General features: G+C 38.8%; 73 protein-coding genes, 15 long non-coding RNA genes and 3 other non-coding genes across 240 annotated transcripts; 43 read left to right on the forward strand and 48 right to left on the reverse strand.

Moving 5' to 3' along the window:
• Positions 1–55257: 55257 nt before the first annotated feature.
• Positions 55258–59895, reverse strand: LOC125385400. Its single transcript, XR_007224602.1, has 4 exons — positions 59581–59895; positions 58079–58294; positions 57152–58024; positions 55258–57023 (listed from the first exon to the last, which is right to left on the reverse strand). It is a non-coding gene; the product is annotated as an uncharacterized LOC125385400 (long non-coding RNA).
• Positions 59896–99611: 39716 nt separating this feature from the next.
• Positions 99612–100969, reverse strand: LOC125385365. Its single transcript, XR_007224519.1, has 2 exons — positions 100475–100969; positions 99612–100366 (listed from the first exon to the last, which is right to left on the reverse strand). It is a non-coding gene; the product is annotated as an uncharacterized LOC125385365 (long non-coding RNA).
• Positions 100970–114298: 13329 nt separating this feature from the next.
• Positions 114299–248918, forward strand: LOC100645409 (discoidin domain-containing receptor 2). Of its 4 annotated transcripts, XM_003396602.4 has the most exons (11): positions 114300–114871; positions 154300–154350; positions 193993–194058; positions 207683–207814; positions 218837–218942; positions 225455–225686; positions 234167–234622; positions 239116–239323; positions 239821–240372; positions 240728–240825; positions 242001–248918. In XM_003396602.4, exons 4-11 carry the CDS (start codon positions 207739–207741, stop codon positions 242166–242168), a joined length of 1896 nt encoding a protein of 631 aa, XP_003396650.1. In that variant the 5' UTR covers positions 114300–114871; positions 154300–154350; positions 193993–194058; positions 207683–207738; the 3' UTR covers positions 242169–248918. The 4 variants fall into 4 exon arrangements, with proteins under 4 accessions (XP_048263818.1, XP_012165703.1, XP_003396650.1 ...); XM_048407861.1 differs by lacking the exon at positions 193993–194058 and having other exon boundaries at positions 114299–114871; XM_012310313.3 differs by lacking the exons at positions 154300–154350; positions 193993–194058 and having other exon boundaries at positions 114299–114871.
• On the reverse strand, positions 184310–188828 carry LOC125385515. Its single transcript, XR_007224904.1, has 3 exons — positions 188220–188828; positions 186127–186731; positions 184310–186033 (listed from the first exon to the last, which is right to left on the reverse strand). It is a non-coding gene; the product is annotated as an uncharacterized LOC125385515 (long non-coding RNA).
• Positions 248919–365484: 116566 nt separating the features above from the next.
• Positions 365485–525326, forward strand: LOC100645523 (discoidin domain-containing receptor 2). Of its 3 annotated transcripts, none has more exons than XM_048407694.1 (16): positions 365485–365832; positions 434929–435107; positions 440939–441044; positions 457464–457695; positions 472653–472800; positions 473606–473913; positions 485535–485742; positions 495276–495615; positions 498382–498572; positions 498874–499034; positions 502860–502982; positions 505696–505805; positions 509977–510177; positions 511310–511402; positions 518154–518295; positions 518825–525326. In XM_048407694.1, the coding sequence occupies exons 2-16, from the start codon at positions 435008–435010 to the stop codon at positions 519173–519175; spliced, it is 2814 nt and encodes a 937-aa protein (XP_048263651.1). In that variant the 5' UTR covers positions 365485–365832; positions 434929–435007; the 3' UTR covers positions 519176–525326. The 3 variants fall into 3 exon arrangements, with proteins under 3 accessions (XP_048263651.1, XP_003396651.1, XP_048263650.1); XM_003396603.4 differs by having other exon boundaries at positions 365486–365832; positions 498853–499034; XM_048407693.1 differs by lacking the exon at positions 365485–365832 and adding an exon at positions 383366–383474 and having other exon boundaries at positions 498853–499034.
• Positions 525327–525881: 555 nt separating this feature from the next.
• On the forward strand, positions 525882–530810 carry LOC100646108 (polyadenylate-binding protein 2-B). Of its 5 annotated transcripts, none has more exons than XM_048407700.1 (7): positions 526032–526202; positions 529626–529762; positions 529857–529971; positions 530086–530153; positions 530243–530484; positions 530568–530660; positions 530739–530810. In XM_048407700.1, exons 1-7 carry the CDS (start codon positions 526175–526177, stop codon positions 530770–530772), a joined length of 717 nt encoding a protein of 238 aa, XP_048263657.1. In that variant the 5' UTR covers positions 526032–526174; the 3' UTR covers positions 530773–530810. The 5 variants fall into 5 exon arrangements, with proteins under 5 accessions (XP_048263656.1, XP_048263657.1, XP_020719247.1 ...); XM_020863588.2 differs by lacking the exon at positions 526032–526202 and adding an exon at positions 528892–529042; XM_020863589.2 differs by lacking the exon at positions 526032–526202 and adding an exon at positions 528902–529050.
• LOC100645632 (magnesium-dependent phosphatase 1) lies at positions 527325–528625 on the reverse strand. 2 transcript variants are annotated; one of them, XM_048407701.1, is made up of 5 exons: positions 528410–528625; positions 528262–528316; positions 527967–528188; positions 527777–527889; positions 527325–527532 (listed from the first exon to the last, which is right to left on the reverse strand). In XM_048407701.1, exons 1-5 carry the CDS (start codon positions 528453–528455, stop codon positions 527525–527527), a joined length of 444 nt encoding a protein of 147 aa, XP_048263658.1. In that variant the 5' UTR covers positions 528456–528625; the 3' UTR covers positions 527325–527524. The 2 variants fall into 2 exon arrangements, with proteins under 2 accessions (XP_048263658.1, XP_012165704.2); XM_012310314.3 differs by having other exon boundaries at positions 527325–527889.
• Positions 530811–533458: 2648 nt separating the features above from the next.
• On the reverse strand, positions 533459–539246 carry LOC100645990 (protein zyg-11 homolog B). 4 transcript variants are annotated; one of them, XM_048407697.1, is made up of 10 exons: positions 539110–539246; positions 538087–538334; positions 537711–537882; positions 537425–537619; positions 536945–537339; positions 536722–536867; positions 536023–536411; positions 535424–535793; positions 534919–535258; positions 533459–534813 (listed from the first exon to the last, which is right to left on the reverse strand). In XM_048407697.1, the coding sequence occupies exons 2-10, from the start codon at positions 538217–538219 to the stop codon at positions 534662–534664; spliced, it is 2292 nt and encodes a 763-aa protein (XP_048263654.1). In that variant the 5' UTR covers positions 538220–538334; positions 539110–539246; the 3' UTR covers positions 533459–534661. The 4 variants fall into 4 exon arrangements, with proteins under 4 accessions (XP_048263654.1, XP_048263653.1, XP_020719245.1 ...); XM_048407696.1 differs by lacking the exon at positions 539110–539246 and adding an exon at positions 538790–538923; XM_020863586.2 differs by lacking the exon at positions 539110–539246 and adding an exon at positions 538611–538751 and having other exon boundaries at positions 533459–534807.
• On the forward strand, positions 539188–542002 carry LOC100646415 (PP2C-like domain-containing protein CG9801). 2 transcript variants are annotated; one of them, XM_048407698.1, is made up of 7 exons: positions 539188–539329; positions 539695–540001; positions 540093–540319; positions 540389–540589; positions 540697–540994; positions 541083–541572; positions 541720–542002. In XM_048407698.1, the coding sequence occupies exons 2-7, from the start codon at positions 539835–539837 to the stop codon at positions 541933–541935; spliced, it is 1599 nt and encodes a 532-aa protein (XP_048263655.1). In that variant the 5' UTR covers positions 539188–539329; positions 539695–539834; the 3' UTR covers positions 541936–542002. The 2 variants fall into 2 exon arrangements, with proteins under 2 accessions (XP_048263655.1, XP_012165708.1); XM_012310318.3 differs by having other exon boundaries at positions 539265–539380.
• Positions 542003–542508: 506 nt separating this feature from the next.
• LOC100645875 (mucin-17) lies at positions 542509–554475 on the forward strand. Of its 3 annotated transcripts, none has more exons than XM_003396606.4 (16): positions 542509–542763; positions 543341–543989; positions 544143–544323; positions 544409–544489; positions 544577–546142; positions 546212–546463; positions 546554–546655; positions 546866–546970; positions 547308–547452; positions 547551–550057; positions 550125–550535; positions 550652–550855; positions 550932–551467; positions 551536–551779; positions 551843–551945; positions 552027–554475. In XM_003396606.4, exons 3-16 carry the CDS (start codon positions 544219–544221, stop codon positions 552764–552766), a joined length of 7101 nt encoding a protein of 2366 aa, XP_003396654.2. In that variant the 5' UTR covers positions 542509–542763; positions 543341–543989; positions 544143–544218; the 3' UTR covers positions 552767–554475. The 3 variants fall into 3 exon arrangements, with proteins under 3 accessions (XP_003396654.2, XP_020719196.2, XP_012165713.2); XM_020863537.2 differs by having other exon boundaries at positions 544433–544489; XM_012310323.3 differs by lacking the exon at positions 546866–546970.
• A 703-nt stretch (positions 554476–555178) lies between these two features.
• LOC100646659 (2-(3-amino-3-carboxypropyl)histidine synthase subunit 2) lies at positions 555179–557646 on the forward strand. Of its 4 annotated transcripts, none has more exons than XM_048407083.1 (6): positions 555179–555197; positions 555544–555650; positions 555904–556237; positions 556311–556792; positions 556866–557160; positions 557240–557646. In XM_048407083.1, exons 2-6 carry the CDS (start codon positions 555546–555548, stop codon positions 557407–557409), a joined length of 1386 nt encoding a protein of 461 aa, XP_048263040.1. In that variant the 5' UTR covers positions 555179–555197; positions 555544–555545; the 3' UTR covers positions 557410–557646. The 4 variants fall into 4 exon arrangements, with proteins under 4 accessions (XP_048263040.1, XP_012165715.2, XP_012165714.2 ...); XM_012310325.3 differs by lacking the exon at positions 555179–555197 and adding an exon at positions 555286–555421; XM_012310324.3 differs by lacking the exon at positions 555179–555197 and adding an exon at positions 555371–555461.
• Positions 557443–557984, reverse strand: LOC125385378. Its single transcript, XR_007224553.1, has 2 exons — positions 557843–557984; positions 557443–557737 (listed from the first exon to the last, which is right to left on the reverse strand). It is a non-coding gene; the product is annotated as an uncharacterized LOC125385378 (long non-coding RNA).
• A 184-nt stretch (positions 557985–558168) lies between these two features.
• LOC100648675 (sodium/hydrogen exchanger 8) lies at positions 558169–561444 on the forward strand. The gene is made up of 5 exons (XM_048407076.1): positions 558169–559637; positions 559733–559902; positions 559978–560349; positions 560417–560748; positions 561198–561444. The coding sequence occupies exons 1-5, from the start codon at positions 558350–558352 to the stop codon at positions 561220–561222; spliced, it is 2187 nt and encodes a 728-aa protein (XP_048263033.1). The 5' UTR covers positions 558169–558349; the 3' UTR covers positions 561223–561444.
• Positions 561445–562544: 1100 nt separating this feature from the next.
• Positions 562545–570305, reverse strand: LOC100646783 (SRSF protein kinase 3). Of its 2 annotated transcripts, none has more exons than XM_003396613.4 (6): positions 569617–570305; positions 569082–569295; positions 568686–569001; positions 567950–568528; positions 567583–567877; positions 562545–567502 (listed from the first exon to the last, which is right to left on the reverse strand). In XM_003396613.4, exons 1-6 carry the CDS (start codon positions 569835–569837, stop codon positions 567211–567213), a joined length of 1917 nt encoding a protein of 638 aa, XP_003396661.2. In that variant the 5' UTR covers positions 569838–570305; the 3' UTR covers positions 562545–567210. The 2 variants fall into 2 exon arrangements, with proteins under 2 accessions (XP_003396661.2, XP_048263034.1); XM_048407077.1 differs by having other exon boundaries at positions 569082–569277; positions 569617–570304.
• A 407-nt stretch (positions 570306–570712) lies between these two features.
• LOC100646908 (ataxin-3) lies at positions 570713–572678 on the forward strand. Of its 3 annotated transcripts, none has more exons than XM_048407085.1 (6): positions 570713–570897; positions 570962–571136; positions 571311–571447; positions 571649–571803; positions 571869–571988; positions 572113–572678. In XM_048407085.1, the coding sequence occupies exons 2-6, from the start codon at positions 571065–571067 to the stop codon at positions 572532–572534; spliced, it is 906 nt and encodes a 301-aa protein (XP_048263042.1). In that variant the 5' UTR covers positions 570713–570897; positions 570962–571064; the 3' UTR covers positions 572535–572678. The 3 variants fall into 3 exon arrangements, with proteins under 3 accessions (XP_048263042.1, XP_003396662.1, XP_048263043.1); XM_003396614.4 differs by having other exon boundaries at positions 570972–571136; XM_048407086.1 differs by lacking the exon at positions 570713–570897 and having other exon boundaries at positions 570995–571136; positions 571290–571447.
• A 321-nt stretch (positions 572679–572999) lies between these two features.
• Positions 573000–579802, forward strand: LOC100647098 (cold shock domain-containing protein E1). The gene is made up of 11 exons (XM_003396616.4): positions 573000–573149; positions 574291–575576; positions 575662–575841; positions 575935–576125; positions 576217–576427; positions 576510–576739; positions 576808–577069; positions 577145–577381; positions 577455–577660; positions 577750–578334; positions 578424–579802. The coding sequence occupies exons 2-11, from the start codon at positions 575181–575183 to the stop codon at positions 578590–578592; spliced, it is 2667 nt and encodes an 888-aa protein (XP_003396664.3). The 5' UTR covers positions 573000–573149; positions 574291–575180; the 3' UTR covers positions 578593–579802.
• A 142-nt stretch (positions 579803–579944) lies between these two features.
• On the reverse strand, positions 579945–582733 carry LOC100647218 (platelet endothelial aggregation receptor 1). Its single transcript, XM_003396617.4, has 4 exons — positions 582130–582733; positions 580658–580795; positions 580379–580510; positions 579945–580134 (listed from the first exon to the last, which is right to left on the reverse strand). Exons 1-4 carry the CDS (start codon positions 582176–582178, stop codon positions 580070–580072), a joined length of 384 nt encoding a protein of 127 aa, XP_003396665.1. The 5' UTR covers positions 582179–582733; the 3' UTR covers positions 579945–580069.
• A 586-nt stretch (positions 582734–583319) lies between these two features.
• On the reverse strand, positions 583320–585828 carry LOC100647337 (suppressor APC domain-containing protein 2). 2 transcript variants are annotated; one of them, XM_003396618.4, is made up of 5 exons: positions 584570–585828; positions 584208–584354; positions 583923–584135; positions 583714–583856; positions 583320–583634 (listed from the first exon to the last, which is right to left on the reverse strand). In XM_003396618.4, the coding sequence occupies exons 1-5, from the start codon at positions 585416–585418 to the stop codon at positions 583628–583630; spliced, it is 1359 nt and encodes a 452-aa protein (XP_003396666.1). In that variant the 5' UTR covers positions 585419–585828; the 3' UTR covers positions 583320–583627. The 2 variants fall into 2 exon arrangements, with proteins under 2 accessions (XP_003396666.1, XP_012165721.1); XM_012310331.3 differs by having other exon boundaries at positions 583709–583856.
• Positions 585829–586194: 366 nt separating this feature from the next.
• On the reverse strand, positions 586195–595546 carry LOC100647460 (tryptophan 5-hydroxylase 1). 2 transcript variants are annotated; one of them, XM_048407078.1, is made up of 16 exons: positions 594917–595546; positions 593931–594178; positions 593668–593854; positions 591385–591680; positions 590300–591180; positions 589922–590026; positions 589367–589580; positions 588992–589095; positions 588827–588894; positions 588685–588735; positions 587991–588089; positions 587867–587913; positions 587644–587779; positions 587322–587448; positions 586881–587110; positions 586195–586742 (listed from the first exon to the last, which is right to left on the reverse strand). In XM_048407078.1, the coding sequence occupies exons 5-16, from the start codon at positions 590396–590398 to the stop codon at positions 586400–586402; spliced, it is 1623 nt and encodes a 540-aa protein (XP_048263035.1). In that variant the 5' UTR covers positions 590399–591180; positions 591385–591680; positions 593668–593854; positions 593931–594178; positions 594917–595546; the 3' UTR covers positions 586195–586399. The 2 variants fall into 2 exon arrangements, with proteins under 2 accessions (XP_048263035.1, XP_020719198.1); XM_020863539.2 differs by lacking the exons at positions 593668–593854; positions 593931–594178; positions 594917–595546 and having other exon boundaries at positions 590300–590416; positions 590486–591180; positions 591385–592422.
• Positions 595547–595669: 123 nt separating this feature from the next.
• LOC100647809 (JNK-interacting protein 1) lies at positions 595670–607116 on the forward strand. Of its 5 annotated transcripts, none has more exons than XM_020863936.2 (8): positions 595670–595888; positions 598173–598397; positions 599462–599703; positions 600357–600632; positions 600822–600974; positions 601185–601465; positions 601563–601741; positions 602182–607116. In XM_020863936.2, exons 1-8 carry the CDS (start codon positions 595806–595808, stop codon positions 602252–602254), a joined length of 1512 nt encoding a protein of 503 aa, XP_020719595.1. In that variant the 5' UTR covers positions 595670–595805; the 3' UTR covers positions 602255–607116. The 5 variants fall into 5 exon arrangements, with proteins under 5 accessions (XP_020719595.1, XP_012165723.1, XP_012165722.1 ...); XM_012310333.3 differs by having other exon boundaries at positions 599483–599703; XM_012310332.3 differs by having other exon boundaries at positions 598173–598385.
• On the reverse strand, positions 597420–599462 carry LOC110119450. The gene is made up of 2 exons (XR_007224554.1): positions 599013–599462; positions 597420–598424 (listed from the first exon to the last, which is right to left on the reverse strand). It is a non-coding gene; the product is annotated as an uncharacterized LOC110119450 (long non-coding RNA).
• LOC100647695 (circadian locomoter output cycles protein kaput) lies at positions 605243–698488 on the reverse strand. Of its 4 annotated transcripts, none has more exons than XM_048407075.1 (14): positions 698232–698488; positions 677498–677589; positions 620634–620800; positions 620429–620502; positions 620247–620345; positions 614361–614709; positions 612729–612989; positions 612465–612615; positions 612263–612374; positions 610759–612139; positions 610433–610483; positions 610303–610346; positions 610076–610228; positions 605243–609985 (listed from the first exon to the last, which is right to left on the reverse strand). In XM_048407075.1, exons 2-14 carry the CDS (start codon positions 677572–677574, stop codon positions 609899–609901), a joined length of 3006 nt encoding a protein of 1001 aa, XP_048263032.1. In that variant the 5' UTR covers positions 677575–677589; positions 698232–698488; the 3' UTR covers positions 605243–609898. The 4 variants fall into 4 exon arrangements, 3 of the variants coding, with proteins under 3 accessions (XP_048263032.1, XP_020719594.2, XP_003396669.2); XM_020863935.2 differs by lacking the exon at positions 698232–698488 and adding an exon at positions 639547–639630; XM_003396621.4 differs by lacking the exons at positions 677498–677589; positions 698232–698488 and adding an exon at positions 674871–676845.
• On the forward strand, positions 637314–652123 carry LOC125385379. Its single transcript, XR_007224555.1, has 2 exons — positions 637314–637403; positions 651395–652123. It is a non-coding gene; the product is annotated as an uncharacterized LOC125385379 (long non-coding RNA).
• Positions 698489–699589: 1101 nt separating the features above from the next.
• LOC100648053 (piggyBac transposable element-derived protein 4) lies at positions 699590–703119 on the forward strand. Its single transcript, XM_003396624.4, has 2 exons — positions 699590–699746; positions 699867–703119. The coding sequence occupies exon 2, from the start codon at positions 699923–699925 to the stop codon at positions 701627–701629; it is 1707 nt and encodes a 568-aa protein (XP_003396672.2). The 5' UTR covers positions 699590–699746; positions 699867–699922; the 3' UTR covers positions 701630–703119.
• On the reverse strand, positions 702400–718560 carry LOC100647931 (rab11 family-interacting protein 4A). 9 transcript variants are annotated; one of them, XM_012310347.3, is made up of 11 exons: positions 718422–718560; positions 715080–715189; positions 714631–715002; positions 712932–713006; positions 711017–711055; positions 710016–710133; positions 703887–704051; positions 703419–703788; positions 703176–703321; positions 703015–703065; positions 702400–702915 (listed from the first exon to the last, which is right to left on the reverse strand). In XM_012310347.3, the coding sequence occupies exons 3-11, from the start codon at positions 714867–714869 to the stop codon at positions 702793–702795; spliced, it is 1326 nt and encodes a 441-aa protein (XP_012165737.2). In that variant the 5' UTR covers positions 714870–715002; positions 715080–715189; positions 718422–718560; the 3' UTR covers positions 702400–702792. The 9 variants fall into 9 exon arrangements, with proteins under 9 accessions (XP_012165737.2, XP_012165736.2, XP_003396671.2 ...); XM_012310346.3 differs by lacking the exon at positions 718422–718560 and adding an exon at positions 718239–718378; XM_003396623.4 differs by lacking the exon at positions 718422–718560 and adding an exon at positions 715647–716383.
• Positions 707547–709234, reverse strand: LOC110119449. The gene is made up of 2 exons (XR_007224552.1): positions 707939–709234; positions 707547–707829 (listed from the first exon to the last, which is right to left on the reverse strand). It is a non-coding gene; the product is annotated as an uncharacterized LOC110119449 (long non-coding RNA).
• LOC100648279 (EKC/KEOPS complex subunit TP53RK) lies at positions 718556–722317 on the forward strand. Of its 2 annotated transcripts, XM_003396626.4 has the most exons (5): positions 718556–718694; positions 718949–718995; positions 721356–721554; positions 721632–721895; positions 721963–722317. In XM_003396626.4, exons 2-5 carry the CDS (start codon positions 718990–718992, stop codon positions 722208–722210), a joined length of 717 nt encoding a protein of 238 aa, XP_003396674.1. In that variant the 5' UTR covers positions 718556–718694; positions 718949–718989; the 3' UTR covers positions 722211–722317. The 2 variants fall into 2 exon arrangements, with proteins under 2 accessions (XP_003396674.1, XP_012165728.1); XM_012310338.3 differs by lacking the exons at positions 718556–718694; positions 718949–718995 and adding an exon at positions 720001–720129.
• A 357-nt stretch (positions 722318–722674) lies between these two features.
• On the reverse strand, positions 722675–723943 carry LOC100648164 (respirasome Complex Assembly Factor 1). Its single transcript, XM_003396625.4, has 4 exons — positions 723681–723943; positions 723495–723598; positions 723283–723412; positions 722675–723206 (listed from the first exon to the last, which is right to left on the reverse strand). The coding sequence occupies exons 1-4, from the start codon at positions 723777–723779 to the stop codon at positions 723165–723167; spliced, it is 375 nt and encodes a 124-aa protein (XP_003396673.1). The 5' UTR covers positions 723780–723943; the 3' UTR covers positions 722675–723164.
• Positions 723944–724365: 422 nt separating this feature from the next.
• On the reverse strand, positions 724366–734466 carry LOC100648513 (F-actin-uncapping protein LRRC16A). Of its 4 annotated transcripts, XM_012310350.3 has the most exons (24): positions 734275–734466; positions 733930–734027; positions 733782–733832; positions 733507–733700; positions 733235–733412; positions 732924–733162; positions 732754–732848; positions 732575–732613; positions 732122–732309; positions 731940–732017; positions 731528–731861; positions 731054–731450; positions 730667–730985; positions 730490–730603; positions 730211–730416; positions 730018–730105; positions 729680–729904; positions 729513–729533; positions 729215–729356; positions 728891–729140; positions 728029–728813; positions 727663–727902; positions 727417–727481; positions 724366–727140 (listed from the first exon to the last, which is right to left on the reverse strand). In XM_012310350.3, exons 1-24 carry the CDS (start codon positions 734309–734311, stop codon positions 727027–727029), a joined length of 4497 nt encoding a protein of 1498 aa, XP_012165740.1. In that variant the 5' UTR covers positions 734312–734466; the 3' UTR covers positions 724366–727026. The 4 variants fall into 4 exon arrangements, with proteins under 4 accessions (XP_012165740.1, XP_012165741.1, XP_003396677.1 ...); XM_012310351.3 differs by lacking the exon at positions 732575–732613; XM_003396629.4 differs by lacking the exon at positions 729513–729533.
• Positions 734467–734489: 23 nt separating this feature from the next.
• LOC100648826 (enoyl-CoA delta isomerase 1, mitochondrial) lies at positions 734490–736005 on the forward strand. Of its 2 annotated transcripts, none has more exons than XM_003396631.3 (6): positions 734490–734721; positions 734854–734977; positions 735041–735312; positions 735392–735570; positions 735656–735777; positions 735845–736005. In XM_003396631.3, the coding sequence occupies exons 2-6, from the start codon at positions 734878–734880 to the stop codon at positions 736003–736005; spliced, it is 834 nt and encodes a 277-aa protein (XP_003396679.1). In that variant the 5' UTR covers positions 734490–734721; positions 734854–734877. The 2 variants fall into 2 exon arrangements, with proteins under 2 accessions (XP_003396679.1, XP_012165739.1); XM_012310349.3 differs by having other exon boundaries at positions 735849–735988.
• On the reverse strand, positions 735845–738784 carry LOC100648712 (dynein regulatory complex subunit 3). Of its 2 annotated transcripts, none has more exons than XM_012310353.3 (9): positions 738341–738784; positions 737982–738265; positions 737741–737913; positions 737501–737658; positions 737218–737410; positions 736929–737136; positions 736608–736856; positions 736460–736536; positions 735845–736380 (listed from the first exon to the last, which is right to left on the reverse strand). In XM_012310353.3, exons 1-9 carry the CDS (start codon positions 738534–738536, stop codon positions 736239–736241), a joined length of 1680 nt encoding a protein of 559 aa, XP_012165743.2. In that variant the 5' UTR covers positions 738537–738784; the 3' UTR covers positions 735845–736238. The 2 variants fall into 2 exon arrangements, with proteins under 2 accessions (XP_012165743.2, XP_012165744.2); XM_012310354.3 differs by having other exon boundaries at positions 736243–736380; positions 736468–736536; positions 738341–738780.
• Positions 738785–739200: 416 nt separating this feature from the next.
• LOC100649062 (TOM1-like protein 2) lies at positions 739201–744106 on the forward strand. 4 transcript variants are annotated; one of them, XM_003396633.4, is made up of 9 exons: positions 739201–739850; positions 740099–740268; positions 740586–740867; positions 740963–741232; positions 741410–741707; positions 741780–741900; positions 741977–742106; positions 742548–742598; positions 742739–744106. In XM_003396633.4, the coding sequence occupies exons 1-9, from the start codon at positions 739793–739795 to the stop codon at positions 742934–742936; spliced, it is 1578 nt and encodes a 525-aa protein (XP_003396681.1). In that variant the 5' UTR covers positions 739201–739792; the 3' UTR covers positions 742937–744106. The 4 variants fall into 4 exon arrangements, 3 of the variants coding, with proteins under 3 accessions (XP_003396681.1, XP_012165748.1, XP_020719398.1); XM_012310358.3 differs by having other exon boundaries at positions 741977–742007; XR_007224835.1 differs by having other exon boundaries at positions 739202–739850; positions 742376–742598; positions 742739–742865.
• Positions 744107–744685: 579 nt separating this feature from the next.
• Positions 744686–747289, forward strand: LOC105665927 (MAPK regulated corepressor interacting protein 2). The gene is made up of 6 exons (XM_012310364.3): positions 744686–745049; positions 745129–745213; positions 745490–745608; positions 745746–745814; positions 745978–746031; positions 746106–747289. The coding sequence occupies exons 1-6, from the start codon at positions 744998–745000 to the stop codon at positions 746174–746176; spliced, it is 450 nt and encodes a 149-aa protein (XP_012165754.1). The 5' UTR covers positions 744686–744997; the 3' UTR covers positions 746177–747289.
• A 121-nt stretch (positions 747290–747410) lies between these two features.
• Positions 747411–753122, forward strand: LOC100649379 (triokinase/FMN cyclase). The gene is made up of 18 exons (XM_048407752.1): positions 747411–747608; positions 747733–747925; positions 747991–748153; positions 748227–748505; positions 748573–748761; positions 748843–749084; positions 749169–749210; positions 749275–749478; positions 749544–749666; positions 749742–749999; positions 750092–750162; positions 750988–751143; positions 751269–751374; positions 751519–751793; positions 751867–751979; positions 752061–752390; positions 752470–752704; positions 752784–753122. Exons 2-18 carry the CDS (start codon positions 747749–747751, stop codon positions 752923–752925), a joined length of 3105 nt encoding a protein of 1034 aa, XP_048263709.1. The 5' UTR covers positions 747411–747608; positions 747733–747748; the 3' UTR covers positions 752926–753122.
• LOC125385493 lies at positions 749952–750820 on the reverse strand. Its single transcript, XR_007224838.1, has 2 exons — positions 750568–750820; positions 749952–750504 (listed from the first exon to the last, which is right to left on the reverse strand). It is a non-coding gene; the product is annotated as an uncharacterized LOC125385493 (long non-coding RNA).
• A 237-nt stretch (positions 753123–753359) lies between the features above and the next one.
• LOC100649501 (DNA polymerase delta subunit 2) lies at positions 753360–758482 on the forward strand. 4 transcript variants are annotated; one of them, XR_007224836.1, is made up of 7 exons: positions 753533–753795; positions 753870–754174; positions 754350–754566; positions 754627–754861; positions 754948–755240; positions 757732–757888; positions 758228–758482. XR_007224836.1 is itself a non-coding variant. In XM_020863578.2 (6 exons), the coding sequence occupies exons 1-6, from the start codon at positions 753627–753629 to the stop codon at positions 755440–755442; spliced, it is 1338 nt and encodes a 445-aa protein (XP_020719237.1). In that variant the 5' UTR covers positions 753360–753626; the 3' UTR covers positions 755443–755545. The 4 variants fall into 4 exon arrangements, 3 of the variants coding, with proteins under 3 accessions (XP_020719237.1, XP_048263707.1, XP_020719238.1); XM_020863578.2 differs by lacking the exons at positions 757732–757888; positions 758228–758482 and adding an exon at positions 755324–755545 and having other exon boundaries at positions 753360–753795; XM_048407750.1 differs by lacking the exon at positions 758228–758482 and having other exon boundaries at positions 757732–757978.
• On the reverse strand, positions 756012–757489 carry LOC105665926 (protein dimmed). The gene is made up of 3 exons (XM_012310359.3): positions 757129–757489; positions 756639–756877; positions 756012–756565 (listed from the first exon to the last, which is right to left on the reverse strand). Exons 2-3 carry the CDS (start codon positions 756861–756863, stop codon positions 756332–756334), a joined length of 459 nt encoding a protein of 152 aa, XP_012165749.1. The 5' UTR covers positions 756864–756877; positions 757129–757489; the 3' UTR covers positions 756012–756331.
• Positions 758127–760040, reverse strand: LOC100648784 (2-(3-amino-3-carboxypropyl)histidine synthase subunit 1). The gene is made up of 5 exons (XM_048407751.1): positions 759975–760040; positions 759422–759766; positions 758960–759267; positions 758470–758853; positions 758127–758387 (listed from the first exon to the last, which is right to left on the reverse strand). Exons 1-5 carry the CDS (start codon positions 760009–760011, stop codon positions 758157–758159), a joined length of 1305 nt encoding a protein of 434 aa, XP_048263708.1. The 5' UTR covers positions 760012–760040; the 3' UTR covers positions 758127–758156.
• Positions 760041–760348: 308 nt separating this feature from the next.
• TRNAQ-UUG lies at positions 760349–760420 on the reverse strand. Its single transcript has one exon. It is a non-coding gene; the product is annotated as a tRNA-Gln (tRNA).
• Positions 760421–761287: 867 nt separating this feature from the next.
• On the forward strand, positions 761288–770143 carry LOC100649624 (rho-associated protein kinase 2). Its single transcript, XM_048407874.1, has 10 exons — positions 761288–762007; positions 762081–762223; positions 762324–762347; positions 762832–766325; positions 766721–767255; positions 767335–767589; positions 767670–767678; positions 767792–767918; positions 768033–768104; positions 768225–770143. The coding sequence occupies exons 1-10, from the start codon at positions 761914–761916 to the stop codon at positions 768752–768754; spliced, it is 5283 nt and encodes a 1760-aa protein (XP_048263831.1). The 5' UTR covers positions 761288–761913; the 3' UTR covers positions 768755–770143.
• On the reverse strand, positions 769758–772575 carry LOC100649732 (WD repeat-containing protein 13). Of its 2 annotated transcripts, XM_012310366.3 has the most exons (5): positions 772343–772575; positions 772035–772216; positions 771280–771956; positions 770781–771073; positions 769758–770680 (listed from the first exon to the last, which is right to left on the reverse strand). In XM_012310366.3, the coding sequence occupies exons 2-5, from the start codon at positions 772105–772107 to the stop codon at positions 770434–770436; spliced, it is 1290 nt and encodes a 429-aa protein (XP_012165756.1). In that variant the 5' UTR covers positions 772108–772216; positions 772343–772575; the 3' UTR covers positions 769758–770433. The 2 variants fall into 2 exon arrangements, with proteins under 2 accessions (XP_012165756.1, XP_003396687.1); XM_003396639.4 differs by having other exon boundaries at positions 772035–772575.
• Positions 772576–773803: 1228 nt separating this feature from the next.
• Positions 773804–784327, reverse strand: LOC100649929 (protein lingerer). 7 transcript variants are annotated; one of them, XM_020863971.2, is made up of 15 exons: positions 784203–784327; positions 782128–782326; positions 781647–781995; positions 781310–781573; positions 781034–781227; positions 780718–780957; positions 780312–780632; positions 779794–780231; positions 779505–779729; positions 779230–779437; positions 778952–779151; positions 777745–777954; positions 777484–777606; positions 777116–777391; positions 773804–777036 (listed from the first exon to the last, which is right to left on the reverse strand). In XM_020863971.2, exons 2-15 carry the CDS (start codon positions 782257–782259, stop codon positions 776788–776790), a joined length of 3429 nt encoding a protein of 1142 aa, XP_020719630.1. In that variant the 5' UTR covers positions 782260–782326; positions 784203–784327; the 3' UTR covers positions 773804–776787. The 7 variants fall into 7 exon arrangements, with proteins under 7 accessions (XP_020719630.1, XP_012165760.1, XP_012165759.1 ...); XM_012310370.3 differs by having other exon boundaries at positions 781034–781200; positions 781647–782010; XM_012310369.3 differs by having other exon boundaries at positions 777116–777388; positions 781647–782010.
• Positions 784328–784875: 548 nt separating this feature from the next.
• Positions 784876–786890, forward strand: LOC100650039 (PCI domain-containing protein 2). The gene is made up of 5 exons (XM_003396641.4): positions 784876–785339; positions 785422–785463; positions 785547–785668; positions 785746–786227; positions 786310–786890. Exons 1-5 carry the CDS (start codon positions 785319–785321, stop codon positions 786822–786824), a joined length of 1182 nt encoding a protein of 393 aa, XP_003396689.1. The 5' UTR covers positions 784876–785318; the 3' UTR covers positions 786825–786890.
• A 725-nt stretch (positions 786891–787615) lies between these two features.
• LOC100650404 (transmembrane protein 208) lies at positions 787616–789306 on the forward strand. The gene is made up of 5 exons (XM_003396643.4): positions 787616–787918; positions 788112–788264; positions 788353–788489; positions 788592–788676; positions 788842–789306. The coding sequence occupies exons 1-5, from the start codon at positions 787913–787915 to the stop codon at positions 788974–788976; spliced, it is 516 nt and encodes a 171-aa protein (XP_003396691.1). The 5' UTR covers positions 787616–787912; the 3' UTR covers positions 788977–789306.
• Positions 788513–792547, reverse strand: LOC100650283 (protein abrupt). Of its 8 annotated transcripts, none has more exons than XM_048407237.1 (5): positions 792217–792310; positions 791738–791764; positions 791059–791259; positions 790377–790968; positions 788513–790241 (listed from the first exon to the last, which is right to left on the reverse strand). In XM_048407237.1, the coding sequence occupies exons 3-5, from the start codon at positions 791251–791253 to the stop codon at positions 789973–789975; spliced, it is 1056 nt and encodes a 351-aa protein (XP_048263194.1). In that variant the 5' UTR covers positions 791254–791259; positions 791738–791764; positions 792217–792310; the 3' UTR covers positions 788513–789972. The 8 variants fall into 8 exon arrangements, with proteins under 8 accessions (XP_048263194.1, XP_020719242.2, XP_048263197.1 ...); XM_020863583.2 differs by lacking the exon at positions 792217–792310 and adding an exon at positions 791868–792210; XM_048407240.1 differs by lacking the exons at positions 791738–791764; positions 792217–792310 and adding an exon at positions 792527–792547.
• On the forward strand, positions 792493–793558 carry LOC100650526. Its single transcript, XR_001098866.3, has 3 exons — positions 792493–792688; positions 793122–793361; positions 793448–793558. It is a non-coding gene; the product is annotated as a transmembrane protein 258 (long non-coding RNA).
• Positions 793528–796302, reverse strand: LOC100650157 (tumor susceptibility gene 101 protein). 4 transcript variants are annotated; one of them, XM_048407229.1, is made up of 9 exons: positions 796122–796302; positions 795884–795959; positions 795698–795782; positions 795506–795571; positions 795267–795430; positions 795065–795185; positions 794768–794997; positions 794342–794697; positions 793528–794270 (listed from the first exon to the last, which is right to left on the reverse strand). In XM_048407229.1, the coding sequence occupies exons 2-9, from the start codon at positions 795935–795937 to the stop codon at positions 794084–794086; spliced, it is 1263 nt and encodes a 420-aa protein (XP_048263186.1). In that variant the 5' UTR covers positions 795938–795959; positions 796122–796302; the 3' UTR covers positions 793528–794083. The 4 variants fall into 4 exon arrangements, with proteins under 4 accessions (XP_048263186.1, XP_048263188.1, XP_048263187.1 ...); XM_048407231.1 differs by having other exon boundaries at positions 796103–796269; XM_048407230.1 differs by having other exon boundaries at positions 796079–796269.
• Positions 796303–796756: 454 nt separating this feature from the next.
• LOC100650644 (probable splicing factor, arginine/serine-rich 7) lies at positions 796757–798867 on the reverse strand. Its single transcript, XM_020863584.2, has 2 exons — positions 798254–798867; positions 796757–798160 (listed from the first exon to the last, which is right to left on the reverse strand). Exons 1-2 carry the CDS (start codon positions 798573–798575, stop codon positions 797019–797021), a joined length of 1464 nt encoding a protein of 487 aa, XP_020719243.1. The 5' UTR covers positions 798576–798867; the 3' UTR covers positions 796757–797018.
• Positions 798868–799485: 618 nt separating this feature from the next.
• Positions 799486–805031, reverse strand: LOC100650768 (lactosylceramide 4-alpha-galactosyltransferase). 5 transcript variants are annotated; one of them, XM_003396646.4, is made up of 5 exons: positions 804416–805031; positions 803989–804280; positions 802445–802835; positions 801383–801593; positions 799486–800981 (listed from the first exon to the last, which is right to left on the reverse strand). In XM_003396646.4, the coding sequence occupies exons 2-5, from the start codon at positions 804167–804169 to the stop codon at positions 800712–800714; spliced, it is 1053 nt and encodes a 350-aa protein (XP_003396694.1). In that variant the 5' UTR covers positions 804170–804280; positions 804416–805031; the 3' UTR covers positions 799486–800711. The 5 variants fall into 5 exon arrangements, with proteins under 5 accessions (XP_003396694.1, XP_048263199.1, XP_048263200.1 ...); XM_048407242.1 differs by lacking the exon at positions 804416–805031 and adding an exon at positions 803373–803695 and having other exon boundaries at positions 803989–804127; XM_048407243.1 differs by lacking the exon at positions 804416–805031 and adding an exon at positions 803373–803491 and having other exon boundaries at positions 803564–804127.
• Positions 805032–807033: 2002 nt separating this feature from the next.
• LOC100651006 (cytohesin-1) lies at positions 807034–866063 on the forward strand. Of its 9 annotated transcripts, none has more exons than XM_048407222.1 (7): positions 807034–807193; positions 810315–810388; positions 857098–857703; positions 859780–859891; positions 861543–861773; positions 862522–862591; positions 862936–866063. In XM_048407222.1, exons 1-7 carry the CDS (start codon positions 807115–807117, stop codon positions 863021–863023), a joined length of 1260 nt encoding a protein of 419 aa, XP_048263179.1. In that variant the 5' UTR covers positions 807034–807114; the 3' UTR covers positions 863024–866063. The 9 variants fall into 9 exon arrangements, with proteins under 9 accessions (XP_048263179.1, XP_020719308.1, XP_048263183.1 ...); XM_020863649.2 differs by having other exon boundaries at positions 861546–861773; XM_048407226.1 differs by lacking the exon at positions 807034–807193 and adding an exon at positions 809396–809568.
• A 658-nt stretch (positions 866064–866721) lies between these two features.
• On the forward strand, positions 866722–867894 carry LOC100650866 (39S ribosomal protein L12, mitochondrial). Its single transcript, XM_003402517.4, has 4 exons — positions 866722–866883; positions 867134–867368; positions 867454–867582; positions 867662–867894. Exons 1-4 carry the CDS (start codon positions 866813–866815, stop codon positions 867776–867778), a joined length of 552 nt encoding a protein of 183 aa, XP_003402565.1. The 5' UTR covers positions 866722–866812; the 3' UTR covers positions 867779–867894.
• Positions 867895–868363: 469 nt separating this feature from the next.
• On the forward strand, positions 868364–873473 carry LOC100650748 (pyridoxal-dependent decarboxylase domain-containing protein 1). Of its 4 annotated transcripts, none has more exons than XM_012318865.3 (11): positions 868364–868692; positions 868814–868999; positions 869527–869946; positions 870018–870299; positions 870382–870453; positions 870531–870767; positions 870842–871186; positions 871284–871557; positions 871660–871917; positions 872000–872217; positions 872977–873473. In XM_012318865.3, exons 1-11 carry the CDS (start codon positions 868627–868629, stop codon positions 873085–873087), a joined length of 2469 nt encoding a protein of 822 aa, XP_012174255.1. In that variant the 5' UTR covers positions 868364–868626; the 3' UTR covers positions 873088–873473. The 4 variants fall into 4 exon arrangements, 3 of the variants coding, with proteins under 3 accessions (XP_012174255.1, XP_012174254.1, XP_012174253.1); XM_012318864.3 differs by having other exon boundaries at positions 870391–870453; positions 871272–871557; XM_012318863.3 differs by having other exon boundaries at positions 868365–868692; positions 871272–871557.
• Positions 873474–879518: 6045 nt separating this feature from the next.
• LOC100650885 (protein tweety) lies at positions 879519–919505 on the reverse strand. Of its 7 annotated transcripts, none has more exons than XM_012310382.3 (10): positions 918864–919505; positions 896779–896864; positions 893779–893987; positions 884394–884666; positions 882758–883092; positions 881963–882394; positions 881595–881696; positions 881281–881523; positions 879899–880092; positions 879519–879818 (listed from the first exon to the last, which is right to left on the reverse strand). In XM_012310382.3, exons 3-9 carry the CDS (start codon positions 893914–893916, stop codon positions 879921–879923), a joined length of 1695 nt encoding a protein of 564 aa, XP_012165772.1. In that variant the 5' UTR covers positions 893917–893987; positions 896779–896864; positions 918864–919505; the 3' UTR covers positions 879519–879818; positions 879899–879920. The 7 variants fall into 7 exon arrangements, with proteins under 7 accessions (XP_012165772.1, XP_012165773.1, XP_048263175.1 ...); XM_012310383.3 differs by lacking the exon at positions 918864–919505 and adding an exon at positions 918196–918301; XM_048407218.1 differs by lacking the exon at positions 896779–896864 and having other exon boundaries at positions 881431–881523; positions 918864–919504.
• On the forward strand, positions 899025–900048 carry LOC125385399. Its single transcript, XR_007224601.1, has 3 exons — positions 899025–899268; positions 899338–899460; positions 899545–900048. It is a non-coding gene; the product is annotated as an uncharacterized LOC125385399 (long non-coding RNA).
• Positions 916172–919902, forward strand: LOC105665928. The gene is made up of 4 exons (XR_007224600.1): positions 916172–916574; positions 916672–917783; positions 917881–918071; positions 918223–919902. It is a non-coding gene; the product is annotated as an uncharacterized LOC105665928 (long non-coding RNA).
• A 425-nt stretch (positions 919903–920327) lies between these two features.
• Positions 920328–935625, reverse strand: LOC100651203 (ubiquitin carboxyl-terminal hydrolase 31). Its single transcript, XM_003396650.4, has 4 exons — positions 934573–935625; positions 924675–925048; positions 923177–924587; positions 920328–923086 (listed from the first exon to the last, which is right to left on the reverse strand). Exons 1-4 carry the CDS (start codon positions 935455–935457, stop codon positions 922970–922972), a joined length of 2787 nt encoding a protein of 928 aa, XP_003396698.1. The 5' UTR covers positions 935458–935625; the 3' UTR covers positions 920328–922969.
• Positions 935626–935745: 120 nt separating this feature from the next.
• LOC125385398 lies at positions 935746–938394 on the forward strand. 2 transcript variants are annotated; one of them, XR_007224599.1, is made up of 3 exons: positions 935746–937533; positions 937613–937788; positions 937863–938394. It is a non-coding gene; the product is annotated as an uncharacterized LOC125385398 (long non-coding RNA). The 2 variants fall into 2 exon arrangements; XR_007224598.1 differs by having other exon boundaries at positions 937885–938394.
• Positions 938395–938495: 101 nt separating this feature from the next.
• LOC100648898 (major royal jelly protein 1) lies at positions 938496–941781 on the reverse strand. 2 transcript variants are annotated; one of them, XM_020863790.2, is made up of 4 exons: positions 941658–941772; positions 940661–941184; positions 939781–940195; positions 938496–939706 (listed from the first exon to the last, which is right to left on the reverse strand). In XM_020863790.2, exons 2-4 carry the CDS (start codon positions 941147–941149, stop codon positions 939480–939482), a joined length of 1131 nt encoding a protein of 376 aa, XP_020719449.1. In that variant the 5' UTR covers positions 941150–941184; positions 941658–941772; the 3' UTR covers positions 938496–939479. The 2 variants fall into 2 exon arrangements, with proteins under 2 accessions (XP_020719449.1, XP_003396516.3); XM_003396468.3 differs by having other exon boundaries at positions 940661–941781.
• Positions 941782–942279: 498 nt separating this feature from the next.
• LOC100649020 (protein yellow) lies at positions 942280–943985 on the forward strand. The gene is made up of 3 exons (XM_003396469.3): positions 942280–942562; positions 942692–942947; positions 943305–943985. Exons 1-3 carry the CDS (start codon positions 942321–942323, stop codon positions 943926–943928), a joined length of 1122 nt encoding a protein of 373 aa, XP_003396517.1. The 5' UTR covers positions 942280–942320; the 3' UTR covers positions 943929–943985.
• Positions 943986–950303: 6318 nt separating this feature from the next.
• Positions 950304–956383, forward strand: LOC100651567 (protein yellow). 2 transcript variants are annotated; one of them, XM_012310390.3, is made up of 6 exons: positions 950304–950492; positions 952343–952856; positions 952993–953095; positions 953176–953264; positions 954005–954297; positions 954694–956383. In XM_012310390.3, the coding sequence occupies exons 2-6, from the start codon at positions 952359–952361 to the stop codon at positions 954956–954958; spliced, it is 1248 nt and encodes a 415-aa protein (XP_012165780.1). In that variant the 5' UTR covers positions 950304–950492; positions 952343–952358; the 3' UTR covers positions 954959–956383. The 2 variants fall into 2 exon arrangements, with proteins under 2 accessions (XP_012165780.1, XP_003396701.1); XM_003396653.4 differs by having other exon boundaries at positions 950305–950492; positions 952358–952856.
• Positions 956384–956834: 451 nt separating this feature from the next.
• On the forward strand, positions 956835–961320 carry LOC100651683 (protein yellow). The gene is made up of 6 exons (XM_020864008.2): positions 956835–957655; positions 958304–958505; positions 958625–958803; positions 959253–959719; positions 960002–960245; positions 960520–961320. The coding sequence occupies exons 2-6, from the start codon at positions 958307–958309 to the stop codon at positions 960703–960705; spliced, it is 1275 nt and encodes a 424-aa protein (XP_020719667.2). The 5' UTR covers positions 956835–957655; positions 958304–958306; the 3' UTR covers positions 960706–961320.
• A 1040-nt stretch (positions 961321–962360) lies between these two features.
• Positions 962361–964713, forward strand: LOC125385397 (major royal jelly protein 2-like). The gene is made up of 6 exons (XM_048407233.1): positions 962361–962740; positions 962817–962980; positions 963183–963398; positions 963501–963772; positions 964137–964269; positions 964378–964713. Exons 1-6 carry the CDS (start codon positions 962506–962508, stop codon positions 964591–964593), a joined length of 1236 nt encoding a protein of 411 aa, XP_048263190.1. The 5' UTR covers positions 962361–962505; the 3' UTR covers positions 964594–964713.
• A 145-nt stretch (positions 964714–964858) lies between these two features.
• Positions 964859–976384, forward strand: LOC100651923 (protein yellow). 4 transcript variants are annotated; one of them, XM_020863576.2, is made up of 7 exons: positions 964859–965404; positions 966050–966509; positions 968023–968246; positions 972562–972704; positions 972963–973286; positions 973357–973606; positions 974075–976384. In XM_020863576.2, exons 3-7 carry the CDS (start codon positions 968030–968032, stop codon positions 975013–975015), a joined length of 1875 nt encoding a protein of 624 aa, XP_020719235.1. In that variant the 5' UTR covers positions 964859–965404; positions 966050–966509; positions 968023–968029; the 3' UTR covers positions 975016–976384. The 4 variants fall into 4 exon arrangements, with proteins under 4 accessions (XP_020719235.1, XP_012165782.1, XP_048263172.1 ...); XM_012310392.3 differs by lacking the exon at positions 966050–966509; XM_048407215.1 differs by lacking the exons at positions 964859–965404; positions 966050–966509; positions 968023–968246 and adding an exon at positions 970517–970645.
• Positions 976385–988899: 12515 nt separating this feature from the next.
• LOC100649137 lies at positions 988900–998287 on the forward strand. The gene is made up of 8 exons (XM_012310803.3): positions 988900–989161; positions 989854–989977; positions 990054–990302; positions 990435–991102; positions 991567–992482; positions 992591–992954; positions 993112–994787; positions 994929–998287. The coding sequence occupies exons 1-8, from the start codon at positions 989087–989089 to the stop codon at positions 998285–998287; spliced, it is 7431 nt and encodes a 2476-aa protein (XP_012166193.2). The 5' UTR covers positions 988900–989086.
• Positions 998288–999641: 1354 nt separating this feature from the next.
• Positions 999642–1009127, forward strand: LOC100652162. The gene is made up of 5 exons (XM_003396658.4): positions 999642–999833; positions 1007064–1007136; positions 1007257–1007418; positions 1007561–1007714; positions 1007964–1009127. Exons 2-5 carry the CDS (start codon positions 1007065–1007067, stop codon positions 1008077–1008079), a joined length of 504 nt encoding a protein of 167 aa, XP_003396706.1. The 5' UTR covers positions 999642–999833; position 1007064; the 3' UTR covers positions 1008080–1009127.
• Positions 1008654–1013845, reverse strand: LOC100652041. 4 transcript variants are annotated; one of them, XM_048407108.1, is made up of 8 exons: positions 1013276–1013845; positions 1011484–1013153; positions 1011307–1011396; positions 1010699–1011231; positions 1010190–1010513; positions 1009810–1010105; positions 1009596–1009725; positions 1008654–1009513 (listed from the first exon to the last, which is right to left on the reverse strand). In XM_048407108.1, exons 4-8 carry the CDS (start codon positions 1010793–1010795, stop codon positions 1009266–1009268), a joined length of 1095 nt encoding a protein of 364 aa, XP_048263065.1. In that variant the 5' UTR covers positions 1010796–1011231; positions 1011307–1011396; positions 1011484–1013153; positions 1013276–1013845; the 3' UTR covers positions 1008654–1009265. The 4 variants fall into 4 exon arrangements, with proteins under 4 accessions (XP_048263065.1, XP_048263064.1, XP_020719465.2 ...); XM_048407107.1 differs by having other exon boundaries at positions 1011307–1013153; XM_020863806.2 differs by having other exon boundaries at positions 1010190–1010339; positions 1010415–1010513; positions 1010699–1013153.
• Positions 1013846–1013986: 141 nt separating this feature from the next.
• On the forward strand, positions 1013987–1016086 carry LOC100642454 (L-xylulose reductase). Its single transcript, XM_003396661.4, has 4 exons — positions 1013987–1014142; positions 1014762–1015191; positions 1015516–1015664; positions 1015734–1016086. Exons 1-4 carry the CDS (start codon positions 1014091–1014093, stop codon positions 1015835–1015837), a joined length of 735 nt encoding a protein of 244 aa, XP_003396709.1. The 5' UTR covers positions 1013987–1014090; the 3' UTR covers positions 1015838–1016086.
• Positions 1016087–1016144: 58 nt separating this feature from the next.
• Positions 1016145–1040304, reverse strand: LOC100642332 (casein kinase I). Of its 11 annotated transcripts, none has more exons than XM_012310395.3 (9): positions 1039355–1040303; positions 1039029–1039139; positions 1037411–1037559; positions 1036245–1036441; positions 1035955–1036157; positions 1035602–1035863; positions 1035039–1035190; positions 1029112–1029199; positions 1016145–1018030 (listed from the first exon to the last, which is right to left on the reverse strand). In XM_012310395.3, the coding sequence occupies exons 1-9, from the start codon at positions 1039428–1039430 to the stop codon at positions 1018006–1018008; spliced, it is 1263 nt and encodes a 420-aa protein (XP_012165785.1). In that variant the 5' UTR covers positions 1039431–1040303; the 3' UTR covers positions 1016145–1018005. The 11 variants fall into 11 exon arrangements, with proteins under 11 accessions (XP_012165785.1, XP_012165784.1, XP_012165783.1 ...); XM_012310394.3 differs by having other exon boundaries at positions 1016145–1024578; XM_012310393.3 differs by having other exon boundaries at positions 1016145–1024582.
• LOC110119424 lies at positions 1032242–1035032 on the reverse strand. The gene has a single exon (XM_020863796.2). It carries the CDS (start codon positions 1034980–1034982, stop codon positions 1033573–1033575), a length of 1410 nt encoding a protein of 469 aa, XP_020719455.2. The 5' UTR covers positions 1034983–1035032; the 3' UTR covers positions 1032242–1033572.
• A 502-nt stretch (positions 1040305–1040806) lies between the features above and the next one.
• Positions 1040807–1061673, reverse strand: LOC100642637 (lethal(2) giant larvae protein homolog 1). 4 transcript variants are annotated; one of them, XM_048407087.1, is made up of 16 exons: positions 1061525–1061673; positions 1054358–1054455; positions 1052151–1052241; positions 1048990–1049231; positions 1048422–1048560; positions 1047578–1047765; positions 1047208–1047493; positions 1046366–1047122; positions 1046117–1046273; positions 1045895–1046040; positions 1045308–1045818; positions 1044948–1045225; positions 1044519–1044654; positions 1044077–1044276; positions 1043665–1043747; positions 1040807–1042958 (listed from the first exon to the last, which is right to left on the reverse strand). In XM_048407087.1, exons 1-16 carry the CDS (start codon positions 1061606–1061608, stop codon positions 1042857–1042859), a joined length of 3498 nt encoding a protein of 1165 aa, XP_048263044.1. In that variant the 5' UTR covers positions 1061609–1061673; the 3' UTR covers positions 1040807–1042856. The 4 variants fall into 4 exon arrangements, with proteins under 4 accessions (XP_048263044.1, XP_012165791.2, XP_012165788.2 ...); XM_012310401.3 differs by having other exon boundaries at positions 1044077–1044294; XM_012310398.3 differs by having other exon boundaries at positions 1044077–1044294; positions 1047578–1047792.
• A 780-nt stretch (positions 1061674–1062453) lies between these two features.
• LOC100643286 (glutaminyl-peptide cyclotransferase) lies at positions 1062454–1064554 on the reverse strand. 3 transcript variants are annotated; one of them, XM_012310409.3, is made up of 6 exons: positions 1064374–1064554; positions 1064069–1064212; positions 1063554–1063823; positions 1063323–1063484; positions 1063038–1063263; positions 1062454–1062965 (listed from the first exon to the last, which is right to left on the reverse strand). In XM_012310409.3, exons 1-6 carry the CDS (start codon positions 1064467–1064469, stop codon positions 1062814–1062816), a joined length of 1050 nt encoding a protein of 349 aa, XP_012165799.2. In that variant the 5' UTR covers positions 1064470–1064554; the 3' UTR covers positions 1062454–1062813. The 3 variants fall into 3 exon arrangements, with proteins under 3 accessions (XP_012165799.2, XP_012165800.1, XP_012165801.1); XM_012310410.3 differs by having other exon boundaries at positions 1064069–1064235; positions 1064374–1064514; XM_012310411.3 differs by having other exon boundaries at positions 1064069–1064229; positions 1064374–1064510.
• A 135-nt stretch (positions 1064555–1064689) lies between these two features.
• On the forward strand, positions 1064690–1087493 carry LOC100643892. Of its 3 annotated transcripts, XR_007224561.1 has the most exons (4): positions 1064690–1064906; positions 1076631–1076791; positions 1086779–1086818; positions 1087147–1087493. It is a non-coding gene; the product is annotated as an uncharacterized LOC100643892 (transcript). The 3 variants fall into 3 exon arrangements; XR_007224560.1 differs by lacking the exon at positions 1086779–1086818; XR_007224559.1 differs by lacking the exon at positions 1076631–1076791.
• On the reverse strand, positions 1064932–1088360 carry LOC100643407. Of its 3 annotated transcripts, none has more exons than XM_003396668.4 (7): positions 1088226–1088360; positions 1075868–1075991; positions 1070873–1070983; positions 1070643–1070780; positions 1070326–1070423; positions 1069219–1069384; positions 1064932–1066631 (listed from the first exon to the last, which is right to left on the reverse strand). In XM_003396668.4, the coding sequence occupies exons 1-7, from the start codon at positions 1088349–1088351 to the stop codon at positions 1066528–1066530; spliced, it is 867 nt and encodes a 288-aa protein (XP_003396716.1). In that variant the 5' UTR covers positions 1088352–1088360; the 3' UTR covers positions 1064932–1066527. The 3 variants fall into 3 exon arrangements, with proteins under 3 accessions (XP_003396716.1, XP_012165796.1, XP_048263068.1); XM_012310406.3 differs by lacking the exon at positions 1069219–1069384 and adding an exon at positions 1069453–1069618; XM_048407111.1 differs by lacking the exon at positions 1069219–1069384.
• Positions 1071499–1072211, reverse strand: LOC125385382. Its single transcript, XR_007224562.1, has 2 exons — positions 1072066–1072211; positions 1071499–1071955 (listed from the first exon to the last, which is right to left on the reverse strand). It is a non-coding gene; the product is annotated as an uncharacterized LOC125385382 (long non-coding RNA).
• Positions 1088361–1089890: 1530 nt separating the features above from the next.
• Positions 1089891–1091751, reverse strand: LOC100643529 (nudC domain-containing protein 3). Of its 2 annotated transcripts, none has more exons than XM_003396669.4 (4): positions 1091314–1091751; positions 1090648–1091233; positions 1090172–1090360; positions 1089891–1090087 (listed from the first exon to the last, which is right to left on the reverse strand). In XM_003396669.4, exons 1-4 carry the CDS (start codon positions 1091409–1091411, stop codon positions 1089995–1089997), a joined length of 966 nt encoding a protein of 321 aa, XP_003396717.1. In that variant the 5' UTR covers positions 1091412–1091751; the 3' UTR covers positions 1089891–1089994. The 2 variants fall into 2 exon arrangements, with proteins under 2 accessions (XP_003396717.1, XP_048263067.1); XM_048407110.1 differs by having other exon boundaries at positions 1090648–1091228; positions 1091314–1091719.
• Positions 1091752–1091758: 7 nt separating this feature from the next.
• Positions 1091759–1093898, forward strand: LOC125384608 (protein C10). 4 transcript variants are annotated; one of them, XM_048407112.1, is made up of 3 exons: positions 1091759–1092074; positions 1092152–1092328; positions 1092422–1093898. In XM_048407112.1, the coding sequence occupies exons 1-3, from the start codon at positions 1092035–1092037 to the stop codon at positions 1092553–1092555; spliced, it is 351 nt and encodes a 116-aa protein (XP_048263069.1). In that variant the 5' UTR covers positions 1091759–1092034; the 3' UTR covers positions 1092556–1093898. The 4 variants fall into 4 exon arrangements, with proteins under 4 accessions (XP_048263069.1, XP_048263070.1, XP_020719436.1 ...); XM_048407113.1 differs by having other exon boundaries at positions 1091763–1092074; positions 1092152–1092319; XM_020863777.2 differs by having other exon boundaries at positions 1091773–1092074; positions 1092176–1092328.
• Positions 1092380–1102281, reverse strand: LOC100642929 (epsin-2). 15 transcript variants are annotated; one of them, XM_048407102.1, is made up of 17 exons: positions 1102159–1102281; positions 1101915–1102039; positions 1100788–1100839; positions 1099578–1099694; positions 1098331–1098423; positions 1097996–1098254; positions 1097707–1097906; positions 1097553–1097607; positions 1097290–1097452; positions 1097073–1097202; positions 1096953–1096985; positions 1096755–1096842; positions 1096536–1096669; positions 1096392–1096404; positions 1096110–1096280; positions 1095857–1096033; positions 1092380–1095249 (listed from the first exon to the last, which is right to left on the reverse strand). In XM_048407102.1, exons 4-17 carry the CDS (start codon positions 1099599–1099601, stop codon positions 1095119–1095121), a joined length of 1671 nt encoding a protein of 556 aa, XP_048263059.1. In that variant the 5' UTR covers positions 1099602–1099694; positions 1100788–1100839; positions 1101915–1102039; positions 1102159–1102281; the 3' UTR covers positions 1092380–1095118. The 15 variants fall into 15 exon arrangements, with proteins under 15 accessions (XP_048263059.1, XP_048263047.1, XP_048263049.1 ...); XM_048407090.1 differs by adding an exon at positions 1101584–1101678 and having other exon boundaries at positions 1096110–1096404; positions 1102159–1102280; XM_048407092.1 differs by adding an exon at positions 1101584–1101683 and having other exon boundaries at positions 1096110–1096404; positions 1102159–1102280.
• Positions 1102282–1102405: 124 nt separating this feature from the next.
• Positions 1102406–1108366, forward strand: LOC100643044 (probable serine/threonine-protein kinase roco9). 3 transcript variants are annotated; one of them, XR_002307873.2, is made up of 7 exons: positions 1102406–1102949; positions 1103102–1103897; positions 1103972–1104055; positions 1104125–1104324; positions 1104395–1104820; positions 1107954–1108162; positions 1108248–1108366. XR_002307873.2 is itself a non-coding variant. In XM_012310415.3 (6 exons), exons 1-6 carry the CDS (start codon positions 1102715–1102717, stop codon positions 1105843–1105845), a joined length of 1944 nt encoding a protein of 647 aa, XP_012165805.1. In that variant the 5' UTR covers positions 1102406–1102714; the 3' UTR covers positions 1105846–1106920. The 3 variants fall into 3 exon arrangements, 2 of the variants coding, with proteins under 2 accessions (XP_012165805.1, XP_003396713.1); XM_012310415.3 differs by lacking the exons at positions 1107954–1108162; positions 1108248–1108366 and adding an exon at positions 1105643–1106920; XM_003396665.4 differs by lacking the exons at positions 1107954–1108162; positions 1108248–1108366 and adding an exon at positions 1105646–1106920 and having other exon boundaries at positions 1102408–1102949.
• On the reverse strand, positions 1106673–1110341 carry LOC100643163 (SET and MYND domain-containing protein 4). Of its 4 annotated transcripts, none has more exons than XR_002307874.2 (7): positions 1109701–1110341; positions 1109349–1109551; positions 1108618–1109275; positions 1108275–1108561; positions 1107839–1108122; positions 1106962–1107666; positions 1106673–1106888 (listed from the first exon to the last, which is right to left on the reverse strand). XR_002307874.2 is itself a non-coding variant. In XM_012310414.3 (7 exons), exons 2-7 carry the CDS (start codon positions 1109533–1109535, stop codon positions 1106881–1106883), a joined length of 1902 nt encoding a protein of 633 aa, XP_012165804.1. In that variant the 5' UTR covers positions 1109536–1109551; positions 1109701–1110341; the 3' UTR covers positions 1106673–1106880. The 4 variants fall into 4 exon arrangements, 3 of the variants coding, with proteins under 3 accessions (XP_012165804.1, XP_048263045.1, XP_012165803.1); XM_012310414.3 differs by having other exon boundaries at positions 1107189–1107666; XM_048407088.1 differs by having other exon boundaries at positions 1106673–1107666; positions 1109720–1110341.
• Positions 1110342–1110493: 152 nt separating this feature from the next.
• LOC100643766 (prefoldin subunit 4) lies at positions 1110494–1111496 on the reverse strand. Its single transcript, XM_003396671.4, has 4 exons — positions 1111316–1111496; positions 1111151–1111255; positions 1110940–1111056; positions 1110494–1110830 (listed from the first exon to the last, which is right to left on the reverse strand). Exons 1-4 carry the CDS (start codon positions 1111352–1111354, stop codon positions 1110678–1110680), a joined length of 414 nt encoding a protein of 137 aa, XP_003396719.1. The 5' UTR covers positions 1111355–1111496; the 3' UTR covers positions 1110494–1110677.
• Positions 1111497–1111863: 367 nt separating this feature from the next.
• TRNAQ-CUG lies at positions 1111864–1111935 on the reverse strand. Its single transcript has one exon. It is a non-coding gene; the product is annotated as a tRNA-Gln (tRNA).
• A 305-nt stretch (positions 1111936–1112240) lies between these two features.
• LOC100643651 (THUMP domain-containing protein 1 homolog) lies at positions 1112241–1114176 on the reverse strand. Of its 4 annotated transcripts, none has more exons than XM_012310419.3 (5): positions 1114031–1114176; positions 1113289–1113551; positions 1113056–1113217; positions 1112752–1112996; positions 1112241–1112675 (listed from the first exon to the last, which is right to left on the reverse strand). In XM_012310419.3, exons 2-5 carry the CDS (start codon positions 1113487–1113489, stop codon positions 1112321–1112323), a joined length of 963 nt encoding a protein of 320 aa, XP_012165809.1. In that variant the 5' UTR covers positions 1113490–1113551; positions 1114031–1114176; the 3' UTR covers positions 1112241–1112320. The 4 variants fall into 4 exon arrangements, with proteins under 4 accessions (XP_012165809.1, XP_012165807.1, XP_003396718.1 ...); XM_012310417.3 differs by having other exon boundaries at positions 1114018–1114170; XM_003396670.4 differs by having other exon boundaries at positions 1113917–1114170.
• A 1653-nt stretch (positions 1114177–1115829) lies between these two features.
• LOC110119414 lies at positions 1115830–1118223 on the reverse strand. The gene is made up of 2 exons (XR_007224565.1): positions 1117887–1118223; positions 1115830–1117163 (listed from the first exon to the last, which is right to left on the reverse strand). It is a non-coding gene; the product is annotated as an uncharacterized LOC110119414 (long non-coding RNA).
• Positions 1117157–1119949, forward strand: LOC100644019. 2 transcript variants are annotated; one of them, XM_012310420.3, is made up of 4 exons: positions 1117157–1117343; positions 1117623–1117849; positions 1118867–1119236; positions 1119439–1119949. In XM_012310420.3, exons 3-4 carry the CDS (start codon positions 1119004–1119006, stop codon positions 1119695–1119697), a joined length of 492 nt encoding a protein of 163 aa, XP_012165810.1. In that variant the 5' UTR covers positions 1117157–1117343; positions 1117623–1117849; positions 1118867–1119003; the 3' UTR covers positions 1119698–1119949. The 2 variants fall into 2 exon arrangements, with proteins under 2 accessions (XP_012165810.1, XP_012165811.1); XM_012310421.3 differs by having other exon boundaries at positions 1117623–1117754.
• A 131-nt stretch (positions 1119950–1120080) lies between these two features.
• On the forward strand, positions 1120081–1121321 carry LOC105665929. The gene is made up of 5 exons (XM_048407118.1): positions 1120081–1120294; positions 1120353–1120449; positions 1120526–1120610; positions 1120676–1120828; positions 1120909–1121321. Exons 1-5 carry the CDS (start codon positions 1120081–1120083, stop codon positions 1121110–1121112), a joined length of 753 nt encoding a protein of 250 aa, XP_048263075.1. The 3' UTR covers positions 1121113–1121321.
• A 4-nt stretch (positions 1121322–1121325) lies between these two features.
• On the forward strand, positions 1121326–1124090 carry LOC100644257. The gene is made up of 6 exons (XM_003396675.4): positions 1121326–1121459; positions 1121534–1122770; positions 1122840–1123026; positions 1123106–1123503; positions 1123580–1123791; positions 1123851–1124090. The coding sequence occupies exons 2-6, from the start codon at positions 1121644–1121646 to the stop codon at positions 1123865–1123867; spliced, it is 1941 nt and encodes a 646-aa protein (XP_003396723.2). The 5' UTR covers positions 1121326–1121459; positions 1121534–1121643; the 3' UTR covers positions 1123868–1124090.
• A 125-nt stretch (positions 1124091–1124215) lies between these two features.
• On the reverse strand, positions 1124216–1125112 carry LOC125385383. The gene is made up of 2 exons (XM_048407115.1): positions 1124708–1125112; positions 1124216–1124625 (listed from the first exon to the last, which is right to left on the reverse strand). The coding sequence occupies exons 1-2, from the start codon at positions 1125073–1125075 to the stop codon at positions 1124367–1124369; spliced, it is 627 nt and encodes a 208-aa protein (XP_048263072.1). The 5' UTR covers positions 1125076–1125112; the 3' UTR covers positions 1124216–1124366.
• A 145-nt stretch (positions 1125113–1125257) lies between these two features.
• LOC100649378 lies at positions 1125258–1126727 on the reverse strand. Of its 2 annotated transcripts, none has more exons than XM_048407117.1 (2): positions 1125726–1126727; positions 1125258–1125561 (listed from the first exon to the last, which is right to left on the reverse strand). In XM_048407117.1, exons 1-2 carry the CDS (start codon positions 1126230–1126232, stop codon positions 1125373–1125375), a joined length of 696 nt encoding a protein of 231 aa, XP_048263074.1. In that variant the 5' UTR covers positions 1126233–1126727; the 3' UTR covers positions 1125258–1125372. The 2 variants fall into 2 exon arrangements, with proteins under 2 accessions (XP_048263074.1, XP_048263073.1); XM_048407116.1 differs by lacking the exon at positions 1125258–1125561 and having other exon boundaries at positions 1125592–1126215; positions 1126344–1126634.
• A 137-nt stretch (positions 1126728–1126864) lies between these two features.
• Positions 1126865–1129960, reverse strand: LOC100644134 (peroxisomal membrane protein PMP34). Of its 3 annotated transcripts, none has more exons than XM_012310429.3 (9): positions 1129764–1129960; positions 1128906–1129079; positions 1128763–1128823; positions 1128203–1128269; positions 1127969–1128117; positions 1127805–1127912; positions 1127336–1127583; positions 1127192–1127259; positions 1126865–1127127 (listed from the first exon to the last, which is right to left on the reverse strand). In XM_012310429.3, the coding sequence occupies exons 2-9, from the start codon at positions 1128975–1128977 to the stop codon at positions 1126983–1126985; spliced, it is 918 nt and encodes a 305-aa protein (XP_012165819.2). In that variant the 5' UTR covers positions 1128978–1129079; positions 1129764–1129960; the 3' UTR covers positions 1126865–1126982. The 3 variants fall into 3 exon arrangements, with proteins under 3 accessions (XP_012165819.2, XP_012165818.2, XP_012165820.2); XM_012310428.2 differs by lacking the exon at positions 1129764–1129960 and adding an exon at positions 1129527–1129659; XM_012310430.3 differs by lacking the exon at positions 1129764–1129960 and adding an exon at positions 1129384–1129499.
• On the forward strand, positions 1129161–1150559 carry LOC110119405. Of its 3 annotated transcripts, XR_007224563.1 has the most exons (4): positions 1129161–1129407; positions 1129535–1129723; positions 1148714–1149100; positions 1149676–1150559. It is a non-coding gene; the product is annotated as an uncharacterized LOC110119405 (long non-coding RNA). The 3 variants fall into 3 exon arrangements; XR_007224564.1 differs by lacking the exons at positions 1148714–1149100; positions 1149676–1150559 and adding an exon at positions 1142798–1142881; XR_002307845.2 differs by lacking the exons at positions 1148714–1149100; positions 1149676–1150559 and having other exon boundaries at positions 1129535–1129768.
• On the reverse strand, positions 1133482–1148928 carry LOC100649500 (dexamethasone-induced Ras-related protein 1). Its single transcript, XM_012310433.3, has 5 exons — positions 1148795–1148928; positions 1146294–1146451; positions 1136145–1136334; positions 1135534–1135744; positions 1133482–1135009 (listed from the first exon to the last, which is right to left on the reverse strand). The coding sequence occupies exons 1-5, from the start codon at positions 1148836–1148838 to the stop codon at positions 1134797–1134799; spliced, it is 816 nt and encodes a 271-aa protein (XP_012165823.1). The 5' UTR covers positions 1148839–1148928; the 3' UTR covers positions 1133482–1134796.
• Positions 1150560–1153433: the final 2874 nt, after the last annotated feature.

Genomic DNA, 1153433 nt, shown 5'->3' on the forward strand with positions numbered 1-1153433 from the left:
AGACTTGTCGCTATCGATGTCTCGGAGGTCGTTCAGACTTACAGATCCATAATAATCTTCGCGATGATATCGAAATCATGTACATTCGCAAAACCTATGGCTCTATATGAATATTTACTTGAACTCAAGGGGACGAAAATGGTACTGCAGTCAACCTACAGAAATTCTCTTTATGACATAGTTAATCACTTCGTCGCCATATTTTTTATCGGTCAAAGAACTCGCTGGAATTTTAACCGCCTTTCCTCTGTAGATCTTTCTAATTTTTAGATACTCCGCGTCTATATTCATGAATATCCATAGAGAATTTCCATTTAATTGAATATCGCGAAAAAGAGATACTTTGCATTACTTTTCTGACTTTATATCGGTTGGTATAGCAGAATAAAGGTAATATACGATCAATCGAATGGGAGAGGTCTGTTTCGCGAGCGTCGCGGTTAAAGGGCCGCTGTTCCTGAAATATTTATGCGTTTGCTGGCGAAAGCGTAAATATTGTATGGTTTTCGATATCGTAGGGTTGTGGTGGGATATACGTCTTGGTAACAGGGGGAAATCGAGTACGTAGGCGTTAGGCATCTCCCTTCCGTCGAATCAATTTTTCTTATTTATCACCAGCAATTGTTTTTCGATATCGTTCCCCATGGAAAACACCATGACTTCGTCCCGTTTCGTTTATGTCAAGCTATTTTACGCGTGACCTCGATCATAAATATTAAACAATGAATATAAATACCCGCGTTTCGCGAGGGTAAAACGCGAATTTAATGCCCATAAAAAATGTCCTCCTATAAGCAGCACATACATTACACGTTTAACGATATTTATAACAACGCGAACTTGCAAATAGACGCGTACGCGAAATATCGAAAACAAAGTTGCAATGTCATTATCGTAGATCGGGAACTTCATTTCTTTGCTACCTTCTCTTTTTTATGGTATAAATCCTTCAAAAGGTTCGTTTAATCTTCATCGCTACGAGTACTGGCACATCGCATACTTTCCCATAAGGCTTTCGTAAATCCCTCCTGAAGGGAAAAGATGGATCTCCCATTAAGCAAAACGCCGAACAAATAAGGATTTTCCCTTGAAACGTGGTACCCTTAGGCTTTATCGAAGACTAGACGAGATTTGAGGAGGCGAGGCGGAACACTCCGATGATGTAGCTTATTTTATTCGCATGGGAATGTTACTTATGTAAGAATATATAGTCGCAATCGGTGATCGCGCTCCTATGTTTTGCTTTCGTACGGATAATCAGCTTCGAAGATATGCATACAAAATAACATACATAGATATGTACTGTACATACATGATAATAATAGTATCTAATAGTCTGAACATTTTTGTCTATAATTTTACAGTTATTTTTATGATTATTCTTGCTTGCAAAATAAATGTTCAAAGTAGAAAGACGGGCGGCTTGTTAATATTCGTTGTTCATTAAAATTTACTTCGCCCAGTCCGTCGAGTTTCTCGTGAAAATGATGAAAGCAACTCGAACGATTTTGAAAAAGATAGCCGTCGTTTAAAAAGGAGCGACATTTTGTTAATTGCGGTTCTTCGTTAGAATAAATTATTCTCCGCTCTTTCTGCGCATCACCCTTCGTGCCAGCCGCACTTTCCTTTTGTTCCGCGTTCCAGAGATCCCCTTTGACAAAGATAACGAGGCTGCTCGAAAGGCATTCGAAAGCTAAATGCAGAAACGCCATATTTCAGGGCAGCGCGGCGGTTGCACTACCCTTCTTCTTATAGGGTGGTGACCTCTTTCAAAACTGAACTCTGTCTGCCACCCCTTTTCGCGTATGCTCTGTCCGCTTCTTCGACCAAAGCCTGGAAGATCGAGCCTCGTAGAGCTTCGTCAAGCCTTCGCTTCCACAAAAGGACAAAATTTAGTGTACACAATTTTAGCATGTATATTTATGCATAAGCTGCGCCCGATGCTGCGAGGATCTTAAGGAACGGGCTGATGTCACGATGTACAAGTCGCGGACGAGCTACAGATTTGATCAAATGCGGTTAAGTCACGAGACGGCGGAAACCGTAAAACGTAAAACGAATTTACCCACGTTTCTTTCGTTTTTTAATACTTGTCAACCGAATGAAGCGATATTTCGTCTTAAATTCAATCTCGTACCTACAATCTTTCGTTAAATCGTTGTAACATAAACGGGCTAAGCGTTCCCATGTCGCCATCCCGTCGGATTAACATTTTTACCGCTCGACTTTATATATTGTAAGGCTTTCACCGCTCCTCTTTTATTAATAATGATGGAAGGTCTTTATTAAAATTATAAGGCGGAGTACTGGAGTACGCATCACTTTAACTACGAATAATCGTTTTACGCGTTAAACTTACCACCCGCTACATAAAATGTTAAGCGCTCTCTTCCACCATTTCAATTTATCTCTTTCTTTCGTCACCCGGTCGTCATCCTGCTAACAAGTTGGTTGCGAAGTCGCGTCTAACTTGATTAATGGAATACTCGCCTCGTACTTACGTAATAACTGAAGCTTCCCCGTCCTTTAACCATATGCTCCACCCGCCACTTCTCATGTCAGTGGTAATCGTGTCGAAAGTTTTCAGAGGCAAATTAGGCGACGCCTTAATGACAGCGTACCGGGTATCGACTCGTACTAGACGGGCACCTGCAACGCGATCATGGTCCCGTGTGCAAATTGTTCGCCGATAAGATGCATTTAATCCGCTCTTCGCATCTGGCAAAATGGAATCTCGATAATACTTCCGTAATATCGGAAAGGGCGTCATTAAGGACTGCGCAAACTTTAGGTAGCCGCGAACTTCGTCGTCTACTAAATCAGGTCGCAGCTACTTAAGAGATTGGTCCTTTTGCTGCGAAATCCGCGAAATATTTAAAGCTCGAGAAATATAGGGACTAGTTAGCGACCTTGAGTCCCGAGCTTTGCCGGAGCTTTCGGGCGCAGATGCCGTGGAGTAATCGAAGCAGCTCCCGCGGCAGTCGACCACCGATTTTCCACCCCCACCCCGTTATAGCCCCGGTATTTCTCGTTAAATTTAAATTCAGATAAATTAAAGGAGGCGGCGCCTCGTGGAAAAATAAGATTGGAGCCACGACGTAGGCGGGTATATCGAAGCTCTTCTCCTTCGTGTCTGCTTCTTCTATTTTCCCCCCTTGTTCCCTCCGTTTGCCTTTCCAACCCCCTTTTTCTTCCCGTCGACGTTCGCCGTCGAGACGAGAACCGGCAAAACGGGCGAGCTCAAGAGGGTGGGAGTTCAGATACAAGGGGGTATTTTTAACAGAGTTGGGGCAAGGATTTGCATAGACAATAAGGAAGGCGCGATATATTGCTGGAACTTTTAACGCGCAACCCTCCCTTCTGAGTCTGGCCCGCGGTATGAATAAGTCGTAAATAATTTTCCATTCGACTTTCTCTCTCGTCGCGGTGCAGCACGCGAGAAGGTTCCTTGCCAAAAAGAACACTCGACAAAGGCGAGAACCGTTTTCTCTGGTTCGAGTTTTAGGTTGGTCTTACATAGGCTGGAGGGGCAAGACCGGCTTCCAAAGACATTTCACTTTTCATTAAGAGATATGGCGGGTATTAGTGTCTGAACTGTGATAAAGTACCACATGAAGAACGAGCAACCTTTTTCAAAGTGTTTATCAGTTTCGAGGTGCTATGGTTTAAAATGTGTATGCGTTTGTGAAACGTCTATATTATCGGGTATTTGTTTTTCCCCTTTTTGTCTTGAAATTAAAAAACAATGGAATTTGAGCCGGCAATTTCCGCGGCCTTTATTCCGATGAAATTCATATTATATGAAACGTTTTGTCAAAAACATGTAAAACCTTTCAGTATTCTCTTCCAATTAATATATGAATGTAAATAATGGGAAACGATATCAATATCAAAATATAACAAACAAAAGAGAAAATAACAATAGTTTGCTTGCTTTACAAAGCACATGCTCCCTCTACTGGTGAACGTAGAAATCAGACTCGAATCTGTATCTCGACCAACCAGTCGGCTCGAGAAACGTGAAGGAATAGCGAGACCAACGGAGGGTTGTTTCGCGCTATCCCCTCGTAGTTGAACGCTTTTTACCAGGGTGGCGCCACGATCCACGAGCTTCCAACCCCAATTTGTTCGTCGATAACCCCCTTCAGTAGCTAAGAATACAAAGGATCGGAGACGTCCTTAAGACTGCCGGTATACGTGTTTCAAATCGAAGCTACCTCGAGATAGAGAACAAGCAACAAACGCGTAAGCTGGTCGATTGAATTTACCGGAGTCATAGAGAACCAGAGCGAAACAAAGCGAGACGAATCCCACGAGATTTACAACTCCGCTTTTTCATTATCATTCTGATGCATATTTAAATCTCTCTCGGTGCATGCAGATCGAGAGTAAAAATAGGTTACTCAGCCGGTCTTTTACGATTCCACTGCCAGCGGGTAAGTCGGTACGTGTAATTAATGGAAACTTTTCGTGTACCAACCCATTCGATACGGTTCACTCGTTGAAAATAACTGGGTACCACACGGTTGAATTAGAGTATCGCTAATAATGTCTTATTCTTGCGGTTCGGTTACTTTCTACCGACAGTTATCATCGGTCACGTTTCGTTCCATTCACTGGAGACCATTTGAAATTGCCTTAGTGTCGTAATTGCTGCAAATATCCAATTAAGTGTACGTGTTTTCATTACATATAGATAAACATATGAAATATTACAGTAATAAGAAATCTTGTATTTACTTTGCATTAAGCACATATTTTTAACGTGGATCTTTATTTTTAATTCTTATTTTAATATAGTCAAGCTACAATTTTTTAACGATATTCCTACTAAACTGCTAACATCTAGATTGGTGAATATCCTGAATTTATAAGAATCTAAAAGTAAATTGCAAAAGGTATTATAATATATGTTCAATGAACCATTTTAAATCGACAGCGTAGAGCGTGGTCGTAGCAAGGAATATCAGATAGGTTATCGAGAACCGGAGCAATATTCCCGCAAATACGCTCAAAGGAGCTATCGATCTCGGTGGGTCTTGACACTGGCACATCGGCAAATTTGCCAAGAGACGAAGAGGACAAGTCGCGAGAACACCGTCATTACTCAAATTCTCATTAGCAACGCTAGAACCGAGCCAGCCAGCGAGTTTACTAATTAACGCAGTCGGGGTGGTCCCTTAATATTAGAAGGAGGATCTCGGGAGAGCAAAGACGCGACAGTAGGATATATTGCTGTCGGTTTTCATTAGCGACACGTATAAATGCCCGATCGACACGCTCGATCGATGCTTCTTGCGATTCCATGTTCTCTTTACGATCAAATATCATCAAATTTATCCATAATCCGTGATATATCGTGGCTAATAAATAATTGCTAATAAATATTTGTTTTCCTAGAATAAATCTCGAATAAATCTTCGCGATTCGAAGAATGATTGTGAAACGGAATGATTTCAGGATAGAACAAATCAGCCGCTATACGAACAAGAATATAAACTTTAGAGATCCGCCCCTTCGTGAATACGTCTCATTACCCTTTCATAAGATGTCAAGGTGGCACATTTCAGTAACGTGCAGTGAAAGTTCCATTCTGCGTGTCGTAATATCATGACAACGCGAGATACGTTCGTTTTTACGAATCATTTCAGCCTTACAATAAGACGAGCAGCCTGAATGAAAATGGTTTTCTTCCGTTTTTCAAAATATCCATATCGTATGTTATAAAATGACGCCCTTTTTAAATTATATTGACTGCGGACAAGTTACTCGCTAGGAACTTTTAACGTAGAAAGATTCGTTAAATTTGAAGAGCCCTGACAAAAATGTTCATGACAAACATTAATTAATAGTTAAGCCACTGTTGCAAGAAGCGTAAGTGAACTTGCTTTCGGTTCGCTTCAAGGAAAAATGGAATTAATCTCACGCCCTTTGACTATGGGGGTACACAACCTCAAAGAAGCGTAGCATGCCACGGGGGTGTATCTCTCTTTTCCTGTCAACTCTACAATGTCGGAGGCATGTATACTATGCCGTAAAGATCGCGCCACCCAAAGGATCCTCAAGAATAGAGTATTGCTTTCCAGATATCCTATACTCGTAAAATAGCCTTAATGTACCCCGTTCGCGACCGGTGTTATCGATCCTTACTCTTCGGGGCCTATGTGAACACATGTATACGCGCGCACACGCATGAGTAACGGTACACCAGCGCAGGGTAACCCGAGAGACTGCACGTCGTATATACCATACAGTGGAATTGTATCAGCACCTCTTATGAAAGTCTACCTTTTCATCGTACCTCACAGGGGAGACTCGGCGTTACCGTAAACAGCCTTGAGAAGTCCTTCGAAAGGTTGCAGATGCTCCTGCGACTAGCTATATTTGAATTAGTTGAGAGGTTAAAATATTACAGTGGCGCAGTATATGTCTTCCAAAGGAGAATATAGAGTTGGAACTCGGAGGATTCAAGGGCAACAGCTATTGCGAGAAATATCAAAACGAATGTCGACAGATCATTGACAAATTGCCTTAGGAATCGATAAGAAATCAAACGTTTTCGAGAAGTGAATTCCTGTAAAATTGTAGATTATATAAACTACATAAATTCTTATGTAATTCCTATATGAATCTTTCATGTTTCATGGTTTAAAATATCGGCTCGCTGCGATATTAAACATTCGCTAGTGTACGATAAATAAAATGAAGTTGTTCGAGAAATAGCTCAGAAAATGCTTCAGGATGTCATACCCAGATAAAGTGGCAAAAAAGGAATCAAGTATCCAGATCGTGAACGTACGTAATTAATTTACGTTCTTCTCGCAGGATAGAACATAATTTTCGAGTGACATGCTAAATGCGCCAGCTATTATAAATGTATCTTCCTCGGTAAGGTACGAGGTTCTAGACATTTGAATAGCGTCATGAACACCCCCGTGGGACTACGTGTGGTGTTTTTCACGACGTGATGTAGCGCTTGACTGAAAAATTCCCAGCCCGGTTCACTATTTTTTCCATTCATCGCGCTCTATTTTTCTCTCTCGTTGTTTCGGCGTTGTTCCTTCTTCGCTGCGAGGCGAATGATTAACGATCCGCGACAGGGAAAAGAAGCAGACGAATAAAAGTGCACGTCCCCCTGTGGAATTTCGCTGTTTCGCGTGCGTCTGACATGTTTCCACCGTGTTTGCCAGACTATTAATGCCCGCCGCGAAATAATAACGACATAAATCATCCGTCTTGGCCGGAGGTGTGGTCGAAGATCAATTTATCGTCGCGCAATAGAATCGATAAACGATATCCAGTCTTTCGATCTGTGACAATCGACGGTGAAAAGCTTCTTCCCTGTAATGGAAATTCCTTGTAGAATTCCATGATAAATCTATTCATCGTCTGTATCGCAAATGTCATTCCCTTTGTTTCTTTTTTAAAATACTAGAAACTGATTCTACCCAAAGGCAGGTCTACCAAATATTCTGCCTTCCTTACTGCGGACAGATTTATTTTGCATTTTTTTGCGGTTCGCGCAAAAACGTGTTTACGTTTATCGTTGTCAGCGACGCACCCAGCACGCTTTACGAGATGTATATCGCAGTTGTAAAGCGTAAGCTACAAATATGCAGGTAAACGCATGACGCGTTTTACACCGAAAAAAATTGTTGTTTGAGTACGCTGTGATTTCCATAAAGGCGAGTAATTTCAATAAAAGTCTGTTCCGAAAAGATTACGTTTCTCTTTAGGATAATCAGGATGCTACAATATTCCTATATATGTCAGAATGTTACGAGCTCACTGAACTTTGACCAAAATTTCCTGACCAGTTCTCGTACCTCCAGATTAGTATTTCTCAAGTCGATGCATTTAACCAAAGATAATCCATTAATCATCCGAAACCACCGGATGAGCTTCATCGTTGAAACATATTCACGGTTGACGAGCCGAACACCGCTATCAAGATTTCTCCTCTATCGTCGAATTAAAGGATCGTTTAGCCGGCTAATTAAGCCACACTTCGATTTAATCGTAAACCAGCCGTAGCTTGATCCGATAATAAATAAAGCAGAAATAAACGTCAGCGACGATTTCATGAATCACTTCGCACGAGGACATTATTATCATTGAACGATGCTGAAATTAATGAGAGTTTGCCAGGGATGAACAATTTAGCCACGATTTTACGCTGCATATCATATTTTATATGTTGTCGTTAAATATTCATCGTGGCCACTGGATGGCGAACGATGTCTGCAGGCAGTCTAGTGGCGAAGGATCGAAACGGTTGGTCCGCTTGAAAATCATTAGGCTAGGGCCATTGATAACGGCAGCCCGTTAGCAATGGCGTTGCGGAAGGAAGATAGCAGCCGCGACTCTTTAGCGCCAGAGGACAGAACGGAAAACGGGGAGAAAAGCACCCTTCGGTCCTCGCACCTCCCCTTTTTTCAAGATAAAACGTACAACCCGCATCAAAGTATCCAGTCCTTTTTACGACGCGTTCTTTTTTAAGCGTTTCAAATGCCACGCTACCACCGCATCGCATAGTCGCGAATCGAGAAAAGCTCGCTCTTTTTTCAGATCCTTTCTCGCGTTACTCTGTTCACCCTCTCGCCCTCTGTCTTACTCTGTGTCGAAATCTCCAGCTCGCTTTCCTACGAGTCTCTTTCCGCTTAGCTATCCTTCTTCATCCTCTCTTCATCCCTCTTGCTCAATCTGCTTCTCTCTCTCTCTCTCTCTCTCTCTTTCTCTCTTTACTTTGCCAGGCTGATCTCAACAGTTTTAATGGCACGAACGAAATGACGCATTGCAGAATTTAAGCCTGCTTTCTCTCCCTCTGTGAACCTCCGTGCTCTTAACGAGTAATTACTACGTTCGTTGTATGTAAGCGGGAAGAAAACGCTAAATGGACTCGCTGCGTGTGCCTTTGAAAGGGATTTATTGTTAGCCGTAAATACTACGTCTAGCTCGCAGCACGAGAACGTATACGCACGCGTGTGTCGCGCCCTGTGTTCTACAATAGATCGGTTTTTAAAGGTCCGAAAAATCTGACCATTGCAGCCTGTTTCTCGCTTATTCACACGATAATGAATACAGACAAACGGATTATGGAATTCTACACATTCTAACGAATAACAAGATATTTTTATTTCCTATTATTCGAAGTAAAGCTGCGAAACCGGCTCAGTTTGTAAAATTTTTGCACGCAATTAAAGCCCCATTTCCAATCAGTCGATCGATCGATATTCTCGACGTAATAACACGCAATTCGCAAACAGGTGTTGTTCGATACAGCGGGACCATGTGACGCAACGTTGCTCGAACGATCAAAAAATCAGTCGACCGGAATGCTAACGGACCGCGACGAAATTGTGGCATCGAATGCGATATTGGAAGGAGTTGGTCGATACAATAGGTACATTTAGTGGAATTGTTACGGGCGCGGGAGGGAGAGGCAGGTAAATAGGAAGGAAGAGACAGCAGATGAGAGGACAGAGAGAGAGAGAGGGCAGAGCGAGAGTGGAATACGAGGATTGTGCTAGTCCACCGGAGGGTGCTGGCAACCAATAGGGGTTGCATAATTCATAGCCTTGGCTACACCCGTACCGGAATTGCGCTCCGTTCGTTGTGTGTTTGCGTAGTGTCAGAACAATATCGCCATGCGAAAGTTCCGCGGTGCCGAGAATGCGATTTACGTCTAAATTGCCAAGGTTACAGCGTGGTTACCGCAGCTTACGCGCACGCTTTTACCCTCGTACATGGGCGCGCACTGCCACGAGCGAATTCAAACTAGTAATGTATGCGTTCACGTAACACCTAGACGTAACGCCAGTGAAACAAAATCGGTGGATCTATGAATTTATGGAAGTAAAGCGGCGGGTACCTTGATATCCGTGGATCTCGTAAGGCGGTGAATATCCGTTCGATGAAACGATCGCCTCGTTTCACCCTCGTGGGGAAGTTGCGGAGAAGAGCAAAGAGAGAAATCGTGTGCGCGCAAGCTGTTGCTTAAAATCGCGCTAAAAGAGAAGGAAGTTACAAAATAGAAGGTAGCGCGATTAAAATACCGAGGGATATTTTTTAAAATAGACCGTGGTCGCGCAACGTCTGCGGCAGCATTAGCGGAAAACTTTCGTCCCCCTTTATGCCGCATTTTCCCGGATAAATCCATTCCGTGGTCAGGTTTCGCTTTCATCTGTATGTCGAGAGGATAATGGCTGTATTCCCAAACGGCCGTGGCGGCGAGAGGTTCGCTAAGAGAGCGAGAAAGGGAGGCAAAGCCTGTCTCGCAGACAGAACGATGCAGGGATGAAAGAGCATGGGCTGGTCGGTCTAAATCTTTTACACCAGATGCGAAGATGATCAAAGGATACCTTCGTCCACGTACACTTGTAACGCCCAACGAGTGGCGAACCTCTGAATGTGATAAATGTTGACCCGTGGCCAAGAAACGATACCTCTCCTCTCTCTAAGATCTTGTTCCCTTTCACGACAAGGAATATTCACTATTCGTCCGTGTCCGTTAGTAGAGAAGGGAAAGAAAAAGACGTTCTACTTGTTTGAGAAAGTATACATTCCAGGAAGTACCGTGCAACGTTGTTAATATCCATCTATTTCGGTAGCTACGGTTCTCTATGGGGAAAGATACGGGCCGGGCTTTGACTTTCTCTTTCGTACCTTATGAAAACACACGGTCGATGCCTGTGGGAACGAGCGATTTCGTGTTGGCTCAGGGAATTCGGGCGCGTTCCTGTAAATTTTCGCACCTGCAACTCCGACGCCCTGTGCATCCTTTCTACCGAATTTTCAATGTACGTTTCGCGATATCTCTCTCGTAGTCCGCAAATCTCCCCAACGTTCCGACAGAAATTTTTATCCAGCTCGTACGAGGAGCGTCCCTTTCATACCTCTTATCTTGTCGGCATGGAAATACGTATTTTCTGTTTGGCCCGGCTCCTTTTTGCTCCTCTTTGCATAATACGACGACGTACGTGCGATTTCGTTCCTTCTTTTTTTGCTTCTTATTACTACGCGATGTTTCCTCTCAGAAAGAGGAAAGGAGACATCCAATAAGAATAAATCGTCAAAAGCAAGACCAGATGGTGGTTGACAGGGACGCGACGAAAACGAGATGGGATGGATAATCCCATGGGCCTTGACTCGTGTTAGAACCTACCCCAGTCGTATTTGTTTTTGGTTAACAAGTCCGTACGACGCGTATCCGGTCCGAAACCCTACTGACATATTGCCTGTTTGCCGATTATTTCCGCGCCGTCGTTCCGATCGATCTCGCTTGTTCGCTTCTTCCAGCACGAATTAGCCAGTTCAACTCCCGGATCGATAACGATATCGAGTAGAATTTGACGAACAATAGGATCGTATTTAATACATCGCTTTTATCGTTGACGCGAAACGAAATACGAAGCACGAATATTTCTCCATTGCGCTTCATCGAATGACGCGTCACATATGATACTTACTTCGAGAAAAATAACAGACTACTAAAAGACATCAAATGTTCCAAGTTCAACGATTCGAGTTATACAAACTCTTCCATTTCCACTAACAATTTGAACTTCTCTTCATTTATCGTTTCTTTCTCGAAGGATAGAGGACCATCTCAAAGTTAACGATCCGTTTACCGATCTACAATCGGGATTTTCGAATACGCAAACATCCACCTCTTAAATAGTCGTTGGTGATTTAACGAGACTTCTGGCTGTAACTACGTAGCTACCGAAAGGAACTTCTCGGAAGTCGGTCCGCTGCTAGCAGCCCCCCGCTCCATCTTGCTTGGTACCCTTCGACCTTCTCCCTTTTGTTTTCGAGCCCAGCCGCGAAAGCAATAAAACCTTATTATACCCGGTTGGAATTTCAATGGCGCGGCGCGCTGCGCACTGCAAGGTGGACGTGGAAACGCGAGCCAGAAGGGGGTTGCGAGGAAAGTGATCGATGGGGACATACGTCAAGCTGGCGGGACGGACAGCGCGTCGGGGCAGAGACAAGATGAGAAGGACGAGAAGGATGAGAATGGCAGAAGGAGAGGGAAGAGAGGGAGAAAAGGTGTGGGCGACTGGTGGATAGGACGAGAAGGGATGGCCGGGCTGCCAGGTGGCGAGACAACACCTAACGTGAATACAAATTACTCTCCTTGCGCTTCGGTTGCCAGCGCCACGGCGCTTCATCCCACGGCCTGACACTGCCAATCACGTCGGCCTTTCTGGATTAACGTCGACGACGAAGCGTCGTCAGAGTACGTAATTCGCGATGGATTATTGCGGGGACTCAATCTCGTTGTGACTCCCTTCTCCGCCCCCGCTTTCACCCTTCGATCGACTCGATATGAAAACGCGTTATCTCTAACGGAAAACGCGGTTAGTTTGAGTAATGTTAATCTTGTTCTACCGTGGAATATTTATTTTTGCTTATAGGGGATTGAGATTGGTAGAATTCTACGTATCGTTAAATTGCGCGAACCGTCTTTCCCTCGGAAACATTTTTCCAGTGTGAACCTATTATTTACTTGAATTAAAATATCCCGTCAAGTTCTTACGCTTCTTTCTCTTAGTCAAACCACTTTGCTTTCAAGTCGCTTAACTAATCTGAGCGATATTTAAGCGTAATAATCGCTGTTTTAGAATTTTACAAACAAAGTTATTCGAGCAAGAATCGTATGATGCAGGAATATAGTTATCAGCGAGAACAGAATTCTTTCTAGAAGAATACAAACAGCGATTAAATACATTATATTTACAATGTTGCATATAAACGCTTCAGAAGCGTGCACGTTTTAGGCGTTGCCACCACTATTTCTCCCAAATGCCGTGTCACACCTAAACCCAACGTAAGCCCGAGTCATCGATCACCGTTTGATTCAAACAAAATCCACCGCTCGGTCGACCCACCGTGCTCGACATTAGCTCGACAAGATTACCAACCGCGTAACATCGTGTACCAGCATTGTGTTCGTCACGTTTTTCCACAAACGAAGCAAAGTAGATACGTGCTACCGGTGTAGGGGCATCGGACCCCGATTACGTGACCCGGCGAATAGAAATACTTATAGTCGGGATCAGGGTGACCCTATAAATCTGGCATCTCCCCGATCCGACAAATCCGGCGTTAATACGTCAAGAGGCTCGTGCCTGGTTCGTTAGCCGGTGTCGCTTATGCATACGTGACGCTCGCCGAACGTAATAGTCGATCGGTGAACGCGCGTTCCATTGTTCGAGTGACTCCTGGCGTCGATCGGCCTCCGAACCACGGCCAATAATACGAATCCAAGCGCGCATCGAATGGCCCGGCACACGAAGATCCGACCATTGTGACGATTTGTTTAGTGCGACATTAGAAATTTGTTTCCGCCGCGACAGCTGCAAGGGCAACGGGTATTGTGCGACGCGGCACTCGACAATGGAAACGCCTGGCATTCCCCGTGGTGTCCAATGAGAGCAGAACGAAGAGGGAAAATTTGTGGCTACGCTCTGAAGGAAGAAAAGGAGCTGGGACGGAGGATAAATGCACCGATCCGCCCACCAACAACCCCCGTTCGCGTGCGCGCTCCTCGTTTTCAACGTAGAGAACCATCGTGCACCACCTTCGAACGATTAACGTTTAAAAATTCAACCCCGCTGAAACCTCTCTCTTTTTTTTCACGTGATCGTCCAAGCTTTACCGCTTTCTCGAAAACACGTAGTTTAGTGTATATACGTAGATATGTATAAGTTCCTGCATTAACACGAGGAACAGATTAGCTTTCTTATCAACAAGGGAACAGCGACGTGATGGAAGATCCTCCCGCGAGATCTCCTCAAAAGCGTTGAGTTAGACTAGGCGGCCGATCGATACTGGTTATAGATGAGAATGACGCTTTAAGGACGGAGGAAATGATTTACAAGGGGGACGCGATCCAGATCAGATTTTTATACTCCCTTCCTGTGCGCCGTTCGCTGTGACTTATCGCACGAAATAGTCGCAAGGGCCGAGAGTCACGTAACGGTCGAACGACAAAATGGAACGATGTACGATCCGCGAGTTGAGACTTCGACCGGTCGCTTTTACGCTCTTTTTCCCTCCACAGGCCGTTACACGTTCCTTTAAATCGATCGATATTCCTTCGCTAACCTCTGACGTCGCCTCGTCTTCTACATTGTCGCACTCCGTACGTGTCCCTCCTCTCCCTCACCGTCCTTCCACGGTCTTTCAAAAGGGCCCCTCTGTCCTCGTGGACTAGACGCTTTTCCAATTTTCCGTGGCGGCCACACGAACGGGCTGAAACAATTTAGGTAACGTCGAGTCTGATCGAATAATATGGAGACTTCAGACTCCGATATGGAGAGTGCAGTCTCCTTTTACGATCGCGTTCCAAATAGGTTCACTCGAACGAGCATTGCGCCGCGAGACGATGGATTTTTCTCTCGGAAGTATGCCTCTCAAATACCCCTTTCCTTTTTTCCTTCTCTCTAGTTGTCCCTGGAGAATAGCGACGAGAGTCTTCCATTTCGTCGACTATTCTTACGTACCGAAATAAGGATACTATCTTTCATCGATCCCTGTTGTTAACAAACTGCCGGTGTCAAACTGGAAATCTCGTTGAAAATCAGTTTAGAAGTTTCGATAGAGAACATCGAGACCAGAATGTAGCGCCGATCGAGAATCTAGAACGTCCCAGGTACCGGTGTCCAGATGATTTGTGACAAACTGTATCGCTATAACGATCCCCAAGTGTCTGTCAGCTTTATGTACGACTGATACTCGTTGAACATTTATTACATCTGACAATTAAGAGTTAAGAATCGTTTGAAAAAGCCAACTCGGAAGAGAAAGCGCCATCGTTGGAACGTTCGATAGCTCGAAGCTTTGGTATAGTACCGTTTGTCAAGGAGAGAAATCTTGATATCGACAAAGTGACGCGTAGCCACGCAAAACGCAACTTTTGTCGCAGCAATATCACGACACAGATATTAATTGATATATGTAAATCACGACAATATCGATGAGCGTAGCACGCAGAAGAAACGCGTTCGCAACTTTGGCGGACGCGAATTCATCTCGATTAGAACCGTATTCTTTATCGATGGGAGCACGCTCGAGAAGCTATCATTATTTAAAAGCGATGCCATAAAATATATAGATAAAAGCATGGGCTGACGCGTTGTATCTGTACGCGCCATCGAGATGTACTCCTGGACGTTAGGTATGCAATCCCTCCCTGGTGAAGGTGCGTTTCGCTTCGTACTTTTAACGATGCCTTCTGTAATCAACCGACAGATATTTTCCTCCGTAAACACGATAAACCGTGGGGCAATATAAATCAGTGAGATCGATTAAACAGCGCGTCCGATCTTTCTATATATGGGATCGACTTATAAATTCAAATCGAATTCGAAAGCAGACGTAATTGGTCGCTGTTCATTGGGCTCGGTTGAAAGAACTCTTATGACAAATGTACGATCGAATGGTCGACTGAATCACGGACAGCACTACAAAATCGATTAATATGTATCCTTTATACATATATTCGAGATTGTTTCTTCTTTTTCTTAAGCAGAATATTTAATAACGTGGGACATTAAGTGGTTATTAAACGATCGTATGAATAATAACGAAGCAGAATCTGTTTTTCGTAAGAGCCTACGCGTATATCATGGGAACTTTCGAAAAACGAACGGTCGTATTTCTGGACCGACGTATCTTCTTTCCAAACGCGTTCTCAGAGAAAGCAACGTCACCCTGTGGGAGGCGCGCGACTTTTATTCCGTATTTCCTACATGGTTCAACCCTCTCTGGTGCAACACGATATTCGGAATCTGCCGTTCATCTGGCCGCACACGTGACACGTATACTCGTTACATACGCGTTTGAACGATGTGTTCCTGTAATCTTACGCTAGAAACGTCGACGAGGTGTAGGTCTAGCCGACGCATCGGTATTTTTTTTTCTACGGCTGCCGCATCGGGAAAAGGGGTCCTTCGAAAGGGGCGCCACATTTTTTCACGCTCACGACCTTTTGACAGGCCCTGAAAAAATTATTCGGAGGGGGTCGTGTAATTGTTGCGCTTAAATTAATGACAGACGTCGCCGAGAATAAACCTCGACCAATATGAAATTAATTCTGTCCGTTGTTCGTTTATCATTCGTTCCCCTTTCTTCCACGAAGGACAAAGAAAAGGATAACAACGCGAATACTTGTGACAACGGTTCGTGACGATAAAGCACGATTAGCAATGCCAGTTGATCGAGCAAAGGGCGAACATGAACTAACGATCGCGACACGATACGACACGAACACGTCGGAATCGTCGATGGGAGTTTAGGCCAATGAAATTATATGAACCGTCACCGAGGTGTGTATGTCTGACGGGCTGGCGCAACGTTACATTAGCTAGAGGCGTGTCATGATGAGACAATGAATTCAAGATCACGTCTCGTGCCGGTGGCGGGAGGCGCGAACTTAAACCGAGTTACGAAATTAAGTAATTTATATTTATGTATTCACCGAGTGTAACAAGATAGGCGCGCATTGCCGCGTCAACTAGCTCGCTCGCTCACACGAGCGCGACGAAACGCCGTGCCACGTCGCGTTGTCGCTTCGGTACATACACGAAAACAAGCGGCCAACTAGCACTCCGGCACTCGGCCCTTTTCTGTTTTACACCGGCCCGCAATTTGAGAGCGCTAGGGTCCCTTTAATCAAAGAACTCGCGGACCATGGAAACATCGTTTTGATGCTGTGTCAATTATCTCAATCCTTTAAACCGAGACGCGTATATTTTTCCTCTCCCCTCTCACGCCCATTTCTGTCCTTGTTTACGATTACTTTTTATATTTCGCTCTTAATATAGGCGAATTTTTCGAGTTGTTTCAAAGAGAATCCGGTAGTAAGAGAAATTTATATTTTATTCATTTCACGGGATTATCGTTATATCGTGGAATCGATATTGAAATTTCACGGTTCGTGGGATTTTATTCGCTTATTGGTCGATTTTCATTAATACGTTTCCTGCTTTTTCGAGAATGCCTCCTTTCGTTGATTCAATTTCGCTTTTGTGGCCCACATCCGATTCGTCTCGTTTGATCTCATCGAGTCAGGCCCACATCCGTGTTACCGATTTAACTCGGTTCGTAAGTAAACAAAGCTAATTAAATTGACTTCTAAATTCACCGGGATATTCCGCGATTCATCCGACTTAATTGATTTCATCGAAACCAAAGCTGTACCTCGAATTTTCCAGTAAAATTACTTCCTTTTCGCATTGAAAAGCAAAGACGAAAAATAATAACGATTTATTATAAAACCACGAAGAATTAATCTTTCAGCCGTGACAGTCTTCGTCCAAGATCCTACGCGAAAGGCTTGTTAATCATTTAGTTCGGTACATTTAATAAGCGAGCTCTCCACTGTCTAACCTGCGAACCCCATTTGTCTTCTGGTCCGCGAGACGATGAACAATTAGGACAGAGCCACAAAGCACCCGTCCCTTTGCTTTCCCGTTTGCTTTTTTTTCCTTTCTTCGGCGAAGCGTAAGCGTGGCGAGCGTGGTCCCACGGGTAACCTATCGCGGGGAGCCAAAGTGAGAAATTCGCCGTCGTTCGTCACGCGGTGACATCCCCATCCGTGTGGTACCACCGGTAGAGATCTGCTCGACTCTGTTCCTCCACTGGGAGAAAATGTGGAACTACCCTTGTCATCTCTTTCTCTTTTCCCGACTGCCGAAACGTAGCTATTGCCTTTTGGTTGCCGCGTCGAAATTGCGTGTCAGCCACGAAAAGCCACGTGATAATTGCTCCTGCAAAGAGCAAAAACAAAAGGGGAGGCGTGAAACGTGCGTTCAGTGAGAAGGGACCGACTGGTGGATCGTTTTCTCAATAGGTGGTTTCGTTCTCCGTGGTGTTGCCTCGACGATGCGTCGTTCCCATTGATCGTTTAATTCGCCACAAAATTGACGACGAAGTTGACGAAGTGCATCGTATTTGGATAAAATCGATGCAAGCTTCAGCTTGGAAGCTCGACCGAGCGGTGGCGCCAGAGGCCAGAATTCCACGGAAACGGTCCCACCGGGTAATTCGTTCGTCAACGTTCACGGGACAAATCTGACGCAACGTCCATTGTATTAACAACGTTTAGGAATAATAGATCGATGCCAGTTTGTCCGTTCTCTCGGCTTGTCTCCAGCTGGACTGACACCTGTCCTATTGTCTCGCTTGACCGTGCTGATGAAGTCGTCGCTCTTAATCGTCGCTCCGACCATATGCTGTCACGTGAGCTACTCATTACTCGTATTCCAAAAAGAAGGAACGAGTGGCTCCAACATTTTAAACCCGAATTTCTCTCGCCAATATACGTAGCTTCCAAGATTAAATCTAAATAATCCAAGCCGAATCACAGGCGTTACGAATCACCTGTACAAACGAAGCTACACCAATTTCTCAACCAAACGAGCAGACAAGCAGCCAAATTACCAAATTTCATTATTCATGGCCCCAGATTCGAACTACCTGACCGGATACTTTGCATCGGCCCGAATCCCACGCGAGGAGCAAAAGAAACACCAATTCCCCCCGAAAAGATATCTGACCGCGAATCAACGAGAACTGCTCGCTTAGAAGGATCGACCTTCTCTCTCTCTCTTTTCTCTCTCCTCCTTCTTACTCTTGATCCAAGGCTCGAGGCGAAGCGAGAGTTCGCCAGTTAGGATTATTTACGCAACGACGACACTCGACGAAGGATGGGCCAGGCGTACGTAGAAACGCGGCACACGCATTCATGGCATATGCAAAACATGGGCGGAACTGGACACATACTCGTCCGACAATCTGCACTGTCATCAGCATGCGACGAAACGCGACGTGGCTCGCCGTGACGCATTATAGAGGCGTCGTTGCGCGTCCATCGTACACAGTGTAACTGGCGTCCGTGTACGTAACGTATATAGGCGGGCGTTTAAGCGGACGTGTTTAACGAGTGCGATCTCGCGAGCTTATTTCCCGAACGGAATCGTAATTGACGGTTGTGGGGCATAATTTACGCCCCGTGGCCTCGTTTACAAAGGAAGAACGAAGGAGGAGGAGAATGAGAGTTGGATTTCGTGCGAACTGGCCGCGAAAAGGGGCAAAAAACAATGGGGAACGGCTGATCGGCTAAACTGCTTCTCGTGTACTGTCCGGCAGCGTGTCGTATAGATTCGAACGTGTCAATTGTAGCTAAGGTAACGAGGACGTCGTACAAGAAAGACGTCGCACGACCAGATAAGCGACCGAACTCGCTTCGCTCGGCCATTAAACTAAATTCTCGTTTCGACGGCTCGTTAGTCGAACACATGGAAACGTCCTCGAAAAACCTGCCCAACCGAGTCTCTGTTTTCACCGATATTCGTGAACGTTGTCTCCTCGCGTTAGATCGATTCGATCGTTCTTTGTGCTTGACGAGTCGCGATTATCGACGGACCTGCGCTCGTCCCGTTTTTCTCCTCGTTGCTTCCTCGAACGTTTCGTTCTTTTCTGCTCCATCGACGCAAGAAAAGTGAAATTATTTCCTACTTTTCCAATGCTCGTCGTTCTCAGTAACGCGGACGAGATTCTCGGTGAAATACAAGGTATTACTTATTGGGATAAAGAAAGTTATAGTGGTCGAAGGAATTTTTAAGTGGCGGATCGCGAGTCGACAAACAAAATGCCATTTATCTGAATTCCGTCTAAATCCTGGGTTCGAACGGTCCCGCAGCACGATAACCAACGAGGACTATCTGGGCTCGTAGTTTCCAATTCGAACGTCCATCAGACCGACCGCGTTGTTCGCCGATTCGAGGCCCCGTTCTCGTAGCTCGTTAACGGCGGACCAACCAAGAGAAAGGAGAAGGAACTCGAAGATGGCATGAGCCGATACAGAGTGAGCTATGCCCATCGCGAGCCTCCTTCCAGAGGATCTAGAGCTTCTCCTCTCCATTTATCAATGGAACAACGTGCAGGAAGACTGGGAAAGAATTGGAGAACGAACAGGAAGAAGAGTAGGCGGAGAAAGAAGAAGAAGAAGAAGAAGAAGAAGGGACAGGCCAGTGCAAACTCATTCGATCCTGGAATAGCGTCTCGTTATTTATCCACCAGCCTAGAAATAGAATCTAGACAGTCTATAAAGTCGCGTAGCTGGTCGGTAATTGGGAAGAAACGAAGCTCGAACAAGGGAAATTGAGAATGAAATCTGTCTTCGATCCGCAACGACGCGACGTTCGTGACGGCAACGCAATTGCAATTTTCGACTCGTTCTGTTTTTCCTTTGTATGCTATACTTTACTTTCTGGCGTCACTGGTAAAAATAAGAAAATCAATAGGTAGTGGACTAGAATCGCGGTAACTGCTGAAGCTTTCAGTGCTCTGACCTATTTTACATTCTTACGTATCTCGCTCGAGATCCTCGGCTTTTAAAATATTCAAACACCGTAATAAATATGTAATCTGTTTTGAAAGTTTGCAAAACGTAGAATTCTGCTGGTAAATCGCAAGCATCAAGCTGTGAATTGAAATGTTTGGTAGTTTTTGATGGACCGTATTTTAGTCTGGTTTGGTTAGGAAAGGTAACAAGATACCGAGCAAAGATTCGAAATATCGGAACGAGCAGCAGTAGGAACTTGCGCCAGCCTACTTTCCACTTATTTGCTGGACCCTGGCGAATTAATCTTCCAGGAAACTGCGTCCGCCTTTTCGAGAACGAGCAAGCTAGCGCGAGACCCCTTTTCTCCGATACTTTCCCGACAAATCACGGGGAAAAATCTAGCAGAGTTTGCCGTCGAGTTCGCTCCTAACTCGAAAGACGCTAGTTCGACGAAACTTCCTAACCGAGGAGGTGTTTCAGAACGAATTCACGCTGTTTCGGTATTTCGTGGCTGTAATCCATGAATGCCTCGGTATCACTAAGAAATTCGCTAAAAATGCGATGCATTACGTACGCTTCGTTTGAATATCTGGATATTTTCGTTTCAAACTTTCGGGTTTTCGAACCTTTCAAATTCAGAAATGAAGAAATTAATTTTTCAATATTAAAATGTTTTAACGACAGAAAACAATGCCGGAAATTTTATTCGCGCTATTATACCGGCTCAGCAAAGTTTCACAAGCTCGGCCTTACGTAACTCACTGTGAATTTTAACGGAATTCTTTCCCCGTTTGTTTCACATAAACACAGACACGTTTTCTTATTTTAACCGTGCGTAAACCTTCCAACGTAACTTAATGCTAACTAGAGTTACGGTCTAATATTTACAAGGAATTTCCAACGGTTGAAACTTCTTTCTCGAAGGAACATTATTAAAGCAAACTTTCGCAATTCGGTAAAGATTCAAGGAAAAATATTTTTCGAGGTAGGCTAGCGACGCGACAACCTAAGGGAAACTCATCGCCATGCGAAAGGCAAATCGTGGCGCGTGACAGCTCTTCGAAGGGTAACAGTGTCGATTTTTTTCTTCGTAGCCACGCACGGAGTGGGTAAGGGGGTTGAAAGAGCCCCTTGGCGAATTAACTTGCTGCGATGAGTTCCGGTCGTGACTGCACGAGCGGCCGAGCTCCCTTTTTTTCCGCTCGAAGGTATTTCAATGATAACGCGCGCGACCTTTTCCCCTGTCACACAGCCAAGTGAATCTTCGATGCTCGACGCTCGTGAAACTGAAGCGCATTACGGGCCCGTGAGTCTCGATGCACGTAATTTTCGTTCCACGAACCGCGCTCTTCCTTTGAGATGTCACGCATTGTTCGGCCAAGTGCCGCTTACGAGGGCACGAATCGAGAAAGAAGCGAACCGAAATGAACAATTATCGATCGACAGCCCACGCGTGCTTCGCGGAAAAAAGTCATCGGGCATGAGGAGGAAGCTCGTTCGTTGAGCTGTAATAAAATTAGCGGGCGAACACGCACTGCCATGTCTCCAGATACTTTTAACGTATCCTTGAGACAAAATACATGCGAGATCCACGAACCGGGCACGAGCGAGCTTCAAGGGCGAGGAACGTTCGTTTAAACGCAACTGTGGAAACGTTGAATCAGCTATTCGTGAATTACCTTCCTTCCAATTCCGGCGCTACTTCGTGAACTACGACGCCTGAGGCAGGCGTGTTATATCGCCATCGCTAACGTTTCCATGGCCGTTGCTAAAATACCAGAGCACGGCTACACGGAAGCCTCCTGCTAATCTGCCAAAGCACGCTGAGTGGATCCTGGAAATCATATTAGCATGCAAATGTGTATGGATCTTCTAATTTTCACGAGCGAGGATTCGTCTAACACCGAATCCAGCTGATCCGAATTTGCCTTCGGAAAATCTTGGTCTTGCTTCGTTGCACGTTCGAAGGTACCTTTGAATGCGAGATGTAAATTAGAATGTACATTTGAACTCGAAGGTTAGGTAGATCGATAAACCCTATAAGGGAGTTTGAGATAATATCGTTAAACACTTCGATGTATTACACTCTAATAATAATCAATCTAATTATTTACTTCGCTATACAGAACCTTTCTGAAAGTCTCTGCTTCTAAAATATCCTCGGATCGAACTTACCCATGATATTCTATATATTATTCAGCATGTTCTACCTGAGATAAAAAAGGAGTGGAGCCTTCATCTATCTTTATTCGGTAATCACCGATACCCTTGCACTTCCCACTCTGACAACGTCGTTCCCGCTCCACTCCTCTCACCCCCTCACGGGGGTCACTCTTCTTTATCTCGGCATTCGAGCCACCCACCTCCGTGGTAATTGTTAATTTACTTCGGGCAAAGAAGTGCGTCAATGTCAGGATCGAGCGAAGGACAGAGAGGGAAAGGACGAGGAGAGACATTACTCAAATACTCATTAGCACGGTCGAAATAAACGCGCGGTCCTGGTCGCTAATTAACGCACGAGACAGCTCCGGCGTACAACTCGTCTCTCGCAGTCCCGCAGATGGGTTAGGGCGGGTTCTCAAGATATTGTGCCGCGCGTCCCTCTTCTTTCTCCCTTTCATCCTTCGCTCTGTTCTCTTTTATTTCACGGCCGCCTCGTTTCAGTGTGCGTCTACGTACCTGGCATTACCTGTTTTAATTAGCTACGAGACTAATGCGAGATCAACGTGGCCAATCCGGAATCCCAAGATGTCGCGGCCACCTCGCCGCCACGAGGACAGAGACCAGAACTACCGAGGAGACAGAGATCGCCCGAATAAAAGGCAAGCCAAGTGTCTACGTGGATATCATGAAAATTCTAATAGGTTCATTTTTCAACTGGCACGGCCGTTTAAACCGGTTAATGAGAACAAACGCGTGTCGTTATGCGTTTTCTACTTCACTCTTCTTCTTCCCTTCTTATGTGGTGAAAAATTTTACCAGGGTTTAAGAGCTTGCAAGTTAGAAATTCTTCGTAATTTCGTACCAGCGTTGCTGAAATATTTTCTTCTATTTGTACTAGTACATTTTTATTCCCCAATCTTTCCCTTTCCATTGCACAAATTTTCGCTATTCTTTTCATTTCTAAATTACCTTAGAACTAAACTTAGATTTGCTGTAATTTTTACATCTATCTTGAAACGTTGATAGGGATAGTTTTCGAATAAAATAACGCATATCTATAAACGTAACAGCGTAATCTGCGAAGCTAAACATGTAATAATAAAACATGTACCATAAAAACAATTGAAATTTTAAACGTATTAACGAAAATCGTGGAAATTTTATTTCCGTTCTTTTTATACCTCGTAACTAGGACCGACAGAGCGGGAAGAAAGAGTATCCAAATATTTAGACCTTCTTGCCGTACGAACGTATAAACTTTCTTCCGAATCATGTTGGGATCCACGGATCGGTCACGTTGAAAAAATGTTATGAAAGGAGGGTTTGTAAGAGCCGGCGGGCTTCCCGTGGCGCGCCGAAAGAAATCGTTAATTAAATCGTAGCCGGGGTCGCTTCTTCTCCAACACGAACGACGAATAACCGCTTATAAGCAAACCGTGGAAACGGTTTGCCGAAATTTATGGCGGCGAAGTTTCTTAACAAGGCTGTAACTGGTGCGCCGCTTAAGGTGGATTTCAATTGATAATCCGGCGCGCGAGTGGCGGCGCGGCGCTAGGCCGGGCGCAAGACCGTCAGCCATCGCGGATGAAAGATCGTCGTAATTTCTTAGAGACAGGGCTACTTACTCATTCGCAGCGGTTCCAAAGAAATTCAAAAGGAGTCGTCGAAAGACGACGAAGGACGAGTAGAGAAACGACGGCCATAGCGAGATCAAGAGGGATCGTGAATTCGCGACGAACGAATGGAGGGTTCCCTATGAAATTTAAATGTACGTCGAGGAGCATTTCGCGGTGGACAAGAGGAAGAAGGTTGGCCGTTCGACCAACCGGAAAGCCAGAGGCGGAAGGGACAGAGAGGCAGCGACGCCGGCCAAATGGAAGAATCGTACGGGCCACGTAAAACGAGGAATAGAACGAAGGAAGGACCGGTTAAAAGAAAGAGAAACGAGAGAAGAAAGGTACCGCGGCGGTGGCGTTCGACGACACAAGCCCTCTCATTAGCGGATCTGCATGTCTCAGTCCTCAATTATCTCGTCCCCACGGCAGCCGTCACTCTGTTTTCCCTTCGAAATTCCAGCTGGACGCCTAATACAATATAACAGAGTTCATTTCGTGCCAATTTGCATGTACCGCCGGCTAATTCCGCGAAATTGAATTTGTCGTCGCGCCTTCCTCCAGCGCGTGCTTCGTCTCACTAGCCGCCTCGTAAACCGGCCGGACAACAGTCTCTCTTTCTCTCCGCCTATCCAATGATCGTTCCATAAATTCGTTCTTCCGTTTTACACCTTTGTTTCCCTTTGTGACCTGCGGCAAAGGGGGGGGGGGTGAGATTTGTTTCACACTTGATAGGGACTCGGAGAGGGAATTTATTCCCTTGCGATTGTAACTTGTATACATGCAATTAAAATATAAAATATCCTGGACCTCTGCGAATGTCCACGTCTATGTCGTTAAACACCTTGGTGGGTATTTACGAGCAGTTGGACGGCAAAGTTTTGCTGATCATTCATCGGCGACGAAACTGAAACTTCATGTTGGAATTCCCAAAAAATCCGGATCCGAACGGGACGAACTTCGGAGCGGATTAACCAGGAGTCAAAAGTCGAGTATAATAGAGCGCGGTATTGTAGACGCGTTTAACTGTACGAGCCGACGATACGACGACCTATATTCGTATTTGTATACGAATGTTTGCGGTAAACGCCAACGCCGTGGCGCGAAAACGATCGATAAATCAATTCGAAGCGAGTCCGCAAGCGCGCAGGCCGAGCAATGCCACGTCGGGAAATCGTTCGTACTGCGGCCAACACGGCAATTTCTTTTTTTCTCTTCTCTCTTTCCCCGCCTCTAATAAAAAGAAACAGCGGGCCGCCTACGGTCGAAGAAGATACACGCGAGCTCGAGGGACGCGTATAAATTATAATCGATTAACGCTACACGTGTCTTAGCGTGCGACGCTTGTAAACGTTCCGCGGTACGATCGTGATACATTCGTCTCGAACCATGGAATCTTTTTTAAATACATTTCCATATTTTTACGGTTGGACGAGCTTGTAAATAAAGACCTCGCTATCGCCTGTCACAGACAACGAAGAAGAAGAAGAAAGAGAAGAAGAAGAAGAAGCAGAAGAAGCAGAAGAAGAAGAGGAAGAAGGGGAAGAAGAAGTGTAACTCAACGGGAATGCTAATGCGTCGGTGCTAGAATTTCGAGTCCAATCGCGAACAATTACGTTCCGTAGTGAATGAGCGAAAAACTTTTTTAAAAGAAGCAACAACCATCGTCGACGTTCTTATCGCGTCTCGATACGATAGGCGATAGCAAGACGGTAAGATGTAACGGAGTTTCGAATAAGAGGCAAGTTTTGTCCGTTCTGTTCGCATTCTTGGTGGCGCGCTACTTTTGCCGGCTGTTCGAAATCGTAGCGGCGCGGCGGGCCGACGCGACGTTCGATACGACGCGCGTGGAACCAACGCTAACGATGTTAAAACGCGCGGGGACGAAGGCACGGGCCGTGATTTCTTCGTTGCCATTTCCCGGGAGAAATTTAATTTGCTTAATCGGCGCGAGGGGCAGAGCAGCAACGGTGGACGGCGGAGAAACGCCAGTAGAAAGTTTGAACAGAGTTGTACTCTCGAAAGCAGAGAGAATTCATTGGCGTAATATCGGGCCTGGCTGCTCCATCTTGCGCCAGTTGTTGATCAACCAGACCGGTATTACGTGATATCGAGCGAAGGCGGAGAATAAGTAAAGAGAGAGAGAGAGAAAAAAAGAGGGAACCAGGCGCATGGAAGCCACGGAATATTCTTCTATCTTCTTCGACGCTTCCCTCGCCATTCTTTCTTCCTTACCCTCTTTCTCTTTTCTTTCTTCTTCGCCATATTTCCGCGGCATATTTTTTTAATGCTCTTTTAAATTATACTTCCATCCCTTGTATCCTCGTTGTTTTCTTTTTTAACGATGTTTGTCACGTGTCTTTTCTTCGTCGCGTTGATTCCGATCTCAGACAATCCAAGTCGCGTGAATGGCATCGAGGTGCCGTTAAAACTCATTATAAAATTAAACGCGACGACCGCGTGAAAGCTGTCTGCGATTAACAAACGACCATGCCGCCGAGACAGTGAGCTTTCCCGCTGTGGAAGATGTTGAATGTCGCTGGTACGAATGTCGACACGAATGAATCCGTGTCGAGGTTCACCAGCTAGATGGTACATAGGTCGCGTATCTGGAAAACGATCGTTTTAACGATCACCGGGGTGATGGAAGAATTGAACGACGTTGTTCGATCTGTCGTTCTGGGAGACGTCGATCTAGACGCGATCTATTTAAACAGCTCGACAGAGAAGTTGCGGGAAATTCATATGCATCGTTACAAAGAAATGTGTATAGTAAGCTGCACTGGTAATTAATGCGTTCGTTAAATTACATATTTTTGAAAGTAATCTTCAAAATTATTAAATATTACGGATTTATTGCGCATATAGTACAAGATATACTATGCAAAAGAAAAATAAAATACTATAAAATACTAAAATGCTACGAAATAGAAATGGAACTGGAAATAAAATAAATATGAAACATAGGAAGCAGATATGAAGCGTCTATTAAGTCGAGGATTCGAGAAGCGAGGAAGAAAAGCAAGACTAACAGCTTACAAGTTTCCACGCACCTCGGAACGATCGCCGACGAAGACAGAAGAGAAGACTCGGCAAAGTTTCACGCGGCGTTTTAACCAACGGGTGGCATTGTTCGTAAGGGTTAGTTGGAAAGAGCAGCTAGCGCTAGTTACGCCCATGGTCGTCGAGCTGACGCGCGAAATGCTTTTCTCGAGCGTCGGTCGGGACGACGGGGGTGTGAATGGTCTAAGAAAGCGTCGGCGGAATACAATAATTACTTCACCTCAGATTTACGAGGACCGGGAAATTGAAATTTTCGTGCCACGCCGGGCACGAAGGCACCGTGCCGCGCTCGCACGCAGTACAGAACATTTTCAATTATGGCATTATAATTTGTTGCCTCTGCCGCGGCGAATGCGCGGCTGCTGCCGGTAGAGATTATATTAATTTAATTTCGTCTTCTTTGACCGTGTCGGCCGACCCCGCGGCGTCTCTCCTCTTTCGCCTCTCTCCACCTCTTTCTGCCCTGTCGGTTCTCCATCGCCTGGCTAGGTCCGACCTACAGAAAACGTGCGGCTGTTGCGCGCGAGCGCCTCTCCACCTATGCAAATACCTACGGGAAATTTATGCCTCGACTCGTGGACGGACGCTTTGATATATTTTTCAATTTTTCTGGGTGTGCGCGCGCGCGCATCCGTTCGCCCGCTAGCACACGCCACTCCATTTTGCGGTGACTTTAAAAGGGAATTTATATTTATGCCGGTGGATTTCACGAAGATTCCATACTCCGGTTCTCCGGAGTGGAAGTTCGGCCAAAGCCGAAGAAATTAAGCCGCGTAATTGGATAGTTACTGACTGAAAGCTACCAGACGGGGGGAACCAATCCGACCGGTCCTCGTTGGATCGTGTGTAATCAACACGGTTCTCGTTAATGCGACGCGTTCATAATCGAATCGAAAAATTCGAGAGACGGGCGGCTGTTTATAACGAGCCCTTCCGTGACGCGAATCCGACGCGCGTGCAACACAAAAGCTGCGAACGAGGAACTCGTCGGACGAAGGGGTCTGCTCCGAAACCACACCCTCCGATTCCACGCGTGAAAGAAAAACGAAAGGAAGCGCGTTCTCGTGCACGTTCGCGACGCACGAGTCGCTCGCGCAGAAACGATTGATCGTTACGCGGTCAGTTTCGTGCGAGGCTTCGCAGTTGACCGTTGAAAAAATAAAGTGCGAAAGTAATTATAGCCGAGCGGGCGGTTCGGGTTGCTAGAATAAAAGACAAAAAAGCACGAGAAGAATAGATGGAAGAAGAAGAGAGAGTAAGAGGATGGTTCTAGTTTCTCTTCTCCTTTTTTCATCCTCTTTCTTTTTTAAACGAGGAGAGAGTTAGAACAGTCAGGCAAAGTCGGATGTGGTAGCGTAGGAGGTGGTTCGGTCGGCGTTAGGGTTGCGTACGGAAGGTGGATACAGACTGGCAAAGGGTGGCTGAGCGAAGGGCCAGAGGGATGGGACCAAAGAGCGGGGGTGGAGTGAGCGGCTAGTGTCAACACTCGCTCACTTTGTGAAGCCGGCAACTCGCTCGAAAGCGGGTAGCGCGCGATATTAACGTTTTCTCCCCTAGCACCGAAAATCCAACCCCTGGCATTCGCCACCGCCCCGACCTCCGCAAGGCCGTGGCCACGAACGGCCACTTAAATAAACAGCGTGCGCGTTTTATTTGATATTTTACACATGACTCGGCCGAAAATGAAATAACTCCGCGCGATACGTTTATCGAACGTCGCCGTAGCACACGGTGCCGTTGGTGCACACGCATATCGCGGTGCGTGGAACACGCGGGGAATGCGGGGACTCATCTCAAACAGAGCGCTCCTCTCTTTGACGTCGGCTGACGATCCTTTCTTTTTACGTTTTTGCCCGGCGGGCGAGGCGCGGCAAAGTTATTTTAAAGCGAGACGGACGGGGTGGAGTCGTAGATCGACAGGGAACAGAATCGACGAGTAGTTACGTCACGAGCAAACGGAGCGGCCGCGATTCGTTCGTCAATGTATCGTGAGAGTAATGCTAATCAGACGACTTGTTTGCGGACTGGATGGCTCGTCCGCTGATCTTTTTGAGAATGCTATTGCCACGTTAACTTGTCATATCGATTAATAAGGTACTCGGTAAATCGTGACGCGATACAATTATCAGCTTCCACGCTGTAGTCAAGCAGACGTCGTAATCTACCTATTTCATGGTTGTCGGAATCCAAACATCGTGCTCGTATAACGAACATTGATAGATCTCGCGTTTTTCCTAGATACTCGCGTTGCAAGTCTGTGATTTGAGAAACTTTGATGGAAAGGTCGTTGAACTGTCGTTAACCGCGATCTTGATTATCCGTTATCTATCTATACATAGATATACAACATCAAACAGAAAGAGAGTTATCATTATATTCTTAGCCTATTCTTACCTACGATTGTTTCTATTATCGATCGAACGCAATGCATCCTCTTCTTTTCTATAAAGAACAAACTTCAAACATCACCGCAGAATGATAACGGTATTATAGAAATCTTCGTACCATTCGGTTTAACACTATCGAGCTTCCACTGGCGTATCAGAAATGTACGTACATGGATGCTGGATGTTCGAACACCTGTAAACCATCGGTCGAGCATCTTGCATTTGATTAAAAAAGAAGAAACGAGCTACAAAGAAGGTACACGCACTGTGCACGGCCGTTAGACGGTCAATTTCCGGCGCATTGATTGGCGGTAGCAAGGCGGGAAAACGCTATATCACCGTCTGGCATGACGCTGCAGCGTGGAGTGCAATTTACTGCAAACGCACGCGGCTTAAACCGATGATAAACGAGCTGGCTTGACCGAGGGAAAAGAAGCGAAAGCGGAATGACTTTTCGACGATTTCTACTCGCGTATCGCTTTAGATTACCGTTTCCGAGGCGAGATTGGAAAGGCCCGTTCTTTACGACCAACCAGACCGGAAACCTGACTATAATTAATCGTCTAAAATGTACATGAAATATGAATTGTAGCTGGCGTTTTCCGCTGCTTGACCAATTGCTTTGACAAAATGAAGCAATTGTACATAATATAAATTCGATTAACCGATCATTGTTTCGTTTAAGTAAAAGGAGATTCCTCATGTGGAGGAATTATTAAATGTGATAAACGACTAACAATTTATTAAACGCAATGATGAATAACTGCGAATTCGGGAATTATATAATTTTCGGACTGTTGTACAATTTTAATAACAAACGAAATAGACTCGAATAATGTAAATGACTCGCACAGTTCAACTATTCATCCAGAACTTTCCTGCGCCTTAGTCGCATTGCAGTCATAAATATTTCACATACACTACGTTCGTTCTTTCTTGTCATTCGCACTTTTTACGCGACACTGTGCATTCCACCTTAAGCGTACATTCTCCAAATTCCTCACTTCGTTCAGTTTCTTATCACTTTACACGAATCCCATTTTCGCATTTACTCGAAATTACGATGCTACAAAAAATAAATGGGAAAGAGCAAAGCACGAAGAGAACGCAATGAAATCTGCACGGAGTACTCGAGCCTCGTTCACACGCTGCTACGAACAGAGTCGGATGAACAATCGGTCGAACCACCAAACAAGCGACCACAGATAGGCCCCTTTCACACGGTCTACTGGCTCGATACGAAATCGTCAAGCAATACACGGCAGTCGCTGAGAGACAATCTCCCGTCGACCTAGTCGACCGTATAAAGGAAAACTATCGAAACGTGCCAGAAATGTCGGTATCGAAGTCACCATCGAAGAAGTTGGATTTATCGGATGGATCCGTCCCGTCGAAATTTCCTCCCATTTCTCTTCAGCGTTGGCGGTAAATAACGATTATTAAAACGGTCAGTTGAATCCTGACGGCGATTAAATCTCGAGTTAGCGATGCGTTCGTCAGTAGAATAAGTTGGTATCGAAATAGAATTGGAGAGGTCGGTCCTTGATTCTTTGGTTTTATTGCAGTTACACTATATGGTAATGTCGAGGTTGATACTATGGTTGAGTCATGGCACAGATCAAACTCGTGGTCGATTTCGTGATGCATGTCTGACTACGTTCGAAGTCGAATAATGTACGTATTGACAGCTCGATCTAGATAACTGGATATTAGAAACACGTATCGGAATCAATTACCTTATAAAATATCGTTATAAAATCATTTGATACGTTCTAACCGCTGACAAGATCCATTATTTTCTATCGTTTGTATACTTTTCCATCAGCCGTAGTAATTAAAGAATTTTTTCGTCGGTACTTCGAAATAAATTCGATAATTTATTATATCTAAATTCTACATTATTAATCTTAACAACGTACATAACGTACATAACTCGCCATAGTGGAAACTGCGCGAGAAATCTTTTCAGAGCCGTCTAATCGACAATGACCCATGCGGTTGATAATGAGATTATTAAATGAACACACAAACAGTTCTCGTTCATTTGACACCCGAGACTGTTGAAAATCGAAATCAATTTGAAGCCGGTGCACGCTAGTGCATCGTCGAGCGTTTGCACTGGTCCACGAACAGGATAAAAAAGGGGCCAACACGAAATTTATTTCCAGGCTGTCAAGACGATTCTGCATGCACTGTAGGTGCCAGTCCCGATCATTACGGACGTGGTCAGAGCAGCGCGGAGAAAAAATCGTTGGAACACCGCTGGAGAAGCGAATACGGGTCTAAGGGAACGGCAACGGGTCTGCCATCAGTTCTTCGTTCCTTTTCTTCTTTCACGTTCTTCGTAATCCCTACTTAGAACTGTGCGAACCGGGCGAGACGATGCACGTGTGCGTGCTCGATATTCGTCGCCCCACCCACGCATCTGTCACGAGCCCATGGGGATCTGCACGCGGGGCGATCTGTGGCCCCAAATGCAGAAAGAGAACCGTCGAATCTTGTTTATCCCTGCTACGCTCGGAATAATAGAAGCGTATATTTTAGCGGGCACGTTAATCGTCGGTTATTAATATTGCATCGATCCCCGAATCCGGGATTAGTCGCATATCGACTGAAATATTCTCTGTCACTCTCCTTGCCACGCGACTCGATAATTGATTGTCACGGATTCGTCATTTTGACCCTCGTTTTCGTTCAGTTTGACCCTCCTCTTCGTCGATGGTATTCAGGTCCTCCTGTTTGCCCATGTAATTCATGGAAATTCGCGGTTCTCTCTCTATCTCTTTAATTCATTCACAAAGAACAATTTTATGTGAAGGAATCAGAGTGTTGATTTTTCGGATTACACTGCTGTCGATGATAGAGTTTCGTTGCGTTTTAAAGGATTACTAGAATTATACAATTTTCTTAATGAACACGTCAAGCGGTAAGTGGCTTTAGCCGGGACAGGAAAATTTGCCACTCGAGAATACCTACAGGTAATATGTAATAGACGAGAACGTTGGAAACTTATGTATATCCAACGTCAATGTTGAACACAGGCAGGTTTTATTACCGTCTGGAGGGTATCTAGTACAACTGGTAATAACATGATCATTCGTCGAACCAGTACTAGAATCGGTACCAGTACTAGACACACGAAGTCATGCTAGAATTATCACTGAGTAATGATCATTGGATAGACAGGGAACAAGGTGCCCGTGAATCGATATTAATTCCCATTTCTATATTAAACAGCCACGCGAGTGACGGCCGGTAACCCATGATCGGGTAACGAGTATCGGTGCCCGTTGATCAGAGTCATTTATTAATTTTACGATTCGACGATTCAGCGGATTCCGAAAGCTCCGCGAACGGTAGGTACACGCGGCCAGCACGGGATCATTAATCACACGATTGATCGGTTCACGATCCATTTTTCGCACATGCTAATCGCGGTTTATTAATATTGCATCGATTACCGGATCGGCGTACGGCTTACGCGCAGGGAGAACCAGTCCGGCACTGTGTAATTGATGATCGTTCGAACCGTTCTCCGATTCCGTTCTTCCTATCCGTTATACATACGTGTATCTGCGGTAGGATTATGCGTATGAGTCTTTATCCTCGAATCAGTAACCGGGCATCATCGCGCACATGTTCGCTGCCTCTTATGACGAATAACGCGGCTACCCTGCTGCAGATTATCCAGGTCCCATTGTATATTTACGGGGGGTTAGGTGACATAGTGCTTGGATCAGCTGCGAGACAATCGAGCCACCGTAAATTCGGCCCCCATTATGGATAATTCTTCGGTTATTACACGCAGAATGAACGACCACGTTGTTTCTAGTAGCTTACTGGAGGTTTATTAGCTCATGGAGGACCAAGGTTAGGTTGATATAACGTTTTGTTTCAACGTGATCGAATTCTATTTGTTTTCGCGTGGTGGTTACGATAAGGGATTTGAAGAATTTTTTAAATATTTTCGCAACTATTTCTTCTTTTATTCGAACACCACGGTTTTATGAATTTTCGAAGACATTGTATTTATCGCAGTGTGTTTAATTATTTTTGGTCGAGTCGTTGAAATGTTTTTCGCGTTTCTAATTTTGGGAATATTCCTCTTTATAATATTTATTGTTCTGTTGTAGTCTTTGTACATTAGGAAAACAGTATACGATAATGTTAGTAAACGTTATTTCATTTAGAGTTTCTTGCATTAATGTTCGAAGTTTCCGTCGTCAAGTAAATGAAATTAAATTTCTTTCAAAAATCTACTTCGTGTTAAATTTACAAAATAAGAATATTCAACTTTTCCATTTATCATCAATGGAAGTTTTAAATCACATTCCCCGTTGATACGAATCCCACAGAGAACAGAAGCGAACGATTTTCCGAATATCCTTGCAAACAAAGCCGATTAATCACGCTTTTACGCGCTATACGTCACAAACGCTTGACAATGTCTAGTTTTCCGTACAAGCTATAGGCATATGCTCGCACGGAGAAAGACGAGCGTAAATTCGAGCGTAGTCGCGCCCCTTCGTGACTTAATGGATTGGAATGGGGCAAAGGCCGATCACGTAATTGCAAGTACGACTAGACGTCGAGGAAATGGGGGCCAAAGTGATATTTCGTACTTGGTTCGCAAAAGCCATGCCCATTTGTACATGAAGAATGGACCCCTGGTTTCGCGAGATTGTACTTTCCGAATTGGTAGCTCTCCGTTTCTTGCAACCCTGTCGACCGATCAGTTGAAAAGACAATACCGTTGGATCGAAGCCAGGAACCGTTTACGAATGTCGCTTTGAGCTTGCAATCGATCGCTATAGGTACATAGCGAACAGCAAGAGGTACAGATTAATGAGTATAAATTAAGAGATAATTAAAAAACGCGATACCACAAAATTAACATTCGATACAGGATTTAAATCAACGAATAAATTAAATACAAGGATTAAAAGTTGGGAACTTGTAGCGATCTAGCGTAAAGCCTAAAATTACAGATTCGATGTAAAAGCCAAAGGTCTCATAGGTTTCGATATTAACTGATCATTGAATCTCACAATGAAAATTTGTTAGGGACAGAGAACAGTTTATTCTAGAAATAAAAGCATCTGTTTATTTCGAAATCGTTGTTTCATGGCAGCGTCCATTGTTACGTTGATATTTATGAAAACCGATAATATCCAACTGGAACGAGGATGGCAAACCCACATCGATTCAATTTCCCCCATAAAGCTTGGATTTTAATTATGAAACAAATCAATTTGCTCCGCGATAAATTGTTATTAATCATTATCAACCAGTCAAAGTGGTCGTTACATCGGCTACTTTTCCACTTGCAGTCGCATGATTTATGAGCAAACCTGTTCGAAATCCACGCTCAGTGTGGTCCTTGTCGCGGAATACACTGAAGAAACGCTAAACTAAGGGGGAAAAAGGACCTAACCACAGTGGAGAGAACTATTCTCCATGGTACGTTCACGAAAGTAATCGCGCTCTTTGTGACCAAATACTGGCTACGTATGAGAAACCCTCCGGTTTTTGTTCGTCGAATACGAACAGGCGTGTCGGATTCTATGCAAGCTAATCGTCGCCATTAATTGAGCTGGATTTGTATTGTGTATTATCTGTCGGGAGGGCGGTTAGTTATGAAGGACGATCCATCATTCCTGTAGATACGCCTCCTTGCCCCGTAATCACGGATGCACGCGTGTTCGAAACGTCGAGCCGAAACACGGTCGAGTTTTAATGGCGTTCCCGCGCCAAAAACTTTCTTCTACTGGCGAATTAGAATCCCGTAATTTAACCGAAACTTTTACACCCTGACACGACAGCCTGCTGGAAACGTTGAGAAATACTTTCTTCGTCGTCTTGAACGCACCCTGATCGAGAAGTTCGGTCGTCGTCGCCGCCGTCGTCGTCGTCGTCGTTGCGAGAGAAGCAGGCGGAACGTTCGACGCACGATTAACCAGCTGATAGATTGCTTTGGTATCGGTCCCTTTAATAAATAGGCCATACTTACGCCCTCCATCTCAGCCTGATTTTTCTATCCGTCAATTATTTCGTTTCTGATCCTGCTTGCTCGAACGACAGTGAAGCGGAAATCGTTGATCTTGGATAGGTTTCGTTACGACATCCCTGGCTTCCTGCCAACACCGGATGACGGAAATTACAAAGTTCTAGGAAACAAATCTCTATTCGTTCGACACTTCCTATCCATCACGTATGTCTGTACTATCTTTACAGCTACTATTACTGGTTAATCCAGTGATATTAAAATCATCGGGACGGGAAATTGATACACGAATAATTTCGAGACCTGTGCCAGCCTCGGCCGACCTTATCGGAGAGATTCAAAGGGTGGCTGCAAGATTGCCAGCCGGACGAGACCGGTGTGCATGTTCCCCCGCGGAAATGAAGCTCTTCCTTTTTCGTAATAATCGAGCCCCGTCAGACCAAAATCGTCCGTTGAAAATTGAGGGTTATGTAATCGAACGCTCGACCAATGAACTACACGAATAATTCTCGTGAAGCCTGGTATCGTGAATGGAAACGGCTACTCGAACCCCTGCCGACAATAATTGAAACCGCATTCTCCGTGCCCATTAATGGCTCTCCTCTCGCCATCGTCCGTTTTTTCTTTCTCTTTCTCTTCCCCTATTCGTTCGACTTTCCCTCTCCCTCTCACTCTCCCTCTCTCATTCTCTCTTTCTCTCTCTTTCGCTGTCTCAGTCCAGTCAGTACTCAGCTGCGCTCCTCTTTTCCTCTTTTCCATTAGCTTGCTCGCCAGGCGAACCTATGATTTGGAAATTCACCGGAGACGATGCGAACAGGTAGGTGTGCAGTCGCGACCGGGAGATATATGGGTTACACGGAAGCGGGGGGCTTCATACAAATTGAATTTGTGCAATTACGGGAGTAATTACGTCGGGATTAGGGCCATTACCTGCCCACCGCACAGATACTCGGCCCTCGTCCCTTCACTTTGACTTCTTCCTTCTTTACTAATGAACGACTCCCTGAGACCTCTGCTCTCACTGAACAGCTCCGTTTGTTACATTGACGATAGAACAAAACCTTTGTTATGTGCATATTCGATTTCGATAATCGAATGATCGATCGAATTTGGCTTCTTGTTTGATTTAAATGATTTAAAATTTGACTAAATTTGAGTCTTGTTGATTTTTGTACGTATCGTTGAAAAACTTCTGCATTAGGTTGAATTACGCTCAATATTACTTTTTTTGAGTTTTTCTCTTGCTAGATTGATTATTAATTTAAACTTATATTCAGCTCTAAGCAGGCAAGGGTTTATTTTATCCTGAAACTTCATTTCCCTTTTCCTCTGGATTTTTATTTTCATTCGAAAAAGTTCTAGACATTCGGCCTAACAAATGATAGTATAATATAGCTATTGTATGATATAGACATTGTCAAGTGCCTCGCTATTATTTCATATTATTCCAGAGCCTCAAACAACAAAAGAATTAGACTTGACCACAAATGACGCAGTTTACTTGTTTAATCCGATAATATATATATCTCTGTCGAGAACTATGTAATACTTTGAAACGATACTCCAAAAGACCGGTTGTAAACCCTATAGAAGGCACTTTCCTGGATTTGTATGAAAGCAGAAACCGACCACTTCTTCTCCTTTATTCTCATCCTTAAATCCACAATCCAAATGGTACCGGTTGCTCGACAAAGGGGTTTGGCCATAAAAATCACGGCGTTCAATGTCAGAAAAACAGCACAGACACAAAGAAGGCAAGACGACAATCGTCGTCGACCCTCTGGCCGTGTATTCACCCCATGATCACGAGGCTCCGTGACAGCCTAATCGTAATCAACGTCCGTGTACGGCGAGCAGCGCTTTCGCAGCGGGAAGAGTAGTCGTCTGGAGTGGCGAACGACAAAAGAGAATGCTGGCAGTGGCTGTTCGCGGCCGGAATGAGGGGAATCGTTGGACGTAACGCGAGGCTGCTGCGTGTTCTATCTCGTTGAGGGAGATGCAAGGCGCAACCCCCAAGAGCTGGCAAACAGTTGTAAAGAATTCGTGCAACCAGAGCCGGCTAGGCTGGCTCTCGTGTACGCGGACGTCGCTATCTACCTCGAGCAGAGGCTCCGTTAACTACCATTTATCGCGAGCCACGCCGCTGCGTAATCAATTCCTCTGCTCGCGCCCGGAATTTCAAAACTTTTCAGGCTTCCCTCTTCTTCCACTTCCAACCGAGCCCCTCGTCGTTCTCCTCCTCGTTTCTCGACTAGGGGACACGACGAGGACGTAAGAGTAGAGAAGAGAGAGAGAGGGCCTGTTGCGAGGTTTCGCCGAGTGGCTTATATCAGATTAACCCCGCGGCACTCGTGCCGCTAATTTCCAATTAATTATCTCCGCGCTGACGCACCGTGAGAATGTGACGTGATTATCGTGATTTCCAAGTTTCTCGGTTCCTCCGTTCGGTTTTTTTGCCACCCGCTAGTTGACGGAGAACGATTTCCTGTTTCTTTTTTTACCCCCGTGCTCTCTATCTCTTTCCATCTCGTTCCTCTTTTGCCCTAACTTTCGTCCTCCGACGGTGACTCTCGTCGACGACCCTGATGCGAGACGATCCCCCGCTGGCACACCTTTAATACGTAATTAAAGTTTGAAGCGTTAACGTACCCACCAAGAATGCGGAGGATTCTAATTCCACCGTGAAGTATAATTACGCGAATCTACAATACGTTTGCTATATCGTTATGATCGAGATCGATAATAAACTTACGGAATCTTCGCTACTTTATTTCTTCTTCTTTGAACGTTCCATCAAAGCAAATCGTTTAACATTCTGTAATTCCCCAAAGAAAAAAATCTACCAGAAATCAGCATAATCACGGTATTGGTACTCGAACACTATCGATATAACGACCCAATCCAGCTCGACCGCGTTATAACTTTACGAACGTAATTTAGCGGCACAATAATCCTTAATAACCGCGGATGAATTTATCTCGACCAACGACGCTTGAAATAAGAAACACGACGGGGTCCGGATTCGCGGAAGCCTGAACGAAACGATTTTCTTTTTCCGTTCCTTGACGACTAGGCAGATGGAAGCAGGGAACGGCCAAAGAGAGAGAATGGTTGCGAGAAAAAAAGAAGAAGAATGGAAGGAGGGTTGCGGCCGTAAGACGTTTTTTCAACCCTCCACTTAAAAACTACCACCTCGCGGGGTCGCCGCTTAATGGACGCGAAAAATATTGCGGCTGCTCAGGGGATGGTAACTGGGGTAACTATACACACCGTCGATGATCGCAGCGGACCCACGGTGAGAAGCAACTCTCGTCCCCTCCTACGTGACGGCTCATTACGCTCTTTCCATTATTCAATTAATCGCGGCCATTTATTATCATCAGATGGAAGGCGTGAATCGAACGGGGACACGCATTGTCAAGCGTGATATTATGCTCGATAAAGGAGCCACTCCGGGCGAAGATGGTGTGGTGGTTTCTGTGCTCGAAAGGGGATGACAGGGGCGGTCTACCAATTGCGAGGTTCGCTGTCCTAAAAAGCATTAAATCGCTCGGGCGTAGCTTCGCCTTCGTGTTCTTTTAATTTCGTTGTGATAATTGACTCGCGCCTCGAGGATAGATTTTTCTTGCCAATTAATATAATGGTAGAAGTCTCATAGTGGTATATATTTGAAAAGGGAGTAACGATGGAGTGATGCAACAGGGGGATGAATTTGTCACTGGCTGCCTTCGGCGATATTCTTTGTGTTTACGTGTGCAATTTAACGTTGTAAGCTTCTATACCGCATAACATTGTAAGATTCTATAGGTTTGTTCTGAGAAATTCTATCAAGCTTTTTATAAATAAATTCAAAGAAAAACGTACAAAATAGCAAAAAGTTCTTCGTGTATATTCTGCGATATCACACGTTTCATCGGTATCATTAGGAGTAATATCAATGTTATTAGGTTGTAAAGGAAACGTAGGATACTCGAAAGAATATAAAGAGTCGCTTATGATGTATAAAACGAAAAAGATGACGAGAACGCGACTAGTAGGAACGTGGTAGAACATAACGCGTGACGCAAAGGACCAGAAGGGTTGAGCGATGACACGCGAGAGTAGAACAGCCGACGGCGATACTGCGAGAGCAGGAACGGAGGATCAGATTGATTAATAGGGGGTACATCTGTTACCGGGCGAGCGAGAGGGTGGATGGCAATAGTCCGGAGAAGGGTAGCTCGCAGTTAGCATTAATCACTGCAACACGCCGCGGCCTGACTGTCAGGTCCCGTATAATGCCCATTGGCGTGGAACCAGTCGGCCTTTCCACCTGGGACAGATCGAGGGGGTCCCGTTCGAGTACATTCGACCGTATAAACTTACCATATTACCGGCAATTCGGTTACGTGCTCGCGGAGATCCTATGGATTATGGTGCTGGCCAAGCGTAAATTAATTGGGATTGTGTAACTCTCGGGACACCCCAAAGTCGAGTCGTAGGATTATTGAGACGTCTACTCTGTATCCTCGAGGTTTGGTAGAAAATTGAAGATTTTCAATATAATCTCAACGTACCAATATCAGAAACGATCAACCGTGAAAAAAGTTTTAAACCATTTACGAATCGTTTACTTAGTAAAAACAAAAAAGGAGAAGTGATATATTATTTATACTTTTAAAAGAATTATTGTAAAACGACAAGTGTGAGATCCGATTGTAAGACATTATTTTACAAATTGAACTGCTGAATAAAACCTAACTATGGTAAAAATTTTTAGAATTGATGGGATTAGATTACTAAAATAGTAATAGCACTCAGACTGTCGCTAGATCGACGGTTTTCGAAAAATATGGACACCGGTGAAAAGCGTCGAAAGCTTTTCCACCTCGTGCTCTGTCGACGAACGATGAATGTGTACACCGACTTCGCGAAAATCCATCATCTGCCCCTAAGCAGAGTAGATTTGACAGATGCAGGGTTCGGTCTGTAAGCATGGGTTCGAAGTATCCAAGATTCCTGGCATATTGCCCCCTCGTGACTGTAATTAATGAAGGGGGTACCACAGGGTTCTTGCCAGAGGGTGTCGACACCAACTCATGGACCCCTGTCGGCTTAGAATTCTATTTATTATATTTATTTCTGTAACTCTCGGGCACAAGTGTACACTGAGTTGGCTATAAACCGCCTGCATTATGTATCGTGCAACGTGTATAAAATCGATTCGTGGAATGAAACTTTGCGTCGTACCATGTTTCCTTGCTTTCCAATTTTACTGTCCAGCTTTCGAAAAACGTTCAAAAACATTTCAATACTTGAATCGTAGCGTTAGTTAATTAAATAATGTTGTACGTATATTTATACGGAACCTTTACATGTAACAGCTTCGGAATAGTTTAACTCAGACAGAGACTGTGATAAATATGGGCAATCGAAATCTCACACAACTAAATTGATCAGTGATTACAATGTTACAGCCAAATTATATTATTCCCAATTATTAAGCCTCAAGGGGGAAACGGCACACTGCTTATCTATTTACCGAACTAACGAAATACACCAATCGTAAGATACATGTACAATACTATCTTAATGATACAGAACGCAACACATAAGGAAACACTCAGAATTCAAACCGACACACTCGCAATCGCATAACATATTAAAATTCAGGCATCATGCACGTATAACCGTAAATATAGACGTACACCTAAATTTACACGTGGATCTTAATCAAACATTAAGCAAAATCCAATCGATCATTGTGTATAATCCTGTAAAAATAAAATAGGTCATTTTCTCGATTGCTCGCTTCGAGTATTGATTTATTCAATGACTCGTGATGCATCCAAAGTAATGTCCTCTATATTATCGTCGCTTTTACCACTATATTTGTTACATCGAATATTTTTACACAATCGTATTTCGTTCTGAACATTTTATATTAATGGTAGGTAAATTTTTTTTAGAAACAAGCTTACAAGACCGTTCTTCGAGCTTTCACGTAACTCATTCTGTACGTCGTATATTCTATTGGAATTAATTAACGGGTACACCAGGTGCGATACCTATTGGTCTCTGTACACGCGCACATGGAACAAGTGGACGCGATGTAACCGCGTTCGTAGACCGCAACCACCGAAGAGGAACGATCTTTGAAGCGAGAGGAATGTAGAGCCGTACAAGACGCATGTATGGACAGACTTCGTGCAATTGACCCGGGACGAATTAGTATCCTCTTCATCCGAAGAGGAACGCGTGCTTCAGCATAACCACGAAAATACAGCATCGCCCGAAACGCCACGGAATTACGATGCAGCAGAAACGTTTTAACGTTAACATCGGCAATTAAACTTTTTAAGCGCTGCAACGAGTGGATGTTTCAACTTTTAGAGACAAGCAACAAAAGCAGCAGGTTGAAATCCTTTTTCAGGAGAACTGTTAAAACGTTCTGTAACAGATTTTTGTTACAGAGGATATTTCATTACTCGTTCGTAATAAACCCTATGTTACAGTCCTTTTTAATGCTGGAACAACATATACGGTCGTTTGGACGATTTTTCTTTTTCCTTTGTGGTTATTTTGATGCTGTTAACTTTGATGCTGTTTAACGTTTGATGACTTCCTGTACCTTTGATGAAATATCGTACGTAATCACTATGATCACGTGTTGAAGCTAATTTCCGTACAATGCAGTGTAACATGTGCAAAGGGAACATTTAAGATTTCTATATAATTGTTTAATCATTATTGTTTAAAATTATCAATCTTTATAGTTCGATTTTAAATTATCTCAAGTCTAGAAAATTGGCTATTCTTTATGTTTCTGTTGAGTATCCAATGATTTAATCGCCAGTCTTCAAAAAACAGTAATATCGATAGAAACAACACACAAAATATCGAATAAAATGATACGTGGATAGAATAACCATTAATAGAATTCCAGATCAAAACTTCCATTGCTCTAGTACGAAGGATTCCATGGTGGAAGTATTTTTGCACAAATTTTACACAAATACAGGAGCGAGTTTCAACAGCTCCTAGCAACAAATGTAGCAACGAGGATCCTTGTACAACAAAATCCTGTTAGGAGCGGCTAAGGCCGGTAACGAATATCCCTCACTAGAAACCTGATTCCAATTTCGACGCAACTTCCTATCAAACTAGCGTCGTAGATCACGCAACAATGCTCGGCCACGGACACTCGATTATACCGCGCCACAGAAATCGCGAGCATTCAGCTGCTTTAACGCGGAATTAATTAAGAGATACGTTATCCCGGGTATCATTCATCGAGCCTCCACGGCCCGGAGCTAGTGCCAGCCAACTCGATGAAGCGACTGCTTCCGAGAAGGAACCGGTACCGCCTCGAAACAAGGCTCCGATGCACGGTTGCGTAGGTGCTTTGTCGTGTGAAAGACGCGTGTTCGCTTCCAGTCGAGATCGCGGCACAATGTGAATCTCTGGCCACGGTATTCTAGTTACAGGAAAGCCGGTAATACGTCGAGCCTCCTCGACCGAGCTCTAACCACGCAGCGTTTACATTGGTTCCGGGGAAATTACCCTAATTAGCCGCGCCAAGTCGACCTACGAGAAACGACTTCTGCGTTAGGGCGTGTCTACACTTGTGTAGATGTATGTATGCACAAGAATGGAATACATAGAACGCAATTAACATTACCGTACGTTGAACGAGCTGGCACACTCGACTCTTTTGTCATATCGTGTTCCGATGTTTTCTTCGATGATAAGGTTAGTACAGATGTATCCACGTAATGTAGTAGAGTAGCGAGTAATTTACTAACTTACCGTATAGACACTAAAATTTAGTCGAGTAGTTTAGTGAAACTACCCACAAAAAATGGATGTTAATATATCAAATTTTAAAATTCCTCTTCTATAAAGAATAAGATATATGACTTATATATGACTGACCATATTTTTTATCATTACATCTATAGCAGCACATGAGTCAACGGAAGATTTGAATCGGGAGAGATTCATATTATCGTGCCTTGGAATGCCAACGTTGTTTTGGTTTACTGGGTTCAAAGGTAAACGAACTTCGGACAAAATATTGTCGCCGTTATTTGTAATCGTCAACCGGAGTTACATTTCAATTTTTTATAATAACACCCGTCGATACAAATAGACGAACGTGTTCTCTAGGACAGTCATTATAACGACACATATTGTCGAATAGTTAGTCGAATAGCGAGCGTATAGTTGAACAGTAGCATTGAGCCAGCGACGATTACGACTGGCATACATTATCTTTGTAACTGTACTTAAAGTGATTTTAATATAATTGACTATTACAATTTCATTACTCGTCTCTTTAACAAACCAACACGTTTAATAATCCACCTCACATCTTTCGATTCTGTACAGACCTCCTAACGATATAATTAAGAATGTATAATACAGATATTACGTTAAATTGGGATGGTTTAACCAGTCTTTTTATTCAACTATGGCAAGACAGATTTAAAGTCAGATAATGGAGAGTTAAAGTATAAAAATCCTACTTTAGGGAAGCATTACCTCGTTCCTGTTGAACCCTGAATTCAGTAGGAACAATAGGTACTATTCCTAAGGCTTCTCTTTGTTTTCTTTTTTCTTCCTCCTTTTTACGCTTTTATCTTCTGTTCCATTGACCTTTCTTCACTTTCTTCTTTTGTTAATTATCGTTCAACTAGCCAGAGATCAGAGTCACGCATCAATCACGTAAAATTATCGATTCAGAGGTGGAACAATATCAAGCGAAGTTCTCTCATTCGGAAAAAGTTTCTCGATTAAAATGCTCGTTCCTCCTGTAGAGTTTCGTACGTAACGCGAAACGAGGAACAGACACCGGTGGTAAACGGCATTTGTGGGCAACTCCGATATCGGTGTAAATTTTTAACGAATTTAACATAACTTTATATGTTAGTTGCCCTGACTGGACGGCTCCCACGAGGAGTAACTCGTGCATTCTTTCGTACGCGAGAAAGTTGCGGCGGAAAATCGTTATTCCCCGCTCGTAAACGGGATTCGTTGACGCGCTAATGGAATAAGAAAATACGCCCGCTACCAGGAATAATTAATTAACGCGATTAAAATTTTGCCTCGATGCCCCGTGGTTGTCGCCCGCTCACGTAGCAATAACGCAACTTTTTATTTCGCCCATTCCACCCGCCGAGTTTTCTCTACGGCTCAATTTCCCTTCAGAAGCATCGTCGCTAACGACCAAGTAAAAATAAGATATACTTCGCCCGAAGTAACGAACTTCGTTACAGTAATTACGTTTACACTTGAGAAGTTCCTGTCCAAAGCTGAGGTGCCACGGATTCGAAGTCAAATCAAAGCAAAAACGTTTCGAGATATTTTCGCGTCTCATGTTTCTTATGCAATCTGTAATTATTTTTACACGTTATGTTACGGATGACGGACCTATTACATCAGGATTCAATCGTCCGGTCGCAAACTTTTCTTTACGAACTCTTGCTCATGCAACGCTATCCAACGTTATCCAACAAATTACGTAAATAAGTTCGAAGTTCCAATATTTAAACTTGCAAGTAAATTCTGACGTAAAACTACGAAAAATTAATGAAAATTCGAAGCTGTTTTATCGTACTTTCGCCGGAAAGTAGGAAATTCTTAAAAGAAATATACCGGTTAGTCATACTAGGGTTAAAAACAGACCATTTGGTTCGGTATCCCGGGAACGATCTCTCGTCGGTTCGTCTCGTGGTATCGAGCTAACCGGAGACGAGGGTGCAACGTGTGTATCCGTTTCTGCGAATCGCGCGCGTCGTCCAGAAGGAGCTCTGCTGTTTTCTTTTTTCAAAACAACCAACAAAACGATGCGACGCGAGCAGAGTGGAGGAGAAGAGCGAACGCAGGCCAGCAGCATCGTTCGAACGCAAGTTTAGTCTACGGCGGCGCACGGCCACCATGTGTCCCCCATCGGAAAACATTCAGAAGAGGCACACTGACAACTTGTCAGCGCGGCGACCACGTTTGAGGGCCAACGAGACGTCAAGACGGTACACTGTAAACACAGGAAGCGATGACGACGTGGAAGCAGCCGTCCAGGAAGCAGTGACCTCTCATGATCGCTCATTCGCTCTTTTTCTCGTCGTTTATGCGCCATCCATGTGCCTCGTCGATCTTTGTGGACGTTCCACGTGAATATACATATACCGTGAAATCCATGATAATTCACATCTGTGCAGTTGTAGCAACCGTATGCGTATCTCGGAACACGTGACACGTTCCATGGTTTGTCGTTACGAATTTATTCGACGCGTTCCATTCCACTTACGGGGTGAAAAAAAAAGTCGAAGAAGAAAGAAAGATACGGATCGTTGGATGAGTTGAAGCTGGTCGTCGACGACATCGACATCGCCGGTCGCAGCCTAATTGTGGCTGACGTGGGTGCTGAAAGACGACATAGGAACGGACCGTGAGACTCGGCCGGTTGACACTCGATATCGTGTTTTGGATTCTAATGGCATTTACCGGCGTGTCAGATTGAACGTCGGCGAGCAACAGTTGGCGTAAGTTACGCGTGTGTTAACACGTTGTTGCTGAAAACACTATGCCCGTCCGGTGGTTTGTTTGTTCGTTCCCTGCCCGGTATATATTCCAGGGGGTCCCGTTCGATGTTTGCGCGCGCGTCGTTTTGCACCGTGGACCGTGGGGACGATTCTATTCCGATTATTTGTTTGCCAAATAGCTCGTTGGCTTGCGAAAAATTCCAACCGCGGCCATTTGGCTCGCGCGCAATCTCCAAACGGAAATTCTATAATCGCTCGTTTAACGCTTGCCGTACGTGCTCTCTACGTTCATTGAACGTTTTGCGTTCCACTGTGTCTCTCGTGGGTATCAGGATTCTTTTTTACAGTAATTTACGAAAATAATAATATTAGAGAATCGACCAATTACTATCGTTGTAGTTGATAGGTTTTCTTTTTACACTTTTATGATTTTATGTCGAACAAGATAATCGAAAAACTTGGATCAGAATTGAATTCTTAAGTTATTTTAACAATACGCACTCAGAATATCTTATTCGTTGCCTCTCTCTACAAAATATTATTTCACATTTTCCGCCAATTAGTTATTAAACACTGAATTTACCTTCTTCTCGAAAAACAACTGGACCCGACAGTACAGAATTTAAACCAGAGCACCTTGTGAATTCAAGTTTCATTAATTACATTTAACATTACAGTACATAACAACAGTACAGTAATGACTTGTAACCAGTAACTCGTAAGATTTCACTAATACTATGATAGTTCGATCGTGCAAGAGAGATCAGGTTAATCGACCTGTAACTACAAAACGCCAACGTAACTCGGGTAACTATACAGTCGGGATGAAACAATAGACAAATATCGTCCCTCGTACGTTTCGACTGCCAACGCCTTTGACTCGATAAAATATGAGAGAAAGTATCGCGAAAGGATGTTCTCGCGCGGATTTTCATTGGAAACGCGCTCGTGCGCAGATGGCAATCTGAGATATACGCCGTATAACCCGTTATGCCCGACGCGATGAAACTTCACTGTGCACGAGCCTCCGCTACAATCTGCTACCCATCGTCTATTAAATCTCTATTACACCCGCTGAAAATCTCCAACTGCAACATAACCGAGCTCTAGCATTTCGGTGTCAGGGGTCGCGCGATATTGCAACCTGACCTACGACCCCGCGCTTCCCACGCAGTTATACCTGAACACACATTCGCCGTGTCTGTCATCACGGTTTCGTTATCGAACGCTTTCTCACGACCGATCGTTGTGTTCCGCCAGCCTCTCTTTCGACTTCGTGCTTTTTGATATGCACCGTGCTGCGAAAACACTCGGTATCGAGACTGCCGGCTTTCGATAAGAAATCACCGGCTGCAATTGAACGGGTAAGGCGTTCGTGTCGGTCGAGATGAAGTTTGGATAAAACTCGTAGTGGGCTGGAATCGCTGTACGTGTCTATTCGGATGTAAAGTATAGGGGATAAAGTTGTCGATGACTCGGGTAGATTGATTGAATTAAAGGTTTCCCGATTCTAATCGTTAACTAGCAGCGATTCTGCCGATCGAGAGTGTACGATGCAGTCTGTTTTGCCATCTTCATTTCCTTCTTTATTTGCCGCATCGTAGAATATAAATATTAAGTTACAGAGAGGTTGAATTGTCGTAGATGCTTTGTCAATGTCATTAGGAATAATTACGAAAAAACACAGAAAATTCCCCTGTTGTTTAACTTGCCATTTCAATTATCGTGCAGAATAGGTCTAGTTATTTTTCGGAATTTCGTACAATCAACAGTGAAACGGATCGTAACGATACCGTTCACATCGCCGTGTAATAAAAACTTTTGAAAATCGTATTTCAACTTGGTATCTTTGCAACCGTGGTAAAATATCAAAAGTCACACAGCGGGTCGAAAAATATCGTTTACGCTATTCATCGATACATCGTTATCAAATAACACAAATAACGGAAAACGCGATATCATTTTACTGGAAATAATGGTTTCCTATCGTCGGTCGAGCGTGTGCCTACCATCGCAAAACCGCCTCGAATCGAAAGCATTTTCATGGTCAAAATTGCGACCTGGACAGAAGCGCGTCTTCTTGTCGGGAAATCAGATTGCTCGTAGAGCCATGGAAGGTTACGAATTTTCCACGGTACATCGATTCCTCCTGACAGCTTGTATCGCGTACTTCGTCGATGTGCTCATCGATACGGTATTTTTCGCGAAAGGAAACGTGGGCGGATAAGCCTGGAAGTGGCGCAACCGGGTGTGATAGAGGCAATCAGAGAAGCCATTATATCGCTGTCACTGACTGAAGAGGGTAAACTCGCAGCACGGCAATATTACTTATAAGCCTTTTACTTCTGATTCTTAATACGTTATTACGAGAACGGTTTCACGTAACGGTGAGTTGCGTTACGTATCGGACGCGACGCAACCATCGATCCAACAGGGAGAGGCTTTCATGTAAATCGGCTAGCTGCTCGCATTGAGCGAAATACCGCGGCTAAACCGGCGAATAAAATATTCGAAAACTATTAGCGGCGATCAACGATCGGCCGGGGCCTTTCAGCCCGCGGAAAAAATGTTTCCATTTGGACGGAACGAGTCACGGTCGGACGGGTTGGCTGGCCGTGTCTACGACGCACTGGCCCCGACCGATTTAAACATTCAACGAGGCTCGTAATCAATGAAACATGCCTGTAAATTTGTTACGGCCGTGTACGGCCGACGATCGATAAGCTTTATTCCATGGCTTCAAATTTTGAACGACTTTGAATTATAGAAGTGACTTTCCTGGGACGTGAAAAATCTATCGAACGAACCTACAAATATACACGTAGCTGGATTGAAAAGAACATTTTGAGTCGATGTTTTATTATTCTCTTCGTGTGACAGTTTCTTTCGAACGTGCCTCTGAATTAATCGAAGTAGATCCATGCTGATCGGATGGCCGAAGGTCTAAGCTTTGTCGGCTGAAGATCGATGTTTGAGCATTAATAGGTAACCGAGATCGAGCTTCGGCTCTCTGTATAATCGGAATGCCGCGGTCTAGAGGTCACAGTTCGCGGGGTCAGGTCGTCGCCAGGTGCAGCTGCAGGTAGACACAATCAGGGGGTGGGCTGTAAGGGCGCAAACGCGAGCGCCCCGTAGTCGAAACGGGAACTATCACAACTTAATATCGATCCGGTAATTCTCGCGGCGCTCTGTGCCTCTCTCCTCCGGAGTTCCCTCGGTTTTCGAGCTCGCTCGTTCCCTTGGCCGGTCTCTTTTCCGCCGAGGTATCTATACGTTTTCTCCGCCGCTCCCTCGCTGCCTCTCTTTCTCCAGCGACTTGCACGGTCCGTTTCTCTCTTCCTCCCTCTATCGCTCTCGAGGCACCCGTCTTTCCGGCAATGGCCGGTTCCTCACTTTCAAACTCCCGACAACCGTGGTGGAGTCAATCGCAATCAATATGGCATCCTACTTATCTCCATGCCAGTGCTTTTCGACTCTATCTGTTCCATTCAGCCGTTCTTGCGGACCATGTTCGATACCCTGCCACAAACACGTCCTCCGAATCGCGGCTAAATCTCGCCAGGAACGACGATGTTCTCCGCTTCCACTTGTCCTTCCTGACTCTCTATGGATCGACGATCATGGATCAAAGTTTCTCTTTTCTTCGTTTACCTTGTTGGAATTCGTTTGAAGGAAATTTTGATAGGATAAACGGACTCCTACAGTATATTTTTCAACGTGGTTGAAAACACGTTGCATAAAAAATTTTCTGCTTTCAAATTAGGGTTCGGTCGAACGGTTTAAATCACTGCATTATTCGAGTCTTTGATATGACAGTTTCAACGGTTGAATCTTTCCAAGGATACCGCTGAAACCACCGTCGCACCGGTTCGTTGCTCCGTTAAACTTGAGGAGTGCGAGCTTCCAGCGTGGAAAGGAAGCAGTTTCCAGGGCGACGTGAACTGCAAGTGCGCGACTCGAGAACTGGGTTGTCCGCGAACGACATCGTTCGTGGGGTCGTTCGAGCGAGAATACAACGAAACTTGGGCGAATTTTAGCCATGGCGCCGCATGAAAATACACAAGTCCGAGCGAAGATTTTGAGATAACATGGTTTTCTGTAGACGTAGTGGAGCATGGGTCGCTCGTAATTGTTTCGTGTCGCGGAAAATCTCGCGCGAACCAAAACCTGCGCCGTTTCGAAAGAAACTCTGCTCGTTACGTTCGAAATGGCGAACTTTCACCGCGCACCATATCGACGTTCCGTCGAACGATATATTAGCGAGTTTTCAAGCGACGCGTTTGGAGCAGAGCCAGCGGAAATCGGAGTCGTTCTCGCCGACACCGACGTCTGGTGGTTTTCGATCGAAATCTGGAGCGGCCTCGAGACTCGAAATACGTGATTAGCGGTCAGACCGGGCACGGAATTTTATCGATCACGCTCGAGATAGGCACACGCACGGCCTCATACCTGGTACTCGCCTTTAGGCGCTCTGTGTAAACGCGGGTTTCCGGTTGACGACCGATAAAGCGCGGCTGATTCGGATTGCGTAGCGCGCCGCCGCACGCGCGTACACGCACCGCCTGGAATGTTGATCGAACGCCGATAAATACCTGGCTACGGTGTACGCGGACACGAACGGTGGCCGGTGGACGGTGGCCGGTGCCTGGCCATTGGCGGCCTGAAATTTCCACCGGCCTGGCGAACTGTCCCGATCGATCGATGTCTCGTCGAATTTCGAGACATTCAATCGAGTAAAGGCATAATACGATATATTACCCAGTGATAAATCGCGGCCTTCGGCATGTAGAATTTCTCGTTGCGAAACCAGTGTGTTTGCAAAACAAGATACGATTTAATTCCGTGCGTGACTTGGAGGAAAGCGAGCGATTTTTGAAGACAGGATTTTAAATCGGATTTCAAATTATTTAAAGTCGAATGGGAGAATTATTACATCGGAGTATTTAGTCAGACAGGAAATTGTACTGAATGTGCGATACTTTTAAAAGGAAGAATGCTTTTGTTTGTCTAACGTAGATTTTACTTTAGCAAAAAATCATCAGATGGTCTAAAACACGAAGAAAGTATTGGACAATTTGCAAAGAGAAATACAAATCTGTCGTCTACTTGATATGAATGTGCTACTTGATAAATATAGTACCCAAACATAATACACGGAATGCATAACTTTGCAAGCTGTATTTTATAATATCTGCACAATTTTCGAGTTCTCAACATTATCGTACGTAGGAAAGCTTTTACACGATCAAAATATGTCGATAGAATGTTGAGAATCTTAAATATTGACAAAAATATTGATCGTCTGAGCGCTCCTTTATACGTCGAAGTGACTCAGAAATTTCACATCGCGTAATAGGTGTTACGTTACAAGTGCCAGTATTCGTCGAAGGAAAGCTCGATATACGGAAACGTAACACCGACTCACGTCTATCCAGCGTCCACGGACATGTTCTATCAATTACAACAAAATTCTCCGCAACACGCACCCTTATCGCTAGAGGATTCGCGAAGGCGATGGATCACGGAAGATCAAGATATCTCCGCAGATTAGCAGCGGGAAACGCGAAATAAATCAATTAGCCTGACACGTCTCGCCGCGACGTCTTTACTTGGTTTTGTTGAGTCTTCGAACGAATACACGTTCCTTTTTTCCCTTCCCTATCGTCGCTGGTCACCCCGCCTTAGTAATAAAAGCTACGACGAGATTTTCTTGTCAGTGAACGGCGTAAATAAACTTGCGAACAGCAATGTATATATACGTTGGGAGGAATGCTATTCTTTTTGTTTAGTCCGGTGAGCGTGCGCGAACGCCCGGAGATCGGCCGGACGTGTCGGGAGATAAAATGACGCGCGTCTGCATCGTCATCCGTGATAATGGCGGTGCAGACCGCGTTCGAGGAGGCGGGATGCCAGCCGCTCGTTTTCGCTGTCATTTCGTCGCGTTATTGTTTTGCCTACGCGGAGACGCGTCGAGACTTTGAAAAAAAAAGGGAGACACAGTTGGAGGAAGATAGTACCGGTACCGATCCTCTAATTCACGGCTTTGAGAGAACGGAATTCGCCGAGGTCGCACGCGATCGTTTAATAATTCAGCGGCTGCCTTTTCCCCTCCCTGGACTGCGAGCAGTTGGGAAAATGTGAAAATTTTGAGCACATTTTACCACATTTTACGACAGGTAATATTATTACCGTTATTGATGTTTGAATGACAGGACGAAGAAAGAAATTTCTCACGTTTTTCTAACGCTAAGTTAATTTGCACCTTGACGTTTCACCGACAGAATAGCGAGAAATCAATATATAATGAAAAGATAGTTGAATCTGTCAATATTTTCATTGAAAGTAGCGCAATGGAAGTTTCGTATGTTCGGGCATGCACTTGTTCCAATCATTTACACAGAAGGATAGCATTAGATTTTAATTATAACGTTTTTTAATTGCTAAAACATTCTAACATTAGATAGGGTAACGTTAAATTTTAATAGAAAAATCTGTTTTATTAAAATCCTCGAAAAGAATATACTTGTACCATATTTCCATTGGAACCTTCAAATAATAAAGGACATTTTACTTTTCTTGTTTATAAAAGACAGCTGAAGGTTTAAGACACTTGTATCTAATTCGAATTAGGATTATTTGCCCCTTCCCATTGTCGCTATTTATTCCCTACAAAAGTACCTCCGATACGAAATAAAAGCAGTTCTTGAAAATTTGCCGCCAGCCAAACGTTTATCATTGAGCCTCGGCGGGGTGCACGAGCCCGAACCTGTAAACGGGGCTAGGTATACGTTGAGAATAAAAAGAAGGGTAATTACGGAACGCATATCCAGCTGTGTCCCCGAAACTCAACCTGAACCCGGTTTTGTACGATTGGTAGGGGGTCGCCATACGCTCGCTAGTTGGCGAGTAAGTTGCCTTATGATTCCATTGAAACGTACATATATAAATAGCTTCTATGTGTACTATTTAAATCGAACGAATAAATTTTTTAATGAATTGAAAATCATGACATTATAGATAAAGTATAAACGCGGTACATGAGTCAACGGAAGATTTGAATCGGGAGAGACTCATATTATTGTGCCTTGGGATAACAACGTCATTTTGGTTTGCAAGGTTCAAAGGTAAACAAACTGCGGAGAAAATATTATCGCCGTTATTTGTAATCGTCAACCGGAGTTACATTTCAACTTTTTATAATAACACCGGACGATACAAATAGACAAACGTGCTCTGTAGGACAGTCATAGCGACACATATAGTCGAATAATTAGTCGAATAGCAAACGTATAGTTGAATAATAGCATTGAGCCAGCGACGATTACGACTAGCATACATTATCTTTGTACTTGTACTTAATATGATTTTAATGTACACTGACTATTACAATTTTATCGCTCATCTTTTTAATAAACCAACCAACACGTTTAATAAATCACCTCAGGATCAATCGACCATATCTGTCCGAGAAATTCTCTAGTCTTGTGGCACATCTATGTAAGTACATCGATAAAGTATGACTAACGTACTGCATTATTTTCGATTGAATTCCCGTTAAATAAACGTGCATGTAGCTCGTTGCAGCACCTCTATGACCGAGCGATACGCATACTGCGTACGAATGAACTCCGACCGGTTCATTTGGAAACACTCTCCACGCAACTGATCGCGCGAAATATGTTTCTTTCACATTGTTTTTACGATACGCTCATACATCCATACCATTCTTAGACCAAAGCATTTCGGAATATAAATAAGCTGTGGCCTCTGAGCGACCTGTTTCTCGCCTCCATGTGATCTGTTAGCAAATAGTTCGATCCTGCTACTATTTAACGACAAATAGTTGTTCCTGAAGAGAGGAACGGATCAGTTTCGGTAGATCTAATACACGGCTTCCTTCTTGTTGTCTTCGTTGCCTTCCATTATGTATTGGATATTTTTTGGGATATTTACTCTGTCCGACCCTCGTTTCTGAAGGCAAGCTGAGGACAGAGAATGACTACTTTGTAATCGGAAACCATTGTGAAACGATCTCGTGTAAATGAAGATTAGATCGTGTACATAGCGATAGTGTCGTTCCTCCGAATAGATACAGAAATAAGATCGTAAACGTACAACTTAATTTTTGATAAATAGAATAAATTGCGCAACGTTTTAAGCAGTTCAGTTTATCGAGTAGCGAAAGATAGATTGAATTTGAAATGATATCTTATTTTGATCGATTTATATCGCTGTCATTTATTATTTTATCATTTACTTATTAGAAGAAATAGTCACTTTTTCGTATTCCGAAGGATACAATGATGAAATGAATGTTTGTCTAGAACAAAGAAGAAAATTATCGTATATCAGGTCTGTAAGTATGAAACCGGAATTTGCCTATAGATGGCCCTAGCTGATAATGTAGTTATCACTAAACTGCGTCATTGATGCCAAAAGTCTTTGTTGACATCTCACAAACATTTTCGACTCAGAACAATACAAGTTTCATACAACAGCATAGTTTGTAATAGCGTTGAACATGTCGAATTTTGTGCCTGGAAACTACGATTTGCGGACAGCATTGATTTTCTGTTACCATTTGAAGAAAACTGCTGCAGAATCGCATCGAATGCTTGTCGAAGCTTACGGTGAGCATGCCCTTGGTAAATCACAGTGCTTTGTGTGGTTTAAAAAATTCAGAAGTGGCAATTTTGACGTGAGGAACGAAGAACGTGTTTGGTGGGATCAGAAGGGTGTGATCTATTATGAGCTGTTAAAACCTGGCGAAACCGTTAATACTGAGCGCTAATGCGATCAGAATATCAAAAAAGGCAACACAAAGTAATTTTGCTTCATGATAATGCACCATCACATACAGCAAAACCGGTCAAGGAAACGATCGAAGCGTTTAGTTGGGAAATACTTTCGCACGCGGCTTACTCACCAGACTTGGCTCCGTCCGATTACTATTTATATGCATCGATGGGACACTCACTTTCTGACTAGCACTTCACTTCTTACGAAAATGTACGAAAATGCCTCGATGACTGGTTTGCCTCAAAAGAGCGACAGTTTTTTTGGCGTGGCATCCACCAATTGCCAGACAGGTGGGAAAAATGTGTAGCTAGCGATGGGCAATACTTCGAATAAAATATTTTTAATCATTTTCATACGATAAACGTGTATTTTCTATACAAAAACTCCGGTTTCATATTTACATACCTAGTATATCTTTTCTACCACCTACTTTTCAAATTCTCTCTGTCCACCGTCCCACGTTACGATCACACAATATACAACATCATATCAAATGGTAAATTTCAGTCTTCTTTGCTATTATCATTTACACGAAAGCCTCCAGATCGTAAAATCCACGAGTCATCGACGCTTTCTATCGATTCTCGCATAAAAAATGCGATCTCTTGGAACGCATCGAAATGGTAATTAATATCGAAGCAGGCGCGTTAATATGCTTGCCGAAATCCTTGACATTCCCCCGAAGGAGGCGTGTAACGCGTTATGTAATAACAATGGGCGGCGTGGCCGCGCGAGTCGTGAGGATCGCAGACAGCGCTTATTATAATAGTACCGGAGGACGACGCCTTCGGCTACGATGGTTTTCGTGTTATTTGCAGATCGTGCACGCCCGTAACCGTGCAACGTGGATCAATTGCGATGCAGCTCTTGTAGGTAGAGAGCCACGAGGCAGTGCATAGCGAGCGGTACGACCGACGTTGGAGAGACCCATGGCTCTGGAATGGAGAACGGAGGGAAAGGGTTCCCGTATCGAACAGAGAGCGACGGTCAGAAGGAGCCAGGAAAGGGGAGGAGAGACGGGAGGATCCTGAATTGGCGAACAGATGCGCAGCACGATCGCGAAGCCCGATGTATTGCGTTTGCTAATCCCCAGCATGGCTGACAGTATAATACACCGCTTTGCAAACAGCAGCAACATCGGTGCTGCCGGTGGTGCTGCTGTTGCAGTTGCCTTCCAACCCCTTCGGCACCTCTCTCGAGCTAGGTAAGTATGCACGTATGTACCGGCGGCCGGATCCTACGTGAGAGTACGTGTCGCACTTGTGTCCGTGTATATAAGGTTCGGGGGACGTGTACTCATTCATAGGGGACACACGAACACGCGGTCAATGCATAGGGAGTTGGGCACATTGCGGTGGGAGCTGAACGAATCAGCCACCATTTAACCTTCCGATCCATGATCCTGCCACGTTGCTTACTCGCTCTATAGTCTTCGAAGCGGAGTATTTTGGTACCTGCTGTATTTAAATTGTTCGTGAATACAACCGGAGAATCGAGTTGTAGATCTGAGCGTTGTACCATGATCGGTTGACTTGGCCCGTGAGACGCGACCCCGTTCAAGGAAACCATCCCTCGATGGTATGGAGCGTCGACGATGGCTGGTTGGCTTTTTGTTAAATACGCTTGCTGGAACGACGAGCGCCCATTGAAAGGATTGGAATCGTTCGACGCTGAAACGCCGTGTCGAATGGAACGGCTCGATTAATTCTCACGAATGCCTCCTCTGCTCGAGCCATCCCCGAGGAACGAGGCACCGAAGAAAGGGAATAAAAACAATCGACCGTGAACTTGTTCGTGCCCGTGGAATCGTTCGTTCAGCCGTCTCATAGTATTCGTAATGGAAAGAGAAAGATGTCAGAACGAATAAGCTGGAATAAGAGAGAGAAAAAAAGCGAGTGGAGAAGTTTAAAAAAAGAGAAGAGAAGAAGAAATCGACGGTCAAACAACGTTTACAAAGACTCAGCGAAGCGTCTGGTATCCACCGCGGGGGTAATTTCATTTTCCTTTTCTTCTAGCTCGAGACGACGAATAGCTGGTGGAGAACCGTTGACAAAACGCATATACGCGTATTTCTAGGCCTTGTTGATCAGGTCCTCGAGTACTCGGTGAATCAAACTGAAACGGGCGACACTTGGAATCGCGTACGTACAAAAGCGCGAACAAAAGCGGTATTCAATGTAAGAATGGAGTTGAATGTGACCCCAGGTTTCCTGGATCCTCTCGATATGCGTATATGTACTTACATACTTAAGCTATTCCGTGGTTGCTGGGCCTGAATGGAGGACGAAGTCTTCCTGGGAACGAGATAATCTCGCTTATAGAACACCGAACTCTCGAGCGAGCGGGCCCCTCGAGCATCGAGCCGCTCCTCGTCCGCTGAAGCTGATAGCAAAAAGAGGGAAAAAAAGCGTGTTCTTCAAACGAAGAAAATCTCGGGTGAAAAGGTTCGTCCTCTTTGATCTCGTCAGGAAATGAATGCAAGGACTGTTGACCTTTTTGCGGCGGACACGGTGAAACGGGGTTAACGCATATTGCCAGCCAACGTTTCCGTCCCTCTTTCGCGCGACACGGCAACCTCTGCGATAGAGATTTTCCTTGAGATATCGATTCAGGCGCTTCCACGAGTTCTTCCTCTCTCTCTCTCTTACTTTTATTATCTTTATTATCGCTAATTTCGTCTTGAGGAATTTATTAAAAGGCAAAAATTGAAATATCTTGAAATATGTTTGCAGCGCTGCAACGTATTACTAATTATTCGGTGGAAAGTATTTTACGGAAAATGAAAATGTCAACCTTACGCTGTAAGAAATTGTTATGACGCCAAAAAGCGAGAGAAGTAGCGACGGCATTGCCGATGTTACTTCCACACGAGTAAATCGTCCGATTCGAGCAACTAGCGGGTAAAGCACGCGATTCTTCCCTTTCTTCAGCTTCTCAACCTCTGACGTGCATTGTCTCTGATTCAAAGACGACACGAAGATTGCCGGTTGATAGGTTATCTTCGGGTGGACTGGTTTCCGTTGGAAAAAAGCCTTCACAGACGGGGGACGTCGAAAGGCTTCGATTGTCTTAATTTTAAGAGAAAGATGCCAGCCGCACGATTTCATCGAGCGAACCTTGGGGGAGAAATTTCATTACTTCTGTCGGTCTTTTTGTCAACGAATACTTACAAGAAAGTGTCTCCCTTTCCTGTCGGCGTTGTTTCACTCGTTTATTCATTTCGCTCCTTCTAGAGATTTCATCGATACGTTCACATTGCTTTCAAAACGTTAAATCTCTTCCTCCGTGTATCGTAAAAAAGAAAAAAGCGATGGAGCATTCGCTTAAACTCTTTCGAGAACGATGGGATAGTTTTTGTACCATTTTCCTCTCGCGATTGTTGCACGCTGTAACACAAATTATACAAATTATAAATATCGCTATAGATATAAGAACTCCTACAGAAAAGAAATAAACTTGCCTTTTAATTGTTAAAAATGCAACATACAAAAATTAAAATACATAGGAGAGAACGAGCTGGTTTAATTACTTTCCATAGCGTAGTGTCGGAACGTTCCTCGGTTTTTGTACTTGAAAGAGTTAAGGAAGCAAAATAATTTCCCCGAATTAATTATCCCAGCGTCTGGATACTTTTAATAGCCGAAAAAATGGGGAGCGTTAAATTCGTCGAGTTAAAAAATGACTCGAAAGTTGCCAGTGGACGCGGGTTGAACGATCGTCAGACGCGAAGGGCAAGGAATTTCCTCGGTGCCAGGCGCTAAGTGACTGATAAAGCCCGGTGAAATCCAATTAGGAGCTTTTAATACTTATCGGGCCCGTCGCGTCGGCTCGATGCGAACCGGCGCAACGCGGCGCGTCGCTGACGATACTTTACGATTTCTCGAGGTGCAGGCCATGCTCGTAATTGCGCGCACTTACCGCGATTTATCAGTGACGAGGCGAACATTCGAGGGCAAACGGAGCGGTCTTTCGAGAAGCGGGCCTGTTCGACAAACAAACAAGCTGGTGTTGCGTTATTGCGTGCGGGATGTACGAAACACGCGTGCAGAATTCCGCGAATCGAACGGAGATACGGACCGATACAGAAAGCAAGGCATCGTTTGATAAACGAACGAGCAAGAACGATGAGATAATGACCGGCCGCGGAGCGATAGACCCTCGTTTCGAGTGAATCGTCCTGTTGTACGCCAGCCTATTCTCAGAAGAAATATTTTGCACGATATCTACGAGCTGCGGACACGTCACGAGTCCAGGAAACGCGCATGGTTTGAAGTTGAAGTTTAACGTGTCGGCAATGTGCCGTTATTGTACTGCGAAAATTGTACTGGAAACGAGAATGATTGAAACGTATAGAAGAATGTAGGAACATTTTGTAGAGAGCTCGATTTGATTATTTTTTGTAAAATCGTGTTGGAATGTGAAAGAGAATAGCTATTTGTTGTTCACCAGGAACAACGTGTAGTCATGTTCGACGACCTCGTTCAATTTCAGTTTTTACTAACAAATCGACTTATGATCGTTTATATCGGACTGGACTATGTATATGTATACGTATGTGGAATGCGTCGCAAATTGTACTAGATAGTCATTAATGTCGTTGCGTTAGGTTTCTTCGACGTGTTGTTTCTTTCCAGTCGACTTGATTAATAACAGGTGTGAAGTTGAGCCATACCTGAAACAAAGTCCTCGATGCCTCTTGCGAGGTCTACAATGGTACCGATGCGGCGTTGCGTGAACGGCCGATAAGCAAGTGAATGCCGACCATCGCGGGTAAATTTCTTTCGTCATCTGGCAAGAGCGTCCCCGAGTTCTCGTGGTATTTTTGCGGGCAATTTTCACTGCACCTGTTGTTCCCCTCGTTGTCTACGAGATTGCCATTTCTCCTGGCTGTAATTGGGTACTTCACGCAGCGATCTCGTAATGGGCTATTGTTCATTAGAATACGTCTCTCGTGGCTCGTGTACCACCAGCTCAAAGGAGACCTTAGCTCAATATCTGTGGACCAAATTATCATATACTCGATTTTGCGAAGGAAACGTGAAATTTAACGTAATAATAGGCTGCACGTCTCGGCAGTCTCGCTCCTATTTAAAGACCTCTGTTTATTTAAAGACACTAAACAATAACTAAAATTTGCAATCGTCTTGAGGCAAAGGTTGATTCGTTAGAAATTAAAGGACAATACCAACAGACACGGATGATTAAATAAAATATGTATCTCTCTCCGAAACAGCGTGAACAAACCGCGACTTCGAGGCACCTCTCTCACCCTTTGTACAAGCGAATTGAACCATGGAGAAAACAAGAAATTTCCCGAAGGACCACTGTAGTGTCGGTCTCGAACTCGCTCTGCAAATATACCCGGAACAGTCGTCCACTGAATCTTGCATGTTGATCCTACCGTCTAATCTAAATTTAAGACCTCGCGTTTTCTGCACCGTTTACGTTGTTAACATTGGATCAGAGTGTTTCCGTATCCCTCGTCGATTTCAAATAAAACGATATCGCGCAAAGAATTATTATCCCTTTTTCTAAAACAGTTAGAAACTAACTTATCCCCTTCGTCATTTTTTACTGTTTTACTTTCCTACTTTCTTTCAACAGATCGTCGATAAACGTATCGTTTGAATCTTCAACCCTCTACCAATAGAGCACGATCCCGTCAGAGAAATAGTCGCCCTCGGGGGCGACGACATTAATTAATTGGCTGCCGGAAAGCGTATCGCATCCGCGACACCGCGTTCGAAACAATAGCGGTATCGTTTTGCCAGCGTATGACAAGATGATCGATACCGTTTATCGAGTCGCGCGGCCTGTCCTCGACCCATCCCCTCCGATTTCGAGTGACTTCGCGTATGACCTTATCGAAAGTTTCGAGCCACCACGTGTGTGTACGTGGAACAAACGTCCGGGAACATAGCCGAAAAGCAGGCAACAGAGGCTCTCTGCCGTTCGAGCCAGGATATTACGGAAGCAGGTGTGTAGGTTGCTTAACAAACAAGCAGTGATTAATGGCGGCCTCTCGTTGGTCTTGGTAACACCGTGTCTTCCTGGCACGCATCATCTTCAAAGAACGTAGCACGATAGGGTGAAATTAACGGTGCGACCAGTCAGGAAAGGGAACGGCGGTCATGAACATGACATAACGAGACGAAAAGTACGCGACGTCTAAAGTACCTACCTGAAAACAGCGAGTACAGACGGATGAACGTTTCGTATCTCGCGTAGATCGTAGACCAGCAGCCCCTCTACCGACGATTACCGCCAACTCGCTCCAATGGAAGCAGACTGACGATGACGACCGATCTGGAATCTAGTTGACATCCCGGAAATTACGTTTCACCGTTGGCGCTGCGGTAATGGGGATGCTGAACGCGATAGGCTGTATTTCGGCAGCCGGCCATGTGGTATTTCGCAGGGATCGAGCGATCCAGACTAGAGGGAAGCTGGAGGGTGAGTTTCCAGCCAGGGAAGAATGACTACCTTGTTTTCGATAGCAGGCCGATCTATCATTCGGTCTGTCTGATATTTTTGTACTGTCATCTTGAAGGTCTTAAAAAAAGAGGGGACTAGAATGACATCGATGAGGAGAAACACGGGGAGGAGGAAACAGGTGTTGCTCGCGTTTTGCATGCAAAAAAAGTAGAATGATACTGAAATGACTTGGTTTTCACAGAATGATACAATTAAAATATATAAAATCATTGTAAAAAGCGAAATTATAAATCTCGTGGCAAAATGGAAAGTTTAGTTCGACCTGGAACCCTGTTGAATTTTAAATTCAAATTTTTCAATTCAATCTCGGCTGGTTCGATTGAACCAATTTCATCTATCCTAGACGAGATTAAATTTGATTCGACGAGCAATTTACTTTAACGAACAATCGAACGCGATGTAAATTTCATGACTATTGCATGGCCACGAATTGTCGTGCACCGTATTAAAATCTCGTCCGGCGGACGCCGATGTCATTTTCACCTCTGTCTGCCCCACCCGCCCGCCATTTTTTTCCATTAACGTAATTGTTTATTTTCGAAAATGAAGTTTCGATGACACTCGAGCGCGGCTACGGGCATCGTTAAAACTTTTGTAGACGAGCCATAGGAAAATTCTAATGAGGTGCAGCTTCGTCACGTTTCGCGTTCTGTAACGAGACGTTCGGCTCGCTCTGAATTACGCCGAGAGGGAACGGGTCATCCGGATCGATATACGGCCCGGTATAATGTATAGTGCATCAAAGGTAATAACAGTCGGCCCGATATTTGCCTTCGTATGCACGGTCGCGGCCCGATCGATCGATTATCTACTCTCGCTTTTAAACGGATATCGAACTTCATTATATTTGCCTGTTTAGCCAGTGCCGTTCAATTTCGCGGTTAGTTTTCCGTCCCGCAGGCGCACCGATCCTGATACCGGTTCTCATTATTACTACCAATTACTAATATGAATATAAAAAAATTTACATACAGTCAATCGATTAAAGCGAACGATTTAACCGTCTTGTTTTATAACAGATTATCAAGCGTGCAGAGAATATTCGTGGCAAATTTCCTTTTGATGAGAAATTAAAGGACGCCTTTTATCGTGTTGCTCGTCGACTTAAATATCGGAGCATTTATAAATATTAATAAATGATCGAATTTGTCAACAATTTTCACTGGAAACGGATTATAAAATTTTAGATTATCAGGTTATATTGAGAATATTCGTGCTGGATTTTATTATCGATATAGGCAGTGATAATAAAACAATATCCTTTCAGCGAAAAATTAAAAAAGCAATTTTATTACGTCGCTGGTCAATTTAAATGAACGAAACGTCCATAAACGCGTATAAACAATCGGATTTAGCAACATGTTACAGCAGTTTCGTCGAAAACAAGCCGCGCAACTTGACGTTTTATTCGCAACCCCGTGCCGCGTATAAATATGTAAATGCGCTCGGTAGCGCAATTGCACGAGCGTACGAGGGTCTATCGTTCCCGAAAGGCCACTTAAAAATCAATTCGGGCGTGAAGCGTTAAGCACTTTTGTCAGACGGTTACGTAGCCGTGAAACAACGATCGTCTCACAGAGAATCGTCTTCCTGCGTCTTTTCGGACGGAAAACGACGCCGGTGACAGAGGGAAGGAAACGCCTGCCGAAAGAGTCGGTTCACTCGGATCGCAAGTACACCAAGGGACGTACAGGAGCCGAGTCGAGGGTCGTCGATTCAAATTCACATTGATCGACCAAGCTCCCGTGTCCTCGTGCCATTAGCAGATTGTATCGCGCACTTTCTGCCCTTAATTAATTTCAAAGTTCCACTGACCTGACGACCGGTGCACCAATTACGAGAATGCGTCGTTACGCCGATTGCCGATGACACGATTTGTTGCCGACGTTGATTTCCAGACTAGAGACTTATGAATCTGTCTCGCGGCATCCTCCCACGTTCGCTACAATTCTCTCTCTTCTCGAATGGAAAATTGATGATTTTACCCGGGAAACGCAGACGCGCTTTGATCTTTCGATATTATTACGGCGGGTATAGGTACTAGTCGCGGTAGATTCATTCGATATAAAATTTCCTGTAAAAAGCATTGCGCTACGACGAATAACGGGATAAAATGAAAAACAAAAGGGTGAATGCGAAGTAAAGAGATTGGTAATCTGGTTGAGAGGAAAATATGAACGAGAAAGAATACGTGGTTCGTAAAGGTATTCGTATATCCTATAAAAGAGTTAGATTTATGGAAATATCTTATATACTTATATAATATAATATATTTATTTACTGACATATACAGTAACTATTTCATAATGTAATTCTTATTATTTTAGACAGCACACTCTTATTATTTTAAACCATAGATTGTATTAATATCTTTTGAACTCCGGTTTGTTTATAAAGTAACTTTTAATCGTTCTACTTGACGAATTAATTACATAGAATTCTATTTGAGTAAAAAGTAGTCTCGTTATTGTGTATGTATATTGTATGTGTATGTGTATATCTTGTATCGTGTATGTGTATTGCGAATGTATCTTTGTAAACGACTGTAGTCGGAACAAATTTAAGCTTGTAAAAATCAATCTCGTGTATCCAGAATTGTTCGTGGTGCCTATAAGCATGCACAATCTGGCGATTTTTCGAATCATCGCTTCTCACTGAACCAGCGTGAGGAATCGTTGATATCCAAACGGCGTGAAAAACAGCCTCGCGCAAACTCTCGACTTGCAGGCGGCTCTCGAGATCAGGGCAGCTAGAAAAATCCACGCTAGAAAATACCGCAAATCGATTACGGGCGTACGAGGAACAGCGATATCACATCCAGATCATAAATCACTGTCGCGCGGTGGGTAATCGAGCGCGGAACGTTCTCGCGGTGCCAGTCGAGACCAGTCGATATTAATTCCTCGATCGAATCGGTACGATGCTTAAAGCATGGAACGCCGGACGTGGCACGGAAAGAGGCTCGTGCATTTCCTTAGGCTTTCCATTTTCGTCGAGCCGCCTGGACCCTTCTATTTTACCAAAAAGAGCCCCATTTCCAACCAGCCGTGCCGATCGTGTCGTCATCCCCTCGCGAGGCAGCCTCCTTCTTTACCTTACTCTCAGAGGCAACCCCCGCCTCTACCCTTCCAGCGAATCGCTAAGTGCACCTCGTCTTCGGCGTCCCTACTTTTCCACTTCGATATTCCTTCTTCCCTTCAAAGCTAGTCCAGTGCGATGAAAAATTCTCGCCACAAGCAACACTTCTTCCTTCACGTTTCAGTCTTCTTTTTCCTATCTTACAAATCGTCTACCTCTTATGTGTTTCCTTCTCTCTTTCTTTTAGTTAGATATCGAAAGATGATCAAAAATGAAAGTTCAACAAGTATTTTCAACTTTCGATGGTAGTACCAGACGCGTTCCCACGTTCCATCGGGGAAGCGTATCCACCTCTTGCCCGCAGGATATTTATTCTTCCCTTCGTCCTGGTAAGTATTCTCTCCTCGACCGGATACGAGAACCTGTCTCATCCGGCCGGTAAATAAACTTCGTAAATAAGGTATCAAGGCAACGCGTGCGCGAGCCTTGGACTTTCCTCGAACCGGTCATTCTCAGCCAGCGTCCACGCTTCTTATATGCTATTTGGCGAAGGGACGCAGAAAAATTAAGTTCTTGGTGTGTCCGTGTTGATGATGGAGGAAGGGAGAAACGGTTTCTAACCGCATGTTGGTGAGCGTAGTTGGGACGATCTGTCTAAAGGTCTGCTCACACAGCTTCCTCCTCCTACTGTCATTACAGTAGTGTGTTCTCTGGATCTGACGATTGTTCATCAGTATGTATTTAGATTCCATACAATTGTTCCTTTAATATAATTTTATTAGCCCTCTATAACACTGCGTAATTTAAAAGCTACATACATATCCATGTATCTTTATGTATACGTACGTATGTATATATGTTTTATATTTTATTACTATCATATCATATTATACCGAATAATTTATCTACAGCAATTATTCTTTTAGAATTCTCAAATCGTAGCGAGAACCTGTAACCGATTACAATTTCTTTTCTCATAAGCAAGTAAAATTCCCGTTACAGAACATTAACACAATATCCGCTTCTTTTAAACGAGTTTAGATCCATTGCTAATAGCTTTGATCTTTTCGTGTCACAAGATAATCAGCAAACATAAATAACAAAAAGCTATCATTTCATGGGAACGGCTAAAGGAAAAATGAACGAAGTATGTGCAGCATTTCAGGGTTATAGAACTACAAACATCGATCTCGACACACGTCGAATTTACTCAGGGATAGAAAGATTTGTTGACGGGTCCGACGATAGATCGTGCCGTGTGCGAAACCCTTAAAGGATAGTCCTGTCCGCTTGGAAACGATCCAAGCTGAACAGGGTCGCTGTTGTGTGCCACTGGCATCGGGCAATGGGCCGTGCTAATCGTTCTACTGAGAGCCCCTTTGTCCCCTCCATCTCTACGATCCTCTTTCCCTCCGTAAACCTCCCCCTTTCATCACCCACCCTTTACGACACGTCTCGCCAAGGTCTCACAATGTTCCTCTGTCCCCGAAATTGCGTGAAATCATATCGAATCCACCCTGAACGTGCCATACTTTCCTAACTGCCGACAGACGTCTTCGCCGATGGTAACGCCCTTTCGGCATTCGTGAAAAGTTCCGTCGATTCTACTCCAAGTTTTCCAGGGACAATAGCATACTTTGCTTACTCACGTTCGTTAATCGGTCGCGCGTCTCGCATTCAACCGAATTTTCATTTTCGTCGTTCAATAGAGGGAGAAAAGTTGGTTTTAAGCTGTTCACTCGCTTCGTTTCTTCGTGATTTTCCCTGCTACGAGCTACTGTTTTCGGAGAGGAGCCGTTGGCAGTGCTTTATACTAAGATTTAAGAAAATTGCATGGGGCAGGAAAGCTGCAGTGAAGAATCGCTTAAAGTATCTTTAACATCTTTATTCCTATCGAAGGAGTTAAGAAAATTGTATTATAATTCTTTTAGAATTATGCACGAGCTGAGAATTCGCTACTCATGTTCGCTACGGATTGAATTTTTAACGACTTGCGTTCGGTAATAAACTTTACCTAAAACTGTACACCCTGTATTCTATTTATGAATTATACATATGCACATTGAATATTAAGATAGATATTTCATTTTCTATATTTTCTATATTTTTGTATATTTTGCATTTCACGCTTTAAGACATCCCATGAATACTCAGACAGAATTTCATTCACAATTCCTAGTCTCCATCTCACTTGCATAAAAGTGTATGCGTATCAGCTACAATCCGAGACAAACGAATGAGCGTGATCGCGCGAAATTTAAAAGGATTCTCCAATGCTCCAAAAAGGATAGGCGTTCGAGTTACTCTCGTTTTACCTGCCCGATCGAACCAATTCTGTCTTACTAATGACGGTCGACCCTGACGGGCATTCGAAAAAAGGGCGAACGTCCGACTCTCTGGCTTTCTTTCTGATCGTCGTGGAATTGCCGGGAATCGGCGAACCTCGTGCACCCTCGATAATGAATAAAAGGTGAGCCTATTTGTAGGAAAAGAGGGACTCGGCCTGGCAACGATAAAATCGCTACGGATAAATTGAATCGAGGCAGCCTCATCGATCCACGGCCGCCTTTGATCTTCGAAAGGTCAATCCTCGTGAAGTCTCTGGTTGAATAGGGGCTGGCTAACCTTGCGGTCGTGGCAACCGTTGCGATGACTCGGAGAAATCGATGCACCACTGTCGTCGTCGTCGTCGTCGTCGCGAACCCTTTCTCTTTGGAAAGGGGTCCAGTCTACTAAACTCGAACCCCTGTTCGAGAACTTGTCCCATCGTTGTCGTCGTCGTGTAATCACGTGGAAAACGCGGCTACGAAACCCGCTTGTCTACGGCAACAACACACAATCGTCACTGGAATCCACGGTCGGTCTGTTAATTCACGATGGCGATGTTCACGGACACAACGATTTACACGGCGCGACGTTCGCAATCTGGCAACTTAACGGTTTAACCGATCCAAGACCTTGTTCGTGAATCGAGACGATTGTTCGATCGATCGACCTGACTTCGTTTATGAATCGCATCAAATCAATCGAATATATCGCTGTGATTGAAAACTGACGAACACAAGGTATTCGGAGTAGCCCGTATCGTGCACAGAGAATTACATGAAGAGCCGTTTGGGTGGTCCAATTGGAATGGATTTCGCGCATATAATTGCTTAATGGCGCCAGCATGTTTAGGCATTATTACTCACGGCAAACGGAAGGGTGGCGCGTTGGGTATAATAGAGCAATGGTATTGTAACAGTTTAGGGCTCGAATTATTAGAGATTAAATTGTTAGTTTTACGAGTGTATTGTCCGCTTTACGAGAACATGTTGTCGGGCCATTGAAGGCATAAAGAGAGAATTGTGCGGAATGTACGTAATTATCATAATTACTTGTACGATAATATAATAAATTATTAAGTATCGTGTAAGTGTTAGAAGGAGCGAAAATTGAGATACTAATAACAATAGGAATTTGAAATAATTCGGAGTTAATTTCATATTTCCCATATTTTGCATAACATCTTCCTCGTCTCCCCCGCAATAATTACCTTTATCACGAAGGAGAACGGGACGCAAACGAAGGCAGACATCGTGCAATAAAATATGCAACTGCAATAACAGAGTTGGTTAGAGGTTGAGAGAACTGTCAGAAGCACAAAAGGCGTATAAGTTAATGGGTCATTAGGTAAGAGGTTCTTCCTTCCGGGGAACTCGAGCAAAAATGGTAATTAAGCGAGCATTCACGTATATCCAACAACCTTTGAATTAAACATAAGAAATTTAATTGGGTCAACACAATTGTGCCTTTCGTCTATCTGTCAAAGAGGCTAGAACGGGTAACAAATCTCGTCCCTTCTATATCATGCAAATTCCTGAACCAGCTCTGAGGTCACCCCCAATCACTCCGCGAAATTAGTTCTGGTGCTTCTTGAATGGAAAAACAATCATGGTGAAACAACGATAAATTTAGATATCGAGACAAAATATTCAATTTACAACGATAGCTCAGATACTAACGACGAAAAACAAAGCGATAGAAGAGATAATTGGACCTAAAATAGAAAGTAAGAGGAACGTTAATGTTTCTTGATTTACGACGTTCGATATCGAAAAGGAACTCGTTTCGCGGCGGCATTAACAATTCGCGGCAGCACTTTGGAAGATACTTTCGGGAAGGAACGCATTACTCCGCAGCCCGTGCTCGCTGATTAGTGTCGTTTTAGTTTTGAGTGCCAGCGACGACGACGTCGACGACGACGAGGAGGAGGACGATCCATCCCCTCGAACGACGCTATTGTGCCTGCCGGGGAAGACAGTGGTGGCTTTGATTACGACATTGTGCGGAGGAGAGTCCCAGACGCGTGACTTTGCCGGCTTAAGCTGCATTCACAACACCCGGTGCCGCGACGACAGCAAATCCTTCGACATGGCCAACATTGTCTCACGCGCTGCGTAATATAAATGACAATTTGTCGAGATTGCTCTAGCCTTTGTTCAGGCGTCGCTTTTAATTCCTTCGTATCGTCGTACCAGACGATTCACAAACGGCACAGGTTTATTAAAAATTCATTAAGAGGATGAGAGGAGAATACGTTTGGTATAGAATGGATAAACGTCTTGGGGATGTTAGCAAATTTTTGGAAAGTTTTTCTTCCATGAGTTTTGTAAACTTTTAGCTTGCATCGTTTAAAGTACATGCGAAATGAAGGTAAAATTAAAGAGATACCTGTAGTTTAGTTAAATCATATAATATTCTGTACTTACTTCACATCGTAAATTGTAGATAGCAAATAATGAAGGAATGTTTCGAAGTACGTATGATACCAATACTCAACGATAGTTAAAAGTTTTACATCAAGCGTCCTATCTTTATCACGTAAGAATTATCGTATTAACGCATTCTGAACTTAATTCTAAATTATGGAATTTATCTACCGTAACATCGTATAATGCTAAATACCGTTATTAAATTTTCGAAATAATAATAAAAACATAAAGTAACATACTTCTTTGCGATAGATCTATATTATACAGGTTATACCAAAATCACTGATTTCGGTTTCAGTAACCCGAAACGATAACACGTAGCACGTTAGATAACTCACATCGTATCGCGATAACAAATATTATCTCGAAGGTTAATAACGTTTTGGATGAAAATATGCCGAAATCGAGCGTCTAATTAAAATTTCAAGCCCAGACGTGGAAGCCACTTGCCACGTCAAACAGACGCACACCTGGAAGCATGGTAACGCGAAATCGCTGGTCTATTCAGAGAATATCGATCGCATTACGTCGGTCAGACGGCGTTACACCTGTCCACGTTGGCTGATATAGATCTCGAAATTCGCGTAGGAGAACCTCCTCGCGGTGTAGTGGATAGTGGAATTCAGAAAAAAGCGACAGCCTCTCTTTCACGCAATTACGTCGAGCAAAATTGCGAGAATCGGTCGGATCCGATCGGTTAAATCGATCAAAGGCCGCGGTCTCCGCGTGCGACCGACAGTCTGCCGATTGGAAATTTCGACAATTTGACGCGACCTATTCGATTTCCCCGAGTAGCGGCGTTCCCTCTCCCGAGGAACAAACGACAGAGACGTTCGCGATTCTATGCACAATAAAATTGCACAAAAGAACGGACAATTGTTCCATGCTCGTGCACACGAATCGCCGTTCGAAATGCACCGGTTTTCGGTTGTGTTTGTAAAGTGACCACCGATTGTGCTCTCGAATTTCACGCGGTGAACCGACCGATGTTATTCGGATATTCTTGGATATTCCTTCTACCAGGAGTCTTGACACTTTTATGGCCGAAATTATTATATTTAACGCGTGTTAACATCTAACGGTGAATCCAAAAGCTCACGCAATGTTGGACGCAGCAGTATTAATTATAACATTGTTAAGCGTGCTATTTTTCCTATTGTTCGTAATTTATCGTTATTGTATGGTCGTTTGTAATTTCAATCGTTTATTGGAAGAACGTTGGGAATAAGTTAGGGGAACTTGTTGCGTTAAGCCGAATTTTTATTTTGTATACATATTTATCGTGAGGAGACATTTCAGATAAATTGAATTTTTTCCGGATTTTCTGATGGGATTTACCGGGTTTAGCGGGATATAGGAAAATTAGGGAGTGTGAGAGAGGAGAAGAATGGCACGGAATAGAATTTATCATCAGAGCCAAATGCCACGCGAGGGTTGGACAACGACCACAGTAGCAATTGGGTGCAGTAATAAATTCTGTTCTATTCTGGTCTTCCATTTTCCTTCCCATTTTAGTTCTACAGTTGCAATTCAATTCTTATTTTTCTTTCCTATGAAATTTTAAAACATTGAATAATTTAGATTCCTTGAAAGATTGGATCTGCTCAGTGATATAGTACAACACGGGATTTAAGTTTGTAGATTTTACTGTTACTGAAAATACTCAAATGCTTTTGACAAAATTAATATTGTCTTTTATACATAATAGAGGTACATAGTAGAGATAGAAAAGATTTTCATCGTATTATTACACGTACGTATATACGTTTGTATGCCGTACATCTAACTATTACAGGTTGATAGTTTCAGCGGTAAACAGTAGCATAGGTACATTGGAAGCAAACAGGCGAAGTATCGCGTGTAAAACGGAAAGCGGCTGTTCACTCTGAAGAGGAAAGCGTGAAAGAAACGATAGGAATTATTTACTCAGGGAATTACTTTTCAGTCCGTGTACTCCTTTTTCAAATTTAATCTAGTTCGGTGCCGGTCAATTTTCAACAACCACGTCCGAGCAGAAGATCGTAAATCTACCGTGGACGAAAGCGAAAGAGCGAGAGGGTTGTATCTATGGTACTGCAACGCGAACCTAACCCCTTTCGCCAGGAGTATTTCCCATAGGATCGAAGGATGCCCTTTTTAATCCAAACGGACCTCGAAAAATTCCAATTCAACCGTTCCCGGCCAGTTTCCGAACCCGTCTGGAACCAATTTCCATCGGTCTGTTTCTCGTTCACCCTGCCTCCTCCCTTCCAACTCTCACTTTTTCTCCTGCTCTGCTTCTGTCGCGAGTTTATGAAACGCGGGATCCGTACCCCCCTAAAAAAAAATTTGCAGAAAAAAGATAAAAAACGTAGAACCGAGGATGGATGAGCACGGACGATAAAAAGCGATGCGCCACCTGTCCACGGAGGAAACCGGCTGGAACAGCGGAACGAACGACAGAGTTTCAAGGGTGGAAAGGGAGGCCAGAACGGTGGATCGTACTCCAGGGACCAGCGGAAGCGATCAACTTGGAGAAAATTACCTTCGATCGGTCGACCTTGAACTCGATCGTACCGGAAGAAAAAACACGGAGAAAAAGAAAACGGATGTCGTCGGGAGAGGAGAAGAGCGATAAGAAGGGAATAGATAAGGAAAGAAGAGGGAAAGAGCGGTTCATAGCGAACCTCGACGAACGAGTAGGAACGTTAGAGGATGAGGAGAATGAGGAGGATGAGGTCCAAACGAGAAGGAGGGAGAAATGTGAATGGATCGTTCCCGTGGGACGTTCGTGGTAGCCGTGTTCCATGGCGTGCCGCAGGACGTGTCCATGGTGTGTTTCGTGTCGTGCTGCGGTACACCGTGGTACGAGGGAGACTCGTGTGTGTTGTAGGTGTGGCTAGGTGAGCGTACATGCGTACACGTACGGTAGATACAGGACGCTGGATAGAACAGGCATAGAAATACTATAGCTGCCGAAACATCGTACCGCTGCCAGCATCCCCGAGGGACTCCCCCTGGTACAATTAGTGGCCTGGTCGCTGAGAGCCGACCAGCTCCTTAATTATATCTTTTAAAATATCGGACTTAAATTGAAAAGTCGCCTCTTTAATTATATTTCGGATACCGGGTATTATATACCTCGAAACACCCTCCGCGAGCAACCCCTTGTGCAACCTCTATCTCACTCTCTCTTTCTCATTTGCTCTCTGTTGTTCTCTCGCTCTCACTTTCCGGACCACGGCCCTGTACCGATATTGATTTACGGAACCCTCAATTATCCTAGCCGGCGAGGAATCTTAGCGACGATGCTCCTTGGACCGAGTCCCCTTTTGCTTCTAACCGCGCGTCCCGATCTCTCGTTTCTTTTCTTTTACGCGGAGGCTCGTGGATACAAAGCCGATCGTGAATCATAAGCTCCGGGCTTAACGAGCCGTGCCTTTAAACGACGAGCCGGTTCGATGATGAATTTAAGGATCCTCTTTAACTATGTTCCCCCTTCTCTAATAGCTCGTTGAAGAATTTGTGGAAGAGAACTCTCGTTGCTCGCAGGACATTGAAATTTTAGACAATCGCCCTTGTTTTCCGATCGAATCATAGCTGATTATCGATTTCGTTATTGTGGTTAAAATTTGCACGAATCTCTCCGAGGTACGACGCTCTTTTTTTAATGTACTCGCGGCAAGATTCACGGAGACATTTCACTAACGTTATTAACAGGGGACCGCTCTTCTCGCCCCTGGAATCGGCGCAGTTCATAAATAAAATATTAGGTAGCCAATTAGAAACTCAGACTTGGAAATTAATGAATCCAACGGCGAGACACGGGGCGTCAGGTCTTTCGCCTCATTATTAAAACACCGTGCGTACGGGATTTTCGAGAGGTCGAGAACGTCGTTCGGACTGGAATGGAATTCTCCTTGCGTGAAACGTCTAATTTTCTTACCATCGGTTCCCCTTCCGGACAAACTGTGCAAACGGAACCGGGATAATTCTCGCTGAGTTTCCGTACAATCGCACTCTATACAGTTAATCAACAGCTGCATTCGAATTGATGGAATTCAATGATGGTTGTTATATAGTATACAAGATAGTATGATAATTTAGATGGAAATTGACAGCAGCAAGAGTTTGTTTAGTATTTCTCAAGCTATAATTATCCTATAAAATTTTGATAAAAATCAATATTTTATAGAATTAATCGGTAGCACGAATATTCGCTTCCTACGTAAGAATCAAAATCAGTTATTCGAGTACAATTTACATCATTCTCATAAAATAACCATTAATAACAGGTAGGTATAATTTTAAGCTGTAACGGTTGTTTTCGAACCAATGTAATAACATATAATCTTCTTTTAAGTGGCGTATCTTACTCGTAATAACAACCTAATCCACGAATCAAAATTTTATTTCCAGATATTCATAGTCATTTATAAAGTTGGAGAAATTCTTAAAAACGAAGCCGATCTCTCCTAGAATTATCGTAATTCGATTTATGGTTTATCGACGTTTCGACATTAACCGAATCGCAGGCTCACGGTATTTTTTAATATCCGAATATTCGGGTGAAGCAAGTTGCTGGAAAGTTCGCTGCAGAAGTTGAAGAAGAAGCGTAACAAAATTCCGTCCTGTTAAAAGTCTGCCGAAAGTTCACGGTATAAAAAGCGGTGTTAAATACGGATACACGAAGGCGGGCTGAAAAACAGTAAGTGATTAATTGCGGCTTCTTATTTAACTCGATGAGAACTTCGTCGGGAATTTCTCGAAGTCCGCCTTTAAAAAGACGAAGCAGCGAGGAGAAGGAGGTGGAGGAGGCTGGCTGCTTCGTTATGCAAATAATAACAGCAACGCGGGACGCCTCTTTGATGCGTTTCATTTATCTTCGTTCGGCCAAGACTTCTCAACAAAAATTGACTCTCGAACGGTTCTTCCATTTTAATCAGCGTTATACAATCCGGAAAATAATCGACAGTTCTTGAAACTCCGTATTTCTCGTGCGCCAATGGACCAATGCATCGACCGTAATCTCATAGAATATTATATTGTACGCGAAGAACAGAAAGATGTTAACGAGTACCGCGTTACGATCTTTCACTGAAATTTAACGTTCGACGTTAATTGATATAGTGCGACGATTGATCACTACCGATTTCCGGAACAAATATACATTAATTTAGAGATTCGTTCGCAATGCTGATTATCAGATATAAACATTTTAATGCGAAATACATTGCGTCCGGGGGCAAGCTAAATGACCAGGGTAAACATTTTAACGCGGAATTAATTGCAATGCGAAACCATCGTTGCCAACAGGTACGCACCGTTTCCAACGTTGTACTCGATAGAATTCATTAAAACGAAGATCCATGTGTTGCTCGACGTTCCTCTACACGATATATAGCCTATCGTATAATCCTCCGATGGGCATAGTTTTCCACGAGAATCGCTCTACATGCGGCTCACAAAAGCGTCCGCTTTGTTGAACCAATACGGGGATGACGGTGCTGTCAAAGCTGCACGAATCGAAAATCCGATGTATCTACGTGGAAAGATTCAAAGGAAAAGGTCCTAGACATCTTCGAAGGTGATCCCCTTTGTGAAAAACCAATTGTAGCCGTTGATCGTCGAAGGAGATTGGTCCCTGTGTTGTAAGAGAGCGGAGAATCGAAACTCACGTCGGCGTTTTCCTCCGCGGACACAATATCGACACCGATCGATTATGTCTAATCTGACTAAAACTCCGCTCCCTGTATGTATATACCTGCCGCTAAACGACGTCGATGCCTCCGCCGAATTTCGTATCTCGATCGGACGATCGTTGCCGACGTAACACCTGCTACCTGCTACTTATACTGACCGGCTTTAAAATCGTCCCACGCGCCCCGTACTCTTGCGTCGCAAGGTCCATGGTCAAGATGGGCTCGTTCAGATAGCGTCCCGACAGTTATTCACTTTGTCGACGTTCGATCATGCGCTTCTTGTCGATGAAAGAGGATCGCCGTCCAGTCAAAGGCAGTCGGGGCCCTGTTTTTACGGCTAAACCGGGCTGTGATTATAACGAGCCAATTCTCCGGATTCCGGAGAGTCGTCATTGTATTCCATCGATCGATCGATATTTCTTTCCTGCCAGCCTTTGACGATTTCTTGCCCGAATCAGATACTTTCTACCCTTAATACCACGCTTCGTGGCCAAATCCCACGGTAAGAAGGGTCCGAATTTGGAAACGGGATACGTAATTTTGTTGCGAAAGATTTTTGTCGGAATTGCAATTTGCGATATGGAAAACAATCGGATCGATGTGTCTTGTTTCTGACGAAAGATGCACCGTGAACATTGTCGTGATTTCTTTCAGATTCTCGATCGTAGTTAACTCCTGTTTCTCGGTTTAGTTTGCTATTAAACTGCGCACATCTATCTATGCATATTTTTATCAACACGACATGGAAAATAGAACTTAGGGATTTGTTTCACTTAGCAAATATTGTAATAGGTACTAAATTTCGGATATTTTATATATTTTTGTATATAGCGTACATTCTGTGCATTTTTGCACCCTTAAATTTCGCATAAATTCATAAACGTTCGTAATCTATGTGATTATAGTGTATGTTATAACAGCAACGATATCTCTTACACATCAGAGTGGGACCACTTAATTACCTGTATTTTAAGTCTATAAACGAATCATGTGTCGAACTTGTGCGGTCTGTAATTAATAATACGCGAGTCGCATTTACGTCGGAATGCAAAGGGTTAATTTCTGCGATTTCTTATCAAATTCTAATTCTTCGGTAATTACACGTTTCCACGTAATCTCAACATCGATATACCCAACAGTACAAAGTTATCCACCTTTCCGGCCCAGTCTCATTTCTCTCAGTCATGCCCATCGACGTTCTTCAAAGAACATTCGTTTCTCGGCCGATAAAACTGTTTTTCTCAGGTTTAACGGCGAGCGGAGCGCGCGACGATTAACTTTGTATAATTGCCGGGAGCTGGAAGAAAAATACGCACGGTATGTTCGCAGACCACGAGACGTCAGAAAGACGGATGTCGTGACGAACCGAGCGGCGCATAAACATATTCTTCATGGTTCGCAACACGGCGAATATTTATAGAGAGAAAGGCATTGTTGCGTGCAACTCAGAGCGCCGATCGCACCTCCATCTTTTCCCTCCTTCGGTTTTTTATTCTGCTCGTTCTAGCGAGTTCCGTTCGAGTCTTTCGCTCGGTTTCACAGCAAAACAGCAAAGACACGACAAGCCGACTGCGTATCGCTATAATTACGCGGGCCTCGATAAGTGATCTAGGCTGTAAAAGACACTATACACGAGGGCCGATTATGCACGCCATCGATTCTGGTCACTTTGTAATTTTCATCCCGCGTTCTCCCACCGATGCCTGTTCATTACTTTCACCGGACGGCCGATTATGCTCCGTTATGATCTACTCCATTTTTTCTTCTATCCCTCAATTTCTTTCTCTTTCTTCACGTTCCTTTTTCCCCAATGCCTCGTTCCCTCGGTCGATCTATTCCCCTGGTTTACTTATCGGCGAAACGTTTCCTCGCGTGTGCGCAGATCTCGCGAGCCATCGCCGTCCAGCCAGATGCATTTTCACGCGCCCTCGCGTCCCCGATACGACGATCACCACGGTTAATTCCACCGATTATTAAACTATCGAGGTTGCAAAGCTCGAGTCTACCAACGTTACAGAATCAGCGGTTGTTCTTGGCGCAGTAATTGCAGAAACGTTTAGAAGTAACTGTTATTGCGGTCTGTACGTCACAACGTGTACCTCTACATGTGATGTATACAGGTGGCGAGCATTAATGGCGCTCTAAAAAAGCAACATTAAACGCGATATCTTGATCGTTAGTCGAGTAGCTATATTTTTTCAGACTGCTTCAGACGGAGGCGAATAATCATGATTCATCTTTTACGGTGGAAGGTTCTTGTAAGTTTCCTTCGTAGCCAAGTTTTATCGAGATAGGCCTGGCGAGGTGGTTATACAGGAACGCGCAGCAAAATGGCCTAACGAAAGTTGCAGCGGTTAGTTAAGCGGCGCCACAGCTGCACCGTCTTCTAAATATTTAATCCTCCCGATGCATCGAACCGCATGGTGCATCGCGCCTTAAACGACACGTTAAATAACGCGCAATAACGAGTGTTCTTCGAGCACTTATCGAGGTAACCTCCTGGGTTTGCCCGGCTCGCGCGCCACAATATCTCAATCGACGCAGTGATTAAATAATACAGCGGCCTCGAAACGTTTCGCATGGGTAAAAGCGTTCTCCCATCCGGCGCGTCATCGTCGAGTTATCGGCCAATTAAATATGCCACCGATGTGAGCTACGTTCACGAGAGCTACGACGAACGATAATTCCAGCATCCCGCGAAACCTCCTTATTAACGACGCGTAAACGATAAGCGAACGATAATAGCCGCCAAGAATCTATGTACGCGAGATTCCTTTTGCTTGCGCCGCGATAAACTACGCGTTATCTTCCGTCTTCGACAACGTCAATCCCCTTTAGCGACGGTTTTAACGTTCCCCGTCGAACGATCCGTGAAATTGCTTAATAAAATCAATTTACGCTGCTCCGTCGATTAGCATATCGTCGCGCGTACGGAACGAATGGAAATAATAAAAAGAAGAGCGGAAAAATCGAGACGAAAGAAGGGAAGAGAGAAGAAAGTAAAAAGGGGTGAACAATAATGAAAGCGCGATGGAGAGGAACGGCCGGACGGCAGAAAAGAGAAAAAAGAAAGAAGAATCGTGTAAACTGCGAGATGACAGAGTTTCGAGGTCCGAACGGTCCGAAATTTTCATGGAAAATCGTTTTTCCCGTGCAATCCATCGACCGTGCAGCCAATCAAATATTAATGCTCGCAGTTGTTACATAGCCGGGCAATTTCGAAACGAGCTCACCATCAAGCGCCGGTTATATGCCTCGGTCATAAATTCGTTCCGACTCGCGCCCTTCTCGCGCCTCTGCTTCGCAAAAACCCCACCTTTCGCTCAGAACCGTCCCGCTTTACCCGAACAGGGAATGGTCGTGAAAAGGGGTGGTGCCGGGTTCCGTTGGCCACCAGACGCACAGCGGCGGGTGGTCGCGAGCACCTTTCGCCCCCTGTACGCGGGACGTGTCGTAGCTGATATTCCGGGTATTGATAAAATAATGAGTGCATTATTAACTCGGTTTAGCCGCGGGGGGCGACGGTGTAATGTGTGCTGGCATGCGAACCGTCGTCTGTGCATGCTAGTCAGCCACGCGTACACGCGCGTTGAGAACGCGAAAGCGTTCCTTCGAGCACGCGTTCACCGGGTGTCCGTAATGTAGCCGCGTTTCTGGCGTTGCAGCGTTGCCCGATTACTGGCTTGAATGTTAATTTTCTGGGCGTCGAGCGGAAACCAGGCAGATAGAAAGGAAAACAGGATTGGCGAGAATTCGTGGTATTGATTAATTTGCGGTGGAGATTGTGATTTAAGTATTCCTCGAGATAGAGATTCTTCTAACATAAAGCAGTTTATGTCATTAATATACGTTGTATTAATTGTCGCTTAGTTTCATTAGGCTGTAGATGATTCACAAGATTTATACTGTTTCGTTTTCTAGCACTTTATCCTAACTTGTATTCTGTATTTTATAATATAATGATTGTTACTGATACCAGTATGGCCATGTATGGTTCTAGAATGGCTCAAGTTTAGTAAAAGAACATTAATTAAATTCGTTGCTCGTATAGATCGAAGTTTAATTAGAAAATCAGCAAAACTAGACAAATTTAGTATTTGGTGCGAAAAATGGAATGATCGAAGACAAAGAAAATGCGAAACACGTCCGGGGCAGTAATTCAATTTGAAAATTCTCCATACCTCGCTGAACCATAAAGTCGATGGAATACCTGATCTTCCAGCTCGATTGACCCTCTCGGCTCTCGCAACAGAGCGAAAGTAGACTGCACACCCTGAACACCCTGTACATGTGCACGCACGAACGCCGCCCCTTTCGCACATTTTTTTGGTGGATAGATAGGAAAGGCCTGAGAGACGAAGCGGATACCAGCAAGAGGGTGAAATCAGGTACGTGAGGATATGCGTGCACGCGTTATATTGATCTTATAACGGACGAGTGCGTGTTGGCTGGCAGGTAACGCACACGCATTAAGCACACAAGCGTCGATCGTACGAGGGAGTTCCCTTCTGCTTCGATGCGGCAACGTTTACCGACCTTCCCTTGGCTTTTGCACCCGTTCCACAGCGCGGCTACGATAGCTACTTCTAATTCGCGTTGATAAGCAAAAACTGCGCGTGATAATTCATTGATCAACTGATATCTAGCGTACACGCTCGTGTCCCTCGCCATATGCATGGAAATTTCACGCTGCCTCTTGCTTGATCGCTTCAAAGAACCATCCCCTTTCTCTGTGCGACGTCGTTGCTAGCCTACCTGTAACCACCAGTGTGCTTCGAATTTGCGGAAGGGAAGAGAGGGGTCAGCATTCGCCAAAATTATCTATTAAAATATAGGAACATCTGTGGTTATCATTAAGTGATTATCATATTATAATTACGTTGGAATCCTCGGTCGTAAATACCAGGATGTCTCTTGATTTGATACGAAGATAATTCATCCAGGTTATTAAATCATAAATTATTAAAAATAGGATCAATTAATCTTTACTATAAATACATGTGGCAAAAATTGTCAAAAGTTTCGCACGCAATACAGCAAAATAATGAATTATACTTAGTTTTCATTGGTCATCAAAGTTTACACAAACTCAAAAAAGCTTGTCTAGTACCTGCGTTTGATTCATGAAATCATATACATTATACGTTAAAACAAATAGCAGGAAATACAAAAGATAAGTTAATAATGTAAACGAAAAAAATATTAAATTTTAATACAGCAACATTCTCGATAAGATATTAATTCTTGAAGATTTTTGTACGGCTTCCTAAGTTTATCATTTTTCTAACATTTTCATGTTAATTAACGAGAGTAAGCTCTACTTAAAATTTAAACCTCTTAAACTTTCAGCGCTAATCCAACGAACGTTCGCACAAAAATCGACATTCCTCGTAATCACGGTTTTAATGCTCTGAAAATGATACACGCATCATCGACTTCGACAAATTAGCACTCACACCAGCAGATCCTAACATTAGTCCGCTTTTCGACGATTATCGATACGGGGGCGAATCCGCGCGTACAATTCTCGGGAAAATCACTTTCGAAATGGCGAGTTACTGCTTGGTCCCCATTCGATTCCAGAATATGGAGGAGGATTAACGACACGCATGGGGTCGCAGCGGTGTTGTTTAAAAACGTGCTACCCCGTATGCGAATCTTGCCACGTGCCCTAGGTGCAAGCAACGCGCGAAGGGATGGAAGTGGCACGAGTCACTCGTCCAAATGGGATGGTGGCCAGTCGCAGAGGAGGAACAGGGGTTGGTCGGGAAAGCTGGCTCGACGTAGACGCACCTGAGCCCCCTTCGTTTCCCGGAGCATGCTAATTCCCACAGACGGGGCTCTTTAAGCGGCGTCTGTGCGCCGCGAATGTTGCTCATTGTGCCAGCACGGAGCGGCGGGAAAAACGAAAACAAAGTGTATCCTGGTGGAAAGGAGACAGTGGCAGGGTGGGAGGAGAGAGAAAATCTTGGTCGTGCTACTGGCGAGCGCAGCTGCAAAGGACTGATACGGGGTTTTTTTTCGGGTTGCGCAGCAATGGGTTCGACGGCGCAGAAATGGCACACACCGTTTGTGGAAATGGGCGCATTATCGCCGGGGAATATTTAGAAATTTTCCCGGACGCTTCATCAGGACGAGAGTGCCCTGTTGCGTGTACACACATATTATATGTATACTGTTTTTATATATACATAAATGCATGGAAGCATTGTACGCCATGGAAAAGCGGCTGCAATCGTCGTAATTATCATTCGTACGGTGGCTCTCATATATGTTAACATATCGCTGATTGCAGCAGATCGCGGTATAGTATTTCGAACAAAAGGAAGAAGGGAAACAAATGATGGCGTATACGTACGCGAAACGAGCCGTGGCGTATCCTGATCGTCGCGAATCCACGCGAAGAAACCCAAAAGGGAATTTCCTGCAGTTCGAACGTCGGTGATAAACGTCGGTAAATATTTGCCCTCTGCTACAGTCCGCTCTACCTCTGACTCTGTATCAAGCTCGAAAAAGGATCTCGTGTATTCCTTAAAAAAGGACAAGCAAGAAGTCTAGATAGACAGAGAGACTTCTCGTTGCTCTCGGAAAGTTGAATGACGCATCTTAAAACCGAGCGACGCCACTAAAAAAAACACTACTTGTGTCGGTATACGATCTTTCGAGGGTGCATGAGAAAATATAAGCGGCGCGTTATCCTTGAGACTGGCAAAGAAGTCGTCTGGTACACTAGCAGACTCTTTGAACGAGAGGTATAACCGGGCAGGCGATCGGCTGTTGCGAAACATCGTTACTCATCCGCGGGGACGGACGTAGAAAACCGACAATTTCACGTTTTCAAAGGCCGGTCCCGATTCACTAAGCTGTACCGCGATCCGCCGCTGGCGAATGGCCGGTAACCGCGATAAAATTATCGCCCGGCGAACTTGGCTACGCGAAACGAGTGGAAGAGCTGCCACGAGAGAACGATAGGAAAGGGAGAAGTAGTAGTGGCGCGAGTAGAAGACGCGAGAGGGAAAAAGAGAGAAACGGTGAGACGAAAAGGTGAGGAGTAAGAGCGACAGAGAAGGAGGGATAGAGAAACGCTCGCGAGGCATCAAAGAGCTATAATTGGACGTCAGGTTGTAAGGGGATCTATATTTAGGACGATGCCTGCGAAACCGTATGGGAGGCCAAACGGCCACCTTCTCGCAGGGCCTACGAGCGCAAAGGGCAGACCTCTTAACGTCACGAGAGCCACGAATTATTGCGCCATTCCGGTCACTTAGGGTGCGACCGGCCCTTATTACCGGTACACCCACCACCCCCTTCGCTCTCGCGTCCTCTTTCGCTCGCCACTACCTCCAGGATCGATCAGGAAAACCTGTCGATTCTATCGTTTTCATCAGCGTTCCTACCTCCACGCTTTTTGCTTTGTCCGCTTGAATTATTCGCCGTGTTTCTATTTCCGACGACGAAATATTTGCTCTTTTTGAATAATTGAGCGTTATCCCTCGTTCGATAAATTCTGATTACTATTTTCATTTAGAGGTAAATCCTGAATCGGGGATTTTTTTTATCGGCGTATTATGAGTGATCCTCGAAGATAATCTTTCTTTTTTCTTTTCCTAATAACAGTACAAAGCTTAAGGGCAATTGGTGAAGAATTGATGATCACGAATATACATAGTAACCCTGTAGTAAGGTCTCTAAATTTGTCTTGGAACTTTAATCTCTAAATAGAATTTCGTATCGATCAGATAAGAGTCGGCAAATACCACTAACGAGACGTTTATATTAAGTTTCCAATGGGAACAAGGAAACGGTGATGAAGAACGAAAATCCACGACGCTTATTAAAAATACAGGAAATATTAATGTCGTAGACAGTCGATGGTTTCCCATTATAGGGGAAGCTGCAGGAGGGTGAATAAAATCAAATTTTCGTCTAAGAACGAACGGAACATGATTAATGTATGTCACGTAGGACCACGGATAGAGGAAAATGAGAGGACCCACACAGTTAAACTTGTTTTTCGGCTAGAACTTTCTCATAGCTGAATAATACGTTTATCCCGGAGTGAAAATGGCGAGTAAACTGCAGACTTTCTCATACATTCATTTTGGGAGCCTTTAGTAGACCAGAATGATACGGAGATACATCGTCTGAATGATTATTTATATATTTTTTTTTCAACCCCGTAGTCCTCCACACCGCGCGTAATTTTATTAAAGGGATCTTGTATTCAATTTAGAAAGGATTCCGAAAAGACATTTTTTTCCCCGACAGATATGGTTACCCTCTGCAGATGGAGAAGAAAGAGAAAGAACTTGTAAGCCCGTAAGCTCATCAAAATATTTACTGGGCTCGTTTCTTTTTCTTCGAAGCCGACCAACGATGTAGTATTTTAATGCGGATCGATGAGGTACGCAGATGTGCTTCCGAAGTTCCCGGGAACACAAGCATGCGACGATTCTTAAGCGTTCTTCGTGGAAATCGTTTGCAGGATGGGTATACAGGGTCATCTGGGACTTCGAGGAACAACCCAAGGAAAGCGTTTATTCCTTACGTTCCTTAAAACATACACATCAGTTTATTTGTAAAATATTCATCGTATACATCTTTGATATATTAAAGTTACTCACGTCCGTGTATTTTGTTGACTTTTCTTACTTGAAGTATACCGAATGATTCATTCGCAACATCGTAATTATTATTATCTACTATTAATATCGTTATTAAAATCTCATTCCTCCAAGAACATCGATTTTTATATTCATTTTCTTACTTTCTGAAATGATGTCTATCAAAGGCTAGTCTGTTTAACGTAACTACGTTCTATCGTTTATCGAAGAACGAAGAAAACCACGAGCAACAATCTCGATTTGTCGAGAAGGAACAAACCTCGTGCAATCGATCAAAGGATGAAAGAAAGCGAGGCTAGAGTGGATTGAAACTTTGGAAAAACTACGTGACCATTTAATTAGTGCAATCTATCGATTGGTCGTGTACACGAACAAAAGTGTCTACATATTCTCGAGCTAGCAGGAATATTGCTCTCCGATCAGCAATTTTCTGACCCGGGTACCTCGAGCACCTTCGACCCGACACCACCCCTCGAAGTGCTCGAGCGTTCATCGAGTGTTTCTGTACACCCTTGGGAAGTCGAAAGGGTAGTGCTCCACCGGCCGCTTGAGCAGCTTCGTCTCGATTTCCGTGGAGCAGTTAGTAACGCGATCTGTCGTCGATATATTTTCCTCTCCTCCCTTTCTTTCTTCTCTTTTCTTTCTCATTTTTTTTCTTTATTTCCCTTCTTTTTACCTCGGACCATTCCCGCGCTCTTTTTCCCGTTGCTTGTTGGCCAGCAGTATCGGGAGCGATTTAACCGACGATATTATTAGAACGCACGCCAGACATCGTTTACTGAATAATTAACAAAGCCAGGGAGCAGACCGAGCCACATCCTAATTGCAATATGAGACACGTCGCTCATTGTTGACGTGAGAATTTACAACGACGATTCCAGCTTTGAACACTCGCTTTTCGGATATATTTCCCATGAAGTTCCGCTAGTTTAATTGAGTGGATGTAATTGTACTGTTGTAGTTGTTAGGAGAGAGACGTGACATTAATATAATATCAAGATAAATAGGTAATATAATAGAAAGATTGTACTAGAAATATAAAGATACTCAGATATACAAAAAATTATGATAAGCGAATTGGGAAAAATAAAAGAGTTAAGATAAAGACAAATAAAAGAGTAACATAATATAAAATGAAAAACAAATTTAAAAAACACACATCTACACACATCACCTGTAAATTATTTCAGGATTGTAAAAATTAGGATTACAGATTACCTGAAGGATGATAAATGACTAGATCGTCTAAAAATTCATGAACCCACCAGAAATTTAAACAAGAATAAAAATAATAATGTTAATCTTATTATGAGCCATCTATAATCGGGTTTCACAGTCAGAATCCCATGATCCTATCACGTTTTGCAATTGAAAAACGGTAAGAACGTGATTGTCTACGGGGCGGTTGGAAAGTATGCTAAACGCTCGAATGGCGAACCAACCCCTTTGCGATCCCTTCTGGGGGATTAACGGAGTCACAGAGTGCGGGACGTAAACACACGTTCCTGTGGCGGGTCAGGATGTGGGTCCTGGCTACATCTGACAGAGGCTGAAGACGGCTCCATTCTGAAACGGGATTAACGCCGACACGAGGAATTCGAAAAAGCAACCCTTGACAGCTTAATGCCGATCAAAGCCTAAGCCGGCCATTTAACCGCGGAGATCGCTTTGGTCATACGCGCAGCTGATTTCCTTCAGCCGTCTTATTTACCCACGAAAAGTTTCTCTCACCCCCGTTGCTTTCCCTTTTTGCCTCGCGGTTAAATTCTTTGACTCGCTCGTCGGCCAATTTCCAAGTAGAGGTGAAAGGGGTTTGTTGCGGATTTTGTCGACGTTGAATGTTTTTCTTCGAAGTTTCGCGTGATTTTTGGTAATCCTTTTGCGTTAAAAAGACGTTTTTGAGTTGAAAAGAAGAAGTTGATTATTTTTCGTTGTGAACGAGGAATAGCTGCATTGTTCATTTTAATCCTACGGTATTGCGAGTTTTACTAAAAATTGTATTAGAAATTTTATTAAATACTATTTTTATTGAAATAAATAGCTATATATTCTTTATAACATTCCGTCTATCGTAATTTTTGCTTTTCCACAAGAATTTAAATCGTGTCCACGAAATTATCATTATGATAAAACGTTAAAAGCAGAATCTTCGATTTCGAAAGACGGAGATAAAATCGTTTATATCAGTGCATCATTTCCTTTTCAATACGCTTCATAAATACACGGAAAAATAATATCGCGTAGGAATAATGTCAGGCACAATGCCAGAAATGAATTTCAATTCAATCAACTTCCTTCCCGAGTAATTATTCAGACTATACTTTGAGAAAAAGAAAAAAAACCTATGATATTACAACTGGTCTCGTAATTAATTCGACGAATGTTCCTCAATTATTTTTAATCCGTTCCCGCTCGAGCTTTTTATCTGCCAAAAACCTTATTGTTCCGAACGAATGGCGTTGTTCTACAGGTATATAACGTGGAAGCATTTATTACCGGGTAAAAGAGCGTTGTAACGATAAATTCTCCACACGTAGCGTTGTTCATTGTTCGACGTGATCGAAGGTTCGGTACAGCATGTGAAGCCTCTTATCGAACACAAATACGCGGAATCGTGGCAAGATACGTTCGATGACCTTATTGTCGTCGCCTTTGTGTCCCAAGGTACATAAAATACGAACCAAGGGATTAGCTCGGACAAGATAAAAGTAGTCATCGTTGTCTCTTATCTGTTGGATTTTAAAACCCTCCCTTAATCGTGCATCGTCCTCGACTTTTTACGTCGGTTTCTCGAAACAGCGTTCCGTGTTTACAATGTCTAACCATTAGCGGCATTATCTACTTGTCGCGTCGCATCATCGTTCAAAATAGAACTCTCTTTGTTTCATGAGAAACCACAGAGCGTCTTCTAGTTATCTGATAATGCCATTTTACGTCCCATTAAGGCGCCCTATATTGATTTTTCGTCTAGACGAGCGGGCATTAACGTTAAATATGTACCTTAAATCATTTGTATTGCCATAAGAATCTTCAAGTCTTATTCTACTAATTTGAAATCTTATTCTTATCGTACGATATGTATATTTTGTGTCGATGAATTTAACGATGCCTTTTAAAATAGAGGAAACGATAATTTGCTCAAAAGATTAAGCTGGTATAACAGGATATTTCGAAACAAAAATAATCCTGTCGGTCTGGCCGAGCAGCGTTACCTGAAATTCTTACCCGTGTCTAGTCGCAGATGGTGACGTTATACCTTCGAAAACATCAGTGCTGGCAGGCATCAGCGTAGCCTAGCCGTTTCTCGTTGTAGTTCCCCCGGGATTTAACGAGGGATGGCCAGGATCTAAGCTATGCCCCCGAAGGAACGGCCGGGATATAGGAAATACAGGAGCGTCGATCTCCCGGCACAGAGCAAAGCTCGCGAGCTTACCCATCTAAGCTCCTCTCGGCGAGTAGCTCGGCCATCTTTTGCGCTCGAGAAGGCTTTCGGCAAATCTCGACCTGGCAACAATATTTCTCATATTCACGCGGAATCGAGGAAACCTGGAATACGCGGTTACCAATTTTTATCGAACGAAATTTCTATCGACGATTCGACGTATTATACATACGATGATATCCATTGAAAAATCACCATGGAAGGAACGATCTTGCGGTGTGTAATATTTTTATAGCGTGCCATTTTTATTCAATGAAACTTCCCATCGGCGAACAACTCACTCGTACATATATAATACTATACGTTCGTTTCTGTAAAAGTGGTGGAGGTTCGAGGAACCCGGTTGGAGCGTTGAGGAATTTCGTTTTCGACTCCGACGTTCGGCTTCTCGACGTTCGTTGAATCGATTGCGAAGCGGCTTCGAAAGGTCGACGAGTTCGCGGAATATCGATCTACGTCACGAATCCTTCTATTTTTTCCTCATTTCCGTTCACCAACGTTCGACCTCTCTTTCCCTCTTCGAATGCAGGTCAAAAGAGTTCCAGCTCCGTTCGTTGTCGGAATTTCGACTCGGCCCCGTGCACACGGAAGAAGGGAGACAGGATGGGCGATATCTTTCCGGGGTCGTGAGTCATGCAGCACACGTCGACGGCCCGTTCCCAATATATTTCAGGTATGCATGGCGCTTTCCACGATAAGATATTTCAATATTGACACCCTGTCAGTATTTACCGGGCGGCGCGAGAGATTAGGCGAGCAGTCGGTACATATTTGTACGAGTTTCACTTTGGGTGATTGTACTCGGCTCTCCTTCCACAACGATCGCCGGCGAAACGTCCAAAGAGAGGAGGGACGCACTTTGACGTCCACGTCTTACGATTTCGATAACGTTTTGGAAACGCGGCCACGCGAGCCGTGTTAAAGGTCTGTCCTCGTGCTCGATTGATACGATCAAACGATAAATATCCTAGCAACAACGAACGCTTGCTTTTGTTTCTACTTTGAAATTATCGAAATACACGTGGAATTCGCGTTCAATTGATCTACAACTGTTCTTGGAAGAGGTGTGCCGAGATTAATTGAAAATTTAAAATATTGGGAAGGTTTGTGGAGATAGAAGCATGGTTCAGACTCTCTTTTATCACGACAAAATCGTATGTATGGTTTCAGGAGTTAACTGATCTCCTTATTCATGGACTTTGAGCGGAATATTATGTACTTTCTAATTATAGTTGAGAAAATCCACGGAACTTATTTGAATTTGAAAATATAGATTACCATATAAAACGATAATAATTCCAAAAAAATAGATACCAGACTATTCTCTGTCTGGTCTATGGCGGAATGAAAAATGTTTGTAATAAAAATACGTTTACGATTTATGTATCCTTTTTAATAGAATACATGTATGTATTTTGCCATAGAGAGATATATTTTGCGGTATACAGATTAATTCATTTTTCATAATTTTGAAATTCTATTTTGTCACAACTTTTTAATCTTTTATCGCAACGGATTTCGCGGATTTGTTGGAGCTAACGTTTTCTTTGAAAACATTCCATGACTTTCTAGGATAATCGTGGAAACACACACTGCCGTATTTCCCTTAGTATGCTTTTTTAAATTACAAATGAATACATAATATTTTTACACCTATTCGCAGAATGTTCGTGCAATCCCATGGAGACGAGAAAACCACGGTTAATTACCACGATCTTTTCTTCGCGAACGGCAACAGCGAAACTGCAGATTCGTCGAGCATCGTGTTGTAACGTGGCAGTAGCAATTACGCGAGCAAACCACCAACGATGAAGTCAAAAAACGACTTACAAGGAAAGATCGCGAATGATCGCATAGATATGTATATATTTTTTAATCGCTGTAACTCAACGTTAAGAGCTGAAACTCAAAGTTCCTCCAAAGTTCAACTCCTTAAAAGCTAGCTCGGCGAACGGTTACAGATAGAAACAAATATTTTGAACAAAAACTGGATAGATTTTAACAGGTTTTAAAGAAAACGTCAGAATGGAAGAAGAAAGTTTTAAAAATGTTTAAAAATGTCACGTCGGACATGTTTATTTGAAAGAATACACTGCACGTTTAAAAAGTACAAAATATAAAAACCGACTGTGCATTTTCAGACGTCTCGTGCAATCAGTTTAGCGCCATTCGCGAAACCGCGTAATGCGGGATGATGGGCGCCATTAATGCAACGCAATTAGTGGCTACACGCCTGCTAGCTATCCTACCACACACCTCTGTTGGCCTCTGTTCTTCGTGAAATCGCGTTTTCTCTATGCGTTCGTAGCGTCGAGTCTGTTCGTAAAAAAAGAAGGCGAAGGAACGCTGCTCGAAAATCATTACCTCGTACACTTCGGTAAACGTAGAAGGGATTTATCGAGAATCAGAGGTATCAGCGACGATAATTTCATTTGAAGGTTTCAATCGAGAATTTCGATGCGTTCCGCGATAGTAGTAGTACACACGCAACGATGATCAAAGTTAATATCATTTCGTTAATCTGGCCAGTAGAGTCCAGCAATTTTCATTTGACCGTCTGTTTACGGGGAATCGAAGAACACCGTGGCGATTGATAAAACGTATCGGATAAAACGGATTATAAAATAACGCGGCACGACGCGTCCGTTCCTCGCCTCGCGCGGGGGACGGTAAAATCAAATTTTCGAAATTGACGCGCGATTACCATGCGTTAATTTCCGTCTCGCTCACGGCGGAATCGATCTCTGTGCGAACAGCCGTGGTCCCCGCGACCGACCCTCGCGATTGTGTTTTCTGAATTATCGTTAGCCGTAATTGTTTCACGACTGATTTATAGCGACACAGACACGGTTCCGTGCTTTTCTTCGTGGGATTGACAAATATTTTCCTATTCGTAATTGTGTTGGAAGAAGGACTAAATGGAAAGGATTATTTTATGATCTTAAGCATAAAACAAAACGGAATTAAAACACAATATGAATGTTAAACATGTGACATTACGTTACAATAAGAGAAATAAAAGTGCATTTTGTCGAAGAATTACTAGCGAACTCATCGTAGTAGGAATTATAATAGTATTAACTGATTACAAATTGACAATGGTAATAAATTCTTTCGCTTAATCCTAACCAAGTTCCGAAATAAAACAAACGAGATTTTAGAAGGAAATTTTACTAATCATAAGGTAGTTGTTACAAATGAAAATTACAACTCACAACTTATCAATTCGCTAATATTACTAGTTAATAAATTATCGTATAACATCGAAGGATATAGATATGTGATAGAAAAGATGGTTAAACAAAAACTCCGAAAAATCGTGTTTGATATATATTCTTGTAGTAACGAGTGGTAGTTGCGTATGGTTTTATTATACGCCATCAACTTTTTTTAATCATTCGAGATCATACTACACTTCATATACATATCCCATACATGTATGTGCTACGTACACTTCCAATATAGTACGTCGACAACTTCACCCAATCTTCCATCGCCTAATCATACATGTATGATGTCGGACGAGCATAATCTCAAACACCCAACACGATAATACGTTTTATCAAACGCGACGATAAAGGAAGTCATCATACGAACGATCGTCCGTCGACGCTTTCGAGCAGAAAGGACGAAGGAAATAGAGTAAAAAGCGCGAAGAAGAGAGACAGCCACATTGACCTGGGAAGTTTGCGTGTTCCCTCGCATTCTTCGACTTCGTACGACCGGACAAGGACACGTTTCAACGATCCTACGATGTACTGTATCCCCGTTGCAATATGTATGCCCGCATTATCTGTCCTAGACTACGCGAGTTACCGAAGTCAGCCGCCGGGGCTAAAGGTCATAGATCCGGACGGCGACTTTGATTATAGCTTCGGATTTCCGCGGAGAAAATTGAGAGGTACAATAAACCGTGCTCGTTCGTACTTTTCTGTTCCCGACGAGAGATCGTACGAGAGGGATCGCCAAGCGTGTGCAATATTCGTTACTGGCCTGCGCGCTCGTTGCGGAGGGAGATTCCTCGAACCGTTCGATAGAACGTTTATATGGAAGTATAGAATTGCCTCGTTATGAAATCAATTTTAGTTGGAAAAAATGTGTTCCTTCGTTAACTAGACTCGTCGAAGAAAATTGATATTTTTATGTATGTGGTATACGGAAGATGAAATTCTTACGTTTCTCTGGAGAAATTGAGAACAGTATAAGATAATTTTATATCCTGGCTACACGACAACGCGATGCGATACATTGCAAGAAACTTCTCATCCCAAGTATCACCGCAAAAAATAATATCTGGTAGGCAATGATCGCCAGATGTGCGAGACGATCATGGGCCAGTCGCGTTTCATTGTCGTAACGGGTTGTTCATAACTTGAGAACGAACAGGAGCAGCTGGATAGTTGGTATTTAGCATGAATATTAAACTTCAAAGCTCGACCTGGGTGTTCCGACTTAACCAAGATCTTCGTTTCATCCAACTCAGCTTTACTCGATCGTGCACTGGTGTAACGTTATTCCTTCGAACACCGTTCGTTCCACAATTCTACAATTCATCCGCACCTCATTTTCTCCTCTCGTGTTATACTTCTGCCGTTTCTTGAAGAAATTCGATTCGAATATCGGTTTACGATTTTATACAATGTTGCTCGATAATCGTATATCCGGCACTGATTCGCGAAATCATGACATTAATGGGGCCCAATAAATGGTCTACAAGAATGCGCACTTTCGGCGCACCCTCTACACCCCATCGTGTCCCAGGCCCGTCGCGTTATGCCTCAAAGTGGCTCTTTATTATCCTGCGATAAACGCTCCATAAAACGGGCAAAACGCGATAAAACTGTGTACGATTCACGTGCACGGTATAAATAGTCACGAAGGTTCTTTCACCGCGGAACGAAAATACGTTCGTACTCATGCAAACGTACCAATCTCTCGCGACGTTCCGCCGCGCTTAAATCAACAGTCTAGTCGCTCGTACGTTTCCTCGTGGACATTCTTTTTTTCCTTCTTCTTCTTCTTCTCCTTCTTCTTCTGCGTTCTCCACTCGAGTTAGATGCTCGCAAAGAAAGCCGTCGCGTATCGTTTTGGGTCCCCTTCGCGCCGCGAAACGACGGGTCGACTGGATCGGAAAGCAAACGAAACGCTGCGAAACTTTCCGACAGAGCCAGAAACGAGAACTTTGAAAGGCAGCGAGAAGTACAGTCGACTCGAGAAGAGCATCGATCAGCTTTACCGCTCCTCTCTCAGTCGTTTCGCTTCCTCGATCGAAGCAGCAAGCTTAAACGGTATACGAGAAACTTTAGATTCGTATGCGATTTTTGAGTCCTCCGACTGTGATTTACGCGGCGATCGAATTCTCTTCTTTTGATAATGTCGCATGTAAACGAAAGGTTAGGAAAATGGTAACTGATTTGTAGTTTTAATTATTCTTACGCTTTTTTTAATCCTTTATCTTAGAATAGATTACGGTTGTAATAGATGTTATTGTAACAAAAGTTTCGTTTCAGCTGTAACTTCGGTTGCAGTTTTACAGCTTGAAGACCTGAAAGTTATGAATGATATACTTATCTAAACTTCATAGCAGAACATTTTTCTAGGTCTCGTTATCGGAATATCCTGTGTGAGGAAAGTTTCAACGAAATTAAAAATTGAAATGAAAAAATGTGTTTCTCTGCAAGAAACAAGCGTTTCCATATCTCGACTCAAATGCGATGTTACAACAATGAATAGCTAACGATCATTTAAGTAGCTGCTAGAAGAACAGTAAAGCAAGGAGTTAATCACAAACATAAATCTTTCGTAAGAAACTACCATCCAAGAACTATAAAGCATACGCGACTTCGAAATCGATCACGCCACAAACTAACACTCGCACTCCGAGTTCGTTCACCGACGTTTATCTCAAACAAGAAAAGCGTCCGCGTAAAATCCAAAAATCTCCCTCGCGAGATAAGCGTATCAGGAAAAAGCGGCCTTTCCGACCGGACGTGGGTCCGAAGGAATACGACAATCCACCGAAACAGTTCTGACACTAATGTATGCGGTCGTCCCAAAACCAGACGTTCGTATTCTTATACTCGTCGCGCGATGTTTTCACGGTGGACGTAGCGCGTGTAGTCGAATGTACGCTCGAGTAGCGTGCAACATTAAAAGGACAGGGCTGGTGGCCTGTCGGAATGAATAAGAAGTCGAGAAAATTCCTGGCGGATTTTCCGTGGAAACGCGAGTCTCTCAGTCAGTCGGGTCAAGTAGCAGTTGCGTTGTCCGCAAAAACAGTTGCAACGGAGAGAAAAGAGGGCTAGCCTCGTGGCACCTGCAACACCTGCTTGTTAGCAGCAACTTTCCGCGAGCAAAGCCGGACTCTCCTCTTTGTGAGGTCTCTGCCTCCCACGTGGCGCCTCTGTGTGAGTGTATATGTGAATATATGGGTGAGCACGTTGGGTATATACGTGACCGTTGGGTGCATACGTATGCACGACATCAGGTGGGAACACGACATGCTGCCGCGTCGAGTCGATGCCGAGGCGGGCTGCATGTGCGCCACGAGAAACCTGTATTTAATCGAGCCGCGTTCTGGAAAGCGATAGTTTACGCGCGATACGTGTAGCGGAAGGCGTTCGGTATCACCAAGCTGGTTGGCCGTCGGTTTTTGCACGAATTTTTGAGGGAATAACGCAAGCCAGGGATTTCTAGTTGAATACGGAGATCCGATGAAATGAGAGGTTTTTTTTCTTGGTCGGTTAGAGTGGTAATAAGGGAGAATGGGCTGGGATAGAGGGGTAAATTTCCACCAGGAAATTCCGCCGCTACTCTTATATGCACTTTGTAGGGATGCGTAGTCTGTATTCTGATGCTTTAGTATCCGAGTTATATGAATAACTACTATTTTGAAATGTAATTGTAAATGTAATCCTTTCGCACAATGGAAGTCCTATTATCAGCGTAATCTTGTAATGCAAAAATGATAAATCATTTGACAATTGTGTTCGACGTAAATTTTGTTAATTTTTAAATTTTACAATGTAGCTAGAGGGAAGTCTATAACTTACCTCTCGTAATTTCCCAATTCGCTAGAATTGGCAAACCAATCCGTCAAGTAAATAGCGATCTACGTGCAAAAATTGCTTTAAGAAGAGTAGGAAAAAACACGTGGCAAATGAAAAGTATGACTACAAGAAAAAAACCTTAATCTTAAATTTCTTCGTACCAACCCCATTCGGTAGGAACTTGTGAATGAAGTATCCTCCTGAATAAAGCTCGCATTCAACCCGGGAATATTACGCAAGATAGTGGTTCGTGCAATAGAAACTGAACGGTCAGGGATATGCCTATAGGGTCGCCGTGTAGATTGACTCGGATAATCGAGCGACGGTGGCGTTGCATAAAGTAGAAAATCGCCGCCGTCGCCGCCGCCGCGGGCTAGTAGGCGCGTGAACAAAGAACGGAAGTGCGGGAATCGGTGTATGCACTTCCTCCGTATGCGTTGCTATACGCGAGTCCCAGGGTACAACACGCGGCGCGTGCGTCACTTATCGCGATTACGCGCGCGAGCGCACGTGTGTCGCGTGAAACACGAAACGGAAATCCCCGTACGATCTACGCGTACACGCTGCTACTCCCACACTACTAAACCACATGCGATACATTCGTACGAACGCTTCCATATATTTATATATATGCACGGCAGTGTTACTCATTTGTACGAACGTGTGTGTATTGGTAGGCGAGAACGCGCGAGCAACAACGAGGCATACGCGAGTAACACCGGCAACATAAAGTCTCCATTTAATATCTTTACGAGAGCCGGCGAAAATGATGAGGTTTCCTGTTTTTTAATAATGTACCCGCGTGCACCTGAGCCTCGTAATTCTCGCCTTCGCGCGGCTCTCTTTCCTTCTGGAAAAGCTGGTTGCCTCCCACTTTTTACCTCTTATCCCATCGTCCTTCCCTTACCAGTCACATTCGCCTCGTCTCTTTCACAGTTGCGGTGTCCGCGCCTTTTGCTCGTTCTTTTATTCCTCGACGATCGTTTCCTTTCGTCACTCGGCCCTCTCCGACGCCAGTCTTTTTCCGTACTTCCCTCAAAGCCGTTACTTACATACATGCATCCTCCTCTTCTCGCGCCTGCAGGTGTTATTGTATCATTCGTTCTTCTCCTCGTCCCACCTAACTCTTCACGCTTCCCTTTTGGTTTCAACGAGGCCGCGATTACCGTTCGTATTCCACCGACCGTTTCTTTCTCTCCCCTGCGAGTTCAACTTCTTCTTCCGCTGCGCTCGTAGATTTTCTTCCTCGTGCATCTCCTTTTGCGTTCCAACAGGCGTCCCTCACGCCTCTACCTCCTTCCATCTCCCTCGTTCTCCTCCTCTTCCTCTATCCATCCCTCCATCCACCTATCCGGACTGTGTCTTTTTTCAAAGTGAGCCACCTACCAAGGCAGTCGCATTTTCTGCCTGACTTTGCAAATCCTTCGGTAAGCAAGAATCGCGCGTCTGAATTCCCGAGGATCGTCTTCTTTATCCCCTCTCCGGCAACCTCGTTCTTCGTGCCGTTCCTTCCGTATCTATTTCCTGCCCCGTTCCACTCTCATAGTTTTCTTTTTGCCGCGGCCCTCTTTATCCATCGTCGACGTGTTTCTCTTTTCGACGTTGATCTCACTCCGCGAGCTTTTAAATCGCGACCTCCGAGTCGAGGGCCAACCAGTCGGCGGTTAGTTAGGGCTGATTTCCCCTTCGCGAGATTCCCCTATCGTTCGCTGGATCCTGAGGTAGAAAAACAATTTCGTGGTGAAAGGGAAATTGGCGTTTCCATTATTAACGCGAGAACCTTTTCGGTACTGAGATTTCATTCGTAAAAATTTTCTAGGGAAAGTCCAAATGAATGCTATTATCATAAATTATTCCTGTGCATATTAGTGCGTTTCTTAGCTTTCGTTTCCAATAAATTGTGGGATAGAATCGTACTATTGCCTCTTGGAACAATTATAATAATTATATACTCAATATCATCTTACAAAAACTTCATTCTCGAATTAATTTTGGCCATTTACAAAGATTTGAGAACGTCGACTTTTATGATATTTGTTGCATCCTTGATTTTTGACGAGACTTGGGAAACCTATCATCCACTTTTAACAGATTTTCATTTTTCAATCATTTCGTACCAAAGTATTCCACTTTAGCCGTCCAATAATACCGAAACCGAAAGCTCTGACAAAAATCGATTTCTTATATCCCTCTTGTGCGGTGTTCCAATAGAAAAAAAAGTCAGCTTTCCTCGTAGTTTAACCACGTATCTGTATTAATTTCGCAAAGTATCAAAGGAATTCCGTGAAACTCTGTTCGAGGTGGTGCGGGAGGAGCTTTGAAAATTCCACGACGATGGCCGGTGTAAAACGTCCGCTGGAACGCGGCTGGTTTCCTCTGATGTCCGATATTACAGGCGGTTTCGGCCGTGTATTCACCGCGTGATAGTAAAAGTGACAAAGGGATTCCCGGATAAATACAAATGAAGCGTTTTAACGCGACACTCTCGTAAGTGGTTGGTCGCCGGAAGTTGCTCGAATAAAAAGAGGAACGCCAGTGTTGCCGACGGATTCAACCGCGAATATACTTGTCGTGACTCGTGTCGTTATTCCGCGCCCTCAACGAGCCGGCGATGCTGAATTAAATGTGAAGTGTGTCCTAATGAAATTCGTCGTTTCGCACGCCTATTTCCGGCAGAAAATTAACGAGTACGGCCATTCGCGCGATTTGTCTCGTGTCGTTCGCTGGCCCTGGCAACTTGCGAATTTTCCGTGTTTTCTGAAAAGCTTTCATCGAATGCGTTTACGAGATCCTCTGGTGCTCGTTTACGAAACGAAATTATTCGAAACTTTGTTTAATTATCGAGGAAAACGAAATTATCGGGGATTGTGAGAATCGGTTTGAAGAAAAGGAAATGAAAAAATTCCCGGTCTGTATCAATTAATAGAGATTTAAAATCATTATTCATATTGACATACTGTATCAGAGAATGTTGAGAAAAAAGAACTGCAAAAGAATGAAAGAATTACTACGTATTATATAATTTTTACGATATTATTATTAAATAAAAATATACCAAAAGAATTTTGGTACATTGGGATCTCCCAACCTGGTAGAATTAAAATTCCAAATTTTGCTGCGTCGAAATTCTTTTCTACTAACCAAGTATAAACACAATATATTTCATCAAACGTAGTATCGTAGCACGAAAAAACACGAAAAAACAGAAACAAGAATGGGAAAAGTGCGACGCGTTTAGCAAACAAGAGGAAACGAAATTTTATGTCGCATTATCGCCGCAGATAATTCACCACACCCATTCAACACACACTCTAAACACACACGCCGAACACACCCGCTCGCTCGTCACTCGAACGTATGTAAACGTGTGTATGCTGTTACAGAAAACGTGAACACGGACGCCGGTGAATTTTTCAGGTAATTTTGCAAAAAAACACAGAAAATCAATATACGAACGATTCGATGTATATTGACAGTCGCCGATGATTAACAGTCAAACGAAACAAATTACTTTCTCAATTTATACCGTATGACGATAACACTTGTTCATACGATATGGTATCGGAATATTCCCATGAAATTTTTATCGGGCGATATATGAAATATAAAAAAAAGGGTAGAAAACCTTCTATACTGAATATCCAAATGCAATGCGCGCGTCTCTGAAAATTTAATTCGCCCAAAAAAGGATGTTATCGAATATATCCTCGAGCGACCAATTAATTTTAATTCTGCAAAAACACAAATTAAATTCTCGCTTGTATAGCGCATTCATGTGAAATTTCTTCTGCAAATGTACTTTGTGTAGGCGCGAACGCGATCGATCGTATGTAGCAGCGTTCGATTAATTAGATTCAACGATCCGGCATCTTCGACGGCATTAATGATTCTCAGAAACGCCTTTCTCCTTTCCAAAGACGGTGGCCAATATGAATGCGAGCACACACGTGCTGCCGAATTTTTTTTGCGCAAATCTGTCACGGACCGGATGAGATTTATCAACGCTGTTGCAAAGTTCGCGCATCACTGGCATCGTCGAAGAGGGGGAAGGCGCGAGGATAAGTGGGTTCCAGGGAGTTTTTTGGCAACGTGGGTATTTTAATTGGGCAAGCCTGTCGGAAGAGATTTCCCAAGGCGTGGTTTCGCCGCAAGCGTTCGTCGTGTGATTTACGGACGTGCGGTCATGGCGGGAAGACGCGTGGAAAAAACGTGTTGTCCGGAGCCACCCGGAAGTTAGATCGCCCTTAAATGGCGGGGCGTGGCCGGGAATTCCTGAACGGTACGCCGATACGGCAGACCGCGGTGACCGCGCGATAAAAATGGAGCAGCGGGACTATCTCAACCTTGCATGCAACGTAACGAAAAAAGTGGAGGAAGAGGAAGGCGGAGGGAAAAATGGAGGGAGAAACGTGGGGATTTTTTTTCAACTCCCGGCGGACACGTGCAGAATTTAAATCACCCGGCGCGCACGATTCGTTTTATTAGCGACGAGGTATCGCGCGGATTTTGCGCCGCGTTGCCCTCGTAATTTTGAAAGAAGTCACGCAAATTCGGCGTTGCTGTGCGGCCACGATAACGACTGCGCGCTCGTTCTCGGATTAGCCAGTCCTTGGAACGGCCTGAAACGAACATCTGTTAATTTTGAGATTTGTATTAAATCTTTGAAAATTTGAAATTTTATCTCGTTGTACATTGATTCTTTAGAATATTAATATCGATGCAGGACAAAGGAATTCGTAAACTCTCATCGCATTAAATATTCAAGATCAGTATCCTCTGAAAATTCCAGCATCACGAATCCCTATATTGCTTTGTATGCACGTGATTCTATGATTCAAACAAAAATTCCAATCACATAACAGCGTGGATCGTTTATACGAGCCACGGCGCAGGAACTCCGCCGATGAGAACTACCTTCATCCCCTAATCACGCTAATATCCGTTTCACGGGCATCCCGGAAAATCCATAAGCCGAAAAGTCGGCCGTCAACGTTCGACCGGATGATTCATTCGTTGAAATCGCTTCTCATAGCGATTAATGGTCCGGGACCACCGCAGCGAGCGATGGATTAAAAGCGGTCCAAACGTTGAAATTTTCACGGCCAATATTCGTTGTTACACACGTATATACACACGTATGGTCGTATGCAGACGCACGCACACCGGTGGAAACGAACAAGGAACAGGCATGCAGGACCGGCATGCAGGATCGTCCTTCTCGAAGCGAGCAAGCTTTCCGAGGGCGAGAGAGGTTCCACGCACAATAGCATTGTGCTGGCTCTGGTATAATGGCGACGGTATTATAAATGAAACGTCTGCAACTAATTTGGGACAAGGCGTAGCTATGGGATCTCTTTGGAGGACCGCCGACTGCCATTTACACCACGCATTACTCTATTCCTCGAGATTCTTGGTTTTAGTTGAGAAAATATAGCGACTATAAAAAGTATTGACACATAACTTATTTTTATATCGATTCAACATAAAATTAATATCATATCAGTAGCATATCATCCAAGTTATATAAAATTTCTAAACAAATATTTGATAATCAAGTGCCGATAAAATTGTACGAGGACAGAAGAAAAGTTTAATATCATTTATTTTTCTTATTCAATTGCGAGATTGCACATCACAGTAGTCGAAATAACGTTCTTTGACTACAGTCCCAACTGCTGCATTCGGCGAAAGACAATTACAAATGAACCACTTTGCCCGTAATCGTTTTCCTTTTTTGCTAAAAAGTTTTCACTCGCTAGAAACTCATTGTCCGTTAAAAAAATCCAAATCCAGCTATTTGTTCCTCGTTATCCTATTTCTTCTTCTGGTGCGAGCTCGTTTAACTCGGCTTATTTCTTTTTGGCCGGTGCGATTCCAAAAACGTTGGTAACCAGAAACTATCGTATGGTCACGGATGAAAAAGGAGCCAGCGGTACCGGTAAAATAACAGGCATGACAAACGTTCGTAGAATAGATTTCCCACCCTACCAGCCTATGTACCCGCCCCGGCTTACCAGACTGGACTTCCGCCACTCTCGCTGGATCGCCGGGAAATAGGGCCTGGCAGAGTACCAGAGACCAAAGTCCTGCGATATCAGCTTCTCGTTTCGCCTTCCTTTTTCTATTTTCTTTGAGGATGTCCCATGAAGAAGAGCCTCATCCCCTATTGTACCGATGATATCGTCGATATTCGTTCTTGGATTGAAAATCAGCTCGTTCGACGAGCGTTACGCGCTCGTTTCTTTATCGTTTCGAGGAGATGCTCGATCGTTTCGCTGTGCTCGAGAATATTTTAACCGTCAACCGACGGAGTTGCGAATATTCCGCGTATCTGGCTGTTTAACGATAAGAATATATACCATTTAGATAGCGTGACGTCTCGATCGCGTCTTATATTTCTTAGAGATTGTAATTGCGAACATTTAGAATATTTTCTATCGTACCTTCCGTTGGCGTTACGTATACTCTCCCTTGTAATTTCTCTGTATTTTTCACGCTCAAATATCATTATTTTGTACACTGCACGTTTATCAAGAGAAGAACATTTCTTCCTGATGAAAAGTTATCCGTTTTCGCCAATTCACGTCATCCATGCCATTGGATCAGATACTTTCACGTATATATGTAATTTTTTTCACGCACAAACGCGTCTCTATCCGTTTTCCTTGGGGCAATCGAGGGATCATCATCCGCGTAATCGAGTAAATCGCCAGAACGATGGAGAGACATGGAAGGAAGGAATTTCTTTTGAGAATTCCCTCCAGCCGTCAGGCCACGTGGCTGTCTAGCGATTCTAGAACCGACCGACCAATGGTTCACCTATTTTTCGTCGGACAAACATCGAACGCCCACCGACCGACCCAAGACCACGTTCACAGCATGTTTGCGCCGGTGGTTTTCATAGAAACCGGAAAGCCATTCGAGGCGATGAGCTATACTTGCCTTCCTGTCAACGACTAACGAGACCCGCCCTCTTCTTGCTTCTGTGTTCGCGCCGCTTTTCACCCTGCCAGGCGTCCCGCCGCGCTTTAGTCAAACACTACCGGACACTTGCGCCGGTCGTTCTTTCTGCCCAAGGAAAACTTGATTTACTGCTCAGGAAGTACTCACATTCCCATATTGTAACACACCTGCAGAATATTCGTGTGTCTATATGTACATGCATATAGATAGAGTCGGAGATAAAAATCAATGGCAAGTATTATACTTATCATAATAAGGTATGAACGAAAAAGGTATTAGGAATTAAGAATTAATGAAGTCCAGTCAAACTAGTACTAGTGTTACGTATTCAACTTTTATTTCTCGCGCATCCTTGTAGTACATAATACTAATTAACAAATAGTTAAAATTAATATTTCCATTTCTTTAGAAACGAGCCGTATTTAACAAAACTTCATTGATATCTCCTATTTCTACTACGTGTCCACTTACTTTTGTGCCCGACTGTGTATAGCTTCTCTGACGCTTATTATAAGGTACAGCCATTTTAAACCTGAGAATCTCTAACTATAGAAACGCCGAAAGTCAGCCCGCTGTTCAGCCTATTGTCGCGTAACCTCAAGTGGAGTGTCCCAGTGACAAGTTCATCGAAGAAGACTGAAATGAAATCAGGTCGTCGTCGAGTGGAAAACGTTTCACCGTTCAAAGGGAGGTCAGATCCCGCTCGTTGATTGTTTTTAATTAAAGACGCAAATATAATTGGACAACGAAGTAGGCTTTCTGTCTCAAAGGAAGAAAGGTCTAATCACGGGGGCGTAGACAATGGGCCGGAACAATGAAGCCACTCTTTTCAAGGCTCGTTATTAGCCCCGCGACCGTGTTTATGGCAGATTCGTTTCACCGTGAAAAAATCAGCCGCGACCCCGAATAGCTAGACGAGCCAGCAGCAGTCCGCCCCGGTAATTAACCATCGTCGGTTCGTTTCCACGGTCGAGTAGAGCAGCGCAGCATCCGGGGTTTTGCGCTTTCCTTCGAACTCGCGAGCGATATAATGGCGCGTCGTGGGCGGGCCGACAGGTACTTCTGGGAAATCGAAACGTGTCTGGCCGTTATTAATCTCGCATCGACCGACGTGAAATATGATTTCGGCGGAGCACCCCTCCTGCCACCCACCACTGGCAAACCTTCTTGCTATTCTTTCGCGGCGTCGGCAAATGTTTCTTGAAATGCGAGGAATAACATTTTTTCGATGGAATATGTAACAGGTTGTCTTACGAGGAACCGATGGAAAGTAATATCCGGCATTATTGCACTCTAGTGGCTCAGAAAAAGGGAAATACTGAGCCAGGTCGTTGGGTTTTAGTGCACCCAGAAGCGACTCCTTTTGGCTTTACTGACGAGACGGGAACGTTACCGACCACATGTATCTTGTTCCGCTACAAATATCTGAGAAATAGTTTATAAAAATTGTTGCAAATATCGACAAGCTTCTTCAGACTTCGCGCTGAATAATTCATGTGCAGGGATGCTCTTGAAAGCATCGTTTTTGCGGAAGAGAAATTGCGCAATTTTAAACATTTTTTCATATCACTAGTGGATATAATACAGTGACTAACGACAGTGTCTAAATATAGAAATATTTCGTGAATGTATTACGTGTGTTATACACATCTTTTTAGAAACACAACTCTTATTGGTGCTTCAATGGGATAATGGGCAAAATTTGAAAAACATTTTTTAACGTGTATAAAATATACAAGGCATTTACGCAAAAGGATTTAACTCGGCTTAAACGTATAATTACTAGTAAAATATAGAAGCTTATTAATATAATGGATAATTAATTGTTCGAATATTTCCGTACATCTCAGCATGTACGTAATGATGAATATGTTGTAACTTCTATAATATATATCGTTGGATTTATTTCAGACGTTATTATTATAATCCTGATAGTCGTATCTCTTTTGTACATTGCGGTACGTTGTTATCAAACCATACAATAAAGGGAAATAAATGTTAACCGTGTCTGCCTGCAAACCTAAATCCCGCAATGAACGGTTACGTAGCAAAAAGTATAACAAGCACCGGATACGTTTCAATACGAAACTTCAACCTCTCACTCCGCCTCTAATATCCACCTCTTCTCATCCAACGATACTTCACATGTATATATCACGTACACGTTTAAACGAAATTTTTCCACGCAGATTTCCATGTATCACTTTGCGAGGAACACGCGGCGAGCGTTCGGCCGTGCGTGATTCTCATTAATAACAGGATTACGCGGTTTTTAGAAGCTTCTGTTACTAGGTGAGACGCGCTGGTGCGAAACTGTCGGCCGTGCGCGAGTTAAGCTTCGCGACGGGGCATCGCGCGTGAATTATCACCGTGGACGTTGGTCCTTGCATCGCAGGATTTTCGAATCCCGCGCTCTTCGCCGACATTCGCCTCTCTTCTCTCCAACTTCGCTGTACAGGCATTTTTCTCCGAGTCTCCGTTGGGGGCACACCCGTTGCATTAAGTCCGACGTTGCATCGCATAAACAAAAGGGAAGAATCCAGGGACGTCGCCGTTCCCTGTTTTTGTGAACACGATGCGTCCTGAGTGCGTGTTCGACGCACAAATAAACGAACGTAAGCACGTAAGGAGCCACGTGCGTCTGTATGCGCGGGTGCGCGTACCAGGCGGAGTAAAACGACGGTGGAGCTTTCCCAAGTGGCATGCGGGATCCGTCAGGGGTATTCAAATATACAGAGTGGTATTATTTACGAGCGCTGGATACACGGGGTGCCTTGGATTCCTCTGTAAAAAACAACACGTGTCTCGCTACCCCTCGCCCGACGGCCTACGATGAAACCGTGGCTTCAGTCTCGATCTGCCCCTTGCGAGATTTGAATTTAGAAATGATATTGCGTAGCCCCGAGAAGCTGAATCGTTCGAGACAATTAGATATGGATTTCGAACGTATACTTTGTTGAATTGGTTCAGGATGCTGAATTCGTTCTTTCGGAGGCTTTAACTTGTGGCTTAACTTGGTACCGTTTAAGTCTGTTAAGGGATCAAGCGATGGTATAACACGTAGAAGGTGCGTAAACGTAATATTTTTGGTGAAAGATAAAAGTAACTAACATATTGTTTTTTTTTTTTTTTTTTAAGACAAATACATACTTTAGAATAATACATACTTTACTGAAGCTTCTTATATAGATGGCAAATAAAAAAGATATTATCGTGATTTAAAAAAGAGTGGTTTAGGATGGTGTTATACATATTTAAATACAGTGGCGAAACAGTGACGAAAGATATATTAAAAATTCTTTGAAGTGCTCTTTCATAACCGCAGTGTTGAAAATAAAATTCGATAATCAACTTTGGTCCTTGATAGGTTAAATTTGATCGTAATTGATATAAAATTTGTATCGAGTGTATTTTCATTATCGTGAAACTAGTGATGGATATAATTGGAAAAATCAAGTACGATTTGGAAATATCGAAAATTCGATGATATCTGTAGCGGAATATGAAAAAGAAAATATGGAAATATATCGGATGTAAAATAAAGGAAACTGTTCGAAATTCATCGTGTTTTATTTCTACAAAATAAACTAACGTTCATCGGCGTTTGTTCGCAGTCTAAATAAAGCTAGCCAGCCAGTAGCAACTGCAACGCGAAATACCGACGTCAGGTGATTTGTTTCGATCGCGATGCTGGCAAAGCCGGTGTTTTTTCACGTCATTCAAACAGCAAGCGCCCGTTCAACGAGCCGCAAGCTCGCCATTTAATTTCGTGACTGACATCAGTTTACCCGACCACTGGTAAAATCATCGTCGGCTGTCGAAGGGTCTAACTACCATGGCGCAACGTTTGCCGGTACTTCTGCCTGAAAACTCACATAAATATTCGACTATTTGTTTGGTCGCTGCTAAGGAGAGAACACAGCACACGTCCAGACGCCGGAACTCGTCCTGCTCCAACGAAGTTTACCGACCCGCCACGATTCTTCGAGGAAAGATGAATTAGGGTCATCCTTTAAGTATCGCGATGAACATAGAAACGTATATACCAAACGGTTCCCAGAAAAATTTCGGTTAAGGGGAAACATTTTTTACCATTTAGCATGGAGCCACATTCGAGACTATATTATAATTTATTTTCGTTGTTTTTTCATGCGATGTCTTCAATTAATATTAATGATTATTAACTTTTATTCAAGATTGATCTCTAAATAATAGACAATTTGTAGGAACTGATATTCCAAAGATCATCTTTCTTTATCTTGAAATTAATACCACCTTTTGACTCGCATAGATTAAGAAATTTAATATTCGAAGTAAGATTTTTCGTCTCTTAAATCTTTACAATCATTTTACTTAATAAACGAGTATCAAGCAATCTCATTTATACGGCACATTTTAATCAAACCCAAGAAAATATCGTCCTACTCAAACCATTCACCACGGTGTCACTCTTTCAATGTTGAATATCTCACGCCAGGGCCCAGCACGACGCTTGTAACGGTGCTAATCGAATCGACGTTAATTTCACGCAGCACGTAGAACGATCGTTCTCCACTCGAGCTCGTTCAATGCCAGGCAATAATTAAACGTGCACCATAAGTCACGAGATTAAACGACGAACCGTCATCCACTCTTCTACGTCGTCCTATTGGGTGGCACCCTAGCCGCCCCCAAAGGAGAAACTTAGGGTGTGTCCATATACCCTTCACCTTGGGTGAATCGAAACGAGGCGGCGAACGAGCGGTTTAAGTGTCGGCCGAATCTCCATCCGTTCCCCGTCAGCACGGAGAAATTTCAATAAGCCAATTCGGATAATGGATTGGCACGCACGTGCGTGTGCGCGCGTGTCCGTGCGCCTCTGTACGGCCGCGTCGAAAATGCAACGTATTGTCTGAATCCCTGATTCGTTTCATTCCAGGGGATGGTGTGAAAGAGAGAGAAAGAGGGAGGGAGAGGAAGGAAGAGAGAGAGAGAGAGAGAGAGAGATGGGTTTCAGTCCAGACCGACCGTTTCCCGCCGCGAAACTCCAAGTGGACCGCTGTTTCTGACGTGGGTGCAACCGAGGTTCGTAAATACTTCTCGACATTCGTTACGCGTCCTGTTTATTGGTTCCGGCAAATTGTTCCTGAACGCGGCTCGGAAATTCGAGATGCCCACGCGAAGAGTAGAAGCACCACGAAACAACGATACAAGGGAATGTGTAAGAGAAAGAGAGAGAGAAAGAGAGAGAGAGAGAGAGAGAGAGAGACGGGGTGAAAGGGTGGTAACGGTGTCGGAGTGTATCGATGCGGTGTGCCCACCGGTCGACTGCGATCGACGCGATGATGGGTTGTCGTGATTTCGGCCGGGGTTCACGAAAATTATGGCCAGCTGAATACGGGTTACGAAGCGGTTAGCAAGTGTATGCTTGAAACGAAGATAGAGGGAGAAGAAGAGAGGGAAATAGGGACGAGCAGAGGATACGTTATACAAATCAAGGTGAACCGGTGGCGTTAGAATACACCTGGAGGAGAGAGTACGAAGGTATTTCAGCCCGAGGGTGGCTGTTATTATTTGGCCATCGTGCACCAGGGTAACCTCGTTTCTTCAGCGATTCGTGTGAGTCACGATCAGCCGGAGGATCTCACGTAAATTATTAAACCGGCGTGGCTTTTATGTAGATTTACCGACGACCCAGGAGTGTTCGTTCTCAAGTTAGCTGAGAAAGAGTCGAAGTTAACATGGTTGGTGAGTGAAAATGGTAGAAATAAATCTTTAGTTGGACAGAGTGGGCATTATCGGACGTGTAGAAGTTCGTCTCGGTCATGAGGGAAAGAATATGCCTGGTATTACGTTGTACCGTGGTGGTTCAAGCAAGAAGCATTCGATATTGTTCGATGTGAACACGATAGTTAGCCTTCACTTGACATCGGATGCTTTAAACGCGTTTATACTCGAAATTTCATCGTCACGGTGTCCGCGTCCGGCTCGCAAATAATTCGTAGTTTGCATACAGAGTGGTCGTTCGTATTTTTTCGCGGGACCGAATGCTCGCGGCCGATGGGTGGGGGTTATTTATGTAAATGGCGAAAGTATTTAATGAATAATGTAAATAACGTTACCGCGCAGCTCGCGGCAGGGCCATGTTTTTCAAAATTCTTCGTACGTTCACGCTCGTTCGCGTCCGGCCCGAATTTTGTATAATTAAAACGCGACCCATCGATCTTCCGTATCTTTTGAATTTCATTGGTCGGTGAGCTCGATCGACGTGCAGGAAAACGTGCACGGACAAAGATGGAGATAAAATCGAAAAGGGGCAAACTTAAAGGGGCAAAGAGGGAAAGAGGAGACGTAATTTAAGCTGTTGAGCTCGCCTTGAGCCAACCTCCATTTGCATGCGAGATGAAACGAAACTCAGCAAGGGGACGCCGTGCAGAGCATTTAACAGGTAATGCCGAGATTTAACCGTAAACAGGCTCTTTGTCGCGTGGCGAATTGTCCGCTAGGAGCGACGCGTCGCGTTCGTTTCACGAGCCACGTGAAAACTTCATGAAAAATTCCTTCGAGTGGACTCTTCGGCGATCGAGACGCGTTCGTAAGGCGTGCAATTTATTCGAATCCCCGACCACGAAGCACCCACGCGGGAACGGATTTCCGTTTTCCAATAAAATCTCCGTCCGTATGCCGGCTTTATGCGAGTGCCGCGAGAATCAACCGACCTCCGTTCCCTTTTCCCTTCTCCGCCGATCATACCCCTCTGTGGCCGTGCAAACAGCCATCAAACTCCCGTGGAAAACATCGCAGAGGCGAGCGTAATGGCTTCCTATCGGCCACGCGCTCCAAGCTTGCGTACAACCGCGATAAATAGGCGAGTTTATTTTGCACCTGGTTAAGCCGATGCATCTCGCGGTCTCTCGCGCTCCCATGCTATTTTCTTAACGTGTTTGTCGTGTCGGTTTTAAATATACAAACAGGATCGATACACGCGGCGTACAGGTACGCAGATAAACGTCGCAGTGTATAACGTTAAATATAAGAGAAACTATGGTGTCCATTAATAGCCAGTCTCTCCTCGTAACGGTTTCTTTTTCATCGTGACGCTGTACACGATGTTGCAGAAGGTGTCTCTCGCGGAGATGAGAAACCATTGGCTGAATAGGAGCCGTGCATATTCCTACGGATTTCTTGGTCGCCGCGTTATTTACTACCGGTACGTGACCCGTAGCTATGGTACTCCAAAAGACGCTCCAAAGTGGCCGACAAAAAGGATCCGAACTTCTTACCACGAGGATTTAAAGACGTTGTAAAACACCGGGATAAGTTGTTGGGTCGGATGGAATATGGCTGGAAAGAGAAGCCAGACCTTCTGACCGAGTTTTTCCCCTTTCTTCTTGAAACCGAAGTCGAAAGAACTGGCCCCTTTGAAGGATTCACGAAGGACACTAGCGTTTCCAGTTGACACAGTGACCTGCTGTGGCTCGTTCTTTTTACTCGTTCGATTGTAAACGTCCTTCCACGGTAGCCCAGATTTACTACGACCATAAATTATCAGATGCAGCGCCGTAACGTCTTTAACGAGAAAACGTCTCAATAGGGATAGATTTTTTTCCAAATGGAACAAATCTAATCAGAGAGGCCAATTCTACCGATGAAAAACTCAGGAAGATTCTAATAACAAAAAAGAAGTTCGACCTTCTATACCTCTAAGGGAAAGTTTCTGGTAACAAACAACCATCGTTCATTTCCGATCCCATTGACACACTGACCCTGTCAACATTTGCACCGGGTATTGTCCCTGATGGCGATAACCGATGCCTCTTTGTTACGAAGATTTACAGCTGTTATAAAGAGTTAAAAACAGTTCCCGCGGCTAAGTTCAGCTGACAGAGGTTTATACATGTCACATATTCACAGACCATGCCATACCTGTTATATTGTCGCTAGAGAACAAACAAGAGTAGCGACGAAATGCGCGATCTCAACTCGTCGAAAACTTTCTCGCGGCCACCTTCTCCGATGAAACTTTTCACCAACGCCAGCCATTTCTTATTCTATGTCGCTCCAACAACACAGTGTATGGTGTATAGGTATCCGAGTGCTCGGCGAATGGACTTCGACGACGTTTCTTCTTTCATAAATAAGAATGAGCTTAGGCTCCTTCCGGGCCAGCGTATTTGTCGTTGCCTGGCGAAGCGACAAACGGAAACAGCGAACCAAGGAACATCGAAAACGAGAGTCTGGCTGCATAAGAATTGCCAAAGTCAACAACGTCGAGTTATTTAGATTTTAAATTCTTTTAACCCCTTATCGCAGAAATTTTTCACCGAATTGCTGATAACAACGAAAATGGCTGTGATATTTCTTTTATAAGATATGCAGGATATTTTCGAATCGATGCTGCTATCTGAAAGAGAGTAAATCTACATGAAAAAGTAAAACGAAAATGTAGAGTGATATCTTTTCGTATGAAAATCTTTTTCCGAGCAAATCAATGTTAAAAATTCATCCAGTATGCATACATTTATACATATATGATTTCACTCGTATATATGTACTCGATACAACTTCAATATTCGATTTAGTCGAAAAAAATATCACTCTATATTTTAGACTTATTTTCTTTTATGTAGATTCACCCGTTTTTTTAATTGTACCTTCAATTCGAAAAAATCTGTAGAGTCTAATATGAAGTTCCTCGCATAACTGATATCGTTATATTCGGAATATATGTTCACGAATTGATCAATCGACTTGCGTTTTTTGGGGGGGAGTAAAAGAATTAGTTTATTATTTTTTTATCTGAAGTTGTAATGAAAACTTAAGCGACATGTTGTATAAATTTATACACATTTACTTACATACATTCTGAAAATTTCATCGAAATAAGTTATTGTTTCGACCAGTTTTTCACATCTTCCGACCTAAAATCGAAAGATTTTTACGTCTTCCAATGCCTGATGTTTCTTTTCCCACCAATAGATCTCAATATAATTTTCAACCATATGTTTAACATAAATCTTCAAATTGTGTCGTTTAAATTTTCATCACATGCTTCAGATAAAAAAGTTCCAAAGAGAGAACTTTACTTTCTTTTTTCGTGGTTTTGATGAATTGCAATTTTTTTCCAAACTTTTGTTACACGTCATCTACTAAAACAATCTTCTAAATTTCTAAAAAAAAAAAAAAACACGGTTTGATTCAATGCTTAAAAAATTATCCTGTTTTAAAGGCTATTTGATCAATTATGTGAATAACTCCATGATAATTAGTATGAGTTAGGACGAATAGTTAAAATGAAAAAACTATCAAACGATAAGCGTATTGGCTTTACCCGTATACATTGCGGTCGTGCGCCGTTAAGTGGTTAATAGTCTCTTGTGAAGTAAGTGGATCATATCGCTCGTGAATCCCATCAAGCTTTTCCTGTAATGTAATTCCTTTGACGTGCAATATATTCACTGCTATATCAATATTTAAGATCTGCCTTCATAATATTTACAAAAGAATGAAAACTCCGAAGCAATATTTCTGACTTTCAATTACTAAACACTATTAAAAATTGAATCTACCGAATCTACGTTTCCACCGGATTCGTTAAACGAAAATTTCTAATTTCACTCTAACCACTCGACCGAAAGCACTATCCACAATTAAACAATGAATCTCGACAACTATTTTTCTACGCTTCTCTTCCTCTCTACCTCCGCAATCCAATATTCTGCTACTCTGAGCGTTCTCGGAGCACCGAATCCCATTCACCGAGCGTCCCGTTCCCATTCATCTCCCTAAATACTTAAAAACCCCTTCGGCTGCCATCTAATTTCCTCCCGTCATTACCCACGGTGCTCGCGAGTCTGCCGACATCAATTATCACGGTTGGTGCAAGGGCAAAGAAGGCTCGCGCAACAGCCTCGAACGAGCTGACACTGGCGCTTTCGTTTACACTCGGCCAGGTGAAACACGTCGCGAGAAGAAGAAGCGGCGAACGCTCGTCACGGTGATTTTTTGCCGTTAATGAAGCTGTCCCCGTCCCTGCACCCAGCCAGCGAAACGGCCGAGCATTAGCGGCTACAATGCCCTGGTTCTCGCCGGTGGAAGCTTGCTCCCACGGCGTGCGACAGCGCAATTACAATAAACCGGTGGCATCTAGCTACCAGCACACACAGCCATCGTCTGTCGACTCGATCTCGCTGCACCCCAAACCAAACCACCGCCTTCCGTTCTCTTCCTTTCTCCGCCGGAATCAACCGCGTCCTCGAATGTAAGCTTCGCGCTAGTCTCGCGGCGAGGTCGAGGCTTAAATTAAATCCGGCTAATGTAACCGTCGGGTATATTAGATCTCTTGTCTGCGGCCGCGTGTCCTTCCTCTTTCGCGTGCCGGGATTGGTTCTGAGAGAGGGTGTTCGAGGTAGAGACGGAGAAATTGAAGGACCGCAAAGGGAACCTCTGTGATCCTGTTCTTGGTCGTGGTGGCTTGGTAAAGGGTCTGGGTTAATTTGTATCGGTGATGTATATAGATACGAGCACTTGAGAATGATTCTTTTTATTCGGGATATAGGATTCGATGGTTGTGGAAAAGTCCCGTTTGACGCGATTAACGCGAGAAAAGGTATAGAAGAGGGCCGCCTTCCTCTTTCTAGTATCACGTTTTTTGGAGGAATTGTCTGGGATCAAACGCTACGTGGCTATTCCCTCGACTAATTTCTGCTTTGTAGCTTTGTTACGATCGCGCCTCACGGAACGCCTCGTCGCGTGTGTACGTTGAACGAGAACAGAATCGTCGTGAAAGGATAGCGATGAGAGCGAATTGAACGAAACAGGGATGACGGGGGATCAAAGGGAATCCAGGCGAAGGCGGCGACGTTGTCTCCCTGGCATCGGATGCCCCGTGATCGAATCGCTAATTAGCCTTCGCTCTCTCTCGGGCGACGAACTCTTTGAGCCGGAGTGGCTGCTTCTCGACCCCCACGCGGCAGGTAATACATTCGGATCGAGTAAATCCACTTTAAGGCTCGTCGCGCCACAGCAACCGGAACTTCGTGGAACGGAGTTGTCTGAAACGATTAATCGTGTTTATTTCGTGATCGACAGAGCGCGGGCGGTACGGACTCGTTGATCGGTTTCTAACTCCTCGAGCAGTGGCCGGCTTGATCTACCGTGAAATCTGCCAGATCGAGGGGGTCTGATTTCATCTGACGCAAAACTAGTTTTATCCTTCTAATTATTTCGATCATTTCGTGGTGTAATAAACCAGATTCGTTAGAATAGTTCAACGGACTTTCCTCGTTAAAACGTCTATCTACAATAGACTTTTTAATTAATTTTTATCTCACGGTAGGATATTCTTGCGCGATTGAACTAACGTTATTAGGCATATTTTACAAGTCACAAATTCCAAGTTATCAGTACTAAGATTTACAAATCTTTGACATAAAGTAACAACTGTTTATATTGCTCTCTATAAATTATAAATTATCAATCGAATAATATTATTGATTGGTAAATTATTCCACATTGAAATACCAAAAGTCCTTACGATTTCATACAAACTTACGAACCTATTGTTTCCATAATCATAAAACGGATACTAAACCTTCCGACGATGCCTTAAACACGATAAGGGACCATAAAGAATTTTCAGCGGTTGTACATAAACCGACTAGCTTATGAATTTCGCGGATACGTCGTAAGAAAATCGTTCCGAGGTGACGTTAATTATCGACTAGGCAACCGTCGCCTTAATAACGAGCACAACGAGAGACGTTCAGTGTGAAGATGATAAGTCATAAAGCCGCTTCGGCGTGCAGGCTGCTATCGATTCTTAATACTTGTCAGGTTGTTATACGCTGCTGCCGGTAGAAGGGATTCCACCATGTACTCTGGGGCGCCATAAACATTAATCCGAATCTGGATGGTTCGCGCTGCCCCCACTACGATCGAACGAGTCGAAGCTCGGAAGTGACAAGACACAATATCTCACAATTCTCGCGATTTTATGGGCCTTTAGGGTTGCGATAACGATATATCCTGGTGAACGATGACGCCTCGAGAATTGATCAGTTAGGGATTAAGAATCCCGCTTCGAACAAACTCGTTAATATCTCCTTGTTGTTTTTCGTTCCCCTATATTATTAATAAACTATATTCGCTTGTACAGGGTAGTTCTTACGCGTAAAAGATTTTTTCACAAACGATAGAGTACGCTTCGACATAGAAAAGAAGAAGGAGTGGGAACACAGGCGATTGAAAAACAATTGAGAAACTTTCTAGAAACAATCGTGTCAGGAGCTTTAATTGTAGTTTCATAATATTATAATACTTGCAAAGGAAACTTTTAAATGGAAGATTACAATGATTTGTAATAAACTTTGTTCTTCGTATAATAATTCGACTATTTAACTAAAAGAGATAAAACCTCTCTCTTAATATAAAAGAGATAAATCCGCACGTATATATTATGCCATAAATCCAGACTTTTTTTCTTAGAAAACTCTTCAATTGTAGCTTCGTGTTTCAGGAATAAAAATTGAATAAAACAGACTAATGACTAATCGCGACAAAAAATTACACTTCTCTTGCAACATGATGAATCTTTAATAGATCCACGAAACGAAGGTTAAGTACAGACAAGATGATAAGATCGTAATCGCGATAGGCGCGACCTATTCGAAATTCAATCGAGGAACGGCCCGTCGGCGGCGACACGACCGCCCAGAGCTCGGTTCGGCCCGTTTAATTTCAATGGGCTCGAAGTTAGCCGCAAATCGATCGATGGGCTCGTCGACCGGGATTCCAGCCGATCGTCGAAACGCGGAATGACCGGAGAGAGTCCCGGCGCGGCGTGGTAAAGCGTGCTGCGAAGGTATATACGCGACGTAAGTCCGGCCGCTTAATTAAGCGTGCGCGAGTGTACGCGCCGCTGCTACCCCTCTCCCTTCCAAACACCCACCCCCTCTAGGTTCGAGCGTGGGGTGGAAAAAAGATCAATAAAATCCCTAGTCTACGGGCGACCGCATTCATCGGCCACCCCATTTCTACAACATATTTTGCAACCTCACCCCCAAGCCGGCCTTGCCTCTGGCCCCCACCACGCTCACGCGCCACGGACCTCCCTCTTTAGCTGCCCCACGTGCTCGTTTCACCCCCACCGGATTGCCTTGGTGTTCGTCAAGGGGAGGTGGATGCCCGTACCCGTGAACGAGTTTGCGAGACCGCCACTAGGTGGCGATAGAACGCGAGCAAGAGAGACGCGGCGAGATTGAACGCGAGCAAACCGAACGTTCCTCTAGCCGGAGCGAGAAAGCCTCTGGTAACTGGGTCCCCTTACCCCTCCGGTTTGGTCGCCCCAGCCGCTTCACTCCTTCGAGCAACTGGAGGTTCTCGTCAGCCTGTCAGTTAGTGCCGTGGCGCCGTGACGGTACGGTTGTTGCTTGGTACGTTGTTTTCGTTTGGTCGTACGGCTCGCGAAACGTGTCTGCTATTCAATGGGGACCTTGCTCTGGACCCATCGTCGCGACGGACACTGTTACGAGCAGGGAGATAGTCAGTGATTCAGTTTGGTGACTGGAAATTGGTCGCGTGTGCTTATTTACGTCGGATTGTTTCGTTTTAGTTTTCTTCTTTAGTTCTTTGACTTTGGTTTTTAGCTTTTTTTGAGGAGATGTAGGATATATTTTACGTGACTAGTTCGATAGACCTTGTAACAGTGCGTTTTTGTAATTGCAACGTGTATTGCAAGGTGCGACGAGAGAAAGCAAGTGAGGTATTCTGTATTTGAAGCAGAAGAAAAGGCGGGAAGAGAAGACCTGGCTGTGATCGATGATTTCTTACGTGCTGTTTGGTGTGTGCGCGTTCTATGCCTGATCAACGTCCGTGCAATACGCGGTATTGTAGATAAGGTGAGCTATTTGTTATGTCCTACTTTAACGTTTGGTTCGCGACGCGCGCGGCTATCGGATTGACGTTACGCGGATACGCCACGTGAACGGAGCGCCGGATCGCGGATACGACGAGCCACAGTTTTCATTGTGCGATGTGACACGAGTATATGACCGGTAAAACGTTTTGATCTATAAAACGATTACGTTAAATTACCTGAAAATTTTATCCCCGTTTCACCCTTCCTATTACTGAAAGAAAAGGGAGAAAAAGAAGAAACGATATCGACGATATATCATATGAGACATTGACTTCTTTATTCTTCGATCTTCATAGGATAATTCGTGCCGTTCCTTCAAATCCTATAACACCAAAGCGTGTTCTTCCAATCGAAAGAATCTTCTTAACGCCAGTATACAAAAAGAGGAGAAGGCTCTCGAAAAAGAAAGGAAAGAGTATATAATCTCGATCATAGAGTGTATCATTGTTCGGCTGAGTTCCGCGTTCGCCAGGGCGAGCCACCCTTAATCCGACTTATTGTTAGAAAGCCGACGGCCGCCGGCTGAAATCTGATTTCGTTCTTCATTCAACGTCAGTCGAGCTTGCATGGCATCGCGTCTGGGCCCGAGTCGAGTGACGTTTTTCACGGTTTTCGGCCGAACGAGCCGGGATTAATCGATGTTATCCCGGCTCGAGTCCCCGAAGTTCTCCAATGAGGAAACTCTCGAGGGCAAGTTGAAAAGAGATAGAGGCTGTGAAAGATGATAGAGACGAGACGAAATAGGGTGGATTAGCGAGAAGAGACCCTCGAAGGGGTCGACTGGATCGGTTGGCACGCAAAAGGGAACGAGACAAATGAAATTTTCGTCGTGGCAAATTGTCCGAGAGCGACGCCGCAGAAATCAGCTCGACGATTAACACGGAGGGATCTCTTAAGACTTGCTAATTTCCTGCCCGGAGCTCGAGGGGGCAAAAAGGTAATATCGAAAAGGAGCGACCATCCATTAGCGAGCTGATCTATTTGCTGGTACCTCTGTAAATCTCCCGGATCGAGACGTGGCTTGCCTCTCGAACGATGCTTTCTTTCCATGGTTTCTCAGGATACTTCTCACGTCCCGGCCTCGGAGTTGGCAAAATGACGCAACAGGCAATGATAGACGAAAGAGAAAGGGTCACGAGCCAGAGAATTGGAGATGGTCCAAAGGAACCGAATTCGCGATCCGATTGAACGATCGCTCGTTGAGTATTCCTTCGACGAACGCGTGAATGTAGCGTAGAACGATCCGACAGAATGGATCTAATCGAATCGAATGTACCTCGTTTCTTCGCTGAAATTCGAATTTAAGGCATACAGAGAAATCTGGGAAAATCGCGGATGTGTCAGAAGATGAAATATGTAGTACCAGCGTCAGGTTATTGAAATTGATAGATTTCAGGATCTCATCTTTCGTGGCCGTCGCGAGAAGGAAGACACGAATCCAAAGATCGTAAAGATTTACGATGAGAAACCATGAATCGTTCGTTCTCGTGACAGGGCACGAGCGTCTGAGAGCCGGTCACATCCGATTTCAGTTGGATTTAAGCGTAGGAAAGTAGGTTTTGAATATTGATGAACTCGGTATGAATATATTCATAAGACTAACAGTTTATTTCTGCAGTCGAGTCGATTCGCTTTCCATTGATCAATCGACATTGATTCGTGGAACCCCTCTCTCCATTGGCAAATTCGAACCAATGTTTAATATTCCCAGGTACCTGCTGCAGGTGTCCCCATGCCACGATGAAATTCCTATAGCCAATCGATTGTTCCTCGTAAATTCTGCCATTATACTCTTCCGATTCGACAATATCTGATTTAACCTTTTGTCATTTTTGACATCATACGTGTTCAGTCCCTCCCTTCGTGTTATGATACCTTCATCGTGAAAGGATGATATTACAAGCTTCGTTCGTACGAAGAATTCTTGTTTAACAACCGACCAATCGAAAGACAAGCGAACAAAGATTTCGCGCGTCGAAATTTATCATACTTATGGAACTTCTGCTGAAAACTTCGATAAAATTTTTACAAGCGTATACTCGTTTCAGTTAAATCGTGTTTGAGTTGCAAGTTCCAAGCAAAAGCACGCGAGGAAAGTAAGGAGCGCAACCCTTCATCGAAGAGTAGCCAATGAATTTGCTTACAGTCGAATCGCCGAGATTCCAGACGGCTAGCGTGGGTGGCGTCGTCGAAATAATCGAAATGCTAATTATTCATTTGCATAATTAACGCGTACGCGATAAAGCGACCTGCGGCGCACCGTGAGTGGTCCCACATGCCATCGAAGATTAACGGTAGCCCTGGACCCCCCTGTTAATGTTCATTTTGAATATTAACTCCTTGGAAATGATCGTTGACTCGTAGCCGGCGAATTTACTGTGGCTCGATGAAATTCGCGTTCGACCGCGCGTATCCGACGCTCATGAATTTTCAACGATTTCGAAAGTTGCCCGACGTTTAACAATCGCGAATCGACTCGCAAAGCCACCGACATTTCGTCAACGTTGTTGAACAACGTTCGTTTATTTTTTAAATCGATCCGATGATTTAAAACGTGGAATATTTCTGAAACGTCTTTTTTCTCCTCTGACGTCGCGGCAGAAAGAGCGCGATTTAACTCTTTGTGCCAGCCACTCCTTTGTCTTCGGCTCCAATTAAGATTCTAGAAAGCTTCGCGTGGCAGAGGTCGTTTAAATTCCCATTTTTCCACCACCCTTTAAGGGCGTCGTAGATCCCCGGAATCGATTGAAGAGAACCGAGCCGTCACTTTCCTCGGAGAGCGTAAATTGACCCGGTCGTTTACGGTCAATTTCCGAAAAATCTCGCGTTCCTTCGCTACCGGCTAGAACCACCCTCGAGACGTCTGGACGCCATAACTTCTTTCGGCTACATTTCCTTCCTCGACGCTCGAAATGACAAGCGGGCCAACAATTGGCCGCGTAAATCTTCCGCGTCTTACAGGAAGGCTGGGGTGTATGTTTGCGAGTCCTCTGTGTGTTCGATTTCTTACAACGCTTGGCAGATATACGCGTGTCATCCGGTCGATTTATTCGGACTTTTAGTTGCTACTCGGTTCATTCGACGTTCGTAATAAGCACCCTGTACGTTTATTTTACGATGATTACATTTAGTTTTTCGTTAATTAGTTTCGTTTATGAATCGTTGAATTAATTGAATCTTTGATATTGATTTTTATGAACGATGTGCTGGTACATCAAGTACCACTACTGATCTTTATAAAGATCATTATGATTTTGTAACATTGTTGAGCACATAAAGTCACCTATTAGTAATTGTATTTAATATGACGATTAGAACCGATCAAAGATATTCGATCTCTGTTGAAACGCATATATCTTGAATTACACTCTATCGATCATGTGTTTGAGATTCCTTACACTGTTCGATATAACTCTTTCAAACAATAACAACAATTTGTACGATAGGAGACAATACATCCAAAGAAATAGATCTTAAATATTTGTTTAACATATTAAAAATTACAATCAGTATTTCTTTACATACTTCATACGTACTTTTGCGTACTTCCTATACAGTTTTGCACATTCGATTTCCTCATAGATGCATAAAAATCACAATTTAACGATAAGTAAAGACGCAATAAATTCATACATCAACTATGGTCTTCCCTGCTTCAGACTTTCTCTTCGTTCACTTTACCAGCGAAAGAAACAAACCCTTCCTCTCGACGACCTAACAGGGGCTAACAGCACGTACACTTTCGAAAAATTGTGCAACTTCTGACACAGGGGCGCGAAGTTGTCAAGGGACGAGAAGAGTAGCTTCTCGACGGGGTGTCGGTATCTCGCACGCATCACTAGCTACGCTAGGCGTAAATCGTTCACGGTCAATTTCCGAAAAAATCTACGGTCCAGTGACGCGTGGTCGAATCTCTCGGCTCCTTTCCCGGCCGCTTTTCGACGTTGAAACACGAAAACGAAGCAGCGGGCGGCCCGTGGCCACGATGATGGTCCCGCGTCAACGAGAATATATCAGGCAGATGCCGCACGGACGAATTCAAAGGCAGTTGGGGGTCTGTGCACCTGATTGCCGGACATCCATCTAGCCCCGACAGAAGGTGTGTAGAAACTCCACGGGAATTCGGCCCCTGTCCGCGCGTTCATTGCGCGACGGCAGCGCGCACACACGCTCCGCGGATTATAATGGCTTTCTAATTGCATCGTGCTGCGGCGGCAGTTGATTTGCCATGGAGCGAAGAGACGCGGAAAAGCGAGCGAAAACGTGGATGGAGAACGAGGATGGAGAGGATCGGACGCGATGCGTGTCAGCACCGAACGAAATTGAAAATTGATGGGAGAGATCAGCTCGGTGGTCCGTGGTCTTAAATTGCTCGTGCGTCCAACGAAGGTTTCGCGTGCTTGACGAGGATTTAGATACTTCGCTGTAATTTAGTAGTTAATAACTAATAGCGTAATATTATGATAAGGATCGACTTTAAGATGATCTTAGATTTTAAACTTTCACGACGATCAGGTGTATTCGACGTTCTTCGGATTTCAATGATGCTTTTATTTGTACGTTGCGCTTTGTCCCGACGTTTCGCAAACATTCTTCATCTTCAGAGCTTAGCTTTTCAGAGCACAGCTAAACCTGAAATCTATGATCCTGTGACAAAAGCACGATTTTAGATAATTATTGAAGAACAATGTACAGATGTAAGGATGGATATTAAAATCAAAGTGCAGAAAAATAGACACGGAAAAAGATGCTTTAATTATTTCGAGCAGTGTACATGAAAATTATTTGTATTGTAAAAAAGAAGCTGTCTCTATATTTTATTTTCGCTTCTTCTTTTATGTTTTGAAAAAGTAGCATTGAAAATGTAGTCTTTGAAAAATTGTTACGTACCTACACCTCTCATTGCAAAGAATACTTTGTTGCACAATTTCAATGAAGTTTAAGACGAAGAACCGCAGCTTTATTTATCAATGTACACAAAAATCAATCTCTAAGTGAAACGAGTGAGACGTCCGGTTTTTTATTCCCCTCGTTAGAGCTTTCTGAATGAGACTCGATTATGGCCCTCAGTGCGACATCAAGAGATCGCGAACGAGACCCGGGGGCATAACTCTCGCTTAATAAAGTAAGAATGCCAGGACCGAGGGGTTGACCGCAAATGCGGTTTACTCGTCGAATATCGCGGGGAAAAGGGTTGCCAGTCGCGAGCGTGACAATTAGCGGTGATTTCTGCTAGCCGATCGTTTGTCAAGGCCAGTATCCGGCGACCTACACGTTTGATCAGAGTCCTGGATGTACAGCAACGACTCCTTCTACAGCTATAAGCAATCGATTCTTTGATCCAGTTTAGTCGATCGTAAATCCGAATAGCTTAGCTTAGACCTAACAACTCCCAAAAGATGATGTGATAAGATAAGAACGGAGAAGAAGGAAGACAGTGTTCTATGGTGTATACTTGATCTGTCTAAAAAATAATGCGACCCTATTTATTAAAATATTCTTAGATTACATTCTGAAGAAAAAAATGATCGTTTTAAAAGAGTTAGGCGAATGAGAAGTTATTTATTATTTCCTGAATTTTCCAGGTTAGCAGTTTTCATTTTAAAAGGCTTGTTCTTCAGTAGTATAAGATTGAGGATCTCTCTTTGTCACGTACGAGGATAATTCCTTTGTAGCTAAAGGTTCGACAGTAGATCATTTTTATCGAAAAAAAAATATAAAATCAAGATGAAGTATTAATTAAATCGATTAAGAAATATAATATGTAAGCGAAATACGTAAATATAAAAAGATTCACAAACCAAGTATCGATATTAGATATAAAGTAATCCTATTACTTTCGAAACAAACCACGTACAAAGGTACACGAAGCAAAGAGAGTTCAAATAGTTCACCGTGCACCGTCATCTTCAATTTTAAATGATAGTACAGTTGATCCCTTTCTTCCTGACCTCCAGCAGCCTACCTTCCGTTGTTGCGTTCCTTGAAGAAAAGCGTGTTGCAAGAAGAAGGACCAACGGTGCGGGATAAAATATGCAAGATATAATGCTGCCTCCTGTGGGATACACCTGACGTTGGAAAGAGGGAGAGAGAGAGAGAGAGAGAGAGTGGAGTCGAGGTTGTACCGAATATATCCACCCATGGGGATAAGCGAACCGGCCAATAATTCATTCTAAATACTTGTATGCTAATAACGATGCCGCGTTGTAACGAAAATTTACTATTCCCAGGCGTTCTCCGAAGCCGCTCGTCCTCGCGCTGTCTCCGCCCGTTCCTTTCCCTTTCCCTTTCGTTCTTTTCTCCTCCTTGTCCCACGACGTTCGCCAACCCTGCACAAGCGTTACGAATATCCCCCACCGCCTCAGCTGGAATAACCAGCGTATTAGCTTTACATTATATCCGTCGGTGAAATTTATGCAACGAACCCCGGTAATCCCGCGGAACCATAAAGTCCGCTATCTAGATCGTTTATCCGCGACACCCTGCCACCCCATCTCCTTTCATCTTTCAATTCTCTCTCGGTTCGATTCCCTTCTATCGCGTTCTCTCCTTCTTCTTCTTCTTCTTCTTCTTCTTCTTCTTCTATCGTTTGTAAAAGCGAGAAATGAAAGAAGGGAAATTGAAATCCATCTCGACTCGAATGACCCGCGAGAAACGAACGACTGAGACGCGACGTCGAAGCAGCGAATATGTGGCAAGATGCATGAGACGGGAATGTATATCGCGTTCTATCAGCCAGAATTCGATTATTGGCGAAATAGACGGGGCCAAGAGTTAAGGCTGGATCTTGGCACGGTGCTTCGACGCTGACCCGAATCTCACTGAAGGTGAACCGACCAGGAAAATTGACCTTGATCGGTGATGAATGCAGAGGATATGGCTGTGCTTATTCCTGCGGAACATTTGGCTCGTGAATTTTAATGCGAATGAGTTTATTTAAGAGAGAATTGGTCAAAGGTTTTAGTTGTAAGTAGAAGAGGCAATGAATATTAAGAAATAGTAAAACTTTTTATAACTTTGATTTGCCCGTGTAGACGATAGTAAAAATTCTAATTTTTAATTTTATGCATCATGAAAATATCAAGGAACAATTTCGCCATTACGTTTCCCCACCAGAATCTCCCCCTCCAGCCTCGTTTCAACGATTTCATTGAACAAACTGGACGAACGGCTTTCACGAGCCATATATTTCCGACGGGAGTAAGAACAGGTGTTACAGGTGATTAAACGAAGAAGCAGAATGCCCCAGCTTTTTTCTTCCATTAAATTCTTTTCATTTGGCCGCTTTACATCCTTGAATCGCGTAAAAGTCAGGGTTACTTTACAGGCGTGGTTCGATGTTTCCTTTGTACCAACTTTACGACAGCACTAAATCATCTCCTTTCTTCTCTCTCTCCGCGTGCAGCCCTAGGTTTCGATAGGGTTATTACAAACTATTTCTGTTGCAAATTGCACTTTAATCGCGACGACCAATCGTGGACGAGAATCATCTGTCAGAAATGAAACGCTTCAGCGTTTCGAGCCCTTTTCCTTTGGCACGGAGAAGGTTCGTCGATGTCGGATATCCATTTTCCACGTTCGAGAGCATGATCGTGAGATGTTTGAGAAACGCATACGCGGACTGACGCGGCAGCATAACCGTAAATCACGCGGTACCGGGTAATTACTTGAGAACGTGCGCTTTCGTGTTTGCTAAACAGTCGGAGTCCGTCGCGCGACGGACTTGTCCCATAACGAGAAAAGTCCGGTCAATAAATTAATTAAACTGTCGTGACTCCAGAGCTGGAATAGCCAGGGAGGTTGGCCGGGGTAATGCGTTCGGTCCTGACCTCATTACCATTCGTGAAATCATAATCGTTTCGAAAATTGCGGAAAGCTTTTAGCCAAGCTGCCACTTCGAAGTTAGAGCCGCCACCCGTGCTCGAATGCGTTACGGGTTGCCCTGTAAAATTTCAAACGATCACGGAATAGCAATGTATCTGCCTGGCCGCGATTAAACCACCCCTGTTTTCAACGATCGAGGGTAGTTTCACCCATTCGTGGATTTTTATAATCCTTTCAGCAAGAACAGTCCTTTCAGGAATCCTTTTCTAAGTAAAAAGAGTAGAATTTGTTGAAATAATGTTTAATCTGTCAATCAGAAGCGTCTGTAATCGTGTAATTAAAAAATTAATGGAGATGAATCAATTTCAATTACGATGGTTTTGGTTCTTACGAATAAATAAATAATAAAGAAAAACGAAGAAATTATTATATCCAAGAAATTGGCTAGGGGGTTAAACGAAATCTTAGTCTTTAGCATATTAAAGTGGATCGATGTTCTTTACGAGAAGAAGTTCTTAAGAGACTTCCAGGTTCTTGCTATTACTGTATTAATTTCTATTATCGCGTTCTTGAAATGTCTATCGGAAATCATACGTTTTCTTCTCTACAAATATTATTTATTACGTGTTAATGATCTCATCGTGATATGCTAAGAATTAAGTAAGAATATTTTTACCAGATTTTGAATCTCATTTCTGAAACTGCAGCATAACCTTAATAATTTCCTCTGCAGAGTTTCAAGAATCACACTGCCCTGAAGCAACAGTCTGGAGCAATAATTATTCGTATTAACCGGGCGCGCGAATTTTTACGAGGCTGTATCTCGCTACCACCTATGCAAGCCATACGAAATAAAGTTATCTCTGTATCATACGATCCATATTCCCCGCTTTAAACGCAGAGGCCCGCCAGCGGCTCACCGAAGGGTTCCAAAACTCGAATGATATTTCTCCGTTAGCCAGAAGTAAAACTGCGAACATATTGCCCACTTTATCAACGAATATATTGGTAGGAGAACATTAAAATTTTTCCAAGGTGTCAACAGCTGGTTGGCTCGACCGACACTTTATGTAAATCGCGACGCATCAATTAGACGTTGTGAAAGGATGGGGGAGATCGGTCGCGGTTTCACCGAAAAATCGTGGATCGCCCGGAGGAACGACTGAATGGTGAAGAGGGGGAGAAATATAAAGAGAGAGAAAACGAAGACGAGGGCGAGCATACGCGTGGCTAACAAGGCTCTTCCTTTGCGTCTCACTTTGAATGCCCCGCTAACGAGTCAGGCTGGTAAATTATTTCGTAAAAGGGGGCGTTTTACGCGGCCCGCCGCGGCATCCGAGTTATAATTTCCGGTGTGGTGACTTTATAGGGCCGGTCGTCTTCACGCAGATACAGCCTCTAAACGTTATCCATAAGCTGCAATCAATTCCCTGGTACGATCGTGCGTGAGCTTAAGCGCAAACATCGATTTCTCGTGAGGATTCGAAGATATGCGTGGTTAAGGATCCGCACAGGGATCCGTTAGGGATCCCAAGGACGTCATTAATTGCCCGTCAAACTGGTGCTGGCGAGAGAAATAATTAGTTGAGCGAAATGCTACTGGTTCTTACTGATAAGGAACATCTGAGGATGTTTACAGATTTATGGGAAATCTCAGTCTGTAAAATTATATAGAATAGACAGTCACCCACAAGTTATTTCTGTATCCTGTAGAAAGGATATTTCTTTTTGTTGAAGTAACTACTTCAAGAAAAACTCTACATCTTTATTTATGTATATCCGTGACCTGGAGATTGCTATTACGCAGAAATATTCTAAATAAGGAGCGGTGCATATTATTGTATCCTTGAGTATACATTATGTTTTGGGTTGCAAGGTCTAGGAGCAAAGAAACTAATAAACAGATTTCTATTTATGTTCCCTGTAGCCTCTAGCCAAAGCTATAAGCTTAACTCTTTTGGTAATGTCCTTTTGCTATAAATATATGAACGTGCTCCCTATCATTCCATTGTCTAGTAACACTAAGAGAGTAAGGATCTGAATCAGTATAAACTTATACATTATACTTATAATTATACCTTTAATTATTTCAATGTACTTTTCTATTACAAATTTATCCCCTCGTTCTTCAATCAGTCAACCTCAACATTTGTAAATAAGATGCTAAAAGGATATGTGTTCTTTTTTGAAAAAAGTAGATTCGAACATTTGCTCGATTTTTTCCACCGATTACTAAAAAATCGGGTTCCTACGTATTTTGCATTCTAATGATATACTCGTCCTGTTAACTAGCAAAGCTTTGTTCTTTTAAAATTGAACGATCTCGCCTCTGCATAAATTAACAGGCATAGTAACTTCGTTAAGATTGTATAACATTCTCGTATTTTAAAGAAGTAACTTTTTTAACAAGAAATGGTAGATTCGAACTAAGTCATTTTCAAAGTCGGTTCTTTGGGAATTATGTTCTATTGGAGATTTTAAATAACTTGGCTTTTTAACGTCGAAATCTTTCGTTCTACGTTCCCTGCCTTGGCAGCAGCAGACTTTTGTTATTTTACTCAGGAACCGTAGAAGGAGGTAGAAAAACTCGGTAATCGGTATATACATCTAAAAACCTTGTGTATGCGTCCGAGATTCGTGGCAGAATCTCTCCTAACGAGATATCCTCCGAGGCACAGAGGCGCATACGTTCTTCTCCATTTTCACGTTCCCCAAGTGCCATAATTCGTCATTCTCGGGCAAGGGAAGGACAAAGGGACCAGGTCTAGCGTGAAATTAGCATGCAGGTCCGTCTGTTCGCACACCTATATACGTCGTCCTACTGTTGGATAAAATGAACGTTATCCGTATGAGGGAAGCTCTAAAAAAGGAGCGAGGAAAAAGCAGCGTGAAAAAGGAGAAGAAACGGTTGGAAAAAAAGTCGATGGGTCGCGTGGCCAACAGGCAGACGAATTTCCAAACGTCAGACCACGTAGAATCGGCCTCTGTCGTGAAGGAATTGTTACCCTTTAATGCATGCGGGCGTCCTTTGTGCCTTTTGAGGATTTCACTCTCGCCCCTGGACCCGCTCGCCTGGCCACACGATCCTCTCCCTCTTTCAGCTTTCTCTGCTTCTCTCGTCTTCTCCCTTTCGAGCACTGGCCACTGTGCGGCGGGGCTGCTCACCCCGCATACAAAAACCTGAAAGTAAAGGGACCCGGAGCCGGACATACAACGCGTGCCGTGGTGGGTCGAGAGGTGGTCGAGGGTGTGCGGTGGGAGGGAAGGGAGAAGGGCGAGTCGTGTGTGGTGTAGATGAAACGAAAAGGAAGGTATATATGACCAGAGGTAGGCCGTAACCCGTAGAGTGGGAACGAGGTGGCAACCACCACCTTGACGGACAACACGACACGGACACAAGAAGCCTCCCTTCATTTCGTATTCCATTTCACTCTCATATTCCCTTTTACCCTACTCCACGTTCATTGTCTACTTTTCCCGTGGCTGTACGTATACACTCACGGCCTACACGTCCTGCTTTCTCTCTTCGGCTCTTTTTCACCTACGCTACTGCCAATCGTGCGAGTTTGATCGACCTACCGTAAATACGTACAACCAACTCGTTTCTTGTATCGATTCGAGTATACGTTTCCAGCGTACGTGGTCGACGAGGCCTCCCTTCGAAGAAATCCGCCAACGTCGCACTCAAAAAGGATATCTACATCGTTTCGTATGAAACAATCGCGATCCTACTTCTAGTTTCTGGAGTCGTGGCCGTTGAATAGCCGCGAGCACGCGACTGTTCGCGATGCACGGAATCAATTTCGTCTCGGTTTCCGCAGAGAATGTGCGCCACAATCGCTCGTATACCGACGACGATCGCGACGGGGACGAAGGTGGAACAATGAAGGCTGTCATGGCGCTGCGCTTTAAGAATTCAAAACAAACGGTAGACGCAGCTACGGCTGAATTATCCGGACGCGCTTCGGCCCGTCTCTTCTCCGTGGAGGAGCGCTGTTGCTGCTACTGCTGCTGCTGCTGCTGCCTCGAACCAGATGAATCCACTCCCCAAACAAGCGTGAAGCACTGCCGGTTTCAGCAGGACAATGAATTATTCTGTTCGGGCGAACGTTTTCATTTCGTCTCTACTGTGCTCACCAGCGAGGGAGGCGGCCAGAAGAATCGTGAAAGGGAAAGAGGAATCGAGACACCGCCAGCTACCGTTCTTCCTCTCTCGCCCTCTTCGACCCCTTTGCACGCCGCAGAGAAATTCTCTCTCCGATGCACGAAGGTTGTCGCGGTGGAATCGTTGTATCATGAGGCAGTTTTATCTCGCTCCGCAGCGACCACAAAGCCCGGTGCTCGATCCCCCTCCAGACCGTATGTCCCACATTATGCGTCATATGGAGAGAAATTTCCGGCATGACACGGTCCGGATTATACGAATCGAGGGGCGGACTTACGCCAGCTCGTACGGTGACCAGTACGCTATTTGACTGGAATGATTTTTTGATCCGGGATCTGGAGGGTTTTGAATGTATTTATTTCACGAGGTTCTGCTATTCTACAATTCGGACAAATCGTAACGGGTTTGGGGGCATGTTGAAGATTTTAGGGGAGATATATGATATTTAGTGAAACGTCGGTCCTTTTATGCCAAAATTGCGAAATGTACTATTCAACATAGAATAATGTGTATGATAATCCTGGAGATCGTGAATTAAGCATAGAATAGAAACACTATTGTAATACCTTCGTTGTGCATTTCATATTCACAATCGTAATTTAAAAATATAACAGAAGACATTTAGATTTCTCTCTTAACGGGCAAGTAAAAATTTGTCCATTCATGGTTTTAACGTGGTAATTTTGTCTTCTTCGAAATAGGACGTGTTGAACAAGATATTGAATAGAATCTTCCGATAAGTCGACATTCTATCTAGTTGTATTTTAGGTTCACCCAAGCCTTAGATAAAGGATTCGTCAATTTTCAAACAGCGTCCAGCTTATCAACAACCCAAACAACCATCACTATGCGCGTAACCTTTGGTCATTCGATTTGGAATTTCATGAAATAGAGAACAATTACGTGGAATAGCGGTGAAGAACTTAGCAAAGGCTTAGGGGTCGTATTATTCACGAGCACCGCACGTATTCGCGAATTCCAAGTTCATTCCGCAAGAGTCGAGCAGCGAAGCGTGAGCTATTTCGGCGAACGCTCGCGTTAAATTTCACGGAAAAGCGACTCCGACGAGATGGAAAGTCGACGATAAAAATGCCAAAAAAGAAAAACAAAACAAAAAAGGTATATGTATATAAATATATATACAACAGTTACATTCGATAGAACAACGGGCGAAGGGTGTACATCGAAACGAGAACGCGGACCGCATTTGTTCCGGAAAATGAAGACGTATCTTTTCGATGTTTGCAAGCGCGGTCGCATAAAAGCTGGTTCCCTTTTGTGCGGCACAATTTTATCTCGCAGCGAGATCACGTGGGCTAGATCCCCTTTCCGCGTGTGTTCTTCCTGCATTCACGCCCCTCGTTGTTACACGTCATACGGTAGGAAATTTCCGGGGCGACGCAGCCGAGCGATTAAACGAAAAATCACGACGAACGGCCGATCCCGTGAACAGGAACAGCTACTCCTAGGCGAACTTTTCATCTCTTCCTTTGCTGCCAGCTGCAAAACCGAACCGGCATTCTCATTCATCGAGCCGAACTGGGGCTGCTTTCTCGGGGACTCCGTTGATCGACAGTCTGCTTACGGATTCAATTACGCCGGGTTATCGACTTTGTGACTACGATCCAGTCCAATTACCGCGTCGTTCTGCGAGCGAGCTGCGACAGCGATTAAAAAGGAACCTAACGAAAGCACGGTGGAGAATCGAGCAAGAGAAAGGGGGGGGGAGAGTGAAGCAGGGGAAAAAATAGAAGAGGTAGAAGAAGAAAAAGAAAAAGGAGTTTCCGCGTCCGGTGATTATATAGATCGACGTTTCGCTTACCAGCCAGATATCGTTCGATCGTCGATGGATAAGCGTATCCTTTGTGCGTTCGTTCCCTCCGTTTCGTTCGAACCTTCGTGCATTAACGTAAAAAAATTCGCTTTCATTTTATCGCAATCAAACATCTCGCAGTATGCTGAAACACGCGGCTGATGTTCCATCGATTCGTTTCGATCACGTGTTTACGCTATTAACCGACACGAACGTTCGTCGAAACCGCAGCTCGTTTCCCACTTGCACACGAGAGTCGAGACGAAGGGTATTGTGTCCCGCGGCCAATTAGCCGCCGCTAAGCTCGAGAGCATTAGTCGACAAAAGCGTGTTCTCGATTAACCGCGCGTTCGCTTCTTAATTTACCGTGGCGCGTGTTGTTGCTCGAGCAATTAGCACCGGTTAAAAATCGAGAAAGCGGTCGTTCACTAGCGTGAAACTCGGGATAACTTGGAAAGCACGTGCCTTCGCTTCCCCTCTACGTTTCCGAGAGGAGCTTCCTTCCCCTTGCCCTTGCGGCCACATTGTAAACGTTCGAGGCCTTTATTAATCCCGTTACACGGTTCGGCTGGCGAGCACCACGCGAACAGGTCAATCAGTAGTAATTGCTCTTCCGGTTCGGAGATTTCGCTGTGAGGCGCGCGACGCGAGATTTAATCCTTGACCCTTGCTCGGTTTGCCTTTCACGATCGGGTTGGCCACGGGATTATTAGCGCACGACCTTGATCATATGCTTCGTTGCCGTGACTTCATCGAGATTTCGTCGGGCGGTTTCGTTGGATCAGCCGGGACACGGCCGTCGATGTATCGAGTTAATGATAGGGGCGAAAATGTGTTGATACTTGGTTACAAGATGATTAGAAAATTAGTTGCTCGAGTGACTTTATCGATCTATCTGTTCGAAGGTGTAATAAAATGAGAAACATCAAAATTGTTTAGAACATAATTATCTCTTTATCGTCAATGTCCACTGCACTTCTCGTATCGAATATGAAAAATACGTTCATTTACAGGGAATAAATATTTATACTGTGTTATATACAACATTTAACCCACGTGTTACACTGGAGGTTAATCTGCGGAGTACTTTAAGAACCTATTATGAGAGTAAACTGAGTTTGAAAAATTTCAAAGTAGATTCCTCTTAGATCTTACAAAAGGTGAAGATCGAAAACTTTATGATATCTACGTAGTACTAGTGTTGTAGTAGGACAGATCGTAGTGAATGGGTGCTTAGGCTTACACGCTCCTTAAGATCGTATAAATACGGGAGGAACCTCTGTGTCTTGTCAAGCACTCTTACGACCTACCGCGTAGATGTCGGACCTAGATCCTTAGCACCCCATCGTGAAACTCGAAACAGATTCCTTTCTATTGCTATTCGTAAACTACTTCGTCTCCTATACTCGTCTTTGAAAGTTCAGGATAACCACTTAGGAACCAAATAGAATAATGAATCTAAACAAAAACCAGAAACCTACTATTCCAAACACATTTTACTATCAGAGATAAAAGCAGATCCATGCAAGACTTATTTATTTATTGCGAGACTTATTTCAATCAATGATAATAAATAAAGTCAATCTATTCAAATACCGATTTCTATCTTAATTGCAGAATTGTTTCTGATTCTGTACTTTAAGACAGCGGGTATGTAGAGACATCTAAATTTCCAAGTGTGTAATATCCGAATCTCCATTCGCTTGGTACCGATATGGAAGCATTTCACGGTCTATCGATCGCGTCTGACATCGATCGTAAGACGAGAAAAAGAGTGGATGGTGGATTAGAGGTAAGGGAAGGGTGAACCGGAAGCGGAGGAGCGTTAAGCCATCCGAGTGCCATGCCGGTCCGCTACCCCTGTTCAAATAATAAGTTCGAATGGAAGTTAGATTCCGGTGCAATTGCCCGGGGCAATTCCAGCACGAGTCGCAATATCCCAGCCCCCAACGTCCCTCCTCCTGGCTCCTGTTCTCGGTCCCAGGCGGTGAAGATGGAGGTAGAGGGCAGGAGGTAGAAAAAGGGGGAAGAGCACCCGGCAAAGAACTCGCAAGGCTTTCTATCGCGCTTCGCCTCTCGCCGAGCTTTCGGGGACTTTAATCGCTTTAACTGCTTTTTGCGCGTCGAGGGACTCTGACGGACGGGCTGGCCGAGTCGAACACACATACACACACACGTACACAGAAGAGATAGAAAAATAGACGAGACGAAAGTGGCAGCAAAGAAGAAGGGTATAGGGTGAAAGAGAAGGTTCGGTCCTCTCATTGTTGGATGCGCCAGCGGAGAAACGACTTTTCTGCGGATACAGAAACGACAATAAGATTGTCACACGTCTCCTCGTTTTTCCTCTTCCCTTTTCTTTCTTTTCACCTCCGGACGCTGCCCTCCCTGAATCCGCCTCACCCCGTTCTCTTTTTCGCCGGCACCGGTGGATCGTGCCACCGGGCGAGCGTGACTCGTTATTTCGCTTGGAGATCCCTCCAGAAAACCCCTTATGGAAGTTCTTTCCCTCGTCCAAACTCGGCTCCATTGTCGGATCATCGCGACCCCATTGAATCGAAACCCCTCATGGAGGAAGTCATCGTTCTCGTCTGTAGACGCGAGCCTCGCAACAACCCAACAGCTTCTTTTCCTACGCGGCTACTGGTATAAGTCGTTGAAAATCGTTGTCGACGTTGTGGCTACGGAGCCGTGGTTCTAACGAAAACGACTCGACTAAGAACCAGCGTGTACCACCGACACACGGCCTAGAGCGGAAAAAAGAGAGGCAGAGCAGGGAGCCGAGTTTAATCGATACCACGTTCTCGCTCGTGTAGCTGGAACACCGGGAGAATAGAAAGGGCGAAGTAATTAGAGGGAACAATCGCGTCAACGGAGAAGAAATAAGTAGAGACTCTTCTTCGTAGTAAATTTCACGTGGGAGTGGCGTAATGGAATGAAATCGCACGTCCCGCGATTCTAACTTTCTCGATAACAGAATAATCGTACATAGCCTGCGGCAAGAATTAGTGGATATTGTGGGCAAATAATCGAAGTAACTATCAATGAAGTTAAATCGAACTACGAACATTACTCGAAGCGTTATATACTTGAATTTTACTTATTGTGTATTGAACGTATTGAACGAAACCTCGTTGACACTTATTTCCACTATCTGTTCACTTATTTTTGTGCCCAACTGTGGATGCTAGAGTAGATGGACGTGCTCGTTTCGATCTAAAGAATTGAAAGTCTGGATAGGTGTGCCTGAAATGACAACGAACAGGCGCCATCCCTTAACGCTGTACGAAGAGAGAAGTTCGTGAAAAATTCAATACCATCCTCGTCACGGTGTCTCCGACTGTCACGCGCGCACGAAACGAAAGAGACTTATCCGGTGCACCTGCACGAGCTTGCGAGACGTTCGGAAGTTTATCCGAGTCGCCCCTCTCGGCCGAGAGATCAAACGGATATCTCTGATAATCCACTTAGTCGAGGCGGGGAGTCGCGAAAAAAAAAAGAAGAAAAGGAGGGACGAGGTGGAGGATAAAGAGAAGAGCACGATAATAGGACGTCCCATGGAGAGGAACACTCGAGGCCTGGCGCAAATCGCAGTCTCTTCGAATAAACCAACCGAGCGTGAGCTCGCATCGACCAACTGGAATCAAACTTCTCTCCCTAGCTCTCTCTTTTTCTTTTCGAGTGTATTTTTTTCTTACTGGCTATCGAAGAGGGGCCTTAAAGAGGGGGCCTAAAGTCAGTGTCTCTCGAGTCCACGGCAGGAAAACTAGATCACTGACAATGGAATAGACGCCCTTTTAAACGCGACCCTACTAAATTCTAGTTTCAGCTGCAGCGCATTATGAACGGGCTGTCAGGGATCATTCGACATGGATCAAATGGGGGATTTCTTTGGGCGCGTTTAAGAGGAGCCGGCTTATTAATTCGCAGCGTGCTCCCTTTGTCGTGCTACGGTTCGATAGATGGCTAGAGCGTGGCGGAGGCGAAGGCGCGGAGGCCGTGTTCGACGGCTTCTACGGAGCAATACCGATCCGCGTGACTCGGTTTATGCGAGATCAGCCGAATCATGAGATGAGATGGAGGCGGTTCGTGATCGAACGGATTTCGCGCAGATTCGATCCGCCGGATTCTCACAGGGAGAAAACGTGCACCGTCGTGCACCACGGGGCATCACGGTATCATAGTTCCTTAGCCTGAGAGTCGCGCTGTTGCCTCCATTGATCCGTGGAAATCAGCTTTCCCCGGTCAACGGATCTTCCTCATCGAAGTTCTGTTGGAAATAACACGTTCTCCATTGATTTCTCAAACAATACTCGATCAAGGGTGTTCGTTCGAGGATCAGAAGTTCGAGTCGATGATTCCCCGTCTCGGAATTTCAGGATCGTTACTTCCATGAACTACGCAGTCCGTGTCAGAGAGGAACGCAGCTAACGCGAGATACGAGGAAGATTATTGCCGTTAAAGCGTAACGAGGGCACCAGGAGGTACGCGATTAGCTCGGGGAGAGGCTCCCAGCTTAGAAATGCTCGTTCGACGGTTTCTCGAGGCTCCTAATGCTCCCTGAAGCGTATCTAACGTCGACTCTGGCCCGCAAAATCGACGAGTCCGTGGGGGATTTCGGAGCTTTGTACACGCGGCTTCCACCAGTCTAGTCCAACTGCATCTGCCCCGACAGAATGAATTTCCTCCTCTCTCCTTCGATTCTGTTCCCATCTCGCTTCCGTAACCCAGGTTGATCGTCCGTATATACGTAAAACGAGCTGGAGGCGTCCTAGTTACGTATGCCGCACGAAAGTCGCGATCGACTCTAGTGCAATTTGATCTTTGCTCGCGTAAGAGGGACGTGGCGAGCACAGTTTATGTCACGGAAGTCGATTAAAAGACGACGACGACCACCCTCGGTGTTCTGGACGACGTGTCACGTCGTCGTCAGATCGAAAGAATTCGAAACATTTTATTGGCGAGGACAGGGATATTCATGACTCGCGGTGAAGCATGCGTACTCGGTCTGATCCGAGCGAAACGTCGAACGAAGAGGCTCGTGGCAATAAAAATGGTTGGCCCGATTCCAGATGCTCGGAATTTCAACGTGGAACAGCATTCCACGATATATCGCGGCCGATTCCAGCGGCTACATTCTCGTGAAAGGTCCGCTCCCGCGATGCGCCACGCGATATTTCTAATAAACGTATTCCTCCATTTTCTTCCGTTCTTATTCGTCCGTTCGCGTCAGGGTGTTTTTCTCTTCTGGTACTTTCACTGTGCTGGTTACATTTCAGATATCTACAAGAGAGAAAGTTATACTTGAGGTTTATTTAATTGATCGTCATAATGATTTTAAACCATGCAGTACACCGATGATGAAGTATCTAGTAGAGTGCGAGGATGATTTTCAAATAAAGGAACTTTAATGGATACGATTCGTTGTACGATTGCGTTTGTAAGACGAATAAACTATCATTTTAATTACGTTACGTACATAACGATTACCAAAAAGGAGCCAAGGTTAAAAAGCATAATTTTATTAAATCCACAAGAGAGTAGTAAATAAATAAAACGAACGACACAAAATCCACGACTTACGAATTACTAATTACAAAATATTTTATCGTATAGAAGTTATTGTTTCTCACATATACAAATACCAATTTAAACTTTCTATCCTGTGCCTCTACATATTCATTTTCTGCATTAATTAAACTCTTGGTACAATAATATTCAATTACAGCTCTCTCAAGCTTATTTCATCAAACGTTATTCGTTACCCCAACGTCCAAACTTCGTAACTCGAATGAAAATCGTTGACGCAAACAGCGTCAATCTCTCGAAGTTTGTTGCGATTTGGCCTTTCCACGGCAGAGTCCACGAAGCGACACGACGGGGTGCCAGAAGGGGCGCGCGCTGTTGCGCGAAAATTAGCCGGACGATCAGTGTGTTCGGGATTGCGCCACGCAGCTGGCCTTTTAAGGGGCGAATCTGTATGTAAACGGGTTTCGATCGGTCGGTATCAGCAACTGGGGCCCGAGAATTAGAGTTGGAGAACCCGTTGACGGAAATTAATGTTATCAAGCCAGTGCAACAACGTGGGAAACACGAGACGATCTAAATTCGCGAGCGACACGTGTTACCGTCGTTGTTGGTGCTTATGAATTCCAAGCGACGAAATCTTGGATCTGTGAGGGGTTTGAACGATGCAGAGAGCGACGACCTACCGTTTCACGGTCGCACCGTGTGTCGATCCTGCCTAACAGTGGAAACCGCATCTCCTGTTCTCTTTGCAAATGGTTTAAATGTCTCGCATTTATACAATTTGATATTTCTGCGTTGAAGGCTATAAAAATTAAATGTCTTAAAGATTCTTATCCCCGCGTCGTTTCCACGACGGTCAAGCGTTTTAAATGCAAATTGACGTACACAAGAAGATTTCCCGGGAACTTGCTCCTTCGCGGTCCTCAATTTGAATCGTCTCGTGAGAATCGGATTCACAACGAACTGGGTCCGTGGAAAGTAATCTCACCCGGCGAACCGACCAATTGACTTCGCATTCGGCTCGAATAGAAAATTACAGGCAGCAAATTAGTTTGAAATCGCGTTAGCGGACGAAAGTGGAGGGGCAGGAGCGATATAACTGGGTGCATTTGTATGTAAACAAGCTTCGATCGGCCCGCGACGAGCAACGGGCACGGTCGTTATAATCGAATCGAAAACGCGAGGGCGGACGATGGCGAAATCATTGACGGAAATTAATGATATTAACTCGATACGTCTAGCGACCGACCGGATACGGGTCGACATAACTTTCTAGACCGCACGTTTTCACACCATCCCCGGTATATATTCTCTCGCGTCGAGACAAATGCGTCCTCACGGAAGCCAACCGACTCATTCCTCTGTCCCTTTTCCTCTTCTACCTTTGGTATCCCTTCTTCTCTCTCTCTCTCTCTCTCTCCCCCTCTCTCTCTTTTGCTGCCTGGTTTCCCGTATCGAAACGTAGAACCGACGCTACGCGACGCCAGGCACCAGCTGTCCCATTTAATAGAGCAATAAAGACGCGAATGGGACTTTGATTTATGCCTCTCCTATTATTAACAATCCCGACTCGAGGCGAGAGGGTATCGTCGATACCACCGCTGTCTTTGACTGGTCGCTCGTTCCAGTTGAATTTACCCTCGTCGATCACGGGGATTTCATCCCTCTTTGCGAATCTCTTGCGAACGATCAAAAGCTTAATAGCTCATCCCTTGATTCATAAACTGCTTCTTTACGAGCCACGCTGCGTCGAAGTTCGTGATATTCATCGATAACTCGTGAACTATATAATGCGTTCGAGTAAAAGCAAGTATGTTAGAAAGTCGAAAAGTACGTTGTTGAAACTCATGCTGGAAAATTTGAAAAAAATAATCCACACTGATGACAGCTTGTCGTCACGTGCCACGACATTCGTCACCGTCCATGCAACAGGAAAGCACCGTGAAAAAACGCCGGTTGAGGGTCGAAGACGTAGCGACGACGTCCTCGGTTAACGATCCACCTGCCGTGTAGCTCGAGCATAAGTCGGTCTAAATATAGTTCCTGCCACGTGGTCCCCGGCTACCGGAAACGACCGCGAGATATTGTGTGTTTAACGATAATTAATAACAAATACACAGAAAAAGGCAAACACTGTCGAGTTATCTGGAGATAACGATATTGCCTGCTGTTCTACGTAGCTTCTGGTCTTTCTCACGAGTTACGAGTCTACATTGTGCTTGTTTTAACGAAATTATAGCTCAGTTTCCTGCCCATATATTTTCCCAAGTGTAAGAAAAAAATAATACGTAAAAGTGCACTCCGTATACGCTACGCAAAGGTTTAAAATGTGAGACGAAACTTTGGAATCTTAAATCTTGAAGATTTAGAAAATCATGGAAGATTGAGATTTTGAATCACCGTGCGTTGTATGGAAGCTAAAAATTAAAAATCGATCGATCAGTTCAAAATCCTATTACCTTAGTAAATTTGTCTTAGGAAGCTATCGAAATAAAACAAGTTGCTATTGATGTGTATAAAATTACTCTCAAATTGATAACAAAATTGACAAAAGATACGGTACAGTTACCATTTAGAAATTTTTAACAAGTAGCGTATAATCCAACAGTTACCATTGAATTTTCTTACAAGCTGCCGATCTCTGGCACAAAAATTTAAATTTCAGTGTTTTCCTTGGAAAGATCAAGTTTACAGTCGCGGACTCATTCGACATTCTTGGCCGGTCTCGGCTCGTTTGCATGCTGGCGCCACTTCGATGATCTAGACATCGTGCAAGACCGTTTTCTTTCTCTTCGAGTCTGGTTCCGATGGCTCGGCTTGGTCAAGTGTACGCGCGATAGCGCCGATAAGCACCGCCCAAGGAATAAAGGGTCCCTTTTTTCGTGGATCTCTTCCACGGACGTGGAACAAGAGCGAAATCCCGCGGAGGATGGTAATACTCGAGGGAGACGGTTCTTCGAATAAGACCGTGGAATAGTGTGTGAGTGAAGCGTGGTTTTCGGGAATTTAGCGGTTAAATGATTAAGAGAGGACATTGACTTTATTCGTGAAAGTGAGGATGGAATGAAGGGGAGAGATAAATGAAAAGAGTAATAAATTTGAAAGGATCTTCGTATCGTCGGTTTGATGGAAGAGTGGTACATCTAACAAACCATCAATTCTATTTGTAAAAAATCCTATTAAAGTAAGAGTGTAATAGAACTATGATACTTACTTAAGAAGAATAATGTTTCAATTCAAAGTAGCGAGTTATAATGCATAAGATATTTTGATATTCCAAGAGAGAAGAAAGATTCCAAGATTATTAATTGATTCGAAGGAAAATTATTCCGTTGTTAAGTAATTAATAATTGAAATTTTGTATTTCAATCTTCCTATTTCAAAGTAATTTTCTGGAAACTTTACTTTTTTTAGTTGTAATACCGCTCCTCTAGGAAACCGATAATATGTAATTCGAGTAGAAGGCGTACCTGTTATTAAGGGTTCCAAGCTTCGATCGATTTTTTTCTGAATAACTCTGGTGAATAGACGCGATAAAAGAAAGTGATTATAATATTTATGAAGGAATCGCTTATTACGGATTTAATGATAACCTGGATACCGTATAATTTAAAACGATTTTAGAAAAGAGCTGAAAAGTGAATGAAAACACGTTTATGAAGCGTAGTCGTATCATTGACTCTATCTTATAACACAGAAAAATACGGAAAACGTTGTTATTTCGAAAGCAAGCAGTTTCAAAGCGTGTAGGCTCTCGTAATTTTCTTCGAAGTCACTTAGACGAGTTAACCTTATAAAAATCGTCCGAAAATAACGAATAGAAGTGCGTGTAACATTTACAGCGTTATCTCTATTGAAATCTCAATAATGATCTACCTACATTAACCACCGATTTCTCGTTAAAAGATCAACTTTCTCGGCTCAGGTTGGTTCGCTAAGCGGACGCCCACCTTTGCGCGAATTCTAAATCAAGAGCAGGAATAGGAAAAGGATACCACACTCGCGTAACCATCCAAACGTTTCTAATTAACTTGGAAATAATGCTCGTGTCGCGATTAGCGCTAGTTCGCGTCGATTAAAATTCCATCAAGAAAAACTAACGGCGGTCGCGACAATTTTATCTTAACCACCTGTTTCCTGAGAGCCGCAACCGGTCCACCTACGTCACGTCGCGTAAAACGTAAACTCCCCCCTCCTGTGTTAGGATCTGTCGGTTGTACCTTTCGTTATTTAAACGGAATTACCGCGACACCACCGTGACCGTCGCGTCACGTCGGTGCAGTGTGAAGAAAAATACGCTCGTAAATTCGCGTCACCGGACAGGAAACGATCGAGCAACGTGTTTTATTTCGATTCCGAAACGGAGGATCGTGTCACGGTGAACAACGGGGCAACGAATAGTTGGCCAGTGGCAGGACGAGCGGTTATTACGGCGTTTAAATTCGTAATAGCCCGTTAATTTCGAGGTTTCGTTTGCTCAGCTGCAATCGATTACAAAGAGGGTGGCTCCGAACGAGCCTCGTCGACCCTCGTCGCGCGCGCGGGTCAACTCGGCTACGAAGCGTTAATCGCCGCGTTTTTCCTCCCAGTTTAAACTACTGTTTTCCGATTCATCAATCTCGGACAAACCTCGTTGAAATGCATCGAAGTCGAAAGGGTTTCGACTGACAGGACGAGGGGCGGTTGGCCCGGAGAAAAACTGCCGCTATTTCTGTCTCCTCTTGTCTTTCTCTGTCTGTGCCTCTCGACGGCAAAAATTGTGTAAACTGTACTCAGGGGCAGAAGAAACGTCCCTTATTATTTACCCGCGCATTATGAGCTTTCGTGAAATACGAGCGCCTCGAGGGCGGGGGTGGAACTCTTCGTCCGATGGTCAACCGAACGACCGTTGCGCTCAGACGGATTTAATTAACGATACGAGTAATTAAAGTTCGGATCGGATACCAGGGGTTTTCGAGTGCGCGCGTATGTGCACGGTCGATCGAAAAAGCCAAAAAGATGTAAAAGAAAAAAAAATATGATGCAGTCGCCGCCGAGAAAGGGTCATTTTTAATTTAATCGAATAAAAAATCGGACGTAAACCGACCGCGTTGTACGACTATTTTTCTTGCAGCGTATACGAGCTCGCGTGGCCGGTATGCGTCCATTTTGAAATATTACTCGATTTCGTTTTGCTACACCCCACCGTCCAGTGATTCCAACTGATACAATACGAGCCAACGATGTATTGCATTAACAACCCTCGCTCATTCGCTACTATATAACTCTTTGTTTTAAATATACTTGTTCATTCGATGCAGTCACCAACGAAGCCTTTTGTTCTGTTCGATCGATTTCCTCTTTTTAAGCGTTTTATAAAGACCCGAGTTAAATGGAAGACTCTGAACGATGAATCATCAGACTTGAAAAACTGTCGCAGAGTGTTAGAGAGACGAAGGAAATAAATTCGTGCGCGGTATATAATCAGCTTATAATTAGTCTCTCTTCCGTTGCTACGATCCTCGCCTGGTTGACACATTCGAATCACGTAGCGGCCACGCTTCCTGACGAGAGAGAGAAAAAATCTGTGTTGGCTGCGTGTGTACGTGGAAGATTTTTCCGTGATCCAACGCAAACGCATGCACCGTGCAACGAGCCACGGGGCACGTGCCAGTCGTTATGACTTCCTCCGCAACCGAATTTAATTTACAACGACCGCCCTTGCCGCTCAATTTTCGTCCTCTCTGCACCCTCGCAGCCCCGCACCCAGTCGTTTTCTGTGTTGGCATCATTCTCGGGAATGGTCCGCGCGTTTCTGGCGTGCCGTCTATATTTCTCTGTCCAAAGAAACGCCGCCTCGTAAGGAACCTAATTTCATGTTTTCTCCTCGCTCGCGCCTCGCGCTCGCTCGTGGACGAGCATACGAATCGCTGAATTAGAGACAAAACTGTCTCCCGTCCTCTCTCCTTCCTCGGGTTATATGTACCCTTCGTTCCCTTTTCTCGTGGAAACGTGGTTCGTCCAGACCTGAGGAAATTTATGCGGATGCGTTGCTGCGCTGGGATTTAAATGGAGAAGAATCGATGGGGAAATTTAGCGACTGCAACGTTGGAACGCGGAGATTGTTGGTTTCATGGTATTCTTGAGACGAACGTGTCGTGATTTGATTTCTAATTGAGGATAAGAGAGTGGTTTTCAATGTAAGAATTTCTTTTTAATTTCAAAGATTCGGGGAAAAATCATACGACGCAACAACGTCCTCTATACGATGTTATGAGGTATCCCTAACGCAACGCTGTTGTCAGTTTTGGAAAGAAATTTGTATACGAGATATTTCATCTATGAATCCATAGATTCCTGCAGAAATTAATTCAGATATTTTATTCTTGGATTTGTAGAGACTACAGTAAAGTTCTTGATCTTTTACTTTACACGAAACGAAACATTTAGTATTATGGCATACTAAATATTAAATACGTGAAATATTTCGTCGAAAATGTCACACGGACGAAATTACGCGAATGCGAAGGGATAAAATTAATTTTCTTCTAGAGGAACACTTGCAAAATCCTAAAGTGGATCCTAGTAGACCCTAAAGTAAATCCCAAAGAAACCCGGCGAATTTCGAAAGTTCACGTAGCCAAGACGGGTGTGTGACGCGACGCGCGATGATATTTAAATGTGAACGACCGTCTCGAATCGCGCGTCGTCGAATCTCGCAGGACTCTTGCTCCGGGAACAGGCGCGCACGCCGACGACTTACGAGACCGTGTCCTTAACGGGCCGTCGATGATCGATTTCCGATAATCAGGAATCGAAGCTCGCCGAAACGAGGAAGGACGAATCGAGGGAAAAAGAACCGGCCACGGTCTGGTGGACGCCCGGTCCGGTGTATTTGGCGAAACTCGAGAATCCTCTGGTCGTACGCTGTTTCCTTCGTCTCTCTCGATGTCAGTCAAATCGAGCGGCGCGCGCATTAACGGTTATTAAAGTGGCCGACAGAATTGCCCAGAGGGGAAATTGAAAATACTCGAGAGGCTCGATAGGACGTTTCAATTAAAAAGGGGGAAACCCCCTATCGGCGGAGGATCCCGTCGAATTTATTACCGAAATTAAACGCGCGCGCAAACAGCCCGATGAACGTCAATCTTTCTCGGGGCAATTATTCTCGCGGTCTCGAGAACGGCCAGATACACAACGAGATGCACAGCGAGCTTGGTTGCGATAATACGTCGTGGAAAACATAGAAGGGCTTGGAAAAAACGTGTGTACGTACAACGAAAACAACGGAAGAAGATCGCGAGTCCAGCGATTGTACGTTTATCCCGGCGAAAGCGGAGAAGCACAAGCGAAGGCACACCTATCGCTTAGTCAACCGTGTCCTTAACGGCCTGCCTGGGATCGATTTCCGATAATCAGAAACCGAACACCATCAACGAGCTTGGTTGTAATCGGAGTGGGTGGAGGAAGAATATGAGAGAGGAACCTCGGGCCGTAGGAGCGCGAAGAGAAAGGGAAGCTTCACGGAAGCTTCGGAAGGATGAAGATAGGCAATGCACACTGCACAAGTGCACACGTATGTAGAGTGCAGACCACGGTCGAACAAAGTACCCTCGATCCTAGATCGGACTTGTTCTTCGTTTTTCCACCGCATCGGCTCCGAACGGTCGGTTTAATTAAAACTTTTCGCGTCATAATTGCGGGTCTGGTTGGTTGTTGGCGGGGCCAGAATCTCGCGAGTGACGTCTCGCGGCGGGCCGCCCGCTCCACGTCTCGACGCACGAAAATTTATCGTTAATTGCTTTTTATTTACGTCGACTCGGCTACACGTTTATCAGCCTAAAGCATACTAAAAGGTATCCAAGATTTTACGTCCCAGCCGTTCGACGGATTTTACGAGTGGCTGTTATTTACAGTCGGATTGATTCTCGCGGTACGCAGATGGTTCTCGAGACTGTTCGCGAGAGAATCTTAAAAACCACAGGGACACTGTCAGGGACACGTTTGCGTGTACCTGTACATGTACATGTAGAATGCTCTTTCTATCTCTTCCCACGAGAGAATATATTTTTGCGCACAGTCTCCGGTTGTAAATCTGCCCTGTTAGTTAGTCAAACGCATAATTCTGCGGCTGGGCCGCGTCCAACGAAAAAATATGTACACGCGAACCCGCGAAATCGCCGTTTCCTGCAATCGTAAATTTCATTAACGGCCAGATAAGCGTTTTATCGTTATCTGGTATCGGTCCGTGAAAAACAAAGGATGCTGTATAAAATAGTCGTTCGACTACCGAACTACATACTTGCGTAAACCCATCGGCGAACGACAGCGAGAACCGGTTAAAAACCGATGCGATGCGACTGGAAAAGGGGGAGAGCTCCGCGAATCGAAAAGCGCCGTGTTCACGGTTGTTCGGATCTGTTCGCGCGTGACGAGTTCTTTTCTCGGTCCATTGGCTTCGAAAGTTGAAAAACCTCGCGAATCGACGATTCAAGCGTTACCCTCGTCTCTGACTTATTAACTCGAGTAGTAAGGTAGTTGGGAAGTCAACCTATGAAAATATAGCCGTGACAGTTTTAATGAACCCAGTCGGACGCCGTGAACCGTCCATACCGATTTTCTACCTTCTTCGACAAAGTCTCCTTGAGAACCAGTTTCTTCGAAACTGCTCGTCCTTTCTTACAGGTACATACACCGCCGCACATCTTGATCGATTCGTACGTAACAGCAATACGTGAATCTCATTAAGCTGTATGATTAATGGAAAACGAAAGATCGTAACCAATAGTTGTTTGGTAAATTATGTTCTTCTGGAATTAACATTGTATATCATATACGAAATGTAAGTTGTTTATTTGCAATCTTATCGATGGTATATCAAAATAAAGGACACAATTAGCCGGAATTAGATGCATAATTCGTCCTTTTATTAATTTCGAAGAATCTATCGTATGTATAATTTGACATTCAAATAATCTAAGAATAATGAAATAATAAAATTGTTTCATAATAGTTGACACTTCCAAATACTAATTTTTCTATATTATATTAACTTCTAACTTTAGCAGACTTTATTGTACCGTAAGGATAAACCATCCTGAGGTTCTCTGTGTGTAATTTCGAAATAATATTCTGTCGAAAAGAGTCCGCTCACGTTTTTTTAGCAGTAATGTAGACATATAACACACTATATCAGAGGGATTACGGTCATAAATAAATAAAGAAGGTGTGTGTCATACGAGGAGGAAGATGACCCAAGTGTAAGAGAGTACTCCGTCCAATAGATCATCATTGCAGTCTAGAACGATGGCTCGTTACGTTCACCACTACGATACTATATATCGTCCAACCTTTATGAGACTTTTTGATTAACACGAGAAAACTCTTGAACGCCTCGTTTCCGAGCGTATAGCAATTCCGTAGACGTTACCCCGACAACGACAATAGCTATGGTGGTCCTGTCACGGTTTTTTCTTTCTTCGTCTCTTCGTTTTGCTTTCTTTTTTCTTCCGTCTGAGCTCGCCGGTGCACACGAATCCAGCGGGTTATTAGCCTCGTCTCTTCTATGATTAATGCCCGCTGGACTTTGGAAAATTGGCCGTGGCTCGACAAAAAAGTGGACGGATAAATGCGAGTCACGCGCGACGACGTGCGTACTGCCGTTGATGAAACCTCGTGGTAGGTGGTTTGACTCTTTCGTGACACGAACGAAAAACGGTAGAGGGAATAGCTACCGAAGAAGAGCGTGGCTACTTGGGTGGGGAAGGCTAAAGAGACCCGATCGGATGTGTGGCAGGAAGAGTTCGCGTGTAGCTCGTAAAATCGTGTCCCATAGGGTTCGTACATCCGGTCAGTTTGGTCGCACCTGAGCGTGGCGCGTCATCGAATATTAATTAAATTTAGTACTGGTTTCGCTTTCGTGGTAACAATGTCACCGTCGTTTTCGTTTATCCTATGTTTATTTCCTTTCTTCTTCTTCGTTTGTTCTATAGCTAAAGGGAACAACGAAAGATCGTAAAACAATAAAGAGTTCTAAGAAACTAAGTTACTAACTAGGCATCCTAATATCAGTTAGTTTCTATCAATTTCCCCTCCTGTCCTGGATTTTTTCTATAGTCAACCAGTTGCGTAGACTTCCACTTTCATTTCCTCCCACTACAAATTTCACTTGGTATCCAATTATATGTCTTGGATTTTGACTCCTCCTCTTTACTTTCTAATTTCTAACCAATCACCATGTAGCATATATGTTATACGTGATATTTCCTACGTTATATGGAAAATTATTCAGAGTCAATAGAAAAGTATTGAACTTATACTCAAAACAATGGCGAAATAAATCACAGTTAAAAAATATACAAAAATATGAAACAAAATATTTTTATATTTTGAAATATGGAATAGTCAATTTTACCTAACCATTTTAATCGACAAAGCAACCTTGTGCTATTAAATTGTACGAGGAGCATTTGAAGTTCCACGAAACTTTAACACACTGCACAAATCTCGCGTTATTATTTTTTGCAATTGTTCGTCTTAATTTGAAACTGCGTTCTAGTAATACATATACATATATTTTTATAAGCATATACATGACGCAATTTTTGGTACATCATGTATAAACTCTTGACTAATAAATTGACATTTGAAGTTTTCGTGATGGGCAAAATTAATTGAAGACGAATGAACGCGACAACGTATAAAAATAATTGGTCGATTAAACGCGTTAAACTTTTATCTAAAATATTGCATTCCACTACTAGGAACGGTCCTAAACGTACAAACCGCAATACTAGTTATTAAGGTTGGTACATCCTTCTACATTCTTTTTCATTTTGTCATTGTCCGCTGCCATTGTCTTCTTTTATCTTTCATCTTCGTGTCATTGGTATTAGTAATAGCCAAAGGCGACGCCCTTTCGAAGACATTTTTTTCGTTGTGCGCCCCTCTCCGTTCCTTGGATGTAAGGGGTTGCTCAAGGAATGCGTCGACACACGTTTCGGATGGATAACGTTCGCAGGAACAAGGAAAGAATTTTAGTGAACGACGATCCCTGTTCGGTACGCTTGAGAAATGGAGCCGGTGTTCGCCTAAAATAGGAGCTGCGGACGTGGCGACAGCAGAGGAAAAAATTGGACGAGTGACGGGTCCGCGATAGGTTGCCACAGGGCGATCTGTTAATTGCTTCGTCCGTTTTTCACGTATGGTGAACAGCGATCATCGTTATTTTTGTGGTTCATTTAATCTCGCGAAGGAACAAGAAATAGGCAGGATGAATCACGAGAAGAACTCGTTCATGAAAACTTATACGATTAATTCATCCTTGATTAACCCTCGAGTAAAAAGATTGTCATAAAAGCTTGTCGATATTCTCGTGGTCAGGTTAGGTTCAATAACGGTGTTCATTGAACTTCGTTCTTGTGTATGATTTCCTTCTTTCTTTTCTTTGTTCTTGCACTTTGCCTCTATGACTCGTACGAGTCCGGTCGATGTAACTAAACGATACATTCGCGTGTAAAGCACGTGATAGAGCCGTGATAGCTACTCCAGTTATTGGCTGGTATAAGGCAATGTTCGATGCTTAGGAACAGACTATATCGGAGAAAAAAATGGTACGATTGACAAAATCAGAGAAAACTATCGTTAAACTAAACGAATAGAGAAAACCGTATGATCCTAAGTATTAAAACACACTAGCGTATTTATTCATAAAGGTCCCGAAATGCATAATAAAGTACTCTAAACAATTAAGGATGTTACGTATCGATTACTGTACTTATCTCGCTTATCGCGTTTTCTTAAAAATCCATTTTTAGTATTCTTCTACCGAGCCCTTGAATTGCAATTATAATCTAAATATTTTAGAGTTATATTCATTAGACCATTTATACAGTAGTGTTAATAAACTAATGTTCAAAAAAGTAACTTTCTATTCCACCTAATTTCACTTACGGAATTATCACACATATAGCCAAAACTTTACAATTATTTCTGTTATGTTACTTTGGTATTAAGTACTTGCAACTTTCATTACTGCTCATCATATTACCATCATTATTAGCACTCTCGATCGTTCCGAGATTGACAAGCAGCTACTCATCTCGAAGTACGCAACGAGAGGCCGGTGACCCTTTTCGCTATTGATTTTTGGGATTTCGAACCGCGAAGGGCCACTACTCTGCTGCCGCGAGGGTAAATATTGGATCGTTGAGTCTGACGTTGATTGCGTGGAAGGGAACAAATGTAATTTTAATCGGTGCTCGAGAGGGGGAACGAGGGTCAGGCTCTGTCAACGTCGGGACCGAAAGTTAGAACAATCCTGTACGTTCTTTCTCTGCCTCTCTTTCTCTCTCTTCGTCCACGCGACACGCTCCACGGAAGTGGATGAAAATATCGATCCACCGACCGATCGATAGGTAACGGGGGGTGCTAAGGGGTGGCTGGTTTATCGAGCTCGTTGTATCGAGGTCAGTGGACACGTCGGTTGGCCGCAAGCCACGGAATATACAGATCGATTCTAGTAAAAATCGATGCGACCGGTTCTATTGTCGCCACCGCGCGAAACGCGCAAGTTTGTAATTATTTTCCCTCGATCTTTGATTCCATGTGAAACAATGTTCGTTTCTGGGTTTTCTCTAAAGTGTTTCTAGTAGGCGAATTCTATGGTTATGCGTTCATAAGACGCGGGTGCGTGGCTAGGTTTCTTTTTCGCGTTGGTACTTACGGATGTCTTTGAGTATCAAGAGCGAGGCTGTTCACCGCAGTTTCCGATTTCATTGTCGGCGTCGGTAAGCCTGTGTGCAATGTGTCGTGAAATATCTAGATGGACACCGGAAACCATTCCGATGAGCAATATACCGAATGGTCGCGATTTAAGGACAAATTGCTCGAGCAGGCTGGGAGAATTTGACCAGTTTATAAAATCAATTCGTATACTATATTAAAAACAAAGTATAAATACTCGACGTTACAGATCCGATATCTATGATGTCGATAAGTTCAGTAAATGTACCGCTTATTTGCCAAGTCGGTTGACTTTGTAAGATAAAAAGTAGGAGAAATTGATGGAATTATATAAGATAAGCGTAAATCGAAATACTTTGACATCAAAATTTGAAAAATCTGAGAACATGGAGCTAACCACTTTACCTTATGGACGCCTCAAATATCAACAAATTTACACATCTCGTATAATTTACGTTTCTCTGAATTGCTTTATCTAAATTTTCTGAAATTTCTGTTTCACGATGTCTTCGTCTCACGGTGTCTTTGTTCCAAACAAAGACGCAGAGAAACTTTGACAAATAAGGGAGCGTAGGAGACGACAAAAGACGAGTGAGCGTGCATCATATATCGGCTCGCAGGAATCGCGAGTCATCGAGTGGCCGACGATGGATACAATAACACAGTGATATCCGCAAAAAGATTTAACGATCGTCGTTGCTGGTCGACAGGCCGATGGGTGCAGTAACCTGCAGGGGCGTGACCGGGGCTTCTGGGCGCGACACGATATCGATTCTACTTAACGATAAGAGGACACGACGAAGCGTGTGTCATACAGAGGGAGAACAAATGCTAGCCCGACGATACTTTCGTTTGGAACGCAACGATGTCGCAATCCACGTGCGAACTTTACGACGCCGACGATTGATAGGAGCTCAAACGAGAATCGTATGTTCGCGTTAAAATGCGGCTTCCGAAATGGCACGTAAATATAGTCCATTTTTGTAGATGGTAATTGAGAGAATAAACTTCCCTTTCGTGGTATCTAGTCGTATAAGGGTAAACTTTACCATATCGAACACGTATAGTAGAACGTCAAGAGGTTCCCTATACGCAGAATGTTTCAGTTATTAGAATCAAAAAGGGAACGATTTTATGTGCAAAAAATAACGATAGGCACGTATAGAGGAAATTTTGTTTCCGTCTAATGCTTTCTTTTAGAAAAAATCTGCTTTGAAATTCCGTGAGTACACGCGTCTGGATAACGCCTACTTTAAATTAAGGTTTTTCCTGATTTGTTTTTTCATGTGGAATCATCCTCTTTTTCGATTGTATCGTGATAACTGGGGCAACGTGTACAGTGCACAGAATGGTATAGGAAACATTCGAGTAGATTGGATCTCAAAAGCGAGCGGTCCTTTTTATCGACACGCAAAGTGTTTGGCAGGTGTATATTTGTTATTATTGTTTCGAAGTCGTTCTCTCGTTGGAGAACACGAAGGGACAAAGGACCCTCGAAGCCCCTTCTAGCCCGGTTAAAATATTGTTTCACCTCCGTGAACACGACGACTCCGACGACGCCTTGGTTGTTTCCCGTTTTTTCAAATTGAATCGCGTCAGTCCATTCTCCCGACTGCACACATACGTAACACGTAGCTGCAGGAGAGAGAAACGGGATTGTGTAAAGAAGAACAGGAGAAGAAGGGAGAGAAAAGAAATGGAGAGAGGCAGGGCTTCGGTGAACAAACAGCTAGAATTCGATTTGTCGATTCGTACGTTCGAAAATCGAGCAGTCGTTCGGGCGATAAAACGGAGAACGGATGCCTTTCTCTCTTGAGGAGCTCCTCGAGCGAGATGTGGGCGGGGAGGAGGAGGAGAAAATGGCAGAAAACCCTGTAACTCACCTGACGTTGAAGATTAGTGGCGATCCCAGGGAAATCAATACTTTAAACTTTCGTGTCCGTATGCTAGGGTTTCTAGGGCCTCCGGAATACGTTCGTTCCATGCGAGTTGGCAAGATTCTCTCTCTGTAAGATGCGATCTCGAAATTCCTGTATAACATAGTAACAAGCATTAGATGGTTACAGGATCGGGTTTCAAGTTGGTTACAATGTTATTTATACGAGCGTCTAATTTTCAAGGCACACGGTACATTATCGCGCGATGAAGTCATCCCGAGTAGGTGACCCCTTAATTCTATTGAACGGTGAAACTTTTCGCGAACACGCGAAACAATAGAATCAACCATGTCCGGAGAAACTTATAGGTGATAATCAGCTAGGAATATAAAATTTAGTAATATAGAATTTATGTATTAGATTAAAGCTAACAATAAGTAGATAGTTCACTCGATTAGAATAATTGGCTAATCTTTCCGTTCTACAATTTACTTTCGTTTATAAACTCGCAATGCGGTTTCGCTTCGCTTACCAAAAACACGAATCCTACGAGTGGACAATTCATTCGATTGTATAGTATAAATAATATTCTATCAATTATATCTTCATCTACGAAATCAAAGATTGTGTGAAAATACACTTCAGTCTCAGCACATTCGCTTGAACAACCGAAACGGTAAATTTTCCAAATTCTCGCTCGATCTGCGAATAAAATCTTCAGAACCGACCAGCGCACATCTATTCCACGATATCATACGAAATCAACGAATTCGTATCTCCACCCACGTGCCACTGTCACGTGTGTAACACGTTCGAGCTACGTATTCCGATGCAACGTTTCACAGACGGCGGAGTCGTTCGACACGTAGAAAAATTGGCTGGTTCGTGTGAAACTAGACGGTGAAACGGCCACGGGTAGAGTTGAACGACGGGGTATGCGTTTTTCGGTACGTGCTCCGCGCGTCGTGCTCGATAATAAAGGGGGTGAGCGGGTGGATGAATAAGGAACAGCAAGAAAGGGTGAATAAGGAAAGTCGAGGAAGGGTGTGTAACGCGAAGGAAGAAAAGGGGCGCGACTCGTTTCGCGCGAAGTTTCAGCTATCACGCGGTGGAATTTATTCTCGTTTCTGGCTCGCTCACCGTGGCCCCCCTCAACCTGTGGCTCGGCTGGCCTGTTTACGATTTATATTTTCGTGTCGCGTGTCGATGACAAACGCCGGCAAAGTCTGCGTTATCCGACGAGAAACGAAAAGAGAATCGGCGTAAACGGACAATAGACAACGCCGTAATAAACAACGATTTGGCACGTGGTGAATTAATTTAGAAAACGTGTTCATTTTTCTGGGAAATTTAATTGCTGTAATTTTTTAACTGACGCTTTATGTACACATACGTAAGATAGCGTATGATTTTTTACACCTGTCAGAGAAAATCATAATTCACGAAATATCAGAAGCGAAAGCTACGCGTTTTTATACATTATTAAGCTTCGTTCACAGTGAGTGACATTTACTCATTGTTAGAGGCATTACTCGGTGACAAGTGGGCCGTATTCGACGTTTCAGATTTCGACGATAACATTCATACATTATATCCTATACAGAAATATTTTGCGATTTAATCTCAACTGTTTATTCAACGAAGCATACCTTGCAGGTTATATTCGATCTCTATCATTATTTTATAATACTATTACTTTTGTTCTCCGATATCATTTGCCTGGCAATAACAAATGGTATTATCCACCACGTGTTCAGATAAAAAAATATACCCATCCTACGATCATTAGCAAACTCAGGAACAAAAACACCCATTCTTCGCCTCATTATCCTTTCTTCAATTCTTCCTCGAACATAACCGCACGAAAAATCGCACGGAACACGCGCTACGTAAATTTCCGTGCCACTTTCTATCCGTATTTTGTATGTGTCTTGTCCAGTCGCGATTTTCGACATTCGGAACAAACGAGAAAAGAATCCTCGGTTAACGAGCGGTCGCGATAAATAGCGACCGGCCGCAAACCAACCGAAAATGAATCGCTGAGCAATCGGCTACGGGCCTTGCTGGAGGGAACGACAAAGGCGCGTTGCAGTCGCGTTGGCACAATGACCACGTGGCCATTAATAACGATCAAGCCGTGATCCGTGCCCGTCGCCGAAATCGTGACGCATTGTAACCGTTCGCCGTAGCTGCCGCGACAAGAGAAACGCTCGATCCGCGTTTGCAGAAACGGCTCGATCCTTCCTTTAACCCTTTCACGACGGATTTAACGCGTCTGTACGAGAAACGTGGACAGGAACAAGCGATCTCCCGAGGCTGTCGTAAAGCGAGGGATTCGAAATGGTGGGAAACGTTCGTTGGTTTTTGTTCGACGATTTATTCGCTGACAGCGGTCCGTATTTCCAGCCACGCGATCCTCCGCGTCTGCAGGAGATCGCGCGGAGAAATCTCTGTCACGTGGACCCGTAAATCTGTCCGAAATCGCTTGGTACGTCTTAGTTGAACTCTTATCGGTAGTTGAGATAGTTGAGATGAAAGCTTGTAAAATTGTAATTATTGACTGCATTGGTATACTTACGTTTTCACATTAAACGTTATGTATAGCAGAGCGGCAGATTTCCTGACGCGTGACTGTGAATGCTAATGGGTTAATATTACAAAGACCAACAGCGTTATTTGAACTAATCGTGCCGTTCTGATTGATTGATATTAATTAGCAAAATTATTTTCGTTAGCAAGTATAATTATAGAATTAGTTAAAAGAAGGCATTATCTGGATTTCTAGGAATAAATGGACTTGAAAGAAAGTGATGAAGTATTTCTTGTATTTTATTGAAAATAATAACAGATATGACAAGGGCATACTTAAGAGGAATATCGGAAAAGGAAACTAGTATTTCTAGTATCGAATAAAAACGGAAGGACAAATTTAAATTGGAAGTAGAGATTGTAAATTTCTGCCTACCTGCTTGTCAACGGTTGTCATTAAGGTGTATCTACGCGAGCGATAATCATAGAACGCAAAACTTTCGTGTTCGAAGGTTTGATCTAAGTGCAGACTATACTTCCAGTCGTAGACTCAAGGCAGTAACTTCTATTTGGTAGCTACTTTTTCATCGAGTTAGAGAGATTCGCGTTTTCCTTCGGTGGCTGGACTGCGTAATAAGTAGTCCGGGCGACATGGACGGCGCGGCAAACGAGAAACGCGAGTTTTATGCGAGTTGAGAGGCATTCAGAAAGCACCGTGTGTGTCTTGAATTATACGACTACACGTGGCTACGGTCGTATACGCGATGGCCGCGAGCACCTCGTTAAACCTTTCGCTGTTGCGCATAAATACGCTCGTTGCACGCTACTTGTTTTTCAGATCGGGTAAATACGTTGATTATATTGCCGGTGCCACGAATAACGTATCAATTTCCCTCTTGCCGGTACACGTACGCGTCCAAGGAATTCGTTCGTGCCTCGAATCCGACGTTTCGAGCACTGTCAATGGCCGATCTCTCAGCGCGCATTTTTTTTCGATCCGACTAACGAACGAAAATTACTACCGGTACACGAGCGATTAGTGTAGCGTAATCGCGTTTAACTGGCGTCCAGTACGCCTACTCGATTCGCATAAATTAACCGTTCTTTAACACCATAGTTCCGACTCGCAAGTGAAAATCAAAGACCTGAAAAGTATTTAAATCGACAGCAATTCGTCATGCGCGACTTGTAATCGTTTCGCTTGACGATCTATTAATTTCGCGAAAATTATCCTTAACGCGAATTCTGTGTTTCGAGTTACGGTTCAGGTAGCGCAATAACGTACGCAATAAACGACAGCGCATGTATTATACGACACGTACTCGTGCTAAATTGCTGAATTACTTCACTCATGCGACAAAACTATACTACTTAGTTACAACGTAGTTAGTGACACACCACTTGCTCTACTTCGAGAAGATGCGTTACACTTATCCACCATTGACCATTATGTCCGTCATTATATCGGCAGGGTCGTGAACCCTTTACGATATCGCAGCTAAGTAGTTCTTTGAAGCGACGTTGATAGGATCCTTTCATCGAAGGATATAATAAGATTTTAGTATCTCTGAAGCATCGAAGTTTACACGCCAGAATGTAGAATGGACGAATTGTCAAAGTCTAGAATCACGAACGAATGAAGGTATATCTCAGTTTAATTCTTTTGATTCGACGTGCCAATAGATAGATTGCCAAAGTATGGATATACATAGATTTTAATCATAATCACCGTCAATTCTATCAGTGACTATAATAATTTTTCGCGCATCTAATTCGCTACATCGATTCCACTTTATCTTCCCTACTTGTTGGTATTCTGAAATTGGATTTCTAAAATCCTTTCGATTTTTCTTATCACCGAGTAATTTACAATTTCTATTAAAAGAAGTAAAATACTCGTCCACAAGCACCCACTCTAACAATAATTGCCGCTTACATCAATCGGTATCACTACGTAATGCTTTAATTAAGAACCTCGCCACAAAACGTTACGCTTATACAAAGATACGGCCGTATCTCTTCAAAGTGTCCGACGTTGTAGTAGAGCCTGAAGCGGACAAGTAGAACCGGCTAATAGAATCGTATGTGAAAGGGAGGGAAGAAACGCGTGGGAGGAGGCGGGGTAAATCGGATTTCCCGCGAAATTCCATTTTTATCCGTCAGCCGTTTTCCCCGTTATTGCGGCGAAGGAGGTAGGCAGCAGCTTGGCCGGAGGTTCGGCTTCGAAGCTGTGGTGTAGGCGTTCCAACTGGCTCTCTTGGAACGCCTAAAGCGTCGGCAGCAACGCTAGAAGGACTATTATGCCCATCTGCCGGCATAACGAGGCGTAATTGAAATCTCTCGTATATACGAACGTACGGTCAGGCTTTCTCACGTTAGGGCCACAATTAGCTTTATTGTCGCGTCTGCTTGACGGGGACAACTCTCTAAGCGCGGCGCGACGGTATTGCTCGACGACCAACGACGTTCACGAAGACACAGGCGCCGCTCTTCCTGGTAGGAGGACAGCTGATTGCTCGGTGTCACGATGATTCTCTCTTCCCCCGCTGTGTCCTGTTGTTATCAGTCTCCAAGCTGACCCATCGCGAAATCCGATGCCAACGAGAATTGCGAGAAAACGAGACTCATAGGAGCGTGCGTTGGTGTAGCGTGCCACTTAGACCTCCCCTCTTCGCAATACGCGGAATTATTGAGACGCACCAACCTTACGATAGCGCGGCTTCCTTCCCTGCCTGTTTCCATTCGCAAGACGATCGGGCAATGTTTCGCCGTAATTGAATATTTTTCGAGGGTTGGTTAATACCGTAGGAGGCGCCAATGACGAAACAGGCGCTATCGTCAGGTAATATTAGCAGGATAGATTTAAACGTATTTTCTAAATGGAAGATTGTATCGAATCGAATGGAAGACAGAGGAGATTAAAACGAGTTTATGATTTTCTGTTACAGGTTTCAGGAAGTTGCAGTTTAGAATTTTTAAACTCTTCGCATTTAGTGAGGGTGAGATATTTTATAATTTCATTTATTTGAATTTATATTAATATTCATTTCTATAAATATTAATCTATGGATCAAATACTTCGTATGTTTGTTTTTCAATATTTAAGATTGACTGTTGTTTCGCGTAAGTGAAAGTTGAAATGGTTTTTGCCTGAAGATTCCGACTATTAGTAGATTGTTTAAGGAGAAATGGAAGTGAAACATAAATACAGTGTCTGGAGTTTAAGAAAGATCAAGGTGCTCATATTTGCTAATTTATGTCTCTATTGTGTTGATCAAAAATTCAAACAACTGTCTTTGATTTCTATCGCGTGTCATCTTTTCTTCTCAGAACCGAATGATGTATTTCGCCCTAGGTGGCCGACAAGTCTCTTCACGTTGCATCAGCGTCATCGACATCGCGAGATATCTCGTCCATAGATAAGAGAATTTACACTCTCCTTCCTTACGCAACAAAGACGTAAATTATAACGAAAGAATGAGATACTATCTAACAATTCGATCGATCCAGTACGAAATGCAAAACCCTTTCACTAAGGGGGTGAAACCAGTCCAGGAGCTTGTTAATTATTACCAGCAGCTATCGGACATCTGTTCCGAATCATAACTCTGGCGATAATTAAACGTGAAACTTTCAGATCGCCGTTGCGATCGTTTATGCTAAAAAATACTTTGATCTACGAGGGATAAGAAAAGTGGTTCGGTGTCGTGTAACGGTATTTTTCCGTGTTGCACGAGGGGGGCGAGTTGTCGTATTGTCGTATCGAGAAAGTGTCTCTCGTTAAGGCTTATCGAAAGGCGGCCACCACGCGAGAAAACGAGAATCACGCGTGTATATGCATTCGTACTTCCTAGGGACCAGTGATTGGTTATATCGATACGCATCGGCCGACACGTCCGCGTCAGGACGACAATAATCTCGTTAAGAGAGGAGTGCGTAGAGCTGGCCCTTACCCAGGGGAAATAAACGACACCGGAGCCCAGGATAATTTCGTCACCAAGGAACGTGGCTCGGGAGCCACGTTCGCCGAGTTCCTTCCTAACCTAACTTTCACGGGCACAGATGGACCTACGAGGAATCTAAAAAAGACCCGGTTCTCAGTTCTCGCTGGCTCGCGTCGTCCTCGAATCTCGTTATATGCTCGTAAATTTGATCCCACGATAATGTAGTCATCGACGACACGGAATGGTTGTTCGTTATGAAAAATGACTCGAATTCGAAGCTCGGAGGTCGAGTTAGTATTTCCAAGATCGGTAAACCGCTGGTTTTTACGTTGAATTAAATACGGCTGTTGGCTGCTCAGGCTTTTAGTAGTTGATTTATGCGGATGTTAACATAGTCATTAGCGTTCGTTGATGTCCGGTTGTAAGAAATGATTATGCATCAACTGGATTGGTTACTTCCTCGGGATACGGCCTGGAGAATGGTTATGTATTATAATTTATGAATACGAGACACGCGAAATTTTTGAATGTTTAACTCCCCGCGAGGAGCGGTAGGAGGATGTCTTAGTTTACATAAGTAACAAGATAGTAGTAGGCCCATCTATTAATCTTGTAATATATTTTAGTCGATGACTGTTTCGTACGTGGATGGAAGGAAATAAATTTGAATAACTACACGATTAGTTTTCAACGACAACTATTTTATCTACTTATTTGAAAAAACAGAACACCAACGTTATCTGATTTCGCAACAAAATAGCTCACCGTTACTATCGCCATCTATGCGGAGGATTACAAATTCTCCAAAACGTACGTCGTTCCAAACGTTCTTCGAAATAAGAATTTCATTGTGAACCTAACTCAATAAAGAGAAACTTGCGAAATTCGATCCGTGTAAATTCCACGGTCCCTGGAAACGATCTCCTTGCAGAGCGAGGCGTTTCCAGGTGAACGGGAGTTAGATCGTTGGTATCATTAGCCGTAGTCTTCGTGCAGCCTTCTTGCCGCGAATAACTGAACAGGGACATTAGGCACGTAGGTAGTTCGCGTGCTACCTAATGTAGGATCTTGATCTGGTACTAGAATAGATCGACGGGGAAGAATGTTCTTCCGAGAGAGGTGAGTCGCCCGCGGAATGTTAACCAGACGTCGTAACTTGCGTTTATCGGTTCTCGATGTTATTAGTTCCGCCCCGTGGTACTCGGAGAGCCATTCAGCAGAGGCGCTTGTTCCTCCGTTCGCTATATATCCACTCCTTTTAATTGTTTACCCGTGGTCCCAGTAAATTAAACTTCACCGAGCACGATCGATACCATACTCGCGCACAACTACCAAGGGCGAAGGTAAGAGGAGCCGAGGCTGACACAGGCCAAGTCGTCGCGTGCGACGAGATTTCAATCGCGTTCAAGATTCCTTTAAGTTCTTCCTTGAAATGGGAAAGTACATATCACGACCGAGATCGTACGAGCTATAACGGTACAGAAGATACGCTATTGTCGAGGTCGTCAGAATTCTATTACAGGGTCAGGATCGACATTGAAGTCTCTTCTCTTTCTGTTGGCACGGTTTACCCCAAAAATCGTCGATTCACAGCGCGAACTCAATCACGTTCGACTTTCTATAGATAGATACCTCTTCGAATTCGTGAAGCGTAACAGCCTTCGAACTGGGGAAGATTCCAGTTTCATTTGTTACGTCTGTCTGACGAGCCGACGAGCGTCAAGACGATCACAAGGAATTCTATCGAACATGTTGAACGCGTTCCAAAATCCGTATCGAGTCATCGTTCCGATTACGAGCAACGCTATACTCAAGATCCATCAACCAAAGTACCATTTAGCGAGTCTATGTAACGAACCATGGCAAACGTGAAAGCGTGCTTAAAACCCGTGTAAAAGCAGATCGAGTTAAATAGCTTTATCGAGGTGCGTTAAAACAAGCCTTCTCGGAGGATCGATCGGCTTGGCTCTGGTCGTTGCAGACCAATTACAGTCGAAAGTCATTACCGGCGGGGGGTTGAATTTTTCTGCCGATCCAGGGACCAGTATCTCTTCGACGTAATATCCGTCAGGGACGAGTTCCGTATTTCAGGACGGATCGTTGGAACCGCGTTCAACGTCCATCGCTTCGTAATTAATACCCTCGCGCCGTGGCACGTTGACGGCTCGTTTTAACGCTCTGTCGAGCTTCCCGTTAAAATATAGACGAGCCTTCGACTGTGTTTCGAAGCTGACTCTTCTCTCATTTTCTCCATCTCTGTCTATCTGTGCTGGTGTCCCTTTCTCTCAATGCCAGAGCCGCGGCTTCCGTTCGATTCTCTCGTTCCTCTCTCTGGTCGCCATTCCACCGTGTACTCTTTCGTTTTACGCTAGCCGGCTCATCGATCAATCCGGAATGATGCCGCGCGTTTATACACCTGCGCTACCTGGTCCACTTGATTGATGATATAAAGGTGTAAACGGTTCGTTGTCGATCGACCTCTCGAAATGCACATCGACGCGAGCCAATCTGCACGCCAGACGCGTACACTCGGCCGTTTCCTCTTCGACATGCGCGAACCAGCTTGGGGCTTGTTCGTGTCGCAAACAGATTGGACTGAGCTTTCTTTCGACACTGCTCTTGCCTTTGTACATGTATATAGACTGTGTCCCGATTAAATGTAGAAGAGTTATATAAGTCGAAGGAAGATGTCTCAAATGAAAGCCATGGAGTATCATTAGGAGTGTAGGGTATATCGTGTCGGAATTTAATTAATTTTTCAATGCTGTTAAACAGTTCTGAGAAGATTACGACTAAATTTTCAAATAACTTATACGTAGAATAACGAATTCATCTGGAAATTCATATATTTGGGAATATATGTAAAAAAGTAGAATCTTGTTAGAGAATTGTTTTACCTATCAGGTATTATATAATAGAAAGCACTTTACTTTGAATATTTTACATATTTTTTTCATATGATGTATATTCCGTGCAGTTTTGCACTTTCAAATTCCCCATAAATGCATAAAAGTCACAGCTAATTTATGTACATGTTTCGTGTACACGTCTACGCATACACAAGCTTTGTTGCATATTCGCATAACTGATATCGAAACATTGTCAAAGCGCTATTCATTTGCACACCCTCAATGCTGATATATTGCGAGCTAGTTAGAACGGACATCTTATATATACATACTAGTTTATATTCGCAGGACGCGTATACGCCATAGGGAACGAATGTCCGTAGTAACCGGTCGAAACGCTACTGACCCGTTTCCTATTCTAATTTCGAACGCCTATGCGCACCACTGAACGGCAATGGGTCGACATACGGAATCATTTTCGTCAGAAAATACAATAAAACGAGATATTTATTGTTCGTTCGTTCGACTGGTCTGCGTAGTCGTAACGAACGATTCGACGATGAAGTGATTTTTTTCCTCGCAAGTAATGTATCTACGATACGAACTCGACACTAGCATAAACTCCATGGTCTATTTAGAATCAGCGATCGCCACACGTCCTGGTTAAATAGCGATCAATTACCCAACCGACGTATAGTGTCCTATACTCGTAGAGCTGTCAGGGACACAATGTTCCTTGTAAGAAACACTTTCCTTCATGATCAGACAAATAAGCTGGTCAGGCCTTTCTCGTGGCACTTTTTCAGACGATGTTACAATGGAACGTCTACTTAGAATATACAAAACGGTACAGGAGATGTGTTACACTTTAATAATCCACAGCAATAGGACTGAAAAACTCACGGTTCTGTTCAGATTGCAAATCTCTACGACTGATTTATAAAAGCACTGTACCGATTATTACAACAGAAGTGCTCTAATGCCGGTAGTATTTGACTATTTTTACCTACAAAAAGGATTGATATAGTACACGTTATAAACGCACGACTTTCATTCAATTCCTTAAAACGTGAAAATCTCGCAATCATTTCAGTTAGACTTACATAAACGTAGTAGTTATATAAACTCGTAACATAGCCAGTCAGTCCATCGAATGATCGTCCAAATCTTGAGTTAACGATACCGAACAAGATTCATAGCTCATACAGCAACGAACTAGGCTGGTCACAGGTTGGTTAGACGTTCTCGAGGAATCTCGATTTCGCCGCTAACAGGATTCTTACTTTATCAGTAGGAGCCGTGGCTGATTAGTCTCGCAGAAGGAAGCGGGAGTAATTTCAAGTCCGGGTGGCGCAGCTGAACCCGGCAACCAGGATAGCTATGACAAGACGAGAGTTTACACGCTAGACGGGAGTAATTACATCCAAGTTTCGGGGGCTGGCCTCTCTCTCTTTAATTCGTCCCATCTACCTTATCCTGTCTTTCTCGTTCTCGTTGAATCGTTTCTCTCTCTCTCTTCCACCGTCATATATTCGTCCTTGTCTCTCTATCCGTTGCCGTTTCCGTGGTTCATCTCGGTCTCTTCGCGCTGTCTCTCGACTTGCCTGGATGCAACCGCTGCAGCTCTCCTCCGCGGCTACAGATAATGCCCGCGTGCGGTATCAAGACGGATGCCGAGAGGAACGAGATGCGGAGGATTAATCAGCCAAAGACGTTGCCCTCCGCGAATTTCGCGGCTGTCTCGATGGCTGTCGGGGACGAAAGGTGGCTCGTATCTAGCTGATGGATAGACACGGCTAACGAATCGGAATGGAAGATCGAAGTATCCGTGTGTAATGATTTTTTCTTTTTTGTTTGGAATTTTTACGCGAATCTAACCATCGCGATACTAACCATCGCTGTCAGGTGATCATTCGTGCAAAAGGATATTGATAGCATCCGTGAAAATAAGGAAGCGGTAGATGCTTAATATACGGCAGGAAATTAATCCTGATGGAGGTGCGAGCAATTTGTTTTATAGGGGATACATAATACGGATAGGGGATATGGTTTGATCCATTCATCTCGGCCGCCATCTTCGATGGATTTACGATTAGAAACAGGATAGAAATTACCTATAAAATCGGTTGGCACGAGCTTCGTGTGTTTGGAATAGATGTAATTTACTGGTTTTAAGGTCGATGATATTAGAATTGCAGATATATATACGGGTATTATATCTCTTATGGAAAATACAAACAAAAATTCAATCATAAGTGAATTTCTTTTATAAGCATATTTGTAATTATCCAAATAGATAAAGAAATAATTGGGTATAATGGCTTTGCGAAATAGCCTTGAAACGAATGTAATTTATTGATTTTAAGGTAGCTTGAAAGATACGCGGTTGTTATGTATATCTTTCAAGGCACACGAAAACAAATATCAAATCATAAGCGAATCTCTTCTGACAGCACATTTGAAATTATCCATATAAATAAATAAATAACTTGATGTAATGGTTATTGCAAGATAACCTTACTTTATCGATCGTGATCTCCATTCTAAGTCCTTCTGTTTGCCACCGTAAATCGACTATAGTTGACTCACGTACAAAGGGCAAAAAGGGATAACCTCATAGCAAGAACGAAGCGGGGGGTGTAATATAAATTCGCAGGAGGATTTTTCCCGCTACGATGCTTGATTTATGACTCGATTTAGCTGTTATAATAAGAAGGTACCAGGGAGCCAATAAGGAAACGTAAATCAATAGCCGTTTGATGGTTTAATGGATCGTTTCGGATCTGTGGCTGCCAGCATACGCTACGTTTCTCGCCGTAATTATAGTTGATCCATTTTCCGGCACTCCACTTTTCATTCTCGCTTGCCTCGTATTGTCGAACTTCTAAATGCCTTCTGGTAAAATCGTAACACGTACTTCGTCGTTCTTCAATTCATTTTATTTCTTCGGTCGATCGTCCATGGTGAATTAATCATAGTTCGACTTGGGGATAGACTCGTGACGAGTACGTTAACCGAGACCATATGTTATAATTTATGGAAGCTCGATACGTCTTGGAAAGCAGAGAGAAAACGCATTTCTCTCGTGGGACAGCCACCGTAAGGCGGAAGACGAGAGATTCGTAATAAATAATAAGTCACCGACAGAATGGTGGCGACTCTCGCGCGAGATGATGAATGAACGACGGGATGCATTCCAGCGCAATGATACCGCGGCCGCTATCATTAATCTTCCCGGTGTATTGTGTATCTGAACAACGTTTACCATCCTGCCGAGCATCGATTTCCCCTTTGATACACCTGTGTCACAACTCTCTATGATACGTAAACGCGACTCGAAGAGGAAGGGAATCCACTGGACAGGAATAAATAAGAAAAAGTATAGAGAAGAGAATAAAAGAAAAAGAAGAAAGGGAGAGAGAGAGAGGGAGGGAGAGACACAGCTCTAAACCATTTCTCTTTTACGCGGTACGATCCACACGCCGCAGACTGTGCTCGTCAACTAGATTGCGACACAATGTTCCATTCGCCGAGGCGATTCGTTCGGCAGCCACGAAATCCTTGGCCGCGTTGAAACCCGAATTCAGAGGCGAATAATTGCGCCGGAAGAATGCGGCTAACGAGGCGGCGTCCCGTTCCAACGGGAACGCAAACTTCATTTCCGTTCATTCCGCGTCTCTAAGTAATACTCTGTTTTTTATTATCCGTGGAAAATTGAGTTTCCCTTTTCTCCCGCTCCCTGTCTCGCTCGCCACGCGGACGAAAGTGGGGAATTGCGAGGAGAGAGAGTGCGGCTCGGGGGATGAAACGGTCGCACGGAATGATGGAGAAAGCGAAGAGGAAACGGGCAGAAGGGGTTGGAGGCTGAAGGTGGTCCAGCTAGATGGACTTTGTCTCCTTCGATTTTCTCTTTGCGCGCGAGCCTTAACACCTCCTTTCGAACTTTTCGTCAACGCAATTCTATCCCCGCACGAGGTAATGAGATTTCTTGGGGCGCGAACACAGCCACTCCGTAATAAGAATTGTTCGTCCAAGTGCCGCACAATAAAAGGGCTGGCTCCTCTCACCGGGCGCGCAGGAGAACCTGCTTTCAAGAAGAACGCCTCGCTACGAATTCTTGAGAAAGAGACAAAATAGTTGTCACGAGAAGCGAAAGAATGCATTCGAGCGCACCATGGTGGATATAGTCAGTGGTAGATGACAGGAGTAGGGACAGTGGGTCCACGCGATCGAGGAAGAATTGTCTTCTACATTACGTGCGGAATCATGAGGGGTGAAATGATTTATAAACAGGACAACTGGAAATGCCACGAATGGCCTCATGCAGGCTCGTCGCGATCCTCGTAACTTCCAATTAGTCTCCATGGTTCCGAGCATATTCGGCAACTTCCACAGACTAAATACATAGTGTGTTACTATAAGCACGCGTCACTCGCAAGTACTACTCTTGGCAAGTATAAAATTTAACTTTTTAATCGTTCGCAGGTAAAAGTTCACTTTTGTTTAAGAGCGATGACAGAAGTCGTAATTAATTAGCAAAAGTGTTAACTTATCGAACGATTTCATAACAAGAGACATTGAAAGATATCTCAGATTTTTCAAATATTTCTGATGTTTTAGAAGATTAGAATATGAATGAGGCTGCTTGTCTACGAACGATTAAATATTATAGTTCTAATATAGGGAGAAGTGTAAAATATCGCTATCAGACTAGTAGACTCCTATTTCCTCATTCCACATTCAAAATGTCCAACGTTTCCCAATCGCGTCGTGGAATATCCCATCAAGAAATATAATAACAAGTAAAATCGAAGGTACCAGATCGGTTTACCATGTAAAGAGATTTTACGAGTGGCAATTCGGCAACGGCGACAGGTTTCATAAAAAGAAACACAGGTGTTCAGGGCCGTGTGGCGAGGTGCAATCTGTGCCACCTGTCTTGCCGTGGCAGGGGAAGAGCAAAAGAATTCAGCGACGCGATTCGGCCGTGCACGAGAACCGAAAGCCACAAGGGGCCACAGAGAATACGGCCACGTCTCCGAGTCATTCTTCATTTCTGAGCCCCACCTTGTATTCTATCGTCGGCCCTCGGAGCAGCGGGAACGCGGCCGCCGTGCGCCGTTGCGATGTTCCTTCGCGAAGATGCCGTTCCAGACATCTGTTGCTCGCTCTCTTCTTCCCCGCAACAAGACATTTGCATAATTATAATCTCGCCTCGGCCGTCTCGAAAACTCCAGCTCACGGACGAGGGCTCAGGCTACCAGACTTCTTCTCTGCATCCGTTTCTGGACCTGTTGTTGTTAAAAGAGAAGAGAAAAAAAGAAGGGAGAGGAATGGAAAGTGGAGGAGGTGGAGAAGGAAGAGGAAAGAACGAGTTGCTTCCGTTAACTAGACGGGCCATGACCGTGTCTTATTGAGGCAAAAACAATCTTGGCGCCGGCGAAGGGCAAGTGACGGGTTGGTTAAGTTAGCTTTACAGGAATACGGAACACGTCCTTTGTATACGATCTTCTTTTTAAACAATTTTTGTTATTCTGGGAAACGTTTGACTTTGCGTAAGATCAGCTCGTTTTAACCGAGGTTTCTTTTGAGAAAGTAAAGATTTGTACAGTAATACCTGCAGCTGGGAGTGACTGGCCAATCCTCGTCATCTTGAATCTAACGTGATGGAATCCATTCAAGGAATCTGACCGGATTGATCTAACAATTGGTCTGTCCAGATAAGTTTCCCCAGATCAATTGACGAAGCTAAATTCCACTTAAACAATTTTCTTACAGACTTATCGAAGCAATTTTCACCTTAAAGGGATTCTTCTTTATCCCAAAATTGTTTACTCGCCGATCATCCGGTTGGAGGGAGAGGCCCACTCTATCTTCCACGTAATCAGTAAAGTGACCGTATGAGAAAACTCGAAGAAATCCATCCTTTGTGCAAGTGGGGAAAAAAGATCGCGGCCGACTCGAGGAGGGTGACGATGTTATAAATGGAGCATTTTGGACTCGTGAAAGGTGATGAAAGACCCACGGGGCTACCGAAGAAGCGTTCGACAATACGAGGATAGAGGCGTCCTCCGGGAGAATCCTCGAGGAGCGTCCGAGCTCGTGGGTTCGTATAGATAGGATTACCGAAGGACGTTGGCGAGCTGGTGCAAACGGAAGAAAGGAAGGAAATGAGTATGAACGGAGGTATTTTCGCGAGGATTTCGCCGCTGTCAGAACGCATCTTGGCTATCGTTACTCGCGCCGAAAAGAGCCAAAAAGGTGGGAAGTTTGACCCCTCGAGAAGCGTAGAGAAGAGGAAGGATAGGAATAAGTAAAAGAAAAAGGAGCGACAAAGAAGGAAAATAGCGCGGAAGAGAAGTAGTAGGATGAAAGGGAAACAGCTCGAACGGTGGATCTTAAGGGATTCCGGCGTCGATATAATTTTTCTTCCTCCTCGGCTTCGAGATCGTCTCATTTTCCGCGATTTCGTCGCGTCATATAGCGCCTCGACAATAGCAGTGATTTCTATCTATTGAATTCCATGTCTCGCTCTTGCCCTCGCTCGCGCGTTTCCCTTTACCGAGGAGAAGCAACGGCGTTCGCGGTTCTTCTCTCCTTACGTCTACCGGGTGTCAAATGATGCGTATAGAATAGAGTGGAAAGCCGGCTGGATCCATTATCGATCCTTCTTCGCTGCTGGAATTGTGGAATTCAAGCAGCGAGCGACTAACGGGCAGAGGGGCAGGTCGAGTCGAAGTGAAAAAGGTGGGAGCGAAGAAGGAGGAGAAGGCTGAAAGAGGAGGAGGAGGAGAAATAGGTGGAGAAGGAGTTGGGTGGAGGCGGTAAGAGGGTCGTCGGCGGGATGGTAGAGAAAGGTGAAATCCTGGAAGAGAGAGGAAGAGAGAGAGAGACCCTTCCAACCCTCGTGGAAGTTCTATAGGAGGAGACCAGCTCCCGTGTCGAGGCTTTGGATGCCGTGCCACCCGGTGATAAGCCCTTACCAGCCACGGAATTGCCTTGAAACATCGACCGGACTTTCTGATGACGCGGAATTGCTTCGAGCTTTCGTTCTTCGAATTATTCGATCGCGGGGGAGGATCGTTCCGCGATTCGAAGGGGATAGAGGGTGACCGACCGTCTCATTGGCTTCACGAGACTTTGGTAATCATCCGGACGCACGCATCGAACAAGGAGACATCTCGCGTGACGAACAATCTCTGTCTGTCTACGATCGGTCCCGAATTAAGAGAACAACGACGATCGCATTTCTATTAAAAGCTTCGACTCTGAAAGTCGAATTTCGTGTCTCGAAATTGTCAAATTATAGTTCAAGAAGAAAGAGAGGAGTGGGAAAGATTGAGTACGGTGGTCACGTTAAATACTTCCAGGACACGAGCTCCCCTTTGTTCGCGATTTTTCAACCAACGATCGCGCATTGTCTCGCGCAGGAAAGGTTTCTCGGAAGGCTCGACGAGCTTAAAGGTTACAATTCTGACGATCGTTCCCCTCGTCGTTATCCGTACGCCGATCAGAGCAATTTATTATAATCGTGCATGAGCTTCAACGTGTTACGTATACGTAGTGTGGTCGCAACAGTCGTTATGTTTTCTTCGTTCCTTTCCTCCTTCTTCTCGTCGTGTTTTTTTTTCCATCCCTGCGCAAGGGAGCTCTCGTTCTTTCTCGTTGGTTCGCGGCACGGGCCGCTATATATTTTCGTGGCAATCTGCAATGACCGTCGGCGTCATTTGCATTCGACGTTGCATGTTCCATCAGTTTACTCTAGGAAAACATGCAACCGAGGCGACCAAAGCATTTACATTCAAATTCCTTTCTTAGCTGAAACACATGCGACGTAAAATGCAAACGTTGCCAACAATTGATCCTCGTACGTCGTAACGGAAATAGGAAGGAACGTTTAAAGGAAGAAACAAAGTGAAATGGAGTAAATAGGAAGCGTGCCTCGGGAATTCCGAAATAATCGCGCCATACTCGAAATACGGAGAAGACCGTCGTTTCGACGTTCGTGTACCTCTAACCGACGTGTTCCGTTTTACATTCCATTCTCTCTTTGTGCACACACAATTATTCCGAGTGTTTCTAGTCGACGGAATGCACGAAGAATATTATCGTTCGCCAGCATCCGTTGATAAACGCGGCGAGGCAAACTGGAAGAGATTCTCTGCAGACTTACCCAGATATAATCAAAATTCTTCTCTTTCATACCAATTACCTTTTACTCATCGCTTGAGAGAAATAGAAGACTTATATCTCTATAACAGCAAAACTTATATTTCTATTATTCGGGATAACAATAAAAGAAAACCTTAATAATAATACTTTTTAACTCCAACAATCGTAATGATACCAAGAAACCAGAGCTACTTCCTTATTCTTTAAAGCTACCCTCCGCCATTATATCGCGTAACTTAGTTGGCCAACCGCGAACAGAGTCGCTGAAGAAGTTCGCAACGTCGATTCGTTGGTCGAAAAAGTGCAGAAGCTCCTTACAAATTTTAATTAAAAAAGGGGTGTGGCGTCCGAGGTACGAAGAAACGGATGATGGTCAAAAGGGCGGAAGGAATGGGCAGAGTAAACAGACACTAATTGGAGCTCGACCGCCGATGTTTACCGGATTACCTGCGATGCCGACATCACTCGCCAGATGGTTCCTCGCAGACGAAACCAGGGAGATGTTAGATTTCCCGGTAGACATAATAAAAATAGGGGGGGGGGGGATTCGGTTCGGGACGGGCTAACAAACGATTCGCATGGACCTTCGACCCTGATCGAACCTCGGCATCAGCATATATTGGATTATGTAGATACCAGAGGGAAGAGAAAGAAGCACCGCGCGGGGATAAGCTGTATACAGAACGGAAACCGAAAAGAATCGGTCGAGTTGAATGAAGTCGGACTACATGAAACGCTCGAAGCCAAATGCTCGGTCGAGCGGAGAAAGAACCAGCGGGGATAGTTAAATTTTATCGATTCGACGAAAAGCTTCCTTCCCTGTGATCCGTTCTGTACAGTCGATTACATTCGTCGTTCGTTTTCTAGTTCGGAATCGACTGGTCTTCGATTTCTTTTCTTCTCATCGACAGCCTGATTTGTCGTTCGTGCTCGATTCGTAGAATACCTGGTAAATTTTTGAGAGCGTGAGGAGAATAAAGTTCCTTTAGAACGTATCTATGTATCTGATTTCAGCTGATTCCAGGAGTTTGAAAATTGTATTTCGTTCAATTCTGGTTTTTATCATCTCTTTAGTAGCTTTACAGATATGTCGTATAATATCAAAATATTATGCGTAATTTATGTTTGATAATATTCAGTTTGAAAAATTGTAACTCGAGTTGAAACTAACTAACTAACGTGCAAACTAAACTTTCTCGCGACTACTCTCCATCTTTTATGAAGTTGGAACTATAATCTCTACCACGAGTATGAGTTGAAGTTCTAAGACAAAGAGTTAAATATGCAAGCATTATAGAACAGTGTACAATAGAAGTCACCATACACCGGGCAACGTCTCGTCTTCACTGGAAGTCACAAAAAGTTTTCCGTATACAAAACTACTATGTATTACTCTGTAGAAAGAAGTAAACCTCGATGTTTTTATAGTGCGTATAAAAAAGAAACTTTAAATTCCTTTGAAACATTTGAACTCTTTGAAAACCGAATTGCGGAGAAAGTAGAGTTTTACAACCCTGTTCGAATCAAGGCAACACTGCCCGAAGATACGTAGCTGTTGAATAAAAGAACCCTTTCGTAACTCCAAAAGCGAAAAACTTGTCGAATCCAAAAAATAACTCACGATTGAAGCGGCGCAGTGTGCAAAAACGAAATTTGCGAGGCTGTTTCTTATTGCCTCATAACGTGGTCCGTCAAAGCGTCCTGGACAGGGTGGGACACAAGTAAATAAGCGAGCCGCGTTCAAACGAAACAACGTTGTGTCCCGCTCGGATTCGGGCGGCTTGAAAATTGCTGGGAACGCAAATTGGCCCCGTTCAAGCATCAATATCGCCGGTCTTTAATTTCGACCCGTTCGAGCTCTCCTCCCGTTTACGCTCGTACTCGCACGCCAGTCCGGAAACTTTGTGCCCTGCAGCTACGACAACTTCAAAAAATATTTGCGTTCGACCAGTAGCGACTGATCTGTAAACTCTTACTTATTTTTCACGGCCGGTCGACGCGCTTCTCTATTTACATAGATCTTGAGGGATCTCTGGTGAATCCGCGTCAGCCGCGGATTAAATTTGGAACGTTATTTCACCCCTGCGCCGAAATCCAAAACGATTTTCGTGCGTTTGATTTGACGCAAAATTTGATCCTGTATGTTTTGTTTATTATTTGAGAGTTGGCTATAGTGAGAATCTTTTGAAACAGGCTGATTTCAATTCCTTTGAGGAAAATAGGATGTAGAATAAAAGGGATAGTAACTACAGGGCGTGAGATAGATATTTTACACGAAAATTTCTTTTTAGTAGAAAATTTTGTTCTTGTGAAACTGTTTCGTTTATATGAGAATCACATTTTTCTTTTGTTTAGCGATATAATATGTCGAATGAATAGACCGCGGATTTTCGTGCATATTTATATTCCACGTTGAATATTTCGTGTATTTTCTCATGTTGCATGCAGTCTACGTACTTTGACTGTGCACATAAAAGTACAAAAATTCGCAATCTACTAATGAACATCGAAACAAACTGAACGAACGCCCGTTGCGAAGGATCAAATTAAATCATCAAGGAATCGCGCGGGAATAGCAGGTACGTAATTTCAAAGAACTCACGAAACTCTCTCGCCTCTTATTCGACACGCAAGGTGCGTCAAAGAGCCGGCAGCTTTCATGTCCCTTCGAACAGACCATAAGGTTAAAAGTGTCAGAATTTCTCCATCAGCTCCGTTGGCGGTCGGTTTCAGGGCATTTTTGCGACTTCGTCACGCTCCAGCTGCGCCGGGTGTAAGATTTACCAGGCGCGATGAAGTTGCAGCGGGGGTTCGCGATTGTATTCCAGATTGGCGGGAACCTGTACCTCCCTTCATCTTACGAGTATATTTACGGCGTTTCGCGCGAGGAAAGTCTCGAATCGTTATCCCTCACGAGGTGGTTAAGTGTGAACGCAATTACCGGCGCAACCACCTACGGTGGTAACGGATAACACGTATTAAGAGGGGTGGAGATCGGGGACAGGAACGAGGAGGAGGAACGAAGAGAGAGAGAGGAGAGACATCGATGCGAAAGACCGACGCTAACGAGCATACCGAACAGTGTACCGCTGGGCAACGCTTGCAAAACAACTTCGATCTCCTCTACCTATCTCTCTTACACATTTTTATCGAACCGTTCGATGGTCTTCGTCGAGCAACACGCGTTACTCAGTTCGCGCCGTACGAACGCGTTCATCTTCGGTCATTGATCGCAATCTCTCGCTAACGAGCTTACCGCCGGGTGCGAAAATCTTACCTGGGGCACCACGACCTGCGGCTTCTCCTCCTTTGCACGAGTACGCTGGTACCTTTCAGTCTGGTCCGGTTCGGTCAGCGCAGCGTTCAGATTCCTTCGGCGCCTTGCCTGCGTGCTCGACGATAATCGAAGCAGCGGGATCGCCGCTTGCATGTAACGTGTACGAAGAGAGACCAGGTCGAGTGGGACGTGATCTTTATTTACACAATCGATCAACGAGCAAGACTGCATCCTTATTTATGATCGGTTACGTGATCACCTTCGGGGCCAGGACGCTGCAGGTGCAACCTCCGGGTAATCACAGAGCCTGTCCTCGTTGCACCGAATCTCCTTGACACTCTCCGATGGAAGAATGGAAGAACGATAAGGAATGAAAGATAGGGAGAAAGGAAAAGGAAGCGAAGAATGGCTTTCAGTGATAAGGCTAGAGATAAGAGGACTTGGTAGATAGCAGATCTTAGATATTGGGAAAGCGGAAGCTACTTAGGTAGAGGATGTATGAAGATGCATGAAAAGGATGATTAGGTGATTGTAGAAATGTCGTTTTAGTGCACGTTCCTCTAATGGCGAGAGTTCACGTGGAAGTAGAATTTCCCGTAAGCGATAGACACGTGCGACTGACTCGAATACAGCAGTTGGAAACTATTTAGAAGTATGTGTCTTCAATGTATCATAGTATATGATATAGAATGTTGCTTCGTTGTAATGAAAGCACAGTGATGGGAAATTTCTATGTACAAACGCGTTTTCCGGTAAAAAGTATATGTCTGACGCGTACAGAAATTTCCACTTAAGAACTGCTATGTATATCGAACCATCCAGGGGACAAAATAATCAAATGCATTAAAATCGATCTTTGATTTCCAAAAGGTAAATCGCTATTCACATATTGTGATACTAAATTAGGAAAATTGCCAGAAAATGAAATTGACTAATTTGGCTTCGAAATAGCTCATACATGTTAATTGAGAAGGATCGATTGCATAGAGATTACATTCAAATTTAATATAATTCTGGAACGGTAAGGTCGTTAGTTTGAGTACGATCGTATTCGGATTAATAGCATTTGGACGGATATAGGTATAATGTCATGGATTCCCATAGAGCGACGATATTAACGGAGAGCGTTAATGCTATCGATTTTCCATTCGACTCTAGTAGTAGTACATAAAAGAAAACGTCTTCGAATCGGAGTCAAACGAACTGACTCGGGGGGTCATTTCTAATCACGGAAATGGCAATGTCACTACGGCCGGACGACGACCCCCTTAGGATCGGTTTCGCCAGTGAATTACATTGCCCCGAAATCTTAAGGGGGATGCCCGCGACACAATGTCGTGCACGCCCACGCAGATGGCACACTCCGGGTGTAGTAGTTAATTTCCTCTGTCCAAACAGCGCTAATCCCGAGTGACATAAGCCAACTGACGGCTAGAGCCACGTATATACACCCTAAATAGAGGGGCACAGCGTTAGAGGGAGAAACGGACTTGGAGAATGGAACTCTGCTAAACGGAATAGACAGGATAGATTTCTGTCTTCTGCTTCGTTAACGGAGACACTGGATTGATTTTTCTTTTTATTACCGTGAGATTAATAGTTCCATCTTTCCTATGTCCTAGGGGTACGGAAAGTTTTATCGATTGTTTAAAGAGAGATCGGTATTACTCGTGTTTTATGGTAAATAAAAGTATGGTAATATCCGTAAAAAGCGCGAGGTATATTGAAGAAGTTACTTTCTTCGAATTGCATGTAGAACATGAACTAACACATTAAATCTCCTTCTTTTATATTTGCTGATAACACGAGGCTGATTTTCACAAAACCGATACGAATTTTTATTCAGATAGAAACAGAATTATGTGTAGGTTATTTATCCTCACTATACCATTTTAATTATAATAATTTACATAGAATATTTACGAACATATCGTAGATTAATAGTTGTCCGAAAACTAATATACCACACCAATACGTTAAAAGTTCATTGAACTACATGTACACTCATAACAAACACACTACAAAGAAACTAGCAAAATTGATTTCCTCCCTGATAGAGTACACACTCCACGTGTTCCCACTTTTCCGGCACGATGCAGAATTTTTATTTACCATTGGTTTATTTGCCAGGTCGTTGTATTCATACTCTGATCGCTACAGAACGGGCGGGGAATTCTGACTCAGGCTCTACCCTTTGTACCCCCCGCTGTAAATAGAAGTACGCGTCGTAAAAGGATTTATAGGATACCACGTGACACGCCGTCATCCCATTACGGATCATCGTAAGCCTATTTGTTTAGGATTGGAACGGTCACGGGCTTAGATCGTGGCCTAATTGTCTGGCTGGTGCAACCTGACGGTTCGATTGGCCGGATCCTCGTTCGCCAGGATCCACCCTAGTTTCTCTTCTTGTCTAGCTCCGGGTGACGCGTCACTTTTGTTAGCACCGTGAGAAGCAGATGCACCAAATGCTCGAAACGTTCCCGATTGATATTTACTTTACTAACAAAGCAAAAGTAGAGTCTTTTCCAAAGCGATGAAGATATCGTCTAAGTCAGAGAAAGATGGACAGTTGTCATGAATAAAGAGGAACCACCATTAAGAAACTCGTTCTGTATAGAACGCTATGAGGAAAAATATAAATGTGAGATATTAAGAGAATAAACTTGTAACGCGAATGTGAATTTTTATTTTGGTGTTCGATAAAAAATACATTGTATTAAACATTTTTTCGTATGGCTCTCTGTGCAGGACTCTACCTGCTTCCATTTCTACAATCTGTTTGTTCTAACGCTCCTGATATTTTTTAAAAGCCGAGTAGTGTATGCATGTAATCGATGAACGAAGATCAATTCCCATGTCCTTTTCTCGTTAGTATTCAATTGTTAGTAGTTAGCTAATCGATAGAAGATACCTCAAAATGTTATACGCGACATCTTCGTCATGTAACGCATGTATGTTAATTAATAGGCGCGAAAAACTATGTTTAATAAAATACATGAATTGTTCGAAACGAGACTGAGGCGATGTCGGTACAAGACAGCTTAATTCACGGTGGATTAATTAAGCAGCAGAGACAGCGAGCGAGGGAAGAGTGATCGTTCGAGTTAGAGGAACGAAGTAGATTCATGCTGCTACATTGGAATCTGTTATCGTTCTCTCGCTTGACAGCTGACGTCTTATTTAAAGAGTACAGCTTTCTTTTTCTTTTCGTAACACGGGAACTCAGTGATATATCGACTCCACAATTCGATATCATCTGTTTCGCTAAAGCAATCGACGATTTAAGCGGAGTCTTACACGGTGTTCCAGCAGCGAGATCCCTCTGGTCGAGTTTCGTGACCGAATCTTCTTCGTCGATGTTGGTTATCGCGCATCTCTCGAAACTAATTAATCGTGTGTCCAACCACCGATCATCTGAACGAACGTTATCCAGCGAACGATCGACGGGGGGTCACTGAACTGACGCATCGTAAGTTGACTTACTTAACAGGGATCAATCGGTCGTGATACGATCTCTATTGATGTTTTGTCTTCTACGCTCTGTGGTTGTGCTCGTCGATTAACCCCGTCGAGTCGAGGAGAAGACTCTGACAGATAGATTGAAGAAATGTGTACTTGGAACTATGTGAATTGAAGGGTGGAAATGCTAAACGATAACGGAGAAAAAATGGAAAATGATTTTTTAATGGACTAGGAGATAAATTCTATGTAGATTGATGCGAGGAAGTTGTGAGTGAAAGCGTAGGGAGGGTATACAATGCTAAAATAATTTATTTTAGCTTTTTAGATTTATTGTAAATGCTAACTAAATTTTTGTTGGACAAGATGAACGTATGATTTACAAGTTATCCTTTCGCTTGACATTGCATGCGTATAATATTGTATGCTAACAAACTATCAAGCTATTTATTATCTAAATGATATTCAGTAAAGTTGGTGTTAAATTTTAATGCATTAATCTTCTTTACAGAAGTCTCATAAAAAAATGAATTTCTATTATTAATAATTCATAAGACGAAAATTTTTCTCGAAGCTCCAAAATAGTCTGGTCCTGAAAGAGATAGAAATAAATTTAACTACCTGCTAACATTTTTCACTACTTACTCTTTCTCTAAAAATGTAAAAATTGCAAACGTTGAAAGTATACAGCGTCGAAGGAAATAAATTATCAGAAATGAAATTTGTTTCTATTTAAAATCTTCATCTTTTCACTTAAATCATTTTCTATTTCAGCTCCTCGATTGTTCGATTTGTAATTTTACGTTCATATCGAATTCAAATCTATCGTAGGCAGGAATATTGGAGTGCAATTAATCGGATCAAGTTAATTAAATATCGTCGGTGATCGAATTGCGTTTAATTTGGTTTTAGGAACAGAGGATATTCTAGGAATCGATCGCGATGATAATTTGCGTGGTGTGTTAGGGCAGAAGTTTATAGCAACATCTGCCAAAATTCGGGACAATGTGCGTTGTACGTGTTTTGGTTGTAATTACGCAGGCTCTCCGAGGTTTATCAGAGCCACGAAGCACCGCTGGTAATTGCACAAGTACGAACGAATAGAACCGCGAATGAATGTAAACTAGGAATGAACTACGAAGTGAACCAGACCAGTGCAAAACAAAGCAATTCCTTTTAACCTGTTAAAACCCACGTAACATGGCAACGTTTAAATTGCTTTTGTAATCAGAATCTACATTCCCGCTGTAGTTTTAGAACACCTTTTGTTTTTAATAAAACTTCAATATTTTGTGTAAATTATGTACTTCAAGTTACATATTATTTTTTAAATAAAATTATTGATATATTTGTACTTTATAAGCGTAAGAACACTTATAGTAGTGTCTTCCGAGTAGACACTACAATTTATTCTTCGCTAATAAGAAAAATCATTGACACTTTGACAAGAAAACGTCCGTCAAGAATTCGTCTGTCAAATATATCAAGTTTGTATTAATTGTAATATTTTATTAAATTTTTCTTTAGAAAATATCGAGTTAAACGATACCTTTCATTATATTTATCGTAGTTAATTAGATTTGTCTAGTTTCGAAGCATAATTGTCTCGGGACAATTTTGAGCGAAGAACGGTAAACGATAAAGTTATATAATTAAATTGCTCCACACGAACAAACTTTAACGCTTCAAACGAATCCTTGATTATTACGAGAAGAAATTAAAGAGATATACATACATGTATATATCCGTGAAAAGTCTGAAAAGCAAACTTTCCATAGGGTGTGCCTTTGCACATAGAACGGATAACGGACTCCCTCTATGAGATATCGAAGGGGCACGTCTGCAAGAGTGGAAAGTAAAATAAAAGTTTGCTTCATTAAGGACTAGTTACCATGAAGACATTCAATTGACGTACCATCTCCCTTGCTTTCGCGGAATTTCTCGTTTTACTACCAGCATCGTTCCAGATTGTAAACTCTTGAAAAGAGAAAGAGAGAGAAGAGTGGGAGGACAGGAGGAAAAAAGGAGATGTGCGAGAAGAAAAGTTTCGAGCTGCGAAAGTTTCAGCGACGCGAAAGATCGAAATTACGAGCTTGCCTCGGTCGAAAATCGAGGAATTCGCCGGCAGGTTACCAAGAGACGCTCCTTTATCCCAAACACTCGAGATATCTCTCTAATCGGTCATTAATGAAACTGGCGGATCCCCGCTGTAATTAATTCCTTAATCATAAAACTTTCTCTAGGGCTTCTGCCTCGTCGTTGGAGCGAAGTTTCACCGCGCTGTACCGCCACTCCTCGAGTGTCAACGCGTGCAGGCACTAGCGACGCGGCGTAAAAGGCGAACATTAGCCTGCTCGTGACACTGTTTTCGCGAACTTTGCTCCCTGTTTGCCTTCTTGCCTCGAGATTATGACGTTCCCTCTACCGGTTGCTAACTGCAGTCAAGAGCGAGTCAGAATTTCGTCGATCGTCAATGTCAAGAATAGTTTACGAGGGAGGCAAATTAAACGTTATTAAAGCAATAATTGGATCGTGGTGTAAAATTAATTACAGTTGGAAACAAATGAAAGAGATAGGTTAACATAACGCGTTTAGTACTGACAGTGATATACGTTCGACTATCTAAAGTTTCCACTTTGTCTCGGAGGGTCGCGTCTTTTTCGTCATTGTCGTTCTTAGATGCAAAACGCGCAACAAATCATCAACGACGCGAACATCGGTAAACGTAACAATCCTGTCTGCGTCGCCGATCTCTGGTGTAACAAACGGCTGCGTTGAACCGTCCGGATAGATTGCGAGAGTTACGTTACGATCAACGCGCGTTTACACAGTCGGCTGCCTCGTGGCCGGTCAGTAAAGGGAGTTACTAAATTTAAGCCGTCCCGTCGGTCGTTTCTCAAGTGTACACGCTTGTCTGCTGTTCGTGAGTCCTGCTCTGACGGACCAGATAATTGTCCGCTGTCGGATTAGAGAATATCGTTTCGAAGCCGCTAGCGGCGTCCTGGTTTCGCTTGCCAATTACGAACCTCCTTCTCCTCTTTTGCTCTTTCCTTCGACTTTCCTTACTTCGTTTCTTTCTTTTTCTTCTAGTTTTCAAAAGTATAGTTTCTCAGACTAGTTGCGAGACCATTTGCCTGAAACGATTAACGAAACGGTGGCAGAAAGTGGAAGGATCTTTCGGACCGGTTCTAAAATTACCTTGGAAAAATTCGCCGAAACGGATGAATCCTCCAGCTGGGCTTTGAGGGTAACGAGTTGAGAGTGTCGGTGATCTAAATTTACTGCCGGTCGTGTAAACGACACAGGAGCCCTTCTACATACCGTAACATTCACCAGCAGGCTGTTGCTACAAGTACCGTGAACGGACTGGAGGTTGGAGGTGACGGCAGCTTATCTATGCTCCGATTTCTCTGTGTACTACCATTCATGTTGGTCATCGTCTCGCACGCGTTACGTCCTCCCCAATGTTACAGAGAATACAATGTCCTGATGATTCACTGTTCACCACCTTCATTTTTCAACGCCTTTCTTCTCGCATGTTCACTGAAAAAATATTGCAATGCCTCTAAACTAAAGTATTAACACGAAGCATCGATCTAGATTTCAGATTCTTACACGTTCAAATATTTACTATAGTTTAGTTATTTATTATAGTTATATGGTGGAACTTTATTTATTGAAGCAAAATTTTAATTCACCCTCGAGTAACTAAACTCCCGTCAATTGAACCTACTTATCTGTGAGTGAATGTGATAGTGAAAAAAAAGTGGTGAACTATCGTATGAATTATTTAACCTCGATGAGTTTCAATAAATAGAGTTCTACACTATCGACGATGATTGACAAAGTAATTCGTAATAAATAAAATGTATTCCATACGTTGCTAACGTCAATTTTCGAATTGCTCTTTTTTCTAATTTCTTTATCGTTCGATTGAATGCTCGTCCATAGCCACTTTGACTCCTAACCAATTATACAGTGCAACTTATGTATTTTCCCACCTACCGTATCTTCTCATATTTCCTCCATTACTTTCTTCAATATTCTAACTTTCTTCTTACTTCTCTCTCACTTTCGTACCTACGCCTACCTTTCTTCCATGAATCGCGTAAGATCCAAGTACAATCCGAGAGATCTTCAGATAGGAACGCGACACCGCGTTCAAGCGAGAACGATGACGCATTATCGGCGTTTTGACTCGGTCCGTGAATTTCAGTCGGCTATTTCTTATCTCCTTTTCTCGACACCCACCTGTTCGCGAGTTGTCGGATCAGAGCACACACGGAGAGACGACCAGGCGGCGTTGGTGGAGAGAAAACGACGAGGAAACGAGCATGGCTACACGGGCACGGCCGTTATCTGGCTTTCAGCGGAGAATGGAAAGAAGTGGTTTCACGGTGATGTTAGTCCAGCACTGACGCGATGAAGGGATCTCTTCGGTGTATTGCACGCACCGAGTGATAACAGCTACGAGGGAATTGTACGGAATTACCGAGGCTCTCGGGTATCTGGAACGAGAAGTTGGTTTTATGAGCGCGGAAAACGGAGTACGTCTGATCCCTCCCGGTATCTGAGTACACCGGCGTGTTCCTGGAACAGCGAAACGCCTTTGAACCCAGAAACTTTCGTTTAGAGATAATCGCGAAGAACGCGAATGGAAGTCGAAGCTCCGAGTGGGTTTTAGTCCGTGTGACGTATGCAAGACGTAAAAGAGCGAGGTTTATCGCGAGAGAAGGGATATTGCGTTAAACATCGTATGCACTGTTTTGGTGATGTAGGAGAAACGTCGTCTTTGTGATGTCATCGTTAAGATTTCCTTTTGCGTAGATTTCTGTAGACAATTCTGACGATCATTTTAGCGATTAAGATGAAAGGTTACGTTCAAAATGTTATTCTGTTTTTACATCAAACAAAACAATGGTAAGAATGTTTTGTAATTACGTAATCAAACACTTACAAAAAGAAGCATATTGTATATATTCTCGGAAGTTTCTTGGGAAAGTGTCACGAATAAGAGGAACATATTCCTGTTGAATCCATCTGGTCCACAGTCGAATGAATGGAGGTCTGAAGACAAACGAGGATTATGCTGACTACGTTGCGTTATGTTGACCCAAATTAACAATCATTTTCACAATTCCAGTCGTGTACGATCTTCACATCTCTGCCTTACACTTCCCTTTACCAAAACTCTTAAATCTTCGATCGACAAGAAGAAGCCCAATATTACTCCAAAAACGTTTCCAATAGCCGGGAAATCGAGCAAAAACTTCACCCTGAAAAAGGATCGATTTCCCACTCCACCCGAAGCAACCAACTACCATGATTTCACGACAAAACGTCGCGTCAGAATGATTAACGAGGGGCGAGATTAGAGCGTCGTCGGGAAGAAGTAGACAAGCCTCGGGATTAGACGCTGAAGGCGCAAGAGTTCGATGCAGCATGGAGAAAGAGAAAGCGATAAAGAGAGATGGGAGAAGGAGAGAGAGAGAGTATGTATGTGAGTACTCAGCGAGTAGGTGCAGAAAGCACAAGGGATTCAGGCAGTTGGAGTGCGCTCTGTGCTCGCTGATGCGAGAGAGCGCGAATGAGATTGCACCGCCACCGTGGCTTGTACGCCACAGCCGCGCCGCCGCCGCCGCCGCCGCCAATTGTAGCAGCGGTGGAGCGAAGCAAACCCCCCTCAGTTCCAGGCCTCTTGTCTCATTCCCCGCATCGTCATCCACTCTTGCTTATTGTGTTTCCATTGTGCCTCCCTTTTCTCTGGCCGCGGCATTTTTATTGCCTCCTCCACCTACGTAGTGGGAGGTGTGCGTAACGCCGGGCCAAACAGCCGCGCAAATATCCATCAGGTCCTGCCTTGTAGTCGCACACATACGGAACGGTCACGAGGCTCTTCGTTTCCCTACTCGATCAAGCGTGCATGCAATCGCGCACATCGCTCTTTTTCCCTCGTTTCCAGCTTCTCTTTGACTCGATAATGAGAAGAGGGAGAGGAACGTCGTGTCGAAGGACTCGTGATTTCGATACGCTATCGAGGATTGTTTGAGAGTTTTGCGAATTGAAGTTGCAGGGAGAAAAATATTCGGTGGGTCGGCTTGCTCTGGTACGGGATTCGAATCCGGATCTCCCGCTTGCCGGGTGGGTGTTCTCCCAATTAAGCTATCCAGGTCGTCGGCGGATAATTCCTCCGAAACCCTCTCAAGTATCATTAGGCGACCACCTACAAAGTATCTTTGGGGGATGAGATCGAGGTCGTGTTATGCTGCATGCACACTGGAATTCGCGAGTGATTCCTGGACACACCGCAAATTGTTTTTCGATAAGAACAGATTCAATATAGACACTTTTGCGGGTAACGAACTGCGAATTCGTCAGCGAATGCTGTAGATTGTTCGCTTAGAAGATGATGGACAATCTGTTCGCAATTTCTTATGTTTTTCTGTTCTTTGGTGAACTATCCGTGAATATCAATGTGGACATGATATTACTTTTGTTCATAATTTATACATATGCAAGCTATAATGGCTAAAAACAGTATTTGCACACCATTGCATTTATCATAATATTTCCATACTAATTAATCAAATCTAAATATATTAAATTTCGTATCATTTGGTAGTATGTACTTTCGTATGTCCTCAAAAATTTGGTATTATGAGAATGAAACGTAGAATCTGATAAAAAAAGCTTCATTGGAAAATAAGGGTATGCGCAAGTTCTCTTCGTAACCGCTGCATTCACTAACAGTTTTAATCAATGTGAACGCGACATCACAACTCGAAGCTTAGGGAAACTTAAATTGCTATTGAGGAGAAGAGTGAACTTTCTGAAGATTCTACAAAAAGTGATATTAGGATTTTGAAGTACCGTTCAAGTCTAGTAGATGATTCGAGTCAATAAAAAAAGCCTTTGAAAGTATATAAATGGGAAACATGTAGTAGTAAGAAGGGAATGGCTCTCTCTAATACTTTCACTTTGTTGGACGTATTCCTTTCCCCTAAACCTAATACCCTGCAGCAAAGTGTTTCTCTGTTAACGCTGAAATTCATGCGTGATTGATTTTTATTATTCGACGAAGGAAGAAGTATACGCATTTTTCCCTGGAGCGATGGTAACATTCTGTTCCACAGGGAGGAAGGAAGAACGAGACGAGGAAGCAACGGATCGGATTATTCTCGTCTCGTGGGCTGGGAAACTAACGAAGGACTTTTAAGACGTCAGTTTCCAAGTCTGGTAGCCTGTCGGAGAAGAAGAGTCGAGTATCGGTTCGACGATTCTCCGGATCGAAACTCCCTGCTTTCTTTTACCTTCTTTCTTCGATAGGAAACGGCCTCGTGGATCGACCCTCTTCAGGGAGATTAGCCTTACTTAAACAACAGCGTCTCGCGTTGCTCCGATTCAGAGATTTTGCGAACAGCAAATATCCTTGACTTGAAATTAAGAAGCTTCTCTATTCTTCAACGAATCCTGACCCCAGGTAAACAATAAGACACTGTTTGAATTAAACGACAAAATATTCGATCGTAGTTTTGTTGGAATATGTCTATATATCATCAGAACCGTAGTGTAAACTTTCAACAACATAGACGATTTTTCTGATCTACGAAATCGACGAGGATGGCGTGGAAAGCGTTCGTGCAGAGCATTGTTTTACCGTTTCCATCTACTAAAATTTTTGTCTGCGTTCGCTTCATAAAAGCGAGTTAGCTTTAGGTGTTTTATAAACTGACCGCAAATTTTTGTACAATTTCACATCTCTGCGAACAGAACTAAAAACGTGGAATCTACATAGAAATTTGTTTCATTCATCGAAAATTATGAAGGCTACTACATTTTAAATTATTATAAATGCATAGAAATACGAAGATTATTTATAAATCATTTTTAGGATTACTAAAACTCCTTCTGAATTGCATGTTATGTTAGTTTCTGTTCATTAACTTCAATTGAGAAACAGGATTATTATTTTATAAACAATAAATATTCAGCAAATTGGAATTGAATTTCGAAGAGAAACGTTACGATTCCTCGCATGCAATCTATTTCACCCCTGACAATTTCGTGGACGATCTAACCGAACGATCTAATAAAAAAAAAAATGGGGTTTTGCCGTATTAGCACTTCAGCTTCCTTTATGCTATAGGTAGGGTGTAGGGTTTCGTGGATCCTGATACTATTGTTCATCGAAATCGCAGTAACGTATTGACACCTCGAGTCATCACCCTAGTGACGTTCGGTCCTGCTTGCCCAGTAATTCGAGACCCATCGTTCTCTACCCTCCATCGTGCTGCTGGAGCTCACGTTGCGTTCCGTTTCAAATGAACACGTGTCTGTACACGTCCAAATGCAACGGGAACGTGCGATCGAATATTGTTTCGCGTTCTCGTCGCGTTGCCCCATTCGTATTCTACGTTAACCCGGACTGGGTATGAAAAGAATTCGTTCCACGAGGAAGACATTCGAATGGGAGGGAGGGGAGGGGTAGAGCGAAATTTATTATATTATATTATATTATATTATATATCTTTTGTCATATTTATTAATTATTTTGTTAATGACAAGTATTATTTCGTTCGTATCTCTCGATGCTTAACGTCAAAAACATTTTAATATTTTTTTGTAACGTGTAATCGTAGGAATTTTCCGGTAACCAAATAAAAACATGTAGTACATTGTAGCAAAGAGAGAGAGAGCATCTCGGTTTGTTGGATTTACTCCGTTTTATGTAAATCTGATATCTTGCGATAAAAAGTGTTTCTATTTCAAGGCAGAAATATATAAAAATTGACTTATTTTGTAAGATAATCTGAAACGTTTGGTACACAACTTAAAAATATCTTAATATCTTCTGACATACGATAGTAAAAATGTGTCGATATATTTTATATATCGACGTAAATAAATATTTGGTTCATCGTAAATGCTACTGTAGAACGGTCTCAAATTCGACGATCTATCCCATGAAGAGCCAAAAAAAAGCGCCAGCTGGAACGTCTGACTCATACCTACCGAAGCGTGAACGAGGCTGAATCACAGATGGAAAGAAAGTTTGAATCGTAGCCACCTCACACTTCGTTTCTAACCAGCTTCCCGTGTAGATCAGCCTTTTAACCTCAATTAACGCCTCGACTTTGCACGAGCCGTATAATCACGGCACAATGGGGAACAGGCTTCACCTTTGTCTCGTTCGACAATTCGAACCTTCAGTTCGTTCGCGGGGGTGTTCTCGTTAACACATAGAGAAACGGTAGCAAACCAGAAACGGTGTCTCTCACGGAACCACCGAGACGTTTCTCTACGTATATCTTTCTCGCGTGTCTCGTTCGAGGGACATCAAAGGAAGAATAAAAAAGAAAAAGAAAAAAAAAGGAGACGCGAACGTGTTCGAGTCGCGAGGGTTGCGCCGTGAACACGAGTTTTCCTATTTACGCGGTGACGCGAGCCAAAAATGCAATCGTTGGTGCGGCGCCACGCGATGCAATTACTGGGGGAATTCCAGGCACGCGGAGTTTGATACCGACCAGCCCGCACGCCGCAGATACGCTGTGCCTTTGCACGAAAACAACCCCTCTGTCCCTCGGTGGACGGACGTCCCCCGGTGGAAGGAGGCGCGGCTGAAATTCCAGCCGGATACGAGCCCCCCAAAAAGCGTCTGTCTCCACGAAATGCTTCGATGTATACCTATCTGGCTCACCCTTTGCTCGGTTTTGTCGCTGGACACGGATCAATCGACCCACCGGACGATTCATAGAATCGTTTGTGGCAATACTCGCGTCGATGTTATCGATACACCTGTTCTTCGCCGAGACATGGGATACTGGCTGCTTCTAAGGTGATCTCCCTCGTGTGTGATCTTGTGGATGTTTCATAACATTCCCCTAATGGACAGTAAATGTAGAGATTGTTACGTTTCAGGATTCTTAATTGTAAATTACAATTAAGTAATGCTACCGAATTACTCGTTGGGAATGAATATACGTAAATGCCCAACATTTCTTAAATGATCAAAGAATTTTCTAACGTGGTTAATAAAGTACAAAAACAACCTCGCTCGAGTAGTCACTCGTTTATATAGAAATCTTTTCCTATCACTTTTTTTCCATCATTGAAGTGGATGCTAGTGCACCTTAAAGAACACGCATATTGTTTATCGAACTTTAACGATAAATCCAGCAGAAAATATAGAACGAATCATAGATTGTCAGTATATATATTCAATTTTATGAATCAACAGCTTCTCCGTATAGAATGTACACTTCTAAACACAATTGGGCGGCAATTTGAAATAAATTGCAGATATGGTTGATTTCTTGGAGTAAGTGAAAGTTTCGTTGTTTCTAGTCAATATGGTGCGTAAAGTAGCTGATTTGACGTCTGAAACGGATGCTTCCGGCGGGTCGCGGTGAATAATTCATGGACAGGTAGAGAGAATGGCGTTCGATAAATAAATCGACGGGCTCCATTGGCTGTCGCCCGCGTTATTGTTACGCTATCGATCAATCATCCGAGGGAATTATCGTCGAACGATCGGTTTCGATTGACGTTTCTGTTCTCGGGAGAAGCCTACGCCGAGCGATCGTTCTTCTCCTCCTTGACGATCGTTCGTGTCCGGCTGACAGATTCAACGGAACGAAGAGTAACTAGGAGCAAGGGGAAACGGCGTTTAATACGTTTCACGCGAATTCAGGAAATAACGGGACGTAATTGCGCACGGCCGTGCAGACTACTCTGGTACAAACTTCCAAGGGACGACGAACATAATAATGGCAAGTAAACGGTTTTCGAGTTCCATGGTAGCGTTTGCATTTAATGAAGACCTTGGGTAGAAGTAGGTATTCTCGGTTGGAGTGGCAACCGCGAAGAGCGGCGTAATATTTATTCCATGACAGCGGAAAAAAGGTCGATGTCGCCTACTCACATTTCCACTTCTTTCTATCCTTCCTTCCCCAGGAGAATATTTTTACCTCTTTCCCGTTTCTTTTTCTTCTCTTTTTTTAATGTTTTCCACGCTGGGACGAAGAAATAGCGCGAACAGACACAAAAATAATGTAACACGAACATACCACGGCTAGCGTAATCCAAATGGGAAGTTAAAAGGTGGTTGTTCGCGTTCTTTTGGCTATCTTGTCTCGTGGCAGGGGTTGCGGCCACGTTTGAAATCCTCTTACTCGCAAGGCAGCAGAAAAAGTCGAGTTACTGTTATGGAAAGGAAAGAAACAGCGAGTAGGGGAGATGAAGCGGAAAAGACGTGGCAGGGGAAAAGAAAGAAACCGTGGCGAAATGTGCGGATGACGTCGAGCGGAGAAAGAAGGAGCGTAATAAGAATACCAATCGCAATAAAGAAGGATTTGCATTTGATAAGCATCGTAAAAAAGCGCCGCGTAAGGTCATTACGTATACGCATCCGCGAACTGCAACAGCCTACGCCTCCCTGTTCCAACCTTTCGAAATACCTCGTTTGCCGTAGCTCATCCCGTACACGGCGATCCCGGGCTCGGATCGAGTCGCGGGGTTGCCTTTGAAAGATGACTTCGGGACGTCGGTATATCGCTGACTACACTCGTTCGATTATCCAGGGCGTGGAGCTATCGAAAAAGAAAAAGAAAAAGAGAGTGAAGGAGAAACGGAGACTTGTCGTAAAAATCCAATGCGATACGTTATCTTTTTAAGAAGCCTCTTGGAGATTGGAAACGAGAAAGTAGGCTGTATTGTATTTTTCTTTAATTCGTTGATTTACGATGAAGATTTTGTAAGGGCATCAAAGATCGTGGTATGTAAATAGCGGAACAATTAAGATTTTTAAATTGTTATTTGGTTTTCAATATTTTATTACGATATTTAAAACTAATCTACAACAAACTAAATACAGTGCCTGTTTGTATCGTTAGCTATATTTCATTGTAAAACGTTTAATCATTCCTGACGGATAAATCAAAGAAAAATTTGTATTAAGAGATCAGTATCAAAGTGATAAATGGCTGATCCATGTGATTCGTCTCTCAAAGGATTTTCAAGACAGCATGTTAGAACCTGTCTGTTATTACTTGCTCTTTAATATTCTAATAAATCATAAGTAATATAAAAATGACAGGGAGTTGATGGTTCTTTTCACAACTGAACCGAAAGAATCCCCAAAAAATTCCGTGAACCAGTTCGTCACAACAGCCCGCCAGAAGTATAAATCCATGGAACGGTTTCAACGGTAGCGTCCAAAGTCAACGATGCCGAATAAAAGCGTCACTTTTCGAAAGGATGGGAAGAGGACTAGGGAAAACAGAACGCTAAAATGATGAAGGATCGGTCGGTGAAGATGTCATGGCAGGCAACAATCCCGACGCAAAACTGGAAAACGGGCACAATGGAGTCGGAGGACGATTCATTCGTGCAACCATAGTCCAGACAGACAGCTGGACGCCCCGCAGGGATGAAACAGGAAGCCATTGTCGCCCTCGATCCTCGAAACGTGGCAGCAGCCGCATGGTTTTTTTTCTTTCGTTCTTTTTTTTATACCTTCCGTACACGGACAACACACGCGAACGAATCTACGTGTGGGTACGCGAATGCACGCGCGTATACGTGCGTGCGTGCGTTTCGCTGCACGTCGGTTCCACGTCGCGTGCAAATGTTGCCTTTTGAGCGATGCCTCCGCGCACCGAAAAGTAATTACTCCGCACGCGACCGCGCATAGAATCGTTGCTGATATATGGCCGCATGGCTAGCTGGAATAACATTGTCCCTGAATATATTCACGGAGTTCGCGAAACGGCCACTCCGTACGACGTTATTAAAACCGGACGCGAGATTATTACGCGGCGCGTTAACACTCCGAAACGTGCTTCACGGACCACTCTGTGACCAGTACCTCTGATTCTCATAATTAACTCGGGTCCTCGATGAACCTTCACGAGAACCTTGATCGAGGAATCACTCCACGTGTCTCTCTGAGACGTATACAGAAAGTAGTTCCCGTCTCGCCTGTGAAGTCAAAAGCTACGTTGAATAGAGTTCGTTTGAATGGATGATTACCTATGAATTCTATAGGTAGCTATAGAGACATCTAATTCTCACCTCGGCACGAAAATATCTAGAAGCTTCACGTATATCGTCATCCATAACTCTGGCCAAAGAACCTCGGGCTATGACCGAATGACCATAATGGTTCAGCTGCTGCTTAACGCAAGAAAGGGAACGAGATGATCCTCTCTGTGTAGCAGGACGGCGTGAATGCAAACACGTCCGACGTTAAGCGTTAATTAGCGGCCTAATGAACAGCCAGTCGAAATAAAAGAAGAGCCATTTCGAAAGAGGGACAGAGATACGCAGCTTGGGTGTCAGAACCGGAAACCGGTGCTCGAGAGTGTATTCTCGCCTTTCACGGCCGCCGCTCGGAAAGGTCGTTGCAAAGAAGGGGGACAGTTGTTTTACCGTGTGGACCGGTAACGTGTTCGGGACACTCCTTTTTGCTAATAGCATGCACGCGACCATCCGGACCACACGTGCGCAATAATGGGCAGCGCGTGGGTGTGTGTCCCAACCAGTCGGTCGACAGACCGACCGTGGCCAAAGGGTCTGTGCTATCCAACTTTCTGCCATCATTCCATCTGCTGCTTGTTACCCGCGGTTATTAATTAGCTAGTCCCGATGCATCGTTTTCGTTATGCGACGTCGCGTCACTGCAACACAGTATGTATACATTAGTGTCTGTTTAGTTACAACTCCAGACTTTGCCTTGCAGCCATCCGGAAGTGTGTATTCCACGACCTTTTTCTCAGGCTCGATCTTAGCTTGTCAATGCATCAGCAGTTAAAGCGAGAAGCTAGATCGAGTTCTTGTAAATTTCTCTATATCAGCAATGAAATTGATTTAAATTGATTATACAATTTTTCAAGAAACGAACGATTTATTTTCACGAGCTACTTTATCATATAAAAAAATTATATAAATACTTGTAAATTGCAGGGAGAAGTATCAGAAATATATTTATAACACTACTCTTTAAGCGGATAGTGGTGTGAAAGGGAGGAAAAGTCATAATTTAGTGAAAAATACATATGAGGCGTTCAGGAGTCAGATTGATCGACTTCATAAATTGAAAAGTAAAAAAAAAGAAAAATGAAGTAAAAAATAATAAAGTTAGAAACAGCGTTGCTAAATCAATCTTACAATTTTCTATTATTTATGCCATGTTTTTGCAATGATCGTACATGAACGACTTCTAAACTTCGACGAAGTCATAATATACGCGTTAAAGTCGAGGAAGGGTGGCCCAAGGCGAGGAAAAGGTGTTGAGACACGGAACACCGTACCACGAGGCGACGACAGCGCAATTAACTCTGAATCTCGGAGCGGAACGTTTCTCCACCGGGGGTATCGTAAACGATCGTCTCTCGCGCGTTCTTTCTGCCGTGTGCCGTCCTCTCGTCGCGAGATAAAACGCGTCGGGCCTTGCTCGAGGGTGGTTCGAGGGCGATTGTTATTAGCCCGACGGTGCCGCCTCAAAGGGACTCCGCTTCCCTCGTGATCGCCCTTTTTTGGAATCCGTTTGCAACGACACGGTGCGATTGTTGGGCGGTGTATAGCGAGACGCGACAGACGGTTCGCGTTTCACTCGAGCTCTCGTTGAACGCATCCGGGTGTATGTTCGTTTTCCAATTGCCTCTCCGTTTGCTCGGAAAGAATCGGGCAGTTTGTTAAATTCCATCGAAACATAGAATAGCTTCAACGAAAAATCCCCTACTTCTATTCTTGCTACTACTATTGTACTTTCGTGAGTAGTCTTTTACGTTCGGAAGATGTCATTTGAGATAGCAGAAGGGCAAGAGAAATTGCAAGATGTTATATGAGACATCGATAAGACAGATGAGAGCACGAAACATTTAGAATGTTCATTGCGAGAGCACAAATATTATCTGGGTTTTGAAAAAGTGAATCCCCCGATACTTTTGTATAATTGATACAGATTATTGGAATAAGTAACTGTTCTAAATTCACGAAAGAATATATGGTTTAGTTCACTTTTGCTCCCCTCGCATGATCTGATATACAAACATACAATTTTCAGTCAATGCTTGTTTATTTTTATGATTGCATCTATCAACAACACCGTGTCAGCCACCGCATTTCTTTCAAATGTCTTCTCCTAAGTAACGAATAATACATACCTCAACAACCATAAACTATTCCGTAGACCGTAGACGTCTCTATGTAACGTTATGCCAGAAGATACCGAAAAACTTTTCTCGCTGAGGCCTCGTTCTAGCGAGATACTGGCAACTTCCGGCAACGAACCTCCGGACAAACTTCCCGTGTCCAACTTTCCCCGGGAAGCAACTTCTTTGGCCACGATCGTAAACCGTGAAACCTGGAACCTGGCGTGTGAACACGGACTAAAATTACCGGTCGAAACGAGGCTGTGTGTGCAAGCTTTCGTGAAAGTTACACCGTTTAATTAAGGATCGATCGGTCGCGTCAAAGCGTGCTTGTTTTAGAGAATAATGGTCCCGCAAGAGGTACTCTGTTGTCGAGAGACGACGACTTTTCGTCTCCAGTTTGCACGGTTCGTCTCGTCGCGGGAGCCGGCAGCCAGCCCTCGATGTTCTCTGGTCTCGAATCTCCTGGCGATGCTCGAGGCAGGCTGCAGAGGCAGACTTGCCCGCAGAAATGTAAATACCGGTCGGCCAATCAGTCTGATTGGTCCCATTCGCTCGAATGCTCGTCATTCACCGGCGCATATAGCGAGCCGTAAGGCACGGTTGCCGTTATATGCTCCTGGATCGGGCCATTGTTCGTGCAGATATGTGTGCATTCAGTATGCGCGCACACACACCTGTACGTGTACCTTGATGTTACGTACGGTAACAGGTATGCGATAGGTATATAGCCATCGACCGAAACGCGTATCGCTTTTGATATTGCGGATCCGAAAATGTGACTAAGTTCGTTTGCAACTGGCGTAGTTTTCTTCTCCTCTCTGCGGTGGAAACGGTGGCAAAATTTAGTCGCTGGTAATTAAATCTGATATAGCGTGCACAATGACATTTGTGTTTTCTGAACTTCATTCGGCGTGTTTAGATATTATCGAACGAATAATAGATTAATTAAATTGATCGGGATTAATATAGACTTTGTTTAGAAATCGGTCCTACTTGAAAAGGGGAAAAAGATATTGGACCGTGCCAGATGGAAATATTAATTAAAATCTCGGTGGAGTTTTTTGTAGAAACCCATCGCGAATAGCGTGAAACTTGTTTCATTTCCAAATTGAATTTATTCCATGGAATCAATGGAACGTAGTATCTCTGTTGAATTACAGGGACGTAAAAATACATATGTACTACCACTTGATTCGACTTTCCTTTTATATTTTACATAAGTGGAGAATTTTCTACAGTATATGACAAGAAAGGAGCGCGTACAAGAGCATGTGTACATATGCTCGACTTCCTTTCACGATAAAGCAGGAGCGAGGTGTTGCGAGAGCTGGCAGAGAAATCGATTCATTTCGCAGTCGGCCGTTTTCTGCGCACTCAGGAAGTTCGCTAAGCCGGCCCCGTGTATGCGGCAACGTCCGTTCAATTTGTACAGTCGTTAGACGGTATGGACGAGGATCGTTCGGTCTACGTGGAAACGCGCCGACGCGACGCGACGATTCCTCGTGCTGATCCCCAGTGACGGGAATCGTTGCGTGTCGTTGGCTCATTGTTATGGCAATGAGCGTTCCCGCCGGTATCTTCCAATTTTAGATCGGCCCCTGCAAATTGTCTTCCTAATCGCAACGTGCGTTTTATTCGCCCGATTACCTGGAAACGTTATTTACCAAATCGTTCGTGTATCATCGCGATGAAACTTAGCCTCTAAGCCTTCCACTTAGACGAAACCCCTTTAACCCATTATCCCTTTCTAAAAACAAATAGAATCGAATTGAATTCGAGTTTGCTTCACAATTACGCGTGTCTTTCTACTATTTATCCTTCTGTTCTGTGTCTCTTTTTCCCCTCTGTCCTGTTTGTATATAAAAATCTTGAGTCACGAAAGACGCATCCCAGCGTTTGTTTCTCTTACTTATTCCTTCCTCTCTACATTTTCTTCCCTTCCTTTTGTGTACACAAAAATCCACGAGCCAAGGAAGAGCCAGTGGCGAAGGATCACTAGTCGCGACAGCGTCGCCCATTCTCGGAGATAACGCATTCTTTCGCGAGCTTGTTTACAAGAAAGTCCAAATCCGGTGGAAATTCAAGGAAGAGGAAGAAACAGAGAGGCCCACTCGAGAAGATGAAACGCCTTGTTCTCTTTTCCTAAGTACTCGGCCTCCTCTGTCGCAACCTTTTCTCGCTACGATCCACGTCACGTGTCCTTTTGCTTCTATCCTCGGATGGTACGGAGACGGAAGTGCGAGTACGCGCGAGAAAGGAAAGACCAACGCGCGTGCAACGAGTAAAAACCTCCTCTCCTGGTTTACTCGCTTTACGCTCCTAATCTGGTTTGACTTGTTTACCGGACTTCGATAAAGGAGCAACGCTATTCGCGAGTGGCCAAGAGTCGCGCGACTGTGTCTACCCGCCTCGAATCTCGAAATTTATTATCTCGGTAAGTATAACCGTGAAGGGAGAATCTGGGAAAAAGTCAGACCGCGAAAGTGGCAAAGCGAAGGATAGAAAAAGAGGAAATCACGACAGTCGTGATAACATTGGTAGCCACGGTTGATGGTTTATCGGAAAGTCTCGGCTCTAGCAGCCGGTGTTTTTACGACCGCACCATGGTATTGGTTATAAACTGGCTGGTTGTCCTAAAACTGTTTGTCCCGTGGTGTTATGGTCGCCGTTTCAAGGAAATTTCAGATGTCCTGAGAACCGTATATTCTCTGTCAGGTTATCGAACTTTTCGTAAGTTTCGATACCTTACGCGCTGTCGTTTCTTCAGGGGGTTGGAATTGCGAACTTGTCCCGCCAACGAAATTCCTCCAGTTACACGTAGACCGGTATTGCTTGCTGGTTACGCTTTTTATATCGTTTGTCATATTTTCCACGTACTATTCTACTCAGTATCTTTATACAACAAAGAGACGCGAAACAAAACTTCTATAAATTCCAAAGTTTAGTACAGAAATCCGACTTAGGTAGATACATATATTTACCATGGAAATGCTAGAACTTAGATCTTTGAAACTTGGCATTTTAAATTACGTTTTAGACGGTTGTGCGTTTTAAAAATGAAAAAAGGAGAAGAGTCGTTCTGTTTCGTAATCCCGTGGCCCGGCCGCCACGGAATAACGACCCACTCGTCACGTTCGCCAGACAACGAACTTTTCGTCACAGGACACCACGTAGCCCGTACGCGCGGTTACGCGGTGCACGATGACTACTACGACGACTACTACGACGACCACAACGACAATGGCAACGGGGAACAGATGCCGGCGGTTTTAGCATTGCCGCTGTGTGTCACAGGATTCGCTTTAACGAGGTTGCTCGAGGGGGTTCATTGAGACGCCGGCTGGTTTGGTAACCATGTGACTTATCCTCTCCCACCCCCGCCACCAGTGTCGCGTTCATTTTCTCCGTTCGTTTTATTATTCGCCTCTTACTCCCTTCTGTTCCTCCATTCTCTCGTCGCGTTCGCCGTTACCATCGTCTAACCTTTATTTTCTTCTTCCCCGAATTCTCGGCATTATTCAACGGGCGCACGTCTCTCATTGAGGATGCACGCACGTACCGACTACCTGCGACGACGACGACGACAACGAAGACGAGCACGGAGACGACGACGAGCGGCAGAAAACGACGTCCCCATAGTCGCTCGAAATCCGCGATAAAAACGTCTCGCCTTGTGCAGCCGGTTCTACGCAGAGCTGGGTGCTGGCTTCGACTCTCCCTCGAAACGGTTCGAATATCTGCATCGCAATGAGCTTCGCTCGATCCTTCCTTTTCTTTCTTCGTTCGCCCCTTTTTTTTTATTCCTTTCTAGTTTCTTCCCGGCCGACATTGCCATTTTACCGTTTTTTGCTCCTCCGCCAGTATCCGAACGATCTTGAGATATAAAAGATCGGTGGATCGACGTAAATTCGTTTCGTTTTAACGCGAGTTTAGCGAGTTTTCGCGTTCAAATTTTATTAACCCGCCGCGTTCCTCGACTCCCTGGCGGTGGGTGAAAATGAAATTTGTATCTTTTATTAGTGGGTTCGCGGCCTCGGAGCTCGTTAAACGTCACTGGCGTTATTATAAATTTTATAGACGCGGTTCGCGGGCCCGCACGCTTCGCGATATCCACTCGTCGACGTTGAATCCCGATTACACTAGCGGCGTCACTAATTGCACGTATCACATTATAAACTTTAATCACTTTAATTACTTATCGCATGTAATTAAGCATTTATTGCTGTTGCTCCTCGCGTCGGTCGTTCGATGATTTCGGCTCGCTGATGCGCTCGACCTCTTCCGCCCACCGTCCCCTGTTTCCTCTCCGCCGCCACTAGGGGACCCCCTAATGAAAGTTTGAATCGCAATTTTACCAAATTAAAGCCAGACTAATTGTCAACGTTATTTCGAGGCGCAGGCTATCGCTATTTTAATTATTCTTGGCACCGCGATACGTTCCGCGATCCAATCTAAACGTTCATTAGCCAATTCGAGCGGTGAACGTGGTCACCCCTTTTATTTATTTTTTATTTATCGAGCCCGTACCAGCTGACGTTCGAATGTAGGAAAAACCATGCTCCATTGTACTATAAAAATAAATCTGTTCGTAATTATAATTCTGTAAATCCATAATTCTCATCATCGATCGTGTCCCTAATTGTCACGTGGTAAAATCACTATTAAGTTTCGTATGAAAACTTTATACTACAACTTGATTATCAAAACGCTTTCGTGCAACGTATTGCACCAATATATTTCGATATAAACTTTTGAGCACGAAGAATCGTAAGGGTGTTAACGACAGGATGTCGCGTCGTAGGAATTTTTTTATTTCCGACATTAGGCATCGTTGGACGTTGTGAGTAGCAGGCTCGAGCACATCAACGCGAAACGCAACGACGGCCCAGAAATAAAGTCACGCACGAATTTGCCAGCCATTTTGAAGGCTTAACGATCGAGTCAGGCCAAACGGTCGCACGCGTCTCGCCATTCTTCACCACCCCGTGACCGTTTCTTACGGGGTGGCACGGTGTAACGAGCTCGAGCCCTCCGTGGTGCTTTTCTCATTAAAACGCCGGAGAACGTCTTATTATACGTCGTGTTATTGTCATTATTGTCGCGTGGAATGCTCGACGTCGCGACACCATGGTGTGAAATAGATATCGGTAATGGCGACGTTCTGTTAGTAAATCTCGTTCGTTACGCGACGTCGATCAATGTCGAAAATCGAGAAATGTCGGATAGGAATTTCACTGCCGCCGGGTAAAATAGATTACCGAAGATACAATTGCTATGTCTGATATTAGAGGAAATGTCATTCAATTTGAGTCAGGAATACTTTGCGATATTTCCTGTAAAATAATGTCCATAATTTACAGTCGGAAGTTTCAGTTTTGATAATTGTGAAAATTACATTACTTTAATAAATTGTAGATTGTATTTCCTATATCTATTTGAAGATGTTACATCGAGTAATCACAGAATACAACTTACAGTTATTGGAGGCGTCAATTTTAATAAGAGATATACAGAAGTAAAACTGAGCAACATCATTCTCTGAAATTTGTGAATTTTGGTACTAGAATATATAATAACTATTTAATTGTACGGAAATCGTATAATTAACAATCGATCGATTTGATTTCTGAGAGACTCAAGCGTGAAGTGCTTTCGGCCGTAGATTTTTCAATATTCGAATAATTAAATTACTCGGTAAATTAGCGATTATTTATCGTACGTGAAATCAGATCTACATTAAGCAATCAACAGCTAATTACGAAATTTGCCTTTTCTGTTACAGGTGAGCGCATCAATTTTGGCCATTAAGCCCTATAGAGAGTGAGACGTCAACGCGATCGCCGAAACGGTGAGTCCCGCGCTCGCGGCTTATTAAATCCTGTTAGCGTCAGTATCCGGCTTCATCCTAGGCGCTTTTCAACGCATTTTGCGAAATAATACGGAAATTCGACGAGGATCGCGAGAGAGAGGCCACGCAGACTGGGATCAAATGAAACGGCGCTTAACGCATTTAGCCGAGGAACAAAGGCTCGGTAATTTCGAAATGAAGCTCGGTCTCGTGTTTCTGCCTTCTCTTCTCTTCCCTATCATCCATTTTTCTCTTTCTTTTTTCTTTTTTTTTTACATCTCTCCACACTCGACGTATACAATTGCGTCGTGTTTGATCGCAGAAGGGAAAGACGCAGAAGAGTGAATCCTAGTAGAAAACTGCTCCAGTCTCGGCGCGTCCTACCTCTCTCCCGAGAAGGATCCCTCTTTTCCTACGAAGTAAACTGTTTTCTTAGGCACTCGGAGCTCTTCAAAAATTCCTAAATATTTACTCGAGCGAAGGACCCCCAGACGGACGACACTTAAACGGTATTCCACGGGCACGGTACACGAAGATGGGCTTAAGCTCGCTGAAGGACGGATTAGAGCCACTCGTGCGCATCTCCCTTTCTCTTCTACTCTTTTTCTTTCTTCCTTTCTTTCTTCCCACTGCTCCTTCCCTTCGATGGATGGATCGTTCTTTTTCTCCTTTATTTCTTTCCTCTTCTTTTTCTCGAACTTCCGCTTCTCTGACTCACTTGCACCGCGTATTTGCACTAAGGGAAAATGATCGTTCTTTGAATCGGCGGTCCACATCCCGACTTTCTCGATCCTATCCACGAGGAAACGATCGAACTCAACAAATCGTCCGTAAGAATCGGGCATTTTTCTACATGTACGGAACTATAGAACGAAAAATGGAACGGAGCTTTCGAGACCGACAATTACGGCGACAGAGGTCCGCCGGTAGTTCCTTCGACATATCGAATTACCAGCCCTTGTCCTCCTTCGCGAAACCCAAATCTTCTCGACCCTGTTCTCTTCGAGGTCAAAGTAATTGTTACAACGCGGCGTGCTTATCCACGATCACGAAAGTAAATACGTTCCATGCGCCATATTTCTCTGCAACATGAAATTACGCTCTAATTACCAGTTGGTCGGTTTTGTGAACGACGAATAAGTTGGAGGTCGTAATCATCGTGATGGAAGAATTCACGAAACGTTCGGACATGAAATCAGAGCGGTATAGAGTCACGCGATTTGATGAGAAAATATATTCTGAAACCTGTCATTTCCTTCTCGTATCTTCTACTTTATCGTTTGCTTATTCCTTGCTCGATAGAGACTGGGTCATTGCTGTCACGAATGTTCCATTATATAACAACGAAAAATTCGCTTAAAATGTAAGCTTGCTTATATAGTTCAAGATCGTATAATATAAGTGTAGCGGCACATGATTTAGAGGGAAAATCAAATCATGTTGTTGTTTTATCCCGGAGTATCAAGACTGTTAGAATACAAGTAATGTAAACTCCGGGCAAAACAATGCCGCCGCTACAGGCAACCGTCGGGTTAGGACAAATTCGAATTTTCCGACTCTCCCCCGACCAGTATAAATAAACAGACACGTTCGCGGATGAATAGAATATAGTACGGTATCGAACGAGTATACACAAAAATCATCAGTGCTATCTCTATCAGGGTGTCTCTCTCTATGCCTATTTAATTATTTGAAATATATATAACGAGCTGCGACAGCAATAATTTGCTCTCATCATTTCGCACTATCCTTAAGCGTTGAACCTCTACAGAAGATTTAATAGAATACAATCTAGAATTTAAAAAGTGAAAGATCCAATAGAATGTAGTCTAGAACTTCAAAAGATTTATCGAGATATATTCTATTATAATAGAGTACAGCCTAAAGTCGTAAAGGTAATTCAGAAAATAATAAACCCGCAGAAATATCTCTATATGTATCAAAAGCGGACTCAGCTTCCGCCGTCCGAGGGTTAAAACTCCGCTATCTTTACGCTATCCTCGGTATAAGGAAAAGAAAGATCCTCCGATAGTTAGACGACGGGAAGCTCGATATCGGGATCCGACTCCTCAGTTTCTGACGACTTTCTTTTTTCTCAGCCGGTTACAAGGCTCGCGTCGATGCAAAAGCATTCCCTTGTTCGAAGTTCCCGCGCCTCCATCCACCGTTTCCCTAACGTCGGATCCGCGATTTCCGTCTGAGAGCTTCGAAAACTTTCGGCGGCGGTCGGAATACCGGGTTGCATTAAACATGAATAAACGATTTATGAGGACGAAATGGCTGCAGGGGGGCTGCGCTCGAAGGAGGTGGTATCCGAATAAAAGCAGGTCGACTGGAATAGGCGTCGACTTTTTTTCCATCGTTCGTATACGTGCACGCGATCGCGATCCAGTCTCGCGTTGTTGCACGATAATTAATCGCCGCTGTGGAACACACGTACGAACCAGTTTGAAGTTATCTTCTTTGTCATCGCAACGGGTAATAATTCCTGGACAATAGATACGTGTTCGTCGATCGTCGATACGTTGGCCGCGATAACGCGTACAAGGACTTCAATTTTTCCAGCTTTACAGCTTCTTTTTTAACGTAAGCTGCATTTGTATTTATATACTGGCTAGTTGGTTTTGTTTCTGTATGTTGGTTTTTAAACCGAGTTTATTCAATTTTATCAACTTTAAAGAACGATAGAAGTTTTGTATAACAATTGCGATAGAAGTTAAATGGAGATTTGAAATAGGGAAACGCAAAGGGCGGAGAATCTTCAGCCACTGCTCATCGATCGCTTCTTTATACCTGACTGGAAAATCTAGTAATTTCTAGACTTGATTCAGCCAATGAGAGCGTGCAACGAGCAATGGAAGAGCAGGAATATTTGCTTAGCACTCACGATATCTCTCCAACTACGTACTCACGTACATATATCATTACCAGACTGCAAATGTCTACTTACTTATCAGAAGTGTAAATTACAAAGATTGGCAAGAATACGTACAAACATTTAAAGGATAAGATGCACTTTCTAATTATATCTCACTTTTCCATTAGTATCGGCAGGCACGAATTTATAATATTTATTGTACGAACTGTTCAGAAAAATAGTGCTTAATTAATATCAAACTCTTTGTAAGTCAACAGACCTTATAACGAAATCATTCAAATTAGAAACCGTTGGACAACAATTATTACATCTTATTCGTGTAATTATTTTATTTATCAGAGGTTCAAAGAACTCAAAGAAACATCGCGCAGTGCGTTCCTATAATATCGTTATTAAAATACGAAACTTTTCAGTTATCTGGTTATACGCCGTTTCTTCAATTATATCGAGCAGAGAAAGATCGCGGAGTTCCGCGGAAGTTCGTACGGATAATTCTCCCAATGTCGTTCCATCCCATCCTGAAACAGATACTCGAGCCGGTTAGCTATGTCTTCCAGAGCGGAACGTGAGTTTTCGAACAGAGATTACGTCGGGATGCATTATCGATGAGAAAACAGATAACGAGCGAATAATTCGTTTTCGCGATGTCTCTATCACGGATCGGGATCAGAGCTCCTGTGGCATCGTTTCACGAGTTCGGAAAGTTTGCTTTGCCACGCGGTTCGCCTCGAGCTAATTTGCGACCGTCAGCTGCGTATTTCTGCGACTATTCTGAGTTTCTTGTGGCGTTCACCCACTAGTCACGCGGAGTGTTGCTCGCGGAGTAGGCGGAGTATCTTTAAAAACGAGCACCGTGAAACAATATTTCCCTTTTCGCCTTGTGAGTGATTTTCGTTGCAAGATCATTTTTTACGGCCTTTGAAGCGACAAACTGTGTTGAAAAGTTGCGTCCCGGACCAAAGAAACTCGTCGTCATCGCCATCGTGTAGTGGTAGTGATCGTCGCGATGGAAGGTTGTCCTGAGTGTTTATTGCGCGGGGTGAAAGTTCGACGTTGGTCGGAAATGTCCGCGTCGTGCAATCTAATTATCGCGTTCGCGGGTGCCAGTAACGACTGGTCGTAAATCCGCGTGTTGTTCGAAATAAAAACAGGTCGTCGACAACAGGGCACGAAGAATCGAGTGGCTATCCGTGACACGTCTGTCAGCGTGTCTTACGAAACAAAATGCAAAAACCATTCTTGGAGGTGGTCAGTCGTTAATTCGTTTCGCGAAGAGACCTTTTATTACGCTGTAACTCTTGGTTGTCTAGAAAGATGCGCCGTACGTCTGACATGTTGTTTCTTCTTTTTTCTACGGTGGAAACACGCATGTCGTTGCCTCGATCCGAGGAATCGTCGTCAGGTAACGTTAATTGGTCAGCAGATTTAATTAGCCCGCAAAAAGAGCAATCTCGTTCTTCCTCCGTCTCGAGTCGTTGATTAACTGAACAGGGAGGAGCCTGTTAATCGATAATTAATTTGCGTCGAAGGCTAATGCTCCGCACCGTTCTCCCCCGGGGAGATAAGCAGTGAAATAAAACGAAGTTTTAGCCAGGTTGGAACGTCACTTGGACGTCGCCTTGTCAGCAATACGCGTTGTTCTCGATATCCATTCCCAATGGAGCGTCGAGCTTCATCCAATTGTCAGGGATCTCCATTTCGTCTGGACCGCTCGCTGCTCGACTGCGGATTTCTCGGCCAATCGAGTTCTCGTTAATGCTTCGGCCGACCAGTCACTGAAATCTGAATGGCAAGGTGGCAAAGGGAGTCCTGTTCTCGGGGATATCCATGGCTCATATTTTATGCGCGGGAAGTAATTAAAAGAACGGCAGAGATTGGTGATCCAGATAGATATTCAGTTGAAAAGAGTTTCACGAATTGATCATGCGATTCCAATTTACTTTTGCCCATTGGAGACTGAGAATACCGATATTCTATTCGCGACTACTTTCCCGACATTGAGGGTTTTACTTTGATAGAAGTAAACCGTGCCGCAATTTACTAAGTGTACACATAGTTAGAGACAGAGAGATAGACAGAGAGATAGAGAGGCTGGTGCTTCGAATTTCCGGCAAAGTACGCATCCTCGACAACAAGTCACTCGAGCTGGCTCAGCATCAATCACGTGCTCCAGCGTGCGCCATTCGAGAAAACGGCATAGGCAATCTACGTGAAAAGGCAGGAAAGCAAAGTGCACTCGAGAAATATCGACACGCATTCAACGTGGGTGGTTATCGTTCGCTACCTCGTGTTCAAACACCAAGACGAAACAAGTGAAAAGTAGAAATACGAAATCGTCGATGATAACAGAGACAAGAAAGAGACAAAAGAAAGTTGATGGGAGGACGAAACTATAGACGAGCCTTCCACTAACATAGCTAAGAAAGAACAACGAAGGTAGGGAAGAAAGGGAGGAGACCCCGAAGCGAAAGACAGAAGAAACAGAAGAAGACGGCGAAAGACGTGGATGGTGAGCGACGTTTCACTTGTTCCGAACATAAACTAGAACGGCAGACGTGTCGGTATGAAAATTTCAATCGGCTCTGCTAAAGTGTCGGCGTAGCGACTGTCAAGGAGACGACGTCGCCGAAGCTGCAGCAGGGTGGTGATGTAGAAATTCAGGTGGAAGATCCAGAGGGGGAAACGTGGAGGAGGTAAAGAAGGGTAAAGTGGCTCTGGGCCGCGTATAGGTGTGCCCACCTTTATCTCTCTTTTCCTCTCTCTCTCTCTCACTCGTTACCACTTCGAATAACGCGAACGTTCCATCGTCTCCCTTCGTGGTATTCTCCTCTTCTATCGTGCGAGGCCTTAGCCCCCGGCGAACTGCATAATTCATGGCCCTGCTACACCAACCGCCTCCCTAACGGACCCTCTTCTCGAGGGTCGACGTCAGCCAACCCTTCTCCTCCTAGGTACCGCCACCTTCTCCCTTCCTCGCGACCTCCTGCGCTCTTCCACCTGGCTTTCCAGGGTCAAACTTGGACGGTCGCGTTATTGTACGTCACACTGCGTGCGCGTCGACTCTCGAGGGGCAAGGTAAAGCTTGCACGCGTCCGGATACAAGGACACGTTAGTTAAACGAGAAAGGGGGAAAGGAGAGGGTACGGTATGCCCGGATAAAGTTGGCCCAAAGCGTTCTACGTGCATCGTAAGCATCGCGCCGGCGACGCGCAGAATGTAGGCGAATATTTCGGCTGAGTTATGAACGGCACCCCCCGTCGAGGTAGCGGCGACCTAACGAGAGGAACGCCACGGGCGCTTCGACCGCTCTCGATCCTCCTTGAATACCTTCCCTGACAGCGAACAAGATTCGAACGCCGGAGTAATGGATTTTTACGAGTCCAGACTGAACGTCTATACACGAACAGGGGAGGGACGCGTCTATGCGAGCCATTGTAACGCGATCGTGTCACTTTTTATTCGGCATTGTGCTCCTTTGGACTGTATTTTAAGCTGTCCGATGTGGTAGGCTGTGGGGTGACTGTTTAGAGGAGATGGATTCCGCGAGTAAGACCGAGTCGAACATGCTGATTTACGTTCAACGAGATACATGTTTCTTAAAGTGCCTTTGGCGAGGATATATTGCTAGACATTATCGAAACTTGTATGAATGCTTATGTACGTATACGCTGTTTGAAACAATTAAAGGGTCATTTTCTCTGTCATGTTGATTTTATTAAAACCAGTGCATGAAACTTGTAAAACTTCTTCGCTTCTCATTTCCCTTGGTTAGCGCAAGAGAACTGTTCGTGGTAGCGGCACTCTAAATGCTTGAGCAACGTACGACACGTAAGAGAACATATAAATCACGCAACATATTATTACAACATTTTACGTTATCATCGACTTGTCTGGCTTAATAAGATAATAATATCATAAACCACACTTTTCTGTCGAACCACTTTTACAATTAATATAATGTCCCTGCCCCTCGATGATTTTACATCGCAATACATCAGCTAGAAACTACTAAATCAACGAAAAAAGAGAAGAAAAGGCGGAAAAATCAAAGCAGGAAGACGTTCCACGCTAAACGAACCAACGATCGTTCGCCCCATAGAAACCAGCTTCAATCTGATTTAGATACCTGGAGAATGTCGTTAAATCCACAGCACAGTCTCGGCCTGTCGCCGTCGCCCGTGGCTATGTCGCGCTCAGGGTGCGAGTTGTTTCAGCTTTCGCGAGATCGTGTACGCGCCGATAGAAGACAAAGTGTTCACCCGGAGCTACGAAACCGCTGGAAATTAATACGAAACCGGCTGTAAAGCGTTCGCGGGGAGAAACGCGTGATGCGTAGAGCCAACGAAGACGAGTGGAACAAGATGCAGATATCCCGGAGGCTTGGGCCGTTTACTCTCGTCCTACCGGCAGGAGCGTACCGGTTTCTCGCGTTGAATAAATGGGAGATGCACTGCCATCTTGGGCTCCCATCGCTCGCGTTCGAAGATAAACATCAGCGCCAGCAGCGTCCGCGCGAACAGCACACGGTAGTCGAACAGAACCCTCGTAATTAGCCATGCTTCGAGCGCTCCTCTCTTTTTCGCGCGTTCCGCGACGCCGATGCGCCCGAGAATGTCCGATCACGACCATTTGCGAAGTGTCCAGCAACCGATCAAAGCGCTCTGCCGTGCCGCGCCGCATGCTCGCGGAAGAAATTTCTCCCTGATGGATGGCCGAACCCCTGGGTGAATCGCTTCTTTGAATTTCCGCTGATGAAGATTTTTACTAAGAGGAGGTATAAGAGGATTATTGTGAAGGGTATCAAAGCTCGATTCACATTCCATAGTTCGTGGTATTATTTTATGGTGCAAATTAGAAGCTGGTTGCGGGATACAAATGCTAAAATGCTTTGGTGCTGGTTTTTGATTGACAGAGTTCTGATTATTCGACATACTAGTCTAAAGTCTAAAAGTAGATTCGAACTGTGAAGTTAAACGGACCTAAGTAATACGCGAGGGACTACGAATAAATATTTTAATTTTGTTTTAACTTTTTATTTGTTTTAATTTTGTCATTACGAAGCAAATAGTATATTGATATTTCTTGTATTTCGGTCTAAATGTAATCCTTGCCGTCTCTCTTTGTACTATATTTATTAAATAATTTGTGACGTAGCGTTACACGTCCCAACACGTAGAAATCCCCTATATAAATTATTCACAGGATCACGTTAATCTTTTACCATAAAATGCGATGAGATTTACAGTCTAATTTCATTTAAAAGGATTCATTTTCATAGCACATAAAAAAAGGAGCAAATATACCAAGCCATTGGTTGTCAAAGCTACGACGTCTTTCAATTTCATTTTTTTATGATACTCGTGATTGATAGTATTAAGGATAACTTGGACCCCTGTTACATCGGTTTAACAACGGTTACGGCCGTTATCTCGAAAAAGGAAAATCGCCGGATGCCAGGAGACAGGAGGCTCGTGTAAATTTTATAGATCCTGCTCGAAGCAAACGGCATACGTCCGGGGACGCACGATGTTGCTTCTGATTTCGCAGAAAGGCCGGCTGTAAAACCTGTTTGTACGTCTCTTCGAGGCGACATCCTCCGACGTAGGTACACCGGGGAGAGAGCACGTTGCATTTCCGGCAAGATACTGTAAAGCGTAAGTGACTCGGTTGACCGCCGCCGGTACTCCGTGGAAATGCTATTTGCGTCCTAGGGAAATCCAGCCGACGTCCATTTCGCTTTATCTCGTGCTTTCTGTCTCGCTCCCCTTGCTTCAATTTGAATCTTGACGACGTCGTCAAAGTGGCCCTTCTCTTAAGAGGAGTATATTTGAAACCGTACAGAATTGTACAAATGAAATTAACAGATTCAATTCCTCTGTCTGATGTGTACAAACGAATTGCGATACTTGAATGGAATAATAAACAAGTTAGTATATAGAAAAATCGAATTGGGCAATCTTATAAGAAATCTTTTAAATTTTTTAACCGGACAAAACGAATTAACTCACCGATTCTCTTGGACATCGTGCCGTGTCGTTTCTATCAACATTAAGAATAAATTACATGGTATTTATATTTGCAGCGGCTGAAGCTTCGCAAGTAAAACCGCGATGCTTATCTTTGTACTTCTTTTAGCAATCTTCTTACGTTTCACTGAAAATATCGCCAGTCCGCTCCGACTCTCTACTTGATTGGATACTTTTACAAAATTTGACATTTTGAAACTCCTAATTCGTTTATAAACTTGTTGGATAACCACAAAATTTCACTCTCTACCTACAAGTTAGATATCAACAAAGTTCCAGTAAAATGAACGTAAATACATATACTAGGTAGAAAGTTTTTTAAAGAAAATTAGGAATACAAGTAAGAATTCTATTCAAAAAGCCTATATCGAATCGCTATAATCTAACACCAAACTTTCCTAATGCTTTGCCTACATATTACTTGTCTAAATGACACACCCCTCCTGCTACTCTATTCTCTACGACCGCGCTTCGCGTTAGAAGGGTGTAATGGAAGTTCGGATCGAGAAGCCTAGAATTAGTCGCAGGGATTTGCAGGAGTATGAGAAGAGAAAAGAAAAGAGGTTTCGCGGAGCATGCACACGTGTTTCCACCTTCCGCAGCGTTCTACTATTAAAGCGGTGGCGCGCGGACCCACCCGCGTCGCGATTTCTCTTTCTTTCTCTTTCCCTCGCCGGCGTCGACGTCGTCGTCACGAGAGGGTCTACGAAAATAAGTCGTGTCGCGCCCCGGCAATTACGCGAGGACGACTTCGTCGACTTTTAATTTGCTTGGCCACTCACTCCTATCCATTTCTCTCCCTCTTTCTCTTTCAACCGGCGAAATGCGCAGATTCGCGAGCGCAAAAGTTGGCTTTCCGCGAATTCGCGCGCAAATTTACGCGAGATGAAAACGACTGTGCCTTTGAACGGCACGCGCGACCACTTCCTTCCAGCGGCCTCGTAAATCCCCTAGGGGTGGAAAGCGTGCGTGTTTTTCCGCCACGGAAGCCGTTGCCGCGAGTTTTCTCGAGCGAACTCGAGGATCTCGTTTTCGCCAGCCGCCACTTAACGATCCGCCAGCCATTAGTCGCGCGAGAACCTGCCGCGGGAATAATGCGCTAATTCTAGCGTGCTTCTTCGAATAGGGGTGGAGCCACGTTCATTTGGCTCATTGGGTAGATAGGTATTAAAAGATGACGTTTTGGTTCCTTTGGAAGTTGGAGAATTATTGCAGGGATTTGAATATGTAAGAGCGCGCTGTTTCTTGAAATTTTTTGATTCGATCCACTGGTAAAGATATATATAATTTTTTTGAACAATGCTTTATATTCTACATTTATGCAACAAGTAATACTAAATGTATTATAGAATGTTTGACATAAAGAGTTTAGTTTATCGAAAGACAAAATATAACAAAATGGAAAATATCCGATGCTACTACGGATATACTATATAAAATATAATTTATTATTATAATACTAAGGAATATGATAATAAAATTATAGGATATTTAAAAACATGTAATGTATGTAGATAATTTTCAATAGATTAACCGTGATTAGATTAAAACGTTATTTGATCGCGTAATTAAATAATTGATCGCACTAGAATTCTCTATAAAGTTGATAGCAACGGTAATGGTTACTTTATCCTCGCTTTACCCAATCAAGGTTTTATTCCGTGGTTGAATTCCGCGACTCATTCTCTAACTATTGCAGTTAATGAGACATATCGGGGAAAATAAAAGTCTCGCGAACTTGTAGGGGTAGTTTTACTCCGCTACAATGAACATACGGTCCCCGGGTATCGAGGAAGTTTCATCGAAATCGGAATTATCGAATCGAAAAACGCCTCTATATTGTTGTATCTCTTTTTTTTCCTCGAGCAACGAGGGTAGAATGTCGAACGCGATCGCGGAGGATTTTCGTGGCTGTTGAGGAAATGATTAAAAAACTTACAACTACTAATGGGATGGCCGACGTTTTAGGATTTATCGATGGTAGCGAGTGCGTCATATTTTTCACCGAGGTGAAACTACTCGTGGGTGGAGGGAAACTAGTTTGGATACAAATTTTTCCCCGTGCTCCAGAGTTTCTCGACGAGCCCCGGTTAACGATCCAGAAACGTCGGTAGCGTGGGGAACTTGCACGGTCGTTTATATGCCTGTACGCGAGTTCTGCTACTTTTTTCATGGCCCCCCTTCCTCGGTCGCCTCCATTACGGGAGCGTGTCTTTTCAAGAAAATCGCGGCTGTTCTGCAAAACGACCGTGCAAACGGTCTCGAGCGGTAGGAACTCGCCTTCGTTTTAATTGCGCTCAAATTAGTGGAACCAGACTTACAGAAGCCCGTCTAGGTAAAATCTTATTACAGTCTCAGCGTGAAACGCGAGGATATTCAATAGATTTTCGAATAGAGGAGCGGTAAGACACGATTGTAGAGCATGTTTTTCTAAAGTCTCTAATCCTTTTCTTCGCTTGTAGAAAGTCTGGTACAGCAAGAAGGCGAATTCCGTACTTTTAATTTAGTTTCTGCGGAAAAACAGACTTCTGTGTTCGGTCGTGCTATAAATCAGGGACGCGACTAGCAGAAGAACGTCGAACACGTTAAAAGAAAGAGTCGGGTTTATGAACGATGGGTTATTTAAGAAGAAGGAAACGGCGAATAACGTGGAAATCGAGCGTCCAGAGTGAAGTACAAGGGCACTTTATGTAGCGACCCGCGGTAAAAGGGCGAAGGTGCTGCTTCAGCGGATGAGAGATGGCTGTGTGCGTATCCGTAGGAACAAACCGAGCCACTAAATCCACATGATTTCTCCGTTTCCAGGCCCCCGTATCGTCGTCTGAGAGATTTACAGAAGACGTTATGTCGACGCCAATGCTGGAAATAGCGCAAACCGTACCGTTTCAACTAGCGACTATAAACTCACCCCTTCCAGTGATTCCTCGCCCGTTTTCTAGATATAGATTTCACGATTGAAATTTATATTGTTGGAATCGGTGCTCGTAGGAATTCCCCAGGTCGCGTTATTTTCACCTAAAATTACTAGAGCAGGTTGAAAAGTTCCCCTCGAAATTGGAGAGTTTCTCTCTAATGACTCCACGGTCGTCTGGCGGTCGCGTCGGGTGGTAACACGAAAATCAGACAGACGGGATCGATATTGCGCTCGCGAGAGTAGAACAGAACGGTACGTTGAGCACGAAGCGTTCTAAATAGATCCCGCGGCCGTGACCAATGATTAATCGCGCGTCACGGTGAATTCAAGCAGTCGACGAACGGAACGAGTGCACGAGTCTACGACACGGTCTGTTGCACCGACTCGAGTAACTCGAGCTTCGATGCACCCTATGACCTTAATTACTGCGTCGACTAATCGATCCTCCGCATTGTGATCGTACTATCCCCGACACCGGTACCAACGTAACCGCTTCATGCTGAATGGTATCTTAATTGCCGGTCGGATAATCCGATTCAGCCACTTAATCGATTATGCGCCTCTATGGAGCTGTCGCAGCCGCATTCACCGAATCTTGATGGAATTTCCCCATTTACCGATTAAGTAGAATACCGTTCCCGGATGGCCAATGTACAAGTACACACACAAACACACGCATTACGTACATATACACGCATACATGAAAGAGAAGAGTTACGGATTGCCGAGACGATTTCTGGCAGACGATCGACCCTCCCGATCTCTCAACGACGACTTCATTAAAATCACTCGGCTTACCCTTTTTTCCACGGTCCTCTAACGATATCCAAAGAATTACCTGTGGAATTCTCGTCTCGCCCGAAGAGAAAGGTTCAAGATTATTCGCGATGGTAGCCGCGATATACACCGTGGAGAAGAAGGCAAGAAACGCGTCATCGAGCCGAGATTTTTTCCATGGGTCATTGAATAACGAGCTACGCACGAAAGGGGGTCCCTAAACTTGCCAGATAAGCATCGCAAAGTAGTTGGTAGCTAAAGGAACTGCCGTTAATTAGCCAAAAAGTGAAGGCTCGCCTATGCTCTCTCCGGTAGGATCCCCCCTTGCTTTTTTCTCCGGTACGCGCCACGACGGCACCACTGTGAATAAAGTACAGTCCTGCCTCTTCCACATCCTCCTCTCCTTGGCTCCCTCGCGTGGCTCACCCTCCTTTAGTCTCATCCGGTACACACGAGTTTCGCCCCCTCGTTCAAGACAAGAACAACCAGCCCAAAGGGCCCCACGGGCGTTCTCCGTACCTTCTCTCTCGCTCCTGTTATCTTTCATGCTGCACTAGCTCTTTTTCCCCTCTTCTTCTCCCTTCCCTCTTACTCACTCATTCTTCTTCTCCTTTCAACGTCCGAACTCCCGATCCTAATCTCGATAATGACGCGTAATGGCTGCTGGCGTGAATGTAGCTCTTTGTTCGTGGCTGCTGTACCGGTCGTATATCTGTCCGGTGCGAGAGCCGCGCCATTTCACCCCAGCGAAAAGCACGGGGAGCTCGAAACGGCCGTTTGCAGCCTGTTTTTCTACGTTTACCATGATCCTCGTTCCTCGTACCCCACCCGGATCGGTCGCCGGTTCCCGAGAAGTTACGTTTAATTGCTTTCTTCCAGTCTCAACCCGCTATCGTTAGCGTAGTCGTGATTTCGTCCTTCTTGCGGAGCAACCTTTGTAATTTTGCTTCTTTCTCTATAATTTTGTTGTTTTTCTTACAACAAGTATATACTACTTTCTCATTTACTTCTTGATGTTCGTTCTTGCAGATACGGTTATGAAAGTTCGATGACCAGTGGATAGCGGACCATCCATCGACGCCACTATGGACTACCTGCAGACGTGCCTCATCTTCTACCTATTGATCCTCTGTTTCTGTGGAGGACGAACTATAGACATATGTGAGTATATATGTGCACGTAAAGATGGTAGATCTCTGTGACGAAAGATCGAGTATGTCGCCGAAATCGATGATGCTTAATGATTCTGGCGTCGCTCATCTCACGCCTAGCTAGACGGTTCTCAATTAAACGTAATTGACGTTAAGACAGCGATTGGTAAAAAATAAACAGCGCGCCAGAGCTGTCGACGTTACCGAGAATCCTTTATTGATAATTAACCAGACGAATTAAGATCCTACAATAGCCTATTCCCGGAAAAAACGTACGAAACATCTTCATATTATCTTTATTTAATTTCAATAATTCTTAAAAGGTGAAATTAGTGCACGCTGTATATTATCTGTGGTTTTTCCTTTCTTTTTATTGCCTTACTCTCTGATATCAAAAAACTTACGCTCGTTACGAAACAAATAAGTTGATAAATAACAAAACAGAACCCTTTTTCGATAACCTTAATGTTACGTATGACAAATCCATATTATTGGTATTCGTACGGAAAGTATTTATACAATCATATAATTTGATACGTAGTTTCTACTTAGGTCTAATTGATTATTACGCAAATGACATAAACGCAATGGTGTGCAAATACTTTGTAACTACTCTGTTTAAGATTGATCCATTAAACAGCTTTCCAGCAGAATAACTAGCAGAAAAAGGATAAGTTACCAGCTACAAAATAGGTAACAATCAAGTAAAGTAGAACTACCCGACGTCCTTAACCAGCCAATTGATTCGAAACGAGCTCCGGGTAGCATAAGACGAGTACTCGAGCGAACCGTGTGCGGTTGTCTTCGACGGCGTATGTTACTCGTCCCGGTGGCAGAAAATCGATGCCACCTTCCCCGTTTCTCCGTGGTGCGAGGTAGAAATACGTGTTTACATCCGAGACCATAATTCTCTTTGGTGGTAACAGGCTCTGCCCGTTCGGGACGGCCGATAAAAACAGGCGCGACCGAGAAAACGGATCCCTCGCGACACCCTCCGGGGTTGTTCCGCTTCGACCCCCGTCGCCACGCATTTAAACCACCGTTTCTACTCGGCTTGCTTTCCATCCCATTGACTTCGGATACGAAGTCGACCCCGCGTCAGGTAAACAGGCCGAGGAAACTTGCAAAGTATCCAGCAAGGAGTTCCGGTCCGTGAAGAAAGGCTTTTACGTACTCGTTCGTGAAATCGGGCCCGCGCACCCCGACTACGAAACGTATCTCGCACCCCCGAGGCTGAAACTCCGCCGCCTGGCGAACGTACCAAGAGCGCGAAAGATGGATGGCCTTGGCGTTTCGGTCTGGTTACGCGTCTCTCGGCCTCTCCGCGATACACGTAACAGTTTTAGAAAGAAATAAATCTACGCCCGACGGAATGTTTAATGGAGTGGGCGGATGCGCGTTTTTGCCGAAACCACGGGGTGGGAAGGAGAAGGTGCGAGGCGTTCTTGCGAGCGAACATTGAAATTTATCGCGACGCTCTAACGTTGGGAATCGCCACGGGCAAACATCCACTGAGACGTTTTGAACGATGTGGCCATTACGGTGTATAAGAACCAATAACACGAGACGACGATTTCTACAGATTCTAGCGTTTGTTGGTGGATCGAGCGATAAGTAGAAATGGAGGATTCGCAGGTTCGAAGCAATGAAATCAGAGAGAATTATCCGAGAGAGAATTCCATCACGACTGAGGCCTAGAATCTTCGCCGCAACCCACCTCGTCTACTCTAGAATTCAATCACGCCTCTAAACTTGGGCGCAGCCGTATATACCAACGTGGCCGTTTCGATCTTCGCGAACGTGCAATAAAACGCGGGTAAAGACACGACGTTCCGCAGCGTCGTTCCATTTCCAGTGACAAGCTTGGCTCGTTTCTCCAAATTTAATAAGCGAGCGGATCGTAAGTCAGTCTCTGGCGACGCGAGCGGAAACGATAAGTAACGATCGACGAAAATATAAATAGCGTGTCGGGTCGACGAAAGCTGGTTTAGGAAGGGCACCAGGGGAAACCGTAACGACGAGGGAGCGGAGATACTCGGCCCTCCTGCGGTGAGTGAACTTGTACGTCGAACCGCGTTGGTAAATTCGCGGTTGTGTTAAGCGGGCCAGCCGACGGCGAAGAGGACGAGAGCCGAAGAGGTGGAAGGGCTGCGGGCCAGTTAAAGCGCGCATAAATTGCGATGTTAATGTTGCCTGCGATACATAAACATGTTGTACGTCGGTCGGATTGCGGTTTGCGCGCGATGCACGCGTAACGCCAGCTTGCACACAGGCGCGTGCACGCACTCGCGCGGAGGTGGGGAATCGTGCCGGTAGTCGCGTTTGGTTTCGCGTACTCGATTCACCGAGTGTACCTCGACTACCGGCCGCGTGTGCAAACCTGCGTGTGCAGAGGCTCCGTGGAGCCGAGCCACGCGACACGCCTGTGTCCGTCTTGCGTGCGCCACTGGACATGATTCGTGAAGCTGCCGCGAGAAAACGAGCAAACGACGATACGCGCCTTCCTCGGTTACCCGTGATTGCTGGCTACCACTGCAATTTTCTTTGCTCTTTCCTTCATGGGAATTGAGATGATGCGGGTGATTGTGGTTTTCATTGCAAACGATTGATTCAAACGAATACATTTACAGTAGTAAATAAGTACAATAAATAGCAAAGAAAATCATGTTGATCTTTCAAATCTATTTTTCCTTTTGTAGAAATTAAGCATCAGAGCAAACAAGTTTGCCCAAGCTTTTAATAGATATTTATGCAAGGAGGTGCCACCTGCGCATAATACCATTCTGCCGACCACACCTATTTAACGCGATCACAAAAACAAAGGTATTTGTTCGGAAGAAGTTAGAAAACGATGAAGGAAGTTGAAAGAGCTACGATAATTTACCACCACGGAGCGCCAACTTCGTCTTTATCACTTTTTTCCTACCTTTCTTACGGAAAGAGCTACGCCCCGTTCCATTCGCATGAATCATGTGCTTCATTCGTGGGAACGAGGCGCGAAGAAAGCGCTTTATTTTGAGAACTTACTTTTCAATGCACCATCTGACACTCACGTTTCTTATCTCCCTTCCGGCTTAATCATCTCAATACAAATCAACGATCGCTTTCAATCGCACTACTGTAACATCCGGTAATTCCTTACCTAGCACGAACATCGAATTCAATTGCCCCCTGATAACAATAACATCTATCCAAACGTACAGTTCACCGCATAAACGTCTAACGATCAAGCGTTCTCACGTGCATGTGTATACACACACACACGTAAAATGTGTTTGTACGTGTGTGTGTGTGTGTATGTGTATACGTCCCTACATATCGTCGACGACAGTAGGAGCAGTACACGAGCGTGTCCAGGGTGGGTGAATCGTTACGCGAAGCCCTCTTGCGTTATGGCATTGTCATCGGCCCGTTGCCTCCCTCGAATCCCCATGACCCCTCTGCCCTTCCAATTATCCACAGATCCATTAGTTACGCGCGCATCGTTGATGAAATTGTCGACGTATTAACATAACCGAGCGACAATTAAAGCGTTATGGCGGAGCCGGCATACCGTGCTGATTTTAGGCTGGCACATTGGAATTTTACCGGTGGACAGCATCTTAAGAATCTCTGGAATTCGGGCGTAATTTTTTAATTGAAATGAGTCAGTGGTGTTGGAGGTGGAGCGGATCGCGTCACGTGTGATCCTCGAGCGTTCAGAATTTCCGGCGAATTCAACACATTCCACGGCAAAAGGGTCGAGTCTCGAGATTCCAGCCACCTTCGATTCTCGCTGGCCCCGTTGGTCAGGAATTGTGAAACTAACTTCAACAGTGTGTTACACGTATATACGTTAACTTTGAACATGAATGGAATTTCGTGGGCGTGTGTCGGTCCATGTAGAACGGCAAACCTAGCCTTTACTTTTGTATATCGTTTTCTGTTTAAGAATGGAGGTAGAGGCAGAGGTTCTGTTGGAATTGCTTAGGTTTTTGTAAGCTGTTTTTCCGATAGTGTAGAGGGAGAGTTACATAACGAATTCCATTTGTGAGCAACGCTTTCGTAGTTAATATAGTCGTCTCTTCTTATTACATCGTCGCATAAACGAGCTACTCAGAAGCAAAATTAATCAACTCCACTTTCTCAAAATATCTTGCCTTTATCCATAATATAGGTGAAATTAATTATCCGTAATAGATGCACTTTATCACTTTACTTCCTGTGCAATATTATTAGCGTGATTTTTCCGAGTGTTAAATTTAAAGCAATACTAATTTTTGTGATTGAGTTTTCACCAAAGTACGGACAGCTTGTTAGATAAATAACAACCGATCGTGGAAAACGCCGAAAAAGACATCGTTATTTCCTTAAACAAAGTTTAATCTCACCCGGCAGCATCCTCCGTCATGGCGATCTTACGGACCCGCAGATTTCGAAACAGCGAGCCGAAGCTGCAGACAGACCGACACGTCCGTCACAACACGCCGCGGCAGTGATCGTTGCAATTTGTCACGGCTTTGTACGGGTCGCGGCGTCATTAACACCGCGCGCGTCTCTACTTTCGCGGAGTTTGTTTAAACGTCGAATCGCTGGCACGACAAAGGGGCCGTCGAGCTGCACGTGTGCGTCGTATGTCTCTCGAATATAAAATCCAGCCCGCGTAAACATTCCCAAGCGAACGTCCCGACATCTGTTCGCTCGGCCTGGTTCGCGCGACTCCGTCCTGCTTGATCACGTGCCAGAAGCGAGTCGTTCGCGCTCGTCTTTCTCTCACACGTCTACACGCGCGTCTAATGATCACGTTAAATCGTCCGGTGTCGGGCAATCGACTTAACCGACTCCTTCGTTGCCGTATTCAGAGAAACTCGGAAAGGACGAATCGAAGGAAGAAGGAAGAGAGAGAGAGAGAGAGAGAGAGAGAGAGTAGACAGGGTGAAGGGACGTCGACTGTCAAACGTCGACGTCGGGTGTAATAATCCCCGACTTTCGACCTCGAAGGGCGGCCGTCAATCCGACGTTGGATCTGTATTTTCATAAGTCTAGGCCGCGAGAGCAAACACTATATTCCCTGGGTCGAGTGCCGTCTCCGAAGGGTTGAAACCCTTCCTCTGTTCGGTCTACATCTCGCACGTGATTGCGGAGGAATCGAAGGAAGAGTCTTTTCTTAAAGGGTGCCGTCTAGGAATTCCGACTTTAAAGCGACGCTCTGTTGAACTTTAACGTATTTGGCATACGCGTATTTTCACAAGATTGTTGCCAGTAGTCATAACCTATAATACTTCGTATATTTCATAAATTGACAATGTTAATCTATGACTATTTTATGTTTTAGGTACGTTATTCCGCGATTCTATTCTTCGTGCATAATTCAATCCAATCGAATCCAATACTTTTTCAATCGCAGTTCGAGAATTGACTGACAAATCGTAGATCTTAATTAGGCTTAGGCGATCCAAAGTCGTCGTAACTCAACGTCTAGGTTACCATAATCTCGAATATGTTGAAGAGTAGAAAAATAGATAATAAAGTATACATGTTCGATAGAAAAAATTCTACTTTTTCTTTAACCCAATTACGCGAACCACTTTACAGGCGAGACTATATCCAAAATTAGTTAAACGCGAACGTCTTACGGAGACACGATAAACCAGCTCGACATATCACGGTGCTATAACGAAGAGAACGTTGGAGGTCAGAAACACGAGTCTCGGCCAGCGGCGACGTAGGTTCGCTTTTGATAAATCCAGGCCACGAAGGCGAGCGTAACACATGCTCGCCACGAGGCACGCACGCATAAAAGGGGTTGCAGCTCCCCTGAGAAGTAAGCGCTGCACGCAACTCGAGACGGTGATTTCAAGACAGCGGGGATGGGTCACGCCTGAGGGGTGGTTATAGCGAAGGGTCGGCTTGCGGAGAAGGGTGCAAAAAGACCGCGGACGTGGAAGGAGGGCATGGGATGGGTCATGAGGCAAAAGGGGGACGAAAGGGCCGTGTAAAAGTAGTACTTCCGTTTCTCCAGCCGCCCCGGCGCCACAACGACGAGCATGCGCCCTCGCGGACTCGAGCCGCGTTATCTTCCGGCTGCAACGACTGTTTGTTTTCTCTGAAAGAAACGAAAATGGTTTCGACGATATCGTGGAAAACCATGTTTTGGTGTTCGTGGCGTTCACGGAAAGAGTGCACTTAAGTAGGGTTCCCGAGGGGCGAGTCATCGTCTGACGTGGTCGTCACTCTTACAAACATTCATTCTAATTTCGCCTGGCCCTGACGAGAAAGACAGAGTTTCAAAGTAACTATGGGGAATAAGGAAAAGAATACCACAGGTGTCCACCTGCTAATTCCGTTAAGTAAATAAACCCAACTAGGCGTTGTCATAATACGGCAATTAAGGAGGGACGTACTATTACCGTACTACGGGATACGCCTTCTTCTGCTCGTCCTCCTTTCCATCATTCCTGGCGCTTTGTAATTTCGGGTTTTCTTGGTTTATACAAACTTTTTGGGCATTTAAATTTTTTGCATCATGAGTTGTTATCTCGGTGATTATCAGTATAGGATGGTAATTGGACGAGTAATTTTACGAGGAATACGCGATAGCATAAGGTGAATGCCTCTTCATTCCGGAATCCATTAACGGTTATTTGGTGAGGGATTTAGTTCAGCAGGTTTTCGGGATTTCGATTAGCCCAGGGAGCCGGTGCTTCCGGATATGAAAAATAGTAATCCGTAAGTGAGTCATGATTTATGCTGTAATATCGTGCCGTAATAAGGTGGGGCGCTTAATATGTTTTTCGCGAAATACCCGGAGAGTAATTAATTTACATTCACGCCCGGTGGAGGAGGGAGGCGCGCAGCAAAGGGAGAAACAAACGAGGTGTGGGATGGAGAAGGAGAATCAACAGCGGCGTGGCCACGACCACGACCCTCTCGTACATCGTCATTAATAATAATTGTAGAGTTAACAAAGGCGGGCCAAGGTGGAATTATTAAATCCGTCGAGATAGAAAATCTCCGTTGTTAGCCAGGCATTTCGCCGATCTCGCTTTTCCTTTTCGTTTCTTTCGCCGGCTAACGAAAACCTACCACCCCCCTCCCTTTGCTTCGTCTAATTCGCTTAATATCCTGCTCGCGGCCGTACCGGAGGCAACAAATCTTCGTGAAGCTCGCTGGATTCGTAACGATTCCGTATAATTCTTGTTTTCGTTTCTCCTTCGAGGTTCAAAGTGTCGCATAAATTATTTAAATCGTCGAAATCAACTTGCCCCGGGGACGATAATACCTCGCGCAGGGTGTCTGGTTTCTCAACGAACGGTTTCGTTCGACTTCTCCGGAAGCTGACGGGTTCCTGAAGAAGACGCTTACTGACGTGGATAGGCGAAAGAAGCGGTTATCAATTTGACAGTGACGCTGTTAAGAGAGGAAGAAGGAGGTCCAGATGGCGTAGAAAAGAGAGGAGTCGCGAGGAGGGGTTGCGAAGGCATTCAATTTCCCTCTTCTCGCGGATGGAGGGCGGCACACACCCTTCCGTTCGGAGCTGTCACTCCGCGAGAGTTATGGTCGCCGAATGAGTGGCTGGGGCGGGCCAAACGTCGCATAACTTACTTCTTCTTCTCTCGTTTCTCTGCTCTTTTCCAGGATGTCTATAAATACAGGGATCGAACCTGCCTACCGCTTTACCGTCCGTCACTGGTCCCTTCGTTGTTCCTGCGGGATCCTTTCGTCGATAGGACGAGAAAAGGGGAACCGATATCAGCGTGTAAACGATCGTAATCGCTTGAGAATGTCGATCGATTTGTTTTATTCCCATTTATTTAGGGGTTCAGGGATCTTTCTTCTTTGCAGTAGAAGCGAGGGTTGTTTTTCAATGAAATTTGTTATCTATACGATTGGTATTTGGTTTTCGGTGGAAACTTTGTTCTTTTTTTTTCCAATTTAAGTTGATTAAGCGTTTCAGAGTAATCCAATTTCCGTCGAGGGATAGGAGTAGGAGGCATGCTATCTATGGTTTCGGTTGAGTCACGAGATACAAGTGGTCTGTCCAATCTCTCACTTTATTTTTACTAACTACACTTGAATCACGAAGACTGGCGTGTTTGTTCGAATGTGTCCTGTAATCTGGCGTCTGTGTTTTCTTTTCTCCTGTCACTCCTTCATAACAAGGCTTTTCTCTAATCACTCTCTTAAATACCTCCCCCGTAGTTCCCCCTTTCCCTTCCTGTCGCTCGCGGTGTCTAAACAATCAATCTCTCGTTCCTCGGTTTCAACTTGTCTCGTGCTCCATTAAGCAAATGGCATTTCTAAGTTCTACATACTTTATTTCCTTCAACGAAAAGACCTTTTAAAATAATAATTACAACGAAGAGAGGAACAGCGACTTGCAATCAATACTATATCGTAAAAAAAATTCGCCACTGTCGATGTTTCCGTCAAAAAAAGGGAAGGAAAAAAATATAAAAAAGGTTCATAAATTCGTCAAAATACCGGTTCGGTTGGGTGTACGGTCCAGCGGCAAAGTAAGAACGATTACGCTGAAAGGATTTCGTTGTAAAATCGCGTAGCGCTGGCCGACGAGTTCCCGCCAGGGGGAAAGAAAGGAAAAAACCGGCGGCGAAGAAATTTCATATGGCAAAAACGGTGTTGTAAGCGCGCCGGTTCAACTCCCGGGAACAAGTGGCTCCATGTAGAGGAGTTAATTACCAGAAATAAGCAGCCGCCGAGTCGTAAAACTCGTACGAGACCGCGACCTACGCTCGGAACCGGGCGTATATCTCGTTAAAAATTTATTTACGTGGAAAGTTCGTCTAGCGAATTAAGACTTGCTGGTGCTCGCGAAAAACGCGTCGCGTCGCTGCGACCGGCGGACAGCTTGTCGCCGGATATAAGACAGAAAATGGAAATGACGAGTACGGATCAATATTTTGAGATAGAGAAGTTTGATTTTCGACTTTAGTCAGCTTTTTCAGAAACCACTCGCGAATAGAATAGTACCAGAGGAACAAAAAGAAAAAAAAAAGAGAAAAGAAAGAAAAAGGACGAGAGAGTTCTCGCTCCTAGGAATGAGAAACATTACATCGCTTAATTGCTGTTATTAAAATCATTGGAATTCATTTTGAAAGTGTTAAAGAATCAACCTTTTAACCAGGGAAGATTAGTCGCGTCTCTTGGACGTAATCCTAATTGAAACCCATCTTTTTAAGTTTCTTTCGATTTGTACGAAAATAACTAACTGAAATTGATTTGCCTTTATCAATGGTTAATTATGTGATCGTAAGAATTTCTGATTAAAAAAATCGCTCAATCAACAGAGGTTAAGGAACGTATAATATAAACTTCCATTAAAAGAAACTTCTTCATTATCCTACACGTTGGATTCACATTCCACACAAACATCTCTTCTCGTCCACTCGTTCAACGACAATTCCACGAAACACCTCGACGTTATAATTAACGGCACGACTCTTCCAAATAATTAAAGCCCTCGAATAGTCTCTGAAACTGTTTGTGTATCCAGGCGGTCGTGAATTTAAGATGTTGGAGGCAGCAAACGATCGTGATAGTAATTGACGCTCTCGTAGCTTGAGGAAACGGCTGTCGTTGGCCACCGTGTTCCGACGAATCCAATCCTCCTCCGCACACGGGTTTATCGAGCTCTCGCCACAAACGGTGGACGCGTCCGTTTCTCTGCCACGGTTTCCCACTAAACGCTCGTATATTATCCTCGTATTCCCGAGAAGTCCGATTTCACGCGTTCGAGTAAACAGATCCGCTTTGATGGTCTCTCCCCCCCGTTGAAGGAGGCGGAGAGAGGATGATGCTCGTTTTTATCCGCACGACGACGGCTCGATCCGGTCGCGTGTTCCCGCACCGTTGCGAAAACCAGTTCAGACGTGTAATTTCGGGTCGTCGAAAATGTTTCTCGCGCCTCCGGACTGGTGATTGAAAAGCGTTTCTTGGTATCGTGCCACGGTGTATCGCAATTATCGCTGGGCCGCAACATCGTCCGGAGAAAAATACGACGTGCCTCCCTGTTTCACCGCCTCGTAATCACGCGCCAGTTGGTTCGAGGCTGCGCACAGGCAACCTCATGCCTGTTTGAGACGTGTAATGAACGCTCGATGAACCGTACACGGTGTTCGCCCGAAAATAACGGCGCGAAACTCGCGGATATCATCTGACGATGGAACGTCCCGTCGAAAACATATGGTGGACTCTTGCCACGCTCTTTTCATATACATCTGAAGTTTATGGTTAAAGTACATACTTGTACTGTTATACTTCTAAGGGCGATTAGCGGTACTTGTACGGCGATTGTTGTGGTTCAAGTATGTCTAAGAGTGTTTAATCGCTTGCATTCAGGTTATAAGATACGTGTAAATACCTGAAAGGCATGCGCACGTGTAAATATGTTTTGTTCTTTTCTATTCTAAAACCGGGATTTTATTGTTTTAAATTGTTGAATTTTGTAATTGATTACCATTTTCCAATTTAATTTTCGACTTGAAAAGAGAAATTAATCAGTTCGATGTTACAGTATAATGACATGAACCATTCAGAAACTACATTGATCAACTGTGTAAATTAAGAAATATAGGAAAGCGATGATATTATGGATACTACTTTTAAAATTTACTATTATCCATTGATGAACGAATTTATAGAATCGAGTCATTTGTTTCTCAACAATCAATTATCAATGGTATAATGAAATTAAGAAATGAAAAAAGGTGGAGTCGATCAGTTTAGCTTTCAAGAGGCTTATTATATTAATAATAACTCGGTAATAAACAAATCAAACAAGATTAAATTTATAAAAAAGAAAAATGAATTTTAACGAACAGAGATGTATGGATAATAGTACAAAACAAACATGCTAATAATTTGACTAGAATGTTACTATACACGAGCACAAAGGAACGTGTTCAAATTAATATTATGATTGTTCCGAACAATTAAAGCGTTCGTGCAGTAATCACACCCTTCTTCAGGGCTAAAATACGCGTGGAACGAATACGGACGTGTATATAATCAAAGCAATTTCCTTTGTTTGCAGCACAATGCATCGCACCCCTAGGGATGGAATCTGGTGCGATTCCCGATGCAGACATCACAGCGAGTTCGAGTTTCGATAGCGGAAACGTCGGGCCACATCACGGACGGTGAGTGAATTACCGTGTATTACCGTCTCGTTTATAGAACGCATTATGCAGATGCGATGCAATACACATTCGGAAATATGATAAAATTAACCCCTTTGTGCGCTGCGCCTGTCCAACAGAGATGCAATTTCCCAAAATCAGTGCGCTTCGTTAGGCGATCTATTCGGGAATGAATTGTAGCGATCTACACGACGAAAGATTCTGTTATGTTCCATGAGAGAATTCGATACTACAATAGTATGCGCGATATTACACGAAATTTCATCAAGATTGAAAAACTTCCTTTAAAAAATTTATCTCGATATGTCATTTGCTGATCCTTCAGACAATGTTATTTTTCGCTATATAGCTGTATCTTCTCTAGTCGACGAATAAGATAAAACAAACAAGTCGCTGGGAGCCACGTTGATCAAATCCACGCTTTTAGAAAATTTTCAATTATCCAGTTTAACTTTCCAGGGTACAATATAACATCCCTTTACAGAAATAATTAGTCTATTACTAAATACATGGAGTTTACGAGTAAAATTACCGAGCAGTTAAATAGGAATAATGATCAGAAATCGTAAAACAAAATTAACCTTTAATCATCCTTTTGAAAGGATGCTACCTAAGTATGAAGAATCAGAGACTTTAATTATCCTAACCTAAACCCTTACACCCACCTAAACGAAATTTGTTTTTACACTCTAAATTTCATCTAAAATTATATGACCTACATTTCAGATTCCACTCTGAATCTTCCCAGTGAGTCATCTAATAACATTGTCTCCCGAAATCATGTCTGAAGTAGATCGAGTATAATTCACTATGAAATTTGTCAATAAGATAAATAATATAGATGCGTTTTTTTCCGGACGCAAAGGATTTATCAAGCGAGTTGATGGACAGCTTAAAACGCGATGCAGATTGATGCGCGAGCGCGATTGTGCGGCGGAGAGTTTGACGACAGAAAAAGAAAACTAGTCTCTGCTCGTGCGGCACGATAACATTTCTGACTGTGAATGCTTTCTACGGCTTAAACGGATGATCCTCTTCCTGTCCGTCATCCTGTCTACGACCGAGATAGCTCACGATCGGGACTCGACCCCGGTCACCGTATTAATCACCGACTACTAAACTGCACGTCTAATTCGGCCTTCAAGCCGCAATGAGGATTAATGACGCGGGATGTCCCGCATGCACAGCCATTTGTATCGAACGTTCCGAAGCTCTTAGGCATCGTTAACGTGGACTCCGCGTATTCCTTTGATTATACGTGCCAGCTAATTACCATTCCAAAGAGAGCATTCCACCGGGTTTGCCAGATATAGACAGAATGCCCGAATTACGATGCTGCGAGACAAGGACCACCAGCGATGTTAACAAACCGAGGCTTGCGAATCGTTTACCAAAGAAGAAATCCTCCTTTACGGGAATCTTAACGATCCACGACGTCATCTGAAATCGTTATCGAGTCGTTTCACCAAGTATAAATTTCCATTGAAAAATGTTGAGAATATAAAATTAATTAAAGGTAATATACGATAGTTGTCTTGGGTTTAGGAATGATTTTTTTGTGGAATTAAAAATTTATATTTTCCAGAAATATGAATTGTTAGAATTTCACGGAGAGTAAATTTGCATTAAAAGAACCGGAGAGTATACAATTAATTAAGGTTAATATACGACAGTTGTTTTAGACTTGGAAATAATTTTCTTATGGAAATAAAAATTTGTATTTTCTGAAAAAAATGAAAGTATTATAGCGAATAAAGGTTGACAGAAATTCATGAGCAGAATATCAAAATATTACAAGATTCTTTTGAAAGAGATGGAAAATAGGATTCTTAAGAAAAACGAAAAGAGGATGAGTTTGCTAGTTTTGTCCGTTTTACATGCATCCTATTCAAAGAAGAAATATTTTATTAACGCGAGTGACATTTACGAACTTCTTTGATAGCGATGGGTGGTCCTTGGCTTTTAAGCGTCACCGTGGGATTCAGAGAAACACGACGAGGAGGCGTGAACATGTTTATGGTCCGGGGAATTTCGTTGAAAAGCTGCATTAATGCCAGTACGATAATTGGAAGTTTAACGTGTAAGAAGGTATCTGCGACGTTTCCTTTTTTCTCTATTCTTTCCTTTTTTTTTTTTCTCGGCCATGATATAAAGCAAGGAAAGCCTTTTCGATGCAATACCGATATCGTCGCTTGTGCACACACTCTTTACCGGTAGAGACCGTCTAGACCTTCTTCAACGGCACTTCCATGGCTTCCTGATACTGCGGGCTTCCCGGTGAATACCCTATTTACCCCATACGACTCCCGTTTACCCTAAAATACGCGAATCTAACTCGTATTACGTGTACATGGCTTACCTTTTCGTGAAACGTACGTACATTTCGCTCTCGAATATTTCTGTCTACCCCATGGACTTCTACATTACCATACATTTTGTCGCAGGAACTCTTACAAATTCTAACCGATTTATCGGGGAATTATCGGATGAAATAATTGTCTAGTTTAAAAAAATATTTTACTTACACATATATTTATATACTTCGAATTGTATTATATATTTGATGATGACAATATAGAAGTAATTAGTTGACACTAATCTCTAGCTCTATTTCGTATATCTCCGAATCGTCTTAATTAAGTGGCTCTAACTAATTTCCTGATTATATGATTATATTATTTCTTAATTATGATCTCGAATATTTACGGACTCTTTACTTTTTAATTGCTCCAGAATCATTTAAAATCCCTTGTTCTTGGATATATTGTTTAAACATTTAATCTTTTCATTTTCTTTATTCGAGAAAAGGAATCCAAAGTGAAAAAGTCAAAGAAACATATTCACTTTCATTTCATCCACTTTCCGAGAGGACCGCAAACCTCACGTACGAAAAGGTAATCCAAAACCCTGGTCGCTCTCCGGGAGCAAACAACAAAAAGCTAGGAGCCTGGTAAACTTCGCAAGGAACGAAAAAGAAATCCGACGCGTGTAAATAAGAGAGCAAGCACAGCTCCCAACCTCCGAGTACCCGTCGTTTGTCTTCGCGTTCGTGCGCGGCTCGTTCGCGTGCCCGCTCGAGTACAACGTCGCTCCGGGTCCAGGGTCGGCACGTTCACGAAAGAACGTTTTCATCGAGGCGATCCAAGGTGGATCAGCGAGATCGCAGAGAGTGAAATAGCTACGGAAGCTGGCTTCTTCTTGTCGCCGGGAGCAACAAATCATCCCGAAGAATCCGGACGGATCGTAAGTTCTCTTTTTCGAAGAGGAGCTTCGAGAAGTGTCTCGCCGCTGGCTCGCGTTCGACAAACCATTCCTCTCGATAATCGACCCGTTCGTCTCAACGGTGTCGCGCTTTCGACGATTTCGCCGACGTAGCTCGAACCGTTCTCGTGGCTAAAGTCCGCGTAATCGTCCGGCTAGAGATTTATCACGGGAGCCGGGTGGCACGAGCGAAGCCGCGGAATGTCTTTGATGCCCTGAACTGTATCAAAGTGGCAGCCAAGGCAGTTCGAGCTCACTTAATGGGCTATGAGTTATGGTCTTTCGCTGTGCTGGATGTATCCTCTCCCTCTTTCGCGCCTACCCTCCGCGCCTTCCTATTTACCTTACTGATGCTTCTCTTTCCTTCCTTGCCCTTCTTCTTCGCTCTCTCGTTCATCCGTCTGTGTACTCCCTTTTATCCCCGGCTCGTTCTTTTCGACGACGCACCCACAGTTTCTTCGTTCTCCTCTACGAAAGAGGGGTTCGTTCACTCGTTCAGGGACAAGGCCGCTTTTACCAGGGCCCCGCGTCAAAGCGACGCTTAAAATTCTGACGCTGCAGAGAGGCTGCCATGACAGCCTCACCTCTTTATTGCGAATACTTTCGCCGACGTATATAACTCTGGACCCCTGGCGAATTCGTTCGGCTCGGCCTACTCTTCTGGTTCCTCGCGCTCTTCCCTCTGCTTCCGTTCGCGTTCCCAACCGTTCGAGACACCGGCGGCTTCTTTGCGCACTTTGGGGCGGTGCTGTTCGAAAGTAATCTTGGCCCGAGAAGGCCTGCCGGCGAGAAAGAGAGTGTTCTCGTTTTTTATTGTTGAAATTGAGTTTCAAAGTGACTAGCGAGGGAACGTGTTTGTTGCTCGCGTCAAAGGTGAAACACGGGAAGTTCGATTTTGGGGAAAGGTAAACGCAGTGAACGGTTGCGCTTGTAGGGTAAACTTAGCGTAACTACTTTCTCTGCAAACTGTGTGAGAAATGTAGGAAATTGAACAACTGTGTTTCTCTTTCGTTTAGCGCGTCTTTCCACGAGATGATTTTTAATTTGTTGGAGAGTTTTGCATTTTATAAGACTTACCAGAGAAACGAATATTTCCTCCAAGTTTTAATTCTTTTCTGAAAGCTCTAATTATGTCGTAATTATAATTCCAACCAAAAGATTAAAAAATCTCGTGAGAAGTTGCTTGGGTATTTTAAAATATGTATACGAACGAATCAACATCAGACGTCTAATTTTAGTAATGCATAAAATACACAAATTACATTAACGTACAAACACTTGCTGATATATTATGTTTCGTCCGATTCACAATAAGAGAAGATAAATCAATTATCAACGACTCTTAAAAAGATGAATTTCTCGTATCTATTTTAATTAATAATTACAAGTAATACAACGCGTGATACTTGAAAGGAAAATTTCCCAAATTCTTGCCCTTAACTTGATCGTAAATTTCGTTATTAATAAAAATACCAGTTGTAAGAGTATTAATCTCCTTGAACGCTTGATCGATTCATCAAAGACTAAAATTCCTTACAAAAGACATCTTTCATATTTTACGTCTCTGTTTAACTAGCACCTAAAAAGCGCTATACAGAACAAAACAACGATGAACAGTTAACAAAAACAACAACAATGGTCAAGTGAGATGTTTCTGAACGCCGACCGAATACAAATGTATACGGACTCGTGAATTCCTTTCGATTTTCTTGGCGATCGAATCGGTGCCAACATTCCTCTCTGCGCGCGTTTTTCACGACAATCACGGACTCTCTATACTAGTCTATAGAGAAGAAAGGGAGCTTTTTAATGCCGTAGACGAAAGGTATGTGCGAATACAATTATTAGCCGGCTCTCGAAGAGTGGCTTCCCCGTTCTCTGGCATACTCGCTCCAGCTCATCTTTAATTCATGCCATCCAGTGGCTCGACTCGATCGATAAATTATAATTTCACCCCGTATCGGCCCGGCAGAGGTGACGGTTATCCGTCAGCTACCGGCTGGATCACGTATTTATACGATTTCCTTTCCCGCGACGATGTAACATTTCCGATTATACCGTCATCCTCTCTTTACCCGCCGCCTTATCGGTAGATTCTTATCGGCACGTCAATTGCGACTTGCAACGTTCGCATACGATTGTGCGAATACTGCGACGAAAAGGCGTCGTGAATATGTACGATGTGTGTACGGGGGACTCGATTCACTGTAATTGCCGACTTTGCGAAATCCCGGAGGCTACCTGCAAACGTTGAACACTATTTGCGCGAAATGAGCGGATGTCTCGGGCGTCTGATAAATATTTTGTACATATTACGATCATTTACATAATATATTAATTTTATCTTATGGAAAGTTGGAAATTTATCGGTTCGCGTGGTTGTATTTTTAATAAGAATGTTCATGGATATAACCATCATCTGCGTACGTCACGCTTATTTCTTTTTTAATTTTAGAATTTATGGATCCTTGTGTGCCGTTTTTTAAAAAGAATATTTACGGATACCACGATCATCCGCATACGTTGCTCTGATTTTTTTGATACTTGAAAATTTATGAGATCGCGTTTGACGCGTAATAAGAATATTTAATATTTATGGATTATCACAATTATACGCTATCCTTATTTTTTACAACTTGAGAATTTATGGGCTCGTGGTTGTTATTTGTAAAAAAAGGTGTATCACATTTATGGATATCACAATTACTCGTACATGTTCTCTTCATTTTTCTAAAACTTGAAAACTACCAGTTCGTGGTGGTTGTTTAAACGAATGTATACTATACGTATCACGATCGCTTACATACTTTGTTGTTATCCTATAAAATATGGGCGTCTTTCGATTTCTGGTTGTCGTGAAAAAGGAGCATGGAAAGGTAAAACCAAGGGAAAGTAGCACGTCGAATAGTTCAAATATCAATTACGTTACTTAAACATTCCGACGTCGGTTCTCCGTGTACATAGCCCATATTCGTGGCATGAAAATTAAATTACACACCGAAATTCCCAAAGAGACCCAGAAAAAGTCTCCTGTTTTCCTACAATCTACATCGACCGCAGTTTCCCCGGAAATGTTTTAGCATTCTCGTTTCCCTGGATTAAAGAAAAAAGCTAAAAAAATTTACCTTGGAAGAACAGCGGAACAACGAGAACGCAATAGAAACAGGAAGAAGAGCTAAAAAAAAAAAAAAAAGAAAAAGAGAGAAGAAATAGGAGGCTGATAATCTCAGAGCAAATATTTACTCTTGCAGGTTAAGGCAAGAGAGCCACGGAGGTGCTTGGTGTCCAAAGCAGCAGATCACGACGGAACCACGCGAGTGGTTGGAAATCGATCTTCACACGGTCCACATGATCACTGCCACCGGCACTCAGGGACGCTTTGGCAACGGCCAAGGTGTCGAATACTCGGAGGCGTACATGCTGGAGTATTGGAGACCGAAGCTCGGCAAATGGGTTCGATACAGGGATGTTCGGGGCGAGGAGGTAAGTAATCGCGTCGTTTCAAAGGTGTCACGATAATTGACCGGCTTACAGGCGTCGAGAGGTGTCGATTGCGCTTTCTATTAGGCGAGTATCTAAGTAGCTTTCCCGTTACGTCGAAAGAAGTATCCAGGAAAGAGAAAACGAAAGTACGAAGCTTCGAACAGGAAAAGGAGAAAATTCTTCCTCTGGTCCCTTTTTAGAAGACAGTTATAAACTGTCGCGTGTTGTCGGAAGTCGGGAATCGTACAGTTCCTAGCCTTTCCGGCAAGCTGTTCGATTAAATGAACGAGTAGAGAATTGACGTTGAGTTGAGAGAAATTTACGATGGCACGTTTGTTGTCTGACAGGAAATAGAGAAATCTACTTAGGTCAATGAACAAAGATAAGTTCGTGGTTTCTGTGATTTTGTTCAAATCCGTGTAGTTCGATGAAGTTGATAGCGTACGGTGAAATGGACGAAAAAATTATATTCCAACTTCTATCCCGTCCGTTCAGAATTCGTGTGAATATCTTACATTTCAAGACACAGATATAACAGACTCGTAACGAAATAACTAGGAAATAAAAGCGATGAAAGATGCTCAATTTGTACTGAAAATTAGCCAGTATCCTAATACTTACGACAGATAATATATGTCTTGCTCACCGCGATTCGTAATTCTATTCTATTAGGATCTCAAATAATAAAAAAAAAGAACTCCTTCACGTCAAACATAGCGATGCTTCCTAACAACGCTCGAAGAGCAACGCGTAAGGAACAGAGAGTGAGAGGTCAGTTAACGATCAATACGTGTGTTTGGCATTCGCGGTCATGGGAGCCACGTACACGGCACACAAGAGGCGCATAATTCAATTCAATTAACCGGTCGCAACAATTTAGCGGCGGGGCGAGATCCACGCGAGAGGTCGCGCGTAAGCGGAATCGCGGTGGTTAAATTTAGTCGGCGCGCGAGTATACGCGTAAAACGAGCAGAACACTGTGGATTATTGGGAATGATTTGTGGCGGTTGTCCGCGGGTCCATGTGTAGACAGTGCGCTGGGTCCTGGTAACTAAACCGTGACGTTAACAAGACGTAAATCTCGGACGCAATATGCTCCGCCTTGAAAATGGTCCCGCGGTTCTGCTTCGATGGCAATTTACTAGAATAGATCGGTAACCGTGAACTCGGCGACTTTAATTAGCAACACTCGACAATAGAAGGCGGCGGTCGTTCATTTATTACCACCACGAGAAATATAGGTATGTCCTCTACCGCGTTACTCGTTCGAGAATCCTGTGAATTCTACGGGCGGAGAGAAGAGGAGAACCGGGTTGACGTCGATGAATGAACTGTCCTTCGCGCGTACCGGCCACGCGTCTGCCAGGAATTCCGACCGTTGACGTGGGTGTTATAAGTCTGCGCTGCATGCGAAACGTATATTATATTCGCCACATGCTTGGAATGTTTTCGAGCAACACAGGAAGATACGTCCCTTTAATATATGCGAGTGTAAACGTTCCTTTGGTTCTCGAAAAAATTTCTTTTTTATCAGTTGTTAAGGATAGAAATAGAAATATTTTTCTGTCGTTGATTTTTCAAAGGAATATATTAAAATTCGGGTTAGATTCAAAACAAGTATATCGTTTAGTCCAGTACGACGTTACGGGTATGGAATACCAAATGCGGAGGAATAAACTAAACGATCGCGTTTTAACTAGAAATTTTTATGACCACGGAATTACAAATAAATTTCAATTATTTGTAATGTAAATGTGGTACATTCAAGATTTCTGAATAGAGAAATTATTATGTCCAAAGGATTGACGATCTCAAAGATCAGGTAATAATTTTACGGTTACCAGGTTAAGAGTCCATCCACGTCCTTCGCAAGGAAAGAAACATTCTCAACATAGATCTCGATCGAAGAAAAAGTAGTCGAAGCGATTCATTGAAGTTGCGAAGTTAACCACCGGTAGCCTACTCCACGTTGGTACGGAATAAATACCAGCCAGCTAGAACTTAGTGACATTGTTTTCGGTTGCACCGTGCGATTTATCATTGTCGTTGAAAAAGGAGAAAAGGTGGAAAAGGAGGAAACGACTAGGTGGTTCCGCAAAGAACTTCCCTTGTTTCGTGATATTTGTTCTGAAGAGCGATGGGGGGACCAATATAAGTCATTTCGCCTTGTCGACGATAACATTATTTTCGAGCCGCGTATTTTTATTTTATTTCCTGACGAATAAGACACGGACGTTTATTCCGACTGGTCGTGATTCTTGAGACCAGCAAACGGACGAAAGGTGAAGAAGGGCGGAAGGGAGGGAGGATGAAAAGCCAGGAAAGGAAGAGAAAAAAAATTGAAAGATGAAAAAGAAGAAAGGAAAGAAGGAGGTGAACGTCCAGTCGACGAGGTGGATTTCCTTGGAAGTTAGTACGTAGAGAGGGTGCTTCGAGCTTATTTGTATAGGAGGGTGGATCAATAAAACGAGGGAAGGGAAAGTCGTCGCGTGCTTGCTCGCGGGTCAGACGATTTCGACTCACCTACATAGGCGTACATGGCTTGAATAGCCGAGGTCGATCGAACCTACCAAGCCGCGCATCGCACGAAGGTCGAACTCGACAAAATTTAACCACCCTTATTCAACCATCGCGACTCCATTTACATGCCGCGGCGAAATAACCTTCCAGGCATCGAGAATATTTTTCTTTTGGAAAAAGAACTTTCTGGCACGCACTTTCTTCTTGTTAACAGGGTGTTGGAAAAGGCAGTGAAAGTGTTCGTGGAAGAAAAACTGCCGTCCTCTTGTACCTGTCAAGTTTTTTCCTTCAAACTTTCTGCTCCCGGTCGCTGTATAATTACACATTTCTTTCAAATTCAACATTAAAATGATCTTGGTAATCTATAGTAACGCGATAGTCTATATCGTTCGTATTCGCACACTATCATAATGATCATCGGTTGTCGGTAGTATTAGGTTGTCCGAAAAGTGTCTCTCTTGTACAGGCATGTCTTTTACAACGAAGCATCTTTATACAAACATGAAACCTAATCTGTCGAACGTTGTGATCTTTATTCTGATACAACAAGATGTGTCATACGGAATTCGACAAAATAATATAAAATGGAAAATGTTGTGCATAAATTATTTCCTTATAAAATGAAAGAAACTTTTCGGACGACCTAATACATACCTCTGTGGAAGAGATGACTATGACTACAAGAAAAAATGGACTGCGATCGTAAGCTGGTTTGTTTTGAACATGCACGAAACATTATTCCATTGTGTGATAATATGAAATATACACTGTAATACAATAACTGTGGTATAACAGTAACGTAATAATTGTAAATGCATTTCTAAGATTTCTACGTATTCGCGAAAGTATTCAATTATCTTAATTAGATAAACAATTGGATTCCTAGAATATTCAATATTTGTAATATTTGTGTTATGACTTAATAATCAATACTTTGATACGTTTGAGCATCTAAAACTGTTCTTTCAAAGCAAAGAATTAAATAAGAACACAACTCAAGCGCTATTCTCTTTTTGTTACTTACTTAATGCCAACACTTGTCACAGCCACGGAATTTACGCTGTCGAATATTAGTTATAAATCACGATCGCTTCCACTCATTTCCACTGATTCTCGTTTTCGTTTAATCTGTGCCATAAACAGTTCAATTAAGCGAGGCCGGCATGCGACGACCGCGAGCCAGGAAACCGGTTGAAAAAAGTGAAAGGAAAGCGAGATTCTCGCGTATCGATGACGACGGTTCTTCGTGGAAGCGTGCTCACCGAGGAAAAAGTCGTTCGTTGAAGCCAGATTCGTTAGAGCGGTTCGGAAACAGGTACTGATTCGAAACGAAACAGCCCACCCAACGAAACTCCGAGAGCAACGCGCCCTCTCGTGGTTACGGGGAATAAATCTGCAGAAATTCGTGTCTCTTTCGTCCTGCTGCGAGGGGCCTGTTCTCCGCTTAATTACACAACGATACTCGGCTTATCCGACGAATAATCTCTCGTAACAGCTCAGCCAGGATCAAGCAACGTCGGTGGTACCGCCGTAGTGTGCGGTTGTCAACGACTCGACCACTTTACAATCCGAATGGAACGCGAGAAAAAAGGCGAAAAACCGGCGGGATGCGTCTAATATTTTTCAACGATCGCATTTGGCGGGACAGAGATAACCAACCGAGCATAAATTATTTCGTTGATCCCTCGCGCAAACTTCTTGCCGTCTAACCGAGCTAGTCGTTCCTGTGAAATATCGTTCGCTGGTATTTTCTGTCTCGAGTGAAATTTCGCTTGTCGATTTAGCGAGTGTCGTAGGTTATGACTGATAAATGAGAAGATCATAAATTTGAACGAGGAAAGACACAAGCGAGAGCTGTGAAAAATTGGAGACCAGGAACAACTTCTTTCCCGCTGAGTCACAAACTTTCGACTGTATATCTCAATGAGCTAAGAAGCATTATCTCGTTTAGGAATTAATAGGATTAAAGGCCTGAATATTCCAAGCGCTGCTACATTAGGAAATATTGATGCGGGCTTATAGATCTTCGTGAAAAGAACAAACAGGTTTCACGAACACATACACGAGTATTTTATCTTTCGTAATTAATATCGTACATCAGGAACGTTCTCGACGCAGCCATGTTTTCAAATTCATAAGAGATACCACTTCCTTTGAAGTACATAGATATGTTCGCAAATCTCCATTTCATTAGACGCGACTGCGGATGCTCTCGAGGATCCAGAAGGTCGTTGGACCTGTTTTGCGAGTACATGACGCATCAGGAAAATTCGTGAGGTTATACGTCGGACCACCCGTCGCGTATATCCGTCTAATTAAACCGTCAGACAGCTTATCCGTCACGATCTTTCTCGACGACACGGTGCCATCAACGATGCTTCTATTCGGTAGCGGGCCACCGTTGACGATTCGAGATTAAGAGGCGCGGAAACATTAACATAAAATGGGCGTTGGTAGCACGCCACGCCCTACCAGTCATCTTCGTACTACGCTCGGAATTTGTGTACGAAAAATCCCACCAAAACGCTTTTGGAACCAAAACGATGTTACTCTTTCTTACCTATTCCTTTTTCTCTTTCCGTTTGCTTCTTTTTTTTTCTTTTTTTTTCGTTTTTAGAGAAGTAAGATGGTTTAGGCGGCGCGGAAATGTCTTTGAGTGGTGTGGCGAAGCATTGCGCGCGTGGGCGCGCAGATAAATATCGAGATTACTTATTTTTCTTGGTTGGACGAGTCGGCGGCTCGTAAATGCCGTCGTATTTTCACCGTCGCGCCTTTCGTTCCCGCGGCGACGATCACACGCCTCAGCTTTTCTCGGAATAAACTGAAAATTTGTGGCACCCCTTTCGCGGATCGTCAGAGCCGATTAAAAGCGACCGCGAGAGGCCTTTGATTGCGTTCGATCTCGAGGTGATGGGGATTTATTGGCGTTATCGGATCGTTTGATGAGCAGCCTGTTCCTTTTAACTTTGATGTCTGGTATGTTTTTGCTGGTAACCGGATGGTGGAAATATTTTTGTTACTGGAACTGACGTTTGAGGGATTTATCGGTGTTGGAAGTGAGGCAGATGTCTTATCTATTGTTTCATGTTAACTGCTTTGTGTTGAATCATTCTGAAAGCTTCCGCTGTATTTTACTTTGAAGCAACGCACGCATGAACATATTGCAAGTATTTATACCTACAAATATCGTTAGACATATTATGTATAACATTATGTTCAGAGCAATTCGCAATTTTTTCATTTAAAACAGTGGCTATGTGATTTTTTGTTCAAACAGCAAACAATGAAGAAAACACAGTAATACAAGAATTGCATCATGTGTTTGTGATAATGTGTTTCACTTCATCCCTTATATTCTTCCAATTTATCAATAACAAACTTTCTCTTCTTCTTCTTCTTCATTCGACAATTTCCTCATGCAAAAACGATTTAGAAAATATCGATTTAGAGGATATTAAAAGTGTCTTTACATAGTCCCTTCTCCTAATAGATTCCGATAGTTATTTACTCGAAGTTAACACATTACTAGAAAATATGCGAAATACAAAAAATGTTCAATTTCAAAACGTTTAGGAAATTCACGACTTGAAATTTCGGAGGTTTCTATCATTCGTTAAATCACAATATCCTTATGTTTGTTAAAATTTAGCAAGCTAGAAGTTACACAAGAAGTGTGATGCTTCCGATAGGACGTTTGTCTACCTTATCTCGTATTTCCTGTAACGAGCGTGCTTTCCCAATTCGCAAGCGGATCTACGATCGTGGCGAAGGAAACACGATTAAAAGATGATCGTCGACCACGCGGACCGGCACGTTCTGCGGCGTGGCGGTCCGGTAATTGGGAGACCCGGTGGCTGACACCGTTTTATTCGCGCTCGTTATTCCCTCCGCGACTTTCTAGCTGATGTTTGGCGCATCGAAACGAAATACAATGAGCCGACACGCGTGAAATTCCGGTTGGCGTCGCGCCGCGGACCACGTTTCGTTTCGACTTCGTTACAGCGGCTTAATGAGCACGCCCGCGCTCGTTAAGGGGCTGAAATATGCGGCCGTAAACGGAACGCTTCTGAAAGAAATCTAATCCGAATAAAAAATATTCGTCGACGATCATTGAAATCTTAATAACGGAACGCTTCCGTTTCAGCTTGTTGAAATTGTACCTGGTAAATGTTAGAAACAGCACGGACATAACGCGTGGATTTATGTGAACTTAAAGCTTGCGCTTTATTAGTTGGTAATTGTTGAAAATGGTATTTTTAAAGGAAAGTTAACGTAGAATTACTTAAAGTTTCAGGGTGAGCTTCATTGTAATTCAGAAGATTATAGCGGTTGAGATAATTCTTGTTTAAAAAATGCTCGTCTCAATCACTACGATTATTATTGTAAATATCAAATCGCAGGAAGAATGTTTGACATTAGATTTGTAAATTTTCAAAGTTAAAATTGAAATTATTTTCGGAATTCAAGTATCTCTGCTATAAGCGCAAGTGACATTTTTAAGACAAGTTGAAGTGGGTTGTGAAACAATCGTGAAGACAATCAATTACGCAAATGAAAGGAATGAAACAAAATCGGAGAGTAGTAACTTTCTTCTTCTCTTCATTTAATATCGAAATACATTCGCCGAGTATTGAAAGCTTCGCGTTCGATCATTTCTCCAATGAATCTTAGAATCTCTTCGTTTCTATCAAGACCTAAATCTAAGTAAGCCTAAAACTGGCTGCAAAGTTTTTCACCATTTTAAGATTCAATAGCTAACAAAACGACGATATTTCAGAATCTCTTAAACCTGGAAATTCTTTTAGAAAGCGGCGAAATGCTTGAGGGAACGTCGGTAGAAATGTCGTGGGCGTTCCTGGGTGCCGCGATTTCTCGTTTCACGCGTTCTCAGACGGAACAACGCACGTTCTATTCTGTCGGCGGAGCGCGAGCTGGAAGGCCCAAGCGTTTGTATCGCAGTAGAGGATCGAGAATTTCTCGTGCAGCATCGTCGAGGGTCGTCCCTTCGAAACAAAGGACCTCTTATTTTCCACTTACGAGCTTGACAGCGGCACTCGACTCCACGAGTATGATATTCTCACGTATGCCCGGTTACGTGACCGTGGTTCATCGCGGTCGTGATCCCGACAGGTGTATACGCATACTATTTGAATCTTCATTATCGATACGATCGCCGATAGTTTATGGTATTTTAATGATACGGCCCCGAGAGCCGAATCCGTAATTCCACCAAGTATATCCATGGATTCCGTACGGTTCTACCCGCCGCACCGTATGAATTATTCAACAGATATCCCTCGAGCGACTTTATGTCAGGTGTTAATAATGATCTTCCTTTCTGATACGAATATATCCAAGTTTTCAGCCGCTAAATTTTCAGTCACGCGTAATTTAACCATGCCAGAATTTTGACGAGTGAATTGCGTTTCCTTTAATAATTATCGAGACTCGTGACAGAGATTGAGGCATAAATAGACTTGACATGTTCCTATTATATCTTTGAAATTAATACTTTTATGTTGTAATTTGTCTCCTTCAATGGTTTTATTAACATCCGCAGAATCTTACAATTTAATTATGATAAAGAAAGTTGCAAGTAGATAAGGATGAAAGAGTTGAATGTTCGCAAAGAGCAATACTGAATTATTGATACACGATCATAAAGGTACCGAGCGTGTAGATATCGAAATATTATCGAAACATTACGATCGGTAGAGTGGTCAAAATTATCATTTTTATACATTTTTGAGTATCTGAACGATTTTTGTTAAAGCATATATATAAACGCGTTATTATTCCTTCATAAACATTTCACGTTAATTTCTTTAGGACAATTTTTATACTTCGATCATCAGTTAGTTTTAACGTTAACAATCAATATTCCAATTCACCAAATAATAAGAGAAATAACACTTTCCAAACAGAACGTATCTAACCTATCGATGAATGGTTTGTCACAGGTGATCAAAGGGAACACAAACACCTACCTGGAGTCGAAGCACGAACTGGAGCCACCGATGTGGGCGAGTAAAGTTCGCTTCTGGCCGTACAGTTATCATCGTCGCACCGTTTGCATGCGGGTAGAGCTATACGGTTGCCCGTGGAACGATGGGATCGTGTCGTACTCGATGCCACAGGGCGACAAACGTGGCAACTGGGAGTTCTTCGACGCGACTTACGACGGTTACTGGGACGGCCAGCTTTTACGTGGCCTGGGACAGCTGACGGACGGCAAGATCGGGCCGGATAACTTCAAGATGAGTTATTACGATTTCGATAGAGGTCAGGGATGGGTCGGATGGAGAAACGACACCAGGTCCGGTCATCCTCTCGAGATCAAGTTCGAGTTTGACCACGTCAGGGAATTCTCCGCTGTGCACATATTCTGCAACAATCAGTTTACCAAGGATGTACAGGTAAACTTTATGAAACTTTGTAAAGTTAGTTTTAGATAATACTGAATAAGCTTTTTGTGGAGAACGATATGAATTCATTAGAGGGTAATGTTATGTAAATGTAATCTTTCGTTTGTAAGTTCTCTAGTGAAAGTTCATTATTGAATTTTATTTTTTAACGTTACAAATCTAAAAGGGATTAAGATTTATTCGGTATTTCTTTGATTATTATTTCTTTATTCGTTCTAATCTTATTTTCTTCTTTTCTCATTTTCTAAAATCTAATTTTATAAAGTTTTCTTCTTTTAAATCTTCTTTTAGAAACATAAATGTATGTTTTGTATCTCTAACTTACACGAATAGTGAACTCTCGCAAAATATCTAGTAAGTACTATAATCGTGTTTTAATCGTTATGCGAAGATGAACAGGAAAACTGAATTTTTCGGTAAATATGACACAGTCGATAAACATATGGATTTACTTAAAAGTCGAGTAAAAGCGTCCTGTACAAGGTGCACAATATCTGCCATAATTAATGGAACATTGTCAGTATTTCCTTTTCTTTTTTTTTTTCTTTATTTTCTTTGAATACTATATAATAAGATAGAATAAGGAAAGACGGAGTCTAATTTTAATTAAACGATTATCGACGAAGTTGAAAAGTTTGGGGTGGGTAACCAATGCAATGCAAGTTGATCCAGCCTCGTGATTTCGATAGTAGAGCAAAAGGAAGAGGCAGAAGGGAACCCGGGTAGGAGAAACCAGAGCCTTCCCCAACGTTTGCGGGTCGTGATCCCCACGAACGAACCCTCGGGCAAATTTTTGGCCCGGAGAACAGTCACGTATTTATGTTCCACAACTTGCAGAGCCGAAGTCACGCTCTTCGGCGTTTGTTAGCCTGTACCGGTAGCGCTTTCATCACGTAATATTCTCCATCTTCGTTATTTTATCGAGCAACGTACAATAAATTTGCCTGTACTTTTACCTTAAAAGATAAAACAAAGAAAATAGAGGAGAAAATGAAAAAAAATGAAGAAGCCGCTTTTCGATCCGTCTACTTTAAATTTTAATATTTTGATTCGTTCCCGTTATCGATACTCCCGTCCGACGATGGAATTTCCACCGTAATCCCTTTACCGGCGATCTCTTTGAACGCAAGTCCGGCCGCGTTATTTTCAAATTTCCTCTATGATCGTTCACCGAATATCCGCGAAAACGCGTGAAAAAAAGAGGAAGAGGACGGATAGATACGAGAGCACGACAGGGAGGAAATTGGAAGGGCCCGGGTCGGTGACTCGCCAACGCGCGACCAGACCTACGATACAGAAGGGTGAGAGAGAAAAAAAAATATAGCGATGAAAACTAGACGTCGAATAGGAGAGCAAAGAGACTGAGCTAGACGTGTTACGAATAAGAGAGAAAAAAGAGAAAATAGGGGAGACAAGAGATAAGAGGAGGAAAAACAGGACAGACAATCGCGGCGAAATACGCGCCAAGATCCAACGCCTGCCTTTAAATCGCGCCCTGGAGGAGTAACACGAAAGGGAAAGAAATGATGGCGTACGCCATGTAATCCAGTTTTCGCGTTGAAGTCAAGGTCGGACGTAGGATGGGTAACGAGGCGTAACAACGGTTGGCCCTTGGCTTCGGTTGAAGCGGATGAAAGGAGAGAAAGAGGAAACGAGCCGCGCGATTTTGCACAGGGTGGTAACAATGGGCGTTGGCCACAACCGAATTTCTGCTGGCGCTCGCTGGCGATAGTAACGGGCGATGGTGGTGTTGGTGCCGTTCCGACGCCGGCTGTGTTGCCCGTTTCTGGGAAAATTTTCCGGCCCCGCGTGCTTCCGGCCACGAATTTCTATATAATGGCCCCGTCCCGGTATCAAGATTTATTTCAATGGAGCCCCTCATTACCCTGGCTAAGGCCTTTGCTCCATAATCGAGCAACCAAGGGGCTCCAAAACAACAAACAACCAAGATAGAAGGGCCGAAGGTATTAGCGAGTGCGTCAGAGAAGGTTAAAGTGCTTTCTTCGTGTCGTCGTCCCTGTTTCTTTGTTTTCTTCGTAAAATAACGAGATACCTAAATTGATGGTTACTTTTGTTCTGTTCGGTGCTTATGTATTGTTCAAAGTAGAGAAGGTAAAGTTTCTAACGTGTATGATCAAACAGAGATGCGTCGTTAATAATAGTCGACATAAGTCTGCATAATTAACGTTATTCATATTCTGCAAGTAATCAAGAGGATGATAAGAACACGCGTTTAATCTCAAGATAAAATAAAAAACTAGTTTTAATATAGAATCGCTTGACAACACATTGGAACTTAAAATTGTCTTGTTACAAAAGACGGGTAATGTGACTTATTACGTTTTCTTACGTGTAGCCTTCGATTGTTATGCTAACATTTAATCGTTTTCCTTGATCAAACAATACGCTGAAGAATCTAAATCGGCCTAAGTACCCATCTAAACGCGAGAGGAAAGAAACTCTTCTGGAGGATCAACGGGAGATAAAGATATTAAAGAAAGCAAATCCCTCTGCTCTTCACTGGGTTCTTGGCGTGAAAATGACCGGCGCGATCCAACGAATGGCGAACGATAGAAAATGGAAACTTTCCGGGTCGACGTCGGTTAAGGCGTACTCGCCTCGACAAAATAGGCCTCGAAACACTCTCCTTGCTGGTATCAAGATTTATTTGAATGGAGCGCCTCATTACCCGGCTCGAAGCTCGATTGTGCACTCGCTACCGAGCAAGATGGAATGACTGAGAGGTGGCAGAGGCAAGGGCAGCAGAAACGTTGCAACGGCTCGAAAGGGGGAATCTTCTTCTTCGAGAAGGATGGTTCGTGGAAGACAGGAAGGGAACGTCGAGAACCAAGAGAAACGGTCTCTACTCTCTAGCGGCAGGAATGCTTGAAGGTGGATTCTGTTCTTTCTCTCTCGTACGCACAATGCTAGCGAGCAACGAGCCGGAGAGCAGATACGCCACGTATTCAAATACAATACCGACAGTCTGGCAAGTCGGCAGTCTATGGCTTGAGGTATGAGGGCGAGTAAGGGATGAGAGATGGTAGCAACCGCCCCTAAACGTCCCCTTCTATTAACAAGCGCCCGCTCGCGCGGATAGGACACGTCTTCTGAAAGACAGCACTTCAAAGCATCGCCAGTTTCGCGCTCCTTATCTCTCTCTCTCTCCCTTTCGTTCTTCCGTGTTCCTCGAATACTATATTCTCTCGTATATACGTCCGTGGTGGTTGAGCACGGTTTCGTGGCCGCCACGTTCGTCTTCTTCGGCTTCCTCATACTCCTACTATCGTCGAGGCCTCCGTCATCGTCGACGAGCTGCTCTAGCAAGGCAAGCTTCAACGGTGTGCGCTCCCTTGAAAATCCATACGCATCGTCGTTGCGTTCGGAGCTAAGAGAGTTAGATAATCTCAGCTTTGTAATCTCCATTTCCAAGCCTCTCACGCCGTTCTCCTGGTCTTCGCCCTGTTCTTCCTCTCTCTCTCTCTCTCTCTTTCTCTTTCTCTCTCTCACACTCTCTGTCTCTTCCCGTTCTCCACTCTTTCGCTGTTCGCTACCTGTTTCTCGCACGATCCCCGCCTGCCACGGGCTTCCTACTCATAGTTTCCGGCTGGCATTCTCTCCTCGTGTAACTATCTTACGCTTTCCCGTAGTGGAATTAGCATTCCACGCGTCTCCGTTCCGGCGGAGTACGCACAGCCACGGGTGGCTCGCAATTATCGAAGTCGTCGATGTCAACCGAGTGTTGCCTCTATAAAGTTGCTCGTTATGTCCGTAGTAAATAGCCCAGTGTGTATTTGCGCGAGCGGAATCGCGAGATATATTAATATCCAGCTTGCCGGAACGACGTACAGGCCAGCGTTCTCCAGAGCTTGCTCGGCTTAAGATGCTGATTTATATATATAATTAATGTTGAATATTAGCCACTACGTCATGTTTAGCGCGCACAATGAGAAGCTTCATTTTACTGCCTGCTACAACCTTTGCCGCGATTTTATATATGCGTATATTTTCCGGGTAACGTGGCTTATGAGGATATACCTGTTGTGCGAGCCTCGTTCAGATGCTTCCGGTGAAATATGAAATAAGTTCTCGTACATTTTATTACGGGATAGAAGATTCGTTTATTATTGTAGTTCTTATGGAAAGTACGTAGCCGTAAAGTACAATCATATTGCTCCTTTCTGAGATTAGTATAGCGTGTAGGTTACTAAATGGGGACTTTCATCTTTCCTTTTAGATCTTGTTGCTTAATTTAAAAATAGAAAACAATCTCTAGGAATTTGATATTAAGAAGAAAAGGTCTGTTTATCGGTTATTCGATTCTTATGGAAAGTATACACGTAATCGTAAAATATAATCATATTAAATGACGAGGAGTGGTCTCGTGTGTAGATTGTTAGATGGGAACTTTTATCGTTCCTTATATATCATATTGTATAATTAGAAATACGAAAAAACAGAAAGATGTTTCTCTGTCATGTCAGGTGTTCTCCGAGGCCAGTATAATGTTCAGCGTCGGCGGAAGATATTACACAGGTGACCCGATCGTGTACTCGTACATGGAAGACAGGATCTTCGAGCATTCGAGGAATATCTCGATCAAGCTGCATCATCGGATTGGCAAGTTCGTTAAACTGAAGTTCAGCTTCGCGTCACGGTGGATCATGATCAGCGAGATCACTTTCGACTCTGGTAATTACTATCTACAATAACGGTATCTCATAGTTGAAAATTACCATCACCATGAAAATTCTTCGACCGTTAGATCTACGAATTATGTTTGAAAAAAAATTTGTATAAGTTCAACAAATAAATTTTTACTACTTCAAATTGCCACATTATGCGCATAATTCGATAATATTAGCATTTAAATGGACAGCATTTAAGTTGTAAATTATACATTTTTTAAGAACTTTTTCTATCCAATTTTACGACTCTTTTGTCAAATAAGACAGGTGTATAGATAACAGGATAATCGATTGATTTGTAATTTGTAAAATTTACTTCTAAAACGTCATCTCCATTGTGTCGTTATTACGCAAGAAATTCTACTGACATTAATACTCCGAAAACTTCGCAGATAATATTAGTTTAATTCTGCAAGAATATTCTTTATTCAAACATTATTTTTTATTTGTCGCAAAATGGTATTTCATGTTCATGAAGGAAGCACCGTTGTCGCGTTACAGATATCGCTCACGGAAATTTCACTCCTGAATCGCCGCCCACGACGGAAGCTCCAAGACTTAGGGATCGAATCTCAGCCCGCGACAATCCTCTGCAAGCCGAAGTTCCAGTAGCGAAGCAGGAAGATCCGACCTACATGGCCGTGATTATCGGTGTTTTAACCGCGGTCATCCTCCTGCTTGCCGTTGTGATTTTCTTGATCATCATGCGACACCGGCAACGAAAGAACTTTGCCAGTCCTCTTGGTACCAAGAGCGCGATTCCATCGAGCAATCATCAACATCTGTCGCCAGAATCCGCGTACGGTACCACGGAGAAGGATCCGTCGTTGATGACGTACAGAGTCGAGGAACTCGACGATCGATACGCCGGAACCAAGCTAACGACGCTGCCTCGCGACTTGAACGATCGTCTACTAGGTGATGTCAGGTTGGACGAGTATCAGGAACCCTTCTACGAGAACAAGCACCGAGAACCGCCTCATGCCGCTTATTACGGTTATAGCACTGTTGTTATAGACAACAAGGACCTCCACGACAGCGTTGAGCAGTCTGGTAAGTGCAATCGATATCCCACAACCGCTTTGATACTTGTTCGGGTGATATTTGATATTTGTAATTATGTAACTCGAGATTTTAATAAGCATTTTGTTGCAAGAATTCAGGAAATAGTTTTGGTGAATTATCATAAAAATTCAGATTCAAGTTTGTAGATTAATTTTCCAAAAATTCCAATGTTTAAATTTCCAACCGTTCAAGTTTTTCTATTTCTAAATATTGCAATTTTGTCATTTTGAAACGATCGGCTTATTTAAATTTGAAAATTCTATTAGATTCAAATTTAAAAATTCCCGAATAGTAAAATATTAAAATCTTCGACTTTTTCAAAGTTTAATCGTTTTATTTACAGATGCCACCTACGACTATGCAGTACCAATGCCTGTGCCTAGTGTAAGCAGCGATCAGGACAGCGTGTTCTCCAAGTCTTCATCAAGGGGTAGCGCAAAAGTGAGTACTTAATGGAACCATTAAAGACTTCGAACTTATGAAAATACCACTAAACTAAGTGTCATTGATTTACCATCGACAATGACCATTTCTGATCATAGGCTTAAATCAGCACCTTAGCACCATTTCTTCCACGAACAATAGACCATTACATAGCACGAATAGAATATCAAAACCAACACATCAACAGCGCGAAATCATACCCTTTGAAATGCCGTTTGTTTCATCTCGATACCACCTTACATTGCTGAGATATCGTGGTTTAGAGAGAACCACAATTTTCTATTCCCGTCTCGCTTCTACGAGCGGGATCTCGTTCACACGTTTTTCTTGATCTATCCCAAGCTCGAACACGTTCACGTTGGTCAGTGACACACATGCAGTCAGCTTTTTTTTCTAGTGGTTCAACGTACGTATTTCCAGGAAAAGAAGTAGGTCAGGTCTATTCCAAGAATCTCGGTTGTCATTCATATTCCGGTGCATGTTATACCGTAAACTTTGAAATCTCATATCTCAGCAACTAATTGAGATATCTACTTGAAACAAAAAGCTTATGAAAGCGCCCACACTTCTCCGATTTTTCGATATGTTTGCTGTACAGACATCGTAATTCTTCTACATGTATTTTGTGTCTAAATTTGTGTCTCTTTATATATAATGAAAGAATACGTTTATTTGGAATTTTTAATCATTTCACACTGGGTAATTGTAAATTGTTTAATCAAGTGACTATTATTAAGAGAATACAATGATGTTTCAATGAATTCTAATTGATATTATATAACTACGTAATAGCGTTTATTTGCAGTACTTATATTTATACCCTAACACTTGTTATGTATTTGTTAAAATTCTTTTAGATATCGCTTGTGGAATATAAAATCGAAAATGTGTCTGTTGGAAACTTTTGTCCTATTCTCTATTGAATGTTTAAAGCACGTAAATACTATAATGTTTAGTTATACTTATTTGTTAGCTTGAAAGTTTACAAAAACTTAAATACTCTTTCATTATTGTTTACGTTACTATATTTTCGTATCTCAAAGATCAACATTGAAAGTACTATATCTCGATGTTTTATAAACAAAATTCTAAAAATTGCGATACAGGCAATACTATAGGCAAACAAAATCTTAAGCTACGTGTTTAATTCTCTTTACGTTCTGTTGCATTAGGCGTGCTTGCAGAGCTTTTTCCCTCCACCACCGCCCCCGATGAGCGCGCCGCCCCCACGAGGCTCTAGTAATCTGACGTACTCGAATCCTCCGAGCCCGGAACCAGTTTGCGAGCGCGAGCGCAGAGGAAGCAAGCGCCGCGAACACTCTTTGCACAGATACGCGTAAGGACTGTTTCATCCTGCGGAATGCACGCGGTACGCCGCTAGATTCAAGGTACGATAACATTTCGTACTTCACCTTGAGAGATCGACCGTTTAATCCAAGTCTTCAGCATCTATAGATCGGTTATCATCTATCGTTCCTATTTTTAATCTTCCACTTTACACGATTCTCTGTTCTATACGAATCTTACGTTGCAACGATATACTATCCAGTTTGTTTCGGTTTGATAAATTCGATCGTCGAGTTTAATTCCCTGAAAGAAAAAGAAATCTACAATGGATGCTGAAGGCCTAGCGAAAATTCGAGCGCTGTCGAAGCGTCGAAACGAAGCGGAAGAAGAGGACGAAGAAGAGGAAACGACAAGAGATCGAGTTCGAGCGCAACCGGGGCATGGAGAACATTTTTTGTTCGCGTCGGAATTCTCGAACGGTCCAATTAAAAAAAAAAAAGATTGGAACAGGCGAAAAGTCGTCTGTGATTCGACGCAGCCACTCAAACCGCGGTCTCGATCTCATCGAAATCTTTCTCCACGAGCACTGCCATTCGCGCACTTTCCGAGCGTACCGTAGAGTAGAGGCGCAATACCTCGAGTGCCGCGCTTAAGAGGACTTAACCTACTTGCAACCGGCAGGTAGGCGATACGCGTAACTGGAGTTGTAACTACAATTGGCATATCAGTTAAACGGCAGCAAGCTGCCGAGACTCTTCTCTGGAAATTCGTCTCGTCGAAACTAATCAAGAGGAAGCGCGATTCGTGAAATCGACGCGTCGAGCACGACCATCTGCGATCTCTATATTTTCTGTCAGTTTTACCGAGTAACAGGGTGTGTACACGACCACGAACCAAGAACGAACGTTGTAGCACGCGTCGTTCTTCGATCTTCACCGAGTTTTCATGAATTATTATAGTCGAGGATAACGAAGCTTCGATTTCACGGGTCGCTACGAGTCCGCGTTATCTGGAAACGCGTTCGCACGCCGCAGTTGCCGAACTTTCTTTCCGTTCAAAAGACTTTCGTTCCCCGCAGCGAAGCTTTGCGAAGCTAGGCCAGGATGGAACACGCGCGAAAAAGTTATCCTGTAACCCTCTTCTCCCTTAAATTCCAAACTCCGTGAGTGAGTTAGAGGGTTTAGAAGTTCCGGCTGAAAGAAGAGAGTAAAAAGAGCAAAGAGGGAGGAGGTAAAGAGAGTCGTATTTTTCGTTGATACAGCCTCGCGTGTTCGGAACGTTTTTCCGCGCGATGCTACATTTCTTCCGGGCCGATAAAATGCACGAGCGTTAGCAGCTTCGTTGAACCGTTGTTCCGCGAACGAAATTGTAATTCGCGTAGGTCGTGTTTTCGCCGCGGAAAAACGCGGCCGCGATAAGAGAACCGGCGCGATGCAACTGGACGCGACTTGGCGCGGCGATGCAACGCGACCGAGCGGATTTCCAGAAGGAATCGCGTGTTTAATGGTTTCGTCTGTTCGGCGCGCATGTGCAACCAGATCGAGCTCGCTATCGATCCGTGGCTAGGCAAACGATAAAACGAGAGAGTGAAAAAAGACAAAAAAAAAAAAAAAAAGGAAAAAGGTAAAGAAAGAAGCAATCGGAGGCGAAGAAAGAAGAAACAGAGAGGCGGTCTCTTTTCTTATTTTTGGTATTTTTGTTCTAGTAAAAATATTTATTCGGTTTTGGCGACTTCTGCTCACGACCGATAATTAATCGCCGTTAATTGTTGCTTTGGAATGCTATCCATGAACGATTCCTGCGTGATAGAACGAACGTCAAGTATTGTCGTGGTAAGAACAGAAGCGAAGCTAAAAAAGGATAAGGGGACGAGAACGTGCGGAGATCGACGCGATGATATCGAACGGAAAACGGTAGCGGTAGGGACGTGGAAGAACAGGCTTGGGGTGGACGGGGGAGGGGGGGGGTGAACAACAAAAGATTTGTGGGAAAAGGAGAACGTTAGCGAGCTTCGATCCCGCCTCACACAAGACTGACGTCAGATAAATAATCCAGTATCCCGACTATGCTGTAATACGTGTAAAGAGGCACGTGTACGCGCCTGCGTATGTGTTTCGCCGTATTATTTATTATCGCAGCATATAGCGCCCCGTAAACGAATCTTTAATTTATATACGTATTATACACACGTACGCGTATATGTGCGATATATACGAGGGAAGAGATAAAAAAAATTATATAAATATATATATATAAATAGATATATAAATACAACAAAGGTAATGCGTAATTATGGCGCGTCGGCGAATTTTAAGCGTATAATAACGATATATTATATATATATATATTATATATATATTGTATAAGCCCAACTTTATTTCTCTATCACTACCGACATCGCCTTCATGCAACGAGAAAATAAAAATCAAGGGATTAACCGGCGTAAGGAATCGACAATACAGGGATGAGACAACAATAATTAAATACATGTGTACGTAAAAGATGAAAAAAAAAAATACGCGAAGAAACGATGAGAGGAAATAATGGTAAATAGATAAACGTGATTTAACGCGAGCATGGAGAGAACCGACCACATTGTGATATATTAAGAAAACTAATACTAATAAAAGTTAGAAGAACGAGACGAAGGCAGCCGCGAGACGTGACTCTAGGCACGCTTGATAAATCTCGCGCGAACTTCCACGAGTAAGCTCTTCGTCGAATCTCTTCTCTTTTATTAAGTGAACGATTCTCGAAGCAACTATGTATAGAACGCTTACAAAATATATTTTCGATTTATACTTCGAGCCTTTTACTTCTATACTCTATCGAATGTAAAGGAGTTGCAATGTTTACGCAAAGAACGTTTAATAAAAGATTCAACGAAGAGTTTTCTTACCGAAGCCGCGTTCTCGTTCCTGGCCGAACGAAGGGATACACGCGTAGCATCTAACAACGATCGGAAACTTACCTATGTATATTTAGTGTTTAATCGTCGCCACCGTAGAATGTTAAAAGTAAACCGTAAGAGTGACAGCTTCGAGTGCTTCGAGTGTAAATATAACCGTTAGGGACCTCGTGACACACACACAACATACACACACACGCACACACACACGTATACTTTCTTACCTATACACACCTTTCAAGCGCCTTAAGTTGGGGGGCACTGAGCAAATAACTTGGTCGCAATAATAATCGTCGTTTTCTGTTCTTTCTTTCTACCGTTGTTACCTTTTAACTTTCATTTTATCGAAGATTTAAAAGCAAAAGAAAAACGAAGAAAATGAAACGAATCGCAAAAAGAAAAAGAATATCACGTACAAGCGTTATCGTTTTCGACGTTATCGTAATAATTCAGCGGCGGACTGACAAGAGCGAACGAGAATGAAAGAAAAGAAGAGAGAACGGTTGCTTCAAGGTCCTTTCTCATTTTGTATCCGGCATCGCGACGATCGAGAAGCTGTGAACACGAGTTCCGGTATCGCGCGTTCCACGATGTTGCTCCGCATCGCGTTCAGCTTTCAAACTTCCGTTGACAGCCTTACGCGAGCTCGGACAGAGAAAGGAAACGGAGATCCTTATTGCGCGCCGCAATTTTTCACCGAACTTCTGCAATAACCCCGGCACCGAGCATTAAGTACCTTGAACTTCCTGCACTTCCAGTACCTAGGCAGTCCGCTTCTGGCAATAATCGTCAATTTATCTTAAAGCGTGCACAGACGGTAAAAGGAGAATGACGTTCACGTGCAGACTATACGTTAAGGAAGAATTAAATCAATAACCGGTCAGGGGTTGGAGAGAATTCCGAAGGTTCTTAGAGATTCGTTAATAAAGAGTAAGAAAAAAAAAAGAGATAAAAGAGATGGAAAGGGTGTAAAGGAGTGGAAAAAAAATGGAAGGAGATCGTTAAAGATGGTGCACACTCCCTCTTCTTTGGGATACGAAGAGGAAGATAAAGATGACGAAGGACGGTACTTTCGTGCCTGCTCGCAGCGTACTTCTTAGGATACTTTATGGTTCCTTTGTGCAGCGGAGCTGCATGCTGCCGACATGTCAATGACAACGGTGCGCCGAGTGTGCACCGAGATCGTCGAGATATCGCACGCTCGTTCTAAATCGTCGCTGCAACTCTCTCTCCCAGTGGCTCACAGCCTTATTCGCGCGAGTTTTATTAAACTTTACACGCACACGTTTTATACTCTCTCGCGGCGGGGAAGGGCAAGATCCGTTTTATCTTCAACGGGATATATTCGCCGCGATTTTACATCTCAGGAAGCGATAGTTCTTCTCGAAATCGTAATAATCGCGAGATAACGTAAACGATGTGAGTTGCGAGGATTTTTCCTTCGTCGAGTCGTTTATCATTAAACTACCCGGCAGTTATTTAAATTTATACCCATTTTTTAAAGAAGACGCGAATCGAGAATGTATTTCTTTTCACCGTTATATCCACCGCCAACCTTTTTCTTAGAACGTCTGTATAGGCAGAACAATTTCCACGTTAAACCGGCTCGTAACGACAAAGACAGAACGATCTAGAAGCTGGGCAAGTAGAATACTCCCTAACAAAAAATCCCTATGAAAGAACTTCGATCGAGCATTGCCCTTTTCAACGCACCTTGTCGTTTGATATTAGCATCGACCAAGACTCCTCGCGACCTCCTCGTTCCATCTACTGCTCGTCGAGTCTACGAGACTTTTCGATACGCGTCCGATGCAACGATTACCATACCGTCGCGACTTCTGTTTCCTGTGGCGCGGCCTTTATGAGGCCATAGCCTTTTTTATTCCCGCTGTCTGAACGTCGATGCGACGATACGCGAAAACACGGTCCGGCGATATCGTTCGAGATACGACGCGATCGGTTCTGCATCGGTACCTACGATACGGAAAAGACACGAAGGCTATAGGGAGAGAGCTGCAGCGAGGCAACCGAAGAAAGTCCCGTGCATAAATCAGCCGTTACAACCCTTTTTCGGTGCGACATGAGAAATGCGGGAAGAAGCTCGCCGATAGTGACGGCCAACAGGAGAAAAACTGGCCCATCTTTTATTCCAAGACGTACAAGTGCATGCGCTCGCGAGCCTCGTAATAGGCGAGGATTAAAAAGAAAACGGGACGAGTCAAAGCGTTTGATCGGGCCTCGGGGCGATATTATGCGCGAGTCTGCATCACACACACGAAAGTGTTGTTAGATGCTCGACGAAAGTTGTTGGTCGTGGCAGAGAAGGCTCGGGGATCAACTAGAATTTATGCGTCGATGGTACTGGCACATTCAGTAGATGCAAACGTAGTAGTCAGACACGAGAGGCTGGGGCGGGCAACACCGAGGACTATTGTTTCTTGTTAATTCTTTGATAGCGTGATAAGCCGACGAATAATTCTAAACGTTTTATAAGATAATTATCTCTTCGTCCTTAAGTTTTTTTACATTTCGGATATAACAAAAGGTGTGTACATTCAGCTTTTTGCAGGAAGCAAATGTTAACAGTTGCGTTACGTATGACGATAATATAAAATGTAAAATGTTTTATACCGTATTTGCCGGGTTATTTTTTTCAACTTCTCTTAGGTCGCGTCGTTGAAGAATTAAAGTAGAATTTATAGAATTTATTAAGTAAATTACTGGGGTACTCGAATCTTGAGGCTAGGGATTTAAATTAAAATTCAATCGAATAAGTAATGACCAACTCGCAAGAGTTTAAGTGAAATTTGAAAGTTTGTGAGTTTCGTTCGCTTTGTCTTCGTTACTGTGAATTAGATGTTGTACGAGAGGAACGGTAATATTGTAAGTTATAGTTTAGAGAAATTTAGCATAATTCGAGAATACAGTATGTACTGAAATCAATGTAAGTTTGCAATAAAACAGCTGTGGCGTCGATCTCGGTGCATTTCTTGCTCAAATATATAACTCTATCGAAGTATCGTTTGAATAAGCGCCTGTTTATCGAAACAATCTCTAAATAAAATATCGTTAGAGCGACACTGTTGTTGCGTTCACCTCGACCACCTCGCGTATCGACATCGATCGTGCAAATATGAGGGATGTCGAATGCTTACGTGCAGCTACACGAGCACGCAACGAATAGAAGGGAACGCGACGAGCAGGTACGAGGATGGAAAACAACGACGATCGGTTTATATCATAGGTTTAACAGGACGACGGTTCAGGAAACATTCTCGCCACCCCGAAACTATTAAACGCGCCGCATTATCTCTCAATGTATATAGCAATTGTAATTTATACATAATATGTGTAAACGTATTATAAATAAGCCCGTCGAGACACGGGAAGCGACCATTTTGTATATAATTGTAACATATAGCGTGTAACTTGTAAGAGAATGAAGAACGAACGATGGAAAGCGTGAAAATTTACATATGAAGGATGTACGTACGCGTGATTGCGAGACATGGAATAATAATAATAATAATGATGAAAAGGTAAAAAAAATAAATAAATAAAAGATACCACTGTGAGTGTAATTATAATTGATCAATAGTAATAACGAGTACCGGATGCATATTTGATATTTGTGTGCCTGTATCCTTTTGTATGCTAACGAGATAGACGAAAATAAAACTATACATATTATATTGTACTAATTGCGACGTAGGAGGAAACAACTACGTGTAACGAGGTGTAACACGTGCACACACCAGAAACACACACGCGTATCGTACACCAAGAGATACACAAGAGAAGACACACACACTCTTCCAGTTGCATACACACAGAGGAAACACAGACCAGTCTATCTGTCCTGGATTGGACGAAATAAAACTTTTAGCGAAGCGAATTTGAGTCTATAAATGTCCGATGAACCCAACGACAATTCGTTTTATTCCTGATTTACGGATCCATCGTCCCTTCTCCTTGCGTTTAACGCGTTCCGCTATTTTCTCGTTAACTCGTTACGTTTGTAATTCGACAGCTTGGCGAGCCTGTTGACGTTGTAGATTGTGGAAGATCGAGGCGGGGAAAACGGGGTTTGTCAAAGGTACGCGTCCATCGGCTAAATATTTCATCTCCGCGTATATTTTAAGTTTGTTACTTATTGACGTAGTAAGAGCCACAGCGAGCGACGTCGAACGTATGAAACAAGATTGATATTCGATCAGTGTGTTCCGATGACATTTCTACGCTACGGTCACCGACGATAAATCCTCGCCGATAGAAATTAACCGGGCGAACGAGCGTCGACGTATATTTAGAGGGAGGAATCGCGCCAGAGAATTAATTATAGGAAACGAATGCGGGAAATCCGATCGAGTTATCGGGATCGATTTCATCGAAGGCACGAGAATATCAACGAGACGAATCGAGCAAGGGACGTGGCCGATGAAGCGTGGACTCATCGGAAGCTAATTACCAGGTAATGCTACGATAATCCAGCTACCAGCTGGCTGAATGCGGAACCGATCGTGCTTCGTAAATGCTGCTTAACCTTAATGAATGGATACGCGTTTGAAAGCGGTCCGGCCACTCTTTGATTATTGCCACGCGTATTCTCTCGCGTTCGATCGTTAATCGTCACTGAGCAGAAATGTCTGAAAGCACCGACTTACATCGAGGCCGTCTATTAACCGACGAAAAATTAGAACTACGTAGAAAATGACAGTAATAAAGGTGCAGTAATAATCGCGAGCAGTCGTCGGTATTTCATTCGCATGACTGTGGGCAAAAACTGCTCGCGTAAACGGTCCGCGTCCTTTGGCAGAGATTTTACAAGCGAAGACCGATGTAGCCGCGTACAACTCGCGTCATGACAGCCTTCCGCGAGGTAGCTGTCGTCCTTTCATCGTGCTAATTTGGCACCGTCAACGACGTCATTTGTCATTCTAATGGCCAGAACGACGAGGCTACGGTTTTTAATGACTGCGGGAGCCCGGTGACACGCCGTTTCCTCGCTCCCGCTTTTCCTCTCCCGGTCGCCTCCTCTTCTTTTCCTACGGAGCTCCTCTTTAATTCGCCCTCGACAAGCCGCTTCACGCTCTATCGTTTGTGCGTTCCCCTCCATTTCGTTCTCCATTTCCCGTTCTTTTTTCCCATTCCTTTCCTCCTCGCGCGGCCTTCTTCATTCAGGTATTTTCTTTCACGAAGAGAAACCCAACGCATAGATCTAGAGTCCGATACGCTCTTCTTCTCCTCGTTTCTTTCTTTTCCTTTAGCACGTTTACTGCTCTCTTTTTGCACCGAGGCTTCCTTTCAGCGTTTTCAGCATTTCTGAATCTAGCCAAGCCACCGAGGCGGTCTTAAATCCTAGACGCGAGTAAGATGCACACCGCCGTGTTTAAAATGTATTCTTCCGCGGTGAATGTATTCCCTTCCAAGTTACACCACTCTGCCCCTTTGCCTCGGTCGGCTGTTAATTAATTCTCGCGGTTATTAGTGCTCGTTACTTCCCTTAAGCAGCGGCAGCCGCGCAACGCTGGCCGCCGCTCCCCCTTTCTTCCAACCCTCGTTTCTTTTATTCTTCAACTCGTTATTCGAGACGGATATAAATTTCAGCGAATACGCACTCGGATAATTATGCTGTTTGCAAGCGGTCGCTACCGAAAATCGTACTAATTGCGGTTCACTGGCTAGTTTTTTCATCGACGGGAGACTCGTTCATCTCCTTTTTTTGTGAAGGGATAACGCGGAACGTTATTGAGACGCACGGTTGTGGGATATTATTGTTTTCCTAGATACAATTAAATTATCGACGCTTTCTGATAATGATAACTCGGATTAATATGTTTATATTCCAATCTTTAATGCTATTTTATTCTGATTTCACCTTTCACGTTTTTCTACGACTCGTGGCCAAACTACGCCGTTTATGTTTAAAGTTAATTTTAAGTTCTCTAGATATTATATGTTCTAAATATGCTCAAGAAAATTTCAAGATGCTCATCCACTATATTATAGAATTTTTCCTGAAATCAAATATTTAAGAATATTCAAGAATATTTCGGAAGAATTCAAATATAAAATTTCACTTGGACTCGATTATACAGCTTGCTTTTATTTATCTGCTTTATATCCGAACAGGAATATGTCAGAAACGCAATGGAAATGATTTTTCACGATACCATTCAGCGATAAAAGGTTTCCCTAATGGAATATGAAAGTAAAATTGACGTTATGTCAACGCCCACATAACCCAATGATATTCATTCGAAACACCCCTATATAGGATATTTCTTAGATGGCTTTCTGGAAGGTTTGAGGAACAGTCGGTGGCCACAATCGACTCCTTCACCTGAGGATGACGAAAAGGTAGGCGCGTTAATGCGTTTCCTGCGCAACCCTCTAACGGGTGCCATTATTGTTTCCCATCCATCACACGGTTCTGACGAACAAACGTGCGATGGCAAATATATCCCCGGGTCGAAAATGTTGCTGCATCACATCCGAAATTACGGTCGAATCGGAGGCATGGGATGACGAAGAATGCCTTTGTGCCACGCAGAGTTCCGCATTCTAAATGGTTGACATCACGTTCTTAATTTACTGCGAGATTAGACGTTGGTCCTTGGCACTTATTAGAAGGCAGAGGACGGATTCCGTGAATAAATATGCTCTCTTTTATAAATTTCAAGGGAACTACGATTAACCGTGAGAAAATATCTGAGTACGTATCGAAATTGAAAATAAGGTTGAGTGTCGCATGAGATTTAAATTTCTTTTTAAATTTGAAATATGCCATGCGATATTTTTTTCGAAATTATATATTATATTTCGGAATTGATATTTCGTTTCGTTATGGATATGTAAAGTAAGTAATGTTGTAGCAATATGCGTTCTTAAGGATATATAATGATGTTATCTGTGTTAGTTATAGCAGATAAATATACAGAGAGGAAAATTCACACAGGTTTAAATAGCTCATAGAACTATTAATTCCAGCTAAAATCAGATGACAGATGATAATGTTTCTGATAACCTGTTTCATCTAATTTTCAATTATTTAAAGATGTAGAGAACTTTCTTCCGGAGAATCGTCAAGCAATTCGGAGAAAATTTACATTTACAAACTTCTTGACCAAAAAAGAAAGAGACTTAAAATAATAAGATGAATAAGTTACAAAAGATAGTGTAATAAAACAATATACACGATATCGATTAGGTAGACTTTAATTAAAACATCTCTCAAAGAAACTTCTAAAGAATCCATAAAAAACACGAACAAACTTATACTCAACTTACCATAAAATTTCCAAAGATGTAATTTTACCACGCAAGTTCCAAATTAATTTCCGCATAATTCTCAAAGAAATAACAGCTTATTTCCTGGAAATTATCGACACGGTATTCGCGCGAGTGTCTGCAACACACAATAGGCGTAACTCAGCAGCGAAGGAGCGGAGAAGAGAGAAAGAGAGAGAGTGGCAGCCAATAGAAAACAGGAATCATGTCGTAAGCGTTGAACTATGACAACGTATCCACGAGATTTCTGGCACGATAAAGCGAGCTTTACCGTAACCCCAGGCTAACAGGTAACTACGTTAGCCGCAAGTAAATCTGAGCCTGCTGCTGCCCACGGTGGAACTTTACGAACCGGATGCTAAGCGAGAGGTTTAACAATCGTGTGCCCCTGGAATTCTGCGCGTATGGATGGACGAATACGTGGTAACCACGAAATCATGGCAGTCAACGCATCACCTACGAAGCGAATACAATTCCGGTCTCGAAAGTTCTCGAAAACCTGGAATTACGGGAATTCGGGAAACCTCTTTGGCGAATTTTAAACATAACTTCGCTCTGTGAAGTTTAAAGAAGGTTAAGAAAAATGGAGATAATTTTAATAAAAATCAGAAATAGACAGAAACGAAAATTTTAGTAAGTTAATTACGAGTAATTTAATGATGTGATATTTTTATGAAATTAGAAAAGTAATTAAGTAATTTTTATTATATTTAGGTCTACATTATGTGGGGTATATTTAGGTATTGAAGTATAAATTACACAATTAATATTTATATATCCTATTATATTAAGCAACAGTCTGATTAACAATTTAACAGGAGCTAAGTGGCTAAAAGAGACATAGTCCTCGCATGTAGTATACGTAGGATAAATATTTGAACGTATTGTACCTGTGAAATACCTTGCATGCCATACTGACGCAGAAAATATTCTCTAAAAGATTGGTTGCGATGTCCAAGTAATAAAGTTAAAACGCATGTATTTACTTATAACTTAGCACTATATCTAGAAATATTCCTTTTGAAGTTTCTGCTGTTTTTAATATAAGGCTATCTATTAACTACTATCAATATAAGAAATTTCCTAAATGAAATAATGGAATAACAAACGTGTTTTCTAATATTTAAATAATTATACATAATAAACCGACAATGCTCCTTTTATTTCTGGCATAACATTTACTTATTTACAATTTATTAATTAATTTAGCATGGTTTAGTTCAAAAATTAATATTGATATTCAAATACCTATATTCGTACTAGTTTGTAAATATCGACAACCCAAATGGATTGTTCTGGTTTACTCTTCATTACGTTAATTATAGGAAATAAAGGTAAACTAGTTTGACGAATTAGCACACACGATATATTTGGTACGTACAATGTGAATAATGAGAACCCGTTGGATTACAACGTGCGAGCTTTCAAGAGATTAATCTCCCTCTGAGCCGCCCGATCCCTTAATCTCCTTTTCATTAAGTGGGGTTTTAGTACTCGACATTAGAAACAAACTCTCTGTATGCCTTGTTACGAACGGGCCGGCTGTTCGCGAAATAACGAGTACACCGGTTCACCACTCACTTAAACGTTCATCAAACGTCTCGACCATATTTCGCTTGGAATATCACGGCGAACGTTGCTAGATAAAGCTGTCCAGTTCGTTTCAAAGTCTAACTCAAAGTTGTTTTAATCTCATTTGCATTATCACGCGCTACACGTGTTACGCTTCGTTCTACGAATTAAAAACCTGGAACAATCGATAAGCAGATTGGTGAAGCTTTGATGTTGGTTTATGGTATTCGTTTGGGTATGTGTAGATATGTAGGACGATGCCGATGTAGTCCCATTCAGATAAATATTATTACACGCTATTAAACGTCAATATCTACAGTGGTGAGTATACATTTTGTCTCCACGTCTCTATATATTATACCATTTAATTCTAAACAAATATTAGTATATTGTGAAACGTGAGATATTCGGAAAATTATAACGAACACATAGTGTTTTAAAACGGAAAAATAACATCTGAAATAAATTGAATGTTGAATCGTTAGAAGTATTTGTACAGCATATGTTTATATTTAATTGAACAGAATAATTTTCCTCTGAATGAAATCGTACTAGACACTGTTAACTATAGATGAGCCTATGAAACTGCACTTTCTATGGTAAATATTACCATATATTTGTAAGTGTATTAAACCACCGATATCCAGTAAAATACCATCATTTACATCTATTGATTATACATAAGCCAATAATACAGACATTATCGTCATCCCTTCGAAACCATTGCATTACGATTTCATATCCAATCAGCTAATAAAAACCACCTATTAGTACAAACAAAAAGTCAATACCGCTTATTATACTCCCATTCATTCGAAAATACCAACTATCCGTTCATTCATTCTCTCTCGGTTCTCGACCACGATGTTCAACTTCCTGGAGCAAAAGGTATCAAAAGGAGAAGCGCAAAGGAGGAAGCAGTCAGCAAACTCTCTCGGCCACCGGCGCGCTCCAATATTTCATGCAATTAGCACGCGCGCCGTCGCTGACACGTTTCGTGGAATAGCCGGACGAGAAGGGATCGAGAACGATTCGAAGGGGACGTACGACGTCCTCCTCTACTTTCGCTGTGGCGACGCCGTGTCGCGGAGTATCGGATGTCAAATGGCCGCGCTCGAAGACAAATATCCTGCGGAACGGGGTGAGATATAGCGCTCTGGTCCGTCGTTGTCCCTCTCAACGGGTCGTTAGAACTTCAAGCACGTTTCGCGCGGCATTATTTTTGCCCTTGCTTCCCGCCTCTAATTGCCAACAGGAAGTCACCAGTCAGCGAAATGCTCTTTTGCTATCGCGGTTACGGCCGAGAAGTGTCCTTTGAAAAGGAGCGAAATTGCTTGGCAAATTCACAGCAGCATTTTATAATTGGATCGACGCGACTCGACCGTGCCAGTCATCGGGAAAAGTTTATTTTTGGCGCGAAGATATACGCGTCTACTTTAGGACGAGCAGTCGATATCGCAGATATAAATGTCAGACCATGGAGAGATCGACGTGGAGGGACTGTTGGAATTCGGGCGAAACACGAGCATACATTATAGATGATAGAGTATATTTTGGTGAGAACATCTTGCTGTAAAGCGTATTCATAGCAATTGTATTGTAGGTGCTATTATAGATTTTGAACGTATAGTGTCTGAAATATTCGAGCTTAGAAGTATCTATAGATACGCTACCGACTCTTCCAATTTTATCTACGGCGAATTATTTGCTAGTTTTATTATTCATTCGAAATTAATGTTACAAATGTTCAATTATTCAAGTTCGATATCCTTACTTAGACGAGACTTTTCATCAAAAGCTTTTTAATAGTAGGATTCTAAACTTGGTTTTCATGAGACGCATTACAAATTTGTTGACTGGTAGCCTATAAACAGCACTGATATCATTGACGTCAGTATAAGTAACAGATGGTCTAATAGGAATTTTATAATTGGAGTAGAAGGATATAGAAGAATGATAAACTCGAGTAACGAAGCGATATTTAGAAAGTATATTAATAGATTTCGTTTCATTTTATTATTAGTATTGTTGAGGTTATTAGATGTATAAAGAGAGAAAACGCGTGGATAAAGTGTAAGGTAGAAAATATATATTTAATAGAGAAGTATAATAATAAGTAGGAATACAATTTGAACTGGTTCAGATCCGCACGCTAGCAGTGTTACCTTATAAGTGAAAAACCCCGAAGCCAACGTCGGCTGTCTATTGTTTATGGTCTGCCTTCATGCCAGTCTTTTGTCTATATGCTGTCGATGGTTTCAGCGCTTGAGAAAACTAAAAAGACCAGATGCAGAGTTTTCGTAGTGAAGTGGTGACCACTTCAACAAGTATGAATAATATCAATCATTAAATACCTTCGGATTAAAATATTCAGGTATTATCAAACCCAAAACAAAAATAAAATAAGATGCAATGATAATAACCTTTTACAGTAGACGTAACAAAGTATTAAGAAATACTCTTTTTAATAATTCGCATGACACTCGAGTTTAAGAAATCGGCAACCGTTTCTAACCAAGGAAAGTTCAACAACGCAACAAGAATATTTTGCAATTAGCATACCCTTTCAGCTTTCCTTAAACTTAGCGCGCTGTATTATTTTATTGCTTGCGAGCCGTTAGTCGGACACTCGAACATCGTGCGCGATCATCACAGGGCCTACCGCTACCTGATTGACGTAGATATTAGCCTTCCTCGTTCTTCGAAACATTCACTCACCAGTTACCTATACTTTTCATCTCCTCCATGTCGAAAAAATGCCAAGTCAGGGAATTCGAGTGTTCATCTCAACAACTCGTCTCACTTCAGCCATTCTTTTACCAGTCAGTCCGTAATAAAATTTCATTGAATGAACACGCAATTCTTCTACAAATCTACGCGCCTATCCTACTTTTTTCCAAACTGTTCTTACGCTACATAAAAAAATTCGACTGCATTAAATTGTACTTCGAGGCAGTTGAGTAAAAGTTCGCACGAACGATCTCTCGTACTACGCACACCCAATAACCCACTGTGAATACTCGAGCCACGCGATACCAGGTCAGATTCGAGAGAATTTCGAGGAAACGAAGGATCCTTTCGAACGACTACGCGTTCACGAGACGAGTGCCTATGCCGAAGGGGTTTGGCGTCGCTCCCCAAGTACCCTGTCGCTGACATCTAGAGCAACAGAGCAGAAGTGGCTTCGATGAAATTGATCCGATCGAGCGACCCTCTCGAGGCCACTTCGCGAATCGAGCGGCTTGCAGCCAAGTGCTCGAAAATGACGCGGCTACGCTGTCGAATTGGCCAGCCAAATTACCTTCTAGAACCGAGCAGGATCTTTTTAATCGACCTATCGAATGCTACGACTCGCGTGGGACTATCGTCCCTCTTGGAACAGGGGACCGTGAAGAGGTTGCTCGTTCAAATGAACAACCAAGTTTCGCATTGGCCTCGCGAACACGTTGCACGCCTGTATGCGCCGATTATCTAATTGATCAATTGTCTACCCGCCGCGATAATAAGCAGTCATTTGATTAAAGCCACTCGTCGACATCAAGCCTTTCCTTCTATTGCTCGGTTCCTGCTTCGGGTTCTTGCGCGAATTACGCGACCGCTTACCTCTTTGTAAATAGCGATCATTGGGTAGATGCTACGTGGGCCCTGATATTCCTGCTGCTTGAAGCTTCCGGGTTTGAGATACGTTTACTTGCAATAATATTGCAACGTTATACTCGGAGAGTTATCTTCCGGAAAATGGAAATTTTGTCTTGGTATATTAGGATCACGTAACGAAGCCTTTTAGTGGATTTTCCGTCGTGCAATTCCTGGATCAGTTTCGTGCACTTACCTTCTGATCCAATTTCTTTTCCTTTCGTTTTCTCGTATTTCTAATTTTTTCTCCTTTTGTATGTTGCTAGGTATTCCCTCTAGACTCGACAGAATATTTTATCGCATACACAATGGTCCAAGGAAATATTGAAACAGTTGTAGACACCTTTCACCGTTATGATAATATTGATCAAGTCCGAAATAAATTTGAAGAAATATGTAAATATGATAATATATTAATAACACATTTATATATTGTAACATATACATACATATATTTCATATAAGAAGGTATAAATTTTCCAGAGATTACAGAAGTACTTAAACAACCGACTGTCCACCATATTAATAAGCCTCGATATTCAGTGGGACCATTTTTAATACGTATAATACGTATATAAATATGTAACTTTTACGTGCGTATATAAATACATTTTCAGATTGGATCACTAACAATTCCAACGCAGATAGTATGAAACAAAAGAACAAAAGATCAAAAGTTAATGATCTCAATTCATACGTATTCGTCAAAAAAGTTTCCACGAGACGAATAAGAATTTGTCAAACGAAGAATAGAGACTCATTGAAGCATTGCCCCTTAAAATGAAAACGCTGGTCGAACACAGCGAGGAACGGTCTCGTGCTTGAAAAGCACTCCAGTCGTCGGCTGTCACGACAAACGATGCTTCCTAATCGAAACGGTGCATAAAACGGTCAATCATCGAGTCAGTTTAATTCGAGGGGGCCCGTGGCCATTTCGAAATGGCAAACACACGCTTGAAATTGAGATTTCATTGGCAGAAGCAGGGGAGAAAAGGCTTTTTCGATGCAGTATGGCCGAAAGAACCGAGATAAAGAATCGCCGTTTGATTATACGTTTAATTCTTGCCGGGTCTTTTGCGCTATAACCGCAAAACGACCAACCGCTGTGCGCCCAGCTGCGGGAACATCGAAACCGACCGGTCATACTCTCGGTGGCTAACTGGTAATCATGTCCCTACCAGTACCGGCGATAATGCCGGCCCTCGGCTCCGATTAAAAGTACTCGTCGATATTAAGTTTTTCCTGCTGCTTCTCTGCTGCCGTTTTACAAGCGCCGCACACGTTACACGTCTGCCATCGTGTCGTTCGAATGCTCATATCTCTGCCAGAGATTAACTCGAGAAGCGTTGAATGTCACGACGGTATGGTGTTGCAAGATGTTACACGCTCATGAATATCTTTTACGTACATGCGAGTATAATGACGTTCAATTAAATTCCAATAAATTCGCACGTCACATTGTTACTATTGTGGAACAGATAGCGATTTTATTCTAAAGATGTTCTGTAATCTATTCATTTATCTTCATTCTTATTCGAATACTGTTCTTTTCAAAATAATATTTTTCATTTACTTTTACTATCTTTGTTAACTAGATTTATCGAGCTGAAGATACGAATAATGGGAAATGACGAACTGGGTTATTTGAATTTTCATGAAACTCTGTTAGAAACTAAGAAAACATTAATTTACTTCCACGACAACTTCATCTTGTTACGTAAAATATTTTCATTCTGTATTCGAGATTGGTAGACACGGATATTGATCTAGGAGTTTATAAACCATTATGAAAGCAATTGATGTTTGTTAGTAATTTGGAAAAAGCATGGAAATGCAATATTGGAATATGTCAATATCGAGGTAGTATACTTACTAGATTGTTTACAATGGAAATAAGCAATGTTTGCGAGATTCCAACATTCCCAAGCGAAAGCGTTCCGTCTCGATCGATTTGTTCACGAACGATTCGTCAAAATGCCACCGTATGAATATGCAATAGTGGGATGCTCTCACGACCAGCATATAAAGGAACATTTGTGTAAAGCCGTAAATGTATACGGCACGGTGCCACAGGTTTCTCGTGAAATAGTTCCCAGCGAAAGTATTCTCGAAACATTTCGAAAATATTTTTAATTTCGCTCTAGAGAAAGAGAGTGAGAGGGTCTCTTTCTGTTGGTAATCGTGCGAAACGGATTGCTATCCTAAAATATTCGCTTAACCAAAAATAAAGAGAAACGTGGGCCGCGTTTTACGATTGTTTACCGCGAAAGGGATGCCTCTGTGGATCTTATGAATTCTTCAGATGCCAATGGGAACGGGAAGGGCAAAAGCAATCTACCGGCTGGAAGAAAAAAGGGAAGAGAAGAAAGGAGGTGAAGTTTATTCGAGTTTATGTCGGTTCGCCGATGTAAAATTCACCGTTGCTCCAGGTATCGAATTTAATTCCGTTTCGTTTAATTTAGTCAGTCGAGTCACGTACACGCGGGTACAAACTAACACAAATATACGAAGGTGCGAATCTCACGTGGAACAACCTATGTTTCGTGGTATCCTTAGTAGAATTATTGGCAGATATTTGACAAAAGTATACAAAATATCGAAAGTAAAATAATATTTAACAATTAAAACAGATCTTTGTTTAAATTCCATTTCTTTAATCAGTTTTAGAAAAATATGGATTTGCACAAACATCTATAGCCCAAAGATTACACATAATTCTATCCAAGTTTCCTGTGGATGTCAGAAAGGGAGCCTCTTGCGTCTAATAATTCTATCAACTGTACCGATGGGGTTGCCAATTCCCAAGCTTATCGCTTTAATCTACAATGAACACGCGAAAACCTTCGACTGCTTGAAAAATTAAAGTTTCACTTTGAAGGACACAAACCTTCAAACAACATTTCAAACCTTCACGCTACATCTCATGACATCATTTATACATGACTTTTTCAGCAGGATCGCTTCGACCAGTCGCAAGAGGAACTTCTCAAACGAAATCTTCTCGCCAAGTTTTCTTGGAAGCGAAGCCGGCGTGTTTGATATCCCCTGGACGTGGATTCGACGAAGTTGGTTTCGCGCTTAGTTCACGGGACGGATACATCGTGGTAGCCGCGGACACGTAGCGGGAAATCGCGTAGACTGCGCAGGAGGGGGCGAGCGCAGCATCCGGTTTGCGAGGGTGCATGCGTGCGTGCATCGTGCAGCGCGTCATGCATGCGTGCGTGGTTGAGCGCGCGTTTGCGGAGTACGCAAAACAATGCAGACGCTCACCGCCATATATTATTCATCGAACAAAGACCAAGCTGGAACACTGGGTAACGCGTCGGAGGAAATAAGTCGTCACCTCGAGCAAGCCGTTCAGCTGTCACCGCCGCGCCGGTCTATGTGACGCCGTTCGACTTGCGTCTCACCTTGCTTCGACTCATCCTGAGAAAATTTCTTACCTCTCAATGAACGCGGCATTCTGTGAATAACGTTGAAAAATGTGTTTACGGGTCAAAGCGGTTACTTTGGAAATTTTAGAAATGTTCTCCACTTTCTACTTCATGCAGTCAACCGATTTGACCAATAAGCAATTCGAATGTCGTTTGTTGATGTTTTCTGAAATTTTTAAACGAGGCGGTGATGGATTCGAGCTGGACGAATGATTGTTAAAACGTTTATTTACAGGGATGTTAAAAAATAAGAGTCTAATGAGAATGTTAAGCGAAGACAACGTTAATTGTATGTACATATATGAAATCTAAAGTCTATTTGTTCCTTTATTTAGTTAGTTTATATGTGCAAATAATTTAGATAATTCTTCGGCAGTGTAAATGAAGGAGCAATTAAAGAAACATAAGAAAAGTGTTACGTATTAAAATAATAGCCATGACGATAGTTTAGCGCCAGTGTAAGAAAGAATCATAATACGAAGCACGGAACTCTGTTTCCTCTTTCATAATAGGAAGTTTCGTATATCCTCCTCTCATTTGAATATAGTATTCGCACGTGCGAGCCGACAACGTACGTGCATTTGCAAACATTCCATTCATTTCTTTTCATCACATGTTACGTTACATTTTCCATTCACTGTAATTCAGCCACCTACATTATCATGAAAAAGTAAATTAAGCCTCGTTAAAGTACTACAGGAAACTCCAAAATTACATTCGAAGCTCAAGCGTATTTTTATCCCTCTTAATGAATACTATTACCAAGAGGCTTTAAACTCTTTCTTCTTAACACTTTGCATACATTGTACGACATATAATTCCTAGAGTGTATATACGTATACGAGAGCTACAAAAGGTTCTTTTTTTTCATACTCCATTTTATTTATTATACAATTTAAATTCTTAGGTGGAAAGCGTGAGAGAGATGGAAGTATCGAGGGAAGAAAAGAGAAAACTGTTGTATTTCGTCCACGCGCCTGCTACTCATCAACTAGGGCAACCTAGCAGGACCGTGGTCTAAACACAGGGATATTCGCAGTCCTGTTGAAAGTAGAAAGCGAATCCCAATCTAGTGGCAAACATAGACGGTAACCCTACATAATATTATATAAACAAATTAATTTATATTCCTACACCTTAATTGCGATCCTTGCACAGAGACAGATGAATTCAGGCTAGACTTATATCTTTGTTGGATCAGAACTAAAAGAAATGGACAAAGTATGCTTAAGGGGTAGGCAAGTTTCACGGGCCATCGAATTTTATGGGAAGAACGACGACGAATCGTGAAAATACGTAAATGCGGCGGACTTAGCGCCATCGAACGTGGCTCGAAGAAAGGGCGGAAGAGGAAAATGCTACAAACGAAACGATCTTTTCCGGACGATGATTCCAGTTCGCAAACAGAGGAACCAGGATTTATTAGTTTCTTGAGATTCATCGTCGAATTCGATCTCCTGGAAAACTTGTTGAGTCGAGCGTGTTCGAAAAGACTGGAAAGCGTACGGGAAGCGCAAGGTTGTGAAAGTTTCGCTGAATTTATAATTGTTGTTTACAAGGCGATGTAACTTCGACTTGCGGAAGTCGATGCTCAGGTCGAGCTGGTGTACGCTTCGTCGGCCGAATAGTGACGTGACGGTGGCACTCTCACAGGAGACGGTGCTTGAATTATGAATTCATGAATTGTAAAATCGACGCGAGCATTATCGATCCCGCGCACACCGCGCCGTGCCACGTCCCTCGCCGCGCTGACGTTTACTTACGCGCTCGTCTCCGTTTCATGCAAAGCAGAATTACCGGGCTATAAGTGATACCGGGTTCGGCTTCGATTTCAAGGTGTCGCACTATTTTCTCATAAAATCAAGCTTATGACGCGAATTATTTTCTTCTTCCTTTCCGGCGAAATCGATTACTTCGCTTTATACGTACGTTTTATCGGAAATTCAACCTGAATGCCCGGTTTAATAGAAAAGGATTGGGAAACTATTTCTGGTATGAATTTCAGATTCGAGTAATTGTATATTTTGTACGTACAGTGATGGAAAGTATACTATAATTTTAGCAAGCGATGGATAAATTATATTATATTGAAGACACGGGAACCTATCGAATACTTATCGAAATATTTGGTCTCTTAAAAATTCCTGCCGGCGCAGGCACAATTTTGTTATTAAACAAAATTATTGATACCCTGTTTCTGTCGGTTTATTTCCCAACCTCCATCAATTATTTTTCGAAAATGAAACACGAAATTTCCGCCAAATGCTGTTCTATTATTTATAAATTGAAATGAAACCAGCCTCAATTTCGTACAAACAATTACAGCGAATAATGCAGTAACGGTACACACGCACATACCAACTTATACCGCTTTAACGGTATCAAAATCATACGTGATAAACGTAGCTTCCATTCTCGTTATTTACGTTAATCAAAAACAGCGGCGTGTTCGTGAAACAACGATCGTCGTAACGTTTCCATAAATAAGCGGCATTACGAAACGAAACAACAATGGTTGACGAATTGCAGTCATTAAATACAGTTAATGAATACGCCACGAGCAAATCGGCCGTTTCCGGATTAATATTCATAGTAACGCAAAGAGAGCCGTTCCTGGCCGTAAATTAGAATTCCGTCGGAAAATTCATGAACTCGGCCCGCCGATGACGAATGATCGATACACGCTTCAGCCACGAAATTTCGAAAACTTAATTTATACGAGCAGCTGCGCCGCGGAGAAGGCGACCCAAGTATCGTTTTCGTCGCGTCGTCCTCTCTCCCTCTGCGCTCCTAATTCAATTTAAATGACAAATGATACATTACGGTATCCATCAGAACGATTGGTAATTGCTTATGGCTGATGCGGACTAATGGCGTCGAGGTAATATCGAGGCAAGGGTGGCTAGATAATTCGAACGACGCGACGAAAATGCTACATGACGTGTATAATGCGGTTAGCATTTATTTGAACCTCGAACGAGGGTTGTCACCCCCCTTCGCCGCTGCTACTTGGAGAAACATAAACAGGGAACCACCGGGGAACGCTGATGTTTCCGGGAGAAAAATATGTACAGAATCCTTGTTTGTCTTCCTACTCGTTTAGGGGAGAACTTGTCGTGTAAAACAATTCTGATAATTCGATTTGGTATTCTGGATCGAAGTGTGTGCCTTCTTGTTAACAAAGTTATTTGGTTTCCCGTAAAACAAATATGGAAACGTTTCTAATAGAAAATTGTATGCAACTTGATCGTAATCCTTTGTAATTGTTTTATCATCCGAAAGTATCGATTGGTCGGAAGTTATAGATAGATTAAATGTTTCTTAATCCTGTCACGTTCTTTCGGTCATTTTCCAACAAAGTATATTTTCTAACGTTAAAAGTTATCTTCGGGTTGGAAGAATACGAAGAAAGTCTTAAAACTGTACTTTTAGATTCTTTTTGTTTGATAAAATGAGAGTATGGTTGAAATATAAGAATTCGAAAGTCGTGCCAGTATTAATAGCCTTAAAAATAGTTGTAGGAAATAAGTTGGCTGGATACTTTGACAAGCTTTCGTAAATTTAATAGATAATACAGCAGACGTCACGAACCTTAAGTGACATCTCAAGTGATATTTTTCTACTACGTGCGAGACAGAAAAACTTTCTTCTCGGAATTCGCTGAATTTCTGTCCGTTCGTTCCCACCTTTCGGATAAAACTTCGTTTCATCGTGGCGTTTCGTAGACTCAATAATTCAGGACTAAAACGGGGATAGAAACGGAAGAAAAGAGATGTTACAAAATAGCTTCGTAACACCGATATTAATATGTAATAGGATTTTGTGCCTTGGTAGCAGCCTTCTCTAAACCGATTCTTCCAGTCTCTACTGTCTTAACCGTATCCATCCCAAAGTCAACTTTGCCTGTTATAACTATCGCGCCAGTGGACCAACTCCGTGGTAGCTCAGCTGCTTCGGGTTAATGAGATCAAATTTCAGTCACGAAGTTTGTTCGCAAGTAAGAAAGGCGACCGCGCAGCCGCAAACCTAAGACGCTTCTTAATAAATTCTTTTCCAATCGCGAGGCAACCATTGAAGTTGTCAACGACGCGTTGTTTGCGCACAGAGAAACACGACTTGCTACGGTTTCTACAAAGTGATAACACATAAATCTTTTTTCAAACGCGAAACAACCTTCGATTGCTGACAGCATCGTATTCACGGACCTAAAAACGCAATTTGTCGGCTATTTTATAAAACGTCCGTAATTTCATTCTCTGTAATTTTCCACTTTTAAATTTCCTATAAATACATAAAAATCCACGATCTACCGGTGGACCACTGTATTTGTGCCTCTAGAAGATACGATTCGTTGATATTTTGGAAAATCGAGCACACAACCGTGTACGAAAAATGGCTCCTTAAAATAAATTCTTCCTCTGTTACGAAGCAATTGTCGATCGAAAGCGATCGATGTGATTATTGACGACACCGTGGCCGTGTGCAAAGAAAACACGGAAACCGCGTGGAATTGTCCGAGTCCCGGTATTTCCATAATCCGATTGAAAAAAAATTCCATTTCCCGGACACCTTTAAGTAAATATTGAAATATTTTTTCCCGCGGGAACTGCGGGGGCTAGCGAGCGGCTCCCTCTGAAGGGGACTCGAGAGACCGACCAGAAAAGGGTCTTTCGTGGCTGGTGCCTCGTAAAAGGGACAACCGCACGAGCACCGGCGTCAGAAACGAGACAGGGCTGTAACTTTTCTACGAACAAACGGGACCGGGCACCCCCGCAGCGACACGGCGCATAATCTAATTTGTACTTCGACAACTAAGCGCCTCTAGACCCTCGCTGCTTCACCACCTTCTCTCTTTCTCGCTCTGAACGATGTCTTTCTTGGTCTCCTTTGACTTTGACCATCCGCCTGTCTTCCTCTCTCACTCTCTCTCGCTCGCTTTCACAAACTCACGAAAGTTTCTCTCTCTCTCTCTCTCTCTCTCTGTTTCTCGCTTTATATTCCATCTGCGTTTCTTGTCTCTTTCTCTGTGTGTTCTCCCTCATCGACTCGGTGCAGACACGTCCGTTCTCGGCGTCTCTGCGAGACTCAAACCGACGAGATCCTTCCGCGACTGACAAACGAACAAATTGGCTCTGGTTGACGAAACAAAGCGCCCCGTCGACTACCGCGACGAGGGACATGGAAATGATTGTTTTAAACCCTCCCACCACGGGGCCGGACCGCTATCATTCTCATTCATCTGTGTCGGTATGTTTTAACGACGTCGTTAGAATGCTAGAGTCTAAGCATTATGAAAAGAGTATAGCGGGCTGCGAGACGCGCGTGTAAACGAAAATTGATATACGCACCCGTGCTCTGTCAAACCTTCGGTGGAAGATGAGTTTTCAAAATTAACTTTGATGGGAACTCGATCGTTTTGGTAAACCTTTCGGTTCACTGTTTGATTAATCTACGCTATAATATTGTGGAAAATTTGTGATACGGGATATGGTTCAAATTTAAGGCCACGTATTACGAGTCAAAGTTAACGAACATTAATCAAACTTGTGGTTTACTTGTAAATTCAAAATATAGTTAACTGATGGTTCGAGAAATTGAAATGGTGAACAACGTAAATAGATTTAAAATGTACAGTTTCCCAATAGAAATAAGAAATGTCTGTTCTGTGTCTCGGTTAATTTCGCTACTTACGTCGTCTTTCAGTTTATGGACATTTTATAATAATTTACTGCAACACTTATAATTCTTTCTTCATGGTATTTCACATGGAATTTACATCCTTTCTTATATACTAAAAATATCATTTCTTTACCTTTCCCACAGTTACATCGCCTATCATTTCCATTTCTCCATTGCCTTTTCACACATAATCATAAATTAAATCGTAAGATAAAAAGTTAAACGATCGTTCGTTTATCTTTAGGAAAGAATTTTTATTTTCTCTCCTACATGTTCCGATAGGGATTAAAACGTCTAAAAATACATTGCGACCGAAGATCGTACAAGTTCGACTTAAGCCTAGAGAATCTGACACATGTACGTGTGCTAGGGAAACATCATAAAATTAGTCAGACGTAGACAGTCACAGATAGAACATTTTCAGCTACGTAAGAGTTTGATAGATCGAGTTGCGGTTCCTCAGATTCTTGTAATAACTACTATACAGTCTATTCAAATTCTATGCAAGATAGTTACATTGTCGGGGATACAATCGCATAGCTTAACATAGACAGATTCGCGGAACAGCAGATTGTTCTGCCTCGTGGGATCTAGTCAGACATCAAGAAACTCGGTTCGATCTTGTCAAACTCGATAATATTCATCCAAATTCGAGCACCAAGATGAAGTTTCCTAGTTCTGAGTGTATCTAACGACATTTTGTGGTGCGTAATTGAATTTTCCATTGAATCTGATATTTCGATTAGTAAGTTGCATGTTTATTGGATGGTAATGCGGATTAACAGAAACTAATTGTGTCTGTTAATCTATTTGAACATGATTAGTTGTGGTTGCGTTTACTGGGAATTACATACACCATGTTAGCTTTACTGGGCTAACAGTTTAGGCAAATTAATCATTTGGTTGGTCTATATTCAATTAAAATTATTACCATGTACATAATTCTGCGCAACGAGTAATTCTAAAATGGATTACTTCGATTCGGAATATTTCCTCCCTTACTGCATGTCGTGGATTATTTTCAATAAATTTTTCTACCACTGATCGCATCTAATAAAAAATCATATCTGAGACGCTATTATCAATTTCGCGTTATACTACATTTATATAGACTACAGCAAACGCTAATTTCATACTTTCAACAAACTCGGTGAAACGTACTTCCCAAAAAGCTCGTAAAAATATAAGAACATAGAATAACGAAGTTTCGAAAACTGATCTCACGATATCACCAATAATTCGTGCAGTATCGAATTACGCAAAAAACAACACCATCCAAACAATTGTATCAAAAATACGCTATACTAAAAGCAATAGTACAAATGGTTCAATAAAATCTCTATTTATGCCCCTTCTATTTCAGAGCACACTTTCACCATAGTCACACTAAACGGGCGTAAAATTTCATTCCGTTTCGTAAACGAGAGAAAAACGAATGGACGCGTTAAAAATCGTCTTGCGCGCCGTCTCCGCAATTTACGGGTCGTTTTTCGAGCCCGTCGACATAAAACGAGTCGGTGTCGAGCGAAAAAGTCGCAGCACGGCGTGTACACACGCAGGTGCAATAACGAATCTGGTCGATCGCGTGGCGATGCGTATGCAAAACCGATATTCTGGCCCCGTAGAGCCGCGTTATACGCGAATTTAACGGTTCAATTCGTACGGTGCCCCGTGGCCAGCCTGTAACGGCTTTTGATTAACGAGAATGCGAAAGTCGCTGCCGTACGACGGCAACAGCTGGATTAAGGGCTAATAACTACCTCCGACCGACGGAGCCGTTTGAATGATTTTATTTTACGGTCCCGCGGTTTATGGACCCCGGATTCGATCAGACGGCCCGTACTTTACGCCAGATGATATGCCATCGAGGAAGTTTCTTCCCAGGAAATAAACGATCCTTTCGACCCGTCAACCAATTCGATGTTCGATTTCTTGCGATCGTGGAACTTCGACGACGAGGTAAGTGCTGTTTGATCATGTTGGACAATGGCTCTTTAACTTCTCGCGAAATTAAGGAAGATTGTTAATTCATCGTTAAAGCGAGTTGTCCGGAAGTTTGGTTAAAGTCGATTAGTCGCTTGAGATTGCGTTACAAATGGGGACTTGGGGATTTTGATTATTTTTGAACGCAGACGAAATTTATGGACTCTACAGGGGGCATAAATATATTAACGTTTCGATACAACGCGATACATTCGTAACGTATTGCTTTAATCCGTAAAGGATTAAAAAAATTGCAATGTTATTATTTCTGGCTACTGTATTATATATTTTTTCAATCTTTTAATAATAATACAAATTTAATTCCATTTGTTTAGCTGTATTAAATTCTTCATCTAGAAAAGACGTGTCACGGTGAACTTTGACTCTTTTAAGAGTTAATCTATAAAAAGATAGTCAGAATAACAAACAAATGGACGTAGACAGAAAAATCGATGTCCGCATACGTCGATATTTATATACTTAACAAGTATTGCATGAAAATTATGCGAAAGAGAATTTGAAATAAAGCGGGACATAAAGCGAAATAGGACATTTGACAAAGGATACCGTAATTTCGGTCGGCTGTCATATTTTTATCGACTATCCGGCTGGCAGCGTGGGGAAACGTAAACGTTATTTTCCACGTGTCTAAGCAGTAACTTTATAAACGATACGCGAACACACGGCCGGTTGCGCGATGTGAGAGATTGACGTTTCCCCGATAGTCGCGAAATCAATCGCGCGCGCGTATTATTCTCCACGTTTGCGTTCTGCGGCGAACAGCCGATAAACTCACACGCATACACATAGAAAGAAGAAGAAGAGAGAGAGAGAGAGAAAGGAAGAGAGAGAGACAAACAGAATCGACGATGAAAAGGGAGAAGTCGGTGAAACGAAAACGAGAACCAGCCTCGACCGTATATGCTCAACGTATACGATACCGTGGAAACACGAACGAGGACGAACCGTAATTAACCGGCTTTCATTGGGTTTTCCCGATATCTTACCGTCAATTTCCGGCGTGCAATCCGGAAACCACAACGGCAGTTCGCCGATCGTGCCGCTGGATTGTCTCGTTCGTGAAACGAACCGACAAATTACAGCGATAAAGGGCCGCGCAAGCAAACCTTGATAATTAAGCGGTTCAATGGTAATCGGGCAACTTTACGAAATTGAATCGCGCAAAGTCAGATTAAAAGTAACGACGCGGGGCGAGTGTACTGGGATTTTCGATCGTTCGAAAAGATTTGGGAAAACAGGAGAGGAACGAAGATGGAAACGAAGGATTACCAGGGATGATTGTATCGCGAGTGTCAGCTAGACGCGAGATAACGAACGTAACGCGTCGAGAACGTAACGCTCGACGATGAAATGGGCTAACAATAAAAATCGTCGCTCTGATCTTTGTGCGACCGAAAATTTCACGGATGCCTCGAGTAGCACGTCGTCGGCGTCGAGTGGCCCGCCATTAAAAGTTTCACAACGCTGCATTTTATCGCGTCTCACCGACGAGATTTCGCTCGGTCAATTACCGCGACTCGACCGCCACCAGCTTGTGCCTCGTCCCTCCGCCAGGGACACGTCGCCCGTAATAAAGATATTTAAAAAATTATACATTTTAAAGCACTTTATGGCCGCTGCAACGTGCCTCCTACGAACGATACATGTATCGAGGTAGCTTTCATCCTCTTCTTCACCCTTTCGCCGAACAATCTCCTCCTCTTTCCTTTCTTGTGGCTGCGCCGTTTCCACGCTGTCCCCTTGTAGCTTTTTCTCCAGGCGACGCGGCGTGTGTAGCGAAAGCTGGGCCCCGGTCAGCATCCCCTCGTTTTATAACCCGACGAGTTTAATGCTCGCATCAAACTTTTAATTACCCAACTCATCTTACAAATTACTAACAGATGGGTCGACGTTTATGCGTGGCGGCCGGTTTCCTCTGGAAAAAATTCGTCGGCCTGCGAAAGCTACGGTCGAGCTGCGCGTTTCGATAGCTTACGATCGATCGACGTTATCGGAGTGACATCTGGTGGCGAAGATTTTATCGTACAAAGTGAAACCTCGTAATGATAGAAAAATTTTTAAAAAGAAAAACCCATGCAATTTGAACATATATCGTAATTTAACGCTTTGTTTATCTTTTCTCGCAGCTATTTATCGAAAATAAGATAAATAAAATATTGTGGGGAATTGGAAAGTAGAGAAAATAAACAGAATTGGAAAACACAGTTCATTATATTAAATGACAAATACATATTCAATATTCGGTATTTTTGAAACATTTCATTTCGAAACGTTCATAACGAAATCTATCTCTTTCGAGATTATTCTTAGTCTTTATATCATTGAAGTACTTTTACCTAGAGACGACATGGATCCGAATTTTCATAAATTTAGGAAGGAAGGATCGATGCTAAGAAGATTGCGAGTGGTATACGTCAGATGCATTAAATTCTAACCCCGTCGTTTCCATTAAGGGATCAAGCATTAAAAATGTATTTCGAATGGAGATGTTCGAGCGAGCGTGTAAAAACAGAAAAGATTGCCGCCGTGACGGCAGCATGGAACTGCCGTTCGTGGAAGTTTCATTTTCAGCCATGGACATTAAGCCGAATACAGCGCATACAAGAGTATATTGTGGAATGCAACTTTTATACACGGCCGGGCCGATTCTCCCGCGAACGTTCCTGAAAATGTAACAGGTTGGACCGGGCGAGAGAGGTGCCTTTTTCCCCGCGAATAAAACTACGATTGGCACGAAAACGGCGGTATGTATAAAGAAAAAATACGACTAAACTTGTAACGCACGCGTCAATAGGTGGACGTAGAAAATTCCTGTGAAAAATATTTCTCGGTCGTCACGTTCGAACCAACGTACTTCTATCATATGTTATTCGCTGTGCTTCGAACCTTGTGTACCCAAAAGGTAAAATATTTTTCTGATTCTTCAAGAAAATAGTTCGATGTGAAAGAAACTAAACTTTAATCTCTCAGAATAATTCTTCTCTATGTTGCCCTCCTTTTTCTTTTTTTTTTTTTTTTTTTTTTTTGTAATGTAGTTTCTAATAATTAATATCGCAGCTGTCTAAAAGCGATAACAAATATATCCACGCAGCTACATTGGACTTGACGAGTAATGTAATTATATTCGCAAGTGGCAATTTAAGTACACAGAGCTTTTGAATTAATTTTGTTCCTGGTAGTACGATCTGAATTTAATGTACAATTCTGTAGAGTCAGAAAGCATTTTTTAAACAATGTACATAAGTATCCACTTAACTTGGACGAGCTCTTACGCATCTTAAAATATAGCCATTTTGTTGGAAGGGTTAAAAACCTCGTTTCAAGTATGTTATATTTTATTGACGTGCTTAAAGACGCGAATAGTACCTTTGTTTTCAAAAGACAGACTTTCATGTTCGATAAATAATTCAATGAATAAATTTAGCTTATTTTCGTCATCTAGACTACATTATATAAATAATAGGATAATTAATTATGTAATATTTTAACAGTAAAATATCCAGGCTACTGACAAATAACCCACCTACATCACAATTTAACAACAAGTATAAACAATATAAAGTTTTAATAAGCCACTAACGAAGCTAATCTGAAGATTTTATAACTCGTAACAGGTCCAGTATCGTTTCCCACAGACAGCATCGAGTCGTCATTCGACCGTCTATCCCGGAAGGCCTCGAACGCAGACAGAGCTCTCCGGGAGATCCCCCACGGACGTTGCGGACTTGTCATAAATTAGAAACGCCGCGGGGAATTCCGATGCAGATAGAGCGTTCGGCCAATGAGGCTGAAACAAGGACGAGGCCGCGATCGCGTCCCAAGATTTATATCCAGCTGACATTTATACGATTCTGCTACGAATCTGCCATCGACTTACGCGTTTGCAACTGTAATTAATGCGTGTTGTCGTCGTTAACTCGGAGATGGCCGGATGATATTATTCAACTAAAAGTCCGATTCAACTTCGTTGCGATATTTTTCACAAATAATGCTACGTGATCTGACAATTTATTTTTATCAATATAATTATGTATGCTATAGGAAATATAAAATTGTCGAACGCTCGTCTGTATTGGACCGATATAAAATTTCCTGTTTATTCCAGTTCAAAAGTCGAGTGAATTTTAAGCAGCGATTTCAATAAATCGTGAATTCTCTAAATTTTGCTATTTCACATTCCAAAGTTCATAATCTTCCATTATGCAACATCTCACGACTGCTTTATAAATTTGTCTGTTTTTCAATCTCGTGACGCAATATTAAAAAACACAAATCTGTCGAATCCTATAGTATCATCAGTCATTAGAAATGGCAACGACATTACACAGCTGCATAGAACATTCGTCTCTTTCATTTATATCGGATTTATGTTTCTAACGATGCAGAGACGAACATGTAATAACATTGCGTCGTTAGAGATACAAGACCTACCACATTTCGCAATGTATAATCGCAACAAAATCGATATGAAACGCATCATTCGTTGACCTGAAACCTAATAAATACGATATTAAGATAGAAAATTACTTAAACGGGCTAATTTTCCATTTGCAGCCACGAGTATCGTCGTGTGTGTGTACGCGATACGCGATGAAAAGGCTTTAATTACACGGCCGTATTTAACGAGGCGAAACAGTGGGTGGGATTTCGGTGAACGTCGCGAGCCGGAAGAGAAACGCACACCCTCTTAACAGTCGGCTTCGTAACGCGTCCAGAGGAAAATTTGTTTTACACCAGCGCGGATTTTATGCGCTTCGACAGGCAGAAAATGACCGTGAACCGCGGCAACTGTGAGTTATTAGACAGTCCGCGCGATTAACGCTTAATGCCGACTTGCTGTTCCGAGCGCCGCTGAAAAATAAATTTTACAGCCGTGGAAAGGTGTATCGAGCTTAGCGTAATCAAGTTTAACGAAACGTTTAAATCTTGCGAGAAAATTTCGCGCTTGTTGTTGTGAAGTCGTAACGACAGTTTATGGGTTGCGCGTTAATTATCGTAGATAATTTGTTTGACTAAATTAAATTATCGTTATTTATTGTAGTTATTACAAACTGATTTAATGGCCGTGGTTATTATACTTCGAATAGAAAAATGGAAAACCTATCTGGAATTGAAGAACTCAATGAGAAGATAATACAATCGTATTTTTCTCAAAACTGAAATAAATACAGGAAACGATACATAGGATCTACACTTATTCAGAGAAAAATTGCTGCAAATGGTTTTTCGTGATAGCAATGCCTTAATACGTTCCCTGTCACCATTTACGTAAACTTCTTATCTTTTGAATAATTTTACACAATATGGTATGCTGTATCGTAACACGAAATTAATTGTAATCTGGCATTACTCATTTCTTCGTCATCTTCGTTATTTATTCATTTATTTATTCTATTAAGAATTAATATGTTATGCAGATGAGACGCACCGTAACAATCACGTTAATGTTTGAAAACATGAATTTTTCTACTAGATTTTAATTTCATACCCACAGATTCTTCAATGCAAAAATTTCGTTATACTCGCAGTGTCTCATTCACGAGCTATTCGAGTTATCCTGACTCATTCCGCGTTTCGTTATCGATATTCTATACGCGATAAAGGAATTTCACTGGACAACTTACTTGTGAGACTGTTAAACCAATGGATCGTCGCTCTATTCTTAGCATCGCTTTAGACTTCAGACGATCGACAAAAGCATCGTCTAGCTGTCTGACGCATGTGCATCTAATGCCGGTGCATTAGTTCGTTTCCATGGCACGTGCTGTGAACTCCAGTTTCGCGACGACTATCCCCGATGTCCCAGAGATATCTTTCCTCGGAATGGTTACCGATGACTCGTACGTGATGACACGCGATAACTTGCCGCACAATGGCTCGCAATTCAGGCGTTCCTGTCGTGCCGCACCGTACATCCTTTATCTTTGTCAGGTATAAAATGGAATTATGTCTATACGAATCGCTACCTTTTAGTTGCAATGCCCAATCGTTTACGAAATCAACATAATCGATAATTATTTTATGATATTTATATATTTTACTCGACGAGTCGAATCAATGCGGATTTCCTATTTAGTACACGCGACAAATGCGGAGAATTGCTCCAGATTACATATGTTATTCAGCTATCGATGTTCAGCAATGAATTTATTATAATAGAAAAATACTAATTGCTTAAAACATATTTTTTATATCATCGCTACATATATATATGAGGTGGATATTAAACGTGTTGGTTTGTTTAATAAACAGACGAGTGATAAAATTGTAATAGTCAATTATATTAAAATCACTTTAATTACAAATACCGAGATAGCGTATGTTAGTCGTACTCGTCGCTCGTTCAATGCTACTGTTCAACTATTCGACCGCTACTCGACTAACTATTCGACTATATGTGTCGCTACAATAACTCTCCTAGATAGCACGTTCGTCTATTTGTATCGACAGGTATAAACAGTATAGTATAAAAAGTATAGTATAGTATACAGTTATAGTATAGTATAAAAAGTATAGTATAGTATATATAAAACAGTATAGTATAGTATCGACAGTATAGTATAAAAAGTTCGAATATAACTCCGATTGACGATTACAAATAACGTCAATAATATTTTGTCTGCAGTTCGTTTACCTTTGGACCTAGCAAACCAAAACGACGTTGGTATTCTGAGACACAATAATATGAGTCTCTCCCGATTCAAATCTTCCATTGACTTATGTGTCGCTACATATATTATAATACTTGTCCTATCCCAATTAAATGATCGCATGCATTTGCTCATATCTATTAATTCCACCGATTGTACAGATTGCGGATGAATAATATTCAATATGTTTTATTGTCAAAAAAGATCGTGAAATCAAGAAGTTAATCAATTTTCTGACCAGCGTTCCATCTCCGCCCAACGCGATCCAAAAACTTCCAATCTCGTAACCTGTTGCTTAAGCACCGTCGGCGTACAACGTGATATGGTTGGTACTCGGTCACGGACGCATCGATTACGCGATGTTTTGCGTCCCCTAGAAATAATCTGTCTTTATCCGGTGGCTTCCATCAAGGCCTGAGTTCGCGGAAAATCCGCGCGAAACTTTCTCCGGAGGTTACGGTTACGAAAGAGGCGTGCGTGGCGAGTCTAAGACCTTCGCCTATCCTCCTCCCTTATTTAGAGCACGTTGGCCGCCGACGGAGGCCCGCGAGGCAAATTGCATCCTCAATTTTTAATAAAGCCCCGAAGGGGCCAGGAGGCTTTGTTGAATGTCGGTATAAAGTGAACTTCGACGTCGGACAAGTCAAGCAGCACCGTGGTGTACACCAACGAGAAGGAGGTGAGGGGGTGGTGGAACGGAAGGTTGGGACCAGAAAGAACGAAGAGGATGAGACGAAGACGAAGAGGACAAGGTGGGAAAAGGACAGGATGAATCCTTTCTTCGTTTCATTGTAAATGCCAGGCTCAGGACTTCGCCACTGTGCCCTTCGACCCTGCCCATGTCGGTCCACCTTTTCCTGAAATATTGATTGCAGACGGCGTGGTGTAACGATAGGCTCGTCTAGAATATTCCTGCGGGCCCATCCCCGCCCCCTTCACCCGTTTGCCACCCTCTCATTTATTCCACATTCCGTCCGTGTCTTTGTATACGCTACTTTCCCATTGCGGTTCACCTCTCCATCTCGCTCGTATCTTCCTCCTGTTCCTCTCGTTTGTACTCACCTCGGTCTTTCGGCCGACCGGACGAAAGGAAATTCTCCGCTCTCGAAAATTTAATCGCGAGAGAAGGGTAGACGGTTTCTTCGCGATGCGTGTAGTCTGGCTGAGTACCGTTTTTTCCTTTTTTCTCTGTGGTAAAACGTAGAAACGTCAAAGCAGATGGTATCAATTATGTTTCGTTTTATTTTACTTGCATTAATTCGCAAGTGTCCATGTTATTTGTCACGATACGAACAATTTTTTCTAATGTCTATCTTCGATATAAGAATTTGTAAAATTAGCTACCCATCTTTGCATAAAAATCTATACGAATCTTGTTAATCATATCACAAAGACAACTCACCGATCAAGCATTGAAAAATGTGATTCTTATCAAAGATACTCTTCCCATCATTATCACAAAGGTTGAAGATCGAGTTTGCCATGATAATTCATCACAGAAGTTCCAACGGAATAATCAACGCTTTAGAATACTAATTTATTCGCGGTGGCCAAGTGGTGAGGCGTAAAAGTTCTAAGCAATTAAACGATGTGTCGGTGTGCCCCGTTCCCACCACTAGCCACCGTTATTTCACGTTATAATTGCCGAGCCGTGAACGCTCGACAATGATCCTTAATGCCTCGAAGAAGTCGCGAGCTCATTAACAATTATCTCCGATTGATACTCTTCTAACGAGCTCTCTTACGATCACGTTGCTCGTTAACACCGCGTATTGCTGACACATTGAAACGCACACGACGCGGATTCGACCATATCGGGTATCATTTTGCCCTATCATTCATTACATATTCCGGTGTATTAATATCCGTCCCCCTCCCGCCGTGGAAGATGATATCTACGCTGCAAAGAGACAAAACGACCCGTCCAGCTCCTGGTCCACGATCGATCGATCTTGTTGACGAATGAGCAGGATACAGAGTCTGGAAACGGTGTCGTATGAATAAAACCGAACGTAGGAAACTATTGCACGGTGGTCTAGCTCAGCAACTATTGCCTGTTTCTTGGAAAAATATTTTCCTCCGGTTATACTCATATTTTACTATGTTCGATTTTACGAAGAATAATTATAGAGAAACAATCTTTACGATAATTTCTTTGCCCGATAGAATACAACCATATATAATAATATCGAGAAAGGATGTTAACTCTCAAACGTGATGCGATCCCAAATCGTTAATAAATATAGAGTAAGTAAAAAATTAATCGGCAAAGAGCTTGACTGAGATCTGAACTTGTATTATTTTTATAAAAATATATATATCATATGTGACAGCGATTTGAATTGCATCATATTAATTGAGGATTAAAATAGATCCTATAGAAGATGTTAATGTTTCGTTAAGAATCATAGAAACTACGCAAAAGGACACGGATCGAGTATATGCATATATTCGTCCAGCAATGCGAATTACATCAGATCACATCATCTATTTTAATTTTGTCTTTCATTTTTGTAAAAAGTTTTATTCAATCGTAACATATTTAAGAGAAATAAAGAAACATTAGTTGCATACTGCAATACTTTACACCGCATATTCTGTGCTATATTTACTATTACGATATTGTGTCGTCAATAAATAATAAAATCTGCAAGAAACGACGCGTATAATTAATCCGACTCCCCTTTTCCATTTCCAATTCCAATTCTTCCATCTATCGATCTTTCACTGAAAAAAACGCAGTTAATTTATCGACGTTCTGACACGACGAACTTCGACCTCCGTGGAACGTCGAAAGAAGTAAGAAGAAACCGCGATCGTTTCATCGATCGAAAGTTGAGAACAAGAAACCAGGCAGGAAACGGGACGTCGCGTCGTTTCGACCGCGAAACTCCACGGAGAAAGTCCACGGGACGAATGATAATTAGGTAGGAATATAAAACGGCGGAACCACGTAAAGCTTCGCCGTGGAGTTCCCGTCGTATGGGTACGCGCGTAGGGGTTGATTCTTGTTTACGGGTCGCGCATCATTGCGCGCGCGTACTCCTGCGAATAAATCTCCAATAAAACTGCCATTACGGCGAATGGTTATTCGCGAAGTTCGCCAGCCCGTGGCATTCGAAAGTACACGCAGGGACTCGCCCTTATTGTTTCGTCGCCGGCAGTAAAATATCTTCGAGTCGTACGTCGAAAACGTCCCGTGCTATCGGCTCGTTCCTTCTCCTCTCGTTTCTCTTCCGTTCGCACCGCTTCACGAAAGGAACGTAGCTCGTTTACTCCGGCAGCAACCGTCTAGCTTGTTGCTTATATATAAGGCCGAGTCGCCGGGAAAAGTTGCGTTCCAGACGTTCGAAGAATTCGGATGAGGTGTCCTCCAACGGAGAACGAGCGGATCGAGGGTGGTTGGATGTCGTGAAATTTATCTTGAATTCACAGGATCTTTTGTTGCTTGCTTGTAAAGCGGCCGTTTGTCTGCGTACTGTTCGTGCACGGCTGTTTACTTTCGAGTGAAATGATCTTGTGTACTGTGCTCACGGTGTATCGTCGAAAGGATACGGGCTATTGTAGAAAGAATAATAGCGAAAGAGCAAAGTAGCTTGTGCATCGTTGAAGTAAAAGAAAATTTCTACAGTTTCGGAATGGAATTAATAATTTAGCCGGTTAGGTCGTAGATGATTCGCAACAGTTTGAATTGAGTTACTTAATTTTGCAATAAGCTTCGTTCTATATTTTATACAAAGAACGCGAATAATTGTTACTATCTTGAATGATTTACTCATCTCTTGCAAATGAATAATTTATATAAAGTACTACGTCTTCTGTGTTACTATGTCTTAAAATGAAAATTAAATATTCCATGTTTAATAACATAATACAAATATACCTAAAACTATCGTAGAAACGAAAGACAATAATTGAACTTTAATATTCCACCGATCATCGAGCAAAAATTTCAAATCTACATCTGCTAAAGCTACACTCATAATGCTCTTGAATAATCAAACACGACACAAATCCACGGAAGCGTGAAGCACAAGTTACAATCTCCTTTTATTCTACCGTGAACAATCGCGTGGAGAGAAGAGATCGCTGGCTCGTGACTTGTCTGTCGTTTGATTTTCGCAAACCACGTGGGTGTTTTAAACCGGCGCGTAATCCGCGTGACTCGACCACGCTTCGATATTTCCAGGCGAGGTTATTTTCTTTCCTTAAGCAGCAGTCTCTCGTCCTAGTGCGTGGAAGGGACCAGTTACGTAAATATTATTCCTAGAAGCGGAGAAGTACGCCTTCGAGATACGGAGCTTTTCGGAAAATGTTTATTCCATTAACGTTCATTCCAACTGCATTTTCAACCCATTAGCGAGTTACTTTTATTCTCGAACGTTGCGCAGACTTAACGCAATCGCTGTTATTCTAACCAACTCCTGAACAGCTTCCTAACACGATACAGTGTGGGAGTGTTTCACGGGAGAACGAAGCGAGTGGTTGGATACACTGACCCATATGTCGCGTTACTCGAACGTGTACGTCCGATTAGAAGTTCGACGATTGAGTCTGTAAGGTCTTCGCACGATAAATATTGACTTTCGTAACGAGATTTGAACATAAACGAATGACTAATTCAACCGATGATCGAAGAGGGAAGGAAGTTACTGAACTTATATTACTATGCTCGAATGAATCTATACTTTGTAAAAGATAAACAAAAAAAGCTGAGAGGGAAACTGTAACGCCTGTTTCATTTCTTTTTTTTTTTTTTTATTTTTTGATTCAATGACATCGTTGGATCGTATATCAACCACAATTGATAATTTTAGAGCACTTAATTACAATTTGTGTTCTGAATTATACATGATGAAAGTTATTAACGATATTGTAAATAAGTTGTATGTCAAACCTAACTCATACTGTTCTGATGACCAACTATGCCGATTTTCATAGCTAAATTAACTCGCATCAAATTTATCGTATTGAAATTTTAACGTCCTAATGATATTACATATTTATTCGTAACCTATCTGTTTAATCTGACGGTCAATCGCGTTTAATACGCCTCGTGTATGAACGAGCGCAAATAAATTATTACGCGGCTTAATATTAAACTAACATTGAAACGAAAATATACCTTGCTGCTTCTACATATACACACGTATAATCACAGAAGTCTGACTAAGCTCCATTCACAGACGATATACAAGTTGCAGGATCAAAGGTTAATTCGAGCAATTTTGTACGTTTAAATAAATCCTGCATATTACGCGCATAATTCTGTTACTACAACGTTGTAAAGAAGGAAACGATTTGAAAGGACAGAGTTTAGAAAGGATACGTAAAACGTAGTATATCGTGGTTAATTAGGCGGTCAGACAGCGGACATCTGGCGGCGATAAAACCAGAGGGGGAAAAGAATTCAGCTCGCGTGTTCGATAAGACGTTGAAAAGGAGAAAAAGAATCCGCCAAGGGAATGTGCGTTAGGCACTCGTCGATCCGAGAAATACCCAACTCCATTCCAGCTCTGACTCGAAGTAAGTCGCGTGATACCAGCGCTGCGTTCTCCTTTACAAAGAAGAAAACGAAGGAGAAGAATGAAGAAGAAGAGAGGGAAAAGAAAGAGAAAATAAAAGAGGGGAGAAAGGTAGAAAGAAAGGAAAGTTCTCGTTCTCGAGCAGTTCGGGTCTTTGATTTTGCTTATCCGACACCAAGAGGAAGGTAATGGCGCACTTCGTTAAATTAATTGGCTCCTTACAGCACGACGGCACCAGGTTAGTGCCACTAAACTTCAGCTTCGATTACACGACGAAAACTCTTCCAGCGATCTCTTCCGTACGGTACATTACAACTGTGTTACCATCTCGATGCCTGTAAATTATAGACGCGGAACAATGTCGACCACCGATCTTCGTAATACGATTTCACGCGACCACTTTCCAAATGCCAATTATTTTCTTATTCTCCTCTTCTCTTTTTATTCCCATCTCTCGTCGAGAAACCATTACGTCGCGTATATCACAAATCGGACACGACGGTTCCGTGTATTGAGACGTACAAACCGTTCGCGAGCCCCATTTCACAACGATAAATGCCGCGACGGATTATGGAAATTTATAATGAAAGAGCGACTCGTAATAATAAGCCTCGTTAAGCGTATACCGCTTCCACGGACCGCTAATGTCCCATAATTCGACGACCACGTCCCGGCAAGAAGTCGTTCGGAAACGGAAAGTTTAAAGGGCCGGCTGGAGGGAGATGCGGAACGTATATTTTACTTAATCGGAGGCTCACGAATCCGAAGGGGGCTGTTTTTGTGCGTGGAACGAGGCGGAATGGGTACCGAAGGCGAGGCCATAGGGCTCGTTAAGAATTTCATTCTTAAAAATCGGCGGCCACTTAGCGGCAGGTGGGCTGCCGGCATCAAATCGGACGTGTTACGTTAACTGAATTTAAATTGTCGGTAAGGGGCCTACAGCACCCGTTGACCGTTTGCGCGCGCGCGCATACTCACCCTGGATTATCATAATTTATGCGCCCTTGCGCCTTCGAATGAGCTCGCACCGCTATTCCCAGAGCTCTTTATTATAAATCCAAATCGGCCGCATAATTCCCCGAGATATAAACATCTCGCGGGAGCCAGCCAAGGGGAAATTAGATTACGCGCGATGAAAGATACCGGCTTGCTTCAGGATTCATTCTGCATCATAAAAGAATTTATAATGGTCGACCTATGAAAATATTACGCGCCACCGTACAATGAACCAGTTTTTCTAGACCATCACCGGAAGCTAGTTAAGTGTGTTTGGGAAAGAAGATGGTGAAGTTATAGAAATTGGTCCCGTACGATTGTAGAACGGACTTGGAGTATTGTGTGCAGCATCCCATTTAATGATTCATTTTGATAAAGAAATGTTATTACGGCGTGCTTTGAAATTGAAGTATTTTGAAACGAAACGAATGACGGAAAGAATGATGGATAATGGAGAAATATATTTATCGCTACAGATAACTGCGTATTAAATTATACGTTCTCAAAATCTTACGAAAGGCCAATTTTCATTTGATGAATATTTCGTTTAGAATAAGTAAATGTCTGGCGAATTATAAACGAGAATGCAAGCACATAATTTTGATAGCTGAGCTCGTTTGTCTGAAATTTTGCAAGTAACAAATGGCAAGTTGTCTGTGTTGATAAATTCTTTTGAGCAACGGTAACAAGTCGGGTAATAAAACAGATAAAGTTCTGCAGATGAATTTCATAAATAATATTGGCGTAAAATTGTAAAATTATAAAAGTTATTTATCAATTCACCGATATTATTAATTAGTAAATTATCGTGTTTAAGAGCTTCAACGTAAAAACTGCTAGAGCCAGAGTGACCCAATATTTTCTGGAACATGCTGATGCTACTGTTAGCAAAAAATTTTCGACCCTATATTTAACGGTCTCTTAAATCGATGAAATACGTGCGGATTATACTAAAAGCAACCCAGGGTCCTATTTTCTCCACCCTGTTCAAACTCGGAAACTGGCCTCTTGATTTACAACCGTCGATTAACGGATCGCGCGTTCTAGCGTCCCATTACAGACGATTAAGACAATTCGATGCTCGCATTAGCGAATTCTCTAAACTGTGTTTTCGTGTCGAGCAAGCCATCGCACTTCGCTTCGCGACTAAAGGGACCTTTCTAATCGCGAAGGTACGTTAATATGCTTACGAAGCCGCAACAACGCTCGACTCGCCGGTGAAACAGTAATTTATCGGGTAAACAGCAACGCAAAACAAGATGGGCGAATACGGTGTTACCGTAAATACTAGTTCACTGAAACTTTGTTCAATAGCGGCGAATACCCGAATCCGTTGTCCCTTTCCCGTTCGAATGTCCTTTAGAACCGACGATCATGCAAGGAAAACGATGACCTAAATTGATAGAACAGCGTTAATCGCGTGCGGGCGAAAATTTAATTGCATCGAGTTAACAAGTTCGTTTGATTTAATCCTAAGACTAAACCTGGTGTGCTTGTTTAAGTAAAACTTTTGTTTTTAGATATGCTTTTTTTAATAAGATTGCATCTTATATTAGTGAGAAATATTCCTAATGTATCACGTCATATTTCAATTTTATATACCGGTGTATCAATGAATAAAATGATACATCTCTATATTTGCCTTTAATGTTTCAAAAAAGTACCCCCCAAAAAAGTAGGATATAATGAATACCCAAGCTGCGTGCAGCTAATGGGATCATGCAGTATTCGTTCTCGAAGAGGCGACCAGGGCTATGAGCGTCGAGAATGGATCGCTCCATTCGTGACGGGTAATTTTTTGAATAAACAGCCACCGCCGAAACGAGTCGCATTAATTTGTGACCATCGTGTTTACCTGTGTCCACGCATAACGAATGAGCTCGAGTGACGCGTGATTTTCTGGCAACCAGAGTGCGCGGTCGCGATAAAACTTTGCTTTTTCCTCTCTTTCTTCTCTCTCTCTCACCTGTATACTGTGGTCCCATCGAAATGTACCTTGTCATCGATTAAACTCGGCCAACAATGAAATACGGTTCCAGAAGAACCAATTACGGTCGCTTCGGTAGGAACGAGTGGTCTTTTATCAACGCGCGGTAGCCAGGGTTTCATCGTTCAACTTTTCAATTCACCGTCGTTCAAGGCGTTCCACAAACAAGCTCGTCATCGTCCCTTTAACGATTCATATTATCGTCGCGGAGGAGTGACCCCCGCCTACTTACACTTCGTTAAGCTTCTTTCGTGTCCCACCGTTGCACCGTCATCGTGATACAGGCCGCTTCGCATCTTGTACTCTGCCCTGCGAGTACAAGACTCTTTCCTGAGTTTCTGCGACTACCAGCTGTCGCTGGGAAAGTTCGATCGCATAGAGACCCTCTGAGACGATAAAGGGTCGGTTACTTAAAGTGTCACGAGTTCTCGTCCCGAGCTACCACGTTGGATAGAGAAAAATGATTGGAGGACGAGCCCATAGAATAGAGCAATGTCTCCTCTATGTGCAACGATGAAAGTACACTTTCTCGAGACTTTCGAATTCCTCCAGCATTCATATTTACCCTCCACGATGCTCTTCCTCGTTCTTTCACGTCAATCCTCTTTTCAGAGGTTGTTTTCATAGGATTAACGTTCCTCCAATGAAAGTATCCTCTTTTAAAGGATCAGTCACGAGTTTAGGAAAATCTATTCTGTCTGAAATGTTTGTCTTATTCCAACCGGCCTAAGGACCATCGTCCCAGTCCAGAAGACGCTGAGAATCCACCACAACGTATATAATTTTTGCTTCTCGTTGGCCATATGGCGCATCATGGGTGTCGACCGACTAATGAGGGTTAAGGTATCGCGACTGCGTTTTCGCCATGAATCTCCAAGCGGATCTTCGCACCTACATGGTCCCGTCGTTCCTTTGTGCTCCTTTTCCTTTGGCTCGCCACGGGCAGTCCACTCGTGACGTTCCACTTAAAATTGATTACCTTAATTTATGGAACGGTTAATCTAGGCGCGGCGGCCGCTGCGGGCGCTCGGTGATTTATCGTCGTCCTGCGCCCCGCTCGAATCGCCACTCTTCGATTGTTAATTTGTCCGACGCCCCGTTAACGTTCCACGAACCAGGTTAAATCGACTTTTGGAATCACCTTTCGATCCGAACTAACCGAGCTTCGTTGCTGAACCAGTCGTTTTACACGCATTATCAACATATTTGCCGTGCGTATGTTATCGTACCGCTTTTTTTGCAGATGCTTGATCGTGTATGAGTGTGTGTGCGTGCGTGTACGTACACGTTGGTTCGAAACACGGTTTCAGCTAGCGCAGAACACCGCTGAGATTCACAAGCTAGGTCACGGAAAGGAGAGTCAGAGGGGTTGAATTCGGCACGGCCGCCGCACCGGTTTAGGCGACTATGCCGGATATTCGTGTTGCTGCGCGCCGCCCCGACAACGATCTGCCGCTTGCTATCGTTTAATCTCTCCGTGCTTCGTTTTCTAGCCTCGTCTTTGCCGATTATGCGAACCAGAATGTTCTGTCGAAAATTTTACCTCTAACGGTCCTGTTCTTGCTGACTACACGCTGTAACGATGCTGATGGGACCTCTACAAAGGCTCCGCTTCGACTTCTGTATATTCTAGAAACATTTATCTGATAACGAAAGATAAACTTTGCCGAGAAGAATTTCTAAAAATACTATCCGAAACAGCTTATCGCTTCTTGTGAAAATATATCGAATAACGTTGATACATCTTCGAGGGATGGTTGTAGTAGCACCCACAGAATAAATAAACATTTTTTAATTCGTAAACGCAATGATGTGACTGGAGAGGGGACAATCAGTCGCTATGTATCGATCGAGCAATTATTCTCGTTACATTCGTCTCTGCATAAAGTCGCCATAACCAACTGTTCCGTAATCCGCGATTTAACATTTTCCATTCACTAACACACTTTTATCGTCGCAAAAGAGGATTGTAATAATATAAATAATATAAAAGTGCGACAATTTGGAATTCTTGCACTTTTATTTTCTCGACGTCGTCGCATAAATCCCAGTCACTCTTCTGGACGACCCCTCGTCATCCGTGAAACGAATCCTTGCAGCGAGAGAGGGGCCAAGCATGTGTATAAATCGCGACAAAGACCAACGTCCACGGCCCCCGTTAATTACTCTAATTACCCGCGAACAAAGGCCTGGCGTACACGAAACGCCTGTGGAAGGCGTGCACCGAGTCACGGAAGGACCCCACCGTCAGTGTCGGTGAAATTCGACGGTGGTCGAGGGCGGAGACGACCAAGCTTGGAACGGTTGTACGAGGCCGGACAACAAACTCCCTCTCGTCGTTATCACGTTTTCTCATTCTGTCTAGGAACCACCTTCCCCCGGGGCCATTTCTATTTGTCCTCCTGAGAGCCAAACCGTGTCGCAGCTTCCGACGGCACGCGTTCACCGACGTCGCTGAACACCGGTCACCGAAGGGTGAGCGCATTCCCATTGCCAAAAAGAAAATGCTAGAAAAAGAGGATTTTCTTGGTGACAACCGACCCTGACTCGTGCCAACCGACTGTTTTATGGTCATGGATACACTCAGAGTCAACGTAGGATAGATAGATAGAGTTCGTAGTGCATCTCTGACCAAACAAGCGAAGATTTGAACGCTTGTTTTGGAGATATCGGTTAATGGAACTTGCATGATAATGAGATCGCGATCCCGGTGAGACGCGGAGGATTTGAACTGATGGCGAGGGAGTTGCTCGAGATAATGTGATATCCATAAGAGATTTTCTTGTGGTACTGGATTATCATGGTTGATCTTAGGGTATTTTCTTTCGAAAAGGAAAATTGAAAGATTTGACTGCGAGTAGAAATAGTAGATAATACTGTTGTGAATTTGTATGTAACAGATGGATTTTATAGGTATTGTAGGTTCGAGCGGCAATTCCATCACGAAATTTTGAAGTTTTGGATTTTTGTAGATGTGAAGAGGACGCGTCAGCGGATCGATTTTCCATCGATTTAAAGTAGAAGAAAATATTGAAATCTTAGGTCGTTTCACTGTGGACAAGGTGGAACCGTTCTCAGCGTCGTTAAGTCGCACGACGTTTTCTGCCTCGTGTCAGTTGGCAATTTTACGGCTGGCAGAAGCTATCGGCTGTTTACGACATTACGTGATAGCGTTTCGAAGGCGTTATGCAGCTTGGTGCAGTTCAACGACTTCGTAAAATCACTGTTAACTCTGAAACGCGGTGCTAATGAGATACCTCGTGAACTTCTCTTTACAACAGATATATTCATCTTTACTTGAAAATCTTCCATCCCTTCTATCTTCTGTCATCTAAAGTTGTACGTAAAAATACGTATCTAAATAACTCGTGCTCGTAATAATTTAAATTATAATTCGGAATAATAGAAAAAATAAAAAAGTAAAAAGAGAAGCATGGAGAGATGCGAAATACGCGTGTTTATATCTTCGAACAGCTTGGCAGTTGTAAAGTTATGACGTTCTCTAATTAACCAAGGTCAACGAGAAATCAGTAGTCGTTAAACGACGATCATTAGGCGCACGTGTAAAATACAAATGAACAGCGAAGCCAGAGGGATCGAAGCGCGGCTAAACTTACCTCTTCATGCACGGTGTACGTAGAATCGCGTAGCCGTGCGACGATTCGCAATCGCGACACGGTCGCGATTACTACGTTGAATAATTCATCATTGCCGGTCTTGTCAAAGAATATATCGACGGGGCCACCTTCCCTTTTACACTTCCTCCATCGGTATTCGACTCCTCTCACTCCTTTTTTCTCTTCTTATTCTTGTTTTTCGACGATCGCGACGCACCTCCGATCCTTCCAGGAAAAGTGGGAAAATTGGTACGTTTTCACGGCTAAAAGCTTCAAAGTCGAAAAAGAAAGAGGAAAAGAGGAGATAATTAAAGAGAAAGTAGTCGACAGGGACGATCGGATCTGAACGAAAAGAACAAAGGTCGATGAGAAATCGGTGCGTTGTCGAAAGACATTTTTTTCATCGGCTTTTGTTTCCCGGCAAGCCACACGGCAGGTAGTCCCTTTTTTTCCCTTCTCAGCACGAGTCACGAGAAACGCCAGAGGTTCATAGGTACTTTATTCCACTTGTTCCCCTTCCATCGGTCGACCGGATGATCATCGGACTTCGCCTACCGGAATCCACGGCGTGCTCGTCTTCTTTTTAGCCTTTGAGGCGCCGCCGCGACAGAGGTTCCAGCATATTAATCACCCGGCGACCGCCGTTCCTACGCTCGCGCCATTACACGGGCAATTCTATTGTCAAGGTCAAGTTGGTCGAGATTTTTTCACGATATACCGGCAGCTCGTTAATTACTCGCGTTAAAGCGGAGGGACGGAGTTCCAACGAAGAGAACAGGGTGCTCTCTTTATAAAACGTTTTTAACCATCCCACGTTGAATTAACTTAAACGAAGTTCATTACACGGACGCGGAAAATTACATGATTGGAAATCGCTTTTATCTTGAGATTCGAATATTTAAAATATTGAAAACGCTGCAAATTAGCACGATTAATAATTACCAGAGCAAATAGCCAATTACTGGAAACGACTTTGCTAATTAAGTTGTAAGTACCCAGGGTTGTTAACCGAATTTCTTCAGCCAGCGACTTAGTTGCCAGCGTGAGCGGCGCATCGACTTAGTTGCCAACCTGAGCGGTGCACCGACTTAGTTGCCAGCCCAAAAAATCCCAAATTTTCATGAACTTTGCCAAATGGATGATATCTTTATGTATTTTATGTATATTTTAATGATTTCGCAACTAAAGAATACAGTTTAGTCGGTATTTACGAAAACCTCACTTACTTAGTTGCCAGCCTAAGCGCCGCATCGACTTAATTGCCAGCCTAAGCGGCGCACCGACTGAGTTGTCAGCCTGAGTGCCGCACCGACTTTTCTTACCAACCCAAATATCCTATATTTTCATGAACTTTGCCAAATGGATGATAAATGTTGCAGGTTATCGACTAAAGAGCAACTGGTCGGATCAAACCGATCGGTCGATATCGCATACCTCGAATGAATTAACGCTCAAGGCGGGGGAGGTTTAATGTGAAGTGTGATGTTAGGAACACGGCGGTGGTAAGATCTTGTTGAGAGTGAAGTATTTCACCCGTACAGTACGATGTCTGATGATGAACTGTCCTCCTACGTTGCTGATTCTCCCTACCAGCCGTTGGGTTTCTTCTGTCCCTCGCGCCCTTCCGGCTGATCCTTTCCCAGGGCTTTTTACTTAACCTTGGAGCTATTAGGTTTGCAGATCGGGGAGGACATGTAATTCGGAATTTCCTAAAGAAGGGAATGGGCCTGCCCGTGTCATAAACGGATGGCCGCTCAAAATTCAGAACATACCGCCCCCCTTGAACGGTCCCGCTCAAAAAATTGCTGGTAGTGGTGTATATTTATTCTGTAGGTTCTTGTTCCTCGTCGTCGATAGGTAATGGGCTATTTTATTGACCCCGCGTTTATATTCTCCGCTAGAATTCACTGACTAGGAAGTGTCGTTGAACAGTTCGGCCCAGAAAGTGTCGTTGAACTGCTTGGCCTGGGAAGTGTCATTGAACGCCTCGTCCCAGGAAGTTGAACGTCTGGTCCAGGAAAGATCATGGACCGTCACGGTCCTGGAAATGTCGTGGATCAGCTCGGCCCAGGAGGTATCGTTGAAAGGAACTCTGGTGGTGCAGATTCATCAAACACGACGCGGAGATTTGTAGTTTGGCTCTTGTCTTTGATTGAGCCGTGATGAGGCAGGTAGTAACTGTTGTCTGAAGAGTGGTCCGTTTTGGTCTTAGTCATGTATTTCGTTGGTGGATCCTCGTCGATTTCCCAAGCGTGAGCGAGGTCTATTTGTAGATCCGTCGTGGAAGTGTGAAAGATGTTTGTAGCTGATCGGGAGACTGGGTTCCCCCCGATGACCCGTCCGAACCACGTTTTCTTGGTTTACTTTTACGGAATCCGCAATCAGCGAATCAGCCGGACCAGCCGCGATGCCATCTGAGACTCTCACGATGAGTCATCGAGCACACTTGGGAGTATTACCACGCGCAACCTGGTGTACTCTCTGCGGAGTTCCAGAGAGCCAGGCGAGCAATAAATAGTCGCTGGTTTAACCGAGTCGCCGTTATCCAGACTAAACTCTGCGAGACATCGCCGTCGCACAAGGTCCTTCACAGCCTCGGGCTTGCAACTTCTCGAAAACGAAAACTCTAATGCAGTTCCGGGGAAAGTTGAATGCGGTGAAGTTTTCCGTGGAAAAAGGTCGCGCGTCTAGCAGCCCGGGGAACTGGAAGTTTCGCGGAGAAAGGCGAAACCGAACGCCTCCGAGGCAGTCGCATCGGACGTCGAACTATACGCGGCAATTAAGAAGCGGCTGTTTCGATTCCTCGCGGTTTTCAGTAGCGTCTTCATCTACTGGATTTTATTGCTCCTTTATCTGCAACGCGATATCAAAATAGGAGACATACAGTGCAGTAGCTTGCTACTGCAGATGAGACAAACTTTGAATGAAAATGTAGGAACAAATATTTAAAACAGAGAAGAATGATATCGTTGATTTGCTCGGAAAAACGATAGAATAAGAAGACCTAAATATTTTAGGAAATCGGTTTGAAGTAGAAAATGTTGAGATTGACTGATAGAAGAACGAGTGGATAAATTTGTAATAGAAAAATATATTGAAATAAGTATAGGTAGAAGTATAAATACAGGTATAGTGTATGCTGATCCAGATCCTCACCCTTTCAGTATTACAATACAATTGAAGAAGTACAATAGGGAACACGTTCATATATTTATAGCAAAGGACATTACCAAAAAATTAACCGTGGCGTGTAGCTCTAGCTGAAGGCTACAAGAAACAGCAATATAAATCTACTTATAGCTCTTTTGTTTCTAGACCTTGTAACCCAAAACAAAATTTATATTCAAGGATAACAATATGGACCTTTCCTTATTTTGAATTTTTTTCACTAAATTCTATTCTCTTCTTAACAGCGATCTCCAGGTCACGGATATAGAAAAGAAAAGGTATAGAGTTCTTCTTGAAGTAATTACTTCAACAGAAAATCATAAACATCTCAAACATTTGGCGATTAAAAATGTCCTTATCTCCTTCATAATGCAGATACCAATCTTTGGATTTCAATTTTTAATAAAACGTGATATTTTCTCCTCGTTAAGTGATGTCCTAGAAAACCGCTCTCTCTTAGAATCAATTTTCTCAAATATCTCAAGCGATGATTTTTAAAATATGATACCCTAAAATATGTATCGTATTTCCGCTGGACGCAGAGAAAAAGTGAAAAGCACAAGCAAAATTTAATAACGCTTCGGTGAGTTATTTCCCAACTCTCTGATATCCTTTTTCAATGATATACCGGTGCATTCTACGAGGATAATGTTCGATACGTCGAATGGAAGGTAGATGGTCGCGATACTCGTCGAAATTAACACCTTGTCCGATGAGAAGCCTTCAACAGGGCAGTCGATCATCGATGCTTATGAAACGCGATCGGAAGACGAGCATTGCCACTTCGTGCCTCGTAAACCTAAAATCGATGAGATCCATTTACCATATGATTATGGTACATGAGGCCATGAATATTGACGCGTTCTTTCATTATCAGCGAACCAGCGTGAGCCGCTGAAACCGGTAAGGAGAACACGAGTCTCTAAACTAACCACAAGCAACTCGCTTTATTCGCTCGGCACCGATTAAACATATGGAATCTGGGGCCTTGGTTGACTGAATGGGGGCGCGAAAATAAACAAAATTAGAGATAATAATGGAGACACCGGATAATGGTTATTAAAGTGCACCATTCTCGAAATAAACGAAAAATATGGCATCTTGAAAGGAGGACGATGTTGAGCGACGGCAGTGCTTATTTTCATCACACAATACCGATGCTTGGGCGTTTCATCGGTAGAAGATTTATGGTAACATATCGTCCAGATAGCCCTCTTCGTGTTTTCTAAAGAGTTACTATTGCGACGAATTGCGAGGTCATATATTATGTGCTGAATTGATTAATGAGTCAATTGCCCCTTTCATTGAGAACCTTTTTTCCTTCTTCTGCAATATCGTAATCTCGTTCCTATTAGTTTCTGAACATGATGGATACATTCCTTTTTCTTCGTATTATCTACAATCAGCTAATAATTGTGTACTCGACAGAAGTTCGCAAAAAATGCTGTACTTTAAATTTTGTATAAATTCTTCATAAGGTTTAAAGATCGCGTGCTTGAAATATCTTTCTTTTAGAAAATATAAAAGGCGCTTTATGATCTTGTTCCCCCTTAAATACATTCGAGACTAACGTCTCAAGATAATTTTCTACAAGCTATAAGTTTCTTGATACAATTCAGTGAGATCTATTGGCAGTGTCAGATCCATTCCATTATAAATAAAACTAAATATCTCACTCTAGAAATTATACTTTATGTATTTCTTTTTTTTTTCAAATTCTAGTATATTATAATTTATATTATCAAATCGTTACATTTGTTCCCAAAAGAGAAATCCTCTCAAGAGAAAACAATTCGAAAGAATTAAACAACGATTTCAATTCGCGACAACGCGTCACATCATTGGACCACTTTCCACCCTGTTCACTGGCAAATAGAAGAGGAGTGGATTCACAGTAGAATGCGAGTCAACAACGAGGGCGAGAAAAAAAAAAAGCGTAAACGGGGCAAAGGGGAGCGCATTTGCGGTATTATCGTAACACGCTCGTCCATGAATATTTATGAGTCCCCTTTCGTTCTATCATCGCGAAAATCAGCCGTGTCCGACGAAGCGTGCTGGCGTCGCGCGCTGCGCCGTCCTGCTAACCGCGCCGCGTATCGCTGCCTGTTTCTCGCCCTATCGGACCGCGATGATTAAACTCGAGTTGGCATTCCACGCCGTGGAAACGGTTATTAACGACACGTTGCACCTTCGACGCTCTCTGGCCCGCCGCGCGTCCGAGATCGAATCGATGGCCTCTTCCTCGATTCTCCACTCTCTTTTTCTCTGTCTTTCTCGCAGCGCGATCACCACGAGACGTTCTCCCGGCTATTTATCCTGACCGGATCCATTAGCCGAGATATACGGTATGCAGGTACGGTAACACGAGTAATTCTGTTGCGCGTAGTTGCGGCTGACGCGCCTCGATTTTTCGTTAGGGCGAGAGACGCGCGTCCGTTATCAGCGGCCGTTTATACGGACGGGCTGATGTATATTGCGTTTAATAGAGGCAAAATCCAGGATAAAGAAGCCACGATATATTTTATCTTAAATAGATCCCTATACCATTTATCGCGGGACGAGCTCGATAATTAATTCCAGCTGATAGATCCGTATGAATATTAATCGATAACGTTTGCCGACCCTAGCAAGAACGACGGGAAGGCTGCGTGCTTGTGTGAGAATACCGTGTAATATCTTGCTACGAACCTCTTGAACGTCCTTCGGTAACCGTGCCATTAACGTGTTTCGATAATCTACATTTTAAGATACGATATCGCAAATATAATGTAATTCGATATAAGGTTCGCCAGGTGAGTGGTAAAGTGTGTTAGATATAATGCAATGTTCTTGAGATATTCGTAAACAGATAGAACGTCATCGTTGCGACGCGTTATAGTATCATGCTCTTTCAGAAACGACCACGAATTCACGCGGAGATACAATCGAGATTAAATGGTTGGAGGCAGCGCGATTCGCCAATTAAAGCTCTCCTCTCCTCGTGTCGATAATCACGATGCCCGGTGAAACACGGTACGTAACATGGCACGTAACACGGTTGCTATCGTTGTATTCGACGCGACGTCTATCCATATGGCAGTGGGGTCGCCCCGGTGGAACTTGCGTTAAGTTTCAGAGCCGGTATATGGCCGATAATCGAACACGGTTGAGGGAAGGTGAGCGTCGTTCGATCGCTTCCCTTTCAATTCGCACCCTCGTCGCGCGGACCTCGAAAGGGGTCGATCCCAGTGCTTTCCGGAATTTGTAAGGAATTTCGTTCGAGGATCTAAACAATATCCCGCGGAGCATCGCGGCTGGAGACGTTATTGGGATTAGGGTGTAGGCGTAGCACGACCATGACGAAAGAGAGGAGACAGAGAGGAAGGAGCCCGAGTGGCATCTGTTGCGCCTCCGTGAGCAACATTTACATAATCGCCAGGCTCTACGCCTGAGACGGAACAGTGGCTGCTGCATACCGTTTCCCGCCACGCGGCATCTCTTTCCGCCGTGCTCCACGACCAGGCAAATCCATCGGCTGCCACTCACTTTGCCATTGTGAGCTAGACGGCCGAGTTGATGCGCAATTACTTAAAAATACACCCACTCGCGGCAGCCGGCTGAGCCTTGTTCCTTCCTCCGTCCCGACCACAGAATCGGCCGCTTTGAATGACAAACGTCTGCCGGCTGGCAGAAGCATTTCGTGGGACAGGGAATTACCATTACCAGGGATGTGCGTGTGTTTCTTATGCTGCCATGGTGTTTTCAAGAGAAACACCACGATCGTGTGAAAACGGGCTCGTGTAACTTTAGATGAAATATCGTTTTTACTTTGACGAAATTGACACATTGATCGATACAGCAAGATATTGTTTTTGGTTATGAAATTTATTGGATTGGTTATGCGTGACATTAATTAAATATTTCTGAGAGATGTTCGTGTCGATTATAGAAGATGCAGAAGATTAGAGAACTTTTTAATTTCATGCTATATTGTCACGATTCGATAAATTCTTATGGCATCAAAATTTCACCTATGTTGCAAATATAATGATTATCTTATACATATTTTGTTATTAGTTTATTTTAATATCGGTATACTTTTTAAAATATCAAGTAACAATATCATGTACTAACCGATATTAGATATACTCTGCCTGCTCTAGTACGACGAAATTGATTAAGAATCGGCAACTTTAAATCTGATCTATTTCTCTCAAATAAAAAAAATATATCTTTGCACATAGTCGTTTCTTAGATCTCAAGATAAGAAATTTTAAATGACTTCAGTTTATTGCAACATGGTACCCCATATGAAATTTCGGACTCGTAATATGATTCCTCATAAAATTTTACGCTCGGAAGATATCGATCGCTTCATTGTAACAAAAATTCCGTAACGAATGAGGGAAAATATTAAATAATGCCATGAAAAGGAACCCTTCTTAACGGCGATCTTATGCACAAATAAAGTCTTCGAGTTGGACGTTGCATTACAATTGGCCATAAGGCGGTTCATTTTAAGTTCACGGTGGATACCTAAGGGGGAATCGGTTATTGTCATAAATATAAGGGAGGCCGCTGTCAACGTGCCATTACTTAAAAGTCTCCTCCTGAGCGACGCAGGAGAATTGTCGTCTGAGCATTGATATCGATGCAGACGGGTATCAGACGAGGAAATCTCCGTCTTAACGTCGACGAAGAAAAATTGTGAAGCATCTCTTCATCGAGTGCCTCGGATGGCAAGCGACGCATCCAATGCCTTGGGAGAAATGTTTTCGAAAGGACCGACGACGTCCCGACGTCCCGACGTCCATTAATACGGGTCATTATACTTGCCGGTTACAACTGTCTTATTCCTTGGCTTTTCCAGAATAGAACCAGCCAAGTCGAAGAAGACCTTCGCCATGCTGCGATGCGTCTCGCATTTTTGTTTTATTATCAGCCGGGAATTTACGAGCATACGTCTGCATCTTGAAAGATAGACTTCTGAATTTGACCATGGAGCGAGGACCATTCTTGCTGGAAGATTTTCTTCCAATAGGACTTCCTACAATGAAACGTTCTTCCGTGTGTTCAGGACATATAGGTATATTTATTGGATTATCGATAAAATAGCGATGCATGATGAAATGGTATATATAGCAAGATGATATCGTTCGAATGTAGAAAATTAAAATATTAACATCCAAGAATTTACAGTCTTTTGAAATTCTTATTTGAGTGAACAACCGTAAATTTGCAAATTAATCAGATTCCTTGTATTGTTTTTTATATTATAGATGACTGTAAGTAACTAAGAGAACAGTAACATTCAATATATTTTTGCAGCTGTACATCGCGTTGTATCTCGCCAAGTGTCTTTCGGTCTTATTATTAATCTTGATAACCGCTTAAAAAAAAAGACAATCGATGGTCGATGGCAAACTATATCTTGCCACGTGTTAAATATAAAAATATATTCGAACGATATCCTCAAACTATATCAAACAATATTTTGCTAGACAACAGGACAGCAGCTTAAGTCGTTTGTTACATTTATTACCCAAACCACATTGATAAAAGTATAGTCGTATAGAAACGAGCGTACGACAACAAAACCTATCCAGAAGTTTCGTCGTTGTATATCAGGCGCAGAAATATCAGGGTTAGAGACAGGTTTGTTTAAAAATAAACGCGAGAATGATTCCAGTGTATCGAATACCGAAGGAAACGGAACGCGTTAATAGCATTGCTAATCGTAAATCCGATCAACCCTATAATAGAAACATATTTATGTAAGCGTGTCGTTACAGTATCACGCCCACTGCGAGCACAGAAACGCACGGTGGATAGCGATATGATTTGCATGGCGTAGAATGTCTACCCCCGACGCTTGCCAACTTGCTGGCGTCTCTTCTGTCGTATAGCAGCTACACGCTACACGCATTACCGAGACACGTGTGCCTAGAATCTTTAGGTTCCACCTACAGACCCCGATGGAGGTGTGTAACGTGCTACACTGCATACGTAACGAAAGCATTTCGCATTAATCGCATCCACTACACCTCCATCCCTTTCGTTCTCCATCCTGTCATTATCCTGGTTCGATATAAAACTTGACGAACTGTATATATACCACCGAACCTCTTTAAAATCGTAACAATGTACCGTAATTAGGAATCAAATATAACAAAGACAAGAATTAAATTGATCGGGGCGATTGTTAATTCGACATTTGAACGAAGCTCACGTTTCGTAAATTTAATCCTTTGTGGAGATATTGGCAGCTTTAAATAATTTCCAGCGAAAGGATGTTGGCACGTAATGGGTACGGTGCTAGAACGAAGCCTTTCGAATTTTATAAGAAGCTTTCGGTGATGCCGTGTAGGGGTACAGCTAACCGAGTACAAGGGATTTAATATTCAGAACTTTCATTCTTCAATATAGAAGCTATTCGGTTGGCATACTGTAACAGCACTTAACTTACTTAACTTAAACTTAAGCTTACACGAAGGAAATCACACGAACGTTCTCATTTACTTGCTAATAATATTAGTAGCGTTATCAGTAGTTTAATATATTACATGTCGTAGGTTCTAAATTTTTTCTTTCAAATTTTCATGATTTTGACAATCGCATAGGATAATCGGCTAACTTGTACAAAATTTACTCGTGGAACGTCGTTGTTTTATTGTTCATACACGTTATGAGGGAGAATTTATTAATGTTGACAACATATAATTTGTCACTTGTAAAATCAGTTAAGAAATATTGTTTAATCACTCGCGCTTTAATATTTTACATCGATTAGATGATCAAAGCTTACGTACCACACGTGCATTCACCATAACAAACGACACGATCGCGTTACCGACACCGAGTACGTCTCGCAACACGAGCCGTTGAAGCATTAAAAATCTCCAAGTCCTCGGAGAGTTCACTTCGAAGAAGTTTGCCCGCAGTATCGCATTCCCATCTGAGCATACAGGTTCCCGGTTGCTCGCGTTCGCAGATTAGGAGTTCCCTTATTAGGGTCGCTGGCGCTTTTGCGCGACGAAGTTTCAATGAGTCAGAGATTATGCTTGGCGTGCCGCGTCGACGAGATATTAACCACGCTCGAGCAAGATACGTCCGCAATAGCTGGCGTGCGCGCCCGGAGCACAATGCCTCGATTTAAGCGGAGACAACGAGCTGCCAGTTTTCCGTTGAATCGGAGTGCACGTCGTGGAAACGGTAACGAGCAGTCGAAGACACCGAAATTCCGCTTAACGGCTGCATTGTGTTTTCTGACGTGCTCAGCTTCGAATCGCTGCAACGGAAATTATTTCGAAACTCAGCGACCCACATTCCAAAAGCTCCTACAAACGTGTGTAAATATTTTTGTGGCGCAAAGAGAGAGCGTACGTTGTACATGTATATCGTAGGAATGCAGTGATCTAATGGGAATGTTTGTATCTAGGAACTGAGTCTTGAGTGTTAGAAATGAAAGAGAGGATCAAGTACCTGCTTTAAACTCGGATAAAAGGCGAGCGCATGATTGTTTAAGATTTTGGGTGGTCGTGATTGAAAATATTATAGGAACGTTTGTTTCGTTTATACGGATTAAAATAAAATTGTAAAATAAAGAACGAGGGAGCGCGTAGGTTTACGTGTTATTTGCAAAATGTTGAATGGAATGGAGAGTGAGCAGCCGTTTGTTCTGCCGTCTCGTTTTGTATTGTCAAGTGGTATAGCCACATTATTTTAATATATTCATTTGTATTTTTATTTTCATATAAATTTCCATCGTGTCGGAAGTAGTTAAACAATAAATAACGTATGACGTTCGAACAACAACATCAACTATGTAATAACAAATTTCGTTCATCGACAACTTCGTTTCTCACTCCCAGTACACGCCATCGTTCTGTTCGTAAAATATCGATCAGAATTATTGTCCACACAACGGCAGCACGAATTAGTAAGTTCGATCGATCTGATATCACTTACGACAATCACGCAAAACCCGCATCGCGCGATGCCTAGGGGAATTTCACTTTTCTTACCTCCGGCGATGGTATGCGTTATTCAGACACAGTTCGCGTAATCGCGATCGAAACTCGCACACGACCGACCGCAAACATCGTCTGCGGCCCGACGACCAGTTTAGGCGCTTCCGCACATATTTACCTACGCGCTGGTACATCGGTTGCGTGGCGATAGAGCCAACGTTCCTCCCACTGATTCGATATCTCGGTCGTTCTCCGTCGGACAGACTGGCGTGGAAAATGGCGTAGCCAAGCAAGCAGACTCGTAGGATACGCCTTCGACCGCGTAAGAAAGTTATTTACGCGGTAATGATCTTATTTGCCGAGTAGCTTCCGCACAATGGCGACGCATCCGCGGAACGAAGTCCTCGGAATCGAGGGAGGCTGCGAGGGTAACAGAGGCACGATACAATGCACCGGGAATAACGGCGACAGCGGGAGTAGAGGGAACAACAACAACAACAACAATGAGAAACGAGCTAGGCAGAGGTACACGGTGCTGGTTCTCGTGTGTAGCGGAGAGGAAATGCGATAAGAGGCGAGGATAGGGCCACGATACGCGGCTACGACCACCCGCGATCATTAGGCAAATGGAAATGCTATTAAACCGGGTGTTCGTCCGCTCGCGTCAAAGCCGCCGTTTCTGGGACGTCGTTAGGACACTTTATACACACTCCGAAACCCAAGCGGTCTAATTAAGATAAGAAAAAGGAAGTTACCACCGGGCGTAGCTAGTTCGATGAGGTACGACCTTTAACCACCCTTCGACCGGAATTACTTCTGTGAACCGTAATTGATCGACCACGTGACCTTCGTCCGACGACCGATTTATTCTGGTTGAATTGCATCGGTTAATCCGAGGTTAATCGCCATGGATCAGGCTTAATTCGATTGAGATTAAGTCGCCGCTGTTCACCAACGACGTCGACAGCCTGATTGATTGACAGGCCTGACGCTTCAGCTGTGATTTAATTTGGTTTTATTACACATGATGGTTGAATTGGTGTCCATTGAAAAATTCGCGTTGCCGGATGGGTTTCGAATTGAAATGTCGATTAATAAAAAAGAAACAGGCTCCATCTTGATGGAGATAGAACGTTGAAAGGGGTGGATCGGCTAAGTATTTGGTAAATTGTCTGTCAAATTTTGATGCAAATCAACGTTCTAAATCGTGCTCGTTTACGAAAATGTTTCAATTATTGTCATCAAATAAGTTTTAATTGTAATTAACCTAGGTTATAATTATATATATAATTCTAGACCTTTGAAATGGGAAATTTAATTGTTTATTGAAGCGGGCTCTTTTAACCGCTACAATAATGAACATATAACTGGCGATAAAAAATTTTATCTACCTACACTTATTTATGAAAATATTGTATCACGACAATTACAAGTGTAAAGCGAAGGATCCATTACACTACGCTAATTGTAAGTTTGACACGGTTTTGAAAACGAAATCCATCAACGCTGTGATTATCCAATAGACCAAATACAAAGAAATAATTTACTGTCTGGATGATATTCGCACAGAATCTGCCAAAAGAGACATCTGAAAGAGAAGATCGAACAACGAACGAGTTAACGCCATCGAAAGTGCATCGCCACAAGCTACAACATTCCGGCTTTTCACGCGTTAATGGCCGTTAGTTCGTCAGCGTGCCTAGCAATTCTACCGCAACAGATTCCCAAGCAACGAAGGATATTTAACTCCCGTTCGCCGACACCGAAACGGAATGAGTTTAGCTAACTACCTGTAAGCCGCTTACAAACTATTACATCGCGCAAAAGCGGTTAAAGGTATCCCGTTTCCCTTTTTGCCACCCTTCCAGCTGACAAGAACGGTCGGCGAAAATTTAAAAACCATTATCAAATGAATCCCTGCCGCGAATGGCTGAATTCAACTGGAAAGCTTGTACATAGCCGACAGTTTACCGTGAATCGTAAAAACGAATCGAACGTCATAAAGAACTGAAAGCAGTCAGCGTGTACAAACGATGTTTCGCGAGTGGAATATTCTATCGAGGATTTCGTGATTGGAATATTCGGCGTTTTTCTCGTTAAGTCTCGATTATATAAAAAACAAGTTCAACGTATTTATCGGAATGAGCAAACTCATTACACACTTCATTTTGCGGAACAGCGTAGATTCTAAAATTTTTAATTCGTTTCAAACTATCCTCTATCCACCCTCGCCCGCCATCTACTTACCATTCATAGAGGCGTACAGTACATACATAAACATTCGTGTTTAAAAGTGACGTATCAGACCAATTTGTAAGACTGAAACTAATTTATCAATTCATATTCTCTTCCCATCTCATCCACTGTCGCTTACCATTTATTTGCCATTCATGAATGCATACAGCACATACGTAGGAGAAGCACGGTGTTTAAAAGTGATGATGTTACAAACGTTATTTCCTAACATTTTCCTCAGAATTTATGTACTATGTTTGCGTGACGATCCTCTTATGACAAATGAATTTATACAAGTAAGTTACTTCAAGCAACTTGTTTCTTGAGCGTTGAATATCAATCATGCACATGAACAACGAAATTTATATAGTCGCAAGAAGCGAAGTTGATTCGCCGAGAGGCACGATTCAAGTCTAAATAGTTCGTATCTCTCGGCGTGTTCGTAATAAAAGGATTAATATTATCAAAGTCACACTACCACGCATCCTATGAAACAAATTATCCACCCTTGTACCATCGATCAACTTATAATTACTTTATTATATCATATACCTATACTCTTTACATTCTCGTTACATTAAGCGTACAAAGTGCTAATCTTTGACAGATAAGCCCGTAATACTCGTAGCCCTTGTACAGAACCGTAGCTCCCATCATCCAATCTCGCAACCGCATTATAATCGTATCACGATTGTAACCCTCTCTAAACAACTCTCTCGGTTACGGATAATCGCCACGGGTCGCTTAATAAGAATGCGCCCGTGCACACCAACACGCCGTGCGCGTATTAAATTACGGGCAGCGTCGGCGTCGGCTAGCGATCGTCGACGTCCGACCGACGACGCATCGCGGAATCGCTAATGGAATACTCTGGTCCGGCGTATTGTCGAATTTCGCCGTTCCGCCGGATAAAAGCTCGTTAATTCGCAACCCCCTTAACGGGCCACACTAATGATTCCGTTTTGGCTTGGTGGTCCGAGCTGTCACCGAGCCGTCACGCGCAGATGCAGCATGTCCAGCTTATTCCTCCCTTTCTCTTTCTCCGCCCGATTACCTCTCCGCGGCGCGTATACTCTCTGTGTGTTACAACGCGACAACAGGGACACGACGCGGTGGCCGCTATCGATTCGCAGCCGAAAATGATTGCGAGTGCGTGCACCGTATTATCGTGCTCGCGTTTAAATGCTATTAGAAACGACCGTTTCAGGGGTAACAAGCGTATTCGAGCTGGTTCCTTTCCGCGATCATTAGGGGTAGTTTTGATGGTAGATTGGTGTATTGTGATTTGGTAATGGTATTGAAACGGGAAGCACGGGGAAATCGTTTCTTAACCATTTGATGGTGTAATTAACTAACGAAGAATTCAGGATGAACGATTGACGGAATAATTATTTCTATCGCGAAAAGGTCTCTTGCATTTTTCCATACGAAATGATACGTTTTTTCTATTTTTTGTTGGATATGAATATTAATAATTGCTTTGTGATTTGGCATTTAAGATGTAAAAGTCGGTTTAATAGATGTACAGGGAATAAGTGAAGGTACTTATAAATATGAAATGAGCATGATTTTCTACGAATTTGTAAATATTAACATATGGAAAGTTGGTACAATATAATATAATAGTTTAAACTACCTTTAAAGAACCTATTTCTTGTATGTTAAGTATAGTAAGTATAGTTGTATCGATAGTCGTTTAAATTTCATTATCCGGAAGGTACTTTGTTCCCTTCCACTAATTAACCCTGTGGTCAATTAATTTTTACTATTTCGAGTAGATCTAAGGTTAAAAGAGCTTGGTCACGAAACACTCTCTAACGATCGCCATACATTTCTCCAAGTGCGTGGTAATCTCGCGTTACGTACATAGCTACGTATGTCGGTCAGTCTCTTATTGCCACTCGCGAAATCTACTTCCACTTTCCACGAAAATAACAACAATAACATTCCAGTGTCAAACGAACAGCAAACCAAGCGATCTTTCGCACGTTCCTAAAATTTCGCTTTCCTGCAAACGATCCCTCTGAAACACCCCAAAGTTCCTTCACACCGTATGCAATCAGCATTACCGCGGACAGGGTCAGTCTGCTCTGTGCTAGGCGGCGAGGCAAATTCTCCAGGGAAAATACACCGGAATACCAAAACGCATTTACCGTCATGACCATCTAAAACTCGAATATCGTGGAGCGTGCGTTCGAAATCAACCGCCGGAAACGCCTTGGAGCGGTCAGGTTCATTCCAGTTGTTCGCTAGCGAATCGCACCGGTGGTGAACGGTGAAACAACGCGAATAAATATTTGACCAATGTTACCAGGCGCTACGATACTACCACCTTTATCTACATACGTATATACAGGTCGTTACATTTTAATTTACAAATTACCTGCTGTATGAAAAAGATGTTCAGACAGAAATTAGCTTTCCTTTAGACGGGCGTAGATTCCCTGTAGATAAGATCGCAGTATCTGTAAATGGAATCGTAATATAATTTTTAATACGCTACTAAATCCGTCTTGATACTCTCTAGAAAAAAATTATCGATCTCGAAAAATCAGTAGTCGTTAGTCGGACAAATGAATTTTATCTTTTATCTTGTAAAATCTGTCGTATGAAAAGCAAGGAAAACGAATGGAAAAGTACATAGTGCCTTGCGTTTTTCCCCCGTTTGTTAAAGCATATAAGATACATAGATGTATATACATATATACATTTATATGTATCTGTAAACATATGCATCCCTGTTATCCGACTATTTCGAAGCGTCTTGGCGACAGGCCAAACGCCGATATTGCGGACCTCGACTAACGTCCTTCTGCACCCCGACTTCGCTTGACCATTGTCTAGCACAGAACTATAATGCAACGAGTAGGTTGGTCAGAGTCATTGGAAATTCTGGAAATAACAGTAGCCGGGGATCCAGGACTGTTGTCATCGTATTGGTTTCTCGGGGAATTAACGATAGGCCGTGGTTTATGACGCGAGTGCCAGAGACGGTCCCGCGGTGAATATCGATCCCTTTTCAACGGCAACTTCCACCAGCTAATTCGCTACTTCGACCGGTCAAAGGGCGAGGAACAAAGGAACTTAGTTCCGATAATCTGCGTTGCTCAGCTAGTGTTATTGCTATGGTATTGCGCAGGCTTGTTTCTCGATGGTTTAAGGGCGTGACTTTTGCTGGAAATTGCGTGAGTTTATTCTATAGCTGGGTAGATCGTATTGTTTCCAGACCACTATTATCGTTATCTTGCGCTGATTCGTGGAGAAATGGATTTCGTTTTTAAATGTATCAAGTTAAAACGTAAACATTTGAGAATAGTAAATGCAATTGTTATAACACAATAATTGTATAAACAGTTTCGGAAATAAGTTGAAACACCTATGGATCGTGGCTTATCTGTCTTATCGTTACGAATGAGATGGATCACCTCGACAAAAATTGTTCGTTGCGACAAATTAATTCATTACATCGACTTCAAAACCATCGTTACAAACATAATTTTTTAAGAATGAGATAAATATCTTGATCCAGAATAATTTTAATTCTTATCACGATTACTCTAAAAAGAAACGATTATTCTTACAAGAAATTAAAGCACCGATCTTCGTCGAAACTTTATAAAGATATACGCTCGACCGTTACAACAAACCAGCACTGATACTTTATATAAATAGCATAAACAATAGGAAAATCCGCCTTGAGAACAATTGGGCAACTGTATCTCGGTTGATCTGTTTCATTCATTTATCAAGGTATTGCTTGTACTATTGTTTCCATCTTTTAGATCCGGTTATCGGATACCGGTTAACTACCGCGAATAAGCTAATCGGTATGTACGGTATGTAGTTGCGAGCAGTTCAGTATTTTTATTGACACGCCTATCGCGGTTCTGTCCAAGAGAAAAATTGCACGATTCTGGTGTAGACAGAAATACAGTAGCGATATTGATGCCGAACTGTCAACGGGCAGCATTCGCGCGGCTAAACGAACTCTGATGCCCGTATCAAAATCCAATATCGATTGTTCTTAAATTTTTTAAAAGCCATCGATACCCGTTTGTCATGCTCCGACCGGGACGTTATCGGTGTGTTCGCCACGCGGCAATAACTTCGTCACTCATAGGGTTTGTAACTTAACGATTCCTCGAGTTCTCTCGACAAAGTTCCTTCCTCTTTTCCCCGTGCTAGAAATTCTCGAGAGTCAAGGAGCGGTCGAGTAAATAGGAATTCACGGACAATTAATCATCGCGGATGGGACAAGGCGAATTTCAGCGTGTCAAGCCTCGCAGAAGAGAGTGAGGGAAAGAGAGAGAAGGAGAGAGAGTAGCGAAACTGGTCGTTTAAACTCGTCCAAATTTCTATTACAGCCCTAGATGCCAGCGGGAGCACTTTGCTTATTACGTTGCTCGCAATATTTGAACAGCCGATCGGTCTTCCCTCGGTTTCTCGGAAGAAAACTCATTATCTTAGGCAATAATACAGCGACGTTTCCCGATGCCACTCTACCCCGAGCGAAAGTTAGCCCCGGAGGAACAATAATGCCTAGGGAAAACGTCTTCTTTCGGGGGTCGAACCGTTCGGTATCCGCGAACCGTATCGGCTGTCTTTCGCATTAAAAATATCAATCCATCAGAGAACGGTGGCGATGGAGGACTTGGTGACAAAACAGGAAGAAATACGGTTCCACAGGCTGTCAGCGACTCGAGAGGGTTGGTAGGGAAAAGCGGCTTCCGACGAACCAACACCGACAATCATATCGGTCTCCTTCTTCTTTTGACGAAGCAACTTCGCCTCGAGAATAATCCAATTTGCGTTCTACCTTGGCGAGGAACAAATGAAGAACCATGCTCGTCGCTATCGGTCGACGTGCTGCGACTTTGCGATTAATCGACCACGCTGATTTCTTTCCCTCTTGGTAGACGCGAAACGTCGATACTGTCGGACGACTATGGAAGAAGTTTTAAGAGAGGAGTGAAAAATTTTGAAATTTATTATTCACGAGATTTTAAAAGATTGGAGAACCTGTACTTCAAATTTTATTCAATATTATACGTTATTTATAAAATAAATAACATGTTGAACTTAGGAAGAAAATCCTGCAGGTTAAGTTTCTTAAGGTTGTCGGAATAGGACGAAATAGGATAGAATAGGATATGCGAGTGCAAATTTACGCAAGCACTAGCGCTTTGCAAACGTAAATTGAATTACAGCGGATTAGAGCGGAGTAGCCGTCGCGCGTATTGAAAATTTAACCGAGCGACGAATGCATGTAGCGATGTGTAAATCGATTCTGGAAAGCGAGCAAGAGGAAAATTGGTAGATCCTTACGGTCAATGGAGTCCGCTTCCTGAAACGAGAATGCCATACCTATCCTTCGAAATACGAGAACATATCGAGTGTGCAAATGTCTGCCCCGGCCGTCTGACCGTCGTTCAACGATCGGACTTTTCGTCTGCGAAAGTTCCAGGAAACTTTATTAAAGATTCATGCTCATCTAGCCGTGACAATTTATATTACGTTCCCAAGTTTCGATGTGCCGTCGACACAGCGCTAATCTCATTAGCTTTAATTAAATAAACGATGCCATTCCGTATTTTATTAAATACCCCGTATACGTGGACTGTCTTTCGAATATAACACGCTAGAGTTCACAAACAATTTATTTCCCTAAAACGAATAAAGTTCATACGCATAGCTGGCAAATTATTTTTATTTTCGCGCGTCGCCATACACGGTATCTTTCCAGTCTTACGATTTCATGTCCTGTATCATAGATAAAACATCGATATTGGCTTTATCGGCTATAAACAAACGAAAGACGAATCAAACCAACGGATGAAACAATTTCTCATTTTGTCCGGACGATGAAATCCTTCGTCGAATTCGTCAGCTTAGCCAATAATCGTCACGAAACGCGTGAACGCGAGTCGAGGTCGTAATAAAGGGATAGAATCGCGGGGAATTGCGTGGAGCAGAAAAAAGAGAAAAACGCCAGAGAAACAGTAAAAGACAGAGAAAAGAATAGTAGAAGAAAAAGAAGGTGGAGCAGGAAGAGAAGGTCGGAGGTAAAGGGAACATAAAGGGGGATGGTGGAACCCTAGTGTCCGCCTCGAACAGAACCCAGTAGCCATTGCGCAGTCCATAAAGTTCTCTCTTGCCATAGAATGGCGCTCTTTTCTCCCTCGAGCGTTAAGGTACACCCCATAGCGAGCATCAATAGGAATGCCATTTGGGACTACTCTAAGAAACTGCTAATAGAGCGTCGAGCTTCGACGAATGAGAAAAAGGCGGCCAAGTAGAGCGAAGAAGGAGCGACGAACTAAAGAGGGAGACGAATTTAGGAATTCGTCCGAAACGAATTACAAAACTGGTGTTGAGGGCTGATACAACCGATTGATTAGATTTCGCGCGTGCCTTTTGACTTTCATCAGGTACCAGATTCGGAACATTGGCAAAATTGTTCGCGTTTACTTAAGTGTCAATTTTATATCCTAAATTACGAACGTGAGCCAACTAAATTCACGATAGGTTTCTTTTAGCAACAGATCGATATTGTAATTGTTATAACGAATGGAATTATGAATAAGCGACCTTTGAAAATTACACGAATAAAAATACATTACAGCTTTTAAAAAAAATATTTCTCTTATATATACATCTATTGCTCGTAATTCGAACGACTTCGATAGTCGATACACGTTGCTTAAGCAATTTAGATTTAAGACACGTACAATTTCTAATCAAAACGTTACTCATTGTGCCAACGAAGGATCGTACGTGTTAATAATGGCGACGAACCGTTATGTACTTATAATAAAAGCGACGTAAAGCATAAAAGGTATATCGTTCCAATAATTACAAGTTAGATCGGTGGTCATGCAAAAGAATTTTAATTTATAATCCAGACAGGTTTACAAGCATAATCTAAAAGACTATTCATATGTACTTTTATGCGAGAGTGATATTCTTCTTCACGGAGTTGCAGAATATAAGGAATCCTTAGGAAAGGGAAGAAAAATTGCAAGCATAGGGGAAAAACACGCCGGAATAGCTTTCTTTCCTCGCGAATCCAGACGAAATCTTACTTTCATGCCCCTTTTTTCCCGTCACACCTATACAAAGCCCATTGCGTTCAGTCGCCACTAGCCGTTCTGTAGATCCTTTCAGTGTTCAACCATTAATGGGACTCGATCGACCCTCCGGTGGCATCGCTTTATTTCTTTGCTTGGACAAGACGCCCAAGAGTTATTTCGAGAGGGCAACGCAGAAAGAAAGTGCTGCCTTATTCAATGGCCCCTTGCTGTCATCAAAAGGACCTCGGTTTTGTGCCTTTTGTACCATATTTTTCTGCCACTATGAAATTTTCATATTTACGATAAAGGCGTTTATTTATCCTTTATCCTCGATCTTTCCTATGCGAAGTTCATATGGAGTTTTCCACACCACAATATAACTTTTATCGTATATCTCTCTCGAACGTATAAATTTATTCCTAGTATTTTCGTGATTAGTATTCCGATACTCTGCAAACAGTAATAAAGCGAAGCTTTCTTTTAAATCGACGCCGAAAATAATTTTTTACAGATTACCCTTATTTATGGACATTCTTTTTTTATATAAATTTATAAAGTATATTGTGTTCGTACATATCTACAACATAATATCTCAACGAAATGCACGGATAAGTATGGACCCTACATTTTAGGGGTTGAAATTCGCAAATGGTAATAACAGCATCCTGGCGCCATCTATGCGAAAAAACCGCAACTCGTTCAACCCCAAATATCAACCCTCGCGGAAAGTGAAACGGAGTTGTTTAAAATATATCATTTGCCTGAAATTTACCCTATTTCATCCTTCGAGTTTTAAACAGCTACTGCCATCTGCCATTACTTATTTACATAGCAGACGCTGTGGCAAATTATCGAGCGCGAATTTTAAATATTCGCGCCGTAACGAATATAATACACGCAACGAGTGGATAATCCCAAGCGAATATCCAGTTAATCCATTGATTAGAATACTTTTCCCTCGATCGGTATCCGATGATTGTTTTCGAAATTCGGTCGGCGTTCACACGATCAGAGCGGACCTCGAACGCGGGCTGGTTAAACGACGCTATTTGCATATTTGCTGCAACAGGCTTTTCGACTTCCTTTCGCTCGTTTCAGCGAAACGGAAGGGATCCAAGAAGTAGCGCGGTGCGTCGCTTTGTGAATAATAAAATCGCTTCCATCGTCGAACCACTCCGTATATCGCCGCGTACATGTACATATATTTCAAAGATGCATGCACGTACATGCCTATATAGACGCGTTACTTTGCATGTAGCTTAACTACGCGACTCATACGGAACAAAGAAAAGTAAGTCTCGGAGCGTCGAGCGAGGCTGGGGGCCTTTTGAAGTGGTCGTCCTCTCGCAGAATCGATCCGAACTTTCCGCGTTCCTTCTCCACGCGCGTCCCCTTCAATCTCGTGTTATATCCGAATTCCATCTATTCCACCTAACATACCATCTACCAACCTACCTACCGACGGTCCCGTCTCCTGTCACCGCGTCGCAGGGTGTGTCTTTTTAAGGCACATCGGCGCGTGTATAATTTAATTCGCCGCCGAACCACGAACCGGATGATAAACACGTTGCCGAACTGAAAGTTGGAGGAACACCAAAGGCCTCGGAGAATTCCTTTCCCGTGCGCGCGTTTAAATCTGCATGCTCGTAACTGTACATCTGCTTTCAAGAATATATCATCCCTGAATATAGGCAAATTTATAGATATAGCTTCATGGGGCAAAGGGAACTGACGCGTCTAAATCGAACGCGATGCGAATTACACGCAATACAATTGTTCGAAAGTTTTCACGGAGGGGGAGAGGATCGTCAAGCCCGTCAACTTCATTTTCCATGATTAAATCTCGAAATGGTGCGGCTCGCGATGTTTGAGCGGGCTGTACGTGTGCCACGCGTAACACACAGGTTACGAGATTGTGTTCGAAGGGCTGTACGCGAAGGCCACGTAAGGACGGCACCAAGTTGGGTCTGTTTCGGATCTCCTAAATACCAATTAGAGATGGAAACTTCCCCTTTCATGTTGATTCCCGCTTCTCTGAAGTTATCTCGAAGTTCGCATTGTTCTCTCCTCTCTTTGGGAACGCAGTGAGCCTCTCCAACTCTCTTAGCTTCTTGCGCCCCGTATCCCTCGCGCTCCTCCGGCTACCAATCCGGCCGTCAGCGCTCGCGTTAGGGTTGCGCAATAATTGTAAAGCAGAACTTGCCAACTACTTTCCAAATATTGTGTCAACCGTACATTATGCGCCGTCAAAACCACCGGGGGAAGCAGTGATGGGTTGATCGTACGCGGAATATTTGACTTGGATGCTTTTATGCGAATGAAAGAGACGTCCTTTTGTTTCGTAAAATTCGTATGCGGGAGTTCTTGGTGTGTTGATAATTACACACGTACGTACATACATATTTGGTTTAAAGTTAAAATCGAAATAAAATTTAGTGTTTTAATAGTTATAAATATGTAGAGAACTCGAACACGACACAGATAATGGTACGTATTTTACGTTGCTTGAAAATCTTGATCGAGTTACGACGAAGTAGATTGGAAGTTAAGTAGCGGGGAAGTAGAATATAAGAATCTTACATCAGGCGAGGTTATTCCTGTTTGATCCTTCGAATCAACAGGAATAAAGATTAGTACTAATCCTAATGATCTTTCCGTTCATTTATCTTCTCTCCTCCTCTTCTTTACTCCTTCCTTTGATCATTTCTTGGGCCCTTCTCATCCCACTTGCAATTTTTTACAACTCACGATTCCTCAGTCGCAAAACTAATCTACTCTCGTTTGTCGTTTTTCCGCTTCTTTCGGAAATAAAAAAAGAATATCTTGAACCAGCCTGATTTTTCTACGCGAGCGTAGCATAATAAATCTCTCGCCATATCGATGCACGAATCTCACACGAATTACATAAAAGTAACTCCCCAAGCAAATCAAGGCGTGAGAATCGCGCACCTCCCGATGCAAATGCATCGTATTCACGCGGGACGAGCCGAAAAAGAAAAAAAGAAAAATTGAAACACCGGAATAACGAACGAAAGGGGTGGCCGACAGACAGGGAGGGTTAGAGGGTGTTAAAACGCTGAGGTAAGGTGGTATGTCGACGCGAGAGAATTCCACAGCGTGAAACTATCGGAGGCGTTAAATTCGTTGAGTCCACCCCTGTACCCTCTCGCCTCTGCCGTACGAATTGAATTAAATCGTTTAACGGCCTTATGTTTCGATGGGGGAGGACCCTCCGGCCGACATTTGGGGAGGACCACAAACCCAGGGAGATAAATGTAATGAAGGTTGTACCTCGGACCAACGCTTAACCAGGACTCCATTAGTAGCGCTATCCGTCTCGAAAGGCTTCTGTTTCCCTCGTGCCCCTTCGGGTCCCGCGTGTATCCCTCGCGTGTCGTTTTTTTGTTTTTTTGCCTTCCGAGAATTTCAATTATTCGCTAAGAGAGCCGACGCGGGGAAAAAAGAAGAAGAAGAAGGATAGGGAGAACAGGCTAGAAACCGACGACGACTGGACTGCCAAGCTCAGGAGGCGACGACGTGCCTTGCCTGTCGCAAGGCAAATGATTTCAATTCCGTTCCATTAAGTTGACACGCTGGGTCGGGCTTCCTTTCGTCTGGTCTCTTTCTTCGCTTTTGTCTCTCTCCACGTCTCGTATCCTACCTTACTCGTCCCTTTTTCCACCCTTCTTTCCCCTTCGTCTTTCTCCTACTCGAGCAACTCCTCGTCCCTCTTCCCTGTCTTACCCTTCCGCGAAACTAAATCTTCTTCGAATCGGTCTTACGGAGGAGCACCGCAGAATATTTAAGTTGTCGACACAAGGGGCGTCTGATGTTTCAAGTATCTTCCCGGCGCGACCTGTGACGAGAATTTTGAATTCTCTTGGAAACACGCGCGATGAAATTCCTCCGCTTGCCAGAAGAACTTGAACGTATCTCTAAGTATGTACTGCGGTTCGCACAAGTTAGCGTAGGTTAGTATAGGAAGAACGGAAAAGGTACGCGATGAAAACAAAGGTTTTAGTAGCCCCGAGTATCACGGAAACGTAAACATTTCGATTTCATCTTGGGTAGATTCGCCTTTCGCGAGTTGCATGGGGAACTATAAGGATTAAGGGAGAAAGGGCGCCCAAGGTTGCTCGAGCGAACGAAAGCGAACGACTTTCGAACGATTCTCACCCTTCGTGAGTTAAATCGCCCCCGGCGGGTCCTCTAGATATTAAACTGTTCAACATCGACCGGATCGTTCGTTTCGATGCGTTTCCCGGCGACTTCTCCTAGATATTAAATTCGGTTTCTAAATGCTACCACCGGATACGCCCCCGGTAGAATGCTCCGTTTCTCCTCTTGCCTTTTGTTCAATTTCCAAGCTAATACGCTAGATACTTATCCTTCCTTATTATTCTGTACCGTTCCTCGAGTACTTATTATTCTTTCACCTATGTTTCTTAAACGTTTCGAAATTTTATCCAGTAGACAAGCTACTACGTCTAATTGCTAGTACGCAAGAATATTTTAAAAACGACTTTTCCCATTATTGAGATATGTATAATTTTATGTGCTAGACTAAATTAGTAGTGACACACGTACGTGAATATGAGTGTATGGAAATATGTGTGTGCACAGCGTCTCGAAAAACAGATGAATGTAACTGTTCTATTGGCAGTGTGGTATAGAAGACGGTAAGACAAAGAGAGTGCTGAGACGCGTGCAAATGTATATCGACGAAGATCCTGGAAATCGTTTATTAAATAAATCTAAAACTATTTTAATATGAATTCTAAGTATTCTTAGTATTCCTTTCTTTCTTGTATTCCTGTATTCCACAATTCTCAACGCCGATGGTTACCATTAACAATAGAAACGATAATGATTCTTAACATTTTTGCAAGAGTAACTATTTATCGAGTCGCGATAACAAAATGGTATTCTGAAAATAAATTTATCCAATAAGCAGTTGATAACATAACGTTATTTGTAACGAGACCTATGTTTGCTTAAACGTATATGAAACACGGTGTTTCTATGCAGCGCAAGGAACGCGCTGGCGATTTTGAATGGCACGGCTTCCGCCCTTTGACCTTGCTGTTGCACTTGTGCAACCTCGAACCGTGAGATCGGCAGCACATGGCGGCCCCGTCACCCTTGGGCTAAATTTACGCAGGAGCATTTCCCTCTTTCTTTTCTTATTCCTTGTGAACCCCCCGCGGCCACCGTCAAACCTCTCTTTCTCATTTCTCGTATTCAGCCGACCATTCTCCAGTCCGGTATGAGCTGGAAAGCCTCCCCCAGGAAAGCTCGTATATTTCATCCGGCCCGTAGTGCTTTCCTTTAATGGATGTGGTTAATAATATATCAATCATGTTTATGTTACATCGTTACGAGTACGTTACGTGCGTGGAGGAAATAGGAAGCTTTGCGGGCTGCAGCGTACGTACGGCTTGAAAATAATTAAAAGGCAAACAACGAGGATATTCGGGGCATGTGTTATTAATACGCGTGTAAATGCGTTGGAGAGCTGTGACGTGAAGCAAAAACATCTTGCGCTGCTTCGAATTTCTCAGATGTTAATCGCAATAAGAAGTTCCAAGAATCTGAATTTTCTATTTGAAAGCAGATAAATTACGTAAACGATGTCTGAATTATGGGAATTGCAAAAGAGATGTTGCGTACGACGATCAAAGGAATTCGAAGCGATAATTCTAACATTATTGTGGATGAGAGTAGAATATTTATTAACATTACGACGACCACTTTAGTTTTCAGCGTGACCTTCGCGTCAACGATTAAACGAGTGTATTTTTTATTACGTTTGTAAAAGAATTCAATAGCTTTGAATATTCATAAATAAGTAGATACACGTAAATCAATAGTTAACGCTAGTGCGGCACTTAGTGACACGTTGCTGGTCGTCATAATATCGCTACAGATAATTTGGTGTATAAATATCGCGTTACGCAAACTGGCTCTTAAAGATAAAAATTCTCATCTATATACATTTCAGAGGGACCTCCTACGATGAATATCTCGCATCTATCACAGGAAAAAATTCCGACGAAGTAGCTAAACTAATTAGCAGAATGTTAAAAAAAGCAAACACGCTGATATACAAATAATCTACGCGCATAATTCATGAATGAACGTTGAGAGACGCGTATGCTAAAGGACGGGTTTGAAGATGAACCTAAAACGAGAAAAACTTGGATTCATTATCATTTCAAATTCTCGCCGATCAAATTAGCCACATCCACTGGAATAATAAGGTTTGTTTTCTGCGTTCGCGATGGAATTATTCCAGGGACTAATTCATCTGTCCGATGAAGGACGAAGAAAGAAGTCACATTCCCTGGGAGACGTTTCTTGACGTTTTATCTGCTGAAATATTACGGAAGTATTTGTAGAAAAAGAAAACGTAAAAAGAACAGGAAGAACGTTAATTCAAGAGGAAAGAGCGATCAAATTCAATGTCGCTTAACACTAAAATTACAGACAGTTAAAATATCAAACTTGTATCAAAGGAATTAAAGTGCAAAGAATAAAACGAAATTTTACAATAAAATAAGAAACGTAAGCTTTTGTTGATACATTTTACGAAATACCGTTTGAATCTGTAAGAACGTTTACGAATTACGAATCGGTTACTTTTATCCCTCTAATAGTTGCAGCGTTAATTCAGACACTGAAACCTTAGTTCGAATATGTCATCGTCCGCTTGAGCAAGACGACACTTCAATATTCCTACATATCTTAAGAGACCAATTGAAAACAGTTATGGCAGTTGTACGGGATTTAATTGCGCGGCTGTTACAGAGATCGCATTTTCCTCGAAGCAACGTTACCCAGAAACTTTTATATCCGTACAATTGGATTAACGAAAGAAACTCGAACAACCGACGCGATCTCAAAAACCGTGCGGCATTTCGACCGTCAGTTTTTCGGCATAGTTTTGGAAAGCGATTAGTCAACATTGTTCCTGGCGCATAGTTGCTAGCCAGGCTGGCGCCGGGACGTAACGAGCTTTCGTGACAAAAAAGCTCTTGAAGCGTCGGATCGCGCCGAATGTCTCTTGTTCCGCTACCGTCATTCATCATCGCGACTACCGGCCACGCCATTAAACCATGCCAAACGATCGTCTGGTAGTTCGACAATGGAGGTCGTGGCTTCTGAACGAAAAAGGAAAAAAGAAGGTAGACACTGGTAGCGACGAGTGGATAGAACGGGCCGATAAAGATAAGCGGGATGACGACCGTCGTAATCATCGTCAATGTAAAACAAAACCAATCGACGATTCGTCTAGTGACGGTGGAAAGGAGATTCCCGATAAAGATGAATTTACGAGACAACGTCGAGAAATATGTGTCTAAAAACGGGTATAAATAAAGTAAGGATATATTAGGAGCGCGTGAAGAAAAATGGTGTCGATTAAAAGCTGTGATCCGCCACGCCGGTAAACAGAGGGTACGTGAACGTTTGGACGAAATTCGCGCGTCACGATAAGAAAAAATTGAGGGACGATGCGTGCCATCGAGAAGTCGAGCAACAGTGCAAAGGGCGATGGAATTAATTTGGAACGTCGTCGACCAACGTGCCCGTGTAAACACTAAGGGTCGATGATGCGCCCGAGGGCGATAGATAGACGATGGGTACCGACGACCTGTCGCTACGCCCCTGTTTCACTCTCCACGGATTACGAGTGTTTTCTTAAGGCAGTGGTCCTCTCCGGGTGGCAATTTGTATTCGAGATAAACCGTTATTGATGCCATCGATATTTCTCAGTCTTATAAAATAGATGCCACCGCCCCTGGAGACCCACTCCGGGTTCAACGGAAAGCTTCGACGCGGAAGAGGGGGCGAGGGAAGAACTGGGAAAGAAAAAGGAGCCACCTTTTCACGACCTACAAGGAACCCATATACGGGACAAGGGACAAGAATACAAGTGACTTGTGTAATAGCAACGCGAGCCAGGACAAATGACAATTTATGCTGAAAACTTTAAGGGCGCGAAATAATCCGACGGATCCTGTCGAGGTGCGACTCTTTCTAAGTTTTTCACACGTTTTCTCGCGGGACCATGATTCAAGAATGATACAGACACACCGTATTTGTTATCAACGCGTACGGCGGAATTTGGTGGCAGGGAACGATGAAAAATACGTCTCGAAAGTCTGCGAAGATAGTAGGACAGTGTCATACACTTTGGAGAATTACTCGGCGACGATGGCTGTTCGTGAGGAGGATCTGACCTGTTACTAAATTTCGAAGCTTAAAGGGTTCAAAGTTTATGTTAAATATTAACCCCTTGATACGGAGCTTCGTGAGATAGAAATTTCACGATCAGCGAAATTTCGTAATAGTAAATTTAAGATTGACAAGGAAATGGTTATAATAAATATATAAATTAAATAATAAATATAATTCTTTATACGGATAAGATGTAAAATGAACATCATACGTTCACGAAATACGCAGCTCGATATGAAATAAATTTTAAACAAAACTCCAGTCTCTGGATAATAAACTGGCTATAAAGCTTAGTATTTATTAATTGAAAAAAATAGGGGTTGTCTACCATTAGACATTTTTCAGTCACAAAAACCAGTGAAATACGACACCCTCGCACGCGAACCAGAAATTACAACACGAAAAAGGAATTATCTCCTTAACCAACAAAGAGGAAGGTCATTGATAATATACACGATGCTCCTCCCTATGGATTAACGCGATCCGCTTTTAACGGCGTCGTCGCCACCGATATAATTCTTATTTTTCCCTAACACTTTGTCAGCCGATGTCCCGGGGACAGAAGTCGTAAAGGTTGACTGCAATGGGAATGGGCTGAGCTGTAAATACCTCGACACCGTTGAACATCCCCCGGTAAGTCGTAATAAACCATAGTAAGGAGTCCGCAATGTGTTCACCATGAAAGGTAGCCGAATTCCCATCGGGGAACAATACGCGGAATGTCGTGCGTCGACCGTGTTATACGTGTGTGCGGTTTCGTTCCCGAAGGGCGAGGGTTTCCAGGCACACTCGAAGATTCCTCTTAGGTTACCGTGATACCTCCTTATTGGTCGGTATATCGGGAGAGGGCCGTGCCGTTTCGGGGCGGAACGACCTTAAGCGGGATCCACTCTCGGTTTTATATCGCACCCCCGAGCAAGGATATTGGATTACAGTGATTTTCAATTATGAGCACGAGGATCCCAGGGAAACACGAGCAAAATGCGGGCGCAAGCCAGCGATCGGTCGTCGAGGGTAAAAAACAGAAAAACGATCATGAACGCTTTAATCGAGGCTGCCCTCGAGTCGCAATCGCGCGACTCCCGAAGCGCGTGCATTTTTCCCGCGCGCCGCGGCCTTTATTAAAATTTTGCATCGACTCTCGAGCTTCGGCGAAATGAAATTTCGTTGCCTCGAACGAGATCAAGACTAACGAATTCTTTCTCCGTTCTAAGAGGAGGGCCGCTTCTTAGATTAGATTAGTGCGCTTTCGATGAATAATCCAAAACGCGATCGGAGGAACCGGAGGTAATACGGAGGTTGATAAATTCGTTCGCGCTCAGAAATTTCTAGCGCGCTGCTCCGTGTTCAATATCGGAGGAGTAAGCGATAAAGAGAACAGCCGGGAAGATAAGGTACGCTCTCTCGCGAAAAACTACCCGGATGAGGGTGAATTTCCCTGTTCCGCTGAATCCTCCGAGTTTATTGGTCCGTCGTAGGGTGGCAGCACCCTTCAATCTCGCTCTTCGTACGCTGCAGTGGTTTTCAGTCGGGGGATGTGCGTTTTAAGAACGGCTGACGTACGAACAATTAAAAATCAACGACTCATTTTATTAATTCCGATCTGCTCGACGTTTCTCTTTCGGAATTAATAACGTTTCCGTTAACGCGTTCACCAGTTTCGAAATGAGAAACGTCGCAGTCTCGTATTTAGTCGTTTCTTTGACGTATTATCAATGTCGCCCCTATAAATCCCATTTCCGATTCTCCTAATATGAATCTCTTCCTGACATTGACTAATATCGCGGATTAAACACGATGGAATTTACGCAACGACAGTTACAGCCGTATAACGAGGATATTTCGTTATTACACGGCATCGATCCCGCCATCAATCGAGCCGGCCAGCTCGTTCGCTTCGAAACTTCGCGTAACGTTAAGTAATATTGCCTGGCAAAATCGGGTCAACGATTTCAGGCGTTTCGCAATCGTTGCGGTACGCGTGACAGATTGAAAATGAAGGCAAAGGATCGATTAACGGTCGGATGATAAAAAAGAGAGAAAGAAAGAAAAAAGAAGGAGCCAGCAACCCCGTCTTGTCACACAAACGTCACACGAGACCGACGTGTTTTCGAGGGATGACAGCATCACCCTCGAAACGCAAGTATCGTACGAAGCGCTGTAAACATTCAATTTATCCGGTGTCTTCTTTCAATAGAATTTTAAGATCGAGTCTCACTTAGAAGCGAAATGCAACACTGACATCGTTCTATTTCGTGTAAGATGATCCGCTATTGTTATTCTTCAATTGCAGCGACCCCTTGCTGTTCCACGTGCGACGCGTCTCCATTTATCGATCTGCAAGGACGTAACACGTTTACGATCTCTGCTAGCGAATGCAGTTTAACGACGTTCTGCATGGGAAACGATCTGAAAATGATCAAGAAGTTTTCCTACAAAATGCCGATTAATTACCGTTGCCTGCATAATTTTTGTTACATAGAACTCGTATAGCAGTGACTGGACGCGATTGGATGATGTACATAATTCATTTACAGTCGGGGAAAAAAATAAATGGACAAATAGCGAAAATAGGTAGATGTCACCGTAATTCGTACGTACGTATGTTCGATATTCTCAATATGTTCAAACTAACGCGCATCTCTACTTTTCAACCGCAACAGCGAGGAATAAGCTGCTCTCGATAGCACAGCGCGATCGTAGATGTAACAATTATTTCAATTACAAGCTTGTAAGACCCATTGAAACACGCGTAGAATATTTCACGAACGTTACTCCAGACAGAACTTGTTCTCGTGTTCTTCTTGAACACAAAATATAGGTTTATCGATGTTGCTACATGGAATATCGTGTTACCTGAATGTTTCAACCGCGACTCGATAAATTACTTGGAACCACTCGTCGCGTACAAAGACTGGTACAACGCGTTCGCCGACACGGTGGCCGATCATTACTACGTAGGTTGATCATTATTACGGCCGGTATTAAAATAATGGCAATCATTATCGCTTTTAGCAGCCACGAGGTATCAAGATACCTTGACCATGGTCTTCTCTCCTTCGGTCTTGCCTGTCAAATTTGCGGCCGAGTAGAGCAGGTCCAAGGTAAGTGCAATTATGATAATCAAATCAACGTGGGCAAGATGGTCAGAGAAGCAGCGGCGGACATGGGAACGTAATGAGAGGTTACATCGCCTTGGGGCCGGAGTGCCAGTATTAGTTGAGGCTAACCTCAAGGTTCCGGACTAGAGAGGAGGAGAAACCAGCCGGCCAGACGAAGTGGAAACGTTCAGATTTCTTGATCCTTCTGTTTCCAAGATCAACGAACGAGACGGAAGACGTCGCCCTGCCTCGTTCTCGAACCTCAAGGAATCTAATTTAAAAAAGAATCCGAGGATTCGAACCGGAATCCCGAATCCACGTATCGCCTAGTGGGTTTCGCTTCTTTTTCGTCCTACTTTTCCATCTTCTTTCTATACACATCGTGATTCATCGGGGGACTGGTTCTTTGATCGATTGCCAAATTCAGGAAGACCCGTCGAAAATTGCGAAACGCGTTATCGAACGTCGGTGCACCTGGTCCCCTATTAAGCGACCGGTCGGTTCGACGGGTGGCGAGTTTTTGCCAGCAACAGCGCGTTCACTGGAATTCTATAAAATCGAAGCTTCGTTCCACGGACCTTGGCCTCGAGATCCACCTGTTCACGTATATACATATTTCAAAAGGATTCTCGAACGGTCGTTACATTGGTAACTAACCGTAACGCAGTTTGTATAGAGGAAATGGCGAATGATACGTGGTATTATTGGGCTGTTAATTCGCCATGTTGGCACGTTCGGATGGTCGCCGGTGGCCGTGCACCACTCGAGCCGTACGTGGCTCGTTGGCGCAATCAAGGGTCGGGAGGAAAGGGTAAGGAAGAAAGTACCGTGTTTCGAGTGGCAATATAATACAGCCGCGAAACAATGGAGCATCGTGTACGCTCGGCCACCAGGGCAATAAAACCACGAGCGCGGTGGCGTATAAGCCAAGAGGGCCGTAGGAACTTCCGTGGCGGATGAGGGATAGAAAATTAAATATTAATTTCGTTGGCTCGGCTGCCAGAGAAAAGCTCATCGCGCATGCCTCCGGCTTTCTGACCGGTCGAATCCCCCTTCTAGCCACCCGTTTTCTCCCAACTCCACCTTTTCACCCGTCGCCCCCGTCCCGTCGTCACCCTTCCGATTCGTAAAGGTAAAACTCATCCGGTGGCTCGGCCGGCAGATCCCGGCAGATTATTTTCGTCTGAATTCAGAATCAAATTAACCTCTGCCTTTGCATAAATTATTCCACCTTTCCTCTGGCTGGCCTCTTGCTTCGAAAAACGTCGCGTTATCCCCGCGTACGCGGTATCCACGCGATCAAGCGAAGAACAGCGCGTGCAGAGAAGGGATCGCGGAACGTGGATGGAAAATACGCAGAGTGAAAGATACATACGGCTGGTGTTTTTCGTACTACTCGCTGTTTAATCTCGTTCATCATGAAAATGGGTATTTCACGTCTGTACACCTGCGTTTTATCCCCTACTTCGAGTAACTTGTCCAGAAGGACGAGGAGGAAACTTTACAATGTACGAACCTTGCTAAAACAATGAAAAGAATAATCCTGATGAAGATATAAGTAACGGTAATTGGGATTAACAAAAACCATCAATGTCGGTGATGGCCTGGCGAAAGTAAAAATTGCAAGTTGTTAAAGCGACGCGTGGTAGTACTCAGCCTATATGAAAGTCAACACGTACCTCGTTCTGTGTCTGCCGTTTCACGCGACGCTGTTCGATCGCAACAACATCATGAGCGCAGAAACGTACGCTCGGATCACGTCCGAATGTTACGACATAAATTCGCCGTACACGTAGAATACGTCCGGGGGTTAGAGGAACGAAATACAAAAAAAAGCACGGCAGGTCAGCGAATGTTTCCTGTACGCAGTGTGTGACGCCAGGCAATGAGGGAACGTAGAGGGGGACGACTGTCGACGCCGGAAATGCAAAAGTTCGATTTATGCGCCAGCACATTGCCACATGTATACATGTATGCGTATATACGAACGTACACATATGCATTGCGTGTATATATACACGCGCAAAATATGCAGGTTTACGTATATAGTATATGTATGTATGTACATATAGGTCTACATATAGATCTGGCTTGCATATCAAGGGATGAAGCGTGAACGATGATGCATGGTCGTTCCGCATGCGTTCGAAAACACTCTGTCTCTTTTCCGTCCACGATTTTTTTTTCCTGACCAGACTTCTATCAATGTTTCATAGATCGCGTGATACGAAACGAAAAAGTGCGCCCGAATTCCGACGCCGATAGCGCGAACCCCCATGATCGTATACGTGCACCACCATAAACTGACGGGGGTCCGTCAGGGTGATGCATTGTGCACGGGGTATCTATCGGCGTCAATGTTGCACGCTACTCGCACATATCTAATATCCGGTCGCACGGCGATCCAGGATTTATAAGCTCAAGATATTTTATTGCATGCATTGCGTTCTTAAAAGCTCCAAGTGATTGTTCCGATGTAATTCTAACAAAACCGCTCGTGTGTTAGAAATTTTATCAATTTTATCTCAGGAGTTTACATTCGAGAGAAATTTGTATCTTAAGAAAGAGTTGTTTCTTAAATCACAATGCATTTGGTGTAACGAGTATTTGTTTATAAAGCTGCGAAGCATAACGACAGAATAAAAGCGAAATGTTTCAATTATTCGGTAATAATTACTGGTTAAATTAATTAATAAACAATTGAAATATAACTGACGACGTATTTGATTTTATACAATGTCCGAATGATTCATTGAATAGCTTTATACGAATGAAACGATTCATTTTGATTCAATAAAATCAACGGGAACAATATTCGTTCCAGATGAAAGCTTTTAGTATAATAAATATAATATACAATTTTGAATATTTGTAAGTAAGGACAAGAGACTAAAAAATTGGCTAGTTAATAATTCCGATTCATCGGTATTGCCCAAATTGAAATGCGCGCCGCAATCAAAATATAACAAGGGAAGAACGATGAATACATGCCGCGCAGAAAATAGAATGTTCAACCGGACAACGACCGCCGCTTGAAATTTTTCGTGAAAATGCTCGATGCGCAGTGATCTGTCTTAATAGTTTCACACTTCCACCGGCAACATTTGTTTTCACCGTCATGAAGTTACACGGTCCAAAGCATCGGTTTACACAAGCTGCGGCAACATACTCCACAAAAGCACTATATTCGTGCCAGTTTTAGTTCCAGCTATGCCGTATAAAGAAGGATACTGTTGCCGGATTGAAAATAAATTTCACTGAAGCTCTAACGAGTACAAATAGCTTCGATGCGACTTTAAGGAACATATATCGCCTTATAAAAAGACAGTGGCAGATCCATCGTCTTTTTAAAAGTCGCACGATATAAGAGTCGAAATGATAAACGACGTATATAAGTGGGAAAAAGGTAAAAAAGGAAAACGAGAATTTAGTGGGGAGCAATATAAATTTTATGCGGAATGCGATGAAAAATGTTACGAATATTGAAAAGATTTATTGCAGTTTCTAGATCCATCTACATCTGTATACGCTGAAAGTTCAGAGCGTTCGGGTGGTAAATAATGTAAATCTGAAAATTAATAGAAATTCGTTTCTTCATATTGCTAATCTGAATAACGACAAAATTAAAAATTAGCGGAAATATACATTTTGGTTCTATTCTAAAACTTTCCTTTCAGAAGTTACAACGCACACCATTTCAATTGCTCCATTGAAATCACAGAGAATTATAATGAGAGAAAGCATATTACAAAGACAAGTCTGATAAATATACAAAATTCTCATATAGCATTAAGGATGAAGAACGATAGATTAAGTAAATCCAGAACATCAAAGTCGTTGAGTTTGCTCGACGCTATACTACACTCGAGAAACTCGGCTGACACGAAATCGGGGTCATGAGATGCGACTTCAGTTACTCCTCATGAGATACGGTTGACACCATTTCAGTTTCAAGAGACTACAGCAAAGCCGGACAACATTGGAAAGACGCGATCCAAACCTCAACCAGAGCTATATTGGACTGAAGCGTGCCCGCGAGGTCCAGCGAGTTTCGAGTTAAAACAGGTGAGCCACGAGTTGGAGTGGACCAGAGCTGGTCGGAGCGGATTCGAATGTATTCGCGTGAATTAGAACGGGATCGAGCGGATTTGCGTGAGCTGGAGCGGTTTTGAGCGAGTCTCAGTGTTTCCACGCCAATTGTAGAGTAGGTTAGAAGATTTCCGTGAGTTTGAACATCGGTATATTGGTATTTGAGCGAGTTGGAGCGAATTTGTGCGAGTTCGACTAAAGAAAGTGGATAGAAGACGCTATAAATTTGCTCAGGAGTTTGTTAAATGAAATCTTCGACAAAAAATAAGTAAATTCTTCGTAAAATAATAATATATTATATATATAACAATAAGTAAATTATTGTTCGTAAGTTGAAATACGAGGTAAGATTTAGCAAGCCTAGAATTCCGACGAGTGAAATCAAAATACCGCATTGCATGTAAAATTTCATGACTGATAAGGTCGCTTATTATACGTGTCGGTTTATTAATGAGACGAGTAATAAAATTGTAATAGTTAGTGTATATTAAAATCACTTTAAGTACAAGTAAAGAAATAGTGTATGCCGGTGGAAATCGTCGCTCGCTCAATGTTACTGTTCAATTCTACGCTCGCTATTCGACTGTATGACTCGCTATAATGACTGTCCTAGAGAGCACGTTCGTCTATTTGTATCGACCGGTGTTGTTATAAAAAGTTGGAATGTAACTCTGGTTGACGATTACAAATAACGGCGACAATATTTTGTCCGGAGTTCGTTTACCTTTGAACCTAGGAAACCAAAACAACGTTGACACTCCAAGGTACAACAATATGAGTCTCTCTCGATTCGAATCTTCCGTTGACTGATGTGCCACTACAACTCTATTATATACGTTAATGCACAGTTCGTTAGTTTCTGAATTGGAATAAACACATATAATTTCCATAATTAACGTTCAGCTTGACAAAGTAACTCTATCTAATCGATGTATGCGCACTAATTCATTAGATCTCTAATCACGTGATAGATGTCATAGATCATAGTAACAAGTTTATAGCGTAATGCGTATTTTGTATGCAGTATCGTATCTGACCATGGGCAAGAGAATGCGTTGAAAATTAACAGAGTATTGTTACAAATTTTTGTAAAACGCGTAATTTCACGTAGAACGTTATTAAACGTCATATATGCTTTACGATATTACACCGCCCAAGAGAATACTTTTTAACGTTGGAATCGCATTCATTTCTCCGCTGCCGCGTTGTCGCGATAATTTTTCCAATGTACCCACTGATAATCACGAGCGTTTCATGAACTTTTATTCAGCAACATTTAAAATCTGCGATACTCGTTCCGAGGTATTTCGTTTATCGGGATATTTTGAAATACCGCGACGATACTTTTGTCGTTTATTAATAACGCTGATACCATTGAAACCGCCGCGTACAGTCTCCCTACATTTTTCTCCTTTTTTGCAACAGTTTTATGTATTTTCGATAATCCCTGTCAAAATCCGATCGAATATGGACAAGAAATTAATGGAATATTTCCGTTATCATCGGGCGCAGCTTCCGGCGTAGATGAGAGAAAGAAAGGTGTAGAAAATCCGGCGAAGAACGAAAAACGAGTTTATGAAACCCGCGGGAGCTACGCTAATTGACCGGTTTGCTGTTTTTGGCATGCGTTCTCCCGAAAATTCGTTCTCTTTTGAGCCGCGCTTTCGCATTAAATTAATATTACTTGTATGTAAAAAGCCTAGATGGTTTCGACGGTTGGATGGCAAAGAGGATCGAATTTTAATAAACGTATGGTTGTTGAATTTCACTGGTAAATGACGATACATTAACATAAATAAATATCCATCCCCAGCCTGCGCGTACTCTATTCGTTAATTAATTCATTCTTAGTATAATGTGGAATATCATTGACCAAATATCGCGGACAGTTTCCTGCACGTTGAAACGGCATCGATTTAATACCTCGTCCCTTTTCATCGTTAGACTTCTGCCGTATGAAAACGAAAGCAGTACACATTGGTCACGTAAATACGAGTTTAGTCGCTGGAAGATGTATCGCGTTTATACTTGAAATTTCCTGCTTCGTTTTGCTTTCTTCCTGTACGATCGCGATAATGGCCCTTGGCTTCCGCGCAGTCGCGTGCACCATTCGTCGAAAAGAAGCGAAAATAAAGGAGAGACGAGACGGCAGAAAGTGAAACTCGTAATTATGAAAACACGGCTCCGGTCAATACGAAAGAGCAATGCGTGAGATAACGCGTATACACAACCAGCGGCGGTAAGTTCGACCGTGGAATGATAAGGAATGCCTTTAGTCTCGCGTGTCCCGCTATTTCACGTCCCGTTCTGAATATTTATAAGGGCTGTCCGTCAACGGGTGGGGAGGCCCGGCCGCGTGCATTTTCATTTCAAAGTTGCGGACCTGTCGCGGCCAGATTGGAGCGAAGATATTATAAGTGAAATATTAAATTTCTGTCTCCCTTGGCTCTCTTTGCTGCTCACCTGTCGCGACTTCTGAACGAATGCTAACGTCTCTTTGGACTTCCGGAAAACAATTAACTTGTTTTTTTTCCCCTTCTAAATGCTCGCGGCAGTTTCGGACCTTCTCCAGAAATCGCTACAGAGAACGTATAATTTCTCGCTCGCTTGACACTACGTTGCCAAATATAACGAATACGTTAATAGCTTGGAGCAATACGAGGATCCAGATGAGATAGCCGATTCTACTGATCCTTTAGAATCTAGCTTTAGTTTGAAACTTCGTTTCGTTGTTAAAGGCAACATTAAAAGCATTGTTTTAAGCATATTATCAAATTATCGCGATGGAACGAATTAATTATCACGACGAATCGCTATTGCGAGTTATTATGAAAAGAATCATTATTCTCGTTATTCTTTGTAAGAATTCCGTGTATCGGTCGTTGAAAGTTTCTCCAAAAGAGCTTTGAATACGGACACAGTATTTATCTTCGTCGAACAATGGCGCACACATATAACAGTCTCCGATGATCGTTCGCGAACAGATAAATTGTTAAAAAAATAGCCAGCAAAGGGTTCGATCGAAACGAAACGAGTTCCTCCGCGGCGCTGTTCAATTTTCGCCTTTATTTTCTGTGAAAACAAAACGCGCTGCATTCGTCGCATTCGCCAAAGGTTATGAAAATATTCAGATACCTAGCCAGTCTCTGCTGTCTGGCTGTAACATTCTAGAGCACATGCGCGTACACCGCGAGTTGAGAAGCTTTAAAGCACTTGATTGTCGGGGAACAATATTTGGAAGGGTGGTTAGGGTTACTGCTACAAGATGTTCAATGGTAGACGCGTCCCTCTTGACTCGTATACACTCCCTCTGTGTTCCTTTTACCCTGTGACGCGTAAGGTGGTTCCCGACCGCTACCCTTTCTAACTTCCACTTGTCACGCCTTTCTTTCGTGCAGCCGAATCGGGAAATTTCATTAGAAGCCAATAAGCCGAATAAATATCTGTGTTGTTTCCCATCTACTATTTAACCTGGAAATACAGAGTAACACTTTCTCTATCGATCTCTTCTAACGATAACAGCCACTAGTCCGTGTAGAGAAAAACAACAGACTAGGAGGAAATTCTCATCCATTCGAGTAATGAATCTACAGATCGATAAAACCACGGTCTGTTTGATTTCTTCTACCTTTGTGTGCAGTTGCACATTTTTCCGGTGGCACTACCAACTAATCGAAACAATAAATATTTACGGTTTGAAGAGAAATTTCGCATGCCACCACTGTGCAGGCAACCGATCGCAAAGGTTTAAAGTAACAGTTTTCGTTTGCTGACCCTAGGTCAACACAGTTACGTAAAAAGAAAGTACAGCAAAGCGGTAATATACAATGTGTAATATCACAAAGTGTAATGCTACAACGAAAGGCTTGTACACCTACTTGTACACTATCATATCAGTGGATGTACCAACAAGCCAATCGACAGAAGACCAACAGGAGTACAAGATACTTTCCCTGCAAACCTGACAGACGAAATCAATTGCCTGGTTCCCGAAGCATTCGAGCAGGGTGGAGCTACATCGAAACCCACTCTGACGATGAGGGCGCGTGGCTACGATCTGAGGGTTCACTGATCCCTTGGTCATACCGAAGCATGAACAGACCTGTAGACTTTGAAGCGATGCTGAAACTCGAGATACGAGGCATCGCAGGAGATCTGTCTCTTGACAGAACGTTTAGAAAACGACGATCGACTGGATGATCATGGTACCTAGGGACGACCTCTTCCACGGAGATTAAATTCTGATGATGATTGGAATCTACGTTTTAGATTCGATACAAACAGATCGTTTGATGTTCTTATCCATACGTTAACTTCTAAGTACGTGATATAGGTCGTGTGTAAAGGATACTTCGGTGACCTCATCTCGTTGTCATTGACCGATATTCGTATATTTTAAAAATTACTGCCGACTGAAGAGTCGGACTTATCGCGAGCATTTAAATTCATAGATAGACTAGCAGATAGTGGTTGTTCGAACGTTCCAAATGAAAGAAAAAGAATTCTGCTGACGAAGAAAATCGCTTAGAATATCGTCTATTTTTGCTAGATTACGTGATCACAATTAAAGTTAGGAGTTTAGAATAACATAAATTCAAGTTAGGTTTGGGTTACATGGCTGGACAGGCTACGTAGTTAGAACCATAACGATTTATCAACGTACGAAGTAACAATGCTACTATATTTGTACAAACACGCGAACTTCCTCACAAGATAATCTTATATTTAGGAAGCTGGATGACAAGTCATTTGCCACAGTTCCTGGAACACGCATTTATGCGAACGTCCCGCTGTACTTTCGCCAAACTTTCTCAGCGTAGTCCGCTTCGCAAATGGTTGCTTTATTAACGTGTCATATCCTTTATTTACCAAGTTTCACCGTTTACCAACTTTAACGTTAAGACCACGAAACGAGCTTCCTCACTCTTTACGCACCCTGTAAAACCTCTTACGATGGACTTGTTGGAGACTCAAAGGGTGTACATCATTCGTCAACGTTATTCACGGTCACGATATACGCTCGTAACGCAGGAGGGGTGGAGCAACATCGTTTAAGCGTCGATGATTCGAAGGTCGCTCTCCCACAACGGAACGATTACGTTTCAGTCAATGGTCAGAGAAAACACATTTCGGCTGTACGAGGGTTTGGAGCGTGAATGGTTGCTTTCCTAGACGGTGGCCTCTTCTATGGCGATCGTAGACAGCAATAGAGGGTGCTCTACCCCATGACGCAGCATCACTTTCCACGTGAAACCGATGTAATCTCACGAGGGCGCGCGTGTGTCTCGTGAATGCCGACACGTTATTACGAATCCTGTTGAAATGTTCCCAAGTTGTTGGAATGAATCGTCGGTAATTCTGTATCGGTCTGAAAGGGACCCGTCGAGTCATTTTTTAAAAGAGGCGTTGTTCTCCGACGACGAATGCTCGTAGATCGTTTGTCAGTAAGAGAAAAGAAAAGACGACCTTAGTGGATATAGCGAATTTCAAAGAACAGCTGGAGAAAGCTGTCTCTGATGGGAAGGAGGCTTACGTTAGACGCTAGAAAGAAAGAAAGGTACATTCGAAAGTTATATTTTTAGTTCTAGAAGTTATATCGTTGGTTCTCGAGCACCGAGGAATTGATACGAACGATTACGAAATTCGAAGGTACTGAATCTATTTGACACATAATAAAATAAATAAAGAAATACATCAGAATATTTATTCCGAATCTTACAAACCGTTAGCGATGTATCACCGTGCGTATAATTAATTCTTCCGTGTTAACACGGGCGCTAACAGCATCACGCCAACGTTAATGTATTCTCTTCAATTGCGACGAGGCGAGTGGGTCGAATGTTATTTTTCAATTCACGCGGGATGAAATCCGACGCGTGGTGCGCGAAACAGGACCCACGAAAGGGGTGAAACCCCGTTGGAGAGAGGCCCCGATGATAGTTTCAGACGTTTTGAATAATTCAATGAGAGCAACTAATCGTGTTTATGCAAATGGCGAGCCGAAAGGGGACGAAAGAGCGAGTGCAGTGCTTGATTTCCCAAGGATGCGGGCCGAGCGAGATAAGACGAGAACTCGGTGGAGGGTTGAAACGACAAACGGGCATTGACGATGCTCGCCGGCTCGCTATCGGCTCCCCATCGAGCTCAAAAAGTTGGAAACGCATCGGTTTGCCGTGCAGGGATCGTGAGTCTGACAAGCGTGTTTCCACGCAGCTCGAACACGAGCATATGCAGCCCCTTCGCTATTTCATGGACAACAGATCCCGCCCCTTGATTAAGCCAAACATAACCTCCGAGGGATTATCTAAATTGCTTCGTGAAATGAATTAACGGTGCCCGTCGATGATCGCTCCTCTCCCTTTCTCTTTCGTTCTGGATATGCCAGGAGATTATAGAGCCGGTTGATCAACGATAACGGTAACTAAAGGGTAGTCGACGGCACGATGCGCTTTCTGCGATACGCTGCCGCATATAAATCGGGTATCGGTTATCGAGAATCGGGTATTGCACTTTGCCGATGTTATTCTTCCCGTATTTCGTACACAACGGCAAAAACGTGCTGGAGGAAATGGAAGGTGGAACGAGACGATTCGAAAAACATTTCATGTTCAGTATATGCTTTTATATAAAGCGCTCTGGGATTACCCGTGATGGATTGAAATAAACTTTTCAGCTGTTCGGCCGTTTTTATTTGTACCAACGTGAAAAAGCAAGATACCCGGAAAGCTAAAGCCCCGGAAAAATTCTTTATCAAATAGAACCACGGACGCGCTACGTTCCCATAGACTTTTCCCACCGAACGAAGAAGTATCAAACCGACCGATAACGTCACCGCCGCCTTCTTGCCAACGTCTCCTCCGCTTTACGCGGCCACGATATCTCCCGGGTAACGCAATTTTTCACGTTTATCGCATTCCTGTTGCGCGCGAGCCGATTCACGGCCCGTGACGCGGTACCGTGTTCCTGGCTAAAGAATAATACGAAAGAACGACCGGAATTAATTACCGGCGCACCGTCATGACGGACGTTTATACCTGCAGGTTCATAATCCGCAACGCGCGTTTGTCTTTTTGAGGAAAACGGTCTTAACGCTTCTGCGGGCGGCAGAGCGGCGTTTACAATCTGCAGCTGGGCTCGCGGCCACAAGAAAGCGCTGTAAGTGCATTGTCTTGTAAAAAGAGAAGCCGGTCTCGGGTTCAATTAACTTAATGCAAATTGCCTGTCGTATCCATGCCTGCACACGCGAGCACGTCGAAAAGAGAAAAGAAACGAACCAGTCAGAAAAAACGTGCGAATCGCCTCGAAGGTGTTCGCTCGGGTTAGGTGCCTCTTTTTTCTCTTCCTTTTACGACAACGTGATTGCAAACTGGTCGGTCGGTGTTACGTATGCGCTGAGTGAAAATCGAGGCTATGACAAGAACGTTCGAGAACCATAAAAGCAGAGTCTTCGTAAAAAGCGAGAGGGGTAGAACATTTCGGACTGAGAACTTGGTAAGCCTGGCGTTATTATCGTGTAAGAATTACTCGGAATTATTGCCGACAAGGGCAAGATAATAATGCAAGACACGATCGCGTCGTTAGCCTTCGCCATTAGTAGCAGGTCGGCTGGATAAAACTTGCAGAAGTTCTTCATCATCCGAGATACTTCGTGACAGATGCTGACCACCTAGACGCTGACAGGTGTCCCTGTCGTTAAACCATCGTTTGTCATGCGACAGTCTAATCATCGCCGCTAGACGTGCTTCGCGTTATTACATCTACGTAATACGTACTACCATCAGAATTCATTTCCAAATTTATCAGCATCGAAAGCAGTTCTATAAATTCTATGTAAAAGCTCGTAGCACAGAATACTTTGTATCGAATTCGTCCATATGGCTATACCTATACGCTTCTTCGTAGACATACCATTACCCTAATGTACAGAGCGTAGAATATTCAACTATAATGCTATCTAACTGATTGAAAAAATCCCTCAAAGGAAGAGACTCAAAGAAATCGGGGCTGCCTCTTTCACGTTGCGTTGTTGCGACAGCCGTCTCCCCTTCCAACTCGATTTCAGCGAAAGTCCCGTCAGACGATCTCCCCTTTTTCAAGCGAACGCCTCCGTGGATCTCTTGCGTAGCGTTAAAGATCGGCAGCGTATGTGCGAAAGCCAGGATGAATTATAGGGATGGAGGTTGTGTGCTCGACGCTCTACTGGTACTTCGCGCGTACGATGTCAAGCTTAAGCGGTGGCTACTGAACGCATTTACGGAATTACAGCAATCTGCCACCCGGTTACGATCTAAGGCTAGTCGCGAATAACGCGTCAGTAGTGGGACTGGAATCGTTTAATTCACTTGTTGTACGTTCCTTAGCTAGGTAACTCGATCAACGACTACACGCCCGCTCCGGATAAGCAACCGTATTTCACCCTTGATGTTAATTAACGAAAGATAATTACAAAGTGAAGTTTTCCAGCAACAAAGGAAATACCTTGAAAACACTTTTTGTCTGTGTGCGCTTAATTATGCAAAAATACGTATCCACGGCATTTTAGCTCGGTTCATCGTTCGACGAATGAATCGACCGATTCTCAGAAGGGTTGTTTTTCATGCTACGTGCCGTTCATTATAACATGGCTACTTAGTATTCTAGTAATATTGTTCCTTGTAATGTTTCAAAGAAATAAATCCCTTCCGCTTCGACGAGAAATGAGAACCTTTTTTGGAGAACTTTCGATCCCGCTGATAACAACCAGAATAACGAGGGTAATACGATGATTTGCCTGCAAATCCAGCAGCGCCCTCTTCCTCTTCCTAGGATCGCTTTTCATCTCGTAACGTGTAATCCGAAATGGCGTGTGCTACGCTCCCGTGTCCAATGCAATATCCCACGTGCATACGCCACGTACTCCATACAGGGAATTATAAATGGGCGAAACCCAGCTGCTGGATGGCACTCGTGCAAAGCCAAATCGAATGGAGACACGCGACACTTGCTCTCTTACCCCGTTTCCCGCTTTCTCTCCTGTTCTCCCTGTACGCTTCTTGCATTACCTTTTTTCGCACCGTGTTCCGGTTTACGCGTCAGCAAAACGGTAATCCCAAGATAACGATTTTAAGCAACCAGTCGGCTGTGTCGTAGAATGAAATTAACGATCGTTCGTTATGCCGTATGCTATCGACTTTAATTAATTTGATGATCGTAGTTTCGTCGGAAGAGAATCTAATATTAGTACGAAGTCGAAACTATGGTTAATAGTAGAACATTTTATATCTGTAATATCTTCTGTATTTCAATAGCAGGCGACTGCTGTTCGAAAGAAACTCGATATTCCAACGATAGTCGCATAACATTTTTGCTCGATTCGTCTTCTACTATTTTTCTCTCTTTCTCTTTTTCCTTTTTTTTTTTTTTAATTCCCAACGTGACCCAGTAGCTGGAAAAACACCCAGGGTAAGTGAATCGCGCAAACAAGGGAAAACCAATATCCTCGGCCAATTTTATACGATTCGATACCTTTCGAGGATGCCGCGCCGAATTCGTTCAATTTTTTTTTCCTCCTCCGCCGTTCATTTGCTTTTTCCATTCTTTTTCCTGTCTTTTTCGTTCTTTTTATTATTTTTTCACTAACCACTCTGGAAGTCTAAAATGGAATAAATCGATCTCGTGACCGGCACGCTAGAGTGTAGTAGCGGTTTGCTTTTACAAAGTATTTGAGGACAGTAATGCAAACTCACTGTCGAAAAGATTAACTCCGCCTCTTTAATGTTTTTATAGAGGTGATTAACTCCGCGAGCGAGCACGCCACCCTGATCTCCCAACGAGAGACCAACATCATCCCCCTTTGGTCGATGCAGAAGCGCACCGAACCGTGGCTCCGCACGCTCGCCACTCGACGCAATTGCAATTGTGCACGAGTGTCGAGTGCCATTTCGAAATTGTCCTTGCGTTCGCGCCCATTAATCCTATCGGCAATGCAGCACAGCTTAAACGATATTGCCTGATCGCCGCGTTAAAGAGTCACGGTTGATCCAGTTGCACGCTCTCGTGGCTCGGGATGGATTCGCATATCGTTAGACGGGGGGAGACCAGACGGGACTTTACACGCGACTACGCAGAGGAAAGAAAGTAATACGATCGATGATATTGCACGTAGTGCGGCCATACGTCGAGTGAAACTTATTCGCGCGACTGTCGACATTCGTTTTGTTCAATTTACGTACGCGGTGCGCATATTTTATTACGACGTTGTATATTTTGGTGCAAATGTCCGGAATTATTCATTGAGGTTCGTAATGGGTTTGTAAATTTCTCGTTTACAGTGGGAAAACACGGCTTTACAACGTGCATATGTAAATACGTTTTAAACGTTAATTCGCCGGTAGATATGTTTGGCGTGCGCATGTTCGTCGTTTTTCGATTAATTTTTCGGCGAGTTCTCCTCGAAATGCAAAACAATACAGAAAAGACACTCGAGGAACCATCGTGATTTACACTCACGGGATGATCATGAGTTTTCGTAATTTCGTTTGTTATGATCCATTTGCACAAGAGCTCTCGCTCTCGGCGGAAGCCCCTCATTACGGACCACGGACTTTCGAGTATTCGCCAGCTATTTTTAGCTGGGAACCGACCCTTAACCATCCACACTGTTTCACGGGGCCGTAATCACGACCTTAACCTCGCGAAAGTAACGGACGAATATTTCCGGGGTTTGCTGGTTAATATGCTAAACATTTCATGCCAGGGCCTACAATGGCGGCCGGGGAAACCGTTGCCTCTTTTCGTTCTAAAGTAATGGTAGGTATTATTGTCCCCGTGAGGATTTCATGCCCACTGTATTCCCGAAATTATCGTCGTAATTACGACGCATGTGTCGTAAAACAGGGACCAGGTGATACGAATTTGTCAGAGTAGCGGAGAAAACACCCTTCGGCTCGCCATTTTCTTTTGTATAAAAAATTCATTTTCGCCAGTCGGACGTTGTCCGATAGATGATTACCTCTGGTGGTGAAAAAGAGTAAAGTTTGTTAGATACTTTTCAGGCTTGTGTGTAACTTACTCCTCCCGTTCCTTTATGGGGCAAATGAAAAAACGCATAAATTATAGACCGACGTAAATCACCGTGGCGAAAGGATATTCCAGCCACCTAACGACAGTGAATTTATTCAAGTTCTCTCATTAGCAGCGATACTTTCATATTCCTTGAATTACACCGATCCACGTGAAAACGTCCTTTCTTCGGGCTGGCGTGGATAAATTATCGTCACCTCACGGCTCCTACGGCCGTGTCTGGATCCCGCGCGTTGGTGGGTATCTCGCGTGATTCTTCTCCGGACACGGCCTCGCCAGATCGGGTTTCGTAATCTCACGCGTGTACAGGACTTTTCATCGTACCTTTCTCCGCGCCATGATTAATGATGTTAACATCGTTTCATGGTTGGACAAGAACGTCGCACCGTTTTGGGATATCAGTCGCGCGATTCTTGCTACGTAAAGGGAACAGTTTGTGCGCGGCATCGTGGTGGAAGAGGAAAATGATTTATTTATAGCGGCGTAGCAATAGCGAACGTTCCGTTTTTAGGTTCATAGAGCGACTGAATGTGAAATTTCGAGTCTGTTTTTTTCCAAATTTGTCTTTTAAGTTTATTGCGTGTGTTTAGGACGAAATAAAAGGGGTGGAAAGCAAAAGAAGGAAACATGGGATGAAAAATGGTACGCGGTACGAACATTGTGTAAAAGGAACAATAGGGAAAAATGATTTTTCTCCCATTAAAGAGACAAAGTTGCCTGTGAGCTAGTAATACAACGCTCCGACCTGCGCACAATTCACGGTAATCCCATGAAATTATTCTGTTTACTAACCCGTTATTAATTCAACGTTATTCAGCGAATACAACGATGGCCGTATAATCGTTTCTGCTTCGCGGCTCTACTGAACTAAGTAATCAATCCACTTCACCATGAAACGTTTCCATTCGTGTCGTCAAACGGGCGTCGCTACCCCTCGAGGGTCTCGTCTGCGGCGCGACGGTGAAATTTGCGCGCATTTCACCGACAATTCTGCCGCGTTACAGCCGCTGCCCCGCCGAAAGAGCGTGAAAGTAGAGAAAGGGCGGAGAAAAAGAAACGAGCGGGTGGAAAAAAGGTGGCGCGAAAGAGAGGAAGAGAAAAAAAGAAGAAGAAGGAAAAAGAGAGGGAGAAAGAAACGGCGGGCGGAGGAGGAGTGGGAGAGAAAGAAAAGAAAGAACTTCAAACAGTCGCTGCATAATGCATCGGCTGGCTGGCGCAGTATCCAGCCGTTTCTTCCCGTACAACCCTTCGAAATAAAAAGCTTTTCCGCCTAAAGGCTAACTTTCGCCGGCAGGTACCTACCAACGCCACCCTCGATGTGCTGCTTACACGATGGAACCACTCGTTAAGTAACGATTCAATGGAGGCACGCGTATATCTTGAGGGTTCACACGAAGGGAGTGCACCAGTAGAAGGTTTCCGCGCATATTAGACTGATGCGCATAACAGTGTGGTCGCGCAAACGTGACTTCGATGCCTTTGAGCCCCGTTCTACACTGGCAACCGTATTTGCATCGTGTAATCATCGATAATTACGGCAGAATGACGGGGGCCGTTCTTGCGATATGCTCGTTTCGCTTCAACGTATCATTTTGTCATTATACTACGTACGCTTCCGCACGCCATTGCGCCCCTCGTCGTTCGGGATGTCACTAGGGACCCCAGTGATGTTTTGCCAACCGAGTCGTACAGGATAATTACCAATTTCAAATGTTTTAGCTTATTGTTATACGTCGATGGAAAATAGAATGTTTTTGTAACGAGCATCAATTTAATTCCATAAACCGGGTGACATTGCTCTTTCGAAATATGTACATTTGTGGATCAACCAAAAGAGACGCACAGCGCCTAGATATATTCTATCTCGAATCTATGTTCTCCACCTCTAGTTCGGTCCCTTTCAAACATTTCTCTTCGTTAACACTTACCATCCTGCAGCGCGTTCCATTTCCTCTCAAGCAAGAACACCACTGACCACCAACGAGCTTAACGAAACAAAAAGAGAAAAGGCAGAGGTAAAGACCATCGGGGAATCGAAATACCACGCGTGTATTATTGAACGATCGATATCATCCTGCCGCCAAACGGACGTATTTCATTTGAAACAATACGTGTCCCGCTGGCCGTGCATTATACATTCCACAGTATCTTGCCGCGTATAGGATTAATATTTCAAGGCACTCATGAAAGCTTCAAGGCGGAAAAATATCTCATGGCAATATCGGGAAATAAAGCCCAGTAGGGGTAAATCCGGAGGCAGTGGGACGATCTTTCGGTTCGATGCGCTCCTTCTTTGGCTCCCGAGGGTCAGTGTCTGCGAAAGAGGGTGGTCGAGGATGAGGTCGCGCATAATCTAATTTACCGGCACTCCGCTGCAGTGTTACCGGTTGGCGTCGATGTACGCCACCTCTGACAGCCGCCCTTCCATCCTCGAAGATTTCGTTGAACCGTTGCAGGGTCGCACGACCGACAACCCCCTCCCCCTTTCCCCTCGATGGTGCAACGGCAACGCATTAATAGGCGCGGTACACGCGCATAATACGGGCGTTCATGCGACGAAGCACGACGGTGGTACGTGCACGCTTGTCTGACCCTTCATAAAGCAACAACCCTAACCTTCTTCGGCCGGGTTCCAGCGAAGCCTGGAATCCTGCGACTCGGAGGGTGGCGCTACGATGCTGCGGAACGACCTTTGTACACGATTCTCGCATTACCACGCTGACCTTCCACGTTTTGCTTGGCTCGCTATTAGTTAACGAGCTATCGAAACATTCCGTGTTTGTCGTCTACGAACGCCCGGCTACTTCTTGCACGTGGACTGAACGATGTTTTATTAGGGAGAAAGGAAGCATTGTTGTATCTGCTTGTGTTTTGCTTTCTTATTGCTAGACTTGTTTTAGTTTCTCTTTCTGGGTTTGTTGCCTCTGTTTTTGTCGAATTCAGGATAACGATAGATTAACAGAGAAAGAAAATAATTAACTCCTCTTCCGTAACAAAGTTATTTAAGAAGTGTGCTTAACTCGTCTACTGAAATAAAAGGTAGACAGGAAAGAGAAAAGTTCAAGTAGAAATAAATAGAAATTCTATAACGTAGATTTGTGGAATCGACAGTTCTCTCACTTCGGAGAAGTCTTTCATAGAACGAAATTAATATAGTCTGACATCAAGACGAGAGAATGCAATAAAGGAGGCAAACTTCGTTGTTTAATGCCGTGAATGTTCGTAAATGGATATTTAACGAAAGCGAGTCGAGCCGCTAAACCAAACGTCAACTGTAAGAAAAAGTGATAAATGTGTTGTTATCGCGATATGCAAATATCGAATGATTTTAAATGTGTTGCTGTTCTCGTATCGTCCCTGTGCCATCGTTCGATAACTCCAGTAGCATAGAGCACGTAACAAAGTAATTTGAATAACTGCCCTAATAAACGTCTGACGTGGAGAAAAATGATATCAAACGTGCGAAAGACGACATCGGTAGACGATACGAGAGTAACGCGGACCATTTTCACCGGTAACCGTTGCAAGGCGACAGTTCGAAAGTGCATTTCCTCGGATATCGAGTTACTTCGCGCGAAAGAACTCCCGGAGAATTCTCGTGTCCATTAGCGCGAAATTTTTCTTATAAATATAAATAAGCGTAACGCAACGAGAAAGCGTCCCGGTGAGAAAATGAGATGCAACTTTCCCGTTGGGACCTAAGATAGCGTCGGCCCGTGAATGAATAAATTATCCAGATACGACACTGACGTTCGACGGCTGAAAACGTGCAAGAGCGGGCGCTAATTAAATTTGCGAACGCTGAACGTGCTTCTGCATTATCGGATGACTAATGGCGACCACGTCAGACCGCTCTCCTTGATTCTGACGGACTGAGTTCGTTCGACGCGTACCGCAACGACGATACGTCACGATATTTGCTTCGCTTGCCTCCGTACTATGCGCTGAAGAAAATTACGCTTATATCGGGGATAATTCTTTAGAGGAATTCTCGAAGATAATTCATCCTGTGAATTTTTCAAATTCTAAACAAGTAACTTGTTGTAACGGCACTGAAATCGAGTATCGACGTGAAAATTTCGCTTTAGGATTCGTAACATATCGTACAAAGTAATTGGGTAGTTGAAAGTTTTTAATTTAAGAAGTGCTGAACAAAGAGTATGAAATCGGTAGAGAAGATTCTATTTTCTAAAGATTCGCTGACCCGGCAAGATATGTGAGAATGTATTTTACCATATTATTATACGTGATAAAATAGCCACGCTTCTTTTCCCTCTACTCGATTCGTGGATTTATGCTTAATCAGATAATGTAATATCGCGTATGTTCGAAGTATAAAATTTATAATTCTCCCGTAATCGCGTCCGCATCGCTCGGTGTACGTGAAATACGGGAAAAAAAACTCAGCTTTATCCCCGAGAGTATTCTCGACACGATACACGGATTTACGCTTAATCGCGTAATTGAATAAAATTCGTGCCGGTGAATTCATAGTTCACTTGTAATCTCCGTGCGTGCATTCGCCGCAAGTCGAGCGCGATCGAGTTCGAGAGGGTCGAAAAACAGGGCGTATAAAAGCATTCCGAATCCTATGGGTCGACCACCATTGCGCCTCTCAACGTCTGAAAAATAGACCCGATATATATTTGCTCCCTCGGAGACGGCAGTAACCCTTCGATGGAAGCCGACGTTATGGCGAGTACCTTCGTTCTTGAGATGGGTCTACGCTGTGTCCTGAGGGATTACTAGACGCCCTCGTACCAACCGCTATTCGCGGATGTATTGAATATAAAAGTACCTAAGTAGGCACTGCCCCAAAATAACGTACTGCTCGTCGCTACATAGAAGAGGGATAGAGCGTTTCGGGTGTCTTCGACCCCTCCAGTTCGGTGTAAACGAATAATAACCACGAATTACTTCGCGACCCCTCGATGCTTTGCTCCAGCCAAGAAAATATGTACACCATTTAGATTCCGTCCATCGCGTCCATATGTATCGCCGCGAACAGATTTTCAGAGGGTGGAACACGAATACGAAAACACGATTGCCTTTTACCGTAATAGTTATTATTGGATTGGTTTCACAACAAAATAGAACGATCGAAGCTGGTAATAAATACACAGTCCTTTTTCTTCCTAGATGCTACCTTGTAAATCGAGATATATTTAAAAATGTATATTGCCATCGTCCTAAGTAGTCGTAAGGATCACGAGTCACGGAGCACGCCTCGGGAAACTAATGGACATTGGCCGAAGTTAACAAATCGCTATTAACCAGGAAAATCGAAATATAAAATCGGTCGGACGGTTCACAACTGGGGACTAGATATCACGCGCGAACTCGCGCAACAATACTCAACGCGATGCATTGTTTAGCTCGCGCTAACAATGCACACCCTGAGTTGGTTATCGTCGTTGATAAGTGGCATCCGTTACTCCGTGGGTTTATGGCAATTTGAAACATTAATTGCAGATTAAACAGAGGTCACAGGTATACAGTGCAGAGGTAATTATGCCGCGGTAATCTCCGGCTGACCAACCGCTCACTATGCCGGGGCCAATCCTAAACGTTGCATTGGTTTCGCCGTGCATCCATGCGTTGTGATGTGGACCGTTCGAGTGTGTACAGACGCGGGCCCGTTCCCGTGTACGAGCGTCGAACACACGCACGATTTGCCATACGTGATTGACAGTACACACGTGCCAACATGCCGGACATCGACGTTTGCGCCGATTGCCAACGTAAAATCGTAAACTGTCGTCGTCCGAGTCTGTTCGTGACAACATGAATCTTGACGCAGGATTTAGGAGCGTCGGGCCTGCTATACTGAATCGGGTACGTCCGTCAAAATCGATTCGATGCCACCCCTATTTGTCTATATTCGTTATTCAATTAACGTCATTTATACCGCTCAATGTGGAAGAATCAAACTACCGTGCGTCCCAATCGAGAATAGTTTCGATTTCCGTGATTCGGTTCGTTCGATGTCATTTGTGACAATCGGAAGTATGTTCTCGAAATTGCCTGCTGTTGAGTAACTTGAACTCAAATAATTTTACTTTAAGCCTATGTTCGTGAGAATCAAGTTGTGTATTTGATCTATAATCGCTTGAACTCGAGCAGCTTGAGCTTAGGTAGCAGACACGTAAAATGGCGTTAAAGGAAACAACAAAGATTGCGAATCGTTAAAAATGTTAAAAGACGATATTAAAAAAGGAAGGTTAATTTAGGTAAGGAAGCGTTAAGGAAGTATATAAAAGTTTGATGATTTGTTCGGCATAATCAAATGCTCGGCTAACAAAGTTCATAAAAAGTTGACTTGGTTTAAGACACCGACATTAACCGGTACAAAGTACGAGGTAACGCGTTACGCAGTAGTTATTATTACTTTTCAGTCAAGGAATATTTGAAAAAAAAACCTCGTTTACTTACAATTTTGCATAATATTTCGAGTCAAATAACAGATTCGTATCGACAAAGGAAGTCGAAGTTGTTTAAACTAAAGTAACTTGATTAACCTGAACGAGGCATACATTTCTCTATCACAAAGGAACGAGTTACAACGACTTATTTCTACTACAACGTCGTTTCGAGAATCGATTCTACTCACAATTTTCTATTTGCATCTACTTAAATGCAGTTTACAAACTACGACTATAGGTAGCAACGTCGTTAGATCGCATCCCTTGAAAATTGCGTTCGCATCGACGACAAGGTGTTTACCGTTCGCGATCTTGTTTTTCTCTCCTCCTATTCCTTTTTTCTCTCTTCCAGGTATCTGGAATACGGTGCAGCTGGCTGGAGTAAGATTACGGAAACGAGGTGTCTCAAACGACATCCCGTATTAACGAATTCCATTATGGGGACAGTTATGGCGTGGCGCTATCGTTACTGATGAGCTCGGGGAACGGCGGCACGTATTACGACCTCTCGGTGACTTCCACCTTTACCTTCATCCGCCTAAAAGCCTCGAAAAAACCGATTCAGTCGAAAGGTTGGCGCCTTTGAACATTCATAAACATCGGTGAAATTATCTTTCGAAAATACACTTTGATTAGATCTGAGATTAAAATCAGTTAGACAGAGGTCGACTAGGTTTAAAAACCTCCTGCGCACCCGTTTACTACGTGTCTCGCGACCTCGGCCAACTTCTCACGCTTCTTCGATGAATAAAATTATCCGTTTAATAAAGATCCTCCGTTGCATCGCATCGTAGTCGTCTCATCTTCGAGCATTCGCCCGTTGTATCGAGATCTCGCATACTCGTCATATCTGAAATCACAGCGAAGACACGGAGAACCGCGGAGAATCATTTCGAACAGAGAGAGTCTCTGGTGAAAACGCCCGCGCTGGTTCACGGTTCGTAAACGCAATAGAATCCGCAACGCATTCTCGATAAAGAGCGAAAGAACGCGAGCGAGATTAACCGAATAATGCGGCCCGAGTGGAGTGTTCTCTTTCGTGATTCCAGGGAACACAGCGAATCGCGAAAACGAGAGAGCAACTCACCATAGCGAAGAAGATAACATTTAGCCACGGTCCCAGAAATATTCTAATCCTCCCTTTTCCAACGTTACACGCCTCGCGCCGTGGCATGGCAGCTGACGTCCTTGCAAAACTTCTCCACCTCTTTGCTCTCTGCTTCCTCTCGTCCTTCTACCCAGTTTACTTTCTTCCACCCTGCTCGCTCTACCACCAGTTTTTCCTTCCACCCGCCGATCCCTCTTTTCATTCCCGCCTCTCGCCGTGTTTCTCTTTCGTTCACCCCCGTGCGATGCCAGCTGAGGCGTTATGCATCGAAGCACCGGGCAACTCTCTCGCCTTGCCGAGCAACAATGAAGGGATTTATTTTATAAACACGGGATATCTCCCCAGCGAGGTATTGTGCTGTCCGACGAGAGCAGAGAAAACGAGAGGAAACGGTCAGAGAGGGGGGAAAGTGGATGAATGGAGAGAAGTACGGTTCCCGTGACTCACGTGCCACTTCACGAACCGCTCGTCTTTCGTGAGCAACTCGACCGCGATGGAGCACTCTTTTAACCGTACCGGCAACTGATCCGTAGATAATCCCATTTCGGTAAAATCATCGTTCGACCAAAGGTTAAGAGATTACAAATTTTTCGGGACATGATCTTCATCTCTGAATGGGAGTAATTTTCGATAAATTTCATTCATCGAATAGCATTGTGAAAGTTGGTCGACCGCAAAGAACGGAGATATCGATCGAACAAAACGTGTATACACGATATTATAAGAAACATTCTAAGAATGTACGTACATGGTAAATCGAAATTGCACCGATAACAAACGCTCGATGGAGCGTTAAAAGACTCGCGCAAAGAAAATTATCGTCTTGTGTTTCCCGAATTTCATACGTTTCTGGTTGGTCCGGGGTCACCGTGCTTATCTTGCACGAGCAGCTTTGCCGCAATGGTGCGACCGAAACTCGAAAGCTTAATTCTGTCCATCGGTCCGAAGGTAATCTGATTTTGGCGAGACAGCAGCACGCACGACAAGCGACCAGGTCAGAGATTTTTCGGAGTAACGCCAGTCCGGGTCTTTGGGACCCGTCCTAGTTCCGCCTCGTGCCAAATGAAACATCGTGGACGAGAACGTGGTCACGAACGACCGCAAACGCGAAAAATCGGCCAACTTACACGACCTCGGTGGTCCATTGAACGACTCGTATATCGAAACGATTCCATAGTCGAGTCGAATGGTTCCGAAGTCGATCGGAAATCGGTTAAACGCAATTAACGTGATAAAAACCGATCTCCGATATCCTTCGTTTCCGTTCTCTCGTCCGACACTGGCTTTTTTTCATTGACGAACGCATTTCTGCGATTGTCTCAGAGGGACACGGCCGGATATCGAACGGCCGGTCTACTTTTAACCGCGAGAAAAGATTCTGCGGATGACACGGGAAGAGAAGGATTATTAAGTTGTCAGGGAAGTTGAACCACTCTCCGCGTGTCCACTTTCCGCGCTGTCCGACGATCTCATTGAAATCGTACGGATACTCGTAATCAAAAAGTATCCTGGACGTTCGGGATAAAAGCGGACGAAAGACGCGTTGTCAGGAAGACTTAATAAAGAAGCGACTTGGAAATGTAATTTAGTAGAGAATAGGAGGCGTTCCAAAGTTTTGATACGCTTTATAATACTCGTATACGTCACGATATGAGAGTAAGTTCGTTTCCTTCGGCAAAGAGAAAGTCTTGTCTTTAGAAATGAAGTTACGTATGAAATTTTCTCAAGTTTATTTAATATAATTATTCTTCGACATTTTTCACGTGTCTGTCCACAGTTCATTTTAATATTGATTATATATTTTTTTATTTCTATCATACTTGATCAGTATTTTACTTGTACCTAGAATTATTTATATCCATATATTCAGAATGAATTCAAACGTCACCGATCCTATAAACATTTCCTCGTACCTTCTTACTCGACGTTTTATCTAGCAAAAAATTTCTATAATTCTTTCCCTGTATATTGCTACGTTTCACTAACGTAGCTCGATATATCATGGGTCAAATGGTAACCGTAATTGTGCCATCGAAACGGTCCTCCGAGCCTACCGAGCAACAAGACTATTTGTCTCCCAAGAAGTCTCCTCGGCCTTTTCTGCCTCTGTATTTCGCCCCCCTCCCCATACGTTCCCTGATAAATATTTCAATTGCACCCAACCCCAAGGCACGATGAAATAATGGCAGCGTGGCCCGCGTTTTCCACGTCCTTCGGTTTTTGCCTTTCGTGGCTTCATATTTCATCGTTCGGTGACGTGACTCTCCGCACGGGCCAACGTACGTGTACGTACACACAACGGCACGAATCCGCTAGGAATCGAATACGAGGCGGGTTAAGATGAAAATCCGAAAGCAACGGAAGTCGAAATGGGCGAGGCAACGGAGCTCGGGTATCTCCCTCAAATCGTTAATAATAATTACGGATTACCGTGCCGGTCTAAAGCCACGTCTGGAGGATTCAAATGGCCGCAAATGTAAAGTTATGACGAGGATTTATAACGCGGGCCGGTGCGCGCTGCGATTCCGCGCTGTGTAAATTGTTCGCCCGCGAAAAGAAAGCCTGTAGTTAAACATCAGGCTGAAAATGATATCAGGCGCAACGTTTTATCCGAAGTTACGACTCTTGAGCGTTTAACCGGTCGGGTTTCTCGGAGAACGAGCGAGAAAAGAGAAGAGAACGAAGGAAGAAAGATCGAATCATGGTATAGTTATGCCATAGCGTGTCACGAGCGGCTGCATCCGTCATAAGGGGCGTAAGGGTAAGTGGACAGGAAATAGTAGTGGCTCGTTTATTCACCGCTGACGTTGCTCGGGATAATATTTTTTAATCCGACAATCAGCGAAACGAAACGAATCTTCCGGTGGTCCCCTTCAGATCGTTTCGCTTTAACGTCTACAATTTCCAGGGATGACATTTTCCGTGAGTGAGCAACGGATGCGAGTAGATGGAGTTACAGTTTTATGGGAGCGGGTTATGGCGGTAGTTACTGACCGACACGGTGGAAAACATTCGTTGTGGCGGACGTGCGCACCCTCGTTACGTGCTACAAGTTGTAAACGCCAAACCCGTAGAGCGATCGCGTACGGCCGATTAAAAGAAAAGAAAAAGAAAAGTGGTAATAAAGACCAAGGGCGGTCCTGCGCGTCACCCTGTGCCGTCTCGAGATCCCGCTCGAAAACCGCCCGCCGCCTCGTCGACCATCTATATCTGTAATTGTCCGCAGCGTCGTTTCGCCGAGTGGAACCAATTATTCCGCGGTGCACCAGTTGCAGTCGAAACTTCTGCCATCACGTGACGAAACTTTTCGCAGCGAAACTACCGTCGGAAAATTCCTGCCCGTGAATTCTCTGACTTTCTGCCCCTCTATTTTCTTGCCAGTTCCACGCTGGAGATTCTTTTCCAATTTTCTTTCATTGAAAACTATCGGTCTTCGGTGTCACGTATAAAGAAAACGGTGGAGAGAGAAGAGAACGAGAAGGGTACAGAAGGAAAGAGAGGGAAGATAAAAAAAGAAGGGGAAACGTTGCATTTAATCGAGATATAGAGAAAATTGGAAATGATTCGTTCGCGGGGCGACGTGGAACGCGAGATCGATTCGTACAGCCGGTGACGGACAGGAGGGTGCAGCTGATATAAAAACGTCAATTCAAATTCTTCGTCTCATGAAAAAAATATCGTAACCAGGACGAAGCTTTAATTTCAGTCCCTCATCGACGACGGACAAAGCTTGCCGAACGATTCGAATTTCTAACTACTTCTCTCAATTATCCGTGTGTGAAAATGTAGCCTTCGCGTCAGAGAAAACTCGACGCTCGCGGAAGACTCGACGAGGTACGGGCCGCGCACGTCAGTTAATTTAATTATTAAGGCTAGTCAGGTGTGAAGGATAGATGCTTTCGGGTTAGCTAATTGTGGTGTCGTAAATAATAGAGACGACCTACCGTGTTGCAATTCACCACCGCTGCTGGAAAAGGGTGGCGGAGTTGGTCGATGAAGACGAGGGGGCAGAGGGGCAGCGTTGAGTGCTCCCTGAATAAACAAATACCAAAGCGTACTCATTATTTACGACTGTACCGCGTTGCGGGGTCCGTTGCGGACGCCTGACGGACAGGCTCGGTCGGATATATATCCGGTTGCGGTATAAACGGGGGTGATTTCCGGTATCCTGGCCACCCTCAAACTCGTGGCGGTGCGCGATGAATAACGAAAATTTCTACGCTCGACGAGCTCCTCGTCACGAATTTTTCCGATATACGGTTTCATCGGCCGTAAAATTCGGTAGGAACTTGTTTTTCCGTTGGCGGCCCTGAGGCGCGTGTACGCCAACGATATTAAATCGGCGATGGATGGCGGGAAAGCGTCTGTAAAATCTGGGCCGTACATTTGCTTTAACAATTCAGTTAAAGAGGATTACTTTCTCGGTTTATTACGTCGAACCATTAAACAGAGAGACAGAAATCCGTCGTTGGTAGACAGAAACGTCGACGTGCACGCTAACATAGAGACGCCTCGAATATTTCCATTTTTTCCACCCTCGTTCGCGTCTCGTTTTTCCTCTTCTTTTAGAATTTTTTCGTTTTGGCCGGAATCGAAATTGTAAGGAAATATCAAAAATATCGAAAACACGTGCGCCATAGTCGGTTATATTGCCCAGAATCTCTCCGATATTTGATATTGATGCACGCTTTCAAAGTAGATGAAATCAAACATTTTTTAAACAAACAATATTGGCTTGTTTCGCACTGGTCATAAAATACATACGGAATATCATTTCATATGGAACGGGTACGGGCGAGATGTATTTTTATGAAATTGTTGAAAATTCGCGAACCATCCTGCTGTTTAAATATCTCTGTAGGATGTAAATTCAAGAGTATCTTACCGCTGATATCGGTAAAATTATATAACATCAACCCGAGAGGAACCCGCTATTATATTTTATTCGACGCGAAAAGAGGCGACCGTGCGTCGTCGAACCTATCTTTCTATAGCTTCAGAAACTCTGATCCATTTTTAATTCATTTTCTCCGTACCTCGCCTGGCTTTCGTTGTATAATGCAGGAAATATTTTCATGATTGATACCCGTCACAAAGGAAATTTACAACGTTTTATAAGTTACTTTTTGCTCGTCGCGACGAAATTATTCAATCGAGCTAACGAAATTAGTAAGTAACGTGCTGGCCGTTTTGAATCACGGCGAATTATTAGGGAAACTCGCGTGGTATCGATTGAAGTATCGCCCGTAGTACATATATGTCCAGAATTTGACAGGAAAATTATGAGATCGCGGTCAACGAGAATTGGTGGAGCAGCAGTGGCGATATAATATTCGGACTCGTCCTAGATTCGCGGTTGTTATCGCTCTCTGCGGGCAACTTCGCCAAATGATATTCCCTTTTTCCTATCATACACGTCGCAAAAAGCGACAAGGGGGTGAAAGGCAGCGAAAACGTGGGTAGGGCAAGAGAGAGGCACAGTCGCAATTGAATCGAATCGATTCGAAAATTTGATCGGCAGAAAACACGGAAAGTCCATTACCAATTTTCGGATCGCATTCCTATCGCGCGCACGCCGAATATAAATACATTTTCCTCCTGATATCTGTATCAATAGAACGCACCGATACGAATACACGGGGCTCGCCAATTTCAGCAATACCGTAGAACATGACGCCAAAGGCGAAAAATTCAACATCGCGTATCAGATTCTCTATTCCATGAACAATTTGCGTAACTCGATACGATTGCGAATTATTGAGGTATCGTAGCAACGCGAAACACACCCGTTATTAATGATGTTCGTAATTATGATGAGAATCGATAGAAGTAACTCAGGGACCATTGCATCGTGACGCCATTAATCACGCGCACTTAAGTTCGCAGATTAGAGTGCACGCGCGTGTAATATTCAGTCGATCGACGTACCCGTCGACCGATCCTCGATTGAACTGCTGTCAAGTCAATGTACGACCTCGGATTAAATCTGATTCGAAGCTACCGCAGCTGGCACTCGGTCGATCTCGAGATTCAGATCGAGACCAGACGAATCCCGTTGACCTATCACCCTGCGCATACTCCTCATCCAAGGATCATTGTCTTTGCTGACAATGGTCGACGAATCATGCGTGCTGTTATTTATAGGACAGCACATTAGAATTTAAACAAAGCTCGAGCAACGGACCAGTCATTCATCATCGTTCTTCTATTATACGTCACATAAACGTCCCGATACGACACAAATGTAATAAATGATATTGCTGCGGGGACGCGGTTCACTTTAATTGCCGCCTGAGAAACGATTCTGTACTAATGAATATGTATTACGTTCGTTCTGTATCAAAATATTCAACGACGAATCTTTTATAAAGCGATTATTGAAATAATGAAAATAATCAAACCCAAAAGTATATTTTTCTATGTAAAAAAGTTTATGATAATTTTGTAACCACGTTTCAACGCGCTTCTAAAATTTCTTTTCAAGGAAATTTCGTAAGAGCTCTAAATAACGTTCGAAGGATGTTGAAAGATCTGCGGTTCGTCAAAATAAATTGTGGATCCCGAAGTTGTATCGACGATGACGTTGTACAAACAGTCTCGCAATTCCGTGGCAAAGAAACGGCGAAGGGCGGGCACGTTTTTTAAACCGTGACGAGGACCAGCTGGAGGAACAAACTCATCGAAAGGAAACGAGTCGCGGATGTCGTCACGTTCCTTGCCGACGAGCTTCTTCCAAGAAAGCACGCCGGAAACCTACTCGTAACATCTCCTTTTTATTGCACCACAGACGTTAGAAAAATACTTTCCTATTTATAAAGTAACAATAGACGTTTCCACTTACACGCCCGTTTCAAACATATACAAATATGTATAAACGTTTTTGATCGAAAAAATGAAGGGAAGAAACCACGTCGTCTAGAATATATCGAACGTATGCATACATTTCATCAGGAAACCTTTCAGCAGCAACAAGAAACCGCGACCATCAAATATACACTCGTCATTCGTCTTTGATCATTTAAAATCGAATACGCAGGCGCTTCGGCAAAGACGAAGCGCGAAAACCACGACGTGCCGCCATCGACATAAAACCAAATAAGAGGAGCGGTACCACCTCTCGCGGTATCAAGATCCTGAATCCCCAAACGAGATTGACTGCGTCAAAACAGCTGAGTCTCCGTTACACAACGAGCTTCGAAGAAACAGATATCTGTATACATCCGCGGAACGGTACATTTCCCGCGGATGAAAGATAACTGAGGTGTCCTCTCCTACGAGCATAGATGTCAACCATCGGCCCGCCATGTGTAAACGTACTACATACGTAATAACACGCGTATCCTGCCTGACGATATTCAGGAAAATGTAATGGGTATCGAGCGTGAGGCAAAAGCGAGATTTGTTCTCGCCACGCGGCCATCGAGTACGCGGAGACACGTCGAGCCTTCTATCCTCCCCCTTTTTCTTTTTGAACACACGAGCCTCCAAACTCTCTATTCTCGTCCCCTTCCATTCTCTTTTTCTACTCTCTTTCTTCCCCATATTCGTGCGTATATATATATATATACATTCCCGCAGAGAATCGTTCCGTGGTGCATTGAAAAATAAATCTCGGTAAAAGTCCAGGGTCCCTGTCGATACACCGACATTATGCAATATCTTTCTGTGTTGCCGCCGCGACGAGCCTCTGCTCGAAGGGCTGGCAAGGGTGGGAAGTGGGGGATCGAAAGGAATGAGCGTAATATCCCAGATGGGCTGTACGTTTCGGATGCTTAGGTAAACCCGACGCGTTTGTGTGTAGCCTGCGTGAAGCCTCTTGTGTGCGTCGCGCACAAGGTATGTGTCTATTACGCGTGCATTCAGCCCGACGGGTAAGCTCTGTGGATACAAGCCGCTCACGAACCGACTACTTTATCTTTATACTTCGAATTTAATTCGCCATGGATCCACGTCCGTCGAACTGAAGCTGGAGTATGTTACGTTTCTTTGGCGGAGCCCGTTTCACGATCCTTTGTCTCCGTCTACGGTTTTGCATCGGATATTCAATATTTACTTTCATCGTATCGAACGCTGTCATTGAGTTTAGGAATACGGCGAACTGTTTTATAAATATTTATGGAGAAGCAAAGTAATAGGGAAAAATTACTATCGGAGAACGTGTTCGATCTTCTGAAGAATTTCGAACGACAGATGAAACAGTTATCGCTCGAGATGATATTATTAGCCAAAGTTTACGTATTAGCAATTACAAATTATCAGCGTTAATAAAATTCTCAAATATTCTACAGTTATAAAAATTATTTACGCATCAAAGGCAGGTGCTAGTAAAGATTCATATATCGCGTACCATTTATTAACGATATAAGAAAGATTATTTCTATTAGATGAATTTGGCACAGACGGAACGCGGTACGATTCGATTCCCTGTGCAATCCCACTTCATTCGGTTGCCGATCATTTTTTTCGATAAAATGAACGTTACCAATGACCTTCGATCGAAGGAAAAGTACCTCGGGAGTTGAGCCGCGGTCCCAAAACGTCGAAGTAAGCATAGCGTGATCCAAGCTGGAGGAGCATCCACGGAACGGCAGCTGGGTCATTTGTCGTTGACGACACCCACGGGAAATCACGTGATCGAGTCTCACTCTCTGTGTGATTGCCACTTCGTGGACGATCGATTTCCTCAGAACACCCACAATACTCCATATAATATGAGCCGAATGGCAACGTATAGTCTGTTCCAGCATCCGTAATCATCAACATTCCTACCCCTGAACTTCGTTTCGAATCGTGCATCACTTTCGCGCAAGCTGGCACTCGAAACGGGTAAAAAATTACCTTTGTGTAGAATCAGCGGATATATACGCGCCAAGTTACAAGCAACTGGCTGTTGTCCAGCGTCCTTTATGCGATCGTTTTATCGCGGCTCGCGAATAAATATTGCGAAGCAAATCTGTACAATATCGCGACACGACGGTCTCCTCTTCTATAGTCGCATCATCTATGCTATGTCATAATAAATCCCCATCTTTTCGCCGAAATATCGACGTTCGGGTAATCCCCGACGAGGTCGTAAGTCCTCGAATCGGCGTCAAAGGCCGTGGAAACGGACTCGGAAGAAGTCTCTAACGAAGTAATTCATCTTAGACGCTTCTTACCGAAAACTGTCAAGCTCGTTCTACGTCCGGTCTTAACGGATCGCGAGGATTTAGCTCTCGTAAGTAGCAAGAAGCCTCGAGAATTCGGCTTTTAGGTACACGGGCTAACCTGCACGGAAAGTACGCGGACCCTGAAACGCCGGACTTACTTTATCAAGAGTAGTAAACGAGAAAGTAACGACCGTCTGCGGAACATCGGGCGCAGGTTAGATACGGCATATAGCAATGGGGAACGAAGTTTGCCCTTCCGGATCAGGGCATTCTAGGAATATGTAGGTACGCACTGTGTGTGTTGATATAGAAGGGTCCGTATATAGCGCAATGAGAAGACGAAACTTTGTCCCTCTGAACCCGCTATTTCAGAAGGAGAAGCGTAATTCCGCGACTGATTGGAGTATCTGCAATTCTGTTTAGGAAGATCCATTCCAACGTCCAAGTTTCCTAATGTTTCGCTATGAATCTTCGATTTGTTACGCGATACGAATGGATCGGTCATCTTCGAAATTCCCGCGAACCATTTCCCAAACGACGATCCAAGCTTCTCCAACTTCTAGACTAGACTGAAAATTGAACGGCCCCACACTCTAAGCCGTGGTGCTACGAAACGGGCGAAAAGATAATTTATTATTCATTACCGGCGGAACAACGGGAAAGTACTTAGCGCGATGGTTATGAAAAAGTTTCCGTTCTTGCGGATTGCAACGAAAGAAAAGGATGTACTATCGAAACTCATAGTTCGCGACTCGTAATATTCTCGATATCGTTATTACTTATTCCATAGACAAGTAATAGGAAACTTGCTTCTTTCACCGTTATAAGGTATTCTAATCCTTTGCATTACTTTGACCCTATTTTCCTTGGCGGCTGCTAAAACAATCGTAACTTTTCCTGTTTCTTGCGCGCCTAGCCGCCTACGTATGCAACCGTGGGTCCCGATGAATATTTCATATTTACGTTATGTAGCTGACTGCGGACGACGGCATAAAGCGATGCGATTTTCAGAAGTTAAATTTAAAAATACAACGCCTACTCGAAGAGGAATAGTCCGCCGGTATCCGGGAACGGGTAGCGAAGGCCGCATAAAGTGTTTGCAAAAAGTCTGGAAATTATTTGAGAGCAAATTCTACTTACCGCTGTGAACCGCAGAAATGTTCGCGGTAAGTTAGAGAAACGGACGTCCCTTCAAAGCACTTTCCCGGGGCTCTCGTTTAATTAAATGATAAAATAATATAGCTGAGTTAAAAGTTCGCCATACCCGTGTCGTTATCCGACGCGATTCTCTCCCCCCCCCCCCTCTCTCTCTCTCTTACTACTATTCTGACGGATCTCTACGATTCTTTGGTTTCTATGGTAAACAGAACGCCGTATGGAAGAAACAGATTATAGGACCGCTGATACCCTGTATATTTCACGAGTGGCTCGGGCGCGATATTAGAACGGGAGTAAGATTAATTTGACATTCCTGCGGTACACGTCATCGAAAGTGGCAGAGGCAATAATGGATTACACGGTCATCGGATAAACACCCCTCGTTGTGGCATACACGACCCCGATCACGCGTAAGCGTTAAGCCGCAAGAATAAGACTTTATGATCGCACCGAATGAGAAAAACACCCACTGCGCGGCATGCGACGTGAGTCACTGTTGCGAATATACACAGTTGCATGAAGCTACGCGTTGGCGATACCAGGGGTGGTTGAAAGGTGACGGCGGGGTAGTCGAGGGTAGTAGCAGCCAGGCATTTCCCTTCGCGGAGCGATCATATCCGTCAATATCACCGAGTGTTCTTAAGCCCATATTACAGATCTCGCCGCACCTGCGTTTCTGCTCTTGCGCCGAAATCGCTTTGACGAAGAACAAGGAAGAGAAGGAGGCGACGAGATGATAGGCGACAAGGAGAAACGGGCGAGAGAATTCAATTTCTGGGGTGCATATTAAAGTCGCTCTCGAATTGTCCGGCACGTCGGAAGCCAAAGTCCATGGAAAGCGCGACATGGACCGAGTCCAGGATTTTCCTTTTATATGTTCATTTTTGCCCTGGCCTTTCTATCTCTCCCTTCCATCTCTTGATAACCGGAACGAGTGGGTCGGCTTTCGTCTTTCACTGTGCGCTTTAGTCGCGCATTACGCGGATCACGATGCTGGCTCATTTATGAAATCCTCGCCAAGTTACGCCAAGGAGCGCGTAAGTGGTTTTAATAAAATATATCTCTCACCGAAACGTTTCACGCCCAACGCGAGCGTTTAGTTCGATTCGGGGATCCGGTGAAGGACCGTAATCCCCGATTAGACGGGACCCTGCCTCTCGTCTAATTTCTCAATTCGTTACGATACCGATTCGAATTCTGCGTTTTCATTCTGTGACCATCAGTCATAAGGCGTTTACCTCTATCTATGCTGTCCGTTCCATCGATTTCGTTACACGAACACCGACCAATCGATATTATTTCTGGCTCGGTTTCAATCCACGCCTTAATTTAATTTGATGCCTTATCACGAGCTCTCGGCCGTCATTTATCACCCGGGCAGAATCTGAACCACACGCGAGTATTCGTGGCTCATGATTTTCGTCCATTAAAGTTCCTTAAATTTATCGGAATTATTTACGTGCAAACGAGAACATCGATTATTTTCTATTAAGACCGGAGAATTTATGAATTGGTATAGAAGAACGTTTTAGGGGACCCATGAAAAAGTAAGGGTACGCCAGGCCACCGAATCATTATGCAACATATATATTTTTGTCCAACCCTCCTTCAACAATTCAAAAACTTCTCTCGGTGTTCGTCCACGCGCGCAATACTAATTACCGTTTGTCGCACTGACTGCAAAGTCATTATTTATACCGGTCTGCAATATCAGCCGTAAATGTCTACCCCCTTTAGAGGGGTAGGGGACACTCATGCAGAAAGAAGCCGTGCACGTGCGGCTAATAAGCTTTTTTTTTATCGCTGACACGATCGCTTACGTTTGTACACTGCGTGCAAACGGATTTTATTTAATTACACGCAGCATTATATATTATTACACGCGTTGAAATGTCACACGCAGGCTAAAACAGAATTCGATTAATTTCAAGCGCGTCTCTTTGTTCGTGTAACTTCGCTTAATTGAAAGGCAAAATAAAAAAACATAAAACAAAAAACAAGAGACACGATGAAATAAAATACACGACTAAAAAAAAAAATGTTGTCGCGAATAAACAATTCCGAGGCGATTAAAATTCAAACGATAAGGGCTCGGTCTTATTTTGAATTGCCGCTTTTCTACGACGAATCTTAATTTCCCGCTGGTTTTAATCGAATTACCTAATTAGCACTCTTGTACTCGGCACCGTCTCGAAAGTTAACTGACAGACAGCCGCAGATTATATCGAATTATTTGGGATTATTGGATTAATACGGTCCTCCCTTCCCTGTAGAAAAGTTACGATTTCAGTTTATCGTTATACCAGGCTATTCGATGAGCCGAGATTCGAAACCGTGTTATATCAGAAGGCGAAATCGAGTGCCGGCAGGGGAACCACGAATTTCCTCCCAGTTTCTTCGGAATTCATAGAATTTCATAGAGGAAACGCGGCCACGTTCGAACGTTTTCGCGTGAGCCAACAATCGACTTCAATCAATAAACCTCATTCAACCAGGCGAACAAAAGTGCACTGACTGTAAAGTTAATTCCCGCCCTTTCTCCGCCCTTCGTTCGTACGTTCGTACAGTTCCGTTGTACAAACGGCACGTCAAACATCACCGCCGTACCGTTTTCCACGAACGTATGAAAATTACACCGATTCTCGTCCAATGAAATTAGTTCCAGCCGACTGCGCTAATTCCGCGCGATGAAAAGGTACTTTGAGAAAAATTGATTACCGGGTGCTAGGATTTAAATGCGATGGTTTTCCCTCCACTTCGTCTCGTATAAGTTAACCGTACCAGAACGATGTAACAAAAAGCTTCCACTATATCGTTTGTCACATTGTTTTCTGTTAACCATAGATTCGACGTACGAGAAAAGCTGGTAAGTAACTTAAACGTTCGTGCAGCCTGAACGTCGTCAATATTCAATGTGATTAAATATTATCAAGCAACATTCCATAAATACCGGTAGTATCGTGCGGTAACGATACGAAGGTGGATGAAGGAAAACGACTGAAAGAACGGCCAGTGCAGGCACGGTAAAAGAGAGATGGTGTATGATAGGTGGAAAAGGAAGCTATGTCTGATAGAGGGGATCGAAGGGGGACACCAGGGGTAGTTTCAGTCATATCGACCACGCCACTTTGCCCCGCTATGCCGGTGGAAACACCTGAGCCCACCAGCCACCACCTATTCACCCTCGCAACATTCCCTACCGTGAGTCGGCTACACCGACACCACGAATTCCTATACACACAAACCTGATCGCCGGTATAGCCTCTAAAATATACTAATTCTTCCTTTTTATATACCATTCGGGAACCAAATGGCTCCCAGAACCCTAAAGATTTCGCTCAGAACTGAGTTAATGCTGGAAGATTAACAGACAGCAATTAGAAGAAGCGGAGAGGGAAACGGACGATAAAGAGAAAGTATCGAACGAGGCAGATTTCGTAGGAATGGAAGGAAAAGATGGTTTAAAGATTTCCTATCTATATATATATATATATATATAGATAGATAGATCGACCGGCAAGAAGCATCAGCGTCGACGGCAACAGCGATAGCGATGGTTTCTACGGTTTTGCTCTGCCACAACCGTGAAAATACGGCGAGCAAAGTACGTTAATGAAAGAATTACAAGTTGCAAAAGTGAGGGACTTCAAAGGGGAAAGCCTCTTACCTACGGTTAGATATCGTGGCTGACGAAACAAAAAAAAAAAAAAAAGAAAAAAGTACTGGAAGGGGACGTTGCAGAAAGAAAAAGAAAGAGAGAGAGAAACCAGTCGGAGATGGTAGGAAGCTTTCGCGTACAGCTTTTAATCTACCTTGGTGGGTGACCGAGCTTGAAAACCTCCGGTCGAGCTTTTGAACTCGGTCGCGGGGCGATTTAAGAAGAGTCAGTCGCTACGAATGCGCGAAAAGTATTAAGTCCAACAAGGGTCACTAATTGAAGCAAATATCGCGACGATATTTACTCCCCTTGGAAACGATGCCTTAAAAGCTGAACTTGTTTTCACGATGGCAAATGAAATGGAAAGGGGATGGAGATATTTCACGAATCCTTTTCATAGACGGCGGGTCTATAGCTACTCTTGACCGGCGAACGAGTACAAAGGAAAATTTGTTTCCTTCGGATAGTTGTATATTTTCGGTATGCGGCCCTGCCACTCTCTCTCTTTCCATTTCTTCGTTTCCTTATTTTCTATCAAGTAGCTTGTATTTCGTGAGAACCGACGTCTGTCCAATCTCGCTCACTGTACGCGTCTCACCTGTCTGTAGAGAAAAATAATTTCTCGAGAGGGAACAGGGAGCCGGATAACAACGCAAGGTGAAGAGAGTCCGCGTGATAGCGCCTCCAGCTACTGGGTTCAGTCGTGCGAGTGGCCATGAAACAATGCCTCCTAAGCGATAGCTTGGCTGAACGAGGAACATGGAAACAAAGAAGGAATAAAAATGTTTTAATCCATCGCCCGTCCTACTCCCTCGTCATCCCCTCCACGATGACCTCCCGCCGCTTCCCATCTTTCCATTCCTTCGTTACCTCCATCCCTTGTCCCGTCGTTTTTCCCTAGCCGCGGTTTTCGAGATGGTTGCATTAAATCGTCGAGTACCTAAAGGGCACGCATTCAGCGTAATGCAACCATTCCATTCGAGTATACTCGTATATAAACGTCAGGAAGTACAATACGCGTACCGGCCCGCGAATACCTCAATAATTTTTTTAGAACGCCGCGAATCTTAAACTTCTTCCCCATTTCTTTTCCGCTCGTATCGGGCGAGATACGTGCACGGTATCCCCTCAATTTCACCGTTTCGTGTCTTATAGTCGTTCTTCTACTAAAACAACTCTCAAAGACGCAGGTATACGCGTTCGTCTCTTATGTACTTTGTTCGGTGTAGCTTATCGACGAAGATAAAAAAGAAAACGTAACAGACTGGGATTCGTAACGCCATCGAATGCACGGAAGAAAGCGAAACAGTGGCGCGTTTCCGCGGAAAAGACGCGGCAGATATTCGAATTCATTGCAACCCCCGATGTAGCTATACCCTGCGCGACGCGCACGGTCGCGTGTACCGCGTGCACGTCGAACGAGCTTATTTTTATACATTAAACCGAGATCCGGACGCAAAAGGGGGTGCCAGGAAAGCCCGCACGGCTGTCGGAGATGGTATCCTCATCCGGCAGAAAATCCCTTCGCTCGTAACTGAGGCTGGCTGGGCGCAGTAGTAACGCTAAGCTCGACGGGAGATGCCGCCTGCGGTCTCCATAAACAGCGCTTACGCCACACAGGAGGTAGGAAGGGGTGGGTGTAATGTTCCGACCCCTTGTTGTGTACGTCTCACCCTACTACACTTACTACATCGGGGAACACCTCGTCGTTTCGTGGCACCTTAGTCGGTGCCAGCTCGTGCCGTAGCAGGATACACGAGGCTTTAAGGATGCGCCAAGCGCGAAACAAGAGACGTCCCTTTTCGACGCCCGTGAACCGATGGATCGTTCCTTGCCTGTGTTACGCCGCCTCTCTCTCTCTCTCTCTCTCTCTCCCTCCCTCTTTCTCCCTCTCTCTCTCTCTTTCTCTCTCTCTCGAGCGTCACTCGTGATCCCAGTGGGAAAACCCTTCGAAATATTACCGAGTAAAGTCCGGACGAAGCCTCGTCGTCTATCTCGTCTCGCCGTTGTCTGTCTTGGCCTCGGTTTCCCTTCTGCAAACGTCTTTTTTCCCTCCTTTCTGTTCGGTTCGTCGGAGCACGAAAGAAGTGGCGAAGGGGCCGTGTAATTAATATACAGGACCGGATTTTAATTATCACCATTGATAAAACTATCGGGCCGCGCCGCACAGTTACGTTATTCAATTATGTGATCGGAGTAAGATCAACGGCTAGAGTTGAAATTTGATGGAAATTGCTGGACGAGGCGTTAAGAAAATTACTCTACATGAGAAACGCTGGCAGTTTTCCAAGCGCTAAGCTTTAACAGTTTAAATACGATGCAAATACACGATGGTGATTTCGTTCCACGCGTTATTTACGTTTCTGTGTAACGAAATTGACTGGAATCGGGCATCGATGGAACTCGATTATGGCATCGGTTTGCGGTCAATTCACTGGAATGTTATTAATTTATCGTCACCGCGGCAACAACCTCGGTAACCACGATTGAAAAGAACGGGTATAAAAGATTAACGGAATAGCCTTAACGTCGCGCACTATTGACATTCGGCTGATTGTAGTCCAGTAACAAGGTATGATCGTACATATACCGATGCATTATGCGGACGCTATAGTCATGCCAGGTACAGTAATTGTGGACTGTACTAATGTAGTAATGCGGATCTAAACCCCTTCATCGTCGAAACAGCTGCGGAACCATCCTTTCAGAAATAACCTGCCGATACTGGTTGAGCTGAATCTCAGTATGAAGACACATAACCGTGTAAAGTGAGCAATAATAGACAGGCTATATACGTAACCGACGCTGATACAACAATGCGACACATTCTCTCGTGCAGTACTCTTAGACGGAAGGGCTCTCTATATTTAATGCAAGCACGAATGTAGGTCGGGTTTCTGCTTCCAGACGTTAAACAATTCAGAAGCTAGCAGGAGTTTGGATCCTAAAGTAGTTCCGGTACTTAAGAGAATCTCCTCTCCTACGTGCAGCAAAGCAAAAGATCTGCTGGATCCAAAATTGTACTACGACCTAGTAAAACTGGCCATCAAAGGATTCGCGATTACACCGGTGAACGGAAGACGCGATAATTGAAGCTACCGTTTAAATATCCTCTCGTTAACGTTGGAATCAACGAGTCTGAAGGGAACCAGTGATTCATTAGAGCTTGCGAATTGGAAGGAATACAGAGGACAGAACGCGAACGTCGTGGACCCGTATTCAGAAGTCGGTCACTGGATTACGACAACTACGTATTACATGACCCGAGTCGATATACCTTGACGAACGTTTCTTTCGGGTCGTGCAATTCCACCGTACCGTTTATATCTGTCAAGTGGCCGTAATGAATTCTAGTTACGGCCGCTTGTTTCTCAATTTGTAGAAATGATTTACCCTCGTTCTGTAATCTAATTTAAGTTTAATCCGATAACCGTGGCTCTTTGATCGGCACTTTAACCTTTTTTATTCTCTTTCTTTAGTTTTTCTTTTTTGCTATTATTATCGTCTCTGCTTGATTCTACACGGGATTCGCGAAACAGTCCCAAACAGGATCGATCAGTTTTTCTTTACCCGTTCCTTTCGCCGTGGGGAATTCATTAAATAATACACGTCGACGTATCTCCGAATCCCTCGACTTACCGTGTCACGATTTCTCTGGGCTCGTAGCCCATGGATCCACCGCATAAGGAATTCGATCCTTTTCTGCGGTTCAGTGGCAGCCAGTCCAGCTAATTGGAATGTTTGGCCAGAATATCTGGAACAGCCCCTGCGGATTGACAGTATGTACAATCTTGTTCATCGGCCAACAGAAATGAATTATCCGTCGATACTAATCGAACAGAAGACTCTCCCCCCAAAAAAAGAAGTAACGATAAATTTCATTCGATAGTTTCTGCAAGAAAACTCGACCAAATTCTTATTTCAAAATACGATATTTGTTAGAATTCCGGATAGCGCAGATAACATCGATTCCTTTCAATCTTGGAAACTTCATTCGAGTGAGAAAACTTTTGTTCTACTCTCTACCGACTTCAGTAACTTCCTAAATCGATTTGAAAATTTTTCACGCAGGAACTTTGCCATGTAAATGCGACGACTATTCTTCGTATCCGTGCCGATCTTTAGAGCATATAGAAGGTCGGCTTTCCCTTTATATTATATTTACCTTTTCGGGACGCGCGATCGACGTAATGGAAATATTCGGCCTAAATATCTGGCGCAGGATTTCGGCTGGATAGACGAAATGTCGAGAAGTAAAACGCGGATACCTTGTGGCTGGCATCAGCGCAAGCAGGCGCGGCGCAGGGGTACAAACGTGAAAGAGGAGGCTAGGTTCTACGTAGAGTGGATCGATCCGGCTGCCAGGTCAACCCTCACCGCGGCTCACTCTGCCTGTAGCCGCCCGCCGCGAGGTATTTTGCGTTTATATCGCGACGTTATTACTTATGCCGCAGCGGCCACTGTAAATTGGTAGGAATCAGACAGATCTAGCTAACAGCTAGGCCCTTGATTCGCCCGAAAGAAAAAGACAACTGGAAACAGATATTCACTCGCCGACGCGATGGCCAGAATTTCGAACAGTAGCTACCTAAAGAGGAGGAATAGTGCGTTCGCGCATAATCGTCAGAGATGGTAGAATCTCTGTGGCATAGCAAATAGACCGGGATTGGTTACGATTAATTCATGCTACTTTCGACTCCGTCAGTATGAGCACACATCGATCCTACCTGGAATATTGGCTCCATGAAGAGAACGTCGCTTATGACGCTTCAATCGCAAAGCTCGGATGGAACCGATGGTTCGATGGATTTTGCTATTAAAGGATTCTCATACGGAATTAATAATCGAAAATGGCTATTAGACGCTAATGACATTTCGATAATTGTATGCAAAGATCGAAGCGAAGAATTAATATATGAAGATTTAATGCACGAACTCCGTATGAAAATATTCTGAGAGAAAGAGCGCGTTGTTAAGGGATCGTTAAATTCTGGATGACTACTCGTTCAATGGTAGCGAACAAACTGATTCTCCTTCCTCGACTTCCTCCTTCCCTCTCTCACCCTCCTCTCTCTCTCTCTCTCTCTCTCTGTGGATGACAATCCGTTTCAATGCGCGCGTTATTTTATTAATCCAATCCGATAAATAACTACCATTTAATGGACGCTTCGCCACTGCCGAGCACAATAATAATGAAAATGTTTGAAATTTTAAACTATTCCCTCGGTTAACAATATTATCTATTTGAAGTTCATTTCGACGTGAAATGTTTCAACCGTTACTTGTAGGTTTGATGAAAATAAAGAAAGCCACGAAAAACCGAGCGAAAAGGCGTGAAAAATGTATAATCGTAGCGATAAGTGTTCGATTAAATTTGATCGGATCTACGCTGAATTGGCGTAGTCCAAGGTTACAATGGCAATTCGTTGACCCAACGACTACAGTCTACAGTCAGCGGAATCAGCTCATGGAATATAAGTATCCGGCACAAAAATATCGGGAGCGCAGCAGTACGTGGGATATCTACATCGGTATCGGATTATTCGACGTTTTCATTAGCCATTGACATCTACTACGTAAAATATCGATTTGCAGTCTACAGATACGTTGCTTTCTCTGGCCGACGCGTTAATATTAATTTTCGAGCTTTTACATTCCCCTCGCCATTCGGTACACTCGTAACATAGATTAATTGAGAAAGCCTGTTACCGAGAAGCGAGACAGTGGTTATTAATGGCATAACAAAATATCGAACGCGTACAGGCCCACCTTTGAAACTCTACGATTTTAAAGCGCGATAAGTTTTGCCCAGGCGCAAAGGAACAATGCACCTTGATGATTAATGACTTCCGTTTTTCGAGAATTCAAATTTCTGCAAAGGGATTAATTTTTATTGTCCAATTTATCGTGGCAAGAAAAATTGATTCGATATACACGGAGAACGCGAGCTACGCTAAGATTTAAAACACTCTGCGGATCGTCAGATTCTTTGCATGTTTCGAAGTCGATGATATGATAGGAAAAAGGTCTTTATTCATTTCTCAAACTGGATATTAGCGGAGCTAATATTGTTTCATGAAAATGTAATTTAACGTTGCAACATCAAAATATCTGCATTTCCCAGATTACATCTCCAACGCCAACTGATAATATCTAAATATTTTTGCTGTCAGATTATGAATAATGTTATACATTATCTGAAATCTCGGAAACGGTATTTTTATACACAGTGATAATACCTTGATGCGTATCTTCCGCTGTTGTTAATGCATACGTATAAATCCTACTGAGTTGTAACTCTGGTATAAAAACTTTTAATGCACGTCGTTTCCATATTGTTCCATGATACGAGTTATTAAAAATTATTTTGCTAAAAGAAAAAAAAATGAAGAAAAAACATGGATAATCTTGTTTATACCAAAGATTGTAGCAAATTACGGCAACGAAATTTCATCTCCAAATTGTTATCGCTAACGAGTTAATAATTTACGAAATAATTTCCTCCGCAACGTTAAGTAAATCCACTGTACACAGGTTGCCAAGGTTATACACCGTTATCGCCTTTCTAATTAATAGCATACAATTTGAGCAGAAATATAAAAGCTCCCAGCTCCTTTCTGCGCACGAATAAGTCTGCCACTGCCGTAAAAAATGATTCTTGTTGTTCGCTACACCGAAAGCGTTTATTTCTGCGCGCCACTAAATCTAAGCTCCCGGAAGAAAGGAAGGAGTGTAATGACGGCGTAGTTCGTAGAAACAATTCCGGCTTTTCTTTTTCTACCAGCTGGATAAGCTGAACCCTCCAGCCACTTATCAGGAAGGAATTGCTCCGTGGAAATCTTATTCTACATTTCCGATTGCATCACCAGCAAAAAACGAAAGTCGATCCGTTACAGCTTATTCGCAACGCTGCTAAGACTCGTGAGACTATTCTCTGATAGATTACTAAACGATGCGAACATACGATCGAATAAAGTTGTCGTATAAAAAACACGCAACACAGTATTAAATCTAAACAATTGAATTATTAATTTACTATCTTCGCTCAATAATATTACGACACTTACGAGATATAATATACCGTATGTAGACTGTTGATTTGAAACGAGAAAGAGACAATAAGGAAACGCTTCTGGGAACGAGTTGGAGAAACTGTTAAAAACGACAGCTCGTCGAGTTAAATGGGATTAGAGGTTTATACATAGTGAGGTCAGCGTACGACTGAAGTGTTTCAACAAGGCATTGTGAATACACACTACACACCAACCGTACACATGTCGCACGCAAGATTGTTTGCGTTATACAAGTACGCCTTATACTCCGTTCAGATGCTCACGACACGTCTGCTGATTGATTCTCTGAAGTGATTTCGTACTATCGGCATGCATTATCATACAGAAGGCAATAGGGAGCAATATCTCGAATGGGTACGCTTGATTCATGGACATGCAATATTGTTCACAATCGCATTGCCGCGACGCTCGTCGACATATCGGAGGCGGACGTTCAATCAGAAGCGTGAACACCGCAGCTGAATACCGGAATTCGATTTTACCTCTTTTTAAATCATAAGAATTTTTATAAATCACATAAAAAAAAATTTTATTACACAGAATGTTTAAAGGCTTTTAAATTGGTATTAAAGAATGTTTATTAGATTCATATCTGTTTGAATGTAATTGAAGAAATTGCGTCTATGCAGAAAATTATTCCACTTATATGTAATTATCGAAGTTGGAAAAAATATATTTACACATGTAAATATACTCGCGTAAACAGTAATAAAGCTCCGTTCAAGTTTAAAATACTCAATGAACAAATAAATAAATATTATAACGAGTACATACTTCACTTCTACTTACATACTGTTGTATCTTTAAATTCTTCATAAATGCATAAACATTCACAATCTATTAATTATTGCAAAATTATACAAACGATATCGAAACCAAATATTTCCGTACAATACTTATATCATCATATATTATGACTAATATCATCGTTCAAACAAGAGATATGAATATGTATAATCAATATCCCTGTGTTCGACTACAAAAGAACTAGAGGAAGGGATAAAGATATGAAGAGAATTTAAAAGTAGAGATGTCTTGACAATGTATAGGTACGTATATTAGTCTGAATTCCTATATGAAGTGAGTTTTACTCATATCTGATATTTCTTCATTTTTAATATGTCAAAACATCCGTTACAGAAGCTGCCCTAAGGATACATTTTTGAAAGGAATCCTCTTATACGCTCCGTTCGTTCCTCTACAGAACCGCTGAATGTTCGCGTCGACGTTTGACATTCGTCGCGCCAGACGAACCGAATCAGACCTCGGGGTCTACCGTGAATCGTAAAACGCGTGCAAGAAGTCGTACGTGCGGCGTAGTCTCTCATATACGAAGTTACAGTCATGGAAACGGAGTAGTAGAGAAGCGATGCGGTAACTCAAATTCATTCGAAACGACGAAAACACAACAGGGGAAAAAGGAGGAACCGAAAAAACACGATGAAAAACTACGGTCAGTCGTAAACTTGTATAGTACAGCTCGATGTTGCAAAAGATAAAAATAGGAAGAAGAAAAATAGTCGATATGTATGTGTAGACGTTGCAGACACAGTATCCGAATTTTGAAATCCAATGAATTGTAGAATTTTATGGCAAAAAGCAGCAGAAATTATGATCAAATTGATAGATGTATAAAGTGATCCTCATGAAGCGACCAATACGGATATTTACAAAGTTTTAAGATATATGAGAAAAGTATACATGTACAAAATTGTTGTTTTGCAGAGATACGTCGCATGGCGTATAAAAACTATTTACTTTTTAAGGTTATGTGTATCGTAAAATCAAACCTTTCTTTCATCAATTTTTTAATTTATATATACACTGCGCACGTAGGTTATATTGTATATTGTTATTTTCGTAACATGTCCGTAACGCTGTACATTTTCAAACTTATTTAATTATGTTTAAATTATGATATATACATGTTCGAACAGTAATTCAGATACAATGCATATCATGTCTTTTAAAGAAATAAAAATTAATTTTCTATTGTCCTAACCTATCAAGATCGATGCAACTGTATAAAAGATCTGGCACAATATTGTAATCTGGTGTCTACGCTCTCCATCTATACCATATCGATCAATTTTCATATTCATATCGATATCTCTCTAATGGAGTCACTTTACAAGAATCACTATATATACAACCAATACATATGTAGCTTATATACATCAATTACAATAATCAAATATATCATTATATATTCTCGAATATCGTCGAAAACATCATTGAGCATGAAAAAGCAATATAAGCAATAAGCAAAGTCTTTATAAATATTGTTTGTACTCACAGAAATAAACTGTACCCCTGTCAACACTTTGACGTTTGATTAGTTCCTATCTCGAAGAGTTTGAAGGAAGGTATCACGACACTATTACAAAGGTTAAACAATTCGATTAGCACTTTACGATCGGATAAATTGAGTCACGTGAAATGAAAATGCGAAAGACGAACAACTTTACTGAACTTCGAAGATACTCCTTTCGTATTTACTAGTCGCGTGTGCGGGCCCACGGCAGACGGTATATACGGGTGCAAGTTTAGTTTACGGTGTCTCCACGGGTCACGGTGGCGCTGTACCGTCAGCGCGATCCTCAGTTCGTCACGGGGTCGCGAGGGGTACGCATTGCCTTCGTCGATTGGCCGTACCCACGTTCGTTCGTCATAACGCGCGAAAACTGTACTCGCACGCTTAACCTCTAACATTACGAAGGACGAAATTTCGTCGATCGTGAATCGTTCGCAGTTTTCTGTTAGTGATTTCTGTGCGGTGTCATGTCGCGAAGTTTCATGTTACGCGCGTGATACTTTATTTCCTTACAACGCAACGAAGGAGACAGTGCACCAAGGAAAGAGGAAGAGGAAATCAACGATTCAGCGTATCCTGCGACACGAAAACGCAAGGCACGCCGGCTATTTTTGCTGTCAAAAAACGTGAGTGTTATCTCTTACTTCCTATTTTCATTCACTTTCTTCGCTTTCGGTTCTTCGAAATTGTTTCGAACGTGCGCGTGGAACACGTCCCGTAAAGGAAGGATAGTTCCAATCGTTACTGACAGTTCGACAGACTTCGATTCTGACGCGTGGTTTAGAATTCTTGATCGCGCGCGAGGCGACGTGTTTCCTTTACCTTCCTGCCAATATTCTTAGACCGATAAAGTTGAACTTCCGTTTGAATAGCGCGCGTGAGTACATGTGTGTCGTTTCATGTATATTAGGACGTGTAACGTATTCGTATGCGGTGACATACTCGGCATAGATATACACGGTGCACTCTCTGTATACTCCATTTGACAATCGTATACGTTCTATGCATCTCGGTGCATTGTAAATCCTTTATCGTCAAAATTATTAGTATTTCATATATGAGATATATTTATACTGTGAATTTATAAGAAAGCACGAACCTTTCTAGTCCGAATGCATATTACGTATTAAAAATGTAAAATTTTTAAGAAAATGTGACGATTTAGAAGGCAGTAAGAACGAGAAATTTATAATCATAATTCAGGCGACAGCAGTGCAGTTCGCAATCACATAGGTTACAAAAATGGCGCTATTATTTGAAAAGTATATCTTTTTCGTATAACTGCTTATCGAACAATTCTTTTTAATGCAACGATGCAAATAGCATGTTGCATAAAATATTACCTAGACTGAATAACGTATATGAAAGCAGAATATTCTTTTTTATTTCATTTTTTAAATTACGTATTAATAAAAATGAAACGTGTTCTGTATGTTAAACACAACGAATTCGTTTTATAATAATGAGACGAAAAATCATTACGTAAGCTCTATGCGGTAATTTTCGAGTAATTCAGAATTATGACGAAACAGTAATTATTTAAATAGAGGAAATAGGGGAGGTTCAATTAGTACGGAAAATCCAACTCTGCTATTCTATTCAGGGGTATTTTCCCCGAAATAATTTTTCCTCTATTCGATGATAAAAAAAGTGTAGAGCATTCAAATTTTTTGAACCAGAAACTGAAGACAGGAGATGTAAAAATACTTTCTTCAAACATATTCCATAAATAAATGATACAAATTTCATTTTTCATTCATAAAACAAATCATTGATTTTGTAACTGTTTGGATAAAAATACAAAAATAAAAATATCGTAAAAATAATGCCAGAAAAGTGATGTAAAAACAAATCTATACATCGCTAACTATACACAGAAGCGCGGAGAAAACCATACAAACCAGAAAAAAACCAACACACGTTTCGCTTATTTAAGAAACTCCTAGCTTTCCCCGCTCGCTTACGCATACAATTCTAAACAAGAAGAATTACGAAGAAAAGTTCGAGTCTCCGTTTTCTCTTATCTTTCACCGTTTACCAACTGTTTCGTACACTTATCTCGCTGCGCGTCGCAACCAAGAGACAAGGTAACGTCCGTACACTATTCTCAACTCGCATCTATAGGTATAACGAGGACGTCCCCGTTCACGCATACAGCTAGCTGATATTAATCGTTTCGAAACGTAACTGTCATAAGGCCACGTGGAAACTGCACCACTGGTTGCTTCCTCGCGATAAGCGATTCTCTTTGCGTAATGCAGTAGCGTATACCATGCACGTCATTCTACTTATAAACTACTTCATGTCAACGACTCCTTCGAAGGTTCTTACGATCGCGATCCATTCACGTGTTGGTTTAGAACCTCTCTTGGTGTACTTTCTTCCTGCACTAGGTTAGACACGCATCAACTGGACGTGGCAATCTTCCTAAGATAATACCACGCGTGTTCCGTGGAACGACAGTTTTGCACAATCAACCAGTTACAAGCGTTTTGCACCGATAATAAAGCGACCACTGCATAAATAATTAATCGCGCGTAATCGGCGTATTTACGTCCATATTGCCGTCGGTCCGGCGAAAATTGCTTCTCTTTGTCGTGGAAACGTGAATTGCAAGCTGAATGATGCGTTTTCAAATCGCCCGGCGCGTATATTCTTGCCTCGGTTATTCGTATACGTGTGCATAGAAGAAACAATTTCGCAACGTAATGTTATTTCTTTCAGAGTAATTTCTTTCGCTTAATGCGTGGATTTAAAAAGGTTTTTCTTTACTGCCCGATCTGCGTGCTTTTCACTCGCTCGCGCTGTTTAAAGAAACTTTCGGTAGACATCGAAGGGTATAATTCTTCTTCGTCACCACAGCCACGTTTTCCAACAACAAAGAACAGAGCTGAAGTTAAATTATGCTTCCTCTGAATATAGATCGGCCTGAACAGAGCATATAAATGTAGTGTAGGAACATCAATCAACGGCCATATGAGCCATTATATTACTTCGGACTGATAACAAATAGCGTTTCTTCCGCGATAATTTCTCTTCCTGTTCGTTCTCGCGTCTTTGGTTCCTTCGCTTCCTTTTTTCGACCGTCTCTCATTTTCCTAGCATTCAAACGCTCATCTGCACAACAGTGGCCCGAACAGGTGCCTATTTTCTTACGCTCTCTCGTCCCGGGCACACGTACCGTTTATTTACTGTCTTTCTTGCCTCTTCTGTCCATTTCTCTCTTTCTTCCCCTCCCACTCTTTCTCGATGATCAGCCAAAACCATAGGAACACACGTATTACCCGTTGCTAGAGCAATGCTCGTGACTTGCTTGTTTATTGATTAACCATTAACGAAATTAATGGTAGCTCCAGGCTGCAACACAATGCCGCTATAAAGCTTATGAAGGTGAATTAGATACGGGACACTTGCGCGAGTTGCACTTATTCATGCATCATGTGAATAGTCGTTGTGACGCAACGATTGTTCATTTAACTCGTGATTTTCATCGATTAATTAAAACAAAGTAATATAGAGCCTGGGTTAATGATGCGTGTTATACACAGTTATTATAGATATAAATATACCGAAAAGCTATTTTTATATATAGGTATTATAATAATGATAATATCGTGTAAAAACAAGTAAATAAATTTTTTGTTACGATCTGATAAAAAGCTATTTTCATTAAAAAAATGTACCGTTATGCGGTGAATTTATTAATATCCAGTTGCTAATAAACATAAAAAGGAAGAAGCTACTTTTTAAGAGATGTATTTCAGGCCACATATTTCATATTTAATAAGAATCGAATCCTCCAAAAGAATGATAGGTAAAATTTTTGCTACAACCGGATGAATGAGACGATACCTTTAAATGGGTTGTAAAATGATTAAACTTCCCGAATTTCATTTGTAAATGAAGGGCATCGCGGATGTAGTGCCGTGTTCATTTTATAATGGCAAGAATGTCAAACAAGCAGGATGACAGTGCTCGGCCGAGAAGAAAGCTACACTTGACTATTTTATGTGCCGTACTCCTCTTCGCTCGGAGCCACGGAACCCTCTTGCATGCGCTAGTTCAGTTTCAAACTTTAATTAAAAAGGTGGAGTCGCAATAAGCTACCACCGGCCCCGCGTCCACCCTTCTCTTTTTCCCTTTTCACCCCCACCCTTTTTCCCTGCTTTCCTCTTTTCTCGTTCGTTGTCGCCGAAACTGCAGGGCCCCAGAGAAGTAGAGCTATTTTAATTTCATTTACCAGAAATAAACAGAACAATCAAATTAACGTAGGCGAGTGAATATGCACGTCCGGCTCCTGCCTTTGATGTATTCCCGAAGTGCGTATTTTCGGAGCAACCGCTATCCCCTTTCTTTCTCTTCCCTTCTCTCTCTCTTTCTTCTCCGATATTCTATTCGGGTCTCTTTCTCTCACGCGCGCACAGTTGCAACCGTTGCTTTCATCGGGGTATATTGTAACGCGTGAAAGGATAAAACCACAAGCAGGAATCCGTGAGCGACGATTTGGTATTCACTTTGTGCGTTTGTGAATTAATTAACGGATTTTACCGATGCAGAACGAAGAACGAACGCACGAAACGATCACCCAGGGGATAGAATTGCACAATGTTCACGCCGGTATAGAACTGTTACGAATTCGAATATCGACTTTCGTCTCGTTGCTTTTCGCCAGGAAACGCTCGGATTTTCCGAGTTTCCTAGCTTCGAATTCATAACCCGCGTCCATGGAGAACAATTGGAATCGATGTTTCCTAGCAGAACGATGATTTAAAACGTAGAGAAACAGGCGCGCTGCTAGATACGTGTTTTTTGCGACATATCTCTTTCTGTCTCTGTCTCTTTGTCTTTCTCTTTCTCTTTCTCTTCGTCTCTCTTTCTCGTTTCCTGCTCGTGAAGTGATGCACGAATCTCTATGACTCAATATATTCGAGGAACTACGCAGCTGGATTTACGGCCACGATAATAGTTAATAAGCTTTCATTAAGGATTCGGGGAAAATTGCTCGCATATCTCGTGAAATATTCGCGAACGTTCAATTACGTGCGTTCGCGATAATAAATTTTCAACGCACGGTTGCTGGGCGCACCGTTTGAATAGAACCCGTTACAAGGCAGAAATTAAATGAAAATTAGCAACCCGTTTTCAACGTTACCTAATTAAAAGCGTAATTATTTAGGAATTACCCGGGCCGTTCGCGGAACAAACAAACGCGCGAGCCGCATCAAAATTTCTCTGTCGATTCGGGAACGAGCCTCGTTGGCCTGTGCTTTCGCGTTTCAACGCTGCCTCGTTTTCGACACCACCACCACCGCTACCGGTTTCGATCGAACAATCACTCTTGGGCCTTTGGCCTTTCGACAACGGATCCTACGCTTTTCACGCAACGAAACACTCTATCCGGGGAGGAATATTTACCGAGACGTTTATTAGGGGCTGTTCCACCATCCCCGGCAGAGGAAGCAGAGACGAGCGTCTCTTTCCGCGTCGGAGCAATTATAAGGTCGTCCGATGTAACGAACGATGACACCGGGTCATACTCGGGCGCAATTTACTACGGCACTTTAACCAGGCCTCGTAACATGCAGCATCGTGGCACACCGAAACCTTAATTTCGCCCGAACAAAATATTTATCGAGGCCCCTAGGAGTAATTGCGTGCAAGACATCGTCACGTTGAAACAGCTCAGAGGCGCATAATGAATAATCGGTCTGTTCGCCGAGTGATCACGCGCGTGAGATTACAGTCACATTTTGTGCACGGTACTGTCAGCATCGCGTGCGATTAACACGTCGATTTCAGCCGCCAGGGGACTCGGCTTTCTCGTAAACATTTTTATAGGGATTTCACGATAAACGAGGCTATATCGGCCGCAGGCATCTCACTAGCCGCCTCAGTTATTATCGCCTGAGTAATTCTTACTTTACTCGTCCCTACCATTAATACATCAAACTTCTTCGTTTCGTTTCTCTCGTACCTGGCGAAATCATTGTCGTTCCATACGTGCAACGAAAAGAGTCCATTATCCAGAGTAGATTGCTCCAAATAATTAGAAGCGTGCTTGTTTAGTAAAGTGCTCGGTGTTTTAACTACTCCGACCTGTTACGGAGAAAAAATATTACTACTACCTACGTGGCGTTATTTATTCTTCCGTTTAGAGATCGCAGAAACAGCTCAAATCGTTTAGGTATCGTAACCATGTTACATAGGTACGTTTCGAACCTATACTTCGCCAAACTGGCATCGAGGTTGTTTAATTTAGGAACCTGTTCTCTCAGCACCTGTTCGACTACGAGACCGCTGGTCGTTGGACGCAGTAACAGTTGTTTAGGTCAGTCCCGTCTTCGTTAGACAGTTTGTATCTCGGCGTCTTTCCAAATAGTCTCGCGACCGTTTACCCATCACGCCTGTTACACTGCTATTTCGAGTTGTCGTTCAGCGCGAGAACGTAGAAGCGCGTCAGGCTTGTACCTCTCGGACGGTAAAGCGATCCGGTTCCACCAATAGAATCTGCGGACCACCTAAGATCCGTAATGGCAACGGTGTTACATAAAACCTGGTGCCGTCTGCGTGCTCGTTCAGGAATCTTATGCTTTTAGACCGCGAATCGATCTTTCACCGAGGCTGGCATGCAGCATCGATGAAACAGCCTGCGAGATGCTCTGCCATTGAATTTCTTTCCTCATCTAGCACACGCGTCATATCTTTCACGCCTGATATATTTCCTAAAGGGCGATACATCATTTGTCTTAGAAGGCGAAATACGCTCTCGCGCCGATACCATGTTCCAGCTCGCGCCACCCAGGGAATGCTTTATATTTATCGGGACTAATACCATTTCCATGCCATAAACTACTCACCGCGACCGCTTTTCCGTTACCAAGCTGCCTACGTTATCTCAGGCTGTACGAAAGTGGATATGCGTCAAGGTAACGAGAACGTTTACTGCGATGCGTGGCGCGCGTTATGTATGCGCCTGTATTAACCCATTATGAAAGCGTTCGTTTACCGCGCGTACCCCTATCGACATTACGTTACGAGGGCGGTGTTTAAAAGAGCCTCGTAGAATATTTTTAAAAATGTATCGTTGAATATGTATTCACTGGAGGGCATCGAATCCTCTCCGCTGAAGCACCATGTTCAACGAAATTGCTGTTTTCTAGTGGTTAAAGCGGCTTAGTTTATCCGCGCGATAAAACTGTTTTTTTTTTTTCTTTTCTCTATAGCGGAAATATTTTTGGACGGTATCTACAATTTTATTGTTATTATCTTGAGGCAACGGTGCGTCAAATTTCTGATACAATTATCAAATTATGGGATTGGGTATTATTGTATAATATTTAATCATAAGTAGTACCTTGTCTTATGTTCCTTTATACTTAGTTGTAAGTCTATCAAAGTGTTAAATCAAAGATCAACTTTCTCGATCGAAGATACATATCAGGACGTTAAGCTTAACGTCTTATCTCCGAGAAGCCTGTTGTCATCAATTGCAACCTTCCCGTTAACGACGTTGACGAAACGGTAAGCGAACTGTTTCGTAACGGTGGTTGTTCGTAACTAGGAACGCAAACATGCCAAGTTCGATCCGACAAGACTGAGAGAGCTAGCCACGTCGTTGGCGCGCGTACAACACACATCTCCCTGTGAGATAATGCATTATGAGAGTGCAGGTTCAGCGCGCACCGCACGGAAAGCCTTTCGGAAGGTGCAACTAGGTGCAAACTTCCGAAAGGCGATAACTCGTTCTAACCCAAATAGCCCAGTTGCAGTAGGGAGTAGGGACTGCGGGCCGATCGTGGCCCCGTTTGTCTACGTTTGTCCTCGTTTGTCGTGCGAACTGTGTGCGTTGTGTACGTGTTCTTTGCACCAGAGCACACTCAAGGGCAAACAGGAAGTCTACCGGTTTGCACCACTATCTGTCCGCGGTAGTGTGGCGCAAACATTTGTTCAGGACACGGGGCGAAACCGGGACGAGACGCGTACGGCAGCGATGCGATATCAGTAATAAGATAACGACTGTCTGGTGAACCGAGTCCGCCTTTCCTGCTGCTGCTGTTCCTGTTGCTGTCCTCTCGCCTTCTTCAACGTCGTATTTCTTGTAGCAAAGAAAGATCTCCGCCTCTTCGTCCGCCTATTTCACGCTGGAGAACGTCTAGCCTACGCGAACGCGCGTTCGCCGCAACCTCACGCGCCGATACACGCTCGTTTGTTCAAACTTCCTTACCGAGGGTCCTCGAGCAAAGTTGCCAGTTTAACTGTCCGCCGTTCTGTCTCTCTTCCTTTCCTTCACCATTTTGTATCGATCGAGTATCGAGCGAATTTTTGTCAAACCAGCATGGAACCACAAAATGCTTGCTCATGCTGAAATTGTCGGAAATCGACATCGCGAAATGCTAACGTCTCACAGAGTACATTCCGCTCCGTAATGTCGTCGCTGCGAAAACTTGAAAACGAAAATCATAACGGGGAACTATCGCGCGGCAAATATTGATCAATCGTGATAGAAACTCGACGGTTGATTGAATTAAAGTTGGTGTGTCGAAGCGTCGTTCATTCGACACGATTATTTCAGTCCTCTCCCGATATTGAATACCTGATCCCCGACGATTACTCCTGTCTTCTCTGCGAGAGCCGTCGCTGGAATTGAAATCTTTCAAATGCCTCGGGTACACCGGCGTTCTTACCGGTTCGTAATGGCGTCCGCTCCATACGAAAGTCCCTACATGGATATCTGGATGCACAAGAAGAATATTTCGTAGTATTCTTGGTCCGGTCGATCTCTCCGCGTTTGGGATCCCTCGGCCGCGGCGCTGTCGGACAAAAGAAGAAAAGAAACGCATGCGTGTATGTATGCGCACGGATACGAGAACACACTCTGCCAGATACGTATGATGAGCCTCTCGCAGTCACGCGTGATCCGTCTATATTAAGGGAAAAGAAGAGGAAAAAGAGAAGAAAAAAGAAAAGGAACGAAACAATGATCTCTTCCAGAATTTTTGTAACGGACCGCAGTTACGAACTTGCCTAACCCTCTGGGATCGGTGTCCGTATCCCTGCGCCAATGAGCCAAGCGCGCGCGTGTGTGCACGATTTTACATTTATACTGCTGCAACCCCCGAACAAGGAACAACGTATGCTACAGCAATGGGCGAAGATTGGCATTGGGTGTTTGCGAGGCCGGCGTCGCGGCCACCCAACCCCATTTCCGTACGGTGTGAGAGTCGAGCATGTGGCAATAAACAATTTGTTACGTGGAGGGTCGAGGCCAGGCGGCATACGCTCTCGCACGTTGTATCCATCTTCTTCTGGCGTACGCACGGTGTTGCTCCGCACAACGTCGACGTAACAATCAATAGCAACGCGTCACGTTTTCCGCAATACCTTCGGTCACGTCGATCGTTAACCTCTCGATTATCGTTGCGGTGAGCGCGGCAATCGACAACGATCCAACCCGTCGCGAATGTCGTTCATTATCTATGCGCTTTGTTCCATCGATAGCGATTCGCGATGTCTAGCGCCGATAGCACCGAGTAGATACGCCGATCATCTTTTATATCGACTTTCGTGTCGACATTTTTCAAATAGTATCTTACAAAAAGACGAATTTCTTTACTTCCAAAAATTGTTACCGGCAGAGAAGCTCGTTTAATAGGGTATTGTAAGTAGCCTTTTATAAGATAATGAGAATATAATGGAGCTCGTAATATCGTAAGTTAATTTTGTTCTATCGCATAGAGTTCCGACTTGTTAACCCTGTTACAGAGAATTCCTTTGGTGTATTCCATATATTCCTATCGTTCGTTACCACTAATGAGATTACGCCTGTCATGCGTCAATCCTGGAAAATATAAGCTCTCCCCACGGCACTTTCTTTTATTCCGCACCACCCGATCGAGTAGAAGAAATATATCGGCAACGTTTGTCCCCAAATCAATGCACAAACGAGCGCGTGAACGCACTGTGCGTTTTGCACAGAAACGCAAGAACATCGGCGAAAAATCTACTTGACTTTCGTTTGCGCGAAGACGAGGAAGCGCTGGAAAAGGGACGGAAATTCCTTCTTTTTTTCTCCTTGTTCGACTCCCCTCCTTCTCTCATGAACGCCAGCCGGCGGCGTTATACGAACGCAGACGATAAGGGAGAGGCGCAAAATAAAATGAGATCGCATTATGTGCACTCGTGAAAAGGAGCCGGAGGGGCCGAGGTCGCTCGCGCATGGATCATATAGCTGCCGATGCAGATTCGTACAAAAGTGTTTTGTATCACAGATACACGCACGCACACGACCGTGTCTCAGCATTTGCGTCTTCCTTTTTACGCGAAAACGCGATACACGCGGACTCTCTGCGTCTGTCGTCGTGACTGATTTCACAGAGAGTAGAGGAACCACCGAACGCGCGCCGACGCGTTTATAAGACGACGTTTTGTGAAATCGAGGATTTACTCGAGCAAAGATGGGTGCATCAGTCGAGCTCTCTTCATTAGAACGATATCCATTGACACGTAACATCGCGGCTCTTCTCTACGCACGATTCGTTCGTATTTTTTGCCCCTCGCTAACCCTCCTCTGTTTCTGTCGTTTTTTACCTTCCTCTCTTTCCCTGCGTTTTTCGTTTTGCAAAGTCACGCTCGGCGGGTGACGGTGTTCACCGTAGCAAAAATGTACGTGTTTACGATTCGCGCGAACGATCGCGCGATTCCCTTCCCTCGTCTTTTCATCCGTTAAACCTTTCCGTTTCCACGCGTTTGTATCGCGCTTCACGAAACTCCTGACTGACGTGGCTGTCGGGGCGTCGTGATGAAAACCGCGCGGTAACGGAACTCCATTAATCACGTGGCTTTCGTCGCCTAATGAAAGGGCAAAATATGGCAGGAGTCGAAAACGACGAGATAGAACGCCGCTGTGGCTACTGAAGTTGCCATTGCACTTCTAACGCGCGCGTGTGTCGCTGCCTCCTGTTAAACGATTTAAGTCGAGATTTTCAACGTCGTCGTGGAAAATACGCGGACGGTGTGATCACGTTCCGTGTTTCGATAGCTTGTTTTCGCTCGGGAAACGAAAAGGATATTACAGAAACGAGAAATACCGATCCGCTTAAAGAGAGATTGTACTTCGTGTCTTCTATCGTCGCTGTAAAGCTTTATATTTATTACATTTTTCTATCCGTTGCTTGTGTTTATTCGCCATGAAGACCCTTCTGTTCGTTTATCGCAGGTTCCTTTGGCCGGGGATTCTATTGTAAGCTTGAATTCGAATTTCTCTTGTTAAGCAGAAGACGCGAGCAAGAAATCGATAAAAGATCGCGTTGTCTCGAGACTCCCCGCGGCAACTTCTACCGATTTCTTGTCACACAGCATGTAACTTCTCAAAGCCGATAATGCGATAATGGTTGTAGAAAAATTACGTCAGCTCCGTATATACTTCTCTTCGTACCTACGTTTTACCGACGAAAATTTCAGCAGCATTTATTATTGTAACGGTATTTCTTCCTATAACTCGAGACTCTGCTGTAAAAAAAGAAAGTTACTCTCCCGGCTATGTAGCGTTAGACAAGAAAAGATACATCGTGTATATACGTATATATATATATATAGGAAGAGTGTTCTATTAAAAAACTTAGAGCGAACTATTCTAATAAAATGCAGCTTGCACATCGAACGAAATATATACGCGTATACCTGCACTCCCTTTGGCGGTTATACATTCAATCTAGGAGATTACAAGTTTCGAAACGAAGTTCACCAATGAAAAAAGTGAAACGAGAAAAATTGGATTACCCCGGCAGGCAACCGACGAGAAAGTATCTCTCCTCGTGAATCTCGAGACGAGGTGGTTGCGGTCAGGTTTCTAGCGTTGCTCGCAACGACAATGAAAGCGCAACGATAATAGCTTATTATTACATCGTATACCTGTCGGGGATACGCACAACCCGTTCACATTGTGAGCTCATTAATAACACTGTACGATTCAAGATAACGCCACGAAAACGGACACGTGGTTTACGAACGCGTTTAGCAAATGCCTTCTCCGTGTACCGTGGATCGTAGTCACGCATGAACGAGAAACACTTGTCGCTCGAAATCAGTTAATTCATCGGCTAACACGGGCAAAAGATCGAACCGTGCAACACGGGAAACCACGAGTTTCCGCTAAATTATCTCGTTTTCATTCGTAGTTAATATTACGCGGAATATTTTAATGGCGAATATCGGCAACGGTACTAAAAACCGATGATTATTCATATTCCATTCATACAGTGCCACGTGTCGATTTAAGCTCTTAAAAATCCAATTTGCTCGACGAATATCTCAGACCTACGGCATAAATGAATTAAAAATCACGGTCACGCGAGGATCGCGTATGAATTTCACCGAGCGAGACCGAAACTCGCAGAATTGCCCTTCGTATACATAAAACGCGCGTGTTGCTCGTGTGCATATGCACATTGCAGCTGATGACGCGTGACACGTGCGCGTCGTCGTTGGGAATCAATTAGCCCGACATGCACCGCTGCCCCTGGGATACGTGTAACACCTTCCCTGCCGAGCGAACGAACACTTTTCGACGTTCGACATCAGCCGATACACACCCATGCGTGACTATACAGAGTGATCCGCAAAAATTCGACTACATTTATTAGATTTAATTTATTATGTACGAAATTTAATTTTTGAAACTTCATACATAGAAAAGGTAAACATACATATCTATGCGTATAAAGAGGATGTTTGTGGAGTTCATGAAATCTTTCTCGAAATTCAATTATTAAATTTGCAAATGTTGTCGGTTAAATCGCTAGCGAATATAGACAAGTTTCTACGATATACCACATCTACCTACGAATTTCACATTATTGGCATCTTACTCTTTGGTGTTTGACAGTCAATATTGACACATCGTAAATCTAAGGTAGGAAATGCACAGCGAGTGGTCCAGATAGAATTACAACCCTTGGGTATAATTTCCGACCGAACTTCACGTAGCAAATCGAATCGTTTCGAACAATGCATCCACTCGGCAATTACAGATGATTAGATTTTGGATTTGTATATTTTGCAATCCGTCGGTGATTGAAGGTAAAAAATTGCTCCGATGGAAACTGTCTGGTAGATCCACTGAAACGTCGGTTGATAGCGATATGAAACGGACGCAAACCAAATTCGGAATGATGCACGTGAAAATCTTCACCGTTGATCCGCGCGTTTTTGATGGACGAAATAACTGAAGCCTGATGTCCAGCTACTATCTAGCACCGGGTTTACGCGCATCTGCACATGTAATCCCTGAAGGGTTTATAGGCCACCATCGTAGCATATATGTACATAAAGTTACATACCTCTAGAGCGATCAACTACGGTGGGTGTAGGGGAGTGCATGGAGGTTTCTGCAACACCCTCGCGCAGCTCGACTCGTTAATTAAAACTTGCCATGCTCGACTCAGTAAACACGACTACGCCAGGTCATGTCAAATTTTGCTGATCATTTTCGGCATGTAAACTGGAACAGGTTTCGATAACAACGTATCGTTCATATTTTCTCTATACATTATTCCTCTAATAAACGAACTTGTAAACGAGGTTTGGTACTTTAAAAAGTAGAAAATCGAAAATGATTGGAATGCCGAGGGATGGCGAACGTGCGTGTCGCCACAATAGGGGATAGATAGTGGATGTTCGATGATGAAATGGGAATGTACGGCGCTTAGCATACCGACATGATTTTTAGCCTATCATCTAGATTGCACTAGATTGCGGTCGCCCGTTATCCGTTTATGCACCGCAACGAAGTGATATGTGGCAGGAACAGGGGTCAATATTATCCAATACCAAAATCGATCCATAATTATTAAGCAAACACAATGGAAATGGGCTCCAAAGCATGCCTGGACAAATATGATTACATCGTTGATGTGAACATTCCGATCAATATAAACTGTGCGGTGGTATTCTCTATCCAATTACGCTTATGGGGTTTTGTCTGTAGGTCCGTGGAAATCAATCCTCGCTGACCGTGCATTGATGGTATCGCCTAATTAGTTTGATTATTCCGCGACTTCCTGGACTCGTCAACTGCGAACAAAGAGCGTGTTATGTGCTGTTTTCGGAAATGAATAGCTCGCTTTAAATACCCCTCGCGTATTAACAACTATGTTATATAATATACTTTTTGCGCAACATTTTCCACGTCCGTTCGCTCGCTCGTTCGTTCGGTTTTATTTATCAAAATGTATCGGGCAGCCATGAAAGAAAATTATCGAGCTGAAAAACATCCTCGCTGTAATTTCACGGTACGTATAGCAAAACGAGGGAAAGAGAAGAGAAATAAACGAATCCAAATAACATCGTGCCTCCGTGTGCAATCCAGAAATAATATGAAAGTCAAGTACCTAGATACGTCGGTAATTCCATTTGATTTTATTGCACTTCCGGCAGTTGGCGCGGTCAAAGAATGGGCAAGAATGTGTGCGTGTCAGCATACGCGATAATCGTGATGCGCGAACGTGTCTGCCGCGTGATGATGGAAGATTCGAACGCGCGATAGATGACGACATAGTCACGAGGCTGATTTGAAGCGTTTTCGGATGAATGTAGTGCCATTCATCGTATGCCTAATTAACACAACCTCGAGGTGTTCTGACCCCGGCATTGTGCGGGCCATGGGTGCGCGCGTAGCGTTCCTTTGCGAACCGCGAGCGGTGAGAATTTAATTAACCTGTTCTGCATTTGATAACCAGCAAAAACTTCCGGTTGGTGTCTTTTGTGAAGTGGTCGTAATTAATATTCCACGACAGAGGCAAAGAGCAGAAGAAGCCGGGGTGGTTGCAAGGAACAGGGTCGGGACGCGGAGCTGCGAGAGAATTTCAGTCGGCATCTCTCGCGAGCGAAGCACGCGACGCTGCCTCTTAAAGGCGGAGCCAGAAGAATTTTCGGATGACGAATTCGTTGCTTTCGCAGCATTCGCACCGAACCATAACGTTGTTCGGAAAGTGTTTAATCGGACGTGCAAATCCATCTATCCGGAACAGTTACGAGTATTTCGCTGCGTGCCGCTTTCACTTTCACTTTTGATTATTGGATTTGAAATAAGTTCGAGTCTAGAGTCTCTTTGACACGGAACGTCTGCAAATTTAAATGGTCTTGAAAAGATCCATTTAGTATGAAACAGAAACAGGCTCGTTCCAGCCGGATCTTTAAGAATTCACGATTAAAAATTAATCGAGAAGCGACGAAGTTATTGATTTAGGCAAAGTTAAATTTTCCTCCGTGTTTAAACTATTTTTATTCGACTATAAACTATTATAACTATTATATATAACTATTAAGGTTTCCACGCCAAATTTTATTTCATCTCATCGTTAGATCTTTCATAACTAAATTCCATTACAAAAGCTAAATAAAATCATAAACCAATTAAGCTGACAATTTCATTATTTTTTATTTGCTTTCAAAAGTACACGATATGTAGAAAAAGCACTACTTTCTCTGTTCCTCGATCTACGAATGTATACGTATCCATTGACGTAGTAAAGTATTTTTCGCTTGGCGTGTACATTCTCAATAACACCCCCGGATTGAATGGATGTAACGCAAAGTTCGAGCGAGCGGAAGAAAAGTAATCGCAGGTTGGTCGGTGTAGCCGTGAAATCCGAGACTCGAGAGCAACCCCGTCGAAAGTGAAATACGTACACAGTCACGTTACGTCTCGACGCCGAATCCCATTCATGTAGTAGACCCGTACGTGAAACGGTGTGTCTGCGTGACCGAAGTAAGAAAATGGAGAGGAAAAAGTGGCAGGGACAAGGGCGGGGAGAAATCGTATACGCGGGCAAAACACGGCAAAGCAATTTCTGTACAACCGCGTTTTCTCGTTCCCGCGAAAGGAATCTTTGCAGCGAGACGCGGGGGAATTTACATGCGTGTGTGCGTCACGTCTGTGAAAAAGGATGAACTCTCCATGAATCGGTTCGGAGCGCACGATTCCTGAGGGTTCTGCCTTATTGCGAATTATTCCACAGCCTCGTATAGCTTATCGACGCTCTCCGTGAAACTTGACGAGCTCGTGTACACCGACAGACCGCTATCGATTTCGCTGTCGTTAATGATAATTAAGGCCTGGCACGATGAGATTTCGCTAATGGAAGATAATATACCGTCCATGGTATCGTATTATTACTCGATTTTCCGTGTGAAAGATACTCGTTTAACCGAAAATTTTCCCACGTAACCATTGCAATCATTTACTTACACGTTAACGATTCCTCCTATCTCTCCTCTTTTTACACGTTTTTGAGACACGTTACGCTCATATTTAGAAGCCACATTGATCAACTGTATTTTCCATAAACTTTCATTTTCGTTAATCGAACGAACGATCCAAGTTCTACTTTTCGCCAAACAAATTAATCGTTTACATCGACAAAGTTACTTGTAATGGAGAAATGGCACAAATAATCGTAAACTTCAAAGCAAATTTTAATGAATAATATCTGTAACGACATTACCTTTCGACTCTTTTAATTCACGAAAGTAATCAGTATGTCTGCTAAGTACATCGCGATAGAGCTAGGAAATATAACAAATTGAATTATCGAAAGGAGAAATACTTGGAAAGAAGCAAACTGAAAATTCCTCATATAGAACACGAGAGGGTTTGAAGCGTACTTTATGAACGTTATATACCAGAGAGTGTACATAAACATTTTATCCACGGTTTACCGATGGCGAGGAATAGTACACGGCGAAAGAGACGAACTCATTATCGATTTCTCTGAATCGTCCTTCGTACATTTGCCATTTATCGTTGAGCGATTGGCGCCAACCGACTTTCCGCATCCGGTTATCGGTTTTATTAATTGCCTAGTAATCAAGAACTCTCCGAACGATTGTAATGTAATCAGCGAGTCGTCCGGGTATAATCGTTTGAAGAACGCGCGACTGCCTCGGTAACTCGCCCGCTTATCGATACTCTCTCATTAATGACCATCGATATAAATTAAGAACGAGAGTTAAGGTTAGCCGCGTTTTAATTCCGCACTTTTATCGTGGGTACCAATTTTCGTCTATTATTCGTTCGAAAAATTATTTACATTCAGAGCATACAAGAATGGTAAAGCGTATTGAGCACTAAATCGACGAGACTTAATGGAAGTTCGTGTAACAAAGTCAAAATAGAAGGTACAAAAGGAATAATACCGGTGGAACGAAAAATAGAGAGAAGGATGTGTTTGTTCGGTTTTATTTATACCAGACTGCTTTTATTTATCCCGCGACCGATATCCATCGTGAATCGATCAAACACTCGATGACGTACAACCGACAAGACAGAGAATACCGCGTATAGCGTGGAGCGACAAATATTCGAAAAAAAATAGCTAACAAACTTTCATCATTCTTTCGGTAACCGACGTAACGTGATGGATTGAGAAAGATCTTTCATTATAGATTTTCAATTTATTTTTCGATACAGATAGCGCGCTTCATTCATCTTGCGCGCTAAGTGATCGCGACACGTATCCATCGAGGCCCGATGTGCATTTAGATAACGCAATTTAATGAGTAATTTGTCGACTATGAATCTCTAACCGACGATTATAGCCAACTATTACGAATTATGTCAGATCGCGCGGCTATAAAACGAGAAATACGTGTACGTGTACGAGTAGAAAGAGAAAAATATAATACGCACGATCAGTGACGTTGCTCCGCGACGAGGCCTGCATGCATATGTATCTCTCACGCGTGCAACAGGAGAAGTTTCTCGGTAAGGCCAACGAACGACTCGCTACATATTTATTTCTCGTAGTCTCGTCATTTGAGTGGAAAGAAGATATCCGAGAATATCAGGGGTGGGGGAATCGCTGGAAAAAGTATTTTTCTGGCATCACTGACCCTGGACAATGGGAGAGGAATTTGTAACTAGAGTCGAGAAGAACGAGTCACCCTCGGCAGCGACTTCGTTTAGACAGACTCGGTCTTAAATGAGATTCAACGAGGCAGCCTTATCTCCGGCGTCGGTCTATTGCGAGATTGCTGATTGCTCCCTTCGTTCCTTTAATTTACGATGAATCGCGCGTTGCACTCGTAATAAGGCTGGACGCGATGTCTCGTGCTGAATGGTCGTAAGCTTACATTCGAGTAACGAGCTGGTGTCATAATCTCGCTGCGTGTGCTACCGTCACGCGAGTTACGATGGACCGTGCAACCTCCACCGACACGATTACACGCAGAGAGGAAGGCCTGGCATAAATAAGAAATGCCGGCGCGGCCAGTGAGTTATTATCATTTCTTAATTAACTTTAGAGGTTCCTATTAACTTCTTTCCGCCGACGGCTGTACTGTCGCGAAACATTTATTAACCGGCCGCCTGAATGGAGGTAGTAAAACACGCGTTTGATAGAATCCCCTTGTAGAATTTTACTCAGTCAATGAGATGTCCCCTCTTGAAGAAGATCGGGAAGTGGTAAGAGTTAATAGAGAAATCCTTGTATGTAAATAACCACAGCGATCTTAAGGGGATCGTGATTTTAAGATTCAGACAGTGAAGGGAAATAGGTACGTGGAAATGTCGATGATTTAAGCTCTTTGACTTTCGTCGAGTATAAGAATAGATAGTATAGAAAACAACCGTGAAACACGAACAAGTCGTGCGACGTAATGACAGTGGGTGTCGCTGGATGTCCATTTACATAACGAGATTATTTCATTTTCCCCACGAATGGAGCCGTAACCCCACATGTAAATCGGAGACACGTGAAAGGCGTACGATCACGGGTGTTTGAATGCGAGGATCTTTGATCGCGATTGTTAGACTCCCTTGTGCGACAATAGCGCGTACAAAGCGCGCATCATGATTGAAAAATTCAATGACCGGCATAATCCGTCATCTGCGCCAGTGCGTTGGAGATATAGCAGAAAGGTTACGCTAGTAGGTGCGTCACGGTAGAACGGACAATCGGTTTTTCTGGTAAACGACAAAAGAACTGCGCCACGTATTCTCTTGGAGGACGTTGCTCTAACTATGTTTCGTCGGGAAATTAAAAAATAGTACCGAATTACTTGCTTTTGTTCCTTTTGAAGTGACATTGTCTGTAACACAAGCGAACCGTACCGACATCAAAGCGTCGACCAGTTGAACAAGCGAACCACCCAGCGTTATTCGACTAATTTCTAACGTTGAGCCAGAACTCATCGCGACGATGGATCATTAATTCATAGCGTATTCAACAATAGGCTTCCGTTGTCCTGTTAACCGGTTTATTTGGTCGAGTGCGATGTCAAAAGTTATTCGAAAGTAGGCTAACTGGCCGGAGGGTCCGGCGGAGGGTCTGTAATCGCGTGTAAGCTCCCATTTTCATTCCCGTCCGTGCGGATTTTCTGTGAAGAGGGTGGACGCGCGCCTCTGAAAAGGATTTATATATCGTGATACAAGGGATACAAGGGGTACGACGAGTCATGGATAACAGAAAGCAGAACAGAACGAAGGCAGAGAGCAGACACAAGTGGAAGGAAGGGAGGAAGGGAATGAGCACAGAAAGAGAGAGAGAGAGAACGAAAACGAGAGAAAAGGAGAGATGGAAGCAGAACTATGGTAACATCAAATTCAAGTACCACCCTTTTGTTCAACTTGCTAAATTATTAATGGGTACCACGTAGTAAGAGCCACGCGAGCTACGTTCGTTCTATGTTCGTGCAGCTTCTGCATATCCAGCGACGTGAAAGGAGTCGGACATCGGGCGTGACATAAATATGTAACGTAACGCGTCGCTATGAAAAATGCACTGGAGATTATAAGCAAACGGATACCCAGCCAGGAGAACGGAAAATCCTGTTGCTCGGTGGATAACAATTTTCGATCCGCATCTTCGATATTACTTCGTTCAGTTTCGTTTTATTCTGCGTAACGACGTTTCCTGGTCGCTTAGAACTTCTCTCTTATCGTGGAGAAGAGAAAGAACCGATCGATCGGTTTTTTGGCCGAGATCGAAGCACGGATTCTTTGATCCTCGGTCAGACGGTTTGTCTACAACTCGAACTATCTAGGTCGATACATTCTTTCGCTCTAAACCTGGCGATAGTTCAAGACCATTCTTCTTCGCGAAGCTTGCCTCGTGACTTCAAATACCTCGCAGCCGAGATTCACCTTTTTTATTCAAAGAACGTATCTCTGAAGTATTTAAATTCTTAAACGACCAGGGATAAATCAAACGATAGGCCTCCCCTTGCAAGATTCGCGGCATATTTCACAGGCATAGAGTATATCCGATGCTAGAGTACTCGATTTTGGACCGGATGACTGGCTCGTGCGCGCACCTTCTTTTTTTTCCATTCCAGCTTTCCCGGGGGTAATCGCGTAACCCGATATATCGACGATATTTTCGGTGGATCTAATATTAATTCCGTCATAAATCAGAGCGGATGCCTCAGTGAAAGGGCTCGCTCAGATTTATTGGTTGGCAGGTAGGACGATATGACGAAATAACTCGATAAAGGTCTGGCACGAGACTGAAAGGGGAGGTTCTCCCTTTCTTTCTTTTTTCCTTCCGTCATTCGACGAGCTCGTGCTTTCCTTCTTCAATCGCTGTTGTTTCTCCCGATTCCTCTTCGTCACCGTTTCTACCTTACCCTTTTCTGTCGCAGCGAGTCGTGGTTGCATCGCGTTCGAAGCTCGGATCACGGGGATGAAGCGCAGCGTGCAACACAATGCACCACGGCAGATGTGCCCTACTCAATGGAACCGCGCATAGCCTGGTTTCCCTCTCCTCGAGTACTCGCACGTTCCCTCCCTCTTCAACGACTCTTCTCGACCCCCTTTTTCACTCTGGTTTGGTTCACCGATGCCCTGACACCGTCTCTTTTTCACGCTCGTTATGAAAATCCAACTTCCACCCTGTCTATCTTTTCTCTTCCTCCCTCTTTTTCGTTTTTCCTACAAGCTATCCATATTCTCTCACTGTGCGCGCACGCCTGCATGAATTAGCATACTCTCGATATCACTGGCTCGGACATAATCGCTGCGAGACGACAGCAATTTCGAATATGAGCGGCAAATCGGCGGTATTCGCTTGATTACGCTTCTTTTTCCCAGGATCGGTTCTCCGAGCTTCGAACGATACGCGCCTGGTCTCATTAACTCCGTTCAATTTGCTCAAACAGACGGAGAAACCGAACCGCTCGTGTAGTCACTTTCAATCGTGACCGAGTAATTTTTTACAGTTCGACCTTCGTAATTGCGCACTCGATTGTAACTAGTTAATTCGCGAATATGAAGTGGCTCGTTCCGCTGCTACGAATAAGTAATTAGCGAGAAAGTTTCTACTTTTCGTGTTACTATCCTTTCGTTGTTTTTAATTCTACACCCTGTTCTTCGGCTTATATTTTCCGTGCATGTATGTAACACCGATTAACAGATATTTTCTGCTATCCACACGTAAATTGCGATCTCTTAATTATCCGAAAATTAATTGTTTTACGGTATTATTGGAGTTTTGAGTTTACGTGTTTCAACAAAAAGATTTAGCGAGAGTAATCAACGAGGTCGAAGTAAAGGATATTTATTGGCTGAGCTAAGAATATTTTTGATGAATAAGGTATGTAATTTCTAAGGTAGAATATTTCTCTAAATTTTTATAATAAAAGACGATTGACAATTAAAGAAAATATTCATGATATGTCTTTTACAAAATCCATCTACATTTCCATGTAAAAACTCGAATCAGTAGCTAGAATAAACAAACTGTGAAATGGCAGGCGCGTATGTCACAGCCATGTGCACGAAATATTTAAATTCCTGGTAGAAGAAGCTTCTCTGCTTCCTAAATTTTCTATAACATATTCGCAGCGCTTTCGTGTTTACTTTCCTAACATTTCTGGCATCCAAGACAAACGACGAACGTCTACTCCGTAAACGAGTACGGACAACTGACAAACAACGACGATCGTGGAAACTCGGAGTCCCGTAAGAATGATCTTTTGTTTAGAAACGAAAGGTGAAATAAATTGAAGGCAACAGAGGGACGAGAGAGCACTGAAACGCGCCACTCCCGATATCAAATACGAGATCGTTGCACGTGTTCCCACTTGTCGTTTGTTCTTCTTTCGGACCCCGACACTTTTTCCCCCTTTAGAGACAGACGTACGAATTATTACCAGCAATACGAGCGTGCACGCCGCGAGAGTGGTTCCAGTTATAATGGACACGAGGATGGAGGATTCAAAGTGCACGGAGCACTCGTTCCTCGAGTGTTCGCCAGTGTACGATTTGTATCGATGCCACCAATCCACCCCTGGGGTCGTTTCGTGTGTTCAATTGGAAATACCGTCTGTCGTTTCGGTGCCGCAAATTAAGACGGGAATTTAAATGTGCGCTCGTCTGCATTTTTCTGTCTCTTTCTTTTTTCGCCTATGTTCCACTCGTTATATGCGTGCACTTGAAAAATCATAACCATTACGGTGACACACGGTGCATTGTGCATCAGCACACGAAAACTCGTACACGACTCGTAATCGAAATAATGAATTACATTTCTGTATTTTCGATACCCCGCGTCGAACGTGCCGAGTTTCCTCTCTTCGTCGTTGTAATTAATTAAATTTTAGCGCAAGAGTGGCGTTTCCATCGTTGACCGTTCGGAACGCGTCGATTACTTTTTCGAACAATTTTACAAGATCTACACAGTAACGATCGTAGCAGGTATGTACGGCTTCGAAAATCGTTACGTTGCTTGTCGCTAATATATTTCAAGCGATAATCGTTTGCGGTGGTAACGAGTCTCGAGCGTTCTCGAGACACTTGGCGACTCTGTGTGGAACACGAGCTCGTAGATCGTGGCAAGTTCGAAAGGGGTTTGCTTGTAAGATCGTAGATTTGCGTCTCGGTGAAAAGCAACGTTCGATGCTCGGGAATGTGTCCGGTGTAGTCAATGGCGACCTCCCCGAGGGAACGCGCGTGGTGCTTTCGGTGAAAGGCGGCCGGACAGCGGAATAACTCTTTTTCGCAATTACTCCGGGTACTTCTGGCGCGCGCAGAAATGCCCGCACGGCACGAAAGTACTCGCGTTCGTGTCGCACTTTATGTGTACGTTGGCTGCGTGCGCAGAAATTGAATCGCTCATGCGGAATGAAGCGTATTAAAGGTGATTCGATTTCTTCGTTTTATTCTCTTCGGATCAAACAGGTTTTCTGTCAAAGGAGGAGAGGGATGTTGTTGCCAGCCGGAGTAGAAGAAATCGTAATCAACGAGCCCCAGTAATTACGTGAGAATAGAATGCTAATAACGGGTAGATCCTTTTTACGCGGGAGATTAGTATGAAAATCGATTTCTAATATGTCAGAAGGAAATTGCTTAAACGAAGCACGAAATTTATTGGAATTCGTCGATTACGGTGCAACATCAATTGAGAATCAACTTGGAAAATTGAGCGACTGGGAATGTCAGCAAAAACAGTTACGGAGATTACGATTTCTCGGAATTGAATGATCTGCGAATCAATCTCTGAAGTTACGAGACCATAAAGCGAAATCGCCCGCCGACACAAGTATACGTACCTTTGCTATTTTGAAATTCATACTTGCAGCAAAGGTGGAAGGAACGATCTTCGCCAGGCGCCCGTTGCTCGCACGGTCGTTAAAATATGCATCGATCTCAAAAATTGCACGATTTCCAGGCATCATAACGGACCTAGACAGTCGTGCATTGTCCCGATCTATCTGACTGCTCGCGATATAAATGTTCTACGTGTTTGTAAATTCAATCGTGCGCCAGGTAATACCTTGGATGTGTGATACAGCCTGTCTCGACGATATTGTCTCACGCTCGATGTCGCGTTACTGTCTCGCATCTGCGGCCTTTTCGTGTCTGAACATCTGGGTCTTCCCGTTCGTCGAGACGCAATAGAGCTTCTCCATTTGATTCCGAGCTGTTACTTTATTAGACCGCAGCCTCGGACGGCGATGAACCGATATTTCCGTGATTCCCCGCATCAAGTACCTCGGTATTCTCCGGTTGCAATCCGCGAGAATAGACATCCGTTATTTGTGGTTGGAACGCGTACGCGCTCTCTGCCGTTATAACGTTCAAATTTGTCCGGAAACGTTTATACAGAGGTACAAATTGACGCGATAGGTGGCGTCGGTCACCACCCCCGGCATTAGTTTGCCTTTCACAGATATTTCACCGGGCAAATTGCGCGTAATTATCGGCAAGCAACTCTCCATCCCTACCACCTGGTTAGCCTGTAGCGAATTTCCTTTTTCGCTCGCACGCACGCAGGTTCCGAGGTTGTTTTCAAGCCCGATCGATTCCCAGTCGGTTTTTTACCTGGCGCTCATTGGACATCGATGAAAGGGAGCATATGACGGTTACGTCTGTGATCACCGATATATCGAATCCATAGTCGGCGGTTTTGGGGCAATATCGTTGCTGGTGCACCCTATTCTGTCTCGCTCTTTCCTGTCTCTTCTTTCGAAATGTACTCGTCTCTGTTCGCGAGTGTGCGCCTGTATCTTTTTTTTTTTTTTATTCATCCCGGTGTTTGCCCAAACTGGATATCCACGGTACTTTTCCACGCGTGGTCCTTTGTAACTCGCAATGACCGCTTTTTCGTCCTTTTGTGCCGGTAGTTTTCCATTGCCCGTATTTGCTTTCATTGTTTCTGCCGGACGCAGCCGCAGCTCCCCCGCATTTTCATGCTTTTGATCTGACAGCATACGTACTCCTCCGCTCACGTGAACGGACGATAAAAAACAAGCAACGAGAAAGGAAAGGCAGAGAACGGGTGGTGCCGCGAAAAACTAACTACACCCCACGGACACTCTTTCTCCCTCTTATCGACGACTTTTTACGCGTACCATCCGATTTCACCCCTGTTCCACCTTTACAGTGGCTTCGTCCCCATCCTTGTTCCGTCTCTCCCGCTCACCACGGCTACTACCGTTCACGGGCAATAATTTTCGCGGTGCTTACGAAACTTTTGAGAAATAAATTTCCACCTGGCTGAGCCACCGCTCGAATTTTATGTTACCACCGAGGGGGATTAATATAATTCTTTCGCTCAATTTAGGAACGAGGTTAAACAATGGAGCATAACGGTAACGAGCTCGGGCTGTTCATTACGAAGAAAGAGCTTTGAGAAATTAAACAGGTAATAAAGCAGATTTTTTGATAAGGCCGGAGCCGGCTATTTATTTCCCGTCGTAACTACGCTTTAAACGTATTGCAGCGTAATGCGCGAAAGAATCGCGTAATTATATGGAAGAATAGCTCGTTTACAAATATAGAAAGAGAAAGAGGGGAGCGAACCGGAGTCTAAGGCGAATTAAATATTCAGGAATCCTAGCGTGCCGGTTTTTCCGTCGTCGTCTCTGTGAACATGAAATTTCAGAGAAAGCGACAGCAGCCAGTCTGGCCACAGTATCCCCTCAAGTTCGTAGTGCGTACTCGTCGGTAGTGGTGTGACTGCACCCTCCGGCATCCCTTGGTGCACTTAACCGTAGAAGGGCTTGGAAGCACACAGGACACCATCCACTTATGTCGCGGTTTCCCCATTGGCATCATACTAAACTAAGTGAACGGGAGAATGAGTATCGTCATTAAGCAATTCCGCTTGTAAGCGTGTTGAAGGAGGAAAACGGACCCCGTGAATTCGACACGGAACGCATCCTCGATGTAGCGCGGCGCTCGTTAACCACTAACCATGCAATTACTTATTATCTCGAAAACGAGACGTCCTCGCTCTTCAGAAAATAGAACCGTTTCCTTTTCTTCCATTTCCTCACCACCACTAAAGCTTAAAAGATCCCGATGTCGCGCAACGTTTCTCACGCCTCCGTTCCACCGACGGCTAAAACTTGAATTTAAACTTTCTTTCACGCAAACGTTTGTTAAGAAATCTAACACGCTCGTACGCGTAACAAGGAGGGCCTGTACACGCTCGTTTATCATCCAGTTACAGAGGAAAGTACTACTTGACACGGGGGGCCAATTACGTTTAATATTACAGAGTTCACCGCGATGGCGCGGCGTGACGTGTTATTTCGATCGACCAACGAAGAAACCGATTGCAACGGTACACTGCTCTCCTCGTTTCCTTGTCGTGTTCTTCGTTGAATTTTCTCCATCTCAAAAAATTCAAACCGTACCACCGATAGGTTGTAACAACCAGCAAACTACCTTGCTACATTATAGAATCGCCATACCGATGTGCATTTTATCGATAATGCAATGCATTGTGTCAACAACACGAATTTACCTAATAAGTAACTGGTAGAAAACGTGAATCCGGATTCTAAAGCGAACTTCTTTGGAATAGTGAATAAAATATCGCGAGTGAACAAATTGTAAGTTCGTAATACACGATACACCCAACATTTTTTATCATATTTAATTTTTTAACATATTTTGTAATTATTCTAATTTCGTCGACGTGCGTTCTATTTCTATAATAATCGACAACTTCCAATTCGTCGAATTTAATCACCGAGTTTAGTCATCTGGTTTTCGTTCCTCTTTGACCAAGTTTTGGCGACTGATCGACGATGCGTAATAGCACCAACAGCTACTACAGCGTGTACAGTGGTGTGTAGTGAAACTCGCGTTCTCGTAGAACGTACCTACACATCTACTTCTATTCTTTTTTTTTTTTTTCTCAAGCATAGCCTTCGCTCAAAGCTACGAAATAATTCCACCGCGTAATTACAGCTCTTTGGACGCGAATCGTACGCGCCTTGATCTACGACGCAACCTGATTTCCGTAGCCTCGTACGAACGGACTGCCACGACGTGGCATACGAAGAGATTAATTAAAGGGGCAAAGAGATTAAATTCGACGCCGTTGAGAACGCGGAGGCGACGTGCAGCGGACGCGTCAGCGCAAAAATCAGCGTGCACCACGAAAGCTATGAGCATCTCGTGGTTCTCACGCTTGTCGGTGTTTATGAGCGACCCCTCCGCGGCCGGATCGTGCAAGCATTACATTTGAACAATGAGAACCATTCTATTGAAATGCAACAATGGTGCATTGTGAAACATCGTGCAGGATGAATATTCAAGAACCGGCCGCTCGAACCTGCATTAACGAACGCGTTTCCTTCAAAAGCGTTGACAATTTCATTTGTAATATCCTCTGAGCCCCTTCCATCCGCTAGTAATATCTCTCCGAGTTTCGTTTCATTGATCGATGAATCAGTTAATTAAGATCACGGTGATACGGCATCGAAATCTTCTTAAAAGGTTATAGGGTTAATTTCTTATCCTTTTTCGACGTACATCGTATCTCGTAGGAAGAAAAACAAGTTCAACGACCTATTGTAAAAACGCATGAATGCATATCGTTCTGTTGCAGTTCGCGACCATGGTTGGTATCAAAAGCGATACAACGTTGTCAAAACCATCTTTCGCACGTTGTTTTTAATCATCTTCTGGTTACCTATAGTTTAGATCACCGCATCTTAGAAAGTCGTTAAACTTGAACGATAAGAAAGACGATATAGAATAAGTTAGGCTGGGATAATAGGTGAACAAACTCAATGTTAAAGTTACTACAAGTTTGTTATTTCGAACCCTTGTTGATCCCTAAGTAATCCCTAAATGCAAGCAATTTGTTGTATCGATCAGCGTCCTAACAATCAGTTCCCGTACGGAATTGCTTAAACGTTATGAAATGAGTGGTGGCTTTGCAGAAGCGGTAAAGTGTTTCGTGCTGCGAAATTAGTATAGCTCATTCCGTTCTATATCCCGTTCGTTAAGCAATTTCTCGTATAACCGCGAGGTGCGCGCTTTGGATGAACGGATGTTCAATATCGACAGGCATTTCCGTGCAAATGGTACACGCGTGTTGTGTTCGGCTCAAAGGGAATTCGGCCTATTTACGAGAGGAAGAATTAACGGAGTCATGTTCACGGGGTCGCGCAGAACCATCCGAAATTATGTATATGAGTAAGAATTCTTGCTTAATTACCGATATTACCGCTTATCTCGATATTGAAATTTCAGGAAATTATGAAATTTTTCACGTTCCTCGAGCATCGGCTTGTTACATGTTGTCAAACGATACGGTCGACCGATGATGGAGGGGAACGTTAAATGAAAATTCATATTGATCCGGACATTCTTCCTTCTCGTGTGATCCTTTTTATATATATATATCTATATATATACACGCGCACGTGTTCGTTTCATGATTAAAAAGGGGGCGGCCGATTGTCGTTTCGATCGACGGCGCGACGCTTGCATCGCGAAATACACATTTTACGGCGGCGGCGTGCAATTTTAATCGCACGTAATTAGTTGTATTTCAGTTGGAAATTACGATGAAACCCTCAAACCGGTAATTAATATCTCGAATTAATCAAAAGATCGGCACTAGGTTACGATAATTAAACGCACAATAACGTTTTGCTTCTGCGATTAAACGTTCATTGGAAATGTTGTCGCGATAGTAGCTACGACACGTGGTAAATATTAATTCGAAAGCGTTAAAGCAAAGTCACGATTTTCTTTGATAAAATTTAAATGATAGGGGATTAAGAGCTGAAGTTGCACAGCACATAATCTCCAGCGATTTCGTGTCAAGAGTCATCGTGACTTATCAAACATCTTAACATTAACAAACATCTACACATGGTACCGTTTTCCTTCCCAGAAATTTATAAACCTGTGTAAAAAGTTGCATTTTACAAAATTCAACGCTTAACAAGGTTTACCGAAATAATCGTTCGATGCGATTGACTGTGACCGAGGAGGTTAGCACGTACGTGGAGGACGTTCGTTTGAATTATTGCCAATATTTCCTGGGACGTAATGCACACGATGGAGCCTACGGACAACGTTAATCCTGACTGACAATTTTCGTTCTACCTCTGCACTCGCGCTAGCGCGTTTCCATCTCGTTCGCACACGGCCTTCCCTTAAACTTCGTTTCAGTCGCCATTCGATCGACAAGTCGAAATTCATGGAGTATTTTTCTATCGGATAGTCGTATCGGTATACATCAATTTATAACAGTTTATAACAGTTTATCTATATCTCTGCTCTCGCGTTGATCCACACCGCCTATCGCAGTTTAGTCTAACTATTTCGGTATAGTTTTATATCGTATATAGTATAGTTTATTCGACGCCGAACTCACTTACGTATCTCTGTTAATCTCAACTCCGAAAAATATTTCAATCGATCGCTCAAACGTTAACAACACCTTTTAGATCGTACGCGTCGCGTAACACCTTTGCCAATTTTCCTTCCGTTTCTTCCGATCGACGATTCCTCTCAGCCCGATAAACTGCCAATTACACCGACAGCCATTCTCCTCGCGTTTCAAGGTGTAACGACAATCGACTCGTTACATCCTTTGCTCATTTCGTATCGACGGTACAAAGACGGTTTCACGGATAAAAAGGGACCGCTTCGAAGTCACGACTGGACATAATTTACAATTTAATTAGCCAGAGGGGAGACATCGAAAAATATTTCCAACGACGAATGAAGATATTCACTCGCAACGGCGTCTGAATGAGTCGGTTGTGCATGCGACTAACGAATGCCTCGTAACTTGTTAGACATTCATCCGGCGTCGTGACAGCCGCACGTTTCGTCTGTCGAAGAAGCAACAATCCGTTCGTTAAGCTTTTTCCCGGTATTACGGCAATCGAGTTGAGTCAGGACATTCGATACAGCCGGACGACTGGCCAACAGTCATACGCTGTGAATGCACAGATAAAGCAATGGAAGCGTCTTCCAGATTGCTCGTTGCTTCCAAGAAAAGGCAGCCGGCCCCCGCTATGATAGTTCCTGTCCATTCAATGAGAATTCCTATACGGACCCATAAAAGACCACGCGTGCCATGATGCGCGTGCTGGATTTATCGACGTTCCGCGAAACGATCGTAGAACGCGAAACGGTCGCAGAATTTGTTCGAGTCTCATCTGGATGCTGGTTTATTTTCGCTGGTAATTGCTGAGAAGGATCGTCGATGGCCTCGAAGGTTGATCGACGTAGAATATTCGGGGGTAGATTAGAATTCGATTAAGGTCGAGTTTGTTCGAGTTCGATTCAAATGAGTCTGCATCCCCGATGTTGGCTATTTGGAATATCAAATTGGAACGAGATCGTGGCCTGGCAGATGCTGTGGTCTTTTAGAAGCGAAGTCTGCTTTCGTAACTCCGCGGTCAATTTTCTTATCACTTGGAATTTGTGAATTTGCATTTGGCCAGTCTGTGAATTCGACGATTTTAATAACCTCGCTAAGAGTAAGCTTCAAGTCATAGGAAGTATAAATCACATCGTGGATTTTACCACGCGACGTAAATTTCCAAGATGTAAATGTTGCCGTTCGAAAATATGCGACCATAACTCAGGCTGTTCGCAGTTTGGTCAGCGGCCGGTAAAGCGTCGAGTGTTTCCGCGGGGCCAATTTTAATAAAACGTCTGAAGTGGCGCAACAAAAGCGTCCCTGCTAGCTTTCAACCACTTTCACACCGATGTATACTCGCTCGAGAATTCCGCGCCTCTTTTCAAGTTGCCTTTCTCGTTCCTTCGTCCAGACTTTCGATTCGATTCGCCACGGCTGTCTTACCCTTTGAACTTGTTGTTCTGTTTCCTTTGGGCTACTTGGTTAAAGCGATTACGGGACAGCTTCACAGTACGCTCGTTCACCGTTCTCCCTGCTTTTTAAGTGCTATCGAGGATTTAGTTTCTTCCGGTCGGTCATTCGCGCGCTCGAGGTACGAACACAATCTCATTGTACGTCGAGCATCATTAACGTGTCTAGACATCGTATTGTGATTTAAACGTAATTTCACTATTCATAAAAGCAAGAGATAAGACGCGATGAATGAAGAGCACACCGTGCACGCGACTCAATCTCTGCCCTCGTGCACTCTTCGTCCTCATCCGTCGAATCTTTGCCGTTCGATTCACCGGACTGGCTCGTCTCCTCTTTTTCCCCTCTCGTTCGTCCCTTGATTGCTTCTTCGCTGGCTGCGTCTCTATCTCCGGGAAAACGATCTGGACGTTCCAAGCAGAAGGAAGACTTCCGGGCTGTCGACGAGTAATTAGGAGGAGCAGTTGTGGAAGGAAACAATCGGTTCGAGTCAACGACGAAACTTCCTCGGTCGGGTAACTAATCGTGATTCGCGACACGAAAAACGACCAGTGTTCAACCGATCGTATTATCGTTTCGATCGATAGCTTCAGTTAAGTTAAAAGTAACGACAACGCCGGAATCACGTTATATACGCCTGTTTGCCGCATTGATATTAATTTAATTGATACAGCACCGCCGACAACGATGTTGTCTTGTTTGATTCGCTTCGACAAATATCCGCGCGGATGTAATTTCTCTTCCGTTTAGTACGCATCGGTATTTTAATTGAATGAAATGATAATTAAATCACCATACTTGCGAGAATATCGCGAAAAGAAGAATAATCTTATCTTGACAGTGGAAACGTTGAATTGATCCGACTCGTTGCCACGGTTTAACCACGTTATTTCGGGATTCTAGTCAGTCTCTCTCTCTCTCTCTCTCTCTCTCTCTAACTCCCTTTCTCCGGGTATTCTCGCAGTTCCCTTTGCCTGTCTACTGTTAACGAGGAGACTGACGCAGCAGGTAATTAGTAGGTGCACTTCTTGGAGGAAAGCAGACGTGTAATGCGAAACTCCGAAACAACAAAGCTCGGTTCTGTGTACCGTAGTTAGTCGTGCGTCCTATGCGTCGACGGATTTGAAAAATCCCATTGATTTAGAAACTCTCGGTCGGAGTATAACGAAATAACGAACGATCGGATAATCGTTTGAAACGTCGACGAGGTACGCGTAACCGCGTAATTGATGCCGCCTCGTCAGGGTAATTAAGCGGGAAACGTCAAGGGAATGGAAGTATAAAATGTGTAGCGATCGAAACGTTAATGGAACAATCAAAAGTGATAAACTAACAAATCGTATCGTTAACCGTTGCAGAGGTGGGAAAATCTAACGCGGGATCGCGAATTGCGCGTGGGGCGTTGTTATAATCTACGATCGAATAATAACGTTTGTCGGGCATAGCCGAAGTCTGCTACTCTTCGGTGGGTAAATTAGCCAGCAATGTGTCCGGTGTTGCTGGCAAACTGCTACGCAAAATTAATCCGACCGCGTACAAACAATGAGCGCAATATTAAATGCAAAATCGGCGACCGATGCGATTGAATTGCTCGTACGCGTCGCTAATACTCGGCGCCACCTCGTGAATTTCAATTTCGCAGCTCTCGGTTTCTTGTTGTGGCCAGAAACGTGTACCGTTTGCACGCGTCGAAAGATGGTGTATGGTTCTCAAATTGAATACCTGACACGAAGCCAAACGTTGTTCTTTGTTCGACTTCGTATTCGATCGACGATTATCGAGCTATGCAACGACGCGAAGATTCGCAAATTTACATTCAAAGGACACGTGGTACGATATCGATGACATCGAGTCGACCTCCTCCGGCGAACGTACGAGAACTCGACGAGAACAAGAGAAGCGAATCAGGTTGAAAAGTGCATTTGCACATAATCGTGATACTCGAAATATTTTTTTAAATGAACGCGTTTAATGACATATTATTAAACCGGGACCTGGGATATTCTGCCTCGTTCATCTTCTCGTCGCATGGCTCTCGTGGCGGTCGCTGGCGCTGTACCCTTTGGCGAAGCCGACTTTGCAGGCGCTTTTAATGCCAGGTCCGTGGCGCATTACTCACCGCAATGTAAAGTAGGCGAACATGTGTAGAAGTCGGCCTTAGCTCATGCCCTCTACCTGCCTCGCCAGTACACAGGTAAGTACCTGTGGGCAGCATCGAGTATATATCGCATATATCACGCGTTTAAGTACCCAAGCATAGCCCTTTCAACCTCGCAGCCTCACTCGTGAGCCCTTGAGCCGGGCCGAGTCTACCAAACGAAGACAAAGAACGCTTCCGAAGGAGACTCCCCGATCCTGCGGAGACCGTGACCGATGAAATATGCAACGTTGCCTCGTGCATTTCTGTCAAAATGTTTCTCTAAATCTTCGTGGATTCGTGATTCATGTTTCGTCGCTGCTGTAGGTTCCCGTGGAAGGAAACTGCGCCGCCAGTGCTTTATGCTTTCAAACTCGCCTTTACGTTTCCGTGAATATGTCTCTTTTCTTTCTTATTCTTAGAAAATTCTGGTCTTTGGGGGATATTTCCTGCGCGAATAGTTTCCACGTTTTTGTTGTTGTACGAAAGTAGGATGGTTCCTGTGAAAGATGGATCAAAAAATAATTTCGTCGTAACATTTCGGCCGAAATTAAAATTTATTCGGCGGGAAAGCAACACAAAATACAAATTCCCAAGTTCTATGAAACTCTGATTCGAAACTATTTTTCATTTGTTTGATAGATCTACGATTGAAAATTTACTATCGCGACAAATTGAAGTTGAATAGTTTTGAAATTATTCTATTAACCAGGGTAATATATTTTTAGTTAACGCACCAAATAACACAATGGTTTTTGATAAGTATCGTGTAATGGCACGTACATTCATGCGAAGGAAGTGGGATTTCACATTTCATTTTAAAGGAACAAGCAATCCTCGTGCTTTGTACGAGATCCTGGATATAGGCGTCCGGAAATTAAAACCCATATGTATCCCCTTGAATTTTTTACGGGGAAATAATTTCTGCCCGTGGTAAAAACGTGTTCGTGTAAATAAAAGACTGTCGTTCTAGGCAGAAAGAAATGCATGGAAATAAGGTTGACGATGTCGTTTAGAATTTCCTCGGTAGATACATTTCATTCGTAATCGAGCAACAAGAATATTATGAATTTCACTATTTCCAGAAACGTAATCTCAAAATTATTTGGTAATTTGTCTCCACTCACGAGCCCACGAACATTCTGCGAAACACTCGAAAATAATTCGCCCGTGGTTTCTAAAAAATTATTTATTCTAGACGGGAAAATAGCAACACGGATGGACAATGCAACTTTGTGATTCTGTATCCAACACGCTGTACGATTCATCAAATTTATGTATCTAACAACAGAACCATAATACTCTCGCTTATATTTCGTTATTAAAGATATAAATCTGTCGAATCGCTACGAAATCACACCAATATTGCGTCGTTCTACGTTATCAAACTTAAAGTCGTAACGAAAAGTTCCTTCCCTGAACGTCTCCTCTCCCCACTCACACACGCGCACACGCACACACACAGAGGAACGATTTCGCACCCCATTTTTCCATTCCATAACAGACAGCAACATAACGAGAGGCGCGTTTGGTTCGCAGAACGAAAACCGCGAAGGAACCGCGGCAGGGTTGGGTGTAGCAAGGGGTTCGCTTGCGAGTGAAAAAAAGGAAAAAAGAAGAGGAAGATATGAATAAATGAATCGGTGGCCCCCGTTATGGGTCTGGCTAAACCACGGGACAGCGAAAGCGGCAGGGATGTGAGAAAAAGACGAAGGGTGAGGCTAAGAGGAGTGCGGCAAGAGAGGGCAGAAACGGGCGAATAAAAGCTAGCGTCGAGCAGATGGCTGGTGCGGCCATTAGCTAATGGATCCCCTAACACCAGTACAGCGGCGAGTCATCCGCTAGGAAGTACAAACCGGTAGGTGGACGCGTCTATTGGTGACGGTGGTGCCGTATCCGTGCACCCTTTCACTCCGTGAACACGCAGCCAACGAAATCGTGCGGCGGCAATCGCGCTAAATCACAAACGGACCGACTGAGTAGCACGCTTTTCCGTCCGCAGCATCCTGCTCTGGCATGTTTCTCGGTTCGATCGACCGTGTACACGTTTCCACGTACATAGACACCCCGTACCTATACGCACAATCGCCGCAAGCCGCCACGAAAATTACCAGAATACAACGCCTACGATCCCGGATGATTTCCAATCACTTAACGCGTCATCCAAAACACAGGCACCTGAGCTCCTACGACGACATGGCTTCGTGTCGTAGTCCCCTTTTTACGATCCCGCTGCGAAACGACAGGAAGAACGATCGTCATTCGGATCACGCGTCGATCAAGTAAAACACGGCATCGTTTATCCGTCGACAACGAATGAGATGAAAACGACGCGTACGCGCGTAATTGCTGTTGTTACTGGAAATTAATCGAACCGACCATGTTTTGTCGTTAGCCGCTATTTCGTACCACGCGTAGGTATGTACTTTGCGATCCGTTTTGCTTTAACCCGGCACGCTGCGTGTTTTCGTAACGAGAACCGGTGATTTTTTGGCGTCGCGTATAAACCCGACGTAAATTGGATCAAGCGCCGGTCCGGGTAGGGTGAAACGGCTTGGTAAAGAAAGAATATATTAGTCGGCGCGATCCACTGGGTGTATCGTAAAGCGTGGATTTAAGTTTGCAGGTTAGTACGGAGCGCGGGAGAGATAAAAAAGTTTGTGCAAATGTTTGCACCATCCGATTTCCTTTCTAAACCACCGTTCTTGCGCTAAACTAGTTGTTCGCCCTTCCTCACGCGTAACTTTCCTAGAAACTATTACACCGTTGCTATCGAAACGATCCGGATTATATAACTCGTTTAATATTACCCACCGTATGATTATTAAATCCTGTAACGCGAGTTCTTAAATCGCAAATATATTATAACGGGGAATAATAATTAAAACACAAAAGCTCTATCTTTTTATTTTTTTCTTGTCATTTTGGTGCGTTGAATTTACCTCTAGATTTACGTCGACATTTTACGGTACGACCAGCCATTAAATAGTATTAATTACAACCAAAATCCACCGGAATCTCTCCGGATTAATTTTCTCGTTGCAAGAACAGGAAATAAAAAGAGCCACTTCGCGGCAGTGAAATTATTAATTCAGCGAGAATTACGACGTCGAACGTTTTAACAGCCGACGGGGGTGGCTGGCGGAAGGGCCGATACAAATTGTCGGACATTTTAAAGTCTCCCCTCCTGGCTCCCGTTGCCCGGCTATTTCTTTTTTTTTCGTTTTTTACTTTCTGCTCCTTCGTGGTAGACGCGTGTGCGCATTTTTCTGGACCGTGGAAAACGCGAGTACGACGACGAAGAGCGAAAGAGAGCGACAGAGAAATAAAATAAAAGGGTGAGCGAGTCGATTTCGGCGGACGAGAGGAACCCACCCCCAATTACCTAAAATACACCGGCGACGCAACGTTCCCCGATATCTATAATTAACACGGTGATCGCACGGTACGCCCAGCGACGCGTGAATTCGGTATCACTTTCCAATTTACGCCTGTTACGCCGGCGAAGAACGAAGGCAGTCGTTACCAGCGATGATACGGCCGTGTCACGGCTCGCCGCGCGCTCGCTAATTGAACATTCCGAATTAAAATCCGCGACAGTTGGCGATTCTCGTTATTATTAACCAAGGCTGGCGTGCAAGATCGGTTTTCCTCTTTCCATCTCTCTTCCTCTCTCTCTCTCTCTCTCTCTCTCTCTCTCTTCAATTCCAATTCTCTCCACAACTCTGTTTCTGTTTCTCGTTCGCCTCGCGTCCAGTACGAGCTCGGTTAATTTTCGTTATTAACAACTATCCCGTGACCTTCCGCGTTAATTATTTCGCAAGTCGCTTTGTGATCGCACTTACACGCCGGCACGGTTGATTAGACGTTCATCGGGTATTCCTTGTTATCGTAGTTTCATCGTGTTAAATGTATCTTGGGTAATTACGTCAGCTTTTCACCGGTGCCCGTTCTCCAACCGTATCTACTTAGCGACAAAGTGGTACTTTATGAGGCCCGAAGTTTCCGCGGCACACCGGTTCCAAAGTTTCTTTTTAAGGAAGTATTTGCAAGTATGTCTTTAGCAGGAAACTTTCTACTCGGCGGAATTGAATTTTACCTCTGTAGCGGCGGACAAGGCGGGAAAAGGCGGTTTCGGTCCTTGACGGCGAATTAAAATTCACCGAGCAACGTTTATTAGATAAATGCATTTATACAATTCGGATATCTCGCCGTGTACCATCTTCGGGCGTCGATAATTTCTGTTTCGATCTCTTTCTTTCTCGAGTTCGCCGTTACGCTTCTGCTTCTCCACAATAGAGGTAGGGTTTTAATCAGGCAGCGACGTAACTTGCAGAAATTTCATTCTACTTTGGTATTAATCACGTTACATGCTGTTCAACCGGCTCAACTTCTGCAACTTTGACTCGCGTTACTCGCAGCGTAGTTTAAAAATTCCAGGAACTTGAAAATCCTATACCATTAATTCCTAATAACTAACCTTTGCCTCACTTTCCTCTCTCCTCACTTCTCGTTCTTTCTTACTTTCTTACGTTCCTAATTTGCCACGAAACAAATTATTCTATCAAACTATACGAAATTGTATTTCTTAAGTAAATTCATTGCATCCTCTTTACGTAGGAGCAACGTTCGGCTACTCGTTCCATTGTGTGCTTTACCACTGTTCGATACTCGTGACAAATACGTACAACGAGCATTTCATTTAAAAATCAAATCGATCGACTTCATTTTCTGAAAACTTCCTAATTTCATTACCGGAATATATTAATTTTGTATTTGAATAAAATTAATTAGTTTATCTTCTGTATACGTGTATGGATCATATACGAGCCAGACAAAGATTAAAGATTTCTCCTAACGATCTTCTCGCAAATTTTAGTCATTCGAATGATTACCCACTGAGTTTCCGTCAAATCCCTCGTTCCTTTGATTGCAGATGAATTTTCCAGCCTCGGTGTATCCTATTCCGCACCGCAACAACCGACTTTTGTCAAGTACACGCTCCCTTGTAACCGTCTTAGCGAAGTTGCATCGTGGAGGAAACGCACCGTGGAATTTGCAGTTTTTGACACAGCGTAATTATAGCAAAGCGTCGTTGGCAAGTTGTAAACAACGTCGACGCAACGAAACGACATACGGATCCCCGTTAGCGGAAGTTAAGACGGAAGCACCGGCTGTTACGTCGCGTTACGAAAGGGATGAAAAGGTCGGATAAGGAGAAGGGGAGGTTAACGTTGCAGTATAGTCGCGCGTCTACGAGGCGTCTTAACGTTTTCAAGCACCACCGTTAAATATTCATCGCGTCGAAACGTAAAGCGCCGAATATCCTCGGGTTCCGAGCGGAATTCGAGCTCGCCGCCGTCGTCGAGCCTCCGTAATCCTCGACGTTTTGCGAATACCGGAATTAAAATCGTACCGCGATTCTGACTTACGAAAGCGTGCCGTGACGCGCCGCGGTTTTCATCTCCAGGAACCGAATTTCACTCTCTTTTCGCGGTTTCGAGCCGCGACCACAGGAAAAAGAGACCCGCGTAAACTCGTTGAAAAGTTTGCCCTTTCTCTGCTTTCTTTTCTCCCTTTTTTTCTTCTCTTTTTTCTTTCTGACGAAGACGGATTCTTTCATAGAGGTGGAGATGAATATGCTCGAAAGAGGCATCGCGAGCGTAGTGTTTAAAGCGAGATTGCGAAATTTTCCTTGAACGTGTGTACCGTACACGGAGTCGGTTAATTAAAAAAGCTAATTAGCTTTTTTATCACTTCCTTTTTAACGTAATACGTGGTTCTAATGCGTGGTCAAGGTTTATCGAAGTAATTTATATGGAGAACAAGTAGGTAAAAATGAAGATTGGAAGGGATCTATCGTTCTCCTACGGTTGTTACGTTGATCTTAAGACCGATTCGTTTACACGACCATTCCTCGTCGCTAATAGAACCACGAATAGCTAGAGAATATCGGAATTTATCGGACAAAGGGTGAGATTTGCTTTTAAAGTTTCAAATATACCGGCAGCGTACCGCATTGACGTAACCCTTGAATAAGTTAGCTCACAATTGCGCGCACCATCGGCTGCCTCCGTGCCATTGTTTGTATTCATCCAAGGTATGCACACTCCTTGTCAGCCTCTTTGAGAACTATTGTGCCAAAGGTTCTACGCAAACATACTCTGATCTCAAGGTACCGGCCTAATCTAACTCGATAACAAATGCCTATATGTACGAGAAGGACAAACGCCTCGAGCGAATAAGGGACGAAATTGCGAATTCCCTAAATGAATTACGCTCGATTCGCTACGTCTCCTCCTTCCTCTCCCGTTCCATAACTTTTCTAATCGACGACTCGCTCACTCGTACGAGCCAACTCTCTGATTTCTTTAAAAAATGTCTTTGATATCGATAGTAAGGTATCGATAGCAAACGAGCCTTGACGTCGAACTATGTACACATAAAGAGACGTAAAAAGATCTCGCATATCAAGTGCAAACGTACTCGATTGATATTCAAATACGTTTCTACCGTGCACGCTCTTTCGAGTTATAAAAACGATCTCACGTTATTTGTACCACGATTTTGAGGACACGGTGTACATGTAACGGGAAACCACGAAGCAAAGTTCAATTTCCATATGTGAATTCATAAAAGGATAAAATTGACAGAACATTTACTCGGAACAAGAAATAACCTGAATCAACGTAACGGTAAGAACACATCAATCGGGTGTTCTCATCGTCCCATCTGTGGACGCGTTTTCCAATAAGAAAGCAGGTCGGCGCGCACGGAGGGGTAAAGGCTTTTAAAGGTCGATCCCAAGCCACGTTTCAGAAATTCTCATTCCGGTGGCGTTTGTTTAGCTCGCACGAGGAAGCCCGTGATTGCTCAGGGTTCTTTCTATTGGGGCAAGAAGTCGCTACCGTTTTTTCTTACGGCTTTAACCCCGCCGCGTATACACACGCGCGTATTCTTCCTGCTCGCATTCAGCCGCGTTTGGAATAGCAAATAAGAATGGCGGCGCATCCTTCTTGCTCGGCATAACGCTCGTTTTAACGGAGAATGTCGAGAATGGCGGTCAGACAGCGAAACAGAAAGAAAAAAGGGGGACGCAAAGGCACGGAAACGAAAATAGGAAGCGGAAAACGGCGGGAAGAGGAGTTAGAGGATGCGGAGAGAAGAAGCAGAAAAGAAAGAATCAGAGAGACAGAAAGCACGAGTAGTAGTAGAAGCGAAGAAAGAGAAAGCGAAAGAGCTGAAAGAGAAAGATAGAAGCTGTTCAAGACAGCGGGACATTGTTCAAATTGCGGAGAGTGGAGACATCGATCACCGTGGTGCTGCCGCAGCTGAGCCCCCGGGGACAGACACAAGCGACCTAACCGTCCCTCTTCAACCTCTCCTACCTTCGCCCTCTGTTGCTGCCTCCGTATCCCGACTCCATCGTTTGCCGACGCGTCCTGCTGGAAACCGTATCACGCGGTGATCCATCCAGACAATCCCTTCTCTCTCTGCGTTCCGTGGCCGTGCCGCCTCCGCGCATCGTCTAGCTGCTGAATTTTTCAAGTGCACCGAACGCCCCGACGCGTTATTACGCTTTTTCCCTCGTCTCGTACAATTTCGTTAATGCGCGCGCCGCGACAGCCACCAAGCAGGAATAATACCGACAAGATAAAACCGCGAACCCGAAGAAGTCGCGATGGAGAGACCCGGGAAAGAGGATGAGAGGAAGATTGTTTTTTCTTCTTTTATCCGCGAAGGTTGGCGCGTGGAAGAAGCGTCGAGCAGGATCCGGGAAATAAGCCGCGTTTTCCCGAAGTTGGTGCTGCCAGCGCGACGTCGATACGTCCACTGCACGTGAAAGTAAGTCGATACCCGGCCGGAAAGATCGAGTGGGAAATGGAACTCGAGAAAGATTTACGACAGAGCCGGGAATCGTCGATCGCGACGGACTCGTGCTCGATGCGAGCAGCCGGTCGTTAAACTTCCTTTCCCGATCGGTTCGACCGAGTGATGCATAGCGCTTGGACAGCCTGAAATTATTTTCCGTCCGCCGCTAGGATAATTATATTCCGACCGCGAGATCTTACACGGTTCGTCTTACAAGCGCGTCCGAGACCGAGAGAAACGCAGGTCGAAATAAATTAATCGCTGAAAGCGAAGAGCCTATGTAAGCGAAATCGTGTTAACGTTGTAACTCAAGGTTTGCAATGACTTTATCTTGGATTTAGCGAGAATGTAACGGAATATATTTGAGTACGTTGCTTTTTGCGTCTACATCATCCGTGTCGCGTCTAGACAATTTTAATAGATGATAGGATAAACTAACGTTTTACTTGACTCGTTGCTTTTTCCAACGAGTCTCGCGTGCAAGGCGTACAAGACTATTACTTTGTATCATTAGTATTATTTATCGAATATTTTCTTTCTACCGCTCTATCCTCGGAATCGTGTTTTCCATTATCTCTAATAAATAGCAGGTACTTACGTTCGTGAATAAGTAAGTTAAGTTGTATTCGTTCCTTTTTAAATTTTATCTTCGAGAGGAACGTCTTAAGAAGGATACTAAAAATTCCAGCACACATCCTACAAGCGAGAACGATGTTCGAGAAACAGACCAGCCGTAAATCGAATCGATATCGATCGACAAACTTCTTTTCTCGCATTCGATTCCATTAGATATTCAGCGGTGGAAACAGGCTGTAGGTCAAATCCTGCTAACGTTGAAATTTTGATACGCAGACACCGATGGGATAAATTCTTGGATGACGTCCAACGACGCTTTTGCACCGCGGTCATTCTACATACATTCTCCAATTTATCGCAGATCCAGTTCGTTATTTATTTCTCGTGTCGGACGTAACGTCGATTCACTCTCGCAATTTTCCTCGGCGAACATCTCTGCCGTACAATGGTTCAAAGAAGCGTAGTCTTCGATAAGTACTTTTCCCTCGCAAAGTACTTTTCTCGAAAGATCTACAAACTCTTGGAGCAACTTACCTACTAACTTTACTTGAGAAAATCATGGAATTCCTAATTGAAATTATTGCCGGAAGAACGCGAACAATTTTCAAAGGAATCGAGAGCGATCGAGGATTCGCGCGGATTAGTCTTTAGTTCCGCGCAAATAGTTACCTCGAGCACGCAAACCGCGTTGTTCCGTGTATAAAAATACTCATGGCGATGATACGCGGCCGTCGACCTGAACAAACATGGAGAATTTCTTCCGGATGAATAGGAAGATTCGGTGTGCGTGCCGGTGCTCGAGTTATGCTCTTGTCTACGGTATTAATGGACGCTGTTAGGAAGGCGCAATTCAGCACACGCCTTGCCGCGTAGTAAAGCGGCTCCGTAAACTATAGCAACATCTTCGCAAGTATTAGTTCTCAAACCGCGGAGAATACTTCACCGGTTAGGATTGGTTGTTTCAACACCGAGCCGTTCGACATTCGGCTCTCATGACTTTAGAGAGTACTCGAGCCGTTACTCCTGCCGAGGTATACAAGCTACTCGAGCGCCCAAGTGCTTCTTGTCAGTCTCACTTTCTCAGCCAGGAAGCATATTTGGTAAGATGATACTCCGCCGGCTGACGGATAACAATGCGTCCTCTACCGGATTCTCTTGTTTAACTCATCAGCCGCGTCGCTGATCCTTTATAAACCACCGTCGAAATTTCAACGCTCGCCGAACCGTGAAGCTGATTTTCGCGCGCGGCTGTCGGTGCGCAACGAATTTCGTGCGTAACCGTTGGAGGCGACGCACCGCCTGCACGCCATCGCAGTTCGCGAGGAAAATTACAACCCCCGTCTCTCTGACTCTGGTTGCGCGCGTACCGCGTACAGCGAGCGAGTTATGCAAATGAGATAGGCTCGTGTTTTCTCCTTAGCCGAAGATAAGGGGAAAGAGAAAGGAAAAAAGGTCGGATGGTCGTTACGCGGCAAGCTTCGGCGATTTTATTTTACCTTAACGCATTCGCCGTTACGGCGAATCGATGACCGACGCTGTTAGCTTTAATTAAAACAGCTTACAGCGAATATGCTAATAGCGTCGTCTGCGCGTTGGCTAACGCGGTTCGCGTCTAATTTAATGTTATAATTCGTTTGCACGGTCTGTTTGTCTCGCGACATATGAATTCGCGATGGTTAAGGGGTCTAGTTGTGTGAGACTCGTTAGGTAACGCGTATACACGCTGCGTTCTATATCGGCTTCTTGATATACCGCCTGATGTAGGTACAGGTCGTTCGCGATTGTTCTTATGAAACACACGCCGCGTACTCGCGCAATATCCTCTTAGTACGATGTATTTCATGGTACGAAATCGCTCATTGTTTATATTTTATGTCACGTTGTATAGTTCACTAAGACCTGTTTTCAAACGTATTCGCTTCTTTACCGTTATGTAATAATTAGCCTGTAAGTTATCGAATGTAAAATTTCTTGGAGCTAAAGATCTAAAACTCTCTCGAGTCTTACCGAATGCTAAGACGATCAATATTTTTCGAACATCCAAGAAACTGCCAAACTGTCTAGTACAGACCTGTGTATTCTCAGACTCACAGAGTTTCTCAAATTATTGATAATGATTTTCATGATCATAATCATTCAATGAATTAATCTAACATAATTACTTTGCCAAGTAACATACATTTGTTTGTCAATATCTTTTTCTTTACAAAAGGTACTTTAATACTGAACGTATAACGCTGTCAGAGACAAGTGGTCTGTAATTAAGGATTAATTACAGACACTTTCCTTCCATCTGTGGTCTACGATCGATAACGTTCGTTCTGTATTTAAGACGTCAAAGGGTTTTAACGAAATTCCTTTATTGCCGTAAAAATCACGGCCGAAGACGGCACTTAAATCAGCCAGCCAAATTAAAGTCAATGTTACGCTCTGTTACAGCTAAATGATCCGATATAAGTCTAGATTCGACGTTCCTGGCTGGCTGGCGCCAGTGTAAACGCAGCCTTACCCCTCGGCAGCTGGTGTTTCATTCTCCCTTCGACGAAACTTTCGTCCCGGCATAATTCTGTCCCGAGGTTCGGTGTCCTCGCAAAAGTACCTACTGCTAATTAATCCTTTTAACAGCGCTTAAATTTAATTAATCTGAAAGTTATGTGGTCGATCCCCGACTCCGTTGCTCTCGGCTGTCGCTGACCTCCATCGCATTTTCTCGTTGCTGCTCGATTTCACACGCTGGAAAATTTACCGCCGGAGATCATATACGTTAACCAGTTAGCTGTTTTTGACGAGTATACTCGTCATGAAGAAACTGCAATATTTCGTGTTACGAAGAGCGTTGTCGTTAATAAAATTAAAAAGTAAAGTCATTTCGTTACAAGTTCATTCTACGCTATAACAGCTACACATACTCCGTGTTTCACGAGTATACTCGTCGTCGTTTACTTTTTGCCACACATTTTAGGTACACAGTTTTCAAAGAAGCCGCAACAGTTAACTGACTAAACGGTCTTTGGAAATACCATTTCACGGTTCCTTCGTTCCCTCGAAACGCCATGAATCTTCTTTTTCTTCGATTTTCTTGCCTCGTTTCGTTGGTGATTTCCACTCGTTTCGTCCTTCGTCGTTTTCTTGGTCGTTCGATCTTTGGATCTCCGACGACACGTTATCGCACTCAGCAAACTTGTCTTTCACCAGATTGCTAATTCCTCGGCCGACGTTTGCAAAATTGTACGAAGTCGCGCCTGATATCCCCAGCGAGAGGAGAGAAAGAATTCCTGCGCGCTCCCCTGAAACAATTACGCGACCGCCTTTCGCCCTTGTTTCTCCGTATTCCCGACTAGTCCGTTCTCCCCAAGTAATAAGGCAGAATTCCACTTTCTACTTCTGCTTTCCCCCTTTCTCTTACTTTTTTTTTTAATATACTCTCGAGAGAAAACCATGAGTTCTTCCAAGAGTTCTTCGGATAATCCGATTACAGCTTCGACTGTACAAATTAGAGAGGAATGAACGTCGAAGTATTGGAAATAATAAATCAAACAAATTCTTTGATCGTTTTGAATAAAAGGGAGCGCGATAACACGTTCGAGAAAGCGAGAGGCTAAGAGACGCGTCCGTCGGACTTGGCAATTTTCCAATGCAACGACGCAACAAAACGCTGCATCCCTCATTCACGGTGCCGAATAATGAAAAAACAACATTTACAGATCGCGGCCGATCAACCGCGATCTCGCCGCAAAGCTTATCCGGCTTTGCACGCTCGTCCGGTGTATGTAGATACCTCTTTGGCGCAGTCTATGATCTCACCGGAGGAAATTTACGATCTCCACACTTTGTAGGGGAGCAAGCACTGCGTACACGAGGCCCTCAGTCACCCCCTCGTGCATTATCGACGCTGGCCCGCGAAGTTTCGCCGTGAAGGGAACGCTGCACAAGCCGATAGGGGATAATCAATCTCGAAACACAGAACGTTCCCCCGGAGAGATTGTTGTAGGGCGGAGAAGTAAGAGGGTGAGAGAAAGCGAGAGAGGCAGGAGGCGGTGATGTTGGTGGTGGATACGGGCAGGCTTGGCTACGTGTGTTTGCATTTGCGTGCTAATTTGCCCTAACCTAATGAGAGACCGGCTTGCGCAAACTCTTACTCTCCTCCGGTTCACCCCCTTGTGCTACGCCGTGGATGAGCAAGAGCTGCCCACCGGGCATAAACGTGTTGAAAAATTGGATCGCGAAACTTCGCCACTCGCCACGGCTGTGTCGAGGTCCGGTGTGTTTGCCATGCGGCGATCTTTAATGAAACTAGCCGGAACGCTGGATTATTTGCCGAGCTAGCAGTGTAATTATGCCTGATTAGAGATGCGACCGTAATTGGCAAGAAAGAAGTTCGCTCGAGTAAGGGAGTTTTCCGGCATCTCGTATCGGGTTATTGTTACCGTAATTGCTAATTGATTTTTCAGACAAAATTTCTCGTTTTGAGATCAGTTGGTACGACGCTGACAAATATTAAGTTTCTTTAATCAGAAAAAAACGAGGATTACGGGAAAACGCGGTACGATATTGTTGAAGTGGATCTCACTTCTAAGAAAACTCCACATCTTTTCTAAAGTTTAGTTTTCTTAGTCCTGGAAGCCATTGAGTATTGTTTAGCACTAAGTCAATTTGAAGAGCCTCTCAGCCTCATAGCTTTCTAGGAACATGCCTAGCACAGATGATGCAACGGGGTACAGACTGGCCAGTTTTTCCATAATTGTATAAATACCCATACACCCATGGACTTCGAAGCTCTTTCGTAATGTAACGCTGCCAGCGTGTATACACATTGTACTTATACTTAAACTTGCTTAAATATATTTTTCTATTAGGTTGCCCGAAAGGTTTCTTTCGTTTTATGAGGAAATAATAGACGCACAACGTCCTTTGTTTTATATTATTTTTTCGAATTACGTACGATTCATTTTGTTCTGTTGAGATAACACCGCGACATTTCACAGCCTTGATTTCACGTTTGTATGAAAGTGCACTGTTGTAAAAACACGTTTGCGAAAGAAAGACACTTTCCCGACAACCTAATATTATACATTCATCCACATATTTCCTCTCTCTCTCTCTCTCTCTCTATCTCTATCTCTCTCTCTATTACGAGATAAAACCTTAACAAACATGGACTTGCAATGGGGAGTATAGTAGAAAGTATCGTATTTGGAATAAGAAATATAGCGTTGATGTACTTATGTATATAAATCTCTAAACCTAAAGGTCGTAGTACATTAGGTCCTTGAATTCGTCTTGACATCAGCTAGTTGTGGAATCAAAAATAGATAGTTCGTTTGTCAATCCTTTCGCTAGGGAAAAAGTCGATGTTCACAGCCCGAGTTTCAAATTTTCAACATGTTGCGTAATATGTCGATAAGCAGAGATAATCCAAGCGGCTTTTAGAATGCTCACGTACATGCGACGCTGAGACTGTGGAAAGCAACTAGTACGTCACATATGCGCGACGCGTACTAACGAAAGCTTTTATGTTTTATCGAAAAAAAAGTTCTTTGAAATTTTTAGTATTGCATTTTGCAGCCGATTGAAAACTTGAATAATACAAGTATCTTCGAACTATGCGTGAAACGAGTCACACAGATGTGGTTATACATCGTTTAGAATTGCATTTTCTTTCTTTCTTTCGCGAAAGATCTGATATTTTGACGTAAAATATCAGATGAAAATATCAGATCGCGCCAGTGAATCTCATTGTATTCCAACCGTAAAATTGGTTCATCTATCGCAAAGTTGATGTATTTCTCTGAAGAATTTTCAGTAAGAATAGCGTATTCATCTAGGAAATACATATTTACAAAGGATCGACATCTTCTTTTTCTTCTTCTTCTTCTCTATCTTCTTATTGAATAAAGGCATGCCCCAACATTCAAGTGGAAAAATATGCAAAATTCTGCTGCAGCAAAGCACCTTTGCAAGTAGCATCCGAGTGATTCGTGGAACTAACATTTCCACTACTTGCTTGTTCCAACAAGCGTCTTTCCATTAACTACCTCCTCAACCTTGGTGGTATCTTGTCTTTATTTAATAGACTCATTTGTATATTAACCTAATTAATATTTCAAACTGTTCCTGAAAGCATCAATTTCAGACATTACAGTAAGGAAAATAACTTTTGAAATTTGAACTATCAACTGTGAACAGTTATACAAATATAGCTTGAAAGCTATATAAATACATAAACTTTGCACCAAAGAATTCAGAACGAAAGATGTATAAAAGAATGTTGAATATCGTTCAAATTTCAAAAGATATACCCTTGCAAATTTCTAAAATTTCCACGAATATTTCTATCAATTACGAATCGAGATTACTTGGACCATTTTGCTGATTATACAGCTAGCGAATCTCATAACCTGTTCAGAATTTTCCCTTTGTACATTTCTAGTACCACTACATCGGCACTGGCAATATAAAAATTGCTTCTTCTAAATTTACAAATCTCTAAGTTTACAAAACTCGTAATATTTTCCTCGTCAACATACAACTCTCTGTCCCATATCTTCATAATGAAAGTACGCTAAAATCGCTGATCAATCGTACCATAAAAATTTACATTTTCACAGTCGATTAAGAAATTCGATGAAAATCTGCCGATGAAAATCCCCCGCTATCAATTTTACGTAACTCTTTCGAGCCACGAAAAGTCCCTCGTTCGTATCAATTCCATCCACGAACATCCAGCCACGATTCTCGCGGGGGACGTACTGTCTCGGAATAGAGGAGAGAGAAATGAAATCAAGGTGCACCTTACCTTGGACGTAATTGTATTCGCCCCAGCTTGGATCGATCCCCTGCAGGGCAAATGTTAGCGCAACAATTAAACCGGCGAAAGAAGAAAGGACAAAAGGTGGAGATGCTGGCAGGCCTTAGCTCGGTGAATGCGACTGCGCTGCTCCCATAGACGCGGCGCGTCATTATGCGGGAGGACGAATGAATCGCGACAAAAGGGGTGGAAGGGTTGGCGAAAGGAACGAAGGGATAGCGGGCGGGAAGGTGGTAGGAAACGGGCAAATGTTTTCGAGTAGTCCCACTTCCACGGACCCATTGTTATTTAACGCGGGCACATTGAGGATGAGCACGGGGAAGACTGAAAGACGAGGCAGAGGAACGGTAAGGAGAGAGGACAGCCCGAGAAAGGGAAAGCATTGTTGAAGTTCTGTAAAATACGATCCTCTTGGCTAGCACGTGTAAGAGTACTTGATATTCAGCATATTTCTAACGCGACGGTTATCAGTCGACCCTTTCCCTTTACCTACCGTAACTGCCTTTAGGACTATTCAATCCGTGCTAATTTCACGTTGCACGTTGCATTTAACCATGGAAATTTCAAATTAATCAAAAACTTTCCCTCAGAGATTATTGTAAATCTCTGTGTAATTCTGTTACATATACTCCTTTCTATCCATCGCTATCTACTGTTGTATTTACTTAATGCATAGCCTAATTTCAGAGAATATAAATCTCGTGAATATAGATAAATAAAAATAAATCTTTCGAATATGACGGATAAAAAGTTCGCAGGTTAAACAGCCAGATAGAGAACGATATTAAACGAGTTTATAGGATGGGAAACGATCGGAATGACGGTAAACGCTTGGTTTCCAAACGAAAACGTTTTGAGGATTTTTGGGAATTTAAAAACATTCATGACAAAAATCTCGCCAGCGATATCCCAGCGGAGAACAAAGAAGGAGGGAAGCAGATATAAATTTTTGTTTTCTCCGGGGAGAAAAATTCCGTGTACACAGTCGATATACTCCGGTCGGGACGAACCGTAATGTTTCATTGGTCGGCTTAGCGTGGGATTACCATTATGTTTCCCGGATTACACGTAGCATCGAAAATATCACGGCCAACGGAATATACTTTTTATTGGGGTAAAAGCGTCCAGCCGATTTTTGTTTTTAATACGCGCCCGTTTGCGACCAGGATGCCATGCAAGCGGGTGTAAAGGAGAGGGATGGGATGTATGATTTTTATTTAAATTTGCATAGAGGTACGGTAATACGTCGTCGAATTGGAAACTTGATGCACGTCGGGTAAATGAAAATTTGTTGATGCACACGCCGCATCTATATCAATAAACTACCATTTCATTGTGGAGGGCGGATCGAGCATGTCCGGAATGGAAATCCCAGGCGTCGTTCTCATCCGCGTGTGCTTGTAATTCGAACGCTCGTTTCATGCCTTCGTTTCGACTACGAGCCATCTGAATCAAAATTGATAGGGTTGACAAAAATCCAAGCAGACAGGATTCGAGTGAAAGGGAATGAGGGAAACAGAGGAAATAAGGAATGGAATCGCGACACGGTTTCTAAACGATGGACGTAAGTAGTAAGTCAAACGCGAACAGTTCCAAGAGATGGTTCGCTTACCATTTACTGCCTATAAAGTTTGAAAAATGGCATTTTCGCGATTCGAGCGTTACCTGGTATAGTAATAAAAAGAAGGAGAGGAAAAAGGAGAGAATGTTTATACGCTGTTTTACCTTGATACGCCTCTTTTATGACGGTATAAAAATATTATTAAAAAACGATGGAAAACAGCCGTACACAAGGAAGAAAAGTAGGGAAGGAAAAGACACGAGCAAGGAAAATCAATTAGGCGTGTAGCGTGGCATAAAAATACGGCTAATAAAAGAATTACTCTATAAAAATAGGTTTAAAATAGAAATTTATCGTGACGTTAAATAATTACTCGCAACGAGAGAACCCGTTCGATCTTTTCGTAGTTGCTGTCGTAAAATTTCTAGACGCTACGGTTTATACCTGACGTTAAAGTGGCACGCTGGAAAACGAAATTTCCAGAAAATTTAGCCGGCGAAGTAAAGAAAAGGAAGAAAATATATGATCATGTAATGGCACGCGTATGTGTTAGCTCGATACAATGTGCGTCGGATTACCTCAAGAATGCTCGTAGCTATTCAGCCATGCCCGGAGAAACCACTCGGCTAAGTATTCCCAACGATCCTGCCACCGATGTTCTCTACCTCCTTCTCTCTAGCTCGGACAGGTCTACTACGTGCCTCTGAATAACTCGCGGTCATTAGCAGGCGGTCCTTTTTACATAGAGTGCCCGGCATGTAACACCCTGACGAAATACCTCTCGCCCCCCTTTCAACCCCTCGACCCTCTTTCCGACGCTCCGCTACGATAATGAGTACTATTTCGGTAATGAGGTCGCACGCCATTGAAAATCGCGGAGAAGCACGCGATCTACACTCGCAGAAACACTGCGAGTCAGTGCTCGGGAGACCGTAAAACTTAATGAACGGAGAAATAACCGTTTCGAAAGAATCCCTGGGATCTATTCCCTCTCATACTTCCAGCCGCGCTACCTCTATCCTTTCTACTTTTCCACCCTTCTCGAGCCAGGCTAGGAGAATGGGAATGCCCGACTAAACGACCGGTCGACTTTTCACTCGCGGAGATTCGATCTATCCGGCCGAGACGCTATCAACGCCCGAGAATTCCTCCGCTCAAAAACGCGCTCGCCGCTGTAAATCGACTTTCTTGTACGTGCGCCCTTCCGTTTTCTTTCTCTCTATACGCCGTCTGTACGCGCTCGTCCTTTCTCCTTCCCTCTTCTTGCTCAAATCTCGCATTTTCTTCAACACCACCACCGTGGTGTAGCTCGAATTACTTTGCCAAATTTTTTATCGTATCTACTATAGCCACCGTCGATAGATAATGATGGTTGCGTGCCTGCTGCGATCGAACAATATTTCACTGTCTATTTAACGTTGTTTTACGTCACTCTTTCGAGGTTATTAACATCATTAAACGAATATTCTTTCTAATTTTGACTGTTATCGATGTGCTGTTCGTTCAGCGATAGTCCGACTCCTCGAATTTAACGAGTTTATAACTTTCACGTGTGTGACACACAACGATTTTCGTACAGTGACTCGTGTCAATTTAACGAGACAAACTTCGTTTGTTTAGTGGATGCATGCGATGAAGCGAAGGGAATTTAATGATAAATATATTATTTTGGTAACGAATAACGTAGTTTCTATGTAACCAGTTTAAACCGAAATATAATCTGTTTGAATACGGTGTTTGTTATTCGTACTGCAGGTAATGTGTTTGTGAAAGCTTGCCTGATTTACTGTGAAGGGCAGAATTGACAAATTTTATTTTATATCTCTAGGACAATGGACCGTGAAGGGAGTAGATCCGAAGCTGAAATAAATGTCAATGGCAAATAATAGACAGCCGTAAACTGTAAAATTACAAAGCAGCGAATCCGTGAGTTATAGTGAGACTAGAAAATGCAGTTTGAATAGGTTCAAATCGATTGAGTTCTTAGATTATTCTGCGAGGACGAACCAATCGACTTCGTTTCTTGTCAATTTCTCAATTTCATTATCTAATACGTGATTAATGTTCAACTCGCCTAAAGACAAACAGACGACACGAACAATCAAGGTAAATCTTAAAAAATAATATATCATCTTTGCTTTATCTTGATCTACGGAAAATTAATCAGCTACCTGTCTTATTCTATCCAAATAATGTTACTACCAAATTCTAGAAGTTCGCGAATACTCGTCGTTTTCGTTAAAAAATAAATGACTAAACGATTATTAGGTATCGGTCGTCATAAGAAAGTATTTCAGCGTTAGCAAAGATAAAAAAGAAAACGCAATGGTATCGCGCCCATTTCCGAGTATCTTAAAATTAAATTCCCAGGACGCGAGAGATCATTGTTGGTGCGAAGAGGAGGCGAGGATCGAAACTCGCGACTTTAACGATCCACTTCGTTTGCGTGATGTTTCGCCGCACCCTCCCTTTTCTTTCGACGCGGCATCGAAGCCGGTAACTCAATTCGCGTATAATGACGTGACAAGGTACAGTACGCGTAGAACAGGCTGCAATTCCCGCGAGAACTTGTCGTTCACCTTCCTTTGATTCCGTCGTAGTCGCCGGGGAATGGTATCGGTTCGCCTCGCTCTCTCGGTCAACTTTTCACCGAAAAAGATACGATCTAGCCGAGCGGAATGTTATCACCGGGCCGGAAATTTCTAGGACCGAGGTCGTCGTCGCTTGTACGAAGCTGATTTTCGATTTTGCGCTGTCCCACTTTCCGCTTCCTCTCCGTTTCTTTCGCCGATTTTCTTCTCGCCTCTTTTACGAGGTCGAACGCGCAACGTGAAACGTTCCAACGAAAATAATCAACGCGGAGCAAACCGATCTGCCTCTGTCTGCCTCTGTGACTTTCGTCGCGCGAGTCGCTTGTCCTCGTGCACGTGCCTCGCGACATACCGTACCGATAACGATTTCGAATCAATCGTCTGGCGAACACGTTCGCGAGGTATTCTCCCACGACCTACGTAATGGGCGACGAACTTTAGATGGTTACGGTGTAGCCGCGAATCTTGCGGAAATCTGCCGGATACTTGCGCGAAACTCCCGACAATCTATTTATCCCGCGCGTTTAAACTTGTTCTTACGTGCATCGTTTAACCTATCCTCGTCTGTTGCATGGTTGGCGAAGACAACGGTGGAATCGCGCGAACACCCGACGTGCTCCGGTTTTCAGGAAGCCCGCGGGGATTTCAGCTGCGATGTCAGAATTTATATTTATCTCCGTTCGACTGAAGGAGTGCGACTCGTGTTCGCGTTGTTCAAATAATTCTCGTTACAGCCGTGGATTTTGAAATACCGTAGACTGTAGGATCTTCGCAGTATATCGTGGATTTTCTATTTTAATTTCTATCTCTTATTTTATCGCTAATGATTTGTTTATGTTACTGCCCATTTATTCTTTGTAAAATGGCAAGGTAATGGAAGGACGAACGAGGATTAATCGAAATGGAAAACCCTCGTATCGGGAATAGAAACGTGAAATACGTGTCCATTCGAGTATACGATTGCCTGTTTCGTTTACAAACAATAAAACAAGACACAGTGGCCATACAGTGGTTTTACGTTGATCATAACGTGTCGAATTGATGCGAGGGCTAATTCGATGAAGCATCCCCCATCACCGTAAATCGTTGCACGCGATCGAAATGTTGCTACCCAAGCACCATTAGATACGAAGGAAATGTATCGGAACCGCGTGAAACCATACGTTCCGTTTCATTGTAAATTAGTCGAGCCATCTGAAACAAGGATTCCCGGTATCACGGACAACCGCTCCGCTTGTAATCTGTGGCGGCTGATTGGACCGGAAAGTCGGGTATGCGAGACACGACGTGTACCGGATACGTCGAAACAACACGCCGCTCATTGTGTCAGTGCCCGGCACGTTCTACAAGGGGCAACGAAGTAAAAATAAAGAAAGGGGCTGCGTGGACAGGAGCGGCGAAGGGAAGAGAACGAGGAAGATAGACCTGGTGAAGTGGCATAAGGAGCGGAAAAGAGAGTGAAAAAAAGAAAGAGGAGGAGGGGAAAATGAAAGAGAAAGCGAGAAAGGAGAAAGACGTAGGAGTGGCAGGGTGAAGAGGCAGATGTGATAAATGGTAATTGCGCAAAAGTACCGCGGAGGACACGAGTAACACCCGTTCCTCATTAGAGGCTTGTTAGGGAGCCGAGACACAGAGTGACGGAATGCGGAGAGAGAACCGGAGGGCACAGAAGTCGGAGTGTTCGCGGAGGCGCCTCGTCTTTTCTACCGTACACGCTTTATCCTCTCTTCTTCCGCGACGTCTGTTCTCGTTTTAGGTCAACTGGTGCGTTTGCAGCCCGCTCGTTTCTATCCGTCTTAATAACCAATCGCTTTGATCGCGTCGCGCTACTCCAACCGGCTCTCGCGCGTCTTCTTCGTTCGTTTCTCGCCGTTTCACTTAAGAATATTATTGTTTTGGTCCGCGTCCGGATTTATAGGGGGCGATTTTTCTCGCTGCTCGTTTTTCTTTTTTCTTTTTTTTTTCCTTTTTCTTTTTCTTTTTGTCCGCAGAGTTCGTTATTCCTCGTGGAACAGCTGCCGCTTGGAAATCACATTTAATCGCGTTGAATCGCGTTCTTTCACGAGTGGCTTCTCACAGCGAAGTTTCTCTCTGGTATTTGATTTAATAGGACGATATAAAAGGGGTGTTCCCTCGCTCGCTATCTCTTTTTACCCCTCAGCGGCGGACGACGCGGACGACGTTATTTTGAAAATGTGGAAGATTCCTTGGGCACAAACATGTCAGAGCGCGACGGGGACATGAAAGGCGTAATTTAAGAACCGCCGCGTCGCTTTGAATGGAAACTTAAATCACTTCGTTTCTCTTTCTATCCTTGATCCGTTTTCATCGGAGCTGACGTGCTTCGTTACGGGCTTCATAATTTGTCGCTTTTGTCCGTTGACGGATCATTAAACGGATGAGACATTCGATTAAATTGTATCTCCTTCGGCTGAATTCATTCCTGGCTTTTATATAACGTACAATACTATTTTGGTAACGCCGCATTCACGCTCTCGTCCCGGGCTAATTGACGAGCACGATGATTGATATGAAATTACTAACGAGTACACTGTTATTCACACACCATACGTAATACCTACGTCTTGACTATAGAGATCCCTATAAATTTAATTTCTGATACAGGATATGACAAGAGAAATAAGAAAGTCAAAACAGTTAGAAACGTGAGAACGAACGACGCGAATGACATAGAAAGTGACTTGAAGCTTTTCTCTCAAGTCTGTTTAAAATTCTCCAACGCTATTCCATTTCATCGACATGGCTACTTTAAATCCTCCGATGCGTTGCTTCCACCTTAAAAAATATAACTAACACGATTCTCGTCTGAAGTAATCGATAAAAATGGTTCTTATAATTTTCGATAAGGATCGTGTTAGTTACTAAGTATAGATCAGACTTAGCAAGAATCACTATGAACTAATTAGATCCGAGTAGAATCATTTCCGACTTGACAAGACCGAGTAAAAGTCATCTTAAACTCATACCTAGTAAAGGTCGATCCAGAGTCAGCAAGAATTAACATCCCTAGAAGCTCAAGGGCGTAGACAGGAACTACCCCCTTGCGTATCTCGTGTCCATAGAAGCCAGATTCTAGAGACTTAGCTAAAATCATCTTTAAGTCGCGAAATCTCGTAACTGCGTGGTTTTCAAGTGCCAAGGTCCAAAGATGACATCGTTCCGTGATGCTGTAGTGAGAAAGGGGGAAAATAAGGAAGCGAGAGTTTCGACGCTAGCGAACTCGTCAGTAAGGCTACTCATCGCTAAAAGGTTCCTGTCTCAGACGCTGAAATAGTACTACAAGTTAGGTCGGAGATTGTACGTAGAGAAGGATAGACGAATACTTGGAGGAAATGTATTTTCGGCGCGTATATATGTGGATAGATACGTATATATGTAGCAGCGAATGTAGCACAAAAATAGGAATATTTCAAGAATTTCTTTTTCGAAAACGACAGGATTATCGTAATTTCTCTGAAATTTAGCGAGATTGAGATGACCTATCGAGTCTGACACGTTTCGAACGATTTCTATGAAAAGTGCGACAGATCTGGGTGAAATTAGATTTGCCGAATCTGACGCAGCTTTTGTTGGATTTAACAAGTCTAATGTAACTTTCGTTGGTTCTGACAAATTTGAGCACATTTCTATCGGATTTCTAACGTGGCTGCAACGACTTCTAGCAGTCTCGGCGAATTTTCAGCGATTCCTATAAATTCTTACGAGCCAGGAGTGATATTTTTCCCAATGTTCCATTATATTGGCTATAGTAAGTCCTTACGGCTTTATATTTTGAGTTTCGCTAACGATTTCCGAACTTGGCCAAATATTTCAATTCGTTCGTTCGCGTGCTGCGAATTCGATTGAAAATGACATGCAATAAACGGCGTATCTGCTATACTTGAAACAAGAGTTAACACGCGTTATATCTATCATTGTTAACACTAGAACTACCACACCAATCAAATTGGCTGGTTTTACAATTCTATTTTATAATTCCTACTTCATGTTATATTTTTTCCTGCAATGATGTAATGACTTTCGCAACGATAACTAAAAGAATAATATAATGAATTTTATTTTGTTTTTTATGTAATCGAACTCAAAATAATTTTGTATGAAGGCTACTTATATCAATACCAGTCAAAATGACTTGTACTTGTCAAAGTATAAAAGGGTCCTGCAATCTGTTTATCGAACCCTAATTCACCAGTTTCCTCGTTTTGTACAACTTGCCACATGTTTTTAAAATTTTCACTGCGTATCATTCAATATGATGATATCAGTTATCAGGGAAATTCCGGATCGAACACTAGATCTCTAGATGCTAATATTAGAAATACCACACCAGTTAAAATGGCTGTTTCTACAATTTTATAAATGCGTCAACCCTCGTTTATACCAAAAATGTACTACATAACATGGAATTCCTTCTGTAAGAAAGTAATAAATCAATAAATATAAAAATATTCTATTATTACGTATTTTTTAAAGACCAGTCATTTTGACGCGCGTTTCCTGTTCTGTGCAGTCGTCCGTACCGGTCTCCTGCTTTGTACATTATCCAAAGAGATAAAAAAAAAGCAAGTCTCACGTCTCAACGAAACGGTATCACGTCTCGTTGATTTACACATGTATCGGCGTTACGAGAGGTTGTTATCTGAAAATTAAAATCAGAGCTCCATTTCGGTGGATAGCTCTGGTTTCCTAGACTGCAGGAAAATCCCGCGCTATTAAGGAAGTGAATCTGAAAGAAATTGTAGTAGACCGGATAAAGGAAAGGAGGGAGGAGGGCGCAGGAACCGAGGATGAGAGGGACAAAGCGGGAGGCAGGGTAAAAAGAGTTGGAGGGAAGGCAGTTTATGCATGTAAATCGTCCGTCCTGACTCGCTGTTTGTTGTTCTTTGCTTCGCCAGAGCGCGTCGGCGTTTTACGTGCGCCGCTGTATTTTATTGCGAAAGGTAACTATATATGTAGATACGTATATACAAACATACACACATACGCGCTCATATATATGTATATGTATATATGCATATGTATGTGTGTGTGTGTATATGTATACACGAATCAGGAAAACGTAGTTGCGCGCATACATATACATGCGCCAGGGGTTTCGCTTTTCCATCCGCTTTTGTATCCCTGAATTCCCTTCGGCGGATCGACTGGTGGTGCATGCACTTTTCGCAGATACGGTCGATTCATCGAAAACTCATGTATTTGCGTTATGCGTATTCCAATAAATAATGGATCTGATATACGATGACCGATATCTTTTCCATCGCCCACCTCCAACCTGTTCAATCGTCGCTAACATTCCATTTCAACGTGTGTTCCACTGCATTTCAATTGTCACTCTCCAAAGACGTTCATTGATCTATCGTTTCTAGATTTTTCTATCGGTTAGAAACGAGAGCAGTTAGGCGTTGAAAAATAGTTATTGGAAGTAAGTCGTTTGAGAATACGATAGAGACAGCCCTGGAAGTCTCTCGAGTCAGATTTAACACAAATTAACCTGGAAAGTCGCGAGTCGTTAAGAGGCCATCGCAATGCGACACTTACCCGAGCCACATGCACGAACTGCCGATCTGTTTGATTAACCGGAATTTTATCCCCGTTTTTATTTGCTGAATCAAACGAACGGTCCGTGTAACCTTGCCAATGTCGTCGGCTGACCTAAAAAATTGTACCAGTTTACCCAGGGGAGCGCGCGTTCTTTCTCGTCCCACGACCGATCATTATCGTTCGTGCTCATCTCGCGATGATAAATCACGCGAATGGCCAATAAATGTCAGCCAGCCGTACAGGTTAGACAAACAAACCGAGCACAGCCTGTGCGGTTTCCAAACGCGTCGGATAAATCTATCGCGCGATTGGTTAATTAACAGATAAACGTCTTACGCACTTGCGACAAATGATTGAACGCGGCGGAAATTACACGCGACGATGAAACGGCCAACTTCCAGATGTCACGTTCATGAATGTTCTTAATTTGAATCACGCGCTTCTTCGTTCAAAGGGTTTCCGAAGATCAAATTTTCAAACTATACACGACATAAGTCACACGAGCGTGTAAGGCGTTTAAGCTTCAGTTCAAGAATTTCTAGATTTTTCGCCATACGCGTGGAATCATTACGACCTATTCTAACGTTATTCTGATCGTTGATAAATGATGGGGGATTTAATCCAATGGCTGACTCTAATACTCAGGATGAAAAGGCGCGAATCAGTAGCAAAGATCAGAATGTGATTCAGCGGCCGAGGAGAATTACGTTTGGAAATGGCCCAACTTCGATTGCTCTCCTCTCAGCCCCTTTTTTTCACTGCGTCAGTCGGATGACTCAGCACCGGTTGTCGCCTTTCTCGTACGACGAACGTCTTGAAGAAGACTAACGACGCGTTTAGACGCCAGATTAGGAAATAAATGAACAAACACTGACGTCATTGTGGCACGCGGCTACGTCGAATAGTTATGCAAATATCTACATACATGTGGATCTAAACATTCCGGTGGTTCGCATATATGCTGGCTCACGGAATACGGTTACATATTCCCAACATTTTTACACGGTACGGAGTACGTAAAAAATAAAGAAGAAAGACGAGAAGAGCACAGTTTATCTCGAAGCAACACGAGATCGTCCGTTCAAACAAGATTTTAAACGCGCGTGAACAGCGTCTCGTCTTCTCCTCGATGAGCGTCTCGTTCGCTTTTGTTTTGTTCGGTCAGAAAAGAAACATCGACGGACAACGTCCAGCCGTGGTTTCGTTGGATCTGTGGCCGCTACAGACGAACACTCGACGGCGAATCCATGTTCCATCCCCGAGAATAATGGACATTAATGGCAGCCGCGGCTAAACAGTTCTCTCGAGTGTTTGCGCGAACCTTTTCGCCGTGCAGGTCGGTAATCCGAGGGTCAAATAAAATCATTTAGCAGCACAATAAGCAACATACTTTCAGCCACTTCGTCTTGTCGAGAAAAGTACTCGGTTTAAGTGCTGATTACAATCCGTCTACTCGAATGGCCACCAAACTGCCGGATCATCCGACACCATTGTTCCGCTCACCTGCGATGCCAAATACACTCAAAGGCGTTCTCGAGTATTTCAAGAGTGTTGCATTTGCGAAATGTGTTTCGTGGAATCCGCGCGGCAGTTTATAGTCGCACCGGTGCCGATACACGCGTGCCGAGTTTAACGTTAAAAACTATTTATAACGAGACGCGAAGCACGCTGCAGCAGTCAGTTTCTTAATTGACTTTCTACCGTCGCTTTACAGTCTGCTTTGAACTTTACGCTACCCTCGTAATCATTAACTTGAAATATTCGCCGTGATATTAAATTATTAATCATCGTCACCGGTTGCCATTTATTATTTTAGTTTGCACCGTGATGTGACATATTCGCGATGCCACGACAGGCTACGTAGAGGCAGAAATAACGGCTCACCCTTTAAGGGAGTATTCTACTGTGAAGCGCGTTTTTTAAGTTTTCGTTTTTCTTGTTAGAAGTTCCTTGTTTAAGGGAAATTGATCGAAATAGACGCTAATGTAAACCGTGACGATTCTGCTGAATCGAAATGAATTTGACTATATCGAAACGAGAAGACAAATAGCCAATAATGAAAAAATGGCGGCACTTTGAAACTTTGGCTCTTGACGTTTTTGTATCCAAGGAAAATACCTTTGATCGCAGGATACGATGTATTTTATTGCATGCAGCCATAAAACAGAATGTAGGAAATATATTCGAAGTATACGCCTGCGACATTAATCGCTTTCTCCATTCGTCGGCTTAATTTACGATACTACACCGTAGCGCAAATAAATTACAAGCTGATAGTTACATTTAAATTAGAATGGAAAGAATTAAGATTAGATGCAAAATTCTACAGAACGCAGGTACTGTGCAAAAATGTACAAAATATACGATACCATGCAACGGACGAAATAAATATTTCGTTAGATTCCAACTTTTTTTCTTTTTTTAATTATCTTAATAAAAATAAATATCCGTGATCTACCGATAATGCAATGGATATCAGAGTACCTATCATCGTTTTGTTAACAGCGCAAAGTAAACGAAAACAGCTGACACCGTATAAATTTGCGGTCGTGAAAAACGCTGCTGGTTTCTCGGTGAGCACCTAACCGGGGCACAAGTGTAGCTTCCTGCTCACCATACGGTGGAGTACACACTCACGACTTTGACTTGTATAAAGTCGTTGTTCTAATGCGGCGCCACTCGACGCTCTCCGTCGAGTGCTCCTAGAAAAGAGCTAGACGACGTTCGTCTTGAAGAAGAGGACCCTTTTATGGTTTTGCACCGACTAACCACGAAAACCAACCCCCGTAAGACGTTTTCACTGCAATTCCATCGCGGACCGTGGCGGCTTCAACTTCGTCGAGAGGAAATTGAATTACAATTAACACTGGCGGAGTGCTTTACAGCTATCGTTATTTTCGTTCGCCTGAAAACACCATTAACTCGAAACAATTTCCACGAACGAAGCAAAGAAAGGAGAAAAAAGCAGAAGGAAGGAAGACTTTTTGACTGATCGGCACCTTTAATGCATTTAACAATAGAACTACCGGCATTTGAGACGTAGCTATCTCTACCAAAGCCATTCAAAATGACTGGTCTTTAAAAAATACGTAATAGTAGAATATTTTTATATTTATTGATCTATTATTATCTTACAAAAGAAACTCCATGTTCTAACTCAATAACAATAACTACAATAACGAAGAATATTCAGTACCAAAATCCTTGGTAACAAGAATATTAAAATAAATTTCCATTGGTAAATATAAGAAGTGTAATATAATAATATAATGATAAGCGTAATAATCGTAATAGAATAAATAAAATACAAATATAACTTAAATTATTAGGTACAAAATTTATCATTCATCACAAGCGATTCAAAATCCTCTTTCTTTTTAAAAGGCATACTCCAAAAAATATTATTGCGGTATACTCGAAACGAAAAGATAAGGAAGTTTCACGTTTACCAGATATCGTTTCAATACTAAAATAAAATGTTGATCAGTTATACGAAAATGACCGATAGATTATGTTATTGTATCGTTTTACGATATCGTAGACTGCGACAGCATAACGCAAAGCATCCCAACGATTACGTATTATTGTAGAATGGTGTTTAAGTATGAAAAGTAGGCATCGTGAACGCGATACGTATATTCTAACGTGCATTTGTTCCTTCTTCCTCTGTTTCGCAATTTCTTTTACTCGTTTCAGGAAAACTACGCATCCCTTTGTCAGAACATAGGAATTTAATCACATTGACTTTGAACTATACATAGTCGTACACTCTTCGTTGTGACCGTAGTCTGAAACAAGCGTTTCTGCTACTGTACTTGTAATTCGATTGTTCGCAACGAACAACCGCTCGCAATTTGTTACGATACAATTAATTGCTGGAAACTCGATGCACGTTCACCTGCTCTCATTTCTCGTATTTCCACGATGCCACGACAAATTGATACGAAGAAACAAAAGCAGAAAAAATGGAATATACTGGGAAGGAAACAAGTGGCATACGATATGTACGTAATGGAACGTCAATGACAAACCGCGGGTCATTCTGTCGTCTACCGTTCGTGGTAGAACTTATGGCGGGCCAATGGAGGATATGCGTATCGGTAAGATGGCTGGAAATATTTCACGGTACATCTCTTTAGTCCGACGATCGGTAAAACTCTCCTTTCGTCAGCATTGTTACGGAAAATCAGTGTGCATTTTTCACGAGTCGGCGCACAATAGGAAGGGAACGTCGAAGCATCCGAAGCCGCCTCCCATTGTGATTTTTCCATCCGCGTTTTTCCTTTTGCGGAACTCCATCCATTTGTTCGCGGGATCGAAGTTTGCGGATGTTTCGCAGCCATTCGGACCGAATGCTACAGGTACCATTCTGATAAATGGAACGTCGACCGGCCTCTACATACAACGCTATAAATCTAAACGTCGCGATACACGGTTCTCGAATAAAGCCCACCATAATTCCAGGGTATCTTATCCACCGATGTCTGTCGATGCGAGACGATGAACAGTCGGTGGCATACTTTCTCCATTACGTTCACCACGTAACGTTGCATCTTAGACGAGCGGAAAATACGTGTTGAAATCGCCGGAAAACCATTTCCTTTCCTATCTATCCTGATCGTATTTACGACCGTCGCGGTTTGCAATTTTCATCTTGAGCCAAGGACAGAGAGCCTGTTTGGTGGGCAAATATTTGAAAGGAACACGAACGTGCATCGACCGAACCGACGAAATGCCAGGAAGAAAGTCCGTCAGGCGGACAGCTGTCTCTTTTCGGACACACGAATTTTCAGCCTTCGGAATGGATTGGAATCGTCGAAGCGTGCTGTCGAACAGGACGCGGGGATCACGCGAAGGATCGAACCGCAAACTTGCCCTGATCCGTCCATGTTTTTTGTTCGTTGTTAAATTCCCTCGTCGAAAGGCTGACATGGTAGCGATGAAATACCACCGGTAAAAACGTGAAAAATTGCCATCGATTGCTATGTGAACAATTCCAATATCGCCAGCGTCCTCCTTCGGCCGCCCTATCTTTCTCTTGAAATCGAAGAAAAAAAAGGAACAAATTGAAAAGGACGAACATGGGAGAATTATTTCAATTATCTTAACGAATCTTAGAAAGCTGCTGCATCTGTAGCTGTACGTAACATGCATATTTACGTAGATTCTAGATTCTAAAGAGTTGATTATCTGACGAAACGCGGCGATTTTTTCTCGTTGCATCGAGCGAAAGAGGAAGCATAAACGAGCCGCGTTTTTTCACGAGGTCGAAATCGACAACGAGAAATTCTGTACGGCCGTCGTGATTCCAGAAAACACACGGGCCGCGCCCACGCGTTACAAGCACGCCGGTTCGAAAACGAATCCCCCGCCTCGGGCGTTTTACAGATAATTAACTGACATTAACATTTCGTTCGGACATGGAGCTCAGCGTGCTCGTATTTCTCCCATTTCCGACATGTACGCATATTTCCATGGCGGATAAGCATCGCTTTTCCACCAGTTCCACACAGCCTTTTATTTTTTCTCCCTTTGTCTCCTTTGCCTTTCCCGTTCTGCACCATTTGGTCGGTTTCGATGGTACGCCGGATTACCAATGTGCCGCGTGTATCTTCTTTTTTTCTTCTTTTCCTTGCTTTTTTTCGCTTGCATCTGGCTGACGCGGGAACGTCGAGAGCGTATCGAGGCTCTTCTCGATCCGTAATTAAGGTCAACGCGGCGATCCACCGCGCCAGTAACGACTCCTTTTTCACCAGTCTTTTTACCGTGAAATCTATCCGCGATGCCATCCTCGTCGATGTTATCGCGACATCGATTACGTTTTAACGCCCCGTGCAATAAAATAGCCGCTGCGTGGGCGGTTGTACGTTTAATTGCGGACAATGGAAGGTTCGATAAGCGCGAGACCCGTATTTTATCACGTTTCTTTATGCATTCGATTTCACGAGAAAGGAAATCGATGCTGTTTTTTGCAAGAAAAAGAGACGAACCTTTTCGTATATGTGGATTTAATCCTTCGCATATATGCACGAGATACGAGTATCTCGAGCTGCAGCGTTGTTTGTGTAATACTTTGCATAAGATATCTTTAAGGCGTGTGGTTTTCATTACGACGTGAGATACGTAAATACATCGTCTTGGCGTAAAAGTCAGCTCGTGTGAAAGTGGCAATTAAATACCATGGTACTTAAATAAAACGTCGATTAGAGAATGTACTGTCGCGATAAATGCTATTTCTCTCGCTTTCGTTACTGCTACGAATAACCTAAAATTGAAACTGCAAAAGGGAAAATGTAAATTATCTAGTTTAGCAATGCAAATCCAGTGCATCCGAAGGATAGAAGTTAATCAAGAATTTGCAAAGAGTAAACATTAAAAGGTATACAAAATTTGCAATATCTCAATTGCGCTTTACGATAGGTGAGATACGTATTTCGAATATTAAAATATTGTAATCTTTATGAATCTAGAAACATTTAATTACACAGGAAATTACAAACATACCCTGTATATATAAAGTACCAAATATACATTTCCATTTATATGTACATATTTACATTCCGTATACAACCAGAATTAACGCCCATGGAAATTTCAGATCTTCGATAAATAGAAATTAAAGTCTTTTTGCCAGACATTTCGTCTGTGAATGCTAATGGTAGCGTTACGCTATTATTCGCCATACTAATTATACTAAATACAGTGTTACAGTTCAAAAAACAAACTTGTTTTATTTTTTATTTTCTTTTGCACGAAGTGATATTCTATCATAGTATCAAAAACAGACTCTCATATTTATCCAGTCGAATATCCCGTCCAGAACGCGATACGAATATCATATCGCGAGATATTTCGTCTACAGATGAGAAACGTAATTCGTCTAAAGAACACGATGATGTTTAATTTGAAAAGGGAGGTTGGACAGGTGGCAAACAACCGTGTAGCACTTACAATTAGAACGTGTTAGTCAAGACGCAAACACGAGTGTTACAGCTTTTGTATCGCAAAGTGGGCAGGAGGGCAAACAAAGCGAACCGTGCAAGGCTTGATTACAATAACCACCCCAATTGAGCGCTAACTGTCCTCGGTACTAATTGTCTAATCTCTGTTGCTCTTCCGCCGCTCAGACATACCATTCTTTGACAGAATTTAAAAACACATAGATCAATTCCGAAAGTAGATAGATCTCGACGATGAAAATGTTTCGAGTTTGGTTTTAAACGTACTGACTGGCTGTGAAATTACTTCGTTGAAAGAATAATGGTACGCGTAAAAATATAAACACCATTGTGTGATTACGTTATTTAAATTTATTCTACGAGAATAATATAATCATTTTCTCAAGCGACAAAATGATAGCGATTCTTATAGCCAGGCAAAGTATGATTATTCATAACACGAATTAAAATCTCGATTTCCATTAAAGCTTCGTAGAAATATGAAACATAATCGTCAGACACGCTCCACTGCGATCACTTGAACGTTTGACAGATGATATAAAAAGATAGCAATCTAATTTCTACCTGAATTACCTTACTATCTAACTCCTTTCTCTTCTACTCTTCGGAAAGTAAACTTGTTTTTTTTTTTCAAAAGACCGGTATCCATAAAACGAAATCAATCAGGAAGAAACGCATCGTGTTCTAAACGAAACACGACACTAAATCTTCCTCGATAAATCCTAAGCCCACGTTCTAGACTACCGACATAGCACGCGAACGCCGGAGCACAACGGGCCGGATCAGACCGAACGAAAAAAGAAACACGAGAAGAGAAAACGAATCGATATGTACTGGTCGTATATCGAGCTTCTATCATTCGCTAAACAGCTTGCGGACCGGCAGGCTTATATCTGATCCCAGAGAGACAAGCAGGCCGACCCAGGCTATTGTTTGATAAAGTCTCAGAGCCGCGGATTATAACTAATGGAACTGCGAGAGGGAGACAAATCGCGGGTGTAGGTTCGCGACGCGCGTGCTGGGTTTATGCGATCGGGAATCCTTAAGCGCCCGGCGCCGCCAATAAAATATGCATGCACGCTCGCGGGATCCGTGTAGGTACCGGTGCTTTACATCCCACGAGACGTTGTACGCGTAGACGTACCGCGTGTATTAATCTGCATAAACTCATTGCTATGCAAACGAAGAGATTCGACGTCGAACTAGGATATCACGGGGAGCCTCCGCGGCTTACACCGTGGCTTAACCGGGCCTCTTACGTTCGTTCGACTCCACGTGTGCACACCCGCCGAACACCTAGTCACGATAAACGTATAAACAGCAGGTAGCTTGGTCTACAGGTATATACGTAAGTATATAGACACGTATACATTGTCGGACGATACCGATCGTAAAACGGACCTCCTTCGTCGATGGAATAATAATTGCAAAAGCTTGGCCTAGCCTGACGAGCAGGAAAATCGAGCCAGGTTTCGTAAACGAGAGGAAGACAACGGCGCGCATCACCACCTGTTTCCTTGCGAGCATCGATAATCCGCCCCCTCCTCCGCAACAGCAAGATGAAAAGAAAACAGTCGATGAATAATTTCGTTATTGGAACGCGCGATGGGAAACAGGTGACGTGAAATTGATTGGAATGTTTAAAACCACTCTCGAGAGTCACGGTATCGAGATAAGAGCCGAGGGACTCTTTCTCGCTCGTCGTTCCATGGAACGGAAAAATTTGCATAGCCTCGAATTTTACCAAATGGAAGATATTTCACGAATCGACGTGGTCGAGTGATTTCGATTTTCTTTGGCCGCTTGTGGTCGGTAGAAGAGGATTTCATCGTTTCACCGCGGATAAAGTCTAGAGGATCGTAGAGAAAGTTCATCCGGGCCGCAATAGGCGTAATTGTAGGCGGTTGAAGCACTTTGTTTGATCAGCAATTGAAGCTGCCGTGCCAGTACGTCTCGTAACAAGCCCTGGCCGAGTTGAAAGAATTTTCTAAAAGAGCGCCAGAGAGAAATATTCCACGGAGATAGACGCTAACGCTGAAAAGTATCAGAACGTTTGCGTACTTTGGCGATATTATGGACAAATTAAATTGCAATTCGAATAAAGCTTCGGGTGAGCCATCGAGTAGACGCATCGATTGATTTCATAAATTGGAAAGTACAGGAAAATTATGACGCTACGAACATTGTTTTTTTCAAATTTCTCTTAAAATTGACCATTATTTATGTCATCCTGTTACGACGAATCAACCGCTAAGGCTACACATCTTTTGCTTCTTCGGAATTGAACATTAATCGTGCCTGTGTAATAAAATTGAGAAATTGATTAAAAATGGAGTCGATCGGTATACCTTTCAGGAGGCTCGTACATTACTGTCCCATCTTTTAACAGGTAATTTTTTCATACCTTTTTAATTCCACGAAAAGGTAGCACGTACCGCTTCTAATTATGTCAATTCGCCATTAGCTCGTATACTTTGATCAACTTCAAATACTTTCGCTAGAGATCGACCAAAGCGTCCGGATACTTATGATACGGCAGTGTATGTATAGATATAGAGAGCAGAACATCGGTTCCGACGTAGCACAAAGTATACGGGGCGTACACGCACTAAACTGTGGATTTTCCGCCTCGTCGGTCGTAAGTTGCCGCATGTATGTTTAATGCGAGCACGCGAGGCCTACGACCGGGCGACTTCTTACTACCGTTCGCCATTACTTATTCACTTCCGGCGCAATTACCGCCGTGTACTCCATCAAAGTCCAGACACGGGAATCGCACCTTTCTTACGAGCGTATCGTCCCCGTCGTCTCCTCGGCAGCGCGCGCGTCTTTTCTCTTGCCGCTTATTCGCTTGACGCGTAACACCAACGATAACGTCGCAATGAGACATCGTACTGTCGAACTAATAAATCCAGAGCCATCTCCCGTTGCGTCGTCCACGGCCGTGAATTAGTTATTTGACCTTTCGCTTTCCCATGCCGCGTCACACCTGTGTACACCGTGTCTCGAGATACCACGTCGCGCGATCAGTTAACGGTAAGTGACACGGGCATACGCAATCGGATCGCGTTGCTTTCTCATTCGTATGTACGTTTGCTTCGTACAAGATCGTTGAGAATTGTGGATCTTAATCGCCGAAATAAATGTACAGGAACACTTAGATTACATTTAGAATTAATATCAAAATAGTTTCGGATTTATTTAATATATGATTTACAAGATATTCGTCGATACATATTTGAACGCGTTTCAGCATTCTCTTTGTCTCACCATTTTCTATACCACAGTACTAACGAAACAGTTGCATTTATCACACACTCATACTCATATATGTGTGTCACTACTACGCGGCTAATATAGTGTAGCACACAAAATTACATATATCTTAAGAATGATGTTTGCCGATTTTGTAAAAATTTAACTTAGGATTGCAGCTTCTTTTTTAAGTGAGTACTTTTGAGAATAAATTCTGATCTGTCGCAAGGAACGTTTAGCTTAGATTATAGTCATTGAAGAGCAGTATTTCTCGTTCATCTCGAAAATTTTAAATAGAACAGATTTCGTATCGCTTTTTAAACAAAATTCTCTGTAGATTCGTTCGTTTCGTGATAATTTAACCATCGTCATAATCGTAGTGTAAATCGATATTTCAAGTATAAATTTGTTGTAACAACAAACTCAGAACGCTATTTTATAGAAACAAGCAGTAGACTAATTTATATCTCGGGTTTGTAAGCCTCTTGTGAAAGATCATTATTTGTAGATTTTAACTCAACAAGGACTTTATTCCGAAGCAATGAAACAAATTATTTATCCCATTACAAGTTATTCTGAAACACCAAGTATATTTGAATGTCATGAAACGATGTATCAGAGATTCGAGCAAAGGATAATTAGGAAGGTACATCTCTATCGTTTTAACGGCACCCTGTCTGAGCCGGAATAAAAATGGATCGGTTGACATCGACAAAACGGCCCCGGGCAGCCCTTCAGGGCGCTTTTTAAACGCGTTATTTTTCGAGTCTGCTCGTTTTGTTGGTTTTGCTTATGAAACTTTGTTTTACCGACACGACAAACACGATACCCGTTTGTTGTCCCTGCGCTTTGTTTTTAGAAGCTCCGTACGCTTCCACAAATAAGATAAAGCACGCTAATGCTGAGAAAGTAATAATTTTACAATTACAACATCACGCTCGAGCGTTGATTTAAGTTTAAATTGTTCGAACGAGCCGTCTCGCTTGCTTTTCCTCGGAGAACAACAAATTAACACGGTAGGAAACGAAAATTTCACGGTAGCTTTGTCCGGTTTGAATTTTTCATTCGACTCGAACGGGATAATTTCATGAATTAATCGCAAACGCTGCGCGTAATATCGCCGATATTCTCTTCCGCGATATTGCCAACTCATCGTACGTTGTTTTAAATTTTATAAATTACGCTTTGAGCGTTACACGAATCAAACTATGGTAAAATTTCGTGCAACAAAGAGTTCATGTATTTAATTGAAAATCATATAATAAGAGTCCATTGGTTCTCCCAATTACCTATGATTTTTCATTCGTATAACTTCACGTTCGAGCAAGCGAATTAAATCGGTAAAAATTGATTGAACCAATGCTAGCCGGAGTTCGCTTCCGATAAATACACAGTTCTACCGTGTATATTCTCGAACGTGGTAATTTTCGAGGAAAAATTTTTCGAAATCAATGCAACAAGTGAAAAGACCGATCAGTCAGTCATCGTTGAAAGTCGAAACTCGTTCGGGTGTCTGAGAACCCATACCCTATTTGTATTTTCATTGAAGATAAAATCGATGATCGGGCCGGGAGACACTCGACTCCCTTACCGTTGTCATCTCCCCTCGAGTACCACCCTAACGAAGTCATCGAACTTGCCAGCGGAAGAGGCACCGCGCGACGGAAGCGTTCGAACGCGAAACGAGAGCGAGGAACAACAAAACACACCCTCGAAATCCCTCACCCCGGGCTATGGTGGTATATCGTTAAAGGTGGCGAGTCTCATAACGGTTTCCATGTTTTTCTCTGCTTTTTTTGTTCCAGGTTGACGAGGCAGAAATGGCACGGTCGGAGTCACGGTGAGAAAAGGGCGAGGGTGAAGCCCTCGCGCGAAACGGGAGCTATGGTGAAAAGCTTCGGTTTCTTCGCCGGGAGGGCGATACCTGCCGTCCACCTTATGCTTTTTCTCGCTCTGGCCGACACGACGAGCGCCGTAGACCTCTGTAAGTAGACCACTGCAAAGCCATGATCTGTCCCCTTTCCCTCGCCGGAGGTTTATAGTTTTCATCGCGAAACTTCCTCTGTAAGTTATTAACGAGCAAGACGCGGAGCGCCGTGCGCCACGACGATACACGTGGCGCTTGACCGCAGTCGACGAACTTTCGATCCGGAATCGACTTTGGCCGCGTTCGCATGGAAAAGCTGGATTCGCGCGTTTGTAACTCCGTCGTCGCCGCCCTCTTGCACACCCTCGACCATTTGCCTCGCAGTCAGACTGCTACCTCCCTCTCTTCAAATTGCAAACTTTTAGGCAGAAGTTGTGTATTTAAACAGTGTTCACGAGGCTGGCCGTTGGCAGGGAGAGTAGAGCCGCACCATGGAACTCATGATACGCCCGCTCGATACTACAACCAGCAAACCTTTGTGCGCAATGCATCGACGACAAGCGATTTTGTTCGATCCAAATTACTTCGCGGTGATCGACCAACTTTCGTGGAATTGAAACGGACGGTGGTGTTGGTACGCTCGAATGCCGGAACGTACGCCAACTACACCGAGAAGAATCGTACATATGTGTCTCGGGTTATGGACTTTCATTTCCGACGGGTTTTCGCTTCAAGGGTGAGATTACGTTCTACGTTTAGCCCTCTATATTTTCGCGAAAGTTGAAAGTTACGTACCTGGGTATTTTTGTTTCTTATATATTTAGTTTCCTGATTAGGTAATATTTTATTATTTAATTGTACAGCGAACGTTGACTGTTACAAATTATGAAATTATTCGCATTTGGTAGGAGCAATTAATTTTATTGTAAAATATACAGTGCTGTTTTTGAACGAGTTTCTGGTATCTTAAATTTGATATGAACTCATCTTATTTAACCTTTGGTTGAATCAGGTTAAAGAATTTTGATTACACAAAACAGCAAATAGATTTACTCGTATTTTTTAAATGTAAAACAGTACGTAGAGAAATTGCCCATTATTCGGTTGAAAATGTAGTACTGGCACCTAAAAGGTACCTCAATGTGTCCGCATTAGTGGCACCTTTTCTGAAATAAAAGAAGACTTTTAAACCCATTCTCGACCGAAGGTCTCCGGAATTTAATGGGTCAATAAACGTCCAAGTAAATTTCCCGCGGTAGACGTCTCGCAAGTTGTCCACATCGAGCGTTTAATCGATCATCAGTCCACTGTCCGTACGAAAAAAGCAACCTGCATCGATTTGCATGTCGGAGTGGCTTAGTCAGCATCCAGCAGGCCCGTTAACTTCGCTAAACGATCTGTCGGTGTCAGGCGCGTTACTTTTCCTTGTAACGAGTTCAGCAGTTGAAAGTATCGAAATCGTTTGGAAGCCGGGATAAACGATAGATCGTACTTCGAATTCCGATTCAAGAAGGAGAAACATCATTTCGATTTTATCGTTTTCAGAAGCTAAAAGTGTATACATAAATTCATAGATGCAGGTATACGATGGTGGAGCACGTATCACGGTGGTGAGAATTCTCTGAGAACGATGAGTGATAGAAAACTGAATGAACGTTGAAATGCCAAAGTACCGGTAGCTAATGGAAAGCAATTCGAGTGGCAGAGAGAACGCACAAGTAGATCAAAGCGTAGAGTACCATGTGAATATTCGGAAATTTTTCAAGTTTATATTCGATTAGTTTACGAAACTGAGGAGATCGGAGAATGTATGGATACTGCTCGTATAAGGCGAGAGAATTTCAAGCGAATCGTTAGAGTATTAAAGATGTACTAGTTTAAAATCAAATCATTATTGTCTTATTTTTCTGTTGCTACTAAATATAGTTTTGTCGATATTATTTTACGTGTGACGAATAAAAACCTACTTGAAGTTCGACATTCCTACAGTAGGTATTCTTGCAAAATTCGTATCGTTAACGTTTTACAGAATTTCCCGAATCGATATTCAAACAAGCTTGGCCAAGTGCGCTGCTTATCCCTGTACGTTCCTTTCGCCGAGATAGCAAACGTATTAACCTGTTGCTACACGAACATCACGAGAATTTTCAACGTGCGCGATAAACTTTCAACCAGAGAATCGTTTCGTAAAATGAACGAACCGGTTGCCGTAACTATGAAAAAATTGGCAATATCCCAAGATAGAATTTCACTGGCTGAAACAAGACCTTTATATTTACACCAAGAGCATTTGCAGCAAAGTACATCGATTCTATAAACTGTAACAGACACTCGTTTCTCGCTGTACCCCTTAAACGTTCAACTCCTTACCTCCAGCACGGAAAGGGGCTCGTTAATGTAATACATAGCGCAGAGTCGTTTCCGGAGAATCAATTCAGAATCGTGTTTCGTTGAGCAACCACGAGTCACCAAGGAAAAATGGAGAAAGAGAGAGAGCAAATAAAAAAAAAAAGCGAAATATACATGGCAAGAAGAGAAATATCGCCATAACTTTCGTTTCGTTGAAAATAGTTGTACGGTCGTACGTTGAAAACGGTTTTTCATTAAAGAAATGGAAACGCCATCGTCGGGCTTTATCAAATGCTTGCTCTTAATTGCGATATAAATTTTCCTGGAAACCAGCGGAAAGAAATGTCCCCGTTTCGGGACCATTCATCCCAGTGTCGATAGAGTAGAAGCAATTAATGATGTTTCCGTGGCGACCAAATGCAATCCTTAAAGGGTACGCTACGTTGAAAGAGACAATTCGCGATCGGACAACGCGAGAGCGAGGCTAACAGCGACGAAAAAAATAATGTTGCCGCGGAACACTTAGGCGGAATTAACAGAAACAGGGAAGTAAGTTTTCCACGCCGCGGAAACCCGTTATTCACGATCGATTTACGAGCGCGATATCTCACCGTGGTGGCTCGTTAGGGAGAACGTGCCGACAAAGGAAACGGATTCTGCGAGAGGAACGATTCAAGTTTACCTCGCGAAAAGGGAGAAGTTGCAGCGACAGCCGAGGATCGTGAGAATTCTAGAGGGTGCGAGCGATATATCGAGGCTTCATTAATAATAATAGCGTGCTTGATTCACGAGCGACCGCTTTGTTTCGCTGATGGGTATCGTTATTGATTCTTACTCGTAAATTTTCAGGACGCGATCCATAATGCAAGTAGACGAGACGCTATGGATCTTTGTGCTATTTTTTCCTCTTATCGTTCTTTATTTATTTGTAGCTGTTATGAAATTTTAGAGTGCTTTAATGGATAGAAATGCTTCTCCGCTTTTCGTCTCCCTTTCGTTGCTTTTCTCATCTACCTACTTTTTTCTTCTCTTACCCCATACTTTCCCATTTTTCCTCTCCTGTCTTCTCTTCTTCCTGTCCTCTTTCCTCTTTCTACTTCCCTTTTATATTTCCCTTTCTCTTATTTCTCCCTGTATAAACGTATACACAAACGGAAGGTATTCAGCAGAACAAACATCCATTGCGTTTTCGCATCTAAATTTCGTAGAAACTATGGCGTATAAATATCTTACGAGACGTACCTCGGTAAAAGCTATCGATATAACTATTTCGCGAGCTGCTCGTTTCACGAGAATGCTTTCTCTCGACATAGCAACGATAATTTTCCAAAACTTAGGGGCGCCGTCGAGTTTCATCGATGCCCCAGTTTTCGGCGACACGTTCGCGCGACAAGTTCGCGGAAATTAATTCATTTACACGCGAGTTACTTCGTTAGCCGGTTCGAAGCACAGAGTAACGTGCTTTTCACGACAGGCTCGCAATCTGTAGAAATTTCATCTTACCGACGATAACACGACGGACCCTACCACTGCCATCGTATCCACGAAATTACGACGTCGCGGATTCGTCCAAGGATGGTGCAAAGTTTCACCGATATTAATGGCTACCTACGTGGCCATTCTGTTTCTCGATGGCTTAGCACGGATTCCTTCCGTTATAAGCTCGAATTCCCTGCTATTAATTCTCGCGGGGTCTCTGGTTATTCGCGGCACAAAGCTGCAACCTCCCATCACGTTGTTCCGGTACACCTGCACTCGATATCCGGCATTACGTATTATCGTTTATTCGCCGCGTATTCGATCCATTCAGGCAAACGATGCTCCAGCAAATTTTACCGTGGCGCATTTTAGTTGGTAATAGAACTTCGATATGCATAAATTGCAATCGATGCGACCCGCGCCATGAAGCGAAACCACCCTCAGCCCCGTCGCGCACCAGTCGCCCCTCGCAGCATCCTCGATAATCGAACTATGTTCGCGAGACAGCCAGACGTCCTCAAATTTAGAGAATTCGACGCGTTCTTCCTATTGTATATCCAATTTTACTAGTAATGCAAAGTGTGTATGATATTTAGGGGTTGAGGAAAAATGCAGGCATTCATGAATATCGGACTTCTGATTGGCAAGCTTGGAATTCCATCTCTATCGCAAAGGCGTCATTTTAATTCTTCGCTGTTATCGTTCCCGTTTGTCAGATACGATTCCCTCATGTAAATGTAAAATTGTTTCACCCGGATTTTCCGCTTCTCCTGAAAACGCGATAAAGTGAAGGATTAACGTTAGAACCATCGATAACCGAAGCGTGAAAATCGTATCGGGGAAATTACAATGAAAAGCGTGAATACATAGGAATATATAGATAATGCGAGAAATATATAGAATCTGCGAAATTGCGTCGTTATAAATATTGAAGTAACTACTTCAAGAAAAACTCTACATCTTTATTTATGTATATCCGTGACCTGGAGACTGCTATTACGCAGAAATATTCTAAATAAGGAAAGGTGTATATTATTGTACCCTTGAATATACATTATGTCTTGGATTGCGAGGTCTATGAACAAAGGAACTAATAAACAGATTTCTATTTATGTTCCCTGTAGCCTCTAGCCAAAGCTATAAGCTTAACTTTTTTGGTAATGTCCTTTTGCTATAAATATATGAACGTGCTCCCTATCATTCCATTGTCTAGTAACACTAAGAGAGCAAGGATCTGAATCAGCATAAACTTATACTTATATGTTTAATTATTTCAATATACTTTTCTATTACAAATTCATTCACTCGTTCTTCAACCTCAACCTCAACAATAAATTTACCAAGTTTCTGTGAAAATCTACGTATCGATCATTTTGTCCGTTCTAATAACTCTGGTGTTCATTGATAAAGTGATACGCAGATAGTTGAGCAGAGCGTAAAGAGTGAAACGTTACGAACACTGAATATTCCAGTTTCTATTACGGATGCAAACAAGTAGCTATATTCCGCTACTCGACGATGAAATCACGAGCATCGATGACAACGCGGAATATCAATTTACACGAACTGCCATCCGAATCGTAATTTTAGTTCCATCGACGATTTATCGTGCCACGTTACAGGCACAACGTCTCCACGGTGCATGTTTCGTTAGCCACGATTTCGAAGTTTTCGCCGTGGCGGAACGATGGCAAAACCGTAAATAACGCGGCCAGTCCTCCATGGCCGACAATATTGTATCAAGATAGGCCCGGTTCCTGGTAGCAGGATACATTGCGTCCCCGTAACGCTGCTGTGTTCCCCTATGAAACAATTTGATCGGTCCCGAAGATACGAAAACGTTGAGGTAGTCCTTGCCGTCGTCCTAACTCTTCTCGTTCTCCTCGCATCGAAGCTGGAGGAAAGGCGGTCGTATACAAGAACGTAAACCGGCTCTATCCGACAGATTCATCTCGGTTACCTGGTTATTTAGCCATTTATGATCCGCTGGCGAAAACAGGACGGGCATCGATACCCAACCAATCCTTTTTCCTCTCTGCCTTCTTCCTTTAGACTCGTATGTAAATTTTTCGTTGCAAGACGAAACTTTAAACTCGATTGCATGTTTTCGTTTGTTTCAGCCCAATGCATCGCGCCGCTTGGTATGGAATCCGGCGCGATCCCGGACGCGGATATCACGGCAAGCTCTACGTTTGACACGGGAAACGTTGGTCCACACCTAGCACGGTAAGCGACGCTTTTTCATTTCGATAGCCTACTCTCCATATCATTCGTCATCCCTATCTATCGGTGACTTCTGCTGCTCTGGCCGCGCGCCATCCAATTGCCATCAGCCACGACCCTCCAACGATACTACGCATGCATAGAAAGTTACTTGCTTAGGGACAGCTTAGGGATAAGAAGAAGAGTGAGTTCAAAAATGGTAAATGTAGGAATCTGTAAGATGTTTTCGTTGTTTGTTGCTCGATTGTAACGGATATGAAATTTCAATGATCCTAAGCGATCAGGACAACGGGAGAAAATAGGAGAACACCTTAAAATTGTATTTGGGTAATGGAGTAACAGGGGCTGGCACATAGTGGAGCGTTTGCACCGAAAGGCAGAAATAGTTACCTTTCCATGAAAATCACATGATAGCAAAGACATTTTATATATTATATTATGCGCATTCTGTGCAATTTTGCATTTTCAACTTTCCCATAAACGCATAAAAATCAGCAGATTTGTTGAAGCAGCAGATTGTTGAGAATTTTTTATCTTAATTGCCGAAATAATGGTATAGGAATACTAAATTTACACTTAGAATTTATATTAGGATAGTTATATATTTATTTGATGAACTATTTCAAAGATATTCATCGATACACACTTGCACGCGTCTCACCTTCTTCCATATACTCATATTCACATACATGTATCACTACTACGCGGTCAATCTAGTCTAGCACATAAAATTATACGTATTTCAATAGAGATAATTTATTATTTCGAAGAAGAGGTAACAAATGTAAAATCTTTGTATTAATTTGTTATATAAGTAACAAAAATACGTTTCCTGTGAATTATACCGTCCATTTAATTCCAATAGCTAACTCTCAAATCTACTTTGGGAATCTGACAATGAGTTAGGTGTTCTATAGTACTTTGTCTTTACGACAATGTTACACGCCTTCCTGTATCTTCGAATAGCCGTTATAACGATGGATTTCGCGAGACAACCAGTTTAGAGCAGACGGGTACCCAAGATGAAACTGCGTGCCATTCGAGTGGCAAGAGAGGGTTGATCGAGGGTTTTACTAAGGTCGTTAGATCGAGGGACGAGGGTTTATGTTTTCGAGAAATAGCGGTGATCTTAGGAGACATGTAAACGAAGGGGGACGAGTTGGCGATGGTAACGAAGGCGGAGACGGCAGGTATTTATTTAGCAAAGCACGTTTACTCGTCATGCAAAACTTAAATGGGATTGTGGAATGATTTGTAGTTTCGGTGGTTGTACTTTGGTTAAGAACGTGTATTTCTACAAACATGTATTGTCCGGTGTGTGTATGTTGATTTGGTATGTGAGTACCACGAGCAACGTGTAAAGAATTTTATTTGTTCGGATGAAATAAAATTTATTTATCCAGTTAACTAGACGGGATATTGGAATTATTGTTCCATCTATTAATAATCGAGCGTGACGTTGCAAAATGAGCAAAAGCTTCGGCGAAGGTTAGAACGTACCTACATAATATATGATAGTTGCTTAGTTACAGAAGATTAATAGAAGCTCATTAGAATTCCAATTTTATATTGAAAAAAATAGCAACCATCGTTTATAACAAATCCAAAAGAGAAATCCAAGAAACTCGAAACATAGATTGAACGATCTCGCGAAGTACTCGAGCCTCGAAAATTTACTGCCTATTTCTTCTCTAGACCCTTCTTCTCTCTCTCTCTCTCTCTCTCTCTCTCTCTCTTTCTCTTGACGAAATATTATCTCTTACATTTAAATCACTCTATGTGATCAAATGCACGACTAGCCAAAGAAACGACTCCCCCGAGGGGAGTTCCTTTCGAGGCTCCGATTTGCTCACGCCCAATTATACCATAATTATTTCAAGATGCCAACCAAGCAGTTATTCGGTGAATTATTCATACGCGGCGACGATGTTCGTGCGTCGAAAACCTCGTGGCAAATTCGCGAAGACGTGATACGCAGCCGGGAAAAGTAAATCAGCGCCCCTTTCCACGCGCGGCAGCCAGTTTAATCGCGGCCGAAACGCGAAGGGAACGAAAATTAATACTTCAGGATTCATTAATCGCGACGCGGCTCGCATGAATATTAAAAATGCGTTGCATCGTGCCACCATGGTAACTCGTTAATACGTAAAATCCGGTTTATCGAGTTTGCATGCACGCACGACGAAAGACGTTATCACGCGTAAACAAAGAGAGCAGAGAGGGAAAAGCCGCCAGTAATTATTTCTAATCTGACCGCGTCACGCGCTTTTTCCCCCGATTTATACACGGAAACCACGTGACGACTACGCGGTATTTCTCACTGTCGCGACTCGTGCAGCCAGATAAAATTAACAAAATTTTTCAAGTATGAAAAAAAAAGAGTATACGCGTGTATAGAGGTTGCGGCTGTACAAACGTATTGGACAAACAGGCAGAAGGTAATTCTTTATGCAAAAGTGAGCGAAATATGCGGGATAAAATTTTTCAGTCCGAGGTTCAATTTGTGAAAAACCTTGATTTTGCATACGCAATCACGTGATTACTGCGGTATATGAAATTTGTATTGAAAATTTTCAATGTAAACTAAAAATATCGCTTTGGGACTGAAAAAGCTATTGTAAATTATTTCGTCGCTTACAACGTTCGAGGCTGTATTCAATATGGAAATTACATGCATCATCTTACAATGAAAAAATCATTCTTTTTCTATCTTTACACCATTTAAATCGCGCAATTATAACGACCACGCGACTTTCGCGAGTTGTTTCAAGCATAAAAAGAACACGAGACACAATGGTAATTAGCACAGAGTAAACAGGGGATGAAAAGTAACAAAATAGTAATTAACAAAAGTATCGATTAAATGTAGATTGCGAATCTTTCTACGTTTATAGAAAATTTTAATTCGCGGAGATATTCACAATACATATATGTAATATACACACACACACGTTCAATGTCTCAAGTATTTTTCATAATATGTAAGAAGTGAAACAAATCTAAATTTCACTTCTTCGGTTTTATTTGTAAAAATATGAATTTGCATAATAAGCTACGGTCTAGTTGTGCGATGAAAAAATAAATAGTTAATCGAAATACATATACCAATGCCCTATCAGTGCAGGCTCATTTATACGGATAGGTGAAATAGAGGAGAAAATGAAGGAAAGAAGCGGAGAAGGCTGTTCGATTCTCGCAACCCGCGAAGAGGTTGATGAATTTAATCGCAAGGGTGATGCATATTCCAGGAAGAATAAATCCTAAGATAATCCAACGTGCAATTAAATCACCGGGATCGCATGTTCCACACTTTTTCGTACGCGCGCTGTGTCGCTCGGCTGTAATTAATATTTACGCGAAACACTTCCTTCACGGCGGTGTTTATCCAGGCCGCTCCCCGTGCAATTAATCCAACCGGACGATAGTTCGATAATTCCGTGATGATCGAACGCATGCGAACCTCGTTCCATATTCATCGGTCTTCCATTGACGCGATCGTATCCGCGCCCGTACTTTTGTCTGCTAATAAGTAATTTTACATGACAATGCGTATAACAATGCGTACATGCGATGATTGGGAAAATGGATTAAACAATTTATGATTTTATTGGAGATAAAAGAATAAATGTTATTGAGGATAAAATCATATATTTGCAGTATATCACTGGTTAAAATAAATAAAAAATATTCCATTGTATTAATACGTTGTTTATATGTTTATCTGTATAGTGTATTCATTCTATGGTGGATTTATATTGATAAAGGTAAGACGAGAGAGAAACGAACGTTTATTACTAATCGGATTTTTATTTTATCTTTCCGTAAAAGAAATTCTGCCTTTTCTTAGTTTTTCACTTCAATGTAAATTTGACATCTTCGTAAGAAGGAATTACGAATATATGTATAAGCGGGATGTCCATGTCTCCTTTGAGATTCATTTGCAGACCTATATTAATGAGACATTTCTTGCTTGTTTTAATACAGTAGCTGGCAAGAGTTTGCAGGTTGCACTTCTGCTGCTTGAATCATACGTTAATAAAGTCCCTTTTACACAAATTTAATAACACTGCATTTCATAACTCACGGTGGAAGCTATACTCATAAAGCAGTCCTTTATCATCAAAAACTCTTTATTTCGATCTAATAAAATTACACCACGACAGGAAACTTCTGACAGTCATTGTCAAAAGTACTATATCCACCGAGAGCTACCCTTTGTCCGAATCTACCTAATATATTTTTCAAATTCATCTTTTCACCTCCAACTAGCCAACGCAACTGAAATTCAAATCGTCTATCCACGCAACTCCTTTGCTACCCTTCCACCGTAAAACTTAAAGCAGCCTCGAGCCTCTAATACAATTATCACAGGGAGATGTTTGACGTCGGCCAGCGACGTAAAAAGAATATTACACCTGGCTGGTGGCGAAAGGGTTGGCCATGTAACGCCTCTTGTAACCGACGGTGCAACGCATGAATACGAGATGCGACGGCAGCGCGTGCGCTATACCGTTTCTCTTGCTCTCTTCTATCGTCACTCCATTCGTCTCGTTCTCTTTCTGGCCGACTCGAGTTCTCGTTTCAGCCAAACCCTCTCGTGCACCCTCTCGTCCCCTTGTCTCGCCCCACGGATAGCCTTCCGTCAGTGGCGTTTAGATATTAATGTGTAGGGTCCGGTATTCAGCGGCGGTTGCAGCGCAACAACGGTTTATACGAATATTCCATCCCACGGGACATATCCTCTCTGGTGCAGGCCGCGGTTGTAACTCGAAGCGAGGGCCAAACCAACCAGCTCGGGCAACGTGGAACACGGAGAGCGTCGGTCGCCGGCCCCGCGGGCTCTCCGATATTAATACATTCCATTACCGCAGACAATGACCGGCTGAATGGGCCTGACTCTTGATGAGCTTCGGGGCGCCCCCGCATCGCATCCAAGTGCCTCCTTTGCCAGTCCACGTCACCGTCTAATTTAATACACCGCGACCTCGGGCGAAGGTGCTTAGAATGGCTGACGATGCACCGCCGCGCAAACCGCACCAAAGAACAACCATCGACAATGCTATTTGATACAGCGTTCTTCTTCAAACTCGAAGATTGTTACATGGGTTGCGCTATTGAACGGTGGGTGGGCGCTATAAATTGAAATCGAATCGAAAGTACCGCGGTTTTGTTGGGTTTCGCGCGACTGCGGTGATTGGATACTCTACTCACTGTACTGGGAATTGTGTCTTGCTTGTAAAGTTTCATTTAAGGTAGATGGACTCGATTGATTTGAATGTATCGTGCTATTCAGACTATTCCAAGTATTCTCTCGGGTTTATACGCGTATCTTTATTTTACATAATTCGATTAAGTTTCCTTCGTACTGAATGTTTCTGCATTTTGCCATCTAAGTTTCTCGATGAACGAGCTGATCGGTTTTATTGGTTTTGCTTTCTCAATTTCGTTGCACAGGTACGTTATCATATTCCATTTTTTCATGAACGAATCATTTGCAGACTTTACTTTACTTATTTATTACAAAAAGATGTAAGTTGTAAAAATATACTTTTTTTGAAATTTCGTAATATTTCCCTATTTTTCTCTCTATCAAGAAAGGATCGGTATGGTTTCCTAGTACTTGGCCCTCTTAAGCTTCAAGTGAAATTGAGATTCTTTCAACTATTCCATCGTTTAAAGGGAACGATAGTTACTAGGTAACGTAATGTTATTTCCATTTTCGCTATTGGCTTCCTAAATCTAATCTATTCTTTATGAACTTTGCGTTTAATCATATCGCGCAAATCATCAAACTTTCCTACAGACTTTCCGAGATGATTTTTATATTCTTCTTTATCTTCCTACAGCTAACTTTTTTAACAAAGTCTCTGATGGATTCATCTGGTAATCTACTTCCTTACTCAAATTGATTGTTTCTTTTCAGTATTGTCTTTCAAGACTTCTAGCAACTCGTTCTCTATTTCTCTCGTTATTATAAATATCGCAGACGATACTTTCTTCCACGCTATTTTAAGCATCCGCTTGCCATCAACTAAATTCTTTTATTTCAATCTCGTTAAAACGAACATAAAAGCATCTAACGCTATAAAAAAGTTTTTTAATATCGATCACACATCGATAACGATTCTTCCGTTTTATTTCCGAGATTGAGAAACTTTTTAACGATAAAGGAATACGATTAAATGAAAAATGACTCGAAACGGTAATAAGATGAAAATGACGTTACTTAAACGCGAGTAACTTAACTTGTATGAACAGAAACGTAAATTCAAGTAACCCGAATAATCCAACCAAAGCTTAAAAATAATAGATTTCAAAGGTAAAAGATAGGTCTGTACGATGTCTCTTTCGGTTGCGGTTACGATAAATCCTCGGTGGAACGAAACGTGACGCACGAAAAGAATACAATTACGTAGCTTGAAAAGGTAGAATTCCCAACTGTCTGAATATTTGAATCGATGAAATATTCAAGCACTCGGTCTCCTTTCCGCAAAAGATAAAATCAGAAATAGCTCGCCCTATATAAACTTCCTGGCCAGGGAACCGACAAAAATGCCAGACGTCGTTCGATCGTTCATATTGACTTCAATTAAGGCCAGATTATCCCCAGTAGGTCGTGTCAATCCTGTCCATAATTGATGTATAAAGGTAACTCGGTCTGTCTGTGGCTTGGAAACCTGCCGAGAAACCGGGACAAAACTCGCGAAAATTAAGGACGTCGAGTAATTGAGAAAGAGCGGCAACAAGCGAAACGACGAAAATACCGAAAATCCGTATCCGAGACCGTGGAACACGAACGATCGCCGTCAGAGCGCGTCAAAGCACCGATAAATCGGTGTCATGCCGCGTTTCCACAGTCGCGGCAGCGTTTCGAGCGTGACATTTAAAAAATTGCCGCGTTACTTCTCTCGGCTTCTGGCAAAAAGTTCGTACGGATGTCAAACACGTTCGCGGTGTAATTTAATTAACGGTGTTGAAATGGTAACGTCGCCGCGATAATTTCATTTCAAGCGGCTTGCGGGATAAAGAGGCAACGGCTGATCGATGAACGAATCCCCGAAGACGCTTTTCGCGTGGATGGAATGTTCAGAGATGGAAAACGGGGAACAACGGATAGAAGAGAGAAAGAGAAAAGAGTGAGAAAAGAGGAAACGAGTCGAATACAAAGTTTCCCTTGAATGCAGGTTTTTCTTCGTTGAATGGCGAAACATCGGAAATGATGTTACAGACAAATCTGAAGTAGCCGTTTTCTGTAGCGCGAAACGATCGTTTTCCATATGCGAGTATACAAAACGATTCTCAAGCGCGCCATCGTAAGAAGACACGCGACTCGTGCTTTTACTTTAAGGAGCACCCTGGCTTTTACGTTTCTTTCGCGCGTCTTCTTCCCTTTTCCTGCCGTGTTCCCAGTTTCAACGATATTTCCAGAATGGACGCAATTAAGATACTGGTTAGAGAGCGTGCGCGGTATATAAGAGAGCGGTCTCCTGTTGAGAGAAATAGCAGTGGATTGAGAAGTCAAAAGGCAAGTCACAACTGCGAGTTTGCCCGCTGCTTCGCCGTGTACACACAGTCCGATTCAACGAGCGAATTCAATTGGAATTACGCGAGGGGTGAACGCACTTTGGAAAAACTGGAACGTAACTGCCCGGTTTCTTCACGTGCATCGTGCAAACTTGTTCGAATAGCCGAATTCGAACTCCTGTGTACATAATTTTTCATTCTTATTTTCTAAATTCTTGCATTAAGGGGCTGCGTATTATATTCGGACCGATAAATAAAATAAAATTAGTGATACAGTTCGTTTTTAGTCGAGTATGGTAAAAACTCTTTGAGTACAATTTTATCGTATTTTATTCTGAAATCGTATCACAGAATGCAGAGGATACGCCATCGTCATCGTCGAAGAAATTAAACAAAGTACATAGGTAAAAAGAAATAAAATTAATCGAAATGCTCTGGTAGGAATATTTTTCTAAACCTACGTCCGAACGTGGAATCTCTTTTCGTTTCACGATTCCCATTTGCTGGCCGATGAGAACGCGTACCTGGCAAAAACAATTCTCCGCGATACCGCTTTTAACTTCTTAGGTGCAGTTGAATTTTGTACGGAGCTGTTTCTCTGTACGGCAGAGTTTGACGCGAATTACGCGTAAACGATGCAGCACTGCAATGTGTGACGGATAATACTGTTTTATACGCAAGCACATTGGAATAAAGTTTCAGATAATTGAATTATAATATTTCTTAAAGATATGACGCATATACTTGAACTTTAATAATTTACTTTATAATTAATAATACAATTGAGTGTGATATATTTTAAAGCGTGGTACGACACATAGACCCACGTCACAATTTTTACACTCATAGCGCGATAGTGTTTTTCAAATTGCTCTTCGTTTTCTATTTTGAAGCGACATATTCAGTTTGAAGATTCTAAAAAATTACTATGATACGGATCGATATGTCAAAAAAAGCATCTAATAATGATATATTTATTTTAACGGAAAGCAACAATTGACACTGGCGCATCAAAAATAAAGACTATACATTCCGTCTGTATATCGTTAACGTTGCGAGGACAAGAAAAGTATGAAGCAAGACAAATGAAAAAGATGTGTGAGCCACTATAGTGGCGCGTCGTAATATAAAGTGACATCCGTGAAAGCCACTATAGTGGCGCATCGTACCTAAGAGGTTAAAGGAACGAGGAATCTTTGTGTTCCCCGTTCGCGTGGCACGCTGCATAAAAATTAAAACTGTCAAGATACGATGGCGAAACGGCGCCGGCTAGAATAGAAATACTTAGCTAGTGCAACGAGAAACGCGACGACGTCCAGCCCGGACTTTTCATGCGAGTAATGGCTTTTAGAGTCATTACTTGATACACTGTAATTTCAAAGAGGCAGATAAGGCTGCAGCTACGAGGGTTATACGCTGGCTTTGTATCTCGGCAGTCGATTACACACTAGCGTTTGACGATACCAAGGTGAATCCCATTTTCGATCTTGCTCGCGCTAGGCTTGGAGGAGGGTAATTCAGTTCCATTGTTCGTTCGTCGAGCTTCTACAAAAGTTCCATAAAATTTCGAGGCATCTGATAAAATCGGAAACCCACGATCCCTGGGTAAAATGTGGAAAAAAAATTGTTCGTAGAAGATGCGATGTTCCGTTTAGTTGCTACGAGGAAAGGAATTTTTTTTTTAATGAAACTAGAGGGAAGTTGAACTGGGTCGTGTCGCGATAATTCGGGAACGAGAAAATCAGGCAGCCTGTCGTTATCCGCGTTACACGCGTTCTCCGCTGATACCAAATCGAAAACCGGAATTCAATTTGCACGGCTGCTGTATCGAATCGTACGGGACGAGAACAAATTTCAACGGGTCCAATAAGCGAACTTCTGATATTCCTCGAAGCAATACCAACCGCGAGAGAATAGAAACGTCCCTGAATGGGGTGGTGAGATAAAAGAAGGAAAAATGGCCAGCGGAGGATGATAGTTGGTTTCCTAAGTATCGGCAGTGTGCTCTTGATTTCGCGAAAGAAAAACGCAACGAACCTTTAAGGAAGTAGTTTCTTATCTAAGAGCAGAGCGTATCGCGATAACGTTTATTGCTCGAACGTAGTAGCGTCCACGATGCTCCGTATCGTTTAACTTCAATTTTCCAACTGGCTAATTTAAAATTTCAAACGTGTTTTAGTCGATCAATTGAATAATCAAACGAAAAAGATAGCGGAGGTTAACGGGTATAAATAGTAATCGATTGGAAGGGGAGAGGAGAAAAGTGTGAAAAAGAAAATCGTAGGAAGCCGTAACTATATCGCTTGGTTTCATCTTATCGAATAAAAATTCTAGCAACGATTCATAATAACGTTCGAGAATGGTGTTCAGAATTATAAAGCTATACTCGATCGTGGTAATATATGGGGAAAATAAAAGCATTGGAGAACAGGAACCTTGTTAGAGTACCTAACAACGATTTCCGAGGTCACACAGTGGCCAGCGAAGCATCAGCGAAAGCAACGAGAATAGGAGACACATGATAATTGCAGGAACGTGGTCACACTCCAGCTTTAACCTAATCGAGTAACTATCTCCAATTGCGGTACCTGATCGCGTACTTGTTACCGGGTTTAATTCGGAAACGTAAGAGTATTTTAATTAACTGAAAAACATGTTATCGAGGGAAATTGCACAAGCATTTTGCGATAAGAAATTCTAACGATATCTTTCTCAACGAGTAATACAAAAACATTTATTACAATTAGACGATCGATAGAGAAACTCCGGAGAATACAATTAGAGGAAGATAGAGGATAATTGCGGGGACGTGACTACATTCTAACCTTAATCTTATCGGTTGGATTTCCTCCACTGCGAGATCACCTCATAGTCACTAGATTTACCTACAAATTTCCTACAACCGTAAATCCACCCCTGTTCTAAACTTCCGAATTCTCATCGAACCGTAATGTCAAAGGGAATTTCTCCGACTTGCTGTAACGGGGATCGAGACGTTAAATGGAAGCAAGAAGTTTTGTGTTTAAAAAACAATGATCGCGGATATCTAACGGAACTGGAAACGATCCGACTGCGAAAACGGAGCAGGCAAATGTTCTCGCGTGCTGTGTCGATACGAAAACGCTGAAATTTACGGCTAGACGTGAACTCAAAATTTCCATCGGTCAAGGACCTATCGGGGAATTGCGACCTGCTCTTCCCTCTTCCTTCCGTCGTTTCTTTCCCCTCCTTTATTTTCTTCTTTTGTTCGACACGCGTCTACGCAACTCGAATCAGATAAGTCTACCCGCATGTCAATTCCCCTGGCGAACATTTTGCATAATATAAACGGTATACCGTTGCTAAGAGACAGCTAAGAAGAGACAGTGTCGCGTCTCAGCTAATTTCAGCGAAGTCGAAATCATCTGCGAAGCGGTTAACGCGATGGGAAATTTAAGCCGGTCACGGTATCTCTTTTTGGTCGTGGTCGATTTAATGCAGCCAGTAAAGGGACAGGATTTTCGAAGGTTCGAAACAAAGTCTCCTCTCGCGGAACACACGCGACCGATCGTTCTTTTTCGACGGACGTCGGACCACACACGGCGCTCGATGCTTTTCTCGAGACCGGGCCCCGCAAAAAGTCGCTTTAAATGGCACGTGTAGGCTGTGGCCGGACGAAACGTCGACTAAATGTCGGCTGAAGACAGAAATGATGGAAGGGGCAAGCTGCGATGATCGCGGTATTACTTTTTCGACGCCAATAACGATAATAATGGAGAGTATTTTAACCATCTTGGCTACGACGACGCTAATGGAGAAATGTATGGAAATGTTGAATGTAACGTCGGTCAAAAATTGAATAGAAAATCGTGGAAGTGATAGGATTAAATGCTGAATGAGTGGAGAGTGTCTAGGACAGAGAAATAGACGTTTGATTAATTTACGCGTTCCAAATTTAAATTAATGTAGAAGTATTTAATACTACGAATTCAGAGACGCGTCGATTTTAGAAAAATTTATGTAAAAGAAAAATATATTACTTTTTTTAATCAGGAATTGTCTGGGTTAGAAGGCGAAAGTTTTCAAGGTAGTGGTTTGAAATTGTATGTGATAGGGTATCTTGTATATTAAACGCGAGAATGATTTTTCCTTTTTAAATCGATCTTGCCTTGCGTTGAATAGAAAAGTCGAAGTTCTGGATAAACGTCGAAAACGAAGGAAAAGGAGCGAAGAAAGAATTTGCCGCGTGCAAGCGTAAGTGGTGTAGAATTCATTGAAACGTAAAGTTCAGAGTTCGGAGAAAGTATGAGTGTATTTAAGAAAGTGAGAGTTCTCGACCGGCTGTTTTATAATACAGAGCAAGAGTTATCGTACAATCGAATTATTATTTATTAGACAAATTATTATTTACTAAACGCAGCTACTACTATTTTACATGAAAATTTACGAGTCAAAAATCTACCACCATCCAACATTCCTACGGGTAATACGTTTAAATGGATTTACGGGTTACGTCCGCTATAACATACACACGCATAAACTACCAATAAACTATCGATAAATCTCATGGCCGAGAAATATCTAAAACCTAAAGCAGAACGTCCGAAGCGCTTTAAGATTCTTTAAGACAGACATCAGCTAACCGTATCGTAAACTCCGTGTAATTAAATATTCTTCGCATCTACATTTGCATATACGTTCCAGAGGCACTGTAAATTACGTTAAGTTACGTTATCGTAACAGATGCAAACCTGGCGATATCTTAGTTACACCACGTCAGCAAACACGCGACATCTATGTATACAACGATCCATGCCAATTAGTCGTTAATGCCAAACGGTATCAATTAACGTTTTGTTGTAGCCGACCGTACGACGATGCAATTTTATGAGACGACTTTGGCTCGCGTCTGTGGTCCAGCTAATGCCCCGACCAACACCATAAAACCGACCTACGCGTCCATTTGTCTATTATTCCATCACGGAATTGCAGGTTGCGTTTGGGTTCTCGCCGGTCGTGGTATCGTTGCGCCTCCTTGTTCGTTGTTCCAACAACAGGAAACCGGCCCGTTCGAGCTGGTTGTTAAGGATAAAGAGGCGGTTGCATCGTGAGAGCTGTAAATCTCGCAAAACCAGGCCCCAGACGTTGTTATAACGACGCGTTGCCCTCGAGAACGCCGCCGCGTTATCATTCTTGGTTTGATGGCCGGTAAGCACGATTATTAGCACCACCACGCCGAGACACGATACCACGCCGAGGCGATAGGAGGACATCCTGGAAAAATCTCCTGGTACGCATTAATTTTGCCGGCCTGTTGCAAATTACCTGAAACACCGGCGAGTAAATACTATGTAACGCGCAAAGCTGAACGAGCGGTCAGGTGAGACGAGTTTAGATAAACTGGACTCAACTTCAATCCTCTTGAGATAGAGGCAGCGTGAAGTGATAGAAGCATCATCGTTATTTCTGCAGGCGTGAGTAGTTAGTCAAGGTGTCGACCATCTCACGAGGTGTCGAGTTCTTGGGATTGCACATGGAACGATGATCTCCGATCTCCGCTGATATTTTTAAACGCTTTGTTGGATCGTTTGATTATGTTTTATCGGTGACACACCTAGAATTTCTCTTGGGAATTTAAAGCCGATGAATAATTTATTTTTACGCAACGGGTGTGGCTAGAGACACTCTTTCTCTTCTCTTGAAGACGAGATGTTTAATTTTATAGTAACAATTTTTATATAACAGAGCTGTAATGTTAATATCTGCCGTGATTGGCGTTGTAGTTAAAAATCGTGGAATGGATAGACTAGAAGTAGAGAGAGAAGATGGAGGTAGAATACGAAACATCTAGACAACAAAGTCATTAAACGGATACATTTACGTGTCACGCTACCTAGAAAATTGAAAACCATATATTAACACTGGACGATGCTGCTACATACCTTAACCTTGTGGTATGTGGTTTATTCCTACTACGTGTCTGATAACAAACCTTTGTAGAAAGCTGGTTCTAGAGGAAAACTTGGTCGATAGACTAAACCTGATTTTTCTTTTCCATTGAGCTCGAAGAACGAAGAAAAATAAAACGTTTCCCCCGCTGCAATTTGCATCGAAAGGCAAATACACCGTTAATTAAAATCAACAAAATTAAACGAGGGAAGACTCTATCCAAATCCTAATTACATTCTCAAAATTCCGCAAAGATTGCGAAGCTCGCGTTGGCTCCCTCTTTTCCGCTTACGAAAGAAACCGAATTATCCGCATCGCGTCCAAAAGAGAATCGTCGCCTCGTCGTTGTCGCCGCCGCCGTCGTCGTCAAGTCGATTTCCCTAGCGACAATTAAGGATAGAGCAAATATCGTCAGGTACACGTTGTTAAGACACGCCTCCAAATATTCCAGTAATGAAGAATAATGCACGATGCTAAAACAAACTCTGCCGAGAGGGAGAGTGCCGGTTAAACCTCGAAGACGTCGGATGTCCCCCATCCACGGTGTAGGCTTCTCGTCTCTTTCCGCGCCATTCACCTCGCACCATCCAAAAGGATATACCAACACGGCTGTATACAGGTATAGCGTGACGTTACGACCGGCAGAAGCTTCCCTCTTAGCCAAGCATTTAAACGGTCCACGCAATTAGGGAAGGCGCTTCGCGCCTCATCTTTTATTCATGCCGACTACGGCCAGCCTCTCCGCGCCTTGCTTTCGACCCCCGGAAAGATTAAAACCGAACCACGCCGATCCCTCGGCTCTACAGCTTGCACGTATTAAATGGCCAGCTTGCACCTTCGATCGAGATCACCTGTGTGTATACGCGTCAGGATGGATCGAGCTGTCCAGAGATATCGCTGTGTCTCTTCTCGACAACTTCGAGCCTTCGTCTTCGTCCTTTTTAAGGATCGTCATCTGGACACATAATGCGAGCTTCTACGGTTTCACGTTCATCTTTCAATTTGGCGAGCTACAATTTTTATTATCCTGACGCTGGCTTGTGAATAATTTATATTTGATCGCAGTGCTGGATGCGAGCGAGAACTGCGTGTTAAAAGTTTTGAGGAAATGGCTTCAGCCATGAATAACGAAACAGTTGAATGGATTTCGTAATTGGCGAGTGTTCAGAAATGTTTCGGATATTTCGTGTTTCTTCTTTTCGCGTTTATGGTTTTTGGTAAGAAATATGCGTAGTAAGTTAAATGATTAATCGAAATTATAATTTTCTCTGTTTCTCGTTCGTTTCGTGCAAGATAAAGAAGCGTGGTAACATTTACACGAGGTTAAGAAGAATGCATGATATCGTGAAATGAAAATTTGTGAAAACGAGGATCTTAAGGCAGGTCAAGTCAGCCAACATAGTCCGATTCGAACCTAATTTCATAGACTAATTCTCGTTAAAAACTAGAAATGAAATTTGCAGGAAATGCGGAAGAAAGAACGAGAAACGCGTACAAAACGTTCTGTGTTTTATGCAAATGGGATTCGAGTATTCCGCGTAAGATTCTTTCGTCCAACAACGCAATTTCGTTGTTTACTTTTCACCGTTCTTTTTTCTTTACTATTAATTATTCGTAATAAGCGTAAAGGGAGAAAACGAGAGAAATACGTTAATCCTAGAGGGTGGAAGTTGGGGCACCCGGTCCCACAGGCGGTGAAGTTTCGCGAGGGTACGAAGATTTTACGGTGTTATGATTATTCTACTCGTTTTTAATTTCAAATGAGCCTCGCAGCGCTCGTGTCGCTGTTTCTTTTTTAATGACGATTGAAATTGTCTGGTCTGGGATAGCAGGGGTGGGAAACCAACCTGAGAATCTCAAAGTTTCTCGAAACGTTGTAATTTTCGTGAGAAAGGAAGCTTCCTTCTATACCGGAGAAAACTATTTGCTACATTGCTTTATGGAGGAAACATGGTACGTCTTTGTCGTGGTTAAAGCGCGCTAAGGGTTCACGTGACAAAGATGATTTTGAAAGTTTCCAAGTATCACTTATACTTCTCCCGGGCTATCTGCTCGTGCTGGATCCCATTAAGTAGTTAAAGTCGTGTTTTTCCTTTCTCTTTTTCTTATTTTTTTTTTTTTCTCCTACTTCTTCTTTCTCCTCGTTACTTCGAGAGTGTATTTAATGTGCAAGATCGAGCAAGAGTAAGCCCGAGTCTAAGAAGTTGCCGCTGTAGGGTGCTCAAATTTATTATTGGAATAATGAAAGTATTAAAAGTTGCCGATGAACGAGCCACCGTATTACGATATCGGAATTTAGTTTGAAAATCCCGGCTAACCGGCTGGATTGGGAAGGAGACGGTTGGTCGCCGGGTATCTTCACGTTTAATTAATTCGTTACGTTCGCCTTAGTATTGAGAGACGAGGTGAAAAATAGCCGATCCTCGCGAACATTCGAGAGCAGAAACGTCGAAGTTCACGGAATCTCCCAAGAATGTTGTGTCTGATTACCCCGATGCTTGAAAACTTCTTCGAGCGTGCCTGGAGTTACAACCCTCTCGATTGCGTTTCCTTTAATCTTTTCTCTCTTTACACACTTTCGCGTTGATTTACGAATATCAGGCTTCTGTTGAAGCTCGCTGGTTCGTGCAACGAGAAATGACAAATAAAAAATAGTCGATAAATTGTTCTAATTATTAGTTTTAGAATTATCAATGATTAAGAGAACGTGTATCAAGAGAAATCTAAGATATAAGATGAGAAAGATGTGCAAGAAATACATTCCAAGCGCAAAACAAGCCTTATTCCGTAGTTAAAAATAAATCATAGAAATTCTTGAAGATTTCTATATAAAAGAAAGCTCACAAAATTTATATCGGAGAAATAACAAATTAATTGTTACCACTCTGACGGTAGATTCTAGTGTTAAAGAAGCAAAACTCCTCAAGTTCGAAAGGATAATAACCTGCGACGTTTAACCATCTGTTTCAGATTAAAAGTGGAGAATCTGGGTGGCGCTTGGTGTCCGAAAAATCAGATCACCCAAGAAGCTCGAGAATGGTTGGAGATCGACCTTCATACGGTTCACTTGATCACGGCTACTGCTACGCAAGGTCGCTTCGGCAACGGTCTCGGTGTTGAGTATGCAGAGGCGTATCTGCTCGAGTACTGGCGACCGCGTCTGGGCAAGTGGGTTCGATACAGAGATATCAAAGGAAAAGAGGTGAGTGCCCTTATCTCTTCCGGAGCTCCATTAACTAATTTACTGACACGAAGTCATCTAGTTTCGATATACCTCTCAGACTTTCTCGGACTTATCACAAATCTAGTCGATCTATTTAAGTTTCAAGACTAACTGAATATACGTAAGATGGGCTGTAATTCGCTGTACAAACGCGTTGCGGCAGATTCCGCGATTAAACATAAATCGCAGTGATAAAATAACTTTTTGTCGTACGAAGCTTCGCTTCATACAAAGATATTATAATTGAACGTTAATCGAGTACTTATGCATCCCACTAATGCATTGCGTAATTGCTTTCGTTGCACGATATTAATTCATACGTCCGATTATTTCTGCCATTCGATTCAATGTTATGGTAATAGGCGTTGTATCATTCGTAGAAACAGTTAAGTACTGACATAAAGTAATTTTATCGTTTCGATTTGTTTCAAGCCGCGCAATTTACCGATTACATATATACGATACTACCTTTATAGGTTTTTCTACGACATAATATAAACGAATTACATCGGAAGATCGGAAGGCGTAATAAAATAATCAACGCAGAGACCGAAAGATCTCTAAAAGGGTACACGATATTTTACCACGAAGGTATCAAGCGTACAATGAGATACGGAAAAGGATGAAGCGATTAAGATACTTTATTGTTTTTATATTCGAAACGAGTAACTTTCCAAACGAAACCAAAAATTGTTCGTAACATTGAAAATATTTATTTAACACCCCCGTCTCTGTTAATACGTTTTAACGAGATTATTTAACGTTTCAATTTCGGAATATGCTTTTCCTTCTGTTAACGAACGTCACGATCAGTGGCACCGATCGTTGTAACGTTTCAAAGAAGCCAAAGGGTCGCCAGCGAAAGTGCACGCGCAGCCGCGAGATTGATAAAAACAGCTTACGATATCGTGATTTATGAACGATTCGCGCATCTGCTCGCCGTCGATCGGCAGCAGCTGCGCTCGTAATAGTCGAAACCGAATTGGCAGGCTGGTCATTGGCCTGAAATAATAATTCCGTGACGATTAAAGCGGCGTGATTGTTATTCCTGGTTGTGCTCTTGAAGCGCAGAAGCGCGCGCCCGGCGAGTAGTACGCGCAAGCTTCGAGCGCTCCGGCCTATGATCAAGAATCGAAGACCAGCGGGAAGGATTATCCCGCTCGAAACGTAAGCAGCTTATCGCGAATCCGTAAGCTAATTTCGTACCGACGATGTGCCACTTTGTCGAGGCCCGTACCGAAGCCGGAGCCCTGCGGTCTTTGTGTTCCTGAGTTTCGCCAGCGGCTTCTGAATTATACAGAACTTTTCGAGAGGCTGCGGATCTTGGATTTTTCCCTGGCAAAATGTTAGATTAATGCTCGAGTTCCGTTGAATCTTTAACGTTTGCCGCTAGAACTACTGGTCGAAATGATTAATTCGTAACGTTTCGTAGAAATTTTATGGATTTACAACGATTTTCAGGCATCTGTATGGTTCCTCTATTTTTTGTAAAATATTCAGACGAATAAAAGCTTGCTTCTCTTCTTTCGTTATACGTTTTTTATCTCCTTGAAACAAGTTTTACACTTTAGTTTCCCGTGGTATTATGTGGCATTACCGTTTTCAATAATATTGGAAAATGTATGCTTTCAATTTCGTTAATCGCAAGTTTCAATAATCGTTTCTTTCAATTTTTCTATCATCGTGATGAAACAACCGATGGACTATTTCTGAAAAAATATCGATATAATCTCCGAACGCTCAATTCCTCTTATATTGCACATCTTTCTATACAAATAGTATCTGAAATATTTTCTAGTATTATAAGAAACAAAGAAAGTATTTAGGTACTCGAGGTACTTGATTAAGTACCGTTGTCAAAACACCGCCTATATATCAAAGTGTAAATCGAAAGGGTTAAAAGCAAAAAGATCGCGTACAAATAGCATGAGAATCCTCGAACGTTTTAACATCCTGCCGATGAACCGATCGCGTCTCGAATAAACCTGTCAATGTCCCAATAAATTTCAAGCTAGATTAAGCGTGCAACTAAGGAACTTATCGAAGAATTAAGAGCACTTGAAACGGCGGGAATAGCACGACAGAGAATATACCGGGGCTGTTTCAACAAGTACCGGTTTAAAGTAGAAGCAACGTGCAGACTAGCAATAAGAGACTCGTAAGGAGTTCGCCAAGGGCGACACGATACGTTTTTACCAAACTTATCGTCCTTTGGTTCGTCCAGTGTTTATGGACTTCGTCGGTATGGCTATTACGACACTTTAAACACGATGTGTCCCTCCGGGGCGCGATTTCCAACTGACGTGACGGTCATTAATGCACGAATGGGGTTCTCGCTTCGTTTTACGACGCTACCAACGATACGCTGCCAACGAAAGGCGGAATGAAAAAGCTCGGCAGGTCAAATTGCCTGGTCTCTCGATCGTCTCGGTATCTCTGCTGTCCGGTCTTTGGGATCTTATTAATATTGATGGACCGAGGCGAGCCAAGAATCGAACGTGCCAAGGGACCGGCGGTCTCGTCTGCGAGCCACGATGGTTTCACGTCGCGTGTTCCACTTCGTGATTTCGTGTAAAGACTAATTTCGACGCCGATAACGATCACCAGACTACTCTCGAGGCACGCTTGAACCATCGTTCCTACACTACCGAACCGATAGAAATTAGCGTTGAACGTTGCACGTACACCGAGTATTCCGCTTCGTGATTTATAGCCTATCCTGAAACGTTCGCTTTTCTAACGGTTATAGTTTCCAACAAAACTGCGGCACGTTAATCCGATCGGATATTTTCAAGAAGGTGAAAAAGGTTCAAAGACACGGCAGACTGTGTGGGCGAAACTGCGATTTACCAAAGCTATCAACAGCATCGAGGCTCAAAGAAATTCTCGAATCAGGATATCGAATTACTCGCCGGCAGATATCGTCATTAAATGCAAATCCCTGGCTACTAGGCGTCACAGGATTAATCATCCCGTCGTCGTCGCTGTCGTCGTCGTAGTCGTAGTCGTCGTTGTCGTCGAACTTTCACGTTCCGGGGGAAAAAATTCTGCCCTCGTAGCCAGCATGCAAAATAGAACTGTAAATTTTCCCGAAGGCCGACCAATCGCGAACCTTCTGTCTTTCTCTTTCTTTTCGGTAAATCGGTTATCCGATCGGCCATCTCTATACATCCGCTGTCCAGTTACTGCCTTATTAATATTGATGGACCACTTGCGCCGGCGCTAATGTAGCAACGCCAACAGACTGCACAAGTTGGCTCTCGGCTTCTCAGGGCGACGCCTTCCCCGTCACGTGTTCAACCTTATGATTTCATGCAAAGACCAACTTCCATCTTCAGACTCATGATTATTCACTGATTCGCGACCAAGCTGTCCCAATTATCGGTCTCCGGTGGGATCTTCGTCGGTGTAACGAAGTCCATCCTCGTGCTTGTAAATTGGACGATTACAACCGGTTGAACATCTGAAAATCGAATAACATCTTGATGATTGAACGGTTTCCTTTTGCGACGAAGATCGTGCGCGTTTCAAGCAAATAAACGACGATTTATTAAGTTAACGCATAGGTTCGCGTATTTTTTTCTAAATACAAAGTACTCCACCATTATTCATCGCTTTTTCCAACGCTGACAACTTTTAGATCTTCTTCTCCGACACGCTCGTCGAGCCACACTTGTAGTTTCGCGTCGTTGCAAAAGGAAACTCTACTTAACGCGTTTTCGATGAAGCGAAAGAAAGAGCAAAAGTAAAACGGATGTTGGATGACTTGGCCGGGTGAAGCGACACATAAGGGTGTTATAACCACGCTGAGGATATTTGATATTTTTGCGAATATTATTTTAAATACAGCCATACCTTTATACATGCTGTAAAAAAAGAAGTGAAACGTGGGCAAAAATTCATTTTATCTACTGAATATATTATTATATATACCTAGAGCACTGCACTTTGAATATATTATATATTTTTCGTAGTACGCGCATTTGCATAAAAATCCACAATCCAGTTATCACACATACATTTTATAGAAAATGAGAAGTTAGTATTTGCGCGGAATAAGAGAAACCTTGACCAGAAATGTAATCTTTTGAGACGTACCCTCCTAACCGTGAAAACGGACCAACAGATTCCTTAATTACTTGCGGACTCACGACGAACCTTCCTCGTCGACGAAAGCCGAATTTCTTCATTTTTTGGCCGTGGTTCCCACGACATCAACGTGTACGCTTAACTCGTCGGAATTTCTCGGATATTTCCACGAAATTATCCATAGAAGGGAGAGAAAAGAGTGCTCTCGAATACCGTGCGCCTCGCTACGCCGCGGAAGCCTCAAGTTTTCAAGGCAGCCGGGTGCCATCCGTGTTTCGTGCCTCGCGTATAGGTTACGGGGAACCAGGCAAGAGCGGGGAAGGCAGGCAAGAATGTCCTCGTAGCTGTTTGCGTATGCGGCCGTGCAAGTTGTACCGCGTAATAATAATTGTCACCGAGCCAAAGACGGTAGCAGTGTTGCTTCAAAAGACCGCCAGAGGTAATTAAGGCTCCAGGCGCCAACAAGCTTCTCCCCTCTGCCAGTACCGCGAATGCGAGTGCACGTTCTCGTTCTGGGGCAAGAAGGAGGCCTGCTTTTCTCTGGTCCTCGTATTTGATAACGAACGGCTGCGCTGCATCGTAGTCAGCGGAATAATTAAATGGCGTTTTCAAATGGCCGAGATTTTTGTCGATTCTATAGCAATTCTTGCGATATTTTTTGTAAATGGAAGAAAATGATTAATTATTAATTAGAAGGGATGGCAGAAAGTTGGAAATTTTTTTGGCGGGTTTTGTTGTATTCATCGCGTTTGATAATTGAAGTTACAGCGAGTTTGTAGCGGTCTCTAACGAAATTCTATCCACTTTTACTTGTTCGGTTACTCGTAATTAATGGAATTGATGAGAAGTTAGTATCTTTGTGTAAAACGAATAAGTATAAGTTTCGTTCCACTTATTGCGTTTAATGATCCAAGTAACAGCGAGTCCGTTTTTAATAATTCAAATTGCACTGTTGGCGACAAGAAGTCGCTGTAATTTTCCAGAATTATCTTTCGATTCGTTTAAAGTTTATACTCAACCCCAGTTCGGCCAGTAGTTTTGGTCTCTTCTTGGCAAAGGTTTCATTCGGATGCCGCGAACGAAACGATGATTTCGCGATAAAAGGAAACATTCTTTCCCATTCAGCTACTCGTGCCACGAGCAACGATCCGAAACTGAGTAGGGAGCGATAAACGCGACGTGTCGAGATTTATTTCAACGACACGAAGCGTTCTCGCGGCTGATTGTCGGATTATCGACGCGCTACTCCGCGTGTTCCCGTTTTAATCGACGTGTCACGCCCCTCGCGAACGTCGTTCTCTTTTCTCGTACGAAAAGACCAACAAGAACGAACAAGGAAAAATGGCAGAGAACGTATGAAAAAATAGAAAAATAGGCGTTCCACCGATACTCGAAGCCCCTAGAACCGTTCTCCTTTTTGCCTTTCCTCCATTGCGATAGTTTTTAATAAGCACTGACGTACTTCCCGTTCCACTTTCTGTCTTCTTTTTTCTACGACCGCCATTCTGCCTCGTTATTTTATTTAGTGCAACGTAAGCTGTTAAACCGGGATTACATCTTTTGATAACCGGCCGTCCCGCGTCTGCAAAAAAATTCCATGCCGCCACACGAATATGCAAAACCCTGCTAGACGATATAAAAAGTACCGTTCAGTGTTTTATAGAGTGGTTCGTGGAATAAAGGGCCTTCCAACTGGCTCGTACAAAATTCTTACTACACATTTAGAAAGTATGTTCGTGTTTAAAAATGATTTATTCGAGAGTTATAGCAGGACGATAGAAGCGAGTAAAATGAAAAACACTTCAGTTTCTAAAAACTCGTTTTCTTATTCAAATATTAATTTCGAGCGAGGCTTGTAGCTCAACGCGCGCTTCGTCACACTTTGCAAGAAATGTAACTGGTTTTCTTAATGTTCGTTTACCCCAACGTTAAATCGGTCACGATCAGCGATATAATTTTGCTCGGCCTCCTAAATCACCGGATTTAACATCGCAAGATTTTTATTTACGAAGCCATGTAAAGCTCTTTACAGTACGAAAATAGAATGGAAGATAGGCTTCGAAGGCATTAAAAATGCAATTTCGAAAAATTCCTGAAAAACCAATATAAAGTCCCTCAAACGCTATTTCGGTGTCTGAAGAACTACATTATCGTAAATGAAAGAACTTTCGAAGGAGAAGACGATTTGTTTGATTTCAATTTTCCTTTCACGAATCCGTAAACATTTGCAATCGAACGATCGCGCTCGTCTTCGATCTCGGAAAGATTAAATTCCTATAACGCTTAGCCAAACCATTCTGATACATAATCCCTTGAAAACCATTTTCTTTTCAACCTTCATCAAAATTAACCGTTCGAAACACTCTGTATCTTTTTATCGAGAGCTCCCAGCGGGACGATACGGTTGCGTAATGTCGGTCCACAGAGGGATGTCACGGCATTAATTACCCGTATTTTAATGGGACGAAAATAGAGAAAGGATCGGGGCAGGGAAGATCGGCCGGTTTTCGCAAAAACTTCAATTAATCAGAGTGACCCGGTTTCGCTCTCAAAGGAGGCGGCCGTGTATCCCCGTGTACGGCAGCTTTAAAACGACCCTTAATCATGCTTCTCGGTAGAGTACAGTGACCCTCGACACTGGAGGGACGCTGTCGTTCGTTTGCCCCTTCTCCCATCGTCCACCACCCACAATCCACTGTTAACATTTTCCCTTTCACGAACGTTTTCTAGCTCGCGATTTTACTATGACAAACTCGCCACGTTGTATCTCGAAACGTCACTTAATCACGGAGTTCCACGTACGTTGCACCGATACATAGGTTGCACGCACGAGGGAGAAGCGTCGCGTGCGCGGTCATCTATCTTTGCTCGACAATTTATACGAAAAGTTGCGCTCTGTTCGACCACGTTTAATTTCCACCAGTTAGAAGGGAAAAGTACCGAAGAAGAAAAACGCGATGGTGGCCAGTAACGTAGTGAACAACACGGACAACCACGTCCAACGACAGCCAGTGATGGTTAAAACTGACGCGTCACGCGAGTCATTTCCTAGACTCGTTTCACCGTCGAACGTCGCTTCGTAAAATCAACGAGTTCGTCGACTTGTCGCGCGAAACACTCGTCGCTAAGCGAGATGGCGTGCACCGTTCGCGTATACGGAGTGTCTAGAGATAGACGATATAGTTGATAAGTATAAATATCATATTATTAATCAAAAATATTCAGAATTTCGTGAGTGCACGTGCACTTAATGTTGGACAACGGGCGACGAAATATCTCCAGTGTAACTTCTGACGATATACCGATAACATCTAGATGGAATTTAATTTTCTAGAGAACAAAGCCTACAACAAACGAATTCTATCTTACATTTCATATTCTTGTCTATAATGTAACTTTGCCTATCGTACTATCACCCCTATTCGGCTTAAAGAGAGTCAAGTACACGTATAGCCGCAAACTTGCAACTCTGATTTTCTTCAAAACGGAGCCTCAAACGGGAAACCTTTCTTCCCTCTATCCCTATAATTTTTTTCATGAAGAATAAGCAGCTGCTCAGGTGTATCACCGGGCTGAAAGCACCCTATTCGCCGATCGTTCAATTCGTCATTATCGTGTCACGCAAACAACCAGCTCGAACTGTCAGCTTTTCTTCGTGTGTACCTCGACCCGTGACGCGGGAATTCCGTGTGGAAATCCGATAATTACGGAAAGGGATAAGTATAGGGGGGTGAAGGAGGGTGCGTGAGGAGACGAATGCCTGCGTGTCGACACGCAAGCTACGTTGCGTTAGTTCCCAGTCCTGGAACCTGGCTAAGCCACGATTCCACGTAAATCACGCGCTCGTACGCACGCAAACGCACGCACACACACGCATACACGCGCGCACGTACACATGTAAATGGTAAATGGCGCGCGATGGGGTGGTGGAAAAAATAAGGGTGACAGGTCGACGCGATATTGCGGCCGGTGTGTAATGTTAGTTATAATGTCGCACGCACAGGAAGCCGGGAACATTAGCGAAATGTTGTCCGCGTGATAATTCGGCCGCGTCACGAAATACGCGCGGTCGAAGCTTTATCACGGCCGATTGTTATTCTAACCGGTACCATAACTGTTTCTAATGGGCCGGATGAAGCGAGGCGCGCTTCGACGGAAACCAGATCTTCGCCCGTTGCCGGAGATACCACCGGGATGGATATCGAACCACGGACAGACTCGAAAGTTTAACCACCACCGGTCTACGCGGCGGGTATGCGAAACGCGAAATTTCCTGCGATGAGCGAACCGTGCAGCCGTGCTCGTGTATGTATAGGTACGTGTATTTTCAGAGTCTACCAAAAAGCTTGCCAACGTTTCCGAAAATTAAACATCTGTGCGATGTTACACGCTGAAATTTTACAATTGTCGAATACTCGAGGGAAAGTATCTCAATGGTCTGCGGTTTGCGGCAAGAGTAATACGATTAAGAAAAGCAAATTTTTCGGAAAGTTTGGAGCAAAGATTTTGAAATATCTGAATTACTCGAGTAATTCGTGATGGAAAAGTTTGCTTTCTTTTATGATTCCCTTGATAGTTTTCTAAACCCAGTTTCTCATTCGTGTTATTCGATAACGTTCGACAAATAGCATTAACTTGATTCGGTGAAATGACGACAATGTCATCCCACTTAATATGTCGCTTTAACAGTTTTAATTGTAACAGATATGTGGAAGTAGAGGATTTTTGAAATATGTCACACTCCTAGCAAACAGGTGATATGATATATCGCATATTGGATTACGTATTCGAACCGTCAAATTGTACGAAATTCCTTGTGGAGCAGCGTTCGTCGATTTAACTCGTCGATTTAACTCGTCGATTTACCGCGAATACGATGTTTGCATTCGTGTAAAAGGTAATCAGCTGGATCTGCAGATATATAGTTACGAGTAGCGGTGGGAGGCAAATAAGTAAAACGTTCTCGTAAAAATATCGTTCTATCGAGAACCGAAAATCCAATAACATCGCGAGTGTAGCGGTTCACGGAAACGCTCGTCCATGGTACGCGACGTACACGCTCCAATGCAATAAATTTCTTTTATACGCCGACTCGATAGGCAAAAACGGTCATGGGCATAAGTTATAGGTACTTGAAAATCGCGTATCTTAAGTGGAGGACGTTGGAACGCCTGGCTCACCGAATTTTTCCTCCAAGCATCTCTTCGGGGATAAGCGATCTCTTTAGCGTTTTCCCGTACGTTGCTTCCCATCCATATAAACGGAATCAAAGTTGCTAACTTTCGATCGACAGCTCGTCTAAGCCTATGAGGCTAAACGATTTTCAGAGAGACGTGAGTGTCTCGACGACACAGGAGTTTCGAGTATCTCGATTCAGCGAAATCTATTTCTACTTTTGATTCGTCGTTGTTAATATTCTTACGAGCAAGCTATTCTCGTCATTCTCGATCTTTTGCAATTCAAATGAAATAAAATGGATGTTAAACTTCAGTTTTCACCGTGTTACATTTTAAATCGTTTGAACGCTTATAGATGCTGTAGGAAAGATATTGAAATCTCGCTAGTACTGTAACGAGACACGATTATCAAGACTATATCGGTAAAATTTGAAACAAACCTGAAGTTACACGATATTCATTGCAAGTTTGAATAATCAATTATTCGCTATATAAATAAATCACAATATTCAGCGAGACCATCTTTCATATTAATTATATGTTTGAGCTCATTATTCATTCTGTTTTTTTATTTTTGCTCGGTGAACGTGTGTTTGCGATAAGTGTCTGGTAACTTGGACATACATTTTCAAACTGTTTTCAAATTTTACCGATATAATCAGAATTCGTACAACATACATTGTATATTCATACAAATTTTTTATGATAAATTTTTGTGAAAAATATTACAATACTTTTCTGTAACAAAAGGAATATTATGTAAAATCTATTCCAGTATCATTTTGCTAAATTCCTTTCTAGTAAGTATATACAATAATTTCTCTTGTATTTGTGCTCCGAATCTTGAATTTATTTTCGATCATCACACGAACGAAAGATGATCTTTATTCGGTGGCTTTCAATTAACGTTCGGTTGCTCGATACGATGTTTACATTCAATTTCCTTGGCCATAAAAATGAGGACTTGAATAACGATGTTACTACAAATATATCTTTATACAGTATACGATAGATATAGCTGGAGACAAAGAGGTAAAGGTGGATACATTGATTCCGTAGCGAGACAATAACAAAACTCGTTCGAGGCTAAACAATCGCTCTTGAGAAGCTTCCGCGTCGTTTGCTTCTTTAAAAATACATCGCATCTTTGATAGTCGCGGAACGAGACCACGATATAATTTTATAGTGTTTGAATGATGAATGAAAGGCCAACAAAACAACGGCTATCTTCGCTGATATTGTCTCGTGTCCCCGAGTTATTAACAAGATCAACTTGCTTCATACGCCTTACAATCTCACTTGCTTGATACGTAATAAACTCGTGGTAAACGTTTATTTATCTTTTTTTTTTGTTATCTGCGCTTCCATAGAGTGCTGCTATAATTAAAGAAATTTTTTCAAAACATTTCGACGTTACAAACACGTTGAATTGTTCCAAATACTTTTTTAACTTCTGCAGTTCCGTTTCTTTAATTCACGATTTAAATATCTCAGGAAGAAAGGTGATAAGTTTTATCTTGTTGATCTTTTTATAATTAAGAAAAAGTGCATCGTAAAGAACAGTCTGTTAGGTTCAACGATGTAAATAATTTAACAGTAGAAAGTAAATCCACAAAATTTTATGAAAATATCAATGGGATTACTAGCGTATATTAATCTCTTTAGTATTGAAAATATTCAAGAAAATAGACAAAATATATAATTAATTCAAAAAACCAAATAAAAACATAGTCTTCCTGTAACAAAAAATTATTATCTAATAGCGTATTGAATTTTGAAATTGCTCCCTTCTAAGAACAAGAGATTTCACTTATCACGTTCTTCCCCCATCACCTTCATATACAAAATATGAAGAAAAATAGAAAATAAACAGAAATGCTTAATCCACATTTAATTCACAAACAATCAACGAAAGAATATTAATGCCACGATGGAATTGCTCCAAACATTTTATCAGCACGCTTTCCATTATATCGATGATAATGGTCAGACGAAAGGGAACAGTGGCAGATAATACGTATCACACGAGCAAACACTCGTGAACCGGAGAACCCCGAACAATAACGCAGATCGATATCAGCTATAATTGCTCAGCGCTTAACACTTGATCCCTGTGCGCATGCACTGGCGTGCTACGCATGCACGCACGCACGCACGCATTCGTGCATCGAGAGGGGAAAGTAAAAGTAGCAGGAAATCGCATTAGAAGGGCACGCGACGTCTCCCTCTCCGTCCCCACAGCTTTCCCTCTTTTCCTGTAAACGTATTCGGTTGTGTAAACGTAGTAGCGAACAGGTAGAGTTGCAAGGTCGTCTAGCGTTTCGAAGGTCTCGCGCTGCCAAGGTAATGAAAAGTAATATCTACCCTTTTCAGTCATCACCCTGAAGGCTAATGCGCGGAAGAATGGCGTGCATCTGTTCAATGGCGTCGACCCTCTCGAAAGTATCGTACTTTGTTCGGTGTTTATCACACGAGACCTACGACGTATAGCAGACGGTCTGGATATATGCGGAATAAATTGCCTCGTTGACATTTCAACTTCGATCGTGGAACGAACGAGGAAGTAGAATGGCATGCAATGGTAGAATTTTCGGTATTAGACGTGATTTATTTTTCGGCCATTAACGGTGATTGTACAAAGATTAACTTAACTTGGATTAACGAATTCAATTGTCTGAACCCGCGCGAGAAAATGGTATTAGCGAAATTTCACAAGTCACAAGTTACCAGTTAGCAGTAGTTAAATAAACTCTCTTACGTGACAGCAATTAATTTGACGATGAAATAATTTAGATCTTGCGACTAAATTTTACAAATTGCGAGGTAGTAATTTCAGTGCAAAAAGAGTAAAATTTCATTTATCCGAGCGTATCAAGCGATACATACGTATAACCAGGATTCGCATGATAGAAGTTCAAATAAATTTATTCGATCTGCGAATTTATTTAATCGACCGTAAATAAAAATTCCGTTCCAACGAATACAGTTCCACTGCGTGTATATGACTATGATTACCAATTTCAGTGTGACGTCAAGAAGAAAGAAAGCAAAGGTCGGGAATATTCTGAGAACGAATCTTCGCATAGGCGATAGATTTAGCGGATCCATTTCGAGAAATTAAATTCAGCTCGCACGTGGCAATCTCATTAAATTCCAAGGGAACAAACTTACGCTTCTACGCCAGTGGAAAGCGTGGCAGAGGTGATGGTGTAACATGCTACCGGTACGGGTCCCTGGATGCCCGAAATGAGAAAGAATCGACCCCAGACAGAAGGGTGGGTTGCTACTCTGCGTTCTGTAAGGTATATGCCGACCAAGAAGTAAGGGTTCACCTCGGGGAGCGCTTTCCAAGTGGCAGTTTCTCGAAGGAAGCGATGACCTGCAAGCCGGCTAGGACCAGCTTTGGGATGGAAAAAGCCTAAAACTTGCTCTCCGGCGCTGAAAAACCTTAATTATATATTTATAAAGAAAAGTCGATATGTATGGCGGGCACGTTCCGTATTCAACGACCCGTATCCGTGTCGTACTCGTAGAAAACATTTTTGGTACGGTTAGGTTAATAGAATATTTCTTAAAGTTACGTCATATTTATTGAATGCGGTACATTGTAATTTATTTACGTACGCTGTATCCTGAATTTATATTACATATAAATGATCGGATTTCCAACGAGGTATTGTTTCAGTCCTTTTTGAAATTATAAAACTTGCAATAAACGTATTATTTTTTCCCGAAGAATTCAACCTGTTAACCGCTTTACCGATTTGATGATATTTTTAGAACAAATCTACTTCCCTCGAAATACAATGAACGTTAATGCGAAAAGCCCAAACAAACAAATTACAATGCAAAGGGAGAAAAGAAAAATGACACTTGGAAAACATATCGTAGAGAAATTCTATCGGTTAACAACTACCTTTATCCCGCTAAAATGCTGGTATCTCCCCTAGCAAAAAATAAAAGTATCAACAGCAACATTCGAAACACGCTAGAAACAGTGGACCAAGTAATCCAATATCAGGAAGAGCAAACAGTCGACCAAAAACAAGGTGGAAAAGGTATTTCAATAACCGCGCAAACAAATCGAAAGAAACGGCCTCTCGGTTATACATGGAGTGACGCCGGTGGTACAAAGGAATGGAAGAGCGCGGTGGGAGTAGAGGCGGTAATAGTAGTCGAAGTCGATGCTTAGTCGTACCAAAAAGAGACAGAGGCTGGCCGATGGTACGGAACGTGTATATGTTAAAGGGTGGGAGGGATAGGAAACGTGCACAGAATGTGTCGTGCCAGCCGCAAAATGCTCCGTCACGCAACTGTGTTGCACGCTGGGCCGCAACACACAAGAAACTGCCGGTTTGTCCACACATCCACGTAGATTTATCCGCTCGCCCCTTGTGTATCTACACGTGTATCCGTGTGTCGAGGTGTGTACGACGTATACCGTGTACACAAGAGTATCTCCGTGGCGGTAGCTATCTACTCGCCATGGGCAACGCCACTTCGCGTGATCTCCAGGGACCTTGCACCCCTTTTCCACCTTAGAGTTTCTGCACGCCGTCCACACCAGCCTTTCCCAACGTCAGATAAACCGCTTATTTTATTCATAAATCCACAACGTGAAATCAATATTGCATCACTATGTGCACGTTTCAAGACGTAGACGTGGAAACATATACAAGGATATAGAGGAAAGGGAATGAGAGAGATAAAGAGAGAGAGAGAGAGAGAGGAGTATCTGCAATATGTTCGTCTCCCTGACGAAGATCAGAGAATGCGGGCGATGGACGTTTAACTCAAACCCTCGGACTATATCTCTCTTGCTATATACGTCTGTCGCTCTTCCTCGACCTGTCTGTGCCTCTGTGATCCAACCCACGTCGATTCCCGGCTCGCTTCCCACTCTCTCCCTCATCATACCTAACGTGGTGGAATGTGGGATGAAATTAGTCCTTAGCCCCCGTCTGATGCGATGGAACGCGGTGTCCGCCCTGTGACGGGATGTCCACGGTCAGACGATGGTATGCCAGTATGTGCCGAAGTGCAGAAACGCATCTTCCCGGTGATATAAATGTCATCACGAGCGAGGGAGGTGCTTTGACAGAATACCGTACGGACAGAAGAGGGGCCGAACTTGTCGCAGACACATTGACGCGCGCCGATTATAGCTTTTCCCATTGCCGTCGCGTCACATACGTACGTTGAAAGGTTCGCGCATGGGAAAACGGAAGGATCCACGTCGAAAACGTTCCCCTCGTGAACCATTCGTTCGAAGCACGTCCCATTGCGAAACATCGCACCGTGTCGCGTGCTGTTGCTTTTTGGTTTGGGTTAAGTTCAAATGTATTTGGCTTAGGTGCCGGAAAGACCTAAAGTCTGACCAAGCGAGAGTCAGAAATTGCTGTACGACCGACGAATCGTCCCGGCGATTCGTTGAAACTTTCCTCGATGCTGTTCGAGAGTTGAACAAAGTTAGAGTGTCCCTGAGTGACGTATATGTTCCTAATGATCTAAGTTGAAGGTATCTAGGACAGTGGGGTGAGAGGGAAAGGGGAAAGAAATAGAGAGAGAGGAAATGCCACGTTCTCTCACGAGGCTGAAACGACAGAACTCAAAGGTTAGGCCGAAGTCCGGAATTGTCCTGGTCTTTAACCAAGGTTTCCACGGTTACAGGTAATACAGGGTAACACGAACACGTATTTGGAGTCCAAGCACGAGCTGGAGCCGCCTCTGTGGGCGAGCAAGATCCGTTTTCTGCCCTACAGCCATCACACGCGGACGGTTTGCATGCGGGTCGAGCTCTACGGATGTTACTGGAGCGGTAAGCTGTTTGCACTCTCCAATTTTCGTTGAACTTGCCGCCGCTTAGAATACTCACTGGACTGTCCATTAACCCTTATGCCATTGCCGTGTGCGCAAATTTGCTTTTCAGAATCTTGCTTGTACAATTATCCCTTTCTTCCTTTGATGAACCAACATCGAATTAAACGTTTAACCAAACGGAAAGGTACACACCAAGTAACATAGACCTACTATTGTGTCTTGCACGTTTGCAACGCGTGCGAGTCCAATTAATTGTGAATTCAAACGCCTTCGGGTATTTTGCCAGACTTGCATCGACTGCGCGCTCTCTCTCTCTCCCTCTCTCTCTCTCTCTCTCTCTCTCTCTCTTTCTCTTTCTCTCTCTCTATCACTCTTTCTTCCTTGCATGCACGCGGGCGTATGTCAATGATTGTCATAATAAAAAAATTTCTACGTTTAAGCGAAATCTTAATCGACGATGTTGCTTCGGATAAAATATCCTTTTAGTTTCAACGTTTAATTGAAAACGTCCATTATTCCTCGTATCATATTCCATCGTACATATTCCGTTAATTACATTCATACGGTATCAAAAAATTAACATCTACGGATTGTATATTCATTAAAATATCGGTATACGTATTTATGTATCATTAATCTTTGTTCCTTTCACTGCATTGTCGAAACTCCGAACGTATCCCGTATCGTGTTTCTATACGATCATAACGATGTCAGCCGACAGAGTCGAAGCTTTTACACGAGTCATTAAAAGGTGGAGGATGACCATTCAGCAGTGACTTTACACCTTGACCTCCTGATCGCAGATGGCGTGGTATCCTATTCGATGCCGCAAGGTGATAAAAGGGGTAATGGATGGGAATTCTTCGATGCCACCTACGATGGACACTGGGACGGAGAGCTACGACGTGGACTGGGCCAGCTGACAGACGGCAGGACGGGTCCTGATAACTTCAAACTGGGATACTACGATAACGATCGCACGCAGGGATGGGTTGGATGGAGAAACGACACACGTGGACAACCGGTCGAGATCAAGTTCGAATTCGACAAGGTTAGAGAGTTCTCGGCCATCCACATCTATTGCAACAATCAGTTCACCAAGGATGTTCAGGTGAGTGTTTTACTGATCGTTGAATTCTTCGTTCGTTAATCGTTTCAGAGCGTGGTAGTAAAATTTGGGACCAGTTTTATCAAAAACAAATATCTTTGTCGTTTAGTTAATTAACGATATTTATTAAAGTACAATATCGTGTACATGTAACGTCGAGCGTGAGAGATTTAAGAAACAACATCGTGTTTCATTCGCAATCTTCTTTCACTTAATTTTTGCATTATTAAATCACCCAAAGTTTTATGGTTATGACGGAGAATCTCAAAAGTTTGTATAATATTCTTTCTATAAGTTGCTCTCTCAGATTGTACAATCTTACGAACTTCTATAGAATTACGATAATGTACTCTGTACGAACTGTACAAATTTTTTCTCATCGCCGACTGTACATAGTGTACCTCCGCAAGAATCTATTATTTTAACACATTTTCCATACCTCGCAGTATTTCTCTGCTCGCCTTAATTACCTCCAAGTTATTTCAAGATGGCAATTTAACGCGATTACGAAGAGGCCGGTGCCTCTGATCCTCGGCGCGACGTGAATCTTTAACGAAATTCCACACGTAAAAGCGCTGGAAAACATCATTCGATGGTTGAAATAAAAGATCCGAAATAAAATTCCACGGTACCTTTATAAATCGTGGATCTCGGTAAAATAAAGATAAAGTGGGAATTAAGAAGGAACAGGTTTTACGTCTAATTACGTATCCACGCCCTTGTCGCCAGCGTAAACACACAGAAAGCGAAATCGTTTACCCTCGCTTTGGCGACGTTATTCCTGCAACCCCTGTAAGGAATGCGCAAGCAGCGCACGATCAACAGGCTCACCATCCACAGTTGTTCGAGATCCTTTTACCGTTAGCTCGCTCTAGCTTGGTCGTTTCGGAGCGTCTCTTCCTTTTCCGTATCCCCCCACGGTTGATCGAATATTCCACTCGACGCTTTATCAGTCAGACGCCGGCTGAATATAAATACAATTTGAAACGGTAATTCCTGTAGTTGGGTATCTTCGAAGCGTGCCTTATTGGCTAGATCGCGCGATATTGCTTAAAAGCAGCAATAATCGGAACACGTGATCTCTGTTATTAAACAGCCCAGCGACTTACTTTCATCATCGGCGATCTAGCTTTCATTAGCATATGCTTTTAAGCCGAACGCATTAACGCTCGAATTCGCTCCCTTTTCGCTTTCAACGTTGGTATCGTGAATCTTTATGCTTCTCTGCCGGTCATTCGATTTAACGAAAATGGCCCACTTGTATAAATAGGAATTATGTTAGATTGCTACATGAAAATACCAGATAAATTATCTATATCTACTGCACAGGATCTGTGAGAAGACCAGTGTCGTTCGATACTTCTTTCGAGTTTTAACTTATTTCCTATGGTCGAATAATTCTTAATGACAAAGTGATATTATTATGATAGTATGATTCCGTTACATGATTATACATTACGAATACAGACTTAAATTGGAAGATTTTTCGTACGATAATCTATCGCGTTTTAACGAAAAGTAAAGAACGTTTCCTCTTATTACATTTATATTCACTACCAAGCATACGACTGAATCAGGATGAATCATACATGCTGCGAGATAGCCTGTATATAAAAATTCCACTACGTTACGTTTGTTAACAACGTTACGAACGATCGTCGTTGGGAAAGAGCAGAGTAACGATATGACTGTTACTAATTCATTCCCGCTTCAAAATGCCATGAATTCGAGACGAGCTCGCGTCAAGGAAAGTTTCGCTTTAATTCCCCCGTGCTTCGTTAATTACAAAAATACGCGAGGCATTACACGCATGCCGGACGGTATTAAAGTGTGTTCGCGCGAGCCTCGATTCTGACGCTTCCTTCCTCTCCCTTCCTTTTTTTTTTTTTTTTTTGGTCCCGTAAAATTAATGTAAATTCGCAAATCTAATTCCAGCGCGCGCGTGCGCGAGCAGAAAAACGCTATCGCCGGTTGTTCGAGGGCGCGGAAGAAACGTTGCCGCGTGTCGTTCGTTACGGTTATAATCCAATGCGTGACGACGAACCGGAAATGAGTTGGCGGACTCATGTTATTCGTGACATTCTTCGTCGCTTGGACAATAATTCGATCCCTTGTACAATTTCCGTTTCGCTGCGATTTCGCGACCCTTGCGCGTCGTCCGCGTTAAGTTCGATAATATAATGCAAATACATCCGCCACTCGATCTGTTCGCCTCTCTCTTTCAACCCCCACGTCTCCACGCCACCCTCTGCATTGATACGGACGCGATAGCGGCGGACGCATGCGACTCGAATGCGAAATCGGCCCGACAATGGAATTATTTCCGCCCGCGGAATAAAATTCGCGATTACCATGCACAAAGAGATCAAAACTGCAGATCTATCCGATTCAACGAATCGTTGCTGACCCAGCGATTTGTCACTGGTATATCGACAACCAAAAGGATAATGTAACTCTTAAAGACAATGGTCGTAAAAGCTTTAATGTTTATTGATAGCGAAGAGGATAATCGAAGGATTTGGAGCAGACAGCTATATTTAACCCTGCTATGTTCCATTTGTATTTCAATCTTGTTCCGATTTTAGCAAACAGGAAGAATTCATAATGTTTAAAACCGTGTTTGACATAAAATTGAGACGAGAAATCGTGCGCGCTAATGAAAATGCTTCCTTCGTATTTTGTCTAAATCGAATGTATCCTTTAACGTTAGAAAGATATAATCGGGTCGAAAATAACCGATAAAACGTGACAGGATTAAATCGTAGCTGTTGAAATATTCAAACGTGTAAAAGTTTATTAGTAACGCGTATTAGTTGACTATCAATTTGTAGCACGTTCCGCAAAGTGATTTGATTTCGATCGATGTCGAGTTGGTTTTTTGTTGGTTTCCTCAAATTACGGGAAAGTGGATCAGTTTTCAATTTTGATTTTCATGTGCCTGTATATTACGTACGCCTGAGTTTAAAATATTTAAAAGTTGAGAAACTGACGATGAATATCTCGGATTAACTCCGCGCAGATCATGGATGATCTGACTGATATAAGCGAAGTCTTCTGAGAGAAGATAGAATAGGAACAGAGAAGAGGGGAAAAGCAAGAAGAAAAGGAGAAATGAAATAGTATAATAGGAAAGATAATAGGGGCGAGAAGGTAGAGAATAAGAGGAGAAAAAGAACAGAAACCTAAGAACCGAGAAGGAAAGAAAAAGAAAGGAAAGAAAGTAAACCCCTGATACCTATCTTTGCTAGCACCTCGCTAACCGATTCTAAATCTCTTTTGCCAAAAGTCAATCAAGACTCTTTTGCCCGTAAACCGTCTATATCTTGTCGGAGCTTTTTACCACTTCCTAACCGAGTAAAAAAGTCAAAGAAGCGTCGCTTATACAATCTTCGAGTTTCTACGGCAAGGCATTCTCGCGCGGCAGTAACGAGATCACGTTCCACGAAACGCGTACGACATTCTTATATAGAATTAATTATTTTCGCGTAATTAAATTTCTCCCCTATATATAACTTTTAAACGAACAGCCCGCCAGAGACAATCGATAACATGCCAAACGATAAAAAATCAAAAATGTTTCATTTATCTCGTTTCGCCACTTTCTGAAATAACATCGCGGCTTTGATATTAAAATAATTTATCGTACGCAAAAGGAACGCTGAAGCAAACACGTCGCAATTAATATCATAATCTTTTTCTTCGGAACGATAAAAGCGAACACACTCTCGCTCCCGTTAACATCGCTGTGCTACGATAACGCAAATACTTGAAACGGCAATAACACACCGGTAGAGCCCGTTTGCCAGGCCACGCAATCCACAGGGTGCTCGTCGCAAATCCGCTTTAACTCGCGCGGCTGTTTTGCTCGTCGACGTAGCGCATTTAAAGATTTGGTAGCGCGTGCGATGAAATATGCATGGACGATTATTGAACAGTATGTACTATAAATGGGGAGTGGCCGAATTTTGATTCGGATAAAAGCGTTCCGGGTATTTCGTGTATTTCGTAAGCGACAGGGTGCGTGGGTGGCCGAGGGTGCCCCGGGCTTGTTCGGCTTTCAATCAATAAGGCTAAATCATACAATGTTAATCGAACATCGGTAGTATTCTCGCTCATCAAAAAATCATTTTCAATAATTGTTACCGTGATTATCTGACAACGGTCGTTCGTGTTCGCAACAGCGTATCTCCGTGTGCAACGTTGATAACCAGCCTGATGAACTTTAAAAATTTCATACGACGTCACGCTCATGAATACATTGACGCGGAGCATTTTGTCCGAATAAATAACACCGTTTAATTGAAACGTTCGATCTCCGCAGCTCGGGGCCGCGCTGTTCGACAAGCGCGCACCACCGGCCAACACGGGAAGAGACTATATTTTCGGTATCAGCGATTTCACGCGCGCGGCCACGGTGAAGCTGACGATATTTTATTCAGCTATGACCAGTGGGACAGGTGGGGATAGAGTTGGGTAGAGGAAAAATCATCGGGACAGTTCGACGGGGCTTGGCTGGCGTGCACGGCCCACGTTTTTCAAGGCAATTAATGCCGAAGATCGACAAACTGAGCGAACCGGAGAACGAACAAAATAGAGAGAGAGAGAGAGTGAGAGGGGGGGAAGGGTAGAAAAAAAATTCCCGCCTGCAGGAAAAGCGCGTTCACCGCGGAACGCAAATACGCGCGGCGGCGAACACCGACGAGCGAAAAACGCGTTTGCGTTCCCATTCGACGTGTTGCGATCGTGGGAGAGCGGTCTTCCTCTGAACAACCACGGTAAGCGCTTTTTCGCCGTTCGACCGCGGAACGCGTGCAATTGAAACGAACCTGGGGGCAGCGGTAGATACGTGACGTGTTCGCGAGACCGTCAAAACGGATGGATAAAAATTACGCGTACGAAATTCTTCACTTATCCCGGTCGCTAGCGTACGCAAATATGCATGCTCACGGGCCATCACGAATATTGTAAAAGAATAAGAGAAAAGAGAAACAGAGAAGAAGAGAGAGGTAGAAGAGAGCGAGAGAGAGAGAGAGAATACGATAACAAGCGCGCATAATAAACTATGAACGGGAGGACGTTCTTTGACGCGGCAGCCCTCTGAAACCGCCATGTCGGTGCCCTCTTGGTGGTCGAGCCTGGAAACAGAAGCACCCGAACACCCGATCGTCCTCCAGATTCCCTTCCGCGTCGCCAGGTTTTATATACAGAGTGACCCCGTCTACCGGCGTAGTTTCGCAAGCTCATAAACCGGAACCCCTCGCACAATGGCTGTGTCGGGGCTTTGCCCGTGGCGCATCTTTGATATCCAAATAACATTTTCCCCTTCGACGGAACCAGCCAGCGAAACACGCCGCCTACGGGCGATAATAGACTGCGATACGAAACGCTATTCTCCTCCCACGCGTTTAAAAAAGCCCTGACGAGCGGCGTTTTGCCCGTCGTTGCCAAAAGGGGCGGGCCTCTCCCGTTCGGGACAAAAAGGAGACGTCGCGTCGCCGTCGTCGTCTTTAAAGACGACAAGAAATTAGCTGCAAACGAACTGCGAAAGGAACCGCTAACTTTCTAATTATTAGGGGACTTTTTGGCTTGCAAACACGTAGTTTCTTTTCGGAGACTGTAGGTTCGTATATTCCGGAGATGGAATTTTTCTTGTGAAACAATTTACTTACCGAAGGATTCTATATATGTACGCGTTGCAGTACGAGAAATCGTTCGAAAAACTGCAACTTGATGCAATTGAGTCTCTTTGAAGCGCAAGGACAGTTTGAAAAAACCAAGATAGACGCATAGACTTGCAGAAGAAATGCGTGTGCACTCGATGAGTTTAGTCTTAAATATTGCAGACTTGTGATAGAAAAAATAATTATATGTTGGACAAGTTGCTGGGGGTGGACAGTCGAATTTCCTGACTTGCTATTTTCTCGAGTGCGTGTTTCGAGGAATGAGAAAGTCCAACAGCTACATATCGGTCTCATCGGACTAACAGCAATAAAATAACAAAGCCCACTGGGTTTAAGGAAAGGAAAAGGACTGGTAATTGCAAAAAAATTCCGCGTCGTTGAGTTTTTTTTCTTTCTTTACTATGTTATAAACTTCCCTGTTCCTTAATCCCTCCATTGCATATCTGAGATTGCACTTTGCGTAGCGGCTCACAAGAATCGTAAAATTTTCTCGCACATTTGTATTATAAGCCAATCGAATCCAATGACCTCATAGTCGTGCTCTAGTTGGATCATGGGATCGTCCGGGTATAAACCCGGAACAATGGGATTTATTTGACATTACCGTGATAGTATCCCGGTTCCATGGCATACTATAGCTAATATGGGACCTACCTGAGGCCTTCCATGATATACGCACGGACTTACAGAATTCAGCTAGAATCATCCCAAATCCGTGGACTCCGACAGTCTCTGTTGTGGTCAAACACGTCAACTTACTAGCAACCATTTCAAAAAAAAATCACTTCAAATTCTCCTGATCCGACAAAAATCATTTCAAACTCGTTAGATTTGACAAAATTATGCCGCAGTCAGTTCTACCAATCCTGTGATGTTTTCTAATTCGAGTGACCCAGAACTATCAGGTAACAAATCTTAGGACTACGATAATTCCAGCTAAAACTCATGCATCCACGATTGTGTTCACCATAGCCTGTTAAATGTCATGAGTTCTAAAAAAACTTTTAACCGTCTCTGATCAATCCAAGACAATCTTACACGTTTCTTACAACTCTCTGTTTGATCACATATAGTAGTAGAAATTAGCTCACGTTTTCATTCTACGCAAAAACTTATAGACTTATCCAGCTTCTCTCTCGCTGAATGGTAATAAAATCCAGCCACACGAATTTTCGTTATCGAAACGACGAATCGAAATCAAGTGCTGAAGACAATCCTCTGATCGTACATCAACACCGGTTGTCCTAGACCGTAGACTATCGCGGTCTAATTTCTCAAGTTCGAGGTAACGACACCGGGATTTCGTTAAACGTGTAATACCTTGAGTCATAGAATTTCATTCAAAGTTCGAAGAGTAGATCGTTTTAACGCGTTTGCTCCGATATTGGTTGATGCGCATAAACGAGATGACGGCATCCGGTTTGATAGAATTTGACGAAATCTCGAGCATAAGTAACGAGATCACTTTGTAATTTTCTTGTATACGCGGAGAGATGTTTGGCGTAGCAATTTAATAAACGTAACGACCGAGACGTCTGCGAGTCGATTTACTTATTCCTTCTTCGTCGAAGAGGAGGAAACGAAAACGAGCAAACTCGACAAGCTGATAAGATCTTTCACTGCGTTTCTGACAGTGTGCAAATACTTTTCCTTGGTCGTGTAAGGACCGAAACCCGGTCTACTTTGCCGCTGGTTCACCGTTCCGGCTTGTCAAAGTGCATAAATTTCCGTGATTGCATCCTCCACCAGGTCTCGATGCAACGGTTCTTCGCCCCCTTTAGGTCCCAGGCTGCTCTCGTGTCAATTTTGTTTACGAATGCTCTTTCCTACGGACTCCATTTCAATTTCACCGGTGGGTGCGTTCCCTTTGACGGTCACGAATGGAAGCGAGCGCCGTCTATTCCGCATAATACATAAGACTCGACGACCGGCTAATGGGCGAAATGAGCCGCGTTGCACTGACCAAGCCTGCCGACTATTTTCACGCGAACCGAATCGAATCCGGCTCTGCATGATTTTTTAAAAACGTCCGAGCACCCGCTTCGCAGAATGTAACGAAACGTCGAGTCGACTAATTAAAAGCACCATCCAGTTTCGTCTGTCAAATCATCTCGTTAAATTACACGTAGGCCACTGCATCTACGTACGTAGATGGAGAAAGCATGAAAGAACCGACGAATCGATACGATGACGAGATAGAAGGAAAAGTTCGTGCATGAACGAAAGATTGGAACGTTTTAAAACGTTTATACACGCTGTTACGTTGTACTCGAATCGTCGATAGAATGAAATAATGTTGCTCTTTGAGCGTAAGGCTCTCTGTTTGCGCGAGAACTGCAGATACGTTTCAACGAAATCATTTTCCCGGTCCAGAGGAAAAAAGAGCCGCTCGCCGGGCCAGGCTTCTCCATTTTTCTTCGTTGAACCGTACTGTAAAAAAGAGATTTACTTCCAGATCAGTTATTGCGCTTCATCCGGTATATTATATCGGATAAGCCGTGCGCGGCTTCCGTCTCTCTGCATCTGACTCCTGGCGCGGCCGCGCGCGTTCTCTACCCGCACACATTCACACAACTTTTCCTCGCTTGTCTCTCGTCGAGCTTCGATTGAATACACGCCCGGTGTCGACGGACCTTCGCCACCGAAATCCACCCCGAAGAGACGACAAGGGTGAAGCAAACGAGTTTTATGACGATCCACCAGCAGGGAACCACCAGGCAAAGCGACGGATACAGGAACATCGATATCGATAGCAGCGGGATAAACGCCTCGTTCTCTTTCTCCTTTCTCTGTCTATCTCCGTCCGTCTCTATGCCGTCGTTGGGATATCGTTTCCGACTCCCATCGGGCCTGAAACGAATCTTTCGTAATTGGATTTACATGACGCGAATTACGATAACGAAATCTTCGGGAACCGATTCGACGACGAATCCGTTCCAGATGTTGCCCCGCGGTTGTGACAATCGCATTATCGACTTTCGGCTCGTACGCCACCGCAACGCCGCGCCAGTTGAAAGCAAGTTTTCCTTCCACGGATAATTCGATAGCCCATAAAACAGCGAATAGTAGTTTTTCCATAGTCTTTCGTTCGAATTGAAATTTCAAGGATTTCTTTTTTTTTTACGGAATTCGTTTCACCTTTTGGGGTATACATACGTATGTTTGTAGCTGTTGGTTCAAAGTACGGTTTTACCATTTATACCGATACAATGGGAAAGCACATTGTTAATTTCCTAGAAGCGATTTTCAACAGGTCTACGTCAGACACATGCGTCTGGATCGTCTTCAGTTGGTGACTAATATATGTACATATGCAAATAAGCGTTAAACTGTCGCGGTAGAATCGACAAGTAGCAAACCAACACGTTATCGTACACTCGTACGCTCACAACGTTGTAGTCGGTGAAAATGATTTAACGAGTAAATTAGGAAATCTTCTACGGTTTACGTAACAAACAGCATCAATGGCATATATCGCGTGTAATATTGAATACGAATTAAAAATATATAAATTATCTAATTCCAAATTTAGCCAATGTAGCCTGTGATAGAAAAATATGTATATCCCTTTCATAATACCAATCCTCGTATCGTAGTAAGAAGATAGCAATCCTTACAAACTGACAATTCCAAATTCGAATACGAATTAAATTTGAATACGAATTAAAAATATATAAATTATCTAATTCCAAATTTAGCCAATGTAGCCTGTGATAGAAAAATATGTATATTCCTTTCGTAATACCAATCCTCGTATCGTAGTAAGAAGATAGCAATCCTTACAAACTGACAATTCCAAATTCGAATACGAATTAAATTTGAATACGAATTAAAAATATATAAATTATCTAATTCCAAATTTAGCCAATGTAGCCTGTGATAGAAAAATATGTATATCCCTTTCATAATACCAATCCTCGTATCGTAGTAAGAAGATAGCAATCCTTACAAACTGACAATTCCAAATTCGAATACGAATTAAATTTGAATACGAATTAAAAATATATAAATTATCTAATTCCAAATTTAGCCAATGTAGCCTGTGATAGAAAAATATGTATATCCCTTTCGTAATACCAATCCTCGTATCGTAGTAAGAAGATAGCAATCCTTACAAACTGACAATTCCAAATTCGAATACGAATTAAATTTGAATACGAATTAAAAATATATAAATTATCTAATTCCAAATTTAGCCAATGTAGCCTGTGATAGAAAAATATGTATATCCCTTTCGTAATACCAATTCTCGTATCGTAGTAAGAAGATAGCAATCTTTACAAACTGACAATTCCAAATTCACATCGCGCGTGCTCCGTACAAAGTTCGAGCTCGTTATACGCGAAATGTCTCAAATAACTCGTTTCAATCCTCGTAACATGTAAATTTCAGCTGCTGACCTATTTTAAAATCTCGTTTCACAAGTTGCGCCAAGTATACCCGTATTATTCGACAATATTTTTTTACCCGGAAATTAACAAAATTTCCAATTATCGTTCGTGTCTCTCGATCCGGAGCGATTCGCATTATTATCCACTTTGGATTTCACCGCTCGACAGGCTGTACCGTCGAAAATTCAATTTGTCCTCTTTCGCTCGTTATTTTGTTTTTCCTTTCTTCTTTTTTTTCTATTTTTCTTTTTTACTTGACATTTTTGTCAACGTGAAATTCGATGGTGGCTGCAGTTTTTATTCCTTTCGATAGCTTCAATTTTCATCTTCCACGCGACGTTTTTTACGTGCGCTTTCATAGCAAAGCCAAAAAAAAAGAAAGAAGAGCGAGATAGAAAAAATATAGAGGGGGAAAGGAAAAAAGAGGGAAGAGAGGGCGAGACGGGGAACAAAAAACGGACGAGATGGATCGTAAAATACTCAAATCCCGTGACGACCGGCAAGATCATACGAACGTAGCGCCGATACAACGCTGGCTAAGTAAAGCCTTTTGCGACCTGGGATAATATCCCTGATTTATGATCAGATCATATACCCTATCGAACTTCAGGGATGTATTAAACTTTTATAACGTTCTCAAAAGTCATACGACTTTCGTTTTGCCTCTTCGTTCTATCTCTTCTTCTGTTTCTTCCGCGCCGGAGGATCGTATTTTACTTTGTTCCTAAATCTTCTTCGGCGAAGAGCGGGTTTTCACGTCGGCTCTATCCATCAACGTCCCACTTCGTCTACGTCTGTTTTATTTCGTCTATACGCCGGCTTATTTAGGTTTCCGATGTATTTTAAGGCCACCTCGATCAATCTCTCCCGGTTACCGCCACTTTGATAGAAATGGATCTTTGTTTCGCTCCGTTCTCTTCTAATATGCAGATACTTTGTTTCTGAACTTCGATCCAGAAGATAAAATAGGCGAGCATTCTTCCTATCGAATGAAGCTTGGATCGTCAGATCGTTGAAGTTTGGTCAATTCTTCTTTAGAAGAATTTTTCAATCTCGTAAGATGTCTACGTATTCGAAATAAAAATCTAAAAAATATTTCGTTATTCAAGTTACAGATCTGATCAACCGCGATTTTAACTACAATAGCCGATCCCATCATCTCCGATTTCTTCTCTTTTCAAATCTTTTGACCTTCCTTTATCAGACTCGCGCTGCATTCATCCAGTTCTAACTTACCGTTAGATTTCTATGTTACTTCTTATTGGATCGTAAATCACAAATCGCAAATAGGAAAGATTCGATCAAGAACGCCTCAAAATTTCATATTATATCGCGCCCCAAACCTAAACCACCCGAGGTTGCGTGTCTCCAATATCTTCACGTGTCTGTTTACGTGTCTCAGAGCTGTTTCCTATTGACACGAAGAGTTATATTCCACTTCTATTATCGTACAAAGTCCACGGATCTTTCTCTCTCTCTCTCTCTCTCTCTCTCTTTCTTTGTTATTCTTTCTTTTATCTCTACTGACAAAAAATTATACTCTATTTTTCAGATATTTTCCCAAGTTGACATACTGTTCAGTATCGGTGGCAAATATTACACGGGCGAGCCAATAACATATACCTACATGGAGGACAAGATCTTCGAATCATCTAGAAACATCACCATCAAGCTCCATCATCGAGTCGGCAAGTACGTGAAGTTGAGGCTTCACTTCTCCGACAGATGGATCATGATCAGCGAGGTGACCTTCGATTCCGGTAAGCGAACAAAATTCCTCATGTTCGAACAATTGTGCGCCAGTCGACGTGAAAATATTGGGATTCGCGGCTCCCTCTCGAAAGAACAAGCACAGGAAACACGCGATCCCCGCGCTATGATATATCGCACAATCTTCATCGAAACATTTCTCGTTCCCCGGTCTGAAGTGTCGAGCGATAAAACGTACAGTACCCGTAGTACGTTCACGCATGTACATATATATATACATATAGGTTTATATCAGCGTTCGTTCCCCGGGTCTGAGGATAAAAACGTATCGCAGGATAAAAACAATAGCTAAGGAAGAAAGTCCTGTCACGCGTCGTACTGCCGCCGCGGCGAAAACTTAAAACGAAAAATTTCTGCTTGTGACGCAAAATCGTTTTTGCGGCACCCAGACTTTTGGTCGTGAACGCCGTAGGGAGAAGGAACGCACAAACGGTATTTCTTTTTGTAATTCCAGTCGTTTCATTCGGATTTGACGTGACTCGTAGTCTGCCGGGGCTCGCAGGCTCCGCGATTCCGCGCTCAACCCTCTTTCCACTCCCACCGATTTTCCACCCCGTACACACCAATCTGACAGACCAGCCAGCGACTGTCAATCATCGAGGAATAAAACCAGGTCCGTGTGTATATAAATTGATACACGGTAATTGACAACGGCTTATTATATATCTGTCAGTCAAACGATTTCGATTAAGTCGTACACACGCTGTCTATAGACAGAAAGAAAGAAAAAAAGGAAAGATAACAGGTGGATAAGTTCTCATGCAGAAGGATGAATCGCAAATCGAACCTCGCTTCGCTGCCGCTTCTGCTGCTCGTTGCTTGTTTTATTATCCTTTGCCCTGTTTTTTTTTTTCTTCCTTTCCTTCTCTCTTTCCCGCTAGCGCTCCATATTTTTCTTCCACGCGAATGGAAACCAGGTCTGCCTTCGGTATATACGGACGGGTCAACGTAGCTGTTTCAATAGAAATCAAGTTGTCCGGTATTCCGGACGAAGACAGCAGAAATAACGACACGAATGTTAGACAGGTTAAAGCGTTTTATCAACGAGACGATATAAAATCGCGAACGTACGAATAACGGAGTGTCCTCGATCCTCTCGACCGAATACAGCTTCCGTACGATTTAACGCGGCATTCGATGGAAATCGTCTCGTTGCGTTGAGTTTAGCCGCGTTTACAGAATATTTTGTCTTCCGTATTGTATAAAGAGGATTTATAATAGAAACACGAGGTTGTCCAGGACCGTGAAATACGAAGCAGATCTCCCATTTTAAAACACGATATAAGAGCTAAGATTTTAATAAATATCCACAAAAATTTTGTGCGCGTCGAAAATTGCGAATCGCGACATTCAGCGAACAAGTTGACCCGAATTTTAAGCGTTGAAATACTAAACGTACGGTCTGATAAATCTTCTGAAAATGTTTGTTAAATTTAATAATTAGGAATCGAGAATTGTAGTCTCTAGTCGATCGAAACAAATTCTTTAGATTTCATGCGTATTCGAGATACTCGTATATAATAATATTTGAAAAAGACTCTGGAAAATGTTTGTCGGATTCAAAGATCTCGAATCGGCGTCTCTGTGGATAATGTTCTCCGTCGAGTTAGCGGTAAAAATTGACGGTAGCCTCGAATGCGAGTCCTTGTCCCGTTTCGTTCGCATCTTTCGAATTAGTTCATTTTTCCGCGCGATTAAATCGACGAACGGCCCGGTTCGGCGCAGTCACGGGAAAAGAAATCCAATTAATTCGAAGATGATGTACAAACCGGCGGATAGAAGGAGGAAGAAAAACGAGAAGCAACCGAGGGCAGAGAAAAATCTAAAGGGAGAAGAAAGAAGGGATTAAACAAGCTTTGGCGTTCGTTGAAAAAGGTACCGGAACAACAAGAATGAAACGCGCTAAAACTCTCCTCGTTTCCAGCGAGCGGCCATGGTTCTGTGAAGAAAAATTCTTTGTTATCCGTAGCGGAGGGATTAAACGCAACGGTGCTCGAGTCACCGAACAATTGAACAGAAGAGTCTGCCCTCCTCGTATAAACCGTGTCACGAAACTCGACTTCCGAGCTTTATCATTTAACCCAAGAGCATTTCTAAATAGACCTCAAAGACGCTCTTCGAGCGGAAGAATCGATGAATGAAAAGAGAATCAGCCAACGATCGAGGCAAAGTTAAATGCGCTGGTTTTCGTAGAACCACGTGTGAAATCAACTTACGTGTGTATGCGCTACGCGTACGTAGAACACCGTGTAATCTGTTTTTCCTTCTTTCTTCTTAAATTAAACGCGGCAAAACGCGTCGCATCGAAGATAACGCGTCACAAACCTAGACCACGAAGGAACAGCGCGGAAAGAAGACTTAACATTATACAAGGTATTCGTGGCACAAAGGGTCCTTTGTCAGCGAGATTTGCCCACCTAACAACAGGTTCATAAAGTGGGCATGAAACTCTTCCAGGCTACGTTCCACCGTCCGCTGTTTTTCCATCTCAAAGGATGTACATGGAACTGTACGGCGGACAATTTTCCCGTCGAGCAAATAGCGGTTGGAAAAAGCTGAGACGTAGACTCGAGCGAAATACGGGATCGTTGAATCGATAAGGTCGTATATCTGAAGTATATAATAATATTGCAAGAAGATATTAAATATTTATGTATAGAAAATCGAGGTCTGAAAAGAAACTTTCATAACCGTGGCACAGAAAATATTCCATCGAGAAAGATCGTCAAGGTGTTATACGACCTAATAAAGGATTGGTCATTATATCAGGATTTTCTGAGGATAATAAATGATCTGAGAGAAAAGTACCATTGGGAAGGGAACCCTTCTTAATCGCGTTCTATCATTTCACAAGATCTCCGGAAGGAATCCTAATCGAAATCGTGTTTTTACGCAGGTAAACGAATCGGCCGGCAACATCGACGAAACGAATCCGAAACGATTCATCGATTGAAAGGATAAGGCTTTTGTAGGAGCCTCGAAACAAAAGCTTCTGCAACGGGCTGTTGCTAATGACGCGTCAGCTCGACTACTTTATTTAGACAAGTTTGCCACCCTATCGGGAACAACCCTTTTACTCGGTGCACCCTTTTCAAAATCGACCCCTCCTCTAGACAGATAATTTCATACGGATCTCATTCGCGTGCTCTGCGTGAAATTCATGCTCGTTGATCCAGCAGCAGCCGCTCATTTATTTCGAAAGAAAAGGATCGTAGGGCGAAAGGGGGATAGAAAGCAGGAAATAGCAGTCGAAGAAAAATGACCCGGGTCTAACGGCACACCCTACAAATGTGACCACCGTGTGACTGATGTCCACGAATAATTCCTGTCCGCGAAATGGGAAATCGTTCTCGGTGCGGGAACGCTTGTCGCTGGAAATTGATTATGTAAGCGTCACGGAGAACCTCCAAGAAGATCGATAATTGTATTTTCGACTTTAAAGTCACAAATTTATACGAGACATTACCCTTATAAAATAGATTCAGTCCGTTTCACCGTTAACAACTTTCAACCGACATTTTCATCGGATTCTCTCACCTCCAGTGAAGCTTAACGAAAACATCGATGCTTTGGAATAACGATGAACAGCGTCGGAAACGATGGAAAGAAAAGGCCAAGGTGCTCGAAAGAAAGAGACGAATCGCCTGGAACGTGGCAATCGAGTTTCGCGAGTCCTTGGAACAACCTCGCGTCGCGCGACGCCTCGTCGATGGCAAAAGGGATTCGTTAAAAAGTTTATCGACAGTTCCTGCCCGTTTATTTCCTCGCAATTTCTTTGAATACAATCGTTCGATCCACTTTTAAAGCACGTCCACGATAAGCAAGAGAGAGAGAAAGAGAGAGAGGAGAAAGGAAGAACAATAAGAAAAAAACAAGGGAATACTATAATGGATGTACCCGGTCAGATTCTTTCAGCTCTTCCTCGTTCCATTTTTCGCGAAGGTCCTGCAGGGATTTCTACGCTGCTTCTTCTTGTTCTCCTCTACGAGAAACGTAATTGGACAGGGAAATACGAGAAGCTGGGTCGTGGATCGCCTTGCCAGGTGGAGGAGCTCTGCCCCCTTTTCTTCTCCGCCTCTCCGGTTACCGGTGGCTGCCGTAAAAATGATTCACCGTCGAGGATCGCTCATCCCATTCTGTTCCTTAAATATTCAAAATATCGTGTCCCAGCGCTGATATATCGCGAGCATTTTCCTGGCACGCCGGCCGGGTTCTTGTGCTCCGCTTCCGTATTATCGGCCCCCGGAAACCGCCTCCGGCGAGTGTCTACTCTAAAGACTCTACGCCGGATACTCGATTATTAATTGACAGAGAGGAACGTAACTGGCCCGCGAAAAATTCCCTTAAACTTATCTCGTTAATAATCCCATTACCGAGACACCGCTGGTACGCCTGGCTCCGAGATTAAGTCACTCGGATCCATGGGAAAACCTTACAAACAGGGGGACGAAATTAATCGCGAGTCACCCCGTTCGAGAACTTTGTTAGCTGTTCCGCGTTAAATTTCTACCGTGTCACATTGTTCCAGTTACGCTTCTTATTTTTTGCTCGCGATTTCTCCCAAGACGAAACATCACGTAGAAAAAGGAGATTAACGTTAGAAACGCTAGAGTTTCCTTTTTCTGCTGTCTCGTATCTTACAAATTATGAATAGACAAGGATTTGCCGTTATTTTAAACGAATGCAAGAGAAACGCAAGTTCTACTGGATCAATCGATGGATGAAAATGGCAAAGAATTACTAATCTGCGATTAATGTAATACTTTATTGTTCGATAAATATGCGGATTTAAAGGTGGAAACTGAAACGATAAGCCGAGAATAGGAAAATCGTTGGACAATAGACGCGATATCGGGCAATAAATAATGGTAAAACGAGGGGTGGATGTATTAAGGCAACGATTGGCGGCGACGTCTGACGTGCTCCAAGCACCGGAAGCATCCTTTCGCCAGACAATCCCACGGTGGCCGATTCACAATGGCCGTCGTTCGATTAAGCGGCCTCGCTCTCTGTGCTTGAAAATGAGGTCGAACACGAAGGCCGAGAAACGAAGTTCGCGGCTCCATTTCCGTTTCCAGCGGTAAATCAAAGCGCTTTTAAAATTGTTGAGCCTTCCTTTCCCCTTGCCTCTCTGCCTCTCTTTTTCCTATTTCTTCGCGAGGAAACCGCGTCGCAAGATCAAGGAGCGCATTAGTTGCATTTGACGTAGAGCGTCAGCTGCGTGTGCACGCTGCACGTGCAACCGTCTTTGCACCATCTCTCGTTGTCCTTGTCGTGGCTGTAACGTGCCTGTTGCACGGACCACGCAAAAGTAGAGACGAAACGAAGGGTACAAAGAAACAGAGAGGAAAAAGGAAGAAGGGAAAGATACGAAAGCGTAGCGCGAGGAAATCGCGGGACGTAAGAACCAGGTCTCTTACCGGACTCCTCTTTTCGTCTCCCTTTCTACTTCCATTGATTTTATTTTCATTCCTGTTCGAAGAAAGGCATCCCGTTGCATCTGTCGGTGCACGATGATTTATACGCGGAAGATCCACCTACGTAAGTTATGGCCCACCCTTGTCGCAATCGCGCAGCATCCTGATCCAATCGTAAATCTGACTACCACTGTACTCTCGAAGTGTGTATGCAGCCACGGGAGGACGGCTCTGTTATTGTTTTGATGGCGAAATAATCACGGGTCTAGAGAGGGCCCGCTATAATTAAACGGGAATTCGGTATCGAGGCAGGCCGAAGGAGCCACTTGGAAAATATTTAGTCGAGCTACGGTAATGTATAGCTGCCTCTGATTCTATTTCCAGTTCGCAATTTCCTTCGTTTTTGGTCCGCTGAATCTGCACCGCGTATTTCGTCGACGTAGATTGAACATTGTTTTAGTAATGGTCGTTCGGATCTGAGATATGAAAGCAAGTGATCGTTTGTTCGCTTCCACATATCGAACGTGTACTTGCTTGATGATATTATTTGGTGTATTGATACGGCGGTATAGTAATCTTTGTGGCTGGTTGGAATGTTTTACGACCATTTGCCTGAAAAAATGAATGTCAGATTGTAGAAAGAAACCTTCTGTTAGGGAAACAACGTTTTCTAACAAAAACCTGAAAGATTCCAGTCATTTGTTGCTATTTAGAAGTTCCTTCTTAAGAACAGCAGATCTGAAAAACATTATGAGCCTCGCACGTATCAATCAAAAGCGATACTCATCTCATTTCATATTTGCAACGAGGAACAGCGTGGCTGATGAATACCTGAACACGAAATACCAAAACGATTTCTCAGTAAGAGCTGCATAGCTAGCACGGCATGTATTTAATAAATCAATTTCACAAATCACGCACGAATCATCATCTTGACTGATCGTCGCGAATAAGAATAAGCCAGACTCGACTGCGCGTAATTCAAATACCATAGATCGCAGTATATGAAACGTTACGTCTTTTCTTTGACGTTTTACGTACTAATTCGAATAAGAAAAAAGTTGGTCGCGTTAATCGCAAGACAGATGCAGCAATTCAACGTGTACGAGGACGCGCAACGAGGATAACGAGCACGCCGGATAAAGAATTTAATTGAAAACTCAATTTCGATTATGATACTCGAAGTCCTTTGCACACGCGCAACCGTGACAAGAATTTAATTGTTGCGTAAAAATAGGAGCACTGCTTAACACGTTGTTCGGCGCGGTGTTGTCCGGCAGGCTTTTTAATTTAAATCGCGCTCGAAGTATCAATCGACACGGTTAACACTCGTGCGCGCGCGCATGTCCCCTATGGAAGCAACCTCCGCCATAGAATCGCATTTCCTGCTCTGTACAGCAATCGCTTCTTCTAAAGTGGAGAGGGCACCCGATGGAAACCAGAAATTCGTTTTTCAATCATCTCGGCTCTCGGCCACCAACGATCAATTGTACAGAGGGATTATATGGCTACAATTATTCGAGTACCAATCAATCTGTGAACAATGCATCGTTTTTCTAAGAGCCGCAATCGTTGGTTTACGAAAATTGCTCTTCGATCACCTTTGCCCTTGTCAAATCCACCTTTATCGTCTGCCAGATCCATTTTCATCGAATTACCATCGTACAGTTACAGTGTTTGTACGGTACAGCTTGAATCGTTGTCACTTCATTTACGAACATTTCATTTTATAGTAATAAAGGGAACAACTGAAAAGCAACTTTATCCTTTTACATATTTTTCCTTGCATTTACTTCCAAGCCTACTACCAAGCTATACTAATTTTAATTTCCGATAGACGTACTTTTACCTAGTAGCAACGCGACAATGATAACGAATACGATATTCGTTTTTGATGTTCAAAGAATTATTAAGGTATTAAAGAATTTTTAGATAGTTGAACGAATGAAAGAAGTCTTCGTGTAATCTGCAAACTTTTATCTATAACCATACATAGCTTGTTAGAAGGTATTGATAAATGTGATTTACAGAGAGGTAAGCATAAAATACTTACATGAGTCAGAGTTGATCAGCTCTTGCCCATCCAAGAGTTAATTAAAACCGGTCAACATAGTCTGCTGTAACCACACAATTTCTACGAGTAGAACCATATTTACCGATTCACAGAAACCATTCCGCTCGAAACGGTGAACAGTGGTATGAAAACCTCGTTCTTCAACCACCTTGGTTCTCGTCAGCAGCACCTGCAACCCCACTGGTTTGCATCGCATGCATACTCATTACCGTTAGATTACCAGCATGCCCGTAACTATGGCTGCTGAACGGAACGAGAAACAGACAGAAAGAGAAAGAGAGAGAGAGAGAGAGAGAGGCGGACCTGACGCACTGTACCACCTGACGATGTGGCCTTCGCGAGACAAAACCTCTTTTCACAGTTAACCCCCTGGGCCACGCAAAGAATGTTTAATATCAGATTTCATACGGGATGCACGGGAAACGGTAGACGGTTTGTCGGAGGCGACAGGAGAGGGCAGAACGCTTGCCAGACCATGTAAAAGCCGATATCAAACGCGACGACAGCTTTGTTTCGTGCGGTATAATCCTGCCAGGAACCCACGGAATACGGGTTTGCTCGTTGGCGCGAGTGGAAAAAGCTTGGTGAATCGAGATAGAGAAGGCTTCACCTGTGAAACCTCGGTGAACCTCGCTACCCACTTCTGCGAGTCAATCTTCCGTCCTTTCCTCTTTTTCTTCTTTTCCTTTATCACGCCGTTAACCTCGAACCGTTTTTGCTGCTCCGCCCGACGGCTCCGCTACGTCGCACGAATGTCTGGCAAGATCTTATTTAACGAAACAAACCGCGGAGATAGAATTCAGCAGCGAGCTAGGGCTGGAAAAAAAAATTTCCCCACGATGAGACGAGAGGGAGAGAAATAGCAAGTTTTATCAATAGCCCGTTTTAATTAATTAGCGTCGCGCGCCATTTCGTTAATTTCACGGTAATCTTCCCGCTGAATCATACAGGACGTTCTTAATATAGAAAGTAACTTGTTTCGGAATATACGTTTCTGTTTATAAGTCATTGAATATTTTTTGACATTACGTAATTTCAACGTAGTAAAGATTATTTGATAATGCAAAATCGTGCATATTTTAATTTCACTAACTTATGGATAAGATAATAAAATATCTAATCCTACAGAGACATTTTTTCTTCTCGACGAGCAGGTCCCGCGTTTGGCAATTGGGCGGCAGAAACTAATTTCGTACAACCCGCGCAACCGTCCTTTCGTGGTGCTTGAATTATTCGAGCGTCGTGCGACCGAGATAAAGGGACCACGAGTTAACCAACGAGAAACACGTGTGTGTCGCGTCTCGTGTCGAAAAAATTCGCTCAAGACTCGTACGCCGCGTTTAGTTGCTTGTGACAGCGTGTAACGTGGTTCTGTCGCGCCTTTCGCGGCAAAACAGCTTGTTGGAATATTTTTCTTCCGACGATTACCCTCTTTCAAGACGACATCCCATCGTTTCTCGAATTCTAGAGTAGCCGACGAATATTAAAAATCTCTCCTCGGAGATACGTAAATGAAATATACCTACAGCTGAGGAACGAAGCGGTAATCGGACAATCGGATCACTCAGTACCGTTGTAATAAAGCAAATGGAGAACTTGACGGTATACTGCACGCTTTTTTTCATCAAAACGCATATAGGTTGATTATGCGGTCTATATGCGCTCGAGTATCTTCCTTCCGTTTAATGATTCCGCGTTTACCCGTTGGTTCGTACGATAATGTTTTTCTGCCCCAAATGCTCGCAGCCGACGAACCTCTGTAGTAGGCGCTACATTACGCATGGTGTAATCCCATAGAAAAGATAAACCCCTTTCCCCTGAACTCTCTCGGAACGAACAGGATTTTCATACCACGGAACACGAGGGAGATAAAATAACGTTGAAGCAAAATGTTACTCCGTTTTCCCGATATTTTTAATGCCTTGGTTTTGTATAATTTTCACGATAATATCGGATAGCGAACGAGAAACTCGTTTAATTTCATAGTCGTCGAACCACGAGTAACCCTGTGCCGGTGATTGTTTTCACGCAGACGTGGCTCACGGTAACTTCACGCCAGAGGAAGCACCGACAACCGAGTCACCTATTCAGAGCGACGTCTTCGTGGAGAAAAACGGTGCTGCGGAGGGTGAACTTCCGGTCTCGACTGCGAAGCACGACGACCCGACGTACATGGCGGTCGTGATCGGCGTGCTAACCGCCGTGATCCTTCTGCTCGCCGTTGCGATATTTCTCATCGTCTCCAGGCACAGGCAACGAAAGTGTTTCGCCAGTCCTATGACTGGAAAGGCACCATCCCATCTTGGATCTACCTGCGCTACGGTCGAGAAAGGAGCCGCACTCATGGCGTACACTTTGGAGGATGATGAAAGGTATTCGATGAATGAAGATTATTCGATCGAGGGCAAAAGTAAGTGGACAGCTAATAGAAATAGATATCAACGAAGTTTTGTTAGTACAGCTTGTTTACGCATAAATACAAATATTGATTTCAATTATCTGGTACATAATATGTGTACTATAAGGATGAAAATGAACTGCACGGTACTGGTATTAGTTCGATTAAACTTCAGTGATCTTCCACTGTCCATTTATTTTTATCTTCGACTTTATTAGAAAACGACAAAGCGAAATTTAAAAATTTTAGACGTTTCTTTGATTAGAGGACGATTTATAGAAGAGCAGATTTTTATGAATTCATGGGAAATTTGTAGGTTCGAAGATACATAGAATACATGTAATATGTAAAAATATATATATTTAATATTTAATAGGTAAAACAATTTTCTATTTACATTTGGGTAAATTTGATTCGGTTAGATTAAATTTTTTCCATTTCTTACTTTAACATGAATTTGCTTAAATATTCACAGTGTGGTAATTCATCGGTTGACAAAATTTACCAAAGTTGGATTAGGTATTTGAAAGAATAAGTAAAAAAGATAACTATTATAAATCGTTGAGGATTACGTAGACAAACAAAGATATTTTATTTATTACCATTATTTAGTTACAATAACTCGAAATATTCGTTGGAAATATTTCGTGCAAATATTTGAAATCAAATGATAACGGTACGATACAATACTGGCATCGCGACACTCGGTTACGGTGAAAGGAAACGGTGTGGACACAAAGGATTTGCGGCTTTCGCTGTTATAGTAAATATTACTACTAATAATATTAGCTTTCGTGATAGGCCTACGGTTTCGCGTCGATTTCGCGTCTACCTTGTGCAAACACCACGGTTTACCGATTTTAGTACCTTGCTTAGGTTCCGATGAAACGATGTTTGCCAACTGTCGGCATAAAATGGTTGCAAAACAGTCATATGCAATATATGTATCGTTATCGTCGTGAGACGAAAGAAATACGTTGAAACGATTTATATTTTCACGAATGATATTTAAAGTACAATTTAATCTCAATGCATTTAAACATTTAAAAACGAAATTGTGAAGGCACACAAACAAATTACTCTGCATATCATACACATGTGTAACACAGTATAAATTCGATCTAAGAAATTTAGAATTACAAAGATTCCCAGATAAATAGAATTTCAGTAGCATTCCAATACATCTAAAAGATTTAAAAAAAAAAAAGAATAAAAAGATACTCAAATAAATCACTCTATACATCATATGCATTTACAATAGGCTATAAATCCAAAATATCCAAGAAATGTAAGAAAAATAATCAGACAAATTTTTAACAAAATTTCTCTCTATATTATACTCTTAAAAACTCCTTCAATTAACGAGGAATACTTTTAAGATTCTTATTCTGCGAATTATGAAAGCAACCTACTTGATTATAAAGATGTTCTAATAACGTGGAATTCCGCAACATCCTTTTCCAACTTTACAACCATTCACAGTACTCCATGACGGCGGAAGCTACCTTCCAATAAACTTTCCATCCGTCGTGCTCGTTAGTAGATGTCCAATAACGGACATCCTCGGGCAATATATCGAGTTTGTATGGCACGAATGTCTCCAGACGAGATTCTCGAGCCACGTCGTAACTCGGACGCGACCTACACGTTTCAACATTGATCTTCAACCTTGGCTCCGCTTTGTGCAACCTAATATTGCCGTTCGAAGAATGTCCTAAAAGAGAACCGTACAGACGAGTGCTTCAAGTGCACGTACGAACGTTTTACCACCCTTTGACGAATATCTGACGTGCACTTAAGTTGAACGGCGAAACTCGCCGAGTAAAAAGTATCCACTCGAAAAACGATGCACTTTCGTCGCTACAAAAGACGCCTTAAAGCCGGCTTTCCAGTCGCGCTGTTCTCTTTAACGGTCCATCCTCTTCGGCTAATGGTTGTCGTACAGCTTAAAAAATACCGTCACTCTTTAGCAACGATTCAAAGGTCACAATCGTGAGTTTGTGAGTTTTATTAAATCTAGCCTAATTTGGTACATACATACGTAGATACATATTTCGTTTGAAAAACTCTTCGTTGGAACAGTGGAATACGGTGGAACTCCATTCATCTGAACTTGTGGCGGGACAAATATTAATATGTATAATTGGAATTTGTATAAAATAGGTTATCGCTACTTACCGTTTCCCAATCACATAACAGGAACTCACGTTCAGATAAGTGAATTCATCGAGCAAAAGTTCAGTGAATCGGGCATTAACTACAATTTCGTCCGAGTAAATAGAGTTCTACTCTAAATGAATTTTCCCGAAATATTAAAAATACTTAAAATTCGTATTTATTTAGAAGATTCGGTGTTTAGAAGCATACGGATTATTCTTTGTCAAATTAAAAATTTCATCACACGTACCACCTTTCTTCTCAACTCTTCCTTGTTGTTTAGCTAACACAGACCTAATCTTCAAAATGAAAAAAGCAAAGCTTCCAACTGAACGAAATACTAGAATACAAATTCCAGTCGATTTCTCGACGGTGCAACCCTGTTTCCATTCTACGCTATCGGCACGGTGTCGGATAAACATAAAAGTACCAGACATTTTCACACCCTAGCGAATCCGAACTCTGCGTATTCCCATAGCCACCTCCCATTCGCAATCCCACACGATGCATCATCGAAACACAGGGAAATCCCACGATGGATAATCCGAGTGAAACGAGTATCTCTGTTCTTTCTGTTCGTAAGGTACGCGGGTGGTTCGCTACCGACACTGCCGCGGGACTTAGGGAACCGTTTTCTGGACATCGTGAAACTCGACGACTATCAAGAACCCTACCAGGCCTTGAAGTACGCACCGTACTACAGCTACAGCACCGTCGTTATGGAGATGAAAGACATGATGCTGAACAACAAGGGCAGCAACATCAATCACTCAGGTATGCCGTGCTCCGTACACGGTCGCCCCGCGTTGTTTTGCGTGCATACATACATACGTACGCGTACCACGCGCGTGCACACACGCGTATCAACCGTATATTTATACGCTGGTGCACGTTGGTCCCTGTGCTCGCTACGAGCTACCGCTGCTACGCGTACGTATGTACCAAACAACAAAGCATTCGCCTGACCGCAATCAATACACTGTCCCCCTGCACTCTCTTCTCCCTACCCTCCCCCTGTTCCGCGCCCGTTCCTCCTTTGCTATATCATCCGCAGCGGTGTACGCGAATGGTGCAGTTGACACATCGTACGATTATGCGGTACCGGAACTCGGCACGGTGCCCCTGCTCAACCAGGACAGCACAGGACGCGGACCTGCCGTTTCCAGCGGCACCAGCGACCAGGACAGCATCTTCTCCAAGACTTCTTCGCGTGGCAACAAGACAGAAAACAAAAAGGTACGAATCGCCCTTACTTTGCTACGAGTTGCAACGAGCAGCGATTCGAGTGCAGTCGCGTCGCGTTAAATGGATGACACTAGGCTCTGCGAGATGTTGAGATTCAATTCGTAGGAAAGTGTCTAATGCTGTATCCATGTCGATGTCCGTGAACAAATCATAGATCGCGTTCGATAGTAGCGTGGACGCATTCCCCAGCGGTTATTGTTCATTCGAGTGATGATATATTAACGCGTTGACCGCGGAGTTGAAATTGCGATGGTTCAGCGTGAGTGAATTTTTTTATTTCTTAACACGCTGAGTGCTAATGACGCCGACGTGGTGTCGCTCGTCTTCTGCAGCAGCCAGGTCATGACACCGCTGTGGAATTATCCGCACTCAACGTTTAAAAGGATCTGTTCACGACACGTCTGGTTATACTCTGCTCGCGAGTTGTTCGCAAGTTCCAACGTAAACACAATGCATTTATTCGCGATAAGAATGCCAACAACTCGCTACCTGGTGGCGAACAGTTTTATACGAAGCTCCGACGTAACGTTGCTTTCGTAAAATAAACAAATGTATGTATCTGACTCGCAATCAATGGAGAAGAAATATACTCGCAATTCCCTATGCCTCCTTCGATAATTGGCCAGATAGTCTACCTACTCAGAACCAGTTAACGCAATACTACTGCATTTGTACGATTTCTGTCTGAGTTTATCGAGGTGTTTTATGAGATGATTATTCTCCCGATGGAACTAGTTGCTCGTAATTTTTATTACGAGTATTTTATTCGAAATTAACAAGGGAAATTCGAGCACGCTTGTAGCCGAGTTAGAGGAAATAAAAGTTGAATACAACGTCGGAGTGAATACCGTAATTTATTACTTAGGAGATAATCTGGAACGTAACGTGTATTTGCAAACATTTTCATAATGTACGTTAAAACTGCTCTCCGAATGGGTCGGATCTTTGATATGCAAACTCTAATTCGATTTCGCAACGCGAAGATATGCAAAATGGCGTACGGGGAGACGAGTGGGGTGGGACTGAATAGGTAGAACGCGTATCGGGACCGATAAAACGGCGTCCGGACGACGAAGGAAATAATCGTAACGTTCGATCGCGAACAAAGTAAACGAAAGTCGACGCGCAAAAATTCAACTACGTTATCGTTGGATCTATAAATAATAGCCACCCTTGCTCAAATGTACTTGTATTTCTGCAGTAACCATTAAACGTGCACTCTATTCGTCGAGGGAAAGTTCGCAATTAATAATTTAAATCAATATGGCGGAACGAGTGCAGACCATTTGGGGTAGATATACCTCCCGTGGGTACAGTATAACGTAGCTCGTATCCGGAATACCAGAACGCCGGAACGTGAGGGCGGATGAAGAGAGAAAAGAGTAAAAAAGCGGAGGAGCTACGCACCGTCGACGTCAAACGCGCGAGACGTTCCCCAGGGCTCTCTTTTGGCATAAAAAATCACCGAATCGCGACTAAAGGTCAATACGAATACTTTCGATCGATACCGCGGGCTTTCTATCGGATTAGATAATAATTCGTGTAACCAATGCAATAGATGCAAAATACGTTCCATTGAATCTGGTCGTTAACAGATTTGTTTCGTCGATATTAGTTTTAACTGGTTGAGATAATTTAATTATACGTAGTTTGAATATAGATCGAGCAAAACCAATACAGTCGTGTTACGTAAAACTGACAACTGAAAGATTTTTAGATAATACCTCGCTCTGATATACACCATTATTTCCGGAATTAATCCTTAATAATCCTTTGACAAAACTAGCTTCAATCAGTTTTAATTGTGACTGTAATACTGACATTGTATCGATTACCAGTTCGGATGATTGATCTTCGATTTTCCATACTACCTTTCAAAAATTTACTAGATTTTCCAACATTTGACCGAACCAAACCACCCAATATCTATCGTACGATACAATAAAAGTAATAAACGTTGTATCGACCATTTTGCATAAACATCAAGACACCGAGCACGATGGATAACGTTGTTTACGCATAACAAGTAACATAAAAGGTATGCACGCTGGCAAACAAATAAAGTATCGCGCGCATTCAGCAACGTTTCCGCTCAATCTGCAGAATCATTCGATTGATCGGTTTGTCGACGTATAAACGAACTGCCGTCAACGGGCTGCGTCGAACCCTTTCGCGAATACCCTCGGAGCAACCCTCGTGGAATGTATCATCATTACGCGGTCCGGTGGCTTCCGGGCCAGTTCGCTCTGTTAATTGCGGAGAGAAAGCGCGTCGTGTAATCACGTTTGCAATCCTATCTCCCTTCTGCCACCCCCTGTCGTTCTAGCCCTCTCTCTCTCTCTCTCTCTCTCTCGCTCTCTCTCTCTGACTCTCTCCCTCTCTCCGACGTTCTCCCTCTTTTTTTCTCTTTCACGTTTTCGCGTGCTCAACCCATCCCCCAATTTCCGTCGACTCGCGTGCCGACATCGTAGAAATATTACACATAGGGGGTGGTTGATTCGGCAACCTGCGCCTAAATCGGCGCCTACCCGCCGCGATCTGTTGGAATAAAAATACGCCGCGGCAAATTTGTAGCATGCCGGTGATTTATTTTCTGCAACGCGTACGCCGAATACACGCCGTGCCAACCGACGGAACGACGTATTTTTCGAGAATACCGATCTCGTGTTCGCGCGCCCCGTTTCATCGAGCACCCAGTCATCCATCCCCTGTACAACCAACATCTTTGCCCGCCACAGAGTGAAAAGGAATGAATCGATCCGACAGCTGAATACGAATCTGGGTCTTTCGTTCGTCGTGTGAGTTACCTGTTCATTGAACTTCTTTGAATTTTCTATAAGCTTTATGTTTGGCGACGTTATGAATCGCTACCTGCGGAGGTGTACGAATTTTACCTGTAAAGGCTCTTAAAGTCAGAAGTGATAGATTATCGATGGCAAGATTTCTTTCTGACGCGAAGACGCAACACCGACTACCGGACGGAACGATTGCAGTACGATCGTCACGATTTCCGCGGTATGTAGACAGATTGATTCGAACACAATGCTCCGAAAGTGGTCGTCTACGTCGAGACGTCTGCACGTGATTGACAGACGACAGCGCCACTCGAAACAGTCAAAACATTTCGGGGTGGCTCGTCGAGCCTGGCCTTGACGCATCGCAGCGACGCCAATCATTGTCCCCACGCGATCCGTCATTAGACCCAAACGGCCGTCCTCCGAAAACATCGCGCCAGGGGTTATCGGTGGCTCGATGCAGTTTTACAATGGGACGTGTCGAATGTTATACCCGTCACGTTCGACTGGTCCTTTCGACGCGATCCCTGCTCCCCTTTTTTTTCTCCCTCTCTCTCCGTCTCTCTCTCTCTCTCTCTCTCTCTCTCTCTCTCATCTCCCTCGTTTTATTTCACGTCGGTAACAATGAACGTTTTAACGTAAAATTGAGAGTATCGATGTGACGAACGAGTGTATGCAATTCCCGATCATAGACATATGGAAATTATTCGAAAAATAGATTTTTAGTCGACAGGAAGCTTTCGAGGGATGTCAAATGGATGAAATCGACGATGAACGAGATATTTTATACGAAGAGAGATATAGGCTCCGATTTATAGAGATAATTTTACCATTTAAATTATTGTATAAGTCTGTCCGGTTTGTAATACATCACAGGTAATTTACTGGCGCGGGAAACGACGAATAATTCATCCGCTGACCGGCCCCCATGAAACCCTCGTGTTACCGCGGTTAGCGTGATCATAGATCGTTGATTATCGATCGATACCACGAACGATGCATTGTTCTTTCGTTGTTTCAGTCGCCGACTCAACAGGAGGTACTTTCGGCCCTGAAGAGACGTCTGGAGCAGACAAGCGTCCCGCTCTTCCCACGGCATCGCCTCCGCATGCTCTCGAAACTTGCCGAAGGGGCCTTCGGAACGGTAACGACATTGTTATTACGTACCAACCACATATCTATTTTAAATTAGACACGCGAATTGGACGCCACGATCGACGATTCGTCACGTCCACTTCGATAACGAATTACCCCCGTGTTAGGGTTTGCTTTATTATCCTCTTCGCATTGAAACGTAGATACTTTGTTCATTTTGATCTCGATCTTGTACGATAGGCTTCCTCTTAGTCGGTCTTTACGAAACTGGATGTAGGGCTGCATGAATGAGCGATCGATTCAGCTGAAAATGTATGCCGAATATTATTTGTAGGTTGTAAATAAAATAAAATAATTTTTGATATTTTGTCTATGAAATATAGATACAATGTATTACGACGAAATGTACGCGAACAAATAATGTTTCATCGACAATTTTCGTTTGCTTTCTTGATCGTGATCCATTTCTTGCAGGGAAATCGTACTATTTTCATTTTCATCTCCATTTGGAGTTTCTAAATTTTTAATTCCTCATTTTCCGTCAATTCTCCTTAATTTTAACCCGCTTTCAGAATATTAAATGGCAAGAATATTTATCTATACTTTATTATTTATCTACGAAAACAGAACTCTTTAATTAAACTTCTTACACACTTCCATCTCCTTACTTTTCTTCTGCTTCAAAATTAGATCCAAAGAATGTCCCCGTCATTCGTTCGATTGAAATTTCCTTTGCGAAGTTCTCTTATTTATCCCTTTGGACTTCGTAACGAAAATATAATTAAAGCGGAGTTCTATTAAAGGAGAACCGGATAAGAGGAAATCCTATTACCTTCTATCAGCGCAATTCCGAAAAAAGACAGTTAGAGACATTTTATCAAAAAAAAAAAACAAATATATCCCTACATTGTATAACATCAAGTTTCTTCCGAACGTCGCATAATCGCCCTATATCATTCGCGTTCATCACAGAATCACGAAATTAGCGATCTCGCGTTTTCCAATGGTATTGTATAGTACGTCATATCATCGGGGCGGCGCTGTAACCTCAAACCTAACCTCTCTATGCGATTCCCGCAACATTATCATAATACACTGGCTGTTTATAAAGTGTCGCTTTACCCCGCTAATACAGACCAACGGAAACACCTACTGAAATAGCATCGAGCCACACAGGGTTAAATTACAAACGGCCGATATTACGAACGAACCGGATGTTGCGTTGGTAGCACTGCTCGCGCAACCAATCGACAACAACGAACGACAGAGGCATCGTGACGGGTATTCCCAGCCGTCGATTTTGCATGAATTCGGGAATACGCGCGATACGCGTCTAGCTTTCCTTGCACGGTGGTAGTTAAACGACAACCAGAGAACACCGTAGCGACGAGAGAAACCGAGAGTAGAGCCAGTGAGAGAGAAATCAATCCGTTTGTTGACTGTACACGGACAATTCGCCACTGGCTACGCGCAACAATACGTCGATTAACGAAGTGTCCACCCTGTTATTCTTCCCGTCACAATAGCGCCTCGTCTAGCTCGTCGAGGATAATCAGTTTCGAATGCGTTAGAGCGGCTAATAATTCCCTTTTGTTTCCTATCCGGCCGCTGGCACACCGTTAATGACCGGGCCAAGAGAGATGCTTCTCTCCCGTTCGAGTTTCGGCCGTGTCAGCCGACCGCTGCATCTACATGCACGCGATCGCTTTGACTTCGAAATCTCAACCGCGGATCAAGCACGGAATTAATCGTTGTTCCTTCTACACAGGGTAATGGTGTCGGTTACCATGAGAAAATTACTAATTTCCCAGGTGGATTTCAATGTATATCGTATGTGGTAGCGACGCTCGAATGTTAATTGTTTAATCCATTCGCTTTTATTAAAATACAGCCTAATCCTATACCTGCGATCGCTGTTCTAACGAACGGCCTACTGCTTTGTAGAATCGATGGATAATTTTTGTTGACACGCTTAAAGCATAAAGACGCGGCAATCGCGTCGGTAACGTTACTTGGTTAATTGCATCCACGTAATTCGTACGTCGATAGCAAAGAATGTGTTGGGCTTGATGCGAACGATGTCGTAGCAGTGACGCTATGCCATTCGGTGAATCAAAGGAGCATTGCTCCAGTTTTCAGTAATTTGAATAAAATAACAAAAACTAGCTGAAAATCAAATCGGTTTTTAAAGCGTGCTATAAATTCAAAGTCGACTGGTATGTTCGTAGTGACAAGCTTTCCTGTTTTTGAATATGAAATCTGTACTTTTCTCTCTCTCTCTCTCTTCCGATAAATACAATTTCGATATTGTTAACCCGTATCGCTGCGAACCTGTCAATTAATGTATTTCTAATAACGCGATGCACGCAAATATACAGTATCGCTGTTGAAAATGTAAAGCTGAATCACGCGATGTCACCGCTACGAAACTGAAACGATATCGTATCGCTCGTGTGTATCGGACCTTATCTGACTTCCGGTGTCTGACTGGCCGCTATCGACGGCCATCTTCCACAAACGTGGCGGCGAGTATAATCGTTCCGGTGAAAGTTTCGCGATAAATTCGCCGTACGACGAATAATCTAATTCAGGGATCATCCATTCTCGTTAGACTAATTTATAGCTTTAACGAGCAGCTCGCGATACCCAGACATTTTATTTTGTAATAAACGGTCGGCACCGGGAGAATTCTTCTTCATAGCCGACCGATCCCAAACGAAAACGATTCCCCTGTAAAATGTAAACAAATTATGCCCATAAAGGTGTACGTGGCGGAAGCAGAAGGGATCCCGGAATACGGAACGACGACCACCGTTGGCAAGCGTCTCGTCGCCGTCAAATTTTTACTGCCGGAAGCCAGCGAGAAAGAAAAGTGAGTATAGAAAAGTTGCGCGCATCGCTCGCACGCAATTTGCATTCCGTTTCGCCGTTACAACGAGCTCGATCGAGCCATTGCTCCGCATCTTCTTGTCCCGCTTTTCTCGACGTCAGGGCGATAAACATTTTACAACCGCGGAAGAACGGTCTCAGTTACGCGAGACCTGATTTTACGCAAGATTTCTTCTTCTATTCAACCAAGGCCGTACTTTTCAAAGAGTCTGCTGATCACCGGGAAAGATGTTGGTGATAAGAAAGATGAAAGATCGGCTCGTTTCGACTAATTTTTTCTATTTAATTTATCCTGCCTCGATAGTACAAGATAGCGGTAGATTTAATAAGACGAGAATTCGAAGTTTTCGAAGTACCGACTTTTATTTATTAATTGCCATGGAAAATGGCAGCAAATTCTAAATAGTGGGTATTGCAATATTACCAATGTCTTCGAAGCAATGGAAAAAACAAAAAGCGGAGGAGAAAGAAATAGAAAGAGAAGAAATAGAAGGAAGCGTAAAACAGGAGAGAGAGTTAAAGCGGAAGGGAAAGAAGAAAGATAACGTTTATTCTAAGATTTAAGTAGAAATAGCCCAATACTTCCCTAACGTAAGACGTTATTGCCCTATCTTTCAACTATCCAGTTGGAAAACCTGATTAAAAAGAAGCCCGGATTACCTACCTTAAATGTTTCGTTAAAATCGGCAATCCAAAGTAGAAGTCCTCTGCTTACAAGCAACAGTAGTCGTTATAACAAAGAGACGCTTCTAACACTTCTCGTATAGAAAATAATGACTAGAACCTATCTACAAAATCTCTCTCAAACCCATTCAAAAGTATTGCGATTAAAACCAAAAAAGAAACATAAATGGCACCGTTCGTGGAAATGGCGTCCTCGATACCGATGCTACCTTCAAGATACACAATGGCTGGTGAGCATAACGCAACGAAATCGGGTCTATTTCGCTAGCAGCACCGTACACAGGAGCAACGTAGGTCGTGATACAAACCGATTGCGAATGCATCGAGCGATCGCCATCCCCGGAATAGCTGCCCTGTGCATAAAATTCATAGCGTTGCTGGCTCTTCCCGAATGTGTCCCGGTTTTTCTTTTCCTCCGAAACCGGGGCCACCGGTTCTCTCTGTCCCTCTCCTCTTGGTTCTAGCGGTCGCATCGTGGCTGTGTCGTTTTATAGAGGAAACCACACGGCGGTGAAACGTCCAGATATACCGGCGAAGACGATCGTTCTCGCGGCTATCAAGCTAGACATCAGAAAAAGGCCAGTTCGATTCTACGAATGGAATAGATTTGCATACAATGACCAAAGAGATAGGGTATCGGGAGTTCGCCGCGCTTCGTGGCGACGCGAAAGAGGAATCATAGGGTGGTTGGCCAGGGGACAGGAAGAGCAAACCAAACGAATCCACCAGGGACAGACGACAAAGCTTTCTTCCGAAACGAATATCAACAACGTCCATCGGACATCGTTGCAGCTCCCTGCAGCTTTTGTGACCGAGAAACTCTGTGCAAGGGAGGGGATAAGGAAAGTTTCATCGTCGCGAATGAGTTATCTGATGCTTGCTGAAAAGGAGAACGGAAAAACGATTCGCCTTCGAGACTTTTAAGACCGTGACGTTCTAGTTTCTAACTAATTTCGATGATGTCGCACGGGTGATGACAAGAAGGATGCGAAAGACGAGTCGTTTACGTAGTCTATTTAGTTCGTAGAAGATTTTTCTTCTTCTTTGAGCTTTTAGCGAGGAGATCCTGGGAAAAGTGCTCCACTAACGTACAGTTTGCTCCAGCGTCTTAAAGCACACGCTTCGACGCGGTGTAATATCTTTCTCTTTAGAATGGTATTTTACATGCAAAGCTTCTTCGCTGTTTCTCTTTATCTTTAGCGTCGTACAATTTTTTTTTTTTTTTATGAAATACTACATTCTCTTTACATCTCAACCAATCGTACGTGACTGCGATAGGTCTAAGATTAGGTTTCAATTAGATCACATAATTCTGTAATCATTTATAACCCATTAATATCACTGGGACATTTCAATGAATATAAAAAATGGTAAGCGTGTAGCATAAAATGATAAAAGAAGAACGTACTTAATCAAAGCTGCCAATGTCGCTCACCAATGATCAACACGGCAACATGTCAATTTCAATGGGAAAATCACTGCCTCGCTTTCGAGCTGACTCAATAGATTTCGAAACTCTCCTCGCAGTATCAACAGAGGTAATCGCGTTCATGATTTATCACGTATACCAATCGTTTCTACTAATATACTCTTGTCGTTCCGCTTTATCGTGATTTGTGTAAATATCGGTGATTCAAAGACCAGCGGCGCACGCAGCGTCGTAAATAAAAAACGAAACGATCCGACCCATGGTTCCTCCGTGGTTTCCACGGTTCTTCGAACGTCTGCTCACGCAACAAGTCTCCCACCGCGAGGATGACTTATCGCGCCCCTATCGTGACTGGAACTTGCTCCACTTCCTTTTCCACCTCGCGCTTCCACCTTGTGCTTTCAACTTATCCACGTGATCTCACCATCAAAGACAAAAAAATCTCGTCTTTCTTCGGCTTTCACTTTGCAAATGTTTGATGGTCTCTTAACGATCCAACCAATTCAACTTTCTCGTCCAAACACGCAACAAGAATACCAGCTCGCTCTTGACGACTGGTCTACGTTCACGAAAGATCCTGCTCACAACAAATAAGGAATGTTTTATGCGTTATAGCCGATATCAAGATACATACAGGTATCGACTCTCTTGATGGCGTACACTTTGTTCAAAACAACGTTAAATAACGAGCCGGTTAATGTTCTGCCGGTCATATTCTCGTTAAAAAACAGCACGTTGAATTCTTCGATCCCGGATACGCGATATGATTTAATCGCGTTCACGTTTCCCGGCTCTGAGCACCCTTTTACCGTTCCATCGTTTCGTGTTTCGTTCATTATTGAAGAGAGTTTTTCTCCCTCCGTTAACAATCGCGGCCATTTTTCGGGGAATATGTATAACTTCGGTCCTCCAACCATCGAACAATGCTTTCAATTTTCACGAACAAACACAGAGTCGTTCGAACATTTCGATTTTGTGAAATCCAATTTTTTTTTTTAGAAATAATATTTTTCAACGTAGCTTTACTTTTACGTTCAACTCGATTGCAAGGTCAAAGGCAATATTACCACTGTAGTTCAGCTTTGTTCGGACACTTCTCATTATATCCGTGTTTCTTTACTCGCCAATATTTTTATCTCTCGATTTCTTGCCTTGCCTATCTTCCATGAATATTCATTCGAAAAATGAATCGCGCCTCTTAGGCTTATCCCTGCGGAACAGATAGCGTAACGACGTTCCCTGGACGCTTGATCACGCGGACATTTGATAAGGAGAATCGGAAAACGATGGACAAGCTGCAATTAACGCGCTCCACCTACGGACATCGAGACGGGCAACGTATTATTTCGCTTACAATTTAGCCCCATCAGGGATATATTTGTCGCCCACGCGACGTTCCGAGGTGTCAGGACCATGGAACGCACCAGAATTCGCAGTTTATGGAGAATCGATACGAGCCACGTAGTTTTGTTAACGGCCGCATTAAGCTATCACGCGAGAGTGCCATTACCAAGTCGATCGTAAGTAAGGCTGAAGTAACGATGCTGCGTGGAAACGCGTCTTGTTACCGCGTTTCTGAAAAGCAGAGCTTCCTTCGACACGGCTACGTCTTGGGCTCGTTTTACCTCCGGTGCCTGCATACAAACGAAACGCCGAAACTTTCTTCGAAAATCTTACGGTTATTTCGCGCGATGGACACTGCCGAGCCAAGCAATGGCTCCATTTGCTTTAACAATCTTCCAGTTGCCTCGGGTCGATGTAAAATTGGACGCTGTGTACGGTTTTCTACGTTTATACTTGTTTTTTTTCCTCTTTTTATTTCTTTTTTATCGTACGGAATTTCTGTTTATGTACATGGGTCTTGGCGATAGAAATTTGAAGAAGATAACAAGTAACAAGATTACCTAAGAAAAGAACACGTTAGAATGCAGAAAAGAAATTGGAATTCAGATGTTTCGTTTTGTCGAACGATCGAATCATCTAAACCAAATATTCGTAGGTAATAAAGTCACGAGTTAGTAAATCCTATGGATCTGTTAAGGATGGATTTCCAACGAGACGTCAGGATCCTGGCAGCTCTAGAGGATCGCAATATCGCCCGAGTCCTGGGTGCTTGCTGCCGCGAAGAGCCATATTGCGTAGTAATGGAGTACCTGGAACATGGAGATCTCTGCCAATTCCTCAAGACGCATATCACTGCCGAAGATGCCCATTCCATGCCGATCGGTGTCAAAACGCTCAGGTAACTATCCATTTAACGACGCTAGAAAACCAATCATCCGCGGATGTTCGTGTACCGAATGCGAATAATATGCAACAGTATGAAAAGTATCCGAAGTAGAATACCTCGTTACAGCATTTAGAAAATGAAATCACAGTCTAATAAACTTTAGGCAGTAAATAAAAATTGCATCAAGTAGAGATGGGATCTTGGAAATATCTTTCAAATAGTAAAATCGAAACTATCTGCGTACTTTCAAACATCCAATGAGTGACGATTTCGGAAAAAAGAGAAAATACTTTTAAGTAGATTCGAATCTTCACAAGGTGGGTTAGAACCCTTTGCAGGTATCCCGAGTAAGCGGTACTTTCAAGTACAATCAAACTTTCAGCAAGGAGGTTCGAGCCTTTTATGAGTACTTTAACCAGAAGATTAGTCTGTGTAATAGCTTTCCATCTACAACATCGAACTCTAGTAAAATCTTAATCCACGTTGTACATAATCTATAGTATTTACGCTACTTTCGCGTAATTTCATTTTTTCAAGTGTCTAAATATTATACTTATAACTACACGTCGTATTTTACAGTATTCACCAACGTTATATCACTTTACAAGTACAGAAACTGCAATAAAACATCAGAAACTGTAACGAATATCGTTCGGATCCTACGAAACTTTCGTATGAGAATTGACCCGGATTCGCAAGTACACAGTGAGATTGATGCCATGCCTACGAGGCTAGCGTCGAGGCAACGCGTGAAAATTAATCAAACGCTAGAATTTCAATAACTCCTCCGGTGAAACATCGGCGTTCGTCAGCAAGACTCGTGGTTTAGTTCCATCCGCTGTGGCGAGGCGTCGCGAAGTTAACACCCAATAAGTTTCGCGCAGGTTGGAGTTTGAAGCGTTTATTAATCGTGAGCGACGTAGCCTTCGAGTACAGTCAGCAACCCCCTTCGCGTTCCGTCGTTTCCGACGAACCCATCCGTCTCTTTCTAACCAACCAGGCCTTCCTCTTCTCTGTTCCTCTATCTGCCTTTCCTATCACCCTCCCCCTCCCTCTTTCCTTGACTCACCCCATCTCTGAAAAGCTTGCAGTCTCACGCCTTAACTTCGTCCTCTTGCAACTCACGCCGCTTTCCTCGTTTCAGTTTCAACTGTCTCATCTACATGGCGGCGCAAATCGCGTCGGGCATGCGGTACCTGGAGAATCTGAACTTCGTGCACCGGGATCTGGCTACTAGGTGAGTACGACGAGAAGTTCGAGCGAACGTATCCGGCCGGATCTCTCTTTCCCACGAGGATAAACGCGTCTTAGCGGCGCACATCCAAACTATCATCGTTTCGTCCGTAGCGCAGATGTTTTGTTACTCTAAATAGGAGGAGTCGACAAGAAAGAGAGAAGACAGAGAGATACGTAAATGTTGTTTCGACTTCTAGCCCGTGGAATACAACAGGGAATGCGTATAAATGACGTCCTTTAATCAAGCTGTTTCGTACTCTTCGCGATTTCATTTCCCTTTAACCGCTCGTCGCGTCGGCGCAACACAGATGTAGCTACGAATACGGAGAAAGCAATTTTCGAGGTTCCTGAAAGGATTACCGTGATGTGATATTCCATAGAGGAAGACGAATTTCTGTAGCTTTCGCTTTGGAATATAATCCTGTGTTTTCGTACTTACATTCGATTCCGAATGGCATTTTCTAGTTTTTCACCCACTATTTCGTTTCTATAAGACACTATGCGAGCTAAGAAAATTTTACTTCCTTGTTCTATGATTACACATACTTGTATACAAAATATTCCAGTAGCGTGATTATTATTTTGTACCGGTAAAGATGTGTATCGTAATTTTGAAAGTTACTTTTGTATTATTTATCCACAATGTTTATAAAAGAAATTGTATAATTGATATGCCTCTAGGCATTCTGGAAATATTGATATGTAGTATAAAAATAAAATTGAACGAATTGACGATTAACGAAATGGTCAGAAATAAACACCGCTTAAAGAAGTGGTTCTTTGGAACGTGATAAGCATCAGTTCGCAGGAAAGCGAAAACCCGATATCGGGGTTTGTCGCTGAAGTTGAAATTAAATTATAGCTTTCCCAGAGCGCATTTCCATAAGCCCCCAAAACAAACGAAGCCGCAAAACCACATGGGAAATCAGCGATTCGTTAGCGATACGTCGAGCGGAAAATAGCAAGAACGGTAGTTTATTTTCCCGTGGAATAACGATTAAACGTGTACGTTGCAGTCATTATCGGCTATGCGTCAACATCAAAATTGTTTGCTCGGTTTATTACAACTATAAATTAATTCGACCTGGTTGTTCGTAAAATCCGGCGTAACTTTCCAGTCGTACGAAATTATCACAGCACGAATCTCCTAGCAACGTACCAGTATCAAAATTACATTCGATTCGATAGGAAGGCTCGATAAACTTTTATAGAGTGCACAAGCGTGACACCCCCTAAAAAGAGTATTTTCGTAATATGGGACATTCCCAATTCTACGAAACGTTTCGATATCGGTGCGATCAATTTTATTTCGATGTGTTTCACGCGTCATTCAATTTCGCCAATATTGTTCCTCGCCCAGTACGTGATAGTAATAGTCCACTATATTTATATTTTTCAATTAATCGACCCGAAATAAAATTGCTCGAATATATTTTATATCTAACTGTATTTCATAAAAAAAAAAAATTACTTCACTTAATATAGGTATTTACTTTATTTTTATTGATATCGACGATACAATAGATTTGCTAAAAATTTCGGAGAAAATCCTAAAGACTAACAAATGCTCTGTTATTGGCCAATAGAACTGGATGATCTTTGACATCTCGCACAAGGCGTATAATATCCAGGATCAGAAACCCTTGACTTTCACAGACAAAAGCGTATATGTATAGCCGGTATGCAACGAAACCCATCCATGTTCCTGTTATTGAAATGCAATGGCCATCCCCGTTGAATCGATGGGAAGTATAGATGCACATATGTGCATATGTGCTCTACATACATATTCACGCTAACCGCGGTGCTCTTACAACACGTGGAACCTAGTTTCCGGTTGACCAGTGTCTCTCAAACGATCGCTCGTAAATCTTAATAGAATACCAGGATGCGCTTCCTGTACGTTCTCTCCGTAGTATTATTAGAAGCAGATTTAAGTCGATCTCATCATCATCTGCGCCATTCCCTAAATACATCAGACATTTTTATTTCCTTTTATGCTTCGATAACAATTAATTTAACATTGACTTTAGAAAAATGATATTTAATTATTTTCATATTATCGGTCGCAAGTCCAATGTTTCTGATGCAAAGCATAATGTTTCCTGTATTTTTCTTCTTCTTTCTTTAGTTACGACGTAGGTTAATTATAAAGATGGAAATTCCAAACATCAAAGTTCGTACAGTCCGAGTCCTCAAACGATCCGACGAAAGAAAACGTATTTCTCGGTTGCCACAAAGCTTTAAACGGCCCTTTGTCGATTCAAAGAGAAGATTCTTGTTGTGAAATTGCAAAAACTAAAGTTATTTTACTATCAGCTTTATTAAATCTTCGCGTATAACATGCGATATCCGTGATCGCGAGAGAGCTGTACACAAGATCCGTCACACACGAATTTCAACTTTTCACGAATAAACGGAGAACCGGAAAATAACCGAGCTCTGTTTGAACATTAACGAAAACACGAAGTTACAGGTTCGTTGGGCAATGTTTAACGAGGAACGTTTCATAAAATAGAATTTTGCAATTCGTTCAAACAAAATTCGTGGCCCACTGAAGTATTTCTTAAACAATTAAACACGCGTCACATGTTTTTCCATTCTTTGTTTTACCATTTAACCTATTTGACCACGGCTGAAATATTTATATTTCAATGGAAAATTCAATGCAAAATTCAATTAACAAGGTAACAATGCTCGAAATCAGAAGAGAAAAATAACTGTAAATAACTCGATGAATTTGACTCGTTAAATTTTATCAGGCCGAATCGTGACTCGTTCGATTTTCGAGAATTCGTAACGAGGCGGCGAGAGGACGTTCGACGAAAATATTTAACCGGCTTTTACCGAGCTGGTCGTCGAACGTGAACGACCTGTTGTCGCACGATGTAACTGGAGAGCAGCCGCAAACGCGGTGAATCCATTTGCAAAGGAATCAGAATTTCATGGTGGCCCGGAATTTAATCAAAACGTAATGCCGTAGATAAACGTCCGTCCGGATGATAGGCGTTGACGCGATGAACCGACGATTTCCAGCGAAACATATGATTCTGCGGGAATTTCGTCATGATCGCAGCGTAAATTCTTCCGCTGACTGTAACGCGTTGAAAGAGCAACGTCCACGATAGGTGGCCCATCCTGTGCTCGTTCTCTTTTATAAACCTGATTCCTTCCGTCCATCGAAACATCACGCGTGCATCGCGTGCCACGACCAATTAAGCTCGCATCGTGAAAAAGGAACTGCTTTCTGTGAAGTCTGAAGTAGCCCTGAAAGAGGAATTAAAAGATCAGCTTATTACAGACCTCTTACGAACCTCGTAATCCAAAGCTTATAATCTTCGTCTATAAAAATTCTCTTTCAAGAACAGGTAACTTTATACCTCTGTTACATTCCTACATGTTCTCTTCTTGATTCATAGTCAATGACTTGTTACTTTTCGAACTTTGTCTTATGCGTGGGATAACATTGATTGACTAACATATTGTAGTCAGATATAAAGAAAGAATATTTCATATTCGAATTTGAAACCCGAGATTTGAAGTACTTTTCAGAGGGTAAGATAAATCTCGCTGGGAATCAATCGAGGTTTAAGCGAGCATGATGAAAATCTGAGTGAAGGTAAAAGGGAAAGAATCAATTGGAAGGGGCGAGTTCACGTATGTATCGCCGGTGTCGGAGAAGCTCCGCAACCCCGACTGCCTATCCTAACACTCGCCAGCCAATTTCTCCTGGCACCTTATTTTATTCGCGAGTGCGCGCCGTATAAAGTCATTCTCGGAGCCGGACCAAGTGGAAAAGAGGAAAGAATCGATCGCTGATCAAACGGTAATGCAATTCAATTGGCACGATCGAAAAAAGGACGAGAACGGACGGAAGGGTTCTTCTTTGTACGTGTAGACGTGTGTATACGTACGTATATTCGTGTGCGCCTATAATAGCGGAGGAAAGGAAGAACGTGCGTGTGATCGGGATATAAGAGAGTATATGAGTAAGCGCGTATGAGTGAAACACTTAAGGATAAAGAGAAAGACGATAGAAAGGAGCAGCACACAAGCATACACATACACAAAATGGTTCCATGTGGTCGTCAGGATAAGAGCAATACCAATAGCGATGGTGAAGGTTCGTGATGGTGATGGTGTTACCAGAAACGGCAATAGTGGTCGCACACGCCGCAAGAACGTGTAGCTCGATTATGGAGAACGAAGAAGACTCAATGTAGGTACTCCAACCCCGACTAAGCGTGGCTCTTCCTTTGTTCCGACTTCGATTACAAATGTAGAGAATAGCTTTCTCTACCTCCCACATCTTCCTACCGTCCCTTTCTTCTTTTCCTCTCTTACTCGCTTCCTTTCTCTTTTTTTTTTTTAGATCATTCACCTCTCCCATCACCCTCTTTCTAGCGACAAGAGCAACCTCTGCTACTCGGTTTTCGATCTGACGGCGTCGAGACATCACGAGGTCGAAGTCCGGCCGATCGCACACAGGGCCTTCGAACTCCTTGGCTCGACGACTAACGCAAGAGCATCGCCGAAGACACTTGAACGCAATGACAATCGATAATAGCCGTACGAGTGACTCTTCTCGAGTTGTCGAGGAAAAGTAGATACCCTCTGTCTTCGGGGAGGATTCGTTCGTCTGAACTCGAGCAAGAAGTCTTCTGTCGCGCATTACGGTCCCCCTGAATATTTCAAGACCCTCTTTGATGAATAACTTAATACCGGGACTGAGTAGTACCTAAGTAACGAAAAATCGTAAGCAAAGTCTACAGAGAGTGTGGAAAGCTCGCGAGCAGTATTTATAAAATATAATTAGCAACGGAGTACAGTTTAATAGAGTAGTTCGAATTAGAACATCAGTGGTTTGAGGTTGGTTCGTCAGTCGTTAGCTATCGCCGCTTGTCGCGAAATCCAATTATAATCGAGTCAAACATACTGGTATCTGCAGATAGACACTTCCACTTAATATAATTCACACAGAGGCTCAATAGGATCCGGCTAGTGAACATTGCTTATTGCATTAACGTTCTGAACCAGGACTTCCGTGGATCAGGTCAGCATCGTTGTCGCCGCCGTCGTCGTGGCCGTCGTCGTCGTCGTCGTCGCCGCCATCCGTGTACTCCAGGAACATACTATAGCCAATAACGTGATCGATAAAGTGCGGCTAATTACCTAGGTTCTGGCTGCAAATTGAAGCTTTGTTCCACCGTCAAAATTAATTGACTCCATTCACTCGATAGCGCTGGATACTCAAATACCGTTCAGTTGCTCGTTTGTCTCGGCGAGAATTATAGTTCGTCTTTGAAAGCAGGAGGCAGTCCGCCGACCGACACCAAAATGGAATGCTGTTAGATGGATATTTCGCGGTGTTCGAGTGTCCTCTATGAAGACCCGAATTAACACCGTTTCGCAACAACGAGAAACGTATACGAATGTGCTCGACCATCGTGCAACTTCGCTACACAACTGATTCATTTCTATTAATGGGCGAACTTTGTAATTCGCGTCGGTTATCGCGTGACAACGTTCTTGTCACTTCTCCGTAGCCTGATTCCCTTAACTTCGTTCTTGAAAGCCTTATGAAAGGAGAATTCACCTCCGTGATTTAGAGTTAATGGGAATCTAATATTACAAACGGCGAATTAATTACAGAATTTGCTGCTTCCAAGAATTAGCGACTTGGTATTTCTTAAGTTTTTATTCTTCTAGAAACATTCCATCCCCGAATACCATAGAAACGAGACGTTTAATAACAAATTTAAACGTTCAAGTCTATCTTAAACCTCGCTAATTATCTCAAGCAATGGAGCATTCAATGTTTCGGAATAGGTCGAGACATAATTAAGCACAACTCGTTTCAAATCCAGTTAGAATTAAACCAGCATCTGAATTATATATTATATATAAACTAGAATTATAGCAGCACCCATACAACCATACACAAACGTATATAAATCTGCTAATGTATACAGTACATACATAAACGTGTACACGTGATAGAACACGATACGTTCGTATTTAGATTCGCATTCTTTTACGACCGCGAACCTTATCCCGTCTCATAACGATCCACGATGATCATTCAACGATCCAGCCGGTCGCTTGTAAACTTTGCCACAACGTTACGTTCGATTGTAGAGTTGCGTGTGCTTGTACAGGAAACGTAGCTCATCTACACGTACGTGCAAATACAGCCTGCAGGCAGCCATTCCTGCTTCCGGTCGGCTACCATGCACAGAATGCGTACGCGTATGCAGATTGGCGGCCACGCTATGCACCCCACATACCGACAAGAGATCGATTTGAACCGTGCCTTTTTCATTCGAAATGAATCGGTCGGAAAAGTATTCGAATTCTCCGGCTGAAGTCGAAACTGATTCACGTATCTGCGGCCGAGCCTACAATCATTCCCAAAGTGTTCTCGATACAAGTTTCCCCTTTGAGGTGCACAGAGAAAACTGCACCCTTTTAGCAAGCGAAAGCTACAAACGAAACACAGGAGCCGATCAACATTTCCTGTCCACGTGAAACGCGCTGGAAACGAAATTTGACGGACGAAATAACACGAATCAAAAACCTATGGAAGCAGTTATCGTGCGGTAAATTAGATGATCGTTAGCAATAGCGATAATAACGATAAAAGCTCGTTCGATGTTGTTTCGGAAGTTAATTAAGTGGCGCAGATCGGAACGTTTGTAGAGCAGAACAGTCGATTCATCGCGTTCATCGATAACGATGATTTTCGATTACAGGAATTGCTTGGTGGGCAAAGCTTATCACATTAAAATCTCGGATTTTGGTACGGACAACGAATTGTACGCGAGCGATTATTACAAAGTCGATGGCACGGTACCCCTGCCGATACGCTGGATGGCCTGGGAATCCATATTCCTGGTAAGCTTTATTCGAACGATACCAATCGAACGCGATATACATTGCCTCATGCATGCATGTTTTCGAATTGTCTACAAATCGTGTATGACCGATATACGAAGCTATTGTAGTTCGAATCGTCGCAATATGCCTGTATAATTCAACTATATCTTTTTATCGTATGACCATTTAAAAATATCTTTAAGCAATCGTTCGTACTAATTTTTACTGTTATCAGCTTTTGTTTTTATTTATTACATACATACATATATGTTTTCTATATATCTAGTTTTAAGCATTATCGAGTTGAATATCAAAAGAGCGTTTAAAAAATGTTCGATTCTCATTACGCACGATAAAATCCATTTACCGTTACTTTTATTGCTATTTATTTTAATAGTCGTGACATGGATATAAAAAAGATTTTATCGATTAAACTCAACTCGAAAACAAACATACATAGCTTTCTAAGATCAAATCTAAGCAATATCACGTGCAACCAAATTCTTTGTAACCAGAAGAAACCAATAATCGATACGATCGTTCACAGGGCAAGTACACGACGAAGAGCGATGTATGGGCGTTTGCCGTGACCCTGTGGGAGATCTTGAACCTGGGCAGACGGGTCCCCTACGAGCACTTGTCGAACGAGGAAGTGGTCCAGAGCCTGCGACGATTGCATCGCGCCACGGAGTGTACCGACGCCGATGGCGAGAACAGCGGCTGCAAAGAGAATACCGATAACCTTTTCAACTATTTACCGCAACCGACCGCGTGCTCGAAAGATATTTACGATTTGATGCTGGATTGTTGGCGACGTGAGGAGACTGAGAGGCCGACCTTCCGGGAGATCTCGATGTTTCTCCAGCGGAAGAACCTCGGCTACGCGCCCACGTCCTGATATTGAACGTCCGGTAAAGTCGAGGAGCACATGGTTCGTGGCGGTTGCCACGCGTGCCCGGCTAAACGACGCTCGAACATAGACCATGGGCTGGTCGAAGACGCCGTCTACCCACATTGGATAACCATGAGAACAAAGTTCTGAATTCTTCGACGAGGCAAGCTTTCGATGTACTCGAACGAAGGATCGAGACGCGTAAAGGTATAGAAACATCGAAGAAGAAGATACAACGATAAGGTTCAATCTTGGTTTCCGGCAACGAAATCGAACTCTTCAGGCTGCTTACATAATTTATTCCACGAAACAGTTCTTTCGAACGATGCCGATACGAAGAGATATTCCGTAGGGGCGTTAAAGACTTCGAAACGACTTTCAGGGAAACTGATGTGAATAATCCATCGCGCAGCACTGTCGTAGATATAAAAGGACTGTCCGTGTCAAAGTCGAAATAGTAGGAAGATACTCGAGGAAATATCGTATTTGCTTAGTACATAAGTCAGCGAGATTCGTCGAAAGACGATCTAGACGATCTAGACGCGAGAGCATATTCGACGAGACCGTTGTTTAGACGTAAGAAGCATATAAGGAATACAAATGTAAAACTGTGAATTCGACAATCGAGCGAAGAGAACGCGAGGCGACTTTTGTTCACCGAAGTTGTTGGTTGGACTGCGCGAAATCTGTTGACAGTTTCACGCACGAGACGCAAAGATCTCGAGCGATCCGTTGATCCTCGATATGATCGTCGAAAATTTAGGAGCAATATCGTGTAATTATAATACAGCTGTGAACATTCCTGCATGGATTTAAAGATACGTCTATATCTTCGAGGTAAATAAAAGATACTCATCGTTTAAAATATTAGAAGTTACCCTTTGGAACATGTCTTTCCTTTATAAAAAAAAAAAAAACAATAAAAGAAAAATAAGAAAATGGCTGAACAGGAGAAGGGAAAGGAAAGAAATTGCAATTGTATGGCAATATGGTAACTAAGTATCAAACTCCTTTGTGGGTTGTCAATCGAGTAGACAAAGGGAAAAAAGATTATGACATATGAAAAAACGAGTATGAATGCGTGTGTTTGTGAACGTATAGGTGGTTACAATTCATCGTGCGTAAATTTATCGTAATCGTTAGGCAGCTCGATAGGATTTTGCTTCGAACAAAGCAAACGAAAACTATCGAACTTCTCGTGTAATTCGTACACGATAGGGCTCTCATCGCATACATCGTAAACTAGAAAGATTCGCCATGGTATTATTTTATGGCTTCTGTATTCAGTCGGATTACATTAAAATTAGGATAATATTTAGGAACGAAACTAAATCGTTAAGTTATTAAGCAGAGAATCGAATTGTAGATTGAAAAAGATTTAACAAAGTTTTTAGCCTCGGCGAATGTATCGAAGTAGCAATTTTCGCGTGAGAGCTCGGCGATATCATGTAATTCGTGATTCACGAAGATATACATATTTCGCTGTTGACAAATGGTGACTCTCACCATGACTATGACACATCATAATTGTAACTTTATATGATAGGCGGGATCAATACAAAGACAAAAAAAGAACTAGTATATTGTACATATAGACGTACATCGAGAAGTAGGAGACGTTTATCATTGCGCTGAGAGAGACAAACGCGAACGAGACGACGACGACGAGCGTACAAGCAATTCGTCTTTGCGTGTCGTCTTTGGAACCGTGTTCCTTTTTGTCTCTTTCGTCAACACGATTTCGTTGAGAAACCAACGGAATTGGTCGTTCTAAGGATAGCAACAGAGTATTTCGGTGTGAAGTCTGGAACGTTATCAACATATCGGAGTCTTGGTTTCATAATGGAACGAAGCAAGAAAATAAAAATGCGAAGGGACAAGAAAACGACGAGTTTATAAGATTTCCAAGTCAGATGTTCGTTTAGCGATGCTATTCTCACGACATTCAACTAATTAATCATTCGATTCGTTATGTTCCGTATGTATTTATACAAGATGAATACTATTAATAGCATTCGCAATATCTAGTAAGTAGGTGATGTTACCGTTATAACATTAAAAATACTATTTATATATCTTAATGTAACGCCGCGTAAGAAGTAGATATATCAGAGACATAGCCGTTCGTATATAAATCGTACGTGCGTTGAATTTAAACGTAACATATTCGTAAGTTTGCTTCTCTGTCGTTGAACAAAGGAAACAAAGAGTTGAGGAAAGAAGTGGAAAATAAAAAAGGGTAAAAATATACGAGATAATCATAATATAAATTCAAATCAAGCGTAGATCAGTTTACGATGTTATCGATAATAAAAAAAAAAAAAAGAAATATTAAGGGACACTGTTTTCCGTATTGATAACGTAGGACAGTTTAACAGTGTAGAATTTTATACTGAAATCGGGCACCTTGTTAAAATAGAGATTCACACGAATTCATAGTTTTCACTTCATTAGCGTCAAAGTAAAGAAAAAGAAAAAAAAAAAGAAAAAATTGAAAAGAAACTGCCGTCACTCGCATGTGACATCAGAAAAACGAATCATAGTTGCGTTTAGATTCATCGATATAAGCATATTGCTGCCTTTGGCTGTATCGTTGCCCCTACTGCTAACGAGTAACTCACTTGTCTACTCATGTGATAATTTAGTATATCTCTACGTACCTACCTGTACCTACACCGGTTCGGAAATCTCAGTAGTAAAGGGGTTTATTTATCTTACGTTGCGTTCTGTCTCAATTTCGTCGACTGACAGAATTATCTTTATTGATAGAAACTAAAAATGAATATCAGCTGATGAAAGATAGCTTAAGGAACGAAGTTTTCTTAAGAGAACTTCATAAAAAATTATGTAGATTCGCTTCTGATCTCCTAAGATTCAACACAAAATTTTCTTCAAATTGCACGTTCTTCCCTCTATTCAAATATTTGTCCTACATTATTCGAGTAATTTAGTATTGTTTCCAAAGATCGTTAAGAATTAGAACATTGAAGAAATCTATTAAAACGAAGAACAAAGATAATCCATTTATATAGCAATTATTTTAACGACATTGTCGACAGCGAATCTTATCTCCTGTGCTTCTAAAGGTTGATCCTTTCCTTTTCGAAAAGATATTCTGTCAGTAGATATTCTCCATCATTGTTACATCGATCGCTTGAAAACAATCGTTTCAACGAACCTAATAATGTTTCATGAACGTCACTTTGGTTCGTGAGCTCTACGTTGATTTCGACGATCCCAGTTAACGGGGTGAATTGGAAATCGGTCGAATTTTTTATGAAGATAACTAATTTCGTTTCTCTTCTGCTCCCTTTGAACGAATGTTTTTCGACAAGTGTACGATCGACAATCACGCTTAAGCCCCAAGGCTTCCGGGATCGCTCAATCTTCCATGTTGGTGCTATTGCAAATAGTATTGACAATGAGAAGAGCATTGCGTAAACAGTGGAATTGCCGTTTCGTTCCAATTTCCTACTGTAACCGAGTCCACGACGAATTTTATATTAGATTTTGCAAAGTATTTATTTGCATTTTCTTCAACCCGTTTATTTAAGTACGTTTTGCATGGTACGAAATAGCAAAAGATTTCTATACAGGGTACTTTTCCATTATTGACTTACTTAATGGATTAAGTATTGAAGAAAAGAAATTCCTATTTAATCTCGTGGCCGAATTGTAATAACTTTCGTATATCGATACTCGCATAATATTTTATTAATTATACTGTATTTATTATATATTATATTTATTACAAACATATCCTAAAATTTCTAAAGATAACATTTCTTTACAGAAAAGGTGTGATCGTTTTAACAAGCATTCGATTTAAAAATGAATACAAGATTATCGAAGGTGCACAAATATTTACGAGTTGAGAACAGGATTAAATAAATTAGATGAAAGTTATTTAGCAACTTTCCAATACTTAATTTATTTAATTCATTTAAAACGAGCCGCATTGCTGAAGCAAATCCTTATTACGTTATTTGCAAAAAATAAACAAAAAATACTCAGCTAACGCAGATTATTTATTGTACACTGAAATAGGAACTTAAATATATGAATTTGACAGGGTTAATTTTCCAGTCTATGTTTACTGAATATTTCTTGTTTATCTTCATCAATACAACTAAGACCTGTAACTCTTTTTACGACAAATACATCAACGAATTTGTTAATTAGTTATCGAATTCCATCATGTAAAACGAACTTTCCATAGTTTCAACTGTTTTAAGCAAATTTCTTTTATAATTTCGCAAAGATAAAAGAGCGTCATTAACTGTGGTCTTATTGAATCAGATTCCCGGCACACCCGATTGTTAATCTGACGTGGAATTGAGAGAAATGTAGAGGTAATCACGGAAGACTGTGCAGAGCTCACCTAGCTATATCTTCTACTCAGGCACAGGCAATCTCTGGCTTTTTCACTATAACATACCATCATACATTCAGTTTTCGATTCATCTTGCATTTTTCTCTTCGTGGGACAATAATTTTCAACAACCAATAATTTAAATAAACTACCAAAAAGTTATCAGATATCGTATTGTAATATTTCATCTAGAAAATAATTTTTCATCGACTTGAATCATTTCTTGTGGTTCTATCTTGGCATAAGAATAATATAAGATAGTTCTCCTTGCTTTATTGTTGTCAAAAGATACCGAATAATTGTTACAAAACATTTGGTAGGCAATGTTCGTCATCGGTTAGCATTATAATGAAATCTGATGTCGGCCGGGTGATGTTCTTCCTGGCAACTAAGCGTATTTGGTAAAAAGTGGAACTTAATATTGCAGAATCTGTAAATATCACACTCCAGGCGAATCTGGTAAATGTGAAATGTTTCATCTGAATGATTATGATCATTAACACGTTAAAAAAAGAAGAAAAAAAAACAAGGAAGAGGGAAAGAGTGGGAAGGAAAGAGAAAACCTGCTAATAGGCCGTGAAAGGTTGCCTAGGCCTGCTCTATGCTATTAAACCTTAATCGTTATAGTCATAAAATTATTTTGTACTAAGAACTGTTTATAATTTTGTATCTAATCTCTGTAAATACCAAGCAGATTGTCTATGGCTAATAAAGCTTAAACAAAATTGATATAATTAGACTATGTAAAGGGAATTATATATATATATATATATATATATATAGGTATTCATAATATATACATATATATATATATATATATATATTTTAATTAGTGATAAGAAAGCGAGCGAGAAAATGTAATTAAATTTCACTGGAAAACTGGTAATATACCAATGTACAACGATCTAGGAATTATTTGTACTATACAGGTGACAATTTAAGGGACAAATCATAAAAGTATACATGTTACTCAATAGCCACGTATGTGTATAGGGTACTCCATTCCATATTTGTTCTGAAATTCCGATCGAGAATAATTATTATTATTATATATATATATAGAAAATAATTATCTTACATTTCGTTACAAATTTTTAAGGTATTAAATAAATATAACATAATAAACAATCTTAACGTTAATTTATCATGTCTGATTAACGAGAAAAGTTATTTTCTGTTATCATGTAAATTATTTAATTAATATTAACTTATATACGAACACAAGATTGTCGCGGAATTTTAGAAGAAAATGTTTCGACACTTGAGAAACCCTGTACAGTATTACGGTGTAGAATCCAACTAGTCATTTATGACACTTTATAATAACTAAAGTAAATCTTTTACAAAGAAACACGGCATACAAAGAACGTGTTGTTCTAAATTATGTTTTAATTAAAAAAAAAAAAGGAAAAAAATTGAAATGTTCGCGCCCTAAAAATAAATGTTTCCACATGCACCTTTAACATAATGTCCTTTTTATTTCTTCTATTATAATTACATGTACGTTTGTACATTGTTATAAATGAAACCTATTTGTCGACTATTGTATTATTTCTATTTCTATCTGTCTGCCTCTAAGTGCGAACTATCACTTAAACGTTATTGACGGTAATCTAAGTCTTGCGTAAGATAATTCTATTCGTATATCTTATATGTATGTGTCGATAAAGACGGAAGTACACGTTGTAAGTTCAAGTAGCAGGAAATCGCGGGAAGCACAACGATAAAACCTATTTGTATCGAACAGTCAAATGAAACAATATTACACATTTCAACGAAAACCTACTATTTAGTAATTCTTTGCCTTTCCTTTTCTTCCTAAGATAAATTAAGCATTGAAAAATTGCTAAAAAAAATTTGTATTCAATCTATTTAATTTTACAAAGTAAGCATTGAATATATCCAAATATAAATTGTATTCAAATATTCAATATAGTATTATTAGACATTGGATGAAAGTAATTTATACTATTCAGTATTAATATATAATTCAAATGACTACACCAATCTCGTTAAAAAAGACAGGTGTTCTCAAATCACACGATGTTCATAAATCTATCATGTTATTGAATTGAAATGAAAAGTATAATATTTTTGTTCAATTAAATGTTATATAGCAAATTAAAAAATGAATTTAAATGTGGATAAACAACACGAAACATACAATTTTAGTAGTCATAAAAAGAATTACAAAATATTAAAATACCATTGTTTAAAAATTAGATTGACAAAGAAACAATGAAAATGTAATCGTAATTTATTTATTTACTCAGAATATAACTATGAAAGTATGTTAAACATATAAAGATCATGTCTTAAGTATTGCAATAAAATAAATTTATATGTGACATTCAGTCTTGATTATTCAAGTATAATTGGACGTAATAGTTTTGAACAATGTTTAACGTTAGCAATTATTCAGATACAAAAATGTTTTGTAATTAAAAAATAGTAATCTTTAAAAGTATTATTTATTTAAAAAATGTTTTATATTAAAACTCCTACAGGGCAAATATCATTTCATATTATAGAAAAGTGCGTCCTTGATAGGTTAGAATACTTACAATTATTGTACGAGGGTAAACCTCATGAATTTAATGGTGATTTTGAGTATTTATTAGAAAATTCAGTATATGATAAAATTGGACATTTTATATTGCGGTAAGTTTTTCACGCGATTACAATAATTATTAATCTTTAAACATACAAATTTATGAGGTTTTTTAATATAATTTATTAATTCATTATTTAATGTAGCAATTCTGCAATATATAAATTATTGTTTTAGATTATTAGCATCTGTGTCACAGGAGATATGTAATTATTGGGTTATCAGAGAAACGTTATTATTCCAAACTAGGCTGAATTATATTTTACCAAGACAATTATATAGGCTATTTAAGAGTATTTTATATCAATTAGGCGAGCTTAAAGATAAAAAAGGATTGATTAATAGAACATTAATCGATATATGTAGTTTCTTCTCAAAACCACTTGTCTTTAAACATATTGTATCAAAAAATCATACAGGGGATTGTGATTTTCATAAAACTAAAGGTATACACACACACACACACACACATATATATATATATATATATATATATATATAGATCAACTTATATTTCTAATTTAATTACTTGAAAATTACGTTAATTTTTATTTTTTCAAGTGAGACATGAGGCAGTACCAGATTTAATAAAGAAAAGAAAACTAGACTTGAGTGCAGGATATGCTATTGTATACTGCTCCAAATGGAAAAAAATATTAAAATCATTGTTTTACACTTACATAAGTAATGAAGTAATATGCATGAAATCAAAAGCACAATATATTATAAATCAGGATATTAGACTTAATTACTTATATTACAAAATTCATTCTAAAATATTGCAAGAAAATCAAATATCTATCAAATATGGAAATATAACTAAAAAAAATATAGACATAGAAATAAAAAATTTTCCACTTTGTATGCAACACCTGCACACAAAACTAAGAACGACACATAGACTTAGTCACTATGCTCGTTTTTATTATAGTTTATTTTTAAAAGATGGTGGAATGAAACTAGAGGATGCTATAAATTATTGGAAAGAAGAATATTCTAAACCTCATTCCTGTTCTTCTAGTTGTTTACATAATTGGAAATCAAATGAACGAAAATTTATGTACAGTATTCGTCACCTTTATGGATTAGAAGGATCTCGGAAAAATTATAAATCTCCTACTTGCGAGTTGATATGTGTAAGAAATATTTTCTTATATCAAGAAAATTTGATATCTACTTCAAACTCATCCTTTTTTATTATGTTATCAGATGAATACATCAAATCCCATGTATGAAGGAGGATGTCCATTTAAAAACTTTGATGTAAATACTTTAAAAGATCTTTTATCTTCATCATTATCAAGTGATTGTGTAACAAATTTATTGAAAACTACATGTTCTCAAACTCCTCAGATTTCTTGTGCTAAATATTTTATGATGCTAAATCAAAATAACAACAATAATATTGTTATTAATAGCCCTTTACAATATTATTTTACAATGATTAATCAAATTTAGATATATAAAACATGAATTTGGTATTAAATATAAATTAGAAGCATTTTAATCTCAAATATTTAGTGCAATAAAATATAAAAATAAAGCTATTTATTATATACATTTCTCTATAATTATAAAAATTAAAATTTTTTAAGAACACTTTCTACAAGTGCATGATTCACACCATTTTTAACAAATATACAAGTAACACCAAGTTTACCCACATCAACAATATTTCTATCTTCATCATCAAAAAACACCATATCTTTATAATCAATTCCTGATGCTTTTTGAATCCTAGAAAACAATAATTTATAAACAACTTTTCATAGATAAATGGGAACAAATAAAGTTGAAATTTCATTGACACTTACTTAGAAAAATGAGTTACTTTACATCCTGGATAAATTTCTTTATATTTCAAATACTTGTCCCAATCAAACAGATTTAATAATTGTTTAGCACCTTGTATTTCTGATGTACGAGATGCAACACCAAGTTCATATCCTTCTTCATATAAATGTTTTAAAACATCAGGTACTTCTTTGTAATATTGAATAATTTGACCACGAGAATCTACTACATTATTTCCTTTCCTTAAACGAATTCAATAGAAATTTTCACCAATGATAAAATCATATATGTTAAAATTATGTTAGTTGAACTCACTTTTTAAAAGGAGGAATAACATGAGTATCAACCCAAAATGGCCATAAAGTATAATCTGAAACGTTATTAAATTACTATTTTAATAAAATACCAATTTCTTTATAAGAAAACAATTAGAAAAATAAGAAAAGAAGAAAAAGTTTTTAACCTAAGTCAAAGATAATTATTTTCGGTTTACAGTTTGTTTTACACATATTTTGTTCCTGATTTTTACTTTTTATAACCTTAAACTGGAATTATTGCATAGATAATATTGAGAGAATATCTGCAATTCTATAAATTATATATATTTAAAATATAATTTTTATTTAAGATTGACGATGATATCAAGGTGATAACTCTATATACGTAAAAAAACTACGATCATATATTGCTAACATGACTAGAGTAATACTTAGTAGTATAGTAAAGTACTAGCAATTGTTAAAAAATTGTTTCTTATATAAAGAGAATAAAAATTATATTTCATGTATAAGAAAATAATATTATTTCTTTTAAGATTAACTTTGTATTTTTAATAAAAACAGTCTTATACGATCATTAGATTTTCATATATGCGGCAATCTCTTATTTCCACCAATAACATTAAATTCCTGTATTTCGTTGCAACCAATCATAGAAGGAATACATGTTAAGGCGATTTTCTAACTTATGTATCTTGTATATACCTTCAGTAGTAGCGTCAATCACACTTAGCGAATTTGTGGAATCGTGAAGTGTTAATTAAAAATAATTATTAAATTTATCATAAAATTACTATTTTAAACAACAACGTCTGAAGGTATACACGTACGTTATATTTATTTGTATAATTAACAACAATAAGTATTATATATTGTTTATACATCGCAAGGATTACCTACGTATATTTTGTTACATTGCACGCTATTCGAGTTGTTTTTATCAGATTGTATTGTTGCTTAAATTGATTTTAGTTTTCTGTATATTTATCATCATACGAATATATTTTATAATTACATTAATTTAAACAAAAAGAGCGAAGAAAGGAAAGTAATATAATATATTTTTTTATATTATACCACATCTGAAACAATTTTGGTATGTTATATTGCTAATTTGAATAATTTTTTGATATTGTAAATTGCTCAGTAATTTCAGTTTATAGTTATTTTTGATGTATGCAATATATCTTGTATATAATAGAATGTTTTATTTACCCTTTTTTAATAATAATTTGTTAATTTAACCTCTATTCGTTTAATTTGAATCTAAATTAAAAAAGTATATGATACCATATTTAGTAAAAATATTTATATTTTATTACTAGTATTTCTATCCTTTATATGTATGTTTATATCTTTATATATCTTATGTATCAATAGTATTTTATATTTTTATTGCAGAAATGTCTGAATCAGATCTTTTAGCTGCTGATCATATTGATGGTCTAGACGGACTTGAAAATGGTCAAGATGGAGATGCTATTATGCAGTGCGATGGTGTAAAACGTGAATTAAATGAAGCAAATATTGATGATCCGGTAGCTTGTTTTATTCTATTATGACAAATAAGTGACAAATGTTTTTGTTACATTTTCTTTATAAGTTAAATTTTTTTTTATATTTTAATTATAGGAACTAGAGGCTATTAAAGCACGTGTTAGGGAAATGGAGGAAGAAGCAGAAAAATTAAAACAATTACAATCTGAAGTGGACAAACAAATGAATATGGGTAGTCCACCCGGAATAAGTAAGTTATAGATTATATTAAATTTAGCGTGTATCAAAATTTAATGCTATAATTTTGTACATGAACATTTTTTTTTCTTGTAAATGATTACATAATATTTTGTCTAATTTTTAGCAAGTCCATTAAATATGTCACTCGAAGACAAAATGGAAGTTGATAATAGGTCCATCTATGTTGGTAATGTAAGTTAAATGTTGCATCCAAATTGCAATAAACGACTTTTTATTTCATTAAGAAGTTATTAATTAATATACACTACGCAAAATTAAAGGTTGATTACGGCGCCACAGCAGAAGAATTAGAACAACATTTTCATGGTTGTGGCAGTATTAACAGAGTAACAATATTGTGCAATAAATTTGATGGACATCCCAAGGGTTTCGCTTACATAGAATTTGCAGAACGTGATTCTGTACAAACAGCTATGGCAATAGATGAATCTATGTTTAGAGGACGTCAAATTAAAGTAATGCCTAAAAGAACAAATAGACCTGGATTATCAGTGACAAATAGGTGCTTTAAAAATACATTACATGTATATTATATCTATATGTTTCTTAAATATAATAACTACAATATATTTAAATAACTTTAAGGGGGCCACGGGGAGCACGAGGTTACCGAGGTATAGCCAGAGGAATCATACGTGGTAGTGCATATTTTGGATATAGACCTATAAGACGACCTAGGTATGTTGTAGAATTAAATATATTTATTTATAATTCAAACAAAATAAAATATTTCTTTTTAATATTCTCTATACATAGAAGCTATAGGCGAGGATACTACATGCCGTATTGACCGTTTTAATGTATTTTACTGCAATTTGACAAATTAAGGTAAGTTTTTATATTATTGTGATTTATGAGATATTTTGTTTGTGTGATTGTTCAAACATAAAGTATCTGACGAAAGTATAATAAATTTTTATACATAAAACAATTACATGCATTAAACAGAAGGTATTTCTGATATATTTTGTATTGTACAATCACACTATAAAATTAAAGATCTTTTTGTTTGAACAATTAATGTATGTATTATAGAACAATGCATTTATAGGAAAAGCTGGTGAAATAATAAATGTCAAAAATAATATTATTCCAAAATTATAAATACTAAGATAAATGATAAAATAAACTATTATAATATTCACTAGCCATTCCTGAATAAATGTAAAATTATTATTTTTCCAGTGACAGTTATTGTATGTACTAGATCCTTGTTTTAATGTTCTGATGTATCTATATAATTTAACAAATCTTGTAAATCTTTTTATGACATCAAATAATCTAATATTAAAAATGCTATACAGTGTATCCATCAATCTTTTACAGTGGATATTATAAAATTTATATCTAGATACATTAGCTTCCTTAGGAATGTGCTCGAAATTCGTATTCATCCTTAACACTTGGCCATATTTTAAATATTATTAAAAACAGAAGAAACACTTATATTGAAACATTATTTTATTTTTTTTATTATGCTGTTCTTAAATAAATAAGTGGTGTTCATATTTATATTATAGACTTATAGAATATGGCCATGTGAACTGTAACACTAAATATTGTAAGTTTTTGTGCATATCTTATTTTTAGGTTACACAAAACTTACATATTTCTATGAACACGCATTACACTATCATGCAGTTAAAGTGTTTAAGTAAATTCTTATGATATGTCCACAGAAAAAAAAACTGATACGATGGGAAAAAAAAGAGAAAGAAAAAACCTCATGTCAAAAGAAAAAAAAAAAGATTGGACAAAGATGGGCACAATTATTCATATTTGATTTAACAAATCTTCATATAAAAATTACAAATGTAGATCAGCGATAATTTGCAATTGCAGTTCAATTGTGTTTTTTCATAATTTACAATGAAATCCAAACAATTTCGTAGTATCAGCCTTTATTAGTTCTGAACAACTTCAGTTTGTTTAGATTACAAAAATATATAAAACACTGGGATGCTAATAACATTATATTGACACATATAAAAAAAATGCACTGATTAAATGAGCGCGCATGTGTATGTATGTGTGCAACATAAATGCATACGTATATATATACGTACACACGCAAATTTATATATATGGATATATGCATAAATATACAATTCTATAAATACTAAATACTATTTTAGCACAAAAGAAATGTAATTGTTAGTCTGTTATGCATTTTGAAAAAATTTATGTTTATATCTTGGGTTATTACAAAATAAAAAATGTGTCATTCCTTTTCATGCATATCTAAATAATTGTAAGATATCATCCGTAACTTATGTTATCTTTCTTTTTGTAACAATTATAGTAAATTTCTTAAAATGTAATTTTTGTTTTTTATACCTGACATATTAGCATATTGTAAAAAAACTCAAATATTGTTATTATTTGCTAAAATTTGTATTTAGCTCAATATATTAGACTATAATGCATTTAAAATTAGATTTTTTCCTACTTAAAACAAATTAATACAATATATAAAAGGATTATCTCTCAATTTTATATTACTTAAATATAATTGTGACTGTTAATAAAGATGATAATAATATTAAATATGTTAAGATAATATTAAATTGTACACAGAGAGAACAATTTTTGTAGTATACGCGATATTCAAAAAAGTATATTAATAATTTAGAAATTGATTTTAATAAATTATAAAATAGCAATAATAATTTTAGAATATTTTTTGGTATAGTATAAAGGCTGATAATATAATTATGGTTAAAAATAAAGTTCATAGTGTGGCTATTTAAGTGATGTTATTACAATATATTTTTCATATATTTGTAATAACTCTAAAATCAATGTTTAATAATTTCACATTTTTCAATTGTATAAGTTTATATTTAAAAATATATTTTAGATATACAATAAAAAGAATTGAACTGCAATGTAAATATCTAGAGTAATATCATATTACTATAATTTGTAGTAACTTTTGTATGCTACAGTAAGTGAAAGTTGCGGAGAGTAAAGATTGTTACAATTTCTAAAATGATGTTAATAATGTGTGCAACTTTCATTTATTTATTACTAACTATACATCCTCAATTTTATCTCAAACATATTGCTACTAATTTGTAAGATGCGTGTAAAATGTTTTTGAACTATTAATCCACTGTGCTATGATGTTAGGAGGAGAGCCAAGTTTCCACATATTAATAATCGAACTACATTTCGTAACGTTACTTCCATATCGCTAAGTATTTTGCAGGTGCAGTGCAGCATCAGCATCAATTGAGTGATTATCATACAAATTTCATGAACAGTTTTTACGTTCCATTAAGAAAAAGAAAGAAAGAAAGAAAAGAAAAGAAAAGATAATTAACATATAAGTGTAATATATAAATGTAACATGATCAGGTGGTCAATAAAGATTTTCTTGGCTTAAAAATCACATGTTGAATATGTCACTGGATTTATATATATTTATATTTATCATTATTATAAATAGGTAAAATAAAATTAACTTCTCCAAGGATTAATGATTTGTGTTTATTAACAGTCAGTAGTATTTAAATCGACATTTTTACATTTCAATTAATGTTACCAGGTGGATAAATTTTATTCTTATACAAATTAATAATATTTTAATAACAGATATAACCAGAATATTGTTGTATTTGTTTTATTAGAAATTTGTATTTCTTTATATCTCTGAAAGCATATAAATGCACAATTGATTTCTAAAAAGTTTTCAATTCATGGGCAAGTTGTAAAAGAGGTATAACAGAAAAAATTGAAGACCGGAATTCATTGTGTTAAAAATACAACATAATAAAATATTTACTACTGTATCTTTTAATAACTACATAATAATGTAAATAAATTACATTTTTGAAGCATATATTTATTAGATTCTAATCTAATTATCATTTTGTTTGTAATGCTAACACGAAGTATTGTACAGATTCTGAATAACATTTCTAACATAATTAGTACTTTTAATGGCCACAAGAGGTATATTAGATACCTAATTTTAGTACAAATAAAAATACCTCAAACATGTCAATAAATTAGATAAATTTTTCAACAATCTACTTAATTATTGAATTTATTAAGTTGGAACTTTAAAATGAAAATATATTTTCAAATTTTATAATATCAAACAATATGATTTATGAAAGATAACTAAATTAATTCATAAAAAATTATCACTTATTCATTAAATCAATTAATTAATTAATTTTAATTATTGATTAATTAATTAATTCATTTTTATATAATTAAGTCACTTTGAGATACACAAGTATTGGACCAATATATAATTAATAATTAAAAAATATAATTATAATATTAGAAGGTTAAAAATTTGTCTCTTTTAAACTCCCAATGCATAGTTTTAAGCATTTAAATGTATTCTTTTGTAATAATCAGGCTTTAAATGTAACTTATTCTATATATTCAACATACTTTTTTGAGTATCAGATCTACGAATAATGTACTTCATAACGTACAGCTATTCTTTATAATTCAGGTCTTCAATGTAAATCTACAAAATTTAATAGCAACATCCTGGACTTGTTTCATTTCAGTCCTCTTTTGACAAATATCCATGTTCGTATAATAGTTTTAATTATTTGGTCTACAGAACAGGATATAAGTTTGCATTGAGATAAACATTGACTAGTATACCAACTTCATGGTTTCAACAAATTTAGTTTGGAAGGCAATAGTGATCATTAAGAATTTAGTTCAAGTGTTTCAAAAATTGATCGACATAAATTTTGTAAGTTTGGTCTTGTTGTCTGATCTGTATGCATATTCTCCAAACATTTTAATATTTCTACTCCACCTTCTCTGACTAACATACTGCAATACCGTTTTGCTACAACAGTGTAATAATATAAACATAACACATAAACAATAATTTTTGTTATTAATATGATTAAATATATATAATCGTATTTAGAATATTAATTCATATAAATGTACTTACGATTCTTTGTGCATACATGATGTATTGCCCAAACTGCCCAAAGTTGAACAGGATATGCATCTGAACAATGCAGAAGTGGGAAAAATGGATGGAAACTTCTATATGCAACCATTTCCCCTTGAGGAGTTTGCCAATGTGTTATAGTATATGCTAATTGTTCTAATAATACATCTCTACTTGGCATTAAGGATATTATAGGCCATGTATGTGGACCATCGCTAAGTAAATGTGCAGCAATACCTGCTGCGAAATAAGATACATCAATATGTACAGATGTCAGCAACGTAGAAAGCATAGAAATGAACCTAGGTTGCATAAGTCTTGGTCTTAGATGAACCACCTATGACGAATTACAAAATATATCCAATTATACGAATCTGTGTATGTGTATTTATAATCATTAATAGATTAAATCATAACCAGATAATAACTACTTATATAATAATTATAAAAAAAATTAAATTAAATTTACTGCATTTATAAAATCATGAATTATATTACAAACCTCTGCTATATTGTTTAATGAACCAAGTACTTTAGTTTCAACACTAAATTGTCCTTGGAAACTTTCTAACACTTTAAGAAATAATTCCATCCCACCTTCATCTAGAAAGACTTCACATGTTGTAGCACTTTCATCGGTTAAATTCCATAGAGCACTTAATGTAAACTTCATTGTTATGTCTACTGATTTAGTTTCAACTTTAGTCCTAACCATTGCTAATAATTTAGACATATATTGAGGTTGAGCACCCAGCAATGATGTTTCCACCGTTGATATTTTTGCTGCCAATATGGAGCAAATGGCAACAGACATACGATTCATTGAGGGTTCGTTAAAGGTCAACAAAGAATTTAACACTAATCTTGCACATCTACATAAATGGAAAATAATTGAACTATAAATTGTAGATAGATTTAAACAATACAATTATATATTAATAAATACATAAAATTTTAAACAAAAACTATAGTAATATTTATGCTTTCTATTGGGTTGGCAACTATTGGCAACTATCAATACCACCTGTTGACAAAATCCGCAATCACCTAGTTGCCAATCCAATAAAATGCAAAAGATATAATTTTACGAATTTTGATTACCTGTATTTGTCAAAAGTAATTTCCTGTAGAATTCTGTCACTACACAAAATTAATAATGTATTCATTTGAAGTCGATAGTTGGCTGGATAACATTCCATTGCAATCATTGTTAGTTCAACAACTTGTTTGAGAATTGATGGGTGAATCATAATGGAGAATTCACCTTTTGTGAGATTATAAAGACATGCAGTACATGGCACTTGTACACGTACTTCTTGTGGATGTTCTCTCATTGCAGGCAACACTAATTTTATAACATCAATCCGTGATTCAAGAAAGTTGTGTGTTAAACGGAATAAATTAAATAAACATTTCTCAAGATAAAGTGGCCTGCACGTATATCTTCTCAAACCTTCTAAAATTTGAGATTCTGTGGCTGTACCAGTAACCTACAGTAAACATTAAATATCTTAGAACATACAAGTATATTTTCAATCATTTATCTATTTGAATATTAAGATAGGATATTTTATTCATGGAAATCTTATGTAGTGGACCCAGTATAATGCAGGTAAAAATATTTTTCTAAGCTAAAGTCAAAAAATATTTTAAAATGTTAAATTTATTTAACATGTTATATGGTGCATTTATCATGTTTTTATGAATACTGGTTGCTATTTTTTCACCATGTTATATGGGAGTATACTGTATTTTTTTATTAATAACTGTCTTTCTATAGAATATCCTAATAATACTTACAATAAGTCCAGGCTTGTAATATTCGTCTGCGGGATTTGTTAAACTGTCATCATAACAAGCATCTGTACTTACAAGTCCCAAAAACCTTAAATATGTATGAGCTTTAATAAATTCTTTTAAATCTTTTGAATTTATATCACTTCTACCTATATTAAGTATTAAGACAAAGTTCTTAAATTGATCTGTATATTATACAGAAACACATTATAAATTATATAATTACCAGATAAATCTAAACTAGTTAGATATGGCATACAATGTACAGCTTTCAGAAAATCTTCTATGTCTGGCTTTCCAGGCACAAACATACAGTTAAGAGCATGCATATCTTTTTCATCTGAAATATCTAAATTCCTTAATTCATTCAGCTCCAATAATACTGAGACTAAATCTGTACTTTCATCTATCTTCAAATTGTACATATTAAGTGTTTTTAGACGATTTTTACACTTTTTCAGTGCTGTTATATCATTCACCTTTGTACATGAAATGTCTAAACTTTCTAGAAGAGGAAAATTCTCAACTACTATCCCCAAACCATGTGTATTAAACTCTGTACATGATACATTTAATGTGTGCAGTGACCTCAATTTACTTAAAGTTACTACCACACAATACCTATTATGAAATAATGGATATATATAATTTAAATATTTTAAAATACTTAATTATATTTATAGAAATAATTAATTGCATTAAATACCGAGAACAGTCTATAAAACTTCCTTTTGCTACACTTAATGATCTAAGATTTTGTAAACTCCAGTCACCTAAACAACTTATAAGATCATTAACAGTTATTTTTAACCCATTTACCATTAGATCTACCACTTTATGCTGTTTTAAAACTTTTAAGCCTTTCGCTGATAATGTAGATGCATCTTTCAACCGTACATGTCTATGGATAATAAAAAATAGCGAATACTTCATTTTTTATGTACATTTTACACTCCAATCAAATTTGCATACTTAAAATGAGATATGGGTACCTTAACCTGGTGGACTTTGCGTTGAAAAGTGTAATTGTTAAATCAGATAATGTCTTTTTCTCACAAAGGTGAGCCAATAATTGTTCTGATACTTCAGCTGGTAAAAAAGCATCTGGATGTCTAAAACTAAGTCTTGTAGCTGAACTTGATGATCCATCATTAGATGCTTTACCTATTGCATTTAAAATATCTGTATTATTATAATCTATTAAAAGTTAACTAACTGATTTAAGACCTTATAACAAATTGTTGCATTAAAATAGCTTCCTCTAACTCTAATGAAATGTCTAAATTCATTTTAAAACGAAGTAAAATATGAATAAAATATAAGATAATTGAAAAAATATTTTCTTAAATAATTACAATGAATACTTACTACACGTGTTTGTATCCAGTGAATTAGGGGAATGTTCTTCCGTATCACCTAGGTGTACGTCACATAAATCCAAGACATTGTTACAAATAAAATCTATGCAAACCTCAAGGAGGCTTTTCGGTGACTCAAACATTTTATTTTCTTATTTACACAAAAATATTCTTCCTTTATTTCCTTTATAGCTTTTTAAATATTTGATTATTTCAAATAGTTTAACATCTCATTCTTTCATATTTATTTTAAAGAATCTGTTAACATATATACATGTATATACATCTGATGCACTATGTTTAGAATGTAAGTTTTCTAATATTAAACATACACTATAAAATGAAATACACTAAGTTTATGAAAATCGATACACCTGTCATCTGAAAAAAATTAGATCACATGCAATTTAACTTTCTTATGATAACAAAATATTAAAAAACATTCTACATCTGTAGAAAATGTACACTTAAAAAATGAGGTACAGTTGTATACGCGACGATTTCTAAAGAAAATGTCGAGAAAAAACCACATACATAATTTTATTCCTAACATACAGGTGACAGAATTTTAAATAATGATTACGTAATGACAAGTCCATCGAATGGAATAAATATTTGTGTCTAAGCAATTTGTGTAATCTAAGCACGTTGTGTATAACACGTATCGAAAGAAACGTATGAAATTGACAAGTTATTTATTAGATACACTAAACTTTATTTTGCGAGTAGGATATTCTTAGAAAATTATTAAATGATTATGTAAACTTATTTATACAAATAGCACTGAACGCAATTGTGAAAACAACTGCAGAAAATTGTAGTCTTTCACCTGTGGAGAGGACGCCATATTAACTTGCTAAGTGTCAAAACAGATTAAAAAATACGATATAGATGCATATTGTTAAATATGTGAACATGATTATTAAGTACAATGATACAATCAAAAAAGTATATTGTCTACTATAATTTTTTTGTTTGGATTAATTCCTAAAATCGTTTTATGTTGATTCATGATGATTTTAAATATACATACCTCAGAATTAGAAAAAACTGACATATTTGTTATCCTTATCGAAAAAATTTATTTTGTGAAGAGTATTTGTAGGTAAAAATTAGAGAACATTCCTTAATAGTTACACAAATCTTTTCATTCTTGAAGACATAATAGTAGATAAATATTACTTGTAAGGGAATTCATCGGTTATTGACACACTATCAATATGGCGCTAAAGTGGAAAACGATGTGCTTTTCAGTATGTATTACGATTTCACTTCTGTATAATACACATAAGAATTTTTTCTAGGTACGATTATAATGTCTATATAAGGATTGTTCAAAAGTATTTGTTTGTAGTAAACTTAATGATTATTTTATATTATAGAATGATAAATATTCTATTCTAAAATTAAATGAATAAAGAATATGTCAAAGCAACTGATTTAAAAGTTTTCAATTTTAAGAGTTGTATTGCATCTAATTATTTAATCATTTTTTTACACTACATTATATTAGATTTTTCACATATATAAGTATGGATATAAATATAAATTATTAAGTATCTCATAGAAATGGCTATATATAGTTTGTAACTGTGATATAAATTTCTTTGTTTTTAAGGTTTAGATAAGAACGTGTTTTCCAAAATAAAATCATGGTTTAAGTGCCCACTGATATGTGTCAGTCATTTTATAACGTCATGTTGTATGTTATGTGGCATTGATTATTTTGCTTGCATTTAAATTTAATTTCATAAAAGAATGCCAAGTTTGCGAAAAAAGGTTGCTGGTTTTATGCGACAACTATCTATTAGCAATTTGGCTGGAGCTGTAGAAAATTTAAGTCAGGGAGAACAGACTTTACGTAGTCCTAGATCATTAACGCAAGATTTTACAAGTGGTTGTTTTATTACACGGTATCTTGATGGGTAATAATCTTTTTACAATGTGCATATGTATAATTTTTATTTATTAATATCTTAAATAAGGGTTGACATATGTTGATATATATATTTTCAGTTTGGAAACAAAACAGGAAGGGCCAGCAATTTTGCATGGCAGAAATCCAGAGGAACTTCCAATTAGGCAGCTTGGAAATTTTCAGCAAGATAGAGATGTAGTTTCCGCTCATACAGGTCCAGATAATGGACTTACAACTGTTAATGTACAACAAAGACATTTAAGTATTAATGATATTGATATAGATTACATTGATATGTTAGATCAAGGAGAACAATATAGAAATAGTATGTATTAAAGGCATTATGAAGTTATGAAATAATAGCAGGATACATTAACAATAATATTTTCTCTAGCATCAACAACAACAACTCCTACAATTGCTGGTATTACTGATTGGTTTAATCCTCATGAAATGGCTTATGGAATTGCTACTACATTATATGAGAAAAATCCTACAAATAATACAAATAATGGTGAACCAATAGCAGATTGTTTTGGTATTGTAGTAAGATCGAATTCAGCTATTTTAGCACTTGCTGATGGTGTTAATTGGGGTATGATTATAGATGATAGTAGACTATCTTATATAAGATTATATAAAATATGGCAATATATGCATATACATATATATGCGTGTTTTATAATGAAATAAAATTATTAGGTACCAAAGCAAGTATTGCAGCAAGGTCTGCAGTACATGGAAGTATAGAATACTTAAATAAAGCACTTTTTTGTCCTTCAATTAATGGAGAAATGACTACAACAAAAGACGTTTTTATAGCACTACTTCGTTCATTCCATGCTGCACATTCGTTAATTTTGCAGGAACAAGGAATGCTTACAACATTAACTGTGTGTGCAGTTCTACCACTGCCAAATTCTGATTCTAATACAGAAAAAAATAAATATATGGCATGTACCTGTAATGTTGGTGACAGTTTAGCTTATGTGTATTCAAGGTAATACATAAACAAGAACTTATAAACTATCTCTATTGATACTAAGTAGAATATCGTTTAAGATAAAAGCAATATTTCATATTGGCAGGAAAACTGGTGTAAGAGAAATAACAAGAGGATCCCATGATATTCACTGTATGCGTGACATGCGTGATGCTCTTGGAGCTTTAGGCCCTGTGGATGGATCTAACCCTGAATTGAATAATTTGACTCTTGCAATGACCGAAGTTGAGAAAGGAGATATTGTATTTTTGACTAGTGATGGAATTTCGGATAATTTTGACCCTGTAGTCGGAAAATTTGCTATTTTACCATGTCACAATTCCGTACCTGATTCAAATGTAAAAAATCACACTGAAGGAAGATCAAAAACACGTCGAAAGTCTGCAGAAAACTTAAGACATGCAGAATCCGGCAATAGTAATAGAAATAAATCTAACTTGCCTGTAGTTGAGGCGTATCAAAGACACGAGCTCACATTGCTTAGAATGGAAGATTTGTTAAGAAGGGGTGTATCTGGAGAAGGACCACCATGTAACAGTGCCAAACATCTCTGCGAACTCCTCTTAGATTTTGCAGTAAGTTATTTACCATTTAATAGTAATGAATGCGATACAATATGTATGTACTATAAGTTTTTTTAATTTTTTTATGAGGGAGAAAAAGAACAAGGCGCAGTATTAATTTTAAATACTAACATACATTTAATTTTTATACATAATAAGGTACGGATAACTGCCGCTAAAAGACGAATATTGGAAGATACAGATTTATATTATGCACAAAATAAAGATGGCCAATTAATTCAGCTTTCCAAACAAGAACAGAGAACTCGACGAATAAAAACTTTGGATAAGGTTTCCATGATCCCTGGAAAATTAGATCATGCTACAGTTGTAGCATATGTAGTTGGATCTATCAATTCAGAATATGGTTTATAACTAATTACAATAACAAATTTCAGTTTCAATTTGTAAAAAAATTAATAAATTTTAGAATTTTCTTCAACAGTGACATTTTATGAATAAATTGAATTGAAATTAATGTTTTATTGTGAGATTAAGTTGTTTATATAATTTTTTGTTATTTAAAATAAAAACATACATTTAAAGATAAGCATGTAGCAATATTTATTTCATTATAAATTTAATTTATAGATATGTGCAAGTAAAATATACATATATATATATTTATATTTATGTATTACATTACGTTATGTATATACATAATGTAAATGCGTTCGCAAATAATTTCGAAAATCATTTATTAATAATAATTATCGAGTTTACTAAGTACTTATGATATAATTGAATAAATATGTTTAGCGAATCTGTATTGTTTAAAATCTTGAAAAAGCTATCATATTAAGATCACCAACACTTTCTATTTACTGATTGGTCATAAGTAAAATATTGGCCAATCAGGATAAAGATTATGCTAAATGGGTGCTGCAAAAAGTTACAGTACCATAACCGAGGTGTCGCCAATGGTAAAAGCTCTGGGATTTTATAGACTTGTGCTAATGGCAGCCTTGACAAATACATGATGGCCGTTGCCACCGAATAGTGTAACGCGTACATGAAACTGTCGTGTGCCAGAGAAGTTTATTATTTTAAGTAGAATTTTTCCTCTTATGTACCTAATCTATATTGTTTCTGTTTGTAAAAGAATAAAATATTGTGCCCAGAACTAAAATCATGCAAAAAGAAGTGTGAAAAAACGTAAAATCGCGAGAAGAAAACACGGGTGGCAAAACCGCGTTCGCGGAGGTAATATTGACAATTTTTCATCACGACGCTATTCGCATTTTTCCGCGTCAATATGAAATAGTTGTATCCAGGATACCTTCTTTGGGTTTCTCAGCTATTCGAACCGAAAAATTTTTCACAGATGGTTGCTTTTTCTTTTGTTTACGCCTTGTCAGTTGGGCTTTTGTTGTGTGCATCCGCGCGCCGCTGGTACCTATAAGTGAGAGTGAGATGTATGCGACCCTTGTATGCGTGTAAGTGGCTTGTGTGGCACGTATGCTTGCACACAGGCGCGCAAGTTATAACCTCAAAATATGCTTCCAGCTGTCGAATTTTTCTACAAAACTTTTTTTCCACTTTAAAATGGTTACTTGTACATGCAAGTGTTATTGTGTCATAAAATTGTCATTATTCCTGACATAGTGTACATGACATTATTACCCAGTAGTATTATGTATTTTGTTCTATAGTACAAGTTCTAACAAACTTAAATATTAATAGTTTAGTGCAAATTCGAAAGAAGTAATGCTATTCAAATGAAACTATAAAGTGTTATTCTATCTACAATGACTAATTGAATATTGTTTACATGTTACAGGGTGCAAATTAAATATAGGATCTGTGAAGCCATAAGTGTAGTGTATGTGACATTTTTAAACAACACCAAACTTGAAACAGTTCTGAGCTATGTTTGTAGTTCAAATGTAAAATGACTTGATATTAGTGCTTTAAACATTACTAAAGAATATCTATGGATTACTAAAGGATATCTATTAAATGTTATTTGATAAATTGGGATAATACAGAATATAGTATTTGTAAAGTGATAAAATTGTTTTATATGCCCAAATTCTGATGTTATGTCATGGAAAAATGTAGTTCAATTGTGTTTATACATGGATGTAATTTTGCAACAAATGTGCTTTAAAGATAAGTCAGAGTACTTTCAAAATGCAGTTGTGCAGTTATTCTTTAATGGATAATGTAGTTCGAAAAAGAACTACCTACTATATGCAAGAAATTAATATAAAAACATGGGTAACATTAAAGTGTGATATTAAAAACAAATATCAACAATCCATGTAAATAAACATATTTTGAAAACATAAAAGGGTATTGCCTAAACAACAGATGAAATAAGAAATTACATGCATGACAGGAATAGGAGACGTAGGTCGCAGACGCGTTGAATGGCGCCGTAGCGCAAATACAGTCTTCTACTGTCATTGAATTGTAATTTATGAGTGGTAAGTTCTGAAATTGGTTTACATACAACATTTATTAAAAATTTAAAATATGAAATTATGTATAATTTTATATAACTATATATTTATATTAAATTTAGTTATTATTATCTTGATTTTAGTTAATAACTTTCATAATGTCTTACAAATACATAGGGGTATATAGAAACAAACATAGATAAGCTGAAAAGGTGGCTAGACGCTGCCCGGAGTAAAGAGGGGCTGCGTGGGCATGCAGCAGCCTCAGTCACGCCCTCTTCTCGGGGACTCAGTATCCTCTACAACCTCCCCGACTGCTCGGCGTAACAATCCTGTTGCTGTTTTGACACATCAACAAGTATGAATTTTTTAAATAAACCTTTAATGATACTGTGAAATTCATATAATACTTAGTGTCATATTTTTACTGCAATTTATTTCAGTTACAACAGTTACAACAATTGCAGGCTCAAAATTCTAGTGGCCAATCATTGACGTTTGCTTTACAACAAACATCAAACAATGTAAGTAATTAAAAATATATATTTATTTGGAAAGATATATCATTCAAGTAAGTAAGTAATATTTGTTTCTATTACAAAATCTTACAGCCGCAAGACCAAGGAAATAGATCAACGACTGGGAACCATATAGTATATGTAAACCAGTTAAACCATTTAAATCAGGGTACCATAAATCCCTCAGGGACTGGTATGGGCCTACCCCCGGCCACCCCCACTTTTGGGGTGGGCCTTAATATGGGATTGCCACTATCACTTCTAAATACTAGCCTTACATCCCTCACATCTAATGTTATCACTACATCAAATCCTCTGCTCAATTTGGGCCTGCCAAGTATAAATACAGGACTAACTACAATAAATCCTAGCCTCAATCACTTGAATACCATAAACTCAAATTTAACTTCAAATATTGGTTCAAACAGTATTAATAATGGTTTATCTGGTTTGGGACAGGATATAAATAGTATAAATACTGGAATTAATAGGCTCAATACATTAAATTCAACAAATATAAATTCTGGATTGCCCAGTGTGAATACTGGAATTACCAATGTAAATCAGAATTTGACAAGTTTAAATTCAAACATAAACCAGAATGTTACCAGTTTGAGCACAAACTTTACATCCCCAAGTTCTGGTGTATCTGGCTTAACTGCTATTAACCCAAATATAAATACAAATTTAACTACTACCAGTATAAATTCTGGTATAAATCAAGGTCTCAATCGACCTATTAATGCTTTAACAACTGGATTGACTCAAACTAGTCTAAATTCCAGCAGTACACAATTTCCATTCCAAGCCATACAAAGTATACAAAGCATTGCACCACACATTGTTGGGTCAAATATTGCACATGTACCAAGTTCTGCTATATCGCAGCACCCGAATTCAAACGTTTCTACTATTTCACAAATGTCAAATACCGGTACCTTGACAAGTTCCAGTATATTCACGAGCACTTCCAGCGAACCAATTCATTCAACCACAGCAAATGTGAATCACGCTTCAAACGTGAATCTCACTACAAATATTCCACATCTTGGTACAATGCACTCAAATTTATCTAATGTATCAACATCTAATGTGCAGCATATATCTGCATCAAACGAACCGAATATGTCACTGAGCCATACTTCTTCTTTAAGTTCTTCTCAGACAACTGGATTTCAACCTCAGCGACAGTATTCACAGGGAATTAACCCTGGTTTAAGTTCATCAGTAACATTAACGGGCTCATCTCAGCCATCAAATGTGGTCAGTACAATAAATACTGTAAAATCTATGCAGAACATTCAAAGTCAAAATATTAGTTCTCCAAGCAGTCCATTTTCAATACCATTAAAAAGTCCAGCATCTAATATTGCACCACCTACACCAAGCCCTAGTCCTAACAGACTATTACTTAGAAGTCCAGCATCAAACTCAATACAATCTAATAGAAATAGTCCAAGTCCTGTTGGAACATCGACATCAAATAATAATTTTAATATACAAATGCAAAGTCCAATGCAGAGTCCAATGAGTGTTAGCCAAATACAGAGTCCTGTACTTAGTCCATATCCTCCTGCAAAAAGTCCTCATCTGTTAAGTGGAAATAACTCTCTGAACAACAGAAGTCCAGCACCTGGTGGGAGTCCTGGTCCACCTGTGGTAAGAAGCAACTTACATTAATGTAAAATAAAAAAAAAGATTGAACACAAACATTTATTTCATTTCCAGGTTAGACCGAATACACCAATACTTCAGCAAGGCATGCAAGTATTGCAAATAATTCATGGTACACCACAGGGGTATCAATCAACACCAACACAGTTGGTTACTAGGACGCATTTAATTGGGAATCAACAAATTCAAATAGCTGCGACTAAACCGGCAAAACAGCCACCACAAATTTTACCAAAACCTCCAAATCAACAAGCTGCTGGATCACAACAAAAACAACAACGTGTTAATACTACAATTACAAATCAAGTAATATATTTTGAAATGTCTATTCTATTCGAAATATCTTAGAGAAATTATGTATTTTTATTAAGACATGAAATATTGAATTATTATAAGGTGACACAACAAACTCAACCACAATTAGTTCTTGCCGGACCACAACCAAATCCTACAACAGCTACAATGATACCAACAGCACAAGGTCTACTATTAAATCAGGTAATAACATCTATTTAAGATATTCATCATGTGCATGTCTCTTTGTTATGTGATCATTTAAAAGTTTACACATTGTGCCTGTTTTAGCAGTTATCAATATTATATGAAATATTTTTAATATGCTTGATATCTATTGTAAGAGCTTACATGCATTTTAGTGTCACAAATATCTGCTTTGTGCTTCATATGTTTATCACATTTCATACATAGGTTTTGCCGTCAACCGGACCCGTTATTGTACAGCAACAACCAGGTGGTGTTCAGCTCATACTAAGAACGCCAGCGAGCGCCCAGCAACAAACACATACTGCACAGGTGATGGTTTCATCCATTCAGCCATTCAACTTCATCATGTTCACAATCATTGCTTACTTAATACTTTATGAATCTATTTTTACATGTCACTTTAAATATTACTTAAGTTCATCAACATTTTTACATGCTATATCAACAGTTGGATCTTATATGTGTTTTATGTTTTATATTTAGCATCTTTGCAAGTTTCAGATAAGTTACTTTAGTGTAAATAATATTACAATATCGAAAAATATATTAGGATAATAACATGAACAAAATTAAGAAGACAATTTTTTTTTGTTAATATAATGGAAGAAATATATTCTTGTATAAATTTGTTTCTTTTTTTTTATAGCTAACACAACAGCAGTTAGTAAGAGTCGTCACAGCACAAGGTATGCAGTTACAAGGCATTACACCTACATTTTTTGCTGTGCCTAATGGTTTTCCTCCAGCTGCATCTCCAGTAATTAGACATACTCCCTCTAGTCCTGCACCTTGTAAGTGTTTATAATATACTTGAAAATTTGTTTAAATATATTTTTCTATAAAAGAATTAAAAAATATTTATATTAATATTATATATTTTTTAATATAGCTGCTAATTCAGGGACTGGTAATTCCATAGTGATTCAAAATGCAATGGTACAAAGCCCTCAGCCACAAATTTCACAAGTAGGTTCAGGTTCCAATACTGGTAACACTCCATGTACTCAAGCTGTTGTTGAGCAAACTTTATTACCACCTCCTAAGAAAAAGGCAAAGAAGAAAAAGAAAGCAAAACGGAAAGATGATGAACCACCAAGATTGGATCTTGCTAGTATAATGAAAATATCAGGAATTGGAGATGATGATGATATTTTTGATACTGATCTTACAACTGAATCAGATGTTTCTTGTCAAGTTCAAGTTGAATCAAGTTCGGGACAAAACCTGGGACAACTTTCGTCCCAAGTACCTACAATACCTACCAGTTCTGCTCAGAATTTGATACAAGTACCTGCACCAAATACAACGAACACACAAACGTCTGCATCTCAGACATTTAATAGCCAACTTGTTGCCCAACTTCAGATGCCTGTGCAGAATGTACAAGGGCAACTACGATTTGCTCTTGGAGAAGATGGGAGAGTTGTTTTACACCGTACTCCAGAACTAAATCAGCCTGAAATGGATCAAGCTACTGCTCAAGCACTGATACGATCATTAACACAAGGTGGTGGACAAAATTCACCAATTATTTCTCATCTTCTTGGACAAGCACAAACGACGACACAATCTACACAAAGTACTGTGCTACAGAGACAAAAATTCGTTAAATCACCTTTATCATCCAGTGTTTCAGCGGTTACTACTACTGTAAGTTCTGCAGCTCCACAAAGTGTTACTTGTGCTACTAGTCCACAGCATGTGCAAGTATGCTCAAAATCAAACAATCAACAGAAAAGTGTAAATGTTCCTCAAGAATCCAGTCCTGTGTTAAATGTTTGTGTTCAAAACAATCTTGTATCTCTACAAACATTGGATATGCAAGCATCGAAAAATATTAATGTACAAAATCTCACACCAACAACAAAAGCTAATCAGTCATCTAATTCTAGCCTTCCACAACCAAACAGTAATGTTCTAACTTCTGATGTTTTAGCAACAAAACCTTCGTGTACTACATTCAGTGTACAAAATTCTCGATTGACTAATACAAGTCAAACAACTAGTAATCAACAAAATTCTAATGTTTCTGCACAAAAATCTAGTCAAGTGCGACTTACAAATGCTTGTGTTACTACTAATGTGCGACAAAATTTAAATAAAATATCTCAGAGTGCTGCTCATGTTCAAAAATCCTTACCAAATAATTTAACTGTACAAAATGAACACACAGTGACAAAAAGTAATCAAAGTCATCAGCAGGAATCAATAACACTGCAACAAGAAACACCAATATATCAGCATAATCAACATCAACAAATAACAGCACAGACTGTACAAACGCAGAATGTCCAACAAGTTTTTGAACAAAATCTTCAAACTTCTGGATCAAATGCTCAACATAATTCTTTAAACATGTTACAACAACAAAGTTCTTGCAATACCGCAATGCAGCATGATGCTATGAATGTTTTGCAACAACATTCTAGTATTCAACAAAATACAATTAATGTTTTACAGCAAAATGCATCTAGTAATGTACAAAACATTGAACAAAATTTGCAGTCTGCCATTGGTGATTTAACTCATGCACAGCAAAATGTTATTACAAGTATGCAACAACAAAATACATCTGCTATTTTACATAATACTAGTGTACAACAAAATGTAAATGTACAGCAACAAAATGTAAATGTACAACAACAAAACGTTAATGTACAACAACAAAAAGTTGTTGCAGCGAACACATTTTCTTCTGTGAATACGCATCATTTTGAATCCCAGAATACGGTTAATGCTATACAACAAGGACTAAATACACAGCAAAATAATCAACATCAAAATATTGTGATTACAAATGCTCCACCTCCTAATGCTATGCAGCAAAATGAATCTCAGAAAGTAGAAACCCAAACTGCAACAATGCTTAATTCAACAACAAATAATATATTAAATAATGCACCAAAAATTACTCCTGAAATTTTAAATGCATTAAGTAATTTAAATCCTAATGAACAGTTATTAATTGCAAATGCAAACGGACAAATGCAATTAATCAGTCAACAGTTGTTACAACAATTTTTAGCAGGACAATTAAATGCAACTAATCAGGTACAAAATCAAAACCAAACTCAGAAAATAGTGATCGGTGAGCCAGATGCAAATAATCAGAATTTACAAGGTGTACAAATCAATACTCCAACGAGTCAAATAATTGTAAATAGTTCTGGTGGAGCTCCTACAATTCAAAATAATATACAGAATATTGTAGTACAAGCTGCTCCTTCGCAAATGCCGCAACATATACAAATTCAAAATTCTAGTTTTCCTAGTCAATTTATTGACAATCTAAATCAACAGCAAATCAGAAATTTAGGTAACAACCAGCCAAAGAAGACAAAAATTATTAAAAGAACAAAAACTGCTGTTACTACTCAAAATTCTGGAAATACCCAGGTATGTGTAGGTTTTTTCCATTTTTCTATTCAGTCTCCTTTTTGTTGTTAATTTAATATAATAACAGGTGACAAAAACAATTACGGTTCCCCGCCCGACAATGATTTCAACAAATACAACTAATCTTCAGAAAGTTGATAATTCTAACAAAATAAACACTGTAGTGTCTCAAAGTACAAATCCAATTAAGAGTGAATCTTCTCAAATTATTACAAATGGTCCTGTACTTCCATCTTCTCCTGGAAATCATTTATCAGTTCCTTCAAATGGTCAAATGGTTCAAAGAGTACAGACTATCCAACTTCCTGCTCAAAAACAGCAATTATTAAAAAATATACAATCTCAAATACAAGCTATATTAGCTCGTAAATCGGGTTCACAACCAGATCAAACCATTTTAACAAAGTTATATCAAGACCAAGCAAAAATTTTGGCAAGTGGAAAGGTTGTCAGTACTACAACACATCCCGTTAGTAGTGTAAGTCTTGTTATATTATTAATACAAAAAGCAAAAAATTTGTAGTAACTTATAATGTAAAAAATGTAAAATAATGTAAAAAAATGTATAATGCTATGCAATTTTATTTTATATAGAGTACAGAAACAAGTTTTAGTATGAATGCAGTTTCAACAATGGCACCAAATATAATATCCCAGAATTCGTACAAAAATCAGACATCAGCTGTGCAAACTCAAACACAACCATCTACTACTGTGGTAACTTCACAAAGTTTGAATCCAAGTACATCTTCGACGGTACAGAATAATTCATCTAACAGTTATATGAATAACCTTTCGGTATATAATAATTTTTTATATCATAATTGAATTTTCATTTATGTTTTTATTGATGACTTATTGGTGAAATTTACAGATATCACAGAATGTGCAAGGACAACAATGTGTACAACAAAATAATCAAAATGTACACCAAACGCACACAAAACAGCACAAGATTTATCAAAATCATGGAAATCAGATATTGAGTCCGTCCTCTGCCAATATGCAAATTTTCTCACCACCAATTACCTCTGTAGCTACTGTACAGAGTAACGCACAACAATCACCATCAGTCCAAACACAACAAATGGGAATGCAACAATCAACCCAGTGTCAAACAGATCCATTAGACATAAAACCAAATATACAAATGTCAAGTCCTGTTAAACAAGAACTTTCTTCACCTATTCAAATACAAGTTCAAAGTGGATCACCTGCAGGACAGGTGGCCTCACCTAGAATGATTGGCAAAGGACCACAAAGAATTCAAAGTCCTGTAAATACCAGTGGTAATCCCAATAAACAAACCGTTAGTCCCAACAACAATTCAAGTCCTTTAGTAAGTCCAAGACAAGGAATAAAAAGACCTGCATCCAGTCCAATTTGCAGACAAATTAATCGTAGTGATTTGTAAGTATAATCTTTTATTTTAATATAATGATTCATATACGAATATATCTTTATTTTTATATTTACAGATTAGAGCAACAATTGAAAATTGATCAAAACGGTGCGATAAATCCAGACGTAAACACACCATTTTTGAGTAAGCGTGATGCTTGTAAACGTCTTGTACGGTATCATTGTTTAAATGAGCAAGTACTTAGTTCTAAGGACTTGGCAAAAGCTGATGAGATGTTTGAAGAAACAGCCAAACATTTACTATCAAAATTCAATTCTATGATGAACAAGTACACGTATCTTCTTCTGATGGAGAGCATGGTATGTTAAAAATATGTAATTTTACTCTTAAAATTTTAATAATCACTTAATTTAAACTTACAGCGAGAAGTGAGGACATCGGAATTGATGATGATTGATAGAACTTTTGTTGCTGAAGAACAAAGTATATTAAATAGGTTACGAGAACAAGAGGCTAAAGTTAATGGTAAAGTTAACATATTAATGAATACATTTCTTTTATTATGTTATTTATTATAATAATCTTTTTCTTGTATTTATTTTATAGAAGAGTTCAAAAAAGAAGAGAAGCCATTAGTGCCAAAGGTTGAACCTGGTCTTACAGAAGAAGAGAAATTATCACCAACATTAACTAATGTATCTGTAAAACGTGAGTTAGAAGATGACTTTCTAAGTGATGAAATGGAATGTAAACCTATGCTTAAATCAACAAATTGCACTAGTGGTGATTATGATGAGTGGGTAGAAATACAAAAAGAACTTGGTGTATATCCATCTACCACAGACTCGTTTAAATGTAAAAATATAAATAATAGTGGTAGTAATAGTGCATGTGCTGTGGCTGTTACAAGATCATCAAAAACTGAAAGAACACGAGCAAATGGTGAATGTCGTACTACTGTACCAAGTACGAGTATTTCTGGAGTTCAAAACGCAGTTATAAAGGACAATTGTGAACAGGATAGTACTCCAGATTTTGAAAAACGTTGGAATAGTGCTACTGATCTCGAGCGAGATTTGTTAGAAGATACAGACAGCCTAGATGGACTGGCCTTACATTCTCAAACTCAATGTCCAGGCTCTCTTCAAGTACCAACCGAAAGTGGAAATGGTAATGAACATGATGACATTACCGCACAGGTACAATCTGCCATTGATAGCATTCTTAATCTTAAAAAACGTCCTACAAATACATTATCTGGCAGTAGTGGTAACAGTGCATCACAGTCCAGTGAATCAAAGGACACAGTGCTTGACCAAGCAGTCCGCAGCATTTTAGGCTCGTGACCCTCCTTTAATAAAGTATGTTAAACAAGTGAAGTTAATGGTGAACATCATGCTAATTGTTTGTTTAAAAAAATTTTTAAGAACTAGACATTTTTTTGGTGATTTTTTTGTGGTTATGTGAATAATATAAAAACTATGTTTGATATTAAGAATGCGACATCATCTTTGGCAATGCATATTTGAAACCCTACAAATTGTTGCTAAGTTATTTGTACAAATCCTACAATTTCAATTTCATTTATACATAAATTAAAACGACTATCTGGATTATCCAATTTTGTATACTTCTCCAAAATTTGTCAAAAATTTTTTTCTGCAATGGCAATAACTACTCATAATATAAAAACAAGTATACTTTCCAGTAGTTTAGCTGTAATAAAGCCATCGCGTTTACCTAAATTTAGCAGCTGTACATGTGGATAGATAGACAAATAGATTAATAGCTAGATAGTAAAATAAATAGTTAATTCGCTCAGATTTTTCAATCTGCCACTTTGTAATGTAATTTTGTAAAAAGTAATTATTTAAAACAACTTATTCCACTTTGTCCGTAGTACTTGTAGAAAAATCTTACAGATACTTAAAACTGGGTCGGTAAATTGTACATACATTTTTAACGTGTATTAATATTATTATTATTATTATTGGTATTATTTGTATTATTGTTATTGAGATTCGCATTCTCGGAATTATAATTGTATTATTATTATTATGATTATTATTATTATCATTATAATTGTCATTAATATTATTATCATTATCATTACTATTATCATTATTATTATAATAATATTATTATTATTATTACAATTATTATTGTCAATACCATCATCTCCATTGACGAAAAATGTATGGTATAAAGAGAAAGTAGTGATTTAAGAGACTGAAATGGAAGACAATGAAAACAAAAGGCAAATGATATATAAGGTGAAAAGGGAACACAAAAATTTCTATGATAATTTGAATTTATTTCTATTTAATGTATATGCAGTCTTAAATGTTACAATACAAAATCAAACAGATAGACATTTTTTAAGTAGATATAGTATTTTACAAGTTTTTTGTCATCACATGAAATCACAATAGATCTGAGTAAATGAGTACATGTGTAGAGAGCACATGTGTGGAAAAAGGGTAATTACATGTTGGTGACATTTTAAATAAACAGTAGATGACCGGTGAATAAGATTTTAAAAAAATCTTTCTATATGTGCCTTTTTATTTTCTACATAGTTGATGACTAATATATCTTATATGTACACCTGACTTGTAATTTTTATTCGATCAATGCTAACATGTTACATAATGCAGATTTCTTAATCAGTATATTATACATACAAGATTATGGTCTGATTTAATCATTTTCTGAAGATCATACATTAAAAGAATAACTTATTATCACCAGCAGTGCTTTTGCAACAAAGATTTAGTTACATGGTTGTATTTTTACATCCTTTTCCCACAAAACTTCATGATAGCTCTCTATACACAGAGGCAATGAAATGTTTTTGGCAAAAGCAATCCAAGACTGACATATATACAGAGAATCAAGCAAAACTATGTAATGTATTACAATAAGAAATAATCATTTGTACATAATATCAATTACACTCTCGACGGCAATCGTGACTTAATGAATTCTTCAAAGATTTTAAAATTTGGATATGCTATAGTTCTTTTGATCCTAATAAATTGCCGATATTTCGCAAGTATGTGTATGAAAATATTTTTATCCTTGTCTATAATTAAAATTTCAGTTTGCAGCAGAATATTCGATTTCCAATACTAAAAAGTTTACACAGTAATGTGAGATGCCTGACGAGAGTGAAGTCAAGTGGTTAATACGATAAAATGTAATTAGCATTATCAATTACATGATTTTGAATATCATGAATATCTTGTAGTGAACAATTCCTCTCCTAATATTATGGAAATATTGATTTCAATCACAAGTTTAGGTGCCTTATAAGATAATGTTCAGTCAACTTTTTTATCTTGTCAGGACTATATAGTATTTTAATAGAGGCACATAAAATCTATATTAAATTATATGATTTTTACGTGTATCTATATTCTAATATATCCCAAAGATTACAAAATTAGTTGGAATTATATTACAGTACACACTATTTAGTTTCTAACATGTCTCAAATTAATGCTTTCTACTTGTAGATGTACATTATCAAAATTATTTCAGAATATTTTAATGGATACCTTAAAGTATTTAATCATTAGTTATGTAAAATTGTTGAATTAATAGAAATGAAATAACGTCAATTGGATATATGAAAATATTACCAAATTTAATTATAAAACTTAATGTAATATTTCAACTCATAGAACTTCAGTAACATTGACATTTAATTTTTAGTGAGTTACAATTTTATTGAAAATATATTATTTATAAAGAATATATAAAACAACTTTACAGGTAAGTTAAATTAAAGATATATATTATAAAATTAAAACCATAATAAGACATCAAAAATGTATTTAATAAATAATTTGAAGAGTTAAAGAGTTTCAAATTTATAATTATCTTTGTGAATATTATTACATTTTAAGTATATAATATACACAGTATACATAGGTGAATATGGTCTATACAGATTTTTCATGTCGTATAAGTGTACATGATTTAAGTACTAACAATAGGTATGAATACATGTGTATGCAATACGTTCATAGATTTATGGTATATGTAAATGTATTTGTTTGTAAACAATTTTTGTTATATACAATTTAGTGTATTAGTATATGAAATGATATAATTTCAGAAATGACTAATAGAAATATAGAAGACAAAATGAACGATACTAGCAAAGATGATCCTTACGAGGTAGAAAAATGTGGTAAATGGATTAATGAGCGTAATTTAAATAAGGTTTGAGTCCTTTATTTCTGTGATAGTTTTCTTATTAATTAGAAATATATGACATATAATATAATTTTAATAAAATATTTAATTTTCTTCTATATTTCCAATAGGCTAAAAACACGATTTGGAGGTTAGATGTATCTGTCATTATATTGACATATATTATAATATTTCATGAATATATTTACAATTGAAAGTAGTCAAGTTCATAATTATAAATATTACAAATATCAGTTTGATAAGTGTTCTATATTTCTAGGTCTGCCTACAATTTCCTGATAACCTTTTACCAGATTCAGTAGAAATTGCATTACGTTTGGAAAACTGTATCAACAAGAAAGTATATATTTTGGGAGATACTTCTTATGGTAATTGTTGTGTTGATGAAATAGCTGCTCAGCATATTAATGCTGATAGCATAATACATTTTGGTCACGCTTGTCTAAATCCAACTACTCGTTTACCTGTATTTCATGTGTTACCCAAACAAGACATTGATACATCAGAACTTATTAGTAAATTTAAATTAAATTTTGTGGATCAGACTGAAAAAATTTTATTTTTTTATGATATTGCTTATGCACATAAAATTGGTAAGTTTCTCAAATCTAAAAAAATGTTTATTTAATATATTCAATTACTTTTACAAATATGTTTCTATTTCAGAAAAGATATGTAAAATATTAAATGCTGTTTATAAGAATTTAATCTTTACTTCATTAAACTGTATCTCTAATGTAGAATTCACAGATGTCAAAGATGATGCATCTACGATAATCTTAGGTAGATGTTTTAAATTAGATAAGGAATATAAAATAGAAGATTATATAGCATTTTTCTTGGGAAATGGTGGAAACACATTTACTAGATTAGCAATGACAATCTCTGCAAAAAAATGGTACTATTTTGAAAATAATAGCATTGTTGAATATGAAATTTTAAATACACCATGGTTAAAAAGAAGAAGATTTGTAGTTGAGAAATTAAAAGATGCTAGAGTTGTTGGCATAGTTGTGGCTACTCTAGGTATTAAAGATTATCTTAAAATAATAACAATGGTTAAAAACATCATAAAAGAAAAAAAGAAAAAATCTTATATTTTAAGTGTTGGTAAAATAAATCCAACAAAACTTGCTAATTTTCCTGAGGTATGTTGAACAATGTTATTTGAAGTATTAAATACATTGCTAATATGGGTAACAATGTATTTTATCTTTTCAGATCGATGCTTTTGTTGTAATAACATGCCCCGAAAGTGAAATATTTGATTCTAGAGAATTCTTAAAGCCACTATTAATGCCCTATGAAGTAGAATTGGCATTTAATAGTTCAAGGGAATGTTATACACAATATTGTATGGATTTTAGACAAATACTTCCTGGAGGAGTGAATTATGTTGATTTTAAACCATCAACAGATTCAGATGTTTCTTTAATTACTGGTGAACTTAGAAACTGTGATGAAAATATTCCATGTACTGACAAGATGAATGCTCTAGCAATTAATAATTCATCAGGTATTTACATGTTTTAAAAGATATCAACAAATTACAATAAAGCATATTTTGTCTAATACCATTATTTTAATGGACTTAGATGTTGTTGCAATTGGCAAAGCAGGAGCAGAATTTTTATATAATAGATCGTGGAAAGGAGTTGAACAAAGATTAGGCAAAGATGCAGTACATGCAGCAGAAATTGGCCGCTGTGGATTACCAAGTTGCTATGAAAACGAGCCTATTTCCCGAGAAGATAATAATGAATGAACATAATAAATATAATAATTTCTATACTCTAGATTGGTGTTCTTTTCAAGAGAAAGAATGTTGTTTAATTTCTTTAATCTTTACACACGAGTGTTGGTGATATAATTAACCCTTTCACATACTTTATGTTTCCTATGCTTAACCATAACTGCTTAAACTATAACTTTCTATGCTTAACTATGTATTTTGACAAATTGTTAATTAATTAAACGATGAATCTATTTATTTTCGAAAAAATCGGTCCTAATTTTAATCCATTGTCTTGTTTACAAAAAATCAGATAAAAAGTGTTAATGCACTGATTAAAAATGACAAAAAGCATTCGTTCCTGAAAGAGTTAATTTTTTTAAATTTTACTCCGTTCTTTATTAATTTATCTGAAACAGTATTAAAAAATAACATAGTTTATATGAAACATTTTTTGTTAATTTACGTTTTATGAGTCTGTATAAATTTTCCTGTCGAAATCATAGACTTATACAGATAGACTACGTGTTCTTATGTGCGATCTGAAGACCACATTGAAGGGCACAGATAGTACCGGAATCGCCAGGAAGTATCGCGCTCTCTTTCGCATTGTGCAAAAAGTGGGGAGAACAATAAAGGAGCGACCCGCCGTACACTGTCTACGACATAAGCTCTTCCCCTATTTTCTCCCTTTTCTTCCCCCATCAAAATATTCATTAAAGAGAGAAAGGAATAGCCACAATATTGTTCTCTCATTGCTGGGTTACCTTCACTGCCTCTTACCGACAGCGTTACATTACGTTTTACGGAAATGCGTAGTATATCTGTATATGTCTATGATTGAAGTTGAAACACGTGTTCAATGTATGACGTAAGCACGTAACGAGATATTGAAATAATCTGAATCAGCTGTCATTGCAATGTTAAACATAACCAGAGAAATGTACATCTAAGTGACGAAAATATTTAAAAAATGAAGTTTTATTCAATTAGTAATAAACTCTTTTATAAAAGTTTTATAATTTATATTATATTTTTTGGTTTTAATGTGTGGGCTATAGTGTCAAATGCGCAAGAGGTTTCTAACCTCAAGCACGAAAATATCACATTGGACAGTACAAATATCGTATTAAAACATTTCACGCCAACAAAGATAAGTACTGATGTATCAATAGAATCGCATACATCAGAAAATTCTGATAGCAATAATTTAAAATTGAATGCTACTACTTCAAATATAATAAATACATCTCAAAATGTACTTACAACCTCAGTTCGACCAGATCGTGATATTAATCAAACAACAGAAAAAGTTAATATAATATCTACAACTATTATTAATGATAAAAATGGGAACAATATGTCAGATTTCACAATTCCATCACAAAATCCAGATACTAGTAATGTAACAAACACAAGTACAACAACAGTTGTGCCAGCAGAACCAGTATTACCCGATAAGGGATCTGCAGAAGAAGAACATAATAGTTCTATGTCCATATTTTTTGTCCTCTGTGTTTTAGCTTTAGGTATTTTACTTATACATCTTATGTTACAAACAAATTTTCAATATCTACCAGAGTCTGTGGTAATTGTTTTCTTGGGGGGAGCTATTGGTATGATTATAAATCTCATGTCAAATCAAAATATAGCTAATTGGAGAAAAGAAGAAGCCTTTTCTCCAACTGCATTTTTTCTCGTACTTCTTCCACCTATTATATTTGAATCAGGATATAATTTACACAAAGGAAATTTCTTTCAAAATATTGGTAGTATTTTAGTTTTTGCTATATTTGGAACAGCAATATCTGCATTTGTTATTGGAGCTGGAATTTATTTGTTGGGATTAGCACAGGTAGCATATAAACTTAGTTTTGTTGAAAGTTTTGCATTTGGATCATTGATATCAGCAGTAGATCCTGTTGCTACTGTAGCTATATTTCATGCTTTAGAAGTAGATCCAGTATTAAATATGTTAGTTTTCGGTGAGTCTATATTAAATGATGCCATTTCAATTGTATTAACTACATCTGTGTTGGAGTCCAATAATGCAACAACTACCAGTGAGGCCATTATACTTGGCTTAAATAGATTTTGTCTTATGTTTTTTGCCTCTGCTGGCATTGGAGTTGTTTTTGCTCTCATAAGTGCTTTATTACTTAAACATGTGGATCTCAGAAAAAATCCCTCTCTTGAATTTGGACTTATGTTGGTATTTACTTATGCACCTTATGTTTTGGCAGAAGGCATACAACTGTCTGGTACGAACATGAATTTTTAAATTTAATGTAAAGATGAAATAAATAAATTAAGATAAGTAAATAATTTAATAGTTAAATATGATAAATTGTTGCAGGTATTATGGCAATTTTATTTAATGGGATTGTAATGTCACATTATACACATTTCAATTTATCAACTGTTACTCAAATTACAATGCAACAAACTATGAGAACTTTAGCGTTTATTGCTGAAACTTGTGTATTTGCATATCTAGGATTAGCTTTGTTTAGTTTCAGACATAGGGTAAAGTAATATGATATAAGATTTACATTTAATTTCCATAATATATTTTATATTAATACTGATTATCGATTGTAGGTTGAACCAGCATTGGTTATATGGTCTATAGTTTTATGTCTGATTGGAAGAGCTGCAAATATCTTCCCTTTAGCTTTTCTTGTAAATCGTTTCCGGGAACATCAGATTACTAGAAAAATGATGTTCATAATGTGGTTTAGTGGTTTACGTGGTGCTATTTCTTATGCTTTATCATTGCATTTAGATTTTAGTGATGAAACACGACATGTGATTATAACCACTACTTTAATTATTGTATTGTTTACAACATTAATATTTGGTGGTTCTACTATGCCATTACTGAAATTTTTGAGAGCAGAAAAGAAGCAAAAGAGTAATAGTAGAAGGAAAAGAAAAGATAAAGAAATTTCACTAAGTAAAACTAGAGAATGGGTATGTTTATATATAAAAATATTTATATAAAAAAGATATTTATATTTTGTGTATGTTTGTATTTTAGGGACAAACAATAGATTCTGAACATTTATCAGAACTTACAGAAGAAGAGATTGAAGTATCTTTTCTTCAGTCCCGTATTCGTGGTTTTGCAAGATGGGATCTAAAATTCTTTATCCCCTTTTTCACAAGGAGGTTTACACAGCAAGAACTGAAAGATTGTAAATCTCAAATGACAGATTTAACAAATCAATGGTATCAAGCCATTCGAATTAGTCCAATGGAATCAGATGATGAAGTAACAACTGCGTCAACAGCACAATTAAATATAAATTTGTCCGTGGAAAATCAGAATCAAATACATGGAAAGCAAAGCAAAAGACGTCCAAGTCATGGGTCTATATTAAGTATTTAATTCATTTTGTGTGATGTGCTAAATGTGCTGTCATTGCTCTGCTTATATTGTAAATGTATATGAACTTTCCTTAATAATGACATTCGCTACAATTTAACGAACAAATTTTCTGTGATTCTGAGCATAGTTTTAATTTTTTCTTCTACAATATTTTAAAATCCAAGGTTGTAACTCACTTTTTTCTGATTTATACTGCAACGAAATAATATTGTCTACGACAATAAGGTATTATTTCAGAAGAAAGTATATCAATAAAAAAATTATTTATTAGCTCAATGAACAGCTTATGATTATTATATAGTTATGAAAATTTAGTAATGAAGATCATATGGCATCTAAATATTGCTTTGCTGTCAAAGCTTATTGTTGGTGAGGGGTGAGTTGGGGTATCATTTAAAATTTTGAAACATTAATTGCTATTAATTTACAGAGAGGACGAGGATTGGTCTGATTAATTAATGATCAAGTAAATTTAGTATCAAGTAAATTATATATAAATTTATGAATTGTTTCATCAGTTAAAAATACCTGCAAAGTCATATTGTAGAAATTGACATTACATTAATATTGGAGAAAGTATAAAAATAACAAATTCCTACATTATATTAACAATGATACAGTTGATCATCTTTAAAAACTTATGTTATAATTTTTAAATTACTATGTAATATTATAAGTAATGGATGAAAAAAAGTATTTAATTCACGTTGATTTGATTAACGATGGTTAAATAATATAATGTAATAATGAGAAATGTGATATTTTTAAAAATATTTAAATTTCTGCACAAAAGATTATATACATCATAAAATAGTTATACTGCATATCGTGCAAAATAAATATTTGTATGAATTATAAAATTCACATGGCACTAAAAATATACTTATTAGGAAGTATAAGTATAATTTCATAAAAATATAGATTAATTTAAGACAGAGATTTTAATTATTTAGTGCGAATATCAGTTTGACGATTAAAATTTTGTTTAAGTAACTAGTTCTTTGTGAATTATATAAAATAACATATTTTTTATCTGTGTATATACATATATAATACATAAAGATATATTACTATAGGGTATTTATACATTCCATTTTTTCACTAAAATCTGTAACAGTTAATGTTTAAAATAGCATATAATTCTAAATTCACACAAGGTCGCTTACTATTGATCATACTATTTATAAATACCCTATTATGTTATTAAAGTATCAGTGTATAAAATGATTACATTTTGTACATACAATATATATGTGTGAAGTATTATATTTTAATTTGTATGATATAAAAGATATATATTTTCTTTTATCTTAATATATGTTTTTATTATATGTAATATTAATTAATAATATGATCCATTTGCGAAATAAATTTTAGATTGTACTACTTATATTTCATATCCAAAATAGAAAAACAATTTTTAATTTTCCAATAATAACAATTTACGAAAGTATTTTACTTTCATATTTCTTTTATATCGTACCAATTATGAATCACAATATGTGGATGCATATCTTGATTTTTTATGTTGTAATATTTTATTTATCTAATAAATTCGATTATTTTAATATAGTTAGATCGAATAGTTATATTTTTCAATTTAGGGATAAATATTTTCAATTGTAATCTATAACTTTCGCAATTAAAACCTCACTTAATGTATAAGGATATTAATAATTCGAAATATATAGTTTGTATAATAAACCATTGATTCTGAAAAAAGTTTTTTTAGTGATTTCAAAGGCCATATGGAGATAAAAGAAAAAAATACAGTAAATTTTATTTTAATGTGAATTTATTTTTAATATCATATACCGATCTCGGAAGGTGGGTACATGGGTCTGTTATCTTATTTTTCTGCGGCAGGGCACATAACGGAGGCAGCGTCTAAACATCAAATCCGTTTATTTGTTTGAATCATTATCTCTACTTTATTATGTCTACACTTCTTATGCCTCATCTGGTTGTACATTGATTGACTGGAGCATAAGGCATATTTGTCTTTAAAAACGACAATTTGCTGCAATTTCCTAATACCCTTCTTATAATTGATCTTTTACGATATTTCCTTTTGATCATGAAGATATAGTGGTATGAAGGTAAATGTATAATATGTATGTATATAGGCATAGAAAACAGTAGTTTTGATTTTATGATACGTTTCTTTCCTCTATTAGTGCAAAAACACATCGAGTATAGGAAATACAGTGATGAACGTTGCATGAAATTTAAATTCAATGTAAGATATTTTTAGAACGATCGAAATTGATAAAATGAGCAAAATTTGCACCATTTCTTTTTATAAAGAGCACATCTTTTGTTTTTATGTTATTTATTTTTTATTTGATATTACGGCAATTTAAATTCTATTCAGCCAACGTTAATACAAGGATAAATATTATTATCCTTTTGATTAATGAAGTATTGTCTGAAAGCATGGCAGAACACACTTGCCTCCTTTTCTGCTAATGCTCCAGTCAGTTTAATTATACATATTCTCTGTTCAAATATTATTCACGCATTGGATTATCACCCAATAAAGTTCTAAAAAGGATCTTCATATATCATGAGCTTCTATATGCATTTTTATCAATAGTTATATCCTTATTAATGCTCAGTACAGTACATGTGTGTATGTACAACATCGAGCAATCGACTAAGCATGCAGAGTTAAATAATCCTACAACGCTATGACCATTATGACTATATATCAATTCGTAAAACAATATCATACCCGATTGTATCCATTTATTACAGAAAATGTTCCAAGGGATTATAATCTGACTAAGTGGTCGTTATACAGCGTGCATAATCCATTGGAGTAGATTTTCAAGCACTTCCCTAAACTTATCGAAGATTTTTTTTTAATGCAGACGCTTCGGTCTAAAAATGTGTAAAATCCCCAATTCCATTTCAATATTTACAATATCTCATAGATACGTGTGTGTTACACACGCCACAATTTACATAATATAACTTGGTGTTCATGTGAGATTTATTTTCTTTTATTTTATCAAACATCAGATTTCCATTCCGAGTCCACAACTTTATCTGCCGATCCACGTTTTTTAACATTGTAATATTACAAAAAATCACATTGTATGTTCCATTTACACACATTTCCTTGATACTGATACTGCTTGTTCCTCCTCAGTGCGTTAATATTTTTTATAATTCATTTACTATTTTCTTGTTTTTTTATGATCGAAGAATCTTATTCCAACGATAGCAGATTGAAAGAAACATGTAATAGTGAAGATTCTTGAAGACCCAGTTCAGACGAATTTTAAGAACAAAATTAGATTTCCTGTATCGAACTTAGCTCACTATGTATAATTAATGCGCATAAATTTTAATCGTTCAGTCATATCTCTACATGGCGCATGATTAGATCTACTGACTGGAACATAAATCTGTAAAAGTTTCAAATTTGGGTCCCTGTATAAACAAGCCTCTTTGGCTTTGCTTAATTTTTCATTGATCTTTCTTGTTCTATACTCGTAGAAGTGGTTCTTCTATTATGGAATTATATAATATATTATAAGAAAAAAAAAGAAAAAAAATGATGCGCAACGAGCTTTCAAGTTTTAATATATGTATAAATACGTTACTTCTTCAAACCTTAGAGGGAAACGAGGGGGGCGGGCGGTCTCTCGTACATCAAGCTATACACATTTTTTGCTGTTAATGTATGTTAATTTCATCCTAACTATCCTAGCGCCAAGCAGCGAATCACACCTACATAAATTGTCATTCGATTTATTCTATGTATATATGTATATCTATCTATATATATATATATATATATATATATATATATATATATATTTATATATATATATTTATATATTTATATGTATATTTCGGTATGTATAATCGTAATGTGCGGCTACGCGGTGAAATCGCATGTCGTTGAAATCCGTTGAACCGTTACTAAAAAAAACCAATCATTTGCTTATTATACAACATGATTGTTGCATAATTGCAAATTATCATTCGTTTTTGAAGATCCTCCTCGCTTGATAACATACATTGTATTATACATTGTTCTTCATCAAAATGAGAATTATCATTAACAACATAGAAATACATGATGATCGGTTACCAGTCATCAGCTAGAAGGACGGCCGTGCAAAATTCGAGATGTACTTTGGAAAAGATTCTTCCATGCAATTCCTTGTGTCCTTGTTATTTACTGCACTGTTTCCGGATTTCACTGGCCGCGTTTCGTAAAATAATATCGGTGTATATAACTACGATAACTTCGGTTGCGTACTGTACAAATTCAACACGATTGCTATCATCAGTCCCAAGATCATAATTACGGTGGGATCACATGATTACACGGGGATAGTTAAGCAAGTACGATAATGTGAAATGAAAAGCTTGAATTTCATCAATCACAGTACAGGTAGAAGAGGCATTTTCGTTAAGGATATGCATAGAAATAAAATAAAATAAAACAAATATTCTTACGATCTGAATTATGTATCTCTCTTAAATATTGTAAAAGTCAACAGCAACAATCCCATATCTTTCCTTTCATTTTTCGAAAGTATGAATATTAAATGTTAAAGTGAATTATGGATTGAACTACTAGAGTAGTCTCTTTTTAAGACTCATCGATTTATAAACTCTTAACAAAAATAAACGTAACTATATTTAAATAGCTTACTTTAAGTAATTATTTTCCTCTTTTACCCGGAATAAATATATTCTCAACTAATGAAACGTAGTTAATAATAACTGTCCTTTTCATACGCATCTCCACCAGTTTCATTCAAAATGCTTTTTAACTACTCAGTTTTTTTATGATGAAATGATTTTAAATTGGCAGACACAGCGAAACAGAACATTCGTTTGGAAGCATAAACAGAATTCAACAACACAAATATATTTGTGATGTTGAATGTTCACTAGTTCAATGATCGTACTGTTTCGCTATCTTCATTATAAAATAGAAGACAATTTATCGGCAGAGAGCTTAATAATCAGTCAATAGCTCGAAGTAAAGAAGGTCGCGCAGAACTTAACATCGTATCTCCTTTACCGTGGTTATTTTATGTTTACCGAAATTTCAGTCATGATGTAGAAACTAGTCTCCCTTTTTCGTAATTGTACAATATGTATATGATACACGCTTCTCAGCAGTATAAAGAAATGTATAATAAATAAAAGTGAACGAAAATATATACCACAAATATTGAATGCCTCGGTTATTGTTCGAAATCCGACAGTGTATATGCATTTGCAATAATTCCATTACAAATTCATTTTTTGATATTTATAAATTTATTATTTATGTGATAGTTAAAATTTATAATTATTGTAAGATTACTGTATATTACTACAAGCTCGAATCCTTTCCTCTGGTTTATTTACTGTAATTGAATAAAGTATGCACTGTCTTATTCCGAAACATATCTGTTGTTTTACCAAGAATCTGGCGACCAACTCTTAATTATACTAACAATATATGTATTTCTGCATTCATTGAATTTGTACAAAGATTCAGTTCCTTAAATACACGTTCCGGTATGTGTTATGAGTATCTTTTTAATCAGTATAGAGACAATGATAGTAATGATTATTATATTTTTTTTTCTGAACACACACTAATTAAGCACAAGGAGAGATCACAGAGAAAAAACCTGCTATCAGTAAATTTCGAATAATCAATTTAATGAAAAAGAAATATTTTAATGAAAATTTCAATATTCGTTATAATACAACAATGGGCCTGTCCTTTCTTAAAGTACATTATGAGTAGGTCCCATGACTCTTGGGATATTTTATAAATTAAGTGACAACTAGTATAAAGGATAATATAACGATGACCATGTAAAATAATAAAGTACTACGAAATTTTAATTTAAGATAGCATTATACTAAATGAAAAACATGATTTAACAAATTTATAAATACACAAGTAGGCAGCCATCGTCGAGAGTGTTACAATTAGAAGCATACTCAACTGCAGCAAATATTGGAATTTGGTGGAATGTAGCAAGTTCTTTCTTTTCCAATTGTCCCAATATTAAATATCTCCCTTGCTGTATGAAATTAGTCATAATCACATGGACGTAAATGATAATCAAAATTACCAACAGCTAAAAAAGGTAAAAATCGTTTCTAAATTATAATTTATAAAATATATTTTTAATAATTTTGCATTCTATAATATTAAATATTATAACATTATTACATTATGTATGTATATTATAATAATATTATAATATTAAATATTAAATAATTTTATGCTGTGCGTTTTCAGTGGTGATACACTCGTCACACAAAAATAAAGCTATATGTATAATGCGAAAGAATCTGACCATTGTCGGTCGTTGCCTCTTGTCACACTCCCGACATATGTATAATTACATCAGGATGGTAGAAGTGTAGTTGTGTTGAAGAATTTAAAGATAAAACGATAAAAAAAATGATCACTTTTTGATTTTCAGCCACGGATGCTTCAGGCACTCTGCTGCTGTAGCTCGCATACTCGGGTCAAACGCTAGCATCGGAGTTAGGAACTCTTCAAACTCGCGCGCTTCTCTTGGCGACCAATCGTACTTTTCTGTGAGCACCTCGTACAGTCCCCAAGGTTTTAGTCCAGTAATCCGTTTCAGTTCACCTTTCTTATTAAAGTACATTTTTGAGTTTTTGCCAGAAAGAGCAATATGTCTTGGTATTTCTCCAAGCAATTCAATAATATGTGCTAAATGATCTTCGTCTCTGTAATAAAGAAGCAAAATGTATTTTATAATGATACTAATAAATAATTTTAAACAATTACAAAAGAGATGATGCTTTACCTGCAGTAATAATTACCACTATGTGGTTCAAAGAGATAATCACCAGTCGCTAGTTCAAATGCCATACAGGCAGTGGACCATATATCTGCAGATGTATCATATCCAGATCCTAATAACACTTCTAATGATCTATACTGACGAGTTTGAATATCATCTGTAAATTTTCTGTAGACCCAACATGCATTACCAAGATCTGCTATTTTTACTTCAACATCACATTCTACTAGGGCAGGATCTAAAGGAGCTACAGATGCTCTTTTCAATTGCTTACTTTCAGGTGGATGTAAATTGCGACCTATAAAAAATAATAAATGTAAAGTTATTGTAATTATTTATAAGTTATATAATATAGTACCATAAATTTTACCTTCACTACACTCATCTGCATCGTCATGATCAGGTGAATGTACTTCTTCACCACAATTCTTCTCTATGTCACATGAGTTTGTATTTTCCATTTTTTCAGGTTGTTGAGGTAATTGATTTTCTGCTTTCTCTTCAACTGTTAAACTATCTACACCATTTATGTGTAATGAAGGTGCAGATGGTTCTGAAATATCAGGTGAACCTTTGCTTTCAGTATTATCTTCTATACTTTCTGTATTTATGTCTTGATCTGGACTATTTGTTTCTAATTCTCCATTTGCTCTTGTACTATTTGCAAGTTTATCTTGTTCTTCAAGTTCTTCTATTTGTTCCATTTGTTTCTTTAATAATTCATTTTGACGCTTCGCTTTCTTCTTAAGCTTTTTCTTTTTATTTTTTGACATTTTAGAATTAGGAGTAGGTTCTTGGAATTCCTTTGGTGCAGTTGAGATTAAAGATACTGGCAACTTCATTCCAAGTGAATGTAATTCTGTAGCTTCACAAGCCAATTTTCTTATATAAGCTTCATCAACACAAACAAGGACATTTTCGGGTTTGATGTCTGTATGAATAATTTTACCTAAAAAAGAAAAGTATTTTATGCTAGTAATTAATTCCTATGATAATAATGTTAAATATTTCAAATTTAAATCATGTTAGAATAACCTATTGACACAAATTGTATCTAGTATTGTAATATTAAATACTAAACACGGTTTTCATTAAAAAAATCTTACATTTATTGTGTAGATAATCAAGACCTTCAAGAACTTGTCTGATGATACGTTTAACATTGTTTCTTGGAATTCCTCTATAGTTGGATTTGATGATCAATTTTAAAAGATTATGCCCAAGCACTTCAAATACCATGCAAACATGCAAACCATTAATGCCACTGATCTTGAAGTCATTGAGTAACTGGACGGTTTTATTGCGTTTAGGATCACTGGGATCTATATCACGCACATCTTTTAATAATTTAATTTCATCCAATGCAGTTTCAGTAAAATGAGATGCAGATTTGACGACTTTAAGTGCCACAAATCGTTTATCCTGAGGAACACATTTTAGAACATTCCACTTATAATTTTACCGAACAAAAAAATGCCTTTTATTATAAATTAGATATATACCTGTAAATCCCAACAAAGCCAGACTGTTGAGAAATGACCCCAACCAAGTTTACGAGTTACATGATAACGATTTAAGAATAAATCTCCTATTTTAACAGGATGATATCCTCCTTTACAATAGTCACTACTGTCCTCTTGTTCTTCATCCTCACTACTGTATACTTCATCACCATCCTCCATTGTTTCGTTACTTGAGCTATGACATGGTTCCAATCTGTAAGTTCCAGTTAGGAAAGGTAGGGAGCAAGTCGAATCAAAAAATAAAAGACTACAGACTGCTTTCAAAAATTTTCATGGGGATTTCAACAGATAAAAGTTTCTAAATTAAATTATTCCATAATAAAAATATTTATTATTTTTCGCAAGAGTTATCGAATGATAAAATTTATCCACGTTGCCATGTAAAAATGATTTTGATAGAAAGTTTGATGGAACTTTCATATCATATCAACGACATTTAAATAAATAACAAAATGACAGTGAGAATAGTATCAACATAGTAGAATAAAATGACATATTAAAGAAACTCAGATACCTGTTTCCATTGTCACTGGAATATGGTCTCTGTGCAGAAGCATCCTGATAGAAACCCGATCCTTGTCCTTGTTGAGTAGCCGATGCTTTCGAGCATTGAGCTCCTGATGCTTCTGATTCATCTTGAGCGTTACCCTTTCCTTTTCGCTTACTTGGCTTGTGCCTTTTTTTTTTGGCCTGAATCGCTAGGACTCGCCTGTTCACGTCTGTCTTTGCACTCATACCGTTCTCTGCACCTCGATTCGTCGGGCCGCTTTCGTCTCTTTCTTTAACACTTCTCACACTTTCGTCTTCGCTTCCTTCCGTAATTTTTCGTTTCAATGGAGGCACTTACACCCGTTACCGTCACCCACCCCGGGTTTACGAACGATATGATTATGATGCGGTTTATTATCGTCTCATTTCTGCGCTGTGCCGCGCACTTCGTTCGGCGGTTGTTTGAGTATGGCCGCCCCCGCCCACTCACAATCTCCTACTTCTCCCTTCGTTAATGCTTGTTACTCGATAATTCAGTATATTTTTCTATTCCGTGGTAGGAATCGAGCTTCCAATTCGATCTAAAGCCTCTAAATAATTATTTTATAGTTTCTGATGCTTCGGTTATTCTAAAGTCTCTATTCTATCCTTTGATGAAATTCATAGAGTACTCTGTACTTAGCTTAAGGTTTCCTTTGGTGAAACTTGAAACACGTTTCGATGAATAATGTATCAATCACATCGCAGCCAATCAAAAATAATGTTTAATATTACCTAGTATCATATTATATAACGATAACATACCAATTATAATTAACACATATATAGTCAATAGAAGCACATTATACGAAATATATTTAAATTAATCTTTTATATTTTGTATAAAATTCTTCTGTATTTTTTCATTATGCTCGGATTAAGATCTTATATAAGAAATCATTTATGTATAAAATAATTTCTATGTTTATCTATATAAATAGTTTCTATATAAAAAAAATTAGATAACTATTAATAGTATGGATGAATAACGGATTTTAAATGAGAAACATTTGGTTATAATTGTACAACTATGGAATCTGTTACAAGATGGCAATACTATATACGTGAATCATAATATCTAAAAGTACCGCCAACTGTATATGACACATTTCTGGTTATAACCAAAAAATATTTTTGTGGGTGACGTTTGATCGTAGAATCTTTTTAGATTTTTCGACGTATGATTTGGTTATTACTTAATATTTATATGTCTCACGCACTACGTTAAAGAAGTGTTAATAAAATGGACACCATATTTCACGAAAAGGTAAATAATAATATACATGAGTATCTAATGGCTTTCTCCAATCTAAATCGTTTTAACGGCAAAGTTTATTACAGCAAGAGGGATTTTTATGTGCACAACATTGTTTAAACGCACTTCTACAAGGACCATATTACAATGCTGTAGATCTTGCTAGTTTAGGTCACCAAATGGATGAAGAGGAGAGGATAAGAATGGCAGAATCTGGTGTTGACAGCGAAGATTATAAACTTTTTTTAGAGGTGAATCTGTGCATTGTAGATATTTTACATCTTTTATTGCAATATATTGCATAATATAATAACAAATTATAACTTTTTAAATATTCTATGATATTCGTCAATTTATTTTATTTGAAATATTAATATGTACTAATAATATCATATGTGGTAAAGGGCATTAATTATTTTGCTTAGCAACCATCAGGAAACATGGATGACAGTGGATACTTCTCAGTTCAAGTAATCAGTAGTGCGTTAAAAGTTTGGGGATTAGAGTTAATTCCATATAATAGTACGGAATCTGCAGCTATAATGGCACAGAATGATCCTTTGTATGTTACTTAATTGTTTCTAATTCATTTAAGAGATAGTTTAAAGATATTTATTAAGTATAATTATTTTGTATCACTATAAATGGAGAAATTAATATATAATTTATATATATATATAAATTGATACATATACATATATCAAAACTTACAGTTAAGTTTTATTATTTATGTATAAATTTAAAAGAGGCATATTATTTTTAGAGAAATGAAAGCATATATTTGTAACTACAAAGGTCATTGGTTCACTATAAGAAAAATCGGAAGACAATGGTTTAATTTAAATTCAGTACTAAGTGGGCCAGAACTTATATCGGATACTTATCTTTCAATGTATTTAGCCCAGTTGTTACAAGAAGGTAAACATCTTAATGATATATAGTAAAGAACAAAATTATATATAGGTAATTACATATTCTTATAGGTTATTCTATTTTTATTGTTATTGGTGCACTTCCACAATGTACTGCAGATGATATTCTTATGAAAAATCCAATAGAACCTATCTCAAAAGGACAAACATCATTAAGAACAAAACCAAAAGGTTATTATCTAGGTATCAAAGGAAAAAATAATGAATTTCTAAATATTGTTCATTCTAGAAGAAATTGTATTATTTCACAATAGCATATTTTCTTCTACTACAATGAGCATTTTTTGTTTTACAGCTGTAAGTAATAATGTGATATCAAATACGTTTACCAGAACATTAACTAGTAAAGAAAAGGTACCGACAAGCAAATTACAAGAAAAGATAATTCCCATAAAGATTGAGAAAAGTGATGAAGATGATGATGAAAATACAGAATTACAAAGAGCACTTCAATTAAGTTTTGAAGAGAATAAAAGAAACGATGTAGATAAATATCTTAAATTAAGTTTGGATTTTCATGATTACAATAAAAAAGCATGTGGGACTGATGACACAGATGAGGACGATGATTTAAGGAGGGCTCTTCAATTAAGTTTAGAGTGTGCTACTGCTCCTTCAACACCAGAATCTGAAGACTTACACTGGCATCAATTAAATCACTTTGGTACATACTCAAGAACGTCAAATGGAGAAACTTCACAGAAATTGAATATTTAATAATATGTGCAAGAATATTTTTAATATTATATTAAAATAAATTTTATTTGTAAATTATAAATAACTAGTTACTTTGTGTAGTATGGATAAGTATTTCAAGAATAAATATATAAATAAAAGATCTGTACATGTTATAAGTTTTAATTGATTGCATTACTGGTTTATTTTACCAATGCTTAATCTTATTGTCATTTAAACAACACTCCATTTTGTATTTTTAGCACAAATATGAAACACTTACTTTTTTGAAAACTTCGGCAAAATATTAAACTTGACAGTTTTTCGAACGCACTTTAATATCATTGGTTTAAATTTTTCCTGGACATAACTCAAAAACGTTATGTTGAGAACACACTTTCATTTTCATGTGCACCCTATTTCTATAATCAACCAATTATTTATTCTTTATTAAATTTATTAGCTTTTAAATATAGATTTATAGTTTTCTACGGTTAATAGGACTAGCGAATAATTGTTTTTGTAGCAATATTACCAGATGGCTATGAACCCAAATTTTTAGCTGTAGTCACTCTGTAGTTGCTCCTGTTTTGTATGTGAATACTGAATGTTGACATTCAACATGGCGGCATGTCGTCAGTGCTGTGCTGTGTCGTGGTGAGTTTTATAAATTTTTTTAAAGCTATTCGATTATGAGCTTTGCAATGAAACATTTATAATTAGCAGAATTATTTGCTTCCTGACAATTGTATATATATTTTATATGCATACGGGACTTTGATAAATCATTATAATACCCAAAGAAACGAGTGACCTCATAAAAAATTAGAATCTCGTAACTGGCGAGCATGTACAATATTTCAGATTTTTGTTTGGATACATCCTATAAACAGTTATCGTTATATTGAATTCGATATTATCTTGCATGGAATTCCGTTGAATGAAACGTCTGTTTATTTACTTTTTAAAGAAACTTGTAATTGCTTATATTGTTACATATATTTCAAACATTTTCATGTGGGTGTCCAAGTATTGCATCCCATTTACAGTAAAGTTCGAGAATTATGATTTAAATGATAAATTAATGATAACGATGTTTTGACTAATTGCATCATATTGATAAATGAGACTTTGAATACGAGTAAAATTTCGAAAAATAAATAAAAGACAATGAAAAAACAGTGCCAGTTGGAATATAAAAAGTCAATGTCAAACTGGCAGTCAATTATTGTAAATATCTTATTTATCTCATATGTAACCACAAATAGATCACAAGAAATATATTTTAGAATGCTATATATATTTGAATATTGTGGGATGAAAAATATATATAATAACCTATATATACAAATGAGATATTCTTTTTATTTCTGATAACAATTTTTTACTTTAGTTAGAATAACACTTCTGTTCTGAATTATGATATGTATAGCTAATAGAATTTTTTAATTCTGCATGTTGTAAAAGTTTATAATTATAAATTAAGATTATAATAAGAAACAAATAATTTAATTTTATATTCTAATATGTTTATAAAATAATGTATTACTACAAACGTATAATACTTTATCTAAGATACATAAACAATATTGTTTATTTTTTTATTTTAACATAAAGAATCTTCTTTAGATATAATCATATAACTTAGTATACTATTATAGATGTTTTTTTAAGTATTAAGAGGAAAAATAATTACTTACTATTATTTTCATAAAGCTCATAATCATTATGATAATACATTTCTATTTCTCTAATGTGTGCTTGATTATATTAATTAAATAAATGTTTTTTATTTCAGCTTGTGTAATTGTTAGTTTAGGACATTTTTGAAACCAAGGCTCACTGTAAATTCCATAATTAAATGCTGAAGAAAGAAACGCTAACATAGAAATATTGGAACAACACAATCACACTCAGCACGCATTGAAGACATCTGAGGATTTTCAAGTCAACATTTATCTTTTAAATCTCCTATGTTTTTTGATTTACTCCTTTTATAAAGGATGACTGCTGTTTAAAAGGAACACAGTTGTTCTAGTGTACGCTAAATTGAGTAAATATCAAACAGTTGTTATAACATGTGCATACATATATGGAAAGTATCAATGGTCTATGACGTGCTAAGAATTTTGTACTTGTATTAATTCGTAAATCAACATTAACTATATTGTTCATTTGTATATTGTGTACACAAGCTTTGTGAGAAAGAGTTAGGTGAGCTATAAAGTGACCGTGATTGTGATTGCGGCTGAGATTGTGCTGCTCTTGACTAATAAAATACTTGTATTCGTATTAAAGAGTGCCAATTTTGCACAGAGTTGCCTGGGTACTCTCTTATAAATAATTTATGACAAACGTCAAAATACTTTCAAACCCTTCCTTCCACTTCTTGGTCACAAAGGAGCCTGCATTTCTGCAGCATTTTAAAGAGCCTCTCTTCCTCTGTATTAAGTTCTTGTAACATTATAATAGTGAATGAAGATATAAGGTACCAAGAACCGTTCTGTGATATCTATGTTAACACTTAAATAATTGAAAAGACTAAAAATTTCTAAATATAAGTATATATATATAAATATATATTGTGGTGAAACAGAAGTGAACATAAAAGAAATTAAGTAATTGTTTCAAGAAAAGAGGAAAACTTATACGTAAAGATTACATTTAAAATTCTGCAAATTCGAGACAATGTCCAAAAATCCTCAGTGGAAAACGTTCCAGCCGCCAATCATGAACTCTGACCCTGCAATACTTGATTACAAGTCTATGACTATACCAAGTTCCAAAGTTATAACGGGATCACATCAACCAACAACCAATATCTACAGAAATGGTACCAATCATAGTGGTGATCATTATATGATGGATTCACCTCCTGGGAATGGAAAAAATTCTATACAATATGCTGGTTACCCCAACACTAAAATATCACGTAATGAAGTTACCAGATTTCCTTTTGGAACATTTACAGGAATGGAAGGAAGTACTGGCTATACAGAAGAGCCAACAACAAATAATTCTACTTATCAAGATCAATTTGAGAATCAAGGACCTCGAGAAACTGGAATAATCGAAAAATTATTAGTAAGGATCTTGTTTCTTATTCTTTATTAGCTTTTTAATATTTGTTTTACCATATAATAATTACAATACTATTATTTTCTTCTAGCATTCATATGGATTTATACAGTGCTGTGAAAGACAAGCAAGGTTGTTCTTTCATTTTAGCCAATTTAGTGGTAATATAGAACACTTAAAAATTGGAGATCCCGTTGAATTTGAAATGACTTATGATCGACGGACAGGCAAACCTATTGCTAGTATTGTTAGTAAGATTGCTCCGGAAGTGGTCAGTATATCATTAATATATTTACACAAAAATTATCTAAAGTATTGAATATAATATACAAAGAGCACTGAATCACATAAATATATGATATAGGTGCTAAATGAAGAAAGAGTACTTGGAAATGTAACAACAGAATTGCATACAAATGGCGATACACAAGGACGTATCAGTTATGAAAATCGTGGAGAGTGCTTTTTTCTGCCATATACGAAAGATGATGTTGAAGGCAATGTTACTTTGCGTGCTGGTGACAGAGTGTCATTTCAAATTGCTGAAACTCAACGGTAAATCATTTATTTATTATCAAATTTTATTATATTTATACATTATAAATTATCGTAGAATACAGAGTTAATGCAATACTGCTAATTACAGTGGAAATTTGGGTGCATGTCATGTAAGGTTGGAAAATCCAACACGTCCAGTTCGTTATCGTGGAGTTGTATGCTCGATGAAAGAAAATTTCGGCTTCATTGAACGTGCTGACGTAGTTAAGGAAATTTTCTTTCACTTTAGCGAAGCTAAATCTATGAAAGAAGAACTTAGACTAGGAGATGACGTTGAATTTACAATACAAATACGAAATGTATAAATATTTTCTTCATTCTACATGAACAATTATCGTGCGCGTTTCGTTGAGATAAATTTAATTATTGTTAATATTTCAGGGAAAAGAAGTAGCTTGTAATATTACTAAGCTACCACCTGGTTCAATAGTTTTTGAAGAAGTTAGCAATGAAGTAGTAAAAGGACAAGTATTGAAACCTCTGGAAAGGGGTACTGCAGCTCGTCATCAAAATGATCCATTGCCTGGAAGAATTCGATATAGAGATACACAGCATTCGGAAGTTGAGATTCCTTTTGGCGATAAAGATCAAAAAGGAGATTTTACTCTCAGGTATATTTATAGAATATTTTTATTCATTTTTATTTTTCATTGAAATAATTATGACATTATAATTGTAGACATGGGGACTGGGTCCAATTTCGTATTGCTACAGATACTAGAGATCAACTCAAGAGAGCTACTGAAATTTTATTGCTATCTGAATCTTTTACTGTATCCGGTGAAAGACGAGAACAAGGCATTATAGTTACACTCAAAGATGGATTTGGCTTTATCCGTTGTGTAGATCGAGACACACGACTTTTTTTCCACTTTAATGAAGTCTTGGATGTTGATAGAGAAATTAGTGTAGGAGATGAGGTCGAATTCACAGTAATTCAAGTAAGTATGATATACATATTTTTCGAAATTATTTTAACATTTTAAATATATTTTAATTAATTATCTTTATATTAGGACCCATCCTCTTCATTTTCAAACAATCGACAAAGTGCAATTAGGTTGAAGCATTTACCAGCTGGTACAGTCCAATTCGAAACAATTATAGAAAAAGATTTATTGGGTACTATAATTCAGGGTATAAATGGCGTTGTACCTGGTCTTATTGGATATACAAAAGAAAATCAACAAAAGAGCGTTATTTTCTTTAGTAAAGATTGTGATCCTAAGAATATTCCAAGACTTGGTGACAAGGTATATTAATATATATATATATGTACTATTGTAATTTTATTAATGCATTTCTTTTAAAGTATTAGTGTTTCAGGTTCAATTTAGTATCTGTCAAGTAAAACGAAATAAAGAACTTGTTGCAGTTGACATATCTCTAGTGAACTCTTCTGGTGAAAAAACTCAAAATGGCAACAAAAAATTGAATGATCAAGTTTGTCAAGGTTTCATTGCTGCACTTAAAGATGGATTTGGTTTTATTGAGACTGTAAATCATGATAAAGAAATATTTTTTCACTTCAGGTGAATAATTAACATATACGTATTTAAGAAGATATTATATTTTTATATTTTTATCCTCTTTTTATATTTTCATCATTTCTATTTTCTAGCAATTTTGAAGGGGATGTAGGAGCTTTGGAAGTAGGAGCTGATATTGAATGTACGATTAGTTCTGGAAATAGTAGAGGTAATGGTGGTTGCGTAGCCGCGGAATACGTCACATTGCTACCTCGTGGAAGCATTCCTAGGCCAACACCAGTTAGCGAAGTACTTGATGGAACGGTTATTAGACCTTTACGGAGTGCAAATCCTGACCAGGCAGAGTATGCTGGTTTAATAAAGATAAATGCCGCTAATGAAGACGAAGATACTCCGGAATATGAATTCAGAATTATGGGACTTGTCAACAAACGCGAGCTATTACAAGCTGGTGATCCTGTACAATTACAGGTTGATTCGGCAGGTCACGCCTGTAATATCGTAGCAGTTAGGAAAAAGAGGAGAGCAACAGTTGATGCAGTGAAAGGTCCTTTCGGTTTTCTTGCTTATGAAGTTGATGAGGGTAAGAAGTTATTTTTCCACATGAGCGAAGTTCGAGATCATGCAATACTTCAACCAGGAGATCAGGTTGAATTCGTTTTGATTACGAATCAGCGTACTGGTAAATCATCTGCATGCAATGTAACGCGATTAAGGTGAATTTTTTAAATTGTTTACTTAAATATTTTCTTTTCGTTAATATCTTGATTAATTGATATATCATTCTATTTTCTTTATTATACAGTGATGCAGTTCAACAACGACCCGAACGTCTGATCAGCCGTTTACGTACTACATCTTTGGAAGACACAGGTCCTAAATTAACAATAGTTAGACAACCAAGAGGGCCAGACGGCACACGTGGATTTAGTCAGGAAAGATCCCAGCATACCCCTGGTGCCATCCAAGAGTAATGTCGTATTGAAAGGATTATTGCTTATCCAAATTGTAATCTACATTACTTGTTTTTAGTCCATACACTTCGGTACCGAGATTATTATTATTATAAGCATCGTAAACATTTGCCAAATTGAGACTAATGTGACAACAATAATAACATTGATAATAATCAATTGGATTTTCTTGTTGAGAAAAGAATATAAAATAAAACACAACGAGTCATTTTATCATCTTATAAAGTATGAAGATAATCAGAAAGGCAGTTTGTCTGAACCATTTCAATTTCTTTAAAAAATTTACTGAAAATCTTTTTTTCGAAAAGCATGTAGATTTTTATAATTGTGAACAATGGTTACGAAATATTATTAAAACTTTTAATTACTACATTTTCTTTTCAATAAAAAATTTTAAGATATTTCCTTCATTCAGTTTATTATAGGTACAGTTATAGATTGGAAAATAATTTAACATTGAACTGTTTGACAACCTGTCTGTTTGTAACGTTCAAAGATAATGTCCCGTCTGTCTTTATAAAAATATACGTACATGTTGATAAAATCTTTATTTATATTATTTTCTTTAGAATATTTGTTTTACCCGTAATGTGTATTGCGATCAGTTAAAATAATGTATAATAGTCGGAAATGAAATCATATGCAATACACGGCATATATGATAATATTAATTGGTCATATAATCAAAAAAACCGAAGAAGACGCATTCGTATTATTTGCTAAAATTTGTGAATTCACATAATTTTTTAATGGAAGAAGCAGACATGTGTTTTCTACTATATAAATTATTGTAACATGTTACTCTATTGAGGAGAAAATGTCTATGAATTTGTAAAAAAAGTTACAACTGGCCAATTGTTTGTCCTAGATAATATATAACATATAAATATATATACATGTCGTTAAGTTCCTGATGCAGTCTCGTGTTATAAAATCAAACTAGTATTACGGATTCAGTCGATATATAATACAAAAAATTACAAAAAGTACTTATGCGAAGAATAAAAAAATTGCATTTTATAAGTTCTGCCATCAGAAACAGCAAGCGAGGTACACGTGGCATTATGTAGAAAATAGGAAAGGAGTAAAATAACAACTTGCATTAACGCAAGCACGATACAAACTAAACGTTTGTCAAAAACTCATGGATCCAACACATCATGTGCATACATATTGTAAAATTATTGATGAATAAACAGTGAAAAAGTCAGATATATCTTCTTTCTATGAATCTCAGAGATTTAAATAATACGTAAAAAATTGAGATTTCTATAAATTATAATTTTTTTAATGAGTATTATTTGCAAGTAGTATTTTAATAATTTTTAAAAATATTTCTAGTAACAAGACGATTATCATATATACAATATATTTATTATGTATGTACAAAGATGTGTAAATTTTCGCAAAATATGTTTATTTTTTGTACTTAATATGTATTTGATTTTTGATAGATTAAAAGAAGGTAAATTACAAATTAAATTACAACACACTCGTAAGGAAATGGTCCTCGAAAACGTTGGTTATTCGGTCCTGGGCAAGCTGCAAAATGTATCATTTCATTAAAAAAATGTTTTGTTATATTTTCTACTTACTAGACTTATTCAATTTTATATCAAAACAATACTTCAATTTTAAATAATATATTATTAGCATTTTTAAATAATTGAAAATTGAGCAGATTGTGTTTAGTACCGAATTGGATAGTTATCAATTAGTTAGTAAAATATATGTCTGCAAAGTTTATAATTATAATCATTACTTATCGATGATAATAATTACTAACGTTTATCACAATGTGGTCCGTAATAACCAGTTCCTTCGCAGCGACATTTAAATCCAGGATCTGATGATATTTGCAAACATGATCCTCCATTCAAACAAGGTTTCGATCTATAACATATATCACTACGTCTACCTAAAAAATAATAATAAAATAATAAAAAGCAATCGGTTAATTCTCTCAGTATTAATATTGGACTTATATGTATTCGTCTAGGTATCTATGAACAAGTTTAACAGTGATATTTAATATCGTGGATGAAATTAACAGGTAAGTTATTACCTCTTAACGCTTCTTTGCAATCTTCGTTAGTATTATATCTGTATTCAGAAGAACAACCGTAACCGCATCTGCATTGTGCATTATAGATACGACATCCATATTGCATTTGATCCAAATCGCAAGCTTTTGATAATGTGCCTATTATTTAAACCAAATTGAAGTACTTAGTAAATATACATATAACAATATGATACAGCACATAATAATCAAATTCTAACTATTCGTCGTATCTTTTATGTTATTTTCATAAGTATCAATATGTATATCATTTAAACTATAAAAAAGACACAAAGTAATTAATTTTTTAGTTCTCTTCTTTTATTAAGAATAGTATGGAAATATATAATTTAATACAATATTCATATTGTATTTTATGTGTGATTCTAAAAACAACAATAAGTGAAATATAAAACGTTTACCAACGGATTAAATGACAATAGCATAAAAGAATACCACTTCTATCAGTAGATGATAAATAAGTCTCTATATGAAATCAATTATGTAACTTCTAATATAACTAAGTGGATTAAAACTTAATAAAATTAAATGAATATTCATTTGGAAATAGAACAAACTTTATTAGTAATAAAAATAATTTTATATTACGAAATAATGCGACAAATATTGAAACAATAAGTTATAAATTGCACATTTTCTACATTTTCTGTTTGCAGTGAATATATCTGCAGTTTATTTACCCTGAAAAGATAATGCTACGAAGAAACACGCTGCCAGAGGCAACTACATATTTGTACCGGATGTGTCCACTGCACTTCCCACTTGTCTAGATTGATAAACATTTAACGAGATAAAGCATGCTGCGCGGGTTAATTGATTTTCGGGTATGCATCAGAAATTACTATTATTTTCTTCTATAAATGAATTTATGCTTAAATATATTCTTTCTTATTCATGCAAAAGACTAAATTTAATTGTAAACATATTTCATAAGGTACAATCGAGAAGAAACGCGGAATGTGCATCATTGAAAGTACGCTTTATTATCGTGACACATTATCTGTCTACTCGGTGAATGAACCGAGACGTTTCTTTTAACAGAACGATTGCATTTATTTTATCTTACGCAAATTACTATTAGAGAGTTACTATCCAACGTTTAAATCAACGTCGTTTAAATAAAGTACTATAAATAGTATCATACGATAATAACTTTTCCATGATCTTAAAATAAAATCTATCGCCTTCAAATTTAAAAATTTATTAATGTAATTTTTATATTTCTTAAGATCATTTTTGTACAATTGATGAAGACATGCATGCAGAAATAAGTTATTATGAAATGATAAAATACAGTTGCAATATGCCGATTAAATTAGAAGAAAAATTTTCATAGTGATAACATACCACCATATAAATTACGTTATCGTAAACGAAATATCGATTTCTCGATCCTCTCTGATATGTTTAATCAGTATGAAAATTCTAGTGAAACGCAAGTAACGTGTTCGTACCTATAATAACGAGTAGCAGAATTATTGGTAGTATCAGTCTTGGTAGCATGATGGGCTTAAAGCTCTCACAAAATCCGGGGGAGAACTGTTCCGATAACGATAATCCAGATAATTGTAGATGTCAGAAGACAGAGATCGACGACCAGCGCCTGCAGCTAGGCTATTACTTGAACTCAGTAGGGTTAAAGGTCGTTCGTTAAAAGGGGGTTCTTTACACATTCACTATCGCGAGGATAAAATTTGTGCTCCAATGCAACGTTCCCTATGTCAGCTAGCATCTATACTCGCTGAACGCGTCAACCGAACTGAACTCCGACTAGCCGACTCCAGACAGCTGTAGAGGCAACTGCCTCTTAATGACTATGACTATTAACTAAATGCGGACTAACGCGCTTAGCTAGTATACCCACCAGACTCTACTAAGCTAAAGAACCATGCGTGGGGTGTAAAATAAGCCACTGATTACACATAATATATTTCTAACAAACATATACATATAGATTTATAATTTCATTTGTTCTACCGATATGAATTATTATCTATATTAATGACTTTTGTTCAGTTAATTTTAAATTTGGTAGTTTTGCAAAATTTGTTACAATTTTTTATTATCAATATTGTTTATTTGTGCATTTATATATTATTTTAGATAAAATAACGAGAGAGGTCTTGAAATTCCAGACCAGTATGACTTGAGACTTACGGAACGTTATATCGGTCGGGATTAGCCCCAGTCCGTTATATGATTCCGCACATGTTTTTCTAAACAGAACACATGGTCGGCAGAAAACATTATTAATTCTTTATTTTTGTAAGTATCTAAAATATCTTTTATAGTTGAAATAGAATGTTAACGAACGTTAATTTTTACCATATTTCTCTTATATTGTACATTTTTGCAATGACACTTATTTTTTTTTAAGTAAATTTGCTGCCAATAGTAACGCTGGGTTGTTAGGGAAGTACATTATCACATTTTAAAGTTCGATAACATTTGACACGTACAGTCATAATTCCGGAAGTAGATGTAGCTTACAGTTTACAGTACGGAACGTGTATAATTCATTTGTTCAATTTTCTTTTATGGATAGTTATTTATAAGATAAGGATAATCAGTTGCAAAAATGTAATACGAACATATTTAATTTTGCGTATAAACTAAGATTATGATATCGTAATAAAATAAAAAATTAGGTCAAGGCAATTTATTAATTAGAATAATAATTTATTAGAGAAGAACATAATCTCTCTTTTGAGACTTGGACGGATTATAAAAATTTTAAGACTTCATTTACAATGTATAAGTACATTCGAGTATTAGTACTGTGAATATTTCACACAAATATTTCATGTTTTATGCAGATATTTAAAATATTTCAACACATATAACAGATATAAAAGTTTATAACAATGATTTTAATTAGTTTTCTAAATATATGTGTAGCTGATATTTTGCATGTAATTCATTATATCATCAAAGGCAAATCTTCTTGTTTATTTATATTCTAAAAGAACAATATTTATGTAAAATATAATTTTATGTTATACATAAAAGAATTAAAATATTAACTGTTAGTACCTTACATGAATGTTTGATCATGTTGTTCATGAATCATTGTTGCTCTTCTAGATTGAACTATACCACTTTGTCTATTATACAATTCTCGTACCAAGTTGTCCTTTTCTTGTTCAAGTAATGCTATCCGTTGGCTTTTTTTACTGACTTCCTAATTTTTAATCATCAAATGTGAATTAAATATATTATTAATTATATATATATTTATTTAACTTACCTCTGTTAGTCTATGATTCTGTTGCTTTAACCTAGATAATATATCCTGCTGAAGTTGGGTCGATGTAGGAGTGCTAAGAAACGCAAGATTCATATGAAGAGGAAGTCCACCACGTTCCCAACTACTTATTAGTGCAGCTAAGTGTCTGTTGACTTCTAAGACGCGAGCACGTTGTAATTCTAAACGTTCTTGCTGTGCCTCTGTCCATTGTTCCTAAATAAAATCATACTTGTTAACACAGAATATTTCAGATAATTTTATAAAGTTGGAAAGCATATTTGATACCACATGAGATCCCATACGTCCAAGATGTTTAATTTTTTCCTGAGTAGCAGATATTTGTTTCAAATACCATTCTCTAGCTTTATCAACTGCAGCTAGACCTTGAAGTAATACATCTTTCTCTTGTTCAATCTGTTTCATTCTTTTCATCTAAAAAAGAAAGCTATCAAATAGTTACTGCTGTTAAAAATTAAGAAACAGGCTTCCCAACTATGTATTAAAATATAATATAAACATATTATATATTATGCTGAATTTAGTATAAATTGTATTATGGTCTACATGTTAATAATCACCAAATTTCATGCATACCCAAAACCAATCACCAATCGTTAGTTGGGAATCCTAGAGAAGAATATCTTTACCATATTGTAATCAATACCATTCTGCAACGTATGACGCCTAGGTTCTCTGCGTCTATTTAATGGTTTCTTAGGCTGTAAGCCAACTTGATTATTTTGCAACTCAACTGCTTTACCATCTCCCAATACTCTGGTTGGTCTTAATAATGTTCTAGTGTCAGATCTATAATTTACCGTTGGTAATTGTCTTTTTTCTATAGCTTTATCATCATTCATTAACAAACCCATCTGCCAATTTTGTAATACAGTTCGAATTTCAGATTTGTCAAAATTTCTTTCTGAATTAATAGTTCTAGCTTCTAATGCAGCACCCATCCGTGGAGGTTTAGGAGGTCCATATGCCTTATTTAGCTTCAATTCAGGACCACTTCTACTATCCATTAATTCTAAGTGTGTATGATTAATATCTTTTCGACCTGCTAATAACTGTGGCATGCTTAAGGTACGTTGCTGTGATATAGCATTATTTGGTCTAATAGTTGCTGTATTTGGAGATGTCCATGTTGTTTTATTTTGATTATCAGGAATAAGTATTGGAGCAGATGGAGGTCTATTTGGTTGACCATCATGTTTTTTAGAGTCACCATCTGTTTGAATTTGTAGCAAACATATCTTGAGTCCTGTACAAAATCTTTCAAAAGACAATAATCCATTAGGTGGAGTGACTTTTTTAAGGCTGTCCAAAACACCTTTTGGTAGACCTTGCGTTCCATCATCTTGCCATCTGCCTTCAATATCAGAAAATTTTACAAACCCTGTATTTTGGTCATCCATTATATCAAAAAGTGTACGCATAGCAGTGACAAAGTGCTTTGGTAGTCCATCCGCGCTCGAAGTTTGTATTTGCGCCATATTTATATGCAAGCGTATTTAAAATATAGTTGTTAAGAAAACATACATTCATTTAAATATTCCAGACTCATATATTACCTTCCTGGTAGTGGAAGGTATAACATTGTTTCTTTTAAGGAATATTTGTCCGATTAGTCATTTCGTTAATTAAATATTGTTTCATTCATCTGATAAATGTCTTTTCGTTTATTTAACATTTATTAAAGTGTACTGCCAAATTATTAGTAGAATTATTTGTGCCAAATATGAATACACTTAAGGCGTTTTGAATACATTTTCCTTTTTTGTATTTTATTAACAGTTAACTTTTTGATAACCTCTTTAAACCTTCGATTGTATGCAACTAAATATGAACGCAACAGATGAAACAGGTGTGTCGAAGTACGAATCTATCTAGAACGTACTACAGTTATTTTACTCATAGAAACAGTTCTTAAAGTATGATATTTAATTTATATATGCATAATATATACATATATAACTTAAACAATATATGAAATTAATACATTACAAAAATAATCATGATATTTTGATGTTTGATAAATAAAAGAAATAAGATGCTAACTATAAATTTTTGAATTTTATTTATCGATTGTTGATACGTATTTGTCGCAGGGATCTCGATAAAACAAAAAAAGATAATTGTTAATATCAAAAAATATGTTATAGACCGTATCAAAGAGAAAATCAGACGAATTTTTTTAAAACAATATGATTCACTTGTAACAGGATATTTTATGATGAAAGTAAATATGTTAGTACATTAAAACTTTTGATTACTATACTTTACATAATTTTTTATTCATTTTCATTCTACTCAGTGCAACTTTAGTAATCTTCTAATTTAAATATCGTTTTTTACAAGCATAGACAACTGTGCATATTTCATATACATATTGCTAACTCTGTAATTATATACGTACAATCATAATTTCTAATTTTGATAGCTCTATTCGCAGACTACGTTTACAGAAATAATGTTCATGAGTTAACAATAATATTGTCAGAAGAATAGTTTTTATTCTGATTTTTTATTGGTTTCTTAGGCGACTCGACATTAGGACTTCTATCAACATCGCTGTCAGAAGACGAAGAATCTTGATGTAATTCGATACCTTGCGTTAAAAGGCTGGTTATCCTCTCAACGTCCACTGTATCATCCTGTTCGTGTATCTTCTTTAGGGCATTTGAGACGATACAGAGGTCACCCCTAAGTTCACTGACTACCGCCGTGATTTTTTGAGCGTCCGTGAGAACTTCCACTGATTGAGTGTAAGGATTATAGCGTAATCCAAATGGTCGTTGTATTTGATTCGCAAATGCTCTAAAAGCAGAAATTGATATTCATTTCACAATCTTTTTTTTTATTGTAATTTTATTTCAATATTTTAGAATTTCGGAATATTTTTATTATATTTTAATATTTCAGAATTTCGGAAGAATAAAGTATGTACAACATTACCGCATTTTTTCTTTTGCTTCTTCAAAGCTATCCGTGTAATAGTACGCATTCTGAAACGCGGTAATGATGCATTCTTGCTTGCAAGTCACTTCTGGATCGAATCGGAACGTCTTCTCGGGAACGGACACAGCATGTTTCAGTTCCGCGACAGAAGACAATAAACCAGCTCCGTAAACGCGAAGTATACCATCTTGCTTGCATAATCCAAATTCCACCGTAAAGAAATAGAGCTAAAAACAAAAATGAAACAAAGGACGAGCTCAACATAGTTAATGACTTCTACAATTAAAGCTAAAACAAAATAGAATCTTCTTGTTTTCTGAATTTTCTTCTTATTTATAAATATTAATTTCTTTAATATGAGATTCTTTACACTCATGAAATGAGCTTTTATAAGTTTTTGATGAAAGTAAGAAACTACATGGAGCATAGAACACTTACAGTTGCCAATTTATTGATGTCCTCGTCCGAAGCTCCAAGCGAAGCAAGTCCAAGTTCCTGCGAGAATTGTGCAAAACTTGGATTCGCCAGAAGCGGCATATGCCCTAACAATTCGTGACAGCAGTCCCTATAAATAATTCAATAAAGTTAAAAGAAAAGAGGAAAAATACAAAGAAGGAATGGTAAGAAAATGTGTTTACAGCATTATTTTTATTCTTTAATTTTATCTAGCTTTATTTTTTCCTATTTTATTTATTTTCTGTGTGTACAACATATTTATATCCGTTATTTGATATGATTTATGCACTTTTAAATTACTCACGGTTCAGGTGTATAAAAAGGATCGGATGAATGTCGAATGTATTGTGTACAATGAAATACTCGAAAAGCAAGACCGGCCAAAAAATCTCTTGGTGTAAGGTACCCTGCTACGGGTCGAAGTTGAAATCCAGTTGTTCCTAATAGTATCATAGACAAATTGTATTTATTTATTTTTCATTCATTTGTAATTAAAATAATTCTATTATCATTAATCGTATACTTACGCTTCAAGAAAACATTTACATCTTGCAACTGTGGTATATTATCCTCTCTGTCGATCAAATATGAAGCTTATTTAAATCAATTATGTTTGATATCATTTGATTTAATCCTCAGAAGAATTTTTACCTATAGCTACAGTATTTCTCCAGTTTTGGCCAATTTTCCAGATATTCCTTACAAGCATGTTTCTGATAAAGCTGATGCAATTCGCGGAAAACGGTTCCCCTATAAAAATTGAATGTTATTCATTGATAAATTTTAAGAATATAAAATTGCAAAGAATTATTTATAAATATTGTTAACGATGATGTTAGGTTTTAAATTAATTGGTGTTAAACCTTCTCATTCTTGAATATGTCTCGTAGGTTTCAACGAAACTAGATTACTTATCCACGTTTCTCGTATACACATCTAGAGGAAATCGTATTAGGGAAGTCACTCGAAGATCGCGAGGATAAATTAAATAAGGACAATTAAGGAGTGCATTCAACGCGGGCCAATCTTGGCTGATTCATACGTCCCATAGGCGACGGGTGAAGTTGAAACTTTCCTTGTTATATTGGTAGAACCAGGATATCGTTTCGTAATTGAAGGAAAATCTTGCGAAGTTATCAAAAGAATTTGTTCTTCTCCGTCATAGATTGCTTTCATGTTTGTCGAAGCACGTACGAAGATTTCTTGCAATGAGCGAAAGTTTTATCAAAAACTTCATACACACAACGAACGTATTTATTTTTATCGAAACAATGTTAAAACATCTTTTTAACAAATAAAAAAAAAAAAAAGAAAATACGTAACGCAATGATATGAATTTACGAACCAAGTTCTGATCTCCTCTGGCGTGTATTCAACGCGAGGAATTGGTTGACCACTAAAAGAAAATTAATGTTAGTAGTATTCTATATCGTAATTAATAATTATATCTTTTTTTGTAAAAGATCATTGATTTCTTTTTAACGTACTATCTGTAATTGTTTGCGATATCCGCGAATTGCACACGGCGTTTGCGATACACCGGGTCTTTAAAGCCCTGGAAATATTGAATTAAATGTATTATACAATGTTGCATATATCTTAGGTACTACGTATTTAACAAGAGAGAACAGTGTTTGAAAACAGAAACGTACTGGATGATCCGCGTCTAATTCGGATCCATACATGAGCACATTTTGAGCTTGATCTAGATCCGATATTTTTCGTGGAAACCAGGGCATATCTATTTCGCTGAAATCTATAAAGTTTGAACATGATCAGCACTTGTTGGTTCCGGAAAGTTTTTTTATTTTAAAAGTGATTTTGATTTTAAAAAATCATTCAACGAAATTGCTCTAAAAGAACTATCGTTCGATGAAATGATCGTTTAAATTTTAAATTTATAGTAAAAATTGATAGTGGGTATTATAAACTTCTAATTAATAGTAAACAAGTTAGAAGTTTAAATACAAAATTTAAGCAATGTAAAATGATATTTAATGAAGAAATAAAATCTATTGATGACTTACCAAAACTCGGAGCGGCGGAAAGTGATGGAGGATGAGGAATATTTCCTGTTTGCTCGTACTGTGCCAAATTAATGGCGGCGACTTCTCGGCTCAACATCCTGGTCAACTGTTCCATTCTTTTCGAATCACATTCAACATCGACGAGAATTTCGAATTCGGAACCGCGGCGCATTGATTTGCGTGATTCGATATGAATAACATTCACACCCAGGTCCTTTACGAAATATTGATTTAAAAATACATTGGTACATTTTCATGAAAGTTTCTACGCATTTTAATGTTTCTAATGTTAGAAGACACTTTAAAAAGATGTTACAGATATCTTTATTGTCTATAAGGATTCTGTAGTTGGTAAATAATCAAATATCGATTTTTAAAGGAAAGTAAGTGTTAATAAAGTAATGTTAATATATTTTTATGAAAAATGACAGACTAAAAAATGTATTATTATTTATACATATGTAAGAATAAATTTTCAAAATTCTATTTCCATTCTGACCCTAACGTGGGTGAGATCTTATATTAGGCCCTGTGTAATATCGTTAAACACTATACCTGAAAAACTTGCAGAGCTCGTGCCAAGCCACCGATTTGGTTTTTCAAGGAAAAAACAACAGAACTTTTATTATCGCTGCTCAATTTCCGCTCGACCATGGGGATCTGAACGAATGAAAGAACATATCCATGCGTTACGTTTAACTTTTACCACACACTCAACCGCCTTTTTTCCCTCGTTATTTGCTTCGATTTTCTATATTGTCTTAAGTCACGTAATAATCTTACGAATGAAATACATATAGGTATGAGAAAAAGGAGGATTAGAAAGATTGCTCCAGCTTGGAATAATTAAGAAACTCGGAACATGAATTTGAGTTAAAACGAGTTAAAAAAAGCATCTTATATTTTGTAACAACAGTTCTAAAATCAACGCACATCGCTCGATTTATGTATGGGACTTCCTTCTTTAATGGCCCAGTGTTCGCCTCTTCTGTATAACCACACCCCGAGAAGGCCTTTTCCAGAACCACTCATACTGATCCTCGGTTCAAACTGAACAAACTTTCTATTTTTTCAACCAAATTTTCTATCTCTACTGTAACATATAATACTTTCGCTCACCGATAAAAAAATCAATCGAACGATGCAAGCAAGTATTTCTATTTAAAAATCTATCTAAATGTTGAACTTGGATAACACTGCAACAGTATCTCTCGACGGAATCGTCCCTCTAAGCACCGCGTGTAACAGTGTCCCGGTACCAGTGTCTTCTGCTCTTCTTAAGACCTCGGTCCCCTCCGTGTACGTGTCCTTCTCAATGACGATCTGTTCGCGATTGGTCGACGCACAGTAGTACGAAGTTCCCCCATTGGTCGGATAAGACTTTTCATGGGGTTGAAGAGGAGTGTTGGCTCACCCCATTTAACGGTAACTGTGCCGGTTCCACAATGTATTCTGTGTGACGTCACTGGAGTGCACGAAATGTGGGTGGCGCAAGAACTAGCAACGGTGAATGGGGAGAAGAGATTGCAAGGTCTTCGAAACAGGGATGTTATACTTTTCTTTCGGTACCCCTCTTCGCTATTCTCCAAAGATTTCTTCCCTCCCATCCGCACGATACGTTTATACTCAGAGTTTCTGGGCCAAGTGAAATTAGTCTACCATGGAAAAGACACGAATCCGACCATCGATTTACCGAGTTCACGCTTTTCCGCGTTCATTTAGCGACTCGTGATACTTCCTTCGACTTTGACTTTGTTCTGGCAACAATTACATCATCGGAGATTTTTCGGATTTCTTTCTCGATACTTATTTTTCTGTTTAAATATATAATGTTGTTAGTTATAAGTTAATAACGGGGCATACGTTTCAATTGTTATTAAATATCAGCAAGTATATGTCTGTAACGTGTCGTAGAAAATGTTACGCAATTTATCGTATTATTAACATTTGTGAATTACTAAATCCACGATTGTGAAAATATTGTGAAACGATATCGCGAGTGAATGTGAACCACATACCTAAATGGGGAAGTGTTTTTGGAGAAGCGTAATCTTCTTCGGAGAAATTAATTTTTTTCTTTCTCTTCCGTTCCTTTTTTTCAACGAGACAATCATTCTCGCTTTTGTGTATTTTTTCCACAGAACAAAGGGGCTGTTTAATAAAAGCTCGAGCAGCCGAGAACACTTCTCCGCCTCGTGGCAAAGCAGATGCAGCACATTACCAATGTCCATCACTTACGACTATCAGCTAGCACCCTTGTTGAATTATACCGAGCGTTCCTCTGGCATTAAGAGAATTGAGAGTATCGTTCGATCTGCGGAGAGAATCTTTCGTTTATCGGCCCCGTCTGCCAGTCACTAAATCACCGCTGAAAATATCTTTTGGATTATTTTTTCAGGCAATATTGATAAATAGCGAGATTTAACTAGTAGATATGAGACACTGTGGTTATAATGTTTTGCTGAAACAATCGGTCGCATCGATTTTCGATACATTCTGTTGTTTAAAGTGCTAAGCTGCTGAGACTGTTACTTTAGTAACACGAGAATAATTAAAAGTACCGATGGAATCTTGACAAAAAATCGAAAGCTTTTAGTAAGAGTGTTTTGCTTTTTGCAGAAAATATTTTACTACATTTTACAAAGTTTCTTTTCGGTACTTCCGTGCTGTTTCGTATATTTAAGTGAGCCTAAACTGAGAATGGTTGTTACATTTGTTAATTAATCTTTTTTTCTGCTATTGTTATTATGGTTATTTAAAAAATTTCTTTATAATAAGAGTAAATATAAAGATACATATGCATTTATACTTGTGATATTAAAAAGAAAAATATTCTGGCATTTGTGAAAAACTTATCTTTTTTGCATCTAATTGCATAATTATGAAATATTAACATATGTATAATTATAGTACTGTGACACAAAAAAAAGATATGTGTTGTAGTCATAATATCAGCTTAAATACTTATTCCTATTTTATGTTAAATTCCTTAATTTTTTGTATCTTTCTGTACTCGATAAAAATTTTATTTTTAGGTGGCTCATGTGGTATATGTCGTATATGTGGTATATGTGGTATAAACATGCGTTTGATTATAAGTAATTATTGTACTATTCATCCGTTACCCGTATCGCCAAATTCACTTCCCATTCACAGAGATTCTACAAAGCATGATATCTCTTATCATACTGTCGTCCTTTGAGCCCGAAGTTCAACATTTGTAATTTGCTTCTGTTGTTTCACTAATAACTTTAAGGCTAAGATATCGTTGAAATACAAAGTACAAATTCGATCTTTATCTAAGAAACAATATCCTTCACACAAATTTTTGTACAACATCAACGATATAATTATAGCAATTTGTTTTCTAAGCACACGGATTAAATTGGTCGATAGCCCTTCTTTTTTCTTGTTTAGTGCCAGGATCTATAAATATGCTTCCTTGGAAAGGTGTGCGAGCCATGTATGCATACATATATTTCGTCTTTATGGATTTATCAAACAACTTACGATAATAATATAGATTTTGTTCGAAAATAATCTCAATTTCATGAGTATTACTTTAATAAAAAATCAATGCAAGCACCCTAATATTTTTATACTAAACTTTAAATATTGAACGCCTAGATCAATTCGATGGTTTCTTAAATATAACTAATATTTTATTTAGTGGTTATTACATAGGTTAATGTAATATAAATTTAATACTCCGTTGGAAGAAGCAAGATTGGGTTGGGTTGGCAAACCGGGTTATTTATATGTAAGCCAAATCTTTTTTATTGTTCTAGACTTTTATAAAGTTTGTGAAGCTTATAAGAGGTCTATACTTATCAAGGTATATATATTACGTAATATTACATTATAATCGCTCGTTAAGTCAAATATTTGAAACTTTACCCAATAGAAATAAGAATTCTTTTTGAAGAAATTCAAGAGTGAAATCTCGCTTGGGTTGTCAACGACCCAGTTTGCTTACGGAGGGCTAATCATCGAAACCGTCTCTTTATACCTTCACCACTTTTTTCAAATGCTACATTCTGTCGCAAAAAATGTGTCGTAGTTTGGATTCGATGGATTCTTCGGTATCTTTCCCTACTTCGATCATTTTAACGTGTCAGATTAAAATGAGACGAATTAAACAAGTTAAAAATTAGAATCTGTAGCCAAGTTTGAAAAATATAGTATATATTGCAAGACGTCTTAATGAAGATACAAACTTGTTGCTTTTGTAACCTTCCCGACACAAGATCTTATGCAACAAAATCACTACTTCTCATTTCTTCTTCTGTATGCTTACATACCATCTCTTTTCCATGTCATTAGCAACTTAATTCAAAATACGAGGCTTTTGTAAGCTTTTAAGATTAAAATAGTTATTTCAGAAACGGATAATTCCAAAGTTATCGAATTAATATATCCTGCTATGGATATTAAATGTTTATAAAACGTTATGATCCTTGGATTATTGTGGTACGTATAATCGATATCCTGAAATAATATAGCTTTTAGTATGTACAAAAGCGATAAACATATTATTATGTAAAATACACAACTTTGTATCTACCTATTGTGAAAAATTCGCCCGTTATCATCATTTTATCATCAGTTTCCACATAAATCGACTCTAAAGTCTCTACTTTCTTCTTAATTCTTCTACCGAAGTCTTAATACTAATCGGCTTCTTCAAACCATTTAATCGATTAGTGAAAAATAGGTAACTAAGTAAGGACAAGACGAGTATTCGCTGTTTGCAGACAGGAAGATCCTCTTGGAGCGCATTCTCAGCACGAGTGATTCAAAGGAAGAAGTTGGCTGCACGAGAAGACGAATAAAAGTCAAGATACGGTAGAAAAAAGGAAACATTTTACAATCAAATAGATTGGGAACGATGTTGTTACTTTATAGGCAGATTTACGAACAAATTTAATCTTAGGCGCGGATCGAATGCAAATTGTCGTGCTGTTTCCTTGCCAATTGTATTTTATATAACTAAATAACGAAATCTTCGAACGTTAAGGATTCTGATTCAGGAAATCGAGAAGAAACGCAAGATCGCTCGCAAGGTGTTTCACTAAACTTCAAGCGTTCGCAACTTCCTTAACTCGATTAACCGGCATTAATTACTCTTTCTGGATCGTTCGTCTCAACTTTCCCTTCTACTACAGTTCGTTTTCATTAAGTCTATACTTCACTATTATGCGTCCTAAAATATACTTCTGATATCCCCGTACAAACATAATTCGAGAATATAGTATTCGAATGTAGGACACGTAGAACGTTTCCTTCTGGAATTTGCTACTCTATACATCTTTCCAACCAATATAAAAAATTAACGCTCTTGACTTGCCACCACTTTGCCCGTTCAACGGTGATCTATTTATGGATGACGGTTTTCTTAATTCCCAAGTGGATTGAACTTTAAAATAAGCGCTTTTGGTTGGAATTCATTAAAAATCAACGCTGAGTTAATGCAATATTTCATTTGCAATTGTTTTTAGCATTTCGTCTAGTTTGCTATCTATTTTCTTATATTAAAAAATGCACATTTACCTTGCACGTTTTTCTCTTCCGATCGTCAAATTATGAGTTTTATGCATTTTCATATTATCAAAGTTACTATTTTGAAGACGTGTATGTATAATTAGAACATGAATATATATTATAATAATTATAAATTCAATGTTAGCTTGTAGCAATATACTACATTTCCTTTCGTCGACTCAGAAAATCACCTAATTCAACGAATGATAGCAATAATCCTCGTCATAAAACAAAAGAGATCATTCTACACAAAAATATCTTATCGTTACATGTCTGTAAAAATCAAATTTCTCATCATACCAAAAAATATAAAAATAAAAAAAGTCATTATTCTAAGATCCCCTCAAGAAACACGCTCCTTCCACATGCATACACAATTTATAGTGGACGTCGAACGCGTTAGAAGGTTTCTCATTAACGAAAGCAAACCGCCCGATCCATCCGTTCCATCAAAGGGAAATTTACCCTCCTGTTTCGAAGTAAAAAACTGGCCTTTAGATCTCGGTACATGGTGTGTCGATATTTTTGGTTTTGCGCGTTTCAGGGTCGTCAGTTCGGATCGGGTCGGCCCAATTGAAATATTAAATCGAGCTATGGTTCGCCAAGGCGTTTCGGCTTAGATTCGGCCGGCTGGCTTCTCCCGTTCGATTTCCTGGCGGCGCGTTCACGGAAAATCATCGAGTGCACGCGGGGGTGTGCGCGACGCTTACCACGCAGGAATCAATAGGGCGTCGCGAGTAGCGTCGAAGCGGTGGTGCTCGAGCGACGTCGTCCCCAACGTCAGCGACATCTTGGCCCTAACGGTTTTCCGGGGGTCGCCGAGCAGCTCTCCATCAGGCCGTCACGGCCGCCTTCAGGACCGACCCCACGCCGTCTGTTTTCCGCTGGCTGTTGCAGAATGGCCGATACCGAATTTGAGGAATTTCGACACTATTTCGAGAGGCTTCCGCAGCATCTCAAGGCACCACTTTCTAATTACACGTGAGTACATGGCGTTCCATTCTCCTGTTTTGTCTTTGCGAATATATTCCTGTACAACGTGCGATGTCTCTGACGTTTGAAGGCGAATCGTTAGAAAGGATGGCGTGAAACGTACATCGGTGACACGTCGATGGGACATTTTATTTGTAGAGTGTATAATTTACTTGTTCTTCCTTTTTTCTTGTTTTATTAGAAAGGTAGATTTTTTAACATGTTGGTTTTTGCTACGATGACTGAATTAGGACGATCTTTGACGTAAAAGTATACCTCCTTAAATAGGGGTTGCGCTATCGACACTGTGACAAGGCTTCTGACAGTATAGTAGGTGATCGTGTTTTTTAGGGTCGAGCTGTAAGGAGTTGTAAAAATAGCAGAGACGGGATGAAATTAATTGGCAACGTTCGGTGTAAATGAACGTCTATGACATAGCATATCTATTGTAGCAATTGTGGAATTGGGAATTAGTTGTATGTGATTACAATGGGAAGAAAAGCAACCCTTTTAATTTAACTTGTAGTAGTATGATTACTTTCTCGTAAAAATACTTGTGGTCTTTTTATTAATCTAGTCTGACATAGTTTTGTCATTGCAAGATTTTAATTATTACGGAAAAGCATCATTGTGTTTTTGTAGCTTGTTTCTGTAACTGATGATTAATTCAATGCATTTCGACTCGAGTTGCGTTAGGATTATATTGCTTAGGGAGTAGGTTTCGACCCGATGAATCGCACATTCGGGAACAGATTAAAGGGGTAAGGTATAAGTGCATCAAAAAGATACACTGTGGAGGTGCGGTCGATGCTGTTCCCTGTCTGTGAAATAAATTCAGCGCAGAAGAATGCAGTATATATACGACACTTGCCAAATGTTGTCGTTTTCCATAAGAAAAGCTACAAATTTAATATTTTATTCAACTGATATTATGATTAAATCAAATATTACTTTACCGCTTTTAACGTTATATGTCATCTTTCATTTACTATTATAAGAGTTTTCCTTCTTACTTTTACAAGTGTATAAATAACATCCTTTTATTTTGTCTATTTTAATCATAAAAAATAACGAATTAATGTAGAGATCTTAAACACGAAAATATAAAAATGAAGTATCTCCTTTATTGCTACTAATAAGTCAAATCTATAAATCAAATGGTATTTTCGCAAGTGATTAACCGTGGTTTGAAAATGCAAAGTGTGCGTAAAAATTTTATTTATTTACGGTCAACGATACTCGAGGCAATGGCAAGATAGAATGAAATAAAATCAATTGGAGTCTATCGTATACGTGAAACGATTTCCACTTTAGCTGTCAGTCATGATTACTTGCCTTTTGTACAAAACAAGCACGCGCTATTAATGGACCAGTCACGCCTCAGTTTTTATCGTTAATTATCTAATCTGTCGTCCCCATTTCTTTACAGCGACGAATTGATTATAAGTTTCGAGGTTCGTAAATAGAATCGGATTTAAAACGACTGACCATCTCTCCGTTTTCGATAATAATAAATAATTATATTTATAAAACACCGTTATATTTTTCAGAAAAATAAAATATAATTTTTCATATAACTGTTGAGCGATATGAATATTGAAGTTTATAGAAGATACGTATACATATATCGTAAACCACAAGATTAAAATAACACGTCGTTTACCTGTTGGTCAATGGTATCCGAGTGTTTCTTAGTCGCGAGACGTTTCCTGGGAGTTCCAATCTGTCAACTTTGATTCACTTGCTTTTTAAATAGATAATACTTTAACAAAAGATGTATTAAAACACGACATATTATTTTTGTTAAGAAATTTCAATTAATTCTGATATTCGTTGAATATGACATAAAAGATCTTACCTATTCCCTAGAAACGAAGATATACCTTTCATATTATCCGTTGTATAACATGAACGTCATTTTTATATTACAAAACATTTAATTATTTAGTAGAAAAATTAAAGAATATATCATTCATCTACATGATATAAAATTCACTAACAGTTGTATAGTCGATTGGTACATACAAACATAGACTTTCCAGATACAGCTCCTGTTATCATTACATTCTCATTCTGTTAATATCATTCTCCTGCTTTTTCAATTTCTTAGTTTCACGCTTAAAACTTCTTCGTGTCTCACTCTTTGCCTCTAAAATTAATCAAGAATTTAATATAATGATCATTGCTGGTGTTTGGTAAGAACATTAGTAACATTTGATCTTTGCCCTTAAAAGTTTCATATTTTAAATGATCAATTTCAATAATTAATACTGCGAACTATTACTGAAAACAGGCTCGTTCACGATGTGATGATAGACGATTCACCGACCTCGTCGCAGGATAGCGACCCAGAGGTTGAGAGATCTTGCGATGGAGTCGCAGGCGATTCCGAGGACGAGGAAGTGGTGGTCATTCATCGGCACGAGAATCAGAGCGGACACACTTCCGGTGATGATAGCGAAGATCTCGATCACAACTGTTCCATCGTCGCTGATAGCGACTTTAGGTTGGTAACATCGTAAGTGCACACTACTTCTCTTTTGGCCTGCGAACATATAAATTCCATAGATCAATATTTCTAATTCAAGACTTTGGAATTGAAAAAATTATCGAGAGATCGTGCAATTTTTGTTTGTCAGAATTTTCCTCTAAAAATTATAATGATATTGATATAAGTGTAAATCAAAGTGGCAATTTTAACTAACTCGTCTTGAATTTTGTTCGAGATAATCAGAGGACTCCTTGCTCGAAGAAATTAGCTCAAAGAATAGATTGAATGTTAGTTATAATTTTCGAAATGAATAGGCAAGCCTCTAATTATTTCCAACTATATGTCATGTTCAATGAATTACGTGTCGTTGATATTAAACAATTTAGATTGCCTGTTTAAATTCAAATTCAAATTTAGTCGTGCATCTATGTTTCCTCTTTGAATGCAACTTCTTGTAACTTCTGCATGCAAGAAGTTTTTGTTCCTCTATTAATTTAAACATTTCCAATTAAATCTTTATAGATGTACAAGGTTACAATTATTTTTAAGCACTCGTTATTCTTTCCAAGAAAAAAAGCTGTCGATATTCTTTTAATTTTAGAAATGCTACTATGGTAAAGGCAAATTTGCACGTCGATTTACTTATGACTAGGATAGTGACTCGTGCAGTGCGTTCCAGTGTCATCTGTGTATCCTCTTGCATCTCCTGAAGAAATGATCTCCCCCTGTCGTTAAAGCATTGAGAACAGATTACATAACATTAGGCACTAAACGCGATAGGATCTGAAATTGCGTGTGATATAGATCGACAAATGAAATGAAATTTATTACAATAAAAAGGAAAAACGAATCACCATTCGCTGATTGATTAAACAGAAAAGATACAAGTATGCAAGGATACGAGTGTGTGGTGCTTTTGTGTAAAGAAACAAATTTTGTTATCCGTTCTCAATCGTGATGGGAATTTATTAGTGGCACTCACTATTGTGGAAACCCAATTAGAGAGAAAAAGAAAGTAAAATCTACACACTTTAAATGGCATGGTGAAAGGTAGCTTAGCTCACTACACGACTACCCTTGGGTGACATTAGCTTGTTCGGTGGACTGAGCAGCAGGGGTCGATCGGCAGGCGTCGGTGGACCAGGCCCTGGTGGAGGTAGCACTGCCGGAACCGGTAACGGTGGTAGAGATAGCGTAGTCAGCGACGTCGGGGATTCCTGTTCCAGTCTGAGTTCCTGGCCCACACCTGAACATGTACCCTCGAATCGTCCTGGAAGTGGTAGCACCGAGCGCAGACGTCGGAGATTACCGGAAATTCCTAAAACGAAGAAATGTAAGAAACTTAAAACTGTAAATATCGATATACATATATACATATACATATGTTTAACCCTTTAGATATAATATCACCTAGTAACTATTAAATCCTTCTTAAATTACGTATTATAGAACTGTAGTAGTCATAATAGTTTATCAGAGACAATTCAGCTTTGTTCATGATTTTTATTCCGTTTCTTTGTGAATCAAAAAGATATTTTATACTATAGAAGGTCAGTGAGGAAAAGGTTGTTACGCTATGATACCTTGACAACGTGACCGTCAATGTGTAACACGATCCATTGCGAATCAGCCTTATCTTATGCGTTTCTCATCACCTGTTTTGATTCACTGATCTTGACGATACCATGCATTCAACCGCAGAATCGACGACCGCAACCAAAGAAAATCCATAATGACATCTAACTTACGTCACGTCACTTGTTGAAGATACATATAACTGAGACTTATTGACCTGTGATCACATTTGTTCTAATATGCGTCGAACGCATTACGTGTAGTCTATCATTGTTTATACGTGAAAATTAAACATGTTAAATTTACATGATTTGAAGTACCTGCTCATTCGGGAAGAAGGTAGCCATTTATTAATTATTCGAATTACTTGAATAAATTTATTTGTTTTGTAAAATATTTGCTTTTTTTTAGCTCTGCCTATCGGTCAGACGTCTATGCAGTCGTCATCGTCTCTGGCAGACGAATTGAATGCAGCAACTGGTTCGAGTTCTAGCCGGCCGCATTTAGTCTTACGAAAATGTCACTCGAGGCTTCGTCATGAGGATAGTTCACCTGACAGCGAGCGAATGGCTACTGACAGTGGTCATTCCACTGCTCATTCGCCGGAAAATGGACCGAAAAGTGTGTCGCCGATTCCCTGTAACACGTTGCAGAACACTGACTCTGTTTCGCCGAGTAGTACACCAGGTGATTTTTTCCTCGATATCATTCTCGTAAATTATATATAAATATTTTACTTAGTTTTACTTGGTCGTGTGTTTCGTGCTAAAAGTTTCTATTTGTTTCTCATACGATGGAATGCCATTGTTCATTGCAACTTTCAATACAATTTTACATTATAATTTCCGTTATATTTGTTTCCGTATTGCTTCGAAGGAAGCGGTGGTGTGCCTTTTACTCAATTAGAGCTGTTGGAGGCGACGCATCGAGGATTGCACAAATTCGTACCAAGACATCATGATGAGATCGACCTCGAAATCGGTGATCCTATTTACGTTCAGAAAGAGGCTGATGATCTATGGTGTGAAGGTTCGAATTTTCTTTGACTCTTAGGTTTGACCAACCCGTTCTTTATCTTGATCAATCATACAAAATTTTAATTATTCCTAAATAAGATCAAGGAAACTCTTCTTATAACATAATGTTGAACAACTTGAAATTCAAGTTAAAGAACATCAATGACAATGAACTTGTTAGTAATGATTGATATATGTTTATATGTTTGTGTTCGTATTGAAGGTGTGAATCTGAGAACAGGTCGCCAAGGTATCTTCCCCTCGGCTTACGCGGTCGACATGGATTACAGTGACTTTGATCCCTCGGCGCCGAAGGTGAAGAGGGAAAGATACCTTCTTGGTTATTTGGGATCTGTGGAGACATTGGCGCATAAAGGCACTGGTGTCGTTTGTCAAGCAGTTCGAAGAATTGTCGGAAACTCGCAAGAATCTCCCGTTTCACAAAGCTGTATCTTGGAAGTGTCCGATCAGGGTCTTCGAATGGTCGATAGAAGTAAACCACGGGTATATTCAAGATTTAAAAGTTCTTCTTAAATTTCCTTCTCCATTGTATCTATTCTTTCCTTTTTTTTTAACAAATGGTACGCTGTGTTTTTTTCAGAAGAATCAAGGACCCTGTCACGATTATTTCTACTCGCTTAAGAATGTTTCATTTTGCGCGTTTCATCCTCGCGATCATCGCTACCTCGGCTTCATCACGAAGCATCCTACCTTGCAAAGGTTCGCTTGCCACGTTTTCATCGGTCAAGAATCTACGAGGCCCGTTGCCGAAGCCGTCGGGTATGCATTTCCCTGTACTTTCTTATTATCAATTTGTTTTTATTATAATTCGTAATTTTATTTAACCCCTTTACTCACAACATAAAATCGTACTCGTGAGAATTCCTTTCTTGATTCAATAAACATAGATTATGTTCAGAACTCTATCTTCAGTTTCAATTCTTTAGACCGAGAATGTTAAATAAAAGTTGTATTATAGCAATAAATAGTTACTGTTTAGTCATGAACCAACTAAATAATTCTTGTAATTAAAGGGCAAGGGGTTAATTTCACGACTGAATTAAAACAAATTTTTCTTTATCAGCCGTAACGTTATGTAATTAAAATTTTCCTCTTCATTGAACATTATAAGCCACCGTATAAACCAACGTTCGTTTCAAACTACCTACGATTGTTAAAAAGGTTACTGATATGTAAGTATATTATGTTTTCTTTCGTAGGCGTGCTTTCCATCGGTTCTACACGAAGTTCATCGAGACTGCTTTCCCGATAGAGGATATCTATATCGAATAGATTGTACTGCTGGCCTGTCGTATAGCGGCTACGGAGGAAAAGATAAATCTCACATTCCTTTGTCCCTTGTACATACTGCCCTTAGTTGTAGATATTATAAAAGAAAAATGATAGACGCGAATCAAACACCCAATTTATGTACATATACATATATGCATATACATGTACACATAAGTACTTACTTGTATGTAGAACTATATGTATGTACATATATCTGTATGTATCGAGCAATTTCGGGAAGCGTCACGTCGGGACCGATTATTCAATGCCGTCTATTGTTTCCACATATTCAATTTATTATTTATATTTCTTGTTTTTTTATTAATTATTAAATTTAATCTATTATTTATATATTTCTTAATTTATCAATTCTACAGATCTCGACCGCTTTCCATTATCTCATCCATCAATCCTGCCTTCATCACTTTCCATTTATGCACGAATCAATCCATAGTTCCTGTGAGGCAATTTCATTAGTCGCGAAATCATTTTTCCTCGCTTTCATTACTTTTTGTTACTACGATGGGATGCGGCGACTTAAACTCCGAGTGAAAAATCTTTAATATTTGAATAACGTACACTAATTACTTACCAGATAAGAATTAATCGTTAACCTTTCGATCCTTCGACCAAAATATCCGTATAGCGACACATAGAACGAGACAAAACCGACAATAGTGTGGATCGTTCCAACATTTTATTTCAGAATAAAAAAAATGGTAGCGAACAAAATTTCAGTTTGAATTTCTTTTGTCGTGCGCGTGTAGAACGACCGATTCATTGCTTTCAACCGTATAAACCTTTCGAATTTGCTCCGAATTACGTTTAAATCGTGGCAACGAAAGAATATCGTTTTCTTCAAAAAAGAAAAGGAAACGATCTCCAAACGCGCCAAGAGATATTATTATCGTATCGTATTTAGAGACACGTCTATTTTTCTATCTTTCTTTCTGAAAGAATCGTTAATTATAGATTGCGTTGTAAACGATAAGGCTTTAACGTTTTACGATCTTATTCGATTCCGCGACCTTCGGATGATTCGAATCGCAAAACGACGATTGAAACGCACATTGGCCTCCCTGAATCTTGATTATTATTATCGATTGTACTGCGTTACAGCGTTTCGCGAACTTTCATGCAGTACGAATCAAATCGCACGCACCGAACGATAAAAGGTCGATCTATAAATATAAACAATGAATAAGAATGAAAGGTATATATAAAACGGTCGCGATTATTAATTTGTACCATATTTATTATAATGTTCGATCGTGAGTCTCATGATAAGTCTCGTAATTCGAAAATTCTTCGACATCCTTCGACGTATCGCTTTTGTCAACGAAAATACTCTTAGATTGGTGCATATGAAATGTCGTTGATGGGATAACCCATTAAATTTTGTCTTATTGCCAATTATCAACTACAAATAAGAAGAGGAAATTTATTATAAATCAAGTATATGTAACGTTAAGACGATTTACATATTTAAAACATTACAACCTTATTATTGGCCGTCACGAATAATTATAATATTCGTATAATTTTCTTATATACCATGAAAGCTACTGTATACATATATGTATTTAGCATTTGGAGAAGGACAAAGATATTCCCTATTCCATCTTGAAAGAAATTGTAACAGCTTCAAGACCTTTTGAATTTTAGAACTGATAATTCTCATGAACCTAAAATAATAAATAATAGATAATGAATCATGTGGAAATTACTTGGATTAAATATGTGGTATTTTGAAGAAATTACATATTGTTAAAATTTTATTTGAAAAAAAAAACGACATTTTATATGTAGCAACTAATACAATTACTAATATTGCTCTTTGAGTTTCTTTTTTTTCTGTATATGTTAAAAATGAATCAGTCTCGTTATAGGTATCATTTAGTTTAGATGATTACGTGCTTGGGATTTGATCCACGCTGTACACGTATTGAACAACTCAGTTACACACAGTATGTTGAATAAAAATTGAGAGACAAACTGCAGTGCTTACTCATTACTAAGAGACTCTTGTCTGCACCATCGTCTATCAAATATACGTGCCTTTGATTGAGATCGCCTCGAGTATCGTGCCTTTACGATTATTTTCTCATACAGGTACAAATTAATATCATCCGCGTGTGTATAACTCATTATTACTTACTCTTGAATTTTTTCATGAACTGCATCGTCAAGTTAGAATAAAAAGGTGCGTGATGCAAAAAACCATACTTTGACTACATTTATGTCCGTTACCTTTAAAACTTGATTAAAAAGAAACGTAGATTTACTTGTGACAAAAGGAAGAAAAGGAAATGTTACCGTTGATCGTTTATGGAAAGTGAAACCTATATTTATTGTTCTATCTTTCGATTTGAAGTTTTTCGATGTTTTCGTCGTCGAGATATTCGATTGGGGATTCGATTGGAACCTTCGCTCGATAAAAAATCATAAATTAAGGTATAGTTGCAACTTTTCAATAGATAAACAGAGGAATGAATCTTCGTTATCGATCGTGACTTTTTCTTTCTTTTTTTATCTCATGAGAGGTAAATGGACAAAATGCCTTGTTTACCAAGTTATTTGCTCGAAAAGAACATACACGCTTTGTTCGTTCGTGTAATATAAGTACGTACATACCTACATTGGAAGCGCTGGCCAAATTGTTCTTTTCCGACAGTCATGATCTAAATGAATCCTATATACTTAGCAGAACTCTTTATTTATTTCTTAGTTAGATGAATGCTCAGAAGAAAAAAGCAAAGAAAAAAGAAACAGGAGAACAACAGAATGTTTAAGAATAGCAGAATTCTATGGGGACAAATAATGTGTTATAAAGTAGCAGGAAAATAATCACAGTCCAGCAAGAACATGAAGAAATACTGTCAGTTATGTTGACAGTGTTTAATGTGATAATGTCTGTCTGTAATATTTTGCAGGGCGGCCAGTCTTGCAGTTATTTTAAGATCCTGTTATGTAATAAATATAAACTCATCATTTTAAATATTTTATTATCTTACTGTACTTTCTGTTTTGTTTTTATTGAAACAATTAAATATATTCAGGAACGCATATTGATTCTATGAAATAGACAGGACATTAGGATTAAAATACATATTTGAACGAAGATTGCAATGCTTGCAATTTTTTCATATAATTTCTACATATATTTTTTCCAGGCAGTATTATTTACAAAAATGTTATGCTTCCTACAAGTCTTGATAATTCAGTCTTGACACAAGTTATATGTGTACATATTTCAATCGTTATAATATTTCCGTATTGAATATACTAAGAATTTATCTTTTTTTCATCTCATTATTTATGCTTCTCTATATATGTGTTTTGTTTTTGTATTATCATTTAATCATATTTAATTTATTTGGAAACAGAAATTAGGAAATGATTACTGCAAGAATGCGATCTACTGGATATACAATCTTAAGATCAATTTTTAATGCTAATCATGTAAACAAAAAGACAAAAATTTAATTTAATCACGTTTAACATCTTTTTTGTTTTAATTTTGTTTCATTAAACAGTGGAAAACGAGTCCCTCGAAATTAATGTTTGCATACATGGTAAACTCTTGTCTTTATATTCCTTCGTTTCAATATCTATGCTGCACTGAACAACGCGACTGTAAACATTTTTATAAATTTCTGCATGAATCTCCTCATCGTGCACAGTAATATCAATTCTTTCTCTCAATTTGAAAAAACAGAGAAACGGAATTCAGTTATATTTTCTATCATTCTTTGGCAATCTACGAAGAGCTATACACCTCCAATATTACAAGTTTCTTATAATTCTCAACACCTTGCTTTGATTATCATTCACCAATGTTAACATATTCGAATTGAGTATAAATATATATACATAAAAACATGGATATAAAATTAATATAAAAGTATTGAGGTCATATACATATATGAATGTGAAAGTACTTAATAAAGATATACGATAACTGTAATTAAACAGTTATATAACTTTTATTATGCTTTCATTTAATGTGCAAAGTGCAGTATAATTTGGAGGCGCATTTCTCTTCAAAGAAGCTCATAAAAAGCGAATCACATTCGCAGGTATCCTAATAACTACGGCGAAATTTACACAGTGTTCGATAAGTTCTCGAGAGCACCGAAGTTAAAAGCTAAATTAGCCTGTACAATGATTAGCTTGGTCGGTAATTAATTCTGTACACACAATACGAATGCAAATATATGTGTCGTTTTTATTTCATTACATAGTGAAATGGGAAAAAGAGTAGGAACTAATACTTCCAATTTTCGTGTGAAAGTACAACTGTGCAAGCTTGAAAAAAAAAAGAATATATATATATATATTATTATATTATATATATATATATATAATCTGACAATAGAAAACGACTCACATATTGCATGATGGAGATTTTAATTTAAATTATTAGTTCTCAGTATTTCTAAAAAGTAATGATTAATATATTACTATGCGGTTACCTTACGCAGAAGCGTAATACTGTCATCATAAAGTTTAACTTTCTTTTTTCTCCTTTCTTTCTCCTTTTCTCCTTCTTTCTCTCCCTCTCTCTATCTCTCTTCTTCTTCGTTTCCATTTTTACAAACAAGATTACGGAGAGACGATCGCTTTACATAAAAGTTTTTGACATTGCTTGCACAGGATGCAAATCAATATTGTATTTCGACCATACAATAATTCGAAAATTGTCATTTTACTTGTAAAGATATATGTATAGAAATGTACAAGAAGGATGTATAACACAATCGTGTTGAATTGTGCTATGTTATCTTACAGAAAGAAATTGTAAAAATCACTAATGTGCAAACAGCAGAGTATAAAATATAATAAAGGTAGTATTTACAGTATTATAAGATTAAATATATAGCGAATCCTGTAGTGCCATCTGTTTATGTCACGTTTTGTTCATTTTGTAACATATTTTCTGATCGAGCAAAGATTTTGATTTCTATTTGATGAGGCAGGTTTGTAATTTTCTTTCATACCAAATGACTATTACATATTCTTTCACTGCCATTAATAAATGTTCATATAAATACGAATTACATATTGTTATCTTATTACGAGGCTTCAAGAAACACATAAAAGTCACTTATATGTATTATAATATTTTTAATTAACAAGATATAATAGATACTACATAAGTTAACCAATTTGTAATTGGTTCAATAACAATTAATTGTAGAAATATCATTTCTATGCATACTTTTTTAGACATACAAAACATGAGCAGGGTGGCTAAGCACGAAATGCATCACCAAGAATCATAAAACATATGAACAATTTGCTTGATAAATTAAAGGGATCAAGAGTGACACTAAACATAGACACTTTAAATTTGCTATTTGTACTATGATGATAATGACAAATTGGAAAGTTTGCCATTCACTTAACTAAACACCCCATAATATAATGATTACACGCGGGATCATTTATATCTTTACTAACAGTATGATAGTATGTAAAAAAGTTTAGATTCTTATCAACGTCAGGCGATCATGAGGTAAGAATAGTCGAATTCTCTTAACCATAAAAATGAGCATAGTTTACATCTTAATATATTATACTTTTCTTAATATATTATACATTTATATATCATAACGCTAGTTAAAGAAAACGAAAATAGAACGACAATCTACCTCAATACGCTTGACATCGATGTCAATGACATAAAAACGAGTTAACGATAATTTTTTTTTACAATGAACATGGTGTATACACATATACGTAGATAATTATACGCAGATAATTACCCTTTTCTCGTAATTTCATAATTCTTATTTGTACAAAGCATCGTTCAAAGATAATCAGGATAAATAGATAATCTATATTAACTTTTGCTAAGTTATCAAGCACATAAAATAATATAAATTGTATTCTCTGATTTGAGTCTACACGAATATTGTTACTTTAAAAAATATCATGCGTACAATGCTTTGTCGTCATATTTCAAAATACGAATTTACGTTCAAAAAGGGGTGATGATTGCATGAACATTAGAAGATTATTTGTAAATTACGACTCTAAATCCTACTGATATCATAACTCGTATCAGTAGGTAGGAGCATGAAAAACTTTTTAGTGTATTTAAGAAATAGCACATGAACTGTAAATAGATATACAACATGAATGAATGATGAACAATACACAAAGAACAGAAGAAAACGGCCTAAAAGGAAACGTATTTCCTTAATCGGTAGTACGATCAATGAAATATTCGGAATTCTTATTTACAATCTATCAGCCTTATTGATACTTGTACATAGGAAAATGGGACTAAAATGATATACATATTATTCATATGTATTGAATATGTCCATAATGTATAATTTTTCCTGTGCACAATCCCATTCTATATATTTTAACATTCTTTTTACATTCAATGGCAAGTTCATTTGCCTGATTATGCTACTTATGGATGGATAATGAGACCAATAAAATCTAAAAATTCGTCATAAATGACGATTGCAAACACGAAATATAACATTGATTTACGTATATATACAATGGAATTGAACTCTCTCAAAAAATTTGTAAAAATAACGAGTTAATGCGTCAAATGCTTAAAAGTGCATATGTATGTCACAAGTAGTATATACATGAATAGAGAAATAATAATCAATCCACACAATTTTAGAAATTGTTTTAGGAAAAAAAGAAATCGGTAAGAGTCGAAACGTTTATAATCAATATGTGATTGTTACTATTTTCAAGTAACAATAATAAAAGTTACATACAATTATGTATCTAATATTCCTTTTATAATATATTCTTTTTTAAAGATATAGTTTTTTTCGTTCAAAACAGAAATTTTGTACTACCATCTTGCTTTTATTAGTATGGATTAAATCGAATTTCGATAATTATTACAATTTAAACAGAATTGGTGAAATCCATTCATACATATACATATTCTAGTCTATTCGACGTAGAAATAGTTTTCGTTCTCAATCGAGAACAACGGGTGAGCACAAACGGTCCTGAAGGCTAAAGAAATGGTATGTTCATCCAAAATTGGTTTTACACTATACACAAGTTCGCTATGATAAAATTTGAAAACTGCGCAACACTGGACCGTTAAAAATGTCAAACACGCTCACCACTTACAATACATAAATTGTTCATATTTACGCCAAACATTAGGCGATGTGTAATGCGTTTTAAAAATTCTGCATACACACGACGTAAAGTATTTTAATTAGTTCGTCTGTTTCCTACTTGCAATGCTTTTTCTTCTTAGTTCAATTTGAAAACAAAATATTGAACTGAAATATTCTTTCAACTGACACTTTATTTTCACTAGATGTCTCTGATAATAAATATTATTATCTCTTCTTAAATCGTAGAACGTAAATCGACCTCGCTATATTGTTGGATTGTTATTACATATTCTTTCACTTTATCGTTGTGTCATTGATAGACGAATAAGTTATTGTAAACTTCATTGGAATATTCAGTGTGATAGATGTGCAACAACACGCACATCATTACCAATTGTATACTTCTTCTCAGTATACTTATCTTTTAATTATTATGAATTTGATGAAATAACACTTTCCTTCTTAAAGGAACAATTTGTTAAGTTTAGAAGTACTTTTGAAACTGTGTTGTAGGCATTCCCAAAAATTTTTATACACCAATATTGTGTTTTATGTTTATTTGCATATGATCTTGTTGTAGTGTTTCAAGAATTTGTTTCTGCTTATTATGTTCTGCCTAAAATTTAAAATAAAAAATTGCGTTTAATTTTTTAAAAATAAAATGCATTAAGAAGATTATAATTAGAAATTGTTCTTTTATCCATACCTGTATGGACCCCATTTGTGGTGTTAAACTTTCCCTTTTTGCTCGTAAAACTGGATTTTTCAGGTCTCTTTCAATATTATTGAGCTCTGATTCTTGTAATGCTATGCTATTCATAAGTTGAAGATGTTTCCTTTTTATCTCTTTATTGATAATCTATTATAAAATTAATAGTAATCGATATATATTCTGTAATACTGTATCAAACATTTTTAACAATCTACACTTACATTGTTATCAGGTAGTTGTTGTACTTGCGTTTCATTGAAGGGATCTGAAATATTAAAAAATAAATTAATTTGAAAAATTCACCTGGATACGTATTTATATTGTATAACAAATAAGTATATATATACTTACTTTCAAGAATCGGTACATATCTTAAATCATCAATTATTTTCATTATAATATCTGGAAAAGATTTTAAATTATCATTTATTGAAACCCAACGTAAACAAAAAAAACCACAAAAGAGATAGATATAAGAGAAAGATTTGGACATTTAAGTGTACATATTTTTGACATTTTAAAATTATAGAATTTTATCAGAAAGCTTTTCATATTTTGAACAAAATACGATTGAAATATAAATGGAAAAAAGTATCACCCACTGTTTGCAATATACATAATTTGTTTGTTTACTTTGTTTGTAGATGAATGCAGCGTTACTTTACTCAGTTCGGTACCTGGATTTGTGCCCAGGCCTGGATTCAGCAACGGATCGTCCTTCAGATCCTGAAGGCGGTTAAATTCGTCATCCAAATGTGGGGATATAAACGGTACGCTAGAATCCACCTGTTGATAATCGACAACGACGTCGTTTAAAATTGAATTCGGAGATTCCGCAACATTTATCGACTGAGGGTTTATATTGTTGTACTGATTGAAATCCGATGAAAGTTCTGAAAATTCCTGGTCAATAAAAGACTTGCATGAAACGTTCTGTTGATCGTCACTTGAGTCAGATGACGCGTAAGGGACGTTACTGTGTCTTTTTTTACTGCAACTTGTATTAGTATCTTCGTCGCTATATATCCTCTTCAGTGGAAGATTCTTCGAGTCAGATGTAATATTGTTATCGACATTATTTTCAACATAATCCATCACAGGTTTCTGTTGATGCGTATAAGCATCTATGTTATGTTCAACTTTAATTTTACATAGATTATGCGAACTTGAAACATTTTTGGGGTTCTTGATAGCTGCAGTAGGACTCAAAATATCCACATTCTGAGAGACCTCGAAATGAGATATCCCAGAATCTTGTTGAGCACTTATGTATGAATCCACGGTCGGTGTATCTATGTTACGTTCAACTTTAATTTTACATAGATTATGCGAACTTGAAACATTTTTGGGGTTCTTGATAGCTGCAGTAGGACTCAAAATATCCACATTCTGAGAGACCTCGAAATGAGATATCCCAGAATCTTGTTGAGCACTTATGTATGAATCCACGGTCGATGTATCTATGTTACGTTCAACTTTAATTTTACATAGATTATGCGAATTTGAAACATTTGTAGAGACTTTGACAGCTGCAGTAGGACTCAAAATATTCACATTCTGAGAGGCCTCAAGATGAGACATTCCAGACTCTCGTTGGGTACTTATATATGTTTCTACAGTCGACTCTTTTGTTGTGATTATGCTGTTCATTTGTGGTGAACTCTGGTTGTCTTGTGAATTATCATGAAGATTGTGCTGTTTTGTTACTTCACGTAGCGTTATTTTTTCTTCAGGTGGCTTTGATTTGTCTTGCCTCTCTTTGGAATCGTGTTTATTATTATTTGCTTTTGACTCTTGTTTTTGATTCCGATTTCCTTTGCCTTGTACCATCAAATAATGATTAATCTTTTTAATGCCCAGTTTCCGAGCTTGAGCAGCAGCTGGCGGTAAATGTTGCGAAATCATCGCAGCCTTTACGTATTGTTCGTTTGGCATAAGCGATGCTGTGAGGCGATCCTCCGGAAGAGGCGACGATAAATCGCTAACTAGATACGTAATTGCATCCTCTAGTTGCGAGGGATCCTCCACACTACTTCTCGAATGTTGCGAATCTGAGCCCTGCAAGTATAATTAAATATTTCTAATAATGTTCTAATAATTATTTTAATTCAATGATATTCTTCCATTTCTGTCTTAAAACCTTATACCATTTATTACGCATAAATTTATAAAGTAAATTACCAAGTCGATCGATGCATCGTCGCCATTCTGAATCATTGCTCTCATAGTCTCAGAAATCGTAGCAGAAAATCTCTTCTTCATTTGATTCATTAGCTTGATACCTTCTTCCTCCCTATCGTAATAGCCATACCATAAATTTGTTTGTAACAAATTTAAGAAAAGAAAAATTCGCGTCATCCCAGAGATATACCGCGATACTTACGATACTAGTGTGTTTATGCATACGAAAGACACTGCGATTTGTGAATCCTTATCAACTTCTAGATATCCATGGGTGCGTAAATAAATGGACTCGCCCGTTTTCGAAGTTAGTCTGTAGCAGGATGATCCGCAAGTCTCCGCGCGATCGTACACTATAAATTATTATATCAATTATTCGTACAATTACAACGAAACGTAAAATAATTACTGAAGAGAATGAGAAGAAAAATGCAGGACTGCAAAAAGTGCAAGCTTTTCTACTCACTTTGACGAAGCGCAACCATCGCCCAGATACGATCGTCCATGTGCATGAAACCGAAGGCGCTCATACCCGACACCTCCTCTGATAAGTAACCAGCCACTACCGATATCCTGTGATCGCAGTAAATGATCCGGCCGTCTACCAAATGTCGAGTGATATACTCGTCCTTATTCGCGTCTATGATCGATATTTTGGTAATGGGACGCCTCATTAACAATCTCGCTACACCCACGAAAACGATATCGTTGCTGGTTGATGTGATTTCTGTAAAAGAAGATTAGAATCCTTAGCGGTATCTTCCGTTTAATACAAATTGCATGGAATCGAATAGTCCAGCGACTAAAGCGCGATTTAATACATTTTGGAAACAAGTGTTTTCTAAGCTACACTGCTCCGCTAGTTTCAAAAGTCTAATGCGTTTCTTCTGGTCAACATTACATCGCCTTCTGACTGAAAGTATCTGCTACTTGTGTTTATTAAAACGATCGACAAAGTCTCATACTTTGCTGTTAATTCAACTTTCGCTAAAATGCGCAATAGATGTTTTCTTCGAGATTTCCATATAATTCTGTTCGTATGGTATCATTGAAAAACGTGAGGTAACAATTGGAAAGCAACGAATAGTATTCAAATATAAGACGCATCTGCATGTATTTATGCGTGTTCTAATCTGTAAATTCACGAGATTAAAAGCAGAGAATCTACACAGTTGAACGGATCTGCGACTCTACGCCTACACCTTTTGCCGACGAAGGCGACGGTCTAAATTTAAATACATGGCTAGGATAAATATTTGCGATACCCGTTTCAAAACCAACGTCCGGTCCCGACATGTCGTGATAAAAGTAGAACATCGTCCCATTGAATCCGAATTGGAAGAAATTCTACACGTCTCTGTCTTGAATCGATCAAGATCCATGGACCATTTGTTTCGTGTACGAATGGGTACAATTTATCGAATAGAATATGAATAAATTGTAATGACAAAAATTACATTATTGTTATATAGCGTAGACTAAAACTGAATAATACTGTTATGCCCGGGATTCGAAACTTTCATAGTAGTATAAAAGTATAAGAATTATATTTTCAGGTGTATAAGTCGTGTCTTCTGGAAGAAGATTTTAAGTTTAATATTTTAGGTAATATACAAGCTTGTTATTAAGGGTCGACATTTAGTCGTAAATATTGAAAAATGGCCATTCAAACATCTTGTCTCGTCTGTTATGTGCAATTAATTATTAATAGCAAATCACCATAAGTATCCTATCCGTAAGTGATGAAACATCTGCTAATGTAAAAAATAAAGCATAGTGAAACGGATCAGTGTAAAATCTCTCTTAACAAACACGCGTACTATAAAGAGAACTAAATTATGCTAAGTACTCACTACGTTTTGTGATTACAACGTTTTCACATACATCTATCTTGAACGTGCAAAGTGACTCGCGATTTATGAATGGCAGAGTACATTAATGTCACTGTCTTGTTCGACATCCTATGAAATTAGTCACGATGTTTGCAAAATATCGAGACATTTTCGCCAAAAGAACACAACTTACACCCATAAGCCTCGATTTTAACGATTATGAATACTGTTACGATATCTCAATGAGCTTCGGTACACGTCTTTACCTCGATGTTTCGTTCGATTGGGGTTCGAATCGGAATTTTTGCAAGCATCCGCCAGCCTGAGCATTCCTGAGATCTCGAACCATTCGTATCGCGTGTGCTCGCGCCTCGATGCAGTATGATGCAGCATTCTAAGTTCAAAGCCACGTCTCTGCTCTCTGAATTGTTTCCTATCGTTCTTCGGTGTTGTCGAATCTTCCGACGAATTGGAATTATCGTTCACCCCATCGGTGATATGCGGCGTAGACGAAGACACCAATCCCTGCATCTCATCTGGGGTGAGGTTTTTCGTTAACTCCTCGTGATCCTTGGGATGGATGAAGGTGTACAGCGAATGTCCTAAAAGATCCGCCTGCAATACCATATGTATATTTTTTAAAGTGTTCATCGATTGATCCCTTTCTCTTGTAATTTTATAGAGACATCAATGTTTAATACTTTGATACAGATTGATACAGAAGGATTAGGAGTATGGAACATCTTGAGTTATGTAATAATTACAATTAAGCAGAATTATTTGCTTGATTTCATTTTCTGAACTAAAACTATTTAATAAAATAAACAAACTGTGGGAAAAGTTAGTTGAAAAAATTGATCGCACGAGTATTCTTTATTCATCTCGTCGCTTGGTTTTACGTAAACGAGAGTACATTGCTCTGATTGTTTGAAAGCTGAAATTCTAGAAAATTCAAGTTCTTTGTACACCTTCTTCCTTCGCAATTATTACATCGTATACTTTGCAAATGTTGTGTATTTTTATCACTTCAGAACAAACGACTTTCCTTTAAAAATTATCGGACCTCGGGTTACTTGCACTGTCTGCAGGAATTACTTAATTCAAGATTTTACTTTCTATTCCGTATTTAACACTGTATTTTGACCGCCAATAGAATATCGATAGAATATCGTCTGAAATATAGAATAGAAATAAAAATGAAATACCTTGTACTCAAGTGACTATACCTAGCTCAAATCTATCTATCAAACTTGAGATCACCTACGATCAAACGAAACCAATCGACTTGCTTCAGATCCAACTCCAATCGCTATTATTGGAACTTTTGTAGCTTTTCTCCGCTCGAATCCCGATTCCGTCGAATTCCACGAACGCTTTCGTTGAAACTGGCTACACGTCCACGCGTTCCTGCTCGGTCTCCTCCTGCATCTCGATGGCGGAGTTGCGATTTAATCGTGGCAAACGCGGTGCACCACGTCGGCGACGGGGCTCGTTTTCACCGCGGGGAGTTTCTCCTTGAGAACAATACCGGCTGATTGTGACTATCTTCTTCAAAAACCTGGAGGATCCCGCGCAAACAACTCTTCGCCCCACCTCCACCATCTTTCTTCCTTTCTCTCTCGATCCTCTTCTTTCTCGTTTTCTTCTTTCCTCTTGGTCTCTCGTGTCTCTGCCTCTTCCATCTCCCTTCATTCTTCACCTTTGGCTCTAGTCCTCTTCTTTCTTTCAACCATCTTCTGGTATCCTTACGCTTTCGAAGTCGGAACTCGGCCGAACACCAGGTTCGTTACGCTCGAGCGTCGAATTATCATTATGCTCGAATCTGGAACGCCGTGAAGGTTCCTCTATTACAGAACCACGTGGATCGATAGAACAGGAACTTTTTGCCTTTCACGGTGCTAGACTCTGTTCAGAGTTTGGTCTTCGTCGTTTGCTTCCTCGTCGAAGCTGCAAAAGCTTCGTCGTCCATGGTGGCTTGCTTTTTGCTTTCTTTCGCCTGGTGCTACTTGTTGCAGCTTCTCCCTTTGGCATTTGTAGTATGCTCGGACGGCTATGAAGCACGAAGACGCTTGATAAAAGGGACGAGTCGTCCGAGCTGAGTCTACCACGTTCACCGCTGATTGGATTTTTATTACTGCGCTGTGTGCTCGTACGGATAATTTTCGCTCAAGATCTATTTCTATATCGCCTTTTTCAAAAAATGTACAAAGATCGGTTTTGTATGCAACGCGTAGCGTTACAGACGTTTATGTAAATTTATATTCTTACGAGCGAGATTAATGAGACGGAACCTAAAAAACCGTGGTTTCTTTCACGCCGTAACTAGCTCTCTGCTTTGGAAATTCTGTATGTTTTTGTTACTTAACTTAAGTATATAGCCTGTGCATTTTTCCATACTTAAGTTACTGTCGGGCTTGTTCTTATCGTCGTTAAGTGTATAACTCGAAAAAATCTTGGACTATTTTCTTTTAATGATAATTAGGATTATATCATCAATGTAGTAAAATTCATTTTAATTTATACACATTGTACAATCGTATGCAAATATAAATTCGTATCGTTCGAAACGTACGTAGCGAATGCGTCTACCTCTTAACGATGCGATTGTACATCGAAGATAGAACAGATGAGATTGGAAACCGAGATGTTCCATATTAAAAATATTCTCAATCGCAGTTTTCGTAATTATCGGGATACCATAATGTAAAGTTCCAGAGGAAACTTTATTCGTTATTGCTCCATATTCCTTCACTTAGAGGACACCGGTCATGAAGTTAATAACGAAGCGAAGTCAACAAGTAAGTTGTGCAACATTAGCTTCAAGAACGTTTAACGATACAAATAAAACGAAAAGGCAGAAACAAATGTAAAGAAATTACTATTTTGCCAAAGAAGATTCATCATCAAAAAATGCACGACAATTAGCGTCCAGCGAATTATAAAGTTTAAATAACGTTTCCTCTATTTTATGAAAAAATCGTAGCAAAAATATTGGGAAATCTCTGATGTATCTTATTACTATGTTTCTTGTTCCCTCTTTTTTTTTCTCTTTTTCTGTTCGAAACGTCGCTTTGAAATAGGAACGAAATGTCCATCGACAGGCTATCGAGTTGTTACGAGAAGAAAAAAGGAAAAAAAAAAGCTTATCGACCTCCGAGTGATTTTTTTGTAAAATAACTAACTGCGCTTGCCGTTCAGATCGAGCAATTTTTTTACTGTTTCAACCTCCTATGTCGGAGGAAAGCATGGAACACGTGCCACGTAAAACTTCTCTCCTACAATGCAATTCTTCCCTTCTTTCGCTTCCTTCCTCCTTGTCGTTGCATGCGACGATTTCTTTCTTTTCTGTTATACGGCGAAATATTCCACATGACAACATTTTTTCCCATTTCGTTTTAATTCCTCTTTCATTTTTTTTATTTTTTGTCTTTTGAAATCATACACGCCACGGTATTTGTATTCATCTAAATCCGGCGGATTTTGTTCGAAATAATCCGGATCCGAACACGTGCAGTAAACAATTCGATTGAAAAGCGAGCACGAATCGCGTAGCTAACTGGTTACTTCCCATAAGAATGACGAATGAATGATTAAGAAGGATAAAAAAAAAAAGAGAAAGAAAAGAAAGAAAGAAAGGAAAAAAGGCCGAAAATACAGGAACACGGGACAAACCGGTATAACGAATAGACCAAAGTAGCAGATAATGTTTCGTTTTCATCGATGTTTCTCTTCGTTACGCAAACACGCCATTCGCTACATGCTGCAGCCTCGTTATAGCATTCGCATAGTTAAAAATAACACTGATTAGTTGTTCCTTATGTTCGTATAAAAAAGTATAGCAATTCTTTTTTTATGCTTTTAATCGTTCGTTTTAAAATTGAAATATCACGTATCTAATATTGCTTGACGATGCCTTCCTATGAAATCATTTACATCATTTATAGTCTGATTATCGTGATCTAAGATGTCAAGAATTTCTTCTTTTAGGTAGGTAAAATTAAAGCTAAAATTAGAGGTAAAAATTCGGAGATTACGTTGAGATTAAATAATGTTAAGAATGATTTTATTAATCATTGGTAACCCTGTTGTGGCGCTACTCAGATTCTTAATAAATATGCAATAAGTAAATAATCAGCAACGTTTGACCGGTCTTGTATTGGGAGAATATCAAAGGTAGCTGATGAGAAGTCTCTGATAGTAAGATGAGGAACTTAGGAAGAAAATATGTACATATATTATATTCGTCAGAATTGATCAACGACATACCGGTAGAAGATTAAATGTGAAAAACTCGTTAATCCATGTGTACAGTGATTTCTGACAGGTGAAATCGTCCGTTTATATAGAATTTTCAGAAGGACATAACGCGTTGAAAAGGTACTGCGGGTGCACTTCAGTTACCATGGCGGCCTGGTTATGCTCATTTGATCGATAATTCCGGACCCTTGGCACGAGCTACGTTTCACCGTAACTGCAATTGGTTCGGTGCCTTTTATTAATGCATCGCAGAGAACCGCAGTCGTACAAAGGGAAGTTTCGTAAGGTAGTAAATGCTTTTGTATTATTAAGTCACCGAAAGGCTAACTCGACCCATTTAGTTGTAAAAAAGCTGCTTCTCCAACTTCTTAACAAATTTTCCTCAATGGGTTAACGAAAATAGAAAAATCTACCTTTTTTTTAAATATACAAATTGTTTCTTTTTCAAACGACGATGTTAATATCTCGTTAATTTATGTTGAATCATGCTCTAGATTCTAACGTTACGAACTATATATAAGGAACACGCTTTTACATTAAAAAATGTTTAAATGAAAGCACGAAACGTGTAAATATCAAATATTATTTCACGTTTGTATAAAATATGTTGCGTAATAATGTAAAAATCTTTGTGGCATAGACTCCCGCCTAATGACATTTCAAGAGTTTGGGATTCTCATTTCTGAATTTATAAGAAGAGACATATTCGGCAGATAGGGTTGCCGGATAAAGTAAAATGTGAACCTATGTGAACGAATGTGACTTAAATCGTGTAGGTTCGCGTTTGTTTCGTTACGGGATAAGAAGTTGCGTGTCGGTGTATATGTGTGTTTGTGAATGGGCTGAGTGTGGTTTTAAGGGTGGATAGCGTGCGATGAGAGCCGGGAATGAAGTTTGAGAGGATAGCGAGGAGAAGGAAAGTTTTAGAGAGAACGATGAACAGATTATCTAGGGACTTTAGAGGGAGGAAACTTTTCGTGAGAAACAGCGTTATGGTACCGGCAAGGCTAAAAAAGATAGAGGCAAGATGAAGAACAGGTATAAAGTCATAGACGAAGGATCCATTGTATTCTTCTATTTAATTCTTATTTTAAAAACCTCGATCTTAAAACATAGGACAAAGAAATTTATTCAGAATATAGAAAATTTCACGATTTTGTTAGAACTGTTATATGTCGTTGTACAACCTTGACATTTATTGGAGTTGAAACCAGGTTTATTCGAACGCACATAATTTTTACTCCATCTAAAGAGCGAAGATACTCGAGCCGCAAGTCAAAAGATTATGAAATTTTGGAGATACTTAGAGGATATAGAGGTATGTATTATGCAATCTTTTTTGCTACCTAACTTTACTTTAAGGGGGTGAAATCCACCTCTGAAGAACTTACTTTCCGATCTTGCGTTATAACTCGCCAACAATAAGGGACAGGAAAAGGATTTTCTAGCGAAAGATACTTCTTTTGAATAGGACTATCATTCGGTAGAAAATTCATGAATATTATAACGAATCCAATTTGAACAGTAAAGAAGAAGATTGAGTACTACGTACCTATATATTCTCTACATATTCCCAAAATTTCAAAAGTTTTCGAATTCACGGTTCGAGGATCTTCTCTCGTAAATACACTTGAACTAACGTCGCTTAAATTCGACGATCGATCGAATTTAGAATTCCATATAGTCAGCATTACGATCTCGCTAGATTTTAGAATCACGTTATAACATTTACTTACGGATTTAATTTTTTATTTCGTCCAAATTTTATTTATTTTATTTAATAGCGATTGAATCTATGATCGAATGTCACTCAACGAACGATTACATTTCCAGATCCAATCGTCTGGATATGTTCGATTATAAAATAGCAGGAACGTGAGTAAAAGAAGATTTACCTGGGTATGGCCAAGGTGTTCCTGAACCTGCCGGCTGACGTAAACTATCTTCCCGGTTGTCGTGATGACTATGAAGAACCCCCCGCTTTCGATCAAGTTCTGTTACGGTTAACAAAAACGATTTTAACGTGTTCAAAACGTGTGTAACGATAACAGGACTGGATCGATTTACGAGTACTCACATCGACGATATATTTTTCCAGGTCCAGCTCGCCAAGCTCTCGAGGGAGGAAGTCAAGTGTACCACGACCGACCGCTGAAAACGTACGCAAATCAATACGTATGAATCGATTAGATGAGAAATTATTAGCGTTTATATGTTCGGAGAATACGAATAAACACATTCGTATTTCAATCTATTCTTGCTACATTACTACATCGACTTACTGTATCGCATTCTGAGGAAGGCTGCTGCCAACCTCAGGATGGATATCTTGTCCATTTTCCTTGGACTCTCGGCGACGGTAGGTACAAGCGTTGCCATCGCAGAGATATTCGTATTAAGATTGTCGCGTCTTTGTTTCTCTGCCATGTTCCGTGACGCTCTTGGATTGCTGTAACAGAAACGAGAAAGAGCTTCGTTTTAATCTCTGTCTATCTTTAGAAACTTTTAATCCCAGCGGTTATGCGAAAATTAGAGACGATTCACTTGTACGATTTATAAAAAGACAACGGATTAAGGGATTACATCGTGATATTCCTTAAATCTCTGCTCTCTTCTTTCTTTGTAGATGAATTCTGTCTTAAAACACAGCGAGGCAATCTTAATTCTTCATCAATCGAATTAATCGATCTAATACATACCATGTTTTCCGTTTTTTCCTCGTTCTTTCGTACTAGTCAAATGAAGTGGAATTATCTTCTCAGTTTTGTATGAAATGGCATTTTTCTAACGTGGCGAAGAAGTACGTATTAGAACTTAGACTTCTCGAAACATGTAAGTTTAATTTAAAATTTTATCGAATCATTCTATCTGAAAATAATTATCGATCGCTTTCTTGAAAAACGCTCGCTGCTCGCTCTTGGGGATGGCATCTATATTTAGAAAATTTATTCGCTTATTCTTGTTCTTGTTTAACTCCGTTAAGATCAAGGAACACGAGAATTTAATTTTTATTTAGAAATTTTTTTACCTTTTTACGCGTCGCTTCGCTTTTTATTAACAACTACATCGCATTTACATGTCGAACGATTGAAATCGACTCGAAAACGACTGATATCCAAATCCAATATCTCTGTTCATTTTTAACTCTACGATCATTGAGAAATTCCGTTAAAATCAACCGGTTAAAGAGAGGGAAAGTAACGAGAAAGGATACACGGTGCAAGTTCAGGATCTATCGAGATATATCAGAATACGATTTCACTTATGGCGTGAAAGTACTCTTAGTATTAGCTCAGCCGATCTGCAAAAGAAACGTTCGCGAAATTACACATTGTCGCAAGAATAGGGGCAATGAAAGTGCAAATGTCACGGGTGTTATTAGATAACGATGCTTATTTCTGTCGCTTGGTCATGAATGGGTCCGTGCGAATCCGAACGCAATTTCTATTCTTTGTGGTCGTGCGGGAAACTCGAGATATCGGGAAATCCCTACGAAGCTTGTTTGTTTTCGTATCGAGTTTCATCTGCTGCTTTTCTCATGGTGAGGCGCAGAAAGCTTGGCGAATGCAATGTTTTTCGACGCGTCCAAATTTCCTCACTCGTGTGAGGCCGTGTGTGTCAACTGGCAGCATCGTGTAACCACGAAAATAATTCGACCAGCCAACCCTCTACGATTTGCCAGAACGGAAATTAATGTATATTTTTAAACAAACTGTAGATTTTTACTCATTTATGGGAAATTTCAAAATGCAAAAATACTCGGACGTGTAAATCGTATATAGCGCTCGTTACAATGTTGGTAGATAATTGTAACGATATTAGCAGATGATAAATCAGGAGATAGAAAGATCTTCTACTTGAGTTTCTTTTTCTTTTTTCTCTCTTTTTTTTTATGAAGTTCGTAAAAGTGTGAATTTGCATAAATATCCGCAGTCTACTCGTAAAACCTGAAAACTCATCGGACAATGTACAAAAACGATATTAAAATTTGTATACGTTAATGATTAGACTGCGGACTTTTATGCATTCATGTGAAATTTAAAGATCCAAATATGCATAGAATGCATGTAATACGCAAGAATATAGAAAATATTCAAATTACGGTTCTTATTAAAATTTTTAATACGCGACGCAAATTTCTGTTCAAGTTCTACTTCCGTACCTGTATTCGCAAAAATGTAAATTTGCATATAAATTCACGATGTATTAGTAATAAATTAAGGTCTCCTGAACGTTCCGAGGCCAGAAAGATTTAATTATTCTTTATTATGCTGAATAAGATAACGGGCGTGTACGTAGTCCACTGAGCATTAACGTCTTCCATATCTTTCTATTTTTTAATGTATACTTTATTTTGAACGTTTTCGCTAATTCGACCAAACGACATATGTTTCATACCAATAGAATATACTAAATATAATTACGTTACTTAAAAAAAAAATTAGATCAAGAATACGACAGGCAGTTTATTTTAATGAAACTTTCGTTCGAAACAACTGCCTCTCACCTTTGATATTTAAATAAGCGATTTATTTCTTCGTACAAATGACGGACATGCAAATAACTGGCGCGTGTATAGCGAATAATGAAAACGTCGAATGGTAGAAACGGCAAATAATACGAGTAACGTATAAAATATCTTGAAAAGAATGCACATGAAAAATTGTTCAAACAATATTGACTCAAGTTTTCAACTAGTGTACACACTGGATGTTGATCGATTCACTTCATTGTACTTCAGTATTGCAAGTAATATGCGAAAACATTGCTTGCAAAAGTTGTATAATTGGAAGAGAAATTAACTTTGTAACTTCGTGAATTCTTAATATTAAACTTGACAACGTAACTTCGTCGAAATAAAATAGTTTCTTTACTTACTATCTATTACTTATTTATATTCTAAGTAATACGAATGTGTTTCATAGTAAAATTACTGGTGGCTAAACAAAGTTAAATATTTCAGCAACGATAAGTTTTACGATAAACGTTATCTTATTATCTCTATGATATAATATATATTCATTATGCTATCAAATACGAATGTATATATAAATAGGATAGAATAAAATCTAACTCCAAATCTTTTCCTTTCCAGTTAAAAAACAGAACATTGCTACTATTTTTCACGCGTAACCCTACGATCTTGTTACAAATAATTTTCCCTTTTTGCTTAACGCAACGAAGAGATTTCAAGTAAACGTAACATCATAGAGTTACTTCATCGAATACTCGTCTACTCGTTTCCAGTGACCAAACGTCTTTCCCTCTCGACGATCATCTCGATTTCTATTCTCGATTGTAGACCATGGTCTGAATAACTGTCCGACGATAAAAGGAGGCATTGAGAAAAAACCGTGCGTGGTGTCACATGTATAGACCATCAAGCAGTCGTCGGGTGAAATGGTCTAGCTCGTAACGACCGTCTTTACTTTGACGCAGATTCGAAGGGAAATATTCATCACGTGTCAGGCGGTACGAACCCATACAGGCTACAGCATGACCCGGCCAATCTCTTCGTCGGTCTATTCCCGATGAATTTCTCGCTTTTTACGTCCAACTAGCAGCGTCTGTGTGTCATCATCGAGCCTTGAAACGTGGTTTTTTCGCACGTTGAAACGAGTCGGTAGAACAAAATTCGAAGGTTACGTAAAACGTTTAACACGTTTGGTCTTCCCGACTGCATCGAACGTTCGTACCATCGATTTGTCTACGTTTCTCGCGTAACACTTGACGTAAAATTGAACCTTATCTGTGGGTGATGTAACGGGACGAACTGGTTCACAGTTCGGCGAGTAACTCTCTGCGTGAAAGCTGAAAAACTGGTTAGTGTTTATGCACTTTGTGCGGTTGAAGTTCGATTTATTATGACTCGTTTTATATTTTCATGGTTACTAGTAGAAAAAGAGACAGAGCACACGAAGATTTGGCGTACTATTAAGTAATCGATGATCGACCGTTGCGACTCGACTTCTTCATACTCTAACCGAACTGACTAACGATAAGTTAATGAATAATTGTATTTTTATCGGCAGATTCTTTACGTACGAGATATTATATAGAAAAATACGTTGTTATCTATTGACGATAAATCATAGCAGTTATTTTATATGCGAGAGAATTAGGAAAGCGATAAGATCTTTAGCCAGAGGAAACATTAAGCAGAGTTAGACTTTAAATGTATGCTTACTTAACACACTGTTATACATAGTCATAAAAGCTGGGAAATTTACGATTGAATCGCGTACATTCGAATCTTATGTATTCCTTGTTATCTCGATTCAGAGGAAAAAATGCACTCCTGCGATTTTCCTTTAAATCTCTCATTTAATTTAACCTTGTTCACTCTCGTTTAACTTTGCTATGAATGCTACGTGTACACTTCGTTTGAACATAATTCCAAAAAAAAAAGCGACAGTTATTTTTCTCAGACATTTCAAAGTACTCGGAATACATTTTACGATAATACGTCTTTCAATATTTACAAATATATTACATAATATAATTACAAATATATTTTAGGCAAATATTGTGTAACAAAAAGAATTCTGAATTTAATAAATTTGTTCCCGAAGAGATCAATATAGATGATGATTAATGGTTTGTCTGAGTCTCGTTCGTGTTACATCACGAAGGTTAATAGTAAAATTAATATCGATAATAATATTTATTAATTACCGATTACTTAAAATCGAATGACACTTTTTTCTTTAATAAAAACGAGATCCAACGACCAATTATGAGTTGGGGATTAATGTAACCCGTTTGTACCATGATCGAATGCAGAAAGTGATGAAGTCAAACCATAAATCTCTGTTTTTTAATATTCTTGCGTAATGGGACAGCTGTTGTGTACGCGCATATAATAATCAAGGTCTTTGCTATGACTGTAATCTACGTCTAAGTTAATAATAGAATCATTGCCATAAATGCAATGGCGGCTTCAATTGCGATACTACGCGTCTCATAATCTGATAGGATGAACTGAAAGATCGCATTTTGGCTAATAGTTGAAACATCCTGTCCAACGTCACGAAGTTAACGAGAGATGCTTAATAAATTAAAGTTTTTGGTCAATTGACTTCTCATATTAAAAAAAAAAAAAAAATATTATCTACATTTTTAAAAAAATATAATATTCTCTCTTTTTCTTTAATCTGAAATCCGATGAATAATAATTACCATAAATAAACGATGTAGACGAAGTAAACGAAGTAAAAATGAAAAATGTAATATAACGGTAGGGGCAAGTGAAACTGAATAAAATTAAAAAAGATATACGCGTCGATATGTAACTTTAACATGTAGCTTTACAAGGAGTTAAATACATATAACAGACAGTTCACTTCATTTACGAAGCTGCGATATTTTTTAGGTATAAGGAAAAAGATCACACGTTATATATTCCATAACTTTCTGTGTAGAATAATATTATAATTTTTCGAATTAACTGACTACTATAACGAACATATCGTACAGTTTACAGTAACAGTAACAATTATAACAAATTAAAAAAATTAATTGACTGTTGAAAGAAACTCACATCTGCAAAACAGCATTATCGTATCGAGTTTGCCTTTATATGGAGTAACGGCACAATCAGCTTTTTGTTAATTACGTCCGCGACAATAAACAACTGACACTTTGGCCCGCTGTCTGATATTTCTGTTGCGTATCTGGCTAAGTGGCCGACTTGGCAATCGTCGACGACCATGTGCCATCGCGTATGCAATCATTGGCGTTTCTACAACGCCAGATCAAAACAGTCTAAATTGCTCGAAATTTCACACACACGCACATACACATATATATCTCATTTTATCGTTATTATTCAAAAAGAATAACGTTACAATAGCCTGGGCTATCGCTTTCAGCCGATTAAAACAATCAAATTTGTAATTAAATCGTTTGACACGTTTCTTTTTAATTTTCCATTCTAATGATATTCTAATGAGATTCTGTAATGAGATTTTTCAATTGCAGAAACTAGAATCGTCTCACCCGATTGTTCCTCCCTCCTTTTTTTTCTTTCTTCCAGATCTATCGTTTCTTTCCCTGTAATCGTCGTAACAATGCAGGGAACTTCGAAAAATCTGCGCGTCAGGATTATTCAATGTTACACAATGCTAAAATGACTTTGGCCAATTATCCCTGCGTCGGCCTTGGGCCGCGTTATCGTCCAAGATAGCGCCGGGTAAAAATTCCTCTTTCAATGCTTTCAGACAGTTATAGTCGAAGTCCATGGGGAAGCGATCTCGAGGAGCTAGGATAGCGAGAAGGAAATAGAATACGAAAAGGATCGATGATAGTGGAAAATTCTCACGGAAAGCACACCATACGAAAAAATATAAATTATTGAAAAATTAGAAAATATTCGAAGTACAGCTTCTTCTTTTCTCGGACATAAGATAGTAAGAGATCGACTTTCGTATAATGAACGAATACTTTGTTTAGAAAATTATAAATACGCAATGAACTTGCGGTAGCTATAATTAATACTGAAATCATCATCATCATCATCATAAAGGCAAGACGGTACAAGCACGCATACATACGTACGCACGCGCGCGAATATCTGACCCGAACACTTTCTAGAATATATATTTAGTAGGTAAAACAACTTTCTACCGAGATTCTATGTCTTTAATTATATTCTAGAAAATACGAATTTGCATAAAAATCCATGGTTTAATGTGATAATCCCGTGGTACAAGTTTGCCTCGTGTTCTATAACCTGGTGCAAAGTATATATATATATATATATATATATATATATATATATATATATATATATACATATACATATACATATACATATATATATATATGTGTATAATACACGATGCATAACGTTGATTACGAAGCAAAGTATATTTGTAGAGGCGGAAAATAGAACAGAGTTCGACAAGTATCTGGTATCAAGAATATCCTTATCGCGAACTGTACAACAAACCTAATCGTTATCACTGGTGACACTAAAAAAATATTAGTAACACTTTCGCCGGGATGTGGCTCATTTCGAGCAGAATTGCGATGGTCAGGTCGCGTGGTCTTGCACGGCCGACGTAGGAGTTAACTGCTTCCGTGCTTTGTTCTGTTACTCTGAAATATGCGTAAATGTATACATCGGTGTGCAACGTATGCTCGAAACATTGATTCAATTTCGCGAACGTTCGCAGTTTGTTTATTCTACATTTTCATTATGAACCAGAATTGTCAGTGTACGAACGGACAGCGTTATGCGGCAAGAGATCAGATTCAAAAAATTAAAGATTTAATATAGGGGGATTGTAACGTTAGTGTAAGGAAATAATTCCGTTTGCTGAATTTTTCTTTCTTATACGTCAAATATTTTGATATTTTAATTTTAAGACGTCGATCTTTCGTTTTATAGGATTCAGAAATAATAATATTAATCCACGATTGTGATAGAATGTTGAAACGATTACTCTGTTTAAATGAACGGCGCGGGTCAGGTTTAATCCTTTGAGATTAAAAAAGTATTTGTAATTTATGTTTTAATATAGGTTTTACAAAAGGTTCCAGAATATTAAAGTTCTGTATGAAATGAACTTAGAAATTGCAATGATTGTTTGTACTAGTGTAGAAGTAATTACACGATAATTAAAACTTTGATATATTAGTAGACGTTTCTCAGTAGACCGCATAGCTGGGGGGGTAAGGAACAAGAATAAGTGGAACTCGATTCGCGTTACCTTCGTATCAGCAATTAATTATAATTCTTAGAACAAATCCCTTAGAGGCGAAAACGAACGTCCCTATTTAACTTACTTTCAAGTATGTATGTATCTGGTGTCCAGACGACCAGAAACAAAGGACAAAGATGAAGAAGGTCTGTCATAAAAGACTATAATGGACCGTTATACATACTCGTTAAAAAAAAAAAGAAACTATAAAGCAATTAACAAAATAAATATTCAAGCAACATGCTATTTATTCTACTTATAAAACCCTCTTATATACCGTAATGATCTAACTCCAATTTTATTAAGTAAATTTTTGAACAAAAGTCAAGGTATTTTCAACCGACATCTAACCTACATGAATATTCTACGTACTAAGCTCATGCAAGTTCATTTTTACCAAATGAATTTTTTACCAAAAGAGAATGAACGTTCGAGCAGCAGCCCCCGTAATTCTCCCGTATACCTCTCGTCTAGCTGCATTTTTATAAAAATCAATATTCGCGAAGCTGTTAAAATTAAACCCTTTAGAAAGAACATCCCCCCCCCCCAAAAAAGAAAGCCTCATAAATACCACAAAAATCATATAACGTGTCATTAATTCGAAACACACCGCTTATTAATTTCATTAAACCGCTGTGAAATCTTCGATTCGTACGTTTTTATTATTTCCATGAAATATAATCCGTCTGATGTCGTGCGTGCTTCGGATACGTATCCCGGGGATCGTCCGTGAAACGATTTGAGCCGGTTTTACTACAACTCCACTATGGAGAATGTATCGACTCGCCAAAAGGGTCAGGAGGCTCTCCATCAAGTTCCACCAGATCTTTCGCTGTATCGAGAACATTACACTGGCGTATCGTGTTTGATACATAACAAACACATGTGCACGCTGTCAGCCACTAGTATTAATAATTATTATTTAGAAATTTAGTAGAAAGCGAACACGTTTCGCTATCTTTATATTTCGCAATTATTTTGTTACAAGCTTGTTACCTTCACCTCGCGAATCTGCACGTGTACACAGCGAATTCGAAGATGCAGAAATACGCAGAATTCGTATAAAACGCAAATATAACAAAAATACGGCAAAATATACAAAACATATTGCATTGTTATGATATCCGATAGGCGAAACAAGTTTTCGCTTAGATTCCCTATTTTTATAAAAGCGTGAATTTGCATAAAAATCCGTAGTCTGGTTGTCTCGCTTATAACGCAAGATACACGACAAAGTAAAATTTGTTAAAGTTTTCCAACGAATGCAACGAGCGGCTGTGTGTTCACACTTATGGTATCCAGTGTATAAATTGGCACGTTGTGGTTGTGCATAAAAAGGTGGTGAATGAAGGAGAGATAGAGAGAACGGAGGAGAGACGAAATATACGCAGACGGGACGTAATCGTCGTACACGTGACGGGATGCGGTTAGCATACGCACACGAATACACGCGCTTGCAGGCGGCGCGGCAAAGTCCTGAAGTTACACGTTGGATAGGTCGGGGCACCGTGACGAATGAATCGATGCACGTGGACGGGCGACTGGCTGTAATACGGCCGAACCCTTCTCTGATCCTGGGCCACTGGCAGCAGCCAGCCGGTCGAAGCTTTGTTCTATTCACAAGCGCCAGACGTCACGACTATGACGAATCCGAGATTCGCGATAGTTTTCATAGAAGCATCGCTTAATTGACAAATTCTAAAAACTATAGGGTGTAGGTAATGATTTCTGCGATTTAAAATTCAGAATTTTCAATTTTCCGCTACGACGACGGACCAGTTACTCGACGTTTCCACGAAATATCGCATAATTGTCAGATTAATATCAGCGTTCAAGACGTAAATGGTGTCTTTTTGGAAAAAATGTAGACTTCTTGTAATTTCTGTATGTACTTTCGGACTCGTTTCAAACTTCGCCAAAGTAATCGCGAGACGGGCGAGGTGCTAATGAAATTTCAAAATGTTTCCTATAACGCATGTAATATATTTACAGAATGTGTCTACACAAATATTGGAATGCCTTTGCGAGTAACTGTATTGTACATACGTTAGGTGTTAGGAGCGAAGAAAAGATAGGGAGGAGAACTGACCTACGGGTGACAGTACAATTCGAGGCATTCGAGAGTTCAAGAAATTGGTCAACTTACGTAGAGATTTATTGACACAGGGAATAAGCTGTTGCTTTTTGAAACATTAACAGTCTAAAAAGATACCTCGATATATCTAGATATTTCATGTGCTGCACAGTGAAAAAATAGAATTATCGAACTTGGCAATTTTCAGGTGTAAATCGAATTTTCTCCTTAAAAAAAATTTATTACAAGGTTCGTGTTTTAACTACAACTGTCGAGTCCATAAATTTGTTTTAAGAGTATTTAGCTTCGTAGATGCATCCGTGTTATCTGAGGAACGCGAGCTAGAGAAAACTGACCTAGACAGTGCTCGAAGCAATAGCATTTGAAGCGTTAGAAACTTTATGACCAGTTCGATAATTCGTGTAAATGTTGGTAAACTGTCGCAAAAGCTTTTCTCCTTTTATTTTCTGTCTTCGACCTTCTTACATTTTTAACGATCCAGGGAATACAATAATTATCGAATTTAAACTTCCAAGTATAGCACACGCCGAAGATCATAAATATCAACACAACTTTCGTTACTTTATTTAGTATCTTGTAATAAACTAACTTCAAAGTTAAAGCAACGAAACTGCTCACTGTTTATTAAATATCTAAATAACAGCTGTGGTGTCCTAATATTCATGGCCAGATAATGTAAGCTACATTATCCTCTCTCGAAGAAATTCCTTCCTCTACGTTTACTCTAATCAGTCTGTCATTTAACGCTTAATGAAGCTGTATTCTGATATTCCTAGGAAAAGCGCACCACACAAACCAGGAAACCTCAAATTTTGATAATTACTGTGTGAATCACGCAGATCTGCGCGCGCGTTCTTCATCAAATGAATATTAAAATCGATGTGAGAGCAGAGCGATTGAAATTCTGACGCAAACAGAAAGATTGGAGAGAATTTGATCGGGGGAGGAGGGATTTTCAAATTGTTTACGAAGGTGATCCTTTGTAATATCGGGAGGGAGGGGGAGGGGTAATAACGAAACAAGGAATCCGCGAAGTTAATTACGACGAACGAACAAGTACAACGGTGAACAATTGATGGATTTAATTAGAAAGCTAGCTCATTTTAATGGTCGATCGAATATCTATTGATAAACAGCTACTGAAAAATTGCTTGTAAATTGACCGAGCATGGCTGATAAGAGGCAATGAAAAATAGCAGATAAATTGGCGAAACGTTCGGAGAAAAAAGTTATATCGTCGATAAACGTTATCTTGCCCATAACGTTGGAGAGTTCTTTTCGAAGATCAATTTTTTTTTCTTTTGTCGCACAGTCCAATACGCTTCACTTATTCAGAGTTTCAAAACCATCGGATTTCTCAATTTTAACAACAATACTCACTGTTGCGTAACGGTTTACTATACTAACCGAATACTATATCAACGAATCGACAAGTTACGATGTACGAGTCACAGACCTTTTCTTTGCTATTGTATGATTTTACGGAAAAGTTAATCGTGAAATGTAATTTACTTTTTAAGGAAACTCGTTGCTACAACAAACCGCTGCACGAGAGTATTTATTGGCATTGGTTACTCGTAACTAGCGGCTTGTAAAATTTCGCTAATGACGTTGCTCGAATTATGCAAGAAATGGCATGACATACGATTAGATTCATAAATCAAACTTGTCCTTGACGAAGTCGATCACATCTGTGTGATTCATTTAATCAAAGAAACTACTATCTCGGTGATATAACGTGCAAGTTACGAAAATGCGGCCGCAATTATAGCACTTTATTGATAAATAATAGAACGGGGCAGCGAACTGATTATTTTAATATCCATAGGTCGAAGAGTTGCGAGAGCAACATGCAACTGAGCAAATTTTATCGTTGTTTTCTTCGATTTGACACCGAAAGGGGAAACGAAATATGTAAAATTTTCGGGGACCAGCTTACAGCCGAAGGTTCAAGGTCGAAAATATTTCATCGTTATCTAAAAAAAACGCCATTGATCACGTCAGCGTCTGCTCACGATACGACGCCGTTTATAGCGATGATGTTCGGAGTGACGAGTTCGAAAACAATGCAGTCGACGTAAGAAGTTACTTTCCAGTCGAATTCCTGTCACCGGTTCCCAGTCACCGGTTCCCAGTCACCGCGATCGATGGCGTAGAAATCTCAAAATCGTGGTCAGCACGATGATCCACAGAACGTATGAGACAGAAACGCTAATTGAACTTGGCGTAACTGCAATATTCTTCTGCTTCCAAATTCCTTCAGTTCTAATAAGAAAGGACGAGAAGAATATATAGCATCATTTCCTAATCCTGTGGCGCTCCTATTTTTACATTTCCACTCGACTCTAATCTTATCGAACAAAAAGGATTTCTAACGTTTCAACGTAGACACGTAACTCGGGTTTTCAACGAGAAATCACGCATACCGATAAGAATTTCTTCATATTCTACTATTCGAAGCATTGGCTAACTACCACCGCTAGAAAAATACGAACGAAATATATTTTATCGTTAGAAAAATACAGTTTCAGTGAAAACTGCCGGGAAGAACGCCACAGGATTAACCGATCTCAAATAACATCAGCTTTTATCGAGAATTCCATTTCTATCCAAACTCCGATCTTCCTCGGACATCTTTCCACCTTTCCGCTCTCCCCAATCCTCAAAATCAACAACACGATCCAATTCGATCCCTTAAAACACCCTTGGCAACGTGCAAACCTTTATAAAAGAAAGCCCGCAGAAACGGCAAGTCGGACGCCAAGAGGCAAAGATTAGGCTCAATTAGCTTCGTTTAATATCGTTTGCATCGTAAAGCAAGCTACGCGAAGCGCACGACGACGCGTTATGCAGCGATCTTTGAGACGAATGGTTCGTAAAATGTCGAACAGTGCCTTTATCAAGCTATCATTGGCGCGTTTTATTGGAAGCTTCGAAGGTTCTATCGCCCCAGCTCATCTGCTCGATCCCCTTTACTTTTGCTTTCTCTCTATTCGTCGACGTTTTCACGCGGGGACGCGAAATCCATGACCCTCGCGCGCTCTCGCCCTCCGTTGTCCCCATCCTGACGACCGGTTCTCTCTTTCTCCCTTTCTCTCTCTCTTACTCACGCTGGTTCTTTCTCTCTCTCTCTAGTCAAGGCCTCCAGACTTTCGACCCGCCGACGGGGAAGGGGTTGTTACCGGAGCACGGGTTTGCGAATGGGATAGGGCCGACAACTTCGTTTCAGGATCGATACTCCGGTCTACGCGGAGCTCGATGACGAGAAGAGTAGACTCCAACCCTCTTGGCGGTTCTCTCTTTTTCTCTCTGTCTTTACGCCTGGTACACGTTCAAGGTCGCCAGATGAAACCGAGTTACGCGAACACTGCACAGGCGCAAGCTCTCTTCCGTTTTTCATATCGTTCGCTAACATCGGCTCGGTGATAAGAATCGGTGGGGATTCAGGATGTTGCAAATTTACAAAATTTCACGATTTTGCGCTTTCATGCCGGCAAACTTTCACGCTTCGACGTTTTTTAATAGTTTACATGAACTTTGATATCTATAAATTTCTAAATTCGCAAACTTCGAAAGTTGGAAATTTGCAAATCCGCGCGGTGTACCAGCACGTTCCCCAATCATTTTTCAAATTTACAAGTTCGCATAGATTTCAATATTTCCGAATTCCCAAGCTTAGAAACTTTCGTGGTATCGAAATTTTCAAATTTCCAAGCTTACAAACTTGCTGCGTATCTTCAAATTTCTAAATTTGCAAACTTCGAACATTTGGAATTTGCAAATCCGCGCGGTATACCAGCACGGTACACCTCCCCGATCATCAAATTTCCAGTTCCGCGTAGATTTCCATATTTCCGAATTCCCAAGCTTACAAACTTCCGTAATTTCAAATTTTCAAATTTCCAAGTTCACGAACTTCCCCCGTGCCTTCGAATTTCTAGATTTGCAAACTTGCAAGTTCAAAATTTCAACGTTACACCACGCTTCCACAGCTTTGCGAATGTATTGAAATTTTCAAACTTTGAAGCTCGAGAAGTTGAAAGTGGCGTTAGTCGAAGCTACATGCTAGCGAAATTTGAAAATTTACAAGTTCGATCGTTTGGAAACTGGAAATTTTTAATCTGGAACTTTTCAAATTCCCTGGGAATATGAAAGTTCGGATTTCATAGATTCGTGTACTCTTCTCTGAAAGATTATTCGATTTTGTTTTTTGGTAATAAACTCCCTCCACTAAACTCTCGCTATCTATCGCTATTGAATATGTTTTATAAAAGTTTGAATAGGTGATTTGTATCGGAGTTTTATCATTCGATGAATGAAACGTATATCGCAGGCCAATGGATATTTTTTTCTTTAATCCTCGTTGCTATCTAACTAATATCGATATTTGTCGAACGGAACATTTCGTTGTTTGACAAACACTCGTACTGATGCATCATTTTCCAATTCTACGAAATAAAAGGAAGAATATTGGCTGTCCGATTAATTGTTTTTAAGAAAGGAAGATGATAAAATTTGTTAAAAAGTATTATCGCTTATAAAAGAAGCAATCGAAATTTTGATGAGATCTGTGATGTAATTTAAATGGTCAACGAGAAAGGTTTTTAAGAGACTGATAAGGTTCAGAGATAAAGATTAGAGTAGATTAAATTCATCGAAGATATAGAAAAGTTTGGCCGTGCCAACGATATACTCTGTTCTATCTTTACGATTGGATGTAACATGAAAATTGAAAAAGAATTTTGTCGTAGAAGCTAAAGAATTCTCGAGTTGCTTACAGAAAGATACGACGAACGGATTTAAGAAATTTTGCCGAAGAGTGGACGCGTTAATTATAAATTTTGAAAGTGTTTGCTTACAACGATTTCCAATTATTTCTTGTCGATGCAGAAGTGAAAACAAACTCGGTGATAACTCCGACGATAAGACTCTCAAGATAAGAGCTACTCGCGATACGTGCATAACTGAAATTTCGTTTGCCTCATTCTCGTTGTGTTCTGCATGTTTTAACCTCGTGAACGAAAAAAGAAAATATAGATTATGATAAATTTCCAAATACATTGTATAAGTCTGTTATGTAACTGGCGACTATAAACTTTTGACATTATTTGAGGATTGGTTCGATAACGTCGAGAGATCGATGCTTGCATCAACAAAACCACGTTATCTCTATTTCTTTTTTCAGTTCATTAAATCAATAAATGCGTTCTATATATTGTATTTTTCACGAACCGGAGAATTTGGTGCTCTAGATTTTTGATGCTCTGAATCGCTGACCAGTATACACGTATAATTCGAAAATTTTCGAAGTTTACGAAAATAAAACGAGATTCTATCTTTTATGATTTTAAGAACGACGTCTTTCCTTCTTTTTTTTTTTACGGGATAATGTCAGGGGTCAAGGCTGATCTAATAACCTTCGCGTGACTTGAAATATGCACAGTTTAAAAATATATGCCATTAATGGAACAATTACGCTAAAGAGATTAGTGGAAATTTAATTCAACGGATATACCTAAACAACATCCAATTTCTATATCCTTGTTAAATATCCTTGTTAAATAGAACAACTGTTTTACTTCTCGTTGCGTTTGCAGAAACGAATAATTACTCGAGTCCCGAATCCAACTGAACACGATTCTTACAACTATTTACAATCAAAGCTTGTATTTTATATATATGTTCAAGAAGACACCCTGTATATATCCCATACATTTGCCAGCCGTGGGTAAAAGGAATGAGCGAGTATCGCCCTAGCAACTCAATGCAGAATTCGACGATGCAGTAGAGGGAAGGTCTCTCGCACCTAAGCGAGGCATCGTGAAATTCGGGCGGTGTCGGCGACTGCGTTGTAGCCGTTTTCGTCGTCCTCGTCGACGTCGTCAGCACCGTCGCGCATCCGCGTCCTGCCTCACTGCGAGCCTGCGTGAGCCTTTCGAATTCGAAGCCCGGTCAACAGCCCCGAATTCTCTCTTTCTCTCCCCTTCCACCAGTCGTACCCGACCGGCACAGCCGACTCTCTGCTCATTCCTCTTCTGGTTCCCCTAGCTCTCCCTCTCTCTCTCTCTCTCTCGCTCGCTCGCGAAACTACTTCCCCGTCGCTTCGAAACCGAATCCCTTTTACCACGGAACCCCCCTTTCTCTTCTCGCCTCTTTGCCAAAAACCTCCTCTTGCCACCACACTTTGCTTCGCCGTCTCTTCGTTTCCATTCCACACAACTCTATCCGGTGTTTCTCCTCCGCCTCCGCCGCCTCCGCCGCCTCCAACACCGCCATCACATTCATTCCGTTGCTCTTCGTCGTTTCTCGTCTCCGTCGCTCTTGCCCAACCGAGAATCGTAAATCATCACGCCCCTCTCTATCCTCGAATACACACACGCACAGACTATACGTCCAATCGACCAGACTTTGTCCTCTCTTTCCTTCGGGTTGCTTCTCTCCCTTCTGTCCTGCCTCGTCCTCCTCCGCCTCTTCATCCCGCTCTCGTTCCATCGCTGGGCCACCACACACTGTCATTTTGTTTCATTATTTCTTAATCGAGCGCCTCCTCCTTCTTTTCGATTGCTCTTTTTATCCTCCCTCGTGGGTCGAGGAACGTCGACTTCCCCGCCGATCCACCAGCCACGTCCACCTAGTTATTTTTCCCTTTCTTTGCCTGGGAACGGGACGTCTAGCCGCTTCTTCGTCGGCTTCGGGCGTGGTTCTCCACCTAAGACGGTTGCATGCACCGGCGTTTTTATAAAATTAGCCAGCAGCAAGAGCGGAAAGGAGAGAAACGATGCAGACAGTGACCAGGTGCACGGTTTGGCTCTTCGTCCATCTTTTCGACGATTTGGCACGCTCGCTGTTGTTGGATCGTCGTCGGTGTGACTTTTGCTCGCACAAGGATGGATTGGCGTGAACGAGATCTATTTAAGGCGAGATTTTCGTAGTTACAGCGGTAATTTTCCTCCGTGAATCGTAGATAAACAAGCAACTTGAGCGAATTTCGTTGGTTCGTGGAATATTATTTTTGGGCCAGGTTCGTTCGTTCAGCGAGTATTGTGAAGGCCTGTGGGCGATCGACGATACGCATTTAGAATTTCGTTTTTGGCTTCGAATGTCAGGTCTATTCATTTCTTTCTAGAACATTTGTTTAGTTTTCTGCAAACGCATCTGTAGTGTCCGAGTATAAAGAGGAACGAGAGAGCTTCGTTGAAACTGACCTACGAAACGGTGCCATCTGTAGCACCGGAAATTTCATCGACTTAATGGTAATTTATCGGTACGAAAAATATACGCGCTGTTACTTTTTGAACTAATCAAAGTCTAAAAGAGTCGTTCAGCTTACGCGAAACTAGAAGGTCGCTGTAGTGTATGTACTTACTATCTCAAGGTATGGCCAGAATAAATAAATCGCTGGTAAAAAAACATACCAATTATTGCGAGACGCGTTTAGATAACTATATCTATCATTGTGATCTTGATAACCGTGTGATAGGCAATCTCAAATATCTCGAATTTCTAGTCTAACGATAAAGAATAATCATGCAGAAGAATTCAAACGTACTACATTTACATACTCTTTATTTTTAGTAGAATTTCAATATTTGAGGTAGATTGTAACAAACGACACGTATTGATACATTAACGCTTCTTTTCGTTGCATAAAATATCAAGTGGAACGATATATGTTCACGTTTTGTAATTTCCAATTTTGAAACAAATATTAAAACGAACACTTTTTGCACCAGCGTACATAGCTCGATATTTTATAATTTTATAATTTTATAATATAATATAATTTATATTTTTTAATGTCATTGAAATAACAAAAAAATTTTCATCTCAAAGCTTCGGTCTAATCTGTTTAAGGATAAGCAACAATTACATATAAAAATTGTAACACCCTATATATATATATAGGAAAGAACGTACAAATTCAACCAACTGCATTACGACAAGTTTCACTTCTCTCTTCATTCGTTCGTTTTAATCATTCGAAATATAACAAATCATCTAAATTTTTATATATTTCCCGGAGTAATTACAAGCCGATTTCGACTTACAACGATTTTTTCTATTTATACAGCCACCGCTTTAAACTCGAATATTTTATAACTGCTACGTGTGCTATTTAAAAAAAAGGAAATTATTAATCTCAACTCGTTACTTAAACGAGGTATTTTTTCGTCCTGGAGGATTCGCACGTAGCTACTTCTGAAGGTGTATGAAAAACCCGCGGGACACGCCTTCGCGCATCCTTTTTATCCCAGTCACCCTCCTCTTCGTAGCAGTGTTCTCTGTCTGGCATGAACCACGTTCGACCATGACCACCCTTCGTTAGGGTGCGTGAGGGTGGTAGAGGAAGGTGACCTTCGCAACGTTGCCGTCGTTCTCCCTCTCCCAGTCCCGAAATCCCGGCAGGGAAAGGGAGAAAGGAGCAAAAGGGAGATCTGGCTGGTACTCGTGGAAGCCACGTTCCAATGCTGCCTCATCCCGTTCCCCATCATCCAGCCCTCCTCTGTCTGGCTTGGTTTTACGCTAGGGACGAAGGGTGAACGTATACTTCACCGTACTGCTAGTTCGCTGTTATATTTAACGCGGTCCGTATCTAAGTAATGGATGTGAATTGCTCGTAATTTCACGTCGCTTTTACGAACTTTCGACGGATGGATGTCATTAACTACCACGGAATAATTTCGGCCGCGTTTCGTCCTTTAAAGACCTCTCCAAATGTTTATGAATACAGGATTCGATCGATGCTACAGAGAATCCTGTCAGTGAAAATTAGCAAAATCTATGGTTCTCCATTCGGTCTTCGATAAAATGAATTCTCTGCTGGAAGAATATACAGAAGACCTGAACGTTGAATAAAATTTAGCCTCTATAAAATATAAGCCTCTGCTCGAAGGAAGGATTTCTATATTACTATGATAGAGCTACGAAATCAGACTGATAAACTCGTATCGAAGTTGATCGTTTGCTTTTCGAGGAATTGTTCCTCCTTTTCGTTCAACGATCTCGACGTATCATAATGTTTCAGATCGGTTGACATAGTCTATCGATTAATATTTGACATGACTAGGTGTTTCATGGAAATCAAAAATTTCGAGAAAAAAAAGAGACTCATTTTGGACATCCGCTATTTTACAAAACAGACTCATAAATTTATCAAAATAGATAAATCGTTATCATGTCTAAGCCGCTACTAGTTTCGATTTAATAATAAAATCAACAACGATCGAATATATATACCTAGCTACGATCACAGAAATAATTACAAACTTGTAATCAAGCGGATAACACGTTTCAGCGTGTAGATCGCTTTAACCTAGAGCTCGCTGTACGGTGAAAAACAAGTAGAAACAGGCGGTACGTAGCCAGACCATAGTAACGCCGTCTGACCGCTCTCACCTTCCACCATGTGCAACCGAGTTTCATCAGGACATCCACTGCTGCACGCGACAACCTCTCTTCCAGGCCCTTTTTGTTCTGTCCCTGTTCCATTAAAATTACGCGTTAATTCACTGAATTGCGGGTCTCTATCTCCTTATTGCGAGTTACGTGTGCATCGTGCACGGTGTACGTTGGTAGGAACTGTTCAAACTACGAACAATTCCGTCAGCGTACGAATTATTCAATTTCGAGAATGGAAACAGAAGTTTACACGTGTCGTACAACAGCGAAGCTTCTTACTTTTTAAAAATACCCGACGATGAGAGTAGGAACTCGTCTGTGTATATACGCGTTGTTCGTTTCTCGTTTCGCGAGAGTTTTCGCGTCTTTTTCGCCCGCGCATCTCGTACACTTTGATACGTCCCTCTGTTTCCTTGTTCCACTGTTAAGATCCAATTTTCTTTGAGCAGATTTCAGCGGTATACAAAACGTATAATTACGTTTAATTAGGAAAACCAAGGCTTGTGAAACATATGAATTGGTAATAAATTGATAGCGTTAGTAATTGATAAGAAGTACGCTGATAGCGATATCAACGTAATAAACAATCTATATAATAACAATTTGGAAAATGTTTCGCTCGTCAAGACGAACAATTTTTATCTCAACTTGATATACCGCGTGAAAATAAAATTCATATATATATTTCATAATAAGCTTCGATAATTCTTACATTTAGTAATTTAAAATAGATATTGATTATTTGTTTACATAAGATGGAACGATAGTAGCATAATCTAATAAAGCTTTATGTTGATTCAGTTTAGCGAAGATAAGAAATATTATAAAAGTATCGACTTAATCGCCGCTAATCTTAAACACACATAGAAGAGTATAAATAAAATCATCTTGTTAAAATTGTTTGCACGAGAACGATATACCTTCGGAAATTCTCATCTTCATTTCGTATATGTATTTGCAATTAAATTCATCCTGTCTATTCGGCAGTAAGAAAGAAATTGACGAGATGATTTCAGAAATCTTTATGTATTAAACAACTCCTCTCCTCTAGCAGCTACTCGATACAAATACTACTTAAATAATTATATTTTTCATTATGTCGACCTTATTACGAGGTATCATTCCTCCGTTTTCTCTCCCGTGTAAAAAAACAAAAATTTAATTTCAAGAACCGCTACGAAAAAAAGCGAAAGAAAATGATGGAAATATCTTGCTCCCTCTAATTGCCTCAATTTCCAGCGACTTACAGCACCCCTCCTTCTTTTTCACTGTTAACGAGCCAAGCAACTAAATTGTACGTTAAATTTGTGCCAATTGTAGCCAAAAAATCTTTGTCGAGTTTTGGAGACGGCCGTATTATTTTGGGTAGCCGCAACACGTTGAAAATTGCTGTACTTATATCAGCCGGCCTCGTATTACGAGTAACGAGCAGATATCCCTCTGAATGCTTCGGACGAACGCTGTAATAATGCCAAATAGATATAATGATTTTCTCCCACGTACCGTTCACTTTACTGTCTGATTCCACGTTTTTAATCCTATCTTCGTATGTATAAATTTTTACGTCGGCCTCCAGTCACAGTTAACTTTTTTTTAACAGTCAGTTAAATTTTTCCTTTGGTAAAATCGATATCTGCTAAGTCGAAATTTATTTCGTTCCAATAGCTGGAACAGGATTACTTTACGGTATTAACCCTTTCCAAGAATCCTCTGACGCAATCGACCATTGACAATTCCGACACTCCTTTGCAGCGAAGCTTTCCGAAACGAAAAAGGTTTCCTTTCGAAAAGAGAAAGATTATCGATATTTACGAATTTATTTATACGCGTTAACTTCCCCTATTTTTATCGATGAAGATAAAGATGAAACAAAGCTGTGCGCTGTAAAAAGTTAGAATTCTTGCAACGTTCCTTGCGGTGGAACAGAAGCGTGCAATAAACGGTAAGATGGTTTGATAACAAAAATTACTGGGTTTGTTATATTTTTATTTATACGATCTTATAATCTTATTACTCGAGATAACGAAAAGCGTATTATTAATAAGGTTCGTGCGGTGGTTGCGCGTCACATTTGCACGATGCATTTTCTAAAGTGAATCGATAGCCAGCCGAGATACAAATTACGATTTAGTACTCGTATTCTATGATTTCGATAGAATCGTCGACAATTATAAATCTCGTCTTCCGTTATATTTCTCCAACGACATCGGAAAATATATTTTCCACGCGTATATTAATTATCGTTATTATAGATACATATATTTTATCGATTTAGATTTATTGGTATATTATTATGTGCCAACAAATATTAGTATATCGATACGATGTAATACCCAGTAGAAGTTAATCGCAATAAACGAGTATAATATAATATTTAATACAACGTAATATTTACAGTGTTACAAAGTACGCTGTACAGAGTAACTAGGAGAATCGAATCTAATCGAGCAGTCACACGCGAAAGAAGGAAACATAGCCAATAAAATGTGTCGAGATAAAACATAACTGGCCGATAAGTATTTTTAAAGGCCGTTTTGCACGTGTGCAAGTGACACGGGCTCACGTGATATCACTAAAACGTAAATGTTACTTTCGGGGCTAAAATTTGTGATAATAAAAACACATGCGCCGATGCACAACACCGAGACTTTAACATCTCAACCAACGTAATCCTTATTACTCTAAGCACGAAATCTTCGAAATAAAAGAAAATAAACAAGCGCAGACATCCCACGTATCGCGATTTCCATTATTTGAAAAAGAAAAAACACGCGGGATCGAATTTGTCAGCATCGAACATGTCGCGGATGGTTGTACGCATCTTGTATACTCCGAGGAGACTAAAAATGCGTGACACGAATTATAATCTCTCCGTACGAACGGATACGGACTTCCGACCATTCTTTTCCGCCCTTTCTCGCCGAATTTCCGCGTCTATGTGTCTCGATGATTGTCAATCGGACCACGTCCGCGTGAAACAACGAGTGGCTCGAAGATGCGCTGAAATCGATGCGAGAAACTTTCCTGCGAACGCAGCAGCATGTACGAGACGATGCCAGATACACGGATTTTTACGTATCGTTTCATCCTTGACTTTGTTGTTTTTCATACGTTTGTCACCGTTTCGAATAATTCACGAGGATCTGGTTATCATTATCATAATTACAAGTGGAACATCATCGTTGTTAATCTAATCTAATTGTGATACATAATAATAATTCTCTTAAAGTATACCTGTCAAACAATTTGAGAACGAATATTCGTAACGTAAGAATATTGCAAAAATTCTAATAATGTTCTTAATTTCGTTTTGTTGTTCGTGCTATGCAAAATTATAGTACACTGTATTCTTATCGGAAGTCACGATTTCGAAGTGGAACTATCGTTTGTTCGGCGATAACGCAACCTTCTGGATTCTATATCCCTAAAAGGGCTCATGGAAAGAAAATTTGTAGAGACAGAAACGTAGAGGCGTTTCTCCGTACCGAGCAATTACGAATTACGTTTGAAAATATTCGACATCTTTCGTCTTTGTCTTCGGATCTATTTGTCCACCCTTTTTTTTTTTTTTATCACAACAGCGGAATAAATAAAGAAACAGATAGATTATCGTAATTATATTCTTCAAAGTGATCCAAGCGCCGTATAAATCTCGGTTCCCCTCGCCCGACTCGCAACAAAGTATTTTTAAGCTGGAAAAAAGAACGGCGTGACTGGCGATCGTGGAAATATGCACCGAAATGCACGAAACTGCCTGGTGTGCTTTTAGACCTCAAGCTTTCACGATAGCCTTTGCTGATCGATCTCGCGATTAACATCGCGTGTACAGCGAACAAAAAAGTCGTATCCTTCGATTTAATTACGTTCCCACTTGTGTATTATTTATTAAGAAACGCAAAGAAAAAGGCAAATTTCTTATTCGACGAATGCAAAAAACAAAAGTTATCGAAGATTCTATGTTCCTCGAGATATAATCTCGAAGGTTTTCTGTTTTTTATCAATTTCGCCTGTTTCCTGCGGCAATATGGTCGAGAGATGCGAGCTTCTATCGTTTATATAATTCGAAATCTCGTTGAAAGTGCGCGAGAAGAATAAATCGCACGTTTTAACCAGTTCGACGTTTCGAGGAATCGAGTATGTATATAGAAAATATACATTTTCTCTAAAGTTGATTTACCTAGCAAATGAAAAATCGCACGAAATTGCTGCGTCATTCAAAATACAATTCGAGACGAAATTATAGTACATACGATATATGCCAGTAAAAATATACCAACGTTTCGCATATTGCGTATATATTATACGTTCTATTATGTGTCAATGTTGAGAAAATTGCTCTCCTGCGATTAACATGAAAGGCCAACCAGGTAGAACAAAATCTTGAAACTTCCATAAAGAAACAAGATTACGCGGTTCGTGAATGTCGATAACAATAAGAATTAATAGAATGCGCGAATTACGTAAAAACAATATTATGTGCTCGATTTACATTTTCTTTCGGGACGATAACGTCACTTATTTATGCAATCCATTTTCAAGTACAAACATGTGCGTCAGTGAATGCATACGTATCGGATATGTAGAATTATTTCACTACTAGACCCATCCCACTTTCTATAATTGCGTATTAATCGCGATAAACGTATATTCGACGAGCGATAAATTCAACGCGGTTGTTCGATCTTCGATGCTTCTGATTTTTCCGAGATTTAAATACGCAAACGTCCGAAGGATGCTATCGCGTCAACGATGTTAACAGCGTAAACTTTCCTAGCGCTTATTCCTCGAATAAACATACCTCAGATAGACACGATAGACACTATCGCGATTGCACTGCCTTTTATATTTATAATTATGTAAGTTGAAATTGAAATCGCAATTTTTTTCTGACGAAACCATCACACCTCACTGTAGAAATTTTCATCTTGTAAAATAAACTCGCCGAGATTAGTTTTCTTATAAATTAATAGAATCATATTTTTTAATTTTTTCTCTTATAACTTGCGTATGTGCAATGTACGACATAATGATAATCAGCACGGATCATGAGGATTTAACCCCTTAATCTACGATTTACGTTCGAGAATTTTGGGCCGAAAACGTAAACAAGCTCGCGCAGCCTTCGAGCCATTCGCACGACTTGTGTAGTACGTACTACGGGCTATGTCCGTAATATTTACGTTTGGTCCGATCATCTACTACGGGCTATGTCCGTAATATTTACGTTTGGCCCGATCATCGTACTACGGGCTATGCCCATAATTGTAGGTTAAGGGGTTAAATTGACAGAAATGCGAGTACACTCAGTGATCAATAGTAATATTTAACTAGTGTTGCTAAATTTGTATCGTAGATGTAAAAAGTGATGTTTCGTTAATCTAGGGAATTGTTATAGGAAGCAACGACACTTTCCAATAATCTTTGTAGTATAGCACGATAACATACGATAAGAAAAGATATAAATAGTAAATATAAATGTTTAAGTTGAATAGATAATGTTTGATAGCTTCGGCTCAGACCTACCGCACAGTCCTATAACATTTATCTCTAAGATTTACCAATAAAAACATGGTGGATACACGATCGATGTATCGTAAAAGAAATTTCTATCACTCGTAGTATCAACGTATCGTATGACTGTAACACATAAAGTGCGTATCACAACATAGGATGAAATAATTCCAAATTAAAGAACGGTATAGTTGAAACTGTTCCTTTCAATCTTCACCAAACTAGAGATTATGAGACGAAAAGTCAATCTGTCGGATTTCTATCTTCGATACGAATCACAGCCGATGATCGGCGCAAATTTTTCTGCGAGTAAAACCAAAACAGACGATGGTTAAAGAAAACGTTACACGGTGAATCAAACCGAGTCGGTTCGATAACGTTAGAAGAAACCGCGTAGAAAAATTTTCCAAGTAAACTGGAAATTTGTATCCATTTAGGGGGAAAATTTGAAGGTGCAATAACATGCAAAAGCTATACAATACGGAAAGATGTATAAGACGCACAAAGTGGAGTACCAGTTACGACGTTTCACAGATAAAACGAATCTTCGTATAAATTCCGCTTCTTTAATCTCGTATCCGTAAAAATATAAATCTGCGTAAAAATCTGTAAGTGTATTTGGAAGTAAACCCGAGGGCCAAAAGAAAGAAATGTTTCTTCGCAGAAAGATTGGAAACCTGGCAAAATTTGCCTTGACGATAAACTGACCTGCAACGATAATACATGGAACGTATACGGCAATTAGTTGGAGAGATCGTGTTAATCAAGAACTGATTACGGTTTTATATCGGTCGTTGCGTTCTTTATACGAAATCCACACATGTGGTTCGCTGCGAAGGACACAAGTGCGGCAAAGTGTGGACAGCTGTCGACGGGGGCCAAGAAACTATTAACGACGTCTTCGTTTTGGACATTGTTTAGTCAGTTGCATACGTACTGTCAGATTAACGTCGAATTAATACAAAATGGTTGGAGGAAAACCGTAGCAGAGGAAGAGTTGGTGCGATCAGAATTTTTACTGTAGATACTAGATACCGGCCAAGCTGGACAAAACGTAGTCGAGACAATCTATGGCTGGTCTAAAAAAAGAATCGACGCGATTCTGGAGCAACTACGAATATATTCCAAGGATCGCAGCTTCTCCATTCGAACCGACCTTGCACACGAGAGAACAGCCACGCTGTTGCGTTTATATAACCGAGGAATTTTATATGTCTCTTATATGTTATATGTTATTGGTGGTTTATCTGCGCAAAGTAAAGCGCATAAAGCGTAGCGATTAACTAACTATTATTAGAAATACATGCAATAGAAAAAAAAATATTAATAGATTTTTTAGTTGTTTTTTCGTATGTTTTTCTATTAGTCGATTATCTATGCAAAGTAAAACACATAAAGCGCAACGATTAATTATTATGCGAAACATAGGTTACTAGAAATAATACGGAGAAGATATTAACGAAGGACGACGATTTCTTTCTTTGTAAAATTGTTCTTTTTTAATGTGTTTTTCGATGTGCATAAGTGCAATTTATATTCTGACGAGTGTGAATGTGACAATTGCTCTATGCTGATGAAGAAATATCCGCTACGTTGCGCTACTCGCCAAGCAGATACGCATTGTAAATATTCCTGCTTTGAGGAAGCAGAATCACTGGCGTGGCTTGTTTAAGTTAAAATACTAGCAAATATAAAGTATCTGTTTTATAATATTATCTTTCCTTTATCGACGTGTGATTTATGATCATTGAATATTTAAGATAGGCACGAAGGTTGCAAAAGTATGAAAGTACAGGCTATCCTCATTCTTATAACACTTTTTAACATTTCTATCGGAAAAGTAGCGTTTAAACGCGGTTGAAATATTGAAAAGTTGATGCGACTTCACGAAGGAAAGAATTTATAGAATCGTTAGAATCCGCCAATCATCTTTTGCTATTCTCGCTGATATTATTTCATTTGCTATAAATAGTACAATCGTAATAAAAAAAAATATAAGCGTCTGATCGTCAAAAAGTCGCCTCACTCAAAACGTCGCCTCTCCCTGTTAACTCAAATAGTTGAAGTTTCACGTCGGTGTCATTAGCCGCTGGAAATGGTATACAGACGATACGAACGTTTTCATGACTCATTTCTTGTCTGTACAAACAAACCAGAGCACAAAGTTCCAGATTTAACGTATCTGACCTACTAATGCCACTTCAAGCGACCAATTATCTCCTTCTGTTGCATGTAATTACGCGCGTCCCATCACCTCCACGTTACATATGATTAACGATCTCCATATACACTCTCGATATCATCGCAGTGCGAGATTGCTCGACAGAAACAACAATTTACTGCCACGATTTTTCCTCGTTAATTCGTTACTATCTCTGTGGGAATTCCATCGGTTGCATAAAACGAACACAAAGGTCGTTACTTAACGAGTTTCACGGTTTAACGTGAATGCACATGTCCACTTTCGACGCTAATTACCGAAAATATGTCAACTTAGTCTTCGACTATTATGACAAATGTACATATACATACATACATACATACATGCATGCATAATAATTTCAGGTATTACGCGCATTTAAGTGTCAAATTCTGTTAACAATAATTATTGTTTGCTTCATAGGATTGATTTTCTAAAGTTTCAAAATTGACAGAATTCTAAAATCCATATTACGGAGCACTTTCATATTGTAACTTACAAACTAACAATGTTAACGAACTAATAAACGACCAATCGTATATCACAGATTTCTCTTTCATGCTGTCGCAATTTTATGTCACTTCAAGCGGCAGAGTTGGATGAAAATATTTCGTTTGCTATCCTGAAATCTCGTAAAATTTCGCTAATCCTATTAGTTGGATTACGCAAGAAATCCTGTTCGAAACTACGATTTGTCGAGATCGCGTTACAGATATCGAGTAAACATTACAAAATTCAATAGCGTCCTTGCTATCCCATTTCCATCGTCCACTTGAAAAGTTGGAAGCTTACGATGCGAAGGAAATATAAAATGGAAAAGTGTATACATCAAACGAACGCTAACACTATTAAATTTTAGTATACTATTGAACACTTGAACTTTATTACGCTATTGAATTTTATTGGCATATCAAAAGTTAACTGATTCAATACAGTGAGCGTTGACATTTAGCGACAAGAAACGCTCTCTTCGATTTCACGATACGTCGTTTGATACGTCCAGAGATTTCAGTACCAGAGACCTGCATCGGATTAATATGACTGCGATCCAATTATACCATCGAAAGTGATAAAACTCTCTCGATGTGTCACAGGAGATTCGCTCGAGAGAGGTAGAGTTTATGAAGATTCAAAAGAACCAACAGTTTAACGATTTATCTGTCATTAACTTAACAAATTATATTCATATTATCGTGTTACTATTGTTAAAATAATATCGGTTATTCAAAGATTTATAGGCTGTTGTTAAATGAACACCGCCAACCAAAACTCGATTTATAGCTTGCCAATCGATAAGAGATGAATGTTGTTGAATGGCCTATTTGTTCTCTCGACATTTTCCATGGTTCCATGATTTTTGAATTTTCGTTCTTTCACCATCGATATCCACGAATTAAAATAACGATATTCTATACTGCACAAATTTTGCAACACTGTCTTTTGCATATTCATTGCAAAACTAATGGTAATCCACGCTACTCCTACACGAACAACTGCCACTCAATTCTATCGTTTTTGAACAAGTAGCATTCCTTAGTAGTAATTTCCTTTCAAATAACATATTTATTCTCCGTACATTGAATTTTATCTTAATCTATTATTTTTTTCTTTCCTTTTAAACAAAAATCTCTCTCCAGGGAAATAAAAATCTAAAAAGATTACGAAATAAATATCTTATTCTCGGATAACGAATTCACGCCAGATACGGGTTTATACAATTTTTACCGGAAGCAAACTCCGGACATTGAGAGATTGTGAAAGAACATTTCAACGAACGTCCACGATAAACCGATCTTGACGCGTACACCACGTCGTATCGTTCGATAATCACGTACGATACACAAGCTGCTTTTACTCGAACAAAATTCCGGGCGAATTAATTTTTACCTTGACCAATATAGATAACGATACTCCTTTTTTGTATCGTAGGCCCTTACGTGTAGCAACCTGCAGCATAGCTAAAGTAGGTAAGAGTAATTTGCTAATAGATGCAATTTCCTACCTTCGGGAACAAGGGCGTGCACCAGCTCGCAATCCTGGCGCTCGGTTTCAATGCAATTTCGCAAAATTGTGCTCGATTTTTACCGCACAGCCTGCTCGTGCAATTTAATATCGATATTCCCTTTCTATCCTCTTCTATTTCTCTTATACAGGCCATTGCCTCGTGCAAGTGAAACAAAAAACAGCTGTTTTTGCTAAACGATGAAATGGCGTTTGTCGATTATCCGCCGATTGTAATTAGAAAAGAGAAACGAAGCTCTCTTCGTGACTTGTAATCGAAAGAACGGAGATACCGATTTTTGACGAGTGTTTGTAAGAGGCTGAAATTTGTAAATGGTCTTTCTTTGAAACATTTATCTCTCTTCTATTTGACAGTATCTGCCGCTTGTGATCAGAAAGAACGCAAATTTTTTCCTATCACACTGTCACCAGTGAGAATAGCAATGCTGATTTTTTAACGGGACTCTGAACGATCGATAGAATTCGAAAAAACGAAACAAATGATACTACGTTTCTAAAAGAAGGTGATTAACGATTTACGCGATATCATCTCTTCATCTCAAAACCACGAACGTATAAATTTTCACACTTTCGTTAAAGATGTTGGTCTTGTTCTTTAGCTATGTATTGGGTTGGCAACTAAATGATTGCGGGTATTGTCAGTACCACCTAATGACAAAATCCGCAATCACTTAGTTGCCAATCCAATATTTAAAAAACGACTGTTCTAACCAGTCTTATAATGTAATATATAATATTATAAATATAACAGTACTATATTTTGTCCATTGTAAGTCGAAAGCCATTCTAAGCCGACAGGCATCGATTACGACGAATAATAAAATAACAACGGGCAACAACGTTATCTGTCAGAATTATCCAACAATTCTATACCCAATTGCGAATTTTTATAATTTATCGAATCGGCCATGAATGATATTGGCATAAGAGGAACAGCGTTTAGTATGCAAATTACTATGTTTTACGGTTTATATCAGATCTTGTACCGCCCTGTATAATCATATAATGATACAACAGGTTCAGTTACGTTGCTACCTGTCGCGGGCCAGTTACGCCGGATAATCGAGTTAACGTTCGATTATTAGCGAACGTGCAATTCAATAACGTGACACCGTCTCCGATGATATCGGGAAATATATTGTGTCTCCGTGGTTTGCGGTACGCATAGTTAATAAGGTGTCGCGAATAAGGCCGATCAATTAAGGTTGACGAACCGAGCTACAAATTTCGCTGATAGAGTAATAGAGCAGAAACTCGCGCCGTTTACGCGAAATAAGCTAATTAAAGGAACATTCACACCGAAACGTGAATATCAAACGATTTCTCTTCTCCTTCCAATTTCGTTTCCGATACATTGCAATTTCCAGAAAAATATCAATACAATTTGGAACATATGCGCGAATTCGATTTACAGAGATCTTTTCAATTTTTCTTATTTCTTTATATATATAGTTTCCAATGTGATATCGCATTTATCTCATATCTCGAGTTCTATGCTAAATTCCTCGAGAATTTTTCTATTTATCAGCAGCCGAGTTTCTGATCGACCGCGTTATTCTTCACGGCTTGTAGGTAAATGCTGATCGTATGTCAATTTTTTCGTAACATTGTAATACCATTGCTATGCACGTTTCAGGATGCGTTTTTAATATTCCCCTATAAGTAGATTACGAATATTGCGATGTTTCATAGAAAGTTATATTATCCACTTGGATATTACAACTAGTACTATACATATATTATATTGAATATTTCACGCATATTTAAATATTATTTTTACGCTTACGAATTTTTACGCTTTGGAGGTTTCCCATAAATGCAAGAAGAGATTTATATCGACGCATTTGCCAGCAAAACTTCGTCCCATTTATTTCTTGTACTTGCGTGCATAGATTATGCTTCTGCAATTTAATAGGAAGATTGAAAATAGAAGAAGAAACTTTTCCAACGACCCATTCAACGCTATACCAACAAAACTGTTAAAAATCCATTCGATCGAACAAATAAAAATCTCGGCTTTCCCTGCTAGCTTTTGCATCGTCAAACTTGCATTCTTCGTAATTACGCAAGTGAGGAGAGCTGACGCGCGTCTGACAGAATTCCATCTTATAGTTGCAGGCCTTAGAGAACGCGGAAACCAGTAAGCAGACGAGATGCAGACAAGATACAGACGTTATCGCGTTCGTGATACTATCCATAAACCAGATCTCAGAATCCGTCGTCTGGCAGACGACAAACGATACTCGAGGACGAAAAGCGATCTCGGAGGAGCAAGCTGTCTCTCGTCGGCGTACTTCTCGTGTCCTTCGTGATCAACCGATCTTCTCTCTACGTGGAATTCATGAACGACGTCTAAACATGCGACAACTTCTTCCGGACACGACAGCAGATTTCAGCACCGTTAGCTTCTAGATGTTTCACCAGGCCGTGTATATTACGGGAAACTCGTGCAAGCAACATGCACGTCTCTAATGTTTCTGGTGTTACTCAATCGCAAGGCCGTGGACTTTGGTACGTTCGTGGAAAACACAAGGTGCGGGACGTAACGTAACCAGAAAAGTCAACATTTTCATTTCGATCAATATTAAGGCTTACGCAGATGTATATTCATAAAAACCGTGTGTTTGCTATTCTTTTTCTTCTGCGGATCGGCGAGAGAAGTAAATATATTTATATGTTTAGAAGTATGCAAAATACAGTAAAATAAATACAATAAAAAACGATGTGTTTAAATAAGAGTGCGATTGTAATCTCGCAACTGCGTGCATCGGTGAATCTGTGAGAAAAGTTGTAGAGTATTACGATATAGAGTGTTAAACAGTAAAATTTTCCTCTCTCGTTGTTTTTTGATTTCATTTGCAACAGAATTATACTCTTCCCAGTTACTAGAAACATCCTACACGTAAAATACTCGTAATAACCTACCTATTATAGTCTATTATCTCTTTAGGAACGTACCGGTTACATTCGGTAGATAGCATCGACGAATTTTACTTTATTTAATATTTTTACGTTATAAGATAATATACAACCGATTTATAATAAAATAGCTAGGAAATAAACGCGACGAATGGCGCTCAATTTATACTAAGTATAAGTAGATATTCTAATGTGTAGGCATATCGGCCGGTGATATACGTTCGTGAAAATATAAATTTGCATAAGCATCGGTAATGGAACATCTCTAGGTTACACGGACATAAGTAAAAACTGTATCGCACAGGTTCTTTTCCAGTGTTGTTCTATTTCGATTTCTTTACATAAGATTCGAAGGGACAAAGTTTATACGAATGATTAGATGGTAAAATGGTTAGAAGATAAAGCTTATCTAGCGTTTATGGCAGCTTTTTATAAATGCTTTTATAGCATTCCTAAGCATTTTCGTTTCACGTTTTGAGATTAAAGTTCATGAACCTGATGACAAGCGGTCGTAGAATTTCCAGTTTGTTTTCTCCATGAAAGAAGACGTAAGTCTGAATAGGTGAATCGGATGGAATCAAAGAGCAATACATATGCGAAAAGATCGTTCGATCAGGCGAAGTTGAAATATTAGTAGTACGAACGTTGGCATTTTAGTCGCAGCATCAGCTAATCGTTATCCAAGATCGCGTTTATACTATCGTAGGTAATATACGATGAGATAATATCACTTCCGTGAAAGAACACGATTATGACGACTTTTTTCAATGGAACTTCGATAATTACATTGCGTGCACGTTTGCTTAAATGTTTTGAATTGCTTCTTCGATAAGAAGAAAACTTGGATCTTTTAGCGGTAAATAGATGTTCGTAACGAATGAATTTTGTGTGTATTTACTTCCTTTTCCATTTCCATTTTTTTTTTCTTTCTTTTCTTTTTTGCTAGAAAATTAATTAGACGTCTAACGCGAGGTCGAAATATCGCGACTTTTACGATATGTTGGAATAATTTCGAATTAAGGAATTCCAGAATTTGCGAAACTCGAGGCCTGTGAATTAATGTAGAAAACAGCGGAACGTAACCGTCTGCAAAAATAAAAGTCACACATGACAATACAAAGGAAAGCCTGGAACAACTAATTTAAAGAAAATAAACAATGAACTGCAAAACCTTTTATTTTCTTTTCATCATACAGCATAAATTGATCGCAAAATTTTAACCTGCTGTATCTTCGACAATTTTATCGATACTCTTCTTGTTTTTTCTTCACAAGTCGATTAAGCGACTTACGAATATCACAAGTGACACTTTGCAAATTTACGAGAACGAAAGAGAACACGAGGTATTTGCAACGCGAATCGCAATCGATTTACAAAACCATTTCTTCCCCTCGTTTCATTCCTCCTTCCACGTACGTAGATATAACACGGACAAACGGTAAATTATCACACCACCGATCGAGATTCTATTCCGCTTCTGCGAAAACAGATTAAGAACCGAACGTGTCGTTGTTCGTACAATCGAATAAAGCTGCTGCATATTACTTCTTACACTTCGAACGACACCTTCGATTTATCAAAGTCAGGCTATGCCTCGTCAATAATACGTATTTCTTGAAAATTCTCTTATCGCGTCTATCAATATTCATTACTCACAGATAACGGACTAATGACGATAAAAAAGAAACAATGTTTTACCGAAGAAACGATAGGCTCGTATCAGAGAAGGAAATGATCATTTTGTTTTTTACGAACTATGTACAGTGAATCATAGAAATATTTGAACACTTGTTATTCAATCATTTTCTACATATATAATATGTGTAGATATATAATGTGTTTGAAGTTTCATATATACCGTAGCGAGGCACGAGTACATATACAAGTAAAATTTAAAACAGGTCTTGAAAATGTATATGAAGGTTACGAGTTTTTGTAACAAATATACGCTTTACAGAAGTAGGAAATTATTTATTGTACCGATAAGCCTCGATATTTAGTCAGATCACTTTTAGCGTTAATTATACGTTCGGGATGATTATATCCGTCGTATCAAATATTTTTGTTACTTTTAGGAAATATGTATGAAGTAAATACCGCTCTTAACTTTCGCATAACATTTCGAAATTGTGTAAAACTTTGGCAAGATAATCACGATAATCATATCTCATTATAGTGCTAACAAAATTTAAGGAAGTGTTACATACGATATACATAATTAGAAGATATCTAAATGCGAGCTCTAACTTTTATGGACACGAGTAAATATACAAAACGAAAGCAGAAGCGCGTTCCACTCGTTAAATATCACAATTTGTGAATATAATTTATATAATTATCCTAGAAATATAATGATTGTACGTTGTCTCTGCATTTTTCGCATCCCTGAATTTCCCGTATATCTATAGACATCCATAGTATGTACACGATATATCCATAAAAATTGTCTACGGTAAGTGTCAAAGTATTTTCGTGAGTCGGTGTATTTCGAGGACAGGTTTCCTAACTTCCACTCTCTCCCTAACTGTCTAGACGTTTTTTTAAAAGCTTTTCCAACCGACCGTTCACGACTAGGGCTTGTCCATGTAATTTCGCCATTCTTTCCTTTCGCCAACAACCATTCAATCTAGCGCGTCTAATGCGACGCGTAGCCACACGTGCATTCATTTTTCAGGGCTGTTGCCCTTACTAAAAAAAAAAAAAAGAAAAAAGAAAAAATATCATGGCGCGTATTTTGGTGCTTCCTATTCTCTGTTTGTAATCAATGCGCGCGATTATCTGTCCAAAGTACGACTGGGCTATGTAAATTATTCCATGACTTGACTGAGGTGTTTCACGATATTTTGCGAATATTTACAAGGTTCTTTTGCAGGCCGTATGGTAGATAAAATAATAATAAACACGTTCGGTGCCGATAAAAGAAAGGCGATAGTTCATAGAAGCAAAAAAATTCCACTGGCTAAACCAAGACACTCTGTGCTACATTATTCAAGTAAGATAGGAACAAAAAAAAAAAAGAATACATGTATATATTCATAATTTTACGTCATAACGTTATCTAAATTCACTATTCGCCCATTTTTATGTGAGAAGTTAAGAAGTACTAAATCTTTGGACATTCTGAAGATTTAACTTTAATTACTTTGCAATTGTATAAACGGTATAAACATTATAAACGATCTTAATCTCAAGCAGTACACGCGAACTGCCTCGGTAATTTTCAATTTAGACTGCCTCACTTCTTATTTTTATTATTTTTATTATTTATTGATATACCCGTTTCCGAATTCTACACTTTCCATATAAACAGCATAGACTCTCGTTTCTTCACGTGTCGATGATTCTCATACGCTGTGGAGATTAGAATTTCTCTCTATCTTCCCATAAATTCTTCTACGTTTATAATACGTTCACTTACGTTTCTTAACTGTATACTATGTATGAATTTCTTTCTATCTTTCTATCAGCTCTTTTAGGCTTATGATAGGATCACTTATGTTTATAAATTGCATCTAATGTCTAGGTCCGATGATGAATGAACTGCGACGAATCTCATATTTGAAGATTAGTATCAACAACAAGATGAATCGCGCACTAGCTTTGCCATACGATAGATCGCGACGTATTCGTACATTTTTAGTCGTCTTCAGGACGTCTATCGTTGATACTCGTTCAGACGTCTTAATTCTATCGTCGTTACATTTTTCTTAACGCTCTCACGTTGCTCGTTTTACTAAAGAAATTCATTATTCGCTATACTTGAATTATTTCTTCATCGATAGAATGCCTGATCGTTTAAAAGAAAGAGTCATCTCGTTTATAGAATGATCGGTAGATTCCCATCGTGGTAAAATTGCTTCCCAATCGCGGCAATTTGTCATCGAGGCAGAACGTATCTCAAAAAGCTATCGTCGAGAAAGAAAATTCATGGTATAGTAGATAGCTTCTCGTTATCGATACCGAATGAATTATTACTCACGAATATCATGTATAATAATTGTAATCATAATCTACGTAATTGCAGGTATCGTAAACGATATGTATTAGGTCGTCCGGAAAGTTTTTTTCGCCTTATGAGGAAATATTGGATGCATAACATTTTCCGTTCCATATTATTTTGTCGAATTACGTATGATCCATTTTGTTCTATCAAAATAAAGATCACAATGTTCGATGGATTAGGTTTCATCATAAAAGACGTGTCTATAAAAGAAAAACACTTTTCGGACAACCTAATAGATAGAGAAAGTGGCAGATTAGTGTCTTTGTTAGCAATGCAAAATAACTTAAGAATCGAGACTCACGGGAATTAAGCAGACTGTAATTAATTAAAAGCGCGAGTAGAATCGGCGGTGCTTCCACGAACCTTCGTCATTGATGCTTTACTTGGAAAAATAACTGATTAGCGCGAACGCATAGTAATATCTTTAACAATCATTTTCGAAACACGAAAAATATACTCGATGACATTTTCCAACTTCTTCTCTTTTCTTTGCTTTTTTTTGTTTATTTTCCAATGAAAAATTATTAACTGAATTTTAAAGGTAAATGTTAAAGTATCGTAACATTCGTACAAAATCTCAAACATCAGCTTTTACATTTACTATACTTTGCCAGATTAGTACTTACGAAAATGTTATGTAAATGTATGAATGTTATGTAAATGTATAACACTTTTCGATGTTCAAAATACCTGTGTCATAGCGAACTTCTTCAATGTGTTCATGCATGAAACAATAAGTGATCGAATACTCAAACGATCTATTTTATACGTACACGTTTATAAATCTCTGATATGTAGAATTTTTGTGCATATCCACATTCGTTTGTGGGCAAAATTGAAAAAGTCACGCCGAAACAGAGATTCATTTCACCTACTACACACTCGTATTATAACAGGTACGTGTGCGCATCCTAATTTATATATTTTATAAATTTATACGCATTATCTACATTTTTGCACCTTCAGATATGTAAAAACCCACGATCTAGCGACGTCTTCCAACATCCTAACATTCGACAATCCAAATAAATGTAGGAAAAAAGAAACTGAAACACCCTCTACAATAATATGTATTCAACATTCAAATATCATAAAAATCTATTTTATCCTCGTACCTGTTGTTCTCTAAGGAAAAAAAACTTACGACCGAACCTTACTTACTTACATCACTTTTATTTTGAAAGTGACGTAAGTCGATTTTTCGATGAAATCGAGAAAATTAGAAATTTACATACATTTTCATATGAACCTCTTACTTATAAAGAATTTACAATTTAAATATCGGGATGTTCGTTCGTATCGATCAAACGAAACAAATGGAATTTCATAATCATTGATGTATTTTAAAAATGTTGTAAATCCATTTCCTGTAACCTGTATAGCCTGTCCAAACAATCGAGGCACCGATAATAAAAAAACAAATGATACAGAAATTAAACGACGTTACATTTCGTTTTGCCGCTCTTACTTATAGAGAAAAATAGATGACAGCATGAGACGTAGATTTTAAATAATTAAAATTCACCGGGCCGTGCAACTCGTTAATTTCGAAAGCGGTGTGCAAGAGCATTCATGATCGTGAAAAAGACGTATTTCGTCTGGTTGATTCTGAAAACAACTATTTGTATAACGAATTCACATCTACCTCCTATACAAACCAAATGGTGGAAAAATGAAGTAAACCTTATCAGGAATACTCGATGGAAACGCAAACACTTTGATATCTCGAAACAAAAAGAAAATGTTCCTACGAAACACTTTCGAAACGAACGACCCACTTAACGAACCGTACAACTCACTAATTTTCTATATATTCCTGACCGTCAAAAAAATATTGATTTAGTTAATTCTCAAAAAAAAAAAGTAAAGAATTATTTGTATAACGAATTTACATCTTACACTTGTATACATAGAGTCGTATACAAACTAAACGGGCCTGTTATCAAGATTATCGAACCGATAGAAACGCGAATACTTCGATAACTCAAAGCAAAAGGAGAATGGACCTACGACGCTTCGAAAACGAACGGTCCAATTGATAATAAATGCGAGTTATTAATTTCTGTACAGGAGAATAACACAGACGTGTAACGTAACAGAGTTCGATTTTATGTTATTATCTCGTCGGGAACTCTGATCGACGTTCCTCCTCGAACGACGCGAAATCGATCAGTGTCGAAGGGGGAAGAGCGGTGCGATGTTATGCCTTCGTAACTCTAGAGAAAAACGTCACAGCCTTTTATGCTTCCTCTGGTATCCTTTCCTACGAGGACATCCTGGACGGACGAAAGAAGAGAAAAATACGGAAAAACTCGGAGACACGAACCGATCGATCGAACGACGCTTGACACGTTTGTTTTCGCGTACAATGAACGCTTCTCCTGTGGCGATTACACGTTCCGGGCAAAAATTCTTTGCGTCGCAACGAGAGAAATAAGTCAAGGCTGTTATATCGTGGCTCTACGGGCCTTATCAACCGATGCACGAAACCGGGGGAACTTTCCGCGGCCGCGACTCTCTGGCCTCGGAACGCGTCTATTCTGCAACTTTCCAGACGATGCAATCGTGCCCTGACACCAAAAACGCTCGGAAAAGTCTACACGTTGCGGAGCTTCCCTCGGTGTTCTTTACTTTTGCCAGGGCAGTTACTGTTATCGTGGAGCGGGAATTTTTATGCGCTTGCGAGAAATTTGAAAATGCGGAAATACGCAGAATACAAATAATTCAGAAAAATGTATAGGATATCCAGGGTGTAGTAGTCTCTTACAACGTTTAGCAGGTGAAACTTTCTATTTAGGGTTCGTTTCTTTTTGCTTATATTTGTAGAAATGTAAATTTCCGTGAAGATCGGCAGTCCATCAATTTGCGTGGAAAAAATCTTCTAAATGCGCGTTAGTAGACTGTGGACGCGAGATTAAATAAATTGAGATCGAACGAATGCTTGTTTCAGTTATCGGCTATGGCGAGTTATCTAAGTTATTTACTACTACTTGCTTCAAATTAATTATGCAGCTATAACATCTTCAGCTGAGTATCACGTCGTTAGACGTTACACATTCAATTAATAAATAATAGATAGGAAATATATAAATTGATAAATCTTTTGAACCCTCCTGGTACACATGTGTACCAACTGTACGTATCAACTAACGATATTGGAATTTGTAAGAATCACTTCAGAACTAGTCACGAATATCTTTTTAAAAAACCAGGTTCTTTTTAATGGAACTTCTATTACGGTCGTGCAACAATCCATCGTTTGAACAGAGAAATTTCGATTCAAGGAGCAAACGTAACGTCAACCCAGATATTGTACCTAATTCATAGGACCATTTAAAGGATATCGTTAAATTCCTAATCCGTTCGAAACTTTACCGTAAAAATAGAATTCCGTTAGCCAATAGCTCAAAAGTCAATTCGACGTTAAATTCCTATCATATTAAAAAAGAAGCAAAAACAAAAGAAAAGATGATGAGGCAATAATCTGGATAACACTTAATGCTAAATAGTACCTGTCCAGATAAAGAAAAGCAAACAAAGGGAAAACATATAATGTAGTAATCTCGATAATGCTCAATACTAAATCGTATCTATCTATAGAAAACAATAAACGAGAGGAGAAGGTATAACGCAATAGTCCAATAATTTAGGTAAACTATATATGTATGTATATATATACATATAGTTTATCTAAATTATTGAAATATCGCGTTATACATATATAACAAAAGCAAATGTCAGAAACCAACAATTATCTCATAAAATGTTTCCACTTTTGCTGCAAAATTAATTACTCATTTTATATCTTGCCCTACCGCTCTACGTTTATGAATGTAAATTATACCGAAACGCGAAATTACAAATACGTGTAGTACAACGTACAATTATACAAACTATAATTAGTTTCAAAACTTTTAACGCTACGCTTGGACATTGATTATATTATAAACTTACATAGTCGAACAGTGTTGAGCCAGTACTTCATTAACAACGTAACCAAAGTAATCCCATATTGTAACGAGTCGCCGGGTTAAATCGACTTTGGAAAGGCCGAAAAACAAAGGGGGAACTGGGAACCCGGGGCAAGAGAGAGCGCAAGTCCACGTCAGGTGTTTCGGACAGGAACCGGACGAGGTTGTAGAAAGAGAGGGACCGTCGAATACGGAAACACCGGCGCGAATAAACGTTGCGGTAGGACGAGAGAGGTTGCGGTAGGACCTTGAACCTGTTGCGCAAGGAGAAGTGGTCTCAGGTTCGTTCAGGAAAGCCTCGTCTTCGCAGAAATCCGTGTAGCCGATAAAGCAATTACAACAAGGTCATGAAATTGCTCAAACATCATCATACAGCTAGTAAATTATGATGAAGCTACCCAGCGTGGTCAAAATAATCGATTTGTAATTCTTTCGTGGAAATTTGATAAATTTAGCTGTAAATGGCGCGTTTCTAGAGTTTGGATGATTTTTTGATAAAATACATGGATGAAAATTTGTTTATTATATATATATATATATGAAATTTTTGTATTAATGATATAGTATGCGCCATGTAAATAGACTGAAACTTTGATAGAAATTATAGGTTGAAGTAAACAGATATTCTACAAAGCGATATTAATATTTGATATCGCATAATATGCAGTGATTACAGTAAATATTAGTACACCATTGTATGTTGTATGTATTGTACATACGATTACAAAAAGACTTTGATATCACTATGAAAATGGAATGTAAAACTCAAGGGCAGATGTTTGATGAAAAATAAGAGTTTGTGCCAATGCTTATTGCAGTCACTACGGTGGATTAAGAAATTTTAAGGCATATAAGAGTTTTTACAACACGTGGTTCTATATTTTCCTTCTCGTTACCTCACGCTTGCTAACTTTATATACGTTTATTATAAACTAGGTTTTTACGATAATGATGTTAGCAGCTAAATAGATTAATGTCTTTTACGGTACATTTCCCAGAGAAAAATGCTTCTATTTATCAAGAACTGCTCCGGGCGATTAGTATAATAGTAGATTATTTGCGTAATAATTTACTGGGTAATTTTCTAAAATTAACAAAAAAAGACATTATAACATAATTACATTTGCAAGAATTTGCTTGCGTTAACCTGTTAATCTGTTGATTACCCATATCTTTAACTATCAAAATCATATCATTTCTATTTAAAAAATAAATATATCATCTATCCTCTCGTATTCACACGGAATAAAATTACCTCGAACGGAGCTGGTTCTGTCTCTATTAATTTTTAATTCCGCGGCTAAATAAATTACTATAGTCGATCCCTCTGCTGAAAGGGTTAAACTTGCTTCAACATATTCGCTACATACCAACGACTAGACAACAGCAGCTGTCGATATTTGTAATTAAACTGCTCGTAGTTACATAGCGCTCGACCCAAGCTTCGATAAATTGATATTTCCAAAAAAAGAACGTACAAATTGAAAAGGAAGATAGTTTTGCAAACGGCAGGAACGATACAATTAACGCGGAGGAATAGAAAGGAGAATAAGAAAAAACAGAATAAAAAGACGATTTACTGAAAACACTTCATCATCTGAATGTTTCTCAATGTTTTCCTTGAATGTCATGATAATTTTTCAAAGTAATGTATCAAACGATAAATGTAAATTTTGCACGACGCAATCGTACGGAGATAGTAGGTATTTGATTATATTTAATTCTTAATCATCGGAACAGGGACGATTTAAATTAGCGAGTGGCGGAGTTTAATTAAGACAGAAAGGAAGTGAATTTCTCCGCGGCAAAGGGTAACTTTTGTATCGAAGGAAATGGACTTTAAGGAACGCATGTTCACGCTACGTATGAAAGTGGACGATCGTTATAGCTATACGAAACGCGGGAACGAGTTGCAGGATAAACTTAATTAAAAAGTGCAACGAAAAGGAAATGCCTCGCGTTGGATGCGTGTCCCGAAAGAAGAACCGGGCAATGAAAGAAGAATCGTTTAACTGGTATGAGTTTCTTATGTTATTGCGATAGGATGCGATATATATAAAAAAAGCATCACGTTTTTACACATCGTTTTACACACGCTTTATACTATTCGTCTATCTATTTTTCATAGATCACAAATTCATCTTCTCGTTGTATCGATCTTTTCATTACTGTGTTTATGAATGTCAAGGAAGAAACGAGGCTAGGAAAACGAGGACCGGCGAAAGATAAATGTACATGAAAAGAAGATACGTATACTGATAATTTCACAACGACATTTACGCATTATTAATGGGCTATTTCATGTAATAGAACGTACCACTGGCTTTGTTTATAACGTGTCTCTGTAATATGCTTCATAACGAAAAGAAAACCAGAATAAACCTAAATATATTTATTCGCGTATAATCTAGAAGAGAAACAATATTCGACGTTATCTGATACAACCATTGATATGTTAGAATAGCTCGAGTAGTTAGAATAAACGACGTGTTACAGGAAGTAGAAAAAGAAATAGGTAGCAACTGAAACGAAGCTTCTTATTCCATATGTCCTTTGAAATTACAGATCAAAGGGGCTGGTTCCTGCATCTCATGCTAATATATAATATTGCGAACTAGAAATCTTCAAAGAGGCGCGAATACTTCGAGAAGAGCAGAGAAATGAAACTAAAATAGAAAAAGAAAAGCGAGGAACGAAGATTGGAAAAAAGTAGACGAACAAAGAGAAGCTTTGGATATGTATGACAAGACGTCGCAGTACGACGTTTCATAAACGTGCATGAGAAGCACATCTTGAACAGTCGAGCATCGACAAATTGGTAGATATATCATTTCGTATCTTACGCCAGTACGCAAATCTATTTTTCCTAGCTTTGTTTACGAAGTTCGTTACGCGATAGAGAATGACGCAACCAAAATCGAGGCAACGTAGACTACCATGTCCTAGGTAGAGGACAACGAGATCGTAGATGCGGCTGCGTCATCGTTGTTTCTTTCAGAAGACGCGCAGTTCTCTGCCAATTTAGAAACCTTCCACTCCCACCTTAGCAAACCTGAAATTAACCAATTAAGAACGAAGCAGAGGAATAATACGTAACAGTTGCAAAATAAGAAGTAAACGCGATATATTAAGAAATTCAAATAGAACGAGCGTTATATAGATTGTTTCTTCAAGCCAGGACGTATTAACGTACAAGCTGTTTCGTTCTTGTCCCGCCAAATACTGCGTCAGCGTATTCTATGATTAAAAGTAAGAAAAACATATGATATAAATACAGAATCGTGAGAATGCTTTGGCACAAAGTTGTAGCAAAGGTAGGGAAATTTTAAATGACTGGCCCCTGTCGTTCCAGCGACCAACGAATGTTTTACTTGCGGGCAGCTTTGGAACGCGACTTATCTGGTAGAAATTAATTCGCGTCAGGAATTAATATCAACAAGGACATTTACGTTAATATCAACAAGAACATTTACGTTTCGTTCGGTAAAATGAAAGATAATCAAGATGAAATTCAGACGAATATCAACGATGTCAATTTTCCATTTACAAAGGCGGACGACACTTTGGACAAGAACCAATCGATCGAACGAGAATCCCCGGGCATTTTGAAAAGAGCACAATAAATTATCCGCAATAAAATAATCTAGCGTGTCATTTTCGAGGCTGTTTCTTTTTAAATTCTGCGAAAATTCTTGCCTTTTTCGTACAAACAATAATACGACGATTAATCTGTTCTCGGTAGATCGACAAAGAAGAGGTCGTATCGGCGTCTAGATTAAAAGCTGTCGATCGGATAATACAATAACGAGCATCACCAACAAAATGTTCGTGATTGTTGTAGACGCGTATGTCATCCTTCGAAATGGCACAGGTAGTTAACAATATCGAGTTAGATGTATAATCGATAAGAAACGTCTTCTCGGACGTGTTACACCAGAGGACAAATCCGACGACGTATTATTGTTATTGTCGACGCAGATTCTTATCGAGACGATGTTTCACAAACATATTAAACCATAAACGGTGCTCTATTGTCCGATATCGGCATAATTAACTTTGCTGGGAGAATTTGCGCGTTATCGGTGGCCGTTGCGAACTATGCACATACTTTACGCTCGACCTTCTTCAAACGACCTATTGGTAAATAACTTTTTATTTTGTTCTTTTGCCGGCTGAACGCTATCAAGACTCTTGAACGAAATTCAAGGTAACGAAACAATAAATACGTGAACGAGAATCGTCTTATCGCAAGCAACGAACGAAAGCTTCAATCGTAAACTGTTACGTAAGAAAATTAACGATCACAGTTCCTCGCCAAGAGCAGTAGGTCTCACTGAGACTGCATTCTCGTTCTCGGATTGGAAAATGTTGCAAGAGTAGCATCTCCTTTTGCCAACTTTTACTTGCGCGCGAATATTATCGCTGGTCTATGGATCTGCACTTTTGGAAAATTTAAGGTTCCAAAAATCTTAAAGAGATATTTCAAGCAGAGCGTTTATCACGATATTTAATAGACGAAACAAATTTGTTTAGATCCGATTTATTTAATTAAGTTGGTAAAACTATAAAATCGTCAGACATATAGGATAGTATTTTCTCGCGGTGAATCTCGTTTTGCAGGAAATTCAGTTTGAAGATTCGAGATTTGTTTATCACCGTGATAGTACCGTGGTATTGGTCGTCAAATCGAAAATATTCAAATGTTGCTCGAGCGGAAAGAATTCGTGTTTAGAGTACCTCGTTAAAATTCGCCAATGATTTTCTCGAACTAAAGATTATGTCGCTCGTGAACGCTTTTCTTCTAAAGCTAAATTACGCACATTGAACGAACAGAAGTTGCTCAAAGGAAAAGCATGTAAAAGAGAATTGCAGCAATAAACAACGAGGTTCTGTAACTTTGTCGCCAACGTCATCGTACGATAGGTGAGTTCAAGTTCACGGATAAATTTGGTTATTTTCGTGCTGATGGATCGAGCGTTACCAGTTGCAACGATACGTACAATGCACCGTGACGTGGCTGACCTCCAACCATTTCTACTTTAAGAACAACGCTTGTCCGATTCTGTTCGTCTCTTCCACTAAACGCGTCGAACCGCGTAGAAATCCTGTCTCATCGAGTTTCTCATCGATCACGGTTCCTTCCTTTTCTCTCTGATTCCTCATTGCTTTCCGTAGCTCCGATCGATCGGAGAACATTCATTTTTTCTTTTTTCCTGTTTCTTTTTCTTGTTTTTTTTCCTCGCTATCTGCCTGTCCTCGACCGTGCAGGAATGCATAGTAGCGATTCGCCATGACTAAAATAGTGTGGTGATGGCATCCGGTATATGTTTAAAAAGGAGATTCGACGAAGCTGGCAGCATTTTGAGAAATGTACGTATGTACGAAACAATCGAGATGGCCGTAAACAAACCGCAATCAAAAGCTGCGATACATCGGCTCTACCGCAAAGTACGCCTTTATGAAATTCCATGTTCCTTCTCGTTCGTCTTATCTCGTTCCATCTGGCGAGTGATGCTTTTCATTTATTTTATACGCCGGCAATTCATTTATGCAACAATGTTACCGCGCAATTACGCTAATTGCATCGTACGGACAACATCATCCTTTCAACTAAGTAATTTCCGTATCGAGAATGTTCCTATAGAAGAAGTAAGGTCGAAGATCGCGATAAACATCGCCGTGACAGCAAAATATTTTTCCGTTAATCTATCCGGCAATCAGCTGCATTTACAGCGAATCGTGACAGCATTTGGAAATCTTTATGCATGTCGAAATATCATTAGAATCGTAACGAGACGCGACTGTCGTGATTACGCTGATAATGTTCGAAACCAATTTGAAAATATGTATACAAAAGTTACAAGATACTTACAGTAAACATGTATTAGGTAAAAGATTATTGTTCATACGAGGCTTCTTAATACAACGAATAATTGACTATTTAAATAGTTTCATGACTTCTGCGTGATATACAGATGTTCTTGTATCAAATATTTCGTAGTTTCCATATATAGTTTTCTTGATTCGTTTCGAACTTTACCAAGCTAATCAGGACAATCGTATCTCGTTATAGCGCTGACAATATTTACACAAGTTTCGTGTAATACGCATAAATAGATTGTGCAAATAAACACGAACTAGTTTTGCTCGAATCTTGTACCTTGTGTACACGACTAAAAATACGAAACCAACGTGGCGATGTATTTTATTTGGTTAAATATAATAACGTGCTAGTTTCGTAATTACGTGCGTTTAGTCCATTTTTTCCTCTTTTTCTTTTTGCACCTTTCGTAATTTCTGCGAAATACACATATATTTTTCACTGTATATTTTGTAGTCCCTACGTACATCTCGTAACAACGTAATCACGATAACAGAGTCTCGTCACGGTGTTAATGAAATTTCAAAATGTTTCGTATAACGCACACGATAAATATTTAGAAAAGATTTCTGCAAATGTCGAAATACTTTCGCGAGTTACTGTACCTCGAACCTAACGAGATATGCAGCTGCTCTGCACGCCCTCGTTGATGATCTCGTTTCGCCTTCCGTTAATTAAACCGCATGTATATTAATATAATATCGAGAGTCGTTTCTTTTGTGATTTATTTGTTATTACAGAGAGAAACAACATCGGTTTGCAAATAACAACGTTGCACGTCAAAGCCGAGATACTCGTATTTCCATAAGTGTATTGCTTTTCGCGAGCATAACATTTATCAGTTACCTCTACTCGTGTATTTTCAATAATATTTCAAACAGTATTCCAGGATGGTTTGTAGTTCGCTTCGAATACCGAGTGAACTTCTCCACGTGCAATATGTTACACGTGGCACAAGCGAGTTTAATTAAAACATAATCGAGCTAAAGGTGCATCTTCCCCTGCACCTTCCCATCCTCATATCCGCTCTTTTCCTGTAATAAAATTATCAAACAATGGATTCACGCGTTTATCTCCAAAGGAAAAATATGTCCGACGTTTCTCTACAGGGTAACTGTATTTTTAGCCGATCGAAGACGAAATCAATCAACGAATAAAATATAGCAAATCGGTTTGAATTTTTCAAGAAGAAACGAATCAATTCTTCGAGAAATAGAGATGGTACATCACGATGAGAGAAACCATGAAATTTTGGCTTTCTAATAGATTCTATGATAGAAGCTATAGACGTATAGGTATCGTATAGAAGCGGAATCTCGAAGCTTCGTTTTCAATTAGCAATTTGTATGGAACGTAGAACTTGCCTTTGAAACTGTACGTTACGTACAAATCCCGTTGAATATGCTACGAAGGAAGAAATAATTCTCAGATGATAACATACGACTTTTTGATTCTCGAAACGTGTAAACTCTGACACCCGATCCACTTCGTGGCCTCGCTGTGAGCTTCTCAGAAGGCAAGCTCCAACCAACTGCGTTTTCTATTAATTTCCTAATTTCGTTACGAACCAGTACATGACTAACAATATCCGATTATCAAGAAACAAACGACTTACTTCCATAAGCTGATTCGTCTGAAGAAGATGGCACAAATAACAGGAAATTCTAAAATAAATTTAAAACGCCAGAGCGTTTGCAACATCGCCGCTTCTCTGTATGTTTCGATCTACGGAACCGATCTATATCGGTTTGTACATCTTCGAAATCTACGAACCCTTCTGTACCTCGAAACCAACTGGCGAAAATCGACTTGTTTGTTGAAACCGACTACGCTTTTCAAACGCGAAAACCGAAACAATCTTTTACGAATATATGAAAGCAATGAAATGGAGGCAAAGCGAGAACCATTTTTATTAGAATGTGACTTAAATTCACGAACGCAAATTGAAATTAATGCCATCCCTACTATATTATATCGCAGCGATTCGACGAATTTCTCCTTCCCTCTTTTATTTTCGCCTTTTATTTTCCATTCATTACGAAAACATTTATACGCCGGTTACATGTATTCTGAAACGAAGTGAATCGTCAGCGGCGACGGAATGAAACTCTAGACCTCGTTAAAAGACCATTCACGTTTGTTTTTCCACTCTGGCGAGAGCACGAAATGTCATACTGTGGAAACTCGTCGAAAACGACATCGATCCACCCACGAGCCTGTATTTCACGTGTACCAACACATAGCTAGGTGGTATAGCAACAGGATTGATTCACGCTCCTGGATCCATTCAAGAGAGAAGCTGGTAAATTTGAGCCAGATCGCCTACTAGAAAACTGATAAGCGATCCATACTCGATCGAATAACGCAACGGTAGAATATGCTCATGGCTCCTCGAATCGTTCGAAACTCCCACGTTTCGCGTGCATAATACGAATAGAATTAAATACAAGCACGGGAACGTTTCTCTTTGACGATCCAGTTTATTCGGAATATCGATGCGATTTGTTTGGAAGCGTACGTGGGCGGATGTAAACTGTAAAATTACCAAGATAGAAAATTCATCCAAGTTGTATATATTCGGGAATATTCGTTTCTTTAAAACGTAAACAACTGTTGCGTAGCTTCGTACAATGTCTGTGGCGTTGCAACGATTGCAACAATTTGAGGAACGTTTAAATAGTTATTTCGAAGGACACGTTGCAAGTCGTTTAAAAAGGTATTCTAGATAAGATACGTTGCAAGATATAGGGTATATTGTAGGACTTCAGAATTTTTTTACGGGAAACCCGAGCAACTTTTCTATTCGATATTCCGCGGATATTTATTTATGTTCTAGTACGTCAGAAATTTTTTTTTTTTTTTTAGCGAAATAAGAAAAATCGATGGTACCGTAGAGCTTGAGACTTTGAGATAAAGAAAGAGAGCGGAAAAAGAAAAGATTCTTAATTAAGACGAATTTGGCTACAACAGAGGTAATGGATAGAAAGTACTAGCTGAAAATGAAGTTGGACTATACATCTTGTTATCTTTGCCGTATCTATTGTGGATTAAAAAAATAAAAAACACTCGTCACCACACGTACATCGAAGGAGCATGCAAAATTCGGAGCCAATCGATCAAGTATGTTTTAAAATATCATAGTTTAGGAGAAACTGTGTTTAAACGCTATTCCGCTAAACTAAAACGCCCACGAACATCTTCAAGACTGATTCTCGCATCATTCGAACAGTTATAACTTCTTCGATTTTAAGCATCCGAAAGATGTTTTCCACGCGTATTCTCGAAACTATAATCTTCGACAAACTTCTTCGAAAGTCTACGATAGTACCGTTGTTCATGCAAAACGCTAGATAACTCACAAAAAAAATACGATATAAAACTAAAATTATAATGCTTGGAATCGTGAGAACGATCGTCTAATTAGAAACAAACGAGTGCATCAACGCGTCATGTTATCTCGTTTGAAGACGCGTTACATACGCGTTGCAGGAAATAGAAGAACCGATCTGGTAACTAGCGGTAATTGCATAGAAAAACAGGTGCATGTTGCGTTACATAAACGCAGGGACGCGATCGAAATTATTAAACATCGGAGAGAATATGTTTGCTGGCAAACGTTGGGACGACCAATAGAGCAAAGCTTCGTCACGAGACAAGGTGGCGGATTGTGTCGCGTCCCGACGCTTCGAGTAAAGGAAGAGTTGCTCGCAAGGCCATAAAATCATACGACACGTACGAGAGTTTCTCGATTCGATCCTTCCAAAAGGTTAAGCCCGTGAAAGAACGATTTAACCTTCACCTTCGCCGCAAACATCTCTCTACGACTACCGATCGTACAAACGGATTAGCGTGGCGTCCAGTTGCGCGTATGAATGAAGCATCAATAAGCGTAGATAGATGCCGATAGACACGCGGTTATCGCGACGTGAATTTTAAGTACCAACACTAGGTACATTACTCTGACGTACAATGCCACTCATAAATATTCGAACACTTTCGTCGACGCGTAGCAACAATAAGCGAATTTTTGCTAAGTGTACATACAGATTAACCGAGCGATGGTACACTGGCAGCCTTTCGTGAATAAGTTCGGTCACAAATATCCGCACTCTTTCGTCTATATGTAAGATGAATTTCGTGAATTGTATAAAAGGTACAAATTGATCGTGGAACGGTAAATACACAGCGGGGAGTCTTTCGTGTCACCAGCAGGATTCTGATTTTAGTTACGCAATATAATTGCAAAGAGCCGGGTTATTTTCGATCGATTGAACTTTGTCAAACCGAAACCACATGAACGTTTCTATGATTTCTAACACATTTTTTTAAATCTGAAATTATAGTGATAGCTCGTTAAAAATAGCAGCGTGATTGGCAATGAATTAATAAGAGATGTATTAGCTTTCTTGTGTAATCATCAAACTATAGATTAAATTTACCTGTTAAAAAAATACCACCATCGCGGATAACTCGATAAATTACATTTTTCATCCGTTATAGAGATTTTATACAACTATATTAACATTCTGAAAGTTTTCTACGTTTCTTATCAAAGCAAACTATAAGCTTCGCGTGAGAGAAAGGAATGAAAATTGATTATAAGAAAGGTTACAGTCGAAAACACAGGGAAAATTACATTTTCTATTATTTATAAAAGAAGGATATTAAAATTCGAAAAGTTTCTGGCGCTTACTTTCAAGGCAAGACAAATACTTCATATTAAGCAAAAAAGCTGCGAATTGATTTCCATTCGGTCGCAATAAATATCCCGATACTCTATAACCGAGGATATGAAAACCTATTCAAATATTTCCCTATCCCTCTCTCTGCCTATGTACAACGATAAAAATCGAAATTATCTTCTACCTGTGAAAAATGTGATTCCAACTGCAGAATTGGATGTTGCGTAACGACATTGGCAAGGAGTCGACGATACCGTGTTTGTGTCAAAGCGACAAGGGAAAAGCAAGTCACCAGGGACGGTGTAATATACGTAGATCAAAACTACGTTCTAAAATCGCAAGAACGAGCGGACACGAGTTGTGCTTGTGAAAAAAAAAAGTGAGCAAGGTCAACGAGTCGATCAAATCGTGATCAGATGTGTTTCGATTCGAAGTTGGATGGTGTTCGGATTAATGGTAAATGAAAAAAATTATCGAGGAACATTATATATCGGTGAAAAGAGAAAGACGGACGAACTATGATTAACTCGCGAATACACCGTTTAAACATTGAACAAAAAAACAAACGATCAGTAAACGTAGTTGTAGTATCTTGGCTAGTGCATGCAACCTTCGAAATTTGCATATTTATAGAATGAGTCTTTTCGATAACAAAAGCGTAGACACAACAGACTCTTGTTTATTTGCTAATTATAATAGTCCTTGGCTAATTTTAACAAATTAATCGACGGCGTTCGTCGCCCTTGCAAAAGAAAACCTTGAATATTCCTATGAAATGAAAATAACAGGAATACAGATAATACATATTATTTTCATCGCATAGAAAAGCGGGTCGAAGGAACTACAAAATTCCTACTCTATATTCTCTCTGTTATTTCATATTTCTCTTTTCTTTTTTTTCTTTTTTTTTTTTTTTTAATTTAGCTATCGTGCAAGTGCATCGTTCATCCACTCAATCCTCGTTCATCCTACGCTTTCTTTACTTAATTTTTTCTCTCATATCAAATTGACACGATGGTGAAAAATGATCGCAATATTCATAACGAATATACATTAATATTATTAATAATATTGATAAAAATATTTGGAAATTTCTTCGTTGAACATAAAAAGCTGTAAGTAGAGTTAAACTTTGATAGAACATTTGATAGATTATTTGTATGCTTGCGGAAGCTAAAAGATTTTGCTATATGTACTCGTAGAAGCTCGCGTGAAAATTTATAATAAAGTTGCCTATCGTTTCCTGTGTTTTTTGCCGATCTCCTCAAACGATACAGTGGAAATTACCACCTTTTTAGAATTTATTGCACCATGTAAAATTGACACAAAGGGTAGACGAGGGTTACTCGTGATACATAATCGTTCGATAAAAACGTAGTGCGTATTTTCTTCGCAGAATTTTATGTTCTACCTGGACTCGCTCGACGGGTCCATTTTACGAAAAACGTAAAAACCACGCGCGGCTCTACCCTTTGCTCTTTCCATTCAACCTGCCGAAAACGTCTTGAGAAGTATGCACACAAAATCCTCGGTTATAGATACATAGACGTCATTAACACCATCGGCGGATTCTTATAAAAGTCATCGCAGTTAATTAATTTGTCATGCCAATTACGTAGCGGAATTTCCATGAATCACGTGATAAAAAAATTGCACGTGCATCTTAAGCGCAGAGGAAACCGTAACGATCCATTAAATATGATCAATGCACGAAAAATACGAGAAAAATACAGCTCGACGCGTCGTTTGTTGTGTTCGTCTTTCTTCTATCGTCATCGATTGAGTTTAGCGTGTCAGGTTGTAAAGCAAATGTTGTCAACTTTGGACAATTTGGACGCGGTTTTCGTATCTCTTGATCTTTAAACTTGACAGACTCGCCGGTCGGCAATTTTCGTGAAATTTTAAAACGAAAACGCCGCATCGCTGTGAACAAGATATAAAATTCATGTGGAAACGAACGCGTTGACAATAGGTTTAATAAAAGCTACCATGTAACATTTCATGTGCGTTACAAGGTGCGATATCGGAACTGAAAGCTATACACGGTACCGTAAATAGTTGTCATCATTAACAGAGAGATCTACGATAAATACTACTGTTCCAGGTCGGGATTGCGAGCTGCGTCCTTGTGTAAAACATTTCCAATGTTTCGCCAGCGATGCAACTGGCATCACCAGGTATCCGAGAAAATGTACTTTCCGTTATCTACTTCGCATTACTGCAACGTAAGCAACGCGTTAAAAGTATTTTCCATTGGCTAGCGATTTATAGCCGACATTAATATTCAGAGTTCGAGTCGTTGTACATATATCGTAAAAACTTCTTACAACTGTATAATGTATTCAAGATAGACAGAAGTGTTCTTTTTCTGTTTTTTACGTAATTTCCTGTGTATAACTTGCGATGCTAAATGAAATGCTGGAATAACAACATTGTACGCTCTTCCAGTAGACTTCGATTTTTGCAGAATCACGTGTAACGTTCACGTGTCCACTGACATTAAATACGCCAGTCAACGTTTATGATAATCGCCGGCTGCAACGATAATCGAGTGTTCGCAATGATTTATAAAAAAAAAAAAACAATTTGTAAAAAAGCATACGGGTCATAAGTTGCGAACGAGAAGAGACAGCGTGTACTCTGCATCAAACTGTCGCCATGTTTTCATTCAACGTTCGATGACAGAACATTCCTTAGCTAATTCCTAATTCGATTATCGAGACGAGACGCGGATGGGGAAAGCGAAGCTTCCGCGGCTGTCTGTCAGCAAATTTAAAACGTAATAAAGAACATTTATAGCCGCCGCGTGTTCCGAGCTTGCATTCTCGAGAATGCGTCAATCGAAGCTTGTTTGATAACGTTTCAACGACGATCGCTGTTTTTTAAATTATAATGCCGTAGTTTTAAATGCAAACAAAAGGTCGCGTGTGCGATATAGAACAGGAATAGAAAACATAAATAGCAGTTAATTATTAATTTAAGAATTTCAAAGAAAAGGAATGAAACATTCTGCCACTTCGAACGTTGAACGATTCAGAATATCGAGAACTCTTCGATACGAAAGAGTTTAGAACTTTGCAACTTTGAGGATCTTTTGAATTTGCAATTTTATCCAAATTGCTGATAAAGAGTATGAACTATGCTAAAAGTATAACTTTGGGAAATCTTAATATAGAAACTTTTTGCTAACACTTTTCTTTAATATAACGCTGATATTGTCTCGATTTATTTTTAATGGACCACCCAGTACTGCTTCAATCCATTAAAGCCGATTGTCAGAGGACTGATAATACACGTTGATAATAAACATAATGTCAACTGCTATCTATGCTCGGTGTAGGATATAGATTGCAAGGTTGAAGCAATATGTACGCGACCTCTGCAATCTCTGCGCGCTCCTACCTACATATGTAACTTACACCGTTCTCTCTCGTATTAATTTTCAAACTGACCGTGTCGACTAGAACGCGATCAAAGGAAACGAAAATGGAAGAGAAAGAATTTTCATTACTCGAATTTTGTCGATCGTTCGCGGCGGATATCGGGATACACAAGCGACCGAGCTCCACGAACCGGTTACTTTTTGATCCTGGCGATTAGTTAAAGCAAAAATTCACTCGAACGAATCGCACGCAAAAACGATCTGTCTCGTGCTACTGTTTAATAGATCTACAAGAGCAGAATTATAGGTATCGATGTTTGTTTGTAACGCGACAAATAATGTCGGTGGCAGTGGGAAAAGTTCGATTCAGGGCTCACGTTATCCACGCGCACGAAGAACTTTCGAACGCGATGTGAAAAAGCACGAAATTTCTAATCTATCAAGATGATACTTATTCGTTCAATTGCAATTTAAATTTTCCTATTTAAATATCGAATGATCGAGCAATCTAATATTCATATGCGATAGAGTTGCGTAGTAAATGTAAATTCCAGCTTGATTTTTTCATTACGGTCAAATAGGCCGGCATCAGCCGATTACGTAACAAAAATATTTCACCCTAGCCGGGTAACAGGGTTACCCACAAAACGATTAACGTTGAACCTTTAACATTACACGGAATTACACGCATATCCGTTCACCTTGACGCATCCTCCGACATTATGTCGTTAATAGAACAACGAGTCTGACCTTGGAACTGGCAGATCCATGGTGGTGATGTTGGTGATAGCGGTGGATCGATGATGGTGATGGTGAGTTTGCTCGGCCATGATCCCCGGATGTAACGTTTGGTGTTGCTGAGGGTGCAGGTATACTTGTTCCTGTTGCTCTCTCCACAATGTTGCCATTTTTTCCAAACGAGTTTAGTTTACCGTGTCCAACGAATTTTCTCTTAATGATTCGCCTCAACCATGTGCAAACCGGTTCGCATGGCCGCGCGAATGTCGAAATTTTCTTGTACAGTCGAAACAGAACCTCGAATACGATAGATCGTCATCTTTGCTTCTCATATCGTAAAGTTCGCATGAATGTCAATCGTCCAAGTCTGATAAAAATTCGGTCGTGTCTGATATCTCTCGTAACGTTTCACTGGATAAACGGTATACTTTGTATGGTCGATTGTGCGCCCTTCGACCGCGATAGTCGACACTTGGAACGGGATACGTTCGATTCAGAAGACAACGAAACCACTCGAGATACTGGACTCGTCTTCGGCGTCACTCGCCATATTGGAGAACACGCGAACAGCGACGTTCGACGTTACGGCGGCGATGTTTGGCCGTTATCGCGCGACAATCGCGTCTTCGCTGCTTGTTTGTTGCGCGAATTAAAATTAGCCAGGTCGCCGGTTAATCTTGCTTGCGCGATCGCGCTTGTTTCTTCGCGTACAGATAAAGAAACCTCTCTATCTGCGTCCAACAGTGAACAAACACTCGGCGAGATCGAAGCTTCGCAGACGATGCTTCGGACGCGCGCGTAAAAAAAACGAAGAAAGAAAGACAAGGAGAATAGAAAGAAAAAAAAGAGACCGATTATTTTATCACGTAGCACGGACGAATTCCTAGTAGCGTTCGTTTCTTGACCCGCCAAAATCTACGTCAGTTTATCGCTTCGTACGCGAGCCTGTAGTCCAATGGAAGCTCACATCGATGGAAAAAAACTGCAGAAATACGGTGACCTTCGTAGACGCTCGATAGATCACGCGAGAATTACATTCGAAGCTATTTATTATTATTATTATTAATATTATTATTATTATTGTTATTACGCATCAGCTTCGAGTCGTCACGACTTATTCGATCGTGGTAACGTTCTTCTAAAATCGTTCGATCTTGACAATGCTCGCTACGTTAGATCGACAACTTTGAAAAACACTGATTCTCGTACGATGAAACGTCACGTATCGACGAGCGTCTAGAAGCGTTTACAGACTGCTGTTACTGCTTACGGACGTCTGACATGCACACGAATTCTTGATCGGATTCTCTTGACCTTGACACCGTGTTCTAGATCCAGGCGCAGCAGGAAATCCGTATACGAAGACACAGACGGATCGCGAGGGGGCATCGATCGACGAACCGAGCGGTTACCATCGGATCCAAACGCGTTTCAGATGCATAAACGATAGCCTTTACTTCCCGCTCAGGCGTTCCGTTACATCGTGTGAAACGTGATAAAGACCCAAGACACAACGTAAGTTCGAAGAATTTCCAACCTTGACACACTGTCCCAAATATCTCTTAGAACGGAGAAAATATTTTCTTATTCCGTCGACTATTATGCGTTCCGTGGATAGAGCCAAAAGAGTATCTGCTACCTTCCGTTTCCGCTAATGTCACTTCGACCGGTACACGTACGAAACCCGTATGGTTATAGACGTTGATTTCGAACTGCGGTTCCCAACTACGCTGTCTATCGATATACGCGACACACTGCGATTAAATTTTTCGCGTGAAATAAAATGCCACGGCACAGTTCACGGTTCGCACGACGATAACGTCTTCGAATGCGCGGATACGTACGAAACGCGTGTCAAACTGTCAATACGGTACTTGCACGTACGTTGTTTTGAATGAATGTACAGAGAAGAATAGTCATTTGCCAAAAACAGGCTAACGAACATCAAGACGCAACACGTACGCTAGTCTGATGCGAACTGCCGGTGGAGCGTTACCCCCACTCTGCCTAACAATCAGCGTTTCCCCTTCCATGCGGACGACCAATCGTCGTTCCCCTCGTCTTCTTCCAATGCTACCTACCCGCGCTCGGACCGCGCAGCATGATAACAACACATTTTTAGGCGGTTCCCTTGTGTAAGGCTGCTTCCACTCGCTTCGATAAGAAACAAATTCTCGTACGTGTGCTCTTACTGGATTTAGGCGCGAGATTTTAAGCACAGTCGATCGATGACCGAACGCTACGACGAATACTGCCTGTTTATCGGTATCGCGAATTATTCGCGCAGGATAAGGAACTGGACACGCGGCGCGTGATCGAAATGCATATCGACGAATTATACGCGCGTACGTACAGGCAGAATTCTATCGCTTGTTTAAAATTATTCCGGCATCAATTTAAATTACAGGCTATTCGTTGTTTGTGAAATTAACAAACGTCGATACGTCATCATTTTCAGTCTTGTGTCTCGCATTCGTATATCCCTCGATGAGACGCATCTCAATATTACTGAATATTACCTGATGTATCTTTTGTCGAATAATTTCTAGGAAACAAATACACGATGAAGGTAACGCGTTTGTTAATTCCAACTTCTTCCACCTTGAATACGATTCGGCGTAGAAAAACTGGACTCTTACCCGTACGAGATTGTCGTTTCCGGCACAGAAGTGGAAGACAACGCGCCAGCATCATCCTCGTCCACGTCATCCTTCATTTTTTTAATTTTTTCCTGCAATATAATAAAACAAATGATATTTACGTTCATTGTTATCGCGTTGTCGAAACCTATCTTCTTTGAAAGTTCTTTTTTTTTAGCGAATTACGACAACTCGTTGTACCGTTCGAATATTGTTCTTTGAAAAGCTCGAGATAGCTCTGATCCGATACATCCTTTAGTTATACATTTCACGTATCATTTCGAATCAATGAAATAAACCAAAGTGTTTCCTTTGTGATCTTAACAAAGAATCAAATAAATCAAAATGTTTTTTCCTCGTTATATACATATTGAAATTTTCTTTTGTACTCGTAATTCGCGATGGTTAGGCTTCAATGTCTTCGAAACTCTTCTCATACTTGTTTTGTCGCTAATGCTCATCTGTTAGGTACAAACAGTGATGATGGAAAGACCTTTGATACCGATCAACGAGAAAGAACGATTTACATCATACGGTAGATGGCGACGACAGTTGATTGCTTGATAATGCAAAAAAAAAAATTATAATTACCGACGCTAATATATAGCAAAAATGACACGTGTCTAAATCATTGTAATCAATTCGACGTGATGATCGATCGACAGATCCGTCACGAATTATTTGCGACAAAGTTGGTCGAATTTGTAACGTGGAAAATATTGCGAATACGATAAAAAATTGCAGGTCATGAATAATAGATGAAGTAGGTAGGATTCAAGAGAAAGAATTTAAGATTTTTCAGTGAGTCGTTGGCAACTGTAAGATCGCTCGTGATATTACTTCGAGAAGATCTATTACACATTTTCCTTTCTCTTTCAATAGCACGGAATTTATTCGATCAAACGTTCGATGTCTGAAGACTTTCCCGAAAGGATGTGCCACATGTCGATCGGGTTGAGAATTATTCGTCGAACCTTGAAGAGAAAAAGGTTCGATACACTGTTGATTTTCATGCATATATTCTTGTACTGGATCAATGAATATCTGATGTAAAGGTATACTTTTTCCTTACAATGACAAGATGTGTGGAACGAGATACGTATCTTTCTCTTTTTTTTTTTCTTTTTTTTCGTTTTAGTGTATAAAAAGTTTGGCAGATACTGATTTTCTATTTTCTAAAAAGTTTCTTGACTTTAGCATCGGAATATACGACTAGCATTTAGTGATTATTTTCGATGGAATTAGTCGATCCGACTTGCGTGTTACTTTAAAAAGTTTATTCTCGGTTTAGATTAAATCAAGGAAACGTTGTCTATCCTCTTTAAATTCACACATACCATGTATAAAAATTACATTTATATTTTGTACCCTATCTTTCCCACTTTAAATCGTTATACTGGATGGTAACTATGTCTCAGCAGACTGTGAGTCTAAAACGGAATTACCCTGGATACGTATAACGCGAAATAACGTTAATATGTATTAGCCGTTTATTTATTGACTATACTGAATTATAGCATATCGAGGAAACCGTACTTAGAGAGTACCTCGAGACCTTACAAACGACCCGATGAACATTTCCTTCAAAATCTATAAATTATGAACATCGATGTACATATCCTAATAAATCCTCCAACGAACAAATACCACCACAAGAAAGTCTATAATTAATTAAATTCACTGTAGCTCGCTTCGCTCGATATAGTTGAATACATATAAAGAATCGTGTCAGTCGCAGTCAATCTGATTAATAACCAAGTACCTGATCCATCAAATCGTACGATATCTACCTGCCTACCTGCAATTCATATAACTACAGACCAAGATACGATCGAAGGCGTATTGCATGTACGCCCACGCCACATTTCCACTGTCAAAGCAATCTAAACCTTGGTCGGAAGGGCATCTCGTCAAGATCGTACTAAGGAAACTATCAAAACGAGCACATGCCTGCGTTATACGTGTAACTTGCCAAGGAAACGATAGCGTTAAATGGAAACCGACAATGTTCATCGATGCAACGCATAATTCAAGTAATTTCAGTCGGTGGTCGCGAACAAAACGTCAGGTGGCGTGGGCCGATTGCGTATTCTCTCGAATAACAACGCTAATTCGAAACAATCAACTGATGCTGCTCAGGATCAACGGTGTCTTTGTTCGCATTCAGCCAACTCCGCACAGTCGGATTACAGATTTGCTTTTACTCTATCGCACGAAGAATTCCTCGTCCGGCTCCAATTTACAGATGAGCAGCCTGTTGTTCGATGGTTTCCGAAAACAAACGTCGGATCGTATAAACGAAAAGGAAAGAACGAAAGTACAGGGAAACGTTTCCTCCTCTTCCTTTCTCGGCGTGTCCGTCTTCGTACCGACGATATTTTCGTGCGATCGAGCAGAGTGAACGGCTCTGTTTATCGCTCTTATCGATAAAACCGTTCTTTAAGGAATATTGACTTTCGTTACAATATCCGGAACAGTCGGAATCGGTTCGCTTCGACGCGGCCACGGTACAGTGGTATTCTTTATATTTCCTCGCGTTCACTGCACTTTCCAGTGTCTTGGGACAAGTCGAATACGTTTATCGCGAATGTTTCGTGATACCATATTTACGTACTCGAGGTTTCTTGTTCCGTCGTATAGGGTAGTCGTATGAAAGGCTGAGAATCGTAATAACGTAAGTCAGACCATAGCTATTTTTTTCATGAAACGGTTTTCTTCTCCTGTTTATTGCCGTAGAAAGTTCGTTATATTTTTCCAGGTCGTAAAAACGTACCGCGGTTGAGAATAAAGTTGTAACTTAATTATGGGACTCGGGAGATGATGCTTTTAAGAGTCGAAATACGTTGACTTACACTACTGTAATTTTCAACCCGCCAGATGTATTAATAGGAAAGTTATGCTAAGATTAAAGAACATCTAGAAAATAGAATCGATCAGTGCCTGGGAAAGGTTTATATTCTTTCCTCTATTTATCTAAATTTTTTTAAAAAAAGGGAAAAATATGTTTACGCCGCTCGTCCACTTCGTCGCACAACATCCTAACACGAAAGCAAACTTCCAACTGCAAACTGAAAATACGAGAAACTAACTGTCCAGTTCGCTTTCGGTATATTTCGAATCCAAACCTATTCGCGCTCCAAGGTACGTAGTTAAAACCAAGAAGAAAAAGAAAGCAGGAAACGCGTGTATTTCGCGATGCAAGAAAGACAACGAAAAAACATAATCGTATCGATTCGCAAGCACGCACCGACAAAAAGATTCCGATATCAAGGACGAACCATCGAAGAACGTTATCGATCGACAATTCGAAGTCTATAGAATGGGGCCGTAAGGGTTCTCCATGGTTTCGAAGTAGCTCGACACAGTACGGAGACACACGGGTTTATAGATAGACGTCTGTATCTAGAAGCTGGCGTCAGGTAGGTCTGTGTTGATACATCGGGTCGTCGACATCGTTCTACTATCGCTACGTTCCGCTGTGTGTGCGCTATACAACAGAACTGATAAGGTGACGAGAAGCAACTTACGTGCGATGCACTCGTTTTAAAACCGCTTCAAGCTCGCGGATGAACAATTGCACGGCGTATGGGTCTCTTTCGATCGAATCGCAAACATTTTTGCGTCCTATCTTCGTTCAGGTATCACAGAGTGCGTTATTTAATATCCTACGATCAGATTTTCCTTGTAGCTAAAAAAGAAGATTATCCATTAATCGATTGTAAGTTTGTTCGTTTTGGATGGAACGTACAGATTTTTTAATACGAAACGAAAATTCGTGCAACGTTATTCTTAAACTCTTATCGTCGTCTTTTGTCGTTCTTACATAGCTTCTCTTCGTAATTCTACGTATGCACGGTGTTTGGCCGCAGGGAACAATTACACGTAATAAGGTATTACGAGAAAAGCAACTTGAAAGGGCGACTTTTTAACGAGCTCTGATATTTTAACGAAGTAACTTTTCAACGTTTCCCTATTTTTTAACGATGTTTTGACTTCAGCAAACCATTTAACTTTAAATTATCACGAATAAACAGTATCGAATTTTCCCACCGCAAACTTTCAACGACTAGTCCCGACTAGCGATAACGCGTAATTTTCCTCTTGAAATTCTTACATTCTATATAACATACGGTATAATTCCAAACTGTTAGCCGGTGATTAACCGCGTCAAGCTAATCGATCCTTCGGAACCAGTTCAATAATCCTACCACTTAAGATCTTCAAAGATCCATCGTAGCTTCTGACTGGTATGGCGTACAACGAACGGCGATCGATCTAAGAAAAACGAACCCAACCCTATCTATTTAACTCGCTGAACATTTTCGAAAATCGCTTGAAAAGCAATCATGCCGCATAACGCGATCCAGATACGTATCTACCACGTAGCGCGATAGTCAAACCTCCCTAGGTGCGCGTTAGAGGCTGACATTATATGGCGCATTAAAAATACGAAGCCAAGGCAGCAACTAGGCAGAGGCGTATCGAACGACCGAAAGAAACAAAGAAAATACGATACACGGTGTGCATGTTGTCGCCGCCGGTAATATCCAGCCGTCTAGACACTAGACTCTTTGTTCGTTCAGGGGCTGATTTTCGGGGGTTGTTCCTGGTCGAGCGTAGGGTAAACCGTGCCCGTGGACGGAGGAATGCACGAGTCTACGGGAAAGAGAGCAAAGAGAAAGACAGGAAGGCACAGAGCGAGAGCGAAAGAGAGGAGCAACGGTTACACGAGGATAACCCCAAGGTGTGTGCATGTGTTTGGTCTGGTCGACGATCGACACGTTCGTGATCAACGACGACGAAACTGTGGGCCGTGTCGGTGCACGCGCGACCGCCCGTCGTTCCACGACTCTTCTTCTCTCGAGCAGCGAGCGCCGGTTAACGACGCTCACCTACCAATTTCGTTTTACTCTGCCATCTCTGTCCGATTATTATCTGCGAATCGTGAGACGTCTGTCTTCTTTCTTCACGCTCGATCGATGTCCATTTAGAAGGTGTCCGATCGTGTTCGGCTTCTCTTTCGCTCGAAGCTGCCCCTGCGTGTCTGCCGCGCGATCGAAGGGTTGTTGCGATATTGGTAGAGCAAATCCTCGATTATTAGAGCAACGATCGACGATTGATGATCGAGACGTTGATTAATGGAGAATTTCACGGTGACTCTTCGTATGAACAGAAGTTGAAGGAAATTGCTACGTTTCCATTCAGAAGCTGTTGTTCCTGGTTAATCAACGTTCTACCGTAACAGCGTTATATATCGCACGTTTTAGGGGAGCCCGGACATTTCTTTAACCGCTTGACGCGTTAAATTCCGTGGGGTTATGTGGTTACTGACGTTAAACACGCCGATAACGCTATAGGACGGAGGGGACACTGATCACCCATAATGTCAATTCTTACGGATGGATTTGAAATTAAAGAATAATTGTATTTCTTCGGAAAATTTGTAACAGCGACAGAACGCGTTAAATACACCGTAAAGCACTTAGATAATGTATCGTGGTGAAACAAACGACAACTTACGCCTCAATGCCGTAGGTGTGTTAAATCGATAAGGTAACAGCCCATATCGACAAGAAGGGACCTGGTATCGTCAGAGAACAACATTATTCGCGATTGGAAGAGTTTACATAGTTACAAAGACAACGGTGCGATTAAATTATACGTGCGAAAGTCTGGATATTGATATCGGAAAGACTCAAGGATAAACTGCTTCGTAATCGAAAGAGTAAAAACTGTGTCTTCGACACCTTAGCCTCAGTCGAGTGAATTAACATACATATTGCATCAGACAATTGCCATTGATCGATTACAACCACCGATATATCCCGTGCATATAAAATAAATGACAGCGAGCACCGGTTCCTACGTGAATCGAATTAGAAATTTCACGAAAACGATAGAACAGAGAACGTGTTAAAAGGCATTCCACTTATCGTCCCTCGTAGTTGCAAACTAAAAACTTGACGCTGATACGAGGGTGATATAACGATAAGCTGTAAGACCAACGCCCCAAGCACACACAAAAGCACAGGTGCGATGACGCCTTTCAAGAAGAATCGTCCGCGTGTCTTCGTTGATCTTCGCCGTTCCATAAAATGCGTCGAATCGACCACGATCATCGTTACCAGACCGCAAGTTTTTATGCGTTTATGTAAAATTTGTAAACGTAAAAAATGCAGAGAAAACTGCGTGTAATATGCAAAAGCACGTACAAAATATGCAGTTTTGCCCTCCTGCCTATCACGGTATTTAGTATGTAAAAGAAACTGCTTAGATTCTATTCCTTTATCTGCTTTTATAAAAAAAAAAAAAAAAACGAATTTACATAAATATCCGCGATTCAACGATCACGCTTCACTGTAGCTCCTTTGGGAAACGGGAATATTCGTTTAAACGAGCACGTATATCGATCGAACGCGGGAACCGTTGTTTTGGTAGTCGAATGGCTGGGTTTATCAAGCATCTCCACCTCGGCGCGGATCTTCGTAGCATCGAACTCTTCTTCCTTAACGATATCTCGAAGCATAGGCGACATTCCTTCGCGGAAATGTAATCGCGAAAGTTCACCGAGAGTTTATAGATATCGCGGACATTTCATATATACGTGTGTACGTATCCATGCACATCCAGAAGAAGAGACACGCGGAGAATATCGTAGAGGAGGTAAGACAGAGGCAGAGTCCTTTGCCCCTGAAGCACGGGGCAGGACGTACACGTGGAACACTATATCCCGAGCGATACGCTGTATGTGGAAGGATGAGACTTCGCTCGATTTTAATATCTACCGTTCGAGTACGAGAACTACGGCTCGCGTGCATTTGCACAGGAAAAATTACATTACGTAACTATATTGCCCTCTTTGGGCTAAAACGTGGCATTTTTTCGTTTCTCAAGACATATCGGAACGTTTGATATTCCTCGTGCTTCTTCATTTTCCCAATAAAGTTATATCGTGATGGAAGCTGATACGAAACAGTGAGCGAATAATTTACACTGAGAGATAGACAAAGATTGCACGAACAAGATTGTAAAACATCAGCCTCCTTCGATTTCGAAATAGCAGATAAGATATTTTAACCAAGAGGGATAATACAGAACCAGAAATTTCTAATTATATTAATTAAATTTCTGAATGTTGGGATATAACGTTCGTAAAAAGAAAAAAAGGATACTCGTGTAATCGATTCATGCGATTTTCGGGCACGTTATACGCGAAGAAAGAAACGAACGTGTGGATGGTAGAAAAGATTCAGACGATTAGTCGTTACCTTGGTTTCCCAAATAAGAAATTCGTGGAACATTTCATTCCAAGAAAAGATCTGTCAATTTTAACAAGTCTACAATGGATCAAAGGACGAATTTCTTTTATCAACCCTTCTCCCTTGTAATCATCGAGAAATTGTTCCCAAAGATATAAATTAATCTCACTGAAAGCTAGTAGTCGTAATTTATAACGACATAATCGGTTATTAATTATCGAGCTGATAGAAAGAAATATTAAAATTTCCACGTGCAAACGGATTAATCCTTAATGCATATAAAAATCTGTACAAGATGGAATCACCAGTTTCGATCGTATCAATCTTTCAGAAATCGGAGCTTTTTCAACTTTATTTATGGGATTAATCGATAGATGCGACTTGCTCCGAGCCACTCGTATCTTCTAATTATGTTACTTAATTATTTTCAAAGATACGAAGAAACTTAATTTACAGAAGTTGTACAGCACTGATAACAAATGTACGAGCTTTAGTAATTTAATGATTGCAATGTTACGTCAATGCAAACGGACACCACTTCCAGCGCGTCTTATGACGTAAGACTCGTCGTTTTACTCCTTCGCTCCTTTACTTTTAGTTCTTTATTTGACATTGTATGTATTTGCATTATAGGTCGTTGAAATTGTCCAAACATCCGCCGCATACGAGAAAATATTGCGTGCTTAAGTTTAAAAAGATAACGCGATCTCTCGAAATCCCTAGAAACCCTTTAACGGCAAAGGAACGAGTATTTATTTCCGAAATAAAATTTTTTGTCCTATATTTAAAAATGACAGAGACGTTTAAGACGACGAAAATAATTGATCCATTCGATATGAATATAATTTTTAAATCAAGAAAATTCTCTATACGAAAGGAAGTTCTCCATTCCAACGCTCGTTCGCGCGTTCTAACGCGTATATCGTTGCATTCACGCGTGGAACACGGATACATAATTTTTGGCACGTATATCTAAGCTTGTATATCTAATATATATGTGCGCTCGCGTAAAGCATTTCGTGTTTTTAATATAACTCCGTGATATCATATTTTCCCAATCTTTTATTTTTCTTCCTCCTCGCGGACTCATCTGAAATAACTGTTCTCGATAAAAAAAAAGCTGTAGTCTTTTCGCACATTTTTCTACAAAATTCGAAACGTTCGTGCACATTGAAGGGTGATGATGTACGTGCCCCGATGTCGATTGTATAATTTTAACCCTTTCGTTACGAAGCACCATCATAACGAACGGTACACGAACAACCAATTTACCGTTAAAATACTTTATCCCCTTATCTTATACAGCAAGTAATCGATAAACTGTAGCAAGAGCGAGAATAGTTCGTATAAACGAATATAAGCTTCAACTTTTTTCGGAAATCTGCTGGTCGAATAATTCGATTCTGAATTTTGTCCTAGAATGGTAGTAGCTCGTTATTGATCGTTCTCACTCCAGTTAAAAGATCGATATACAACAAATCACTCGAAAGAACCTGAACGTCACGAGCTCGATGATATTTCTCTGCTTCGATTCTATCGTAATATCAATTCAGTATTTCTTCCTTGCGAATTGGTGATTCGCGTCAACGGACATTTTGCAGCGCAGCTGAGTTTATTTTCTCATCATTTTATCGCGAGGATCGTATTTACCACTGTATTACTACGCGTAACTTTTACAGCTTACTACGTTTACTACGTTTTTTGTCTAGGCAATAAATAAACTACTATCTCTTTTAACAGGCCATCTTATATCACTGCGTTTCTCTGCTCCGAATAAAACGCAACAGGTTCGCAATTATTCAAAACTAAGCAGATTACTCATCTATCGTAGATACGTACGTACCGAGCGCATTTTCCATTCAAATATTCCAACTATTACTTACTATCATTCGTTGTAATATCTCTCGATGAACTTTGTACCGATTACTTTTATACAAAGTTCCTTAAGATCTGTTTTAATTAGCAATCCAATCGTAGCTAATATCCAGAAGATAGAGCTAAAACTCTTTACGCAATTTACTCGACCTATTGTTTTATCTTACGCCCTGTCTTACCAAGAAACTTCTCCATTCTTACGATTATTTCCGATTAATCGTAATTACTTTTTCCACGATTATACGTTACAGCGATCTATCGATTTTTGTAAGAATCCTTAGACGCTTCACGCGCCTGCTAAAGGCACGAACTTGGTGTAATCGCTCGCTGCGTTTATCCGACGATAGCAAACGAAGACGATGAGACCGATGGGAAGGAGAATTTCTCGCGAAGAAACGAAGCAACGAGTTGCACGTTTCCCTGTTGGCTCGACTGCGTTCTCGCACGCGAGTGACGCGCGAAACATATTGCAATTGAAGGAATTCGCTTGGTCAAAAATAGAGCCGCTGTATCTAAAGAGGCGCTCGCTGAAAATCGTTACGGCACAATTTCTGATACTCTCTTTTTATTGCGCCATCCACCTCTCGATGAACACCCACGCGGTTAAATCAATGCTGAATTACTTTCTCGGAAAATGGATGCTATTCAAAGATTCGTTGGTTCGCACGAAACACGTGTGCGTCGCGCATCACCTACAAAGCCAGCCAACGAAATGCATCGATACAATGAGACCAACGTGCAATTGAAACGAATCTTTTTGCGCTCACATTTGATCACAGGAATCGCACGCATCAATGCGATCTGTTTCCTATTCGAACGCTTATCGCAAAAGACTTTTCTTATAACTACCTTGTACAAGTTATACGAAATGCGCAACGAAACGAAATTATTATATTATATATTATATGGCGACATTCGACTGCAGAACTTTCCAACGGCTTCGCGACACAAAGCGCTATACCTTCAAAGCTAAGGCCGACATGCCTAATGCACCATCGATATTTCTACGAATTATTCGCCGAATATTCGGAAGATTGCATAGGCGGCAACCGTCGCGGACATTTAATAACCGCGTGCGTAGTGGGGATATCGAGAGGCAAGAAAGAAAAGAATCCGTTGGTTTCGAACCAAAGATTCATTCTGCCCCGAGCTGCGGAAGGTTGAGCGTCATAGCGAAACAAACGCAATTAGAGAAACGGATTATTGACTCTTGATAGTTAATCGTTAATCGTTATTTGTTGTTAGTTGTTAATAGTTTAATAAACTTTATTGTTGAACATCAAGAGTATTTCTTGTGGGCATCTTCAACGACCACCTCAATTATAAGGAAATTATACGAATTTTTGTGGAATTTCGTTAGCATCGTAACGAGACACGACTACCATGATTGTAATATTGGGTTGGCAACTAAGTGATTGCAGATTTTGTCATTACCACTTAATGACAAAATCCGCAATCACATAGTTGCCAACGCAATAGTAACACACGAAATGTGAGGAAAACGAATGGGAACGAACATATGTAAATATTAGGTCGTCCGAAAAGTTTCTTTCGTTTTGTAAGGAAATAATGGATGAACAATATTTTCCGTTTTATATTATTTTATCGAATTACGTATGATCCATTTTGTTCTATCAAAATAAAGATAAGGTTTCATGTTTGTATAAAGATGCATTGTTGTAAAAGACGTGTCTGTAAAAGAAGGACACTTTAACGGACAACCTAATACCTTCTAGCCTAGAAGCTAGAACCTTCGTCAACGAGACAGTTCAATAATTATGATTTCACCGATCAGCGAATCTGTTACAACGATTAAATTGTTCCGTTGGTTTCAATTCTTTTAACGAGACGGTATAGGGAAGAAACGATGCAAAGAAATTTACACCGATTCTGAGATATTTCTTCTGAAGATATTGTCGCAAACATATACTTAGTGAGAAATCGATATACAGCACGAATAGTAATCTCAAACAGATCGAACAATAGTCTCGAGAGATCTGTAAGCATCGTATCTTCCGGTTTATTAATATATCTTCTTCGCGCAATGCGTGTTTGCGACGAATGCCTCGTAACTTCCATATAAATTCTCTTGGAAATCTGTTTGAAATTTTGCCGATATTATCACGATAGTCGTGTCTCGTTATGAAATTTCTACGAGTCTTCCCAACACTTTCGCCAGCCATTGCGCGTAAAAGATTCGAACGCGCTCGAGTTTTGAATCCAACGAACGAGTCACGAACGACGTTCTATTACATTACTAAGATACGCGACAATAAATAACTATTACTCGTATCAGTAGCTATTTATTACGATTCACGAAGATAACATCCGACGACCGGCCTATTATTGACCTTGTCGCACGATAACTAGCCAGCGACGAGCTTCGAAACATTGTCGAAGAAAATAATTGGATCTTGTTATGCAAGCAGCAACTGGTCCATTCGGAAATTGAGAAAATTTGAGTTCGACGGTTCGTAGCGATTTATTTTGTAGCGTTACGTAATTTCTATGGGAAGCTCGGATTCAATTTAAGTCTGTTCTGTATGCAGCGTACATAAATGTTAATAACAAGGGAAGGACGAAAGAAAATTCAATTCATTGTAAAACCCAAACACGCGCTTTAAACTGCAGCATTCTGTACAGAACACGCGAGTATTGAAATATTGTATCTAGCGTAGATAAAAATGAATCGATCCAATCCTTTCTTTTTCCTTCTCTCTCTCACCCTTTTTGTAACATGAAAGCGTATTAAAATACGTACAATTCAACTTTAGACGAGTTGAATCGACGATTCGATGCTTACCGTAATACGATCAATTTGTTGGATTATTCGGAACAAATAGCAAACAAATAATCGAAGTAAAATCGTGTTAAGGTAATCTCGTAAATGTTCGAATGGATTTTTTTCAAATTTACACGCTGCGTTGCTTCGTTCATCCATTCGAGCAAACGTTTGTTACTCTTCTATTGTTACTTTTTAACCTATTACTGTATTCGTATGGAAAGTACCGGCATGTACTTTTAACCCACGTACATAATTCTTCTTAAACACCTTCTAATTTCTTATTAAGAAACGCGCCAGTTAACAGGCACAATTATCGTGTGAATTATTCATTTTTCACGTTCGATAATCTTCGCTTTTCGCAATTGCTTTTTTTCTCCTTTTAAGATAACGAGCGATAGAAAATTTGTACTGCGTCGTCGTTATTCGCGACAAGGAATATTCCCTCGAATTTTTCAAACGGACTGCAATAACGTTGCGACTTGTTTACTGTACAAGATAAGATATCGAATGCTACGTAAATGCATGCTAGCGACGCAAGGTTTTTGCTAGTTGCGTAGTTAGCATCAGCTACTATGTGCGGCAAAGCCTCCTGTATCCTAATTACCATTATCCAAATATTCTATAATATCCGACCTTCTGCTGTTCAAACGTTCTTCCAAACCAAACACGATACTCGTTACGCTAATAAATATTTTCTCCTGTTGCAAAGAAAATAAAATTCGCATTTCGTTTACGCGAACAAACTAACGCTGGATTTCAAACACTCAGAAACTCGTAGACGAGACTCTATCGTACAAGCTCTAACGTATTAACTTTAATTATCGCACAAACTCGCGTATTCTTAGAATGAATATAATATACGATGGTTTATCTGTATTTAGAGTAAATGTCGCGCGTCGAAACGGAAAACGGTCGAACGCGATACGGAAACAACTGATCAACTTCCGTTTTTCAAAACCTTGTTATCTCACTATCCGAAGTAAAAAGACGAGTCGAGAAGGACAGCTAGAGAATTTGTATTATCGATTATTCGAACTATTTGGTTTGAATAATCGCAAGCTGCTCGGATACATATGAGATTCTACTGTACTGTACGTTATACGCATCGTGGCACGAAAGACGAAAATAAACGACGAGGATGCACCTTCTCGCACCCAAGTATTTGGATAAGAGGTCCGATGGTGTGACACACAATAAGAAAGCGACTTTCGTAAGAATATACTTTGAATTACGTTTCTACATATCTTTACGCTTTGCACGGTTACCCGCAATGAAAGATTTATAAGGCCCAGTAGCCAAAACGCCAAAAGCCAGCAGCGATTGAAAATAAACAATGACAAGTTTCTTCGTCTCTATTTAACACTTTGGGGACTGCAAACGTAAATTCACGCCTTACATACTTCTACTACCGTTAAATAAAACAGTAAAAAAAAAAGCAACAATGGATGCTATGAACGAAATCGTTTCTACGTTATATGCTCGAATAATACGAAAGAATTATCGATATATCAGATATAATATCGATTGGTCAGAAAGTTCTTTTTAAAGTGATTTTTAAGGAATTTAATGAAACGATAAATTCTGCTTAGTACCTCCCCGTCGAGGAAATTGTTCTCAAACATATCGCGCTAAAAGAACGTCACTAGGAGTATCTTTAAATATGCTCGTTGATTTCCAATAAAATGTTACGCTGCTTAGAAACTTCCCTCCAATTTTTAACTCTTTGGTCGGCGTAAAAAATCAAACGGAGAAGTTTCTCGCCGAAAAACCTGAAAGCGTCGTGCGAAAATGTCGTGAAACGAAAAGCCACCTGTATAATTCGATAAACGTATTTCGGGTGGAAATGTAAATCGGAACGGGATTTCGTTCGACAACCGTTCGAATGTTTTTAATCGGTCGAAAAGTATGCGAGAATTCGTGCTACATGTTTGTCAGAGCATACGGTGGTCAAAGCGTGGAGCGAGTGGAATTTAATAGGAGAAAACCGATTGTTCCATTAGCTGAAAATGCCGTTAGTTTGGAGACTAGTAGAGTTAGTAGAAGACTCTGTTATACTATGGCCACTATGTAGACAGATAGTCCGGAGAGGAAACGGGGTTGGCATCGAAACATGTTCACCGAAACCATCGACGTCGTGGCGAACTTTTTGGTCATCGGCCTGAAACGATATTTCATTGGCTCGCAGCTGCACCTGCGGCAGGTGCAGTTCCGATGGAAATAAGAAATTCACGAGCCGCTTTGCAGATTTGACTAGCGAAAAGAATGACCGTATCGTTGAACCCAGTCGCACCCGGACGATTAAAATCGTTAACTCTTTTACACGTCGGAGCTCGATTTGATGCGCGCGAACGCAGATACGCCGTGCCGCTTCCTCCTTAACACTTTGACTGCTACGTTGATCATTCCTGATCGGAACGCTTCAACTTCTTGTATGAAAATTGACAGTTAGGGCATTTTGAATATAACCGATAAATAGAAGATACTTTGAAATAGAAAGTGCCTCATTGAACAATTAAACATTTTTATTAGGACATCAAAAAAATGAGAACGAATCTTGTATCTATATCTTTGAGGGATACTCTACGAATATTGTTATAAACAAAGCTTAAAAAATAATCGTAAATGTTGCTTTATAATCATATAATCGAAGTTACAAGTGTGCACATACCTTGCTATTATATATAGCATGAGCAAATACTGTTTACTAATATCTTCTACGCGTTTCAACAATATATCCTGCACGTTTTACTTACGACGAAATAACAAATGCGAATGGTTTGTTGAAATAAACAAAGTGCCACGATAGTCACCCGTGATCACCAATAATATATCCATTGTCCATTGGGGAAGAATGTTGTCTTGCATCGTCAATTTATTATTATTTTGCCATTACATGCTTTGAATAATAAAAATACTGCCGTGTCGTCCTCGGAGAAACGTGTGATTTCGGCGTGGCAGTCAAAGTGTTAATTCGTTAATTTTCCATCGCCAGACCATCCAAGCGATTAGCAACGTTCGTGTTAGCAACGTGCACCGGCTTCTCATCGACCGTTAAGATTACCATCGGTCAAACGCTGAAGCTTCCGAAGGTGAACACGCTAAGTTATCTCCGCTTCGCTTTAAGAATCAACGTTCCATGAGATCTCATTTGGATCCAAGATATTAACTTTCAAGATAAGTATGTTCTTGAGGGAGGAAAATTACGATTTCCATCGTTTCCGAATGTTCTTTCTCGCAGCGATCGATATCAATCGTACGTTAATCTCTACAGCGTGTTCTATCTTAGGAAAAATTCAACAGAATCGAACAATCATTAGGAAATGAAAAAGTGCACAAGAATTACTATCTTCTAAGAAGCTTTCAGCAATTAGCGAATATTTATCGAGGAATATTTATCTTTTCTCTCCTCTATCTTGCAACGAATTTTACTTTTTCATTACTATTTACTATTACATACTCGAAATGATTCACAGACGATTTTTCACAGACTTCTCGGTGTTTCCTATCCGATTCACCGCCCGTGTTTTACGCGATCAAAGGACCGTTGAAAGCCAATACGTAACAACCGATCGATCGTTCCATGAAACCGACTAGTGGTTTTCCTGCGGACTTGGCTCGATTATCGCGCCCGGCGTAAGGTTAACGAACATCCTAATATTTACAAATAGAAGTATCGATGTCGAAGACGCGTGCGCGATGAACGTTTCGTAGAAAAATCGCATACAAATCGCAGAAAACAATTACCGTACTGTTTGAATATTCCATATTTTTAGACCCGACGTATACACGTACATCGTTAGATGGGCAATGAAATAAATTGCACTGTCTACCAATAATATCGATCGCTCGTATACACGCAAGACATTCGACCATAATATATATTAATAGAAAGCATAACGCGGAATGCGACAAGTATGAAATTTATACGAATAAGACAGATCGAGTAAATCGAGTAAATAGACTAAAACTAACGACAAACAAGTTTCTGATCTTTTTCCAAGAGAGCTGCGCGTCAAGCATCACGCGGTACAGCAATGTCGGAAGCGCGTTGACAAAGCGACGCTCGGGAAATCGCGTAAATGTAAACGATATTTTTACGGGCTGCAGCATCTCCGCTGCGTGCAATGCCAAGAATAAATATTAGCCGGTCAGGCATGTAAGCGCGTCACTCGCCTGACCTAGTTTAATCCACACGATCATCCTTCTGTGCTAATTAAGTAGACACGTCCGCTTTATTAGTAGCCACTCCGACTCTACGATGCTTGATAACGAACACCATCGTTTATTCGTAAGAATATTTTCGACTCATGTGCGATAACCGTGCGCGAGCCAAACCGTGCCAAAACGTACAAATTGACGGCAAATTGATAATTGCAGCGATGTTCGACTCGATTCGCGATAAATTTGAACGAGGGACATCAAACGAGATTTGTCGAGGGACATCAGCAAATAACGTATTTCGCTATTTGTTTTGTAGCAAGTACGATCAGCAGACTGCGGATATTTGCGTATTTATAGGATATTCGAAAGCGGAAAATTGCACACGGTCCTCGTAATACGAGAAGGTACGATGCTTAACCGCGTAGTAGCTGCTATTGGATTGGCAACTAAGTGGTTGCGGATTTTGCCATTAGGTGGTAATGACAAAATCCGCAACCACTTAGTTGCCAACCCAATAGATAGAACAACCTTCTATGGAACTTCTACATTTCGCTATTTGTTTTATAGCAAGTACGATCAGCAGGCTGCGGATATTTGCGTATTTATAGGATATTCGAAAGCGGAAAATTGCACACGGTCCTCGTAATACGAGAAGGTACGATGCTTAACCGCGTAGTAGCTGCTATTGGATTGGCAACTAAGTGGTTGCGGATTTTACCATTAGATGGTAATGACAAAATCCGCAACCACTTAGTTGCCAACCCAATAGATAGAACAACCTTCTATGGAACTTCTACTTTTCGAATTATATTTTCAAACAGATGAATTTGCTCGAAGTTAAGCAAAGACAAGAGGGTTTCTACGATTAACATACGTTAATTGCAGTATGTAAAATGTAATTAACATACGTTGGAAACGCGGAGAATAAGAAAATGTTGCATTTACAGCGAAACGACGAAAGATGCAAGGTATTATCGTGGAATGCTTGTGTGGCGGCAAACGAGCACGGAACTTTCCAACGGCTTCGCGACACAAAGCGCTACATTTTCAAAGCGTAAGGCCGACGCGCCTAATGTGCCATCGATATTCCTATGGTTCTTCCGCCGAATGTTTGGAAGAATGCACACGCGGAAGAATGTACCGCCGCGGTACATCTAATAAACGCGTGTGTAGTAAGGATATCGAAGGGCAACTAAGAAAAGAACCGTTTGGTTTCGAACAAAGTCATTCTGCCTCAAGCCGCGAAGTGCGAAAGGTTCGGTATTATAGCGAAGCAAACACAAGCCGAGATGAGCGATTATAAACTCTCGATGATTAATCATAAGTGTGAATCGTGTAAATTGTTGACTCGTTGATTGTTAATAGTAATAAAGTTTTTGTCGAACATCGGCGTATTCCTTCTGCACCTATCGCGACATACACCTCACTTGAAAGAGATACAGACATTTTAATTTGTAAAATGCATTAATTTGTTACAGAAAACTGGCGATGTTTCCGGAGTTTGCTGTAGTCGTGGAACAAACTTACGCGAGATGCAAACTCGCGCGTAGTTTACCCGTCTGTCGATCGACGCTATCCGCCTAATCAAAAATAGGCGGTGATTTATTAATAATTCGTTAGTCGACTAACCGACAGCGTCGTACTAAAAATAACATCCTATCGAACGCTTCTTGTACGTGAACCGGCGTTAAGCCTCGTTCTCACGTAAACCGTGCAAGACGTTGAAGAAACAGATGTCACGAACGAAGGAGAATCGAAGCGTCGTTCGTACTTTATTCGATCGAATGCTAGGGAAATAAATGCGAGTCACGAGACGACAACGATAACGAATTTGTCGATCGATGGCAAGATCGAGGATAATTACGACGCTCAAGTTCTAATCGAAGCGGATAGGAAAAGAATGCCCAGTTAGATTCCTCCTATAAATACAACGGAACAGACGCAAAGTATCTAGGTCAAGATGAACGAATTATGTTTACGCGCGTTTACGTCTCGCCGAGTTTCGTCCGATTATCGTTGCTAAATTTGCTGTTTCGATAATAGCTCGTTCTATTGTTAAAACGTTATTCCATGTACACCACAAGATACGTTTCCGATCGAGTTGAAACGGCAAATCTGTATCTTGCTGTGCGAATCACCGGCGACATATGGAATAGCAGCTTAAACTAAAATTTAAAAAGCTAAAAAGCTCGAAAGAAGTAGAAACGGAAGAGCGAAAAATACTAGGACTAATTAGAGCAGCTCCATGGTACGCTAACAAAGATATTAATGTTAATTCTCTAGATGTTAATACTATCATTAGCGAAGTAGAGAAACGAAGAAATTGAACCGACGATCGCTCTAATACGATGCTAACTGACTGCCACACACGCCTATCGATCACACACACGAAAGAAAACATTCGATAGGTTTGGTTAGATAACGATCATATAAGCTGGATAATGTAATATTACGAACAATTTACAAACGTAAGTCTTAATGCACGGTCCATCAAGAAACTTTTATCGTGTATTTTAATATTGCATTGGAGTGTGAGCATTAGCAGTCTGAGAATGTGTGAGAACAGGAGCAACGAGCGAGTGAGAATGTATTAATGTGTTCCAAATATACAAATGGCTTCTAATGTCGAGTAAGCGAGATATAGCTGTAGATGGAGATAAAGTAAAATAACACAAAAAAGAAATACGTTTTCTTGAAACACGCATACCATAAGCCGTTAAAAAGACAACCATGCTTATCGATACGATTACGATACACGTACTCGCAACAAGTTTGTCATAATTTTAATTTGAATGTACACGCTGGTCAGAATCGATCGAATGATAATAACGAGTCTCACGATCACTAAAGGAAGTCCAACGAAGCAAGTTGACCCTAAATTCATCATACAGGGGTCAGAATAAAGAAACGAGCGAGTAATAATGAGTCACGTAGTAGTAAACGTATGCTTCCTATTAATAAGAACGTTTTATTCGGTTGACTATGGAATGTCTAATTTGTCATGTTTTACTTATTATTTTTGCTTCAGATAAAATACACACACACACATATATATATATATATATATTTAGAATAGTTGTAAACAAACTGTTATATAAAATTCTAAATATAAAAGTAAGAAATTTTTTCTGTTGAGAAAGAACGAGATGAATATTTTTCAGTGTTAAGTTTAAAATATGTTTTTAGGTTCAAGGTCAACACGCTGTATCTCTGAGTATTTTCTAACGAAGTCTAACTTAGAAGTCAAAGCATCGACCATGCTTAGCTAATTCGCCAATGTAGCTAGATGATTTGTTAAAAATACGGAAATATTTGAAAACGATAGTAATAACTATAATAATGAACATTACAAAAAAGTGTTTAAAGATGATAATCATGTAGGTAATTAACAAGTTGGCAATATCGCGTTAAATCTAAATCAAGTATTATCTATTTTCAACGTAAAAGAAAAAAACAAACGTTAGATAAAACGTATTATTCGGAATAGATAAGCGTAATTTTTTATTACGTGTGATGACTGTTGCACATCAAAAACTACATGCCCAACTTCCGTCCAAACATCAACTGTGTTAAAAAGAGGAAATAAATTATGAATATCTCAAACGGTGACCTCTATCGTCGAATCCTATGTGGGTAATGGAACGAATTTAGCCAATTAAAGACTGTTTTATCGACGGAGAAAATCCTGGGGCAATGACCTCGATGTTGAGGAGCGCTTGACCTATATACCAAGTACCATACTAATGTATCCAGCATGCGTACACGTGTATAACTCGTGTTCCATTATTCGTTATCACAATCATATAATTAACTATTTCATACCTCGTAATATTTTCTCTACTATTTTTATCGTTTTCAAAGTCGGAATAAATAACACATTATATACGTCATAGAAACAAATAATAGAAAAACATTGACATTTCAATAAGCGTTGTACAAAATAGAATGTGAAGGTCATTTCATAATTCCTAGTTGTAAAGTGTCATTCAACCATATTTCATTCATTATAAATAACAATGTAAATGCGTGTGTAACGCTAAATACAATAATCGAACGTTATCGATCAAACTTTAACTAATTTAGGACTCGAACAAAAGATGAAATACGTATTCACGGCCATTGCCAGAGCAGTCGCTTTAAATAGCTAACCAACGGCAAACGTTTTAACTTAGGTCAATAGTATGTGATTGATCACATTGTTTACGTATGAGAAACGCTGGGTGGTGCTACTGAAAATACAAAGTTCGATTCGATTCTTATCTGATTATCTAAAACTTTTGAATTTCACGATGTTTTTCAACGATATCGTTCCTATTCAATCCGAACCTTGAGAATAATGAAATACGTTCATATTAATATGTATTTGAAAGGAATTAGAATAACCGTAGTTTATGTTGTTTAAGAGCAGTTAAAGGGAAAGGTCGAACAAGGGCATATCCTAAGGAGTCAATGTCCTGTTGATGACAACAGGGTACACACCCGATTCAGGTCGTAAACGGATCAGTATTAAGGGATAATAACATCATCGGAATTTTACAACACAGTATACAAATAACATAATAAATTTGTTAGTGATCGTATTCATAAATAGTATAATGATAGCTGTAGAAATAACGTTGTAAGGTTTCTAAGGGTGTTTTTCTGTATTACGTACCTGCCACCTCGAGGGCACTGCCAATTATGCTTCTCGTGTGACGACAATCCAACACCGAAAATCCGATTCAGCCGCGAGGGGCTGTTATTTTCGTCACAAAACACTGCACATGTTATCACTACGCATTGCACACTATCATTACAATGTTGTCTTTCCTATTTGCTCAAGAAATCGTCACAAACAAACGTGGTTTACACAAATTCACCTTCGTACTCGGCGCAATGCCGCCATATTTCCTGTTGTTCCGACTTTTCAGATACTATAGCTCCATAAACTATAGGGCAGTATAAGATAGGCATACTTAAAGCATGTTTTAAACATTGATCGTTGCTGCGCTTTTACATGGCCAAATGTACGAAGCAACATAGGAAATACTTTTTTCAGGTCGATATTTCAGTATATGAAACGCAAAATGCCATAAGATGTCGTGTCTATTCCGTCCTTCGGTCTTTCGTCGATACTCGTGAACTATGCGATACAAATTTATATAGCGTGATAAATCTGTTTATGACAAGTCTGTGGTAACAGCATATATTATGTACATATCCAGTAGCCTGTGACCGTGATTTAAATTCAAAGCAGTCTTTGAGAAACTTCAAAGTCAATTAATTCACCACGTTTATCCATTGTTATCAAAAAACAATCGATTTACAGATTCATGTAATACACAAATTACCAATCTTCAGAAAAACATCATTAAGTTCAATAATTATTGCCTTATTTGCAGCATCATTATTTTGAAACTTTTCCATCGTGCTTTTCCACCGTAATGTTCTATCTTGGATTAATTTTTTGACAGAATATTCTACATCAATAACATCAGTTCTATTTCTTAACTTAAACAATTTCCAATTTCATCAGTATAATTATTTATTTTTTTCTGTTTTGCACTCATTTTCAAATCTAGAACTTTCTAAAAGTAAGATAAAACAACAACAAAATTAATTATTATTTAATTAAAATACTACAAACAAAAATTTTAATTCGTTATACTTTCATTAACAGCAAAATTTATTATTTTTAATAACGATGGATAAACGTGATGGACCAACTGACTTATTTATACTCACATCCATTGTTTTACGGCAAACAAACCAAAGTAATTAATTATTATTATAGGGGGGGTTTAAACAGTCACATTTCCTAAGATAAATAAAAATTTAGGTTCAACTTTAACTCCGTCCCTTAAAGTAAAATTTACCTTTTATTTCTAACACAAAATAGTAGCGTGTAATATACAAAATGTATTGTATTATTTGGTATTGTATACTATCGCTATCGATAGCTATCGATGGTTGATGTCGGAAGGTCCATCGATGGTCCATCTGTCGGAAGCTATCGATAATGCCGACTATCGATATTTCACAATACTAGCAGACATAGACACTCTAGATAGTAGTTATTACATCGTGCATTATTAAGGATGTATAGAATGGTATAGGCTATGATATGTCTTTAAGACATATACATCAATTTAAAAATATTCTCAGAAATTAAATAAATAGGACATAACAGGTATGATATATATCTGAAAAGATAAACCTTTAATTTAATAAACCCTTTTTAAGTCTTCTTTAATTTATCAAATATGTGTAATGCATTTCTTTTTTTTTAACTATCTAATTTTGCTTATAGGTTCATTTATACAATTCTCAATTTGTATTATCTATGTACAAATTCAATATATAGGAATGCAAGAAATAGAGACTTCCAGTGATGTATCTGTTGAACTAGAATTTTCACCTGACATAAAACCATACTGTGAAGTAAAAATTACATCTTCTGACAGATTATTATGCTTCACGTCAAGTGAAACCAATCATGATGCCTCAAGTTCTAAGTCTTATTCAATTTTTTCCAATGAAAGTGACAGCAATAAAGGCGATATTAATGATAATATCAATTCACAAGATCAAGTATGGATAAATCCAATTGGAAATCAACCTGATATCAAGCCCTTTGTGGGTATACCTGGATTAAAATCATTTAAATGCAATCCAAACAAAGAAGAATATTTTTACTTATTGCTAGTTACTGAAACAATATTTCAAGAAATAGCACACCAAACTAATCTATATGCAGCACAAGTATTATCACAGAAACGGTCAAGTCGTTTGAACCAATGGATTCCTACTACCAAAAATGAAATAAAGAGACTGTTTGGTCTTCTGATCTGGATGGATTTAGTAAAACTACCTCAGTTACACTTATACTGGTCCAAGGATTCTATATTTACACAAAGTTTCCCACAATCTATAATGTCACAAAGTCGCTTTGAATTACTTTTACAAATGTTGCATTTTACAAATAATGAAAATGCAAATTTATTAAATGATCGACTTTATAAAATCAGTCCAATTATTGATACATTAAATAGAAATTTCACGAAATACTATGATCCACCTGAAACTCTTTATATTGATGAATTTGTAATACCATTTCATAGTCGTATTAAACAATTGATAAAACAAAGAAAATATAGATATGGTATCAAGATATTTAAATTATGTTTCAATCCAGGATACACTTATAACTTTCAAATATATTGCAGCAAAAAGTCAGAGCAAGAAACAGCGAATCCTACAAATGCTGTTATTTCACTTTGTCAAAATATATTTTATAAGGGACATACTGTATGTACTAATCGTTGGTACACAAGTATAGACTTGGCTCAAGAATTAATTACTAAAACTACACATTTAGTAGGAATGGTCCAAAGAAATTGTCGTGGAATTTCTAAAGAAGTTGTCACAAAGAAATTAAGAAGAGGAGAAATATTTGCAAAAGAAAACAGTATTGGTATAACGTTGATAAAATGGAGAGATAAACGTGATGTTTTGTTATTGTCTACTAAACATTCTGTAGAAACAGTTACTCTTAAAAGAAGAAGATCTAATTATATTAAACCTAAAATTTTGTTCGATTATAATGAAGGCAAACCTCCAAGTGATATTTCTGACCAAATGACAATATGTTGCATTTCATCACACAAGAATGTAAAATGGTATAAAAAATTAGCATTTGAACTTTTATTAAATACAGCTGTTATAAATGCTTGGGTAATGCATAACAGTGTAAAAAATAATCCTATTTCATTAATAGAGTTCAAAAAACGATTAGTCATTTATCTATCACATTGTCAGGATGAGAGGTTTCAAAATTTATCTCGTGAAATTGTAACCATTAAGAAACGTCATGAAATTAAAAAGAGAGAGGGTAAATTGGTATCAGTAAGAAAACGTTGCATTTCTTGCTATAAAGAAAACGTTAAAACCTTTGGTACCGAACTAGCACGAAATAAGACAAAACGAGTAGCAACATTTTGTGCTGATTGCCCTAACGAGCCTCATTTATGTTTGACATGTTTTAATAAAGAACATCGTAACATACCATTTTAATTATAAACTATATGTATCAAAATATTGGATTTGCTCTATAATGTTCCACTTGTTTTATAAATACATCATTTTTCATCAATCCTATTGTAAGATACGTTTTCTATATATATTTTATGTATATATGTATAAGAAAACCTTACTTAGTACAAAATCGCGTGAAAACTATGCAGCATGGAGCACATTATTTATTAATTTTATATTTATTTTTTATTTGCATTATAATTTTAAAGATAACATTTAATTTTTAGTTTCGAATTTGTTTTTTATTATATTTTGTTATGTAAAAAATTTGTTATCTAACAATTATGTACAAAATAGTTGAATTAAGTTTCATTAGTAATTGTCATATTTTCTTTTAATAATAATTATAAAAATTGTGACATGAATAATCTTTTTATCTTCTTTTCTCAATAAGGTATAAAAACGAATTAAATTTATTCGATTACAAAATTTTTAGATTTACAAAGATAATTATTTGGTTACAAATTCCAAAATTTATAATTATGGCTTATTAAAAAATTGAGTTCTATTGGATTCGTAAGTAGGTTCAAACTATAATAAAATATAATCACATCATTACGTTCTCAATATCGTTCAGCATTAATTTTTAAGGTATTTAAATTTTACAGGTAGTTCATTATTAAATTTTGTTAACATATCACAATTTTTATGATACCAATATGCAACTATATTATCTTCTTATGAGAAAAAAATGATTTTATGTATAATGATTTATACCTTATGTTATACATTAACTATTTCTGTGAAAATAATTTTATACTGTTTATGTAAAGGCAACGTTACAAGGCCCCGAATTTTAAAATTCGGACGATATAGAGCTTACAGTAATTTTTTAATTAAGTTTTATACATGTTTTCCTACTTCATATTTTAACTTCTTAATTTGTTCACTGCCTTTCATATTAAAAATGTATGACCGAAATAGTAACATGGCAGTGAAAATTGTTAATTCAATATTTATAACACGTTATTAAACTTTTAAGTTCACATGGACGGCAATCGCTTTCCTATATGGTACTTGTGTATAACCATGACAAAGTTGCTTGTATAAATCTATAAATAATAAAGAGTTCCAACAAAGTAATGTACAACTGCCTTCAACAATTAACATTGAATTCAATAACTGTCTATTTGTATAATAGTTCAATGAGTTTGTTTCACTTCTAGTAATTGCGGATAGTTTTCAACTATGTTCAATAAAATCCCATCAATGTATGCCCTTAATTGTGTATTGACCTCTTGTTGCTCCTTTAAAGCTTGTTTTACCTATAATAATTTAATGATTAATGTAATGATATAATATAATAATCAATAAATTAAGTTTAAATTATACATATACATATTTATAACTTAATATGTACATACTTCAGATATACTACACAGTCCACCATTATCTTCAGGAAGCTGATCGTCCATCTGTAAAAAACACAAATTGTAAAAAGGAGAATAAAGTGCAAGACTAAATATTTATATTAGTTATTTGATAAAGAATTATGTTTTCTATAAAAATAACGAGTATAACATACTTGATCTTGGTTCATTCCAGCTAATAATTCTACAGCGAGGCTAGGTCCTTTTTCAGTAGAATTATTACAGGGGTTTAACATTAAAAGTTCACGGCCTGCCTGCAGAGCCGCTGCAGCTTGTAATTCATCTCGGGATTCTTCCAAACCTTATTAGAAAAAATTCAAAGAATGTATAATTTTTCATAATATTATTGCGAACAATCCTAATCAATTACTCGTAAATAATCTTGATCAAAAACGTACTTTTATTATGAGCCCGAAGTTGTGCCACTTCTTGCATTAATTCCTCTATTTTTTGTTGATCTTCGACTTTCATAGAAAGTTCTTCTCTAATAGCTTCAAGTTGATAGTGAGTTTCGTTAGCCCGGCTTATGGCTTGTCGCTCACTTTCGCGAACGGTATCTATTTCTCTCCTAGACTCTTCGAGATCATTTTCTAACCGACTTTTCTCTCCCTTAACCTTTTCGAGTTGTTCGCGTAACCTTCCTATTTCATCTCTTAAATTAGTTCCTTCTAATTCTATCGCTTGCAATTTGATGGCATAGTTTTCTAGTTGCAATTGTCGTTCGCGTTCTAGACGGCTTGCCCATTCTCTATGTCTTCGTTGTTCCGCCTAGGATATAATTATAACATGTTATAAATTTACAATATATAATATATACACAATAATTATCAACTATATTATAATGAATATTATAATTAATGAGTTACCTGAAGTCTTTCTTCAGCCCTCGTTTCAGCATCTTTGGCAGCTTCTTCTAACATTAGTATTCTTGCTTGTAACATAGCATTTTCCTGTTTTGCCCTAGCATACCGTTCCTCCCCGACCGACTGAGTGTCTACTAAAGCATGCATTTGTTCTTGAATCATTTGAACCTGAAAGAATACAATATCTTTCAGAATTATACTTAATTTTTAATTGGATAATTGTTTCAAATTATTCCTTTAATTATATATTAGTGCTTTACATGATTTAATGCTCGAAATTACGAACATAATTTTCAAAATACATAGCATAAAAGTACATAAAGAAACCCAATCTGTTGAAGGTAAAGATGATAACTTCGAGTTTAAAACCCTACGCACGTACGCGTTCACACTATAGACTTCGTCAGCCAGTGATTCTCAAGCCGAAACAATTAAATTCTATTAATATTATGCTTTATTGCATTAATATTACGCTAATTTTTATATAACAAAATTTAAATATCGCTAAGTATTAATCACCAGAAATAGTTTTAGACAATCTCATCTTAAATTCAATACGTTTTTTACAGATCTATAATTAATTCACACCACATGTTTAATAAGCACCACTGTCTTCAATTCTAGAATACCAGACATAAATGCGCATGTAATGTAAATTTACCCTGCTATAAAATTGAAAGATATTTCTGTTTTATACGATAAAATCTCCATCTTTATAAAAAATGTTATTATTATATTATTATATTAATGTCACGTAATTATATTGATTAGCTAGATAAAATTCAAATTCAATTAACAGAAGTAAAGAGTTCATTGACAGTATAACAGAATGAACATATCTCCCCCTTTTTCGCCCTCCTATAATTCCTCAGACACGTTCATCGTAACTACAAAGGAACGACCATTCCAATTCTCACGTAACTATTACTTCATTTAAACTAAAAATTGAGAATAAACAAGTAGACCATAATTCTGATACGTCCAATTCATTTTTTCTATGCGGTTGTTATCTACTTTTCTGTTATGTTATCAGTTTTTCATTTTATCATTAATCCGTATATCAGTTTTTACTAATCGATTATGGTAGCAATAATGTATTAAGAAAAAATTATTATTAACGATAAGCACTACATAGCTACTATGGATGCTATAAAAGATATTCAATTAAATTACGAATTATCATAAATATAATTGTTACTAAAAATACCTATGTTTGGTTTACAGTGCCGTGCAAATGTTTCCGGCCAGTTATATTTTTCACTTTAGATTCCGAAATTTCCGGTATTTCCAAAAATTTTAAGGAATATTGTACAACCATATACTAGTTTTTATGTATTTTACACAAAGTACTAATACAAAGTTTTAATACAAAGTAACAAATTTATCTATCCGAAAATTTTTAATGATACATTCGATGTTCAGTTTACATTTAATGTTACGTTATCATTATTATAAGAAATAATCATATGTGGAAAACGATTTGTGATGATCTCAATATACTATCTTACTTGCTCGGTAAGCCGAGGACCACGACGACGGGGTAGTCGACTACCGCGAGAAGACGGCTGTCCGACAAATTGAAACTGGCCTTCCCATAAATCATATTCGAGGCCGGCTCCAGGTCCAGGAGATGGCCCCTCCCCGGAAGTTATTCGATTATCACGATCGTAACGTTCGATCGCACCTGTGTCTGTTTGCTCATCGTAATTGTTCGAATCCATTCTAATTCGTGATCTCTCACGTCACACCTGTGTCAGGTAGACTCGTCATCCTCTTTGACTAATCCGATACAGGAGATTATTCCGTTAGAACGACGTGAAGGCACGCCGGTTCCCTATCCATCCTCTTCTATGGTCAACAATTCTTGTCACTAACCTAACCTCGAAATTTCATGTGTCCAAATACGCAACAATAGGTAAATATCGAGAATAAACACGAAGACAATCCAAGATGTACAGAGAGAAGCACAACACTACGCGCACATCCGTTTCTTTGGGCGTACTTCGAATATAATCGGTCGTCTCAATCGCCCACTGTAACCTGGGAGTAGCCGAGAGGCTATTTGTGAACTCCATACTACGTATCGACTAACTCCGCTGAATGTATACACATATCGTACGTGGCATGTTACACTGAACAGAATTCGCCCACCCCTACGCATGCCTTAGAAATTCAATTAAAGCCAATAGAACGTATTTTGTGTGCTTCTTTCTACCTACTAATGAAGTAGAAAATGTAAATGTTTTTCTCATTTAGTATATAGTTTCATAAAAGGAATAATGTTATAAAGGAATAATATAATAATGAATTAAAGTTATCGGAGTTTGAAATTATTAAGTAAATAGTGTATTATATTACAAACCATTTTGTTTTAATTGTAAATGATATTTCTCCGATTAGTAACGCATATTTATGTCATTATTAATTTACATATGTAGTGCGATAGTTTTAATAAATATAGAAAACTATGTACGCCCCAGATCATTTTACAGATGCATGGTTTGTGTTACTATCGAACAGATTTGACGTCAAAATTATCTGTGAAACATCGTACACGTGACTAAGAGCTACTCCCATGAACATGCCATTATCATTGTAAACAAATCGTATATACATGTATAAATGACTACAAAATTTACATGTATAAATGATTAGAAAATTTAAATGAACAAAGGTTTAAATGAAGATAGTAGTATATTATTAAGTTTATTCAATTCAGAAAGAAAATTTTTTCCGTAACTTCTTATATTTATAGAGTTGTGTCAACTGAATGTGTCTATTAAAACTTATTCGTATAAGATTATGTATAATCTTACGTATGGAATCAATATAAGGACTTCAGTGGAAAAGTATCTCATGATCCTTGGTTTTCATTGCATCAAATCTGGAATCGGAAGTCCACCCGAATCTTTTAATTTCTTATAAACAGCACATACGAGATAACCAATCACAACAAGAATAATAAAAAAATTTATAAAAGGCCAACTTCTCCATTCAATAATTCCGTCAGATTGTAATCTAGTACATGTCATACTTTATTTCAAATTAATTTCCGATAAACTTGTCAATTTTTACGTTTCTATTTTACTTTTTAACACCTGACCAATTTAGTTCGTTAACGATTTTATATAACAACTAATACATTTTATCATTTCGTATGCCGATCGTATTTGTCTATCGAGCTCAGTGTTGCATTTGTTTATTCAATGAAAAAATATATTATGCATTTTATTATGTATTTTAATAAACTTTATGATTATTTTACGAGTTATCGTGAGTCATGATTCATGACTTTATTCGTTCGTATCATTTAATGAAGTAGTTATGTTTAGTTTTCTAAAACCAAGAGTTAAATTAGTCCGATTGAATATCCTAACGCGGTTCTTTTTATTGTGCCCCATTATTGTTCACGCGTTTCTATAATTGTTTCATTTATACCAACTTATTCTATAAATCTCCTTAATTTACTTTTACTCTCGTAAAGATATATTCAGTTTTCCTTACGCGAACAATTAAAAATCGCGTAAGCATTACATAACGGAGTACATAAAACTACACACTAATTTATCTTTTTATGAAAGTTAAATATGTGTAATTTTTTATTCGAGGTTCAAAAATAAATACGATACAAAATCACAAAAAAATATTTTCCTCGCTACTTCACTCTATTATTATAACGATAGATAGTTTATTCTTGCGATAAAATTTTTTATAAATTTTATATGTTCATGTTATAAAAATATACATTAACAGAGCGTCTAAAATTACTTCTATATCAAATGTATAACGTCATAGTAAATGGTTGCTTTTAATAACTATAAAGAAGTAACAAATTCTGGAATTCTGTTTTATCCAATGAATTAACGGACTTCATTAATTCCGTATTTTGATTACGCTTGTCTAACTCGAGAGTCTTATTCGTCTTCATTAAGAAGCAGTATTAAACCTGTAATAAATATATCGTTTATGAATAACGTACAATTTGATGCACGATAAAATATGCAATTGAATTTACATCAAATACAGACATCATGCCTCTTAATAAAATGAATTACCTCGCTCTTATGCAATTCACTCATTCACTCGTAATTGTACAATTTCTTTCTTTAGCTATCGAAATAATTATCTGTTTGCCTATAAATTTATGGTATTATGTGTAATATGTAAACAGTGAAGTACCAAGAAAAAGTATAAACATCGAAAGTTTTCTTGATATATATTAAATTTTAATTCCTCGAATTTTTATTTTTATTACTCGATTTTTATTGCTTGTCGATATTGCTTATTTGATATTTTTTTTTAATAAATCTTGATCACTTGATTCCTGTTTTTATTCAACTTTCATGGTTCTAAGTAGCAACCGATCGGGAAACTTCTTTCATGGACGTATCAGATATATCTGTAGCAACATTGACTTTATTCTCCGACGAATACTCTATGATACTTTCATTTCTACTTCTGTCCCATATACAGTCCGATTGATTTCCACGTTGACGATCCTCGCATCCATCGCAGATAATATTGTAATCTCTATCGAGTGGATCAGTTACATCAGAATATAGAACAAATTCAGCGGGATAATTCTGTTTCGCATCCCTTTTTCTGTCCGCGGTCTACAGGTTCAGAAAGATCACCGTTTTTAGGGGTTGTCCGGTCAGGAAATCGTTTTTTTTAAAGGACCCTGTCCCCACGATTATAATCCTGGATGTGAGAAACGTTTGTGCTCTCTATTTATTATTAATCTTTTAAAACGCACTCCATTTTTTTAAATTATATCTACTCGAAATTAATTGGAAATATCTTTACGTTTATCGTTTACACCAATCACTATCTTTAATTTTTAATATTATCATTATTTTCGTCTCTATACATTTATGATTATTTATGATTATGATTGTACTCATTGACAGTTAAAATAATCGTGGAATATCTAGAAAAAGGGTTCAAGATTTGTAGAACAATTGATTTATCCATCTATATAGAAATAAATCTAAAACTCAGTCCTGTGAAAGCAATAATGACTGTCAGTTTCAATATTACAATGGACTAACTTCCTCCTATTTGTAATGTCTAGTATTAGTACAACTTTATCATTGTAGACACATCTTCCTGCTTTATTGTTCACTGACTTTCACACCTTTAACGAAACAAACACCTTTTACAAATAGAAGCAAGTTAGTTATTAATGATACCGGAACTATGATTTTGCTGTAACTAATTTGAATTGCCTTTCAAATCGAAAGAATTTATGAGTAAGTGTTTCACAACCCAAAAATCTTGAACCATTTCTTTTGAACGCTCTCTATTTAATTTTGTAACGATCCGTAATTAACCGGCGTTTATGCTTTTAAAACAATCGCGGTAGCGTAACGTTAGTGGGGAAGAATGACAATAAAAAATAAACTACAATTACGCAACAACCGGAAGCCAGATTTACCTGTGCTGGTTGCACTAAGGTGGGCAGCCTGGCGTTTAATCTTCGCCGAGTATCACGAGACAGGGATCGATAGAAAATAATGCTAACGACGCACAGCAACAAAAAGATCAGTAACACAATGCTGAACCAAGAGGAACCTTTCGATTCTTGAGATACCTCGTTACAGTAAGGCGGTGAATAAAACGCGCCAGGATGATACGGATAAGGACCGTACGGATTCAAATGTGGATAAGGCGGCGGATAATATATATAAGGTGGTGGATGTGGTGAATGTTGCTGATGGAATCTGACATCATCTGTAGGATTTTCGGTTGGGGATCTTGATCGAGGTGGTGATCGACAGGGTGTGATAGTAGCACACATCTAAGATCCTGATGATTTATAAAATTCCTTTTCTCTCATCACACATTAAATTTGAAATACGTTCTCTGCAAATTCAGCAAAACCTTAGATTTTACTATTGTACTGTAAGAGCGATAATTTTGTTTGGAAATAATTACAAACATAGGGTTAAACGTCATTTCGCATGGATGAATTTTGACATGATTAATATTCTAAGGAAATTATATATCGATATTGATCTTTGGCTGAGGAACTTCAGACACATGAAGTGTTACGATATTATGGAAAGCTATATAGTACTTATTAGGTATCAAATCGAATCTAAGTTAATAATTGGTAACAATGGTACTTACTCTATGATTGAGATCAATGACATCATCCTCAAGGGAGACATCGCTATACATATCGTCCGCGGGATCACAGTTGGAGCCTCTACCAGAGCTATTGAAGCTGCCGCTTCGATAAAGTTGGCTATAAAAGAAGTAAACAGAATAACCAAATATCAAATTTCAATAAGCGTTAAATACTGAAAGCTCAATTTTATTTAAAATTTTGACTCGATTGAATTAAATTTTTCTGTCTCAAAACCATAAACGTTCGATATTTTGAAGTACATACACGTGAATATACGTTAATAATATTATAGAAACAGAGCTACAACTAAAAATACGATATTAGCAATATAATTACATTTTCGAAATAGGATACCGTTGGAAAAAAATGAATGTCGTAAGAGGATAAATATAGATAACTAAGTAAAACGTATATTTGAAGCATTTATGGAAGCGTAAAAGGAAATAAGATGTGGAAGTGCGTGTGCAGGCAATGCCCACGCTTTAGAAAGTCTGTCGTTTTGCGTTTCGTGAAAGGAACGACTTGAAAATTATCAGTTGAATAAGGACACCTAAAGGTTCTTTCTATGAATTGTAAATTTTCCGCTGTTGGGTTACATCGTTGCTATTGTTATCCCGTGACGTCAACTCACCAACTCCAGAGGTGAAATACGTAAAAATATCTTTTGCTAGTTTTTTAGATACCTTTCCGTGCTTAACAAATTCGAGAATACACAAAATATCTGGTTTCGTCCGCGTAAATTTTGTAAGTACGTATTTTTATCGACGCGTAGAAATGTTTATTTACCAATTGAACCGTTCACAGGATTGACTTCGCTACTTTTATATAATTTCATTAATTTTCTTTCTGCTTCTTGTTTTGTGGAGTTAATCGGTTTAACAAATAATTACAACGGTTCTCAAGCTATCGTTAAAATAGGAAAAACGATTTACGTAACACATAGTATGTTGTTATCGTAAGAAAAAAGAAACGAAATATGAAATTAACGGTTTGTTCTTACCTTGCTAATGCATTGGAACTAAGTCTCTTCCTTCCGGAACTGAAAAAAAAGAAAAAATAACATGACCGTGAAAAATATGCCAAGATATTGTTACGCAATAGTACTTTTCGCTACACAAGTGTTAGACTTAGAACACTGTTAATGAATTTCAGCTATCAATCACTCTTCCCTTCAACACGTACATCTGATCTTACAATTACTTATTTTAATTTCAAAATCATGAATCTTATAAAACTTTCGAGTAAACTAGCATCGTGTCTGCTAAACGAGTAAATACCTAAATCAAGTCAAATTACAATTTCTATAAATGAACCAAATGCCTATATAGTCGAATAGAACAGATGAAGGCCAAAATTAGTTACGAAATAGTAAACGATGCCAACAAAGTATTAAGTATATATTTATTACCTATAGTTGTAAAAGATGAACAACAAATTGATCGATTTTATTCTAATATAATTGGCAAGCGTGTAATATGCGACTGAAATTGTAATTTTCCACATACGGTGGTTCATAAAGGTATTTGAACACTTATCATAGACAATTTTTATGAATATATTCTGTCCTTTATATGAAACTTTTTAAAATTCCATTCACACTATCACGAGCCACGACTTTTTGTGATTATATTGATAAAGTGTAAAACCAATCCGAAAATGTATGTAGAAATTGCAATGTAATGAAATTTCAAAATGTTTCGTATATATTATAACACATAATTTATACATAAAAAGTTTCGTCAATCCATATATGTGGACGTGGACAAGGCACACATATGTTGTTTATTTATACTATTTTTGCTTTAATACTCAATAATAAACGTAGAAATAGAAACGTTTAATTCACGAAAACGCCTTCTTCTTTCTTCCAACTCGTTCCTACTAATAATCAGTCCAAATCATCCGAGACCAATTTTACCAAATACAAAGAACACCACTAGCTTGTTTATTTATAAGTCTGATGTCACGACTGATGAACAGTGAACAAATTGTAAACACGGTACTGTTAGTCACAACTACACAGACCGAATAATTGTCTTCGTAAAGTGAATATTATCTAGGAAAATTCTTATGACGCAACATAGAATGCAGAAGCATTGTGTACGTTATCTTAATATTGTTCTTAGCACTGTACTATTGGTAAGAACTTCCGCCGTGTCCTACAGATCGTTATAGACATGTTCCTGGAAAAAATTTTAACGAGTTTCTTGTAGATAACTCCGGGATACCTCTCTTTGGGAATTAAACCAGTTTCTTATCTGCCTCGGTCTATTAACACGACCAGACAACCGTAATTTATCAGACGATTTCACAAGAGCAATTTTTCGCACGGCAACCTCGTCATTGTTCCATCTTTCGAATCGAAGGAAATTCTCCCGCGGCGAATTAAATCTAACACAAGACGATTATAGTATCAGCGGCGCGTAAACTTCGTTTTTGCATGCCGTCTAACTTTCGTGCTACATTTCAAGAGCTTTCTTCCAACCAGGACTTATTGCAGATATAATTTACCTTGTCTTTTATGTATAACTGTTGCTTTGCATACTTAGAGGCGCGAATTGAAAAGTTAAGGTACCTATTTGTACCGAACACTTGAAAGTTTGTATTCAGAAATACAAATGCAAAATTATTATTTTCAAATGCGTGAATATTTGAAGCACTTAACGTTAAAAGGAAATTCAGTATACTCGAATATTTGTTTGAATAATATACATATTACAATTTTTAAAAGATAAATATTTTTGAAATAGCAGCCTCAAGCAGATATAGGACACGAACCTATCTGAATTACTTGAGTAAACTAAACTTTTTCACTAAAATCCTCATAAAACGAACAGAATACGAATTGTAGGATTTATAATTTCGAATAGGAAGACGTTTGGAATTTTTGCAAGAAAAAAGTGAAGAAATCTTACCACGGAGGAGTTCGTCTAAGTGACGTTCGTAGCCAAGAATGCCTTCCTATGGTTGAATTGGGGCTTCTTGGATTTCTAATTAAAACAGAACAAAGGAGCTTTAAGAATATTTGCAGCTATATTTAGAAATCCTAATAATAGTATGTATATTGCTACTAATAAACGAGTAAGACACGCTATAAACACTTCATTAATTCCATTAATTAACAGATAAGCATCTTACGATGTTAAATGGAGGTATTAAATTAACAATTTACAAAAATGTATACCATCTACATTATCTATAAATTAGTGCATTGTATCACGTTGTCATGATAAAGCACATAAATCTCAATTATGACTAACAATGAATGGCTTTACGTACGTACATATATCTCAAAACCTTCTAAACTCAGATTTCAATTTCTTGTGCCAATTATTATAATTTTTTTGATGATTTCAATTTTAATAATTATAAATTATAAATATGGTATATATATATATAATAACATAAACGAGATATTATATACTCTTAGATATAATTATATCAAAGATGATTACATATACAAGGAAACAGAATATACGCAGCACAGTTCGGAAGAAAATAGGAGGGATTATACGTATTAATAATTCCGGGAAACGTAGAAAATAATAAGATGTTCAGTTATTTTCTCTTTTTACGTGAAAGTTTTTTTGTCTACACATCACATCCACCTAGCGAAACATTGATTTAATCGTGAGAATAGATCTGTCCGAATGATACTCATATAAAATGTGAGAAAAGCTGTATTAAGTTTCGACGTACAAAATACAATATGTACACGCAGTTTCGCAAGGCAAATAATTTAGTGCCTGACGTGAAAACCAAATACATTTCGGTGCAGCAGTCTTGAAATAAACCTAATATAATATGAATATTATATTATCAAACATTATCATTTCTATAGATCATTATTTTAAACAAATGTCAAAATGTCATTCGATACGTTTCAATAAAGAAACGTATTATATTTATTATATCTATAATATTATTTCTTAATGTTAAAGATTTAAGAAAAAAGATGTGCCTGTCGTTAATCTAAATAATACTTTACTAAATAATCTCTCTTTCCTTTATTAGAGTCTACATTGAATGTATCTGTTACATTTTATACACCACTGTTCTCTATTAATTTATTATTCCAACGATTCAAACAAGAGAACGAAATTAAATGCAGATAGCATTGCCAGAAATCACAAAATGCAATTATCTTCTTAATTATCCTGATCGTTCTTTTAAAAGTTTCACAGGCATGCCTGAATTATAAATAGACTATAGACATTTATACAAAATGATATTTTTATCAATATAATTAAAAAAATGAGATCCAAATAGAGATTTGGTTCATTTAATAAATATTATAACGTGTGCTTTGCTTTTAATATTTTACATACTTTTTCATATTTTACGTACATTGCAAATTTTTGCATCTTCCAATTTTCCATAAATATATAAAAATTCGCAGTCTAGTTATAAATTCATGTACGTGTGCTTAACGATCAATGCACCCTCTACAGGTCACGTCCGGAATCTAAGCTTGTTGAACTTAAAAATGTTCGCGCGCAAAATGTACTTCGATCTCTCCAAACCAGTATAGATACTATCGATACTATTGCGCAAAAAAACGATCAATATACAGGTAGTACGTATATATAGAAACAGAGGAGGCAACGAACTTACTTGACAGTATTGTTTCCTGTAGGTGAGGGTGCAGAACTGCTACCACCTGGTGATTCCACCCCGTCATCAGCGTCACCCTCAACGGCTCCAAACGCCTCGTAGCTTTCCTCTTCCTCGTGATTTTTCGCAGATTTAACGTTACAGGATGACGCAGAGGCATCAGCGTGTTCGAGACTAGCGGAATAATGCCCGGAGTCTTGGAGATTCGGATTGATGAGATTATGCAGGTCGACGGACATAGAAAGCGAGGGCGGACCGCTTTGGCTCCATTCGACGGCACCAGGAGCTCCGTTTACGTGACCACCCTCGTCCTCCACGCGATATGATTGGCGGGTGCTCGGTAAGATGGCGTCACCATCACGAGCTACGTCACTGTCAGACACGACGACACGTGATGTAGCCACGCTGTTAGCTGGCGAGACATTTACACCAGGCGAACGGGAGCTTACCATCCTTCGTTATCGGCCAGATTGGAGCCGAAGCTCGGTGAACAACGAGAACGGAGGGATGCCCGAGCTCCTTTAATCGCCGACTACCTCGCCAGTAAAACCGGTCGTTACTGAAAAACGTTCTAATGAGTCAGACGGTCAGGAACAGCAAGAAAGTAAGACTGATCGCTTCTAAAAAAAAATGACATGAAATGTAACACGATCTTCGTTTTATCTTCTTAGTTAAGGATCCAACGGCTAGCTAAGCTAAACTAGGTTAATACGCTAAATTTGAAAACATTTGCTTCAATTACATCTATACGAAAGAATTTTCACCAAAATCTAAGCTAATTGCATAGCTTATCGAGAATCCACTGAGAAGCTAAAACGAATTTGCATCTTCACACTTCGGATAATCATCGTGGATGAATTATCTGTAAAACATGTGAAAGATGGCAACCGGAATACGTTTACCGGTTCAATTCATCCAAAGTAAAGATTGATTTTGTTTATTGGTCACTTTGGAAAACGCGGATGAAAACAATATTTTCAATGAATCATTCAAAAGTATAAATTCGGCTAAGCTACCTGAAAAATATCTCTTCGAAGCAGTCTAGTTCGACCTTAAGTGAGTAAGACCGTTCGCGAATAAAAAGATGAAATGAAAAGTAACACGATCTTCGTTTTATCCTTTTAACATTCTTGACCGGTGAACTAACGGCAAGCTTCTCCTCCAAGGAAGAAAGAGATAACAATATTTTGTACCGGTAAGAACGCTTCTCCTAACTTTACGGAGCAATGAGTTTACAATCTATGTGAATGTGATTTAATGAATATGCAGCGTTAATACAGCTTAGAGACCGACAAAAGCGTGAGAACCGAGCGCACTAACAATAAGTCATGGTACACTGAGTCAAACTTCAACTACATGAGAAAACTCCAAGTAACTAAGTGTTTACATACATACGTACTACGTATGTAGGTAATGTATTAAGATATATTTGCATAGTTCAAGGTCAAGAAATATGTATCTTTTTCTGTTTTCCCTTTTTTTAATGAAAGCAGAATTCAAAAAATGTTATTCATGTTAGATCGCACGTGAGATAAAAGGGAAAATTCTGACAGCATTTTCTGTTCGTTCTACTGACTCGTAAAAGAAATGTATGCCAGACATGACTGTGACAAACGTGTATGTATTCAGTAACATAGGAGAATGACTGATTGAGGACAGTAAAAAGAAATATAACCATACGTTCCATGGTGAGTCATCTTTTTGAAGGATTTGAAAAAACCAGAAGATAAAGACTGTTATTAATTTTATGTTACAACATCAAGATTTGTTTTAAATAAGTACTCAATGAAATAATGTTTATTGTACATCATGTTAAAAATTTCATTGATTTGTCAAAGGAAATAATATTCAATAATATTTATATGTAGAATGTAAGTGCTTAACACGAATTTAACGGTATTAAATGAAATAATCATGGATCATTTATATCTTACAGTTTATCTTGTACTCGATCATGTGTCATTAATTTAATCGATTTTCATATCCGTGTTGAGTGTGCCTTACACATGTAAAATGAAGCCATACTAATTAAGATAGTCAACGAGACAATCACGAAAGGGAACATCATTCGGTAAAAGTGTACTTTAATAATTGCGATATCATCGGATATCGTTGTTTCAAAAGCAGCCCGAAATATTTTACTTTATATATTGGGTTGGCAACTGAGTGATTACGGATTTTGTCACTACCACCTAATATAGAAACCAATAGAATCTTTTCACTAATACAAACATTAATTTAAAAATATCTGTTCTAACATGTTTCGCTTTTTTAGTAAAAATACAGGTTATTCAAATGAGATGCATTTTGCAATTCTATTCCAAATATCAAATACATTATTTATTTAAAATAATAATACTTCTTTTTTCTAATTTAAAATTACAACCATAAATTGATATGAAAATATCAAAATTTCAATCATACAAATTATATGAAATAAACCATCTGCATGTAATGCCTTGCATACTATAAAAAGGAAACGATATAAGTAATATAACACCGCGATTTTAGTGATTTCAGATCGTCTTACAAATATTTTGCTGCGATTCGCTGTTCCAATAGTCATTTTGGTAACGAAGGTTTTGAAGGTTTCTTAGACGCATGTGCTAATATTATCGATAAATTTTGTAATCGTTTAGATAAATTAGTGACATTAGTCTTTTATTATTACTTATCTATGATGTAACTGTATAATAATCTAATAATTATACTTAAATTTTCACAATACTTTCAGTTACATGTTAAGAAACTATTAGTTCGAACGTATAAATTGTCTTAATTTACTTTATTTATGAAATTTTCTATAATTGTTATTTTTTTATATTTTTGTCCGATACATAAATGAATACACGGTGTGCTGCTTTGAATACAAACATCTTTATTAGCATTATTACGACTAGTTACGAAAATTATCCACGAGATAACTGGCGTCTCGGTTTCCAGGTACTTGTCACTCGGAACGGAATGCGTAGATGCGTTTCGAATCGCCAGGAGATTCCAGTACGCTATTTAGAGCAAGCTCGAAAGTGTAGACGAAGAATATATTTAACGCTCAGCGTATAATACCTCTAACCTTAATTATAATGACACGGGAGTATCGTTAACTTTGTCATTATTCAGGCTTTGATGAAAGTAATATGGTTCTCTTTTTTTACAGACTCTCTTAACTTACTGAAATATATGCTTTATAACGATTAACGTGGATATTCAACGTTTCGCGATTACGGAAACGGCTTATTCGTTACTGCATACGAAATATTATTCAAAATATCATTTGTTACTTAATAAAAAAGGAAAATATAAATATCACGTTTTCCTGTCCATTAAATAGTTATCTTCAATGTATCTAAGTAGCGTTATTTATTGATCAACCATTGCACAAAACTTATTTAGTGATAACCTACAAAGGAATGATATACAAACTTTGGTATTTAAAAATGAAATAAAAATACTACATTTGATTTAGCATAATTCATTGAAATAATTGATGTTTCGTTCCCGTTAGTATTCATTTCACATAATATATTTTTTTGTAGTATTCAAAGGGTGAGAATTTTAGAAAGAAACAGCAAGATGTTCCTTGCATTGTTGCTCGTTCGTTGACTCACCTTGAACCGAACCGATAGGTAATTCCAAAAAAATGCAGAGAAATTATGTTCACTGATGTATACGAGATGAAGTTTTTCAACTTGGAATAATCGGTCGCAATGAAGTGAATGAGTTAATTATATACGCTTGAATGCGGAACATATAGAACATAAAGAAGAATGAAAAATCCGAGGCAGATGCACCTTTCTAGCTGTCACCTGAAGTAAACACCTGTATACACTAAGCCATGATCAGATAATAGACGCACACAAAAAAACGTCACAGCAACTATCTCTGGTGCAGACAAGTACGTCCACGAAAACACGTAGTTAAATCCACAGTATCTAGTTCGAGGCAACAGATGCATGAACACTACCGTCTTATGGCAATCGCGAGCAAACTAAACGAAAGCACAACCGAATCGTAACAGTAACGCGAAAACGAACGAAACGATCAGCCAAGAGGAGCCGTGGCAGGTACGCATGCGCAACGAAACAGGAATGTTCGTGAATACACGAATACGTTTACTACACCTATATACATCACACTAAACATCACGGTCGTACCCGCAGGTACGAGAAAGCACCAGTGTTTCTCAACCTACGGAGTATCGACTTATTTCAAGTTTAACTTAAGCCTATATAATTTTACCCTTTGTATCATATTTTCAATCTATTAATTATTTAATTAATTTTTCTAAATAAAAGTTAATTTGCTTTTCATTTCACAGTGTAAAACGATTTTGATAAATTAGTCGGGATCCAACGAAACATGTATGTAAGTATTTATATCTCTGTTACAAAATATGTACTCGTTTTTAATATCTCTGTCTTTACGATGCTGTAACGCCATCCGAATTTTTCTTATAAACTTCCTTATAAACCAGCTCTTGCATTTGCATTCTGAGTAACATTCTTTTATCAGCGGACAGTGTTCTTATATGAGGCAAGAGACTCATAAGAAAATAATAATTATCATCGAAACGGTTGCCTTCTAAAGGATCTACCGGGATATTGTCATTGTCACCCATGAGCACCTGTTCAGGAGAAATATTTTGTAGCATCATTTCGTTTTCCGTTAAATTGTCAGAGACGCTCTGAAATTCAAGATTATCAAAATTCTCCTCGGGTTCTTGCTTCACGTCTATATGATTGGCAGCGTCGATTTTTAATCCATTATCGTTATTTATCGACAGTAGATGATTCGCAATTGTATTTCGATCGTCCATATTTCTATTTGTTACCGACGAACCATTCTGTATCAGCGTTCCATCACTCTCACTTTCACTAGGCACCCGATCATCATCTTGACAAGAATTACTTCGTTCCCAAATTGGAGGACGGGGTAACATTTGCTCTTTCAAAAATTGCAGACTTTTAAAATGTATCCATACTGGCCTATTTCGATGAAATTTACTTTTGCGATAAACTTGGTCCTTTTTTAACTCCGCCCGGAAAGTATCTCGTAATCCTTTCCACTTTGCTTTTAATACTGGTTCTGAAAAATGTATGAACAATGTATTTTTATTTATTCTACTAATAAAAATACTTGCAGATTTCTAATTTAATAATTTATAATAATATTTTTAATACTTTAATCAGCTTTGCGTTAATTTAATTACATTATGTAATTTTAATTAAGTTAAAAAATTATCTTATTCTATGAACATTACACTTTACGATTCGCATATAAAATTATATACGTAAAATTATATTAATAAATGATTTTTGTAAAATACAATTATGAATTAATATTTGTATCATAAAAATTTTAAATATAACAAAAGTAATTTATAGATACGATAGTCGAAATTTATTGTCTGCTTGTACGCATGCGTCTTCACCTAAGAAGTCTGTATATACTTGCGATTTAAATATTCCAGAGTTTTAATACTACAAACCACAATAGATTGTAAGTTATTAATGGTTCATAGAGTAAAATTTGATGTGATTATAAAGTTCATACATTAAACAGTAAACATGCAAATTGATTTAAAGTACAATATATCCGGTAATGTTATCCTACGAAAAAGTAAGGTTAACTAAACGGCAATTCGTACTAGCGAGTACACTAAAATACTATACTACACAAATAAGTAATAATCGCATTGTTTAAATATATATACATATTCTCTGCACTAATTGAGGCAATTACAATATAAAAAATCTTTCCTGTATAGAAGTAAAAATTTGTACTATTGGTCTTACACGCCGTTATAAAATTTAGATTATTGCATAAATATATAATGATTATAACAAAAACATTGTTCTCGATTGAGAAAACAAATAATTTAGTAATTATTTTATTGTATCAATAACATTGACAGTTCACACTTAGAATGATATTATTATGCTAAAAATGAGACTAAAAATTTTGCTGATAGTTTGAATGAATGATAAAAATGTGCGCGGGAATGACATATGATTGAAAAACGATTTCATCAATGCACCTACTGGGCAATTTGAATATCGATGCAATCTCCATCCAAACGCGGTTCGTCACCTCGCGATTGTGATAAGAGATATGCCTTTGATTCCAAAGCGCTGGCCGCTTATAAACTTCGGCGATTAGCCGATTCGCGTCCATCTTCACCTCGTCTCTCATTTTTGCCAGTTAGGTATATGAAAAAGCGTTTTCCTGTAATTTCAACAAGGCAAGAAAGCACAGTATTAGCTTGTCAATCCGATAGGAACAAAGTACAGGCGAATACTAGCGCTGGGATAGCGATTAGCGCGCAGGACGCTCTCGGGTAACGATCGATTCGCGTTTTGCCCTCATCTTGCCCTTGCTAGCGCGAATAACTTCATCTCCCCTTCTCACGAATAGCAACTTGCTATTTGATTTTCTATTACATATAAAAATTTACAACATTAGTCACGTGGGCATTTTTTTAATTACGGGTTATTAAATATTGTTTTCAGTTTGAATCACATTCCAAATATAATAAGTATTCTTTATATCAATAATGTGACAGTATAACTTTGTTATCACAGAAAGTGAATTTAGTAGAAGAATACAGTTATATATTACTTTTTTGATTTAATGAAATGACTCATATAATTCAAAAATGATACAAAAAAATAACATGATTAGACGTATACGTATGCGAGATCCATGTTTTTGTATACATATTTCAGATGTTGAACAATATGAATGATTTCGAATTAATAGCACAAGGCGCCGAGGCACGTGTGTATAAGGGTATTTATTTAGGTAAATTAACGTTAATCAAAGAAAGATTCGAAAAAAAATATAGACATGCTGATCTAGATAAGCGTCTCACAAAAGATCGAATAAAAGCTGAATGCCGTGCTATAATTCGTGCTAAAGCCGCAGGTAAAATAATACGAATATTGTTACTGTCGCTAATTTGACGAAACATATCTTTTTTCTAAGATTTTACTTTTTTTAAGGGGTTGCAACACCAGCTATATATTTGGCAAATTTAGAGCGGCGGTGTATTTATATGGAATATATACAAGACGCAATAATACTAAAAGATTTTATCGATGAAAAAGTTTCAAAAGAAACAAATGATGATCGTTTATTAAACTTTATAGCGCAAGGACTTGGAACAGTTATTGCTAAATTACATTCGAAAAATATAATTCACGGAGACATGACTACCTCAAACGTACTTTTGAAAAATATTGATGACAATCACATTGGAAAATATGGTATACCATTTTAATGTCATAAGATCACTTTAATGATATGATATATATTTCTTTTTTTATCTTCTAGTTGCGAACAATTTTGTTATAATAGATTTTGGTTTGGCTCGTATAGAATCGAGCGTAGAAGATAAAGCAGTTGACTTGTACGTTCTTGAACGATCATTACTAAGTGCACATTCAGAAGTACCTCTTTTGTTTTCAAAGATATTTGATATTTATCAGAAACATTATACAAATAAAAGTCAGTGTAAAGAAATTGTTTCTAAATATAAAGAAGTACAATTACGAGGGCGGAAACGATTAATGATCGGTTAATTTCAATATATTTTTTATGAATATATTAAACGCATTTTATTAACATATTCTCAATAATTTATACATGTTAAATATACCTTAAATAAACCACCTTATATGAAAATTGAGCTGTACTGTTTTATTTTTAATCTATAATTTTAAGATTATATATTAATTAGTTCTGATTTATTATTTAGATTATTTTTACTTAAACATTAATAACTTTATAGGTATAGAAATTTTTTTCCATCGGTATCATTTACTTCTCAGAAAAATGTTCTAATAAATTGTTATTAATCAAATTTAACATATACATAGTTATATTAACATTTCAAATTAATTTTTTATATAATAGCCTTGTGCTTATTAAGACAAAAGCTAAGGCTGTTAATATGTAATATATTTAAACAGTAAAAACAATATTGAGTATAAAAATTTTATGAATGATATATCCAGTATTAAGTCTGGTCAAATATTGAGCAATATGGTTATTTAAAATGTTTATTTATATTAATTATCTGCACAGATATATAATCTGATTTGGCATATGCAATATGTTTTCGTAACATAGTTTACAGTACTTACTTGTGTCAATGATATGCAACAAAGAAACTAAATTTGAAATAAAAATATTTTATAACTAATATTTAAAAACATTTTCTTTAATAGCAAATAATTGACCTTTAAAATATAACACATAATTTTCTATACAAAAAAAGAAACTTTTTGATGAAGAAATACTTTTTTGTGATAATGTTTAATTCCATATAACAAGTTATCTGAGTAATGAGAAATTCTTTTGTATATTTATTGCGCTACAAATTCAAAGCGCATATAATCTATATGATAAGTAATTGCTTTTCACAAAAATGTTTATAAGGCAAATTGCATATATGCATGGAGCACTTGATTGTTGAAATATATGTATTAACATCTTTATCAGTCAAATCATCATTGGTACAGTTATGAAAATGCTCAATCAAAATGTAGTCCTGAATATATAATGATCCAGGTCACCTATGAATAATAATTTTTTTATAACATTATGAGATAAAAAGATTAAAATAAATAGCACTAGATAACTTCAAATTACCAAAAAACCAGCAAATGATGTCATAAAACCTTCTTTAGTTAATTCCCATATACCACCAAATTCTTCCTCATCAATTTGTTGAAAATTACTAAAATACAGGTATGTAACACCTGCATTAACTAATACAAATCTGAAATATCAAACCATAAATTTGAAATGTATAATTGTAACTTTGCTATTATATATTGCGATTATATTATGTTTTAACTTACAATAGTAGAGCTATGAAACCTTTTAAAGGTATAAGACCCCATCCTATACCAACTATGATACCAATTGCTTGTCTAGCCCAATATATAACATCAAGAAATTCTTCCTATAGTAAATAAAAAGCGCTTATGAATGAAATCATGAAAATATATACAGAACATAATTAATTGAAATGCGGTTATGTTTACTTTATCCGGCCATTCGGAGTTTGCTGTTATCGCACGTGTCCATACACTTAATTCGCATTTACCACCATTTCCAATCTTTTCAGGTTTTGAACGTGACATTTCTACACCTTCTCAGCTTAATAATATAAAACATGTAATAAAACTCATTAACATTTCCTAAGTGAAACAGATTCCATACACTTCATTTCCTTAAACCTTCTGCTGCTATACTTCCATCTCTTGAATTATGGAAATGTGCCACACAAGACGGATTTCATACAATTTTTCACGCACGCGCACTGATCCTTTTATATTTTATTCGTTTTATATCTTTTGATATTTATTGAAATAAATATCACATATACTTTTAATAGCTTAATGCTTAATATTGTAAACAACACATATATAAAACTATTTTGTCTTTTCTTGCATATATATTTTATGTATCATCATTAATATTTAAAAATATAATTGCATAACTGCATACTATACCATCGCCAAATTATTTCATTGAAACATATTGTGAACATATAATAATACATAATTGTATCAATAAATACCACATTAAACTTTATTATAAAAACCTATTGAAGTAACAACAATATAATTTTATTATTATGGCAAATAGATTTTATATTTTTCCAAAATTAGCAATGAAAATTATCTAAATATACAAAATTGCTAGTGTATAAAATAAGAAAAACAATTAATGTTGCATATGTAATAGGAGTCTTTATTTATTAGTAAATTATATTGCATGATTAATAAGCAACGTATCGAAACCTGCAAATACTGATATTTATTGAGTAATAATACATATATAATAAAATTAATAGCAGATTTTGAAACGTGCTTCATCGCAACATATGTATACACGTGTAAATGTAAATACAGGAATGTAATGAAGAAAGAATGTGTGTATATGTCGTCTGATTTTCTCCGCACGCATCATGTGATTGTGCGATAGAGTAAATATTATATCACTCACTCATTAGTATATAATATATATAGTAATTGTATTTAATATATTTACACATTAAAAGATGGTTTATTACAGGTGATCTTTTTTAACATGTAAAGTAATAATTAATATGATATAGAAAAATTATATTTGTTTTTTAATTTCTAAGGAAGAGATAAAGATTTTAGAAATTAAACAAATTTTGTTAATCATACATACAATATAATTCCCTTTTTGGCACAGTTGTTTAAATTTTAACTCTTACGTTACATTTGTAGAGTCCAATGTAATATTTTTTGCACATAAGTACATAATTAATTTATCTGTATCTTTATACAAAAAATCACCTGCAATGTAATATGTATACAAATTAATTGTATGCACTTATGCAAAAGTACAAGTACATACATGTTTACAAATACTATTTTATTATGGAAATAACTAAATTACAATTTTATTAGTGAACATTATTGACAGTGAAAAGAATTATTAAGTAACATTATGATTAGCTACCTTTTATGATACTGATTTGTTTTATATTATTTGAAAATCTTTTACATTGATTTGAGGAAATGTATGATTTGACAAATACTTCATGAATTTAATTTACATGTAGCAAGATTTAGAGTAAATAATCACCTGATAGAAAAAGTTTTTAATTAAATGATTTAAAAATTTTATATCCAATCTATATCATATATATGATTTTAAATGCGAATATTAAAGTAGAATGTGTTTGTTAGAATACAACATTTCACAATTGATTTAATTATGCCTGAAAAAGAATATTTCCAGTTGAACATCTAATATTGTTATATAATGTATGTTGTTAAATATATACCTGTATCCAAAAGGACTTACATATTTCATTAGTCACAGTTATTAATACATAAACCCAATATCAAATAGATATTCAAATATTTATTTATCTATAAGAACTGTAACTATAGTTATGGTTAATTTACCTATATGTAACTTTTTTACATATATATGTACAGAAGTCTTTTGCTATTCAAAAACTAGCTTTTAATATATTTATGTAAATTGAATTTTATGTTAGGTGTTCGTATTTTGCGATACATTTTTACATCATACAAAAAAATTGTTTGTAAAAAAGCTGTTCCTTTATAAGAGGACGCATATAGCAGAAAGATTTTACTAAATTATTCTTAATCACAATATATCTTCAACAAGGTATAAAAAAGCGAATACAACTTACAAATATCGCAAAAGAATTCTTGAAATATAATAATAGTCTGCAATATCTTTTTTCTAATTAATTTAGTTGATAGTTTAGTTTATTTTCTTTTTTTCCATTTACGCACATCATATATATATTATATATGCATTACATAATGTTTATATATTTCGTTACTAAATTTTTATAAATCAATGATAGTCATGGACAATATCATATCTTTTATATAAAAATCTTTTAATTTTGTCCTTATTATGTGGAAAACAAAGCATTTATTATTTTATGTTATGTTATATGGCACACTTCATACATTTTATGGTTCTTGAATCTTGCTTTGTGCACTTATCAATTCCGATTGTATTTAAGGAATGTTAAATAAAAAGTAACATAACTTAATACAAGCTGTATGGAAACAATTATAAAATATTGTAAACAATTATTGACTTGACCTAAATAGAACCGTTTTTTTTAATGATCACAGTTTTGTTATAACTGGTTGCATAAGAAACAAATCAAAATATCTATTATAAAATTACAAAAACTGATTTCGGAAGACAACGCGACATTGATTAAATAATAGGAAGAAATATTGTTTTATGTCGATAAGAATATATTGTGCTTATTTTTTGGTAACAAATCAGTGGTTATACACTTAAAATAATTAAAATCATGTAATTTATGATCTATATTAAAGTCTATCAGTTTAAATATACAGACAAACAATATATAAATATTTAAATGTTAAAACAAACATAACATGGCTCATCTTCCAAATAATATCATTGACAATATCAAACTGATTTCTTTTTAAAAATCTGGAGGAATGTAGAAGCATTTAGTATGTTCTTCGTGGAAGTAAGTATTTTAACTTATTGCATTGAAAATATTGAATGATTTTAGTACATTAAATACAAATACTTACTTCTAAATTAAGATAAACTGCATTCAAATTACAGTTCTATAAAAAACTATAAAATTTTTAATGCCACCTTAATAATAAATTGGTACTTTCTATAGAGACCCCAGTACCCTGTCCCTAAATATTAAGTTAGCACACTTGCTTTCGCATTTGACTTCATATGGCACAAGTACAAACGTGATACATCGTAGATTTTTGTGCCCAATATAAAATACTTTGATGAAAGATATCTTAATAAGTATCCAGTCATTGACATTAATTTGTAAATTATTACTGTATTAAGTCACGATCAAACATCAACTACGTCATTATTGTAATTGAAATTTGAGTCTCGTAAAAATGAAGTACGTCGAAGCTTAAAACTTATACGATTTTCTTCAACCGTTTTCGGCACTTCCGTTACCTAAAAATATAATGATTATATAAAATTATATTTAACTCAACATGATATTTCAAAGTATTTTTATAATTTTGTAATAATATTATTGTGTAATGTTAAGACAAATAAACTGTATCAAAAAAAGTAAAAATATAAAATCACGTTAATGGATTTCAAGCGCAAAATAATTTTTTCAAGCTATCATAAAAGGGCTTAGGACGCTGCACACTTTGAAAAAAATTGTATTAAATGATTTAAAAAGTGTGAAAAAAAAGAAAAAAAACACATTACATAAGGTACCTTGACATCTGGTTGGTTGATAGAACGTTGAAGCACCGACCTCCATGCTGCAGGTGCGGTATGCTCTAAAATAATATATACAGCAAGGCTTCTTAATTAAAGGATACAACATGCATATTCACAATGTACTTGGAATTAACAGGGAATTAATAATTAATTAAAAATTATGCGTGAATCGCGAATGGTGTTTAAGATGTTACTAGATACATTGAACATGCAGTAGAAAAACGTATTTTTGCTTCTTACCATTCTCTTTCCTTTCAGTTTTACTTTTGTTTAAACTAGCTGCCAATTCCCTCACTGACCTTTTCTCTACACTGGCATTGCTTAAAGAACTAGCAGTACTACTTGCTGATAACGTCGGCGGTAATGAAGCAGGACCACTTACACCGCTATCCGTTGATTCATCTAGTGCATCTCCAGAATCAGGTGTATTTCCAGCTGAAGTATTTGGACTAGAACCATCGCTTAATAAATTAAATTCTCCTAAAACATTAAACACACACACACACATATATATATATATATATATATATATATATTATTACACACAATATATATTATTATATAAGCTAAGAATTTTATCATTAAATAATTTGCTTTTTTTCATACCAGATTTTCTATCAGTAGCCATACTCCAGGGTCTTGGTTTAGGAGCTGTTATAGGCGGAACTGGTTTAGTCTTGGAAAGAGCACCATTGCTTTTTCCATCTGTAAGTGAACTATTTCCCTTGGTTAAAGACCTTAACACTGGAGATTTCGATGCTTCCGAATTATTTTTTGTACTGCTACCATTTGTTGGGCTACGAAGATCAAAACCTGTCGATCTTAATTTAAGAGAAGGTAAAGGTTGATTTGCAGTCTTATCTGTATCTACCGCAGATTTTTTTGTTAAACTTTTCCTGGTTTCGTAATCTTTAGGAACAGCCGTTGCATCTTTATCCGAGGAATTTGTAGCAGTTGTTTGTTGTAATACCTTACTATTTTCATCCGAATCTCGTAAACTGCGTGTACTTGTACCAGAACCAATAATGGGTAATGTACTACGTTTAGATGTATCAGCGGTATTACCGACACAATTATTACATACATTATTACTTGTATCTTTGTTGCTATCAGATTTTGTAAGAATTCTTTCATGATTTTGTGCATTGTCTGTTGTATTTCGCCGAGTTAACGGAGATGCAGTTAACGGCGAATCACCTTGAGATCTTCTGCCAACAAGAGGAGAAAATTTTTCTAAATTATCGCTAGATCGTGATCGCGGGGCAGGCTCAAGAAGTGTTTTTAACATTGGAGAGCTACAGCCAGGTTTTTTATCCATCTCAGGTGGAATACTTTTATGACTCGTAAGAGATAAATTTGGGCTACCATCCGTTGGAAAAGTATGCAAAGAGCTATAGCAAAATAAAAAAAAGTGTAATGTACATAATTTCCATAAAATATTAATGAATTATAGTTTTAAAAATAATACCTGTCATCACTTGTGGGGGATATAAGAGGTGTTGTTGGTGTAGTTGGTCTGAAAAATACATCGAGGCCTTCTCCAAGAGCAAGACCATCCACTGGTTGATCTGGTCTCAGCATTGGTCTTGTAGGTGCTCTAGTTTTTGTTCTACGTGGTCTAGATTTTACTAAATGTTGCAGTTGCTGTCCTACAGTATTGGGTAATTCAGAAACAGAATCTAGTGATTCTGTTAAAGAATGTTCTGTCTCTGAAATAGCTAAAAGAATATGTTGATATCAGAAATGATAAATATATCAACTATAACATTTTTTTATGTTAAAAAAAATTAACCTTCTGCTTGACTTTTTGGTAAGGATGGTAACAGATCTGGAATGTCATCAGCTGAAAGACCTTCCACAGAATCGACTACAGATTTCGGCCGCAATTTTCTTCCATGTAAACTTTTTCGTTTATTTGATAAATGTGGCGTAGCCTATGTAAAGGACAATAATTAATATCATTAATATGTATTTTAATTTTTTACAATAATTGTAATATGTTAATCCATTATTATGTACTACAAAAGATTTGATATACAAAAGTCAACCAACAAATAATATATTTTTAAATATGTATGTACTTTACTTACAAGATTTAAATAATCCAATTTCTGGACAGACATGGAAGTTTTATATTAAAATTATTATGTAGCAAAGTTTATTCTAATATATATATTACATATATTATATGTAATACATATATAATATATATATAATATATAATATATATATAAATAAAAAATATTGCGTTTTTTACCATTGGAGATTGATCACTGGAACATTGACCGATAGAATTCACAAGTGAATAAGTTTCTGGTGGACAATCTTCTTCCGAGGCAATACTGGTTCTACCAATTGGTAATGCTGTAGATACACCTACAGTACTTGTAACTCCTATAACACTTCCACTACTCATTGAACCAGCACTAGGCCGCAACACATCAGGCGTACTGCTTCTTGTTCTACTATCACAGTCACCAATCTGAAAATATAAATATGAACATCAATATCCAAATTAAGGGATTTTAATACTAAACTTTTAGTATAATACCTTTTAGCATGTATTTAACACATAGTGAAGTATATTATACATACTAAGTTTTTATAGCTTCTTGACAATGATTCAATTACTTCATCTGTTATTCTGTCGGATACATGTGCAGCAACTGCCAAATTTAATTCACTATAAAAATATTAATAATAGATAATTACAAGCAATGAGATAAGTTAGTCATTATTTGAGAGATATGTATTAAAATCAAAACGAATAAGTAATTATGATCCATACTTGACTCTATTGACTATATCCGCCCCAGCTTGTTCTGTGATAGTGGTATGTATGAATTCACTACTAATTTGATTTTTTTCTTTGCAACTACTTCGTAGATCATCTTCTACTGCAACTGATTCACTTTCATCGCCTCTAATTACCGTTTGAGAAAGTATCGTAGGACACTGTTCATTTGCACACTTTATCATAGCATCTAAGGAATCCTGTATTTAAATTTTAATAATTGAAACGTATTATGTTTAATGTAAGAATAATATATATTTGATAATAAAATACCTGTAAATATATGGTTACAACTTTATGCAATTCATTTGCCATTTCGTGTAATTTTAATTCTATTGGATTATTTTCATCTCGTCGTTGAAGAACTTCGTGTAATCTTGGTAAAAGCTACAAAAATATCATTTACATACAGATTTATTCAAAATGTATTTATTATTCGGTATTTTATACCTGTTTTGAATTATCTGCATCTTGTATGAGTCCAGTTGCATAATTAATGTCATTATTAGCATCACAGCTTTCCGCAGCAATAGCTTTAATAGTGTCTTGCGTCTGTACAACCAATCTATCAACCATTTGTTGTGTGGAGCTTAACAAAAATCCTTGTTGCAATCTAAATGCTTGTCCATGACTATATTTACAAGGAGTAACGTTTCTTTGTAACAAGTCCTGGATTTTTTTAGCTAATTGTTCCGTTTTTTCAGCTGAAGTTTTCATACAAGGTTGCAAATCATAAATTGGAAATGGCATATGTCTTACACTACAATTCCTGTAAAAGGATGTCATATATTAGAAAATATATTAACATATTCATTATTAATATGAAAGATTGCGTACTTTTCTAAAGCGTGAACAATATCAGCATAACCCTGAAGAGTAATATTATTTTTATCATAAATAATAGTTCTCAAATGATTATTAATTTGTAATGCCTTTGCTAATAATCTGGCACCAGGATCTCCAATCTGATTACCACTAATATCTAAAGTATGAAGACATGTGTTACTACCAAGGGCATTGATAAGATTATAGAGATCAGATTTTAGTCGAGAATCTGGTAAATGTAATGCTTGCAAAACGCAATCATCTTCTTGAAGCATTTGCACAAGGGCATCCATTACAACAGCAATATGTTTGCTTTTCATACTAACAGTGTTGCGACCCATATATAATTGTTTGATCGACTTGTTTTTTCCTATAGCAGTTATTACTTGTGCTAAATCAACATCCATATCTGTGAAAAGACATATTTACAAGATATAGAATCCAAATATTAAAGCAAATAATTTATTTATATTATACTGTACTTACTACTATCTGATATATCCAATGATGCTATGCAACGTACGCCATGAATGCATGATTCTAATACATGAGCACCCATAGAGCCCAAATTGTTTCCACTCATATCAAGTTCTAAACCAACTGTACTTTCATTGCATGCCAAACCAAGTAACAAATGTTTCAATGCCTCTAGCGGCAATTTACAACAAGATATATTTAAGTACTTTAATGAGAGCGTAGCAGTAAAGAACTGTTTAAAGCTGGGAGGTATTTCTTTGGTCTTTTTACTTGAAAAGGAGTTACGAGCAACATTTAAATGGACTAGATTAGTTGCACAACCCCGTAGTAAAGCACCAAACAGCTAGATAGAGTAAATGTAAAATATGAGCTTATTTGCTCTTACATGAGTTTCATATATAGAAAACTAAAATATACTTACACATTCTAATGTTGTATCTGTACCACTTAGATCTAAATGAGTTAGACTATTAGGTTGTGCCAAAAAATTACATAAATTCTGTAAATATGTAATAATTATATTAATTGCATTTCCTACTATTATAATATTAGTATAACCATCTATTATATTAAATTTTGGAATAATATTTAGAAACAACTTACATTGATATCATCTTTTAAAGAGTTTTCTGAAAGATTTAAATATTGCAAACTAGTTGGCATGCTTCTATTTAAACTTAGTGCATGTGCAATTTGACTTATTCCTTTTCCAGTTAGTCCACAATGTGCCAAATTTAATTTTTGTAAACCTTTGGGTAATTTTCCAATAGGTCCGCTTAAATGTGCACCTCCTTAAAAATAATATTATTATAAGTAATATTATTAATAGACACATATATTAATTAATATTAATAATTAATGGTTAAATTAAGCATAGCAACGTACAATACTATTTATTAAGTATATGTAAGTACACATTATGTAAGTTAAACAATTAAATATACTGTAACAATCATCTTTTTTTCATGGAAAAGAGTAAAATTATAAATGGAGGATTATTTCTAAACATAAAAGGATAAGGATAAACTTAAATAACATTAATGGTTATTTGCACACCTTGCAATTTGGCTATTATCCCACACAAGCTAGAGGCTCCTATAAAAAGAAATTTGTATAGGGATACTTTAAGAACATACTTAAAAAGTGAGTAAAAAAAAAAGAAGAATTGAAACCACAAAAAATGGATCTACTAAGGAATAACATCCTACATAAAAGTCTTTATAATTAAAACTTACCTTTATCTTCAATGGTATTATATGATAGATCAATAGTCTGTAACATTGTATTAGCATTAGAAATTAGAGCTAACGATAATTTGTGCGCGAAGTCCCTAAAAAAAAATCACATTTGAAATTTATTTATTAAAATTAATTGTATCGTAATTATGCATTTATTTTAGCTTTACCATTTTATTCCAAGATTATCTAGATAAAGTTCCTGAATGGAAAGGGATCTACGCATAACATGTAACAATCTCTCCAAAGGCTCGTGACTTAGTTTAAGATGAGATGCCCTTAATTTTGTAAACCAAGTATTATATTCCAAGGCAGAAATGATTGGCACCAGATCTTTTTGATCCAAATGATCAAAATCTCTTAAATTTAGCTCTCTTGTATCATGAGAGAGGTATATTGTATCAACATCCTATAAATATAATTGTCTTGAAAAACGTTTAATAATAATAGTAGGACATTTTCATATACTTTAACAAGTTACCCAGGCTACTTCTTCTCTATATGGTACACCATGTAAATCACACATACATGCATATTGGGTTGAAAACCCCCCACAAGGTCCAGTATGTCTTGTTGCTTCTGTACTTCTAGCTAATTCACTACCTCTTATACTCTGCAGTCTGCTAGCTGGTATTACTTCTATTTTTCTTATAATATAACTATAATAAAAATTATAATTTTAAGTCAGTTATTCTAATATTATAATAATTAAAATAAATATAAATTTATACATATAAGGTAATAAACACATACTTCAATGGTACAGTGGGAAAGATATTTCGAATTGCAGTATGTAAGGCCTCAATCATTGCATCTACTTCTGTAGTATCTGCACCTGCTCCAGTAGTAGTAAAATTGTAATATCTTTCCCCAACACTTAAAGATAATTGGTTTGCTCTTTTCGATTCTATAGATGTTATTTCTAAATAATGAAAATGGCAGTCGATCTATAAAAAAAATTTTAAACATAATTATTAAAATAATCGTATAATTTTATTTGTAAAAACAAAATAATCATATTATCTTACTCTTGTGGGCACTTTGGCCGTTAAGAGAAACAAACGGCATGGTGAAAAAACCTTAAATCAGAAAAATTTAATTTTGAATCACTTTAAATCTAAATAACTTCAAATTTATTATACATTATAATATTGTAATACTGCAAATATTACTTACCAGAACACGATTTTCCTGTTTATCTTGTTTTGTTTCCAATTTTACAACATTCTTTAATAATATTTTCACATGCTTACCTAATAATGCTTTCACCGATTCTACAAATAATGAATAATTTATGAAAAATGATAATTAAGCTAATGGCAATTTTGTAAAATATACGAAATTAAGGAAAAGGTTTAAAAAAATTGTATTATAATCCAATTTATATTTTTGTGAAATAAAATGAGGATTAATGAAACTTCTATAAGCATTTTTTAACAATAATTATTTGAACAAGATATATATTTTTTTTATATATGACAGTTCCATAATACGAACGTAAACATTCAGTAGAAGACAAACCATTTAAATCTTTCGTAAGTTGCGATCTAGTTGACATTTTGTTAATTGGCTTATTTTTCAAACATCAACGAATCCATTTAAGACATTGTTTTTTTCGTCACACGGTGACCAAAGTTTTCTATCTTGCTCAAAAAAATGTTAAGATAAAGGGCGATGTCACGAAACTATAAAGCTGAATAGCCGCCATATTAGCACCTGCCCGTGATCCATTCTGTTCCACTCCGTTCCGTTCCATTCTTACAAGTGTATTTATTTAAATTCTTTTACTATATTTTTTACTCTTATCATTTACTATAACCTTATGTTCTGTATAATAAAACAACTGATTTAAATGATAATTAATGTATTAATTGTAAATGTAAATTGTAAATGTAAATAATTAAATTGTACAGAATAGGTTATTGAGATATCTTTAATAAGTTACTTAAGTAGCAGAGAGAAACAAAGGTAAATGATAGCAAAATATGGTACAATATTTTAATAATATACGAAAATAATTGTTAAGTGTGCAATAAAAAATTAAGGTGAATAATAATATTTATGTATAAATAAATAATATTTTATCTTATATAATTTCAGGATTTATTCCACATCTGATTAAACATGTTTGCTATAAAAAAGATTTCGAATAAAATACGAATTCCTTTATACCAAACTTATGCCACAAATTCAAAATTAGTTGAAATTTCAAAAAATGATACAGGTAATATCAGAATCCTAATTTTCATAAGTTATGTTTTTATTCAAGAATATTTTTCCCTAACAGGTATTGCTACAATATCTATGGCACGTTCACCTGTAAACAATTTAAACAAAGAATTATTAAATGCTTTAAATACGTCCTTAATGGATGTACAAAAAGAAAAATGTCAAGGTGTTATATTAACATCGTCATTATCAAATATATTTTCAGCAGGACTTGATATAAACGAAATGTATAATCGGACTGAAGAACAGCTAACTGAATATTGGCAAACATTACAAGACACATGGTTAACTTTATATAATTTGGAAATGCCAATAGCTGCTGCAATTAATGTATTATTATAAATATTATTAGTATAATTATTTTTTGAGAAATATATATATATATATATTTGTTACTTTATTTATAAAGGGTGCCAGCCCTGCTGGAGGATGTCTTTTAGCAATGTCTTGTGAATATAGAGTTCTAGTTGAAGGAAAGCATACTATAGGATTGAATGAAACACAATTAGGAATTATTGCTCCAGAATGGTTTAGAAATATATATGTTGACATATTAGGACATAGAAGAGCTGAATTAGCACTTTTAAAGTAATTTATTGTTAATGAATGTATAACAAAACATTTATTCCATTTAGTAATATCTATAATTAATTGAAAACTATTGATTTCATAGAGGAACCCTATTTCATCCAAAGGAAGCATTGGAAATTGGAATTGTAGATGAATTAGCTTCTGATAAAGCTAATGCAATCCAAAAGTGTCAAAATTATATCGAATCTTTTAAACACATACCCTGTAAGTACAATATTTATTTAATTAAGATAAGTATGCTTAATATTTACCATATAAAATATTTATAAAGCCAGAGCTAGACAAGCAACAAAAATGGAGTTAAGGAAACGTAATTCATTATGGTTGAAAGTAAACAAACATATGGATCTAAATCAATTTTTAACACTTATTCAATTACCAGAAGTACAAACTGGCCTAAAATTATATATGGAAGCTTTGAAGAAAAAATAAGAAACTTTAATCGAAGTGTCGTATTTTAAACTATCACGTTAAAAATTAAATATTTTTATACGATTTTTATACAATTAAAATATTTTATACGAGAATATATTCGTGTATTAAGAGATATATTATATTGTTTAATAAATATATACAGTTCAGCAAAAATACTTACTTCTATATTAATTTCCAAAGTAATAGGTTTATAATATAACTTCTGAATGATCATGCATCATTTTATCAAGTCATTCATCAAGTGCTAATATAATTTCTGAATCATCAACATTTAAATTTAACTGTTGCAATACTTGCAGAAATTCTTGTTGTTGAGAATCTCCAAAATGTGATATTTCTAGTATTTGTTGACTACTTCTTTCACTCTCATGTCTATTAAACCAAAATAAGAGATTTTCGAAAATTAAACTTCAAAAAAATATGAAAATATTTAAAAAATGAAAAAGCTTGCCTTATTACCCGTTCACTGTATTCTTCAACCCAATTTTTTAATCGATTTATCATGATATCTTCTCGAACATCTATTATCTGTAATTAGAAAATTCATATTAGTTTTTGAAGTACAAACAACAAAAATATACATAGATACACGTACATACTTGTAAATGCCTTTCATGAGAATTATTAAGATTATAATTTAACATGTCTTTATCTTCACATAGATTTAATAAATGACGTGGCATTTTTGCATCATCTCCAATACCACTAAGGAAATACAGAATTAATCCGTTAATAGTGTCATTATACTCTGCTTCACAATTACGTAATTGTGAAAAATATCCTCGTGCAGTTGTTAGAAAAGAATCCACCATATCAGAAATGTTGATCCTAAATACTTCATTTATATCCTTTATTAAATAAGTTTAATATTATTTTCAATTTAATTTTCTTATACATAACTCATAATAATTAAAATATACCTCCATTTGTTCATGCAGATCTACTTCAATAGACATTAATCTTGTCCATGCATCAGTTACCATATCACTAAATTCTTCAGAATATTGTTGTGCTATTTCAGTTACATTTTCTAATGTAGCAGTATCTACATCTCCAACTAGTTTTTTTAATAATTGTTTAACAGTTGCTAAAGCATCAGTTTTCCTGCGCAAGACTTCATTTACAATCCTATAATTTGAAATAGTACAAATTACTATCAATTTTATATATTTTATATTTGATGCTCATGTATATATATATATCACTCACATTCTACCTTGATTTTCTGAAATAGTTTTACCTTCATTTACAGCAATATTGTAAAGATTTATTTCATTCATTCGCTTATTATGTTCTTTCAAACCTATCTCACAAAACTCTTCGCATATAGCAGTAAAATTTTTTTTATATTCTTCATGTGCATTTTGTGTATCATCAGTTACCATAGATAAATCCTTTCCTTCTACACATAAAATGGACTTAACAAATTTTTATGTGGAAATGCATGAAAAAGTAAATGATAATTATTGTATGTATAAATAAATTGATAAACCTTTGTCATCCTCAAACATTTGATGAAAGAGATAATCTCCATCAAGATGTTCTACATATGCAGCAGTGAGGATAGCTAATTTCTTTTCATATTCTTGATGGGCATCCAATTCTTCTTTTTCTTTCATTTCTGCTTCTTCTAAAGTATTTAAAGTCCTACTAAATTATAAAATATAAATACTTTAAAATAAATATATATATTGTTTTTTATATATCTATTTTATGGATATTTTATAATTACTAATGTTTTTCTGTAGCATCTTTCCTTTGTTCATTAGTTATCATTTTGTATTCATAGTAAATTAATTGTGGTAAAAATGCAAATACATAATGCAAATATCCATCTTCTTTAGTGCATGGATTTCCACTCATATTCAAACTACGTAACTTTTTAAATTTTCTCAAATATAGTACCTAAATAATAATGCAAATGTAAAAATATAAAATATTTAATATCCACGTATATTTTGCACATTACATACATGTTTTGTATCTGTTATAATATTATTACCAATACTAAAAATCGTAAGATGACATAATTCATCTATGTTTTCTATCTCACGAATTTCATTATTAAATAGAAGCAATATTTCTAGTTTTGTTAAATTGTTTAAATTCTCCATTATTTTAATGCGATTGAAAGAAAGATCTAATTCTTTTAAATTAACAAGCACATTTAGGTTTTCTATTTTCTCAATTATATTATTGGATAATTTTAATGTCATTAGATTTGGCATTACCCATAGATAATCAAGTTTTAGAATATCTAGAAGAAAAAATAACAAGTATACGTATGTATATCAAGATAAATACAAGTTTAAAATTTATGTATAATACGTACTAAGAAATTCAATCCGAATTTCTTTTATTTCATCTAATTTAATACCATCTTCGTAAAAAAGTTTACCAGCTTCTCCTTTTGGCCCTTGTTCAATTACCAAATTTATTAACATATCTTGATTTATTACACGAGGTTGTACAAACTCTTGTAATATAGTAGGAACGTCTTCCTCAATCATCATTTTTAGATATTTCATAAATATCCTATACAAAATTAAATGAACAATTATCAGAGTACATATACATATGTATGTACTGTTTTGTATCGAAAAGATTTAATTTATATAGCCTTCATTTGCGGTTGCCGCGCAACAAAGATTTATCAATTTTGTGGCGAACTTCAGAACAATGTCGTGTCAATTTCATACCAAAGAAGTTTCCTGTTTTATCGACCCGAAGAAATCTATTTTATCAAAATTTAACTTTTAAAGACAACACTTTGTTAATTCCGGTTATATCATTGTTATATTCCTTATTATTTATTACTTGGTCACGTCGTACAAATGTTTTCAATTATTTTTTATAAATAATTACAGACAAAAGTTTAAGAGATAAAAAGTGTCACTTAAAGAGTTAGAGAGAGAGAGAGAGAGAGAGAGAGATTTCACTAAAGTTTGATTTCACTATTTAATGTTTATAAGTTAAATTTTATTTATTAAATTAAGTAACATTTATTTAATAAATTAAATACAAACATTTATTAATTAAAAATTGTTTGAGTTATTTTAAATAAGTAGTAAGATCTCTATAATTTTGCTTTACGGCGCTCTCTAGTGTTTGATCACGTAATTATGGAGATTTATATAAATATTGATTCAGAATGAAAACTGTCTAGGAATTACATATTCTATGTTCAAATTCCTAAGCTAATTATTATTGATAACTGTAAAATTAAATTACGTTTTTTGTATCGTAACGTTACGAACAAAAAGTTAATAACGAATTACATATAATACAATCCGCCTTTTCTAATTTGTTCAGTTACTACTAAACTCTAGAGAAAAGTGTTAGATTAAACAGATAAAACTAGATAGAAATTTAGGTAGACAGATAATAAAATTTCAATATTCTTATTTTCACAAAATATATAGAATAAGTAAATATTTCGTTCCTCCTTACTCGAGAAAATATATTTGAAAAGTTATTAATACATTTATTTTGAATTAGAAATTTGAGTTATTCGTAAAATAAATGTATTTACTTTAAATGTTAGATCCAATCAAAATGGCATTCTCAGAATGCTGTGCCTGATTGGTTAGAGTTTTATGTCACTTTGTATTTGACGTCTGACTTTATCGTCGTTGGGTCATATGATACTGTCACTCATTATAAAAAGTTTTTAATTTATTATCAAGTATTGTTCCTGTCAAAATTCGTTACGTGCCTTACATAAGCACAAGTGAATCAAAGTAATATTATCGAATATAGAAACAGTTTCATACAACCTGCAACAATGTCATTTTTTGGAGTAAATGTCAATCCATTTTCAACACCAGTAGGCCAGAAAATAGGTAAGTTTTATTATTTACCTTTACGAAATTCATTAAGTTGGTTATTTTATTATTATGTTAATAATCAGTTGATAAGTTCTTTTTATATGGACAATTATTTGTACATCAATATTAATGAATGCTTAAATACTTATAGATTTTTTCTATGTATATGTATATATCTTCAGCATTCACATCATGAATCATGACCTATCTAACATCTTTTATTCCAATTAATAAATTATAACATCTTTACTTGTATATTTCAGAGCAAGCTACAGATGGTAGTTTGCCAAGTGAAAATTGGTCACTTAATATGGAAATATGTGATATTATAAATGAAACAGAGGATGGCCCAAGAGATGCAATTAAAGCAATTAAGCGTAGACTAAATCAGGCTGCTGGAAAAAATTATACTATAGTCATGTATACTCTTACTGTTAGTATTTATATATTTGATAATACATACATTTCAAAGAAGACATAGACAATATTTAAAAGTTATTTTGTACACTTAAATAATATATATGTATGTAATATAAAGCATTTAGTTCTTAACATAATTAATTTTTCAAAATAATTTGCTTCTTTTTACAGTTATTTGAATTAGGTTTTAACCATACTTAGCAGCTATGATTAGTAGATTAGTGATAGCTATTTTGTTAGAACTTATCTATTTCTTACTTTTAGTCTTCTTATTTTCAAATATTCATAAACATTAATTTATGTATATTAATGGATGAATGCCAAAAATAGGTATTGGAAACATGCGTAAAAAATTGTGGAAAACGTTTTCATTCGCTTGCCTGTTCACGAGAATTTGTACAAGAATTGGTTAAGTTAATTGGACCAAAAAATGAACCACCAACAGCAGTGCAAGAAAAGGTCTTGAGTTTAATTCAAACATGGGCAGATACGTTCCGCCATCAGCCACATACCCAAGGAGTTGTTCAAATATATCAAGAATTGAAAGTAAAAGGGATTCAATTTCCAATGACAGACTTGGATGCCATGGCACCCATTATCACTCCAGAACGAGTAAGCTTTTTTTTTGTTGTGATATATGATCAAAAAATTATTGTTTTATATATTTCGTGATTATTATAATTTTTTTTATTATAATATAATTGTAGAGTGTACCTGAGTCAGAACAAAATGTCATGAATGTACCTACAATTGAACAGCAATCAGTAACTTCTGTAACACCACAAGTCCAACAACTTCAAAACCAATCATCTGGACAAGTAGCTATATTGAATGAACAACAAATGGCTAAAATACAAAGTGAACTCGATGTTGTACAAGGAAACATGCGTGTCTTATCAGAAATGTTGGCATATTTTACAAGTTCAGATCAGAATAATAGTCAACAACCTGATCCTGCTGATCTTGAACTTTTAACTGTATGAATATAATTATTTGTCTTATATTTGAATAGCAGTAAATACCTAATAGCAAATACCTATTAAAACAAATGTCTTTTCTATTCAACAATGTAATGTTGTATATATGAAATTGAAAAACATATTTTTATGTAAGGTACATATATATATTTAAATTATAATACTTATCATTTGTAGGAACTTCATTCCACATGCAAAGCAATGCAAGAGCGTGTTGTTGATTTAATTGGAAAGCTGGCACATGATGAAATGACAGCAGAATTGTTGCGTATTAATGATGAATTAAACAATTTATTTTTGCGTTATTCTCGTTATACAAAAAACAAAGCTGTTGCTGCAAGTACTATTTTAGCACAAACGATTGGTCATCCTCCAAACATAGATTCTGCTTCATCAATTAATAAACAAGAAGCTGATTCTCTTATTGATTTATCTGATGAAACTGATACTTTGGAGAAAAAAATGACAGAAATAGGTAAGTATTATATTTGTAATAATCGAATAATGTTTGTGTGTGTGTGGATAATTCTTTTATATTAAATTACAGGCATAGCTGATAATATTGATCAAAATAGGATAGATCGGAAGGAGAAGAAAGAAGGTGATAGTGATGAATTTGATATGTTTGCACAGTCACGGAATACATCTTACGAAACTGCAAAAAACAGGTTTCTAATATTAAATTAATTGCAACTGTTAAATGTGTATACCTAATATATAACTATCCACTTATTTTTATTGTAGCGGTAGCAAATATGAGGATAATTTGGAGCAGGTGAGCGGAGGAAGTCTCAGTACAGCGATTCTCAATCGCAATAACCCTAAGTATCCCCAGCAGACTGCTTCTACAGCTGCTTCTACTACTGCTACTTCTGTGCGTAATCCCTGTTCCTATAATTATTGCTAAGCATTTAGTTAATATCATGAATAATATAGATACTGATTATTATTAAAAAGAGTAAGATTATTACAAAACTTTTTATAAATTTAATTACACAATATTGCAAAATTATATTTTTGTAAGCAATTTAGTTGCGATTTCATACAATGAGCTTAAAATTACTCTCATAAAGGTAAGAATATCATACTTACTACACATTGTGATATTAAAACGTTGTGATTATATTCTTATTCATTTAGTAGATTTATTTAGAAGTTGCTTCTTTTCACTGCTTTCTGTAGCATGAAATAATTAATTTTCTCTTATGTTTCCTTTTGCTTTATTTTTGCCTATATATATGCATATGTTCAGATTCTTATTATTTCGTTTGATATGTTTATTTTTATTTTTTTGTTTCATTCTTTTAATATTCAGCTGAACCGGGAATCTGAATTTAATGAGATGGCAGCCTGGTTAGATCATACGGTGAGTTATATATAACAATGAGATTAAAAATTTGTAATATAATCATTTAACACATCATTAAAATTTTCTTCAAAATGTTAAATTATATGTAAATTGCATTTAATTATATTTCGTAGTTATTAAAACAACTTCTTTTTCAGCCAGGAGCACATGGTGATCAAGAATCTCTAACATCTTCAGAGTTCGAACGTTTCTTAGCAGAACGAGCTGCTGCTGCTGAAGCTCTACCAACTCTACCCACAACTACTACTAGTACAGGAAATACTACAAATTCTGAAAACTCTAACATTCAGCGCCAAATTAATAAGGATCAAGATAAATCTTTATTTGCTCTTTAAATGTAATTTTAATATTTACATTTTAGAAAACTGATGAAAATTAAATTTATTCCAACTCGGTCATCAAATACACTTTCTAATAAATCAATGCTTCTAATAATAATACTAATATTAGAAACATTGATAAAATAAGTTGAAGAAAACAATATAAAAAAACAATAAAAAGAAAATGCTTTGTGCTTAAATGTACTTAAAAATAGAATTAATACTAAATGATCGTAAATTAGCATTTTATTACGTTGTAAAAATTTAATAACAATGAATAACTTATTTTAAAATAACCGTTACGCGTAAATATTATGTAATGCAAAAATAGGAGAAATACTAACTTATGTTATTTGTATATAAAAAAACACATTGTACGCAAAATAATATTCATATTACAATGTGTGGTCTCATGCCTTGGAACTATATAAGAATTATTAATTTGTGCAGTTGCATTTTTCAAATTTGCGGATTTAAATAGAAAAAAATTAATATTTCATTTTGTGATCGATTTTGTTACGCTATAGATCGAAATATTTTTATATCTTAGATTTGTCGATCATTTGATATTTTGTATAAATATGATACGTTCATTATTATAGTAATTTTGATCTTTATGAAGTATTATTATTATAGAGTAATATAAATTTATCGATAGTATTGTTATAATTACGTAACGATATATTACAAATAACTAATATATTCTAAAATTATATTATAGGAATATCATTGGTAATAAGGAACGTTATGTAAATCTTATGTTTGTAATTTAAAATTATAGTTTTACTTTGAAGAAAGCAAACATATTGACAGTACTATGATAAGAACTAAGATTCTTTATGCAATTTTAAAGATGTGATAAATCATTATGAAACTATCTTTAAATGTTTGATTTTATAAGGCTGTATCCTTCTACCAATGAATATTTTATTTTAATATCAAATAGTCAAATATTTTTACTAAAAATATATTACTTTTGACAAATAGTGCAGGTATAGCACTAAACATGTTAATTATTTTATTCTAGAATAGATAAAATATTTAAGAATATTTCAAATAGATGTTTAAAGCAAAATGAAAGAAAAACTAAATTTGCTTGTTTGTGTGAATTGTATTTACTTCTACGTAAATACTTGTAATCTATGTAAGTAATAACATAAAAAATTGTTCTTCTGTTTTATGTGATTATTGCAATTTTTATTGAATATTGTGAAAGAAATTAATTTTATATTTTCAATAATTTCTTTATATTTTTAAAATTATACATCATTTTTTCGTTTTGTAATAAACTTTTCTAATATTCCAATATACTGATGATTGTATTTAAAAATTCTAATCCTTATATAAAGCTAATATAAAATTGCAACATATAATACTTCAAAGACAATTATAAAAAAATTGTTATTATTTATATATTAAGATCTTCTATAACACAATTATATAAATTCCAATTTTATATTTATGTTAATATTTAATCAAGATCACAATTACAGACATCGGATATTATTTATATCAACAATATTTCTATATTTTAGATTATTTTGGTATTTGCAAATAAATTATCGAATATAACATAAAAAGGACTGAGAAGTTACTGTAAGTTCTTTATTTAAAATTCTATTTTTCAAATAAATTTTTATTTTGTTAATCATATGATCATATGACCTATTTTATAATAAAATAATATTCATATTAAATGGTTATCAAACAAATTTTCTTTATCAATATATACAATATATTATATATGTATATAAATTATTTCTCTCTATCATTTCACTATATAAAAAGATACATATCCGTATTCAAATTTCTCATATTGGTCCATCGATGTGTAAGTACAGATACATATGTTCGTGAATATATATCATTGCGATACCACAAGCTAAGGTCACGTGGTTCACTCATCGTGTATTTCACGCTGATCATTTCAACCCGTGCGGTTGGTCTAATCGGTACCAGTTGAACCAACAGTATACAATTTGATTGATTCTATACTAAGATTTCAAGATTAATCTCGGATGATCTGGTATCGAAGATATAGTTCAAAGTTATTGTTGTGCTTTTCTCATAAGAAACATGTATACTGTATCAAAAGGACCTAGCAAGATAGCCGCTAAGACACGAAGAGGTACCGATACCAGAAGAATTTTTAACTGTATTTATAAACAGTTATAATATCAACTTCGTTGAACATTATTATCTTTCAGGGATTAGTCAGAACCTCGAGAGGCTGGAAACTTTGCGTGATTTAACGAGAAAAGCAGATCCTGATGATGACCACGAGGCCACCCGGTAAGTAATGCTTGAACCCATGTTAACCCTGGTTCGTTTCTTTCCTCTCTCTTTTTGTAACTTCAGCATTTCGACATTACGCAATTCATAATTGTCCGTTGATAGTAAGCACGTGCAATTCCTATGTTGTATTCCTAAAGACTCGTAAATTATAATTCATAAAGTATTACACAATCATATCATTATCATATGCTTTCAGAAAATAGTTATGTGATGTACTATGAGCAATTTTTTCGTACATTAATATGTATAATAAAAACAATTATTATTTCACAGCCATGTGCCAAAACCAGTCTTTCACATGAATGGGAAATCTAAATTCAGTTCGCAGAGGCATCAAATGCAAGAAGTTATTACACCTCAGCATGAAGAACTTATTAAATTTGTCTATGAATGTAGGTTAAACATTTCTGTTACTTGATTTTGAAAGTTACAACAAAATTTTTATTTCACAGTGTATAAGGAAATATATTTATACTATATTTGTATTGCATAATATCATAACACTACAATTATAATTTTTATTTATCAGCATGGAATCAAGTTAATACACGACAAAGAACTGAATCTTCTGATGGTTCAGATTGTTCAGAACCTTCCAGTAAGTTTTTTAAATTTAATTGAAGCAGACTGTAAATTTTTTACTTTTATTTACCTTTCTAAGCATTAAATATGTATATCTTTGCATATATACAAATTCATAAGTAACTAATTGATATTTGATTAAATATTGATAATAAATAAAAATATTTTGTAAATTTCAGGTCCTAGTTCTATAGTGTATTACAATGATGGTGAACCAAATGACACCCTCCAAGGTAAGCTATAATTTTTCTCTTTTAAAAAAAACTATATATAATTGAAATAGATTAAAATAAATATACTATTTCAGATTTTAAACCATTTGATTTGGAATCATGGTGGGGTAAACGATTATTTAATAATATCACAAAGTCACTTTGAAAGACACAGAAATTTATAACAGTTATGGAGATACATCTTGAGGTAGTACAGAATGGCAAACAGTGTTAAAGATTAGCCTGTTTTGTGATTTAAAAGTAATTGAAGAATCAGTGAATAACTGTGTAGAATTGAATCTGAAAATTAGAAATGAACATAATTTGTTGGATACCACAAAGTTGCAATTGATGAATTTAAACTGTTGTAGAATTCATACATAATTATTTGTTACAACGAATTTCTTGTATGAAATATCAACTTTTTATTGTACATGCAACTTTAAAAATTAATTTATTTGGAACTTTAAATACATATACATATGTAACTTTAGAGCAGCATTTTTTTGAATATTGTAAGGGATGATTGGTAACTTGCATGAGTTTAGATATGCATTATTATCAACACTATCCTTGATTTATGATATAGCAATACACATAAATTGCACATTTCTGTTTGGAGCTGTTCCAAAATTTTGATTAATGTAAAATTGTACAGAAATTTTGTTCAAATTCAGAAGATATTGCAAATTTATAAATTAACCAGTAAAAAATTAATGTGATACAAAGTACGATTGCTATTTCCGTTTGTAGATTTTTAAAATAACGCAGGTAAAGATACAACTCATAAATACATACCAGATAGGGTTAGGCAAACACAAAAATCCCTGCGTGGTATGAATGCAGCGTGAAAATAATGAATTTTTAAGCATAGAATGATGTACATATTACATGCATCGTTTGTGTGAATGCATGACTACACTGCTGATATTGTTATGACAAATGTATTTAAATACATTTATGTAAGCAAATTTTAGTATAACTTTGTAGACTGATAATGTTTAAGGTTGTTACATGAATATTAGACGAGATAAACCTTGTCACCAATGTATTTGCAACCTTTGCTTTCAAAGTTCTTATTTCATATTGATCTGACTTAATCTTATCTAATTATTAAATTTTTACTTTAAGTATTAAAAAAAATAATTATCAAAAATTTTTATATGAATTGATACTTTTGAAAAGCAGAGTTTGCAAAAGTAGTCAAAATGTAGTGCAACATTCAGCCATTTAAGGCTGAATCAAGCAGTTATAAATAAATACATCTTTGTATATATGATATCTTTCTTAATCTTTTTACATTAACTTTTATACGTTAAATTTCATAATATTAATTTGACGTATACATTTTTTTAACAACAAATAGATTTTAATATTAAATATAAAACTGTCAATTCATATGAGTTTCTAAAGATTGATTATGTATAGGTTTTTAAATTATACGTGTCTGCATTCAAATTTATAAAAACTAATTGAATTATTGTTTCATAATAAAATGAATAATAACATTATGTTTTGAGAAATAAGTAAAAGATTATCGTCTATATATCGTCTATTATAAGGGATCTTGGGATAAGATTGTACTTGCCTCAAATTAGGTAGGTTAACTGCTTAAATAACCTTTTCAATTTACAAATATAAGATATTGAAAGCCAATATTTGAAAATTATAAGTTATATTTTTAACATAATATAATATATTTATTATAAATACTTATTTAAGTTTATTACACTAACATATGAAGGTAATATTTTTATGCAAAAAGATGTGTGAATTAAGAGAACAAGAGTATGATTATTTTGACACAATAATGAATAAAAGTCTTGTGGGAATGGCAAAAATACATAATAGTTTAATTGCATTAGAAGAATGTAATGCAATCTTACGTAAAGATTATGCAAATATGATTGGGAAGGTACATAATTTGTCATGATTAAATAAAAATTTTAATTACGATATTATATGGTATTATAATAATAGGTTAAATTAATATCTGGTAGCAGAGCTGAAAATGAATTAATATATCCAGGAGTTGTGGGTCCTGGGATGTTAACAGCTGCAGTTTTAGGAAATACCTTTTCTGCACCTTCTGTTGATAATATATTAAGAGTTATTGAAGAAGTTGGATTTGGTCACACTGAAGGTAATAAGATATAATTATGTAATAACATATTATTTTATATTATTAAATAATTAAATAAAAAATATATATACAGGTATATTGTTAATTGTACAAAATTATGCGGAATATTCTATAAACTTTAATTTGGCAAAATTATACGCTGAACTAAAAGGATATGTTGTTAGACTAATAACAATAAATAGCAGTGATATGCTTTATTTTGGTAATAGTGTAAAAGAACATAATCTTCTACCTACACTTTTTATATGTAAAATAGCTGGAGCTATGTCAGAAGAAGGAAAATGTTTAGATGAGATCTATTCTTTTTGTAATTCTATTGCAAATAGTGGAGAAATAGTACTTTTAAAAACAGGTTACACAATTTTCTTTAAATTAAATTGTCTAATAATATAATATAAAGAAAAGATTATATTTTGCAGATAATTATTTTGAAAATATAATTCATGAAGGATATAAATTGGAAATGTTCCCAAATTTAGTTAAACAAGTACTCAAACCACTGATAGATATATTAAATATAACATCACAAAATCAAACTAAAACAAATATATATGAAACCAAAAAGTTTTGTATTGGTCATGAGGTTGCAATTATAATAAGTAACTTTGGTACAAAAGAATCAGACATTTAAAAATTTTGCTTATCATTTAAACCCTGTTCGTTACCTTGAAACATTTTCTATTCCTTAGGTTGTAGCCAAATACAAGGAAATATATTTATCTTAGAACTTTTGCAACAGATAGAAATAAATGGATTAAAACTAAAAAGAATATATATGAAAGAATTTATGAAATATTCAAATAGTAATGGTTTTCACATTTGTCTATTAAATCTTTCATTCAATACAGTATTAATTAAATATTTAGATTTTCCAACATTTGTATCTACTTGGCCAGTAGCATTAGGTTTAGAGGCAATAGAAACTAAAAAGGTATTGTAAAATTTATGGAATTAGCTTCTTCTTTATTTTTCAATTTATATTATATTTTAGCTTGAAACTAAAATTAATTTCTAGCATGACGAAACAAAATTAATTACATTAAAAACGAACTATAAGGTAATTACATTCTATTATTGTATTATGGAAGATATAGTATAATAAAATCTTAATGAATTTGTAGAATATGGACTGGAATATTTTAAATTTACAAGGACCAACAATGAATCATAAAACTAGTCAAACATTTTTATTAATCATATCAATGGCGTGTGAAGCAATAATAGCATGTGAAAGACAATTGAATATAATGGATCAAAAATATGGCAATGGAGATTATGGTACAAGTCTTGCATGTGGAGCTAAAGCTATACAAAATGCTATCCAGGTTGGATATTAAACATGTTTAAAAAAAAACACACATAATGGAATTTTAATTAAAATATTTTACAGAAAAATGAAATATTAGGAACAAATTTATATATAACATTTTTACAAATTAGTCATATCATTCAAAAGACAGTGAGTGATATACAAGGAAGGCTATATTTTTTATTTTTTTTCTATATTGCTGAAGTAAGATATAATATATTATGTTTAACTTTTCGGTTGCATATATGGTTAACCCTTTAAATGTATAATACATTTTAGGCTTTTTCGAAATATGAAAATGATAAAGAAATAACAGTAGATGTATGGTTACATGTGTTAATTACTGCAAATAAAGCAATTGAACAATTTAAAGCATCCTCTGTAGATGACCAAATTCTATTAACCACTTTAACAGCAGTACAGATAGATTTACAAAATGCATTAAGTAGAAATGTGGATCCTATTGATGCATTTGGAATAGCTGTAAAAGCCGCTGAAAATTTCACTACAAATGTTTTGTATACACAATCTTCTCATGTAAAAAATATAAAATACTATAGTTTACTTCACAAATTTTAGTTTGTAATAATATACTAAAATAAGAAAAATTTATTTAAAATCTATTTTAGGAACTCAAATATCCTAATCCTCAAGCACATTCAGTAGGTATATGGATGAGAGCTGCATATGAAGGCACTAAGTTAAAATTAATTTATCATAATACAAAATAATAAATTTGTAATAAGTATCTCATAAGTATTATTAGTTATATTAATATTAAATATATTAATACATGAAAAAAGAAATTAATAAATATTAAATGATATTACATGTCACACCTTAGATGAAGCGATTCATTATGCTACATAAATATATTTCTGCTTTTACTTATATGTACGAGGTCATCAAAACTATGAATGTATGCGTGAGCAGGCATCATACAAACGAATGATATAAATGTATGTTCAGATATGTATAAAAGACTATCATAATGTCACGTGTTCTTGGCTTCTCTTCATTTCTGTCTTATCACGTGAAAAAGCTGAAAAAAATTAATTTCGTTGTTTCAAAGCGTGAACTAAAAATTAATAAATAATACACTCACATTGTGTTTTTATATTAGATACATTTTATATCTGACATTATGAACAGAGGTTATGTTTAAAATTATAATTCTAACTTTCTAAATTCTTAAATATGTATAACATTTAAATATTTTATTTAAATCTTGCGAATATATTGCGTTATTTATACGCACACACACATACACATAATACATAATGTGTGTGTTTAAGATGATAAGAGTGATAAGGATATAAAAATATATGAACAGTAAATTTGTAACACTTATATAAAAAAAAACAATAATATTAACAATGAATGCTGTGATTGCTTTATGTATTTTCTGTGAATCACATGGACCTAAAGTGATATTTACAACTCAATCATATCGTAATTATGATAATCAAAGTACAGAGAAACTGAAATTCTATGGTCCAAAAGAAATACTAAGACGAAGTCAAAGTGTTATGGAAGATGGACAGCATGAATGTGAAGGATGTCAGAGTATTGGTAATGTGAAATATTTAAGTAATGAACATGAAACAAGGACATCATTTCTTTCTGCTCAACAATCATTAACTCAAGATATTTGGTGCTTGCTGAAGCATGCATGCTTTAGGTATAATAATTATGAAATATTCCTTCGTATTTTTTAAATATATATTTTATATATATAATAACATGAATTTATATTACTCAATCCTCTAAAACTTAATAATCCTATGTATGTTTTAATTTTTTAAGGAGCCTAAGCTGTGAAGTACATCCTGGTAAAGAAGGTGTTTGCTACTTTGGAGATGAATATAGGGGGCATGTTTTAAGTCATACATTTACATTAAAAGATGCCCAGGTGAATTATGCAACGAAAAAGCATGTTTGGTAGCTATTACAACAAATTATTCAAACCATGTCATTAATTATAATCTTAAATTTTTAGAAAGGAATTTAGAAAGTAATTCATCAATATTAAGGTATTCTCTTTTTCTTTTTACAGGCAAGAGGTTTTCGTAAATGGTGCAGTTTTATTGTTTTCATGAGGGATAAACAATTTCTATTAAATATGTGGCCCTTTTTAGTTGATAATTTAAAAGAAGTAATTCGAGAATTACAAGATTTTGCTGAAAAGAAGTACAATGCAGAAGAAGCAGAATGTCCACAAAGAGTTGTTCGTTTATCAACAGCCAACAATGGACCAGGATTATATAATAATTCAAACAGACAGCCTAGAACTTTTAGTGATATAACCAATGAAAAACATGTTTTTATAAGGTCTGTTTTATAGTTATGGGATAAGTATCCAATACTTACAAAATAGAATATTAATAAATTACAATTAAACCAGAATCCACATGTGGCTGGTATGGATTCTTAGTGCAGGAGCAAGACATTTCATAGAAATTTTTCCCATGAGCTTATTAGATGATGAATTAAATTACAATTTGGAGGATCAAATTGGTTAGCATCACAAAAAATACCACATTTATAAAGAATATATACTTGAATTTATTTCATCAAATAGCATTTCTCGTTGTTTAGAAACTGAAGATGGATTTACTTTAGTAAATGCCAAATTACCTGTAAATTTAACTTTAAACTCAAATGAACCAGAAACAACACTCGAATTCTCAGAGGTCTCAGGGAAATCTACTACAGTGATACTTAAAGATTTGAGAGCTGTACTAGGAAAGGATCAATTTAGACAACTTTTATATTCTAGTTTAACGGGCGTTCAAATTTTGGTAAGAGGTCCAAACATTGAAAGATTGGAATCGTTATATGGACTTAGTTCTCTTATTCCACGTGCATGTAGAAGAGTTAAGACTCAAGCAACAGAATATATGGATCCTAACAAGTGTAACTTTATTGGTATGTACATTATTGTTACAAAAATATTAAGATATAGATATTTTATTAAATATTTTATAAATAATCACATTAATTTCAGGTGTTGACACGTCAGTAGCTGTTCCTTTACCTTGTGCAAATGTATGTAGATTAGATATTGTTACTGATGAACACAAAGTTGAAAATTCAAGTTCACATATTGTTAGATGGACAGGAACATTGCCACTAAAATTACCAACGTTATTAACAAAAATTGAAAAATCACTTGAAAATGAGAAACTCGGAAATTCGACTTTGAAGGCGCATTTTGCTGCATTACAAGAGGAATGGGCAAAGTATAATTATATTGCGTATTTTATATTAATATTCAACAATATTTCTTGTGTTATCTGTGAATTTTTATTATAATTGTAGCATTGCCAAAGTAGTTCATGCCATGCGAGGACGTGGTCATAGTGGTGATCTCTCTGGACTTATGCTTAGTTTAGGCGCTGGACCTCATGATAAAAAATTATTAGATACTTGGTCAATGGGATTGCCACCAAATCCGGCATAATCATTTAATTAATTTATCATGTTTTATACAATGTAGAATATTGGGTAATATTTAATTTAATATATAAAGTGTATTCTCTCTTATTTGTTCATACAATATTTATGTATTCAAGGTTGTGCATAATTTTTTATTTATAATATAGTCAACACATAACGAATATTGATATCAGTATAAAATAAATTATCTTACATACATCACTTAATAATTAAGATTTGATATCCAGTTTTATAAAATCATATAATATCTACATGAAATTTTTTGATAAAATTGATATCAAAATAAATTTTAATGGAGATTTCGTTCAATTTTGATAAGTAATTGCTTATCTTCATAAATAATCGACCCATATCTTATATGTACATGTAACTATAACATACCTTTGATTAAACGCAATTTATTTAATAGGTTGTATTTATAGTGATTTTATTTTTTCTTATTTCAATTTAAATGTTCAAAAAATATCTCAAAAACGAATATAGCTTCAACATTTTGTGAAATGTTATTTGTTGTATGTCATAAAAATATTAAAAATCGATAACTTTCAAAGAAAAAATTAAACTGCTTAATTGCATTAATATTCTTTTTTTATATTTAGTATTATAATTTTTATGATTATTTAATTTTAGTGAATATGGTAATATATTCAATTTACTAAAACTACAGTGTATTGTTATAAATATCCAATAAAAGCATTTTCTGAAATGGAAATTCAACCGCAACCGACGTATCATCGCAAGTCATGTGTATTCGAAGACTTTAAAAAGTTTAATATTTCTGAACAACGTTTTGAACAGCAATATTGTAGTATTTATAAAGCAAGATTAAAAGCATTAAAAGATCATCTTTTGCAAAAAGCGAAAATTAAGTGGGGTAGATATCTTTATAGAAATTACATTTGTTATCATTTTAGGTTATATTTTTTGATATCTAATATTTTGCTGTAGGGCACAATAAAATAGTTACTCTTGAACAACTTAGTGAAAGAAACGAAAATGATACTTGTATTATAATAGGCACTTTATACAAACATCAAGAGTTGAAACCATCGTTATTACGCGAACTCAGTACCGAACTTCAATTACAAACCCAACCAGCCAGAGCAAATTATGCGTCATTTAAAGATATATTGTACTTGGAAGATGAAACATTACGTATTAAATTGGTTGATAATCATATAAATATTCAAGATGTAGTTACTGGTATTGTTTGTGCTGTATTGGGACATGATCTAAAGGATGGTGAACTTTCAGTAAATATCTTCTTTTATTTACAAAAAACAATTTACAAAAATAATTAAAATTACAAAGAAATACATAATGTGATTAAAATAAAAATTGTAATTTAAATTTAGTTTGATATTTTGTCTCTTTGATTTAATTGAGTTTTGCTCTTTTTTTTTCTTTTATAAAATGTATTGGTTCCAGGTAATAGATTGGTGTTTGCCAGGATGTTGTCCAAAATTATCAACATTTGATCGACCACTAGAAACGCAAGGAAAGATTTTAATAATTTCAGGTCTAGATCTAGCAAATAATTTACAATCGTTAAGTACAGATTTATTATTTGAATGGATCACTGGAATGATTGGTTGTGAAGAAGTTCATAAAGATGTGGCATCTATTGTGTGTATTATTATAGCAGGTATTTAATGTGCATTAGTAATAATAGTATTTGCAATAAATAACAATAATATTAACATAGGAAATAGTGTAAGGGGATCTGTGGAGACCCACAATTATAAAGATTATTTTGAGACAAATGCACATGATGCAGCGATATTTAAAGAGACTGCAAGCGTAACACATAAATTAGATAACTTTCTTCACCCTATCATACAATGTTGTCCCATAATATTAATGCCTGGAGAATTTGATCCAACGTGTCATACATTACCTCAACAACCACTTCATCCATGCATTTTGCCACAATGTTTCAGGTAATGTAAAACATATGTGTATATGACAGAATATCATAATATTCATATTTATAGGTTTATATGAATATTAATATTCATATTTATAGGTTTAAAAGTTTTTATGGAGTTACTAATCCATGGATTGGTAGTATAAACTCTCGTATTGTAGCTGGATCCAGTGGTCAACCAATTATAGATATCATGAAAGTTGCTGGACTTGTTGATATTTCACCATTAATGTGGTTAGAACGTACGTTACTTTGGCGACATTATGCACCAACTGCACCAGATACTATACCAGCTTATCCATCTAGCGAAATTGATCCATTTATTATAACAGAATGTCCTGATATATATTTTGTTGGTAATATGGATAAGTACGATACCAAATTATTCACAGGTAAATATATAATCTTTATTAATTTTTATTTCTATATTTATAATGAAGAAATAGTCTTGGTAAAATAAAATATATATTCACAGCGGACGAAGGACAAACAATACGATTGATTTGTATTCCAACATTTTCTAAGACACAAACAGGTGTGCTAGTTAATTTGCAGGATTTAGAAACCTGGCCTATTTCCTTTGCTGTGAATTAATTTCTTAAAATATTTAATTGTTTTAAAACAATGACATTAGACAATGCAATATAGTAATATTAGATAATGCAATATATAATAATATATTCATATAAGAAAATAATCAGTTTTCTTAAATAATTTTTCCATAATTTGTACATAGCAAATATATTATTTATTCTTCTAATAAAACGATTTTATTTGTATATTTTTTTCATGTTTCTATGTAATCTTTACTTATAGAGATGAAAAGAAAAAGAACATGAAAATAAGTACATAAGTAAAATATATCTTTATTTGTTTTTTACTTATACATAAATATATGAAAAAACAAACTATAATATATATTCATATAACAAATTATAACATATATTCTATAAATAATTCATATTTGGTAACATTTATAGTATTCTTAAATACTCGTACATATATATTATAAGTATTCTTAATTATTATATTAACAGTATTTAATTCAATATATGGAACAATATACCATGCAATTCATAATTTCAAAACAATTTAATTAAAATATTTTGCTATAATAATATTAATATTTCTTAATACTACACAACATATATATAGTAACTACTAGAATATAATACTGCTTTATTTCATGAAAATAATAGTATTCTTTGGCACTGATTTTCAATAATACTGCTAAAAGATACAAATAAAACTAAATTAAATGAGATTAGAATTAGATATGAATTTATTAATTCTTTGATCTATTATTTAATCAGATATATGAGGATAAATCTTGAATGAAAAGATTTACATAAAGTAAAATTTAACAGCTCTTTGATACTGCCGTTAATGTAAAATATTTGTTATTATTTCTGAGGCCTGCAGTGATTTTAGAATTGTTTCTTTACGTGTATGAATAATTATTCCAATAAATATTGATATTTCCCTAACTACAGGATTTTGAAGGAATTGGAATATTCATATTTAGATAAATATTTATGTTCTTAGATGATTCTTGAGATTGAGAAACTTCTGACTGTGAATCTATAGTTTTTTCTTCACTTCTCATTGCACATATCACATCTGTGAGAGCAATTATATAATTTTTTGCTAACGTTAAGGTTTCAATTTTGGATAATCGTCTTTCCTTTGATACATGTGGAATTACCTCACGTAAAGACTACAAAATAAAAAGATTTATGTTTTTCTAGAAATAGATAATTTTTGTTACAAATTGCGACAGTTATATCTACCTGAAAAGCATCATTTAAACTATGCATTCTCATTCTTTCTCTCTCATTACTTTCCAATCTTCTAAGAGTTCTTTGTCTAGGTGTTGTTCCTTTAGATGAATTCGATAACTTTAATCCAGATTTTTTAGTTCGCTTACTATTCTTGTGTACTGTTTTATTAGTCCGTGTTTGTAGTTTAGACCATTTTCCCTCCCAGTTATTCCCATTCATCACTTTGGATGTCATTCAGAGATTCCCTTCTTAAAAGTGTTATATATTATTTATAGGATACAGTCACATTTTAATTAATTATTTTTTATTATTCCTTGTTAATGTTAAATAATTTAAATATTTAATTATGAAAATTATTTCATAAACAATATTTCAAGGTCAATGTATAGATAAGTAAATATCCTTACATTTATAGAAAAGAATAATATTTTTAGTATACAAATTAAATAAAAAATTGTAATATCTAAAAATAAGATTGAAATGTTATTTATATACTTACAAGTAAGATACTTTGTTTCACTATTAACAGATCAATGGAGAAATAAAGTATAAGGATAATAAATATGTCTAAATTTGTTAATATTCTTGAAACGCGAGTGTCTCGTTACGCTTTTCTACGATATATTTGTAAGCAAAACAAGATTACAGTTATCTTATATTATGTGGTACATTTTCAAATATTTGAATCAACTGTACACTGCCGCGTATACTTGTTGAGCCACGTTGGAATGACGACTGACGTAGCGATGCCGGGGTGCGGCCGAAACAGCCTTCCACCCCCGGGAACTATGCGATCTATCCTGTGACCTTTTCTTAATAACTTTTTTAAAACATTGTTTGTTTCTCATAAATTTTCATTTGTGTATACAAAATTAATTTATATAATATTTATTTGATATAATATTTATTTGAAAATATTTCTGTTTTAAGTTGCTTGTAATAGCGCAGCGTTAACAAAAGTAAAAATTAAATAATATTCTGCGAAATTGTAATTTTTTATTTACGATGTAACACATAGATTATAAACTATAATTTTATGAAAATATGTGAATCGGATGTAATAATGTTAAATATAAATCTTTTAATAATTTGTAAATTCTAGGATTGAAAAATTTGGGCAATGTGTAAAAATTATATTTGTGACATACACTTATTACACACATTCATAAAAGGTACTATATAGATATGCAGCTACAGGTGGGCGTATGACGTAATTCGCCCACGCGGACATTTCTATAATCACACCACTACTCATGAAGGTAGTGTGAAATACAGTTAAACGTATCATATATGTTTGTTACATGTAATTTAAATGTAAATTTTGTTGCATGTAAAATAAAATATATTAAAAACTAAACAATAAATAATCATTACCTTTGTTACTGAATTTATAATAAATTAATATCAGATCAAAAAGCATTTATAAATTATTAAAGTCTTAACAATATTACTAACCACTTTTTGAATGGTACTCAAAAGATAAAACTTCTAATGGTATTAAGTTAAATATAAATGAATCTTTATTATTTATGTTTTATCTTTACATTTACCACAACAAGTGTTAGTTTGTTTTTCTAATTCAGACTCTTTGTAATTAGGAGTCCATGGTCCAAGACTAGCTGAAGCATAAAAATCCATAGGATATGGCTTATCATTATTAAAATTTATCATTTTTAAAGCAGCAGCTCCTTCATATGGTGTGAGAAAAGGTTTTTCAAATGCTGTTCCCCAATCTATACTTAATCGTGGACATGCAATCTGTAATATAGGAATAATAATGTACATTTATCATAATTATGAAAATATAATTAAGAGAACAAATTTTATAACTATAAACAACCTGTATAAAAGCATCAACGCCTTTAAATAATTTAATTTTATCTGGAAATATTTCTGAGAGCAATATAATAACATTTTTCTTTCCCAATAAATTAATTCTAGTTTCTAAATTTTTCAAAACATTAAGATTTCCTTGTCTTCCTAAAGTACCAAGTATTAATCCAAATCTTCCAATCTCTTTTGCATGTTCAATTGCTGCTAATCTAGTTTTTAGCATCTGTTCGTGATCATAAAATTCTTCTGTCAATTTCTTCTCATAGGGGTCATATCGAAATGCCCTTAATTTTGGATTAGCAATCATTGCTGCTTCTAAGTGAAACCTACCATCTCCTACATAGATAACTACATCAGCACATCGAATCTGTGGTGCTGTACAACCTAAAATCTTTAAGCAATAATATGATTTACTTATAATGTAAAGATTACAACACATGCAAAAGGATATATATGTAATTTGAGTCTAGCCTAATAAGATATACAAATATCAATACCTCGCCAGGACTTAATGGTTTACTTTGTGGAGTAGATACTTCATAACCATTTTTTCTCATCTCCATTGCAATTGCTTGTAATGTGCCAGCAAATTGTATAGTACTTACAAGTCCAATTTTTGTTGTAATTGATAATGTAGCTTGTAAGCATTCAATACAATGTGAAGTATCAATTTTTATGTTAACAAATATATAAAGTACTTTAATACCAACAGTTTGATCAATTGGTATTAAGCAAGAATGACCATAATGAATTAAAAAATCTGCACCTAATGCTTTTGCAGTATAATCATCTATGCAGCATGCTCCTGTATCAATTATATTAGTTTTTATTTGGAATTATATATAACTATATAATATATATTTAAATTATGTAATTATGTATTTTAGCAATTAGAGAGTACATAGAAAACCTACAATTAAATAATCTTTTTATTACTACACAATAATAAAATTCCTTACCATAAGTAACATCTCCCATTATAATAGTTTCTGCATCTGTAAAGTCTTCAATAATATCAGCTATAGTTGTAGCATACATTAGAAGTCCTTCAGGCATTTGTAATGCAACTCTTTTAGCTTTGACTTCCCTAATTCTCCATACTGATTTGTGTATTTCAAAATTGTAATTACAGGGTAACGCAGCAATTGCTGCATTTAACAATGGATCGTTTAAAATTTCTTCAGGTATTTTATTTATTTTAACTGGAGCTTTAAATACCTTACGAACAGGGTTTGCTTTAATTATCACAACAGAATCAGATTTTTCGCTCATAATTGCAATTTTTTTCAATAATTTTATTAACCCTAAAATTTATATCTACGTTTCTGTTAAAAAATTTTTAATATAAGGGTATATTATATGAATATAATTCATTTATTTCGTATACAATATATAGGATTCATAATGTACAAGCTTATTCTTTATTCATTTCGGCAGAAATTTACGCTACCTATTATTAAAATTTTATTTCTATCCAAAAACTAAAAACGAAAGGTTATAAATTATCCTAACCTTTTAAATTGAACGATCCCGAAATGAACTTAGACATGACAGCTGACAACGACGCCCTCTACTTTAAATGTATACTTTATGAATAAAAATATTTTGTCTTTTTCAATTTGCAACAAAAGAAAATAGAAGTTTTATAAAAATAATATAATAATAATAATAATTACTATTATTCTGAATATTAGATGATATTATATTTCATGTTTTCATAACTACTTACTTCAAAACAAATTATTAATAAATATGTTATTCATATAACTATTATAAAACTATTATTTTTATATATCACTGAATCTTCAAAATTTTGATATAAATTTTTTATTTCCTTTAATAAAATTATAGTAAATTTTTCACATTATCAGAAAAAAATGTTTTTAAGGTCCCACCGAGATTTGAACTCGGATCGCTGGATTCAAAGTCCAGAGTGCTAACCATTACACCATGGGACCAGTTGTACTAAACGTTTTTATTTTTTAAGATTTTACCGTCTAATTAATTATCTTAATATCTATAAATATATTAAATTATATGATTTTGTTAAGCTGTTTGCTGTATTAACAATTAAAGGATTGTAAATTATATTTCATTATACGTATTACATTATATTAAGAGAAATATAATGGGTTACTGTAAATATTATATTTATTTTTTGTTGCCTGTTGTACTTCTATGTATATGTATAGTCCAATTTAAAAATTCTTGTAATTGTATACAGTAATCATAATGCAATACATAATCTTCCAAATTAGCAGTTTATAAATTTTTAATAAAAACTTGTAATTACAAAACTCTTTCTAGTTATATTTATCTTAATTAAACATTTTTGATGAGGTACATATTATAAAATATATACATAAGTTTGTTTACATAAAAATTTTGTACGTCAAGAATGAAAAGAATACGTTAAGAAAATAGTAAGAAAGAGAACAAGAGAAAAGATCTAATACTGTTACATAGTAGAATTATTTTGAATTTATTTTTATAATAGAACATTTGAATAACATTTTATTTAGAAATAATACTAATTTTAGCAAAAAAATATTTGGGGAAAGAGTAAAAGAGAATAAGGTATTATTTTTCTAAAATTATTTTTTATTTATTCGGTAGCATTAATTGTGCACCTATTATATTATTCATATTTATTACATTAGATTAAATTATACATATAATCTTTACACGTAACATTATAGATATAATTTTTGCAAAATTTTTTTGTATTTAATTGCGATCAAATAAAACATTATATGTTATATTTGTAATTGCCATCAAATATAACATTATATATATATATATGTTGTATTTAATTACCATTAAATCTATCATGTACATTATATGCTGCAACATATGTATGATAGTAGAAATAAGAAAGGATTATTCAATCGTTGTTACAATTTAGTAAATAGTCAAACATACACATAATATTGCACTCATCAAAATGTTACAACTTAGGGCGATCGTTTAGTCAGAATACATTCATATTAGTGTGTAGCATTGGAGATAGAAAGAGAGCAATAAAGCAATAGATAGAATAGAGGGGCAAGAATAGAACTGGGTTTGGCAAGCGTGGTGATTTTACACCTACCTTTTAACCGGACCGTGGCCGATTGTATTGTATTCGGTTTACGATACGTATCATGCTTGGCCCAGGTGGTTTCCCTAAGAAAAGTGTATTTCTATTTTACATACTATTGCAACACTTCATCATCGCTGTGACAAAGTTATTTAACAACATTGTATACCGAAGCTAGTTTCCAATAGATTGTAGACATCAAAAATATGAGATTACAGATAGTTGTGATATGTGTGTCGTAAAATTAGAACGTGTTACGATCTACTAGATTTTCTCAGTTTTTGCAGTCATGCATTTTTTCAAGAAGTAATACATTTTTTAAGAATGACTTAAATAGATCGCGATCACACCATTGAAGAGTTTCAATGCGCGATGCTGAATATCATATTATGTTGGATATGTTGGCTGTTTTGGGCGGGTCTTCCGACACTTACAGCCTATCCTGTATCATCTTCTATACGGACAGGTACGTTAATTGCATATTTGAATATTTATTTTGATAACATGTTGCTAGTGAGAGGTTATTTTGCTTATAATAGATTTGCCATACTCCTATGCCTCATCAAAATGGGAACGATACTGGATACAATATACCCTTGGTCTTTTAAGCGTTACTGCTACAGCATTTACCTTAGTTGGTTGTCTTTGTTGTCGAAGACCTAGGAGACCTAAGGGATTTCAGGTAATTTATTGTCATTTATTATGTTATTTATAACAAATGAAATTCCTTACCAAGATTACTTATTGTTTAAGAATAATGACTTATATGTTACTAATTGTAGGACAAAACAGGAAAGTGCAATCAGGTAAAATTAATGCTACAAACTTTTTGAATGACAAAATTTAAATATAATTTTATTAGAAAATCATATTAAGAATCAACAAGAGTTGTAATTAATCCCTTCTATTTAAGTATTCAAAGCATGATAGCAATGTAAATTTAAACAAAAGATTGTTTTAGCATTAAACACTATTTGTTTATTTTACATGTTCAGATATATTGTTGATCATAAAATTATAACAGTTTATATAATTCTTACAAAAGCTTTCTATTTATGAATGTAGAAAAAATCATTAATATTCATTACATTTAAATATATTGTAAAATAATCATGTTATTTTATATATAAAGAAAGTAATAAATGTATCATGTCTGTTATTTTTCTTTCAATATTTAGATATAGCTGCATGTGTATTATTTGCAAGTAATTGTAGTATGTAATATAATTTAATATATTTTAATTTTTTATGAAAAGATTTAGAAAATATAATTGTGGTTTTATGTTATAGGAATTCAAAGATGGGAACAATATTGGTCAGGAATCAGTATTTGAACATTCTCTCGAAGGTTTAGAATTGAATGTTCCACATGTGTTAGTTGCTTCAGAGAGAGTACAGTTTGAACCTTTGCCTGTAGAACATATTATATCTGGACCTAGAAATACTACAAAACCTAAACCATTACCTTTATCAACGTCTTTTTTTGAAGAACATGATTCTGATTCTAATACTTTGCCAGAACATTGTCACGAGTGGTTTGATGCACAGGATTTATGTGTACCCAGAGAAAAATTGAAGTATTTAAGAGAGATAGGTCATGGTTGGTTTGGAAAAGTTGTCGAAGGTCGTGCAGATTTAGAAGGACACAGGAGAACTTCTAAAAATGGTGGTGTTATTGTGAGAATTCTTACAGAAGAAGCTACTATGAAGGAAAAAGCCTGGTTTCTTGGAGAGGCTACTCCATATTTGAAGCTACATCATCAAAATATCTTAACATTATTAGGATTTTGTTTAGAAACTGATCCGTATCTATTACTATTTGAGTCATGTTCAGTAGGTGACCTCAAAGGTTTTTTATTATCAAATCATGATAAAAAATCTCAAGAAGCACTTAGTAAAGAAAACATCCCAATTCGGATGGCACTGGATATTGCTGCTGGATTGAAACATATGCATAGTCATGGATTTGTACATACAGATTTATCTGCCAGAAATTGTTTAGTAGCATCAGACCTATCAGCAAAATTAGGAGATTATGGAACTGGTGTGGAGAAATATCCTGAAGATTATTATGTAGTTGGAGATCGTGCATTACCTATTAGATGGTCAGCACCAGAAAGTGTAGAATGTACTGATACTACTATCGAAACTAGAGAAATTACATCTCAAGCAAATATGTGGAGTTATGCTATCTTTCTCTGGGAAATTATTACATGGGGAAATAGACCATACCACGATAAGAGTGATGAACAAGTAATTCAAATGCTCTTACCTTTAAGAACTGATCTTTTATCAAATGGTATACAAGTATTGCAAACATACCTAGAAAATTGTCCATCAAATATATATCAAGCAATTCATTTATGTTTGAATTTAAATCCACAAAAAAGACCAAATTTGGATGAGGTAAAGCAACTTCTTTTAAATGAATATACAGAATATTTGGATTTTGAACAAAGGTGGGAGAATTTACGAGTTAATACTAAACATGTTCGAAGTGCTAGTTTACAAGATCTTCGAGGAAGTATAGATTCAGATTATTGGACCACTATTGTCGACGATACACCTCGACAGTCGTCATTTCGGCTCGGACCTGGTGAACTAGTAAAAAACGTACCAAACTTTAAAAATATTATTCATCATGAATCTAGTTCTGAAACTGAAGAAGAAAGTTGGAAAGGACGAATTGAACAAGGAGTTTACACTGAAAAAGTGAAACAAAAATCTAAATCTGTTACTGATTTAATGGTACTTGTACATATCGATTTTGATTCTGATGCAGAATTATCAATGGGAGCTCAAATGTCAGAAAAATATGGGAAAAAGAAATTGCCCGCTACCGGCAGTGATAGCGATCTTAGACATAGCATTCATGCAGATGAATTTGACGAAGCGTTAAGAAAATTACGAGATCCTTTGCCAAATAATACTTGTAATAAAATCAGGATGTTAGACATTTCAGAAAGGCCAAAATTACTGACATTAACTATGGATCAAACTCAAACTCCGATTTTGAGATTATCTTTAAATGATCAAGCATCTGACACTAGATCTGTTACAAGTGCAAGTACAGAAGCATGCAGTGAAAAACATGTATTAAGACTTCTGTCAAAAGGGGATCCTAATTTTCCTCTTCTACGTTATGTACCTGATGATACACCTTCTTGTGAAATGTTAGAAGAAAACAATAAATCTCAACCTAATGATCCATTTAAGTATGAAAACAGCGACAATACTTGTTTTCCTAATAATTTTTCAGTTAGTTTTGGGACTGATGAAAGCAATTTAGTTGATGTTGCACTTTGGAATCATGCATTGGATTCTGCTTTAGAAAAGAAAGTACCTGGTTTCTTGGATGAAGGTGAATTTAATGAATATATAGAATCTTCGTCTAAACAAGAAAATAATACCACACCAAAATTAACTGTAACTATTGAATCTACACCAGATACTTTACAATCTCAGAAACACTCTATGTATAACGCAAGTGATAAATTTTCTAATGAAGAAGATATAGACATAAACCGAAGATGTTTACCAAATGAAGATGAAGAAGAAAGAAAACAATTATCTACACCTGATGATGAGCAAAGTTCTGATTCTGGATTTAGAGATAAAGAATCCTGTGAAGAAGAAGAGAATGTTTATGCTTTAATTCCTTCCACCTCTACTAATGATTCCGCAGCGAATATACCAATATATACTGAAGAAGAACAGTTACAAATATTATTTGAACTTGATACTATTCTTGATGCAGAGTACTATGCAACACTTCCTGATACTGGAAAAATGACAGAAAACTTAACTTCAATTAATTATACAGAAAATAAAATTCTTTGTACAAATGAAGATGAATCTGATTCTATTCATACTATAGATACTGTAGTTGAAATAGAGAATAATGAAAATTGTACCCCTAATATTAGTTTAGTAGAAACTGACATAAAATTATTATCAGAAGATAAACAAGAAATACAGGCAGAAAATGTGATTGATATTAAGAAAAGTATAGAATTAAAACATTTAAGTAATACCAATTTTTCTTCTCAAGAAACAGATTTGGAACAACATAATATACAAACAGATATTAAGTATCTCAAAGAACAAGGCGAATTAAAACAATATTTACAAAATAAGGACAAAAATGGAATTGAGATTAAAAATAAAAATGAAATTGGAATTAGTAATGACAATGATAATGTAATTATTAATGCAAATGAACATGAGGACAAAATTAAAATTGAAAATAAAAGCAAATGCGAAAATGATATTAAAAATAGAGAAGAAAATGAAAATGTAAATACAAATAAATTTGAAGATGAAAATGATAATGATAAGGATAAAAATCAAATTGAAAGTAAAAATGATAAAGAAAATGAAAATAGAAATAAACATGAAAATAATATTGAAAATAATGATGAAAGAGAAACTAGAAATAAAATTGAAAATGAAAAGGAAATAGAAAAGATATATGAAAGTGACAATGAAAAAGAAATAAGGAAAATAAATGAAAATGAAATTGAAGATGAAGATAGTTCTACAATGAGTTTACGTAGTGATAATTCTTATGTATCATTTGATATAGAAGAAGAGTTTGTAACAGCAATTCGAAATGAACTTAGAGAGAAATTACCTTGTGCTCAGATGTCTGTTGTAGAACCATTAGAAGCTCATGATGATGATAATCCATCTATATCTAGTGATATAGATAGTAAACATTGGGACGATGATGACAGTGAAGAATCTTCTAATCAAGGTAGTGGAGGAGTGGGTATTTCAATAAGGTACTGTTTTATTTTCCAACAATATAATATAAAATTATTTAACCCTTTGCGGACGGGACGATTCGTAGTCAACCGTACCGTGGGGCCCAGCTGCTACCGCGATAGTCATTTAGAATTACTAGCGCACATTTCTGCTTAGACACGCTTTTCGTTCATAGATGTCAAATTCTAGACATATGTACAAGCACAGATTCTCCACAGGATAAATAGAATGACACACATATGAGTCTTTTGATTCTATCAGTTGTTTTCGCCAAATGCATATATGAGTTCCTCGGCCAAATTGATGGCTTACACGGAACGCATATATGCGGCGGTAGTCCGCAAAGGGTTAATAATGATTATAATTTATTTATTATTCAAAACCAAACTTAAAAGTCTACTATTATATTTAGGTATAATGTATATGATTCACCACTTAGTCCAATCCAAGAAGAACGTGAAAGTACTCTTACCTCGGAGTCTTTAATATCAAATTCTAGGGATACATCAATCGCTTCAAAAGAATCTGTTACTTCGGATGATGTACTATTAGTTGATACTCGAACAAATAAAATGATTTTGTTAGAAGGACTAGGAGAAAAATTACAAGATGATGAACGAGATACAACCAATGGAGACTTATCTGAAGAAGAAAATCTCGATTATAATTGTTCGGTAGTTCGTTCTCGTGATGATAAGCCGCACATTATGATTGCAAGTGGTGGAGCACCTTTACCAAGTCCAGAGGAGGAATCTAAATGGCAACAATTGCCTTCATCTTTTCCATTGCCATTACCTTTACCGTTAGAAGATGATTTAATGTCAACAAGTTTTGGAACAGAGCACGGGTGGGTTAGTCAGGACGAAGATGATGAAGAAGAAGAGGAGGAAGATGACGAAGAAGAGGATGAAAATAATAGCTCCAGTTCTGGTGAATTTGTATGGAAAGTAGGTGCATTATAAATAAATAATCAAATATATATAAATTTATTTTTTATATATGTAATAATTTCATATTATTTTATAGAGGTATAATGAACCACATGTTGAGCAAGTGCAAATTCGAAGTTGTTTAAGTAATAATGAAGGAGAAATACTAGATGCTGATATCGAGGATGAAATGGATGCAGAAGAAGAAGGAGAGGATGAAGAGGAAGGTGGAGAAGAAGGAGGAGAAGAAGAAGAAGAGGAAGAAGAAGAATTTACACCATCAGCTTGGAATGCAACATTAGCGCCTCATCGTTCTGCACTAAGATCTCCAGATAAAACATTAAAATCTAGTGTAAGTTTCATAACTTACTATACATTTATTTAAATATAATGTAAATATTTATATCTTTCTATATTTGCTTTTGCTGCTAGGATGAATTGGTAGGTATTCCTTATTTAGCAATATTTTCTTTGTATGTATATTACCTATATTAGATTATATTTATGTAATGCAATATAAATTTTATTAGATTTATAATGTATGGTCTATTCAGGATCAAAAAAAGAGTGTGTGGTTTAAGAAACAGCGCTATCACTGTGTATACGAATACCCGAAGGAAACACTGGCTACAGAAACTCAAGGAGAACCAACCACTACTTGGGAGCCAACTTCATATAGTGGTAAATTTTAAATATTTTAAAGTACAAATAAATTATATTAGAAATTGGAAATTCATATATAAGAAAATAATTGGAAAATTATCTATGACGTATATAATTTTTCTCTAATTTTAGATTGGGAGGAAATGATAGACGAACCACGATTAGATCTATATCCCCTTGATTATGATGATACCAATCATACTGGTATGGTCTGGTATTATATGCATTATATATATATATATTTTTTTTTAGTTAATATAACATGTGTGAAATATTTATGAATTTATATTTTACCTTATATCATCAAACTTATTTTGGTTATAGGACATGAAGAGTTTTTCGTGAGCAGTTCAAATCGTCCGTTTCAATTTCAAACTAGCGAGAGTAAATATGTTAGTCAATTCTTTCCTGGTGCGTCTACGTCAGTGATCGAAGAACGAGACGAAATAGATGGTGATGAACGAGGAGTATCACAAAACGGAATAGACTTGTTAAATGATTGTAGTCAAAGTCAACAATATCAATTAGGAGAATTAAGGCATACTAGAGATCGTTTAAAATTGAATTTATCTACAACTGGCTCACCCTTTGTTTCTAATAAACAAACAAAAGAGGATAATGTAGAACAGTTGCATGATAAAGAAAACATGTCAGAATTCTTGCAAAGTATAGACTTTACACAGGACCAACATATTCTATCAAACTCCTTGAATTACAATACGTTACCAACGGTGCCTCCCAAAGACATTCAACAAAAAAAGAGTCTTGATCCGACTTCTTCAAAAAGTGCCCAATGTGATAGTCAAGAAAAAGTTGAGCCTATTGACAAGTGTAGTGTTTTGACTCAGAACTAATGTGTTTCGAAGACGATAGTAAAATGTTAAAAGAAATAATTTAGCTGAAGTCCGTCCGAACTAATTTCGTTGCAAAAGTATAGTAATTACTCAACGATTTCACTATTAAATGAATCTCGAATTATTGTACATAAGATGTAGCAAATTTTTATTGTGGCTGAGATTCAATCGATTGTCTATAGTATTATATTAAATTTTTGTTTGTTGTATAGAAACATTAACATAAATAGAGCTTAATACTGATATAATTTTTTATACAATTAGCTTCATGTGACGATAAAGAAATTAATTGAATCAAATAGCAGACAATCGATTTTTAAAAGCTACATCAAAACTAACGAATAATTTCATTTCATATTCTGTAAATATTTATTAAAAGTTGTTCAGTACGTAATCGTTATGAAAGAAGTAAAATTTGTGTAAGTTAATGTTATTACTTTCATTGATGATATATGATAATTATTCATATTGATTTTTAATTATTGTTATCTTTAAATACCGTATCTTTCTTGGTATTATATTAAAATTATATTAGTAAAAAAACAGCTCTCTACTCTAAAAGTATTATAGTGTCAATCGAGGGACGGTACTATAATTAAGTCTCAACCTTTAGCTAAACGTGTACAGTAACTGATTCACAAATAATTCTTTTTAAATGTACGTTGTACTGTTATTTTTACTAGAACTGTGATGGGCACAATTTGTGCACTTTTATTTCGATTAATTTGATGAATCAAATTAGTAAAATTGCAAATGAAGTAGCACAGAAAATATGCTGCCGTACTTTCCTGCATACTATTTTCCATACTTTTAAATATTTTTGAGCACCTCTCATAGCTTTTTTTAACCATTTTTAATATTTAGATAATTTTTTACAGAAGAATAATATTGCGTGAGACATAAGTGCACAAGAAAAAGATTGTTTATTATGAATATGGTATTAACTATTAAATTCACAATATGCAAATATTTATTTGAATATAAAAATGAAAACAAACAAAGATATGTTAGTAATTGTTAATTATTAATATTATACAATTTTTGGAAAATATCTTTCAAAGTTTCCAATGTTGCTACAAGAAAAGTAAATCATAACATAGCGGCGGAATAGATTAGATTAATAAAAAATATTAAAAAATACAAATAATACCAATATACTTGATATTTGCACCGATATATAATTTCATTAACATATGTGAAATCGAAAACGTACATGTTATAACTACTATTAATAGCACTGCGATTATTATGCAGTTTTACTACCATTACAATTACTATTACTATTATCACTATTGATAATGCTAACTCCATGCTCATTATAATACATAGGATATTAATAGAGAACGATTAATATATTGTTATACAAAGCAGACATTGATTTAAACAGAATATGTGTTTCATTGTTATTATTTCCTATACCGTTATAACATACACATTTACGTACGAAATATTTTAGCTTTGTGTATTTTGATTAACTTCGCTAATTTTAGTTTATTTCTGCAGAAAATCATAAAAATTTGATATAGTATTGGATAAAATACAGATAACATAATTAATTTGCTCAAGTTCCAAGACAGATAAAGAACATTTAAAATTTTATTATAAATATTTTACTTATAGTAATTATTTTTATAAAATGTTTGTATAATATTATTTTATGTTTGTACATTATTAAAAGTTTATATATGACGTTGACGATTACGCCATAAAATAATAAGTCCTTGATAATCCGCAGATGCAAGAAGAGATTCATCATAATTAAAAGATAAAGCAATTGTCGGTGTTGCGTGACCTTCAAGTCGGTTGATTTTTGCTGCTTTGCCTTTTCTTGCTGAATCCAATAAATGTATTGTACCATCCTCAGAACCAGTGGCTATTAAACATGTTTCCATTTGTGGGCAAAAAGTAGACCTCACAAGGTATTGTCTGTTAACAAATTTATGAATTACGTTTTATTTGTTACAATTTTATACATTTTTCGTATTAAAGAAATGTTTATGCTTGTAATAATATTCAAATAACTTACTTGTGTTTTATTGGATATTTTGTCCACAGAGATAAAGAACCTTGATTGTCAATAATATGGTACAATAATACTACATTACAAGCACTGCTCACTAAAAGTGCTGGCCATGGAGCATCTTTTGAAAGCCATGAACGCCAAGAAAGACTACTTATCATTCCACCAATTTCTTGTACTCTCTTTAATTTTGTTAATCGTCCTGATCCTGATTCCAATTGAAATGACATAATAACTCCTCTATCATTTCCAACCCATATTATGGAACCACCGCTACCCTCACAAGTTAATGACAGAATCTGAAATAGAATACTTCTCTTTTTATTTAATATTATTTTTTAAATAAATTTCTAGAAAGTGAGAACAAACAGTATTCTCATAGAACTCATAAAAAAAAATAATAATAAAAAATTAAGAAAATGGCAGGTTATTATAAGAATTAAAATGAATTATAATTAATTTTAACATAAACATTTATCATTAAGAAAGATTAAAGAATACCAACTTTTCCACCAATTTTGCAAGATCCATTGCGAGTATATATACCAGTAGATATATTCAAAATCTGTACTAGTCCTTGAGAATTACCAGCAACAATCAAATTATTATTTTTGGGTATAAATCCACAGCATAAAACTTCTGCTCGCTGTTGATCATTAATCACTCGTAAACAAGTTGGATTATTTTCTGGATTCAGGACATTCCAAAGTCTTATTGTGCCATCTAGAGAAGATGAAACTATAAGGTCATTACTAATACTCCAGTCTAATGCAGTGACACCTTTTTTATGTCCTTCCAATAAAGCTATCACTTTTGGAGGAGTACTGATAGCATCACATATCGATAATAATCCATCTAATGATGCACAACATAACTTTGATCTATCATTATTTGCAAACTTAAGCATCATTACAGGTGCATTGTGTTGATCAAAAACATGATGCATTCCATCAAAGGCAAAACTTTCTGCAATTGATTTTCGTTGTATATTATAAAGTTTTGTTTTAATTTCAGATTTCTCTTCTTCAGTTGTATAACTACTAAAACTATTTTGTTCTAAGTTTTCGCCATATCGCAGAAATAATAGTTTTGCTCTTAGCTTTATATAATTTTCTCTGATCTTTGGATCTTTACTAAACTTTTCTTTTAACAGTTGATTTCTACGACGAATATAAAGCATTCCTGTAATTATCTTACATTAATCATTTGTAAATCTTAGTGTGTTACAATATATTGGATTATAAATATACATATACAAACCTAAAGTAGGTAATTTATTTACACGTTGTGCATTGTATTTAGCATCAAGAGCAAAAACTTGTTGATGCCACATAGTAATAATTCTATATATTTATACAAATCAAATAATATCGAGTATTGATTTGTTAAAATAAATATAGTATTCCATAAGATAAAACGCTACACAAACATGGACATTTAACCTATTAAATAATTTATATTTTGTAAAAAAATATATAATACAAATGTTTAAAAATGTTTTTATTTATTATTCTTTCGTGCATTTTTCTTTCTTTTTTGGTTTAGTCATAGCTTGAAACAAAACCTACGTATTGTGCCAATTTTCTTGTGTCTACTGACGTTAATAAGTAACATTTTTTTAAGACATTTCATTAACCCGTACGTTCTCACTTGTAGTATATTGAAAATTTATATAAACGCAATTAATAAGAATTTTAAGTATATTGTCCTTAAAAATGTTAGATTGAATCGCTATCATTCATTTTTGTTCTTTGTTACAAAATACGCACGGTATACATATGTATGTACATTTGTATATACATTTGTATATACATACATATGTTACATAAAGCACTCGTATATAAGAACATATATGTATGCATATACATTTGAATTACATTTTTATATTAAATCATTTGAATTTTATCTTTATTATATAAATTCTTTTACAGTATTGTATTGTTTTTTAGATATTAAATTATTAAAATTTATATATTTAAAATGTATTTATATGCAGTCACGTTCCGTTAATACGTAAATAATAAAATTAAGGATCAATAAGTGATAAATATTTATAAAAAATCCAAGCTGATTTTTCAAATCTGGTTTTAATTAACAAATAATTGAAGATCTTAAATATCTATATTAATTAATTACTTTATAGTGAATATATTGTGTCTGCATTTTAAATAATTTTTCTTTATTTATTTATATATTTAGATAACTAAAGACTGTTTAAAAAATTATATAGTACTGGTTGAATTAAAATATTTTACACAATACTTATATATATATATATATGTATGAATGTTACAGGTTTTTTTTTAATACATTTATTCTTAGATATCCATATTTATACACAGTAGTGGTGGTTATTTTTTTAATAATTATATAATAGCAATAATGACGCAATGAATTTTGCATCTTTCGATAGATCATTACTTGATAAAAATACAAAAATTATTAATGCTTAATAATTGTTATAATGAACTCTTTCATTCAAATGTTTAAGTTTCGTTTACATTCTTTCATTTTGTAGAATATTTTGCAACTTTCTCTATCATTCATCGTACATTACATTTAATATACTTGCCCCTAATTCATTTGAACATACATATAAGATTGGAAATATTTGAAAATTTATATTGAAAAAAACAAAAACAAGAAAAGTAATTTATTTTTTCAATTATCATACCAATCCCTTGAATGTTTACATGAGTGGATTTATGCGTAAAGATGTTCTAAAAATGTTTAATATAAATTTATTAACTTATTAAGATGTTTATATAACTAACATAAACGCTCTAAATATATTTTCGATTTTAGATGACTGAATAAGTACTATAATGTAAAGCTAAAGCAATCAAAAACAATTTTTTTATATATAAAATGTGTATAAAACATTTACTTAAAGGACTAATTACAAAACGTTAATTAAATTGTATATTTGTAATAAATAATGTATCTTAAAAAGAAATTTCTGTAAAAAAACAAGATGGTTAATATGTAAATTTGAGTTTGTTAGATTGAAAATAAAAGTAATATTTAAGTTAATTTCAAAGCTTTTAATGATAACATATTTAGCAACCATTTAAAATCATACGTATATTTGTAAAGTTTTCTTTGTATAGCACAATATTTTAAAGTTATTAAGTCATTAGTGTTACACAGTAAAGTTTCGTTATCCTGTATAGTCAGGATGATCGAATAATCCGTATCCGGGAATGATTTTGTCGATAAAATCGATCATTTTTTTCTCGGTAATTTATGGTTACAGATTTACATTTTCTTCGTTCTTCTAAAGAGAACTATTCTACACTTGGTCTCCCATGATTTTCAAACATATCCTATCCATATCGATGTCCTTCAATTTTGTATATATTTATATATATGTATAATGCAATTGCTAACAAGATTTTACTTACAATTATATACTTCTTTTTCGTATCAGTGGTACTCGGAATAGTTTTGCGATAAAACAATTTATTCCCAAAGTATAATACATGCTAGGTCGTAAGGATTTCAACAGCATCTCGTGAAAATACTTTACTCATATCTTCGTTTACTCTTAATGATAGGAATTATATTGTAATGATTGCTATCCACAATGCAAAAATGTAATGTATGTTTTTTAAAATGACTTGTGTTAATTAATGTATTACTTTACTCCTTTTCGTCTGATTATTTTATAACTGTACAATATGTTTCTAATCAGCATAAATAATGTAATAGTACGAATATTGTTTTATCAGACGGAATCGACAATTACATTTTCCTCTTTATTATAATCTAATTAAAATGATACAGGTGAATAGTTATTAGCGGTACACTAACATCGACATTTGTTTTTTATTACATTCGTTGAAAAATTATATTAATATCAAATTTAAAAAATGTAAACAGTGCGGGTTGTTCTCGTTTATGTACGTATTTGTAATCAGCATGTAATGTTCAACATAAATTTATTCAACATTCAATACTCAATACTTTGATCAACTAAAATTCATTTTTATTTATGTATTAACAAATATTACAGTTTTTAAGCAGATCCTAGAAATGAGTACGAATTAAAAGCAAAAAGTAAAAAAGAAATTGAAGAACTTACGACGTAGCCACATAAGATTATTATTTGGACTATACATTTTGTAAACATCAAATAGAATGTCATAATATGTGTCTTATTTTTCTTCTATATCCGAAGAACTTCCTTACATAATAAGTTTCAAAGATGTAGTTTTAAAGCTGGTGTAACTATTTCATAATAATTATAAATAATTTGTTGACAAATTAATCTTTTTATCTTTTTATCTGTTTTCAGATATATTGTATTTGTATAATGCAATTATTGATCCAAGAATCATTTGGATCTCTTTGAAAACTATAAATTTGGAGAGGGCAAACAATACTCTGCAAACGAAAACTTTAAAATTGTTATTAAACTAAAGCATTAACTATTATTCCCTAGAAGATAAATTACATGGATGATATAGAGTAATTAGTAAAAGTTAATATATGAATAAGGGTAAGGTAATGTACGTTTTAGATAATACAACTTACAGTATGAAAGGATTGTAAAAAGTTATATGAGAAATTCCTGCAAAAAGCAGATGTTTGAACTCTATTATTTGAATTTTATTCAAGGCACCACAAGAAAATTACTGAATTCTGCTTGTTTTTCTTAGTAGTTTGTGGCACTATCTAATCTGCAACGCCGTTTTTATAAACATAAGATATATTAAATAAGTACCGCTCTCATTTTGAAATCAACGTTCTTTGAAAACATGGTATGACGGTATCTTCTTTTTGGTTTAATAGCTTTTTGTTAATAAAATATAACGTTCATAAAATTCTGGTAACTAAAAGAAATGCAAGGCGACCAAATCAAATATATCTATATATGGGTGCGCGCAAGAATGCGAAACTAGTGCGATTATACATTCGTTTTTAAATACCAAAAGTGACAACATTATGATGATTATAACTTTATATACCTGATGTTCCATGGTTAAATACATACAATAATTGTAATTTACATAGTATAGTTTTACGTTCCATCACGTATGGGGTGCTTTGTTTTCATGTAAAGAAGCACTTTAGATGTTAATGAGCCGAGATGCCTACATCATACAAAAAAACTATCACCCTTTGCAGTCGATGCAGTATATTCGCAATTGCACAGTAGTATACAGGTAGGAGATCGGAAGTAAATTTAACAGTCAATTACTCTTCTAGATCATCTTTTCAGTATTTCACACGAGAGCTACTCACAAATCTTGATTTTCCTTTTCTCATAGCGTTTCAACATACTACAATTAATTCTGTTCTTCTTTATCTTGACAAATATGTACGATCATTCGTTTCACGGTTTTATACGTTATAAACGCTATAAATTTATTTGGCACGAATGCGCCTCACGGAGGAAGAACTATGCAATTTTTTAGTTCTGCATTTGACCACTTCTCTTTTTCCTTTTGCATATTACATTTCACTTTAAAGAAATATATATATATATTATATATATTATATATATATAATATAATATATATATATATTGCATTATACACACCAAAAACTTGTTAATACAATTAATGAATTATATATTATTATAAGTAAAATAATAACGTGTCAAAAGATTTCTTTGTAATTCAACTTAATATCTCAAGATATAAGAATATAGAAATTAATATGACTAATTAAAAAGAGTATAACGTTTTTTCTAACTAATTGTTATAGCAGATTTATGTGGAAAAGAAATATTACCACCCTGTTAAACTCAAAATCTTTAAAAATTGCTTAATCCTTCCACATTTTAAGATTCATTTTATATTTTACATTAACTCGTGTCATACCAGAATCATTTAGTTTCACCAAGAAAAAAAAAAAAGAAAAAAAATCGTCTTGTCTTGTGTCCTTTGTATCATTGTGTCAATGTCCTTATTTCACACCACCGTGTATCATATGGCGAAATGGTAGTTTGTCTAAAATGGTGCAGTTTTGCTCTTATCCTCTCATTTTCCTTGCGCAGTCCAATTTTTTAATTACTTCCAGTCCAGTAACTAGGACTATATCCAGGCTTTGCTTGGGCTTTGTTTTGGGAACTTGTATTGGACCTTTGGCCTGCACTGCTACCACCATCTTGATGAAGTGGCTGGTGCAGTTGATGAGGCATAGTTGGGATAAACAAATGTGGCGTTCCATATGCACCAGGCAAACCAGCATTTTGGCTTCCAGTTAGACTAAATGGCGGGGGAGTTGCTGAGTGAAAAGTTTGTTTATCGTAAGACTGAAATAACATTAAACCGTTATTAACTTTCACTGAAAATAATACATTTTTATGAAATTGGGTTTATAGAAATACTTACATTCACTTTACTAAGCGCTACATGACTCTTAGCATACATAGTGGCGCTTATATCGGTTGCAGACGATCCACCAGTATTCGTATTTCCGGTAGATGTTCCTGTTTTACCAGTTTGTGTAGTGGTATAGCTGTTTCCCGCACCTTTATATTCGGCCGAAGGACCAGCAGATGCTAAAGCATCATAACTTGCTCCAGCTCCATATCCAGATCCATAACTTCCTGGTTTAGCACTATATGCACCACTGTTCGTACCCGCGTTACCAGCAGTCGCTATCTGCTATAGTAATTTCAATAAATGAAATATAAATGTTTTGTTAGAATATATTAAAAAATAAATAAAGAATTAATTATATAAGTTGATTAACTTACAGGATAAATAGCAGGGGTTCCATATTGAAAGCCACCTGGCATTATTCCACCACCATATGCAAAGTATGCATATGTTGGAGGTAGTGTAGGATTCATCATTGGTTGTTGATGCTGTGTAGCAGTCTACAAATAATATGAATTAAAAAAATTGTAATGTAATACAATACTATAATTTAGTCGAAAATATCAAAACAATGTTTAAGTATTACAACAATATTTTTAAGCTGATTGTCATGTCTACTAAATGTTTATAAACCTCACCTGTTGTGACATAGTTGATGGAACTGGAGATGCATTGCTGTCGTTTCTGGCGAACCTGGCGTCACTAATACTGGTATAGGCTCCTTGTACGCCTTGTACTCCTTGAACACCTTGTACACCGGAAAGTGCATCTCCTCGTCCCCCACCGAGACTGGTAGCAGGGCCGGTTGTCTGATAGCCCAAGGCCGCGTCATAGTAACCAGTAGTTGGCTGCAGGTTAGTCAGGAAGGCCAAACACAAAACTACATGCATACACTGTGTACTCCAAATACAAGAAGGCTAACTAATATCTAAGTCTACGCGTACTAGGTTGGGGGCTGGTTACATGCGGTTTGGTTGTACCTATCTTAGAATCTTAGGCTTTAACTTAAAATTTCTTTAAATGTTGTAATTTAAAATCCATTATTTTCTACGTTTTAAAATATTATTGTTCTAATGTAAATTTTTATCTTTAATATTAACAAACATGCCAGTGTAATTTATTTTAAAATAGGGTACAACTTAACCACTTAAAAATTATATTATATATTTTTATACAATTTCAGAAACGTAACATGAGGTATAGAGCAAATGAAACCAATAATGAAGGAAGATATATATATATAAACTACAGTTAGTCTATGATCAAAATGGTATTTTATATTATCTGTAATAGGTTCATTTCAGCAGACTAATCTTTCACGATAATATTCCAATTTAATCACAGACAGTTTCACTTTTCTACTAAATAATGTTTCAGAAATTAAAATGTTTTCAATAATTTATCTGATGCGAAACATCTCACTATAAAAAATACAACAAACTTTGTGTGCCACCTTGAAAATGTGAATAAGAAATCCATAATTTCTTAAAAATAAAAAAGAATATTGAAATAACGAGCAGCTACCAAGCATTAAACAAATGATTACTTTAGCATTCTTCTTACTAAATAATCATGACAAAATAGAATAGCACGCAGAGTAGTACACCCGAAATATAAGTTTTTCTTTTTGATTATGAATGCTAATATTATTGTTTCAAGAAGTATAATAGTTATAATATCAGTTATAGTATATGAAATAAAATGATATACTTTCTTTTAAAGTGTACATTACTCTAACGAAGCATTTTAATGGAATCAAGTACAAATTACTTTTACGATTAGCATATGAGTAAGTTGTACTTGAGACGTAAGATAAATAAATTGAGGAATCAAATAGTAACTGACCATATGCGGTATTCTTTGTTGCATAAGCTGTAATTCCTCATAACTGTACATTGGTTGTTGGAACGCATAAGGTACACCTTGACCCATAATATATTGGTGACTTAGCATTGGAGTCATGCTACCAGCTGCACCACCACCTGTCATATTTCCAGTTCCACTACTACCCGTTACTACTCCACTCGATGTACTTTTCGGTACCGCTTTAAAAATCACATTACAATTTTTTTTTATCTGATCATAGAAATAACTTCAATTTTTAGTGTTTAGACACTGCTTACCATTAGAATTTGTTACTTTAGTTTGTGAACTATTTACGGAGGCAGAACTAAGACCTAATGTGGGTGCCGTTGTAGTCGCAAGAGAACTATTTGATGTCGTCGTGTTACTATCATATTGAGAATCTTTTGTTGTATTACTGTTCAATTTATGATTGTGAGATGCTGTTTGTTGTTGACTGGCATATGTGCCATATGCATTTGCATATACCTGTAAGTATAATTTATTAATTTCTTGCATTTAAGTAATATTCGAGCTCATGAAATGACATACTTACAGATTGTGCTGCGCTTTGGTAAGCTCCGGATGTTTGGGTAATAGGTGAAGTGAATGTAGTGACAGATGGTTGATAAGCTTGTGGAGTCGTCTGAAACGAAGACGATCCTTGATATCCACTTGTTTGATAGCCTGTACTACTATTTGATACAGTATTTGTAGCTACAGACTGTGCTTGATACTGAGATGTTGTGGTAGGTACATATCCAGTCGCAGACTGATATACCTATTTAAAAAAATGAATTTTATATAATATAAATCATTTTAATATTATACAACATAATAATTACCTGATTTGTAGTTGTTGGTTGATTATAACCTGAAGTTGCAGACGAAGATGCAGAAGGAGAAGCTTGACTAAAGGTTGATGTATTAGATTGAGGAAATGATGATGAAGAATTATAACTTGCTTGTGAAACAGTTGCTGTTGCAGAATAACTGTTAGCACTCGTGCCAGATGCGGTTTGAAAAGATGATTGAGCAGATTGAGCATTTGTAGAATATGCGTTATAAGTGCTGGGAGTCGCTGTAGGTGCTTGAAATGATGACTTTTGAGATTGATAAGTTGTTGTTGTACCATACGGAGGTGCATTTCCTGGTGAGACTTGTGAAGTGAAATCTTGTTTAGTTATATCTAAATTTTGTCCAGAACTGCTACCACGAGCAGTGAATGTTTGAGCGTTTATCGAATGTTCACTCGATACCGGTAAATTGTCACTATTTGATAACTGTAAGTAAATATAGAATTATTCAATAAATTGTAAGCATTAAAAAATGACAAGTATTAATATTTATATAATAAAGCAACCATTTGAGAAGTAGTGTTGAAAGGTGTCGTCGATGATGGTTGCGTTGTTTCGATATCCAAAGAATTATTTGTATTGGCAGTGTTTACAGCATTTGTAGTAGAAGACACATCTACACCAGCTATTGTATTATTAGCTGAATTGTATTTTTCATTTGCAGAACCATCAAGAGAGCTTGAATCACTACCAAATTCCAGTGCACCAAATTGGACATCAAGAAATCCAATGCCACTATTAACAGCATCTCCAGGCATTTCTACAGCACTTGATGGTATTTTTGATGGTGGTGGCACCCTTGGACGTTGTTTTGTCTGCCTCTGAGGCTGATATATTTAAGAAATACAACTATATTCTAGTTTATATATTACATTATAAAATAATTCATAGACATATATATTATTTAGCTACCTGGCTGGATATCGATGAGGAGAATGTACTTTGTCCTGCAGATTTCAAGTTTTCACTTGTTTGTTGGGTAAGTTGTGTTAAATATTGTGTTTGGGCAGCTGTTAATACACCACCGCTTATAGCGTTTGGCTGCTGTGATAGTTGCATTGTAGGTAAGCTCAATACAGGTTGTTGTTGTTGAGTTTGTTGAATTAAAGTTTGTTGTTGGATTGGTTGTATTTCTGATAATTTTGGTAATTCCTTATATGCATAAATAAAAAGATACTTTTTATTACATGTAATTACTAATATTGATTTAAAAAGCAATGTTACATACTTCCTGTTGTAATAATGATAAATTTACAGTCTGGTTAGATTGCACTGGTTGCAGATCTTGAGTTTTTGCTTCTTCTGTAGAAGGTGTAGGTTCTGCTGCAGAAGTGCTCGGTGTAAAAACTTTTGTATCCGCCAACGAACCTGTATACTCTTCATTCTCCCAGTCTTCTGCAGAATCCAAATTATTCCATGCATCTACTCACATATTTTTGTTGTGTGAGATAATAAGGTTACATAACTTAAAATGTGAATAATTGAAATATTTAAACAGACTTACCCATCTTTGGCTCCTGAGCAGCTTGTTGTTGTTCTTCATTACCTGTCCATGTATCAATTGATCGATTAAAACTATGAGCAGATGAAGTAGATGATGGGTCATTACGGTTAGCAAATGTTCGTGGACCAAGCCCTCTCCCTCCACCTCGTCCTCCTCGACCTGGTCTTCCTGGACCACCTCTTCCTCTTCTGTTACCACTGTAACTTCCATCACGAATACCATCTTCCATGTTCCTTTCGTTCTCTTTATTTTCTCGACCGCGCCCTAAGTAAAGATTTATTTAGACACGTGGCATCAATAATGTATATCAATATGTATAATATTTATCTTAACGTACATCCACGATTATCATGGTTAGCACGACCTCGCATACGTGGAGGACCACCTCCTCGTTGATTGCGCCTTTCATCCCAATCACCACCTTCATCTTGACCACCAGAGGTATCCATATTTTGTTTTGAACCACTAGGTTGACGAGGCTTCTTTTTTTTCACTTCCCATTCTGTTTTTACTCCCTCCAAAAGATCATTAACAGCACGGTCCAAGTCACCATCACTATCATGTAAAGCCATAACAACTTCGTCTTCTGATCGTCTAGTCATATCCATGACTTGCTTTATGCGCTCTTTCAAAACAGGATCTTCACCACTGCCCATTCTAGTGTCAATGATTTGTGCATGCCGCATCTGAACAGTGTTTGGCTACAACGCCATATTTTTTAATAAAAATTCTTTATCGAATAAACAAAAAACAAAAGTGCATAAAAAGAAATCTTTCTATCACTCATAATAATAAAGTAATTGGCTATATTTACTGACCTGCGTTTTTTCATGCTTTATCGAATCCGATGATTTAGTTTGATGATGATCTGATTTCCCATGTTGTTGTGATGATTTATTTTTATTGGTGCCTCTCCCACCGGAGGACACCGATTTGTTGCTTGAACTCATTGCCAACTAAAATGCCACACACCTATATCACTCCCCTATCACACTATATACACTCTCTATTTACAGTCTGTAACAAAGAAAACAATTAATTGTGTATATCTAGTATAATATACTAAAAATAAGTACTATGTATGTTATAAATACATCTATTAATTCAAATTTAGTTTTATTAACTAATTAAAATATAAAAAGTCAAAAACATTATTTTATTTTATTGCAATGTATAATATATTGCAATAACAAAACTACATATAATTCTGAATTCTTTTTTAATTTTGTAAAAATTGAAAATGTTTGATATTAATTATAAATTTTACATTCTGAAAGTTATATAAGAATTAAAAATTAATGTCTGTAAGTACCTCTATTATCTTTATAGAAGTATATGATAAAATTACACATTTCTAATAGCAATTAATTAGTTTTCACTAATGATGAATAAAGTATAAATAGTGCATAAAATTATTGATTCCACATTATAAAATGTAACTTGTAATATTATAAATAAGATACATACTTTTAAAACATTTTCTAATTTTCTAAAAATAAATAACAACATCTTTTAGAATAATATATGATAAAATACATAAATTAACTAAAAAGTTAAAAGACTAATTCAACAAACTAAATTTTTCAGTAAATGACCACAGATTACTATCACTTTTTTTGTAAATAAGAATTAATTAATATTAACTAAGAATATTAATTTGATATCAAGAATAAGCCAAAATATCATACAATAAAATTTCATACCATTAAATAGATAAATATAATGTAAATATATAAATACATAAATTAATATTTATAAAAAATGTATAACCATAAATTACTTGTATATGTACTATCGCCAGATAGATTGTATAACCATGATTATCATACATAATTACATCTAATAAAACTATGGATTTTGAAGAATTAGCGAAGAATAAAATACATCTTGTTCAATTTAGGAATTTTTAGAATACCCACATAACCCATGGTATTAGCAATTATACCATAAAAATATGCATTTTGAAAATAACCTAAGTGAGAAAAACAATTGGTATTTAAAAACATTTTAACAGTTATAAAACATGTCAAGCACAATATCAAATCACATTTATGAAAATGTGTGTATGAAGAATTAATAAAAAAAGTCGACATTAAATAAACGTCTGCAAGATACAATTTTATTTCTACCTTTTAAGCATAGATGAAAAGGTTAGGGTCGGCTAATGATAATAAATACAAGATCAAACGATTTAACAAATATTTCTTAAAATAGTCACGTTTTTCCTAAAACGGTTGTCTAGAAGAAGAACGAATAAGTAAGCGTCAGGGCGATATGCAGAATGATCTAAACCTTATCCACAAGATTTTGCGAAATTCCCAAGGACCATGTCGTTCAATGCAAACGATTATATTCACCGAAAACACCGAAAAGATTTGTGAGCTTTCTTCCCGCAACACAGAAGATTTCAAATGACGATGAAGTAATAAAAAAAAAAAAGAGAGAAATTTTGACGTGCGCGGTGAGAATATGACGAAGGAGGATTATCTGGCGCATCACAAAAAACACCTTGTCCGTTGCGTTGTTGTTCGTAAGCGAGTTGTGAAAATTCTTCAAACGGATGATAAAGAAATTGGCCGTGTAGAGTTCGTTATATTCCTGAATCGGTACTATGACGTTGATGTAGAATATTTTCCGCAGACCATGTGCACGGTAGACGCCATTTCTGGTTTTGCGAGGAAGGCTTGTCAACCATCGCCGCGGTGGAGCATCGATAGATCTCCGTAAGATGATCGAGTCAAAGTATTTGCAAGTAACTCACAGTTATTATAAGCGTTGTTTGCGTACTCGAAGGACACGTCCGGAGTCAGAAACAAGCGAAATTCACGACGCCTCGGCTTTTTCGGCCGTGGCGCGCGAAAAACCACGAAAAAAACAACGAATTTACTCGTACCTGGTTAGTGCGCTCAAAACGCAGCTCGGTCACGTGACCGCGGGCCCCCCTCCCTGACTTGGCAGCACCGCCTCTATGCTTTATCGGGCTCCATACGGGTAGCCAATTTTATACTAGAACGCTCAGGTTTGTTAACTAGACAATCAGAAATTTTCTAGGTATAATCAACATGTAATGAAGGCAAATTAAAAGCTTATTTTCAATTACACTATTGGGTATGTAATAATAGAGAGAAAATCCTTTTTGGATTTATTTCTAATAGTTATTATATTGCATTATTTGTTTTTTCAAATATTTAATTATTTTTTCTATATTAATATATATGTTACATACAGTTAAAAATTTATCCATATATCTTTTATTAGTTTTATTAGTTAAATGTATCCATTCTGAATAACACATAACAATACATCATTTTAAACAACATTTTATCGATATTGAAATACGTTTTTCTTTAGAATTTGGGGATATGCGTATATATTCTATCTGACTTTATCAACATAATTAATTGAATCAAAAAAGAAAAATAAAATCGCGCGATCAAAATTTGAGCGACACAAAGTCGAATTTATAGAACAAAAAGCTACTTTTTTAAACAATAATATTAGATGTATATTTTTTAAATGTACTATATTTAGTCAAATAATTTAAATATTTTCTATAGTGATATAAACATCCCTGCAAATCATAATTCACTAACGACTGCTAACCAATACCTAGAGCCGTTGCATTTCTATCACGTGACCAAGTTTGTTTATAACCCCAATTATGCATTATACTGTAATTCCTAGTGATTCAACTTAGCGTATATGCGTATGTATCACGGATGTGTACATTACAAATTCAGTTATATGTATTTATATATATATATATACATATCTATATCTATATATATAAAACAAATATTTCTGTATATATTTAATAAGTTTTTGTTGCCGAACCATGAAATGTTTTCCTTATTATTTTATTGAATAATAATAGATAATAAAGACATTTGTTAATTTAATTGTGTTTAAGCTATACGATTATATTCCATCAATTTGTGATTTCAAGTAATGTAATTAAGTTTAAAAACATTTTCAAAATAAATACATGTATTAAATTGCACATGTTACAATGGATTCGTATATAATGCAGGTAATGTGTTAAACATTTAATAACATACAATATGCTGTAATTAAAGAAATCATTTATTTCGAGGTTATATTTACGTTTACAGATCAGACGTATGTGGTTGAATCAGGACGGCGATGGTTTAGCGGTAAATAATACATATTTACGTTAAAATATATTTATACAAATACCAATTTTACATAAACACTTTATGTAATTTTTTAATTTAAGGATTTATTGTCTTTACGGCATAATCATGTTTCAATTTCACAAATTGGATCTGAAACTGCAATAACAAAAGCAATGGAACATTTATCTGCTCCACTTGATGACTTAGTACTTTACCACTTAAAGTAACTAAATTTGTTAAATATTGGTATATTTTTATAACTATTATTCTAAATGTTGACTGTAATATTTATATCCTTAGAACTATAACAGCAATACATAAAGATGACCCATTGTCTATGTATAATTATCAAAGTTCTGCAGTTCAATCTTTGACAAAGATTCTTCAGATGCAAAAGGAAGAAAATTGGATGTTGCCTGTTATGAACGTAATGTGTTTAGAATTACGGTTATTAGCAGTTTGTGCAGAGAATACAAGATCCAGCAAAAATGTGAAGCCTGGAGAAATTTTGGAGAAATGTGCAGATTGCCTAATGGGATGTTTTCGAGTATGTGCTTGCGACAATCGTAGCTCAGAAGATGATACAAAACGATGGGGAATGCTGGCATTAGTTAATCAATTATTAAAAATTTATTTTAGAATAAATAAATTGCATTTATGTAAACCTTTAATAAGGGCAATAGAATCATCCCCATATAAAGCACATTTTGCATTAGCACAACAAATTACTTATAAATTTTTCGTGGGCCGTAAAGCAATGTTTGATAGTGATTACAAAGCTGGTAAGTATTAAAATTTGATAGTTATTATAATAAACTTGACATTTTAATCATTTTATAAATAATTATCTTATTCATCTTTTAGCTGATGAATATCTTACTTATGCTTTTGAACATTGTCATAAACAATGTTCAAAAAACAAACGATTAATTTTAACTTATCTTGTGCCAGTGAAAATGTTATTAGGATATATGCCTAAACATAACTTACTAGAAAAATATAACTTAATGGAATTTGGAGAATTAATGGAAGCTGTTAAAAGAGGAGATTTATGCAATCTTGAAAAAGTGATGGAAAAACACGAATTATTTTTTATAGGAGCAGGAATATATTTAATAGTAGAAAAATTGAAGATAATAGCATACAGAAATTTATTTAAAAAAGTGTATTTAGTATTAAATATACATCAGATTCCTATTCAAGATTTACTTTCAGCATTGGAAATGCAAGGAATTGATGATGTTGATATGGATGAAGTAGAATGCATTGTGGCAAATTTAATATATGAAGGAAAAATTAAAGGATACATATCTCATCAACATAAAAAATTAGTCATCTCTAAACAAAATCCTTTTCCAAGACTTTCAACTATACTTTAATTATCTTTAGATTACATGTATCTCTGTAACAAATACATTTAAATTCAATAAAGTTGATTTAATTGATTTTAGTACCTTCAACAATTCTAGATATAAATGTAGATATCTATAATCTGCATCATCATATAAATGAAATCAAATTTGTTTATTATATTTTAAGATTACAAATTAATAAGATTTGGAAATCTAGAATATATACATATGTATGCTCTTTTTGATCAATTTAAATTAGTATTAAAATGTTTAAATTTAAATGATCCTAAATTCCTTAGTGATGTAATATAATAAAATGAGATTTGATGAAATATGTATATACAAAGAGAAAATCCTTTCTGATAGAAAGCTATTTTTATCCTTTTCTTACTTATCACAAGAAGTGAATAGAAAAGCTATGTATTCGTTTTTCTTAATTATTCTTAATTATACACACAGGTTAATAATTACATACATATGTACATTTCCTATTGCAGTAATAATACTTTTCCATTTTAATTTACATATATTCTATAAAGCAAAAGTGTATTTGTATAAATGATGTAAAAAATCAAACTTGTATTATTTTTAATACAATTTTGTATGTAAAAAGATAAATTTAAGAGTAAGAAATATTTTTGCGAAAATTATATATCAATATTTTCTTTCAATTTTATATGGATATAAAGAATTTCGACAATTCCACTAAACAAGCAGACATGCATATATGTATATATGTATATATGTGTATATATATATATATATATATATATATATATATATAATTATAAGATATTATTCCTATACTCATTACTTCCATTACTTAGTAAAAAGTTTAAAATAACCCTTTTTTACAATTATTTATTAGAATTTCGAATTTCGAACGATTATGAATCGTAAAAAATGATGACTATTAATATTTACATATCTGTATTGAAATATAGATTACGGAATGTTAACCTAGAGACTTTCTCATATGACAACTTTCACGTGGCTTTAACAAACCCTAAGCAATTTTGAATACTTACGAGATTGTCTGTGTCATGTATTGATTGTTAAATAGATATTAATTGTTTAAATATATTAAATACTTGTACCTATAATTTACTAAGAAAATGACGGTAAGTTACAGTATTATTTTAAATATCGTTAGTTTTCTCTTTTTTTACATCTTAACCATTCTGGATATGCAATTATTTCCGTATAATTTGTAATGTGTCATTGCATAACAAAGTTAATCAATAATTATCATTTTTAAAAAAATTGCTTTATAACAATATGAGTACTAGGTAAAGTCATTCATTACATTTCTAGATAAAAAAAACTAAAGCAGCAACAAAAGGTGCAAAGCAGATAGTGGAAGAAAATAAGACTACATTAAATTTTTATCAAAATATGATAATTGGGGCAATAGGAATATATTTTACTGTCACAATGTTGTTCTTTAACTTTACAACATTATCAACTGTGAGTTTTGTATTTAAGATATTATTTTTATTTTTATAGTATACATATATAGCAACATATATTATTCTATTATGTATTATGATTACAGACATTAACCATATTTTCTGCAAGTGTATATATGGGAAGTTATCAGTTTATGAAATATATAGCACATGCAACATATTCAGAATCCGGACAGCTTTTAGATTGTGGAATTGATCTTAATATGGAAGGAGGTATAGCAGAGTAAATATCACAACATATTCTAATGATTTCTTCAAATAATATAACACTTTATTAGACTGTAACAGCTTTGATAAATATAATGACATTTTAATGTTATTTCAGACATGTAAAAGATTTAATTATATTAACTTCAGGAGTACAAGTACTCTCTCTTATATCAAATTACTTTTGGTTGTTATGGCTTCTTGTAAGTATATTTAGTAAATGATAGAAATATAAAATAGTACACTGACTCGTCATAAATTACAAAACAATTTAAAATAACTTTCGTACAATTTCCTCACGATTTTTGAGTTAAAGCATACATAAAATGTTTAAATAGTTTATGAAATATTTTGTATTATTACAACAGGTACCATTCAGGGGAGGTTGGATGATATGGAAAGAAATATTAGCTCCATGGCTTTTTGCCTCTACTCCAGAGCAACCTGAGATTAATGAGAAGAAACAACGGAAGTTGGAAAAAAAGATGGCTAGACGGCATTAACATTTTGAATAGAAATAAGCATTCATTTTGAATAAATATTAAAAAATTTAATGGGTGTAGGATAAAGTTGAGCAACATTGTGAAACAAGACTGCTTTTTACTTTTGTCTTAGCCTGCATTGTTTCCTACATTTTTTATGTTTATGAACAGATTATTTTCATGTCCACTTATAAATTTATAAACTTTTACATAAATTATAAGGTCAACTTTTTACAAATTGAATAATATTTATGAACACTATCACATTAATTTTGGCAATTTTTGTATCTAAGAAAAGAAGTTTATGAAGTGTAATATAAAAATAAACTTTTTATAATTTTTAATGTTTTATATCTCGTTAACGACTTCTCTATCTCCAATCTCTAATTTTTGGATTAATTCATTTTATATATTACTAAAGTTATTATTCTATGTGATAAGATAGAAAAAAATTATTTTTATACAACTTAAATGTAAGTAAGCAAAACATTCATTTCATATGTACATACGTATATATACACATATATGTATTTATAAAAACAAATTATATTTATTACACGACAAATAGTAGTCTATATGTAAACAACTAACATAAATTAAATACTTTTATTTGGCTTTAATGAAAATTAAATATAATACTAAATGGAATGTACTCATCACCTATTTTATATTGTTTTTCTTTATATATATATATATATATATCGCAAAAAAGTGCATCACAGTTTATTGAAATACAGTGGTCCATATACCACATTGGCTTGTTATGTTACTGTTATGTATAGTTATAAATGTACAATTTTTGCAATATTGCAATGTACTAAATTTTTATTATCATTATAAAATTGCACAGCGAATGAATATTTCCTAACTGTATGCTTCTTTTCTATGAAGAATTACTGTTATATGCCATACTATATGCCAATATTACTTGGAAAGAACTTTTCATTTTTACTAAAGTTTCAGTAACAAAATAAAAATATGATAAAATGCTGTTTACAAGCTTAAAATATTTATGATTTAAGGAGTATCTACATCTAAACCTTTCTTTTTTCTGTAATCATGTTCTGATTGATACCCAGGTGGGTGATTATGATCATGTACACCTGTAGGCATAAATCTTTCTGCAATAACCGCACATTTACCTTTACAACCACGATGCTGTTCAGCACACCTATAATGAGACCTATTCAAACCCTCAGAGCGAGAAGTCAAATTATAAACATAACCCTCATGCACTAATTGTGGTCGACCTCGTGCAGAAAGCCTGTAAATTACTGGTTCAACATCTATAATGTTAAAACATAGTATTAAGACTAAATTTTATTAGTTACTAAGTTTTTTAAATTTTATTAATTTCAGAATATTATTTCTATGTTAATCTTAAACTACTTATATATTTGATATCTATATACATCCTTTACCTTGCTGAGTTGAATTTTCTCTTGAATTTTCAGTATTCAAGGGAAAAGGTAGCAAAGGGCTATCATCGCTTTTATTATTATCATTGATTTTTATGGTAGGAATATTAATATTTTCTTCCTCATCTACAATTTCATTTGTCTCATTGTTTGTGTCAGTCGTCAAAAACAAAACTTCTTGATTATCATTATCCACTTTCTCATTAGATAGATCATGAATATTTTCTGCTGTTAAGGACATATCTTGTTTTTTTCTTTTGTAACTTTTTTTTGTTATGTCATGGGATCTCTTTCTTCTATCTATCGTTTCTATTTCTTTGGAAGTTCTATTTATTGTACTTAAATTTGATTGAGCAACATTTTGTATATTACAATCAATATCTGATTGAATATCACAACTAGGGAACGATTTTGTGCTATTTGTATCTTCTGTTGTGAGTCCTCTTATCTGTAATGTTTGTGCTACTTTTAGGAAAGTAGATAAATCTTCTTGATTGATATTTATTTCACCTTGATACATGAATTTCAATAATGACTCAATTTCAGTATACTTCATGTCCTTAAGTATAATTACTGGATGTTGACAAGGATTTTCCTACAAAATAATTCTAAGAAGTTCTTTTCTGAGCAATCACAACTTATATAGATATAGATATTTAACATGTAAAAAGGATAATTTATATACCTTAAATATATTTTTAAAGTATGGACTACATACTGACAGAACCAGTTTGTGTGCTTGTAACAGTTGACCTTCCACTGCAAGTGTAACATCAACTAGATCATTTTCAGTAAGATGACTTAGAAACCCAGATGTTAAATTATTAGAAAAATTGTTCCACTTCAAGGAAAATTGTTCTGACAACAAATTCTTTGCCATGTTTATCTATAAATAATAGGAATTTCTTTAATAACACATTTCATTAAAGCTTAAGAATAAAATATATAATTATAAAATTAATAACTATAAATTTAATAATTATTTATGTAATTACAAGTAAAATTCAATTCCTTCTCATTATTAAAGAGTATTACTATATTTAAGTATTTAAAATGTACAGAATTGTACACAGTACCTACAAGAAATATCTGTAGATATCAAAGAATACAAAGAATGGAAATATAATACTATGTTATGTGTTATGAATCATATCATGGTGACAAACATACTATTGATTTCGAAATAATCGTAAGTTTACAACTGATAATAAGTGATAATAAAAAAAATATTCTGTGTAACATATATTAAATATATATTTTTGATATGTATAGAATAATCATTATGCAGACAATTTAAAATAAAATCGGTTTAAACGAATAATAATGAAAAAGATAATTTTAGCTGAAAATGAAAATGAAGTTACCTTCGATAGATATGCGAGATATGCTTGCTAGAGAAATAACATTTTTTTAAAAAGCATTCATAAAATTATATGAAATTCATTACACTATCGGTTATATAATTATATCTAGTTAAAAATTGTTACTTATTACAATTTCTAAAGTGTTAACATGAGTTAAAAGGTTCATAACTAAGAAATTAGAGTTGTATTCTTCTTAATGTCACGATTAAAAAATATATTGGTACATATCAGTACATATGTAACGTAAAATTTATGTAATAATATGTCATTACGTAAAATCTATTTTTAATAAATCGATCTTTTTAGGTATATTTTATAACATTGATAAATGACAAATCAGTAAATTGTTTGTCAGTAATGACAACATCTTTTGCTTATTTATTTAATTCACTTTTTAAGATATGTAATACTAGGTAGTAGGAACTTAGTGTTATCCTCATAAATTTGAGTAACTTATATCTTAACTATTGGTAGCTTACTTATATATACTTCTTTCATAAGCACGATCCATGAACATATGAACATACTCACGACATAATATATTAATATTTGCTATTATTATAGTAGACTAAACTGTGAATATATCTATGTCCATGGCACCATCATATAAATAGATCTCGACACTAATATATCGAAGCCTAGGGAAAACCGTCCGAAAATTGAATCATGAAAATCAACATAGTAGATAAGAAAGTTCTTATTCTGTGTATGTGTGACATACTATGAATGCTCAAACAGAAACAGAGAGTCTACTCATCTCTGTTTGCCTCGAAAAAGCGAGAAACTTGCCTTCCATATTGATAGTGACTAGTGACTGCCGAAACCTGTGTATATGACTGCATTCATGAGTGTACATTATACTGAAGTTTGCAGAGTATAATTGCATACTCGTCGTTAGTCGCGTGTAAGTTTACGTGTCCTATAAGCCACGTCAAAATATTTGATACAATGGTGAGTGTAATATTTATTCTATTATAAAAATTTATGTCACATAGAGTAACGTCACTTTTTATTATCCTTTTATTATATTTAATCCGATATTTTATGTTGTAGTACAGTTATAATTTTATGGAATCCTTTCCCAACATTTCTTCACCGAAGATATATATCTTCAAAACTTATTAATATTAAACTATATATTTATTTAATTGATAATATGTACATTTATATGTATTTTACGTAATATTGTTTTTATAAAATCATTCATGCAAAAAGTTTCATTCTGCTTGAAGAGAGTAGAAAACTGTAATTATATCTATATTAATTTTAATTTTGAAATTTGGAGACAGGTTTCACAAAAATAATACTTAAAAATTTTTATGTATGTCAAATAAATGAGAATAATTATTTGTTTTCCTAATAAAATCTTGTTATTTTACTTTAGGTGGAAATCGAGTCTATGACAAGATATGTCTCTCCCATAAATCCTGCAATTTTTCCATTACTGGCAGTGGTGTTACTAGGAATTGGAATATTCTTTACAGCATGGTTCTTTGTTTATGAAGTTACTAGCACAAAATTTACAAGGGACATGTTTAAAGAATTATTAATCTCTTTAGTAGCAGCAATATTTTCTGGTTTTGGTATATTATTTTTACTCCTTTGGGTTGGAATTTATGTATAGGTACATCATTTTCTAAAAATTTAAGTCAATACAATTAAACTGTAATTTTTTATAATATTTATAAGCCTTACTTTTTTTTATTGCAGATTGATTTGATTAATGAGAAAAACTAATTTTAGGATTATGTGTAATAGCATTTAAGAAAGTATATAATAATCTCACATCATTAAGAATAAAAACAATGTATTTTTACTAAATCGTGCAATGTAGTGATCAATCTATACATTTATCACACAGTGAACAAGCATTTATATTTTTTAATATGTATCTAAAATCACTATTTGAGGTATATGACTTCTTTCCATAGTTTAAAAAAAGTCAATTAAGAACTACACACTTTTTACACATTTTTAAATACATTACATTTTGAAATATAATTTCGTAAAACAAAAATATTTATTTTTAATATAATTGTTTAAACCTTCATTTGTTCATTTTGGGTGTATGTGTGTGTGTGTGTGTGTGTGTGTGTTTTTGTTCAGTTTTATGTATAAAAGTTTTACGTTCAAGTCCTTTGTTATGGACAAAATGTATACAACATGAAACAAAAATACATCACTGTATATATAGCATACAATTTCTATAACGAGGATGCTTCTTTTTTATAACATATATCTCTATCCCTCTATTATTGTGGGATTTATATAGTTTGTTTTGCATACATCATTTGTAATAAAATAAAATATTGAATAGTGTAACTTCGTAAAAATTGAGTAGAATGTTTAACCAGCCAAACCCGCTTTTTGGCGACAGCGTTGCATAAGTGCTCTTAGCATAAATTGTCTGCGTGAAAGCTGTCGCACCTGTTTCAAAAATGCATCTAAATCTATGATACCACAACGTAAAGCTTCACCCAAATAATATATAGCATCTTCTGTGGCTGCTTCTTCCGCAAACGCGTTTAACATTCTACAATTGTACAAAAAACAATAATGTTACTTAAAAGAATTGAAAACAAATAACTATTTAAAAATACATACTGTTTATAAAGTGGTGCGATCGTTGTAACAGCTTCATCAACATCTATTGACTGATTGTCAGAAAGTTTTGCAATTTCTTTTTCCAATTCAGCTTCTTTGTCTTGGAGTATAGTTATATTTTTTTCAAGTTCGGCTTTCTCTTTTTTTAATCTTTCGAACAAGTCGGTAAGATGGGTAAATCCGCTTGTGAGTTCTTGTTGTGTTCGACGTAACGTTTCTAACTCGGCTACCAATTGTGAGAACTGTTCTTTAAGTCTTCGTCTTAATTTATCTTCTACTGCTGACAATAAAGATGCTCTAATATGTTCTTCTGTAATTGTACCTGATGCACCAGCTGTGGCAGGTACTGTTGGTGACTTGAAAATTGTAAACAAGAGATTAGTACTAATAATGTATATTATTTACCTGTTAAAAATTATAACTTACTGGCTGTGTTGATGGAGGGTATGGAAAGGAGCCAGTACATCCCTGTGATGGATAATTTGATGCACTTCCTCCATATGAACCATACGAGCCCTGGTATGGAAACCCAGAAGATGTAGTAGACATGTATGGAGAATAAATATTACTCCCACCTGGATACTGTGAATTTTGTGGATATGGTGGAAAACTAGAACCAGGTATATGTGTTCCACTTCCAGGTACAGGCATGAAAGCTATATAAAATTGTATTCTTTAATAATAGAATTTTCATGTGAATATTTAAAAATGACAAATACTTACGTTGTACTGGATAAGGTGTAGAACTTTTTTGTATACCTTTTCGTGGTTTAGCATAAACAGGTGGTTGGTCTCCAAATGTTACAATCATTATTTGAATTAGACTAAGTAAATCAGATGAGTGCTAAACATAATAACGATACACTACTATAATGATATCATAAGATAATGGATAATAAGACATAACTATATACAAATTACTTACTGGCAACCAGTCATGAAGATATGGTAAATAAATCTTCCCATTATGATCCACAAACATGCTCACTTTAATGTCCATATCAGCAGTAGGCTTAACATAGCACATAGGTGCATTATTAGGATGTGTATCCATTAACCATATACATATAGGAATGTTGTAATAGGTACCTAAAACCAATATAACATAAAAATTTGTTTTGTACTTCTTCAATTGCTTTTTACGGAAGAATCTAATTATATCACCTTTAAAAGACACAGGTATTGTTCCTTGTAAATTAAACAATTCTTTGCGCGATCCATCATTAAATACTGTTATAAGATAAATTACATTAGCAATAAATTAATTCATGTTTCTTATATTTATTTTTATACGTTATTATAAAGTTAGAAATAAATACATTCTTTTTTTAAAGAAGATACATTTCTTACACTTACCAAATGGTTCTACATTATATTTTAGACCCTTATAAAGATTCAAAACTTTCATGACATGTTTCTTAGTGATGTCAGCATTTTGATACTAAAAGATAAAATACATTTTATAAATATCATTAAAGTGTATGTATTAAAAATAATATTAAAAATATATGTATATACTCTAAAAATATATACAGTACACACCTTTGATAAGCTTTGCTTTATTTTTCCTTCATCTAGAGATGTCATTTTCACCATCTAACCTCGTATTTTAGAATTACTGAATATAAAAAAGATAAATAAAATGACGCTTTTCCTTTTAAAGTACGAATGATTTTCTACCGATGTTAAATATCAAAATTTCTTAACAATGAATATTCTACGGAGCAATTATATTACCGTGTTATCTTTCGTTATACGTACTTCAAAACTTCAGACTTACATTACTATCAACCTTACATGCATATAATGAAAAGTTGTTTGATTTTTTCTATTTCTACAATTTGTAACTAAATAAACTGAGTTGATTCATTCGTCTGTCACTTAAAGTGTCTTGAACATTACAATACCATGATTCGGTATTACTTGTTACATACTTTGAATCAAGGAACAGAAAAAATTATTGAAAGGAGGTTGCAATAATCATCGGCTCCTCAATTACGAGTTAGTGCTGCCCCCGGATATATGTATACCGGACATTTTAAAATCACACAAAAAGAAAAACTAAGAATACGTTAAATTCCTTGTTATTTATTGCCACATACAATAACAAGTGTTATAATATAAAATTTAAAAAAAATGAGGACATTTTTTATGAATCTATGAATGATAAAGAGAATATTATAATAGGAAGAAACTGTTAGACAAGAAATATTTCTGAAACAATACAAATTTGATAATTACTACCTTTGATAATTTGCAGTTGTTTATGTCTATGGTTTAAACATCTTTTATATTATTATAAAATTTAAAAAAATGTATGTATTATGTCAAATGATTACAACAATCAAACCTTGCTTAAGTAATACAATTTATAAATATTTAAAACAATAAAAGGAAGATTAAATATAGAATAAATGTATTTATTAATTATTTATTACCAAATGCTTTAGAAGTTACGTAAAGAATTAAAATATAGTAATAAAGATGTATTCATCATTTATGTTATTACAATTGTATTAATATGTGCACTGTTTCTGTACATACAAGCTAGAAGAATCTTCGGTATTATATTCTTATATTTTTTATTGATTGATACATTACGATATATCGTAACACTAAAATAACAAAATTATTGAGAGTTGTAAATAAACTTTTATAGACCGTAATTTATCAAGATTTAAGTTTCAGACTCTGTTTTCTCCTTTGTTTCGCTATTTTCGGATGTATTTCTATTTTTTTCTTCAGATTTTGATTCTTTGTCAGATTTCTTTTCTTTACTAGATTTTTTTTCGCTCTTTTCCTTATCAACCTTGTCACCCTCGTTCTTTTTGCCATTATCCGATTTATCCTTGCTTCTTCTATCTTTGTCTTTATCTCTCGATTTTTCTGAATACTTTGATTTCGAGGATCTGGACTTAGATTTAGATCTAGACCGTCTAGACTTGGATTTTGAACGTTTACTTCGAGATCGAGAACGGCTCCTTCGACGAGGAGATCTTTTTTTGCGATCTTTGGATTTAGATCTTGATCTACGTGATCGAGAACGCCGAGATCTGGAGCGGGAACGATGTCGGCCACGAGAGCTACTTCTTCTACGAGAAGGTGACTTTCGTCTACGATCTTTAGAACGAGAACGTTTCGATCGAGATCTTGATCTACGTCGATGACGTGATCGTGAACGTCTGTGACGAGAACGTGATCTTTTGCGCGATCTGGACCGTCTACTACGTCCTCTTGATCTCGACCGAGATTTTCGGCTACGAGAACCGCTACGGCTTCGTTTGTCCTTTGACAGCATTCCGATCATTGGATCTATCGCAGCCGAAATTAAATTGTGAGCTTCTTTTACCCGGGACATAGCTTCTTCTATTTCTTTTTGTGCTGCTTCGTTACTTTTTGCTTCAGGTTTCGCTATTGCTTGAGTCGAATGATAAATTTTAATTGGTCTGTCCATAAGCAGCTTTCCATTTAATAATAATGCAGAAACTACAGCAGCTTGTTCAGAGAGTTCTACCAATGCATAGTGCTCTGTATCTGAATCTCTAGTACACATGCGTAAATACTTTACTTCGACATTGTTATTACTGAAAAAATCTAGTAAGTGGTCTGTTGTCACAGAAGGATCTAAATTGGCAAGAACAAGCGTTCTTCTTATTTCTTCAATCCTTCTGCTATCTAAATGGCCAGGTAAATGTGGATAAGGTGGTAATCCGTTTGCCTCTAATTTTGGATCCATAGTGGTAATAACATGATTTGGAGGAATCCCTTCTATTGCATTTACAACATTTGGTGGCAATTTGGGCTCAGAAGGATAAAGACCTATGAATAAAAATTATATACATATATAGAACTGAAAATGAAGTTTACGAAAGGATGATATAAGATAAAAATTTGATTATCATTAATGTTTACCTGGAACAACTGTACCATTATTTGTCAATTCAAGTGCCCTTTGTTCATCTGGAATGTCTCCATTCTGGTAAGGTATTACAATCAATGCACGATCAATAAAAACAGTGTTTGTCATATGTTGAGCAACTGCAACGCATCCCTGGTCGTGAAATTTTATGTAGCAAATACGAGATTGAACAGGTACCGCGACGTCCCGTATAGTAGGATATAATCTGATATCTTCTATCTTTCCGAGGTACCCGAATAAAGTTTGCATTTGATCTTTTGTCGCTTGAGGTGCAATATTTGTCACCTGTACTACTTTTGTAGATCCAACCGCCATTCTTTTCTCAATTTTATAAAAAATGTCTTTAATACACTTGAAAGAGGTTAGGTTTCTGAAGGATACGGCTTCAATACTAATTCTGCATGCGAACGAATCGTACACGCTACACGAAAAAATTAATTTAATTCATACATTACGGCAAAAAATGGATGAACATGATATTAGTTATGTGTTTTTTACTTTTTCATATCAGATCAAGGTTTCAACGTTGTAACATTCTTTCATTCTATATAACTCGTACATTCTTTGCGTCCTCTCGACAATTTCATAGCGACGTTGGGGGCATGAACTATAAAACTCTAGATGTTTTTCATGTAGCTTATCCTTAGGAAGATTTATCATTAGTCGATAACAGATGTTTATAGATATTTTGTAATAATTTATATATTTCTACAACTTTATTTGAAAAATATCCGTTTTTTAAATCTAAAAGTTCAGTTTATGCATATACATTTGGAATGTGTATGATATATATATGTATATATATATATATATATATATATATATATATATATATATATTTATACATTATATATATATACATTTATGAAACATCACGCTATACAATACATACCTATCCTGACATTACACTTATGTACATGAAGCCGTGATCGCAGCTCGCATATATCGTACGAAAATGAAAGTAAAATTTATGTATGTAAACACATAGTAGTTTAATTAATCTTAATTTGTCTTAATATCAATGTATAGAATTTATTTTACAAAATTTACAATTTATCTTACAAAACCTCGATAATTAATTAATTATGCAAATTTAATAGTTTTAATAACTTTATCTGTCAATATAAAAACAGCATTATATTTTACAGTATATGTAAGCAGAAGGGAGTATAGTTTCATTGACTATCTATAAATGGATGTAACTAAAAATGTAAAGATGCAAATATTCACTATCGAATCATTTATTTCATGTATCTTATTATTGCGCACAATTAACTACTTATTTATGTGATACGACATATGTATATCTTTTTCATTTTTGAGGTTATACACGGAATTAATAAAAGTTTGTATTATCTTTTCATGTATAAGGGTTCAATATTTTTTATTTCTTTATCAACATGCAACCGGGGTATGCAAATAGTTGTAAATGCATAAAAAACACATAAAACCTTCAAAACGGGTGCATAATAAGATTTTTGTATTTGCATAATAATAATTCATGAATTATATAAATATATATTATGTACATAGGAACACGAACAAACACAGTGTTCATTAACAGGGTGTTCACAAGGCAGTCAATTCGACGTCATCAAACATTCATTTATATAATATAAACATTCTCTTTTTTTAGACACTAAATTCGCATATTCCAATGTTAGAAATGTTCATTTTTACATTCATTCGCTCTTGCGCAGTACATATTTGTGATATGTATTTCCTTGTTATCAATTAACATTATCAATTCTCGTATTTTCCTTTCAAATGCGATTTTTAATTTCTCTTCAACTTTTTCTTAACTTGTTAATAAAAGATGAGATAATGCTGCTTAAAGAGGGTATGCAAAGATATATAATCGCGTCAGCGAAAGGATGTTTCACAGTATATATCAGCGTTTTTTAAAGATTGAAAGACTTTTTCAAGTTCACATAGTTATTATACATATGTACTTATCTGAATTTTTATATTTATATCGAATGTCTCAATCATTTTTTGTATAGTTCATAAATAACGTCATTTCTCACGTTCTACTAAAGTTTCTTGATTTAATAGTGGATATTTTAACAAAGGTTTGATACGATTAAAATTGTAGTTTCTTATTATCCATAGATACATAACTAGATGTAGATATGTATAGATTTGATAGATATGATATACAATATGTATACATGTATATTATTTGTTTTTACTTTTTTTCCTGAATTTGGTCTTTGATATTGTAATAATCTGCTCTTCAATAAATTTTGCATCTTACTACGGTCGTTAATTGAACTGCATCATCTTTTACCAATATTTTAAGAAAAACACGAGTACAAGCACCCGTATTGATCATTTAAATAAGAAATAGTGTACAAACTACAAAGCATAGAGTTTGTTATCGTAAAAAATTATGTACATACATACAAGACATAATGTAGAAGATATTTTGTTTAGATTCACTTCTATTCTTTAAAATATCTTTCCACAATTGTTAAAAATCTTTGGACAATGTTTTCTCGCGATGATCACGTACGGAACATCGTTATTTACGTCCACTTTTTCGAATTTGCTGAATTTATTCCACACGTGAATGGCCATCGCCTTGTTCACGATCTGCATCGTTGTGTTTTTGTCCTTTGTTTCAAAATATATCTTCCATTTCTCGTAATGAATCGGATAAAAGGTCGATGGAGAGAAAACTTTAAAGCCATGACACCGACTTGTGGTCATGTCACGAACCTGAGAGAAGATAAAATGTTATATATTCGTTTCTTCAAAGTTAACTCAACGAATAATTTGAAATATCGAGTCTTTTACATTTAACAAAATATTAAAGAAGTTTCCCGTACCGTATAATTATTATTTTCTAACTACATACAACATAATAGCATAGTACGTAATATGTAATAAAGGAAAATTATCAATTTTCCTGAATATCATATTTAGATCTGCTGACTTCGTTCATTTATATATTATTAATATATATATATATATATTATTACTTCGAAGAATAAAATTCGTATTCAATACTTATCCCACTTTACGTCATAGCGGTATTAATTTATTTCATTGCCGTCGTAAAAAAATAATACTTTTCAACGAATCAAATTGTCGTACAAGTATCAAATTATTGTACTCACGTATTTAGTTGAGCAGAGTTTTTGCAACGTTCTAGTGATCACACCAGGTCCATTGTTGCCCCAGACGTCACCTCGGAAGTTCGCTCGCATATCGCGAATGCAGGCATCTGCCATACGACGACCCAACTCTGTAACGTCAAATCCCATAACACCGGCAGCAACATTTTTCCAGTCTTCGGCACCGGCAAAGTTTGTTAAACGTTCGAGGGATCTGACACAAGCGTTTCGTACAATATATTATCGATTAGTTTTATAATTATAAATATTATAATCTATCAGAATCCATGAAAATACGCACGATTTCCTTGTTTTTCACATGTAAAGTACATAAATAAACAAAGCATTCCTCTTGTTTAGTGTAACTCACAACTCTACTATATTTAATACGAGATTAATAAGGATGTGCGAGATACCGAAAATATTGAGACGGGTCGGGCCGAAAAATCTTTTCAGGATTGAGACGGATTTAGAAGAAATTTCGGGGTTTGAGAATTTTGGGATTTCCAAAAATTTCGAAAATCCGAAATAAATTTCCAGTAATTTAAAAATTCTTTCACAAAATAAGTTTCCTTCCTTTCGATTTTAAAACATATAAAGTGACGATAAATATGCAGAATAACAAAACCACCTTCAATTTCAATGATTTTGAAATATGTTCATCATCCCCAACAACTTTTTCTGCACATAAAAATTGTTTCTAATCGAAACCATGGTCGTATTAAACAAAACTAATTGTCGAGATTCTCGGGAATCTCGAGATTTTCAATCTTCGAGATACTTTCGGTATTCATCCAACCCGAATCGATCTCTTCCTGAATCGTCTCGAACACCGAGATCCCAACATTTTCGGGACTTTGCACACCTATAGAGCCTATCTTCCTCTTTCGTGAATAATATTTACACGGAATATACTCATGACGGATTTCTCAATATTCTCATGAATTCGTTATTTTACAGTTAGCAGAATATATGAACATGAATTCAGAGTCACGTTATTCTAAACTCACTGACAATAAATATTTAACAAGTAGATATTTAACAGTGCTATATAATTGCGCTTACGCGATGACAACAACATCCAGATCCAAATATATTCCTCCATATTTCCAAAGGGTCAGGTATCTGAGAATATCTGACATATGACTTCTTGGCCAATAACTTTTTTTCAATATGCCACTACTATACCATAGATGCAGAGGTGTGTCCCTCATGTATTTTTCAGGTTTAATATGCCTGATCCGAACGTTCGAATAGGTTTGCAGTTGATTGAACATTTCTCTTGATTGATCCGAAATCTTCGAAGGGGAGATGAACAGCAAATACACGTTCATACTTGGATTCATTTTAGCCGCGGATTCGACGGCACATGCTTGACGAGCGTTCAGCACCAAACCATCTTTGTCGAAGCAGGATGTCTCGTGGAAGAAGATATTTCTATCCGTCATTGGTTTATCTGTTGTCGATTAGTATAAAGGATATATAGTTATACGGTTACAAAATTTGCTAGTAAAACGGTAAATTATCCTGATAAGCAGTCTTAAAACAATATAAATGATAAGATATAGTAAAAAGCATCGGTCTTTTTTCATTTAAAATGTTAATCGCATGATGGTATAGACACGCTCTAAATTGTTATTATCAATTTAGGTGATAATATTAGGAGTATGAGATATATTATTAATGTTTGGTTTTGTTAGTATTACGAGGGATTTAAATTAAAACAATTAGCTTGAAGCATTTGGGTGCACCAGGCACATCTACATAATAACAAAGAAAAACATGGTGAAAAATATTATTGAAATATTAATTGAAAATTCTTCTTCTTTCAATAATAATTTCATAATAATTCGCGATAATACTTCCCTCGAAATTTTACATTAAATCTTGAACATTTTTTAGGGTATTATGTTACGGAAATAACTACCGATTAAACAATTCCTATCTTGAAGTTATATGACTTTTATCTTGTAGAGAAAGAAGACAAATTTACATTGGAATTCGTACTTCGTCCTTGGATAAAAATATTTGTTTATTGAGTCAAGCATTATCAACGTCAGCTATCTAGCCTCAAGAAGATGAATAGCGAGGCACAAGCGCAATTTTGCTAGCCTGAAAAATGTCTTACAATTAGTTAATGATTCCCCGCCTGCCATGTAAGTAGCGAGAAAGTTGCGTTGTTACATAATGCCTTAGAAGGGATGGTCCGATCCTAATCAACTTTGTCTAATTTTTGAAGCAAAATTAGCTCCACCCACCCAGGACCTGCTCTTTAGCTTCACGAGTTTGGCTGAGGAGTCAGTCTTCTGTGATAAGCTAAGGCAAACATACAAGTTAGAAAATGAAAAAAAATGCATCCAAAATTTTTCCGAGTTGCCTTTTTGCACCAAAGAAACAACGACGTACGTATGTAAGTACGCTTCAATTCATAGAAAGAGATAAAATGTGTGTAAGATTGGTTGTTCCGATTAGAAAAACCGTAGAGATGTTTCATTGGAATATTATGAAATAGATGATTTGTAAGGCAGTTGTTACATGTATCATAAGGTAAGCAATATCAATTACAAGGGATGATAGTAATTAAATAAGATAAATTAAATTTAACTAACCTAACTGCGGATCAAAATCCGGAAGGCCATCCGGCGTGCTTTCTTCTTCGTAGCACGTGATGTCGTTCCAAACACCAATCACGAACGGTGATATGTGTTGAATGAAACCGTTATCGGTGGAAATTATCAGGATGAAAATTACGATGGTGCACAGGAAGCCGAGGACAAACCTCTTTTTCATTTTCCTTGAATGACAGCCGATTACGATTTACAATAGTTTTACTAGTTATGCTGAGTGGTCAGCAACATTAGTATATATGCGTATAACTAGTCAAAGAGGTCTCCGTATACCCTTCAAAACAAAATAACTTTCTTAAAATTGAATCAAGCAACGTAGTCTTATTTTTGATATGATAGAAAGATTAGTTTACTAGGCGACGAGTAAAAAATATTTTGAAAGAATTGCAATTGATCGAAATCCGTGTACCTGGTTACTCAACGAGTTGGGTAGTAAGCTCTAGCCCCTTGGATAACTCTAGCCCCTTGGATAACTCTAGCCCCTGTCCTCTTTTCGAATCAGTTCATCTCACAGAATCAATAAACCGGGGATTGATTCCGTCGTTCTGCTTGTTCTACGCGTATCTTTCAAGGAACATAACGTTGTACACTTGTATCGAAGTAATTGGCTTTTTTTCGTAAACATTACTAAAACTACTTGATTACTTTCGTCAATACACATCATTTTTGGCTGGCTACACTAACAACACTCTGCCAATAAACATTCATCTTCCAGCACTTTTCCAGAAAATTTTCAGTCAAATATCTTTTTCTATTCTTTCTTTGTCATTGCGAAAAAAAATATAAAGGTTGTCATCCATTGATACACTGGATGTGTGAATAAAATATGCGAAACTTTAGAATGTAAACTGTCTTTCCATCATGTATAACGTATAAGTTTAAGTTATTATTCAAGGCTGTCGTAACGATCGTAGAGACAGTTTTGCTAGTAAATTAACAATTGTTTATTTATATTTCTTTGCTCGATACTGTACGCGAGTAACACGTCTATCGTCTGTACGTGGTCGAACTGGTGGTCGCGCGCATGCGGAATGAAACCTAAACGTACATTGCGCGATCAACATTCTGCTGAAGATGGAGATTCCTTGTCTGCAGATAACTAGAAAATTATGAATTATCTTTTGCGAATTGTATCATGCTATCGGTCATCTTTGTTATAATTTTTTCAGTCATTTTTCAAAATCTATTACGGATTTCCTTAAGTACTATTCTTTGCTTGTTGATAAATAATATTGATAGAATCTTATTGACAGCTAATAGATTTTAGAGCTTCTAGATGCTTATATTGTTGAAAGACATAGTTTTAAATTTATTGTAATATCTACTTCTTTAGTAATTTCCCTGGATGTTTTCGGAAATCGAAAACAAATTATAAAATTCTTATTAAAGCTTGTTCCTTTCTATACAGAGTGAGTCAGAAATCATAGTCCAACCGGCCTCGGGGTGATTCTAATATGGAAACATAATTAAAAAAGGTAGAATAAAATTTTCTCATATGTAGCTTTGTTTCTGAAAAAATCGAGTTAAAAACTTTACGAATATATTTTATATAACTTGATTGGATATCAACTACGTATGACTATGCAACCGACACAAGGTTGTTATACATACGAAAATAGGATAAAATTTTTTATATGATGTTAAATAATATCTTCCCATTCAAGACCTTATTTTCGAGAAAATAAAGTTTTAACATGTTTAATCACGAATTGATCTGATATACGTACATGATACATTCCTAAATTTATTTTTCTCGAAAAAACGAAACATCTTATGAAAAACTATCGTTCCATATTCTTTTATTTACTTTCACATTTCGTTTAAACCGCTGTCGATTATTTACTCTTGTTTAGTTCTGAATTAATCAAATTTAAGTATACATTCCTTGTTCGGTTGTATTACCATTTTCATTCCATCTTGTATTTTATGATTATAATTATATTTAACCTTGGGAAATGAACAGCTGTATATGCTACGCTATATGCTAAATCCTATACATACACATACATGTATTATATGCTATGCTCTATTCGACTGCAATAATTGACGGTCTATTATGCTACATACTATTCGTGCAATTGCTATTTCTACGATTTTTGCTTAGTTCAATGCCGTAATTTTTACAAATATCAATCGCGCTCTGTGTTGTGGATATGGTTCATAACACAGTGATATAAGGTTAAGCATATCATATTCCGGTCGACGGCTATTATAAACTATGTTTTGAAATATAATATGCGATATGCCAAGTAACAATAAGTCACATAAATGTAAAAAGTGGTAGTTTCTGATAATCATCAATTAACAAAAAAGTTGGAAGTAAATTTGATTATTGTATTTGTTTTACAATAGTTTTTTAATTGCGACCTGCTCGCTTAATATTAGCGAAAGTTTATAAAAAATTACTTTAATATTTGTGGAACTCGTATAGTCTGTGAATTATGACTAATACAATCCATAATTATATATAACATTAATATTACATGAACATACGAGTACAATAATGGTGTATTGATTATGTACTACAGATTCTATGCAATTGTAATTGCATAATGGTTGCGATAAATTCAGGGGCAACAATGGAGATTGGTAAATTCATGATCTTCCTTATCATATCTTGACAAAGCAGTATGTGGTTAAGAAAAGAAATTTACATAACAAAGCATGTTTATTTTGTTTAGGTTTAAGGTTATACATAATTTTGTCTAGTTCTTCTACTGTAACGTATTTGGAAATATCGATCTTATTTTTATTTGCAAATTCAGCAAATAGCGTTTTATATCTTTTCTTTCTTTCAAAAATAAATACGTGATAGTACATTTATTTTGTAAATGTCTACAGTAAAATAGAGCTGGTCGTTTCGTAAATATGTAGAACGAGTGAAATTATTTTTAACTGATTTTTTTGGTGCAATAGTTTTCAATTACGCAATCGTCGATAAAAAATAAACGCCGCCGTGCTATTAGTTGAAGATTGATCTACGACATCGAGGAGGGCGCTTAGATCGTATAAGCCGAGAGTAATCAGTACACAGTGAAAATGGCGCCGCTTGAGTGAAGGTGGGTGATTCTGTGCGTGCGTGTGTCCGGAAAGTGCGTGTTTTCGGAAATGTGGCAGGATCTGGACGGTCTGGGGGGTGCGGGAGTAAATTCTGGTGCTCACCAGCTCGACCAGTTCGGCACAACGGGTAAGAACATTTTCAATAAGCCTAATTTATCTGTCTCTATGTACGTAGCAACCTGGCAAAAATCTAGGTTTTCCCTGTCAGAGCGCACGCGCTCTCTTTCTCTCTCTCTCTTTCTACTTTTCCATTGTGTACATCCCGTAAACAAAACGAAATTTTCTTTTCCTCGAGAAAATCTATGGGATTCGTTCAACTCTGATTCTCGTCTCGTAGCATCTAACTGTCTGATAATGAGTTATAAAACGTTCGAAATTTTTTGAACGTGTACCTTCCATCTGTCAACAAAAATGCAGTTTCTCGTAGCATTAAAGAGAGAGACAGAGCAAAGAAGATTGAGCGACCGAGCAAGAGATTTACTGGAATTCGGGAATCTCGCGGAAACAATTTTATACCCATTAGCGATCGATAAAGTACAGTACTTAAGAAAGAAAGAGACCTTTCCATGCATTCGTCGTTTCGATATCTTTTTTGTTTACATTTGCGTATCTTGAAACAAAATATCTTAGTGAATCATACGATTACGCAAAACGTCGTATCGCGTGTTATACCTACACGCGTTGGGACGGTCTCAATCTCGTTGGAAATACGATAGTACTGTTATCGCTACAGCGTCGTTAATGTTGCTGACAATCACGGATCGCAGTATCAAGATCGGCGACGAAATGGGTTTCTTAATGTTATGGTATCCATCGAAGGCATTGTATCGAGAGTTAACGGTATTGCAATTAGGATCTATGAGACCATTTCTGATTTGTGAAACACGACTATCGACCCCGTTATATGTTCCTCGTGCCATCGACGAAGCAACAGTTTCTAATTGTTCCGCTCGGCCACGTAACCTAGCCTAATCCCAACGGCGCGACTTTCCGTTCGTCGCGCGAAAGGAAGAGGTTAGCGTACCCGTTCGAATTACATAACCTCGCGCGGAGGTCGAGACACGGGATCATACGGTACCCTTGCGACGTAGCGCAGGTGGCAGAACGCATTATGAATGGCGTATGAAACGCGGTGCACCATTTCCTCCTCCCATTCCCTTCCCTCCGTCGTTCTTCTGTTGTATTTTCATGTTTACGCTCACTCGGGAAACGAGCAAATTATACGCCACAGTCACCTTATTAGCTTCCGACATTCGTTCGCGTTTTATTAACCCTATGATCGTGTCATTCCGATTCAATTTTATCACGGTATGTTACTTCTTTGAAATTTCTCTTCTGCACCATCGTTTAATCGCTCGATTTTTGTTTCCTTTTATTAGGGCTTAAATTATAGCAGGTACGCGCCTAACGTTCGAAGGAAGAAGCGCAACCTAAGTTCGTGATGCTTAAAGGTTAGCGCTTTGAGATTCTAGTGGTAGTATTTTTGCCGCAGCATTTAAATTGTTCGAGCGTCGTCGTTAGTAATACTATTCAGTTGTACAAGGTGTCCCGTAATTACGGTATGACTAATAAGTTGAACGACCTTCTATTCGACTAAACAACTAAAGAAGCATAAAACGATATTTCAAAACTTTGGAAAATTGCTTTACCTAAATAAAAATGATGTGTCGATGAATTCTGTGTAAATTCAATTCGATACGAAGTTACTTATATACGATACATCCTTATATTTTTATCAATCCTCTGTGATCGGCATCTCGTCTTATTGCTCATTCTTTTTTTAAAAGCGATCGATACGATGAAAAATCCGTGTCTACTGTTACGTGATTGTATGCATTGATCTTACACACGCATGACTGGAATGCTAATTATAGGGACGAAAGTATCCTAAGAATATAACGAATAATGTCAATCTATTATAATGATCCTACATTAGTGAAACATATTCGTTTTTCGCGTACAGTATACATAAGTATTTCTAATAAAAATATATATATATAATAAAAACATTATAATTTGGACAATGATCAATTACTCGCATATCGTTCAGCTACAAATATCGCTCGAACGATGACGAAACGAAAAAAGATATAGCAGCACGTATGATTTCGATGACAATAGATGAAAGTTTTGCAAAAAGCGGTTCAAGGTTTTTATAATAAAAGCTACTTATTTGCCACTTGTTCCCCTTCGAAGTCTAATCCTATTTGCGTTTATTCAGTGCGTGTACCACGACCCCAGCCTTAATTCGAAAGACCTATTTTTAGATCTGTCGTTAAATTGCTTCTAATGAGGCCCCTTCCTCGGCCTGACTGGCATCGAGGATGCGCTATTGTGTTCGAACGCTGCTCCAATCGAGACCGGTTGTCGTTCAATCAAGTTCACGATCAATTATTAATCGTTCGTATCTGTTTGTTTAATTGATTCGCGATCGAGCTTCTGTTTCCCTTTTGTACGCCGACACACTACGAGACCGAAGAATGGAACACGTGTAAGTCGTTCGTGAGTAACAAGCAAAACTGTCTATCAATGGTTTAGTATAAATTGACGTTAGAACAAAACGCTCGTAAGGTGTATCTAAATATACCACGTACTTCGAGCTATTAATAAAATTACAACCAAAGTGATATGGTAAAAATAAACAGTCATTTATGTAATGTCATAATCACGTTCCTGTCTTTGTTATAAACGAATCTTCGATTCTCGGACGAATGCTCGAATCTATCAAAGGTATCGCGTAAACGAATCAAAAGAAGATATTAATTTGATCTGAAAACGTTGGATAGTGTTTTTAATAAATCCTTTCGAAAAAATACTACCTACGTCGCATGTTTGTAATAATTGCGAACATAAAATATGCAAAATTCACCATTTTGACGAATTCGATGATTCTAGTGTTACGAGACAATTTTCGTTGCTTCGTTGTTTGGTCTACATACGATAGGAAAGCCGTAATCTTCTTTGTGATCCAAACTACATTTGTACATTTTCTTTTTCGACGTAGTTTACGACAAGGATGATACGATTTGGAATCTGCGAAATTTTTAGCATTTTTTCATCGACGAACGTACGATGCTATTGATTTGATTTCATAATTGATTTTCTTCGAAACAATGGAAATGGAACATTTGCCGTGGAACTGTGTTACTTTGCCGTTAATGTAAAGCGTTTACGCCAGCAAATTACATATCACAGTTGCATAGCAAAACAAAGTGCACGTAATAAGATTGCTCTTTTTTGTTGTGCAGAATTGACGCCAGAACACCAGAAGATTCTAATAGACATCAGGCGAAAGAAGACGGAGCTGCTACTCGAGATACAAGTGAGTCAATTGCCCTGTTTCTCTTGCCCTCTTCTTCTTCGCGATTCTGTTCTAGCGACTCTGCCTGCATAAGCGAAACGGTGTCGTGAGAAAGAATTTTTCACAGTTTTATCCGATATCTCGCGTACCGAAATTTTACAATATTTCTATCGTTCTGCTTGTTATCCGTTCGTGTTATTTGTTTGCTCGCGAAGAACGTGCCCTATCGAAACCTAGTTTGTTCGATCTTTTGGCTATGTTAGCAAGCTGAGATATTTAATGGGAAAATATTTGGCGTCGGTAATTTTTACTCTATAATAACACTCCTATTCCTATTTTGCGTTTAATTCTGTAATAATGATGCATCTTCAATGAAACTTGAAAGTAAATATATAATATATGATATATAATAACATTGTTGAACTCCTTCAGGAGTTAACATACTTGAGTCTTTTTCTGCTACGGTTTATTGGTAAAGAATGATCAATTTCTTTTGGCACAAATTTACTTATATTACTTACCTTTCTACTATTGCTACAAGAAGTAAAGTGTTTTATTCGACGTACTTTACCGTGCAGAAGAAATGTCTTATACAAAATAGTTCTGCACGAGGCAACAATAACTCAATAATAGCACAATAATGATATAAAAGTAGAAGGTAGAAGTATCGGAAGAAAAAACTACAAACAGAAAGGATACTGATCGCTGCTTGTTCAGCAACTAAAGGAATGGATGGGAAATGTTAACATACATACAAGTAGCAGGACGTATTATTGTTTCAATCACATTAACGTATATTAACATCAACGCAAAACAGCCACTGATTAATCTTAAAAACAGATTACACTCAGAAAATCAATATGTTTTGTCATATATATAGGAAGTCGTAGATTCGATTGGTAAACATCAGTGGTTAAAGCGAGCAAACTGCCAATCGACGTTAATAATAAATCGGTCTTAAGATATTTTTTCACTAACAACCTTCGTCCTCGTACGTACTTCATACAGTTATCATTTGGTAATTTTCGTCGCGCAAATTGTATCTTTTGTAAGAAGCGAATTTTGCTGGCAACGAATCAAACGAATTTTGAACTCGTTAAAAAAAATCGCATGTCCGATGTATCGTGCCCTTGTTACGTTTATTACGGTTATCCTACGGAAGCTGATGCTGTGCATTATCGCGAACAATAAACGTGACCGCATTAGAACAACGATTCAGTTTCTCAACTGGCTCTCTTATCGTAATAAACAAGAAATGATCTCACTCGTCACTATCAGTTTTGCTTCATCGGTAATTCGTTCTCCGTTCCGAAGTATTTCTTTCAATAATAATCGTGATAATCGGGACGAATGAAAAGGGAGCTTGGGGCTGTGAAGTATTCGTATATTTCCGGGGAAAGATATCCATCGACTTTTGCCATGCCTCGTACCTTGGCCAGGTGTCTCAGGGTCTTTTATCCTTTAGTCTTCTCGGTGTATTGTCAGCTGTTTTCGTAGTCTGGGAATTTTCGACGGATAGAAAACATCGAGTTGGAATTCTGAACAAGTCGCTCGGTTTTTGAATTTACCACCTTCCACAGAATTATAATTTACCCACAGAATTATAATTAAAATGATAAGGTGAAAATATGTAATTCGCGAAACATACAAGATATATATTTTGAGTAATGGTGAAAAGAAAATATTTCGTTCGAATAAGTAGTGTTTTACCGTATATTGGAAACTCGGTACATTCTACATGTTCCAAACGATGTATTTTCGTAAACAATAAATTGACCAAACATTCAATGATCTGTGGCGGCACTCGACAACAAATACCGCCACTCGACACTAACTACTAACGGACACGGTAGCGAAGTGGTTAGCGCTTTAGGTAACGTACGTTTCGGGACCCGAGTTCGATTCTCGGCGCCCGTAGTTCCGATTTTTCTTCCGCGGATTAAAAATAGAAGAATAATAGCAGTACCCCAGCAGCGACATCTACAGCCGGCAACTACAATTATCACGGACAACACTTACAACTCAGATCGCTAAATTAAATACCGAATCAGCAAAAATAAAGATACGATTTTCGTAATTTCAACCTGGACTGTGTTTTATTCGTTGATTGAAAAAGAGAGGGAGAGAGAGAGAGACTTATCCTATGCGATTAAACGTTTCTGGTCGAACATAGGTTTTTCCTATAAACGGTTGTTTAACAACAACTTGAACTATGTAGCGAGATAATAGACGCGCATCGAACATCGGCTCAGAGCGGCTCGTCGCGTTTCTCCGTGTCTATATGGACGTCCGTTTTGTTACTCGGAGTGCGTTATACCTACGTTTCTCCTTTTAAATGGACGCGCAACCTGCTGTTGTCGTGCTGTGTTCTCATTGTGTCCTCCAAGGTAGACATAGGTTCCGAGGGAGCGGGAGTCCTCGTCCGCAGACGAGTCTCGGGTAAAGACTGGTCAGGTGCTTTTTTTATCCCTCACGGGTCCATCTATGGAAAGAGGATCTTGGGATCGAGCTTAGACCTCTTCGATAGCTGCGCTCTGAACCGCCCTTAGTCTCGCTCAGGAAAATTCTCCACGCTTCTTTCATCCTATACCCCAGGAAACTCTTCGATTTTTTGCGTTTCTTTATCGTTTTTTCGTTACTTTTATTTTTTTCGTTTGTTTTATTGCTGCCGAATATTTGAGGAATCGGAAGATGAGGATTAAGTATTTTCTGAAATTAATTCTAAGTTCTAATTGCGAAGAAAACTGTAATGTTGTTATAGGCACATTGTTATGCCAGATTTCGCAGACAAAAGGTGTTTTTTAAAAAAGGGAAAGATTGCATGATACGAAAATTGGTCAAACTACCACAAGTTGATCGAATCGTAATGTCATACGAATCAACTAAAAGGAAGTTTATTAGGGAATAGAAAGTGCCCTCTCGTTGGCAGCAGTTACTTAACGTTACACTTCAAAGAGCCAAAACCCATGATGTAGATCATAGATTGTTTCTTTTCTTATTTAGTCTGGCTTACTTGTGCTCCTCCTGTCCTCTTCTGTCGGTAACAATAGACTTCTTATGCGTTTCCTTTGCACTTACCGCGCGGCAAACCATTATTTCTCGAGGGAGGAAGATGTATAACACCGAGGAAATTGAATAGACGTCGGAGTGCTTTGTCAGGGAAACTCATTACGAAGGGAAACTGGTTCCAATGACTTCGGTGGAGACTTAAAACGAATACGGGAATGCAACGAAGTATGCAGCTTTGAAGTACCGTTGGACGGATTGTGCTAGACAATTAGCAACGTTCAATTAGTAATTGCGATTGTCGTCCGAGTGACTACCGCTGCCTTGTTAGATGGCACTATGCACCAGTTCCTGCAACTTGAAATATCAATTACGATGTAAAATGAGTTCGTGTCTTATTACGTGAAATGTTTATCGTGAATAGCAATATAGTTGATATAAGCAATGAGGATAGTTTATAGTCTCGTAGCAATTTCATAGATCCAATTTTGAAATTTAATATCCAGCTGCAATTAATAATTTGATCGTTTGAATAGGTCTGTAAAAATGAAAAATCCGTGGGACAAAGATTAATGCATGTCTTTTTTCATAATGATAAGATTAATAACAAATGTTTGAATGGTAATGTAGTCGTTACTAGATTTCTATGTTATCGATTGCTTAAGTTCACAGTCGCGAACCATGAGGGCGCCACATACGCAATTCTATCTTATATTTGTAAACATGAATTCTGAACTTTCTTTTTTCTTTATTATGTAAGACAGTCTGAAGTTGTGATATTAACTGACTTTGAACACAGGTCATCAAGTTTATTCGAACAATTCGCATATACACATATGTTATCAATGAGTAACGTAAATAATTACCTATCATTTGTGTTCCTTATTTAGTATGAAATATGAATGGAATATTCCCTTTACATAAGAAAAACATTGTATCTTAATTTCTAAATAAGTATTTCGCAAACTATTAAAAGACACGAAAAATATTTTAACCTCATATGTATTTGCATGTAAACGTCGATGAGAGTTCATAACCTCTAATATCGAATCTTAAATATTTTTTTGCATGAACTTCCCATAATTCACAATGTGTTTCATATTGTATGTAATTTTGATAATTACATTCGTGCATAAACAAGACACGTTGATAGCTGCAATAATGTTTCATAGGGGGCGAATCGAATGATTTTCTTTTTTTATCCGTAGTTACGTTGTTGGGCATCGTGTTTACCTTATGGTCGAACAAATGACCGATTGCCTAAAAATTCCTGACTGCTATCTATCTTTGGCGCTTGGCACGCGCGCATATCTGCCCTCACAAAAATTCCAGGATGTCGTTTTTATGATAAAACGTTTCCGTGATAATTGATAGGGCTCTCGTTTACTTATGCATACGTCCCGTATAATTTCTATAAAATAACAAACGCGTGCGCGCATGCGCATTTCATATTGCGACGCGTCTGAGAGAAAAGGTAAATATCGAAGAATATAGAGTAACGTTAAAGTTTCCGACGTCGGGAATTAATCTATTAACACTGTCCCCATAAACGAGTAATTGATTTTGATCGACCTAATTAAAAAGTTTGATGGATGAGTTTCTTCGTGCTAGCGAGGTCGAGGAGTACCAACCATATTGACGTATAGCATCGAGTTTTTGGTAGTTGCCGGAACTAAATTCTCAAGCATTATGATCGAACATTAATTCAGTTCCTGCAAATATTTACAAAACATAACACGCGTGTAGTCTACTTACCAGTATCTATTTATTTCGCACGGAGATCTGTATCATTTTCTAAGCATCTTACCGATCGAAACTGAGAAATTGGCCACGAGGAATCTCAGTAAAGATCTCCTTCCGATTAAGCTACCATTGACATTTCGCGGGTTTCTTTTGTTTAACGTAATTAAACGTAAATCAAGGTATCGTTCAATCGCGATAACACTCGTAGGGGCTCTCCGCGTAACCGCAACAAGGTTGCAGCTATCAACAAAGGATTCGGTACGATACGCGTCGCGTGTCGCGTTACGTTCCCTTTCAGTTCCAATTACAGAGACATCGGTGCGCTGGTAGATATCGATTATCCCTAAGCTTTTCATCGTTTCCGTTTCTATTGATCTCGCGCGTACGCCTTTCATTCAACGTGTTCCACGGAGCAATAGACGGGAACGAAGCAAACGAGTGTAAACACGATCGGCGAAAGAGAAAAAAGAGAGTCGACTAGATATGTAATCGGTAAAGTCACACGCTGAATATCCTATGTTTCTTGCGCTCGTCGGTCTTCCTAAATGGATTTAATCGATCTAGCGGTCCGTCGTCTGATCCATGTGGATCCTGACCCTCGACATCCATGACGTCAAGCTCTCGTTGTGGCGGCGGACGGGGATGGCTCTGCTGTTGCTCGTGCTTCGTTATCTGGTTCTGCCCTGGCAAACGAGCTCGAAAGGTGAATTTCGTTCTGATAAAGCTTGTTTGGATACGATTTTCTGGTGCTCGTTTTATGATGCGTGTGTGTGTGTGTCTGGTTTTCCTATTGACAGCGTGTTTTCAACGTCATCACCCTACTGTTTCTATAATTTTTGTTTTCTTCAATATTAATTACGAAGGAAGGGCAAGTTTATATCTTTTAGTTTAATTTTGATTACTAATCCATCGAGTGTATTAAAATCGGTCTGAAATCGATTGGCACTCAAGGTCACGGTTTTGACCTTTGACAAGATCAGAAATAATCTTATTTTTCGAACTTCAACTTAAAGATCATGCTCTTTTGTATTGGACTTTTATATCAATTCGATATGGAAGGATGGTTGTCCGTGGATCTTGATCGGCAAGTTGATTTCGGACGAATCGTGTCGGCTGCGGCTTTAGCTATTGCGTTAAATAACAAAACATGAGGACAAAGTATTCAAAGATATACAGAGACAAAGATGATGCAAGAGTCAATCAGTCACGATCATATTGACAATTGAAATCGATCTGGAAACGAAACAGCGAGCGAATAAATCATAAATATTTGGCTAACTTTGTGGTCGTTCTCGAAGTTGCTTATTACTCTAACGATGCAAATAGAATCGTTCCCCGCGATTTTCGCACGTGGAAGAATGACGAAAGTCTCGCGCAATCGCATCGGCGATTATTATGACATCACAAAATCTTAACACATATCGATGCATCTATCCCCCCGAAAACGTTTTAATTAATTTCTGCCTTATACCTATATACATTTCAATTCCCTTCCAAACATTCTAATCTCATTTTTGCTTATTTAACATATTTGAAATATGAAACGTTTCGGTTTGAAAATAACCGTCTACGACTGGCGTTTGTTACAAAGTCGTGTTAGTAGACCTGTTGATTTCAGCGTTCTTCGTTGACCGATTCGTATAGAAACGTACTTAGAAAGTTCAATTTGCACGCGTCTCGGTCACGGAAAATATGAAAAGCGAGGAATGGGAATCGGGTCAGTGGGCCTCGAAGCGACTGCTGCGATTTTATTAGCCGCGATGGATAGTGAATACCGAGGAAAAAAGAACTCATTTTTCTCCCACCCCCGCGATATCTCCGGCTCATCTCGCGTCCGATTCTTTCCGATTTCTCTATGCCGTAGTTTCAAAAACTTTCCCTCGACTTCGCTCGCTCTTGGAAAGTCGCCACTTTCGATTTTCTTCTAGGTAACCGCAAAATTTTGCTTCACGCCTCGTTGCCTGATGTAATTTCGAAAAAATAAAATTGGCAAATTCGTGTACCGAAGTCGAAGTTTCTAGAATCATTTGCAGTGGATCGACGAAAGTACGTGTTCGAACGTTTATACATCGATCGAATATTTCCTAGGTTCCAGGACATTTGAGTTTCATACAAATTGCGTATCACTGCAGTTAATGCGTTTAAGATAGATTATCAGCGTAATGCGAAAAGAAAGATTTCGTAACTTTAGTTTGTTTTCACGGAACGGGGCAAACGAGGCAAACGAGGCTGATACGATCGTTGCACTCAAAATGCCGTATGCAAATCAGTCCAAGTGCCTCCTTATCGTTGCTCGCATGTTCTTTTATTTAGAAGGCAGCTAGCTGCGGTTAGCTGCATCGTTTCCATTAATAATTTGTTCCCAGATTACCGAGATTGATTACGTAACGTGATGTAACAGTTTATTTTATCTAGAATTTTCACTCTCTCTGATGGATCGTAAGAAAAGTCAATATTAAGAGAGTAAAATAATTAAAAAAATTATTATTACCGTTATTCGAGGAATTCATACAAAATCGAATGTCATATGACATGACACGAAGCGTGTCTTCCGTAGCTGGATGAAGAAAATTAATTTATCTCGACGTTGATAATATTCTTGTATGATACATGGCTCTGAAGCAGTAGAACAGCTACGCAGAAAATAATTATTTTGCAAACTATTCGTTGTTCGAAGCAATCGTATTACACGTTCGATGGAGCATTTCCTCGATCTCAAAACTTCAGAAGAAAATAGGAATTTCTTGCTGTTGATCGACGTAAAGTTAATAAAGTTGTGTATGCATGAAACTACGTTACCATCGGAGGATGTGATTGCAATCAAACGTGTCTATTTTTACCTGTGAATTGAATAGCTCGACGACGACGACGACGATATGATTACTTCCGAGAAATTGTATTGCGCGATGGTGCAAGAAATTATTCGTACAACGAAGGTCGTTCGAAGATAGAACTCCATTGATCGAGTAAAGTAACAGAGAAGAGGGAACTGTTTCTCAAAAAATTAAACAGGATTCAAAAATATGCGAGGAAGGTTTCTCACAAGTTCTGATATTTTTCTTAAATTCACGAATCACTTTAGCGAAGTCATTTCTTTTGATGACCATTTAATGCGACCACTTAAAAGAGAATAAATCGTCAAATTACAGTGACAAGCACCCACGGAGGAAGCTTATCATATCAATGCAATAACTAGTAGATGTGCTTCGTGGTAACGCTAATAGGTAACGTGAGTCATAGGGCGTATTCTTTCGCGCGTATAATAATTTTCACGATATAGCAAAACTCTAAATTAAAGCAGTACTGGACTGATGCATTGATCATACAAACTGGACTACGTTCGTAGTAGTCTACCTTCTTCAGCAGAGACTGAATCAAAGCTAATGCTAGTTCGGTTAACAAGTCCGTGGACGGGTCTCTTGGCATATTATTAGTCGATATTCTTATTCTATTGTACCGTATTAGTATACAGACCTCGTGCAGATTCAGCTTCCCACGGTGATCAATCCATGGACATGATGTCTAAATCTATACGGAGCGTCTCACGCAACCGGGTCAAGTCAGCGTTAAAACGGCAGGAGATAAAAAGAATTTAATTAGGAAAAATGTAATGATTTTGAGTGAGTAATGAGTTTGAGTCTTCTCCGAAAGTGGAGACGTTCCAAATGTTTCAAGGTCGCCTCTATTTTCTTAAATGGAACTCTACATTTTGTCATACATCGTTCGATGCATTTTTTAATTCTCTACGAAAAAAGCAAAATAATAAAATAAAATAATATTTAAAAAAGTCATGGATTTGTATACATAATTTTGTGTCGGCTAGGAATCGTTCTGGAAAATTCAATGATGTATCTGGAGGTGGGAACTATGACGAGTTCGTGATGGAACGCGAATAACAGCGAACCCTACATCGTTGACCGGCATATGGCATCCCCTGGGACTGAAAGAGCAAAATTCATGACACTCGTGCGTGTACTTTCGTTGAGTAACGACACCCGCTTGCTTGTGTCGTGATTTCGTGGAATTATTTAAACCTGTGAAGTTGCTTGTTAATGGATCATTAACAGTATAACGCCTGCGCGTTGGTTTTATTGAGAAAATAGACTCGTTTATTTTGTTGTTTTCTGTCTGTTAGATTGTGTCCACGGTTATCGCATAAGTGGGAATCTTGCCAGCGGTAATCACTTTTACCATTCGAATTACCCTTCTCCTGAACGCACTTTTATTCATCCCGAACCTTTTTACTTTGTTTTCTTTGGGTGTCTGTTCTATTATTATTTCGTCGTTGTAATTGAGATTGACGACTGAAAAACGTATACCCAGAAAAAATAAAAACGTGTATTCCTCGTTTTACCAAAGCTTCGCTTCGGACGATAAACTTTTTATTCGTTCTTTCTTACCGTTTTATTACCTGTGTTTGATTGAATCTTTTTCTTACTTGCATTGCATCAAAATAAAAAAGCGTCTCGCTATAAATAATATGATATAAATAATATGTATTCCGAGACGTGCTACATGTATATTCTCATTATGCCATTGTACGTACATGTCTGTATGCTAGTACAATCGATACTTGAAAACCATCCAGTACGAATTGGAGAAAGAATCATCTCGTTCGTTACGTTTTCCTATTGCATGCAATCCATGCGTATGCAATTTAGAAAATATCGAATTGCGAATTTTGGTAAAATGCAGCGCGAGTCGAGCAAAACAAATCGAGGCAAGTTTGGTGAGGGGCATGCGCGCGCATCTGAGTAACCGTCACGCGATAAACGCGTGCACGCCTGGTTAATCGTCTCGTCCCGTTCACGATGCAGCTGTAGCAGGTGCAACGACGACACGTCGTTGAATCGCGTTTAAACACGGTGATCGAATCACCGATTCGATCACTCCGAGGAGATATCGTTTGCAAATGCGAATGAACGCTTGTTCGCTGCGTCGCAATGTTGGGTTGCACGTGTAATCTGTTTCTCGTTCGATTTTTCGTCTCTGGTTGGAGTGGGGAAAGAATCGTCAGCCGATAAAGAAGAGAGCAAACAAAGTCGAACGTTTCTTCCGTTCGCTTCTTCTAGCCGTGAATCGTGAATCACGCGGATGGAATTTAATTCTTTTCTGCGACGAGCAGATTTCGTGATCAGCAATTCGGCAATGAATTCCTCTTTCTCTCTGCGTTTCATCCCACGATGATATTTATCAGCCCCGTAGAAGTGGAATCCGAATTAGAGTAGGAATACGTCTTTATTTACGAATGGAATACGCATCTGAGATACGGTGAATTATGCGATGTTTTGATTTACATTGTAATTCCGTCGATAGAGCTGCTAGCGGTTTTATTCGACCTACAGTTTCGACTTTCCGCGTCATTTCCCAATTACGCAGTAATTAATCAACGAGCTATGTATTTAGTTGCTAACTATTGGAGAAGCGCGTCACTTGTCGACACCAGCGCGCATTTTCGTATTTTTTTCATTAAGATGGATAGTAGCGAGCGAGATCTATGTGAATTATATTTGATAATTTTCGCAGCACAAGCAAATTATATTGCTGACCGTTGAACCAACGGGGCCGAAGAAACGATAATCCGCGTCCGAATGAACCCCACTTCGTTATTTAATTTAAAATTTTTTATCAGTGTTTTTTAATACGCTTGATACGGTTCAATGGATACTTGACGTCGAATTCGATAGCAAGAAGCAAAAGGAGTCTCGTCGAGTATCATGTTTTTCGCGGAAACGTTCTATGTTTAATTTTCAATTTTGTCCTTGTAAACAAAATATATACATATTAATATGTAGAAAAGCGTAATCGTTCGATAAAATTCCATTCCAATGGACGAGATGGCTACTTTAAATAGAACCGTACATTGACGTTCAAGCGAGTGCTGTATATAGCTACGCGAAATAGCGCGGTAACCTAAGTAACGTGAAAGTTGGGTGAAATAATTTGTCGAAGAAGCCCAGACGAGTAGATAAAACGGTCACATTGAACCGTGGTCTGTCAACGCCCTGCTCGACACTCGAGCGCCTCCAATTGATAAGCAGTCGGCGAAATTTCAGCCTGCCTCGTTCTCGGAAGCATTCTTTTCACGATCTTCGGCAAGTATGCGTGCTAGAGTGTCCACTTGGTGTTGCCTGTATGTTCGACGTTCGAATTACTAGAAATACAACTTACAATTTTAGCCGATTACGATATATGTATATATATATTCAGTGGACACTTTGAAATTATAGCTTTTTGACAATACATTCAAAAATTTTATCTCGAACAGAGTCTATTTCTTTTTTTTTTTCTTTTGATTTATGCGAACCTGGTGCAATGAAACTTGGAACATCCTTGCAAAAAATATAGCTCGCAATAAAAAATATCTATCGTTCTACAAATATTGATCTTTCGAAAAGCACTGCTCTCGGTATATTGTAGCGTGTTAAAATGACCGAAATTACGTTCCTGAGGTCTTTTGGTAACGAGGAGATACTGCATCGTGCAATTGAGAAATTTCCGCGGTCCGCGCGCGTGCGTTCGCTGCCTTTTTAAACCGTACTTCGCTCATGAAGAGTAGGATCGGTTTGACCTCATACGAGAGCCACCGCAAACGTGGTATAGTGTACAGGCTGCTCCTTGCAATTGGAGTGGCTCGTACTTCATTTTCGCGATGAACGGAAAAAAACCCTTGGCAGAAAAAAGAATGAAACCGTAGATCGATTCAGAAAAATTCAAGTTGTATCGGTTTTATTTCTTCCGTAGGTGGATCTGTGTAAGATGCAACCTTGTTCGTTTTCTATTCTCATGCTACATACATCCGCGATTGTGTATCACGCGTAAAAGAATTTTTAATTAAATTGTTCTTTACATAAAAATTTCCATGCACTTGAGAAAATAAACAAATCGTAGAAATGAATACTTCATGAAAAACAAAGGTCAATATGATTAATTGGGATTCACGTATCTGCATGTTACTGCGCATTATTACTGTATACATATTTACCAAGTAGCTAACCGATAGAGCGTATTTAACGTTTTTAATTTAATATTGTTTTATTTCTTATATTTTAAATATATGAGTAAGCGATTCATCAAACGATTCTAATAATATTTTCTATGCATTTATCTTTATTTAGAAGAAAGCTATAAGCTATACCAGTTACGAGGATCAGCCTGTATTCGCACACGCGTGACTGAGTTCACGATGCGTCCACCACGAGGCGCCAGCGCGTTTCCAGCGCGACCGTTTACTCTAACTCGCGGTCGCGAGTCGCACGGCAGCCGCTGCGTGAGGCGGATCGTTCTTTATCCCGCAGTATCACGATCTCAGCTAACCCGATACAATCGCGGTCTCCGGTCAAAATTACGCTGCTTTCGTTGTTGTTATCGGAAAGAGTCGACTTTGAGAAGATAAAACGATCGTACGACAGTGTTTTTTTTTAAATCTTGCGGAAGCTTTAAATTGCTCGTATCATCTTGCGTGACTATTGTCATTCCAACTTATCAGAGTTTATCGATGTTAAGTGATAAATAAGGTTTAGTAAAAGATCCTACTTCAGACTCTTACTTCGTTCACCGATATTTTCATCGATAGACGAGTGAACATTATTTGATCAGTAATTCCGAGACGTGTTTCTAAATTTTAGATGCGTTTATTGATAGATTATCACGTGTAGTGGTCAATACGTGGATCGTGGATCGATCGAAAGATACTAATTTTGAAGGAATTGCATTACTGATTCAGGGTCGTTGAACCGTTGAGATCTTTGATCTCGCGTGTCGACAGTTTCTTTCGACAAAGGATCACGTTTACTCGAGTACTCGTAACGCGAGCGATCGTTTTTGATCGCGTTAACGATCGGTTAACGATAGAAGCGTATGTCAATGTCACCCTCGAGATCGAACGGCTACAGTGTCGCATGCAGCGCATGGTGTCAGAAAGTGTGGTTAGGTTGTTCCTGAAAGTATCACGGTTCAGGAGAAGTGAAGGGAGCTGAGTGGAACGAATTCCATTGGTTTGTGAAGTTTGGCAACGCGAACTCGGTGCCAAGCATGATTTTCACCGGCAGGTCGGTGGACGCCCTCGACGAAGTTCGCGGTAGCAACGTGCAGACGGACAACCGTCGGGACGTTAGCGCCGTCGCCATAGCCGCAGGATGGTTTTCCAGTTTGCGCAGACCCGGCAAAAGGAACAAGAAGGGTTACCAAAAGCAGGCCAAGAGCACATGGGACCTTAGCACATTATCTATGGTTAGTTGAACGTTCTGTCTGGCTGCACTTACATCCCTCGAACGATTTACGCGTCCCACTTGAAATTCCCTTACATGTGCCTTGCTCGATTTGGCAGGAGCCTATTTTCCAAAACTTTTTTATTTTATCGAAGATACGATTTATCTTATTTATCTTTATTTATATTTTCTTTTATTTACATTTACGTGCGAATAAACGAAAACAATGTGCAGATATTCATTGGTGCGCTTTGTGTTTACAAAGGGTTTTTAGAAACTCCCGCCTATTTCTGAATCGTAAACACCCGCTTTGATCATCGAAGTAAATGCGTACATATATCGCTACACGATACGTGAAACTCTATACGTGTATGAAGTGCAGTCGAATCATAGTCAGCGATGTCAACATCTCTTCTTAACATTCTTCTTTGTTTATTTACCTTCTTGAACACGCGAACAGCTCCTGTCAAGCTTAAAGTCAGTTGATCAGAGAAAATAAGAATATCTCTGTTTAAGTGGCATACGGTTCCTGAAAACTTCCGAAAACGATCGCAAGATGTCGAATTTATCTGAGCAAATGTCAGTGATCAACCGTCGCGTGAAAAAGCGCGGTAAAATTTTGAGGTTATGCGCGGTTACTTCGAGCGACTGAAACAAACTCAAACAAAAAAACTGCGATCGATCGATGTATGTGTCCGATCTCGACGATCGGTAATTGAAAAGCCGCCAAAAGGCGCTTCCTAAATAAATCGTGGACGCTATTAAGAACAGAGAAACGATGTAAAATAAGAGTACGGTGGCGCTCTGAATTTGGCTGACCAGCCAAATTTATTTCTAGGGACTTAACACTGATGAAGCCAATTCGATGTACACTTACACTCTCGAAACTTGTTTTCATTTCTATAAGAATAAATTTAATTCTACCTCAGTCGACTATTAGAGCATATAACTCATGGAGTATAAATTTTAGGTATTTATGAAAAACTCCGAGCCAGATATAGAACAGAATGTATATATTATAAGAAAATACGTAAAGTATTTGTTATGGTATTTTGAGAAATGAGCGAAACAATTTTTTATTCAATTTTCATTTCTTCAAATTTATTTGAGATGAAAATCTGTAGAATCGTGTGTCTATAATTCCTACGTGTTTAAGAATATTACGTACGTGAGAAGTGTTTGTAATTTTTGGAGGGAATATGCTCGATGAGGTTTGAAGTCGGTAGACGAAATCAGTAAGTCCATCTGATCGCGTTCCGTGAATCAGGCTTGTTATTTTCTAAAAGATACCAAAGTTCTTACGTTTTAACGTTTTAACTTTACGTTTTAACAAGAAATGTGTAATTTTCAAGATACTAGCGAGACAAAGTAATAGCAGCAACCATAGGAAGAAACGATTTCGAGAATAAATGATTTGACGAAGTGTTGTTTGACAATTGATGTTAGATAAACACCACGTAAATAACATTTGTTTGCAACACAAGTAGTATATCTTTGGTGTACCTTGGAAGCTGTACAGCTGACAAAACAAACTACGCATTTTTTATTTGTCTTATTACATTGCTCTTCTCAACGATAATGCATGACCACGTCATGTACACAAAGTACAAAGATCAATAAAGTTTCGATAAACGTTTCTACACACCAGTAACAAGGTAAAAGCAGGCTGGTGGAAATTATAGAATTGCATGGCCTTCTGTATTCTTAGGACTGCACTACTGAACCAAACAAATAGGTTCGCCAAAATTTGTATCGTATCTCTGTTGCAAAGGCAGTCTTCAATTTTGTAATACTTCGTCTAACGATCGTGAATTTTCATCTTTTGATCATAACGATCGTTTCTTTCAACGGATCTTCGCCGAAATAGTTGTTTTCTTCCGTGAGACAAAAACGTATCTGTATGAATGAATTAAACGAGTGGAGAACACCGTGTCTCTGTAAACAACGACGTGATTCGATCGTTTACAATGGCACCGGGTTTCTTTCGCATTCCTGACGAAAATATCATTCCATGATGTTCCTGACGTCACAAATCGAAGATCGTACAGACGAACCAAGTCAGGGTGACTTATTTATAGAGAGAATCAGGATACGAATGGAGCTTACGCAAATAGACGGTCATTTGATGCAGGGTTGCTTTGATCGTTGAGCTAATCGCAACCCTGCGTTCCATTCTCCGATTCTATTACGCAGCCAATTATAATTATTCTAGATATTTCGTCCGTAATGTCGATAATTACTTTTTTACATTTTATTTGCTTACAGTGATCAGAAAATTGCTGCTCGTACAGTAACGGATTCGTAGAACCGCAATCTAATTGCATAAGTTCTTAACGAAGTACCAGTAGATAGTTGAGTCAGCTTTTCGTGAAATCGCGATAAAAGGATGATACATCTATTTTCGATGAGAAAATTTCCTATTTTCGTTTTACTTTCAATATTCTGTTATCGTTACGTAATTTCCATTTGATTGCAACGATGCAACTATTCGAGTTTCTAAACAGGAGAACTTTGCTTGTAGCACCAATGATCTACGTACAGTAACCTACGAACGTATTCGAACAAGTATCGAACAATGTTGGAATATCTTCGCGAACCTCTGTATAAGTCAGTGATCGAAACGCATCGTGAGAACGGCTAGCAATCGTTGCCATAGCAGGCTGTTAGAGGCTATCAATTTTTACGGTCGCGTCAAATTGCGTGTTCACAGATCAGGCGTCGAAGAAATTTGCCGGTCGCACGACCTTGCCGCAGTGAAATCAACGCGTAACACGCGCGCGCTTCCTAGAGCGATGCTTCCTAGAAATCTTCTTTCTCTATCTCGAAAGACCCGGTGGTACCTCGGTAACGAACAACGCGAAAGCGAGAGAACCGTAACGTTGAGATTTCTATCTCGTATATACCGCTTATCGAGGATTTACGCCGACCTAAATAGTCTCGAATGAAATCCCTGGAATCTTGAATCGCGTACTGGTAATCGAGTTGTGTGTCATTGAATATTTCGCGGTATACGGATTAATCGGAAACCTCCTCGATAAAGGGAAGCAAGAGGAGAAAAGTATCGGTTCTTCCTTTGTTCGTTGCCAGTTTATGGATTTATCGAGTGTATCGTGGTACACGTGGAAATTACGTAACATCGTGGCGTTACGTGCGCGACGGTACACTTTATGATATTAGTTATTCAGCTTGGTGGTTGCCGGCAATATTTTTAGGTTAATGGGGTGGCTTGGTGGCGGTCGGAAAGAGCGAGTGATCCGTGGGGAATAGGAACAGCGACGATCGTTTCAAAGGAAACAGAGAAAATTTTTTCCCTTTCTTTTCCCTTTTCCTTCATTCTCTTTTTGCTTTTTGTTCCATTTTTTCTTCTGTCTCTCTTTCTTTGTTTATTACTTTTTGTTGGCCTGCAGCGTGTTGCGATCGATAAAACTGTCGCATTTATTCGTCGTGGTGCGTGGCGTTAAAACATCGAGTCCTCATAAATCGTCCAACGGGAAAAAGTGTGTCGATCGGTTTCCGAGTTTCACCGTTGTCCGGCGCGAACCTACGCCGCTTTTACATAAATTACATTTCGCGACGAGCCATCGGTGCCAATATCGGCATTGTTGCATGCTTCGCCATACAAATACATATTTCGGCAGAGAAAGCTTCTGTCTTTTGTTGCGTCTGCCTCTGTATTGGATATTGAGTACTACGTACTACGATTGCTACTATCGTGCTTGTGATGTGTAGAAAAAAGTAGTCAGAGAAGCATTTGTTCGAGTAATCTTTACCACGTATATATATCGTGATATTAAGTCATTCAGCATTTTAAAGGTCTCTAAGTATAGAAGACACTGGCTGTATGAAATGATTGTGGGTAGGAAGGAAGGCTGTTAACTCTTTTGTTAAAGAAGGTGAGAAGGATAGCGGTCGAGTTTAACGTTCATTGGTAACGTTCGTGGTAGCGTGTGATGTTAAGCTTGCAATTTCATAACAAATTGATCTAACTCGAACGTAAGCACGATTACATCTTTAGATTCGATCAGTTTATGAGTTAAGAGACAATTTCCGCGTTTGGAGTCGTTCAAGTTTCGTCTTTGCTTCATGTCGAATTATGTAACGCAGCATCAGATCATGGCTCGAGATTTATGCGTGGAACGGTAGATACGTCAAAGTTGTACAGACTTCGTGCAAAACACAGTTCGCGTTTAGATAATCGAACGTCAGAGAAGCATATAACGACATTAAAGTACGCTATAAACCATTAACTAGTATAAGTTGATTCGAAGAATATGAATCACAGCTGTCAATTTTTCCTATGACACCTTCTAGAAGATAAATCTTTGTTACGTCCTGACGTAAATCGTACGACAAACAAATCGTTTTATTATGGCGTCATAGCTGGTTATAAAAGCATCAGAATACAGTTGTCTCGCGTCGCGTGAAAATTTTATTGCCCGTTTACTACAGCGAGTCCTTATCGGTAGCCATGGCACCTGACTTTGCTTGCACGGTTGTTTATCAGTAGAACCTTAATCGCTTCGTTTGACGTCAACAATTTCACGATACCAGCGACGATGACATCTTCTCGTCATCGAGGATTACATAAAGCTAATAAAACAGGGTTGTTGTCATCTCGTGAATGTCCAGTTAAATTGCTTCGAAATAATTGGCTCGGACAAGGTATAAACGGCAAAATCGATTTGACAAGCGAATGCGACAAACGGAATTGCAAGTAAGAACTGGAAATCTTGATAAGCATTCCGTTGACTATAAATTATTTTTTTAATGATGGAACGAGACTGACTCTAGACGCGTCATGAACGAAGATATTCAAAGAGAGACATCGTGTCTCGCTGATTACACAGACGAACTATTTTAGTGTGCGAAAGTAATCTCACGTTCTTGTTTAAAAGTTTTGTCACATTTTTTTGCCTACTATTTGTCGCTATCCAATTTTATCAGGACACAACGAGACGTGGCCGAATAAAGGAGGAGGAAGGAGGAAAAGACGAACGAGAGAGAGAGAGAGAGACGGGGTGAACAAAGGAAACAGGTTCTGTTTTAAGCGGCGCGATTCCTCTTTCCGCATCCGCTCCGTTTGTTCCCGCCTTTTGCGACCAGCATTCGTGTATCTGGGTTATACGGCTGCTTTTTGGACAGCAAGGGAGAAAAAAGAATGTGTTTGGGTGCACGCCAGCCTGGTGTGCTCCGCGACGATGTTGTAGGAGAATGGAACGTGTAATTGGGTAAATACGTGAATGGAAGAATTCGGCGGTGCTAAGATGGTGTCGCGAATCTGAAGAACTGGAGCGCCAACGTCGAGAGACGTAATATAACGGGAACTGAAGAAAATCATGCTTCGTTGGCGAATTATTTAATGAACGAGTGTAACGCGCAGACGGTGGGGATAGATAGTGGATAGATAAGAAAATGAGGAAAACGAAGGTATGAATAAAGAGACGATGTATGAATTCGCAGAATGAAAGTAAGAACTGGAAATCTTGATAAGCATTCCGTTGACTATAAATTATCTTTTTAATGATCGAACGAGACTGAGTCTAGACGCGCCATGGACGAAGATATTCAAAGGAAAGGAAAGAGATTTGCGAAAATTTGAAGTTACAATACGTAGATTATTGTGTACAGAGATGAATGGATTAAAATATACGTGTACTACGTAAAAGCCAGAAATTTCGCAAGAACGTGCAGCGGAAGAGAAGAAGAACGTGTGTATGTTTTTTAAAAGACGTAGATAAAAAGATAAATAAACGTAGATCGAGATGAGCAAATAAACAGACTATCGAACGGATGATTTAGTTCATCTACTTTCAAGATTTCCAAGGCTAGAACATATACAAGGCTGTATACATATGATACGACAGTCGGGAACACATTGCGATATTGGCATCTGTTGTAACATCGTACAACGTTAAGGACGACAAAGTTGCTGAGAATAATAATATTCGCACAACACGATGTGTATTATACTCGGTTTACCAAGTTGTTCTGCCACAGTTGAGCGATAATAGTCGCTCGAAATCTGAACTCGAACCGTGAAAAGACAAGAACTTATTTACCAGGAGCTTTTGGTAAAAGAATCGCCATTAATTGACGTGTTATTCGGACCTTGAAATTTGCATAATTCCAGCAAGCTATGTAAGCGGCCGAGGGTGATTTCGCTTGAACAATATGTTAGCAAGAACATATGGGTCGTGGGGAAAATTATATTTATCTGCAGAACGCACGTAGATGTGTTTACTCTGGTGGAACACGTGTCACTGGCTAACTCTAAACGCGGCATTGTGTTTACAGTGAGACATACATATCGATCTTCTCTTGCTTCGTATGCATACCGCGTATCGACGGCCATTCGGCACCGCGAATAGACCGAAGCGAACTGTGTGACCGGCCGATTCGCGTAGCTTTTAACGCTGCATAGCTTGTACGTTAGAATTCGAAGGTATTTTTTAAGGTATTTTTTACCTGGTGTCCCTTCTTAATCCTTTCACCGTTGAAGTCACCGTACAGTCACACCGGAAAGTATAAACTGTCAAGATTTGTTAGGATGGCGCATGAACAAAATTATGTATTCCCTGTTTTAAAATCCACATAGAGGAAGGGTACATATTAACGAATGGATAAATAACTGTACACGTAAAGCAACTTCTCTTCGAGTTTTGCAACACAATTATCGTAGTTGGGACATGGTCGTTTGAATTCACAGTGAAAGTGGTAAATAAAAAGTAACGAGAGAGAGAGAGACCAAAGCACGCATAACGACGTTAGAAACATTACAAGAATACTGTTATTATTATTAACTTGTTTTCGAGCAACCGATCCTAGTTGCATTAATTGCATGGTACACGTGGTATTGCTTTCTACCGGAGACCCGCGAGCATTTAATGGACGACCCTAATGTCGTTTACTAAACCGAGTTTCAACACACGTGCTGGCCTATCAATTTTCAAAGTACATTTTCTCGAAGCTAAATTATCGTGCACGTAAAAACGAGAAAAAATAGACGAGTAGTGGTAGTTGCGAATCATAAAGAGGACAGCAAAGTCGTAGGAACGATCATTTGCGATTCGAAGAGTCATTCGTCATCCATATTTACAGAACGCTGATGGCTAATGTAATAGGACGATTGAATGGAAATATATTTCCGCAAGGATACGATTACTCGGTTCAAGCCAATGCCGGAACCGAATAAGGACCACTCGGTGAAAGCCTAACTCAACGGACATTCGGGACACTTATCGATTAATTAGGTCCGGGTACTTAAGAAAATTGCAATGGACGAATTTATTGGCGCGTGATATGCCGCCGTAACCCGATCGTGGTACGATAATAATCGAAAAGCTAACAAACCTCGACGACGATTGTTGAATTAATGACTAATGGGTAACTCGAGTATAGAGGTTCCTTCTGGGAATGCGATTCGCGGCTGACTCGGTTCTCCCGCGTGTTTGCACATTACACAGTCGTCTGTCGAACGATTGTACCTATCTACTTTTTATAGCTGTTTCTGAAGGACCGAGAAGTCGATGAGTAAAAACGTCAGGGTTGCTTTCAGTCAGAGCCTCTCTTTATGCAGTTAGGTCTCCACGAGCTGATCTTCATGGTGATCGATCAGTTAATCCATCCACGTAAGCCTACCCTGATTTATTTGATTCGATCAAGTTACTGTGTCATAGTAAACTGGGTTTTCCAAATACACTTTGGTATTATTTCATTATTGACTCGTCTGACGAGTCAGTGAAATTGATCAATTTCGCTTTAACTTTTTGTTAGTTTCTCAATTTCATTAACCAGATACATCGGCGATCTGTAATTTCAAAAGAGACGAATAACTTATTTTTATATGGTTTCTTTATCACAAAACTTCTGTGCATGAAATTACGAAATTCTTTTGGAAGTAAAGTAACGGATGGGCTGCTGATCTTTCTGCACTAATGCGAAATTTAAAAGCACGAAAATGCAGAGAATGCATATAATATGCAAAGATATATGAAATATCTAGAATACTCTCTGTAATATCTACCAGATGAAAGAAATTTCTGTCTAAGTTCCTTTCGTTCCATCGCAATCGTAAAAATACGAATATGCGTAACTAGCCACGATCTAGCGTTAAATATATCCAAGTTAGAACGCACCAGCTCAAAGGGTCAATGAGAATCATCGACCGCTACGATTTTCTCGCGAATACGTTCATCGGTTTAGCTTCGATGAGACACGAGGTGAGCTTTGTGGTTGGAAGAGTAGTAGGTCGGTTGAAGATCCGATACAAAAGGTTTTCGTCCTATTAAAAGGAAGCCTTAAAAAGTCGGAGTCATCGTCCGTAACGCGAGCACGAGTAAGAGAAAGAGGCAGAAAAGCAAAGATAGACATCGAGGACACTTTTATACATCATTTATGGGCTAGCTTCCCTTTCTTTCACCGATTCATAATTTCTGGAGTGTCGCCAGGTCCGCGCGTTCGGCCCTCTTTTTAATAAAAGAAATCTCTGCTGGTATTAAGGCAGTTGGATGCCTTCCAATTACGCTTCTCGCGTCCTCGGCCTTGCTGGACGCGTGCGAACATTAACATCTCTCACGCCCACCGATCGGCTTCAAAGATTTCCGCCGTTTCTGTCTCTCTTTCAACTAATTGGGACATCGATATTCTTCGGATTACCTCGATTTAATGACTCACTGTTAGAAATAAATAATGGAACGCTACCGGTTTAGAGGGCAAACTTTCAACGCGTGGGAGGAACCTCTCTGTTGTAACGTGCGTTTCATTGAGGTGTTGATACGAAAACGTCCGAACGAATCGGTGGAAAACAGAGCCACGCAACGTTCTTTCCATCGATTTGCTATTGTATTTTGATTGAAAATGTTCAAGAAACTACGACGATTAAGAGATTATCGTGTACTGCTTATCAGTTTGCTACTGGTAAAAAGATTAAAAAAAAAAATCATGCGCAGCAGATAGTTATACTCGAGTACCGCTACTATTAGAGATATAATAGCGAATAGTGATAAATATAATGGTGCAGGTGTTTTGCAAGTGTCGCGATGGCGTCTATGAAGCAAGGTTACAGAATCTGGCAAACAGGCGATCAAAGAACGAATGAACCGTAGACGCAGCTGCCGTTGAATATTCTATGTCGTAAATGGTATCTATGAACTCTTTCAGGGTAACGAACGATTATTGAAAAGTCTCGTTGTGACTTTGTTATCGCAGCGCAAAGACTGCTTCTCTCGATTGTAAATTATTTGGAATGGCACAGACATTTGCGAAGAAGATACACACAGCTGCTTTGGAGTATCAATTGCCGACTGTAGTCGAGGCATTGGTCTCGCCATAGTGGTTGGTTATAGTCGATGCCAATAGTCGTTCAAACTTCGAACATCGATCGAGTGGAATGAAAAATGAAAAATTCAGATTTGAGAAGAAAATGCGTTGCGAAGTATCGTTAAACGTTTAAACGGCGGGAAAACTTTAGCGAAATGGTGAACGTTCTAATTTAATTGGAAGACGTAATAACACACAGGCGTCCATTCGACCCGAACTTCCTCCCGCTTCCTTTCTTAAGGCCAAGGACTGTTAACGCTTCCGTTATGACGTGAAATGCAAAGGGCACAGACAAACCGAGTCGTTTGGGTATACACAGAGCTTGGCGGTATAATAAGGCTTGTTTAAGCTTTCCTGCGCGTTATACATACACTATGTTCCTTCGTTGGCGAACTTCTGTTTCCTCGAGACGTACCCACCTCCTCTAAACGAACATCCAGTTCTCCAGGATTTACATGCTTATGCATGTTGAAATGAAATGCACGGATTATACAAGCAACGTTCGCACTCACAACGTTCGTCCATAAACGATCGTTATTTCGAATATGTTTCGTAAATGGATACAGCGTACGCTTTTGTAATAGTAAACGTTGAAATTTAAATTTCATATACCGAAGGACATTTCAAGGTTGTATCGATAAGCATGCTTAAAGGCATGCATAACTATCGGCTTGTGTAATATTGCAACTTCAACGTTGAAATTCAGGTTTTCAGCTTTAACGAAGTCTCAAGATAGTATCGACGAGAGCATTGATTGAAGAAACGTAAAAATATAATTGTAGGTACTATAGGTGTATGATCACTGCAAGGTTCAGACTCAGCATGGCAATTTTAAATTCTCAATTCGCAGGAATACTGGGTTGCAGACAGATTTTTAATAAAATAGTAGCGAAACGCTATAACGACTCTCGTTCGAAGATTTCACATGCGTCACACGTTCTTGCTATACACAGGTAAATTTTCATGCGTATTCTTCGAATCGTTCGTCACTCACGTCAATAGTCTAATATAAGCGTTCGCTCAATCATCGATTGCTCGTTCTATCACTCCTACGCACTACACTAAAAAATATGATAATCTTTTTACATCATACGATATTTCGGTTTCTCTCTTAAAGCAACAACGTGACTACTTCTGAACCGAATTGTTTCACGGTACTGTGAGAAACGTGTATCATCCGGAAGAGGAGGAACCAGATGCAGACGGAAGGGTTATAAATACAATTCGTAAACGCGCGAGAATTCATTCATATCAGCGAGAAGACGAGGTACGAAAACGGTGGCGGAAGAAATCGAAGTTGCGTTACAGGCGTCGATGAATCATTCGTTTAAATAGCACGCGCAAATTCCATCCCTGCAAACTCGCATACCGTTCGAATCTGACGCACCTTTCTCGCACAGAGAACTATTCTTATCGCTGAAATTCGATTGTTCGTATGCCTGCTTTTCCATAACGAAATATAACACGATAGGGTTACTTGAGTAAGCAAGCAAGTATTATATGAAAATTATTAAAGCTAATAAATTATGATAATTACAAATGAGGATACCAATATTAGTTCAAGAAACTTATCTTTGATGAATGATGAATACAAGATATATCCTTGAAGAAACCTATAACCGTCGTCGACTTGTCAATGTATAAGATATATTTCGTTGCTTATCACGCTACTAATAACGAATTAAATAGTCCGTTTTCAAATGCAAATCGCTTAAAAGTTGTTCATAGCCGAGTTTGGTGTATTACGAAGAAAATCGCTTAATTTGATTCAAATAACTTGCTCATCCTACTTGTTCTAACTTTATTTATCCTAAGATCTGATTCGATCGAGCCGTGTTCTCATTTTATTTGAAAAGAAGAAAAAGGAAAGAAAAAAGAAAGACCGTTCGCTGATTATACGTGGTATGCTATTCTTCGCCGCCGGAAGTTTTGCAGTTCCATCGTGAGCGATTCTTATTTCCGTTCGTCAGGATCGTTTCCTTTTGTCCTGATTTGCGTATCCTGCATCGAGCGTATCGCGCTATCAGGTCATAGTGGTTGGGGCAAATTTTATAGCGAACTATGAAACGGAAACGAGCATGTGCGATTGCTTCTATGTATCATCAACGGCAAGGTTAAATGCGACCATTTGAGTATGATCGAACAAACACTTCCGCGAACAATGACTAATTGCGATTTTTTTTTAGCAAAAGGCAAAACAAAGTACTTCCTACATTTGCACAGTTAAAGAGTAATTAATTCTATGATGTAGGACGCCAACTTAGAAAACGTGTCACACCCTCCTCCTACTTAGGGTTTAACTGTTAGGGTTAAAACTGCAGTTGCAACTCGTTATATCGCGATGTATGTCTACGATTGTAAGTTGCAAGTTCGCGTAACGAAGTGGAGCGCTACTTTTAGTTGCGTGTTCCCAAGAACTGAAGCGATTTACGATTTTCTCCTTGTAAAATTTATGTTTGTAAAACTGGTATATATTTCCATCCACCTTTTTATAATTAATCAGATTTCACTCATTAAGCGTATTTTTATCGCGCGTTACGATGCTGCAGCATAACGTTCAAAGATTATCGATAATAGGAAAGCAAAGTTAATGGTAGCTACGATAAAACCGTAATAACCGCGTTTGATAATTTCACTGGCGCAGGTGTCGGGTTAATTACAACAGAGTACACGAACGATGGTTATAATTGAGCGTAGAACGGCGTCGTTGCGCGTTGCAGCGTATAATTTCAATCAACGTATTCGAGCAGCCTTGCTAGAAGGTGAAACCACTAAATTCAAAAGCAAAATCGTTCTTTCTGTCGTTCCAGCTGAAAAAGACGCGTTAACAGCTCGTAATTCCATTAGTACCGTTTTTAATTACCGTGACGACTTGTAACGTCTGCGGTAAGCGTCTCTCCCTCTCTCCCTCGCTCTCTGTCTTTTTCTTTTCTCTTTGCTTTTCTGCGATCAGGAAAAAGTTAATGGGATAACGAGGGCCTCTAAAAATCACATGCTAAAAAATGTGCTACCAGTGGTTATTAGCCCATCGTTATTTCTAATGACATTAAATGTCACAGTGTCACGCTAATGTTAAACGAACTTAATTTCATGCTATTACGACCCATTTACTTATCATCTTGTATTAGGTTAATAGGTGTGAATGTGATTTATACGTACGACTGTCACGATAAAGTTTGAAACCAGTCTTGGCTCATTTTTTTCGTGAGAAGCGATCGTCCGATCGATCTTCAAAGGACAACATTTACCGTGAAACGAAAAACGCATGCATAAAGTATTTAGAAAAAAAAAAAGAAAAAATAGAAGAAGAAGATAAGAGGTAGTTACGCGATCTAATCACTGAAGTGTGTTTCCACGACGCATTTTCCGGCTCCGTGTCCAGCTAGATGAAACTGCGCGCGGCTGCTGACCGAGCGAAAGGGGGAATTCCCTCGTCCTCTCTTCTCTTGTTGCTCGGCCGACGGCCTTGAGAGGTCACTTTACCGGGACCGTTCGCTGAATACCTGGCGAAGAAAGGAACTGGAACGTGGTAGAAGTAACTGGTATTCCGCCAGGGCATGATAATAACGTCTGCGCGTTTCCAACGAGTCGTCGTTTTCTCTCGGCGGAACGCGTATCGTCTCCCTAATTCACGCTCCACGTTCCACCTTGCCTTATCATTCTACGACCATTTATTTTTTATCTTCTCCTTTTCCGCTTCTCTTCCTTTTTTTCCATCTTGTCTCTATTTCCTCTCCCCCCGCCCCTTTTTCATGCCTGTTATTATCCGCCGTGGATACTCGCGCGCTAAGAGATTTCTGGCGAGAAAACGCGAAATACCTGTGTCGCGACATAGCCGTACCGATGTTGTGCAAAACTCGTCGGACTACAAGTTTTTCTTTTGATCGTACAAGTATCTACTAACCGCGCGTTAGAGCCGAATGATGTGCTTACTCTCTCGCTTACGGTACAGAGACGCGCTGTTAAGTGACTCGATCGTAATCCTAAGTCTGTTAACCGATGTTCGTTTTGTTGGTTTATTACTCTGAGAAGAATGGAAGACCGTTTCGATCATTGGGTCTCCAAGAGTTGAGCAATAGAAGAAGCACACCAGGGAATTTAACGCCGAAGGTTTAGCCCGATTTTAGCCGCCATTTCCCAGTATGCATTGGATTGAATAGAAACCGCAGCACATGGTCAACGTCTGGCATCTCTGTTGTGCGGTAAATACCGTTGGTTAGATACAAATCTAGTCTTTGTCCGTTCTTTTTTGTTCCCTCTTCTCTCTGTTACTATACCGAGCATTTAACTTTCAAAGTAGCTCTTGTCTGCAATCTTTTAGAGAATCGTAACAAAAAGTCGTGCGTTCGATTCCATCAGAGTTCATTTACTATGTGCGAAACACATAATCCGGTTAAACTCTGAAACTTGCGATCGTTACAGGGTTTAATAAAAAGGTATAATTAAACAATTATTCGTTAGCCATCGTAAAAGCTAAGATTAATACTCGAGGCGATCGCTGAAAAGAACCGATGTAAAACTTTAGCAGTCAATTTTGAAGACTGCTTTTTGAAAAAGCGAAGATTGCACAGATGATGATGTCCAACTTGATCGAAGTTCATCGAGCCGTACAGTTAGTTACGAAGGTAAAAGGACAATCGGAAAATAAGAAAGAGAGGCAAAGCTGCGCGGACAGTATGGTGGACAAATTGGAAAACTAACCACTCAAGGCCATGTCGAGGGGAGCCAAGAAAGAAAAGAAGCGAGGAGAAGGAGCGAAGAACATTCTAACAGCACGTGTCTTGCACGGTGCTTCTGATCTCGCGATTACCGTGGTGTCTTTTTTTCGCTTAGCGAACCAACCTTTCAAGGACGCGAAACAAGGCTGTTGGTCGTCAGAAAAAATAGCCGGACCTCCTTTTCCTTTCCATTTCGGAGTCGCGGCGCGTAGAGATGCCCGCTATGTAGGTCGTCAAAAAAATGGAACGAAAGTTGGTGCGGTTGACGTAAATACCCTTCCGGCAAGACAAACCGTTTTGAACCTGTATCTTTTTTATTTTGATTTGTTTTCCTCTATTTCTTTGAAACGATGAATGACGATCGTAGTGCGTGGGTTATTCTTTACGAAATTTTTATTGCATCAGTTTTTTAAACACGAATCGTTCATTCATGCTAGTCGTGAAATTTTTTCCCTCTCCGTCTTTTGTTAATATTTCACATCGAAAAGACTCGCGTATTAAAATATATGAATATATCTTTTGATAAATGTTGGTCTTAATACGGAGAAAGTGTCGCGAAAGGACGCGATTCGTACCAGGAAATTTCCATGTCTATCGAGTCCTTTGTCGTCGCCCGTTTGCTCCCTGAAGACATAAAAAAGGGAAGACTTATTCCTGTTAGAAAGATACAAAGAGAGACACGATGCTACGTTAGAGCCATCGCACTTGCCAAGGAGAAAAGAAGTAATATTACGTCAAAGGATTCTATTCTTAACGCGTGGGAAGGCGTAGGCACTTCGTTATCAATCGCAAAGATATATATTACACGGCCGAAGAAAATGAGACAAGGAAGAATAAACGATCCTAAAAATACTGTTAACGGAAACTAATATAATTCATATCGAAGTCGGTATGTACCAAGATCTTCAGACTCGTTGCAGATGAACTTTCAGTCCACTTTTGAGCCGTATAAGCGTGTCACGAACCAGGTAGCCGACTCTCGTGTAACAGAAACGGTGCAGTCTCGTCTCTGGGGGTCTAAAATAAACGTGCACGAGCTATTATTGGATTAAAGCAGGACAGGAAAGGGAAGAAAGCAGAAGGAACGAGCGTCGATTGTACGAGAAGTCACATGTTTTACGAATCGTGACTGGACACGAGCACCGAGGGTGTACAGAAGATATCCCTTCTGAAATGTTGTATAAATATTAATACGGGCTCTTCAGGACCAATACACGTGAGCTAACCTAAGAATAGTGAAAATTAGCATAATAATAGCTTCCGTTATTAGCGATGAACGAATGATAATTCCAAGATAAAGACTCCTTGCTACCAGATATCGTGGTTCTTCTCTTATGATAATAGCCGGGGGATGAGGGTACGTCGATGCGTTCCACAATTGAATATTTATTTGTGAAATATCATTAATATCACGATATCCATATAGACTGAACTGTGCGGAAACTTTTGTTGCAGTTGCAGCGTTAGTTTTTGTTTTGACAGAAGTTTACAGGATATTACGATGGGTTGCGTCCATCATGGCAACTTAACTGGAGAGGAAAGCATAGTTCTCGAAGTCTATCCAATTAGATGCCGCGTCCACCTCCGGATGAATATTCAATTTCGTCGGTATAAAATAACACAGTAGTAATTTAAATACACTATACTTTCCAAAGTTTGTCCAATTGGACGCTACGTTGACCCACCATGAATATTCAATGCCACCGCCATAAAACAACAATAACGATTCAAATACACCAAAAATAGAAAGAATAAAGGATCAAGTATGTACTATCTTTACGGTAAATTAATTATATACCCTAATAGGCACACGAATTTCGCATACACAGCCAGAGCTAATGAATATCAATAGAATCGATCTCCATAATCTACTCTCTTTTCTATGCATCTACAAAGAAATTCCCATTGCAGCTTTACGCCCGTGGCAATCGCGAACGTATTTAGTCGTCCGATTTTAATTAATTTCTTCCATTGTTCATTGCGATTTAATTATCCCTCTGCAATAGCGGACACCCGCATTCTCCGGCATTTATTCACGCGTAGGTCGTGTAATCGCGATACATGGAAATTCGACCTTTGCAGTAGGCCATCCTGTAACACGCGTAACAGACACGTTCCGCATTACACGGACCACGGAGCTTAAAAAAAAATTATCGAACCAAATTATTCATCCGCGAAATAAAGTTCGTTTATAAAAATTTATAAAATCCTCGTGTACCGTTGCACTTTGAAATTTACCCACCGCGTTTTAAACCAGAGGATGATGATAGAATTTTTCAAATTTTCAAATTTATGAATTTTGCTCGCGGTAAATAATGGCTCGTAAACGGTTAGACAGAGTCACACTCGAGGAGAGCACGAAACGAAGCGAAAGGAACCAATCTTGAAAGTCACCGATATCCCTTGAAACACTGGGGAACGTTGGCGAATATCCGCGAAAGTCTCTCTCGAGCGTGGAGACGCGGATTTGTACAGAAGCTGGCTGTATTTCGAGCGCGCGAGGATCGCGCCATGCAACGGAGGGGAGCGCAGAAATGTCGAGCCGCCGCATTCCAGCGACTTTTAACGACTGTAACCCTCTTTTCCTCGACGGTCGAGCCGTTAGCCACGCTCGCGGACACCGACTGAGACACTCGGCTGCTTTCCAACCTCTTTGTACCTTACCCTACGATCGCTTTAAATTTCCTTGTAATTGTCGCGATATCCTGTTCCCTTGGTTCAATGCTTGCCGGATGAGAATGGCACACCGTGTATGGATGGGCGGATGAAGCTTGTCGTGGGTGGTTAGACCGATCGATATCGGACAATGAGTCGACTGTTGGTCTGGCTGAGTTATAATTGCGCGAAAGGGGAAAAGGAAATCGTGGAAATGTTTCGTGTGCACGTTTTCGCGGCACCTCGAGGGTGCTTGATATCTGCCAGGATGGATGTGTTAAGTAAATGTCGGCGGCCAAGCAGGTACATTGTCTGTCCGATGAACGTGATATTCGTTCTGATATTTCGTATGTCCCAGGGGAATCGTAATATCGAAATTCCCCATTCTCGTCATTTTTCTTTTTGCCATGGGTTCTACGTTTCGAATCTCAGACACGTTAAATCTCGTCTAGCGGTGGCAAACGAGTTTTGCGTAAAGTAACGCGACTAGTGTAATGCTAGAGCGTATCAGAACAGCGGATATAAGGGAGGGGGAAGTGACTTGGTTCAATAAATCAGTAATCCGGACTTCCCTTGCCAGAGAATCAATGCCTCTATAATCGAAGGCTCGAGCTCTGCTGTATTCGTAGTTTGCGGAGTATAACAGAATCTCGTTCGTACGAAGAAAGAAAATCTGATTCGATGAACCGGCAATAATACGAAAATTACTTCCTTCGTTTAATCACAGAATGATACTTGGACAATGTAGCGGCCGTATCGGCCTGTCAATAAAGTAGAAATTCATTCAGAAACTCCATCGATTGGTTTTCAAGGGACCACTTTAATAAACAATTGCGTCTTTGTCATAATTGCATTCGTTGATTTCGTGGAAATTGAAAAATTACGTTTTAAAGGTAGTTGGCTAACAGGTGGGAAAGATTTGCGCTCGTAGAAACAATGGTTTCTCCAGAGGACAAAAAGGAAAAGAAAAGGATAAAAATCGGGTTCGTTGATTCGCATAAAAACGGGTTGGTTTGAACGAGGTACGGGTTTTAGTCGGTTCTTTGCGAATGATCTACGCTCTCCTTTTCCGGATACTCACAAAAGAAAACACATGTAGGTCAGGTCAGGCCTATCCGAATGCGTGTTACGGGCTTACCAAACGGTTAAGACAGACGTTATTAAAGATTCAGATCTTTGATGGAATCCGTCGTGCCACTTTGACTCACGCTACAACTCTACGTTTTTGTCCCATGCATTTCGCATGGTGATTCTTGTACTTTGCTTCCGCGAGTGACATGATTAGTTTGACACAGCAGAAAATACCGAATTCGTATGTGCGCGTAATATAGCCAACGGAGAAATCTAAATCGCGCTTACAATTATTAAAAAAGATAGTTTGCAGGTATTTATAAAAATCTTAAAAAGAACGTCTCCGCTTCCTAACGAAAGAAGTTTTCTTCTCTGCGAAAGAAACGATATACGTAAACGCCAGAATGCATGGAGAATCGCAAGAGTCAGCTTTTTATTTTGTTTCTCTCCGCTTGGATTCACAGATTTAGATTCCTTTGCTATAGGTGCTGTTTCTGACCGTGGTTGGTATCTGTTGCTGGTTTTCGTTCCCCCGAGTGCGTGGCGCGACGATGTATTTCAATTCGACGCGAAAGGAAATCGCCGCGTCGGGTCAAAATACGAGGCGATATCTGTGTGATGACTTGGGGCGGAAACCGCGCATTCCATCATCGTGTTTTACGCTCGTTGTCGTCGTGAAAAACGAACACACGGCTATCGATAGCCAGCTACATTTATCTTCCTTTCCATGAGGTTTGCACCGTAATTCGATAGAGGTAAACTCCGTGGGTTTGAACGCTTGGGAAAAATCAGGGAGAAGGGAACGAATTTTTCATTTTATATTTGGATTAACGAATCGAATAACCGATAAGTAGATACATCTTAGTCGTACAAAAGTTGCTGTTTAAAGGGATGTTAAGCGATCGGAGTTCCAAGAACGCGGAAGCTCGAGGCTTGCGTGTTTCTGACAGATATCTTGCTTTTCATTTTAGACGACTTAACTAGCTCAACAGGCAAGGCGAGCATTGATCTTGATGAACTGGTCGACCTAATCGAGCAGAGATACGTCTTTCGTCGTTTCTAGTAAATTTCGAGAATTATCCACGCACAAACTGGTTGAACATCGAAGCTCCAATACAGAGATAGCTTTTACGTTACAACAATAAACGGAGAAAGTTTTCAGCGATAAATTTTTACGCTCGATTGTCATCAATTACATTTACAATCACAATTAGTTGTTTATATTTTTCGATAATGAAATTTTGATAAATAAAATTCAACTTTCACGACCTTAGGATTACGGAAGATAATGTTCAAGCATCGTTTTGTTTCAAGATCATGTTGCGCACCGAGTTTTCGATCGATAGTACATCTAACCTTTACATCGTTACTTCGTAGAAAGTAACGTTTGACTTTTTACGTTAGCGTGACAATACGGTGTGCGTTCAAGGACTACAGACTGTAACAAGAGATGCACGAGAAGATACGTTATTTTCATTGTGTTCTCTCTACTGTGTCGGTGCCACGGTCAATCAAACTTCAATTTTCTAAAAGTTTCTCTCCGAGAAGTATAGTATCCATTCTTGTTGAACGCTGGCTCTGAAACTCTTTATATTCATCTTCTAAAATTTCTCCTTCAGCTTCTGTTTTATGTCAAGCTCACAATCTAACCGCGCATGGGTGTAACCACCCTTGGTAACGCTTACCCCATACACGTGCACAGGCACACGTCAAGGCAATTTAGCCATTTCAGCCACTTCGCCGCGGGCACGTTTCAAACGCTTAACGGCAGAAAGGCTAACGCTAAATCATTCGTTAGAAAGTTTACGAGTGTACAAACGTTTGCAATCATTTTCCCTTCGAGAAAGAAGCATCCGATCGAAAAACGTAAAAGCGTGTCGGAATCGATGGTCGATCGAATGGAAAAATTCCACGAAGGAGGATCGGTAGTCGTCTTCGAGATATAAAATGCATTTACATTACAACGTTAAACGACATAATTAATTTAGTCACGAAATCTTCTCGCACGCTTTTCATACGTCGAAACTTTTGGAACTTCCATTTCCTAGTAATGCGGCAATTTAAATACAAGGATTCTCAATTATTCAGAGCAACGTGTATCGACAACGATATCGAAACCGGTTTATCCACTCGAATCATCTTCCCAGGGACAAGAGGACGAACAAAAATTTGTTTTAGATCTCGTGCGGAGGCGGAACGAAAGATGACACAATACCTGACATGTTCTAGTGAATGAATCGAGTAAATGGAATAGTAAAATGTTCAGAAGGGGTGAGTTTCTTCGTCGAAAGGAAATGTCGTGCCAAACACGAACGCAACTGCGTTAAATCGCTTCTTGCTTGCACCTGTGCCAATTCGACGGATATTCTAGTAGAATGTCACGAGGTCGTGCAGAGGACAAAATAGTTCGCGAAGATGTTTCGAGAGCAAACACGGCTGTCGCGTCGTTGTAATTCGCGTCGTTCCTTCGAAACGAATCGTTTATCCGACTCGTAGAAGTTACGGGTGAATATTTTTGTGGCCAAACAGAGTGTTTGATATTTTCTGCCATGTCTCGGCCTTATGAGAAATCTGAGGTCGTATGCGAATTATGTAACGCGATTAGAGTCGGTTCGATTCTTACCCAGTCTTTCATCGACGTTTCCTACGTAAAGTTTGAATACAAAGGGTCTTTCATTTCGTCCTCCAACAACAGAGGTCTCTTTTCTAACAAGAACAATTTCACTCACTTATTTGTATTTCATCTGTACTCGATGAACAAGAAGAATACTCGCGAGGTCCCTGCGACTATTTTTTTTTTGATATGTACACTCAAATTATTTCAGACCAATCAACCTTCGTTCGTTATAAAATGGTACACAAATTTCATCTTAATGCGTGTCTAAAGCCCCATCATCACCGTATCTCTGCCTCGTCCTTTATTATTCGTTGAATTCGAGTCCCTTATCGTTCGATCCTCCCCAATCAGTGTCTCTCATTTCTGAAGGAACATCGTTTCTCGTGGTTCACCGATGAATCGATAATTCACGACTACCCGACTGATTCCTGAAGAAGCTTCCCATAGGAAGTAGTTCGCGCAAGGAAAACGATTTCGTTGGTTGTCCCCGGTGGAAAATAGCTGGTATTGTTTCCGACATGTCAATGGGAAGATGGGAAAAAAGACGTCCTCGATGCAGATTCCCCGAGGCCTTTGGTCACGTATTGTATACGAGAGCCTGGTACTGTTTCCTACGGAAAAAGTATCGAGGAAAATGTGAAAAAGGAGCCAGCCAGACTTCCTTTCTGGTTGTCTCACGCGCGTGTGTGTGTGTGTGGGAATCCGCTTCGACGACGGCCAAGAAACATCTTCCGGTAGACTTTTAACTGGCATGCTTTTTCGTTTTCGCAATAATCCGAACGATGCTCTGGTTTTACCGTGTACGGAACAAGAGGGATGGAAGTAACGAATATTGCGTGGAGGTACGAATTCCTCGAAACGAGGATGCTGCTTTTGTTTGCCGGACTTTTAGTCGTAGGCGGTAGACATTTTCTTGTATCGGACTCGGCAAGTTTGCCGAAACTAAGTTGAAAACGGTAGCTTTGCGAATGAAAGATTGCCTCGCATTCTTGTTTATCCGATTTCTCTTTTCTCGTTGTTACTTCGGTTTCGGAGTCTTCAAAGGCTTGCTTCACGAGCAATGTATGTGGGTAGTGTTGTTAGGAGAAGTAAGCTTCGGTAATTCTACGAGCAGAAGTTTGTTTTCGCCATCTGGTTGGGCAGGTTCGATCGGCATGGACACGTTTTCGGGCCTCATCGCAAGCAACAAAAGACGGTCGAGCGAAGCTTTTCATTTCTGGACGATTAAACGAGGGCTCGTGATTAAAAGCACCGCTCTCATGTGGGTCAAGTGATCGGGTACACAGATCGAATTCGCGTTCGTGGAAAATTCCCAGGTCGCTCGACTGCGCTTTTTTCTTTTTTTATTCGTAACTTTACTGCAACAAAATTCGTTTCATCTAAATTCGTTTCTAACGCTGCAAGATTTTGAAAAGCTCTTTGCAACATTGTTTTAAAAGAAAAAAAAGGAGAAAGAAGAGGGAAGAATATAGAAACTATCTAGGAAAGAGGTGAAATGTAAAACAGCTTGGAAATATTTGTTCTTTTTTTTTTTGTTTCTTTTTTTCAAGTACAAGTGAAACAGTAGGTAAGAACGCAATTAGTGCAGTGCATTTAGCTGTGCAACGAGGTTTTCCTCGGACTCTGCTCGACCGTGTTTCTTTCCCTCGAAAATGAAAGATACGGTCCGCCAAGATGAACTGTAAACACAATAAAGGAGCAAGGGAGAATAACGAGAAAATGTAAATAACGTGGTGAACGATTTGAAGCAGATGCATCCTGAGATGCAACGAAGAAGAGCAATGTGCATCGCTATGAGCACACACAGGATGCGATAAGCTATATACTCTCATTTCCTTTTCGCACAGATTGTGGAACCTCGTTACGTTCCAGGCCTGTTTGCTTCGATAACCGATTGCAGATAATAAATAATACGATTTACTGAAAAACGAAGAAAAAATGTTTCGCTAAAAGCTAATCGCGGCAACTTCGTTTGATCCATTATTTTAATACTTTCGACACGAAAAATGACTATAAATCATCGATCGACGAGATTGTCGACTCGACAATGTGGATCGACTCAGTGGGTCGTCTTTTATTTTATCTGTCAAACAAACGTCATGACTGTATCTTTCTTTTTTTGACTTATTATTCATTTAGAGGTTGTACATCGATTAAGCTCGCATTTAACGTAAACATCGAGATAGAATCCTGAGAATTGCACAGCCAGACAAATTGCGATTAATCTGACGATCAGTTGCCGCGATTAATCTAACGATCAGCTGCCTCGATTCGCGTAGCCGGCGCAACGACGTTACACGTCGTACATATGTATGTATTTCGTTCGATATTATGTAAGTGTTTATCGCGAAAACGACGATAATGCGCGCAGGCCCGCGCGAACATCGACGTTCGCGAATGATTCATCGTTTTGCGATGTTCCTCTATCTGGAAGGGGCTTAAAATGCAAATTGCCATCGCATTGAGCGCGCGGTCTCGCATTGTTCGACATGGGAAAGCTGAAAGACATCGGAGTTTAATTTACAATGGTTAAATGTTAAATTCCACGAAATAATAATGGGAAAAAGCAACGGTATTTAACAGAGCCAACCCTAGGAATTTTTCGAATTACATAAATTACATTTACAGTTTACATCATCCTTTTAAAATGGCATTTAAGTTATTCATTAACGTCACAGCGAATCGTATTCGTTTTATTTATGTTGGAGAATTCTTTTTATCTTTTTTGAAAATTCGAAATACTCCACTGATACGAGGTAAAAGAAAAATGCTGGATAAGAGAAAGGAAATGCGAGTTGATTGCGAAGCAGGACAGTTCATAGTTCAGAGAGATGGCGTCAACAAAGCTTCCTGTGTCACGACGGTAGTTGATTTACCGTGGGACGCATTGTCACGGACTGAATTAATTGACGGGGTCAGGTAAGGACTGCCGTTTGTATTTTCTGTCGATGATGACAAACACGTCTATTAGCAATGCTAACCACCATGCGACACCTTGCACGATCGCATACCTTAGCTAGAGGTTGCTCGAAGCGTTATTTTCGTTGGAACGAGCGCGTTGTATATTTTGTCTAACGTTCAACGACGACTCCGTTGATTTAAACGATATTTATTCTTTCGTACAAGGTGTTTTAATATTTGGAACACCGCGTATTAGCTCTATATCGTATCTGGCAATATTCCCACAGTATCTCGTTTACGATAAAATATGGAGACCAGGAAGGAAGATAAGATTAATTTTATTTAAATTGTCAATTATCGCGAATAGATCAATGGAATCGTCCATTTGATTCCAGGAAACAATTAATTTAACGGAGATTAGTGGGAAACTAACTATCTCAGATCGTAAATTCTAAAGAGGTCTAAAGCTTTATGAGTCCATTGATCGTAAAGTTAGAAAGATCCTTGGTTGTTTCGAAGTGAACCTCCTTCGAGTCAGTGGTCTTGAAATTCCACGGTTAGGATGAAACAGATCTTGGAATTATTCTTAATCCTCGAATAAGTTATGAGAGTAACATTAAAAAATGATGGTATATAATAGTGTACGTTTTTAGATACGCTCTGCTAAAAATATTCATATAGGAACAACGAGGTAAACGTGCTGCTCTCGATTCGCTCGAAGAGAGTAATTCCTTGGGTGAAGAGGAGAGGTCATCGTATGGTTGATTAATAAAAGCTTCTATGGGGTCGATGTGTAAAAATAAAGATCACCCTCGCGAGTCGAGAAATAAATAGCGCATGCATGTCGTTTAGGTGAATCAAATGGAGTATGCTCCGCTGATCGACGACTCCCTCTCTCTCTCTCTCTCTCTCTCTCTCTCTCCTCATTTGCGTGCGATTACTCGCAGTAATTTAACATGTTCGAACCAAATCGAAAGTCGATATCTCTTCTCGAATGTGAACGTTTTAAACAAGTTGGGAACAGGGGAGGAAAAAAAAAAGAACGGGATGAAAAATTCGAACAAATCGGTGCGTTTAAAGAACATTGGACTTAAAGAGCCAGTCACCAACTGATCTAATGACGAATATAGTGCGAAGCGGTGTTATTTTAGAAACGGAGAGTCGGCCGTAAAAGTAGCAACGCGCTGCGTAACGGGGTTAACAATTACGTTGTGGCGTCTCGACAAGATTCATTAGAGTTAAGGTTAAGGTTCATTAAACTCGAACCGCGGTGAAGAAGTCCATGGGGCGACTTTACTACTGGGAGCTTGGCAATTTTTGCGATAGCATCGTTAAACGTTCCCATGTAAATTACAATATACGATGCGAACCCAGTGGCTGTTATGCGCGATTTCCCGCGCTGTTCTTTTAGCCTAACTGGACGTTTCTTCTCTCGTTTCGTCTAACTGCCTTCTTTTTATCTTAAGACATTCTAGGTAACACCGTCGATTCGTGTGAAAACCGAATACGCATGCCACGCTCCGTTATTCAACTTGCAAATGTTCACTGTCTACAATTATCGAAGCTTTTCTCAAGCTTTTCTTATATCATTCATATTTCGAACTAACGATAACTTAGAATATATATCAGCTGCGAACATGAACCTGAAACGCTCTTTTCAAACACCCCCATCTTCTACTTCGACAAAAATTGAACATAGACGCACAGCCAATTACTTAGATTCTCCGAAACAATTTCTCCATTGAGGAGCGTTCAGCACCGGATGGCGGCGTCGAATCCAGTGGCCGCTTCATTGAGTCGCGCGCGCTTACGCCCTTGAGTCGGTGTTACTCAAGGTCGAATCGGAAGGACGATCGATTTTACCGGCACAGAAGCATCGAAGCTGCAGACGGTTGGCATTTTCGCGTCTGGTCTGCGCTCGGTGTATACAACAGATACCGCGAGAGAGAGTCACGCATGTTTTCTCACGCATCGACGAGAAGATGGCGTGGAAGGACGGGGCCGCGTCGTGGCCGGATGCGGAGCCGAGAACGGACAAAAGAAACACGGCTGCATAACAGACAATACCACTCTGTGCCGGCACAGACGACCAACGTTATTGTCCGTGACTCGCGCTATATCGCCGCGACCGCCCGTTAACGAGGTCCATCGAAGACAACGAGAGCCCACTTCCGGTCTCCCTGCCTTTTTTCCTGGCTATACTGCCACGAGCAAAGAGTTCTGCGTCGCTGATGCGAACCAATCTCTTCTTCGTCTCCTTCTTCTTATATTCTTTTTTCTTTCTCTCTCCTAATTTCTTCGTTTTTTCCCCCTCGAACAACCGTTTCACAAGAGGGTCGAAGACGAAGTGGACTGGGTCTCTGAAGGTTTGCGATGTTGTCAAGGAGTAACGCGATCGCCTCTTTAACGCGATGTGCGCAAGAGTACAAACTTGGCAGAAGTTTGCCTGTCTTTCGTTTATTCAAGTCAAGGGTTTGTCGTACAGGGTGGTTGCTGGTTGTCCTGCATAGTAGGATTTTAGATGCATGATAGGTTTTGGGGGAAGTTTCCGTTTGATATTGAGGATTGGAGGTTGATAGGATTTCGTTGAACTTCAAACGAACAATTCGATTGCTTGTTTTGTTAACGAAATATGTGTTTTGGAAAATTCCCTTAAACGATCAGTTTACTTGTGGAAAGAAAAAAGTTTCTTTGTAGCGGTGCGTCCTTTCCTTTTCTATCGACTATTTGCAGCTCGTTGAATAAATTTTCTGTTAAATTGAAGATCACCCGTGATTACTATTGATGTTACAGAGTAATTAGAAGATTATGCCTCTGTAATACGAAGCAATTAAAAAAACACTATTTGTGTGAAGCGAAAACGTTAGGCGAGATAGAAATGTTATTGCTACTAATTAACTCTTGCATCGCGATTCTTATTCTCGAAGAAAAGGAAAAGTAAATTTAATTCGTCTAAATCTAGAACGGTGAACTGAGGGAAAAAAGAGCTGGCGTTAAGAGCGAGGACGAAGACAGTTGGAAATACGATTAGTTTGGTGTGGCGTTGCAGAAATTTCAAACCAAGTCAAAAGGGCTGGTCTCTGTATAGGAGGGTGAAGTTCTTCTACCTTCCCTCTGGGACATTATCGCCCCTCCGATCAGCCTATCTATAGGAAAAGGGCCACACCTTCCGCAGACGTAGCAATGGCTTAACGACCGAGGCAGCCGGTCGCGTTTCTACGTCAATGTTTTCGCTCTTTAAGTCCCTGATACACCTCAATATTCATCGTTGCTTTACTCGTTTTACCCTTCACCAATAGTAATAGTTACGTCAGTCATTTTTAGAACTATCGTGAACTATGGTGGTTGTAAGTAACAGCAGGAAATTTAATGAAAGAATCATTTGCGGACAATTTTTTAAGTAGAAATTTACCATTACGCGACGTACACTTTTTACGCGACAGATATTTTCTAGTCAAAAACTTAAGGTTCGAAATACTTGTTTTTCTGTCCGTAATTCTTACGTACCCTTATTAACCCTTTCGATATAGTTAAAGCCTACCATAAAGATAGGTCAGCTTGAGGGTTTCTTTTCCGCCAGTAAACATCACAAGGGTGGCTTAGCTGTACAACACCCTCCGGGTAAACGTAGATGATATATCCTTTATTTAGAATCATAGCTTTCTTTTTAGATAATCAAATTTATCTAGAACGATCTAACATATACAAAATTTCAAACTTTTTTTTTCTTCTTTTTTTATTTTTTCTTTTTTTTTTTTTTTTGTTTAAATGTTTTTAAACTTGATTCGAGTTAACAAATAACTTCCAAAAAAAGGGTCAATTTACCGGGTGGTTTCAGTGATAGTCGTATTTTTAGTTTCTTCAAAGTGGTCGTGGTAAAAATAAAAGACATGCCTCGGAGCGAGGCGGTGAAATTTCTTTTTCCCCGCGAACGAACTGCCGATCGTGGAACCTGAATAACAAGTAGAGCGGCGTAAAACGCGCTTAATACGGTCGGTGTACTCAGGACAACGTCTCCGACCTCCTCCCACCTCTTTTCGATATTACCGAGGGCTGGCTGCCTCCAGGAGGGTGTATCGTGTACACAACTCCTGCTGTTCACCTTTGCACAGTTACCTTTCGCGTTCAAACAATGTTTCTTCCTAGGTTTTCTTTCTCTCATCAAATTTGTCTAATGTCTAACGCTTCGAATAGCGAGATCTACACAAAATAACATCGTGCGTTTTATCTTCCTGCTCGATGTAATTAGCGATGGTATTAATACAATAAGTTTGCGAGCTATGCAGCTATAATTACGTTAACGCTTTAGGTTACGTTTGTTGTGAAATTGTAAATTGCACATAGTCATCGTGGACATTAACGAACAACGAACATAGAATGTTATAGTTTACGAAATGCGACGTTTCAAGGAATAATTGATGTCGAGCTCGTTCTATCGGCTAAATATTAAAACGATGAACTAGTACATGTCAATTCTTGACATCGTGGAACGTGCAAGTGTCGTTTCCAATTGATTGATTCGAAATTTTGAATATAATAATGTATGAAATCACGGTGGTGATAAAAGTTGTAAACATTCGTGAGATATGTATTACGATCAAACGCGAATGAACGAATAAAAACAGGTTAAAAAACGGATTACCTAAATTACTCTAAACTTTTTGCCAAAAAGAAAAATGAATAAATACTTGCTACAAAAAATTGATGATTTGTTTTCGTGTTGGAAATCAGTGAAAAAAAAAGAACAAAATAAAGTAAAATAAGATTGCAGTTGAACAAACGATTTAACTACTTGGAATATTTAAACGTGAAACACATTACGCCGGTTTGCATCGTTTTCCTCGACGGGCAGAATAAATATTTTACGATCGCGTGTTCGCGTCGTTTTCCAGGGCGACACTGGTGAAGATCGCCAGGATATCGCGCGAACTACCGCGTCGTTTGCACGTATCCATCGATTTTTTCTTCCATCCTTCCATTCCCGACAAAGCCTTCGATACTCTTCACTCGTCATTTCGCGACCAAACCGACCAAGGTTTAATCTTCGTCGAGACAGAGAGGATGGATATCGAACGCTCTACAGTCTACCGGAAAGCGACCGATTGTCCCTCGCTCTTTTCAACGCGAAAGTCTCTCGCGTTTCCTTCTCCTTTTCATACGATTCTCTGCTTTCTTTGATCGAACTTCCACGTCTACACGATGAACAACTCTGTGAAAAATATTGGAATCATTGTTTCGATGCAGGATTATATTGCGGCAGAATTGTGAGAATTGGCCGATTGTAATTGATAAGAGCGAATGTAGTCGTGATTAAAGTAGTATAATATCATTTAGGTCGTCGTAAGACGCGACACGTATATGAGACTTTTGTACAAAATTAATAGAGACTGCTTATAGTAGATGAAAGTTTATCCATTCAGACGAGGTAATTGTATGCTTCTTTGGTTCATTTTCGTACATTTAGCTGGTTATTTAAAAGTCTAACTATTATGATTACTCCGAGAGAAAAATTCAATAGCTCGAGCTTAGACCAGATTATTTTGTTTCGATGTTTAATAAGGAGTTTAATTAAATCTTCCACGACGAAATTGCACTGTTTTCTTAAAAATCTATTTGAAAATATCGAAACGCGTTTGCTCTCTTCCAAACATAGGTATCGAGTCTGACCCGATTGCATCGCCACACAGGTCGAAGATCTCTAAGGATATCAGGTAAATAATTATACCTATCCGAAGCCGTTTGCTCTTCAAGGTCTTCCGTTAACTCCATTGCATTCGACATTCGTCGCGTAACGTCGTCTCTTCTTCATTTTTCCCAACATTAGTAGCTTTTCTCAACAACTCATATTATCCATTGTTTTACATTCTACTTACGTAAACCTGAACGGTGCACGAGTAACGTTTCACCGAACAAATCCAAAAGAACTTTCAAGAATATTTTTCTTCTCTAATTCGATCGTAATATTTCTTCTTTTCGTTTGACTTTCGATATTTGTCTAGACCATTGAATTATTCGAAGCGTCCGCTTCATATTTTATAAGCGCAAACAAGCTTCCGTTGTATCATTCCTCTGCTAACGAAATTTCGATGTCAGGCTTTCATTGACAAGTGTCCTCCGACAAAACGGACGTTGACGCGCTCGTAAACGCGTGGAACGCGTGGTGAATGTATCCGGTTAAAAATAAACTGTACTTCCTTGGGCGTAGGGCCTCGATAAACAGCTTTTGGACGAACTGGCTGAAAGGAAGTGGAAAATTTACTCCGGCCCCGGGATCTGATCCCCGACGAATTCTCTTTCCCCCGTTTCTATTATTCCGAGCAAACAGCGCGCCCGTTGTTTTCCTCCGTTATTACTCAATTTATTGTTTCATATTTCGGATTTATCATATTTGCGACTAATATTTGATATTAAAATAGATGCCTCTATGTACAGTATACTTACGTTGAAATGATTTCAGTAAGCAGAAATCGATACATTTTGTATAAACAACTATACTATTTTTGTATTATTTAATAGTCTTTTGATATTCGCATGAAATCGTAGTTTTATAAACATAACTGAAGAAATAGAGTCTAAACAGACGTCTGTTCAACAGGCATATTTTGCGTATTATGTGCGTATAGTCTTTGCGATAGACAGTGAAAATACGTCATGAAATATCGTAGGTTATTTTCGAGCGAAGAATTCTTTCTTAGTCATCAAGTTTAGTAACGTTTTCTAAACCTTTATTCGTGTTTTCGGCTTGAGTCATCGTGTCTTTCGTTCAATCGTTTGTTCTAAAACCTTTTCTACTATATCAGGAGCGACGATCGTATCACTTTGGAAAATTCCTTACAATGTGGTCGAAAGTATCGAGATAGAATCTTTCGAAACACTCAAAAATCCGATTAGCATTTGTAAAAAGGCGATCCTCGTTTGCTCTTCTGTGCATATATCACAACAAATAACTTGCTCAACGAGTTACTTTCTCTTAGCAAAGTTGCACAGCGATAACCAGACGTTTCAAGCGCCGGCTAACGGAAAAAGTTAATTCCCCAGTTCGATGCACCCACCTTATTAAGTAATACATTATATTATAAACACGCACAATTAAAACCGACAGACGGCTTGTTATACCTTAGCACGCAACTACCAGCAGAACGAAAGACAATACCGCAGAATTCCTTTCGGTTGATCGTTTCACGATCGTGAATCGAAAGTTATCGCGGAAAAAAAACAGAATAAAGAGGAATTTTCATGGCTCCGCGAATAAAGATTCGCGCTCAATTAGTTTGACAATTTCTGGAAATCGGGTTAACAATTCAATGGAGGAGGGCAGAGAGCGAGATCGTTGAATAATTTCCTCGCTTAAGCATTCGAGAAATATCGCGCGGTTCTCGCGAGAAAGAAAGCCGACCCCGAACATTAATTAGGCCGGATATCCTTTTGTCGGTAATTAAGCAGAATTTATCTTTCTGCCGTACGAAAGGGCAACTTTTTCTTCCCCTTTATTTCTCCGTCTTCTTTTTTTATAACAAAAAAAAAAATCATGCTTTTTCGAAAAGTTTCACGGTTCTTTCAAAACGGGAAAACCGGAAGATTTGTTCTCGATGGCTGTCAGAGATGCTCATTGTTTGAGCGGAATGAATCCGCGGACGCGAGAGCAAAAGGAGAATCGCTTGTTTAATAAAATCTCCGGGATTGTTACTCGTTCGAGTCTGTTGTTAATTAAAAACTTACAAGGGGTGAGCGTACCGCGAGCAAGAATTCAATGAATAGAATATCTCGCGGGAAAATTACATTCAGAATTCTATATTAATATTTTCTACGCGCGATCTTCTCAGATAAAATTTCTATACCGCGCTGATCAGTTGCACGAGTAATTAAGAGTGATTTGAAACTTCAAACTAAAGATTTATACGTGAACTTCGGTCGTCGTAAAAATTTCGTCTTTCGAACGAATTCATAATTGGTCGGCATTCGTGACTCACCCTATTACGACGATATTAAATTTTGATGCAGTTGAGAAGATACTTGGCAAGATCGTGACGCCTCAAGCCATTTTCCAAGACGTGCTCGCGCTCAATCACGCTAATGCCTTCGTTAAAAACCTATTTTGATCTACAAAGAACTCATCTATTTCACTTCTCCTAACGAATCTCGCATGGCAATTGCCATGGGATTGTAAGATCTCGTGTTCGCTTGTACTTATCGAAATACGAATATTCAGCTTGAAAATATATCCGCAACTCTGATCAATTATTTACATAAGTTCTTTATCGAAAAACTTGTCAGATTCAAGGATACAAGATATACCGGGCTAAGATGACCATCCTAACAAAACAGGCATTGGATGGGCAGGCAAAATTTGCAAAGATAAAGAACTTCTGGGTGGATAAATGAAACCGAACCGACAGATTTCGAAGTTTCCTCGACGCGATATCGTAACTAAGAGATGTGACTGAGTTTTTCCGGAAGTGTCTGATTCCGGATTAAGGTCGGAGGTGGTGCGTTCTGAGAGACGGCCGGGTCAAAACATAACCGTGAGACACGCGTTCGCGTACGACACCGTGGAAATATTATTCCAACGTTTCTTGTTTCAATTTTTTCTCTTGTTCACCTCGACGAATGAAAATGTACGCTCGTTCTATTGTCATACTACGTACACACATCGCGGCTTCTTCTCTTTTTCCTCCTTTTTGTTCAACGTTACAAGAGATTGTGTTTCGCCTTGATTTTCGTAATTGTGATTTTCCGGCAACGCTGGAGCTTCGGCGTGGAATTATTTTCTGCCACGGAAGGTCGTTACATCGTGTTCGATGGGTAATTAAGTAGAAAAAGTTGACACGTATTTCTATCCAATTCAAATGTCGGTCGGGAAAGAAAATGAGAAAGGGGAGCAAGTTCTCGTAACGCATTCGATCGATCTTGTATTCTTTTGAAAATTAAGCTGTTTTGCAACGTATTCGTCGAGAAAAGTCGATAAAGTCGAGCCAATTACGGTGCAACGGTCCAACGATTTTTCGCTTCTTTCGCAACGATACGGACGTATCTAACTAACAATAAGCAAGACTACCACTTGGTCGGTCGAGCACTTTCGATGATTGCGACGTAGTTTAGCAGCTCGGAGAAGGAAACAAAAAAGGACACCGGAATCCGCGGCATGCCCTCCAAATCCGGCGCGTACAGCGGGAAATACCGCAGAAGGAAATTGCAAACGACTGGTAGAGTCAGACACTCGACAGGAAGTCCGCGTACTGGTACTTGCGATCGCTGGTGAACTGCTGCGCGTTGACAAACCTCGAAAAAGAACTTTGTACGATTGTTTCGTGCGACATCTGAAAGCAGAAAATCAACAAAAATGTACTTGTCATGTTTCTCTCCTGCGATATTCGCATCCTCTCCTTCTTCGAAATTGTACAGAAGATAGCGAAACGATAAATCCTACATAATGAGATCAGGGAAACTGGTATTTCCTGCATTTTAATCCTATTTTAATTCTAAACCTTGAAACGCGAAACTCAGCGTCTTATTTGTGATTAATTCCGTAATGATAAAACCGTAGACGGTAGCTACGGGGGGAGAGACAGATACCGGTGTGACACTCATGACGCTTCCCTCTCGGTATTCACCCTAGGAAAGTTCTTTGCTTATCTAAGTCGGAAAGACGAGAACACGTCGGATGAAGGACTTCCTTTAAACATGGGGTGCGTCCATAGCGATGATTTTTATAAAGGGACGAAAGTGGATGGAAGTGGTAAGGAGCAAAAAAATCGAAGGAGCATCAGGCAAGAACGAACTTAGAACCGTAGAAACTTGGTCGATTCTACGAAATCCTTTGATGTTTCTCGCATCGAATCTTAACACGATATTACTATTTGCTGTAATACGGTTAAACGACCGATCATTTGAAAGAGCTTCGAGTAATGGTGGAACAAATCGTTGTTGAAATTTGATGTTAAAAGTATCGTTATTAGCAAAGATACACGAAGAAAGCAACTGTAACTGTAAGTCGCAGTTGCGTAAGTACAGAAACGTTCGATTCTATCGGATTTCTTGACCTCCTTTGCAACTTTTCTACACGATGTACATATGTACCAGGTTCTTCCGGATCTTTCGTTTCCGGGCAATCTGTCCCAGCAGATTGAGTTACTTCCAAACTTCATTCATCCCTATATCCTCGACATCCACAGGAAAAGCTTCGCCGAGCAAATGTTTCGCTCGTCGTGTCGACTAATTCGTGCGATACTCGATCTACCTGGCATTACACGCAACATTAATCAAATGAAAGCGGAGACAGGTTAAACCCTCGATCCGCGAAGCAACCTTAGAACCTCGAAACGGCACGTTCGATTCGAATCTTCCCCCTGGCAAATCGCGTTACACCGATCGTTCGATTCGGGACGAAGAGGACGATTCAAGGGTAGATGGAAGCGTGAGTGAAGATTCGCTCGCGAGAACGAGGAAGCCGTTGTCGTGCACGTTTCGCTGACCTGTTCGTTTCTGTTGCAGCAACTGAAAGATGAGCTGGGCGAAGTGGTGGCCGAGATGGAAGCGATGGAGGGCGGCGGTCTCGCGGCCGACGAGACCAAGCCGTCGAACAAGGCGAAACAGACGTCGATCGGCCGTAAGAAGTTCAACATGGACCCTAAGAAGGGAATCGAGTACCTGATCGAGCACAATCTGCTGGCCCCGACGCCCGAGGACGTCGCCCAGTTCCTTTACAAGGGCGAGGGCCTGAACAAAACCGCGATCGGTGACTACCTCGGCGAACGACACGACTTCAACGAGAGGGTGTTGCGAGCGTTCGTCGAACTGCACGATTTTACAGACCTGATCTTGGTACAAGCTCTTCGACAGTTCCTCTGGTCGTTCAGATTACCCGGTGAGGCGCAGAAGATCGACCGGATGATGGAGTGTTTCGCGCAAAGGTACTGCCAGTTGAACCCGAACATATTCACGAACACGGACACCTGTTACGTGCTCAGCTTCGCCATCATTATGTTGAACACGTCGCTGCACAATCCGAGCGTCAAGGATAAACCCAGCGTGGAACAGTTCATTTCCATGAACCGTGGCATCAACAATGGCGGCGACCTACCTCGCGAACTCCTTGTGGTGAGTGCAAAAGCTCGCTCTCGCTTTATCTGCGCTTCCTGTGTCATTTGTCTCTCTATGGGAACCGTTCCTCGAATCGTGTATAGCTAGCTTACAACGTGAGATTGCAGCCAGATCTTTTTGCTCGTACGACGATAAATAAAGTCATGCGATCTATGTTTAACGATAATTTACGGACTATCGACGGGACATTTTTGGACATTTTCTAGGAAGCTCCATTATTTCTCTTCTCCTTGTTCGTTACAGCGTAATTGTACGAACCTCGAGCGACGATGAAAATGTGAAAGTTCCGAAGGTTAATTCGATCTTGGTTCGCTTTACTTTTCGCCTATGTGATTCGAGATTTAATCTCGTTCCCACCTGGACTCGCAGTTTCACGTTTTGCGTTACAATTTTCGCCCGATATTCGTGTTTTGCGAAAAATGCAAATTCTCCTTGTTCCGCAAGTCGTGCCGCAAAAACATACACGAAAGATTTCCTGCAATTGGGGCAGCGCTGTTGGTGCAACGATTTTATTACGTGTCGGCAACCGTAATGATTAGGTGGAGCTCTATCACCGGAAATAGAGGCGATACACACGTCGAAATTAGATCGCCGTACTAAATCATCGATAATAATCGGTGCACGTTCGATATAATTCAAAGATAGGGCGCTATGAAATTCCAATTTGTCGTTTTTCTAAAATCCAACCGTACGATTGCTGCACGTGCCATTAGGATATCGTTCGAAATATCGAGTTGGATCGTGTTTCCAGATGAGACTTGTATATTGGTTCGGCTAACTTTAATCCGTTCTATCGATGAGGAAGCAATCTTTACGATATTGTTTGCGGTTTAACCGAGTTATTGAAACATTCTGCGTTTATTCCCGTTCCCATCTCCGATGACGTAAAGCGTATTAATCAGAAATTTCTGGTAAATTCCTGGCAAACATTTGCGTCACTCGTAGATTCTCGCTTGACCGATCGATTCAGTCGTCCGCTCGGAGTATCTACACGCGTTCGACAATCCGAATCCCATACGACTAGGATTTAATCGACTTATATTCCAATGGATATCGGACGTTTAGCACTAAATGTTAGACGAACTGGTGCAAAAATTCCAAATTGAATAAACGAACCGAGGATCGGTGGAGAAGGAGGCAAGTGGGTCTTAACAAACACGATAAATAACGCAATAGCGTGTGCAACAAAAGACGTACGTCATTCGCGTGCAGTGGCCGACCTTTCGTTCGTGTTATGTCGTGATGCACGCGTGTTTCCATCCGCGTGATCCATGGCCAGGATATAAAGCAATTGGCGCGCTTTACAAGTCGCCTCACAACCGGCGGATCGCAGTTATTAGAATGAACCTACTGACTAACGGGGAAGTCCGTTGCGGTGATTTCTTAATGGTAGATTTATGCAAAGTGGCGCGCTGCGTTTCACCTCGTCTCACCTCGTCTAATCGACGCGTTGCCGGATCGAAAACGATTCTAGACTGGCGATCATATGCTGCTGCTCTTATGTAAGCATAGATTTACTAGTTGCAGGATATCATCGATTTTATGTATCGTCTTCGACGAGCAGAATGGAATGCCGATACTGCCCCTGTCGAGTACATCGTTGATTTTCTTTCGTGCCATATAAACGGAGAATAAACGTTATAGTTCTCATTTATACTTTGGCGATAATGGTTAAAGTGGATAATGGTTAAATTTTTGTAAAAAGTGAAACGAGTAGCTTCCTTTTCTCTTCTCAGCGAGATAGTCTCTTTTGCTATTTGCATCGTCTGGAATAAATCGTTTTGTAATTATAATATTATAACGTCGAATCCTTTTTGTATAACGTTTGCAGTAAGTGTTTTCCTATGGTTGCGAGAGACGTTTAGGAAAACTGGAATTTCCACTGACGACACGTTTGGCTCGCAAAAACTCGAATTTCCTTTAGTATCTTCCTCGTTGTGTACCGTCGAGAATTATCCGAGTTTCGAAACAGCAATGAGAAATACGAAATCATATCGCTTGATTTCGAACAACCCAATGATTTACTCGCAAAGATCGTATAGGTATTTTAAAAGCAGTACGTTACTTTTGCAGAGCTTATACGAAAGTATAAAGACGGAACCGTTCAAGATACCGGAAGACGACGGGAACGATCTGATGCACACGTTCTTCAACCCTGACAAGGAAGGCTGGCTCTGGAAGCAAGGTAATTCTTTCGTAGACTGTGTAACGTGCAATTCGACTTTTGACCCTTCTGACGTTTCCCTTCTCCCCTTGACCCGGTATGAGTTGAAACGAGATAACGTCTTTTGCGTGGCTGAGAGAAGGACGAAGAAAGAACGCTGCTCGAGCCATTGTTGATCGAACAATGTTGCGAATGTATCCCGGCTTGCATGCGATCCCCTTTCTTCCGGGGAATGTTACGAGTGCATGAGGATGTTAACCCTTTACAGCGGCGGATTTTTGTTTTAACAAATTTTCCATCGATCTTTCTTTGCAACAGAGAGAAAGCTTTTTCTCCGGTATACAAGTAGAGAAGAGTAATCGAGAGAAGATTGCGTAAATAGTAAAATAGTAATTTTTCGCCTAAAACGGAAAGTGATTCTAAAAATCGAGGAATGTTAAAAGAGGCTGTGTATAGTGGAAGTAACTTGTTCCTTTTCTTTAGGCAACCCTCTGTAGGTAATTTGGATTAGCGATCCACAAAGTTTCGTACATTTGGCTTAGCGTACGATATTCCATAGAGAGATAACATAGACTGTTTCTTAGATTTTCTTAATGCCTGGAGCAGTTTGCTTACGAGGTATGAAAAATACGTTTACCTATGGAGGGTTAAGTAGACTTGTCTGCTTTTTTGTTCACGTAGAGCTTGTAGCTTTCGACACAGTAAAGTAAAGTAAATAAAGTAATGATCCGTACTGATTGGTGTCGTAAAAGATACGTTTCTTGTTGCAAAGTAATCACAGGTGCAGGACTTAACGAACTTCTGACCCACTGAGAATACTTTTTACATTTCACATTGTACGTAACTTTCTGGTCTTACAAATTTTCCTTATTATTTTATATTAATCTATATGGTAAATATTTGATATCAATCTAAACCGTTGAATCCTCTAAATTCCCAAGATCGTTGTTCGAGCTAACGCGTTCTCTATTGCCAACGTAGTTCCGCAAGTACACGCCACCCATGGCGCGTAAAGCGATCCGGATGGTTTCCACGATGTATGCGGGTATTCAAAGGCCTACGGGACGGACAAAAATACTCGCTCGATGCATCCGTACAAGGAATCGATCGTTAATAACCAGCCATAATCGATCGCGATCGAGAACAGCCCACTCTCCGTGTACAATCGAAAGCAGATAAGACGATAACGTTGTCGCTGCAAAGGGTTATAGGGACGAGTGAGAACATCCTGGAACAGCGTTTCCCAAACTGTCCGGCCACAGAGGTCGAAAGCCTCGGTCGGGCGACTCGAATATTTTCACCATTATGCCCAAGCATTCCAAAGATACTGGCGGCGATTCGAGATACGACGCGTGACTGCTGGCATTCTATGTTCAGTGGCGCTGAAACGCAAAAATAGAATTTACAAATTGACGGACGTTCCCTGCCTCGTAACTACGTGTATTACGTTCATGCAAGATTTGAGGAAGAACGAGAAATGGGAAATAAGTTTGGGAATCGTTGGTCCGGAAGCATTCCCCGACGACAACGAGACGAAAAACCCGTCAAAGTGTCTGTACTTTTCTTATATCGTATCGCTTTGTCCCTCTGCTGCCCTGACGGAGACAGCAGGTAAATAACGCAATTATAGTTGTGCATCGATCGTTAGCTTTTAAATCGTTGATGGTTGTTTCAGGCGGACGCTACAAGAGCTGGAAGAGACGATGGTTCATATTAAACGACAACTGTTTGTATTACTTCGAGTACACGACCGACAAGGAGCCACGAGGCATCATTCCGCTGGAAAACATTCAGGTCAGAGAGGTGCAGGATCGGCACAAGCCGCATTGCTTCGAGCTATACGCCGCCGGCTCTGAGTTCATCAAAGCGTGCAAGACGGACAGCGAGGGAAAAGTTGTCGAAGGTACTAACCGGGGATCCTAGATGAAAGCCTTAATTGATCGGTGCCGTGACCTACCACCCAATCCACTCGATTACGGCTACCAGCTCGTTTAATTACTCGAGTCTGCGCTATACTTGGACACTTTTAACAATCGTAGATTGTTGAAACTTCGATCGGCTCGGTCAAGTTACCTGAATTTAAGCAATTTCGCTTATCCGAACGAGAGTCAATCTGTCAAGGAAGAAGAGATGAAATAACGCGTGAAAGTCATAAGTTGTAAACGTCGTATTATGGTACGAATTATATAACTTGTAATCGATTGGTCAAGAATATAATTATAAATGAAACGTTGCGTTGATATGACTTTGGTTCTTATAATGGGTTAATGATTATCCTACGCGTGGGAACCATTAAGAGAATCAGCTTAGCGAATGCACATTGTTTCTTTTAAATTACGTATCAAAAGCATTACGCTGCCTTTTCTCATCCGTAATTTCAGCGTAGGAACAAAATGATAAGTTGGAGAAAAAATGCAATTTTAAACGCACGTTGGCTTCTCTAAATTAAAACATGGAAGAGCAGACAATTAATAGAGCACGAAGGATAAAGAATTCAAGTACCGGTCGGGCAAAGCGTCTTTCTCGTGTGAAACGATCGAATTCTATGCGTGTTGCGTTGCCATTTAACGCAGCCCTTTTTTTTCATAGCACGTCGTCGTGCTCGCAGTAATTACACCGGAATTGTAACTGTTGTTCTTTGCTCTTTACAGGCAAACACACGGTGTACAGAATGTCTGCGGCCACGGACGAAGAGAAAGAAGAATGGATCAAATGCGTGCGGTAAGTTGTTATTCATTTTGTGAATAATTCAAAGAAGACTTCCATTTCTGACTGAGGTTAGTGCTGCTTATTTAACGCTTCCGTGAATCTTTTACTGAAAATTGCGGACGGTTTGAGCTTATATAATTTACGTTTTTAATGGTCGACGGTTTGTAACACGATTCTTTTCCTTTTTTTGTTATTAAAAGCTTTTAAGCACAAACAACTTTTAGACAAATATCGCAATTAATTTGATCAATGATTTAATAAATTCGAATATTTCTACTATCTTGTAAGACGTATCTTTCGCTCGTAATGCGATACAAATTCGCTTCTTTAATCGCAATTTTAACGTCTAATTCTAGGCAGAGCATATCGCACAATCCCTTCTACGATATGCTTGCAGCCAGGAAAAAGAAGGCGCAAAAGACAAACGTACATTCGAAGAGTTAAACTTTACCATGGACACAGCTTCTAGAGAAGCCTGGCGAGACACAAGACTGTCTATTCACGAGCCTACGTCCCTATCAGGATCGTGAAATACAATCAAACTAATCTATACGGAAGTCCATCCGACTGCGCTGATTTAGCAGAAGACATACAGATGTCCGCTTCACCTGTTGATGAATGTTCGTCAATGTAGTTTAAGCGACACGCAAGACACAGGGACAAATACGAAAGGAAGGGGAAAACGATGCTATTGATTGAGGATCGTTCGACATTATGTTTTGTATAAGAATTTACGCTGCGTTTTAGGGGCCTAGATGTGTATTATTTAAACAGATTTCGACGATAGACACGAAACGTTTCCCTAAAGGATGAACGAGTAGAGAGAGAGAGAGAGAGAGAGAGAGAGAGAGTGAGAGAGAGAGAGAGAGAGAGATGTTGAAAGCTGTAGCAACTTTGAAGGTAGTAAACCGTATACACATCCAACGATCTCGTCGACGGTGCTGGACAAGTTCGAATTAGACGCGAAAAGACTACTTTTTCTTTTCGTAGAATTCGCAAAAAGATAGGTAAAAGATGTTCTGAGGGAAGCTTCGGCGGAATGTTTGGAAAAGTTCATAGAAGAATATGACGCGTGTAGCTTATCGATCGATGGGATGATAGATTCGTCCGGAACAAAGAAGAGACAATTTTGGAAAGAGTGAAATCTTTCTTATTTTCTGGCAGCTTTAGAGAATTACCGAAACTCGATATTGCTTCGAGCAATCCAAATATGCGTACAATATTTATTTTATACGGAACCCTCGCGCGTGACAATGCCGTTTCGCGTTCTTTGCAAGAAAGAAGAAGAACCGGAGGTTCTTTACCTCCAACCGAAGGTGATTAGGAAGTGTAATGGATCAAAGACTTTACATACAATTATAAACGAACATTAAACGCGAGAACGAATTGGTAAGACGCGTGCATTAATGTGATAGTTGTGTATTTATTTGAGAGAAGAATGAAAAATGTATAGATAAGACTAGTTCAAAACGTTTCCTCGATATGCCAGAAATCATCTTAAACTGTACATTGTCGTACAGTTTGTAAGTATGGCATGTTAGCCAATTACGTGACAGTAGGCTAGGACGATTTGCGTTTTTTTCGTTTGAATTATATATATATATAAATATAAATATATACATATATATAAATATACATATTACGCACGAGACGCGTAACTTTGTGCATTATATATATCGCAATATAATAGTTATGATAGTACGCGAAAGTTAAATAGTAACTTGATAAGATCCAATTAAGAGCCTGCATCCTGACAGTATTTAAATTCTCGCAACAAAAAACTGAAATGTAAGCTTAATTTACAGAAGCGTGAATCCGCGTTATCTACGAAATTCATACATTTGTTATTATGCGTTAAAAGTAACTTATTCGTCTAGGTTATTCTTCCTGCTTTTTCATTTTTAAATGATTTAGGTAAAGAAAAATATATCACGATAGATCTTTCGAATACATTTGATAATGATCTTTGTAGATAACCGCAACGTTTTTTATATTACAAAGTGTATCGATTGTCGCTAGTCAAGCTCTTTCTACTTATCGAGCCTTTTTTTACAGGAAATAGCGCATTTCAAATGTTCAAATGTTCAAATGTTCAAATGTTTATTTGTTATTAAGTAGTTGCCGAAGCAGATTTTACACTACTCGCTATTGTTCTCCGATTCTAGTTTAAGAAATCGTACCGATCCGTCTTCGTGTCGCAATTTCTAAACGTAGGTCCATCTTAGCGATTACCTAGCGAGCTTAAATCATAATCGTACCAATACATAGAGGAAAGACAAGAAGATAAAAAGGAAAGGCAAAGATGCGGGTGCCTTTGAGATCTTGTTCAAGCTAGTCGTAACAATTAATCCGTCATATGCAAGGAGCATGTAATAGAACTCCAGGATTAATTATGTTCTCTTTTTTTTTCTTGCTACATACGAGAGAGTCAGACATCGAAGAAGCCTTATTATACATACATTAAATAATGAAACGCAGAAGTAATTATATAGGGCCAAGACTAATAGGATATAAGTTTTTTAACGTCACGCTACTCATGGTAGGATGTATAACTGTTCCGCGAGACAGTAATTTGTACCCAATTGTAGTTTTCGAAGAAACGTACTATTTCTATTCGACTATTGGACAGACAATTGATTCGTGGTTACCGACCCGTCCTTGAATCATCTTTGTACAGACTATTTTCTCTTTTTTCTTTCCTTTCTTCAACTGCCTGCAACCACATTATACAAACAATTCGAGGGACACCACGTTGGTCATTATTCGTCTGTAATATTTATCCAACAACGTCGATGATTCCTTCCTTCCGCAATGCTACAGTAACGATAGATGTAAAAAAAAACTGGTCACGCATTGTTAAGGAGTTGTGTAAAGTTAGTTTAGGAGAATTGCTTAACGTGTTCACATCCTTCATATCATGTTTCCTTGAAGAATTGTTTGTAGGTTGATGTAATATAATTTGTACTTTATTTGGGGAAAGATTGATTAATTACATTTACTATTACACCAAGTTATTAAAATAACACGCCGATGTGCAGAGATGTAAAATTGTTCGAATACCTATTTTAAAAAGAGTAACGATACGACTTACGAGAAATGTTTTCATAAAAAATAAAGTGATAAGAAAAAAAATCAAACCGAAAAATGTGTAAAGTTATAATTTAGTCTAAAATACTCTAATCAAAACGATTGATTGAATTCGAAAATAAGAGAGCACAAATTTTGTTTCTTGATAAAGAATTCGTCAAGTGATAAAAATGATGCACACTTGCAAGTAATAAAACTTGTGTATTAGTAACGTGATTCATTCAATCTAAGAATTGTATAAAGAAAACTGTATTTTACAGTGCAGAATTGTATATTTCGTTGTATATTATTTTCACTCGATAATTGTTATGTATTCATACTGATCTGTGTACTGTATTTACGATCTTATATGTATTAATTTAAACGTAATTAATAAATATTTCCATTTCGTAAAAAATCTCGTAGACAACTATCTTTATCTAAAATAAATAAATATAAAGATTGGAAAGTCTTTTTTGTACCTTTTTAACTAAATATACGATTATATATTTCCGATAGTTTTAATGTCTTTAATGTCCAATAATCAAAAATATAATGTACGTATGTACTATGATCGACGAGGCACAGACTACATGCGATATTCAATGCTTTGTCGTTTGGGGTTCACCTGACCCCCCATATCATTTCCTTGTCGCATGCAACGTTGTCGATTCAGTATAGTGTGAAATTACAAGTAACGTATAGAACAGAATAGTTTGCGAAGGAAATATAAAATCTTATACTTCTGCAACTAGTTCGAACGGTGATTTTGTGCAGAACATGTTATATTCTTAACATTTTCCAGTTTAAATACGTTCCGACTGCATAAATAAATGTTCGTTTTTGAAACTATTAAGTGAAGCTATTTTTTATTTTCGAACTATTAAGTAAACTGAAAGTCTGAGCTTTTTAAACAGTAATTTTTTAATGCGTTTTAATACAACTATCGAATTATTACAAATCGGCCTTTATTTTACTATTTTCTAATGAAAATATTTTTGTCATCAATGGTACTGTAGGCGTTATAAATTCTCTAAAATGATCCTAGATGTCGTGGTGAAACGTTTGATCCATTTATCTCATCTAGTTTATATTTCTTAACGTTTTCATTCTCATTGTTCATTGTTTTTGTGTGAAAAAAGCTTTAGTTTAATAAACCACTGTAAAATGAATATAATGCATACGTTACGATTTAGCTGTCAAAGGAATATCCATCAAATTCGCCAATTTCACAAATGGTACGAATTATTATGTTGAAAATATGCCATTTAGTGAAACGTGATTGCATAACCTCACTTTTCTGGCTATCTTTAAACTACTATTTAATATATAAAATATAGTCCGAATAATTATATCAAAATGTACACATTATGATGAAACAAGTTGAATTGTAAAAAATGATGTGTCTATTTTACAATAGTAGCTTTTGTAGTTTTAGAAAATTATCGTTCACACTTTCTTAATTTTATTTTAATTCTTATGTTCTAGTATTATTCAACAATCAGAAGTTGCTGCTACAGCTAGTACAACTTCTGTGCCTGAGTCTGTTTCTACACAGCAAGAACCAGTTAATGCTAAAATAGAAATGATTGCTAATCACATCGTTTCCTTAAATCTTATAGAAGTAGCTCAATTGAGTGACTTACTTAAAAAAAGATTAAACTTGCCAGATGCACCTGTAATGCCTATGGGTGGTTTTGTTAGTGCTGCATCAAAAGTAGAAGTATATATGCTGCTATTATAAGAATTTCATAATGTTAAGAAAAATTATATATTTATACATATATGCATAAAAATTGTCGTTTCAGGAAGATAATGATGAACCTCAAGTAGTACAAACTGCATTTAGTGTTAAACTTACTGGTTATGATGAAAAACAAAAGATTGCTCTAATAAAAGAGATAAAGACCATATTACCAGATTGTAATCTTGTCCAGGTAACTATTTTGCCTTGTATAATGTGTACAACAAAATCTTATCAAGTTCATTAAAATTTGTAATTTTTTTTCTATACAGGCCAAAAAGTTTGTTGAGAGTGTACCAGCCACAATCAAATCTGATATCTCAAAAGAAGAGGCTGACAAGATAAAGGAAGTCATCACCAACGTCGGTGCTATAGTTGAAATTGTTTAATTTTTTTATTTAAATATATATGGAAATTCATCTTTTATGGATTTAGTAGAATTTTATAATAAAGTAAGCATTTACAATAATCCATTAAACAAAAATAAAATAATTCCACTATTTTATCATTTTATCAACTTATTTTGCGTACATTGTTCATACGTAAATATTACGTTAAGTAAGTAAGTACGTAAAGATAAATGTACATTTAAATAATGTTTTACACTATTGTTATATAAAAAATTTTGATAATTTTAATCATATAAATAATTTAGAATTGTACAGAATACCATAATGTGAAATAAAAAATACTGTGAACTTTAATATTCATTTATTTAATATTATCAATTGCATGTTTTCAAATAAATGTAATTTCCATTTCTGCAAGTTCTAATAAATACTAAGATCGGAAAAAACGTTGACTAAAAAAATTTAATCGTGTTAATAAGAGTTGTTTCTTCTAACATTGACAAATAACTAACATATTTTCAATGTTCATTCAAAATCCTTCGTTTAAATTAAAAGCACATGTACGTTAATGAGCTGATACGTATGCAAAGTACTGCATTTCAGTTAATCAGCGAATTGAACAACTGGCATTGCGATAAGAGCCGTATCGATAAAATAAGGGCCGTATCAACTACCTAATCGTTTCTTCTTTAACTCCCAGTTAATGTCAGAAGAAGAATACAAAATACTTTTATCGAATCTAAAGTGTATCGTGTTTCGAGGGTATACATCTATATAAAATCTATTTTTAACCGTAGAGCGGAAACTGTGCAAATTTTGCTAGTGGTCAACGGCGGTGAACGGAAGTTGGATTGCGACGGTACTGCGCCACGACGACTATTGCCACGATGGCTGAGGAGACTGATACAAACGATAAAGCGACGATGGAAAGTATAGCACAAAACATACTCGAGGTTCGTGTCAGCCGTGATCAAGACAGTGCGTGATAACGTAATAGTAGCTTTCGAAGTGTCGAAAGAAATTTTGCTACCGACAACACTCTATTATCCCGGCCTTTTTCGATCATTTTGACAGGTCAGTACCGGAGGTGGGTCTACGTCGAACGAAGTAGCCGCATTAGAGTTTCAAGCCTCGCAGGTGATATCAAGGCTCGAGGAAGCTGTCGAAAAGGCAGCTGACGGTGGCGGTACCACCTGGAACAATCCCTCTGGGTTCCTCTCGCAATCAAAAACTTCCGACGAAATATTAACTTCAATTCAGGTAGGTAAATACGACGCTTGCAGAAACCATTGATTCGCGACTATTGGTTGTTTCCCTTAGATTTGCACATTAACTGGTCGGTATAGTTCTGATTTTGGCGAATACTCGTCACGTGGCTCTATAATTGTTACGAATCGTTTAACTGTTCTTCTAGAATTAGAAGCTGCCGCTCTTTTTTCAATTATTTAAATTGAACGTATCTGCTAAAAAATATAAAAATTTTCAAAAATTTTGACCTATTCGCGTCATGGTTTCATTCTCACTTTTCATATATGATTTCGTGATGTTCTTACAAACATGTATCGATTTGTATTTATTTTTTATTGGATGTAGTAATAGATATATTAATTGTAATAAATAAACATTATTCAATTTTCATTAAAATGTATGTAATTTGAGTTACACTCACGACCATGTATTTATTATAATACACATATTTTTCTTGTTCATACATATATATTTCTATTTAGTGATTGTAATTATACTCTTGGAAAAACTTGAAATTTAATTATAAATCATTCTTACAGGACTTGGTAATTCACGAAGACGCTCCCCAACCGGTGAAAGATGATACAACGGAAACGGCAACAGCAACGAGTCAAGTGACTACCTTACCAACATTAACAGAGCCAGCAAAATTAGCGTTAATCGCACACACTATTTCTGCTTACGCGCTCGCACTTCCAAAATCGCACGCTCAGAGATTAGCCGGCCGATTGGCCGCAGATACAACCAGATGGCTAAGTCATATTTTCCGTTTCATCGATTGCGCCTCTTCCTTTCACGAAGATCACCTGGAAGGTTTAGTCAGAGTGACCAGATTGGCTCTACACAGAAAATATCCTCGGTATATGGAGGAAGGTTTCACCGCGCTTGCTGCCTCACCACCTTTAATTTACAGTTCTGTGGCCGCACCTTTAGGTGTGGTTCAACATCTGTGCAAACAGGTATATAGACTTACAGTCTGATTAAAAAAAAATGTGAGCGTATAACCATAGATTTGTGTTCTATTTTTTAGCTTTCTTTGCCACTCCATTGTGTAAGGCCCATCCCCCATAACACAATGTTTGGATCGCGATATAGCATGGACGTGTCAGCTTTGGAACGCCGACTTGCGGAAGACACGCAATCAAATAGCGTGACACCGCTCCTGGTATTGGCAGAGGCGGGTTCAGTATTAACGGGACACTGTGATAATATCGCTAGATTGCGTGCAATTTGTGATAAGTACAATGTCTGGCTCCACCTTAGAGGTCATTCTTTAGCCGCGTTAGCGTTAAATAATTCTGCGAAGGATCTGGTGTGTTCATATTTATTATTTATTTTATTTTATTCTTTTATGTTAAAAATGTGTAATGTACGGACTTTTTCTTGATTTTCAGCCTTCGAAGGTTGCAGATAGTGTTACGTTACCTCTTGGAATATGGCTTGGCATACCATCATTACCAGTAGTAGTATCCTTTTATACATATATACATTCGGTTGAAAAACTGTTTAGGTATTGTTGAAATTTTTCTTAATGTATACATAGACATTGTACAGATTAACAGATACGAAAGGTGGTCGACCTACTCCAAGAGACACAACTTTGTCTCTGGTGTCGGGTTTAATGACAGATTCGTTGTCAAGACGTTTACCGACTTTACCCTTGTGGGCCACTTTGCAAGTGTTAGGTAGAGATGGTGTACATAATAGATTAAAGAGATGCTTTTTGGCTGTGGAAGAATTATACAATAAAATTAAGAAATTTCCTTGCATAAGGATACTGGTAATTGATTCGAACAACGATATCCTGTTTCATAATTCGAATTTTCGTTCTAAATCGTACGGTTTGTTTTCCAGAGTCAACCACCCGGAGGAGAAACAGGGTCCTATACCATAAACGAGCTCCTAACCAACCCCGTGAATAATCCACAACTATTCGAAGCTGTAGCCAGTGCATTAGTGTTTCAATTTGTACCAGCAGACAGGGAACCACAGACAACAGAACGTGTTCCTCCTTATTACGATAAATTAAATTCCTGGTTAGGACAAATTCTTCAAAGAGACATCGAAAACGTACAAATAGAGTTGTGTGAAATAGAACATCATGGTATTGCGATTCGTATTTGTCCTCTAGAAAATCCAGACCAACCTCCTACGACCGAGGATATAGATAACGTAATAGCTTGTATGGAACAGCAGATAGTAAGTATATTTTAAAAGTGACGATCATACGCAGTTAAGGTCGTGACAATTATTTGTCAACTAACTACTGCCACTTGCATAATAGGAAATATTACAGGCAACGGTTGAGCATAAAGCCACGTTCGTGCGATTAGTCTCAGAGAATGACTCTTTACATTTGGTAGAAATGCATGACTGGGCAGGTTTAGGCGGTGTACGATACGCACCACCTACTTGGATCCACGTCATGACCGACCAGGCAAAAGAGGAATTGAACAGATTAAACACGCAATTAGTCGAAGCTTTACGGGACACAGACGCGGCATTTTCTCTAGGAGAAGGTGCCGACGGCTTAGCTTGTGTACGATTTGGTATGGTTACACAAGATACAGGTGAGCAAAGATTTACATTTCTTGTTCCATAGTTGATTTGGGTTTATCTAGCATGTGGACTTTTATCTTGCATGTGGATCTTGACAATATAATTTTTCACAGATGTGGCTGAATTACTATCCTTAGTTCTACAAGTCGGTCAAAAAGTGGAAGCTAGCTCCAAGCTATTGGATACTATATCCGAAGTGGTGAAAAGAGGTATCGAAGCAGCACAGACGGACTTGGAAAGAGAAAATGCAGAAAAATTATGGCAAGAAGGTATTCTTAGACACGTGCCTGTCGTTGGAACTTTCGTCAATTGGTGGAGCCCACCCTCGAAAGAAACTGGAGTTCGTGGACGTAGTTTAAATTTACAAGCCGGTACATACTTTATTTACACGTTAAACTTCCTTTACGTATCCATAATTAATTAATTATTCAATGACATATTTTTCGCATCTAGGAGTTGTCGAGAGTACAGAGAATATTTACAAATACCACATGCAATTGCAACCAAACTCCACGGTGATTAATGGATCTGGTGCTAGAACTCCACCACAGCCTCTTGTACAGACTCCAGTTGGCGCTGGTAGCCAAAGTCATAGTCGTTCATCGAGCCATTCCAGTTTACAGAGCGGAAAAAGTATCTCTGTAATGACAAACACCGTACCCCACCCACAGGTAAAAGAAGAATCCGGTGAGGTGAAGTCGTAGTGAACATTAAACGATACGATTAATCGAAGAAGATTCAGTTCGTTAAGTTCGAATCCCTGAACTTGGCAAGGGAGCGATGCTCTAGGTGAAACGATCGAGCGTTTTCGGTAGAAGCTACCCTTTACATTCTCAGAGCACAGCAAAAGAATTAGCATTTCTAAAGCGTTGAGGAGCTTAATAAATCGACAAAGGTAAAGTCACGCTGTCCTCTCTGTTGTTCTTTCTTCAATAAATTATTTTATGCTATTTTTCTGTCATCTTGGATTAGTCGTATTATTTTTTTCTATCTTACCAGTTTTATTACTTTCATCGACAATTTAATCATGAATACCAGTTTTATTACTTTCATCGACAATTTAATCATGAATACTTGCAAGATCTATCGAAGATGGCTTGTGTACTTATTAGACTGATAATAAGCAAAAGATGTTAATCTTACTACGAGTTAATTTGATAAGAAGTGATAACTGTTCCTCATTCATTAAAGTATTTCTCTCGTAGCACAATAATCGGAAGCGTATCTTCTTACTCTCATAACGCAACATGAAAAGAGTTGCCGTTAAATTTTTAGTTTATCGAATGAGTATCGGTATTACAATAAAACTACATAAATTGAACAATTTTTAAGTTTCCAACAGTAGTGTTTTACATTGATATGTGCACATACATTCTGAATAAGTTTATCAACCAGACTTTCATTATATTTTTCCACATTTTACTTTACAGACTACATATTTACATTTTATTTGCGAGTTCTTTCTTCATGAAGCACAACATACATTAAGAACGGAAAAAAGACACATACGTAATAAAGTCGCGATTGCTTCGAGCATTTAAAAAAGAACGTATTACGCACGCATTGTAAAATTTATCCGACAAAATTAAGCTTTTTTTTAAACATCTAACAAAGCGTGTAAAAAAAGAAGGAAAATCAGAACAATGTTCGGATATTAAAACGATAACCAAAGAGAATGAGCGATAATGTAGAGTTACATTCAAGCAATTTGGATTGTTACGATGTAATAATGTGTAATTTGCAACGGAATAGGAATTACTTAGCTCTGTTGTGTTAAAAAAATCATAACAAATACGTTCACATTATTACAGTATTTGGTAAATTGTTGATAGCTACATTGAATGGAAAGAAATTAAATTATATGTATATTTATGTACCAAAATTGTTTTAATAAAGTACTGCAATTCAATAAATTATCTTAACATAACTTCAAGTTTTTTAGTGTTTTTTTAAATTGAAATTAACATTTTTCTAAAGATGTAGAACATTTCCTCGAAAGGGACAAAGGAATCTAGATTGTTACATGTAATTAGGAAATTACGTATATATGGCATTCAAGAGAATATAAGATGTAATTATTACATTTTTTTTTTTTAAACGACTTTTTAAAGATCTAGGATAATTTTCCATTGTTTCATCGATTAAAAATCAGCATCCATCTAAAAGGAGTATGCTTTGTATGGATTATACACTGTAGAGGAAGCAATGGTGTTATTTGAACGTAGACAACGGTGGATCTTATGTCTTTTTATTTTCTCTCTTCATAATATTCGTGTTACCATTACAATAGGAGGAATTAAGTCTGGAATATGGCAATTAGACGTAATTCGCAATGCACAAAAACGGTATCAATTAACGAGTTTCGTTTTGCTCTTTATATATGCCTCTCAAAGAATTCTCTTTACAATACACGCTTGAGAATGCATCTTTCCGCGCGTACAAAAACACCATAGAAATCTTAAACTTACGTAAAATCTCAATAGCCTCTGCACACTTTGTGACTAAACCTCTTTCGTACGTCGAGAGAGAAGAAACACAAGAACAAAGGGCGATACCCTCTATTATTTTCGCGAATCGATATTTCCAAGGTCCAAAGATCTCAGTTGCACTTCATTTTCTTTCTTTTTGGTCGAACGAACGAACGAACGTGTTCATCGATGTACACCGAACGATCGCGTTAAAATTTCTTTCATTCGAGTGCGTACATTATATCTTGAACTGTACAGTGTGTGCAATTCGGTGCGATATTTCTTTTTCCAACAAATCGACTGTTTCTTAGCTGTAATTTATGCGTGTAAGATATAAAACGATTATTTATTAAATGTGATATTAATCGATTAAATGCTGTTTGATATTCGAATAGATAGTATTGAGAAGTTAGTAAACGATAATTTTACATTTATTGCTGAGATTTGATCCGTGAAATCATACACACTGTATAGTCTATTATACGAACAAAATTTATCGGAAACTCTCTAGTTCTAAGTGACGAATATTTCTCGCGTAATGTTTACGTCGAACGAACACCAAGTTTTTCAGAATTTAAGTTTTAATTAAATTAAATTATCAACGAAAATTCTTCAATATCCGTGTTTGAAAGAAATTGTGATTATCGTGTTAAAGGATCTATTTCGTGTAAATAGAACGTGCGCGTTCCAACGAGACATTATCTCATTAGAAAACGGCACCTTTCGAGAATCGATCGTACATTCGTCATGGATCCAGTTTTGGAAAATTAGCCCTCGTGAAAATCGAAACGTTATCTCGTTCGATAATCTTGACGTTTGATTTGTTTTTCCTTATCATCTAATCTCATTAAAGGTTCTTAGTTAAATTAATTAAAAAGTTTTATAGGCCAGAACAATGCACCGATTAGAGAAGATTTTTTTACGTCCTACATTCGTACTATATTTCCACTATATATATCAACGCCTCTGAAAATAATTAGTTCTCTCTCGCTCTCTCCCTATCATACATTCGTACACATATAACTCTCTTTCACGCCACTTACATTGTATCAAAATGATGCGAAAAATTAAATACGGTTGTACTCATCGGAAAGTGGTTCTCAATTTGATCTCGTGCAGGTTGCTGCTCGATACAACGATACAAATTGACAAAGGATTAGAATTAAAGTTTCCTCAACGACCATCTAGACTACGTGCATGTATATTTAGAATTTATCGATATTTTCGAGTCTCTCTCGCGAATTCGTGGATCTGCCCTCCTCTTTGAGAGACGAGGATTTACTCAGACTTTCGTGTCAGGCCGATTCTGATTAGAACATACAAAGATATTTTCGAGAAGAAAATACAAGATAGTCTTCCCTTTTTATCATACGATCTTCTCAAATCGTGCAAAGATATTTGTTTCGTAAATCCGGAAAATACCGTGTTGATCCCGTTTGCGCGTTTTTTTAACAGTCTTGAAGACAACAGAGACTGGTCAAGGTTTTTCTTTCGACTGTCTCGCGTCGACTGTGTTCACACAGTGTCTTTCTACGTTAATTCTTTATTCTTTGCTCCCCACTTTTATTTAACCTACTAGAACTTAAATACTCTATCATTTGATTAATTAAAAATTTTAAATAATACTCGATACTCTCGATAATGAGCGACAACGATGCGATGGAGTCAATAAAATATACGATAGAAACTAAAAATACTTTTTATTTTTAAATTATTTGCAAAGAATCTTTAGTTAATCTTTATTAAAATAAAACGAAAATAAAAATATGTACACTTTTACATAAAAAGATATTGCAGTATACAAGAAATATATATATATATATATATATATATCTTGTGACTATATATATATATATATATATATTATCCAACCCCATCGTACCAGCCGAGACTCAAAAGGGACATACAAAGATCATCGTATGATGTCGCTCGTGTTTTGTTTCACGTACTCGAGATTAGTAACCTCGCTTAAAATCTAAGAACGACGAGAAATTCATTTGGATCCAAAGATTTTCCCTTGCCAGCTAAATTCTTCCTCATCGATAGTTAATTAAGTAGAATATTTAAAGTTAAGGGAAATACATCAATTCAAGGTATAACGAACTCTTCTAGAAAACGTTTGAAAAATTGAGCCATGTGGAAAAGTTTGGCAAGAAACTCTGTCGTATGCAACTGCCGGACAAAGTCGAACGTGTACGAAAAGAAAAACCTTTGTTTTTCTCACTGACTAGGATGTTCCTTTTCTTCGATAAATTCAAGAAAACGAAGTTCACATATACACACACATACGCACGCTCTAATTCGTTTCCGATCTCGTTCGTCGATTCGATCTTAAGATTATGATCAATTAATGGCTAAATCTATGTGTCGCTATACTCTATGCACTTTATGCACTTTAATAAATATTACAACTATGTACAATGGATCAAACGTGTTTATACCTAATCATGCTTTTTCTACCTACACCGTTTCTATGCTCGTTGCGAACAGTGAACGTAAAATCGTATTTCCTCCTCTAAACTCTCTTGATAATATCGTGTAAACGTAAACGAATAGTAAAACATTTCTTCGGTAATGGCGGCTCTCCTTCTCAGCGATATCGCCGCTCGTTTCCCCTCTCTTGTTCCTCCTTATAAGCGAAGAAACGATAAGAAACGAAAGAAAACGGCAGAGGAGAACGATATTATCTCTGTGTAAAATTTGTAACACCTAAATTTAAGTTATATCACACGTACATCTTCTTGTTCCTTCTTCTTAATGTTCTTCTTCCTTTCTCATTCCATTTTTTTTTTTTTTGTTCTTCCTCGCATTTCCTCGGCAACCTTATATGCCTATCGTATTACTGCCTATTTACACACGTTTTCGCTGAATAGGATGCGGAATATAAAGTCGTCCGCTGGTTCGTTGCAGTTATCTTCATCGATCGCGAATGATCTCGTTCGGATCCCTTCAACTAGGAGTACCGTTACAAGGAAGACTTTGCGCTCCGCAAATAATTCAATCTCGATTTTTTCCTTTATTTCCTATTCGGTTGAAAAACACCGATATTACGAAAACTTTGTTCTGATCGACGAGAATACCATCATCGTGCAACGATAGTTGCTTCGAGTATATTTGCGAATAATTTCTCACTGAACTTTTTAAACAGTAAATATACAAAGAGAAAGAAAAGAAAAAATGTTCTGGCTGTCGATAATTCCTTCGTTCAAATTTTATGATCTAAGTTAACATTGTGTGTGTGTGGGCGCGCGCGCGTGTGTGAATCATTGATTAATTGGTATTCTCATCGATCTATCCTTCAAGAACATCATCGAAAGAACATCCTCTCGCTCGAAGGATAAATTCGTGAAATGCAATCTGGATACTCGATATCGATACACCAGATGATTCTAGAACTTTCGTCACATATAAAAAATGAAAAATGATCTGACGTACATAACGCTTGCGCTTTCACCGTGTTTGTACTTAAAAACGTATGCTTGCCTGAGTATTGGCAGAATTGTTTGTTTCTTCTTCTTAATCCGTTTCTTCAACGGTTATCGTTAGTTTTCTCGTTTCGGTTCATCGTGATGTATTTTGCGATAGAAATTCACGAACACTCATCGTCTCGTTGCGAACTTTAAATATTAACGTTGATAAATATACATACACATATATATATAATATATAATATATATATAATATATAATATATATATTTATATATATATTTATATATTCATATCACTCGTTCTGTATTTCGTGCGGTAACTTCTTATGTTAATATGTATATATTTATCTCACAAACGTATAAACTGTATACTGAGATGGTTCACCGAAAAATCAATGATAATTCTGTCTCGTGCTTTCTTCGATAAAAAGTATACAAAAGTATATAAAAATTGTGTCGTGGAATATCGTTTACATTTGGTATAATCGCCGTATAATTCGTGTAAAAAGTTGTTCAAAAAGTTTCATCTTTACAGCTCGGTACGATATCGTTAATTTAAAAGGAGACGGAACTGAAATGTCGGAATGAGATGACTGCGTGGGCAAGTAACGATGCACGTAGCTTAGAACGATTATATATAAGAGAAAGTAGTAGGCCACGATAACGACTAAAAATTAACAGCATAAATTATCTCCATGAATATGAAACGTTCAAACGGAACTTAACAAATTTCCAGCATCTTCAAAGATGCCTGATAAACGTGTTCTCTGCATCTTCCTTGTAGGCGATTTATACATGCTAATACTTTATGTGTACAGTTGTGCTTTCTTGTGTGATGTTAATGAAAATGAATAATTAACAAGCAATAATAAATATGGCAATCAACTTCTATGCTCGCATAACGTATCATTCGTCTGCTCGATCAAGAAGCAATAATCATTTACAGAATAAACTAACGTAGAGTGATAAGAATAACTGTACATGATATACAAATACGAAATCTCAGGCATACAAGACTTCGCAGGTCTAAATATTCATTGTTTCGAACAAATAAACGATAAGAAGAAAAGTGATCGTATTAGTGTTTTCCAAGTTTCCACAGAAAAATTCCATATAGTAATATTTATGTAAATATACTTCGATTATCAATGTAAATGAATCCTTTTTACCTTTTCTAATCGCTTTTCAATTTCAACGCGAATTTTTACAATGCGGTATACATCATCCCGCTGATCTTTCCGATTCTAAAATTCTTTTTTGCCCCCATTTTGCCTAACTCACATTACTCGCCGACCTTCTCGATTGGGTCGCCACTCCTGCTTGCACAACTATCTTCGTAGAAACCTTTACACGTTGGTATAGCAATTCCTTTATTTTTTGTCATCCTTTTCGTTCGTGAAACTGATGAGGAATATTAAATGTGCGAATGGTTATCGTATAGTTATAAAACATGTATGATCTTGCTCTTTCTCCCCTTTTGTTTTGATTCCCAGAAAATTCTGAATATCGTTGCGGAAAGCATGGGTGAAAACTCTAGCTCCGCAGTTTCCACCTATTGTACTCTTAAAACGTAGACCCTTTATGAAATCTTACGTTTAAACGTATATAAATGTTCGTGATTCTTATCAAAAGTTACCAAACGATTGAGCCATTTTTTTTCGGGTTTAGCGTATAAAATAAGAACGCATATATGAAAATATGCACGTTGGTGCTTGGTCGCTTTCAAAAGGAGTCCCTTGGGACAATGATATTGTGCATTGACGATTTAAACTTTTTAATAGACATTCAGTGAAAGTGACCACAGCGAACTTTCCATCGGACGATATTCCAAAAATCTTAATAATGGCAGTTTTTATGCGTTTGGTGTGTCGTTTGATTTTATAACTCCGTTACGGCGTACAAATTGGGATCGCTACCCTGTACTTGGCTCAACGTCGCCACCGTTGACTTGTTTTCTTGCCTCGATTGCGCTCGATTGTACGTTCCGTACATGTTTGGTACAGCGTTGTTTTGCGTCGTACCGTTGAACTGATTCCTAGTGAAATTTCTATCTAATGTTCGCACCTGATCTTGCATTTGGTCTTGAATCCGAATGTTTGGCGTCTTGTTTCGTACCAGGGATCGAAACTGATTCATATTGGTCTGCGAACGAGACTCGAACTCCCAGGTCGGTTGACTACTGGGATTTGGTGGCAACGGGCGATTCTGATTCCAAGCTGGAGTCGGGCCTCTTTTTAAATTCGCTAGATTCTTCGGGTCTAGAGTCTGTGTTTTGCGAGAGTCTTGGAACGTAGCCAGATGAGCAGGTCCGTGAGAGTTGTGAGACAGGGTACCGGTGAAGGACGCCACGCTTGGTGTCCAAGGTGGTTCTCTACCTACGATTCCAAAACAGAATCTTCATTTCAAAATTTGAGAGTTGTATTTAAATTAAAGAAAAGATTAACGGTGAAATTACCGGGCCCTGCGGGGGCGTGCCCTCAGTAAAAGTCACTGGACTCGAGGGTCTTGCACTGTTTGCTCAAAGTCGCGTACTGGCCAGGTTGATCTCCGAGCCCAGAACGGTGCTCAGCTCGTCCACCTGTCGATTGCTGATTATGCTGAGACGATTTGTGATCCCCGCCTCCTCCGCTCCCGTTAATACCCCCACCTCTGTAAATGGCAAATCGAAACGAACAAAGTTGCAGCATTATCTTTCTCTCGGACGGTTCTCTGATGTCTAATTCCTATCGAGAAAACTCTGTATCATTCGTTCATCTCGTAAAACAATCTAAACACGAACGTTATGAAAGATGAAAACACGCGCAAAAGCATACTATCGCTAATGTTTCCATGTATAGAAAAAAAGGCAAAAACGAACTCTCTTCCTTGCTTTAAACATCGATTAGAAAAAGTAATGGAGAAAATTGAGAAACATATCTATATGAATATTTTAAAAAAATTTAAACTGGCAGAATGCTGTAAGAACACCAAAGAGGAAACCAAACGATTGTACAGTTATTGTCCTGAAATATAATTGGCGATAACCATGATTAATTCGTCTTCAAGCGAATGTGTGATTTCGTTCATTTCATTGTAAAGGTTGAAAGATCAATAGCTGTACCATATTGTTTGCATTATTGCCACCAGAGTGTTGTGAACAATTAAAGCAACATTCAGACCTAACATAGTATCTATCGACATAAACAAATCACATCGTAAATCGTAAACTGAATTGATTCAACACACTGGTAAAAATGGAAAATTAATGCATCTCATAAAATCCAATAAAAAAACACATCGTCTATGTAAAGCGAACAAGTAAAGATTTGATGTAACATCTGTACGTTCGTTAATATGAAATAACTATGTAATTCACAATTGATCCGTTGAAAATTTCATGGTTCTCACATCAAGTCTTCAATTTGATGACAGTTATGAAAAGGGATTAAGTGACAACTTTTCGTACCAAACTTAATTTAAAACCCATCGCATAATCCGAAAGAACAATCGTAACTTAAACTAAATCCCACTTCAAACCGCATCATAAAATTAATTTGACGAACTGTCGCAGTTCACTTAACGTTCAACCTTTATCGTATTAAATGCAGCTCTATAATTACCCCCTTTATGAGGCTGAAGTTTAATAATCTGGTACTACTTAAAGTCACGTTCTTACTAGCCCACTTACGGTCTTCCTATTAACTCGAAATTATGGCTTGATAACTTCCATGCTAATAACTATCTTCGTTGAGCGTTCTCCTCCTAAACCGACGTTTATTTGAGTAACCGGAAGGTTCATATACGATAAAGGTAGACGACAGCTAATAAATGAAACCGAATAAAATCTCATGCACAAACTTTAGCATGCTCTCGTGCAGCTGACGTGCTCGAGCAGTCGCAGTAGCGTAGGACGGCGGGGGCGGCGTTAGCAAGAGAGGCTGCTTAATGGTATTTTGAGTGCCATGAGCATTCGGATAAAATACAGAAGGGGCTGTAGGCGGGTACGACCCTTGGCCTCGAAGGGTCCGTGCTGCTATCGCCTGCGAAGCTGCCGATGGCGGTAGATACGGGTCCTGCTCATCGACTTGATGGTAATCTCTTCTAGAACAAAGTCCTCGTTAATCATACTCTGCGCGTTGTATCTTTTAGTTGCGTTAAACGTACACACTCACCGCTTTCGAATATAGATCCAAGTGTGAGAGTCTACCCAAACTAGCACTGTGAAGAACAGTCCCGCGGCTAAGCTCGCCAACAGCATGAAAGTTAGTCCGTATCTGAAAAATTTCAACGGTGTTACGGTATTTCTTTAATTACACCTCGGATAGTTAATAGAGTACTTTAACCTTCTGCGATCAATCATTTCGCAGCAGGTAAACAGTTTACATAAAATACTAGAGAAACAACGTGATCGATAGTTTGAATCGTACATTCGCGTTTCGTATCATTCTGAGAATTTATGATACATGTACGTATATAGTTATATCAATTTCTCGTGCCCCTGGTTAAATAGCAAAAGAATAAAAAATAGTGCCAAACTCACAATCCTAAATGACATAAGCTCTTCGCGGCATGAACGTATTGTTTGTGAAGAGGCTTGCAATCCAGTAACGTCGTTAATCCCGACATGAGCTTGTTTACGGTGTTCACGTCGATCGAAAGGCTGGTCAATTTTGGCTGCAATTGTTGTTCCTTGAATAGTTCCAGTGCCAACCTGGTCACGGTACTCATGTTGTCTCTCATGTTGTTTGCTGCGATTTGACCGTCGTTTAATCTCTGGCTGAATGGATTATTGCGCGTGTTCTCACAATGCGTGTAATACGAAAGAACCTCAGAGGCTAGAGTGGCCGGTACCGCCCTGGTTAGGTAACCGTCTGGTGACACGCAGAGATCACCTAAGGCCACTGAAGTTGCGAGATACAGCGAAGCCATCAACCACGAGACTATCACCGCAAATAATCCAAACACGGAAAATCTGAAAGGAAGATTTCAAAGCAAACGATTATTAGAGTAACCAGAACCAATCGATCTATTATTTCCATATTTTTCAAACATTTCTACTTGATATTTATTCACATTACCGTGAAATACTATGAAATATTATCGTATCGTGCCGTCGAATTATGTTCAAAGCGATTCTGATCCTATCTCTAACTTTTAACATCGTCAAGACGTTTCTGAAATTTACCGATGCAAGATTACCATCGTTCGTTGGTTCGTTCGCAGCTGCGAGAAGGCACAAAAACGTAGTAATTTAAGAGAGTTGAATCCAGTCGGACAGGAGAACCCTGTTTTCGCACGGTTTTTGCTAGACATGCGAAAGAAAAGAAACACGTACGTTATGAGAACGCATCTGGAATGTCGCGCGACTCCGACGACCAGCACCACACAGAGGACGAGTAGCGCGCTGAGAACGGCCATGGTGACGGGCCACCTTAATTGCTCTATCTTCTCTCCCATCCCGATCGCGCCAGCCAAGCTGATTCCGCTCAACGGTTTTCGAATTTCGAAGCTCCGGTTCACGGCGATGTTCGTGTTTTGTTTCATGCTCTGCAGAGCGGCCAACAGCAGACCGAGCATGGTTTTATTGCTGACGGGGGCATCGAAATCGTCCCCCAAGGCAGTCAACTGTAGCTGCACCTTCTTCTTCAATGTCGTCTCGATGGTGTCGGTCTTGAAAAGCAAATACCTTTTAAGTGATTTCAATCGCCAAGGTAATACTCACAGTGTTAACGGGATAGCCATATTTAATAGGATAATTTGTGAGAATGAAGCGAGCATAAAGGTGACAAATGAACTTTATCCTCTCGCGTCGCAGACAATCACATTGGCATAAATCAAGATTTTGAAAATTTGAATTTAATCGCCTATTTAGACTAAATGAATTTATTACAACGTTGAAGATTTTTATAACAATGAACGTAGAACGCTATTGCACGAAAAATGGCACCGTGCATCATCTTACACCTTTATCGTGCTCGACCCTGCGAATGTCCAATAAAATCACGCTATGCTATAATTCTAAAACTGATAAAAAAAATATTTTCTTCCTTTACCGCGGAAATAATCACTAGTTCTAGGACACGAGTGATAACTCACTCGCCGAATTCTTTAAAAACGAAGTTAATCCCGTTTACGGCGATTCGGTTAAATTAAGTCCGTCAGATAAAGATCTTTAATTAAAAAATGGAATCTCCTTGGTGGCTGGAAATCGGATTATTTATCACGAGACGGGTCTCTCTTCTTTCAGGTTTATTTCCATTACGGTTGTCCGCAAACTCCTCGCTATTCTTGACCCGAATTAAAAGCGCTAATCAAGGAACATTTAAATGTAAAAAAGAAAAAGGAAAGGAAGACAAGACCGTGAACTAATTATGAACGAGTTGCAGCTCTACTTTTTCGGTTAAAGTGTAAACATGAATGTACGAACGAACAAGTAGTAATAAGAAAGTTGAAGTGGACGAGATGTTTCCTTCGAGAAGTGACTACTGAAGATGAACGGAACGAAAGTTTGCAGTCGTTGAACGTCACTGGAGAGCAGAAATAGTAGAAAAGATCTTTCTTGCATTACGTAAGATAACATTCTTCGTTTCCTTTATCTTTCTCTAAAAACAACGTTTTCTCCGAACGATTTAATTTAATTTATAAATACGGTAAGGAAAGATAAAAATAATGCATAGATCGAGTAAAGCATCAACCAACCAAGTGAATTTCGAAAGAACCAACAAATTTACTCCGATTAATTATTTCATTGCACAACGCAAACGTCGCTATCTTAAAAATCCATAATTTGTTCTTCCAAGTTCGCCGTTAATTTCGAAACATCGATTATTATTCTGAATCGATATATGCGTTTATGTAATTCGAACGAGGCAAATAACGATATCATGATCGGAGCGTATCTAATTAGAATCGGGCAGGAGGACGTTTGAGAGTCCGTGTCAGACAGACGTATCTCGTGGTGGCAGACCAACCTGATTCCGTACACCCATGAGAATACCATCGACGTTCTTTGCGGCGGCCACCAATTGCACCAAACCGTTGTGCACGTCGTCGTTACCGTAGAGGCCGACGGCAACAGCTCCGCTGCAAAGCAACGCCAGGATGGCCAGCGAACACTTCAGCAGGGTTATCGACCTCCTGGGGCGCGGCTTCCGGTCGCAGCATCTCGTTACCAGGTAAACCAGGAGCACCAGCAACGTCAGGATTAACCAGGCTGCAGGGATACTTCCAAGTATCCCGAGACTCTGTTAATTAAAGTTAAACGTTAGTTATCGCCGTGCATCTTTAATAAAACCGTTCGCGTATACCACCTCCTTATCTCATCTTTATCGTTTCCGTTTTTCCTCCCCCCGCACCACCGTTTCCATTCGCCTTATTTTTCTCGCAATTAACGTTCGAGTAGTGTTTCTTTCGGCGTAGCCGGAAATCTCGAGGTTTAATTAAATCTAAAACCATCGCCGAGATGCTCCGTTTTCTTTCGTGTATTTCATTTTTCTTTTTCCAAAATTTCCTGCGAGCGCTAATGACTCCTTGCTAGAGAGCGAAAGAGAGAGAGAGGAGGGAGAGAGGAAGAGAGATCAGAGAAGCTTCTCAGCTACTTTCTAATTAATGATTATTCGTAGCTGCCGCTCACGCGACCAGTACCGTTAATTAAGCTTAAAACTAGACTTCCTGAACGCATAAAAATTGCAATAACCGTCTCGATATCGTGGAACACGAGGTATCACCATGCAGAACACGAACGTCACACACGGTGGCAATCTAAAAGAAATGCGACGCGAACGAGTATTTCCAGTAACCACGCGGACATCCGCGACTAGACTCGACGTTCTCTTAATTTCCCGGCCCGATAACGCGAACGTTGAACCGAATCGCGGCCGATCGCCGACGGATGCGTGCGCTAATCGGGACCACCGGTTACGCTCGATCGGAGCATATTATTAGCGAACGCCGCTATAGAACACGCTTGTTGCTCTTGTTCGCGCTAATTAACTGCCTGCAAGGATGTCGAAAGGTGATCCGCCTGTCTCGCGAAGATCGTCGCCCGCCGTACAGTGACTCACGCCGAGTGAATCATAGCGAATTCACGTGCTCCAGAATGCTCGCCGATCGTCGATTGCCGCCAGTATCTTAGGCATTACGAGAGCAGATTGAAAAGTTTTCGAAATTGCCGCTACAAGTTGTTGTATTTGTTATCGTTATTGACACTGCGGAAACTTCCCTCGTAAGAATCTGTCCTCGTAAATGTGTTTTATCGACAGACGGATGGATATTTGCTATTTGAAATTTCATTTCTTTACCCATTGATTTTTCTTTATACGCGATACGAACCTCTAAGGAGCCAGATTGGTCAACTTCATTTTTATTTATTACCACGGGGTCATTCGCTGTAAGATGACACGAGTAACAGTAAAGTAACGGTAAGGTAAATTAGCAAAATGTTTCCAACATCCTCGTCTTTCATTGCTTTTCGATTTATGGAATTGATCGAAGTGGCTTCTGTGAGATGATAGGATTCAAAAATTTAGGATCGAAAGAGCACAGACGAGATTATTACGGAATAACCGAATTTCACGACTGAAATTATTTTTTTAATGGCGATAGTCAATCGAATTTTTTCACGCGAGCTGTATCGACACCGTGATCCAACAAAGATAAATCGTGTCGTCGTTATCAGCTGTGTAATAACTTTTATCGTCGTTATTCTATTAATCCACCTGGTTTGGCAGAGGGTGGATTAACGCGTGGCGGAGAGTGCTATCGCATATTCTGTTTAGCGAGGAAGCTTAGTACGTTTGCAAGGTGTATCGCACGGTCGTTGTTGCTGTGACTCGCGGAAGATTTGATTTTTCTGTCGTGTTACTCAAAGGCCTGCACGCCACCGGGGGTCAACCACCCTCGCGGCTCGCGTGCCACCCCATGAAACCCGCTACATCGACCGGTGTATGTACATATTGCATTTCATTATTTACGCGACATCGATAAACTTCGCCTATAATTCTCGATGTCTGTGATTTTTCGCGGAAGCCGGTCCTCTCTATGTTTCCACGTGTAACAAACAGCGATAACGGCAAAATTTTAATTCGCAGGGATATTAACTTTCGCACAAAAATCGTAGGAAAGTTTAGAGCTTTTTAAAGCGGTTCGAATATAAGGACAGTAATGAAGTTAAAATGAGAGACGAATTTTAATTTCAGTCAGTTTGTCGGTTTATTACGCCAGCCGGTTAATAACAAACTGAAGTATAATTTACTTAATTGATACGAATGTTCTCTAGACTGAACAACACGATTGCGAGTGTTACATATTTCAAAACGTGTCATGAATATTGAAAACAGCTAGATGGTGTCCGTTTCGACTGTTTCGAACAATGCTTTTGGAAAGTAATTGCTGAAGCAAGGTGAACAAAGCAAAGCCGAATAAAATACTTTGAAAATTTATAACAAAGATATCATCAATTTGATGTTTTATATTTTTTCCAAATTTAGAAATGGAATTCCTCTGACAAAAAACTATTTTATTACCTCGATTCGTATAATAGAAGGAAGTACGTTTTTGACGAGTATACTCGTCATGAAGTGGCGATATTTTGTGTCGTGACGCGAGTTTACTCGTCATGCGTAAGGAAAATAAAACAGTCATTCTATTACTTAATTCTTTATTATAACAATCACATAAACTCTGTGTTTGACGAGTATACTCGTCATCGCTTATTTCTCGCGACATATTTTAGGTATACACTTTTCAAAGAGGACGCAACAGCTAACTGGTTAACGAAACTCGTAAAATATCTTAAATACCGCGTTAGATAATTATATCCTTAGAAATCCTCAGACGATCATCGGTGGCAGAGAAACCGAGTCATCCAGCAACGATGCTGAGATACCGAGTAGCACAACCGATTCGCAAAGAAAAAGCAGATATGTGTCGCCAAGTTGGAGACAGAGAAAAGAAAATGATCGTGAGCCATGATGCTAGCCAGGGAGATATCTGTTCCTCACTTTTGTCGAGAACTTCAGCGACAGTTTCGAGTAGTTGAAGACGAATGATACAGAGAGACGTGTGAATTTATGGAAAATCTTCTTTCACTGGCGCATTTCCCAGCCGGCAACCGGATACGCTTTTCTTCCAAACAAACCTCGTTGCGCGTCGAACTGAATTTCGCACGTACGGTTGCTCTACGATCGGAAGAATCGAACGTATGCAGTTTTCCTATGCTAATGCGATTTCTTGACATCGTCCACCTAGATCATTTTCTAGGCAAACTTTCCGAAAATCGAAACTTCAGAAAAGCGAAGAAGTTGGTTTGGAAACGATTTCTGTTTGGTTGCGTTGCAAATCGTCCAGCATTTTCTATGCTGCAGCTACAGAAAATGTGAAAACGTCAACGATAATATGAATCGTAATAGCCATTCTTAATTACTCTCGTTTGGAGCTTGATAGTCAAAGATAGAGGTAGAAAGAGTGACCGAATTTCGAGACCTGAATCGCGTCTAGACAGCAAGTCTCTGTTTACAGTTTACGGAACACGAACTGAAGACGGTCGTTGCACCTAGTGCGACAGAAGCTCTGGAATAAATCCGGAAGTGCACTCGAGATAGAGAAAGAAAGAGAGAGAGAGAGAAAAGAAGGGACGCGCGGAAAGGGCGTGCTCGAACTTCATGGGACCCGGTTGTCTAGGAAGGTAGCACATAAAATCGCAAATGAATTCCCTTTCGAGATTCGCGAACCTCTGAAAGAGTAAATACGGGCTTCACCGCCCTCTCTTCCTGCATCGTTCGAAAAACGCGTTGTTTCTTTTGTCCTGTTAGCATACTCCGTTCTTTTATATCGTCACGTTACAAAACTCTCCTCGAATCTGAATGATCGAGTTCGGAAGTCAAAAGGATCTCGACTGTGTTTTTCGACACCATTCCGCTTGTTCTGTGTCGCAACGTAACACGTGCGACTTCGTGTTCCTCTTCACGTTTACACCACGTAGCCGCCACGTTCGTAGTCGACGAATCGTAGAAACGTTCTATTTCCTTTCCTTCTCCTTTCGTTGTGTCCGTGACTGAACGTCGACGCGTAAAGAACTCGGACGCATTTATTCGAGTGGCTGGCAAAGAGGGAACGAGGATAGGAGCCTGCCCCGAACAACGTTCAATGGAATTAGCAGGAACGTTTGTTGTAAATCGACTTTAATCAGAAAAATCCGCCGCGTTTGTGCCAGATTAAACAAGCTCTCTGCAGTGCCGAGAGACTTGTCTTGTTGAAAGGGCAATCACAACTCGGAACTCTATACTCGGAAACGTTTGAAAAATTTGTTGGCAAAAATCGCTCGTTGATTTGAATTGTTTCCCTGATTTTATCAATCGAGGCACATGGTGTCTAATCTCTGGATACTTTCGGCTATTTTGAAATATTCGATACTTCGATCAAATCGCGTAAGTACTTCGCGTTACATAAAATGTAATTTACGGTAGTTAATCCATCGGAACGAATTTTCTGTACACGGAAAATGACTTTCTATCAAGGGAGGGAAATAATTGCGCAGTAAATATTACGTAATTTTACTAAATACATGGGAATTGTATACATGTATATAAATGTATACACATGTATATACATGTATATAAATACATGTATTGAACATTTTAATTGTCAAATGTGGACATTGAGAATGACACGGTTTCGTTACTATATGAATAAAAAGAAAATGACTCGTTGCGAGGAGATGGACGTATGTGAAATTAATTAAGATACCTCCCATCGCTAATCTCGATCGATAATATCCCTATTTGCACGTACATTGGCTTAAACCTGTACGGTATGGTAATTCTTTAAATTGCGACAGTATAATTAAGTTGTGTCATATTATCTGCTTGTTATGCTAATCTGAAAATAGAATGAACGAGAAAGGGTTACCAGCAGGGTCGTCGTACCCGGGCTTTTTTCCGATTTCTTTCAAGGCGTTTGAAAGTACGTGAGATACCTTTGGAACAAAAATCCTCTTAACTAAAGTACAGTACCCTTCTTTAAGGCAGTCACGCACTTCGGTACCAGAGGTCGCCAGTTCTTTCTTTCTCTTTTCTTTTTTCAACTTCAAACATTATGGAAATTGTCTATTTAACATGGCAATGTAACAAGATACGACGAAAGAAAATTTGCGTAATGAAACGGTAATTTCTACAAACCGATTTCTACGAAAATGAAAAAGACAGAGGTGGAAGGTATGGTGCGGTAAAATAGAGAGAGAGAGAGAAAGAGAGATCGTTAATCTACTGTCGAATTGGAGGTTAGAAAACAAACGATGAAAGATACGACAAAACGCCATCTCACGATTTAATTACCCGGCGCGGCGGTGCTGTTGCAGCGGCCGCTTCGTGAAATATTTTCAAGCAGCAGGAACAATAGCCAGGGACCCAATTACCAGAGCTCGTGTTGCGTCGAGGGTGCTCAGACAGGCGTTTCCTCGAGGCTTCTCCTTCGCTGACTACCCTACCGACGACGCATGCGAGAGTAACGTGTCTGCGTGTGCATGCCAGTTAAATTTCGCACGCTTTCGATGTCACCGATATACTACGATCAACCAGGCCAGTGTGAACGTTCCACGTTATGACGCTATTTACCTTCCTCTCTTTTCTTCTTCTTTTTCACTTCTCGTTTCTGACGGTTCGTGCAATCGTTGAACGATTTCCAGCGATCCGCCGATATTATGCCAATTTAAAGACGTTCGAACGTTCATTCAGGTATATAGCGTATAACTTGATACAGAACAGACGATACTGGGAAGGAATATTGCGAAAAGCGGAATATCTGTATTATTTAATTCCGTTATACGTTGGAGGTAATTCCATCTGTTTCGATTCAAAGGCAGAAAATGACGGAAATAGCGCATAAAACGGCACGTTAATGGAACTTACGAAGGAGCAGAAAGAAAACGTTAAACAGTCTGAAAGAAAGGGAAAAATGAAATATCCACCGGTTGACTGAAGCAGAAAAAGTAGCAACGAAGTAGTGGAAGGACAGGCAGGGGGAAGGAGGGAGGGGGTAAAGAAAAATGGCAGACAAAAGAGGAAGCGAAGAAAAGCTGGATACGAGAAACAACGACGCGAGAGAAACCGTTTCCCCTGTAATCTACAATGATTGAAAACGCATGAACAAGAAATATGATTGATGAGAAACTGGAACAGGAAACAGGAAACGCTCTGTATGCGGTAATGAAAGCGTAATCCACGATCGGTATCGATATGGATGTGCTCATTAACCGGCAAATGCTTGTTATTCGCGAATTTATCGGGGTCGTTACACATTCTTGTTCCTTCGACCTTTTTTCAACGATTTCATGAAATTAAAACAAGAAAAAAGAAAAAAAAAAAGAAAAGATTAAAAGCGATCGTACATTTATATTGCAGTCAAGGTTTATGTACGTCGTTGACGCGACGCGCAAACAAATAATTACTCGGCACAAATATTCACACATTCATAAAGTTTGACCCCAAATTGAAATTGAAAATTATACAAATTTCACAATTCGATTGCGAGCGCTCGTACGATATGAACGTTGTCAAAACACGTGCTACTTCCTCCTGTTGCTCTCGTTATCCGGCACCTGCCGACACGATAATTGGGCGGACTGCGTTCGTTTCGCCGATTACAGGAAAAAGGATCAATGTACGTGAGCACCGTTGCACGCACCTCTTTGCCAGGAAATCTCGCGAACGAGCGACAATCCAATTGCTCAAACGCAACGAGATATCCGTCTTGATCCCGTAGTAATATGTTGCCCATGCCCTCGACATCTGCAACGAAAGACGTTGCACCAGGCGATCGTACTTCTTGTCGAGAGCCACGAGAACCCGATGCTTTTGGAGTACGGGGCAAGAGGTTGCTGTGGTAGAGGGAGAGAATACCGCGTAAGCAGCGATGGGGAAAGGCTCGTACCGAAACGTGAAATATCGATGTTGTTCTACTACGTTCGGTAACTTTTGTCGGGATAAAAGTGCAGGATTATTATTTCTACGATATTTTATTAATATATGGAAATATAATCGTACGTTGATTGATTGAAATTTGAATGCGATGTACTTTCAAGTATCTCATAATGAACATTGATCGCAACCGTTTCGATAAAACAATTTTGTAATTTACATTGGTTTTCGCCGTTTCGTGTTTTTAGTTTAGCGAAGTAACGGTTCGATTCATTTTCGAAGACCTTAGAAATCTCGAAATTATTGATATTATTTTTAATAATTAAGATACAGGATAACAATGATGGCACGTGAAACGAACGATCAATGTTCGCGTTAGTTTCACATCTAACTGTGGAAACCTCTGAAGGATCACGAAGACGGAACGATAACAGGCTAATTCGGTAACCGTTAACTCGGAAATATCATGTGACTGACTGGAGATACTATTCGAAGCGACTGGAAGTGTCTTGAGCCCATCGCTAGTTAGCGGTCTGACGTTTCGAGCCCGTTAAAGCCCACACGTTGCCCCAGGCGTATTATACGAAAGCCTTTGTGCATTGTTTGAGCTTTCCCGGCCATTGTGCTTTCCAGTTACACACAGCTTGGATTCTCGTGCACTCGTGGCATCCAGCTGCGTTTCTCTTCGTCCTTTTCCTCTTCGCTTCTCATCCAGACCGTGTCCTGTCTCTTCTTTCCTTCACCTTTCTTTCTCTTCCTCTTCCACTTTGTTACGCCGAACCGCGTGATTCTTTCCTCGATACAGCTGCCTTTTGGACAGCCATTCGTCTGGACGGGACAAGAAACTGGAAACACTTCGCCCGAATAAAAAAGAACGTACCGAGGAACTGTCTCGTGGCGTCTGGGATACTCGTTTTCTTCGGGGTAGGTCACCTTCATTTTTCCCGCTTTCGTCGAACATTCGCGGAAAAGGTTACGTCTGTCAATCGAGATATTCCATCCTCTCGAACGGTTTTTATGAGGCGTACTCACCGATAAACAGTTCGCGAATATTGTACGTGCACGTCGTTAACATTTTATTCGCATACTATCGCGATACGATCACGTTTCACGAACGTGTTTGCATCGGTTCGCGAATAACACGCGGACAAACGATAAACGGTGAAGATTTCAGATTTGAAACGAGCGGCACGCGACTGGATCCAGATAGACCCGGCGGGGTTGACGAAAAGAAAGACACGGGAACGTGAGGCAATTTACTCTCGTCGACGGACGTGTGGCGATGGTCAATAAAATACGAGGGAGAGGGGCAAAGAAAATAAATGGAAAAACGAGGATTCGAACGTCCGATGGGAGTGGAACATCGTGTAATTTCATCTTGCCCCGACCAGAGAGGGTTGTGCGGCCTCTGTTAATTAGCGCGATTCAAGGAAATATTTTTACGGATAGTCACGGTCGCTTTTGAATTGAACGAGACGTAATATGTTTCTCCACTAGTTATTTTACAGAGTTCCACAGATTTTATACGCGGTAATTAATTTCCAGAGTAAATGGTACAAAACGAGAGAATTAATAAGATTCGTCGAGCTCGACGATTTCACGGTTATTTCACGCACAGCGTGTTCGGCGCCCAATTTTCGAATTCAAATAGCTTTTAAAACGTCCTGTGAAACGATTACTCTAATTAACGTGCTAACTGGAACCACGAATTATAGGATGATTTTTTTCACGTAACAAAGAATTTAACGTTCCGCAATCAATTTTGATATTTCTCTGAGACTGCAATAATAAGACTTCCGATCATAGCTTAAGCTTCGAATCGAACGATAATCTGATTAAAATAGGACATACTGTTTTTACTTGATATATATATATGTATTGTATTACACATATATCGATATTAAAATATTAATATTAAATTGAATAAAAATTGTACTACTCATGTAGGACGAATTCCATCGAACCAGCACATCTCCAAAAGATTCAAATTTAGCCAAACAACTTTTTGATTCGTTTCAGAAACGGATACAACGCTTGTAACTATCTTGACGAATGCTCGGTTCACGGAGCATTGCCAAAGAATCTCTCATTTCTTTGGGACGGGGAAAGCATCGAGGAACATTTTGCTTGAAATCGACGGGAATGCTCTCTGTACGTTGGCCAAAACGGAATCGAGCCTGGATTGCTTTCGTATACTGCCGTAACTAGAGAGCAGAGCCGGTGCATTGATATCGCGATTCTGTTAACCACGCGATACGCCATTTATTCCGCTGACCCAGCCGAAACTTACCGGTGGTGTGGACACGATTCTCGCATTGCTTTTGATCGTCGAGGAATTGACGAGATACGATAATAGCCCGATGAGAGTTTCGTTTCTCGTCGAAGAACCAAAAGATTTCGAATAAAATTTAAGAAACAGCAGAGGAGACAGATTTGCACTTACCTCGAGATAGATTTCGGAATGTGGATTGAAGGTGTTATTGACCGAGTGGAGAGAGACGTTGAGGTGCGGCAGGCTGTGGAAGACCCTAGCGAGCTGCGGTACCGTGTACTGTTCGGGAAGCTGCTGACCGCCCGCCATTTTGGAGAACCCTTGTCTGCCGAAAACCCCGTTGAAGAGCCTCTCCTACTCGTCAAGACATGCTACGAGAGCTGTAACACCAAAGAGTCAGCGGGTTAAGAACTGCTTCTGGCTTCTTTCTCTCCTTTCGAATTCCAATATTTTCAAGTTTAATCGAAATTGTAATGGCCAAAGCAATCTGACGTTAAACCAACACATGTATACGGAAAATATTGTAGAAATTGACTCGGTGATTCTCGGGTAGAGGGAAAATTAAAGGTTCCGTGAGGATGAGGCGGATCGGCGAATCGATCAGGGAAATCGACGCTTGGCGATAGAAAGAAAGTCGACTAGACTACTAATGCTGTTATATTTGACGCGAACCGATTATCCGATTTAACGTGCAATTAAACCGGTAACCACCGCGCAAAAAGGCGGATCCAATACGATCCGGATACCATTTAGTTTCAAGTCGAATCGGCCGATCTTGTCGCAGTTTAATCTTTGTTAGATACATCGCGCTGCCCGATGATGTGCTCTCTTTCTCTTTCTCGACCGCTCAGTCTTTGTCACTTCTCCGAAACGCTTTGCCAGGACTGATTCAATTACGCTCGAAGCGCCGTTGTGGAAGCAACGAGCGCTTAATTAATGAAATCTGTGCCAGCTGCTCCGTTCCGCTCTCGTCGACGACGATACCCGACAAGAACACGTGCCTCTTCCGGAAGCATCTCCAGATTCTTTTTAACGAACTATTACCCTCCGGCAGCTATGTTCGAATAGGTCCACGAATAGGACCGAAGCTTCATTGGACATCGGTTTCCCTATATTAGTCTCGTCTTTTCTTCCTTCGTTGTGTTTATGCTCCTTTCGCTGTGCATTCCTTCCTTCGCTCATTCATCATCGTTCTACTTGTGTTATCGTCTTTTAAGATAATTATCGATTCACTATTCCTTGCGATTATTTCGGAAGGACGTCGAGTAACTTGAGCTATGAAACTTTCGCACAGGAAGTGGTTAGGAACTTCCAAAGCTTTTCAATTGTAGATTCAGGTTTTCGCATTTAAACCGGTTGAATTAAAATTCTGTTAAACTGAAATTATCAAAGCCACAAAATTATCTGTCGTAACTACGTAATAATACCGTGGTACGCTAGACGCGCTAGGCCAATTAGAATACCCGCATAAATACATTATGACAATTTTAATCGAAGGAAGACGAAACAAAGACACAATGTAAGCTCAAGAGATTGAATTTCAGCGAACTGGAAGTAGGGTAGAGGAGAAATCTTTGATTAGACGGCATCACTACGCGTAGCATTTGATTTACATAAACCGCTACGGGTTCTATTCCTCCATTCCACCCCTATTTCGACAGCCACACCCATGTATAATATCCTCTATACCCGCCGAATCTGACCGGCAGACTACGAAATATCATTTTCCCGGTCCGAAACGATATCCTCTGGAATTTTGCAATTGAGATGAACGCATGGATACAAACGAATCTTCTCTACGGATCCGATATCCTCCTACGTATAATATTTTCTATATATAATATAAATATTTTTATGTAATATTATTAATTAATATTTATATAATACATACTTATATATTATATAAAATTTAGAAGATTTCGTTCTGAATCCAAGCAGCAAGTAGAATATTAATAGATTTAGCGCCGTAGAAAATTGATGATTTCCGGTAGAATCTGATATACAGGTTAACCAGCTGCGAGTAGAAGCTTCAGCTGCACGACATCGTCGATTGCGATCTTCCTAGATGTATCTTCTCTGCCTTTTCCCTCGTTCCAGTGAAATGTAACAGGAGGCGATCGTTTAAAATAGAGAAAGTTTGTCTTTTTTTCATGTATACTACGAGATTCATAGGAGGCTAGATATATCGCAACAGTCGAGTCGAACGTGTTGTTTAAAATTAGAATCTTCCATGGATCCGAGTCGAACTAGAATTTATTCGATATCCTGTTCACGACATAAATTGATCCCCTTCCTCTGTTGCACACCGTCATCGATTGTGTCGATCTCTTTCTACTTTCACCGTCTTTTCTTTTCCTTGTTTCAGTGATATTCGCTTTCTGGAAGATAACGAGTCTCCAATGTTTCTACTCTCATCCATTTCCTATATTTTTTAACTTAACTTCTTTAACCTGGAACGACACACGTTAAACTCTTTTTATTTGCAATTTTATTCGCGATACAGCGATCAAATTACGTACGAAGTATAACGTTAAAACGATCTGCCATAAACAATCGTAAACTTTTCACAGGACAAAACAACGATCTCTTCTTAGAAGATAATTTCAGGACAGATAGTATCTATACGTTAAAAAGTGTTTGCAAAACCGTCGATTCAAAGGTATCGTTGTCCTGTGACCACGAAAACGTTCAGAAACGGGGGTTCTTACTTTGCATTCCCAGTTAGTTCTTTGTCGTCGTCGTCGGAATTATAAACGCAGGACCGTAGAAGAGCGGGTCTCGAACAAAATAGGTAAAAAAACGACGGAGGTGGAGCAAAGGGAAGTACGATGGTCCAGTCCATTCTTGAACTTCCTCGGGCTGCCGTGAACACCGTGGGAAAAGATCAGCTGCCACATACCGGCTTTAAACTACGTTACACCTGGTTACTTCTGCGGGCACAATTTCGACCATTCGAACGTTTCCATCGTGTTATTTCGACGTTTCAGAGGCTTATATCGTAATACTACGAGATAATTCCGCGTGTTCGCGAATTTAGATTTGAATATTTCATTCGTCAGGTGGACTTGTAAATATCAGGTTGCAACGTGGTTTGCAACGGTTGAGGTATACGTGGTCCCACATGGGATTAAGGATAATAGTTGAGTTGGCTAGTGATATCTAATGCATTACCTGCCTACAAGCTTATGGTGGACTTGCTCCATAGAATATTTAATGTTAGAAAATGCAAGGACCCTTATGCAAGCGCTGTAATGCTCCTGTAAAAAAAAAAAAAGAAAAATTCTCAGACGAAAGTAAAGCGATCTAAACGAATAGTTCCCATATGCGCGAGCTTAATTTTTTACTTTCTAGGCTTTAAAAAGTTCGAAAAACTTCCGGTAATGTTTTGTTATTGCATAAACTTCTTAACGTTTCTACTAATTGTACAGTCGTTGGTTAAACGTCAAACGCTTGAAACTTTATTCGATAAAAATTCGAGCGAAAGAAATTCGAGGATGAAATTTCGTCTGCATCGTCGACGATTCGGTTAGTGGGTTCAGCCACATAAATTATTCCTCCACGACCTTTCTTTCTACCCTCGCTTAAACCAGATTTCAAAATTACTCCGCTCGTAAGGAAACTCGTGAATCTTCTTTTTTCGCTCAACTCCTTCTCAAACTTTGATAAATATTTCAAAATCGTTTCTCCTTACTCTAACCACACCTACGCTTCCATTCCAAAGTTTCATGAAAACTTTTCATTCTTAATGAACATGTTCGACAATTGACACCCGCTATAAATCTTAAATCACGTTCGAAATTCTCTGACAACGTGGAATCAGTGAACACGGTGTAGCTCGCAGGCGGATTCGTTGGAATTAAAGGAGGAAAGAGTGGCGAGCTACCGCGGCAATTGCATTGCTTATTGTGACGTTGCTCTTTCGTGGTTCCCATACGCCACAAAGGCATCCAGCTGCTCGAGCATGAAATTCTTCGGATCCATCAGAGGTTGCATCGCGGGAACAAGTGCACTCGTTCTCAGGTGGCCATGCATTCCGCCAAGATCGCGGCACGCTGTTTGAATAACTTTGCGAAACTATTCGTGCGAGCATCTCTGCTTTGCCATGCTGCGTAATTATTTCAACAGATTCCATCGAGCAGTGCGATCCGTGAGCATATCCACAAGGTCATTCCGGCGAACAAGATCGACGGATTTCCATGCAGATCCACGTGCATGGCTTTTGTATGACGAGAGCGTCGATTACGTTGCAGATATTCAGATAAACGAAGCGTGTTCAAAATCATAGAAAATTTTTAGCTTTATATAATACAATGTACGGAGTGTTCCATTTGAATTACAATCGCGCTGTGCTTTCATAGATAATAGAAGGATTCGAAACATTAAGAGTGGTTAGTTTTTATTTGCGGTATTTCACGAGAGCAAGAAAGAGGGAGAGAATTTCGATCGGAAATAGAATCGTATCGCGTAAATTTAATGCATATGGTGATCAGATTAGATGTTGGAAACGCATGTACGTTTGATTGATCTGGAATAACCTCGATGTAGTCCACTAATACAATTTAAGGTATCACTAATATGGCTCGCATGCATCTTTCGTAATTTGCCTGATTCATAGGAAATAACATTTCTCGCGATATAAAGATGGCGAAACGCGTGTCTCGTATCATATCGAATTTTCAAGATATTTGCAGAGTCTGATTAACACGAGACACCTTATGCACGACACCTCGACAAATATTGTCAAGCGCGGTACTTAGCTCTCGAGATGTTACACGTGCCTAAGCCTAACTCAAAGGACAGATTAAGCGACGTCTCTCTGTCAATAATTACAGTTCTGCGATTTGATTGCAAATAATATCATCGACTATCATCACCTATCGGTTCTACGATCGAATCGAAGTTTCATATTAAATATAAAGGAATCTTCAAACTTTAGCGATATCGCAGCGTTAACGAAGCTTCAAGACGTTTCACGTAACACGCGTAATTTATGCGTGGTTTTTACGACAAGCGTTGAAATACTCTCATGAGCAATTGTATAGCGTTCTCGACAAATAGCTCGCGGGTCAGAGAAACGCGGGTTCTAACTTTCCACGCGCTGCTTCCACCTGCATCTTTCATTGCAACAGCAACGAAGGTTAAATACATCGTAGCGCGGGGAACCGTTTGCTCGTGTGCACGCTGCATTAACAAACAAGCCCGAAATTGTTACAGGAATCACCTCGGCTCCGTTGGGAGGGAAGCCAACGCGGTGTACAACCGGCCTGGATTAGCCTCACCGGGTATAACGGTGATTAACATTTACGAGGCGTGTTTCAAACCGGCCCACGAAAGAGTCACACATCATCGTTTGTGTGTCCATGCGACAGAGACTAGACTACCGTGTTACGGTTCCGCCAGTCATCCCCGAGAATTCGTACTTCCTTCCTCTACGGCTACTGTTTGTGGCAAATAATCGCGTCCGAAACGAGTCCGCCCTCGCGGAAGCGAGGTTGGCGATGCTGGTACCGACCTTTCGTTTTGATTCCGGTTAACTGTCTTCGAGTTTGAACGATACGGACACGTCCCCGCGGGATGTCTGACAGAACGAATTTGGAAAAGCTGAGCTGTTATTATGAGAATTATGCGATCTCGAGTTGGAAGATACTTGTACAGGATATGGTACGTAATCACTTTCGGAAAGGAAATTTTTATCTCGTAGACGATGCGCGTTCTGGATGTGCGTTTCAGGCAGACGAAAATAGATGGAGCAAGAATTCGATTTTCAAATCCAATCTCGAACCAAGTGAAAAGGGCTCGACGTTAAAGCGATACGTACATGTTGGATGACTTAGTGGGAAAATTCTATTCCGTGTACTTAGTTCAAATAACAATAATCCATAACGAATTGATTACAATGCATCGATTATAATGACAATGCAACTGGTCTTTATACAGAGATAGAAGCAATTTGCTGGACGTTAAAGAAAATAATGGAGTGGCAGAGGACGGACAATTATGTTATTGGAACGATTCCCTTGTGGACATTGACGATCTACTTCCTTCGCTCTAATTCGCCACCGTTTAGAGAAAATGAAAATAACGATAAAGCAGCATGGACAAAACGGTTTGCAGATGCTTTTAGTTTCGTTGTTGGAGGACCTTAATGTCTCGTTCAGAGGATTTCAATTGTTTTCAATTGCGTTCAATGATGATCTGTGTAACGCTTTAAATTTGTATCGATCGAGATTACAGAGTGTGGCTGCGACAAACGAATATCGTCGCAACTGTGCGATCAAATTTTCCAGCAAGATTTCGGAAGATTTAGAATAAAAGTTGACACGAGGTACGACTTGAATTTCCTATTTACCCGGTAATACGCGCGGTCAACGATTTCACAGTTATCAAGATTATCTTATCAGAGCATGCACTTACTACGCTTCGTGTTGTTACACGTGATATTCTTGGGACCTTTCTATGCCACGTTCCAAGCGTCGCAACGATTCACGGTAAAAATCCTGATTATTCCGATAAATAAGGTACACGGAACTACTCCAGCTCTTACTACAAAAAGTTGATTAATTATTGCGTAAGAGAATGTTGCAAGTTAAACGTCGACTGAAATATCAGCAATGTTGCTCAACATATTGTGTTGGCAACTAAGTTATTGCGGATTTTGTCATTAGCTGGTATTGACAAAATCCGCAATCACTTAGTTACCAGCCCAATAGATCAATTATATGCGATACCTATGCTCTTATGAGAATATGAATTTTTCATTTCATTTTTCATTTTTGCGGTCTTCGTATGAATTTCTCACCTAAAAGCCAAGGGAAGAATATATCCGCAAATCACATACGTATGGCTGCCGATTCAATATTAATCGATGTTTACTAATTAGCTTGACGCAAACGTTATTCCACTGATCTTCCACTCGATGTTTTTATATTATCTCCAAAAGTCTCTAGTAGAGATTTGCTTAAATTTTTGATAAACTTTGCACGTAATTCTTAGCGAATTACTTGATAGGAAATACAGAAATTGTCCAAATGATCGGCAATGACCAGACGATACAGAGATCGCGAGTCATCAACGATTTCACGCGTCGACTCGATGATTTATCGAGGCCACGTAATTGTTTAAACAGTCTGGCGCTGATTTCTGTTCCGTACGGTCGTTGTATACGAACGATGATAATTGCAGTGTTTACAGAAGCGCGCGTAAAATCAAAACGACGAGCGGTGCGAGTAATTATTTCCTCTGTGTAATTTCCGTAGCGATCATCGGCTAGCCACGATTCTTCCTCCGAAATGTCAAATTATTTCCGAGCGTCCCTCCACGAGACAAAACTCGCCAACGATCCAGAAAATCTCCACGACATCAAAGATTTTATTTCTTAAGAATTCATGAATTCGAATAACGATCCGACCGATCCGTCTCATCGACGATAATTTGTATCTTTCCTCCTTCTTTTTTTCGTTTTTCCTAGCTCGGTAACTATAGGAGATAACGGTGCACATGATATAAAGCTTATCTACTCGTCTCTTATCTATTAATGCAGCCTCGTAGTAACGATCGTACTCGGAATTCGTGCAATTTCAACTTCTCCGTGAAATATCATAGATATACGGACGATTGAAAACGTTTCCTGAAAGTAGTCGTAATTAAACGTCGATTCTTGGCTAAGTAAATTACAGTTATTAGACACGAGACGCTTCTGCGACGAGACGATGGGGTTGGAAAACGCAGCTTGTTCGATGAGAAAAGCGCGCTATCGCTTCGTGAATATTTCCTGTTGAAGTTACCGTTGCTTCGAATATTTCTCGAGTCTTTTAACCCCTACCGTTTCCCTCGCTTCTTTTTCGCGTTTACGTTCGTATCTTCCTCTCGAATTATCAAATTCCTTGATAACGAAGACCATAGGGTACACAAAAGATTGTCTGAAAATCATCAGCGATAGAATCGAAGAAATTTTAGTAATCGAAGAGAGAAGGAGTTCTCCAAGGGACGGAGTTGTAGGAATAAAAGTTGGTAATTAGAGCAATGTAAGCGGCGAAAATTACCTCCTACCGAGTCGCCTAGGAATACTTCGTACAAGTTGGGAACAGAGGATACAGACCCAGATCGAGGAAGAACTTTCCTTTGAATAGTACTCTAAGTAAAGGGAAACTCTCGAAGACCAGGAACGAAACGGAAATGTAATTTGAAACTTGGCAAGGCTGTCCAAACGTCGTCGAATGAATCTGCTTATAAAAATCGACATAACAATTTTTCCATCTATTTTACATCGAATACTTTATATATATATATTTCGTTGTCGTACTCTTTGCATTTCTGCGTTCATAAATTTCCCATAAATCCATAAAAATTCGTCTTCTAATCAACGTGTACGTGTCTTGCTTCGTAGATAAAGCACCGCGTTTAATTACACGCGATGTTACCTATCCTAATGAAAGCGACGTAGTGTTTCTAAACGGATATCTATAAACCTACCTTAATCCAGGTCTCGTTCCATCGATATCGTTTTATAGTTGGGTACAAACTTTCAAGTTCTTGCAGAGTCGCTTAAAAGCTGCGCAAGAAGCTTCCCGGCCGTTTAATATCGCGGCTGCATAAAAAGGAAATCACGCCTGTGGATTATAAATCGCTTACGAACACGTTCAACCTGTTCCCGGTATTTTCTTTATCCAAAACGGCGAACCTAGGTGGGACGATATTAACGTTAAAAGCTCGTTGCAAATGAAGCTCGATGGCGGGTGCGAGCAGCTGGCAAAGTACGACGAGCTGTCGATAGTTATCTTCCACGGAATTGCAACGAAACTTTTCCGCGCTCTGAGACAATGAGAAAACTTTGGCGAATCGACTTCCTCCCTCCCCTTCACCCTTTCTCTTTTGCTCTTTTCCTTTGTCTTTCTTTTTTTCTCCTTTTAGAGGAGAGATGGCTGCAACCGGTCGTGACGTAGACCAAGCGTCGGATATTTGAAATTTCCGTGGAGAAGTTTTGCGCGCATGAATTACCAAGCTGAACCGACGGATGCTGATCGCTCGTTATCATGCATGCAACGCGCGTTGAATTTTAACGGGAGCACACGCCGAGCTGCGAACCGACCGAACGCGCTTCCGGGCGGGAATCCGACGAAAAAGTTTAATTAAGTCGCGAGTAAGGTGTTTTGTTTGTTTCACGAGCAACTTGAGTTGTCGGTAGCGATGATTTAGATTTCAAACTTTAGATCAGCGCCTCTTCGTCTCTTCGTGTTCTATCATAGCAGAGTAACTTTTCCATTTAGAAATGATGGGGTTTGTTTAAGCAAGAGATCGTCATGCGCAAGGAATTGGCAATTCGAGTAACGTTAACAGATAAACAAAGGCAATTACGGCCAGCGTTTTACTCGCTTTATAGATCGTCACTGTGAGTAGAAATGGGTGAGTGAGATTTAATTTGTTTGTAACGACGGTACGATATCGTCGTTTCGGCTAATTTATTTAATTGTATTTGCGATGAATACAATAGCGAAGCAATTGCGGTAAAAGCAATTATGAATCATCGTTTATGGCGTGGCAGATTACTCATTGGTCGGTCGACTGATTGCATTTCAAGTTGCTGAATATTTCCGGGCATTGGATGTTTGTTAAAGATTCATTTGACAGATACCATACGTCAACGAAGAATGTACATTGAAGTGACCTGCGTGCACCAGATCTGGCTTAGTAGAATGTTCAAAAGCGAGGCCTAATGGCATTAGGTCAGGTCAGGTCGTCCGAAAGGACACGGCTATATTTCAGATATTTACGTACCAACGAAGACCAAACTAAAAATGGCAAGAGTCTTCGATATTAGGGCGAATATAAAAAAAAGCCCTCGAATAATCTAATTACTCACTAATATCGATAATATATTGAACCCTAAAAAATTCTAGTTCCGAAAAAGCTAACAGATATCGTAATGATGCGAAAGACGAAGTGCGAAGGGTCAAATGTATCAACGAAGCAATCATAGTCGAGAAGCAAGGATTGTTGATTGTTGACTGTTGATTGTTAAATAAATTATATTGTTGAACATCAAGAGTATTTCTTGGGCACTTACATCTAACACCGCCTCAAATCATTTTAACAAACATCAAGATACTTCATCATCGAGTTACGCGACACGCCCTATAAATTACAACGAAAACGTTTAATCGACGCAACGACAATCTCTATTTGCGCTTCTCCAGAACTCTAAACAGGTGGAACAATGAGCGTACTTATTGTTCCGCCAAAAGCAATTATACCGTCTCGTAAGTTTCAACCTGGTAGGCCTCGCGCAAAGCAACTTCGAATCAAGTTCATTGCAAACGCGATTGCTAATGCCACGACCCAACGATGTTAGATTCGATTTATTTCCACCGATTATACTTTTCAATGGAAACACGGTGACGTAACCGTCGTGATATATCGTAATACACGTCGTAATGTACGTCGCAGTTTCTACCTAGAATTTCACGGCCAGATTGAGACACGTTGGTATACACGCACATTCATTCGTCTAGCAACAAGCGTATGCATCATTCAAGCCGAAGCAAACAGCGACAAGTATTTCCGACACAATCTCGTCGATAAAGATCAGTCTGTAAATAGCCAAACTTCTCTTTCGCCTGTTAATCCTTCGCGCGATAAGGAAAAAAGTTGTCCGTATCTAGGTGTGTACCCGGTATATCTTCATTCACGTTTTCCATTCAAAGTTTCCGATTATCAGGAGTTTCGTTTTACGAGGCAACGCGACTCTCGCCGGACCTTTTCCACGAACGAAAGCAACGATTTCCTTTAACGTTCCCTTCGACGTACATAGGCAACTTTTACGAGCGAAGCTACACGCTTTACGATGACGCGCCGAATTATCGCGTTTTTCTCCTTCAGCCTGTCCATTTCCTACCCTCTCTCCTCGTTTCGTTATTCTTGGAGAAATGCTTTATTCGCGATAAAATTGCATCGAGAGTTTTCTAAGGGATGATCCTCGGTGTTTTACGATCGGCCACGTTTACGACGAAAAGAATCGCGTGACGCTAGTCATCGTCGTGTTGTTTCGACGCGACGAATTTCTATCTTTCGCGATCCGCGTAAAATTCTATCGCCAGAATTCTGTTGCACGGCCAAAAGCACGAACCATCCGCGCTCCGCTGCCACTTTTTCTCTTTTCTGTCCCCTTGTTTCTTTCGTCTTTTTCTCTTTCACCAAGAGAGGGAGGAGGTTAGAGAGCTTTTAAAATACGGGAGCAGAAAAAAGTCGAGAAGCAGCGGGCGTGGAAGAGAGGAAAAATTTGCATCCCCTGTATTTCGAGAGGTAAAACATTTTTTACGGGGCAAGTTCGTTCGGTTCGGAGCTTGTCGACAGCTTGAAACGTTGGAAACTACTGCACACGGCGAGCTGGCTATTCAGGGCTCGATACAGTGTCGACGACTATGAGTCTACGAGGAAGAGGATCAGGGTAAAAGGCTGGACGACAAATTTCGAACGACCGCGTTCAACCGGCCCGGATAATTCGAATTAAGGGGCTACTTGCACTTTCCACTGGACGGTGTCGTAAAACGTTTGCAAAATCGCGATAAAGATCATGCGGGACATTTTCCTCGGTAGTTTACTGAATTTTAACGTACCACTTTTGCCACGTAATTTTCTTCCTCTTTACCTCGCTTCTAATAGTTTAATTATAGGTCGTGTTAATCCCCAAACCTTTGACTCTAACGAAGATAACAAAGTGCTTGAGAAATTGCCAATTTACTAAATTATCGCGCATGTACATCGAGCCAGTACACTTTTATGTATTTAGCACAAAGAGACCTACACATCGCGTAGCCAGACCGCATTCTACGGAAATTGATAAAGTCTTCTACACACGTTACAACGAGAGAAACGGGGCATGTACCTCAAAAACCGTTCCCAATGCGTCGAGCGCAAGAAAGCGTCAAATAGGTCAGGCTTCGTTATCTTTCTTTCGCTTGTGGCCCCAATTCCTCAGCCACCACTGGTACGCGGAATATCGAATCGACACGACGCGATATGTCACATCAACTGCAAGAAGCTATCGCCGTAAAGAAGAAGAAACAAAAGAGGAATAAAACAAAACACAAAACAAAAAGAAACAAAAAAGAAAACAGAAAAAGAAGAAAAGAAGAGATAGAAAAGAAAGTTGCCGCATTTGTGCCCTCGATGAATTGTGCGTTCCCGGTGATTTAAAAATCATGATTTTCCTTGATGCGTATCTAGGCCGGCTTTTTCGTAAGCGGGTATTTCCGGATCGCAGCAGTTAACCGGTGATTTTGAATGAATCGCGACGAGTAATTCCTGTCTCTGGGCGTACGATGAACCGGTGTACGTCACCCGATACAACAATGTCAGCAATACGTCGAAGAGGAAACGGCGAAGCTACACGAGGAGAGAAAGAGCGAGAGAAGGAGCGAGAGCGAGGGTGAGCGGGGTGAACGAAAAAGGGAGAGAGAGATGGAAAGCAACGACTTCCGCCGATCGATTTCTGCGCTCTCGCGGTTAACTCCAGCGGGCTCCTTTATGCCACGCCTTCCCAGTTCGATATTTCGCTTCGTTATCGAACCGTTGAATCCAACCGATCGAAATCTATTCCCGATCCTTAGCCGCAGCTCTTCGTTCGCTACTTGATCGGTTCCGTGGCTCGATTAATCGATACGAAATTGATATCCTGAACGCTATTACAGAACGATCGTGTTCGGTGACATGCAAGTTTTCGAGCTTTCGAATTAATTGGTTGCGGTTTCGTGAACTTTGACAGTTTTAAGGTAGCGATAAACCGTCTCGTGATATCCGCGTGTCTAGGGCAGCGTGATTCGTTCGTGGTTCGTGCGGTGACGTTTGATCGTAACGATATTTTGGTAATTACACGAGGTAATAACGTTCGTGGTATTCCGTGAGATAAGTTCGCTCTTGGAAATCTTCAACTCCGTCGAGAAAAGAAGAAAACGGGAAAACCTGGTGCAGCGATAAAGCGGCGTAATACGACACGGATATCGTTGTTACGTTAGTACAATTAAATAGAAGCTTCGTGTTACAAGCACGAAGATATATTTTGCAGACGTCGTAAAAGTATTGTAATTAGTCACGAATTAGTTTGAGAAACGACAATTCTAAAATGAACGATTCGTCGTACAATGGATTATACGGATATAATGTGTCTCGTTATTAGAACGCGATTGTTCGTCGCGTAGATCGATCCACCTTTTGTCTCCGCGGAACGAAAACCCCAAAAGGGAAACGTACGCGATCGGAGGAGGTGCATCGATAAGCAGCAGGGCGCTTGATAAAAGTGTACGCTTGCAGCGAAACGAAATTACGAGGACAGAATGGTGGCGGGAGGGGTAGGAAAACTTGCCGCGACGCTATTATCCGCGTTACAAAGTTAAACCGCAGCCGCCGTCTGTTACAAAGATTCGAAACGTCGATGCTCCCCGGCGAAAGAGAGTCGCCCTCTTTCAACGTCTCCCCTTTCCGCGTTCCTTCTGGCGCCGCGGCGTGCTCGTAACCTGAACAACGCCAAGAAAAATTTCACCGCTAAATAACGTAATTCCTTCCAACCCAGAAACCGGAATCCGGGATTCCAGTTTCGTTTTAGATTGGTAGCGATAGTTTCTAGCCGACATCTTTATCCATTTAACCGTGATTCGATTCTTAGATCACTACTTAGATTAGTCCATCGAATACAAAGAATTCTCAGTCTCTAACGCGACGTTTAATATTCAAAAAATCGTAATATCGAAATCATTTGAACTCTGGCTTCTACGTTTATTTGCAATGCTTACCGGTTTTAATCATTTGCACGCGAAAGACGACAATCCCTGTTTATGCTAGATTTCGACATTTTCAATTGAGAGTGCAATATTGGTTCGTAAATTAGTTCCTTAATTCTTTGTGCTCTTTGTTAGGAAATGTAAAGTGTAAGACTTTAAAATGCAGGTAAAATATTTAATCCCATATCCCTCCGAAACTATGGTTCTGACAACGTCTCCAACGTTAGTTCGGATTCGACGATCATGTCGAAAAGTATTATAGTTTAGAAATCCTGAAAAAATGGTTTTCGGAAGATGAACTTGATTTTGAACTGCTAGAAAATGAGATCGATTATATTCAAGAACGCATCTTGGTGAATGCAGTATGAATTACCATAAAGAAATACAGAAATTAATATTACAAAATCATAATTTCAAAGATGTAAATATAGATAAATTATTAGAATATAATGTTTTTGTAAGTTAATTTGTATATAAAATCATTTTACGTTAACTATAAGACACGCATCACGTACACGCTAAATCATTCGGAGTAGCTGCTACGCTCGACCGAAAAAGTCCTCGAGTGCAAAGGGTTAATTGAAATTATCCAATGCCAATGTTCGTCATTTGACTCCTTAATTTCTTCTTGATGACGACTGCTACGCAAAATCACCGGACGTACACGTTTCGCTCTGCGAATATCTTTAAATCTGAGGAACTGTGATCGTTATTCAAACATTCGTTTAATAACGTTTCCTTTAATACCGAGTGAACATAAGTATTACGAGGGCATTAATTTTTCCTAACTCGTTGACAAAGTAGAGCTAGAAGAAAGTGGAAGCCGAAGGTAGAAAGGAAGAACGAAACTTGTCTGTTTTAAATCTTCAAAGGCACTTCTCCATTCCGGAGAAAGAATCAGTCAGCTAAGGATCTCTTTCAGTTCTTCGTATTATCCTGGCTCTGTCGAGCTTCGAGGAACCAATAACGTCGTTCACGGAATGGTTACGGAATGCAAATACCGAATCCAGTTCATCGATGGGAATGCCAGCCAGTTCCTGGAACCAAGTATCGATGAAAATCGCAGATTCCGAAACGATGGATTAATCCGATGTAGATCGATACCCATTGGTGTCAAATTCTACTCGAAGCAGGCTGGAATACTAGAAACCTTCCAATTATAACACTAATTAATCATTACTCGATCCAGTTTAACATCCGGTCTAATTATTATATCTATCGTTGGGAAGAGAAAGCGATAAGAAATATTCGTCGGAATATGCGGCGTCGAAGAAAGTATATAATTGAAATTTTAATGACAAAGGAAATCGAATGCCTACGAGGATACAAGGCGATTACATAAAATGTGCTGCAGTTTCATTTTTCACGTCCCTTAATTCCTATGCATGGCTGTTCCAAAGTGTGCCCTTTATCATGCCAAAGGCGTTTTATGAAATTCCAAATAGGCAATCGGTGCCATTGATGCATTACCAAGCCACCATTTTGCAATTTTCCTCGTCATAAATTTAAAAAGATCCTCTCCGGTAAAGATAAACGAGCTCCTCCGTTCTATCTATCTTACGCGCCGACCACGTCTGCGAATAGTTCCTACCAAGGCTTGGCAATCCTCGGGAAACAGCAACCGATTAATACTATTTGCGCTATAATTATTAATCTTTCTTCCAATGAACACGAACTCACGTATCGTGTATATTTCTTACAGCGACGAACACGAGTTAACGAGACTCTGCTGTTTGACCGTGCTTGGTCTCTCTCTAGCACCATTCCTCGGATATGTAATTGAAAGTCGAGCTGGAAGAGACCGTGCACGAATCCAATTCGAACAATTTAAGTCGCGACAGATAAAAAATCGCGAGAGTCTCTGCCGTATCTTGCACGCCAGAGTGATAAATTCATGGCAAGATACTAGGTAAATATTGCCGCGAGCATATTAGCCGGAAGTTGGCCAGTTTAAATCCTAGAGAAGGACTTTAAGAAGCGAGACGGATTTACTGTGGCAGGGGGAAAAGAAGGAAGGAAAAGCACATGGGAGGAAGGCGGATTGGGCTGGGTGGAAGGTGGAGCAGGGACGCGATTTTTCGACCAGATGCCACATCGTGTGTCTTCTTGTGGTAAACGCGACGATTTACAACGTTCCCAAAGCCGAATGCACCATGTGACCGAATAAACAGTACTGTCGACCAGATGCCTGGGAAATTTTTCTTTGGTCAACCTTTCCCTTCCGCGTGGTTTCCGGTGCCTTTCGATTACCGTGCTTTCTACGAGCGGCTCGTTCGATTCGATTTTCCATTCTCCCATTGGAATTTCAGGTTTTTCGTGATAGAATACGCTGCTTTTTATACAATTCCATAATATCTCGATCGATATCTTTTTTACCCGAGTTCGATGTTTTCGATATTGGAAGGTAGTTTTATGGTACCTTTACGTTATACGGAGATCAGAGGAAATTTTCTGATATTAACGTTACTTTACGATTGAAAAATAGTACTCCGATATAACGTACTCGAATAATACAAAGAATATTGATTCGACATTATAAAGTCAAAGTGGATTAAGTTGACCGATGAACCATCGCTTCGATGAATCACCGCTGTCGCAGAATGACCGTTCCAAATCCCTCGATTATTATTAGTCATTCGTCTTTATCGAATAAAAAGAAGGACGCGAATATGTAAGAGCAAACCGTTCGGAATATAACACAAGAGAATAATGGCAAATGAAGATAAAAGTATTGAAAGAATAACAAATAATTGCTCGATCGATGTCGCTTCGACTGTCCTATAGCTATCGAGCGACCATTTAGAAGGTCGATGCCACATGACTTACGGTCATCGTCGCTAACGATAGTTAACTCTTTGCGATCCTGTACTTGCATATTGTATTTCCCTTGCGCGTTATTACATAATACAGTAAAAATTGTATTAGGCTGTTTCACTAGTCTTTTCACGGTCGGAACGACGGTAATCTTCGTGGAGGAAGAATTGCAGGACACCAGACAGAGGAAACGAACGACCTGACGTTCGTTTATTCGTAAAAAGAAATCCAACGCTTTGGCTTTAATATTACTCGCGTTTTATGGTAATTATGTACTTTCCTCAGCGTCCATTACGTTTCACGTCGGACATTTGTTGCTAGATGCACGGGGATCGTACGCATTCCGGGTCCAGGCTATAACGCTGTTTACGCTACTTTTTCTGGCTCGTTTTTAATTATAAAAGTTTCCCTTTAGCGACCCTTTTCGCGCTACCCAGTTCACCGATCCAGTGCAACTTTTAAAATGCACTCACCGATACGCGACCGCTTCGTTTCTCCCTCCAGAAAATAACCTCGCAATTTTTTCCTAACGTTCCTTACAACGAATGTACGAATATTCTTTCACTGTTTCCCTCGTAAAAGATGTAGGAAACGAATTACGTACGATGCACTTGGCTGGGAACTGTAAGCAAGCGTACAAATACGTTTTGCAGTTACTGTGCTATTGTATTTCATTGTTTCGTCTCTGTATAGTTATACTGCTACCGGGGAATTCGTTTATAGCGGATTTCAAATCAGCCAGAGGTAAGATACGACTCATTCCGATAGTTGTTTTAGAAGCAAACAAACTTCCAATTATAAACCCATACAGACATCTACGGATGGACAATCGTAGACGACCATCGAATCGGTCGCTTCTCATTGAAACTTCCAAAACGATTAACCAAATCGACCGAAATAAACCTAACTCTGAGGCTGTCTCACTTTCGCGAAACAATCACCAACTTGTCCCTGACAACGCAGGTTCTCGGTACATTTGAAAATGCCGCTTGAATCGGTTGGACGCGCTTCCTATCTCGATTAATCGCTTGCATATTCATACGTACGATCCTCTAACCAGATAGAGGAAGAGGCGCGTTAATAAACGGTGTTGTTCAATCTCAAGTTACTCGAATAATTAGCGTAACGTGTCGAAGGCGGCGGACAACTGTCGTGTCCGAGGGATAATTTTTTGTGCTCCCTTTCTGGCCGGGTAATTTTTCTTTTCATCAAGCCACACGAAAGATAAAAAGAACGAGAGAGACGAAGATGCTGTACCCGAGGCGCTTCTGCATAGTTTGCTTTGCAATTCTACTGTTAAAAAGTCCCTGCCCTGAGCCTGCTTCTTCTCTTCTCGCTACCTCTCGTCTCGATCTCGCAATACTCTAGGTAACTTCGTGCAACGAGGCCCGAAGCGTTTGCACGGAAAATTCAACCTCTGAAAAGGAACGTCGTCGTCGTCGTCGTCGTCGTCGTCGTCGTCGTCGCCGCGGAGAACTATATTTCGCGATGTTAATTCAAAGATAATTTGCGACGGAAACCGGCTGAAAGTTGCTCCTTCCGGACCGTCCTTTATATCTAAATGATTATAACAGCGTTTTCAGCTACCCGGCGCCGCTTTTCACGTTTCTTCGAGCTTACAGGTTGACTTCACACGACTCGCATTTTGTTACCAACGTTACGGATGAAATGGGAAAATCGGCAAGAATAAAGTTCAGTTTGAATCGCTTGGACCGCTTAATTAAAATTTTATCGTGATACAACTCTGCGCGCCGACCTGAATCTTTCTTACTCGAAAATGTATCGATCGATAAACGTTAGCGAATCGACAAGTTATTGAAAAAGTCGCATATTATAAACTTCTATCGCACGGACGATTACAAGCTTCATTGCAGCGTACAATGGCAATTTAATGAATCGATAAAATATGGATAATTGGACGAGCGCGATTCGAAATTAAATTCGTTCGGTGAGAAATTTTGCGAAAGAATCCAAGAGGATATAGGAGCAGCTACATAAAGCAGGTTTTTTGTCACTGCCCTGTTCATATATTTTCCTTCCCGTGAGCAGCCTAGAAAGAAGTTTCTTTTGTCGTAATACGCCGAGTTTCGCCGTCGGCGTTTTTCCTCCGTGCTGGATTAACAGCACTAGAAACTCTTTATTCCGTCGGGATTAGTCGTTATCCAGCTCTAAATTCGAAAACGTTTACGTAATTTCGTTCGGCTTCGGTTATTGCCTCGTAGTTGTCCGATAAGCCGAAGAGAAAGCTTCGAAAGAAGTTATCTGGTGAGCTGTTTCCCGACCAGTCCCCGTTTACTTCACTCTACGAAAGTGATTTTTGGAGTTCGTACAGACCATTTCCGCTCGAAAAATTCGATTTTCTCTCAAATTCGATATACGTATTTACCATATCATATCATTTTATATCAGAAGATTACATTATATTACATAGAACATCTTTTTCCATACCAATATTTCCTCGTTCTTTTTCCTTTTTAATTTTCATCATACACCAACATGAACGCAACGATTATTAATACCACATAACATGGTAATTATAAAGAAATCACAAGTATCTATGTAGTCAACTTCGAGTACTCCAAAAATAGTGATGCACCCTCGGAGCCCACCCATGTCTAACTCGGAGCAGCCATAAGACCAACCACACGATAAATTCGTGTACAGGATTTTTTCGAGTCAGTGCAGGTTGTTGGAAGCGTAACAAGCACAAACAACTGACTACTTGTCGATAACCGAGAATTTTCTCAATATATCAAACATCCGATATACATCGAAGGGCGATTATTTTTCCAATGCAACCTTAAAGCCTAACTTTTTCTCTTTTGTTTTTCCATTCGTTGAAACAACATCTTCCAATAGAAGAAGCACGTGCGTAACACGTTTTGTCCAGAACAGAACGAATTCTCCCGTACGGATGAGGGTTTCAGATTCCCCGGCACGTTTTCAAGGGTGAAGAAGCAGGCCGACAAGCGAATAACGGGCTCCAGGAAGACTTCCACTCGGTCAGAACCTAGTGCCGATACCTTTTGTCTAGAAACGTCGGCTTTTTCTGCATTCCGTCGAGGCCTGAATAGGTCGGCCTCTCACCTTGCATACCGATCGTTTGTTTAAGCCCGAAGATGCGCTATACACATCGGCCACTGGCACCCGCCAGCTTCACGTATATGTATATAGCGATGCATCACTGCATTCCAATGAGCCACTCGGCCGTATTGCCGATTCAATAACGCTTCCGTTCGATTCAGCCGCGAAACACGCGTGCTCTGAGAGAACGTGGTCGCGTGTCACGCGAAAATCTCCTCGTCTCTGGAGAGCCTGCTCCTCATGGAGAGGCTCGCACACTGCGACGAGCCTTTCACGGGTATCATGAATCACCGGGAATTTCAGTATGAAGCGTTTCTGCTTTCTTTTCTATACGAATGAGTTCCTGTGGATGGTTCCTTTCGTGGATCGTTGACAGATGTCAATGGGACGTTTGAGATTCCGAATCGTAACGAGAGGTATGTCATAGTGCATTGTATGTTAATAAATATGATTGACGTGTCCGATCGTATCCGGTGGTCTACGATAGGTAGCTACCGGAAGCATTTTCATTAAGAAGGCAGAGGTACGAAGGTACGAGGGTAAGAAGGCGAATTATCGATGGAACGAAGAGCGTGCAAGCGTCGAGGACTCGACTGGATCATTGTTTTATTCTAGTTTATTACTATACCATTGTGTCGATAGGAAGCAGCCTGTTCAGCACAATCATTAGCTTTTGCACGCGACTTCGTTCGCGTGGACTACTAATGTACGGAACAATTTTCAAGCGAATTAATTTTTATGAATGACATATCTACGTATATTTTATCCTAACAATTGGGTTATTCCCTGTAGTAAGAAATATTAAATTACATGACGTGACAAATAATCAATCGTTGCTTGACTTCTAGGAAACGTGGGAGCGCACACAACTCAGATGACAGGCTATTTCTCAGCTTTCACGAAACGGATCGAGATGAAACACACCCTGTTATCTTTCGTGGTCACTAGGCTATATGACAGAGAAAATCTCATCAAAATCCGTTCAGTCGTTTCTACGTGATGCGAGTGCAAACGGACAGAGGAAAGTTCAAAAAATTATCTTTTCTCGATTCCGTAGCTTACGGGCTGTTCCTGGTTCATTGATTTATTTTTTCTTATTCGACGTACGGGCACAACCCTTCTACTGTTTTATTATATGTATAGATTATTCCGTCTTAAAAGTCCACGAAGACGACGAATCATATGCCGATACGTTACAACGATAGCCATCTGTATGATACAAATTATACATGTAAATGGAACATAATAATTCATAGCTCGTTTATCGACTATGAATTGAGCGCGTTATGATGACTTCGCGCGTGATTTGAGTTCATTAGAAGTGAAGCGTGTACTAAGGGTAGTCGTAACTATTGATTGGCCCAATTATTTCCACGGAGTTAGAAATCTGGTGTGACGATATTTAAACGCTGTGACGATGTTTTCTTACTTTGTTCCTTAGTCTCCATTTTCTCATTCTACAACTGATTATCGATTATTTCAATTATTAAGCGAAGAGCAGACATCGTACATCAGTATATCCTGAAATTAATGTCGCAAGAATTACAATCCATGGAACCTATTCAACGAAGATTGAATTTAACACGATACGCAGAATACAAGTACCTATTCATAAACTAACCCGCATATTCATATTTAATATCGTGTTAACAAGTGGTTATTAAAGCGTAAGGGATGGATTACCGCATAGTATTACAACATTAACTATGAAAATCTAAAGCATTACTCACATTTAGTTGGGTATATGAAATAAAATCATTAAACGATCAAAACGATTGGTCATCGGATGTGTTTAACAGTACCTCAATTATCTTAATTTCAAATAAAATAGACAAGATGACTGGATCATTTTATCATCCTGATGGCCTCCAAGGTTTTAAACACAAATCTCAGAAAAACCGCATTAAGGAATAACATAGCGTTAACGCTTAATATCCTTGTGACTAAGAAGAAGGAAGAGAATTCCAAGGATTCGATCAATATTCTTTTTGTCACTATTTCTTCTACTTACACTTTATAATTTTCCCAATGAAGAAATTCAAGTATTTATAACATTGTGATAAATTGTTTCTTGATCCTTAATAGGTTAAGACGTGTACTCAACGACGAACCAGTTCGTGAACAGTTCACGAACAGTACTGGCAAGATGCTCGCAAACATTTTGTGTTCATTCTATGTCATACCATGTTTCATGAATATATGTGTTTGCAGATAATACGCAAACAAATGACAAACAGACGACAAACTAACTAGCGAGTACTAGTGAGTACTAGTGATACATCTTTACGAGATAACCTAACATTTCATTCGTTACTCGACCGGCTGATTATCTTTGCTCGTGATTCAACGAGGGAGGTTATCACTAACACAAACGTACCTCTGTTTCCAGATAACTGTTTTTATCACTATACACGACAGCCGAGAGTTAGCTTTCGGTCGAAAATATAAATTTTCCGCAAAGCACGGTAAGTTTGAATGAACCGCATACCTCGAGACTAACCTTTCCACGCACGCCGCTTAACGAAATAATACTGTCGTGTTCTAGTTTCTGAAATTGACACCACTTTCAGTTGGTTTGTTATTGATTCGGAACATCTCGATAGAGAACTCATACCTCGAACAAAAGCAAACTAGAGTTTTGCTGCGTAGTAACGTTACGCGAAACGCAAATTCTCTGTTGACACACAGGCGTTCTGTTGGTTTTAAATCATTGAAAAAAATAAAAACTAGCAAGAAACAACGAGTCCGAAGTATCAGCATGTTACTAATGTAGTGTACACAGTTTGCACACCTGTTTTGATTTTTTCTGTCGTTTACTAACCTATCTTGCCGAGTACGTACATACAAGGATAAAATTTCGCATGAAAGCCGTGACTATCGAAGTATACGTAGATTGTACATACATATTTCGTGTTTAGTTCTTCGTTTCGATGTATCGGCTGTTTTGAACGACTTTCAGTCGTTTTAACAGCGCGATTCTTATTACAAATCGATTAATCGCGATTCCACGATTCATCACGTTCGTGCCGTAAGAAGCATTAAGGTTAGTAACGTCGTGCGATCTGGGTTGCCCTAGCAACGAAAAAAAAACGCGCGAATAACACCCATACTTGCTGCACAGTTCTCGCGATTCCAATACGCTTCGTGCCGTTTTTATTGCTTATGAAACTTCTCGATAGTCTTTACGAAGCTTCCTACCACTACGATAATCAAGTGAAATATAAAGCTTGCATTAAAAAATCAAAATAAAGAGAAAAGCAAGCCTTTATCAATATACGTTTGTACTTTACAAAACAGGTATTGTATCTCAAAACCACCATTGCAAATCTATCAAATTTCTGTGGAAGATCACGAATTGAATATTATTATGCTGATATCTTTTTGGTACTATTAGCAGATGCTTTGAAACAAAGAAAAGTGCACGACCAGAGTTCCTGTAGGATCACCTTATATATACATATAGGTTATACATTAACACGCATGAATATAGTAAAGGCATAGATGAAGGTGAGTCATAGTCAAAGGATGCTTCGCAGATGGTTCATGCAACAGATAAGGCTCGTTAAAGACAACTACTGGAGCAATTTAAATAATAATCGTAGATGGCATGAATAGTCAAAGATGAAAAAGATATTTTCTCTTAGTAAAAATAGCTACTGGGAAATCGTTAGACAAAAGGTTAACGTTCGAAGTTGAATAATTAATTGTAATGAAGTATGTGCATAGAAGTCAGAAACGTACAAGATCAAAGTAAGAACTACACACGGAGGAATTTTCATGAAACATTGATGTATCTATGCAGGTTGGTCGCTAGTAAATACGATTCATTGTTGAGCCGATAAATAGGTTAGAATATCAACAATTTCTCATTACGTAAAAAGTCACTGGCTCAGCGAATCCTATCCTAATCTGAGACGATCGCGCGCACTGCGGTTCTTCGGTTCCCACAATCTGTCCAGCGTATTATGATTATCCCGCTGTCGGTCACCGTGCCGACTTTCAGAACACACGAAAAAATGTCGGATTCGATGCGAGACGAGCGGCAGCTATATGTGCTTTTAACTCCTTGTTCACCTTTGACTTTCTCTTATGAAGAAAAAGAGAATATTCTTGTTAAAAATTCAACTGGAAATATTGGAAATACAGTAGCGTGCAGGTTATATAGCGCGGTGAAAGAAGAATTTGCTTCGCGTTATTGCGCGTTGTCACGCTACGTTTAATATTATTTTTCTATTGAGGTTAAGAGGTGTATCATGAGTGGAATTGTTTTTATGCGAACTGACTGACAGTCGAAATAAACCTATGCTTGTCGTTCAATCTAAATAGACTTTTGCCGGTTAAAGTAGATCATGGATATTTTGTACGGCAAATCTAATATGTAACTTACGTTTCAAAGTAACGAATTCAAAGTAAAATGTTATTTTTCGTTAACTCTTCCAAAGTGACAATGAACTTAGTTTAAATAGTGTCCACGAAAGAACAGTCGTAGTATGTGTATAAGTCGTAGTAAGTATATTAATAGATTTTTCGTAACTTTTATAAAGGGACCTCTATATCTATTATTTTCTTTCACAACGTTGCAACTAATATAAAGATCACTAAGATTTCAGAAATATCTAATAATCTTGAAGTTTATAAACTCAGAGAAGAGATTACAATGAAAATGCTTCTTGTTCGGATGCTTCAACCATAATCCATCACAAGCATGACTCGATATTATAAGACAAGGCTAATTTTACTTTAGCGAGGTTATTCTTCCGTCTTTTAAGCCAGCGATAATGGTTATGGTAACCGGTAATATTTTCTATGTAATGTATTCATAGAAAGAAAAGTGCACAACGAGTCTCATTATTGTAATTCGCAGTGCGTGAAATACCAAACACCGAATCTTCCCTTTGAATATATTCGTAGCACTTACTTGTCATTTTCATACGTTTCTTTTCAGGATCGGTTGCCGGCGCGATAGCCTTGAGAGAGGGTGCGTTTCACGAGGTGCCCGCATAGTACGGCGCGTGTACTTCTCGATTTCTTTGAATTTTGTCTCGTAGCTAGACCGAAAGTCTACCCTCGTTGTTAGGGAACATGCACGTAAAGAAGAGACACGTAATACAACGAAACGACGACGCCGCGAGAGACAAGCGTGGAAAGAGGCTGCTATACACACCCGCATGCGATCCCGTACAAACCGTAACCTTACACGAACGTCGCGCCAAGTGTGTACTGTGTATCGATCCCGAGAGTACACACGAAGACAGCTCTGAGCGCCACCACGTTCTCTCTCTGTCTCTCGTAGGAGAGGCGCTGTCTCTTGTTGTTGCTTTCGTTAGAACGCCGACGGTTACTTAGACCCGGTACGTATTTCAAGCATGAGCTTGGAAAGAAATTATTGAAACTCAATCACACACCACACCAATCTCTTCGTTTCCATGCAACATCGGCTAACAATGAGAACAAGGACATGGTTAAAGGCTTTTCTCGCGACTTATTCGCCGGCTCCGTATACCGGTTATGATCGTCGAATAAATCCAAAGGATACGTATCATTGTTATGTATTTAGGTAGTTATTAAGTAAAAAAGTTCTCTTACCTTAATTTTCAGTGAATAATCTGAACACTGACACACAACGATACAACACACACTCCACACCCGACGAAGGTTCGAGCTCGACTGAAAGTCTTCGCGGAGTGAGTTGGCGGGTGGCGCCACGGCCAATCCCAACGTACTAACACGCAATTCCATCTTCCTCGTAAGACGTATGTACAGTTCGCTCCGACGAATTGTTCCGCTCGAGGTAAATATCGGAGAGAAAACACTCCTCTTGTTCTGCACACCCTTCGATTAAACGCTCGATGACATTGTTTGCTGTCTCTAACCCTATCCAAGATCCCAATTGTGCCCTGACGTGTTGAATAAGAGAAGCTTCGTGATATTCTCGTAAATTGAAACGATCTATTCGAGCAGACCGTGCAATATACGAGCCACTTGACTCTCTTTGCTCTACTATGCAAGGAATATGTATGAATTTCGATGTATTATGAACAGCGATACGTTTCATAGCTTATGCTTATGGATTTCTCGTATCTCTTCGCGTACACAATAAACGTGCAGAGTGTGCTGCATTATACATGCTGTGATTTAAATATTCCTAAGCGCCTGATATCGGTATGAATCGAATTGAGAATCGAGATATTGAAGATATAGATTACATTATCGATTATTACAAGATAAATCCTGATATTATTTTTAATCTTTTCTCTTCAATATTAAAAATTTCTGTATTAACTAATTTAACCTTAACATTGATCGATTCAAATAATAGTAATAATGTAACAACGTAAGTGACTGTAATTTGATGAAATATCACAACTGTAGTTAGCTATTAGATCTACTAATAATCAATACATCGTATGAAAAGATGGAATACAATGCGAAAACGCTAGATAAGTTTAAGAAGATTTAGATTTTAGAATTTATTTTCACATGCCTGTATTTCTTTCTTATGATCTTATAAATTGTTTTCGTCGTATAGTTAAAAATAAGTTGCGATTATATTAAATTATCAACTGTCGACAATTCATGAATGAAAATGTTAAAGTTCCTTAAGAAATAAAATTCTATTTAACAATAACGAATATTTACTTTAAACTTGATAATATTAAATAACATAAATAAAAAATAAAAAATTTAAACAAAAATACAGAAACTTCCTTCACGGGTAGAACGAAAGTGAGAAACGCAACCTTTGTTCAACACTTACATTTGCGTGAACTGTTTAGTGGTAATCAGATGGCACGAAATTACAAAATTCCCATACAGAAGGATGTATTCTCCGAATACTTAATTCCTTTCATAGCATAAGTTGTATATATATATATATATATCACTCTATATATATATATCTTTCCGTTTAATATTAACAGCATATTTATTATTAAAAACAAGTAATTATATAACGAAGTTCCTAAATTTCTTCATAACAAAATAAAGACTATATTTGTATTTAAATAACAGAAAAGATCGGGGTGTCGATATAGTGCTGAAACGAACGCATGTTTTATAATCGAATTTTAATGTAAATAATAGCCAAATACATAATCGTTTTCTTTAAATTACTATATTCCAAATACTTTACGTATGAATATTACTTTTTATTGACAAATCTCTGTATATTACGATTTATTTTATCCCTAATTATTTATAAACTTTTTACATTAGACTTGAATAATAATATTATACAATATTTCGTTTCAAATTCAAATTTGCTTTCTCACCTATTCCATCTACATCCTATGGATCCATGAACTGGAGTGATTAAAATAAAATCGGATGAACTTGATATTCGCCCTGTTAGAAGTTTCGTTCTCGGTATTACGTTGTTACAACAAATTATCGTATATTTTGCAAGCTATAATAAAATATATTAGACTAGTATACAATTGGTCGATACTTTCTTTCCACATTAAAATTTTCATTCATTGATACGAGGAAAATTTCCCACGCGTGCTCTTTAAAAGTTATAAAAAACGTGACAATTAATTCCTACTTTTAAACATAACAAGCTCCAACAATGATTACTTCAAAAAAAAAACGTGAAGTATTTAGAATCATAGGTCAAAGCATTGACATAGTTCAGGGTGTACAAAGTGGAATGACGTTCTTTGATCTATATATATATATATATAAATATATATAATATTATATATATATATACATTTTCTAATTTATTTCAACAAAAACAGCAGCGATAATATGAATAATTAATAACGTATCCCTCAGTCGATTAACGTGAATGCACAAAATTCTAAAATCATAGAATAATAAACGGGTAGCGGCTTTCCTCTATTTCATCTTCCTATCACGTATTCTGCACGTTCATTCTACCTTTTTAAGTGCCACGAAGGGAACGTTTTATCTTTAACTAAACGATACTCAGTCACCTGACGCAGTGTTTGTTTCCAAATCCAGTAATTGGAATATTTATAGAAATATCATCTGTTACTTTTCTGTAACTCGATAAATAGAATTGATTGACTATTAGAAGACTCTGAAGTTTTCAATTGCTAGACTTGAAGGAAACGATTCTTTCGGGTGATCGAGTATGAAAATATTTAAAGTTTTGTTGAGTATTATACCTCCAGGACCATCATGGCACTTGATTTGGCCTAGTCTTGCCACAGGAACCAACTTACTTACGTTACAAACACTGTTAGAACGAGTATACCAAAGTATACATCACGTTGTTTTGCTACAATCGAACGCCTTTCTTTATATTACTTACACTGAATTCGACGTTAATTACATTTATAATTCATCACATACATTCTTTATTCGCCACCCCCCGTCCACGATACGTGTGACTAGTAATAAAAAAATGTTACCTTTAAAATAACTTAAATATCTTTCACTCGTAAATTATACACTTGAGTGCATATATTTATGTATACGTATATATATAAATCAGTTTCACTTTCATGCTTCCGTGCTTTCCATCATTTTCTATTTATAAACGCGTCTAAGTGGAATGATCGTTACAACTGAGAGATTAGAGTATTTGACAATAAAAGAGAAGAAAGAAAGAAAAATAGGACATCGCTGAAGGATATATTACGAAAGCCACTCTCTTAAGAACCGACACGATACTTTTCGAAATTTCAATTGCGCCGATTGTTTATAGGAAGAACAAGACTTTGAAGTGGAAGTACATATATTGATTTTCTTGGTCGTCGATTCGTCAGAATCCAAAGAATAATTAACGATACGTACGTTACAATTTGGTGGCTTTCACGCTACAATGTCTCAATGTTCGTTAATAAAACGACGTCGAAATAGTAAATATGCTTGTATGATTGCAAATGACATATCAATGTTAATTACTGAGATAAGGCCACTAGTGGGTGATACAAATACGATATAAATATTAGAGTTAAGCATAGATTCAAAACAATGGTTAGCGACTACATAGTATGTCCAGGCAAGAATTATCATTGAAAATGAAGTCTCTGTAATACGTGAATCCTGCTACACACAAGATTCAGTTATTGTCATAGTTTCATTGTAACGCGACGGGTATGATAGATGAATCGCGTGTTTTAAAAAATTTCGCGTACAAAGTTTCTTTGACACACGTACATTCTTGCTGGACATATGTAGAACATTAATTACCTATTGCGTTGAAAATCTAAATATTAACAATAGACAATTCGTAAATAAGGGATTCGTAGTTTTTGATACTGAATATAATATTTGTCCTTTTCTTAAAAAGTCTTCTAACAACTAGAATGTACAATACAATTCACGCAGTTTGTGTAAACACGATATAAATACAAAAATCACTAATGCCTTCAGTTACGCTTGCATTGTCAACAAACATCCGCCTAATGTCGCAGTTTCATTTTTTTTTCAATATCAAAACAAAGAAATTAGAGAGGCTCTTAATATTCTTTGCTCGGTTGATCGTTAGATAATATAAAAGAAAAGTATTTTTTTTTAAATGTATAAATTCGGAACAAAATATTTTCTAAATAGACTACGTTAAGTCTTCGATACGAAACGAATGGACTTAAATTCCGCGAGAAATTGTTTTGAAAAATTGTCTTCAGTTCTAATTTGTCTCTGATCGTTTACACACCATGTTCCAGGCACTATACATTGAGCGTTGCTCGAGCCAGACCAGATCTGGCTTAAATTGTGTGTTACAACGTCGACTCGTGTATTATCGTTGTGTCTGGATCACTACTGGCACTGTGAATTATCGTAGATTGCGGTATTAACGTAATGGACGACATTTTTCGAACAGGCTTCGGTGAGGCCTGAAAGCATACATATACGCTTAAATTAAAAAGAGAATACTCGTACATTGTTCACGGTCCAAAATTATACGTTATTGGTTCTGAACTTACCCATTCTCTTCTGCATGGTGCTTCATCGTCTGAGTAATGATCAATCTGACCGATATCCGTTTCTGTCGCAACATTCCTTTTCTTGGGTTGTAAAGTAGCGTAATTGCGACATCCCCTATTGAAATTCGTTATGTTCTTTTCTTCCACGATTTTATCTTGACACAACACTTCCTGCGATTTACTTTGATTGTTATTTGAAACGTTGTTATTAGTCTTGTTGTTGAAATAAAAAGGCGGCATTTTCGAGACCCAATGGTCAAGTCCGGATCCGGCTGAGCTTGTGGAAGCAGCCGAAGAATTTCCAGAATTATTAGTCAACCCTCTTCGTTGATAAAATAACATGTACGCAGCGTTTGTTATTAAATTGGTATCGTTCACGGCCTCTACTCGGGTATCGTCGAAACAATACCACTGAGTATCGTACGGATTCCGACAAAACGCGGTATAGTGACCTCCCTGTAAATCTTGCCCATGATGATTACAAATCGCATAAAGATCGTAAACGTTTTCATCGTATTTTGGAATATTTTGTTGGCGTGGTCTGGGTTTCTTCCAAGGCGACCAACCTAGACCACCTAAACTACTAACGTTATTATGCGTTTGTACTCCATTATGAGCAAGATGTGGAGTCATATCGAAACCGTATAAAGGAAAATCGACTAACATGGTCAATTTCGACGTAGACCTTTGTTTAGACTGTTGTCGAAATCTTTTTAGATGAATAACTAAGATATCAGGTAAAGACCAAAGTCCCAACTTCTTCACCACCTCTTGTTTTTTATTGCAATACGGACAGTGCCACGCGTCCTCTGCCCCTAATATCTCGGCTCTCGTATACAGATCGAAACATTCTTCCAAAGTAACAGCTCCTCCTAGTTCTGAATTCGTTTTTAACTGCTTCACACTGGCGTGCTCTTCGATTTGATCATTGTCATCTTGAATAATATTACACTTAGTAGCTTCGTCCCACTCTAGAATTAATTTTACATGTTGAGGACCGGAGTCATCGGCACAAAGGGCTAACGCTTGTTCGATCTGCTCTGTGTAAAGAGGGTGCTCCACACAGGGATCTATACATGGATGCTCGTCCTGAATAGGTGTAGCAGCGGGGTCCGCAACACGAATGTTAAACAGTCCAGGACTCTGACTCGATGTAAGAACATCGTCTGCCAGAACACTATGCATCTCCTTCAACAAGAGTTTTTGTAGATCTTCGTACGACGTTTCTCTAGACACTTGCATAGTGTACGGACTGCTAAAACGCTGTCTTAGATCTCCTTTTGTGAGAACGTTGATCCACACAAGTAAGATATACGCTTGCTCCGCTGGTTCTTTCAGCTGTGGCAGTTCTATACAGTAGAGCGGGTCATTTTCCGTGATCACAGATAGAGGTTGGCAATCGGAGAAAGTTCTGTAAACAATAAATAACAAAGTAGTGGAAAGTTAATGCGATACCGATCTATTTAATAGGCTTGTCCGTAGAGCAATGAAGTTCTACCTGTGAAATCCTTCGTCGTGAATTTCTGTGAGTAACATGTGATTCTCATCGATACCAGTGTCACTGGCCAAGATCTCTCTAAGCTCTCTGACATTGGCCATCTGGTTCACGCTCACGCCTATCTTCACTTGCCGCGGTTGTTGCGACGTATAGAGGACGTTTACGAAAAGGTTCATCTGGCGGTGATTTTGCGGTACAGGTACTGACACGCAGAGGAAAGGGTCGAACGTGTTTGACTGCCGGTGACATCTTGGGCAAGTTAGGCTAGATCGAAACTGGGCTTGGAACACCGCGTGCACGAACGAATTGTTGCAGCGGACATGGTTCGCCAGAGTTTCCGCCGCCACGATGTCATCCGGTCTGCCGAACGAATTCTATAAATTATATAAAAAGATTTCCATTAATAAATGAGTACATTTGAGACTCTCCATCATATTTGATTTGTTTTTTCTTTTTTATTGATTTACAGATAATGTGCTAAATGGAAGCAGAAATGGAACGAACCTTCCGAGAGAAGATGAAGAAACTTTCTAATTTGCAAATTATTATTTTACGTTACTTTATCATATGTTCGAAGATTTGAAGTACGTACGTCCCTGTATAGCTTTAGATTTTTTTCAATGAATTACACGACAGAATTTGAGATTTTATTTATCATTGTTATTTTTAGAAAGTTAAATTAATAATAATATGCCAATTTCATTTATCGCGTTATATTATGATCATTTGAGATACACTAGCGACCTTATCGTCGTGATATTGAAAAGCATTAAAGGTAAATATAGCAACGACGACGATGTAATTAATCCTTATCATGAATATTGTAAGAATATTGATAGTGTTTTATGAGAATGCAAATAACTGTGTACACTTTTGTACACCTGCATTTAATCAAGCTTAGGAATATTTTACTTTACGTCATCGATTGGTTAAACACGATGAGAAGCCAAACAAACAATATATCATACGAATTAATTTGCTAAAAGAAAAAAACGACGGAAAAATACTAGCAGGAGAAACTTAAAATCGTAAAAATATATCGAACAATGCGCGATTTAACGGTCTCGCATGTTACAATATACGAATAAAAGAAACAAGAGTTAAAAATACGTGTTGCGAACCGAGAGATTCGTAATCAAACGAAGATTTATCGAACAGACAATAATCTTAGTAATGAGTAATCTTATTTAACGTATTTAACATATTCATCGTCTTTAAGGATAAGCAATAGCGTTGACTCGTCGATACGTTGAAAAGAAAATTAAGGCGGCAAAAAGAAAATAAAATATAAATAACCTCAAAATTGCTTCAGTAACTCGAAAGTAAGTTTACCACTTCGTCTTCCAAGTATTTCCGTGTTCTATACGACAAGAGTGCGTACCATCACTGTCATGTTTGATACTGTACATTGTACACGAACGTTTATTTATACGTAACACGGAATCCTGTGGATTTATTTTTTAACTGTCTTAAGATGGATCGAGACATCGTACAAACAGTTCATCACCCAAGATACATAAAGACGGATCATTTATAACACGTTCGTTCTAATAATAGCTGTCTGTCGGTAGTTCGTTGTTGTCTATACCGTCTGTTGCACTTTTCAGTTTCGCAACAGGCCCGATAGAAGACGCAACGTAAGTGGGATATTCTAATGGACACCGGACGATTGCCGTTCACTCGCTAAAATTCACAAGTTCATATTCGATCTGTTTGTTTAGTAATCGTAACAACGTCCCAACAAGCGACAGTGATCATTTACAGAATGTATTTATTTTTCACGGGCGTAGGTATACATAACTTTTGGTCGTGAATATATTACACACGCGCGTATACCTTGACGTATATATTGGTATTTTGTATGTATATTTTTACTTTACATCAGTCGGAAATTTTAAAATGATAATTCGATTAGCGTCATCGGTAATATACCGAAACACGTCGTTAAGCCTCGCGTGCTTTTTCTGTGTCTCCTTTCAGATCAGCGGATTCTCGAAACAGCATGCTCGGTCGGCATAGAAGGCTTCCCTTAATAGGATCGCGAAACGTGCATTTTCATGACCTTCCAATTGTAGCCTTTGCAAAGGAAATATATATGTTTTATATAATCAAAGGTTTTGAATAAGATAATCTTCGATTGAAACCAAATACCATCAGGAATTATCCGAGTCCATGTAACCTTTAATGAAATAACGAGAAAGGGGATAGTTAAGAATGAAAAAGCTATTTTTAAGGGGCCCCAGAGTAAAAGCATCAAGTGGAATTATGTTGTATACCCGGTGAATAAGAAAAAGACTTCCTTCTGCGAGGAAAAAGCGATCTTTTGTTTCTAGATAAGGCTAAATCATCTGCAGCAAATGACAATTCCTCGTATGCGTCGAAAAACCACGAAACGCGATAATTGTAGAGAGCTATGGACAGGATGTATCGTCGATCCGGTCGCCGGAAATAATTTTCGATGTTTACAGGTTGTAACGATGCGCGTTACAATTCGCAACTTCACAATTGGTCAATGTCACGTTCGTACATGTGTAGTTACGTAAAGATTGAACAGGTTTGGTGAACCGGTCGATAACCTTTATGGAATTCATTAATATCGACGAAGTCAACTTTTGTTTTTTCGCCGTCCTCAGCTTCCGGTTACGATCTTACATTTTGTTCACTTCTCTTGTATTTGAACGAAACTAGCTCTTTGCTATAACTTGACCGCATACTTACAACTTTACGCTGCATTCACTTTTTACTTTTCATTTCCTCGTACATTGGATATGAAACGTTCAGGAGAAACACGTATACGTTTGGTTTTTACGAAAGTCACGCTCGAACTACAAACATCCTCGAATCTAACCATTGCATTTACTCTTTACCGACCTTTTTGAAGACAAACAAAGTGATTTATAAAACGATTCGTTGGAAATTGCCGGTGCTAGGACAAGACGCGACAAATATCGATGCATTGGTGTTTCATTTCTTACAGAATCGCAGAACAAAAAGCAGGAAGCGTGGCTTATCTAAACATTCTTTACGTAACAATAGCAATTAACGTCCCTCGACCCGTAACTTATAATTAACTTCTTTCAGCTTGACAGCCATGGAATGCGTTGAAATATGTTGCAGTACAGTGGCTGGAATCCGAAAGTACTCGAGTTTCTCCATCGGTATTTTTTAGTCTACACAACATCATCGCCATGGTGAAAAGATAAAGTACGTTACAACATCATCGATCTTACCCTATAGTTGATGTATTTGAAGTGCAACGTATTCATGCTTCGACCAATAAAAACGTTTTCTTTTTATCGTTAGTACACACTTAATGAATTCCTATTTTTTTACTGTTTCTTTCTTTTACTCTTTTATTTTTTATTACGAATCCGGCATCGCTGACTAGATCCGATAATAGTTATAAACTACATCAGGGCCATCAGTGTTCTGATTAGTAGCAATTAGACGAGCGGAGAAATAGTAATTAATTCGATGTTATGACTCAAAGTACATGTAATACTACGCCAAGGCCGTCATAGAAACGGCATATAATGATTATAAGCAAGAAATCAGAGCTCTGGATGCTTGTTTATATTGATGTAAAATCTTAACGCGTCTAATTGTTCCCTAGCGATCAATTTTTAAGACTCGGCAACTTGTATCTTTACACAGAAGGATCTGTTCGTCGAGATGAAAGAGCGAAGAACGTAGGATCTTTTTAATCTTTCGACCCGCGCGTGTTATTACACGTCAATTGAACGATAAAATGGAAAAAAACCCCATTTGAAAATTGAATTTCTAATCGAAACCGCTTCGAGCAAATTTTTTCTAGTGCAGCATGTGATTAATATGTTTTGATTAATGGAGAACTTTTAAGCATAATACATATGTATACAGTTTTTATGATAGATCACGTTTCGAACTGGTCGTGCGACAGTTTCTAAACCTTGAAATTTGGACTTCTCGATAACTTGTTAATTTGAGCGTATCTATATCTTCGCGACTAATGTTAAGCTTGCAAATTGTTTCGTCGCTTTGGCGATATCATTGCTACTAAATGTATCGTTGGCACGCGGTGAAAAACAGCACAAAGGTATTATGGTTCGTACGAAAAGTCCAATTACTTTATTACGTTACATTACATACATTTTTATATGTCAAGAATTCATAGCCTAATTATATTTAATTATAGCTTTAGCTATGTATATAGCTTTGAACATGATTAAATCGTATTAAATTATAATGGATGATGATACGGCCGAAATTGAAAAGAAAGAATATGAATCGATCAATGGAAGCTACATAATGTGGCCTTAGAACGATGACTGATTCGTGGCCCCATTCAAGGTCAATTCTTATTTATAACCATACTGTATCACATACTTTCGTTTCTCTATAATATAAACGAACGAATAGCTAAATCACATTTTAAACTATTTACTAAAACGATATAATACCTAAGATATAAAATAAACACGACATAAATTATTATGAGTGGAAAGGTCGAAAATAACGTTATTTTGTAGAAATTCGAAGAATTCTGCTGTCAGGACAGCAATTATCGAGCAATTTATCGGATAAATTACGAACGAAGCACACTGAACGAACTATATTTACTTTTGCAATTTAAACAAAATTACAGAGATTTTGAAATATCAGCCTAATAAAGTGTCCATTTAAGAAAATCAGTAGAAGATTTATATGAAATATAAATATGATAAATATTATATATTCATTGGCTTACCATGTTCATTTTTAAATTAAATTTAGAAATACCACGTTATTTATGGGGAAACAATATTTTAGTGTCAACAAAACGCTTGGAGAGAGGATGCACGTTGCTGATCGTTTGTACGACAGAAAATATTTGACCTTACGTGGTCGGGTCTCGATAAGCTTATTATCTTTTCTCTTTTTTCCTACGCAAGCCTTATCAAACATTCCATTCAACGTCAACTTTGAAAAAAAAAAGAAAAAGAAAAAAAATACTTGCTCATGTCTACGTTCTCTGCTATCAATTTTACCGACGCGTATCGTCCAGAAGAATCGAATCTCCGTTGATTTTTACACAAAGGAAGGCTATTAATTAATATTATTAAGTAAAAGTAAATATTAAAAATAAATTGTGTTTTTACTTGGCTGCAAGATTAAATTATATATCTTTCGTCGTGTTTATCAAATCTTACAGGCTTATCGGCTATTTCCAAAAAAAAACTTATATCTATCGATCTAACAAATCTTGTTGCACGTGATATAGAAATCAAGAATTAGCAAAATTGGACTGGTCGTATATATCAGATATGTAACCATAACACAAGTAAATGGGATATAAATTATATTTAGATTTCACTTCGAGGTGTATAAATTTTCCTTGAATTTTCATCGCGATTTGCTAGAGCGGCACGACCTTTGACGACATAAAAATACGCATCGCGTTGCACGCGTCCTCAAGGTCTCATTGAAGGTAGTTTTTCATGAGATGTTGCGTCACGGTGTTTCGGATTCAAACGTCTGCCACCTTCGACAATTTTCTACCCATGTCTGTTTTTAAATCAATTCACGTTTGTTGGCATTCATTTACAAAAGAAACTTGGCAAAGGACATTTGTAAATTTTATTCGACCATGCTACGAACGAACGCATAATCGAAAGTTCGAGGAATAAGAGAGGCGATAAGCCATTGGCAATGAGAACCGTAAAATGTCGACCAAAGACACGTGGAGTTTGCTCGTAAACGCGCCGAGCGACGCGATTTCAGTCAACGCTTAGAAATTGGTTCGCGCGACGTCGCGTGAAAATAATCGAAAATCATAGATAACGATGTTTGCAGATAATCTGTGAAATCTGTGCATAATGAGACACATGAGCAAACTGTTTGACCGATAAAACGGTCGATTATAATCTAGGAATCTACACTAACGAATAAACTTTACTTATTCAAATTTAAAATTTAAATGTTTACTTAGACACAGATAGGTACATATACTGTAGCGTCAAGATACACGATAACGTTTATTTAGTTATATAAATAAAGTTGAAAGAATTTTATTTTGTAACGCAACAAGTTGGTATGCATAACGATTCGAAGCTTTCATTGCCGTTATGAAAGAGATTATTCACACAGTCACTTTTCTTTGTGATAATTAAACCCGAGAAGTCTCGTTTCGTGATCATTCGATTTATAATAAATAATATCAGCAGCAGCATACTACCTTCATCTAGGTAAACTAGACATCCTACTTTTAAAGCGACGAGAGCTGACGATCTTATCGCAAGGTCAATAATACGTGCACCGTCGTTTAGCACGTGCTCGAGTGGCTACATGTATTTTGAGAAGTGTCGAATCTCTCTGAAATACTTTCCCAGCTATCGATTTATTTAAAATTATTATGTTACGCACACCGAAGCATATAAATACGCGTCTATCGCTTCAAATTATTTTTCCCTTTTCGCTGTAATTATTTTATTAATCGTACTAATTGCATAAAATTTACAAATATATTGTTCAGTTTGGCTTTATCAAAAAGTTTAGTATATCGGTAAACGAGATCACTGTTTCGTTCGTAAATAACGAATTAATCGCTACACGTATGGTTGAGCGTGCAATAGAAAAAACTTGTACAGAACGAATGTACCGACTTTCTATGCAAGAAGGCATTAATGCCTGCGGAGAGCATCTTCGAATTTTCAAGGCGTTTCAATGACCGGTTTCGAAGAAGTCGGTCAACGTAGCCGATGAAGGGCACTCGAGGAAAAAACTAGTTACGAAAAAGTGGCACGAGCAGCGAGTTAACAAGCCACAGGGGCGACATGTCGGACATTGTTAGTTCCTAATCCGGATTATCGACTTGCTCGTCGAAGATCGCTTCCTTATCTGATGCTCGACAAACACTTGGATAGTGTGCAAGAAATGGCTGATAAGATAACGGATCGAGTGGGCCCGTTTACTTAGAGGATGAAGTATGAAAGAGAGAGTGAGAAAGAACCACAGAGACAAGATGCGTCAAGTCGGTAACAACCTGCGGTAAATGTGTCAAACATTTCAAACAATTTTTATCGCAGGTATCTTTACTCTGCGGAAAAAAAAAGAAGAAAATGAGCAACATTTTAATTTAATTAAAACGAATATCCAGCGTAAAAACTTTTGATGAACGTATTAATTTTGTGTAATACAAATCGAACTTTGGAATTCATTAGCATTTCAACGAGACACATTGGTAAATTTCATTAACATTACATTGGTAAAATTTGAAATCAATCTGAAAATATATACAGAAGTTATATTTACTAAAAGCAAAACAGAGCTGGCAAAAATCAACAAAATGCTCGAATAGTCGGTTTTTGATTATATTAGTAAGCCAGACCATCATTAACATTGTATGTTTAAGACTGCTCTTCAAGTTGCATATTATTAAAATTATTTTCGTAAGGCTTTGTTTGGAAAAAATGTTTTGTAGCTTCTACATACAACTTTAGACTGGTTCCAAATCTTACTAATATTAGGTTGTCCGAAAAGTTTCTTTCGTCTTATGAGGAAATAATAGACGCTGGAATAGGAAATAAAAACGTTGTTTTTTATATTATTTTGTCGAATTACGTACGATCCATTTTACTCTGTTGAGATAAACACCATTGAGACAAACACCAACATTTCACAGACTTGGCTTCACGTTTGCATGAAGGTACATTGTTGTAAAAAACACGTTTGCGAAAAGACATTTTTCGGACAACCTAATATAACCGTAGCAGTCGTATGTCATTACAGTGTTATAAAAAAGTTTCCATGGTCAATGTTTGAATTCTTTCACGAGTTACTCTAAAAATACAAACGCTCGTCTCGATACAAACAAACTTCCATTTTTGTATCTCTATTTGCAATTGTGCATAATGTCATAGTTTTTTTTTCCGTAGAGTGAAACGATGAGGAGATGGCATAAAGATATGCAATTGATGAACAATAAAATTTTAACGAAAGTTGTGTGTAAAATAGAAAGTGCGAACATACATTAAAATGAAATTCAGCTGTTTAGATAATTAGCGATTAAGTTTTACCGAGTTACCAGTCGTGGTTATTAGTTTCACTAGCAAAAAAGTACATATACTGAGAAGCGAAACGTCAGGAATAATTTCACATTTTCTCTTTTGTTATGAATAACCATTGTTTCTCTACGCGACAAATACCTTGAACTTTTCTTTACTTTTTACTAGGACATAACACAAGTCGTTCCGAAAGGTAGTTCACGCTCAAGTATATATAATTATTCTTGTTCATTACTGTTTTTTGAAGTACGATAAACAGGCAATTTAACAAGATTATTAGATATATGTGTTACGCAAAGAAAAACTGAAAGAACATAGAATTGAAAGTTAAATTTTAATATTTATTAACTGAACTCGATATCCCTAACGCGTTTTAAAAATATCAAATCTTCCAATAAAACCTATTACTGATATAAATGATGAAAAGTTCTATATTTCGTAATATACAACCAAAATTTCGCTTTACTGTCGATACTTTTGAGATATGCGGTTAATATGTGTTACCTCATCGTACATATAATCACAAACACGTTGTTTCGTGAGCTAGCCAAGAAAGAAACGCAACATCCACGCGTGTAACTACATACGTGGAAGAAATATTTGATTATTTAATTCGGTAGCTGTCCTTTAAGTAATAAATATGGAATTAAAAAATGGCGAAAAACGAACAATTAATTGGCCAGCATGATGCGCACTTTTTTCTCATTACGTCACTTATCATTGGCGGGCATCTCGTTGCGGTGAATCAGCGAACTAAAATTTGTTCTGTCTCTGCTTTATTATCCCTATCTCGTTCTATATATATGATGCATTGGCATAAAAAGCGATTCACTAGTCAAGTTCGCGGTTTATTGAGTGCAAACTATTTTTAACTTCAAAATACCACTACCAGTTTATGTTTCAATGAATCTGTTTTGTTTCGTTAAAACGAGGTATTAGGTCTTATTTCATACAGAGGATTATTCTCTTTGTTCCCTGCACAATCTATTATGGCTATGTTTAAAACTGATGATTTCGATAAGATTTCAATAATTTTTCTATTGTCATATACAACTAAAAAATAGATGTTATAATACGTAGATAATTAATTGATTACCATTATCTTTTGTACTAAATTTTTCTGATAGCTGCCTGTAACTGCCAATTTGGAGCATCAGATAACGAACATCGGATAATTATGATTTGTCAACCATTACTATATCTGATAAATTGATAAAATTTATATAAATAATAAAGATCGTAACTCATCCTTGATAAGCAAACGTTCGTATTATTGTTCCAATATTTACCGATAGATATATCTTTATTGGTTAAATATTTAAAGGAAAGAAACACACAACACATACATTAATAAAAAAGTCAAATGTATCATTCTCGATAATAAGTACATACATGGTGAGTACATGATTTGCTTTACCCATTCCTTCTTCTGGAATGCAAGCGTGGATTCAGCCAAATTTCGATGGAATCCGTTTAGAAAACGCGGTATGTACTTTTCGAACGTGGAACAAATTTAGTTTAAGGCCTGATTATAAGCGTTTGCGATTGACTGGATTTTCTGTTTCTTCAAGTAATAAATAAAATTCACTCAAGGTTTGTGTTCGTATAAACACGTCTTCTTGCAGTGCACACAAGAGCAAACCAAGAAAGAATCGAAAACCCATTGCGAATACTTTTAGCATCTGTGAATTCATAAATTCGCTTCACGGCCATACGAGAATATCGAGGAACGAAGAAATTAACGTAGTTGGTTAATGATTATTCATATCATTGGTATTATGTAATCGTTCGTAATGAATGACTACAAACCTGTTCATTATGTGGGAGACGTGTTGTCAAAACGTGAGCATAACCTTAAAAAATGTGCTAACTCTCACCTTGATGATTTTATACTTTTTTTTGGTAGCTTGGTTCAGGTCCTCGTGCACTTTATCTAATAGCCATAGCAAGAATTCCTGAGCGTCGTGCTGCAAGTTCCCGCGATATTGACTTCCGTATTTGTCGACGACGCTCTTGAACGCCGTGCTCATCTCTGGGTCGTATTGGCAGCTCCAAATAGCCTTTAACAGCAGGGCTAACTGTTCAGTGATCTCTCCCTTCGTCCCGTACTTTTTCGAGTTTAATTTATTTCTTCTAGAGAGGTCGATCTTGTACTGGTCCAACACGAAATATTCCGCGAGTATGTCCGTATGCGACAAGCACTGCAATACAGCGTTCATGAAACACGTGTTACCGTGATTGCGTAAACCTATGACCCCTGGCACCTTATCAGGTGGTATATGCGCCGGTCTAGGTGGAGGTACCCTTATGTCTCCGGCACTGGACCCGAGATCGTCCCTGTGAGACGTTTTGTGATTCTGTGTGCCCACATTCGACATGTGCTGGACCATCTTGTTGATGAACTTTCTCCACGAAGGTCTTCGAAACACTTTTTTCATACCTGACCTATCCGGATAACTTTGACTGCCGTGCAATCGGCCTATATTCTGCTGCATACTTTCCACTTGCTGTTGATGTTGCTGCATATTGTGTCTGTCTTTGGTGCCCGCCGCACTGCCACCGTCTTTCGAATCACGATTTTGTTTCGCACGTCGTCTTAACATCCTGCTTGCACTATGAAATGGATTCCTCGACAATGTAAACGTACACTTTAAACGCGAGAAGGAATCCTGTGTTTTTAGCTTCGGTAATTTAACCTCTTCCACGCCCAGCTTACCCTCCGACACCGATTTCATCACCGCACTAGCATTCTCACCGTTCATCGCCGGCCACGGAAACACCGTTTAAGCTTTCGCTTGTCGTTCACATCACGCTTTTCGTTGATCGCTCAACCCACGCGTCTTTTACATGCTGTACGTCAAAAACTGCTCGCGGAAAAACATCATACACGTAACCCGCACTCATATACTACGGCGGCCATTTGCCTTTATCACACAGGCTTCCACGATTTCATGATGCTTTGATCATAGACTACACGAAATGGCTGATGGTAGATGTATTATGTTTGCGATTGAAGCGCTCTCTGACGAGAGTGACCAATACCATTGTTACTCAAAGTATTGGCATTGACTACAGACATGATAGACGTGACATCGGAAAGGGTTTCGTGTTTCACGTTCTGAAATACCGACCTCGAAAAAAATCATAGTGCTTTTCATGCCCTCTACAATTTATAACGTTGTGGTTAATTACCTATGATAATTAATTATGTATGTATGTTATTTGTTTGAACGGCAAATAAAACATTAGTCAACGCTCGAATAGATAAACTTCTGGTCATTGAATTCTACATCTACTACTATTGCATGAATGGAAAATTGTAAGTACATAGTAAAGAAATAAGTATCTGTCGCACGACAGGTTCAAATAAATGGAAGTCAACCGCACATTAAATGTAAATTATAGACATTGTTGTATAAAATAACGTAAGTAATTAAATTAATAATTGAACCAAAACAATACTTTAACGTAATCTTATATTAGAGGGTAAAACAGAGTTGTCTTTGTAAAAACATATTAGATTTATATATCTGACAGATAATTGTTGAACAATGGTATATGCTTACAATTTAGTTAAGAAAATGTACAAATTGTTCTAAAATATTATGGTGGGTCGTAAAAATCACAAATCTAGTGATAGAGTAATGAATTTCAATTTATTCCATGCCGAGATTTATGTAAGAATCTAATATGTACAACTTAATACGATGACTTACATCCTCTTCGTCGTCGATTTTCATGGAATGCTGATTTGCAAACTGCAAATATTTCGGTTTTTGCTGACGTTTTTTCAGAAACGATACAGTCTCAAGTCGTCGATCCATTTGCAAAACTCATATTCTTCGTATCAATTTTCACCATGATCATTCATCATTCTACAGATTATATATTTTACAGCGCGATACTTTCTTCCTTCGTATTTGTTTCCATTCCACGAATTAATTGTTGGCAATTTGCTTCCATGAGTCTATCGAAAGATTGTTTTATCTGGAAATTCGCCATCTGACGGGGCCGTGTTTTTTTTGCGATTCAGAGGTATCATATTATCCACATTTTTTAATATTACACATTTTATCTGTTCGTAAAATCTTATGTACTTATATATGTCATTTAATTAATAGTAATTAAATTCATAATAAAAAAAGATATAAAACAAAATTTCATATTGGTATTAAGATGGCGAAAAAGAGACTTCGGATAATGAGGATGAAATGAAAAAATGAAATGAAAGAAAATGAAACGATTTGGCCGGAATCTAGCTTTTCTCACTTCAATACAAATAATGTGTTCGCGTCTAATTTGCATAATAAACGTGTAAACAATAGATGTCTTCGATCAATCATAGAATTGAATGTCTATGTTTAACGATGTCTATGGTTGTTGGAAAAGCCATATAATTTCGCTTGTTCTGCTAAGATTGTTATCTATAACTTGAAACAAAATAACTAGCTAGCGAAAAATATATTCTTACATTTTATATTTTATCTATATGTATTCTGACAATAGCTAACATTTAAAAAATGAATAAGACAATCGTCGTTTAGAAAGCAAACATTTATTCAAACGCGTGACATACGGCAACTTGGAAAAAACTTTGTATCGCAGTACTTCTTAACTACGTTTTATGTATAAAAATAGTTTTTCTCAAGTTAGTTTCTCAAGTTAGTTAAGTAATTTAATTAATTTAATTAATTTAATTATTGCGATCTTGAAGATGCCGTCGACTGTCTTAATTAATGTTCCATTATGAAACTTAGGAGCTTCTGTCCTCGGTTATTCTGCGAGTAAAACATATACTGGATATCTTGAAGAAGAACCGACTGTGTCATTCATGTCAGGTAAATGAACGGAAGAAACGGAACAATTTTCTTTTCTAAGAAAAAGAGAAATTTCACATCTGCAATAATATTGTTTTAGGGAACGAAAGAGGATAAAAAATCATCCATTGGTCAGACGTGTCGCATGTTTTCGGTACAGGTCTCACAATTTCTAGGAAGAATTCGTAATTGTATATGACTGATTCCAATACTCTCGGTTCGTTTAACACAGATTTAAAAGCGTGAAACGAACGAAATACTTTAGCTCCTAACGTCGTACGTAGAATTATTATTGTTATTATTATATTATCATTTTTATATTTTTACACTTTATGTTACAATTAATTTAGAAATATTAATTTTATTTTGAAGCTGACATCGTACGATAAAGCAGAAATGGCGAAATGCAACGACTATTTGGCATGGTACCAAAGTGGGCGCATCCAGCGGGCTTTTTTGTGACGTCAAGGATGGACTTTGTTGTTTCATATCCTCGGAAAGAGCCGGTGGAACGTTAAACTCCTTTTAAAAGTAGCTCATTTCTTAAATACGTTGAAACGTTCTTCATGGCGAATCGACTTTTTGGAAAAGCAAATTGTGTTCTTTTATCTTCAGGCTGAAAGCTATTTCATGCTTGTCCAGAATCGGAATTACCCTTGCACAAGCGACTATGCCGTAGATAGCCAGAAAAGTATGAAAAGAGAATTTATGAAGTTCGTGGTGTCCTTACACTAATCATTCTTTCGTGTCAGTACCTCTTAAGTACAGAACCATACAAATTGAAAAATATTCGTTCACATGAATTTAAATCTAATTTAAATTCGCCGGTGAAAAGTAGATTATATAAAATAACCATTTGATTACACCTTCTGGTCTTAAATTAGAAGGAATTTCCCGTTCCTTATAATAATAATTATTCAATCACACATCAATATTTTAATTTTTACTGAATAATATTTCCTAGCTTGAATAACTATTAATAATTTTTAAGAAATAAAACACATTTAATAAATGTTTTCAAACTGATCAACATGTCGAGTAATTATGATAATGTTGTACTCAATGAACGGTAAACGAATAGTTAGATTTAATGAGATGCTATGTACATATAGTCGGAATTCATTATGTAACGCGCGTTAGAAAGATCAACGCCTATCATCGCATTAGATCGATATGAAAGATATGTTGGACTCATAAAATTAAGTTAATCGTCGGAAAATAATTGCCGAAAATTAATAATTATATAACAATCGTGCGAAACATCGACACTAGAACTAATTCAAGTGTAACAATTTTCCTTAATCACATTAATATTATCCATTAGAATGGAATTTACGTAACTATTCAGGACTGTATTAATATCTCGGTTAACGATTTAATTCCATACTGTTCTAACGTGTTTATCTACTTTCTACGTGTTTACACCTTTCACATTTTGCGTGACATCGAGATGAATTTATTAAGAAATTTCAATCACGACGTTGTCAAGCTTAGTTTCAGTGGATTCTTATGTGCAAGGGAAATTATTAACGATACTTTTTTGTGACAAAAATACAATGATATGTTTACATAGGTATTACCGTTTCTTTGCAGTAAGATTCGCTTCGTTTCGTACGACCATTTAGAAAACGGCCTTCGAAGCTTTTTATTTGACACTGGTCGATATTTGTCCAGCTTCGATATTCCTCGAAGATTAAGTCACTTTGTACAGGATGCTCGAAGGAAAGCATTTTATGACTAGATTAACCCCTTTCGACAACATCGACAGTATATAGTCTTTCCTAAAATTTTCTATTCCGTTCCTCTTTCAAAGCTTCGATCGAATTGATTATACTTTTTGAACAACGTCAAGATATAACAATGTCTAATATTCCGCTACAACGCAAACGCTATCGCTAACGATATTAGTTAAAATAATATAACGCGCAACCGTGGTCTTTCAGGCGCGTTGCTTCCGGCTTTTAATACTATTCGCCGGCAGAACTCACTAGTGGATGGATAGCCACCGATGCTCCGGAACAGCTGACGGAATTTTCGATGTAATCTTGGAAGTTACTCTCGATTACCCACATTAGATCCTTATAACCAGGAATAACTCCCGTTGGTAGTCGACACTCTCCAGCTTGTTCGACTAAAAGGAAGTTGTCTGGGATGAAAGGAGTGTCGGTGTTCCACATGTAAATATTGGAATCACCTAAAAACACAATAAAAATACCATAAATAAGTTTTAGAAATGAAATCTAATTTAATTTAATTCAATTTCATTACCCTTAATTCTGAAAAAGATGGCAGATCCATTGTCAGTGCCCAGGAGTACGATCTTGTTCTTCTTTCTGCCGATGTCTACTATGGATCCATTCGCGTTTCCTGTTCTCAGATTCACTGCTTTGACCGCGAACATTCTGCTAGAGCTTAGATACGTAAAATAGACGACCGATCCGCAGCTTTTCCTTCTAACGAGCGCCATGTATAGGACGTCGGGTTTGTCTGTGTTGGATGCTACTGCTGATGGAAGAACCACGCGATATCCGTTATCAGTCGTGGCATTATAAACGATGATGGCACCGGTACCAGCGTCAGAAATGTACACATAGACTTGACCATCTTCTGCGTAGTCAATGACCATGTATTGGAGCTGCGAGGTACTGTCTACCAATGAGCTCAAGTCGATCACTTTTACAACCTGAAATCGATAATATTTCCTCTTTTTAGGATCATGGATTAACGATGATGCCATTTTCCTTCCAACGATTCAATACTTAATTGCTACCTTAGAGAGACGCTAACTGATGTTATAAATATCAATTTAATTTCGTTTATTAGGTGACGCATGGTTCGGTAGATGCCTCGGTAACTTTTAATTAAGTTGAGGCTTATAATCATATAAGGCTCTTGTAGCTTCAGATTCTAATCTCCCTATAATTAACCAGAATTTTACTTTCTACTATGTTTAACTGTCATTCTATTCATTCGGAACGATCCTATCGTCAACCACGATTCTACTTTACAACAAGTGTACATTTAACTCTAAACTTCATGTCCATATTATCTCACAATAATCTGGAATTTTATCTCCAGACGACTTCAACAGACTAATTTTACTTTCGCACAATCTTTGACCTAGATCAACGATCAAACTACCACTTACCTTCCCGCTCTTAGCGTTGACTCCAACGACCTTCGGAGGACATCTACGTACAGGCTGCTCCAAAGTGTTGACGATTCCAACATCGAGAACCCACAAGATATCTTGTACATCCAGAACTATATCTACCGCACTCTGCAGTGCCTGGCAATTTCCTTCTTCCTGAATTGCCCAGCAGGGGAATGGGGCTATCTTTGGCTCGCAGCTTTGCGATTTCATGGAAAGAACACCCAAAGTAAATGGTACTCCTGGTTTATAGCGTGGCAGAGCTAGGATCGCTTGGTCTTCGTATATTTGTGCTCTGGTAGCGATCACGTTTCTTGTGATGTAACGACCGCTTGTCTCGTAAATGTTTTTCGTACTTTGACATGGCCAATTTAGGCTAAGTCCTGAGAGGATCAAAGGTTTTGGCACCACTGGTTTACCGTTACTCGATGGTACAATATTTGTTACGGTCGTTAGGCAGAGGACGATGTAGATCAATCTTTTCATCCTATCGTTTCTCGTAGAAAATGATTTACGGGACTCTAAAAGGTAAGTGAAAAAAGAGAAAAGAATATGGGGAGTAAATATTAGAATTGTTCGAAGCTTTGAGCAATTGTATTCGGTAGAAACTCTATCCTGATTTTTCGTCATCGTTGTAGCTTCTTTTTATAAGAGACCAACCAAAACGCTTGCACACGAAAATCTCGAATATTCAGAACCAAATTGCGGATGTTTCTGTATTTATGAGAATTTTCGAAGGTGTAAAAATGTATGAACGTAGAACGCGTAGGATGTACATAATACACAAAAAATATAAGATATTTAAATTGCAGTGTATTTATTACGATATTTAACGAACGAAAGATTTCCGATTAGGTTCCATTTGCTTAGTCACGTTCACGCAAAAATATAGATCTGCACAAATACTCGTAGCCTAATTGTGACGCCGTAGAAACATGAAAGGCTTAAATTCTTGAAATGGAAAATCAATTAATTGGATGAGATAAAGACTTACGCGATTTTACGATGTGAACAACACAAACTTAATCTTATATCTGATATCTGACGCGAATCTTATATCTGATATGCAGCTTATATACAAACTGTCCGTAGAACCCTATGCAGCAATTAATCATGTACACTTTGTATATTTATAAAGTAGCGTGTTCTTCCGGTTGTCGCAATGTTTCCGCCCGGAGCGAGACGGCACGAACTCTTGAGAGCAACAAGGAAGCGTATTCTCGAAGTTATTTACCAAACAGCGAATAATGAACGAGGAAGCTTCGCTTGTAAGATGAACTTCCTTCCTTCGTATAAGAATTTTATAAATAAATTAATTATACTCCTGCATATATCAGTTTACACAAAATTACGTGACAAATACGTAATTCTGAAGTTATTCAAGCTGTATTAAATAACACTGACACGATCATAATGTTAGTTAATGAATATACCGATGACTAATTTGGTCAATCATCGTGACAATTAATTGTAAAACGATTATTAAACATCCGATCATTTACGAATCTTCCGGGTTCGATATATAGGATAACAATGTTAAGGGATGTCAAAATGCAAAATATTTCTTCCTGTATTTCGCAACATGGCGAACACATTACCTCGTATATAACTGGCGTAATTTTAAAGACTCTTCAGTTTAGTTTCCATAAAGAATACTATGTACATCGCAAGACAATTTATTTCTGTGTTTACGACGACCGCCATTGTGGTCATTCTTGCGATAACGAACGGTGGAAACGCGACTTTACCCGAAACCATAAAATGGACCGGTGGAAACTTCGAGTGGCCTTGTCCCACCACCAAGAACATGTTCAAAAGTAGTGGAAAATACATTTCGAAAAACATAATCGCGACCAGGGTCGCGCTGTATACCAACAACGCCATTGTGGCCCTTCCCAGGTACAAATCAAAGAATTGCAATTTCGATCCTTCAGACTCAGGAAACTGCTCGATGAATCGGCTAGAGTCTTTGGTAAAACTATTGGTATTACGTCTAATTCATTTCGAACAAACCGGTTTGCGATATAGGTACAGGGCTGGTATTCCCGTGACATTGGCGAAGATCTCTCAGGATGTTCAAAGCTGCGAAGCAACCCTGGTCCCCTATCCTTGTTGGTCTCTTCAGGAGGAAGGAACTTGCACGGCTCTGCAGAACGTGGTAGACATTTATCTGGATCCTCAGAACATTCTCTGGGTTCTCGATACTGGAGTGGTGAACACTTTGGACGAACCTATGCGAATGTGTCCGCCAAAAATCCTCGCTGTCAATGTCGTCACAGGCAAGGTAAGCGTCGTTTGCTAATCTACAATGTCTCTATGTAATCCTATTAATACTTTCGCCTAGCGTGAATAAAGTAGCTCCTTTACGCTTGTCAGTCCAACAGAAGCGAATGGATTATAATTATTATTATCACTACGTCAAATCTCATATCGTAGTATTTATTAACGAGGTTGAGATACTGCCACGATCACGATGTGTTGCAATTATCCTTCTAACTATTTCACACTTTTTAAATCACTTTTCACTTCATTCTCTGATATTTGACAATATTCAGCTATCTTTCAAATTGTCTCCAAAAAATGGGAAATGTCGTTAAATCCTATAGTTACCTCGTTATTTCTTCCATCGTTTCTCTGGCAGTTAGTGAAAACCGTAGAGCTGACTGGATTGACGAGTTCGGCGTCCCGATTGCAATACCTGGTGTCCGATTACAGTCAGGACGGCAGAGTGTTCGTTTATGCGTCAGACGCTGCGTCAAGAGCCATCCTCGTCTACGATGTCACCCTAGGTCGAGGCTACCGCGTCGTTTTGCCCCAAGCCGTCGCCATGGGCACAACCCGAAGAGACGTTTTGTATCTTGCACTTCTCCGACGTTCGGATGGGAGCACATGTTTAATCTTCACTTATTTAAGCAGTAGCCGTTTGTTCTCCATCAGAACGGAACATCTACGCAGTGGTTCTGCAAATGGCAAGATCCACGATCTTGGTATGAAACCGAAGAAGATGATCTTCTTGGGTACGGACAATGGCAGCGCCCTTTTTTTCCGGTACGAAGGCGAACCGGATGTTTACCGATGGGACGCGGTCAATCCATTCGTTTCACGATGTTTCGACAAGGTGTACACCAGTGCCGAATGTTCTCTTGTTACTCATGTGGTTGCCGATTACGCGAGAGGGAGGATGCGCGTGCTTGAATCGAATTTTCCCGATTATATGCAAGACTCGGTTGGATGCGGTGCCACACAGGCGTTGAATGTTATGTGATGTTGAGAATCGTAGGGTAGGTTTAAATTATAATGAAATATATTATTTTTCTATTTATCGTATCTTTTATTCTTAGCCTTGCCTCGTCTTGAAATATTTAACGTTCAATAGTTCTGCAGAGATCGACTGAAATGTTCGTAAATTTTCGATGATCCTACATTTTTATGGAAAGGAAAGAGAAACAAAGGAATTAAAAATATTTATGCACACAGTTCGACTGTCGATTCAAATCGATACCGTAAAACTACACAGCAGTCATTTCTACGGCCGTATGCGTCAAACAGGGCTATAAATCAAGATGCAAATCATTTCGTGAGGCTGATTATGTATCCCGTAGCTCTAATGCAACGGTACCAAGGAACTTCGTCGGAAAAAACGGAACCTTTCTCTCTTACAATCACTCCTTCGTTGCTGCGACCATGATTAGTCGGCGTTAGCCGACAACAAGAAACGTTTCCTCTAAATCGAACAGGCAATAATTCACTGGAACGTTGAAAAGATAAAATAGAACGTATATCCAACTTAATATTTTTTCCAGCTGTCACATTTGGCGAACAGTTGTGGTTATCAGGTCACGCAACTGCGCTAAGATTTGCACAGTTACATTTCTAGGTAAATGAGATCATTGTATAATAACAGTTGGTCGTGAAATATTTTGAAATTATGATATTTCAAAATGTTATGCACATACGTATTGGGTTGTCTCAAAAGTTTCTTACGTTTTAAAAGGAAATAACAGATGCGCAATATTTTTTTTATGCACAACATTTTTTATATCATTTTATTGAATTATGTACATAAAATGATAGATACGATAAATAATATAAAACAAAAAATGTCTTGCATCTATTGTTCCTTTGCAAAACGAAAGAAACTTTTGAAACAACCTAACACTTACGACTATCTTGAAATTCCCTTACAATCAATACGATTGCATAAATGTTTTAATAAAAAGAATTGGAAAGCGCGTGTCACAACGTGTTATCACGTTTCTGCAAAGAACGAAACTCTTTCTTCAAAGCAGAAACGCGGATTTCCATGAAAATCGATATACGGTATTGAATTTATTTCCTGCATTGCAACTATCCGAGTGAAAGCTCGTTCCATATATTGTTACGCATAAAATAATCCATAGCTCTTTATACCTTTCGTATTAATTACCATTTACAACAGCTAATACGCATAGATCCAATAAAACCAGTCTAGAAAGTATTTTTTCAGCGTTGAATTTATTCGTTGAAGCGTTGGATATCTCGGCCTTGTATCGTTTCTACAAATTTTACTATTTGGCATTTTAATTATTTTTCTATTTCTAGGTTTCCAAAGCTTTCAGTTCTAATCATTGTCAACACAATAAATTAAATAAAAATTCAACTATGTCGTTTATGCTAATTGGGTGGTATAGCGTGCACGATTACCATCAAAGTTTCTTATTATGACACGCGTAAAGGTCTGCTGGGATCACGACTTCGTTTAATTAGCCTCTTGCGACGTGTATGAGCGTGGCCGCTGTCGAAACGTGTTCCAACCATGGTTGAGAAAAAAATGATAGTTACTGGAGCTACTACTCTACGAAGACACGTAATTGTAGATCACTTGACGAGGTGATTTACTACTCACCATGCTATGTAATTTTCAAGCGGATTTTTTTTATAAATTTCCACGTCAACAATTATTAAGCGTATTTATTTGCAGATTATACAATTTTATAATGCAGTAAATTATTGCGTTGGCAAATATGTGATTGCGGATTTTGTCATTACCACTTAATGACAAAATCCGTAATCACTTATTTGCCAGTCCAGTAGATAATAATATAAATGAAATAAATATTTTGAAATAACAAATGAATATTACGAGATACTTAAGTTTCTTCAAACGATATCGAAAGTTCCTAGAAACGTAATTTGATGACCGAAGCTATCAATTAATACTGATTGCAGGGAGGCTAGAAAGTTAAGTGGAAATCGCGAATAGATATTACGAATTCCTTTCACGTAGTTAACAGCGTTCGAGTTCTTCTAAATTTGGTATCTTTGATTCGTTCCTCAATAGGATAGCTTGTTGTGGTTGCTAGAAATCAAAAAATAGAAAGAAAGTTAGAATCGTGTGGTGTTCCACTTTTATCGTTTCTTTGGAACAGGTCTAGCGCGATTTAAACCTGTCGTTCACCGTGTCTTGTCCAATACGTCGCGTGTCAATAGCAATCTGTATTTTACATTTAAGTAATTCTATCGTACGTTTGGTTTCAGATTTACTAAAATTTCAGGTTTCCACATCTTAATTTTAAACTTTAACGTTTAAATTTAAATTTAACGTTAAAATTAACGTTTAAATTTAAAAGCTTAGAAGTTGAGACATTTCAGAGTCTACGTTAAATAGTTTAGAAATTGAAAAATTGAAAAATCCAAGTCTAGAAATTCAATAATTTGAAAACTTAAGTTCAAATTAAATTTAAGTACAAATAGCTTTAAAAATAAAGAATAAAAGATTGCGTGCAAGATAGCGATCGAGTTTCGATTTTTGACCGTACGATTATCCGAGCGTGCAATGTAGCTATTTTGTACCACCGATCGAATCGTTTCGAATCAACCACATTAAGGGTGATATTTTGAAATCTTGATCGTGACAGATTGACACGCGCTTACTAAACGGACGATCATGTTTTTGTAAATTGAAACTTCAACACAGATCAGCAGCTGTGTGTATAATAATATGGAACAATTTTTCAAGCGATAGTCAAGAAGCGTGAAGTTTTTCGCAACAAATCGACCGTAACATTTTTTCCCTCTATTCTTTTCTTTCCTATCTGCTGAATGCCGGCGTTAATTAGATTTGATGGGATCCAACGATTACGCGGCAATTACTGAAACCTCGTTACTCGAATTATACGATGATTAGCACTATGTGATGATATAACGAATTAACAGAGTGTATCATTCTACTCGTACTAATCTGATGAATGATTGATGCGTTTTTATTCTCCTCTCTGCGTTTTTTCCAACGTCCCAAACTTTAAATCCCTTACAAATTTTGCTAAAAATTATCGATATTAAAAAAATATGTATCTATCTGCGATCTAATTTTTCTATCAACAAAAGTTCTTTCGCGTAAAAAAAATAAACGACGAAGGTCTAAAACGGATAATTCAAAATATATATTTATTTTATTTATTGTCATTATTTTTTACCGTTGACTCCTTTCCATTCTCTTAATTTGCAAAACCTTACAAACACCGTCTTCAAAAAGAGGCTTCGTTCTACGCATGAAAAATATGTCAGAGAATAAAAAAATTTCTTTATGGGGAAAATTTTCTTCCAAAAATTCACCGGCGCAAGTAACTGAGGCGTGGCACGACTAAATAAATAAGCGAGACTAAACCAGTGGAATTCAGCAAAAGATCTCGTAACTCAGAATGTGTGCGACAATGGTGTACATGGTCGAGCAACCGCGTTTGAACTTTCCAAGACGGACACGTATGCGTGCATGCGACGCTGTTCCGTATTGCAGAAGAATGAATTCGGTATGGAAACACACTAAGGAGCCGGGTTCATTGAATCGCTTGACGCAAGTCCTACAAAACAACCTTGCAGCACCCGTGCTTTTGCGCGGGTAGACCGTTGTGTCTTTGTGAATAATCTGAACGTGAAACGACTTATGCAACGAAAGTGTCCGAGTAGCGAGACTTTGTCCAGATTTCTCGCGGCAGATAATTGTTTTCCTCGCCAGTCTGCTGATGATAAGGCGAGAATTATCGGTTTCAAGCGGTTTTAGTCGACGGTACCTTGGATTCTTGAAGAATTATAAAACGAAACAACAATTCAAAATTTGATAATAATAGATTGGACTATTTGTGTTGTCGATGATTTGTTATTCGAAGGAAAATTTTAGGTATCGTGGTTGTGTAGAATAATTAGACGTAATCATTGGAATTGGTCGCTAGTCTAAAGAAAAGAGACGAATGATTTCGCACAAAAGACGCGTACCTGACCTTTAATAGTCACAAATCATTTATCTACTGTCACTTTCGCGGCTTCGCTCGACTGTAACGTTACAGTAGCACATGGTTCATAGATTCTATATATTCTTTACGAACAAGAAAAGTCGTTGATAACAACGATAAGTTACTCTACTGGTCGTAACAAACTGGTACAAAGTATCAATCACACGATCGTAACTAGACTGCGGCTATTAGTGTGAAAAGTACAAGTAGCATTCTGTGAATGTTGAAAATTTCCTGTAACAGTCTGATCGTAAAAATCTCCAAATAACTCAAATTTAACCCCGGTAAAATTTTGCAGGATCCAAGCTTACAGAACCTTGGTGGATTTAAAACTCAGCTCATTACATTTGAAAGTATGAAATCCGATACGTGATGGATAATAGACGTTCTAGAAAAATGATCATTCTCCTGGGGAACATAATGCCAAGCACGATTCTGAATCACGCGAAGTGACAAATGATCGTCGTTGGTAATCGTTTATCGAACATCCGCCCTGTTTCGCATGATCAATCACGGTGGAAGGGAAACAGTGAGATTTCGTTGCTTCCGTTTTTCCGTGGGAGTTCTTGCGACCCTATGCACGCAGCTATTCCCATGATATTTCAAGTCGAACATCTTGCGTAACCCTAAAATGCTTCATTCTTCACGGCTATAGATCAGCGACGCGGGCAATTCTTGCGCAATATTTACCTTGGTACCCCGTAATTTCTTTTAGTCTTGATTGGAATCGACTGACGAGGGCCGCCTTATCGCATCCGTTTTATTGGAATTGTTCTTAAGAAATTGGCACGCGAATCTTGTTCAACGTTACTTCAATCGACGGATACTTTCTGATAAATCTGAGTTTTGCGAGGTCTTTTGAATTCATTTATAGCTGCTGTTTAATCCTCTTTCGTCTCTTTTCTCTATTCTCGCGAATAGAATAAAATAAAAAATATATATACACGTAACATGAACGTAAAATTTGCAAAGCATGTCGATAAATCTTATTTGCGTGATTAAACGAAGATTTATATTTTAAGGCAAGAATTATTCTCGAGACAAAGAAAACTGTTCTATTGTATTTGATACCGTGAAACGGTTTATTCCAATCGATTGAATTCATCTTACACGATTTGTCGTTAAAGTATACGTTGGGCTATAGCTAAAGAGCGAACGAAACGATGAATGCCGTGATTAAAATCAAGTACGGTATCTCCGATACATAGTCGCACCGGCGCGCCAAGAAAATGGCAATTGAACGAGCTACATTAGTGGTAAATGTTATGTGGAAGGCCTTGATACGTAACCCCGATCGAAAGTCCCCGGAACTATAGACCGCTCCCACTCTTCTTGATACACCTACGTTTTTGGCTGGCTCGTTCGAAAAAAATGTAGCAATCTGACCCTGGAGAGATGCGAAGAACAGAAATTACTTTCGTAATAGACGATAGAGCAGACATGTGTCTAATATGGTTAACTGTTAACTAAATTTATTAGAGCTATTTGTTAGAACGAGTAGATAATACAAGTGGACCAATGGAATCCGAAGCGTTTGAAACGAAATACTTGCAATTTTCTCGTTTGTATTACAGCTGGGATACTGCGTTCCATGTGAGCGTTTTACGTAGCTGGTCACCACGAATGTTGAATGTTAGTCCTTGTAGTATTGTCAGTAAATCGCTTTCTCCACTATAGCGATTCGTATCGGATACACTCTGATTCAAAGTCCTGAACTCTCAAATCGTAACCTTTGCTCACGTAATATATGATTTCCTCAAATATGCCGTATCATTGAAACGTTTTAACGATGTCATTGAATCGTTAATACCATAGAATCGCAAGTTCGGGAGATTTTAGAATTTTATAAACCTAATCTTTTAGCTACAGTGTATAAGAAATGAAAATTATCCAACCAGAACTTCGAACCACAGGTAGTGCAATTTCTTTTCTGCGAATCTTTACTTTTATCGAAGAAAGTTCCGGACATAAATATTCCAGAATTATTTCAAATTTTTCGAAAGTTTCGAAAACCTAAAAAAGGAACACTGTATTCAATGTGAGACAAAAACCAAATCCCGTTCGACTCATCCTTATCTTAGTTCAAAATTCCACTTTTAAAAATCTAATCTACCAGAATTCAAGTTCACTTGAATTCTACCGACATTCTAGCGTAACTAATTTACAGAGAAAATTCGAAAGTAGCTTTTAAAGATCAGTGGCAAGATCAATGGTAACCTTTGTCGAAAACACACCCACCTTGGTTTATCGAACACATTTCGCGAAAGTGTATCCCTGAATGTCACGAAGGATCATTCGCCTCACTGATATACCGTATGTATACTTATACAATGTGTCGATTTTCTGTGGTTAGCTTGCCTCCTGTCACTCGGACCGCTAGGATCCTAGTCGATGCAAGGAAATTAGACCAGTCGGTGTTCAGACAGCGGGACTTGGTACACGCTCGTTCAACGGATTTGCAGCTAGTTCGAGCCGGGTGCACGACCTCGCTGGATGAGTCTGTTCTTTCAATTCCTTTGGATTTTCTTATTTCAAGTTTCACGATTTTTAGACTGAACAAGGTTGGTTTTTTATATAATTTTTATTCATTTTGTTCGATCTTTGGCAATGACAGCGACGAATGGTGGCTCACGAATGGCTTACTCGAACCCTTAGAATATTCTTAAGGATATTTACGTGCGTAATAGAAAAAGTTTAAAAATTTTAATAATATTCCAAGTGTCGTGGATTATTATAATATAATACAAACAGCTTTGAAACAGAATACTGTGATATAGCTGATAGTAGTTTCAATGTAGCTCGACGATACCCGAGGATGTTTTTGCTCGATCATGACATATCTTCCTTGATTGATGAAAATTGCTGCAGACAACGATTGATACGTTAGAGCGTAAATTTGTAACTTTCCGGGAATTATTTGAAATATTCGAGTTGTGTAATGTTTGAAGATCGAACGCGTCGTTTAATGACATCCGAGACCCGTTGCACTTGAACCGTGTAAAAAATTGTCAGAGCGGAGAATTAAGACCGTGACTTTGTTGGAATTCAATAATCGATAACTTTCGGTCGCGTCGAATCACCGGTTTATGCTCCGTTAGTTCGGAAAATTGTAACATTTTCGTTCTTCTCGTTTGTAACATCGTTCAAATCGAATATCAAGATGAATAAACAAAAACATCTTTCTGATAATTAATAATTATCGAAACAGCGTAGATAGTAAAAATTCCTATTTTTAAAGTTTGATGACATTTCATGTAAATAATGCATAATTTTATAAACTATCGATAAAACTGAACGTACGAAATCATATTATATTCGATTGGTATTGTTAGCAATATCTTTCAGCTTTCTAATATCTACATTTTACAATTTTTAACATTTTATTTGACAAACGTCTACAATTTTCTGAAATGGAAATCACCATTACGTATGAGAAACGTAAAACGTTTTCCTACGCTTATAAAATTTATCATCGCATTACGCAAAACTACGTCTAGCGAGTTTGCATAAATATTGACTAGTATGTAATTTACGCTTGAATATCGAAATCGGATATCCGATGAGTTCAAGATCAAGTTCGATGACTAAGTGGGAAAATTCTTCTCAAAGTAATATCACGTGTTACTTTATCCAGCTATGATGCATAGAAAAATTTTCAAATTTCATAATTTTCGTCGAATTCTTTATGGAAACTTTTATGAAGATAATTGCTCGATTGATGCGATCTTTAATTTAAGACGACAATAATCAATACGAATGTTGAGTGAGACATTCGCGTGATAATATTCAATAGGTGCGTGATACGTGTTCTTGCTAACGCATATCTGATCAACATCATTGTGTCGCGTGCATTGTGACCGTTGGTTGTTATAAAATACGCGGAAAATTAGTTGGCGAGCTTACTCGTGCACGTCTTTTCGGTACACGATACAAAGTTTAATCGATCAGTTCTTATTTGAATGTCTATCGGTCTTTGGAATCGAAAATTTGTACGTTCGTGTCTTTCACACCATCAGAATTTCTCAGCTCCAAGCATGCATAAAGGTGTAATAATAATATTTTTACGACATCAGTTGCAACACAGATAATAACCAGTTGCATTGAGATATTATGTATCGGTCATCTTTACATACGTATTAGAGTTACGTCCTTATTTCGTTTAAGTGGTAATATAAATAGTTTTATAGAGTTAAATCGTTTGCCATAAAAAGTACTCGAGACAAAGGCTCGTTAAAGCGATGTTAAAGTGCATCTTTTCGTTTCAAGAGCTACCATTCAAATGCTAAGAAACCTTGGTTTTCGATATTTAAGCCATTTTGTGTACCTTCTGCGCTTTCCACTGAATTATTCTTATGCAGAATCTACTGTTCTCGCTGATAAATCGCCACAAACAACATAAATTCGTTCTAAGTCACTTCTGTTGTAGAATGCAGCTACTGATCCTCTTAGCAGGACTCGTCTGCGCCTCAACGACCGCAGAAGTCCTCGAAACAATAGCTCAATGGCCGTTGCTAGACTTTGCACTTCCGTACGACCAAGAGTTTCTCAATCAGTATCGTCCAGAGAATGTAGTACCTACTGGAATAGAGATTGCGTGGGACAAAATCTTTATAAGCGTCCCAAGATTACGAGCAGGCGTCCCGGCGACCTTGAATTACATCCCGAGGAATCTTCCGCTAGAAAGTAGCCCACAACTTCAAGCTTACCCCTCTTGGGACTGGCACAGCGCTGGAAAAGGCGATCTGAACTGCTCCAAGCTGATCTCTGTGTACAGGACCAAACTAGATAGATGTAATCGACTATGGACCATAGATAGCGGCGTAATAACGTCAATTGACGACTTCAGACCGGTTTGTCCTCCGAAAATAATGGTGTTCGATGTAAAAACTAATCAGCTGGTGCGACAGTTCACGTTTCCACGAGAGGTGGGTCTTAAACGTATCTTTCGAACAGTTGATTGATAAGGAAATCAAGTTGACTGATAGGAAAATTTACGAATATAGCGAATTTATGAGATTGTTAACATTAGATTCTTTTAAAAAGTCAACTTTCCCTCTTCAGGTTTTAAGACCAAACACGTTGATGACGAACCTAATTATCGATGATACCGCGGCAACTACTTGCGACGACGTGTTCCTTTATATATCTGACACTGCAGGACCTGGTAAATAAAAATCCCTAATTATTTATTTCATTTTACTTTTACTTAGATGCTATAATGTTACTGTTACTCTTTGTCTCAAGGTCTATTGGTATTCGATGGTGCCACGGACAGGAGCTGGCGTGTAGTGCACGCAACCATGTATCCACATCCAGAATTCTCGACTTACAGGGTAAGAAGACTATAGATTCGTTCGAAACATTCTTTTCTTCCTTTCTGAAGTATGGCCAACAGCGTATGGCCAACAGCGTATGGCCAACAACGTATGGCCAACAGCGTATGGCCAACAGCAATATGGCCAACATAGATCATTAAATATATCGTAGTACCAATTAAGTGTATTACGAACGAACGCGTTAGGTACATTCAACTCGTAACCAACACAAGATTAAAGAATTGTACGCGTGGCGAATAAATCGAGTTGTAAAATTCTTCCGCGGTGAGTTCCTACGGTTATGCGGCTTCTGATCGCGATGAATAGTTATGCAGCCAGAGCCGAGTCGAACTTCGTAATGCTCGCCACGATTTTACTTTTCTGCGTCGAGTATTTTACTATCTAAGAAGTGGCAAGAAATTTCACGCTGACGTGACTGCTTTGCGCGTTCTGGAAATTTATAGGAAGTGAACAGTCAATAACGATATCCTATAGATAAAACAAAAAGAAAAGAAAGACAATAATATGATAATCTTGAAAAAATTGAGCAAAATCTTCAATTTATTTTCAACTATAAGTCACTTTGACCTCTTCAAGATTAGATCTTTCTCGTAGTATCGAAGAAACTTTTGATAATGAAAATCCTTTTTTTCTTCAACTTTTGTAAAAATACAATGTATCAATATCCAAGACCACAGTTTTCTTATATATCGTACAGATACTATTTAAATCGTAAACGGGAAACGTATTTTATACAGATTGGCAGCGATACGTTCGAATTGCTGGACGGTGTCGTTGGACTCGCATTTTCTGCCAGACTTGGAACGGTTTACTATCAACCTCTAGCGACCGATCGTCTATTCAGCGTGCCAACCACTGCACTTCAGGCGGGTCCACCAGCATTTGGTGAACAGCTACCGGTGACTTTGGTGGGTAAAAAGTCTAGTCAAGGTCTTGCTCTGGCCGTTGATCCACGAGACGACACGATCCTTTTCTCGCCGCTTACCGAAACAGCCATTGCCGCCTGGCAACCACAAACTAACCAACAGAGGTACATGTTATTATCATTTTACAAAGATAACCTTGTGTTATATTTAAATGAAGATGAGTTAACAATCGTAAGAATGACGATACATATTTGTTCTTCGTAGCCTCGTTTGCTTTACAAATAATTATCAAACCAAAAAATTCTCCGATATTTAAACGATTTCGTAACAAGTTATTCTTTTTGTAGACTATTTATGTAGCTTTTTATCGAATCAAGTTGAAAAACATACATATTTAGAGTTTCATGCGAATTTTTAAATGGTAGAAGATTCTCCTGGAGGAAGCCCGTACCATGTATTTTTATCTTCCGACTAGATTTCAAACGTCAGAGAATTTTTTAAAAGATTCCACTCTTCGCCATGATCTGTTTTTTTATTCGTATCGATCGAATTTTCCTCAGGATCTTAGCTTACAGTCCGGAGAAGCTGCAGTTCGTCGCTGAAATTCGATGGGCGGAGCGCGATAATGGCAACTTTTGGTTAATGACCAGCAGGTTCCAGAAGTTCTTCAGGCGAGAGGTGAATGCACGTGACATCAACATTCGAATAATGAGGCTGATGCCCATACAGCGTCCGCTGAAACATCCGATCCTCGATTCTTTTACTCGGACTTACTTACTTTCCGACTTTCCCTCGCATTTCTACAACAACACAATAGGATTCTAAAAGGAAGAACAAGTGTCGAAGAATCGATTGCGTCTTCGACGTACCTACGTACGTCTAATAGGAAATTTTCTTAAACTTCCCTAAGATTAGACTTAGAATAATCTAGATGTATATGGGTAATTCCATTACCTTCGAACAAGAGAAATTGAAGAAGCTTCATAAATTTCTTTTAGCAAGGAATCTCGTTAGAAAAGAGGGAACAATGTTTATCGTTGACATCTTAGCAACTGTAGAGTAGAACGGCAATTTTGTAAAACATGTACTGTAAACATGGATAAATATTTATATTTTATGGATAAACATTTGTAAAACAGAGAATAGTGAATGTTATTGTTAAGCAATTTCAGCGTAGGTGTCCATTGAAGAGTATCAGAAACGTATCAGTAATTTGTAAAACCGAGTATTATGTTATATATAGAAACAGAAGTATTTTATAGTTATTTATTCATTAAAAACTAACGCTGTTTAATCCTACGATCATTCGGACGATTATGTTCCAATACAGCAGCTAAAATTCCAGGAAAAGTATTTTGTTTAAGGCGTAGAATGTTATCTTAACTCGTACAACTTCTTTTATATCCCATATATCCAAATGTCACTTTTTCACTGTGAAATATCAAGGTTTCTACAGGCTGTAAATTATTAAAAAGTCCGTGAATATAAAATTCTGTATAAATTATTAAAAGTCGATAAATTACTTCGAGCTTGATAAACTCAGTGCGAATGTATGTTTGAGTTATAATTAATAAGGAAAAGAGTTATAAAAAAATAAGAGGAAGAAGATTTTAGAAAAAGGCAATGTTCAAAAATAGATGTCCCGGCTGAATGGGATCTTAAAAATTAACAAACAATTGATAAAATTACAAACTTGCGATGATTATATTTGTCTATTAAATAAAATTCTGCATGCGTAAACGTAATTACACAATTGATGTTGTCGCAATCGTCATTTATATCGTTCGGGTCTTTCAGAAAAAGCAAACACAGGTAAAAATTCTATTAAAAAACTATGGAGACAGAGCTGCACATACTTATTACGTAATCCATGAATTATCTATGTACAACCGAAGAAGAAATATGTATTTATTGTAACGTCCGTCACATATCGATTTTACACGAAAACAGGAAAAAGTCGAAATCCATTACTGAGTTATTGATAGTTCATTGACATTTAGAAAATGTAATAGATTCGTTATCTCGTAATTAAACAAGGGAACGAGGAAGATATTAATACAAATATGCCAATAACATATTCGTATTACGTACGTGTTGTTAAGTTCACTCTGTTGATATTAAAATACGTGATGTATTGGAAAAATGTAGACGACCCTGAGAAACGAAACTCTTCAATTCCATTTCCTGCAAAATTTGTTAATTCCAGTGTAAGAAAATATATAATTATCGTTTAATTGTTCAAAAATCAAACGATCGATCTCGATTAATTCATTTTCTACTCATTCATTTGTATCAAGCTCAGTTTTAAAAGAATGTAGAAATCACGCAAGAATTTTGCTCTAAAAACAGAGAATACGCAATTTCTATGTTGCAACTAATTTACAGTGTCGGTACTCGGCTGGTCGACAAAAACCTAATTCAGTGTGTCGAAAAATTTACATTCAACTAACGATCTCGACCTTTCCTTAAGATGACGATCTAAGCATAAGAAACAATCAATTATATTTACGTAAAATCCTAGATTAATTTCCTCGGAACATTTTGTCACCGTTCAAATTTATTACACCCATTAATTGTCTCTCTAAACATACTGGGATTTTCCCACGCGTTAACCTCTTTTGATGCTATCTATCGTTTTGCTATATAAGACAAAGGCGAATGTATTTAACTGGCTGATAATTAAATAGCCAAGTGAAATTCTCCGAGTCTGTGGTCCTAGCATGTGACCGTGACCAAAGAGATCACGACATTCGAAGGAGCTCAACTCACCCGATCTTTGTGAAGAGACTTTATTCGCAACAGAATCGTTGCTCCACGAGCATCTGTCTGTTCAGTCGGTGATCGAACGCGGTGACGCTATGTGCTACGTTCCGTTCTGTCTTGTTTTGTTATCAATGAACTGATTGCATTTAAGATAGATTCGTTGTTTTTCTGCAAAGCTAGACAAGATTCGTGACGGTTTTATATAATATCCATTACGCTTCAAGTATTTGCATTAAGCATCGAGAATTCTTGAGATTACAACGAAAATTAATCAAACTAAGTGATCGTTTGATGGTCGTTGATCTCGGAAGAATTTTAATTTGTGCATTATCTTACGCTGATACTCGTATGATTAAAGTGCCAGTGTAAACATCGTCGACAGCGTTAATGTTATTTTGCATTTTAGTACTTGGAAGATACCAGAACACTATATCCACTATCAAAGTGCGCCAACGTCATTGACACCGATTCCCTCGAAAAAAATTTGAAAAAGCGTTGAGAATCGAATCTCGACACTTTCGGTCGCACGAATCCAAATCGATGTCATTGCGCTGTTAACAGCTTTTGTTAATGTCTTGTCCGCAACGGTGAAAGTTACGCGGGAGAAAGAGTCAGGTGACACCAAAAAGAGATTAATTTCATGAGAGAACGAGCAAGAGGAACAGAATTTTCCTGAACAATTTGACACAACGAAATTTTGGATCGATCTACAGATCGCCTTAAGAATCGATAGTGAGCTAGTGTTTTTACAATCTTGTGGTGAGTTTTAACATGTACCATGTAACATGTATGTTATCGTAGGCTTTTTAACAACTATAATCGTTTTTTCTGCTCTATTAAGAAATAGCGACAGTATGATTCGATTTTAAGTTGCTAAGACTATGCAAAATAGATTAGACAGATTTTCGTATGTGCAATCCTAATCTCTTTTATTTCTATACGTGCTTTTCGATGATAGTTCCAAAGATGCGATAAACATCGCGTATTTATGTAATAAATGTTATCGAAGTTTTAATCTCACATTGTTCACAGCCTCCTTTTTAAGTACAGTCGTATGACTAAATATTTTCACCTCCGTTGTTATAAAATAGCTCTCTCAGCGCAATATTTAAGTATTCATATTTTTTATTATGAAATACACCTATCTATTCAAGTGTTTTAAGAAAGATAAACGTAGCTTGATACTGTAATTACCATCAATTGGAAATTAAGATTCCGGATGATTGGGACATATAAAGTCTTTCTTAGAAATGTTAAATCACGTTGATGCTTCTAATCATATGCAATTACAGAGAATCTCTCATAAAATGAAACCGAAAAATTGATTTTCCCGATAACATAGCGTGGAATTACTCGCGAATAAATCACTGTCAACGTTTAATCGGTAATGATTTCGTTATTTTTCAGGAGATGAGGCAGTTTTGCACGTGGATCCTGCTGCTTTTGACGATCGTTAACTTGCAGGCTCTTGAAAAATTGAAGATCATCTACTCGTGGAAATCATTAGATTTTGTATTTCCAAGCGAGCATGCTAGATTGGCGGCTATTAAAAGTGGAAATTTTATACCTGGTTCGCCATTACCCATAGACGTCGATGTTTACAACGGAGGTAATAAAAAAGACGTAATATTTTCTAGTTCGAAATATTTTTCCAGTTAAAAACATCAATCTTACCTGCAAAGAATTTTCCATGATCTTACGAATGATATATTTTGTTATTGTTTCAAGAGCTCAAATCGACGGTGTTCATCGCCATTCCAAGGTTTCAGGATGGCGTACCTTTAACTTTGGGTTATGTCACCGATGAGGTATCGCTCGATGGAAATACCCTAATCGCGCCATATCCAAATTGGAGTTACAACGACGCAGGAAACTGTGCTTCGATAATCAGCGTTTACAGAATGCAGGTACGATCGAGGTTTCCAATCATATGAAACGCTGTTTTCGACGTTTAGACATTTGCAACTTGGAAGACTACTATTTTAAATATTTCGTATTGTTACTTTCATACTGTTACTTACATATTTGCACATTCTTCGACGAAGTATGAATAATACCCAAGAAAATGCCTACGTTTACTCATGCATTGCAATTCGTATGTAAACAACGACTGATAAACTTATCAACGACTTATTTTTCTACGTAGTCCACAACTGAAATATGTTGTTCCGTTTTCCTAATACAATCGTTAAGCCGAATCTATCATTTCCATTGACGCATTTTGATAAACGAGTTATTAAATTATTACCCTCGACCTCGAATAAAAGGAAATTCCTTACCGAGCAAGAAAATTCTATAAATTCTTGATGTTGCGAAATTTAGTTCAGTCACCAAAAAATAATCATTTGCCATTCAGATAGATGAATGCGATCGACTGTGGGTTCTCGACACTGGAAAGCTAAAGAGCAAACAAGTATGTCCGCCGAAGCTGCACGTGTTTTCTCTGCGTGACAATAAACTGATCACGCTGTACAAATTTCCCGAGCACCAGTATAAAGATGAAGATTCTCTATTCGTCACAGTGGCCATTGACGTCCGAGACACAACGAACAACTGCAAGGACACATTCGCCTATATCGCCGATGTGACAGGATTCGCGTTAATCGTCTACGATTTTCGTAATTCAAGATCCTGGAGGATCAACAACAACCTGTTTTACCCTTATCCGCCGTATGGCACATTCAACATCAAAGGTGACACGTTTGACCTGATGGACGGGATCCTTGGCCTCGCATTGGGGCCGATTCAGAACGGCGATAGAATTCTTTACTTCCATTCGTTGGCCAGCAGAGTGGAATCCTGGGTACCTACCTCTGTAATCAGGTGAATTATGATTGTTAATATATGATTGTTCCGGCATTGCTCGCTGTCTTGTCACGGTTTAAACGAGCTTACGCGTGCAGGGAGAAATATATTCGGTCAATCGGGTTGCTGGAGCGAGATTCGAGCTTGGATCTTCCGGTTGTCCAGGCCGTCGATGAATATTTTCTCCCAAACTGTCAAGTCTCGAGTGGCTGTTGCGCACACACGACAGTTACAAAGTTGTTACAAAATTACATAGTTACAAAGAGGTACTTTTAAAAACGATTGTTCGTTCGAATCCAGGAATTACACACTTTTCCATGAGAATCCCGAAGCCGCTGCAAGGTCGTTCGTGCCGTTTGAACATGAGAGGTCTTCGCAGTCAGTAGCTCAGGCTATGAATCATGACGGAGTTCTTTTCTATGGACTGTTGTCTGATCTAGCGATTGGATGCTGGAACAGCAAGCATTATCCTCAGTTTGAAGGAAAGAATAACGAGATAATCGTCAGAAACCCGGAGACGTTGCAGTTTCCTTCTGGTTTGAAGGTATAAACAAAGCATCCAGCATGTTTCGTAGCTTTCCTCGTTAGATTGTTTCGCATTGTTCGAAGCGTTTATGTAGAATTCGTATAATTATTCCGTCAATGCTTTACAGAAGCATTTAGTAGCACGCCAAGAAACGTGTTGTGTCAATGGAACATTGTTTTTTAACGTGTTGAGGAAATTTCCTAGGAAGATCCATTCGTAAAACCCATTACTAAGTTTAAATATTCCTGATGACGTAACACGAATTCCAACATTGATCGATGTTCTCTTTCAGATCATAACATCGAAAAAAGGTAAACAAGAACTATGGGTCATATCGGTGTCTTTCCAGAAATACATGAGCGGTACTTTGCACTCGAACGAAACCAACTTCAGGATCCAAGCTGGTTTCGTGGATGAATTAGTTCGTGGTACCAAATGCGATGTCTCCTCCCTAGAAGGACGTTTTCATCGGCAATGAGAATCGTGGCACCGCGAGCAGTTCTCCAACTATTATCATCGGAGTCTCTGGCCATCATGGAGGTTCACGACCTTCGCCAATAGACCATTTTTTATGAACGATCGTTTGGAATCGTATTATACCCAAAACCACTTCAAAAATTATCGTCGTTATCCATGGCCTCCTTTCGCTATCAGATCCATGGACGCGTATTCCACGTGGATCAGAAACGAAAGATTCTAATGTCTGTCGCATGATTTTGAAATATTCAAATCAGGATAAATGACGAATGAAATTGTAAAGAAGGATTTGTAGTATTAGTCAGCGGAGAAAAGTCACGATTTTGGATGAAAGTTCGAGTTTAAATACGAACTTTTGTTGCTGTTCGTGGTGCTGTAGAGGTTTCTGGAGTTTCGCGAGCCTATTTTAAGATAGACAATATGAAATTGAGAAAAACGATAACTCCATGAGTTAGATTTGTAATAAAAATTTATGTAATCGCGTTAATTATTAATATAGATTTATTAGGATATATTATTTATTAATATCGACTTATTTGATCGCGCAATTGCGAAACACACTCTATGTTTGTACAGGTTTTAGTATCGTAATAAAAACTGTGAATGTGATGTTATACATCGAATGTATTTACCCTTCTTCCCCAAATTGGAATTTTTATATAAGATAAAAGTAACAAGTGCTTCCAACAAACGATTAATAAATAAGTAATAAATATGTCTAGATACCGATATCATATGTATTATACACATTAATTAAAGAATGTTTCACAATAGCAATAAATACGTACACCATGGAGAACGTCCTATTTGAAACAAAAAGAATAAAAGTGAAAGCGGAAAAGAGTATTAACAATTTGACTTCGTGATTTATTGAACTTTATTGCGTAACATACAGAAACTGTAACCTAAGCGTTTCTTCGTATTGAATATGAAATACATATCGTAAGAAATTTTAAGGACGTATTTTCCAAAAAACTATTTGGGAAGGAATTTTCCTAGATATTTTAAGTAATTACATTTCCAACAGCTATAATAAATTTTCCAAACTTTTGTCGTCTATTATATTTCTGTACCATAATATATCAAGCCTGACATTGCGTAATACTGAGCTACAAGACTAATTGTGTTAAAAAAGTTGCATTCTTTTATCTGTTTTTAACTAATCTTTCTACAGGAAATTATTATTGGAAAAACATTTACGTGTAGTCATATAATTATTTTTATCTAAAGTATTTCTTTCCATGTGATTAAGCCAAAAGCTTCTACGAGTTCTAATTCTTAATCTTTCCTCCTCCTTTTACGTTTGTGCTACAAAAGGTAATTGACACACTTAATTTTAGATCGTTGTGAAGGATCTGCTATAATTTGAAACTTTTTATTACAATATAATTGTGACAATTGCGTCAAATTTTTACTAAATACATATGAAAAACTGTGTCAACGGTACAGGACATGTTATCCTGTTTCATCAGGAATCCATTCACTCACCAAGAATTATCTACAATTATTGATTATTAAATCATTACCTGCCACTTAATATCTTAAAATGTGTCAAAGTTGCAGGAAACATAGGCCTTAAATATAGAACAATACTTATCTTATCTGTCTGAAATATAGAAGGCCGTTACCACTTGTATTTATTGCTCGAACATTGGTCATAATTTCGCATTTCCTTGTTAGAATCCTTTCACGCATATTGCATTTCCACTGCAACAATTTCTCGCAGGTGCTATTGTCTCTATCTGCATATTTCATTTGTGACTTTCATCTTGTCTGACGAGACAAATTATTCTTCAGAACCATGTTAACGTTATGGTTGTTGGTCGTGTTCCTTGGTATTATCTGTCAAGGCTCTACTTTCTGGATAAAATTTGATAATGCATTTACGAGGAACTTGGAAAATGCGATGCGTGTGGTTTACGAATGGAGATATATTGACTTTGATTTCGGTAGTGAAGAAAGAAGGCAAGCTGCCATTAGTTCTGGAGAATACAATTATACGAAAGTCAATCCCATAGACGTGGATCGATGGCACAGTAAAGTATTAGTTACTATATTATTTCTCCTCGCTGAAAACAGTTAATTAAATATTCTTCGTACTCTTCATTAAAGATCTAATATTTGTCACGGTGATAAGGGATGAAGGCGTGCCTTCGTCTTTGAACGTCATATCTGATAGACGCGGACCTGGTGGCCCTCTTCTGACACCGTACCCCAATTGGAATTGGACAAGCACTAAAAATTGTTCTAACATTATAAGCGTTTACAGAGTTTCGGTAACTCAAAATTTCTCTATAATTTCAACAGAACTCTATTTATCTAAACACATCGAACTAGAAGTCGTATAATAATTTCTCACCGCTAGTAGCGACTCTTCGTCCGTATAGTAGGAGTTTGTATTTAGATAAATGGACAGGAATTCGTTTGATGAAAGATAAATTCGCTATCATATAATATTTACTATTATATTTCTATCAGATCGACAGATGCAACAGACTGTGGGTCTTAGACACTGGTGTTATCGGTGATAATCACGTGTGTCCTGCCAAGCTCGTTGTCTTCGATCTAACAACCTCTGAGCTGCTGCAACAAGTTGAAATACCAGACAACATTGCGATAAACTCGACGTCGGGTCAGGGATTATTAGTAACTCCAGTGGTTCAAACTTTTGATCGTGATTGCGACATAACCTACGTGAGTCTTCTTCCATGTCTTATTTGTCAGGATTAAGAGAAATCTTGATCGCACATCTGTAACTCTACTGGAATTAGTGAAATGTACTTGTTGATGCTACAGGTGTACATAGCGGATGCAGATGGTTATGGTTTAATCGTTTACGACGGCAGTTCATTTCGGCGACTAACTTCGAACGCGTTCAACTTCGATCCCAGATATATAAATTACACGATAGAGGGGACAAGTTTTCAATTACAAGACGGTATCGTGGGGATGGCTATATCCCCCGTGACGGACAATCTTCATTTTAGTCCTATGTCTTCTCATAATTTGGACTATATTAACACGTACCAGTTGACGCAGCTTCAGGGCGATCAAGTGCAGTATCAAGTGTAAATATATATTGATAAATAGCGTTCGTTGACGTGTTACACTGTGGTTAACACGTGGATGCGTGTCCACGACGTAAGGATGTGTGGTCGAGCTAAAAACGTAACGTACTCTATCTTTACGTCTTTATGGCTCTGGTGAATTATCGTTCTGGCGAATGAAACGTTTGAAGATTAAAATACATTCACTCATAAGAATTTATATATATATTTGATTGGTTTGGCGTTATTCGTTAAGATGAGATTTCGCCAGAATTGTAACTGCTGGACAAAATGGACGGGAAGAAAACTGAGAATTATCGAAGCATTTTATCAACTTACAAGTTAACAATTTCATAAACGATTATGTTTCATCCATGATGTTCAGGGCCGAAGATATTCTATGGACTCAATCGAGCGCTAAAGCGGTATCGAGAAGCGGAGCTGTTTTCTTTGGACTCGTGAGTGACACGTCGATTGGTTGCTGGAACGAATTTCGTTCGCTTAACAGGGAGAATATCGTGAGTAGTCACGTATAGACATTTTTAATCTTCTCCTTTCGATTATACCGCTCGCTATATTTTTTAAGAAGCAAAATTAAAGAAATTAACGCAATTTTGCAATTGTAGAGACTAGTTGCTAGGAATAGTCGGACTCTCCAATTCACCAGCGGTCTCAAAGTGAAGGATTGCCGTGGAAAAGAAGAGCTGTGGGCATTGACTAATAAATATCAAAGAATAGCAACGGGGACCTTAGATTACGACGACGTGAACTTCCGAATTTTGAAAGGAAATGTGGAAGGATTGATAAGGGGCACTCGCTGTCAATTATTCGACGTTCTGTGATCTATTGATAAATCTATTAAAATCCTGTTCTCGATATGAAATAAATATTACACGAAATTCGGTTATATCGTAGGTCGGGGATAAAATAATGAAATATATAATATACTTGGTGTGATAATATTGGTGTGATATTTTTCGACTTTATTATCTTAGTTTCAGTATAGCTTTTAAGAGTTTATTTCTACTGCGAGCGCAAATACAGCGTTTTACATTTACGAACGAAAAAACGAAGTAAGCAAGGAAAAATGAAGGGAAATACAAAGAAGGAGAAAAGGGAGGGAAAAGAAGAAAAGGTTTATTGTCTAGAGATAATCGAACCTTAAAGCCTAATTATGCGATCACCCGTACAGAATGATCTGTTCTTTCGACACTTGTTTCTGGATACCCACATTTTGATCGTCATCGCTTTACTTTTCTTTAATTAAATCGATCAATTTAAGACACTTACGCAATAAAACAGAAACTCTCCTTTCTGTTTGAAAAACCTGTTGCATGTTGAGTAATTTTCTCCGAACTGACCGTAGGGGTTCCTAAGAAATCAATCGTTCTTAAGATGGCAGAAATGACGTAACTTTTTGACGTTTCTTAGATCGAGTTTGGTCTTATGTAAATTATTACAATACATTGTTAAAGGGGATAAACAAAAATTATAGATTATGGAACACGATAAGTATACTATAAATGGCGATGACTCGCGTGGGCTCTAGTCGGCTATATAAGAAACAGGTTTTCTTAATGACTCCATCAGTATGTTCTTTTGTATTTTACTTGACTCTTCGACCAAGAGTTTGTCAATTTGTTACGATAGCTGGTAAGTTGAATCGTCCAAAGGTCACACCAGATCGAATCCGTAAATCGGAAAATAGAAAAAGGCGATGATATTATAAACATTACTTTTATACAATACGCTTTTCGAATTTACGATTATTTATGTTATGTTTTTATGATAAATAAATCTACAGAAACGAGTTATCGAGAAGATAAACGCTAGTAATGTAAGGTAGATCGCCCATGAGTTTCACATTCACTCTATTATTCGATAATTAATTAAATTCATAGCGTCCAGAACGATTGAACGCGAACAAAGTTCTTGAAATTTCCATTCGCGATGGTCCGATAAAATTTCAAGGTGTATGTATTCCAGAAGCTTATCCATCCATATTAACTTTCCCGCACAGTTCAACTTTAACTTTTAATTCACTTCGTAATTCAATTAGAATTCAAAAAACAAATGAAAGTAATAGCGAACAGAGAATATTATACAACAACGTTTTAAATTAAATTTCATTGATATTATCAAAAATATTTCGATGTTCCCCCCGATGATTATAATCAGATATAGATAAAGTATACGTAAACGTTACAGTAATTATTCGATGAAGTAACGATTTGCGTTCAACGCGGTTAGAATCAATTGAAAATTTTATTAGATGCATTATTATGTTTATATAAAAAGGAAACAACGAGCATGAAAAGCGGCGGTTGTAGAAGTAGAAAAACATTGCTTTCTGCTTTCTCGGTTCGGCCGAACCGTACGATCCAATTTCAGTCTGTCCATCGGTCCTCGAGTGTCAGTACGCGCGATTAAATAATCTCGGGCGGTTCTGTGCATCGTTCTGTGTACCAATTACATCTGACAACAATCGTAAGAAGTGGCACCTCAAAAGAAGAAAAATCTACGTCTCGATGTATATTTTCTACCATACCGTTCTCAAGTACCTCGTGAATTTAAAAGAATAAAAAGGCTTGGAAACTTTCTTCCTCATAAATCCGATAATAGCATGTTCTTGTAATTTATTATGATACGATGTTCTGTATTCGATCGAATCAAACAAAATTAAGAAATTTCTAAAGGAAGCGAGGATCTTTCTACACGTTTCTACGATTGCAACTATACAGAGAAGATACATAATCAGGTAAGTCGATGAAAATTAGTCATCTGAAAAACAATGTAGTTTCCTACGAGGATATAGATATATTTCGTTCGTTCTGATATATTCGCCTTAGTTCACCAGGAAAAGTATCCATTGTAGCAATACGTTTAACCGTGTTGTTCCTCTTCGATAGTCGATATTCCGTAATATTCCCATTCGCTGAGAGAGAGAATTCCTGGATATAGACAGGAAATAGTTGGCGAAACCGAAAGTACATTATTCGGTGAAAAGCAGTGTTTACTCTTAATTCGCGGCATTTGTCTCGCGCCACTTGTCGAACGAGTCATTGGAACGAGATAGGTAGCGTTTCGGATAATGTGGATCATTTGTTTCTGTGGCTTTTCAGTCGGTTCGACCATGAGCTTGACTTTTATACGATCGAGACGAATCGCTAGAGATTCGTGTTTAAATAGCATCAAGTTGGAAGATGGAGCGTTTCCGCTTCCTTCTTTTATTCTTTAAACGCGAACGATTCGTTCGACACATCTCTCGGTAATATTTTAACGAATACGAGTGAAATTTACAATATGCTGAAGCCAGGATGTGTATGGTAAAAAGGGAAAGCGTATCGATATTTAATTGCGTCTAATTTACATGCGCGAGCATGCATCTTTCTCTTGATGCACTTACGTTCCGTGCTGATACTTCGTCTTCCGGCTTGTTCACACGTTTGTTAAGCAAGCGTGTTAAATGTCAATTCGTTGACGTGAAAATATTAACGCGACATTGGTTCAAATTTCGCGTTATAAATGTAACGAATAAGTTTGATGTAAGTACCTTCGTAAGATCAATGTTTATTCATTGCAATATAACATATTACGTAATACGTACACATAACAAGGCTGTTACAAATTTCACATTAACAAGTTTTAACTCGCGTATATTCTTCTTTTAAGTAGGCAAGTAGCGTAATTCTTGCGACAGCATTTGAGATTAGAGTAAACGGTTTTTAGCGTGGGCTGTGGAGAAACGTATACTTTTCTTTTTGTGTTTAAATAATTCGCTTTTTTCGGGTTGTATTGTGAAATTGCTGAGTAAACAGCGAATATTTCTCTCGCAGCTGCCGACAAGAACCTTAAAAGTTTAATGCACTTCTACAACAAGACGGTACAAGATAAAAGCCTGACATTTGCCAAAGATATTTTTCAGTGAATACTCGTCGACTTGGCAAAACGTTTTCAATCGATAAATTAAATGGAAACATTGCCTTATTAGAAAATTATAGAAGGATTAGAAAGATATTATTATTCCAACACCTGAAATTAATACAGAAACTGACTCGTTCAAAAATGTTATCATCGTACAAATAGTTTTACACAGCAAAACAAGAAAAACTCGTAGTCGAGCGGCCGTGGCTATTACGAAATAGTATGTAGCGCCTTGAATGGCAGCCTATTATATTGCGGTCCACGTTTTTCCACGACGCTTTCTCGATGACCCAATTGCGCCACTTAATTGAGACGTACAGGTGATCTCTCGTCTCTTTTTTTTACAGACATGCCATGACGAGAAAAAGGAGAAGTATCGAATCGGAAGTTGGAAAGCGCGGTTGGTCGAAGAATTCATGGACATCGACCAACCTCATCAAACAATCCAACAGCTATGCCTACGTCTCTCCGACTCATTCTTTCGCTTACAGTTGGGACACCCCTAATTCCAAGTACTACCATGGCTGTTTCGGTCAAAAGTTACCTAAAGTGCGTGACACATCTGGCACAGGCAAGTTTGAACGTCGGTTTGCGACTACGGCATGAAGCGTTTGTAATATAAACTTTCTTCTAATTGCGAAACATCGTATGAGATTATATTTAGAATAACGAAGAAATAGTGATACGTATTACCAATGATTGTAAAAATAGCAGCAAGCGGCGTGGTGTAACAAACATAGCAGTAGTAATAACGATGAAAATAATAGTATGAAGTTAAGAATATTTAGAATACAAAAATATTCTGACACGTTAGACAGCAGATAAGAAAGGTATAAAAATGTAGAGAATGCGTATGATATGCAAGAATACGTAAAACAGTGGATTCGTGTGAAATCGAAACGTCGATATGGAATATTTCAATGAAATTTTAATTCATAAATCATTTTAATTAAAAAAAAAGAAAATACTTAAAATATAAATCGAATAAGACCGCGTGCCATAACGTCGCAAAATTAAACAAAGTTCCGCCACGTAAGAACAATGCTGGCGTTCGGCCGGTGTGTCCTCGTAAAAATAACTTTAGCTCGTAAAACAAATCACTTTCCGGGAAAACCTATATACACGTGCGATTGTTCGGTCGTTTTTCACTGCTTCGACGTGGCAACGACTATCGCAATTTGTCATTGCGCAATGCGATTTTCCTCGCTTTCGACAATCGAACGACGCGACGTGTGTGCCAACCTGCTACGAGACAATGTTGAACATGCTCGAATTATCCGGTAGTTAGGTACTCGAGCGTGACGAGCCATTAAAATTTGCATTAGAATTTTGAAGTTATCGATCAATTCACAGAAGCAGCGAGGACCCAAGAAGAATCAATCGCATCCATATAAAGGCAGTCCCCCGGACGCATACTTTTTCCAAGCGATCGTTAAACAAGTGTGAAATGCTTTTGCCTTGAATGGCTGACAATCTCCGCGGAATTTCAATCATCCGCGCGTTCAATTTATCTCTGTCTCTCCTGTCCCTCTTTCTCCTGCTCCCTCTTCTTCTTTATCCTCTTCTTCTTCTTCTTCTCCTCCTTCTTCATGATTCGTATCTACTTCGATCGAAGAAACTAAAGAGTTCTCACGAGATTAATGCTGGCGTAACGATGCTCCGATGCATTCGGCCCAACGAATCCCCCCGTTTCGTAACTTCGAACGATTGCTTTAAAACTCGTTCGGAATATCGAGCATCGGGGCAAGTAGCGAGTTTGTTGCTGAACTAGATTGCGAGAAACGTTATGGCAGAGCCATAGGCAGAGAATTCATGTTCCTGAAAGTACAGGTAGAGTTACTTAATCGATAAACACTTGGCCAACATGATCTACGATACGTAGAAACAATAACAACAATCTCGTTCGTTTAATTAAATCATTCGTCCAGTTAACATACTCATTAATCGTAGCCGTTGTCTACCGTTTCTTATTTTAGTTTAGACTGGAATCGCTTCGAACTGAAATTTTCCAACGATAGGAACACACGATTGGATTGCAGCTACCTCAAAGAACATAGCATGATATAAAAAATACCACCATGGGAGAAGCTATCGAACGAAATTGTTTTTTAACTATTCATCAAACTAGTCATCGACTTCTTCGCAATCATCGTCGGTAATAGCTTCTACTATAATATTAGAACGTGGGCAATTAAGTGCACGCTCAAGTACGCTAAAATGTCACCTATCGCCGCAATTATTGTCTTCGATCTGTTTCGCCATAGAGCCCATTTATTTCGACCGTTAATTATCTGTATTTCTCAAACGAAATTTCTGTCGTTTTCTCGTTAACTGTTACGAACAGCATTCCTATATCGTATCCACGCGTTATATTTATCAGATAAATTTCCTACGTGTGAAACGATTTATAACGATAACGATAGACTCGATCTCCAAGCGTTAAGGAAGAATGCAATTAAAACGGGTTAACGAGTTCCGCATGGTACGTAGCTCGTGTTACCGATCGTTAAAACATTTTCGCGTGATATGACATAGTTGCGGGTGTGGGCGGCTCTCTTTTTCTTCGTTTCACGAGCACGGAACGAGCTCTCGTGAACTCGCCGCCAATGACCTATACCGCGGTGCCTCCGACGAGAGGGAAAATCTTCTTCGAGAGAAGGGATTCGCCATTCTCTCCTTTCGTAGTGCACCTAGACACACTTATGACCCGGATAGTGAATATGGCAGTCGGGTAACATCCACGCTCTCATCCCGAGCGAACATCTTCATTTGACCGTCATCTGTCGCGCGTTGTTCTCGATCTTTCTTGCAAAAGTCCAGCTGCAGTTTCTTGCTTACAGTTTCTACGCTCAACTCGAGTACCAGTCGATAATACATCGATCTTTCCGATTAATTACCGTGGCCAAGGAAGACTGAGAGTCAGTGGGTCACCTTGAAGAACGCTCTTCGTACTTCCGAGGAATCTTACAGGTACTTTGATCGAAAGGATAGAACCCACACTGTGAGTTCAATTATTTCGCAAGCCTTCCTTTGTCTTATTCCATATCGTCAGTTTATAGCGGCGAAGCGTGAAATATCATTGGAATTTATTGGCTATGTCCCGCGCTTCACTTTCGCGGTGATGAGATACGCGTCGTTGGATGCTGGATGAAACTTATCGCATTGCAAAAAGGTGAATAGTAAAGTTAGAATAATCCTGAATAATAAAATAATAAATTCTAGAATAAAAAAGTTCTGAATAATTCTGTTAAGAGTAGGTGTATAATGGTAGGTGTAGGACCGATAAAGGATGACATTATGCGACGAATATAACTTTTTTTGCATGTGAAGTGATGACATTTCGAAGTTAATTTTTGTTTTTTTTTTAGTCAAATGCTGTATACTTCTTTTTGCTCTAAATTTGTTTGCGTTAAAACACATTCAACGAGGAAACGACACACTGTGACATTTTACGTGGAGTAAAAAATTGGATGATTTTCCTTCGTGTCAAAGAAATTGACATTAGAGACAAACATTGTTTTTCTATTCCATTTCCAGTGGATCGTTTTTCATGATTTTCTCGAGGGAAAGTCTAGTCAAGCGGCTCTCGTCACCTTGAAAGTTGTTAAACTGCAAAATCATCTTGGATTTACGAGCGCGTTCGCTTTCCTTTTAAATCCGCCGTCTTCCTGGCTGACGCGAACGTACTCGTGTTAATTGCATGTTATATACTACGGTCTCTCACAACCGGTGATGCAACTTCGACATGCGTATTTTGGTGTACTTAATACCAAGCTCGAATTTCATTCACAAGTTTCTATCACGAATGATCATCATACTCAATGAGATTCTTTTCAATTTCTTCGATCAATTTTTTACATTTCTTAAATATTCTACTAGCTGTAGTAAATTTGTACAGCGATTATTGTATTATAATTAACGCAGCTTGAGAAAAGATGCTTATCTCGTTACTGGATAATACATTACAATGGCGTAAATATCTTGTTCACAAGTTTTATATTCACACGCATCGTGTATTTAAATGAAACGTTTAAATGAAATAGTAAAGCACGAATAACAAAGTACATGGAATGAAATAGCAAAATGAAATGTCCTGTAAAGTTCTATTTTATTGTAACATTTCAATTTCTTCGAGAAATAAGTTTTATATTTTACTGAAAAACTAAAAGGAAGGCTATAAATTTATCCATTGAGAATAATCGTTTGATTCGAATCTCGCTTGCAAAGACATTATTAGAGTCATAAACCTGGCCAAGAAACTATACCGTAGAGAGGTATCGATAGGAAAGTAGCGATAACTGTGGAAGCTTGTCACGATATCGCCAAGTATAGGGCACCATTGCAGCCGTAACTCGCGTTCTATCCTCCGGTGACTTTCATAGATCCAATTTGGTTGAAAATACCGTTATGAATTCTTTATCATCGATCGAGCTTTTATTCGCTTACCTTTGCTTCGCCAAATGTCAAATAAATGTCTCTGACACTCAAACGAAAAAGTTCGATGTAAACTTTAAGATGATCTCAGTCTTCTTCTTCTCTTTCAGATTTATACTTCTCGAGACCATTTTTTTAAACCCGTATCGTCGTAAAAATAATTCAGAGACTCGTAAATTTCGTTATAATGGTATTGATTAGCGTAAAAAATTGAAATCTCGATCTCACAGCTGTCATCAGAAATAAATTATACCATCGATCTTTCCACGTATTGCTGTCTCCTGTTCGTTTATTATCCAATAGCCATTGCATAACGATTATCAAATTCACGTCGCTCGGGGCAAAATGGTTACGCTCGATCGCGATAATCGGGTCAACGTGAACTTGGTTGAGAAATCGGCCAACGAAGGTCGTAATTCCCTCGCATGTATCGGAATCTCCTTTCTTTTCAGGCATGGCAAACGTGATGCCGTGGCTGCTGTCGATGTGCCTGCTCGGTCTCCAGGAGATCGCGGTCCACCAGCCTGCAAGCAACGCGCTTTCACGCGATCTTGGAACCATCAGCCAAAGAAGCGTGCCTTCGGGCTTTCGCTCGGTACGAACACTTTCCCTTTGATGTAATTTAATAACATACAATTACCTTTTGTAAGAGACACTAAAGTAATTCCAAATGAGAGTAATCCAAGTTCATTCTCGAATGGATTTCAGGATAATAACAGCTAGTTGATAATTTGAAATTTTCCACCTTAATTATTGGTAACTTTAGGAGTAAATTTATGTAACATAGTAGTTACTATAGTTGCTACACGGTATAATTCCCACGAATTCTGGTACTAAATATCGAATACTCTAGTCTTTAAGGAACTACAAAACCCTGATATCGAGCCACGATGAGCTTCCTGGCCACATAAACTGTGACTCACCAAAACTCGAAGAGAATTCGCTGGAGAGATTGCCCACGACTCCAGAATACAACAATCATCTTTATGGCTCGACGCCGGACTCGAGGGAATATTTCTCGAAATCTTTCGAGAAAAGGCTTCGCTCCAGACTACCAGAAAGAAATTTACTTAGGACGGATCCACATTCGGTGAATCAACTGGAATCTCATGGATTTAATTACGATTCTGGACGAGGGCAAATCGAAGACGATTATGTTGGACCTGCTATGGAATTGGTAAGTTTCACGAAGAATCCAGGCAAATAAGTAAACTTGTTTTGACTAAAATTTCCAAATAATTCGACAGGTTTACGCGTGGTCCACGATTGACTATACTTACGACAGCGTCGAGGCTCGAGATTCGGCTATTTACGACGGAGATTTCATCGCGGAGAACAACCTACCGCTAGGACTGGAAATTTGGAGAGACAAGGTTTTCATTACTCTTCCAAAGTGGAAAGACGGTATTCCGGTTACGTTGGCTACCGTGCCCAAACCTTCCAAGACGAAAAGTCCCAAATTGAGACCTTATCCAGACTGGGGATGGCATCGACCAGGTTAGCGTACTTGAATACGTGCAAGATCCGAATAACACGTATATAGTACATGCGTATGATAAATTTTCAAATTAACTTTTCTTGGAAACAAAGTATCTTGCAAAGAAATTTTACTCTACATTTTCGACTAACTTGTTTTCACACGTCGATTATTTAGTTCCGTCCAGTCCGTTATTAGCCATGTATACTTGCTAAGCTTTCAAATTCAATTTTCTCGAAAACTAAGCCGAGAATGAACAAATTTTATTCTACATATTTCTCTTATTTTTTCACAAGGAATCACGCGGTATTCGCTTCTACATGTTATTCGACCGGATTCTGTATGTGTAATAGCTCACTAGAAAGCATTTACTATGAAGAGAGTTTTGATATCGATAGAATCGTATCGCTAAATATCGTTGCTTATAATGCTGTCGAGCAATATATGATTCTTAATGTGGATATTAGCGAACGTTATTTTATTACCAGGTAACTGCGATGGACTGACTTCCGTCTTTAGAGTGCAAGTGGATGAATGCGACCGTTTGTGGGTCCTAGACTCGGGCAAAGTAGACATCGCGAAAGGAGGCAAATCAGCCTGTCCTCCGGCCATCTTCATCTTCGACCTAACGACAGATACCCTTCTCAGAAAATACATTATACCGAGTGACCAAGTAAAGGAAGATTCGTTGTACTCGAACATCGTGGTGGATATCAGAAACGAGAATTGTGATTTGGCGGTAGCTTACGCTTCGGACGTGTTCCGTTATGGATTATTGGTCTACGACTTCTTCAAAGATTCCTCTTTCAGAATTCAGCATCACTTCTTCTATCCTGATCCTTTGGCCGCCAAATACGAACTCCATGGTATAAAATTCCAATGGACGGATGGAATTTTCGGGATAGCGTTGAGTCCAGTGGATATCCACGACGATAGAACCTTGTTCTTCCATCCTATGTCCAGCTTTCGGGAATTCGCTGTTTCGACGTCTATTCTCGCTGACAAAAAGACAGCCGAAGAGAATACGGAACTTTTTATGCCGATTGGTAGACCTAGAGCCAAAGACTACGGTCATTCTTCCGGTTCTGTGATCGATAGAAACGGAGTGATGTTTTTCAATATGGTGACCAGAGACTCTGTTTGGTGTTGGGATACCAGGAAGGAATATATTCCACAAAATCTTGGAGTTATAGGGACTAGTAATTTGTCCTTGGTCTTCCCCAATGACATCAAGGTTGATCATGAATACGATCAGAATATTTGGCTCATTTCTAATAAGTTAGCCATGTACCTTTATGGAAGTATCGATAGTAGCAAGATTAACTATAGGGTGTTCAAGGCTAATGTTAAGCAGGCTGTCAAGGACACTGTCTGCGATCCTAATTACGTCGTGCCTGGCTCTGAGCACGGTTACGACGAGATTTGTTGAAGATTCTTCGCGTTTTGTTAAGAGATTTGAGGTATACGTGGTGGGCAAGAATTTGTTAAAAAATTGGAATATTTGTGGATGAAAATATATGTTGGAGATAAGGGAACTGGGGCAGTCGTTCCTGCTATCTCGGGAAGACAAATGTGAATAGACGTTACGCCCTGACACCTTGAGAGTAGAGAAAACAACTACCTCGAATTCGTCTTCACTGGAAATAACGGAGAAGCTTTGTATTTTTTAATATTTTAAGCGTGATAAAATCTCTAAGCAAATACATTGGGTGATCACTTTGATCACAATGTTTTAATTCCATTCGTATATGGTATTGAAGATGAGGTAATGAATAAATGTACACACCGAGAGATCGTGCGACCAGGAGAAAGCGTATCGTTAAATAAATGTAGCATTAAAATATTCTTATGAGAAGAAAGATTTTCCCATGTTTCCTCGTTAGATGAAATGTAAACCATAGATACTCATTATCACTTTTGATATAAATCAAGCAAGTTACGGGGAAAGCCAGCATTTAAAGTGGATGAAAATTTTCTCACATATACTGCCAGATTTTATTCATTGTGCGTATGCTACGTCTGCGTGTTTAGAATATAGTTAAGCAATAAAAGTAACTTTGCTAATTAATCACACGATTACTCTCTTTCTGACTCCTAGCGTTATGCAACCAGCTTCGACGCACGATTCGACGTTTCTTCAATCTGCAGGCGTCTTTTTTAAACTTTTTTTCTTATTATTTCGATAAATGATTGTTCGTATGAAATTAATTGATTCCACTGATCACAGAAATAGTATTAAAATATATTTATGCAATCCATAAATGTAAGAGAACACGCTAAAAATGTAAATAAACAAACGGACCGAAAATGTAACTAAATAAAACGTTTGTATTCAAATAGGGACAACATGTAAATAAGTAAATTTAATGGATTATACTGCGTATAACAAATGTATCACTGTCTTAACGTAAACGAATGGAAGTTAAAAAATGGCGTACTTATCGCGAAACGCGTCGATGCGAAGAGGAAAGCTCTCGCAAAGAACCGTACACTTGTTAGAACAGCCTTGTTAAAAGATAAATGATCTCTCTGGAGGCAACCGTTCCTTCCACTTGCGCTAAACGTTTCAGAAGGGTTCATCTGGTTGCTGTAGGTCACGCGTGTACGGTTTCAAGTAGCGCGAATCGAGGACGCGATGCACCAACTGCATCTCTGTTCTCCTTCCTGTTGATCTTCGCCCGAAACCTTCCTTCCATTCCAAATGCAACCATACGATATTTGTAACGATTTTATAAAATCTAAAAAACTTCCCCAAACTGGAAACTGCGTACGAATACAAAAATTTATTTCCAAGATAGTGTTCGACATGTTTTTTTATTTTGTGGACAGGAAACAATAATTATTTGTATTAATTTAATAATTTTCAGTTTAATAAAATGCGAGTATTAATTTTACCATTTGTAAGATTAAAATTAAATTAGTGGCGTTTAAGGTTAAAAAGTCTTACACGTAAAATATTGTAAATTTTAACTTGAATCGTAATACATATACTAAATGTTCAGCTAGAGGTGTCGGAAAATTTAAGGGTTCCTGAAGCCGAAATAAGAAAATCAAAAATAAAACAATTGCGTCTTCGGCTTTGTTTTTTATTTATTGACAATTAAAAATTGGCCAAAATATCCCTGCACGCGAGCAAATCTCCTTACACCAGCAAAAGTAGGTCAGCCTAAGCAACAGGGCGCACAGTATTCCTCAAACCGAATGACAAATAGGCGGCACCAGTTTATCTCGTATAAATCATAGAGAAAAAGACCATGATATTCAGAAACGTAAACGACCCCGTGCTACGTTTTTAAAAAAAATGGTAAATTGAACATTAAACCTGCTTATTCATGGAAATCGATAAGAGGTTTGAATGGAGTTAATTCATTCTAGAATAGTCCATTTTTATTTATATTTAAGTACCAAAGTATTAAGTACCAAAGTACCAAAAGTATTTCACTAATGTAATATACCATAGATCCATTTATATGAACACCTAGTCAGGATCGCAGCCAATTAGCTCATATTACCTACCATATAGTTAATAATTATACCAGTTATACAGTTAATTGCTTTACTGTACAGTGATACAATTAGTAATTATATATCAAATAATACTGATTCCCTGGGTCTCACCACGAGGAGGTGCTGCGAGTGGAGACCCACCCTAACCCTATTTTGTTCATACAAAACTGTCTTAGTTAAAATAAATTTATCGGATTGATCATTAAAATGATTATAAATGTTCATCGGATTGATCATTAGTCGTCTTCGCGTTCATATACTAATATTCCTGCTTTTACTTTTACTTTTATACTTATACTTTTATTATCCTGCTACCAATAAATAATTTGCACAAAAAACAACTAGAAACTAAAACAAATGTATAAAATATTTAAATGAAATCACAATCAAACTCAAATTTTATTACACAAGTATAGACATCCAAAATTCTTTTCTCAGCTCTGGGGGGTTTCAACTGGACCAACGGTGTCCAACAGTGTCCCACATTGCAGTCCAGTCTAGATCATCCAAAATTCTTTTCGCGGCTTTTGGTGACCCAAACTGGACTGGTGCGTAGTTCTTAGCTTGGTATCGCTTTCCAAAGATTAACCAACTGATTAATTTTTGGAAAACGATGCCAATTACCAGGTCTCACCACGAGGAGGTGACTACGCAAGAGACCCGCCAATGGGTTATTTAACATTACACATCGATCTCGACATTCAACCAATTGGCAGAATGTCGGGTTTTGACTCTACTTGACCATGGGCCTGCGTAAAGAAGTAGTTGTTTCGTAGCCTTACTGCGAAACACATATCTCCAACGCAACGCTTACATAAATCTTTACAAACGTGAAACAAAGCTTACACAACGCAATATTTATTTCACACACAACGATTACATAGATCAGTACAAACATCGTACAATAATTCGCAACCCTATCGGCACTATTCCGTATCAAAAATACATTTATTTAACTTGGAACGAAGCAAAAAAGATGATGCTACTGACACTATCGAAAAGAAGCCCGAACAATCTGACGGTGAAATAAAAACCGCGGTGCATCCGGAAGGAACGAAATCGCGATCTCTCGCAAGAACTAACAAACCTACGTGACGTACCCCCGTACACGAGATAACCCAAAGGTTCAGCGGATAGCCCAAGAATTAACCGCAAGTAGATTCACGTTTCGCCGTTCGAAACATAGACGAGTCACGGTCGATGACGCCGAACGATGATGCCAGTGATCCGCTGGTGATCCAGCCATGGATCCAGCACATAGGCCGGCAAATTAACACATTCCAACCGAACAAGTCGAACCCAGGGAGGGGCCGCTGAACAGGATTACGAAGGCATGGCCCCAACTGAACAGTGGGGCCCACCCCCGCGGGACCGAGCAGGATTACGGAGGACGTGAAATTGCAGGTCCCTGACCGAGTACCGAAGTACCAATCGGACAGGACTGCAGATCGACGACTGAATCCCCAAGAGAATCATAATCATTACCGGCGCGACGACAACTCCCGTGACGCGATACAAACGTCGAGCAGTCACCAAGAGTGAGATGTCCTTGTGCCGTCTTACTAATCCAAAGAGTTATCTAGTGCATGTTGACCCGCACGCACCCAAGATACGCGCGAGCGAGTACGCCACGCGACAGTTTGAAAGAACTGAGTGATCGCGAACCGACAAATCGCGTGTACAATTTCTCCAGTGTGGTAAGCGACGGGAGAGAGACGGGATTTTTCTTTTTTCGTCCCAAGATGGATAAGTATCGTTGTACAGAATGAGCTCACAATGCACTTAACATAGATATCTATCTTACGATTAATTAAGCCTCAAACGCACGAATTCTACGGTGTCCCCCGGTGTCCAACGATATCCAACGATGTCCAACGATGTCCAACGGTGTCCCCCGGTGTCCAACGGTGTCCAACGTCGTCCAACGTCGTGCAACGGTGTCCAACGATATCCAAAGATGTCCAACGATGTCCCCCGGTGTCCAACGATATCCAACGATGTCCAACGATGTCCAACGACGTCCCCCGCTGTCCAACGATGTCCCCCGGTGTCCAACGGTGTCCAACGATGTCCAACGGTGTCCAGCGATGTCCCCCGGTGTCCAACGATGTCCCCCGGTGTCCAACGACGTCCCCCGGTGTCCAACGACGTCCCCCGGTGTCCAACGATGTCCCCCGGTGTCCAACGATGTCCCCCGGTGTCCAACGGTGTCCAACGATGTCCAACGGTGTCCAGCGATGTCCAACGTCGCCCAACGTCGTCCAACGATGTCCAACGATGTCCAACGATGTCCAACGATGTCCAACGGTGTCCAACGGTGTCCAACGTCGTCCAACGTCGTCCAACGATGTCCCCCGGTGTCCAACGATATCCAACGATGTCCAACGATGTCCAACGATGTCCCCCGCTGTCCAACGATGTCCCCCGGTGTCCAACGGTGTCCAACGGTGTCCAACGATGTCCAACGGTGTCCAGCGATGTCCAACGTCGTCCAACGTCGTCCAACGATGTCCAACGATGTCCAACGATGTCCAACGATGTCCAATGTCGTCCAACGATGTCCAACGATGTCCAACGATGTCCAACGATGACCCCCGCTGTCCAACGATGTCCCCCCGTGTCCAACGATGTCCAACGATGTCCAACGGTGTCCAGCGATGTCCAACGTCGTCCAACGTCGTCCAACGATGTCCAACGTCGTCCAACGTGGTCCAACGATGTCCAATGATGTCCAACGGTGTCCAACGGTGTCCAACGTCGTCCAACGTCGTCCAACGATGTCCAGCCATGTCCCCCGGTGTCCAACGATATCCAACGGTGTCCAACGATGTCCAACGATGTCCCCCGGTGTCCAACGATATCCAACGATGTCCAACGATGTCCGACGATGTCCAACGATGTCCAACGATGTCCCCCGGTGTCCAACGATGTCCCCCGGTGTCCAACGATGTCCCCCGATGTCCAACGATGTCCCCCGGTGTCCAACGATGTCCCCCGGTGTCCAACGATGTCCCCCGGTGTCCAACGATGTCCCCCGGTGTCCAACGGTGTCCAGCGATGTCCAACGATGTCCAACGATGACCCCCGCTGTCCAACGATGTCCCCCGGTGTCCAACGGTGTCCAACGATGTCCAACGGTGTCCAGCGATGTCCAACGTCGTCCAACGTCGTCCAACGATGTCCAACGTCGTCCAACGTGGTCCAACGATGTCCAACGATGTCCAACGGTGTCCAACGGTGTCCAACGTCGTCCAACGATGTCCAACGATGTCCAACGATGACCCCCGCTGTCCAACGATGTCCCCCGGTGTCCAACGGTGTCCAACGATGTCCAACGGTGTCCAGCGATGTCCAACGTCGTCCAACGTCGTCCAACGATGTCCAACGTCGTCCAACGTGGTACAACGATGTCCAACGATGTCCAACGGTGTCCAACGGTGTCCAACGTCGTCCAACGTCGTCCAACGATGTCCAACGATGTCCAACGGTGTCCAACGATATCCAACGATGTCCAACGATGTCCAACGATGTCCCCCGGTGTCCAACGATGTCCAACGATGTCCAACGGTGTCCAACGATGTCCCCCGGTGTCCAACGGTGTCCAACGATATCCAACGATGTCCAACGATGTCCAACGATGTCCCCCGGTGTCCAACGATGTCCAACGATGTCCAACGGTGTCCAACGATGTCCAACGATGTCCCCCGCTGTCCAACGATGTCCCCCGGTGTCCAACGATGTCCAACGGTGTCCAACGATGTCCCCCGGTGTCCAACGATATCCAACGATGTCCCCCGGTGTCCAACGGTGTCCAACGATGTCCCCCGGTGTCCAACGGTGTCCAACGATGTCCAACGGTGTCCAGCGATGTCCAACGTCGTCCAACGTCGTCCAACGATGTCCAACGTCGTCCAACGATGTCCCCCGGTGTCCAACGATATCCAACGATGTCCACCGATATCCAACGATGTCCCCCGCTGTCCAACGATGTCCCCCGGTGTCCAACGGTGTCAAACGATGTCCAACGGTGTCCAGCGATGTCCAACGTCGTCCAACGTCGTCCAACGTCGTCCAACGATGTCCAACGTCGTCCAACGTCGTCCAACGATGTCCAACGATGTCCAACGGTGTCCAACGTCGTCCAACGTCGTCCAACGATGTCCAACGATGTCCAACGATGACCCCCGCTGTCCAACGATGTCCCCCGGTGTCCAACGGTGTCCAACGATGTCCAACGGTGTCCAGCGATGTCCAACGTCGTCCAACGTCGTCCAACGATGTCCAACGTCGTCCAACGTGGTCCAACGATGTCCCCCGCTGTCCAACGATGTCCCCCGGTGTCCAACGGTGTCCAACGATGTCCAACGATGTCCAACGATGTCCCCCGGTGTCCAACGATGTCCCCCGGTGTCCAACGGTGTCCAGCGATGTCCAACGATGTCCCCCGGTGTCCAACGATATCCAACGATGTCCAACGATGTCCAACGATGTCCCCCGCTGTCCAACGATGTCCCCCGGTGTCCAACGGTGTCCAACGATGTCCAACGGTGTCCAGCGATGTCCAACGTCGTCCAACGTCGTCCAACGATGTCCAACGTCGTCCAAGGTCGTCCAACGATGTCCACCGTCGTCCAACGTCGTCCAACGATGTCCCCCGGTGTCCAACGATGTCCCCCGGTGTCCAACGGTGTCCAACGATGTCCAACGATGTCCAACGATGTCCCCCGCTGTCCAACGATGTCCCCCGGTGTCCAACGGTGTCCAACGATGTCCAACGATGTCCAACGATGTCCCCCGGTGTCCAACGATGTCCCCCGGTGTCCAACGATGTCCCCCGGTGTCCAACGATGTCCCCCGGTGTCCAACGATGTCCCCCGGTGTCCAACGTCGTCCAATGATGTCCAACGATGTCCAACGATGTCCCCCGGTGTCCAACGATGTCCCCCGGTGTCCAACGATGTCCCCGGGTGTCCAACGATGTCCCCCGGTGTCCAATGGTGTCCAGCGATGTCCAACGATGTGAAACGTCGTCCAACGATGTCCAACGATGTCCAACGATGTCCAACGATGACCCCCGGTGTCCAACGTCGTCCAATGATGTCCAACGATGTCCAACGATGTCCCCCGGTGTCCAACGATGTCCCCCGGTGTCCAACGATGTCCCCGGGTGTCCAACGATGTCCCCCGGTGTCCAATGGTGTCCAGCGATGTCCAACGATGTGAAACGTCGTCCAACGCTGTCCAACGATGTCCCCCGGTGTCCAACGGTGTCCAACGATGTCCAACGGTGTCCAGCGATGTCCAACGGTTGCCAACGGTGTCCAACGGTGTCCAACGGTGTCCAGCGATGTCCAACGGTGTCCAGCGATGTCCAACGTCGTCCAAAGTCGTCCAACGTCGTCCAACGATGTCCAACGTCGTCCAACGATGTCCAACGGTGTCCAACGTCGTCCAACGTCGTCCAACGGTGTCCAACGGTGTCCAACGTCGTCCAACAATGTCCCCCGGTGTCCAACGTCGTCCAACGTCGTCCAACGATGTCCCCCGGTGTCCAACGATGTCCCCCGGTGTCCAACGATGTCCAACGGTGTCCAACGTCGTCCAACGTCGTCCAACGATGTCCAACGATGTCCAACGATGTCCAACGGTGTCCAACGGTGTCCAACGTCGTCCAACGTCGTCCAACGATGTCCCCCGGTGTCCAACGATATCCAACGGTGTCCAACGATGTCCAACGATGTCCCCCGCTGTCCAACGATGTCCCCCGGTGTCAAACGGTGTCCAACGATGTCCAACGGTGTCCAGTGATGTCCAACGATGTCCCCCGCTGTCCAACGATGTCCCCCGGTGTCAAACGGTGTCCAACGGTGTCCAACGGTGTCCAACGGTGTCCAACGATGTCCCCCGGTGTCCAACGATGTCCCCCGGTGTCCAACGATGTCCCCCGGTGTCCAACGATGTCCCCCGGTGTCCAACGATGTCCCCCGGTGTCCAACGATGTCCCCCGGTGTCCAACGATGTCCCCCGGTGTCCAACGATGTCCCCCGGTGTCCAACGATGTCCAACGGTGTCCAACGTCGTCCAACGTCGTCCAACGTCGTCCAACGATGTCCAACGATGTCCAACGATGTCCCCCGGTGTCCAACGGTGTCCAACGATGTCCAACGGTGTCCAGCGATGTCCAACGTCGTCCAACGTCGTCCAACGATGTCCAACGATGTCCAACGATGTCCAACGCTGTCCAACGATGTCCCCCGGTGTCCAACGGTGTCCAACGATGTCCAACGGTGTCCAGCGATGTCCAACGGTTGCCAACGGTGTCCAACGGTGTCCAACGGTGTCCAGCGATGTCCAACGGTGTCCCACGTTGCAGTCCAGTCTAGATCATCCAAAATTCTTTTCGCGGCTTTTGGTGACCCAAACTGGACTGGTGCGTAGTTCTTAGCTTGGTATCGCTTTCCAAAGATTAACCAACTGATTAATTTTTGGAAAACGATGCCAATTACCAGGTCTCACCACGAGGAGGTGACTACGCAAGAGACCCACCCATGGGTTATTTAACATTACACATCGATCTCGACATTCAACCAATTGGCAGAATGTCGGGCTTTGACTCTACTTGACCATGGGCCTGCGTAAAGAAATAGTTGCTTCGTAGCCTTACTGCAAAACACATATCTCCAACGCAGCACTTACATAAATCTTTACAAACGTGAAACAAAGCTTTCGCTACGCAATATCTATCTTACACACAACGATTACATCGATCAGTACAAACATCGTACAATAATTCCTAACCCTACTGGCGGTATTAGGTATCAAAAAACATTTGTCTAACTTGGAACGAGAGAAAGAAAATGAAGCTACTGACACTATATATACCATTTCGTTTCTTGCAAAAAGGATGTTTGAGTCGTTGTACGAAACTGCCTAACATTCTATTTTTGCGATATTAAACTTTTGATGATATCGAGAAAGAAACTCTAACATAACCGCAATAAGCTTCCCTTAAAAATGGGTAAGCAAGAAGAAGCCCGAACAATCAAACGATGAAATAAAAATCGTTGTGCACCCGGAATGAACGAGGTACCACATTGAACGACCTACCCCTGTACACGAGATAACATAGGGTTCAGTGGAAAGCCCAAGGATTTACCGTCACTCGATTCCTATTTTGCCATTCGAAACTTGTACGAATCACACACAGTCGATGGCACCGACCGATGATGTCAGTGATCCACTGGTGATCCAGTCGTGGATCTAACACATAGGCCAGCAATTTAACACACTTCAACTGAACATATGGCTCCGGGGGAGGGACCGCTGAACAGAAGGCAAGGCCCCAACTGAAGAGTGCGGCACGCGCCCGCGGGGACAATCAAAAAATCATAATTGTTAAAAATTAATGGAGTAATAGTTTTAGGTAAATAATAAAATGCTATAAATAAATATCGCAATTACTATAAATTATTAACTTAATTGGTACAAATTAATAATTTTATTGTGAAGAATTAATACATCAAATGTTGTTAACTAATAGTTTAAATCTTATACAGTAACAGTTTAAATATTATAAAGCAATATTTTAAATATTATAAGTTGAAAGCTTAAATTTTATAAAATAATAGTTTAAATATTGTAGGTTGTTGGTTTAAATGTTATAAATTAATGACTTAAATGTTATAAAGTAATAGTTTAAATGTTGTTGAGTAATGGTTTAAATGTCATAAATTAATAGCTTAAATGTTATGTACAACTCTAATTTATTATTAATATTTATGAATCAGAAAATTTTCAAAATCAAACGCGAAGAGTGCTTCGTTATATCTGCAATATCAATTAACCTACAATTTAAAGAAGAAAGAAAAGAAAATCTGAAAATACCCGAAATTTGATACGCAACGCTAATAAATATAAATCTATGCACTCGTATTTAAAAAATACGCAACGCTAATAGCGAGAGATCACAGTGCAACCATTTAGCCGGTTTGGGCAGTTTGTAAACGCAACTCTACTTAACAAAACGCGATCATTCATTATCGCAACGCTAACAGGAAAAATAAGTAGAACTCGCGATGGAACAATGTCGCAACGCTAATTTTTTAAGTGAATTTAATGAAAATTGCTATTTACTATATGAAAAAGCTACTTTAAATATTCTGGTATTGCTACTTGCAATATTATAAAATTAATTGAAAATTAACATTTTTAAAATCTAATTTTAGACAATAGAAAACACGATAAATTCTAAAAATTCATAATAAAACCGTTGAAGGTCCAATGGTGGAAGTGGAGGTTGCGAAAAATCTGTTAAGAACAAAACACGATGAGTGATCGTTTAAAAAATTGGAGATAATGAAAAATGGAAGTTGATTATTAAATTTGTATCTTTAGTAATGATCGAGATTGAAATTCTAAAAAACCGTAATAAGTATGTAGCAAAATGAAACTTTGATATAATAGTTTGAAATGAAAAAATTGAAAATTCAGTGATTTTCGATGCATATCAGAGACAATTGTAATCGAATGTTAACATTTTAATACTTTATTCCAATTTAAAGAAAAAGCATTTATAGCTTTTTAAATTATCGATCATTTTTATTTTCTAATTAACTATAATTCAAACGAAATACAAACAGATTGAAATACATTATATAAAGCTACTTACATTCTTCAGCTACTGGAGAGCCTTTATCTTCTTGAGAGATGCACTGACTCTAATATCGGAAACGAATGTTCAAAAGTAGAATGTTAAAATTAAGACTATGTTTATGCAACATATGTTTCCGCAACATCAATCAAAACTAACGTGATTTTAAAATATTGGAAGGAAACTATCGCGTAGCAAACACTGACTCTACAAACCGCATTGCGCGCGGTCACAAATATTCCCTGAAAATAAAGCTATATAAGGCCGAGTGGGTGGTGGAGGCTGGTGGAAAAGAAGCTAAATATCGTTTCGACAATTTTCTTCTTTTCTTTATCGAACGTTCATTTAGAAAATACCGTTATCCCTTTACATTTACAAATTATTATTAAGAAATTGAAACAAGTATGAAAAATATTAGTTGAAAATTGTGAGATATTTTTAGATATCAAACAAATGCTTACGCATATGGTGAATGTAATGCATTCGTTTGCAACAATTATACTGTTCGTTATTACAATACGCAAATGCTATAAATTAATGGCTTAAATGTTATAAATTAATAGTTTAAATGTTGTTGATTAATGGTTTAAATGCTGTTGATTAGTAGTTTAAATGTTGTTGATCATTAGTTTAAATGTTGTTGATTAGTAGTTTAAATGTTGTTAATTAGTAGTTTAAATATTGTTGACTAATAGTTTAAATGTTGTTAATTAATACTATAAATGTTATAAAGTAATAGCTTAAATGCTATAAATTTATAGTTTCAATGTTGTTGATTAGTAGCTTAAAAGTTATTGATTAATAGTTTAAATGTTGTTAATTAATGGTTTAAATGCTGTTGACTAATAGTTTGAATGTTGTTGATTATTAGTTTAAATGTTGTTGTTTAGTAGCATAATTGTTGTTGATTAGTAGTTTAAATATTGTTGATTAATAGTTTAAATGTTGTTAATTAATAATATAAATGTTATAAATTAATGGCTTAAATGTTAAAATATAATAGCTTAAATGTTATAAAGTAATAGCTTAAATATTATAAATTAGTGACTTAAATGTTAGAAATTAGTAGTTTAAATGTTATGAATTAATGGCTTAAATATTGTTAATTAATCGCGTAAATGTTATAAATTAATGTCTTAAATATTATAAATTAGTAGTTTAAATGTTATAAATTAATGATTAAATGTTGTTAATTAATCATGTAAATGTTATAAATTAATGTCTTAAATGTTATAAATTAGTAGTTTAAATGTTATAAATAAATGGTTTAAAAGTTATAGAGTAATAGTTTAAATGTTGTTGATTAATAATTTGAGTGTTATAAGGTAATAGTTTAAACGTTATAAATCGTTATTGTAATTTGTAAAAGCTATTCTTCAATCTTTACTGTACGGGAGACCACACGCAAATGAGCTCACGCGCGAGTTTCGCATTGCATATATACCTGATGGCATGTACTTGAAAAGGTGTTTGAAGGTGCATCGAACGGTAACGACTTGCTGTTGTTGTGAAAGGCGGTTTTTCCATTATAACACGGTAAAATTTAATAATTTTTTAATTTTTATTGAAAATTGAGGCCTTTAACAATTTAATAAAGTAGTGGCTTAAGTATTATAAGTTAATCGTTTAATCGTTAAAAATTAATGGATTAAATGTTAAAAAGTAATAGTTTAAATGTTGTCAATTAATAATTTAAATGATATGATTTAATGGCTGAAATATTGTTAATTATTAATGTAAATGTTATAAATTAATGGCCTAAATGTTATAAATTAGTAGTTTAAATGTTATGAATTAATGCCTTAAATATTGTTAATTATTAATGTAAATGTTATAAATTAATGGCTTAAATGTTTTAAAGTAATAGTTTAAATATTGTCAATTAATAATTTAAATGTTGTGAATTAATGGCTTAAATGTTGTCAGTTAATAATGTAAATGTTATAAATTAATGGCTTAAATGTTATAAATTAATAGTTTAAATGTTGTTGATTAATGGTTTAAATGCTGTTGATTAGTAGTTTAAATGTTATTGATCATTAGTTTAAATGTTGTTGATTAGTAGTTTAAATGTTGTTGATTAGTAGTTTAAATACTGTTGATTAATAGTTTAAATGTTGTTAATTAATAGTTTAAGTGCTATAAATTAATGGCTTAAATGTTATAAAATAATAGCTTAAATGTTATAAACTAGTAGTTTAAATATTATAAATTAATGGCTTAAATATTATAAACCAATAGTTTAAATGTTGTTGATTAATAGTTTGTGCTTGAAGGTAATAGCTTAAGTATAATAAATTGTTAATGTAATTTGTAAAAGCTGTTCTTTATTTAATTTAATTAATATCTATATTCTATTATTTCTAATTCTTAATTTTTTAATTTCTATTGTATTTTGTCGCCTTTAACAATTTATTGCAGTAACCATTTTATAATTATAATAATTTTTACCAGCTAAAATGAAATTATCATTTCTGTGATACTATTTTTCGATTTAGAACTGTATTAATTTATATTCAATAACAATTTATGATGAAAATAATTGTACTATTATAGTCAAACTGTATAACTATTATAAATTAAGAGCACAATTATTTTTAACCAATGTTCAATTAACAAAATATTAAATGTTCAAAACTTTATTTAATATCTTACGTTATAAAGCATACATGGTTCGAATAAAATAACAAACTTACAGTGATATTACCAGAAAAACAAAAGTATCGAAAAACGTTCAATTTCTATCACGTATCAGCAAATATCTTAATTATATTTCTACTTTCTACATCTATTCTGTTTTTAAAGAAAATTCACGTGGTCGTCGCTATGATCGAACCAACAATCGTAAAGAAACGTTCGGACGATCAATATTTTTTTCGATATTTCAACATTATTTTATCTATAATATATTATATTGATCAGACGATTTAGTTAGAATCTACAGTATCCTTTTTACGTATATGATAACGCTGGGAACCTTGAATACCGAAAATGATATTGACAATAATACTGATCATCTAAACTGAATCGTTAAAGCTTCTTTAACTCTCTGCCCCTCTTATCCCACCATATTCTCCTTCGTTTGTCATCGAGTACTCGCTCTCGTCAATTGTTACCTCGAAATCGTTCGGCCACGGAACTCCACTGGAAAAGCCGAATGCGTCAAAATTAACGTGACGTTAAGCGAACGAAGCCCCTTAAAAATTCCCTGGTGATCCTCAGAACGGAGGTTTCGGTGATCAAGAACTCTTAGATCAGAGAACGGAGTCGACGATGATCGGCTCTCGTGGAATCGACGACTCGCTGCTGGTCCTCCGGCTCCTTCGACAGTTTTGCGTTCCTAATGCCTAGCTTCCTCGGACGTTTCCTTGGTATTTCCAGACGAACCGAACGATTAATAATGAACATCTTGGGCTTGGTAAGAATCTTTTTATTCTTTCGTTTCTTTCATTATTTTCTTTTCTTTCTTTTCTTTCTAAACATTTCCTTGTATTCTATCGTATTAACCTCTATAACCTTTGATTCTATTTCTCGAGAAAAAAGATTCATCGGTACGCAACGAGCGACAACTGAAGCCATGAATTCTAAAACAGCACGTGCCCACCAAACAACGTTTCGATAGTCAGAATCAGTTCTTTTCTCTTCATCTTCTTCGATTCGTTATTAATATTATTAGCTTTCCCTATGAACATTGCTTAGATATAAACTTTTTTAACACCGTTAGACAATTATTTCTCTCTTTTTCCTTTTTTTTTAGAAAAGATTTTTCAAAGATTTGTGAGTTTGTTTTAGCAAATTTGTTTTTTAAAAAAGATCAAGCTCGTGCTATCGTGGAAAACATCGAGTAAACTTATTAGGCTACGTTTGGTCACTTTATTCAAAAAATTATATCGAAAGAAATGCGTCTATTAGACCTAATCACCGTTTCAAATTTCACTTTCGAAGTAACCGTTTATAGATTCTTCAATGTATTCGGTATATTTGTGCATTAAATTTTCCAAGTACGGACAACAACGACTTGGATCCACCGATGACAATTCATGGCTTCAATTTCCTCGATAAAGAAATTGTCAAAGAGAATATATTTTCATCAGACGGTATCTTTCGAAGGTTAATAGCACACTAGATTGGAGTCCCATTAAATGGAGCAACAAGCTCGAACAAATTTGGAACTTATCCTTATCGCAAGGAACACGTATTTTCGACATTATTGGCGAGGATACAATCAAAACTGGTTAGAGCACCGACGAAATCAACGTCAACAACGCCAATCTTACTAATTCGATATTATTTTCTTTCAATCGATATAGTTCTATCATGGATCGTAATCACGCGAATCGTAATCGCCCACCTGTACACGTTCTCCTATATGATCAACCTTTATCCCATATTAACATCAACGCAGCCGAACCTTCTCTTACCTTGGCTAATCCTTAGCTTTTTTAAAAACGTCGTGTTGGAAGTAATCGTGATAGCCGTTGGCCTTCTGCTTTGGTACGACAAGAGATTCTCCTTGACTATTTTCTTCGAATTCGTCCTCGTAAAGGTTGTCCCTCTGAGTAAGTAAACGCTGCAGTGAAATACTTGCTCGTGTCGATTTCTCGAAATACCTTGCTACGCGAAACGATCGAAAGCTTATCCATAGATCTTTACTTTCAGACATGTCATTCAATTGCCATTTCGTTTGTCAGTCATTTTCAGCTACGTCTGGTATTCCAATTCCTGTCTGTTCCTCGAACAGTGTCACATGGAAAAGATGCGAAAATTGAAGAGAATGAGAAGCGACTCGAACCTAATCGTCGGTCGTCTGTACATAAAGTTGGCTGATTCGAAGTACAGGACGCGGTCTCTGACGACTTTGTTATCCTGCGAAAGCTACGAGACCTACGAGACGCACGACACCATCTCGCGGATCATCGACGATCCCAATTTAACGCCAACCCAGAAAACCATGAGGATTCTCGGGCTGACCGATAAAGACGTAGCCGATGCGCGTGCCAGGATCAAAGAAAGGGAAATTCATAAAAAGTTGACGGAATTGGAGGACAATTCGCTCACAAGCACCACCAAAAATATGTCTCGATACTTCTTCGATTTCAACTCGCTGAAAGATTTACAGAAGGTGAAAGACGAACGAACGAAGGAGCGCGAAGATGAAGTTACGACGGACGAACGTAAGGGGAATGAAACTCCGATGGATGAACGCAGGCAGGATGAAATCGTAATGAATGCACTCGTGGAGGAGCAAGTCGCGATATATGGATGCAAGGAGGATGAAACTACGGTGATGGAAGATAAGGACGACGAGCTGAAGACGAGTGGAACTACGGAGGATAAAGTTACGACGGATATCATTTTGGTAAGTTTTGGTAGACTGTTTATTTTTTTATTATTATTATTATTATTTTCAGTAAAATAGCTCTTGTTGAAAATCTCTTTTGTTGAAATCGATGAAACATCGAATAATCTTCCGACCCTGGAACGCTACCGAATGATCTTTCGACAACTCTCGGCGAACCATCAAGCGTTTTGCATAATCTCCGTGAAATCTTAAAAAGATGGCTTAACCATGTTTGTCGCAATCTGAACAGCCTCTATGATTCTTGATGTAACTTTCATAATTGTATTTTCCCGATATACGTAGAAGCTTCAAAATAAATACGTACGAGTATATATTTCACACAGGCCACAAGAATATTTTTTAACAGTCAATTATTTGTTATATCAAGGAATCTGAGTATTCGATGGAACCATCGTTAATATTAATTATACGTATATTTAAAACAAATCAGCTTATACATAAAATTTTAAATGTTAATTTAGAGCAATCCATCTACGTCCTCGATGAGCGTCCTTCTCGAACAGCCGCTAGATGATCGATCTATATGTTCGGAGAAGACAAATCCATCGGTGGAGCAACGAAGTTCATCTGGAATGAAGAGAGTAGCAGCAGACTGCTTGGAAAGGAGTTGCGCGAAGCAAATGAAACTGTATCCATCGGAACGTGCGGAGGACTCGAATCAGAGTGACTCTTTATCGAGAAAACAGGACTCGTCTCAGTCGAATCTCTCCTTTTCGAAACACGCGAGACAAAGCGTAGAGAAAAGTAGCAGCCCTGTGAAACTGCAAGCTTTGTTCAACTGCAATTGCATCGTGGACGAGTATTTGTACAAAGGGAACGCAGAGCAGTATTGTTTCACGAACGGCGGCACGATGGCGACTTCCACCCCTAACAAAAGTATCGACGAGGGCAACATGACGAGAAGCGCGGAGAAGAGCGACTTTGATAGCTCGAAAAGTACGATCTATCATTCGTGCTTGGACGACGCCAGCGACGTTGATCAGGGTCAGAATCAAAAGACAGAAACTACGACGAATAACAGTTTACTTTTGATACGGGAATTGTTGCAAAATGATCTGAACATATTAAGGGATATTAAGAAGGACGACCAAAAGTTGGAGAATGGAAGTTTGGTGTTTGACGATAAACCCAAGCAGGATATTTTAAAGATTTCGGAGAGCGAATCGAGCGTCTTTCGGAAATTGTACGTAGGACAGTGTAACACGTCCATCGGCATTCAAAATTTATCGGACATTGTGAAAGATTTGAGCGTGGCCCGGAACGTGGTGACCAATTTGGAAACCTTGAGGACGGTCGAATCTGATGAAAGTGGAGGCAAATTGAAGAATGAAAATGAAATATTAAAGATTATGGTTCCTACGTCCGCCATCGACGACGGTACGCGTCGTTATACTTTTGCAACTCTGTTTAGAATTTTCATTTCTATCGAAGAAATGTCTGGTCTGACAAGTAATTCTATGTGTTTTTTTTTTTTTTTTTTTTTAGACGTAAGTTCCGCGCAGAGGAGCAGCTTGAATCCTGGCAAACCGAAGAAAACCAAGAAAAATGTATTAAAAGTAAATGCACCTGAATATTCGTTCGGCGACGCGAATATTCCAAGGTTCGTCAAAGACTCCATGAAGGTTTTCGACGGCTGTTATGAAAAGGACTTCGCCAATAACTCGGAGCTGCAGTGTATGCTTCAGCAATTGGAGAAGAAGAAATGGAGCATATTCCCTGGTCAGCCTAACCAAAACGTGTCAATACCATCTACTTTCTTAAAACAGAACGATCAACATTATCCATCGTCGGCGTCGCAAGACTTGGGAATCGTTGGTTTACCTATTACCCATTTCGACACGACGAGAAGGTAAGCATAAGTTTTCAAATTAAGCTTGATCGTTGCACAGTGAACGCATTACGTAAAATTGGTAAGACAAAAAATTGTTTCTTAATAGACGACTCGAACGATTAAATACCTTCGAATAGACGACCTTCTTCTAAAACGTTTCTATTGCTTCCATCAGATACGAGATCTCAGCATCTACTTCCTCCAAGAAAACCGACGAACATGTCGCTTCTGAAATCGTGTCAGAGAACATGCAATCCCTCGACGATGGTATTTCCGTATTAAGCGATATTCATAAGCCTGGTATCTCAAGTTTCACGAAGGACGCCCACACGCAAAGTGACAACGACGACCATCAAGATCAGCCAAGAACCTCGAATCTCCGTGAGAAACACAGGAAGATGTTCTTAAAACGTAAATGCCTGAAAGAACAATCGAGAAGCGTTTCTCCGATCGCGAATCTTCACGAACGTAAGATCGAATCGCAGAACTCGGCTGGAAAAGACCATGGCAAGCCTCCTATACGTCAAAAACCGACGAAACTTAACGACAACCAGAGGAAACCAGCTGGATTAACGAAATCTGTATCCGACAGAAGTGTCTGCGAATGTAAAACGTGCCAGAAGGACAACAAATATCCGATTTCGACAGAATCGAAGTTGGACAAGAGGGGCGAGAATAAGAGATGCACAGCGAAATGCAAAGTAGAGACTTTCGGCACGATTCCTTTCTCGCAGGTTGTGCGTCCATCGATGTTCGATTCGATGGTCTATCGCAGAAAACCTCCGGTGTACCCTAAAAAGGCCAAGAACGAGCCTCCTGCGCAGCCTGACGCCTCTAGCGTCCCTAATGCGAAGAAGACGTCGCCGTTTAAGGAACTTTTGGAACCATCCAAGAGGCCAGCTGATAAGCAATCGAGCCACGGTTCGAAGAAATTCAAATGGAAGAGGAGAATGGAGTCACTAGAAGAACAGGAAGCTCGGGAGATGAAGGCTCTGAAAGCATACAACGAAGTTACGTTGCTGAAGGACAAGAAGGAATTGGAAGCTAAGAAGAAGCTGCTTTCAGGAAGAAACTTGACCACGGCTCCTGAAAGCCTAAAGAATCGAGGTTATCCGAGGAAGAACAACCTGGAACGTTATAAGAAAAATATTCCTCGAAACGTGGAGACGACGTACAACGACTGCTTCGACAAAGAGAACTTGTTAACAGACGCAACCACGGAAACGGAACCACTGCCGAATCTTTCATTTATGGACAATAAAATGCAATTCGCCGCGCCTGCAAGATTCTTCGATGTTCCACATGAAAAATACTCCTGTTCGAAGTTGTCCAATGCTAATAAGGCCACGGACAAGGTGTTGAATAACTTTGGTAAATCACATGCTGAATACGTGAAGCAGGACGCGAAGAAGAGCAAGCACTCCCTTGGTGAGACGGACACCAGGAAGCAATATACAAAATACAGTAAACCGAAGAAGCCGATGGACGAGGAAAACGTTTCGATAGTTTCGATGAAGAAGTTGGAAGGTGCGCAAAAAGGTCGCGATTTGGAGAGGACACCTGCTAAAGAAGATGTCAGGGGTCTCTTAGAAATTTCTGCAAAGTCTTCTAACGCGGATCGATTGGCTGAACTTGATTCTCGCGACTCTCAAAGTCGTATAACTATCGTCGGATCTTTCGTTCAGAGCGATCACGACAAGGTGATCTCGACTTTTGTGGATGGCAAAGACTTTGGTGCGCAAGTTGGAGACTTAGCGACGTTGATTAAGCCTACGGCAACTCAAGATGCTGCTTCGTCATGGTCTTCCAGTATCATCGAGCGAGAAGATGAATCATATTTTCAGAAACGAGGTAAGAATTGTTTCAAAATTTTCAGATTCCTTCCTAACGTGATTCTACCATATACGTGTAAATACTTTTCGTAACCTGTACATTAAAAAACCTTGAAGACATTTCATTGGAGGAGATTAAGCATGTGCCAACTTTTTCTAGATGATGCAAACACTCAGACGGCCCAACTCGAAGCAACGACGCTCAAACTCGAGAATTCTAAAGAGAAAGATGAGACGGCGCTGAAAACCGAAGATCACGAAGGGGAAGTGAAATCGGTATTTGAAGCTGATAATGTCGAGAAAGAAATTGTGCCAGTACCGGAAACGGAGGTCCAGCCAAAGGAAGTTGAACCAACGTTAGAAACGGAAGACCAACGAAATGAAACTGAGTCGATACTAAAAGCTGAAGACCAAAAACAGGAATTTGGGTCGATATTAGTAACGGAGGACCACCAAAAGGAAGTTAAACTAGTATCAGAGACGGAGGGCTATCAAAAACACTCAAACGAAGCAGATAAAGAAGAAGAAATCAAAGAATCTGCAGCCTCGCACGATAGTATTGCAGAATATCTTCCAGAATCTATCGATGACGAAAAAGAAATTCTTCAAACCGATGAAATAGCCGATGAAATTCAAAGGTATAGCTCCGAAGTATCACAGAATGAACCTGGAATAACTTCAAGAAGAATATTTACGAATTTATCGGATTTCACAAGGAACATCGACATGAATTACGTGGCTGACGGCGTCATTCTAAGTAATTCGAACGCCCCGAGAGAAAACAACACTCCTGTATGGGACATCGTAGACGAAGAGACCATTAGAAAGCTGTACGACATGTTTTCCCATCGATCCGTAGACTCCACTTTCAATTTACCCGGAGGAATCCAAACAGTGGACGACATGTTAAATAACAGACAATCAGACTCGTCGATAGACGATTTTATTTTTCAATCAGGTAGATATTCGACGAGTCTTTCCATGTTCGAGCACACCATCTTAGCTACCATTCGACCACTTCAAACTTTAGAAGAGGAAGAAGATCACGCAGGTTCTCTTTACGATCTATGTATCACTACCATGGATCAAGAAGGTTTGCCTATCAGTTTCGAAGTGGAGTCTATGGAAAATCTCGAGGACGAAGTCGAACATGCAGCCACCAATAGACTTGGGTTAAACGATGTTGTAATCCAAGTGACTCGGTTCCTGAGGAACTTGAACTTCTGCGGATTCAATCTGGAAAACCTTTCCGGCATACTGGAAATTCTTCCCGACCCAGTGGACGATGACGAGGATCGGATAGAATGCGAGATCGATGAAGAGGATGAAGAAAAGGATGAAGAGATGGAAGGATGGCCGGTAGAAGACAGAAGAATATTAAAATTCATTAAAGAAGATTGCTTAAGATTCATCAAGGAAGATATTTTCACGGACATAAAGTTTCCCATTGTAGTCAGATTAAGCGACGTGATAGGTGACGATTTAGCTACCTCTGACGAAGAGCCGGAAGAACTTGACGTAGTGCTTGAACAGGCAGAACCGAGTAAAATAAATTTGTTCTCTTTAATGGATGACAAATACGAAGAAGGTAATGATAAAATTGAAGAAACTGGTACGGAGGAAATGGAGGAAGAGAACGAAGATGAAGAAGTGACGAGTAGCGAATATTTCAAGACATTGCAGAAGATTCGAGGAACGATGTTTACAACAGTATTTCCTTCAAGGCCAATCGTGAGCGTCAGCGACTACAACGCTGTTGAAAGTATGATAAACGAAGAAAGAATAACTACTCGTTCGGAGGATGTATCTTTAGACGAGATCGTCACGAAATTTATGAGTAATTTGAAGAAATACATACTGAAACGTTCGGAACCGGTGCAATTCCGCAGCGAAAATTTAAACCAAACCTACGAAATATTGGACAAGACTGACACGGAAGAAGAAATCAAAGTTGAAGAAAGTATCGACAGCGAGAAGATCGAAGGAAGCGACAAAGACGAAGCGATTGAACAAATTACTACGATCGAAGATGTCGAAGAGGTCGACGAAAAAATAACGACAAAACAAAAGAAAGTAGATGTTACGTATCAAGTTACCGAAGAAGACATCCTAGATACAAGAGTCGAGGAATATGGAAATGTAAGTTGGAAAGAAATCGACAAGGCCGATCAGAATATTCAACCGATCGAGTTCGAGAGCGAAGTAAATGAAAAGATGCAAACATCGGTTCGCGAAGAAACGTTCGAACGCGACGAAGACGAGTCTCTTGAAAAAATAAAATCGAATAAGATCGATGGGAACGAAGAGTCAGATTTCGAAATTGATGGAGAGGGAAACGTAGAGTTGAAGGAAAAGTTATCCTTATACACCATCTTCACATTTTTACTGGCCATCTCCTGTTTTTATCTTGGATACTACTACCAGAAGATCTTCTCGTTTAAACAAATTTCAACGTCCACGTCGACCTTGAAACCTTTCGAGATTCACGCAACGCCAACTTCGACGACCACGTTCTTTGAAAATTCGACGCTGGTGAAGGAAACGAAGGAAGAAAAATATGAAGAAACGGAACAGGAGGAAAATGACTCGTTCGAGGGAATCGTCGATCTTGAAACGATAGAAATTTCTCAATTCACCAAATACGATTCGGAATTAGATTTGGACTCGATTGTCCATAGGACACTCTCGGATAGCTTGAGAACTATAGACGAGGATAGTTTGAAAAAAACTGAAAACGACGTTGGAGAATCTGTGTCGCTAAGAGAACGAATTTTAGAAAACACAGAATTGCAAGAAGAAGCAGCGGAAATTAATTCTGAGAATGTCCGAGTGCGTTCAAACTCGCAAATACACTCGGCTTCCCAATCGACTGACACGATTAGGAGTGCCAGCATTAGGAAGCTCGATATTCGTACGAGTGAACCTCTGTTCATCGTTGAACCGAATAAACTTAAAGAAGATTTGTTAGAATTGCGCCTGGCGGAAGAAGAAATCGAGACCTTCAGATACAGAGAAGACGATGACTCCGATTCATCAAAATCTCTACCAACGCGTGATGATGAAACCAAATTACTCAACGAGGCACAGGTGAATCTATATGCAAAGGTAATAATAGAAGAAAAAGAAGAAATGTTAAATGCGGAAGAACTTCGAACGAGCAGCTGTGGAACAAAGTCGAAAACATCCACTTCCAAAATTCAGAAAGAAGATTGCGAGCAGTCGAGCAAGGAGAAAGAAGAAAAGGAAGAACGCTCTGTGGTTGATCAAACAGATGCCGAAGGGATCATTTTTTCGAAACAAGAGGTCGAGAAAAGTAAGGCGTCTACGGAACAAAACGAGTCCTCGAGTTCGCCTCAAATTTTGGAAACGACCGACAGTTTCGATTCCGCGTACACGAGAGCTTCCGAAACGTCGAGGAACGCCACCTCCGCGGTAGATCTCAACGATTCCTCGATGGAAGAGTTCGTAATCGCTTCGAACGAATCGATTATATCGGACAAAGCGAGCGAATGCAGTTGAGTGAAAAACGTCCGCCTCAATCTTTCCGTAATTTTCAGGTTCGTTTTTTTTTCTCGATATCAACGGATTTTAGTCTCTTGTGAACTTTTTCTTATTTTTAAGGAACTACCGGAGAAGATTCTTTTTTTTTAAGAGTGAGGCTTCTTTTATTTTGCTTTTTGTAAAAAACAATCGTTGAGATTCCTTTTTTCTTTTTTTCGTTTTCTCTCTTCTTTTTTTATGAAGAAAAATGGCGTTGCAAGAATAGACGTTCATGCCGATATCGTTGGAAGATACCACTCTTTTCGTTTCTCCGGTTCGAAGGCGTCCGATTTTGCGAGAAATATTGTTCCGTTTATCATTTGCAAGAAATAGAACGTCTATCGCTTGAATTTTATTTATTTCGTTTCTTATATTCGTACTGATTAGCTTATATTTGCGTTTTACAAGTGGCACGATGTTTTTTGAACGACAAATATTTCGTGATAAGTGAAATTTTTTCGTCGATTCGTAAGTATTATTCATTTCTAATGAATAAACAATCGTACTTTAAAGGTATAATTTTTCTTCGAAAAGTATCTAAGAAGTCAGCTTTCGTCTGTTTAAAAGAGAAAATAATCACAGGGACAGAGTCCTGATTAAAACGTTCTAGCATTAAGACATGGAATACACGGCGAAATCTTGCCAATTCTGAGTTTATCAATCCGAATATTGATTTAACTCGGACAGCGTTCCCAAACGAGGTTCATTCAATTCGACCGACCTTTTATCCCGCTCTCTTATTGTATCACTCAACAAGCTTAATATACTTAATTAAATACAGTTCCTGTTTGCCCTCGACATCTCTTTACTAACCGCTTAATCGTTCAATTAAGCGTCACCGATTTTCCATTTCTCTGCACCCTTAGATAAATCGTTATACCTTCCTATAACCTTCCAACTTTCAAATTTAGTAATTTTCAAACTTTCGAATCCTCCAACCTCCTCCACAAACTACCAACCATTCTCCTAAAACGTTTTTTCCCTCGCACGATTCTCCTATCCGCGATTACTCTTCTTCGCTGTTCCTGTACCCACCGATCGACCACTCTTATCAGCTTCTCTCAGCTCGTCCGCCGATCATCCAAATGTTGCACGATCGCAGCTTCGATTCGCGACTCTTCGCTCTCTACGTTCTACCTATGTTTGTCATTTCCGTGGAAAAAAAAGAAAAAAAGGAAACTGCACGTGACGGCGATCGGTTGGCACGGGGCGAAGCGAAGAGGAGAGAAGCCGATCGGCGATCGGCCGCGGCGGGATGTTGTGTTGGTTAGCCACCGGTGTAGATGTAGGTATATGCGTCGTAGGTGTACAACTTCGCGGTCTGCCGCGGCGGCGCGCGTACTGTTCTTGGCACAGTTTCTGACCATCTCCTATTGCGAGCGGACCGCGCTGGACCTAAGCGTAATTTCGTTGCGCCTCGCGGCATCCGACTTTCTTCCTCATTCGCCCCGACGTACCTTTCTTCCGGTCTTCCTTTCGGAACTCGCGCGTTCAATCCTCTCGAGAGAACAGCGATCTTTCAAAAGTGAGTAAATCGAACGAACGTTTCGTTCTTTCTTTTTTTTAAACGAGACAGTCAGTGAAAATTCGTTTGCGATCGGCGTCTTTTATAACGTCGCGATGGTTGCACTTTAACGATGTATAGAAAGCAGGAAAAAGGGGGATGCAAATGTATAGAGAGGAAGAAGACACGTAACGAGAGACGAGCGAGAAGTGAAGGTGAAAAGTTTGGGTTGATTTCGATCTTTTTGGTGAACGGAAGTTGAAGTTCGAAGAGATGATTCCGAATAAAAGTGATCATGCACGGAGCCCTCTTTAGCGTCGTAGATTTGAATTAGGTTCTTCTCGTCCTGTAAGTGAGTAATACGAGAAGATTTGTAAATGTGTGAAAGGGTTTGAAAGCGACAGTTGCGGGGGAAGAAAGTAGGAAGCTGAGGATCGTAGGTGGCGGAAAATGACGTACCGAGCGCGAGCAGTTTTTAGTCGATGTTTGATAACCTCGAGTGGTAATTAAAAGCACTTGAAGCGGTGTAATACTTTTAACAAACGTAACTCGATCCTGAGCTACCACCGGGTTATTTAAATCCTTGGAAAACAATTTGTTATAATAATCGTTTCTTATTTCTCCATTTTGCTCGATAATTTCTTTCTTTCTTAATATATTACTGAAAAGTTTATATTTCTTAATTTCTCATTTATTTTTCTTCTTGTGGTTTCTTCTTTCTTGTTAATAACTTACATTTCTTAATGAACAAGTTCTTTTTCCTTTGAAGTAAATAAATAAGTGAACGTATGACGACAGACGATTATAAAATCAAAAGAAATACCATGTTCAAGTTTCAAGGTTGTAACGTTTTACGATGCACGCTCGATAATTTTTGCTATTGTCGTAGAAACGTGTTTTTAAATTTCGTAAAAATTTTTTACAAAAGAACAATTCGTTGGCTCGTAAAAATTCCACCAAAAACTCGAACGAAGGACAGACAGGCTCGTACGATAAGCGAAAACTATCCATCACCGTGGTAATTGACGATAATCGCGGCGAATTGTATAATCGACCAAGTGAGCGATTTCTTCAATTTGCTCGTACGATGAAAATGTATAGCGAATACGCGAGCTGCCGCGACAAAAATTGTTACGGGCCTGTGTTTAGCATAGACCGCGAAACATGTGCAAATAAGGCACAAAATTCTTCTCGCCTTAGGAAAAGGCATGACTCTTCGTCGAGATAGCAAATCTCCATGGTAAACATACCCGGTAAACTTTCAAATTTTTTCATTTTCATATCACCTGTGTTTTCAACTGTGAGATACATTGTAATCTTGTGATTCACGATGTAATCGTGTGATTCACTCAAAACAGATGTTAAAACAACGTTGAACAATTGAACGAGTTTTCTCTGCCTTCCGCAATGTACGAACAGATCCCAAAGACTAATTTTCGAACGAATGAAACAGCATTTTCGTTGACAATTCCCAAAATATCCACAACATAAAAACGCAGCTCCAAAACGTATTAATACAGAAGCAAAGAGAAATCAGTATTTTTTTCTTCTCTTTTTTTTTTTAAATATCGTTGTAATCTCGTCTTGATCTGAGTTTCATCGTCAGCAAGCAAACGTTTTAATTCTACTGGATAAAACGAAAGGTCTGCAAAAGACAAGTAACGCTCGGATTACTGAAATCGAGACGAACATCCTGGATGCAGCATCGTCCGGTTCAAACGTATCTCTGTTCTCTCTATTCTCGGGAAAAGCTTGTTTTTATAAAACCATTTACTGTATTGTCGTACGAGTTCCTTCGCGTTATCGCCGTTGAGACAGACATAGTCTGTATAGTTTATCTGCATCGGGGTATAGTCGTCACTGGCAGTTGCTAAGATCTCTGAAAATTTTCCTCGTTATCGACCAACTCGTCTAATTATCGAAGAATAAGTTGCAAAAAATCACGTGAACTTTGATAACTGAAATAATCCAAACTACGCGGATGTCACGTCGTTGTTTTCGATACTCCCGCGTATTTGACATTCTTTCAAAACAGAAATGTTTCATAACACGATTCGCTCGCGGCCTTCTTTTCCGTCGTGTTTTATATTCTTCGTTTATCCAATTTGTATTTTCTTTTTCTTTTCCTTAATTCGAAAGTATATTAAACCTTATACTTTCCAATAATATAATATTAAATAATATTGACGTTAGCACTATCAATTTATAGTAATGTTTCTATAAATATATGTTGCATACGTCTTATACTGTAGTTACTGTTAAATAACTATAATTGAAATGGTATAATGAAAATAAATAAGTATGTATAATTACGTTTCCGTCTGAATGAAAGCATTTCGACAATGCAGCCAAAAATATCCAAAATCCATTCAATGGATTTGACGAATCTACTGCTGATATTATTTTATTAAATCCTATGCTAACGGTATTGAACCTTGATTTTATCGATAAACGTAGTTCGTAAATCGACAAGTAAATTAATAATGAAGAATAAGCTTAAAAAATAATAGCGTAGCGTCTCGAGCCTCGCTACATTTACAACCCTTCTATCCACCTGCATTTCTATTTTCTTATGTACTCTGATCGTCCGAGACTATCAACGAAAATAAAGACCAAAAGCAAAGGAAGAAAAAGGAACTTCTCCTGAGTCAGAGAAGCTTGAAAAAATAAACGTATTGGTGAAACACGAGGGAAAAAATAGAGTGGCATAACGGAGGTCTGAAACAAACGGAGCAGCGATTCGCGAATGGACCACGAAAATCGTAGGCCAGAAGCAGGACGATGGTGGCGGCGGCGAGCGAAAAGTAAAAGGAGGCCAATAGTAGTGTTCGCGACTGTGAACCATGAAAACACGTATGCGAAGTGCGCAGCAACTTGTCCAACTATACAGACGCGCATTATGAATATGCGAATAGTACAGATCTTCGTGAACTATTTTGTGAAGCTCTTAACCTGTTGATCGACGAAGACAGAGCCAACTTGTCATTCGGCTTTGCCAATTGCTCAAAAGAATTAATTTCGTTACTTAGAAATCGGGGCGTTGACATTTCTTCTGTGGCCTTTATTCGCATTTCTTAGCACTAAAAATGACGTAACTGAAATCGATGTGTTTTTATTGATCGCGTTCATTCTTGGTCGAAGGATCCGGTTAAGCATCGAAAGATTCGGTTCGATCGAAATCGAGTAACGAAGAATTTAGTAACGACGCGTGAGAAGGAAACGTTTCTGTTCTTCTCGTGACTAAAGAAATTAGAACGCAACATCGAGCATGAAAGGCGACTATTTTTCTTGCTTCCTTGGCGAACGCGGAAGACGATTGCGAAGGAATGGACACGCGACACACGATATCGGTATTCCGCGAACGACGTTGCACCTGACTTGGAGGCCGCGGTGGATGCTGCACACATAAAGCACCTTTGATAAACATCTGAATGTTAAATTCTAACGACGACTTTCAAATGCGAAGTCGTCACGTCCATTGTGTAACGTTTCAATGCGTGGGTTTTAAACTTCTACATAATAAACTTTTTGCCGTCGTATTTCTATGTATCGCGATTTTTCCATCGCGAAGAAGCCGCGAATAAAAAGCTGGCATGATATCGATCCTTTGATATCCGTTTCACGGAAGGACAGCGCCCTGGTCGAAGAAAAGGAAGCTTCGCTAAGTAACTGGTACGCCCTTTCCACGCTTTCGATTAACGGTTGTATCTGGGTCAAGAATAATTGAGTAGGCGCCGCGTAAACACGCGTATCAAGTGGTTTTCTATTTCTTTTCGGTCGATTAGCACGCGTGCTCTGCCTAAATTTAACGGGGATCCCACACGTTCCACACCACCGCAATTTATCTTCTGTTCGTTCAACGTGATCAGCATTAGGTACGCTTTGGTAGATAACTGAAGAAAATTTCTTCTATATGACACTCTTTTATACTTTCGAAATTACTAAGTTAATCGACGTAACCTCTGAACGGCTCAATTGCGAAAAGCAATTCCAAGAATTTGCTTAATATTGTTCTCGTTGTTATCTCTATTTATAAACTGTATCTTTTTCACCTACGACCTCTTTTCGTGTTTTCGATTTATAAAGTGAACTTCCGTAACGTGTCCATTTTAATACACTTTTTGTATTTTGGCAAAATTTCTGACGCGACTCTTACACGCTTCAAATTCAGAGCAACGCGGTGTCGCCGCTTGACTCAGCAAACCTCGACTTAACACGGCGATCTTAAAACATTCTTTCTTAATTAAATATCAAAGACACCGGATACCGGTGAGCTACATTTCCTAAATCGTACTTGAAAGGAAACGTTGTAACCCGCCTTCGTATCCACGAGTAAACGCCTTCTCGTTGAAAACAGCCTCTCGAGGCCGAGCGTGATCTCTCTCGCTCGATGATGCAACCGTGTTTTTTTGCAAGGAATACGACGAACAGACCGACAAAGTCACTCAATGCAAGCGTCAGAATTCGCGATTTAATCTTCCGTAATCGTTTCCTTCTGCATTTCCTTCGTCAAACGGACTTGTAATGACACGAATGTAATTAAAAACGATAAACGAGGTCGAGGTATCGGGTCGCGATGAGGTAATAAGTAACGAGTATAATGGCGATTTTACCACAGTTTTGCTTTTTTCACAGAATGCTCGGTTCACCTCACGCGACCTTATTTCGTGTGTCATCGCTGTTTATAGACTGTGCGGATAGTTGCGTGCAAATGTTATTATTCCGCTAACGAATTTACGCGTTGGCAGTTTCTTCCAATCGTTCTCTGTTTTTATTCTTTACGATCTACGTACACGATAACACGGAAAATTACGACACGTTTCCATCGAATCTTTATCGACGATTTGCACTTTCAGCTTGGCGAGAAAATGAAGAAAACAGCTTCTTCGTTGAAAGTTTCGTCCAAGCTACGTCGGATAACGCAAAATCGCTGTCTTAATCGTCCAACTTATTCGAACAAACTTATTCAACAATAGAATAAACGTAACGAGCTAATTCGATACTGCTGTCAACGCGTGACCGCAGTCACGTTACACGTAGAAGTGTTAAAATTTCATTTGAAATTTGTCATTTTCTTATACGATAGTAAAATGTACAATTGCTAAGTTAAAACAAATAGAACGAAATGAACTGGAAGAAGCGTGAAATTATGTTATTACGCGTTATAAAAGGCCTAAGACATTGAACAGCACGCCAAGTTCCATTCAGGTCGAGGTCTTCTTTAATCGTGTCTTCGCGTAGTAACGTTATGAAATTAGCAAAAAACGGAATCGATCGAAATAGCACCTGAAAGACTCGTATAATTAATTAATTTATCTATTCTGCTGATAACGTTCCTTCTATCGAGCCGTCCTTATAGCTATTTTCGAAATCGAATTAACTTGTGCTTCTCTGTTCCATTGTTCCTGGGACGCGTCGATGGAGGAATCGATCGCAGAGACGGTCAGGTCGTGTTCCGTGTCGTTTAATGGTCGAATAAATCACGGATTCGTGCGTTCTGAAATCGAGACAGAAGCGGAGCGAGCGAGGAATCGAACGGTGGCCAATGTCAACCGACTGGTTCTTCATAGACGACGTGTTTCCTTTTTGCACGAGGTGAACCAGAGGAAATACGGGAACAAGGGATCGAGAAGCGTTTCCTTATGGGGCTCGACAGACCTCGACGATGCTTCGTGTTCGCCATGACCGCCACGGTCGCTCGTATGACTCGTATCGACCGATCTCACGGCGATCTCCTTTTCCTGTCTCTCCGATTTCTTTTCTTGCTCTTTTGAACGATACCGAGCGTCGTTTGTTAATTACGATTCATCAGTGTCGCATCTTCTTAATTAAAAGAGAAACGTAACGATAAACCGGATGGTTCTGTCGATGCTAATACGAATTTAACGAACGAAATTTTCCCAATATTTTCCACACTGACGATTAATCTTTTCCCCTCAGAAAAAAAATTAATTTCATTTCCAAGGAAACGCGAATCGAGCTAAAGAAATACGAAAGAACAGAATTCAAAGATATTGGTAATTTATTTGATCGGGGTAGTTCTGAAGAAGTTTCCTATGGTCTGGCGGCCGGATACGACAGCCTGGTGGAATAACAAACGCGGAAAGAAAGGTCAGCACCGGGTAGGCCGAAGAGACGAACCGGCAAACAAGCGAAAATAGATCTGGCCACCTATGCCAATGACCCATATTCCCTCTATTCTCGGCGTGCCACGAATTAAACTTCGTCGTTTTAATGCCACATGTTAGAGATCGTGACCATCGTCGCTGCTGTTCTTCGTTTTTCTCTCATTTCTATCGCTCTCCTTCCATTAAGTTCCGCCGCATAATCCTCTTGCTCTCTTCGCTTTTCTCTCACGTTGGCTTCTCTTCGGAGAAGTGTGGAATACAGGAAAAGCATCAAAGCTTAATTATATCGAACACTAGGTATACTCAAGACAAGAATCAACTACGACTCTACGTTTATTTATAATTCGCAATACATTTCGCACAACAATTCGCGCACGCTATACATCGGCGTTTTGATAAAATCATAATCTTGCGTTTTGACAATGCAACGAAATATCGAGTGTGCTCATTCACACGAGCGCAATATTTAGAAATTTCTACGTGACGCTCAGACTGAAATAAAAATGACTAAGGTGAAGTATAATACGGCGTCAAGTTCGACGTAATATCACGGATGTTAATGCGTTGGTCACGCCACGTGGATATGCAAACATTATAATTGATGCCGAACGGCGCGACTGTTCGCAGAATGGAAAATGAAACGTTCCGTGACATTTAATTCGATAAAAGCAACTTGTTCGAGGGACTTGAATCCTTGAGTCGTGATCCTCCAAATTTGTTACGTGACTCGATGCCGCGTGACTCAACGGCGGTTGATTGGAGAAAAACTTCGAAATTCCCATCTTTTACCATTCAAATCCATAATTTTTCTTCCGTTCCACGACTTTCGAATAAAATCTCTTAATATTCAGCCACGTCGAAAGGGTATAAGCGAAATATTAAAAGACATCGACGAAGTAAAAACAAAAAAGCGCTGAGACAACAAGAACGAGAAATTGGTTCATCAATCGGCTTTAAAAATACGCGAGCACCAGTCAGATTCTAATTCTACTCGTGATCTAAATTCTATCAGGGTGGTTGGTCGACATTTGCGGCAAACGACAAATCGATATAATAATAATTAAGAACGCTCTCTGTCCTTTTGCTTTGCAAATACAATTTAAATTGTTCTGTTCCTTTTCAGAATGCAACTCACGTCGTGTTGCGGATGTTACTCGCTAAAAGCGGGAACATTGTTCACCGGAATATTGGGCATCGTAAGTACTTATCGTAACCAAATTTCTAAAATTAGTAATTTCGTAACTCTATTTTATAATTTTAATTAAAAGGAAAAGTCGTTTCTATATGGTTAAACTATTCGTTTCGTTGCTTGTTAGATTCTATCGATCATCTCGTTGATTATGATCTTTACTCTGAACGTCGAATGGAAGACGATACTGATCGACGTGCTGGACCAGAGCATCGTAAAAATCATCTTCGCGATAAACTTGTGCATGACAATTTTGATCTCGACGCTGCTCATAGTTGGCGCTATCAAGGTAAAATCGTTTCTCCATCAATTCTACAAAAATCGTAAATCATATTCAATTTTTCAAATGTCATTCGCTCGATGCTGTTTCGTTCGATGTAATTAATTGTATGAATCGAAAGCGAAAGGGTAAGAAAATTGTTTTATTATAGAAAAACACGTTTATGATGCTACCATGGGTAATTCTGGGCTTGATGTTAGCAGTCGGTCTATTAGTGAGTGTTCTATACACATCCATAATGTTCTTCGTGAATCACGCGGCAATAAATGGAATTCTGTGGCTCGTCATTGGCCTTATAGCTGTCGGTGAGTAGCTAATGAATTATAAATATCTTTGCATTCTACAATCTTGACATTTATAATCCTTTTCAATATTCATTCAATATTTTCAATATTTCTTTGGCATATTCAACAGTTACGAGGATATTTACGAAATGTTAAAAAACTCGTTATCTTAACGCCTCGAGCATTCTTTAAAAAACGTTGTACCAATAACTTTTAACTTCCAGCTGCCTATTTATTTGAAATTATAATGAATATTTTATATTTTTTCAGTAATCTACGCCTACTTGTGGTTGGTAGTGTACAGTTACTTCCAGTATCTGAGATACGATAAATTGAACAGCAGAATGGGACCGTACGGAAGGCCGTACAATTATCGGCGACCTTGAAGCGAATCGGTGATTTTATGAAAAAAAAAAGCAGCGAGAAGTCTCCTTTTCGCGAAAAAATTGTACCGTTCTTTCTTTCAGACGAGAAATTGATTTCGATCGCAGGAAAGAACGGTCTAATTGCTTCGCAAGGAGTTACTTAAAGTTCAATTAGCGTAATCGCACCAAAGCACGAGGCACCGCCTTTTTGTCGATAGAGAATTTATCGAAAACCACGCAATCGTGTTTATAAACCAAAACTAACCGTCGACAGTAGATTAGAATATATTTATGACACCGAGATGTTCCCTCGAACGATAATAATCTTCTGCGTAGAAAATTGGAAGTTCTCAAGATGGTTCGCTGTATTTACGGGCTATATGCTTGTTTGTTTCTTTATTTTTTCTTCTTTTAAATAAAAGCAAAAAGTGCTCAAAGTGCTCCGAGATTTTACTTTTTATAAAATAAAATTATTTTTACGTAAAATATTAAAACTCTCGGTGCATCGCATATTTATAATGGCACGTGAAAGTATTTTTATACTTACCACAGAAAATTATATCACGTGTGTTACATGAAACTTTTTGAAATTTCGTTGGAACTGTGTCTCAAAATCTAATAAAAAATTCGCTTCAACGACCTATATAGCCCATGAAAAATCGACTAATACGATCAAATATATCGAATATTGAAGAGAAAAGCAGACGTCGTTCGAGGGTGCAAGCTCGCGGATTTCAAGAGAAATCGCGAGGGAGGGACACGTTTTCTGCTAGGAAACCGACACTGCCGGCTTGCCAGAATGCGATATCAAAAAGGCGAGACTGATCCCCGCCGTGGACGAGAATAGATTTCATTTTCAAGGATGAAGAAAATGTTAAGCATATGCAAAAATATACGCGTTACCACACCGCGAGAACCAGTCTCTCCTACGCAAGGTTAACGACTGACTATTTATTTCCCCTGCTCCCACTTTTACTCTATTCTACTCGTCTTTCCATCGTATGTAGAGATCCTATCATTTGTAACTATTGTTACGGACTATGAGAAATAAATTATTCTTTGTTTGTAACTAGTTCTTCCTCTTCCCTATCTCGTTATCTTCCTTTCCGTCGTTTCCAGATTCTTCTCTGATTCGTTACGCCTTTATCGATGCGCCATATCCGCGTACGTGTTATGCAGGCGATCATTCGTCGGGCGGTTTGAGCGTTTACCAGCGAGCGTTTTCCAGATTCTCGCGAATAAATAAAGAAAGCGTAGCAGCGGCTAGACCAGTAGCGTGGCTGTCGCAACCAAAGTCCGTTTGCTTAGAGGTTCTTCGTGACACGCGTATCTCGTTATTGGCGAATTTATATCCAAACGAACTGAAACAGCCGCTGGGACGAGACCAACGCAGTACTAATCGTTCATAGTGCTTGCCAGTGAATTCCAGGAATCCTTCCATGCCGCATAGAACAACTTCCAAAATAAAGGAGGACGCGTTACTAAAGAAGTAGGAATAGACGAGAAAACAAATTTCAATATATGTATTCCGTTTTACCTTGTTCCATCGTTAAATCTGGCGTTTGATAAGGAAATCCAGCTGTTTCGATATCGATCAGATCTTCGAGGATCGCGGAACAGTAAGATAGTATTAATTCCGAAGATGGAAGACCTCGATCGCATTTCAACTAAAAAGAAACAAAATTCGATTAACTCGTAAGCTAAATCTGCATCAAAGCACATGAAAGAAAAGATATGGTAATGAGACTGACTATCTTAGCAATTTGAACAATCAACAATCTATGAGTAAGAGGGTATCCTCTGCTAGATTCTCGATTTGCCAATATCTCCGCGCACAAATCAGGAATTCTATCGCTGGAATTCAACTTGTTCCGAACAATTTCGGCGAGACATCGATCGCTTTCTTCCTCCTTGGGCGGTCCTTGCATTATCAGTTCTCGTATATCCCGATAATTTAATTTAAAATTTGTCTTCCCCTTTTCTAGAGCGCCATGGCGCCATGATATTTCTTTCAGCCACAAAATTGGATAATTTATGCTTTCGTGCACTATAATTAAAAAATTTCAATTTTGTACGTAATAAGAAAGTTTTTCAAGACGCGGTATCTTCTTTTTTAATGTGATATTCTTACCTAACTGAACGTCCTCGTTCTCTGGAATGACTTTATCTAACAAATCTCGTCGAGTAGAGTCGCACAATCTTAAAATCGTCAGAAGAATATTTCGATGTTTATCCACAAGATGTCGCGCATTTTCATGCAAAAAGATAGCAATCGCGTTAGCTGTACGAAAGAATAACGGACGCATTTTGTTTAAGGTTTCAGTACTCGTTAAACTCGTAGATTTCAAATCTTTACCTTCGACGATCGTTAGAGATAACGTAACATCGGCATTCATTTGACGAGGCCTTTGGCGAATGTAATTGACTATCTTAGACAGAACGTCCAATTTTTCTCCTGCAATAACTGCCACTTTAATTCTCTATAACCAAATATATTTCTACTTATGAAGAAAAAGATTACAATTTCTAATTTCGACAGAAGATACAGAAACTAATAACTATCAGAAATAGATTCTTTGATAACGATACAATAATATTGATTAAAAAAAAGGTAGTTTTAGATCTTTCGTCTAGTCTCACCAAAATCTTTAGAAGGAAAGTTTCCATAGCTGCAAAACGGCAGGCCGCAGAAAAACAGAACCACCCAAATACTAGCGAACTTTCCAAGTGTTTCCATGTAGCTTACAATACTGAAGAAGCTGTATCTCGATTTTACCAGGATTTTATAGCGACAATCCCACCATGCACCCTATACGTCCATGCGACTTTACAGAAATCAAGATTAAACCAGTCCTCTTCATCACGTTCAGCGGAAATCCGGCCACTTTTCTTCATAAAGATCGAAGTGTCGAATCTCGAAGGACGAACTTCTGAATGAAATCGATTTCGAGAACGACTCGTGGGTGTTTAATTGATATTCGATAGAATGGAAGGAAATAAGAGGAACGAATAGTGGATTGTAGATCTTGTTTGGTACAAAGAAAAAGATACTTATTTTGTTGGTAAAGATATTATAATATAAGGTAGCGATTTTCTACATCTTCACGTTTTGTGTGAAAATTCACAAGCAGTCAGAGCGGATGCTTCGAACACTTCCCTGACTTCTTCTTGGTCTGTAATTCAAGTAATAATATATTTTCATTATTGTACCGTTTACAGAAGCATTAAAATTAATGATGGTAACTTACGACTTCATATTGTATTTGACAAATTCTACCATCCGGATCATCTTGTATTAATTTAATCTGAATTTTGATGCAAAGAACAGAATTGGGAAACTGATGATAAAAATTATTATGTAAAAATAGGGAAGAGATACGGAAAATAAATAGGGTAATATTTTACTAAAGTGGCATAACCTGTACCTCGAAGTTCTTTTCATTTGAGGAAGGGTTTCGACTCTTGAACTACTGCTGGAAGAGTTGCGATTCTTCTCAGAACATATACAATATTATCATATACCATCACTTCTAATCTACTAAATGAATAAAAAAACTGTTTGAAACAATAAAAATAAAAATTTGTAGTTAGCGATAAAAATTTGTCAATAATACAACCGTAAAATTTACATTAAAAAATGTTAACTCATTTAAGTTCAAAAATTTAAAGCTTGTAAGAAATCCTTCGTATTTATTTATACGCCTTAACAGTCATTTCCTGACAAAGAAATAAAATAATGGTTTAGAAAAATAATTGTTGATCTATTTATTTGTTTAGCTATGTTCAGTACAATTGCTCGCATTCAATAAAAAATCTATAAATACAGTGAATGTTTGCAAGTCATTCACAATGTGAATTTTAACTAAGAAATTGCATAATGTAACGTAATACAGTATGCATACTCACAGAATATTTATAAATAAATAAATAAAATACTTAATCAGTTGCTAGCCTCATTTCTTTATCGTGAAAGTATATACATTAACACGTAAAAAAAAAGTATATATATATCGAGAGAGAATTAAAATCATGTTAATGCATGTATTCACTAGCCTTTTACAATCATTTAAATTTTCCGAATAAACTACTAACATATTTTCGAATATCTCTTACAATGTATTAATAGCAAAAATATATTTTCCCAATAATTTATATAGATGGTCTTAATAATTACATATATAATAGCCAAAATTCTAAAGAATTTGATTATTTACTATACTATCTGAAGCTATTTGATCACAGTTACCTTAATCAAATCCTAATAAAGAATATTCGTCTAAATGTCAATCTCAGACATATTACTTAATAAAAAACATGTAACAAAATTGAAAGTTACGAGCCTTAACAATATAAACAGACGAATATATAATGATTATGTGTAAAACATATTGTAATAAATAAGTATGCATTAAAAATTATGTGATAATATAGATCTTACAGCAGTAATTATTACTTTAAATATATAATTTACATTCCAATGAATGATTGTATAAAACCTATATAGTACTCTCTTTACAATATGACACATAAATACTTGAAAATATTAATTAATATCAGTCAAAAATTTTCTTAGCCTATACAATTTCAACGCAGCGTCATTCTATACTAATCTGAAACTACAAAACAGAAATAAATAAAAATATCAACAATATATACCCTTTCATTCTTGAATCTCTTGTCATATGAAAAATACTTTTCTTATTATCTCTTATGAGCATTTAAAACTTTGTTTGACAATATAATCTAGTAATGATCTATAAATAACTTAAATCCTTAATCACAAATGATTATATAGTTCAGGATTAATGTCAAATTCAAGTGCTAATTGAAGTCTGTAATCTATTGCAATTAATACAATAATTATAAGCATCGGTAAACGATATCTTGACTGCCAATTAAATCTCAGCATGAACATTAAGGTACTATGAAGTATGCCACCAGTTCCAAAAAAAGCCTCTGATGCCATTGTTTCTGTAATAGTAGGGATCATACAAAAATCAATATTTTTTGTAATCACTGTTCCTTTCCAATTATTTGTTGCGAACGAAGTTAAAAATTATGATCTCAAAATGCTGTTTCCATATTCCGATCCAACCTGTACAAAATCATATACGATTAAAATTATTTCAAATTACAATAATATTTATGTAATTACTAAATAAGATTTATTAAAAACAAGTTAACAATTGTCACAAAAAATGTATTTTAAAATATTACCTCTTACGAAGGAAGTTAACATCCAGAACAGGATAATTATTTAAATTGCCGTAATAATTAACAACCTTAGTTTAAAAATAGTAATTTCTATCAAATTATATGGAATTAACTATTTTCGAAAATTTTCTCCAGGAATTATTTACGTTCCGTAGAGGTTAAAAACTTGTGACACACTAGTGTTCAACGGGCAACACATTTAAGGCTTTTATTGATTATTGATATATTTGTTGAAACTTTGTACTTCATTTATCTGCATTCTTTCAATGATAAAATAACACACTGGTTGCACAACTTTTACAAAAATGCAAGTTTGACAGATATGTATTCATAGCGTGAATTGCGATTCATTTACAACATCGATACGCAATCGATAATCCAAAATGACTCCTCAACCTTGAAATTTTTAAATATAAGGCGGGAAGTTTTGTTCGAAATATTTTCTACACGAACAGTTAATACCTTTTTTCATATTCTACCATTATTGAATACTAATAAGAAAGTATTGAATTTATGTTTTCCATGTTCCTTGTTTAAATTATACTTAAGAAGTCTTTAGCGATTGGTTAAAATAATGATTATATTCATGACTTGATTATGGAAATAATAGATTATATTGGGGACATACATAGTTATTATAGATTACATTTCGAAAGATAAGGTTAATAAAATTTGAATTCATTTGAATAAGCGCCGAATGTTCACCCTGCCCTCTGTAGTGCCGATATAAGTGCACGTAGCCGTCATTGGTGGGGTCAGGAAGAATAAACACATTTAACAAGGAACATCTCACAATAGTTAGTACCACATTTGTAGTCATGAACATCAACTTCGAAGGAAAACGTATTCTTGTAACCGGAGCCGGGCGAGGTATGTTACGTATTTGACAAAACATATATAATTTGGTAAATACTCAATCTCTTCGTCTGTTTAATTTTAAATCATATACTGGAACAATATTAAAGAATTGTACGTTCCTTCTTGAATTTAGTTCTGACCCATTTTTAATAGAAAATCACTTATTGACAGAGAATTTGAATTGAACCAATCTGGGAAAGCTGTACATTTTTTATTTGATATTTGTGCATGATGATAATGCTTATCTCGGAATGGAAAAGCTTCCATTGTGAATAACCCATGGTGAATATAAACAGAAATTTTCGTTCAATTTCTGAAAATATCATAATTGCAATCGTATTGTATATTTCGAAGATTCACATTGCAAAGTCCAGTATAAAGATCGAATTATATTTACTCATTTCCCAATGTCTTTCTTGCAAACGTCATTATTATATAATTAAAAGATAGAACAAGTAGAAATATCGGAACGGTCGAAATTGATAAAACAGGAACATTTCAATTACATCATGACGGCTCCCTAAACGTTCATTCACAATTACGTGCGACATAACTACACGCGTAATTGCTACTTCATGTGATTCTCCACATAGGAAAAATTATTCGTTTAACAGGTTATATTACATCGTAGGCATCGGCAAGGAGTTGGCTCTTCGTCTATCCGACTATGGAGGTCAAGTAATAGCGTTATCGAAGACAAAACAAAACCTGGAACAATTATGCGCAGAAGATCCTCGTATTCAGATCGTCTGCGTCGATCTTAACGACTGGAACGCAACCAGGAAGGCGGTCGAAAATGTCTTACCCATTGATCTTCTGGTGAACAATGCCGGTGTTGCACGTCTTAATCCTTTTTTTGATGCGACGGAGGAAGACTTTGACGTGACTTTCGCTATAAACGTGAAGTCGATGCTAAATGTCTCTCAAGTGGTCGCGAAAAATTTGATCGAAAGAAAAGTTGGCGGCAGCATTGTTAATGTTTCTTCGCAAGCTAGCCAGGCAGCTTTACTGGATCATACCGTCTATTGCTCTTCCAAAGGAGCAGTAGACATGTTATCTAAGTAAGAGGCAGAGTTAACCTTTATTTATTTTAAGATTTATAGTTATATAGATATTTACAATATCGCTTTATAAAAGAAATAGAAAGGAAACTAATCATTGTTATATCCTGCATTTAGTTAGCTGTAAATTAGCAGCCAAGAATTTCTAAAAAGATATATATTTAAAAACTTGGATTATAATTATCAACCGAGACGCACTCTATGTATCCATCCATGATCTGTTTTACCTACCTTGCTTTAACAACTTCCAATTTATTAAGAAACATTCGAAATCACTTCCGGCAGCAAATAGGAATTCGATCCATTAATTGGTGTTTCTTACAGAACGATGGCTCTCGAACTTGGTCCGCACAATATAAGAGTAAACACCGTAAATCCTACAGTGATCATGACAGAAATGGGAAAACTAGGCTGGAGCGATCCGAACAAAGCACAAACTATGATAAGCAAAATACCACTAGGTCGATTTGGCGGTGAGTTATAATTTCATTATAGAAATTAAATTTCCGCTATATTTTACTATTCTATTGTTATATTTGCAGAGGTATCCGAAGTAATCGATGCGATAGTATATCTGTTAAGCGATCGTAGCTCAATGATCAACGGAGTCGCTTTGCCAGTGGATGGTGGATTTTTAGCAATGTAGATTGCAAAAGCATGTCTCGAATTTTCTTTATAATAAGCTACTAATACTATTACTATAATTTTCAATTCTAAAGACAATATTATTATGTCATAGGCAATATGTCAAACAAAAAACTTTTATTAAATAAGAAATATTCTGATTCAAGATTGAATCCTCCCAGAAAATGATTAGTTTGAGAACTGTTGTATGGTTCGAGCGTCATCGCTGTTTCATCGAGAAAGAATAGAAATAAAGAGGATAATAAAAGGACGTGTGGATATTCGAAGATAAATTCGGGATAAAGTAAAAGAAAGAAAATCGAACATAGTTATTCGTTTATCTCGTTTAATTTAAAAAACGCTTCGTTTCTTCCTTTTTTATTATTTAACTAGAATTCGGCGAGCAGACGGCAGGGAACGCCGTGAAACGACGAGCGCCCATCATGAAAGAAAACTCGTTTATTTGCCGAAAATATTTGAAACGAGATACGATATCGTTTCATCGGAGTTCCCCTGCCGCTACCATCTCCGGTCTAAAACAAACTTTTCGCTTTTTTCGGCTCTCTCTCTAATCGGTAATTATTTGAATCCCTACAGTGAACATAAAGTGGTGGAGAAAAACGCGAAATCAGACTGCCTGCACGGAAGGAGACGTTCGAAACTGATTAAACACGTTGCATTTTGACTTGATCACGCCTCCTTTCGTAATCAACGTTACGAGCGAAGCATTTCCGCTTAAATTAACCCTTTATGCCAGTAATTCTTAGTTGTTTCGAAACCATTCGATGAAACGAAAAAAGTGGTGTAAATAAAAAGTAGAGTAAGAAAGAAGAAAAATGTGAAAATGACAAATAAAACGGGCGATCGCTTAGTTTCTCTTTCTTGCGCTTTCCTTAACCGTTATACCTCTTCCTCGGTATTATATAAAAAATTAATTACAGACCACTTCCGTAAACTTCAAAAAATACAAGATTACACGTTGTAGATTAAGAACCGCTATTCTACTATTTGACAAAGTACAAGTATTAAAATCGGTTAACACGTAGAAACATTTCCACGATAAACCTGCGTTCGTGTTACTCGGGAATCTCCACAATGTTCGGCGGTTATACTAAATAGCTGCCTATTTTGATTATTATTCTTATCGTTTGAAAAATCACGTGCCCTTATCGTTGAGTCGCCGTTTGTACGGTCATATTACCATCATACATAAAGGATTAACTTCAAGTCAACATGCGTCCAAATACCAAAAGAAAAAAAAGAAAGAAGAAGCAAAAGATGAAAAATGAAAAAAAGGAGACAAAACTGTACGAAGCAACGGAAAAAGCTCGAACATCTCACGCATTCGTCACATCGTCGTCAACACGTAGTACACGGATTGACGAACAAACAAACGGACAACGACGGTCATAATTTTTTTTCTTGTTTTTTTTCCTTTTTTTTTACAATTGCACTTCAGTTTAGGAGTTAACGAACTCACATCAAGAATGTCGAGTAATGCAAGCATAATTTCCTTAATTCCCGATCGACCCATCAAAACGTCTAGTCTCTGTTCGTTCCAACGGAAGCAGGAAGTAACCGATAGTACCAAGAAAATCGACGCTTTCCCGAGTATAATGATCGCAATTTTCAGGGAAAAGAACGAAGACTAAAACGCTCTAGTGGGTCAAGGTTCTAGCCGCGAGCAATAGATTAAATATCCGCAAATTTATACGTTTTTCTTTTCCTTTCTCGTCGCACTTATACAATAATAATGTCGCGTCAATAAATTATTCCTGCTTTTCTTCTGCATTATATTCAAATGGTAGATTCGATCGATCAATCAATACTCAAAGCGCATGTCTAAATCTTCTCTGATTTCCATTTTCCTTTTTTTTTTCCTTTCTTCCGACCTGTACGCTCTTGCCATCCTCGAAGATTGTACACGCACAATATACAGACACACGACGAGAAACTAAGAAAGAAACGTGTGGCGAAAGCGTCGGTGTTATATTCGGCTTTTTTTCTACAGCGAGAACTCGATTCCAAGGAGAAAATGGAGAAGATCCTTAGAAACGTAATTGAATGAGACACTTTGACTCTCGTCTACGCTCGCCGTTCCGGCTAAGCGTTTTTCCCCTCAAACTCTCGCCAACGGATTAAACTCGACGACTAATTCCGTGTGGATAGCCTAGACGTTTAGTCGATCAGTTAGCCGCTCGAGGTTTTCATCAACCTACAAAGAAAGAAAACGTGAATGCAAGCAAAGGCCGAGTCTCAAAGATGGCAAGAGTTTTTGTTGTTGTTGTTGTTGTTGTATGCGATGAAGAAAAACGAAAAGACTCGTACTAGAATGCAACGAAAGCCACGAATATCGTGTTTCCCTCCGCGGTTCCTCTCGGCACACGCAAAAGTCACGTATATACACACAAACGAATCATCCGTAAAACTATTTCTTTCTCTCGACTTTTCTCAAGCACACGTTCTTTCTATTCTACCGATCCGTAATCCTGCTCTTACGCCTCTTTTTCTTTTGCAGAAACAAGAGTTGCAACACGCAAGTAAACACAATAATAAGATGGTGAAACAGAATAAGAAGAAGAAGGAAAGCAAGGCTAAAGCAGCTCAAATCTTGACGGCTAGAAACGCTTCACTTTGTTTCTCCTTGCACATATAGTACACAAAGGCAGTTTTATAATACTCTTTGTCGGTGTTGCTTTGTTTCTTCGGACATTTCACCTAATTGTTTTCTCCCACTCTTTCTTTCTTATATCGTCCACGCATACTTGTTGCACGCATTATGTAGTACAGTTCGAATAAGTTTCTCGCAATCCATACACAAAGAAAACTTCACCGATCATTCGCAAACATATACTATACACGCATACATACATCGTTCACGTTTTATAGTTATTTTCCTTTGAATAGATCATAATAATTGTATATATGTACATATACAAACCATTCGCAAATCCATACAATTTCGATTAGTATATTTAAAATACGATTGATCGCGAATTATACCTCAATGCCGTGATCGTCGTGACGCCTCGTCGATGAAGGTCTTCGTAGACGCTTCCCTACTCGTGCCGTAGACCAGTCTACACATGTTCTTTAGTTTGCTCTTGCTTTTCTTTTCTTTTATTTCCTTTCCTTTCTTTTTCTTTCCGCGGTTCTTCTCCATTTTAAGGAGTCTCGTGTGAACCCAATAGACTCCTTACGCTCGAGAAGAAGAAGAAGAAGTAGAAGGGGAAGGAAAAGAAGGAGAAGAAGGCAAAGAAGAAGAAAAAGAAGAAACTCCGCTAGGCCGAGCAAAATCAAGCGCGCACGATCTTTTCTCTTTATCATTTCCTTTCTATTCTGCGTTTTTTCTTTCTCATTTCACTTCGATTCAAAGCATCAACGAATTTATTAGCCAGCACATCGCTTTTAATCGGTTCAATTTGCACCAACGACTATCTTCAGATTCTTTTCATTTCAAGTAAATTGAAATTAAAAATCGTGCTGGGACTTTCTGTTCAATTCGGATACACAGAGAACTGAAAAAACAACGTTTCTTCCCAACGTTTAAACTGCATTTCGTGCGGCGTAAAGGTAATTCATTGTACAATAAAGAGAGGGGGAAGGCGGGAAGGAAATACCGGGCGCTGGCGCTTCTCCTCTCGTTTCTGTTTCTTCTTTCCTGTTTATTTCTTTGCAAAGACTTCGCGTTAATATCGCGACCACGCAATGGTCAAGGAGGAAACGACGAATCGTGACAAGATTAATTCCGTGCGTATCGTTTAGTCATGAGATAGAACTCAAGAATTTCCGCTCGCGCTGGCAGTGTTTGTTCCTTCTGCATTAAAATTCCGAAACGATCCTCGAATCGATGGCCATCATCGGAAATCATCTAATCCTAACGATCACAAAATTACCTCTAATCTCGACGCTTTACCTCAATATCTTCTCGTTCGTGAATTTTAACGCTTGATGATTCGACAATTTACAATCTATTTTTAATCATATTTCGAATTCAGGGTCATAGAGTACCTAATACCAACCAACGTAACATGGATACGATCGAATTGAAAACATTTTCTGAGAAATAGAAAGATTACGCGTGTTAATTAAAAAAAAAAAAAGAAAAAAAGAGATTAAGGAAGGCGACGATTGAAGACATCGAAGCGCCGATATCGAACAACAATCGTAAAGATAACGATACAACAAATACACGATCACGACACAACAAATACGACTTCATAAAATTAACAATGCTTTAGAACAGTGTCGCCATACGATATTTTCCGTTAGTGATTATTAATCAGGTTCGCAATAATATCGATGGAAACGTAATTCCATTAAAGCATATTCAAGCTTCAACGTCTTCTATCGCTTCCATCGCGCAAAATAACAATGGTTGATCCTCTGCGCGCGTGTAAGGCGATAACTACGATTAAACATCTAGATAATTGTGTAACAGTCGAGAATTTTACAAACCAAATAAAGATAAATTTCGATATTGAACTAAAATAATAACAAGATTATACCCATCACACAAGTCGTAATCATAAAACGTAACAAACTGTAAAACGCAATCATAGTATGATTTAGCGTTGCATAAAACTATGTCCCCCTCCCCTTTTACCCCGCTAATAAATAAACGGATCGTAGCCGAACAAACTTAGCCGAAATGTTTAACAAAGAAAAATATTCTCGTTCTTCTTCTTATACTACAATTTAACCAGGCGGAACACGAGCGCAGAGGATGCGCGAGATCGAAAGGAACGAAAGGAAACGGTAAAGAAAAGATCGCGATACGCAGAGATCCGTGCGATGGATTCGTCGTTTCCATTTTGAATCGTCGAATGAAAATGCCTTTGCAATTTCATTTCGTTCCCGTCTCGAGAGGATCGTTGCAGAATAAATCGTCCTTTTTATACAAGTTACAACATAGTAAATTTTGTGTGTGTGTGTGTGTGTGTGTGTGTGTGTGTGTGTGTGTGTGTGTGTGTGTGTGTGTGTGTGTGTAAAGGTGTAAGTGTAATTAGCGATAGCAGCAGCAGTAGTAATGGTAGTACTAGTTGGTAGTAGTTTAATTAGTTAATAGTTAATTAGTAATAGTAATAATAATAGCAGTAGTAGTACCCTATGAAAAAAATACATAGAAAAACACGTGTCGGTATAATATATATTTATATATAACCTTCTTTTTATATCACGTTTTTTTGTTTTTCATCTTTTTTGTATGTAATGCGCCCACGATACTTTATACAAGACAAGGTCGGTCAAGGGAGGAGGAGGGCGGCAACAGGAAGTGACAGAGGCTGATGGAAGGGTAAAAATGGTGAAGTGAGGTTGAAAAGTGGAAGGATAAAAGGGGAGACACGGGCGATTTCGCGGAAGGAGTTTCGCTTCGATCTTTACTTCCGTTGACTAAACCGGCTTGCCAACAAAAACGAATAAACGGCCGCTAGATCTTTGATTTGATTCAAATTTCGTTAACAATTAACGTATGCTTCTATAATTTTCATCTAGAGTTTAATATCTTCTTACACTCTATACAAATAGTCAAGTGTTCATTGAGAATTGGTAGAATAGATTCACCCTAGACTACCATTCTTCAGATTTGAGGCCCTCACGATGCGATCAATTATTTCTCTTCGGCTTGTTAAATTTAAATTAATCTTTGTCGTGTTCGCATCTGACGAATATACAATTATATTACAAAATCGAAGTTATAACGAACGAACGTAATGATATGTATATGATATAATGAAATCTAACATAATAAAAAAGAAACGAGTCTATATTATGATGATTCGATGATCGAATTTCAAACGGATAATCAACGCTGTAGTTTGAAGGAAGTTTCTACATTTCAAATTCGAAATTAGCGTCATAAATAAAAGCTATCCAATACATACATAAAGATGATAGTACCTACCCTTACTTAATACGCGTTCTACATGTACATATTAATACATGTATGAGTGTACAAAATTTGAATCAAATCGATTAATCAGCCGTCATACACCTCATCGTAAATAAAACGGTCTCGACGACTTTCGATTTTTTATATCCCAAACAAAAAATGCATTTCTCGCGCGAGAACAATCGGTTATTAAGGATTCTGCATTCTCGCGTTTTTCTCTCGGACACTTTCTCGCGCTTGTCCCTTATCCTCTCTCCCTCTTACTCTAATTCGCTAAAGTCGCACGTTCAACGAAATTTCATCAATCAAGGCAATTATTCGCGCTAAAGAGAAACTCGATTTCCGGTGAATTTCTCAAGGTACCATTTACGGTTATCGAACCTAGCTGTTTGCTTCTCGCTGCGTGTTTCCAACCTCTGACCGTTTTAATTTTCATAAAAAGAATCAATCTTTCAAGATCATTTGCAATTACAAAACGGAGCACAGACGTTGTCACGTTGCGAGAAGAACGATTCAAGAACCATCGTATCCACGAGAAATATACTCATATGCCAACGATCGTTTCTCTCAACGGAAGTTCGAGATTGATCCTTTTTCCTCTCCTCTGTCCGAGTCTCTCCAATTCGAGCACACGCATACACGTAGGACGAAATGCAACCATTGCACACCATTGCGAACACAAAAAAAAAAAACACGCATACAGGACACACGACTTACACGACTAAGTTTGATATCGTTTCGTTATCAACAGAATCTTCTATCCATCTTTCGTCATTCTTGGCAGCTCTACACTATCAGGCGAATATTTCTCTCTTTCTTAATTAATCGTTGGTGTACAAACGATATCAAACTTGTAAAATACATTCGTCTCTCGCAACCAGAAAATGGGCAGAATTGTACAAAAAGGAAAAGAGCGAGAGATTGGACAGGGAGAGGAGAGGTACTCGTCAACGAAAAGCTTAATCGTGTATCTTCGATCGCTCGTTTCTACGGTCGTTTTTTCTGGCCGAACCGATGGATTCGACAATTACGCGTCGGAAAAAGAAAGAAAAAATACAAAAAAGGATCGAAGTTCGTACACGAATCGACACGAATTGTACAGTACGCTCGATCGATATATATTGGCGCGTCTTAATCGTTCCTCGCTCACCCCCTTAACTGGAACAACCGACTTATTGGATTTACCTTACAGCCACGCTCTAGTCATCCGCTTTTTTCTCTGTATTTCGGCAAACAGTCACGCTATATACAGGTTCTGTGTCACCGGTACAGATCGCGCCTAGCGCAACGGGTCTTGACTTCGAGTTGATTTCCTCAAGTTCGGCTCAAAGGAAATTGGATTGTGCGACCGGTGTGACTTGACTTTCGCGGGTCTGTCCGGTTGATTGCGCGAGTGCGTGACTTTCGCCGCCCGAGAACCGTCGTCCAGCCGTCGATGCCGATTTTGTCTATGTACAAATCGTGTTTTAATGTTAATGGGATAGGGGAATAATCTACACGTTTATACAATAATGCTCGATCGCCGGTTCTCGCTGTTAGATTGCGGATATTAATGTGATTTACTGACAATTGTAATTATGCAAAGAAATGTACAGGGTGTACTTAATGTGTAAAAATATAGAAAACATTCAGCATAAAATATCTGTATAACGAGCTTGCGATATATAAAGAGCGAAACAGATCTCTATCTACGTTCCATTCTCTTGGCTGCGTACGTAAAAACGTAAATGTACATAAACATCCGCATTCTACTCGTAATCCTTCTTGATCGATCGTCGAAACGATAACTGCGAATCTGAAAGCTGAAAACTCGAGCCCAATATCGAGGGAATGTTGTTAGGCAAAAAAGATAGTGCGGAGATTCTCTCTTTTTGACGGCTTTTTAACACGGACGAGCGCATGTTTTCCTATTGGATTTTGAAAAATCACATTCTAAGGATCGTCGATTACGAAGAATTTCATATTCGCCGGACAATTGCAGCTAAGACGAAGATTACAAGTATCGTCATCGAAGTCGCGTACTGTACACTCGCGATCTATCCTAAGAATCACGGACCGCGCTCCCACGAAGCGTCTTTAATCGATACAACGCAGAGCTACGTCGTCCCTCTATTTCTAAAAACCAGCAATCCTTCGTGGAAGGATCATTTCGGTATAACGAGTAGTTTCGAGTTCGTTCGCTAAACACAGTGTAATCGTCGCTGTATAAACACATGTCCACGTACATTTACGAGCAGTCTAGTAGCTCGCTGACTCGTTTTAATTACAAGTCGAAACACGATCCCATTTCTCGTTGGATGGCCCGCTTTGGCAAAGTTGCGTTTCACCTCTGGATACTTGCATCTTCCTTCGTTTGCACGAGAGAACGTTCGATTTCTTCCATCGTTGCGATCCTAGGAGACACACGATGTACCGTGGATCGTCGATCGCGAAACTCCTGCGACTCGTCCTCGAGAAACTCTTTCTCGCCAGTGAACACGTTCGCGTAGATCGTCAACGACCATCGATCAACCGTACTGGTTCATCGATACGACGAAGATTCGCACACGTTTCGTAGATCGTCTACGAATACCATTTTTGAATATACAAAGGGTAGGCATCTTCGACCGATGTCTTCCTTCGATTTTCGAAAAACTCTATCCGTCGTGTCTTTCGTATCGGAAGGTCGATACTCGTGATTACCGATGACGCTGTTGTTCACGATGACGATGATACTGTCGACTAGATCACTGAGAAAGAGGACGATAACGACGAGGACGAGGACGAAGACGAAGATGAAGAGAAGTCAGCTATTGCCGTTGTTGTTGATTCACTTGTGTTGAACGCTTGCCAGCCTGCCCAACAGGATGGGTGGGGCCATTGCATTGGCGCTTCCAAAATAAAAGACACACAAAACACGGACATTAGCGCGCTACCGTTCTCGAAGCGTTAAAAAACGACCGAAAAACTTTGCCCTCTCTTTCTCTGCCTCTCCTTCTCTCTAGTTTATCAGCCCGTTTTCATCTCTTTTTCCATCGCTTTGTCGCGTTCGTTCTTTGCACCGTTTAAGGAAATTTTGATTACTCCACGAGCATCGTTTCGTGTTGCTTTTCTATCGTTCTTTTATCGTCCTTTCCTGTCTCAGCGTCAGCGTGCTTTCTTTATACATACATACATCCGCTCCGTTTAATTGTCGCGCAATTACAACTCACTTTCGCGAGTTTCCTTTTTCTTTCTTTCTTTTCCGTATTTCGTACGAGAGATCGTCATTAGATTCGTTTTGTTGGTTATCGATTTAAGAGGAAGCCGCGAGTCTCTTTCGACGATCGAAAGGAAATATGTATCCTGTCTTCGAGAGATACTCGTGCACAATCTGGACGACGAAAGGAGCGTACAAGTCGATCGTTTAGAAACAAACGATCGTGATATCGAGTGTACCAGGATCGACCTAAACGTTTCTACGTGGTTTCTTTTCTCTCTTTTTTCTATCTTTTTTCTTTTTTTTTTTTTCTTTTTGCTAGAGAGCTTTCTTTTCGTGAAAAGACATGAAAGAAACACGCATTACATGTGTGTATGTGTGAAATGCAGCGACGTGGCAGGATCAAAGGCTTGAAAGCAAGAGACTCGAGAAGCGAGACTTTTGTTATGACTCGCGACAGGGCTACGAGAGGTCAGAGAGAAGGATCGCAAGGCGAACACGCTGTTTTGTTATCTTTTTTTTTTCTTTCTCTTTTCGGTTTCATTTTTAAATGTTCTTAATCCACGATTTTTCGCCGGTGTCCGCTACCGTGGCACAGGAGATTACTTTCGCCCTCTCTTTGCCTACTTTTGCGATTTAGAATTAGTGTCTTAGCTTTCGGTTACCTGAAAAAAATTCAACGAAAGAACATAAAGCGGAATCCTAGTAGTAAATCGCGATGCCAAATTTCGTATTTGTTTTGTCTGTTTTCTTTTTCTTTCTTTTAAGATTTGTTTCTTTCTACCACATTAAATTATCAAGTATCGTTTTTGTCTCGCGACAAAATATTTAGAGAGAGAGTGAGAGAGAGAGAGAGAGAGAGAGAAGAAAGAGAGAAGAAAGAGAGAGAGAGAGAGAGAGAAGAAAGAGAGAGAGAGAATGAAAGAAAAGAGAAAATGAAAGAAACGAATAAGAAAAAAGAAATAAACGTGCGTGCGTGCATGCGCAATCCTCGAACGCCCAGCCAGTGCATCGGTCTGCCCAATGCGAGGAATTTTGTGATCGTTAAACATGTTTTTCAGCTCTCGCGAAGATATGTTTACGGCGTTAGAAATATGCTCTTATTAAACTGTTTACAGGAACAGTTCTAATCTCTATCAACCTCTATTAGTCTCTATTAATCTCTATCAACTTTCCACGATTTACCTTGAACTTTGTGTATTTACCTTCTTCCGATAAAGTCTCGTACAAGTCTAATGAAACACTAATCGCTTTCCAAAGTGTACAACGTTTGAGACGATAATATTAATTAGGTGTATCGTTGCTCATGATGTTATTCAAGCGTTCGCAATAAAACCAAACAAAGAATCAGCAATAGAACACGTAACTGGAACCATTTAGTCAACCGTAAACACCGACTCTCATAAAAGAGTTTCAAGATTGAACGTTTAAACAAGTCCGATCAATGAACTTTATACTTGTAATCTTCAGACGGTATATACATAACTATTTTCTTTTAACGATACACGAAAGACAATTACATAATCTTCTATCTATCGTTATCATGCAGCTATCTATCGAACAGAGTATGAAAAACATTAATGAAAGTTCGACGCGTTTGTTGATTGAATTGTTTCGACAAGATTACGCACAGAGATTCGAATATCTTATCACCGTCGCGAAAGAATAACAATCACCAGTCGAGTTGCAATTTTTCTGTCACTATGATATTCTCAGAATGTTATTGTTCGGAACATAGTCTGTTCTTAAAGTTATCGGTCACAGACCTAAGAAATGAAATTTTCGCCCCTAGCTTGCGAAAGCCGCGAATACGAAGTGAAATCAATTTTGATTACATGTCCCCATCTCTCTGTACAAAATGGAATACAATTTGCCTTATCGCATCGCTTAATTTACTCTATTATTAATACTATTTGCGATTCTTTCAAATGGCTAAAGGTCGATAGAGAGCAATGCAGAAAAATGGAAAAATATTTTTTTACATATTTCTAACGCAGACTATATCTTCCTCGATACGCTTCTAGAGTTTAAACTATGTTTATAATAGATAGCGTTACGCTCAGAAGAGCATTCTGCGTCGAACGATAAAGTGGAGTAAGCAGTTGCCAAGCAGAATTTCATAATCGTTCAGTCGGCGCAGCGATTCGGCTTCCCTCACTTTTCCGTTACGCTTCTATTCGCGACACATGCCGCTGAATAACTTGGAAACTGAGCGCAAAAGTAGACACTTTCGCAATACGCGATTCGTATTTTTCATCACCTTTTCATGATCGACATTAGGCATCCCGATCGACGTGAATGATGCACACGATTCGTGAATTTATTAACGTATTAGAGAACAAAATTATATCATACAAGAATTTCTATCACAGTACAAGAATTCATACAAGAAATTGCTCGATTAACGGTGACATCGTTCACGTTAAATCCGAAATTCACGCTATCGGTACATGGTAGAAGAAAGTGAAGGCGAAATTATAAAATGTACAGCGATTCGCGAGCGTGGAGGACAGAAGTTATCGCGTGGCTGTACGCCGCGTTCGTTTCCGCCTTTTTAGTGTGCAAAGTAATGTACACGGGCGTACTTTAAAATGTCACGCAAAGAAAAACCATCCCAGTGCACCCGATGTAGCAGGCAAGTAGATTTGAACGTTGCATTTGGAAAGAATCTTTTTCCTTCGAGGGGGAAAAAAAAGAAGGAAAGAAAGAAACGATAAAAAAGGAAATCTTGTAATTTTTAATCGAAGAAGTAACATCGTAGCTGCAAATTTACAAGATGATTCTTTCCAAATAACGAAAAGTGCACTCCCTCTCCTCTCTCAACATCTCTCCAGATCTCCATCGATCGAGGAAGAACCATGCCACGGTATCAAGACACCAATCTACCAAAAAAGTGACCTGCCAAATTAGAGCTCAATGCAACTAACACTGACATCCATCGTCGAGATCTAGTTCGCAAGCGAAATAATCTCTTTATTGTGAATAATCACAGTCCGATGAAAAAAAACGAGTTGCGCAACTTTTCTCCGAGTTTATATCGATTACGAAATATACTCGGCGCAATCCGTTCTGTTTTTTCTTTTTTTTTTATCGTTCTTTACAAAACTCTTCCATGGCAAGAAACCGATTTTTTATTCTATCCGTAATTTTGTTGTATTTTCATCGTACATCCAAAATCGGACGATATAAACGAAAACGTAAACGAAAGAAGGTAACGTGACGATGTGCGCACGAGCTAGATGATACGAGAGACAAGTGGAGACACTCTAGACGCGATGAGAATTACGTACAACTTCTGGAAATCGTCGCACCCGTTTAAACAACGATTTACGAATGGTGAATCAAAGTGACGAACCGTGACGTGATAGAAGAAACTTGTAGCTTCTATTAAGAGATCTTGTGAAACTTCACTTGCGATGCGATGTTTGCCCGTACTTTGTGCAACGTTCCATGCAATCTCTAATGGCAGCACCAAGTGTAACAAGCTCGATTAATCTTTACAAGTGTACCGAAACCAAATAATATAGAACGCATACAATTATTATTATTATTATACGCGATCGTTTTTGCACGGTGCGATCATTGCGACGGACAAATCTGAACGTTTAATCGTTCACACTTGACCGATGTTTCGCATTAAACCTTTCGAGAGCAATAGGATCGTACATCGTTAGATAACTTTTAGGAAGATTATTGGATTGTCGTAATTTCTTTAACATCATCGAGACCAATCGAGAAGGTATCGTTTCTAATTTTGTCAGCAATTATTTTACCAATTAAAGACTCTGTCTCTGGTAGCACATTTTATCTCCGAGCTCCTCGATTAGAAATGGAATTCAGAAATGGAGAGAAAAATCTATCTCGAAAGGATTAAGCCACTCTATCGTTCGTTCGCAGAGAGAATAAAGGGTGTTTGATAAAATTGCAAACGAACGATATTAAAATTCGACGAGTTTGAAACGGTGGGATATGTCGAATTAAGTGCAAATGGTTAAACGTTCGCTGTGGTATTGACTCGAAAACGGGATGTTAATCGTATAAAGAAGCTCCGCGGACGAAACACCAGAACATCAAGATCGAGTTCGCACACGATCGGTACAATTACGACACGACAGGTTACGAGATAGACTACGACAGTTAAAGACCACTCCCTAAATACTAGTAGAGCGAGTTATACTTAGGTGCTTTATCCGCGGCGGCGTTTTGACGTGATATAGCAACTCACTTGGTCTTCGGTTGCATCTCTCCTGCAGCCGCGTCCCTACGGTGCAACCTCATGCTGACTCTTCGTTCCTGGCCACCTGCGCCCGACGCTGTAATACATCAGCAAAAAGCAAACAATGCATCAATATCGGTATTTTTCCCATTTTACCAGTTCTATCGTGCGTCCTTTGCTAAATAAACTTATCGCATACGTATAAACATCCTTTTCTCGTTCTACTTCTACATATATATAACGATTAAGTTTACGTAAATTGTATCCAAGTCCAATGTCTAGGCCATCAGGCTGAAATAAATAAATACATTTAACGTGCATGTAACGCGTTAATTAATTCGTTATCTTATCGTGTCGAATAGCACAATTTATCGATAGAATATTAGACATTTCGACGTAATACGATATATTTAAAGAGTCGAGTAAACTGATTGCTGGTACATGCAGTCCCTGGACATTTCATTTTCGAATGGCTTCATTTCTTTCTATTTTTACATTCTTCTGTTCGCCAGTTTTAAATACAAAAGGAGCTCCCACGGATAAAAGTATATACCGTTGCATTCTCACAAAGACGAATTTTTAGTCGATTTTTAGTGCCGTAAATCCTAAGAAAAATCATTCTGGCTGAACCATGTAATTCTATAGCAGAATTCCAAGGAAAAAGAATATCGAACTTTGATTCTGACGATTTAATCGGCTTTAAATCTTCGTATACATTATGGTCGTGCAACGTGAAACCAAAGTAAGAAGCAACGAAATAGAAACAACACTGGCGTTGCAAAACTAAACGTGTCTTAAATGACTATAATACGCATGTTATACCTACCATAAGCGAATGTTGCGTCACATACGAAACAAGTTTTGAGACGATATGTCGCTCGTTCGAGGATCCTGACGACTACCGAGCACAGTTCAAGGGAACACTAAGATCTATTCAAACTACTTTATTAGCCTATACAGTAAAAACACGGTAAATTATTTATAGGAAGTTGAATCTGCAAGTTCGGGATAAAAAGCTTGGATATATTTATATCGCGACGCTTCCTTGAACTCTATCGATCACTTCACCAGGTATCGAATTCAGATTGGAAACAATAATAACATGCTCCTTTCTTGGCTAGTTGACGCAGACTAAAGAAAAATCGATCCCCGGGGTATTCAGACATGGTATTGTATAGCCTTTGTCGTGTTTCTTCGGCGAAACATAATTGTAGGAATAACGATCACCGTGAAGATCGAAATTTTCATAGAAAACCGCCTACTCTATTGTTGGTGAAAGTTTATATTCTCGTAGAAAAAAATATTCTCGTAGAAAAACGAATTTCTGGATTTTTCTTACAAGATCGATCGTAGAAAGGATTGGCCACGTGATACAGGGACGACGAACGATATTTCACGCTTGGCAATTGAAATGGAAAAAGTTGTATATTGAAAAAATACGTAATAACGTGAAGACAGATGATGCGATTAGGATTGAAAAAATAAAAAAAAAATGAAAAAAAAAGAATGGACATTATCCGCGATCGTGATCGAGTGGAAATGATATTTCTCTCGAGGAACACATCAAGTTGGTTTTTCCATTCAAGCCAAGTGAGAAGAAAATTTTGACGAGGATTATCGACAATGTCGTGTGGTGAAATAAATAAAGAGACCAGTCCTTGAATGGAAAAACATTTATTTACTACTTTCTCTCCATCATCATCATCATCACCATCGTCACTATCAATTAAAAAACAGAATGATTACAAACAGATGCGCAATTGCCGGAGGCTCCTTGAATGAGAAAGAAGTACACAGAAGGAAAATAAATGATAGAAGAAAAATAAGGTGAGTGAAAAAGAAAAATATATGCATAATCAAGGAAAAAAACTTAACGACGATGCTCAGGATCCAGCGGTTAGGAAGAAGTCACCGAATCATCGGAGTTTCAGAGGACCTGTCGAACGAAAGAAGCCCTCGAGACTGCGATTCGCGCGGCTAGAAGAAGTAGAAAACTATGCTTTAGCGTCTCTATCTAAGCTTTGGTAACCTTTCTGGGATCTCGAGGGGCTTCTTTTCGTCGGTTCGAGATTGGTCACTGCGAGCAAACGAATAACGATTCACTGTGAACAGAGGATATATGAAAGGTTTAGATGCGATAGTGAATACTAACTATGCTCTTCAAGAGAGAGAAAAAAAAAGAAAAAAAAACAGACAATGCAATTTTTTGTAGAATTCATCAAATGCATAAAAAAGGGGTTACTGCAAAAAAAACTAATAATCGGGTTTCTAACGAGATGAAATGTCATACGAAATATCGAATGAAACACACTGATAATAAAGAGAGCAATTTCCTTTTTGCAACAACCCCATAATAAATGATTCGACAAGAATGGAATTTTAGCAAATTTTTTGGCAATTAATCCTCTCGTATCAAACGATTCTTGCTTCTTCCGTCACGCCGGATTCCCAAAAACGACACGTAACACGTCCGCAGCTACGAAAAGATGAGAGTTTGTAATTGTTCAACATATGAAACCACTAAAGAATCAGAGAAAGAATCTCTCGTCTCCCTTTTTTCCTTCTTAAAAGGAGGGCAACCATTGAATGCGTCAAGAACAAAAGGTGCTGTGGACGATTACAATGTTAGGCGTAAGTATCACGACGAAACAATCGGAAAACTGCCAATATAAACGAACGTGACAATATCTGGTAAAGCTATCTTGTTAATTATGATGCGAGTTCGGTGCGAGCAAAATTTTCAGCCTCACAGTTCACATTCAATACCTTCACTTTTCACTTCGAATATGTAATTTAGATATACGTAATTCCATGTGTTCCTCTCTTCTTCCCTTTCTTATTGGCTCGAACAAAATTTCTCAAGCTTCTCGCGCTAGTAATCGATATTACGATAATTCAAACCGCTAATTTAAGTATTAACACGAACTCTGAGGCTCTGATAATAGTCGGCTCGATGATAAACGTTTATTGTGCGTTTCGAGCTTCTCTAACTAGCCACATTAATGCGTAATGAGTAATGATTTAAGAAAAAGAAAAAAAGATACGACGCCTTACAAAACTAACTTTCGACGATATAAAAGTTACGTAGAAATTACTTGTTTACGAGTATCTGCTCGAATTTGTTTTTTGGACAGAAGCGTTTGGATGCGTCGCAAGCTCCATTTATCGTGCGAACTTCCGACGCCCTCGAGCCGCGTTACGAGTCGAAATACAACGTTTGATAAGCGTGCTTTTCGTTTCTCACGAATTCCACTTCGAAAGACGAAGCGTCTAAGTTCGCATAAATGCAAACATTTCGCACACGATAGCATAAAACATCACGCGTATTCAATACGTGAACGTATCAATAGGAGACGATAGTAAATGTCACGTCATCCGAGTAGATACCGTTGGAACGTTTTAGCCGCAAGTTTGCTCGCTATATAAAGATACGTACACCGCGACACGCGAGTAGTATTTGGTAATATTGCGTAACACGATTATATGAAAATATATAAACATGCTGAATGCGTGTCTCGTTAGCTAACAGAGTTATCCTCCTCTTTTCGCGAATTATGATTACACATCGCTCGATCGACCATGTATGTATGCGGTACGTTGTTATGCCATTCGATGGATTATTTGTTTTAGCTCTCTGTACATCCGATGAGGATCGTTCGTCGCTTACATTTAGTCAGTCGTTAGTTTAAAGGCGGTTTTTCTCTTTTTTTTATAAAGGCATTTATCAGTCAGAATATGTAGGACGGGTCCGCGTATTATTCTTGCCACTTGACGTTTCATAATTCTGAGAATAGAATTTTTTATAGCGAATCAGCAAAAGGATTCGTTGGTAACGGTGGGATGTTTCGTGGCTGGCGGACGAAGAAAATAGAGATATCAAAAAATATCGAGTTTCTTAAGAAGGTTCAAAAATGGCAGTGATATAATAAAAATATATTATCTTAAAAAGAGTTGTAGAGATCGAAAAATTCACCAGTAATTAGTAGAGAATAACAAATCTAACAAGTACACTTTTTGCGTCCCTGAAAGGTATCCTAATTTGTAAAAAAATATTTGTCGAGTACAATATTGAAAGCTCATATAATTTAGTAATAGAATACCTTGAAACAGGTTCTACGACACAACCTGACGAGTATAGGTATGCGAATCGCAATGTCGATGTTTTCAGGTCATGAGAAAAGATGGAGTTGATTCTAATCCTAAACAATAGAAGTGGTATTGGTGCAATAGTAGATTCAGTAATATTTACCCATTGTGATATTTCGTATCATAATTCTCACTTGTTCTAAGTGAAACTAGAAACGTAGAGATTCAATCTTACGGCCCTGACACGGCCAGAAAAGTGTATAGAAAATTCTTGGCATAACAACATACGAAAAATACCAGTATGAATATTAATATCAATAACAAAGATTGCTTCGTGCGTGATGTAGATTTTCCATAAATATAGAGTGCGCTCAGAACACAAACTTAGATGCATACACAGAGAAATATATCAAAAAGAATTCCCTTTAATATACCAAGTGTACCGTGCAGTATACCATAGCCTACAGTTTCGTTCGAACGGGTAGCATGACTCAAAGCATCTAAATTCGCTATAGTGACTACCCAATCCACGATATGCTCTTTCTTTTCAGACCCAATAACTTCTTGCAATTTTCGTGAAATATCGTTTTCTGTGACCAACGGGGGTTTCTCTGTGTCTTTGCCTTCCGGTAGCTTGTTATTGGTGTTTTCATCGGGCAATTCGTTTTGCCCATTTATTATACGAATCGCACCTCCATCCTCTAATAAAACTGTAACCTCTTTGTCATCTTTCTGATCGTTCGAAATCGGCTCGACTTTGTTCGTATCGTCTTGCTTAGGCGAAATATCGAGTTTCAATTCATTTTGTGGGCGGCCGAGCAGCAAATTTGAAGTACTCTCGAGAATCTCGTTCTTATATTGTTGGCACAAAAAATACTCGCACTTTTCTCGACCGCTTAGTGGTCGTTCGTATTTATTTCGTTGTTTGATTCTGCGCTGCATGAGTAAAAAATGCCAGCTTCTTCGAACACGTTGAAAGAAATTCGGCCGCTTTCGTGCTTTGTTGGCGGACGAATCCATGGACTTTTTTGACTTCTGGGAAGAATCGAGACTTCTTTGTTTCCCGTGAAAAAATGCTTTCGAACGTTCCTCGAACAACAGATCTAAACTTTTCGAATCTTTCGCCGACAAATCTATGCTTCTTTCCAACGACTCTAAGCTTCTGTGCGTTTTTTCTTTGTTACTGAAAGAAAAATTTCGTTTCTTCTTAGCGGATGCTTCTTGCAACAACTCGCTGCTGCTTATCTTGAATATCTCGCCTTCCTTCTCCAGAAATTCTACGTTTCCGGAATCTCGACGAGCATCGTGAGCCGAGACATGATGTCGGCCACCAAGTGTGCAACCCTTTTGCTTCTTATCATCGTGATCAGCGCCGCCTTTGTCTTTATCTACGCCACCGAAACAGTTCAACGAGCCCCCGGACGCTGCTACATCACCCCCGTGGTCAATCTTTTTCTCGTCGAGCGTAAGACGATCGAACATCATCACTTCGAAATTTATGTCTTTCTCGGCTTTATATGATTGAAAAAAATAAGTCTGTTTGTCTGGTTGACGAAATGATACGCTCGGACTACTATCGGGTAATCTGTTCGCTATATAGTCACGGGACGTGCTACAATTTAAATCGATACGATTCGGGGTTGGTTCACGGATTCCTAAATTAATACCCGCAATGTCCAGGGATGCTTCCGGCGCTGTTCTAACCGGCGACGATTTAAACGTACTGAACTGACACGGATTCGCGCGTGGTGTTTCGTTGCCAGTGAGCTGCGGATGTTCGACTACGAGCCGCATTTTTTGTTGAGTTATAACCGGCTTAGGACATAATTTTGGGTAGAACTGTGGTTTACCTTGAAGATCGCTCTCCTGATTGTCCTGATCACGAAGAGCGTCTATCGCCTCGCGTTTTTGCCGCATGCTTCTCAAATTCGTGGTTGTTCCACCCACAGTCGGGCCCACCGTTCCCACTGATATGTTTGCCAAACACTGCCGTGTATAGGGCCTGTAAAGAAAAATATCATCTCAATAATAAACAATTTACACATTCTACCAATTCATTCTATGGGTCCTTTATTTAAATACTAGCAATTCTTAACATCAGAAAATTGCTTCAGAATGTAATATAAAAGAAAGTACAGAGAAAATACAGAAAAAACGCGATATATTAGAGAGAGAAAAAAAAGTCGAATCTATTTGATTATTCGTGTTGTTAAACACGACTGTTTCCCGATTCATTGACCCACCCGCTAAAAATAGAACGCGCTGGGTAATGAAATGACCATGCTATTTATACGCATGGAAAGACGGCGTGGTAGACAGATGCGATTGCTAGCATTTTCACGTCTAATTTCATATGCAAATGGTTTGCGGTTCGCGGATATACAGCCCGTTCTGTCATGTCCGAAACACCAACCTAGATCGATGTTCCTGATCGTTATTGGTCCCAGAAGGCAGCGCCACGTTCGTGTGTTGTGACTGCATAGGTGTTTGTTGCGTCGAAGATAATGTTTGTTGCCTCACGTTACCAAATTTCAGCATATTCCAATCGAAGACGTAATCGTATGTGAAGCCCTGACCGTGGAACAGCGTCCGGAAGAGTTGTCGAAGATACGAGTAGTCAGGCCTTTCTTCAAATCGTAGTCCTCGACAATACCTTAGGTATGACGCAAACTCTACTACAATAACAAAAAGCGATAACATCCATTCTGATCATGTTTTCATAAATATGATGCAAAATATAATAGTTTATGGAAAAAGAAAATTTACCAGGATAACCCTTGCATAATTCTTCGACAGGCGTAGACATTTTCTTTTCAGAAATACGTTCATACTTTTGTCTTTTAGTCGCCGCTTTCAAACCTTGCCAGGGCAAGCTACCCCTATTGAAGTACATAAGAACATACCCTAAGGATTCAAGGTCGTCTCGTCGTGATTGTTCAATTCCCAGATGTGTATTAATACTCGCATATCTATTAATACGTAAATGAATTTCTTCGTATTAATTATGGAACGCTACAACGTTAAAACAAATTAAACTATGTATTAAATAAACAAACCTGGCTGTCCCTGTTAAATTCTTGTTTTCTCGATAGGGTATGTGTTTGTGAGTACGGCCATCGCGGTATTTTTTAGCCAATCCAAAATCTATAATGTACACGAGATTTCCCTTCTTTCCCAAGCCCATCAAAAAATTATCTGGTTTGATGTCCCGGTGGATAAAATTGCGACTATGAATGTAATCCGTTCTACATATCTGTTGGAATTAGAATACAGAGAAACATTGTGCGGTTTAACGCATTGTTGTCAACGTTTTGATTACATGTAAAAAGAAACATGTACATTCGGAAAGATATCGTAAAAATTAAATAAAGAATCAATACGTAATAAAGAAAAGAAAGGAAGGAAGTTATATTGCATTCAGTTACGCTTTATGGCCATAGTCGTTACCTCTGATAATAATTATTGCACGTGAATATAATTAATATATAATACAGAACAAACATGCGATTAACCAGGCCATGGAAGTGTTTTACTAAAAATCCCCAATTAATGAGAAATAATGGTTCAACATGAAGAAAAAACTTTAAGGGTACACTTGCTTTTCTCTAAATCTGCTCTATCCTTAGACAGATTTTCAGTACAATTTTTTCTTAAAAGCATTTTACTTCCAAGGAAAACTTTATATGCTAGCTTTAGTGCCTTGTTAAATAACGTTTTTGTTGATATCAGAAAAAGCTTTGTTATCACCCGACACAATTGTTGACTGATAAGAACGTAATTTATATTGTAATTTATTTCAGTAACAGAAAACAGAATGACAAATACTTGCATATAATCACAATGTGAACTTTGAACGTTACTAATATATGTCTTGTAATTGCAATGATATTACAGAAACAGATATAAAAGTCCTTGTTTGAACAAAGAAAGATAAAACTACATATGTAATTATTTATTTTTCACCAAGTCATGAAACAAATTCACATATTTAAGATATGTAATAGAAAATTATAGGAATAATTGCATATCTGAATAGAAATAGTTTAAAACACAACATAACCTTCTGTGAGAAACAAAGCGCAGAAATTACTTGAAAAAGATCATGTAAATATAATTAAACTTAACATAGAAATTCTGTACAGACCAAAGCAATAAAAGGGATACACGTTTCTTAAGAAAAATTATGAAATATTTTAGTTTCAACAAAAAAGCTACTATTTACCAATTGATCGGCGAGAAGCAAGACCGTTTTCAAAGAAAAACTTCTTGAACAAAAATTAAAGAGATCCTCCAGTGATGGACCAAGTAGCTCCATTACCATTACATTGTAGTCACCTTCTGAGCCACACCATTTTATAGTTGGTATACCAACTGAAATGTTATAACAAATATGTTTTGACAATGATATAAGTATAATTTAAGTTCTATTAAAGTTTACAAAAGTAGAAAATTCGTTTGGTTATGAATACAAATTTTATTCTTGCATCAAACATGACTGCATGTTAATATTTAATTTTTTTTAAGGAATTAATGTTTAAAGAGTATCGAAAAATACTGAACAAATTTAAAAAAAAAGAAAGAATTGAAGTATTTATATGATTAACTTACAAAACAAAACAAAAATATATATATATATATATTTTATTAATAGAAACATCGAATGTTATTAACTGTTGAAAAAACAAACAGAGATTGACATTAACGTATGAAAATCAACTTGGACAATAGGTTTTAAACTACGCGATGAAAGCATGATATATAAAGATTACGTTACAAAAATTGTAAATTTTATTTTGCATTAACGACTCTCTTTATTTAGAATACGAAATATTTTCATGCATTCGAAGGCTTATTCATGCGCATTGCGTGGTATTTTTTAAGACACCTATAATGCATGCTTGTTTTAACCAAACACATATCGCAATAATCGCGACTAATATTTTCTACCTTTGTGGAACATATTTTCTATCAGAATCCGCAAAACAATGTTTATTTTTACCATCGTTATTGTGACTATATCTAATATATAAATTCTTTCCGCCACTCTAGGAATAGTTCACTAATACTTTTGCGTTCGCCGTAAAAATCACCACGAACACAAAACGAAACAATGGCTTCTTATAATTTGGCTTCCTTAAAATATTTTATATAATCGATAAGAATTAATTGTACAACTTTCTTTCTAACCCTAAAACTAAGAATTTATCTATTTGTTGAAAATGGCAGAAGTACGTCATGGAAGGATCAATATTAAGTATTTATAAGAATTACTGTTAATAATAGATAATATTCGTTCAACGAAAACATCCAAGTCTCAAAACAAAATACCTCACATAAACGTCACACCAAAAGCAAGCATCGAAGCATTTACACTTTTGTGCAAAAATTTAAAAATATTGACGGTTTTAGAATACTGTTATTTACCGATAGCCGTTAGCAAAGGATTAATAAACGCATTAACGACATTTTATTTATATACATCTCATCATAAAATAGAATAACATAAACAGCTCGTGTATACAAATATCGTATATCGGAGTAATTTAGTTTATGAAATTCAAACATAAATATGTAAACGTTGGAACGGTAAAGTTTCTTATTGTCACAAAGAACAGAGAATAAAAGAGAGGAAGGAGTAACACAAGAGGAAAAGAGAGGGGAGAGAGAGAGAGAGAGAGAGAGAGAGAAAGAAAGAGAGAGTAGGTTCAGTGGCCAGACCAACCAGCTGTCCAACAAACACAAAATTCTGACAGTTCTCGGGTGACGGTGTAAGTTTCAGAACGTTCGATGGCACATAAAACCAAGTCGGAGCATTTAATAACGAACAAAAATTTACTTACCACCACCTTGCATCATTCTGTAGAACTTGGATTCTATGTGTAACTGCGGATGCCGCGTTTTTATACATTCTAGCTTGATGGCGACTTCCTCGCCGGTGGAAATATTGGTACCTAAGAATGAGAAAAAGGCCAAAGGCCCGGTCACGCAGTAATAAGAAAAAAAGGGAGGAAAAAGGTGAAAGAAACGTGTATAAATGCACGGGGGAGTTGGCGCGTTGATGCGTGTCGTAGGGCAAATATGTAACTGTCGTGTGGGTAGACGGGTGGATAGCGGGGAGGTGGGGGAGATGTAAGTAAAAGGTAAATGTCGAAAGTAAAAGAGTTACCTAGATAAATGTCGCCAAAGGAGCCGCTCCCGATTTTCCGTCCGAGCCGGTACTTATTTCCAACGCGTAGCTCCATCCTCTAGCCTCGCAGGGCTCACGAAGAAAAGTAGCACGGGGCAAAACGCGACTTTAGGCAGCCGACTCGAGGAGCGCTCTCCGTGGCTCCGTTGGTGCGCTTTAAACGAGACCTGGCTGCCGTGTTACAAACTGGACGGGGCCTCCATCTTTGCTCGCGTCACCGATCGCGAACCTACAGGCATTTCTTCTTTCTCTCCTCGAAGGAATACTGTTTCTTCTTGCTGCGATGGCGGTCGCGCTGATGATGGCGCTACTGTCGTCGTTGTCGTTGTCGTCGTGTTGTTGACGGCGCTGCGATTGCTAATGTTGCTGCTAGACCACAGAAATCACACTCACCATTCACCACTACCGAGTTGGTGACTCGTACGGCCAAAAGACTTGTCGTCTCCGAGAGGAGGTGGTGGCTGACCGCTCGTCCTTATAGTTTGCGAATTTACCCAATTTGAATATACACTGCGAATAACACTACCGGATCTTGCCAAGTATGTCGATCCGGATAGATCAGTGCGTACCCACCAATGGGAGCACGAACCGCGTAAGGGCATCTGCCCTTTCGCTGCGCGGATCTGCACTGGAGACCGAATGGCGCACAATTATGGCCGTCTAAGATTCACCAATCACGATCCACTTCTTCCAACACCTTTGTCGTAAACGAACCTTTTTATCCAACTTTCAATTACAAGATTCGACTGTCCACTCGATACTATTTTATCATGGCACTCTATCACTTTCGCTCACTTTCTACAACGCGTTACTCAATAAGTTCTATTCTACTGTTGCACGCTCGCTATCTCCCAACCGTGACTATACCACAACGACGAAACACGATGAAGACATACGGACGCAAGCGCGACCAGCATTTCGACACGCCTGAAAAACGTCTGCGCCATCTAGCAAACATTGGTTAAATCATGATCGATAGTATTTCCTGTCTACTCTCTACGATTAATCGATATGTTCTTTCACGGTTTCAATCCTATCAGTCTTTAAATTTTTATGTTTCAAATTTCAATCCCCGATCTTGTTTCAGAAAAAGACACAACTTTTAGAGGGAAATTTGATGGGAAATTTACAATTAACAATAGAAAACTACGATTAGATAAAAAAAAAGACATGTCAAAAAAGCTTATTTATAAGTAAACGAAATACATATATTTTCCTCAATTTTGCCAGAAGCAATTTTTTTTTATATCTTTCGCTTCTGAAATGCCAGAAAACCTATAAAACTTTACTTGTAGAATTTAAATATATGCAAAACTTACATATATATATATATATTTCAACATCGACTGTTAAGGTCATTTGTTGACTTTACATATTTTATAAAGGAAAAGAGTATGAAATGCTTGGGAGCAGTTTTAACAATTCACCATGTGCAATACGTAATATTTTATCAAGGTAAAAAACAAATAATTTTACAATAGCAGAAGCACGTCCGTTTTCATACATTTTGTATCTTACTTAGTTCATTAACTTTACCTTGTTAATGTAGTTTACAATTGTAATAAAATTAACGGTACAAGGTGCACCAACAGCACAGAATACTACATTAAATCTTGAATAATTAAATTCAAGTGGATTCGACAAACAACAAATTTATTCTAATTAATATCCTATTTAAATGTTTAGATCTATGATTATGGATTAAGGATTTCATTTTCAATAAAAAAAGCTGTGCATAGTCGATTTTTGGAACACCTTGTATAACATTTATTTGTAATAACCGCGTACAAGAAACATACATTTCGCAAAGCGGTTTAATAAAAGAAATAAAAAAAGTCGTAAGAGAAATTATGACATTAGAGGAAGATTAAAATCTATCTACAAAGGCCTCGCATTAATTGCATCAACGAACAGTAAATTGTTATCTTTTTTAACACACATGTAGTCTAGAGGAACGATAAAGGATGAAAAACTTTTTATTCGAAATCACGTGAATAGTCGATCGATTAAATAGTTAATGGTTGATTAATTAAATGTAAAAGAAGAAACAAATATGTATCTTTTATGCATTTTATACTCAGTCTGTCACATTCGGTAAAAATATATTAAAATTTTTAGTAGTTTTCATTTTTGTAAAAAATCGTTAGTTATGGTATTATAAAAGATAAATATGAAATTACTCCGCGAAACGGAGTCGTGTTTGTTTCGAAATTTTATTAAGATCCAAAATCGTGGTATCTTAAATACGATCCGTACTGTCGCAAACACAAATCAAGCTACGTAGTACATCACTATATAACGATAATAATAGTACATTTGTAGCATTTTACGATGTATTCGCGTAAAAAGTAATATGTAGCAATTGTCCTCCACCAAAAATAATTAACAAATAGCTTGTTTATCTAGAAAGATGGGACATACATACGTGCAATGTTAAAACACAATTACATCTGTTTTGTTCGTATAATATCGGAATTGAATTCAGCGAGTTTCAATGCTGCTCGATAGAAATAGTTCGATTGTACCATGATCGTTTCCATCAGAGAAAAAGGAAACTTAACGATTAACAAGTATCAATAAAAAATATATTCGTAACAGCTCTCCTCTTTTACGTCATGGCCATTGATAGTATCCCTCACTTAATCTCTGTAACTTTTCTTATAACGTAATTCTACTTAAGTAGCTATTTCTTTATTTTGTTAGGCGCATCAATTCAACGTACTTACATATTTTTCCTTTTTTGATCCTTTGTCACAAGACACCTATATAATATTCGAAATACTATATAGATGATTTAAGTCGCCTTTTCACTTTTTACTTTTATTATTTAGAAATATTATGTAACGCAACATATTCGTTGCGTTACAATATGGCTGCCATGTTCACAATTTGTGATGTATCTTGCTTCTTTGTACAAGCTATAATTTTTTAATTATGTTCAGCTACACACCATAAAACGGATCGTATAAATTTTCCTCAATTTTTTTCTTAATGCTGCATCAGAAAATTTTTTAAAATTATATTTTAATAGATTGATCTACAGATGAAACAACATGAAATATTTTAATTTCTCTTCGAAGATTTGTTACGCTTGTATGTAAATAAAATGCATTTTATTAAAATTACCTAGGCCTAGTTCTACTAAACCATCGAAAATTTTGCTCAATCACGAAATTGACTGTTAAAAGAAATGCAATGAGAATGTTCAGTTAAAATGTAAAATATATCGACAATCTTGGCAGTTAATATATCTCGATTGGTTCGTCGCTACAATACTCGAAGTTCACTTGCTTATCATTTATAGCTAATGCTAATGCCGCGTATAAATCTAGATTTTTTAAAAAATCTACGATATATAAATTCTACCTATCGCCGCTGTGTACACGTGAGTCCATTAAGTAACAAAAAATCTTATTATTGTGTGGCTCTGTGTACAGAGCATAAAATCAGGGAGTAGAGTACAGGACAATTTGGAATATTCCTAAGAACCGACTTCTTCAGGCCTTGCCAATGGAGCTTTCGACTTTTCGGTAGTCACTGTAGTTGTTGTTATCTCCAAGTTTGCCAAGTCAGCTGCACTAATCTGCAATATTAAAAATAATGATGTTACCCATTTATATGAATGATATTCTGCAAAAACTATCATGTATCCAGTTAAACAAAGCCTTATAACTACGCAAAAAAGATTGTTAATACATCAATAAATTAAGCAGCGATATGTTATAAAATATACCCACAATTTGAAGATTGATAAATCGATTATCCAATTCTTAAACAAACTGAACTACGTAAATCGTGTTAGTAGATTAGAAGCGGGCGATATGCTAAGCGTTAATTATATAATTTCATGGCAAAATAATTGCATATCCCTAATAAAGATATAAAATATCTCTTCCTTATTAACATAAAATGAGTGGTTACTTCAAACGAATCAAACTGGGAAAAATATTGTAATCACAATTTAGAGCAATTCTAGGGTTTCCAGAGAAGAAACGAATGGTTATATATTACTGAAAAAATGAACATGCCTTATCATCTAATGTTTACAAAAACTGAATTAAAATTCCTAAGAAAATAGTAATATCATTAGCGGGTATTATCTTTTCTTTATATTAGTAAGGACAACATATCCTCTATGCGGACGTTTATAGAATTTTTATATATTGCACTACTTGTGAGAAACTCCAAAAATTTAATGGCATTCTATCATTTTGTCACAAAATATAGGCTTAATATCGAGGTAAGGACCGACACCAATTATCGCAATACATTCAGTGCCGTTTGCTGACCTCGACGTTTGGAGGTAGAGTGATGGTAGCGTGTGTCGTTGTAGTCTCAGTACCGCTGCGTATCTCTCTTTCTACCGTAGTGCCTGCGCAAGAACAAATAGCACAAAACAAAACAATAACAAAAGAATACAAAAAATATCAGAAGAATAAAAAAATAAAAAATTACAAAGCGATGAAAGACAAACACAAAATGTTAAGCGATCGATAAATTACGTAGTATATGAAATTATTAAGAATATGATTGTATACAGTCTTCAAATACTACAACATGGGGTGACCTAAAAAATATTCGTTTAAAAAATGTATTTAAAAAGAATTCGATGAATTGTTAAAAATCAGTTTAATATAATGTATTGGTCACTTGAATAATTTATAATTCACACTAATTTGAATCAGCAATGATTTCACTCACTATTCATTTGTTGTGTTTCATTTGTCTGACTTGTTTCGATCTCTCCATTAGCGGTAGTATTGTTGGTTGTTTGCGAAACAACGGTTGTTGTTTTTACAACTAGGGATTGATTTTGAGTGGAAATTTCTGAAGTTCGCGAAGTCACTTCCATTTTAAGTCCTGCAAGACGACTATGAAGTTCTTCGGAAGACGTTGCATTTCTGAAAAGTGAACTGTTACTGCCAAACAAGTGGCAAGTGTAGGAAACACAACGATTAGCACAGCAAAATAAACATATTATTAAAGTCAGTTTGTCAAATTAAGTTTATCTTTCCTTGAAATTTTTGCTCTTGTCATTTATCATTTTTATTATCATAAAATTAATTGTAAACAGATAAGCAAAAGAAGCATGTGAAATAAAACAATAAAAAGCTAGGCATAACATACAAACACGTCCACTTACAGTAAATGGTCTTTCACGCTATCGATCGTTATATCTCCAATAGAACTTAAGTCTTGACGATCGTCCTCTCCGTTCACATCATTGGTACTTGCTGCGGGTTGCAAAGACGATTCTTTCGGAGATTCTTCACCACCGGCTAAAATAGATGTATTCAAGAATAGATACTAAAGGGTTAGGAGACAGCGTTCCTTGATGATGTTAATTAGCATAAAGTACAGTTTAGCAGCTGGCTCGTTTAATAAATCACAAGTAATTATAGCAAAGCAACATTTAGATAAATACACGAGTTACTTGAGATACGCCAAGCGATTACGCATATTTAGTAGTAGCACGTTTAAACATCCTATGACAACATGTAACTTAATGATTACCCGATATATGTTAAGTACAAATTAAAAAAGCTTATGTAGGTGTTCGTGGTATACTCACTAGAACCCACCACACCATTCTCTATAATCATCCTTTGTACATCTGGTTGACTTCCCTGCGTTGTATCACCTTCCGTTTCTGCTGTACCTTCGACCACACCTTGTTCTTGGGCTTCTTCGTTGTTAGTTTCCGGAAATGATCTAGCATTCGGTGGTAAATTTAATGCACAGTGTGCTTTTGTCACTTTACTAGCAGACAATGAAATTCGCTGCAGTTCCGAACTTGAATACAAATATAGCGCTTCGCCAGCTTTTGTGAACGTCAACGAAGAAATTCCACTAGAAAAACAAAACAATATACTCACAGATATACACATATGATATACACAGATAGACACAGATGTAAAAGAGATATACTCACTTAATGTCTTCCTTCTTAATAACAGCGGCATTAAGCTGTCTTCTTAATTCGGGAACACTGAGCACTAAACAATCACCAAGATTACTCAAACATAATAAACAGGTTTCTTCGTGAGTTCCTGCAGGTTCGATTGGGCATGTGAATTTTGCAAAACCCGTTTTTCTAACTCGTGAACCCTCGTTTGCAGTAAGTTTGTATTTACAATATGGTTTCAAGGATGGAAGATTGAAGATTTTGAATTGTTCTTCGCTAGCGATTACAACTCTGTGTGGAGAAGCCATATCGGGACTTACGCCTTTCTCAGCTTCGAATGGTTCTGGCAACGGTACGCTAGACCCATCGAGAATTGTAATTGCAATTACAGGTGCTCTGTGTTTTAACTGAATCTCTTTGCCTAATGTACAATTTACATCCTCTTCCGTTCTTCTAACACCAGCAGGAATTGCTAATGTGAAAACATAAACTGTACCGTTATTGGTACCCGCCCAAAGCGTAGGAGTCGTGTTTTGCACTATAATAAAAAAAAAAAAAATGTTAATAGAATATTCATAATTTATACTCGATAAAAATTTACTAGGAACACTTACTGCTTATAATGTAACTTCTAGCAAAATATAAACATCGAACCATTGACCCCAGTGCATCATCTACAGGTCTGGCTTCCACTTGTCTCTCCACAGGCTTCAATTCCACCGGCGAAAGGTCACCACTCGGAGAAGAAGCAACACTGGACCTTCGAAAATTAAAAACCAATCATTGTTTAACATATTAACATTAGTTACAGTTTAACAAGCTTAAAAAATACTCACGTTTCTTTCTTCTTTTCTGATGTTGTATTCCTAGTTGGACTAGTGGCATTTGTTCGACGCTGTGATCTTCCTTTTCGTAATCTCCTAAAAGATTCCCTCAATGATTTCTTAAACGACTTTCTTCTAGAAATCGGTGTATCGCCTGCTCCGGAAAGATCTAGAATGACATAACGAATCGAAAACTAATTTACTGTTTTCACAAATATACGATTTATGGATATTCAATTAATAAAAAATATGTAAAAATACCATTTGGATTAAGTGTACACTTCACGTTGACGGGTTTTGCTCTTGTATAATCGAAAACAGCTAAACCATGAGCCGTGCCTGCAGCAAGTAATCCCCACTCGCTATGCATAGCCAATGCTGTAACCGCAGCTGGCGGGTATAATTGAAGAAGACTTTGTGGTTGAAAACCGACTGCGAAAGATATACTAGTTGTCCTCGCCGGAAGACGATCATGGCCTTTCCAAACAAATCCATCGCGATCGTTTACGATGTTCATCGTGATGGCTTTGATTTCCTTGTTTACAGGTTCGGATGATATGGTGGTTGTAATTATGTGGCCAGCCGTGCCGGCAACCACTAATGTCGATGACAGCGGACAAAGCAAAACTTTTTTCACAGCAAGTCTGGGATCATCGGAGTACGGATCAAAGGTTCCAACTTTTCTAAATGGTGGCCACTCGTCCTCGTCATCCTCCGGTGGTTGTTCAAGAACATCCAGATGTTCACCAGTAAACAGAATGGATGAATTGTACTTGTAGAGAGGTGTTAAAGCAACGTCAGACGCATTCCAAAATCTCACGGTTCCATCCTCGTGGCCGGTAAGTAATAATTCTCTGCTTTTTAATTTATCATTTTCCGATTTCTGATTCAGAATAATTCCACCATCTATAGGCCATGGTTTATCCGAGTATAGATGTTCCGTTTGCGCTTTCCCAGCTGCGATAATGTTCTCCCATAATTCCTCAGGAACATTCGGGACGTGTTGCGAACAAGTGACCTGCAAATAAGGACATCACAGACATAATGAGAAGGAATGTATACTTATAAAATGTTATATTACAAATTGTGGGAATGATATCTACCGCACTTGCGTGGAGAGATACTAAATACGGTAATGCCATCATCTTCCATTCAGGATTATTCAAATCAATGGCTACTATCTCTTCTTCGGCCAATACTATAAGCGCTTCTGGATTATCAGATGCATCTTTTCCGTCCTCTTGTTTAGGAAACACAGTGAAGAAGTCGATCACCTTTGACGTGAAGTCAAAAACAACATGCTTCCCCTTCGCCATAACGGTAATGGTGTGACGATCGCCGTAACTTGCACGTTGCATTCCACCCGAAAATAAAACGAGTTCTCCGAGTCTGCGAAATGTTTTACAAAGACTCATTATCAATCCAATTACAGAAAAGATAATTATCGATGTTGTGGGAAAATCCTGTACTCACTCTGCGGTCGGATAGACGAGAATTTTAGTAACAGCTTTACAGGGAAATGGTCCATAGGGTGTACTCGATTCCAACATGCTGTCGCTGCCTGGACTCCAAAATGCATAGGATCCATCGTTGTGGGAGGAAACAAAACGGGTCTCGGAGACCCAGTGGACAGATTCCAGCTGTTGCGTGGAGACGAATGTCTGCGCACGCGAAAACAAACCCATCAGCTGCACGTACACGTTCGCCAAAACCACCAAAGACACAAACAACAATCAGAACGAGCGGTACCATCTCACAATACGCGCTTAACCCATCGGTGCATATTATTTCATTTTAAACTGAAACGTTTCACGAATCGTTATTCTACATACAGTTTGTTTCAATTATTTAGATATGCGAATCATTAACACTTTTTAATCCTGTTACTTTCGATTCGGTCATTTTCAATCCAAATGTACCTTTTAACGTTACAAAATACTCAAGTTTAAACGAAATGTCCAAAAATTCTTATCGGTATGCATTTCTTTCGCTTTAATCTCATGTCACACATCCTGAAATGTTACAAATACATCTTGTTTGTGAAAATGAGAGCAAGATTGAAATATAAAAATTCGACGATCGCAACAGGAATGAAGCATTTATTAAATGAGACAATTGATTAAAATTATTCTCTTTTGCATGGTACTTGAGCTGAATGCATCTCTATGTACCGATGGATTAAGCATTGCCCCACAAATGTAATAAGCAAGTGTGTTGGAACTGTTTTATAAGCATGTCATTACATCTGCCACACTATAGTTTTGTATACATAGCATGTGTATAAAGAAAAATATGGAATAATAATACGAAGGCTCACCTGTTGGGCTCCTGGAGTCGCTTTGTTCCACAAAACCATTAAACCACGATTGTAACCTATCAGAATATTGTCTGGGTGACCTGGTTGTTCCGCTATCGCCTCGACCGCTCCTGGATTCTTCTTGTAATCGTCTGGCACGCTGTCATAACATCGATACGTTACGGATACATGAATCTAGCCATTTCAATGCCAACTCCCTCGCAATCGACAATCAAACGCTCCGTTCCATAATGAAAGTTAATCGAAAAAAAAATACAAAAAGAAAATTGAGGTTCGCATGATTTTGAAAACTCATTGTTTCGCAAATTCTGGCTCAACCTGTTAGGATCGCTCGTATCTCACGAATTTACGACTAGTCGTTATCGATAATATTTCAAATAGTTCGTTTCACGTAATTTATGTTCATACTAAAACTACTAACGGCTAAAATATAAAATTTGCACCAAAAAGGTCAAAATAAAAAATATATGGAAAAATGCATAACGCTAAAGAAGAATCAAGTCAGTTGCTACAGACATCTAACATGCGACTTTCAAAATGTATATAAAAACGCAAGAATTACTCTTACTTTTGCATCACGACATCCTGGTAAATGATATTGTCAGGCATTACGAATGTTTTCAAGTTGAGAAGATAGATGTTCCCGCCCTCCGTTCCAAGAAGAAGATGTTCGCCGCTCGATTCGAGACACATCGCCGAGATTTTCTTCAATTTGCCCTCCAACGATAGCGACTTGGTCTCCACGACCGAACTTTCGTTGATCTCCCATAAATGAAGAGAGTTGTCGTCGCAGAGAGAAACCACGCGACCCTATTACATTTGCAGTAATCAATCATTTTTATCGCGCACTTATTCTTGAACTAATCGTAAAGATTAATACTACACATAATTCTATCTATTTTAATGAATGAATACGAATGTTAATTCGCAACTGTATTGGTGTCTCGTATTTGCTTTGTCATCTCCATACTTGAATGTAAAACTCGTGGCTTCGTAATAGCTTCGTATCATAATACAGATAAACAAAATAACGTATTGTAGATAGTTTTCATGACCTCATCGTTTCTCACGGAACAGATCCCGTGTCCTTTTTTTTTCCCCCGGTCACAAAGACGATGCCTTCTTTGTAATAGGCGAAGTGAAAACTCGAGGAAAACGCAAGGTTAAGAAGCTTTACCTCGCGCCTCGCACTTTCACGCGCGTCTACGGTACTTCCAACGTGTTTTTCTCGAGCAGAACGTCGCTCTTTCCACGTGTTATTAACGTGTGCAGTTGAATAATTGAGATCCTGTACTCGATCATTATACCAGCAAAAGCACGACGTGGGTTATACCTTGCATTTTACAACACTCTATCGTATTGAATTTGCTGAAATCGCGTCTTTTCGTGTTTGATGAACATTCCAATTTAAAATTGATCCATAATTCGAATTTGATGAATTCCGATTATTGATTCGTGATAATCTGATCGTTACGATCAAGAGAACGATTTAAAGCAACAAAATGCGAGAGGGGAAAAAAGAGAAGCCCAAGATCCGATCAGATATCTAGCTACGACGAAGCAATCGTACAGGCGCTATCTTATCGGTTTTAGGATTCGCTTGAAAAATGATCGCGATAACGAGATTTTATGACTCGTAACGAGCAATGTAAGCAACTCGGTGCTCGATCATGCCACGCCTATTCTGTGTATTGCTTCGTATCATATATTTTATACACAACTTATTACAAAACAATTTACCGGCAAAGGCAAATGAACGTGAATCGACTCATCGTTATTCGTGTATATATATGCTGATTTTCCATATTAGTCTGCTCGTTTTTTCCTCGTATAGGCAATTAATTACACAGCTACTGAGTTCTATTCGTTTATGTGTACATGTATTGTATGCTTTTGTCGTCGTGCTTTGACACTGCTCGCTGTTAGAATTTTTTCTCCAATTTTTACCAATACAGATATGTATTATAACGTATATTTTGTATAATAACTATACTGTATATTTATATAATAACTGTGTGTATTTTGTATAATAACGTATAATAACTGTGTATTTTAACGTATCATCTTATATTCCAATAAATATAATTATTCTTCCTTCTATAAGCTAATAACGAAGATGATTCGAAGGACGTAACAGGATAAATGAAGAAGAAAAGGAAAATTGATAATTATTATCGTGTCGCAAATTTTACGATTGCATCATCGGTTGAATTGTAGATGAATTTCATAACGAAATTTTCCCGGCGGTGAGGTTCGTATTTAAAAGAAAGGAAACAGGAAAAACATCGCGTACGTACAGTAATACGTTCCCGACCTTTATGGAACGGGCGACAATGGTGTTCGTATATTATTTATTCGTACACGCGTGCAAAAGCGCGTTGCGCGTGTCGCACACAGTTATGCAACTCGGTAACGATGGCCGTATAAGCCGAACACGGTGTCGCGTTACCGGTGCAACGCGTGTGACTTTTAAAACAACCATAACTTCACACCTCCGTCTGGTCCCTTTGATTACAATGTACGCAGAAGATATTACTATCGCGCGCAGACCTGACACGAAGCACCGTTTCCTCGGCGTTCTCTCTTTTTTTTCTTTTTCCTTTTATCGAACTTCTAACAAACATTTAGCTTATAAAAATAGCAACGTCAATATTCAAGCGATTCAAAGTGCGATAAAGTACGCTCTTTTTATCGTCAAGATTTCTATACTCCGTTCTACATATACTTAGATCTCTCGTATTATGCCATGCAATGGTCAGAGGGAACATTAGAAATGGAGACGCTATAAGGGTAATTGGAAAACACAAATTCCAAGAGTGATTTGAAGGGACAAAAATTTCTGGAATTTCTCGTTAGGAGATAACGTAATTCCTTTGGAAGGTTTAAGAACTATTAGCGTGGTCATTAAGAAATCCGAACTAGGATGGTACGTCAGCTGGCATTCGTTTCAAAGTATACGCTATTGCATATTTTAATCCAGTGAAGTTTACACGAACTGGGCTTCCACAGTGTTTCGTTCGTTTCTATTTAATTCAATTCATCGTTTAGCGTTTAATATATGTCCTAATCTCGTCAATTGAAAACTATAGGAATAAATCTAGAAATCGATTCCCACGCAAACGTTAACATAGCTAAACCATGGAGTTTACAAGATCATAAACCACCAACAATTTAACACACTGTTGAATGGCCACGAGTACATTCGTGTTTACACGTGCATTAATTTACGCAGCTGCTCAGCTATAAAATTGTGTGAATTGTTCATTATAGAATCGTGTTTATTGTGTTTGACGGTACTCGTTAACGTTAAAGCTATCAAACTACAATCAGAATAAAAAAGTTCTTCCAATAAAACGGAAACATAAAACTATTTATTTCCATCTTATCATCGTGGTTATTAGACAGAGGATATTTATGCAAATTCATATCCTTACAAACATAGTTGAGTGAAACGGTAGTTTCACTCACTGCATACTACGATGAGATTCATATTTTGAACTTTTTGTATATTTTTGTATATTATGCGCGTTTGCAAATTTCCCGTGAATGCATAAAAACCATCAATGTACAATATATTTAGACGCGTAGGTTCCAGCATCAAATTATATACAAGTAAAGTCATTAAAAATTATTCAAGTTTTCCTTGACTTCTGAAAATAGCTTTGCATAAGATATCCGAGCAACGATACGTTGATAAAACGTTAGTAATAAATAAATAGCGGCGCTTACCTCATTGGGCAGAGCAACAATCTTTGTGACAGCATTCTCTCCACTTTCGATGGTGTGTTGTCCATAGAATTCCACACCTGGCCTACCGAATCTGTAATCGCACGTCAGTCAAGGGAAACAGAGAAAATTAGATAGCCCTATCTGTAACAGTAGACCACCTCCGTTCCTATAAACAGAAGGTGGTTTTGTTTCGAAAATATCAGATTTAACGTTCGCTGACAGGAACGATTGTTCTCGATCCACGAATTGTATACGGGTCTTTTATATCGTCGTCGAATTGTACTTCAATCGCCGACACAGATCCTGCTACAGTTTCGCCTAAAGCCAGCCATCTCTTACGTCGTCGATCAGACACGCCTGTTATCCCAGGTACATATAAGCAATTCCAAAATAAATAGCACAGACAGAGATTCGAGATTTATAAAGATTTTACAAGCGACTAACAGCAACTCGTACCTCTCTAATATCAATTGCAAATAGAATTTCCGTCGAGACGGTAAAGACGTCTATCATACGTCTTGCGAAATGATAATGATCATCTACCGATTACGTAGCCATTCGAACATCTGACATCGAGACGCGAATAAAGTAACCGGTATGCAGTCGTACGGTACGCAGCGACGCATTGGGAATCAATCCTTTTGTGCGCTTGTAATTAGCATTTTTCAGACCGCACTCGACGCGTGTACCAAGCGATTGACGAAAGAACAATTATACAAAAATAATGTTTTAATTAACTCTTCGAATGGATCGACTTCGACATCCTTCCGTCTTGAAATGACTTCTCATTGATATTATAATTGTTCTTAATTATCGAACAATTAATATAATTATATAAAATAATGAAACGTAAGACAAAGTACAATAAATTTTTACGGATAGATACAGAAAAGATAATATTATTTTGACAAACATCGTAAAAAATATCGGGCATATCTAGGCTAGCTTCGACAGATTATAGTCCTTTTGGATCGATGATTGACCTAACACGAAATGGGTAATCGGGTAACAAAAGCAGGTCTACAACGATTAATTTCTAAACGTTCGTTCGGTAATGAGTTTCTTAACGATCTCGAAAGATATATGCGTAATTTCATGTTAACATAGTACGTGTTCCGGGAATGATTTAATGCTTTTGCGGTACACATCAACCAGACATCAAGAGGAACAAGTGGTTACACTGTCGAGATTTACGCGCTGCTGCAACGACGGCGAAGATCCGACGGAACATCGGAAGATTTGTGATTCCTGGAAATGATACGAACGAATCTCTACTTAACTGATCAAACTTTCAAACGTACACCATCATCGATTTTGTTCTTTCCCCTGAGACTTTAACATACAATACGACGTAAATTCCTTTTGCTTATTTCCAATGATCTCACATTCTCGATCGCATTATTCTCCATCTCTACCGGAACATACATATATACGTATAATTATTTTTAATTTTTTCATTTCCATCGATCCATATTCCTGCATATAAATCACACACTTATTTCGTCTAAATTTATCTAAATTTCGCGATCGATTCGTAACGCACCTAATACAAAACGTAGTACGCTTGCATGCTCTTTCATCTTTCGCCAGACGTAACCAAAAGTCAGAACACCTCCGCTATCTCATATTCATATGCGCGACTCTGCGATACTTCGATACTTTCACATCCTACGTTCCCAGTCTCACGGGAAACATGACTCCAAATTCAGTTCCGTCGCATCCAACAAGGAGACCCTCCAGAGAACCTTGCATCGGGGAAAGCAATCTATCGCTCGACAAATGCAATTTTCTCGCGGAAACGACAACGCTGAGACATAAGAATCGTCGCACGATTCGATATAGCTGTCTAAAGAGAAAAAGCAGAGCGTTTTCTGAATGAAAGCCGTGACCGTAAAAGCCGGGGCGTGAATCGAGAAACAGCTTTGACGTGATGGCAAAATATCGAGTATCGTTGTATCTAAAATTAGTATTCATGGTGGGAGGAGAAAGAGATCAGAAGAAACCGGCGTCAATCACGTTCCCGTTTCCCTTAGGCCAGTGGTTCTCGAAGTGGCTTTCGACGATATATCGGTAGATAGGAACGTTATCGAGCATCGAGACGGTACCTTGTGGTCGGATTATAAATATCGAGAGGAAAAAACAAAAGAAGAAAATAAAAGTAAATGAACTGATCGAAAGCGAAGGAGCGACGAAATCGAAAAGGATACACCTTGATGGCGCCGGATGCCGTGCCAATGATCATCAGCCGCAAACTCGGATCCCATGCGAGGGCTGTGGGTTTGTTTGGGAACCCATGCTGCACCGTCTGCAAAGAACAGGAAAAGATTTTTATTAGACCTAGTTATTACAACCATTAACGGGAGTGAGACGACAAATGTAAGGTTATTGGACGGTGCTCGAATACCTCGAGCAGATTAGGTTTGTTTCAACGAACATTTCGGAATTTAATGATATTTTGCTTTAATGATAGTCGTTTGAGTAGAATCCCGCTAGTTATTAACTGGCGCGATTCATCGTTCTTTATATAATAAGTTAGATAGTGAATGGGTAACACTTCGCGTAATTTATACTGTTTACATTCTCCTTAATTACCTGCATATACTTGATGAATAATTCTCGCAGTTATGTGTTGGAACAGTTTTGCCAAAGTAACAGAGCAAGTGTATAACCATTATGGATTTATGAAATCGAACTTTATTTTAAACTACATAGATGTTTTTCTTAATATTAAATTTTGCTTCACATCCTCGTATTTTTCAGAAATTTTCATGAAAGACTCTTATAAATCTCCTTTTGTCTCTATTTATAAGATGAAACGAGCATTGAAAACAGACGAGAATAAAAATACGAATCTCTGAACAGCTTCTCCAAAACCTTTCCATTTTCTCACATAACGGAGTAACTCACGTTTTCACGATACTCGATTCATAAATTGGCATGGTCATTTCGCCTGACCATTCTTTATGATAATTGTACACTGTCAGCAGTAATCAGTACACTATTTATACGAGAAAGTCGCTAAAAATAGTGTACGCTATCTGCACTGTCGCTGATATGAGCACGCTCCACGGCAAAAGTTTGATTCTCGATAAGTATCAATTTATTCGTGGCTTGCATGTAAGACGTAGAATGAATTAACCTGTCAATTACCTGCAGAAAACGTATCGACGATTGTATTAAATTGTCTATGTTTACCGTAAGTCCGAATTATAACGTAAAAAGTTCCTCGATGGACAGAGTAAACGAAGTAGCAGTTCGAGATTCAACTTCCAATACCTGTTTTATCCCATGATTTAGTTATTAATTTCTCAAGGACTTAACTAGAGTTATTAACCTTCCATTTTCAGCTCGGCTGTCTTCTAGCCGTATTAGCCGCTTTTACTACTTTTAAAGTCAATAGAACCGCGTATGTAGAAAAGTAATAGCAAAAGAAGAGAAGAATAAAGTTGAAAAGAGTTGACGATGTATAAGCTATACATACAGGATAACAGTATACAATATCTAGGCTTCTGTATTTCGTATGATGTATCAAACAAGAAAGAAAAGAAAAGAAATCGTTATAGGCGCAATAACTGGCAAAAATCTTATCACCCACTTCTCCAGCAACTCGAGTAGCTCACGGGTCGGTCCATTTGTGACGCTCGAACGGTTAAAATGGAAAATAAAAAAAGAAGAAACGCGGACTCTGGCGTAGCAATTAAACAGAATACGAGACAAAGTGAATTAAAGGAAACAACGGTGCTCGGGTTAACGATCGTGTCCTCCCCTTTCCGCGACTCGTTTTCAATGCGACTAACGCTAATTATGCGCGACGCTTGTTTCCGACTTTCATGGCATAACTCGTAGCCGGCGGCATCAGTTTTTGGCCGAGAGGCGCACCGATTACTCATCGATGAGTCAGATATCGTCAAATCCCCGTTAATCGTGTGATTTTATCGCTCGTGCGTGCGTACTTACCTCCTGCTCCGCGCGCCCAATCTCACAAAGAATCTCTTTTACAACCAGCAATTAAAACACATTTCTGTAATACACATTGTAACAATGTACATCCTGTCGCGGAGGGCGAATCACTCGAAAACAATCTCTTAAACTGTCTTTGTTATTCTCGATAAGGGAATCTTATCGGACGAGATTTCAGTAATTTTTCGTTACTTCCGAAGAACAAACACGGTAAGATGAGAATTATGTTCCTTCTTATCGACACACGTGGTTTTCAACTAAAAATACAATTTTAGTTGATGATTAATAATATCGAATCTTGGATTAACGTAACAGCGTTAATCGCGGGACCTTGGAACCCGTGATTCTTCGATGCTTCGTAATTATAAATCTAACGTAATCAAGCTGTTGATCTTCGGAAATTGTAATCAAGATATACATTATTTCACTTTACGCTCCCGCGATGAAAAAATACGGCTGCTAAATTAAACATAAAATAAATTTACACATTATATTACAACGTTGCAAGATAACTGACAAGTTACTAAAAATTTAAATAGCTCGGGGAGTTTTAGCATCATGCGGCTACGGTACAACCCTTGAGATTTAGGGCTACCCTCAATATCGATTTGAGGCACGTTTCAACAGCACGATTAGAAACAAGGGTGTCCGTCGGTATAACAGAGAGGGAGCGAGACCTTGACCTAGGTAATTTCCATGAGAAAGGGTGTCGCCGTTTTTCAGTTTCGGGAGAGTGTTCCGAAAAAATTAAAGTAAGAAGGTGCGTAAGCACGAACCGGCACAAGCACAACAAAGGATTCCCTCGTAAGGTTTAATCTGGCCTAATCTCAATGAGCCCAACCTCGATAGAAATTACGTTAACTAAACATGGATCAAACGATGCTCTTGCTTATGTACACAGAGAAGAACAAATTTACAACATCAAAAATTGCTTGTTTTTATCGACACGTATAAAGATAAGACTGCTAAAGATCGACTGCTGATAAAACTTTCAAAGATTTACTACTCTTGTCGATTTTTGTTAATATGCATGCACTGCCTAGGTTAATGTTAGATCTATAATTAGAAAATTTACAATTCTTCTTGAGAAAAGGAAACATTCGATCAGTTATAGTGTTATAGCGATCTAATCTTATTCTTGGAAACATTAAAAGTTATTGTTCGATCGATAACACGATGTGACATTTCTTCAACAGAAATAGTTCACGTTGGTATAGTTAAGCATTTTTCTAGAATGTTCGGAACATTACAGAATTCGTGATATATTTCATACTTAACAAACAAATGAACATATTTTGAAAGGAAAATTATTCACATTTTTACGTAATGTATTATTTAAACAATTTACCAGGAACATTTATTAAATATTGCCGAAGAATAACAAATATTTCTCTATTTGTTATACATTATACATTTATGATAAACGTTGGTGAATTTAAATTTTAGATGATAATAATACCATATCTATATTCATTTAATCACTCATCAGTTAGTTTTAATCTACATAAAAAAAAAACCCGAAATAATTCACGGATATCAGTTCGTACCTAACCTAGTCAGCTTAGACTAACGGAACATTCGTCTGCGTATATTAAAGTAAACGTAAAAAGGGCTAGGCACCTTATCACGTATTTGTTTGCACAGAAAACCGATAATATCCTTTCCTCGTATCTCTTCTCTACAACGAATACGTGATATTATTGATAGAATCGATATTAAAAACCAAACGTTGATTGTTTGTCCCTCGAAGTAACTCCTCGATGGGTTTGGTAAAATCAATCCACTTCCAAATATATATATAAATATCTAAAACAAAATTGACGAAAAATCTATTGTTTCTTCCTTTCTTCAAGAACGTTTGCCTAGTTTTAAAGATTCCAAGGTGATTCCATTTTATCTTGTCGTTCCACGCCTTTTTCCGATTAAGCGATAAAATGGCATCGTTCGGTGATGTAATATAATCAGATGTTATTCGAGTTTCGATCGGACCAAACTGCTCCGTAAACGCCGGGTTTGCGTAAATGCGACCGCTTTAATTAAGGCAACAGGCACCCTCCACGCTGCGAGGGCTTTCTACTTTTTTCCAACTCGTACATCTTACCGCGCAGAGCGCGCTACTTCTACCTGTAATTGCTTAACCGACAGATTAACCTACATTTCCTATTTCATTTCCTGACCGAACGAAAGTAACCTACACGTAGTAAATACATGCGTTTAGAATGGACGGAACGTTCCTATTGTCTACTTCGAATTCGTACCATACCCTGCGTCATATAAAAAACGGAACGAAAGAAACAAGCACTATGCGCAATTTCGATTATAACCATGGATACGATGGACATAAATTGTGTCTAATTTTTATTGGAAATTTCCTGTTTCGATCATGCGCAGTTATGTATGTTTATTATCTATCAAAAAAGAGTGACAGTTGATACTTAGAAGTAACGACAGTAGTTTAGTAGTAGTGATATTATTATTTTAATAGTAAACTTATTTTGGAAGAAAGCTATAAACAACGAAAGCGAAAAATGATGCAGTATATTTAATATTTTGAATAATGAATTAAGATAAGCGACGAGAACATCAGGGTTAAATGGGTTGAATTAATACAGCGCGTAATCCATTGTGATTTTTCAAGTTTTTTGGTATTTACACGTATGTGCGGATTAACAAAACTATTCGAAGGATCGTATTGGAGACTAGTACTATTTCCTTTAACTTTTTGTTTCGTTCTGTCACAGATCTGTTAAATTATAACGAACGAGAAATAATATGACTGACTGGGTGTAAACTTATTCCTAAAGGTGATGAAGCCTGAATTATTGTTAGCCTGAGTTAAGTTGGGTTTTCGAAGAACCTGACCAATGGTGGATGGAAGTTTGGCAACACAATGGAAAATTCTGCCAGGTCAAAGAATTGCCATTCTGTATTACTGAGTACCGTTAGCGTAGTTCGGTATTAAGAATGTGGATTCGAAAAAGACTTTTTGGAATATAACTTCATGATACTTTGCTAAAATTAATGGTAAGGAACAATAACGTTACCTATAATAAATGTTATTTTTTTAAGTGTGCGTGTGTTAACCACAGGCCGATCTGCTAAAAAATTCTTAAATGACGAACAAGTTAATAATTAACGATATTTGACCGTAACATAAAATCGCTTCATTGTCTTTCCTAACAAATGGTAAAAGATACGAGTAACAATTTTCGATAGCGAATAAAATATCGCATAAAAATCATCTTGCATGAAGCATCGATCGGAACCGGCACGAACTGATTCTATTCGTAACTATTTTCGCGATCTGTATCGCCAAACTTCGAATCCAGCAGGCAGAGAATTAAACCGCGATAAGGTTTCGCGACAGTGCACCCGATGGCCAGTGATGATGACAGTCAGCCGAGACAGAACCGCTAAAGAAACGCATCACACCGCACACATGACCACAATAATCCTGACTCTAGCATCGTATCTCGGCCACCCGTCGTCTTCTAGACTTTCGGTATCGATTACGTTCGGATATCGACCTGTTGATTCTGCACCGTTCATTCTTAAATCACGCTGTATCATGTTCTTGGACGAAGGCGATTTTAAAATCTTGATATTCCTCCATGAAACCAGCCTCTCAAAGGTAGTAGCCCCCGAATGGTGGTGTGCTGCTGATCAAACGCGTTTCGCAATGCTTCTTTCAAATCAATACAGAGCGACAAGCGCTCTTTGTTTCAACAAAATCGATTCAATAATTACATACTTAGAAGGAAAAACGAAAAGGAAAGAAACGAAATTAGTCGAATTTTAAAGTTAACTGCTTGCTTTATGTAGTGTCACGATTATAACGCTCGATTCGAAATATCAAACGAACTGTTTATTTAATAATATGGAAGCTGTGTTTTGTTACATATAGCAGCCCTAACCGTCAGTAATAAATAAGAAACGACAAACCTTGGAATATGATTTATACAAAATCTATTTAGTAACTTTTGAGGTAAATTATAATACTTGCTCTGAAACGTCATACTTATAAGTTGTTCGTTTAATACATAGGGTATTGGTAGTTGGTTGTGTAGCAATCACTCGTAACCGTCAATAACCTATGAGAAACGACAAATCCTGGCGCGCTTTATCGCGTGTTAAACGCGTGCGCTCGATAAACGGAAATTAAAGTCGAATTCATTTGATTCCTTTTTATCGGGTATAAATTCGGAACAAGGTTTTTCTTTCGATTATGTACGATTTATATCATGGCACATATATTTATCAATCTTCTTGAGTCGTGATATTCAGCATCTTTTTACCTTTTCTTTTTTCCTTTCTTCTTCAAGACAAGATTATCTTTAAAACGATTAAGTAGTTTACGCGTAAAAGGAAATTGCGTTCTGAAAAACCCATAACGTATCAATATCGTGCTATCAAGAAACTGGAGATTACTATCTGACATGGTAACAGAATAAACTTTCAATTGCAAACCTGTTGACTTATAAATAATGAATGTGTAAATAAGATGTGAAAAAGATCGGTTTGTTTTAAGAAGATAGATGACTGATAAAATTAACCTTCCTGACGTCGTTTATCAAATTCAATTCGTCAACTCATTATTTTCTCTCGATTAAAACGTTAAAAAGCGTATTGAAAAAAAAGAAAAACGCTTAAACGATTCGCAACGTCCTTTCAAAGTTTTAAAATTAAGGGAATGAAGAGAAGCAATGTAAAAACCATACTCTTTAAATGTAAATGAAAACGAGTTTGACCCAATGTTCACTCATTCACTCTCACTTCTCTCCACTGTGAATAAAAAAACGGTGCAAAACACCTTTTCCTTGATGCATCGAAATTCTCCGCTTTCCATTGAAAACGCCAACACGTCGATATGATCGAACCTGAATACCCTATACATAGTAACATTGTTTTGTCGCAAAGGTGAATCTAATGTATTTCAGTAATCTTTCTCAGTAACGGATAAAAGTAAGGCCTGAGAAAGTAAGAAAGTGTCGGCGCATTTCGCCGGGTCAGATGTGGGCGAAACTTTGGATCGGGACTCACCTTTCGAAACGCAAAAAGATCCTTTTGCAGTTTCTTTCTCTTGCAGTTTCTGTCGGTAGGTTGTTGGCCTTTGATAAACTTCAACATCTGTCGGCGTTTGTTCCTCGAACGGTGCGCGACACGTCCGTTAAAAACCGTTAATCCTCACGTGTAATGTCACGACGTTTCACTACCGTCGCGAAAGGCTCGGTTAAGACCGCGAGGACCTCCACGTAATTAAAACATTTGTGGCGTCTGGTCACCGCCTTCACCACCGTGCGTTCCGCAGCTCATCGTCTCCGCGCCACTGATATGTACCAACGCCGCCGTCGTCCGATCGATGTATTAAGGAAAATACCGCGAAGTTTAAAAAATGAGGTTTATAAAAGACTCACCTTTTGAAAAGCAAAAAGATCCTTTTGCAGTTTCTGTCGTTCGGCTGTTGTTTGTTGGCTCTTCCCTCTGATAAACTTCAACATTTGTCAGCGTTATTCGTTGTGAACCTCTACGTAATCAAAACATTCTCGAACGAACGGTAAGACGATAACTGAATCCAGTCTCTCTGGTCGATGTGTCAGCCGCTACTCGTTTTTTCGGGTCTATCGTCGTAATGTCGGCTTTCCACCAATCACATATTTCGGTTACGTTCGACCATACTCGGTTAAAATCGGCCGCGTTCGCCCGGATTCGGAACGAAAGTCTTCGTCGGGCGCGCCTGCACGAACAATGACCCCGATCAGGCTTGCCAAACCTCATCATGGAATACCTACTTTCACTTTATTCAATTGTTGACCGTTATACTCGTGAAAATATTTTACAATGTTAATCTACCCCTCAAAATTTTAACTATAATAATGCAGTATTTAACAAGGTAACTTATAATTTGATATTCATTACGCAGATAGTTATAAAACAAAAAATGTAAAGTTAAATCTTAAAACCCGTTACATTTTTCAAGGAAAGATGAACTAATATTTTCATATATGTTAATGCGAAATGATAATATTTAAAGATATATTACAAACCACACAAATTTTAATAAATCATGCAGTATTCGTACCACTAAAAGTTTCCGAAACGATTGAGAATAAAGTTTTACTTTAGCAGTTACATGTTTGAATTCTTATTCCTAACATGTATCCGGAAGTCACGTGTAGAAACACTTCCTCGGTGTGTATATATATATGGATATATATGTATATGTATGTATTTGTTGTTTCCATTTTATCGCACTCACATTTAAAATGACATTTGCAATTGTAATTCTATCTATGCCGTACTTGCATTCGTATTAAAATCATTTCACTTATCCAATTTGAACATATTTTATTTAAGATAAAATAATTTATATTTTTCTTTCTGTTCCATAATTTACACGTGTATATGTAATATAAACGTTTTGTACATAAGTAGACGCATTAAGTACCATCAAATTACATTGATTCGTTAAGAATAATTTATCCTACAAAAGTCGCGTATAATACAAAATTCATTTATAGTACAAATTATTAAATCTATGAAAACTTCATGAAAACTTCATTTGTTTCTGTTTAAAATTTATTATAAAATATTGTTATTTTCGTATATGTTAACTAACATTTTATATTATATTTATATAACGTTATTTAATATCATCATAATAAAAATAAAATTTTCTCTAGCGATGTAAATATTTTTCAATTTGTTACATATTAATATGTAAATATGAAGCTACAAAAACTCTTAGAATTTTATTGATATTTTCTGTTGTTTTTAAATCAATGTTATTCCGATTATCACTTTGTTTATGCCAAACCTTTGGGAAAGGATATGGTATTAGATGAAGAATAGGAGTATCTGAAATACATATGTTATAGAAATTATCTGCAACATATAATATGTATATATGTACATGTAAAAATTATTTACCTCGACGTAAGAAGGGAATATGATCATCCTCTATATAAGCTTCCACAGAGTATGGTTGAAAGTATGTTTGTGTAGGTTGTCCATAAGAATAAGATTCAAACTTCTTTAAAGAAGCTAATTTATTTTCAGTCCTCATTAATAAAGAATACCATTTCTCTGTGTTACTAAAGTAATTGTAAAATGTTGGATCTGGTGCTCCTATTAAATCTAACAAAACCAGTAAATCCTACAAAAAAATAAGCAATGAGTATTTATATAAAGATGTATGTATTTACTAATACTCACAATTTTATCTAATTCAGAAACATTTTCTCCTTGGGTATAATTAATATGATTGTTGTGCCAAACATCAGCTAAATGCCTTGCACCATAAATAGAATCTTTTGGACCCCATTCCTTAAAAGCCTCTTCACCATCAAAAAATATAAGCATTAAACTAATATCACTCTGCAAGCACAAAAAAATCTTAAAAAGTCAAATAAAAATTATGTGTACTTACATCCAATGTATACTTACATTTTTTATAGACTTTAAATAATCATTCATAACTTTAGCTAAGTTAATCATTTGAGCACATGGTACTGCACTGTCTGTAGCACCTTCAAAGTTCCTTTCTCTAGTATACTTTGAGTCATAATGGCAAGCTAATGCCAAATACCTCTTTGCATTAGGATTTAATTTTGCAACTATATTTTCAAACAGTAAAGGTCCAAAAGTTGGGGTCTGATCTTCAAAGCTGTCAGATTGAACAGTCCAATTAAGATCATTCATTGATTTCTTGATGTACTATAAGAAAGAAGATACATCCTGTTATCAATAAGAGTAATTTCCTATTAAAAATTGCATATATACTACTATAATAATTGCAATTAATTATAATAATAATAATTGCATATATACTATTTATGTATATATGTACTTCTTATTCATGCTTTTTCATTCTCTTGCGCCATTCATTCAATTATTTCCCAATATTATAATTAGTAACTTTGTTTTTACAAACCTGTGTTACTAATACTATTTCAACTTACATCTTTTACTCTTGTATGCTCAGGTGTTCCAACGATTCTCACAACGCATATGTTATCTAAAACTTCGTTCATATGATCGACATTTGACAGATCTGACAATGTGATTATTTGATTTCTTGATAGGCTACTTGGCGTGTGATAGTACTGGAATCATTTCATGACTGTAACTGATGTATGTTAACGATAGTCAATGACGTGTGTTACGAAAGATGATTTTTGCCAATGAATACGCAGAAGATAAAAGTGAAAGCATCTGATAAAAATGAACGAGTGTTAAAAATATTCAAGTTCTGTGTATTATATACCTTTTCATTCCGAAAACTTGTTTGTGTTATAATATTTGAGTCAGTGATTAAAACACCCACGGAAATTAAAAAAAAGAACAGGCCAAAGTAGATCATCGTCGTACACTATAGCAAACTTCCACTGAACTGAATGCCGCAAAGCAGCCATTGTGGCAATTAAATTCGCGTCGCCATTTTGAAACAAAGTTCACGTCACACGTGACTAATGGATGTCTCGATTGCTATTGGTTAACTGTGTCAAGTAGAATGTGTATGTATACATATCGGCTAAATCTCTCCGTATTTTTCGAATTTTTATAAATACACGTAAATGTTGAACTGAATGTTATCTATTGAGCATTTTTTTGTACTTTGTGTATTGCAGTAAATTAGACTTGTGATGAAATTTATTTACTGTTTTAGTTTTACATTTTGAACTTTAAAATATGCATGCCTTGAAGATACAATGTGTTTTCAAACCGGTTTGATTCTGTGGATAACGTCTCGTTTTTTAATAAAAAAAGGAACAGAAAAATTAAGCTGGAATTTCATGGGTAAGTAAAAAAAATTATTCATACCTGTTTATAACGTATCAAATATATTAAATAACTTTTAATGATACGTTGCACCTTTTATAATACATAAAGGGTTAGGATTTTTAATAATATTTGTTTCTGAGTACAATAAAATATCCGATTTTGAATGTACATAAACAAACAGTTATGTATACTTACATAATTCAATTTCTTTCCACATTCGTCTAACTTTTATAGTATAATTGTAACAATTGAAAGAAGTAATAATTGGTATAAATCTGATTTAATTTATTTACTCAAAAAAATATGCATGTATAAAATAATTGAAATATTTTTTACTTCTTAATACCTTACGTAACGATACCGCAACAAGAAATCTTATATGTCGTTATAAAAAAGAGGGAATCTACACATTAAAAAGTCTAGTGAGTTGATGAGGCAAATCATTATTATGAAATGTGATATCTATAAATGATACGATGCACCCATTTTACGCTTTTTGCCATTTATATCGATTTGACTAACGGATATTTCTCTCGCACCATGTTGTCGAATTTTTTTTTTCGCTGACGAAATTTCTACTCGTTCGAACATAAATAAACAACAATTTTGCACAATATTTGTTTGACGTATTCGCCCCTCCACTCGGTTTGCTAACTCTAAAGCCGAGTTTACACTGTTTCACTTTAAAGGAACAGTGTAGTTTCGGCTTCACTTAGCTATATATCGTCGAATATCCTTCGTATAATTAATAAATTGTTTGCCTGAACTGGAACAAAGGTAACGAAGCGTTCGACGATACTGTCGGTGATGATAATGTTCCATACTGTCGGTTTACAGTAAGAATGAAAGGTAATTGAAAGTAAGGCACTATAAGAATTGACGGTTAACCTCATCAGTCGTACGGTACTTTTAGAAATTCGACGTCACGATATTGCGAGATAAATGTTGAACGATATGCCGTTCCTCATTCACCTGAGAAAGATCATGTAGCCAATCAAACGTGTAATCAATGACCAACACTTATGTTACGTATCTCTCTTCCACGTTCATATCTCTTCTCATTATTGTTACTATTACCATTACTATTATTATTGTCCTAGCACGATCAACACGTACGAAGAGTAATGCAGTAAAGAATATTAGATTTGAGAAAGAAAAAAGAAGTATTATTGCATATAGGGTCATCCCAGTTCTAAGTAAGTACGCGGATTGTTTTTGAGCAACTGTCTCTCTCGCGAGTCAAACTGATTCCCGTGCGAGCGATCATGTTCCAAACGGACACCTGCCGAAAGAGAAAACGGAGATCGGAGATCGTGGGACCCGCAGGTGTGCACCAGAACGTCCGTAACGTATCGTTTAAAACAAATGATAAATTATACCTAGGGCGGGACCCAAGGTCGTCCTTCTTTGTTTTTTATTTTTCTCCTCGTGCAGGCTCGGTTTGGGATTTACGATCGACCTCTCGGCGTCTTCGTTTTTTGTCTCGTCCGTTTCGTTTTTCTTTTTTTTTTTTTTTTATCATTCCCTTTGGGAATCATCGCTTGCCAGGTTACATTTTGTTCACTACGAGCACGTTTCACGCTCCGCGCTCTAGACTCTTTCTTTCCCCTGTTGATAGAGATGACACGGAATTTCTTCAGTAGTTGTACGGTCCGTACTGCGATCCATGATAGTAAGGTCCTGGATATGCTGCCGGTGCTGGGTAGCCTGCATAAGCGTACTGTTGCTTCTGAGGATATACTAAAACCATGAAAAAAATAAAATATTAGTTTCGTTTCTCGTGCAGGAGGTGGTTCTTAGCTGCGGATAATCATTCTTCCGTCAAGGATATATCGTCATTGAAAGTCGCAAATCTAGAATTTAAAGAGATAAATATACAAGGTGTCTCATTCAGTTTTTAGCTATCGATAGATGAAAGTGGTAAGATCGCTTCAAGATCCTTCAATTTTAATTGATCCTTCTAATGCATATGAAGTTATAGACGCGAATAAAACGTAGTCTTTACTGATTGCATGCAAAAGACACTGTTATCAAAAGCTTTGAATCGCTTAACAGAGAAAGATAGCAACATGCTAAGAACCACGCTTCAATGTTTCAATCGGTATTATATTGGCAGTTTTCGTTTATTATGAGAGGGTAAAACGGGGCTGGACGATGCCATTTCCGATCGATTTAAGAACTCGATTACTTAACAGACGAATTTGCACTTTAAATTCGCTCGATAATTACAATCCCGTTCTGCTAATAACTTCTTCTGATACGAATATTATTATCGATTATTCGACTTGACAAGAAGATGAGCTAAAATAGATACGGCTCCTATTTCGTGGATGTTCGAGATGATCGATCGAGAAATGACGTTGATTCTGTTTCGTGAGACGAAGTATACTTTTGATTATTCGTTTTCGCGATAGTGGACGTGAATTAAATTACATTCCAAGGTGACTGTGCACGTCGATGAATACGCAAACGCGGAAATCTTCGCACAGCAGCAGACGTCAGAGGATCAAGCGTAAAATTAGGCAAGTGTGTCGCTTTCCAAGGGGCTACTTAAAACACACTTGTGGATAGCTCGTAGCTTTACGTAGCTTTTCTTCCGGTGTTTAGGATTTTTATCAAGAAAATTACAAGGTTAACACAAATATCCTGGTCGTAACCGAACTAGGATCAACAACCGGTTCAACGAAATGTCTGTTTAATATGCAGTTTATGAATAGCTTTTAAGCGATGACTCTCAGTGATATTGCTTTTTATAGTGAAAAGAAAACTTGAAACGGTTCGAAGAATGAAACACAAAGTATCGCTTAAATCGGTGATCGATGGAGATCATTTCATCTAGAAAGTTTTCTTCAGGATCAGAGCATGACAAAATTGCTTTAATCCGCGGTGGAAACAGACCGTGAGCCGAACGAGTAAGAGTTTCACAAAGACGAATATCGAGTATTTTTGTTCTTTCAATGCATGAATACTTAATGATTGATGGTATCTACGGATGGATAAACGGAGTTATATTTTAATCAACAACTTTACCTTATGTCGATCAGTATTTTATGTACAACATATCATTTTCGTACAGGGGTCAATTTATCTGATTAAAATGTTAAATAAGCGGGCAACGATTTGTCTCATTCTCTGTCAGTACTTTGATTTTCTGAGTATGATTAGTTAGGGATCCATTTGTTAAATCTATAATCACTTGACATTTATACATTATGTTTGTACTTGCAATCATTTGCACGTTCTTATTTCTCCGTGATACGTTCCAAGGTGGGATTTATGGTCATTTTATTGTAATCATCTTAGAGTTGAAAATATATTGTTGTATTTGTTGATATAGAAGCAATTGATAATTAAACATTTAGATATATTTGAAAGTTTGATGCAGTCTTGTTTTTCTAACAAGATTTTCACGTTTCATTCCAATTAACTTTGTTCCACTCTCTGATGATTTTGATACCACGTAGTATGTTATTTATAGTTTTATCGACAAAATTGAAGAAGTGTCGGTCATACCAACCGTAAATGTCTCTGCTAATTTATATGCCAAACTAAATATAAGTATTCCGTCTACGATATATCGATTCTTTGCTATTCAAGTACATGTTAAGAAATAACTCTTCTTCGTATAACACATCAAATTTTAGTATCTGTTCGTACACGTAATAGATAATTAATTTAACGCGGCAGTCTCTTGTTTTGTTCTGTTGCGTTCGAGCGCTATAATTCCCTTACATCATGGTCTGGCGATTTCTACTTTACGTAAAATCTTGATTTATTGCTTCTACATCAACTATTTTTTCCGTTAAACTTCTAGTATCATCTGAATCGATTCGAGTTAGTAGAACGACTGTCGTTACTTTCAAACCAAGCAACGTCATTTTCGGGGTCAACCCAGTAATCATGAATCAAAGTTAGTGGTACACGATGCACGCGCAGACTCCTTTCTTATAACTATAAATATTTCAAGACATCTGTCACCACATTCGATTACAACAAAAAAAGAAAAAAGAAAGAAAGAACGTGATACGAAAAGAAAACTGCAAGTCAACGTGATTGCCATAGTCACGTCACATATTCCCACTCCCACTTTGTAGTCCATTTACATTTTTTCCAATCTAAAACTCGCATCATGTTCAAGCTAAAAAGCTATTCCATTAATTAATTCCTCGGCTTCCTCTAGTAAACGTTTCAAAGAAAAAATAATTTTCCAACCGAATCACCACATGTGCGAAGTAGCCGGGAAGCACGCGAGGGTTCCTCGACCTTAACAGGAGTCCGCGCGAGCTCGTCGTATTCGTGGCAAAAGCAAAAGGTGTTAAATATGTACCAGGCATGAGGTACTGCATGTTCATCGCCTCCTCGCGCATTCTCTCGCCCCTCAAGCAAATCGCCGCGGCGCTAAACAAGATCGCGCTGACCAACGACCAACCGACGCCGACCCAAGCGACCACGTACGACCAGTCGTACGAGATTAGTGAGTTGTCCTTCAGGACCTAGAACCGCATTCCAGAAAAAAAAGATGGGGGAAGTTAGTACGGTCGTTTCAGTGTTTTCGTGTCACCTGGCATGATGTATTGAACGTTCTGTGCCTGCTCGCGGGCATGCTCCCGCCGGAGGCAGGATGCCGCTATGAGGAATAGCGTCATCGTGCCTAAACACGTAGCCACCCCCAGCCAGGCAAGGTAAAACGACCAGCCGTACCACTGCACTGCGTTGTCCCTTAAAACCTGCGGGCAAATTGTTTTGTAAACAGTCGTGTTCCTTCTTCGAAAACCCTTCTCCTTTTTCTGGTGCCACTCTTTCTGATCCTTGGTGCCTTCCGGCCGTTTGGGTCGATGCTTCGAATAGTAAAGTATGGCTGTAAGGAATTTTTTATTTGGAACCAGCAAGGTGAACCAATATCTAACTGTTCCTCAATCTTTTTATCGAATCCTTCTATCGATCTTTTTATCAGCTAGTTGGTTTGGATTTGCGTTTGCAATTTGGTAAAGCTGAATATGAATTGGTTCAGCTTACTTGTATGATATAATTGCTGGAAATAGAATAATATGTAAATCGTAGAGATTGTTTTTAACCGCGAAATTGCATCAGGATTGTTTAAATCTCGTCGAAGCGAAGATAGAAATATTTTCGTTTGGTAAATATTGAAAGCAACAAGGTACTTTCTATATTACACAAGTCCATTGCGGTAGCGAGTGTTTATCGTATCTTGATGCACACATTAATGGACACGAGACCGACTACGGAAATCCACGAGCAATTACGTAATTAATTTTCATAGACGATAGTTTGAAAAATGATAGTTGATGCCGAGTGAAAATGTCAATAAATGTTAACAAACTTTGAACATGTGTACACGCGCGGTAGCTGTCGTGTTAACCGGTGTTGGACTATACGAAAGTATATATTCATGGATAGGAAAAACGTTACTTACGTTACTCCATTGTTGATAGTACTCTTCTCCGACGATTTTCTCTTTCTCATAATATTCCACTCCGTGCCACAGCCCCATGGCGCTAGCACTTAATAGGCCTGTGTCGTCAAACAGATACCATTTAATACACATAATACTATTCTTTAAATATAATGCTGGCGATCGTCTTTCTTAAGACTTTTGATTTAGTTTAATGATAATTTAACGATTGTAAAATATTTTGACATTTTAATAATTGAAAAATATCTACACGTAGGTCTGCCATTAATCATAGAGTGAACGGTTAGAATATGCATTGAATTTACGAAGCCACTAACATGCTAGCAACATCAAGATTGCGGTGGCTGTGATATTTCCTGGTGACCTCTTCCAGCAGCCTACCACTCCCGTCCAGAATGCCGTAAAGATTGCGACGAATCCCACTATAAACAGAGCTATCACAGATCTGCCCATGTCTGAAAACCAATAAAGTACAGCGATGAAAATGTAAATTTAAGGTAACATCATTGAAGCCGTATCGATATTTTATTTAATTCGTTCTACGTACGAAGTCGAGTCATTGCATCGTCCGAGAAGCCCCTTGTTAGGTTTTCTTCGTCAGGGATGAAGTAATTGATGTTCATACAGTGTGTCTCCACAGGACTTAAGTAGGTTTGAACTGCAACAATTAGCCACGACAGAGAAACCATGTTAATCCGACGTTTAATTGACACGTGCAGAATGAATTTACGAAATCCGCGGGAAATTGCGAAAAATCGATGCAGCCTGTTTAAGGAAGTTTCACGGTTGTTGCCGATAAATCGACGGCCATGGAAATCTGCCTCGGAGACGTTCTAATTACGCACGTGTCTAATGGCTAGTTGCAAAATGAACAGGATCCGAATTCTTCTACTCCTAATATGAATACCAGTTAGCAAACTATTACCTTTCAAACTGAAATTTATTTCTAGTTGAAACGTCATGAAACAAGATTATATTATATTCACGTGCTGATAATCGGTTATATAGAAGGTAATAGCGAATAAAAGTTGCTGTTGCAAGAAACAAAGTGATTTTTAATTACTTGGAGCAATTATGTAACTCGATAGGTGACTCGAATGCTTGTTCGAATCAATTCGAATCGATCGTAGGAATTCTTGAGCTAGAAGGTGTCGAGTTTTTTTGTTACAGCCCTGGCATATCGTGTACACGCGTATCGAAAAGCACGTGACCCAGAATGCAATGCGCTATCACCGGCTGTAAAGAATGTATGTACATGGCATGTGTATACACACATGCTCAAGTTGGTTGGCTCGAGTATACCTCTATCTTGTCTTTCATGGGCAACGGTACTCTTTGGTCATTCCAAATCTACGAAATACTACTTTCGAAAGGCATTTCACGTAGTGAAAAGAAAGAGTCGCGCTCGTATCGTGATGCTTTCACGGTTTCCTGTCTTTTCTAGGAACGTCAAAGAAAAGTGTAATGACATTAATTGCGAATCACCGATCTTTTCGATCCTTTACATGCTCCTCCTTCTTTCTTGTATAGGAGGTGTGTAGAGATTTATGAAATTTTCTATTCTTTCGAATTTAATTACGTTGAAAAATTATTCACAGATTTTGTAGACTTCCTTTCTCAAAAAGCTTTCCTAAAAAAAAAAAAAAAGAGAGAGAAAATTAGAAGATAGAAATAATGTGTACGAGTAATTCGAGGGCTCAATTAAGAGGCGTGAGGGATGCATCGCGCAAACGCGCATACCGTTTGAAATATTTGAAATTCAGCCGGTGACGACCGTTTCCTCGACCTTCTTCGAATCTAGTTTCGCCTAAACGAGGCGCCATGCCAAGATCGTTGACTCTTGGTTAACTGTATATGCATTAATATAGCAGCTCGTCATTCAGAAATATTCGGTCGTCGTAGCATCCATTCTGCCCCCCTTCTTTTGTCCGTTCTTACTACAATTTGTCACCTCGAGCAAGACAGAAAATATTTAAATAAAAGAAAAATCTTGGCCGAAACCGGACGATGACCGGCTTCTTTAAACTTTTCACGCGTGTATCGACGATGGTCGCCACGTATGCACCTGACCCCCATTTTGTAGCACGATTCCTGTCCGTGGAAATATCGATAAATGTCTTTTTACGGCATGAAACACTGTCAATTTAATTCTGCACTTAATTCATTATAACTACAACACGTATTTTTGACACATTGTTATTATAATTCCAATGAATGCTTCTTCCAATGAATGCTTTTTTCTTGTTCGCCGAGGTCTACGCACTTACAGTGATCACGTACGCTAAGTGAATCAAATACAAGACCGGAAATGGAACGCCGGAAACAAACGGAACGTCTGAACCGATAAGGAACGTGCGGTCGAAGAACGGTATAAGACAGTACACGTGATGTATCGATCGTTTGAATTGTTTTCCGCTCAAACGACGAGAACAACATCCATCGTTGTTCTCATTCCTCGAGAATTTCTCAGTACTTTCTATTCACTGGCGTTTCGTTTCTCGGCGCGTTCGCAGTTATAATAAAACTCGATATCGACTCGAACAACGAACAAAAATAGCAGTTTGTATAGTAGCTCTACCGAAAGTCCTTTGATTCTCCACGGCCGTGGCGTTCTTCCTCCGAAGGATACAGGTTCTTCATGAAACTCGAGACTTCCGGACAAACTGGAATTACTCCGTTACACTGCGGCAAAGTTTAGAAAATGCCTGCGTTTCTCATCGTGAGAAAATGCGAACCTTTCTCGAATAATGAGCTCATAGAATATTCAGGCTTCAACCGGAGGAATGAGTGGACGTACTAGGTGTTGATAGGCGACGCGAATTAACAGTAGCTAGTTACAATGCTGTATTATAACGCTACCTCACGTTCCTTTATTATAGCAATCTGATTTATATATTGTTCTCGATACCTTTTTTGGTTATCTCAACAACAAGGCCTAGAATGCTGTCTTTTTCTCTTTCTTTGACATTTCTGAATTAAGATGTTTAATTTCCTATCGTCATTTATAGAGCCAGCAACTTAGCAAGGTGTGCGTGTAATATGGGAGAATATAAAATTCTGGCATTCGCTTATCGGCACTCATGCGAATCAGACGGCGTTCCACCTAGTCCCATTACCGTTTTAATATTTTTGCTTTCCGTTATTTTGTTCCTTTTATCTTTATTACTCTATTAAGAAAAACATTGGAGGTTCTTCAGAAGGATAAAAATAAAGAAACGAATTAAGTAGAAAGTACGGGATATGAAATTTCGAACGTACGTCACTCGTATAATTTAAGATCTCCGAGTTTGATTATGATAGATATGAGTGCACAACTATGAATAGCAAAGTGTAAGCCGGTGGCAAGTGCCAGGTGCGGCAGGTTAATTCAATCATAAGATGTTACGTGGCTCGCATAATCCTGTTTGTCATTGTCTCAACGCTCTTAAATCATCATGAATTTTTGTGTATGTTTCCTTTATCGAAGCTACATAGGATCTTGAGTAGCAATCGATCCATGCTGCTACTGTTAATCGCGAAGGCTGCTGTAATCGTCACGAAATTCCTCTCATTGAAAAAGTTGCAGAGAAAGACTTCGCCCTTTCGCGTTTGTTGTTTGCATATGAACAACGATAATCCTAATTGCATGCGCTGTGAAGACTGGGAAATGCGGCTCTTTGTTACGAAGCTGCTGCTCTTGGCTCCCTTTCACGGGCCTGGCTTCTTTTATTATGCAAACGAACTTTCCATTTGTCGAACTCGTGCGATTGGCCATTGTACGAGAATTTTACGCCGAATGGAAAGAAAATTGTTCATTGTGAATTTGAAATTTTAGAAAATTTATTTTCCAAGTGTTGTTTCCTAACTAGGTGAATGAAACGTGGTTTATAAATGTCCACCTGTATATCGTTACCCTTTTGTGTTACAATCGAAGGTGAGACATATTTACTATCGATACTTAATACCTTATTGAATGCAGGTAGATTCGATTTTAACACGCATCATTACCATAGAAAGTTGAAAGGAAGAAAAGGTAGTGCAGTAATTCACGGATATTATGTATCGCGTGAAATTAAGCAGATATCTTTCACGACAGATTTTGATCATTTGCATTTGCATTTGCTATTTACCAGGCGACTGTGAAACTGTTCTCCATGTGAAATTTTCATTTCACACTGAGCTGAACAATTTCACACCAGTTCGAACTAACTAACGCTTTACTTTATTTTGTATTTGTAAATACACGTTTTCTAAACACGATATAGTAAATACGAAACTATTAACATCTTAATCACGAAAATTTTAGTAAAATCATTTGCTAATGAGACTGCAGATTGATATTTCTAAATAGTTCATTTCAACGAACGAATCAATACGTAAAAGAATTGAGTGAAAATAACTGCTGGGTATGAAATTATGGTCGCAACAGTCCAGTTATGGATCTAATTCTAACGATCACGAAAACGCGTTGATTTCGCTGTAGAAAGACATTCAGAAGTACGTAAAGAAGAAGTTCACACAAAGCAAACGATCTCGTTGTGAATGAAATAATCTAAAATTTTCATGGTCTAACGATCGTTGGGTCCGAACCAGATCCTAATATCATGTTTTACCTCAGTTAGGTACTCGTAAAAAAAATTAAATTACCCATGATTACTTTGCAACATAAAAATTCCTGTCATTCGCAAAAACTTAATGCGGTTACCCTACTTTCCATTCATTGCTATGTAAGAAGCGAAAGAACAAAGCTTCGCATATTTTTACAGAATTTGACTAATCAACTTCTTATTGTGTATCTGACTGAGAACTATGTACAGTATATAGTATTTCCGTGAAACGCGTTCTCCACGTGATAGAAACAGACAGGATAGAAACCAGCCGAGTCAATATTGACCAAGCGACCTCGTAGAAGCTCGAAAGGGACGTCTTTGGACCATCACGTACACATCAGCAATTTCACCAGAGCCATTTCCTTTCTCCTCGAACTGCGTGCAACCGAATCGGCAGATTATAAACTCTTAACCTATTACGTGGGATCGAATAACCTGCGACATTACGGTATCGTAACATAGAAAGTCTCCGAAAGGCCGACATCTTTTATAGGGACCAGAACTCGCGAGAGTGAAAAGTCACTTTCGAGCTTTAGTCGCGTTAGATTTTCCCAAAATTCGCGAATATTTCCATAGTCGCGGAATTTGTTGTTACAATTACAATGTATTCAAGAGACACGAGACCTTGCTAAACAATAACCAATTTCTGAAAGCGAAATTCCAATGAAAGACAAATTGTACCGCGACTTTCATCAACGTGAAACGGTTGTAGGTGCAGTGGCAATGAAATACGCGTATAGTATGTTTCACAAATATTTCACATTAGTTTTGATGATTCTTTAATAAATTGATCTTGAGTCGCGATAGATGCAGACGTTGCAATAGATACGAGGCTTTCACTTGAAACTATGTACGTGCCAAGTTACAAGCGGCCAAACTATCGCTTAGATAACGCGTTTGCACACAATTTGATAGCGATATATTCGGGAAAGTGCGATTACAATTATGCTTACCAGTCGGTGGCCTTTCTTTGGGATAGCATATCCTGAAGAGACCCTGCGTCCTCGTGTAGTAATAGTACTTTGTATTCATTTTCACCACCAAGTGGCTCTGCTCGGCATGCTTGGCTGCATATTGCTGCAACAAAACAATTTGTCCGAATGATTCACGCTATCCAACGATTCCTTCCCTTTGTATTCACACACGCGTCATTCTATTAGTTAATCACACCGAACAAACGAATCGTAAATGAGCGTAATCGACGAAAATGATCGGGCAGCCGGTGAAAACGATAGCGAGGGAACAAGGAAACATTGTTGCAACGGAAAGTGAACGGTCGTTGGTTTCCGAATGCAGATTAGACGTGGCTGTAGTCGCTTTATGGAAATGTTATGATCGCTAGAAAGTAAGAAAGCAAGAATCGCGATTCTCCGTGAATTCGAAGAGGCCAAACGTTTTTCGATACAATTGGAAAAAGTCCGGTCGAATAAATTATCAGAAATTATTCATGAAACGTCCTCAGTCGATTCTCGTGAAACCACCGTTTCGCAACTTGGAAGGAATTTATCGCTGGCAAACGACCTATTCATCGACTGGTGGCTAAGTAAACCGATGATCGGAAGTGGGACATTATCTAATTAGAAAATTACCTAGAATTACTAAAAACGTAGTCGATTCAAAAAGCGAGACCTTTCATTTTAAGAAATTTTAGTTACGATCGCGTTGGTACGCGTTTCAGAAACGGAAACTTAAGCTTTAGAAAATTGTCTGATCCAGGTACTCATAGCCCGAGAGTCACGCAGACTATCGCGTGGAATGAATTTTCGTCGGAAGTTACGTGTACCAGGTGAGGCTGAACCGGGTCCCGTGGAGGAAATTGCGGAAGGAAAGGAAATCATAGGCGTGTTACAAATTTTCAGTTCCAACGACAGGCACAGGTATCTATTCGTTCACTTCCTGAAGAAACGAAGCCGTGCGTTATCCTAGAAGGAGGCTTAGAGAGCGCGTTTACTCAACCATGTCGGCTCGAGTTCCGGACTTTCTTGCGATCGAGGATGCGCGCCATGCATACCGCCCTCGAAATTAAATGTAATTTTAGATCTTATGACAGCTCGGCGCAGAACCGTTCTTCTGCATCGTCGACCAAGTATGAGAATCCTTTTACAGCTATTCCTCAACATGGAAACGAGTTTCTAGTTTTCCTTTCTTACCACCGTTTCCATTTGCCTTCGTATATTCGCGTACATATTGTTCAAATTGTGTGAGAAAAAGAACGGTACTTTTATTCCTGGTTGCTTAATGGTTCAGTGGTTGTAATTAGGTAGAGTACAAGTAAATTTAGCTTCCAGTTTCTTTTAAATCTAATTAAGAGAACGTGTTTGGGGAAGAGTCGAGGAGAGAGTGAAATACGTGACGGTGAGTTTAGGAAAATGAGCATCGCAGGCAAATTGTATATTTCTTCTACGATATTAAGTATATTTTTTGTGCCAAAGTTATCATTATACAATGAACTTTGATTATTCGTTTTATCCATCGATCCTTAAGCAACGTGCTAATTATTAGCGATTGTTATTTGGAAGATTACTGGATGTAGCGGAACCAGGACAACGACGCTATTTAAATCTACCGTGAATAACTAGTACCCACATCGCTACGAGTGTGCTACATTTTTTAAAGACCTGTTTAAAGATCCACCAGTACGAGCGCCCCGGTAATTTCTACACTTGTATGTGCAAAAAAATAACGATAATATCGCGTTCACGTAACATACAATTAAAGAATCATATAATATATATTATCATTGTAGAATCAAACACTATGACCGAATCCTTCGAAACTTTGACACACGAGAAATTACAATCGAACATTGCTACGTCCTCAACCATAAAAAGGATTTAAATCACTCTTGTTTTACACGAATTCCTTGCAAAGAGATCGATAGGGGCCACGTCACGGTAATTTCCAGGACATCTCTATCGGGCTCATTTTAGAAAGTACGCTGGCAATTTTCTGATACAGCATCACGTAGAAAGTGTAATAAGGCATGCGGAGTCGCGCGGGAAATCTTTCGAGCGGTGTGAATCGCACGAAACCAGAAAACACTTGTTTTCATAAAGCGTTTAAGATCCGTGTACTTATTCCGCGATATAATGATGGCTCGCTACGCGTGATTCTCATGCGTGTCTCGAGTAAATTTCCTGGCAAACTACCATCAACGTGTTTTCACCATTTCACGGACATCAAGACCTTTTTTCCTCAAGGTTTCATCAGGTATACTAATATACCTATTAAGAAAATCGTAGAACGTTGATTATCCAAATAATATACATATATCTTCTCAAACTTTTGATGGGTCGATCGTTAATTTCTTAATTTCACCATCGCTTTTATTTCTCTGTCATTTAATTTGTATCGAAACCCATCGAAATGCAACCTTAAGCTAAGAATATCACATATTACAAGTAGATTCGTTCATTTTGTTAGCCTATAATTATCATGTGAAGGAATATTGGTGTGGTTTAACTCTATCAGACTATTCTTCGGACATGTGCAAACGCAGGAAGGAACAACATTCCTGCTTTTTCCCCCTATTGGCTTATTTCAAAGCGTATGTACTTCCTCGTGAGCGTAATTCAGAAACGGGTTTCCTCTGAAAATGACGCTTCCCGCTCGTGTTCCGACGTGCTTACGCGAGATCATGACTATCGAGATTATCGACTACTGTAATCGTTTCCACAGAAGCTGCGAGGGAGCCTGTGTTTCTAGAGGAAACTTGAGAAATTTCGCATCCCACGTTCATGCTTGAACATAAGGCGCGGTAATCGGATTCCGAATACTCGCAAGTTGCAAAATCTTCTTAACCTTGAGGAACATCCACGCCTCATGCAACATTTTTCTATAAGAGTGCACGATCGGCGCGATAAGCATTGTTGACGATATATTGCTTTAATTTCGCAACTTTTTCATTCTTCTTACATTCAGTTGTCTTCGTGAACCGATTCTCATAAATCTGATTATGAATGATCGATTGGAAATGCATGATATATTGTAATGATATGGAAATAGTGCTTGTAAAAATAGCAAAATCGCACAGCCTGTTTCCCGACGATGAATCACGCGACTTCCTTTCTTTTTCTGCCCACTTTTATGCTCGCTACTAAATAGATTGCATTAGATCCTCACGTAAACTTGGTACTACTGCATTTACTTTCTCGTGTCTATCGCATACTGCAGATACAAGATTATCAAACTCGGTTTACTGTTTTACAAATCATCCTATTACTACGATATTAGAGAAACACTGGAAGAAAAAGAAAGTCAATCATGGATAGGGTCGATAGTTTTTGAAGATAAACGGTTCTTCATAGACGCTACAATAGATTTTAGTGTAATATAGCATCCGCTTTCTCAAGAATCCAAGAATCGTCAGCGTCGAAAACGACTTTGAACGCCAGGCAACGATTCGAGTTTCCGCGATAATTAGTCAACAGGTGAACACGCACGAGTTCCAACCGATAGTCGGTGGTAAGAGAGGAAGGACGAAGGTATCGCAAGCGCCTGCAAGGTACACGTGAATCAACGGCACGTATAACGGACTCACGGTCCTTAATCGTTTGTCACGTGCGTGAAAAAGAAAAGAAAGAGTCGTAGAGGCCCATCGAGGCTTGTCCAGGTCGTTCCAATCTGCTTTCACATCGTTGTTTCGCCACCGCCACGCCGCGCTGTTCGCCTCAAGCGCGGGAACATCGTCGAGCCTCGGCGATTTCTTTGACATAGAAAGGAAAACGCAGACCCGACGCGCGCCGCTCAATGGGGATCGTTAGACATTAGAGTTAGACGAGAATCTTCGGCTCGCCACGAGCCAATTGTCGCCATGGCAAACCGTCCAAGACTCGGTTTGAACGCGATTCAACTATCCCGCGGCAATTAAACTGTCTTTTTTGCGGAGAAACTTAATATCGCGATGAAAGTGCGTTAATTAGTCGAGATTTTACTTTTCTTTCATTTTGGGAGGTTTAACGAGTCGAGGATGCCTCGCGACAATAGAGATCGTTCAAGTGGAGAGAGGATCCGCAAGCATGATTGATCATGGGGATTTGACGTTGCGTTGTCTCGGGTAATTAGCTTTTGTGCGTAGGAAACGAAGCAAAGACCGGGGTCTAGGGTACTGCGTGAATCTCTTGGCCAATCTTCTACGTTGCGTCAACTCTCTGTATTCACTCGTATCGAAAGTATACTTCTTTATAAAAATTCCCTGGTGAAAACCTGACGGAACAAATAGGTGAAAACCTAGGAATACAAGATTTCATAAATAAACGAAAAATTGAGATATCGTTGAGTAATAAAAATTGAACAACGCTTATTCGGTTCGATGCAGCGGTTTTCAATTGTATAACACGTCGACAAACGGAAATGCAACGTGTTAAGTTCAACCGTAGAGTCGTGAGCTAACTTATGCACCGGTATCACAGTTAAAGGGACAAGTATGCGCCATATTCACCAACGTTACAGCAACCTTGCGAATGATAAAGTGCGAAGTATGCCCGTGTGGGCGACAACGCGTAACCTCTGTACGCGTGGGATGATAATAGTTGGCGGGGATTTTCTGAAAAAAACTACCCTAGATACGATCTTGACATAAATCGGAAAACGTCCTGTTTCTAGCGACAGGAGAAAATGTACCAGGTTCCCTTTGTTCCGTCTAGATTGATAAAAAACGCGAATGATATATGGTAATTGTACGATTATATCGAGTGCATTATTAGCTTGTTACATGGTTCATTTATGCGATGTCTTGTTAACCAACCCTATTACCATGCAGGAACTTTCACGGCGGTACGGTCGACATTTTATTTTTTGTCTCAAAGACGCCTTTCCAGAATCAACAAAGTTGCTAGAAAAAATATTCTAGATTTTATCACCTTTTAACCGGAAGAGGAAATATTACAATAAAAAAGCGTTTGTTTCTACACGTTATGGAAAAACGTTCTCCTCGTCAAAGTATAAATTATTCGTTGTTATTGCAAGCAAATCTATCTCAGTAAAAAATCACGTTTGCTTCTCCTTTTTCAGCAACCAGTAGCGCAAGATATACATGTCCAAAGCAAAAAGGGGATATTGCGAGTTCAATGTCCTTGCGGGTTCGACGCATTAATTAAATGCCCCTTATCGCGGCCTGGATTAGAAAAAAAGAACATCGCGGCTCTGCTCACTGTGAAAACTCGTTCTTCAATAACATTTCGATTTTGCAAATGGAGCAACTTTCATTTCGATTTTTCAACACTGTTACGCGGTGAACCAGCCATCGAGTTTCCACCGATATACGAATAAATTCTCTTCGCTTTGATATCATTAATTTTCTAATGTCGAACGACATCTTCGTCTCTTTATTCGAGCTACGTTACATTTTATCCACTTATAGACATCCCAAGAATTTGATACGTTTCGATCCAGATTATCGAAACTTTATAGTCGTAAAAACTAAATTTACTAAAGACTAAAATTAAGTGCCTTCGAAGAAACGAATAGGAAACGTGATTTTACAGGGAACGCTAGCTTGCGATGGATTTTTCGTTTATATTTCTCGGTTACTTCAAGTTTGCGTAATTCGTTTCCCTCGTGCTTCGAGCAATTCATCCAACCGACTATTCGAGACATAAAACGAAGGGTTCCGTTATTTCAGGGAATATAATTCCGTGCACCCAGCAGGGGAACGCGAGGGATGTAATTTCTCAGCTGTTTCTAGCATTCCACTCGTGTAATCACCTGTTATGCGCATTGAAGAATCACGCGGCCGGAAATGTGTGTAATTTCCTAATTTTCCTAGAAAATTTTAATTTCTTCTTATAATCTCTTGCAGCTTCTAATCTCATGCAGCTCGCTCTCAGTATCGCTCCGATTACTTTTTCTAACAGTAATTAAACGATTAAATCGTTAATATTCCACGAGACGTTCCTGACGAATTTACATCGAGGGATTATGGCGAAGAGGGAAATATGGCGAGGAAGGAAGAAGAAGGTCGAAGAATCGACTTTGCATTGTAATATAATGCGTCGTATACGTTCGAAGGCAAGGACGTGTTGTTCTTACTACCTGTTCCTTTGTAACTCGTGCCCTGAATCGATGTTCCGATTATGTCACGATTTCTTCAATGGAACCGCAATTATACCTTGCGACCGCAGTTCTACCGGTTGTTCATCGACGTAATAAACACATGCGTTCGTACGAATTATGCGAGTCGCAATCATACTTGCGCAACGCCGGGGGATCCTCCTGTCATTAGCCTATTTCTCGATTCGGCGAGTACGATCATTATTACCCCCGAGGGCGATAGACATTGACAGTCGACTTTGTCGTTGAATTTGCGAAAGCCTAGCTACACCAACCGTGTAATTTGCTTGCAAAAATATTTCTTAACGTTATTATGATCTCTACTATTCGACATCGCCTTCTAATGCCACTGGTACGTACGTTGCTTGATTGTTGGATTCGCTTTCAGACATTAAAAAAGCGATGAATACGTGAATCATGGAAATATCGATCGTCGTCGTTAAGAATGAAGTAGGGATTTCCCGGCGCAAGCATTCGCCATAAAATGTGAATTCAGCGAACGATTATGAAACTCTTGTTGCTGCTCGCGATTTTCGATTACCCAATGAAGCTCGACGGTAACGTAACGTTGCCCGGGTTCTCACGTTATGCCGTTCGTAGACCGGAATCGCGGCGTACCACCTTCGAACAATGATGCATTGACTTTGCGAACATTGGCCCACGCACCAGATTATTTCCTGACGAGAAATAGGTGATGAATGGACGCAGAGATCGTTCGAGAGACTACCGGCTAATAGACTGTGTCTTATCCCCTACAACCGGCAGAGACAGGCAGTTTGCGCAACAACGAAAGTACGTGGCAGAGAGGTAAAGGTTTATTGTTGAAAACGACATTCCGATCGTTCCCGCAATAGCTCTGGTATCCTTGCAATGCTCAGTTGATTATTATTGAATGGCCGCTGTTAATTTCAAAATGCAGACGTACAGGTGCGGTTTGCGGTCTTTGAATTGTCCATCTGATCGTTTGATTTTTGATATTCGATTTAAGAAAAGTGACTCTGATTAACATCGATCAGAATATCTTCAATAACAAATTCCAACAGCGATCTTCATCGCGCAATTAAAACGCCGCGCTGATGACGTAAGAATCGAACAACATGTTTTTTCCCGAGGTCTTATAGTTTCGTAACAGCGAAATTTGTGTTACAACGAGTTGTAGATATATCAACACGCATCGTGGCAATTCCAGTTTCATGTATCGATTAATGATACTTAAACTGTTCAGTAATGAGGAACAAAAGCGACGATGAACTAATTGCGAATCGATGTTCTCTGATAAACGGTTCGGCAACTTCTTGAAAAAAAAAAGGAAGAAAAAGAAAAAAAACAAGGAAGAAAAGAAATTGAGTTCTATAAACCGGTGCAAGGACTAGCATCTTGATCAATCAAGTTGGAGTTACCCTAGCGGTCCAGTCACGCTACGATCACGACTTGGTCGCAGAAGCTTCAAACATTATTCGACGCTCTGGAGCGTGACAAGCACATGAATGTTGACGAGCACTGGACCATCGAAAAGCAAGGTTTATTCTCAGGATTCAAGGTTTTTAAACGTAGACGTGCGAATTCTGTACGATTCCTTTGTTTCGTCCGATTACAATGCGTGACTTCGTTCGTGCTTCCCGGCAATTCTGATATCTTAGAATCTTGAATATTTCCTTCAAATTGACCTTATTTTATTTATAAGAAAACCTGCTTCTGTATTATTTTATCAATTTTTTTCTCGCACTGCTCTTCATTATACGAGTCGTTTAATGCAGAAGTGGCGTAAATCAATTTTTTGCCTTTAACAACACATCTCGAAAGCGTAACCTTCATCCCGTTTCGTAGAAAAGTGGTGTGAGTATATCTTCGTTATTTTCTCGGTAGATAGATCTCGGAATAAGCGAGAATCGTCAACTCGATCTCTCGCAGAATTTTTACTTTATCCCACATTATCCAATAATCAACATTTTTATTTACACCGCTTTTTGCGTTAAACGGCTCATAAAATTCGAACAATAGCTCGGCATAAAAGTTTCGACATTGATTTGTTTAGTTCGTGCCGTTTGGAAGGTGTGATTAAATTTTATTATAGCACGTGGAACAAATGTGAATCAACCGATACAAAGTCACGTTCGTAGTCGGCTTTGTCTGTCTGATCCCAGAAACGAAAACAGTTTGCGAGTAAGCTCTGCTTTGTGTGCAACACGTGCATTGCCAGCTGGTTTCCTGTTAAAACAAGTAGAAACCAATACGAAGAGGAAACAAGATATTACCAGATATTAGCCTTCGAACTCGGTTACTTCATGTTTGCGATAATTGCTCATGCTCATTACGAGCCAGTCTTCATTAAGGAAATCCCGTAAAACTTATTTTTAGCAAATGATACTGTACATCATCTAAAAACATATCTGGGACAAATTGGCAATTCGAGTGGCAATTCAACAGCTTAGAGAATATAATCTTATCCATCGATATTTACTTTCCTACGGTCAGCGCAACATCAATTAATCTTCTTATTCCACGATGCCAAAAGCAGAACAGAGGTCTCTACGTCTTTCTCGTGTTAATGCTAGAAGATGACTATCTGAAGCCACGCTAAATTGATCTCGACCAAAGATCTGCCGACTGAAAGAGGCGAAAAGCATGGAACATCGCGAAAGGGAAACGAGCACAAAGGTCAACGGGATTCCTCGGCCAAATAAGTTCTCGAGAAAAGAGGCTCTCCATAGCGCATGGCAGCGTAATTTGCCGATGTTGGAAATTAATGGCAGTCGACGTTGCACGATCGGAAGGCCGTAATCATTTGCACCGTTCAGGGGGAGATGGTACAAATAGCATAACTATATATACTGATCTGCCTGGTAGACGGTGACGGGGGAACAAACCAACATTTTTATTCTAATGCGTGCTCATCGACTGCGATAGCCAAGGTAAACGCGCTTAAAACGCTGGCAAAAATAACAGAGCTTGGTACGTCATGCCTCCTCTCTATCGACCACGATCGACCGCTCCGCGAGGAAACTGCAATGATACCCCGACGATCGTTCGCCTAGAACCGACTTGCGATTAAATTACGGAACGAATTTAGTACCAGAATTAGCAGAATGATCAAGGCGATTGACTACAACGGGTCACTTAGCGAAAGTTACGAAAGATCTAGTTAAAATGAATTATTAAACATCCTGCCATTTGTGACGCTTCGCCAGTGTTTTCTTGAAATATTTTTCGTCTTTCCTGTCAATGAATTACACTTTACTTCCTTGTTGTCTTGTTAATAGTTCTAACATTAACATACATTTTCGAAAAATATGGATAACATTCAATGCATTGCATATCTTTTTGGAGATCTAACATTGCTTCCCTGCGAATAGGTATATCTTGATCATTGACAAATGTCGCGAGGAAATGGCAAATAAAATCGTAGATTAGATGAAATTATGAATCGCAACGCCGTGAGTACGAAGTCTGAATTAAGAACAGCGGGATTGCGAATGAATGGACTATTTGAGAAATCCCTCGTGTCATAATGATAAATCGCGACAAGTTTTTCTTCTTGGACAACGTCCAAGAATGAGTATGCGTTTCCTCTGTCTCTCTGTGCTAAATTACGAGGATATTTGTGTCGATTGATGTCTTTTGACCGTGAGTCTCTTCTTCACGGCTCGATAAACTGATTCTTATAAAGCAACGATTCGCGACTGGCTCGATTTCTTTTTTCTTTTGATGGATCAGTCTCTGTTCAGGATTGAAGTCTATAATTAATGCAAACCGATGAAAGGAAGTTGGCACAAAGACAACTCTCTGTGTTCCAACGAGTCGATCTTACTCCAATTCCAACAAGTAAATAAAGGATAGATATATAGACAAAGTTTAAGAAAGTTCTAATCCTATCGAAGACATTGACCTTCCATCGATCGTATTCGTTAACGTTTTTCCCTTTTAATATGCTGTCGCTCTGAACATTTTTATGGTGGCAGTGCCAGTGGAGTTCAAACTCAAACAAGACTCGGTCTCGTGGCATTTCTCAGTAAAATTTATCATTAATAACACGTCATCTACCGAATAAGTCTCTTTGGTCGCTGAATCAGCAAGAAAGCTTCTCAAGAAAATTTACAAAGTCGACTGATCTTTTTTTTCTTTGAACGCTAGCTACCAAATAAAGTGTCGAAAGAAAGCTGCGCGTGAACGAAATCGCGGCGTACGTTTAAGAGAAAAATGCCCGTGTCTCGGCACGATCCGCGGCCGATTCCCATAAAGGAGAGTGCATACGATTGCGCCGCTCCGCTGCGTGCTTTCTGATACGGCTAAACGCAAAACTTGTCGAGCCAACGACGACAAGCGCTGAAAATGGGCGCGGTCCGGAATGTCGATCGTTCGAAACACGCTGCGAACTAGAAACACGAGTGGCCGAAATCGAATTGCTCGAGCGATCGCAATCGATCCAACCGTGACATGAAAACCTCATAATTTTTCCATTCTAAACAAGACTGTTCCAACACTATAGGAACAATTCTGGTTTAATAACTGGTTTCTGCTAGAAGGTTACTCTAAAGAGCGTTTCTGTTTACGACGAACGCGGTTGATACATTTTAGATTTTATAAAGTTTATCGTAGAGTTTGTCATTTACAGAGATTTATCATAGTCAGTTTGGGTATACGGTGACTACAAAAACTACTTACACACCATTCTACTTAGTATAGCATTTACGTACTAACTAATTAGATTCGAGTATATTAAATTTCGTACCATATGGTAGTACATTCATTTCGCAACGAAAATTCTATACCATGACAATGAAATATAGAACATGATAATAAACGTTTCATTACAGAATAGAAGTGCATGCACGGATACTTTCTGCCACTACCGTAGTAAGTATATACAACACGCGATGCGAAACGATGTTCCTTTGACGTATCTTCTATTAACACTTAATACCGTCGGTTGGAATTCCGTGACACTGAAATCGCTATATGTCGCGGAAGATTGAAAGTTAAGCAATCGTAGAATCATTTGCTTGGATGTTAACATGTAACGTGACAAATGAAGAGAACGATTCTTGAAATCTTTTAGTTACTTCACGCGTAGATGATTGAAGCTAAAGAAAGAGGAAACAGAATTCCTCGTATTATTCATCATCGAACCGTTCGTTAACCGACTGTTGAACTGGAAATACATATAAAAAGTAACACTTTCCAGGATCTTGAGGGGATCGTGACTTTAATGGAGTTCACGTTGAAGCGAGTTGCATGGAAGAACGGTATCGTTCGCTATAAATGTAATACGGCTTCCCGTGGAATATTTCACGAAAGCTTCGTGAGAATTTCTTCCACTCGACAACCACTCAACGCCCTCCAGGATGAACTTGACCTTCCACCCGAACATTCACCTGTGACAAGGACGACGGAAACCGAGGAGATTCCACTTCCGGTCTTGCTTCACGAACAACGAAATCGTTTCTTCGTATTTTCGTGATCATAGTATCGCCATCGTGAACAAGTTTGTCAAATATTTTGGAATAGGAATTAAACGTTTATAAAATTTCATCGAGTCAGAAGCGGTAATCTGTGTTTTTTCTTTTTCTGAGGAACCGGAGGAATTACAAAATATGCGAACAACGGAACACTAACCATGCAATGAACGAACTTTCAAACACGTTTACCGTAATTCTTCTATGTAACGTATTATAAATTAGATCGCGTTTCAAGAACCATGTTTCTTTATTACTGAGAATCAGCAGTGCATTTCTAACATCCCTTCCGATGCTAAAAATTCGAGAGTATAAGGTGTCATCGATGATTCTCCAGGAGAACGTTCTACGTTGGAATTCATGAAAATTCGCCACGAGCAATGTTGACTGCATCCGGGATGATACAATGAACGATACAAGGGAACCAGTACTTCTGCTATGAAAATATTGTGAAGCATTCCCAGAATGTAACGCTGTTCTCACGTTCGCCGTTCGAGAATCGTATCCTACATACGGGACCGCAAAAATCATCTGCGAAAGAGCGAGATATCGAGACAGTCACGTCGGAATGGATCAAGCAACGAACATTTTCGCACAAATTACTGTTAGTAAAAAGAAAAAGAGGGAACGAAGATGTATCAACTATAAATGATGTCCGATTACGATATTCGGTTATAGGGAAGAAACAGGGTTATCCATAGAACATGTAAGATAGAAATGAGCACAACGTGGCATCCTAAATTTTTTGTTCATAAAGGAATTCGCGACTGCGTCATAGAAAAAGTACTTGGAAAGAACGAATTCGAACCTGGATTTGGGCACGTTTGACCTCGGTGTAGAGCCAGTTATCCGTAGAAAAGGCGATCGCCAGAAGACCAGTGGCAATGATACCGGTTATGGTCGCGAGGGACAGCGTCACCGCGGAACAGGGCATCTTGGTATCCTCTTCTTCTTCTTCTTTTTCTTCTCTATTTTCCGTCGATTTTCCTACTAGATTCCACTCTGGTTAATGTTACGTTCACCTCACACGGCACCACAGCGAGCTAAAATACTGAGCAACAGGTAATCGACGTCGTCCTCGAGACTGTCGAGCATCCGTGAAAAAGTGAATCACGAAACAGGTCACGAACCGTTCAGAACGAATTGGTCCAGGAGGTGAGATAGCTTTTGATTCGATGGCCGAATTCGATTGCAAGGAATGCCTGATGGAGTACACGAAGAGGATACGAGGAAGAAGAAGAGGATCGATACTCAGCGATCAACGATGACGACGTCCTTCAGGTTGCACGATACTCCGCGATACACATTACTACCATTCTCTCCTACGACAACGACACTAACGGCTCGACTCAGCTTGGAGAAAAGCTGAGAGCCGACCAAGGAGAGAGAACCGGACCGGGTGGGGATGGATGTAGCCCCAGGCAGGTATATTACCTGTGTTTTACCTTCAGCGGTGCTCAACGCGCAGCGTTCTTCCACGATATCTTCGCTTCGCCTTCGAACCGTTTTCCTTCGGACTCAAAGGACTTGTCTTCCGCTATCTTTTCGGGATAATAAAACAGCAGTGGGTGGATACCTGCAAGTAAATTTTTCTATCGTCAAACACATTCTAACGATTCGACGCGTTTTCGACGCTTTATTGCATCGACCAAGAGGAACATGTTTCTCTCTCGAAGTTTTCATGGAGATTTCGATGCCTGCAAACACCAATTTCTTTGTGCTCTATGATGCTACCAAATGATTAACATCATAAAATATTCTGTCGAATATTAGACGAAATTAGTGACTAATTAAAAGTGTCGACATTGAGTTTATTGTGACACTTAAAAATTGATATTTATAATAAAGTATGTTTATATTAAATATGATATTTGAACAAGCAGCGAGATCGATGAATGCTGCAACTACGAATGCACGAGAGTTGAAAGAATTCCAGAAAATGAGAACAGTTTCGCTGTAGCTATCTGTCTGCTTTCATAAAGCATTCCTTTCTTGTTCCTTTACTAAACAATCTCACCACGGTGAGATAAAGTCGATGCAAACGTCAGGGAAAAGCGTGGAATTCCTTGCATTCTATGAAGAAATCGCGAATCTCTTGTCTCTTGTCATTTTAATTGGCTACCTTGATATCGCAATATTCATTTTTTATCATATTGATTAATTTTGGTTTCCGATTAATGTAATGGATATCCGTTGAAGATGTAGTAGCAATAAATGTGGGAAACATCTGCGTATTTGTGAGTTCATAAAAACATAGATATAGACATATCAGAAACTCCTTCGCGGATAATAACATATCACTCCCAATGGCTTTTCTGAATTTTAAAAACATGAACAAATATATTTATTCTTTTATTGTAGAATACATGTTTTTTTCGTATAGCTGTTCAAATATATCGAACGTATTTTAGCAAACAATTGTTAATAATCAAATTTTTATCCATAATGTGAGGTGTTTGATATACAACTATAATTGAATAAAAATGATCGTATATTTACAGAATTTCTTAGCTTAATATACAATTTTATTTATTATTTTATAACAATTAATAAAATAATGAACGTACACTACGAGCATCAATTAAAGTTCACTAATGAAGGATTGTATGGGGAACCCTCAAAGGGAGATCCTTCTGCATCCCACGCTTTTCTCAATACCCTTTCCATTTTCTACAAACAAAAATTTGTATACTAAAAAAACTAGTTATTACGTAATCGTAATGATAAATTATGTAACTTTTTACATATGCTTACAATCTGTTCAGAAGTTGGTTTACCCATAAGCTTTTGTTGATGATTCCACATTAACTCTTGAACTTTCATCTGTTCTTCTGATCCCATTTCATCTAAATTTCTTGAACAATCTATTTTACTCAAATCAATTTTTGGTTCACCGATTATCAATGCTTCCCACCATCGCTCAGAAGCTTTTTCAAAATGAATCTAAGTGAAACAAACATTATAACGTGCAACTTATATACATATGTACACATATTTGAGATACAGTAGAACTCCATTTATCTAAATTTGTCGGAGAGCAAACAGTATAATAATTGTAGTTCATATAATAAGAGCTTGCTAACTACCTGTTATTTTTCTTTCACGTAACAGGAATTCACATACAGATTCAAAGTTCAACGAGTAAAAATTCAGTTAATCAGACATTAAATAAAATTTCGTTCAGATAAATGAAGTTCTATTATGCTATTTATTAAGATATATTGACTAACGCTAATATATTGTCCAGGTACTATACTCCACATTGATTCATCTTTCCGAATTTTAAAGCGCAATTCTCCTTTGAAAATTGTAGACCATATAAAATAACGACATTCCTCTATTTCTTGATTCTGTTCGACTCTTGATGTTCTTGCTTCTATTTTGATTTCTTTTGAATCAAGCTGAACCCTTAAATCTTTTGCTGTTCTTATGCAACTAGGAAGTTTTACAAGCACATCTATATCACTGATAGTTTGTGACCAAGTGTAATTTTCCCTCACTGCACCATTGTAGCTGTCACATGACCTATCCCTCTCAATTAAATGACCAAGTTGATTTGTACTTTCTTTGCACATTTCAATTTCTACTTCGTGATCAACTTGTGGAATAAGGGAATCTTCTTCAATTGTCATTGTTTCGTCTTGGTCTTTATCATTATTTTGGATAATAATGTCCTGTGTATATGGAGGATCTGTCCCACTGGAAAATTTACAGATATTCTTCCATTTTTGAAAACTATGCAAGACAAGCTTTTCTATTGTACCAGTTGGGAAGCCAAGTTTTTGATCTGGTCCCGATTCGACATAAAAATCTGTACTATAATTAAATTACATGTGAGATGATAGACTATGTATTATAAAAATAATGCATATTTTTACTACAGTTTGTTTACTTACCATCTATACAAAAATCCAAAAAATGCATCTAGAAAATTTGTAATATCTCTCTCTTCTTGTAAAATTTGTAAGAATGCTTGATCATGAATAGAACACATTGTGGAGTTCTTTTTAAAATTATTATAATTGAACGTTCTTTAAGCGATATTTTTAATTTCAATAATAGTTTTATTTGTTGATACCTTGTATGTATTATCAATTTACTTTCGAAAGTAGGTTATATCAAGTATTCTATGAGAAAAACCGTATGGAAATTTCGTTTATCGCATACGTCACTAATCTTGGAATTTTTATTGGCTGTATCTTGTCTTTATCGGATAAATCTCCGTTGTATTGTAACTAAAAGAACTATTGACATCTATAATTTTAGATTCTCCGTTTTTTTGTGTAGGTATGTTATTGAATTGAATGACAAGTGGCATGAATTTATCATAAGCGCCCTCTTTGTTCGATTGAATCAGTATGTTGTTTATCTATTTTGACATGTTCGAAAAATAGTGGTGAACAAAAGTATATATGACATATAGTTTAAATATGAAAAGAAAATCACTATAACAGGATAAATAAACATATATTCATGTTCATAAAATAGAACAATTTCTTAAACTGTACAATTTTAGAGAGAAAACATTTTACAATTTTTAACCTATTCTTTCAAATAAATCAATATACTCTGAATTTACTTCGATGCTTATTTAAATTATACAAAATTGTTTTTACGATGACTGATTTACCTGTTTTTACTTCGGAAGTTGCAAAAGGTATTCAAAACTTATAATATTTATGATTTTAGTATATACTTTTAAAGATTTACAGTAGATAAAATAATGATTTTCAGCTGTTTTAACTGACGTTTTAACAGCATTAAATACTCCAGAAAATACTCAAAAACTTGCGGAAGCTAAGGAAAATTCTGGGAATGAAATGCTGAAAATGATGCAGTTTGTTTTTCCAATTGTAGTACAAATTCAAATGGATGTTATTAAGAACTATGGTTTCTCAGAAGGTCGGGAAGGTATAGGATTTAAGTGTACTTCCATTTCAGTGATAAAAATTAATTACAATGCAGTTTTCATTATAATTTATTCCTTTTTTTTTTTATCTGTAGGTACAGTTCAATTTGTGCAATTACTCAGAGCTCTAGAAAGGGAAGACCCTGAGATAGCACAATTACATAGTCAAGTTCGATCATATTTTCTTCCGCCTGTTACTATAAGTTCTTCAACTGAAGCATCTCTTTAAGATAAAATAATTTTTATGTGCAAGCACATTATTATTTTACTTTGTACTTTCTTTTTCTCTACATATAAAACATACATAGAGATTTTTTACTGGTATCTAACTTACAATAGCTTTAATTTTATAAATGCATTGAAGTTTGAACAAAGTTTTACAATTACACTCTGATATATTATTAATTAGAATTTACTACACAAAAAGATATGTACAAGGGATCTTCAAATTAAATATTTAATCAGAAAAATTAAAAATTTTTACATTTATTTGTATAATAATAATAATATTAATAATAATATAATCTACTAAAATATATAATTTCATTCATAAATGTTCATTAAATTTTCTCTGCACTTACACCAATTCTAAAAACTAAAGTGTTCCATTGTTCGCGTAAAAATGAAGCTGGTGCATTATATCATATACATATAGAAAAATAAAATATTTTTGTTATTATCTTAAAAAGATGTGTCTTACTCGTTGAAAACACTAAGGTATTACATCCATTAAACATGACAATCAGTGCTTTTTTTATAAAAGCAGTGAATATAGATCATTTAGTCAATCTTTTCTTTTTTGATTTTGAATTAAGTGAGTTTAAATGCTATTATATAATTCTAACTTCATCGTTTCGCGAACATCCGGATAAATATGTATTAAATATACAATTTCAATCATATAAGCAAGTACATTGAAAATGCATAATGAAAGAAAATTATTAATTTATCGAAGAATAATACAATGGAATTATTTAAGCAATAATTACTTAACAAAATTTTAACCTTGCAGCTCATGTCTAATTTACTTAGGACAAGCAGACAAATATAGTTCCCCTTTGCCAATCATTAAATGTACGAAACTGTTTCTTTGTATAAAATTGTAAAATGCATGGATATCTTTAAAAAGGAAATGCTGAGTTGACATTAAGACTATCAACAAGGTTGCTCTTTTAAAAGTTATTAATAAATATGTATTGATTATTAATTATTTTCTTAGCAAAGTAATTCGTATTTTTCATGGGGTCACAGTGATAGTCATAAAACATGTGAAAAACATTCACATTATATAAAATGACAAACTCAGCAACAATTTCCTCAAAGATTAAAAAATAACAGATGTAAAAAAGCAGTTTTAGATTTTGTTTAGAATATCCTACACGTTGAAGGGAAAGACTTGACAATTGGGGAACGATATGCTATAACATATTTACAATCTTTTTCTTTATATAAATCAAGGTACAATTGTAAATTGTTTTGCGTACAAAGAAAGTTAATGCATTTCTTCATTATCAGACCATGTTGCTTCATTAAATTCGACAGTCGAATGAATAAAGACACCGCGTAAGACAATTTCTTTCAAAAATTTCTAAAATACCTATAGAAACCAACATAAGTTTACACGTTCGTAATACATTCCCATAAAACATTAAAATGCACCGATTTATCATTAATAGGAAATGCATTTTTTTAGCTACACTCTTTTTTTTAGTTGTGGTTAGTTTTCTGCAGTGCACATAAAGCCTATGAAAATATCTTCGGTAATCGGCCAAACCAAATACGTAAAATTTCATAACTAAATTGTACATACGTATGTATTTTAATGACATTAGAAGATGATATAATTAATTTTGCAATCATAAAACTGCACAATCATCTCATCTGCAAATAACCCAAGATGTTATCAAACCAAGTAATCAATTAGCAAAAGATTTGTTTATTAGCACACACTCTCTTTTTGCAAGATGAGTATTAGTTAGAAAAGGCATGCTATGACACCAATATTTTTACGAATCACAATCAATGCACGTCACATTAAGCGTATAACACAAATTGAAGAACCCTGTTCGATATAATATACTTCTGTAAATCACGATACAGTCTCACGATCTCGTTAGCTGTAGAAAAGCATGTATATAAATACAAAATAAAGGAAATGATCGTGATATCAATGTTATTTTATAGTCTACAGCACAATGAAAATCTTGTTCAATGATTTCCTATGACCAATTTGAATTGCACTTAAAAAAATATACTACAAATGGAAAAAGTTCTTATAAAATTTCTTGTACCTTGGGAGCTCTTAAACGTCCGAAATTGAAGTATAATCTGTCTTGTAACTTTTATTTCATTTATTATATGTTACCTTCTGGTTATAGATAGTTCCTCCGTCGCTAGTATGCAATAAAATACAAATAATAGAATTATAGCAGATACGAACATTTTTGTACAGCAAAGAAAAATATGTAGAGAAATGTTTTATAGATTTTTCATTAATTATACGGAAATAAATATTAATGTTAGTTGGGTCTTTAAAGACATAGTTATCTATTGCATTATTTATCATCGGTCCAAATAGATTAACCAGATTATATCAGCGCACCTTTTTCAATCCTTTTCTTGTTACCGATTCGACACTTTGTTATCCCTTTGTTATTTGTATCTTGAAATAAAGCTACTTCATGACGTGCGAGATACTTATACCGTACAGGGTTAGCACTAAAAATGTCGAATACTTTTTAGACCACAGTGCTCTTGATTTTCGACTGACACCTTCAACAATAGTCACCAAGCTACGAAAGGAACGGATTCGCTGTAGTAGTTGTATTCGCTGCCCAAGGATCTTGTCGAATCTGATTAATTGTAGGACGGGGTGGTGGTGCTGTTGCCGTCGCAAACGGATTTGCTGAGTATGACATCGTTGCTGTAAATTTTTATTAATATTAATTTAAAACGCCAAATTGTAATAACTATAATAAATACAGATACAAACAAATCAGGGATGTAAACAAATAATTTTTGTTTCTAGTATATCTATAATACACACGGTTCGAATAAAATATGATAGAAATATGAAAATGACGCGGCACGCGAAGTGTTAAACTGTAATCAGAAAATTTCGGTTTTACAATATATACAATGTTATAATTTTCTTAATATACCATCATTTTTTGCTGAAAATAAAATCCATCCTAATATAACTTTAATACCATACTTGAACACAATATTTGAATCATGCATTCATGCAATATTATTCACCACCTTGAAAGTACTCACGAATTTACTTCCAATGAAACGCTATTTTGCGGACAAAATATATTACAAATAACGTAACCCATTATTTGTTTCAATAAGGCTCGAATTAAAATCACAGTGATGTAGTTTAATCGAATAGTTCTTTTTTTCTTCTTTATTAAACGATTATATATACATACAATAAATTCTATAGGTTTCACCATTTGTATTTTAAAATTAAATCTCTAAATCTTTTGTACGGTATATGAAAAATTATATTCGAAATAAGGCGTTACCTGCAGGAGTAGGCGTTGCTGATTTGATCGCGGAGGTACTAACAAGATTATCAAGATTAACGAGAGCAGAGTTCTCTCCAAGAAACGATTGTGGTGTTTTTTTAACAGCTCCTGTACTAGTGGGAAGAGTTTCTGCTATGCTCCCCAAATCAAATGGATCTGGTGATAGCGTACTTACTGCAGTCAATTAAAAAATCAATAAATAAATTATTCATATGGTTAACAATAATAAAAAAACTTCATTAATAAATACCGTTATTCGCTGTTTGCAGACTAGATCCAGGTTTATTCCTGTTAGTAATTACATCAAATTCATCTAAATCGCTCAGTGGACTGGCTGCAGAACTGGTCTGATTTCCAATGGAAAAGTTGTTAAGACTAGGGCCAGTACCGTTGAAGTCGTTATTAGTTGTATTGAATGTAGCTGTTGAAGTTGTAGGCAGATTAAAGCCTATGTTTTGTGGTGATTGTGCCGCAAAACCAATGTTTTGCGTTAAGGTAGGATTGTTAAAAGATGGAGATGCAGATGTCATACCTTCTCGGGTAGCCTAAATAATTTGACACAAAAATATTAATATATTATATACATAATATATTATATATATATGTAATATATAGAGGTAGCATAGAAATTTAGAGGACTTAGAAGACATGGAAGTTAAAAGAATAAACGTCTTACCTGCTTTTTATTTGTATCAGCTTCAGTAGTAGTAGTAGTAGCAGAAGGTATTGGTGACCAAGGATCTGTGCTAGGCGAAGTTGTAACTGTTACAGGCGATGATGGAGGTGCTCGCCAGGAATCAGCTGTAGCAGCTAAAATCAAATTAATTACAAAATGATCATAAATTACATTCATACGATTTAGTAAACATTAAAATTCTTTTTCAATAAACTATACTTGGTTTTTGTGATGGAATGGGAGCCCATGGATCTATCGCAGGTGATGTATTGCTTGTTGTAGGAACGCTCCACGGATCGTTTTGTGGCTATATAAAAAAAAAGAACACGTAAATTTTTTATGCAACTTTCAATAAACTTTCAACACGATTATGCTATGATTTATCAATACAATGTTTGTTGTGTTACTCGAACATACCTTATATGGATAGAATTGAGATATATCCAAAGACTGTTATGTAACATGCAAAAGGTATGCAATGTCGTGTTTATCATGCAATAAGCAAATGTATAAACTTAACTAAATAGAATAACATACTTGAGGTCTTGGCGGAGGTGGCGTAATTGGTATACCCCAAGGGTCGGTTTTTACATTGTATCCACATGCTTCTTCTAAGTTTACATCCAACAAATCTAGCATATGACTTTGTTTCTCAGTTTGCGGCGCTCTGAAATTAATGTATTTCTTTAGGCAAAACCAAAATGGACTTTGTGATAACTGAAAAAAGGTTAAATCTAATTTAATGTCTACTAACTTAAAATCTTGCTGACTTTGACTAAGAGCTAATTGCAATCTGACGTCATCACTACGTCTTCTTTGTTCTTCTTGCTCTGCTTCTTCTCTCGACATTGCCAAAGCTAATTGTAACTGTAATTCTTCTTCACCTACTGTTTGTGGTCTTGCAGCTTCTAATTCAGCTAAAAAGTGCGCAAATTATAATTAATTACATTATTAAGTTACATATCTGTAAAAATATATATTAGCAGAAAAGATTATAAGCATTTAATAAATATTTACTCTTACGTCTAGTTGTAGTTTCAGATCCCAGGCGACATGGCTCCCAATCCTGAAACTGAACATGAAAAAAGAAAAAAGAAAAAGAAGGAAATGTTTATTTAAAGAATTTTTTGCATTATTAAACTTTTCTATCTTCATATCAATGTATACTTACATCACTGCTTACAGGTGACATAGTGTCTAAACCATCACTACCAAATCCACTAACTGATTGTGCAAATCTTTCTTTTGCTTTCAATGCTCTAGCTCTTTCATTTCTTAATCTTTCATCATCTTTTAATAAGGCCACTAGTTGCTTTGCTTTTTCTCTTACATTCACTCCTTGATCCTTAGATCCTTCCATGTATTGGAAATCTGAATAAGGACAACTTAACTTTACGGACTATCAATTTGTATTAGTATTTTATATTAGATTTTGTATTATAAAGCACAAAATTATATACCTTTCAATGTTTGGATGGCAAAAATATTTTCTTTACATTGCTGTGCAACTTTTTCTGTGCCTGTTTTAATAAGATATTCTAGAAGAACTAAAGCTTTGTACACATGTCGCCAATTTTTACCATGATCATTTAATCTTTTCCATAACATTTGCATAATCTCAGTAAAAGCCACAACATTATATGTTAAATCTGCAATTTCTGCCATAAGAGTACTACTTGGACCCCAAGGATCATTACTGGTGGCTTTACGTACAGCTTTCTGTATACATAAAAAAATTTTGTTCTTTAATATGTAAAATAGTATATTTGTAATATGTAAAATATTATTTATTTACCTGAGCATTGCTATAGTTATGGGCAAGATTAACAATATCTCGCCTGATACCTGCCAAATTCACCTGCATGACGTCTTGACCTTGTCTTCTCATCTAAAAGATTACCACTTTATATTATAAGCAGGTAGTAATATTCCTATATCTTCTAGAAGCCCATACTTATCATCATATATATACACATTTATGTCAGTTACATTTAATATATGCTAATAATTCCCAATGCAACTGAAATATAAGTTTAGTCATATTTATTTAAAAAAATTATTTTAGACAAAAGCTGGTAATAAATATGGGCAATCACTTAATATCAAAGCCATGCGACTAAATATGCATTAGTAAGAAAATAGGAAACTCATTGTAAAGTTCTTACATTACTCTACTTTTACCAAATCAACATTACTACTTTCTATTTGGTTAGTAGTAAGATGGATGAAAGTAACTAAAGTAAAAGTGTGATTAATACAAAAGTAAAGAAATCCTCTTCAGTGTTGTTCTTTTATCTTAGATATGGCATTACTGTGTAATTTAAAAATTATATACCAAACAAAATGCTACAAAATAATGCAACACAACAAACTGTTATTCTTATATATATATAAAGCTCTAAAGCAAATTAATTTCATTTGAGATGTGCCTATATAAATGTGTATTCAAGATAAACAATTTTTAACTAAATCAGTACATTTTATATTGTATATTTGTGTACATTAATTGTAATTTGTATTATCATAATAATTCTTTTTAAAAGAAAAGTTTTACCACAGCCAGTCAAGCTTCCTTATAAGAAACATTTAAAAATTATTTTCATAATAAACATAACATTAATGATTTTTTTAAATAATTTGATGCAATACTGACTTGCATAATGTGCAGAACTTATCATCATTACATAATTTCGCAAAAAATAAAACATGAATGATTTCAAGTATGTGCTGTAATTGTATTACTAAATACTATAATCCTTGTATATTTTTTACATATACAGGATGTTATATCTTATTACAATTATTTAAAAAATTTCTACATCATAGAAACATGTTAAGGGGTTCTTTAAATAATCAGATTGTAAATCCTAAATGTTCATCATTTTTAAATTTTTATCAACACCCTGTATATCACTTATTAATGTAGTTTGCAAAACATTGATCTACTTTATTTGTTCTTTAAACATTTTCTAATAATATAATTGATTAGTAAAGTATTAACAATTGTTATTTTGTTAACTGTGGCCAGTTAATAAAATTTACCTTCTGCATAGCCATTGTTGGCATATGAAATATGGCTGGGGTCGTTGATGAAGCTAGTTCTTGTCCACAAATATAGAAAACTCCCAAACACTTTTCGAATCACAATAAAATCCTAGACTATTAGATAGTTTAATAAATAAATAAGAAACATTTGTTACATTTACCTGTTAATGATGAATAAATTCTTATTTAATATGATACATAATTAAATGATAATACAATTAACTGAGAGCATTTTGAATGGGACTTTAATAACATTACTAATTATTATGCAAATAAATATTGCACAGAATACTGCATTCTTTATTTTTCTAATGCAATATATATTATAAGTATATGAAGCTAAATAAAATACATGTATAGTTGTTTGATACATAATATTAACTGTAAATTATACTATAAATTTTGTACTGTACATAAAAGAATAGCATATATAAGAACTGCTTATGAACTAAATAGGCACAACTCATGTTGATCAGTATATAAAATTCATCTTCTTTTAGCTGTAAATGTTTTTTTAAGTATTATACAGGGCATATAGCTGAAGTGTTATAGAAATATTTAATTAAAAATAATAACATTTTACTCTATACATATTTAACATTACTATCACTATAATAATGTAAAAATGGAACAATATAATAATAAGATAGACTTAAAGAAAATTTTGTTTAGTTAAAGAAGAAAATATCCCTATCTGTAAAACACTATACCATATATTAACAAATCTAATTTTATATAAAGCAGTTTTGTAAAAAAAAAGGAATACAAGATTAAAAACTTATAATCTTACTCAATTCTTTTACAGATAAATGCAGTTATGAAAAAAACTGAATTAAAAAATTAAATAAAACTCACAAATTTGCATAGTCTGTAGTTTATATTTAGAACTGTCACAGGCTTTTGAATATAAGCCATGCCCTTTTAATAAAGCATTCTGACAATAGATCAGAGTTGCAGTTTTTGTGCAATATTGATATTAAATTATTTTAAAAATATAAAATATTTGATTATATATACATATAATGTTTGAAACTACTTTCTTTCTTTTAATAGTAATACCTCTTGCAAGCATTTTATTGAAGGAAATCAAAATAGAAATCAAAGAAGAAGAATTTCTTATATTGGAAGAAAAAAGAACTTGACCCAAACTACTGTTTTAAAAAATAATAGGCTACATGCAACAGTGAAGAAGAATAAAATTACTTACGTTGATATAGTGGAGGATTCAAATTCTCCTTTAAAAAAGCCGTGTTATTAAACTGAAAAATGAGAAAATATCTTTATCTTTCTATTATGCATCTTATCTTATCACTACATACATAGAATAAATTTTCTACAAAGGAGATGATAATACATTTATTTAACAAATTCTGTATGATTACATCAGACATAGAATTAATTTTATTCAATACAGGTATTTAAAAAAGACAAATGATTAATGAAATGATATACATGAATAAAGCTATATACTGTGTGTACCTAAGATTATCATCATATGGTTTCTTTAAGACAGTTAAAACATATTATATCTATTAATGACCATGAAACTATTGATTTCTATTTTCTTTATATCATAATTTCTAATCTTCAACAAATTTAGATAAATAATAATACATTTTTTTAGTAAAAACTAAAATACAAAAATAAAAATAATATAATAATATTGTATTTAAAATATTATTGATATTTGTAATGACTATACTTTTATAAATATTAACTTTAGACATTCAATATGATAGCTCGATATTTCGTTTTGCCTATTGAAGTCTGAACAAATTATTTCTTTGTCTCACAAAAAAGCTCATTACTGCATTCTTCCTTATATGATTTGAAAGCTTAAATCGACCGAGACATCGACACACATATGCACGTTAAAATGACAATCATACGCTACACAAATATCAGGTAATGATTCCTTCGGATAGATTTAAAAGAACAATATCGTGAAACGTGTATACTATGGGCTATCTTTCAGATATAACTAACACAATAGATATACGTACACTGGCTTAGGTGCAAGACTAATCCATGAAAATGCGTGATATGTCAATTTCGAAACTATCTATGCTTTCTCATGCTCGGGCGTGACTTTGTAATACTGCACTTTTTCCGATCCGTTTCATATACAGGTTAACATAGAATGAAATAGAGGGAACGAATTAACGAAAGAAAACACATTACAATTAGAAGATATCTAAGAACATTATTATGCTGTCGAAACGGAATCAAACTTATACTCTTTTATTCTACGGACTATACCACTTGTACTAACACATTAATGACAATCTGTTTCTGTAAATTTATTTGCAACTCTCTATAGAACTTTGTACTCACCGTAATATATACTGGAAATTTAATGCACTAATTTCAACGGAAATAAGAAACAAAATAACATAAAACTCTTATGACAAGTCCATTCACAGGCACTGACGAATTAGAAGTTATGAGGCAAGATGGCGCTGAAAAATATTTCCTTCTTTACAGTTTCGCACTCTGTGGTAATTTTAAAGAAGATTTAACATTCGATTTGTTTCATGAAACTAAATGTATTTCGATTTGTTTGTCAATAAGTGCATACCTGTCCTACAAGAAATGTAATAACAATCCACGTACTACGTGATTTTTTATTGAAATAAGAAATTTGTCACTGAAGAGTTGTCTCTCTTTATATAACTCTAAGGACGATTTTCATAATGCGATTTTCTATGCATAGCTATATCAAATGAAAACGTAGCCAGCGTTTAATAATTGAAAACGTTGGAGAAAGTGTAGTAAGTACGAAAACAGAACGTACTTAATGAATAAATCTATGATGTATGCACATACCATCATATGCGACCCCTTCAGGTTTCAATTGTTGATTGAAATATTCTGTTTTCAAACTGACAATATTTCGTCGATATTACTGCCCCATAACAATTAGAGACAAAACAAGAAGTGAATAAAAACTTGTTACTCTTACGCGATATTGTTATCGTCACGTTGATTAAAATATATCTAAATGAAGTATATGAAGAAGTAAACGTCAGCATTCGAACATAACCTTAGTCTTTGTTATTTAAGTGGAATTGGTATTACTATTCTAATAATTATTTTCTTTTGAGAATTATTTGTTATAAGTACAGCATTCCAAAATGAATGTAAGATTATTAAAAGATCCTGCTACTGTAAGTAGTCGTATATTTGTGGGTCATTTACAAACTGATGATATGACTAAAGTTGAGTTGGAAGAACATTTTTCAAAATATGGAACAGTTGTTGGTTCTTCGATAAACCGAGGTTTTGGCTTTGTTCAATTTGAAGAAGAACAATCTGCTCAAAAAGCTATTCAAAATGAAGATGGAGCAATGTTCAAAGGCAGAAGAATAGGTATTTTCATGAATGATTCTTATTTTGTTTGTTTCCTACTATTCCTATTATTTTCTTTTCGCATTTAATAATGCAATTGTCCACTTATTTCTTTGTTGCTATTTTTATAATAATATATATTAACATATTTCATTGAATATTTCTTTAAATAGATGTTAGGCCAGCAAAAAAGGATAATCAATCCGGTGGAGGTGGTGGAGGAGGAGGAAAACAATTAGGAGGACCTAATAATCAATTTAATTCTGCCAATAATCATTTTAATGCTGGGAATGATCCTTTTAATAGTGGAAATCAGAATTATGGAGGAAATTCAAATTTCAATGCTAACCAAAGCTTTGGTTGTGATTCACAGTTAAGCGATAATCAGAAAGTAAATAATATGCAAATTCGAAGTGGTGGAAATGATCCATTTGGGGATGGAAATCAGAATAGAGATAATGTGAATGACCAATTTGGAAATCAAAATAGAAACAATGGGAATGATCAATTTAGCAATATAATGCAAAATAAAGGGAACAGTAATTTTAATCCAAATAATCAGAACAGAAGTGGTAATGACCAATTTAATCAAAACAGAGGTGGTAATCAATTTGGGCTAGGTGGAAACCAAAATAGGCCTGGTGGAAACCAAAACCGAAATGCAAATAATCAGAATCAAAGTGGTGGTGGAGGTGGCATGAATAGCGGTGGGAGTGGTCGACCAAGAGGTAGTAGAGGTGGAAAAAATCGAAATAAAAATAGAGATAATTCAGGTGGAAATAACTTTAGAGATCGCAGTCCTATTAATAGAGGTAATCGTTTAGATGATAAAGGTGGTAGAGATTGGGAACATAAACAAGGGGATAGATTAAGAGGGAACAATTTTGGCAGAGATTCATTCAATGATAGTAATAACCGTTATGAAGATTTTAAAAATTCTGCTCCTAGAGATATGAATATAAGTTTTAAGTAAGTTAAGAATATTTTTATGTTTCCTTCTTGTACAATAATTGTTTATTAATATCAATATCTTTGTTTAACAGTAATACAAGTACATCAAATGAATACTCAAATGCAACAACTGAGAAAAATGACTGTGAAATTATTGTTGTTAACAAAGCATTAACGTAAGTATAAAAATAATTTAGTTTGCTTTATAATCGTTGAATGCTTTTGTAATTAATTTTTATAAATAGGGAATATGCGGAAAGTATCGAAATGAGGTTGAAAAAAATTGGCTTAACAGTTGATTTGTTATTTCCAAATGAGGATGTACTTCTAAGTAGAGTTTTAGGAAATATTGCCAGTCGGGGATGTTTATATGCAGTCGTAGTTACACCAATAAATCAAGAACATCATTCCCTAACTTTAAACATTCTTCATGGTTTACCCCAGGGTAGGTTTCTTAATAACTTTATTAAAATGTCTAAATCATTATGTTAATAAAATCTCATTTTTCTGTACAGAACATAGAAATATGCTTGTTGAAGATGCTATTAATTTAATATCACGAGATTTTGTTAATTACAAAGCTGGTGGACGATCGGTTCCATTGAATACACCTTTTGCAAACGAACGGCATCCTGATGCCATTCAGGTTCTTTTAAACATGCTGGCTGATAATCATCAGTTAACAGTTTTGCAGTATGATCGTGTTATAAAATATCTTGAAATTAAACGTGAAGAACAAGTACAAGTTGAATTGGGAGATGTAAAAGATTTACCAGCTACGACGACGATAACAGTCAGTGATCCGAAACAAGCAGAATTACAATCTAGGATACTTAATATCCTAAACAGTAATAAAACAACTTCATCTGCACCAACACCTAGTCCAGTACCAGCGCCTACTACAACACCAGTGCCCGTTCCGCCAGCTACTTGGGGAACAGGTAAAATTTGTATAATTTTACTATTTAAGCTTAAACAAAATGTAAATACTATCTTATTATTTTATATCAAATTTCTATTATTATAACATTACTCATAAATTAGCAGAACATACATTTTAAAAGTATAATGGATTTTGAGTTCATAAAGTTAGTTATCAATTATCATTCTAGTGATTTTCTGAAGCAATTAATTAAGAAAAATTCCTTTGGTAAGGTATTGAAAAGATACGCATACTATAAGTGCAATAATATTGTGTTTTACTGCAATATGTACTTCTATTTGTTACAAAAATACTGCTACCGATCTATTCGTTATGTAAAAACAGCAGTATTATAAATAGAAACGATATCGCGTTTTTAACCTGAAGAAACAGACCTATTGCAACTTTTTGCATTTTTAAAAAGGTCGTTATGGGTGTATCTTACGGATTTTAGATCACCTATTTCTTATTTTCTTTTCTGGATTTGTTTGTGTATCTTTCATGAACATATCCAAAAAAAATGTTTAAAATTTAAATCGTGTATATAAATTCTTAATGATGGCGTTTGAAAACTATTCAATGTTGACAAAAAAACGTAAAGTTTGTCTAAGAAATTTTAGACAAATAATTTCAGGTAAAATTTTAATATAAATATTGAGCACGAGTGATCAAAAAACACAAACGAACTTCGTACGCTTTGGGTTTCTGATCAAGTTCTTCGTGCGTGTAGTGCTACTGTGCCGCTTACCATACAATCCAGTGATCAAAGCGAACGAACTTCGAATATATATATTGCTGGTATTACAACTGCTAACTTCATGAGTACATCATATTATGCCAGCAGCATCAACTGCGTCAACAGCATCCACAACTACTACTACTACTACGGGAGTTTCACCGTCACCTCTGCTAAACGATCCGACAGTTCAAAAGGCACTTGACAGTCTGTTGCAAGGCAATTTACTCAAAAGCATCGGCGATCAGCAACCAACTACAACCTCAACACCTCTGTTTGCTGCTTTTTCGAATATCGGCCGATTTTAATTTATTTCAATTTTATTTATCATATAATAAATAATTGGGGGTTTGGATCTCCTTTATTTTTCTGACATTCATACTCTTTCTGATGAATAGTCGCACTTGTTTTAATAACATGGAATTTTTATGACAGCATTTGATAAAAAATTAGAATACTAACAGGATTGCATTCAAAATAATTGTGATATTTGCATCCGAAAAAATGTTAGCATGCTTTTATATGTATTAAAAAAAGTATATTTTAAATATAGAATTCATAATGCTTTGTAAATTCTATAGATGTTATCTGCATAGTTCATAAATACTTGTTTGTATAGTGGTTCAGTCTTTTTACTTTTAGAAAAGAAATATTTTAGTTTACTATATTTCACATAAAGTAAATGATGGAGAAACTAAATATTAAAGAAATTTAATCTTATTTTCTCTCGTGGTAATTATCTTTTCTATTACTATACAACTAGGCTTTGAATACACTTTGAATATATTAACAGGTTTAAAATATGATCGAATATTACATTTTATTGATAATTAAATAGTTTCTTATGATATAGACTATTTCAATATGTAATGTACTGAAGTAGTAATCAACAATTTAACTAGACAATTTATTATCCTTGATATATAGAATTTATTATATTGTAATTTTAATGAATTGCCATGATTATTTCTATTACTTCTACAGTTTTTAATAATGTAAAGTATTCTTTATATGTGAACATAAAGCATTTGATTTTTATAGTGGATTATGTAAGATACACAATATATTAATTTTTCTATTGCGTTATTAGAAATACACATATTGTGATGAAGATTGTTTAATTTTTACTCATTCATCAATTTCATTATCTCTGTTATATTTTTTCCTTCATATTTATGTTATTACACACATTTCTATTAGTTTGAATATTTACACAAATGTATTGTGTATAAGAAGCACATTTTCTTAGGAACTAGGTAAATATCATGTATAACTTCAATAAAATGTTTTTAGGAATATTTCATGTCTTTCATTAATAATGTTGTATGATGTTGATGTCTCTCTTATGGGTCTAAAAACAAGAAAATATATTTATGAAATTGAGTTCCAGTTTTAAGTGTCTAATACATTACATTTTTACATACCCTTGCAGCCCCAAGCAATTAATATGTAATTATTATAAAGCAGTTTAAGCCATGGATTTACAAGCAGCCTTATTAGATTTATAAGCAAGAAATGAGTGTACAAAGTGAAGTATTTAAATAAAGGTGGTTTGCAGGATATAAAGCATAACGTTAAGAACTCACAAGTAAGTGAAGCTACAAATATAAACCAGTATAAGCAAGTTTACTATCTATTTACTTAAATTTACCTAAGTAATAACTCTTCAGGTATTGTTCCGCGTGTACGATTTCTTCACACGGCTGGGATACCTTCTTATATAATATATCAAGGACTGACTTTACTGCATCAATATCATACATATTTTTTACCAGTCTTTGCTTATAAGGTTTTAATCTTTCTACAAGCTCTTTATTTTTTTTAATAGAACCAATATGTTTTTGCAAAATTTCATCGTACGTTGGCCAATCAAATGCACACGCGATACAATCGCATTCAAAGAAATAGTCTTGTATTATTTTTTCTCTTCTTTCAGATTTTGTCATATATGCATATGCAGCACCGTAATTTGTGAATATTTGATCTCCAGGATATATTGGTCTTAGAGCACGAGTAATCATTGTTAGCTCTTCAAAATGACGAAATGTATTTGGTGCGCAAGAATGATTGTACAAACTATGTGTTACATATAATCCTGAACCTGTCTTAATTCCTGGTTCTTGTTGCACCTAAAAATAAATTAATTATTATATAAAAGTGCTTTAAAATAATTTATATATATATATATAAATAATTAAATAATATATAAATAATTTATATATATATATATATATATATATATATATATATATATAAATTATTTTATATATATATATATGTATTATCTTCTAAATAAATTACTGAAAAACAATTTGAAGACATTATAACACAGGCGCGAAACATAAGGCTTCCAGAGAATATGATCTTCGGATAATTGCTAATATCTTTTAATTGGTCCACTTCATATTTATTGCAGAAGAAATTAGTCTGAGTGGCTAGGAGGATAGCTGCAAGAGCTGAGATGCAAGCAAAAGCACTAATTCCAATAAGTGGTCGCGTTGTCATATTGGTAGCGAGACTCAAAGCAGATCGTGCGCTGGTACTGTCCAATATGCCTTCATCTGTAAATCCTGCAGATCTGTTATCTACAAAAGAAAAATATTTCATAAAATCTAGAAATGAACAGTATGTTATGGTTGAATTCTTGTTTTCTCCTACAATTATTTTATTGTCTTATAACTCAAGTTTGTCTTACATTATTTTATTTTAGCTATAAAATATGAATGTTCTTCCTTACCTGGATTAGATTCAGCTAGTTCCATGTCCACTCGCAGTTCATCAAATTTCTTGCCCTTTGATGTTACTACAATGAGAAATCTAATAATTTTGGTAAGCATTCGTATCTTATCTTTATCAACATTAAGTAAGTTTCCTACTAATGCCATAATTGGACATTCTATTTGATGAGCCATTTCCCAAGCTAATTTTCTACACTTTTCTGAACAGTATTGAGCCACAGGGCAGTATGAGCAAGGAATTAAATTATAGCTTCTTGATAAACAGTGATGACAATGTGTATAATACCTGTAAATTATATAAGTTATATATGATAGTAGATATATTAATATAAATAGATTTACCTTTGTGTATAAATAACATAAGCATATGGATTTTCAATAGTAACTACATCTCCTGGTTTAAATTCTTTTGTAGCTACTAAGTGACGTCCATATTTTTCAGAAAAAGAAATGCTGATGCCATCACTAGCAGCAGGAGCCTCTTTACTTGGACCATAAGCTAACTTTAAAGGACCTTCATCAGCTAAGTATCTTAGCCGTTTTTCCATATCATTATCTTTGGATATTCCATTAGAATCATTGATTAAATCTTTCTTTTCATTGATGCTAAAATTTTTACTTGTATCTTCTGAAAGTTTAACCTTTCCATTTCTATATCTTACACCTCCAGGTTCCTCATTTATTTTTTCTGATAAACACATATTCTTAAGTGTTTCTATATCAATATGATCATCCTTTGTAAGTTGTAATCTTTTCTTAATTTCTTCGATAGCCTTGGCTCCCCTTTCTTTCAGATTTTTTCTTTTTTCTTCTGGATATCCAAGACTTAAAGCAGCATCAATATCTATCAAACATTCTTTGAACATTTGTTTTCTGTATAAAGCAGCAGACCGATTGGCATAAGCATATGACATAAGTTCATTATCATTTGCATATGCTAAACTCATTGTATAATATTTTATAGCTTCATTATCATCACCCATTACAAAATGTTGGTTTCCTAAGATTTTTCAAGTATAATAACTGAACAAATTACTTATATTTATTTATAATACATCGATAATATTTACTACCTTCTTCTCTATAGTGGATAGAGTCTTCTTCATTTTTTACTTCAGGAATTAATTCTGGAAATTGAGACTTTACCATGTTTTGTAAAATATGACCAATAAGAGATTCACATTCTTTTTGTAAACCATACCCTGCATGTGATATATTAGTTTGTTTCAAATTTAATACTAATTCCTTTGCTATATCCATATTGCTCTGGAAAAATCTTGTTACATAAAAAATATATATTATAACATTTATAAGTATTTTACAAATTAATTAAAATTATACATAGATAAAAAATAAATTTATTATATAAATTTTTTATGTAAATGTGTATCATATGTTTTATAAAAAAGAAGAATAAAGAGAAACCTGTTTGTTCATATATTACTTGTACACTAGATAAAAAGGTACTGAATGGACTGTGGTGTTAACTATGTACTGGTTGAAGCAAAACTGAGAGGTGAAACTAAAATTACCTCAAGTGAGTTGATAGAGGGAAGCAGAAACTGTATGACTATGTAACCAAGTTTTAAATCATTTGTTAAATTAGACAGATTAGAGATTACTTATATAAAAGTTATAAAGATGCCTAAACCTTTATATTTCGTACATATAATATTTAAATATTCTCTTCATTTTTATCTGTAAAAGGAATTTAAAAATGTGGAACAACTGAATTTTTTAAGTAAGCTAATATGTTATATATTTTGTAATATACATTTCAAGTTTTTTATTTCATCATCCTTGGCTGGTATCATTTAAGTTAATGTCATTACATTTATTAAGTACAATTTGCAAAAATAGTTATGTTTAACATAATTAAAATATTACATATCAACAAGAAAAAACGCAAAAAATCTAAAGTTTACAGTTATTTAAACAATATAGATGTTAGAAATCGTTTTTTTCAGTCATATTGCATGAGCATTTTATAATGAGAACAATTTGGCATCAATCCAGATATGAAGCTGCTAGAGCGTTGAAGTTTAAATACAGTCTTTAATTAGATATACATATATATATACACACGAGATATACATGAGCACTAATATTTATATAAACAATAGTTAATGTTGAATATATCTAATAAAACATAATATTTGGACACTATAGCAATGAATTTAATATCAGAAAGGTAAAAACAACTTTAAGAAACATTAAATGAAAGAATTATGATTAATTTATTAGGAGCTTATCACATAACAACAATTAATCAACATGTATGACATGAAAAATGCATAAATTTATAACATAATATATATTATATCCATTAGAAGACATGAGACCATAATAGTATAAAAAGTTTATTTCACATTATAAAAAAATTATATGGATATTTGACTAGATTAATCCTCCTCTGCTTCTAAATTTATACGGGTACCAAATTTTGCATATAGTTGTGTTTTTAACTCAGTTATAATATTCTTCAAATCGACACATTTGCTTTCCAAATTAAAGATTTCCTTTTTCTTCTTTTCTTTAATCTCATCTAAGTAATTCTAAAATCATGAACAACAGGAAGAATATTAAATATTTTATCATTTTGTATGAAAATAATAGCAATACTTGTCTCCAAGAACACGAAGTGTGCTATTGAGAATTATGTACCTGTGTCTTTTCTAAGTCTTCGTAAATAAAAACTTCACCAATGTAATATGGAATTTTTGCATCTTCATCCAAAAGAACTATTTCATCACAAGCATCTTCTAAGTTCTTTAATTCATTCTACAAAAGACAGTATAGTATATATAAAATTATACATGTCCAAATAAGGTTACAAGAGGTATGAGGTAAGGACTAGCGCTAGATTAGTTAATACCTGTTTAATTTTTAATTCTTCCTTTAAGTCATCCATTTTAGCATTCTGCCTTGCAAATTTATTAATTTTTTGTTGATCTTCGTACGTAATATAAACATCAGAGTCCTATAACGCAAAATAGGTTAGATTTATGTTTAAAATAAAATGTAGGTGATTCTTACGTACTGGTTGGAATCCAGCTTGAACATTTTTTCGTGCTGACATATTTGTTACTTGTATGCTATAACTGTTTAATTCGCCGTCTAATGGCAACCTAAATAACAATTTTGAAACAATAATGTCTAGTAGTCACGACTCACAACATTATTTTATGAAGCTAATATCTTTAAAAGCGACTAATGGTTGTTGGAAATGCATCAATAAGTGTATTCTTTCTAAAGGCGCTTGTGCAATTTATCTAGCTAAGTAACATAGATACATACATCTTTTAACAAATTAAACTATTATTTCTTAACTGCATACAAGATTAACTATTAAGGTTACAAAAATCAATAATAATAAATATGACTAATTTAATTATATGGATTATTTTGTTAATAAATTTTCAAATGTTCTTTTGCATTAAATCTAATTTGCCATTTTTATATTTTCTGTTATTAATTTTAAGTAACATACAATTTATTAATGAATGGAAAAGGTAAGTAGAATGATTATATTATTGTTTAATGTATAAGAATATATAAATATACATACATGACAAAAAAAAAATACAAAGGTCCCACCGAGATTTGAACTCGGATCGCTGGATTCAGAGTCCAGAGTGCTAACCATTACACCATGGGACCTTGTAAATTTTCTTTTGTTATAAACTATTCATGTAGTTATTTAGAATAATTTTAACTTAAATTAAAAATGTTTTTTTTCTTTGTGATAATTTTCGCTGTGTATATTTGCATATGTATATGTACATTTAATCATGAAAAATGGTAATTTATGATTCAATGCATTTATTTATATCGATATTACATATTACATATATATATTTATAAATATATATTATGTATTTTTTGATTTATATAATACAGAAACTTATAACTTTTACAAAAAAATTACTTACATTTTACAAACAATATAAAATATCACTAATAAATACAATGTAGCACTTCCTTTTTATTAGTAGATATAAGATAATAATAGATTTATGAAGTAGTATTAACATTATTTACGTATTTAATTTTTTGATTCTTCGTTGTCATGAATTATTTCTGTCATTAAATGTTTGTCTTCTGTTATATTTGTTTTATCAGGGTTTGTCACTTTCTTTTCCTCGATGGAGGCATTTTCTTCCTTCTGTTTTATAGTATTTGTGGGTTCTTTGATGTTACATATTTCTAGTAAATTATATTTTTTAAATTTATAGTAATTTGGAGCAATAGACATAAGACAGAAACCACGTATCATTTCAACAATTACAGCAAGTTCTGGATTTTTCAAATCTGCTTTATTTCCAGGATTCTTTTTGTTTATTATTTCTGCTAAGTCTTTAATTACTTCATCTCTGTGTATATTATTGTTACTATGGCGACTATAATAAAATTAGATTGATATTTATATTAAAAGTTTAATAAAATTATAAACAATTTGTAGATTAAAAGACCTACTTGAATACAATACTAAATGTTTTTGGTTCCTGTGCAAAATATTTTTCAAACATTACATCTGCTTTAGATTTAATGTCATTCATATTGGCTTTACAGATAACTTCAATTGGAAGTAATCTTAATAAAAATCTTGTGCGTTGCTGTTTCGTGTTATCCAATTCACTAATAATTTTAGTAACTAATTCTAATGGATTTGTCAAAGTACTTTTTATAAAAATTACATTCTTCACACCAGTATCAACTACCTAATAAAAAAATTATAAATATCTAGTCTTTCGAAGACAAATATATCTGATAAATTCACCTGGAATCTTCTGGCATTTATTGTCTTTGAATATTCTGCTTTTAATTCATTAATTTGTTTGTTTAATGCAACTGAAATATCATCTTCGTTATCAATGTTCTTTGTCTCATTCACAGAATCATCTTTCTCAGATTTTTCTTTGGAATTATCATTATCGAAGTCCTTGAAGTTAAAAAAATTTGACAATCTTACATTACTACGTGCGTTTATATTATTGCTGAATTTCACTGTACCTTTGTGGTAACTGGTCCATAAATTTCATCAGCAAATTCATTAAGTAATTTATACGCATCGCGTATACATTCTTTTTCAGAAAAATTGCATGTGCATAAGAAACCTTTTATACCTGGTTCCAAATTGAATTGTTTACGTCTTTTTTGGTTATAATTATGATTATGAAAGTAACTCTCTTTCTTTCGCTTTTGGACGTACATCGTTATTAGAAACTCCTGTATTATGGATTTTACTTTATTTATTTAGAAGATAAAAAGATTTCCTGAAAAATATATTTTTATTTTGTATAATAGATAATAAAAACAAGCATGTGGTACTATTTACTAATATTTCCTGTGGAGAGCTGTGCAAATCTAATAAATTAAATGTAAAATTTTTAGTATTAGATTCTATGTATATTATTAGGTCATCCCATAAGTTCGTGCCGACTTTTGTGTATACATTTCATGTGTCGATTTATAAACATACGGCGATAAGGGACCGATGCACTTGAAAAATGGGAAGAAGTTGTACAACGAGAGAGGGATTACATTTTTTTATGAAACTGAAAGGTATGTAAACAATCTTAACATACATAACCGCTCGAAAAACGGAACGAACTTATGGGATGACCTAATAAATACTTACGCTTTTATATAATAAAATATTTTCACATTAATTAATCAAAATATGAAACTAATTATACTTTTTAAATGATTTAGTTTATTGGTATGTTTGTAATTACATACAGATATACTCAACTTATTCGTATATCATTCGATCTAAGAGCCCTCTTACTGTACCTATATGTCATTTCCAATTATTTTCCAACACTAATTTCTATGTAATTTGTACATAGTATGTATAAATATAATCGTAAACTAAATTTACAATAGCATCAATTATATAATATAATTTTCTATTTTTCTATATAAGTATTAATAATATGTGCAATTGTAGAAATATGTAAAAATATATAAAAAGTATATAAAAAAACAAAAATACGTATTATGCTAAAATGTGTAAAGTATATTACTATATAGTTAGCTAGTTCAGTTATAAATTTCGGCACCTTAATACCAGAATTATGTTAGGCGATACGCTTCATTGTAATGACATAACAATAATAATAGAATATATTACAATTTAAAGGTGTTTCATTTTAACATTTCGGCGAACTGTATGACAAAAATCTTTGTGTTTATATCATAAGATTTTTTTGTTAAAAAGTTAAAAAAAAGTGAATTGATCGATTCTTTATCTGATGTGAATTAAGTCTTTATGATCTTTTGTGTTTATGTTGATTGTAATAATTCTTTCAAAGAAATTCTTATATCTATATAATTTTCATTGTTTTTATAATATTTATATTAAAGAAGAATTAAATAATATAAAAGAAAGTTATTACCGTTTCTTTTATTTTCATTTGCAGATTTTTGGATTGTTCTGTAACAATAGCTTTGCTAACTGCATCATTGCATGTTTCGACAACAAGATTTGATGTTATTGAATTGGTTATAACATTATGATTTATAATACTTTTATTTTTATTTTGAATAGATCTTGTTGATATTTTATGGCATTTTATTAAGGTTTTATAAACTTTTACTATTTATTTCCTGAAAAGCTTTTTCTTCCATAAACTTTCTATTTCTGAATGTAAAATTTAATTTTTTTTGTTATTAACATAATTTCGATACTATTTTAATACTATTTTAATACTATTAAATACTATTTTATCTCAAAATTTTATTCTAATATAAGTGTCTGTTTAAACTTTCATCTGAAAGTAGCTCTATGTAAGATGTAGATCCATGTTTATCAACTTCTTTCATTATCTCTAGCAAATTTTGTAATAAAAAGGCAGGAAGTTTCACAGTTGGCACAAATTTCATATTATCTAGAAAAAGATTTGAAAACCTTACATTACACATTACTTATACATTATTCATATCATTAAAGTTATTGTACTATATGTTGAAACAAGAGATAATATGTGTTTTTAAGTCACTTATAATTTTACCACTTTCAGTCTTAGTTTAAGTTGGCTATCTAGTATTGACAATAAACTGAATGTGTATTTGTTTTTATTTTATTCTGTTCATTATTTTTTACTTTCATATAAATACATTGCGCATCATGTGGTCTAATCAGAGCTATAAAATCCCAAGAGTAAACTCTCAATGATATTGAGTCTCTGCTGCTAAATAAAATTATGAAGCAAATAATATGAATCTTTTACTACCTTTAAGTATAAAATTTAACATATTTTCTTTTAACATCTACTATCATGACAATTTCTTCAGATTTATTTCATTGTGGTTTCTTATCTTTTGGTTCTTGAGTATCAGCTATAATTTAAATATAATAATTTATCATACATATGAATGTTTTAATTTACATGAAAATACATATTTAATTCAGTACAATTCCTTTTTTTTTTTTTTTTTGCAATATCTGTATCAAAATTGTCATTGCATTCAATACCTTTCCTAGTAGTGTTACTGGGAATATATAATTTATTGTACTTATAGGTATGGGAGTATTTAATTCTTTATATATATAGTGTCAAAGTATTTTATTTATTTTTTTCTTTCTGTTTTTCTTGCAAATTCTCAGTTTATTGAGACCCTACTATTTTATTCTTTTCAAGTTCTAAAAGTAATCTAAACTCGTAATTACATTCACTTATTAATTTTATGATTTTAAATAACTTCTTCTGATTACATTAATAAACAAAAATATTACATAACAAAATTTCAACAAGTATTTCATTTATTAATGCATTCAACTACTAAACAAAATTTTTTATTTTTGGTAAATAAATTGTTGAATCATTTATATAAATATACGAGTTCATCGCAACGAGGTTATAATTCATATTGCCTCCAATTTCTTTTAAAACTTTTATATACTTGTTCGTGAACTAAATTAAATTCTTCATTAGGATCAGGAAATTCAGAATCTATAATTAGGAATATTTTATTTTGGAATATTTACAATTACAAATATATAATAATTAGCAATATTGTAATTATTATATATTGATAGTTTTAAATTTAATCTTTGCTATACATCCTGTGGAATCTGTTATATTTTCCCGCGTATTTTTCGGCGGCAATTTTAAATCGTAACACATAAGCAAATAAAGAATTACGATTTCACAGTACATAAAGATAAGTGATACCAATACATATTTAATCATATTATTATTTTTTTATCATTATATATTATTATCATTATTATTTTTTGACTCTATGGCTTTCCCATCATACTTTGCTGCTCTTCTTAATGCTTTTTCTTTGATTTCTGTTAGCTTGCATTTTTCTATCAATATATAATTCAGTGTTGTTATATCTAAACCTAAGATCCATTTCACATATCTTCTTTGTATTCTATGCAGCCTTTCTTCCATGTTCGAGCCCCATATCTCTGCTTCAAACAGCGCCACGCTCTCTACCAGTGCTCCAAACAGCGCCACGCTCTCTACCAGTGCTCCAAACATTTTCATTTTCCTCTTGTAGTCCTGTTTGAAAATTTTTTCTCCCACGCTCCATGTTTTCTTCATTGTTGTTGTTGCTCTCTTTTATCTGTCTTGTATGTGTTTCTCACCACTGCCGTTTTTCTGTACTATGTACCCTAGGTATCATATCTCGTCTACTTCCTCTAATTCTCTCTCTCCCCATTTCCATTTTTTTTGTCTCCTCTTGTTCTTTCTTTTTTCGGAAACTACTATCTTGGTCTTTTCCGTGCTCTGATCCAATTCGGTTTCTTTTAAAAATTTTTCGAATCTCCTTAGCATTTCCTTTAGCTCCTCCTCTCTATCCGCCTATAGCACAATATCGTCTGCATATGGCAATGACCATACCTTCCTTTCTCCTACCACTATGCCCCTCTTTTTCATATAAAAACATATAGATTAATTTAAACACTATAATAAAAAACTATTTCAACTCAAATTTTACGTAACGCATTTCAAGAATTTGCCGAGTAATGTCGTCAAGTGTATGTGTTCTGCATTCAGAATAACGAATTGTTTCAGAGACAGTGCTTTGAATAACAAAGACCATATCTGGTATGTAGAATGAATTTAGCTAGACATCAGAGTAACGTCGGAACCTTTTATAAATTATAATATACTTTAATTATATTGACATAAATTAGAAAAGTGCAGCATTTACATTTAAATATAAAAGTAATTTTATTTTAATATTAAATATTACTTTTCTCAAAAAAAAATATATATATATATATAGGAAATATCTGATAAAAATTTTTGCGAGATTTGTGATTAGAAATAACATTATTACTATGTAATATCTTCAATACATTGTATGTATATTTTTACTTTTAGCAGATATATTTAACTTTGACAAGTGTATTTTCGGCATCAGGCAAATCACACGTCAGTCTGTGGCGTGGCGTCACGAGAATAGCATCGTGGGGTTAATTCTCGTCTCGTTCAGAAATAATATCTACCGACGTAGTACGTACTGTTAATGTTACGAATCTGTATATGACTACAAATATTTATTTGTAAATATTTTGAGTGTTCCAACATTCAGACCCCAATGAACTTAGGTAATGTAGTTTTGTTAATAACATTGTGTTAACTTACCTTTAAGGGAGAAGTATTAATATTGTTATAAGTTTTGGAGCAAACTTGTGTAAACAAATAAGTGAACGAATAAGTGTTACGACAAAGAATTGAGCAATTTGGTTATGAAAGGTTATGAACATCAACTGAAACGTCGTTTCATTCCCTGAAAGCAACCCTTGCAATTAAGACAATCAGCCACTGTGAATCCGGTTTCTTTAAAATTGCGATCAATACTGTTCTGTTTGAGTTCTCCTAAGTGGAGCAAGAGAGCGATACCGCTCTTCGATTATGTTTGTGTATATGTATATATAACTGAAATGTCATGTGCTTCTTTGTAAAGCGAGAATTGAACTGATAATAGTAATACAGACGACAAATATTGATAGTAAATTGAGAAATGTTCAAAAATTTGTAGTTTAATGATGAATTAATAGCGTAGAAATTTTTGAAGCAACTTTATTTATGAATCACAAAATGACATGCTCAAATTTGACGATTAAATATTTACCAATTATTTTGCTACATTAGCCGATTATTTTTAAAGATATTAATTCAACTATTGTACTTCGTCATAGTTAGCGTATTATCTGCTTTCATAAATACAGTTTTATAAAATACTAAGTTATAGGTATAGTCTATTGTTTATCGTTTTTCTTCCCATCACTGGGAACTTTTTATTAATCTGCGGTAGTTTTGTGTGACGTCGGTTTGTCGGTTTAGATAACAACACGTATACTCACGTTTATACTGTAATAATGTCCTCGGTGATTTTGTAATTTCTTATTTCTGTTTTATTGTGAAGACGTTTACTCGACACATTCATTAAGAAAAATCTTTTCTTTTGTTACATTTCGTTAAGTCTTATATCTCTCTTTGTTAATTTAGTCTTTTCAGATAATATCTTTCGTAATAAATTTCTGTCTTTTGAATGTTAAGATTATACTCTGAATTTAATTATCTATAAGATTTATAACATAGATTTTTTTCTATACCATTAGGTACGTGACTACACGACCTATCGCATATGAGTTAGATAACATGAGTTTGAATTACGTAGAATCACATATAGATCAGTTATATCGAGTTTAGTTACTTGTAACGAAAAGCAAGTGAACGTACACCGGAGGAATGAAGTATGCAGACCTCTTCACCAAAACAAACCATCGGCTGCATCGGAAAATGTACTTCTGGACTAAGTATCAATGAATTAGATCAGATTACAGATAATATACATAAAACTCTGACCCATCCACGTGGAAGGGAGATTTTTAAAAAATTTTTGGAACAACGTGGTCTCAAGGACAACCTCGAGTGTTTGGCATTGTACGAAACATGTATGCAGATTATCACAGAAGAGACAAACTCTTCGTAAGTAATCATTTTCTTGCCAAAAATAATAATAATTGAGTTTTAAGAAATACATATTACTTTTGAAGACTCTCCTTTAAATCATTTTCTTGAGAAAATTATCTTTTAAGTGGTAGCCATTTTTGAAATGTTAGGTTTGGAAGAGAAACGCTTTTACCAGTCGATAAAACAGTTAACTGACAAGTAAATAATGAATTTCCAGGTACTCGAAAAAGGAAACAACATTGGAGTCGTTAATCAATAGGGTTATGCAAGTGAAAGAAATGGTTGAAGATTTGGACGGTGTACCGCAAATAGACATGGCACTTCTAGAACGTTTCAATGAAACGTTAAATAGCGATTCGAGGACTTCTTTACTCAACATATTAACAGATACCAGAGATCGGTGTCGCGATCATTTGAGGCACGTTCATGCAAGTTTCAAACAATATGCGTCGGAACCGTGTCCTATAATTAAATAATTAATGAACATATCTTTTTCTTTGTATCTTCGTGCCTTTAAAATTTCATTCGTTCAGATGCAGAAAGTTATTCTCCATTTTCTTTAAATGTGTAAAAATTAGCACGTGAAACATGTTTCACGCAACAATCTATATATGTGATGACGAATGTCGTATATTTTCTGTATACTTTTACTCATTGAAATTGCGATATCGTTATACTGTAATTATTTAAATTATGTAATTTAATAAAAAAAGAAGCAAAAATTAAAACTCGATGATTTATATTTTTGATAATTTAAATGTTATCCCAAATATAACAACAAGTGTAGCAACATTCAAATGCTTCTTCATTCATGTCGCTATTCAATTAATTGATATTTGTTAGATATGTTAATTATGAAATGTATCAAGAACATAAGGAAGATTCTCGTGTGCAGACAATGATTGTAAAAATAAATAATATACGCAATACCATAAAATCTTTGGAGGAAAGTCTCGTGATTACCCGGAGCTTAGAAGCGGAGCGATGGCTACGATACTCAAATTTAAAAGCAGAAAAGAAAATAATGATGGACGATCTCAGAAAAGCAAATAAACGCAATAAAAATATGCTCAGTACGTGGGAATGTGTAAACCGCGAGGAACAATAACGTTATTTACATTATGTTTGTAGATTTATTTCGACAGAGTGTTACTGACATTCGTCTTGGAAGCGATATTACGTTGCCAGATTCTTTGAAAAAGGAAGTACAAAGATCTTGGCATCAAAAGTAGCATTATTTATTATTTACATTATAACACACATTAATAAACGTTTACAAAAATTGATGTTAAAATATTTACTAGGTACGATGCTTTATTAACGCGCAACGAGCAATTAAAACGAGAACTTAATTCCCGAAATTTGCTTCTTAAAGAAAAAACGCAGGAGGTACATAGTTTTGTATGTTTTAACATATTTATGTTAATTTTATCGTTAAAATTGATCGATTCTAGATCAGTAGTCTCCAACAAAAATTATTAACACTTGGCGATAGACTCGTTGAACGGAACGAATCCGTGGAAAGTATTTGTAAAAAATACTTGACTTTAAAAAGACGAAAAGATGAACAAGAAATTTTGTTACGTGGTTCTATCGAAACGTTACAGGTAGAAATATTTGAAGAAGCAAACATTACATAGAAAATATTCAATAAACAGTTTGAAAACTGAAAATAATTATGTATTAGGATACATTGAGGAAATCAAACGACGGGGCTTTCAAAAATGATTCTGAAATATCCTCGATACTCGGTAAAGATGCGTTATCAGCTCGAGAAATTCGACGTAGTGATGGGCTAGCTTACGAAAATTCTTTTTTAAGAGTTCTTCTGCAGAAAGCGAAACGCAGTTACAAAACTAGCGGAAATAGCAGCGCTATTTCTTTTGATTAAACCGTTTAGTCGATTTTCCCGAAATTGTATGCTCTGTTAATTTTTTTCACGAGATATTTTACGTGCAAACTTTTCGAAGATAAGATCCGTAAAACCATACAGTTGCAGAGTTCGAGCGGGTTAAGAAGAAGATCGTAGGTGGAAACACGAGGGTCACTGTTTAAGAACATCGGAATTATGCAACTTTAAAGGTAATAACCGGATGAAAGAGACACATTAAATTAAGTTAGCGACGATCGATGACAAGTGCTTCACTATAAAAGCAACAACTTTGTTCAGACTAGTCTTACTTGGTGCTGATCAGCACTGAGAGAACTCAGGGTTATCTGATTGTTATTAGTCTTCGTGTAAGTTGATCCTTTTTAAGCGATTAATAAATCTTCGATACTTTAATTTGTTGACCTCTAAATCGTTTTTATAGGTGTAACGAATCAGTGCGATAAAAAATATAACGACAAAACATAGAATCTGAACAAGATTTCGCATTTTCGAAGCAGAAGGATTCAACAAGTGTAAAATTGATAAAACATCATGACGAAAATATACGAAGCATTCTTCATGCTCTACACCTTTCTTTTCTCTCCGCTAATTATTTTACTATTAATATGCTCGTACTTTTATCGTCGAATCGTAGAGATCGTTCTAAGGATACAATTGAAGGATAACTTCGCTGGTCTTCTTGATGGGACGGATTGCGTTTGGGCTATAGAACAATCATCGGCACTTTCTGTGAACAACATCCTTATGATCTTAGAAAAAGATGCTCGACATTCGAACGCCAACTTTTTGGAGAGTTTTCGAGATTTGGCAAAAAATCGTATAGTGTGCTCGTCTTTCGAGAAGTTGCTGTACAAGAGAAAGAGAAAATTCGGCTACTATTTCTGGGAGAGGAGCGAAGAGATCGATCTGAAAGGACGGATCAGATGGTTGGAATATGAGCGTGGGAACTGCGACGGATCCTGTGACAATATTTATAACGGTCACTTGAAAAGGGTTTTGTCGAACGTTTGCAATCAGCCTTTACCGGAGAATCATACAGCATCCTGGGAGATTTTAATCGGAAAATGTTGTCCCAGATCGAGTCATCATTATCTTCGACGAACGGAGGAACGTTTGACGAGCAAAATCAAGGTTCCTATTTTGTTTCGTGTCCATCATTCCTTAGGCGATGGTATGGCTCTCCTCAAATTCTTTAGGGACATTATTATCGACAAAGAACCGGTCCCAGAAACGTTCTTGCAGTTGGAGCATACGAGTTTTAGAATGAAGAGCGAGAAAACGAAGAAGTCAAATGCGACAGTACCTGTGACGAATCCTGTGAATCCTTGCTTGAACATCGACAACAGCTTAAACAGCACTACATTTCAAAAGGATGTTATGTCGGCTACCATGCCGTTCATCTATTTGGTGGTGTTTCAACATGTTGTTAAATTATTAAAGAAAAGGTTCAACGAGGGACTAGAATACCTGCGAAATGTTACTTTGGAAGAATTGAGACAGGAAACCAGACTATTTCTAATGGGAGAACGAGATAAATTAAATACTTTTTTCTCGGAAATTGTTTGGAAAAAGGTACAGAATTATTTAAAAATGACGAAGATTATCATAGATGCTCCTGGTTGCTTGATTCAACAAGCTTTTCGTAGCATGGACAAAAGGTTTGTTTATCCGTTCATTAACTTTTCTTTCCAAGCACGTTAAAAATATTATATAATGTTTTATCGTAGCGCACTCCATGGAGCAGAATTATCAGGTGAAAAATTGATCTCTTATTGGCTCGAGGATGATTTCAAGAATGCCTGCAATCAGAGACTCTTTACAAAGATTCAGAACATAAGAAGCATTACAGGCGCAAGATTTGGAGACGTACTATTAGCTGCTCTATCCGTTAGTTTACACAAGTACTTTCTTCGGGTAAGTGGATACGTATTCTGTACCTGTATTTGAATTTTCTTCGCGAATAGTTGTTTCCACGTTAATTTAAATTTTACAGATGAACGAACCGGTTCCAACGAAATTAAGCGTTGTCCTACCGATGAAAATCGAGGAATGGAGCGAGAACCTTCCGTTGCAAAATAATTTCTCAGTTGGCATATTGCCGCTTTGTATTTCGCAGATAAACGGCAAACAGCTTGCGGATCCACGTGAAAATTCTCAACTTTTAGAACGCCTTGATGCTATTAAGAGAGCAAATGATTCGCTCAGAAAGAGTCCTGATTACAAAGTGAATTTTTTGGTGATGAAGTATCTCACAGCTGTGTTGCCTGATAAATTTTTACGACCGATTTTTAGGAGTTACAGCACGATGGTGTTTAGCAATTTAGTTGGTCCTCAGGAAGTAAAATTAATGGGCTATCCTTTGAAAAATATCGTTTTTTGTATACCAAACAGGTTACAAGTTGTTTTAGTAAAAAAACCATATCTCAAAGATTGGAAGTACCACAGTTTTCAGAGTTATTGCTTTCAGGAGTTACACGGGGATTGGATGTTCGTTGTTAACTTATCGGGGTTATTTGCACTTATCCTTGATCGCTGATAAAGCTTTGGTGCAAAATGAAAAGGCTCTTACAAGAATCTTGGAGAACACTGTAAATGAAATTGATAATCTTTACGACAGGCTAACATTATCATTTTTTTCGAAAAAACTTCATAGGAGTATATCAACACCCACAAAGAAAGGTAGGTCGATCGAGAAGTACTTAATAAGAAAGTATTGACATAATTTTTTATACTTTCAGCAATCGGTGTGTTGTAAAATCGTGGAAGGCATTTGTATCTCTTATTTTTTTGTATTCATTATTCACATTTTTTCATAAAATTTTATTTTATAATACACCGGAAATGTTTTACCATTGTATTTTATCATACAAAATCGTTGTAAATAATTGACTTTTATGCTGATTGCGAGACTCGATGAATTGCGTATTCTGATTTGTATTTTTATTATATATAATAAAAAATATATTTTCTTAAACATATACGTAAATGCTCTATTTTAAATGCTTTCTGAAATATTTTGTAAACATTATATGTAGAATGAAATATATTATTAATTAATAAGATCATACAATTTTTTAGGTCGTAAAAAATAATGCGTATACAATACATAAAATAAATGGTAAATTCGAAGTTTCATATCTATATCTCTACAAAGATATTTAAAGAAATCATGAAACTTTTCAATTATCGATCTATTGTTCATACCATTTCTTCTTAAATATTATCTTTCCAAAAACGAAGAAGAAAGTCAGCTCTCATCGATTCGTTTTCAAAAATAAATAAGGCCAGAAAACAATGTCAAAAAGGGTATTAAAAAAGGAGAAACTAGTTCGTCGACGATTCGTAATTTTTGGTGGTGCGTGTACTATCGAGCTTGTTTTGATACGATGAGTCAAAATATACTTCGCTTTGTGTTGACCTCTCTTTTCTTTTTTACTGTATTCGCTATTGCAATCAGACGAAATGTCCACATCATCTGAAGTCGTCTCGATGTATTTTCGATATTTTAATGACCTGTTGATAATCATATGTAATTATCGTGACAGTCATTATACTCTGAGTTTCAAGTAGATAATTTTAAATATATCATTTTAACCATTTCTTTTTTCTGATTTCTTCTGGGGACGAACTCTTTAAATCGCTGTTATCTTCCTGTTGATTTGTGGAAACTGGATTGTGTTCGCTGCACGATTTGCAAGGGCAGTTCAGTTTCAAACTTCGTAGAATTGTTAAAACGCGAGGGTCGTCGATGCTACTAATAATAGCCGGGGATTCGTCGGCCGATGTTAATCCACGATCCTCCGCTTCTTCATCTGCCTCTAACGTCGAAGTTTCTTCTTTGTTCCAATCTGCTCTAGATAAAATGAATGTTTTTGAGTCGATTAATATTTCCCCTTTGATATAGACTTTAAAAATTATCGCGTGTACTTGTATCCTTTTGTAATTCGTTGAAACGAACCACATCTTGTTTATGAGTACTTTGTTCTTCTTTACTGGATGATCTTTTTTTCATACTTTTTTCCGAGATATCGATGCTTTAAATTTATGTTTAATTATTATAATGAATGTTCATTGATAACAGAATGTAATTATCTTTTATCTTATTATTTAACTAACTTGTCAGTAGGAGAGTTTGTCGTGGAATATTTCAAGTGAGGAGATTCTTTCGTTTTTACTTTTTTCGTCTATCGTACAAGTATTTATTACTGTTTAATCTCTAGCCTAATTTGATTTTTATTTAATTTGATTTTTTAACGTATATCACATTACCGAATGTAGTTCATAAAACGTATGAACTGGAAAAACAGCTATCTTCGCACGAGGAATTTTACTGCCCTTGACCTGAACTGGTGATTTCTTTTTAGCAATTTCATAATTTTCTGATGTCTCGTTTTTTATCTGTTGTGTCATTTGATTATTGTTATCATTCTCAATCGCCTCTTTCGTATCCTTGTATGAAATGTTTTTAGCGTCCACTACTAAATTTCTCTAAATATAACGAATTTACATGTCACCATAATGAAGTAAAATGATTTTTTTAATCAAAATAAGTTTTAAAATTAAGTTCAAGAACAAAATTCTGAACGAGCGAGGGAGGAAAAAGATGTACAAACCCTCAACGAGTTTGACAAATGTTCAACGTTATTAGTATCATTGTAGGTAATATTCTCTTTTTCGCCGATATAATTTTCTTTCTCAAAGATACTGGAAGAGGCCATCGTCTTTTGATTAATCCTACTGGGTCGTGTATGTGTTTTGGTGGGTGAGGCATTCTTTTGGATCAGCGACTTCGTCTTGTATTCCTGAGATCTTTTCTGAAAATTCTTTCTTGATATAATTCGTCCTTTTAAGCGAGTCTTTAGAGCTTTCTTTCTAAGTGGAACTCCACTAACCATCACACCACGACCGATATTCTTATAATCTAGTAAATTCGGTACATCCGGTTGACTGATAGCAGCATCGTAATCGTATGTTATATGTGGTTTTGCTGTTCGGTTTCTCACGGTGATGCGCGGGCTACGAAATCGTTTGGTCGTTGGCGTGTCGTGGGTCCCACGTTGCGATCTAGCGCTCATTGTTTCTTCAACATGACTATAATTCCGTCTAAAGTAAATTAACATTTCTTATTATTTATATCATATTATAGGTTGCTAAAAATGCGGAGGTCAAATTTGCATTTATAAATTATTCAAAAAGAGAATTTTATTTGATATTTTAACATAGAAACTTACACGGAAGCTAATGATTCATTTGTAATAGGTTCTGCTTTCTTTCTCGCGTTTTTGCGATGCTTGAGTTTATTCCAGAATCTTAGAATGGCCTTTGTGGATTTGCGCTCGACTTTCTTCAACGACAAACTCTTCTGATCAACAAGATTTACACATTTAGCCTGTTTATCGCTCCATTTCGACTCTATTTCTCGCGTCTGCGATACAAGCGAGGTGGAGTGATTAGATCGACGACGAAAATGCGACTGAAACCGGAAATGTGTTTTCTTGAGATTCGCCAGTATTCTCGATGGTTGAGTTCACATTTTCCGGATATACGTAGAAGTGTGATGGATATTTTTCTGTTATGTGGTTTGGCGTTTGTGGTTAAACAAAAGAGTTTTGCATAACATTTCAATGCTAACTCGTTGATCGCTAAGGTATATGATAAAATTTTGCAATAAAGTAAATTTAACCTTAAATACTTCCTTCTCTTTTATTTCTAATTGCTATGAAAATTATATTAAATAAGAAAGCATTCTCAATATTTTTTTACAATATAAGTTACATATATGTATTTTATACTATTATTCTATTACAATACAAGAGGACTTTACACGGAGAACAATATTAACGTTGCTGACTAATATTGCTTCAAATTTGTTATCTTAATGTCGGTCTATGCAAAAGAATGCGAAAAACGAGTCTTGAAATTTTTTCGTAAGTTAAAAACATTAATGCCGCTGTGAGAATGGTTTGCAATAATTTCGCTTCCATTCCTTTGTATAGTCCTCCTATTCCTTGTTTCCTGAAAATAAGAATTCCCATTGAATACAATTATACTTATGTCATCTTATAAAAATATTACTTACTTTAATATGTAAAATAGAATTTCTAAGCTCCCAGCATTTGGTGGCAGGTTTGGATACTTATGACCATGCTAAAAGTTAAAATCATGCTGTATGTACAGTCTTTATGAAAACTTAGAAAATAATTAAAATAATGTAAATACGTACTCTCAGTTTCGTTTGAACTAATTGCAATGGATAAGTTAGTATGGTTGCAATCGCTTTGGCTATAGCACCGATAATAAAGAATGTCCATGCAGATGGTTGTATACCATGTAGAGATGCGAGAACTTTTCTTTTAACAGTTTCGTAGGTCATAAACTGAATGGCTGGATTCATAACTAGCATCAAGCTTGGCAAAGTCCCAGCCCAAAGCTTTTTTAAACCTTCGTATTTCCATATATGTATAAGACCACCTAAACAGGTAATGTGCCATAAAAATGTATTAATTTAACAACAATTCATTTCTAGTATTTGCAGTTATTTTCTAGATGCAGCATTAAACGTAACATTTACATAGATATAGATTATATCTTTATAAAAATTAAACAGTATTTATTGTACACGTGTCGGAAGTTGAACTTCTTTCAAAATTTATTGATACCAATTTATTAATTCTGGTGTCGCAAAAACTTACCGTATAAGGTATTGTAAAGGTTTCTTTCCTGAGTGTTGTTGACGCCTCTCATTTTCAGTCTAGTATTTACTACCCACAGTGGTGTCGTTGTTAAAACATTAATTACACCTAGAACAATGATTTTTAAGCAAAAACTTTTCAAGTGACTTTGTTAAATACCATACCCGCAATTGATGCAACCAGTAGATCATTTCCAGCTGATTGATTCTTGCTTGTTCTGAGCATTTTCAAGCCATGGAATGTGTAGAAATAAACGAAGTTGCTAACACATAGACTTTGAAGAACTGGTACCATTCCCCTGTACAAGGTGGCTCTAGGATGTTACCATAAATGAGACGAAACTTTTATTTCAATAATTATGATTCATTAAACGTATTACAAAACAAAAAAAAACTTACAGTCCTTCCTTTGCGGCAAGATCACGGATTGTAGCAAGTGTATTTTTCGATTCTCGATCTTCTTCCACTGCAAGAAAAAATAAACTTTGATAATAATCTGTAAATATGTAAATATATGTACGTAAATATCTATTTTATTTTTAGGATTTTATATTGTTTATGTTCGGCCTGATCGACGTATCATGTCTCTCACATGATACTGTAGGTTAGAAGATTAACTACAAGGTTATTCGTGACAGTTTGAGATTAATTGTGTAAGTGTTATATTAATCTATCAATTAATTTGGATCTATTAATTAATGCATTAATTTATGTTACTTCATTTTACTCGATGCATTTTTTGTGCAATATATTCAGTCAGTGGTGCGAAAATTAATCTAATTTTTTATGTTATAAACACTTGTATCTATTCTAAATCTGTCGTTTCCAAATTTATCGATTCTTTGAAATACATTTAGCCAATGTACACAAACGTATTACTACAACCTTCACGAAGTATGTAATTCTTATTTAACGAATACTATAAGAAGGTGAAATAAATAATTTTTTAATATACCCACATTGTAATCTGCTTCGTACTGTATCTAAAGGAAAGAATATTGTCATCGCAACAACGCCGCCCTATAAAGTACCATAGCCAAAAATTAATTTAAATACCACTAAAGATTTAATAACTTTTCAAAATTCTTTAATGTATACTTACAGCAGCGCCGGATATCGCGTGAACTAGCGTTTTATAACTGAAAATACTTCTGTTGCGTTCTCCGCCACCCATCTTTATAAATCATTCGCTTTCGTAAATTTATTTATTAGAATGAAATTCATTCGAGTTACATTAAGTATTCCTTACTGAATCGATATAACATCAATGATTACTCTGTAAACATATACATATTTGTAAATTTCAATTTCAAAATCAACTAAAATAAAAATATAATTATCGTTTTTATACGAAAGACATTGCGACAAGTAGCTCGATTTTAGATTTGAATTATTCACGATACTTATAAATCGAATGATCAATCGAGTAAATCGAACCAATCGATTAAATGATATAATCGATTAATCTACGTATTTCTACGTATCGATATAAGTTACGAATTTGCTTCATAATTCTAACTCGGTTTGAAATAATGTTGTAATGTTTGTAATATGTATAATAATCTGTTGAAACTTCGTACAGCACAATTATCACGATCGCGTCGGTAAGTAGAATTTAAATCGTGAATTAATCACAAATTCAATTACTACAAAAACAGTAATCGAGGAATATTTAAATAATACAATAATTTCATATAATTTCGTATAATCAACATCTTTTTACGTTCATAGAGTTGAATAATTTTCACGAGCGATGGATTGTCGAGAAATTACGTCTTTATTCTCCGAGCGACATATTGGCACTGGCGAGAAAACAAATGGGGATAAATGATCATCACTATAAGTAACTATGTAAATGAAAGATGCACGTGCCGATTCTGTAAAATCGCTACTCTGAAATGATCACTGTGTTCTATACATGTATGTATAGATATGTCAGTAAATAAGTACGTGTGCTTGCCTTTCTATACGTGTTCCCTTTACCATGCACGATTCAACATCCCAATCATGAACACGACGAACGTCGCGACACGATCCGGTCTGCGGCTTAAAGGTTAAGTTCGATGTAAGATCTCTAGTCGTTTCATCGTCAACTAGATGTTCCCGATAAAATTACTTTGGCCATGATGGACTGTTCCCCTGTGGATAATACGCTTGCGCTTTTGGTTACATCGATGGTTCGAGAGGTCGATTATGTATCGTACGTTGTAAGCATGCGCGGTTATGAATTTCATATCTGAATATTTTCTGGTTCAAATTTACGGTTATTAACCTCATTAAGATTTTACAGGTTATGTACAGGTACATTTCGATTACAATGTATAATATATTTTTTTTAACTTTAATTCGAATATTGAAAACGTAAATGTAAATTATGCATTTTAAGATAAATATTTTTGTCTTCAATCAATAGACATTGTTTATACAAAATAATCTAATCTTATTAACCTATATATGTAATTGGTACGAAAAAATGAAAGATAAATGACATTGTAAATATCTCGAATTTTTTATTGACACTGCAAGGCACTTAGTAGCCGCAATAAGTTTTAATTATGATGCTTTGCTATCTAACATAATTATTTTAATATGCATCGCAATGAGATATTAAAACGCGTTTTTAAAAATACATACCGAGAAGTAGTGAAATGCATGTCATAAGATCTTATGAATATGTTATGAATAAACAAAAGCTGAATTTATGACCAAAAAAAAAATTTATGACTCAAAAAAAGTACACGTTTGCAAGAAAAATGAAAAATAGAGGTACAAAAAGGAGACAATTGACGATTATAAATAACCAACAAGAATTTTTCGTCTTCTTTAACTAATGTAACAAGAGAAAGATAATTCATTCGAGCCCTTGACGCATTATTGTTGCGGAGGAACAGGGAATTTCAGATGGCGGTCATTCGTCGTGCGAAATTTCGCAGCTTGCTCGTGGTTATCGCTGGCGCATCTCAAGATATCTCCTATTTATTTCTCCACCGGGAGTTCCTATGCCGGCTGTTCGTTAGAGCCACCGACTGTTCTCGAATTTTCTTTCCTGTTAGAATGAAATCCTTCTTTTCTGTTTCACCACTGAACGCATTGCACAATTCCCATGAGCGTTCGCCCTGCGATCGCATGAAAAGTGATTTCTATCTCGTTCCTTTCCGTTGCGTTTCTCCAGCGAATAGGAAATACTTCGCAGATTGCTTACACTCCACACAAACATCGCAAAAGACAACTTGAGATAGTCGTTGTTCACGTTCCTCCAAGGAGAAGAAATACACATGTAATATGTATAAAACGAAGAGACGTATGAATACATTGTCTTTGAGAGAAAAGGAATATTTTTCGCTTGGTCTTTATTTATTTAAAATCTTTCTATTTAGGGGCAATGCTTTGAAATTTGAAATTTAAAATTTGAATTTCTAAATCTGTGGGATTATTAGAAATAATTGGCTTATTTTTTAATATTAATATTAAGATAAGTTTAAATATCCTGCAACCTTTTTCTTTAACTCAGCTAAAGAATTAGGTGAACTAGTTGTACGTCTAATGATATGAATCAATTGGAATTTTATAGTTGGTAATAATATTACTCTCCGCATACGACTCTTGGATAATACAGTTTCATTTGTCGATTCCGCTAATTTCTTAGCATTTTGTGGATGATAAATCGTCTGTGTTTAATGAAAAACGGCATCGACATCGAGTAACTGGACGCCACCAGTGTGTGGAGTTGAACGAGGATGCAGATACAACAGGTTATAAATATGAACACGCATCTTTTCACCGAAGTGGTAGATCTTTAATTAAAACTGCTGGAAAAGCTGTTGTATCTATAGTGGTACAGTCGATATTACTTTTCTGACGATAAAGGAGACACATCGCATGATGCACGAGCTTTGTGATGCCTCGTCCGAAATTCTCTGAGTTCTTGACAGAGTTTAATTAAACATTCCGCGCGTCTGGAATTTTGTGGTCACCACGTTCTCTCTGTAGTGAAACTCCTTTTAATGGGTTCTGCCGCTTGAATCTCGATACGTAAGCCGACCTCGTGTCGTGTCGACACGACTCTCCTTCGATTTCTTTATGCTTGACCATCCAATATCCAATTAAATTGTAGCGAAAAAAATTATTGGCTTTAGACAAGTAGTGATACTTAAAGATAAGACACCGCTTATTGAGAAGAAATTTGTTGCTTGAATTCTAGGAATGTAGTTTCGTAACAACACCTTTGTTAGGTTGTTTGTGTTCTCTAGGAACTTTCAAATCAGAACGATATTAACAAATGTAACTTCCTTCGTTGATAACTTTCGATAAACCTCTCGAAGAACGCATAGATATTACATGGATTCAATCAATCGGATTGCAACTTGGCTTCGCATATTTTTCTATACATGTTTGCATCGAATGCAGCGTTAAAATGGAATTACCAGAAAAAATTCATTTGATGTCATCAGGTGAGCTCTCATAAATCTGTAACGTAGGAAAGGTTAATTAGCAAGCAGTACTTTGAATGCATTAAGCCGGTAAGAGAAGAGGTCTCCGTTTCGAACGAAGTGCAGCTTTCATTGCCGTAAGTCAGGCTCTAACACCGATTAAGTCGGTTAAATCAGGTCCGTTAAAGTGGATTAAAATGTTGTCCTTGGCGAGTGACGCTTATGAGTAATAATTCTTTTATTTGACTGTAATTGCGAACCAGAGATTTAGTTTATACTCGAAGGCTGCGTTATGCGTACTTTGAAATGGTCTGACTGTTCAACGATCATTAAAAATAATCTTTCATTGGAAAAAGAAAGAGAAAACGAGCGTGACTGGAGACTCGATTTAAATAAATTTTAATCGTTTTTGCCTGAAATATCACGATAAGAACGGCGGATGAATAACCGTTCGAACTTAAATCGATTAGCGATCGACGAGTTGAAACGACGAATGATATAAGTGTCGCAACAAATAGTTTTCTTTCTCAAACGAAAAGTTGTGTTCGTATTAGTTTTGGAATTTATATCGTTAAAAATTGAATCGAAGTAATTCTTGGCGTAAATTCGAAGTAAAACTTTGAAGAAGTAGAAAATTCTCCTCTAGGAAATATATCTTCGTTGCATTTAATAAGAAATAATGCCGTAACTTGCGAGTGAACCATCTGTAATTCGAAGTTCGCACTGTAAAAACGACCGGAATGGAAGCACTGCGGTCGGAAAATTAATTAACGTATTAATCGAGTAATTGGCCTGAGTCTAGGGTTCGCGGTAGATCTACGGAAAGCTTTCTTTTATAGGGTTAATTAATTCGCCAAGAGCTTCGAACAAAATGTCTTTCCATTGGGTTGTCAAGGCGTTGTTTCAAAAATGATGGTAGTGAGACCGCGTAAATGGAAAAACCGACGAGTCTTCTTCTCGAGAGGCCGCGTGACTTCTTGAATACATACTTGCAAGGTTGACAACTCACAACTGGCACTGGTAATTATGTATGTTTTTTCCTGCTTTCACTGTCGAACTCCTCCATTCGAGGAATTCTTGTTCTTTAATTCCTAGTTGGTTAAGTTAACTCTTTAACGAACTGAATACCGCCAGGTATTTGTTTCTTTTGATTGCAATGATGGGATGCGATTAATTATTTAATTAACTGGGACGAAGAAGCACGAGCGTAAAAGGATGTGAGACTTAAGAAAGAAAAGAACGTGTCGATATTGTTTACGTGTTTATTACAAGAGAACGAAACGTTTTTTTGGTCCGAAAATTAGGGGTGAGTTTTACGAAAAGATGCGTCTCTCGTACACATTTTGTTTCTATGCGCTTTGATTATTACGGTTACAATCTTTCAATGTCGAGCGATCACGCGTGTGCGCCGTGTTGCTGTGTCGTCGAAGATTAAACAGCTTCGGAAGCGTATCGAATTTTAATCATTTCTTTCGTTCTTTCTTTTCTCCGTTAAGAAAATTTTGCTTTAATTTTACTACTGAAAACTTCTAAATTGAATCTCGGCTCAATGTAACTGGACGAAGATAAATGTCGGCAATTGTTCAAATTCGAACGATATTCAAAATGATTCGAAAGTTTGTTATGATTGATCAACGCATCCAATGCTCGTATATGTTCGGTACAATAGTGTGCCATCTCGTTTCATACGAATAAATTAACTATATACACGTATACGGTATTTGGTTCGTGTCGGCTTAACAATCATGCTTAAATAGAATCCAAGTGTCACGATCAGTCGACCATTTCAACAAACTACGAAGGATACATCGATCTTGGGTTTGAAATTCTCGCTATACGATCTTTCATTCGCGATCGTTCGTCTCGATCTACCAACCAAGAATTGTTTAATTCGTTAAGTTCGTCGGTGCGAAGGCTCGATAGGTAAAAGAAGATTTAATTGCTTTGATTAGGAATGTAAATGGTCGACTGTTCCGATAGCGTACCAAAAGATCCAGAGTTATCACGGGAAGAGTCTCCCTTTCGTTTCATCCGCGATTACGCCGAACTCTTTCGTTTCCTGATCGACGTCGGTCGATCGATCCAACGATCGGTCCTCAGCGATCGTATCTTATTTTAGTAATATACGTTATTCCCGGAACGCTATGCTAGAGCTATTTCTTTAATTAATTAAGGCGAGCAGCGTGGTCGGTTTAAACGTTTTCTTCGTTTCGACGATTCTCGCTTACGACTCTTCGTCCATGCCAACTCTGTTACGCGCGATACACCACGGCCGACGCAATAAAAACGCAATGTTTGCTCGCGTTTTCTTGCCGTTCTTTCGAAGGAACGTTAATTTGCCATCGTATAATTTTCTTTGTCCCCTATTCTCCATGGAATCAACAAACATCGTTTAAACGTTTCTTTGTCAAACGAGTGTTAAAAGTGGAACGAACAATTCCTTCTACTCGATATATTATAACGACCGCGTCGTTCGAGAGAATCGTGTTCGTTGGCGAGGATCGTCCTTCGAATTCCAGACCCATCGTTTCGAATTCAGTTTCGAGAAGATCTCCGGGAGATATCACTGAATGGAACACGTCTTTCTGGCGTCAGAGGTACGCAGGGTTATCCTCGATCCCGGCGCGTTATTCTCATTCCCGGCTGCAAGGGAGCACGTTTTCGTTCTCATGATCATTAGATCCGTTCTGATGCTTGGCCGACGCACGTTGGGCGCCACGACGCCGCAGGCGTCGCTCAGCCGTCGCTTTATACTCAGGGTGGCTTTATGCCTTGGCTGAAAACAAATTGTCGCTCTTTCAAAAGCTTTTGAAGAAGGTCCACTCGACGACACGCTCTTCGCAGAGGGAACGTAATCGTTTTGACAATTTAGCGCGTTTGCCCCGAGTTATAACTCGTGCTGATGCGAGTTTTCACCCTCCCCTTTCCGCGACTTTGCCAATTGTTCAATTACTACGTCCAAATTCCAGCATTATTTACGTTTCCCTGAATACCGCGTCTTCTATCATTCTCTATCGTATTATACAATTCCCACCGCGGAAATTTTCTAAGGGTTTTCCCTCTTCGATGTTTCGAATCGTCGAGTCGATCACCGTGAAATGAGCAAATTTTAGCTTCATCGTTATTCAACCTTTGACGCTCGGTTAAATTTCCATCGTTGGGGAGTGTCTGTGAGAATTATTCCACAACTCTTTGAGCGTCGAGCTCGCGTACTTGTTTATCGTTTCGACCGATAGCGAGAAATATCGAATGGAAATTTCGAGGGAGCACAAGGTCGCAGAATAATTAGCAAATGTTTACCTGTGACGGTGGTAACATGGTAGGAGAACCGAAAGTGAGTGGGACCTTTCTGTGATGATTCGGTGCCATTTCCAGCGGCAAGCCAGCCACTATGAACAGTTGATAGAAAAGCTCCTCCACGTGGTAGTTTCTCTTTGCGGATGCCTCCACGAAAACACAGCAATCGTCTTGACTGTTGCAGTACTCCTCGGCCTCTTCAATCGTAACTGTTCTGTGAAACGCGCGCAACGCGTTTTTAATTTCGTTTCCACGGTTAGTTAAATATTTGAAACTGTCTTGATCATGAATACATAAACAAGGGTACTCGAAACGGAAAAGAAATATGTAAAATATTGCTGGAGAAAATTGTCGAGTAGTGGGTGATACTTTACATGAAAAGCGTGGAAACAGGTCAGAATATTTTAACGCGTGATCTATAAATTCGAAATGGCAGATGCTTTCATGTTTTCTGTTAATGAAACTCTAGTCTACAAAACTAACAATGACGAATGTCCTCAAAAACCGTGTTCGATAAAGAGTATAATTTTATGTACGTAGCAAATGGTAGTTTCACGTGATCGTTAATTGTACTTTAATTAACGCGACAGGTATAACGCGTGCGTTGCACGTACTTTGTTTCCTTATCACATTTATTTCCGACGATGACCATAGGAACCTTCAAATTGAAGTGACTTTTGCTCCTGCTCTTGGTCGCGCTTTGGGTCGCGCTCACTTTAGTTTCCAGGATCGATTCACGCAGTCTGATGGCCTCCTCGAAGGATTCTCGACAGTCCAAACTGAACACCACCACGAACAGGTCTCCTGCGTTAGAAACGTGTTCGATGAGCATAAGAATCTATACGTTAGCCGAAGAAACTTGAAAAGAATCGTCGACGATTCGCGATAAAAACAAAAAAAGATTTATCGTTTAAATAGAGTCACAGGAATAGCTGTACGCTATCGGTGATTGCATAAATCTTGCTAACAACCATATTTAGGTTATCGCGTGAACCTAAGCTGAGGAGTGAAAAAAATTAGAATTTTATAGCGGCGCGATTCCGGGGAAAGCGGCACAAAATTTTTTTCAAGTATCGTTTATCTGTTCACGTTCTTCGTTCGCATGCAAATTATTCAGAGTCTTGTTAAAGCTCCACCCTACGTTCAGTTCCTACATCGCTGCCTCGAGTGCTGTACGTTGCCCTATCGGGCTGCACGCTATAAATTTTACAGAGTAAGACGATGAGTTAACTTTTTGTCAAACTTTTTACTCAAGTTCTTCGACAAAGCGAAACTGACCGTATCAGACAATGTTTAATTGTTAATGCTACGTACGTCGAGAAAAGAAGGCAAATTTAAATGGTCGCGCGAATGTGCGTAATTGATATCATGTAAATGTTTGCACATTCATTGTCCATAATTATAAACAATGGCTAACATGTTCGAGATTTATGAATATTTATTTCAGCGTGTTTATTTTTATCATACCGAACACAGCTCGCGTACATACATGCATATATTCGTATGGTCTCTGGTTTCGCGATCGAGTTTTAACGAGTTTCCCTTCCGCTTAAAACCCTTGTGGAACAAAAGAACCAGCGCGGCGCGGCATCGCGTTGGCAAATCGATCGACTCGTTTGTCAATGGGCCAGGAAAGAGTTTCTGATTCCAGGTTTTTTCGAATCCGTTGATCGAAAGTTTCCAAGAAGGTTTCTGGAGGTTTTTCGAGGTTGTGACCTCGGCAACAGTGGCATTAAAGTGACAAAAACACCCCAGACCTCGCTTTACTTTTTTACATCACGATGCAACTACTTTCCCCAGCGTTTTTCCAAGCGAACATGCCATCGCGTCTCTTCCAGTGATTTAAACGTACAACGTCCGTCCAGGCGAAAATTTGTAAACTCGTTATTTTGTGTTTCGTAAAAACAGGTGGTAAAAGTGTGAGTTTGAACAGTGTGTATATCGAAGCATCAGTAGGATAATATCGAACCAAGCGAATACTGAACATTCTGTTTTTCCTGATTTTCATTCATAGAAAATTCGAGGGTAGAAGTTTCCACTAATGACGAATAACTTTCTGTTTTATTAGGCGATCTGAAAAGTTCGTGTCGCCTCTAACGCGCTGTGTCAATTACGTTTTTCTTCGAAATTTACCTCGTATGTTTCGCACGTTTCTTTCATGCAAGTTGATAAAAATGTCACGGCACGAGAACGACCACAATTTTCGAATCGAAGGAGAATCGAGAGATTCTATAAAAAATTTGTTCGTATCTCTGTAACATTCGCAGTGAAGAAAAATCTTGCAATACGCGGAAACCATTCAGAGACATGGCGAAGAATTTTTTTAATAAGAAGAATACAAAAGTTTACAAAAGCGATACAACGCAGATATGAAAAGGACGAGAAGAGTTTGTAAATGGAGGTGGATATTGTGTTTCGCTGTAAGAGAAGATACGGACTTGACGTTATAAAGTATCTAATATTTTATGAACTCTTTAGCAACGTACCGCCTTGTTTATGTTACGATGGAGCAGATGGCCATTTTCCTGCGTTATCTCACAGAAGTTTCTATTATTCGCGGCTAAACACAGCCAGTACGCAACGTTGATTACCGACTAGAAATAACGGTAAAAATGAGCCGCGGAAGTGACGTTTAGAAGCTTTTATTTCAGCAGAACTCTCGGCCAGAAATTTGTTAGCCATGAAATCCTGAAATATCCTTCGGCTTTCAAGTATATTTCTCTTTTACGCGTTTTCACGACCACGCAATAGCCAAAGAACGGGCGAAGCCTCGCCCCTGAATTTCATTTCACGTTCCGGATGTTCTTTCCTCGGATGTCAGCTGCCTTGTTCAGCTCTCCTCTTTCGGAAGCGTGGCCCGCGGAAAAAATTAACACGTCTAGACGAAAAAGAGGTGGTTACGAACGCGACCCGAATATGTAACGTCGGATTTCCTGGATAAATCTGTTATTCCGTCTCGTCCGAAGCAGACGTTGCTACAGCTACTTTTTGCCTCTGTTTTCTTAGAACCCGACTAATCGGTTTTCTTCAGCAAAAAAATGTTGGTCTTTTCTAACAACGACACGACGCGGTAATGATGGACAGACTATTCTGGGAAATATGATTTAAAAGAGGGGATCTGTAATTTTATTACAACGCAAAGAGAGATCCTATTCTATCTTTTTATTTGCAACAAGTGTCCCCTTTTATATCTCTGTCGTGGAGAGGTGTTTGTAGATAGATATTCAATCGATTCGAGCGTCCGTAGTTATAATTTCTTTAAAAAGCACGAGCATCTGCGTATCGTAAATTGATTGAGGAGGTATCTGAATAAAATGAACCTAATCTTCTACTCTGTATCTTCATCCTTTCTTCGTTCCTCCAATGATTTACTATTTTACTCGTCAATGTACGACAGAACGAACGTCTTATTCCTCCATTTCAAGGAAATAATTTTCCATCGAAACTACTAGACGTGGATTACTCCTGGCGTAATACGATACGATACAATAATAACAAATATAATACGACAAAATAATACAATAATCCGGTAACTTGGTCTTCGAGTAACGTCGCATCTAGTCAACGATTCATCTTGGTCACCGGTGTTGCAACATTAACTACAGGGACCAAACAACCGCGACAGGAAGTTACATCAATTCCGTACGTGACCGTATTTTCGTCTAAAATAACGTTACCGACGGTCGGATTCGCTAACTTTATGAAAGCTGGATACGGATAGGGGATGAACGTATTTAACGAATCTTCCTTTGCGAGCCTGGCGCAAATTAATTTTGAAATAATTACGGGAACTAGTGCCGCTCTGCATATGCAATCCTTGTCTTCTTCCATTTAGCTTTCACTCGTAGCTATCGTATTCGCGGATAGGCGTTCGCGAATCTCTTATTTTTATGGTAACACCTATCAAGCTTTTCAACTTTCGCCAAGCGTGTACATCATTGCTGGTGCAGGCTGGTCGAACGAAATCGACGTTAAGCCAATGTTGCGCTCGAATTTATTCGGTGTAGCGGTGGTCGTCAATTGAATATCGATGTGGTAGCGTGACGAACGCGAATGGTCGCGAAAGTGATTGCGTCGATATACGATTTCAATGGACCACCGGTTGCGCCGAGAAGGAAATCGTTATCGTTGTCGAATATGGCCTCTCCCGTGGGTTGCTCGAAAGTTGGTCGTGGTGTCGCGCCCCAACGAAGTGATGCTGTGTACAGATTTCTGGCGAACGATAAGCGCCCTCGAGAACTCTTCGAGCTGGCCGTTACAGACGTCTTCTTCTCTTATCTCTTTGCAAATAGCTGCGGAGCTGCCCGGGATGATTTACTGCTCGATACTTTCGTTCGAGTTTCCAATTTCGTGTCGATAGATTCTTTCTAAGGACTGAAAAAAGAACAAAGAAGAAAGAAAAGAAAAAGAAAGAATCACAGAGAGAGAGAGAGAGAGAGAGAGAGAGAGAGCTCTCAGGATGAAATAAGAACTCGATTGGAGAAGAAAAGAGTAAAGGGCGAAATGTTGTTTGTCTGACGTCAACAATTTCTTTCGCCAAATTTCACACGGCGATCGACTCTCGACAAGTTGAGTGTATCCGGCACCAATGATTCCTAGTGTAATTTATTTACGACATAAAGGCAGTCGAACGACAGAGGGTGGGGTCGAATGAAATTCGTTTAACGAAACGTCGCGCTCTCCAGTTAATTAAAATGAAATTTTATCGCGATTAATTACGACAAAGACGGACAATTATGATCGACTAAGGACAGGATGGAGCCTGAAGTAGCCTGAGAATACCAGGTGAAACGGTTAACCGTGACAAACAATGATTGTCATCGAGGGATTTCGTTACACCTGAAGTCTACCTTATTCTTTTCTCTTCACTCTGGTCGTTTGCTTTGTCGACGAAAACGGATTCCCTTACTCGTTTTCGTCGTATCGAACTTTCTGCACGTCGGAACGCTCGGTTTTCTCGTGCGAGGAGTACTGTCGCCATTGTTTCCTTCCAGTGAAATATATGTCAGCCATTATGTCGAAAAGACCGCGTCCCGAATCAAAAGGAATTTTCCCCTTTTCTCGTGTCCTGCTGATGTTTAGTTCTTCATCGCTCTTGAATTCGGGTCCCAGTGCCCGCCTTGGAGCCCATTTCGTGCTTGCGATTGCGTTAGACGCGTTCTATTTTATACGAGGAATTTCTTGCTCGTGACACCTCTTGTTCCATTGAATTTCTTCAAATTCTTGAATTTACGAGCATTTGTTCTTTGACAATAGAGGACCGTTATTATTCCCTGTCGTTTTGATTATTCAACTATTTTAACTTTAGATTTATTTATCGAACTTTCGGCTTCCAAGGAATTTAGCTGGATTAGTGGTGTGTTTAATTTATGGTAAGGTACTACATCGATGAATCAAAGGACTCTGGGTTTAGATACTTGGCTGGGAACATGGTAGAACGTTCGAGGGCTTCCGGCTGAAGCTTATCGAATAAGGTAGGACTGAGTCGAGGATTTCCAGTGTTAGATTATTGAAACACGTAGCGCTATGTTAAGAGCTCTCAATTTCACTTTATACTGGAATGCAACGCTACGTCAAAGACCTGGCTCTATTTCGCTCAAAGATGCCGTACTATGCTATTCTCGATTTTCTTTGATTCTAACGTAAGTCTAGGATAGTTAACAATTTTTACACGCAATACATATGTACAAAAATGAATCATCCCCAAAATATAAATAACGTAATTTACATGCGTATTGTTATAAATCACGGAACATTAGACCCGTGATCTAATATCGGCCGTCTACGGTTTCCAATCGTAGGTTCAAAGCCGACTTTAACAACGGCTTTTCGTGCAGCGTAATCTTGATGCCGTCCTGTGTAAGGGACTCGACAAACTTAATAACTACCTCCTTTTTTCTCCTATTTTGCATAGCCAGCGAGCTCGTGCGTCGCTCCGCAAATATTCGCATCGCGGCCATCTCTTGTACGAAAGCCTGCGAGGCACGTAGCGCTCGTATAACCGGTTGAGATCAAATTTTTCAGTGGAAAACTGGAAGCTCCAATACAAAGCATTCGCTCGTTCGCTCAGACAGAATATTTGACAACCGTACACCAATTGCTTTTATCCTGGAATTTACTTCCGTGTTTCAAGTTGCCTTTTCTTTTATTTTTTTAAGTTGTTCTTCCTCTTTATCGCAAAAAGGTCTTCAAGACAAGGTCCATAGGTTTTATATACTTGCACGACGTGCGTTTTGTTTTATCACCTTTGACACGTCGACGCGGCGTGGCGAAGAAATTTGGTTTACAGCGCCTCTCTTCCTGTTTTCCGGTTTGTTAGTTTTCGTTCAGCTAGTTCATAACTCGATATCTTTCCCCTCATCCGATAAAACCGTTGCTCTTCTCCCTCGTCATCCTCAGAGCGGCTGTATTTTTACGTTTCTTTTCATTTAGTATTTTCCCTTATCCTCTGCCTTCCAGAATCAGCATTTCCACCCTTACACCAGCAGTTCGATTCCTCTACATCGCATCCTGCCTTATCGTTCATTCCTCCTATATTTTTTGCACTTGTGGCAAAATGTCCCGTACGGTTTACGAAAGAGCCAAGATTTTCGCGCGATTTTCGTCGCGATTCTATCTGTGAAACCTTCTACTGAAATTGACTTCCTCACGTTATTACCATGCTTGTTCCATGCTCGACGATATTCCCTTATCGTATTGCTCCTTTATGTAAAGTATTGGTCACGTATATAATGCGTTACCCATGGCCTCAATAAAAGTTCATAAGTAATTCTATAAATACCATGGTATAATTTACTTAGAAATAAATAATACCAAACAAATGATAGGAAAAAATGATACTTGCTGGTAGTCATGAATTATTATAATACTATCCTATGTAAGAAATATAGAAACATCAGCTATCTAACTTCATTTTCTTTCAATCTTCAGGTAATATTCGGTTCGAGAACGTAAGAGACTATTTTATGTGCAGAAAGGATATTCTCAATAGTAGTAAACAGATTCTAAATCGAAGTCTATAGAATATATAGAGTCACTTGATCGATGCTGTTGTGCTATAGTCTAGGTCCTGTAGCACATGTATTTGGCACGACACGTTTTTGTGTTATACATACGACAATGTTTTTACGAAATTCTATAAGCACTAATACATAACGTATACTTTATAACAAATTCTAAATGCATCTGCACAAATGACTGCACTTTTGATGTATATAAAATTCTGTAAACATTTATGAGTCACATCTTTTCATTCCGATTGTTTCAGAAATGTTTGGAAATGGACTGCAAATGTGGAATTCATGACCGTTATAATCTGCTACGCGGTCGTTAAAATTTATGTATCGTGCCATTTTCCGTTCATAATAGTTCTTTATGTATTGTCGTTGCCTCAGTTGTAAATGCACGTCGAATTTATTAAACGAAATTAGCTTATAATTTATTAATTGATCGATTCTATCGTGTAGCCTTCAGGAGACCCATTAAATATGATTTAATCCTTCGACAAAGTCTTTTTCACCAAACATTTTTATTTCTATAAAATATTTATTCGAGTAATTAAACATTTTGAATTCTGCTTGCTAAGGCTTATAAGGAACCCTATTTACGTATATCGTCATTCGCAATTCCTGTTGCTTGATAAACTCTATTCTTTACGAAAAATTGCACGATTGCTAACTAAATATTGGTTTTCCGGAATATTTTGGGCAACTTAGTTTTTTCGAATTTTAATCTTCCGACGTTCTTTCGCGGGAAAATGGATCACGATGCATTAATGCGATATCCATGGAAAATAGTAGAGCTCAGGGACTCGCTTCGAAATTTAAATCCCAATCTACTTGGCCGTACGGAAAGCGTTACAGTTCAACCTGCTAGCAAGATTTTCGCCAAGACCTTTCGATTTTCGTGGATATTTTTCGTGCGGGGAAACCTTCGGCGAATTTTTCAGAGAAGAAAACGATTTGCAGACGAGAAATAAGTTTTATTCGTACGAGGATCGGATGGCGAATCATCGGTGAAACTGCTGTAACGTTATTTGTTGCATGTCCACACACGCTGTACCTTGTAATTAGTTGCGTGCATGATAATTACGCTGGAGTAAATTATTCGCTGCCTTGGGCGATATTTTACGAAGAGATAAACAGGTTACCGTTACGTTTTCATTAATCATATCAAACGAGTATAGTTAAAAGGGTAAATATCGCGGGATTCGTCGATTTAGAGGCGTAGAATTTAACCACCAGATCGTGGCAGGTACTCGACCCTATTTTATAATTGTATTTCTCTTTATCTTGTTTCATTTGCATAAAAATCTAAGTTTCTGAAATTAAATTCAGATTTTTCCCTAGAATAGGCGGAAGTTTGTTGCAAAGATGTTATAGGAATAAGGTCACGTAGGTTATTTGAGGTCATGATAAAAATATTCTATCGGATGTCATTTAAAGTTATATCGAAGTCCGAAAGATCACTCTAGGTCGTATCAAAGCCCGAGAAAGGTCATTTAAGGCCCAATCAAAGTGAGGAAGGTCCTTTCAGGTTGCATCAAAGTTTCAGAAAGGTCATTTTATACCATGTTGACTTTGTCGAAGCTCTGACGAAATTGTGACGTGATCTGACGAGCATCATCGACGATCCTACGAATATCGTTCGACCTTATTTCTTTTGATCGTAAAGGAAATCCACGAAGAAATCGAAATACATCGTTCGGTTGATTTAGCGAGCGAAAGTAACGAGTATTTCGCAAGCTTAGCGGAATGGCTTACGTAAATTCGATAATTTCTAGAGCGGATGTTATCGGACGTTCACATGGTGGCCGTACGATGCAAACACGTGACGCGTGCGTGCGGTTTAAAACCGAATGTGATCAATACGCGTACGCACATCTCTAGGTCCGTGTGTACGCTCGTCACGTGCATCATACGTGATGCAGATACATTTTTTTTTTGCCAGATCGTAATTGCAGATTTATCGAATCATTTGTATGGGCGTCGCGACCATTTTACATCTACAGGATTTCTCGATAACTACGGGTCTGGTTGGTTTCCTCCGACTTGCAGTAAAATTCCGTCAAACCTCGTGTGTGCGTGTCTATTCGGGTCAGAAGTCGCGTGCACGAGGGAACGTAGGATAGCAACGCGAATAGCATGCTAATTAAAAATTAATTAGAACAGGGAAAGAAGGAACGAAGGGAGTGTGCATAGAGTGTTATTAGTTTCGCCTCTGCGATATTTCATGGCAATCGTGACACAATGTATATCATTCTTGTCAGTCCACGTTTTCTTTTTCGTTCTAGTATGGCATATTTCTCGCAAGGCCGCAGCCCCGTGTAAATATCGATTCGGCCAGTTTCACAAAATTGTGGAGGATACTGGTGGAAGCATAGCGCGTATCAACGATCTCGCGTGTGTACTCGAAAACGTCAAGCGGATGTTGCCATGGGGTTTTCGCTAGAATAAGCCGAAATCTGTTCGGGATATATCCTTGGCGATGATGCGCCGTTCTTTGCGGCTGGCTGTTTATAAGCCACCGATATTTCGGGATTCGATCAAGCGTACATCGAAACTTTGCCGGAACTTTACGTAGTTGCGAACCCGTGCTGGAAGAAACGGTACTCAACAAGTTGTCGAGATAACTGCTCCCAGGAAGCGGCTGTATCGAAGATCTACACCTACGGCGATATACACGATACAAGATTCACGACTATCCTTCAATATTGATTCGCTTGAAGATCAACGAAACATGATCGACTAGCTACGAATAGATGAAAGTTTTATCGGAATTTTCACCGGCCGTTTTTCGATTAATATAACGTTGTTGTTACTTGTTTGTTAGCGTTTAAACACGCTGCGCGAATATCATAATTGATATCGCGGTACAATGAATTATTATCATATCTCACATTGTCAGATATATAATGCGATTTATAACGGTTCCTACCATTAAATCTTCCTTATTTACAACGTAACACAGATAGATCCTTATTATTCTACCAAGATAAAGGAAGTAAGACGTACATGTATAATTCAATTTCGAAATGAACGGGCTTCAGTTAGAATTACGTTTTAGTCTTATGAAAAGATGATACAGTCATCTCAAAACACTACGTTAAAATTTCGGTAGTTGCAAAAATATGGGAAATGTTGTCCGAAGCGTAGTTACGTAGCGTGGCTAACGTAGATTGATTTTCTGGGTTTCGCTTGGCAACTTCTCGTCATTCTTCCTCGCTATCTGTCACTCATTTTCCCTAAAATCACCCCTCGCCCTTTCTTTGGTCCCTCGAGAATTGGTCTGCTCTGTCAAGCTGTTCGTAAGCTTGTCGCTGATAAATCGAACGCAATCTTGCAAGTGAAGACCATACGCTGCTAACGGTCATCCTTCGGTTCGATCGTAAACCTCACCCTCTCTGGCGGTGAAAGCCGTTTGCTTGCATTTGACGGTTATTGTCACGCGGTTATCATCGCTGTTTCGCATTAATCTGTCTCTACAGACGACAGTGTAGCTGCAGGTATTTCAACGGCATGTTACTCGTGTTTGGAAACGTTCGTCGTCAACTGGTAAAATATTTACTTTTCCTCTTATACCTGGTTACACGCGTCACCACGATTAAAGTCCGACCGTACGTGTACTCTCAAAGTTCTATCTATTTAGTTAGGCAAATTTGAATATATGTGTTCTTGGAAAATGATCGAGTCGTCTTTTCTTCGTTCACTTTCGTGGTCAGTTGGTGTAAGTTGGTAAGTTTCGTGGTAAGTTGATCGACTCACCTGTTAAGAAGGATAATCGACGCATCGCGGGAAACGGATGGTTGCCGCTCGTGTCCAGAAGATCGAGCTGATGAACCTCGCCTTTAATCCTGTACAGCTTTCGGTGGAAGTCCTCGATCGTCGGTGTGTAACTCTCTTCGAACTTGTTGGACAAAAATCTGCAATGAAAATCACTCCGCTTTAGGCTTTGGTTACGTTGGATTCTGACCAAACGTCGTTTTAACGAATATGTTTATTTTGCAATCAAATATATGTATATTGATTTTCACGAGTGTATGTGTTTTAGTCTTCAAATATTTCATTTGTCAGAACGACAGTTTGTCAAAACATATAGCTGCTGTAATCATTGCGAGGTTTTACATAACAACTTTTCTAATGACCCATAAAGTCGGTAAATGTATAAAAACCTATTTACATATTTTTAACAAATTTTATTTCCAATTGAATATTTTCTCTCGAACGCTGTTACATCGCTCTCCACAGCAGCGACAGCAACATGGATTATATTCGAACGGAATTAAATCGTTTGTCCTATTAGCGGCGAGAGCGAGCGCAAAGCAGAGGCTGGCTTTGCTGTTCGATCACGCGGAACGTTTCGAATTCGTTTTCACGATTTTTCCTCATCAAGTCTTGTATCGTAGTTCGATGTTTTCCGTATCGTTTATCGTAAAAATTGCACTCTGATGCAATAATGATTTCATCGGAAGAATTATAAAACGTAATAATTACAACACTAATTCCGTTGCGCACGTTTGTTCGATGCTCGATTTAAAATTAATAATCAGCGATTTAACTCGAATGCCTTGAATGTTAAACGCGTTACGAAAATATCAGACGACGAACGATTGATGGAATGATTAGAAATTGAGCGCGAAACTGCAGCTGCGAGGCCATTAAACAACTAGCGTGGAAACGCGTGGAAACTAGAGACAATACGTGTCGCATTATTATCCATTAAGGTTATTCTTGTCGGATTGGGAACTCGATTCGAGTTGAATATGGACGCATATGGAGCATATAGAAGTCGTTGTTTAGAAACGAATTTCGCTATTATCTGTGAAAGACGTTAACGAGCACATTACAAAGCCGTGGTTCAACGTGCGTTGAAAGTACCATGGAATATTTTCAATTTAAACCGAAGAAATTCTAGACGAAATTCAATCACATGGAAGCTGTCACGGTCTAGTAAATCAGTGACACGTTTTCTGTCAGTGTCCACTTTCTCGCCGCGGGTTAAAAATATCGCCCTGTTAAAAGCTTTCTGGTTTTGGGGCGAAAGCGAGCCGATACGCTTAGATTTCGCTCATGGCAGCCTTGTATCGTCGTCCAACCGATCGGTGCTGTTACGGTAAAGTGTCAAATATTGTACTTTTTGTGGTGAATATCGATCGTAGATGTTTGTTCCTTCAGTTTTGAAACAGCTTTATAGATTTATTGCCGTAAGTAAATTACTCGACAGTCTGCTGTAGCCACATTTTCATTTCTAGTAGGACATTTTCAACGAAGGAGTGATTCCCAACGGTTTTTCGTAGAGTGACCATCGTGTTTTAATTTATTTGATGTTAAAATATTTGCCACAGGCTCCAAGCATTTTAATATTTTAAAGCCATAGGACAATCTGTGCGATACACTCATAAACTTAAAAGAGCCTTTAATATGAATCAAGTTTTTAATTTTTCATCGTACAGCGCTTGAATCTAGAAACGCGATTGATAAATTAAGACGAGATTTGACTGAACCGGGCATCGGATTTATGCATATTCTCGTTCTCCATATCGAGTTTCCATCCAGGTGATATTTTTTAAGCTGAAAGCGATACACGTTTGCTGTCGCTGATGAAAGATACAAGGCCGTGGCATTATCGATGGAATTGGTCATCTTTGGATCGCGACACGGAAGCTACACGTAAGCTGTGTATTGTAAAAAATCATTTCCAGGGTCGTATAAATCGTCTTCCCATTACAGAAATAAAAAAGGAAAATATTTGTATTTTTCGCCACGTTATCTCCTATTCGTATGACAGCCAATTTTAATAATTCTCCAACACAGTTTTAACAATTCTTGAAAAAGAGATTCGCGGTAAGACGAATGCTTCTACTAACATATTTATGCTTTTGCTTAGCAATTTAACGCAAAGAGAATAAGGCTGGAAAAATTTAAATTCCTCATGAAAAAATATTCTCATAGTAGACGACTGACTTCCAGTTCTCCCTACCACTCCGTTCTCAAGCATCGTATTTTCTACCAAAGGGAAACATTTTCATACATTCAGAAGCAACAAAGCTGCTTCCATCTGAATGCTTTACTCCCACGTGTTTACATTGTCTCTGAAGGGTTAATATAAGTCAGCATGGAACAGCATCTCTCTCCATGTTTAAAAGAGGGAGAGAGAAAGAACTAGAATCGTTTCTGTTTCGTAGTGAGTGAAAAGAAATAAAGGAACCGACTGCTTTATCCGGAATCTATGATCATAGTGGCGAGAAGGAAAGGGTAAGAATTACCGTGCTACAATGGCAGTTTTGCCAACCCTCGCGCTACCGAGCATAACCAAACGGTAGCAATTGCGCGGGGGTGGTTTACAGGCATCCTCCTGCGAGGACGTAGACGCTGGACTAGGGCTGACTGGGATCGGAAGGATGCCATCCTCCGAGCCTGAGGGCCCCTCCAATTCGGGGCCCGCCTGTGCTCCCCTTCGACCTCGATTGATTCGTTGCTCAGCCTCCTCTGGTGCACTTCCGCTTCTGCACAGCCTCTGCGCGCAGCACACGAATCGGCCGCACGCCTCCAGCTGAAATAAAATGTTCTAGGTGAGTAAATATGTCGGAAGACTTTTTAACGTAGCGCGTGAAAGGACGAGGAACATAATAGCGCATGGAACAATATTGGAAGAGATTCTGTCGAAGGTGATTTTTAGAATCTCCGCCCATCGAATTACCATCACGTATGATTTTCAATATCTGTTAGAATTTTTATCGAACGTTTGCGTGTTGAATATTCCAATTGAACCGAGATGGTTTTATAAAGAAAAATGGATTACCATGGTGGCGTTATTTTTATTGCGATCGACGATGTTTCGAGAATAGCATTCTGCGCCTTGCTTTTTATCGTTTGCACAACATTCCACGGGGTTTGCCTTGCGTGCCACGGTAAAGGCCATTCAATAGGGAGGAGTACTGAAAAAGCGATTTTCAAACAGAAAATGAAGTAAAGCATGAAACTGTATAGTCAGCGCGTTTGATCTTGCCTCGCTAACCGAAAAATCCAAATTCGTTTATCGAGCGGTCATGCAATGCGGAATTCCATTTGCTTTTACCTTGTATTGTTTAAACATTTATGTAGTTGTATTTAAATTCACAATATTTGTTTAGCTTATTTTTTGCAGGTTGTATACAGAAAGAAGAAGGATCGATATTTGCATTAAATTCGAGCGAATACTTTTCTTGCGTTAAAACACACGTGTCGAGAAGTAAACACGTTTTGGTAGGTTCGCAAACATTCCGCTGTTAAATCAATGATTTTTTCAAATACCACATTCAAATATCACATCCTCTCCCTTATGTGAAATTTCTCCACGCACAGTAAAAATATCGCCGGATATGAATATTTAATTCGATCGTTCATTATTTCTACGTAAAATTCATTGGAAAATCGAGAATATGAAGATAACACGAGACGAAGTTTTATTCAATAATCAGTTCTTTTACCGTCATTGTACAAACGTGACGGGCGTAAAATTGTTTCAAATTAATACAACTAATCAGTTATTTCTTCCTTGTTTCATCAAAACGAAAACAAAAATTTATACAATTTTTTCTTGCGTACGGGTATAACATTTCAAGAAAATTAAAGATTGAGTTACAAAACGGTTATCGCAAGAAAACGAAATAAAATTTCTTTTTATCAAAATATATTTTGTCTAATCAGTAAGTTTTGTGGAAATATCGACAAGATCGTATTTCGCGTGTACCGAAAGTGTCGAATTCTCGTAGAAGACGTCAACACCGATGGACAAATGTTAATACGAAACGTGATACGGTTTCTTTTACTGAACATGATACGATGGAATCGGGGATCCGGAATGTCGAGGCAAATTCGTGTCGTGTATTCTCTTTAGATTTGACGTGACAAATTTTTATGTGTTACCTGTACGCAATTGAGCATGCGTAACCGAAGTTATGTTTCGCTACTATGTACCGGAAAGTTTGTTAAATTTCACACAACGCTATTTGAGTCTCCAGTTGAATAAAATGACACACATTTATTTTCTGGGATTTAATCGAGATTTTTTTCCCCTTATTGATAACTTTTCAAAAGCATTTCACGTGTATTACGCAAATCCCTTTATTTAAATTTAGTTAAAAAATTGTTTAAAATAAATTTAAAAAATTCTCTGTGCGGTCGTTCTTAGATTATTTTGACAAACAAGTTTTTCAAGAAAATTGTTTTGAACTCTTTTTCAGCCATTTCATACAATGTAATTTAAAAGAAACTCAGAACCCTAATGACCTCGCTACTTACAGCAACGTGCATCAATTTCCAAATGTATAACAAGTAATGTTTACATACCGCGAGTACGATATTTGCTCACAGTTTTAATTGTTCTTTTAGATTCTGTGGCATTCATCAACGAATGGCAATCGTTCAACGTAACACTGTTCTCCGATTCACGTTAACAAAGACTATCGCGATCATCGATGTAGTTGTTTAATTGGAAAGGGTTTCACTTACTGTGTATTATCGATTGGAAATGTATGTTGGTTGAAAATGACGTAGATGAATGTTTTCACGAGCGGTTGTATGGCAAGCATAGCAAGAAGTCAACGAAAGCGAGTATTTTCAAAAAAAAAGAAAACAAAAATGACTGATAAAAAATGACCGGAATGGCCGGAATTGACGTTTTAGAAATATTTCTATCTATAATGATTGTACGAAAAATTATGGAAATATCGGTTTCCATGTAAACGATAATTTGATCATCGTGTCCCGCGTTCCATTGAAACGACCAATAGTTCAACGAAACGATGAATTAGTTCATAACAGAAATACAAGAATTTTATGACGAATAATGGTTATCGATATTTTATTCGCATGTATTTGAGGGAATACAGATTTTTATATTATCGAAATTTTTCCTGCGGTGATTTCTTTTTTAACATTTTGTTGAATTGAATTTGTTAGATTCTTTATACATTCACAAAGAAATATCTGGTTCGTCCCACTTTCATGATTTCCATTTGAATTTGCGGCGTTATCGTGCAATATTCTCTAATAATTCCATTTCATGTATATCTCTATTACTTATTTAGATGGAACGATTAATTCGCATCGATTGCAAAATTGCTATAATTTCGTTTTACTAGCTATCCGATAATCTCGAGACACGATTATCGACGAAGCGACCAAACATCGTTTCCGTTAATTTCAATAATTAACCAAGCCACGATGCCTGACGTAAACCGAATCAAATAATTTGCGACATGACCTATCCTAACACGGTCAACTTGGTCCTCTGCTCGTCGTTTCAGAGAAGCGCCATTCTTACTTGAGCTCCTGAGTATCCCATTTCCTTTGTGTGTGTGGACAATAACTGACGGAATTTTGTAAAATTCTCTGACTTCTACAATGGAATTAAACGAAGAAATAAAGATGAAACGGAAACAACAGGATAAGCCTGCTCGTGATAATTTAAGAAGAAAATGAGAAGGTCGATTCTTCATTTTTGGAAACTTTCCTCCGTTAGGACCATTGCTTTTCGTCTCTAAACAGTCGTTCTAATAACCGTAGTGCCATGGGAAACGTAATTCTGTTGACAGCGTCTCGAAATTCGTTCCAAAAAAGGGAACAGCATCTCACGAGGCTGGAAACGTAGTATCATCACGGCTAAACGGAATACCAAACGTTTTTTTTTACACGGAAAAGGAAAAACGAAGGAAAAGTTAGAAGGGCACGAGGGTGTTATTAATCATTTGCCTAAATATCATAGCTCGTGCTATGGAGCATCTCTGAGAGGCAGTTTTGAAAGGTTTTCCCATCTTGCTTCACAAACATCGAGATCAAGGGAAAAAAGGTCTCCCTTCGATTTTCTTTTCCGCCCTTCCGTGCTATGCCTGGCGTCCGTGTAAAAAATTATAAGTCTTCATCGTCTTTCTCGACACGCCATGTCGCTTTACGTAACGGATTTTCCTGGATCAACTTTTTCTGGGTTTCCTTTTTCCCCTACCCGATCGGGTCAAAGTTGAGAAGCTATTCGTCTTTTTAAAAATCGCGCTCATAGGAACGTGGAATAAATAAGACTCGATGTTTCCCAATACGAAACATCCGGTTTAATTCGTCGTGACAGCAACAGGGAAACCACGTTCCGGAATTGCGAGGAGATCCTGTCGAGTGCTCGTTTTGTGTTCAAAAGCGGGCGAAACTGCAAACTTTCGAAAACATTTTTGTTCTTATTTATAGAATCCGTAGAGACCCGTTTTTCGTAATTGTTTTACCAAATTCGATGAATTCGAACGAGAATGTCGGAGGAACGCGGTGCGTCGGGCAGAAAGTTTCGTGAAATGTGGTCGTAACTTCGTGGACGGATACCGTATACGGACATAGTTAAAAGAAAACGGCGTCTATAAATACTTTTCCCTTGCAACCTCTGTTCCTATGTTGTAATCGCAGTTCTACCGGCGAATCAATTAAAATATCGCCTCCGTTATTTGGAATTTTGCGATTAAACGAGACCTCCTAAGTTTCACTTTCGAGTTCATATTTATCGATAAAACTAACTGTACAACTTGTACAATGTTTCCAAAACTTGCAACCACTTTCATAACGAAATGTCAGTAATTTATACCTATTGATCTATGCTCCACAAAATTCAGTATCCGTCTCCGTGTCCCACCATTTCTGGAAACTCTATCATCGCCAATTGCTTCGTTTCTTCCCTTCGTTCATCGATAGGCTTTCGCTGAATTGCATAAGGCGAGAATTAAAAAAAGGCCGTCATCTGTACGCGTACCGTGTACTCTGCAACGCAGAAACCCGGCGTTGCAGCGCGTTGGTAGATCCGTCCCAGTTTGCTTTAACGAGCGCGATAAAATTGTACACACAGGGTCGTGTAATATGCAAATAACAAAGTGCGGAAATAAAAAGAAC

The sequence above is a fragment of the Bombus terrestris genome, chromosome 7, assembly GCF_910591885.1.
Source record: "Bombus terrestris chromosome 7, iyBomTerr1.2, whole genome shotgun sequence".
Taxonomy (NCBI): Eukaryota; Metazoa; Arthropoda; class Insecta; order Hymenoptera; family Apidae; genus Bombus; species Bombus terrestris.

What these genes read in the sequence shown, in the direction of transcription:
- LOC100645409 (XM_048407861.1), top strand. Translation starts at nt 207,739, where the DNA reads ATGGACTACCTGCAGACGTGCCTCATCTTCTACCTATTGATCCTCTGT. An exon ending in GGGATGTTCGGGGCGAGGAG is followed by an intron (nt 225,687 to 234,166) that starts GTAAGTAATCGC and finishes GGTTTGTCACAG; the next exon opens with GTGATCAAAGGGAACACAAA. An exon ending in AGTTTACCAAGGATGTACAG is followed by an intron (nt 234,623 to 239,115) that starts GTAAACTTTATG and finishes CTGTCATGTCAG; the next exon opens with GTGTTCTCCGAGGCCAGTAT.
- LOC100645523 (XM_003396603.4), top strand. Translation starts at nt 435,008, where the DNA reads ATGGTGAAAAGCTTCGGTTTCTTCGCCGGGAGGGCGATACCTGCCGTC. An exon ending in GAGATATCAAAGGAAAAGAG is followed by an intron (nt 457,696 to 472,652) that starts GTGAGTGCCCTT and finishes CCACGGTTACAG; the next exon opens with GTAATACAGGGTAACACGAA. An exon ending in GAAGCCAGCGAGAAAGAAAA is followed by an intron (nt 505,806 to 509,976) that starts GTGAGTATAGAA and finishes GGATCTGTTAAG; the next exon opens with GATGGATTTCCAACGAGACG.
- LOC100646108 (XM_048407699.1), top strand. Translation starts at nt 526,024, where the DNA reads ATGTTTTATATTAAAACTCCTACAGGGCAAATATCATTTCATATTATA. An exon ending in TGATTTTCATAAAACTAAAG is followed by an intron (nt 526,599 to 526,713) that starts GTATACACACAC and finishes TATTTTTTCAAG; the next exon opens with TGAGACATGAGGCAGTACCA. An exon ending in CTACTTGCGAGTTGATATGT is followed by an intron (nt 527,289 to 527,361) that starts GTAAGAAATATT and finishes TTATGTTATCAG; the next exon opens with ATGAATACATCAAATCCCAT.
- LOC100645632 (XM_012310314.3), bottom strand. Translation starts at nt 528,455, where the DNA reads ATGTGTAAAACAAACTGTAAACCGAAAATAATTATCTTTGACTTAG. An exon ending in AATAATTATCTTTGACTTAG is followed by an intron (nt 528,317 to 528,409) that starts GTTAAAAACTTT and finishes ATAACGTTTCAG; the next exon opens with ATTATACTTTATGGCCATTT. An exon ending in AAAGTAACTCATTTTTCTAA is followed by an intron (nt 527,890 to 527,966) that starts GTAAGTGTCAAT and finishes ATTGTTTTCTAG; the next exon opens with GATTCAAAAAGCATCAGGAA.
- LOC100645990 (XM_048407697.1), bottom strand. Translation starts at nt 538,219, where the DNA reads ATGTTTGAGTCACCGAAAAGCCTCCTTGAGGTTTGCATAGATTTTATT. An exon ending in GCAAAGTCCACCAGGTTAAG is followed by an intron (nt 537,620 to 537,710) that starts GTACCCATATCT and finishes TATTATCCATAG; the next exon opens with ACATGTACGGTTGAAAGATG. An exon ending in AGTTTTATAGACTGTTCTCG is followed by an intron (nt 537,340 to 537,424) that starts GTATTTAATGCA and finishes ATTTCATAATAG; the next exon opens with GTATTGTGTGGTAGTAACTT.
- LOC100646415 (XM_048407698.1), top strand. Translation starts at nt 539,835, where the DNA reads ATGCCAAGTTTGCGAAAAAAGGTTGCTGGTTTTATGCGACAACTATCT. An exon ending in ATTACACGGTATCTTGATGG is followed by an intron (nt 540,002 to 540,092) that starts GTAATAATCTTT and finishes ATATATTTTCAG; the next exon opens with TTTGGAAACAAAACAGGAAG. An exon ending in TGCTGATGGTGTTAATTGGG is followed by an intron (nt 540,590 to 540,696) that starts GTATGATTATAG and finishes TAAAATTATTAG; the next exon opens with GTACCAAAGCAAGTATTGCA.
- LOC100645875 (XM_003396606.4), top strand. Translation starts at nt 544,219, where the DNA reads ATGCAGCAGCCTCAGTCACGCCCTCTTCTCGGGGACTCAGTATCCTCT. An exon ending in TCCCTCTAGTCCTGCACCTT is followed by an intron (nt 547,453 to 547,550) that starts GTAAGTGTTTAT and finishes TTTTTAATATAG; the next exon opens with CTGCTAATTCAGGGACTGGT. An exon ending in CAACACATCCCGTTAGTAGT is followed by an intron (nt 550,536 to 550,651) that starts GTAAGTCTTGTT and finishes TATTTTATATAG; the next exon opens with AGTACAGAAACAAGTTTTAG.
- LOC100646659 (XM_048407083.1), top strand. Translation starts at nt 555,546, where the DNA reads ATGACTAATAGAAATATAGAAGACAAAATGAACGATACTAGCAAAGAT. An exon ending in TGCTTATGCACATAAAATTG is followed by an intron (nt 556,238 to 556,310) that starts GTAAGTTTCTCA and finishes TTTCTATTTCAG; the next exon opens with AAAAGATATGTAAAATATTA. An exon ending in AGCAATTAATAATTCATCAG is followed by an intron (nt 557,161 to 557,239) that starts GTATTTACATGT and finishes TAATGGACTTAG; the next exon opens with ATGTTGTTGCAATTGGCAAA.
- LOC100648675 (XM_048407076.1), top strand. Translation starts at nt 558,350, where the DNA reads ATGAAGTTTTATTCAATTAGTAATAAACTCTTTTATAAAAGTTTTATA. An exon ending in TGTTTAGTTTCAGACATAGG is followed by an intron (nt 559,903 to 559,977) that starts GTAAAGTAATAT and finishes TATCGATTGTAG; the next exon opens with GTTGAACCAGCATTGGTTAT. An exon ending in TAAGTAAAACTAGAGAATGG is followed by an intron (nt 560,350 to 560,416) that starts GTATGTTTATAT and finishes TTTGTATTTTAG; the next exon opens with GGACAAACAATAGATTCTGA.
- LOC100646783 (XM_003396613.4), bottom strand. Translation starts at nt 569,837, where the DNA reads ATGAGTGCAAAGACAGACGTGAACAGGCGAGTCCTAGCGATTCAGGCC. An exon ending in TGATTATCTACACAATAAAT is followed by an intron (nt 568,529 to 568,685) that starts GTAAGATTTTTT and finishes TTTCTTTTTTAG; the next exon opens with GTAAAATTATTCATACAGAC. An exon ending in AGTGGTAATTATTACTGCAG is followed by an intron (nt 567,503 to 567,582) that starts GTAAAGCATCAT and finishes TCTTTATTACAG; the next exon opens with AGACGAAGATCATTTAGCAC.
- LOC100646908 (XM_003396614.4), top strand. Translation starts at nt 570,874, where the DNA reads ATGGACACCATATTTCACGAAAAG. An exon ending in ACACCATATTTCACGAAAAG is followed by an intron (nt 570,898 to 570,971) that starts GTAAATAATAAT and finishes AGTTTATTACAG; the next exon opens with CAAGAGGGATTTTTATGTGC. An exon ending in ATTAAGAACAAAACCAAAAG is followed by an intron (nt 571,989 to 572,112) that starts GTTATTATCTAG and finishes TTTGTTTTACAG; the next exon opens with CTGTAAGTAATAATGTGATA.
- LOC100647098 (XM_003396616.4), top strand. Translation starts at nt 575,181, where the DNA reads ATGTCCAAAAATCCTCAGTGGAAAACGTTCCAGCCGCCAATCATGAAC. An exon ending in GAATAATCGAAAAATTATTA is followed by an intron (nt 575,577 to 575,661) that starts GTAAGGATCTTG and finishes ATTTTCTTCTAG; the next exon opens with CATTCATATGGATTTATACA. An exon ending in TCGAATTCACAGTAATTCAA is followed by an intron (nt 577,070 to 577,144) that starts GTAAGTATGATA and finishes TCTTTATATTAG; the next exon opens with GACCCATCCTCTTCATTTTC.
- LOC100647218 (XM_003396617.4), bottom strand. Translation starts at nt 582,178, where the DNA reads ATGCTACCAAGACTGATACTACCAATAATTCTGCTACTCGTTATTATA. An exon ending in TTGCAAAGAAGCGTTAAGAG is followed by an intron (nt 580,511 to 580,657) that starts GTAATAACTTAC and finishes ATTATTTTTTAG; the next exon opens with GTAGACGTAGTGATATATGT. An exon ending in CGGACCACATTGTGATAAAC is followed by an intron (nt 580,135 to 580,378) that starts GTTAGTAATTAT and finishes TACATTTTGCAG; the next exon opens with CTTGCCCAGGACCGAATAAC.
- LOC100647337 (XM_003396618.4), bottom strand. Translation starts at nt 585,418, where the DNA reads ATGGCGCAAATACAAACTTCGAGCGCGGATGGACTACCAAAGCACTTT. An exon ending in GACGTATGGGATCTCATGTG is followed by an intron (nt 584,136 to 584,207) that starts GTATCAAATATG and finishes GATTTTATTTAG; the next exon opens with GAACAATGGACAGAGGCACA. An exon ending in AGAATCATAGACTAACAGAG is followed by an intron (nt 583,857 to 583,922) that starts GTAAGTTAAATA and finishes ATTAAAAATTAG; the next exon opens with GAAGTCAGTAAAAAAAGCCA.
- LOC100647460 (XM_048407078.1), bottom strand. Translation starts at nt 590,398, where the DNA reads ATGAGTGGTTCTGGAAAAGGCCTTCTCGGGGTGTGGTTATACAGAAGA. An exon ending in TTCCGCCGCTCCGAGTTTTG is followed by an intron (nt 589,096 to 589,366) that starts GTAAGTCATCAA and finishes CAAACTTTATAG; the next exon opens with ATTTCAGCGAAATAGATATG. An exon ending in ACATCAATAAATTGGCAACT is followed by an intron (nt 587,111 to 587,321) that starts GTAAGTGTTCTA and finishes TTTTGTTTTTAG; the next exon opens with CTCTATTTCTTTACGGTGGA.
- LOC100647809 (XM_020863936.2), top strand. Translation starts at nt 595,806, where the DNA reads ATGGCCGATACCGAATTTGAGGAATTTCGACACTATTTCGAGAGGCTT. An exon ending in TTCGCCGAGTAGTACACCAG is followed by an intron (nt 600,633 to 600,821) that starts GTGATTTTTTCC and finishes ATTGCTTCGAAG; the next exon opens with GAAGCGGTGGTGTGCCTTTT. An exon ending in TGATGATCTATGGTGTGAAG is followed by an intron (nt 600,975 to 601,184) that starts GTTCGAATTTTC and finishes TTCGTATTGAAG; the next exon opens with GTGTGAATCTGAGAACAGGT.
- LOC100647695 (XM_003396621.4), bottom strand. Translation starts at nt 675,028, where the DNA reads ATGGCAACATTGTGGAGAGAGCAACAGGAACAAGTATACCTGCACCCT. An exon ending in CAATCGAACGAAACATCGAG is followed by an intron (nt 612,990 to 614,360) that starts GTAAAGACGTGT and finishes CTTCTTTTACAG; the next exon opens with AAATCACATCAACCAGCAAC. An exon ending in TGCATAAACACACTAGTATC is followed by an intron (nt 612,375 to 612,464) that starts GTAAGTATCGCG and finishes CTATTACGATAG; the next exon opens with GGAGGAAGAAGGTATCAAGC.
- LOC100648053 (XM_003396624.4), top strand. Translation starts at nt 699,923, where the DNA reads ATGCAAGAAATAGAGACTTCCAGTGATGTATCTGTTGAACTAGAATTT.
- LOC100647931 (XM_012310344.3), bottom strand. Translation starts at nt 715,082, where the DNA reads ATGGTAAGCTCCCGTTCGCCTGGTGTAAATGTCTCGCCAGCTAACAGC. An exon ending in CTTAGACGAACTCCTCCGTG is followed by an intron (nt 711,056 to 712,931) that starts GTAAGATTTCTT and finishes CTTTTTTTTCAG; the next exon opens with TTCCGGAAGGAAGAGACTTA. An exon ending in ACTTCGGGCTCATAATAAAA is followed by an intron (nt 703,322 to 703,418) that starts GTACGTTTTTGA and finishes TTTTCTAATAAG; the next exon opens with GTTTGGAAGAATCCCGAGAT.
- LOC100648279 (XM_003396626.4), top strand. An exon ending in AATTCGTGCTAAAGCCGCAG is followed by an intron (nt 721,555 to 721,631) that starts GTAAAATAATAC and finishes ACTTTTTTTAAG; the next exon opens with GGGTTGCAACACCAGCTATA. An exon ending in CAATCACATTGGAAAATATG is followed by an intron (nt 721,896 to 721,962) that starts GTATACCATTTT and finishes TTTATCTTCTAG; the next exon opens with TTGCGAACAATTTTGTTATA.
- LOC100648164 (XM_003396625.4), bottom strand. Translation starts at nt 723,779, where the DNA reads ATGTCACGTTCAAAACCTGAAAAGATTGGAAATGGTGGTAAATGCGAA. An exon ending in ACTCCGAATGGCCGGATAAA is followed by an intron (nt 723,599 to 723,680) that starts GTAAACATAACC and finishes TATTTACTATAG; the next exon opens with GAAGAATTTCTTGATGTTAT. An exon ending in CATCATTTGCTGGTTTTTTG is followed by an intron (nt 723,207 to 723,282) that starts GTAATTTGAAGT and finishes TATTATTCATAG; the next exon opens with GTGACCTGGATCATTATATA.
- LOC100648513 (XM_012310350.3), bottom strand. Translation starts at nt 734,311, where the DNA reads ATGTCAACTAGATCGCAACTTACGAAAGATTTAAATG. An exon ending in CCAGTGATCAATCTCCAATG is followed by an intron (nt 729,534 to 729,679) that starts GTAAAAAACGCA and finishes ATGTCTGTCCAG; the next exon opens with AAATTGGATTATTTAAATCT. An exon ending in ACCAAAAAGTCAAGCAGAAG is followed by an intron (nt 729,141 to 729,214) that starts GTTAATTTTTTT and finishes ATATTCTTTTAG; the next exon opens with CTATTTCAGAGACAGAACAT.
- LOC100648826 (XM_003396631.3), top strand. Translation starts at nt 734,878, where the DNA reads ATGTTTGCTATAAAAAAGATTTCGAATAAAATACGAATTCCTTTATAC. An exon ending in GCTGAATTAGCACTTTTAAA is followed by an intron (nt 735,571 to 735,655) that starts GTAATTTATTGT and finishes TTGATTTCATAG; the next exon opens with AGGAACCCTATTTCATCCAA. An exon ending in ATCTTTTAAACACATACCCT is followed by an intron (nt 735,778 to 735,844) that starts GTAAGTACAATA and finishes ATATTTATAAAG; the next exon opens with CCAGAGCTAGACAAGCAACA.
- LOC100648712 (XM_012310353.3), bottom strand. Translation starts at nt 738,536, where the DNA reads ATGAAATATCTAAAAATGATGATTGAGGAAGACGTTCCTACTATATTA. An exon ending in AATTCGGATTGAATTTCTTA is followed by an intron (nt 738,266 to 738,340) that starts GTACGTATTATA and finishes TTTTTCTTCTAG; the next exon opens with ATATTCTAAAACTTGATTAT. An exon ending in ATCTGCATGAACAAATGGAG is followed by an intron (nt 736,857 to 736,928) that starts GTATATTTTAAT and finishes TATTTAATAAAG; the next exon opens with GATATAAATGAAGTATTTAG.
- LOC100649062 (XM_003396633.4), top strand. Translation starts at nt 739,793, where the DNA reads ATGTCATTTTTTGGAGTAAATGTCAATCCATTTTCAACACCAGTAGGC. An exon ending in TAGTCATGTATACTCTTACT is followed by an intron (nt 740,269 to 740,585) that starts GTTAGTATTTAT and finishes TGCCAAAAATAG; the next exon opens with GTATTGGAAACATGCGTAAA. An exon ending in CTGATCTTGAACTTTTAACT is followed by an intron (nt 741,233 to 741,409) that starts GTATGAATATAA and finishes TATCATTTGTAG; the next exon opens with GAACTTCATTCCACATGCAA.
- LOC105665927 (XM_012310364.3), top strand. Translation starts at nt 744,998, where the DNA reads ATGTATACTGTATCAAAAGGACCTAGCAAGATAGCCGCTAAGACACGA. An exon ending in AGATTGTTCAGAACCTTCCA is followed by an intron (nt 745,815 to 745,977) that starts GTAAGTTTTTTA and finishes TGTAAATTTCAG; the next exon opens with GTCCTAGTTCTATAGTGTAT. An exon ending in ACCAAATGACACCCTCCAAG is followed by an intron (nt 746,032 to 746,105) that starts GTAAGCTATAAT and finishes ATACTATTTCAG; the next exon opens with ATTTTAAACCATTTGATTTG.
- LOC100649379 (XM_048407752.1), top strand. Translation starts at nt 747,749, where the DNA reads ATGAAGGTAATATTTTTATGCAAAAAGATGTGTGAATTAAGAGAACAA. An exon ending in CATTAAAAACGAACTATAAG is followed by an intron (nt 749,211 to 749,274) that starts GTAATTACATTC and finishes ATGAATTTGTAG; the next exon opens with AATATGGACTGGAATATTTT. An exon ending in TTTTTTTCTATATTGCTGAA is followed by an intron (nt 749,667 to 749,741) that starts GTAAGATATAAT and finishes AATACATTTTAG; the next exon opens with GCTTTTTCGAAATATGAAAA.
- LOC100649501 (XM_020863578.2), top strand. Translation starts at nt 753,627, where the DNA reads ATGGAAATTCAACCGCAACCGACGTATCATCGCAAGTCATGTGTATTC. An exon ending in AAAAGCGAAAATTAAGTGGG is followed by an intron (nt 753,796 to 753,869) that starts GTAGATATCTTT and finishes ATTTTGCTGTAG; the next exon opens with GGCACAATAAAATAGTTACT. An exon ending in CGATACCAAATTATTCACAG is followed by an intron (nt 755,241 to 755,323) that starts GTAAATATATAA and finishes ATATATTCACAG; the next exon opens with CGGACGAAGGACAAACAATA.
- LOC105665926 (XM_012310359.3), bottom strand. Translation starts at nt 756,863, where the DNA reads ATGACATCCAAAGTGATGAATGGGAATAACTGGGAGGGAAAATGGTCT. An exon ending in GTTTAAATGATGCTTTTCAG is followed by an intron (nt 756,566 to 756,638) that starts GTAGATATAACT and finishes TTTATTTTGTAG; the next exon opens with TCTTTACGTGAGGTAATTCC.
- LOC100648784 (XM_048407751.1), bottom strand. Translation starts at nt 760,011, where the DNA reads ATGTCTAAGTTCATTTCGGGATCGTTCAATTTAAAAG. An exon ending in GGGATCGTTCAATTTAAAAG is followed by an intron (nt 759,767 to 759,974) that starts GTTAGGATAATT and finishes TATAAATTTTAG; the next exon opens with GGTTAATAAAATTATTGAAA. An exon ending in AACCATTAAGTCCTGGCGAG is followed by an intron (nt 758,854 to 758,959) that starts GTATTGATATTT and finishes TATTGCTTAAAG; the next exon opens with ATTTTAGGTTGTACAGCACC.
- LOC100649624 (XM_048407874.1), top strand. Translation starts at nt 761,914, where the DNA reads ATGCTGAATATCATATTATGTTGGATATGTTGGCTGTTTTGGGCGGGT. An exon ending in GGAGACCTAAGGGATTTCAG is followed by an intron (nt 762,224 to 762,323) that starts GTAATTTATTGT and finishes TACTAATTGTAG; the next exon opens with GACAAAACAGGAAAGTGCAA. An exon ending in GGAGTGGGTATTTCAATAAG is followed by an intron (nt 766,326 to 766,720) that starts GTACTGTTTTAT and finishes TATTATATTTAG; the next exon opens with GTATAATGTATATGATTCAC.
- LOC100649732 (XM_012310366.3), bottom strand. Translation starts at nt 772,107, where the DNA reads ATGTGGCATCAACAAGTTTTTGCTCTTGATGCTAAATACAATGCACAA. An exon ending in AAATAAATTACCTACTTTAG is followed by an intron (nt 771,957 to 772,034) that starts GTTTGTATATGT and finishes AGATAATTACAG; the next exon opens with GAATGCTTTATATTCGTCGT. An exon ending in AAATATCCAATAAAACACAA is followed by an intron (nt 770,681 to 770,780) that starts GTAAGTTATTTG and finishes ATTTGTTAACAG; the next exon opens with ACAATACCTTGTGAGGTCTA.
- LOC100649929 (XM_020863967.2), bottom strand. Translation starts at nt 782,259, where the DNA reads ATGAGTTCAAGCAACAAATCGGTGTCCTCCGGTGGGAGAGGCACCAAT. An exon ending in TAACCATGATAATCGTGGAT is followed by an intron (nt 781,574 to 781,646) that starts GTACGTTAAGAT and finishes ATCTTTACTTAG; the next exon opens with GGCGCGGTCGAGAAAATAAA. An exon ending in ACCAAAGCGCAGCACAATCT is followed by an intron (nt 779,438 to 779,504) that starts GTAAGTATGTCA and finishes TTATACTTACAG; the next exon opens with GTATATGCAAATGCATATGG.
- LOC100650039 (XM_003396641.4), top strand. Translation starts at nt 785,319, where the DNA reads ATGGATTCGTATATAATGCAG. An exon ending in TGGATTCGTATATAATGCAG is followed by an intron (nt 785,340 to 785,421) that starts GTAATGTGTTAA and finishes TTACGTTTACAG; the next exon opens with ATCAGACGTATGTGGTTGAA. An exon ending in TTAGTACTTTACCACTTAAA is followed by an intron (nt 785,669 to 785,745) that starts GTAACTAAATTT and finishes TTATATCCTTAG; the next exon opens with AACTATAACAGCAATACATA.
- LOC100650404 (XM_003396643.4), top strand. An exon ending in ACTTTACAACATTATCAACT is followed by an intron (nt 788,265 to 788,352) that starts GTGAGTTTTGTA and finishes TTATGATTACAG; the next exon opens with ACATTAACCATATTTTCTGC. An exon ending in TTTGGTTGTTATGGCTTCTT is followed by an intron (nt 788,677 to 788,841) that starts GTAAGTATATTT and finishes TTATTACAACAG; the next exon opens with GTACCATTCAGGGGAGGTTG.
- LOC100650283 (XM_020863583.2), bottom strand. Translation starts at nt 791,903, where the DNA reads ATGAACCTTTTAACTCATGTTAACACTTTAGAAATT. An exon ending in ATGTTAACACTTTAGAAATT is followed by an intron (nt 791,765 to 791,867) that starts GTAATAAGTAAC and finishes TTATTTCTCTAG; the next exon opens with CAAGCATATCTCGCATATCT. An exon ending in AGAAAATTCAACTCAGCAAG is followed by an intron (nt 790,242 to 790,376) that starts GTAAAGGATGTA and finishes TTAACATTATAG; the next exon opens with ATGTTGAACCAGTAATTTAC.
- LOC100650157 (XM_048407229.1), bottom strand. Translation starts at nt 795,937, where the DNA reads ATGGTGAAAATGACATCTCTAGATGAAGGAAAAATAAAGCAAAGCTTA. An exon ending in TACACCTTATCCAGTACAAC is followed by an intron (nt 794,998 to 795,064) that starts GTAAGTATTTGT and finishes AATTTTATATAG; the next exon opens with CTTTCATGCCTGTACCTGGA. An exon ending in ACCCTCCATCAACACAGCCA is followed by an intron (nt 794,698 to 794,767) that starts GTAAGTTATAAT and finishes ACAATTTTCAAG; the next exon opens with TCACCAACAGTACCTGCCAC.
- LOC100650644 (XM_020863584.2), bottom strand. Translation starts at nt 798,575, where the DNA reads ATGGCGGTTGGATCTACAAAAGTAGTACAGGTGACAAATATTGCACCT. An exon ending in TAATGGTACAGTTGTTCCAG is followed by an intron (nt 798,161 to 798,253) that starts GTAAACATTAAT and finishes TTTTATTCATAG; the next exon opens with GTCTTTATCCTTCTGAGCCC.
- LOC100650768 (XM_003396646.4), bottom strand. Translation starts at nt 804,169, where the DNA reads ATGAAAAAGAGGTTTGTCCTCGGCTTCCTGTGCACCATCGTAATTTTC. An exon ending in GGATTTTGATCCGCAGTTAG is followed by an intron (nt 802,836 to 803,988) that starts GTTAGTTAAATT and finishes AATCGACAACAG; the next exon opens with ATAAACCAATGACGGATAGA. An exon ending in CTGGATGTTGTTGTCATCGC is followed by an intron (nt 801,594 to 802,444) that starts GTAAGCGCAATT and finishes CGCTTGTGTCAG; the next exon opens with ATCCCTCGAACGTTTAACAA.
- LOC100651006 (XM_048407221.1), top strand. Translation starts at nt 823,151, where the DNA reads ATGATTTTCACCGGCAGGTCGGTGGACGCCCTCGACGAAGTTCGCGGT. An exon ending in AGGCTGGCTCTGGAAGCAAG is followed by an intron (nt 859,892 to 861,542) that starts GTAATTCTTTCG and finishes TGATGGTTGTTT; the next exon opens with CAGGCGGACGCTACAAGAGC. An exon ending in CGAGGGAAAAGTTGTCGAAG is followed by an intron (nt 861,774 to 862,521) that starts GTACTAACCGGG and finishes TGCTCTTTACAG; the next exon opens with GCAAACACACGGTGTACAGA.
- LOC100650866 (XM_003402517.4), top strand. Translation starts at nt 866,813, where the DNA reads ATGAATATAATGCATACGTTACGATTTAGCTGTCAAAGGAATATCCAT. An exon ending in ATTCGCCAATTTCACAAATG is followed by an intron (nt 866,884 to 867,133) that starts GTACGAATTATT and finishes CTTATGTTCTAG; the next exon opens with TATTATTCAACAATCAGAAG. An exon ending in GTGCTGCATCAAAAGTAGAA is followed by an intron (nt 867,369 to 867,453) that starts GTATATATGCTG and finishes TTGTCGTTTCAG; the next exon opens with GAAGATAATGATGAACCTCA.
- LOC100650748 (XM_012318863.3), top strand. Translation starts at nt 868,627, where the DNA reads ATGGCTGAGGAGACTGATACAAACGATAAAGCGACGATGGAAAGTATA. An exon ending in TACCATCATTACCAGTAGTA is followed by an intron (nt 870,454 to 870,530) that starts GTATCCTTTTAT and finishes ATGTATACATAG; the next exon opens with ACATTGTACAGATTAACAGA. An exon ending in CTTGTATGGAACAGCAGATA is followed by an intron (nt 871,187 to 871,271) that starts GTAAGTATATTT and finishes CTTGCATAATAG; the next exon opens with GAAATATTACAGGCAACGGT.
- LOC100650885 (XM_012310382.3), bottom strand. Translation starts at nt 893,916, where the DNA reads ATGGCGGGCGGTCAGCAGCTTCCCGAACAGTACACGGTACCGCAGCTC. An exon ending in TCCAGATGCGTTCTCATAAC is followed by an intron (nt 882,395 to 882,757) that starts GTACGTGTTTCT and finishes TCTTCCTTTCAG; the next exon opens with ATTTTCCGTGTTTGGATTAT. An exon ending in TGGATCTATATTCGAAAGCG is followed by an intron (nt 881,524 to 881,594) that starts GTGAGTGTGTAC and finishes ACTTTGTTCTAG; the next exon opens with AAGAGATTACCATCAAGTCG.
- LOC100651203 (XM_003396650.4), bottom strand. Translation starts at nt 935,457, where the DNA reads ATGAACGGTGAGAATGCTAGTGCGGTGATGAAATCGGTGTCGGAGGGT. An exon ending in CACGACGAAGGATTTCACAG is followed by an intron (nt 924,588 to 924,674) that starts GTAGAACTTCAT and finishes TATTGTTTACAG; the next exon opens with AACTTTCTCCGATTGCCAAC. An exon ending in CACCATGCAGAAGAGAATGG is followed by an intron (nt 923,087 to 923,176) that starts GTAAGTTCAGAA and finishes GTATGCTTTCAG; the next exon opens with GCCTCACCGAAGCCTGTTCG.
- LOC100648898 (XM_003396468.3), bottom strand. Translation starts at nt 941,293, where the DNA reads ATGACGAAAAATCAGGATAGAGTTTCTACCGAATACAATTGCTCAAAG. An exon ending in TCAACGCTAAGAGCGGGAAG is followed by an intron (nt 940,196 to 940,660) that starts GTAAGTGGTAGT and finishes TATCGATTTCAG; the next exon opens with GTTGTAAAAGTGATCGACTT. An exon ending in CATCTTTTTCAGAATTAAGG is followed by an intron (nt 939,707 to 939,780) that starts GTAATGAAATTG and finishes TTGTGTTTTTAG; the next exon opens with GTGATTCCAATATTTACATG.
- LOC100649020 (XM_003396469.3), top strand. Translation starts at nt 942,321, where the DNA reads ATGTACATCGCAAGACAATTTATTTCTGTGTTTACGACGACCGCCATT. An exon ending in GCCATTGTGGCCCTTCCCAG is followed by an intron (nt 942,563 to 942,691) that starts GTACAAATCAAA and finishes TTTGCGATATAG; the next exon opens with GTACAGGGCTGGTATTCCCG. An exon ending in TCAATGTCGTCACAGGCAAG is followed by an intron (nt 942,948 to 943,304) that starts GTAAGCGTCGTT and finishes TTTCTCTGGCAG; the next exon opens with TTAGTGAAAACCGTAGAGCT.
- LOC100651567 (XM_012310390.3), top strand. Translation starts at nt 952,359, where the DNA reads ATGCAGCTACTGATCCTCTTAGCAGGACTCGTCTGCGCCTCAACGACC. An exon ending in AGTTCACGTTTCCACGAGAG is followed by an intron (nt 952,857 to 952,992) that starts GTGGGTCTTAAA and finishes TTCCCTCTTCAG; the next exon opens with GTTTTAAGACCAAACACGTT. An exon ending in ATCTGACACTGCAGGACCTG is followed by an intron (nt 953,096 to 953,175) that starts GTAAATAAAAAT and finishes CTTTGTCTCAAG; the next exon opens with GTCTATTGGTATTCGATGGT.
- LOC100651683 (XM_020864008.2), top strand. Translation starts at nt 958,307, where the DNA reads ATGAGGCAGTTTTGCACGTGGATCCTGCTGCTTTTGACGATCGTTAAC. An exon ending in CGTCGATGTTTACAACGGAG is followed by an intron (nt 958,506 to 958,624) that starts GTAATAAAAAAG and finishes TATTGTTTCAAG; the next exon opens with AGCTCAAATCGACGGTGTTC. An exon ending in AGTTTCCTTCTGGTTTGAAG is followed by an intron (nt 960,246 to 960,519) that starts GTATAAACAAAG and finishes GTTCTCTTTCAG; the next exon opens with ATCATAACATCGAAAAAAGG.
- LOC125385397 (XM_048407233.1), top strand. Translation starts at nt 962,506, where the DNA reads ATGTTAACGTTATGGTTGTTGGTCGTGTTCCTTGGTATTATCTGTCAA. An exon ending in TAAGCGTTTACAGAGTTTCG is followed by an intron (nt 962,981 to 963,182) that starts GTAACTCAAAAT and finishes TATTTCTATCAG; the next exon opens with ATCGACAGATGCAACAGACT. An exon ending in CGCTTAACAGGGAGAATATC is followed by an intron (nt 964,270 to 964,377) that starts GTGAGTAGTCAC and finishes TTGCAATTGTAG; the next exon opens with AGACTAGTTGCTAGGAATAG.
- LOC100651923 (XM_020863576.2), top strand. Translation starts at nt 968,030, where the DNA reads ATGACGAGAAAAAGGAGAAGTATCGAATCGGAAGTTGGAAAGCGCGGT. An exon ending in TGCCTTCGGGCTTTCGCTCG is followed by an intron (nt 972,705 to 972,962) that starts GTACGAACACTT and finishes CGAATACTCTAG; the next exon opens with TCTTTAAGGAACTACAAAAC. An exon ending in TTGGACCTGCTATGGAATTG is followed by an intron (nt 973,287 to 973,356) that starts GTAAGTTTCACG and finishes ATAATTCGACAG; the next exon opens with GTTTACGCGTGGTCCACGAT.
- LOC100649137 (XM_012310803.3), top strand. Translation starts at nt 989,087, where the DNA reads ATGCCTAGCTTCCTCGGACGTTTCCTTGGTATTTCCAGACGAACCGAA. An exon ending in TAATGAACATCTTGGGCTTG is followed by an intron (nt 989,162 to 989,853) that starts GTAAGAATCTTT and finishes TATCTTTCGAAG; the next exon opens with GTTAATAGCACACTAGATTG. An exon ending in TACGTCCGCCATCGACGACG is followed by an intron (nt 992,483 to 992,590) that starts GTACGCGTCGTT and finishes TTTTTTTTTTAG; the next exon opens with ACGTAAGTTCCGCGCAGAGG.
- LOC100652162 (XM_003396658.4), top strand. Translation starts at nt 1,007,065, where the DNA reads ATGCAACTCACGTCGTGTTGCGGATGTTACTCGCTAAAAGCGGGAACA. An exon ending in TCACCGGAATATTGGGCATC is followed by an intron (nt 1,007,137 to 1,007,256) that starts GTAAGTACTTAT and finishes GTTGCTTGTTAG; the next exon opens with ATTCTATCGATCATCTCGTT. An exon ending in CATTGGCCTTATAGCTGTCG is followed by an intron (nt 1,007,715 to 1,007,963) that starts GTGAGTAGCTAA and finishes ATATTTTTTCAG; the next exon opens with TAATCTACGCCTACTTGTGG.
- LOC100652041 (XM_048407108.1), bottom strand. Translation starts at nt 1,010,795, where the DNA reads ATGGAAACACTTGGAAAGTTCGCTAGTATTTGGGTGGTTCTGTTTTTC. An exon ending in GAACGAGGACGTTCAGTTAG is followed by an intron (nt 1,010,106 to 1,010,189) that starts GTAAGAATATCA and finishes TTTTAATTATAG; the next exon opens with TGCACGAAAGCATAAATTAT. An exon ending in TTGTTCAAATTGCTAAGATA is followed by an intron (nt 1,009,726 to 1,009,809) that starts GTCAGTCTCATT and finishes GTTTCTTTTTAG; the next exon opens with TTGAAATGCGATCGAGGTCT.
- LOC100642454 (XM_003396661.4), top strand. Translation starts at nt 1,014,091, where the DNA reads ATGAACATCAACTTCGAAGGAAAACGTATTCTTGTAACCGGAGCCGGG. An exon ending in GCAGTAGACATGTTATCTAA is followed by an intron (nt 1,015,192 to 1,015,515) that starts GTAAGAGGCAGA and finishes TGTTTCTTACAG; the next exon opens with AACGATGGCTCTCGAACTTG. An exon ending in ACCACTAGGTCGATTTGGCG is followed by an intron (nt 1,015,665 to 1,015,733) that starts GTGAGTTATAAT and finishes TTATATTTGCAG; the next exon opens with AGGTATCCGAAGTAATCGAT.
- LOC110119424 (XM_020863796.2), bottom strand. Translation starts at nt 1,034,982, where the DNA reads ATGCGGCTCGTAGTCGAACATCCGCAGCTCACTGGCAACGAAACACCA.
- LOC100642332 (XM_012310393.3), bottom strand. Translation starts at nt 1,039,430, where the DNA reads ATGGAGCTACGCGTTGGAAATAAGTACCGGCTCGGACGGAAAATCGGG. An exon ending in AATTTAACAGGGACAGCCAG is followed by an intron (nt 1,036,158 to 1,036,244) that starts GTTTGTTTATTT and finishes ACGTATTAATAG; the next exon opens with ATATGCGAGTATTAATACAC. An exon ending in GATCAGGAACATCGATCTAG is followed by an intron (nt 1,035,191 to 1,035,601) that starts GTTGGTGTTTCG and finishes TTTTCTTTACAG; the next exon opens with GCCCTATACACGGCAGTGTT.
- LOC100642637 (XM_012310397.3), bottom strand. Translation starts at nt 1,061,237, where the DNA reads ATGTTGAAGTTTATCAAAGGCCAACAACCTACCGACAGAAACTGCAAG. An exon ending in ATCTTTTTGCGTTTCGAAAG is followed by an intron (nt 1,054,456 to 1,061,150) that starts GTGAGTCCCGAT and finishes TGTTCTTTGCAG; the next exon opens with ACGGTGCAGCATGGGTTCCC. An exon ending in TAGAAGTTACATTATAAGCA is followed by an intron (nt 1,045,819 to 1,045,894) that starts GTAAGTGTTCCT and finishes TTTTTATTATAG; the next exon opens with TGCAAAACACGACTCCTACG.
- LOC100643286 (XM_012310409.3), bottom strand. Translation starts at nt 1,064,469, where the DNA reads ATGATCTACTTTGGCCTGTTCTTTTTTTTAATTTCCGTGGGTGTTTTA. An exon ending in ATTTAAAGTCTATAAAAAAT is followed by an intron (nt 1,063,485 to 1,063,553) that starts GTAAGTATACAT and finishes TTGTGCTTGCAG; the next exon opens with AGTGATATTAGTTTAATGCT. An exon ending in TTTCTGAATTAGATAAAATT is followed by an intron (nt 1,063,264 to 1,063,322) that starts GTGAGTATTAGT and finishes ATTTTTTTGTAG; the next exon opens with GATTTACTGGTTTTGTTAGA.
- LOC100643407 (XM_003396668.4), bottom strand. Translation starts at nt 1,088,351, where the DNA reads ATGCCCTGTTCCGCGGTGACGCTGTCCCTCGCGACCATAACCGGTATC. An exon ending in CAAAGAAAGGCCACCGACTG is followed by an intron (nt 1,070,984 to 1,075,867) that starts GTAAGCATAATT and finishes TAATTGTTGCAG; the next exon opens with TTCAAACCTACTTAAGTCCT. An exon ending in CGATGCAATGACTCGACTTC is followed by an intron (nt 1,070,781 to 1,070,872) that starts GTACGTAGAACG and finishes ATTGGTTTTCAG; the next exon opens with ACATGGGCAGATCTGTGATA.
- LOC100643529 (XM_003396669.4), bottom strand. Translation starts at nt 1,091,411, where the DNA reads ATGTGTTCTATTCATGATCAAGCATTCTTACAAATTTTACAAGAAGAG. An exon ending in TTTGGATTTTTGTATAGATG is followed by an intron (nt 1,091,234 to 1,091,313) that starts GTAAGTAAACAA and finishes ATTTAATTATAG; the next exon opens with TACAGATTTTTATGTCGAAT. An exon ending in TACCTGGACAATATATTAGC is followed by an intron (nt 1,090,361 to 1,090,647) that starts GTTAGTCAATAT and finishes TGTTTCACTTAG; the next exon opens with ATTCATTTTGAAAAAGCTTC.
- LOC125384608 (XM_048407112.1), top strand. Translation starts at nt 1,092,035, where the DNA reads ATGACTGATTTACCTGTTTTTACTTCGGAAGTTGCAAAAG. An exon ending in TACTTCGGAAGTTGCAAAAG is followed by an intron (nt 1,092,075 to 1,092,151) that starts GTATTCAAAACT and finishes AATGATTTTCAG; the next exon opens with CTGTTTTAACTGACGTTTTA. An exon ending in TTTCTCAGAAGGTCGGGAAG is followed by an intron (nt 1,092,329 to 1,092,421) that starts GTATAGGATTTA and finishes TTTTATCTGTAG; the next exon opens with GTACAGTTCAATTTGTGCAA.
- LOC100642929 (XM_048407089.1), bottom strand. Translation starts at nt 1,099,601, where the DNA reads ATGCCAACAATGGCTATGCAGAAG. An exon ending in TGTCACCTGTAAGCAGTGAT is followed by an intron (nt 1,097,608 to 1,097,706) that starts GTAAGTATACAT and finishes TTTCATGTTCAG; the next exon opens with TTTCAGGATTGGGAGCCATG. An exon ending in AGCAACGCCTACTCCTGCAG is followed by an intron (nt 1,095,250 to 1,095,856) that starts GTAACGCCTTAT and finishes AAAAATTTACAG; the next exon opens with CAACGATGTCATACTCAGCA.
- LOC100643044 (XM_012310415.3), top strand. Translation starts at nt 1,102,715, where the DNA reads ATGAATGTAAGATTATTAAAAGATCCTGCTACTGTAAGTAGTCGTATA. An exon ending in GTTGTTAACAAAGCATTAAC is followed by an intron (nt 1,104,056 to 1,104,124) that starts GTAAGTATAAAA and finishes TTTTATAAATAG; the next exon opens with GGAATATGCGGAAAGTATCG. An exon ending in TCTTCATGGTTTACCCCAGG is followed by an intron (nt 1,104,325 to 1,104,394) that starts GTAGGTTTCTTA and finishes TTTTCTGTACAG; the next exon opens with AACATAGAAATATGCTTGTT.
- LOC100643163 (XM_048407088.1), bottom strand. Translation starts at nt 1,109,535, where the DNA reads ATGGATATAGCAAAGGAATTAGTATTAAATTTGAAACAAACTAATATA. An exon ending in TATCCACTATAGAGAAGAAG is followed by an intron (nt 1,109,276 to 1,109,348) that starts GTAGTAAATATT and finishes GAAAAATCTTAG; the next exon opens with GAAACCAACATTTTGTAATG. An exon ending in ACTAGCTGAATCTAATCCAG is followed by an intron (nt 1,108,123 to 1,108,274) that starts GTAAGGAAGAAC and finishes TTTCTTTTGTAG; the next exon opens with ATAACAGATCTGCAGGATTT.
- LOC100643766 (XM_003396671.4), bottom strand. Translation starts at nt 1,111,354, where the DNA reads ATGTCAGCACGAAAAAATGTTCAAGCTGGATTCCAACCA. An exon ending in AAGAATTAAAAATTAAACAG is followed by an intron (nt 1,111,057 to 1,111,150) that starts GTATTAACTAAT and finishes TGTCTTTTGTAG; the next exon opens with AATGAATTAAAGAACTTAGA. An exon ending in AAGACTTAGAAAAGACACAG is followed by an intron (nt 1,110,831 to 1,110,939) that starts GTACATAATTCT and finishes TCATGATTTTAG; the next exon opens with AATTACTTAGATGAGATTAA.
- LOC100643651 (XM_012310419.3), bottom strand. Translation starts at nt 1,113,489, where the DNA reads ATGTACGTCCAAAAGCGAAAGAAAGAGAGTTACTTTCATAATCATAAT. An exon ending in ATGGACCAGTTACCACAAAG is followed by an intron (nt 1,113,218 to 1,113,288) that starts GTACAGTGAAAT and finishes TTTAACTTCAAG; the next exon opens with GACTTCGATAATGATAATTC. An exon ending in ACATTTAGTATTGTATTCAA is followed by an intron (nt 1,112,676 to 1,112,751) that starts GTAGGTCTTTTA and finishes ATTTTATTATAG; the next exon opens with TCGCCATAGTAACAATAATA.
- LOC100644019 (XM_012310420.3), top strand. Translation starts at nt 1,119,004, where the DNA reads ATGCAGACCTCTTCACCAAAACAAACCATCGGCTGCATCGGAAAATGT. An exon ending in ACAGAAGAGACAAACTCTTC is followed by an intron (nt 1,119,237 to 1,119,438) that starts GTAAGTAATCAT and finishes ATGAATTTCCAG; the next exon opens with GTACTCGAAAAAGGAAACAA.
- LOC105665929 (XM_048407118.1), top strand. Translation starts at nt 1,120,081, where the DNA reads ATGTATCAAGAACATAAGGAAGATTCTCGTGTGCAGACAATGATTGTA. An exon ending in ACGCAATAAAAATATGCTCA is followed by an intron (nt 1,120,295 to 1,120,352) that starts GTACGTGGGAAT and finishes TTATGTTTGTAG; the next exon opens with ATTTATTTCGACAGAGTGTT. An exon ending in TTAAAGAAAAAACGCAGGAG is followed by an intron (nt 1,120,611 to 1,120,675) that starts GTACATAGTTTT and finishes GATCGATTCTAG; the next exon opens with ATCAGTAGTCTCCAACAAAA.
- LOC100644257 (XM_003396675.4), top strand. Translation starts at nt 1,121,644, where the DNA reads ATGACGAAAATATACGAAGCATTCTTCATGCTCTACACCTTTCTTTTC. An exon ending in TACACAAGTACTTTCTTCGG is followed by an intron (nt 1,123,027 to 1,123,105) that starts GTAAGTGGATAC and finishes TAAATTTTACAG; the next exon opens with ATGAACGAACCGGTTCCAAC. An exon ending in GTTTTTTGTATACCAAACAG is followed by an intron (nt 1,123,504 to 1,123,579) that starts GTTACAAGTTGT and finishes TATTGCTTTCAG; the next exon opens with GAGTTACACGGGGATTGGAT.
- LOC125385383 (XM_048407115.1), bottom strand. Translation starts at nt 1,125,075, where the DNA reads ATGTGGTTCGTTTCAACGAATTACAAAAGGATACAAGTACACGCGATA. An exon ending in GAAATCAGAAAAAAGAAATG is followed by an intron (nt 1,124,626 to 1,124,707) that starts GTTAAAATGATA and finishes GATTATCAACAG; the next exon opens with GTCATTAAAATATCGAAAAT.
- LOC100649378 (XM_048407117.1), bottom strand. Translation starts at nt 1,126,232, where the DNA reads ATGTTAATTTACTTTAGACGGAATTATAGTCATGTTGAAGAAACAATG. An exon ending in ATTTGTCAAACTCGTTGAGG is followed by an intron (nt 1,125,562 to 1,125,725) that starts GTTTGTACATCT and finishes ATTTCATACAAG; the next exon opens with GATACGAAAGAGGCGATTGA.
- LOC100644134 (XM_012310429.3), bottom strand. Translation starts at nt 1,128,977, where the DNA reads ATGGGTGGCGGAGAACGCAACAGAAGTATTTTCAGTTATAAAACGCTA. An exon ending in CTTGCCGCAAAGGAAGGACT is followed by an intron (nt 1,128,118 to 1,128,202) that starts GTAAGTTTTTTT and finishes GTAACATCCTAG; the next exon opens with AGCCACCTTGTACAGGGGAA. An exon ending in ATTCTATTTTACATATTAAA is followed by an intron (nt 1,127,128 to 1,127,191) that starts GTAAGTAATATT and finishes TCTTATTTTCAG; the next exon opens with GAAACAAGGAATAGGAGGAC.
- LOC100649500 (XM_012310433.3), bottom strand. Translation starts at nt 1,148,838, where the DNA reads ATGCTCGGTAGCGCGAGGGTTGGCAAAACTGCCATTGTAGCACG. An exon ending in AAAACTGCCATTGTAGCACG is followed by an intron (nt 1,146,452 to 1,148,794) that starts GTAATTCTTACC and finishes TTTTCATTGCAG; the next exon opens with ATTTTTGTCCAACAAGTTCG. An exon ending in AAATGTGATAAGGAAACAAA is followed by an intron (nt 1,135,745 to 1,136,144) that starts GTACGTGCAACG and finishes CGCGTTTCACAG; the next exon opens with AACAGTTACGATTGAAGAGG.